The sequence below is a fragment of the Dermochelys coriacea genome, chromosome 6 (genome assembly GCF_009764565.3).
Source record: "Dermochelys coriacea isolate rDerCor1 chromosome 6, rDerCor1.pri.v4, whole genome shotgun sequence".
Classification (NCBI taxonomy): domain Eukaryota; kingdom Metazoa; phylum Chordata; order Testudines; family Dermochelyidae; genus Dermochelys; species Dermochelys coriacea.
In genome coordinates this window covers 42,730,102-43,883,534 of record NC_050073.1, presented here as the reverse complement: position 1 = coordinate 43,883,534, position 1,153,433 = coordinate 42,730,102, and the positions used below count along the sequence as shown (strand labels likewise).

Sequence of the window (1,153,433 nt, the reverse complement as noted above, 5' to 3'; positions counted from 1 at the left end):
ACAATGGCAGAATGGAATTCATTTTAGGGTAGTGAGAAACCATTACAAAACTAGTGTGGCTTGGGGTGTTATTACAAATTGCAAGCTCAAAAGAGATTCATTGAAAAGTTTGTGAGATTTTGAATTTTTCAGTCCAAACCATGTGAATGTGGACCAATTTATGACTGATGGTCTCTAATAGGGTGACCAGATATCCCAATTTTATAGGGACAGTCCCGATATTTGGGGTTTTTTCTTATATAGGCGCCTATTACCCCCCAGCCCCGTCCCGATTTTTCACACTTGCTATCTGGTCACCCTAGTCTCAAGAGCCAGTTAAACTTGACAGTGTTGTTGAACGTCACTTTGACTCTTTATTTCAGATCTCAGGAGGCCTATTACTATGAAAATCAAAAGAAATATTTGTCTGTTTTCCTGAACTGAAATTTTCAAGATTTGCAGAGCTCTAGTTAATTTAAAGGAAGCTTCAGTTGCACTTGAATTAGGATCATTTTGAAACTAATACTAAATGAAAGTATGTATAACATAGTAACCCTGCTTTTGACCAGTTTGATCTTTTAAATGATCCTCCACCATTGCACCAACTGAGCAATTTATCAATAAAAGGACAGAATAGAGGCGGAAGTAGAAGCCATTATTCCCGATTTTGTGGTTAAATTACCCTCTCTGTTTAACATACAGGCTATCTCCATAGTATTAGTCACTTACAAATCTTATGGTGTGGGTGAAGCATGTGAAAGAAGATTGTTATGACTGGTGGAGGATCTTAATGCACTGATACATACTGCTCTCGCCAGAAGCAGGGTAGGGGTGAACATGCTCGGATAAGCCATCAATTCTAGGAATTTCAAACTGCCTGGGAGAATAGCTTTCTGGTTATAAGGAGTCCCCATGGAAAACGCTGTGCTTTCGGCTTTGCCCAGAATAGGCATCAGCAAACATTTTTTCCAATCTTTGAGGGCTTTAAAATGTCACTGTCACAGGACTGCTGGCCCATGTGAGTAGAATTGGTCCAGCTCCCCTGTGTCAAAGCAGGTGAGCCCCGAATCCAGCCAGGAGGCTGGGCTACCCATGAGCCTGTAAAGGGTTCGCAGAGGGCAGGAAATAGGAGGTAGAAAGGAGTGACTGGAACAGGCTGTGGCTTGGGAAAGAAAGCCATGCTGGAGTAGAGCTAACTCCTGTGGTGAATTCCTGGGAAAGGGGCCAAGTGCTCAGGGAAGCATCCTCAGGGCTATGGGTCCAGGTAGGGTGACCAGACAGCAAATGTGAAAAATCGGGACGGGGGGTGGGGGGGGTAATAGGAGCCTATATAAGAAAAAGACCCAAAAATCGGGACTGTCCCTATAAAATCAGGACGTCTGGTCACCCTAGCTCCAGGTAGGGAGCAGAGCTGACTAGAAATGGGAAGCTGTCAGCAGCAGGAGTGCCAGAGATCCCTGGGAGAGAGTCACATCTGGGACATGGGAAGACTGACCTAGTTGTCAAAGCAGGAGTTGGCAGGCCAAGTGAGATACTAGGAGAGCAGAGTCTGAGCTATGCCAGAGGGCAGAATGAGGGTCAGTATCCCAAGACAGGCAAGGTCAGGTTACCAAGGGCTCAGAATCAGGCCGTAAGAGCAGGTACCACAAGGGAAGCAGTCCTAAGCAGGGGAAACCCAACTGCACAGACAATATCAACTTCCTGTTCCTGTGCTTGGTTTAAATAGAAGTAAATAACCAACCAGGGCCCCCAAAATGCCACCAATCAGATCCCAGAACTGGAACTGAGCTTCTAGTTCTCATTTTGGAGCAGACGGACCCTGGAGCTAACAGAGCCCTTGAGAAGCTTGACACAGTGTTAAAGATCTGTTGGTGTTCATGCAAAAGTTGACCAACATTTTATTTATATATAGTATAGTTGTTGTGACCCCATGTTGTTTAAACATCCTCCTAATTAAAAAAAAATCCCATATAAACATAGAAATACCTTACTGTTAAATTTGGAAATACCTCTTTTCCTCTTTTTCTGATGCTGCAATTTTTTTTTTAAATTGCTAGCATCACTTATTGTAAAATGATCAACAACAACAACAGTATTTATAGAAGAATAAGCCAAGGCCTTACTGAATGGATCTTTCAAGTTAAAGTGATGAATAGCATGAATGCCTCAGAAATTTCCTGAACGACACCCCAACTAAGGTGACCAGATGTCCCGATTTTAAAGGGACAGTTCTGATTTTTGGGTCTTTTTCTTATATAGGTTCTTACTACCCCCCACCCCTCCCAATTTTTCACACCTACTGTCTGGTCACCCTAACCCCAACTCTGCTAAAGATCTCATCCATCCTGCAACTGAAGTATAAAAGCATTGAAATGTAAAACACCCAAACCAAAAAGCAACTGGCTTTTAAGGTCCCCTGAAGACTAAGAACAAGGTGGACCTTTTATAAACATGGCTTCTATGAAGCCATTCTTTAATTCCACAGTCCTTTGTTTTTCCATTCAAAGGGGTAAAGAGACTAGATCAAGTTTGTACCATGCAGGACAAACTCAGGAAGTGCATTTCAGTCCATCACTGATCAGCTTTGGAACAGTTATAGCATATGTCTTAGATTAGTAAATCTGACCAACTCTGACCAAATTATGTCCCCTTGTGTGGGTGCACTGGGAAGAGAGAATCCAGGGTGCTCCCTCTCTACAGCTATACCCAAACCAGCTGGTATGTGTGCTCCCACCTCCCTAGAACATGTGGCAGAATTAGATTTTCAGGACCACTGTCATACAAGGACCCTCTTTTTCCTCATCCCAGTACAGTTCAGGCTCTCTGGCCCTAGGGTGACCAGGTGTCCAGTTTTCGACCGGAACACCTGGTTGAAAGGGGATCCTGGCAGCTCCAGTCAGAACCACTGACCAGGCTGTTAACTGTCCAGTTGGCAGTACTACGCAGCGGGGCTGGCAGGCATCCTGCTAGCCTCCATGCCACGCAGCTCCTGGGAAGCAGCCAGTACATCCCCCTTTCTGGCTCCTACACGTAGGGGCAGCCAGGGGGTTCCGCACACTGCCCCCACCCCAAGCGCCACCCCTGTAGCTCCCATTGACTGGGAACCATGGGCAATGGGAGCTGAGGGGGCAACGCCTGCAGACGGAGCAGCAGAGAGAGCCGCCTATGGGATGCTGCTTCTTGAAGCTGCTTGAGGTAAGCGCCACCCGGAGCCTGCACCCTTGACCCTCTTCCAAGCCCCAACCCCCTGCCCCTGCCCTGATCCCCCTCCCACCCTCCGAACCCCTCGATTCCAGCCCAGAGCACACTCCTGCACCCAAAACCCCTCATCCCCAGCCCCACCAAGAGTCTTCACCCCCAGCCAGAGTCCTCACACACCTCTGCACCCCAGCCCCAGACCAGAGCCCCCTCCCGCACTCCAAACCCCTCAGCCCAGCTGGGAGCCCCCTCCTACACCCCAAATACCCATCCCCGGCCCCACACCAGAGCCCTCACCTCCAGCCAGAGCCTCACCCCCTCTTGCATCCCAACCCTCTGCCTCAGCCCAGAGCCCCCTCCCACACTCTGAACTCCTCATTTCTGGCCCCAACCTGGAGCCCACATCCCCAGCTGGAGCCCTCACCCCCTCCCGAACGCCAGCCCCCTGCGCCATCTCAGTGAAAATAAGCAAGTGAGGTCAGGGGGAGGGATAGCTCAGTGATTTGAGCATTGGCCTGCTAAACCCAGGGTTGTGAGTTCAATCCTGGAGGGGCCATTTAGGGATCTGGGGCAAAAATTGGGCATTGATCCTGTTTTGAGCAGTGGGTTGGACTAGATGACCTCCTGAGGTCCCTTCCAACCCTGATATTCTATGATTCTATGAGGGTGAGGAAAGAAAATGACAGAGGGAGAGGGGGATGGCGTGAGTGGCGGGGGCAGGGCCTCAGAGAAGGGGCATGGAATGTGCGGGGTCTCAGAGGAGGGGGCAGGGCAAGGGTGTTCAGTTTTGTGCTAGTTGAAAGTTGGCAACCCTTATCTGGGCCTTATTTCTAATGCCCTACAATTTATATCTTTTTTTATATGTGCACAAAGAGTGTGTGGTGTGAGCATAAAATGTTGGTCTGAATGTGCAGCTCAAGCAGAGCTAGCACATATCTGTCTACCTGTATTGGGAAGAATACTCCCAGCTGCAGTGTAGACATAACCTAGGTGTATCGATCACATGTTCAATGTTCGCATACTAATGGTAAAATGATTGCTCAGGATAACTCAGCTTTCAGTGTGATAACATAATTAGTATTAAAAAATCATGGTAATCCTTTGGACATCCACAGTATAGTGCTTTTCACACACTGATGGCAGAGCACTTTACAAGGAAGTAAGTACCAATTATTCCCCACGGAGCAATTTCTCCTGCACAGAGCAACGAAGTGACTCACCCAAAATCACTCTGAATCAGTGGCAGAGCCTGGAATAGAATCCTGTTCCCTGCTGTAGGCCCCCATGCTTCTTTTAAAGACCATTTTCAGTTCTCCATCCCCCTCAGTTCTCTCAGCTGCAGCACTCACCCTCTTTCGATGCAGACCTTAAATATTCTTTTGCAGCTAATCCTCTTCATGAGGTTCACTTCATGTTCTTTCTATTTAATTCTGCAGGAAGTAATCATTTTCTTAAATATGGCAGGACACTATTTTACAATGCTGAGCTGTGCACAGCCACTTCTCCTTTTGGCAACCTTTTTCAGCAACTACCAACAGAACAAAGTCAGAGGAAATTGTTTTTTTTCTCCCCCCCCCCACCTCCACTGGGTTTGTTAAGGACAAACTTTCATGCTCTTGCCTTTTTATAGCTGATAAGTGTGCTGGCTATAGATCCCACAATGGGAGAAGGAAATGCAAACAAGTTTGTCAAGAGAAAGCACGCATGGTGTGTGTGGGGGGGGGGGATGTTAAAGGACCAAAATGAAAGGGAACTAGATGGGATACAAGAAAATATGACAGCAAGTTGACGACACTGGAAAATCCGCATGCTTTCCACAGTTCCCCTTATTCTTATTCTGGACATTAGAGACCAAATCCTGCCCACTTTAGAAAATAAATTTGTTCTGAGATTAGTTACTGGAATTTAGAAATAGGCCAAGGAAGCTGGCTTGCAAAAGCTTGGTTCGTTTGGTTTTGCAAGTCCAAATCAGACCTTGGTTCCTATTCTTCTGAACCACCAAACCTTCTGATTTTATCTAATGTCTTCCAGAAAATGCTACCTATTGCCAGCCCTCATTGACTTCAAGGAGGCGCTTGCTTCAAAAATTAAGCCAACCATTTGGAGAAGTCAGTCATAAGAAAAGCTCAGCTTTCATGGTCATTTGTTGACTCTTCAAGGGACCAAAATAAAGCAAAAAATAAAAAGGAATAGCCCACTGTTCAACAACCTTCTGAGTTTCTCCCTTTCCTTCCTATACCCAGGAAGGAATGATAATGAATTGTAGTAGCTTACATCTGTCTATAACCTTTCATTCCATGCAGAGACCTAAATTCAGCAAGATTCTAAGCAGGTACCTAACTCTTGCAAGAGCTGGAACGCCAAGAGTCAATGCGACTATTCATGTACCAGAAGATAGGCACATGCTTAAATAACTTGCTGAATTAGTGCCAGATTGCCCCTCCAATTCTGGTCTAGCAGAATTATTCTAATTCTAATAAATCCTTAAGACTCTCTTTTCCTACAATGTTCATAAGGAATGAGTCAGCAAAATTAATTATTTTAAGAAAACTTTTTAGTTGAACCACCAAGTTGTGTATGCCTGAATTAAGCAGTTATGTGATATTATTGCCATAAAGACTGTCTTTCTACTTCATCCCTTCCCTACTATTTGTTACTCCCACTTGTAGCATCATGTTTAAAATTAGATTGTAAAATCTTTGGAGCAGGAATCTTTGCCTTTATATTAGCTCTGCAAAGCACAAGTACATATATGAGCACTTTAAAAAGTAATAATAATTCCATGCGTCCCAAAGCACCTTTGCAAACAATACACAGAACTAAAATACACTCACTGTTGAGATGCAGCCATCTCTGGGGTGGAACACAGCAGCTGTTAATGGGGAACAAATAGTTTGGGACAAAAAGCAAAGAAGAAACCCTTTATTTGAGTGAAGCTACAGAAAGAATTTTTGGTAAATAATTTATTTACTGAAGCTGAAATTTGGCTGGGACACCCAAACTAGCATGTGGAACTGTGTGTAACAAAATATTCATTTTGATCTTAGCTCAGATTTATATTATCCTTGAGAAACACACCAGCTACACATATTCATTTAGAAAGAAATAGTAAGTACAGTAAATCTCAAACATAAAGAAGATTTTTATAGAAGGGGGACAGTTGAAAACTGATGCCACATTTAAAAAGAGGCACAGTGGTTGTGTCTGAAAGCTATACTGTACCATTTCATTACCTGACAAAAAAGCAAAATTATCCAGGTAGCGTCTGTCTCCCCACAAAAAATAGATTGGTGATGGGATATTGAGGCTTTCAATTCTAGGTCGCCAATTTGAATGAGCACCAACCAGATTGCTAGTGACCAACTGCTCTTGTTCCCATCTGACAGCTCTTCACTAGCCTACATGAAATGAGTTGCAAGTCTCTGTTTTGTTCCTAATGGACAGGCGTTCACAACACACAAAAAAACATCATTACATTTGGCACTAACTGGAGTCCTTACTGGCAGTCAAAAAGGAAGACAATGGATGGAACTGGCATGAAAACTGAAAAACTCTCTCATCCCTACAGATGGTCACAGGTCATGAGTGAGGCACATTTGTGGGACAGGGTAAAAGCTTGCACTAAGCTTGGGCTGGAACTGTTCCGTCTCTCTGAAAATATAACATATTTGAGGAAAAATCACCTAATACAGAGTTATTCACTTGGAGGTAGAAAATCTTAGTGTAATAGTGTCCAACAGATTAAGCATAAATTAGCAATCTGATAAAGCAGGGAAGGAAAAAGGACAACAGTTTGACTGTTACACAGCAAGGAGTAGACAGGAAAGAGTGGATATCCCATGCCATGTAGCAGGGTGGAAATGGTTCATCTGCACATGGCTTTAATGCAAACACATCTGCAATTATGCATTCGCTATTGGTCAATTCATCACCAAAAGGATCATGTCGTGCTAGAAGTTGTTCAGAGAAGAACAAAAATGATCAGAAAGCTGGAATAATTAATTTTAAAAGATTAAAAGGGCTAGATTTGCAACACTTGATTTGATGGATACCTAATTATTTGAATAACTAATTAAATAACTACAGTAATAACAGCATTTACAAATATAAACAGCATGAAGGAAAAGCAGTATTTTAGGATGGTATACGGGGGAGGGTATAACTAGGAGTAAGAGGATAAAATTAAGAAAGGGAAAAATTAGACTGAATTTTCAGAAAATTATATTCAGAAAAATCTATTAAACTGTAATATAATCTCCCATGGAAATAGGTAGTTACCCCATAGATTGAGGGTAACATTTTCAAAAGCACCTCAGTGATTTAGGACCCTAAGTCCCATTTTCAAAACTGAGTTAGGTTTGACTACAATGGGAGTTAGGAGCCTAGGCACTTCTGAAAATCCCATTAGTTGCCTATCTGCATCTTTAGGCACATAAATGTCTCTAAAAATGTGGTCCCAGGCCCTTAGATTCTTTTGAAAATTTCACCCTTAGGGCTGGATTCACAAGAGGACTAAAGTGCCTAACTGCCATTTTAGGAACCTAAATCCAGAATCAGGCCATATTGGGCTTCACAAAGTCTCCACTTAGCTGTCCCTGAACTCTGTAGATACCTAAATGTGCTTGACACCTAAATTTTTGCAGTCAGTTCCCCAGGGACCTATGCTTACGCTCCTGCAGCCCCATGTGAGGCATCCGGACACCTAAGCCCCAAAGCGCAGCACAAAAAGATAGACAATACTCTGCCTAACTTGCTTGTGGGGACAAATAGTGTAGGCATGATCAGAGAAGCCTACACAAAATGCCAAGGCAAGAGGAAGAGGTATTCCCACATAACTTTTAGTGATTAGGGTTCTCACCTGGAATGTGGGAGACCACCAGCTCAAGTCTACCTCCCCCCCCATGCTTGCTGTCGCTGGCCCAGTGATTCTTTCTTTATCTACAGTGGATCAGCTTCAGTGTTGGGCCAGGGAGAGAAAGAGCTAGCAAGCAAGCATTAGAGCACTCACCTGAAAGGTGGCAGACTCAGGATCCAGGTCCTCTGCTCCACGTACTTTTTAAAATTATTTATCCACAGTGGAACAGCTTCAACAGGAGAGACTGAGAGAACCCCACATCAGAAACTCCCACAGCCCAGATGTTAGGGCAAGTGCCTCAGAGGTGACATATCCCAGTTCAAATCCCTTCTCCCATTTAGGCATCTCCTACATCACAGGTGGCTACCCTAATCACTGGGCTAAGAGTTATGAGGGAAGTCCACCTCCTCACTTAAACAGCAAATGTGCCTAGCCAAGAGAAAGTTTGCAACTGAGAAGGAGGTATCATGTTCCTCTGTATCTCATATGTACTGTCTACAGAGCTTGCTTATATACACCAGATGTGTTCATCAAAAAATCCTTTAATACTCTGCCAGGTATGGCTATGGTTAGCTTTAAATAAGGTATTTTACATACAGCACCACCTAGTGATTGAACAGCATAATATAGTTTATCATGGCAGCCAGACTTTGGAGCCCTCTCCAAGACACGGGCAGGCCTTAATACACACACTCCTGGCTTGGCAGCTCCCATTGGCTATTTTAGGCAAGGCACTGCTCAGCATGCTGGCTTTGGTGAATCCCTTTCTGAGGCACCTATCTCTTCTTCTTTATTGTATATGGAGCCTAGGTGCCAAACTCAGGCTTTGTGAATCTCAGTGATTTTCTAGGCACTTTGAAGATATTGAGTGTTGCCACACCTATCATCACACCTAAGGGCTTGACTCCACAAACAATTGGTTTGCAGCATGCTGGGAGGTGAATCTACCCAACTCTAGCCTTCTGCAGACTCACTGTCTGTATGGACCCTGTTGATGCACATTAACAGTTTGTGATTCATAGATTCCAAGGCCAGAGGGGACTATTGTGATCATCTAGTGTGACCTTCTGTATTACACAGGCCACAGAACTTCCCCAAAATAATTCCTATTATATATCCTTCAGAAAAACATCCAATGTTGATCTAGAAATTTTCAGTGATAGAGAATCCACCACAACCCTTGATAAATTGCTCCAATGGTTAATTATTTTCACCATTAAAAATTTATCTTATTTCCAGTCTGAATATGTTTAGCTTCAGCTTCCAGCCAATGGCTCATGATACACATTTCTCTGCTAGATTGTTAAATATTTGTTCCCCATGTAGGTTCTTATAAACTGTGATCAAGTCATCCTTAACCTTCTATTTATTAAGCTGAATAGATCTAGCTGCTTGTGTCTATCACCATAAGGCATGTTTTCTAATCCTTTAATCATTCTCATGGCTCTTCTCTGAACCCTCTCGAATTTGTTAACATCCTTTTAGAATTGTGGGCACCAGAACTGGACACAGTATTTCAGCAGCAGTCACACCAGTGCCAAATACAGAGGTAAAATAATCTCTCTACTCTTACTCGAGATTCCCCTGTTCATGCATTCCAAGATAGCATTAGTTCTTTTGGACACAGCTCATGTTCAGCTGATTATTCACCACAATGTCCAAACCTTTTTCAGAGTCACCACTTCCCAGGATAGGGTCCATCATCCTTTAAGTATGATATACGTTATTTGTTCCTATTAAAACACATATTGTTTACTTACACTCAGTTTATTAAACGATCTGGATTGCTATGATTTAGCAACCTGTCTTCCTTCATTATTTACCACTCTCCCAATTTGTGTCATCTGCACACTTTATCAGTGATGATTTTATGCTTTCTTGCAAGTCATTGTTAAAAATGTTAAATAGTGTAGGGTCAAAAACTGATCCCTGCAGGATCCCACTGGAAACATACCCACTCGTTGACTGTTTTTAATTCATTTAATGTGTGCCATGTTAATTTTATATTGTTCTATGGGTTGGTTTTTTTGTTTTGTTTTGTTTTTACTCAAAATGTCATGCTGCACCAAATCAAAGATCTAAGTATATTATGTCAACACTATTACCTTTATCAACCAAACTTGTAATCCCATCAAAAAAAGATATCAAGTTAGTCCGAGAGGATCTGTTTTCCACAAACCCATATTAATTGGCATTAATTACATTACCATCCTTTAATTCTTTATTAATTGAGTTCTGTATCAGCCACTCCATTATCTGGCCTAGCTTGATGTCAGGCTGATAGGCCTACAATTACCCAGGACATACTATTTAGCTTTTTTAATAATTGGCACAATATTTGCTTTCTTCTAGTCTTCTGGAACTTCCCCAATGCTCCAAGTCTTCTTGAAAATCAACATTAGTGGCCCAGCAAGCTCTTTAGCCAGCTCTACTAGGATTGTTGGATGCAAGTTATCTGGGTCTCCTATTTTAAAAATGTCTAACTCTAATAACTTCTGTTTAACATCCTCCAGAGACCATAGGGGAATGAAAAGATATAACAATATGATGAGACTAGATTATCTGTTTTTACCCAAATACAGAACAGAAATATTTATTGAACTCTTTTTTTTTTGCATTATTACTCATAATTCTATCATTTCCATCTAATAATTAATCAACAGCATCATCAGGATCCTTTTTGTTCTAATATAGTTTTAAAATTCCATATTATCCTTTTCTCTTCTGGCCATAGATGTCTCCTGGTGTCCCTTTGCTTCCCTTATCAGTTTTCTACAATTCCTAACTTCTGATTTATATTCATGACTATCAATTTCCCCTTTCTTCCATTTGTAATATCTCTCTATATTAGTAATATATATTACAAATGGAAGAAAGGGGAAGTTGATAGTCATGAATATAAATCAGAAGTTAGAAATTGTAGGAAAATGATAAAGAATGCAAAGGAACACTAGGAGAAATCTATGGCCAGAAGAGATAAGGACAATATATATAAAATATAGCTGCCTTCACTTTACCTCTAAACCAGGTCAGTATATTGTAGGGACCAACCTGCACAGGCGGGGGAATGGACTAGGTGACCTAACATTGTAGGTATTATCAATTTCCAATTTATTTTATTCTTTGAAAACAATTAGACTCATCTACAGACTTCATTTTCTATTGCTGTCAATTTGACATTTTCATGAGCCCTAAATTCATTTAAAAAAGAAGAAAAAATACCTTGTGAATTCTTGATATAGAAGAGAGTTACAGATCATCACACAAAGTAAAATTATGCAGGTCTGAAAAATGAGAGCAGAAGAAAATTCAAATTGTGTCCATGCAGGTTTAAGGAAGAAAAAATGTGGTCTAGTTTTCCTTGATGGGTTTGAGAGATATTCTTGTACTTTAGACTTTAGTACATTATTCCTTAGAGGTGTTTCCACCCTTGTTGTTAGAGTCTGCTTCCTGAGAATGCCAGATTTAAATTTAAACTCAATCCTCTAGACACCTTTTTCATTTTCCATGGTGTCATTGTTTTTGTTCTGTACTACTAGTTGCATGACCTGAAATTAACAATTTATCATGCTGCCCAGCTAAGAAAAAATGTGGCTGTACAATGGAAAATGTTGCAGAAGGTTTCACTTTTGTAGCCAAACTGTATCTAAAATCAGCTTTCAAGCTAGGGTCAGCCCTTTATTTATCTGTTTCAATAAAAGAAAAACAACTTGGCAGGAATCTGTTAACTACTGGGGCAAAGACAAGTCAGCTACCAACAATCTACAAGGGCATTCAAGTGCTCCCAGGTATAGCCACCATTGGTACTTACATATGCAACTTACATTTATGTATCACACTGCTTGGCCTAAAGGATTCCAAACCACTATGTGAAACTATTTAAAGAAATCGCTTTACCCACCACTGAAATGTTGACAGCTCATGGATGGACCATGGCAATTCTTTAGTAGTTCAACTGCACAAACTCTTAGGACATTGAGGAATATTGTATTCAGTTTAAATCTCCTGGGGAATTTAGGAATGCACAGTATAGAATTGCAAGGATCCCCTCCCCATCTCTAAAGCTGCAGTAACCTTCATAAGCCAGCAAAGAGAGAAAGAGATTTGAGATCCATTCACAGTTACTGTTGGGAAGAACTGAGAGAGGTTTACAAGTGAGCTCTCTTTTCATCCCCAAATAGGTACTACAGTCCCCAACAGCAGACTGAGCACAGATTCCCTTCACTATTCATCAGGCCCAGCCTTCCCTATAAGCAAAGTTTGCATATGTGACACTGAAAGGTTACCACACCCTTTCTGCTGTGTAACTCAAGCCCTGGACTGGCCTGTTAGACATTAATAACATGCTCAACTATGAAATATCTGTAGACATCAGTCCAAATGTGCATCTTTTTTTCCTTCCCAAATCCAGGTTTGCTGTGCCGAGCTTTGTGTGACTTCCTATAACACTGTGACCCTACATTGTAAATACTAAAGAATAAAGGTGAGGTTGAGCCATGTGGACATACATCTGCATCCGCTTACTGCTTCACAATAGAAATCATCGCAAGCAAAGTAGTCTGAGGACAGAGAATAAAAAAAAATGTGAAATATTTCTTCAGCTCTGATTTCTGAATTTAGAACATCCTTCTAACATTCAAAGGCAGAGTTCGCTTTGTATAGGACATCCACAGGCAGCCACAAGACAACTTACACTATGCTAAATACGTTTTCTTCCAGACTGAAGAGCAGACCCTTTGACATAACAGACATTTTAGGGTGAACAGTGTATGCTCTCTCATCATCCCTTTGCACATTCCATATATGCTCATATCTCCACTCCCCAAGATTTCCACCCAAGCAGAAAATTTTCACTTTGACTTCCCCTATATTCTAAAATCTTATACATTAGTTTAATTCTCAGTATTTAAATAGAAATTCTTAAATTACCCAGGATAAAGCAGCAGATATTTCACAAATATCTTATCATCGTGTGCTATATATACACACACATACAGTGAGATAAGTATGCATGTATATATACACACATTTATAGTTAAATACATACACATTTTTGTAGTCACACACACATAAATATATACCACTTACACAGCAGTGAAATCCATGTGATAAATTACAGAACCTGTGGTAATTTGAATTCATCGTGCATCTTGACCATTTCATCTGTGTTTATCCCACTAATCTGTCTCGTTCCCGATTTATTCTAACATTTCAACCTCTCAGCACAGCAGTTTCAAACAGCCACCATTTTTCAAAGAAAATTAACATATTTCAGCTTTTTCTATCTCATTGTGGATTTTCCACACACCCCATCTCCTCCTCCCCCTCCCTGCCAAAAAAGTTACACTAGCCCACAACCCAGGCCAAGCAATAAGCAATTTTGGACCAGTGACAGTTTAAGGTCTGATCTTTCACAATGCTTCAAGGGTATCAAGCTGGAAATTTGCCCTTCCTAGTGGGATATACAATGCTTGCATGTAGTCCAGACAGGTCATTAGACATCATATTTTAAAATCATATTATTATGTACACAAAATGTATTTCAAGTCACTTTTTGATATATGTTGAATACATTACCTTTCATTTTTCTCTTTCTTCACATTTGGTTTTATGATACCTAGGGCCTAATCGGCTTTACAGGTGGAGCAATAGAAGAAATAGTGCCACATGTACTGAAAATCTCTAAAAAAAAAAAATTCTAATAGCTGTTCTGCAAAATATGTGGCATATATAGAATGCATGATGGTATGGTATGATATGGAATAAAGGATTTATTCCTTTTTTTGTGATGCAACGGATATTTATGACTTTGCCACTTATGAGTAACATGAATACCAAATTCTTGCTGCTAAACCCTTAATACAACACAATCCTATATTCTACATATATTGGAGCGTGTGCATATGTGTAACATTTCTGTACTTTGGTGACTTAGAATTGAAATGTGTTTTAAGGAGAGAGTTGTACACAGAGATAGCAGTTGTTTGACACATTGGGAGGACATGAGAATCCAAGGCATAAGAGGCAACATGGAAGTAGACTTGAACCAAGAATGAAATGTGGAAAAAGGAGTAGTTAGAAGGGAGTCTTGGGCAGAGCACAGACAGTGGAATAGAATAAGGAACACGGACAGACGCAGATGGGAATGATGGTGTATAGCTGGGAATGGTATTGTGTAGAGTCTTAAAGTAAAGACAAGAAGTTTGAATATGATGTGGAAGGTGAGGGGCAGCCCCCCTATATATGCCCCCTTTGAACATATACAGTCCATTTGGTGAAATGTTTGATTCATGCCATACGGATTATTTTACATATTGAAAGCTTATGTACTGATGTTGTAGAAAATATACTGATATCTGCTTTTCTTTGTTACTCTTGGCAAGAAATATTTGTGCTTAATTCCAATCAGTTTCCAATATTTCAACAGTAGTTAATGACTGAACTATATGCTAATGTGCCTATAATACAGCATGAAATACAGTCATGATCAAACCTGCTGAACGAAAACCAAGCAAGCAGTCACATCTATTAAATAGTTAATGCTCAAGTACAGAAATTTGATTATAGGTTAGGAGTAATGTAATCTAGACAAGTGGAAAATCAAGTATGCATTATATCTGTACAGATGGCTAACAGTCAGGGAAGGACATATTTCATTTCTGTTAACTCAACCCATTAATTAAAGTACAATTTTTTTTAAAAAAAAAAGTCTCAGCCAATTTCTCTATTTTTGGCCTGAAAACTAAGGGATTATCTTACTTGTGACATTTATCCCATAAGGAGCTTTATGGTAGACATGGGACAGTTTTGAAATACTTGGCCTCATCTGGGTACCTAAGACTACTCCTGAAGATGTTATACTGCCTACAAAGAGCAATTTACAATTATTCTCCTCTTCTGACCAAAATGAATTGAAAGAATTCTGGCGTGTAAAAGCAACAGATGACCCTTTCTTAGTTATTCATTTAGCAGTTAGGCTTGAAGTCGCTCATACCATTATCTTTACCCAGTCATGACCCGATGATCATTTCATATGTACAAACCAGTGACTCACATCTGTATCATATCAGTCTGGAAATGGAAAGATATTTATTTTGCGATCTCACTAAGGCTCCATTTCTATCCCTATTTAGGGAAGAACTTAACCACATGCTGAATTTACACATTTCTATCAATGCATGCGTTTAAGTGCTTTCCTGAATCAGAGCCTCAGTAATGTGTTAACCATAGGAAACAATGGTTCAGTGTCCTTTTAATACACACAACATTGTTAAGGAGGTTGGATTACTTTGTGATCACCATAAATTTAAAAGATCTGAATACTTCCCTGACACTTCTGCATTAGTAACTTTACAATAGATACTAATCAATCAGTCTCCATCAAGATGAATTTCAGTGCAACAGTAGAATATTTCCTGGGTGGAAAAGTATGCTGATAAAGTACATGCCCTGTTTATAGTAAGTTCTTCCCACTCCAGTGTGCATCCAGAGGAAATTACTGATGTATTATAGACAGCAGCATCTAGATCAATTTATTGCATACATATCCTCAGCTGGTGTAACCAAAGATTTCACTGGAGATGTTCCAATTTACTCTATGAGGATCTGGCTCAGTAGTATCTTCTGTAGGTGGTATGAACAATCATTCACAGATAGCACTAATCATCCACTAAATTACATGCACACATATAACATGGCAGGACATTTTGCTCAAAACACAGCCCAACCCCTCCTTTAACTAAGGATACTCTACTGGTTGCCTATATAGCAGCAGGACCAGCCATTAGAAGGCTGAGATACACATACACACTAGTCAGTATTTCACAAGCATTTTCTGGTAAGTACAGTAGCATGTTTGGGAGACTCATTCAGGTCACACATTCCCTGTTCATTTTGTCTGTAATCTCTTGATATGTTTGAACCATACATCATGGAATTTGTAAGAGATCCAACTGTTGGAAGCTTTTTGGAATTGTGTGTGTTTTAAATGACTTTCCCACATGTTATGGCAAACAGAAAAATAGACTGGCAGGAATTTGTCAGTTGTCTATTTTAATAAATTTTAGGGCTTTGTATAAACATCTGATCTGCCATAAGTTTTACCTTTCCCTGGCCCAAATAGGAATTTAGGAGCCTAATCTAGGCATCCAGGCTTCAAGATCTTAGCCTAACTGACTTGCCTAGCCAGCAAATCAGTGACCTAGAGGGAATAGATCCTAAGAGTTCTGAATCCCTTTCCCCTAGTCACACTGATAGTTGAGAAGCACCTATTCCCAGCCATGTAATAAACAGCATATATTTTACACAAGCCATGTTTCTTTGGGGAGAGATGGGGGGAAAGAAATAGAGCTCTGTATCTCTCTGATTGTTCAGTTAATATGTTTTAAAATAGAAGAGAGGAAGGAACATGAAGAGCCATCAGTGAATAACCCCAAACCTCCAATGCTGAACTGTTCATCATGGTCTGAACTTGCCTATTGTGACTCTACTAAAATTTATTGAAGTCTAGCATGTGCTCACTTTTTCCTGTCCAAAATTAACTGAAAGGGCACTTCACATCTGTCCCTCCAAGAAAAAAAAAGTGTGCTTATTTGGCAAACTTTGTTTAAAAATCTGTTTCTTCCAAAGATTTGTCCTTTGGTTGTTTTTTTGTGTGTGCATGTTGTTGCTTCCCCCCCCCCCATAGTACCTCTCTTTTCCCATCTGTTGACCTCACTTTAGCACTTAGTTTCCCACTTACTTTGCCAAAAATGTATAAAACTTGGGGCGTCTGCTCTGATCTCTTTGTGACTTGTAACTGTATCATTAAACTGACATTTGCTCCATTATAAAGAAGTCCTTGTAACTGTAATTAGACTCTTCTGCTCCATTTGTTCTTGTGCAGTTGCAAGTGTGAAGTAATGTCTCCAAATGGAAATGATAGGGAATGGTCTCGATTAACAGGTTGTGTGAAGAGCCAGAAAGCTGGGTAGAATTTATCCCAGTAACTACATCTGTTTTTTCCTCATATAAGATCCTCCCCACACAAAATAATATTACTTTAGTTATCATACATAGCTACGGAGGCCACCTCTACCATCTCCCATTCAAGCACTCCTAGACCGTTTATATTCTCCTGGCAACAACCTTCCAAAAATAATAGAACAGCAGGCAGGGAAAGCATTCCTTTCAGTCTCAGGCCTCTAGCCATGGATCTGGGGAAAATGGCAACTCAGCCGTAACTCATATTTTCATGTGCATATAGCAGTTATTTCCAGCTTCTCCTACTACTCTGGCACTGATTTATTATTATATGCTATTTACTCATCAAAAGATGGATTTAAAAAGCAGAATCAAACAGAGGGTTTTCATCTTCATCATCTGGTTGCTGGTGTCACCTCATTGTCCCCTTTACCTCAAGGGGACAAGTGCATAGAAAAAGAACCTATATCAATGGCAGCACTAGTCAAGTTTTGACTGTACAAGCTTTGGAACTAGAACAGAAAGTGGGACTGAAGTAGACAAATGCCATTGGTACCAGGCTCAGAAAGAAGACTAGCAAGATCAGAATAGTCCCAGTGTGGTGATAGTTTACACCTGCACCACAGGAAAAAAAAGGAAGGGGTGAGAAAGTATAAAAAAAAATATTCACTAGAGCTTCATCCAGACTTCAGAAATAACTAAGATCACCAGCTCTGCCATTTTCATGGCTTTGTATGCTACAATAACTACAAAAGACACTGTGTGCTGCCAGTTCTAGTCATGAAAGTGATAGAGGATACAACATGTCTTAATTTTTAATTTTACTAATCAAAGAAGATTTTCTACTCATTGTTATTGATGGTTCTGGTTGTCATAGTAGAAGGGACTTCATGATTTTACAAACTATATGCCATATTTGTGTATATATCAGCATCAGAATGTAAGCACCTGACTTTTTTTTATTTATGGCATACTCAAAACTCACTGAAGTAGTCAGCTATTTGGGTACTCAGGGGATGCAGAACTGACCCATACTGGTACCTTAATTATCAATTATGCTAACTCATGGCATATGTCTCTAGACTTCCACTAGTGTCTTTTAAAGAAGTTATGAAAAATAGGTAAAGCAAACGAATGAATGTTTACACCTCCAAAATGCGTTAGCTGGATTCCCTTACCAGAAACAATTAATGAAACTGTTTAACCACTGAGTGAAAGGTAAAGTCCTTTTATGGATTAAAAATCTGTTTTAGAGATAGAAAGCAAAGAGTATGAACACATGGTTAATATTCTCTCTGCAAAATATCATCCATAAAGATCTTCAAGAATGAGTCAGCAGAAATCACCTTGAACTTGAACCACTTTTCATAGCACAAAAGTAGTTGGGGAATACACTAGAGATTATGTAGCATCCCAACTAGTGTTCTAGAAAGACATCACTAATTATTTTTGTTTAACAGTTTCTGGATTGTCTCTGTTTCTATTACCATATCTCCTTTGAGATCAGTGTTTACATCACAATCTGTTCAAATTACAGTGCTTTATAAAGCTGTCTCGGCACCCGGCTGGAGGTGTTTCAAAGTGGGAACCCAGAAACAGAGGAAACCAAAATTAAAGGACACTTCTGAAAGCTTTAATCTTATTGACTTCCCTGAGGTCACAAAGGAAGTCCATGGTAGACATGGAAAAAGAAAGCAGATCTCCCAATTCCCAGTCCAGTGCCTAAGCTATAATATTGTATTTTGATGTTGAAAAAATAATTTTCCCAGTAGCTCCCAAAGTGCTGTACATATCCAGAAGGTAGAGTACCTGCCCAGAAGAATTTACATTTTAAAAAGACAAAATATAAAAATTAACTGGCCAGGCCTGACAGACCACATCCTACAGAGAATTCCTCAGGGCAGTGGAAATTCTCCATCGGCCATCTCTGGTTGTTTTATGGCTTATGCAGCACAAAGTGGCCACAGCAGATCAGGGACTCCAGCTCTGCAGTCGTACAACTGAGAATCTCAAAGCACTATATCAACATTAATGAACTGAGGATCACAGTGTTCAAAAGTTAGCTAATGATTCTCAGTGCCTCATTTTGGGGTTTCACATCTCCAGTTCAAAACCCCTACTTCCCCAGCTGAGGTACCCAAAAAAGTGGCTACTTTTGAAAATGTGAAATCATGTGATTCTCCCATTGTGACCCGGGAATACTGAAGTAAAGATGGGACTGGAACCCAGATCAGCTTTGTCTCACTTCTGCCTCTTAGCCACAAAGCCAGTTTTCCTTGCTAATTTAATTTTTTTGAAAACAAATAAAGTGATGTCTCGGCTCTAATTTGAACGTGAAGCACGATCACATCATGATTTCATTTTTTCCCTACATTTCTCACACACATAAGCCATACTTTTTTGGCTCATTTATTAACATACCAGTGTCAATTTTCCCATTTTACACTTCTATAAGGACTAATATCCAGGCAACTACTCAGAAACTGAGAAACAAGAGCTTTCAGTTCATACGCGTCTTCCTTCAGAATTGCCTTTCACCACCAAAGAAAATCCCAAACAATAACAAACCAAAAAAGCCTAAACTTTTGGCTAGGTTTCCAGCAACTAATTTTATCTGTCATGAGCTGCTATTTTCTGACTGAGAAACAAATTGTTCCCAACTTTAAAAAAAAAAAAAGAAAGGAAAAGATGCAAAATATACTCAAAGCAACATCTGTGTTGTCTGATTTTATTAAAGCATTTTGTCTTTGTTACCCAGAAATAACAAAATACCAAGCCCTTCCCATCAGTATTCATGATGTCTGTTTTTTCATACAAAACCCTCTGAAAGAAAATTCCCCCTGGAAAAAAATACTTTATAAAAAAAGCAGATTGTGAGACAGATGATTGTATTGTTTAATCAAATTTCCATCTGAAAACTCTTCTCCTAGAGTTAGAGTTGGCTCGACCAGTTAGGCACGGGCACAGTGAGGCACGTGGAAGTATAAAATAGCAGCTCCTCCATTTTATTATCTCCCCTGAGTTTTGCAATTGGCAAATGAAAAAGAAACTGAGGAACAAAGGTACTGGACATAAATTAAGCCCCAGCTTTTAAAGTTCAAACTGAATTTTCTTTATTTTTCTACAGCTGTCAGATAAGCAGGGTAAAATCACTAATGCATGTTTAATGTATAAAAACTCATAATGTTCAGTAGTACGACCTCCATTGGAGACATTAGTTCAGGCCAGTGCACTTGGAGGAAGTCGAGTGTGGAAATGTGGAATTGGGCCAGTGACCCCTACCAGTGCCTGTCATATCTGCTGAAAGCAAACTTGTCAAATATATAAGGGGCAGAAGGAGGACAAGTGTATCCTTAAACTAGGGAGCAAGCGGCAAAGCAAAGATGTCCATAATTTATTCACTTTTGTCTGTTGTTCAGTAATGGCCTGAGCAATCCCAAGAACAAAACATCTGATTATGGTCAACCTTTCAACCCTGTCCAGCCTGTGGTCCTTTCCTTTCATAAAATCCCCAAAGCTGGCAAGTGCACTCTTAGTGTATGTAAACATTTTTTGAAACTTTCCTCTGAGTGATCATAAAATTACGATATGTGCTTTGCTGTTATCTCTTGAAATGTACTCAGTCAAGCAGAAGTGGGGGAAAAAATATTTCCAGGACTGCAGGCCTGATATAGGAAAGAGAAAAATTATTTAATAATAATTATGTAGCTTCAGAGTAGCAGCCATGTTAGTCTGTATTCGCAAAAAGAAAAGGAGTACTTGTGGCACCTTAGAGACTAACAAATGTATTTGAGCATAAGCTTTCGTGAGCTACAGCTCACTTCACTGGATGCATACTCACTTCATCCGATGAAGTGAGCTGTAGCTCACGGAAGCTTATGCTCAAATAAATTTGTTAGTCTCTAATGTGCCACAAGTACTCCTTTTCTTTTTGCGAATTATGTAGCTGTTTTTCATAATGTTACTTTAAGATATTACACCCAAAGAATTTAAAACATCTGTTTTATTTTTTAACCACTAGATTTCATTCACTTTATGTATGTCACTCTACTTTGGCCATGAAATGGAATTAGTTTGTAGCCAGGAATTAGTCTCTACTCAGGTTCATTTTCTAGTTTTCATGTACTAGCACAATGAGGCAGGAGCAGGGAATGTGAAAATCCAGTAGGGTTACATCACTTCATTATTACCATGAAAATAATTATGTTATCGATCATCATCATTTATAGACAAAAAATCATGAAAACATGTCCATTAATATGTTTTGTGAATTTTTTTAAAAAGCTACCTGAAGGTGGCCCTTTAATTTTTACCACAAGTTTTCCCAGCATGATGATAAACTATTTTCTTTTAATTTATCAGTCTATTAATTTTATTTTATTGGAACCTAAAATCTATATTCAAATTACTCTTCTGGAATTAGCCTACCTCAAGTAAGAGCAACCAGACTGCAACGTAACACTTGCTGCTGAGTTCACATTGGCGCTGCATTCACAGGTGTGTGATGCGAAGACTTCTGAGAGCTCATCCCATGGTTCTAAATGATGCAATAAGCTGAATTCTATTATTTCTTTCCCAGTAAATTGTGGTAGAACTTTTTTCTTCTTTTCTGGGCTCACAGGGGATAAGTGAGAAGCTATTGGAGGATTAGCAGTACTCAAAAGACATTAACTTGCATCTACTTTTCAGAGTGGTCATATTCGCAGCTGATGAGTTATGCTCACCTGAGTTTTAACCTATACATCCTCTCAAGCCAACTAATTCCAGTTAAAAGCCCTACCATACTTGAATTAAGGGGTTTTGTGTGTGGACGGAACTCAAGTTAGGAGCAACACCTTAGTTATGATGTGAGTTAACTTTTCAGTGAAGACAAGCTCTATGAATATGACTGATAAACTATCATTGCCACAGAGTGATTTTATCTAGAATAAGCATTACAAGAGAATTTCATATACACATAAATGAAATTTAACAGGAGGTCTGAACAACAAGAGGCATGGCCACAAGCTAATAATCTTACTATGTCTGGAGACAGTTAAATCTCTCATATTTCAGAAAAGAATACTCAACTGGAGCTCACTGAACACCACAAGAAGGGATACTCCTTATGAATTCAAAAAGCCAAATTCAGAGGTTGCACCTTGCTTACGCCATGTCTCAAATTAGCTGATGTTTTCAAACACAGAGTTCCTGCGTGAACAGAAGCTTTGTCACTAACTTCAACTGGACTCATTGGGAATAGATGTAGGCATATCACATGCATTCATTTCACAAGCAAAAGTATCTCACTTATGCTCCTCAGTTTCATCAAATTCAGCAATGCACCCTTTCTACAATATTTATATGGTGACATTGCCACTTGTATCTGGCATCCAATTCTCCACAAGCCTATTCCTATAGTCTCTTTGGCAGCATGCGTCATCTTGCTATAAATGGTGTCCAATGAAGGATAAGAAAAGAACAGGTTAGCTCTCCGATCAGACAATCTGAACTTTTAGGAAAATTTTGGCAAAATAATTAACAATCAATTACTGAAAATACAATATTTTCAAATGTAAATTCCTATGCCAGGCAATGTGGAATGTGTTTTTTTTTCTTTTACACCAGTTGCCTCCGTGAGGCCCATTGCAATGAAATCTGACAGCTCAGCTTCACATGTGTGGGATGATTTCAAGTATACAGGCAATGAGCAGTGAAGTGGCCCTTCACCTTTTGCCTTCATCTCTGAGAAGCCTGGTAGTATCCCTATAAGGAGACAAGGAGTGTATTAGAAGATATTAATGGACCAGTTACCAAACACTTGTTTCTAAAACATTATTATAGGCAGGACTTGTAGTACCACCTATTAAGGTTGCCTGAAACTTCCCATTATAAGACCCTTTTACAGTGGCTTATAATTTTGCCAAGCTTCAACCATGTGGCCTGAAATTTTCTATGCCAAGTGTTTGCCTCAGGCTGTTTATTTGGAAGGTTTGCACCAAAGCTGTTTAGCCCGGTCTAAGAAAGAGGCTAGGGGAAAATACATAGTTTTACCCATGTTAAAAAAATTCTGGTGATTTTTTCTTTGAATAACTCTAGCATCTCCATGTTTTTGAGTAGGGCATGATATTTGGCAGGGAGTTAGCCTTACTATCAAGGATGTGCCCTTTCTGTCCCTGTGGAAATCTGCCCAAATTTGGCCAAGTTTCAAGACTGAGAGCCTTTGAAAAAAAAATCAGTTTGCTCATGCTCAGTAGAGACTTCTTAAATTTTGATAGCTAAAATCTCTGAAGATTTCATCCTCACTGAGCTTCTCACAGTTCCTAGTGCTGACCAGATTGTGCATGCTCCATCACTAAAGAATGACTGAGCATGCTCCAGCCCAGGACTAGAGGAGCCAAGCCAAACTTCTCCTGTAATGTCAACTCCCTATGCTCCATAGTGGGATGTTCCCAGGTGCTAGGACTGAGAGCGAGGTGCCGGTCTCTCCTCTGTTCTCAGTGACCCTACTTCACCCCAACCTGCTGGGCCCAGGCAACTTGAAAGAGGAAGCTTCCTAAGTCAAATGTAGAGGAGACAAGAGCCCAACCAGAGGATGGTGTGGGGAGGATTTGGGGACAAGACTCCTGGTAAGAATGAGACTGGGAGGAAGAAGCAGGAAGGGAGATATTGTGACTGGGAGCCAAGGGAGCAAACTGACACTGTTTGGGCAAGGAGACTGGGACTGAGAGCATAAGTGGGTGACCTGGAAGGAAGGCTGGAAATGGTAACGCAAGGACACTGAGACTGGAAGCCAGGATGGACCAACTGGAGGCTGTGACTGGATGGACAGGGGAGCTGGGACTGGGATCTGAGGTGGGTGGTGGGGAGGCTGGAACTGGTTGAACAAGAAGACTAGGACTGGGAGCCAGAGGAATTGGGGAGAGAAAGACTAGATGAGGACCTGCAAGGTTAAAACTGGGATTGGATGGGCAAGGAGACAGGATGACAAGTTGGGGCGGGGGGGGGGGGGACTGGGACTAGCTAAACAAGAAGACGGGAAGGATGGCAGGGAAGACTTGAAGCTGAGTCTGGGACTTGGATAGGGAGCACCGAGGGGCAGAGTAGGACAGGTTGGGCAAGGAGAATGAGAATGGGATGAGAAACCAGGGTGAGGAAGAGACAGGACTGAAAAAGACAGATTGGAGGGTATGGGAAAGAAGGCATCAAGCCTGGTGAGGAACAGGCAGAAAGGGAGCACTCTCCGCTCCAGAGCCAGGAATATAACCCGAGATTTATGATTCTCACCGCTAACTCTGCTTTCAGCAAATATCTGTGAAACCCAGTGGCAAAGTGTGTATCTCATCCCCTTCTAGTGCTAGTCACAGAGGATGACAACCTACTTTTACTATCAGTTACACCCATAGCACAAGTAGCAGAGGTCATGGTGGAATTTCTGTTTAGTCAGTTTGTTTTTTAAACAAAGTAGGAAATTACACACAAACCCTTACATTAATAGTACATTCGGGTTGAAAAGTCAAGCACTCAAAAGTTAGGAAATGCCAGGATTTTTTTTCAGAAAAAAAAAATCAAAAGTTTTGGTTTGACATATTAAAAACAAAACATTTCAACTCAAAATTACTTTTCATTTCAAATTTTACCTCAAATTTATTTGAAAAAAAGTTTTTTAAAAATGAAATGAAAGGTTTGGTTTGAACCAAAACAGGTTTGTTTTTTCCAATTCACCAAAAAAAATTCAAAAGAAATGTATTTTGGGTTAAACTGAAACAATGTTTTCTTCAATTTTTCGTTCAGCAGCCAAACCAAAAAAATCAGTTATTTGCACAGCTCTAGTCATGACGACAGTCTTGGTCGTTCCTTCCCCCAACACTCCCACAGAATTCTCCATTACAAAGCTCAGCTATTCAGGCTGTGGGCAAGAAGAAATATCTGACCCAATAACTTTCACGAGAGTTGTGTGGCTCAACTCTCCAGAGGTCTTTAGTTGTGTCATCCAAGGACATCAAGGTGCTTTACAAAAACTAATATATTTTTTCTACAGGCGTCAGCTTACCCCCACTATACCGGTAGGGAAACTGAGGTGCAGAATAATAAAGTTATTTGCCCAAGGTTACTGGATATGTCTACACTGCGCAGGGAGGTATGATTCTGAGCACAGACAGACAGACTTATGATAGCATAGCACTGTGGACATTGAGGTGGGGCAGCAGCTCTGGCTAGCCACCTGAGCTCACAGCCAAGGAGAAAGGTAGACTTGGACTTCGGTGGCTAGCCCAAAGTACCTGTACTGCAACATCCACACTGCTATTTTTAGTACATTAGCTCAAACTAAGCTAGCATGAGTCTGTCTACCCATGTTGGGAATCACACCTCCCAGCTGCAGTGCAGACATACCCAAAGTAGTGCAGACATACCCAACGGGAGTAGAAATCAGGATTTTGTGGTGTTTAGATGCTGCTTGTAATTATTAGAACTGGGAGCACTGGCTGATGGGAGTCTGAAATGACAGGAAACAGAAAGGCGGCCGGGTGAGGGGGAGTTGAGGAGGTAGAGTGAGAGCTCCCGAGGGTGCAGCAGCAGCTTGGTAAAGAGGTTTCCACTTTAAAAATGAAGTCCTGTTGAAGTTTGTTAGTACCTTGTACGGTTGCTATAGAGTTGTGATTCTCAGGCCGTGTTCTAACCACTAAAAATAACGTGTCCTTGAAATTATAGGAATTCATGTTCTTTTAGATGCTGATTTTAAATATTTAAGTACTTTTTTTAATTGATCTTTAAACATTGTAAAGCATAGAGGTGACTCCCATTATATTCCCAGCCTGCAGAATGGTGACTGAATTATGTCTCCTCTACCCCACCTACCAATTCTAACCAGAAAACTTTTTGTTTGGGTTTTCTGGGGCTTATTTCCACAAGAAACATTGGCACCATTTAGTATTAACATGCAAGAATTCATCTGGTCTCCTGGTTTTCTGTACTGTCTGCAGAGCACAAGGCTCAGTCTGCCCTAGCACAGCATATGGCGTCAGGGAGGTAGCAGATTAGGAGTATGGTGCTGATGAATGAACAACAGCATAGAACCACAGCAGCCTTAAGGCTACAGTAACTGCAGTGGCTTCTGAAGAGTAGCCAGACGTATGTATGGACTACTACTCCCACCACAAAATTCCCCTCCATAAAGAGCATATTGGACACTAATCGAGAAATACTGCATTTAATGCAAATACAATGATTCACCCAAGTCTTTGGGTTTAAACAACAGCAAGATCTGTAATTTTGCCTTTTTTTGTTGATTTTATGGCTTGAGTTCTATTATTTGATGTAACTAATCTAATTTTTAAATGTATATCAATTTGAAATTTCCAAGATCTGTTCATGGACAGTCTTATTTTTCAGTTGTATCTACAATGAAAATATAGACAGGAATTTCTACCCTAAAAATAATTTCAGCAATGCAATTGACTTAATTAACATTTATAATCTCTTTACCCATCTCGCTCAGGAGTGCTCTCTTTTTCCTCACACAATATCACCATTGTTGGCCAAAGAGCCTTCTTCTATGCAGCTCATGCTGTTTGGAAAAATCCTTGAGTGGGATTATCAAAGCTGCTTACAAGGTCCAATTCCCATTTTAATGGGAACTGGGCACCCAAATTCTTTAGGTCACTTTGAAAATCAGCCTCCTGTTATTAATCTGAATATGTATCTTTTTCTCCCTAGGCAACACCTCTCAATTTTTCAGTTTGCTTCCGTTCTTCCTTTCTGTAATCGGACTATTTAACACACTAGACCATTTTGGAATAGTTTTTATGAAAGCAGCTATAGCAAATAAACTTGCTTCTCATCCACTTCCAATTATAACATGAAATTTGCCAATTTCTATATGGCTGATCTGGTCAATCTACCAATTTTGCCATTTTTGTGAATAAATAATTTAAAATTTACAAGAACAAATTCTGTGAGCCAAAAAGTAGAACTAAAGAATATCTATTATAGTATTACCCAAGATCTAGACTGGAGACAGCATGGATAAAATTAATACAATAATAAATTAATTAGAATATGCTTGACTTAGTTTTTTAGCATCACTCATGTTATTTTTTGAGAGTAAAAACAAAATTCAAACTTTATCACGTCAAACTTGCTAAGCTGTGGTCATACCATCAGAAACTCTGCATTCCCACAGCTATAAAAATAATTAAGCTGATGTTACATATTTACAAACATAGCTGGCAGCAGTTTTTAACTCAGAGGCAGTAATCTCTTACAATGTAAAATTCATCACTAAAACTAACTGATATATTTTGTATCAAACTTTAATTGGTTTTCTGAATGACATTTTAACACAATCATGCCAGGATCAATAGCTGCTGTCCAGCATGTATTAGCAGAGTAAACATTAAGTTCTTATGTTACTTTCAGAAAGTACAAAAGTTACTTTAACTTGAAGCCATATGGCCTGGAGACATGTTGATATATCTCAGCAATGAAGGGTTATATTACAGAAAGACTGTGTAGAGGAGATCAGAAAGGCTAGGTTGGCTACTTGACCAGTGTCACATCACTGAACTCCATATAAAGAGTCTGAACAAAGTGACATGAACTCATCTGTGACCACTGTCTAGAAGCTGAAACCTTTAACAATGGCAGCACCTGCCAGATCCCCGTTCTCCTCCCCAATAAAGTTACCAACAGCCCCCTCACTGTTCTGTCATGTGCCTGGCACAAGGCCCCTATTGTTACGATCCACTCTCACTCCAATAATTTCTCCTCTAAATGACACTGCAACACCATAGGTCATTTCAAGGAGACTGAAAAGAAAGATTTTGCATCTGTTTTGAGTTGTAGGCACCAGGGGGGAGGAAAAAAGGGGGGGAGGGGATTCAAAACCCCTTGATAGCTGGCAAATGGTAATAGCAAAATGTCTCTATTGTTTGTGTCTGAACTACATGAGAGTTTTTATTGTCCTCAAGGCAATCTGCCACAAATGTTCCCCTTTGCCCATACTCTACAAAGAAGAATAAAAAAAAACACCACAATAGTCACAGTTAGAAAATCTTAGTGAGAGTTTAATGACCAGCTACCAACTAATGGCTGGTGGCTAACATATGGCGGCGCTTGGCCCCTTCACATATTGATTAAAAATAATTTGAAACGTAATGTCAAGTTTGCTTGACAAGGTTCCAGTTTCTCAGCATCCACTTAACGGTTATAAAACGAAAGGGGGAAGGCTTAAATACTAACCCAAGGCACAGCAGTTACAAATTCATTGTCACATTACATAATTTAGTGTATTACATTCACCCAAGGTTAAAGCCAACATTTCTTCCCCCACCCCCTCACATTGTAAGATTTACTGATTTGGAAACAGCAAAGCAGCTCCATACAAACTGCAAACTTTTAAAAGATGGTTTTCATTATACACAAACGTTTGTTGTAATAAAACAAACAGAGTATTTTATTTTAGTCACACAAAATCAATGAATGCTACAGCATAATTCTATTCTTATCTCTCCCCCCCTTGCCCCCCGACCACTACTGCCATATTTATACACATCTTTGTGTCTTTTTCTGGCTTGATAAATGTTAGACGCTCGGGCATTTCAGATAATTGTTTTTACTGAATGGATTTAAACAAAGTCTAACTGGATTACTTTTTATTTGCTTTCAAAAACAGCCACATGCACTCTAGAAAATAGATCAGATAACAGCATATAGATTACAGTATGTGTGTCCACCAAGAATCAGATGTGCAGCCAAATATAGTCAAATTAAACAATTTGCAAAAGGAGCAAAAAAGTTTTGGCATTGTGTTGTGAATGCCAGTAATTTGAAAGTGAAACAAGTCAAAGCCACAAAATGAGGATCTGGACCAAGGTTCAGATTCTGAACCTGGCCAAAATCTGGGAAGCGACATCACCTAATGGATAGCACACTGTGCTGGGAATCAGGAGCTCTGCATTCTATTACTGGTTTGATCATTGACTTGCTGAGTGAACTTGAGCAAGTCTCTTCACTGCTCTTTATCTCTATTTCCCCTCCCACCCTTTATCTGTCATGTATGTTTCGATGGTAAGTTCCAGGACTGTTTCTTACCACGTGTTTGTACTCTGCTTAGCAATGGGACTCCAACCTTTCATCAGCTCTAGGCACTACTGTAATACAAATAATAAAAAGTGTTCAAAGCAGAGGTGTTGGTTGAGATCCATCTTTCTTTTGTATTACCAAGGCAGAATTTCAAACGGTTGGTGGTATAAAGATGAATACTTGTCAGACTGGGAAATGTTGAGCCCAACTATTCCATTGGATACAGGGTGCAATGAGCACTTAGATGTGAACCCTGAGCTCAGTACGCAACCCTAATAGTGTGCCCAGAGCTGGGCCGATGCCCAGCATTTGCCCTTTAAAGGACTTTTATTTGGATTGTAAACTATTTAGGCTGTAGGTAGGAAGAATCATTTTGTGATTACAGTGGTTTTCTCAGTTGCTTCAAACAATAAAGAAAACAACAACGAAAGTGACCTGCAAAGGATTTTAGTGGATTTAATATGATTGCTTAAACCATTTTTTGTTATGAAATATTTTTTATTCATAGGGCTTTTCTATGCCATGTCCATCAATGTAGTATCCGAGGGCCAGATTTTCAAAGGTATTTTGGCACCTAAAGTTACATGAGCACATGTGGCCAGAAGTGTCTGAGGAGGTTAGGTCCCTATCTCCCATTGAAATCAATGGATGTTAGATACCTAAACCAACATCATTGTTTTTAAAATTCCCACTTAGCGACTAACTACATTTTTAGATGCCCAAAGATCTTTGAAAATGTGGCCCAGAGTGCCTAACATTAAGGAGTTTATCCTCACAATGCTCCTGTGTGTAAAGGATGCATTATTGTTGCATTTTAACCATGGGAAACAGAGACACAATGAGAGTCTTGTCCAAGGTCACACAGGAAAGTGTCAGCAGCAGGATTAGAACTGAGATCTCCTTGCTTCCAGTTCAAAGCCGTAACTATAAGCTCATCCTTCCTTTCAAACAGTTGTTTTTATTTATTTTAAATGAAAAGAGTGGTAGGAAGGGGTTTGGCTTGTTTTACTTTAGAAATATTAGGAATGTCAGCTCTGGTCTTCCCTGGTTTTGGATATCTTTCTCTGAGAGCATCTTTCTCTCTTACTGTGCATTCTCACCCTTGAGTTGATGGGGAGGAGTGCTGAGAACCTTTAAATACAAATAAACCACTGAATTTATAACAACCTGACTGAAAATCTTTTGCCCCCTCTCTGGACTTTTGCAGTTCACCTTTGGAGTGCAGCTAGAATAAACTGCCACACAATAAGCTAAGAAAAATGGATCTCTCAGTCTCCAATTAAGTCATAGATTATTTTAAGTTCTGATTCTGTCCTGTAAAGAAGCCAAAAGCCTCCAGTCATTGGCAGTTTCCTTTAAAGCAACATTTCTCTTTCCATGGAGAAATGTAAATACGACTTTCTTTGATAATTAAGCAATCTATCAAGTTCTATATTGATGTGAGGAAAAGCAGGAGAGGTTTTCATGTCAGGCAGGAGGTCCAAACATTTTGGGCATTCTGAAAAATTGAAAAATAAATTGCTTTGGGTCAAACCAAAAGCAAATTGAAAAAAAAATTCAAAATTTCAAACAAAACCTTTTGTTTGACTTGAAAAAAACAAATTTTATTTTGATCATTTTTCATGATTTTTAAAATTTTTTTAATAAAATAATCAAATCGTTTCTTTCTGAAAATATCAAAACAAAACATTTCAGTTTTTTTAGAATATTTGAACAGCTGTTGAGGTTATTTTGTTTGGTTTTTTGTGGGGCAGGTTGGGGGTTGACAAACAAATTCAGCAAAAATCAGCACAAATCAGCAAAATGCTGCAGAATCTGCTTTTTTCCACCAAAAAAAGTTTTTTTTGAAAAATTTTGCTCAGTTCTAGTCAAAATATCCTTTGCATTACAGTAACTAAAGCAAGGGGCATGTATACAATGTTCTCCTCTCAATACACTTGTGTAATGCCTCTGAACATCAGTAGGTGTTGCATGTACACATTCTGAAGGATGAGCAGTCTCCAGAGAATTCCTGCAGTTAAAATTAAGTAAGATCTTCTGCCTGGAAAGAAGAACTTACAGCTCTAAATTGCATTTGGGGCTATCCTCTTCTATTCAGGTTCTTATACTAGGCCCAGCATCGTGGTATCTGAATGCTTTATCATAGCAAGTATCTTTCAGGGAAAAAAGACTGATTAAAGGAGCCATCACTTGGAAATAGCCGCAGCTGAACAGGACATGTCAGGCTGAATCACGCATGGTGCTGAGTGTCCCCGGGACAATGTTCTTATTGGTTCAGTGGGATCTAGGGGTGCTGAGCACTTTCCAGGATGGTGGCCATTAGGAGCGGAGGACCCTCAGCCCTTGCATTATTGCTGCCATTTGTAAAACTGCTTCTACCATAAATACTTTATGGCCACCTAGGGTTTGGGGTTTTTTTTTTTTTTTTTAACATGTCAAGTGGAGGGCTGTTGACCTGAACTCTGCTATCTTTCTTAGCAATCTGATTAACATATGGACACACTCTGCCTCACTAAAAACAGGAAATCAATTTGAAAGGCAAGACAAATATTATTTGCTTTCTTCCCATCTGCTGTGATATGTGAACACGCCTGCCTTCAGCAGCGATACAGGGTTATTGATTTAGGATATTTATAGTGCATGTGCTGTTATCAGCACAGTTATCAAAGGGCTGTAGGAAGCAGAGTTTGACCCTACAGGCTATTTAAATATGCAGTCACTTTAAAAAATGTCAGATTTTCTGATTCAAGGTGACAGCAATACTATTTCATGTCATGCCTAAAGATACCATTTCCTGTTTTGCCTTCTACTTCTGTTTGATTGCAAGTCAAATTAAATGTAATTTTAAAAGGTCTCTCCTGCCCATACAGTGACCCCAATACACTTCCAAGCTACTGCTTTGACCTTTTGTCTCTGCAATAAGATGGCTTTCACAGCTTGTACACAGTGGGGTGTCTTGCATTTCTAGAAGCAGTGCAGAAAACCTGAAGGATGCCTTACTCTACGACAAACTGCATGGCTGTCTCTTAAAAAGACAAGGTAAAAAAAAGACACTTTGAGGAGGCCACGTACATCCAACTAACTACAGAGAGAGAGCCCTGTATTTCCCAGCAGCATCCTGGGCTGTAATGTGCATCAAATGCAAAGCACTGCAATACAATTGAAACAATAATTTTCTTAACATAGCCGCAATCCAGCAAACCCTTGCTCACATGAGCAGTTCTTACTCACCTGAGTAGACCTTTTAAAAAAAAAATCAACGGGACTACTCAAGTGAGCAAGCACTACTTGTTGGAGTAAGGATTACAAAATTAGCCTCTCACCTGTCACTCTGAGCAGTCATGTGAATTGACTGCTTTGCGTGTGCAGAATCCCACTGACCTCACAGGGGGGCTTTGCATAGGCTGAAGATCTGCCCACATGGATCAGACTGTAGTTTTACCAAGTTTCATGATTCTAACGTGCATCTCATTGACGTTAATTATTTTTCCTTAAAGCTCCAGCTCCTGAAGTCAAGTGCTTAATTAAGAATCTAAACTTCCTTTTTTTATTTGAAATACCCAGAAGGCATAGTTCTAGTCCCCATATTTGCAGAGAAAAACTTGAAAAGATGATGCCTAAATGGTCAAAAACCAGAAGGGAAATGAAAAGAACCCAAAATGTATTATTTTTCATTTTTAAGGTAAGCTCCTGATTTTGGAGGGTCTGACTCATGGATCCCATGATTAAAAAAAAAAAAATAACAGCTCTTCAAGCAAAATCATAGGCCACATGAGCAGGTAAATGAAAACCAGTGCCAAAAGGAAAAACTAAGTACACATGGAACACATAATGGATATGTAACTAACCATACCAGGACCTATAGTGCACATACATACACAAAAATTCCTTTCAACCACATAAAACTAAAAGGAAAACAAAAATCTCCAATTCTTATTAAAAATAATGCCAGATATTATTATATAATAGTAGTAATAGTATTGCAAGGTCTTAGAGGCCTCCATCAGGATTGTTATTGGGTTTGCACAGCACCAAACATAGAGGCAGACACTGTCCCTGCCTCAAAGAGTTTGCAGTCTAAGATGACTCCCTGGAGAGAGTCTGCATCCTCCCCCTTCAGCAGCCTACCCAGACTGACTTGGGTTGCTTCCTTTTATACTCTGCCTCCAGGCTGAGCATGCCCAGCAGTGTCGGAGGGGTGGGGCTTCCTCAGCCTGCAAAGCACAGCTAAACCTTTCAGGGCTGGTGCAAGGTAGGTACACCCCATCACACTTTCCAGGAGTGGCTAAAGGCCTACCCCTCTAATTTATACATCCTTCATTCACACCCTGCTGCTTGTCCTTCACACCCCATAATTCAGGAAATGTAGGTATAGATCTTCAAAATATGATACTTCTCCTTTCTTACATTCTTTGATGAGCAGTTAAATAGATAATATTGACATTCGACCATCATTACTGCCATATGAATTAATACCACTTGAAATAATTCAGATAATTTTAACTCAAAGTTATTGTTTCAGGATCTTTGCAAACTCAGGCAGACATTTCTACATTGGTTCCCCTCATTTTATGTTTTGAAAATTTTCTCTTCAACCATAATATCTAGAGATAATTTTTTAAAATGAAAGCTAGGAGGCTGGAAAACAGTTGAGACATTTGCCTGCGACTCCCCCATATAATCCTTCTTACCCTTCCTGCCCCAGGAGGCATGTTCCCTACTTTGGGATATACAACTATAAATCAAGAACTCTTCAGACATTCAACAAATATTTCTGAATATTGAATACATTTGAGAAAATCCCAAGTTGTTGGAAGATGAGTCAAAACCCCAAAAGAAGATAATTGAATAAACAATTTTCTAAGAATTATTTGCCCACCTATAGTCATAAGCTCTTGATGAAGTGTGTAAATAATATACATACTGTATTCTTGCCAGCAAGTTAAAGAAGTATGGGCAGGATGAATGGACTATAAGGTGGATAGAAAGCTGGCTAGATTGTTGGGCTCAACGGGTAGTGATCAATGGCTCCATGTCTAGTTGGCAGCCGGTATCAAGTGGAGTGCCCCAAGGGTCGGTCCTGGGGCTGGTTTTGTTCAATATCTTCATAAATCACCTGGAGGATGGTGTGGATTGCACCCTCAGCAAGTTTGCAGATGACACTAAACTGGGAGGAGAGGTAGATACGCTGGAGGGTAGGGATAGGATACAGAGGGACCTAAATAAATTAGAGGATTGGGCCAAAAGAAATCTGATGAGGTTCAACAACGACAAGGGCAGAGTCCTGCACTTAGGACGGAAGAATCCCATGCACCACTACAGACTAGGGACTGAATGGCTAGGCAGCAGTTCTGCAGAAAAGGACCTAGGGATTACAGTGGACGAGAAGCTGGATACGAGTCAACAGTGTGCCATTGTTGCCAAGAAGGCCAATGGCATTTTGGGATGTATAAGTAGGGGTATTGCCAGCAGATCAAGGGACGTGATCGTTCCCCTCTATTCGACATTGGTGAGGCCTCATCTGGAGTACTGTGTCCAGTTTTGGGCCCCACGCTACAAGAAGGATGTGGAAAAACTAGAAAATGTCCAGCGGAGGGCAACAAAAATGATTAGGGAACTGGAACACATGACTTATGAGGAGAGGCTGAGGGAACTGGAATTGTTTAGTCTGCGGAAGAGAAGAATGAGGGGGGATTATAATGATAGCTGCTTTCAACTACCTGAAAGACGGTTCCAAAGAGGATGGATCTAGATTGTTCTCAGTGGTAGCAGATGACAGAACAAGGAGTAATGGTCTCAAGTTGCAGTGTGGGAGGTTTAGGCTGGATATTAGGAAAACCTTTTTCACTAGGAGGGTGGTGAAACACTGGAATGTGTTACCTAGGGAGGTGGTGGAATCTCCTTCCTTAGAAGTTTTTAAGGTCAGGCTTGACAAAGCCCTGGCTGGGATGATTTAATTGGGGATTGGTCCTGCTTTGAGCGGGGATTGGACTAGATGACCTCCTGAGGTCCCTTCCAACTTTGATATTCTATGATTCTATGAAATATTGCACATGGTTTGGACACTAGACTGGGACTCAGGAGATCTGTCTACAATAGCTTTCCTGTGTCAAATCAAGTCATTTGATTTGTCTGTGACAGAGTTTCCCATTTTTACAAATGTGGATAACAAGATTCTTACCTTACAGAGGTGTTTTGCAGAAGAACCCATGGGGCAGGTTCATCCCAGCATCATCACAGTGAGAGAGAGGCAACTTGTGCTTCTCCAATTAAAAGTCAGCCAAGGGCCTGTAGCAATGATCTCTTTTGCGAGCTGATGAATAGCCAGCAAAAAACTGGAGGAATCAGCTCTGCCAGCCCTGTGCCAGAGGCACTCCCAAGGGGAAACAACAAGGCTTATGCCTGACCTATAGCTCCTTTACATGAGCTTAGTTGGCACAAAAGGGCTGCAGGAAAATGTTGAACAAGGCCTTTAATGTTTGTGAGTGCCACAAGGTGAGCTAGCCCTTTAAGGGATTTGGCGCAGCCCCAGCTATGCTTTGTCAAGTGATCCCAGATGATGGGTTTAGGCTTAGGATGGTGGTTGAATCAAGCATTACATGATGGTAGTCTCAGAGTAGGGCTTCTTATTACAGGGATCTTGGTCCCTCAGAGAAGGGAGGCTTCTGTGGAAGATCAGGGGCTAGGAAGAACCTAGGGGAGGTCTCTCCAGAGAAGCCCAGAGTCTGCAATAGGGCCTGCAGAGCTCCTCTGGTCAGAGGGATCTGGAGAGCTGAGACCTGGAGCGTGATGCATTTATGCATGGGCAACTGGGAAAGAGACAGACCTTCAGGGAAGCTCCTGCGGGTGATCCAGAAGGGCCCAGAATCAGAGAGAGGACTGGGCGAGGAGCTCTCTCTATACCACCCAGATGTAAAGGTCGAGCTGCAGCAAACTCAATGATGGGCAAAGGCATGAGCAGAAGCTCTCCATAGCTGCCAGAGAGAGAGAGAGAGTCTGGCTGTAGCTACCTGCAGTAAGGGACAGGAGCAAGAGGGAAGAGGCTTGAGGAAACTCCAGGCAGCAGGACCTGGGTTTTAGAAAGAACTACAGAGCCCAGCAAGGAGTGAAAAAAACTATGGAGTAGGGGAAGAGACTTATTGTGGTTTAAGATTACATTTGAATTGTGATGTTTTAATATACTAACCCCAGGAAAGGGGTGTTATTTGATTTGCAAGTGGCTGGGTGCAGTTTTTAAGGATTCCAAGAAAAGGAATCTAATGCAACAGCAGAGTATAAAGCCAAACCAGGTAATATTATCATGGAAACCTCCTCTTCAATCCCCTCGCCCCACCTGGAAGCAGCATGTAATAGGAAATCCTGACATCTGGAAAAGCATATCTGGTATCCATAATGTTTGCAAGTTAGACAAGAGTTCGTATCAGCCTTTTACACCAAATTCTTCTCAACTTCCTCATTTTGTGTGTCATCTTTTCAAGGTGTGTACATCTCTCCCGTTTATACCCTTCAGCCACATGAATTATAACAGTCACCCTGACAGCTTTTGCACAGTGACGCTTTCTGGAGGATATGCTTATTGCTTGTGAAAACTGTGTTCAGTAAAGCAGGATACATTATCCTTCCCAGTAGTTCAGATGTATATGGTGAATGAGAATATCCAGTTATAATAGCTCATACTAATTAAAAAAAGATTATTGGAAGGTAGATAAATTATTCAGGACATAAGACAATCTCTAACAATTAGTGGCAGGGGGTAGATTACCTCAAATTCACTTGCATGAGGTTTCTTGCATGTTCCTTTGCAGCATCTTATGCTGGCCACTGTCGGAGACAGGATGCTGGACCAGATGGACCTCAGGTCTGATCCACTAAGGCAATTCCAGTGTTATTCTGGAGCAAGAGAAGGAGCATTATTCATCCCTGGAGTAAGTGCTCAAAAGAAAGGAAGGTGTGTCTATACTGTAATGGTGTTTCATAAAACAATCTAACATACAATAAGAAATGTTATCGTGGCTCTACCACTGAAATACATTCCTCTGGTCCTCCACATCCTCTGGACCTTCCCTACCTCCAAGTCCATCCCTCCTTACAAAAAACATCTCCCACCAAGCATAGGCTCTCAGATACTATAGCAATGAGGACCACTTGAGTACCTAGATAAGGTTAAATCTCTTACTCACCCTGATTCTTTTTGCCTTCTATCCCTATCCCCTTTTTTATGTTGTCTATTTAGCTTGCAAGACCTCACCCCAGGGAGCATATTTTATGCAACTGACAGATAATTACAAACACATTGTTTAGGCTGTACAAATAACTAACAAATAAAATGATAACCATAGAAACTATCTTCCTCTGTGTTCTGTACAGCCACCAAGCATGCTGCGGGAACTCACTCCATAATAAATTATGGTGGGCCAACTCCTAGAGACATTACTCAGATTTTCTTCAATTCTTGCTCAGGCAAATGCCCATTAATACCAAGGACTGAGTAGAATCCCAGAAAGAATCTCCATATTCAGCCCAACCAGAATTAACAGTACCTATGTGGTAAATATTTGGGATATTTTGGGGTTGATCTGCAGTGTTTCTATCCATTTGTGCTAAAGACATTGAAGTTATATAATGCTGTTGAATGATGCATAGAGCCCCAAACTGACCAAACATGTGCTGCCTACTCTTTAAACCCAAGTAATTCTCCTCACAAATTACCTTGAAGTATCAGTGTCCTGAAGTTTCAAGAAATACCAGAGATACTTTCCCTGACTCAGTGTGTGTTCCTTGTTCAGACAGAGGGCATTTCACAGGAGTCAGTGGAACAGAAACATAAACAAACCTCTGTGCCCTAGTTAGGCCTCTGAACAGGAATGCCAAACACCTCCTCCTGCTCACTGTCACTGATACCTGCATCCCCATGGGTTACTGCTGGTGGCTGCAGCTTTTAATCACATGCTGGGCCGCCAATGATTTATCACCCTTTAATAGTTTTTCTGTTGAAGATTCCCAGTTGGCGGTTCAGCAGCATTGCTCTGGGAGCTTCAAAACCAAAGCAGGAAAATATACTATAAGTGTGGAAGGGGGATTTAATGCTATTTATGAAAAATCTCTGTCACTCACAGACATTTTCAGGAAATAATTAATGGCACCATAATTGTCCTTCGGGGTTATTCAAGGGCTATAAAGCTAAATATTTTAATTCTTGTCTAATACTTGCAATAGTGAGCCTTGATAACTATTGCTTACCGCACTGTGCATTTAAAAAAATCCAGTGGATCCTGCTAATGGAAAACCCCTATTTACAGTGAAGTCCCAAATTGTTTCGGTGGATTTTCATTCCAACTATAGTGAACAGAAACTCTGCTTATGGGATAAATCTTGATTCTGTCGAAGAGGACCAAGTCTGGCTCATAGTGAAGCACTGATACAGCTCTTTTCATCTATTGAACTCATAGGTGAGTATTGTTACTCCTATTTTACCAATGAAGAGCCATCACAATAGAGGCTGAGATTCCACAGTTTCTCCATGTTTTTAGAATCGGAAATAATTACGCTAACTGTATCATATTATTTGTGGGAAATACAGATGATGCAATGGTGACTATTGTGCCATCAGCATTCAGTTCTTTCACAGCATTCTGCCTGTTACTTTTGTGATATCATAATGAAATGTCATATTCTCCGAGGCATGCTTCACTAATAACCACCCTCTTTTAGTAGCTGCCCCTTTCCTCTGCTCCTTTGCTATGGAAGCCACTGAGGAAAGTAACGGGATACAGTATATGCTGCTCTCAGTTTAAACCTGAAGAGGGAAAAAATCAGACATATTAGGAGGCACAACACTAAATGAAGATATACATACTTCATTTTTTTTATGAAGACGGGAGAAATAAGGGGCACCATGAGTCTCTAACCTAAGCCCACAGGATTACATTGCAAGGCCAGCTAGGAAAACTGCGGCTGGTACCCCGCAAACAGGGGCTGCAGCCATTGACTCAGCAGACTGGCAGCAGACTACTGACTGGACATCTTTTAGCACAAAGCTTCCTGTTCCTGCCACGCCACCTTATCTAAATAGCTGGTTTGTAGGCCTGCTGCTGATCAGATCCCTGAGAGCAAGTTCCTGTCTTCCTTCCTGGCTCCCGTTTCTTGTTCCTGTTACCATGCCTTGTTGCTGCTTCCTTGCCTGAATTCCATTTACTGACTCCAGCTTGGCCCTTGGCATTACTCCTGGTTATGACTTTGGTGTGACTTCTGACTCTGGCTGTGACCCTTGGTGTGATGCCTGACCCTGCCTCTATTCTGGGTCCCAGCCACTAGGTCGGACCTCCCACATTATGGGGTCTGACACTCATTGAGTCAATACACTTTAACCCCTCTGTGACTCAACTTCCCATTCTGTAAAACTGGGATAAAAATTATACCTATCAACCTCCCAGGGCTGAGGGGAGTCTAAACTTGATAATTTGTGCTAACACCACATTTGGGATCCTCATATGGAAGATGCTAAAGAGTGCACAGTATTCTTGTGACGTGAAACTGTATTCTTGTCCTTATAGTAGCCTCTATGGCCTTGATTTCAGAGGTGTTGAGTATCCACAGTGTTAATTAAAGTGATGTGGGGTTCAGGGTGATCACCACCTCTGAACATCAGAGTCTACACATTATAGAAGACACCAACTGCATTCCTGCTTAGCAAAATACATATCTGTCTTACAGAGGTGTGAGACGTAATAAGTTACAGTCTGTCGAGCAGTTTGAAAATGGCCGAGTACTATATGAATGCTGTACAGATGTTGTTAAATCCTCACAACACTGCTGTGGAGAACCATCCCCATTTTACAGATAGGTGAACAGACATACAATAAGTAATTTACCTAAAGCCACCCAGTAAGTCCATGTCCAACCCTGGATTAGAATTTGGGAGTGCCTGGCTCCCAGTCTCCTGCTCAGTTATCTCGATCACAGTGCTTCACCTACGTGATCAGTCAATTCACAGGCCATTAAAGGGGAAGAAGTTGAATAATTATGTTGGATAGATGCACTTATCTGCTTATACACAGAGAATCAATGGCATTTTGGTATACTGGCATAGTAGCATGAGGGCCCTGAGTGGGAACAGGTGTCAAGCAAATATGTACGTATAAGAGCAAGAATAGAGCATAACCGTAACAAAGCAAATGCCTTTTCCTTACAGTTTTACTGCTCATCATAGACTGAGATGGAAGTGCTAAAACTTAAGTTAATACACAAGAGGCTTGTTTATTGTATCGTACAGACCAAGGAAGAATTTCCTGCACATGACGCCAAAAGTGCACAAAAATTCCTCCCAAGTCTGTGGAGAGCATTCAACAGACTATCCTCTGTATTAGCTTATTTCTCACATATCTGTGTTTCAAATTTTAACACAGCTGTGGAAAAAACAAGATGCCAACAATCTTGTCAATTGGGCACTTGAATATCAAGGAAGAGGGGAAGATTGGTTAGGGGATGAGCTTGCTGGGGGAAATTCTAGTGTCAGACTTAAATGATATCACTCTGTGCTGTCTCCATCACGATTTTCCAGAGCAGGATTATAGTGATGACAGATTCCATTCCAAAACTCCCAGGCAGCTCTTTACATAGATGTTAACAGAACAAAAGCATTACATGAGATTTCCTCTCTCCCTCAAACAGCATTTGATTTCTTTAATCCTCACCTTGGGAAAAGCATTCAAGAGCCATATGGGCTTGCTGAAATCACACAGGATGTCTTGTCTCAGAGCTAAACCTTATGAATTAAGGATCGGGGGAAGCAAGAGGAGTAGATTGTCTTCAAATCAATTGCTTTCCTTCCAGGAGGAGGGCATGTACACACTCCATGCTGGTGCAATCAGAAGATTCTCTACACCAGACCACACGTGTAATTTAGGATCTGCCCATTACGAGAAAAAATATTGATAAACTCTGGCTGCTTTTCTTAGGTGATCTTTTGAGATCATTCTACCTGGGAATCAGAAAGAAATGTTGCATTGACTCTTGCGATATGCTGCTCTTTGCCTATGAGTCCTGCATGGATTTCCTATTGCACTACCTGAACTCCAAAAACCATGCCAAACAAATGTATTTTAAAATTTTTCTACATCAGTTTTGAGATTTTTTTAAATTTCTTTCCTTTAGAAGAAGGGAGAAATTCTGAGTAGGAGAGACTTTATTCGTTTTGAAATAAGAATGGGCTGTTGGTGAATTGGAAATTATTACCGTATTGAACGTAAGCTAAGAGAAAAAAAAGAGAAATATTTAAAACTTATTTTATTTCTTCTTTGAAAATAAAGTACTCAGCTTATACAGAATTGTGACTAGAGCTGGTCAAAAAAATCAGCAAATATTATTTGATATTTTGATGAAAAAATTCATTCAAAAAATCAAAATTTGAACCAGATCTAATTGTAACTAGAATTGACTGAGTTATTCATAGTAATTTCAAATAATTTAGTCTCCTTTTCTTGTTGTGACACCAGACATCAATTTTTATTAATTTATTATAAGTAATTCACTGAATGTTTTATGTAAACATACTCCAGTTTATGAATTGCTTGCCAACTATGTCACCTCAAAGATTGTCTCCCGTAGTCACTGTTTGAAATCTGATGTATGATTGGTCATCTAAGACACGGTATTGTTCACTCTCCTTTGGATGACTGCCAAATGGACTAATAGCTTTCAAGACAGCCGCATGAAAATTTCCACCTTGAATTCTGGTGTAATAAAGGTTAGGTAAAGTAGGCAAATTCTTGCACACAATTGCATGCATCTAATTTTGACAACATGACAAAAGCCGCCAAAAAAATACCACCACCAGTTCAGTTTCTACTTACCATTTTATATTTTGTCATTAAAATATGATGTCTGAAGATAAAGATACAAACCTCTCTCTCTCTCCTCCTCCTCCCCCACTAATGTCCCTCTCTATTGGCATTCATGTAACAGAAAATGAATAAAGCTCAGCAGGTGTTGTTGCAAAGAACCCTCCACATTTGCCATTTCTTAAAGCCAGAGGCCCATAAGGGCAGCCTTGTGGGGCATTATCCAAGTAGTTCTCATTGCTCCTGGAATTGCATTTGAAAGTTTAGATTTCTCACAAAGCTCACGCTTAGCTCTTTACACCAATGAATGCTTATTATTCGAGATACAACCAAATTGCACCACTTAGTTAGGGACTCAGATTCAAATATCTCCAAAGTTTAGATCCTGGGTTTGCTTCAAGCCCACCTCTGCTTCTTACTGTTCATCACTCCCCTCGTTTATGTCAGTTTTTATACTCTTGTTTTGCTTCAAAAAGTTGTAAACGAGTCTTGATTTGTAGTATTGCTATTATTATGCAGTCTACCCCACATTGACTCGGATTTTTTTGGACACCTTTTTTGTTGTTCCTATGATATCTCAGCTCTCTAAAATCCATCAGAGTGGACAGCATACCCATAATTCTTTACTAAGGTCAAGATAGTAAGGCACATATACTGCTAGAGAAAAGTTTGGTACTTCTAAATGCAAGCAAAGCATTGTAGTGAAAAAGCATTGGCATTAATAGGCATGTCATTGGAAGCAAAAACAGTTTCACATCTTGGGAAGTTTGAGAAGCAGACAAATGACATGGCTATCTTTTTTCTTCTTGATGTCCTCATATAATTGGTCTTGAGCTGGGAACTTTGCATTCCAGCAGGAGCCTGGATTAAAGAGCTAGAACAACAACAGTAAGCCATCAATCTTTAGGCTATCTATCCTATCTACAACCATTTGTATCAGCTATTAGCTGTGTCCTAACTCTAAATCTCAGCTAAAGAGATCATCTTTCAAAGAGAAAAACATTCATTAGATCTTTTCATTCATTCCCTCTTTTCCTTTGCTAATTCCCATCTATTATTCCCTCAGTGCCTGCAATAAAATCCCGTGCTCATTTGTTCAATCATATTTATTTGCTATGTTACTCAATGTCAGAAGGAGGAGAGCTCATTGCTTTTTTTCTCCTAATGTGGTTGCCTACAGAATGGCTTCAAATGTGAATTTACGAAGCATTGCAGCTCATAATTAAACATTTAGTGATGCATGCAGTGCAAGCACATAATCGCTCTAGGCTTGATTCTCAATGACACTAAGGCCCTTTTACACTGTTCTGGCAGTGCAATTGGAGTGGCTCTACGTTTACACCCACTTTCAGGACTCTTTTACACTGCCAAAGTGGTTTGTAATTTATCCAAAGCTCTCATTTAGTGTGCTCTGGTGAAGAATTCTCCAGCTGAGCTGGTCAGGCTAATAACCGAATTTATATTATGCCTTTCTTCTTAGCATCTTAATGTACATTAAAGGCAGACTTCTCAGAAGCACCCGTGTGATTTAGGAACAATCAGTCAGTCAATAAGACCTGTGCTGCTCAGTCTCTTAGGCAATTCTGAAAAATCCCACTCTATCCATCTTAAGTACTTCCGTGGTTCTTATTACCATAGCATCTGAATGCTTCACACTCTTTAATCAACACAAATCCCCTGTAAGGTAGGGAAGTGCTATTATTAGGACCCTACCATATTCATGGCCATGAAAAATGTGTCATGGACCGTGAAATCTTCTGTGTACTTTTACTCTATACTATACAAATTTCCTGGGGGGGGGGGAATCCAGGTTTTTTAAAACTGTGGGTCACAACCCAAAAGGTGAGTCACAATGTTATTGTGGGAGAGGGGTCGCAGTATTGCTACTCTTACTTCTGCACTGCCTTCAGAACTGCATGTCTGGAGAGTGGTGGCTGCTGGCCGAGGACCCAGCTCTGAAGGCAGCAGCACAGAAGTAAGGGTGTCAATATCATACCATGTCACCGTTACTTCTGCACTGCTGCTGGTGACAATGCTGCCTTCAGAGCTGGGCTCCTGGCCAGCAGCCACCGCTCTCCAGCCTCCCAGCTCTCAAGGCAGTGCCACCGCCAGCAGCAGTGCAAAAAAAAAAAAAAGGGTGGCAATACCGCAACCCCCTGCCCCTCACAACAATTTTTTGTCCCCCCCCCCCACACACACCATCACCACACAACCCACCTTTGGATCAGGACCCTTACAGGTACAACACTGTGAAATTTCAGATTTAAATATCTGAAATCATAAAATTTATGGTTTCTTTAAATCCTATGACCATGAAATTCACCAAAATGGACCATGAATTTGGTAGGACCCTAATTATCCCCTATTTTATGGATGATGAGCTGGTGCACAGAGAAACAAAGTGATTTGCCAAAAGTCACACAGATAGAGAAGTGAACCTAGGTCTCACCAGTTCCAGCTACAACTCTTCCTCCATCACCATATAAGTATTAGTGAGTCTTACAATAGTCTGCCTGGCACGGAAATATCCCCATTTTACAAATGGGTAAGCTGAGGCACAAAGCAAAAAAATAGATGCCTAAAGTTAGGTTCAGAAACACACATTTGAACATATAAATGGGAGATTTAATTTTCAAAAGCACTGACCACTTAGCAGCTCCCACAGAAAACACTGATTGTGATTTCTGGGAGTGTTTTCTAATGACTTATAAAATGAAACTAACTTTTTCAAGCCAATTGGAGCTGCTGATTGCTCGGCACTTTTGAAAATCAAGGCACACATTTAGGTGCCTAAATTTGGATTTAAGAGACAAATATTAAGTACCCAGTTTTTAACATCTTGGTCTACATGATTTGATCAAAGTCACAGAAAAACAACAACATAGGAGTTGGAAGCGATAACTGGCTAGAAAACACTCCCCGAGATCATAAGAAGCATGAATAATTTTGTATAAAGAACTCTAGTTTGCATTTTTAAAGGAGGTCTTATGTGTGATTGAAATATTAAACACGGGTCTATTCACATCCCTTGATATTCAAATATGCTAATACGGACCAATTACTGCTATTTAATGGTTCTTCCTCTAAAATAATCATAATCTGACATTAGAGCACTGAGAAAGCTAAAAAGGATTTTAAGAGTTGGAAAATGATTTTTATTTCCAGCCTGGTCTGAGTACTGTACATTCATTGTATTTCTGAATGCAATGTGACCTGTGAAACTGGCAGGTCTCCCACCCATAACATCTTAGAGCTGTTTGTAGTAGATATTTAATTGCCTGATGACAAAATTATTCAGAAATCTATCATTTTAACAAAGTGCTTGCTTCATATATTAAGCAAAAAATATGTTTAAATAACACTAAGAGCCAGACTTAAGTCCAACAAAGCCAAGAAAATTAAAGTAAAGGAAGCTATTCCCCATCACCCCTTAATACACTCCAATAATCCACACACTTCTGCCTAGACATTACAGGGACATGCCCATCATATACAAGAAATAGGCATCATGATTGAATTCCTGGTTCCGTTAACGTCAATCGGAGTTTTGTCATTGACTTCAGTGGGACCAGAATTTATACCATGTCACAAGACAATGGGGGAGTAGTAGCCTTGGGGTTGAATATCCTTCCATCATATTATTTTTAAACTGTTTTATATTTCTATTTTATAATTTATTATCGTTAGAAATAAATTGTTTGAACAAAGGAACACAGAGGATTTGAGATCTATACATAGATTTTAAGGCCAGAAGGGACCATTATAATCATATAGTTTGATCTGCATAATAAAAGTAAATAGAATTTTATCCAACACACCCTGCAGTAGAGGAAACTGTTTTTCTATATCCCTATATATATCTACAGTGGTGGACTGCTTTGAAGAGGAGCACTGGAAGCACAACACCAGTGCTTCAGCCTCTGGATTAAAGCTGGTCAGGAATCCTTCAACAAATTGTTTTTCATCAAAACATGCTGATTAGTTGAAACCAAAACTGCTCGTGAAACAGGGTCAGGTTTGACAGATTTCCCAACTCGACAAAATGTCAAGAAAAAACGTTTTTAAATTGTCAAAACATTATGTTTTGACTTATTGAAAATAACAAATTCTGATCTTCCAAGTTCAAAATTTCTTTTCTTTTTGAAGTTTAAAACTAATTGGACTGGGAAAAAAGGCTAAAAAAGAAATGTTGGAATCTAACTAAAACATTTTGAAATTATTGAAATAAAATGTTTCAGTTGACCAAACCAAAAAAGAATTGTTTTGTCAATTTTCAAATATTTTTGAGATTGATTTTTTTTGTCCCAATTCAAGATAGGAATAAAATGTCAAACTCTCAAAAATATTCAAAGCACAGGAAAAGTTTCTCACTCAGATCTAATCTGGATTAGCTGCCAGTTGGCTTCTAGATGGAGTTTAAGATGCAGATTTTGATGTATAAAAACCCAGTTGGTTTGGAACTTCCCTACTTGAGAGACTGCCTTTTCTCCCTGTGCCATACTGCCCAAAGCTGCAATTAAGGGAGGCAATGGAATTCCCTGAATTTATGAGAGAGGGAATTACTGACAGGGCTTTCTCCAGAAAGCCCCTCAATTTCGGAATTAACTCATCACCTCCCACATGCTCATGGATTGAAATAACCCAAATGTGTTGACCTTCAGTGCACACCACAAAGCACTTTTTTTTTTTGGATGGATGGATGGTTGGGTCAGGAGGACTGATGTGTTTGGACAGAGGGTGCGGGGGATATTTTTGGGGTATTATTTGTTATGGCTCCTTTTGTTGGGATCATCCACCCTTTTCCTAATTTTTTTACTATATTGTATTGTATTGTATTTGCAGTTTCTTATAAGGGCATCTAGATTAGGTATCTCTATATGGAAAATTAAAATGAAATCTATACAAAAATCTTCGGCTGCACAATCCATTACAAACTGAATATCTCCCAAAGGATTTGGGGCCATTTTTAATGGCTTCTGAATAAGTATGTAAAATCATTTGCATGTGCATGTAAATTTTATTTACATAACACCCTAAATATGCATTGCAGATACAAGAATACCTAACCATGTGTGCTCTGAATCCATTTGTGCACTCAAATGACTATACACACAAAATTGTGCATGCAAATTTGGTGTCCAGGTTGAGGTGCCTTTGGAAATATGGCCATTAATATTAAATAAATGCATAATCAGGATAGTTATCTCTATATACAAGTTGAGCAATATCCTCTGATGGTGCAAATCTCTAGTCAATGAAACTACTCTGATTTACCTCAGCTGAGGATCTAATCTGTAATATCTATTACTAATATATATCTATATTAAAATGGACCCCATTCCTACAAAAGGAGTTCAGTGGGACTCCATTGTGGAGAAGGAGCTACCTTCCTGATCTTTGCAGGATCAGAGATCATGGTTTGTAAGTGGCAACTGACACTTAACTATAACAATACTAGTAGGTGTCACTATAATTTATCTCATTGTTGGGATTTCCTCCCTGTGCCTGTGACTACCCTTGGGTATGGTCTTGTTTACTGGCTCAGTAGCCTCTCTCTCTCTCACACACACACACACACACACACACACACACACACACCAATGTATGCCACACTCTTATAAAACCAGGGGATAGTTGAACTTCTTGAAATATGGAATGTGCATATAGCAAATGTGGTCCATAAAATTTCAAAGCCTAAGACATTTTCACAGCCTGACATATTTTACCATTTAGCTTTCCACATTCCTGCTGTAACCCAATACAGGCATTGCAGGCTGAATGATAAACAGAGACTCCTTCAGGAAACATTGAGAAAGCAGAGGGTCAGAATGTTACACTAGCCCAAACTATTCCACAGGTGATTGTTAAGGCTGCATAGCCCATTTTCTCTACTCTGCAGAGGAAAGGCAGAAAATATAAGCATCAGACAGAACAAGTAGTAACAATAGATCCCCTTTAATGGGCAGTCGCTACCCTTGAATAGTATCTTTTAAAGAAAGTAAAAATATTTGTGCTACTTTCTAGCCCAAGAGAAAAATAGAAGAGGAGCTAAGATTTTAGATTAGTCATGCACAAGCTTTTTTTCGTTGTTTTTGCTTTAGACACATCAACAAATTTCACTGTAAAACTTGCAGTTAGTATTGTATGCAATCCAGGAAAAGTGTGAAAAGATATTTATGCTTGTTGATTCATTTGGATTTCTTTGATGTGTACACTTACGGAACATGGCTCATAGTACTTTGCAGAGTTCCAAACTGCAAACAGTGTGAATATGAGTGCTCCAAAATCCAAAGCCTTCCAGTAGCAGGGGAATATTAAGCAGGGGTAGAGAGGTTATTTTACATCTATATTTGACACTGGTGCAACCACTGCTGGAATATTATGTCCAGTTCTGCTGTCCCCAGTTCAAGAAGGATGTTGATAAATTGAAGAGGGTTCAGGAAAAACCATGAGAATGAATTAGGGATTGGAAATCTTGCTTTATAGTGATATTCTCAAGGAGCTCAATCTATTTAGTTTATCAAAGAGAAGACAAGGAGTGATTTGATAATAGTCTATCAGTCTTTACAGGAGGAACTGAAACTTGATAATGGATGGTTCTTTAAGATAGCAGACAAAGATATTCAAGATCCAACGGCTGGAACTTGAAGCTAGACAAATTCAAACTAGAAATAAGGCACAAATAAGGTGATGGTAATTAACCATTAGAACAATGTATCAAGGCTTGTGGTGGATTCTCCACCACCGGAATTTTAAAATAAAGATATGCTTTAGTTCAAACAGGAATTAATTCATGGAAGTCTGAAAGTGGTCCCTTCTGGCTTTATAATCTGTGAATCAATGAAAAGCCAGCATGTACTCACAGAGCCAGATCCTGGACTGTCTCCAAGCTGCACACAGAACAGCTCAGCCAATTTAGGCGTACACCACATTTACTCTCCTGGATCTTGGGACTGGCCAGACCCCCACATAAAGAGGGGTAGCTTCGGAGTTGTTCTACTTGATATCAGCTACCAATAGCATCCAGGAATTGCTGGGGATGCCCATACCACATGCCCTCATCTCCAGCCAGGTTGCCTGTGTGTAATGGCAGCCATGTGACACCAAAGGGTTTCCCTGAGTGTCAAGAACCTGTCACTGGCTGGATGCAACAGACCAGTGCACAGTATCTTCAGCACAGCCAAGAGTCAGGGCCATAACAACGAATGCTGGGCCTTCGCAACAGCACGCGAACATAAAATACAAATATGCACCAAAAAAAAATTTGAGACAAAAAGGTATGCACCGTATCCTGCACATGGCAAGGTTGTGTTAGGCATAACCTTGTAATTCTGTTAGATACATATTAGAGCCAGGGAAACAATTTGTAATGATTTACTTGATTAACATGGCCTTTTTTTCCCTGTTCTCAACTGATTCATTAATAAACTTTGATCTAGTGTCCATTATTCAAAATTAAATGTGTCCATTATGCAAAATTATTTGACAAACACTTTGTACAATCATATTTCAGCCCATGGGATTTTTGCAAACTAAAAAATTGAACTGTGCCTTCACCTATACACTATTCGTTATAACTGCTGTATGACTGGTTAGCTAAGTCATACTCCCTTGTTTCTGCTCCCCAAACACACAACTACATTGTATAAACAAGGGGAAAGAAACCAGAGATTTTAAAATGGCTGTGCAGACATTTCCAGCATGAACCTTTGTACAAACACATATTTGCATGAGTATTCAGGAGACCAGCAATGTATATTTTGTAACCAAACAACATTGTTGCAAATGTTTGCAGGAAATGGCTAAAAAGTCAATGTCATCTAGAGAAATAGTCACATTTTCTCCAATATTCATTCTGCTCTCTTGCTCTCTCTCACACCCACCCACATACACCCCACAGGCATACAGTAGAAGTGACACATTACACGATGTGAGGTTTCACCTCAGATGTACTGTCAGATAGGTTCAGACAACTCCCATTGAAACCACTTGGCACAGTACATGCTTATTTGAGGGCAGAATTTGACTCAACTAGAACAGCAGCAACTGTTAATAATCAAGATAGATTGTGGCATCTTTTTAACTTGGTGTGCTAAAAAAATAAGTTGTCAGTGTATGGCAAATAAGTATAAGCCAAAATTCTTCACATAACTACACCATGTGCCATCCCACTGAAGCCAATGAGGTGGGATACAGAGTAGGCTATTACAGAATTTTGGCATAGAGCACACACCACAGACACAAATACATGCCAATTTCATTTTTTAAATTTTGCAAACCACACTCCATATATAACAAAATGAAGGGAATGGAAAGAATGAGTATGGTCCCTCTTCCAGAAACACTTTTAGAGGCTTTCTTCTGGATCAGGAGTAATTCTGTTGAAGTCAGTGTAAACAAGAAGAATCAGATCTTGTGTGTGTGATGGCATAAAATGCAGTCTGCTTTACATTATATTGCTCCTGATGGAATTAAATATCAAGAAGTAAGAGACAAATTCTTCCATGTCAGCGGTACCACTCAGGTGAGGAGCATTAACCTGCTACAGATTCTGCAAGAATTTGCTTGGATTTCCTACTATGCTATAAATAATGCCACCAGTAGAACTGTGGAGTTTGAATGCAAGCACTCGCCTTTGAGTTAATCAAGCACAAGAAAATTAGAGATCATTCTACCTTCCCACACATTAGGCTAGATTGTGTCTATAGATGATGAGGCTCATGGATGCCTAATGCTATACAGCCTATGGAATGATACCCTGTTCTCTTCATTCCGTATGAATAGGGCCCCACCAAATTCACAGTCCTTTTGGTCAATTTCACAGTCATGGGATTTTTAAAAATAATAAATTTAATCATTTCAGCTATTTAAATCTGAAATTTCATGGTGTGGTAACTGTAGGGGCCCTGACTCAAAAAATAGTTGTGGGGGGTCACAAGGTTATTTTAAGGGGGGTTTCAGTACTGCTACCCTTATTTCAGAGCTGGGCATCTGGAGAGCCAGAGGCTTCTGGCCAGAAGTCCAGCTCTGAAGGCAGAGTCACCACCAGCAGCAGCGCAGAAGTAAGGATAGCATGGTATAGTATTGCCATCCTTCTGCACTGCTGCCTGCAAGCTGGGTCCTCAATCAGCAACCACCACTTTCCAACCACCCAGCTCTGAAGGCAGCAGCACAGAAGTAAAGGTGGCATGGTATGGTATTGCCACCCTTCTGCACTGCTGCTGGCGGGGCGCTGCCTTCAGAGCTGGACGCCCAGCCAACAGCCGCAGCTCTCGAGCTGCCCAGCTCTGAAGGCAGTGCAGAAGTAAGGGTGGCAACACCATGATCCCCCTAAAATAATGCAATCCCCCGCAACTCTCTTTTGGGTCAGGATCCCCAATTTGAGAAACACTGATCTCTGTCTGAAATCTGTATAGTATAATAGAAAAGCACACAAAAGACCAGATTTCATCAGGGGAGACCAGAATTCACAGTCAGTGATGCGTCTTTCGTAGTCGTGAATTTGGACGGGCCCTATCTATGAAGCATCTGGCACTGGTCACTGTTGGAAGACAGGATATTGGGCTAGATGGACCATTTATCTGACCCAATATGGCTGTTCTTATGTTCTTGGGTTCTTATGATGGAGATGTTCTTTAGAGCTGTGCAAAAAAAAATTTTTTTTTTTTTGCTTCACTTGTCATTCAAAAAAAATTATTTCAGATTGACTCAGAATGAAAATGCTTTTGAATTTTTGGGCAAATCAAAAAAATAAAAAAAGAAATCATTTCAGTTGAACAATAATATTTTGTTCAACCCAAAATGAATTGTTTTGTTTCATTTCTAAGATTTTTTTATACTCATTTAATTTTAAAAAAAAAATCGAAATAAATTTCTAACCATAAAGTTATTTCAAATAAAAAAAACATTTTGTTTCAAAAAATGTCAAAATGAAACATTTTAACTTTTTGCAATTTTTTTTCAGGGTTTTGTTGTTGTTTTTAGTTTTGCTTGTTTTGGTTTTGAGGTTCGGAGGGAGGTTTAGTGAAAGAATTCAGCAAATTTGACCCAAATTCACAAAATTTTGATGCAAATCTGCAACTTTTGGTAAAAAATGTTTCATCTGAAAATTTTTTCCCAGCTCTAGCACTCTTCCTCAGTGGCAGCTTATAGGGGCACCATGACTTTGGGAATATAGGTAGTACATGCACAGTCAGCATATTCTTATCCCATTAGAGCCTGCAACTTACTTATCTTTTACCCACTTATCAATTTGGCTTCTAGAACTGCTGACACTGAACTTTTGCCTTGTTTCTCTACAGAGGCACAAGAAAAGGTGAGGTATCTCCTTGTGCTTTCCCTACTTCCTGTGTACTCCCATCCAGAGCTAGTCATAATCTGCTAGAATTTTAGACTAGCTCTCTTACATTCTAATAGTAGACTAACAGAGGCTATAAGCTCTAATACTACTACAGGTAATAAAGATTCTCCATTACCTCATATATGAGGTTCCACTGTTTTTGGAGCTGTAGTCTGTCGGAGAGAGACTCCACATATACATCTCACTTTATATATAGTATCCAGTACAGCGGGTCCCGATCTTGATTGAGTCCTCTAGGGGCTGGCTTACACCAGTAGTAATTTTTTCTCTGTTTTGTCCCTGGAGGCCTGTCCCTTGAACAATTATTCATTTTTTGAACTCCGCCTCAAACCTAAAGCCTTCCCTCTACAAAATGACATCAACAGTAAGTCTCAGAAGGCATCCGCAAGGAACTTTTAAATTCTCATAATTGAAGAAACACATAGTGGGGAAAATTCACCTCTGGATACGATTCTTATCAGGTAACACTATTAGTTTGGCTTTGTTTCTATATCTTGATGGTGGGTTTTTGTGTGTGCACACATTTTTCTTTTTGGAGAATAGCATTATATTTGTGGTACTGAAGCACACTCACAATAGGTGGCTTTTGCAGTAATCAAATGCCTCAAATTTGCCTTGGAATTTAATCCTCAGCAAGAGACATTTAAATGCATCACATAGTCATGTGACATGATTATTATGCCTTAAATATAGCTAATGGCAGCAGGCAAAACTAACACAAAGTTGCATTCACAGCCAATCTCCATCAGTGAGTGAAGTGTATGTGACTTTAAATACTGTAGGCAGTGCTACCATGGGGAGCTTCAACTGGTTAATAAGGTCAACTGACACATTATGCTGAAGCAGGAAACTGAGATAGAAAGAAGAGCCAAAGTTGGATAGGGAGGTTGAACAGCATCATCAAGGGCAAGCTCCCTTTGTGCTTGAAAACAACGAATTTGGACATCTGTGCACTGCCAGACATGGTGTACAGAGCAGGAACGTGAGTAGTCAGTGAAGCATGGGAAAATGCAGCGTGTGTCTGGTTGATGTCATACTCAAGACAGAGGAACAAATAAACTAACAGAGTAGCCCTGCAAAGTCAGGTGAAAGGTATGCCACGGAGTTGCAAGAACCAAAAGACATTACAGAAAGAGAACTGGTTTCAGAGCAGCAGCCGTGTTAGTCTGTATCCGCAAAAAGAAAAGGATGACTTGTGGCACCTTAGAGACTAACAAATTTATTTGAGCATAAGCTTTCATGAGATACAGCTCACTTCATCGGATGCATTCAGTGGAAAATACAGCGGGGAGATTCATATTCACAGAGAACATGAAACAATGGGTGTTACCATACACACTGTAGGACGAGAGTGATCAGGTAAGGTGAGTTACTACCAGCAGGAGAGCAGGGGGTGGGGGGAACCTTTTGTAGTGATAATCAAGGTGGGCCATTTCCAGCACTTGACAAGAACGTCTGAGGAACAGCGGTGGCGGGGGGGGAATAAACATGGGGAAATAGTTTTACTTTGTGTAATGACACATCCACTACCAGTCTTTATTCAAGCCTAAGTTAACTGTATCCAGTTTGCAAATTAATTCCGATTCAGCAGTCTCTCCTTGGAGTCTGTTTTTGAAGCTTTTTGTTGAAGAATTGCCACTTTTAGGTCTGTAATTGGTGACCAGAGAGATTGAAGTGTTCTCCAACTGGTTTTTTAATGTTATAATTCTTGACGTCTGATTTGTGTCCATTTATTCTTTTACATAGAGACTGTCCAGTTTGGCCAATGTGCATGGCAGAGGGGCATTGCTGGCACATGATGGCATATATCACATTGGTAGATGTGCAGGTGAACGAGCCTCTGATAGTGTGACTGATGTGATTAGGCCCTATGATGGTGTCTCCTAAATAGATATGTGGACACAGTTGGCAACAGGCTTTGTTGCAAGGATAGGTTCATGGGCTTGTGGTTCTGTTTGGTTGCTTGTGAATATTTGCTTCAAGTTGGGAGGCTGTCTGTAAGCAAGTACTGGCCTGTCTCCCAAGATCTGTGAGAGTGATGGGTCATCCTTCAGGATAGGTTGTAGATCCTTGATGATGCACTGGAGAGGTTTTAATTGGGGGCTGAAGGTGATGGCTAGTGGTGTTCTGTTATTTTCTTTGTTGGGCCCATCCTGTAGTAGGTAACTTCTGGGTACTCTTCTGGCTCTGTCAATCTGTTTCTTCACTTCAGCAGTGGGTATTGTAGTTGTAAGAACGCTTGATAGAGATCTTGTAGGTGTTTGTCTCTGTCTGAGGGGTTGGAGCAAATGCAGTTGTATCGTAGGGCTTGGCTGTAGACAATGGATCATGTGGTGTGATCTGGATGAAAGCTGGAGGCATAGCAGTCAGTAGCTTTCCGGTATAGGATGGTGTTTATGTGACCATCGCTTATTAGCACCGTAGTGTCCAGGAAGTGGATCTCTTGTGTGGATTGGTCCAGGCTGTAGTTGATGGTGGGATGGAAATTGTTGAAATCATGGTGGAATTCCTCAAGAGCTTCTTTTCCATGGGTCCAGATGATGAAGATGTCATCAATGTAGTGCGAGTAGGGGCATTAGGGGATGAGAGCTGAGGAAGCATTGTTCTAAATCAGCCATAAAAATGTTGGCATACTGTGGGGCCATGTGGGTACCCATAGCAGTGCCGCTGATTTGAAAGTATACATTGTCCCCAAATGTGAAATAGTTATGGGTGAGGACAAAGTCACAAAGTTCAGCCACCAGGTTAGCCGTGACAGTATCGGGGATACTGTTCCTGACGGTTTGTAGTCCATTTTTGTGTGGAATGTTGGTGTAGAGGGCTTCTACAACCATAGTGGTCAGGATGGTGTTTTCAGGAAGATCACCAATGGATTCTAGTTTCCTCAGGAAGTCAGTGGTGTCTCGAAGATAGGTGGGAGTGCTGGTAGCGTAGGGCCTGAGGAGGTAGTTTACATAGCCAGACAATCCTGCTGTCAGGGTGCCAATGCCTGAGATGATGGGGCGTCCAGGATTTCCAGGTTTATGGATCTTGGGGAGCAGATAGAATACCCCTGGTCGGAGTTCTAGGGGTGTGTCTGTCTACAGCCAAGCTCTACTATACAACCGCATTTACTCCAACCCCTCAGACAGAGACAAACACCTACAAGATCTCTATCAAGCGTTCTTACTACAATACCCAATGCTAATTGACCCTCTTCCCAAAGAGATGCTGGCCAAGCCATTGTTTCGGTTGGTAAAGACCAATGTTCAGGTGCAAGCTAAGAGTTCCTCACACTTTGGCTCAGCAAGGGATGGAAGTACTCATTACAGGTCTAACAATTTCAAGGCCAAATTCAGACCTTCGTAACACCAGGGTTAGTCCAAAGTAACTCCATTGACTTCAGCAAAATTACTTCCAAGTATAAAAGATAAAAATGTGGCCCACACTGTTCAAGTAAACAGCCAGCTCCCTCTTAAAGCAACACTTCTCAGTTGGTTCAAGAGTGTAGTAGACACAAGCGTCTCTCGACTGTCCTTCATTAAGGCCTGATCCAAAGCCCACTGAAGTCAATGGAAAGATTCCCATTTACTTCAGTGGGCTTTGGATCAGGCCCTATATGCTTCAATTTACATGAAGTCCACATGCTTCATGCTGACCATATGTTTTCCTACATGTGCTGGAGGCTGGGGGAGGGAGCCTTATGAATTATTTAGAATGGAAATGCTGAATTGTGTAGTGGAGATTATTAAAAATGTTGTGTATGCTGAAGTAATAATTCAACTTGTATTCCTAATAAGGATAAATGCAGGGTCCTGCACTTAGGATGGAAGAATCCAATGCACCGCTACAGACTAGGGACCGAATGGCTCGGCAGCAGTTCTGCGGAAAAGGACCTAGGGGTGACAGTGGACGAGAAGCTGGATATGAGTCAGCAGTGTGCCCTTGTTGCCAAGAAGGCCAATGGCATTTTGGGATGTATAAGTAGGGGCATAGCGAGCAGATCGAGGGACGTGATCGTTCCCCTCTATTCGACACTGGTGAGGCCTCATCTGGAGTACTGTGTCCAGTTTTGGGCCCCACACTACAGGAAGGATGTGGATAAATTGGAAAGAGTACAACGAAGGGCAACGAAAATGATTAGGGGTCTAGAGCACATGACTTATGAGGAGAGGCTGAGGGAGCTGGGATTGTTTAGTCTGCAGAAGAGAAGAATGAGGGGGGATTTGATAGCTGCTTTCAACTACCTGAAAGGGGGTTTCAAAGAGGATGGCTCTAGACTGTTCTCAATGGTAGCAGATGACAGAACGAGGAGTAATGGTCTCAAGTTGCAATGGGGGAGGTTTAGATTGGATATTAGGAAAAACTTTTTCACTAAGAGGGTGGTGAAACACTGGAATGCGTTACCTAGGGAGGTGGTAGAATCTCCTTCCTTAGAGGTTTTTAAGGTCAGGCTTGACAAAGCCCTAGCTGGGATGATTTAACTGGGACTTGGTCCTGCTTTGAGCAGGGGGTTGGACTAGATGACCTTCTGGGGTCCCTTCCAACCCTGATATTCTATGATTCTATGATTCTATGATTCCTTCAAGCTTCCCTGTAAAGGATTCATTGCTTGCTTTGGCCTTCTTTTCATGAGTGAGCTAAGGTACTCAGCACCCCTGAAAACCAGGCATTAGCCTGGACACACAAAATGTGAGGAAAACACCTTTGGAAATTCAGACCCACATGACTTGGTCCAGTTCACACAGCATGTCAGCAGCATAGCATGGAACAGACTCAAGGAATCCTGACTTCAGCTAAGGACCTGACTGTAATCAGTAACACAATATCTTGAACCCAAGAAGCCTAGCTCACACCAAAGACAACATTACCTCACCAAGTGTTCTTTAAAAGGACAATCATAGCTCAAAAATTGCAAAACAGTGGTCTGATCTCCTGCACAAGGAGACTCAGTGGTGGTTCCCAACTATGATTGGGGAAGTGAATGGAAAGATGGGAAAGAGGAAGTAAATAGGATGAAATTCAATAAGGACAAATGCAAAGTACTCCATTTAGGAAGGAAGAAACAACCAGTTGCACTTGCACACATACAAAATGGGAAATGACTGCCTAGGAAGGAGTACTGCGGAAAGGGATCTGGGGGTCATAGTGGACCACAAGCTAAATATGAGTCAACAGTGTAACGCTGTTGCAAAAAAAAAAAAAAAAGCGAACATCCTTCTGGGATGTATTAGCAAGAGTGTTGTAAGCAAGATATGAGAAGTAATTCTTCTGCTCTACTCAGCACTGATTAAGCAAGCCTCAACTGGAGTATTGTGTCCAGTTCTGGAAGGATGTGAACAAATTGGAGAGACTCCAGAGAAGAGCAATAAAAATGATCTAGATAAAAATGGTCTAGAAAACATGACCTATGAGGGAAGATTGAAAAAATTAGGTTTGTTTAGTCTGGAAAAGAGAAGACAGAGGGGACATGATAACAGTTTTCAAATACATGAAAGGTTGTAACAAGGAGGAGGAAGAAAAATTGCTTTTCTTAACCTCCGAAGATAGGACAAGAAACAATGGGCTTAAATTGCAGCAAGGGAGGTTTAGGTTGGACATTAGGAAAAACTTCCTAATTGTCAGGACAGTTAAGCACTAGAATAAATTGCCTAGGGAGGTTGTGGAATCTCCATCATTGAAGATTTTTAAGAGCAGATTAGACAAACACCTGTCAGGCATGGTCTAGAATACTTTGTCCTGCCACAAGTGCCGGGGACTGGACTAGATGACCTCACGAGGTCCCTTCCAGTTCTATGATTCTGGTGCCAGAGGCCTCCAGCCACTGAAAAACTATATCTGTAGTATAGATTTTATTTTAAAAGTCACTGTTCACAGCATTGTCAATGCCTGTATGAGCAAAGGCGGGTTAGGTAATATCTTTTATTGGACCAACTTCTGTTGGTGAGAGAGACAAGCTTTCGAGCTACACAGAGCTCTTCTTCAAGTCTGGGCACATACAGACTGATGAGAGGTAATTCCAGGGTTTTTTTTCCTCCTCTTTTCAAGCACAGTTGGCAGTTGATCCTGCTCATGGTCAGTTGCTTGGCAACAAAACAAGTTTCTCTGGCTACAGAATAAATATTCCACATCTGAAATATTTGAGAAAAAACAGTTTTTCCTGACTACATTCCATAGTAGTTGGGCCACAGGGTTTCCCAAAATAACCTAAAATGTTAGTTAAAGGGGGATAATCACTCTGAGGCAGAGACAAATATGTCCCCCTATGCAGTTTTCATGTCCTTAAAATAATGTGTTAAATCTACTTTGTGATCTGGAGACTGTATAAAGTAGTTTAACTGGCTAGGAATGAATTAGATAACTGGATCCCTTGTCTTTTTAAACATAGGTGTGGGTGGGAGGCATTTTGCAGGGCCAGAAAATCTGGAACTTGCTATACTCAATCCTATATGGGCGCCAAAAAAAGCACTTCTAGAGAGAGAACAAGCAAGCATAGGCATAAGATCAAATATCTCATGAACCACCAGAGCCAGAAAGGGATGCCACTGGAAAATGGGGATTCCTGGATCTGGCCTTGGTATATAAAACATTCATTTAAAGCCATATCAGGGGAAAAGGTATCAACTCTCAAATTCTCATCATTCTAATTACCATTGTGCTTTCTTTTTTCACCACTGCAGCAAAGACATCATTTTAGTGAAAAGCACAACAGATGGAATGGGTTCTTCCCACCCTTTGATAGCACCATTCTCATAGGCCGGTTACACACTAAATAATTGCTGCTAAAATAACATGGGAACATTTTGCTGGAGAGATGTTTAGTTGCCAAAGCCATACAAAGGATCCTAGCTGGAGATATCAATCCCTGCATTTTGCTAATAGTTGATTTGGGAAGATTATTCACAAAAAAAAAAGCAAAGAAGGAGCAACATCCATCAGTAAGAGTTGGGGGAAAATCTGACTAAGTTGTGGAATGACTACAAGAAAGAGGGATTTATACTACCCCCCAATTAATGATCTATCTACTTATTTTTTTTTATTATGATGACCTAGAAAAAATGTCAGTTATTCAGGGTTTTTGGAGTTAACCGAAGAAAGATAGAGTTTCATGTATTATGACTAATTTGAGATGCTGGATAGGATTTGCAGAAGTGCCTAAGTCTCATTTTTAAAAGGCACTCAGGACTCCTTGAGAATCAATAGGATTTAAGAGCCTAAATCACATTTGAAAATGGAATTTAGACTCCTAAATCACTAAAGCACTTTTGAAAATTTTACCTTACCTTTTTTTGTATCATTCCCTTCCAGCAGACCACACTACTCTTTCATCATCAATCATCATCATCATCATGTTCCTATCATGCTTCTGGCGTTTAGGGCAGTGACGAAGCTCCTCCACTCCTAGGGTAACCAGATATCCCGATTGTATAGGGACAGTCCCGATATTCAAGGCTTTGCCTTATATAGGCTCCTATTACTCCCCACCCCCACCCGTCCCGATTTTTCATACTTGCTGTCTGGTCACCCTATCCACTCCTGTCTGTTTCTGTCTTTGAATGGTTCCCCAGCCTTGCCCCAGGTTTTTCACTTCCACAGCTCTTCACCATGTTTTCGGGCAGCCTTTTTTTTCACTTGCCTTCAGGTGTCCATCTTATTGCTACTCTGGTGATGGAATTAGTTTCCATCCGAAGCATACAACGAACTCATCTCCAATGTCTCCTGGCAATGATGGTGCTCAGATCCTCTTGGCTGCACTGTGTCAATAGATCTTGGTTTGAGATTGTTCTGGGCCAAAAGATATGGAGGATTTTTCTGAGGCAGGTTGTATGGAATGAAGACAGTTTGGACATGTCATACTTTCTCATTCCCCAGCATTCTGCACTATAAAGTAGTGTTGAAAGTATGCAGCTCTGATAAATCTTGAATTTGGTTTTGGTGTTGTGTTTTGATGATTTCCAGACTGTATTTAAGCTCCAGGCTTTACTGATTTTGTTCCGGATGTCCTGGCTTGTTCCACCATCCGGGCTGATGGCGCTGCTCAAGTATGTGAATGTTTCTACATTGGTGAGAACATAATCCTCTATCTGTACTAGTGATGGTAAGTCAATATTAAAGGTCATGATATCTGTCTTATTGCAGTTGATTTTCAGTCCAATTTGCTGGCTGAATGCATAGAGTCTTTACTCACTATTCTTTAGCTATTTTTATTTTCATATTGTCACAAATATACAAGGACCTGTACAATGGGGGAACCCCAGTGACAGTATCCTGCCTCAGTATCCTGTGGCGTCTCCTGCTGGTGTCCTGGGAATTAGCTCTACATCCAGCCTTGAAGCGGTCTCTGCAGGCTGGTGTCCCGCTTACACCGGGCCCCCATGTACCTCCCGGACCTAGCGCCCCTTGTACGCTGGAGTGCTGCCCCCCTGGCAGTAACCCCTTATTTGCAGGGTCTCCCCATCCCGGGGGACCCCCACCCCCTATCCCTACCTCCCCTCAGTCATAGGCTACTACCAGTCACCAGCTAGCTCCCACGCCCTGGGGCAGACTGCAGTATAAGCCACTCATCACAGGCAAGGTTGGGTTTGGACCTACTGCCTCTGTCTAACCTTGGACTGTCCCCTGTAACCCCAGTATCTGTTGGGCCTAATACTAGGTTGCAGCCTGCAGCTTTCCTAGCTGGAGCTCCCCAGGCCCTTCCCCAGCCCTGCTCCAATTTAGGTACTTTGCTTAGATCCCTACCCAGGTCCCAGCTAGAGAGAGTCTCTTGAGCTTCAGCCCAGCAGCCCCTTTATAGGGTCAGCTGAGTCTGTTTGGGGTGTGGCCACAGCTGAGGCTGCCTCCCAATCAGCCCAGCCTAAGGCTCCCAGCTGCAGCCCTCTCCAAGGGCTGGCTTTTAACCCCTTTGGGCTGGGAGCAGGTGACCACCCCACTATAGACATCTTCCCAGATACACCATACTAGCTCCCTTCAGTCACCATTTCCAGGACACATTCATAGTGCTCAAAATGGGGAGAGAAAGGATGATGATTGTTTATGACAACTGTGCAAAACTTTTTTCAATGGGCAGCAGTAAGATGTGGAAAGGAGGGGGGGAAAGAATGACAGCCCTATATCAAGCACTTCTCAATTACCTCTGAAGCAGCTTTTTTCAGCTGGGCAAGAGCCATTGCATCTCCATCAGTCAGACAGCAGAAAGGTTTGAAGGGGCTGATGAAACAAAGACAGATTTTTGTGTTCTTCACTGGCTATGGATTTGTCCATGGATCAAAAAGACTAATCAGGGGATGCCACTATTTCCTGCAAGATAATTCCCCTTTTCATAGCTGATAACAATGACCCTTATCTAGACAAATATATAGAGACATATGCACACACACACACACGCATCCAATGAAGTGAGCTGTAGCTCACGAAAGCTCATGCTCTAATAAATTTGTTAGTCTCTAAGGTGCCACAAGTACTGCTTTTCTTTTTGCGAATATAGACTAACACGGCTGCTACTCTGAAACACACACACACACACACACACACTGCTCAAAAAATACTATTAAGAGTGCAAAGTCAAGCACTCCAAATTTAGGAAATGTGAAAATTAAGGTAAGCTATATAATCTTAATTCACCCCTCTTGTGCTTATCTGTTATTGTACAGTCTTTAACTACATTATCACATATTAATTTTTCCACAGGACCCCTACCTATGCAGCTGTTATGGCCTGCACAGGATGTGCCATGTTTATCTTTCTCCCAGAGGATACAAGCAACTTCGTACAGACAAAGTGCAAACTGGTCTTCATATTGGAAGAAAAGGTTAAAGGACTAGAGACATGCGTTGCAGCAGAGAAAATGAAGGCTTTCTGGATAGAAGTCAGCGTCTGGTACTGCAGGCACAGCATGCTGAAGAATCAGAGATGGCAGTGTAGAAAGGGGAAGAAAATTGGCAGCATGTGACCTCCAGAAGACAAAAGAGGAGAACCCATGTACCCGCAATGCAGATAGAGGAAAGAAACCATTTTCAGACTCTCTGCACAGGTGCTATGGAGGAGAATGGTTTGGAAGAGTCATCTGAGGGAAGGGATTGAAAGGAGACCCCATCGACTAGAAGGTATGGGATGCATTGTCCTAGGGATGGGGGTTCCACGACCACCACTCCCAAGAGGAGGAGATGGGTGGTATATTCGGGGACTCCCTCCTAAGGGGGAAGGAGTCATCCATTTGTCGTCCAACCTGAGAAACTTGAGAAGTGTGCTGCTTGCCTGGAGCTAGAATTCAGGAATGTGTCAGAGTGTCTGATCAAGCCCTTGGACAGCCCTTCCTACTTCTCCATGTGGGCACCAATGATACTGCCAAGAATTACCTTGAGTGGGTCACTGCAGACTACGTGGCTCTGGAAAGAAGGATAAAGGAGTTTGAGGCGCAAGTCGTGTTCTTGTCCATCCTCCCTTGAAGGAAAAGGCCTCAGTAGGGACCATCGAATTGTGGAAGTAAATGCATGGTTATGCAGGTGGTGCCTGAGAGAGGGCTTTAGATTCTTCAACCATGGGATGGTTGTTCCAGGAAGAAGAATTGCTAGGAAGAGATGGGATACACCTAATGAAGAGAGGGAAGAGCATCTTCGCAGGCAGGATGGTTAACCTAGTGAGGAGGGCTTTAAACTAGATTCTCTGGGGGATGGAGACCTAAGCCCTGAGGTAAGTGGGGAAGTGGGATACTTGGAGGAAACATAAGGAGGAGGGTGCAACGGGAGGCCTCTGATTCATGCTGAGAAAATAGGACAATCAGCTAGTTATCTTAGGTGCAAGAACACAAACTCAAGAAGCCTGGGAAACAAGCAGGAAGAATTGGAAGTCCTGGCACAGTCAAGGAACTATGATATGATTGGAATAAAAGAGACATGGTGGGGTAACTCACATGAGTGCAGCACTGTCATGTCTGGGTATAAACTGTTCAGGAAGGACAGGCAGCAGAGAAAAGATGGAGGAGTTGCTCTGTATGTAAGAGAGCAGTATGATTGCTCAGAGCTCCAGTATGAAACTGGAGAGAAGCCTGTTGAGAGTCTTTGGATTAAGTTTAGAGGTGAGAGCAACAAAGGTGGTGTCGTGGTGGGTGTAGTGCTATAGACCACCAGATCAGGAAGATGAGATAGACGAGGCTTTCTTCAGACAACTAACAGAAGTTTCCAGATCACAGGCCCTGGTTCTCATGGAGGACTTCAATCACCCTTACATCTGATGGGAGAGCAATACAGCAGTGCACAGACAGTCCAGGAAGTTTTCTGAGAGTTTTGGGGACAACTTCCTGGTGCAAGTGCTGAAGGAACCAACTAGGTGCCATACTCAGGGAAGAATTGGTAGGGGAAGCAGAAGTGGGTGGCAAACTGGGCAGCAGTGACCATGAGATGGTCAAGTTCAGGATCCTGACAAAAAGGAAGAAAGGGGGGGGGGGAGGGATAGCTCAGTGGTTTGCGCACTGGCCTGCTAAACCCAGGGTTGTGAGTTCAATCCTTGAGGAGGCCATTTAGGGATTTGGTGCAAAAATTGGGGATTGGTCCTGCTTTGAACAGGGGGTTGGACTAGATGACCTCCTGAGGTCCCTTCCAACCCTGATATTCTAAGTGTGCAAAGAATTCGGACCCTGGACTTCAGAAAAGCAGACTTTGACTCCCTCAGGGAACTGAGGGTCAGAATCCCCTTGGAGGCGAATATGAGGAGGAAAGGAGTCCAGGAGAGCTGGCTGTATTTTAAATAAGCCTTATTGAGGGCGTAGGAACAAGCCATCCTGACGTGCAGAAAGAATAGCAAATATGGCAGGTGACCAGCGTGGTTTAACAGTGAAATTTTCTGTGAGCTTAAACACAAAAAGGAAGCTTACAAGAAGAGGAAACTTGGACAGATGACTAGGGAGCAGTATAAAAAATATTGCTCAAGCATGCAGGGATGTAATCAGGAAGGCCAAAGCACAATTGGAGTGGCAGCTAGCAAGGGATGTGAAGGGCAATAAGAAGGGTTTCTACAGGTACGTTAGCAACAAGAAGGTCAGGGAAAGTGTGGGACCCTTACCAAATGGTGAAGCAACCTAGTGACAGATGATGTGGAAAAAGATGAAGTACTCAATGCTTTTTTCACTGGGCAGCACAATATGGGGATGAGTTGAGCAGCCCTCAGTGGTGAAAGAACAGGTTAAGGACTATTTAGAAAAGCTGGACATGCACAATTCTATGGGGCCGGATGCAATGCAGGGATTTGGCTGATGTGATAGCAGAGCCATTGGCCATTATCTTTGAAAACTTGTGGCGATCAGGAGAGGTCCCAGATGATTGGAAAAAGGCAAATATAGTGCCCATCTTTAAAAAAGGGAAGAAAGAGAATCTAGAGAACTACAGACCAGTCAGCTTCACCTCAGTCCCCAGAAAAATCATGGAGAAGGTCCTCAATTTTGAAGCACTTGGAGGAGAGGAAGGTAATCAGGAACAGTCAACATGGATGCACCAAGGGCAAGACATTCCTGACCAACCTAATTGTCTTCTATGATGAGATAACTGGCTCTGTGGATATGAGGAAAGTGGTGGACATAATATACCTTGACTTTAGCAAAACTTTTGATATGGTCTCCCACAGTATTCTTGCCAGCAAGTTAAAGTAGTATGGATTGGATGAATGGCTAGATTGTCAAGCTCAACGGGTAGTGATCAACAGCTCAATGTCTAGCTGGCAGCCGGTATCAAGCGGAGTGCCCCAGGGGTTGGTCTTGGAGCTGGTTTTGTTCAACATCTTCATTAATGATCTGTATGATGGGATGGATTACATTCTCATCAAGTTTGCAGATGACACGAAGCTGTGGGGAGAGGTAGATACTCTGGAGGGTAGGGATAGGGTCCAAAGTGACTTAGACAAATTGGAGGATTGGGCCAAAAGAAATCTGATGAGGTTCAACAAGGACAAGTGCAGAGTCCTGCACTTAGGATGGAAGAATCCCAGGCACTGCTACACGCTGGGGACTGACTGGCTAGAGTGGCAGTTCTGCAGACCTGTGGATTACAGTGGATGAGAAGCTGGATATGAGTCAACAGTGTGCCCTTGTTGCCAAGAAGACTAATGGCATTTTGGGCTTTATAAGTAGGAGCATAGCCAGGAGATCGAGGGACGAGATCATTCCCCTCTATTCAGCATTGGTGAGGCTTCATCTGAAGTACTGTGTCCAGTTTTGGGCCTCACACTACAAGAAGGATGTGGAAAAACTGGAGAGAGTCCAGCGGAGGGCAACAAAAATGGATTATGGGACTGGGGCATATGACTTATGAGGAGAGGCGAAGGGAACTGGGCTTACTTAGTCAGTAGAAGAGTAAGGGGGGATTTGATAGCAGCTTTCAACAACCTGAAGGGGGGTTCCAAAGAGGATGGAGCTAGGCTGTTCTCAGTGGTGGCAGACGACAGAACAAGAAGCAATGGTCTCAAGTTGCAGTGGGAGAGGTCTAGGTTGGATATTAGAAAACACTATTTCACTAGGAGGGTGGTGAACTGGAATGGGTTACCTAGGGAGGTGGCAGAATCTCCATCCTTAGAGTTTTTAAGGCCTGGTTTGACAAAGCCCTGGCTTGGATGATTTAGTTGGGGTGGGTCCTGCTTTGAGCAGAGGGTTGGACTAGATGATCTCCTGAGATCTCTTCCAACCCTAATCTTCTTCTATGATTCTTCTTCTTCCACCTCATTCAGTACACAGGATGGATGATGCTCACATAGTGAGCAGCTATTCAAAAGTTTGTTTTCCCCTCTCGTTCAATATGCTGCCCAATGTCTTATTTGCCATACTCTATTATACTCTAAGCCCTGCTCTGGCCAAATTTGGGCACATTTTCACAGAAACAGCAAAAGGCACATCACTGACACACAGGCCACACCCCTGCCAAATTTTAATTCCCTGCTCCAAAGCATTGGGACACTAAAACTTTTAACAAAGTTTGCCAGATTTTATTTTTACATGGACATAATGTATTTTTCCACAGGATTTTTCTATGACCCATTTTGGCTGAAATTTTCATAAAAGTCAGACACTCATAATAGAAAATTTCAGCCCAGTTAAAGTTTGGCAAATCTATAAGCAACGGAAAGCATATTCTCATAATGGGTACTGTCGGGCAACCTTAATAAGAGGTGATGCTGCTAGTACCATGTATAATTAGAGACAAAAGGCCATATTCTGATCTCAGTTTACTTTACAACCACTGAAGTCTATGGAGTTACTCCAGGTTTTCACCAGCATAACCAAGATCAGAATTTGGCCCTTTAATTGTCCTACAGCTTGATGACTAAGGAACATAGATTCTAGTGATGTTTTCCAGTTCCCTAGTAATGTGCCTTAGTATATGAACTAAGGTAACAACCCTAGTCAGTTGCCCAGTTTCTCCTGAGCCATAGTTCATGATGACAGGTTTCAGAGTAGCAGCCGTGTTAGTCTGTATTCGCAAAAAGAAAAGGAGTACTTGTGGCACCTTAGAGACTAACAAATTTATTTGAGCATAAGCTTTCGTGAGCTACAGCTCACTTCATAGGATGCATTTGATGGAAAATACAGAGGGGAGATTTATATACACACACAGAGATCATACACACCGTAAGGAGAGTGATCACTTAAGATGAGCCATCACCAGCAGTAGGCGGGGGGGAGGAGGAAAACCTTTCATGGTGACAAGCAAGGTAGGCTATTTCCAGCAGTTAACAAGAACATCTGAGGAACAGTGGAGGGTGGGGTGGGGGGGGGAGAAATAACATGGGGAAATAGTTTTACTTTGTATAATGACTCATCCATTCCCAGTCTCTGTTCAAGCCTAAGTTAATTGTATCCAGTTTGCAAATTAATTCCAAATCAGCAGTCTCTCGTTGGAGTCTGTTTTTGAAGTTTTTTTTGTTGAAGGATAGCCACCCTCAGGTCTGTAATCAAGTGACCGGAGAGATTGAAGTGTTCTCCAACTGGTTTTTGAATGTTATAATTCTTGACGTCTGATTTGTGTCCATTTATTATTTTACGTAGAAACTGTCCAGTTTGACCAATGTACATGGCAGAGGGGCATTGCTGGCACATGATGGCATATATCACATTGGTAGATGCGCAGGTGAACGAGCCTCTGATAGTGTGGCTGATGTGATTAAGCCCTATGATGGTCTCCCCTGAATAGATATGTGGACAGAGTTGGCAACGGGCTTTGTTGCAAGGATAGGTTCCTGGGTTAGTGGTTCTGTTGTGTGGTGTGTGGTTGCTGGTGAATATTTGCTTCAGATTGGGGGGCTGTCTGTAAGCAAGGACTGGCCTGTCTCCCAAGATCTGTGAGAGTGATGGGTCATCCTTCAGGATAGGTTGTAGATCCTTGATGATACATTGGAGAGGTTTTAGTTGGGGGCTGAAGGTGATGGCTAGTGGCGTTCTGTTATTTTCTTTGTTGTGCCTGTCCTGTAGTAGGTGACTTCTGGGTACTCTTCTGGCTCTGTCAATCTGTTTCTTCACTTCAGCAGGTGGGTGATGTGATAGTTCATTGTAAGCAGTTGGCGGACAAGCCACTGGGCCCCCAGCTGTTCAGATTCCTTCTGTGAGAGTCAACATAATTATCCCTGCTTGTGTCTTCAGCTTTTCCTCTCTGATGTTTGTTAAAATAGACCTACCTAAAGTAATTAGACCACCTGTTGCATCGCCAGATTCATTTAAGGGAGCCCTGCTGTAGTTTGGTTTAAATGGGTTGACAGCAATTGCGTAATTGGATGCCATTGTAATGACATTGCAACATTAAACTGTAGATTTATTTTAATCAATAAATATAATTACATGCTCATCAGAACATGAGTATGAGCTTATCTGTAATTAGTTTTCCGTACCATAATTTAGCCCATAATGCCAACTTTGTGCATGTTGCAGAATGTTGGACAGAAATTACATTTGCAGCAGACTGAATATTTACAATTAATTCATTTTTACAGTTCAGAAACTTTTAGAGCCCTGGAAAAATATTCCACAATATTAGTAATGGAAGTTTAAAGCAGATGCCCAAGTTAGACCAAATTTGTTTGAAATTACAAAACCGCAAATCCAGAGGAAAAAAAGTTCTTTGATGTAAATGAATTTACTCCTGATTTACACCAACATAACAAAGCAAAAATTGGCACTTCATCTGTAACATCCACCACTTGAACAAATCCTAGTAATCTTTTTTTTGCAGAATTATGTGTGGCATTATAGTGCAACAGAGGGGCAGAGTTTGTTGCCTTAAGGCATAAAAATATTAACAACATACTTTGTATTTGAATGTGACCTCTTAACCAAGGATCTCAAAACACTCTATAAACTCTCACTAATTGCCCAAATGCCCCTCTCCCTGCCATGAGACAGGATTATACCCCTTTTACAGATGGGGAACCACAGGCATGGAAAGGTCCAGTGATTTACTCTGTGAGTGATTTATGTGACCTGGCATAAGAAAAAGAACACTGACACACTGACTCCCATTCCTTGCTCCAATCACTGATTAAAACAACAAAGCATAATTTTATAATTGCAACAAAATATAAAGTTATGTGATGGAAAAGGTAGAAGTAATTCTACAACCAGGCATAATATGGGCCTATTATAGTCTGAATATGTAGCATTGTGGAGGTTGAAGAAACTACATCACTCAGTGAAATCTCTTTACTGATTTCTTATACTGGTTTTACTGTAATTTCAGGCATGGCTTAATATATGGTTATCATATTTGTCATTCTGCAATACAAGCTGTTAGAAAACACACTCATGATACTTTATTGGTATTTTTGTTTCTTTCCATCCATCTCTGTTTTCTTATCTTGAAGACTAAGTACTGTGGACCCAGTGATTAACTTTAAGCACATTCTTAAATCCCACTGAAATCAATGGGATTTAAGCACCTTCTTAAGTGCTGTGCTGAATAGGGATTAATTTGAATATGTGCTGAAGTGCTTTCCAATCAAGGCTATTAAATTCTCATTGAAATAAGGACTACAGGGATGGGTTTTAAACAGAGTACCACTAACTGCCAGGTTTCAAGTTTTCTCTGCATCTTTCAATCCAATATTATTAAATATGCTGGTAATCAGAAAATAACTTGCCAGACACAGCCATTTACTAGCTATATTTTTAAAAACAATGTTTATTGAATATTTTCCAATAGAAAACAAATATACAATAAAATAAAAGGAATAAGAGGGCAATAAGATGAATCACTTAAGCTTTTTATAATTCTTCTCACTGAGTAAATCAGAATTTCAGATACTTTTTGGCATGATTTTACAAGGTGTTGAGCACCCTCAGTTCCCACCAACTTTGACAGCACCTGAGGCCACTCAGCAGTTCAAAGGACAAGGTCCTTTCTCCATATCTCAAAGAGAGCAAAAATTAATATGGGGCCAGATGCTGCTATACAATGGTGTTAGCTGCTGCCTTGAATAATCTTGTTGACTTCAATAGGACTACTTGAGAGGAAAATGCTTCCAAACATGAGTATGGTAGTCAGAATCTGGCCCTTTACAGAGTAATACTTAACAATACATAAAAAAGCCCCTCCAAATTATTTGAACAATTTATTCTGGCTTCTACAGCAGAGCCCACTTTTGAGAATAGGCAGATGCAGAGGGGCTGTGTACTAATGCAAGATCCCTGAGGCACCCTATATGAGCCAACCAGGGGAGCATATACCAGAATGGGAGCTGAAACAGCCTTTTAAAAAGAGTGCTCCCAAATGCACCAGATCTGCTCCCTTGACCAGTGTGGTACAGCAGTTAAGACCATTGCCCTGACCTATCTCACCTCCTTTGGGTTGCTCAGCATGACTGTCAGCACTGGACAACTTCAACCCTACCAAAACGGAAGTACGAAGGCCTAGACTGTGGTTACCGCTTATCTTGGTGCACAAAGAGCGTGAGTGAGTGAGTGAGTGAGTGAGTTGCTAGGAAGCAGAATGTGAGGGAGCTCATGGTTCCCTGATCACTTTGCACACCCATAGTGTGATGGTAGTCACAGTTTCACAGTGACTGTATAAATGAGATGTCTGTCCCTATAGAAAGGTCCTATAGAATTCTCTGGGGATGAAACCAATAAGGTTCCACAGGAACTGAATAGGATTCTATTTAAATTACTCTAAGACCTGCACGGGCTGAAATTGTGGAAAAGCAGCATCATTCCCCCCGTAACCTCAGCCGTGCAGAACACAGTGCCATCCACAGCCTCAGAAACAAACTCTCACATCATAATCGAAAAGGCTGACAAAGAAGGTGCTGTCGTCATCATGAATAGGTTGGAATATGAACAAGAGACTGCTAGGCAGTTCTGCAACACCACGTTCTACAAGCCATTACCCTCTGATCCCACTGAGGGTTACCAAAAGAAACTACACCATTTGCTCAAGAAACTCCCTGAAAAAGCACAAGAGAAAATGCGCACAGTCACACCCCTAGAACCCCGAGCAGGGGTATTCTATCTGCTACTCAAGATCCATAAACCTGGAAATCCTGGACGCCCCATCATCTCAGGCATTGGCACCCTGACAGCAGGATTGTCTGGCTATGTAGATTCCCTCCTCAGGCCCTACGCTACCAGCACTCCCAGCTGTCTTTGAGACACCACTGACTTCCTGAGGAAACTACAATCCATCTGTGATCTTCTTGAAAACACCATCCTAGCCACTATGGATGTAGAAGGCCTCTACACCAACATTCCACACAAAGGTGGACTACAAACTGTCAGTAACAGTATCCCCGATAATGTCACGGCAAACCTGGTGGCTGAACTTTGTGACTTTGTCCTCACCCATAACTATTTCACATTTGGAGACAATATATACACCTTCAAATCAGCAGCACTGCTATGGGTTCCCGCATGGCCCCACAGTATGCCAACATTTTTATGGCTGACTTAGAACAACGCTTCCTCAGCTCTCATCCCCTAATGCCCCTACTCTACTTGCGCTACATTGATGACATCTTCATCATCTGGACCCATGGAAAAGAAGCCCTTGAGGAATTCCACCAGGATTTCAACAATTTCCATCCCACCATCAACCACAGCCTGGACCATTCCACACAAGAGATCCACATCCTGGACACTACAGTGCTAATAAGCGATGGTCACATAAATACCACCCTATACCGGAAACCTACTGACTGCTATGCCTACCTAAATGCCTCCAGCTTTCATCCAGACAACACCACATGATCCATTGTCTACAGCCGAGCTCTACGATACAACTGAATTTGCTCCAACCCCTAAGATAGAGACAAACACCTACAAGCAACCATACATCACACAACAAAAACACTAACCCAGGAACCTATCCTTGCAACAAAGCCCGTTGCCAACTGTGTTCACATATGAATTCAGGGGACACCATCATAGGGCCTAATCATAGATATTAAGGTCAGAAGGGACCATTCTGATCATCTAGTCCGACCTCCTGCACAGCGCAGGCCACAGAATCTCACCCACCCACTCCTACGAAAAACCTCACCTATGTCTGAGCTATTGAAGTCCTCAAATCATGGTTTAAAGACTTCAAGGAGCAGAGAAGCCTCCCTCAAGTGACTAGTGCCACATGCTACAGAGGAAGGCGAAAAACCTCCAGGGCCTTGCCAATCTGCCCTGGAGGAAAATTCCTTCCCGACCCCAAATATGGCAATCAGCTAAACCCTGAGCATATGGGCAAGATTCACCAGCCAGATACTACAGAAAATTCTTTCCTGGGTAACTCAGATCCCATCCATCTAATATCCCATCTCAGGGGATTAGTCCTATTTACCCTGAATATTTAAAGACCAATTACTTACCAAAATCACATTATCCCATCATACCATCTCCTCCATAAGCTTATCGAGTAGAATCCTAAAACCAGATAGATCTTTTGCCCCCACTACTTCCCTTGAAAGGCTATTCCAAAACTTCACTCTTCCTAAACCTTCGTCTAATTTCAAGTCTAAACTTCCTGGTGGCCAGTTTATACCCATTTGTTCTTGTGTCCACATTGGTGCTGAGCTGAAATAATTCCTCTCCCTCTCCTGTATTTATCCCTCTGATATATTTATAGAGAGCAATCATATCTCCCCTCAACCTTCTTTTAGTTAGGCTAAACAAGCCAAGCTCCTTAAGTCTCCTTTCATAAGACAAGTTTTCCATTCCTCAGATCATCCTAGTAGCCCTTCTCTGTACCTGCTCCAGTTTGAATTCATCCTTTTTAAACATGGGAGACCAGAACTTCATACAGTATTCTAGGTGAGGTCTCACCAGTGCCTTGTACAATGGTACTAAAACTTCCTTATCCCTACTGGAAATGCCTCTCCTGATGCATCCCAAAACCGCATTAGCTTTTTTCACAGCCATATCACATTGGCAGCTCATAGTCATCCTATGATCAACCAATACTCCAAGGTCCTTCTCCTCTTCCGTTACTTCTAATTGATGTGTCCCCAACTTATGACTAAAATTCTTGTTATTAATCCCTAAATGCATAACCTTACACTTCTCACTATTAAATTTCATCCTATTACTATTACTCCAGTTTACAAGGTCATCCAGATCCTCCTGTATAATATCCCGATCCTTCTCTGAATTGGCAATACCTCCCAGCTTTGTGTCATCTGCAAACTTTATTAGCACACTCCCACTTTTTGTGCCAAGGTCAGTAATAAAAAGATTAAATAAGATTGGTCCCAAAACCGATCCCTGAGGAACTCCACTAGTAACCTCCCTCCAACCTGACAGTTCGCCTTTCAGTAGGACCCGTTGCAGTCTCCCCTTTAACCAATTCCTTATCCACCTTTTGATGTTCACATTGATCCCCGTCTTCTCCAATTTAACTAATAATTCCCCATGTGGCACGGTATCAAATGCCTTACTGAAATCTAGGTAAATTAGATCCACTGCATTTCCTTTATCTAAAAAATCTGTTACTTTTTCAAAAAAGGAGATTAGGTTGGTTTGGCACGATCTACCTTTTGTAAAACCATGTTGTATTTTGTCTCATTTACCATTGACTTCAAGGTCCTTAACTAATTTCTCCTTCAAAATTTTTTCCAGGACCTTGCATACTACAGATGTCAAACTAACTGGCCTGTAGTTACCTGGATCACGTTTTTTCCTTTCTTAAAAATAGGAACTATATTAGCAATTCTCCAATCATTCGGTACTACTCCTGAGTTTACAGATTCATTAAAAATTCTTGCTAATGAGCTTGCAATTTCAGGTGCCAATTTCTTTAATATTCTTGGATGAAGATTATCTGGGCCCCTCGATTTAGTCCCATTAAGCTGTTTCAGTTTCGCTTCTACCTCATATATGGTAATATCTACCTCCATATCCTCATTCCCATTTGTCATGCTACCATTATCCCCAAGATCCTCTTTAGCCTTATTAAAGACTGAGGCAAAGTATTTGTTTAGATATTGGGCCATGCCTAGATTATCCTTAACCTCCACTCCATCCTCAGTGTTTAGCGGCCCCACTTCTTCTTTCTTAGTTTTCTTCTTATTTATATGGCTATAGAACCTTTTACTATTGGTTTTAATTCCCTTTGCAAGGTCCAACTCTACTTGACTTTTAGCCTGTCTCACTTTATCAATACATGTTCTGACCTCAATAAGGCAGCTTTCCTTGCTGACCCCTCCCATCTTCCACTCTCTGTATGCTTTCTGCTTCTTCTTAATCACCTCTCTAAGATGCTTGCTCATCCAGCTTGGTCTACAACTCCTTCCTATGAATTTTTTCCCCTTTCTTGGGATACAGGCTTCCGATAGCTTCTGCAGCTTTGATTTAAAGTAATTCCAGGCCTCCTCTACCTTTAGAGCCATAAATTCTTCAGTCCAATCCACTTCCCTAACTAATTTCCTTAATTTTTGAAAGTCAGCCCTGTTGAAATCAAAAACTCTAGTTGCAGATTTATTTTTGTTAATCCTTCCATTCAGTTTGAACTGAATTAGCTCATGATCACTTGAGCCAAGATTATCCCCTACAACCATTTCTTCTACAAGGTCCTCACTACTCACCAAAATTAAATCTAAAATGGAATCCCCTCTTTAAAATGGCAATCACATCAGCCCCACTATCAGAGACTTGTTCACCTGCACATCTACCAATGTGATATATGCCATCATGTGCCAGCAATGCCCCTCTGCCAAGTACATTGGCCAAACTGGACAGTCTCTATGTAAAAGAATAAATGGACACAAATCAGACATCAAGAATTATAAATTCAAAAACCAGTTGGAGAACACTTCAATCTCTGTGGTCACTCAATTACAGACCTAAAAGTCGCAATAATACAACAAAAGTCGCAATATTACAACAACAAAACTTCTAAAACAGACTCCAACAGCAGACTGCTGAATTGGAATTAATTTGCAAACTGAATACATTAAATTAGGCTTGAATAAAGACTGGGAGTGGATGTGTCGTTACACAAAGTAAAACTATTTCCCCATGTTTATTTTCCCCCCTACGGTTCCTCAGACGTTCTTGTCAACTGCTGGAAATGAAAATAATCTTGATTATCACTACAAAAGGTTTTTTTTCTCTCCTTCTGGTAATATCTTACCTTAGCTGATCACTCTGGTTCCAGTGTGTACGGCAATACCCTTTGTTCATGTTCTCTGTGTATATAAAATTGTCCTACTGTATTTTCCACTGCATGCATCCAATGAAGTGGGCTGTAGTCCACAAAAGCATATGCTCAAATACATTTGTTAATCTCTAAGGTGCCACAAGTCCTCCTGCTCTTTTTGCGGATACAGACTGACATGGCTGCTACTCTGAAATCTAAGCACCTAGAGCAGGGGTCCCAAACATGGTGCCCATGGGTGCCATGGTGCCCACCGGGGCATTTTTGTGTGCCCACAGGACACCCCACTGCCGAAATGCCGCGAGAAGCATGGCCATTTCCCGGCGGCATTTCGGCAGTGACGCTACTTGCCACTGCTGCTTTTCGGCAGACTCGTTCCAGCGGCGGGCTGTCCAGCACCTGCCAGTCTTCTGGGAAGAGCAACATGCTATTCCCACAAAAAAGGTTGGGGACCACTGACCTAGAGAATTTAATAGAGAATGACACCTTCTCTATAGATTTTTTGAAACATCTTGTAGAATTCTGTAGTCATGTTTAATTCTTTATCTAATTCTTTAGGAGGCTCAAAAACTACAACAAGGTGATCAATCTCTACTAAGCTCTGTAGGAATGTTGCATACGGTCAATGGGCAGTTTCAGCACAAAAGGATGCAGAGCAGGATAGTGCCAAACACTGGCTGCAGAGAGTGTTTTTAATGAGAGTGAAATTCATGTCACCCATGCAAAGCCTGAATAAAAGGAGTTAGCAGAGGAGCACCTCTACAGCCAGGCCACCATCACTCCTACAGGCTATTGGCTACATTCTACAGGGCTGAATAGTTTGGGTCCGTAGTCCTGTAGAATGTGGAAACCCACCATCCACACCTTCTGCCAATCAATCAATAAATTCACCCACAACTCTTTCATCAAAGTCATTGAAGAGAATGATTAGGCATTATAACATTGTAATCTAACAACATCCTGCTCACCCTCTGTATTTACACCAGTCCACAGAAGTCAGTGAGAGAGTTTTGCCTGTGTTGGCCTAAAGTCCAAAACCAGACTGATAGTCCTATTCATGTGATATAGTCCCATACACCAAAACTAGGCCTACTGAAGTCAATTGATTATTTGTGGAGTAAGGTGCTATTCAATGACAGTAAAGGTATCAGAATCCAGCACCTTAATGTCAATCCCACATGCTGACCTTTTCCCCATATTAATAAATATCACAGGCATTAATCTAAAACCTCTATCACAAAACCTCTCATTAAATTGAAAGTTTAAGTGATTAATTTAAAATGTATATAACCACAATCCTAAAAGATAAATTAAATACTTAAAATAACTGAAAAAGTTAGAGGAAGCCTCATTTTTAAAACAGACACCCTCACTTAAAAAAAAAAGTCACTTCTATCAAAACTTTTTTTTAACCTCCTTTTGTTATGGATAACACCTGAGATCATTGTAGCTGAAATAAAAATAATAATATGGGCTAATGTATTTTCTTCTGTTTGCTTTCTTTGTGTGTACGTCAGCACATTGCGTATAGTCGGTTTCACTGTTTCTCTCTATGGTCATTCAGTAGCTTTCCCTAGTTGCTAGTGTAGATTTTTCACACAACAACAAAGGAGAGAAATATTTCAAAAAATAGGAACCACAAGGGGGACTTGGGTAGGTGTAGAAACTACTTTTAATTTGTTTTTCACTGACTAGATTTCAAGTTGACCATGTGTCTTTAAATAGCAGGGACTCTCTTTCTCAGGCTGGTCAACCAGCAGCAATAGAACAGAACATGAGCATGCACTATGAAGCCAGTTGACCTGGCATTTCCTTTTTCATCACGTTGTAGGGGGAGGACGATCCCCTGGGTCTGCATTACAGGAGGTCTGAAAAGACCACGAATGAAAGTTGCTGATTAGTGGTTACTGATGACACAGCCTGTGATGGTAATGTGAGTTATACAAGGGTGAAAGACATCCTGTATGGGTGTACTATGGTTTTCCCGAGGCTGAACTCTGATATCATCATAAAAGCCATCAAGAGATATGGAAGTCAGTCTATGAAGTGGCAGCATCCACTTTTATTTACCATAATGAACCAACCCAGGATTTTTTTTTTTTTAAATTAAGGTGGCCTTGCCAAGGACAACCTGCATTTTAGGTTCTCACATGGGAAAATATTGTTTTCCTAATTTTACTGTAGATAAAATATAGATATGTTGATTTGGATTAACTTGTGATACACACAGCTCTATGTTTTTTGCTGCCCCAAGCAAAAAATTTGCCCCTCCAAGCTCAGAGAAAGCACAACTGCCCAAGCAAAAAAAAAAAAAGAAAGAAAAAAAGGGGTGGCCGGAATGCCTTCCCTGGAATTGTGCCGCCTCAAGCATGTGCTTGCTTTGCCGGTGCCTAGAGCCAGTTCTGGATCCACATATGTAATATGCTCTCTCCCAAAGAAAGGCTAAACTGCCTTTAACAATCATAACAAGAAAATCTGGGGTTTTAGTCTTGGCTGGGCCACTGATTTACCAATATCCTGGGACCAATGCAGCTACAACAACACTCCACAAAATGAAGGAAAAGGAAGCAAAACTTAACAGTGACATCTACTTCCAGAGCAAATGCAAGAAATAAAACATCATCCCTAGAGATCTCACCATCTATAAGCCTCTGACCACTCCATATAATTCCAAATATGCTAAACAGCTCTGCAGACACACTTCAGAGAAACTGAGAAGCCCAGATCTAAAGAACTCTGTGTGACTCGAAAGCTTCTCTTTCTCACCAACAGAAGTTGGTTCAATAAAAGTTGGTCCAGATATTTGTCCACCCATCTTGTCTCTTTCAAAATCCTGGATGTCCTGACCAAGTGAAAAATCCAATTGGAGGTTGAAAATAAAATCCAGTCTCCCGTCTCACTTTCCATATTAAGCCAAGCATACATAACCAGGAAAATCTGGGGTTTCAATCCTGACCAGACCACTGATTTACCACATGATCTTAGGCAAGTAATTTAATTCCTCTGTGTCCATTATCTGCATTTTAAATGTGGGAAAACTAGCCTACCTCATGGAGGTGTCATGGAGATTAATAAACTCTGTGCACTATGCTTTGAAGGTATGAAGTGTCACATATTAAATGCCCAGTTGCCTGCCTGGCTGCGCTTGCTGGAGTTGGCCTACAACTGTTGGATGTGTAGTGATTTCCACTGAATAGGTTATTCAAGTTACTAACTTGGTGGGGTAGTATTCAGCTCGCTTTATTACTCAGATAAGTCATTTGATGACTAATGGCAACATTCATCAAACAACATTTTCATTCAACCAGCTCCGGGCACAGTTGAATCGGAGGAGCTAGAAAAGGAACTCAGCAATGAGTGAGCTAGGCAGGTAGACATGTTACTTCTACTGTTCAGTCACGTACACATGGATGCTGAGGTGGGAGGCTAGTCTTCATATTCACCCGGACACCGGTCAGTTTCTGCATGCAGGCAGTCATTGCAGCTGGCATTTTTAAGAGCAGATCAGCAGCTCAGCCAGCAGGCAGCAAGCCATTACATTTCACTTTTTAATATACGGCATTGGCTGCCCTGGGCTGCTCAACAATAGGATTTCTTTCAGCTCATCCAGATCATTTAATTGGCAAACATCCACAAGCCTGTTCCAGATGCAACTTAGTGACCTACTTTGATAAGAAGTCAGTTGAGTTAGTTTTTCCCTCTGTAAGTGTGAGACCTCCTGAAAAATCCTCACTGAACTCTTGTCTAGACAAGGTCATTCAGCCATGGAAAGAGCCACCTCTGATCATAAAGGTAAAATCTAGTTCCATTCTGTTAAACTGTCCAGTCCTCTCCATTGTCAATTCAAATGTATTCAAGCGCTTTTGAGAACCCTATTCCTTTTCTGTCTTGTCAGGAAATCTTCGGGAAAGTTTATAATCTAAATAAGCACTAAGACAGGACCATAAAATGAATCGTATTAATATAATTATAACCACTAAAATCATCAAAAGTCTGGATTCCATATTTAAACTAAAATAATGAGGTAATATGAAAAAAAATACTCTGGGTGATCTAATTATATAATGCAACATTCAGTGCTGTGTGGCCAGCCCAGCAATTCCTGTTACATTCCAATCAAAGTGATCTCACTAGCATGTGAGAGAAGAGTCCAGCTGACAGATTTGGGACATGTAACGTACTATTTAGTCAAGAGGCCCCATGTGCTATTCATAAAGAATTAACAACTCTTATATCGACAATGACAGTATTGTCAGAAGACCTTTGGAAGGAAAAAAATCTCCATAAACTCCATCTCTGTGAAGTTGGACTTTTTTTTTTTTGCCCCTTTTTTCCAATGCTGATGTAATCTCCAAACATCTCCAGCAGCAGCTGCTCAGCGAAACCGGGCACCTTCTCCCTAGGCTCTTTCAGCAGCACACGCAGCACTTTCCAGTTCCCTCAAGACAATCAGGGCCTTTCTTTCACCAATTAGCTATCACTTCAAGAGCCCCGCGCTGTCCAACAGGCTCTTAAGAATGGTCTTTGCAGGAAACAACACTGGAGAGGATTTTTTGCCTAGATAAATTAAAAGGGGAAGAAGGGAGAATGAGAAAAAAAACCCACAACAAATCAGAGCATAGAAGCTGTCCAAAATGCATTGCTCAATTAGTACATCAACAAATGCAAAAACATCCTCAAGACCAAGCCCAGAGCAAGGCGTGCGCGCGCGCGCGCACACACACACACACACACACACACACACACACACACACACACATATATGCTCACACTCTTTAGGAGATAGTTTGCTTAGTCCAGTATGTTAAGCAGGTTTAACAGAAAGGACTCTTGTTATAGTAAGTCTCTGAGTTCTAAGAACTAAAAGGGAAAGAAATCCCTGGAAGATTATGTTATGTCTCCCTATTCAGCTTGCAGCATTATTTGCAGCTGGCATGATAGGAAGGAACTTGATTTTGCTCACTTTAAACATAGATGGATTGACAAAATGTGTAATTACCGGAACCGCTAGTATCTTGTTTGAACCAGGCACAATTAGCAGGATTCTTTCGCCAGAAGTTGTGCTTTCCATGTAAAAGGGAGATTAAGGTCTGATTCAGAGCCTTAAAGTTGTGGGAAACTTAGAACTTCCGTTCTTTTTCTTTTAAATTAGAGAACAGGCCTGAATCAGAACCTTATTATATGTATTATTTATATTACAGTAGTTCATAGAGGTCCTGACTGAGAACAGGACCGCATTTGACTAGGCAGTGTGCAAACACATCTGTCCTCAAAAGTTTACCATCTAAGGCCCAATTCAGGAAAGTATCCCTGTTCAGAAAGAGTACTTGAGCATGTGCTTAAGTGTGGTCCTGAATAGGGATGAACTTAAGCAACTGCACTTAAGTGCTTTCCTGAATTGAGACCAATAGGCAAGAGACACAAATGGTGGCAAGGTGGTGGGGGGGGGGGGGAAGGCAAAGACAGGAACTGATCAGATTGCTAAAAACAAAGAAACCCTGATGAATTACCCTGGTATGCATTTATATAGGAATGTGAGCCAATTGAAATTCCTATGCAAGGAAATTCTCAGCCAAAGGATGAAAAAGAATAATCAGGATTAAGAAGGAATCTTTGTAGAGATGCATAGAATAAGGCATATTTTATATATACAAACTTCAAAGGGAGCTGACTTTAAAACGGCTTGTTCTTGCAGGTAGTTCATATAACACAAGGTAGATTTTTCTTTCAAAAATGCAAGGAACTGCAGAGAACAAAAATATTTTGGCTAGTGCTGCATAATTCACTTCCATATAGGTGATATTTTAATTATGATAAATAATATCTTCATTGTAGATTGATGGGTAAAAAATAGCTGAAAAATAGTTGTGTCAGAAGATCTCAGGTCTAATCCCAGCTGTGCCACTGCCTCAATCTTTGACTTTAGGCAAGTAATGCTTACCTGGGCCTCACTCACCTTACCTGCAAAATTAGGCTAATGATACTTTCCTTCAGAAAGGTGTAAATCTGTGCCTCTGCTTCCTTTGGGTGCAATTCCCAGCAATCCACATAAATTAATCCTTTGTGTCAATTACTTTTCATTAACAGTGAGCTAATCTTGAAGTCCTTACTCAGGCTGAATTCTTGAGAATGGACTGCAGGATTTTATTCACAGAGTTCGAGCCTGGATAGCTCATGGGACTACATTTTCCATTTCTAGGTCATCAGACCCATCTCAAGTTGCTAATGACCAAGAATCACTCTCTTCTGATGACCATTTAAGAGTTATGCAAAATGAATTGTTAATCTCATTCCAGCCCCTAGTGAAGAGGTGTCCCCCCACACATGCACACAAACACAACTGGATCTAATCTAGCCCTTGTTGGCTCCTCAGCAGAGATGTCAAAAACAGAACAGACAGACAGACTGTACAACAACTTCTGCCTGGAGCAGGGGTCCCTTTGGGAGAGGCTGAGGCATAGTGCTGGCAAAGTGTGCACTATTGCTGCCTGGTCAATACCTGTTCTGTGGATAAACAGAAGACTCTGTATGCCAGAGCTGTTGGCACCTTTCATTCATTCTATATTTATTCACACAAAAAGAAAAGGAGGACTTGTGGCACCTTAGAGACTAACAAATTTATTTGAGCATAAGCTTTCATGAGCTACAGCTCACTTCATTGGATGCATTCGGTGGAAAAATGCATTGAATGCATACGATGAAGTGAGCTGTACCTCACAAAAGCTTATGCTCAAATAAATTTGTTAGTCTCTAAGGTGCCACAAGTACTCCTTTTCTTTTTTACATAAAATACAGTTTAACATGGATGACAATTCCTCTTCCTTTGTAAAGTGCTTTGAGATGTACTGATGAAAAGTACTAGATAAGTGCTAAGTATTATTATTTGAAATTTTCCATGCATCTCTGATAGGACAATTTTTCCCTAGTGCTGGCATCATTTTCAATAATTCACCTTTTCAAACAGTCTGCTCTGTATAATACATGAAAATTGTATTCAGTCACTCTCTCTGGCCATTGCTAATTTGTTAAATCATTCTTCAGCTGATCATCTCTACAGAGATTAAATATCACAAAAGAATAATGCTCCTAAATAGATGGGTAATATTTATTTGTCCATCTTTACGTGACTGACATCTCCTCCATTTTCTTGCCACAGATATTTAGTGCAAATCTTTAACTCCAAACTATTTCCCAAGACAAATTCAGCATTGACTATTTCAGACAGCATTTAGCATAAAACTATCATTCAGTAACTGAGCGTCTTGATAATTGATGGTACTGGTGGAAGCAATAAAGTTCCAAACCTATGAATTATGAATCATGAGTGACCTTCAAAATGCAATGGTAAAAATGCATATTTCCTGTATTACTTTTTTGAATCCAACTACACTACTACTTCCTAAGCAGAGTACCACCACACTGCTAAAATACTCAGTGAGGTTACATAAGCAATAACCAGGTACTGCAGGTAATAACTGGTATAACAGCTGGTGGCTGCTGTAGTCATTTCTATGAAATATACAGAGACATAAAATGAATTATGATTAGAAAATAGGATATTTGACTTACTTGATATATCACACATTCAAGAATGGTGATATTGCAAAGGGAAACCTGCACAATTCCGCATGGCTAACACGTTTCATCGTAAGAAAAAGCCCCAGACCCAAACACTTATTACTTAGCATGGCACGTCCGCTGTAGTTATCACAGTGTAAAGGTAAAGGCATCTCATTTCAGTTTACTTACGTAAAGTCTCTTGCACAAAGTATTCTACATCAGATTGAAAACAATGTGACCTTTTAAAAGAGCAACATTAAAAACTAGCTCAAGGTATTTATCTTTAGAGGACAAAATCTGACATGCAAAGTCAACTCGTTCAAAATCTTGTGATTATATGTACATACCAAGTTCTTTCAGTGTTGTACAGGGTCACAACACCTTTCCTATTGCTTTTCCACTGTAATGGATCTCCTAGAAAATACATGGTAGGGAACAATATATCAACATCATCAGGAGCCAAATTAGGTGCATTAATTTTTCCCATATCTAAATCAGATGATTAGAGAGAAAAGTGGGGAGAGGATTACGGTCCTTACCTTAGTATATTATTTATTATTTTGACAGTGCCACCAGTATTCTTGGAACTTTACTGGTGAATTTAAAAATGAGGTCCCTGTCTTAAGGTAGATCAATGATACAAGGAAAGAACAACAGACATGAACAGTGTAAGAAGAACAATAGCAAACAAAACAGAGAGAAGGGACTAGGAGGACTTGAAGGGACTAAACTGAGAAATCTATCTTAAAAAGATTTTCTGAAGCAATTGGCAGTTTGACAAGGATTTGGGGATACCTTAAAAACTTGGACTGTATTTTCACATCTGCGTGTTGCTACATGGTGTTATGCTGTGTATTATTCCTTGGATTTCGTAGAATTTACTTTTTTCTAAGTGTGGCTGAAATGCAATCCATAAGCAACAAACTGGACTTCTAAGCCAGAATCAGAACATATCAGGCACGTGCAATAATATTTAACTATATTAATAAATGAAAAGGACAGCAGAGTCTATACAAAGCAGCTCTAGTGCTGAACAAGGATGAAAATACAAAAATATTTAGGCAACATGAGGAAAACAAGCCTCAGGTAAAAACTAATACAGTCGGACCTATATAGCAGCTCTACTGTAATGATCATACAGTACTGTACAAGCAATTTATTAAGCATTATAAGGTCCCATGAGGTAGCTATTATTATGTCCATTTTCTTAAGGATCTGAGAGGTTAAGTAACTTGCCCAAGTTTACACAGTAATTTAATTATAAACCAAGTATGCATTTTTTCTCACTGACACCAGTTTTACACTTGTGTAATTCTATTGGCTTTAATAGTTACTCGGGATTTACACCAATGTAAGTGAAATCAGACTCAGGGTATGTCTTCACTACCCGCTGGATCAGCAGGCAGCAATCGATACAGTGGGGATCGATTTATCGTGTCTAGTGTAGATGCGATAAATCGACCCCCGAGCACTCTCCCGTCAACTCCTGTACACCACCACCACGAGAGGCGCAGGCAGAGTTGACGGGGGAGCGGCAGCAGTCAACTCACTGCGGTGAAGACACCACAGCAAGTCGATCTAAGTACGTCGACTTCAGCTATGTTATTCACATAGCTGAAGTTACATAACTTAGATCGATTCTCCCCCCACCCCCAGTGTAGACGAGGGCTCAGGCTTTAAGGGTCTGATACAAAGCCCATTAAAGTGGATAGGAGACTGTCCAGTAACCTCAAGTGGCTTTGGATGACGCCCTAAGTCTGTCATTTCCCAGTCCTATGCTTTCATCACTAGACAACACTTTTTCCCTAGTGAATTCATTGTGTTGCATGACCTTGGGAGATTAGAACATGTAAGGAATGAGCTACTATATGTTACATTTCATCTAGTCTAATCCTAAAGAATGCCGTTTTTTTTTTCAAAATTATATCTGGTCAAAATCTAACTCTGGTTCACCGTTAAATTTCAATTTCCAGTTTATCACTGTCTTTATCCCACTCTAGAAAGCTTTGACAGCATAAGTCTGAAGTTACCAGGAGGAGATAAGCATGGAATAACTGCAGATTCCACAGTGTTTCTAGCATGCTGCAAAAATTGCTGTTATAAAGTTTGCATGAGGTAAGGAAAGGTCATAAAACACATTGTGAGCAAAAATACTGAATTTTGCTTTGCCAAAATGTTCACAGTAAACCAGAATGTTTGGGAAAAATGGGATCCAATTTCACACACACACACACACACACACACACACACACAGAGAAAAAGAGAGAGAGAGAGAGAGAGAGAGTAAAATGTCATCACTGAGCAAGTTGTCTATATTCTGTGAGAGTGGGGGAAGGACCGTGAAATTTTCCACATTGCAATGGAACAGCTCCCAATTTTGTTTCCCTATTGCAAAATAAAATGCCACTGGTTTCAAGGTATAATTAAAAGATTTCTTCCATAAACTTTACACTTGGAAGTTTTGTAAGGGTCTCTGAAACTTTAAAGGTGGAGAATCAAATATGCAGCCCAATTCAGCAAAGTATTTAATAATCACTTTATGCAATGTTAAGTATATGTGTAATCCCACTGATGTCAATAGGACATAATACCCACAAGAATGATAAATAAATTATCAAATTTACCATAACTACAATGAATCACAAGCAAATATAGACTGGAGGTGGGATCCTCAAAAGCAGATAAGTGACTTAGGGGCACAAGTCTCATCCTCATTTCAAGTGAACTTTTGTGCCTAAGTCCCTTATGTGTTTCTGAAAATCTCACCCTCAATACTTATTGGAATATTTCTGAAAGCTATTTTTTTCACAGATTAGCAAACAAAAATATTTATACACAGATCTGAACAGCCATGAACTTTGGGGTGCTCTGTGTTTTGGACCCAAATTCTGAACCATTCCCATTTCTCTATGAGAGGCTGAAGATTTACAGATTCAGACAATCGTAGACTATGGAACAGTTCCAAAATTTTGAAGCTTGACTATATTTCTAATTTTTGTTCTATATATCCATCTCCCTTTCCTCTGATTGTACATAATAGCTTTCATAGCACATTGACTTACACTGGAATTTGCCAAAAAAATTTATCATCCATTTCAGACAACACACTAGTGGAGAAAGAATTGCATGTTTATTATGATTCATTATATCTTTACTAATACTGCATTATATCTTTACTAATACAAAACAAAAAGGACTTAGTCTCTAAGGTGCCACAAGTACTCCTTTTCTTTTTGTGAATACAGACTAACAGCTGCTACTCTGAAACCTTTACTAATACAGTTCACTTCACTGTACCCCAGCCACCCAAATCAAGATGAATTGAATTCATTTCCTTATTACAAAGGAAGACAACACCCAATGGAACAAAGTTTTTGGTAAGGAAAATTCAACATACAATATAGTTTTCTTTGAATAGATTTTTCATTCTATTGACAGACAATCCTGATTATTTTTAACGTCTCTCTGAAGACAGAAAGACAGAAAGACAGAAAGAATCCATTTGAAAAAAATACACTGCTGGATTACAAGAGTTGAAAGCTGGTATGTAACTTTGCTCCGGGTGATCAAACTGCTAATCAGGAATGCTGTCAGGAATAGAATGGAATTCCAAATAAATTAGCCATGTCCAAGAAGCCAATACAACACAGGATTAAGGCTTACAAAGAAAACAAATTTATTCGGCCTACTTTATCAGAATTCTTAATAATGTCTATTACATTTTCTCATCTCAGTCAGAGATCTTCCACTGGAATAGTTTGGAGAAAGAAAAAAAAATGGGTCACACTTCATAAATCATATTTGTACGAGGTTTTTTAAAACTACTATAGAGAGTTACACACACACAATGATTATATGTACATAAACAAACATGTACACATACACATTAAACAGTTATTAGTGAATCCAGCTTCTGTGGAGCTTTGTATATTTATTTTATTTCTTCCAATTTATTTCAAAAGCACCTGCCAAAGCACAAGGCACTTTGACAAAAATTTACAAACCAAAAGGAAAAAGACAAACTGCAATGACTTGTCCATCCAAACCAAGCCCAAATAGCAGAATATATATCACCCAAACAATCAACCCTAAAATAATTCTCTTGCCACCCCATATTTCCCACATCTAGAAAAGAAGAGGAGAAAATCTGATGTTCATATGCATCTCCACACACAAACTGAATGAGAACAAACTTGTGGCTGAGGACTCAAATTATCTGTTCTATTCTCAACTCTGACACAGTCTTCCAGCGTGACCTTGGACAAGTCACTTGTGCCATAATCATGGAAACACTTGCATGTGTGCTTAAATTTTAGCACATGACCAGTCCCTTAATCTCTCTGTGACTCAATTCCCCCATCTGTAAAATGGAGATCGTAATACCATCCTACCTAATAAGGAGTTAAAGAGCAAATTATCAGTATTTGCAAGGTGCTCTGATACTACAGCAACGGAGGCTATACAAGTATTCAGAAGGTCACGTTAACCAGAATCTATCTGGGCACAGTGAAAGACAAAAGCTGACTTGACTACAGAAAATTCCTCTGTATTCACAAAGATACTATACTCCAGATCATTTTACTTATTTATTTTGATGCATTTCAAAAAGTTTCCCTCCACAGCCTGAGAGCACATACAAAGTTTACTATCTAAAATCCACTGGAACTTAAACTGAAAGCTATACAGCAGGCATTTATATGTCTGTTCAATAGGACCTGAAAACCATGTGCTGGAGAAAGCTTTCCTTGATAAGATTCAATCACCAAACTGAAAGGAGCACTGGGGTGATTTCCCTGCCTCTTCTGGACTCATTCATTCTGTGGACACTGCCCAAGATGGCTTATCCCTGGTGCCAGAATTTCTTATGATCAACTTTTTCATACCTTTCATGTTCGCTGCATCAGGTTTTTATTCTAGAACTCACTCCCAGTGCTCTCCTTCCTCTCTGTTCCAAAACCAAACACATTAAATGCTGTCCCATCCCATCAATATACTGGTATATTCCTCAGGAACAAAAGTTTAAACATTTCCAGCAAACTGCACCTTGATCTAAGATTCTTTGCCAAGTACATTTGCCTCCCTATGAGAAAATGTTTATATAAATGGGAGAAAAAAATGAAGAGTCTCTTTGATCCCTAACCTCTCTTCTCCATAAATATGTGCCTCCCCTAAACAGAGGCTAAGGGGGAAGAGTTTTGTGAGACTTCTCATTAAAATATTAGAAACACATCACTGTAATGGAACTTCTTATACCCTAAGGTCTCAAACCCACAAATATTTATATACTTGTTGTACTGAAATGTGCATGCGTGTAAGTGTTAGCAGGATTGGGACCTTGGATTTCTGTATTTTCATATTCATTCTGAATGAATGAAGGCTGATGATACTAGCAGTTAGGAGCAACCCTCCACTGTACTACTTATAGTTGTGGAAAAAACTGCATACAGCATGATAAGACTCAAGTCATATGCTGGATTAAAACAAGAAACATCCAGCCTTATGAAATGGTGTCATAAATCATGCTTTGACTAGCAAGGCTCTTCTGTTGGGTCTCTGAAAAAAGAATATATTTGAATTACTTTTCAACTGTTTTTGTTTTTTAAAAAAAGAAAAACACAAAATACAAGTAGGTGAAAGGTAACTGTATCACTTTACAGACACAAGCTACCCTCTGATTACAACTAATTAAGATACTCAGTGGCCTAAAAACAATACTTTTTTTAATCAATGAACCCAGACTGCATTCACAGCTTTCTGCTGTGACAAATGCCCTTTGAAAGAGTTAATAGGCAAAGATTTGTACTGGCAATGAATAGGGCTACCTTTAATTGATCCAAGAGCCTTAGAGAGGTGTCTTATAGCACGATGATGTATTTGGGTTGCAAATAGGCCAAAATAAGCATAAAGAAAATCTGTAAGACCATGGGACCTTTTATATTTCAATGAGGGGGGAGGACTGCTGCTGTGGTGGTGAGGAATAGCATGGAGTTATCTTTGTGTTGAGGCATTTGAAATAGATAAAACAACAGGAATTTTGAGAGGAAAGGAAAGGAAGTGATCAGGCCATAATTCTGAGAATAAATGTCAGGATGCTCAAGAAATATACAAAACAAGGATTCTTCAGAAAAGAAAAGAAAAAAAAGAGGAGATGACCTAATACTATAAAGAAACATTGATTAAAGAAATACCCTGAGGGGAAAAGATATTCCATCAGTTTTAACAAGCACTGCATGGCCTGCATTCCCTCTCAACTTCAGTGAGTAAAACAAGATTCATGTCTGGAGAAGATGTAGTCACATGGATCCATTTATAATTTTTTCCCTTCATTCTTTATTAATCTTTTACATGTTTTTGTTAAAGATGAACAGGAAATTTGCAAATAAAGTGCCTCCCTAAACTAAATGAGGAGAGTTAATATTAAGTGTTCCCCCTTGAATAGTCAGAAAAGAAGCAAGATGAATGCAGTTTCATGAGCAAAACAAAATCAATCTACTTGTAAAAGTTCTTTCTGATTGTAAGTTATTATGATGTAATAATTATGGAGAAACTAGAGTCTCCCCATATTCAAACTAACTTTCCATTTTAAGCCCGATTCTGGCAGCATCCCACCTCATTTACCATAGGTGTGAACTTCTGCCAGGGTGGAATTTTTCTGGAAAGTTTGAGGTAAATCTGACATGGAAATTCCTAGGCTAACAACTTCATTAAGATCGAATTACAATTGTAAATACATTATCAATAACGAAGGAGGAAAAGAGCTTAATAGAACATTGTTTTTAAAAAAAACATTTGGAAACTAGGAAGAATTATTTTAAGGTTAGCCTTTGAATAAAATAGAAATGCAAAGGTAAGATACATAAAACAACACTGTCTTCCCCACCTGTCTACCCGCACCAACTATGTTCACCAGCCTATTCAACTCAAGTTCTTAACCATCCTCCTCATTATAGCACCTGAGTGCCTTCCAGCAGCACTCTGACAATTGGACCACCATGAAGATAAGGACTGAGACCTTGGACTTGACTCAGTATTCTCTGGGAATCTAGTGTAGCAAGTGGAAGACAAGTCTGAGGTGCTCCTTGTATTGCTAAGGAGATGCACTGAAACATTATGCAACATTGACAAAATGAGCCATATAACTCCCTAACACTGTTCCACACTCATCATACATATGTATGCAGCACGGACCTTTTACATCTATGCTACTTACTCAGTCAGACACTAACCTCCAATATTTACTCCATTCAGAAGGCAGCAACACCAATAGGTAGACACGGAGAAGGAGGAGAAGGATCTTGTTGCTACTTGTAACCTGCAAAGGGAAGAATAAATTGGGTTTGGTCCTATTTTGTTTCTTTCTGATGCATTAGGGAAGCCAGAATATTGTGTTGTGATTTGGTTTGGTTTAAAGCAAAGATTTTTTTTAGGGGAAGGGGTCTGCTTTTTTTTAATCCATTACTAATGCAGATCTGATACTTCATGGAAGACACTATAGAAGTCTGCAGAACCAGTACGACTGAGTTCCCAGTACCAAGATACTGCAAACTGAGCAACTCAGAGGGGAAGTGATTTTTATTAACTGATATCAAATTCTTGGGATTTTTGTTTGTTTTTGTCAACACCTGAACTCCTGAGAAGCATTCTGCCCTCCTGTGAGCACTATGGGTACTAGCTGTCCTTATGCAAACTTTAGCAAAAAAGCAGTCAGAAATTAACATCTCTCATCTAGTCGCACACAAATGTAGAAGCTGGGACAGTCACTTACACTACCTTGAGCTACAGGTAAACTCTTTTTCCCTGCAAGTTTCCTATAAACAACCATTGTATAATACAAATATAGAATCTTCATAAGACATCCAAGTTTTTGCTGAGGTCTTTAAGCTCAGCTGATTTTTGTAGCGAGAAAGTCGGATGACCTTTTTTTTTTTAAGCATACTGTTTTTAGCATACATATTTTCCAAAATATCTTGATACAACAACATATACCTTAATTGAAAACAATGGGCCAGACTCTGCTATCACATCCACTACTGCCAGGGACAAGGGAAAACAGCCAACAGTGCCTTCCATGTCCACCGATCCCACGATTCCCAGGGTGGCTGGTGGGACTTCATAGACAGCTCTGGGAAAGTCTCACCAGCAAAACACATCCTCTTCAAAGCTGCCCAACCTGCGCTCCTCTGTAGCTAAAACAGATCTGGAGGGAAGGAGGGCATCTACCAGAGGAAATCGAATGATGGTAGATCAGCTGAAGGAAAAGAGTTACTTCTAAGATGTACGCTTGGGAGCTTATTGACATATTATTCTACCCCTTTTTCTTATGTTGCTGGAATTCCATACTGGAACAACTCTCATGATCACCATGGCAGCCTCTGCCATAAACTTTTCTCCAAAAAATGACAATCAGCCAGTTTGTGGGAAATGTGTATTGTCCTGGCTCATACATACCACTGCCTCCCTTGTGGTTGGCCTACAGAAAATAAAGGCCCAAAATCAAATCTTGTATGCAGGTACAATGCCACAGAAGTCCACATTTAGATGCCTCTATGGCCAAAATCAGGAGGGTGTGATGGAGCTTCTTAAATCAAGCCCAAAATGTATATATAGATCACATTACACACCAGTGGAATGCATCCCATCTGGGTTAGAATCCAATTGCTGTTTAACAAGGCACACCAAGACTACACATGACAGTTAAGGATAGGAATTGAAGGAGATTACTGCATCCAAATGAAATTACAAGGGGAATATATGCAGGTATATTCCTAAAACTGCCAGCATTGCATTATGAGCTAAATTAATGAGTACTGGCAGCACTGCAGAGCAACTCTGTTTGCTACATTTGACTATATTTTTACTCTGTGTGTCAAATTGACTGATACAGTCATTATGTTTTTCATGAATGTATCTTTCTCTCTCAGCTCTTATGTGATCCCCCATCACCACAGTATCTTCACTTCTCTCATGTATTAATGAATTTATCCTCACAACACTCCTGGGATATAGATATACGTAGTCCCCACTTTACAAATGGAGAACTGAAGCACAGAGGTTTAAATGACTTGCCAAAGATGAGACAGGAAGTCTGTAGCAGATGTGTGAATTAAACCCAGATTGGCTAATTCCCAGTCCAGTGTCTTAACCACAAGACCATCCTTTCCCATATAACCTGCGTCTATATTTCACAACTGCCTCTAACAATGACCAGTTACAAACACTCCTTAACAATAATTAGCATTTTCTCACCAAAGCACTATACAAATATTAACAGGCTAATCTTCACAACCCTGCCCTTCTGAGGTATTATCCCTAATTTGGGGGGTGGGGAATGCAGGCCTGAGGAAAAGAGGTTAAGTGAACTTTCCAAGTCCAAAAGAGGGAGTCCACATCAGAGCCAGGATTATAACTCAGTAGTTCCTGGCTCCCAATCCAGTGCTCAGTCCAGCCCTCTTGCAATTTATTTATGAACTGAAGACATTAATCTACATTTCACAATCGCTTGTTTTTAAAATTAATCCCACGTGAGCTCTAGCCCAAAGCTAGTTCAGTCCATGGTAAGAAACTTGCTGTTTAATTGTATTAATCATTCTCCTTCACTTGAAAGGGACCCATTTCCAGAATCCTTAAACAGCCTAAATACGTGAGGGGACAAAGACCCACAATGAGCGGTAAAGGTAAAGAAGGCAGAAGAGGTTTTCATTCTGTAGTACAAAACAGCAACAGGCCAAACCGTGCTCTGAGTTACACTGTTGCGAATGCTGCCTGACTCCAATGTCTTCAATGGAGCCACTCCAATTTTACACGAATCCCAACTAATAAGTAACTGGGCACCACCAATTCCCACAGCCTTCAGTGGGGGCCCTGAGAGAGCAGAATTTGATCCTTTATCTAAGAATGTTTCATGATTCAACATTTTTGATGTACATTGTTTAAAGGAGCGGGATGGCAGCAAGTCATGGGGAGATGGAGGGAAATTTCCTTCCCTCCATGAGTAACTGTTGAGAGGTAGGTTAATCGCTTTGGGCATGCACTCAGATTCATTTTTGTGCCAGTTCCCGCCAGGAACTGCTTTGCTGTCACCCTGAATTGGATGGCTCATCCTCATCTGTCTACCAAAGACAGCTATGCAATAGAAGCATGACAGACTGTCTGGGAGAAATGGAAAGATGATCAAGTAAATTAACTTATATGGGTAAAATATGACATAAGCAGAGGGAGCCCTTAAGTTGGGAGAGAGAGAAATTTGCTATATGTGCAGCTCTAAGGATGGGGAGGGAAGGAGCAGGAATTTGGACCTTCCCAATATGTGGTTTGCAGCACTGAGACAGCAGTGAGTCTAAACAAGGCTGGAGTTAGCATTCAGAGCACACAGTGCAGCAGAGTATGGGAAAGGGATAGAGCAGCCCAAAGAGCTGGCGCCACTAACTGACGAGCAGAGCGCAAGTGATAAAGATTTACTGCGAGAGAGGAGGAAACAGTCCGCTGGCCCGATTAGAGCTGTGAATACAGAGTTGTTCAGGGAGGATTTTGCAGCTGACTGATCACAGGCTGTCGGAGCAGGCCCCGGACAACAGCTGCAAGGCTTGCTGGGCTGCAAAAACAAAGGGAGCCTAGCACAGTGCAAAGAAAGAGTTGACAGGTTGTTGTTAGCAGTGGCAAATGTGTGCGGTATGTCACTGTGTGCGAGACGGGGTGGGTTGGGTTGGTGGCAAGGAAGTAGGGCAAGAAGCACAGGCCATGCTCAGAAAAGTAGGGAGCGGGGGAGAAACAGACTTGGTCAAAGTGTTTTCCTAAAATCAGGCCGGTATTTGTAAGGAGGGCAATCACAAGGTCTGTTTACCGCTGCCAAGATAAATTAGCCCATCGTCTCATTTATAGGACGAATCCGGTGGCACAGACTATGAGGTGCATGGCACTAAAGGGACTAATTAGACGATTCCGGCAAATCTGAATTAAGACCCCCTTTTCTTTCTTTGAAAATTGGAAAGTATTTTCCAGGACTCTAGTCAGATGGTTTAGTGCTCTTTTTTTTTCCCTCCTCCTCCTCCTTTTCTTTCTTCCATCCTAAGAAAAAAGCTTCTGCAACTGCTCCCAAGACATAATGGTTTGGTCTCTTTCCTACCCTAAACCCTGCTGGTGTTTACATCATATAAAAGATGGGCTCAAACCAAAACCCTAGTTTCTGGGGGCATTTGGCTCCTAGTCCTGACAAAAGCTTTGCAGCTGGTCCCTCCTGTTATAATGTGAACATCCTGGACTTTGAGAAAGTTCAGAGCTGAATTCTGTATTATTCATCCATCAAAGAACAACAGACGAAGGCCAGATTTTCAAAAGCACCCATTTTGCCTGTGCAACTCTCTGCTTCCTGGAGCTCTTGTCCACCTAATTTGTGAGCGCAGTTTAGGCACCTCTCTCTGACATCGGGCTTCTATTATCACGAGAGGTGAAAATGCTAGAGGTCGTGAACCACAGAAACTGTAAGATGGTGAAACCTTCTTTCTGCCTCATACATGGGACGTTTAAAGCTGGATTCTTCAAAACCGACATTTTATTCTGATCATTGTGAAGACAAAAAGCAACAAACACTGCTGAGCCAATGGTGGAGCTGTTAGCATCCATCCACTATATTACAGTGGTCACTATTAAAATGTTTTGCAAATAGATAATGTTGCCACAATATTCCCAGTGCACTGAGAATACCATAAATATCACAGGTTTCAGAGTAGCAGCCGTGTTAGTCTGTATTCGCAAAAAGAAAAGGAGTACTAGTCTCTAAGGTGCCACAAGTACTCCTTTTCTTTTTTCATAAATATCACAGCAACATTCAATATATGCAAGTATTAAAAGTCAGCTTTTTCATCACCAATACATTCACTAAATTATAGGCTTCTGTATTTTTTGCATGCAGTATTTAACAATATTACATACCAAATAATAAGAGTCACTAAGACTGCAATGCCCTTTAGTTCAAATTTATTATACATACAAGCCCTATTCTGGATTTCCTCTTCTCAAAGGTTTGAGGGAGCCAGTTATTCCAGCCCCAGTAGATAGTGCTTAGTAAACAGTAAGGGGAATTCAAAACAAGAGACATTTCAAGGCTTCTAACACACAGCTCCATTCTCCCAAAATGTCAAAAATACCAGTGTGCAGAATACTCCATCTAGGGGCAGAAATTTAATCCAAAGTTTCCTTAGCCTTTGCTTTGACATGTGTTAACCTCATTCTAGCAGGACTGAGTACATGAGAAATAATCAGACATTTCACAGAGGTTCCAAAAAATTCTTCAGTACAAGCCCATAGTAGCGTTTTGTTTGAGTTTTTTAAATACACAGTTCTCAGTTTAGACACACACAAAAAGCCACAGAGGGTTTCCTCTAATTTAGGAAGATGACAGACAACACTTTTATGTCTACCAACAAATTGATTCTACTTTAAAACTACAACAATTTATCCTTGTGGATTAATAGTCCACCTTGTGTATATGGTGAGAAATTTTAGCTGAACTAGAGGCTAGTTCAACTGCAAAGAATAATGACAAGCATGATAGACAATTTAGGTAACTACATTACTGGGCACAACCCTGCTGCTGCTCTGCAGTCAAAACGTGGTTTGAATCCGACTTCAAAGGGAGCAGTATTGGATTCATGGCGTTGGCATGTTTTTGGACAGGAATGGCTTTGTGGACTTGGATAGTCCAACATAATGCAATATTCCAATTTAGTATTAGCATATATACTTTATTCAATAAATACTAGCAGTGTCCAATGCATTTGAGTGCAATATGCACTGTACTGATACAGAAGAACAATGTTTGACAGTGCAGAATATTGATATTATGCAATTGTGTTAATTTGTATTCTTTTTTGGGAGAAAATAAGACAACAAATATATCTAGCTTTTTAGGCAATATTTATTTTCAATTCAAAAGTTCACTTTCAGATGGCAACTTTGCTTTAATTTCCTTGAGTGAGCAGTGGGTTACATTTTGCCTATGACATTTCAGCTTTCTGTCGGTACTGTATCTTGTTCTTGGTCTCTTCCTTCTCCAGCGCACGGGAGCTGGTTCTGAAACCAGTGTAATCATCTTGAAAGGAATCAAATTACTTCTTAAAGTCACTCTTCCAAACTCCTGTGCAAACAGCCTGTTTGGTCACCTACTTTCTGCATGCTCAGCCTACTCAATGCAAACTTCATACATTAATGCAAAGGTTAGAATTTTCTAGACACCACTTCAATTTTTCAAATAGCAATCCAATTACCGAGCAAATTGGCACAAAGTGCCTAGTTACATAGTGACTTGGCACTGCCTCCACTTGCTGCTGGCAATGATGAATGTGTTCCCCTTAGCCCTCCTCCTCTATCTGCTCCAGCCTCAGAGCCAATACCAGTGACCACATAAGGAGAGTGCCTGGCAGCTGCAAGACTAGGTGCCAAGAGACAGATTGTATTTTGTAGCAGCAGGATCTGGGTCTGCAACTGGCTTCCTGGCTAGTCTTTTGTAAGACCTTTTCCATGGCCTCTAGGTTGGCTTTAACTGAGCCTGTAGAAATGCCTGTGTGGAGCTGGTACAGAAGTGGGTAGTCAAAGGTTTAATTTGGTTTCAAAGTGATATGAGTGTATATTGCCTCTCTCTCTACTCCCCTGCAATTATCATCCTGTGGTAGCTATGAGGAATTGCAGTATTCAAAGAGCCAGGGAAGTTAGCCCCAAATGTTAAAGGTATAGGGGAGCAATTTGCTGACCCTTCTACAAACTCATTACATAGTATGAGAATATGAAGGTTATAGAGAAGGTTGCAGTAGATCTATTCTGTTCAGGATCTTGTCTACACTGGAATTTATTCTGGAATAAATAGTCTTGATTAATATCATGTGTCGATGCTCTTATTCTGGAATAAGAGTGCCCTATTCCAATTTAGTTTAATCACCTCTGGATGATGATTTTTCCAAATAATGCACTCTTATTCTGGAATAAAAATATCCACACATGGAGCTAATCAGGAATAGTTAATCTTTAAAATTCACACACTACCTTATTCTGGATTATTTTTCATGTTTAAACAACCCTTATACTCTCCCCTATCACCATGGTATCTGAGCATCTTTCAGTAATGCATTAAACATCATGACTACTATTTGTCATGTGTGGTACTTTCTCTCTGTCTCTCTTCCTGTAGATATATTTAAACTATCTTTCTTTATTTTTTAAACTTACATTTTCTGACATTTACCTTTTTTTTTAAAAATGCTCTTTGGGGCCAAATTATCTCAGCCCACAAGTGTATTTCTTTGGCCTGTTTCAGAAGCCATTTTTAAAGTATTTAAATGTGGAAGATGAGGGTTTTTTTCCAGAGAAGGATTTTTTCCCACCTATACCTTTTGTGCTCTGGCTAGTCAAGAAATGACTTTTTTTAAAAAATAAATAAATAAAAGCACCGATTTTCAGGCATTCTGAACCTAATCAGACAAACAGGCTTTTACGAAGAAAACAACAGCCAGTCACTCCTTTTTTGGAATCTCATGCCAAGCATACCATGAAACTACTGGAGAGAATCAAAGTCATTTGACCAGCAGCTTTTCGATTCGGATGGTAGTCTTGAAAAATATCTGTGTGGACTCTGAACAGCACATGCTAGAATATCTTGCAGGGCTCACTCACTTGGACTTTACCTATGAATACAGTTGTTTGTTACTGATGGAATTGCTCATATCGCTCTGTATTCTCCTTTTGCATGGTATGCTGTTGTCAGACATTGAAGTTACTTAGTGTCAGATTTGATCTGTTACACTATGACCATGGGATTACATTCAAAAGTTGGTAGATGCTCTATGTCCAACATCAAAGAGCTCTAATAATTGCACTGTAAAGGCTCAACTGGGCAGCCATTGCTCATGTTGGTATGCACTTACATAATTATTCTGAAAGAGTCAATAAGACTACTCATGTGACATGAACACAGGTTGCATAAGAGAGCCCTAACATCAGTGGAATGTGGAATCTCAAGCAGTATGTTAGGGTTTCAGGAACCACCATCAAGGCTGCTGTACCCGCCCAACCCAAAATCTAAGCCTCTCATCCCCTTGTTAATAATGTCCATCATTCCATTTTGACGCATTGTGATGCAAAGATGTGACATTGTTTTGCTGCAGTGCAGCATCTGCAATTAATTCAGGACTATAATTGTCTTGCTGGGCGTGGCTTGGATCCACGAGAACTGGAACTGTCCTTAAAAATTCAAGAGGAATGGAGAAGGGTATAGGGGGTTCTTCCAGTCAGCCCCAATTCCATAGGCAGATCAGGAACAAAATGATTTTGGTGGACTGGCAGTGCTCTGTGATCCCCTCAGCTGGAACAGTGAGCACAAGTGGAAATGAAACTAGCCATTTAAACCCTAATCAGCAAAGCATGTAAGCATGTGCTTAACTTTATACATGTGAATATCACCATGGCGCAATTAGTCACATGTTTATAATGCTTAAGTGCTTTGCCAGACTGGGGCCATAACCCAGGGATACAACCAGTAAAGGAACATATAGGCAGAGCTTTTCAGTGATGGTCACACTGAGTTCCTTGCTTGAAAATGGATTTTTAAAAGGTCATTCCAAAATGAAATACAAATATCCTCCTCTGATTGCCACTCATCCCCCTGCAGGTGTATCATTTTGCCAGCAGCCCTTAGTTTACTGCAATTCTTAGAATGCAGCGTGAGATGAAGCACTTGTGATCAGTTACAAAAATTAGTTAAAATCTGGCAATCTGTTGCCTTTTCTTTTTTTGCCTTGCCTCTTCATTTGTTTTCATTGGAGATCTTGGTCAACATTGTTCACGTATAACAACCACCATTATCGACAGTTTGACGAATAAGGGGAAGGAAGGAGAGGAAGTGGGAAGAAAGTCAACAGGACAGGAATATGGGATGCTTTGTTGTCTATGGGGATGGCCACTAGCCCCATGTTGTCTGCTTCGGTCATAATGCAATCAGTGCATCACTGTGCCACTGCCAAAAAATGCACCAGGGGTCAAAAGGTTAAGGCACCAGCAAAATCCACTGTCAGGAGTGCAATTCCATAACCACAGCTAAGGGTCTGATCCAAACCCCACCACTGCAGTCAATGGAAGTCTCCACTCAGTGGACTTGAATCAGACCCCTTATCCACCACCAGGAGTGTAATGAGATGGTGCCAACTAATTCACCACCAGGAATGTAATGCCATGGTACTGCCTCTGTAAATCCAGCACAGGTGCCAAGCACATATACTTGTAAAATGCTTACTATTTTATATTTGCAATATCAAGACATCCTGTTCAAGATGAACTATTAAGGAGCTTATGGTTCCATTCTCCCCAGCATATTATAAAGAGCTCTTTGCCAGGCAGCAGTCACATGTCCTAGAGGTGCCAAGCTGGCAAAGATCTTCTCCCAGCATTTGGCATCTAAACTCCTGGCAAGCTCCTCAGCAGTTGTGTTGGCAGCTTTTGCATCCGTCATGTGGTAAGGCTGCTGATAGCATATCAGGAGCCTTCATCCTCTGGGCACCATTTCACTTTAACACCTGTCTGACTCAGAGGAATGTGTGCACTCAGAGAGTAAGATCTCAACACAAATCCTTCCAGAGGCCCAGAGCACATGCTCCATTTGTTACTGAAAGAAGTTATTTCCACAGACCCACAAATACTTTTCTTCACAGATCTGTATACAACCCTTAAAGGGACCCACATCCTGCTATACATTCCACATGTGTTGGATGTTTGCTTTGTGGACTAAAATCCATAGCCTTTTTTTGCCTAATGAATTCTCATATTTTACTATGCTCACATAAAGCCATTTCTTTGTGACTCAGGCCTTTCTGGTTTAACTACTTACAAATGTTTGGTACAGATGAAAGGCAATGATTATTTCCAGGTCACCATGCAGTAATACTTTTTGATGGGCACCATAATTCCAATTAAACTGAGGAATAAGGGACAAAAAACCCAAACATTTAAGATGCCATTCAAGCAAGAAACATTTCAAAAGAAAAAATATGTCACTTACCACATGGCACAAAACATCACCAAAGTAGGTAGATAAAGAAATTGAAAGGCCTTTCTCCTTTGGGAGCAGGTTTAAACTCCAGTTATTTTGAGGAGATGCACACTATGAATACATTACCACACTTCACCCTCCTCACACTATGCACCCCCTCTGTAAATGCATTAGCTTTTCATGTCATAGGCTCAAATTAGACTTGGGCCATGAATGCAATGAGCAAAAATCTCAATCCACTCCCTAAAAGGTACTTGTCCAAATCACAACTACCACTGCAAATCTGGCAGAGACAGCACTGTGTTCTAAACAAAGGCCAAGAACTGCAATAGTAGAAATGTGGCAGGTCTGGGTTGAGGTGTTCTGGGAAACTTGCATAGTATCTATCTGAAACTGTGCCTGTCCAAAAGCAATACAATCAGTCTTTCACTTGCATAAACAACAACATCCACTGATTCATCCGGTGACTAGTCTCAAAGTGTCAGAAATTATCTTTGGATCAGATAATCTTTAAAGCCTGTGAAATGAATGCAGTTCAGTTACCAGCACAAGTTCATAATCACAAAAGAACGGCTATTGTTTGTTCAAATAGGAAGGACTAGCATACCCACCTGGCCCATTTAAGATTTTACGAGAGCGCGCGCCAGGATTTCTGATCCCCAGCAGTACTGCCCTCTTGTCATGCTCCAATCACGGATCCAGGCCCCATTGTGCCGGAAGCTATACAAAGATATCACAAATAGGGTCCCTTCACATTGACCTTGAACAAGTGCCTATTCCTCGGTTCCCCATCTGGGTTGGGAGTCTTTAATGAAGGTTTGTAAAAGTGCTTTGAGATCTTCAGATGTCAGGTGATATAAGTGAAAACATGACAACTATCAGAATTTGCCTGGAGACACTGACTGTCCAGGTTAAAAGAAATTTTAAAGTCAATTGTACAGGGGCTAGTGAGGAGGGTTGAAATTGCTCTTCCAGAGACTTATTCTAATGTTGCAAAGAGACTAGTTTTCAAGCAAACTACTAAACAAGGACTTCCTTTCCTCTTCAATCCCCAAAATTACACTGGTCTGAAGTACAGGACAGGGAAATGGACCATGACATGTTTAAGGTCCATCTTGTAACCCATCACGGCTAGAAATTGGAGCTTTATAGCACTGGAAGGAGATATTCCCAATCTTTCAGTAGGTCACACAGCAACTAAGCCTTGAAAGGTAACAAACCTTACAATCATGACACTGTTAGCTATAGAAAAGTTATTTCAGGTTATTTTTAAGAGGTTTCTGTAAATATATTATTTCCAATTTCTCTCTCTCTCTCTGAGGCCTGGAGAAGTAGTACTTATTGCTACTGAAGCACCTGCCTTTCGGAGGGAGATGGAAAACAGTCCCATATAAATTTATAATACTGTCTAGCAGCGTTCCTAATACAGTATTTCTGTAGCATATGTGGCATGTACAGAACATATGAGGGCTTGGCATAAGAATTTTATTGAAACATATAACTTACTGTGGCTTCAACCACAATAATGGGGTCATCTCAGACGCATGCCAAGAAAACCTTTCTACCACACCATACCATCATTTATTTTCTTTCTCTGTATATACACACACACACACAAATTCCTAATTATTTAACAAATGCATGAGCTGAATCTGTTAAATTAGTTTTCCTTTAACAAGATATCCTGAGAACAGGCCATTGGATGCTACTCTGGGCAAATAAATTTGGAACAATCAAGTACTGAATTTCAGGCTGACAAAAATTAATGGCTGGGACTACGGACCTGCTTCTGAAAGGTGTCTGGTACCTTCTTTCCTCAAGGATTTGATACTCAGCACCTCCTACGATCAGGCCCAACTCCCACAAAAGTCTCATTCAGATTGGATCCCTGAAGGAATATAATGGACAGAGAAAGTGATATGGTCTGAATTGTGTGCAAGATCACAGAATAGAGAAAGAGAAATTGTAGGTGTGAAACAGAAAACCCTCCACTTATAATTTTGCATACACAAATCTTTGAATCCTAATGCAGCCCTGCCAGCCGTTAGTTTATCATAATGCATTTCTCATCACTAAACATGTAAAATTTACCCAAACTCCTTATTAAGATCCCAAATCTTAAGGTTAATGAACTTCACTGATTTTATGTTCTCATTTCAATAATCATTTAAAGGGTAAGTGACTGTGAAAGTTGATTACTCCTTTGTTATATTTTTATTGTTTGGGGGTTTGTTGTTTCTTTAAACAGCAATAGTTATCGTGCCATGATGCAAGGGTAAAATACTGTTTAAAAGGGCTGCTGACTCTGGCCAATTTATATGCTAATTTTAGAAATGAGTCTTCCTACATTAAATAAGGAGCTAAGGAATGTTCCAAAGGTCTAGATGGACCACACCATTAACAGATTGGGTAAATCAACGTTAATACTGCCCACAGGACATTACACTGTGTGAACTTTCTTCACTGCATTCACTTTACTAATTTTAGTTCCACGTGGTTCTTCAGCTGACTTGCCAAAACATAAGCTACTCCAGCTTCTAAAGCCTGCCTGTGCCCATCTTGACCTTGGACTTGTCTTTAATATTAACCTTGAAGGAAAAATTAAATGGTCACTTTTTTTCTTTTATTAAGGGTACATTTATAAATGGTTTATAAAGGGTTAATAAATGATTAATAGATGCTGAAATCATAGAAGAATCATAGAATATCAGGATTGGAAGGGACCTCAGGAGATCATCTAGTCCAACCCCCTGCTCAAAGCAGGACCAATCCCCAATTTTTGCCCCAAATCCCTAAATGGCCCCCTCAAGGATTGAACTCACAACCCTGGGTTTAGCAAGCCAATGCTCAAACCACCACTGAGCTACATTAATAGTATTTGTTATGGATGGATATAACCATGATTATTAGCAATCTATTGACTTGTAGATTAACAATGATTAACCTATTAAAACATCTATTAGGTTGGATGTAGGACCTAAAATTCTAGACCCATAACCCCATGGGTGGGAAGATCATGAAGGACAAATCAAGTATTCTCAAGCCACTTGTCTGAGGGCTGACAACTCCTCCAGGCCATTCATTAACAGTTAGCAAACTCCCCAGAAGTCATTATTGCTTTAAAGGACAACTCGTATTTGGCCTTAAATTTAGATTTTGGAAAAATAAGTAAGTTTTTTGTAAAACCTAAGAATAACAAATATTTCTCTGTGTTTTTTTCTTTAATTCAAACCAAAACTGTTTAAAAAGTTTCCCTACAGTGTATGCAGAACTGATAACCACACAGTGAAACGAACATCACTAAGTTTCACCATCCAGGCAGAGAAAAATAAAAATAAATCAATAAAGAGAGCATAAAGTAGCAAGAAGTAAATTGTATTCTTAAATTTCTGTTTTAATACTCTATAATATTATTAGTAACTAGGTAAAACAAACTGTTTTTACAACACATGATTTAAGATGACAGTGACCTTTTAATTTTGAATGCTAAATTGCTATGGAATAAATTATTGATAATTGTAGTTTTCGGATCTTATTAATTGATCCAGATTAATCTTCAGAACCTTTGCTGCACCTTCTTCATTAACACTAAATGATAAGTTATGGTCTCCCTTCACCAGTCTATCAACTGTGTGGATTCCTCAGTGCTCTGAGACACCATTATATTATAATGGATTGTTTTTCCTCAAATAGCGCTAATCAGAGGGGATTCTGGTTGGCACGGAGGTTGGCTTTGCTTTTGACCATATCTTCCAGTCAAGTGATCAAGAAGTTAATGTAACAAAATGAGTGTCCAAAATATCCGCAGAGTTAAAAAAAAAATCAATGAATTATAAGAAGGCACAAGAGTACTTAGGCACTCTCTTGTGCCCATTGAAGGCTCATTTAATTCCAAGAAACAGGATAAGACTTTTCTTTAGATAATGGGTGCAGAAACTTACCTCTCTAGTGATCACAATGCTATGCCCTAATTGCATTATAGGAGTTATCCTCTCTCAGAAAAATATATCATGAAGAAAAGCCTTAAGGGAAACAAAACACACAAAAGCAGAATTTGGTCCCAACTGTGCAACAGCTAAAATATTACATACAGCCAAGAACATGCCTTGCTATACATCAGATAATTCAGTCAAATGAATACTGATAATCATCAATGATGGTAAATTGGCAGCTAGTCTTCTGGAAAAATTCCAAACTTTACCTTCAAGCTTCAAGAATGTGATCTTTGGCAGGGAAAGGTACATTGTTTCAGTGCTGTGGGAAAATGCTTAATGCTCAAACATTTCCTTAAAATGAGATTACAATGAAACATTAGAGGTTGCATTATTAAAGATAATCAACTTTGCTGGCTGGATGAAAAAAATGCCAAACCCATCTCCCCATCCCCAATCTGCAGAACAAATCTAGTATTTCATGCCTTCATGTTTTATCTGAGTGCTGGATATGAGATATTTACTAAGAGGAGAATAGGCCCTTGTGAGTTTTGGTTTTTGAAACTCAAGAAAATTACCAAATTACCTGTTTTTTTTTCGAAATGAAGGAAAAAGCCATTAAAAACACTTGCGACACAGTCAGACGATAACACTGACGAGATATTGAAAGCATTAACCTTATACAGCCTTAAACTGTTACTGAATAAAGAAAAACATCCAGTAAATAAACAGTTATAGGTGGACATCATATGATGACACACAAAAATGAACAAGTTTTTTTAGCTCAAGTTGCTGCTAAACTCAGGAAATCTGGGTTAGTTTAATATTCTTAGGGTGAAATCCTTGCCCCACTGAAGTCACTAGCAAAACTCCCATTGACTTCAATAAAACCAGGATTTCACCCCAAGACTTTGGGGTGTTTTGCCATTGACATGTTGATTGTAAGGACTTTTGCCATTGATTTCACTGGGCCAGAATTTCACCTTGACCAGCAGGGAATGAGAGTGTTGAGGAAGGGATGCACATTCCCCTCTGGTGGTATCTGGACTGGTGATCTGATAGGCCATCCCAATCCTTGACTCTGGGAGCCAGCCTTACCCTACTCTGCTGTGAGAACCCCCACTCCTGGGCCGGGCCATTCACGCACACCCTCTGGCATGTAAGCTGCTCCCAGCTACTTGCAACCGAATGACACTAGCCAATATCTCCAGTCCCAGAAACAACCCTAGGAACCTGCATCTTGCAGTGCTCAGTTATGCCTGCTGGATGCTGCAGGCTTATATAAGTTCATCAGTGTAACAAAGAAATTGTTATGTACTAGGCTTGTTATCCCAAGGGGAGCCTCTGACACACTTCAAACCAAACAAACAGATTTATTAACTATAAAGCTAGATTTTAAGTGATTATAAGTCAAAGCATAACAAGTCAGATTTGGTCAAATGAAATAAAAGCAAAACACTTTCTAAGCTGATCTTAACACTTTCAGTGCCCTTACAAACTTAGATGCTTCTCACCACAGGCTGGCTGGTTGCCCTTCAGCCAGGTTCTCTCCTTTGATCAGCTCTTCAATCACTTGGTGGTGATGTCTGTAGATGGAGGTGAAAGAGAGAGCATGGCAAATGTCTCTCCCTTTTATCATGTCCTTTCTTCTCTCTTGGCTTTGCCCCCACCCCTTCAGAGTCAGGTGAGCATTACCTCATCACAGTTCCAAACTGACCAAAGGAAGGGGGATGACTCTCTCAAGGGTCTAACAGATTCTTTTGTTGCTGCCTAAGCCAGCATCCATTGTTCCTGTGAGGCTGGGCTGGACTTGTCCCATCCATGCCCTGATGAGGTGTGTATTGCCTCTCTGTTCTTGGAGAGTTTTTGCATGGGTTGCTTTAAGCCATGAATCTATAAACTATTTTCAGCCTCATAACTATATACATGAAATTATAACCTATAACCTTACTATAACATCAGTATAACAATCATGCTCAGTGCATCATGAGCCTTCCGAAGACACCCAACATGACAAACTTTGCATTGGATACAACACAATCATTTTATAAAGATGAACATGGGGGTATAGGGTGTTCCCCTGAGGTACAGAGCATCACAGACGTGTTCACCTAGAAATCAAGAAAATAGTAACACACTATTCACAAGAAGTGAAGAATGAATTAAGCTACCTTTGCTGCAGTTAAACTCTCTCTAAAATGGGGATAATCCTACTTTAAAACAACTTAACCACTTTGCTAATGAAATCCTTAAAAGAAATGCATTATATACATGCAAAATATAATATGAAATACTACCACTACCTTTGAAAAATATTATAAAAAAGATAGATGCTTTTCGCAGGAAAATTAGTCAATATATTTATATTTTCATTAATTATACAATTGCAATATGACAGGTTTCAGAGTAGCAGCCGTGTTAGTCTGTATTTGCAAAAAGAAAAGGAGTACTTGTGGCACCTTAGAGACTAACAAATTTATTTGAGCATAAGCTTTCGTGAGCTACAGCTCACTTCATCGGATGTAGCTCATGAAAGCTTATGCTCAAATAAATTTGTTAGTCTCTAAGGTGCCACAAATACTCCTTTTCTTTTTACAATTGCAATAGCAAGTCTTGGTGGCATATGTGTTTTTATTAAAGACTTGCTCATTTTTATCAGCTCAGGGAACCATAGGTATTGGGTCAGATCCTCAAAGACTATACATCAATGTAGCTCCATTGAACACTGATTTACACCTTCCCACGTTCACCCATTCGCCACATAGAGATGTCTGGATAAACTTCAAAATGAAGAAGGGTTTTAAAGTGGGAAAGCATTCCACTCCTCCAAAATTGCTAGTTCCTAATGAGAAATGTCATATTTGGACATAATAGAATTCCAAGAATCCAAAAGATTCAGCCAAACTAGCTGTTTTTAGGATGACTGGAAGACAAATTTGAAAATCCAATTTAAAAAGTTTTGTATAATTTTTAAAAAAGTGTTAAATCTTTAAATAATTTTTTACTATTAACATTAAGTTTGTTTGCACTGTAATTTGGGATTGTAAAGAGCTATCTGATGGGTACATTGCCAACTTGTTTTATTTTTCCATGAAGTTTGAACCTGTGAAGTCCACTACTATTTTCACATTTCATCAATGGTCTGATCTAAAGCCCACTGAAGTCAGAGGGAGTTGGCTTCAATAGACTGAAGATCAGGGACCAAATCTATCCATGATCTGTAGAATTAACTAAAAGCCCCTAGCAGCAAGTCTCAGAGCCCAGGTGAAATGACTCAGGCTCACAGGGCTCAAGCTACTGGCTCAAAATCGCAGTGTAGACATTCCTGCTTGAGCTGGGTTTCAAGACCCTTCCCCTTGCTTGATTTCAGAGCCCGGGCTCCACGCTGAGCAGGAATGCCTACACTGCTATTTTTAGCCCCGCAATCCAACCCTGCAAGCCCAAGTCAACTGACCCGGCTCTGAGACCCACCCCCATGGGTTTTTCTTTGCAGTATAGACGTACTCTAAGAAATCCAAAGGTGTCAGATGCCACCAGCTCTGTACATTGTGCACAAGTGCACTGAGTAATACAAGTGACATGATAAATTTATGGCTGCTTTTATTCTGCCTTTGTCTCCTTCTCCCTCTCTCTGCTTTGTGCCTTCTATCCTGCAGCTCCCTTGACTGGAACATCCAACTAGCATCCCCTTCACTTCCTAACTTCATGCTCAGTGTGACAGCCTATGTTTCATTGAGGAAGCATATTACACCATTGCTCCAAGAGCTGCACTAGCTTTGATCATTAACACCTTGGGTCCTTGATGCCTCAGCAATTGCCTTTCTCCATGTATTACCATGACAGCTGCAATCCTCTGAGACACTTGAGCTAATACCTCTTCCACACAATTTAAATCACAAACAAGCAGGACAAGGTGTAGTTGGTGGGGGGGGATTTGCTTCCTGCCTAGGTTTTCCAGAGTCTGAATCTGTTAACCTTTGGTTCACACTGCAAGGCCCCATTTGTTCTCTGGGGCTTTTTCTGGATGAGAAGGAAAGATTAGGTTGTTGGGTGAGAATTTGTGGAATATAAAGAGCTTCCTATTGTTCATAGAGTTTTATTGAATAGTTGTTTTAATTGAGGTATTTATACAGGATGAGCTCATGCTTGTTTGAGATGAGTGCATACATCTAAGAAAACAAAATAATATCATACCATGCCTTATCTGAAGTATTCTGCTGTGCCCTGTCTTGTCTGACTTAGTTTGTAAGCTCTTCAGGGCAGGGAACGTCTTACTGCTGGTTTATAAATTGTGGTGTTAATTTACAGCATTATTATAATAATCTTCTACAATAATACATGAAGATAACACAATGGAATCATTTTACAGACATCTTTTTTAAATAGTTTCCAGAGAGAACTGTTTTTCTTAATGTATTAATTTTAAGTTAGGCCTCCCAACCAGACCAAAATCCAAAACCCTCTAACAAACAGCATCTCCTCTGTCGCATTGTTTATGGCTTTTGGGCCAATAAGACAGCAAAGAGAGAAGTTAAATTAAACCCATTCAGACACCGAGTTTCCAGCCATTAAGAAGGCAGCTTCAACACCTATAGTGGTGGTGCATATAAAGTACTCAGCTGAGAACACTTCCTCACAGTAAAAACGGTGGGCAGCCTGGACAGCCATAAATTGAGATCTTTATTGTATCTTATACACTGTAGAGCTATATTTTTGTGTTCTCCTTAATCCTGTAATGCATTACCTTTCTATGATGGGTACAGCATCTGCATTCTTCAATATGTACAAATAGAAAGGTTTTAAAGGTGAACACAAAGAAAAAAGGGACGGGGGGGAGGGAGATTCTTTCCTGCCTTTTTTTTTCGGTATCATATATAAATGTGACCTAAAAGTTTTGTTTGCTTTTAAAAATAAATCCAGTAGACATGCAAGTTAGAAGTATAAGCTCCTAACTTCCAGCTACAAGATGGAGGATCTCATTATCCAAGACTTCCAAACATTGGCAAAGTCCTCCAGCAAAGAGAGAGACTTGATATTTATAATGCATAGCAAGTACTGGTGTGGTCTTTCTACTTCCTAAGACGCAAAGGACATAAATGCTCTTGCCTCTCAAAAGACTCAGCTCTATAAAGTAGAAAACTTCACACTGGACTCAATTCAAAATATGAGTAGAAGTTGGGAACTGAAACTAGCAAATGCTGCTCATAATCACAAATCCACCTCAAAACTTTATTCTCTCTAATGGAGATGCAATCCAGGACTGTAACACTTGGGGCAACAAACAGGATTAGGTGCACTGGTAAGCTAATTCAGTAGCTAGGGAAATTTAAACAAGTTCAGCTGACATTCGTTACATATGCTTTGCCTAGAACTCCCTCTAAAACCTAAATCTATTTGAGGAAAATTATCTGGGATATCTTATTCTGTAATAATCAATGTAGTTGTCACCATGTCATCCCAGGACATTAGAGACAAGGTGGGTGAGATCATGTCTTTTATTGGACCAAATTTATCAGTGAGAAAGACAAACTTTTGATTGTACACAGAACTCTTATTGTGTGAGGAAGAATCTATAAACTATTCCACAGTAGCTATTCCAGATTAGCTTCACATACAGACCCTATTCCGGAATAAAAGTCACTATTTCAGAATTATTACTCCACTCCCAAAGCTGATTCCACAACAGCTATGCCAGACAATTTCCCTGTGTAGACAAGGCCTTAGTAGTCCTTTCCCTGTTAATAACTTGTCCATTTGAAATTATGCAATAAAAGTTTATACAAATCAAATCCCTGCTTGGCTGACTCCCTTCCCCTCTCCCTGCCCGCTTGCTCAGGATTGGGAGCCACAGCGGGGACACAGTACCAGCTTATCCCACTGCCCTGGAAACCTAAAGCACTGAGGCCATGTAGGAACAAGGAGGTGCATGCACATATGGGAGTGGGGGCGGAAAGGAGAGGTTCTTACTCTTCCTCAGGCTTCTCTCAGCACATAGGCCATGCTGAAATCTTGTCTAGAATACGAGACTGTTCCCAGCCACCTGCATTAAAATGATGCCGAGCTACAATCCTTTTGGCTTAACCCTGTAGGAGCTTTAATACTCGCAACACGAACTGATAAATGCTTTGCTGCCATCCAATGACTTTTCTTAGTATTGCCCATTTCTTAAGCCTCCCCCACTTCCATAACTGCCCAGGTAAGACCTTCTCTCAAGTTAATTAAAAAAGACAGTGCTCACAGCTGGAGGCACTTTGCATACTTGCAGTGACTTGGACTGCATGGCACGTTGCAGCCTCTCTTCACCTGTATGCAAATACCTCTGTTCTTTCTATCAATCTGCCAAAAGAAGCAAGACTTCATCTGAATTCCCTGTCACAAAAACAGCATTGTACTCTGGCAGTTAATTTTTACTGGTTTACAATGTACTTACTTTACACGAGAGATAATGCCAGCTAACCACAGCAAACCTTGCACACAGCTGTTATGCTTTATAGTTTGATCAAAGCATTGATTTCGCAGTATTATGTCAATGCCAGACACGCTGATTCCCTCACTGTTTTCACTTAGGCCCTGTTCAGTTTCCTTCTTTGGTTTCTTTACAAAACACAACTTGTTTGAGTCCTTATTACTGCACCTAAATTAAGTTGGCAATGTTATATGAATACAAGTAATACACCATCAGCTCTAAGGGACAAAAGGAAACCACCACTGGTTGAATTTGGAATTAACCCCACCTCCAATCATTTTTAAGGGCAGTCTTCAAAAGTTATAGTGAAACAGCTTAACAGTCCAGCTTTATTAATAATAAAAATCACATAGAAAATTAGAGTACTCATGAAAAATATATTTTAAAGGAATCTAAGTAAATGGCAAAGAAATGCTATTGTAATACACATGTATCTTAATACATAGGTATACACAGAGAAAGTGACCCAAGAAGTTATTCCAATGTGAAGTCATTTTCTTTCTAGGTTTGTGGCATGTTTGTAAAATGCAGACATGTATATCTGCTCAAATTTATGGACTTCAAAATGTACAAGATTATATATTGAATTCTTAGAAAACAGTTTTCAATTGTCAAAAGTGAATTATGATTTCAGGGTCTCCGTTTTTGGCTGCTCAGCTTGAGACACACTTAAGGGGCTTGATTTTCAAGGTTGGGTGCTCAAGAGCTGAGTAGCCTCACGTTGAGTATCCAAAACATGACGCAACAAAAATCTGTCATTTTGGGAAGTTTAGGCCAATACATTTAAACAGAGCTTAAAAGGGCTTAGTTCATCTTTAAGCAGATTTTTCATGACTGCTGTTTTCAGTAGCACCTAAAATATGCTGGCAATTTCCCAATGTAAAAGAGAGCCTGGGTCCCTAGAGTGCTCGCTGTGTTTTTCCCAAAAGTGTGAATTAAAATCTATACCCATAAAAAACAAAATAAAATTGTTTGTTTCTCTAAAATTATCCACAAAAGGTGTGAAGAATGTTTATTCTTTTATCTGTGATGCTAATACTTTAGATTCTTGAAAGTGAAGATTGTTTTGAAGTCTCATTTTCACAGTTTATACTGTTTGTTTACATTTTACTCAGCTAGGGCTATGTCTGGACTACAGTTTCTGCCAGCATAATTTATGTTACTCAGGGGAGGTGAATTGATCACCCCCAAAGTAAGTTACACCAACACAAGTGCCGGCATGGACAGCACTATGTTGGTGGGAAAGCTGTCACTCGTCAGCTTAGATCGGCTACATTTGAGAGTTTACCGCAGCGCAACTGCATCAGTGCAGCTACATTGCTGAACACTCTAGTGGTAGCCGTGCTCCTAGGATAGTGAAACTATACTGGGCTGTTGATTGTGGGGTTCATTTTTTGGTTTTTATGCTGCAAGCTCAAATGCAGTATTTGGGCTAGAAATGCTTCAGCAGAAACAGACACTTCGTACTGATATTTTTTGAACTGTGTGAAAACATTTCTATTAAGATTTGGCTTTGTAAAACTTTAAATCTTGTAAAAAAGAAAAGGAGTACTTGTGGCACCTTAGAGTCTAACAAATGTGTTAGTCGCTAAGGTGCCACAAGTACTCCTTTTCTTTTTTGTGAATACAGACTAACATGGCTGCAACTCTGAAACCTTTAAATCTTGTGTTACACTGAACTTCAGTTTGGACCTCAGCACCTAACAGTGTTGACAGCATTCCGTTAAGCGTATTCAGATGGACTGACCAAAACAGCCTAATAACAGCCGAATACATTGCTTGTGGAGGGTCTAAGCTGGGGTCCAGAACACTCTCTGCTGACAACATGCACAGGGAAGTGAAGTCTTGACTACCCCAAGAGTATAAAATCATGAGCCAAAATCCAAAAAATCCTAAGATTGGAAAAAAAAAATTATGATTTTTTGGCCAAAGAATTTTTTTTTTTTTTTTGGTGTGTGCTTTGTCTTCCAATTTCTCATTTCTCCTTGCCTATCTCCAGCATGTGGGGGACAACTAGGGTTGAAAATTCAGCCTTGAAATACACACAAAAACGTTCACACACAAATGCTGGTCCTGGCTCACACAACCCCCTGTTCCACCCATCAGGCTGCTGCACCTACCTACTCCTCAGGCAGGCGCTCACAGCAGTTTCATCTGTCTGCAGCACAGCATCCTCTAGTGGTCAAAAAAGGAAACATTCCTGAGCCTTCTGATTTCTTGCAAAAACCTCCCGTGCTCTCCAAAAAGGCCTGAAATTGCTCAACACTGGAAATGGGTCGGTCCCTCATGAGCAGCCTCCTCTACCCATTCACTGATGGGCCCCAAAAGGTCAGCATGCCCAGCTCTCCTTGGCCAGACTGTCAGTCATGCACACCTTTAAGGGAGGAAGCATGAGCGATGTCGGAAATAAAGATACCAGCACAGAATGGACAGAAAATTCAGATAGGTTTGGTGGGGACCTCACATCACAAACTTGGACTGATCTCTTCTCAAGGAGTTTTATGAGACTCAGGCTATCTAGGTTCAATGCCCAGTTCAGCCACAGACTTCCTGTGTGACCTTGGGGAAAAATCAACTCGTTTCCCTGTGCTTCAATTCCTATCTATAAAATGGGAATAATAATCCTTCCCTTTCTTTTGTCTATTTAGACCAGCATCATTTTACACATACCTGGCACAGGCGTAAGTGACATCACATGGTGCAAGGCAGATAAGAATCAGGCCCAGGAACAAAATAATCCTGACGAGGGCAGGCATTTATCCCTATTTTACAGGTGGGGACACTGAGGAATTGATTTGCCAAAGGCTATAGAAAATCAGTGGCAGAGCAGGGTTGAAATGCTTGAGCGCATGGCTCCCAGTTTTGAGCTCTTAAAAGAAGCAGTTGACTCTAGATAAGGAAATTAGAACAGTGAGATTAAGACACACTGAGAACAGGTGCTCTTATTGGAGTAAATGGCCTCTTCGTGTTGCCACTGCACACTTTTCATCCTCACGGGACACGATCACACCCTTTCTGACTCTTACATGATGGCACCAGTTCTGGGGACAACTTCACAATGATGAGGAAGATTCCAACTTTATGGCTGCTATGGGTGGTAGTTGGCATGAACTAGGTGATACAGTGTACAATTCTGCAAGCACTATATCAGGAGTTTCTTTTATAAAATGGGCTCTTTCCTGACAACTGTATTTGCACTAACATTATAGTAACCATTCAAAAGAGAGCTAAGATAGTAATGTTATATAGGTAGAGGGAAAGTATGCAAAAGTCCCCCTTATAAATACATCAGTGGTTCTTAACCTTCTCCATGTAGCAGTTACATGGAACCTTTTCCCATCTAGCCAGGACTTAACCAGGACCTCCCTCCCATTTAGCAGGGTGGTGATGGCCCTCCGAACTCTGCCCCAACATCTGTTCACAACTCCTGGGTGAGAACCTATGTAACACACCAGAGTGCATAAAGCAGAAATCCCATGTATGAAATAGAGGGATGGAACTAAACAAATAGACAGAAGTGAATGTCACACACCAGTGTAGGCGGTATTGCACAGTGGTCAGAAAAGAATCAGAAAGCAGAAACAGAGTTGTGGTTGGGAGACAAGCCAGCAGTGAAAGCCAGGATTCAGAGGACAATAGAGACTAAGCTGGAGAAGGAACAGACGCAGGACTGAGCAAGGACTGGTACAGGAAATGGGAAGCAGGACTGGTGCAGCTGCAGGCATAGAATGCATCACCCAGCTACTGTGCTGCTGTTGTAATTAGGCTTAAATGATGATCTGCTGGCTCTTCTGTCCAGTCAGGAAGCAGAGTCACTTAATGAGAGCTCATTGGACCTAGCCAAGCTCATCGGGATTCCAGGTGACAGCACCTAGACTCCAGAGCCAGCTGAATTCCTGACAGTACCGCTCCTTAGCACCATCCCAAGGACTGCTCCTAGGGGTCCTGGCTTCTTGGGGTATCTGTGGTGAAATTCCCATAGGAATTCAAGACCATGATTGCTCTTCTGGCCTGTGCCCCTTCAGTCTATGAGATATTTTCCTCTGACTTGTTAGGAATCAAAGAACTGATGGACTTCATATTCCTCATACCCCTGGACCATTACTGGGAGGTGGAGATGTGTCTACCCAGTCAGAGAAAGGGTTATCACTGAGGCTTGAGGAAGGAAATATGAAAGACAGGGTGAATCTTGCGGGATTCTGGAAGTTCAAGTTTGAATTCCACTGGGTTTACTTGATCAGTGATCCAAAAGGACCCACATACTGATCATAGAATATCTGGGTTGGAAGGGACCTCAGGAGGTCATCTAGTCCAACCCCCTGCTCAAAGCAGGACCAATCCCCAATTTTTGCCCCAGATCCCTAAATGGCCCCTTCAAGGATTGAACTCACAACCCTAGGTTTAGCAGGCCAATGCTCAAACCACTGAGCTATCCCTCCCCGCTGATGATCAAGCTTGGCAGAAGGGTTGTCCGTTCTCAAGTTCTGAGTAAAGAACCAAACTTTATCCCCTATGGCAAGGCTAGGGGCAGCTTGTGTCTTTTGGTCCATGTAATACTTACTGCTAAAGAGTCTTATAAGCAAGTGCTCTTTGAGCACCTGATGTATTTATTGAAGGTGGAAGACCAAGTCCATGGCTGCCAAGATGGTAGAAGTCAGATAAAAGCAGGGGTGAAAACCAAAATTTGCAAAGAATGGAATCTGTTGAGTTGAAGCATGGGGCGAATTGTTGTATGCAAACTCAACCAAACACAGCAATGGAAGCCAATCATCCTGATGAAAATTCAGAAAACAGCAGAGGTACTGCTCAAAGGTCTGACTGACTCTTTCAGGTTGGCCATCTGTCTGCAGATGGTAGGCTGCTGAGATGAGGCGCTTGGTACAAAGAATATAGAGAAATTCCTGAGAAATGAATTGAGGGCCTCAATCTGAAATTATGCTTGTCTGCATGCCGTGATACCGGAAGATGGGCACCAGGAAGACGTGCAATTTTATGGGCAGACAGAATGACACAGTAGAGAATAATATGGGCCATCTTTGTCAGGAGGTCCACCACAGTCAGGATAACTGAGTATCTTTGGAAGCACGATAACTCCCCAATGAAGCCACAGAGAAGGTGAACCATGGGTATGGAAGTGCTGAAGGAGGCCCATTGTCCTTGCTCACTGTTTCTTCATGCAGGCGCAGAGGTTGCACAACCTAACATTGTTTTTAAGAACAATTCCTTGGGTTGTCCACCAGAAGTACCTAGTAATCAGATTTTAGTTTTTAAATTGGCCAAAATGTCCCACCATGAGTGAGTCATGGCACTACCTTAGCACCTGGAGCCCAGAGCTGCCCTGTAGAATGTAGAGGTGATCCCCACAATAGAGGAAATCTTGTTGCAGGCAGAACCTTACATCTGAGGAAACCATTGGTGGTTCTTACAGCCCATGAGATTTGCGCCGCAAATGGACCTCCTGGGAGAAGAGAATGGATAGTAGTTGTCAGATGACCACTGATGATTCCACAGACAAAGTGGGAGGGTTTAAACATGGCAGTTTTCTTGCTCCACTTCAAAATAGTTGTCCTTGCAGGACAAAGCATCTGCTTTCTTAGTCCCTGGACATAACCGTGAAGTCAAATCGAAAGAGAAAAAAAGCCCATCGAATCTGACATTGGTTTTGTCATATTGTCTATAGATGTTCCAAATTCTTGTGATATGTCCAAACTTAGACAGGGGCTTCAGCCCCTTCAAGAAGATGATGCCATTCCTCAAAAGGCAGCCCTGATGGCCAGGAGCTCCCTGTCCCATAAGTCATCATTTTCCTCTGCAGGAGTCAGTTTCCAAGAGAAGGCAGCACAGGGATGGAGCAGCTGGTAAGGACCTGTGAATTGTGAAAGAACAATGCCTACTGTAAAGTCCAAGGGGTCGATCTCAACTACGAAGACCTTTGTGGGGTCCAGCTGAGTCAAAATGGGGCTGAAGTGAATGCCTTTTTCCAAGCAGCCAAAAGCCACTTGAATGTCAATGGACCAGCTGACCTTAGCCCCCTTTTTGAGTAGGAACATGAGAGGAGTGACAAGGTTGAAGAAGTCTTTGATAAAACACCAGGAAACATTTGCAAACCCGAGGAACCATTGCACCCCACGTATATTCAAGGGCACCTACCACTCAGTGGTGGATCCCCAACAAGGTTATTGCTATGGCAAATCCTGCCAGAGAGATAACATGGCCCAGAAATTCCACTGTATCCTTGCTAAAATTTGCGTTTGGCATAAAGTTGATTTTGGTGAAGCCAATCAAAAACTATATGAACATATGGTCATGGAGCTCTTGATTCTTGGGAAAAAATGAGAATTATCATCTAACTAGAAGATCACAAATTGGTTGAGGATATCTCTGAAGACATCATTCATAAAATGCTGCAGGGTAGCTGGGGAGTTACATAAGCCAAATACCATGAACAGGTATTCAAAATGGCCACATCTGGTTTAAAATGCTGTTTTCCATTCATCCTCCTGCTGGATTCTGATCAGACTGTATACTCCATGCAGGTCTACCTTTGTGAAGACCTAACCGAACAGAGTCTTTCCATGAGTTTGTTTATGAGTGGAAGGGGTATTGATTATGGACAGTGATCTTGTTGGGGGCTCAATAATAGACACAAGGTCAGAGCGAGCCTCTTTCTTAGCCAGGAAGAAGATAGGTGCCCCCACTAGGGAAGTTGAAGGGTGGATGAACCCCTTCTGCAGATTTTCCACCAGATATTGCGAGGACTTGCACTTTGGTTCAAATAGGCTGTAAGTGTGTCCAAAAGAAACCTCTGTTCCTGGTTGGAGATCAATGGGGTAATCATAATGGTGAGGTAGTAGAACGGCCACTTTCTATTTGTCAGATACCTTGAGATATTCCCTGTATCTGGCAGGAATATTGGGCACTGCTGATGAACCCACACTTTGCAGCTCTGTGTCCTTCAGAGGCTGGAGCAAGCACCTCACAAAGCTTGATCAGTCTTGGCTGGCAAGCCATGCTCGTTGGCACCACTGGGAACAGCAGAGCATAGACCATGATTGTCAGGGGATTCAGGGGTCATAGGTGACAAGCCAGGGCACACGAAGGACAACCGGCAAATTTGGAGCATGGATAACCCAATGATCTCTTGGCAACCACCAAGGGTTATGACCTCCAAGGGTCCTGTTTGATGTGTGATGGGACCTGAAGAAAGGACTGTCAATAGCCTCAATGAGCTCAGGAAAGTCCTTGCAGAGGATTAGGATCTGATGCCTCTAAGTTCTGGTCAGTGAAATTGCTGTGGGCATTCAAATTGACCAAGGCTTCTAAGTGAATATCGGGTAGGGTAGAATGCCAGAGATGAAGAGTGGTAGTGTTCAGAAAAGATGTTGCTAAGATTCTGGTGGTTAGGCAGTAGCACGCTTCACTATGGGGAGGAATGGGGAATTGGCCCGACCCAACCCTCCTGGCATTTCCCAACCCAGGGATTGGCCAGCTCTGGGCCAGGCATCCTGCTGCAACGTGCCTGGGCATTTCACATTACAGGCACAACCCTAACACCTGGCAATGGCTCTTTTAATCAGAGAGATGGGGCCAGACTCTGTCCACTGGCATCAGTTCAGGATCTGGTAAGGCAGCTGAGGCTCTGGGAAATGGAGTTCTGACTGACAGAAGTTGGGGAGCACACCTTTTTTGGGGTCCTCTTAGTCAGTCAATCCTAATGCAAAGATCAATTAAAGCTCTCAGGTTAGGCAGATGTCCCACCTGTTCTAGTTCATTTTTGAGTCATTGAGACCCTGCCCAAAGTGGTGTCACTGTGTAGCTCAATCCAGTGGCTGTCTGCGGCCAGACATGGAAATTCAGCTGCATACTTAGCAACGGACTGGGGACCCTGTCAGAGGGCATGGAGAACAGCTTCTGCAGTACATTCCCAATTAGGGTCAAGACAGATACCAGTCATTGCCTGTACAAAGATCTCAAAAATGTTCAAGAATGTTCATCTCCAGCAGCAGGGACACCCATTTCAGGGTGTCTCCACAGAGCAGACTCATTATTAATCCCACTCAGGACTGATCCATGTGGTACACCTGTGGCTGTAACATAAACAGGAGACAGCACTGATTAAGGAGCCCATGACACTAGACACAGTCCCAATTGAACCTATTGAGTAAGAGCATGTTGGGCTCGTGGGATGTAGATGCAAGAGTTGGGGGAACAGGAGCTGCTGCCTGGGCTTTTACCTGCACCTGAAGGACTGCATTCTGACCACACAACATGACAACCTGAGCCCGCAATTCCTGCATGAGCCCAACAACTTCCGAGAGGGTGAGTTGGGTTCCTACCAGGACCCTTCCAGAGGGGATTTCCATGCCACAGGATGATGTCCCTTCTTATCTTTCAGTAGGCTGCTCAAATTGTCACACACCCCAAGATTTAGGCGGTGCAATCTAGGTTTTGGAACAGGAGTCAGGCCTAGAGGTCTGAGCAGAGCCAGAAGGAGGAACTGGAGTTGTGGTCAGGAGACAAGCCAATGGTCGGATTCAGGAGTCAGACGAGAACTGGAGTCATGGTCAGAAGACAAGCCAATGGTTGGAGCCAGGAGTTGGCCGTTCAGAAGAAATTAGAGACTAGGGATGGAGCGGGAACAGGTGGGGGTTGGAGCAAGGACCAATGCAGGAAACAGGCCTTGAGCAGCTGCTATGCTGCTGTTGCTATGAGGCTTAAATGATGATCTGCCCGCTCTTCTGTCCAATCAGGAAGTACAGCCACTTAGTGAGCGCTCATTGGGCCCAGCACTGGGTTGCCAGGCAACTGTGCCCACAGCCAGCTGAGTTCCTGACACTGAAGATCTCTAAATGTTGGGGAAGTTCAAATCTTAATTTCACAGCAGGGTCATACTATGATCAACCAAATCATGCTGAAAGCTTTAGAAAATTTGGGTTTGGATCTAAACTCTCAGCTACACTTCGCTTTCCATCACCACCACACAATTAGGTAGTACAGGAGCCTATTTTACAGATCCCAGGAGGACTTTATTAAAGTCACTCGAGACTAAACAAGAAGCAGGGATTTTGGAAAATGTCTCAAACAAAGGTTTAACAGGCACCGTAGAGGGTCTCAAACAAGCAGCTGTTTCAAATATGAGCCTAAATTAACAGTGCAGTGCTTGATGGCAGTAGATATTACAACAAGAATAGAGGCAGGAGGAAGGGCCAATGGACAAAGGAAGAATAAACATAGGGAAAAAAGCCTTTGAAAATTTTTAAGTGTTCTCTATTAGCCTATGTAATCTACCTAAGAAAAGCCCCAGAGAGCAAGTTAACTTCAAACCTCAGTTACAGCATGTGAGCAATTACTCAACAAAAAGCACATTAGACATGATCTCATTTTATTAAATACTCCTATTCACGACAATCATCATTGGGCCTGCGTGTGTGTTTAATATAAAAAAAGCCAAGAAGATGTATTATATTTGGTATTAATAAGGTTAAATGCTCACCTGGATGACAGGTGTTGTTGGGGCCACATGCCTGGGTTATGGATTAACCAACTGCTATCAGACAACTAGGGTCTGTCATCCAAACCTAAAGCAAGCAAGGCAGGTGCTTTTCCTGCTGATCCAGCCAGGGGTGCCGATTGAATTACATTAGGAAAGAATAGCTTTGCGTTTTCATGAAATTTGATTAAAGAAAGAGAGAGAGGTGGCACCTTGCACAACATGGTGAAGTTTAAAGAACAATCTGCTCTTCTTATGACCCCTTCTGTTGGCTACTTTGATCTGAGTTTTATTGTCTGGGTTTAACACCTTCCCTGTAAAATTAAAGTTGAAGTTCTTTAGAGTTGTTTTTCTATAGCAGCCAATTGTTCAAGTCTTTTAATAGGAACCATCAATTATCCAGGATGCTGGAAACTAAATACATGTAGTTTTGGTGAAATATAAGATTATTCTCACCAGTATTAAAACAGGTACGAGAGGCCACATTAAAGACTCCGGTTTTACTTTCTAAGACCATTACTTAATAAAATGAGCACTGGCAACAGCTCAGCACATTAGATTTGGAACCAATTCAATCCAAAACGCAGAAAAGAAACTTAAGCAAAATAATACAGGTTAGACTGGCTCTCCTGCTCACCTCAATAGGATCTTTATTATAGAGAACCCTGCCATACTGACATGGCCCATTGCTGCAGCAGTTCGATGCCACAGCATTACAGATTTGCATCACAATTCTCGATAGAACAAAATCAGACTCCTCTTCAGGAGGGTAACAGAACCCACTCTGTCGACCATAAGCCTGCGGCAACACCAGAAGCAATTATGATCATGTAGTGTGACATTCTGCATTACACAGGCCTTAGAATTTCACTCAGTAGTTCCTGCATCCAGCCCAACATAAATGCAGTTGAATTAGAGCATATATTTTAGAAAGATATCCAATCTGGTGTATTGCCCTCACTGTTAACATGCATCTTATTTCTAGTTTGAACTTTGCTGATTTCAACTTCCAGCCATGGGACCTTGTTATGTTTATGTCTGCTAGATTCTGCAGAAGAATTCAACAATTTGGATGCGAGCACAGAGCACACACAGAGGCACAGAGCCAGTTTCCATTGACTGACTTCAATTTGCAGTTGTAGGTGCTCAGCACTTCTGAAAAAAAATCAGATCCTTTGCTTTTATGTCCCATGTGTTAGAATATGAAAGCTATATTTTAAAAATGTAACAGAATATCAACTGTATGAAGTGCAGATGAGCCTGGCCCACATCCTGTAGAAGTGGATATAAATGTTCCTAAAGCGAGTGTGTGGGCTGGGGATGAGTAGACTGACAAGTATTTGTGTTGGGTGGTATTCAACCTTCAGTTTTTGTGTATTCTTAATACAGTATTTTCCCATGCAACTGAAACCTGGATATGCGCTAAGTTCTAGGAGATGGGGATCTGGTGTGCCAGTCCCAGCCCATCTGCAGTCAAAAGCCTAAATGCTTGTAAATCAGATGGTAAATCTTTAAAATGCTCCCTTTGGTAGAATAGACAACTAGTTTGGAGGTTCCAAGACATTTATTCCAGATTTCCTTCTACACCTCTACTCAGATATAACGCGACCCGATATAACACAAATTCGGATATAACACGGTAAAGGGAGGCGCTCTGGGGGGGCGGGGCTGTGCACTCCGGCAGATCAACAAGTTCGATATAACGCGGTTTCACCTATAACGCGGTAAGATTTTTTGGCTCCCGAGAACCGCGTTATATCGGGCTAGAGGTGTATTGTCTAAAAACTGAGCTTCATCTTGGGAAGGACTTAAAATAGAACAACAAAATGCTACACAAAAACAAACAAGAGTACATGGAAGACTTAAGGATGCATAGTGGCAAAATTATGAACCAGTTAAGATGGAAATGTCAACATCTTTTTACAAAGTACACCTGAAATTCACAGGTATTGTCAAGAAAGAAAGAGGCCTCTCTCCTGGATTAAGGCTGTGTTCGATTCCTAGCTCTCCCATGCATTTTCAACATCACCCTGAGCAGGCCACCAAATATCTTGGATGATCCTCTGCAAAAGAGGGATAGTAATGCATTCCTACCTAACAGGTATGTTTTGAGGAAAATCCATAAGTAGCTGGAAAGTGCTGCAATATTACTGCAAAGGGGGGCATCTAAGTATCCACACAGAACAAAGTCAAGACACCTGCTCTGATAGCTCACTGCAATATAGAGGAACCAATATTTTTTAAGAAAATGTTTAATATTGAGCTTTTATTTATATATATATAAAAAGTAACAGGACAGCCTGGGATCTGTTTTTTGCATTCGCTGTTTTAAGTTACAAAAATTCATGTCTTGAATTCAGAGCAAACTTTTTAATACGCTTGTTATGAAAATTTCAAAGTTTAAAATTGGATATAAGAGTCCACGCTAATAAACTTCACGAAAACCTGAGATTCTGACAAGTCCAATTTAATAAAACCACTGACAATCCTGATTTTTTGCCAGCTTGTTTCTTCTAGCATTTGCATTAATGTGACTTTAGGATTGCTGTATTGTCTGTCTCACTGAAACCACAGAACTGAAATCTAAATGGCTCTGGAATGTTTTCGAGCCTGTGTGTTTCATTTGTACTTTCAAGTAAATATTTTTGTTGGTTGGAATCATAATTGTGAGCAATATCAGACATTTTGGTTTTCCCCCATAATAAGTAACATGGGTAATTCATGACATAGCGTAAGTTCCATCTTTGGCAGCCACATGCATGCCCAGTGGTGGCAACTGCACACCATCATTTTTCCCCAGAAATGCAATAGCCCTTGTTAGCCCACTAAGGCACACACTTATTATACCTAGCAAGTGAATTTTATACTCCGTCGTGAAATTCTTCACGTACTCTGCAAAGGAGATAATTATAGGTGGCCATTTAAACAGTTTGCTATGTACATCATTATATATTTAGTCTTAAAAAACAAATAAAGTCTCTTAGACTTGTGTTTTCTGAACATTTTCCCTAGCTTCATGTTGGGAAAACAACAGCTCTGCAGACACATTCTCCCTGTAGATTGGAGTGTAAGGCTAGGCTTGTGGTTAAGGATGTCAGGAGATCTGGGATCTATTCCCACCTCAGCCACAGACTTCCCATGTGACCTTGGGCTAATTACTTAGGGCTCGTCTACACTGGCAACATTAAAGCGCTGCTGCAGCACCGCTTTAACGTGGCTTATGTAGTCGCAGCAGAGTGCTGGGAGAGAGCCCTCCCAGCGCTCAAAAACAAAACAAAACAAAAAAAAAACCACCAACCAACCAAACAAACAAAAAAACACACACACACAACCACCTCCACAAAGGACGCAGCTACCAGCGTTGGTGCACTGTCTACACTGGCGCTTTACAGCGCTGAAACTTTCTGCGCTCAGGTGGGTGTTTTTTCACACCAAAGTGAGAAAGTTGCAGCGCTGTAAAGTGGCAGTATAGACAAGGCCTTAATCTCTCATGACTCACGTTATCTGTAACATGGGGGAAAATAGCTTACAGGGATGTTGTGACACTCAACTAATGATTGTGAAAAAAGTTAGTCTAGATTTTCACAGCCTCAACTTTTGGGCACTCAACTTGAGAGACTATAAAAGGGGAGTGATTTTCAGAGGCTATATGCACAGCACTTACTGAAAATCAGGTCCCCCCCCAAAATCAGGTCTAGGGTATCTCAAGCCAGGCCTCCAAAATTGTTAGTCACTCTTAAAAATCTTGGCTGTTGAGATCAGCAGGTGGAAAGTGTTTTATTTAAACCCTTACTAAAAAAAACAAAACAAACCATAATATTCTACAGTAATGATCCAAAACATCGTATGTTACATTAGTGTTAGTGATTTATGTATCTTTTTTCATATGCATCTACCGAAAAACACAGAAAATTTGCACATAATTAAAAAAAGCTTTAAGGGTAAAATTTTCAAAAATGTCTATGTGACTAATTTTCAGGAGTGTCTCAGGTTCCTAAGTGCTTAGCTCTCATTTCCGGTTTAGGAAACAAAGTTTTATCCTAAATCTTAATTTGGTTATTGTCATCAAATGCCTGTTGATTTTTGTAGGGTTTCATTGTGTACAAATATGGACATTTCACGTTAGAAAAAAACAAACATCAATAAATTGGTGACCCAATGAACAACTGGGAGAGTGGGTTGGGGGAGGACAAGACAAAACAGAAACAAACTATTCAAAACAAATTTGCAGAATAACCCAAGTATACATAACAGGATTAAGGAAGGATGTGAGAAAATGACCATTTAGGGCACACCCATCGCTCTTGAGAGTTGGTGTAAAATGTTTATGTGTAACTTTGTGCAATATGAGATAGAAACAAAAGTAAATGACTTACCAGTTAATGCTTGATTTGTTTATAGCAGTTAGGATTTCATTCAGCAATAACCAGGAAAATTAAATGTTGAATTAAGATGCTCAGAGTGGAAATATGCACAAAGCCTCATCTACTTCCCCCCCCCCCACTATCTTATTCACATACATCCCAAATCCTCCTCCTCAGAGTTACAGGTTTACACTGAAAGCTTGAAAGTGTTTGCCTAGGAAAACCTGAGCCAATGCCCTTTAAATCAATGGGAATGCCCCCCACCAATTTCAACAGGCTTTGAATTCGGCCCATTTACAATCAAGTTAAGATGGTAAAACTCTATGAAAAGTAGAAGAGCAGGTTGACACATTATACTTTTATTTTGGTTGGTTGGTTTTCATAAAAAGCAAAGATGCAGGTGAGGCCAGTGGAATACTTGAAACAGTTTCTATTTCAGCAGTTTTCAAATTTTTGAGCTGAGCCCCTCTGAGTTTCAATTTTTGGTTCCTCCCCCAACCCAGACAAAAACAGACATATGCAAAGGCAACCCAGACAAAAATAGACACATGCAAAGGTAAGGCTGATGGCCTACTCATACACCTAACAGAGACCTTAACACAGTTTAAATTAAATTATGTACACCTGCAAGTTTCAAATACACAGATACTTACCAATGGCACAGCCAAGGCTTCCTCAGCAGCCGGGCTACTTTTACCTTACAGCCAGACTGCACTGCTAGGGCAGGACCAATACCTGCCCCTCTGCCCCTGCCCCTCGTGTTTTCAGGGTGGGGCAACTGTCTCTGGGGGTGGAGTCAGTGTTGGGTGCAAAGGTTGCTGGGAGCAGAAATCGGCAGGCATGGCAGATGTTGCCACGGACCCACAGGCTGAGCGGCCTGCTGAGGTGAGTTGGGCTGGAGGTGGCGCTCCCTCTCCCGCGGAGCCTGGCCCGGGTCCCACCCCACTCGCCCCCCACCCAAACGTTCTTCCACACCCCCTAAGGGGGTATGTCCCACAGTTTGAAAACCTCTGTTCTATTTGGATTAAGGAACGTTAAGCCATAGTATCAGCTTCTAAAACCATAACAGTATGCACAGCTGCCAGCACATGTGGTCTATCAGCAAGTGAAAAGATAAACCCTGTAATTTACACAGGATAAAAGATAGCACATACTTAAGTGTTTAAGCCATCCTGACCTTGCAGTTTGGGGATAACTAATGGATACTGGGAATCATTTTTAATATTCCTCTAAAAACCTAGAAAATAAATGCTTGCCAAAAGCAGCAAGCTGTGCAGCTGAAAAAAATTTACACACAGCAACACAATACAGATATTAATAAAAATGTGGAGAAACTATAAAGTCTGTTTCCCCCATCTCAATCAATCCCTTATGATTTTACCTGCTAATGGTAGGCTTTTCTATACCACCTGTCTCATTTGCAGCTCTGAACAGAATCTCTTTTATACATGTCTCCAAAGAGCAGTGTGCTTGTGCTGTCTCCTACTGAATGGAGTTAGAACTTCTCAGCTTTGTTCCCTAAACTCTGATACTGCAATAGCTGCATAGATGTATTTCCTTAAGCTGAAGTGGGAGGGACTATTGATTTTGGAACAAGAAGATCTGGGGTACAATCCTGCTGTCACTAAAAACTTTTTAGTGTGGCAAAAGCAAGCAAAGTAATCACACTTCAGAGTTCTCCCTGGGTCATGGATTTGTTACAATAGAGCTGACAATTTTTTTTTTCCCACAGAACAGCTTTGTACTTATTAGAAAGCAAACCAGAAGAAAAAAAAATCCTCTGAAGATAGAAAACCAAATTTGTTGCTGTATTTACATATGAGAATCCAAACTACGGTTTTAATACATTTTTCCGAAGCTTTCAAATGGTCATTTCTTCCAGGTGTGTGTCTGTCTATGTCTCATCTACCCACCCTTAACAAGACAAATAACCACCTATGTCCAGGTTATGCAACACAGCATAAATGGCAATTCTATGTAGGTTTGAGCCAAAGAAGTGCTGAGCACTCAACTCTTACTGAAATCAATGGGAGTGGAAGGTGCTCAACATGTCATGGGAAGAGCTCAGCCCTTCAGATGATCAAACCACACATGAGGTCCTTCAAAATTTAGATGTACGTTTAGATGTAAATGGAAGAAAGGAATAAAAAGGACATTTTTTTTTTTATCAATTAAGCCTTCTGTTTTACTCCTATTCAAGTCTCTGTGCATTTAAAGCATAAGAGTTGTATCACACAGTAATTTACCTCTTACAGTACAATTTATATTAGACACGCTATTTCCTGTATGTAGTTCTGCATTACATTCCCAGTCCAATATATAAACAAAACAAACAAACAAACAAACAAACAAAGCAAGCAAGCAAGCACTAAAATAGATTGTTCTCTGCACATCTGTCCATGTGCAAGGATTGCATACAAGAGACAGGACTTATGAAGATTATACGAGTATCACACCAAGTTATGCTACTTTGGTAGACAATGGAACATAATGGCCAAATAAAAGATGAAGAGCCAAATAGAACATCCCAAGCATAAAGGAACTGACAGGCTCACTTGGCAGGATGGACATACATAATTCACCAAGTATAGAAACAAAAAGGAGTTACAGGAACACTTAATGTGGTTAAAGAGTAATAACCAAGAGTAACTGGCTTACACTAAACTAAGAAAAAATTAGGCTAACTTCCTACTGATGAGATGCATCAGACAGTGGAAGCTATTCAACTGGGCGAGTGTCTTGCTGTGGAACTGTATTGGAAAAAAAGGTAGAAAATAGGGAACAATCCTGTGTTGATTCCAAGGCGATGGACTAGATGACCTAATAGGCCTTTCCCCCCCATCTCTGACATCTATAATACAATAAACGTTTAACCAGAACTGGGGAAAACAGCTAGCACAAAGGATATGATCTTGCATGATACTAAGCACCCTCAAGCTTTCATGGACTACAGTGAGAAATGAGGCAGCCCAGTACCTTGCAGGATTGGTCCCATCCAGCTCAAAAAAAAGTGAGATGACCCCCAATGATTTTGGTGCCACATACTATCCTAAATCCACTCTCCTGAATTAAAAATCAATTTATTATATACAGGTATAGATTTAAGGGGGAAGCCTGAACATGACTGTCTGCTCCCCATCCACCCAAGATGGATACATGGCTACATTTTGCACAGGATTTCCACTAAAATTCTTGCAAACGTAAACAAACTGTGGCTCAGTATGAATCCAGGAAAAACAAGGCTTATCAGAATGCAAAAAGGAAGAGCTCATTTTCAAAGCAATATGAGCATATTTTCTCTGAAGTAGAGCTTAATTATTCCAGATTGTAAAACAAGAGCATGATTATTCCATCCAAAATTATACTGATCTTGATAATGTTATCAATGTAATGCAATCACCATGTGGGCACAGCCATTAACACCGGCCAAAAAAAGGAAACTGTGATACAGACTATCTCTACCTTCGACCTGAACTTTTGAACAGGATTGTACAATTATGAACATTTAGTAAATAAAAGAATGCTGGCATCATATTTCAATAAAAATAGTGTTTTGATTTCCCTTATTACAAAAAGGCTGAGAATCTAGAGCATGACTCTGCCTAATTCAATCAAGAATTTCAAGGTACTGTCCTTGACACACACTGAATGCCAAAATAGGCAGTTCCATTATTTATGGTACAAAAAAGCAGCAAGCATAGTGGTTAGAAGTGTTTGCATTAAAGTGCACTGTCATTTTAATACTCTCTTCCTTCTTAAAAAAAAATAAAATGGTCTACAACTCCTTGTCCTGACACTTAATAAAAATAACAGCTGCATATTCCCATAAAATGACTCTAAAAATCAAGTCAAATTAGAAGAATAATAGTTTTGGGGCTTTTTTGTTTTTGTTTTTTTTTTTTTAAAAAGGAGCCGATTATTTTTTTTTTTTTAAAGTTCTCCCTGCAGTTCTCTGCATTGTAGGTGGTGTTCAAGAGTAAAATCAAAATGCCAACTAAAATGTTACATGTTTTCCTGTAAGCTTTCAGATTAACAGCACTTTACAGAAAATACATTCAATTTCACTGCAATATCAGTCCTCCAGCTGACAACCTTATTGCAAAAAAGGCATGAATAAATTGGTCCTCCCACCAATCTGTCATCTACACAGTTGCAAGTGTGGATGCTTGTGCAGTTTTTCCATCAGCTCTTCCTCTGTAGGTTCTTCCAAAACATCCCTACAAAGAAAAAAAAGCATAAGTTGCTTAGGGCAGCAAAGGAGATTTGTCAACATTTTTTTGCAATGTATATACTGAGATATAACATCCTTATTTCAAGACTGAAGAAGAGAATTACAATTACAACAGGCTGATGCTTCCTAATGATGCATCCAGTTGCGAGTGATCCATCCTTCTACACTACAGACGTGTCATAGAAACCAGCAGCTGTTTTCCCATACGGAGAAGGGAAGCAATTTCCTGCACGCAGAACAACATAACTGAGGTCAATGGATGTGCTTTCCTGAAAAAAATTGTCAAATGAGAACATTCTCCCAGTGAAGCCATTGCACATTAAATCTGTACCACAAATTCTACTTATGTAACACGATCAACTCTCCACCCACAGTCGAACACAAAGCCAAGAATGTGGATTGTTTTACCCTTCTCACCCAGAGTAGTCCTTCATTATTAGCACCTCTTCTCCCAGCATCATATGAGTGGAATGTTCCAAAAGGTTAGGCTATTAAGCCAGGGCAGGCACAGGTAAAGCACTTTCAGGACTGCTCCCGGCTAATAGCTGAAAGATTTGTACTCTTGCTCACCAAGCTTGAAGCAAACCCTGTTCCCACCTGGAACGCTGTCTTTGAAAAGGAGATTAGCATCCTTAAAAATAGGCTATTATCCATCTAGTCCTAATGTGACTCACCTGAACATTAATTCCACCGTTGTCTGGTATTCAATTTCTGAGACAGACTGCCGATGGGAGTGACGGTCCCACTTGTGAATAAAGTTCTGGAATTGGAAGGAGAAAGAAAATAAAAGGCTAGTTTTAGCATCTTTAGACATAAGGTTTTATATTTTCCCCATGGTTTAGTTTTTATAAATCCCCCTAAAGCCCAGAACAGGAATGTTCTTCAAGCCAGTTATACATATATGAGCTGCATAATAATAAACCAAAATACCAAATAATAAAAATATTACTTCTACACTTCACTGAATTAACTTAACACTTCAACATGATGCTTCGAGGTAAATCACTGTTTACGTTTCTGTGCCTCAGACAGGGATGAGTACCTTGCTCATGGTCACATAGTGAGATGGTGGAGGTAAAAATAGAGCAAAGGGACTAAAGGACTCCTGGGTTCTATACACCGTACAAACTGCATTCCCTGATTTAAATATCCACATATTTAAATGTCCCTGCTAGCGTTCACCTGCTTAGGTTCCCCCCAGCTGAAAAGCAATTTCTTTGACTTACTTCAAGTTAAAATGTCACAGCTTTATCAAAGAAGGAATGATTTTCTGGCTTGTCTCTTTGCTTGCTTTGATTTACACAATGACAAGAGGTAGATGGACAACTCATGCAAAAACAAAGTTTCCTGCCACACAGTGCCACATCCAAGCCATTACACCAGATCTATGCCCCAAATCCACAGAAAAAGAGTCAATGGATCTCTCTGCAGGGCTGGTCCCGAAGGGTAGAATACCTTCCAGTACGCTCACAGATAAGGCTCGGACTTGATGTCAACAGTCCGGAGTCTATTTTGTAGCTATTTAGCCTTCCAGAAAGGATGCAGAGGCAAGTGACTGGTAAAGCTGCAAGCTTGTCATGACAATATTTTTATATACTGATTTCAGTACCATCTTTAAAACCTGCTTCATCATCACCATGCTTTAGAGGGCAACCTCTTTAAATCAGACCAGCCTCTCTGGACTTGGCCTCAGTGCCTCTGCAGGAGTGGAAAATCATGGCACAGCCTCTTCAAATGTGGAATAGCTTTTTCTGGAATCCTACAGAGCCAGCTCTCTTTGCAATGGGCATGGCCACCGCAAACCTGCAGCCTAGGTGACTAGTACGAGAGATACACAGTACAGTGCAGTACAGTACAGCGCACAGGCAAGTCTGTGGTACTTGTATAGTAAATAAGAACACCGTGCATTTATACCCTTCAAAGCTGTTTACAAACTGGAATCATTCAGCACCAATAAAATGCAAACCAGCTCTGGGGCAGATAGTGATGACCAACCAGCAAATAGTATAACATATAACAAGGGAGCATGAAAAATGCAGTCCAAAAGACCCTGGGAAAAATATTTACTCTTGCAGTGAGTGCTCTGGAGCCTTTAACATCTACACAAAGCAAGCAGGACCTTGGTTTGTATGACCTCATCCAGAAAATACACCCTCCAGTTTAATACAGTTCTCGTGTGCCGAGGGTGACCAGACATACAAAAGAACAGTTGGGACAACTGATGCTAATAACTGTTCTCTTTTAATTCCCATTAGAGGATATTGGATGGACAATATTTTCTAAAGTTAATTTAATTATGTCCATAATTACTCTTATCACTAGATGTCCTCTTATGCCTGGACAGGCTTTGGATTTATTCCATTACTGAGTGCTCAACTTCACATAATGGCAAAAATTCTACTTCCAATAGATCTGCATAAAAATTCTCACATCCTTCAAGAATCTACATATAAAACTCATTCCCTTACCTCCAGAAGTAGGGCTACGAACAAATTGACCCAGATGACAGAGGAAATTAACCACCAGGCTACAAAATAGACCTTTGACCACCTGGAAAAGGAGGATATTAAAGACAAAAAAAATAAAGATGTGTACAATATGATGAGACTAACAATTCTCCCTTATAATGAAAATGGATTAGTCAATGCCTCCATCCCTTAAAAAGCCATGAAAGTTCATAGCTGTGGACTTACAGCTTTTCACAGGGAAAAATGTACTATTTTCATAAATAAAACAGTAATCTGGGAGAAATCATTTGTTAAGTTTGGATCTCAATCAGCTGAGAGATAAATGTACTGTCCCTCATCAGAATCCGTCCCCAACTACCCCTCACACAAACACACACCGATAGCACATCAATTTCTGAGTCTGAATTCTGAAATGAAATATGAAGTGAAATCTTGGCTCCACCAAAGTCAATGGCAAATCTGCCACGGCATAGTGCATTGTGCTTTAACCAACAGAGTCACCAAAGGAAGGGAAAATTAACTTAAAGAAAAATCAAGATTCTTAAACTTTACCTATGTTTATTTAATGCAAATGAAAGATGCTAGACTGACAACACAGGAGACTGACCACCTCCGTTTATCCACAGAACTGATATAGCAGCAACACAAGCTTCCCCACAGTGATCTACCAACACATCTCAAGGTTGGCCGTGAAGGAGCACAGGTGGGTAAAGCAAACACATACGGAGTCCAATCTCCATGGTCAATTCAATTCTGGGTCAAGTCAACGGCCAACAAAGATTCCAAAATTATTGCTAAATGTGATGCCCACTGGACATTGGACTGAGACTACCAAATTTACATAGACAAACAGCTGTCCATTAAGTGGCAAGCTTTGGTTACTAGATACTTGGGTGGATTTGAAGAGACACAGCTCGGGATAGCAGCAGGCAGACAGTAATTTCATATGCAATTCCTGTTCCCAGATCATAAGAAGTGAACTCTGTCTATAGTTTCTGCCCATTTACTTTGAAGAACTATGTTGAATAGAACACAGGATAATACCCCCAATGGAGGGTCTCCTTAGGTACCAGTTTTATTACTTACGGACTTGAGTATCTTGAAAATGCATCCAGGAAAACTTGCCAATTGTTCACCACCATGACATCCCAAAGAGTTACTACCGCAGCCTAAGCAACAAGATGAAACAGAGGTTGAGTGGTTATTGCACTAGCTCTCACTATTTAGATATCTTCAGAGAACACAGAACATATTCCACTAGCAACCAGACTCACAGCAAAGTCATCAAAGTTGTTTGGCCAATACTCCAGCTGCTCATAGGTCCCACACTGCAAGGTGCTGTTACCAGATGTTGCATTGACAACACTACAATGAAATTAGAGTGCAATGTTATTATAACATGCTAGACACTGTTCTATAGGTAGAATGCTTCCATTGAGTTGAGTACCTTCTCACAGGAAGAAAGGGAGCACTAGTTAGAGAGAAAGCAGAAAAGGGGTCTGAAATTTCTAAGATGGGGGGATGAGCATTCTGGAGACTCAAAACAGTAATGGGAAGTTGGAAGGATAGAATAGTGAGCAGGGGAGGAAAACCTGCAAGATTTAAGAGATTAGTGACAGACTGGAGAGAAAGGAAGAGAAAGATAAGGAGGGAAAACGAAGGGCTCCACAGTAAGAAAGTCAAAGATTCTTGGCCAACCACAAATTAAAAAGAAAAGGAGTACTTGTGACACCTTAGAGACTAACAAATTTATTAGAGCATAAGCTTTCGTGAGCTACAACTCACTTCATCGGATGCATTTGGTGGAAAAAACAGAGGGGAGATTTATATACACACACACAGAGAACAAGAAACAATGGGTTTATCATACACACTGTAAGGAGAGTGATCATTTAAGATAAGCCATCACCAGCAGCGGGGGGGGGGGAGGGAAGGAGGAAAACCTTTCATGGTGACAAGCAAGGTAGGCTAATTCCAGCAGTTAACAAGAATATCTGAGGAACAATGGAGGGTGGGGTGGGGGGGGGGAGAAATACCATGGGGAAATAGTTTTACTTTGTGAAATGACTCATCCATTCCCAGTCTCTATTCAAGCCTAAGTTAATTGTATCCAGTTTGCAAATTAATTCCAATTCAGCAGTCTCTCATTGGAGTCTGTTTTTGAAGCTTTTTTGTTGAAGGATAGCCACTCTTAGGTCTGTGATCGAGTGACCAGAGAGATTGAAGTGTTCTCCAACTGGTTTTTGAATGTTATAATATTTGACGTCTCCGATTCAAGGAATATTTCCAACACACCTCTGACCAACATATTAACCCACAGAGACCTTCCTACCAACACTACAAAAAGAAGGATTCTGGGTGGACTCCTCCTGAAGGTCGAAACAGCAGCCTGGACTTCTACATAGAGTGCTTCCGCCGATGTGCACGAGCTGAAATTGTGGAAAAGCAGCATCGCTTACCCCATAACCTCAGCCATGCAGAACACAGTGCCATCCACAGCCTCAGAAACAACTCTGACATCATAATCAAAAAGGCTGACAAAGGAGGTGCTGTCGTCATCATGAATAGGTCGGAGTATGAACAAGAGGCTACTAGGCAGCTCTCCAACACCACTTTCTACAAGCCATTACCCTCTGATCCCACTGAGAGTTACCAAAGAAACTACAGCATTTGCTCAAGAAACTCCCTGAAAAAGCACAAGAACAAATCTGCACAGACACACGCCTAGAACCCCGACCTGGGGTATTCTATCTGCTACCCAAGATCCATAAACCTCGAAATCCTGGACGCCCCATCATCTCAGGCATTGGCACCCTGACAGCAGGATTGTCTGGCTATGTAGACTCTCTCCTCAGGCCCTACGTTACCAGCACTCCCAGCTATCTTCAAGATACCACTGACTTCCTGAGGAAACTACAGTCCATTGGTGATCTTCCTAAAAACACCATCCTAGCCACTATGGATGTAGAAGCCCTCTACACCAACATTCCACACAAAGATGGATTACAAGCCATCAGGAACAGTATCCCCGATACTGTCACTGCTAACCTGGTGGCTGAACTTTGTGACTTTGTCCTCACCCATAACTATTTCACATTTGGGGACAAGGTATACCTTCAAATCAGCGGCACTGCGATGGGTACCCGCATGGCCCCACAGTATGCCAACATTTTTATGGCTGACTTAGAACTACGCTTCCTCAGCTCTCGTCCCCTAATGCCCCTACTCTACTTACTCTACTTACGCTACATCTTCATCATCTGGATCCATGGAAAAGAAGCCCTTGAGGAATTCCACCATGATTTCAACAATTTCCATCCCACCATCAACCTCAGCCTGGACCAGTCCACACAAGAGATCCACTTCCTGGACACTACGGTGCTAATAAGTGATGGTCACATAAACACCACCCTATATTGGAAACCTACTGACCGCTATTCCTACCTACATGCCTCTAGCTTTCATCCAGATCATACCACTCGATCCATTGTCTACAGCCAAGCTCTACGATATAACCGCATTTGCTCCAACCCCTCAGACAGAGACAAACACCTACAAGATCTCTATCATGCATTCCTACAACTACAATACCCACCTGCTGAAGTGAAGAAACAGATTGACAGAGCCAGAAGAGTACCCATAAGTCACCTACTACAGGACAGGCCCAACAAAGAAAATAACAGAACGCCACTAGCCATCACCTTCAGCCCCCAACTAAAACCTCTCCAACGCATCAAGGATCTACAACCTATCCTGAAGGACGACCCATCACTCTCACAGATCTTGGGAGACAGGCCAGTCCTTGCTTACAAACAGCCCCCCAATCTGAAGCAAATACTCACCAGCAACCACACACCACACAACAGAACCACTAACCCAGGAATCTATCCTTGCAACAAAGCCCGTTGCCAACTCTGTCCACATATCTATTCAGGGAATACCATCATAGGGCCTAATCACATCAGCCACACTATCAGAGGCTCGTTCACCTGCGCATCTACCAATGTGATACATGCCATCATGTGCCAGCAATGCCCCTCTGCCATGTACATTGGCCAAACTGGACAGTCTCTACGTAAAAGAATGAATGGACACAAATCAGACGTCAAGAATTATAACATTCAAAAACCAGTTGGAGAACACTTCAATCTCTCTGGTCACTCGATCACAGACCTAAGAGTGGCTATCCTTCAACAAAAAAGCTTCAAAAACAGACTCCAACGAGAGACTGCTGAATTGGAATTAATTTGCAAACTGGATACAATTAACTTAGGCTTGAATAGAGACTGGGAATGGATGAGTCATTATACAAAGTAAAACTATTTCCCCATGTTATTTCTCCCCCCCACCCCACCCCTCCACTGTTCCTCCTATATTCTTGTTAAGTGCTGGAATTAGCCTACCTTGCTTGTCACCATGAAAGGTTTTCCTCCCCCACCCCCCCTGCTGCTGGTGATGGCTTATCTTAAGCGATCACTCTCCTTACAGTGTGTATGATAAACCCATTGTTTCATGTTCTCTGTGTGTGTATATAAATCTCCCCTCTGTTTTTTCCACCAAATGCATCCGATGAAGTGAGCTGTAGCTCACGAAAGCTTATGCTCTAATAAATTCGTTAGTCTCTAAGGTGCCACAAGTACTCCTTTTCTTTTTGCGAATACAGACTAACACGGCTGCTACTCTGACACAAATTAAAAAGTATACTATAATAGTGAGGAGCATACAGAAGAGGAGACTGAGGATGATGGTACTTATCAAAGAGTCCAGGGAGATAAGAACAAAGGTATACAGTGGGGTTTCAAAAATCAAGAGGATCTTTCCAAATACTGAATATTTAGATTAAAGCCTTACCTGATATTTCCCATAGGAACAACAGCACCTTTAAATAGCACTATGCCAGTTATAGCAAACACATAGAAAACCACCTGGAAAGGAATACACATTAGTCACTAAAATACTCAAAAACTAAATTAGGGGGTTGTAAGGAAAGATACTCAGAGACCATTCAATGTTAAAAAAGGAACACAATCAACTTAAAACTCATGAAGTAACGAAGTAAGGGAATTTGTTTAAAACAATGCCATGGGTTATTAAAAGTGAAAGAACTTTTTAAAGCACACTTATTTTTCACTCTATGCTGTATGCTTTCTTTCTATAGTCCATTCATTAGGGAATTGTTAAAAAAAACTGATGAAGTAACTTTTCTTTAGGAAAAGTTTAACCTTCTGGTTCTCAGTGCAGTGATGGCTTAACTGCAAACACTACAGAGGAGTGGCAGTTAAAAACTATTTCTATTGGGATTTTTAAAAAGTTATGGGAAGATTGCTGTTGGATTTAGGTTTCCTAAAAGCAAGCTTCTACCAAACCTAAGCTATGGCCAAATTTAAATCAGTTATTTATATTTAATCAGAAACCTCTGTAAAAGCACAGCTGTAATCATGCTAAAGTTAAACTTTCAAAAGTGCTTCAGTGACTTCGGAGCATAATTCCCATTTTGAAAAAGGACCAGCTCCCATTGATTATCAATGAGCACTATGTGCCTTTCAAAAAATGGGACTTATGTTTTGAAATCACTCAGATACATTTGAAAATTTTACCTTATGTCAGGAGTTGCCCTAGAAATAACCTTCAGAGAGTTGTCAATGCTTTACAATTCTTACTGAAGAAAGCACCACTTGCTGCTAGGCTGGCTTGAGACATGAGCTTTCTAGTGAAAATGCCAGGATAATTTCAGTTCTCATGTTTCTATATTGTTATTTAAAAAGTCCCAGGAAGGAAAAGGATATTATACTTTGAGCTACATACAAGAGGATTTTACACATGTTGGATCCAGTTAATGCTACACATTCACAGTCTGCCAGTAGGTGGGGCATCTGGCTTATCAATAATAAATCAGTTTTATTCCCTGTAACACCAGCTATGAAATTAACTCTAATATACACAGTAAACAGTCAAAAGAGAAATGGGCCAAAAAATAATTAACATGATACTAACAGTATATATTGTAGACGAACCTTGGAAAAAATAAGTCTCAAATCAACAACAAATGTAATAAGGCCTCATCATCCAAGGAGATCAACTGAGCATCCTCAACTCCAACTTAAACAAAAATATTTGAAATTAATGATAGTTGAGGGTGCTCAGTCTATCGCAAGATCGGTCTCAGACTGTAAGCTCCTTGGGGCAGAGACTTTGTGCGTCTCCTGTCCGGGAGCATGTGAGCTGCTTGCACACTCTAGCGCAACCAGGGACAGCTGCTGGTGAACCTGGTGCCAGCCCCAGTGAGCAGGGCTGGGAACGCTACGGCCACGCTGGAGGAGCTGCCCGGGCTGGACGTTGGCTCCTATGAACCGAGGCCCGACGTGCTGCTGCTTTCGCCACTGCGGTTCCTAGTAGAGCCCTGCAGCTCCGCAGATATCCGCTTTATATCCACAGATATAAACTTTGTATCTGCGCAGGGCTCTAGTTGGTTAGGGTGGTTTTTAATGTGGGCAACGTGTATTTCCTTAACCTTCTTCTTGGACATGGCTGAACTGTTTCAGCTGAAACTTTAAAAAATTAAAAAGCCTTCAGCAGAAACCCAGGAAAGGAAATTTCAGCCTAAATGCTTAAAGTTTTGTAAAGTTATAAGTAACTGAATAGAGGGTCTTATAATGGAAAGTTGCTACCAGCTCCACATATAATAATCAGCTAGTTTGTTGATCCCATAAGGAAGGGTTGCACTGCTAGGGGGCACGATGAATACATGGAAGCAAATATCTGATGTGCTGTTTCATGAAAATTAGTCATGTAGTTTCTGCTATTGTTAGTGGGGACAATGCATGTACCTTTCGCTGGTTTACTCAGTTGAAAGCGTACCCTATATTGCAGCATATTATAGAAAGACTAACCATCTTGAATTGTAACTCACCACCAGCAGCCCTGCAAAGGCTCTTAAGTTTTTCACCAGATCCAGCAATGTACTGGCAACCAAAGCCATGAACTAAAACAAAACACAGAATTCTTATCAATATTTTATTATACATTTTTTAAGCCGACTAATCTGTTGGAACTAAAATGATACAAAATGTTGGCAGGCTGGGAAAATGAAGTGCAATTCAATACTTTGCACTTTTACTACAGCGTCTAGTACAGTGAGGTCCTGACTCATGCCTGGGACTCCTAACTGCTACGATAATATAAATAATAGTGATTTTCATCCACGGATCTCATAGATTAATAGATTCATAGACATTAACGTCAGAAGGGACCATTATGATCATCTAGTCTGACCTCCTGCACAATGTAGGCCACAGAATCTCTCCCACCCACTTCTGAGATAAACCTCTCATCTATGTCTGATCTATTGAAGTCCTCAAATCATGGTTTAAAGACTTCGAAGTGCAGAGCATCCTCCAGCAAGTGACGCGTGCCCCATGCTACAGAGGAAGGCAAAAAAACCCCAGGGCCTCTTCCAATCTGCCCTGGAGGAAAATTCCTTCCTGACCCCAAATATGGCAATCAGCTGAACCCTGAACATATGGGCAAGATTCACCAGCCAGATACCCAGGAAAGAATTCTCTGTAGTAACTCAGATCCCACCCCATCTAACATCCCATCACAGGCCATTATGCCTATTTACTATGAATATTTAAAGATCAATTAATTGCCAAAATCATGTTATCCCATCATACCATCTCCTCCACAAACTTATCAAGTTTAATCTTGAAGCCAGATAGGTCTTTTGCCCCCACTGCTTCCCTTGGAAGGCTATTCCAGAACTTCACTGCTCTGATGGTTAGAAACCTTAATCTAATTTCAAGTCTAAACTTCCCGATGGCCAGTTTATATCCATTTTTTCTTGTGTCCACATTGGTACTAAGCTTAAATAATTCCTCTCCCCCTCCAGTATTTATCCCTCTGATATAGAGAGCAATCATATCTCCCCTCAACCTTCTTTTGGTTAGGCTAAACAAGCCAAGCTCCTTGAGTCTCCTTTCATAAGACAGGTTTTCCATTCCTCGGATCATCCTAGTAGCCCTTCTCTGTACCTGCTCCAGTTTGAATTCATCCTTCTTAAACATGGGAGACCAAAACTGCACACAGTATTCCAGATGAGGTCTCACCAGTGCCTTGTATAACGGTACTAACACCTCCTTATCTCTACTGGAAATACCTCTCCTGATGCATCCCAAGACCGCATTAGCTTTTTTCATGACCATATCACATTGGTGGTTCATAGTCATCCTGTGGTCAACCAATACTCCAAGGTCCTTCTCCTCCTCCGTTACTTCTAATTGATGCGTCCCCAGCTTATAACTAAAATTCTTGTTATTAATCCCTAAATGCATGACCTTACACTTCTCACTATTAAATTTCATCCTATTACTATTACTCCAGTTTACAAGGTCATCCAGATCCTCCTGTATGATATCCCGGTCCTTCTCTAAATTGGCAATACCTCCCAGCTTTGTATCATCTGCAAACTTTATTAGCACACTCCCACTTTTTGTGCCGAGGTCAGTAATAAAAAGATTAAATAAGACTGGTCCCAAAACCGATCCCTGAGGAACTCCACTGGTAACCTCCCTCCAGCCTGACAGTTCGCCTTTCAGTATGACCTGCTGTAGTCTCCCCTTTAACCAATTCCTTATCCACCTTTCGATGTTCATATTGATCCCCATCTTTTCCAATTTAATAATTCCCCATGTGGCACGGTATCAGACGCCTTACTAAAATCTAGGTAAATTAGAACCACTGCGTTTCCTTTGTCTAAAAAATCTGTTACTTCCTCAAAAAGGAGATCAGGTTGGTTTAGCACGATCTACCTTTTGTAAAACCATGTTGTATTTTGTCCCATTTACCATTGACCTCAATGTCCTTAACTACTTTCTCCTTCAAAACATTTTCTAAGACCTTGCATACTACAGATGGCAAACTAACAGGCCTGTAGTTACCCGGATCACTTTTTTTTCCTTTCTTAAAAATAGGAACTATGTTAGCAATTCTCCAGTCATACGGTACAATCTCCACATACTGAGTACAGTTAACGAATGAAGTCCTATACTCTTGTAAGGTGGATGCTATTACAAAAGTCCTGCCACAGTTTCACAGTAACTGCATCTGTATTGCCCCTCTGTGGTCCTTCCAGGGTATCTACTTAAAGCTTTCAGGCTCCCAGCCATCACCTGTCTTCAGCAGAGACCTTTGTCTTTCTCCCTCCTGACTGGAGGTTCCACAGCTCCTGGGGTTACACTGTGATATCCCCAGAAAACCAGATTGCCTTAACAGGCCAGTATCTGCACTTTGCTTTTTCTCTGAAGTGTACTGCCAGTTATGTTACCACACAGCTCCATCTAAGTAAACACATCTATTCTTAAGGTAAATAGACTACAGAGAAAACATATTGAATCAATAAAAGAACGTACACACATGCTAAAAACCTTACCACAGGTCGCCAAGGGCAGCCACAACTGGGTCCCCATCCCCATCCCCTCGGACTGGGCAGAACACTCGTTTCTTTAAATGGCTTGGATATTTGACCTTGGCCTTCATTAACAGGTAAATAAGCAGACAAACACCAATTCAGGGCAAAACTTCAAAAGACTGGGGTTTTGCATAACCAGAGTTGTGGAATTTGCATTAACCTCTCCCTAGCGAATCCCCAGACAATCGACTTAACACTTATTGTCCCAAAATCCACACTTGTCTGGCACATTTTCAATAGTCTTTTGTACTCCCAGGAGTTACATACGTTACCTCTCCTTCCCCAAAAGAGTTATAGAAAATCCCAGCCTAGAATAATACATAAATTTCATAGCCAAGGATACTGCAGGAAATTGTCATTTCTGTCACAATTACAGTCTGGGAAACTGAGGCAAACACCTTAAGTGACTTGCCCAAAGTCAGACAGTGACGGTTGCCCACAACTCCCGACTCTTAGTCCCGTATCTAAACCATTAGACCACACTTCCTCACTTTCCAGTTTGCACTTCACCCTGACATTAGTTAAACATTTGTTTTACTGAATTGGGATGCAAGTACAAAATAGTCTCCACAGCTGATGTCATGCAAAGGCTCCAGGGATCTCCCAGTCTAGGCAGCCAGACAGACCTCACCCAATTCTGAATAGGGTAATGTCTCTCTTGGAACTACCCAAGCCTGCTTTCTTCCCAGGTGCAGTCTACAATCTGGACTAGCTGAGCAAACCATATGGGTATGACACGCAACAAGGCTGAGCCAGATTGTTCCCTGGCTGATCTGTCCCCCATATGAGCTCACCACTGCTATAAGCAGCTTCACTATTTCCAGGTATACAGTTCCAATTATTGGCTGTTTTTGCCTTTCTACAGCAGGCTCGCTTGCTATGCACTACCCTCTGTTGTCCAGGACCAACGCTTTGAACTGACCAGAGTGCTGAGAGAATTAGAAGGACTCAATGTTAGAGCAATGCTATATCATCATCAATGGTTAATCCTGGCATCACTTGATACAAACCTAAAATAAGAAAGACAACGTGGGTGAGGTATTATCTTTTATTGGCCCAACTTCTGATGGAGAGAGAGAAGCTTTTGAGCCACACAGAACTCTTCTTCAGCTTGGAGTACCTTTCCCAGACCTGAAGAGCTCGGTGTGGCTCAAAAGCTAGTCTCTGTCAGAAGTTGGTCCAACAAAAGGAATTACCTCACCCACCTTGTCTCTCTAATATCCTGGGACCCATACAGCTAGAGATATACTGCAAGCCAGAAATAAGTAAGATTTGCACTTTTAATGGGAAAATTTCCATATACTGCATCAGCTCTTTGAACCTGAGGTGAAATTGGGCCTGGGTTGTAAAGTAGGTAGGGTTGGGTATGAGGATGGGGGAAGTAATTTCAGTTACAAGGATCAGTGCACAGGCATTTCACCTTTGTGAATCTGCATTCAAATCCGGACCTAGACTGCAAGTGAAAACGAAGTGATTGCCTCATCTCGGTTGCTGTTTATATGAACGACAAAATCCCCATACAAGGCCCTCAAACACCGGGTTTGTTAAAGAAATTAAGTGGGGGAGCCAATAAAGCACCTAGAAACTATTGTAAATTCCTCATTTGAGTTGTATCCACTCAGGTATTCAAGAGGGGGAACATAAGGCAAAAGGTCACTTAAAGGGTACATATACAATGCAGCTGGAATTTTCATCTTGGGTAAACATGTGTGCACTAGCGTTCATCCAACTAGTGTGCTAAAAATAGCACTGTGACCACCGTATGTACCGAGGCGCTCTCACAGGACTGTCCTTGAGTTACTAGCCCATGCTGCCGCAGCTACACTCAAGTCCAGATTAACCAATGGGCAACTCGGTGCACTTGCACAGGCTCCCATCTTAGGCAGGGCCCCCGATTGCTGGCATAAAAAGAGATGGGCAACTGGTGGCTGCGGGTCCACATCCAAACCACCAGATCGTTGTATAAGGCCCGCCCCCACATCACTCCACATGCTGGAAGGGGATCGAGAGTGAGGAGTTTCCAAGTTGTAAACCCAAATCAGATGCCTCTTCAATGCAATTCAAATCCATCCGCGATGAAAAGGGTTATTATTCTGAGAAGGTTCTAGGAAGTTTTATAATTGGACTAGTCGAGAATTCAGGAAGTGGGAAAAAGCAAGGTACACGCACCTTCATATTAGGGATAATCCGCAGAAATCTGAATACAATTAGCATATTCACCAGGCGCACCATATCCCACAGAGACAGCAACCCCATTATTTCAGGTCTCCTACAAAAGTCACATGAATAATGCAACAAATTAGAGCAATTAGTGACATTAAAAAAAAAAAAAAACAGAGAAGCAACTGATGATAATTTTTTATTTGTTCTTCACAAATTTTGCTCAGCATTTGTGGGTTAATAATTTTTAGAAAAAGGAAGTTCTATTTCATCATGTACAATCTCTTTATAATGCTGACAGTTACAGGGCTGAGAACTTACCTGACAGGAGTCTCAGCCACAGGAAACATTAATGACTGAGGAGGAAGGAGATCCACCAATAGCTGCCATCACTTAAGCTACAATTTTAAATGTAGACATGACATAAAAGCATCTCCAGCTGTTTAAAATGTGTATTGAAATGCCTGGTCAACTGATCTTGTTTCTACCAGACAGCCCTTCTCCTGTCTCTTCAAAGGAGATGGACTTTGTATAGTTTAAATCCTCTGGATGGAAGTGAAAGAAACAGGTTGGATGCAAGTCCCTTAGGAAACCTGAACCTGCCTAGGAATATGTTGCATCCATGCTGAGCCCAGCTACTACTAACTCGTGAGGGAGGAGAGAAGCTAGAGTCACAGCACTGCACTTCATTACTGATAGACTGGCAGAATGCTCTACCCAGTTAGATTCCTTTTCTAAAGTCCATGTTAAAAATGTGTGTAAATAGCAAGCAGACCTCAGAGGATCTTGTAGGATATTTCAATTAAAATACTCCAAGAAACACATTCAAACACTTCTATTATTTTCAGTGATAATTCCTTACTCATAAGGATTTCTTTTTATCCTTCCAAGTAGTAACTGACTTTCACAGTTGATGAACGGCAATGAAAAATACAAAGAGTGCACTGCATATCAGAGATCCCAGAGTATGACAGTGCAGTTGCACAAGGGATGTGCATTATAGGCTACTAATACATTAATAGAATTGGTTTTGCTGAACTCAGGCTTCAAACTACACACTAAATTCATACATCCTGCCATGCTTTATTGCTTAACTAAAACAGCATTCTGTGCATTACAGGGTCACATTTGAAAACTCAGAGCCAATAATAATTGGCTTTTACATTGGAACAGTGTGTGCTTCTGTTGCTGGGAAGGAAAAAGGCTACTAGAAAATGGAAAACTCTCCAACAAATAAGTGAAAATTCCAAAGCCATGATTCAGGTAGCAAAGATACTCAATCCAAATCCTAAAGCAAGAACTAAGAAACCCAGCACAGAAGGCATATTCTGGAAATATTTTAATACACTTCCAGTTATGTCTACACTGTGATAAAAAACCCGCAGCACCAAGTCTCAGAGTCTTGGTCAGCTGACTCAGCTCACAGGACTCAGGCTGTGGGGCTATAAAATTGCAGTGTATATGTTCAGGCTCAGGCTGGAGCCTGGGGTCTGAGACCCCATGAGCAGGGAGGGGCCCAGAGCCTGGGCTCCAACCTGAGACCGAACATCTACACTGCAATTTTATATTCTCTTACCCCAAGTCAGCTGACCACCAGGGCCAGCCATGGCCATGCCATAGGTTTTTTATTGCAATGTAGATATACCCATGCAGACCCAACAATCAGCTAGCACACTGTAATGGACATCTCAAGATTCATTCTGATCCACCTGGGTTGTGTGTTCTTTGGTGCAGGGACATTCCTTTCACTCGGTGGTGGGTGGGTGTGTTAGTGCCTAGCACAACAGAGCCTCAGATCCCTGACTTGTGCCTGTGGATGCTATTGCAATACAAATATATCAAATCAAATAATTAGTGCTGTCAAGCAATTAAAAAAAATTAATCATGATTAATCACACTGTTAAACAATAACGGAATACTATTTATTTAAATATTTTGGATGTTTTCTACAAATATATGGATTTCAATTACAACACAATACAAAGTGTACAATGTTCACTTTATATTTATTTTTATTACAAGTATTTGTACTGTAAAAAACAAAAGGAATAGTATTAGATGAATTTAAAAATACAAGTACTGTAGTGAAATCACTTTATCATGAAAGTTGAACTTACAAATGTAGAATTATGTACAAAAAAAAAACTACATTCAAATATAAAGCAATGTAAATTTTTAGAGCCTGCAAGTCAACTCAGTCCTACTTTTTGTTCTCAGACAAAAAGTTCTCAGAAAAGTTCTCAGACAAACAAGTTTGTTTACAGCAGGAGATAATGCTACCCGCTTCTTGTTTACAATGTCATCTGAAAGTGACAACAGGCATTCTCATGGCACTGCTGTAGCCGGCGTCGCAAGACATTTAGGTGCCAGATGCGCTAAAGATTCATATGTCCCTTCATGCTTCAACCACCATTCCAGGGGACATGCATCCATGCTGATGATGGGTTGTGCGCGATGACAGTCCAAAGCAGTGTGGACTGACGCATGTTGATTTTCATTATCTGAGTCAGATGCCACCAGCAGAACACTCATTTTCTTTTTTGGTGGATCGGGTTCTGTAGTTTCTGCATCAAAATGTTGCTCTTTTATGACTTCTGAAAGCATGCTCCACACCTCATCCTGCTGAGATTTTGTAAGGCACTTCAGATTCTTAAACCTTGGGTCAAGTGCTGTAGCTATTTTTAGAAATCTCACATTGGTACCTTCTTTGCATTTTGTGAAATCTGCAGTGAAAGTGTTCTTAAAATGCATATCATGTGCTGGGTTCTGCTCAATAACAATACTAAAGCAGTGCGGACCGATGCATATTCATTTTCATTATCCGAGTCAGATGCCATCAGCAGAAGGTTGATTTTCTTTTTTGGTGGTTCATGTTCTGAAGTTTCCGCATTGGAGTGTTGCTCTTTTAAGACTTCTGAAAGCATGCTCCACACCTCATCCTCAGATTTTGGAAGGCACTTCAGATTCTTAAACCTTGGGTCAAGTGCTGTAGTTATCTTTAGAAATCTCACATTGGTACCTTCTTTGCATTTTGTCAAATCTGCAGTGAAAGAGTTCTTAAAATGAATATCATGTGCTGGGTCATTATTCGAGACTGCTATAACATGAAATATATGGCAGAATGCGGGTAAAACAGAGCAGGGGACATACAATTCTCCCCTAAAGAGTTCGGTCACAAATTTAATTAATGCATTTCCTTTTATTAACAAGCGTCATCAGCATGGAAGCATGAAGGGGCATACGAATGTTTAGCATATCTGGCCCATAAATACCTTGCAATGCTGACTACAAAAGTGCCATGCAAATGCCTGTTTTCACTTTCTGGTGACGTAAATAAGAAGAGGGAAGCATCATCTCCTGTAAATGTTTATCTTAGTGATTGGCTGAACAAGAAGTAGGACTGAGTGGACTTGTAGTCTCTAGAGTTTTACATTGTTTTGAGTGCAGTTATGTAACAAAAAATACCTATCTACATTTGTAAGTTGCCCTTTCACGACAGAGATTGCACTACAGTACTTGTATGAGGTGAATTGAAAAATACTATTTCTTTTTTTTATCATTTTTACAGTGAAAATATTTATAATAAAAATATACACTGATTTAAATTACAACACAATACAATATACATGAAAATGCAGAAAAACATCCAAAATATTTAATAAATTTCAACTGGTAATCTCTGGTTTATCAATGCGATTAAACCTGTGATTAATTGCGACACATTTTTTTTAATCATGATTAATTTTTTTGAGCTAATCATGTGAGTTAACTGCAATTAATTGACAGCCCTACAAATAATAATGATGTGCATTCACAAGTCAAGGAGCAAAATTAAGCCTAAATTTATCACATGCATTTGTGTGAGAAATTCATTAAATTCAGAGAAGCCACTGAAATAGCCTATTCACAGCTATTAATATCCTTCTGACAGAGTTTATTCAATCATCACGTTTAACTCCAATATGTCATTCGAAAGGCATTCCAAACAAAACAGTTTTTCTAGCTCTAACAGCTAATTACCAGTTACCTCGTGCCACTCAAAGACTGCTATATGAAATAAGACTTTGAAAATACCTACACTAAAGTGAGATAAAATTCATAGAAAATTTCTTTTAAAAGTTGGCCCTTCAACTCAGAGGGAAGTAAGTAAGTGCTGGAGTCCATTACAAATGACTGTCACAATAAGATGGAGGACAGACTATTTTTCCAAAAGTAAGTGGAAGCAGATCACATGTATGACTGTTTAAAGCAAGAGTCAGCTGCAGTAGCATGCAATTTTTAAAGGAGCATCTATGATTCTTTTTCTTCTACTTAAGCAAAAAGAGCCACTGAACAGTCTTAGCTCATGAGAAGCAAAGAGCAGTAATTAAACCACTGCTTGGTTACTGTGTGCATATATTTTAAAAATCTTTTACTCCAATAGATGAGAGAAGAGAAATTCTGTATCTACATCAACTTATTTCTACAATAAAACTGAAACTTAAAGCTACAGTGAAAGTTGCGATATCCGTCTATACAGTTAGGCTTAACTGTAGCCTGTTACAGAAACAGAACAAGGTTAGCACCAGTTAATGTTTGCATTACATTAAGTTCCATTTCATATACTTTTAGAAAAGAACTAAAAAGGGACACAAGCTATTTCTCCAAGTCTACTCTGCTTTCATTCTAAGCCAGCCCTCAAGGTACATATACTCATCCTTCTCTGAGAACAGCAGAATAGCTTTTTTGAATTCTATCAGAGATCTAACAGAACAGTATTCTCCCAATTCTCTGTATTGCCTGACATCTAGTGACTGCAGAAGTGAATTATTGAAGTTGCTTTTAACAGGTTTGGCAATTTATGTTAGGCAGTGCTTTTTTTTTTTTTAAGTAGGTCTGGCAAGTTACAGCAGCCATATGCACACAAATACCTAATGTGTATCATGTTTGAAAAATAAGAACAACCAACATTTATAAATAGTTGTCCCTGGACACTGTACCAATGAGAGTACATGTGAACCATGCAATTTTTGACCAGGATCTTTTAAGTCCCAACACCAGTTAGTTTCCTTATGCTACAATTTTCAGAAGAGCTATATGTGCTTATGGAGAATACATACCAGCCTGGATGAGGAAATCCATACACAGCAAAAGTTGAGACCTCCAAAACCTTTTATTACAAAAGAAAAGAAGCAAAACTGCAGCAACTCTGATGTTTGTTTTGTGAATTAAAGTCTCAAGAACTTGACCTCAAACTTCTTCCAAACGGACAGTGACAAGAGTTTTAGTCAGTAATTTGACTTGCTATAAAGCTAGATAATTGTCAGTTTCAGCTAGCAGATCACAAAATTACTCCTGCCTCCCCACCCAAGTCCAGTGGTGGGAAGTAAACCTTACTTCTTGTACAGAAATAAGTTAAAGTGCATGCAGAGATTTTGTTTAAGCATAGGACCTAGCAGCAGGCAGACCAGCAGTTTCAGAGCTGCAATAATAGTTTCAGAGAAACTAATTCTATGGAATCCAAATTGAAAATGGCAAATTTTAGAATTTAGAATAAATTAGAATTTTTCACCTAATCTTCGAGAACACCATTAGTGAAACAACTTTGAAAATATAAACAAAACAAGGCTTTTACTACTGTTCTACTAAGAGATCTTACAGGGTATTGAGAATTGGAGGTTTTCAGAGGTGCCTAAGAAAAGTGCCTACATTCTATTGTATTTAAATGGAATTTATGCCCCAACGTCCTTCAGCTCCCCAGTCTGGGTGATTACAAAGGGCAACTGAAAAATGTTCTCCATTTAAATCCAGTGTGCATGAACAATTCTCCTCCCCCCACATTAAACTGGAAAAGGCTTCTTGTTTTAAAGCCAGAAGTTTAAACACCAACCTGTTGGCCTCTTGGGAAAAAACACTATCTAAAACAAACATACTTTGCTAGTTGGGCAAAAAGCAAAAGGTGGCTCTTAAGTGGGCAGAGAATACCAAATTTAGACCTGGTCTAAGGAAGTGTAAATCCATTACACCAGGCTTGAATCTGGCCTCAGCTGTCCAGTGAATTCCCTTTTTTCATCAAATAACTACAAGAATGATTAGTCTGCTACTCCCCACCCAAATGGTAAGGTTATTACAGATTATGTAAAATGCAATACCTCCTCTTATTGTTATTTTTGTTTGAGAGACTTGAGCTTTTCAGATTTAACACTGAGGAGACTGTGTATGGAGAAGCTCACAACTTCAAATATCTATCTCCAAAATGAGGGGTAAAATATATCAATTGATATTCTGGAATATCAATACAATTTGAGTATATATAAATACGTAGATCTCATCACTGAAGGGTAAATTTTTGATCTAGTGAACGCTACATGCCAACCAGTTGTAGTGAAAAATGCTTCCACAATGTTGTCCGCTAAAGGTTCTCCATTGTTCTGAGATACAAGGATCACGACAAAAATTTAATTTCAATATGAAAAGGTATTGATCAGTTTCTCACATATGCCAGAACTGTATAAATCACTATCTCTGACTCAATCAAATAATGTTGACATTTGATCTGGGTCATCCTAGAAACTCACTTTCAAGAACTTAGTGGAAGTTACCCATAAACTTACCAGCAGAATTACAGTCAGAAATCCATCAAATCTATTGCTTGGGTATGATAAGTATCTTTTAAATCCCATTGCCAGTATTTTCAGCAGCATTTCCAGCAGATAGTACAGGATAAAAAAACAATTTATAGCCTAGAAGGTGTAAAATGAAGAACATCCTTAGAATTAAGCTTTGAGAAGCAACAGAAACCACATAAGACATTGATACTTCTTACCCCCAAGAAGTAGTCATCCCGTTCAGAAAGCTGCTTATCTGCATCCATTACTAAGATGACCTGGAAAAACAAAAAGCCTCTGGTGAATCAACAGTTGGCTGCTGTACCCTAGAGCGCAAAAATGCACCACATCAAATCAAGACTAGCTCCCTGCCCCGGCCCTGAGATAGTAGGGCACTTTAAACACTAGGGAAAAAAATATAATTGCTTATTCACCTCTCTGTGCCTCAGCTTCTCCATCTGTAAAATGGGGGCAATGATATTGATCTCCTTAGTAAAGCACTTTGAGATCTACTAATTAGAAGTACTATGCAAGAGCTAGTTATTATTATACTCTGCAGACTCCTTGCCAAACAGAGAAATTATTCCTTAGTTTTAAATATTCTGGACAAGATTAAACAATGCATAATAGAGACCTCTACACAACGTGGTGGTAGGAATACAGAGTAATGTACAAAACTAAATCCTGTTCTGTTTCTGATGCAAAAATCAATACTTACACAGATAGAAACAATGTTTGCTAGTGCAACAACGTTCCCTAAGTAGCCAAAGAAGTGATGGCCAAAAGCAAACTGCACTTTCTGCAGAAAAGGAGACTGGTACTCTGGTGTGGGAGGATGCTGAAAAGAAAAGAACAGTCATTTTTGAAATTCAGAGTCTAAATCCTTTGTTAGAAGGACAGAGAGAAAGGCCCAATTTAAGAGAATAATAAAAGGATAATTCAGCCACAATGTAAGCAGGGAGCAAAACTCCACTGAGCTCAAATTTCAGAGACATTGCATACATTTATGGCAGGACTGAATTTGTTCCTAAAACCTGGTCAATACATAAAGTTGTATCAGTTTAATCAATCAAAGGTGTGATTTTTTAAACCAATTCAGTCATATTGGTGCCAAAAACAATGTGAATGCTGTTATTTTGGTTTAGAAAAAGTTTGTTTTGATTTACTTTATGTTGATTAGGAATCTGTTTAACCTAAACCAAAGTAAGCCCACCTTAAACCAAAATACGAGTGTCCAGACAAGGGTTTGCACCAGTTTATAATGAGTTTTTAAAACCAGTTTAAGTTAAAATCAATGCAGCTGGGTGCAGACAAGCTTTAAGACTGTATGTTTCACTGGCAGCCAAGTAAAACTTTGACTTCATTCAAGAACTGGGAGGCAAGACCTCTACTGAAGGCGGCTTTGACATAGTCCTCCAAAAGATAAACATATGGGGACAATGAATGCCTTAAAATGGGACTCTCTCATGGTGGTAAAACTTTTTAAATGGCTCACACATTTCATCACAAACCTATTTACCATGTGTGTTTTTTGTTAGTTCCCCTATGCACTTCTAATGATCAAAAATGGTGTTTAAATAATAATGCACCATATGCTCATCTTCTTGTTAATCCTCCTTGGAAACAATAATTATAAATTTGCAGTATTGTTCCTTTCTAGTGTATTTATTGGTCTAGAGACCAACTGCTGAGGAGACTGAATAAATGCTCTTTGATGTAATGCTATTGACAGATTATTTTTTTAAAACGTGAAATGGTTTAATTCTTCTAGCACAGTCCAATCTCTTAAACATAAAGTTTATACATGGTAGTTTGAGTTTCCAGCACTTATAAGAGAGAACAGCTAACTTACAAACAAACTTTTGGGGAAATGTGAAGTGTCTCTCCAACTCATCTTCCATTCGCTTATTACTAATCATATCTTCTAATATAGGAAAATTTACACCCATTTTGCTTAGCCGAATCACTTAAGAATTCCAAAGATAAGAAGTATTACAAACATTTTTGTTTGGCTTTTGTTTGGATATGTTTTAGGGGGGGGGATGCATTTAATGTTTTAAAAGTGGCCATCTGACTGAAAAAAATCAATGGAATCTGCCACTATAAAAACCATTTACAAATAACACAGTGAACACACCATGTAATCAATGACTCTTCACCGCTCCAAATATATGTACTGTCTGCTCAATTTCATGTCTTCAGAAAGCTTGCTATTTTCTGTTGCGCAGAACTGTACAGATTAACAGCGCTATATAAATAATTGTCATGCACATACCTGTTTAACAGGATCTTTGTCGAGTTCATCAAAGATTTTCTGAAACAGGGCAGCTGACAGTATGCCTTGAGGGCATGACCGAACTGTCTTTACATACAAGAGAAACACAAATCAACACCTGTGTTTAATAGATCTGCAGGGAGGGCAAATGTCTGAAGACTATATCAGTACTCAGGGAGGCAGCAGGCTCCAGTAGACAAGGCACTGGATTAGGAGCAGTGGTGGATTAGCCACTGGGCCCATGCCCAGGGGCTCTGGCCACCAGGTAGGGTGGGGAAGGGAAAGCTCCCAAGCCCAACTCCGCTCCACGGCAGCAGCTACGGGACAAAGGAATCTCCACCCCAGCGGCTCCCAACCCCGTCCCTGGAAGCAGCCACAGGATGGGGGAAGCCTCCTCCTGCCCCCATTGGCCTCCAACCCGGTTCCCGGCAGAAGCCTCAAGATGTTGAATCTCCCCACCCCAGCAGTCCCTGACCCAGTCCCCGGCAGTAGCTGCAGGGCATTGGGAGAAGCCCCCTCCCCCCCCCAGCATCCCCCCCCATCCCTGGCAGAAGCTGCGGGGCGGCAGGGCAAGCCCCCATGCCCGACCTGCTCTCCGGCAGTAACGCCGGGTGGGCAGGACGGGAGAAGCCCTAGCGCCCTGACTCTGGTCCGCTGCAGAAGCGCGGGGGGTGGGAGTGGCAGAAGAAGCCCCAGCACCCAGACCCCCGCTGCGGACCTGAGACTGGAGGAACTCTCACTCCCCGCTGCATTCCTTGTGCCGTGGCATGAGGACAGAGCTTCTCTGGTCTTGGGGCCACAGTGGGGGGAAAGGGGGAGAAAGAAGCAAAAGGGGTTGCGGGACTGCAGTGGGCAGGGCCACAGGCAGAAGGGGCAGAACAGGAGTGGAGCCACAGACAGCAGGGGTAGGATTAATTATGACAATGGGAGAGCTCTCCCTTCAGTATAGAGCGGCGACACTAGAGATCTTACAGTGGTGCAGCTGCATTGGTACAGCTGTGCCACCGTAAGCTCTCTAGTATAGACATAGCCTTAGACCAGTAGTTCTCAACCTGCAACCTGCTAGCGACCCAACCAGCACACAGCTGTGCAGCCCATGTGACATCTTCAGGGCCATACAGGTAGTGTATATATTGTTTGGATGCATCCCACATAACACACAGAGAGCTGCATATGCAGCCTGCAATGGTAAACAGGTTGAGAACCACTGCCTTCAACTCTAAACTTTCAAAAGACAGGCACATAAAACACTTAAGCAATAGTGTGATTGACTTTGATGCTGACCTCCCATTTGAATGAGTTGGCTAACCATGGATACCTTCTGTTCTATATTCCCCCAAGTACTCCTGCTCTGAGTAACAGACTAGAACGGACAACCAAGGAAAACAAAATATATATACTTTAAAAAAAAAAAAAAAAAAAAACTCCATTTCATTTCAAGCATATTTGTGCCATCTGGCTCCTGCTGCTCTTTAACTAAACCTACTTCAAGAGTCTTTAATTTGGTTTTATGTAGAGTTTAATACTCATATGTTCATATACAATGTACTTTCCTAAGATGTCACATGCAATACCTGTTGCAAGAGTCACAGGTTTCAGAGTAGCAGCCGTGTTAGTCTGTATTCGCAAAAAGAAAAGGAGTACTTGTGGCACCTTAGAGAAAGCTTATGCTCTAATAAATTTGTTAGTCTCTAAGGTGCCACAAGTACTCCTTTTCTTGTTGCAAGAGTGTGTCCCTAGAAAAGGCTGTGACACTGACAAAAAAGCCAACTTGGTATGACCCATTACATTTCAACGCCTCTTGTTAAACTGTTATCAAAACAATCTACTGGTATTTGAATTTCAAAGAGATGTACTAAACCAGCAATCAGCCAATTCATTTGTAGTCATAGAAATTAAGGGTAGAGGCTGAGTGTACTTGTTTATCTATATATTGTAAGAAATTTAACAAAATCACCAGATTAGCTTGTAGAGGCTACTTCCCTTTCATGTCTTACTTGCTTTATATTATGCATGTGGAAGGTTTAGTTTAGCCTTAAGATCAAAAATGTAAGATACAGCAGAAACTCAAGAGTTATGAATGGAGATTGTAACTCTGAAATGTTCTTAACTCTGAACAAAACATTACGGTTATTCTTTCGAAGGTTTACAACTGAACACTGACTTAATACAGCTTTGAAATGTAACTATGCAAAAGAAAAATGCTGCTTTTAACCATCCTAATTTAAATGAAACAAGCACAGAAACAGTTTCCTTACCTTGTCAAATCTTTTTTTTTTAAACTTTCCCTTTATTTGTTTAGTAGTTTACATGTAATACTGTACTGTATTTACTTTTTTTTTTTGGTCTCTACTGCTGCCTGATTGCATAACTCCAGTTCCAAATGAGGTCTGTGCCTGACCTGTCAGTTCATAACTCTGGTGTTCGTAACACTGAGATTTTACTATACTGCAGGAAACTAATAATATTATCTATATTGTCTTCAACTTAATTATCTATGCTATGATGAAGTACCAGCTAATTACCTTAATTGAATGAAATATGTAACTAGTTTACCTGTGTATGCCTAGGGAATAGAAGATTAGCTACAAAGCAACATTCTGCACTGCCTAGTCTATCTCAGGAGGTCTTGCTGTGACAAGAGGCTTGTCAGCTTGCTAGCAAGCTATAAAGAAAAGCCCCAGACCTGACCCTGCCATCTCAGGTCTGCTTAAAACTTTAACATGGAAGGTCTAAGCCAGGGGTCTCAAACACAAATGACCACAAGGGCCACATGAGGACTAGTGCATTGGCCCAAGGGCCACATCACTGACACCCCACCCTGCTGCCCCCAGCCCCGCCCCCCACTCCATCCCTTCCATGAGGTCCTGCCCCTGCCCCGCCTCTTCCCATCTCTTTCCTTCCCCCTTTCCAACCCCTTCCCCAAAGTTCCCACCCCAACTCTGCCCCCACCTGCCCCCAGGGGGTGCAGGAGGGGTGTGGGATGTAGTGGGGGCTCAGGGCAGGGAGTTCAGGTGCAGGTGGTGTGCAGGGTACGGCAGGGACTATGGGCAGGGAGTTGGGGTGTGGGGTGCAGGAGGGGTAAGGCAGGGGGCTCAGGGCAGGGAGTGCAGGAGGTGTGCAGGGTGCAGCAGGGCACTCAAGGCAGGGAGTTGGGGTAGAGGTTGCAGGAGGGGTTCGGGCTCCAGCCCGGCGCCACTTACCTAGAGCGGCTCCAAGGTTGCAGCGGCACACACCAGGGCCAGGGAAGGCTCCCTGCCTGCCCTGGCCCCGCTCCACTCTGCTCCACTCCAGAAAGCAGCCGGAACCACATCCCTGGGGAAGGGGGCTAGTGCTCCGTGTGCTGCTCTTGCCGCTCCTCCAGATACCTCCCCCTAAGTTCTCATTGGCCACGGTTCCCCGTTCCTGGCCACTGGGAGCTGCGGGGAGAAGTGCCTGGAAGCGACAGCAACACACAGAGCCCTCTGCCCACCCCCAACGCCTCCCCACAGGGTCCGCAGGGACATGGTTCCGGCCACTTCAGGGAGCAGCGCGGGGCTCACGGCGCCACGGGGGGCAATCCCACTGGCCAGATCCGGCCCACGGGCTGTAGTTTGCCCACCCCTGGCCTGGAGGTAGGCAGAGGGGTGGATGCGGCCCGCAGGCCGCGTGTTTGAGACCCCTGGTCTAAGCCATAAGACTGAGGTCTCCAGGTTTACCCTGGAATTCTCATGGAAGAACATGACTGGAATTCCTGGACTGCCTATTGGACTATAACCCTCTAAATTGATTCCAGAAAGACTTTCACAACTCAGCAGGCTGAGCATCTCTGCTATGAAACTGACCTAAGGACTTCACATATATCTGTATGTATATTGATCTTTTAACCACTGCAACTCTTTCTTTTTCCTTTTATTTTTAAGCCTTTAATCTTTTAGTCACTAAAGGACTGGCATTTGCGTGAATACTGGATAAGATCTGAGACTCATACTGACCTGGAGATAAGTGTCCCGTCCTTTGGGATTGGTGAACATCACATATGGCAAATCAGGCTTTCAGTAAACCCTCACTGTATTAGACTTCCCTGTCTAAATGGGGACCAAGGGCTGGACAGTTTAAAGGGGACTGTATACAGCTTCTTGTTAACCAATGTGGTGTTACAGAAACTGTTTTGTTACTGGCTTGGTGAATCTAATTATAGAATAAACCACCAGGTTTAGGGATTGTCTGCCCTATTCCTTGCAGTCTGCCCATTCTCATTGTGGCCCTTCCAGGCACTCGGTCACAAAAGCATTACCAGGTGACATTATTAAGGATGTTGTGACAATGCCTGTGATGGAATACATGCACTGCTGGTTTGTTAAGTCCATCCCTGGATCAGAGTTTACGTCTTCCACTCTTAAAAAATGGAATTTGAACTGTGACAGAAGGCAGGCCTTTAGGAAGTAGATTTTCAACTTCATTGCTTAATTTAAGCCTCCAACAAGCCTTACTAATGCCAAAAAGGAGCTAACCATGGGCATACTATCACCTATAGTTTAGCCCTGGTTCTCCTTAGAAATGGAGATTTCAAATGCTAGAAGAAAACACTGCAGAAACCATGTTCTAGCACATCTAGGTTTGCTCTTCTCCTACAGCTAAAATGTACTTTGAGGCATTCAAATGAGCAAGTCTGACACTAGGACAGCGTCATTATCTTTCACTGACCTTTGCTTTCTCTGTCCCTTCACATGGGAGAGACAACACTAACTCCTCCCTCCCTGCCCATTACGCTGAAGAGTGTGTGACTGTAAAGGAGCAGACTCGCCCCTGCGGCACCTCCTGCTAGTCATCCTTGGGAATTAGCTCTTTTCCAGCCTGAAGCACCCTCTGCAGGCTGGTGATCTGCACAGCTCTGGCCCCTGTGTCCCTCACAGACCCCGGTACCCCTTTCTCTGGGATTCGGCCCCCTGGCAGTACCCCCACACTCTGCCTCTGGGTCTCCCCTTCCTGGGGAACCCCCAACCCACTATCCCCACCTTGCCTCAGTCTGGGCTACAGCCAGTCATCACCAAGCCCCCGCTCCCTAGGGCAGACTGCAATGTAAAGGCCACTCATCGTAGGCAAGGGAGTTCGGACCTGTTGCCTTCCTGACTCCCAGTACCTCTATGGGCCTTGGACCAGGCCCTACAGCCTGGGGAGTTGCCAGCCTGTAGCGCCCCCGCTCAGCCTGCTCCTTCCCCAGCACTGAACCCTCAGTACCCTGTCAGGCAGGAGCCACACCGTGCTCTCTCCCAGCCTGGAGAGAGACTCCTTGGGCCTCTGGCTCACAGCCTTTTTATACAGGTCAGCTGGGGCCTGATTGGGGCGTGGCCCCACAGCCCTCTCCAGAGCTTTTAACCCCTTCTATTTTAGGAGCTGGGTAGCCATCCCGCTACAGTAACCCTAACATCTGGTCATGGCTTCAGAGAAGATTTGAGAGCCACAATACACTGAGAATCATCTGCTCAACTGGTCTAGTTACCATTTTCACACAGCTGCCCTTTTTCCATTATAAAATCCTAAAAAACTGGTATTATAAGACAAGGTTTTAAAAAAAGAATTTGCAACAAAAATGTTTAATGAAAACAAAATAGACCAACACTAAAAAGTGACTGACTGGCTCGGGGGGGTTATAATGAGAAATTATGCCTTCTGCTCTCAGTCACTGGTTCAAAACGAGTTTGCCAGTAGTGACCAAAAGTTGTTTTTATCAGACAGCTGCTCACTAACCCATTAGAGAAATGAGTCTGGTGGTCCAAGACCAGCTGAGAGCAGACTGGACACACACCGTTTCCACAACACCATTCAGAGTCTCAGCAAGAAGGCCAAGAAACAAATGGTCTTGTAGCCTGACCTGACCTCTGCTCTCAAGCTCAGAGGGGATTCGGATATTGGCAGAGCAGTGGGAAGAAGCTTCTGCTGATGTGACCATTCTCAGACCTGCTATGAGGTTAAACAGAAGACTTCAGTCTCCAGGGCTATCAGGCCAGAATCTTTAACAAACACCGACATGAATGTACTCAAATAAAATCAGATTCCTACCCTCAAGATGGCTTGCTTGCAGCAAGAATCCATTTCAACTTTTTGAAGCACTTGTAGTAGGATATTAGCATTGACACACAATCTGTTTAAAAATAAAATTAAAAAAAAAAAAGACAATTAACTCTGACTGACATTGTGAAACATAATCGGTCTCTCCTGCCTCTCATGAAGGCACCATCAAACTGCTGCTCTTAACTCCAGCCCAGTGCTTATTTGTTAAAGCAATTACAACAGACATGGAAGATTAGGTGTAAAAGCAAGAACCAGCTTCCATCCTCCCCCGCCTATAATACAGACACAAATGAGAGCCTCAGAACTGTGTTTAAATGATATGGCTATAATATAATAGGGGGCAGGAGAGGAGGCAGCAGGAAAAACAACCCATTAAATAAACAGATGGAGCAGTAACAGACACAACTGGAGGAAAAATACTGCTCTCTTCCCTGACAGCAACATACACTGTGGCATTCTTCACTTACTCATTTGTACTGACAGGACACTCTTTCAGGGAGCACAGCACTTCGAATGCAGCCCGGATTCCTAAACGTCTCCTCAAGAGCGAGGACTGAACCGATTTCTATACAGTGAAAACACAGAGGAGAGAAGTTACCTTTCAGCAGCTATTAGAGAGGCAACTTATGTAGCTGAAGTGAAGAATGGCCTGAGTCATTGCCCATCTCAAACCAAAGGAAACTGCAAGCCTCAACAAGAGCCATTTCAGTTCAGTTTAGGGTGGGTTTCAGGAAGGGCAGGTCACCCACTCTGCCAATTCCCCCACCACTAGCCAGCAGCAGTCCATCGACAGGGTCCAATTGTATATTTGCTCTGAAGTTGAAAGAGTAACTTTAAAAAGTTTCAGAGGCTGAGATCAGTGGAGTCCAAGAGAAGACATATTGCTAGGAGAGAGCAAGATGACATACGAGTCCTGCTATTGCTAGGAGAGAGAAAGAAGACAGGGTGCAGAGGAGAAGAATGCCACCCAATCTCCCTACAGGACCAAGACTTCTGGCCAGACAACACACTGGCCTTCTGGCATCCCCAGGAATCATGGATGGTTTTGGAGATTTCCTACCCCCTCTTCCTTGGGATCGGGCAGTAAAAGTAAAAGGGAGAGAAAATGGGGAACCGTCTGAGTTCACATAAACATTCAGGGCCTGATTTTCAAGCCCTGGCTTCCACTGGTGTGAGTACACTTTTGGGGGAACTAACCCCAGAATGTGCAGGTGATGAGTGGTATTAAAGTATCCAAAAGCATAAATGTGCACCACCATCCATGTAGAAGAGCAGGGTCAGTTAAGATCCCACCAAAAGCAGACCCCCAGCCATTTTTGTCTTATCTGTACTTTTTTACCTAAGACTTTTTCACACTAGTGACCATCACGGTCAGTGCATGCGTCTCTCCACTATGTTTCTGTAGGCCAAACTGCGACAGGTGGGGAGTGGTGAGCAGGAAAGGAATATGCATGGTATTTCCCCACTTTTTGTATCTGTCACATTCACAGACCCCTTCCCCCAAGGAAAGCCCAAGACTGCTCCCCAAAGAGCACACATTGCCTCCAAAGGGGGGCGGTTTGGGAGCCTGGGATCAACATCCCCTCTGTACAGGTTCCTGGAGTGAGAGGGGTATCACAGGGAGTATGCTGCACTCCACAAGGGGCAAAGAAGCAGAAACATTCCCCCTGTGCACTTCTGAGCTCCAGGAAGAATTCGGCAGGACTATATCTAAAGGATAGGATTGTGCCTCTGGGAGCAGAGATCATGATCTGAGGAAGAAATATCGAGGAAGCGTGGACAATACAAAGGCCCGCTCAACCACCTTGTATAAAGAGGCACTCACCTTACATGGGAACTCCTCCTGCAGTTATAAAGAAAAATAACTGAGAGGGTGGGTAGGGGAAAGAGGAAGCAGAATGAATACTGTGGGAGATTCCAAGAACGGATCTTAGTCACTGCCAGCCTGTGATTTCTTGTTCATTCTTCCTTCTCCTCAACCCCACAGCGCCCACTTAGCGTATTCTTAATTAATGGCCTAGAATTGGCAGCCTCTTTCCCCCTAAAAGTGTAATATACATCAAAATACAATAATCAGTTCCAGGAAAAGCTCTTCTATAGTATTGAAAGCAAGGACTCAGGTTAATTCAGAGACATTGGAAAACCCGTCTTCCAAGAGCTATGCTCAGGAAGGTGGTAGCAGCAGTTTTAAGTAGGGTGGTAGATTAATCGCAGCTAACTCACACGATTAACTCAAAAAAATTAATTGCGATTCATTGCAGTTTTAAATCGCACTGTTAAATAATAGAATGCCATTTGAACTGTATTAAATATTTTGGATGCTTTTCTACATTTTAATATATATTGTATTCTGTGTTGTAACTGAAATCAAAGTATATATTATTTTTGATTACAAATATTTTCACTGTAAAAATGATAAACAAAAGAAATAGTATTTTTCAGTTCACCTCATAGTGCAATCTCAGTCATGAAAGAACAACTTACAAATGTAAATTTTTTTTGTTACATAAGTGCACTCAAAAACAAAACAATGTAAAACTTCAGAGCCTACAAGTCCACTAGGTCCTACTTCTTATTCAGCCAATCACTAAAACAAACAAGTTTGTTTACATTTACAGGAGATAATGCTGCCCTCTTATTTACAATGTCACCAGAAAGTGAGAACAGGCATTTGCATGGCACTTCTGTAGCTGGCAATGCAAGGTACTTATGTGCCAGATATGATAAAATTCGTGTGCCCCTTCATGTTTTGGGTACCATTCCAGAAGACATACTTCCATGCTGATGACGACCGTTAAAAAAAATAATGCATTAATTAAATTTGTGACTGAACTTCTTGGGGGAGAATTGTATGTCCCCTGCTCTGTTTTACCCACACTCTGCCATATATTTCATGTTATAGCAGTCTCGGATGATGACCCAGCATGTGCTGTTCATTTTAAGAACACTTTCACTGCAGATTTCACAAAATGCAAAGAAGGTACCAATGTGAGATTTCTAAAAATAGCTACAGCACTTGACCCAAGGTTTAAGAATCTGAAGTGCCTTACAAAATCTCAGCAGGATGAGGTGTGGAGCATGCTTTCAGAAGTCATAAAAGAGCAACATTTTGATGCAGAAACTACAGAACCCGATCCACCAAAAAAGAAAATGAGTGTTCTGCTGGTGGCATCTGACTCAGATAATGAAAATCAACATGCGTCAGTCCACACTGCTTTGGACTGTCATCGCGCACAACCCATCATCAGCATGGATGCATGTCCCCTGGAATGGTGGTTGAAGCATGAAGGGACATATGAATCTTTAGTGCATCTGGCACGTAAAAATCTTGCAACATCAGGTGACATTGTAAAGAAGAAGTGGGCAGCATTGTCTCCTGCAAATATAAACAAAACTTGTTTGTCTGAGTGATTGGCTGAACAAGAAGTAGGACTAAGTGGACTTGCAGGCTCTGAAATTTTACATTGTTTTATTCTTGAATGCAGGTTTTTTGTACATAATTCTACATTTGTAAATTCAACTTTCATGACTACACTACAGTACTTGTATTAGGTGAATTGAAAAATATGGGTTTTTTTGTTTGTTTGTTTTTTACAGTGCAAGTACTTGTAATAAAAATAAATATAAAATGAGCACTGTATACTTTGTATTGTGTTGTAATTGAAGTCAATATATTTGAAAATGTAGAAGACATCCAAAAATATTTAAATTAATGGTATTCTATTATTGTTGAACAGTGCGATTAATCGCTATTTATTTTTTTAATGACTTGACAGCCCTAGTTTTAAGATAAGGTAAGAACTTCTCTCTCCAATGTCACCAATCTTGAACAGTCCCAAGACTACCTACATTGCAAATCAGGCATCCTCACTTACTGTTGAAAGTTATTCAGCTGGAAAGGCAATGAGTGTAAAAATCCATGTCCAATCCTGTTTGAGGGACAGCCTTTCCCAATTCCTCTCACCGACTCACTCTTACCACCCGTGGCTCTCTCTCAGCCTGCCGAGGACCAGATATGGGTACAATGTGCAAGAGACTCAAAAATTAGGGACACTAACATGTAAAACACTGTGGGATTCATTCCTTTATAGTTTCAGAGTAGCAGCCGTGTTAGTCTGTATTCGCAAAAAGAAAAGGAGTACTTGTGGCACCTTAGAGACTAATACATTTGTTAGTCTCTAAGGTGCCACAAGTACTCCTTTTCTTATTCCTTTATAGTGTTAACCTCTTCCCATATCCACTGTTTCATGATTTTTCATTTCTGAAGTAGCACTCATAGCACTTCCTGCTGAAGCGATCCAAGCACACCTCTATTGCAGGGCAACACTGACACACATAAAGTAAAGCTCGTCTGGGCAGGAGACAAAGCATGCTCAACGGTCAGTCCAAGACTGTGCAACAAACTCCCCCAGGAGCTAAGGACCATTACAAGTCTCACTATCTCCTGCTCCATGGGAAAGGCATGTTTCTTTGACTTGCCTTCTCCAATATAAACACTTCGCAGCATGTACATTTTAAAGCAAACCAAAACAGAGCACTACACTGAATACACAACTCTCTCCTAGAGGAGAGGATAAGAGAGAACAATCCCCATGCTGCTTAATGCACTCCTGAAAAGTACTCAGGTACTATGGTGCAGAGGAGTTAAAGTGTATGACTGATTCTTTATATGTCACAGACTCCTTTTATTTGAATTTAAGTATCCATGGATATATCTGCAGCTCAAGCAGTAACTTGCTTTAACACCTCCCCCACCACAAATGAATAAATGATGGCAAAGGGGGAATGAAGATTCAGCAACAAGCCAGATTAATGTCTCCTTCTAATTTACTGGCTAGTCACTTCCACGGAACTCAAATTCTGCAGCAAGTTCAGTGATTTGCACTTTAAATTACAGCACATGCCACAATACGGTCTAAGCATAAAATAAAAATAAAACAGAGAGAAAAGGTTTTTTTTACAGGCAGAAGTTATAGCAACACGATTTGTAGCGAGGACCAGTCACCACTTCTGAATTGAGGATTTCACATGCTGTACCATGCAGGAGGAATATATAACAGTGATTTTTTTATTATTGTTATTTTTATCTATTAAAATAGCACCTAAAGGCCCCAAATGAGAGAGGGGACCTATTGTGCTAGATACCATAAACAGTAATACACCTAGGCCTGAGCCACATAGTTTTTTGTTCTGATATAGCTATTTTGGTTGGGGTGCAGATTTTTTACAATAGTTAAATCAATACAAATTCTAGCGCAAGAACACAATTACACTGGGTTATAGCTTACTCCACTTCCCTTACAAGAAGAAGGTATACTAGTATAAACGCCTTTATACTATTGTAACTGTGTCCCCAATCAAAGAGGTTGTGCCGCTTTGACAATACAAGGTAATTTCAAACTCCACTCCCGTGCATTTCAGACTTAGAGTTATCTTGAGAAGCTGGATGTTTATGGCTCACCAAGAGCGTGATTAGCACATATCAGCACACAAAAAAGGCATGTTTTACTCACCAGAAGGTATCCTCGAAACTGATTGTATATTATTGCTGTCAGCAAGTTCATCAGAAACAAGTTTCCTTTAAGAAAAGAAAGAAATACGTATAGGGAGATCCGCTGGACATTTAGTTCAGTTTCTTTGAATCATATCATGTTTGCCTGACTAAGCCACACTATGAATAATTTGGACCTAAACAGAGTCATTTTTGGTGAAATAATAGTCCTATAGGATTTGAATATTGCTAGTTCATAAAACAGGACCTATTACGACATTTTTACAATAGCCACCAAGAGAGAAATCAAACTTAATATCTCTATAGTTCACTCAAGTATATTCCTTAAATAATAAGCAGAGCTATAACAGGAAGTCAGGTTTTAAAACAGAAGTATTTGTAAAGGCAGAAACTAATGAAGACTTTTCAACTAAATAGAACTTTACATCTTAAAACTTTGATAGAAAAAAATAAGAATTAAATTGTAACGGTGTACGTTGCACAGTAAGCTGGTAAAGTGAATCTAAAATTCAACACAATTAGCTTCTTCACAACAAATATCCGTTTGCTCTCCCCACCAGCCCAACTAATACAATTTGCCAATAGTTTGCATGTATGGTTCTCCATAAGTTTGAACTAACAACTGGTCATGGACTAACCTACCTAAAAATGAGTAAAATTGCTGTAAACATCTTTCATGAAAACTATACTTCAAGATACTTCAGAGAGTTAAATAAAACTGCAGCGTTTAAGTAAGAAGAAACACAAAGAAAGACTATTGTGGTTATAAATCACAGAAAAAAATTAAAACAACAGCTTTTCCAAACTCCAATTCTAAGGTTCCTCTGTCAAGGTGTGGTAAAATGATTAACAAGTAACTTAGCACTCTACAGGCTAGTCTACACTAAAAGTGCTGCAGCTGTGCCACTGTAGCATGTCTGGTGAAGATGCTCTTTGCCGATGGGAGAGAGCTAATAAAACCACCTCCACGAGAGGTGTTAGCTATGTCAGTGGGAGAAGTTCTCGCCCCAATATAGCGCTGTCCACACCAGCACTTAGCTCGATGTAACTTATGTCACTTATTCACACCGCTGAGCGACATAAGTTATACCAACATAAGTGGTAGTGTGTACAAACCCGAAATGACTGAAGAGAACAGGTGACTTACCCAACACAGTGAAGAGTATGAAGAAGATAGAATAGGCTCGATTCTTAGAATATGCAGGAATCATCACTGTATAAAAGTTTTAAAACAACTGGGAGTTAGGAACATTGTGCCTGAAAGAAACAAACACTTAAAATCCTGATCTGGTATCAGTGGAGACCAGGGGACAGATTATCTGGGGTAAATGTCATAGCTTAAATTAATAAAATTATGACAATTTAAATTGTTTCAATGGGGGCAGAAGTTGGAGAAATCTTTAAAGGCTTTAAAGAGTTAAAAAGGACACAAATGTGGAGCAGTCCATGCAGTTTCCTCACTAACTGCAGAAGGAACCATTATACGGAAGAATAGTAAGAATATTTAGGATCATTTGATAGTGGTCAGGCAGAAATTAAGGAGAGCAATGGAATCCATTCCATCAACTATTTTATATTGTTAATAGGAGAGAGGAGATGAGAATGACTTTGGAATGGATTGCTCACCGTCAGGGTTATTTGCAGTAGTCAGCAGCACCAGCAGTGAAGTCAGTGAATCTGGCAAATTGTGAAAATATCCCACCCATTCCTTGTCCTGCTGCTTATCCTAGACACAGAGATCCATATTATTACCAAAGAAACACTGAGGTGTCAACAAGCCTCTGTCTTGCCAGGGAAAATCAGTTAAGAATCACTCAAAAACACTTTTCACTGCTTGATACAATACAGACAGCCAAGTCTATTAAGCAAGGTGGAAGAGAGTTGTGAGAGTAGTGTAGAAGATGTAGCAACTTACATGCAAGGTTCTAACACAATCCATCAGTTATGCTGCTGTAGCGCCTTCAGGCAGACATCTGACTGATTAACAATCATTAAAACGTAACAAAGAACAGTTAAAAACAGCAAGATGTAGAAGTGTTAATACAGGGCTTCCTAAAGGCTATGGACATGGGAGGGAAGATCGGTCTCGGTCTCTCTCTCTCTCTCTCTATATATATATATTATATACACACACACACACACACACACACACACACACACACACACACACACACACACACACACACACACGGCCTTGTTTCCATGGTGTGATTTTAGGGCCTTTACTACACTAGCCTTTCTGTTCCTACCTTAAAATTCTCAGCTGTGCTAATACCAGTACAACTTTATCAACTGTAATACTGGAAGCTCCTGCATGGATAAGGCTGCTGGCATTTTTATCACCATGTCAGCCACGATTGCTATGAACAGAACTAGGCAAAGGGATAAAAAAATGCAGTAGGGAGGTTAGTGTAGTCACAGCTCAGAAATGAAGATGAAGTTCAGTTTTGGAGACATAGCATTTAGAGATCGAGAAAGAAGAGACTGTAAAACTGGTTTGGAAATGATCTTCCAATGCATTCTTAAATATATAGTACAGTAATCATTAGATTGAGTACGTTTTGTAATTCAGTTTCTAAAAACCAACCCTCCTGTAAGAGATTATAAATCCATCCCAAGAGTTCTGACAAAGAAGGCTGGGGAACCTATCTGTTCTTGGGGAATGGATTTCTCTGGCTTAGTCAGACAATCAACATACGCAACAGCCACTCAGGCCAGAAAAAACAATATTGGGATTTGTCACAGCATAAATGTTAGTTATTAGTTACCTTTGATCGAGCAAACAGCAGCATGCCAAACATGGTAAAGAGACACAAGTGAACAGCTAGCAGCAGAACAACACTATCAGAGAGAAAATATATATGTCGACATCAGTTCTTTTGCTAAAACACAAGAGGATGCAGTCCTAAACAAAAACAATGTTTTTAAAAAAAGCTAGAGCAAAGTAATTAAACAAATCATACAGGCCTCATTCAGAATAGCATCCCCAATTCAAGACCCGTAAGCATGCGTCATTGACTTTAATCAAAACTGACTGCAGGACTGAAGTCAATGGGACTTAAGTATGCATCTAAATGCTTTCCAAAATCAGGGTCATAGTCTTCTGTCACCTAATTATGAGGATTGTTTCTATAGCATTAGGCCTTATGACCTCCTTTGGCAAAAATATATAGTCTTAGTGGGTTTGTATAGATCTTTGATTCTAAGATTAATATGCCCTGTGTGAATCAAAGAGATGTGAGGGGATATAGCAAAGTCTATATACCATACACACGCATGTGCAGGAACAGGTCTCTTTAAAAAAGCAACATGCTGTGTGATTGCACCCCTTACTTTGATTTCTAGTTAATGGTTTCTAATAAGAACATACGAATCAATATCTGTACTGCTAACGCTCCCCCAAGAATGAAAATACTGAAGTAAAGCATCCTGCAATAAATGCATCAAAGGAGAAGGTAGCCTAACGGTTTGAGTTCATAATTGGGACCCAAGAACTCCCTATGTTCTACTCACACCTCCGAAACAGATTCTCTCAGGGGTCCTGGACAAGTCATTTAACCAGTTGATGCCTGATTCCCCTCATGCAAGGGGGTTATGAGGATTAATGTACATAGTTGTGACGCATGGCTAGAAAGGGTTAAACGTCCTGCAAAATAAATAACCCTCAAAATACATGTAGGGAGATAATGTTTGTGTTTTTGTGTATTTACATATATACCAGTAGGGTCGACAATTTAATCAACAGTCCCTGTCTATGCTGTATTCTGATATCATTTAAATGAATTGTAAACATGGGATATCTCAGTATTCGTCTCTCTTTGAAATGTACTGTGAATGGTGGCGGAACAAGCAAATGGCCTTATGTTAATTCATATAGCTAAAGTACTGGTGATGGACCTCCTTCAAAGTCATCCTAATTACCTTTTGTTCCCCGAAGAACTCCCAACTTGTCAAAGAGGATATGAAATTGTATAAAAGATCCTTGGGTCCTGATTCTGTCATTTCAGATCTGCGTAAGCTTCTTCGGGGGAAGTTTAAGTTGAAAGATTGAGGTCCCAGTTATGCTGATACGCCCTGAATATGAGATTTGGACATTGGACTATGACCTATGAACTGAATTCTAAAGGAACTCTTTGCAACTACAAAGATCACCATCTCTGCTGTGGATCTGAACCTCAATGAACTGAACTCATGTCTGTATGTACACTGATCTTTTAACCATACCCTCTCTCTTTGGTTTTTAATAAATTTTAGTTTAGTAATAAGAATTGGCTGTAGCGTGTATTTGGGTAAAGATGTGAAACATTCATTAACCTAGGAGGTAATGTGTCCGGTCTTTTGGGATTGGTAGAACCTTTTCTTTTATATGATGAAATAAGATTTATAGAAATTTTCATCATATTTGATGTGGGTACCTGGATGAAGACCAGAGGCTGGATCACTTTAAGGGAACTGTGTTGTTTGGACTTCTGAGTAACCAGTAAGGTAATAAAGAAGCTGTTTTATACTGGCTTGGTAAATCTAAGTATTGGAATAGCCACCAGCTTTATGGGGATTGTCTGCCCCATTCTTTGCAGTTCCCCCCAAATTGAGTGACTACAGCTGGCTCCCCACTAGGACCCCAGTCACAGTGGCATAGTCGTGGTTGGATACACATTACCACAGATTAATTGGATTTTTGGATGCAGAACCACACGCTTGTCAAAATTTAATTTTGATATTGGAGAGTGTCAGGGTTAAAAATCAGTTACAGTGAGTGACCCATGATCAAGATCCTGATAGAAAAAGCCTGGAAGAATTGTGCTTACAGAGTGGGTTGGATTTTAAGCAAAAGGCCCCAGAGCAGGAACTGAAAAATCTGTTAGCTGCCAGTGATAAGGAAGCAGACCCAACGAAAATGCTTGCAGTGAGAAACCAGCTGTTCTTGAACTTGAACAAAAGCAAAAAAATAGCTCATATGGAAGGAGAAGCTACTGAAAAAGAATGCCTGTGTTCTGAACATGAACAAAGAATGGCATATATTTGATTGCAGGAACTAGATGCCAAGGCAGAAGTGGACAGACTGAAGCTCCAACTCAGAAGAATAAAGGAACAACAGGAACTGTATCATCCTTAAAAGCCAGCTCTTCTCAACAGCAAAGATAGTTTTTCCCCTCTGCCATGTACATTGGCCAAACTGGACAGTCTCTACGTAAAAGAATGAATGGACACAAATCAGACGTCAAGAATTATAACATTCAAAATCCAGTTGGAGAACACTTCAATCTCTCTGGTCACTCGATCACAGACCTAAGAGTGGCTATACTTCAACAAAAAAGCTTCAAAAACAGACTCCAACGAGAGACTGCTGAATTGGAATTAATTTGCAAACTGGATACAATTAACTTAGGCTTGAATAGAGACTGGGAATGGATGAGTCATTACACAAAGTAAAACTATTTCCCCATGGTATTTCTCCCTCCCACCCCAACCCCCACTGTTCCTCTGATATTCTTGTTAACTGCTGGAATTAGCCTACCTGCTTGTCATCATGAAAGGTTTTCCTCCTTCCCCCCCCTGCTGTTGGTGATGGCTTATTTTAAGTGATCACTCTCCTTACAGTGTGTATGATAAACCCATTGTTTCATGTTCTCTGTGTGTGTGTGTATATAAATCTCTCCTCTGTTTTTTCCACCAAATGCATCCGATGAAGTGAGCTGTAGCTCACGAAAGCTTATGCTCTAATAAATTTGTTAGTCTCTAAGGTGCCACAAGTACTCCTTTTCTTTTTGCGAATACAGACTAACACGGCTGCTACTCTGATATCTAGTTTCTAAGAACTGTGGGTATGTTGTTTGACTCTAAGCAGTTGTCTGTGTGTAACCAAATTTACCCCAACACTGCCACCTTGTATGTAAATACTTTTACTGTGAGCTTGGGTGAAGGTAACCCCATAACTTGTGCGAAGAATGTAAAAGTCAATGGGAAAAGCAGTTTAGGGCAAATTACAGCTTCTAACATCACTCTTGTTAAAGCAGATCTTGTCAAAGAGGAAGATTATTTACCAAATAGAGTGTGAATATTGTAATCCTCTATGAGTTTATGGTAAGTGTGCCTATAGCCAGAATCCCTTTGAATGGAATGGTGTTAAACATGAAGTTACAGCTGGTGTAATGAAGTTATTGCCTAAGGATCATTTGATTGGGGATGATATTAAAACTTAGTTCAATCAAGTTGATGACATAAACCAGCACAGAAAAGAAATAGTCCTGAACCTGTGTCTATCAGGGGTAAGGATTTGCCTATGGAGGTTTTCTCCAAATATTTGTCTGAGGAAGATGGTTGTTTGTCTGTGCAAAGAAGCAGTGTATATGTGGAAAAAATTTCTGAGCATCTGTCTGGTATCTCAGAAGTGAATCTGGCATTAGATAAGGCTCAGGAAGACGTTTCTCTAGAGCAAATTAAAATTGGTGATCAGGTTAAAGCCCTAACTGAGGAAGGAAGGGATACATTCTTGGTAAGTGATAAATTGTTGGCTAGTAAAACTTGGGAAAATGAGCCTGACCCAGGTAAAAGTGATGTGCTTAAAATAGCTCAGTGTAGTAAGACACTACTTGTGGAAAACAGCAGTTTATCTGCTAAGGCAGGGGAAGGCAAAGGAAGTTTAGATAAGCATAGGCAGCCTTCTGAGCTGATGGCTTTGACTAATCAGCAGTTTGGGAAGGCACGGTTAGTGGAACACGAGTATCCCTATACCTTACCTGTTACCAGTGTGGAGAATTGTGACAGTGAAGGAAATGTTCCTGTGTCTGTTAGGGGTAATGACTTGCCTAAGAAGGTAGCTACCCCAATCTCCAAGCAATTGTCCATGAACAGCCACATGTGCTGGGACAAGGGAAACAATATCCCAAGCTGTTTGTCTGTTAAAGGAGAATGTTTCTCCAGTCCTTTGTCTGTAAAGCAGACAGAAAATGCTTCTCAGTTTTTGCTAGTTGAAAATTTATCAGTTGTCCCAGAGTTAGATCTGGATTTAACTAAAGCCCAGGAAGGGAATGTTCCTAAATTTGTGTCTGCTAGGGATGGTGACATTGTAACTAGTTTGCATCCAGTTAATGTCATAAATAGCTCCCAGAGACCAAGCGATTCTGGTGCTTCTATTTTGCCTGTTGCTAGTGTGTTGCTGGGTAAGGACATGACAACCTTGTCTGATCCGGGTGATATCACACCCACGGCACAAGGAAAGCATGAAGGTGATTTGATTATGTTACCCACTGACAGCGTGGAAACTTGTAACAAGGAAGAGCATATTTCTAACCTTGTGACTATAAAGTCTAGCAGTTTACCTGAAAGGGGTTTTGTGAAAATCCAACCAATGGGACAGAGGTGATTCTGAATTTAAGTGAAATCCATAAAGAGTCTGTTGCTGCTCAGGAAAAGGTTCCTCTAGAGCAAGCCCTAGGTGAAAAGGGTAACAGCAGAATTTTTGTTAAAAAATGGGTTGTTGCTTAAAAAAAGATTCCTGAAGAGAAAAATCTTCAGGGTAGTTTTTCAAGCAGTTTGCTGCAACTGATGGGTATGGAAGTGATTTGATTGACTCAGGGTGAATCACTGTATAGAGAAAGCAACAGTTTGTTTGGGAGACTTATTTCCCAACTGCCAGAGTCTTTCTGAGATAGATCCACTGACTTTGCTTTAGAAAGACCCAGTGTACATAGCTTTAAGAAGGTTTCAGATTGAGTGAAAATGGCAGGTAAACTCTCATCTCTAGACTGTTTGGACAGGTCTTGTAGTCTCTTAGTGGACTTGACATCTGATTCCATGTGAAAACAGAAGTTGGTTATGGAAGGACAAAAGAACCTTGAGTTTAACATGCTAGTGAAAATGGATGGTATCTCTTTAAGATAGAGTCCAGCCTTGGAATTGGTAACAGTTAAGGATCTGAAAACCAGTAAACAAGCTAGCATCTGTGTTGATGCAAATTATCTGACTCACTGGGGAGAGAAAGACTTGCACGTAGTTGGTAGCAAAAAGGACACACCCAGCCAGTCAATGGGTTTTGTTATAAAGAGAGTTCAGATTTTGACCCTACTAGTCAGGAAGGAAGGGAAGGATTAAACCTTGCAAATAAAAGCCACAAGTTAACCCTAAAATACCAAGACCCCAATGAAGTGGTTAAACTGAAAGCCTATGTTAAGGAACACCCTGAGGTCAAGAAAAAACTACAAAAGTTCAAAAAGGATATTGAACAAGCTGACCGAAAGAATGATTTGTCTAAACCAAAAGGCTTGGCATGACAAAAATAACTGTAAATGTACACTTGTGATAAAACTGATGCTATTGCTAATGATTGTAACTAACTTGTTGCTTATACCAAGAACTGTAAAAATGTACAAATGTGCATGGTTTTTTGGAAAAACCCTTGAACATATTGAGGGTGATGCATAAGAACTCATGTTGTAAAAGCCTTCATGGCTATACAGTTTCATTACATGACAACACACACTATGTTGAAAGGCCTGGTGATATTGATATTTCACAGTTAGTGCCCGTATCTAATCTTGAAACTGTATTCAGCAGAAAAACCACTCCAAGTTTGAATTGATGTGCACAAAGGGAAACTGAGGTACAACACCTCACAGCCTTCATGGCCGAATGCCAGGGCAAATACTCTTTGAAAAACATTAATGGCTATGTTAAGTTAACACATAGCGCAAACCCTGGAATCACTAAAATGTTTCACAAACTATGGACTAAGTTTTTAGCTGGCACCAAAGCATGCATTAATAATTTGACCTTATAAAGAATTCGATGTAAACACAGCTCATATCAATGTTAGAAGGTCCTTAAGGTGTATCCAGGACCTCTAATTTTGCCATTCCACAACAGTCTCATATTGGAGGTGTGATGCATGGCTAGAAAGGGTTAAACATCCTGCAAAATAAATAACCCTCAAAAGACATGTAGGGAGATAACATTTGTGTTTTTGTGTATTTACATATATATGAGTAGGATCGACAATGTAATCAACAGTCCCTGTCTATGCTGTATTCTGATATCATTTAAATGAATTGTAAACATGGGATATCTCGGTATTCATCACTCTTTGAAAAGTACTGTGAATGGTGGAGGAACAAGCAAATGGCCTTATGTTAATTCGGATAGCTAAATACTGGTAATGGACCACCTTCAAAATCATCCTAATTACCTTTTGTTCCCCGAAGAACTCCCAACTTGTCAAAGAGGACATGAAATTGTACAAAAGATCCTTGGGTCCCGATTCTGTCATTTCAGATCTGCGTAAGCTTCTTCGGGGGAAGTTTAAGTTGAAAGATTGAGGTCCCAGTTATGCTGGTACGCCCTGAATATGAGATTTGGACTATGACCTATGAACTGAATTCTAAAGGAACTCTTTGCAACTACAAAGATCACCATCTCTGCTGTGGATCTGAACCTCAATGAACTGAACTCATGTCTGTATGTACACTGATCTTTTAATCATACTCTCTCTCCTTTTGTTTTTTAGTAACTTTTTGGTTAGTTAGTAAGAATTGGCTGTAGCGTGTATTTGGGTAAGATGTGAAACATTCATTAACCTAGGAAGTAATGTGTCCAGTCCTTTGGAATTGGTAGAACCTTTTCTTTTATATGATGAAATAAGATTTATAGAAATTTTCATCATATTTGATGTGGGTACCTGGATGAAGACCAGAGGCTGGATCACTTTAAGGGAACTGTGTTGTTTGGACTTTTGAGTAACCAGTAAGGTAATAAAGAAGCTGTTTTATACTGGCTTGGTAAATCTAAGTATTGGAATAGCCACTAGCTTTATGGGGATTGTCTGCCCCATTCTTTCCATTTCCCTCTAATTGAGTGACCACAGCTGACTCCCCACTAGGACCCCAGTCACAATAATACTTTCAATATAAAAAGATCTGTATGAGTTTCAAGTATTATATAAAAGTGTGAGAGACAAACACGTTCACATGCACAAATCATCACTACTGCTACTTGTTTTAGAGGCACCACATGCTTGCTGGCAAGACTTAAAATAGACAAGTGATCTGATACTGAGAAGTGATCATGCCCACAACTCTCAGGATGAGGTACAGAATCACCAGGTCTCAAGCTCCCAGAAAGGAAGTGAAACTTTGAGAACCTTTGGCCATTGTGATGGGAAGCATAGTAACATGCATATTTAAAACAAGCAACCAACCTAACGAACCCTAAAAGCCTACCAAAACAAAATACTCCACTGCTCATGCCTCTTCTCCAGGAAGAGGAAGAGAAAAACAAACAACACATGACAGTTGCAGATTTAGGCCTTGTCTACGCTACAAAATTAAGTCAACCTAAGATGGGTCGACATACAGCCACTGCAGTAATTACTACCATGGTTCATGTCCACTCTACACCCCCTCTGTTGGTGGTGCATGTCCTCACCAGGAGCGCTTCCATCGACTTAACTGTGTGGGGCATTGTGGGGCACTGAAAGCTGGAGCACACACACACCCTCGCTGCGGTAGAAGGTTCCAACTATGACCCCCGTGCAGGGCTGACAGCTGGGACTGTTAACCCTGGGGTGGAGGGCTCCAGCTCTAAGCCCCGTGCGGGGCTGACAGCCAACAGGCAAAGTAAGTAACACAGCGTCTACACAGACACTGCATCACCCTAACTACATCAACCTAAGCACTACGCCCCTCACGGAGTTAGAGCTATTAGGTCGGTGTAGTGGGGGACTTAAATCAGCGGGAGCAAGTTGTAGTGTACGCACCTACAGAGTTAGGTCGACCTAACTCTGTAGTGTAGACCAACCCTTAGTCACATAACTTAATGCACTACTGGAAGGCACTCAAATACTACAGTGACGAGCGCAGTATGAGAAACTATACAGAACAGAATTAGCTCACCACTAGGGTAACATTTAAGTTACTGCATAGATAATTTTCCCAGCTATAGGTAGGCCACAGCCTGCTCCTGTAACGGACTTTCTTTCATCCACTCAGCGTCTAATCATTTACCTAGCTGGTCTCTCTCAACATAGGCTTCAGAGTAGCAGCCGTGTTAGTCTGTATTCGCAAAAAGAAAAAGGAGTACTTGTGGCACCTTAGAGACTAACAAATTTATTAGAGCATAAGCTGAAGTGAGCTGTAGCTCACAAAAGCTTATGCTCTAATAAATTGGTTAGTCTCTAAGGTGCCACAAGTACTCCTTTTCTTTTTTTTTCCTCAACATAGAACCTGTCCAGACTCCGCACTCCCAGAATAATGAGACTACCTAAAAGGCATGTTCAGGTACAAGGCTGCAACAGATCTGAGGGAAATTACTGTGCTGTTACCTACCTTGCCATTTCTGGCAGAGTGCTGTTGATGCATTTCAATGTCTTTTTCATCATAGAGGAGTTCTGAAGGAGAAAGAAAGGCCGAAGAATTCGTCTTATCCTCACAGTCTGTGAAAATAAAATAGTGAATTTGGTATTGAGCCCTACGAAGTTTCACACAGCAGACATCACTAATTTTTTAGGCATTTTTGTCAGAAAAGAAGAAAAAGATGGGTTTCCAGAAATAATGACACTTCATAAAAGGAATTTTTATTATGCAACAGCTAAACCCAGTCCAAAGGTCAGACAAGAACTGAAGGCGATTAGAATACTTTGTAATTCTAAAGCCCCTTGTACACAAGGATCTCAGTGTGTTTTACAAACACTCATGAATTAGTCTTCCATCATCTTGCAAGGCACCTATTGATCATTCGTTTCACTTTACAGACAGGTAAACTGAGGCACACAAAGGTGAAGGGTGGAATTTTCAAAGCAGCTAATACATAACCTGCTCCAGGACACAGAGTGAATCAGTGGCTGAGCATGCCATAATCCTGGATTCTTGACTCAGTCCCTTGTTCTAACCGTTAGTTGTCAATCCCTTACCAAGTATATGATTTTACAAAGTTTTATTCTGCAAGCAAAAGGCAACTTGTATTGCACACAGGGGAAAGCAACTTACAAAAATCTAGTGGTTTTTTTTTTTAAATCAGCCTTTATGTAAATATTTTTTTAAACAAAATTCTTTAATTTTTTTAAAGTGATCTTCAAAGGGAAAAACAGTTTTGTCATTTGATTTTTTTATTATATATGAACACAGTAACTTTTCATGCTGTATTTATCTTTTACTTCTGCTTCCCCTCTCCCCTCTCTAATTTTTTAGATTAGAAATATAAAGTCTTTACTTCTCTGATTTTGCTGAAGGACTCCTTAGGCCACTGAAAAATTATTAGGATCACTACAAGGATGAGGGATGGAGATAAATGTACCATTTTAGACACGCACGGTTTTATTTAGTTTACGGACAGTTGGGTCCAGGATTTGTACATTAGGGTGCATCGGGTTTTCCCAAAAAGCTTTTCTATACACAAAAACTATACCATTTTAACTATACCTGTATAGTGGAAGTAGTACAAGCCCACCACCACCCAAGTTTGGATGCAGCTATATTAATATAAAGGAGCTTATCCCAGTATAGCTCATTCCCATAAAAGGAGGAGAATAGGTTATAATACGATAGAGCACTACTGTGCAGATTTAACTCTTTCAGTAGAAAAATCACAAAATGTACAAAAACTATGTACAGACCAGGCCTAAATATTAAAAATGGTCTGGATTCAGAAGTAGTTGCTAGCCAATATAGAGACTGCTTAACCTGATGAAGCAACAAAATAAGACATTTACCTCATTCCCTCAATCAGGGTTTTGGTCTGATGCCTTTTTTGTTGTTATTATTGTATTTAAACCTGCTTCAAAAGTATGCAGCATTGGTACCAGGATATTATCAAGACAAGATGGGTCCAATATCTTTTATTGGACCAACTTCCGTTGGTGAGACACACAAGGTTTCGAGCTTCCACAGACCTCTTCTTCAGGTCTGGGAAACGTACTCCAAGGCTATGTCTACACTACGCAGATTTTAGCAACATAGCTGAGTCACTATAAGACATGCAGCGTAGCTGCTGTTTGTCAGTAGGAGAGTGCTCTCCTGCCGACAAAATGTTGTTCACACCAGCGCTTGTCATCAACTTTTGTCTTTTGGGAGGGGGGTTTTAACACCTCTGAACGACAAAAGTTTTGTCTCTCACTTACCAGTGTATACAAATCCTGAGTGCCACAGCTAAATACAAGGTGGAATAGATTATTTAGCATAAGTAGTTAATACATATTTCAAGGGTCCATTCAAGATGAAGTGACCCGTTAACACCCCTCTTGTCACAGGAGAGGCGGGGGGGGGCTGTTAGTGGGTTACAGATTTTTGTAATAAGCCATAATTCCAGTGTCTTTATTAAGTCCATAAAAAGAATGAGGAGTACTTGTGGCACCTTAGAGACTAACAAATTTATTTGAGCCTAAGCTTTTGTGGGCTAAAGCCCACTTCATCAGATGTAGGCAGTGGAAAATACAGTAGGAAGATATATATACAGAGAACATGAAAAAATGGGGGTTGCCATACCAACTCTAACGAGAGTAATCGATTAAGGTGAGCTATTATCAGCAGGAGAAAAAAAAACTTTTGTAGTGATAATCAGGATGGCCCATTTCAAACAGTTGACAAGAAGGTTGAGTAACAGTAGGGGGGAAATTAATTTCTAGTGTCTAGCAAAGTTATGAATTTAAGCTCCCAGGCTTGTTTTTTGAAAGTGTTGTGCAAGTTTCCTCTGAAGATGGGGTTTGATGAGTCAGATATAGAACTCACACACAAAAAATGATAAAGGACAAAAAACACTATCACCCACAGGTGAACACTCTTCACAAAATGATTACTCCATATCTGACCTCTCAATCCTCATCCTCAAAGGAAACTTGCACAACATCTTCAAAAGAAGAGCTTTCATTCATAACTTTGCTAGACACTAGAAATCACAAACTTAATAAACACATTGTTATAGTAAACTATAAATCCAATCTGTAACCCACTAATCCCCTCTTTTTTAGTCCTATGACTGCAGCTAACTGGCACTTCACCTTGGTCTCTTACAATATGGGTAAACTATTTATACTAAACAATCTGTTCCATCTTGTATTTAGCTGTGACATTCTGATTACCTTTCCCAGACCTGAAGAAGAGCTCTGTGTAGCTCAAAAGCTTGTCTCTTTCACTAAGAGAAATTGGTCCAATAAAAGATATTACTTCACCCACCTTGTCTCTCAGGTAAAATATAAAAAAAGAAGTTAGCTGGGACAGCAGAACACTCCTGCTTCACATGCAAGTTCAGCTGTTATGTCCATTCAACATTAAAAATTCTTTCTTTGCCACTGCACCAGTATCCTAGTCACTAAAACATGCATTACAAAATTGTGAGGCTAACAGTTTAACACTAACAGTGCCAATTGCATTAAACCCCTGGCTACTCCTGCAAATGACCTGAAGCAAGGTTTACATGCTTTGCTGGAGGTGGATGAGTGGTGTTTGACAACGGCTTTGGCACAGGAATCTGCATTAACACAAAATGCAAAATTCCAACCTCATTCTCTTCCTGTACATTTGAATATTTTGTAATCACTGATTGATGACGATGATTCAGTGCGAGTTACTTACAGCGAGGGGAGCTATTGCAAAGTGGAGAAAGATGAGTTACTATCTTACTAAAGCTAGGTTACTATCATTAGGATATGTGTGTTTAGAAGCATGTCACAAGATTTTTGATCATATTGCTCTTGTAAAGTCACATGGTTAAAATGACTGCAACTCCCTCTGAAAACGCAAGATTTGGCACTATATTTATCTCGACATTTTGAGAGGGAGGGTTAGCCATGGGCAGCTACCTTCCATAAATCCTACACAGTTAAATACAATAGAAAATTCTGTCCTCTCCCTCCTGCAAAATGAAATTTCTGCTAATGGCCAGATTCTTTTCTATTCCATTCAAATTATCACAAAAACTACTTATATTGGCAAAGCTTTATTTAATTTTACAGAGAGTATTACATCCTTTACTAAGAAATTCAAATTAAGAGCCCCTAAAGACTAGCTTTGCTACAGCAGGTGTTTCCTAACGTCTCATTATGCTCACTTTAGCAGCAAACACAAGATAATAAAAGCAAGACACCCCACCCTGCACTGAAATTTGTAGGCACCACACAGTCTAGGCCCTCCTAACTGCCTTCCCTGCATTAATTCCCTTCCTGCCACAAGCCTGCTGATAGTTTGGGGTGCGATGGAGGGAACAACAGTTCTTACCTCTGTACAAGAAAAGCTCAGAGACACAGTCCAGTCGATAAGGGAAACCACCAGCGTCAGGATATAAGCCAGCAGCCATTTTGTTTTCTGAAATTCTTCCCAACCAATTAAATAACTCTGGAAGGCAAACAGAATTTAAACATCTGTTAAACCATAACAAGTTGAGCAGGGACTAAACTGAAAAGGAAACTGATCCAAATACACTGTCAAAGATGTGTTATTTTTAAGGGTATGTCTACACTGGCAGAGTTACAGTGCCGCTCACAGAGCACTGAAGGGAAACTGCTGTTGTGTGTTCACGCTGTCAGCTGTCTGCGCAATAGCGTGTTCACACTTGCGGTACTTGCAGCAGTATTCGGAGCAGTGCACTCTGGGCAGCTATCACACAGAGCATCTCTTCCTCATCTGCCACTAAGAGTTCTAGGAAGGCGGAGGGGGTTGCGGGGCATCCTGGGTCCTGTCCCAATGCCTCGTGATGCATTGCTTCACATCCCAGCAACCCCTGTGCTTCCGTCCGCATTTAGCACATTCTTTCAACAGTTTGTGTACTGCATGCTCTGCCTCTTCGGTCTGCAGGAATGGATCCCGCACTGTTGATCAATATGCTGCTCGCTCTCACTAACAGCAGCAAGGTATCTTCCATAATGAACATAGCCTGTGGAAAATGTTGGGACAGGAATGATTATAAGGGCCCCCCCCCATAGTGCTGGCTCTCCCCAAGAGCCCCGTGCCCAGTGTACAGCATGGTCCTGGAACACTGATTTCCCCTGTCCCTACGGCAACTCTCCATTTTGGAAGTCTTGTGGCTCATGTGTGCTTGCCTGGAGTCAGCCAGTTAGTGAAAGGTTTGTGAATAGTGGCTGTGTTTTAAATCAGTGGTCTGTGTGTTGCAAACAATATTGCTTCTGTAAAATGTTGCATTTTGGCTTCACAGATATGACCTTGGGAGCCCAGCCTCCTTCTGTTATCACCAGCTGAATGGCTGCACAGAATTAGAAAATGAAGAACTAAAGAGGACTTGCTGCGTGATGTCATGATGCACTCCACGGCCAAAAAACAAGAATTGAAGGAGTAGCAGGTCAGAAAGAAGAGGGACAGAAAGGAGAATGCGGCGCACCAGAACGAAGCCATGGAGCAGCTCTTACACATTATGGAGCACCAAGCAGACATACTCCAGGCACTACTAGCGCTGCAAACTGAGCAGCTCCTCCCCTGCAGCCTTTGTTGCAAAACTCTTTCCCATGCACCCCCCAGACACCGCCAACACACCTCTTATCAACCTCCTGGCTCCAGTCTGTACTCGCTGCATTACATTCCTGCCTCGTCACAGACCAGCCTTGCGGACTCCCAGTACCTACTGCACTCAACACTCGTCCCTCTGCAGTTTAGCCCTGCTGAAGTACAGTACCCGCTGCACTGTACTCCAAAGGAGAGGCTGGATATGATACCTGGACATACACAAATCTTTAACCATCCCGGCACCCCACCTACTGCTGGGACCCTCCCTTCCCCCATCCCCCTCAGTGCTGATTTGTTTTTTTGTTTCTCTCTCCTCTGGCTGTTTTTTTAATAAAATAATTCTTTTTGGTTTGAAAGTAATCTTTATTACATTAATTGAAAGCAAACAGAGCCCTACAAAGCAACAGGCAATTTTCTTACACCTTCAAAGTGCATCATCTACACCAATCACAATCACCTCCTAGCATTACAAGCACTGCATTCCCGAGCATAGCAACAAATATTAGTGGCTTTCAGCTTCAGATTGCTGCCTAAAGGAATCCCTGATCCTTATGGCCCCACACTGCACCCCTCTAATAGCTCTGGTCTCTGGAAGTTCAAATTCAGCCTCCAGGCACTGAACCTCAGCGGTCCAGCCCTGAGTGAAACTTTCACCCTGCCCTTCACAAATATTATGGAACGTACAGCATGCAGCTATAAGCATAGGAATATTGTCATCGGCCAGGTCCAGCTTCCCATAGAGGCAGCACCAACGGGCCTTTAAACAGCCAAAAGCATACTCAACACCCATTCTGCACTTGCTCAGCCTGTTGAACCACTCCTTGCTGCTGTCAAGGTGCCCCACACATGGCTTCATAAGCCACGGCATTAAGGGGTAGGCAGAGTCTCCCAGGATCACAATGGGCATTTTGACTTCCCCTAGGGTGATCTTCTGGTCCAGAAAGAAAGTTCCTGCTTGTAGCTTCCTGAACAGGTCAGTGTTCCAAAAGATGCGTGCGTCGTGCACCTTTCTGGACCAGCCTGAGTTAATGTCCATGAAACACCCACATCTACAAGCACCTGGAGAACCATTGAGATATACCCTTTACGATTAATGTACTCAGTGGCTAGGTGATCTGGCTAGGTGCCAGAACTGGAATATGTGTGCCATCTATCGCCCCTCTGCAGTTAGGGAAGCCCATTTGTAAGCCATCCATAATGTCACGCACATTGCCCAGAGTCATGGTTTTTTGGAGCATGATGCAATTAATGGCCCTGAACACTTCCATCAACACGAGTCCAACGGTCGACTTTCCCACTCCAAACTGGTTAGCAACCGATCGGTAGCAGTCTGGAGTAGTCAGTTTCCACAGTGCAATTGCCAACTTGTTTCTCTCATTCTCATGTCCTTGTGCCACAGGGCTGGGGTGAGCTCATCACACAGTCCCATGAATGTGGCTTTCCTCATCCCAAAGTTCTGCAGCCACTGCTCATTATCCCAGACATGCATGACGATGTGATCCCACCACTCAGTGCTTATTTTCCAAGCCCGAAAGCAGCATTCCACTGTGGTTAGCACCTCCGTGAATGCCACAAGCAATTTCGTGTCGTAACTGCTATGCATTGCAAGATCAATGTCGCACTCCTCTTGCCTTTGTAGTTTAGGGAATAACTTGGTGAGCAGGGAATCAAGAGAGGGTCTTCTCCAAGACTGTGGCTTCCGCCCTGGCCCTTATGCAGCTCGCCTGTGTGCAGCAATGGTGTCCCCCCAGGCCCCAAGTGACAGCAGAGTGGTGCAGGAAAGTTACCCTTAATGGGGCAAGAAACAAAGCAGCTCTGCCAAAGAACCTGCAGCCGCGAATTGCCCAGTATCTCCATGAGAGTTTCATGGAGATCTCTGAGGCAGATTCCCAGGAAGTGAGGGAGTCAATCAACACCCTGTTCCACCACTCAGACTAGGCATGTGGTGGTACATGCATCATACAGACACAAGCCTGCTTTCTGCAACTCTCCTGCCCCCTACAACTCGCTTCAGCGATTCCCAAAATCAAAAGCCACTTACCAGGGGCCTCCTCTCCTGTTTGTGCTTCACCATGATCCGACAGCTGTGACTGCCTAGCCTCCTGAGGGGTAGAGAAAAGCTCTGGGCTGCAAACATCTCTGCCTCTGGGTCCCCATCCCTTCACATCCTTGTCTAAGATTTCCTCCTCCTGGTTCGGTCCACTCTCGACTGGCAGGCAAGCCAGCGAAGTATGCACAGTGGCCTTCACAGTGGAGGTGAGGTTGCCACCGAGTATCGTGTCCAGCTCTTTGTAGAATGTGCAGCTCATGGGCGCAGCACCGGAGTAGCTGTTTGCCTCCCACACCTTGTGGTAGGCGTTCCGCAGCTCCTTCACTTTGACCCTGCACTGCAGTGTGTCCTGGTCATGACCCCTTTCTGCCATGCATCATGAAATCTATCCGTAGGTATCATAATTCCTACGGCTGGGGCGCAACTGGGACTGAACAGCGTCCTCTCCCCAAATGCTGATGAGGTACAGCAGCTCGGCATTGCTCCAAGCAGAGGATTGCCTGGTGCATAGAGCAGGATTGCTCACCTGGAAAGATATGCTGAGACCACTACATGCATCACTGAGCAAACAGGAAGGGGACTTTCAAAATTCCCAAGGAATTTACGAGGTGGGGATGACGGTTGGTCGCCTGATGGCAGGGCAGTAGAGTTCAAACTGATGGCCAGAGAGGCGAGAAGAGGCATTTTGGGACACTTCCCAAAGGCCAATCACAGCACTGTAATTGGCCAGGGTGTCTACACTGGCACCATGGTGCTATACCCTCGGCACAGAAAACTCCTCTCATCGAGGTGGTTTGTTTAGAGCACTGCAACTGCACAGTTTCTGCTCACTCAGTGGCTTGGCAGTGTGTACACCAAGGGAGTTACAACACAGAAATCTGCTTTACTGCACAGAAATTTGCCAGTGTAGACAAAGCCTCAGTCTTTGTTTGCAAATATTTCCCACGGAATGTGGAAAAAACACCTTACATTGAATCCTAAGAACTAAGAACCTAAGAACCCAGGAACTAAGTAAGAGTCAACAGAAGTTGCAGGTGCTCCTCACCTCTTTGAGTAAACCATATAGATATACACATACACACCCACAGAGTAAATATCTGTGTAGTAATCAAAATGCTGATCCTTCAAAAACAGGAAGCACTTAAGGGTTCAAACTTCAGAAATTAGTCTGAATCTGAGCAAGCTGGATCATTTAGGGCCCAATTCTACAAACTTAACAAAAATAGCAAGAATACCTGGCCAAATAAGGTCAGCCAGATCTGGCCCTGTCATAAATATAAAGGGAAGCGTAAACACCTTTAAATCCCTCCTGCCCAGAGGAAAAACCCTTTCACCTGTAAAGGGTTAAGAAGTTAGGATAACCTCGCTGACACCTGACCAAAATGACCAATGAGGAGACAAGATACTTTCAAAGTTGGAGGGGGGGGGGGGGGAGACAAAGGTTCTCTGTCTGTGTGTTGCTTTTGCCGGGACCAGAGCAGGAATGCAGGTTAGAACTCCTGTAAAGGGCTAATAAGCAATTTAGTTAGATATGCATTAGATTCTGTTTTGTTTAAATGGCTGATAAAATAAGTTGTGCTGAATGGAATGTATATTCCTGTTTTTGTGTCTTTTTGTAACTTAAGGTTTTGCCTAGAGGGATTCTCTATGTTTTGAATCTGATTACCCTGTAAGGTATTTACCATCCTGATTTTACAGAGGTGATTCTTTTACTTTTTCTTCAATTCAAATTCTTCTTTTAAGAACCTGATTGCTTTTTCATTGTTCTTAAAATCCAAGGGTTTGGGTCTGTGGTCACCTATGCAAATTGGTGATGATTTTTATCAAGCCTTCCCTAGGAAAGGGGGTGTAGGCTTTGGGGAGGATTTTGGGGGGAAAGCCATTTCCAAGCAGGCTCTTTCCCTGTTATATATTTGTTAGACGCTTGGTGGTGGCAGCAATAAAGTCCAAGGGCAAAAGGTAAAATAGTTTGTATCTTGGGGTAGTTTTAACCTAAGCTGGTAAAAATAAGCTTAGGGGGTTTTCATGCAGGTCCCCACGTCTGTACCCTAGAGTTCAGAGTGGGGAAGGAACCTTGACAGGCCTTTAGCAACACAATTATCATTTTATTTATTGTCAGTGAACAGCTGTCTGAATTTAAGGAAATATGATTGTATTTCTTGGAAATGCATGACTAGTATCTCCCTATTTTTGAAGTGTTTTTGCACCGTTTTTATACATCAACGTGAAGTTGCATTTTTTCAAAAAATTTAAGATATAATCAAACAACACAAATTCAAAACCTGCAAACCTGAATATCCTTTCAAATTACACTATCTCCCAAAATATAAAGGAGGGACAGACAGATCACTTTGATCACGTCTACCATAAATATGCTGAGTAAGCACACATGCTTCTTTCATACTGTACAGACCATGACTTTGCTCACCTTCCCAGAGACGTCAGCTATAAAGACGAGGAAACAAAGCAGCTCTATACTTTCACTCAGGCCACAAGGAGGCTCCCAGGCTGTGCCGCGATATCGTACATCCGAAGTGATAGTGAGTGAAGAAGGGCTTTCAATGAAAGCCAGAGCCAGGATTAGAGTAATGGTGAGATTCAAAACCCTGGAAGAGTAGGGAACATAAAGACAGGAATAAAAGGAAGCAAAAACCGATCACAAAATTAAATGAGATCAGAAGGATATCAAATTTCATAATGGTATTAAGCTTAATGCATATAGTGGACACCATCTGAAAGCACTATATCACACCCCTAAGCAGTACAGGACTTTTGTCTGCATTTAGAATAAAAAGGCTGGCCTCAAACCAAATACCGCAGCTTGGAAAATGCTGCACTTTTAATAGCACCCACTGGAAAATAGATGAACTAGAAGACACACAGTTGCTGCTGCTTAATTAAATGCTAATAACAAATACAAGTTTGAATAACTGTAGTGTATGATCCTGCAAACCCTTAATTCCCACAAACAGTCTTTACTCATATGACTAGCCCCACGGAATTCTACAGAGCTATCTGCAGGAGTAAGAGTTTACAATACTTCTTACTGTCCGTTCTCATCACTTGCACATTTATTCCTCATTTTGATTTGCTGGAAAGGTTTGTTTTGGAATAAAACAACAATTATTATATTAGCTACTCAAACTAACAAAAAACAGAGACAAGAAGTCGTTTCAAAACCCACTGCTAAATGAGAGAGCAAAAAGAGCAGAATACCAAGTTCTCACCACTGCCAAATTTTTGAATAATACCATCGATAAAGCCACAGCGATTTGGAGTCCACTCGGTGGTTTATGGAACGATACTGGAGGCAGGAGGCAAAGCACAGAAAAGTAATTCAGACACTGTATTTGGTTGCTACCTCGAAGAGGGAGAAAAAGCTATTTAAAACCTAATTTGAGACACTTTCAGCTTTATACTAAGACATAGAGGCAACTAAAAAAGAAAAATTACTGTTCATGTAAAGTGAAGTCCACCAATGACTACCCCTTAGCTTGCACACATGTGAAGAAAAAGTGATATATGGGAAAGAAATTGCTTTTATAAAGACCTCTTCATCCAAAGACCTCAAGACATGTTACTCTCATAAATTATAACTCAGCACCTATAGGAGGTAGGCATCATTACTGCCATATATAGCTCAATTAATTGAGGCACAGAGAGGCTAATTACCTTGCCTAAATCCGTGCAATTAGCCAGTCACCGAGCAGGAAATAAAATTCAGGAGTTCTGACAGTAGTCTCCCGCTCTATTCAGGATTAGACTTTCACCAAGTATAATTATTACCATCACTTATTTAGCGTTCCTTCAATCAAAGTTTGTTCAAAATACCTTAAGTAAAGTAAATGTGGAATAAACTGATTCTGAAAATAAGAGCTAGTCTAAGAGCTGTGACTTCTACGACCCACATGACTATATCGTATTATAACATGTAACAAATACACAGCACTGTAGGCACAGTAAGAAAGAAACAAATTCTATTTACCTGTATTGCATCTTCAATAAATACTACAGCTTGGTTTATGTAAAGATCATGGGCAGCTCCAGCAGCTGTGAAGTTAAAAGAAACAGTGGTCATTTATGTTACCTGGGCAAAGCCTGCTGCACCAATTATTATTTATGGTAGCAACTAGGCATCCCCATCATGGTCCAAGACCCCAGTGTGTTAGGTGCTGTACAAAACACAAAACAAAAAGATAATCTGTGCCCCAAAGTGTTTACAATCTAGGTACAAGACAAGAGACAACAACGGAAAAGGGAGCCCACAAAAATCAGATAATAAAAGTCAGCACAATACGCAGAGGTCTCAGCACACCAACTTGCTTACCGTGGTCAAATTTTATTGTGTTTTTTAAATGTGGATTATGAAGAGATGAAGCTTCCTTTCCTATCTTATAAACACTACCTTAACTGAGTGAACATGAAATAAAGAAATTTACTTTTCTCTTCACACTTTACTCTGGGTTTACTCACAGATTCTGCAGTGAATATAGACTAGTCTATATATAATCAATTTCACTTTCAGGTTCTCCTGTAGCGTGTTTCTAAAGCAAAGTGTTTGGTTTCAAGATTCACAGGTCATTTGTTTCAAGGGGACAGGGAGGGAAAAGAGCAACCTTTCCCCATCAAAATGTCAAAAGATGTCGTACAAAAATAAGCTTTTACAAAACCAAAGGCCAATAGAAAGGTTTCCAAAACTTAAATTTGCAAAAAAATTTATCCAAACTGTGTCCCTACAATGCCCCATCTCCTGCAAAGAACCATACCTTTCAACTTAACAAGGCCTAAGTGTGGAATGCAATGTGTAGCAGTGTGGCAAAGAGAGGTATACAAAAAAATTATTAATTCAGGAAATTTAAAATGTTTTGTCAGTCTAACACTTCTTTAGAGTAAATAGCTCTTTCTATAACCTTTTCATTATTTCTGACGTAAACATTTTCAACGAGGGGGCATAAAATTTGTGTGGACCATTGGTAACCCTGGGGCCAAAATGAACAATATTGCTCAAAATGAAGTATAAAAATCAGAGATATGTAGGGCCAGAAGGGACCTCATTTAAGTCCAGCCCCCTAAGATGAGGCAGAACCAAGTATACCTACACCATCCCTGACAAGTGTTTATCTAATCTGTTCTGATGGGGATTCCACAAGCTCCGTTGGCACTTAACTACCTTTATAGTTAGAAAGTTTTTCCTAATATCTAACATAAATCTCCCTTGCTGCAGATTAAGCCCATTACAGTTCTTCTTGTCCAGCCTTTAGTGGACATGGGGAACAACTGATCCCCGTCCTCCTTGTAACACTCAATGTATCTGAAGACTTATCAGGTCCCCCCAATCAGTCTTCTTTTCCGAAGACAAACATACCCATTTTTTTTTAACCTTTCCTCCTAGCTCATGTTTTCTAAACCTTTTATCATTTTTGTTGCTCTCCTCTGGACTCTCCAATTTGTCCACATCTTTCCTAAAGTGAAGCACCTAGAACTGGGCACAGAACTCTAGCAGAGGCCTCACCAGTTGCTGAGTAGAGCTGGACAATTACCTCCCATATCTTACATAGTTAAGAGTCTGCAGGAAACGTAAAAAATAGGTAGTCATGGCTTTAAAAAAAGAATCTGGGAGATAAATTGTTTATAATACACTTGCTATTTGAACCCTCACTTACTCTGTAGGAATAATCTCAGTCCCTATTAATGTTACATACTCCCCCACACGTGGCATAAGAGTAAGATTCTTACATTTACACAGCACCTTTCACAACAAAGGACAGACACCAACATCTATCACAAACTATACACACAGAGCTTCACTGAAAATCAGCCACGTGTTGGCAATGATGGTCAACATCAGCTGAACACATAGGGTGCAGAACAGTATGGGGAATGGGAGAGGACATTATGGCCAAGAATACAAGGATAACCCCTCTTCCAAAAAGAACTTTAACGTCTATGCAAGCAGACAGGATTTCTATTTGCAAAGTCTATTCAAAAGATGCACACATCCACACATCGAAGGCTTCTCTACAAAGGGAAATTTACTGGCATTACTATTGTTAATTATTTTTATTACCAGTCTCTGGAAGCCCAAGTCCTGGGCCAGGACCCTATTGTGCTAGGCACTGTAAAAACACAGAACATACTGGTATAGCTTTACCGCTATAGTTATAATTCCCCATTTGAACACTCTTATTCAGAGAAATAGTGGCCTTTTTTCAGTTTACTTGATGTTGCTAAATTATGTTGATAATTGTATCATGCCAGTAAATTGCCTCATGTAGACATTAAGCTCTGAGTAACTTACATAGCACTCAGTGTCAGGATTTCTTTGTCAGGATTTGAGTATTTGATTCCCAGAAGTCTACTGCTTTGCTGACAAAAACATCCCCTCCAGTGCAAGGGCTCATAGAGAGGTTTATCAGAGAAAAGGAAATGTGAAATAAATCCTGTTGGAATGATGTCTAAGTGACTGACTCTTTTCCAGTTGTTATTACGGGCACAAAGGGCTGCATTTCCAGTCATCAAAAATCAGAGATAAAGAAAATCAAAACAATTCCTATTTAATAGAGTCTCAGCCAAATTCCTCTTTGGTAGCATCTATTGTCCAACACAACTTCAGTCTGTTATCCAGATTTACCTTTTTTAAATAGATCTATAGCTTCAAAATTCTGGGCCTGACCTTGATCCCAAAGAACTCAATGGAATGGTGCCACAGATTGAAATGGGAGAAGGACTGGGTCCTCCCTTTTTATATCTACTCACAGCTTTTACTACTACATCCACCAGGGCAGGATCCAAAACAAGGGAAAAACGGACAGCAAGTAATGAAGTAAAATAAAGCATCACTACATAACAGTTATATTATCATGGCAGTAGGACTGCAAGAGACCTTGATAGGTCATCTAGTCCAGAATCCTTCACCAAGGCAGGACTAAGTATTATCTAGACAGGTTAGACAAATGCTTGTCAGGGTTTGTTCTTAAAAACCTCCAATAATAGAGATTCCACAACCATTCTAGGTGATTTGTTCTAGTGTTTAACTACCTTGACAGTTAGGAGGTTTTTCCTAATGTCTAACCTAAATCTCCCTTGCTGCAATTTAAGCCCATTATGAAATTATCAATCCAAAATTAATTAACAAAGTCTGTAGTAAGTTTCATATACAACAAGAGTGAAGAATGAGCACTTCCATCTTTATTTTGACTATATGCCTTTGGCATCAAGGAATCTTTGATTGCCCCGGTAATTAATCCAGTAAAGGGGATCAGACACAGTCTATGCCTGGGGGAGGTGGAGAAGTCTCTCCCTCAGAGAGCAAGTGATGATGGGGCTCAGAGACACACATAATACATGCCAGTGACAGGCTCTAGAGAGCCTGAATTTTAAAAGAGAAGATGCCATCTCCCCTGACGTTCCTATAGCCGACAGAAGTTCAGTACCAGCACCTCCAAACTATCCCTGCAGGACGTAGCAGTCAAGGAGGCTGACTGGGACGTTATGAGAAAAAAATTGATCCCATAGGTAGTATAGTTTTGCCCACATCCCTGGTTCAAAAGCATAATGCATCATTAAGCAATATGCACCACTGAACTGAATTCCCAGATGACTGATCTGAATAGCATTCAATTTCCTAAGAGGTTAGCAAACAATTTTAAAATGTCACTGCATATTCGTGTGAAACAACCACATCTTTTTTAAACAGACCCTGACATCAACCATGAAGACAAATGCAACATAGATTAAATTGCTTTAAAAAAAAAAAAAACAGAGGCTGCTTTAAAACCACAGAAAAGGCCTTTATTAGTCTTATCTTTTTAAATCTTAGATTCCGCATTTGTGTGACCACAGAATAATAATGGCAAAGTTGATTACAGGAATACTGTCAGGAACTGGGGAAAGAGGGAGGAAGTTAGGATGGGATTTTTAAAAGCACCCAGCATTGACTTAATTCTGCTCCCACAGATTTCAGTAAGAGTAGTGTTAAGGCAATGCTGAGCACTTTGGAAAAATCCCACCCTTAAGTTTTATATTAAAATAAATGTGTTTGCAGTTCTAGTAAAGACAGTTTGTGTGTGATTTATGCACTACCAAGAATGCGCTACTCAAAGGCCTAGTCTACACTGATTTTCAAAATCAGAAAAAGAAAAGGAGTACTTGTGGCACCTTAGAGACTAACAAATTTATTAGAGCATAAGCTTTCGTGAGCTACAGTTCACTTCATCGGATGCATTTCAAAATCAGGTAGACATAGCTACAGCGCTCTGGGGTGTGAAAAAAAAAAATCACACCCCATCGCACCGTAGCTATGCCAACATAACACCCAGTGTAGGCACAGCTAGGTCAATGGAAGAATTCTTCCATCAACCTAGTTACAGCCATTCAGAGAGATGGATTACCTACAGTGACAAAAAAACCCTTCCGTTGATGTAGGAAGCATCTACACGACGGTGCTACAGTGCCATAGCTGTAGCAACACAGCTATAGCGCCCAGAGCGTAGACATGATTGGGCCCAATTATTCTACCCTTATAGTAAGCAGTATTTAACACGAGTAGTCACACAATGGAAGAAGTCAGAAAAATGACTAGACAAGGCACCCTCTCACAAATAATCTAAAAAAGAAAACATCAGTGGCTGGGACATGTGCTGAGAATCAAAAGAGAACGCTTACCAAATACCGCCCTTGAATGGATGCCAGCAAACGCAAGAAGAAAGAGAGGAAGATCATGAATAACATGGAAATAAACATCTCTGAATGACATCAAGCATCTCAACATGAAATGGGAAGATTTGGAGAGAAGGGCAGTTGACAGGCAAGAATGGCAAATGTGGGTAGCCCAACGTACAGCAAAGCACGGGATGGACGAAGGTCTAAGATCTAAATCACACAATGGTGAGTAAATGGCATTCAGTTCAAGAGTGCTATTAAGTTCAACACAAAATTGGGCCTCTGAGAAACAATTATGTAAAGTGCCTTGCGATTTAAGGCTGGGATTTTCAAAAGAAGCCTAAGGGAGTTAGATGCTCGATTCCTACTGAAATTTGATAAGAGTTGTAGAGTTAGCCACTCAACTCTTGTTGAATTTCAAATAGGAAATAAGCACCTCCCTCCCTTTGGCTCCTTTGAAAATCCCAGCCTAAAGACAGTGTGAAGTTTAGTTTATACAATTTTCCACGACACCTTCCCTTCAACAAAAAGATGTCTTAAGCCCACTTAAGATGTCTACATCTCTTGTAAGAGAGAGGGGGGAAAAGCATTTAGCTCTTAACATAAAATAAATCCAAAAGAAAACAGCATGATGAAGGAGTGGAGGATTAAAAACAGGTTAAACCTGAGTTTTTTGTTCACTCATTATCTCCAGTCAGCTAGACTCATCCAAAACAAGTAAGTAAATAAATCAGTGGCATAGTGAACATAAATAATGCAATGTGACAAATCAAATTGAAATTTACATGCCAGCTATATATATACACACTATCAGTCTATGGGCATTAAACCTGATACACCAGGGCTTGTCTACACTGGGAAATTGACAGAACTATCTTATTCCAGGACATCTAATTTGGAATAGCTCCCTGTGTGGACATCCTATTTAGGAATAAACAATCACTTTATTCTGGAATAAACACTGCACTTCCAAAGCACAGCAAACTGTTCCAGAATAAAATCACCTTCATTCCCGAACAGAGCGTCCAGATGGGGAGCTACTCCAGTGCACTTTATTCCACCATCAACTACTTCATCAGTTTCCCCCTGCAGAGAAGCCCTCTGTCTAGAACGATTACCGGCATCACTCTATTGGCCCTGAATCTCTGCTCTGCAGCTGCCACCCACCCTAGTGTCACCAAGGCCGAGGTCCTGCAGGCACTAGTCCATATGCTATAAGCACCGCCCAGCAGGCGCTAAAGTCCATGTTCTATGGGTTTTTCATAGGCAATACCCCCGGCCACTGAGATCCCTGATCTAAGGGGTCTTTTAAGCACCATGCTCTAGATGCTCCCGCACACGGGCGGCAGTGCCTATGCTCTCCCTACCTACTATGCAAAAAGAAAAGGAGGACTTGCGGCACCTTAGAGACCAACACATTGATGTGAGCACAAGCTTTCGTGAGCTACGGCTCACTTCATCGGATGCATGCCGTGGAAGGTACGAAAGCTGGCGCTCACATCAGTGTGTTAGTCTCCAAGGTGCCACAAGTCCTCCTTTGCTTTTTCCGAATACAGACTAACGCGGCTGCTGCTCTGAAATCTGCGACCTACGAGGGACTCCCCTACAGGGGCAGGCGCTTAGACAGGTGCCCCTTGAGAGAGCCCCGTCCCTGGGTACGCCCCAGCATCTCCCTGCCCCAGCGGGACCCCTCTGCGAGGCACCAGCCCGTGGCAACCATGCCCGAGGCTCCCCGGGCGCCACTCACCGTCCTCGACGGTGCAGGAGGCCGCGGGGTCGGGGCAGTCGCCGGCCCCGAAGGTTCCCCTGCGCGGGTGGCCGCAGCCCGCTGTCCGGGCAGGCAGCAGGGGCTCCTTCTCGGTGCCGGCTCCCTCCAACATGGACGGCGGCGGCGGCGCCAGGCGCTCCCCTGCAACACTTCCCGGCCGCGGCCGCCCGCCTCGTAGGGAGAAGGAAGGCGGCAGCAGGACTCACCCCGCCGGGGCTGGCCGGGGGCTCCGCCCCCGAGAGCCGGCTCCGCCCACTCCACGTGACCCGGCAGGAGGAGGAGCCGCCTGACCCCCGCCCGGCCGCCTCTTGCGGGACGTGCGGCCTGCGCGAGCGGCTGGCGGGCGCTCGGGGGGGGCCTCGCGGGGGCGAGGGGACAGCGGTAGCAGGGGCTCCGGTGTGCGAGGGGCTGGTGCTCCGAGGGGTCCTGGGTGCAGTGGGGTGCGGGATCTGCCAGGGGAAGCGGGGCATAGTAGGGTTGGAGCCCCTCTTCCCGACGCCCACCTATCACCCGCGTGATCCCTGCTGGACCAGGCTCTCTCCTTCAGCTGGGGCAGGGGAGTCAGGCCACCGGTGACAAACACTTTTATCGGCCCACAGGAGAGTATCCCACCGTCACACCTGCTGCCTTGGTTCACACTGAGCAGAGCTAAATGTCTCCTAAGGCGCTGGAGCCTACACTGCTAACACATCATCATTACTGTGATTATTGTCTGTAAATCGCAACACTATAGTCATTGCTGCACAAGACAGAAAATCAGGATTCAATTTTTTAAAAATCTGCTTAACTGGACAGTACAAATCAATTTCCGGGCATAGTTCTGGTGCCATTGGTCTCTCCAAACCACTGTATAGCTAGACAGCATGGTACTTCGTTTGCATTAAATATGGCCCAGATCCTCAAAGGTATTTAGGCATTATTGGGGACTTAGGTGCCTAAATATTTGAGGATCTGGACCTCTGTGAAAGCCTTTGGCTAATATTTGATTCATGGCATTAGGCCAACTTCTTTAGAGCAGAATCCAATAAAATGAGGAAAGAGTGGACGTACTGTACACTGAGTGACCACAGATAGAATTAAGAACCTCATTTATTAACAGTCATATCATCCATAACATTTTTTCCAGAGGACTGAGCACTGGATTGGGAGTTGGAAGGTCCTGTCTCTGCCACCTACTCACTGTATAGGTTTGGCGAAGTCATTTCACCTTCTGTCTCAATTTGTACTGTCTAAAATGAAGATATGACTACTTATGCACTCACTTCACAGGGGTGTTCTGAGAATTAGTGACTGTTGTGTGCAGTGCTTTGAACATGTAAAGCACAATATAGATTATTATTTGTATTACAGTATCACCCAAAATTCCCAATCAGGATCAGGACCACAGAGTACTGTACTAACACATAGGATGGCACAGTCCATGCCCTGAAGAGTGAATGCTCATTATTATTATAAAATGTTTTGAAGCATGTACTGTACTTACTGCAACATTGTTTTTAGAAACAAACAATTTATGGAAGCCAAGGAGTTCATTGGAAATTGCACTTTCCATCAAAACCTCTCTTTATTTTCACAGAAGCAAGTATTTTCCACCAGGTTGTGTGATTCAGAATAATTAAACCTTCCATTCTCACACCTCATCCACAGGTTGCATCAGATTTCCCTTCTGTTGTATGCCTTTAAAGTTCTAGATGACTTTGTAGGATTACATAGTTTTTTGTTGTAATTCTTTACTGTGCAGTTTGGAAAGGGTAAAATATAGTGTGAACTATAGTAAAATTATCCATGGGCAATATGTCCAGTGTAATGAAATTAACAGTATGTCTCATCTGAACATGGTTCTATGCGTCTCTAGATGTTGATTCAATATAGGTCTGATGGACTCTATAATGTATCTCCAAGATTTAAAACAGAGATTGAGAGACTTTAATTTGTAGAAATATAGGTAAATTTGTAATATAAAAGAATTGAAAGATCAGCAAAGAACTGATTTTACATGAACAAAATATGGTATTTAAGAGAAATCTTCAGGCTGTATGAGAATGTTGGGGGAAATGACTACATATAGCCATGATATTTTTAGGATGGAATGTTAGTATGAATCCGTGTAGTCACAGCTGATGGTCAATTCATTTTACAACCTGCCCATTTTTCTAAATCTATATGCCCTCCATATTCATGTTCAGATGTCTACTATAGTAAGCAAAGATGACAGAAGCATCACCTAGAAGAATGCTCATCTGTCAGATTTAGGGGAAATTCTTGTATACGTTTCATGGTTCAGTATCTTCAAACTGTGATTTGAATTGTTCTGATAATGTATTAATGTTTGCAGTGTTGTAGTCATGTTGGTCCCAGGATAATAGAGCGACAAGGTGAGTGAGGTAATATCTTTTATTGAACCAACTTCTCATCGTGAAAGAGACAAGCTTGTGAGCTTACACAGAGCTCTTCAGGTCTGGGAAAGGTACTCAGAGTGTCACAGCTAAATAAATGAAATGGACATTTAACACCCCTGCAGTAGTAGTCCTACTTCACCTTGAATGGTCCATTCTCTTATGCTTAACAATCTGTTCAACCTTGTATTTAGCTGTGACGCTCTGGGTAGCTCTACACTGCAATTAAACACTTGTGTCTGGCCCATGTCAGGTGACAGGGTGCAGGCCTATAAAATTTCAGTGTAGGCCTCTAGGGTTGGCCTAGAGCCCAGGCTTTGAGACTGTCATGGCTCCAACCTGAGCCTAGACAGCGATGCTGCAATTTTAGAGATCTGCAACCTGAATCAGCTGACATGAGTCAGGCATGGGTGTTCTATTGCAGTGAAGACATACCCAGAGTGTTTAGTTCTTCCTAATTGGTTTTTGAAAAATGCAATGTTAAAAATATTCTTCCACTGAAATTAACTGATGGTCTGAGATCATCCTTAGTGGACAGGTACTACTATTGTAATTGGTAGTGGGGCTGGCAGTTTCAGCTCAGTCTCAATGTCCATGTAGTCCTTGCTATCTCCCTAACCTTGGAAGAAATTCCATCAGGACAGAATTGAGATATATCTGCAGAGAAGTAAGGGAAAGCTTGCAATGTCACTATGTGCTGTACTTATTCCGTGGAACAACTTCAGTCTAGCATTATCTTGCCACTATTTTTCACCATCTCAAATGTTCACTTAAAATTGTTTGGGATGGTTTATTTGCTTTAACAAAGAAAAACTTTTCCACTATTTAAATGTTTTCAATTTTTAAAGCCTACTTTGATATGTAGGACAGCATCAAAAAATTTTAAGCCAAAATCCTACTGTGAGAAGTAGCTTTTTCATCCTCAGTGGTACCAATATGGCTATTTGTGTGGGAGCATCATTGAACTGTCAATACATTTTTGAGATGTAATTGTTTTGCTGATTTTGTTTTTAAAATGCAAGTTACTGCCTTATGAAAAAACACTTTCTAAAGCTAACTGAAATTTGTGTAATAATCATTTACGCAATTTTCTTTTTAAGATTGAGCAACAAATTCAGTGATGTATTACTGAATAACAGTTCACTATAGAGCATGTTGGGCAACAAAGATCTTTTCTATTGTAGAAGTCAGTGTTCCAACTGCAAAGTACTTATAGTTAGAAACATTAACTTTTCAGAAATATATTATCTATCTTAATGAAAGCTGTGCCTGAACCAAACCTTGATGTATGCTCAGGATTTGAACTCGTATGTCATTTTTTCACATTACCTGTTTTTATAATGGGACAGCCAAAATCCTTGACCAGGACACAGTCCCAAACTCAAAAATTAAAGTAGACCTGTATACCTCAAAAAGGAAAGGAGTACTTGTGGCACCTTAGAGACTAACAAATATATATGAGCATAAGCTTTCGTGAGCTACAGCTCACTTCATCCAATGAAGCGCACAAAAGCTTATGCTCAAATACATTTGTTAGTCTCTAAGGTGTCACAAGTACTCCTTTTCTTTTTGCGAATACAGACTAACACAGCTGCTACTCTGAAACCTGTATACCTCAATTTCCTACCTAGCGTGCTGGTTTCTAACAGCCATTGGTTTGATGCTGCAGTCATTACTGAGGTTCAGAGTATCATTAACTTCACCTCTGCTCCAGGCATTCTACCAAGCTTTTTCTGTGTATCCAGCCTCAGCAATAATCCCTTACGAGTCCAAGAGGAGATGTGGTTGATTTCATAGGACATTAGTGAGAGAAGGACTTATCAAAGGAGCAGGTTTGCAAGAGCAAATAGGCAGGAAAGATAAAACTGCAGACAATCAATTAGTCTGAATACTCAATTACTAAACACCAATGGTGATAATGGGATTGTGACATCTGAGGTGAGTTGCCAACTCTCCCCCTTTTCTTTCTCTTTTCTCTCCACAACAATCAGCTCAGAACAAGTCCAGGCCAGCCAGAACTTGAACTCAACTATTAGAAATGATGACATGGTGTTAACATGCCATTTATTTAAAAAAAAAATTAGCACTAATTCTTAGTGGAATTTTAAAAGATGTTATCTTTTTCTGTTTAATTTGACATTTCAACAGGGGGAAAATGAGTTGGCATATTTTGGCAATAGAAACACAGAATTATCCCCCACTGATTATGGGCCAGAACTGGCTCTTATTAGGTTTTCCATTGACTTCCAAAGGAGCAGCCGCAGGCTTAGCACTTTTCTCCACCTGTTTCGTAAACATTGGAAATAACTACGTGACATTCCCTTTGGTGAGTTACTGATAGAGTGATCGTGATTAACTTGGCATTTGCCAACAGCTGACCACAGTTATTTCCCTTTACAACAGAGGGGGAAATGGTGCTATGGCTAACAGCACTGAGGGCTAACTGTTGGTAAATGCTGAATTAAGGGTGTCTGCTATAAGGGCAACACAGAGAATTTCAAAAACGAATGTTAAAATGATAAATCTGATTGGTTCAACCAGCAGCTGGCTGTGGTGTGGTAGGGAATGGTCATTTGCAATGTGTTCATGCCACAATGGAAACACAAGAACAGTCTGACAGAGTCATCTTAATTGTTAAGTGTTTAAAATGCTCAGTAGTGTAGGAGTAGCAGCAGAAAGTCTGCCTGGCAGTATTCAGTTATGTGATTCTGGCTGTTCTTGCTCTCTTTTGTAAGTTGAAAACACACTGAGGACCCCTGCAGCCAACAACCCTTCATTGTTCCTTTTTTCCTATGGTTGTCAAAAGAGGCAGGAAACAATAGCTTTGGCAAAAGAGTGAAAGGAGAAGAGCTCTCATTTCTGACTGAGGTTCCAGGCTGTATGAAAATGAAAATGCAAAGTTAGATCAGAACCTTTGTTTTTAAATTCTGCTGCTTCTGGCTCACTGAGTGTCAACTGTTAGGCCTGCAGAGGCAGCTACATCCAAGCCAGGTTTCTCCTCTCGGGGGAGAGTAGGTGGAAGTAGTGCTCACCCTCATGTCCCACCCTGATACCAAATGTCCCACCCTGATACCACCCTGTCTACCACCTGTGGAGGGTGAGGAGCCCCCGGTGGGCCAGCATCTATTCCACCCTGGTCCCATGGCCCGCCAAGGATATTGGTTAGCGGCTCCCCCCATGGAGCCATGAACACGGGCGTGTACCTGGCGCAGTTCACTCTCATCCGTGACACCTGCCCCTTTTGCAATGTGAGGGAGAATCTGGCATATGCTTATTTTGAATGCACTAGGTTGCAGCCCCTATTCCGGCTCCTCCAGAACCTCCTGTTTAGGTTCTGGCTGCACTTTTCCCCACACCTGTTTATATTTTCACACCCTGTCTGTGGTCCCACAAACTCACAAGACCTCCTCGTCAACCTCCTCCTGGAACTGGCCAAAGTGGCTGTCTTCAACACCAGGAAGAGGATGCTAGATGAGGGGGTGCTCTGCAACTGCGGGGCCTATTTCTGCTCCTCCCTGGTCACATGCATCCAGGCAGAATTCCTCTGCGTCCGCTGGTGCCCTAGACAGCTTCAAGGAGCAGGGGTTCTCTGCTTCGTGTGCCCCTCTGGATCCCGGGTTTTGAACCTGTGACCTTCACTCCTGACCCTGTTATTCATTCGTTGTCCCCCATATTCCGTTGGTTCCCGGGTCCAGTGGTCGCTCCTGCAAGACTGGGGGAGGGGCCTTTAGATGTGGGCAGGCTTCTGCCCGCCCACCCACCTCCCAGGATTCCAATAAGGACACCTGATTCTGAATGGGAAAATCAGCTTTAGACTCCAACCAGGACTTTATGGGACCCTTGCCAAAAGGCTGACCAGCCTCCCCTAATCCTGCTGTCTCCCTGAATAGCTTCACTCTCTTTTGGGGCTGTAGGAAGCAGGGAATGGTGGGAAAGTTGCCCTGTGTCCATCCACCACCTTGCCTGCAGTCTATTTCAGCAGCAGAAATCTAGGCATGATTTAGAATTCCCTACTGTAACATCACAACATTGTTATGCTCAGAGTTGGACAAAGGCCCTATTAAAAGGGCATCATACGTAACTTCAGTGAATGCACGTAAGAAGTGACTAAACATTAAGACAACAGGTTAAAAGGGTAACATATGACAGTAAGACTCTTGCCTTCATTCCCTTTGTATTTGTCTAAAAGTTAGGACACATTTCTGAGATGGTGAAGCTTAAAATAAGCGAAGAGCAAGAGGAAAGTGGGCAAGGCAACCTTACTGAATGCTAAGGGGAAACTGGTTCTATAACCATCTCTCCTATGCTCATTCTGTCCCCAAGTGTTTTACAGAGTAGCAAGCTCAGTTTCAATAACATAGTGACTACACAGGCAAGTAAAAGCAGCCATTATTCACTCACTGATGTCAGTGCATGCTCAGCCTTGAACAGTAGCACTAGGTTAAGTGGGAACAGAAATGTTAGCCAGAACACCAGGCTTATCCCCATCTCTTTTCAAAAAGTGCCAGGCACTGAGCGAACATTTTAGATGTCATGTATACCAAAGTTTTCTTTATAAAGAAGGAAAAAAGGGTACAAGCCCAATTTTATATGCAGCTCACCTTTAAATAATGTTTTACAGATAGTAGAGTACCTTTTATCTGAGGATCTCAGAGTGCATTCAGCATTATATCAACTAGGCAGTATGTCTATTTTAGGAATGAGGAAACTGAAACTCACAGAGATTAAAGTGAATTTCAAAGGTTATACAGCAAGTAGATGGCAAAGCCAGAAACAGACCGTAGGGGTGCCGATCTGGGCCTCATTAGAAACTACTAATGTATGTAAAATTTGGCCCATGCTCAAATACGTTGTTGAATTAGGATCTTACTCTGCTGTTCCAATCACTAAAGCAGACAAGTTATTTTTTATTTACATAGAATTAACTATGTTAAGAACAGAGCCAATTAGCATTATAAAATGCGGATTTATTATGCAATAAAATGAAAATTTAGTTTTTTCACAGCAGCATGTGCCAGAGACTATAAAGATTTTTGCTTTCAGTTCAACATGTTAGATAAAAATCACATGCAGACCATTCATTAGGCCCAGTCAAATTTTATATGTGCACACATATTTCCACACAAAAGCACTGAGCTGGGTTTCTATGATAGGAGGGATCATATCACTTGTTATTTCCAAATATTCAGACAATCTTCAGGTATTTGTGAAAATACTAATGAATCATGAATGATTAATCATCCAAAAATTAAAACACAAAAGTTCAACCTTCATTTTTACATTTTAAAAGTTTCAGCCTAGACCATGTGAATTTTGTGACCAATCACACACCATGAACAACAAATAGTGAATAGCTGAAGCAAACCAAACCATTCAGAGTCATGAATAATACAGCTTGAAACTTATTTGTCCATACTAATTTGGGTTTGATTACAAATATAACTGGTAATAACAAGATAGACCAGCTCTATAGTCTGTTCAGACACTGGAACCGTGCTGATCTTCAGAATCTACTCTATCCTTGAATGTTGTGTTTGTAGACCCACTATTAAGTCAGTAGTATAAGAGTGGAGAGTAGTCAGTCCACATCTTCAAGTACAGGCTTCCCTTCCTTCCTTTCTAGATTGGAAACCTGTAAGTAAACAAGGTACAGAAGTAAAAACAAATTTGCATTTAATTTCTGCTATTAATTTTAGATTCTCAAAAGGAATTGGGGTAGTGAACAATGAACAGAGGAACAATAAGCCATATGTCAGATTCTCAGCCGTGCCCAATAAGCTCTGGAAACAGCAGAGAAAGGCGGATGCAAAGGATTTGCATCCACCTTCAGTTCCTGGTCCTTCCGATGGTTTTGTGTCAGCCCATGCCATGTCCCAATCACCTCACAGCTGCTCAAAACCCCAGGGGCCATTTTGGAAGCCAGGTAGTAGTAGTGTGCAGAAGAGCTCTGGACACACAGACTTCTTCCCAAGCCAGGAGGGAGGCATCATAGCTGCACCACCTGGGAATTCCCTCACACTGGTAGATCTACCAGGGCGACAGCCCCTTCGTGCTGGAGGATGAAACGAGCCATAACTGCAGGTCTGGCAAATCTGAATAAAACCATTGTCTCAAGCTCTTTCCAATTAACATCTTCTTATCTCTGGACTTTGTGCTACAAATACAGGAACACAACAGTCAACACGCGACATTGTCCTGAAGGATGATTCTCTTAGGAATTACAACTGCGTGGCCTATGAGTGCAGAGTTTCCAGGCCAAGGGAAACCCTTAGTGCCCTCGCTTCCCAAAATAGATCAGCCTTGCCTTGCAGTATTACATCTGCCCCACACCTGGTTGTAAGGGGTTAATAGAGCCCTTGGGAGGCTGCACCGGAGACAGCCAATCAGAGAAGGGCTGAAGGAAGCAGCTAATCAGGGCCAAGCAGGCCCATATTAAAAGGGAACTGCAGGGCACAGAAAGGCAGTTCTCTATGGGGAGCCCAAGGAGGAAGGACTGTGTGCCTGGAGGGCTGAGAGAACTACCAGCACCGTAGACAGAACAGTGCTGCTAGCAGGGGCTAGGGGAGCGAGAGAGAGCTCCTGGCTAGCTGCTGAGGTTTGCAGGTGGAGGGCCTGAGGCAAGGTTAAAGAGGATGCTGTGGCCACAAGGAAGTGGCCAGACAATATACTGCAGTAGCCACTAAAGGAAGTGGCTGAACGGTGGACTGCAGATCCCCCGGAAGGGGGAAGCACAGAGTACAGCATGGCCAGAGGGTTGTGTCACTGAAGAGGACGCTGTGGTCCTTGGAGAGAGGTGGGTCCTAGAACAGGAGTGACAGTGGCAAGGCACCACCAGAGGAGGGTGCACTGGTGAAGAGAGCTAATCCCCAGGACAGCCAGCAGGAGGTGCCACAGTGCGAAGTGATCCCTGTTACATGCTCTTTTTTTGAGTCTCCTGAAAAACTTTCTGAAACAGTCACCAGCACAGGCTGTTGCTGTAACCTACTGGATAAGTAAAAAAAAAATCCATTCCTTAAATTTTTGAAGTGGCCCCCCCTCTTTGCACACAGCTTGCAATGGCAAATACCTGCAGGCCCAAGTAATATCACAGGAAGCACATGCCAATACACTAGATCATTACAAGTCTAAGTGATATTCACTGTGCCCATAAATATTTACAGGCGCACAAAGAGGCCAGATTTTTATAGTCTGATCCTACAAAAATATCCAATCCAGCTCTCACTGAAGCCAAAAGGAGTTTTGCCCTACACTTTAATGGGAAAAGGCCCAAAATTACGAGTTGTGAGGTGGGGCTAAAAAGGGAATGCAGCATATGGTACCTTTTATCCTAGGTTTCCAGAGAGTCAGATACTATATTATAGCATGCCTGACATTTCATAGAGGTGGGAATTAATATTTTATTGTATATGTGAACATATTCTTAAAAGCAACTGAAATTTAAAATCTTTGGCAGTGAAAACCCCCATGTGTTAAAATTCCTCCGCCAAGCACTTTTATGGTGAAAGAAAATGTATTGAAATAATGTTAAGGTTGTGACTGAAGCCCACAAAAAGCCAAGCAAATCATAGTTACAGCTACCACTTGATCCTTTACACACCTCACAGTGGCCAGTCTAAAAACAGTTGCTATATCCAAGCATGCAAGGTCAAATTAATCCCTGGTGTAACTTCACTGACTTCAAGGTTCAAAGAGGGGATTGCTGTAAAGGAAGATGGACAGACACCTTCACTCTGAATTTACCAGCTCTTACTGAATTTGTCACACCATTTTAGGTCCCAATCCTGCAATGAGGTCTGTGTAGATAGACTCCTATTACTGTGTGCTGGCCCTGTTGCTCTGAATGGGTATAGAGTTCATAAGCATAGATCAGTGGTCCCAAAACTTTTCACAGTTGTGTCTCCCCTTAACCCTGTTTCTTCTTCCCCATCTTACCCCCCGGGAGCTGTGGCAAGGGGCGTGGTTCTGGGGTGGGGATACCCGGACAGAGGTAAAAGGGCCAAGGCTGGGGCTGGGGCCAGAGCCCTGACTGGTCCGCATTGGGGGCTGGGGCTGGGACTGGCTGGAGCAGAGCTGGGTGCGGAACAGGGCTGGGTGACACTCCCTCCCTTCCCTTCCGTGAGGCTGACCCAGGCCCCACCACACTCCCACAAACATTCCTCCACGCCCCTGTTAAAGTAACGGTTAAAGTTACTATGGTCTCCTAAGAATTAGATCATAGGAATCTTGTCTATGTAGACATACTGGAACTGGGCTTATCATATCACAAATGATTTAAAATAAACCTAGAGCAGAAGTGAACTATGCATACCTGTTTATCTATAGACCTGAACTGCCAGGACCAGGTAGAGTTGTAAAGAAAAGGTCTCAAGTCAAATCGGTTGTCCTCAGGACTGTAGTTTTCAGCATGATAGGCAGGTGTTAGGGTGGTCATTTTATGTCTGTTAATTGAGTACATCCTGAAAAAATGCTTAACCTTGGATGCCACCTGGTGTACAAAACACATAGTTTCAGGTAAATTGAAATTTGTCAGAACTTAAACACAATTCTAGATGAGCAAATTACTCTGGAGTAATGAATCCAAATTTATATATATTAGTTAGCACTACTAATGTAGTGATGTATGTTACCACAGAAGAAGTGAGGTATATAATATGTATTTAAAGTATCAGAATGCACAAAAGTGTCACAATGAAACACATCTATACTATTTTGCTGTAAATGTTTCTTATAAGGGAGAAGATGGATATCCAAGGGGTTGGGACACTGGCCTGCATGGGAGACCCAAATTTTATTCCCTGCTCTGCCAAAGACTTCCTGTGTGACCTTGGACAAGTCACTTAGCTTTTCTGTGCCTCAGCTTCCCATCTGTAAAATGGGAATAATAGAACTTTCCTACCTCACACAGGTCCCAGAAAGGGCACTGCCAGGATAAAAGCAAGTGCCCATTGAAATGTCATGGAAATGACACCCCTCCAACCAACTCTGTCACAGGATATGTGGATGTAGATTTCTTTTAGGTGTTTTAAAAATCAAGAGCCACCTTCTCTCCTACAATATATTCATGGCACATCCATTAGCTTCACTGGGGGTTGGCCACATATCAGGGAAGGCAGAATTTGGCCATGCATATATAGATCTAAAACTAAACAAATAGTTCCCTTCAGAATACCTAACTGTTGATCTAACAGTCTGCAGTATAGACAAAAGGCTGGAATCACTCTAGGATCTGTGCCAGCTAGTACAAGCAGAGGAACATCTTCTGGGAAGCAGAAAACAGCAAAATGTAACACAGACAGTGGGCAGTGAGTGTGTGATCAGTGTCGGTGGGCTGGTTTCCACAGAGAGATTTCTCTTGAAATTTGGTCTTTTCTCCTTTAACATGTTATGACCTCTCTAGGGTATTTCTAAATACAAGAGACTGATTAAGCTGTTCCTCTTAAGTTATGAAAACTACATGTGATCTTTTTCCAAGCGTAAATTCTGTTAATGGAGGATTTTAAATACAAGATTTTTTTAATTTTTACCTCTCTTGGGGTACAGATTTCCTTCCACATATTGATCAGCTTACAAAACATGCTGTAAGGACCAGCCTTGGCCATCTTCCTTAGTTTTCCATAGACTGAGAGCTCAGCGTATGTCATCCCCATATCTTCCTGAAATCACACACACAAAAAGGCACTGAAAATGTATAACGCGAGTCGGAATGAATTATTTTAGAGGAAACTATAATAAATTCAGTTAGTCGGAGAAATACTAAATTGAAAATCAATCTCCATTTAAAATAAGGACTGCAATGGAATTTCAGAATTGTTGTATGGGAATATATTGCATCTAGCTAGCAAGAGCACTTCTTGAATAAAAAGGATTTTTCCTTCTGTGGTATTTAAACACAGGCTTCATATCAACAAGATAAACCTAGATGTTGGCCTTCTGCTTGAAAACAAGAAACTAAATTGTGCCGTGACTTACCTTCCACCCTCCTAGAAACACAATACAGTTCCCTAGAATTTAGACCAGCCTTGATTTCAAGGATGTTCTGTAAGTTTGAACAGTGATCTCATATGCAACTAAATAAAGAAAATGAGGAAACAAAGTTCTGGGGCCAATATTTCCAAAAGTGACTAGTGACTTTGAGCGACTCCCATTTTTGGGGGTCCAACTTGAGAGGCCTTAAAGGGGAATGATTTGCAGAAAGGGCTATGCCCTCACCCTTTCAAATACAAGCCACTTACAGATATCTTGAGTTGAGCACCAAAACTCAAGGCATCCAAGAACACCAGTTACTTTCAAACTCTTGGCCTGTATAAACAAGCCTGGTGCCAGATATTCATGTTTACAGAGCTGTTTTGTGGAATGGCTTATGAGACCATTCAAAGGGAGAGAAACTTATCTTGGTCATAGTCCGGCGCTGCTGCCCCTCTCCACTACTGAACAAAAAACAAGTTGTGAATAAGGCTTACCAGAGCATTTTAAAGTCACTGCCCCTTACCTCATCAGTTTGAGACGCTTGTCCATCCGCAAGGGGCTCTAACTCTGCAGTTGGTTGAGCGGACATAATACTGTGTAGGAAAAAGCATTCATTCAAACCAATCATGTTAGCTGACGGGCCTGCTAAACATCAAGTGCTTTATTTAAGTCCATTTCGGGAGCACAACCTGCAAAATGACTGTGAAAAGAAAATGGGACATCTACTAGTCTATTGCTATTTGTGCCAAAAGCTCTCCCAGATGCACAGGATGATGCCTATAGTAAAATCATAGTCATAATATATTTGCCTGAATCAAATCTGAGTATAAATGGAATAAGGACCTCAGAATTCAAGCACAGCAACAATCAGTTATGCAACTGAAGTTTTCAATAGTTTTGTGCTACATTCACAGAAATAGCAAACAGTCTTGCATCCATCTAAATCCCTGTCCAGGCTAAGGCTGAAAAAGAGCTTTTGCCAAGAGTCTCTCACAGTTGAAGTTCCCCTGATGGTAACAACATTGGGAAAGCTATTATAGAACAGCTCCTGATGCTGATCACATTAACACTATCCCATTTAAATAACATCGTGTAAAAACTTAGGCCATCATGGCAGCATTGTCTCCACTAGCACCCCCAATGCTGTTACAACCCGTTGGCGTTAGCAATGATAGAAAAAATATTGCCAAAAAATAAACCCTAGTGTAGACACAGCCCTAGTAGCAATCATGTTTAAATATAATTGCTAGAACACTTATGACACAACTTCCTTGACAAATATTCACTTGGATGTATTTTGCAAGAACCCTAATATATCCTTGTTTTAAAGCTATGCTAAAGACAAAAGAGATTTGGTAGGTATAGATGGCCAATATTAATAGTGCTATTAGGTTGCCTGGGTTTCAGAGAAAAATCTCTGTCCACACTGATAAGGAAAAATGTACTAGCTGCAACCACATTTAAACACAGAAGTAATTATTATTTATCACATGTATTACAGTGGCATCAGAGGTTCAGAATTGGAGTTCCTTTAGGTTACAGATGTGCACGCACTGTAGGAGAGGAAGAGGAGTATGGATGCTAGCACAGTTTCACCAGTCGTGAAAACTAGGCTTAAGAATCATTACTTTACCCCTCACCTTCTGAGTGCTGTAAGCTGGAAGTTTTCCATACAATATTGTATGAAATTTCTCAAGTCAGTCTTGCTGATTCCACCAATAGGATTTATATCAGCACTGGAGCAATCGTACTTAGTCAAGTATCCGTGAAGACTGAAAGAGAATAAGGAACTTTATATAACAACCATAATCCTAGAAATACGGCCTTTTATGTTTTCATGCGTATTTATAAGACTATCCGTTTTTTAAAGTCATTGGGACATTAAGGGGTAAACAAATTAATGTTCGGACATGGTAGTGCTACTCTAATGATCATTATGTCTCTGGCAGGGAGGTGATAATATTTTAATACCTACTGCAACCGCAATTAGCATTGTATGTATTAATAAAATAATAAAATAAAAACAAAATGAAGACTGTATTTTCTGAAGCAATATAGGCTGACTGCCTCCCAGGCTAGCACAAGCCACTTCTTAGGGATCTTCCCTCTTGAGGTCTCAACTTTCCTGGATAATCCAACCACACAAAGACTTATCTGATCTCACCTTCTTGGGAAATCAGAGGGGTAAGTAATTTACAGGCTACTCTGTGGAGAGGCAAGATGGTCCAGTGAATAGGACACTGAACTAGGACTTGGGAGCTGTGGGCTCCACCTCTGAGCTTCACCATGACTTTGGGAAAGTCTCAATGCCTCTATTTCAACTGTAAACTCTCTGGACAGGGACAGTTTCAATGCACAGTGTGTCTGTACAGAGCCTGGACTAAAGGGCCCCTGATCTTGGTTGGGGTCTCTAATGTCTACACTGCAACATAAGCCTATGCTTGAGCCCAGGCTTAAGCCAACACCTCCTTGTGTCTGCACTCCACTTACGCTGACCCAGGGTCCCAGGACTCTGCAGAACTCTAGGGTCAAAACTCTAGTCAGACCAGGACCCAGGGTCCAAGCCCTATTGCTTTGCAGTGTAGATGCAGGGCTGCTTGACTTGGGTCCTGGAACTCATTCAAAAGTATCCCACAATTCCATGGAACAACTTCCTTAGTCCTCTCTATCCCAACAATCTGCAGTCCACTCTACTGAAGAGAAAAGCCACGCCCCGCTACCCTTAGCAAACAGTAGCAGCTCAGGTCAGCATGAACCTATTCTCTTCTGATCACCCATCTGCAAGCACACCATCAGAGAGCCTCCTGGGTTTGCAATGAGTTTGGTGGGCTATTCCTGTAACAACCACCCCTCAATTCTCCAGCATGTAAAACATGCAGGGCAGGCAGTAAAGTTTTCCCACAGTGCACCACAGTCCTATTGCTAACGTGGCCACATTTCAGGAGACTTTGGGATATGGTAACTTTGACTCAGGTCTGCGCACTGCAGTGTGGATGCCTGAGCCCTAAGTTAGAGCATAGGGTAGACAAGTCTTAATATAGGGTTTAAGTACAATATAGACACTTAAGCCCAGGGTTCTGTAACACAAGTCAGCTAACATGAGTCCCACTAACCCTGGGCTTACTTAAGTATGTCTGACTGTTGTTTTGTATTACACTGCAGTGTATTCACGCCCAACTCCCACATTTACAACTTGAGGATCTGCAAATTGTAAATCTAACTCTGATGCCTCCATCAACCAATGAAGCAGGGCATTTCACACAAAAACAACTAAAATACCGCCTTACTTACCTCAATAGCAACTAAAATCCCACCTTCCCAGGCTTCCATGGTCACAGGTCACCTTTGTCCTTTGTGATGCCCCACCATACTGTGACCAAGCTACTAAACTTGGTCCTGATTTTTTAAAATATATGGCATGGCTTCCAAAGTTGTTGGGTTTTGTTTGTTTGTTTTTTAAATTTCTAATAATAAAGGCATCAAAAGACACAAAATATTAGTTTCACTTTTGTTTTCTATTCAATATATGGGTCACCTTCGCTACTGAAGATTGCTGAGAAAGGAACAGCTGTTCTTTTTATCAAATTACTGCACCAATTCTCGAATGGGCATCTAAAAAATGTCTACTGATTTGGTTCAGTTCATATTTTCATTGATTCCAGTACACTCATTTTATTCTTAAATTAATTATATTTCCTGGGGCATTGGTATATACTGGCATCCAGTGGAGTTACAAAAGACTGCAGTGAATTTGACTCCCGATGACTCAATAGATTTCCAATATTCGCCCACCTTTCATCCACATTGGCTGATCCGAGCACTAGAAGCCCGCCACGCATCCCGCGAGCCCAATGACTCAGCTGAGCAAACAAGTAGGCAAGGACCATTCTTATTCTAGCCTACAAATCAAATTGAGAAATATAGCAGATTTACAAAGCAAACTACTTTCTCCTTCATAAAACAGAATTCAAAGTCAAATTAAAATGTCCACTAGTAACTACAATGAGCCCAGTATACTTCAGAACAAAGTCACATGTAGAACTCCGGTCTCTACAGGTGACTAGTGAACACAGCAACCCAGTGTCACTTAATCCCCAAATGTTAGTATAAGAAGGATTATGTGGGCTGGATCCTTTGAGGAAAACAAAAGCATACCTGCACGTTCTGTAGTGCCAGATTTTCCCTGCTGCTCCCTCCATAGACACGAAACTGGGGAGATCTGCCCATCACCATACTGAAAATCCCCACAATGGCTTTCACTGCCACATCTATGTTTAGATTTATATGATAGCTGAGAAGATTACAGGCACAAGTAAATCAGTTTGCATGCTTAGGACTAGGTAAAACAGTATAAAACAAATGATTTTAACTTTGTCTTCCGTATGTGAAGAAAATAAGCAATCCCTCAATTCTCTAGCATGTAAATCAAGGACACAGGCACTAAAGCCTGCCACCACCTAATATCTGGCTTCTAGACTTGGGGAGCCTGGAGTGCAGATTTTTCAAGTTCAGTTGGTTTCCCTGTTCTTCCCCCAAAGTTTCTAATGCCCACCCCCACACATACACTCAGGTATTAAGGCTGTAATATTCTACTTATCACCCTTATTACTCATATACCGGTCTTTTAGAAAACCTGAAACTGTATATGAAATCTTAACTGCAACATTATTTAATCCAAGCATTTCTTATTCTATACCTGCCTATTTGCTCAGCCAACAATTTGGCCCTGTTGTATGTATCCTGGGAGGAGTTCTCGCTAGCCATGTAACAAGTGGTGAAGATATGTCCACAGAATTCCTGGGAATCCTCAGGAGTATAGGTCTCATCATTCACTATCCTACGTACATCGGCCAGCACATCTTGATCTGCAGACAATCCAGTAAAAGTAAAAGGAGAAAGGAGATGAATCATCACAGATACCTTGTACTACTGCTAATTATATTTTGCTCTTCCTTAGCACCAATCATTAGAGAATTTCAAAGCACTTTACAATCATAAAGGAACTAAGCCTCACAACAGCCCTTCACAAAATAAGGTATCACTTCATTTGCTGGCATTTCAAACGTTCTCAATTCCCTCAAAGAGAATTATTGAGTTTGCTGCTGGTTTTACATCTATAAATATAAAAAAAAGTTTTGTCCCATGTATTACAAAGAGGCTTCATAAAGGATGAAATGCTAATCCAGTACAAAGGACTAGCTCAAAGTTTATGAACTATTTCAACCCAATTTCAGGGCTTAACTTTCCTTAAGCACATATGTGAGACTTAAGCGCTGCTTAAGAACTGTGCTAGCCGACATACACAGTTGAATTTCACCCAAAATGAATAAACTCTCCCACAATAAACTGGAACACCAGACCCAAACATCCCAAAGTTTGGATGGTAAATCCAAAGAATAATCCAGATCCATGGCTGTGTATTCTATGCATTGCCCATAAGTGAAGACATGCACTACACATGTAGCTACACACAGCAGTGAGAGGCCCTGGCAGTAGAAAGTGGTGGGGAAAGGCTCTGGTAGTTCTCCTCTGCCAGAGCCCTTCCCTGCTGTCATCTCCTGCTGAAGCTCTTCCCCCTTCTCCCCCCATTGCAGCTTTACATTGTGGCAGGGAAAGGCTCTGGCAGCAGGGAGGCAGTGGGACACTACACTGTTAAAAATAGCAGTGTTGACATGGGAGGCACTACTTGGGCGTATAGAGAGTCAAGATTCAGGCATGCTGGGCATTTTATTCTATTCATCTAAGCCATGCCTCACTATTTACACTGCTATTTATGCCCCTGCTAGCAGGCATTCAGCATGTGTACTCCATACGCCATAAGTGTAGACATAGCCCGAGTTTCATAGCTGATCAAACCCCATAAATACAATTTGGAGGATCTTTGAAATCTGGATCCACATTTTGGGTGGGTTTCTCAAAAGGATCTAAGGCAATTAGTTACCACACTCTACTGAAATGTAGGGCCTGATCTCTAATTAAGCACATAACCAGTATGTTGCACCTTATGTACTGTACTAATGGCTAATATTCATTTACCTCTAATCATTAGCAAGCTTGATTACTTTGACAAAGACACACGCACACCCCAACTTACTTCCATTCTTGACTGCAAGGCAAACCTGGCGACACATGGAGTACACAATGCAAGCTGTAGCAGAGCTGTCAATTCCACCACTAAGTGGTAGGAGAAATCCTGCCTTAAACAGCAAACAACGGAAAAAGTTGTGAGAACTGCCATTGTAAAAACGTATTTTACCCTTCAGAAACAATATTTTGAGCCTATTCCTGCGTCCCTCCCTCAGGTGAGTTATGCATGCTCCAGCCAGCAGGGCCAGTCAATTCTAGTATTACTTCATTGGAAAACAGATCTAGCAAAGCATTTCACACCCTTATCACTTTGCATTGGCTAACCAAGCCAAGTCTCAGGTTAAACCCTTTACTCTGACGGCTAGAAAAAGCTGCAGAATAGGTCCTCACTCTCTGGTGTGGTTAAGGAAAGCTAATTAAGAAGGATGGAGTTCTTAGCATCCAATCCACTCTGTTTAATTTGGATCATTGCTTAATGTGATCCTCTTCTTATTTCAAAACACTATCTTTGGAATCAAACTGCTAGTATGTGTGTTTGGCACTTTTCTTTATCCATCTACTTAAAATGGCTTTTGAGAAGATGGAAGGTGCTTTTACCATTTCTGAGAAGGAATGGTAAAAGCAGTTACCTTGTAATGGATGCTGTATGTTTTCTTTATAGTTTCTTTATATATAGTCTCTATTTTTAGAGAGCTGTAACTGACTAGTACTTTTTCATGTGTCTCTGTAGGCTCTCACCTACTACTGAGATTTCATCTGTGCGTTAGCAATGGTTGAATAGGTTGCAGATGCAATAAACTAGTGGTGTGGGTAAATCTTAAATTCCCTGTCCTATTCATCAATAGTTTACATGATAGTTATAGAGAAAGCATGAGTAATACACCTCTCCCCATAACAGCCATAATGGGCACAGTCTTACTCCCATAGAAGTCTATATGAGTTTTCTACTGGATTTCAATGGGTGCGGGAACAAGCCCAGAACTGGCATGAATACAAGCAACACAATTCAGTACTTGTTTGATGTATGGCAGGGATGAAAAGAGGGCTCAAAACCAAGCAGAAGCAAAAAAAAAAAAAAAAGTCAACAGCAACATGAATGCACAAAGAAAACAGATTCATGAATGAAGCTTTTAGAAGGACTTTCTCTTGAGGGATCCTAAACAATCTGGCCAGATTCAGTGCTGATTTACACCCTACACAATTCCATTGAGTTTAATCAGATTGCCAGGGTGTAAGTCAGCAATGAATCTGGTATATTGTTTCTGGATACAGGGCAGAAAGGATGTTTTTATCATGCCATTAAAAGTATGTTGCTTGCAGGAAACTGGAGCACCAACTTAGGTTACCAAAAAAAAAAAAAACCCCCAAAAAAACCCTTTGTCAATGGGAGTTTTGTTATTGAATTTAAAGAAAGCAGGACTGAGCACTAACAGATTTGAAGAGAATGGTTAGACACACCTTGAATAAGTGCTTTAAGTTTGAACTGAAGTTACTAGTGAAAAGTCTCCCCGAATAATCTTGCTCTAAAGAGATTTAGGTAGAGGCAAGCTACCTACACTGTTCTTATCGTTAAAACATAGAAAGACAATGTTGAAAAGAGTTCTTACCTGCTCACTGCGTCTTAAGTAGTCCCAAAGCCAGCATGCAGGGCCAAGGCTGAAAGTTACAAAATACAAATATTAGGGCTGTCGAGAGATTAAAAAAATTAACTGTGATTAACCGTGCTATTAAACAATAATAGAATACCATTTATTTAAATATTTTGGATGTCTTCTACATTTTTAAAAATATCGATTTCAATTACAACACAGAATACAAAGTGTATATTGCTCACTTATATCTATTTTTAACTACAAATATTTGCACTGTAAAAAAACAAAAGAAATAGTATTTTTCAATTCCCCCATTAAAGTATTTTAGTTGAACTTACAAATGTAGAATTATGTACAAAAAAAAATGCATTCAAAAAGAAAACAATGTAAAACTTTAGAGCCTACAAGTCCACTCTGTCCTACTTCACATTCAGCCAACTGCTCAGACAAACAAGCGTGTTTACGTTTGCAGGAGAGAACGCTTTTCGCTTCTTACAACGTCACCTGAAAGTAAGAACAGACATTCGCATGGCACTGTCATAGCCGGCGTCACAAGATATTTACTTGCCAGATGCGCTAAAGATTCGTATGTCCCTTCATGCTTCAACCACCATTCCAATCCAAAGCAGTGTGGACCAACGTATGTTCATTTTCATCGTCTGAGTCAGATGCCACCAGCAGAAGTCTGATTTTCTTTTTTGGTGGTTCAGATTCTGTAGTTTCCGCATCGGCATGTTGCTCTTTTAAGACTTCTGAAAGCATGCTCCTCACCTCATCCCTCTCAGATTTTGAATCACTTCAGATTCTTAAACCCTGGATCAAGTGCTGTAGCTATCTTTACATTGGTACCTTCTTTGCATAAATCTCACATTGGTACCTTCTTTGCATTTTGTCAAATCTGCAGTGAAAGTGCTCTTAAGAACATAAGAACGGCCATACTATGTCAGACCAAAGGTCCATCTAGCCCATTATCCTGTCTACTGACAGTGGCCAATGCCGGGTGCCCTAGAGGGAGTGAACCTAACAGATAATGATCTAGTGATCTCTCTCCTGCCATCCATCTCCACCCTCTGACAAAGAGAGGCTAAGGACACCATTGCTTACCCAATGAACAAAATGCTGAGTCATCATCCAAGGCCTCTACAACATGAAATACATGGCAAAATGTGGGTAAAACAGAGCAGGAGACATACAATTCTCCCCCAAGGAGTTCAGTCACAAATTTAATTAACGCATTATTTTTTTAACATGCGTCATCAGCATGGAAACATGTCGCCTGGAATGGTGGCCGAAGCATGAAGGGGCATATGAATGTTTAGCACAGGAGTGGCCAATCTGAGCCTGAGAAGGAGCCAGAATTTACCAATGTACATTGCCAAAGAGCCACAGTAATATGTCAGCAGCCACCCCCATCCACTAACTCCCTCCAGCCCCCAGCGCCTCCCGCCCACCAGCAGCCCTGCCAATCAGCACCTCCCCCTCCCTCCCAACCACTGCAATCAGCTGTTTTGCAGTGTGCAGAAGGCTCTGGTGCGGAGCAGGGAGGAGCGAGAGCATAGCAGGCTCGGGGGAAGAGGCAGGGGCCTTGGGGAAAGGGGTGGAGTGGTGGCAGGATCTGGGGCAGAGCAGGGGGTTGAGCACCCCACAGCACACTGGAAAGTTAGCATCTGTAGCTCCAGTCTTTGAGTCAGTGCCTACGGAAGGAGGTGCATATTAACCTCTGAAGAACCGCATGTGGCTCCAGAGCCACAGATTGACCACCCCTGGTTTAGCATATCTGACATGTAAATACCTTGCAATGCAGGCTACAAAAGTGCCATGGAAACACCTGTTCTCACTTTCAGGTGACATTGTAAGTAAAACACAGGCAGCATTATCTCCTGTAAATGTAAACAAACTTGTTTGTCTTAGCCATTGGCTGAACTTGAAGTAGGACTGAGCGGACTTATAGGCGATAAAGTTTTAAATTGTTTTGTTTTTGAATGCAGTTATGTAACAAAAAAAAAATCTACATTTGTAAGTTGCACTTTCACGATAAAGAGATCACACTACAGTACTTGTATGAGGGGAATTGAAAAATACTATTTTATCATTGTTAGAGTGCAAATATTTGTAATAAAAAATAAAATATAGTGAGCACTGTACACTTTGTATTCTGTTGTAATTGAAATAAATATATTTTAAAATGTAGAAAAACATCCAAAAATATTTAATACATTTCAATTGGTATTCTATTGTTTAACAGTGCAATTAATCGCAATTAACTTTTTTAATCACAATTAATTTTTTGAGTTAATCACGTGAGTTAACTGCGATTAATCAACAGCCCTAATAAATAAGTCCAGAACTGTTATAAGATAAGAACTATTTCATATTTTAAAATCCATCTTTATTGATCTCCTTTGTTTAGACACTTCCCCACGAGGACTTTACACACCATCAAGAAATAATTTTAGTCTCCAAATGTTTTTAACCTTACCAATAAACTATGCAACAGACTATATTTTTATTTTGAGTAAATTCATTTCCCCACCTCATTTATGCCTACCAGATTTCTTCCTCAGGACTATGATATATCCACTGGATTGGCTCACAGGTAGGTACACGTATATCATCAGAACACGACAGAGCAAAATTCACTTTTATTCTGGGATAGGAATTCACTTTGCTTGCCTAATTAATAGAATAGAAAATTTGGGAAGTCATCAGTTTTAATGTAGCATTTATCTATAAAAGCATGTTCACAGATAATACTGGAATACTGCAGAAACCAAAGTATTTCAACAGTCTCTCTTTCAGTAATTGAAAATGTGTTGACTCAATGACTTATTGAAATTCATCAAAAAGAGCACAAGTTCAACACATTTGAAGAATGCTTACCTCTAGGTTACGACATGAAATTTCTGCCCTATAACTTCGAACGTCTTCCAAATCCAGTGTAGCAACCAAGACTTCCTGGGGAAAGGCATTTAAAATTAGACCTCTGACACAGGTACAGAAAGGCTTTTCAAACCCAAATGTACGGTACAAAGAGCTGTTTAAAAAGGGATACAGCCATTTCCACTGTAGATATTTCCTGCTCAATCTACTCATGAGCGAAAGACCAGTGACTTCAATAGGATTCCTCATATAAATTAAATATGAACAATGTATATTGAATGCACTGGACAATAGACTATCCCACAATCCCTACATGAGAAAGTTCATACTGACTTAACAAATTTCTTGTTTGCATAACGGTTTGCAAAATTGAGCCTATAATTATTATACTCTAATTGACACCTTTGTGTCCAATTGCTTAAATAAGCATATATAAACCAACAAGGCCTGCTCCTCACCACAATATCCAAACCTCCAGGCCTCAGCTACATGAGGCTTTTCAGAAATTCTTCCCCTCCTGCAGCTCCATCACTGCAGACAAAAAAAGAAGTGCTAGTGTAGATTGGGGGCAGGCAATTATTTTACCAATGTGACATCTAGACCCCCGTGGAGCAGGGTTGGATAACTTGGTAAAAAAAAAAAAACTTGCTTGGTCTACATTAGGGCATCCAGCCTCCCTAGCACCAATGGAATTGCACCTGTGCTAGACCAATGGGGGGAGAATTTCTGAAAAGACTCAGCATAGAAGCAGTCCCACTGACTTCACCTTGCAACAAAAGGATAGCAATGCCAGGCTGAGGGAGACCAAGGAGCAAAATGAATCTCACAATGTCAGTCAGCCTGTGTTTATTACCACATCATTCAGTGAAAACTGGGATCCTTGAGCAATAGTGTCTCCATTCATAGAAATCATGGCACAACCATCATAGTACAGACGATCACCATCACAGCCTTTCTGATTGGCTAAGACATAAATCCCACCATTCTAAGAAGAAAAAAATATATTATTTTTTTTTCCAAATATAACAGTTTGAAAACTATGGAATGCTAAAAGGCAAACTACTGGTTTCTTTTGACCCCACCCCCAAAGTCCACTCTCCATCTTTACATTGTGGCTAATTTAGGGACCATTCCTTTCTTTTCATTTGAAAAAAGTGCTCAGCACTTTGTAGGGCCCTGTGAAAACAAATAATACAAAACACTGGCTACATGTGTTACATCTCCCTCAGATGGCTGTTACTGCCAGATGGAGTTGCCCCTTTAGTTCAAGTAGTAGAGGCCTATACTTTAGAACTGAAATTCAAAATTCAGAATGTGGGGGTGTTGCAAAAATAACAACAATTCTTTATAACAGAGGGCTTGGCAAAGTGAGGAAGAAATTATGTTTGGATGTCTTGGGGCACACCTGACATTGTTAAGCAAGCAAAGCATGTTAAATTACTATGAAGAGACAATCATACACATAGTAATCACTTTTCATGGCTTAGCTTGCCATTCACTGGCTTGCTTCCCCCCCCATCTCTATTAAAAACAAATCTAGTTTTTGCCTAATTACTGAATATGTATTTTTTCTTTTAAAATAAGGTGAGTTTTAGATATAGAAAAATGCAAAACATCCGAACATCTTATTTTTTTTTTTAAATAATTTGCTTGAGAAAAAAATCATCATCTTGCTACTCTCCACTGCAGTTATAAACCTCTGAAGGCAAAAGGATAAGGTGAGGTGGCATAAAGTGGATAAAACATTTCATGCTTTCAACAGTAAAATAATTAATCACTTTGAATGGTGGTTTCGTCTCTTTATTGTTATAGTTTTTTGTTTGTTTGTTTTTTTAAAAAGGAACCAAGATAGAGAATAATCAAAGGCGCCCATTCTTTGGATCTCACATCCCTGGGGCTTGGTTTAATTAAATACATCCTGGTTTAAGATTTTGCTGACTCTCCTTTGTAGATATATATACATAGATCATATATATATATATATGAAAAGAAGATGAGAGATTTAGCTTTCCAATGCCATCAAGCCTAATTACTAGCACAGGCAGGCAACACTATGCCCTGTCAGGGTGGAGGAGACTACCCTGAAAAACTGGGCTAAGTAATGAAGAGATGAGTTGGTCTTTAAAAAGACCTACCTTTGCTGTTGCAGAATTTACCACATTCACACGGGTGTGAGCTTTCCGCAGTACATGGTGACTCCCTGACGAATTAGTGAAGATCTCCACCCCATCAAGCCCCATTTCAATATGAGGGCTGTAAAAATAAGAAACAGTACAATACTCGTCTGGCATTTCCTCTGTGTCACTTAAAATTAGTGGCAACTAATGACAACACTTTGCCATGCTAGAGTAGTCCACTGCCAGTTTAATACTTGTCTTGGTTAGTTCAAATAATGGAAATATTTGCTAAAGCATCATATTTATTTCCCTCCATTGCTCTGTTCCTTTGTCATGGATGGATTGGTTCCCAGAGAAAAGGAGGGGCTTTGATCATCCTCCTTTAGGTTATCAAATGCCATCCTTCTAATTCAAAGGAAGTCACCTGTTCATATATCTGAATATCTTGATCCCAGCGAAGCAAAAAGATAAGATGATCCTTCTTTGAGACGAAAGAAGATTTCTAACTTTGAGGGAATTAAAGCATTCCTCCAAGGTCCATAGGTCTATTCTCTCCTTCTCAGCAAACCCCACAGCACAAATAGATCGACGACAGTCACATGACATGGAGATGAGAAAACGAGCATGTTGCATTTTTTAAAAAATTATTTTTATAGGAAATTGGTTGAAAATATACTGATATTAAAAGGACAATCAAACACATCTTTGAAAATTTTGCACCTTCTATAGCTACAAGGAACAAAGGATGATTAGAACTGAAAAAGTTAGAGAAACATTTACATTTTTTTCCTATTTGTTTAATTTATGCATCTGACAGCATTTTGTATTATAGTCAGTTTCACCGTTTCCCCTGCATGTCAATTAGTTCCCCAATCCTGCCTGCTAATCTGAAAAGACCAGGACCCTAGGTAGTTTCTCCCTTGTAAAGAATTTTAAACCTCTACAGGAGAGCAGAAAAAACTCTTATAAAAAAGTCTAAGGAATTTAAAAATTAAAACAACAGAATTCAGGACACACTATTTAAAGGGCACTTAACTGTGCACTGGAATTTACTTTCCCCATAAGCAGGAAAGAAATTTCCAGAGTCTCAACTGAATACCCTTTAAATAGTATGTCTTGAATTTTGCATGTCCTGAGTTAGCTTCAGCTATTTCACTATGCACTGCCTGCACTATTAAATTTAAAAAAAATAAAACTGATCATTAAAAATTAATAAAACCTAAATTAAAGAGTGAATAATACACCTGTAGGTGAGTGTGCAAGTGATATCATGAGGGAGGTAAAATTCTGCAGTGTGGAAATTAGTTAGGTTCTCTGAATATGGAACAATGATTGGGAGTCTCCTTTGCAGATAAGTGGCCTGATAGTGATCTCACTTACACCACTGTGATGTTAAAGAATTTCTCTTGATTTACACCAATGTAAGTAACACCACTATTAGGCTCATCATTCGAGTGTGACATTCTATACCTTGGGGGAATGTGCTGTAATCCCTATATTCCTCATTTTCATACAATTGTGATCTTACGTATAAAGCATGCCTTGTAAGGTATCAGGGGAAAAATTATCATCTGCTCGATCCATTTCTCTATCCATATATGTATATCATTAATTCATATGAAGTTATGAGAATTGTGTTGTATGGTGGTCACTAAAGCATGCTGTAAATTGGGGAAACAGCCAGACATTAGCTCCCCAGAGGCAACAGCAAGGAAAGTAACCAACGCCCAGGGTGTCAAGCAAGGGAGCTACAATGCAATGACTCACCTGCACGAGACCACACCAGGGAAATTGATCAACCTTGCTTGAAAAGACTAAGGGCATGGCTACACTGGAAACTTTCAAAGCGCTGCTGTGGGAGCACTCCCACGGCAGCGCTTTGAAGTGTGAGTGTGGTCGCGCACGAGCACTGTGAGAAAACTCTCCCAGCGCTTCTGGTAATCCACCTTCACGAGGCGATTAGCTCAAAGCGCTGGGAGCACGGCTCCCAGCGCTCGGAACCTGTCCACACTAGCGCTTTAAAGCACTCAGATTTGTTGAGATCAGGGGGGTGATTTTTCGCACCCCTGAGCCAGCAAGTTAGAGCACTATAAAATGTAAGTGTAGACAAGCCCTAATGCTCACCTGACTCTGGGGGGAGTGGAAGGGAGCGGCAAAGCCAAGAGGGAGGAAAGGACAAGATAAAAGGGAGAGACATTTGCCATTCTGCTCTCTTTCTTCCACCCACAGACACCACAAAGCAACTGAAGCGCTGATCAAAGGGGAGAGCCTGACTGAAGAGCAGCCAGCCTATGGTGAGAACCATCTAAGTTTGTAAGGACACTGAAAGTGTTAAGATCAACATTAAGAATGCGTTTTGCTTTTATTTCGTTTGACCACATCTGATTTCTTATGCTTTGATTTATAATCACTTTAAATCTATCTTCATAGTTAATAAATCTGTTTGTTTATTCTACCTGAAGCAGTGCATTTGGTTTGAAGCTTGTCAAAGACTCCCTTTGGGAGAACAAGCCTGGTACATATCAATTTCTTTGATAAATTGACGAGCTTATATAAGCTTGCAGCGTCCAGAGGGCATAACTGGATGCTGCAAGACGTAGGTTCCTATGGTTGTTTCTGGGACTGGAGATATTGGCTAGTGTCATTCACTTGCAAGTAGCTGGGAGCAGCTTACATGCCAGAAGCTGTGCATGAACAGCCCAGGACTGGGGGTTCTCACAGCAGAGCAGGGTAAGGCTGGTTCCCAGAGTCAAGGACTGGAGTGACCTAGCAGATCACTGGTCTAGATAACACCAGGTGGGAACATTGCAATGAGTATCTTTCCTAATTCTACAAAAGACACACAAAACCATAGTGCAAAGGTTTGGTTCCATACGTATTATCCTGGAAGACACTGTAGTACAATGAAACTCCTGATACATAAACTGATTAATTAAAACTCTCAGGTTTATCTGTCATCCCAAGGAGTGACTTGGGCACACAGAGTTCTCAACACTGAAACTGTAATACATAAAAATTCGACAAAATTCTTTGTCCCATTTACTTAGACCCCTGCCCCACATGCATTTCTTGCTCCTTGTTATGTTTTGATAATCCAAGTTATGCCGGTACTGTCTGAAAGATTTTTTTCCATAGAAGAACATTAACTGAGCTTTGCAGAGGCACCTCTCCTTCTGGCAGCTTCAGGAAACGTTTCATTCTGTTTTTCATTCATCTCTTTGTCTTCACAGAATCATAGAATATCAGGGTTGGAAAGGACTTCAGGAGGTCATCTAGTCCAACCCCCTGCTCAAAGCAGGACCAATCCCCAACTAAATCATCCCAGCCAGGGCTTTGTCAAACCTAACCTTAAAAACCTCTAAGGAAGGAGATTCCACCACCTCCCTAGGTAGTGCATTCACCACACTTCACCTCCCTCCTAGTGAAAAAGTTTTTCCTAATATCCAACCTAAACCTCCCTCACTGCAACTTGAGACCATTGCTTCTTGTTCTGTCATCTGTACCGCAGAGAACAATCTAGATCCATCCTCTTTGGAACCCCATTTCAGGTAGTTGAAAGCAGCTATCAAATCCCCCCTCATTCTTCTCTTCTGCAGACTAAATAATCCCAGTTCCCTCAGCCTCTCCTCATGTGCTCCAGCCCCCTAATCATTTTTGTTGCCCTCCACTGGACTCTTTCCAATTTTTTCACATCTTTCTTGTACTGTGGGGCCCAAAACTGGACTCCAGATGAAGTACTCCAGATGAAGCCTCACCAATGCCGAATAGAGGGGAATGATCACATACCTCAATCTGCTGGCAATGCTCCTACTTATGTAGCTCAAAATACCGTTAGCCTTCTTGGCAACAAGGGCACACTGTTGACTCATATCCAGCTTCTTGTCCACTGTAACCCCTAGGTCCTTTTCCACAGAACTGCTACATAGCCACTCGGTCCCTAGTCTGTAGCGGTGCATGGGATTCTTCCATCCTATGTGCAGGACTCTGCACTTGTCCTAAGTGCAGGATTCTGCACTCATCACATTTCTTTTGGCCCAATCCTCTAATTTGTCAAGGTCCCTCTGTATCCTATCCCTACCATCCAGCATATATACCACTCCTCCCAGTTTAGTGTCATCTGCAAACTTTCTGAGGGTGCAATCCACACCATCCTCCAGATCATTAATGAAGATATTGAACAAAACCAGCCCCAGGATCGACCCTTGGGACACTCCGCTTGATACCGGCTGCCAATTAGACATGGAGCCATTGATCACTACCCATTGAGCCCAATGATCTAGCCAGCTTTCTATCCACCTTATAGTCCATTCATCCAGCCCATACTACTTTAACTTGCTGGCAAGAATACCGTGGGAGACCGTATCAAAAGCTTTGCTAAAGTCAAGGAATAACATGTCTACTGCTTTCCCCTCATCCACAGAGCCAGTTATCTCATCATAGAAGGCAATTAGGTTAGTCAGGCATGACTTCCCCTTGCTGAATCCATGCTGACTGATCCTGATCACTTTCCTCTCTTCTAAGTGCTTCAGAATTGATTCCTTGAGGACCTGCTCCATGATTTTTCCAGGGACTGAGGTGAGGCTGACTGGCCTGTAGTTCCCCGGACACTCCTCCTGCCCTTTTTTAAAGATGGGACTACATTAGCTTTTTTCCAGTCATCCGGGACCTCCCCCGATCACCATGAGTTTTCTTACCTTTTTGGTGCCCACAGCTCTTCACAGATTTCACTCCCGAGGCATGTATCTTTGGTTGCTAGCACTGCATCACCAAAAGGAACAGTTTCCTGAGGTAAACAGAGAACACAGACATGCATGTTTAACAGGGGGCATGGTCTTATAGAAGTTAAAAAAGTAATTCCCAAAAAATAAAAATATCGAACTACATAAAATTAGTATCAAAGCAAAAGCACAATGCACATTCTCTAATCTCAAACTGATTTTACTTCGAGATAGGCCCAAACTGAAAAATCCAGATCAGGTTCTTACCTCTCCCAGAGTTCCAGTGGTGTTAGGAGCTCGAGTTTTGGTTCAGGCCCATCTCTTTTTAATTAAAGATCCTTAAAAACAGGAGTAGCCCATGCAGTTCTAGAAGCCACCCTCAGATTTAACAAAAAGGTGTGGCAATAAGTCAGAGCTGTCTACTTAGATCAAGATGGAGCACTTTGTGCTGTAATATGCAACTGTTGCAGGTTGCACCTGTGCATGAAGCAAGGAGAAAAATCTGTTCTATTTTGGAAAATTCAGGTATGATCCTCCAGCTCCTGGTAAGCAGCCAACGTGATCCTCGTTGGGCAAACTTTGGACCCTCTTGCCTTGCCGCAGAACATTAACATTTAAGTAAATAAAGCTAAATTATTCACTCATTCCCACAAATAACTCAAACTTCACTGAAACCACTGAATTTGCACTGTTGTGACTGACAGCCAAATTTGGCCTAACAGTTTTTACTGTCATTAAGTTATTTTTGATTAAGTTATGCCTAGTTGACACTAAAACAAGATCAGAAAACATATTCCTTAAACTCACCTGTCCTGTCACCTCCTGTATCATCCTGGGGAGAAAATATTCTTCCACAAACCTAAAACAATTATACAAAACAGCAATGCTCAGAAATAAATTTTCTGCTTTAACTCAATGCTATAGTCAATGCTAACCTGATGTTTCATAGAATTCAAGGTCAGGAGGGACCATTATATCAATGCACGTGGATTGTGCTCCAAGGCGGCCAGAAATCCATGCTCTATTCTTGAGGTAGAATCTTAAGTAAACATCTAGAGAAGATACCCAGCTGGAGGTGGGTTTAGATCCCTAAACAGGCTGGGACCCTTCCAACCTTAGACTCCATGGAAAGGCTTCTGCTTGGTCTGAAGGCAGTCAGGAGAAGCGGTATGAAGGGGAAGGGCACTGCCATATTGGCAGCAGATTCTCTCTTCTTTAAAGAGCCTCCCCTCCATGCATGGCTGTATGGGATACAAGTTTAGTCCTATTTAAAGAGCTTTCTAAATGAAATACCATTAGGTAGCTTAAATTAATTTCCCTGGCTGCTGAACCTGCAGTAGAAATAATGAATTGGCATGGGGATTTCAATCCCTTTGCTGTGACTGCAATGGCAAATCCACGCTTTTTAGCAGCCTCAGTAGTACACTGTACACAGCCCACCGTGCTCTGTTCCATGGGGTAAACCATCGAAGTTCCCTGTAATTTCCTGTATTTGCCAGTATCATCTTTGGCCTGATCAGAAGAATTTTCCTTTAAAAAAAAAAGGGGGGGGGGGAGAGGGTTTAAGTACTTACACTGCAGCAAAGTATTAAGAAATGCCAAGTTTCTATTTATTTTTTCGAGTATGTTTACTTTGCATATTTGACAGCAATTTGTATACAGTCATTTTCACTGTTTCCCCTTGCATAGTCTGCCTGTTTCAGCTTCCTCTCTTGGCTTTGTAGGTCCGTCACACAGCAGTGGGAATTTTTGATGTTTACATTAAAAAGTAAGATGCGATTGTAAATAGAAAGTTCACAAAAATTGCCCATTTCTTTGAAATTAACAGGTATGAAGCTGGTATTGCCCCTTTAAATATAAATGTGTTGCTATATGATTTGTTTTCGATTGATAACTATATACCAAGAAGTTAACCTAACCTGTGACTATAAAAGGTATTATCTAGATAAGAAATACATACTTGTTTAAAAAGATCACTCTACAGTTGTAGCGAACATTTCTGCACATAACAGGCCTGTACAAAAAAAAAAAAAATCAGTGTTACCTGAAGCTAAGCTCATTAAATAAAACAAGCTGATTATTGAAAAACACTCAAATGAAAAATATCTACCACATTACAGGAGATCTGCTGTAAATGTGATATATATTTTAGCTTCCTTTGCCACATTTGACTTGTGTGTTACCTCCAGCTGTGTCAACAGAGTAGAAAAGCTGACCTTATATATTTAATTTTAAAATGATGCAATTCAGAACCACTTAACCTAATACAGGAAATCTGACGAGGGATCAGCACATAATTGAAAACATTTTCCCTAATGTCAATGCAAGGTTGCTTCTATTCATGAAAGTAGTTTCTCTGTGATAGCTAGTTAGGATCATAAAGCCCTTGACATACATTTATAAATAGAGCCTCAACATTCCTGGGATAGATGCAAGTATTAATCCCATTGGACAGATGAGTAAACTGAGATGCAGAAAGGTTGAAAGAATTGCATATGATCACACAATGAGTCCATGATCACCTAGAAATAGAACCCAGACTTTTCGTTTCCCAAGAGTATGCTCTAAATCCTAGTGATCCTTCCACTCAAATCTCTTTAAAAAAAAAGAATCATCAGAAATCTCTTTTTTTCTTCTGGATACAAACTGGGTCGTTTCACTATTTTTAAGTTTGAAAAATAAAAACCCCAGTTTTTTATTTTTTACTTTCATACTACAGCTCTTCCCATGTAAAAACTTCATGTGCAGGAGCAAAGCTCCTGGTACTGGACAACAACATTAAATACAGAAGACAAGTTTTCAAAAGTGCCTTTGGGACTCAGGAGCCCATTTTTAAAATAACTTAGGTACTTTGAAGCCTGTATCACTTTTCAAAGTGGGGCTTAGGAGTCTAAGTCATTAAGGCACTATTGAAACATTTTCCTATCTACACCTACAACTAAGGTCAACTAGCTACATCATTTAGGGCTATGAAAAATTTCACATCCCATTCAATGTAATTAGGTCAACCTAACCCTCACCGTATACCCTTCCATCGACCAAACTACCATCTCTTGATGGAGTGGATTTACTAAAGCAACTGAAAACCCCTTTCTGTTGCTGTATTAAGTGTCTATGCTACAGTGCTAAGCAATGCTATGACTGGGCCACTGTAGCTCTAGAGTCCTTGCTATCCAGTAGTGCAGGGGTGGCCAACCTGTGGCTTCGGAGCCATATGCGGCTCTTCAGGAAGTTAATATGCAGCTCCTTGTATAGGCACCGACTCCGGGGCTGGAACTACAGGCGCCAACTTTCCAATGTGCCAGAGGTTGCTCAACTGCTCAACCCCTGGCTCTGCCACAGGCCCTGCCCCCACTCCACCCCTTCCCACCCTCTTCCCTGAGCCTGCCGTGCCCTCGCTCCTTCCCCTTCCCTCCCAGAGCCTCCTGCCTGCCACAAAACAGCTGATCAGGAGGTACGGGGAGGGAGGGGGAGGCGCTGATTGGTGGGGCTGTGGGTGGGCGGGAGGCGCTAGGAGCAGGGGTGGGAGCTAGTGATGTATAAATTCTGTCTCCTTCTCAGGATCAAGTTGGCCACCTCTGCAGTAGTGTCTACTCAGGCACCCAGGTCAGCTTTTCCCAATACAGCTACCTCTTCAAAATAAGTACACAACACTTACATTCCCACGTCACAGATGATGTCTTGAGTGGCAGGAGATTCCAAAAGCTTTGCCAGAACTTCAAATGAATGTAAGAGTGTATCGGACTCATAATAGTGATCTGAACAGCCATAGCCACTGTGTACAAAAAGTTACAAAGCAAAAAATTCAAGTGGCCACTGCCACTTAAAATAAAATAAATAAAAACAACCTCCCAAACCTATGGAAATTGCACAGAGTACAAACAAACTATATAGTTTACCATTTACATTGACAGCATATAAAATTCTACAGTATTGTTGTTGAAGTATTCTTTTTCACAAAAAATAACATGCTTTAAACTAAGGACAGAACTGAACATTACATTTACCATCTGGAATTTTCATTATAATACACTTAATAATTGATGCCACTGGAAGTTGTAAAACAAAGGACCCAATCCTCCACCCTTCACGACCATTAACACATTTTGGCTCTTAAAGCCAACCCTGGGGTTTAAACTGCAATTTGCATACTATTACACAGAGTATTCTGCATTACGATTTGTTCTTGACCATTCATTGTTGTTTAGTTATTCTGTTGATGAGCAATATACACTTCTCCCCCTTGAAAAGATACCAAAAATACAGTAATTAAGATGGTCTCACCAAATTTCAAGCTCTGGTCCAAGTCTGTATCTTGCTCCTTTGTATTTTGCTATTTCAATACCTATAAAATGGTGGGGGGGGGGGGAAGATGAGTCCATTCTAAACAGAAAACATTAAATGGTAATCTAACCTGTCAGCGTGCAGAGGGGATCCTAGTATTGGACATACAGTCCCAGGTTGGTTTTAATAGTCTCCATCCATATAACAGTGTCATCCTGTAATCTTTTAGTCCTTTTGAAGTGTCACTATCCTTTGCGGCTCAAGTTTATTTAGAGGCAGATTTTTCAGAAGAGCTCAGTTTCCATTTAGCACCTTAACAAAATGGCCAGATTTTCAAAAGCGCTTAGCAATAACCATTCATTTACATACCTAACTGGGAGCAGAGCTCTTTTGAAAATCTAGCAGTACAGCAAGGGAATAAGAGCCTTATAATGAAAAAGGGAAGCTAAAGTATAAAGAAATGGGTCAGAAGGGGCTTTACAAACTGAAGCAATGGTTCGGTGCAGTGACTGCTACACACATGAGGCTGCAGCAGCTCCTCCACACAACTATCCCATACTGGGAGAGCTCCACAGGTGCAAGAACAAGGAAACAGGCCTTGCACAACAGATCACCTCCTGGAAAAGCAGGGCTGAAAATCTACTGGGCGAACACTGATACTGGCTTGACCACTGAGAGCTTCAGCTGCCTCTGTGCACTGCCACAAAGGAGGGCATCATAGAGGCAATCTCTGAGCTGCTCAGAAAGGGTCCTTTCTGCCTAGTCAGGAAGGGATTGGGCCTTCATCTTCACTCTTCTTCCAAGCAGCACCCCTCTCCTTTCTTCCCATTCTTCCTTTCCCACTTTGAGCCAGAGTGGGTCAGCTGGCAGGACAATCTTAGGCTTTCCAGGTCCTCAGAGAAGTTCCTGGTGTCACTTTCCCATGGCTCTCTTCCCTGTCATGGGAAAGTGACAGGGAGCTACACTGGGGACCAAAAAGCCTAAAACTGTCAGCTGACCCACTCTGAATTAAAATGGGATTTTTTTTTTTTTTTGAGCCAATCAGGGCAACAACATCACCCCCTGCGCTGAGTTTAGCTGGACACCAGTGGGGCTCAGGAGTTCATGGACCGCCTGCATGGGGCTCAGTTCTCTCGTCGCCCCCCCCCCCCCCCACTTTGCACCCACTGCAGCTGCAGCCCCAAGAGCTTGAGAGAAATCTCCCTCCCCCTTGGCCAGGGAGTCACCGCTTCCCCGCTAGGTGACGGCTGAAGCCTTGCCCCTAACGTCCCGCACTTGCTTTTTACAATCCGTGCCAAATTGCCATCAAAATCTAGAGCCCACTGGTTGAGGGCACAGGCAGCCACTGTCACGGTCCTGCCCATGGCTGCCGCTCCTCCCCTGCAGCTGGCTGCCCGCGAAGCGGCTCCAGCCCGGCCAGCGCCAGCAGCAGCAGCACACTGCGCCAAGGCTAAGCGCTTCCGGCGGGGCTGACATTGTTTTCCTTCCTGCCGTCCCTCCCCCCACCCCGATCCGAGCACAGCCTCCAAGGGGCCCTGTCAGGCTGCCCGCGTCAGTTTCCAGCTCTCACGCCCTAGCAGCAGGCTGCAATGTTTGGGAAGGGATCTAAACACCGCAAGGGACTCCCGGCACATTGTATCGGGAGGGGAGGGAGCGTTCATGAAAACGTTTGTATTCATAGTAGGTTTTAGTAAGACTTTTTTTAAAATGGCCCATTCCAACCGCTTTGGGTCTAAACTATCTCTAGGGGCCCCGTTAAAACAGGCAAGCTTTTGCTTGATTTACCAATCCATATAATATTTGGGACTGTGCCATGCATTCAGTGTATACAAGGTAGTGTTGGCACCTTAGAGACTAACAAATTTATTTGAGGGTAAGCTTTCGTGAGCTACAGCTCTGTAGCTCCTCTGTACAGCTCCTTTGCTTTTTGCGAATACAGACTAACACGGCTGCTACTCTGAAAAAGGTTCTGTTATAGAGCTTTTCAACTGAAAAAGCTTATGTTTTGTTATTTAAAATATAAGGTGTAAGGCACCTAAATGCTTTAGTGGTGGCCACTGACATATACATTTCTAACAAATAAAATGAAGGTGAAAAATTGAAAATACTAAGTCTAATCCTGCTCCCATTGTAATCAAAGACAGAAGTCCCCTTTGACTTCAGTGGGAACAGGATTGGATCCATTTTTTCTTTTGAGGCCCGTTGATTGGTGCTGAACATACCCAATTCTCACTAAGTTAAGTGGCAGTTGATATGGGTGTTCAGAAGATCACAGAATTATTAAACTTAATTGTACTCCTATCTCACACCTTGCTCTATGTACAGGTTTCAGAGTAGCAGCCATCTCTAAGGTGCCACAAGTACTCCTTTTCTTCTTGCTCTATGTAGTTTCTCACCCAGACAGTTTACATGACTAATTATTAGGTATTAAAGTGGTTTGTGCACTGAAGAATGCAGCCAAAATCCTGAGTGCGACTTCTTCTCCTGCTAGAATCTTTATTCATGCATTAACTATTTCTCAGCTATTGTAATTCCCTCACATATGGGCTCCCTGAGTCCATTGGGCCCAGAACACTGACAACACTACTCCATTGTCTTGTCCTTTAGCTTCTTTAATAGAGATGGACCCAAAGCAAAACCTAAGACCCAAATACTCTGGATTTTGGGGGCAATTCAAGATTCCAGAATTTTAGGGCTTAGGCCCAGACTAATTTTGTTGCTTCTAATCAGTCTCTCAGTCCAGTTGCCCTCTAGGTTTTCAAAGCCCCCACAGATCTCATTATCATCCACTCTTCTAGAGTTGGGAGTCACTCTGTGGGCTTGTCTACATGGTAGGGTAATGCACTTTCCGGGGGAGTGGTTTCTAAAATGCACTAATGTGTTGTGCATTAATTGATCTGTGTAAACCCTGCTGGTGTGTACTGAAGTTTCCATAGTATGTTGACAGGTTTCAGAGTAGCAGCCGTGTTAGTCTGTATTCGCAAAAACAAAAGGAGTACTTGTGGCACCTTAGAGACTAACCAATTTATTTGAGCATAAGCTTTCGTGAGCTACAGCTCACTTCATCGGATGCATTCGGTGGAAAATACATCCGATGAAGTGAGCTGTAGCTCACGAAAGCTTATGCTCAAATAAATTTGTTAGTCTCTAAGGTGCCACAAGTACTCCTTTTCTTTTTATAGTATGTTGAAGTGCACTAGGGAACTTTTTGTGTGTATCAGCAGGATCTGCACAGATCAATTAATTTGCAACTCATTAGTGCGCTTTAGAAATCACACCCTTGTAGAGTGTATTGCCCCCACCGTATAGATAAGCCTTACATTGTACTGTCCCATCTATCACTCCTCTCCTCTTAAAACCTTTGTGCCTCTTAGTGCTTGTTCCTCTAACCGCTATTTACATTGAATCAAGCTCTTAAGGTGGCCATTGTATTGTAATATGCCAACTCTGTGGATAGTAGGATTGTAGTGGCCATCAGCTCAACCCATCAAATCTGGAAGCAGCATCATTATGTAGTTCAAAAGTATAAACTCTGATTTTTTTTAGGTATGGGCTGATTATAAAGTTATGTTCATTTCATAGTTACAGTCCAGTGAAAAAATGGTATAGTTTGGTATGGTTTATGTTTTCATCTCACCCTTCATTTGATATGGAAGTAATCTTTCCTGGTTCCCTAGCTGAGTGACCTATTGAACACAACTTAGTTTGTAGTGGAAAAGACATTGTAGTGAGGCGGTGTGCTGTAGTCAATTACATAGGACACTAGAGAGGGACTCAGGGAACTGAGGTCTAATTGACTCTGCCTCTCACTTGTTATGTGACTTTGAAAAGTCACTTCACTTCTGTTTCCTCTCTCTCTTTTGTCAATTTAGATTCTGATCTAAACTCTTTGAGGCAGGGACATTCTCTGTGTGTTTGTACAGCCCCTAGCACACCTAGGTTCAGTTGGAACCTATACATGTTACTGTAATAATAACAACAATAATAATAGCAATGTAAACATTATTTTAAAAATATTTTACATTTATACGATGGTATGCATTCGCAAAGAATCTTAAGGCACTTTATAAATTACATACAAACAGTGTTGCCAAACCCAAGCACTCAAAAATCATGAATTGTGCCCCCAAAATCATTAGATTGCTGTAAAATCATAAGATTTTTTAAAATTAATAGTTTGGAGATCTTCATATTTGCCTTCTGAGGCTGAAAACTCTCCAGGTCACATTTTCAGACTTTTCTCTGCAACTATAAAGGCTAGAAACTTACTAGGATTTTTAATGAAAGCTGAGAATCTCATGCAATCACTTTAATCCAGAAGTTGTGACTTTAAGAAAAACACCAAATATCGCAGGGCTCATGATACAATTGCAAAAGTAGCAACAATGAAACTGCGCCACTGAAATGCAGCCAGTTCTAGGGTGGAGGGCAACAACTAACTAGCACACGGTATGCTGCACAACTGAGTGATTATGGGCAGTGGAAATTTTGGCCAGCTAGACTAGGATTTAGTGCTATGGGATCTTTAATCCACACAGAGCAGACACGACCTTGGATTTTGAAGGTTTGTTTAAATAATTCTGAATCAAATCTGCTATCCAATAGAATAAAGTAAAATATTTTGCAGGCTGAAAGAACATAGCAGCTTGCAAGGGACTCAGTGAAGCACAAAATGTCACGGATGAATACGGAAAACAGCAGCTTCTCTAGTCATCAATCTCTTATATGTGAAGATCAGCATTTTCAAAATGTCCATTAATGCTGGGCACCAGTTGGGTGCCCAAACTTAATGAACACTTCATAAAATGTAGGCCTTAGTCTCTCTGTGATTCAACTGGTTAATAATACCAATGTAGTTTTATGTTACTTTTTTTATTCATAGATACGTGTCTTGTGAGACTTTTTTAATGTTTGTAAATCACAGTGAGATTCTCAAATGGAAGGTGCTATAGATGTGCAAAGTATGATGACTTCAAAAATTAAATGGATTATTCCTGTAATCATTAACTTAAATTTTTGCACCACCATGCGCGGGCAAAGATCTCCGCTGCAGTCATAAATGGCTTAAAGAAAAGGAGTACTTGTGGCACCTTAGAGACTAACAAATTTATTAGAGCATAAGCTTTCGTGAGCTACAGCTCACTTCATCGGATGCATTTGGTGGAAAAACCAGAGGAGAGATTTATATACACACACAGAGAACATGAAACAATGGGTTTATCATACACACTGTAAGGAGAGTGATCACTTAAGATAAGCCATCACCAGCAGCAGGGGGGGGAAAGAAGGAAAACCTTTCATGGTGACAAGCAAGGTAGGCTAATTCCAGCAGTTAACAAGAATATCAGAGGAACAGTGAGGGGTGGGGTGGGGGGGAGAAATACCATGGGGAAATTACAGGTTTCAGAGTAGCAGCCCTGTTAGTCTGTATTCGCAAAAAGAAAAGGAGTACTTGTGGCACCTTAGAGACTAACAAATTTATTCTCTAAGGTGCCACAAGTACTCCTTTTCTTTTTGCGAATACAGACTAACACGGCTGCTACTCTGAAACCTGTGATTATGCAAGGCACTGAATTTAGCCGTATAGAGTGGAAATCTGTCAACTTCATGAATAAATTTGTTAGTCTCTAAGGTGCCACAAGTACTCCTTTTCTTCATGGGGAAATTGTTTTACTTTGTGTAATGACTCATCCATTCCCAGTCTCTATTCAAGCCTAAGTTAATTGTATCCAGTTTGCAAATTAATTCCAATTCAGCAGTCTCTCGTTGGAGTCTGTTTTTGAAGCTTTTTTGTTGAAGTATAGCCACTCTTAGGTCTGTGATCGAGTGACCAGAGAGATTGAAGTGTTCTCCTACTGGTTTTTGAATGTTATAATTCTTGACGTCTGATTTGTGTCCATTCATTCTTTTACTTAGAGACTGTCCAGTTTGGCCAATGTACATGGCAGAGGGGCATTGCTGGCACATGATGGCATATATCACATTGGTAGATGTGCAGGTGAACGAGCCTCTGATAGTGTGGCTGATGTGATTAGGCCCTATGATGGTATCCCCTGAATAGATATGTGGACAGAGTTGGCAACGGGCTTTGTTGCAAGGATAGGTTCCTGGGTTAGTGGTTCTGTTGTGTGGTATGTGGTGCCATCACTCTCACAGATCTTGGGAGACAGACCAGACCTTGCTTACAGACAGCCCCCCAATCTGAAGCAAATACTCACCAGCAACCACACACCATTCAGGGAATACCATCATAGGGCCTAATCACATCAGCCACACTATCAGAGGCTCGTTCACCTGCGCATCTACCAATGTGATACATGCCATCATGTGCCAGCAATGCCCCTCTGCCATGTACATTGGCCAAACTGGACAGTCTCTACGTAAAAGAATGAACGGACACAAATCAGACGTCAAGAATTATAACATTCAAAAACCAGTTGGAGAACACTTCAATCTCTCCGGTCACTCGATCACAGACCTAAGAGTGGCTATACTTCAACAAAAAAGCTTCAAAAACAGACTCCAACGAGAGACTGCTGAATTGGAATTAATTTGCAAACTGGATACAATTAACTTAGGCTTGAATAGAGACTGGGAATGGATGAGTCATTATACAAAGTAAAACTATTTCCCCATGTTATTTCTCCCCCCCACCCCACCCCCCCACTGTTCCTCCTATATTCTTGTTAAGTGCTGAAATTAGCCTACCTTGCTTGTCACCATGAAAGGTTTTCCTCCTCCCCCCCCCCCCTGCTGCTGGTGATGGCTTATCTTAAGCGATCACTCTCCTTACAGTGTGTATGATAAACCCATTGTTTCATGTTCTCTGTGTGTGTATATAAATCTCCCCTCTGTTTTTTCCACCAAATGCATCCGATGAAGTGAGCTGTAGCTCACGAAAGCTTATGCTCTAATAAATTCGTTAGTCTCTAAGGTGCCACAAGTACTCCTTTTCTTTTTGCGAATACAGACTAACACGGCTGCTACTCTGAAACCTATAAATGGCTTAGACGCAAATGCACTACTTCGAACTAACCTTGAGACTGCAGGTGATACAGTGCTCAGATTAAAAGATAAATAGTTCACTTTTTATCTATCTACATAGGTGCTGGAACTCGGAGTGCTGAATGTGCTGCTGGGATAGGGTTTACAGTTTGGTTCAATGGCTCTCAGCAGGCCCCCCTATCCCCCCGCTATACAAATTGCTCCAGCATCCCTGTCTGTCTAGATTTTTTTCTATAAAATATTCATAGGGTGGTGGTTGTCATGGTTATTTCATGAGCTCGCTGGTGGTTTGAAACAGTTGCACCAATCCAGCTGTGTAGCACCATGTGATGATTGAGAGAACATGCAGGTGATTGGACAGTTGCTTGAGTATGTAACTCCTGAGGGAGTGGCAAAGACTAAAAAGATCTTAACCAGCCTGAAGTAGCCTGATTTGTTGGTACTTTTAAGAGTTCAGCTGGGTAGAGCCACAAGCAAAGAAAGGGTAAGGAGTATTTATAGTATAATCGGATTTCTAATTGGAATAGAAACATATATTTGAAACAGATCAGAGTCAATGAGTAAATCTGATAATCAGTTGTATAAATCCTGTCTTAAGCAACCGTATGCATACACATGTTGCAAAATGTATTACTAGAGGTTCATAACGATAATGGATAGAATATGGTTAGAAAACATAGACAAAAATGAAAATTTGACCACCAAAAATGATTTTTGTTGTGATTTCTTCAACTTCTGTCTCAGATCAGTTTTCTGACCTGCGCTAGAAATGGGGTAGCTGTGGTCCTTTATAATGTGACCATTTTGTATTGCTGTTTATTTCTGAATTGGTGGCAGTCTGCTCCATATTGTGAAGCGGTTTTTGCAGCCTCCTTTCTCTGCCTTGCCTTTTAACAGCATCTTCCAATTCTGATAGAGAATTACAGCTTTTTTTTTTTGTAAAGCAGATACTCTGTTTGCAGAGTTAAATAAAGCAATTTGAGCAATATAGCAAGGGAATAAGAGACCTTTCTTACCCAACTGGTGTTGGAAAAGATGTGCTACATGGTCTTAGATTTCTACAGGGAAATTGGAAGAACATATGTTTATGCAACTTCTGTTTTAAATGTATATACAAACTAACCACTATGTAAAACAAACTTCATGCTTGCAGGAACTAATTGATTCTTGATCTGTTAAAGACTTATCTGCACATATACTTTATGGTTTTTGTTGTTCAATATTATGTTTGAAGCCATATTGGTCCTTAGGAGGGAAGGGAAAATAGCATTTAGCAAGACAGAGTGAAAGAAACTGGAAGGTTAAACTGTTGTGTAATAAATAGATAAGCTTTATGTAGGGTTGTTTTTTTGGGGGTGGGGGGGATTGTTGTATGATGTGCTAAACAATTCCTCTGCTTAATACATACAAGACTGGTGGCAAGTAACAATGGTTTCACTAATCATGGTTTTTAGTTAATCATCCATGATCCATTAATCTTTATTGAATGAGTCTCTTGCATATAGCTGCTATTTTCTTTCAACATGCAAAATAGTTTATAATATTCTATAGGAGAGCTGATTTGAGTCAGGGTTCATTTAAAAACAAAATCAATAAATAACTAAGGTCCTGTCTTATTTTTGTGAATTAAAGATCCCATCACACTTCATGCAAATGTCTTTTGTCAAAATTTCTCCCCCCTTTCAGTTTTGCAGCAATTTTTTTTTTTTTTTGCCCATTGTTGAAGGCTTCCGGCCATTCCAGAGGTGGTTGCATTTCAGTGGTGCTATACGTCATTTATAAAGCATTCTGATGAGACGGGCCTGAAGCAAACTTACAATCCTGAACCACAATGAAAATCACATTAACTATCATTATTTAAAATGACTTACATATTTTTTACTCTACGATCTTTGTGCCATTCCCATAATACAAAATCACAGTTTTGTGCTTATATAATAAATAGAGTAATTCTTTATAAAGATGAAAAATATTTTCAGAATTCTGGACATAAGAATATGATCCCTGTAGCCCAGCTCAGACTGAACAAATTTAGGCCTTGGCTACACTTGCGAGTTACAGCACAATAAAGGAGCCCCGGGCACACTAGCTCACTACCCGTCCACACTGGCAAGGCACGTAGAGCACTCTGACTCTGCGGAACCTATCCACTCAACAGAACCACTAACCCAGGAACCTATCCTTGCAACAAAGCCTGTTGCCAACTCTGTCCACATATCTATTCAGGGGACACCATCACAGGGCCTAATCACATCAGCCATACTATGAGAGGCTCGTTCACCTGCGCATCTACCAATGTGATATATGCCTTCATGTTCCAGCAATGCCCCTCTGCCATGTACATTGGTCAAACTGGACAGTCTCTACGTAAAAGAATAAATGGACACAAATCAGACGTCAAGAATTATAACATTCAAAAACCAGTCGGAGAACACTTCAATCTCTCTGGTCACACGATTACAGACCTGAGAGTGGCTATCCTTCAACAAAAAAACTTCAAAAACAGACTCCAATGAGAGACTGCTGAATCGGAATTAATTTGCAAACTGGATACAATTAATTTAGGCTTGAATAGAGACTGGGAGTGGATGAGTCATTACATAAAGTAAAACTATTTCCTCATGTTATTTCTCCCCCACCCCCCCTCTGTTCCTCAGACGTTCTTGTCAACTGCTGGAAATGGCCCACCTTGATTATCACTACAAAAGGTTTTCCTCCTTTCCCCCCTTCTTCCTGCTGGTAATAGTTCATCTTAAGTGATCACACTCCTTACAGTGTGTATGATAAAAACCCATTGTTTCATGTTCTCTGTGTGTGTATATAAAACTCCCCACTGTATTTTCCACTGAATGCATCCGATGAAGTGAGCTGTAGCTCATGAAAGCTTATGCTCAAATAAATTTGTTAGTCTCTAAGGTGCCACAAGTACTCCTTTTCTTTTTTTCAGGTAAACTGTGTGTTGGACAGTTTCAGGAGCATCATTTCTCAATAATGAGATTTCCTAACTCATTATTAGCATGGCTGGCTGGCTGCCTGTCGCACGAGTGTTTGTTTGTTTTTATTACCAGAGTTTGGTTGAAAATGTGGGACTTTTCTACATGGGAAAGTGAATTTAAACCCATATTGTTATATCTGTAAACCCCACCCATGTAGACACTTATTCCAGCGTAAGTAGGCTTGGCAGAATTAGATTTTAATTGTTTTATAATTTAAATGGTTAATATAGATGATTATTTTAAAGCATTTTTATATTTTTATCTATTTAAATTTTCAAAGTTGTGGGAAATTATGGGGGGTAAAACAATGGGGAAGTTAGACAACAATTATTTAATGGCAATAAATGTTGAGGTTTAATAATTTAAAGGTTTATAACAATTAAAACACAAATTGTCTATATCACATGTCAAAATATACAAAGTAAATATCCTTAAATCAAACTCTAATAGATTGTTAAATAACATTTTTCTTACTTTTTTTATCAGTAATTTTGATTATTATTAATGGAAATATTTTTTTTCATCAGTTTGTGTGTTTGTATGGTGAAATCATGTTTACTGACATATACCAATAAAATATAAGGCTAGGCCCTCCAAGCCTTAAATATAAAAATGTTGGGGGTTTGTTTTTTTTCAACTTAGCTTATATTGTCAGGAAAGGGGTTCAAGCCATACCGTAAAGAGCCACTCATATGAAATTAGACTGTCCATTCCCATTATACCAGAATAACTATGTCAGAAAAACTGGCAAGACTTTCCCATGTAGACTGTCGCTGAGATGTGTTAGCAGGTGGAGGGCTGGAGGCCAGTGAGAAGGCACGGCCCCACATCATGACTGCTCTGGATGTGTATGTCTCTCCTTTCTATCTGGTTTTCAAACTGTTTTTTGTGCTTTGGCAGTAGGTCAATTAGTCACATATCTGTGGATTATGGTGTTATTAATGATAGACTAGCTGGGTATGAGCATCACCCCAGACTTGCACACCCAGAATTCTTTGTTTTGGATCCAGGGAGAACCTAGGGTTAGATTTTAAAGGGCTTGGCACTCACAACTGGGGTCCAATTTTCAGAAGTGCTTCATTCCCATTAGAAAATCTGGTTATAAGTGCCCCAAAGAGTTCAGTACTAAATGGAAACTGAGCCCTTATGAAAATTCTGACCTTGGTGAACAGGTGTAAATGCTGTGGATCCAGCTCACCTACCCCCTTATATCTAGTCTGTGTTTCCGTTTCTACCGCTTGTTCTTATTGAGGAAGACTGACTGAAAGCATTGGTCACTTTCAGACTCAAACACCAAAAGGGAAATTCCAAAACTTATTTTTAAAATCTCATGACTTTTTAAAGATCATGATTATTTGGGGGCCTGACTCATGAGTTTTTAATCTTTGCAGTCGGAGGCACTGTCAAGATCACTAAAATAGGAAAGTGTATTTTTCTTCAGGGGCTGAATTGGTGACTATCAAGTTGTCTGATGCCCAGGGACTAGACCCTGCTAGCTAGTGAACTTCTCTACTTCTTCTTCAACCCCATTTGGTGGGGTCAGGAAACCATTTCTCTCAGGAAAGGATATTTACATCCTGTGACTTTGGTGGGCAATATACACCTGCAGATTCCTGGTTGTTTACTGTCCAGGAATCTGCAGGCACAGATACAAAACTTTGTATTATGGATATAATTTGGATCTAACTTTGTGTTATGGATGTAAAAACCTTTATTCTTAGGGTTGTGTGGTTTTTTCCTCATTACACCACTACAATTATATGAAGACACTTCTTGGGCACATTTGGTTCTCTAATAGGATTGCCAACTGTCTCATCCCAAAGACCCTTGCCCCACCTCTTCCTGAGCCCTCACCCCTGCTCACTCCATCCCCTCTCCCTCTGTTGCTTGCTCTCCCCCACCCTCACTCACTTTCACCGGGCTGAGGCAGGGGGTTTTGAGATGGTGTGATTTGTTTGTTTTAAATAAAGACTCAATCTCACCCCTTTAGGCTATGCCTATACTGCAAAGAAAGTTTATTAGAGCATAAGCTTTCGTGAGCTACAGCTCACTTCATCGGATGCATTTGGTGGAAAAAACAGAGGAGAGATTTATATACACACACAGAGAACATGAAACAATGGGTTTATCATACACACTGTAAGGAGAGTGATCACTTAAGATAAGCCATCACCAGCAGCAGGGGGGGGAAAGGAGGAAAACCTTTCATGATGACAAGCAAGGTAGGCTAATTCCAGCAGTTAACAAGAATATCAGAGGAACAGTGAGGGGTGGGGTGGGGGGGAGAAATACCATGGGGAAATAGTTTTACTTTGTGTAATGACTCATCCATTCCCAGTCTCTATTCAAGCCTAAGTTAATTGTATCCAGTTTGATAAACCCATTGTTTCATGTTCTCTGTGTGTGTATATAAATCTCTCCTCTGTTTTTTCCACCAAATGCATCCGATGAAGTGAGCTGTAGCTCACGAAAGCTTTTGCTCTAATAAATTTGTTAGTCTCTAAGGTGCCACAAGTACTCCTTTTCTTTTTGCGAATACAGACTAACACGGCTGCTACTCTGAAACCTGTCATTATGCAAGGCACTGAATTTAGCCGTATAGAGTGGAAATCTGTCAACTTCATGAAAAAACTTGCACAGATACAGACAGACATCATCTTCCTCTCCAAATGCAAACAGATGGACATCATACCGAAAGGACTGAAGGTAAAAAATCCATTACAATCTACATACCACACAGACTATGCTGACAGCTTGTGCCACACACTCTCAAAGAAACTGCGGAACCACCTGATCAACATCCTCTATAGCAAACAGGGAAAGATTAAGAATGAGCTCTCAAAACTGGATACTCTCATAAAGAACCAACCTTCCACACAAACTTCCTCGTGGCTGGACTTTACAAAAACTAGACAAGCCATTTACAACACACACTTTGCTTCTCTACAAAAGAAAAAGGACACTAAGCTATCTAAACTACTATATGCCACAAGGGGCCACAACAATGGTTCCCGTAACCCACCCAGCAATATTGTTAATCTATCCAACTATACTCTTAGCCCAGCAGAAGAATCTGTCCTATCTCGGGGCCTCTCCTTTTGCCCCTCCACCCCCACGAACATGATACAGTTCTGTGGTGACCTAGAATCCTATTTTCGACGTCTCAGACTCAAGGAATATTTCCAACACACCTCTGACCAATATATTAACCCACAGAGACCTTCCTGCCAACACTACAAAAAGAAGGATTCTGGGTGGACTCCTCCTGAAGGTCAAAACAGCAGCCTGGATTTCTACATAGAGTGCTTCCGCCGACGTGCACGAGCTGAAATTGTGGAAAAGCAGCATCGCTTACCCCATAACCTCAGCCATGCAGAACACAGTGCCATCCACAGCCTCAGAAACAACTCTGACATCATAATCAAAAAGGCTGACAAAGGAGGTGCTGTCGTCATCATGAATAGGTCGGAGTATGAACAAGAGGCTACTAGGCAGCTCTCCAACACCACTTTCTACAAGCCATTACCCTCTGATCCCACTGAGTTACCAAAAGAAACTACAGCATTTGCTCAAGAAACTGCCTGAAAAAGCACAAGAACAAATCCGCACAGACACACCCCTAGAACTCCGACCTGGGGTATTCTATCTGCTACCCAAGATCCATAAACCTGGAAATCCTGGACGCCCCATCATCTCAGGCATTGGCACCCTGACAGCAGGATTGTCTGGCTATGTAGACTCCCTCCTCAGGCCCTTCGTTACCAGCACTCCCAGCTATCTTCGAGACACCACTGACTTCCTGAGGAAACTACAGTCCATTGGTGATCTTCCTAAAAACACCATCCTAGCCATTATGGATGTAGAAGCCCTCTACACCAACATTCCACACAAAGATGGACTACAAGCCGTCAGGAACAGTATCCCCGATACTGTCACGGCTAACCTGGTGGCTGAACTTTGTGACTTTGTCCTCACCCATAACTATTTCACATTTGGTGACAATGTATACCTTCAAATCAGCGGCACTGCGATGGGTACCCGCATGGCCCCACAGTATGCCAACATTTTTATGGCTGACTTAGAACAACGCTTCCTCAGCTCTCGTCCCCTAATGCCCCTACTGTACTTGCGCTACATTGATGACATCTTCATCATCTGGACCCATGGAAAAGAAGCTCTTGAGGAATTCCACCATGATTTCAACAATTTCCATCCCACCATCAACCTCAGCCTGGACCAGTCCACACAAGAGATCCACTTCCTGGACACTACGGTGCTAATAAGCGATGGTCACATAACCACCACCCTATATCGGAAACCTACTGACCACTATTCCTACCTACATGCCTCTAGCTTTCATCCAGATCATACCACTCGATCCATTGTCTACAGCCAAGCTCTACGCTACAACCGCATTTGCTCCAACCCCTCAGACAGAGACAAACACCTACAAGATCTCTATCATGCATTCCTACAACTACAATACCCACCTGCTGAAGTGAAGAAACAGATTGACAGAGCCAGAAGAGTACCCAGAAGTCACCTACTACAGGACAGGCCCAACAAAGAAAATAACAGAACGCCACTAGCCATCACCTTCAGCCCCCAACTAAAACCTCTCCAACGCATCATCAAGGATCTACAACCTATCCTGAAGGACGACCCATCACTCTCACAGATCTTGGGAGACAGGCCAGTCCTTGCTTACAGACAGCCCCCCCCAATCTGAAGCAAATACTCACCAGCAACCACACACCACACAACAGAACCACTAACCCAGGAACCTATCCTTGCAACAAAGCCCGTTGCCAACTCTGTCCACATATCTATTCAGGGGATACCATCATAGGGCCTAATCACATCAGCCACACTATCAGAGGCTCGTTCACCTGCGCATCTACCAATGTGATATATGCCATCATGTGCCAGCAATGCCCCTCTGCCATGTACATTGGCCAAACTGGACAGCCTCTACGTAAAAGAATGAATGGACACAAATCAGACGTCAAGAATTATAACATTCAAAAACCAGTTGGAGAACACTTCAATCTCTCTGGTCACTCGATTACAGACCTAAGAGTGGCTATCCTTCCTTCAACAAAAAAGCTTCAAAAACAGACTCCAACGAGAGACTGCTGAATTGGAATTAATTTGCAAACTGGATACAATTAACTTAGGCTTGAATAGAGACTGGGAATGGATGAGTCATTACACAAAATAAAACTATTTCCCCATGGTATTTCTCCCCCCCACCCCACCCCCCACTGTTCCTCTGATATTCTTGTTAACTGCTGGAATTAGCCTACCTTGCTTGTCACCATGAAAGGTTTTCCTCCTTTTCCCCCCCCTGCTGCTGGTGATGGCTTATCTTAAGTGTTCACTCTCCTTACAGTGTGTATGATAAACCCATTGTTTCATGTTCTCTGTGTGTGTGTATATAAATCTCTCCTCTGTTTTTTCCACCAAATGCATCCGATGAAGTGAGCTGTAGCTCACGAAAGCTTATGCTCTAATAAATTTGTTAGTCTCTAAGGTGCCATAAGTACTCCTTTTCTTTTTGCGAATACAGACTAACAGGGCTGCTACTCTGAAACCTGCAAAGAAAGTGTGTTCTTCAACTCAGGTTAAAATTGCAGTGAAGACATTGCTCTGCTTTTAACAAAGGCTAGCAACTCAATTTAAATCCTAGAGGGGAGACGTGGTTGAACTCACAAAGAGACTAAATATCAAGGTAAAGAAAACCAAGCAGTATAAACCTCTTTAGTTGGGAGGGGTGGAGGGAGGCAGAACCCTTTCAGGCAATCTCTGCAAGGCACTAAAAAAAACCCAAGTGTGTGTGTTTGTCGGAGGTGGTGCGCAGTTAAGGTACAATCCCAATCTAATTTTCCCTTTGCAGGTCATTTTTAACAATGTTCCCACGTATTATACAGTGTTAATAAAGATTTTGGATTGGGCAATAAGTTTTACAGGGCCCCTTGGCATCAACAATATCTTAGGTTACCATCTTATATGTAGGAAAATGTAAGGTTTTTTTGTTTGTTTTTAATCAGAGTCCAGATGCCTGATACAATTCAAGATTATCAGAAATTTCATTTATAAAGGATAATGCAAAACTAATTGTTGGGGGGACCAGATGGTATAACACAATGTAATCCTCTTTCATGTAGGATCCAATGGCAGCCTTTCCCGAAGGAAAATCTGAAGAAAGGAAACATAAGAACATCCCAAATGGTTCTGGAGAATCTCGAGGCCAATGGGGAAGAGCCTGGTGAGAGAGGCTTGTTACACTGACTGAACAGACTCCAAATGTGATACTACCCCAATATTCAAAAGACTAGGGCCCCTCAATAAACAAAGGCTGCACCAGCCTTCAGTTTAGATTTACAATTTGAATGATCTAAACACAATGTATCTGAAGTACAGCTTGACTTCAGACTTGCTATTGGGAGTTATTAGATGGTTTATATCCTTCAGCCCACCCACCCTAAGGGAGTCTTTGTGGGTTACCCTACCAGTTCATCACAGCTTCAGCTCAGAACAAGCAAATTCATAACAAGTATTGTCCAGATCAGGGGTCTTTGATCTGGAGTTTCCAGAAGCAGGTAATTTAATATACAGTGGGTCTCTCTCCCAAGGGTGTATCTTCAAAAAGTTTGCTTTGGAAGGGAGAATTTGTATTCCCCTCACTTTGAAGTACTTCCTAGGAAATCCGCTTCACACATATTGTTCCAAAAAAGACTGTTGAACTTCCTCCTCCCTCCTGAAGACTGCATTAATCTTGTGCTCTGGCTAAAGAAGTTCCATCCAATCTCACAATCGGACATAAACATTTGTGTTTCTCCTACAAGGTACTCTGGAGGTATTAACCCTAATTCAGTAAGGTTTAACTTAAGTCAGTAAATTCATTCAGGATATTGTCAGTCTGTCACAGTGCCAACTTTATAGCTTTTAGCCTAGTGGTTCCCACCCTCACCCTGGGATGTGGGAGCCCCATGTTCAATTTCCATCCCACCCCCTCTGCCAGAGTGAGAGAAGTGAGTGACCCCTGTTCAAATCCTCGCTGAGTGCTCTGACAACTGAGCTACGGAATGTGCTAATGTAGGTTTCTCCCATTAAAGCTGTTCCATTGTGGATTAAATAATTAGACCTCAAACCACCTTTTTGGGATGGAAAGTTGTGAACTGGGCACAGAGACACAAAAATGACTTGCCCAAGGTCACACAGCGAGTCTGTGGTAGAATCAGGAATTTGAAGCTGAGTCTCCTATGTTTCAGCCCAGTGCCTTAAACACAAGCTCAGCCTTCACCTCCTGGGCTTGGCAACAAATGGTTACTTCCTGAGAGCACTTCACAAACTGTACAACCTGTTCCTGCTTGCTCTCTTCAGACTTCTGTTTTTACCATAGTAGTTTCTGTGCTGTATACTTTTGCTAACGTGCAAATGAACTTATGCTTTACAAAGCAGTACATTTTAGTGTAACTGACAAACTCTAAAATTGAAACTCGATGGGAACAGACCCGCTGTTTCAATGCAAAATTCCCTTCAGAAGATAACCCATGTCTCTGTTACAGGGAAGTAGACTGGTTTTCCTTGGCCAGCGTCCTCTTCCTGCTTACGTTTTCTCCATTCATCGTATATTACTTTATAATGTCGTGTGATCAGTACCATTGCTCTCTGATGGACCCCATCGTTGATGTGCTCATGGGGAATTCCCATCTCTCCAACATCTGGAACAAGACACCTTCCCTGAACTGGAAAGCTGCCAACATCTATATATTTTGGGTCACTTTCCAGGTAAATCTTTCAGTTTCTGTATTACAGACTGAAGTCAGATAATTACTCCACATATTTGATCCAGGTATGTGTTGCTTATCTCCTCTCATGACTACTTTTCTAGTGAACCCTATTATGTGAAAAGGATATAAGAAGTAAATTAACCATCTTAAATGAATATAGTTTCTGACATCCAAATAGATCTTAAGTACTTGGCAAAGTGTAACGCACATTGGCTTGTTTTACCGTCACTGTAGTTTGGATATCACTTATGCCACACATGTGATGGAAGCCTTCTATAAGGGGCAGCATTCCTCCCCAATCTAATTCCACACCCTGTGGAACACTGGGGTCAGTACTGACTGACTCGGGGAAGGATAACACCAAGTGAATCACTAATATCACTTCCTGCAGAATGTGAATTTTTAAAAAATAGAATATCTTATCCAAGTACAGACTCAGCCCCTCTGTCAAGAACTGACAAGATCACAGCTTGAGGCATTATGACTGCACTGCAATGTAATGCGCTCTGATGGGGGTTATACAAGATAACTGGGTGATGGCAGGTGGATTTAAATCAAGGTGATTTAAATCACCTAGTGGAATCAGTCTAAATCATTGACTTTAATCAACTTCTCCATTTGTACTTCAGTTATCTTGTAAAGAAAGGCGCGTTCTCTTTGATGAAACCATTATAACACGTTGATTTACAACTAAATAGAGCCGTTCATTAGATTTGGTACACTTTTTTGCTAATTAGGACGGTACATTATAACATACATTTTCTGAAACAATTATATAGCTTAATAGTTTCAGATTGTTAATTGTACATTTTTACTATGTTAGCTAATGGTGAATGATATATTGGTTATTTACTAGCCAATTCATTCTTTGCTTATGATTTGTGTCAAGCTGCATTAGGATGGTAACTGGAATTTAATGAAGCACACAAAACAGCATATACAATTTACTTTTATTAAAACAACCTGAAATATTTTGGATACATAAACTTCTCTTATCAAAACATGTTTTACATTTACAACTACAGTATAGTAAGGTTAGGCCCTAACATATGTTGTATTAAGTTCAGATTTTATTTTAACAGGTCTATTTTAAAAAAAGAAAAACTTATTGTCATTTAAATAACAAAACCAAAAATCTGATTTTTAAATAAAAAAATCAATTTTTTTTTCAAAAAAACAACAATTTTTATCCACCAGACCAGGTAAAGTGAGCTTAAAGGATCACAGACAAGTTAAAAATCAAGCTTCACAATTTTGTGCATTACCCATAGTTCTCACTTGGGCATAATCCCAGGAGCTTCTATAGCTGTTTAAGTAAAGGCTAAGTAAATATTTCAGGATTTGGCTGTTGTGGTAGTAGACCATTGCTATGCTTAGATTACTAAAATTGAGCTGCTTTTACATCTAATATACTTGTAATGTTGTATGCAGTTCTTTCTTTCTCTCTTTATTGTACTTTATTTTCTCATCCTCTTCAGTGAAAGTAGGTTAGTTTCAGCTTTGCTTATAGTCCGCTCCTAATCACTTCAGGTTCTTATCCATTAACACATGATTGCAAATACTGAAGAAAAATATTTATTTAAAAATATTCTTCCAATTTTTTCCTCTAATTTCCTGGAAACAGTTCTATTGTATTAGCTTTTATAAAATATTATTTAGGATAAATTTGATATAGTTTTAATTGTATACAAAAATTCAATTCTGCAAGGAATTTTGGTTTATGACATTTAAAGTGAATTGGCCTTTTGATGGGTCTGCATATCTGCATTTTCAATATTGGGGTCTTTTATAAGTTAATATTTATGCACAGCGTGTGTGTGTGCGTGTGTATATATAATATATAGGTATTCAATATTTTATGCCCTGCCAATTTTTTATTATTCTTACATTCTTTGCAATGTAGGTGATGTTATATATATTAGTTCCTGATTTCTGCCACAAGTTTCTACCTGGATATGTAGGAGGAGTACAAGAAGGCGCTCTGACCCCTGCTGGTAAGGGTTTTGTTTTTTTCCTTGGCACATACAATGTATATTTCCTTTTAAATGACAGTACCTCCATTAGATCTCTTACCTGCTATAGTTAATTGAATCTTCCAAATATATATCTGGATTATTATAGAAGTGGGAAATATAGACAAACACTCCCATAATGTACTTTAGAGACTTAGGTTGTGTGAAAACTACACACTTCCTTGTGTTTGCTGGGATTTTACTTTGAGCTATTTAACTTCACTTAAGAAACATGTTTCCCTGCCCACCCCCCTTCCCCTTTCTGAAGTCAAGAGCAGGCCTAGGCAGCTATGTTGATGATGACACTAGAATGTCATCAGGTCTTCATTCGTTTGAAGGATGGAAGCCATAATAAGACTTGAGTGTTTGGGAGAAGATCTTTCAGTGCTTCAGGAGGAGCAAAGAGGCCAATGGAAAGACTCATTTTCATAATGGGCAATGGATCTGCACTCCTGGATAGGGCTACGCCCAGAGCTAATAAAAGGCATATTCCCTTTATACCTAATTCATGCAGTATCAGAGAATGTTGAACAATTTACCTCTTCCTCTTTAGGCACAGTAAATAAGTATGAAATCAATGGACTCCAAGCCTGGATCATTACCCATGCTCTCTGGTTTGCAAATGCTTACTACTTCCATTGGTTCTCACCCACCATCATTTTTGACAACTGGATTCCTCTCCTATGGTGTGCTAATATTCTGGGATATGCAGCTTCCACATTTGCAATGATTAAAAGCTACTTTTTTCCCAGTAACCCCAATGACTGGTATGTTGCTGTTAATACTCATATAGTGCAGTGTTATGGAGAACTTTGACGTGTGAACATTGAATCTTCTTCAGTACAGTGATAAAAAAAAATGCATTTTTTACTAATATCTTAATCTGGCTAGAAAATGGTAGGACTGGTCAAAAGAAATATCAAAACTAAACTAGGAAGATCTTAGAGTCAGAACTTACCTTTATAATATACTACCTTAATTGTATCAACTTGTATCATCTTAATAATTACTTGGTTTTATATATTAACACACCTTCAGTTCACAAAATGACAGTAGTTCATGTATTGGAAAATTAACTGAAACCTATATTCAAACTTAATTTGCTACAGTTGCATGTGAATGTATTACCTTTACAATTTTTTTTTATTCCTTTTTAGCAAATTTACTGGCAATTTATTTTATGACTATATGATGGGGATTGAATTTAACCCTCGAATAGGGAAGTGGTTTGATTTCAAGCTATTCTTCAATGGCCGGCCTGGTATTGTAGCCTGGACTCTAATTAACCTCTCCTATGCTGCCAAACAACAGGAACTGTATGGTCAGGTGACCAACTCAATGATCCTTGTCAATGTCCTACAGGTAAGTATGGAATGGTGGAATTAAACCTGGTTGAAAACTATGGATATTAAAATAGACTAAATTCTCATGATAAAATTGAATGTACATTTATTTCTTGTGGCACCTTAGAGACTAACAAATTTATTTGAGCATAAGCTTTCGTGAGCTACAGCTCACTTCATCAGATGTATTTTCCACCAAATGCATCCGATGAAGTGAGCTGTAGCTCACGAAAGCTTATGCTCAAATAAATTTTAGTCTCTAAGGTGCCACAAGTACTCCTTTTTCTTTTTTGCGAATACAGACTAACACGGCTGCTACTCTGAAACCTGTCATTTATTTCTTGTTGACATAGAATAACCTTGGCCATGATCATGCTTTGGGACCTGCTAGCATGGGCTTTTACACTCATGCAGAGTCCCACAGAAATCAGTGGCACAACGATGTCTACATCTGCAGAACTTGATGCAGGATCAGGGACCTATTTAATCTAAGAAATACATATGTCTTTCAGTCTATATTCTAGAAACAGGCCTGATACCGTTTCCTTTGGACTCTGACAGAATTCCAGTTGACTTAAATGGGATCAAGGTTGGGGCCACATGTCCCTTCCCCCTCCTTTCTCCCCTAAAACCACTGTTTTAGGCTCCATGCTGGGACGGTGGAGACACTGCACCTTCCCAGCATGGAGCATAAAACAGTGGCAGTGGCTGCTAAAAAATTTTGTTAGTTAAATGTTTCTGTGTAGATGTTTACACCTGTGGAACTGCAAAATCCCTTTAAAAAGAACAGGAGTACTTGTGGCACCTTAGAGACTAACAAATTTATTAGAGCATAAGCTTTTGTGGGCTACAGCCCACTTCACTGGATGCATAGAATGGAACATATAGTAAGGAGAGAGAGAGAGAGAGAGAGATACATACAGAGAACATGAAAAAGTGGAGTAAGAGGCTAATTAAGATGAGCTATTATCAGCAGGAGAAAAAAAACGTTTGTAATGATAATCAAGATAGCCCATTTAGACAGTTGACAAGAAGGTGTGAGGATACTTAACATGGGGAAATAGATTCTTGGCATGACTCTTTGTATCCAAATGATTAACTCATTTTTAAAAAATATTCTCTGCTTTGTTTATAATCTGTGAGCCAAAAAAAAAATCTCAAGACTTCCAGATTTATTTGATTTATTTAATCAAAAAGTACACTTTTTTAAAAAAAAATAAGGTTAATAATTTGGATTTATTGAATGAGGACTGATATTGGCTGATAACAGCTAGAATCCCAGCCTTTTGCAGGCACAGAACTTTTTCAATTTAAAAAAAACTTGCTATCATTTTCAGCCATGTGGCACCAAAGATGTTAGAATGGCTTGGGAGCCTAAGATCATCACATGACTTTTTGAGTAAGATAGCTAGCGATAAAATAGAGGTTCCTAGGGGTTTGGAAGAGGCGTAGGCAGGAACTGGAACAGAGAGGAGACAAAGGCATGAGGTTGACCAAAATAAAAGATGAGCACATACCAAAAGAGAACGGCCAGGAGACTAAGGGCTAGTCTACACTACCGCACTACATCGGCACAGCTTCACCAATGTAGCTGTGTCGCTCTAGTGCATCTGGTGAAGACACACTGTGCTGACAGGAGAGCGCTCTCCCATTGACATAATTACTCCACCTCAATGAGAGGCAGAAGCTATGTTGGTGGGAGAGCGTAGGTGGGAGAGCTTTAAGCCGATGTAACATACATTGCTCAGAGGGGGTGGCTTATTCATACCCCTGAATGATGTAACTTACATCGATTTAAGCAGTAGTGTAGACAAGCCCTGAGGCTTTGAAAGCTGTTGGTCCTGGGCATGTGAATCAAGACCACTGGACCAGAATAATTTATTCTGGTCCATTTCGGGGAATAAGAAGATGGGTTAAAGACCAGGAAGTCACTCCATCTCCTGCTGTGGCTGCTGACTGTCCTGCTGTGACCAGGGTATGTTGAAATCTCTGTCAGGCAAAAGCTGACAAACTAGATAAAAAGAAAAGGAGTATCGGTGGCACCTTAGAGACTAACAAATTTATTAGAGCATAAGCTTTCGTGAGCTACAGCTCACTGAGCTGTAGCTCACGAAAGCTTATGCTCTAATAAATTTGTTAGTCTCTAAGGTGCCACCGATACTCCTTTTCTTTTTGCGAATACAGACTAACACGGCTGCTACTCTGAAACCTGTGATTAAACTAGATAAAGGATCTCATTTAAAACAACACAAACAAAGTCAAAGACTAACACTCATATGTGTCTTGAAGTGCACCACTGTGCCTTTGTGTACATTACATTAGTACTGGATCTCATGATCAGATGATCAACATTACCTAGGTACAGTGAGATGTCTAAAGGGTGTCTGTGGGTTTAAGCTGGTTTTGTTTGCCTGCAGACATCACATTCCATTCCACAGCAGGGCTGTGCTGTTACTATGGTCTGTCTAGAATGGGTTGGCCCTAGTAAGTAATAAGCTAGGAATTTTAGCATTGGTTTAGCAGTCACCTTGAAAGTACTGAATTCAAATTATACATGTGCGCATTAGTACAATTTTGGTAATATTTTAAAAAATACTCCTGTTTTGCCATTGTAAAAATGCAGAAAGCTTATCAGGCTGTTGATAAAACCAGCAGCCTGATCCTAGTACAGTGAGACTGGGTGACTATGACAGATGTTTTAATAGCAACAGAGCACTGTTCTAAGCATAAGACATTTATTTCCAGGGTATTTATGTATTGGACTTCTTCTGGAATGAAGCTTGGTATTTGAAAACTATTGATATCTGCCATGATCATTTTGGATGGTACCTGGGCTGGGGAGACTGCGTTTGGCTGCCTTACCTCTATACTCTGCAGGTAAAAATACAATTGTATTGAGAATAGCATTTTCATGGAAGCAGAACAAGTTAAAAGTAAATATAGAAATCCTAAAAATGTGTTTCCCTAGCAGCATCACTAGCATCCTAAATAATTGGCTTCTAAGTAAACTTAGTTGAGTAATGTAATAGATAGCTAACAATAGTGGTTCCAACCATTCCTTTGCTAGACGTCTTGTGACACAACAGTGTACAATCCAGATTAATGAGTAGCTATGTCACCCCTGCTCGGTAACCTGGGGTGCCCTTTACAATGCCTTGCTGCTCACAAACAGCCTCCAGAATGTAATTAATTTATTCCCAGCTATGACTTGGGTCTTACCAGACTTAAAAATTACCACAAGGTAACCCCAACACATTCCCAGTCCCAGATCTTCCCCCAGAAATGTATGTCCTGTACTGGATAGTACAGATATATTGAGCCTGTTATTCCTTTAAGGGAATAATATGCATGCACACAAATTGTTACCCCAAATGGCATTTCTCGGACACTTCAACTTGAACACACTGGATTAGATAAAACAAGTGTATTAAGTTAATTAACAACAGAGAGAGAGATTTTGAGTACAAATAATGAGGCATAAGAGTCAGAAATTGTTACAGGAAAAATTAAGATAAAATGCCTCCTGATGCCTTACTTAACTTTGCTTTAAATCTAATGTAGTTTGTTTTCTCACCACATGCTTTCAGCAGTTTTACTCACCAAACTCTTCAGGTCAGGACCCCTCCCACAGAGCCCATGATGAGCAGAGGGAGAGAGGGGTGCCTTGGGATGTTTGTCCCTTCTTTTTATAGTTTGTCACCCTCTTGGAAAAACATTTCCAGCTGAGACCCAGGAGCCAAAGAGTCTGTGTGGAAGGATATTCCCTGCTTTTTTTTCCCACCTGCTTGAATTTCCTTGTCTTCCCTTCCTGTTTGAGGACTCTATTTACTGCTTAAATGCAAATTAAGTCGCACACATTTCTTTGTTTAGGACAGACTTGTTTGCCAACTTTTGCTTGGGCAGGGCTGTGGGGTTTGAAACGTGTTAATAACAACAACAACATACAGGGGAATCTTATAACTTCACATGCAGTGTTCCCACACATATTTTAACAGGACAGTGCTGACCAGTAAATTATGAGTTTTCATATGGTACCTTACAAGGCACGCTTTGAACAAAGGTGATTACAATAGTGTGTAGGGTGTGAATACAGGGGTGTATTCTGTCACACCCCTCCATTGGGATGATTTAGTGCAGGGGTGGGCAAACTTTTTGGCCCAAAGGCCACATCTGGGAATAGAAATTGTATGGCGGGCCATGAATGCTAACAAAATTGGGGTTGGGGTGCGGGAGGGGGTGAGGCTTTGATTGAGGGGTGTGGGCTCCAGGGCGGGGCCATAAATAAGGAGTTCAGGATGCAGCAGGGGGCTCCGGACTGGGGTGAGAGAGTCGGGGGGGTGAGGGCTCCTGTTGGGGGGGTGGGCTCTGGACTGGGGATGAGGAGTTTGGGGTGTAGGATGGTGCTCTGGGCTGGGACTGAGGGGTTTGGAGGGTGGGAGGGGGAATCAGGGCTGGGGCAGGGGGTTGGGATATGGGGAGAGGCACTTACCTCAAGTGGCTTCCCTGAAGCAGCGGCATGTCCCTTTTCTGGCTCCTATGCGGAGGCACAGCCAGGCGGCTCCGAGTGCTGCCCCATCCGCAGGCACCGCCCCTGCAGCTCCCATTGGAGCACCGCGTGCCATTGGAGGCCGTAGGAGCTGGAGGGAGGCCATGCCGCGGCTTCTGGGAGCTGCATGGAGTAGACCCTGACCCTGCACCCCAGCTGGAGCGCCAGAGCAGGGCAAGCTCTAGACGCCACCATCAGGAGTTCACAGGCCGGCTTTAAATGGCTCTTGGGCCTTCGTTTGCCCACCCCTGATTTAGTGGATAAGGACCCCGTTGTGTCTTATTATTTCTGGATTGTAAAGATCACTGGTGCCATCCAAGATTGAGCTGAATGCCATGATAGCAGAGTACAGCGGGCAGGCTGCTTGCTGCTTGAGCCTTTAGTGCTGTACATACGAGTTGTTCCTACAGCCACCTACAATGCCATCACAGTGAAAGAAATGGGTGGTTTTCTAAGAACCACCTGTGGCTTTACCTGGAGAGATGGCCATACATTTGTAGTGTGGGTCTGGGGTCTTGCAAGTTTCCCTTCTCACACTGATCCTTTTCTCTACCTGGGTCCCCGTTTGCTTAGAGAAGTAGTCTAGCATCCTCCAGGCAAAGGGGGTGCCACTCAGCTTGGGGGAAACATTTGTTTACAGAAATTCACTGAAACCTCTAACTCTTCCTCACTCCACAGGGTTTATATTTGGTTTACCATCCTGTACAGCTCTCAACAGCTAGTGCAATTGGGATCCTGCTTTTGGGGCTGGTTGGCTATTATATCTTCAGGATGACCAACCACCAAAAAGATCTCTTCCGTCGCACAGATGCACACTGTGAGATCTGGGGTAAGAAGCCAGAATATATTGAATGCTCCTACACGTCAGTGGATGGGACCAAATACTACAGCAAGCTGATGACTTCAGGATTCTGGGGAGTGGCGCGCCATTTTAATTACACAGGTGACCTGATGGGCTCCCTGGCATACTGCTTGACTTGTGGCTTTGAGCACATCCTGCCGTATTTCTACATCATTTACATGACCATTCTGCTGACCCACCGCTGCATCAGGGATGAACACCGTTGCTCCAGCAAATACGGCAAGGAGTGGAAGCGCTACACTACTGCAGTTCCTTACCGACTAATACCAGGAGTATTTTAAGACTGAGAGTTCCAGACAAAACATATCCCTTTTGGAGGACAGTGGTGTTCACACACTCTCTGCTTGACACCAGCAAAAACTCTTTCCAGTTTTCTGTAAAACATCTTGTGGGGGAGAAAGCGTGGTTTGAAGAATAACTCTTCAACACGTTCCCAGTAGCTATTTAGAACATTGTAGCACTAAAATGGCCGGCTCTCCAAATAAGACAGAAATTAAAGATTGAAGAACTTTTGTTATAATCTAGCTCCTGAAATGTTCTTTCCCACACTGTGTAGCTTTATATGAAAAGGATGAAGGCGTGTGTGTAGCAGGGGAGGAATATTGGGCAAGATCCTCAGCAGTTATAGACAGACATCGCTGGAACTAGGCCTATAGAGACGCCAATATGCAGCAGTGGAGGGTGTAGCCCAGATGTTCCTATTTTAGTCAGGCACAGTTTGCTTGCAATGTGAATTAGTGTCTAAACAAATATTTGATAATGGGAAACAGTTTTTTTTCCACTGCAGGTGAGAGACTTGAATCTTTATCACTTGTGACCAAAATCATATCTGTAAGTGGACATGACAATGGAGGCTTCAGGAGGGGGAGCGGGGAAAGAGATGCTATTAAATACATTTTTAAAACAATGAATATGTTTTTTTTTCCCCCCCTTCGGCCCTGACTTTCTGAGCATCCCCTCCTCCATTGGACTACCTCTTACTGCATGAACAATATCACCCACTATGGAATAGAGCTGTTCAGAGAGTGGATACAGTCCTTGCCCTACCAGTATATGCCCTATAAAAGGCAAAGATAGATACATTATGCAAGCAAAAGTGATCAAGCCAATAAGCAATGTCTTGTCAGATAAAACTGTGGTGGTTGCGTGTACATTAAATACTAAGTTCTCCACTTACATGAACAGTTAACTCATACAATAAACAAACAAATACATGACTTAGTCAATTAGGTTCTTGAAGGCATCAAAAAATAAATGAATCTTGGTGAGGGATTTAAATAAGGAGAGATGGCTTTGCAATCTGGTGTAGAGGAGAGACTGAAAAAGTGATAATAAAAATTATTGTTGTGAAATATTAAGTCATTAAACTTGCCTGTGTTTTTACTGATGTTTACAGTGGGAGGTGGGGTTGCTCCATAGCTGCCACCTTAGGGCCAAGCTTGTTATTATGGGCACTCCCTGCCTTAGTCCATAAATTTTAGGCCATCTGCTGGGCATAGGGGAAGCTTGGCATCAGTCTAAACACTTGAGTAACAAAACTCAGAACTGGCTGTCAACGCCTTTAAATGAAGAAAACAATCAAAGGAAAGTGCTTAGTTTCAGCATTGGAAGGCAAGGCCTTGGCCTGGATCAAAGCTAGCACTGAAGCACTCCTCCTCTGTCACCCAGCTCCGCTGCTGAGAAGAGACAGTCAAGTGTTTTTAACTGGCCCAATAGCTCTTGATCTGTCAGTATTTCCTCTAGGCCTATTTCCTCTAGGACTATCTTGTTGGTAGCCTGATTCAGTTTTCCTTGATGAGGGAGTATTAGGGCAATGATACCTCTAGCAAGGGGCAAAGACAACGTGAGAGACCCCCATCACACCCTCCCACCCACAGAATGACCCCAAGGGCCCAATCTCAGCCCCTTATCCTGGGAAAAGAAGTCTGCATTCTGGTATTGAGTACCCTGTCAGTTTCTCACAGGAAAGGCACATAGTTGCAGTGCCAAATTCCACCAAATAATGTGAGAATTCATGTCCTTCATCACTTGCAACCATTTATTGCATATATATATTGTCTGTTATTAGGGAGCCTCTAAGGGTATGTCTACACTATGAAATTAGACCCAATTTATAGAAGTCGGTTTTTTAGAAATTTTTATATAGTCGATTGTGTGTCCCCACGCAAAATGCTCTAAGTGCATTAACTCAGCAGAGTGCTTCCACAGTACTGAGGCTAGCGTCGACTTCCAGAGCGTTGTACTGTGGGTAGCTATCCCACAGTTCCCGCAGTCTCAGCCTCCCATTGGAATTCTGGGTTGAGATCCCAGTGCCTAATGGGGCAAAACATTGTCACGGGTGGTTCTGGGTACATGTTGTCAGGCCCTCCCTTCCGCCGTGAAAGCAACGGCAGACAATCGTTTCGCGCCTTTTTTCCTGGCTTACCCATGCAGATGCCATACCACGGCAAGCATGGAGCCCGCTCAGTTCACTGTCACCGTACGTCTCCTGGGTGCTGGCAGACGCGGTACTGCATTGCTACACAGCAGCAGTTCATTGCCTTGTGGCAGCAGACGGTGCAACAGGCCTGATAACCATCGTCATCATGTCCTAGGTGCTCTTGGCCGCCTCAGTAAGTTTGGTCAGGAGCGCCTGGGCAGACATGGGCACAGGGACTGAAATAGGAGTGACTCGACCAGGTCATTCTCTTTAGTCTTGCTGGCAGTCGTATTGCACCATCTTCGGGCGAGCCTCCAGGAGATGAGGATGGCTAGCAGTCTTACTGCACTCTCTGCTGCCAGCCAAAGATGTAAAAGATAGATGGAGTGGATCAAAACAAGAAATAGACCAGATTTGTTTTGTATTCATTTGCCCCCTCCTCCCTCCATGAAATCAATGGCCAACAATCATTTTGGTGAGGTCTGTCGGGCACCGTGAAAAGTGTAATGGGGATTCAGTCCTGCCTGGAATACTGGGGGGAGGGATAGCTCAGTGGGTTGAGCACTGGCCTGCTAAACCCAGGGTTTTGTGTTCAATCCTTGAGGGGGGCCATTCTGTATGACAGTTGTTTTTGTTTCTCCTTGATGTAAAGCCACCCCCTTTGTTGATTTTAATTCCCTGTAAGCCAACCCTGCAAGCCATGTCATCAGTCACCCCTCCCTCTGTTAGAGCAATGGCAGACAATCTTTCCACGCCTTTTTTCCATGCAGATGCCATACCATGGCAAGCATGGAGGCTGCTCAGATCACTTTGACAATTAGGAGCACATTAAACACTATACGCATTATCCAGCAGTATATGCAGCACCAGAACCTGACAAAGCGAAACCGGGCAAATAGGTGATGTCAGCGTGGTGATGACATCATAATCAAAAAGGCTGACAAAGGAGGTTCTGTCATCATCATGAATAGGTCAGAATATGAACAAGAGGCTACTAGGCAGCTCTCCACCACCACTTTCTACAAGCCTTTACCCTCTGATCCCAGGGGTTTCCAAAAGAAATTTGGTACAGCATTTGCTCAAGAAACTCCCTGAAAAAGTGCAAGAACAAATCCGCACAGACACACCCCTGGAACCCCAACCTGGGGTATTCTATCTGCTACCCAACATCCATAAACCTTGAAATTCTGGATGCCCCATCATCTCAGGCGTTGGCACCCTGACAGCAGGATTGTCTGGCTATATAGACTCCCTCCTCAGGCCCTACGCTACCAGCACTTCCAGCTATCTTCGAGACACCACTGACTTCCTGAGGAAACTACAGTCCATTGGTGATCTTCCTGAAAACACCTTCCTGGCCACTATGGATGTAGAAGCCCTCTACACCAACATTCCACACAAAGATGGACTACAAGCCGTCAGGAACAGTATCCTCGATACTGTCACGGCTAACCTGGTGGCTGAACTTTGTGACTTTGTCCCCATAACTACTTCACATTTGGGGACAATGTATACCTTAAAATCAGCGGCACTGCAATGGGTACCCGCATGGTCCCACAGTATGCCAACATTTTTATGGCTGACTTAGAACAACACTTCCTCAGCTCTCATTCCCTAATGCCCCTATTCTACTTGTGCTACATTGATGACATCTTCAACATCTGGACCCATGGAAAAGAAGCCCTTGAGGAATTCCACCATGATTTCAACAATTTCCATCCCACCATCAACCGCAGCCTGGACCAGTCCACACAAGAGATCCACTTCCTGGACACTACGGCCCTAATAAGCGATGGTCACATAAACACCACCCTATATCGGAAACCTACTGACCGCTATTCCTACCTACATGCCTCCAGCTTTCACCCAGATCACACCACACGATCCACTGTCTACAGCCAAGCTCTACGATACAACCGCATTTGCTCCAACCCCTCAGACAGAGACAAACACCTACAAGATCTCTATCAAGCGTTCTTACAACTACAATACCCACCTGCTGAAGTGAAGAAACAGATTGACAGAGCCAGAAGAGTACCCAGAAGTCACCTACTACAGGACAGGCTCAACAAAGAAAATAACAGAACGCCACTAGCCATCACCTTCAGCCCCCAATTAAAATCTCTCCAACACATCATCAAGGATCTACAACCTATCCTGAAGGATGATCCATTACTCTCACAGATCTTGGGAGACAGGCCAATCCTTGCTTACAGACAGCCCCGCAACCTGAAGCAAATACTCACCAGCATCCACACTCCACACAACAGAACCACTAACCCAGGAACCTATCCTTGCAACAAAGCCCGTTACCAACTCTGTCCACATATCTATTCAGGGGATACCATCATAGGGCCTAATCACATCAGCCATACTATCAGAGGCTCGTTCACCTGCGCATCTACCAATGTGATATATGCCATCATGTGCCAGCAATGCCCCTCTGCCATGTACATTGGTCAAACTGGACAGTCTCTATGTAAAAGAATAAATGGACACAAATCAGACGTCAAGAATTATAACATTCAAAAACCAGTAGGAGAACACTTCAATCTCTCTGGTCACTCGATTACAGACCTAAGAGTGGCTATTCTTCAATAAAAAAACTTCAAAAACAGACTCCAACGAGAGACTTCTGAATTGGAATTAATTTGCAAACTGGATACAATTAACTTAGGCTTGAATAGAGACTGGGAGTGGATGGGTCATTACACAAAGTAAAACTATTTCCCCATTTATTCCCCCTCCCCCCCACTGTTCCTCAGATGTTCTTTTCAACTGCTGGAAATGACCCACCTTGATTATCACTACAGAAGGTTTTCTTCCTCCCCCCACTCCTCCTGGCAATAGCTCATCTTAAGTATATATGCATCATCAAGGATCTACAATCTATCCTTAAGGACTCTCCTTACAGTATATATGATAACACCTATTGTTTCATGTTCTCTGTGTATATAAATCTCCCAACTGTATTTTCCACTGAATGCATCCGATGAAGTGAGCTATAGCAGTTCTCTGTTTTGGAGTATTTATTGTGTCATTCACCAATATGGAATGCTCAAAAACTCCCATTTTTACAGAGGTTTTACTGAGCACAGAATTTGGCCCATGGTTTTTAGTATAATCTCACAAGATCCTGAAATGTGGAGTTTTGCAGACTGCAAAGATACGAAAATTCCTGCTGAATTTAAGTCCTGAAAGGCTGGCAACCATTTTATAGGTGGTGTTCATATGTCTGAGCTTTATACTAGTTTTAGTTCATAAACGTGACTTTTTTTTTCTTTTGTAGGTTCTGTCAGACTTGCATATTGGGAGGTATGACCTAACCAGACCAGGATGAGCAAGTCTTCTTCACAGCACACAGATTCTTGGGGGAAAATACAGTATTGATCTCACAAAATGGAAACTAACTCAAATGTAAAAATGAAATAATGGTGCATAGCAGGCTTTTGTGGTGGGGGTTGCATGTGATTGTTAGTGGTATTGGACCCCCAGTTCAGCAGAGCAGGTAAACACATGCTTAAGTTGACTCTTATTCATCAAAACACTTGTGAGGTCAAAGCCAATTCAAGTCAACTGAAAGACTATCATTTACTTCAATGTGCTTTGGATGAGGCCCTTAATCAGATGCTTTAAACGTGTGCTGAAGTCTCCACTGATTCCAATGGAACATCAGCCCATGCTTAAAACTAAAGCACTTAGTGATATGGTTTGCTCTCCAAGGATGGACTTGTGAATCTGGGCCTAAGAGAGAAGATAATGCACTGGGTTAGGGAAACATATTTATCTGTTCAAAATCTGCAACAGGATAATATATGTTATGCAATGAGTTGAATCATTTATAAGAAAAATGCAGGTGCAATAAGGAAAATGCAACATGTGGTGAAATGCTGACCCCATTGAAGTCAATAGGAGCTTTGCCATTGACTTAGCAGGGTCAGCATTTCACCCATAGCAAATAACATGACCTTATTAGGTGGAATGTTGTCAGAATGACACAAGCATCTTGAAATGTGACTGTCCTTTTTCAACAAAGCAATGAGAAGTAACTGTCTTGGTTTCTGGAAAATATGTTCTTACGCTAATTCCAAGTAATATTTGGCTGTGTAGTGGTTTATTTCCTTTTCAAAAGCTGCAGGTCATGTACAAATGAGCCTTTTCCACTTCGAGTCATATATAAACAAGGCTTTTCCTCTTCAAGGTAATAGATGATTTTAGTTCTGAGGAAGATGTTCTGATATTGCAATGTAACTTACATCTGTTATGTTTAGAATCCTACTGTCTAGTTACGTACTACATTAATTGCTAGATTTTTTTTTTATTGGAATGGCACATCCTTTCTTTAGTGATTTGCTGAAGTGTACCTGAACCATCGCTTGATTATTCTCATGAAATATTTTTCCATTCATGTTTTTGACTGAGTATGCATTAGATTTTTTTTTAAATGTTTCAATATGAAAGTAGCCAGTTCACATAAAAATAAAACAGGAATAGGAAATCACCCAAATAAAAATGGCAAAATGTGTGTATAATGTAATAACTCTTGCACAGCTCTAGTTGTAAAGTTTGTATTATGTCAATCATCAGGCAAATATCTTGACTCCTGAGGGTAAAGGGTTAATTCCCTCCAGGCAAGTGATGTCATAAATAATTGTCAAAACAGTAGGCTGCAGCACAAATATGTCAGTTACTGCTATCAAATGAAGAATAGTAATAACATCAAAACCAATAAGGAGAATCCAGCCAAAGAGGAAAAAAAACAACTTATGGTAACTGAGGAAAATCAAACTTAAAAGTATGTCACAGTTGCTTTGTTGTTTGCTTGATCAAAGCACTAATGGCAGCTGAAATGGCCATGGTGATCAAATGATCAAAGCAGCTGAAATGGCCATGGTGAATAGGTCTAGTATCAACTTTGCTTGCATGTTACAGTAAATGTGTTTAACCTAATATATAAAATAGCAGTATACAGTAAATCAAAGCCAAAAATAAATATATTAATTAAAACAAGTGTCTGGAACTTAACAATAGAACAGCTAGAAACTGGCATTCTTTTTATAAAAGGTGCAAAAATCCAAGCTTGGGTTAATTAAATGCCAGTAAAGAGACAAGATGGGTGAAGTAATATCTTTTATTGGACTAACTTCTGTTGGTGACAGAGACAAAAAGATAGTACCTCACCCACTATGTCTCTCTAATATCCTGGGACTGATACAGCTACAACAACACTGCATATAGTAAAGGTACAAACAAATTAATGGCTATGGCCAATATATATTTCATAGATGGAATACCTGTTGAAATCACTGAGAGTTTAATATGCTGAGGGATTGCAGGGTCATGCTCCAATTTGTAGAATACAAAGGTAGCAGATCATCAGCATTCTGTACTTCCAGGTCCAAATTCTGCCTTCCACACCACAGTAGGGTTACACATATGGATATGAGGACAGGATGTGGCTTTTGCTGTTTACTGCAGTGATTTAGTTTATAGTTGACATGTTCTACTGGAGTTTGAGTTGCTTGATCTCAGCACCAATGTTGCCATTAATGCTAACTGCCTTGGAAACATGGCTCTTTCCCACAAATGAGTTCACTTGCATTGCAGCAAAAAAATGTCCACAAGCTTAGGAACACTTTCCTCACCACAAACATGTCAGTTCTTATGAGATATGTGGTGTTACTATTTAGACTTCATTTTTTAATTCTATATTCACTCAGTATGTCTTTACCCTAGTGCCTCATTCCTATATCTTATCCTTTTGTTAAAAAACACATTTCCAAGTTTTACAGCCTGGGTTGCTCAGCTACAGTGAAGTAGCTCCCTAGTTTCTTTGCCATTCTTTAATAGTTCTTTGGTAGACAACATTATCATTCTGCACTGAGACAACAGGTACACTGCTTCATTCAGGAGATTCTGGCCAACTCTCCTGGACAAGCCATTTGGCAATGTGCCTACCTTTCCACAGCCCATTAGCTGAGCTATTTAATAACTGTGCCCTGCCCTGCTTGTCTAGGGTCCAAGAATACACACCTGTTTTTGTACTATGAGTTGTTTCAGCAGCAAGCTCCATCTATTAACCACCTGACAAGATCATGAGGAATAATTTCTTTCTCATGCTGTTCTAATATAAGGAAAAGGAAACTGGGGAGAGCAAACATTCTGAGACCACATTTGCATAGTATTTCAGGTATCAGTAGACTTACCTTGCATGAATGAACATCTTTAAATTACACATTTTTCTCAAAAAGAAAAGGAGTACTTGTGGCACCTTAGAGACTAACAAATTTATTTGAGCATAAGCTTTCGTGAGCTACAGCTCACTTCATCGGATGCATTCGGTGGAAAATACATCCGATGACGTGAGCTGTAGCTCACGAAAGCTTATGCTCAAATAAATTTGTTAGTCTCTAAGGTGCCACAAGTACTCCTTTTCTTTTTGCAAATACAGACTAACACGGCTGCTACTCTGAAACCTGACATTTTTCTCAGTGCTTCTTTCTTTGTTGTAGTCCTCTTTAAGACAGTTGGAAAATCTGGCTGTAGGTCATATGTACCGGCAATCTGTACTGGGTAGTTCTCTTAAGTAGCTGATAGTACGGTGGTTATAATGGGAGACAGAGTTAGGATTCTTGGTTTATATTATTTGAATTTTTCCCACTGACTCACTTATGATCTGGAGATAGTCGTCTAATGTATCTGTACCTCAGTTTCCTCCAGCTGCACATTACCTATCACAAAGATGTTGTAAGCAGAGATGGGCAAAGAATGTAAAGAAAGTATTTAAACATTCTTTGGTCTAGAACCCATGAGTCACTCTGAGAATGGATGTACAACCCCTTTTATTTGCTTTCATGAACATTCATGCAATCCAAATTTTATTTTCATGGGAAAAAAAATCATCAATCCTTACACTAATATGTTTTGACACTGGGGTAATGTTCCATCAGCTAACCTGAAAGCTCCTTGAGAAACTCAGAGTTGCAAAGATGTTTTGGGCAAAGGAGCTGGAAGGACAAAAGTTTATCCAAATAAAATGAGCTCTAGCAGTACATTTTGAGCTCTTCAGAGAAAGACACATTATAAGTGTAAAGTATTATACATATCATGCCCCATAAAGCAGACATTAAAGGAAAATGGAAAGCACATTATACAGTGTGTCACTATAGTTAAATACTTTTTATTACTTTTTAAATGATAATTTTCAAGTGATTTAATGTTTTTTTCTACACTTTCTACTTCTCATTTACTCAGTGAAGTGTATGCAAAATGCTACCTCAAAGCTGCCTAAGACCTGAATATGTGCCTTACCTTTTTCTAATCAAAATGAATAGTCACAGGCATTGGCACTTATACAAAAATTAGGGGAAGGTTGATTTTTAGTTTTTAAATGCTATTATCTTCGGGCTATTTCTCTTGAGGATTTCACTGTGGTTGTGGGCTTCTCATTCTAGGGAGAGTTGACAGGTTTCAGAGTAGCAGCCGTGTTAGTCTGTATTCGCAAAAAGAAAAGGAGTACTTGTGGCACCTTAGAGACTAACAAATTTATTAGAGCATAAGCTTTCGTGAGCTACAGCTCACTTCATCGGAGAGTTGAGTTCACTCTTGCAAACACTTAAACACTTTGAGCAAATGTACTCACAACATGTCGTCAGTGGTGAGCTGGAGCCGGTTCGCACCGGTTGGCTAGAATCGGTTGTTAAATTTAGAAGCCCTTTTAGAACCGGTTGTCCAGCAAGGGAGAATCGGTTCTAAAAGGGCTTCTAAATTTAACAACTGGCCAAAAGTGGCGCCTTAAGTGCCGACTCCATGGGTGCTCCAGGGCTGGAGCACCCACAGGGAAAATTTGATGGGTGCAGAGCACCCACTGGCAACTCCCTGCCCCACCCCATGCCCAGCCCCAGCTCACCTCCGCTCCGCCTCCACCCCTGAACGCGCTGCCCTGCTCGGCTTCTCCCCCCCCGGCTTCCCGTGAATCAGCTGTTCGCGCGGGAAGCCAGGGGACTGAGAAGCAAGCAGCAGCTTTGCACTCAGGCCCAGGGAGGCAGAGGCGGAGCGGAGGTGAGCTGGCGGGGGCGTGGGGGGGGCGCGAGAAGGGCCACCCACGCCGCCGCAAGTAACCGGGGGGGGGCAGGGGAACCGCTCCCCGCCCCAGCTCACCTCCACCTCCCTGGGTCTGAGCGCGAAGCCGCCGCCTGCTTCTCAGCCCCCTGGCTTCCCGCGCGAACAGCTGATTTGCAGGAAGCGGGGGGGAGAAGCAGAGCGGGGCAGCGCATTCAGGGGAGGAGGCAGAGCAGAGGTGCGGTGAACTGGGGTTGGGCGCGGGGCAAGGAGCTGCCGGTGGATGCTCTGCACCCATCAAATTTTCCCCGTGAGTGCTCTAGTCCTGGAGCACCCATAGAGTCGGCACCTAAGGTGCCACTTTTGATGTGATTGGTGCGGGGATCGGCCGCTCGCCCTGCTCCCCCCCAGCTACACTCCCCCACCCCTAGGAGCCAGAGGGACCTGCTGGATGCTTCCTGGGAGCTGTCCCAGGTAAGCACCGCCGAGACTCCCCACCTCGCCCCCTGGCAGGTCCCTCTGGCTCTTAGGGGTGGGGTGGGCACCCACTACGGTGGCCCACGAGACCCTCCTGCCCAGTTCAGGGGACAGGGGAGGGAGGTGGATGGGGCAGGGGTTGGGGGGGCATCAAGGAACACGGGGGGTTGGATGGGGCAGGAGTCCCTGGGTTGTGGGGGTGGGCTACGACCCTCTTGTGGGGAGGGAACCAGTTGTTAAGATATTGGCAACCCATCACTACATGTCGTCCTATTGAAATCATATGCTTAAGTAGTTGCAGGACCAGATCAGTAGCAAACAGTTTCTGAACTGCATTTCCTCACCCAGGTCAATGTGTTCCTTTGGAGAAACTGTCTCTTGGACATGAGATGACTTGGCAAGAGCTTGTTTCACAACAGATGGTTGCAGGGTGTGTATATTATAAAATACTTCAAAGGTGTTTTGAATTCACACTAAAACATGATCCTTTCACCCAGCTGCATATTGGGATTTAGGCAGGATTAAGAAAAGCATAAGAATAAATGCAAAAATATATATGGCTATGGGAAACAGGGAGATTATGCATTTTTTAGGGGTGGGTATCCTTTAAAAAAGTATGGTGACATGCAGCAGGAATTACTTTACTACTTTACAACCTAAAATAGAAATAGGTTGTTAGTGATCTAAATGAGCTGTGGACAAACTGTATTAAATAACATAATGCGATTACAAGTTAGCAGGAGTTTGTATTTGTAGTATCTAGTATAAAATGTAAGATACTCCTGAAACTGTATAATGGTATAACTGGGCATTTATGATTAAATCTAAGGTACTTTGCTATCAGAAGATGAAAGAAAGGGGATGACAAGAGATGGAGTATCTCTGTGCACATTAAGAGGCTAAAATTGTGTTTCCATGCTAAAATATTATTATTCAGTGATTTAATTCAGTGAATTTAAACTTCAATGATAAACATTTTCTCTGAGATTAACACTGACAATAACTTTATGACAAGAGAAAATTATATTTTAAATTATGCACATGCAAACTTTATAAATCAGCAGATCCAGACAACTTGCATCCAAGAGTTTTAAAAGAGTTGTTTGAGGAGCTTGCCGTACCGTTAATGCTGATTTTCAATGTCCTGGAACATTGCAAAAGTTCCAGAAGACAGGAAGAAAGCTAAAATTGTGACAATTTTTTAAAAAGAGTCATTGGGATGACCTGCGTAATTACAGCCCTGTCAGCCTGACATTGATCACAGGTAAGATAATGGAGTGGTGGATATTGGACTCAATTAATAAAGAATTAAAGGAGGACACTGTAATTAAAATAGATCTGTAATAACTTGATTTTTTTTTGATGACATTGCAAGTTTGGTTGATAATGGTAATAGCGTTGATGTAACCTACTTAGACTTCTGTAAGGAATTTGAGTTGGTATTGCACAACATTTTGGTTAAAAAACTAGAATGATACAAAATTTACATGGGACACATTAAATGGATTAATAAGTGACTAACTGATAGGTCTCAAAATGTAATTGTAAAAAGAGAATCAGCACTAAGTGGATGTGTTTCCAGTGGGGTCGTGAAGGGATCAGTTTTTGGTCCTACCCTAGTTAACATTTTTATCAATGACCTGAAAGAAAATATAACATCATCATTGATAAAATTTGCAGATGACACAAAAACTGGGGGCATGGTAAATAATGAAGAGGACAGGTCACTGATTCAGAGTGAGCTGGATCGCTTGGTAAACTGGGTGCAAGCAAACAGGACTGGGGGCTCTATCCTGGGAAGCAGTGACTTTGAAAAAGGTTGGGGGGGGGTCAGTGGATAATCAGCTGAACATGAGCTCCCAATATGACACTATAGCCAAAAGAATTAATGCAATCCTGGGATGAATAAACAGGGGAATCTCAAGTAGGAGAAGAGAGGTTATTTTACCTCTATATTTAGCACTGGTGCAACTACTCCTGCAATACTGTGTTCAGTTCTGGAACCCATAATTCAAAAAGGATGTTCACAAATTGGAATGGGTTCAAAGAATGATTAACAAATAATAAAACATGTCATATAGTGCTAGTCTCAAACTAATTAGCTTAACAAAGAGAATGTTAAGGAGTGATTTGGTTACAGTCTATCAGTATCTACATGTGGAACATACATTTGATAATAGGCTCTTCAATCTAGCAGAGAAAGGTATAACATGAACCAAAAGACTGGAAATAAGGTGTAAATTTTTGACAGTGAGAATACTTAATCATTGGAACAATTTACAAAGGATCATGGTGGACGCCTCATCACTGACAAAAATGGATATTTTTTCTCTAAAAGATATACTCTAGGATTTATTTTGGAGAAGTTCTATGGCAGTGGTGCCCAAACTTTTCCTGTCATACTCCCCCTTACCAGTAATGGAATCTGTTCACACTCCCCATTCATTACAGCACAGATGGCTCAGCAGAGGAGCTTGGTCTAAAGGTGGAGTTGGTAGCAAAAGTGGGGATGTGGGAGGAGCTGGGGCTAGAGGTGGAGCTGACCTGGGGGCAGAAAGGGAATGACAGCAGAGCTGGTCTGGGGTTGGAGCGGAGCTGCGCCTGGGGCCGAAGCTGGGCTGGAAGCAGAGCAGGGCTGGATGGTGCTCCCTCCCTTCCCCCCCAGTGTGAGCTAGCCTGGGCCCCACTGCATACCCCCCAAACCAGGCACACCCTACAGTTTGGGGACCACTGCTCTAGGGTCTGTGTTATATAGGAGGTCTGACTAGATCAGTGGTTCTCAAACTTCTTTTTCGTGGACCACTTGAAAATTGCTGAGGGTCTTGCTGGACCATTTAATGATCTTTCCAAATGCTGTTTGTACCATTAGCTAACTATTGTAAAGCGCTTTGGATAAAAGTGCTATATAAAAAAACCCTTAATAATAATTAACATTTATTTGTTCTCCAAATAAAAGCACACAACTCACATTTTAATATCAGTAATCTTACCTTTCTAATGCTCCTCTACAGCAGCAGCCCCTGAGCTGGGGTTTGGAAAGAGGGGGGTCTTTCCCTCACCACAGTAGCCACAGAACTGAGGCTGGGAAGGAGGGCCATCTCTTCCCGGAGCTGGGGAAAGTCGCCTCTTTCTCTGCCTGCTGCAGTTCTGCACATTCCAAATTCCCCCCATCCCCTCTTCTCACTCCACTGCCCCCTCCCATCTACTACCTATTCCCCCCAAGGCCACCACTTCACCTTACATGTGCGTCTTCTCCAAGGTCTAGGCACCTAATTAATGGAGCCATGCCTGCACAGCTCCACTAATTAGGTGGGTGGCCCTTCATTCTCTCGTGTGCGGCCATCCAGGTGCACACCTTAGAGGGAACTATCCATGGACTACCTGAATGGAGCTCGCAAGCCACTGATGGTCCATGGACCACAGTTTGAGAACCTCAGGACAAGATGATCACAAGGTTCCCCTCTGGACTTGGAATCTATGAATTTATGAAAATGAAAGTTTATTGCCTTCATTAACCAAGACATTGTTACCCAAATAAAAGACAAGGCCACAAAAAGCCTTGCCAAATCAGTCATCTCCAATGTGAAGGAAAATAAAAATAACATAGATAAATTCAGGGACAAGAAATGTTTTACTTTCTTGTTTTCAGTTCTAACTGTGCAATAAAAAGATTACAATGCTGCCCAATTCAGCCTTGGCTATTGTCCTAAGGATTTTATTGAAGTCCTTTCTGAGGTTACTTGGCTCACTGACACTGTTAGGCAATGCTTGTTGATCAAACAATCCTAGGGAAATCAGTATGCGCTGTGCTGGCTAAAAAACACCAATGTAAAACTTAGGTTTAAGAGGAAATGTCCAAATGCAGCAGCTGCTTGAAGACAAAATTTGCTAATTTCTTCCTCGGAGAACTCTGCATTGACCTAAACAAGATCAGAATTTGGCCTTAAATGAAAAGCTAGTCTGTAGAAATTGGGAAAAGCCATTTTTGTCCTGATGATATCTTTGAGGTTTCTCATAGATGGTAAAAACTATGAGATACAGATTGGTAAGTAGGATGTAAACATTTTGTTGATTTTAAATGTAAAAATAGCCAACATTGCTATAATAATCCATTGCTGATTCTATCTGTTTTGCAAAGTCATCATCGAGGATTTGTGCATAGATTTAGATAAAATAACACAGAGAACCCCCCCACTTCCATTTAATTTTCACCCCAACATCCACTGGAACCCAAACCAAACCTTATTTTGAGATTATAAAAATCTAATTTATTTTCTCTTTCACCTTAATTTCTGTACAACTGCATTTGTGGGTGTCCTCTGACACTGAAATATCAGAATACTGTGAAAAAAGGTTGTTTTTGTGGTATTTCTGACATGACCAGAAGCAGGAATTATCACACAAAAGCCTGTTCTCAAGAGTTTCCAATATGATTTTTGTATCCAAGAGTCAGATACTCCAAAGGTGTTCATCCAAACCAAACTTCTGAACTTTTTATTGAGCAGAGTTGCTCCTCATATCTCACAAATATATTATATAGAAGTTATGCAAAAGAAAAGATACGCTATGTGTATTAACTTGTCAACTAGAGTTTGTATTTGCTTTCGTTCTGTAGCATCTTGACCACTGGCCAAACAGTTATTTACCTCTTGTAGGCTAACACGAGCTATACTGACTTCTCTCCATAGAACAGTGGCAAAACAAGTAGCAATATCCTAGGAATATAGTAAGTATCTTACCTTGAGTCATGTACAGTGATCTGCCATCAATGTTGTTTGAACCAGGTTCAAAAACACTTTGTTCTAGACTAATTCCAAATGACTCGTGAAGGAAATAATTTCTATTAGTGTCCAGTAGTAAACAAACTACTGCTTGATAGTAACCATGGAGTGCAGCAGGAGAACATTAAAGGCCCTGTCAGCTTTTGAAAACATCATTGCTTCCACATACCATCACTTCCTTTGGCCCTATCATCTGCAAAGAGAAAGGTGGAAGGACCAGATTTTTTAATGCTGATTTAATGTTTTAACCAAGGTGTGGTAGTACTTTGGTACCTAGCATTATTATTAACTGAACTTGATCACAGTCAGCCACCCCCTGCCATTTAAAGTTCTCTGAGACCAATGAATGTAGCAGAGAAGTCAGTCTGAATTTGCTCCCTGACACTGACTTCAGTGAGAGCAGGATAGGGCCCTGTGTAATATTAATATATACAACAAATATTATATTAGGTAGATAAGACTACTGCCTAAAAAAAGAAAAATGGACTTCCAATCACAACTGGGGGCAGATTAAAATTGGTGATCTAGAGCGCACTCAAGTGGGATCTGAGGCAGGGATTTATTTAAAGTAGGAAATTTCCTACCCTGCTTCTAAACACATTCCCTGGTTCTAAACATTATAATAATATCCCAACCCAGGAATGGATTTATTCTCACTTTTACTAATTTTTCTGTGGTTTGCAATGTTGTTTGCTAGATGCATTACAATGTGCCATTTAGCTTCATCTGAAAGTCAGATTCAAAAATTTTATCTGGCTTTTCACCTCTAAGAATTTTTCAAATAGATCAGATTAATTCCCCTTACTGACATAATTAGCATATAGAAGAAAATTCTGGCAGCAGTGACTGGTGAATGTGGACCCACAATAGTGGCTTTTACATTTGTGCCTTATGAATAACTGACCAACAGGCTGATTGTCATGACACTGACCAGTAAAATATTAGCTATCCATAATACAAATGTAGTTTTTCAAAATCACAAAGACATACTTTAAGAAAAAGAGACTCTCTTAGCTATTCATAGACTGAAATGTCACACTGTATAGCATAAACTGTTGTACAACCAGACACACATACATCTAAAACATTTCATAGTGGTGATATTCTGATAATGGTTTAACTTAGACTTTGACATCTTTTTTCATTTCTCTGTTAAAATATTATCAATAGCTTGTATTTCATTTTGACCCTACATTTGCCAATATACTATGTGTTTTGTTGAACCCTGTCACTTATATTTCTGATGCTAGTTGGTCTGGAGTTTTCTTCAGTAGAAGGAAAGCCAGGACTCTTGCGTTCTAATCCTAGCGCTGTCACTAACTAACTATGTGACTTTGGGAAAACGATTGAATTCCCTGTGCCTGTTTCCTCATTTGAAAAATGAGAATAATAAATAGGAGAACTGTGAAGCACAATTAATTATTTATAATGCAATTTCAGATCTTTGGATAAAAGATTATATCAAAGTACAATATGTTAATAATAATGATAAAATTCAATAAATGCAATTAATTTAAAACATAATGCACATTCACTGAGCCTCCCTTTTGAGGGATTGTCCTGATTTTACACAGGCAATCCCATGAGCTGCAAATATAATCCCAGAATAATTCTGGGGTCATCAAATGACACCACTGTTCAATTTTGAGCTGCTGTGTTGTGATGTACAGATGTGACGTGATCATATTTTGATGCATCTTCATCATGCAACAGCCCTCGTATGCGTGATAACATATGTAATTCCATTGTATTGTCATAGTGTAAAGGAATTACTAACCTCACACAATATGTTGATGTGGCTTCATCATGGTGTCTTCCTCTGCTGCATGATGCCATTGTCACGCAACTTGAAAACATTGTGGCATGTTGTGGCATGATGATGTTTCAAAGTAACATAACTTTGTGACAGTTTGTTAAATTTTTTTTATATGGATTAGGGCCATAACAACCTTTCGATAGAACTGCGCCACATTCCAATACAACGTGAAGCCTGGATAAAACTTTTCACTGCGCTCTGCGTCGTCGTGATGGTGTACCTATACAATGTGTGGGGAATATTTATGTGACGGGGTGATGTTGTAGACGAGACATGATACTTTCATGGGGGGTGCTGACATTGCGAAGCAAGTCGAATTTGGCACAATAGACATTCTGCTACGTGGAGTGACATCGGAGAACCACGTGCCAGGGATGATGTGGGGGAGCCACACCTTGGAGAATATACATGGTTGTCCTGGGAAGGTGACATGTGCGCACCTCAGGGGTGAGGGGCGACATGTGGATGCCAGGTGTGGGGATGGGGTTATGTCTAGGTGAGCCCTGAGCTTCCTGTGGGTTTTGACTTGTGGGTGTCACGCATGTGGGGGGGGTGACATCTGGCTTCCAGGAATATGGTGGGGCGGGGCGCAAGCCAGGCCCCGGCTGTGCCTGAAGGGCTGCCCTAGGCCCTACGACCGACTGCACCGCCTGTGCGGGGGGAGAGTTACCCCGCTTCAGGCCCCGCCCACCCCTGGGAAACTCCTCCCGTGATTGGCCGCGCCGCGGGACCGGTAACCCGGAAGCGGGAGCCGGAAGCTGGTGTCGGCCGCGGGAACGGAAGAGTCCCGGCCCGTGTCCTGAGCAGCCGGCATGGAGGGGGGCGGCAGGGCCGGCCCTGCGGTGAGGGGCGCAGGGAAGAGGGGGCGGGGTCTCCACACCGGCTCGGCTACGGAGGGGAGCCGCTGGGGCGCGAAGGGCTGGCCGGGGATGGAGGAGAGGCCTGAGGTCAGCGCGCGGTGCAGCCGGGGAGGGGAGGCCCTTCCCCTCCCCATTCCCACCCCACCCCACCGGGGGCGGGGGAGGTGCTGGCTTGGTTCCCCCCACCCGCCCCCCGAGGCTTTGGTTCCCCTCGCTACGGACAGTGCTGGGGGGCTCATCTCAGCCGTGGTTGAGGGGGCAGGCCGATCTGCTGTCCCTTTCCCAGCCGGAATGAGGTTTCATTAGAGACGGGCACCTGTCTGCCTGTCCCACGTGGGACAGCACATGCACCGGTACTGCTTTGTACCCACCTCCTGAATGCATTCACGGTACGCCTGCCCTAGCACTGTTGTCGATGTGCTGGTGGTCAGTTGGAGAGGAGGTAGCAATGGTGTGTTCCGTGTTGCTCCCCGCCCCTTGCCTTTCTAGCTTTTTTTTTTTTATTCCGTCCCAGCCTCTTCCCTCCTTCCTTCCCTCTCCTCTTTCCCCCCCCCCCCCCCCAGTTTCACTCAGTAGTTCAGGTGAAAGGATGAGAGAACCACCAAATGGGCTCAGTCCTTGCAGGGAAGTTCACAGAAGTTTGGAATATGTGTGTTATCTTGGACCAGTGTGAAGATGGATGAGAGTAGGGATGCACCTGGAAACAAAATATTGTACAGCTAATGAAAAATATCATCCCAGCCAACCCCAAAGATGGAGAGTTGTAATGAAAAGTATTGTGGGTTAGTAACCCCTTACTCACTGAGGACTGACAAACAGATCATGCTATGAATAATAACTTTTCCTTTCTTGAAGCAGATTTAACCATTTTTCAAACAACTAAATGTTTACACACCTAAATTAAAGTGATCCAATTTTCAGGGTCTTACAGGTGCTCAGCAGCTGTGGAAATCAGGTCACTGTTATTTAGGTGCCTAAATATGTATTTAACTGCCTATGTGTAGGCACCTAAGTTTCAAAATCTTAGCCTGTTTATGCAGGAATATTGTCCAATTCTGGAAATGCAATCTTCTTTGGAGGAAAAAACAGCAAATGATTTTCACAAAAGGTTTTAGGAAGGGAAGTGAATAAATAAATACACTTGTCACTTTCATTAGGAAATGAGTACAATATATTATAATATTTTTATAACTGTGTTTTCTGCATGTTTGTTGGTTGGTTCTTGTGTATGCCAACACAAAGTTATACCCTGTTTGTATAAACTTTGAAACCATTGTTATAGAGTAGCTTTATTGTAAACAAATCTCTTTTTTTGCTTAGACATAATCTTGCAAGGTGTTGAGTGCCCTGCACATTTGAGCCCAGAGTATCTGAAACTATATTCTTTGTGTGGTGCTACTCTCCCCAATATGTTGTTGGCTCCATTGAGAGCTTTGGACACCCAAGAAATGCAGAATAATGTCTTAATTGATGAACATTAGTGATGTCTTTAAATTTATGTGTTTATATTGATGTAGTGTTCCCTCACCCCCAGGTGTGTTGGGTGCTTTCTACTTAGGGAAGACACAAACCCTTCCCCAAAGAGTGTCAAATTGAAATAATATTTATTGATAAATATTTTCATTGTTAACCCACAGTGTAAACATCACAGCCATGGCCCCCATCAACCTCAAGCACAGAGTTGGCATAGCATCCATAAAGATCAATCAAAAATACAAACAGTATTTCCACTTGTGGAGGACTACAGTAGCTGTGATATTGTCAAAGCTACACAGTAAGTCATTTGTGTATTCTATTCTATATTAAGGGAATTTGTGAAGGTTGTTTAAATTTAAAGCCATTTGTAATATTTATTTCTTAACAGATCAGAATATATGATTCCCCTCACCCCCCCCCCGTTAAATAATATCAGAAAACAAACTGTAAAACCATGCTCTACAATGTTTTTTAATCATAAGCAATATAAAAATAGCTGTAGCTAAACCAGATTAGTTTCAGTTGGTGTAAGGTTGTATGTGTCAACTAATTTAAGGTTCAGTCCAGCACCTATCCTTGCTCAGGAAAGATTTCTACAGGAAATTTTGCCTCAGTAGGAACTGCTGGATCAGGCCCTTAATGGGAGATTTTATTATTATTATTATTAATTATTATTATTATTATTTTGAATATGTGAAAATCTCTAAATTAGAAAATACTAAACAATCACTACTAAAACTGAATATTTTTCTTACCTGAGATATGGCATATTGGAGCGGTGCAAGGAATTGGTGGAAGCAGGATATGATGTCAGACAACCAGACAAAGAAAATGTGACACTTCTTCATTGGGCAGCAATAAACAACAGACTGGATCTTGTAAAGTAAGCTGTAGTGTCTGTGTCCAAATGACCATATAGTTGTAAATAAATAACTTGTCTTTCATGTTCTCTTGTTAGATTTCATAACAAGTGAAACAAATAGCATATACTGTTTTAATACTATAAAATACACCTACCTATATCCAGTCTGCATAGGTTATGCCACTGAAATGGTATAGTATTACTATTCACTTTCTTTTAATGTGAATTTGTGAAATACATGAAATCCAGTATGTTTCTGAACACCCAGGTTTCAGGTACAAAATAAAATTTTAAAATCTTCATTTGAAATGAACATCTCCAAATTTTTATCCTGTCAATAGATATTTCAGATGAGAGTTCTTACTTTCTGGAACTTCTAGGTGCTTCCCTGGAATAGCAGAGAAAGAGAGGCCAATTAAAACCAATTCTTTCTAAATAGTAAAATAGAGAATTAACCCTCAACTTTCAACACATATTTCACATCTTGGGGTCCAATGCTGCTGAAGTCCATAGAAATGGAGGGTGCTCAGTGCCTTGCAGGATTTAACCCGTGATATGCAATTTTAAGTACATATATTTCTGTCCTTTTGTTATCTCTAAGGGCTTGGCTACATGGTGCATTAGGATGCACCAGTGAAGGTATAAATTCTAGTGCACACCAGCATATTGCGTACGAACTGACCAATGCAAACCCGGTTAATGTGCACTAAAAGTTCCCTTCTGCAGTTAACATAGTACTGTTTGAATCAGGACTACATCAGAACACTTTTAGTGCATACTAGCAGTATCATCCTGAGCCAGTTAATGCATGACATGCTGGTGTACGTTAGAATGTACACATCTCGGGCGTGCACTAACACACCATGTAGACAAGCCCTAAAAGATGAAATCCATGCAGACAAACAGCCATTGACTTCAGTGGGGCTTAGCACAAATGTGGGAGTCCACTCACATGAAGCAGCTTGAAGGACTGAAACCTAAGGATCCAATCCAGCAAATACTTAAACATTTGCTTGATTTCATTATCAAGAACGCACAGGGCAGATTTTAATCGGGGGAAGGAGGTCTAGTTAGTGTGGAGCTAATAAATTGCATAGCATACAGATTTCAGTAGTGTAGTGTTTGATGTCGTAAGTGCATTGCTAATTACTGTATTTCTTTAAATATTTTAATTTTTTTTTCAAACAGCAGTTGTTACAGTAAAAGTATCTGTGTGTTTGCCTGTCCAGTGAAAGTATCATTATTCCAACAATAATCATTAATAGGGCAGTCTGTTCTCTAAGTATTAGTTTTTCATGCATCTCTTATTTACTCAACCATTTTATTTTATTGCTGTTACACAGGTTTTATATTTCCAAAGGTGCAGTAGTGGATCAACTAGGTGGAGATTTAAATTCAACTCCACTTCACTGGGCCATTAGGTATGGTACTTATAGATGCCAGTTATACTTCTGTTGATATTAAATAATACAGTATGTCTGCTAGTTAGTTATAGTTAGTTATAGTTAACTATCCTAGTTAGTTCTGCAGTTCTTTTATTTAGGAACAAAGAGTTTGTAGCTTGTATGTGCATATTAGCACTCAAACCTGTTGTCAGATACCCAGGTTCATACCGTTGTGGAGCTTGAAAAATAAGTGACTATATAGTTATGTATTTTAATCATGTACATCCATGTTTTGGGCCTATGCTATGGATGGAGCAATACTTAATATTCAGAACTTGTGTCTGAGGTCCTAACAGGCAAAAAGGATTTTTTAAATTCCTATTATCTTAATATATGACTGCAAATTCCTCTTAATGCCTGTTAAGACACAGGCCAATACTTCTGAAGGCAAATTAGCTGGCCATGTTATAGCCAAGACCACCCAGGATGCAACATGGCTAACTAACACTGTTTCAAATGTGTTAGCTGGAATTAAGGGAGTAGCCCAGGCTTGAAATTGACCAATTTAGCTCGTATTAAAGGCACTGTGCTGTGTCTATACTAGACTTCTAAAAATGTGTGAGTTATTATTGAGTTAAATCAGTTGGGTTTAACATAATTTAAGGACATACCCTTTTTGCCCATCAAGACAGGACTTCAGTAAGCTGGTCAGGAAAGGAAATGGAGTGCTTCTCTACATAGGAAAAATAGCACTCTGTATGGATACTGTTATTCCAGAATAAGTATCTTTTCCTGGTTTAGCTTAATCCATTTTGAAATAAATGTGTCCACACCGGGAGCTATTCCTGAATAGCTGTTTCACTTTAAATTCATATCCTACCTTAATCTGAAATAACTTTCAAGTGTTAGACTAGCCCTTAGTACAGTTTGTAGTAGCTCAAACTTGTGGTCAAAAGTTAGATTTCCCATATCCAGAGATATGATTCTGGTTTAAATAACCAAATTGAAATGTTCCATAGATGCGTTAAGTACAAATGAATGAGAATAAAGTATTAATGATTGTGTAAGCAAAAGATACAGACTTCTTGGAGTGACTTATACATTGTATTCATATAAAAGGGTTGTTTTAATTCACTTTTATTAACAATATTAATTGAAATGCTAGCATTTTCCACGCAGACAGCAAAGTAAATTCTTAGTAAATATTCAGCACTGTTCCAAAGGTTAATTTGAATCATTGGTTAAATATACTTTTAGAACATTGTCTCAATTAAACTTAACAAATTTCTTTAAAGCTTTCCCTCGGGTTTTCCACATTATGGGATAGTCAGTCTGTCAGTCTCAAAGATTCTTTTAGTATGAATTTGAATAGAGGTCTTTCATAACTTCTTGTTGTGTCTACATGTTAAAGAGTTCTGAAAAAGATTTCATATTTCTTTTCAGGCAAGGGCATTTATCTATGGTAATACTGTTGTTAAATTGTGGAGCAGATCCCACTCTTATTGATGGTGAAGGATACAGCAGCATTCACTTAGCAGTGGTCTTTCAGCATATGCCCATAATAGCTTATCTCATATCAAAAGGCCAGGTATGTTTCAGTTATGCAGCAGATATCCCAAATGTTGTTTCCTACCTAGTTGTCTCTTTTGCTAATACATTTTATCGATATTGGTTTTTGTTTTTTTTAAATGAAAAAAAAACCTTATTGACGAGCAGTTTTTAAGCAAATATTCACTATGCCACAAGTTCAAAGAGATGCGTAGTAACACCTTTCCTGTCTTTTTAGAAGTCAAAATAAATAAGCAATCCTGTCCAGTATTACGCAAACCTATAGTGCAATATGAATAACTGGCTTTTAAGTGCAATAACTGACCATATATCCTTGAAACATATCCTAGAAGATAGTATTTCATTATTCAGTTAATAACTGGAACTCTGTGTAACAGTCTGTTGTTGGAAGCTCACAAAACACATAGATTCATAGATACTAAGGTCAGAAGGTACCATTCTGATCATCTAGTCCAACCTCCTGCACAACGTAGGCCACAGAATCTCACCCACCCACTCCTACGAAAAACCTCACCTATGTCTGAGCTATTGAAGTCCTCAAATCATGGTTTAAAGACTTCAAGGAGCAGAGAAGCCTCCCTCAAGTGACCCGTGCCCCATGCTACAGAGGAAGGCGAAAAACCTCCAGGGCCTCTTCAAATCTGCCCTGAAGGAAAATTCCTTCCCAACCCCAAATATGGTGATCAACTAAACCCTGAGCATATGGGCAAGATTCACCAGCCAGATGCTACAGAAAATTCTTTCCGGGTAACTCAGATCCCACCCATCTAATATCCCATCTCAGGGGATTAGGCCTATTTACCCTGAATATTTAAAGATCAATTAATTACTAAAATCACATTATTCCATCATACCATCTCCTCCATATTCTTATCGAGTAGAATCTTAAAGCCAGATAGATCTTTTTCCCCCACTACTTCCCTTGGAAGGCTATTCCAAAACTTCACTCCTCTGATGGTTAGAAACCTTAGTCTAATTTCAAGTCTAAACTCCCTGGTGGCCAGTTTATATCCATTTTTTCTTGTGTCCACATTGGTACTGAGCTTAAATAATTCCTCTCCCTCTCCTGTATTTATCCCTCTGATATATTTATAGAGAGCAATCATATCTCCCCTCACCTTCTTTTAGTTAGGCTAAACAAGCCAAGCTCCTTGAGTCTCCTTTCATAAGACAAGTTTTCCATTCCTTGGATCATCCTAGTAGCCCTTCTCTGTACCTGTTCCAGTTTGAATTCATCCTTTTTAAATATGGGAGACCAGAACTGCACACAGTATTCCAGGTGAGGTCTCACCAGTGCCTTGTATAATGGTACTAAAACCTCCTTATCCCTACTGGAAATACCTCTCCTGATGCATCCCAAAACCATATTAGCTTTTTTCACAGCCATATCACATTGGCAGGTCATAGTCATCCTACGATCAGCCAATACTCCAAGATCCTTCTCCTCTTCCATTACTTCTAATTGATGCGTCCCCAGCTTATAACTAAAATTCTTGTTATTAATCCCTAAATGCATAATCTTGCACCTCTCACTATTAAATTTCATCCTATTACTATTACTCCAGTTTACAAGGTAATCCAGATCCTCCTGTATAATATCCCGATCCTTCTCTGAATTGGCAATACCTCCCAGCTTTGTATCATCTGCAGACTTTATTAGCACACTCCCACTTTTTGTGCCGAGGTTAGTAATAAAAAGATTAAATAAGATTGGTCCCAAAACTGATCCCTGAGGAATTCCACTAGTAACCTCCCTCCAGCCTGACGGTTTGCCTTTCAGTAGGACCCGTTGTAGTCTCCCCTTTAACCAATTCCTTATCCACCTTTCGCTGTTCATATTGATCCCCATCTTTTCCAATTTAACTAATAGTTCCCCATGTGGCACGGTATCAGACACCTTACTGAAATCTAGGTAAATTAGATCCACTGCGTTTCCTTTGTCTAAAAAATCTGTTCCTTTCTCAAAAAAGTAGATCAGGTTGGTTTGGCACAATCTGCCTTTTTTAAAATCATGTTGTATTTTATCCCATTTATCATTGACTTCAATGTCCTTTTAACTAATTTCTCCTTCAAAATTTTTTCCAGGACCTTGCATGCTACAGATGTCAAACTAACAGGCCTGTAGTTAGCCGGATCACTTTTTTTTTTCCTTTCTTAAAAATAGGAACTATATTAGCAATATTAGCATTCGGTACTACTCCTGAGATTACAGATTCATTAAAAATTCTTGCTAATGGGCTTGCAATTTCAGGTGCCCATTCCTTTAATATTCTTGGATGAAGATTATCTGGGCCCCCTCATTTAGTCCTATTAAGCTGTTTCAGTTTCACTTCTACCTCAGATATGGTAATATCTACCTCCATATCCTCATTCCCATTTGTCATGCTACCATTATCCGTAAGATCCTCTTTAGCCTTATTAAAGACTGAGGCAAAGTATTTGTTTAGATATTGGGCCATGCCTAGATTATCCTTAACCTCCACTCCATCCTCAGTGTTTAGTGGCCCCACTTCTTCTTTCTTAGTTTTCTTCTTATTTATATGGCTATAGAACCTTTTACTATTGGTTTTAATTCCCTTTGCAAGGTCCAACTCTACTCGACTTTTAGCCTGTCTCACTTTATCCCTGCCTGTTCTGACCTCAATAAGGTAGCTTTCCTTGCTGATCCCTCCCATCTTCCACTCCCTGTATGCTTTCTGTTTCTTCTTAATCACCTCTCTAAGATGCTTGCTCATCCAGCTTGGTCTGCAACTTCTGCCTATGGATTTTTTCCCCTTTCTTGGGATACAGGCTTCCAATAGCTTCTGCAGCTTTGATTTAAAGTAATCCCAAACCTTTTCTTCAGTCCAATCCACTTCCCTAACTAATTTCCTTAATTTTTGAAAGTCAGCCCTTTTGAAATCAAAAACCTTAGTTGCAGATTTATTTTTGTTAATCCTTCCGTTCAGTTTGAACTGAATTAGCTCATGATCACTTGAACCAAGATTATCCCCTACAACCATTTCTTCTATGAGGTCCTCACTACTCATCAAAACCAAATCTAAAATGGCATCCCCTCTAGTCGGTTGAGCAACTACTTGATGATGGAATCCATCAGCTATCGCATCTAGGAAAATCTGAGCCCTATTATTATTACTAGCACTGGTCCTCCAGTCTATATCTGGGAAGTTAGTCTCCCATGATCACACAGTTTCCATTAGTATTTACTTTATTAAAAACATGAAAAAGGGCTGTATCCATATCCAAATTAGATCCCGGCGGTCTATAGCACTATTGTAGGGGAGGCTCTACTAGTTTTCTTCCCCAATGTAATTTTTGCCCAGACGGACTCTGTCTTATCCATTGCATTGCTTCTTATTTCTTTACATTCTACCTCATCATTGATATACAATGCTACTCCACCACCTTTGCCTTTATTTCTGTTTTTCCTAAACAACACATACCCTTCAATTCTTGTAATCCAGTCATGATCAACCTGACTGTATTTTTCGTCATCTCTCAACTCTTCTTAAAACTTCACCATTATATACCTGTGGCAAGCTAAATTTAAAGGTAGAAATGAGACAGTGTAATGTGTGTGTCAGAGAATTTTTTTGCTGGATAACATTGTGATCAGACCAGTTGTGTCACGCAGGACTGCCTAGAAAACTTTGGTCCAATCCTGCAAACCCTTAAAAATGTGTAACTTAGCTCGTGTGAGTAGTCACACTGAAGTTAATACGTTTAATCTTGTGAATAAAAATAGGCATGTGTGTAAGTGCTTCCAGTATTGGACCCTTTGCTTAGAAAATATTTTGCAATAAGATTATACAGTTTGATAAACATTTTCTCTCTATTCTAGAGCCCATTATAGTAAAATAATTGTAACCTGTGGAGTCTAGGTATAGATGGTATATGCCATCTATATATGCCATTAAGAAGACTCTTCTGCTACCTCAATTGCTATGGGAATCTTCTAGCAATTAAAAAAAAAATCCCTTTGATTCAATCTACATTATACTTCATTTTTGTACATGAACCTTAATTCTTGCTTTCAAATTGTGAATGTGTAATTCTGGTAGGCCTTCCTGTCGGTGAGAAGGGAGAAAATAGCACAGGGAAAGAGTTCAGTGAACAAGAGGTAGAAAATTGGTTATTTCCTTATTTGCTATAGCTGACTTCCTTTTGTATACTGTATATTGATTACTAGTTCACCTCCTTCCCCCCTCCCCCAACCTCTCCTGATACAAGGGAAAAAATAATCTCTCTTTTTCCCTTCCAAAATATACTGATGTGGTAAAGCTATTTTAACTTATAGAATTAGATATACATAGGCAGAAAACTAGTGAAGAATTTTCTCTTTAATTATTCTTGTTGGAATCTACCTACCTGTATTAAAAGAAACTACATACAAGAATTGAGAGAAAGAAAGTGGAAAGGAATTAACTTCTAAAGTGAGTTCCAGGTTCTTAGCAGGTGTAAATTGGCCTAGCTTTCACTAACTTTAGTAGAATTATGTCAGTTTGCACCAGCTGAGCATCTGCCAGATGATCTTTTATTTTTTGAAATCTATGAATAATTCTATATCTAATAATCTCAATATCTTTTCATACTCAGAGTGTAGACACAACAGATTTCAGCGGACAAACACCTCTTATGCTGTCAGCACAGAAAGTAATTGGGTAAGTAATAGATAACTAAAAAGTTACCAATCCTCTTGCATCCAGATAACACATAATCTTTCTAGAATAATGAAATACATCTCTTTTAATCAGAGGCTACAAATGCCAAAAATTTCATCCCAGAACAAATTGTTTCAGCTGATTGGTAGAGCCTTTAAAAAAAAAAAGAAAAAGAAGTGGGGTGGTGGAGGGGGATTTTGAGGTATCATGGAAGTAGTGTGTCCATAAATACAACTTTTGAGCACCTTCTATGAATCTGTATTCATTTCTTATTTATGAAGACTCCTACAGTCAGTGGAGCCTTGACTATGCTAGAAAATTTTAAATCTTTTCTGCACTAATGCGACTGCATTAGTACTGGTGGTCTTCAAATGTCAGCACCTATAAACCATTTCCCACAATCCAGAAAAATGGGTGAAAGTAAGATCACAGTAGGAAAAAGACAGAGCCCAAGGCTAGTACAAAGTCAATTTGATACTCCGGAAAGCTATACATATAGCTCATACTTACTAGCATTCAAACAGTGAGGCATTCCATCCATTTGTCACATACTTTGGAGTAAAACTTGACAGTGGTCTGATACATCAGCCTCACCTGCAACACCTAAAAATGAAGATCTCTTCCCCTACCTCCTTGATACGAAAACTATTGGAAACCTCCTGGAGAGCAGATCCTTCAGTCCTTTCTGCATCTTTATTGTCCCTGGTGTTTGCTCCAGCTGAATACCTGTCAAATATGCAGCCACAACACTCAGCTTATTAGCTGTTTGAACTATACACTGACCTTCAGACTGTATGTGCTAGTGCACATAGCTCCACCAGACCTTCGACAAGATGCCATTACTGTTTGCTCTGCCTGGAGAGCTGTGACAGATGAAACCAACTTAATACGTCTCCAGCTGATTGATTGCCCTGTTCTCAGATAGGAAACACCCAGTGCCAAATCAAAGACCTGCTCGTATTCAGGGCAGAAATCCCACTCCTGTGGACTGGAAAGATCATCCATGTTGTCACACTCAACACCCCTTTGCTACAACATCTCATCTGCTTCTGGACAAGAGAATGACTGGCCTTTTTCCATACACAGATGATGCCACCAGGGAGCTGAAAACTATGTCCTCACAGAGTAGAAGCATTGGTGGGAAATTTACTTACACACTAAATAAATTTGAGAGTGCATTGCTGCATCTGCTTCCTTGTCCACTTGACCACAGATTCAGGACCAGGCTCAACAAGGCTACTCTGGCTTGTCCAGAGTTGCCATACCTGTACACTGGCTTAACTTGGTTTCATTCCCATGCTGTGCTTGTAGGACAGCATTGCAGACAACAACTCATGGTGGAGGAATACTCAGCCTGACATCTCAAGGGTGGTTTACAATTTCTAGCTTCTCCTGATACAGAGGCTATCTTCTGGTTGTGAAATCTGGACATGAAGCTTTGACATTTGCTTACGAGAGAAGTACGGGGCGGCGTATTTTAGAGAAATAACTACTGGGAATTCATGAATTCTAATCCTGACTCTGTTACTGACTAGCTGCGTAATCTGGGCAAATCACTAACAACTGTATCTGTCTTTGTTCCCACCTAAAATGAGGATAGACACATGACAATGTGAAGATTAATTTAGTTTATAAAGTGTTTTAAAAATGTGTTTATCTTTAATCTAAGTTGTCTTCTGTTTGCTAATTGATCTGTATGTCCTGTTTATTTTCATCTAGACCAGAACCCACCAGATTTCTTTTAAAGTTTAATCCTTCTCTCAGTGCTGTAGACAAAATTCAGAAGAATACTGCATTGCATTGGGCAGTTACAGCAGGAAATGTTAATGCTGTAGAGCTACTTCTGGATGCTGGATCTAATTTGGACATCAAAAATATCAAGGTACAATTTTTTTAAATTCCATTTCGTTCTGTGTAGTACAACAATGTGAAATTACTTCAGAAAACAATCCGAGGGCTCTGTCTAATCCTGTTTCAGGTATTGGGACCTTGATGTCCATTATAATGGTAATCTGAATACAACCATAGCATTCTTACTCAGTTTTTCTAAAATGTACATGGGGATTTGTTTCTGTGTGGTGCAGAGGTTGAATATGCACATTCATGGCTACGTTACTTCAACAAACACCCGTGTCCTTTTATCCTAGGCAAGCCACTTTACATTTCTTCCTCATTTCCCATTTTCTATAGAATGTGGATAATACCTACCTCAGAGGGAAATTGTGAGGAATAGGTTCTAAGGCAGAGATTTTCAAACGTGACTAGTGATTTTTTTGAGTGTCCACTCTGAGACCCTTAAAGGGACCTGATTTTCAAAAGTGCTGGTTATCTTCCCTCTGAAAACACAAACGCTTTTAAGATGGCCACACTGCTCTTTTTCACATGCTATCTTGAGCAGAACTAGTGCATGTCTGCCTACCCACACTAGGAAGCATATGATATCTTCTTTCATTTTCATGTGAGAATGCTATAATACCATCCTTATTTATACTTTTTTTTGTCTTGCCCTTATGGTTGGGAATGCAAAATTTCTTTACTTTCACTTTGCTAGAATTTCAGATTATTGCCTCTCCTCAGAGACAGTACAATTGATAATTCAGATTTGTTAGCATTGAAAACATTTGCAACCAGAACAGTCTACTTGGTTGACTTAATTTTATTGTGGCTCTGCAGTTAACGTGCCACTGGTAACCTAAATTAGTTTGAAAAATAAACATCCACCAAATAATTCCATTTTTTCTGTTACTTCTCGGTAGTTATTTAAATGTACAACACATTTAGAAAAATAAACTTTAATTTCTGTTTTTAAAGGGAGACACACCGCTTGACCTTGCTCACCATATTCAAAATCGCTTGATTATTCATATGCTAACTCAAGAAGAAAAAATGAGAATCAGAAAAAACTCCAGGTTACTCAGGATGTTAGCAAAATATGAGGTATTTTCTTTCATATAGGAACAATTCATGGACTGCAGCAGTGGACATTTTTACACACACACAAACACACATATATTTAAATGTATATGATTTATGTGATCTAATCTTGCCTCCATTTAAGCCATTGAGAAGAGTACTGGATTTATGTTCATCATTTAGGCCTAAATTTTCAAGTGACTTTTGAGGGGGAGACCCTCAATTTCTAGGAGCCCAATTTAAGCCATCTAGAAGGAGTCAGGATTTTAAGTGGTCTAAAGTTGGGCATCTAGAAATTGAAACACCCCAAATCACTATCAGCTTTTGAAAATTTAGGCCTATGTCCTTATTCTTGTATGAATATTGTATAATGGTTCAACACTCTTCTGTATCTATTTTGGGGTTTTGTTTAGTCATAGTATGTAAATGCTTTTAAAGTAAATTAGACATGCATAGCAAGATACGTGATAGACTTGGTAGAATCTTAGGCTCATATTCTAGTAAGCTAATTGAGGTAAAACTAATGGAATTGCTTCAGTACACTTTTAAGATGATGCAAAACCATCTGTCGGTTTTGTTTTTTTTTTTTTTTCAGGTTCAGCAATGATTTAATTTCTATAGGAAAAAAACACCTGATTTTTAAATGTAGCATTAGAATTTTTTGAGATGTGCAATAGGAAATTAATATTTGAAATTCTAATACCTTTCATCGGGTGTGATGTTAGACCTTTTCTCAACTAATGTGGTTAATAAAGAGCTGGAGCTTTTTATAATTGAAGAATGGTTGCAATTTAATTTGTAGTTTTGCTATTTATTAGAGAAATAGTACACTTACAGTTCCTATGGGACAATTTTTTTAAGAAACTTCTGAAACTTAGTAATATTCTACACAAGTTGAAGCATTTGATTTAAGAAGTTAAAAATAGTCTGTTTTTCTAACTCTGTTCCAAAAGATTGAGGAAGAGATGGGTTAAAGTTGTAGAGAAAAACTTGAATGCAAAATATAGAGTAATTGCTTTCCCGCTTGTTTTGTTTGTCCTCGGGGAATTCTTTCTTTGCCTTTGAACTCCCATTAATTTTTGGATATCGCGTTTGCTGTGTCACGTGCTGTTTTGTACTTTGTGTAATATTTTAGACAATAATGTTGTAACAGTAATCATTTTGATAGTTTTTCCTGCTGTTGCTGTCTTCCTTGACACTGATGTGGGCTATAGGATACATAATGGACTTGAATTCCGATTCTTGGCTTTTGAAAGGAAGTCTGCTTCTCTTCATATTTTTGGGGATAAGTCTGCTTACAAGGTTTGTGCACTTAGCTTTTCTGTGCATGTATTTATATAAGAATTATGTTTGTATGTCTCTCGTATGGTATTTCCTTCAGAGGGTCTTATAAGTTCATTTTAGCTGCAAGTAAATTAACTAGTTAAAAATAATTATTTCCTACTAAGTTTTTTGTTTGTTTGTTGGGGTTTGTTTGGGTTTTTTGGGGTTTTTTTGTATTGGTTTTAAAGAATCCTATGGTTTAAATGTTTATCAAAACAATTACAGAAGGTAACAAAGTTACAAAGGCAAAAAACTGTTTAATCTACCAGGACAAGTAAACCTAAGTGGTAGATAAGAATTGGTCGGACATACTGTTCCATTTTAAATGAATGACACACAAAAAAGAAATTAAACATAAATATTGAGGGTCTGATCTTGCTACACGCTGAGCTTACACTCTAAGAGTAATTACAAAAATGTACGTTAGCTTCACCTTTTTTCCCCTTGAGGATAAGATCCTGGATTGTGTTTGAGAAATCTTCCTCCCCTCAGCATCACCCCCAACCTCTAATCCACTGCAACACCTTGCAACCAGTGTCTGCTGAAATGATACTGGTACTACCCTTGTGTAGGAATTAGCATAGGCTGTACACTTCTAATGTTAAGGTATTCATCAATAAAGAAGCCAATTCTGTTGCCATTTTTTTAGACTGGAACACAGTGTTCTTCAGGACTTTCCTTTATAGAGTTGCACTGTAGGTGGCCTGCCATAGAAGGCCACAAAAGCTTTTTGAGCAATAGTTTATAATTCAGTTTAAATGACTTAAAATGAACATGAGTAAAGCCTTTATAATAATTTTTTAAATATTTGACATGGCTTAGAAATAGATGTTTTTAAATAATGTCTTTTCAGGCAATTTGTGGGGCTCAAGAACCTAAAATATTTACCAGCAATTTTCATGCTAAGTTCCATTTTTTGGGTGTCTATGACCTGGTTTGTCTGGTTCCTGCCTGATATCCTTTATCCTCAAGGAGTGAAATGCCACATACATTTTGGCCCCAATCCTGCAAATATATATGCTTGTGCTACTAACGTGTAAGTGTACATAGGGTTGGTGTTTTGCTTCAATTAGGAAGGGATAATGTAATTTTGAACTACTTCTGAAGGCTATCAATGAACAGAAATTGAGGTTTACATGATTAAAGAATAATTGCTAAGTATAATATTTAATTTTGGGGCGATAGTTGATAGTATTGAGATTGGGATTTTCAAGCTTTATCCATTATATTCAAATATTCCTTTTAAATAGAGTTATTAGTTGAGTAAAAATGTATGAAAAGCTTTTGTTCATTACTTTAAAATTACACTTTGCCTGCATGTTAAAATGTCTTTTGAATAATATTTACCTTTAATAAGCATCAATTTCATTTATGCACTTATTTTTGAGGTTGTTGGAGAGGATACAATAACTTGTTCTGTGTTATTGCTAATAACGAAGAACATATATTTGTTTATAAGATTTGCCTTCTTATCTTTTGGACATTACAGGGGTAGCAGGAGATGGAATTCCGCTTTCCTGTGATTAAACTTAAGCAGTGCCATCAGATAACAAGCAGGTTTAAATGTGAAGGCACAAAAGTAGATTTTTAAAAATGTTTTGTCAAATACAAATTAGTGTGTGCCATTTTTAAACCCAATTTTCCCTCCAGGTTAGTTCCTCATGTGGCCACTTACCTTGCTCATCAGGGCTCTGATCAAGCACAGTGTTCAGACACATACTTAAGTGCCTTCTGGATTAGGGCCCAATAAATAAATAAAAAAGTAAATTACATCTCCACATTCTGAAAGGACAGTGATTCAAAACTTTTTGCTGCTGCTTTAGGGGTTTTTTTAAATAGAACTTCCACAGTTTCCTGCCTTCATATACATTCAGGGGTAGAGCTGCATTCTCTGTGTGTGGGACATGGCTTTTCTTTAACATACTTCAGTTCTTATAACAGGCTATGGATTGATAATATGTGTAAAGCAATGTACAAGTGTTGTTGCACTCACTATCCTGTATTCTGCTTTGTTGTTACACAGAGGGCTTTCTCTTTTAGTTTTGTAAAACATTTCCACTAAAACAGAAGGCCTTTAGGGAGATATTTGTAACTGAAAATAATTTCTGTATTAAGCCAGCAGTAATATATTCCTACATTAAGTAGTGTTACATTTTTAATTACTTCATCCCTTAAATAGCATTTTCTTTTGTACTATTTCTAATGAGATCTCCTTAATATGATTATGAGGATTAATTTCTGTGGTGGGTATATTCCAGCTGAGAATGCATGTATATATTTGTCTCACTTGTAAGTAAGTTATTTGTTGTTACTGCAGTGTGTAAATGTGGAATTTGAGTTTCTGACTGTACTTAAAAACTAAATTTAAATGATTTTATGTCATTTCATCCTGTGTTCAATCTTGTGTTTCTGGACTTAAAAATTAACTTTTAACTGGTCGTACATTAGAAATAGTGAACAAAATTAACATGGAAAGCCCTGACCAGTATTGGAGAAGTGGTGGGCAAGTACGTCCCATTCCTTTTGTTTCTCCCATCCTCCTATGTGTGCACGTATTTCCTTTCTGGGTATGCCCACAGATCCATGAGTGTGGTATAAATGTTTTGATTGATAGAGCCAAACTCTTTTGGACTTACTTATACATGTTTGTTGAACCTTTCTCATACACTTTACTGAACTCCCAGCCATTATGTTCTGGATTTGCTCCCCCAAATCTACAAACAGAACTGGTGGCAGAGTATTAACAATATCCAAAAGGAAATACAGTACCATATGGGCTCACAAGAGAATGTCCTGCAGTTGCATCATGACTAAACATATGACCGATGGAAGAGATTACATCTTAAAACACACAATATCAATATTTGTTGGAGTAACATTTTTGGTTTTATCCATTGAGTTACATCATTGTATTTGTAATATGCAAGAGAGAATAACTATGAGTTAAAAGTGCACAGTGCAGTACCTAGAAGATATCAGTCTTAACTTGGTGTGATTTGTTTAGGTGCCCTTCTCTGCCCCTCCCCCAAATCTGTGTATAAAAGCTTATAATAGAGGGGTGTAAAAATTCTGTATATATCTTCCTTTATATAAAAGCTTTACACCTGTTAGTGTAACAGTAGTGCAGCAAATCTCTCTCTCACAATACTATATCTAAAACCTGTATACCTATCTGTATATTTTGTACAGTATATATTTACTTGTAAATATTATTAAATTGGTCAGTCATGGGGTAGAAATAGAAAAAGATCAAATACAAGATCAAATCAGGAGTAGTTCTAGTCCAGGATCTTGAATTGTAACAGAATGCTGATAGAATTTTCTTTTTCTATCTATAAATTGTCTTTCCTTTTCAGGCTGATTGGTAGTAGAATTATTGTCAGTTGGCCTGTGACATCCTCCACTAGTGGATGTCGTCTTAGCACATGTTCATTCTTACTGTCATTCCTTATATGCAGTATTCCTTACTAGTGGAGAAGGGATGTGATTCACCTTCACGTTCCAGGGTGTAGTCAAAGGCAGGAATCTGAACTCTGTAGAGGAGGAAAAGAGAGATCTTTGGTCCTGAATTTGGCTTGTAAGTTCTAACTAGTGATAGTAAATCTCTAGAACTCCATTGAAAAAAACAGCAAAGCCATTGCTGTGTGAGAGCCTATGGAGCACAAAGATACTAATACAAAAAGTGAAGTCCATCCTTTTTCGTTATTAGTGAAATACTTATAAAATTATAACGATGCAATGCAAGTTAATTTTAAAGTATAATAATTGTTTGTAAGGACAAAATGTTGTTGATAAATTTATGTAAAACAATATTCCTTAACCTGAATGCTACATTTAGCAGACACAATTTTCCAGATCCCCTTCATCCTCAGTGTGGTGGGTCTTCTTTACTATTTCTACAAATCATGGAGAACTGATCCTGGATACATTAAGATTTCCGAAGAAGAAAGAAGAAAGGTATTTTATCTCCATAAAACAACTTAAAATATACCACTGTATAATATGTGTTCATTCGTTTTTTCTGTGATTTTATATTTAAATAGTGAACAGTAATATTTCCTTTAGTCTTCAAAAAGATTTATATTAACACTTGGTACCATAAGTGGCAGCTAATTTTTTTTATATATTATAAATTATTGCTCTGCTTTCTTAAAAAAAAATAAGTTCCTCTCTGCATCATCTCACATATATGTAATTATCTGTTGAATACACTGGTTTCATCCCATAAAATGCCATTGGTGTTGTCTTTAATAGAGAACATGGCCCACAAACTGTGGCTATCTCATGTGGTTTCCATATGTTTATAATGCATTATGCATGTTGGCTTTTTTAAGTGATATTGATGCTCAGCGCTAGGGGTGCTATAAGTTTTGTTAAGAGTGTTTTTTATGATCTTCTTGTTGAACATTATGGAAACCTGGGAAAAGTAATGGGGCAACTGTTGCCCCTGCGTACTAAATGCAATTGGGTAAGAAGTTGCCATGCAATTAACAGGTAGCTTACTATGGTCCGCTTCATGGCCACTTGGGATTGTGGGGTGATTGTGGCAGCCTCTGCCCTCATTATCTGTCAGAAGTACTACTAACTGCATGAGAGGTACTTTTTAAAAATTGAGAATGGTTCCAATGTATATTATATGAATTGTTTTAACTATTCTGGACAAGCACTACTTCACAAAAAAAAGAAAATTAAAAAAACAACATCCTGCATGGATATGGTACTAGAGGACTAAATCAGATGGATCTCTTTCATCTTGCATTTCCTTGAATCTGTGTACCTTTCTTTGTCTACTCCAGGAAATAATTTGGCTTCATCTCAATGTAAATATTTTGATTGTATATTTTTAATAATACTTGATACTTGAGGACTCGTCATCTTGTTAGTATTTAAGAAGCCCCTGATCTTCCTGATACCCTTGGAAAAATTAGATAAATAGAATTGTAAAATAACTTGTGTCTTTCAGAGTATTGTTACTCTTGCAGAAGCTGGCCACTTGGATTTCAGAACATTTTGCACATCATGTCTTGTAAGTGAGGTTTTTATTTCATGTTTTACTCCTTTTTTGATGCACAGGGTGTTATATGCAAAGCTCTCTGATAAGAGGACTATAATTTTGTTCTTATCCTTTGGGTCTGACTTCAGTTTTACTTGTCACATGAGTGAGGACTGCAGGCTCTGTGCCTTTAACCTTAATTTCAAATAATCCTTTAAACTACTATAGATAGATAGTTTGTTGACCTATAAAAGGAAAAATGCATAATTGTGTCATTTAAATTATGTTGAAAAGTTCGGTCTATAATGGGAACTGCATTTTTAAATTTTATTTTTTAGATGTAGAGCAAAAATAAGTGGCTTACATGATTTATGCATGTAACGAATTACTGCATTTTTCCCTTCCACTTTCAACTAGGTAAAAAAGCCTTTGAGATCTATGCATTGCATTGCTTGCAACTCATGTACTGCTAAATATGACCAACATTGTTTGTGGACTGGACAATGTATAGGTGAGTTTGTTTATTTTAGCATACTTGGAAACACCTCTTGCTAATCTCCTGAAAGACAGCACCTAATATCACAATCTAGTTAATATCTGTGATTGATAGATGAATGGGTATTGAAATTGACAGCCGTGAGGTCTGTATCCAGCCCTTCTCCTTTGTTGTGTGGTCTCTGAAGTGAAGCCATTAAGTTGAGAGAGCTAAAATGGTTCCTTGGGGCTCTGAGCACTATCATTAGGGAGGAAATGGAGAAAAAAATAGACAGGCTTGGATTGTTATGGACCTTAAAGCTGCAGGACTGTCTTTTTAAAGCATATGTTTAGGTTAATCAAACTTTACTTGTAAATTGGAAAGGTAAATATTTAGAATTTCCACTGCACTGTCTGAGGCATACAAAGTTATTTGTTAGACTGAAGTATTTCTGATGTAAAGCTTTGAACACATTTATAATCAAGATTGAAAGAGAGATTCTAGTTTGTGTGATACGATACCCAAGATAATCCATTTTGTCTTTTACATGTGAGTTTATAATACAGAAGAACCCAGAGCTTGGATAGTTAAATTCAATAGCAGTAGTACAGATTTATTGTTTTATAATGAGGTGATTATCTTGAGGTAGAGCAGAGCTGGGGTTGCTAGTTAAGGCTAGCTCCAAATACAGACTGAATACTTGTCACCTTTCTAATTAGTTCCATTGATGTAACTGGGAATACTAGCATGAGAAAGTTGGGAAGGAATTAGGTCAAGCTGTGGTAACATTTACTGAGCATGGTAGAAGGGATAGTCAGAACTTTCTTTGAATGATGTTGAATATCTTTCTACTTCTGTTAATTTGGGGAAAATACTAATGGTATTAATATACTTTTTATTGTGTATTTTCTTCATCCTCCCAAAAATAGGTGTTGGCAACCATTATTATTTCATCTTGTTTCTGCTCTTCCTAACTATGGTGGGAGTCTGGATGGTATATGGAACTCTTCTCTGTACGTATTCATACATTTCATTTTAATTTCATTTTCAAGGAGCTATTGCATACTTTCTTCATTTTCTAGCATTTCATATATTGTCATTTTGTGGCTTAGTCCTGATCTTGATTGTGCAGGAACTATCATGTAACTCTTTAACAAAAATATCAGCATATCTGAAATCACAATCAAGCTTTTGGTTAAATTTTTGTTTGTATTAATAACAGTTAAAAATTATATCTTTTTTAAAAGGTATTGCTATAGAGATCTGCATTTTTAGGAATTGTGACATCAGAAGAGAAGTGGAGGTTATACTAGAAACAAAATTCAAGAGGCGTAAGGAATAAAAGCATGTGTACTCTAGTGGTCTTGTACTCTTCTGCCTGCAATAGAAAATGTGGTCCTGAATATATTATCACAGACACTTATTGATCTTATGGTTATTGAGAAAAGTCTGTATTAAATACTGGTGCCAAGAGTATCTTTAAAAACGTAGTGATAGTTTCAAAGAAAGGGCAAATTATTTTCCTGCAGCTGTTTCTCCCAGGAAGCATCCTGCATCCATTCATACACAGCCACTTTCCTGAGAGATGTGATTTGTGGATTCAATTTACAGTATTGACATCTTTGGTTAAAAAATAAAGCTGGTAAATTATGAAACATGTTTCATCTCCTTAGAGAACTTGTGAGCTCCGATTGGTGGATTCAGAAATTTTTTTAATGCATTAAAAGCCCTTATGGTGTGACCTCCTGAGTATGAACTGCAACATTAACATCCAAACAAAGGATAAAAATTCAAACAAGGAGTTGGCCATTGTTCTGCGTAATGTTATATGAAAATGAGGAGTACTAACATATAGAGAAGTAAAGTGGGTATATGACAGTGTAAGAAATGAGGCCTGATCTTGAACTCTTATCCTGCACCTCAGTGAGAGCCTTGAGTGTGCAAGAATGTAGGGTTCTCCTAAAGTAAAAATTGCATTTGATCCAAAACCAGGGATGGCTCTTAGCTATCTAAATCCTAAAACTAACTTAAATCTAAGATTTCAGTGGGATTTAAATATGTGCTTAAAGTTAAGTACATAATTGTTTTGCTGATTTGGAGCCTAAAAAACAAACTTGCCTAGTTTGTTAAATTTTTATATGTAAAAGCGTATAACCCAGGCTGTAGATGTCTCAAAGACTTAAAAAAATAAATCCACTTCATATCTCTGTAACTTTGGGTGAAGCACTGCTTAGGCCCTTGGCATTGATTGAATATGTTCTCCATTAACTTCATTTTTTATTCTCTTGGATTTATAAATGCAAACAAAAAGGTGACTGCCATAAACTATAGATGCTTTTAATTATTATTTAAACCCACAATTTCAAGTAATACTAACCCAGTGAAGTAGTAGTCATTGCCTTGTAGTATCATCATTTAATATTATAAAAACTCTCTTAGGTCCATTCAATGCACAGGGTACCCATTCCATGAAATAAAAATGCACATTAATAACAATACAATAAAGGTCTGTTTATCCCATCTTGACAGACTGATCTTCACATGTCGTTATGATGATGTTTGTAGGACAGGAGCTTCAATTCTTCAGTTTAAATTGGCTCACTGGGAGGTATCCTGAATAAGTGGACCATAGTACTATAGGATGTTGCATAGTGTGTAATAAATTAACTTGCTATGATTTCTGATACTAACTGTAATTTGTTAAATATGTAACTGCATCTGTATTGTTTTTGTAAGTGATAACATACTAGAAGTCTTATTTCTAGAGTTAGTAATGTCAGGTTCCATGCTAGGATGTCTTAATCTGTTCTTAGGTAGTTTATTATTTTTTTTTAGTAAAGGCTCACTTTACTCATTCTCAGATTGGTCAGAACATTGTGCAACAACTTACCAGCAAGATGGAGCGTGGACTTATTTTACACAGATAGTGTCTTGTTCTCCATGGGTTTTGTATATTTTTACACTAGTGTGTTTTCATACTTCCTGGGCTTCGTTGATGCTAATTACTCAGCTTTATCAGGTACTTTTTTGCTTCATTTATATGCTTTTCTTGAGGACTTTTGAATTTTTAAAAATTTCATTGGCAGATGTGTCTTATCAAAGGCTTTATGTTGCACCAACCTTCCTTAGCCCATCAGTACCAAGCTTCAGTGATGTGCAAGGCTGACCCAACACCTTAAACCCTCAGGGCTGAGCCTTTGGTTCCATGGCAATTTGTGCAGAGATCATTTCAGATTTTCAGTCTGAAGAGATTCTCAAAATCGAAACCTTGTAACAGAAGTCTGCTGTTTATAGTTTTTTCTTTATTTCTTAACAATTTCCCTAAATATTTTTTGATTCGCATAAAAAAAAAGTAGTTTTTGCAGGAAAAGAATCTAAGTGACATCTAGAACTGGTGTCAATTTCTTAAAATTATTGTATGTTTGATCATTTTGCCTAGTGGTGAAATGAGAAATGTGTGTTTTAGCTCAGCAGTGCTTCATTAATCCATTTAAAGTCCAATTAGGATTCGAATATATGACCCTGCCTCTACACTGATTAGGAGTATCAAGCAATTTTAAAAAAAAAAACAAACCCTTGCTTTTCAAAGATTCATAACTTGGCTTCCTATACAGAATTGTTCTAGGCTGGTACTTATCCAAAAAAATGATTTTTTTATCAGTGTTTACAAAACTAGGGTCTGCTGTATATACATTTGCATATGTTAAAGAAATTTATTGAGCTAAGATTATTTTTTTAATTAGCTTCCTAGGTTTCTTCAGAAACCACTGATCTGTGTGTGTTTAAAAATAATTAGACTATATTCAAGGATATTAATTAAATTTTTTTGACACTTTTTGGAAAAATATTTGGAAATATCCAGGATATTTACAATCAACTTCTCTGCTGTGCACACGGTAGCTTGTCAACCTATATGACTTCTAGCATGATATTCGTTGAGTTTGCCCAGCAGCCAGACAATAATTCTTAAATATCTCTGTGACCTAACATTTAATGTTACACAACAGAAAAGGCAATGGGAAATTGTAGGCAAAAATACTTAAATGGAAAGATGTCAGACAACAAATGCAGTTGAGGAAATTTGAAAACTAAGGCTCAGACTTGGTCCTCTTCTTGCTTTCTTGTGCCAAAGTATTACTGCACATTGTTCTTGCAGTGGTGTAATAGCTTGTAATGATGTAATACGTCTTTTCCCATCTCTGTATTCTGAGTGGTAATTTCATTCATTTTCACCTCTGCAAATATCTAGGCACAATGAACCAATTAAGGATGAGTTCTCAGTTTTGGCATTGATACTCCCAACTTCTTGGTTTCTGTCACAGCCTTAGTTGCATGTTTATAAATAACTTGGACTCTAGTTTCTTTATTGTGTTAAATATGCAGAAAAAAATAATTAAATTTGGTGTCTCCATTATTTTAACTGCTTTAACATATCCACATTTCAACCGTTTCCTTCCCTCCACCACACCCACCTTGAAGATTGCATTTCTGGGCTTGACCTCGCATGAGAGACTAAATCTCATAATACAAAGCAAGTGTTCTAAGCATGCTGTTTCTCTGAGGAAAACTCCATACAAGTAAGTATTTTTGGTAAGAGAATTATTTTTAAGGAAATGGAATTAATCTTTAATTATAATATGTTTAACTATTTTGTATGTGCCAAAGAAAAGTTAGTTTACTAGGTGTTCGCTGAATATGCCTCTTCTTCTGAGTTATGCAAAGGGGATGGAATCTGATCCACACCAGGGGACTCTCCAGCAAGGGAGATAAGGAGTGATTTCAGTGGGTGAAGAGCCAGAATAGTCAGCTACTGTGGAAGCCTTCTGTACAGTTTTAGGTGCAGGGAGGAGATATAGCCAAAGTATCTGATTCTCCTCAGCTGATTGACACTCTTTGGGGATTGTTTCCCACTCTTTATAGGTTAAAGAAATCCCATGGGGGCTCTAAACTGCCCCATGGCCAAGCGGAGAATCCGGGTGACATAACTATCTACTGTAAAACTTGGCATAACAGAGAATCTGACCCTCAAGGGTTTCTGTTGAAGTAGAAATACTTTCTCACTATCTTTGTGCTAGTGGCTGTGATTTCAGATCAACCCTAGTACTTCTAATTTGCACTTACTGAATTCTCCTTTTTACATTTAAGTGCAATATTGGCTGGAAAGGGTCTATGAAAATATAATAGATAGGGCTTTTTAGGGGGAAAATGTTTTTCTATTTCTTCTGCAAGAGCTCTCCTTATCAGCTTTGTGCTTGAAATGTTCTTTAGTGTACCATATTTGCTGTGTTGGCCCTCTTCTTTTGTTAAGTTTATTAATAGATATTTCTCTGACTTCCAGTCACGGATGCTTCCAGAACCTTGCAGACTTTTTTCAGTGCAGTTGCTTTGGTATGTTCAAGCCCAACATAATCGACTGGACTAAACAATATACTCTAACATTTCATCCAGAAAAAGGTAAAAACGTTCACTCTGTATGAAGAAAAGCAACATCAAATTAGAGCTGAGCTGAAAGCTAAATAAAACTGGATATTCTTTATATTGTTTGCAAGTTATTCTGAAACTCTTGCCTTAATTTTTTATATTGTTACTATTGTTTAAATAGTAAAATTAAATGATCATAAAGTACAGCAAAACAGAAGTGAAAGAATTGCTGTAGTGGTATATATTTTCAACTGAAACCATTTGAAATTTCATATAACAATGAGATGTCACTCAAAATATATTTTTGAGATTTTTATACAGCACTCCAGAATTTTTATTTAATACCTTTTTGATTAATTTTTCAGATTCATGTCTACAAACAACACATTTAAGGGAAATAAAATATTTTTAACATTTTTGAATTGGCTATTTCAAAAAGTTTTTAATAGTTTTGTATTTTTGATAACTTATTTGTCTTTATACCTATGTAAATCTGTACAGAATCACTGTTTAGACTTACTGTTTGCCTTCACATTAAATAAATTAGCTTTCATGCTTTATTTATTTATTTTAAATATTCAGGGAAAGTAGGAAACTTACATATTTAAAAATCATTAAACATAGCAGCAGAGGCTGATCTTGCTACTTTAAACATCTAACAAGAATTGATCATAAGACTAAATCTTGCACTCATTTACACCAGTGACACTTGGAAAAGGATCGCTCAACCTCTAGTAGGTACATGATCAAAACCTAATGGCATAAGATTGTTTCACGTTATTTTAGGCTGCAAGCATAGGGCTGCCATACCCCCAAGTGATATACTTGTGTCCTTGATAAATTTAAAGGAATTCATACTATATTTGGGGAATATATATTCTGACGTGAGTCACTTTTCAGAGACGTCAAATGTACTTCACACAGCGTGAGCGCACTGTGTCCTATTGGGAGGTTTATGTTGCAGTAAAGAAGAACAAAAGTGACATAGGGGAAAAAAAGCTCAGATCAAGAGCAATAAGCTGAGGAGATTCAAAATATGATCTATTACTAGCAGTTTAGCAGTAAAATAGAATGAAATAAAACCAGAGAATTCTCAGTTTCAATATAGGAATAGCTTGTTTAGCCTGGTGAACTAGATGAGCACATTGAGTGTTAAGAGTACAAAACAGGAGCAAAATAATGTAACCAGTCATAGCATAAAAGCATTATCTACAGTTTATTGTATCTAGAGAAACCTACAGTGACAAAACTAGATTTAACATCCACTTTGATTTTACCATGTTTTATGAAAATATGACTTCCAATTCAAGAAGTCGGTCTTTTACTCCCTTTCTCTTTTACTCAGGAGGATGGAGCTGAAATTGTTAGCTATAGTGACAGATTAGAATGTGCCTTTTAAAAAAAAAATTTCCTCCCATACCATAGCACCACCATAACATCAGAATGTATTTCACTAAGGAATTAGGATAGACAATATGGGCAAGATTCTTCTCTGTTGGAGTGGTAGAAATACAAAACACCTTCCTATAGCCCCTTACCAAGGATAATAATAGTGGCAAAGTCCACAGAGCTATTATAACGTCATTTTTTTAACAAGATAAGTAGTAGTGTAAGAAATACTATTGTTCACAACTAAGTTAGAATTTAGCAAAATAATAGGCTCTTTAAGTGTAGAATAAATCCATTTTGTCAAAATGTATTTTCTAGCTACTGCAATAATTTCTTAAGAAATAACCTTACAAATCACTCCAGTGAGATTGGAGAAGCATAAATTATTTTAAAATGCCCCAGGTTCTTATCAGTGCATCACTGTTTTACTTGGCAAACAATCAATCTGTGGCATCAACAGAAGTATGAAATGTGTCTGATATAGAAAGTTTCACTCTTTCTTTTCCACTTGAGTGAAGCCACCAAACCCAATTCCTTTAGGACCAAAATTCTTTGCATAGCAAACTGCAAAAGAAATGGAGAAAAAAGTTAGTTAATATTTTTATGTAGTAAGTAATACTAAAAAAACTTAATTAGAAATCAAAGTAAATTAAGTACAATGGCTTGGAAGGCTTGGAAGAATAAAATAAACATGGATTCTCTTTCTCAGGCACATCTATAACTCTGGCAATGCAACTTTGTTCACTCTTGTTGCTTTTGAGATAGACAAACTTGTTAGCTCTGTCTGAGGTAAAGTCAAGCTCCTCTCAGAACAACTTTCAGTACTGTAAAATACTCAAAAAACAAACAAAAAAACCCCACTAGGCTATAGATATTAGAGGCAATTCTAACTCACAGGAATGCTTTTTGTTTGCAGAGCATGTGGAATAAATATTAGGGCTTTGATTTTTAAAGGTGGCCTAAGGGAATTCCTCTTGAATCTCCCTTAGGCGTCTTTGACAATCCCAACCTAGAACATAGACATAAAATTCTTCATACCCTTTTCAGACTATTTTTAAAGATGGATTGACTCTGTGGACTTGCATATCCGAGAGAGAGAAATCCAAAGTAAATCCATTGTCTTCAATGCTGTTACCATATTTGTGAAGATCTTTGATTCCCAGGGTAACATTCCTTGGAAAGAATCTCCACTAAGACCATGATCCTATAATGAGAAGCTTGTGGGCAAACACCTGTGTCCTTGTGGAAACCCACTGAAATCAGCGAGGACCAGTTCAGATGCAGAGGTTTGCCCACATTGATCCTGCAAAATGATTTATGTGATTCTTAGTGGAGAGTGATCCCAAACTTTAGAAGACTTAATATTTATGATGGAAGATATAGAATAATTTGCTTTTTAAATTCACTCCCAATAAGTGAGGAGACACTGGTGTTGCTATGGGACTGTACAAATTATAGAGCTTTCTTTAAAGCAAAGAAAGGGGGTGAACTAAATCTACTTTCCCAAGTTCAGGTATCTAACAAAGATAGGTGGTGATACCCACACTTTGTCCAAGTAGAACAGTCTTAGAAGAATATCTTCAACCATATGGCAGAAATATCTCATAAGTAGATTGTATTTACCTTTACAGTAGATTTCTCCATCCTTGTCTGTAACATTTGTAGATTCTAGGCTCTTTCCACAAATAGCACAACGGAAGCAAGTCTTATGCCAAGGCTGAGAAAGAAGGCAGAGACATTACATTATACATTACAAAAAATTCATACCTAGATTATATCAAGTAGCTAGTATGAAACTTTGACAAGCAACATATAAAGAGTTATAGCTTTATATTTTCTTTGGATAAAAAGACTGAAATTGTTTCATTAATTTTCATTTCATCTCGGTAACATGTTCCATTTTAGTCACAATAGGTCACTGTGCTGATTTTTGTCATTGTACCCTATCCTAGTATGTGACTCCTAATGACCTTCTTACCCGCTGAAATGTCTCAAATGGTGGTCAGCCCAATTGAATCCGACCCCGTGGGCTATACAGCAATTGCATGTTAGCCATTCCTTCAAACTTCAAGACTGCAGAGAATTTTCAGTGACTGATCCTAGAACAGCAGTTCCCAAACTAGGATCCACAAAATGGTAGCAGGTTACATGACACTGGCTTCTTTTTTCCCAGCTACACAATCATTACAAGCTTAAAAAATAAACAAGCATTTACTGTGGCTGGCACAGGGGGTGTTGGGAAAATGGTGTCTTAGGGCGTGTCTACATGTACAGAGCTGCAGTCGGCACAGCTGTACTGGTGCAGCTGCACTGCTGCAGCGTGTGTCGTGAGATGCTTAATGCCAGCGTAATAAAACCGCCTCTGCAAATGGCAGAAGCTATGTGGGGTGGGGAGGGGGGAGAAGCTCTCTCAATTTGGTATAGTTCAGCAGAAAACTTAAAACCAAACAATTTTAAAAGATCTTTTAAAATAATAGAATAAAAAACATGCAACAATCCCTTACTTTCCCTCCTCCCATTATTTTCTCTGCAGCATATACTGATTTGCCACAGCGGGGGCACTTATCCACATCTCCAAACTTTTTGGCGAACTTTGAAGGGTTGGTAGGCGTAGAAGGACGAGCAGGCTTTGGTGAGCTGATGGAAACAGAGATTTTCAGTACATTTAAACATAGCTTGAAAAATCATGTTTCCATTCTCAAAATCTTCTTTCCAATTCAATATATTTTTTGGAAGGGTTACAGTATTAAGTTACAGGACATGAAGCTTGATGTGTAATACGAGAAAATAAAAAAATTCTACAGAAGTCAGTGCATTTTACAATGCTATGGAGCTATTGCTATGACTAAGGTAGCATATGACATTTGCCTTGGTTTTAGTGAATAGCAGCTGGTCATAATATTACAGCTGGCCAGAAGGATAGCAGTGGCCGTGTGCGCAAAAAAGACTGTATTTAACAGAAAGGGAGAGGCAAATGGGAAGTCTAATAAAAAAAATATCTGTATTAAAGATGTACTGAAAAATACAAAGCAGCAATACTCGGTGTTCTCTCTCTAATCAGCTAGCTGCTGGGACTTGTTAATGAGAGGTTAATAAAAAGAGACAGGAATCTGAAATGCTGTCCTCTTTGTTCATTGTAAAGCATCAGCAAGTAGTTTTTGTTTGTTGCCTTCAAAAGGCCTATATTATGTCAAGCTCAGATGCAGAAATATAGGTTGAAACCATTTTTCTGAACTATCAGCCCAACCCAGTGTCAGCTCTTAGTCATTCATGGAGTGACCTTTGAATTCCTGGATTGTCAGACTGCAACATGTCATTAAGCCTACAGAAAGTTAAAAATTCCTGGTGTGACAGTCTCAGTAATGAATGCGCCTGTGCCAAAGCAATACTGATAGACGCTCTCTAAGCTTGTACCTTCAATATGGATATATTAGCTTCATTACAGTAATTCCAGAGGAAAATGTTGAAGTCATTTAGAAATTTGCAGCTTTGAAAATCACAAAAAAATATTATAGAAGCGTAGTGACATAGGCAGTTATCTGCAGTCAGGATTCTATCCCTCTGTAGAGTCATATATCCTCAAAATGGTATGTGACCCATGAGAGAGGATTTATAATGGATATTTTTCTGTAGAGAGAAAAAAGTTAACAGCACAGGGTACTGTGACTATTACAATATTAGTAAACTATAAGTACAATGTAGCCACTCGGAGGAAAATATATTTGATTCTCTTGTTCTATGATGAACAAGATTGTGGCATTGTGCAACTACTAGCAAATTGTAGTTCTAGTGACTATCTAGGTCTGTGGTGATTATGTAAAGCAAGGTTTCCTGTACCATAATTGCCTATTGGAATAGGAAAAAATTAAAAAGAAAGCTTTCAAGAGACTGAACCATTATTAAAAATTTGCAGAAATGAAGAGACTCAGGGAAGAAAACCCTATGATTGCATTTTTTGTGTCACTTATGCTAGATGATGTTATGGAAACCTCATGAAGTGTCCAATAAATGGAGTATATACATTTTAAAAAAAGGTATAATCAATGAGATGTAACTCACTGTTGCAGATCCAAGCCTAGATGTTCGCCAGTATCAGTGCTGAGACACCCTGCCCCTTGTCCAAACCCAATACCTTTGGGGCCATATTTTCTCCCATAACACGTTTTGCAATAGATTTCAGATTCGTGAGCTGCTACTGTAGTACTGTCCAGAGCTTTTCTGCAAGCCACTAAAAATAGAGAACAAAAGTGCATATAAAAATTTGTATTTACAAATCTGGGTATTAACATACCTCAGAATTATTGTAATACCAGTTGTCATTTTTTTGTTCTTGAAAATGGTTGATAAAAATCAATAGTGTGCTCTCATCTGGAACATTGCGTTTATTTCTGGTAACCCAATCTAAAAAAGAATATAGCAGAAATAGGAAGAAAGGAGTTCTGATGTATAGCTATTACAGGGTAAATAAATGTTTACAAATTTGGATATGGGATAAAGTTATGCTGTAGTCTCTCACTGAAGTAATTAGCATGTATCTGCAAAAATAAATAAGGAAAGTTATAACCCTTTTAATATGCTTGCCATTGCATCCTGGAAAAACATGAAGCAGAAGATTAAGGGCTATATTTAACCTTTGATCTTTGTGCATAAACCTCTTCAGCATTAATAGAAGTTCCCCGCATAAAGGCAAATAGCCTATAACACATACATCTGTTTGGAAGCCCTTAATCATGATTGAACTGAAATATTACAGGAATTCCACTCAAGTGAAATTTCAGTTTTGGAGAAATCTGATTTCCCTTTGTTAGATGGGACAAAGATATTGGTTACTAATGTGCACACTCCCTCTTTCCCCCCTCACCCCAGTTTCTCATCCTTTAAAACAGTTTAAAAAAAAAAAAGTCAGTCAGCTGTCAGTTATAAGCACAAATATTAATATATTTTAAACTCAGCATTTACCAATATTCTGAGATTGTGCTCTTGTTTGTGATGCAAAAATGCCACTCAAGTCATGTTTGAGTCTCTGATAAATAAAAATCATTTCCCAAGGATATCTAATTTATTACTGAAATATCCAAGATGAACAGAATGTGTCATGAAAGGGAATAAAGAGCCAGTTTCGTTACCACTGTAAATCTAACCCAGTTTGGTACTAACCAAAAGTGTCTTTTGACTGCTCTATAGAAAGGAGTTGACCCTAAGCCTTGTTCCTGGTATAGTAGCGACCGTAGTAGTAGTAGCCATCCTGCCAGGCCTGAGCATAGAGGCCAAAGATTGAATGAGTCCCCCGCTTAACATAGAAGAGGTCCCTCCAGGAAGTCAAGGCCAGAGAAGCTTAAATGAATTTTTGGCATCGGCTTTCACTGCAGAGGAGGGGAGGGAGATTCTCACAGAGACATTCTTTTTAGATGACAAATCCTGAGGAACTGTCCTAGATTGAGGTGTCGATAGAGGAGGTTTTGAACAAGTTGATAAATTAAACAGTAATAGGTCACCGTGACCAGGTGGTATTCATCCAAGAGTTCTGAAGGAGCTCAGATATGAAATTGCAGAACTCCTAACTGTGACATGTAACCTATTGTTTAAATAGCCCCTGTACCAGATGATTGGTGGATAGCTAATGTGATGCCAGTTTTTATAAAAGGCTCCAGAAGTGATCCTGGCAATTACAGACCAGCAAGCCTCACTTCAGTACTAAGCAAATTGGTGGAAACTATAATAAAGAACAGAATTATCAGACACATAGATGAACATGATGTGTTGGGGAAGAGTCAACACAGCTTTTGTAAAGGGAAATCATGCATCATCAATCTATTGGAATTCTCTGATGATGTCGACAGACATGTGGACAAGCGTGATCCAGTGGCTATAGTGTTCTTGGACTTTCAGAAAGCCTTTGGCAAGGTCCCTCCACAAAGGCTCTTAAGCAAAGTAAGGGTTATGGGATAAGAGGGAAGGTTCTCTCATATATGAATAACTAGTTAAATGATATGGTCAGTTTTCACAGTGAAGAGAGGTGAATAGCAGGATCCCCCAAGGATCTGTCTCGGACTAGTGCCATCCATCATATTCATAAATGAGCTGGAAAAAGGGGTAGTGAGGTGGCAAAGTTTGCAGATGATACAAAATTACTCAAGATAGTTATGTGCAAAGCTGACTGCAAAGAGTTACAAAGAGATCTCACAAAACTGGATGATTGGTCAGGAAAATAGCAGATGAAATTCAAAGTTGATAAATGCTAAATGTTGGGGTCTAAATTAGCTATTACCACTCAAGAAAGTGATCTTGGCATCGTTGTGGATAGTTTTCCGAAAACATCTGCTCAAGGTGCAGCAGCAGTCAAAAAATCCAACAGAATTTTAGGACCCATTAGGAAAGGAGTAGATAAGACAGAAAATATTATAATGCCATTAAATAAATCCATGCCATATCCACAGCTTGAATACTCTGAAGTTCTGGTTGCCCCATCTCAAAAAATATATCCTAGGCCTCGTCTACACTAAAGGCGAAAGTCGATCTAAGCTACGCAATTTGAGTTACGTGAATAACATAACTCAAACAGACGTAGCTTAGATCTAGTTACCGCAGGGTCCACACTGTGCAGCGTTGATGGGCGATGCTCTCCCGTCGACTCCCCTTACTCTTCTCGATCAGGTGGAGTACAGTAGTTGATGGGAGAGTGATTGGCAGTTGATTCAGTGGGTCTTCACTAGACCCGCTAAATTGACTGCCAATCCATTGATCGCCGCAGTGTCGATCCTTCAGTAAGTGTAAACAAACCCTTAGAATTGGGAAAAGTACAGAGATGGGTAACACAAATGATTAGGGATATAGAGCAGCTTCCATATGAGGAGAGATTAAAAAGAATGGGACTGTGCATCTTGGAAAAGAGATGACTGATATGATAAAGGTCTATAAAATCATGAATGGTAAGGAGAAAGTGAAGAAGGAAGTGTTATTTACCCCTTGTGTAATGCACAAACCTGGGGTCACCCAATTAAATTAATAGGCAGCAGGTTTATAACAAACATAAAGAAGTGCTTCTTCATACAATGCATAGTTAACCTGTGGAACTCATTGCAGAGGAATGTTGTGAATGCCAAAAGTGTAACTGGGTTTTTAAAAGAATTACATAAGTTCATGGATGATAGGTCCATCAATGGCTATTAGCCAACATGGTCAGGGATGTAACCCCATGCTCTGAGTGTTCCTAAATTGCTTGATTGCAAGAAGCTGGAACTGGATGATAAATTGCCCTGCTCTGTTCACATCCTCTGAAGCATCTGATACCAACCATTGTCAGAAGACAGGATACTGAGCTAGACGGACCATTGGTCTGAGCCAGTATGGCTGTTCTTATGTCATTATCGCTGGAGCAGTATGCACTGCATTTGGTGTACCAGTCCTATAGATAAATAGAGCAGTAAGCTAGAGAAATTACCTCCTCTAAACTATCTGCTTCCTGGCTCTAAACATTTGGGGTCAAATTATCAGAGAGAAGGGGTGGGTGGTCCCTTTTGTGGGTGAAAAAAGGGACTTGATCACAGTGAGGCTCAGCTTGCAAGCTACATATTTATAATCACTCATGGATAATATTCCAATCAAAGTGGTGTCCAGAGAAATAATTTTCTGATTTTGCCAAATGTTTCAAACCCATTTGTTGATACTAACTTTCAAAAAGAGCTTTTGGGCCCAACCCAGAAGACTGCTTACCTGGTGGTTGAAATAGATATGGCTTTGGCCAAAATTGTATCACCACAGAAAATATTTGCAAAATATCTAAAACTTCATTACATTTGTGGTTTCCTGGCAATATTTAGAATTGCTGGTGCTATGCATTGGTATCGTGTGTTGGATAGGATTCCACACAAGTTTTATCTCTAGAAAATCCTTCTGAAGACCTGGAACCACTCACCAGATGCAATGCAAAGTTATTAGTCATGAATCATCTCTGAATGACCCTTACATACTCGCTATGAAAATAAGCCTATGGGGTGAAGACAAGATGGCCAGGGGCCACTCTGAGAAAAAAGAAAACATCAAACTTCTTGAGTGTACAGCTTGTGCTACCTAGTTTTCTAAAATCCCCTCAGCTATAACCTTCTGATTTACTTTGAATGCATCACTAATGGCATTTCTGAATAGAAAGAAAAGAATAACCAGAAATTGAAAGCTTCTCTCAGAAGCAGTGTAAGTAATAGTCTAGGCAGAGAAGAATCTGGTGCCTTTCAAGGCAAGTCACATAAGGGGTACACTAAAACAGAAAATAAGACCTTTGATCATCCTCATGATTCCCACCAGCCCAGAAGGCTTGATTTTGGGGTTTAATAGAGCTAGTCATGGAAACTCTAATGAACCATTAGAGAACACCGGACCTCATGAATAAGAGGTTCCTTTCTCATGAAGTGTAGTTCAGCAGGGATATCAGACTGGAGGGGAGCTCCTGAGCAGTACTTAATTTGTGCCAGGGCTTGCCAGGTCTGAGGCCTGGCACCTTTAGGCTTGGCAGTTCATAGCCCTTGCACCTCTGGGCTTGCCACGTCAGTTATGAAAGGAAAAAAATTGCAGCAGCTAATTGCTTGAGCCCTGGACCTCTTTCATTACAAATTAAGCACTACTTCTGGGTCATCAAGTCTAGCCCCTTGCATGGAGGCAACCCATCATATAATCCCATTCATAAATTTATGAAGTTCCATTTTAAAACTAGTTAGGTAGTTTGATCCCACTATGCCTATTTGGGAGGCTGTTCCAGAATCTCACTCCTCTGATGATTAGAAATCTTCTAATTTCCAGCCTAAATTTGTTCATGGTCAATTTGTTCTTGTGACACCGTTGTCCTTTAGCTTAAATAGCTCTGATCCCTTCTGGAGTTTACTCCCCTGATGTATTTATAGAGAGCAATCATATCTCCTCTTAGCCTTCTTTTTGCTAGGCTGAGCAAGACAAGCTATTTTAGTCTCCTCTTGTAAGATAGGATCTCCATTCCCCTGTTCATCCTAGAATCCCTTTTGTGCACCTGTTCCAGTTGGAATGTATCTTTCTTGAACATGGCCAACCAGAATTGTACACAGTATTCCAAATGAGGCTTTACCTCAGGTACTTGCCTTAATACTTGCCTATCTTACTGGAAATACATTTCCTGATATAGCCTAGGATCACATTTGCCTATTTCACAGCTGCATCACATTGACTCATACACTGTGATCAGCTAATACACTTTGGTCTTTCTTTTCCTCAGTAATTTCCAACTTATGAGCCCCCACTTGCAGCAGAGATTCTTACTGGTCCCTATGTATATGACCTTGTACTTTCTTGTATTACATTTATTCCCATTTCTGTTACTCCAGTCCTCAAGGTTATCCAGTTTTTCCTATATAATATTCCTATCCTCCTCTGTATTGACAATGCCTTCAAACTTTGTGTCATCAGCAAATTTCATTAGCACACTCTTACTTTTGTGCCTGATTCTTAATGAAAATATTAACTAAAGATTGGTCCCAAGACCAAGCCTCCTCCTAGCCCAACAGTTCTCCTTTCAACACAACTGTTGTCATCTCCCCTCCAGCCAGTTCCTTATCTAGCTTACAGTTCTTGTACAAATCCCCATCTTCTTCAGGTTAAATAATAATTTTGCAGGTGGTACCATGTCAAATGTATTACTGAAAACCAGATCTACTGCATGTGCCTTGTCTAAAACATCAGTTATCTTGTCAAAGAAAGACATGTGGTTAGCCTGGTATGCTCTACATTTGATAAACCCATGTTACATTTTATCCCATTTTCCATTTACCTCCACGTCTTTAATTATTCTTTCCTTCAAAATTTGTTCTGCAGTCTTGTATTCTATTGAGGTCTAACTAATTGGTCTGTAGTTGTCCAGATCACTTTTTCTCCCTTTCTTAAATATAGGTACTATATTTGCTATTCTCCAGTCGTATGGTACAACTACCGATTTTGATAGATTTATTAAAAATCCTTGTTACTGGACTTGCAATTTCATATGCCAATTCTTTCAATATTCTTCCCATCACAACAGTAACTTGAGCAACACTAGAGTCATTTATATGCTTAAAGCATCCAGATAGAAACTCAATTAGGAATTCTGTTCCTTTATCTTGCCATATTTCACATCTGGTGTGAGAGAAACAATAAGAATCTCAAATATCTTGTGATCTCAACTACACTAGAGTTTCTTTGGGGTGGTTTAGATAAGGTTCGACAACCAAGCACCAAAGAGAGATAGGTACCAGCTCTGTTCTTTATGCAAGGATATTATAAGGTTTAACTCCCTGCTAAATCTCTTGGAGATCTTTTAATGGAAGGTGCCATAGAAATGTCAGACATTGGTAATAGGATACAAAATTTTATCCTCTAGGTCACCAGTTTAAATCTAGCCCAGACTGAAAGAGACTAAAAGTTAATAAGAGCTGACAGCTGTTAGTGGTCTCAGTTCAGTTCCCAGTGAGTAGGCATCCATGTTATAAAAAGCCCACAGTACAACTACCACTAATTGGCACCACTCAGTGTCAGAAGAGTAGCCAAAAAGTGAATGAGCATTGAGAGTAAACTACCCTCTCATCCTAGAAGTTACCTCCCCAGGTGAGGCAGTTTGAGAAATGCTACACTGCAATTGCTTCTGCTGTCCCTGTCCTATGAATAAATAGTTCTGGAAACTGAATTCCAGTATCAATCCAGAACCTTTCAATATCATCAATACTATGAAAACCAAGAAGCAATAAAGTTTAGCAAATAGTGGCCATGTTTTTTTCAGACGGGACTAGTAATTTTAGGTGCCTCAAACTTTTTTCTCAAGGGGCGGGGGGGGAGCGGAACCCAAGCCAATACTTGGAAAGGAATGATTTTCAGAAAGTTCTGAGTACCCGTCTCACGTCTCAAATATGGCATGTGCAAATTGAGGCATCCACTTTTGAAAAATCTTTACCATTATGTGCAAAGCCCTTTCTCAGATGCCCTTTGGACAAGGGTGATCATCACTTCACCCCCTCCCCCACCTTAGTATGCCTGCAGGTTTGTCAAGACTAGCATCTAATTTACACACTGACTATGTGACTTGAAGAAAAAGGTAGATTAACTCACGTAACTAGCACGCAAAGATAAAGTGCTTAGTGAGTAAAGAAGGGCTGGGAGTTCAAACTCCAGAAAGGTTAGTTGGTTATTTTCAAACACTCCTTTTAATGAAAAGAAAAAGTTATGGATCAAACTGTGTCACTAGGGACCTGATCTAAAACTCATTGAAGTCAGTGGGAGTTGTTCCAGTAACTTCAGTGGCTTTTGGATCAGGCGCTAGTTGCTAATAGGCAGTACAGTGACAAAAATAGACAAAGCTATCCAGGAAAAAGAAACATATTTGCAATTATTTTTTTAATTAATGCCAATAAAACTAGAAGCTTCTGTTAATTTGTGAACCTGATCACTCTTTGCTGAATTCTCATCTGTTCTGCAATGATAATTATGTTTACTGTGGGAGTTGAGGGATGATGGAAACTCCAGCAGCAGATAAAATGGTTCTATTTTTGGCACCATACGGATAGAGTATCTATGTACCACAACAGATGGAGCAAAAGCCCTTGAAGTGCTATTGTTGAAATAGCTCTGAGACCTGTCATCTGCTCAGAGACCGTTCATAAACCATCACTAAGTAGTTTCAGGTTTATAAAGCGAGATCCTGCCAAATATCCACCACAGCTGTGTTTTAAGTAAAATCCAAGAGGGAAACAAAATAGGTAAACAGCAATCCACACAAGGGAGTGTTATTTCATATTGTTCACAGGACAAATTATACTCAGTGCAGGTAAGTGCCACCTATAATTAAGGTTGCAGGACACTTCCCATTATAAAACCCTATTTTCAGTTGCTGCCAAACTTTAACAATTTGGGCTAAAATTTTCCATGCTGGGTTTCTGCGTCAGATTTATTACAGTTTTAGCTAAAAAGGTTCATCTGTTTCCAATAATGAATTAGGGAGAAATATTGTTTTTCCCCATTCAAATTTTTTTTTTTACAATTATTTTATTGAGACGGTCTTGTGCCTCCCTGTTTTGGAGCAGGGACTTGAAATTTGACATGAGTGTGGGGAAAGGGAGTGCCTTCTGCCATCCTGGTGAAAATGTGCCCAAACCTGGCCCAGTTATAAGCCTCTGAGAAAACGCCATTTGCACACGCTCAGTAGAGATTTGTTAGTTTGACAGCTAAATTCTCTGACGATTCCATATGGACTGAACATGCACCATCCCTGTAGAACAACTGAGTGTGCTTCAGCCCAAGGCTGCAGGGATGGAGCAGGATTTTCCCTGCAGTTGTTCCTTCCAGCTACTGAAGGACTGCTATGACACTGGGGGTCAGAACTGAGAGCAGAGAGGCAGTTTCTCCTGTGCTCTCAGTGCTTCCACTGGGTCTGGTTCTGTGGAGAAAACAGGATGTGATCACGTAATTATGTAATTAAAGACTGTATCATAACACATATACAAAAGGAGGCTGAATGACGGTTCCACAGGACACCGTAATTCTGGCATTGCCTAACTCTTGAATGCTTGATTTTGCAACCCTAGTGTTCTTTTAACATAGCTGGTTTTGTTTGGATGTACTATGTAATATATTGGTTGAACTATTTCCCTATACTTATACATCTCCAGTCAAGAAAAAAATGCCGTGTTACCAGTGTTCCTGTCAATGTTTATGTACTAAAATATGGGTGCTACATCAAACCTAAGAGAGACAGCTATTGATGTGATGAGGTAAACTATTATGACTAATGCAAAACCAAAAATTTACTGTTGGGCAGAGACCAAGCCTGAAGAATTTAAACTCCAAAGGAAATTTTCATGGGCATCTAAAAACAGGGCTATTATGGAAACTACTTTGCAGCCTTAATTATACTGGTTGCTACTACTGCATGCTATAATGACTTTCTTATAATAATGATATATACACAAAATCTGCTTCCATTTGTAGCATTTGATTGGGTCTGTAATGAGATTTAAGTTTTAAAGGGGAAAAGATTTGCTATAAGGGATGTGTTCTATTCTTTTCAACTAACAATGTATGAAGAATAAAATGTGCCAATGTTTACATGATTGGGTTACATTTTCTATACTTGGTGCTTACCATCTTCAAAGGACTTTATAAACAAACTAATCACACTAGCCATGAAGTAAGCATTGTAATTACATGTGGAGAAATAGAAGCAGGGCAGTTAAGGTCAGTTTTTTCAAAAGTACCTTATAATTTTGATTATCTCAATTTTTGGTTGTCCAACTTGAGTCTGCTCAGCAGCCACAATTCCAGATGCAGTCAATCAGAATTGCAAGTGCTCAGGGCCTCTTAATATCAACCTTGAGATGTCTCAAGCTGAACACCCAAAAACTGAGGCACACACAGCCATTTTTGAAAATTTGAGCCTAATTTGAGCTTCAGAAGGAATCATTGTTGGAGGCAGGATTAGAACTCGGGTGTGCAGGATTCCAAATCCCATCCTCAGACTCCTACACTGCTTTTCTTCATGTCTGTGCAATCTCTTATTTTACTTGGAAAGCCTGCCATGCCTGTCATGAGTGATGATGTGTGTCCTAGCACCCAGTACGGCCATAGAATATCACATGATAGTGCACAAACATGATACTGATGCACCTACTCCAGGACTGATCAGTATTACCTGGAACTAACTGTCATGGGAAAAGTATCACCAGTTAGCATACCTCTCAGCAGCCAATTGTTACAAGGACCATCTCTGACTTTTTTTACCTAAACATGCTTCTGTCTCAGATGTTTACTGTAGTATTTAACTTATTAATATTTAAATTTGCTACCTCAGTGTGGGCCAAATTCCAAGTGTATGGATTAAAAAAATGTGACTCACAAATATACACTTTGTGCCTTATCCTCCACTACCATGCACTTTGTTGTCATTTACACTTGTGCAAACCACTACCAATCTAAAATTCTCTACTGACACAGGTGGTGGGTGGAGATCAGGCCAGATATTTTCTGGCCAACCTATTCTCCACTTCCATGTTGGAGTTACCACTGTAAAGTTCCTGAATCTCAAGCCTGACTGCAAGGTAAATGCTATGACACTGCTGCCTCTTCCTCTTTTCACACCACTGCCTCGCTCCTGTAGGGGCAGCTGCTGCTGAGCTGATGTTTTCTCTCCTTGCATTCCCAGCTCCTCCACTTTCCCCTGCAGCTCTTAGATTGGTAGATCCATGGAGAGGAAGAGTCAATTTCACAGAGCTGGCTGTAGGGAGTGAAAGAGGGAGCTCTGATGAGCATTGCGTAGGGAAAGGAGCAAGAAGGAGGAGGAAATGGCAATGGAGGAGGCACTTTGAAGGAGTCTATACAGAAGGGAGGCAACTTTCAACTTCTGTTTGCGGGCCCGTCCAATTCCTGTCAGCATCACTGGACTCTCACGGCAGCCATCCCCTGCAGTCTCCTATTAAGCAATGCCTTCTTGTGTGACTGGGTGAGTTAAAACAATTGGTGTTTGCAGTTGTTATAGACCTAATTTTTCAATTTGAAACCTACTCCTTTGCATGTTGTATTCTGTGATGAGTGATAAAGACCCTTGGGGATGCCCAGGGTCACGGTTCTCCCACATCCCAGTTTCCCTATAAAAACATGCAATGCCTGTGTGCAAAGGGGGAGGCTAGAGGGTATTGCCCTCCTATGCTGAAGGCAGTATTTAATTTGTGCTGGGGCTTGCCGGGGCTGAGCCCTAGCACCTCTAGGCTTGGCAGTTCATAGCCCTGGCACCTCTGAGCTGCCCTGTCAGTTATGAAAGTAAAACAATTGCTTGAGCCCCAGCAGCTCTTTCATTGCTAATTAAGCACTGGCTGAAGAGGTAGGAAGCTGGAGCAGCTGGACCCAATTACTAGGAGCGGCTACTAAGAAGTAAACTGACACAGCCCTTCATTTCCGGATGCAAAGGCTTTCTACCTGTAAGCAGTTTGGTTGTGATTTGTTTTCTGTTAGGAGCATTGCCTTTAGAGTAAGCACCCACATGAGCACCCTGCTGAAGAGCTGGTGTTGGCTGGCTGTTGGCTCTGAGAATAAACTTACTGCTTCTCCAAAGGAGGGCCCTTCCCATTCACCCCCAGACTGACCAAACTGCTCTGATTTACAGCAGCTTTATCTGAGCTATCTGTGGCTTGCTCTGCAGTCTGGAGAAAGCCAGAACCTCTAGTCTTTTCAGTGCAATGGGGATTCCCCCTTCAGCCCCATATGTGGGGTGCTCCCTATACTGGAAGTAGTATGTGGGGCAGCCTAAAGCTGCTCATGGTGGCCTTATGCTGCTCCCACAGTGACGGTGGGGTTCTCTCCTGGCTTCTTGTGGCTCAGGTAGGCCCTCTGTACAGTGCTGGAGCAGGGAAGTAGGGTGACCAGGTAACTTGTGACTGCTTCCCCCTTGGGGGTCTCCCCAAAATGAGATGCGTATTTCTGATTAAGCTGGCTCAGGATGAAATCAATCCTGCTGCCAGGAGATCGCTACAGTCCTCTACTCCGTACCACTTAAATCCTCAGTGGTGTTAAGGGCCTCTGTCCAGGGCTATGTTTCACACCCACTGAACAAAAATTCTAAATAAATAACATAAATTAGATCAAGTCTTCTATTCTCTGGTTCTGAGCAGATATGACACTCAAGGAGCTTGTTGCTGCAGCACTAAGTTATTGGAATGAATCGTGTTAAAATGAGAGTTATAATGAGCCATGGAGATATTGCAAAGTTATAGCAATGTAGCTCAGCTTACTGCAGTGGAAGCATGTCTTGTGAAAACTCCTGCCATTGCACTGGATTTCCTCAGCATGATACACCGACTTGTCACAAGCACCACATTTGGTGCCACCTCCCCAGTTCGGCATCCTTGGGTTTGAAGTGTTACCTAAAAAAAGCAAATAAATGAACTGTCAGCAGAAATTGCCCAGTCTTAATTAGAGCAACTTGGATTCTCCCTTTTTGTTCACTCAGCCCCAAAGCCAGCATAGCTGCCCACGTGAGTAACACCCCAGTAATTGAAGATTCTCTGGTGGCAAAGAGCTAGCGTAGTAACTCCTATACCACTCTGTCTCCCTGAGGCTGGTATATGGGCATCACTGAGGGAGGTGGGGGAAGAGGGATTGCCAGAACTTCCATATGCCCCTGAGAACTCTGGCTGCTATAATGGCCCTTGGGGACCTTTGGTAGCCAGCCTATATTGGGTCAGCCTTTAGTCAATGGCTGAGGTGAGATGGTCCAATAGACCATGATCAAGAGGAAGGATATTCCAGGGGTTAGGCTGCTAGCTGGGGCCTTGGGCACCTGCATTCAATTCCCTGTTCTGACAAGGACTTCCTGTGTGATCCTGGGGAAATCACTCCATCTGTAAAACAGGAAAATATCATAGTACTATGCCTATCTCACAGGGATACTCTGAAGATTATGTATGCTCAGATTCTATGGTAGTAGGGGGCCATATATAAATATCTAGGCTATCTAGAGGCTGCATTTTCCAAAGATTACCTTTCCCTTTCAATACTGCTTTTCTGCAGTGTTGGCCTTTTCCTTGGTCATTAACTTTTGTGAGGCAGAGAGTTATGGAGGATCTGGATCATATACAGAATTCAAAGCTTTAGTGGAGTTTTACAAATGAATCTGAGGACAGAATTTGGCCTTATAAATTTTCTAGGGATCAATATTCCAACCTTATCTGTCAAGGGATACTATATTTTACTGTTTTATTACCTCTCTCCAAAGCAACTGTTGTTTTATTCCAGGCTACCATGTGTTCTTGTTCACTGACAGAAGTATAAAGCAAATCTCCTGTATCCATATTTATTTAAACTTACAAAATGATAGATTGTGAAGTTAGATTAAGGAATTCAGACCTACAGAATTTAGTCTTACATTTAATGTTATTTTTGGTCGCTTTTTCATGGATACAGGTTGTTCATCCTTCTGAATTATGCAAACACAACAGATTCAACAGCACTACTAACCAGTCAACAATGAATAATAATATTTAGTTTTTCTGAGGTACTTCACTCAGGGATCTCAGAAGTGGTTTGCAAAGGAACGTGAACTTCTTATTCCCTTTGTACAGATGGGGATACTGAAATACAGAGAGGTGAAGTGACTTGCCCAAGGTCATATGAGGTCAGTGTTGGAGCCAGAAATAGAACCTGGGTCACCTGACTCCAACCCCAGTGTCCTCTCTGCTGAACATGTTGTACATCAGATTCTAAAACAACAAGAGCAAATCTGGTTTGCCCTGGGGTTTTCTTGATGTTTCTGAGTCACAGTTTTTAGGAAGACTGGAATGTCATCTTGTCATTTGCACGTCACATTATCAGACTGTTTTGAGTTCCTGGCTCAGGCCTTTCTTATCCTTCTTGGAACGCCAGTCACTTTCTTATTATAGTTAACTGTTCTTTCAAAGCCAGCTTTGGGTCAGCTTGTTCCAATTTGGCTCTGATAAATTCACAGCTGAGATACATACTTTGCTAAGGAAAAGATGTTGAACATTGAATGATTCATCAAGCCTACTATGCCAAAATTCCTCTTCAGCTGTCAAACAAGAGATAGAGGAGAATTTCTCATAACAGTGTAGCACAAACAGCTGATAGTCATTTGGTTCACATTTTGAAGTATAGTTTCACCTTGAAAATCAACTATAAAAAAGACATTGTGAAGTTTCATGTTTATAATCTCAGTGATGTTTAGATCAAGTGTCTGAGTGAAAATAAGCTGTCTAAAGCTTCCAGCTCTGCAAACTCAACCTGAAAGCCAAGCTGGCTCTTTCTGGTTTGAACATCACTAATATTTAAGATTCTGCAACTGAAACATAGTTAAGAGTGTATGTAAGAGATGGAATAGAATCCTACTCAATTTCCCATACCTGTTTTAGCTTAGTGGTGTTAACAGGATTAAAAACATGATTTAGTTGGTGAAGTAAGTGGAAGTGATAATGAGTACATACAAGAACAGATCTATTGAGGAAGAAGGTGCCGATTTTACAGAATAGAACTGGACTTCAAAATCCATTATTTTCCTTGTTTGGCAACTTTCACTTTATAAAAATCATCATGTTCCCTCCTTGAAATCTTTCTCCTGTCCTCAATACTTTCTTTGATTTTTTTTTTAAAGTACTTTGTACCAAACTCATTCATTTAATTTGTTTTTGTCTTTGCGTGAACGGAAATCAACTAATTTAATTTGGAATATTCTGTTCTCCTGTCACGTATATATCAGATGACTCAGCTCTGCACAATGAAAATATGATAGAATGTTCTTATAACAGGAATAAAAAATAAATAATATTTCAAACCAGGGTTTTAAGATAATGGAAAACAAAGAGAAATAAGTATTATGTATTATGTATTATAAGTATTATGACACAACTGAGAAATTAATAAATGATCTACGCTTCTTTCATGCTCCCATTACAATTAGTGATAAATTGCTAATTGGCATCAATGGAAATAGAATGGGGGCCTTTAACACATAATGGGGTTGCAACTCCATTGAACTGAATGGAATCTCACACCCTCTTACACCAGTCCAATTATCTGCACTGTTTTCAAGTGTGGAAATTAAAAAGCCAGAATTCAGAGTAATATCCAGTGACAATGCTATCAGTGCTTGATCTTGCAAGGTGCTGAGTAACTCCTGATATTCTTCAATTCCCTTTGGAATTAAGCGGCTCAAGCGTGCACCAGTTGAAGTTAAGGAATTCAGTGGAAGCCGAATTGGGCCCAGTGGTAATTGAAAGCGCAAAGCACCTCGCAGGATCAGGTCTCAGGCCCTGACAAACTGTCAAGAGGGCAGTTGGTTGGAACAGATTGAAATTACGTCATTAGCTGAGTGAAGGAGCAAACGTCCCAGAGAAGGTCTGATAAAGTTCAATAACGAACCTCTCGCTGTTACAGGCAGTGGTTACATCTCTGAAAGGAACCCTTGATACTGATGTTAATTATAGCAACATTAGTACAGTACTGCATGTGCTTACACATTTTCCATGCTTTTCATCGTCACCTGATGGAGAGGAAAAGAGTCAAGCTAGAAAATATCCCCCAAAGGACATTGAATCTTTTGATGGTACCACACACTCTGATCTCTGGACTGGCCAGCTCTGCAGGCAAGTGCAAAAGTGAAGTTAGGAGGCAGGTTGCTAGCTCTTCCATTTCCATTTTGAGGTGAATTGCAGCTAGGGTGACCAGAGGGCAAGTGTGAAAAATCAGGACAGGGGGTGGGGGTTAATAGGTGCCTATATAAGAAAAAGCCCCCAAAATCGGGACTGTCCCTATCAAATTGGGACATTTAGTCACCCTAATTGCAACTTCATATCTCCAAGTACATGAACTACACCTTGCAGCATCCCCTTCCTACATGTACCTCTGTGCAATGGAAGGGCCATGGACAATCTGACCCTTTAGTTTTGTAGGATGGCTGTTACCTGAATCTGAATCTTAAAATATTTTAACTTAATCTTAGGACAAATATCTTATCTTAATCTTGATCTTGAATCCTGGCAAGAGTGCCATAGATGTGGGAAGCAAATTCTGCTCTCAGTTACATGAATGCAATGCTCTTTCTCCCTGCTGAAGAAGGACTCAGTTTTCAGGCTTAATCCAGAAGGATCACACACACACACACTAAATTTTACTGCAATATTCTTGTCCTACACCATTGTGTCACGTTGCCCCAAGGCAGTAAACAGCTGCTGTATTACACCCCAGAGGAAGACGTGTTTCATGAGTAGGGGAAGCAAACCCTCTATGTCAGTGTCTGTAAAGCACACTGAGGTCACTGTATTAAAGACACTATTCAGGTGCAAAGTAGTATTATTCCCATGAAGACAGAGTTGACTTTTCTGGGGTTCAAACGAGGAGTTGCAGGGAATCCATACATTTCAAACCATGTGTCAAGGTTCCTTCCCCACTCTGAACTCTAGGGTACAGATATGTGGACTTGCAAGAAAAAACCCCTAAGCTTATTTTTACCAGCTTAGGTTAAAACTTCCCCAAGGTACAAACCATTTTACCTTTTGCCCCTGGACTTTATTGCTGCCATCACCAAGCATTCTTTCCCCCCCTCCCCAAAATCCTCCTAAACCCAACACCCCCTTTCTTGGGGAAGGCTTGATAAAAAACCTCACCAATTTGCAGAGGTGACCACAGACCCAAACCCTTGGATCTTAAGAACAATGAAAAAGCAATCAGGTTCTTAAAAGAAGAATTTGAATTGAAGAAAAATTAAAAGAATCACCTCTGTAAAATCAGGATGGTAAATACCTTACAGAGTAATCAGATTCAAAAACATAGAGAATCCCTCTAGGCAAAACCTTGTGTTACAAAAAGACACAAAAACAGGAATATACATTCCATTCAGCACAACTTATTTTATCAGCCATTTAAACAAAACAGAATCTAACGCATATCTAACTAGATTGCTTATTAGCCGTTTACAGGAGTTCTGACCTGCATTCCTGCTCTGGTCAAAAAGCATCACTCAGACAGAGAGAACCTTTGTTTCTCCCCCCCCCCCTTCCAGCTTTGAAAGTATCTTGTCTCCTCATTTGTCATTTTGGTCAGATGCCAGCGAGGTTATCCTAACTTCTTAACCCTTTACAGGTGAAAGGGTTTTTTCCTATGGCCAAGAGGGATTTAAAGGTGGTTAGTCTTCCCTTTATATTTATGACACCATGATATCTTCAAAAGGCTGAATCTCCTATGCTAAGGTTCCCAGAATGCTCTTTAAGAATGTTCACCACAGTTATCTGAGTGAATTTGGTATCGGTAGTAAAGTATATTGATTTGTACACCCTCAGGTTTGAGTCCATTCCTAAACACGGTATCCAGTACAGATATGGAAGCTGAAACCACATAAGCCTTAGACAACTCTTGTTGGCAAACAGTGCACTCCTGCATGCCTCCAAACCTTCAGTTTCTGCTTATTCAGGCTATGTTTCCCCCTTATATGGTCTGTGTATTCACAGAACAGGTCCATGACAGGGCAATTCTATTGCAGCTCAGTGCTACTGTACAACCAATGGGCCTCAAACCTGAGTTGAAGGAAAAACATGTACTGTGCATTAGTAATTTGGGATACAATTTTCAAAAATAACGCAGTGCCTTAGGATCCTACGTCCCATTTTCAAAAGCATTAGGAGTTCCCAAGTGCCTTAGGCACATTTGAAAATAGGATTTTGTCTCCTAAATCACTTTTGAAAATTGTACTCTTAGGCTGGGATTTTCAAAGGATCTCAAGGGATTTAGAGGCCTAGCACCCAAATTCCGGTGGTATTTGGATGACAAACTCCATTGAAAAGCCCAGACTTAGTCTCTATGGCCCACTAAATCTGTGGTCAGACAACTGTGACTGCCAATCATGGTGGTGATTTCTGTGATTTGTAGAGATTTCTGTAACCATAGGGAATCGAATGTGACCACCATGCTTGTTTCACACGAGCCACTGAACTGCCATTGGACAGCAACAGCATTAGACTTAAGCATTTCTGTACAGTGGCACTGAGCTGGAGTAGCATTCTTGTTCTTGGCATGCCAACTAGCACTCAGTGTCCCACCTTGTTCCATATCAAAGCTCTGCTATCATATGAAGTACAACTTTCACATGTCAGGCATGCAGCCACAAACACATGATTCACTTTATTTAGGGCTTATCAGAATGCCAGGGCAGCTGGACCCAATGATTTAGAGCAGGATCCAAAACCCAGTCAAATCAGAAGTCTTTCTGTTGAATTCCATGGGCATGGGATCAGACCCATAGTCAGGATTCCCTTCTTGCTCAATTCAATTTCATAAAGGAGCAGTATTAAAAATCGATGACATGATATGGCCCTAAAATATAATCTCTGCACTGGACAGGGCTACCAGAAACTTAAGGCTTTAGCATTTCACCTCTAAGACGAGGATTCACAATGAGTTAGGGTAACCACTACATGAATTTGATGGTCTAGACCTCATCGTATCTGTCTGAAGTGCAAAAACCACTTTACTATTGGGTCTAACTCATAAGATGTTCAATAATGGAAGTCAACTATCAGAATACCAGGGTTGTTGCACATTAGCTTTGAAGTGAATAAGCAGAGCAGGAAATGTAAGGTATTATGGTGGCTGGATAGTACAGTGATAGGCACAGTAGAAATATCTAGACCAGGAGTCAGCAACCTTCAGTACGTGGCCCATCAGGTGGGCTGCAAGACATTTTGTTTACATTGACCATCTGGAGGCACGGCCCCCCACAGCTCCCAGTGGCTGCAGTTCACTGTTCGCTGTTACCCAGATTTAGGCAGTTAAGTCCCATTTGTGGGTGCCACTATAATCCACAAAACTCCTGTTCAGCGGCTGCCTAACTCTATGGGTGCCTGTTTTTGCAGTAAAAGTTCCCTAGGTTCTGCCTGTGGGCCTGGGCACTGCTGCCTCCCTCTAGGAGTCCAGACGCCTACCTCCTGTTTAGTGCCCAGTACAAGCCACGAACCACTAGGCTGGAGATTCCAAACTGTGAGGCATGCATGGCAAGGTTATTAGGGATTTGCGAGTCCTGACAGGACTGCACTGAGAAGTGGGGGTCAGGAGTGGACTTTGTTGGGCAGGGGAAGTGGATGTGGCTCTGTTTGGGCCAGGACTAGGCTCTCTGCCTCTCCTGCTTCCCAACTGCTACAGCTGCAGTCACCATCAAGCAGCAGTTACTCTCCTCTGCTGGGGAGGCTGTGAGCAGGGAGTGGAAGGCAGCAACCCAGAAGTACTAACTGACCCCTGTGCTGGGCAGAGCCCCCTCCTGATTCCAGCCCTTCAGCGCAGCCCCAGGGCACAGAGCCCCATCTGCTTCCCCTGCCAGACAGAACTTGTGCAGGAGAAGCAGACAGGACCACGCTGAAGGGTCAGAAGCGGGCTCTGTCTGTCAGAGGGGCCACTACTCACAGGGTGCAGCCTTCCGCTCTCCTCCTGACCCCAGCCCTTCAGCATGTGCCTCGTTTGCTTCCCCTGTGTGAGGGGAGGCCGGGAATAAGCCAGATCTCAGCAGCTGAGATTGCCCAACTGTTGCGGGGAGCAAAGTCTTCCTCTGCTGGCACGTGATGAGTATCCATCCCCTGCCCCCTTACAAAGGCAGCGGGGGGGGGAGGGGGGAAGTGTACATGGACATGAATCTCCAAAGGGGATTGGATCAGCAAAAAAAACTTTGGAAACCTCTGCACTAGGCTATGGGATATTCGGATGTGGGGCTCCCTCAATCTCTCCAACTGAAGTTGTTCCACATTGATTAAATATTAATTGGGCCACAGAGAATCACTCTATAGCGTTGTGGTTAATACACTGACCTGAGAGGTGTCAGTTCCCTGTTCAAACTCCTTCTCCTCCTTAGGCAGAGGGGGAATTTGAATCCTGGGGTCTTCTACATCCCAGGTGAGTATCCAAGCCAGTGGGCTAAAAGTTATAAGTAAACCAGGCCTCCTCCTGCACCCAACTGTTCTGTGTGGTTAGGCCACATATCTTACCTGAGGGGTCCAATCTGGTAGGTTTGCTCAGAGGTTGCCTATCTTCCCCCTTCCAATTCATGGAGATAGGTACCTCCCTGCAGGCTGCACTTAGGCGCTTATCTCTGAGAGTGGGATGGGACTTAGGACACACTCCTCTCATCAGCATATCTAGTGAAATCGAGCCACCTAGAGTGCTGGCTTTTGTGGATCACAGTGTAATGGTATGTCTACACTTAAAATGCTACAGCGGCACAGCTGCGTGGCTGTAGCACTTCAGTGTAGAGGTAGACACTACCTACACTGACAGGAGGGGTTCTTCCATCGACCTAGCACGGTCCACTCCATGGGTTAGGTCAGCTAGGGTGACCAGATGTCCCAATTTTATAGGGACAGTCCTGATTTTTGGGTCTTTTTCTTATATAAGCTCCTATTACCCCACACCCCCGTCCTGATTTTTCACGCTTGCTATCTGGTCACCCTACGGTCAGCATAGCTACATCTCTCAAGGGTGTACATAGCTACATCTCTCAGTATACATTGGTATAGCTACACTTCTCAGGTGTGTGGAAAAAAACACACCGGAGAAGTGTAGCTATACCAATGTAAATTTTCAATGTAGATCAGGCCTCAGACTCCTATCTCTCACCATTCATTGTATAGGGAGTTTAGTTGCCTAACTCAGGATTTGTGGATCACGGTGCTGTTCCTGTGATCTCCCAGGTGCCTAAGTTAGGTATTGTGATGCTCAGCATCAAAGTACGTAAATCCCTTTGTGGATCCAGGCCTTAGCCTTCCTGTGCCTCAGTTTCTCCTCAGTAAAATTGGGATAATGATACTTTTGTTCCTTTATGAATAACTTGGAGAGCTTCAGATGAAGTGTGCTATAAAAGAGCCAGGTATTTTTACTACGAACTATACTGTTCTTCAAAATATTAGTTTTATAGCAATTTCTAATTTATTTAATATTTTAAACTACCAGCTATAATGTGGTCTTTCTTGTTGGAAAAACCTAGCACCTCTCAACATTTGTTTATTTAATAAAAATATTTTTAAATTTATTAATACTGTACTAAAACCTAACCGTTTAAAAAAAACACTTTATTTTATTTCTCTCCTGCCACAATTGACAGAGTAAATTGTGTTGAACATTTAAGGATCTGCAGTGCCCCACAGTCACTGATGATTTTATGTGAAAAAGCGTGCAGGTATTTTGGTCAAAATCTAAAACAAGTCCTTCACAGAAACCAAATGTAATCAGCAAAATGAGACTGCAACACAATAAACACTTCTATTTGCAGAGTGAAATCACATAGCTGAGTGTGGCAGCATTGTGTCACTTTCATAATGACTTATATTCACACACATTCAATGAAGTGAGCTGTAGCTCGCGAAAGCTTATGCTCAGATAAATTTGTTAGTCTCTAAGGTGCCACAAGTACTCCTTTTCTTTTTACACATTCAAATGGAATATGAATAATGTTTTCAACTTACATAGCATTGACTAATTAATGTAACTAATTTAGCCTCCCAACATCTTTGAAATAGGCAAATATTATCATCTCTATTTTCCAGAGTGGTAAACTGAAGCATATAGCCTAAGGGTGGGATTTTCAAAATGGTGATGTAGGAGCACAAGTCACATTGGCTTTCAGTCATTTAGGCCTTTTCTTTCAAAATCACCAAAGTGACTTGTTGAAGAATTAGCCAGAGTTAAAACTGGAAAAATTACTCAGGAGTCTTGATTAGACACCCTCCCTGTTGGTCTGACATTCTCTAGCATGCTAATATTACAGTTTTGTCAAAACCCCCTTTATTGCATTACATATATTTTTAAAACACCAACAAACTCCCCTACCACTGACACTGGAACCAAATACTTTGAACTGGCTTTAGAAAATGAGAACCATCTGATTTACTTGTGTCTTGGCAGCAGTGCCCCACATTACAAGTGATCTGTATGAATCAGGTTTACGCAGTATGTTCCTCTAGCGCTAATGCCACAATATCAGCTGTTGCTTTTACTTTCACAATTGTCTACTTATAAATCTTTGTCATAATAATGGAGCCATTCCTAGTCCTTCACGCCTTATGCAAAATTCTCATTGTAGAGTTTTACCAACATATGGAGACAGAATTATTGTTTTCTAGGATGAGCCAGGCTTCACTAAAATTATGTTCATTTTACACTTGAATTTTTAAACACGCACACACATTTCTAGAATATTTCCCCCCTAGTGTTCGGAGTTCCCTACAGGCTAGTTTAATCAAACAGCCTTTAGGTTCATGTTTAAAGAAACTCCAAAAGACAAAGACACATCTGCATCCTGTGAATTGCTTCATCTTGTACCTATGCTGTGTTGTTTAGTGTTTTATCAAGGGAGCATGTGTTGAATTTGATTCCAAATCAACGCATAAACAGCTGTTGCCAGAGATTAAAAATATTTGTACTGACTGATTTTTTTTAATTTAAAATCCTTTTATCTAAAAAATTGTGTAAAATCAATAAATATTACCAGCTGAACTGAGTTTGGAGTCTTTTGAAATTTCCAGTAAAGTCCATTCATTTTTGTCCTGCTATCTTATTAAGCCTGTATATTAAAATGTTGAGTGTGTCTGGTGGAAAATATGATTCCATTGCTTTTTAATGCGATACCCTGCATCTTCAGTTTTATTAAACTATTAAATGCCACTATGTCAATCAACTCGTATGGCCCCAGGACAGCTGTCAGCCCCACAAAGCTCACACTTCCGCACTATACTCATAAATTCCTTTCAGTAAAGCAGTAGGCCACAAATAATCCCCAGCAGAGAAAAATTGATTCCATAGGTCCCTATCAGCCAATAGACCCACCAGAACCCTTTGTGACTATACCTACCGGATTAGGTTGTCTTGTCTTGTTTGGCTTGATGAAGAATCTGAACTGGAGGGCTCCTGCACTCTTTAAATATGCCTCAGTGGTCACCAGCATTGGCTCTATAAGAAGGGAGGGGAGGGAAACGGACAGAGGGGGAAAGGGACGTGAGCAATGCTACTGCTATCAGCAGGCTGAAAATAACTTCTGACAAAAGCCTTGGATTTTTTCCCCCTAACACCAGTTGTGAGTAAGATGGAGAACAATGCATCTCGTCAGATTACACCCAGAATGTAATTTCTAAATGCAGTTTTATAGATCACAAATAAATTCATTGAGGGGACACTTGAGCTGAAACTGGAGTAAAGTGAAGTATGATTCAGTCTTTAAAAATAAAATTACAGACTGAAATCAGGAAACTCCTTAAATATAGGTCATAAAGCAAAGGCCACTGAAATGGAGGAGGAATGGTCAGACACCTATTCACGCTGGTGAAAAGAATCTATCCAAATAACTAGAACTAAACATGAGGACAATGAACAGCTGAGAGTTGAAACTCTACTGTTACAGCATTAAGCCAAATGGAATTTCATTAATCTAGTAGCTAGACAACCTTTAGTCCCTGATAAAAGTTTTTAAAAAATCAGGGATCCATTCTTTTCACCCATTTTTATTTTCCAGTACACACATTTTAGTCTAAGAATCCCCAAATGCTTTTACAAACATTTGCTAAGCCTCACAACACCACTGTGACACGTATTATTATAACTTTTTTACAAATGAGTAAACTGAAGCACAAAGAATTTAAGGATAAAACTTCTGAATGTGGCAAAGTGATTTAGAAGCTAAGTCCCATTTTCAAAACAGAGTTGGGCACTTAGAAGCCAATGTCTTATTGGAAATCTCTGGGACTTAAGCTTCTAACCTGGAATTTTCAAAGCAGCCTAAGTGAGTTGATGTCTAAATCTCATTGAAATTCAGTGGGATTTGAGTGCCTAATTCCTTTGATAATTGCAGTCTTGAGTGCCTAAGTCACTTTTTAAAATGAGCTTTAGTCTTCTTCAGTAAGTATGCGAATTTTGCCCTAAATCTCGCTCTGCCTTGACTGACCCACTTACCATTATATAAATGGGAACTGTATGTCCTCAGCACTCTGGAAGTTATGAGCAGTGTCTGGTTTTCAGTCAGAACACCTGGTCAAAAAGGCGCAGTGAGGCAGGCTTCTTACCCGACTCTACATGGCTCCCAGGAAGCGGTGACATGTCCCTCCAGTTCTTAGGCACAGCCAAGGGGGCTGTGTGTGCTGTGCCCGCCTCGAGCACCAGCTCTACAGCTCCCATTGACCAGGAACTGCAGCCGGTGCCCTCACCCCCCCACACTCCAAACCCCTCAGCCCCAGCCCGGAACCCCCTCCTGCACCCCAAACCCCTCATCTCCAGCCCCAACCCAGAGCCCACATCCCCACCCCCTGCCCTAGCCCGGAGCGCCCTCCTGAACTCTGAATCCCACATTTCTAGCCCCACCCCAGAGCCCGCACCCCCAGCCGGAGCCCACACCCCCACCCCCTGCCCCAGCTCAATGCGTCAGGGTGGGGGAAAGCAAGTGTCGGAGGGAGGGGGAATGGAGTGAACGGGTCCCTGAAAACAGGGCAGGGCAGTAGCAGAGCCTTGGGGATGGGGCGGGGGAAGGGTGTTTGGTTTTCTGCTATTGAAAAGTTGGCAACCCTAGTTATAAGCCCTTTGTCATGTCTGGCTGCATGCCCAAAAATGGAGGCACACATAGTTAATGGTCACTTTTGAATACTTTGCCTGAGGGCCAGATTTCCATCTTTAGGTATTTAGGTGCCTAAAGAGGTAGGTAGAACACTAGTGGGACTTGAGTGCATAATGGGAGTTAGGCACCTAACCTGCTTGACCCTCAGTGGGAGGTAGGCACCTAACTTCTTTCTGTGCATTTGTAAATCCCACAATGCATGAGTTAGGTAACCAAGCTCCAGTGCAGTGCCTGGGGAAGTGTCTCAGAATGGGGTTCGCAAAAATCAACATGCTGAACCAGGAGCTGTCTAAGCTAGCCAGTAGGCAATGCTGAGGAAAATTAGGCATTTTGGCTTGAAGCTAAAGAAGCTGCCTATCTCCACTTGAGATTCACAGCCATGAACCTTCCTCTCCTAGAGTTATGCAGCTAATCCTGGTGAGTCTTTTTCCAAGAAAAACCCTTCCCCTTACAATTGTTACAGGCTATACCACTTTGTATATATAGTCATGGGACCAGAAAAAGAGAGATTGACTATCTAACCCAGTTGTTATCAACCCGGGGTACATGTGCCCCTGGGGCACTTCAGGGGTGTCCATCAGCTCATCTAGATATTTGCCTAGTTTTACACACACACAAAAAAGCTACAGAAAAAGCACCAACAAAGTCAGTACAAACTAAAATTTCATACAATGACTTGCTTATACTGCTCTATACACTGAAATGTAAGTACAAGATTATATTCCAATTGATTTATTTTATAATTATATGGCAAAAAAGAAAGTAAACAATTTTTCAGCTATAGTGTGCTGTGCCACTTTTGTATTTTTATGTCTGATTGTGTAAGCAAGTAGTTTTTAAGTGAGATGAAACTTGGGGGTACGCAAAACAAATCAGACTCCTGAAAGGGGGACAGTAGTCTCAAAAAGCTGAGAGCCACTGGTCTAGCCCAGTGGTCAGGGCCCTCCCCTAAGAAGCAAGAAACCCAAGTTCAAGTCAGTGTTCCAATGATTAATATTTATATGTAGTGGAACAGCTTCACCAGGAGGCTGAGCCGTCCACTCCAGAACCCTCTGCTAGGAACACGGGTCTTTCACAGCGTGGGAAAATGTTCTTACCTTGAAGCTAAAGATTGTAAGTGGATTGTATCTTCCTCCTCTGGCTGTTTTGTTTGGGTTTAGACATGTTCAGAGCACATCTATGAGATAAGGCCCCACAGTCAAAAGATGTGGTGGATCATCTAGTGTGTGAATCCCATTGAGGCTTAAGTATGAATTACGTATTGAGCAGCTGGGCAGTGTCAGGAGTTAGGCAGCTGTGCACATGATAGTAAATAAACACAACTATGACGTAGTTGACATCACAAAGACCTGGTACGATAATATGCATGACTGGAATATCGGTATAGAAGGGTATAGCTTGCTCAAGAAAGACCGGCACGGAAAAAAGGGAGGAGGTGTTGCCTTATATATTAAAAATGTACACACTTGGACTGAGATTGAGATGGAAATAGGAGACAGACTTGTTGAAAGGGTAAGGATAAAAGGGGTAAAAAACAAGGGTATATGTCATGGTAGGGGTCTACTAGAGACCACCTAACCAGGAACAAGAGGTGGATGAGGCTTTTTTTAAACAGCTAACAAAATTATCCAAAGCACAGGACTTGGTGGTGATGGGGGACTTCAACTACCCAGACATCTGTTGGGAAAATAACACAGCAGGACACAGATTATCCAATAAATTCTTGGAATGTATTGGGAAAAAAAAATTATTTCAGAAGGTGGAGATCGCTACAAGGGGAGAGGCTGTTCTAGATTTGATTTTGACAAATAGGGAGGAACTGGTTGAAAATTTGAAAGTGGAAGGCAACTTGGGTGAAAGTAATCATGAAATGGTAGAGTTCATGATTCTTAGGAGTGGTAGGAGGGAGAACAGCAAAATAAAGAAAATAGATTTCAAGAAGGCAGACTTTAGCAAACTCAGGGAGTTGGTAGGTAAGATCCCATTGGAAGCAAGTCTAAGGGTAAAAGCAATAGAAGATGGTTGGCAGTTTTTTCAAAGAGACATTATTAAGGGCACTGTGTAGGAAAGATAGGAAGTATGGCAAGAGACCACCCTGGCTTAACCAGGAGATCTTCAATGATCTAAATATTAAAAAAAGAGTCCTACAAAAAGTGGAAACTAGGTCAAATTATAAAGGATGAATATAAACAAATAACACAGGTATGTAGGGACAGAAAAACCAAGGCACAAAATGAGATCAAACTAGCCAGAGACATAAAGGGTAACAAGAAAACATTCTACAAATACATCAGAAGCAAGAGGAAGACCCAGGACAGGGTAGACTCTTACTCAACGACAGGGGAAGAATAATAACAGAAAATGTGGAAATGGCAGAGGTGCTTAATGACTTCGTTTCAGTTTTCACCAAGAAGGTTGGTGGTGATTGCACGTGTAATGCATAGGCACCGACTCCGTGGGTGCTCCGGGGCTGGAGCACCAATGGGGAAAAATTAGTGGGTGATTTGCACCCACCGGCAGCCGAGCTCCCCTCACCCCCCAACCCACATCCTCTTCCTCCCCTGAGCATGCCGTGTCCCCGCTCCTCTGCCTACCTCTCAGCGTTTCTCGCCTGGCTGCTGCCAAATAGCTGTTTGGCAGCGTTAGCAGGCTCCGAGAGGGGGAGGAGGAGCGGGAATGTGGCGCACTCAGGGGAGGAGGTGCAGAAGAGGCGGGGCCGGGGCGGGGATTTGGGGAAGGAGTTGGAATATTGGCAGGGAGGGGGCAGAGTTGGAGCTGGGACTTTGGGGAAGGGGTTGTAATGGGGGTGGGGAAGGGGTGGAAAGAGGCAGGGCAGGGGAGGGACCTCACGGAAGGGGTGGAGTGGGGGCAGGGCCAGGGCAGAGGGGGGTTGAGCACACATGGGAAAGAGGGGAAATCGGTGCCTATGGTCTAATGTAAATGCCAATGAAAATGAGGTAGGAACAGAAGAGGTTAAAACAGGGAAAGAACAAGTTAAATATTACTTGGACAAATTAGATTTCTTCAAGTCACTAGGACCTGATGAAATGCATCTTAGAATACTCAAGGAGCTGACTGAGGAGATATCTGAGCCATTAGCAATTATCTTTGAAAAGTCATGGAAGATGGGAGAGATTCTAGAAGGCTGGAAAAGGGCAAATATAGTGCCCATCTATAAAAAGGGAAATAAGGACAACCCAGGAAATTATAGACCAATCAGTTTAAATTCTGTACCTGGAAAGATAATGACGCAAATAATTAAGCAATGAATTTGCAGACACCTAGAAGATAATAATGTGATAAGTAACAGTCAGCATGGAGTTGTCAGAAACAAATCGTGTCAAACCAACCTGATAGCTTTCTTTGACAGGTAACAAGCCTTGTGGATGGGGGGAAGTGGTAGGTGTGGTATATCTTGACTTTAGTAAAGCTTTTGATACTGTCTCACATGACCCTCTCATAAACCAACTAGGGAAATGCAACCTAGACAGAGCTATTATAAAGTGAGTGCAAAACTGGTTGGAAAACCATTCCCAGAAAGTAGTTATCAGTGGTTCACAGTCATGCTGGAAGGGCATAACGAGTGGGGTCCCACAGGGATTAGTTCTGGGTCCGGTTCTATTCAATATCTTCATCAATTATCTAGATAATGGCATACAGAGTACACTTATAAAGTTTGCAGACGATACCGAGATAGGAGGGATTGCAAGTGGATTAAAATTCAAAATAATCCGGACAAACTGGAGAAATGGTCTGAAGTAAATAGGATGAAATTTAATAAAGACAAATGCAAAGTACTCCATTTAGGAAGTATTGCAAAAAGGGATCTGGGGTCATAGTGGACCACAAGCTAAATGTGAGTCAACAGTATAACGCTGTTGCAAAAATAGCAAACATCATTCTGGGCTGTATTAGCAGGAGTGTTGTAAGCAAGACACGAGAAGTAATTCTTCTGCTCTACTCGCCGCTGATTAGGCCTCAGCTGGAGTATTGTGTCCAGTTCTGGGTGCCACATTTCAGGAAGGATGTGGACAAATTGGAGAGAGTCCAGAGAAGAGCAACAAAAATGACTAAAGATCTAGAAAACATGACCTATGAGGGAAGATTGAAAAAATCTTGGGTTTGTTTAGTCTGGAGAAGAGAAGACTGAGAGAGGATATGATAACAGTTTTCATGTATTAAGAGGTTGTTACAAGGAGGAGGAAGAAAAATTGTTCTTCTTAATCTCTGAGAATAGGACAAGAAGCATTGGGCTTAAATTACAGCAAGGGAGATTTAGGTTGGACATTAGGAAAAACTTCCTAACTGTCCGGGTGGTTAAGCACTGGAATAAATTGCCTAGGGAGGTTGTGGAATCTCCATCATTGGAGATTTTTAAGAACAGGTTAGACAAACATCTGTCAGGAATGGTCTAGATAATTAGTCCTGCCATGAGTGCAGGGGACTGGGACTAGATGACCTCTCGAAGTCCCTTCCAGTTCTACAATTCTATGCCCTGCTGCCAAAATAAAGGCACCTTGGGTACATTAACAGCAAAAATGTAGGTGTCTTAAGGAATTTAGGCAGCAGCTGAGCTGGGGTTTTGTGAATGCCAGCAGCATCTAAATGTTGGAATAGGTACCTAAAGTGGAAGCTAGGCACCAAAGGTCCCCTGTGAATACCTGTGTCTCTATTTTAGGGCAAAACTACTGTCATCTACCAGGCTGAAGGGATTTAAAGGAAGAAGCTGGAATGACTTTGTGATGTATTGCATTAAAGTTTTGGAAAAGAGACAGTGAGGCCAAGTGCAGAGGCAACCGCAGCAATTTTATCTGGTTTGAACATTTCTTCTAAGATTATGGAGCAGGGGAATTAAAGGCACTGCTGAGTTCATGATTAGAATACATGGAGGTATCTAGTAGGCTTATGACCACCAGGTACTTATATTCTTATTATTGGTCAATTAATGGTATGGCTCTACCTTGGAATCTAGAACCATGAACAAACCAGTTGATCATCACTTTTGTCAGCAGCAAGGCCAGGCCAGGCCAGGCATATGTAAATTTCAGCCTGGGATTGCAGGGGCCTCAGAAGGAAGAAATGGCTTAAATGGGATGTCATTTTCCACAATATTCAGGAGGATTCGTCTCATAACCAATCATAGGAAAATCGACATAGGTACAGAAAGCCCAGTAAACTTCAGAGGTACTGACTAATGCTCCTTTTGAGAGGGATGGGTCCAGCAATTTTCTTGATGAAGCAAAGGATACGGCTTCTAATTCCTTCAGAGGGCAGGTATGAGTGCTTGGGCGAAAAGAAGAATTGGGCTTTTTATGTTCACAGCAGATACAATTTCTAGCCAGAACACTGATTTGGAAATGGAAACTTGGAGTGTACAATCAGTGAGCAAGTGCTTTAATTTTTCTAATTCAGTGGTGATGTGAGATGCAATTCTTTGGGGAAGAATGCAACAATTCAAACGTGTAGGGACTAAAAGCACTTCTCATGCTTGAAAGCAGCATATCAAAGAAAATGATGGCAGCCAGGAGATCAAAGGAAGTTTGCTAGTAGTTGCAGGAGAATGAATCAGGTAGTCAGGTCATGTCTATGAACAGGTTACACAGGTGGAAGGAGCAGTGAGCTCAGCTGAGCAGCAAATGAAATTCAGATCTTCAGAGGAATGCAGGAATGTCTCACTTTAAGTAGAATTCTAGTCTTCAGTCTGCAAAACGAACAAAGCGAAGTGCTGGAACACATAAAACTAACTGAATTTTGACAACAGCCAAGAGTCACAAGAGTGACTTGACGTCAGAAAACATATACAAACTTTCATAGCTTGGATAGGCAGAACTTAAAGGCAACACCCTAATAACTAGCATTGACCATTCATGTGGTTTATGATATACTCCTACCCACTCTGACAACATATACAAAAAAGTTTAACACGATTTGATTAATGTTTTCCCCTTTGTAATATAAACTTGATTTTTTTAACCTTACAGGTATGCGTCATTTCTGCTTTTTCCTAGCAGAAGGAAAGGCTAGGAAGTGGGGAGGAGTTTGAGGGTGTTGAATCTTTGACAAAGACACCCTTTCTCTAAAGTGTTAGGCACAGATGTTAAATTTGTTTTTAAAGTTTTAAATGCTTTGCTTTTCCCGCTCAGCTAGGGATGTAAAATGTTAACCGGTTAACCTATAAGCATGAATGTAATCAGTAATGTGTTGTGGTTGTTTAAACTCTGCTGCGGGACTCCACTGCTGGCCCTACACTGGGGGTCCCAGCTGCCGGCCCTACGCTATGGGATCCTGGCTGCCAGACCAATGCCATGGGGTCCCAGTTGTCGGCAGCAGGGCCCTGGGCACAGGGCCGGCAGCAAGGTGCAGGCAGGGCCGGTAGGGAGCAGAGTACCCAAGCGTGCGGCCAGCAGCTGGGATTCCAGGCACACAGGGCGGCAATGTAGCCTAACGGTTAAATGTTTAACCGATACAATTTTAATAAACATTTACTTTTTAAAAACACTATTTACATCCCTACGCTCAGCTTTCACTCTTTTGCATCTTGTGATGTTACCATTTCAGTATTCTCATTATACTGTTCTTCCAAGTTAGACCAGACCTGAATTTCTCATATAAAAAACAGGCACGAAAGAATCCTTTCCTTCTTTATAATTCTTAAAGAAGAAGTGGGGGGAGGGAGGAAAACCACACAAACTCCCCCTCCCCACCCCCCACAAACCAGAGGATTCAGCTTAAGCTCTCTACTGCCTTTCTTAAATATGGAGAAAGGTTACTTGCTCTGAAATAATACAAACAGGTACAGGGGGCTGCACCTATAGGGGATAGATTTGCTTAAATTGAAAATTTTAAATATCAATTCAAAAGATGCTGAAAACAGAAAATGAGTTAGGAATATTTTGACCTAAAGCCTTCTCCTAGGAATTCTATGTCAAAGTGAGGGAAGGGAAATAATTTTGGTATCAGTGAATGGAATCCTAAGGGAATTTAAGCAAGGTATATTTTTAAACTGGGGGCAATTCTTTTACCATACAAATATGTTACAAGAAGAAACTTTCAACCAGGTCTACACCTCCAGTAAACTTCCATAGTGTAAGATTTTTCCTTTCACATCAGGTTAAAGTTATTTTTAAGAGAGATGGGCCCAAATGCCATCTACTTTCCGAGCCAGCTGAGTTGTCTGATGGGCTAAAACAGAAAACTGATGCTAACATCCTTATATTTTGGAAGAGTTCAGATTTGGATTTGAATTTTGGTTCTTGTGGATAATTTATTCAGGTCCACATTCTTCCTTTACACAGAGGTCAACAGGAACTCCGTGGGCTGTAAATCAAGGCAGAATTTGACTCTCAATGTTTCTATAACCCAGTATTTTAAGAAAACATTTGCTATGGTGAAAGAAGCTACAGTAGTTATAGACACAGCACTGTATTAAAAAAATAAATTTTGGATTGTTACACACACAAAACGCAGGCCAGATTATGTGAAAGTTGTGCCAGGTTCTCAAATTTGTGCAATAGCAAGAGAAGTTATGCTGATTTATAGTGGATTATGGAATTTGGAGATTGCCCGGTTATAGTTTGGGTCCAGTCGCAAACTTCTCAGAGGGCAGTAGAGGAAGAAAGTAGATTGTTAGCCATAGTGTTTCAGTTTGGTCCACAAAAAGTTCTTCAGGTTCACGGGGAAGAGGATCCTGTTCTGAAGCAGGATGAGGTGTCAAAACTTCAAATTTGTATTTATTCTCCCCCCAGGGTATTACATAAAAGGTGTTTTGTTTTTTTTGGCTTCCCAACTTCTTTTCCATTTGTGAAATTTCAATGACAAGAGCCCCATCCTCCTAGACAGGCAGAAAGCCCAGGAGTTCTGCCTCTCCACTAACCCACTCCAGCTCTAAGAGCCAGGGAACTGTCTTTTTTTCTCCACACACCATCTGGAAAATTCGAATAAAAAATTGTCAGCAAAACCAAAATTCTCTCATAAAATTTGAGTTTTGCAAACTGGCTGTGTTTTGTTAGAAAAATAATTCCAATGAAAACTTTTCAACCAGCTCTAGTGAGGAGTTTACCTAGCTTGAACCTGAAACCATACAAAACTCTACAGTTTTGACTGTTTTCCTTTGAGTTCAATAGTTAATGTGAATTCAAAACTTAAAGGGCACCGTTATTTACACCCAGTTATTTACAGATGCCAACGATGAGGGCAATTTCAAAAAGTCTATCTCATATCTATAAGATATCAGCCTTCTGATAAAGATACTATTTTCCTCTTCCTATAAAGCAAATTAATAGCGAGAAGCTCTTACCACAGAACAACTTAAAAAAGATCTTACTTGACATACAACATGTAAGTTACTGTGGTTATTTCATTCGATTAAACAATACCCTTATCACTTAAAATTGGAAAGTTTAGCCTTAAATTTAATGTGAAAAAATTGGTTAAAAATACATTATAAATAATTCTTAATTTACATACTTGATTACCTTTCTTTTCTTCTTTTTTTTTTTACTAACTTTACAAAATCATTATTGAAAGAACGTAGGAGTAAAAAGGAAGTAGAAAATATTTAACTATAGCCTTTTCTATTTAAAAATACAATATATTACATGCTTACAGTACTTTCATTGTGCAAAACATGTACTGATACTGTGTGGTTATGTATTTACTCAGTTTCTGTACACAACAAATTATAACAAAGAGCTTACTTTGCTCTGTTCTGTTATGCAGAGTAAAACAGACAATAGGTACATAGTTGGTTGTAATGCTTTAAACAAGTCATTTGCAGAAATTAATGGACATTAGTTTGCTTTTATAAAAAACAGCCAATTTTACTCCTAAGCACTAAATAAGGGGTTTTCCAGTATTGAGGACTTCTTAATGCATTTACAATTCATTTCCAGGGTATACACCTTCCAAATCACAATGCTAAGATGCATGCAACGTGTTGTACTGGCAAATATATATACAAAACAAGTTTAACAGCCAGACATCCCAGTCAAAGTTGGTCCTCTGACACTTCAAGTTTTCTTTGTGGGGCAAACAAGTTTCCTCGTGAAATACCATCAGCACCATCTGAATCTGCAGGAGACGAAGCAAAACTAGAAATTGCATTTGGCCCTCCAGGCGTACGGAAAAAATTTTCAGTCACTGCCTGTGGCTCTTTGGGTTTCACTGGAATAGTAGTCTGATTGGAAAGGAAAAGAACATTTGTTTCATTAGAGACACTTAAAACTAGATAGAAACTTACAGCTAGAATTTTCAAAAACCTTGTAAGACTTTATAAAAACTATCTGACTAGTCTATTCTGACACTCTCGGTATATTGGAAAGCGTGTATTTATACCTGTTTTATGAGTGTCATTTGTCCCTTCTAATCCCATGTATTATTTATAGAGCAAAGATTTATGAACACCCCATAGGCAATACGATGTCCTGCAAAACATGCTGACTAATTCTGCCCTCAGATTAACTATGAATATTATCCTACTCCATGGATTAGTCAGGAGTAGGCAACCTATGGCACGCATGTTGAAGGCGGCACGCGAACTGATTTTCAGTGGCACTCACACTGCCTGGGTCCTAGCCACCAGTCTGGGGGCCTCTGCATTTTAATTTAATTTTAAAAGAAGTTTCTTAAACAGTTCAAAAACCTTATTTACTTTACATACAACAATAGTTTAGTTATATATTATGGACTTATAGAAAGATACCTTCTAAAAACGTTAAAATGTATTACTGGCATGCAAAACCTTAAATTAGAGTGAATAAATGAAGACTCAGCACACCACTTCTCAAAGGTTGCCAACCTCTGGATTAGTGCATCTCTGAGGTAGAACCAGGAGCTGACATTTAACATCAAGTACATAAACAATAACAACATGAGCGGAATAAGAGTTCAAGGAGGAAGAAAAAGAAAGTAAAGTAGAAAATTTCTTTTTGGCCTTGATAAATGCCATCTTGTCCTCTCAAGTTCATTCAAAAATGCTATTGCTAAGATGTCTTGGATCCTTGCTAAACCTCACTCTTTACATTCCCCCAACAGGCTCCCTGTTCTCTACAACAAGTTCCTTGTCTGTCTCTTGAGGACTCCTCATGGCTTAGTCCCACCCTACCTACCAAGGTATCGAGTTAACCCTCCATCTATTCTAGCAATCGGGGAGGATAAAAGTCTATTAAAAATTAAAAACAGTTTATTTAAATAGGATTCTTTTTATTAAAGTTATAATACAAATTTATTTTTTAAAAATAAATCATATATTAAAATCATTTAAATTAATTTAAAAAGTAATGTATGATGCCAAGTTTCAAAGGAAGTCAAACCACTGAACTGCTGGAAGTCTCCCCTAAGCATCTGGACCTAGAGTTTACTGAAATGCTATGCCAGCTTTTGTAGGTGCAGAGAGAACATTTTCTTCATTTCAGTTTACAGAACTAAATTAGTTCAATGATTGGCTCATTCAAAATTAAGACACCAATTAGGGAGTTGAAAAAGCAGAAAAGCCTGTTTCATCAATCTATGAATAAAGATATAAGAGGATGAGATCTACTAATTAGAAAATCTTGAGGGACATGGTGAACAGAAACAATCAGTTCAATTCTCTAACTACAGATACTTTGTTTAATGGATCAGTTAGTTTTAAATGGCAAAACATGTTTTAATACACTTTGATAAACTTTTTTTACTTATGTTTCCAACATATTGTTGTTAGTTAAATAAAACTACCTTCAAACAACTTAAAGTGCTCTTCTGTGCTTTTTAATTTACTTTTAAAATTTCCAATAGTTTGGACACTAATCGCAATTACAAAAATGAATTACATAGTAAATAAGAAATATCTCATTCCCCATTTCTTAACAAATAAAATGTAAAAATTAAGAGTCTGAATAAAGGCAAGTTAAGCTATACAATATAGCTTTAATATGTATATATATAGTGCATCCTACTGGCTAGCAAAAAAACAAACAAAAAACACACACCAAACTTCATGTAAAGGCTATATTTAGTTGCAAATCAACAAGTTTTAACTAATGAGAATCAGTCTCACAACAAATGCAAAATAAGATTAAAATCTATTATTTAAATAAAGCTTTCCTGATTGCTGATTTAAGCCATGATTAAAACTGGTGATTTAAACCAATCCACCCTGCTAGCAATAATACCAATCTGTATTGTGCATTACTCAAATTTTCCGTGATTCTTTTGGGCACTACTATACTATAAATAATATCTAACACTTAAAATAAGATGGAAAACTTGTATTTGACAGTTATCTTACCTGCTGTAAAGGAATTACTGCAACTGATTTTCCGTTTAAGTCATACCCAGTTATCTGCGATTCATTTTTAAACACTTTTTCTTGTTGCAAGCTCACATTCTCTGAAACAGGACTAACATGCTCTGGTTTTGGAGAGATTGGCACTGGCTGAAGCATAGAATTTGAAGAAACTTGCACACCAGCAGGTATGAGTCCTAAGTGTTGTAGTGTAAAGTTCAGAATTGAAGAGCTTGGGTTTTGGACAGGATTACTATGGCTTGAATTAAGATACGAGCTGTTTACTACAGGTGCAGCTGCTATTGAAGACGGTGATACCATTAACTTCAAGGGTGTGACATGAAAAGCAGGAATATTAACTGCTGTAAATTCGGAAGCTGTCACTGGAATGACACCTATAAAAGAAAAATGGAAGTGGAAATGAAAAATCAACCTTTAACAGATGACAATTTCACTGCAGTAAAAGACCCATGGCAACGAGTCTCAGAGTCCAGGTCAACTGATTCAGGCTGGGGGGCTAAAAATAGCAGTGCAGACATCCCAGCTTGAGCTGTAGCCCAGGCTCCAAAACCCTATGAGGAGGGAGGGTTTCAGAGGCCAGACTCCAGCCCAAGCCCAACTCTCTACACTGCTAGTTTTTTTGCCTTGCAGCCTGGGCCCCACAAGACCGAATCAGTTGACCTGAGCGATGAGACTCACTGCTGTGGGTTTTTTATTGCACTGTAGATACACCTTGAGACTCCTACAGGGTGAAATCCATCCCTGGTATAGTTTCATTGACTTCTGTTGCGTGAAATTGGTCCACAATGCTCAAAACCAGAGAACTTAAATGTATATAAATAATTATATATTGTATATATACACACCTGCAATGGGTGAACTGTAGGTCACGTGTGGCAGTGAACATATCCCAGACTTTTCCTCGTTAGAAAAAATGGCCTCATTGCCATGTTGCGTGCACTGAGCAAGAGGAATAATATACCCTGAAGGAAACAAGGTCTGAGAAAGAAAGGATAATCTTTTTGTACAGGTGCAATAAGAAACATATTCATGATGTGTTTCTGCAGGGATAATTTTTATTCCTGAGGAAGTCCTTATTTTTCACTCTAGGTCCTATGCTGCGTCCTTTTCTGTTGATTGACTTCTGCCAGAGGCTTGGACAAGACCCCCTCAAACACTGATCTTTAGTTGGTGGCAATCTCCATTATGTCATTCAAAGCCCCCCTTTCCTCAAGAAATAGAGTGTGCTGCACTTCTGTTAACGTCCAATTAGACCAGACATGTTTTTAAAGCAAACTTTGACCGTTTTTTTGAATGCACAATTTGACAAACCAGAGTCTGGACTCAGATGGCAACATCATTCCATTCTCAAGTCACCTGAGACTTTTGATGCAAGAGTCCAACCATGAGTAAAATACCTTTTTGATATAAAAATCTGTTTGTGCCAGGAGAACTCACATCTCATCCCAGACACAGACAGACACATTAATGATGAGACCCACTGTGGAGTGCTGGAAAAAGCAAACAAACAAAAGTAGATTGCTCATTTATTTTGACAAGGGGTTTATAGATATTTCATATTCTATTAAGAAATATACTATAATTTTTTTTTTTAAAAAGGAACCAGGTTTTAGAATTACAAGATCTAACTATATGTCAATGCCATTAAATTTAAGCATTGTCCTATGCTGATCAAAAATTTTACAAGTTAAGAACTATAAGAAGTTTTTGGATTAGTCATGTGAGAATTCACATGCTTTTACTCTAAACCAAATAAACCTTTGAAATTAAGTATAAGAGGAAAATTAAAGACCCTCCAGCAGAATTTCTAATGAAGTTAACTTATCAGATAAGAACATTAGAACATAAGAATGGCCATTCTGGGTCAGACCAAAGGTCCATCCAGTCCAGTATCCTGTCTACGACAGTGGCCAAAGCCAGGTGCCCCAGAGGGAGTGAACCTAACAGGTAATGATCAAGTGATTTCTCTCCTGCCATCTATCTCCACCCTCTGACAAACAATGGTTAGGGACACCATTCCTTATCCATCCTGGCTAATAGCCATTAATGGACTTAACCTCCATGAATTTATCCAGTTCTCTTAAACCCTGTTATAGTCCTAGCCTTCACAACCTCCTCAGACAAGGAGTTCCACAGGTTGACTGTGTACTGAGTGAAGAACTTCCTTTTATTTGTTTTAAACCTGCTGCCTATTAATTTCATTTGGTGGCCCCTAATATATTATATTATGGGAACAAGTAAATAACTTTTCCTCATTCACTTTCTCCACACCCCTTATGATTTTATATACCTCTATCATAACCCCCCTTAGTCTCCTCTTTTCCAAGCTGAAAAGTCCTAGCCTCTTTAATCTCTCCTCATATGGGAACCATTCCAAATACCAAATCATTTTAGTTGCCCTTTTCTGAACCTTTTCCAATGCCAGTATATCTTTTTTGAGATGAGGGGACCACAACTGTACGCAGTATTCAAGATGTGGGCATACCATGGATTTATATAAGGGCAATAAGATATTCTCCATCTTATTCTCTATCCCTTTTTCAATGATTCCTAACATCCCGTTTGCTTTTTTGACTGCCGCTGCACACTGTGTGGACATCTTCAGAGAACTATCCATGATGACTCCAAGATCTTTCTCCTGATTAGTCGTAGCTAAATTAGCCCCCTTGTTATTGTATGTGTAGTTGGGGTTATTTTTTCCAATGTGCATTACTCCACATTAAATTTCATTTGCCATTTTGTTGTCCAATCACACAGTCTGCTTTGGTCTTAACTATCTCGAGCAGTTTAGTATCATCTGCAAACTTTGCCACCTCACTGTTTACCCCTTTCTCCAGATCATTTATGAAAAAGTTGAATCGGATTGGTCCTAGGACTGACCCTTGGGGAACACCACTCGTTACCCCGCTCCATTCTGAAAATTTACTATTTATTCCTACCCTTTGTTCCCTGTCTTTTAACCAGTTTTCAATCCATGAAAGGATCTTCCCTCTTATCCCATGACAACTTAATTTATGTAAGAGCCTTTGGTGAGGGACCTTGCCAAAGCCTTTCTGGAAATCTAAGTACACTATGTCCACTGGATCCCCCTTGTCCACATGTTTGTTGACCGCTTCAAAGAACTCTAATAGATTAGTAAGACATGATTTCCCTTTTCAGAAACCATGCTGACTTTTGTGCAACAATTTATGTTCTTCTATGTGTCTGACAATTTTATTCTTTACTATTGTTTCAACTAATTTGCCCGGTACTGACGTTAGACTTAATTGCCAGGATCACCTCTAGAGCCCTTCTTAAACATTGGCGTTACATTAGCTATCTTCCATTCATTGGGTACAGTAGCTGATTTAAAGGACAGGTTACAAACCATAGTTAACAGTTTCACAACTTCACATTTGAGTTTTTTCAGAACTCTTGGGTGAATGCCATCTGGTCCCGGTGACTTGTTACTGTTAAGTTTCTCAATTAATTCCAAAACCTCCCATAGTGACACTTCAATCTGTGACAATTCCTCAGATTTGTCACCTACAAATACAGCTCAGGTTTGGGAATCTCCCTAACATCCTCAGCCATGAAGACTGAAGCAAAGAATTCATTTAGTTTCTCTGCGATGACTTTATCGTCTTTAAGTGCTCCTTTTGTATCTCGATCGTCCAGGGGCCCCACTGATTGTTTAGCAGGCTTCCTGCTTCTGATTTACTTAAAAAACCATTTTGTTATTACCTTTTGAGTTTTTGCTTAGCTGTTCTTCAAACTCCTTTTTGGCTTTTCTTATTAAATTTTTACATTTAATTTGACAGTGTTTATGCTCCTTTCTATTTACCTTTCCTCATAAGCCACCTCCATTACAAATATTGCTGACGAGTTTTTTCTACCTCCCGTTTGTGTGCCTAATACAGTAGAGTCCTACTTAAACAAGAGCTTAAGAGTAGACTGAAAACCAAATGCATCACAGAGGTTTCCTGTATGTATGCTTGGACTGATAGATTTCTGCTTCTGAAAGTAATAAATCTTCGGGAAGTTGTACTTCTCCAATCAGAGGAAAAGTATACCTCGTGAGCAGGAACAGCAAATGCAACAGGCATCTCTTGTGTAGTACTGGCTCTGCTTTTATCTTCTGAAAGACCTTCTCTCCTTTCATGATCAAAGCAACATTCCACATTTTGATCTAGTTTCTCAGATTTGTTCTGGCTTCCCTCTTGGAAATTATTTATTTCAGGCTCCAAGTGCACAGCTCTAGAAGATGATCTTTCACCCTTAAGAGAATCTCCCTGAAAAATTATGTAGTACATACAGACAAAAAAAACAAAGACATTTTAAAGATGGGTTTTAGATATCTACAGTAGGTGTAATTAAGAAGTATATATTTTTAATAATGTATTTGCTTTCATTATATTAGATATTTTAATTTTATGTCTCAAAAACTGATTTCATTCATTAATCTTTTGTGGATACTACTGGAAAAAACCCCCTCTTAAGGAGCCATAGCATCAAACCCCACTCTATCACTCTGCGCTGTAGGAACCTAAAGTACCAGTATGGCAGGATCTACATTACCCACTTTTGTCCCCACCAGCATACTAGATGTTCCATGGTTGGGAAGGGGCATGATCAGAACACACTGCACTGATGATCTAGATCTGTTCTAGCAAGCACAACTTAGAGAACAGCCTAAGGACTGCTAATGTGCATTAGGATGCAAAACTGGTCATCAACTGGTCTCCAGGATTGAGAAACAAGGGCAGAAAGACATCCATGTCCCCAAGAGCTCCAGCACAGCTCACATATACCTAGAGATCTGGCACAAGACGTTTCAGCTTCTTATTCTCTTAATATTTTGGTTCATGGTATATAGCCCATTATATAGGGTGTCAGGAAATAATAACACTAGATCAGGGGTGAGTAAACTTTTTGGCCTGAGGGCCACATCTGGGTATAGAAATTATATGGTGGACCATGAATGATCATGAAATTGGGGGTAGGGGTGCAGGAGGGGGTGAAGGCTCCAACTGGGGTTGTGGGCTCTGGGGTAGGGCCAGAAATGAGGAGTTCAGAATGTGGGAAGGGGCTCCAGGCTGGGGCAGTGAGTTGGGGTGCCCCTCCGGCTGGTAGTATGGCCTCTGGTGTGGGGCCATGGATGAGGGGTTTGGGGTACAGGAGCAGGCTCTGGGCTGGGATCAAGGAGTTTGGAGGGCAGGAGGGGAATCAGGGCTGGGGCAGGGGGTTGGGGTGCAGAGGGGGCTCAGGGATACAGGCTCTGGACGGCACTTACCTCTAGCAGCTCCTGGAAGCAGCGCCACGTCCCCCACTCCAGCTCCTATGTGGAGGTGCGGCCAGGCGGTTCTGCGTGCTGCCTCATCCACAAATGCTGCCCCCACAGCTCCCATTGGCCTCAGCGGGCGGGGCTTGGGGCAGCGTGCCTGACTGCACCAACGCATAGGAGCCAGAGGGAGGACATGTTGGCTGCTTCCAGGGAGCCGTGCGGCACCATGGCATGCACGGAATGGGGCAAGCCCCCAACCCTACTTCCCGGCGGAAGCTCAAGGGCCGGATTAAAAGGTCTGATGGGTCAGATGTGGCCCGTGGACCGTAATTTGTCTACCCCTGCACGAGATAAAAGTCCTTCAAATACTTAAAATTTTATATCCCCACTTTCCCTCTCATCATCCATAAAGCCAACACCTAATGCCTGCCACTGTGTGAGCTGAGAAGTGCTTGAACTACTCCCGAAAGACTGAATCACAACCCCTGGCAAACAGCAAATCAAGTTACCAGATTTGGTTTTTGGTTATGCTTTTAAAATGCTCTGTAAACACTTCTAGGTAGGTTCTTATTTTTCTGAATCAAACTTTTATTTTTTTTTTTTATTTTTTTATTTTTTAAAAGAGACAACCTGATTCAAGGTTCAGCCTTGCAAAGATATGCTTTGATTGACAGAATTATATATTATATCTGAATGTTTTCCAAGCACCAGGCAAACTATGAGCAAAGGACTGATGGACATTCACTGTTAAAAAAGGCAAGTTCAAGATTCACCCTTAAGTGTAAGTCTATTCACAATTATTACAAACACTTAACATTTGCATAAATCCGAATTACAGGAATTTGAGCAGCCCCTTAACTCAGTTCAATCTTTCCACCTATGTCTCCCCACCACCTTCACACAAGAAGAAGCACTCACTCCGTAAGACTGGTATGATATTCCTTTGTGCAGCCAACCAGTGATGGGCCTGTAGAACAATGTACTTCCATCAAGGTTTAAGAACATTTGTACAAAACTCAACCAAAGGATTAAGAGTTTCCATGATTGCTCTTGAAACCATATTCTATACAATGCATTTATTTATGGCTTCTACTAGGATCCCAAGCACTTTGTAACAGTAGGTCATCACACTACAATATTAAAGTAAAAAACTATACCTTTTCTTATATTACTTACTGTATAAACATCTTCAAGACTTTTCTCATCACTTCTACATTTTTTAATGGAACTGTTCTCCTGTAATGCTTGAGATCTTTTAAGGCACTTCTCTGGTATAAACTCAATTTTTGTAACTTGTCTCTCTTTAGCCATCAGGTTCCCAGCATCACCTTCACCTGTATTACTGTCCCCCTCTTCAATGGTCATTTGATTAAATAGTATTTTTGAATTAGCATCGAAAACACTTTTAGTTCCAGGCACATTGGGACAGGGCACAGACTGTAATGTAAAACTTGGGCTGTATGTAGTCACAGTCTGGGCTTGGGAAGGATGCAAATATATTGCATATGAAATAGCAGAATGGGTTTGAGGTAGCATTACAGGGGAAACTGCATTGTGGATAAGAGGCAGGACCCCCAATGGCTGAACAAGAGATGGAGTTTGACAGGATGATGTAGTATTAGGTTCACATTTCAGAAGAGATTCATCACTAGAGGTCAATTTACATTCTAAGGTAGATCTTGTCAATTTCATCTTTAATTCTCTAAAAAGGAAAAAACAGAAACACACACTTAAATACATTCAAAAGTGCCCTGGTCATTTTATGTCATGACACAGAAAAATAGAGTAACCTGATGCAATTTTCATTACTCCATCCATTAAATAAAGTGAAAACGATGCTACTGAAAATTATTGAGTTTAACAGTTACCGACTGGCTGACTCTAGTTCACAATAGCTGACTAAATACACCTCAAGCTTGTTGGCCCAATGTTGAAATAAGCTTCCCGCTATAACACTAGTGTAAACATACCTTGATTGTCCTTCTAACTGCTGTTTACAAATTGCTGCAAGCTGAGCCATTTTACTTGGCAAGGATGATGAATTTTGATTATCATCTGCTTCAGGGGGGAAAAAAAAACCATAAATAGAAGTTGGATTCACTTTTACGAATACCTATTTATACAGTTTGCATGGTTTAAGTGTTTAGTAACAGGGCCTTTCATCTCCATATTGCCATTCAGTTACAGTTCAGGTTGGATATGTCAGTTGGATAGTGGCTTAAGTTGGTGGCCTCAGTTCTGTTCTTTGTAGAGAACAATCCACAAAAGACAACATAAGGCACTAATTAAATACTTTGGCTGGCAGACTCTGAGCCCAAGAACTGCATTTACATGAAGAATAAATGGTCATCTCAACTTTAAATGTGGCCCTTTCAGATGGGTTGCACCATAGTTAGGCTTGACAGGATTGGATTTTTAATCAATAAATGTCAGAAAACGTTAGTTTCGCTGACATAAAATATTTCCATCCATAATTGAAATGTACAGATAGGCAAAGAAAGAAAAATGCTACTTGAGAACTTAGAATTTGATTTAAGGACATTTAGAGTTTGTATATTTTGACACGTGATGTTGACAATATGTGTTTTAAAGGTTATAAAGCTTTAACTGTTTGAATTTCAACATCTACTATAATTAAATAATAATTCTCTGGCTCCCCAGAGTTTCCCCCCAATGAGAAAATTTAAAATAGATAAAAATAGCAAAGGCTGCTTAAAAATGATCAATATTATCGGTTGAAGTTATAAAAATATAAAAATCTAATTGTGCCAAACCTAGCCAGTGCAAAGAAAGGTCTAGTATGTATATTCATAGAACATTTTCCTAACAGAATACTTAAGGCTATTAAACACAACACTATAAATGTATGCAATATGTATGAATGTACTATAAATGTATGTAATAAGTATGAATGTAATAATTCATTTTCTTCTTTAATAAAAAAATACTTGTGAAAGCACACAAGCTATGTAACTCCTAGTAACAGGAGCAGGCAATTATAAATAGTGAACCAAATTTAGACCTGGAGTAAAATGGCTGCAACTCTATTGTTACACCTACTGACACCAGGTCAAGATTTGGGTCCATCAAAGAGGGAACAGCTTCCTATATTTTGTTATATGGATTAGCTTCAGAAGACAAAGCACTTGGAATCTGTCCTTCGATCTTCTCTGACCTCAGATGTAAAATACTGTACATATATTACTAAGTGCCAAACTTCTCTGTTGGCCCCCATTATGCCCGTTTTTGACAGTATCAGTCAACCAGAACTTGTGTTTATATTTCAAGCATGCCTGAAGAGGTTAAATATCAATGTCTATTTAACAAGAGATCCTATACAATATGTTAATAGCATATCCATTGTTGTATGCACTGTTGTTGTAGCTGTGTTAATCTCAGGATATTAGAAAAACAAGGTAGGTGAGGTAATATCTTCTATTGGACCAACTTCTGTTGGTGGGAGAGACAAGCTTTCGAGCTACACAGAGCTCTTTCCCAGACCTGAGGAAGGTACTCAGAGAGGCACAGTTAAATACAGTATCATAGGACTGGAAGGGACCTCGAGAGGTCATCTAGTCTCGTCCCCTACACTCATGGCAGAACTAAGATTGAACTATCTGAACTCTCTCTCTCTCTCACCCACCTTGTCTGTCTAACAGCCTATCCAGAGTAAGATACAATAGTTTGCTTTTCAACTACATACTTGTGCTTGTCTTGCTGGGGCTGCTTGGAGCAGAATGGATCTTCCTCCGGTCACTTTCTATAGTTTTTACTAGCTTTATTAGAGATGGATGCCGAGTGAAGCTCTGCTTGCCTCTTAAAGGGAAGAGATTTTTTGAACACTGCTCTTTGGGAGATTTAGATTTTGCAGAATTAGATGGAACCAAGGAAGTGGTAGTAGTTACAGGTTTTGTATCTAAAACAGAAAATGTAAAATAATATCATATATAACCTGAACAATAAAACAGTTCTTTTAATATTTGTTTGGTGATTAGAGTGCAGGAATTATTTGACAAACTGGAAAAAAGATCCTTTAGAGAAAAATTAAACTGTCTTTTGGTCTAAGCTTTTCAAGGGTAAAAACTGCAATTCATGCCAATTGGGACAGCAGAAAGAAAGCTAAGTAGTACACCTACCTTGAATGCCTGGTAAAACCTCTGGTCCTGTCCATTTGAATGCTGGCTTTCTGCCTCTTTCCTCTGTAACGTGAACCTTCTTGATAAGTTCGAGACTACTGAGAACATTAGCTATGTCATACAGTCTCCTAATTTTGGCTGAAATAAAACAAATATGTTAGTTAATGAATTCTGTATAGCATTTCTGGGTTCATTAGAAGCACACTTTAAGTCATACTTATTTCACATTAGGCTAAAGATGCTTCCCAATCCCCGAACATGCTCTTGTATTTATGTTACACAATCCAAAGCAACAGCTGAGGTTATTGGAGCCAGATTGCAGTCACTCATATGAGAAACTCTGTTTTGGATTCTTTAAGAACAATTTAGTCTTCAACCAAGCTTTTTTTAATACCTGGGCCTCTATATTGTGGAAATGTGGAGAAACCTTACACTGAAAGCCAGCAACTAGAAATAGGTGGGAGGAGGAACAGAAATATCCTAAAATACACTGGATTCATCATTCACCTGCAGAATCTTTCAATACGCCACCATATCCTGATTAATAGTTTCAGATACCACCACTAGCTGCAAATTTTAAAAACCAATTGAACTATCACCAAAGAGCCTGACTTCAACCAGAACATGTTCAGGCCAAGTTTCTCCCACTGAAAAAAAAAACCTGGCAAATCATCCACAAAATTCAGGGCTATCCTTGTTAATCAAGAGTGTGGTAATACATTAGTATCTTTTTGTAAACGTAACTATCTCCCTGAATATAACCAAGGCCCTTGGAATGCTTTTTGTCAGACACACCAGTTCCTGGGGGGAGAAAGAAAAATCACACAGATCCTAATAATTTTAACATGATGCAGCGGAAAGGAAACTACTAATTGACACTACTGAGACCTGATCCTGTCATTACTCCACGTGCACAATTCGCACAAAAGCCAATGCGAGTTTTGTCTGTGAATCAATAGTAAGATGGAGGCTTTACAAATAAAATCACAATTAAGGAGATATGAACTATTAGTGTATACACAGACTTAGAGCTGACAGAGAAAACATTTTAAATTCCACTTCCTCCAATGAGATTAACGACTGCCTGGACTTCTAGAAATCTCTCTAGATTTCAACCAACAGAGCTACATGACCAAAATGAAGACTTGTCTAGTGCAGGGACACTCAAATCTTTGTGACAGATAGTGGGGGAAACAAAAAAAATGTTTCATCATGAAAAAGACAGTTACCAATAAGCAACATGATGATGTCACTTCATAATTAGGGCCCTACCAAATTCACAGCTGTGAAAAAATGCATCATGGACCTTCACGGTCCTCTGATCTCCCCATGAAATCTGGTGTGCAGCTAGGGGCTCTTCCTCTGGGGAGGGCTCCAGCTGCTAGTCCCAGCTGGGGATGGGAGGGATGAGACTTCCTCTTCCCCTGCGGCGGTGCTCCCAGGGTAGGTCAGACCCACCTCCAGGATCTCCCCCAGCTGCAGAAAGGTCCGCAGTTTCAATTGTTGCCTCCCTGCACAGAGAGGCTGCAGCTCCTGCTGTCTCACCCCGCCCCCCAACTCCAGCAGGAGTGTAATAAAAATAAAGGGAAGGGTAACCACCTTTCTATATACAGTGCTATAAAATCCCTCCTGGCCAGAGACAAAACCCTTTTACCTGTAAAGGGTTAAGAAGCTAAGATAACCTCGCTGGCATCTGACCAAAATGACCAATGAGGAGACAAGATACTTTCAAATCGGGAGGGGGGGGGGAAGAAACAAAAGGTTCTCTCTGTCTGCGTGATGCTTTTGCCAGGAACAGATCAGGAGTGCAGCCTTACAACTCCTGTTAGTTAGTAAGTAATCTAGCTAGAAATGCATTAGATTTCCTTTTTGTTTAATGCATGGTAAAATACGCTGTGCTGAATGGAACGTATATTCCTGTTTTTGTGTCTTTTTGTAACTTAAGGTTTTGCCTAGAGGGATTCTCTATGTTTTGAATCTGATTACCTTGTAAGGTAGTTACCATCCTGATTTTACAGAGGTGATTCTTTTACCTTTTCTTTAATTAAAATTCTTCTTTTAAGAACCTGATTGATTTGTCAATGTTCTTAAGATCCAAGGGTTTGAGTCTGTGTTCACCTGTACAAATTGGTGAGGATTTTTATCAAGCCTTCCCCAGGATAGGGGGTGTAGGGCTTGGGAGGATATTTTGGGGGAAGACGTCTCCAAGTGGACTCTTTCCCTGTTCTTTGTTTAACACACTTGGTGTTGGCAGCATAAGATTCAAGGACAAGGCAAAGTTTGTACATTGGGGAAGTTTTTAATCTAAACTGGTAAGAATAAGCTTAGGGGGTCTTTCATGCAGGTCCCCAAATCTATATCCCAGAATTCAGAGTGTGGAAGGAACCTTGACAGGGAGACCGCAAGAAAACCGGACACATGGTAACCCATATCCTACGACCTTCACTTCTGTGCTGCGGCTGGCAGTGGCTTTACAGCTGGAGACCCAGCCAGCTGCCTTCCTCTCTGGCTGCCCAGCTCTGAAGGCAGCACCCCCGCCAGCAGCAGGGCAGAAGTAAGGGTGGCAATCCCATGTTCCCCTACAATAGCCTTGTGATCCCCCCCGCACCTCCCTTTTGGTTCAGGACCCCCATGATGCACCATGAAATTTCAGATGTAAACATCTGAAAATGTGAAAGTGACCAATTTAAAACCCCCGGCTATGAAAGTGACCAATGTGGACCGTGATTTTGGTAGGGCTTTGTTCAAGTCTTTATAGATATCTATCGATATATCTATACATACATATACACACACATACCCACCCCTTTTGATTGCCCCTCTACAAATAGATCCTGGGGACACCTAGTGTTAAAGCTATAATTAGTTCCTGTATAACTTAATTAGAAATATATTATTAGAAGAGAGAGATTTCCATTACATTTCACAATATGCAACATTGTGTTTAAGGATTACAGTTTGCAAGAATCCCTAGAAACAACAGCTGTAATAGTAAATCAGATGAAATACTCCATTTAAGAAAAATCAAAAACAGATTATCAGAGACAAAACTTACATAAATACAGACTCAACTGAGACAGCTCCAGCAGCATTTCACTTACTTTTAAACTTGCTTTTATCTAAATCTTCTATATGGTCCTCTCCAATCAAAATTTTAGCAGCAACTTCAAGGCTCACTATTTGAGGAGTTGATACAAGAAACAGCATCACAAATTTCTGACTCATCACTCGTAAAGACTTGTCTTTCCTGCTGTTTACTGAAGCTATACGGAAAGGAGACAGGATTAAAATGTATCAAGTGACATGCCATCTGAAATGAAAGTTCTGAAAAATATTTCAGAAATTAAGTAACAAAAATGTTTGTCAACAAGAATCTTGGTCTTAATTAAAAGAGCTGAAAAAGAATGACACTTTTGCATAACTTTTGGTGCATTTCAGGCTTTAGGATTTAAGAGATTGGTTTCCCTGTGTTTGGATATTTTTAATTACAGATGTATTCTCTTCCTGGCATTAATAAAAAATCATTACCTGCCCGAAATTCCATCCCTGGGAGTTCAACAAAACACATTTCTGAATGCTCATTTGGGCCAACAGGTTTTGTCGCCATCTCCTCATTTTTGTCACCATCTAACTCAAACTCATACTCTCTCTTCTTGATCATCTCAATTTGTTGTGTATATTTGTTCTCTTCACCAACTTTTTTCAAAGTCTGCAGTGTTCTGTTGAGATTATGACGCCCATACCAAGCGTATCTGTTTTTGGCAAGGCGGCTCACCATATGCAGGCTCTCTAGCACGTTCACAATATCATATATGCGTCTACGTTCAACATCTATAAGAAGGAAGAATATTAACACATTAATCTTAAAATTTGGATCATGTAGTATTGTTCTTAGCATATGTTTCTTTAAATTGGTTTATCCAGCATGGTGATTTAAGGAACTATCATATTCTGTTAATCTACATAGTCTACACCAAATCACATCTTATTTTGATGTCACATTTGGGCAAGGCTTAAATTGTGGGTGCAGCTAGAGAACCGCCCCATTTCCCACCCATCCCAATCACTGATCATACTCATAATTTGGAGAACCAAAAATTGGACTCAAGTTATTTCCAGTAGTTGTGATAATTATTTATATGTTCTATATAATATATAAATTTAAAGTTCTTTTTCTTAAAAACGTTCCAAAATAAGATAGTATGTACAGAGGAATAACAATTTTGTTAAAGAAACAGATTTCCATTTCAAACTTAGAAAAGGATCGTTATAGAAATGAAGGATTTTTCTTTTCTTAAAAAAAACAAAAACAAAAAACGAACTAAATAAAATTAGTTTGAGTTTGCAAAAGTTTTCATAATTTAACTGTGAAAATACACACCAAAAATGAGATGCTGGCTTTACCAGCATATTCATAGGAACAGGTCAGTACATATTCCCAATCATAAACACTAGTACAGGCACAGACTTACTAAGCTCTTCTGCTACTTCATCAAGGCAAATATCACTGTTCTCTGCAGTGCTGGGGTAATTAGGATATCGAGCTAAAAATTTGTGACACAATAATCCTAGACTTTTCTCTTTACGGCTTGGTTGAGATTTCTCATATTCATCTCCTGATAAATGCTCCTGCACAGAAACAAGGAAACCGGAATTTAATGTTTTACGTAAAAATGTTAAGTTTGACAGATTTATTGCCAGCATCTGGGACTGATGAACAATACCAAGTTCCTTATCCTCAACAACTGGTGAGCCTCAAAATAATAAAACTAGCAGTGTTTGCTATGTCTAACAATTAAAATGGTATCATAAATAGCTAATATTCCAGAATTAAAATCTAAACAAACAAGGTGGTATATGTTAAAGTTTTCAATACTGAACAAATACAGATTCCTGGGCCAGAAGATACCATTGTGATCATCTAGTCTGACTTCCAGTATAACATAGAACTTCCCCAGAATAATTCCTTTTGAATTAAAGTATATCTTTTAAAAAAGAAAAAAATCTAGTATCTAGACTTGCATCAAGACAATAGGCAACCCCCAGTTTAATTTACAAAAATCTTTACAACATACATGTAAACAGTGTTTTGCCTCTATGATTTCACTTCTGTCAAAAAGTCCCTTTTTTTGTTCTCTGTTTCTAATCTCAGGACTAGCCGCGCTGATCAATATTTTAAGGTTAGCAGTGGGTGTCCATGGATCTCCATGAGGAACTTCCTTAGATTTAGGGGGTGTTGTCAGAGGTCCAGAATCAGGCTGGATTTCCGTTAATACTGAATATGAGGTAGCTGACTGTTTCAGAGGGGTTTTCAATATGCTTTTTTGTGGCTCAGAAGAGTGATTTTCCTGCACAAAAATAAATAAATGAAGTAAATAAAATTCTCTCTCATAAAATCAAAATAATGTCATATATAAAACTACACTCCAATACTGTTCTTTATTCTAGTCAACTACCGATCTGTTTATTCTCTAGAGTAGTCGATGGACAAACTTTGAAGTCTTTACTCAAGTTAAGACTTGTATTAAGCCAATGAAGTCTTGGCTGAATAAAGTCTGCTACATTGACCCTGGGTTTATAGCATGCAATATGGCATTTTCCTGCTTGCATCAAGTAAAAAACAACAACAAAAAAAGAATTTAAAATAAAACTCAGATTGACTGTTAATCCAACGCAAAAACGCTAGTTTGCCCATTTTGGGGGGGGCAATAATGCCAAGGATTGTCTGATAAATGTTAAATATTACCGTTGATGAACAATGTCTGAGGCCCCCCATCAAGCTGCCGGTTATCCCTTTCACTGAAGAGGGGTAGGGTGGGGGTAACTACCAGTAAAAGGAAAAGACAAAAAATAAGGGCCATGAATTACTGACACAGTGACTTGTATTGCTTTTGCTTATAGCAGGCCATGCTAAGGAATGGGCATGCTTGTTTAGATGTTCACCATTTCATAGGAAAAAGCCGCCTCCTTTTTTGATAAATAAAGCTAGTGAGTTTCCAGCACAGGGCCGATCTTCTTGCTATGAGAAATGAGTCATATGGCAAATTTAAAATCTGTTGCACCACTGTGAGCTGACTCTTGCTGCAGGATGGAATGCCTCATATCAGGGAAAAAGCAAAAAAATCAAATACTAACTCTGACGTCCAATGAAAGGTTCTCCTGGGTTAATGCTTGAGACATTTACTTATCACTTTTGTATAACTGCAAATAACATGTAACATGCATATAGCTCCATCTTTACATTTCAAGCTGTGTATTGTTTCTTCTATGTGTATTTGAGATACCTAGGAAAACGGGGCTCCATTTTAACTGGGCCTTTTTGTCACTACAATACTATAAACGTTAAAGACCTATCACACCTGCCACCAATTTTCTGTTTTGTTCCAGACACTTTAAAATAAAGTTATTCAGACAGCTGTTATTTTAGTTGACAACACACGAATATATGGAATTGGTTAAAAAAAATCCCACAACACAATACATTTTGGGCCTAGCCCTGTAAACCCTCCATTCAGTGAAGTTTTACCCACTTTAAAGGTGTTCAACACACACAGCTTGGAATACATTCAATATAAATTCAATTGCTTAGTTTCAGTAGCAAAATCTTAGGAAAAAAGGACAGTAACTAAAGTGGGTTCAATGCAGCTATTGCAGTTTGCTGGGATCTGCGATTTAAAAAGGTTTTATTCATAATTGCAGGATTTTTCTTGTCACCTGTAGAATCATACCAGGGAAAACTTCACCACAAGCAGAACAGTCATGTTTGCTCTCCCCATTGAGGCTCAATGTCAGCCTGACTCACTATGGCGGGGCAGGATAGTTATAGGATAGTAGGTTTTACAACAGAGCCCCAGCAGTTAAACAGTCACATCTGGCAGGATTAACACATGACTAAGGCCTGATCTATACTATAGAGTTAGTAAAGGAAAGGAGCTTACATCAACCCAAGTATGTGAGTGTCTACACTAAAATTTCACTCCTGCCAAAGTAACTACCCCGACTTAACAATTCCACCTCCAGGAGAAGCATAGGGCTTGTCTACACTATCACACAGGGTCACTCTAAGAGATGCTACTTCAGCTACGTGAATAGCGTAGCTGAAGTCGACGTACTTAGATCTACTTACCGTAGTGTCTTCACTGCATCGGGTCAACAGCGTACAGTCTCCCATCGACTCAGCTTTTAAGCTTCTCGGTCTGGTGGAGTACCGGAGTCGACGGGAGAGTGCTCAAGGGTCAATATCCTACATGCGATAAATTGACCTCCGCTGGATCGATTGCTGCCTGCGGATCCAGCCGGTAGCGCAGACAAGCTCCTAGAGTCAATGCAGTTAGGTCGACAGGGCTCCCTTACTTACGCCACCTGTTACTGGCTTTCAGCAGCTGTCCCACCAGCCCCACACTGACAGTACAACCACTCCTGGTGGGGACGCACACCACCCGCCCCAGGAGCCTTGAGAGGACACACGCAAGTGATGCAATGGCTGTGGCAGCTGGATGCCCACGTAACTGAGGTCAACCTAATTCTGTAGCGTAGCTATGCCAGCGCGGCGTCAGACTCGCGAAGTACCTTCTCTTCGGTCCCCATTTCACCCCCGGGCTCTCGGGGTCCGCTCACCGCTCCTCGGCCAGCCGGGCTGCGCAAAGTCATCGGAGGCGCGGGGCTCTGGGCAGCGGCGATGGCATTTCAGCACGGACAAGCCCTGGGGAGGGGGACGCACCAGCGGGTGAGGCGGGCAGGCGAGGGCACGACGCTGGGCTGAGACCAGCAGCCGGTAAGTACCGAGCGGAGCCCGGCCCGACAGGAGATTCGGGACGGGCCCGTCGGCGCGGGGCGCCCGGCACCTGCCAACGTCCCCCGGCAGAGCCCCGCGTCACCGGCACAGCGAGCCCCGCGCGGGGGAGGGGACGGGCTCCGGGATCGCCTCACGCAGCTCGGCTGGGCCCGCCGCCCCGCGAGCCCCAACTGCTCCCCCGGCCCCACCTCGGACCCCCGCCCGGACACGCACCAATCACACAGCAGCAGCCAGCAGGGCGCCGCGCTGATTGGCTGCTGGGGAATGGGCGAGACTCTTCCGGGATCCGGTTTAAACGTTTGGCGCCACTCGCCCCGCGCCCCTCAGGAGCCAGCCCCGCTAGGTCTAGATGGGCTGCGCCCCACCTGCTCCGGAGCGAGGCCCAGCTGGGATCTCGCAGGGACCGCCTGACCGGAGAGGAGGCCCGCACCTACCTGTGCGGAGGCTGCAGGGCGAGCCCCGCTCTAGCTGCCGGTGCCGCTCGCTGCCGATTTGAATTTAACCCGCTGTAAGAGAGACGCTCCGTCGCTTGCTTACCCAGAGAACGCTCCCCACCCTCCTGAGGCGGGGGGGAGGAACAGAGCCCAGCCAATCACAGTCCGGGCCCTGCCCGCCCAGCCAATCACAGCTCGGGGCCCTCTCTGCCGCGCCCACTCCTGACCGCCGAACTGGGGAAAGTTTCTTAGCCTGAAGTTTGGCGGGTGCGGGGCGCGGGAAGTGGGCGGGTGTGCAACAAATCGGGGGGATGGGTGGGTGTGCTTGAAAATCCTGGGGGAACACCTGTTTCTCTTCCGTCCACACCCCCAATGTGTGTGCAAGTCGGTGGGACCCTCTTCTCTTAGGTGCTAGTGCAAATAAGGGAGTGTCTTCCCCCAATCTGGGTATCCGTGTAAATGCAGGGGGAGTCCTGCCTTTCACCCCAGCTATGTGTGCACACGGAAGGGGTGTACTAATGAAGCAAGTCTCCCCGCGCGTGTGTAAATGGAGAAGTTCAAATGAGTGTTTAAATGGCAATCCTCCTTTGCGTTTGTGCGAATTGTGCTTATTACCTCGGTCCCTTTGGATGCGTGGGCGGATGTTACTGGTTCATTCATGTGATACTGTTTTGCAAGACAATATGTATTTTCAATTTACCTGGTCCTACTTCATATTGTCCTACCTTTCTTTCTTCCTAAATGAAGAATAACATTTAAACATGTAATAAGATACAAAGATTTGAATACTACAAAAGAGTATTAGTGTGGTAAACCTGCAAAGGGCTCAGCACTTGCTTTAGTGGAGTTTTTCTTTTCTGAGTGCCAGTAACATTCTGTAGCACCTGGATGTTGGGGTCTATGCAGGTTTATTATATCCATTTGTTTGAGTTCTTGTATTCTCTGGGAGATTTTTTAAAATTACCTACCAATAATTTCATTGCTGTTTTCCTCTGGTCAATTCTAGTACATCACTGTTCCACACTGTGTTTGGTTGGATCTGTGTGACTATTTTTCCTCTTTCAGGACCTGCTTCTGACTCCTGTAATTCTTTCACATGCAGTTTTTGCATTGATTTAAATTCTTTGTGAACAGGGCTTGCAGGATTAAGCTTTTAAACTACATTTTTAATGCCATTTATCATCTTTCCTATTCTCTTTGTGCTATAAATCTTAACATCTAAATCTATTTGCAGGGCCCTGATCTCTTGCGGTCTCTAGGCACCAACTTTACATTAGGAAAAAAGTTAGAGAAATTTAAATCTTCTCAAAAATTTGTTTATAGGGGTTAGACATGCTTATCATCCATCGCGCCCAAAAAAAAAAATGCAGAAAACATTGCCCAAGAGAAACCTGATTAACTGGTATTAGCTGAACCTGTTTTTGAAAATGGGTTCAGACAAGAGGGATATTTTTCCTTCATGTGCCTATTTAGCTGGTTCTCTAACTGCCACCGCCAGCAAAAGCATTTACAGAAAGAATTTAATAACTCACTGATTATGCTATTTATTGTGGAAATGAATAACTAATTATTTACTTTGTGGGAAAAGGGACTTCTTTCCTTGAGATAAGGATGCAAGAATTGTCTGTCTGGTATCCAGATTGGCTATATTATGTACTATTGAGAATGCAGGCCTTACAGTATTATTTTCAGTTTGCAAGCTGTACTGATTGATATTTCTGTTTAAAAGTTGTATCCCAGACAAAATGCTTCATTAAACTGGAGCTAGGGTTGTGAACATTAAAGATTTTTTTAAAATCTTTAAATAGTTAATGTTTGCTCAAACTAAATAAAACAATGTAGTCATTTGAAAGCCTAGAAATTCAAAGTGAAGATCAACTAACTCTATGGAGTATTGCAATCCACATAACCCAAGCCAGCAGATAATCCTATCCTCATTCAATGCATATCTTCACATCAGTGACTGAAAGTTGAAGTGATATAAATTGGGACCAGTGGGGCTCAGAGAATCGCCCCCTCCCCGATCCCTGTGGTAGGATTAATTTGATTTGTCTCTAGTCAACAAATATAGGACTATAATTCTGATATATTTGCTTTTGGGGTAGAAGGTGATCTGCAAGACAGTTCCTACATGATTTACTAGCCAAGGTTATTGCATGGATGATGTGATGTGTAACATACATAAATAGTATTCTAACATTTAAGAAATGGTGGGCTTTTTAACAAGGTAATTGTGATGATGAGAGTGATGCCAGGAGTGATGGAATTAACCAAAGTAATCTAAATTCATAGCCAACACATTCTTGTGTTCAGGAATCAAACAAAGCTGAAACAATTCAGGCTTTCAAATGAAAGCTAATCCAGAGCTGTTTTCATTTACACTGAGCTTTGGAATCTATTCTCTGTGTAACCCCATGATCCCTACACAAACATGTATACAACCATACCTCTCACATGTCCTTCATTCTGAGGGCAGTCACTCATTTTAATTCCAAAGTCACCTGTGTTTCACATAGGCTTGGCATCCCCTCACTTTAATTGCAGAAAATTGTCAGAAATGAATCATGACACAGATTACAGGAACAATTGTTAATTTTAAAGGAATGAATCTCACAGCATTTTACTTTTCCTGCTCAAATAACTTTTGTATATCCCTCTTTTAGGGCCTTGTTACATATTGCATCCTACATTTGGGATTTAGCAGTCATAAATATACAATGTGCAAGTGAATGACCAATTAGTGACAAGTTCAGATTTCTCCAATATAACATTTTAATTAGTATGTTTAGCAGATTAAAATATTTTCAACCATGTTACTGTATTTTTTTTTGTACATACTACCTTCCCTTTTTTCATCACTTGAACAGTCTTAGAACCACAGAAATGTAGGGCTGGAAGAGACCTTGAGATGTCAAGTCCAGCCCCATGCACTGAGGCAGGACCAAGTAAACCTAGACCATCAGTGACAGGAGTTTGTCCAGCCTATTCTTAAAAATCTCCAATGACGGAAATTTCACATCCTCCTTTGGAAGCCTAGAGCTTAACTACCAGTCTAGTTAGAAAGTTTTTCCTAATGTCTCACCTAAAATCTCCCTTGCTGTAGATTAAGCCCATTACTTCTTGTCCTACCTTCAGTGGGCATGGAGAACAATTGATCACAGTCCTCTTTAGAACAGCCCTTACCATATTTGAAGACTATTACCAGGTTCCTCTTCTCTCTCCCCTCCCCCCCCCCCCCCCCGGCTTCTTTTCTCAAGACTAAACATACCTAGTTTTTAACCCTTCCTCATAGCTCAGGTTCATCATTTTTGATGCTCTCCTTTCAACTCTATCCAATTTGTCTAAATCAGGAGCAATGGAAGCTCCCTAAATGTAGGGGGAGGGGGGCACTGGTGCATGAACTGTGGTCCTGCCACCCATTCCCCGTGAGGTCCCGCTCCTGCGCTACCCCTTCTCCCCAATCCCCTGCCCTTGTACTGCCCCTTCCTCATGCTGCCTCTTCCCCCAAGGCCTACTCCCACGCTTCCTCTTCCCACGAAGACTGTGCCCCTCACTCATTGCTCTCTGTTGCTCGCCCTTACAGCCTGTAAAAAGTGGGAGGACATAGCCCTCTCTTTTAAAAAGTGATGGGCCCTTGGCCCCTCCTGTTCAAGTGGCCCGGTCTACATCTTTTCTAAAGTGTGATGCCCAGAATTGGATGCAGTACTCTAGTTGAGGCCTCACTCATAAGTTGAGCGGGACAGTTACGCCTATGCCTTACATATAACATTCCTGTTAATACATCCCAGAATAATATTAGCCTTTGTTTATCTAATTTGGTCAACTTTTGCATGCTCTCTTCTAAGAGCCATACTTTTCAGATCAACGTATGTTGTCAACTTTATAATTTTTTTTAGTTTAATCAGATCAAATTTTTGTGTTTAAGGATTTTGCTTATGATTATGGTGCTGCGCTGGTCAAACTAAGTTGTAATTAATGGTTCCCATAAAGATAAATGAACACAATATGTTTAAGGAATTTCTCCAAGATCATTCTAATCAGGAAATTCTATACATTAGATGCAGTTACTATAAATCCATCACTGCCAGGAAAAATACAACAAATCAAATGATGCCCATAATCTTTTCATTTAAAAACAAGACAAAATAGCAGTTAAATGTAATCTTCAAAGAAGAAACAAAAAGTGGAAGAGAATGGGGCTTGTGCCCTTTTTTACATAAATAAGGGGAAATAAAGGGCCTGAAAAGGTTTTTGTCTCTCTCCCCTGCACCTTCCCTGGGCCCCTGCTTGTTTTTTACATTGGAAATTCAGGTCTTGTCTACGCTAAAGAAAAAATAATCTATGGTTTCTACAGTTTCTTATAGCAACTTTTTCCCAACATGTCTTTCTGGGGCTGGCACTTTAAATCTGGCAGAGACATTCACCTGCAGACACTTTGCAACTGGCTGCTATTTGCTGAGTTTTTCTCTTTTTAACTTCTGTCACATTTTAATTCTAATGCCTAATGGACGTATTGGAGCAAGGGAGTCTTTGTTAAAGAATCAATACCTGACTCAATTACAGTGTGAGAGCTCATGATAAATAAGCTCAAAAACCCAGAAGGACCCAGAAGATCCTTCAGCAAAACTAGGGAATATCAGATTTGACATTCCTGATAGTTCTAAGATACATAACTAGCAGGATAGAGTATAGAGGAAAAATCTTTCATTTCCTATATACATCATAAGGGGGGAGGGAGAATGGGCATTAGCCCAATGTTTAAAAAAAATATTTTTTGGGCTACCTTTAAAGGAATGGCATTAAGTCTGGAAAACGGGAACTGTCTTACTGAAATGTAGGCTGCCTCGCCTTTCTGTAGAGAGCATGGTTTTTGAAACTCGCCCTAGCTTCTTAAGATCACATCTGTTGGTGGTGGCAATAATGGCAGCTAAGTGCTTAATACACTGTCACTATGAAAAAAAAAAAAAAGTGAAAGAAAAGACAATCGTCTCCAACATGGGTTAATATGAGATGTTGATGAAGTATCTGCTGTTCTCATAGCTTTGACATTTTTAAACCTGGGTTCCTCACTGTGAGAGTGTAACTGGAGCCAATAGGGCAGCACTTTAAGACTGTTCAGAAACATAAGATAGCATGGTCTGTGGATGCTTGCTTGTTAAGTGGTGGAACTCTGGAAGCACATTATACAAGGGTACCAGGGCATATGCTTTAATCTTTGTATCAGTGCACTGAGTTTTTACAGGTGCTTTATAAATCAAAACACAAACAAGGTCATGGATTTGCCACTTTGCTTCACAGTAAGCAGTGCTTATTCATGCTAGTCATCACACTGATTTCAGTAGTGTTACACATAACTGTACTATTCAACATGAGTACAGGTTGCAGAATTAGATCCTAAATAAATAAAATTAAATAGTCAGAATTTACCTAAGTTTCTACCTCTTTCAAATCCTTCCTTAAGACTTACCTCTTCTGGATAACACGAACTTACTGCTATAACCCTTGTCCTTTCTTTGCCCCAACCTTTCTCTGTTGTTTGCTTTCATTCGTTATGTTGGACCAAAAATCAGATTGTAAACTCTACATTGCAGGGGCCATGGTTAAAATTTTCATCTACATGATTTAGAAGACTAAGTCCCATTTTCAAGAGTGGTTTAGGCACTTAAGAATCAAGAAACTTGATTTCCAGTGATACTTAGACTCCAAGGTGCCTAGCCTGCTTTTGAAAATGGGATTTAGGCTACTATGTCATTTAGATGCTTTTGAAGACTTTACCCCATGTCTTTTTTACATATCTAGCACTTGCACATTTTTTGAGCAGTTTTATAATAGTAATACATAATTATTAAAATCCCCAAAGTAGCAATCCAAAAGCAGATTGATAAAGCTAGTGGCGGCCATTAGCCAGCAGGTGGCACTGTCAGAGCCACATGCCGGCATGTTTCACACAAGCATGGGATGTGGGGAGACACCTCATTTTTTATGCATTAGACTGGGTAAAATTAAATCGGAAGTCATATTACTGAAAGGGTGGATTCAATTTTATTTTAATTTCATTTATTTGACTTTAATTGTTACATGATCTTTTAAAAGTGATCAAATTAAACCAATTTGTGTCAGAGCCTCCTGATGCAGGGGGTCAGAGAGGGAAATACCTTATAGAAATTCAGATTCCTATGTAAATTAACACCTTCAGTGGTTAATAATAGGATCCTTGCTTCTCTCAGGAAATGTTAATTAAAACTTAATTCATACACCAGAAACTATGCTGGAAGAATGCTAAGGAGGTGGCACAAACAAGGAAATGCAGCATTAACAGCTTTACTGCGGCATGTATAGTCTGGTGCTCTGTTGATTTGAGTGGCCAGGGAATTAAAGCAATAGCACAGGAACATGCATGTATGCCCAGCACGAAATGGGTTTAAGGAGAAAATGTACCATTTGCCCTCTAACATCAAGGCATGAAAGGGCACGTTCTTCACTGCTTTTTTAGTGTGCCTTATTGTTCCTCAACACCACAGGGAATATGGTATGTTTCTCCTTCAACTGTTTTCCATTTCTGTTGCTGGTGGTTTGTTTCATGGATTGTTTTTTAGAAGGATCTAAAATTACTTCAAGGCATTGTGTGAAGTGCTATAGTGACAACCTGGGAGACTAAAGTCATCATCTTCCCCAAAAGTCAAGATTGTATGGTTTATGGCCATTTGAAGGAATGAGGTTTTGAGAAAGGATGGAGATTTTTACAGACCACAGTGAAGCATGCAGCAAAATCTTTCATCACATGAGACAAACTGTAATAGCAGCCTGAAAATCAGTCCCAGTTAGGTGTAATTTATTATTTCCAGTGAAAAGTGTGTTGTGGGACAAGGGCCTGTTTAACATGTGTACTGTGAGTACACACATTATGTTAAGGGAGAGCAGTATACTGTACAGCCTCCTCTAGATTAAATGAAAACAGAAAAGTTCAGGGATCAGGCAAGGATGGAATAAGAGTATGGATCTAGAGGGAAGTAGATTTAAGGAAGTTGATCTTCAAGCTAGATAAGAGACCAAAGGCCACAAACCATTGCAAGCTATTCTGAGAAGAGACGATTGTATAAGTGACAGGCTGTGGTTTGTGTCACAGCTGCAGAGAGGGCCTACTGGTCCACCAGGGTTAAAGGGGCGCAGATGCAAGCTGCATAGTCCACTGGCCAAAGCTGCTTTAATTTTCTCTGTTCTCATAATACTGCCCTCCTGCTGAGCAGCTTGTAGTTTACTGATGATGGAGAGGAATAGAAGAAGAAAAAAATAGAGGGGAAAAAAAACAGAACGAGATTAGAATGGAAAGAGAGAGAGAGAAACAGAAAAGAACAGGAAAGAGAAAAATAGCCATACACGAGAGAGAGAGAGAGAGAGAGAGTTACAATTGTGCAAGGGTATGGAGCAAGGGGTTGTAGGAAAGGGGTGTGTGTGTTTATTTTAATCTATTGCAAAAAGGGTGTAATATTGGGAGCCAGCAGAGAGCATTATTATAAGTAATGTCACAAGTTTAAATTAATGCTTAGGCAGTAGATCTTGGAAGAAATGGTGATGCACTTCTTTTTTAGAAGTTGAGCTTATAACAATAACATTCTGGTTTCTTGCCTGACTCTATTTGCCTCTGTCTCTCTCTAAGAATTATTCTTAGGTTTGGTTGTTGTCTACAGATCGTACCCATACACTGACATGACAAGGTGACAAAACATTGCTGCTCCAACAAAAAAAGATTGGGAATTGCTTCCAGTGTCATTAAATAGTAAAAGGCATTCGTCCACCAAAATACAGTATGTGCTTCTGCTTGACTGTTCTTGTTAGGGGGCTTTTCTGTTGTTTGGATGACCTTTGGGTCCTGAGTGATAGATCTAACAAAACTGGTTATACATAAACCTTGTACTTCCTCTGCCACAAGTCTGAAGTGAAATGTAGTCTGGAATCTTACAATTAGGATATCAAACAGCTTGTCTATGACTTAATCAAGAATGAAGCCTTGCAGCAAGGAGTGTCTGGGCCCTCTTTCTGCAGGATGAGACACATGTCTATCCAAATGTTAATAATCACTCCAAATACAAGAAAGTTTTTCATAGACCCCTCCACCTTGGTCTAATGTTTTGGTCTGAGCAGTGTCACATTAACATTATACAGCACACTAATGTCCAGAAAATCTTTAATGACATGAAAATCAAAAAGGAATCCTACAAAAAGTGAAAAAGTGGACAAATTTTCTAAGGAAGAATACAAAAGAACAGCACAAGTATGTAGGGACAAAATCAGAAAGGCTAGGGCACAAAATGAGGTACACCTAGCAAGTGACATAAAAAGCAATAAGAAAGGATTCTTGAAAAACATTAGGTCAGGGTGCTGGAACAATTTTATAGTTGGGATGCTGAGAGCCATTAAAAAAACTGTAAATCCTGTACATAATGGAATCCACTTCCGGTGAGGGGGTGCTGCAGCACCACCCACTCCCGCACTCCTAGTTCTAGCACGTATGCATTAGGAGCAAGAGAAAGACAAAGGAAAGTGTAGATCCCTTACTTAACAGGGAAGGAGAACTATAACTGATGACATCAAGAAAGCGGAGGTATTTAATGCCTATTTTGTTTCAGTCTTCATTAAAAAAGCTAATGATGCCAAGATACCCAACACAATTAATATTAACAACACCAGGGAAGGAAAGAGAGCCAAAATAGGGAAAGAACAGGTTGAAAAATATTTAGATAAGTAAGATGTATTCAAGTCAGCAGAGCCTGATGACATTCATTCTATACTTAAGGAACTAGCTGAAGTAATGTCAGAACCATTATCAATTATCTTTGAAGACAGATGGAGGACAGCTGATGTCCCAGAAGACTGGAGAATAGCATAGTACCTTGTTTCCCTTTTAAAAGAAAAGAGGACCTGAGGAATTATACACCAGTCAGTCTAAGTTTGGTACCTTGAAAGATACTGGAACAATTAATTTGTATGCATCCGGAGGATAATTGGGTTATGAGGAATAGCCAGCATGGATTTGTCAAGAACTGATCATGCCAGACCAATTTAATTTCCTTCCTTGACACGGTTACTGGTCTAGTGGATAGTGGGGAAGCAGCAGATGTGATATATATCTTGATTTTTAGTAAGGGGTTTGACACAGTCCCATATGACATTCTCTTAAGCAAACTAGGGAAATGTGGTTTAGATGAAATTACTATAAGGTGCACGCACAACTTGTTGCAAGACCATACTCAAAGAATAGTTATCAATGGCTCACTGTCAAACTGGGAGAGTGTCTCTAGTGGGTTTCTGCAGGGGTCAGTTCCAGGTCCGGTGCTATTCAATATTTTCATAAAGATGTGGATAATAGAATGGAGAGTATAAAATCCTTATAAAATTTGCAGATGATATCAAGCTTGGAGAGGCTGCAAGCACTTTGTAGAACAGGATTAGAATTCAAAACAACCTTTACAAATTGGAGAATTGGTCTAAATCAACACGATTAAATTCAATAAAGAAAAATGCAAAGTACTTCACTTAGGAAGGAAAAATCAAATGCACAACTACAAAATGGGAAGTAACTGGCTAAGCAGCAGTTCTGCTGAAAAGGATCTGGGGATCACAATGAATAGTAGTCAACAATGTAATGCAGCTGCAAAAAAGGCTAATATTCTGTGGTATATTAACAGAAGTGTCATATGTAAGACATGGGAGGTAATTGTCCTGTTCTACTCAGCACCAGTGTGGCCTCAGCAGGAGTTCTGTGTCAAATTCTGGGGGGGGCACTTTAGGAAAGATGTGGATAAAATTGGAGAGAGTTGAGAGGAGAGCAACAAAAATGATAAAAGGTTTAGAAAACTTGACCTATGAGGAAAGTTTTAAAAAACTGTTTACTCTTGAGAAAAGAAGCCTGAGGGGGGACCTGGTAACAGTCTTCAAATATGGTAAGGGCTGTTCTAAAGAGGACTGTAATCAATTATTCTCCATGTCCACTGAAGGTAGGACAAGAGGTAATAGGCTTAATCTGCAGCAAGGGAGATTTTAGGTTAGACGTTAGGAAAAACTTTCTAACTAGACTGGTAGTTAAGTTCTAGAATAGGCTTCCAAAGGAGGATGTCATTGGAGGTTTTTAAAAACAGGGTGGACAAACTCCTGTCACTGATGGTCTAGGTTTACTTGGTCCAGCCTCACTGCAGGGAGCTGGACTTGACTTCTCAAGGTCCCTTCCATCCCTACATTTCTATGGTGCTATGAATAAATGTAGCACATTTCATATGGTAGGATTAATAAAAACAAGTATCCGTAGTGACAAAGCACAGACCCTTAATTCTTCTGGTTCAAATAAACTTTTTAACAACATACGTGATTAGATTCTAGTCTGGATTCATCCATCTTCTTACAGTAATTTCACTTATTTTTTTCCATATAGAGGACCAAAATCTCCTCTGGGATAACTTCATTGGAGTTACCTCAGGAATGAATTTAGCCCACGAAATGTTCACATTTTTATTTTCAATACCAAAATATCTTCTGCTTGAAATGCTTTCTCCTTTCTTTGTGTACAATATTAAAATTCTGCCTAGTTCTTCTTTTCCCTGGATTCTTGCTTTCTTACCACATTAATTTTGAAAGCTGCCTTCTTCAAGTTTTAGACTTTGTTCTTCACATCTCTTATTTTAATTTTTTGGATGTATTTTCCATTATAGCCTCAACCATCCTTTCATCTTCAGAATCTGCTTTCCCCTATAGGTTCTGTTCGTCTAACTTTTGACAATTCATTTGTTTCACACTGATTCTTCTTTTAAGCTTGTTCTTAGATAGATCAAGTCCACAGGAGATATGCTTTTCTTCTTACAGGCTTTCAGAGACCATAGTTATGGGCACAGAATAAAAACCTGGCTAGAATATGCATAATACTCAGCTCTAGGTTCATGATCTAGTGGTCAGTGTACTAGAGTGGGTACCAGGATTTCTGGGTTCTATTCCCCATTTTAATGATTAAATTTGTGCAAGTCATGGATAGCTTGACTTTCAAGGGTGCTGAATATCAATTCCTACTGAAATTAAACTTAGCCACGGACGTTCTTAATACCACAAGCCATTAATTTTTCTAAGCCGCATATGGTAAAATAGGTCTAATAATACTTAATCTGTCCCTTAGAGGTGATATGAATTATCACATAACAATAATAAAAGATTTTGAGATCCTTACATGTAAGGTACTATGTAGAGGTAAATATAAAATACTGTTCTGATTATTTTAAACTAGACTTTTCTTTCTATTAGCTAGTTTCCCCACATCTTCTGTACATAACAGGGGTTATTCAGTATCACATAGATAAACTTTTTTTCCCCCTAAGAGAAGGTTGCTGGAGTGTAGCAAATCCCTCACAAAGCCAAAAAGATCTGAAATAAACTTTACTTGTACCTGTCATATTCTATTCCAAATGCCATCTCTATTGAAACACTTTTCTATATACTGTATATATTTCCTTAACCAGGATGAATTATCTTTATCTGCCACAAAGGGATTAAACATGTCAACAGTAATTATCTTTCCCTCATTCTCTGACAGTTGTTCTGTCTGAAATATGCTCTAAGGTTCATTTTAACTTTCTCACTAAATCTCTTGCTGAATAAATCTATCAAGGTATTATTTGCAAGCACGACAGATGCAGATAAATGTGTCCACTCTTGCCAACAGAAGATGGTCCATAGTTTTCAATCCCAAATGTTATTCCACTGTCTCCTAACTAAGATGCTATCTAAGCATATTTCCCATTTGGAATCTCATAAACTTAATACTGTTTGCTATCTTGGAACCATCAAAAGGCAGTTCTTCCAACCCACTAAAAGCCTGAACGTGCAAGATAAGTATATCCTAGGAGACACATAGTGCTCCCGACTCCCACAGAAGACAGGGTGGGACCCTAAACCAGCAAAGAGAGAGAGAGAGAGATGACGAAGATCACTCTTGTTATAAATACAGAAAATCTGCTGTTCAAAGAGATATACTACCACCCCACACCCATTCACTGCAGTGGCCTACTGAACCCTTTATATTTCAGTTTCTAGACTATAACTGCAGAGTAAGTTGCAGGCAAAACATACCAGGCACATCTAGTCAAAAAAATATTTAAAAAAAATATTGTTGCAATTTATGTTTAAATTTATTTTTATTTATTATTTAAATTTGATTTTGTTTCATGTCATCTATCAACATTTTATTTAAATCAGAACTAAAACAATGATAATGTTTCATTTACTGAGTCATTTAATGATAGATTTCAATTAAAAATATAAAAGAAAATTCAGAAAGAAATGAAAATTGTTGATAATTGTAACAATTTTTTCAAAAGCAACTTTTTAAAAAAAATAAAGGCCATTCCTCAAAAAATTTACTTGGAAAAAATTTGACCAGCTCTAATGCTGAGCTATTTAATTGGGTCAAATGTGAATAAACCTGGAACCCACTAGGAAAAAAAATCTTAAAATCATCAGCATAATATAGTAAGAAAATTTGAATTTCTTTAGTATTGTTTAAATAAAATGCTTTCCCACCCCGAATGGTGACATTTCCCCAGTTTCCTGTTCATAGAGAATATTTAATGAAAGACTAGTAATTAGGCACATCCATTTAGGACTCCATCTCTACATTACAAGCACCTTAAGCAAGATGATCTACAACTTACAGGATTCTTATATATACAAAACACTGATAGTCCATACACCAAAAAAAGGCACAAAGGATGATAATACCCACAAGAACATATGTATGTCCATCAGAATAAAACCCAGTGTGCTTTGTTTGGCAACCTCATCAGTTTTTCATAGAAACAATAGATCTCTAAGAAAATTTTCATGCTCAGATTGAAAGAAAAAAACCTAAAATGTTTTTGAATAGTCATTTTTCTGCCATTTTTCTTGTTTTTTTCCCCCAGGGAATATGCAAGGAAAAGCACAGTCTTTTAACAAGAACCTTATTTTTTCCTGAATAATCCTGGCACAGTGAAATTTTGCATCCATTGAAGATTATGATTAACTCTATGTTTTCACTATGAATGCATGTCTGGCTTTCCTCCAGATCCCAGCCTGTCAGTCAGGTAAACACAATTCTGTAGAGTCTGCTCCATTTCACCCTGCAGGGACTAACACAGTATTTAGTCACAACGGAGAGTTGTCCATTAAAATGACAGGGGACTGGGAAGACACACAGCATGCTGCACTCACGATATGAAGTATAATAGACTGTTAACCACGCCAGCACCTTTTTCAAGCTCCATTTGAATTGAGGGGAGCTCACTACGTCCTTTCAAGTAAGAAACACCTTTTCATTGTTGTTTCAAATAAAGGAAAATCCTTCCTTTTAATATGAACGATGTTCAGTTGTATGTCTAAATGACAAGGCCACATTCTGGACCACTGCACAAAGCTGAAGTAGTCAAGCTATGTGCAGGGGTTCACCAATAGGATTGGAAAGACAGTATTCTCCCCCCTGCACAGCCACAAAACATCATTGGAACTGCTTGATGCTTACTGCTACAGTCTCAGGATATTAGAAGCATTAGTGGCTCCTATCTCATTATCAGTGGGTGTTGCATGTACCTCTGGATCCACAGGCGACACATCAGGCCCATCTCTAAGTCCCTTCTATGTTGTACTTAGAAAGCTGCTGCAGGGTTCTGGTTCATGGAACGTAGGGGATGTGCAGCAACCCTGCAAGGCCGCTCTGCAGCTTGCCTCAGGACTGCTGCAGATCTAGCAATTTTGCTGCATTTAAGCACTTCACAAAAAGAAAAGGAGTACTTGTGGCACCTTAGAGACTAACAAATTTATTTGAGCATAAGCTTTCATGAGCTACAGCTCACTTCATCGGATGTTCTAAGGTGCCACAAGTACTCCTTTTCTTTTTGTGAATACAGACTAACAGCTACTCTGAAACCTGTCATTAAGGACTTCGGTGGCTGCAGAAAGGGGCAGAATTTCACCCATAAACCTTGCCTTTTTGCACCTATTTATGTATTATTATTCTTTTATTTATTACTACTACTACTAAGTAAAGAAGAGTGGTCAAGTGGTTATGTTTACTAGCTGGTACTTGTGAGATTCTGGTTTAATCCCCTGCTTGGCCACACATTTGCTGTGTGACCGTGGCCAAGTCACTTAGGCCCAGATCCTGAAAATATCAGATGAAGTTTGGAGCCTAAATATTTTGAGGATCTGAGCCTTAGTCTCTCTGTGCTTCTGTTCCCCATCTGTAAAATGGGATAACCCTCCCTCCCAGAGTGTTGTGAGGCTAAATACATTAAAGATTATGAGATGCTTAATTACCATGGTAAGGCGGACCACACCAGTACATAAGATAGTTAGCAAGTCCCTGACTTGTTAAGCTTACAATCTAAATAGACAAAGGGAAACAGAGGCACAGTGAAGTAACTTGCCCAAGGCCAGACAGCACATCAGGAGCAGTACGAGGCATAGAACCTAGATCTCCCAAGTTATTGTACATTGCTCCAATGGTGGAAGTGGTATTATAGCTGTTTTCACTACTTTTCATCCAATCCTTCTCTGAGAGTAACATGACAGGGGTAAAAACAGTTCCTTACAGTGTACACAAGCTCTTCCACCTTTGGTAACTCTGATGTAACTGTTCCTATGGAAGACAAAGAGTGCAAAAAGTCCTAGTGTAGAGAAGGGCTACTTTCAAACTGATTTTGCCATTCGAATCTGTGTATTTGGTCTCGCATTGAGAGGAAATGTTGAGAGGAAGCTTTATATGTTCAAGCCATATAAAAACCTAGAATCCTTATTTAGAGTCATGCAATTAAAAAGTCTCCTAATGCTATTTGTGCATCATCAATATTAATCTGAAAGCATACATACCTAAATTGTGTAGAAAATTGTACTTGCACGTACAGAAGCAGCTTCCAGCCATTACATGGATTAATTATTCAATCAAATAAATTATCCACATACAGGGAAGTCTGCTTTCTACTAGCTAAAACCAAATATAATGAATTTCTCAGGAATGGAGTAAATATAACACAGGCTTTCTGTCCATGGCAAAATAATCTAATTAAAGATGGGCTTATACGTTTTGGCTACATGCCGCTAGCTAATTTTTTATTTACTACACAGAGACTGACTCATTTATCTGATTTCCACCACATTTAATGAGGATACCAACCACAATTAACAGCTGTAGCAGGAGAGAATACTTACCAGGCTATACACACTCCTGCAAGTTGTTCATTTTAGCCCTTGTTCATGATTAATAGCGCTGTCAATCAATGTGACTAAGGATCATGGATATGATCTTCGTTGACAATATACATGTCACTTTGAAATGCATTTTAGTACATTAATCTTGGAGGGAGCAGAAGAAGTGAGGGGAAAACAGTTATTCAGGTTTAAAATGTTAAAAGACACTCTTACAGCTGTCTGTACAGGAATATTAAGTTATACCTTCCCTTCCTTTTTCAGCCATGTTTGTGTTTTTCTTTTTGTGGATCAGCTTTTCAGCATCCAATAAAGTGAGCTGTAGCTCACAAAAGCTTATGCTCAAATAAATTTGTTAGTCTCTAAGGTGCCACAAGTCCTCCATTTCTTTTAGCATCAAAGAGTGTTTTCATTTGCAAGAAAACTTTCCTTTCACACCAGGATTCACCAAGCGGACGCTGCACAGAGGACTTTCCTAAATAACTCACGGGGTACTTATCACACATCAGATCCTGAAAGGTGTTGAGCAAGTGTTGGAATATCCTCACCTGGGCCTCCTGATCTTCCACTAATGTCAGCAAAATTGAGGCTGCACAACTCCCACAGGATCTGGTGCTAAGTGCAGGCATGAAGAGATTTAGGTGTTGGAATGCTGAGTGTCCTGGCACCTAATTTTTAGGTGCTTAGAAAATCACAGTATTAACACTGTGATCCACTAAGCTGAGTGGAGTACTTAGACTGCCTGTACAATGAATGGGGAGAGATAGGCACCTAAGAATGCAAATTTATTTGAGCATAAGCTTTCGTGAGCTACAGCTCACTTCATTGGATGCCTTGTCTGTCTGTATCTGTACGAATTTTTTCATGAAGTTGACAGATTTCCACTCTATACAGCTAAATTCAGTGCCTTGCATAATGACAGGTTTCAGAGTAGCAGCCGTGTTAGTCTGTATTCGCAAAAAGAAAAGGAGTACTTGTGGCACCTTACAGACTAACAAATTTATTTGAGCATAAGCTTTCGTGAGCTACAGCTCACTTCATCGGATGCCTTCATCTGATGAAGTGAGCTGTAACTGACGAAAGCTTATGCTCAAATTTGTTAGTCTGTAAGGTGCCACAAGTACTCCTTTTCTTTTTGCGAATACAGACTAACACGGCTGCTACTCTGGCACCTAAGAATGTGATCCACAAAAGCCAGCACACTAGGCAGGGAGGTTTGTAAGCTAGCCAATGGGAGATGCTGACTAGATGCATGTGTGCTAAGCCCTGCCGCCCTCTCTCAGAGATAGGCACCTGTTTGGCAATCCACAAATGGGAACCAACCACATAGGGTCAGGCAGCTTAGGTGCCTAAGTAGTTTCTTGCAGGAATGAATTAGGCGTGTGCCTTGCTCCACAAAACTCAGTTGAAGGAGGAGGTTCTGCTGCCACTCACGCTCACTTTATAACTTTTCGCTCAGTAGATAGAGCACTTGCAGGGGATGTGGGAGACCCAGGTTCAATTCTTGTATGTCTACCAGAGGGAGAGCATGGATTTGAACAGGTTCTCCCACCCTTTCAGGAGAGTTCTCTAGCCTGAGCTATGGGATATTCTGATGTGGGGCTCCCTCAGTCTCTTCTGTTGATATGGATAAATCATTAAATACTTAGGCTAGAGAGAGAATGGGAAAAGGAGTGGGAATGACTCTGTAGCCAAGTGGTCAGAGCATTCATGTGGGAGACCCCCAGTCCAGTCTCCCTGCTCCAATCAGTCTTTCATTATTTAGCCACAGTAAAATAGCTTCAACAGGAGAGACTGAGGGAGCCCTACATCAGAATATCTCATAGCTCAGTGGTTAGAGCACATTCCTGAAAGGTAGGTGGCCCTTGTTCAGTTCCTTTCTTCCCTGACTGTAAAGGGGGAATCAAGAGAACCTGAGTCTCCCACATCCCAGGTGAGTTTGGTAACCACTGGGCTAAAAGTTGTAATGTGGATGCTAATGGCTTCTTCTGCAGTCAGATCTGGTGGGCATGCTCAGAACTCACCTGCTGGATCGGGTCCTACATGGGAGATAAGTGGCCAAACATGATTTGCTCTGAGGCTTAGGCAGGAGAGAAGCACCGCCAGCACTAGGCATAAGCAGACTAAGCAATTGCTTAGGACCCTGAGCATGTGTTATTGGGGCGGAAGCAGAAATATGCCTATGTAAGGCCTCCAGTGGGCTAGCACCGCCTCTGCAGAAACAGAAATATAGGCGCCAAGGGAACTTTCCCACAGAAAACTTAGGGACCAAGTGAGATTAGATGCTTACAGGTTTGGTGGAAATTTTGTGGATCACAATGAAGCCAAAAGTGGGACTTAGGTACCTAAACACAAGACTTGGGTACCTTTGTGGATTTCACCTGTGGAGCACAATTCCAGGTTAAGCCTTTTTATATTCTGGATCTGAATTTAGATCCAAGCTTCCTGAGATGTTAGGAGCTAGGTTTTAGCTAAGACCCATCTCTATGAATAACTCATTACATTTTACAAAAATTACCCAACAAATAGCATGAGCATGAAATGACTTGAAATAACATGTTAATTGCTGAGCTTCCTGCTGTCCCATAAACCCCAGGGAAATCCAAGCACATGTCCCACTAATGCATTTAGTTAGCATGGCCATCACTTTTCTGAGTCTCTTCAAATTTATTATCTTTATCTTGAAATGAGGCAAAATCACGGGTGGTTTTTGTCTTGCAAAACCAAAAACCAGACTGAGTTTGGACTAATCTCCTATTTCATCCAACCCTCCAAATTTGAGAGGGTGAGAGAGAGGGGAAAAGCCAAGCACTACTTGTGTTTCTAATTTCAGACTCCTTATCGACAGCTTTCGATATGCAAACTTCGACATGCAAACTTGATTAAAGAGATACTGCCAGCTAAGCTAGATCCGATACTTAGGCTTTCTTTAAAAAAAAAAAAAAGTATAAAATATCTAATATCGATAGGCATTTTTTAGCCAATTTTTAAAAGTAAATTAATTGAAAACAGAGTTTAGTTTGAATTTTAATGGGAGATTTGGGTGCTTTAGGAATTCAGGATCAGGCCCATTTAATTAGGAAGGAGCATGTGCTTGTTTAAACACTATGCACCCAATCCTGGGAATTTTGCCATTGACTTCAGTAGGAGGGAGGTTTCATCCCTGGAGTCAATGAAGTCTCACAAAAGAACTAAATTTAGCTCAGACACCTGTGGTAATTATCAGACCTACACAATGAGAGCTTGCTCCTGCAGAAATCATTGGGAGTCTTGATATTGATTTTAGTGGGACTGGGATTGGGGGTCTGAATGAATTTATATGTAAATCTGATAAATTAGAAAGTTTTATTTCCTCTCACAATGGAAGTCTTCCTTTAATGAGTCTGAGGAGGAACAAAGCGAAGGCAAATATCCTTTGCTAAAATACAAATTGTTTAGTGGGATGATTGGCAGCCTATCAGTTTGGAGATAACCGTGTTTCTACAGAGTTTACAGAAAGTCCTGCCTCTGTTCCTAAATCATTTATTCCAGTAATCAGTGAATCACAAAGCAAGATAAACATTTGTTCAAAGTTAATAAACCTAATTCTAATTTTTATAATTACATTTTAAGAGCCACCTGATTTTACACTGAATCAATCCTATAATTTCAGGAGTAAACATCTGATGTTTTATTGTGATGAGGAAGCTACGAATGAATAAGGCCACTTTTTTGATTAATTAGAATTTTGTTGCCAAGGAATTAATCTGTTTTCCCTTCTCTATTGGGAAAAAAAATCCTCCTCTAAAATGAGTTTCTCAGCAGGGATAATGATAAAAAATGTGGAGTGAACTCCGCTGGTAGACAACATTTTTCAACATTACATTGTTTTCTTGGACCAAGAGGTGGGAGGAAAAATAACCCAGAGGTGGGTAATTTTTAGCCTGAGCATTAACTAAGCAGAAAGCAAGCACTGGGTCTGAGATCTTCTGGTCAAAGACTGTGTCCCTCTTGGGTGAAATGGAGAAGTGGTTCATCTCAGATTGTAACTGCCTGTATTCAAGTCAGAAATGGCTACAGGGCTGACGTCCATACCAATTAACTGCTGCTGTAAGACTGATGGGTCACTGCAGCACAAGTACACAGAACTACACTTCCTTAGATGATCCTTTGGGTTGATTCCCACCTCCTTAATACCTAAGGGAATGGAAATGATGATCATTGAATTGATGGGCTGAAAAGTGAATTAATAACACCACAGTGATTCCATTGAAGCCAATGGAGTTACTCAGGATTTATACAGCTGTAAAGGAGAAATGAATCTGTCTGTCTGTGTGTGTATGCATTGTAAACTAATATCTAACCTATGTGTATGAATAGTACATATATACTTGGATGGTGTTTTAAATTGTTGTGCAATGTTGTTGTTACTTGCTACACTAGTAGTGGCTGTAGTTCATTGTTTGACTGTAAGCTTCCTAGGTCAGGGACCTTTTGGTTTGTTTGTTGTGTTTTTTTTATTCTCTGTGAAATGCTTATCATACCTGTGAGCTTCATAATAAATGATGTAGTGGCTCCTCTATATATAGATTTATGACATTATTATATATTTTTTATCTTTTGAAATTTCTATAGAGTCAGGAGGTGTCCAAGGCAAACACATCTTTGGAAAATTGTGAAGGATAGTGACTGTGTGGCACGGTCTGGGATCTCAATGCGGTGCCTTAGGCTCATTTGTGTTGGTAAGTATTTAGTTCAATGCACCTGCTAAAATCACGTGCTTTTAAGAAAGTGTGAAATTGAGTAGCCTGAAGACAATATCATAATGCACAGATGCATGGCTGCAGTTTGAGTACTTGTAGGCAAGTGAAGCATTTTATTGCTTAGTTAACACTGGGAAAAACAACAACAATGATACGCTTAGACACCAGAGGTCCGTACGGCCGAGTGTCCATGACCACACTGTATGGCTTTATTGCCGGTGTCTAAGAGCTTCACAGGGTTATTACTTATCTGGTGTAGCCAGGTTAATCCTGCTATCTTGTGACCGCTGCCAGTCCATGACCAGGAAGTGTCCTCTCCTGACCTCAAGTCTGATGTGTGGGGACTTTGTCTCCGAGGTGGGCAACATGACCAAAAAGGGCCAGCCAGCAGTGGCCAATAATGATTTCAGTCCTCTCAAGGCCAATTCTCAATGATACATCCCTATTACTGATAAAATCAAGCCATCTTATACACCGTAGTCCCTGCTGGCAATGCATACAAAATGCCTTCAGTCTCCTGATGTCTTGTTTAAGCAGCATCATGTTTCTGGTCCATATAAAGGATTGGAAGTATGCAGGTTTGACAAATCTGTACTTTTGTATATAGTTTCACTTTCTTTTGGCTTCAGACCCTATGCAGTCCTTCATGATTGAGGCTGCTAAACCAGTTCTCTGTGCCTGTTTGATGACAGTTTATTGCCTAGATAGATGAAGTCATCCACTACTTCCACAGTTTGTCTGGAAGCACAGCTGTCTTGTATCACAACTTTTGTGCTGATGCTCTGGAATTTTTGTGTTTGCCCAAGAAGCCCTGGAAATGGAGGGTACAAAAATGTTTTGGTATGAAAACAGGTAAGGAATCAGGCTTCCTTTTTCATTTTATTTGTCTGCAAAAAAGTTCTGTGTAAGACTGTCAATCAGTGCAATGAATTAGTCTGGCCCTGTCCACACTGCAGCTGAAACTGTGCTAGCCACATCTGTTTAAATGGCTGTTTCAGAAGTCTAGCGTGATTTTCCAGACTCTCAAATACCATGGTGATAGGCAGAATATAAGAACCAAAACAGAACAGATAGGAATATCTTCCAAGAAGCATCCTATGGACAAATCTATGTATCTTAAGGTATGCCTACACTTCGAGTAGGAAATGCAAATTTCAGCTTGATCAGACATACCAGTCTGATGGAGCTAGTGCATCAAAAATAGAGCATAGCCATGGCAGTGCAAGAAGCAACAGGCGCAGCTTCCCAAGAACATGCCTTCTGTCTCAAACGGGTCTGTACTCAGGGTGGCTAGCCCCTCCCACAGCTCGTGTAGCTGCAGCTACACGCCATTTTTAGCATAATAGCTTGATCAGAGCTAGCATGCGTGTGTCTGCGCAAGCTGGAATTTACACCTTCAGCTCATACTGTAGACATACCCTAAGGTATTTATATGGCCCCCATCACCATAGTATGTGTGTGCTTCACATTCTGGCATTTACCAAGGGTGGATTCTCCAGGCTACTTTGCACTGTGATTAGAGAAGGTCATTGGAGAATTCCCTCTTTCCAGGGGAATTCTCTGTTGGTGTAAAGCTGACAGAGGGGTAGAGATGCTTTCTATACCAGCCAGCTCCCCACCCACAGCACTGGGGAAAAGAGGAGGCATGGTAGATCTCAGCTAGTGTTAGGGCTTCTCCAGGGCAACCTTAATTTGTAGCAGGGCTAGATGGCTCTGAACCAGGGAACAGCCACCAGCTCCTTGCAGCTGCACCTCTCCACTATGTCCAAGCAGAATGCACATAGTAGAGAATTGGGGCAATGGATGTTTAGCCATTGACTTCATTGTGCACAGGATTGGGTCTCAAATATAATTTTTAACATGATTCTGGCAAATAACAAACGTTGTCCATGGTATCAGGGCAACCATGCTAGAATCCTATTAGCAATAGCTGTTTAGATGTAGGTCTACAGGAGCACGGAATCACCCATAATATGGAAATGGGCTAATAATAATTAATTTGCCCTGCATCAGAAAAAGGATAACTTCTTTGAGACTTTTCCTGATTGGGGTTATTTGCTTGAGACAGACAGTGGAGTGAGTACTTTTCAGCTTTCACCTTTGCTGGAACTACAGATGATCAATTACTTGTAATCAGCTATTAAATGTTTATAATCAAAAGAAATATATCAGAAATATGCAGGCTACACTAATGTGTGTGAAATCTATTTACAGAACATCTTAGTCCATGAATGCAGGACCTTGGATATAAATCAACATAAAAAGACACAAACAAATTTAATTTATGACTTACCAACTTGAGCAGAACATGCTGTAGTCTGCTTGATCTACAAATCATCATATCAACACCACTTTGTGTATTGCTTGGCTAATCTTGAGTATCTTATTTGTTCTGCTTGGTAAAACTGTTTACACTATTTGGCAATGGTGGCTAACCCAAGCTGGTATTTGTAGCTTCAATTCAATAAATCTTCCTCCTTTTTATTTATTTTAATATGATGTAAGGGTGATTGTAGCAGGGTGGTCACCCGCTCCGGCCCTGAAGGGGTTAAAACAGCCCTGGGAAAGGGTTAGCAGAATCTGGCTTAAAGGGACTTCCTGGGTGAGTTACTTCACGGTGCTTGAGTTTCTTCATCTGTAAAATAGACACCACCATATGTAAAGCACTTTGAAATCCCCAAATAAAAAACACAATATATTTGTGGTGTTCTAAAATCAATATTGGCAAACAAGAAAGGTCCTCAGCTCCAGAAAGTTACATTTTATATCCCAGCACATTAACTAAAACCACAAAAAAGTAGCTGAAACATCAACTGGTATCAGTTCCTGCTTTCTGACTAATCTGCTTCTTGCTTGTAACCTAAATCTGGGAAGGTTTTAACCTCCCCAGTGCTAGCACTGAAACTGTCATATCTGGTGGAAAGGACACTTTCAGTCTGTTAGTCATAGTGTCAAAGCACCATTTCATTTCATAGTCCATCTCTTTAAAAGGCCGTCGCAGCAGCAATAAACTGAGGATCAGTTAAAGTCAGTGACAAAAATAGAATTTTGTTTTTAACATTTCTACATATAAGAAACCAGGATGATGAAACTGATTTGCAGCTCATTGAAAAGTCCTGCTCTTTTACATCTTCCCAGCTGACACTTGGTGCTCAGATAATAGTCAGAACACAGGGGAAAAAAGGATTATAGCTTTACCTTAGTGACACTATAGTTATGGCAGAGGAGACACTTTCTTTCTAAGCCCTTATTTTCAGGCACTAATAGCTTTTCTGAATATATTACCCTTAGAGTTCCCATTTCTCATGCCTATTTTCATCTCAAAGGTGTATTGTGGTGGTTTCTGACTAACTTCTATAACATTTTCTTTGGCTATTTCTTCAGGTCTCTAAACGAGGGGTGGAGAGAAGTGTATTCTTCCTTCTTTCACAAACTTTTCAGATGTGTAGGAGATTTGTTTGTTTGTTTTGTTGTTTGCACTTGGATAGGTCACAAATGACAGGCTATGGCCTAATCTTCAATTAGCCCCACAAAAGCTGGGAGAAATTTCATTCATAAATAACCATTATAGGCCCTGAAAACTAGCCTGTTGTATGTTGTTTATTTACTTTTTGAAATAAACAAAGAAAATGAAATGCAAAAAAATCCAGTATTGCAACGTTGTTAAAAAATTAAGCATATAACAGTCAAGTAACTAAAAGTTAGAGTTCACACATAACTGCAGTTTGCTCTGCTCTGTTGCACCTATACAATATAATCCATTTTGCTCATATAAAGTGTCAGTAATTGGACTTCATGTGAGAGCTATTTGAGTTGGGGAGGAAAAAGCCATGCAGTGCATTGCATTCTTGCCACTTCCATGGCTACTGCTGTAGCCCAAGATCTGGATTAGCATTTGCAGGCCCTCCGGTGCTGTTTTCATGCAATGATGTTAGGACCATTGTGTAAAGAGCTGTGGAGTAGTATCTAGGTCCATTGAATGGCTGATGCTCCCACAGAGCCACCTAGAGGTCACAGAGAACTGTATCCAGGGAGCACTGTGGAAACTAGGTGCTGCAGGAAGTACCACCTAAAGGACCCAGAGTGGCAGTACCCTGCAGCCCTCTGATTAGCCAAACTCACTATTTAACCCTGGCTGGTGTCTCAGGAAGTTGTCTTGCTGTGACTCCAGCTGTCACCTTGGCTTCTGATATCTGGTCTCTGGTGCTTGCCTCCAGCTTGGTACTACCTCTAATCCTGGCCTAACTCTTGCTTACTGAACCTGGCTCTAGCGATCCTGGTTTACCAACTACTGTCCAGCTGTGACTGCTAGTCCAGACCACCTCTGTCCTGGTCCCTTATAAATATTGATCTTTTGGCCCCTCCGCCAATCTGCCCTCCGATCTGCCCACAGTGCTGTTCTCTACAGCATCCTATGCAGGGCTAATGCAAAGACCCTTCAGTGGTATGCAGCACTGCAAAAGAACCTCCAGGCCTTCTTGTAGCCACTATGCAGTTCTAGCGAAGGGCTTAAGTGATGAGGAGGGCCTTGCTCTGGGCTCCATATCATAGGAAAATGTTCATGTGAAGTGGAGGAAATGGGTGTCTAGTAGCTAGAGCACAGGACCGGGTGCTAGGACTCCTAGGTTTATCACTGACGAATGGTGATGTTGAATGAGTGATATAACCTCTTTCTGCCTCAGTTTACTCATCTATAAAATGGGGATGATATTTACACAGGGTTGTTGTGAGGATAACCAATTAATGTTTGTGAAGTGGTTTAAATCCTCCAAAGAAAAGAGCCACAGAATACCAAAATATTATTGTTCTCCGCATCAAGGCACTAACAGCATGTAAGGCCTGATCCAGCAAACCTTCCTCCCAAGAATGCTCTGAGGTCTGAGGGAGTTCCACCTGTGAAGGACTTGCAGGCTCAGGCCTACCATCAAACACAAAGTGCTCCATGACCTTATATGCCATGAGGCTGAGAGAATCACAACTTTCAGCATGCTGACTTTGTGTATAAAAATGTCTGCACCGAGCATTGCGTTAACATAAGGATTTTTCTGCATTTAATTCAGAAAAGTGTGTGTGTGCAGAAAGAAAACGGAAGATTAGCAAAAAGAACAGAAGAAAATAGCAACCCTGCAAGTGGCAAATTCCAGTAGGAACACCAAGCCAGATTCTCTTTGCTTGCTCTGAAGTTATCTGAAGGACTAAGCAGCAGTGACTAAAAAAAAAAAAAAAAAAAAAAAAAAAAAAAATCACATATGGGATTAGTAAAACTATGGCTTTGTTGGGTGCAGGCCCAACAATGTAGCAAAGTTGTACATGGCAGAGGGACATTGCTGGCACATGATGGCATATATCACATTGGTATTTGCCATTGGTATCTACCAATGTGATATATGCCCCACTGCCATGTACATTGGTCAAACTGGACAGTCTCTATGTAAAAGAATAAATGGACACAAATCAGACATCAAGAATTATAACATTCAAAAACCAGTCGGAGAACACGTCAATCTCTCCGGTCACTCGATTACAGACCTGAGAGTGGCTATCCTTCAACAAAAAAACTTCAAAAACAGACTCCAATGAGAGACTGCTGAATTGGAATTAATTTGCAAACTGGATACAATTAACTTAGGCTTGAATAGAGACTGGGAGTGGATGGGTCATTACACAAAGTAAAACTATTTCCCCATGTTATTCCCCCCCCCCCCACTGTTCCTCAGACATTCTTGTCAACTGCTGGAAATGGTCCACCTTGATTCTCACTACAAAAGGTTTTCTTCCCCCCCCCCCCCCGCTGCTGGTAATAGCTCATCTTAAGTGTTCACTCTCCTTACTGTGTGTATGGTAACAACCATTGTTGCATGTTCTCTGTGTATATAAATCATCTCCCCACTGTATTTTCCACTGAATGCATGCACTGATGAAGTGAGCTGTCGCTCACAAAAGCTTACACTCAAATAAATTTGTTAGTCTCTAAGGTGCCACAAATACTCCTTTTCTTTTTGTAAGCCATTATGAAGTTGATGGAGGAGGAACAATCAAAGGCAGCCTAGCACAGTACATTGTGAACAAAAGCCCTTGCTGATATGCTGAAGAATGCCAGCCAGCTTACACACACACACACACACACACACTCACAAAACCACCCACATCTGTTTTGGAGATAAAGTCAGTTACAGTAGAGAAGACGTAAAAGCGATGGCCTTGAAAATATGTTTGAGGAAAAAATCAAAAGGAATATTAGCTCTGGCGCTAAGGGATAGCTTCATCCTTTTTTAAAGAAAACCTCTCCCAATAGCATGGTCCACAGCATTTTCTTGCTTCACTGATTTTAAAAAGGACTCACTGCTCCCTGTTAGATTCATAGATACTAAGGTCAGAAGGGACCATTCTGATCATCTAGTCTGACCTCCTGCACAGCGCAGGCCACAGAATCTCACCCACCCACTCCTATGAAAAACCTCACCCATGTCTGAGCTATTGAAGTCCTTAAATCATGGTTCAAAGACTTCAAGGAGCAGAGAAGCCTCCCTCAAGTCAACCATGCCCCATGCTACAGAGGAAGGTGAAAAACCTCCAGGGCCTCTCCAATCTGCCCTGGAGGAAAATTCCTTCCCGACCCCAAATATGGCAATCAGCTAAACCCTGAGCATATGGGCAAGATTCACCAGCCAGATACCCAGGAAAGAATTTTCTATAGTAACTCAGATCCCATCCATCTAATATCCCATCTCAGGGGATTTGGCCTATTTACCCTGAATATTTAAAGATCAATTACTTACCAAAATCCCATTATCCCATCATACCATCTCCTCCATAAACTTATCGAGTAGAATCTTAAAGCCAGATAGATCTTTTGCCCCCACTGCTTCCCTTGGAAGGCTATTCCAAAACTTCACTCCTCTGATGGTTAAAAACCTTCGTCTGATTTCAAGACTAAACTTCCTGGTGGCCAGTTTATACCCATTTGTTCTTGTGTCCACATTGGTGCTGAGCTTAAATAATTCCTCTCCCTCTCCTGTATTTATCCCTCTGATATATTTATAGAGAGCAATCATATCTCCCCTCAACCTTCTTTTAGTTAGGCTAAACAAGCCAAGCTCCTTAAGTCTCCTTTCATAAGACAAGTTTTCCATTCCTCGGATCATCCTAGTAGCCCTTCTCTGTACCTGCTCCAGTTTGAATTCATCCTTCTTAAACATGGGAGACCAAAACTGCACACAGTATTCCAGGTGAGGTCTCACCAGTGCCTTGTATAATGGTACTAAAATCTCCTTATCCCTACTGGAAATGCCTCTCCTGATGCATCCCAAAACCGCATTAGCTTTTTTCACAGCCATATCACATTGGCAGCTCAGTCATCCTATGATCAACCAATACTCCAAGGTCCTTCTCCTCCTCCGTTACTTCTAATTGATGCATCCCCAACTTATAGCTAAAATTCTTGTTATTAATCCCTAAATGCATAACCTTACACTTCTCACTATTAAATTTCATCCTATTACTATTACTCCAGTTTACAAGGTCATCCAGATCCTCCTGTATAATATCCCGATCCTTCTCCGAATTGGCAATACCTCCCAGCTTTGTATCATCTGCAAACTTTATTAGCACACTCCCACTTTTTGTGCCAAGGTCAGTAATAAAAATTAAATAAGATTGGTCCCAAAACCGATCCCTGAGGAACTCCACTGGTAACCTCCCTCCAACCTGACAGTTCGCCTTTCAGTAGGACCCGTTGCAGTCTCCCTTTTAACCAATTCCTTATCCACCTTTTGATGTTCATATTTATCCCCATCTTCTCCAATTTAACTAATAATTCCCCATGTGGCACGGTATCAAATGCCTTACTGAAATCTAGGTAAATTAGATCCACTGCATTTCCTTTATCTAAAAAATCTGTTCCTTTTTCAAAAAAGGAGATTAGGTTGGTTTGGCACGATCTACCTTTTGTAAAACCATGTTGTATTTTGTCCCATTTACCATTGACTTCAATGTCCTTAACTATTTTCTCCTTCAAAATTTTTTCCAGGACCTTGCATACTACAGATGTCAAAATAACTGGCCTGTAGTTACCCGGATCACTTTTTTTTCCTTTCTTAAAAATAGGAACTATATTAGCAATTCTCCAATCATTCGGTACTATTCCTGAGTTTACAAATTCATTAAAAATTCTTGCTAATGGGCTTGCAATTTCAGGTGCCAATTCCTTTAATATTCTTGGATGAAGATTATCTGGGCCCCCTGATTTAGTCCCATTAAGCTGTTTCAGTTTCGCTTCTACCTCTGATATAGTAATATCTACCTCTATATTCTCCTTCCCATTTGTCATGCTACCATTATCCCCAAGATCCTCTTTAGCCTTATTAAAGACTGAGGCAAAGTATTTGTTTAGATATTGGGCCATGCCTAGATTATCTTTAACCTCCACTCCATCCTCAGTGTTTAGTGGCCCCACTTCTTCCTTTTTAGTTTTCTTCTTATTTATATGGCTATAGAACCTTTTACTATTGGTTTTAATTCCCTTTGCAAGGTCCAACTCTACTCGACTTTTAGCCTGTCTCACTTGATCCCTACATGTTCTGACCTCAATTAGGTAGCTTTTCTTGCTGATCCCTCCTATCTTACACTCCCTGTATGCTTTCTGCTTCTTCTTAATCACCTCTCTAAGATGCTTGCTCATCCAGCTTGGTCTACAACTCCTTCCTATGAATTTTTTCCCCTTTCTTGGGATACAGGCTTCCGATAGCTTCTGCAGTTTTGATTTAAAGTAATCCCAGGCCTCCTCTACCTTTAGATCCATAAGTTCTTCAGTCCAATCCACTTCCCTAACTAATTTCCTTAATTTTTGAAAGTCAGCCCTTTTGAAATCAAAAACCCTAGTTGCAGATTTATTTTTGTTAATCCTTCCATTTAGTTTGAACGGAATTAGCTCATGATCACTTGAGCCAAGATTGTCCCCTACAACCATTTCTTCTATGAGGTCCTCGCTACTCACCAAAATTAAATCTAAAATGGCATCCCCTCTAGTCGGTTCAGCAACTACTTGATGAAGGAATCCATCAGCTATCGCATCTAGGAAAATCTGAGCCCTATTATTATTACTAGCACTGGTCCTCCAGTCTATATCTGGGAAGTTAAAGTCTCCCATGATCATGCAGTTTCCATTAGTATTTACTTTATTAAAAACATTAAAAAGGGCTCTATCCATATCCAAATTAGATCCTGGAGGTCTATAGCACACCCCAAGCACTATCGTAGGAGAGGCTTTACTAGTTTTCTTCCCCAATGTAATTTTTGCCCAGACTGACTGTCTTATCCATTGCATTGCTTCTTATTTCTTTACATTCTACCTCATCATTGATATACAATGCTACTCCACCCCCTTTACCTTTGTTTCTGTCTTTCCTAAAGAGCACATACCCTTCAATACCTGTAGTCCAGTCATGACTACTATTCCACCATGTTTCTGTTATCCCTATAATATCTGGTTTCACTTCCTGCACCAGTAGCTCTAGTTCCTCCATTTTGTTACCTAGACTCCTCGCATTGGTGTACAAACATCTTAATTTTTGCTGTTTGGCCTCGCTCACATTTTGTACCCTATTAGGCACAGTCATTATACATCCAGTATAACCTATTAGACTAGTATCTACACCGCCCTCACTCCTTATATACATTCTCCTACCCACGGCTGTATCCTTTCTTACTTCATCTTCTTCCCTCTCAATGCTAAAATCTGGCATGGAGACTTTCTGGACATCTCCCATCCATCTCCCCCCAATTCCTAGTTTAAAGCTCTCTATCAGTTGTGCCACCCTCGATCCTAGAAGTCTATTTCCTTCCCTACTGAGATGAAATCCATCCCGAGAGAACTGACCTCTCTCCGTGAATGCCTCCCAGTGGCCATACATCCCAAAGCCCTCCTTATAGCACCACTGCCTAAGCCATCTGTTAACTGTCATAATCTTGTCAGACCTTTGTTGCCCTTCTCTAGGAACAGGAAGGATCCCGCTAAAGATCACCTGAGCCTCAATTTCCTTAAGCGTCTTCCCCAGCCTAGCATAGTCTCCCTTAATACTTTCCAGCGAGAATCTAGCTGTATCATTTGTTCCCACATGAAGGATAATTAGGGACTTCTTTCCCGCTCCCTTTAGGATCCTTTTCAACCTCAGGTCTACATCCCGTATCTTAGCACCCGGAAGACAGCACACCCTTCTATTCTCAGGATCAGCTCTAGTTACAGGCCTGTCTATTCTTCTCCATAAAGAGTCCCCAATCACATAGACCTGCCTTTTCCTGGTGACAGTGCTATTCTCCAGTGTTTCCCCTGTTCTCTCTGGCTGCAAGTTCTTTCCGTTCCTATTTTCCCTTACAATCTTCTTCAACCCATCCTGTATCCTCCTGGGGCTCATATTTGGTGTAGTCTCCCTTGACTCTTCCCCTTTTTCTATAGGACTAGCCTCTCTTCTCTTCTTCCTTACCCTTCCACCTTCAACAAGGACCTGCTGAGCCCCTTCTTCATTTTCCAACTCTGCAAACTGTTCCTAAGCTCTATTTCTCCTTCACTAGCCCATCTTTTCCTCTGCCTGGTTTTTAGTCACATGCTTCCACTGGCCACTTTCCTCACCCAGTCTCCCCTCAAAATTCCCCAGCCCTGCTTCCATCCGTGAGTCTGAGCTTTTCCCTTGAGATACCTCATATCTTTGCTCCATCATCTGCTCAAACCCCTTCCTAAACTCAACCAGACTTTCCACCTGCATCTCCAAACCTCAGATCTTTTCCTCCATCAGCTCTATCAGATGGCATTTCATGCAGAAAAAACTCTTACCGGTTCCCCCCTCCAGGATCATGTACATACCACAGCTTCCACATCCAGTCATCCTCAATGTGTCTTTCACTGAAGGAGTCACTCCCACAGCTGCCTCTGTATCTGTCATCTCCTTCCCACCTAAATCCTGTTAATCTGGGAAACACAAGCCACACCAAAAAGACCACAACCCCCCAGCAAAAGCAAACCCCAAACAAGCACCACAATCCAAACTCCCTTTACGAACTCCCACTCAAACTCCCCTGTTTAGAGCTCTGTTTGCTAGCTCCTGTGCCGCTGCACGACTGGCTGGCTACCTTTATAGGGCCCCTAGTCAGAAGCCCCACCCCCTAAGCAGGGCTCAGCTGCTCTCTCAGCACAAAGCCCCACCCCCTAATCAGGCTCAGCTGCTCTCCCAGCACAAAACCCCTACACACACACACACACACACATATACAAATACTAAAAATACAAAACCAAGAACAACTACCTTCTCCTCCAACAGAACTCCCACTCAAACTCCCCTGTTTAGAGCTCTGTTTGCTAGCTCCTGTGCCGCTGCAGCTGTCTGTTGTTAGATTATTTCCAGAAGACTGTCTTAGGTCAATAGTCATAACATTCTTGCTCAACAGTCTCTCTTTGTCACCGTTTTTACACACACACACACACACACACACACTCACTCTTCATTTAAATGACCAATCTAGAGGCATTTCAGTAGGCATCATCCTAATTCCTTTACATTCACCTGCCCTCTGCACACAGCTCCTATGGGGAAGATGTTTGTATAGGAAGCGGGCAAGAGAAGACAGGTTTCAGGTGAGATCACACAGAGAGCAGCAGTACTGGTGTTGGTATTTATTTTATTTATTTATTTATTTATTTATTTATTTTATTTTTGCAGCTCTCCAGAGAAAACCATAAGTCATGAAATGACCACTTAATTCTTCAGTAAAAAAAGATAATCTAATCGCAGGATTATTGATTGATTATTGATCCTGTGTCTTCTGCTTTACAAGAGTGTGGGTCATCTTAAGTTCCCAGCTCTGGATGACTTTTTATCAGTCTATTTTTTAATCCTGGGATCTAGTTCCTACCTCCTTTACTTTTTTTTAACAGTTTTAAAAGCAGACAGATCATTTGATCCTTAGTGGTCTTTTCCTTCCACTAAGGTGTCTATTTTTATTGAATTACGTCCATTGTCTTATTATTGCAGAATAGCAATGGGAACTTAGGGCTAGATCATCAGCTGATGTAATTTGGCATATCTATATCAGTTTATACCAACAGGGAATCTGATTCTCAGAGTGTGTTGTGATAACTATTGCAGATTCTCTAATGGATTTAGTACGAGTGAACTTTAATTTTTATTAGGGGTGGGTAGTTTAACTACAGAGTGATTCCCCAATGTTTGAAAATATTTACTGTGTGAAAACCTATGGGGTAATGATAGAATTCAATTGTCAATCTGAAATTAATGCATCAATTAGTTTTGCACTCCACTCGTCTTGGGGCTGATATTAGCCCAAGCTAAAATTTGTCCTTGTCAGCTCAAGCACTTAGGTTAGCCCACAATGCAGAAATTCATGGATGGGGGTAAAATAGTTTCTGCTGACTGCAGTGAAAATATATGTATGCAATTTGTGTAATGCTTGAATAGGACAAAAATACGATTACCATAATAATTTGTAGTTTTACAGTATACGCAATGGAGAGTGGGGTCATAGAGGTTAACCTGACAACAGCACAAGTGGATGGGAGCTTTTGGGCAAATGCAGTCTCTGTCAGATCATGCTGGGCTGTGAGAACAGGCACTTTCCCAAGTTTACCATCCTGTTATAAAGCAGATCAAAACAGACTGATATGTGTCTTAGACTCAGAATGTAGGAAGTCTCATGCCAGAATAGACCAAAGGTTTGAACAAGTATAGTTGCTACTACCTGTACATTGCTACTCTATCCATGAACCCGGAGATAGAGAGATGGGTGGCCTGAGCACAAGACTAGGGCCCAAGAACTCCTGAGTTCTAATTTTAGTTCTGATCCAGAAGTTTGGTTTGGCCTCATCTCTAAAAAATTCAAACTGTCCATTTCTATCTAACCTTGACATTTACTATTCATCCCTCGGGCATTAGTGGCCTCTGTGAAGGAAGATGCAAGTACTAGCAATTATTAGGCTTCTCTATGTTTATTAATTAGACATTTCCTTTATATACTATGTAATTTAGGAGCATCATCTGGGCATCCATGGTATCATGCATTAGGAGGAGATTTATAAAGGCACAAAGGGAAGTTCGGTATCCCACTTCCATTTGAAAGTCAATGTGGGTTGGATGCCTAACTCCCAACTGTCCTTTGTGCCTTCAGAAAATTACCCCCCTAAAACTTTCCAAATTCCTGAACCAAGCAAGCTATTGTGCATAAGCTGATAACTAACCCCCCCTGCAGCCTTCAGGTACAGCATATCATTTCAGAAAATTAGATTAAAATAACATAGGAGAACTTTCAAAAACTTGATTAAAGAGCACAAATTAATCAGTTGTGCCTTGCACAATTGCACGACCCATCCAAGCACTTCCTTTCCTCAGCAATGGGTAAGCAGTGACTTCACCAAAAAGAAAAGTAATACTATGCAGGGCCTTCAGGAAAAGTCTACAGCTTTAATTTACTGTAAATGTAAGAGGCAAAGAACCCTAATCTGAAGTGTCAGAGTTTCCATAAATCTGGGGCAAAGAAAGCCATAAATCCTATTAACAAAGGATTTGGTTGATACCAGAGGTGTTGACAAAAATTTGCTAGAGCAGAATAGAACATGTGACAATCAGTAGATCAGTAAAATGACTGGGAGCAAGGCCATGAAGGACTTCAAATCTAATCAGAACTCAGAAATTAATATGTTTAAAACTAAAAGGGACACCCCCAAACTTGTTAGCTTACTTTCCTCAAACTGTAAAAATGATTACATTTGATAGAGAAAATCATGCCAATTTAACTTCAGTGGGGATTTGTGAAGTCTTCTGTTCTGCATTTCAAAGTCAATGGAAAAACTTCAATTATCATATTGGTGTGCACCAAAATACAGTTTTGAATTAGAAAGTATAATTTCCCCTGTTTATCCAGATGCATATATAATACGTAGCATAGATGTCACGTATTAGTGGCTGGACCACACGGAAGACAAGAGCCTACTCTACCACAAGCTAATGGAGTTACCTCTTTAACTCAACTGATTGGAAGCCTGTGCTCTGGAATTTAAGGGTCTGGGTTCTATTCTTATTAATGATCTGTGGGGATTGTTACAAAGTGGTGGCTTACCTGGGGATTTGAATTTTTGGGATCTCAAATGCATAAGACGTACTTCTTCCTACAGGGAGAGTATAACATATTGGCTGCATGTGTGATGTTTACCCTTTAGTGGCTGGACTACATAGAATACAAGAGGAGAAATTTTGGGTTGGTTTTTGCTAACTGTTAATAATTAGTACTTTAGCTCAACTTGTCACCTGTCCTTTGAAGCTGAAGATCACAAGTTCTAACCCTGCTGATGAGTTGTGGTCGTGGTCATTGCAGATTTTTGCAATATAATAATGACTGAATTTTCATTCAGATTGATACCGTTAATGGTAACTTTGCCACTGACTTAAAGGGCAGCAGGGCAGAGACTAATTTTCTTTTGTTAGAAGAAACAGTGCTATACATTAAGCACCTGATTTGTTTTCTTCTCTACTTTATAGAGCCTGATCCTAAGAATGCTGAAGACTTATAACTCCCAGTTAGGTCAATGGGAGTGGTGGGAACTCAGCTTTTCTTTGGATTGATATTGATTTCCTCCATTTGGAAAAGCAAAGCAGCTGTCTGACTATAAGACATTCTTTCTTCCAACAAAGGTCTACATATGGACACATGTTCATTAGCACTGGGCGTGCATGTGCCTGATCCAGCTCTATAAACAGGAACTGTACTCCGGTGTGATTATGCCAGAATGGTACCCAGAAGATTTTTTCACTGATGTGAATTTACAGAAGAAACAAAATGAAAACTAGATGATGGAAATTAAACCATCATGATATTCTCTGTTATATTTAATTATTTTTAAGGTCTGAAGCAATTAGGCCTCCATTTTCAAATGTGAGCACCTCAAGTTAGATTCCTAAATCCACATTTAGGCAATGAAATAAGTGGTCTGATTTCCAGAGGTGTTGAGCATCTTCAGCTCTCATCGGCATCATTCAATAGGGATTAAGGTGCCCAATTCTAGTTGCCTATATTTGAAGGTTTTGCACTGAGACCTTGGGACCTGCTATAGTTTCAGGGTGAGGATGTTGCTTGTTTTGCTACACCACTGCTTCCCATATGTCTGTTCACCCTTCAGATTGAAGAATAAGAGACATGCATCAGGAAGTGAGGTAAATAAAGGAAGTTAAATAGAGCTCATTTGAACCAGTCATTGGCCACAGCTCTCCAGGAGGTTCTATACTTGAATGTTTGGGGCAGTGCCTTCTTACAGAGAATTCTTTTTATCTGTATATCTTGAAACTTGATTAGCATAATTGTAAATAAGGTGTGATATGCATTCATAGTAATTCAGCTCTTCATATTTGCTATACAGAGAGAGTGTGAAATGAGGTTCTATTTATAAAGCATACATTTTTTATGATTGAAGTGAACCTAGTCTCACTATGTAAGCAGATAGCTCTCAGTTTCTAGCTCTGTTTAAACTATGAATAATTAAAAATGTGAAAAAAAAATTGAATTGCAGAGAGCTTAGTTTCCCGATGACCCAGGACAACAGGAACTTCTTAGCCAAGAAATTACATGCACTTTACATGATGATAGACTCTTCTATGGAATGAAAACTGCACATCAACAGGGGTCTCTCATTACATGGTTACAGCACATATGCTACTTCGGAGATATGAAGCACCTTCTTTTTGGGTTCTGTTTGTGAATTTTATACAGCTTAGAGAAGTACAAATATGCATTTGTACAGTGCATTGTGACCAATGGAATTAAAAGGTAAAAAGACAGGCTCTGAGGCTTCACAGAAGACCTGCTCAACTCACTGAATTCCTGAGCACATGCATCAAAAACCATGCATGCCTTCTAAAAGATACTACCATTTTTATCATTGGGAAAACATTGCCACTATTACATCCCAAATACCTATCTCTGCACTTTTTGGGCTAAATCCCACTCATTTATGTAACTATTTAGTTATGTAAAGTGATCAGAATTTGGCCCTAAATGTACAAATAAGTGATTTAAAGAAACACACACACACTTGAATTTGACATGTGAACTACACATTTTTCTAATTGTAATTTTCTGTAAAATTGCTGCTCTTCCATAAGCTGTATTTCACTGTGTGCCAAGACCCCTTCATTTGCCATAATAATTGCTGGACAGAAACTTTGCGTTTGATTCTGTTCTAACGATACTGCAGGTCTATTGACTTCAGTAGAATTAGTTCAGATTTGCATTAATGTAAATCATAGCCAGATCAGGCCCTTTTTTTTAAACCTGTGATTTACTTCTCACTGGCTTGCTGGGCCAGTTAGCAGTACCATCTAATTTGTTTTCATTGTGAGGTGGGATGGAGAATAGGCATAGATTTCTCTATTCCCACCAGCTCAGTGTTCTGGCCAGGGGAGCTGACTGGCCCTGTGCATGTGAGGGCATCATATTGTGTGCATTGAGGAGACAGAATGTCTCTGGTGCTCCCTTTGGATATGTCTAAACTGCAATTAAACACCTGCAGCTGGCCTACGTCAGGCCAGAGCCTGGGGTCTCAGACCCTCTCCCCTATCCATGATGACTCCAAGATCACTATCTTGGAGTGGTAACAGCTAATTTAGACCCCATCATTTAGTATGTATAGTTGGGTTTATGTTTTCCAATGTGCATTACTTTGTATTTATCAACAATGAATTTCATCTGCCATTTTGTTGCCCAGCCACCCAATTTTGCAAGATCCCTTTGTAACTCAATGCAGTTTGCTATGGACTTAACTATCTTGAGTAATTTTGTCTCATTTGCAAACTTTGCCACCTCACTATTTACCCCTTTTTCCAGAACATTTTTTAATATGTTGAACAGCATAGGTCCCAGTACAGATCTTTGAGCGCTCCCACTATTTACCTCTATCCATTGTGAAAACTGACCATTTATTTCTACCCTTGGTTTCCTATCTTTTAACCAGTTATCAGTTAACCAGTCCATGAGAGAACCTTTCCTCTTATCCCATGATAGCTTACTTTGCTTAAAAGCCTTTGGTGAGGGACATTGTCAAAGGCTTTCTGAGAGTCCAAGTACACGATATCCACTATATCACCCTTGTTCTCATGTTTGTTGACACTCTCAAAGAATTCCAATAGATTGGTGAGGCATGATTTCCTCTTACAAAAGGCGTGTTGGCTTTTCAACAAATAGTGATCGTTTGTGTTTCTGATAATTCTAGTCTTTACTATAGTTTCAACCATTTTGCCTGGTACTGAAGTGAGCTTACTGGCCTCTGCTTGCCAGGATATCCTCTGAAGCCTTTTTTAAAAATAGATGTCACGTTAGCTATCCATCAGTCATCTGGTACAGAGGCTGATTTAAGCAATAGGTTACATATAACAGTTAGTAGTTCTGCATTTTCATATTTGAGTCCCTTCAGAACTCTTAGATGAATACCATCTCATCCTGTAAACTAATTACTGTTTATTTTATCAACTTGTTCCTAAACCTCCTCCACTGACACCTCAATCTGGAATAGTTGCTCAGATCGGTCACCTAAAAAGAATGCCTCAGGTATGGATTCTCCCTCACATCCTGTGCAGTGAATAAAATAACACAACAAATTCACTTAGCTTTGCTGAAATGGTCTTGTCTTCCTTGAGTGCTCTTTTAGCACCTCAATTGTCCAATGGCCCCACTGATTATTAGGCAGGCTCCTGCTTCTGATGTACTTCCTTTTTTTTTTTGCTGTTAGTTTTTGTGTCTTTTGCTAGTTGCTCCTTCAGTTCTTTTTTGGCCTGCCTAATTATACTTTTACACTCGATTTGTCAGAGTTTGTGCTCCTTTCTATTTTCCTCAGTGGGATTTGACTTCCAGTTTTTAAAGGATGTCTTTTTTGTCTCTAACCATTTCTTTCACTCTGTTGTTTAGGCGTAGTGAAATTTGTTTGGTGCTTTTACTGTTTTTTTATTTAGGGTATACATATATTTTGAATCTCTATTGTGATATTTTTAAAAGTTTCCATGCAGCTTGTAGGCATTTCACTCTTGTGACTGTTTCTTTTAATTTCTGCTTAACTAGCCTCCTCATTTTTGTTCCCCTTTCTGAAGTTCAATGCTACAGTGGATTTTTTTTTTTTGCCCCCTATAAGGATGTTAAATTTAATTACATGTCACTATTACTGAGTGGTTCAGCTATATTCACCTCCTGGACCAGATTCTGTGCTCTACTTAGGACTAAATCTTAGATAGAGATTCTATGGTACTGTTTGATTAATTTAAGAATTTCACTATATTTCACTCTATGCTTTCTTTCACATATAGTGCCTCTTCCCCACCAGCTTGATCTACCCTGTCATTCCTATATATTTTTGTACCCTAATATTACCATGTCCCATGAATTATCATCATTCCATCAAGTTTCTGTGATGCCTATATCAATAGCCTCATTTAATATTAGGCACTCAAGTTCACCCATCTTAGTATTTAGACTTCTCACATTTGTATACAAGCACTTATAAAATTTACCAATATTTAGTTGTCTGCCTTCATGTGAGGGTAATTGAATGGAGCTGTTTTTCGTTTGACTCTTTCTCTAAAGCTCCTATCAGTACTTTATCAACTTCTATCCTCTCCTCTTTACTAGAATATAGAGTATCACCTTTAATAAATCCTTCCCTAAGGAATGTGTCTGTCTGAACCATGTGCTCCTCCTTACCTGTCGGCTTTCCCCAAGCCTTTAGTTTAAGGGGCAAATAGTGCATTTTACATATGTTTTAAGTGCTATATGAAATTTTAGGACTGCTATTCCACACTTTTATTCATTCATCTATTTGAATTTCAATCTCCAAATCATTACTTCTTCTCTTACGAGTGCGGTGAGGCTACATTCATTAATATAATCAAATTGCTTTGAAATCCTCAGATAAAAAGGATTATAGAAGTGCAATGTATTAATACTAAAGCAAAAATGTGAATCCACAACCACCGCCATCAACATGTCTTAGACTTGAAAGACAACCATTTTTTCCCTTTGATAATGTACAGATTGCAACATCTTGCTAGAATCTATTTTAAATAGTCTCTTTTTTTGTAAATAATTGTCCAGCATGTTCTTAGGCTTCTCTGCATTATTTCTCTGTTTCTTCAATCAAAATTATATTTTTGGCTAAATCTACTTGAGTTTTCCTAATGTGTGGTAGACTTGCTGTACTGCTTCAAATGTTGAAAGACTTGAACTGATCTTTCTATATGCTTATAAGGGTAAACAGTGGTTCCTAAATTAGATTACATCCAGGTTATGAACTGTATTATGACGAATTGCCCAATGTATATGAATAATCTTTTTAAAATGTATGTGGTGTTTGCCAGGGAACCTTGTGTCTAGACACTGAACAATATATGAACTACAGATGTTGAAATGAGGACAGCTAATGGATTAAAAGGAAGAGAGGTAATCTCTCTCTCTCTCTCTATCTATCTATCTTGCTGCTGGTATGTTAAAATATATATCTATATATCTATATCTATATATATAAAGGTGCAGTAACGTCATAACTAAAATGATAGGTCAGATCCTGCAGCCCTTACTCGGGGAAAATCTTTTAATTTCATTTTAAGTCAAAGGGAAGTTTTCATGATTAATGACTACAGCATCTTTGAAAATCTTCCCATGTCAAGCTGAGCTGATTGAATAATGTTTGTAATATTCTTTGAATACAACTGCAGATTTATGAATGGGTTTAAAACTATTGGTCAATTTCTTTTGAATTTTAACCCAGAGCAACTCCTTTGTGAAAGAGAGATTTACTATGCCCTGGTGTCCTCATGGTCTAAGCCTCACTCTGTGCCAGCACAAGCACCGACTGTTCCCTATGGTACCTGTTAGGGCAGGAGTTCATCACTAGCATCTTCCTAGTAACCTTTTCCACATCACGAAAATTAGAGAGAGGACAGTATTGCAAAATAAGGCTGTTGATGTCATGTGACAGCCTTTGTTCAAGAAAATGGATTATTGCATTTAAGTGCAGGAGTTACACTAAGAGGGAATGAGGGGTTGTGTAGCTCCCTTATATTTCCCTGTCTCAGATAAACAGTGCTCTTCCACAACTCCCCCTTCTCCTTGGGTGTTGGGGTAAGAAGTCTCACTTCTGTTTCAATCTATTTTAACAACCATTCAAGAGATATGGAACCTTGTTCACCTCAGTGAGGCATTAATGATTTCCCTTCAGCAGATACTGCCACCTTGGCTTTCCTTGTCTGCAAGAGGAAAAAGTCCATTTCATGTTGGCTTCTGAACCAACAAGAAAAGTCTGACCTCATTCAGGGAGCATGCAGCTATTTTCCCTCTGATGCTGGTCTTATGTCTGCAAACTGGGCAAGTGCCCCGCATTAGATCATTTTTTTTCTAGTAGACAGGATGAGAGTGCCTCCCAGTGGGAAATACTCCAGTAGGGAGCTAGGTAAAAGTAGTCCATGTTGACTGGATTATGTGCCATCCAGGACAATGCTGGTCATATCTTTACAGAGGCCACAGTGACAGAGAAAGATTCCTTAGTCTTCCTCACCACCACTGTATAGGGTTATATGAACTCCCAGGCCACATTAGATTGGTTTCAAAACTGGTCTTTTGTGTCATTGATGGGCCAGTTATCCTACCCTTCTACTTCACCTGACACAAGTCAGTGGAGAATCCTGTCCATTTGATGCAGAGGGAACAAAAGTCTAGAGGCCAGTGCATCAATAGATGTGGAAATTAGAAATTAGCCATGTGAATCCTGTATCTGAATACTCATTTAATCACCCAGATATCTGTTTTAGGCTCCTGATTGCCACTGTGAGATGCCCAAATATAAATGTTGACACCTAAGATAGGTGCCCAAATCTTGAAGATTGATCGTTGAAAGTTTGTCTTAGGAGACAAAGCAAGGATGCATGTGCTGATGTGCAGTTAGAGCGCTGGAATTCTTGAATTGGTTGCCACTAGATAGTTAGACAAGACTTCATTATAACACCATTTTTCTCTCAAAGGAGATTTAATTACTGATTAACTAGAAATATTAATGAATGAGTGTTGTGTTGTAATGTGTCATTGCATATGTTGATTTTGAGTCTCATAGGACCCTCTTGAAAACAAACTTAGCCAAAAAAACAAACTTAATAAGGTTTTACTGGATTGTATACTAATGTTAAATAAACAAAATTATTTGTTACTGCTTATTCTTGCAGTATTTGGCTTCATTAAGCATCATTGTGTATATCCCAGACTCGATATGATACAACAGGCTGAACGACTAACCTGTGAGACAGATTTGATTAAAAGAAGAGACTTAGAAAAATGTGACTTGGAGATGCTTGTTAAAATATGGATCTTGTAATATTCTGCCTTTGTAGAATTCTACTTCTGGCCTTAGCAGACTCCTTAGAAGTCTTGAATGCCATTAGATATACAACAAATCAGAGTCTGGCTTTCATTTATTCAAGTCAATCAGTTTTTTATTGCTTAGAATAATAAAGAATATTTATTTTATCGTATTTGTCTACTTAAATGGTCTACTGACAGACAGCACTTTGCATTACCAAACCCAAGACTCTGGTTTAATAACAGTTCTCATCCTGGGCTAACTCTAGGGTTAGACTGGGGTCTGGTATATCCCATTCCCTTTGACAGACTTTGAAGGGATCTTGTTTTCAATTAAATAGCTGTAAGATAGTCATTCAGAGGCTAAGCATTTTAACTCAGGGGATAATGTAAGTATGTTAGGGGCACTAAAAAGAATATAGGGAAGAGCTTGAGAGTATAGGTGAACAGTCAATGTTTTCTAGTGCCTCTCACATGATGGAATCAACGTGGCAAAGGTAGGGAAAGTGATTTTATTTTCAAGCATTTAGACTCAGGGCCAGATTCCATTATTCTGATACCATTATTCACAATGAGTACCCTCTTACTCTGAGAATAATCCCAATGAAGTCAACAAGGCTATTTGTGGAGGAAGGTGCTACTTACTGTGATAAAGGGCTAGATTCTGATACCCTAGAGTATTGCCAGCAATTAAAAAGGGATAGCAGGATGGCTCAAGCACTGATCTATTAAATCTTTTGTATAGTCAAGCGTGCGAATTCAGTGTGAGATAGCACCAGTGCTTAAAGCATTGTAGACCAAAAGGGGCTGCAGACCTGTCAAATAAATCTTCTACATCTCAAGCCAGGTAGCTGAAGTGTGTACATGTGAAAACACCCTTGATTGACTACTTTCCTCATTGCCCACCTCCTGGGTTGTAAGCCAGCAGAGCTCTCCTCCCTCCCCTCAGGAGCCCACACCAGTCTTGCAGGAGGAGAAGAGGGAGCAGAAAGAGTCCAAGCTCTGTCACCACCTGTGGTGAATGGGACTTCTCTGCTCCTCCCTTCTTTATCCCGGCCCTTGGAAGGGGGAACAGAGGAAACCCTATTGCATCCCCCCTGGGCCTGGAAGAGAGGGCTGAAGAACAGCAGGAGCAGGAGGAGCAGAAGTGAAGCTAGGTAGGGGCAGAACTGATCAGGGCTGGGCAGGCAGATATGTTGTTGCTTTCATTTCTGTAGAAAAATGATAGACACATTAAGCGCTGGTTAGCATGGGGAGGTACGGCTGAAGCTCCCTGCAAATGGGGGGAAAGAGATAGGAGGGGAGTAAGAGTAGGTTCTGTGACTTGCAGGTGAGCCTCTAAGCTGGAAAGGAGGGTCCTGTGGGTTCCTACCTGCTCCTGGGACTTGATCCCTAATCCCCAGCCTGATCCTAGGCCTGGGATGGCCTCTCCAGCCCTTCTGGGTCCTGTTCTCATTTACCCCCTCCCCAGGAATGCCTGAGTTTAAATGGGGGAAGAACCCCCACAATATTTCCAGTGTGGGGTGCTCACCCCTTAACCCCTCTCTGTTTCTGTCACCCCTAGTTAGCACTGACAAAAGGTGACTCACTATAGTAATAGTGCTTCTCTGAGATGCTTGCCCAGATAGATACAAGCTATGGATAAAGCTGGCAAGAGTGGGAATATGCAGAAATCACCCTGAAGAAGAAAGAGAGATTATTTCCCAATAACTGCAGATCTTAAAGTGGGTTGCCTCTAAATATTTACACTCTTTGGATAAGGCACCAGGAGGCAGATCCTCAGCACATGTAAATTGTCATAGCTGCATTGGTTTCTGTGAAATTTTACAGCAGTTGAGGATCTGCCTCACCAATAGGCACTTCTTAAAGGAGATGCAAAGGTTACTACCTTGTCATGGGAGCTTGGTGAGCTCAGTTCTGGAGGACAACTCTCTTCCATCATAAAACCATCATTTAGATTCGCACTGGAGTTTGAACTTTCTTCTTATTCTTGGAGACGATCCCTCCAGGTCATGGCAGATTGGTGGGGCATCTTGCACTTTAGCTCTCTGTATTGTTTCGGTTTGGTGAATAACAGTGGATTTCATTCTCCAAGCAAATCAAATATTCTGACAGAATCTCCCAACACTAAACTCAGGCAAAAAATTAAGGAAAAAATACAAAAAAGGATTGAAACCAGAAAAGTTCAATAAATGGCAGTGTCTGATGAATGAAGAGACCTGCTAGTAGTGTAAAGAGTTAATCCTTCAAAGGAAATAGTGCTATAATTATTATGATTTCAGAGTCAATAGATTGCTAAGAATACATTCCATTCAAAACACAGCAATTCCTTTTAATGTACATGTCTCATGGAAAAATATAGCAGGAATGTGAAGGAAGAAGTTTTCAGGAATTCATTGCCTTATGTCATAGCTGATATGAAAATACAGCTTGATGGGTTACAGCCAGGAAAATTAATGAATACCCTGCTACTGTAGTTTGACGTCCCTGTTTCCTGCTCTCTTAACCTCCCTACCTTGCAGCTATCACAGTCTTGTAACAGGACATTTTACCCAGGCCCTGGAGCAGACATGTAGACAAATGAACTCCGAGATAGCCCTGAAAGTCTATAAAATCTCTCATGAAATGTTGACTTGCAAAATATGGAGATCAAAGCTGAAGTGTCCAAAGTTAAATGACTAAATTTCTTTACATGGTGGATTACATGTAGCTGCTAATGATTTTGTTTTCTAACTATGGCATTTATTTTATTTGGTCTCAAATTTAAATACTGAATGCTAACCATGCACACACAGTTACTCAGCATTAAGTTTTGATTTATATGTTCGTTTTATTTCCATTAACCCCCTGCCCCGTCCAGCATATCCGGTTTTATTTTGAAATGACAGGTCAGATTCTGCCTTTGATTAGATGAGTATCAATCCAAAGTAATTACATTGCCTTATTATTTGCATTACAGTAGCACCCAGAGGCCCTGTTGTGCTAGGTGCTATACAGACCTGTAGTAAAATACAGTTCCTGCCCTGAAGAGCTTGTAATTAAAGTAGGTAAAAGGTGAAGAAAAAGGAAGTATTATCCTCGTTTTACAGAGAGGTTAATGACTCAAAGACTCTGTGGCAGAACTATGAATTTAACTTAGAGCTCCTCAATCAGGCGTCTTAATAACAAGAGCAATCCTCCTCTCCAAAATCTGATCGTTAAATGTAGGTACTTATAGTCCCCTAATCACAGTAGTAGCTATCCATTGGATTACTCTGGATTTATGCTGATCTAACTAAAGTAGAATTTGGTATGGTAATGTCTGGGTTAGTCTTTGTGCCCTTGCTAAATCATTGCTATGTGTGTATTTTGTAAAATGCAAAGGACATTTCTTGTCGGTTTCAGTCATTCAAAGACACCAGGAGACTGTCTAATCTTTATACCGCCTTCCCATGAGGGATGATTAGTCTTTGACCCTGGTGCTGCACACAGATAGCACCAACAAATTAAAAATGTAACCGTGTTATATTTACCCCAAGGGTATTAACATTTTTATTTTCTGGATTCTGTTTATGTGAATAACATTTTGAAATTGTGAAACCTCAGGGATGTTTTACACTTAATTAAAAATTGGATTTTACTGTGGACATTGAAGGATTTTACAAGATCATAAAACAATGTACACGTGGAGGAAACAATATTTGAATAAATCTGCTACAGAGAACGTGGTTAATTCTGAATTTATACCACGTTTCATTGCTGTGGTAACTAAAATGCAGTTGGCCAGATCCTGCAGTTGTTACTAAGGGCATGATATGGAGTAGTGCAGAGTGTTATTTGTATTCCATCAGTGGCTGGAAGACTCCACAAACACATAGTAAGAGACTGTCCTTGCTTCAAAGAGGAACTTACAATCAAAATTGACAAGACAGGCATAGGAAGTACTGTATTATTATCCCCATTTGACAGATAGGGAATGGCTGTAGATCCACAGAGACATTAAGTGATTTACCCAAGATCACACAGAAAGACTGTGACAGACTCAGATACTGAAACTTCATCTCCAGTGTCTCAACCATGTGCCATTCTTCTTCACTAATAGATGAGGGAACTGTACACATGCCTGGAGTCAGGCAAATGATTGGGATATCTTATAGTACTGAGTGTAAGGCTCATGGCAGAAAAGTTAAGAAAAAGATACAAAAATACCTGTTCTGGAAGTTTGGAGTTTAACACTGCCATATTTCTTAGAATCCGGAATCCTAACCCAACAACCAAAACAGAGAAAGACAAAGCAGGCTGCTTCCTAAAATAGAAACACAACTCAACCCACCTTGCTTCAAGATGGCTCTTTTCAGACTGCCCAACAGGACCCTGATCACAAACCAACCCTGGTCTACACTGGGGGGAGGGGGGAATCGATCTAAGTTATGCAATTTCAGCTACGTGAATAACGTAGCTGAAGTCGACGTACTTAGATCGACTTACTGTAGTGTTTCCACCACAGTGAGTCGACTCTGCCTGTGCCTCTCATGGCGCTGGAGTTCGGGAGTCAACAGGAGAGCACTCGGGGGTCAATTTATTGTGTCTAGATTAGACACAATAAATCGATCCCCACTGGATCGATTGCTACCCGCTGATCTGGCGGGTAGTGAAGACATACCCTAGAGTCTCATAGCCTGCAAGCAGAACCAGAAAACCCTTTACAGTTTACAGTGACAGCTTAAAATTATAAAACAGTTTGAATACACCACACTGAGTACTGGCTTAGTATCTGCAATCCCAGTTGAAGTGGATGGGAATTGCAGTTGCTTAGTACCACTGCAGGCTTGCCCCATTGACTTTAATTAGAATTTTGCCTGCATAGGGACTGAAGGCACTGTGCAATTCCCAATACCCACTGAAATCAGTGGGAGACTTGGGTGTTCAGCATCTCCTATGTTCAGGCTCTTAATAAGGGCTGCAGGATTTGGCTCATTATTACTACTGAAAATCATTTTGGGATTTTGTAACTTTCTAGTTATTACCGCTTATCATCCCTGTTACTAGTCTTTTTTAGGAGAAGGTTAAACTCCTATATCTTGAACTAATTATTTGAGTTTTATAGTTGATTTTGAGACATTTTAATAGGCCTTCACAGTGGCTTTTTAATGTGAATTGTCACTGTTGGCAATGAGAATGCTTTGATTAAAGTGTGCAAAGTGTTTTTAACACATGAATCATAGAATCATAGAACTGGAAGGGACCTCAAGAGATTATCTAGTCCAGTCCCCTGCACTTGTGGCAGGACTAATTATCTAGCCATCCCTGACAGGTGTTTATCTAACCTGCTCTTAAAGTGTTGATTATTTTTGTTACTGATTTATAGGGTGTCACATTGTTCTCAATGTTCTCTTCCCAAAACAATCATTATAGAATATTAACCTTAAGCTTATCTACACTAGCAAAGCTATTTACCATATTGTGTTGATGGCCAATGAAGTCAATAGAGTTACTCCAGATTTAAGCAATAGCAATGAGATGAGACTCTGCTCTCTGATCATCATCTTTCTGCTTCTGAGAATCCCTACCCCATGACATATATGATTTTCCTCTCCTGTAGACTGGAGCATGCCAGCAGAATAGGAACCAACAAGAGGATAGCTGAGTTTGTGGTTAAGGCATAAGATTTAGGAGACCTGGGGCCAACTCCTGATTCTGCTACAGCCTCTTAGTCTCTCAATGCCTCAGTTTCCCATTTGTAAAATGGAAACTATAATGCTCAATTTTTGGGGTCATCTTCTATGTAGACTGTAAGCTCTTCAGCACAGGGACTGTGTGGCGCCTGTATATTTGGGCTTTTGGAACTACTGAAACCTTTACTGAACCAAAAGGGAAAAAAGGCATGTTTTTATTTACTAACGTACTGAATGTCCACTTAGCCAGGTTAGTGAGAAACAGTCAGTGCACACAGCTGCAAGCCATGTTTAATTGGAAATATGAGAAGATCACTTTGGTTCTTCTTTAAAGGGAGGAGCATGAATCCAGAAATGAAAATTTTCAGGCTCTTGCCATATAAATTAACAAAGAAGGTGGCAGTACACCTGTCTTTTCCAAACACAAAACGTCACACATACAAAAATAAAACACATTACCATTTTGCCGTTCTCTACAGTCAGGCATTCTTTCAAAGTGAAAATCCATCGCTTTGAAGAATTACAGGAAAAATTCCTCAGAAACCAGTGGTCCAGAGAAGCAAGCAGTAGGCAAAATACTGCTGCTCAGAAAAATAAATAAGAAGGACCTTTGGAGCAGTCTTGTTGTATTGGAATTTTCCTTTATCAGGGACTTGACTATATTAGAAACTGTTTTTATCTTTTCCTTCAAATATTTTGAGAGATTTATTTTCTACAAACAAAAACACATCAGAGGAAATGTTGTTATTGAATAATATATGACTATGTATCTCTTTATGAAGATGGCTTCTCATTCACAGTTCAGGCAGAATAAAAAACACTCAGCTTAGTGTCTCAGCCTCTTGGTCTTGCCTGAACTACACCTGAGACACCATTTGAACATGATGAATCAAATATGAAATATGAAGTTACAGAAATGTCAGCTTCCACCAGCGACTGTATGGGTATGACTACACTGCACTGAAACCCTCACTACCCCACCTCAGCTGACTTGGCTACTATGGGGCAATAACTTTGCAGTCTGGAAACTTTGGCTCTAGCTCTCCTCAAGTGGGGAGAATCCCACACCCCAGGCTCTAGTCCAGGGATCGGCAACCTTTGACGCACAGCTCATCAGGGAAATCCGCTGGCGGGCCGGAACGATTTATTTACTTCCAGGGTCCGCAGGTTCGGCCGATCGCAGCTCTTACTGGCCGCGGTTTGCCATTCCAGGCCAATGGGGGCTGCGGGAAGCACTGTCCAGCACATCCCTCAGCCCACGCTGCTTCCCGCAGCCCCCCATTAGCCTGAAACAGCAAACCACGGCCAGTGGGAGCTGCGATTGGCTGAACCTGCGGATGCTGCAGGTAAACAAACCATCCTGGCCTGCCAGCGGATTTCCCTGACGGGCCATGTGCCAAAGGTTGCTGATCCCTGCTCTAGTCCAAAGTCAAACACCCTGAGGCTGAGCCTGAGCCATCTAACGTGGAACAGCTGTGGGTATTTTAGTACAATGGTTCTCAACCTGTGGTCTGTGGACTACATCTAAGGGCTCTGCAAAAGGCTTAGACTGAAAACAGACTGAATAGAATTCAACTATATACACAGACACTAGATTTCCAAAGCTATCTGAACAAGCAGAAGGGGAGTATGGGATTCCTGAACAAAAAAAAGTTGACCCTGCCAGTCTAAAAAGTCAGTATGTGGAAAAGACTAATAAGACCTCACAAAGAGAATATCTTATTTTGAGTATTCTGGCCTGAATATAAATCAGTGTAAAGAACTAAAGGAAACTCAGGGAGTGCTCTGGACCACCACCTGCCTACAGCATTTTAGGAACTCTTTGATGAACAAAGTCCTACAGCTGTAGGGTGACCCTATGTCCCGATTTTATAGGGATGGCCCTGATTTTTGGGTCTTTTTTCTCACATAGGCTATTACCCCCACCTCCTGTCCCGATTTTTGACACTTGCTGTCTGGTCAGCCTATACAACAGCCATGTGAGGTAGGTGATCAGATGGGAAAGCGAGGCATGCAGTTTAAAGTGACGGTTAGTCGGTGATAGAATTGGGTGTTGAACCAACAGGTTCAGGCTCCTAGTCTCTCTTCGCGCCCCCGCCCCCCCCAAGTTCCATCGGGTGCTAGCAAAAGCTGTTGCACTGACAGCTCTGGGACCTGGCCGCTGCTGTTTATCGACCTAACAGGCCGGGCATGAGCAGGATCGTTGCAAGCTTCCCTCCGGCTGCTTGCCAACACGGACTTCCTAGGAGTTCGAGGGAAGTTGTCCCAATGCCTGTTTAACACGGGGACTCCCTGTCAGGGTATTAACAGAGGGGCTAATGGCTAGGAACTGAACTGAGCCCCCCAGCCCCTCATGTCCCAGGTGGGGACCCCTGCTGGGGTGCTGAGGGCGAGTGCTGACTTTCTTTACACGCCCTCGAGAGAGGAACTCCCGCTGCCCTGCAATCGGGAGGCCCGCGGGGCGGCCAGCCGTCATCGAGGAGCGGAGCCCTGAGGCGGGGCAAGGGGAGGTTTTTCCACTTAGGGAAAGTCTGAGCTGCAGCTTCTCCGCGCCGCGCGGGACCCTCCTCCCACCAGCCCCCCGCTTCAGCTGCCCCGAGCCCAGCCCGCCCCAACCCTTCCTCCCCCGCTGCCCCTCTGCGGTCCCCGAATTGAAAGTGCCTCGCGAGCCAGTCGGGTGCAGAAAGCCCCCCTTCCATTGGGCGCTGCGCCCCACGTGAACACCCTGGGGTTGGCTGGCGAGGGCGGGCGGAGGGGAGGGAGGCGGTTGCTCCGGCAACGCGAGTGAGTAGCGGCACCCGCGAGTGGCGAGCCGCCCCCGAGCCGGGCTCCCGCCGCCGCCGCCGCCGCCCCCATCTCTCCCTTGCCCGTCACCCCCGGGGGCTGCAGCCCCCCGCTGTCCGCGAGGAGCAGAAAGCGGTGCGGGCGGCTTCTCCGGAGGAGCAGGTACCCGGAGGGACAGGTATCGCTCCCCCTCCCGCTGCATGGGGGGGGGGGTCTCCCTGCCTTGGAGAAGGATGCGAAAGTTTTTTGGGGGAGGGCTGGGGAGAGCCGAGCGGGGGAGGCGCGGTGTTTCTCTTGCCAGACGGTGCACAGCCCAGGGGGAATGTGACCCGCCCGTCGCCCTCCTGCGAGACGGGGCAGAGGGGACCTATCCTCCCTGCCTCCCCCCAATACGCTTCCTCCAAGGAAAGGGTCAGGGAGGCAATCCCTGCCCCTCCCTTAGGTCCCCCCGCGAAAGGACCAAAGAGACCCCCTAGCTGCCCCTCCTATAAGGATCACAGGGGAAATTACTTCTTCCCCCAACTGCCCCCTGCTAGAAGGTGCAAAGGGGAAATCTGCCCCTACCGATAACCCCCCCCCCCACATAGATCAGAGGGGACCCCCCCATGCCTGCTGTAAGGAGGGGCAATGGGAAATCTGCCCCTTGCAGCCCCCCTTCCTGTCCCTTCTCTCCACGAATAGCATGTGCTCCTCCCTGCCCCTTGCACAGGAGGCACTAGGGGGACCTACTACGCGAAGGGGTCCGGGTAGGTCCAAATGACTGACGGAAGAAGTGGGGGGGGGGAGGGGGGAAGGACACCGCCCCTCACTGTTAGCAGCTGGGTCTGATCCCTGAATGAAAAGGGCAACAGCAGCCACCCAGCCTGAGTGCAGGGACAGAGGCTCCGCGGAGAGCAGGCGGTTGCAGCCGATTCTCCAACCAGCCGGTGCAGCGGGTGAGCGAGAGGGGCTTATGCACTGTAGATCAGCGGCTGCTGAACTGATGGCAGAACAGTAGCAGCCTGGCTGCATCTCCATCCCAGGCACTCTGGATTCCCCTTGCCTTTCCTTCCTCTTGCTGCTTAAAGCCAAAGGTGAGGAGAGCAGCTCCTCTTTGCTTTCTCCTGTTGGCACAAGAAGACTAATTACAAATGCTATATTGGTAATGAGTTAATTAGATCATTTGAAAGACTGGATTGTATTAATACTTCTGAAGCTTTAACTTCTGCTGGAAGATTAAACAGGTCTGACTTTTTAATTTCCGATTTGTAGCCATTCCTGTGCTGTTGTTTTTCTTTACTAGTTGCACATTTGCAAAGACAGCACCTTAAAAGAAAGCAGTTAAAAATCCAGATTTTTTTTCCTTTTTTTGGCATGGGGAGGGAGGTTGAGTTGCTGTTGCGTATTTATTTTGTAAAGAGAGTGTTCAAAGGAACATATGGCTTGGATAGTCTTGCTAGGATAGCAATTCACTCATTGACAGACGTGGGTTCCCTTTTCTTATTTAGAATGGTTTTGCACTCAATAATTTATTATTTTTTTAAGATTATGCAGTGTTGATGTCTGTGCCACCAGAAGACAATACCTGCTGGAGAGAAGTATCCCAATACAAACAAAAGATTTCCCCCTTTATTTTATCGTATATTAATGACCAAGAGCAACTTCCTAAATATTTTTTTCCGGAAAGCTACTTTAGGATGGCAGCGCATGGCTATATTTTTGTTTTTACAAAGGAATTGAGGTTTGTTTGGACATTGTAAATTATTGTGACTTGTAAGGTTGGGTTTTTTTTGCTTAGGGTGAAACAATTACTGACCTATTGTTTGGCTATAATTTGTTTTTAGGCCTTGATCCTGCAACTAGATCCTTGGATGATGACCTCCAGGAGATGACCTCCTGTGCCTGTGTGCAGCCCCATTGAAGTCAGTGGGCTGTGCAGGAGCACAGTGGCCCACCTGCACAGATCCAGTTGCAGGACTGGGGCCTCTAGATTCCAATCCTGCAAAGATTTAGTCTCAGTGAAGTTCTTTGGGGGCTCATCAAAAAGCTTAAAATTAAGCCTATGGGTAAATCTTTGCAGGACTGGGGCTTTAGGTTGTAAACTCTTAAAAGTAGGGGGTCATGTCTCTGTATCTGTTTACAGCACATAGCATTGGGGCCCCATTGTGCTAACAGAGGCTTCTGAGTGTTATTAAATAGTCATCTTCAGAAATGTGGCACTATATTACCTTTAAAATTGTTGACTGTTCTGTGATATCTCAAATTCATGTTTTTTCAATAAGCAAAAATTAACTCCACTTGATCATAATAGACTCTGGTTTAAAATATATTTATTTGTTCTGTTTTTATGCTGCCAACTAAATTAACATTTTACAGCTTTGGGATTAGAGCTGGGTTGCAATAGGAGAGCAGAAACCTCCTTAGTTTTTGTTGGGAGGGAAGGGGGAAGTGAAACTGAACCTCCAATTATTTGAAATGTTTTGGCTAGTGAATCCTTTTGTTCAAATCTTCAAGCACCAGGATTTCTATTCTCTTGCATTAATATTTTTTTTAAAGGAAAACAGTCTTAAAAGCTTAAGTGCCGCTGGATGCAAATTAACATCAGCACAAAGGGTTGGAAACATGACCTTAAGGGGGCGTTCACTATATGTCCATAGGAAATATGAATGGCAATGAAATTGGCATGTGGTCCGATGGATTCCGCCTGAGCTGGTGCTGAGATGGTTAAAAACTAAAAATTGGAATATAAAGAATTTTTGAGAGACTGTGCTTTTTATGGTTCAGAGGCTTTTTCATGCAGGGAGACATTGTCCTTACTTGCACTGGTTATGTCATGCTCTCGCAGCATGGCATAACATGATGTGACTGATGCAGTCTCATGTGCCACATCACAGTGAAATCTTTGGAGGAAGAAAAGTTTTCAGCACTGTTATTTAAGGATATTTGTAAAGTATTTCTTGCCTTTGCTGCTATTGTTGAGATTAAAGGTGATGTACAGGCTTCCAATTACATGCACAACTCCCATTGATAACAATAAGAGTGCTGCCACAGATCACGAAGAATCTGCAGCTCAGAGCTGAAGTTAGAAACCCCTCACTACTTCTATAGAAAATGAGTTTGGTGGGCTTAGATGATTTCCTAGTGATTAGTATAAAGGCATCAACACAAGTGCATTAATAGGCACTCCTCTGTGTGCAATCTCAATAGAGGGCAATGGCTGAATGGGCCATAGAAAGTGAGCTAATCGCTAATGCCGAGAGGTGGTCCCTTCAAAATAGTGTGGAGGAACATTCTTGCAGTGAGTGTCTGAGGCTTCACTTCCATTGCTTGTGCTATTGTTTTTCTTTGGATCAATGGGGTGGGGGGCCCTTACTCTCTAGGAAGACAATTTTGCGCCTTTTGTGAGTACTAATTCAGTTAGAAAAACCAGCCAACCGACAAAACACCATTACCTGAATCCAGAGGCTTTACAATGCAGATGTTCAAATACATTTAGGGCTGAAACTTTGCAGTAGGCTGGGGTTTCAACCCAGAAGTCAAATTCTTACCAAATTTAAGACAGAGAAGTCCGTTAAATATGATTTTGTAGTATGCAAAATTGAGAATTATTTTTTTCTTGGGGGGGGGGAGGGAGGGAATCCTTGTTCTTCAATAGCTTAGGGTGTTATCTCTTGTTATGAATTTGTACACTGCCTGGCACAATGACTGGGGTTCCCAACCAACACAAATAAATAAAATCTCCTCCTTAGCTGAAGTGAATAGTAAAACTCCCATTGACTTAAACGGAAGCAGGGTTCAGCCTTTTGTCATATTATAAACCAGATTTAATAAATGCACTCCCTCTAGTTCCCACCTTATGGAAATCCCAGCAGATCCTGGCTCTACCTAAAAAATTTAACCTGGGAAGTGATATGTCTGTTACTTTTTTGTACAATAAAATCAAGTGATAGTAATATTTTAAAACTAGCGAAGGTGCTAAACTATTAAAAGATTTCAGCCTGTGAACAATTTTTCTCTCTCAAAGTAATTTTATAGGCTGTTCTTTTATGTGCTTAAATAGAGGCCACATCCTTAGGAGTATTCAGTACTAAAACTCCCACTGAAGTAAAAGGAAGTTATGGGTGCACCGCTCTGGATCAGATACCACACTACAGAGTCCAGATAGCTATGGTTCAATAGACCATATATCCCAGCAGATTTCTGGTTTGAAATTTTAAAAATAAAATCATACCTTGTACCTTCACTAGCAAACATTTTCCTAGGACTTAATATTATAGTTTCTCCAAGGCAAAGGGAGACTCTTCCTCTTTCTCCATCACGGCAATTATAATGACTGGAGTTCATGCTAGTGCCATCTTGAGGCTGTGGAAGTAGTATATGAGCAAAGCATTTCTTCCTGAGACTGACCTTGGTCCTGAATTTAGTGGAAGTTTGAGTCCATTTGTGTTCTTTGATGGCTCAACTGCTATTCTAGTGATTGGCATCACCTCTTAGCTACTGAAAATTCCTTCCATTCTGTGTTTTATAACATTTCCTTTAATCACTGATCTGTGGCTTACCACATTTGTGACAGATATTTTTGTAATGTTTTATGTGAAGGAGAACCAAATCCTCTGTTCCCAGGGAAGTATGGCATGGACAGTAGCAGAGTTAACTTCACCAGAATGCCTTTTGTCGCTTATGGGCAGGGATCGCCTCTAGGGCTCTAAGGGCAGTTCAATCACCAATCTATATTCGGTCCTTGATGTATGTATTGAGACTGCCAAGGAGTTCTATCTGTGGTGTAGGTCTGTGTGATGTGGATGCTCTTCCACTTGGAACTCGATTGACAGCACCAAATTCATTTCAAAAAGAAAAGGAGTACTTGTGGCACCTTAGAGACTAACAAATTTATTTGAGCATAAGCTTTTGTGAGCTACAGCTCACTTCATCGGAAGCTCACGAAAGCTTATGCTCAAATAAATTTGTTAGTCTCTAAGGTGCCACAAGTACTCCTTTTCTTTTTGCGAATACAGACTAACACGGCTGCTACTCTGAAAAATTCATTTCAAGTTCATATTCAGATCACTGAACAGCTATTAGCTGGTTATTGCTCTCACTCAAGATTTACTTGGGATGGATAAAAGCTGGTGATGTCAGTGAGCTGCACAGATATTTTTGTGAGATAGGGCTTGAGCTTGCAAATACTTATTACTATATCTAGTTCTCACTGGCATGAGTGTCCTACTTATTTAGCTGGGAACTTCATGCCTGCCACAATCCTAATGGTACAGGGACAGAAATGAGGTTTTCTATGCTTTCTATCTTCAGAGGTGAGGGTTCAGTCCCCTGTAACTTACACTACCTACTGCCATGGTCTTGTGCCTTTATCCTTCCCCACTCCCACAGGATCACCCCTGCCACACTCCTTTCTACTTGTGATCTGCCTGTTGCTTCCTCTGACCTGCCCTCCTCCGCCAACCCTCCCACCAATACATCCTTACCCATGGGCTTCAGTGGGGATGGCACAAAATTGTTGTTGAACCTGGTGAAGAGGCTGTCTGTGCAAAAAACCATAGGTCGCTAATGAATCTGGCTATAGGTCCAGTAGTAAGAGTATGAAGGATTTGGCCTTGAGTTAGTTTTTCTAGTCATCAGTAGGTCAAGTACCTAGATACTATGACAGGCACCTTTAAGAATACTGTAGGCACATAGTGATTCTTAATACAACAAATAGGCATTAATGTTTGTAAACAACTTTGAGATGCTCAGATGAAATGGTTATGTATGTACAAAATACTATGATTACACCTCAATTTTGACTTTGCAACGCCTGGTGTGACTGAAGAACATCAGTAGCTATATATTTATCACATGGGTAAAATATGATTTCTTCTTTTAGGCATTTGTTTGACTATGTGGAAGAAGATGACAACCGTGCATGGATGATTTGATGTAATTTACACCTGCAAGATTTGCAAAAGGCAATTATCATTGTGAAGTGTTTACAGAGATTTATGGGAGGAAGGTGGTCCAAGAGAGGGATGCTGATGATATCAACACAGTGGATTAAATGCACTTTTATACCTTTATTGACATATGAATTAACCATGCTAAAAATGCAATGAAAAGGGTGCTGATGGAGCAATAATGTGGCACAAACTACTGGATATGGATTCAGCTCTGCCATCTCTCTATAAGGCACATAATGGAATTCTACATCTGAGCTAAAATAGGATGTTTAGTTCTCGGAGTGCTTGCTTGTTAAGATAAAGAGCAGCGATGACAAACAAAATTTTTGAAAGGATAAGAAACGGGGAAGAGATTTGAAGGAATTCTTTTGTTTTTTCATTGGTATTTGTTCATACTGTGGATTTTGAGGGAAAGCTTAAGGAGACTCAAGGAATATTTCTAACTGGGAAATGGAACCTGGATCTGAGCCTAGCCAACATCAGAAAAGAAAGCCTGTGACGCATGGACTCGAAGATCAAAAAAGGGTAGGTGACAAGACTTCAACAGTGGCATTTTGTGCTTAAATTGCTGGGCATTATTCAGGGAGCTCAAGTGCAATTTATAATTTTTGTATCCATTGATACTGTTTTCCATTGTTTAGCCAAGCTCCGAGTATAAAATAGTTCTGGCTTTTCTGGACTTGTTGCTGCATGGGGAGTAAAGGGCTGAAAAAGGTCTTCGGGTCTTTATTTCATTCATTGTGTCCCATCTTCCCTTATTCATGCATAAAGGGGGGGGGGCGGAAGCTTTTTATTAAGAGACTGCTATCCTGGGGTTGTTGATAGTATAAATGAGATATGGTGACACCTGCTTTATCAAGTCAGACTGATTTATTGTATTTGTTTTTTGTTTTTACTTTTACAATTTACCTTTAAATGGTTATAACTCTTTAGGCTTTCTTGTGATTTTTGGCCACTGAACTGAAGGATTCTGAAGATTATTGTACTGTTTCCTGCCTGTCATTCTGAGACCAAAATTATTTTTATAATGTACAATAGAATTCAGTCAACTGACATTATTTTGTTGAAAAACACCACAACAATATGTAACTAATGTTGACCAGCTCATATTGGAGTTTTTCTGGAAATGTGTGTGTTAAGGAAGCATTGCATTATCGCCTAAACAAAACCACCATTTCTGGCAAACTGATAGTCTGGGAGCAACTGAGGGTTTCAAGTTGTTGTGTCAAGACGACAACAACAAGTCAAACAAATTGTTAAACTTGACAAGTCTGCTGTATAAGTCATTTTATATTTTCTAATGAGGATTTGGTTGGTGAAAGAAAATATTACATGTTCTGGTTTCTGTGGGGAGCTCTTTCAGCATTGCTTTAACATGACTTTTTATTTATTTATTTATGCTGAAATATGAGAGCTGAAAACTGACCAACTATTTTACCATTTTGACAAGGCCAACTGATCTGGGGAGGAGCCTGTATATTATTTTACTGGTCTGTCAAAGAATAAAAGTGATTCTTTGTTTTTAGAAATCAAGCCAGGCCAAGGAGCATTCAGAAACTAGATAGAAATGCATCTCTTTTGTTATCCAGAAATGACATATTTAAGGAACCCAGAAGAAGCCCTGAATGGATTTTAGTGCACTCAGTTCAATCTATTAGCTGTAAAGCTGTCAAGATCCTCCCTCTCCTATTTTCAAGGAAGCATTCTGGGACTGAGATAAATCAATAAGGGTTGAAAGAAAATCCCTCTCTTGACTTCGTTTCTAAGAGGCTGTTAATATTTTTTTAAATGTACATCAGTACTGTATCCAAGCCCTAATGGGGAAACATTTGGGACCTGTGACACAAAGGTATATTCTAATTGTTCTGTTACACCAAAATTAATAAGCAGTTATGATTGTCTGTCCTTGCTGATAGGTATAGAAGCCTACATCTCCCATCTGCTGGGTGTTTGGTGCACATGTAATACGGAGCTTCTGAAAATATAATATAACCCCAAGTGAGGCTCAGTGGCAGCTGGGATAACATCAATTGGTCATGCTTAGCTGACATTCATTTTAACTTGAACTCTAGCTGTCATGGAGATTATTAAATTTATAATGATATATGTAAGATCCATTTTAATGACTTCATGGTTGGGTGATCTCTCTCTCACTTCTGTTTGCAAAACAAGTCTTAATAGAGTATTAAATTTCATTTCCTATTGAATTTTTTAGGGAAAGGTTACTTGCAAAAACTTTGCTCAGATTTATGTTTACTGAGAGACAGAATCTTGAAAATAGAGATGCAGTCTTTCTGTTCTGGATGTGAATATAAATATTCTCCCATGCAATTTCTCACATACGGTAAATCCAGAATCCTTGAAAATGTGACTTAGAATATATTGCATCTGATCAAGGAGCATTGAAAATTAGACTTGTACAGTACAGATTGGATCATTAAAATCAGGCAGGAATAGGAAGAAATAAGGCCAAACTCAAAGACAGGAGAGTATATGATTTTCCTGATTTAAAATGAAACTCTGAATTTTTATCAGCACTAAAAGATGACATCCTTTTTTTGCATACTTCAGACAACAATGGGAAATGTATCAATGTGTATGTGTTTATAAGTTCTTTTGGATGACCTATATTGCCCAAGCAAAATAAGGAACACTGAAGACTAGGCTTGACTTCGTTTTTATTTCCTTTTCTACTTTTTTTGGTAGCCAAATTACTGGACATCTAATTTTATTAGTGTGCTTAGTCCAAACAGAAGACAGAAAACTGGGAACTGGTTTTTGTTTAATCTTCCAAAAAGTTTAAAAATCTGGGTGCTGCTCCAGTCCCCATTCAATTTGATGGGAGCAGGTTCTTTTCAGTTGTCAATTTATTAGCTTCCCAGACAAAATTACAATGGGATTGACACTAATAAAGTTCAGAGTCACACTGGATTTAGCCAAAACACTTTCATTGTCTTTATTGAGAATTAGATAGCTAAATCCCATGCAACTCTTAAATTAAGAGTAAAAGTGGATCAGCTTTAAGAATCATATCTTTACTCATGTGCATAACTCGGCTGAAGCCAGAGGAACTATTTATGTGAATAGTGAGCAGGATTTGGTCCTCTTTATGACCAAAACAAATGCTTTACACTGGGAATGGCAGTAGTACAGCCCTGTTTTGAAGCTTGTTTGCAGGTTATTGGTATGATACCAGTTACAAATGTCCATTTATCCATTTTTAGTAAATTAGAGTTGATCTTTTCTGAAGAAGGTGCTGTGGAGAAATCACTGTAGAGCAAGTAAAAATTGCTGAGGGGTAATCTAGTTAGGTAAATATTGTTTAGTTCAATAATAATCCATTTAACCAGTACAGATGGAAGACGCAAATTTTCTGGGGCACAAAACTATTGATCAGTGAAAGGGAATGTCTCTTGGATTGATTTCTCCCTCCCCCGAGTTCTCATTCAGATTTAGTAGCTCTTTTGTTCTGACAAATATGGAATATTGTAAACAAGCATGGGTTTTCAGTATACCTGGCAATGATGACAAAGGAATGGTTTCTCTGAAACTTTTACTTTTCTCCTACTTGTGAATAAATGGGCCTTGATTAGATGATTAAAACTGATTAACTTTATTGCCAATCATCAATTTAATTCAAACTTGAAAAATAAATTGAAGATTTTTCCCTGCTTGTATGTATGCTCCAATTTGACTCCGAAATCAGCTGCTTACTTTGGTAAAGCACATTGTGTCTAATAACCCAGACTCATTTAATTATTTTACTTACAAGAAAATTTTCCTTCTTGCCCTTACTGATTGAATGAATATGTAAGAACTGCAGGGGTAAACAAGCCTGTAGTCAGTTTAAGTCTACATTAAAGGCAGCCTTGAAATATTTTATTATAATGTGATAGATTTGATGCATCGCTTTCCTCCCAGTTCTTCTTATTAAATGTTCTTCATGATATGCATGGCTGGTTTCATATGCTATGGGGGTTTTATACTCCTCCCCCCCCCCCCCCCCGGGGGTTGTTACGTCTGTATTACCAAGCAAACCTGTGGTACATTGCCATTACCTTACCATCAATTAATGGTAGTTTCATGAGCATAAATACTCACATAGGTATTCATTTATAGCTTGAATGCTTTAAGGTGTGGGTAGATCTGTTGGATGGATGAATGTTAGGTTTATAGAAGTTTTTTTTTTTTATGCTGAGATCTCAAAGCATTGTGCAAATACTGCAAAGCTGAGTCAGTGTGCAAGCACTGAAGTATAGCCAGTTCTCGAGTGCAAGAGTTGCTTTTATGCAAAAGCAGAAAGCTGTTGTGTGGTGTGGGGTGCTAGTGTAACCAGACTGTCTTATTGTGGTTCTATTAGAAAATGAACCAGAGAGAAATCCATCCAGCAAGATACAGGTTTGGAAAGTAATCTCATGTAGATTGTAAAAACAGGGTTTCTATTTTATTAAGGATCCAATCCTGCAACCTTGCATTGCATGGGAGAAGACAACTCAGATGAGTTAGGGTCAAGCTTTAACTTTGTATCATTTTTCCTGGGTGAAAAAATCCATGTTTAAATCTCACCTGCAATGTTATATTTGCAAACATAATACTTACGTGTTGTGAATGATAAGATGCCATTTCTGTTATAGCAGTTGACCAGTTTCAGCATTTGTGTTTCCATTTAGAAAAGAATGGGCTGGATCCTCACATGGTGTATAATCTCATATCTTTAATGGGATACAATGGACTATGCCAGTGTATACCAATAGAGGATCTGGCCTTGCATGTTAAAAGCAGTTAAATTAGGATTTGATGTGCTTGAGAAGTACATTGTTCAGTCTTGTCTATGTTGAAGTCTGAATGGAATGCTCTCAGTTTAATAGTTTTTTCTTCCAATAATTATCTGTAAAGTAAAAGGAACTTTTTGTGTTTCTGCTTTTTCTTTTTCGTAGATTCAGACTTGGTCAGGTTGATTTGTTACTTGTACATTCTGTTGCTTTTAAGTGAATAAGGCATGTGTAACAGTCCTTTAAGATTACTTTGATGCTCATGCATCAAAGTGAAAGCTTAAGATTCAAACTTTTTTATGAGCCGCTTACTTCTACCTCTCAAGATATCAGAAAAGGGATTCATTATCCAGAAATTCTTTCCCTTACCAAGGAGATGATCTAGAGTTTTAGTTTAGGATTTTCAAAAGCACCCACGTGACCTTCCCTGATTACAATGAGGTGTGTGCTCCTAAATCACTTGGGTGCTTTTTGAAAAGTCAAGAGAATAAGGGAAGGATTAATAGCCAGGTCAACAGTAATCTGCGTATGTTGGTGGGTCAAAGCCTACATCAGAAGACACTGAAGAGTTTTGCAGAGAAAGAGAGGGATTAATAAACAAAGGCTAGTTACTGTAGTTAAGTACTAAAGAAATAATTAAACAAGCATGAAACATCACATTACATGCTGTAGTAATCTGAATAGTTTCATGTAAGCATCTGTAGTATCTTTTATTTAATATGGCTTAATGCACAATTTTAGCGGACTGTCCAGTTGTGGATCTTTATCTTTAGTGAAGTCCAGGGCACAGGGGAGAAATTGCGATATGCTCACAGACTAGACTGATTTTAATAAGAAGAAAGCATGGGAATTCCCCCAGTGGTTTGAGTCCAAAAACCTCCAATGGCATGCTGTCTCTTGGGAAGAAACTGACACAGTGCAGAGATACAAATGCAGCTTTAAATGAAACTGTACAAAATGAAAAGGAAATCATTTAGGCATGAATGTACTGGTTTTGAGGATGCTCAGCACCATGAAGCCATGGAAGTGAGGTTGCTAAGCATCTTATGCGATCAGGCTCTAAATCAATTTCTACCACGAGCTTGTCCGTAAGAGCTCTTCTGCTCATGAGTGTATGTCTATATAACATGTAGGCAGCTGGACTTCCTTCTCTCCTTTTGGAAGATTAAGAATGTATTGTAGGATTTGCTATAGCAGATCTGACGGATGGTCCTCTAGTCTGGTATCCTGCCTGTGGCAGTGATCAATATCTGATATTTCAGAGGAAGGTGGGGTGGGGGGGGAAGGGCAAAAAAAACCCCCAACCAACAACATAATGCACTCAGCCAGTCATGTTGTATGTGGGGAAGAATATCCTTATTTTATATTGCATAGTTATGAATATTAATAGACACAGAATTATCTAGCCCGTCACAAAATCCAGCCAGGCTATCTGATTCTGTGAGATTCAGTCTGTGACAAGTGATATTCTGTGTAAAATACCATTTCCTTTGCCACACTGAAAGTGAGTTTTTCAGGGCATGTCTATGCTATGGGCGCGACAGCAGCACAGATGTAGCTTCCTATATCAACAGAGAAGGGGTTTTTACATTGCTGAAGGTAACCCACCTCCATGAGAGGTTGATGGAGGAATTCTTCCATTAACCTAGCCTTGTCTACACTGGATACTCCTGGGGGAATTCTGTGCCAAAAAAGTTAAAAATTCTGTGCACAATATTTTAAAATTCTGCATATTTTATTTGTCAAATTTACAAAATCACTTCAATTATTTTGAATTTATTTCAAAATACCTGTCAGCAAGTATGTCTGTAACAATATGGACAACAAAAAAAAGATTCAGGAAATGGCGTGGGGTTTGGTTTTGGACAAATCAATTCTTTACTAGGCATATTAATACAGAACTTTGAGTAAGTCACTTAAACTACAATACAGAAATGGATTTCCTACACCCCTCAGAAGCAGTGTAAAGCTTTGGGGCGTCGGGGTAATGGAGGAGCAGAGGGAGAAGGAAGTAGTTGCTGGGAAGGAGCTTGGGAGTGAACCTGGAGGATTGTTGGGTGGGTGGCACAGGTTATTGGGATGGGGATGGATTGTTGGGGAGCCTCTCCTATGCAGACCCTGGCTGATCCATAGCTTCCCATTCAGTTAAGCAAATATCCACCCCCATCCCCATGTAGCTCTGTACCTCTGCTCCTATTCAGCCCACACCCCAGTCTATCACCCCACTAGCCCTTCTGAATCCTCGTCTGTGGACCCCCCCTCCAGCAGCCCCCGTGCCCTGCTCTGTCCATCTTCTCCCCCCACACCCCTCTCCCACCCCATCCTGTGCCTCCTGACTTGGCCCCATGGGCAGCATGCTGTGAGGAACACACCCTCTCCTCCCTTTCCCCTCTCCTCAGCTGCCTGCTCCTATCCTACCTCACTTGCCCTGTTTTGGTACCACAGCAGCCCCTGGTGGGTGTAAGTGCAATGCCTCCCCAGCAGAATGTATTTTCTCTGGAGGAAAAAGAACCTGCCAGGGGGAGAAGGAGAATGAATTCTGCACATGCGCAGTTGCACAGAATTCCCCTGGGAGTAACTAGAGGCTAGGTTAGTTTAACAACATCACTCATGGGTGTGAAAAATTCACACTCCTGAGTGACCTAAATTTTAAGTAGATTAGGGCTAAATAGTGAAGTGAAAGGTCTATGTTTGGAATCAGAGGTGCAGCTGTTTCTGAATTTTAATGTACCTTTAATTAGAACTGAGACATAACATTCATTGTTTCTCCAGAGATTTTTTTTTTAAGGTCTGTATAGGTTGATTATTTCTCCCCTCCCCTCCCCCTTGCTATGAACAACAAGATGCTGTGTGTAATCCACCCTGGCACCTTTCAGGTTGTTCATCTTGCACTGTGCCCTTGCAGACAGTTTCCTCACCGCAGAGGATTATACTCTCTCTTTAATTGAGAGTTTAAATTTACTACCTCGCTCCTGCTTCAGACTCCTATAAGGTTAGAGTTCGGTTCACTTCTTTCTGAGGTACTGACCATGATTTTTTCCCCCATTAAGGGTCTAATCTGGCACATCCTGTGATTAATCACTTGTGTAAATAAGGGTTTCCTGGATCAGGCCGTAACAACCTGCCACTTCCAGGTATTGGGAACAAAAGCACAGGCTAGGAAAAAGAGAGAAATTACAAAATAAGAATTATGTATATAAACACATCTAGTGATAGAGAAAGCACGGCTAGTTGAGTACAAAGATTGTGTTCTAAAATATGGAATATTACCCTCATAACAAATTTGTTCTTGGCCTAAAAGCTGTAAAGGCTTCTCCCCACTTATCAGTTTGCAACATATTATTGGATGCATGTGTGTCATGTGAGTGTGTCATTTTCCAGTAATGAAACGTCTCTTCCATCCTTCCTCTCGTTCAGTGAAGCTTGTGTTGATTATAGCCACCTTTTGAAGTGAAATACAAAATATTTTCCCAGTTCAGTGCTCCCTTGTTTGGTATGCAGTAAAATGTTTGCTGTGCCATTTAAAAAAAAATACATGCTCTGTGATGCAAAATTTAAGAGCCTGATCCTGTCCTGCAGCCCTTACTCATGCAAGCAGTCCAACTTAAGTCAATGGGACTCCTTGTGTAAGTAAGGATTACAGAACTGAGCCCTAATTATTGCTTCCTATTTTCTGCTAGCTTCTTGTTTCCTTTTCTATTCTAATGTTGACCTAAATGGAGATTTTCATTTACCAAAAATATTTTTCTTTCTAACGTCTAAAGTGTGACTCTCAGATTTTACACATAAAAACTCCATTACTGCGTTGATTTCCTTTGCACCTCTTTGGAAGAGTACTGCCATTATCATGCAAATGCATAGCCTCTGGCTGCAAGTGAATTGTCATATACTATAACATATAGCCTATAATATTAAATTTCTCAAGATTTAGACAGCTAGTGCAATTCATATTGGGAAGCTAGACACCAACTGTCTCAGTGTCTCTGCTTTGAAACCTGTTTGTTATTCCTGATGTCCCTCACCTGGTTTGATATTACTGCAAAGGGAGGGGGAATGATTATTTTCAGGGCATGCTGCACAGCCCATTTTCAAGGCATTTTTGGAATGGAAGGGGCACGAGGAGAACACAAATGTCGGGGGGGGGGTGTTTAGCTTTTTTTCTCTTTGGCAGGCTATCTTCTAGCTGGCGGGAGGCTGGGTTTATTATGATTTCCTTTTTATCATATGCTCAAGTCACCTAGCGTATTGGATCAGCGCTTCCTAATGTAGTCTATAAATCCAAACAAACTACAGTAGTACACTAAACCTTTATTACCAGTTTTATAGCAGTGAGGCTCAATGTAACTTTGGTGTTTATAAACAGCCTTGTTGTAACATGCATCTTGTTACACTGTAAAACATAGAGTAGGTTGCTGCATGCAGATGAAAATATGCAGCAAGGGCTGTGAGAAGGGAAGCTATATATACAATAGGGAGGTATAAATATAATTTAAATTCTAGCTTCTTACAAAAGGATGTCATAATTTCTAGAAGGGGTATATGGGATGTTGCAGAAATCTGAGATTAAACCAAGGTTATTACAGATAATATGTGGTACTTCTCCTTTTATCCACCAAAGGCTGCTCAAGGTTACACTGGTTTAACTTTGAAGTAACTCACTGGAGAGGCTGCAGATTTACACTGGAGTAAGGGAAAACAGAGGCCTGTTTTATCCCTCTTCCCTCCCCCAACCAAGATTTATATGCAGAGCAGCACCATTTCCACCATCCTCTCCCTGGCCTTTGCAGAATTTGGTCAGGAAGGATAATGTAACGTAGGGCTGTATTACCTTTTTCTGCAGCACGTTTCCCTCAAGCCAGATCTCCCTAAGTAGGTCTCAGGTAGTCTGTCTCTGCTGAGAGCCAGGGAATCTGATGAGAGAACCACCAGCACCAAGCCCTGTAGAGACCTGGGACCTTTTGTGATTTCCCCCCAGAGCTCCTCAGATTTGTATGGTGGGGCTTGCAATATATTTTCCATAGGGGAAACCCCTAATCTCCAAAAATGAGGGAACTCAGTGAGGGGGATCTTCACTTAAGTTTCCTTCAGAGCTCCTTTTTACTATTATTTCTGAGGGAAGAGATTAAATTGGTCTGGTGCTTGTGGCATTAAGAAAATGGCATAGTACTGAGGTTGTGATTCCCATGGATTGCTGACAGAACGTGATGCTTAGATATCTCTTGATGCTAGTCTATGCCAATGCTAGTGTGGGCAGCTTTTTTTTTTTCCAGACCTTGTCATTAAAAGAGGAATTGCAGTAAGGAAAAAGTGCTGCCACAATATTGCACTGTACTAAGTTGTTGAATCTATGATGAGTTTTAGCAGAGTAATTATTTATTTTGTGTCTCATTCGCAGGTAGACATGGGTAGAAATCAATCAAAGTGCTGTAAACATTCAGCTAGCGCTAGGCTTAATTATTTAAATAAATCTGCTTTTAAAGGTTTCACAATTCTTTATTGTGATGACAGCAAGGACTCTCAGATCTTCACTAAGATGGAGGGTATGTTTGGGGAAACAATGTACCTCTGAAGATGTAAACAGATTGCTAGAGTTGCCTGTTATCTTGATGTATCTACATCTACATCTTAATCTGCCATGCGAATATCTCCTGTTTCTTCACTGCATCCCCTCTCAAACACAGTATATGTTTGATGCTGCCACATTTGTGAACACTGCTTCAGATTCAGTATTGTGATAATCCTCTTCCTTATGGATTAAGAAGATTCTACTGCTGAATGTTTTTTGGGGGGAAAGGCTCTAAATGCTAATTTTGCAAGTAACTCTAGCAGCTGATTCTGCATTCACACAGACTTTTTTTCCTCTCCTGTGTTAGTTTTGCTAGGAAAGCTTTCATCTAGTCAAACATCAGCTTTAGAATCAACCAATGCTAAAGGAACAATAAACCAAGCAAACATCTTAATGCAAAAATAGGCTGAGTTCCTTCTAGTCCAAGGGTTCTCAAACTTCATTGCACCGGGACCCTCTTCTGACAATAAAAATTACTATACGACACCAGGAGAGGGGACTGAAGCCTGAGCCTGCCCCAACCCTGCCAGGTTGAGCGGTGGGGAAAACAAATCCCAAGGGCTTCAGCCCCAAGCAGGAGGCCTGTAACCTGAGCCCTGCCACCCAGGGCTAAAGCCCAAGGGCTTCAGCCTCAGGCAGTGGGGCTCGGGCTTCAGCTTCAGCCCCGGGCCCTAGCAAAGTCTAAGCCAGCCCTGATGACCCCTTTAAAATGGCATTGTGACCCACTTTGGGGTCCTGACTCACAGTTTGAGAATTGCTGTTCTAATCTATATAGGAATTTGGGGCCTGATTCAGCAGAATACTTAAGTAGTTCCGCTAAAATCAATGGGAGTGTGCATATGCTTGAAGTTAGACTCCCATTGACTTCAATAGTCTTTAGATCAGGCTCTTACACTGTGTTGTTCATTCTCTCAGTACCACTATTTCTGGGGGCTGAAGTAAACTTTTTTAGCATTGAAACTGTGGTCAGCATTGGACAGGACTCAAATATTAAGACAGTCCCTGCCCTGTAGCTTGCAGTCTACAAAACTGGACTCTGTGTCACTGCTGGAAAAATTTAACTGCATTTGCTAAACAAAGAGCTCAACAAGTTAGTCTGAGTATTAATGTCCTTAATTCCCCGCCCCCATGAATCCTGTGGACATATTGGATAACTGACGAAAAAGTAGCCTTCAAATAAGAAATGTTAAGTCACAAATGGACCCCCTAGGAAAGGTGTGTGTGCATGACCAGAAGCGCATGCACACCTGTGTCATCTAGCTGCACGAATGTTGGAAAAAACAAGGTTATTTTGTGTTGTATACTGTCATTATTTGGTCCTTCTCCATCAGCTGGTGTTAGACCTGGTACAAGAGCCATTAAAGAGAAACATTAGAAAGGAATGACTTGTGTAAATCATCTGTTAGTTATGTGAAATGGTGCTTAATGTGCATTTGGCTTTCTGCTTACGTGCCAGTAAATGCAAAATGTATCATAAATACCTCTTCTGGTGTTCAATTAACCCCCCCACCACATTTTTCAGGTTCTGAATATTCATTGTAGTGAGTTACCTTATCGCAGCACTGCATTAATGTCACGTGTACTGTACTGTACTGTCACATGTGTCACATTAGACCTCTCTGTAACATGGCTGAGGCATTTGCAAGCCTGTGGTTTCTGGTTGTTTGGATTAAAACTCATATTTGAAGGAATCTAAAATGATGCTCATCAGGTTTTGGAAGGCTTAGACTCAAAGTGTGCTGATTTTTAGAGCTGAAACTCAGTATCAGCAGTATTCTGATATCAAAAATTTTTAAAGATGCTTGTGGAAAGAAAAAGAAGATTAGTGGTAGTGTATATGTATTGGAGTAAAGCATCTTCATAAATATTTATCAACTGGAAAAAATAAGCAGACAGATGCATCCTCATTTAAACTCAAATATGTCACGAGTATATCAGCTAGTAGGGGATGGGGATTTAGGTTAGCAGACAATGTATTTTCACACTGCTCAACGTCAGATGAGGTGAACTTTGAATGCAGTACAGTATGTTAAATGCTAGACACAATGGGGCCTAGTGCACTGGGACTTGAGACCTGGGCTTTATTACTGACACTGGCTCTGGTCTGCTGGGTGTCCTTGGACAAGTCACTTCACCGCTGCACCTCCGTGTCACCATCTGTAAAAAGGGGAAATAATGCTGACCTCCTTTTGTAAAGTAATTTGAGATCTGCTGATGGGAAAGTGCTATATAAGAACTAGGTATTGTTAGTGAAGTGGTCAGTACCTTTTGGTTTATGTGTTAGCCAAAGATGGCACCCGTCAAAGCACAGAGCCCTCCAGAACCTCACCAAGTCCTTGCATTAGTACAGACTTGTAGGATGAAATGTTGGTTCTTGCAGTACCCACTTGCTTGTTGGTAGTTTCCTATCCAATTTTGGATTCACCTGACTTTACATAGCTTAGAAGATTAGAATGATCACAGTACATGGTTATACAGCTACCAGGCTTTTCTGTCCATCTGAACATGTTTAATTAAAGTTGACAATATCAGGTCTCAGTACCCAGAAATAATAAAAGGAAACACATAGCTATTGAACTCTAGAACAGTACGTGAAGTGCAGAAGCTTAAACAAAACACATCCCTCCCCATCCTGTTGCAGTGCTGAGTTTCTAAAATGTGGCTGTCTGTTTCTGGCAAGTAACCTGACAGATACATGTTCTGATAACAAATGTGAACTTCAGAGCTTTGCTAAAATGTAAAAAGAAAAACCCTACTATTTAAGATTCCAGTTCTACACAATACTGGGGCATAACTTCATCCCTGCTACAGCCCTCTGGGCCATTTCAGTAGCACAAAAGCCAGTTTACACAATCACTTGGGAATTTTTCCTGTATAGGCGGGGATCCCTGAGTGGCTTAAAGCTTCATGCCAGATTCTAGTCCTGTGCCTCCATGATCCCAGGTTGTTGGCAAAGTTCCTTGTGCCTGACTGCTAAGGCCACAATGTAAAACAAGGCAGAGGACACCAAATCAGGGTGAATATGAAGGTGACAAAGCCATCTTTGTTCCTTCCCTCCACGCCATTCTTCTCTTCCCCCCCCCCCCCATTGCACAAAGTATAGCTTGGCTGGACTGGAGGATCTTTACAAATACTAGGAAGTCTGTTGCTTCTGCCAAGAGTACAAGGTGAACATCACAAATGCACTGGTGGCATTAGAAACGTCTTAAAGAATGCCAGGAGCACTCCCTCCCCTGTTTAAGGTGTGCGCGTGTGTGTGTGATGCCAACAGCTGTTGCAAATGGAACACAATGCTCTTAACACAGTCCTTGTGGCCTAATCAGTAAATAGTTTCTCATGGGAGTACTCCTGTTGCACCATCTCCAAGCTCTTGCTTCCACCATCCCAACAGGAGGGGAAAGTGATTGCCGTGTCTGGTTGCTCTAAGCACCTTTGACATGTATTAGAACAAACCAGGAGCCGTCATCAAACCAGAAAATAACCAGCTGAAAAGCAAATAAAAATCAGCTTCCTGCCATCCTGAGAATTTAGTAAATAATCCTTTTGGCTCTGCTAGTACATCAGTGGGAAGGCACATATGGCTACAAGCTAGGTACAACTTTCCATATCTTTTATCCAAATAATTTCTTCTTGGCAAATATTTCCAATCATTGTTCCAAAAATTAAGTGTTAAAAATACCAAATGTGAAAAGCTAAGGGGCAGCACAGCGCAAGACTAGAGTGTGTGCAGAAGCGGGGTAGTGCTCACCTTTGCATTCCTCTGGTGTCTGAAAGCTGTGGGGAGGGCTAGTCCTTGGGTGTAAATTAGGAAAGCTTGAGGATTGCTCTAATCTTGCACCAATTGTTAACAGCTCTCGGGGGATGGAATGGCAACAGTAGGTCTGCTTTACAGAAAAATCCTCTAGCTATGCAGTACAAAATGGGTGCTCAATACTTCAGTATCTGGTCCTAGATATTTTAATGGTTACTGATACCAACTAGAAGAGAGTGCACATTTTAACAGGTACCTTCAAAACATCAACTGGTCTTTCATTTATATATATATTTTTAACATTTTCATAATGGTTTGGAACAATTTCTGTAGACCTTTTGGTTACAATCCCGCTTCCATGGAATTCAGTGGAAGTCGTGCCATGGACTTTGGTGGGAGTAGGATTGAGACGTTGTGGGAAAAGGTCATTCAAAGAAGATTTATTTCAGATAACTAAAACATTAAAGGATTTGCCTCTGTATTTATAATGTTTCAGCTGATCCTGTTTAGGTGGGGGGATTCTGGGCTGTTAGGCTGGATAAAAATAGACATAACCTTTTGTCTCAAAACCTTGCAAATACCATGAAGTATAATAATAGTGTTAACCTGACTTCATTTATCTCTGGGGTTAAGCTATGCAAGTCTGGTACAGTAATTAATCGGGGTCACCATGCATCTGTGGAATCCTGGGAAACTTGGTCTTAGCGTCAACAATTTTCTGAGATGAAGTGCAAAGAAAATACGACCATTCTTCTCCACTGAGGGGAGTTGCCTGACTCAGGGAAATCACTTGTTTTCCTTTTTGTAACTCGTATATATCCTAAGGACAACCCCATGCTGTAAAAGTACATCTGAATGTACTAAACTACTACTGTAGTTGGCCAGCATGGATATGCCTATTTAAAAGGGGTAATACAAAGGCTGTTAGTATGGTCCTTGGAGGTTACAACAGGATGTAATTATGTTTCTTTAAAAAAGCTTGTATATGTTTTTTTAGCAAACTTAACATATGCCCAGATGTCGTGTCTATATTCTTTTGGGAGTCTGAAATGACTAATTTTTCTTCTGTAAAATTAGCGTACATTAAAATTACCCATTGCAAATCAATTCCTGCAGTACAATTTAATGAAACCTTTTGTCGACAATTAAGAACAGTAATCTAGAAATGCTTTTTACATTATCAGAATTAATTTCTGGTCATCTTTCCCGTTTAGTAAAATGGGATGTGTATGTTCCAATTTGGGATGCCTTACGTTAATTGTAGTTATGTTGGGTTATCCACTAGTGTCGCTTGTTTAACAAAGCGTTTATATGTGGATCAGATCCTCATCTTGTGTAAGTTATTGACTTCAGTAGACTAAAACAACTATTCTGGTTTACATTAGGTGAAGATCTGTTGCAATATTTTTGCATTGTTGCTTAAGTCTCTCCTTCTGTACTATCAACAATCCATCATAGATTGGGTTGCTTTCACTGAGTTCATTATGGATGAGGTATTCCTAATAATAAAAAAAAGCCATGTTTAACAATACTGTTTTTTTTGAAACCTTTAAAAAGACTGTAACAGAGACTCAAATTAAATATATAGCTCAAATTAAAAAAAAACAAAAACTTAGTAATAGGACCACAAAAGTGCCATCGTGGCTAAACAAATGAAGTAAAGAAGTAGTTAGAGGCAAAAAGGCATCTGTTATAAATTGGAATTTAAATCATACCGAGGAAAACAGATAGGAGAATAAACTCTGACAAGTCAAATGCAAACATATAATTAGCCCCCCCATGTGAAAAACAACTAGCTAAAGACTCAAAAACTAAAATTTAAGTACATTGGAAGCAGGAAGCCTGCCAAGGAATCAGTAGGGTCAGTGGACTATCAAGGTGCTAAAGGAGCATTCAAGGAAGAGAAGGCTATTGCAGAGAAGCAGAATGAATGCTTTGTGTCAGTCTCGATTGCAGAGGATGTCAAGGAGAGTCCCATAACGGAGCCATTCTGTTGAGGTGACCTCAATCTGGGAGAGTTCCTCAGATTTGTATCAATAAGAGGAGGTTTTGGAATAAATTGATAAATCAAACAGTAATAAGTAAGGACCAGATGATATTCATCCAAGAGTTCTGAAGGATGTCGATATGATATTGCACAACTACTAACTGAGGTATGTAACCATCATTTAAATCTGCTTCTGTACCAGATAGCTGGAGGATAGGTAATGCGCCCCTCCTTACCTGCTGCGGCCCCCCCGCCTGAGCTCACATCCGCTCTGCCGCCTCCGATGAGCACGTCTCAGCTCTGCTTTTTCCCACTCCCGTGCAAGCCTGGAAGTGAGGAGAAGCGGAGCCATGGCGCACTCAAGGGAGGTGACGGAGCTGAGCTGAGCTGGGGTGGGGGGGCCGCAGCAAGTAGGGGGCCGCAGAGGAACCGCTTGCGGTAACACGAATTCGGATATAATGCGGTAAAGCAGCCCCGCTCCCTGGAGCGCTGCTTTACCGCGTTATATCCGAATTCGCGTTATATCAGGGTAGGGGTGTATAGTACAGAGCATGTTTACCTGAGCGTCTGATAATTCTGATTTGTTGGGGAAGAGTCAACACAGCTTTTGTAAAGGAAAATCATTCCTCACCAATCTATTAGAATTCTTTGAGGGTGTCAACAAGCATGTGGACAGAAGTGATCCAGTGGATATAGTGTATTTGGACTTTCAGAAAGTCTTTGACAAGGTCCCTCACTAAAGGTTCTTAAACAAACTAAGCTATGATGGAATAAGAGGGAAGGTCCTTTCATGGATCAGTAACTGGTTAAAAGACAAAAAGGGTAAGAAGAAATGGTCAGGTCTCTGAATGGACAAAGGTAAATAGCGGTGTGCCTCTGGGATCTGTACTGAGACCAGTGCTGTTCAACATATTCATAAATGATCTGGGAAAAGGGTCAACAGTGAGATGGCAAAATCTGCTGATAATACAAAATTTTCACAGTCTGCTTTGGACTTATTTGGAATGAGTTATCCAGTTTTCTGAGATCCCTTGTGACTGGGCAACAAAATGGCAGTTGAAATTCATTGTTGATAAAGTAATGCACATTGGGAAAACATGATCCCAGCTATACATACAAAATAATGGGGTCTAAATTCAAGAAAGAGAGCTTGGAGTCATTGTGGGCAGTTCTCTGAAAATATCTATTCAAGGTGCAGAGGCAGTCAAAAAAGCTAACGACGTTCAGAACCGTTAGGAAAATGATTTATAGTGGCATTGTGATATTTACTATCTTATCTATCCATGGTACACCCACATTTTGAATATTGCATGCAGTGCTAGTTACCCCATCTCAAAAAAGATGTTTTAGAATTGGAAAAACTACAGAAAAGGGCAACAGAAATGATTAGGGCCTGTTCTGTTCATTCTCTCTGAAGCACCTGGTACTGGCTATTGTCAGAAGGCAGGATGCTGGGCTAGGTGGACCACTGGTCAAACCCAGTATGGCCATTTTTATATTCCTAGGTGCTTTGCGAGCTTTTAACTATTGAAGCCTCACAATGCCCCTGTAAGGTAGAAAAGTTATCCCCATTTTACAGCTGGAAAACCAAGGAACTGATGTAAAGTAACATGGACAAGGCCACAGATAGCTCTGAAATTTTGTTAGGAGTAGAAATTAGGAGTTTCTGATTCCAAAGCCGAAATGTAGATCACTGACCACACTTATCTCTATTCCTAGATCAATACAGAATTACTGTGGCTATTTAATGACTGGATGAAGATCAGTTTAAATTTCTTGCACCAAGTGTAGGTATTTCTATTATGCAGATTGCATGCAAATACCTTAGTGATTGAGCTTAGTGGTTCATCCCTTGCTGTCTCGGAAATAAATCTATCCCTATGTATTTAAGAATCACAATTGTATAACTTTCTAAGGGTCTAATGTCTTAACTATTATGTGGCTACAGTATCGGCACAAGGTCAACGGCACCTCACAACAACTGTCACAGTAATTGAGAACCAATTAGTTATGAAAGCCCTTGATTTCAGAAGGGTTTATGTGGCGGAATTATATAGTATGTCAGATGTTTGGTCGCTGACCTTTGGTAGCACCAACTATTCATAACTTTTGGTGATGATTTAATACCTATTGATTTTTTTTGCTTTGTTTTCTTCTCTTGCTGGCCAACTGCCCAGTTTCTGTAATGGTGAGTAGTTGTCTTTGCAACATTTCACGTTGTTGACTATATTATGATTTATTGTGCACATTTTCACATTGCATCAAATACCAATTTCAAGGTTATGGAGAAAAATGTCTATTTGGGACATAATTTGGGACATAATTTAATTCAGTTCACAGATTAGTCTGCAGATTGGCCTATACAAAAGCAATATTGTGAATAACCTTGTACAATAGCATTCTAAATAGTTTAAAGGGGCAGATCCTCAGCTGGTGCAAATTGTCATAGTTCCATGGAAGTCAATGGGACACTAACTAGTAACACCAGCTGAGGATCTGTCCCATAATGTAGTAAATGGTTTTCAAAACAAAAATGTTTACTGTGGGGGAAAAATGGTAATGCTTCCTCTCTTTGTACCATGGATATCCAGTGCATCTTTTTTTGTATTCAGGAACCACAAAACTAGCAGTATGCTGTCAAAAACAAAAATAGTATGGTGCAGAAAAATGTGACCACTGTGTGCAAAATTTTCCATAATTCCTAATGTAGCTCCCCCCTCCCAAACACACACATAGGTACACAGTGCCGAGTGCTGCGTTTTTTTTTCTCCCAGACTCTATCTAGACAGATGATTGCAAGCCAGATGTTGATTTAACAGCCAGATTCTACTGTTACATTGGTGTAAATTCGGTGTAATTCCATTTACTTCAGTTGATTGACCAATTTTATGTTGATGTTACTGAGAACAGAATCTGGCCCCAAATCTCTAGCCTTTCCAAACAAAGCAAACTTCTGTCTTTGAGTAATGAAGTTAATTTGAGCACATGAATTTATTGTCCTGAGATTTGGTATCCAGGATGCAAGAGAATCTTCCTCCATCAAGTCATAGGTGAAGCCCCATATCTGAAGGATTTTCTTATCCTGCATGCTACTGAAAACAAATTAACATTTGCTCATATGGTGCTTTACACAATAACTTCCTTTAAATCTCTCTGCCCTCTAGGATCCAAAAGTTTTTAGTGCTGATACATCTGTGCCATTTACTAATGCAGAGTCTGCAGTTGTTTTGTGATTTTTTTTTTTAAAGTTAAGAGGCTGTGTTTGTACGTTAACCATTTATTTATACACATAATTCTCTACATCTTTAACTGGTGGGATTTTTTTATTCTTGTTTATGGGATGGTTACTTCATAAACCATATTGAGCTCTTACAAATATTTGCAAAGGTCCAGTCCTGCCCATTGAAATTAATAAGTTTTATATGCCGAAGCCATGCTTGATTACATGTCTTCTGTCATTTGGGCATAAAATTTAAATGACAAGTGTAAAATAACTACTAATATAGGCCTTGATACAAAATAATTGACTTCAGGAGGATTTGGATTGGGCCTGTGGTGCCTTTTTATTCAAATCATTTTTGGATAAAAACACAGGGTCAGAATTTCGAAGTTAGGCACGTACATAGTAGTGCACATATATTTACTTGCACCTAAATTATGTGTGCGAATACCTAAGGTACGCTAATTGGGTTTCGTGCATGTGCACAGTTATGTTCTTTATTTAACAGAGCAAAAAAGAAAACAGAACAATTTTGTTTTGCAAACTGTAAGGTGGAATTGGAAAGGGGGTTTAAAAGGCTAGGTGGGAAATTTTGTTTTTCTGTCTCTTGAAAATTTATCTCATCTCTCAAATCAGAAGGCAATCTTGAAATTCTTTGTGCATCAAAAAATCTCAATTTGGGGGGGCTAGTCAAAACATTCTTTTTTTTATTTTTTTTTAACCTCTTCCTTTTTAACCTTTTTGTTTAAATTTGCTAAAATTTCTAACCAGAAAGTTATTTCAACATCAAAATGTTTAACATTTTGACAATCTGAACTTTTTTTAGCTGAATTATTTTAATTGGGTATTTTGTCAACCAGTTTTGGCTTTGATTAATTGGCGTTTTTCAGTGAAAAAATACCATCATTAAAAGGACTGAATTGTAAAAGTGTAAATGAGGTAAACTGGACAACAGATGAGTAAAATTGGTGGGGGAGGTCACCTCATTGCTTTCTCTTTTCCTGAGTCTTTGAGCCCTTTTGAAGACTTACTCAAGTTGAAATATTCGAAAAGATTTTAACATATTCTAGGGCTAAGGGCAAATTCTCTTCACTTTAGCTGTAGGATGCTTTCTTAGGATGTCCAGTAAAAGGTGAGATGGAAAAGATGATGGATGTAGTAAATCAGCTGTACTACATTGCATTGCATCTGTGCTGTCCTAGGCCTGAGCATTTGGATACAATCCCAGTGGAGGATATTGGGACTACAGTTCTCTGTTCATTCACATCACCCCATCTTGGATTTTTACATGCTGCCAATGATGGAAATAAACACCATACTAGCCAGAACTCTTCTCAAGCCTTTCTTCTTCCTGTCACCACTGTTTCTAAATCATACTCCTTCTCAGTAGGTGTAACTACATAATAAATCATGGCATTTGAAGACTAACAAAAGCAAACCCTTGTATGGTAATATATTGCAAAAAAAGATGGGTGTTCTCATTTGAAGCTTGGCATAAGAGAAGCTTGGCATAATTTGTTCCTTGGTTTGTCAGTGGAGCTGGTTGAAAAATAGTATAATTTTCCCACAAAGTTCATCTCCTTCTGTTGTTGAATATTGAATTTTTCCAAGCAACTCTGAGGTAGTGTTTAAAAATGATGAGCTCTTTTCTCATCAGAAATTCGCAAATTTCAAATATTTTTGAATATTTGAATATCTTATTATTCAATGTCATCCATAAGAATCTATAGAAGCCTGCAGGGATCCACAGTTGGAAAGAGCAACGTGAGTTCTAAGTATTTATTGTTAGGAAATACCGTCCTGGGGTTTCATCAAGGTTTGCTAGCATGAAGCATTCTCTGATTAGGAATATATCATTCTGGGTGAAATTCACCCTTATGCTGAGACCCAACACAAGGCCAGTGCACCACCAAGGCAAGGCTAGGACTTAATTTTAAGAGGTTTTGGGCATCCATGATTCTAGTTTATTGTGCTGTAAATCTGGCTGTAGGGTACAAATGGGAATAAGTGTTGCACAAGCATGAAACTCACTCAGCCCAGATTTTCAAAGGTTTTTAAATGTTAGATCGAAATTGGTGAATGTTTCAGTGCCTAAATTCCTTTTGAGGCTCTAGGCCTCAGTGTTTAGAAATTTCTGTTTGGGACCTTTACTACTTATGATTAATCTGTCTTGTGTCCTCTTTTATTCTATTTTTCTCAGAGAAACTGTAAAATAGGATGAAGAATCAGTGTGCTTTAAACCTTATTGAGCTAGAAAATAGGAGTTAGTTTAATTACCGTATTTATACTCCTCCCATTCCATCAGAAGGCTCTCCTACAGCTTTCCTGTTCACTGAGGAGGGGACATCTCTCACTTTAATAGTATTGTGTGTCTAGCCTTCCCCACACTCCACATCTGTCTGAATTTACAGTTCCCTTGCTTCTTTCCATTAAATTGGTTATTGCAAATATCCGTCAGCTCCTCTGGCATATTGGAATAATATTTACATTCGCTATTGCCTGTGCATACTGTGTTGGTGCTCTTAGCACTAGAACTACTGTCCTTGTCTGGCACAAAGAACAAATAAGGAGTAAAAGCACTTCTGTTCCCTATTCAGCTTTGTTGCTTCCTCCAGAAATTGGTTCTGCTTTCTGCATGTCTGTGTAACCCACTGGTTAGCATGTATTCCAGATCCCTCTCTGTATCTGTTCTGCAGAACACATTTTTTACAGCCCCAGGTAGAGAGCTTTGGCTCTACCTGACAGGCTCCATCTTGGTCATGGAATTGCCGGGCGTCCAGTTTTCAACCAGAACGCTCGGTCAAAAAGGGACCATGGTGGCTCCGGTTGGCACCGCCACCAGGGCAGTTAAAAGTCTGGTTGGCAGCACAACGGGAGTCTTGGGTAAACGACAGGCTCCCTACCTGCCCTGGCTCTGTGCGGCTCCCAGAAGCAGATGCCATGGGGCTGTAGGGACCTAGCGCATGGGTGGCCAGGGAGGCCTATGTGCGCTGTCCCAACCTGGAGTGCCGGCTCCACAGCTCCCATTGGCTTGAAACCGCAGCCAGTGGGAGCTGCTGGATAGTACCTGAGGGGGCGAGGGCGGTACGCGGAGCCTCCCTGGCTGCTCATGTGCCTGGAGGCCGCAGGGACCTGGAGTCCACTTCCTGGAAGCTGTGGCAAGCACCTCTAGGACCCTGAACCTCCTCCCGCACGCCAACCCTCTGCCACAGCCTGGAGTCCCCTCCAGCACTCAAACTCCCTCCTGGAGCCTGCACCCCACCCAGCCCTGAGGCCCCTCCTGCACCCCAAACCCTTCATCCCTGGCCTTACCCCAGAGCCTGCACCCCCAGCTGGAGCCATCCCCCCTCCCTGCACACCAACCCCCTGCCCCAGTCTGGAGTCCTTTCCTGCACAGGGTTTAAAAGCAATTGTGTTTTAATGTTTGACTTGCCCTGAAGAATTGGGATGCTCTCCTGGAGGTACTCTGAAAGCTTTTGCAGAAGGTTTCTGGGGAGGGCTGCCTTATTTCGTCCTCCACAGTAGGACACTTCACCATGCCAAACCAGTAGCAAGTAGTTTGGAATCATTGCAGCTCAAAGCATGGCAGCGAATGGTCGTGGGTTTTGGTCGCATCCAAGCAACGTTCAGTCTATATCTTTCTGTGTTAGCCTCAGTAGAGTGATATCATTCATGGTCACCTGGTTGAAATAGGGGACTTTTTTTAAGGGAACAATAAAAGGACCCTGTTCATGCTGGGCTGCTTGCGCTTGGCTAAAAGGGATCATCTCAAAGAATACCATGTGGTGGTGGGGAAGGGGTGAAGGGATCATCCTGGAGAATAGCCACACGATGGTGTGGGGGTAGGTGTGTGCTGCACATCTACCCGAAAACCACAGCCCCTCCTTTTAAATGTAAAACCCAACCAATTGCTTGTTCTGGGAAAGAAGGGCGCTGCAGTTTGAAAACATTCCCACATGTAAGAAGCCAACCGTGTGTACCAAAAGGCTTACCATGGGTGAAGGGCAACAGAATTCGGTTTCCAAGCTGTGTGTGATGTGTCACCATACCGATAGGCATTCAATATAAAAGGCAAAATGCCATCTTGTACCTAAAGCACATGTGCTGTCAGCTGTGAATTGCTTGATTCACTGTGAAAGTATCTCCCTTTTGTTCTCAGAAATGTATCATCATAAATTTTACTCTCCCTTTTCATCTCCCCCCCCCCACAGGTGCAAATATTTCTATGCTCCCCCTATGATCTCCGTCCCAGAGGTTATCGCAGATTAGAAGGCGAAAAAACCTCACTCGCGATGACATGTTTTCCTCCCGCACTGATAGGGCACAGCTTGATGCATGGAGGCATTCAGTGGCAGAGGCCAGGAAAGAATTAAGTCAGCACAAAGAGCGGAGGCAGGATGCAATGCTGAGGCTAATGTGGGAGCAAATGGAGATGATGAAGTGTCTATTGGAGCTAGAGGAAAGCCAACAAGAGCACAGACCCTCCCCCCCCCGCTGCATCCACTTTATAATCACATGCCCACCTCACCCAGATGCCCAAGAATGTGGGTGGGGGAGGCTCTGGGCACCCAGCCACTCCACTCCAGAGGATGACCCAAGCAACAGAAGGCTGTCATTCAAACAGTTTGATTTTTAGTGTGGCTACAATAAACAACGTGGCCTTGTTCTTTCCTCCTCCTCCATCCCACCTGGGCTACCTTGTCTGTGATCTCTCTTTTTTTTTTAATAATGAAAGAATGGATGGTTTCAAAACAATAGTTACTTTATTTCAAAGGGAGGAAGGTGGATGGCTTACAGGGAATTAAAATAAACAAAGGAGGCAGGTTTGCATCAAGGAGAAACACACAGCTGTCGCACTGAAGCCTGGCCAGTCATGAAACTGGTTTTCACAGCCTCTCTGATGCGCAGTGCACCTTGCTGTGCTCTTCTAATCACCCTGGTGTCTGGTTGCTCAAAATTGGCCACCAAGCGATTTGCCTCATCCTTCCACCCCACCATAAACATCTTCCCCTTACTCTCACAGATATTATGGAGCGCACGGCAAGCAGCAATAACAAGGGGAATGTTGGTTGCGCTGAGGTCTGACCTAGTCAGCAAACAGCACCAGCTTTTAAACGTCCAAAGGCACATTCTACCACCATTCTGAACTTTCTCAGCCTGTAATTGAACTGCTCCTTAGTACTGTCCAGGCTGCCTGTGTACAGCTTCATGAGCCATGGGAGCAAGGGGTAGGCTGGGTCACCAAGGATAACTATTAGCTTTTCTACATCCCCAACAGTAATTTTGTGGTCTGGGAAGCAAGTCCCTTCTTGCAGCTGGTCAAACAGCCTGGAGTTCCTAAATATGTGAGCGTCATGCACCTTTCCTGGCCATCCCACGTTGATGTTGGTGAAATGTCCCTTGTGATCCACCAGTGCTTGCAGCACCATTGAGAAGTACCCCTGGCGGTTCATGTATTGGTTGGCAAGGTGGTCCGGTGCCCAGATGGGGATATACATTCCATCTATCACCCCCCCAAAGTAGCGAACTCCATTGCAGCAAAGCCATCCAGTAAGACCTGCACATTTCCCACAGTCACTACCCTTGATAACAGAACGCCAATGATTGCATTGGCTACTTGGATCACAGAGCCCCCACAGTAGACTTGCCCACTTCAAACTGATTTCCAACTGACTGGTAGCAGTCAGACATTGCAAGCTTCCACAAGGCTATCACCACTCGCTTCTGAACTGTCAGGGCAGCCCTGATCTTGGGGGAAAGCAACTCGGAGAGTTCCAGGAAAGTGCCCTTACGCATGCAGAAGTTTCGCAGCCACTCTGAATCATCCCGTACCGCAACACTATGGGGTCCCACCAATCTGTGCTTTTTGTCTGGCCCAGAATCGGCGTTCCACTGTATCAACCAGCCCCACTGCCACCATGATGTCCAAATTGCCACAGCCCATGCTTTCAGGAATATCTGTGTCCATGTCCCCATCAAAATCTTCCTCGTGTTGGTTTCTCTTATCCCGGTTCTGCATATACTCCAGGATAATGCGTGAGGTGTTTACAATGCTCACAACAGCAGCGATGACGGTGAGCTGAGCGGGCTCCATGCTTGCCTTGGTATGGCATCTGCATGGGTAACCCAGGAAAAAAGGCGCGAAACGATTGTCTGCCAGTGCTTTCACAGAGGGAGGGGCGACTGACGACATGTACCCGAAACCACCCGTGACCATGTTTTTGCCCCATCAGGCATTGGGAGCTTAACCCAGAATTCCAAGGAGCAGCGGAGACTATGGGAACTGTGGAATAGCTACCCACTGTGCGCGGCTCTGTGAGTCAATGCTAGCCATGGTAGTGAGGACGCACACTGCCAAGTTAATGCGCTTAGTGGGGACATAAGCAATTGACTGTATAAAAATGATTTCTAAAAATCTAATTCTATAAAATCAACCTTATTTTGTAGTGTAGACATACCCTTATACTGTATCCTTGTAGATCAGCCATAGAAGAGGTCCTGTAACACACATCGATCGCTAATGGCTAAGAAATTAATGCTGTTAGGCACAGAAGCAGAACTGAAAGTGAGCTGGAAACCAGAACTACCCTGAATATTATATTATACGAGTGCTTTGCTCCAATGTTTCGCATTGCTTTGAATATAACTCAGGTGGCTAACGCATCCTTAGTGCAATTCAAATGAATATTAATGAAATCTGAAATCCTAATACACTGTAAAGATAGCTAAACTGATAGAGTTACTAATGTGGTTACTGATTAGAGAAATGGGTTACAATAAGTGTTTTTCAGTCATTTTCGATTGCTTGGAAAGAGCGAGAATTGGAGGAGAAAGGATGCTGGTATTGTGGTGGGGAAAGAACTATCCAGAGCCTGCTGTTTAATACTACTTTGAGAATTCCGGTTACTGCTTCAGTAGAGACAGTTGATACTAGTAGGAAAACTTGTTTTGCATTGTCCTCTTAGGTCTTGTCTACACTACAGGGGAAATTTGATCTAAGCTATGCAATTTGAGTTACGTGAATAGCATAACTCAAATCAACATAGCTTAGATCTTCTTACCACGGGGTCCCCACTATGCGATGTTGAAGGGAGATGCTCTCCCATTGACTCCTGTTACTCTTCTCAATCCAGTGGAGTACAGGAGTCGATGGGAGAGTGATCTGTGGTCCATTTAGTTGCTGACCTGCTAAATAGACCACCGATGCATTGAGTGCCACTCGTTGATCCCCTGGTAAGTGTAGACAAGCCCTTAGAGGATTCCTTTTGAGCAGTCTGCACAGTATTTTGTTTAATTTTAATAATACATTAGAGTACTGTGAAAAGGCATCATGCCAGTTTACAATAAATAGGGAACAATTTTCAGTTACAGGTGATTTCATGCTTGCTGGTGGGTGCTCTTAATTAGCTAAAAGGCCAGTCCTAAACAGATATAATATGGGAGACTGCCCTTGCCCCCATACCTTGGAGGAGTTCCACTTTCACAGTGGACCCCCAGTCAAATTCCTTCATATACCTCTGATGCCACTCTCCCTTACACTGTGCATGGGCCTCTTCTACTGTTTTGGGTAGAGCAGCAATGTTTACTTCTGACCCTCAGTGCCAGACAATAGCTGGGGTTGTGGGCAGTCAAGGAGAGGTGTCCTGTGGGGAGGTTATGGGCACTTCATGTTACTTAACATAAGGCTCTGAAAAACTTTTGTTAAATGAGTATCCCTCTAGCTCATGTTCTTGTATGATTCCAATCATCTTAGTGTCTGAGCATGGATTTAAGTATTCTGTATTGTCTTCCAAGGTTCTATATTAGACTCTAAACTATATAAATCTTTTCCTATATTCAAACAGTAACCGCTTGGACTAGGCTTTTGTGAAAAACCAAATAAGGACACAGGGTCAGATTAAAGCACAGGCACTATGTTTCCTCCTCTCCTGGAGTCATGTGATTACATCGGAGTTTCACTTAATTTGTTTAATGCAGCTAAGTCTCTAGCCCTTGTGGTGGAGAAAAGTTGAAAAATGTGACCTGAGTATAACCATTGTAGTAATGTCTGCCTGAGGTTTCAGACCGATCAGAACTTGTTTCAGGCTGAGTGAACTGACCCAGGCATCTTAGGGTATCTGCCATCCCATGGCCCAGCCCCTACTTGGAATCTCCCACACCATGGTGTGACTTAGGCTGTAGTTTTGCTTAATCCAGCCCTGGTTAGGACCTATACAACCTATAATTTTGAAGTGACTATAGTTATTGCATGTAAGCATGTCAGACACCTGATACAATTGCACATTCATAATGACAGGTTTCAGAGTAGCAGCTGTGTTAGACTGTATCTGCAAAAAGAAAAGGAGGACTTGTGGCACCTTAGAGACAGACAAATTTATTTGACCATAAGCTTGTGTGAGCTACAGCTCACTTCATCAGATGCATTCAGTGGAAAATACAGTGGGGAGATTTATATACATAGAGAACATGAAACAATGGGTGTTAGTCTCTAAGGTGCCACAAGCACGCCTTTTCTTTTTACACATTCATAAGGGTTCAATGTACTCATAAGTGGACAGAGGTGTTTTTTGTTTTTGTTTTTTTTTGAAGTTAGGCTGCAATGTTTTATCAAGAGTTAGGTGTGTGACTGGTTGGATCACAGAAACCCCTTTGGGACTGCCAAGTGATGTGCCAAGACTACTATTGCCCCTGCCTCCCCTGCCAGCTTGGGACTCCAGAACCCTGCCTGGTTGTGCCAGACACGCTTGCCGGCCACAAACACAGACCCAGGTCTGAACTACATCCCACAAACTGCAGGCTTAACTGAAAGCAGCTTAAGAAATGTTCCTCTGTCTAACACTCAGATGCCCAACTCCCAATAGGGTCCAAATCCCAAATAAATCCGTTTTACCCTGTATAAAGCTTATACAGGGTAAACTCATAAATTGTTCATCCTCTATAACACTGATAGAGAGAGATGCACAGCTGTTTGCCCCCCCCCCCCAGGTATTAATACATACTTTGGGTTAATAAGTAAAAAGTGATTTTTATTAAATACAAAAAGTAGGATTTAAATGGTTCCAAGTAATGACAGACAGAACAAAGTAAATTACCAAACAAAATAAAATAAAACATGCAAGTCTATGCCTAATACGGTAAGAAAAGTGAATACAGATAAAACCTCACCCTCAGATGTTTCAATAAGCTTCTGTCACGGACTGGACGCCTTCCTAGTCTGGGCACAATCCTTTCCCCTGGTACAGCCCTTGTTCCAGCTCTGGTGGTAGCTAGGGGATTTCTCATGATTGCAGTCTCCTTTGTTCTGTTCCACCCCATTATATGGCTTTGGTACAAGGTGGGAATCTTTTGTCTTTCTGGGTCCCCACCCCCACTTCTAAATGGAAAAGCACCATGTTTTAGATGGATTTCAGTACCAGGTGACATGGTCACATGCCCGGTGAGACCTCAAGCCTTCATTCCTCTCAGCCTGACTCACAGGAAGGCCGGCAAGCAAACAGCCACCCTCAGTCAATTGTCCTGGTTGATGGGAGCCATCAAGATTCCAAACTACCATTAATGGCCCACACTTTGCATAACTACAATAGACCCTCAGAGTTATATTTCATATTTCTAGCTTTAGACACGAGAATGATACATACATGCAAATAGGAGACCACGCTCAATAGATTATCAGCTTTGTAATGATACCTTACAAGAGATCTTTTGTATGAAGCATATTCCAGTTACATTATATTCATACTCATCAGCATATTTTTATTAAATGATATAAAGTGCAATGTCACAAGGTACTCAAGTTCTGCAAATGAATATTTAGGGCTAGATTCCCAGGCTTGTTGGTGCAAGACTTGGGATAGGAGAAAGGCAGCTCTAAACCACCTTTCTGCTTCCCTGATCTTGACCAGGGACTGAGCGAGTCCCCACATAAAAAAGTATGAAAGACACAGGAAGTGCATTATGCTTTAGCTCCACCTCTGGCCTGCCTGGATCTTTTTGGGGAACAAGGGGTATAATGGTAGGGATTCTGATTTTTGCTTTTATCTGATAAAACATCCTGATGCTAAATAAACTGAGTTTATCTAATAAACACCAGAAAAGCCCTAGAATGGTTCCTTGTATCTAAGGGCTTGTCCACATACAGCAGTAGTGGAACTACGGGGATGTGATTTCTGAAGCATGCTAACATATTGCCCATTAATTAGTTTGTGTAGAGTCTGCTGGTGTGCACTAAAGATTACCTAAAAAAAGAGAAGGAGTACCTGTGGCACCTTAGAGCTGCAGCTCACGAAAGCGTATGCTCAAATAAATTTGTTAATCTCTAAGGTGCCACAGGTACTCCTTTTCTTTTTACGGATACAGACTAACATGGCTGCTACTCTGAAACCAAAGATTACCTACTGTGTTTTAACGTAGTGCTGTTTGAAACAGTACTTTTAAAAAGAATACTAGAGAACAGTACTATGTTAAAGTACATATATGCTACTGTAATGACTAATGTGTATATATATACATTACTTACTACAGTATATAAAGAGAACTCCAAAAACCCCAATTAATGAAGTAAATAAACCCAGAAAAAGATATGTGAAATCCCTGCCTGAACTGTTAGAGTAGAAGTGTGAAGGAGACAGAGCTGGAGTCCTTGGTCTTTAAAATGAGTGTCATTTTAAGGACTCAGGTCTCCACTTCCATCTCCTCACAGGGTCTTGATATGAGAGACATGCACAGTTTGTGTTTTGTTTTGTTTTTTCCTGTAGGAAATAGGAGCTTTGATAACTTTGAGCGTGTGTTGCTTTAAAAATGCAAGCAAATTAGGGCAGGCCAATTTTTGGAACCTTTTTTGGAAAATTTGCTTTTTTCCCCACCCCTCAAAATTTTCTGAAAATTTTGGTTTTTCTACAAAAATCCAAAAGCAAAATTTTTCTTCTTTTTCATTTCTGGGGGTTTTCCTCATTTTCTTCCCACTTTTGTCATTTCTCCTTTTTAAAGTGGAAAACAAAAAACAAAAAAGGAACTACGAGGGTGGGAGGAATAACCAAAACATCTAAAATTGGAGGGGCCATCAAATTTTTGAATTAAGAATTGTTTCAAAACCCATATGATGAAAACCGTTATGGATGTTTTCACCAATACATTTGAAATTATCATTTTTCAACTGGCTCTAGACCAAAGTATAAATTGTTTCCATGAAAAGGTAGGGGTGTGTGTGTGTGTGTGTGTGTGTGTGTGTGTGTGTGTGTGTATTGATATATACTTCCTCATTAATTTTATAAAACCTACTTGTCTATAAATATTTGTCTGTTTCACGTATCGACATGCTTTAAACCAAATTATCTACCATACCAAATACATTTCTAGCCCTTGGCACACCTTGCAAAATAATTATTTTCACCAGCTGTTCCCAATATGTGGGGAACCATGAGCTTTAAATTTAAGAACCATAGTTTGCTACTTTCCTGTGAAAGTGTCTCTGAAAGATCTGAATATTTTCTTTCTAGTTAGTTGCCGACTTATTTTAAAAGTTGTAATTGCAAAGAGAATTAAATACTTATATCAATACAATATACATTCAGTCCAAAAATCTCTGGTTTCTTGTGAAAGAAGTAAATATTCTTTCCAGTCATGTAAACCCCACATACAATCTAAGCAGAATGACTGAATTTTCTTTCATTTTAAATGAGAAAACCCAACCTCAAACACCCCCAATTACCTTCTCTCCCTAAAATTCTTTAGTACATACTGCTGAGTTGCTTAAAAACCACATGCAATAGAGAAATGAGAATTTGCAGACTCTCAAATGTCTAGGCTGCTGTGTAAGTTTGGGGTTTTAACTCAGGCTCAAGCCTAACTTCCTCCCTTTCCATCTGCACAGAAATTGCACTGACGGGATCTCAGGATGGCACAGGGAGGAGGGTCTGAGCCTGAGGCAAGCCAGGACCCAGGGTTCAAGCCCTATTGTCTAGCCATGTGCACACATCCCCACTGGATTTATGCTCTGGGAGCATGCCAGAAGTATCCCACGGGCTGATTTATCCTCTAGACAGTCAAGCTTAATGGACATTGAGGTTTTCCCACACTGCTTCAAACATTTTGGGAGGGTGCTAGGAAGTCTGGGATATGGGTGGTTGGACTCAGTCCCGCATAATGCAGTGTCTACACTGCAGCACCAATGGGACCAAGGGTTCAGCAGTTCCTAATTTAGGGTTACAAATGAAAGTAGATGCTCAAGCCCTAGGTTAAGAAGTTCAGGGACTGCCAACTTGAGCTCTTCTAACCCAGAGCTTACATTGCAGACATACCCTCAATTTCCCCTGACTTCAACAGGAGTTGAGTACTGAACACCTTGTAGGATAACTGATTAGAGTTTTGCCACTGACTTCAGAGTGGGATCAGCCCTAAAACAGTACATACAACCATTATAAAATTAAACATGGTAACAAAGGTGATACTACATTTCACCGTATCTAAGCTTGGTCACAGTGAGTGGTTGAGAGGTTTTAAGGGGTTAAGAGCCTGATCCTGCAACTTGTGAACACTCCTTACTCGTGTGAGTAGTCCCTACTTTATACATAAAAGTTTGTATGGTGGATCCTATAGGCTTGTCAAAAGAATTATGTTTAAATTGGCCACGCTTTTAAAAATGTTGGTTAACAATCTCACTTAGGGAATTGTGTGGAACTGGAAATTCTCAATATACACAGTTCAAGATAGAATGTTATTTCAGTTGTTTGTTTTCTTTTCAAGTGGTGAGGGCCAAGTTTTCCCCTGGTCCTGCTGATGCTGCTCTGTCTCTGAGTGGTTTGGAGCTTGTTCTGAGGCATTCTGGTGTTTTCAGGGGTGCTCTTTATCAATATTTTCTTTGCTGTTTTGGAGCTTCTAGCTAGGTACACTAACAAAGGTATAATAATGCAGGATTATTCTGTGTTCTGAGAAGCTTGCTCTGTTTGTTGCCTAGCAGGATCGATTTCCCCTGCCCTGTTCTAAACTGAAAGCAGTGCCAGACTGACAGCTCTGCTAGGGCCTTCAAAACCCATACGAAAACAAGTTGTATTACTCCTCATTTTACAGATGGGAAACCAAGACAGAGAGAGATTGTGATTTATCTGTAGAGACCCGTAGCAGAGCCGGGAATTGCACCCAGACTTTGAGTACCAGTGCAGGGCCTTCATGACAAAGCCATCCTTCTCTATTAATGGTAAAGAGGTTTTCTCTTGAGAAAACAATGGAAATGTAGCTCCAATTATAACATATAATTCCCTTCCTGTACAAAATTATTCTATATTGCCAGTGTTTTTCCTGAATTAAGGATCTGTATGTCACACCCTATGTGTCTATATTAGAAAATGTACTAATGCACATACACACGTTTACTGGCTAGGCTGCTTTACAACATCATAATTTTTTTTATTGCTAAAGAAAAAAACAGTTTTTTCTTTCAGATTGTGATCCCTTCTCCCCCCCCCCCGCCCCCTCCCCCCCCCCGGTCCTGCTTCCATGACTGGCTGGCGCGCATGCATGTGTTTTGGTTTTTTTTGGAAAAAAAAAACACCCAGAAACAAAAATCTCATCATACTTATCTCGTATCTTGTCAAGTGATTAAATATGTAGTCTGCAATATAAGCACTCCCCTCCTTTGTCCCTTTCATAAAGCTTTTGTTGCTCCTAGGGAAAATATTCTATGTCTGTACATTCCTTCCTGGATCTTTCTTTAGCCGAAACTGCCATTCCATTGATAAATAGAGGTTATCAATCTAATTTTACTCAGGACATTAGGATGGCCTTGAGCAAAGGTGGAAGACCTGTGTGTTTTATCCACTAAGTCATCCTTCCTGCCCCAAGAATGAATCTTGCATCAAAAGCTAGAATGACTGTTTTCTTGCTTCAGAGTAGCAGCCGTGTTAGTCTGTATCTGCAAAAAGAAAAGGAGGACTTGTGGCACCTTAGAGACTTAACACATTTATTTTAGCATAAGTTTTCGTGAGCTACAGCTCACTTCATCAGATGCATTCAGTGTTTTCTTGCTTGTTTGTCATTACTGAAATAGGCTGAATCATGAATCTAAAACACCTTCAATCCTCACTTCAGCAATTTAAAGGAGCTGTACCTTTTGTATATTCATAGCTGTTTATAATAAATTTTATTTCTGTTTGGCATAGCTATGTGCATCAAATTTATATAACTTCAGAAACAAGCTCAGTTAAATTTTTGCAATTTGTCAGATTTAAATAATTATTTCCCATTCCAGGAGCTAGTGGCTTTTGCAGGTGAAAGACTGTGAATAAATATAGTGAATAGTTATATTCTCAAGGCTTTTTATTTAACCTTTCCCAGATGTAACTGTGCAGCAATAGTTTTTCTGTATTTGGGATCTTAAGTGTGAGACAAATAATTTTTAGAGGCCCACGTAATTTCATTTGCAATATATTTTACTGGAGCAATGACTTTTGTTTTTGCTTAAATACAAGGTCATATCTGAAATATAAAATTCCCAGGAAAAATATTTTAAAGCTGGAAATAATGTTGAAGGTGCATAACAGTAGCTTAAGGGTAAAAACTTTGCTGGAATGTTGTAATCATAAAGAAAGAGCCACCCAAAATACAGGAAATTCAAAACTAAGTTACAGTGTTGGCCAGGCCCAGGAGAAGTTATGCAGGCATTCTGAGCTGCGGGTGTATGGAGAATTTAGCAGCTCGATGGGGCTACAGGATTCACTGGAGCCACAGGAAGTTGGAGTCCACCTGTCTTTATTTGGCTCTTCTGTTCTGCTGCTGCTGTGTTTGGCTACTTCCTTCATATTCTTCACTTATACATATGGTAGCTTGTTGGCAATCTCACAGTTTTCCAATCCACTATCTGTGATTTCCTTTCCATGGCATCACAGTGGTTGAGGATTTCTTTAGGGACAGGTTTTGTTTAGGCTAGTCATTCACCACAGTTTTGAGATTTTTTGTGTCCCTTTCCAGATAGCTTTTCTATGACACATCTATCAGACCTATCCACCTTTGAGAAGAGTGTAATCTTTCCTTCCATGGAGGTTAGAGTGGCCTGTATTTTGCTGAAGCAGTTCCATTACCACTAGAAAATCCACTGTATTGGATGAGAGTGTGTGTGGATAATTCTGCTGTATGTTGGAGGAGGGAACCTATTTTAGAATTTGAGAGGTAGAGGCAGGTGGACAAAAGAAGTAGCTGTTTGCCCTACTTATTGCTGATTTTGGTTCTATATTCCAGCAGCGTGCACTGATGTTTCCCACTGAACATGATATTTACTGTCCCACAGAAATGTTTATAAAGCACTTAAATTGGCTGTTCTTTAATAGCTTGGTAGGAGTTCTGGGGAAGCATTCGTGCTCTGAGTGGTAGGCTCCCTCTCTCCGCACGCTTAGAGAATTAGAATGATTCACTTAATGTGTCAAATTTACATCCATTATGTTGCTAGAACTGGAAAAAAGAGCAAGTCTATCTGGCTTCTTGGGAATCTCATTTCCTCATTCTCTCATTGACTCCTTAAGTGTCCTTTCCAGTACCATCTTCTGTGGGTCAGATAAAACAGCTACGCCCAGCTCCTAGCTATTTGTTACTTATCTGATGTAGTAAATGTGCTCCCCCAATCTTTTTTCATTTCTCCTCCAACACCAACTGATTAGGTGACCCACATACTTTCCCTTCTCTTCTTTAGAACACATCTTTCCCAGTGTTTCATCTGTTGTTTTTTCAGAGTAGGAAGCTCTCTGAATTAGCAGATCTTACAAAACTGCAATCTTTAGAGTTTTACCCAGATCTGACGGGAGTGCTAAGTACTTTAGATGCTCAGGGCTTCTGAGTATTCCCTAGCTGTGTACATAGCAAAAACAAAACAAAGTTTCCCCCCCTTGAATGAAGATAAAATTAGAGAGCAAGTCAAAGCCATCCTGAATGTAATGGTACTAACTCTCGTGGAGTTACACTGGGGTTAAAATTGTTCCAGTTGTTTGTTTTTTTTTTGATTTGCGAATCCTCTGTTTATATTAAGTATGAGAGTAAGAAAATTTGGGAACAATTTTTTTTTTCTTAAGCTTTCAAAGCTCTTCTTGTTTTTCCTTTCTCAGGTGCTACTTTTTTGAGGATTTCTGTTCTGCTGAAAAGAAAGACCACCTGCAGCCTATGTGGCCTTCTATCAGATGCAGAACATTCCATATCTGACCTTTCCCTGTATTGCATGCAATCTCTGCTCTGTCACGCTATTCTTCCTCTCCTAGGAAGTAAGTCCCATTAGAGCAGCCCCGCAGTGATTTTGGAGCAGCAGACTTCCCTTTATTCTCTTCTTCTGCATTGTACTGCCAGATTGAATAACTCAATATGCTTCTCAGGAGGCCAAATAGAAACCTCTCAATTTGAATTGCAAAGGTTGCTAGACGTGGCAATCCCTCGCACTGTTAAAGCCACAATCCAGTACTAGTCTGGCTGTTATGGCTGGATTTCTACCTTGCTTCATGGGAAATAATCACTATCTGTAGAGGAAAAATATTATATGCCATATCAAAGTCTCTGTAGAAATGGCACCATTTTAGAAGAAGCAAGGTATCCACAGTTCTAAAGCTCAAGACAAATACATCCTGTTATGTCATAATTAATAGAAAAGCCTGAGACTGATGGCATAGGACAGCTGGTTTTGCAGTCAAGGCATAGGATGGGGAAGCAGGAGAACTTTGTTCAGTTTTTAGTTTCTTTTGTGGGAAGTTGAGTAAGTCGCTTAGTCGGTGCCTTAGTTTTCTCATCTGTAAAATGGGAATAATGGTAATGACCTACCTAACAGATCACCCGTGTGGTATCTTAAAAACTAGAGAGAGACTGATAGTACAAGGGGATTGCAAATAAAGACAGCAGAAAAGTCTGGGCAAATGACCAGTGGTTCTTGGGACCATGAATCATGATCAACTGAAATGTATCGAGCCTTCCTCTCTAACAGATGCCTAAACTGTAAATCTAACAATAGTTAAGTCTAGCCTAGTCAACCCGACACCTGATTTCCCCTAGACCACGAAAGGATTCAGGAGTAATTTATGATGTCAATTTGGGAAGGGTGCTTAATTTGACTCCAGTGGCACTTAAGCCTATGCTGAACTTTACGCAGATGTTTAAGTGTCCTTCGAAAATAGGAAGGCTTTCCTGAATCAGGACCTATGAACAGTAAGGTTTAACAGGACATTTTCAGACAGAGGCTTGGAATTCGGTTATACACTTGGCCCTCATTTCTATGCTTTTGTAAATAAGGTGTAGTATCTTCCCTTATTATTATTTCTCTCCCTCCTTTTCCCAGAAAATTCAACCAGGAGGCAGCCACCTGGAAATCATGTGAAGCTTTGTAGAGCAAGGAATGTGAAAACATAGTATAGCATCTCATCAGCAGTTAAGACAGCTTTCTCTTTGTCTGTTTTGTGCACAACTCTGGTTCCCCTAGGATTCTGCATCTCAGCAGTGTTAAGTGAATACACTCAATGAAAGTGAAAGAAAGCAATGTTACTGCTAATGATGGTTTCTATGTCATTTCTCAATACAGGCTACTTTAGTGCATTTTTACATAGACTTCGAAAAATAAACTAAGAAATTAGTTTCAGAGTAGCAGCCGTGTTAGTCTGTATTCGCAAAAAGAAAAGGAGTACTTGTGGCACCTTAGAGACTAACAAATTTATTAGAGCATAAGCTTTCGTGAGCTACAGCTCACATCCGATGAAGTGAGCTGTAGCTCACGAAAGCTTATGCTCTAATAAATTTGTTAGTCTCTAAGGTGCCACAAGTACTCCTTTTCTTTTTAAGAAATTAGTGTGATGCTCATTAAAGTTCCAGATTGACAGCCTTGTAGACTGACGTCCTCTAACATACACCAACCAATCTGTTTTATAAACAGACAAAGCACAGGCAGCGATAGTATAAGCTCATCTTTGTTGCCTTTTAAGAGCCTCCTCTAGAGGTGAGTGGCTAGTTTATTCTTCACTACCCTTCACTCCTTGGTCTATGCTGAGAAAATCCAACAAGGGTGCCAGTCAATTGCAGTATAATGATGACATTTGGTCATTAGGAAGTGAACTAATACCAAACTCCTTTCTCATAGGCCACCAAACGGGTGCGAGACGGGTGCTGGAATAACTTGTGTAGTGGGAGTGCCGAGAGCCATTGAACCAAACTGTAAATCCTGTGTGTGATGGAAATAACTTAAAGCCGGGGTTGCTGCCTCACCCTCTGCAGCCCTAGTTCCAGCATCTATGGTGTGAAATGTTAACATATTTTGATGACTACAGACCTGGGGTACATTCAAGCCAGTGTGTTAGAGGTAAAAGGCTTCATATCTTCGTTCCATGAGCTGTCCAGTCCTCCTACAGATACTTTATTTAGAGAATGGAGAGGTTGTGTCAGCACTTTATGGGAAGCTAGGGTTGCCAGTTACTGGTGGCAGAGAGCATTTTCTCCTGTTTATCTTAAGGCAGGAGTTTCAGAAGCCAAAACTTGGGAGTTGAGACGAACTGAATTACAAGAAAAAGTTCTAGACATGCCTCCCAAAGACTTACAGCAACTATTTCTACTTGCAAAGGCACTATAAGTCTTGTGCTTTTTATAAAGCATTTAAATTTAATCTTAGCTTGTTAGAACTCCAAACTTCTGTACTTTGTCCATCATTAAAATTACTGTGTAAATTTGTGGTGTTATTATTTAGCATGTCAGCAATATATCTGTGAAGAGTATTATATCAATATATTGTTCATTAAATAACAGCAGTTAAGATGTGATGGTCAATATCTTTAAAAAGAAAGGTGCTAGATTGTAAGTTTACAACCTATATGTTAACTTGTAGTTTTCTGTCGTCATAAACATGTTGGTAGAAGGTATTGTTGAGAACTAAAGTTTTGTTTTGTTCTCATTTTAACTTTTTTATCTGGCAAACTGATTTTTTTTCTCTCTCCAGTATTTCAGTATTTCTTGGCTTACATTTTGATAGCTATAGTTTGTAACGGATCAGCACCAGAGGAAGTCCCTCCAGACAGTTAAAATATAATATTACTGCAAAAAGAGACCTTGAAGCACATATTGAAGGCCACAAGTGAAACATGATCTTTTGATGTTAAGAGGATGTGAGTATGTTCAACTGGCTGTTTTAGGAGGGTAAATTAGGAGCAAAAATGGGATATATCAGCTGTGACAAATTTAGTGTGGGTGCTCCCAGATGTGATCTGTCCACAAGCCAGTTTTGGGCTGGATAGTTTTATTTTAAAAAAATTGGATACTCTTTGTTCTGGAGTTAGCTCTGTGATAATTTAAAGGCCATTGTTAATCCTATAGTCTTGTTGGATAGTAAACATTCCATCCTCTTTCTGGATATAACGTTTTGAAGTTCATATAATCAATCACTATTTAAATGTATTTGGAATATGTATTATGTGGGGTAAATGATACTGTTCTAGAAGGACAGAAGATCCAGGCAGTTCTGTAACCTGGTTTCTGTCTTGTGGAATTGATGAGGGAGTGGATAGAATAACCATTCAGTTTTAAGAAGTGCAAATATTTGCATACATTTCTCTACATATGTTTATATGGCTACAAGAACTTGCAACAGCCTACATATTTCTATCTCTTGTGCAATGATTACAAGTTCAGAATCCTGTTATTGATCTTTTGTTAGAGCTCTGTGCCTCCTGTTTTCATCAGGATACACTGTGTTCATTATCCTAATTCATTGTTGCATAAAATAAGTGTTTTTGTAAATAGTTTTGAGCAAGGGAATTCATATGTCTTCATTTCACTTTCTCACTCCATTTTTTTAGTTGTCATTTAAGTTCTGTCCATATCTCCAATATAATTTGGAAAGAAGTTGCTTTCTTTGGCAGTGTTCCATGATTTTAGACATGTTCTTTTGCTCCTTCCCTTTCAACCAACCAAATGGACTCACCATATATGAAAACTTTTCAGACCACAGTTCTCCTAATCTTGCTTCAAACACTACTCCCCTCTTCAGTTAATGATTTAATACACTCCTGATTGCTTATTCTTTTTAATCTCATTGCCAAAAGATTCCATGAGATTGAAGTTCTTTGTGAATGAACAGTGATCAGCTCAGGTATCCTGTAATAGATATGCAAAGCTCCTACCTCCAGAGTTTAGATAATGTAATGTTCTGAGTTGCTCTTATGTAATCATTGTTCTTAGAACAGTGCCTTGACTCTTGAAGAAAATTTAGTTTAAATCAAGAACTTTCTCCCACCTAATATGCTCTAGCATCTCAGAGAAGTTGATTCATTTGATGTGCTGAGTAAGGCCTTAAGAAGACTTCAATAGGCACAAAAGACAGTGATATGCCCAACTCTCATTGAAAGTCAATGGGAATTACACATCTGGAGCTTGATCCAGTTCCCATTAAAGTCAGTGGGAACCTTTCTACTTACTTCAGTGGGAACTGGATCTGTAATATGTGCGTGCTTATCTAAAAGCTTATAGTTTTCTGATTCAGTTAATATGGGAACACAATCATTATTTAAGGCAGTGAGCCCATTGTACTAAATTCATTCCTAGCATAGGTATCGGTAACTCTGTTGCATTGTGTTGCCCCCATTTAAACCAGGACTTACGTTAGGGCAGAAAGAAAGAGGCTGCTTTATTTAGTGACACTGCACTGAAGTCATCTGCCTTGCAAGTTTTAAGGACTATATGCTGATTTTCTAGAACACTGACAGCATTCACTGAGATTTCTGGGTGATCATGGAATGGAAAGTTAGATCACAGATGTACCTTCATTTAAGTTACAGAGCTCTGTACCATTCCTACTTAAAGGAGAACATACTTATAGTACTTAATTCATCGGGGAGGGGTCACAAGTTTTGTTTTATTAAAAATTATGAATTTCTAGGAATGGTTACATGGAAGAGAATTGAAATAAGCAGGTGCAGCACTCCCTACTCGTTTGAGTCTGTTACAGTAGATTTGTACCTGCTGCTGGAAATGAACTCATTTCCAGTCTTTACATGTCACTTTTTCATAGCTGCTTTCAGCTATTGCCAGTCTCCAACGTGAGAACCCTTGGAAATATTTTAATCTTCAGTTAACCCATTTTCCTGACAAGAATTGAAGGGAGTATGAATTCATTCATGTTAAATCAGAACAGGCACCCAATTCGAGGTGGGTTTTTTCAATCCTCAGTTAGAGACCAGTATAGTCACTGTGTCCAATCAATTATTTCAGAAGTGTTATTTTCCATTACAGAAATGTAATCTAATATTCTGCTACCAAAATAACTAATACTGCTTTGCCTGGATTTCCTTGCAGACTGTCTCCAGCTATTTTTGCTCAGAATAGCACCTAATGGATTTAGGAAGTAATCAATAGTCCTAAAGATTCTTGTAGATCATAACACATAAAATATGAATACTCTATTTGTCTTTTAAGAATGTATTTCATATTGCTAGTGCATTATTGATATGTTCTTATCACACTAAATTACTCAAGATGCTTGCAACAAATATGGGATGGGTCTTTATTTTACTTTTGTATATTGATATAAATAGATTCATTGGTACAACATCTCCTATACTCCCTGGAAGTAAATGAAGTTGCCTGAGAACTTTACCCATTAATCTTTATGCTACTGACATGCTGATATTTTTCTGTAAGACTGGAACGTACATGTAAAGAACAAAAAGTTCATTTTTCTTGTACTTATGACCATTGTATAACATTCCCCACCTAATAAAATGTTTCATTGCTGCATTTACTGGACATGTTTATGGAATAATCTCTGTACAACTAAGTTTTTTATTTTAGTTAAAAGGCACAATAGTGCATAGGGTTTTTTTGGTAGCTGGGCAGCTGTTCAAGGCATTACAAACTGGGTAGAAGGAAGATTGTGACCTGTACTGGGGTCTGAAGAGTTGGATTCACTTCCAAAGTCATGTAGCAGCTTAGAATTCACACCTTATTGCACCACAGAAATGGAAATTGAAAGGGAAGTTTTGAAAGTGTGTCAGGGCTCACCAGTAGGGTTGCCAATTTTGGTTGCCCATATTCCTGGAGGCTTCATCACATAACATAATCTTTAAAGATTATTCTTTAATTCATGGAGATTCCAGGACAATCACCAGGGAGCTTGATGTAAGAAGGGGGAGGGCAGGATATTGTATATAATCAGTGAGTCCATGGTGATTTTGGTGTTAGAGGCTGTGACGTTTAACTATTGCAATCCTGATGTATATTCAACAACTCTTGCTTGTGTCAGAGCAGAGGGAATCTAAAAATACTGCCCTTGTCTCTGTTGTGGTAGATTTTCTTTGTTACGTTTAAGAATTCCCAATTCAGTTGTCAGATTTTTTTTATCAATATTTTTTTATCCCTTCAGTTAAAATCTTTTAATTTTAAAGACTTTTTTTGTTTTCAAAAGAGTTTTCAGTGCTTTCTGCTTTGGGCCAAATTCTGTTCTCAGTTGTACTGTTGTGACGGCACACAAGTAAGCACAGGGACTCTGCACACAGAAAATCAAGCCATTGATTTAGGGTCCTTGCTTTAGGCCCTTGACAGAAAATGTTGACCTATCTTTGTTAAAGAACACCATGAAAGGGTTCCTCTCAAAGAGCAGTATTTGTATTTGTTTGGCATTCACCATGGATGATTAGAAGAAGAATTACATTAAAAAGATGCCATTACCAGTATTATCTTTCCACAATACAATAAAACTAGATTAAATTCAATATTTATTATACAGTACCCAGTGTATGCTCATCTAATGCATTTCCAGTAACCATTTTTTCACATCGCTGGGACAGACTGTTACTTTTCTCAATAAATTTCTCCACACTGAAGAGAGAATTTGAGGGCATCTGTGGCAGAACTGACTTCTGAAATCAGTGGTCAGGGTCAGAGCAGCTGGTGCTGTTTTACATGCAGTAGAATTGTACTTTTTGTATGCACGTGAAGGCAGTGGGCAATTAGGGATTCTTGTACTGTCATCTGCCTGAGTCTGTTCTTCATCTTCGTCCTTCTCGGTGGAATACACATTTAGGTCCCAGATCTGCAAATAGGACACCTTGGAAAATTCTGGCCTCAATATCAGTGAGAGAAAGTGGGACTCTGCATGATGCAGGGATCTCCTGGTCCAACTACCCAAGTCAGCAGACCTGGTTGCAACATTGCTATAATTGGCAGTGTGGATTCATAGTGTGTGTTGGTTTTTTTTTTTGTTTTTTTTTAAAGCCAGAAGGGACCATTATGATTATGTGTGCATAATACAGGCCATAGGATGTCCTTGAATTAATTCTTGTTTCAGGTCCAATAGCTATGATTGAACTAGAGCATATGGGATCTTGATTTAAAAATTCCCACTGGTGGAGAATCCCACCACAATAATTCAGAAGTTATTCCGATAACTAATTATCCTCACTGTGTGCACTTTATGTCTAGTCTCAATATGTCTAATTTCAGCTTCCAGTCATTGGATCTTGTTATATCTCTGTCAGCTAAATTGAAGAGCTATTATCAAATTTCTGTTCCTGCATAGGTACTGATGTATTGTGATCAAGTCACACCGTGACCTTTTCTTTGTTAGACTCCAGGAGCTCAGTATATTTAGTTTATCACTATAAAGGCCTGTTTTCTAATCCTTCCATCATTCTTGTGGCTCCATTTTTTCAACATCCTTCTTGAGTTATGGGCAGGAGAACTGGACATGGTATTCCAGTAGCAGTCATACCAGTGCCAAATACAGAGAGATTATTTTCCTATTTATACATCCAAGGATAGCTTTAACACTTTTTTGTCCACAATGTTGCACTGGGACCTTATGTTCAACTGATTATCCACCATGATCCCCAAGTCTTTTCAGAGTCATTGCTTCTTGGGATAGAGTCCCCCATCCTATAAGTATGGCCTACATACTTTGTTCCTAATTGTATAACCTTATACTTGGCTATATTGAAATGCACATTGTTTGCTTGGTAAGTTTGGTGCAAGCAAGCCAGATTGCTCTGTATCAATGATTGGACCTCATCATTTCCCCCAATCTTTGTGTCCTGCAAATTTTATCAGTGGTAACTTTATATTTTCTTCCAGATCATTGATAAAAATATTAAATAGCATAGGGACAACAACCAGTCCCCAGAGCACTCCATTAGAAATGCACCTGCTCACTGATGATTGCACATTTGCATTTTGAAATGTATTCTGTTTGAATCCTTTTATGTATGTTATGTTTTGTACTCAGTTTATTAATCAAAATGTCATGCAGTACCAAGTTAAATGCCTTACAGAAGTGTAAGTATATTTTAAATCTACATTGTTACCTTTACCAACGAAACTTGTAATCTTATCAATAAATGATATTAAGTTGGATGATGAGATCTGTTTTCCATAAACCCATGTTGATGGGCATTATTTACATTACCCCTGTATTTAGTTCTTCATTAATCTAGTCCTGTATCAGCCATTCCATTATTTTGTCCCGTGATTGATATCTGGCTGTGACAGGCTTATAATTACTTGAGTAATCCTGTTTTACCCTTTTTAAATATTGGCACAACATCAGCTTTCTCACAGTTCTTTAAAACTTATTCAAAATCACCATTAATGGTCCAGAGAGCACCTTAGCCAAATCTTTTGAAACTCTGGGTTGCAAGTTATTTGGACCTGCTGATTTAAAAATGTCTAACTTTAGCTGCTTAATCCTGAGTTGGAATGGAAGGTATTGCATTATGGACAGGACTTAGCTCTATTTTAACCATTTTCTGACTAATACCTTGAATATGTCCATGTTGTAACCAGGTCATGGGATAACTGTTGTAACAAGGTCCCCTACCTCCATTATATTTGTAATGCAGATGGTCCAGTAAGGGAGTGGTGCAGTTTCTATTGTAAACTTTCTTTAAAAATTGATAGACTTTAATGATCACTTTTAAATCTGTTAGCAGTTATTGAATTATTGCCCTTGCTCATTAGTGGAAAGTATTCACTTTCAATTTTAAACTGATAGAAAGATAAGAATCAAGGTCCCAATGTTCTGCTGTTGCAATTTTTCACACTATTTCCCATCTTTTGCTGAATTTGCTGTTTCAGTATATTGTGCAGTATCCCTTTGTTTTTCTCTAATTCTGGCTGGAAGAGTCCAATGCTTTCAACCTAAGTTTAATTTGGTCTGCTTTTGATTTAATACTAAATGGGCTTAGGCATTGATTTTTATTTTATACATGGATCTATGTGGTTTAAATCTTTGCCACATAAGTAAATTTGTAAATAAAAACAGAATAAGGAGATAGACAAGTTCACAATGCAGACTCAGTGCTCTCATTCCTGTAAATGCCTGTCTGAGAGAGTTATTAAACCTAGGAAATAATTATAAACAACTAAACTGGGGTGTGTTGTGTATGTGTGTATAGGAAGGTTATTAGACTTGTTAAAGAAAATGCACATTTGAGGAAGAGTTCATCTTTCAAAAGCAAAGATCAATTACATATAATTAGAAACTATAGTGAGAAACTAAGGGATGATGAGCTTTGGTCTAGAATAATAATTTAACAGTGTACTTTTGACTTAATTATCTAAGGTCAAATCCTGCCATTGGCCCTCCATTCCAAAGAAGTTAATTGAGCTTAAAGGAAAAGTCATTGGCAGGATTTAGGTATTGGTTTATAATCAGAAATTTTTAAATATTTTTTGCTACAAATCTCCTTTTTAAAGATTTATTTTTAAAATTTAAAAGGACATACTATTAAGAACCTAGGCTCCTTCTGAGATTCTGACTCATTATTTTTGTTTTGTTCAAGATAGCTAAGGAAGAGGCTCTTGCCATTTTGTGGGATGGCATTTGTTTTGATGAGTGGTTCCAAATTCATATTAGGGATTGGCTTGTTTTTTGTATGTGGTTTGGCATGATGTCTTGCAGCTATTTAGAAGACTTCCTAATTTTAGTTAAGATCTATACATTTTTGTACCCCAAAAGATCTGAGATGACAAATTTGAACCAAATCTGAAATGTATTCATTGTGGTTGGACCCCTTATTCTGTGTGGAGCTCTCTTGACTTCAGTACGAATGTCCCCCCTCCCCCATTGGCCATCTTGAAGGATCAGAGCCTGATATATTGCTGAAACTTCTTTTCAATGCATAAATCCACTGAGTAGGTAAATAAAGGTGTAACAACAATTATTTTGTGAATGGGCAGAAATCCACTGGAACAAAGAGTCTCGAAGATGCAGACATTTATTGGGGCAGTTAATTTTATAACTTGGTAGGATTCTCTTAGCTTCAGTTCCATGAAGATATGCTCTTAATTTAGATCAGCTAGGGGGCTATGGTCTTGACCCACAGTGCATAACACAAAGCATATGTTAAAGCCTTTGCAGGCCTGGGGCCTAAGTAATTGGTCTTGTTAGAAGACCATGCTGTTATGAAAGCAAATGTTATCAAACTCCTCCTGTCACCCCAAAACTAAGACTCTCCATCCTACTATTACAGAGCAATTTTTAAAATAATATTTATCTCTAATGTAGATAATAAAGCATCTATAATTGTTTTTAAGAATGTTTAAGGGAAAAGGGCTATTGATCATGGCAGTTAAAATTGTTTCCGTCTAATTATTATAACAGCTATTTTTGTCAAATGAGCAGTTTTTGTTTAATGGCTTTTCAATCTCCATACTATGTACACTAAATGAAAATTATTGTAATTCTTTTTTATTGTTTAAATATGTATCTATTATCTGGGTGGAACTGATACAGAAAATTTGTGTAGCTTCCACAAGACACGTCTTGACCTTAGGAATATACTGGATACATGTTCAGAGCAAAATGTATGTAAACGCATTTATTACGTTGCTGACCTAGGACTCGCTTCAGATTTAAGTAATTAAAAACAGCATAGCACCATCAGTCAACATCTGCCAAAATGGCATTTTAATGAAGAGAGCTTTAACTAATTTGGATACCTACTGAGTTTCCTTATCATAAATGTCATTATGCATGTGGACACCTTCATACAAGATGAATGATTTTTTTCCTAATGGTAGATTTGCACTAAAATCCAATAGATTCGTTAAGTTTTATTTTTTGTCTTTGCTAATTGGATAGCGTTAATTATTTATAATCTGGGTTCCAATCATGTGGAGTGTGGTGATGACAGAATGTCCCATCCATTCTATCAAGATATTGAATAATTGCTTGAAAATATCAGTGCTTGATTAAGCAGTAGTAATTATGTGCAGTCACTTTTTAACAATTATTCATAAAAATATTTAATGGGACTGTTCAATTTAGTTTAATCTGCTTCACCCCTCATTAAGACAAAAAAGCAATTAGTCTCCAAGTTTAAATTTTCTGCAATAATGTTTCTTCCATCATTCTCTGTGTTATAAACACCAGGATTCTAGTTATCTTCCTCCAGCTTGCGATACCATTATTGAGGTGTTAATACTACTTTAGGTGAGATACTGGTGCTCGTGGAGATTTGGAATCCTATTATGGCTGTAAACTATGAACCATGGAATATTGAGGAGGACAGAGGTTGAGGGAATCTCTCGCTTATCTGCTTTACGTTTAGCTTTCTTTATTCTGCTTATTTTTAAATTAAAGTCTGCCCTGTTTAATTAAATAAAAGGGAAAATCCCTCCCTATACATGTTTCAGAGGCAGTGATTCCAATTAAACCTATAATAAGGGTATTAAATCGTATAATCACAAGTTACTCTTCTTGGGTATCAGTTCTTTCTCTGTAATTGTCACGCTAAGAAAATATCGCTTTAGGGGCATAAACAGCGAGGAGTCCTTGTGGCACCTTAGAGACTAACAAATTTATTTGGGCATAAGCTTTTGTGGGCTAAAACCCACTTCATCAGATAGTAAGGATTCTAAATATATTTGGTGTAAAGAGCAATACTTTAGCATAAATCAGTTTTTAAAATTTCCCTTTAGTGTCTCGTCTTGTTTTGTTGAATAATTTCTCCCGTATCAAAGCTCTTTTTTGTCTCTTTTTTTTTCTTATTTGCTCTTGCTGCTGCTTAGCATAGCTGGGTTGACTCATCTGTAATTGTAGAGAGAGAGGTTTTACTAGCTGTTTAATGGGAGCTTATGACCTCCCAGCTCTTTCTACATAGGAAATTCTGGCGGGCTTTTTTTAGGATCTTCAGTATAAAAGGGCTAGGTTCCTTCCCTTGCAAGTGAAAGTGTATTAACCAAGGGATTTCACAATGCCCCATATGTAACTTGGGAAATTCTGCCTCGTTCTAATAAATTTCTATCCACATGCTCTCTCTGCAACTGTGTATGTATATTCCACATTTTTCAGCTTTTTTTTTCCTTGTCAGATAGAGATGCAGTTGGTTTAGTCTCTGCTGTCAGGTATTTCTCATCAGCCAGAGAGACTATGGAGTCGTCTTTCAGGATCAAGATCACTTTTTGTAAATAAGATCTGATGTAAATCATGTTATAGTAAAATAATGAAAAACAAGGGAGAGAAGGTTGGGGGGCATTTTATTTTGCATGAAGTGATACAAAACTTCAATTTTTTTTTCCATCTGGCTGTCAGTAATACTTAGTGTTGTCACGCTATCAGAGTCGGTTCTTTCTTTACATCAATCTAGTTTGAATTAAAATAGGAAAACATTAGCACCATAGATACAATTTGAGCATGAAACCACCAGAAAGAAGTATGCTAAAGTTAAAATCATATTTGTCAAATTACCCCGCAATATATAAAGAGTATAAATAATCTACATCAGTGGAAATCAAATTTTAAAAAAGCTAGGCTTATGCATTTTATAAATAAAAAAGCTCTGTTGTGTTTTAGTTTATACACGCATGTTTTCATGACTCTTCAATATCTGAATTTATTGTGCTTTTGAATTATTTGATGGTCAAGAGAAATAATGTTCTTAAATATCAGTCAATTAGAGAGGTTAAAGTTAGGAACGGCCACAATTCAAGTAGGAAAACAGTATACTGTTTCTGCAGTGCTTTGCATCCAAAGCATTAATGAGCTAACCCTCACCACGTTTCTGTGCGGTAGATAATTTTTACTATGCCTGTTCTATAGATAGAATCATAGAGTATGTCTTCTGCAGCTGGAGGTGTAATTTCCAGTTTGAATAGACATATGCGCCCTAGCCTTGACCTGAGCTACAGTGTAGCCATGGTGGCACGGGCAGTGGTCAGGCTAGCTGCCGGAGTACAAGACCATCCGAGACCCTAGATAAGTGCTTGAGCAGCTAGCCTGCACTGTCGCAGCTACACTGCTATTTTTATTGCTTGGGGTCAGTCAAAGCTAGCATGTGAACGTCTACCTGAACTGGAAATTACACCTCCAGGTGCAGCATAGATGCATCCATAAAATGTAGGGCTAGAAGGGGTCAAGAGGTCATGTAGTCCATCTTCACCTGTGTTAAGGCAGGTATTTTTAACCTGTTCTTAAAACTGTCCAAGGGTGAGGATTCCTCAACTTCCCTAGGTAACCTGTTCCCATGCCTAATTACCCTTACAGCTGGAAAGATTTTTTTTTGTTGCTAATATCCAAACTAAATCTCCCTAGCTGCGAACTAAGCCAATTACATCTTGAGTCTCCATGTCCACGGAGGAGAAAACAATTGATCACCATCCTCTTGTGACAAAGTTCCTGCTCTACCTTGGTGGGTTTTGTGCTTATTAGCGGATTTGCTCGCCTTGGAGATTCACGGCAGCCCTCAGCTTGGCCATTTTTCTGAATTCACAGTCCAGGTCGACTCCTCCAGTGTCTGACCAGGAGTTGGGAGGATTTGTGGGGAACCCGGGCCCGCCCTCTACTCCAAGTTCCAGCCCAGGGCCCTGTGGAATGCAGCTGTCTAGAGTGCCTCCTGGAACAGCTGTGCAACAGCAACAACTCCCTGGGCTACTTCCCCATGGCCTCCTCCTAACACCTTCTTTATCCTCACCATAGGACCTTCCTCCTGGTGTCTGATAATGCTTGTACACCTCAGACCTCCAACAGTCCATGTTCTCACTCTCAGCTCCTAATGCCTCTTGCTCCCAGCTCCTCACATGCACACCACAAACTGAAGTGAGCTCCTTTTTAAAACCCAGGTGCTCTGATTAGCCTGCCTTAATTGATTCTAGCAGCTTCTTGATTGGCTGCAGGTGTTCTAATCAGCCTGTCTTAATTGTCTCCAGAAGGTTCCTGATTGTTCTGGAACCTTCCCTGTTACCTTACCCAGGGAAAAGGGACCTACTTAGCCTGGGGCTAATATATCTGCCATCTATTACTCTCCTATAGCCATCTAGCCTGACCCTGTCACACTCTTTTTACATATTTGAAGACTGCTATGGTGCCCCTCCTCAGCCTTCTCTTCTCTAGACTAAACATGTCCAATTTTCCACACCTTTCTTTTTATAAAACTCTCATCATTTTTGTTGGTCACTTCTGGACTCTTTCCAACTTGTTGGTCTTTAAGTAGGGTGCTTGAAATTGGATAGAGATGATAGAAATGGGGAGATAAGTAGTAGAATGGTTTGCCCATGTTGCAGAGGAAGTCTCTCCTAGAAATGAAAATAGAGCCAATACTCTAGAATCCTGTTGTTGTAATTTAACTATCAAATCCTCATTTTTTCCCCTCAAAGACCATGTGGAAAGTGGAGGTTTCAGTCAGTTCCTGGTTTCACTGCATTCAGCAAGTGCAAACTGTAGTCGGGGGCAGTTGCAAATCCACATGGAGCATGAGACACCCTCCACACCTGCTGTGATCGGTAGGCTGCAATTGGCAATCACAGTCCTCAAAATGGGTAACAGTAGCAGCAGAGGAGGGATATGACTCCAGGAGATGCTTTGATTCTCCATGTCCCTTGGGCAGCTTCTGCCAGCTCCTGTGGAGCCCTGGGTATACATCAAAGTGACATTCTCCTGGTAGACCTCCAGCAATCTTTCTTGTGGGCGAATCTCCACTTGTGCCTGTGCCTCTGTGTGTGTGTGTGTGTGTGTGTGTGTGTGTGTGTGTGTGAGAGAGAGAAATTTGCACCTCTCTGCACCAGTGGAGGGGGATAGAGCCCTATGGTGCTAAACCACATACGCCAGCCAGCTAACCAAAATGTATAATGTTAATCTAATTTTAAATTAAATTACTCATGCCACTCAATTTGAGCTCCATATTGTCACTGATAGTCCTCCCTAGGACAGAGGTCGCAGTGTTGTGTTTTTTGTGCTGAGAATCCCATTTCCTTTCTCAAGGGCAGTTTCCATAACACAGCTGGGTAATCCCCTGAGAGGACAGGAAAATCTTTCCAGGCTTGCTCACTAGCCTATAACTTATCCCCATTTGCAGAGGAAATCATTAGAGCCTGAATTTCGCCAGCAAAATAGCATCAAAGTTCAAGATTCCTAGAAAGAAAGTGGGAGCGACTATGTGCTTTGTGAACAGCAATTAGCATCTCCATTCAGTGATTCCTTCCCTCTCCCTTTCCCTGCTTAGTTCCTTTTGTTGTCGGTAGCTACCTGTGTGGTGCTCCGCTCTTGTTCGATGAAGATAAGTCAGCTGCGCGTGTGTTCCCTCTGTGTGCTGCCCCAGCTCTGCTTAGATAGCTAACACAGCAGATCCCAAGAGAACCCCCAAAAACCATGGATTCTAGTAAGGTACGAAGGAATCCAAACAGATTTATTGTCAAATGAAGCACAGGAATAGTTCCCTATAGACTCTACAGGGCATACTGCGAATTTGTGCTCCCTGGCAATGGACACAGCTCAGACAGTGGCGGGACACTCCACTGCCCCCTGGGCTGGACAAAGATATGCGTTCTGGGACCTACTTTTATACTGTTGCAGGACAGATTACTCATCATAGTTCAAATGAATCTATCCATCATGTTGTCCTATTGACCCTGTCTTTAGATACACCTGCCTGTTTTTTGTTATGTCTTTGGAGTGTCTTGCCGCCGTTTTGGCACAAGTTCCTCTCATTAGCACTTGTGTGTGTGTGTGTGTGTGTGTGTGTGTGTGTGTGCGCACGTGCTTCTAACAACCTTTTCTTGCCAACTTCTGTGAGTGGGACCTGCCTCTGGCTCACAGCCCAGCTTTGCTTATCACTGCCTGGAAGTACTTTGGTTCAGGCTTTACTTTGGTTCAGGCTTCAGGCCTCAGACTAGGCCTCTGATACAAGAATTTATATTTCAGGGCCTCCTCTTACTACATCTTTCACTGGACTGTTTCTATTTCCTTTGTATGGCTTGTTAGATTTATAGCATCATACAGGATGTATGGTGGGACGGAAGAACTAGGATGATCATGGTAAAAACTGAGTCCAATGTCTGCATGAGTTTAAAACCCGAGAACATCTCTAACTTGTTTGGTTATATGTCCTAACTGCTGAATTGTAGACCTTTCGTAACAAAAGTCTGAAGTGACCAATCCATCTGATGTGTGCATATAACTCTCTTGAATGTTAACAAGTTATTCTCATTCATTTACTTATCTGCTTTATAGGTGCAATTGATTTGCTGGCAACGGGAGATGTAATAGACTGATTCTGAGCACAGCAGACCGGTCTGACCTTGCAAATTGAAAACAGCATCTTCAATTCTTTGTTTTCCTTTCAGGACTAGAGGTTGGAGATCCTTTATTCACCAGTTACTTAGCTGAGATTCAGCTTCACACATCCTTCCTTTCAGCCTGGATGTGCTCATGGTCATACAGAATTTATAGTGCATCTGACTAATTGTTTGTGTTGTGGATAACGAGAACTCCAGATCAATACCCTAATCTTTCAGTTTGCATCCTATGTGAATGTATTGGGGGGAGGCGGTTTCCATACCAAGGCTGGTTGAAAATTTTCCATAAAAACTGTTTTTAGTGAAAAATTTGATTTTCAGCTAAATGAAAATTTCGTGAGATGTTTTTTCTGCGAAAATTGATTTTTTTGGTCAAACTTTTTGGCTGTAAACTGAAAAAAATTAAACCTATTTTTACCCAGTTCCACTCAATATCCCTACCACAAATGGTCTATTTCACTTGCTTTCACACTCCCATGCTCTAGGCCTTATGTTGTGGTCTCTGTAAACTCTGTCAACACTAGTCTTTAACTGGCCAGAGAGGTAGCTATTGAGTAAAGTGAGGCATTTGTTTCCACGGCACTTCAAGCCTGTGTTTCTGAGGAAGTGACTAGGGGCTATGCTACAAGATGATGGATAAAAGAGTGGAAAATATTAGTGATATTGTATGAGAAATTAGATCAAACATACTGCTGATGAATTTAAGTTGGTGCATGCTGAAAGGAATGAATCTCCTGTAGAGAGAAGAGCTCTTTACTAAGATTTACTTGCCAATATCTTGGGACAAGGAACTGGAATGACCTGAACTGCCAGTAATAGCCTACTGAGAAAATTATCACTTTCCTTTCAATGATCCATTCAAATGGAAAGTAATCTAAGAATCCTGAACTACTTTTTTGGGTTTGAATCTGAAAGTTCCTGAAACCCTCAATTCCCATTGTTTGCAGTGGGAGCCAAAGGCTATCAGAGTACCCCCCATAAAGACCTTGGCACCTCACTGTATCAGTTTCTCCTTCTTTCTTTTTGGACAGGCTCCCAATTTCTGTTATAGAACAGAGTTATGGAAGGATTATCAGCATGTTAGAGTTCTTCTTAACACCTTGCACAAAGGCTGATATTTTACATGCACACTCAGCCATCTGGGCTGCTCCGGGAACAAATTGGGAACGAACAAGTCATTCCTATGTTTCTATTTCTATTTGGTTTATTTGAAAAGTCTGTGGATATTTCTCACTGTGGCTCATGTATGGACAATGAATCTTAGATATTGCAGGTGGAAAGAACCCACTTAGGTGATTCTGTTCACCCTCCTCCCGGCACAGAAGTATTACCTATAGTATAGTCTCTTTTTTTTCTTTTTGTCTAGTATTGGTTGAAGGGAATCAAGTGACATAGCTTCTTCCTTGAGACACTATTCCATACAGTCCCAGACCTTTATCAGGATATTTTCCCAGATAACTGGCTTAAAGTTTACTGTGCTTATCATCGACATGATGGTACTCCTACCATATTTCTACCGCCTTAAGCTAACCAAGACAATTCTGTTCCCGCTCTAATATTTTTGCCAGTCAAAGGCTACAGACCACTACCATGATCCCCATTAGTCATTGTTCAGCCAAACTTGCTCACCTGCCGCTCTCACAATAAAAATTGTTGTAATAATGTTGAGCACTTATTGCTGGACATCTCTTATTTTTTTTATTGGATACTTTGAAATGTTTTTGATACCAACCTTGCACTTAATGTTTTAAAATTCATTCCTAAAGAAAGTTTGTATATTGTATGCTTAATTATACTAATTTGCTTGGCTTTAAAGTAAAGGAATTTTAAGGAAAGATGATACTTAGTGGTCTATTAGAGCTACTAAGATGTGAAATAATTGTAAATGTAATGCAAACCTAAACAGAATGTATGTCATGCACTTCAGAATGAGGTTTGAGGCTGTGAGCTGGCTGGTATTTTAAAAACGCGAAGGCAGCTTTACTAAGGAGTGAAATCTAAAGTTCTGCATCATCACGATACACAAATTGACTAGAAGCCATTGTTGCGTGTGTGTGTTTTGGCACAATGGATCGCTTTTTAGAGGAACGTGTTAAAAGCAAATGGCAAAACAAATAGTCTGTACAGAAATGAAATAGCTCTTTGGAACTTGGATTTTTGTACTGTTGAGTTCACTAAGATAGAAATATAAAGGTTCAGAAACAAAATGCTGAGTGGGCTGCCTCTTTTGGTTGCTTTTGTGGCTGCTCATTCTGATTTGGGGATAGATTCAACTGGAGTTCTTCACTAGTCTTCATTGAATGTTGACATTTAATTGGGGGGGGCTCAATTGCTCACTGCTGCAGCCTCCACTGGGGACTGAAGTCTGCCTTGACATAAAATGGTGTTCAACAGGCTGCATGGAGGTCACATCTAGTTTAAAATCTAATTCTGATATAAAAAATTAAATGAACTGTTGCATTAGACTGTTACCTGCACACAAAATAGGGCACTTTCCCAGTCTATAGGGCTCCAGGCATAACCCGGTTAATTTAGGCACCCCCAACCTTTTCCCAATTCGTAGGGCTCCAGGTGAAAAACATCTACCCTTACCCAATCCGTAGGGCTCAGGGCCACCCATACTCAATTTGTAGGGCTCAGGGTGTAACTAACCTGGTCAATTTAAGTACCCACAACCTTTCCAATTACATAGGGCTCCGAGTGTATACTACTTCTGCAGGTTTTCAGGACCTTCTACCAGTGAAAGAGCCTTACACAGTAATATACTACATAACCTCTATTTATTAACAATCACCAAAACCAGACTGCACATGCTACACATACAGTGCTCACCACTCTCAATAAGACAGATGAACTTTCCTTGTAGGCCAGTCAGGATTAGGTCCATCTGGGGGACTCCAGTTTCTGCTCGGAGTCATTGGCAGAGTGTTGAGGTCTGGCAGCTCTGATCTTTGAGGATGTGTCCTGGAATTGGTTCCCAAAGAACTTCCTTTTGGACTCCAGTTTATATAGTGAAATTTGAGTTCTTTTTAGCTATACCTTAGCCAATTATTGTACTAAAATTTTACTAACCAATCCTAAAATAGTGTAACTAAATTCTTTAACTAATCCTACCCCACCACCTTAATTTACACCTAGTAAAATAAATTATATAACACACAGAAACCATACAGATAAACAATAGGGAAGTGGGGATCATAATGACAAAACAAGAAAGAAATGAGGATTTCACAACCACAACTATTGATAAGTGATTTCTTGACAGACAGGATGCTATCAAACTATATTTTCTTTAACCGTCTTAAGATCTGTTTCTTTATCTGGTGATAGTGAGTGCCATTAGAATAGGGTCTCTTTCTTAACAGCCTGATAGTACATTGTTTAATGTAATTCAGATGGAATGTGAGGATATGACTTCCTGCTTCTCAGCTAATGGCTGCTGCTTGGCTGCTCTCTTAATCTGGCTGCAGACGAAGGCCTTAGACTTTAGTCCTTACAATATGGCTGCAGACAAAGGCCTTATCCTTACAAGACCATATCCTGGCTTCAGGCTACCCATACCCATAGGTGCCAAATTCCCCTCTGCCCCGTGGGTGCTCCCCGGCTGCGCCCCTGCACCACTCTCGCCCCGCCCCAATTCCACCCCTTCCCCTAAATCCCTGCCCTGCCTCTTTACCACCTCCTCCCCAGACCATGCCACATCCCCACTCCTCACCCTTCCTTCCCGGAAAGTCCTAAACACCACCAAACAGCTGTTAGGCAGTGGGTGGGAAGCGCTGGGAGGGGGAGAAGCGAGGACGCCCTGCTCGGGGAGGAGGAGATGAGGAGGGAGTGAGGACAGGGGGAGCTTGCCTCCCAGTGGGTGCGGAGCACCTGCTAATTTTTCCCTGGGGGTGCTGCAGCTCCGCAGCACCCACAGTTGGTGCCTGTGCCCATACCTCCCACCCCCAACTGTAACTACGTGTGCAACTTCAGGGTGTCACTATTTGCTTTCTGATCCTGGCTTCCTCCAAAACACATAGCATGTGAGCACTCTGGGTATTCTGGAATATAAACTGGGGTGGAACGTTGTGGAGCAGAATTTAGGGGGTCAGAGTATATTTTGCATATTTTAGTACATAGACCCCTGATTCACCCACAGGCATTCTACACCTTCTTCCACTAGTACATGTTGGCTTCTTTTTATTTGCATTCTGGTCTTTGACTTTGAGCCTTTAGCATGTGCATTTTCAAGCTTTTCACTGCAACTGTGATTGCTAAAAACTTGCTTGTTAAAAAAGCGAAAGCTGACTTCTCATAATCGCAGAGTTCCAGGAGCTGAGACTAAAAACATCAAATATCACAAGACTTACAGTAAAATCATAAAATTTGGTAGCACCATAGAAGGCTGTGCGGGGTTTTGTGAAGACCGTCTTGGGCTGCCCATATGCATAAAAATGAAGATAATTTTGATGCTTATTTGGCCCTTTGTTTTTAAGTTACTCCTATAGTATTGGTAGTGGGCACAATTCCAGGCTCTACTGCAGCCCCTTTGTGGCTGGGGATGTGTCAGGACAAGGAGTGAGAGTAGCCATAACACACAGAGCAGCCTCTTGGTTGCTCTGTGTAACTGCCATAATTTAGAGCAATTCTACTTTATGCCAGTTCAGAATCCCAGGGGATCAATCCTCAACTGATGTAAATTGCCATTGCTCCTCTGAAGCCAATGGCAAGATTACAGGCCGCACCAGCTAAGGATCTGGCCCCCCATAGGTATAAGAGGTGCAGCACAGTATCTGGGTCATTTTTAAATGTGTGGGTACATAATACTGTGTTAAACATTTGGGCCAGATTGACAACCATGCAGAGATAGAAACTAGGGTTGCCAACCCTCCAGGATTTTCCTGGAGTCTCTCGGAATTAAAGATTAATCTTGAATTCAATATTATGTCATGCGATGAAACCTCCAGGAATACATGCAACCAGAATTGGCAACCCTAATAGAAATAGAGAAGGGGAAGGGCACAAAGAGCTTTGTGTAGTGAGATGTGGGGGTGCAGACCATGTTCTGTATGCTGTTAAAGGGTATTGCATGCGTTTTCCTGCTGCTTATGCCGGGATGGTGCCCATCTATGCTCCCTTACTGTGGAGCTGTACCTTAAAGGACAATATAGCCTTTAACATTTTTGAAAATGTTCAAAATAACTTGAATGCTTTCTAAAACTGAGGCTGGTGGTCGTAGGAGCTGATTTCCCTTATTTATCTAGCCCAGGGATCGGTCTATGTACTAGTAAACTGCTAATAGCTTTGGCCTCAGAAGTCCACTTACTATGGGCTGTAGGTGGCTTCAGGTCTTGAGCAGTCCCATGTGTGATGTGCCAGTTGTGATTTTGTTGCATATCACGAGATACCGTTCAGCAAAGAACGGTCTGAAATCATCAAGGCATTTTTACTTCAGCCAGATTTGAACCATTTCCCTGGAGATGACAAGCTAATGGTTTGTCCACAAAGCCACAGCTTTCCTTATTTCTCTTTGAAATGAATAGAGCTGGAATGGAGTCATATGCTGCATTGTGATAACATAATGCTCTTATAAAGCTATTCGTTATACAAGCTGCTTTGGTAGACAAATTAGACATGCAGAATTTTCAGATTTTGCCTTATTCAATTTTTAATTAACTTTGTGTAATAAGCTGTAAGCACATTAATATCAACAAAATACTTTGTACTGTGTCTGTAATATTCAGATGAAAAAGCCACAAGCATTGTTTTTATACAAAGACCAGTGGAGTTTTAAATAGTATTTTCTAGTAACTGGGAACATGCATGTAGGAGAGAAATTACATTTTCCCAGCAGATCTCAAACTGTAATATAGCAATGGAAGGTGGTTTTTCTTTTAAAAATATTCATGCAATATCATTTATTTTTAGCCTATATTTTAAAAAGAGATGGATTAATTTGCATTCTCCAGCTTGGACAGATGGTGTGATCCATAATAAAATACTCAGCAACATACTAAAAAGGATTGTTTCGGCACCTACCATTTAAAAGCACATTTCATCCAAATAGCCAGGGAAAGTTTTCAAAATAGAAAGATCTGCACTAATATGTTTTAACCTTGAGATATTATTTGAAACTCTCCAGTTATCAGCAGAACAATTTCTTTGCTGTGGAGGAAGTGGTGTTTCCTGACTTGAGCAGGGGTAGGGAGACATGAATCCTGGGTTCTGTTCCTGGATGTGTTGCTAATTCACTGCATGACTTTAGCTGCTTAATTTCTGTGTGCCTTTTCCCCCATCGGTATATTAGGTATAATGACATCTGCTTAATTAATGTTTTGTGAAGTGCCTTGATATATTTGGATTAAAAGATAAGTGCAAAGTATTATAATAAGTGTTGTTGCTGTTGTATCCACCACTTCAGGCATCTAATTTGCCATGCTCCATCCCCCCGCCCCCCGCACACCTGTTGTCCAGGGATCTTGCAACAGTTTCTTTCTTTTGCAGTAATTCTAGGTTTCAGGTAATAGTCGAAGCAGTCTGATCTCTGTCCTGTACATATTGCACAGAGTCCAGAAAAGGATTGGTTACTACATGACTTCTGGAAAAACTTCTTCACAGAGTGGATAAATAACATAAGATTTAATTTATCAAAAGTAGTACTGGAAGCTTGCAGTTTCTATTGGAGTTCTATGTTCATTGTATCTCATTGTCTTTTTCAGATTGTTTACAATTAATGGATATTTTACTAACTGCAACCCAGCAAACTTGCACTGGGCTCCAAGACTTGAGCTGGGGTCTTTCATCTTGCACATTATCACCAGTAACTGAGGTGTTTTTGGCCAAATTGGATTCTCAATTCTACCTTTGCAACCCCATTGTCTTCAAATTGTCTCACTGACATTCACACAAACCTACTAAAGGAAGATGGGGTTCCTTTAGTAGGTTTGTGGCTCAGTGAGGGGATAATTGGAAGACCTTTCACCAGCACAAAATTAACTTAAAAAAGCCCCAGATAAAACAGAAGCTCTTGCTCAATGTAATTGAGTTTCACTTAGTATCCAAAAGAACATGCATCTGCTAGATGTATTGCTAAGTGGAAAGTAAGTGCCTTTAACATTATCTCTCTAGATAGAGGAATATTACTAAGGCATAAATCAGCTCGGCAAAACATCACTCTTGCACAAGGTGTAATTTTGTGTCCTCTACCCTTCCTGAGGATCAGCAATCAGTTTAGTCTCTCAATTAATAAATAGCGAATTAGAACCCATTGTTCAGCTTTGCTGTACAACTGGGCACTTATGCTGTTAAACAAGGCATGATATGAGTATAATTCTGTATCTCACATATACCTTGGACAGGGTAATGTCTGTGTTCAGGGATGGATTGTAGATGAGCTGTCAAACCCAACTGGAATATCCTCTAAAATACATATATAGAATTAAAAGAGAGAATGATTAGATTGATATATATTTCTGTTATTTAAGACTTTTTTGATCTTATAAGAGGAATTTTTGTGTTCTGCAGCAAAGATAGAGTGCTTGAAGCTAGCCTGCCTGTGCATACATCCTGGACATCCTGCTCTGGAAGGTCGCCTAATGACCCTATTTCTGTTTTGTTAAAACCCAGGAAATGCTAGTTATAGATAGGTATCAGAAACATTTCACAGCACCCAGTAAGGAATTAGAAGCTGGCTATGTCCAGGAATAAGTGCAAGGCATATTATTACAACCTTTATTATCTTATATGTATAGCTTGTCTGAATGAAGACTAAGGGAGAAGTAATTATCCACAACTATTTAACGGATAGAAATATTAAGGCGTAGAAGGAAACATTTATGGTAGACGTATGTAATATAATACAAATAAATAAGGAAAAATTAGACCTGTAACTAATACCCTAACAAGATGTATTAGAGTGTGGAATCATCTCTCAAGAAGACAGCTGTTTGACATGATTTAACTATTTGGGATTATGCTAGAACAGTTATGCTATCTAGAGGGAGGGGCATTGGCTACTGATTTTAAGTGGTATGGTTGGGAGATTTGAGCCTGGTTTGAACACTGATTCCATCTGCTGCCTTGGGTAAGGTTAGTGTATGATTCTGTGAGGGGCTGAGTAGCCTCAATTCTTATGAAAATCAAGTGGGAGAAGAAGGTTCTCAGCACCTTACAGAACTGGGACCTAACCTCTATGTGGGGTCCAACACCTCACTTTCTCTATTTCTAAAGTGGAGATTCCTCATGGATTATTGTATGGATTAATGAATGTTAAAGAGCTTTGGAGAACGAAAGCACTATGGCAATGCTAGATGTAGTTGTTAGTTTAGTCACACACACATACATGTGAATTTGCTGGTTCCATTTACTGTATTTGGGAAAGGGAAAGATTGATCTTGCTCTTGCTGTGTGAAGAATAAACTCGTAAGAATTGTTTTAGAGTATTCGGCTCCATCTGGCTTCCATATACCAAAGGCCTGCTCAGACCTCCAAAATCAGTGCCAGATGCCAACCGTGGTTACATTCGTGAAAATATGGAGTAATTCAGTGGATATCTTTGGAATTACCCCAGACTGACATCACTGTAAGTGACAGCAGAATGTATTATAGTTTTAGGATCCTCTAACTTTTTTTTTAATGGACTAGAAGCTTAATCTTAGGCGATATTGAGTAATCTTTGTTCCTGAATTACTGCTGATCCAAGGAGCTCTCCCACTGGACAGGGCAAAGCTAGTTAGATGATTTTTTTTCCCAAGTAGGTAAACTTCAAAGGAATTTAAACTGGCAAGAAATCTCTAGGTCTTAGATTATTATAATGAACTGGGATGTGTGTCTGTCCATCCGTCCATTCCCTTATACTCATCCTCACCGAGTGGAATCAGAATTCTTTGTAGAGCCTACGTCCTTTAGCTCAAAATTAGGGAACTCGGAATTTTGAAGTAGGATGATTTGAGTAATATCCTGTTTTGCTTTGAATTTCCAAGTGATCCTGGTATGCAGAATAGTGACAACAGTGAAGTGATAGGTGACCATGGGTTTGTTATCTCATCTTTTGTTACAGTATTAGGTTTAATAGAAAAGGGATATTTTTGCATCATTTTGTAATGTTAATTTATAGAACATCTTTTATTAATACAGTGATGCATTCTTTACTCATACTATAGTATGATCCTTCAGTTTTTGTTCAGCTGTACCAATTCCTGTGAACACACAGTCTGTTTTTGTGCCTGATGCCAAGCGTTTTCTCAGGTTTCCGGACCATGACCAGAACTCAAATAAAAAGTACAGTACACCATTATTTTTTGCTCGTCTTAGGAACACTGCCTGATATCAGAACATGCATTTGACAGCTATCTTGATGAGACTACCTAAAAATAAAAGGCATTTATTGTGCAGATTCATTATTAAAGGTGAGTAGTTGTATTACGCATTTGAACCTTTCACTTCATTAAGTAGCTATCGCTTCTGCTATCAGGAAGGGATATCTAAATTAGAAAGAAATGTCTCTCTTAATTAAAAATTAGCAGTTTCTTTTCCAGATTTTATGCCCCCAGTTAAATATATGCAGCTAGTTGGTTCTAGGGGCCTCTAAAATGCCCTTTTGGTTTTGCAGCTAAGCTAAGCTAAAAAAAGAGCATTTTTCTGCAAAGACCTTACCTTCCATCTTGATTATCTATGTTAACAGACTGCATCAGCCTTCAGCAGCTGAGCTGGCTTTGAGTTTCTAGCTGATACATGGTTGACGCACCTGGTAGAAGCACTGGGAGTGGATATGTTTAACTGCTTGCATTTTGCCTTCCAGGACTTGTCTACACTGTATAATGATATTAAGCACAATCCTGGCTCCACTGAAGACAGTGACAGAACTCCCATAGGTTTCAGAGTAGCAGCCGTGTTAGTCTGTATTCGCAAAAAGAAAAGGAGTACTTGTGGCACCTTAGAGACTAACAAATTTATTTGAGCATAAGCTTTCATGAGCTACAGCTCACTTCATCGGATGCATTCAGTGGAAAATACAGTGGGGAGATTTATATACACACACACACAGAGAACATGAAACAATGGGTTTTATCATACACACTGTAAGGAAAGTGATCACTTAAGATGAGCTATTACCAGCAGGAAGGGGGGGGGGAATCAGAGGGACATCAGAGGTCAAGAAATAAAAAAACAATTCAAAAACCTGTCGGAGAACACGTCAATCTCTCCGGTCACTCGATTACAGACCTGAGAGTGGCTATCCTTCAACAAAAAAACTTCAAAAACAGACTCCAATGAGAGACTGCTGAATTGGAATTAATTTGCAAACTGGATACAATTAACTTAGGCTTGAATAGAGACTGGGAGTGGATGGGTCATTACACAAAGTAAAACTATTTCCCCATGTTATTTCTCCCCCCCCCCCACCCCCCACTGTTCCTTTTATGGTGATAATCAAGGTGGGCCATTTCCAGCAGTTAACAAGAACATCTGAGGAACTGTGGGGGGTGGGGTGGGGATAAATAACATGGGGAAATAGTTTTACTTTGTGTAATGACCCATCCACTCCCAGTCTCTATTCAAGCCTAAGTTAATTGTATCCAGTTTGCAAATTAATTCCAATTCAGCAGTCTTTCGTTGGAGTCTGTTTTTGAAGTTTTTTTGTTGAAGGATAGCCACTCTCAGGTCTGTAATCGAGTGACCGGAGAGATTGAAGTGTTCTCTGACTGGTTTTTGAATGTTATAATTCTTGACCTCTGATGTGTCCATTTATTCTTTTACGTAGAGACTGTCCAGTTTGACCAATGTACATGGCAGAGGGGCATTGCTGGCACATGATGGCATATATCACATTGGTAGTTGCGCAGGTGAACGAGCCTTACTTACAGACAGCCCCCCAACCTGAAGCAAATACTCACCAGCAACCACACACCACACAACAGAATCACTAACCCAAGAACCTATCCTTGCAACAAAGCCCGTTGCCAACTCTGTCCGCATATTTATTCAGGGGACACCATCATAGGGCCTAATCATATCAGCCACACTATCAGAGGCTCGTTCACCTGCACATCAACCAATGTGATATATGCTATCATGTGCCAGCAATGCCCCTCTGCCATGTACATTGGTCAAACTGAACAGTCTCTATGTAAAAGAATAAATGGACACATCAGAGGTCAAGAAATAAAAAAACAATTCAAAAACCTGTCGGAGAACACGTCAATCTCTCCTGTCACTCGATTACAGACCTGAGAGTGGCTATCCTTCAACAAAAAAACTTCAAAAACAGACTCCAATGAGAGACTGCTGAATTGGAATTAATTTGCAAACTGGATACAATTAACTTAGGCTTGAATAGAGACTGGGAGTGGATGGGTCATTACACAAAGTAAAACTATTTCCCCATGTTATTTATCCCCACCCCCACCCCCCACTGTTCCTCAGATGTTCTTGTTAACTGCTGGAAATGGCCCACCTTGATTATCACCATAAAAGGTTTTCCTCCTTCCCCCCCTCCCCTTCCTGCTGGTAATAGCTCATCTTAAGTGATCACTCTCCTTACAGAGTGTATGATAAAACCCATTGTTTCATGTTCTCTGTGTGTGTATATAAATCTCCCCACTGTATTTTCCACCGAATGCATCCGATGAAGTGAGCTGTAGCTCACAAAAGCTTATGCTCAAATAAATTTGTTAGTCTCTAAGGTGCCACAAGTATTCCTTTTCTTTTTGAGAACTCCCATAGACTTTAGTGGAGCCAAGATTTCACCCATTGTGTCTGAACGTGACCTAGAGACATTATGTTAACTAATACGACAAGCAATGGCAAAACTCCCAGTTTATTATTGTTAGTTTCCATAGTGTTTCTAGGTTATGTTCAAACACCATAGAGTTTTATTATTGTCTTCAGTGGAGCCAGAATTTCTCTGTGTAAACTGGGACCATTGTGTTTAACATGATGTTACCTAGGCATAGTTAAACCTGCATTTTTCTCCCTCAAAGAAAAGGCTAGAAGCTATCCTAATGTCTGGGAGCCCATGATAACCCAAACTCCAGTCCAAACAGGTAAAACTTATTTGCCCCAGAAACTGATGACCCAAACTTTAAAATCCTGTTTGCATTAACAGAACAACATGTCCAACCTGAGGCCAAAAATGAAACTGGCCTCTTGCCTCACCTTCCTTGTGAATGCTATGGATCATCATGATGAGAAAGAAATAGATTTAATCCTACTACCTCTTTGTTAAATTTCTCCTCAGACTCCACTCAGCCAGATGTGCTTCATAAATGTTTGTGGATGTAATGTCTGTGTTCTCCCTACAGTGCAGCATGGGGTGCAACTAGCACTCGATGCTCTTTACAAGAATCCTGAGTTCAAAAATCTGTTTTAATTTTCAACCTCAGGTCCATTCCATCAGTCAGTCAATGCATTCAGGATTTTTAACTTCAGATCAATTTATGGGAGGAACATGCAACACAGCATTTAACATTTTTTTTAAAAAAAAGTTGTCTACCAGATAAATAAAAGCCACTGCGTATTTTCTTCTTTGATTTCCAAATTAAGATCCAGGTTTTCCGTAGACAAATCTCTTTAATCTAAATTTTCTTCTTTTTCCTTGCAAGTGTGCTCAGTAATAATGAATATGTAGTTTGGATAAGTGATGACTAGGTGGGGTAGGGAGGGAATATGATAGTAGCCTGGGTGAAAATTTTTGGCCAAAACTTTTGCAAACACAAAATGCAGATGTGACGACACTAAAATGTTTCACAAATTTGTTTTAGTTGTACCAGGTTTAGGTTGAAAAAAAAAAAAAAGGAAAAACTCCATTTTGTTTCATTACTTTCAAAACAATGTTTCAATTTTTAAGTTTGGAACAACTTGTTTCAGATTTTGTTAAATAATTTAAGAAAATTAAACTAAATTTTTAGTTTGAGTAAGCAAAATGTGGTGCTCAACCATGAAACCAATTTTTCCTTCTACTTTTGCTGAAAATTTTAAAAAAATCATTTTAGTGAACCTGATATTAATATTAAACATTTTTTGGAATTGCCAGTGAACTGAAATCAATTATTCACACAGCTGTACTTTCAAATAATGGAAAGGTATAAAATCAAAGAGAAAAGGACCAGTTTCAGGTGGTTCAAGGGGTGGGCTATAAGTAATGAGATGAAATAAATAAATTTAAAGCTAAATATTTATAAGAAGATGCAGACAGAACAATTTGTTAGACACTCAAGTCTAATTGACTCTTAATCTCCTACCGGAGGAGTTGGAGAACTCATGTCTCTTCTGTCAGTCCTTTCTGTGATTCCATAATTGTGTATATCTTGGCATTGGGTAAAAAGCATTTAGGAAATAGTTTTTAATATTAATGGATTTTATCAGACTGATATAGCATTGCGTATGGTGCAGATGTTGACCACTGTACTTTATTCCTTTGTACAAGTGATCAAAAGGATGGCAAAACATCATATCCCTCTTCACACCTTACAATAAAGGAGACAGAGAGAGAAAGCGGGTGAGGTCTCTCACCAACAAAAGTTGGTCCATTAGAAGATATGAACTCATCCACCTTGTGTCTCTCATATCCTGGGACCAACACAGCTACAACACTACATATAATAAAGAAGACCTACAGTTTGAATAATTTTTGTATTTAAACATTGTACTTACTTTACTGGTATTTCCCTTTAGCACACTGTTTGTCTGAATTAACTTAAAACCATACATTTGATTTTATTCTCTATATTTTAAGAAAGATTATTGCAGGAAAAAGGGACTCCTTGAGTTGGGTTATAGATTATAGCAATGTTCCTGAATTGTACGTTAGGTAGTTGACAGCTGGGAATACTATTTTATTTTGTAAATGCTGTTTTATGATTATGATCGAAGGCCTGAAATGTGAGTGTTCTTCAGAGCAAACTGGCAAACGTGAGTAGGGACATGAGTATGTTCTGAAAGTTACTTTCCCCTGGAGGTTAAATTCTTCTTGCCCTATTCATACAACTTGTCATATTGGCTTCAATGTCTTGGGGTTCATTTGGCTAGAATGAGGTGGTAGACTCTCAAATTTTTTTTAATGGCTAAAAAAAGTCATATCCCAAAAGAAACCAAGGTTATTCTCCAAACCACAGAAGTGGTAGTCATCAATAGAGCTTTGTAAAACACTAGCTAGTGCATGTGTAATACTGCCCTCTACTGAATGGGATTGGGAACTTTCAACTGTATGACAATCTGTAATACTATGACAACAATAGTTTTCTTAAAAGCCTGTATGTTTGAATCAGAAGGATCTGAGCAGGTTTTAACCATGGTTTCCTAAATAGTGCTGAACATGATTTGTCCTTGGCTAAATTAGGTTCTGCCCTGATTCAGCTGCACCTGTTGACACAATTTGTCAGCAAAGGGTAGTTTTTCTAGTGTAGACAAGGGTTCAGTGATTTTTAACCCTTTTTTATAAGTTTCAGGAACCAACTCTGTGGCAGTGAAAGTTAAATTAATACAACTATGGCCTAAATTTTAAAAAAGTTACTAATAGTTATGCTCAGCATTCACCCTCTGCAAATTAGTTCCCTTTAAAATGTCTCAGGTTGGGCACCCAAAAAATCTTTGGTTCCCTTTGGAAAAAAAAAGTCTATAGTGTTGTATTCTAAGTCAATGCCAGAGATCCATGTCTATTATCCTTACTCTGACTATACCAGTAGAACCCTTGTTATACATGTGGCAATATGAAGTCTGACCCTAGCATATCCTTACTGAAAACACCAATCCAGACAACACTTTCTAGAAACTGTAGGGTGTAGATGTAAGTATTCTGGGACTTGATTAAACATATAATCATTTGACTCCCATTTTAAACTCTGCCCAAACTACATTCAATTGATTTATTGCAAGATGTAGTAGTATTTGATATTTAGATTTACTGGGAAGAGAAGGTGAGTATGACAGAGAGCTTATTGTTTAGGATGCTTAATATGTTAATTTGTTTAAAAAAAAAAGAAACAAAACCAATATACCTTGCAATGTAATTGTTTTCCTTATACTTTTGTTATCAGATTCAGTATTTAGGCACTCTGAGTTGCATGTAGCTTTTACTCCTTTTGTTTATCTCAAATGCAATAAAAATAAAATAAAACACCACTGAACTGTGTTCTTACCTCATCTATTATTAAATGACCTGGGTTAAATGAATTCCGTTCTCCATTCTGAGTTATATCAGCACACTGTTTTGCTGGTAATATTCGTGATAACCTTTATATGCTCCAAATGACTTGGCAGATGGAAAAGAATCTTCTGTACAAAATATTGGTTTGGCTATTTTTAATTCTTTAAAACTCTCCAAGCAAGAATGTTTCAAACCTTTCAATTACAGCATCAGGACAAACCATAGATGAAGACCTGCCAAAGTCCTTTTCGAAGAGGAGCCACAAATCTTTAAATGAGTGATTTTTCTCTCCCCGCCCCTTTTCCCCCTGTTGATTCCACTCATGGTGTTTTTATATGCTAACAAAGCCCTACCTCCTCAGTTCAATGGTAAAGGAAAGCAGGAATCACAGGTCTGCAGTCCGACCTGCCTTTCCCACCTGACCTCTTCCAATGCCCCAGCTGTAGCCTTGATCACAGTACTAGCCCTGCTGAAGCTGAGTAGACAGGCAATTTCTTCCAAGTCCCTAAGGATTTTCTTAGCCTAGCTGCTTAGGGCTGTGACAGCACAGCATTCCACTCTCTCAAGGCCATGATTAGAGATGGTTGAAAAAGGAAGAACATTTCAGGGGTGTGTGTGTGTGTGTGAAAATACCCCAGTTTTTGTTTTAAATTTGAAATATTTCTGGTAGCTCTGTAGTTAGTGGGGTTTTTTTGTTTTTTGTTTTTTTAAGAATGAATCATTGAAATGACTTCTAATTCCTCAATTTTTTTTAAATTTTAAAATATGTAGTTTTGTTGAAATTTTAAACTAGAGAAACATTGACCAGCTCTAGCTGTGGTGCTCCTAGCTCTCACTAGCTGGAAGCATGCCATGCTCAAAGTTGTACTTGAGCCTGTGTCTTTGGCATAGCAGTAATAGCCTAGTAGTTAGCACTGTTTATCAGGGGCCCCTCTACCAAGCGATATCACCCCTAACTCTTATTACATGTTACTTTATGCATTCTGGGTGGGGTAAAAAGTCTCTAATGCAGACTGACTGCTTATTCTGATTGTACTTCACAGCTCTGCACAAACATAATCAATATAGTGACCTTCAAGTGATTGTCCATACAGATTTCACTCTTGCTGCGTGTGTGCCCATTGTGACCCAAAAATGGAATCTGGTGACAATAGATCTCAGAACCAGTTATCGTAAATTAAGTAATGGTTCTTTAACATTATGTTGGGCTCTTCTCTATACCCTCACCAATCAGTTATCTGATTACCTTTGTTGCATTCATGTTCCCACATTGTTAATATGTTGACAGGTAGTGCAGTGTGTGCAGTTTTCAATAGGAAGTTCTTGCAGGCAGCCATAATTCCTTTGACCAAGGCAGTTCTTTCAGGTCCTTCTGACTTGGAGCTGTGCATGAGCCAAGTGGTAGCTGGAGAAATTTTCTTTTGTCAATTCCTTTCTGTGAATTACCAATCTGAACCTGCTCTCATTGTACTCTTGATTGTAGTCTTGATGCATCTAGTTCTTCTGTGGATTTTAATGGGAAACAGGCAATGTGTGGGTTTTGTAACATTTTTTACATGGCACATTGGACTCTTACCAATTTCTATAGAAGTAGGGTGTAGCCAGTTTTTGTGTGTGCGCATGTGCAGTTTTTGTTGTGTTTCAGTAATAAAAATCATGCTATGACATTTTTGTTCCTTTTTTTTTCCCAGAAGGATTGTGGGTTGGAATTTTATGGCCCAATCTACAAGAAAATATCTAGTTCCAGGCGGGTGATTGCTGGCTTTGTGCCAGTTCAGCCTATCCAAGGAAAGATGTCCCATTTCACTGACCAGGTTAGTTGAAGAAGCCTGGTTCCATGCAGGCCAATAGTCTCTTGATTTAAGAGAGTTTAGATGGCTATGCAATATCCTACGAGGCAATATGTGGCTGCTACCATAGTGAAAGTTAACCCCTCAGAATACAAAGTGTCCTCTCTTGTTGTGTACTCAGGGAAGCCTGCAGAATTTATGAGACAGCAGGAGGCAGCTTTGCATTGTGTTTATAATCATCATTAGGGCCAGATTGAGGCTGGCTCTTATCTGGTGTACAGGAGTTAGAGTGGGGAAAAGAAACTTTCTCCTTTCACACCTTACTCATGTATTCAACAAAGACATTTGCAGGCCTTGAACTCAGGGAAGCGTAGGACACCTTCAGGGGCAATAGAGGAGGCTAGGCTGTACCCTGAGCTGTCATTTTTCACTTGGTCACATATGGATTTGGATGCATACAAGAGAATAAGCTGTATTGTAAAGAGGTGTAGCCTGTGCAGATTTACACACAATGTGGTACTCTGAGAGCGATCATGCCTCTGTGTGGCTTCCCATTGCCTCCAATTACTGCCCACCCCTCCCTGTGTGATTTTATTCACCTGTTAGCAACATAGATTATATTTTTTTAGCTAAATCCATTTTGCAAGACATGATAGTTGGGCAAGATGCAATTTTGTTTTAATTATGATTAAATTACTCCATGAATTAACTGGAATATCTTCAGGGATTGGAAACTTTTGACACATGAGAAAATTGTCTATCTTTTAACAAGCTGCTTCAAGCATGCAAGGCAATATTAACAGTTAATAGCTTCAGGGGATTAAATAATAAGGTGAGTATTCTACCTAAAACTGTGTGTGTGTGTGTGTGTGTGTGTGTGTGTGTGTGTGTGTGAGAGAGAGAGAGAGAGAGAGAGAGAGAGAGTCTTCAAATCCAGTAGACATTAGAGAAACCAGATGAATGGCTGAACCAATGACATTTTCCCAATTCAAATGTGGGTTGAGATATTCTAATATGAAATGGCTAAATTGCTTGAGTTTTTTAATCCCAGATTTTAAAAAGGATCTACATGTTTCTGAATAATAATCAATAATTGTAATTTTTGCAATTTGAAGGCATATGGCAAAAAAAGTTGCTTTAACTTTAAATAAGTGTATCAGGCTTATGCTAGTGACTTGAAAGCAAGTGAATGCTTTGGGGTTTTTTGTACATGTCGTTCTGTTCACTTTTCAAAGGTGGTAATTGTTTTAGCAGCAAGTAATTAAGGTTAAAAGATGTACTACATGATTCAAATGTCTTTCATAAAACGGAAAGCGCTGAACTCTGGGTAACAGTGCCTATGATCCATGTGTAGCTACATATGTACAATCCATGTGCACTAATCCTGGAACTAAGGATGCATTATGTTCCATTTACTTTTAGGACCTTACTCACATGCTTAAAGTTCAGCACGTGCTTTAGTGCTTTGTTGGATCATGTCAGAGTGCTCAATACTTTGCAAGATGGAGCCTTTAGCAACTTTTTTTGTGTTTACAACTGAGCTTCTCTGATTCCTTCCCATGTTGACCATGACCTGTTTCAAACAAGTAAAGTCTACTTGTCTTTTATTCACTTGACTACTGAGAAGTGTTATACATCTGCTCTGTTAGTCCAGACATAGAACACCAGTTAGGCTATGTAACATTCCAGATACATCTTCGCATACCATTCACTTCACAATTGACCTTGCATCGCAACTACCACTTCATTTGCCATTTTGGTATTTCCTTTGTACTTTTCATACAGTACTGTGTGGCTCAGTTAATTTAGTCTCAAAATGATCCCATTAGGAACCTAAGAAGGTTGTAATGGATGTAATAATACTTTGTCGTTTAATGATACAATAGAATTTTACAAACACCAGCTAGTTATGCCTCACAATATTCCTGTGAGGTGGGTAAGTTTACTGCACTCATTTTAGAGATGGACAAATGAAGGAGTTATATGACTTACCCAAAAATCATGAAGTGAGTCAGTGACAATTTAGAATAGAACCTGGGTACCCTGGCCTTCCAGTCATGTGTCCTAAACATTAGACCTCCTTTTCTCACCCATATATCAGCAAGTGATACAAAACCTTTCTGTGCAAGTGAGACATGGTTGCACATAAGTATGAAGAAATAATGTTCACATTTTTCTCTTATATTAATGTCTGAGATGTAATGCACAGCAGCATGCACAAATACAGTAAATTAAGTTTAAAGAACTAACCCATCTATGCTTACGGTCACAGAAACTAGTTCAATCCTCTTACAGGTAATACCTGCTACAAAGCTGGACCGTGCTGACAGAATAGTTTATTAGCTATTGCCCACAAGATGAGTGGCATAAATTACAACACAAATGTTATGCAGACTAGATCAATATGGTGCTGATATTCCTGTGGTCATGTACCACTGTGACATTTAAAATAAATCTTTAGAAAAATCACCCAACAGGCATATTTTGTGTTACCTCAGTAATTACACAGACATTTTTTTCCTTGTATAAAAATCAATCCCAATAGCTAATGTGTATGTTGTAAATCTGCAAGATTTTTTTGCATGAGATTCTCTCCTCCTATTTTTAGAACTTCTTTTCATTTGTTGTTTGTCACCACAAGTCAAAGACTCTGTGGTGAGTGGAACTCAGCTGTTCTAGGGGATTGAACCTGGGGTCCTATCCCAAAAAGTTTACAGTCCACATAATTAATACAGATGTTAGATATGACAAGACCTAACTCCTGTTCATGAACAGCAATTTGTGGTTGCCAAAAGAACTGCTGTGTTACTGTGATTACTCGTTGTTTGTAGCCCATCAGCCAGTTTGCAATCAAAGTGCAAGTGTTCACATCCAAGCCATTTGAATTAATTTTGCAGGCCTCCATAAAACACTGCATTAGCTGCTTTACTAAATTCAGATATATTACATCAGCTTTGCTCTCTTCATCAACTGATTTATTTTGTAATTGTATCAAAGGAAAAGAAGTCAAGTTGGGCTTGATTTGTGCCTTGTGCTACAGTAATTAGGGGTTTTATTCTGCAGGAACGTTACGTGAACTGAAGCTGTCAGTCTGGCTTCCAACCCCCATCAGTTATTCAACAGTTGGGGTTGGCTGGACAGAGCTGTTTTGGCTGAAATCCATCTTTCCCTCCTGTGTAGGGTCGGTTGAAGCTACAGATTTATTTAAATGATTATCTGAAGTCCAACAAAGGTCTGCTTGATTTACCACTGCCAAATGTTTGTCCTCTGTAAAAACCTCTGCGTTCTCCCCCCGCCCTCTTTTTTGCTGTTAATCTGGCTTCAAGATGGAATAACCACCTTTTTGCAAAACTGCTTCACACAATCTTGGTACTAGAGTTCTGCTACAATTCTCTTTTTATGCCTCTGATTGATATTTTAAAATTTGTTTTTGTTTCAAGACTCTCTGGCTAATCAGTAGCTACTTTTTGCGTGTATGTCAATCTTCCTTGAAGCCCAAATCCTCTCAATAGTGGGGTATAATTAGCAGAGTGCTTATATTATCCACTGTAGCTAACATCCCCTGATTCCCTGATATTGGCAGAGGAGATTGTTTTAGACATTTAAGTATTTCCTCCTCTGTCCCCGCCCTCCCCTCTCTGAGGGTAGAGAGACACATGATGCTGAAATTCAGAGGAAGAGATTCCTTGTATTCTGTTTGTAGAGTTTCTGCCTCCCCAATATTAAGTTCTGTAATATGTGTCTGTTAGGAATGGATGGCCATAACCATTGATTTTGGATCGGGAACAGAACGTTTCCAACATATGAAGTGGGGGTCGTATTCTTCTCTACTCTTCGATATTTTATGAACACAGGAAGAGGAGAATTTCTAGAAGCTAGAAGCATTTGCATTTTTTAAAAAATTGAGATTGGAGTGGGAAAAAATCTGTCTATAAAGAAGGATTTGATTGTGGCCTTGAGAGTTACTGTGACATTCAGGGAGTGTGGGGAACGCATTGCACCAGAGAGTCATTCTGCCTGTATGGGATACAGTCAAATGTCAAGGCAGCTGGAGGAGCATGGTTAGGATGGCTTTTGCATCACCTTCTGGAGGAGCAGCATATGTCCCTCTCCCTGTCTCCTCCAAATCTGCCACCTGGTGCAGACAGGGGGATGAGACCTTGGCTTTGCCTTGCCATGTGCCCTTCAGGTTGTCTGGCACGGGTGGCAGCCGAAACACTCGGTAGGTGCTTGTCTCTGCCCCTCCCTTCATTCTTTTAACACCTGTGCACGGCCAGTCACAATCTGTCCCTAATAATGGCATTTTTAAAATAAACCTTGAATTACTTGTTTAACAAGTCTCCAAAGGGTGGAAAGTCAACCTGGCTCAGGCTCGCTTGTTGGAGCGGGCGGTGATCTGTTTATGCTATGATCCAATCTATCACCTCCAGAGAAAGGGAAGAGCCTAGAAGAGGTAAAAGAAAATTTAGATTGATAGTTTTCTGTCTGGTAAGAACTCACTTATCAATAGACACAGCTGGGAACCCTTATGTCTTTATAGATGTAGTTGTGAAATCCTCACTTCTGTATTGTCATTATAGTTCCCACTTTGCAATTGTTTATTAGCATGGTCTCTGTCTGGTTCTGTGATTGTTTCTGTCTGCTGTATAATTAATTTTGCTGGGTGTAAACTAATTAAGGTGGTTGGATATAATTGGTTAGCTAATCATGTTACAATATGTTAGGATCGGTTAGGTAAATTTCAGTAGAATGATTGGTTAAGGTATAGCTAAGAATATTACTATATAAATTAGGGGCAAACAGGAAGTAAGTTGGGATTCGAAAATAAGGAAAAGAACTTGGATTTAAAGTTGCTGGAAGTTCACCCCAATAAACATTGAATTGTTTGCACCTTCAGATGTCGGGTATTGTTGCTCTCTGTTCATGCAAGAAGGACCAGGGAAGTGGGAGAGTGAGGGAATAAGCTCTCTAACATCTATGGGTACCTGCATGGCCCCACAGTATGCTAACATTTTTATGGCTGACTTAGAACAACGATTCCTTAGCTCTCGTCCTCTAACACCCCTGCTCTACTTGCGCTACACTGATGACATCTTCATCATCTGGACCCATGGAAAAGAAGCTCTTGAGGAATTCCATCATGATTTCAACAATTTCCATCTCACCATCAACCTCAGCCTAGACCAATCCACACAAGCGGTCCATTTCCTGGACACGACTGTGCTAATAAGCGATGGTCACATAAACACCACCCTATACTGGAAACCTACTGACAGCTATACTTACCTACATGCCTCCAGCTTCCATCCAGGACACACCAGACGATCCATTGTCTACAGCCAAGCTCTAAGATACAGCCACATTTGCTCCAATCCCTCAGATAGACACAAACACCTACACGATCTCTATCAAGCATTCTTAAAACTACAATGCCCACCTGCTGAAGTGAAAAAACAGATTGACAGAGCCAAAAGAGTACTCAGAAGTCACCTACTACATGACAGGCCAAACAAAGAAAATAACAGAACCCCACTAGCTGTCACCTTCAGCTCCCAACTAAAACCTCTCCAGCGCATCATCAAAGATTTACAACCTATCCTGAAAAATGATCCCTCACTCTCACAGATCTTGGAAGACAGACCAGTCCTTGCTTACAGACAGCCCCCCAACCTGAAGCAAATACTCTCCAGCAGCCACACACCACACAACAAAAACACTAACCCAGAAACCTATGCTTGCAACAAAGGCCGATGCCAACTCTGTCCACATATTTATTCAAGTGACACCATCATAGGACCTAATCACATTAGCCGTGCCATCAGGGGCTCGTTCACCTGCACATCTACCAATGTGATATATGCCATCATGTGTCAGCAATGCCCCTCTGCCATGTACATTGGCCAAACCAGACAGTCTCTACGCAAAAGAATAAATGGACACAAATCTGACATCGGGAATCATTACATTCAAAAAATGGTAGGGGAACACTTCAACCTCTTTGGGCACTCAGTAAAAGATTTAAGGGTGGCAATTTTGCAACAGAAAAGTTTCAAAAACAGACTCCAATGAGAAACTGCTGAGCTTGAATTAATATGCAAACTAGATACCATTAACTTGGGTTTGAATAGAGACTGGGAGTGACTGGGTCATTACATATATTGAATCTATTTCCCTAAGTTAAGTATCCTCACACTTTCTTGTCAACTGTCTAAATGAGCCATCTTGATTATCACTACAAAAGTTTTTTTCTCCTTCTGATAATAGCTCATCTTAACTAGTTAGCCTCTCACAGTTTGTATGGCAACTTCCAATTTCTCTGTATCTTCTTACTATCTGTTCCATTCTATGCATCCGATGAAGTGGTCTGTAGCCCATGAAAGCTTATGCTCTAATAAATTTGTTAGTCTCTAAGGTGCCACAAGTTCTCCTGTTCTATTTATGCAATGGGCATTCTGAGAGACTCCCAATCCAGGCTTCTGGTAGTTGCATTTGTAGGTAGTCAGTCACGTTTCTTTAAAAGAATCTATGCTGAAAATCATCTCTTTAGAACCTCTCTCTGCTTTAAGAGGGTTTATAAAGATCCTTCTGTGAATAATGTGCTTAGTTTTTTATATACATTACTATGCAGTGGAGCAGTCTTTATTTGTAAAGCCATTGTAATGGTTTTCTGTGTACTCTCCCTCAGTAAAGTATCTTCAGTTGATGTTTGCAATCGAGATGGTTTTCCCCCAGGATCTAGGAAGAACTTGTTCTAGGAGACATGCTAATAATCTCATGATTTTTATCTGACAATGGTAGGTATATGAAAGTACTTTCCCAAATGTACATTTGTATTCTGTAGATATTTATAGTTCCAAAAAACTGAATGTAATCCAGCGCTGGGAGAACAGTGCTGGATTGACAGAGTGTACTTATGTCTTCACTTTGAGATGGGAGTGTAATTCCCACTTGGAGGAGACATACATGTGCTAGCTCAATCAGTGCTAGTGTGTTAAAAGTAGAGGGTAGCCCTGGCAGTGTGAGCAGCAGAAGGGGCTAGCTGCCAGAATACATACCTAACATCTGAGGGGATTGTACTCTGGGCAGCTAGCCCCTCCTGCCTCTCAAGCTGGCACAGCTATGCACTGTTTTTAGTGTGCTGCATCAGTCACAGCTAATGCAGGTATGTCTCTTCAAGCTGGGAATAACACTCAAGAGACTAGACCCTCTCTTTTTCAAAAGAGTAAGCTGTCACGGAGTCACCGGGCGATGCTCTGGAACTACTCCATATGAAGCCAGTCAGGACTCCAGGGGAGCATGCCTCCTCTCTCTGAACATACTATCACAAGGGTAAGAAGCCTACACAGCTTCAACCTTCCTGGATCTGACCTCAGAGCATTCAGCATCCACTTCCACACCATGCGCTTCCTGCAGCGAGTCCACCCGGGTGGAGCTTCTGGGGAAGCCAGAGGGCCCTGCACCCCCACTCTGCAGTCAGACATGACTTTCAGCCAGCTAGTAAAACAGAAGGTTTATTATTCGATAGTAACACAGCATAGAACAGAATTTGTTAGCACAGAAATCAGTGACTTTCAACCAAGTCCATCTTGGGGAGTCCTGGGCCAGAAGCTCTGGACTCCTGCTCTTTCAGTCCCCCAAAGCAGACTTCCAGCTTTCAGCGACCTGACCTCAGACTGTTGCTCCTCCTCCTGGTCTTTGTCTTGCTTCCCGGGCAACGAGTCACCTGGTCGTCACCTGGTTGCTTTCCCCTCCTGGGTCTCAGGTTACGAAGGGCACCGGTCATAACATATGTGCAAAAAGAAAAGGAGTACCCGTGGCACCTTAGAGACTAACAAATTTATTAGAGCATAAGCTTTCGTGAGCTACAGCTCACTTCATCGGATGCATTTGGTGCTCTGCTTTTTCCACCAAATGCATCCGATGAAGTGAGCTGTAGCTCACGAAAGCTTATGCTCTAATAAATTTGTTAGTCTCTAAGGTGCCACGGGTACTCCTTTTCTTTTTGCGAATACAGACTAACACGGCTGCTACTCTGAAACATATGTGCAGGCAGCTAGAGCTTTCTCATCTGCCCCAGAGGTGTCAGCCCAAGTCACACCCCCGTATTCCTACCACAGAGGTATTGGTACAGCACACGGAAACTGAGGCACACACAGTATTCATGCAAAACAGTAAAACTCTCGTAGGCTCAACAGTAAGACTCACATTCAACATAACAAGGGAAAATCCCCACTTTGTCACATCAGCACAGCAGGGAGAGTGGCAACACAAGCTTCTCTATACAACTGTACTGTTGTGCCGTGGTAACAACCCGGTGAGATCTCCACCTCAAAGGGGTAGAAAGCAATAAGTTCTCCAGGGTTGTTTAGTCCTTGCCCACTACAATGAGGCTCCAGGCAAAAATGCCAAGAAGGGTCAAATATGAAGCTGACAAATTATAGCTCTCCAGTAACAATTGGACTGAGCATTGATTCATTTCACATAGTTCACTGAAGGGCTTTTTGGTAGTACTGACTGTTGGTCCCTGGCCAGAATTGAATGTTTAGTCTAAGCAAAAGGCTTTTTATCTCAATTCAGTTGCCCTTTGAGCTATCTCCATTCTACAGCGTTAGCAACCACCAAATCCAACTTGTCTGTTGCAAATGATCTATTGACCTAATTGGGGCTTCTCCTGTCAATAAAATGAATCACGGGTACTGACGAGGGATGTCTCTGAAATAGCTATGATTTATGGTAATAGCCACTGTAAATCCAGAATAGCTTCACTGAAGTTACTAGCCACTCTGAATATACTGTAGCTATTCTGAATTCCTGTCCCCATAGCTGTTTCATAGTTCTGTTCCTTCTTCACCTCCACTATGCTGTGAGTTGAGGGAATCTTTTCTTCTGCAAAAATAAGCCTTTAGATTTTTGGTAAACGGGATCCTAGATTAAAATTTTACAAAAATGTAGGCAATGATTTATAGGGGTAACATGCATATTCTTAGCTTGTGAGTGAATCTTTTTAGTGATGCATTTTTATGGTGGTAAATTTATCTAAGAATTTCATAATTTGCATCTGTCCTTTTGGGACTGGTGTAAAAACCTACTGTATTTTAGCTTTCTAAATGTGCATAGCCCAAATCTGATATTGGCTATACTATACTAACATATTGTAACCAGTCAGAGATTGATCCAGAGTCCGCTGAAATCTTTAATGCATGTGTGTGATAACCAATTATTTCCAAGGACCACTAGGAACACTTTACTAACTACTATAAGTCTACTGTGCCAACATTATTAGCTTACATAGCAGAATCACTCACAATCATCACTGAAGAACAGTCAGTTGTGCAATATCATCTAATTTCTCCACCCATCAGCTTCTTGCTTTCCTGAAAGGAGGGCCTTGTCACTAAGGTAATCTTTTGATCTAATGTCTAGAAAACTATAGCCATATTTTATGACTTGAAAGGATCAGACAGCCCATGTAACCTTTGATATTAAGGGACTAGATCACAAGGGATTAGAAAATGTTACCACTTTAGGCTTAGTAAGGAACTGCAGTGGGTCATTTTGGGAGGCAGTCTTTCACACAGATGTTAGTATAAAACAGAAGTAGAGATTGGGATTGCAGTAAAAGCAAGGAGCTTGAAATACAGCATAAACCACAAGAATTGTTGATTTATAATAATACAGCCTTCACTGTCACTACTCACAGTATTTATCTATACAGGATTTAGAGGTATATTGAGTTGTAAAGCTCTACCCTAAGCACCCCTGTGGCACCTATCTTAGCCTAGTGGCTTTGACTAATAGATCATTAGTGGTGATTGTCTTTATTACAGGGTGGGGTATTTATAAGCAGTAAAGAGTCACCCCAATAGTCCTTCAGTCTGCATCTTGTCATCAAGCAACCCACACATTTCTTTCTCTTTAGACTCCTGCTTTGCATTGTAGCTCAATCCTTCTAGCAAACTAACATGCATTGCAAAATAATCATCACCCCACCTTTAATCAATGATTCATTCATCATATTTCACGTGTGTCTGAAGGAGTACTTCCCCCTCAGGATAACCACTGGATTAAATGAATTATGCTGATCAAACACCAAGCCTGACTCATTTGACTCATCACTCCCATCAGAGTAATCTGGAACAAGGTAATAAATGTATCTCTAAATTCAAGCATTACATCACTAATCAAAGGTATAGCTAGTTGGACATTTTTGATGAAAATAAAAATCTGAACAAAAGTTTTTTGCATTGATATTTTCAATTTCCCTTCCTCTGCCCAATTGTCTGACCATATTTCATCATGAAGTTAGTGATCTGACTAAGCTTTCTCCCAAATAGTTGCAGTCATCTTTGTTGTTGATCATCTGTCCTAAATAAAAGTACAATCACTTTTAAGGTCAGAGGGAAATCAGTGAATGGGGAGGTAAATAACACCAAAAAGCTTCTAATCTGAGTTGCCCCAAAAGCCATTCAGTAGATCCATTTCTGACAGCAAGGTGGCTTTGATGATACAGTTTTCAAACATGGCCTCCATTTGTGCATGTGTTCTTGAGCAGTTTCTCCTGCTCGTGATGGAGCAAAACCCACTTGGACAAATGGGATTTGAGTGCCCCAGCTCATTTACAGAAGCATTTTCTCATACACAACTTTAAGCTTGTACAGATGGAGATCAAGTTGAGGCCCCATTTGAAAACTGGACCCTGATTTCTCACACATGGCCCTAGCACATTCTGCTTGAAGGTGCTCCCTTGTTCTCTTGCTCCTGTACTTTTCCTGTGCACTTGAATCCTTTGTGGGTCTTCCCTAACGCAGCAGTATTGTCAACCCCAAGCATTCAAAAAGCATGAGTCAGGCCCCTGAAATCATTCAACTAGCTTCAAAATAATGGGATTTTATTTTTTAAAAGTTGGGGTTTTTTTATTTGCCTTCTGCATTTTGAACCGCTAAAGTGCAGTCTGGTCACTTTCATAGCCTCATTTTTGCAAAACAAAAACACCCCCCCCCCGAAACTTACCCCTTCCCCTCCTTTTTAAAAGATTCCCATGTATTCATAGGACTCCCGAGGCTAGGATTTTATTAAACCACCAGATATTGCAAGACTCATGATAAAATCATGTTTGCTGTTTGCTTCAGTCCTCCTTCTGATAGGAACAAAACCCATTCACATTTTCTCTGGGCCTTCTTGCTCATCTCCAACTCACGTTTCTTCCACCCATAATTACAAACCCATTATTGGAACAAATCCCCTATCTCAAAATGTGAGTACACATGTACATGCTTGTGCTTTCACACACATTTATATAGTACACACAATCATGTAGTCCATTCTGATGGTTATTTAAAGGCTTTACATTTTAAACCACTCCATCACACGGGGCTGCCCTTTCACATAGGTCTGGATTTTCAAAGTACAGTTTAGTATCCTGTATCTTTGCTTGCCTGGAAACTGTGTCTAAATCCTATTCGATCCCCTAATTCAGTTGGTGCCTCTACTGGATTATTATTTTTTTTACAATATACTGCTTCAGTGCTTGTCCACTCGTTCTAGTTTTAAATGTCTAGAGCAATTCAGCCCTAATAAAAAGCTACCTTGAAATAACGCAGCTTTGAGTGTTTGTCCTAATTATTCACAATAAAACACATGCCAGATTTCTCTTGATCAATGTGCCAGACAAGCACAGACTGTTTATTATTTGTATGCAGATAATTTTAGAGGCCTAGCAGGCTGCATGACAGGTGATCTGTTACTTGTCCAAAAAGGTTACTGTTCCCTTTGTTTGTTTGTTTCTGTGCTTGGCTACCCTATGAAGCATAATTAATCCGACTTGAATTCTTTGTTTTGCCTTAAGTTAATATTCCCAAAGTCAAGCAGCAAACGGTAGCCCTTCATCTGGCAGTTGAAATAGACCCAGGGAAACAGCTTGAATTTGGAATGAAATGTAGTATATGTATAAATTCGCTGGGGTGGCAGAAGGAAGAGGGGAATATTTTTCTGTTCAGAAAATACCAACCTTCTTATATGGACCACATTTGGATTCATTGACTATGCAATTGGCCCAGGTTTATCTGAAGTCTTGAACAGGAACACTCCACATACTAGCACAGATGCTGAGCTGCAAAATAGTCAGCCTGATTATTCCTCTCAGCAAATGTGACACGTAAGTAACCATTACAGTCCCCGAGCAGGTACAATGACATGTTTCTCTTAATAAATCCCAAGAGTAGGTATCAGGCTTTGGGTTTTATAAATACATCAAGTTTGCTTAGTCTTCAATTTCCCTTTGATGGCTCTCACACTTCTCTTTCCCTGAACCCCTTATAGATTGCTAATGTAAGCTTGGTGCACTTCTGTCTGATGCTTATTTCTTCAGTCAGGCACAACACTGATCTTTTACAGTACAGAGACTTTCACACGCTATCTCTTTCTCATTAGTCAAGTACATACAGCAGGGGATTAAGAAGTTATTCAGCTGGCTTGCTGCCCATGGCTGGTGTCCAAAATTGGCATCATTATTTGGGAACACATGGAACAGGAACATATTTTCCCTATGGTCTTGGGGAATGGTGCCAACAGAGCAGCAGTAGAAGCTAGTTTACCAGTTGAGGGCAGCTGCAGAGGCTGGAATAGTTGGGGAGAAATTGGAGGCAGGGCATCACTATCTAAATATACCATATGCTGATCTTCAAGTGTAATGGAAGGAATACCCTAAAGTAGAACAGGATATATGTAAATCCTTATTCATACAGGCATATTAGTATTAGTTGCAAAAGAAAAAACAATCCACGTAGGTAAACCAAATTTTCCTTTCAGAGGACGCTGTTACAACCCCATAGAATAGTATTGAACCAGTGTAACGAGGAAGAATTTCTTCCAATGCATTAAATATTAATTGAGGAAGTGTTCTATGCTGGGTAGAGCACAGGACTTGGTGGCAGGAAATCTGGGTTCTAGTCCTTCCTCTACCACTAATTCATTCCATACTCTTGGGCAAGTGAATCAGGACTTGATTTTCCTTCACCTTGTGCAGGAGAGTGGGTTCAGTACCTTTAGAGATTGCAAAGACTAATTCCTTGTTCTAGCCCCAGAACTCGTGTTGGTTACCTGATGGGCTGTGGATGCTGCATCCTTTCAAAAGGGTGGTAGAAGTTGTATTGCACTGCAGCCTCTCAAGTGCAAGTCCTGGTTTAAAGGCTCTAATCTGGCTTTAACATCTCTCTGCCTCTGCAGCAGGGGAAAGGAGACAGGTGAGCTGAGAGACTGACGTTTGTAAGGCACATTGTGATTCTTGCATGAATGGCACAATAGAAAGGCTGACTGTATTATTAATTATTATTAATAATCATTTATATTAATTAGCTCCCTTCAAGATCTCAAAGGGAAATAAAACCCTTCACATTCTGTGGTCCTCCTTCCCTCCCTTAACCCTCTCCCTCAGACCCCCAAAGTGTCAGTCATTAAATCATGGAAATAGCATTCTAAATACTAAAATTTAAAATTCATGTGGGGCAAAAATCCTTGTCTGATGACATAAGGGGTCATTGGATGTCATGCAGCTAAAATTGACCTCATTGCTTTGTAATGCCCCATCTATAAAGAAAAAGGGGAAATGTTTGCTCCTTAAAAATCCTATAGTATTCCAAGGTAATGCTCCACAACACCTCTGCTTATAACAGGGGTGCTATATCACTATTAGCCATTATTGTTGCTCATTGTCATTTTTTATTTTATAAGGGCTGCCTTGGAGGGGAGAGGGTTGCGTGCTGCCAGTAGATAATAGTTGTATAAATGAAATAGGCCTGGGTCGTCGAGCAATCCAAAGGCTTTCTAGCCTGAGGTTAGTAATAAAATATTCCATAATAAAATTGGAACATTTTCTCTTGTGATAGAGATGTTTTCAGTTAAGGTTAAAAGGTAAAGCTGCTAAACAAATATTTATTGGAAATATCTATGAAGACAGACAATATAAAGGAACACAAAGGATCTATGTGAACTATTAACATACTGGGAAAATTATTTGTAATGAAAACAAGGATGAGTACAGCTCTTCTTAGCTGTTAACGTATTTCTGCACATTCATTACATCTGTCCTTTTACCTTCCATTGTTGGTTTTAAAACTGTGCAGTTTGTGAAATGGTGTGTGTGTGTGTGTGGATTACTTGTGATATTTGGTACCGAGAGGGGAAAATTAACCTGAAAGGGAATGCAAGTTTGTTTACTATAGGTTATTTTTTCCATAATGTATAATGGATATTTTGATTAATAAAATGATTGGTTGGTGCTTTGAAATGACACACTCAAGGTTCTAGAGAGCTTTAAAAAATAAAACAAAACTTGTTTTGAGAACAATACTATCTGTCAATATGCATCATTAGGGGACAATCCTTTTAATATTTACCAAAACTTGATTATTAATATTTAGTGCCTTAAAAAAAAGTAGAACCCAGTATGATGTGTGCATTGATAAGCAAGTTTTGCCCCTGTCAGTGTTGGGTGCAATCCACACCAATGGGGTTTCTATCACTGCCCACCCTGCAACTTTGGGTGTCTCACAATACTTTGCTATTGTAGCTTCCACCCAGAGCTGCTCACAAACAGCATGCGGGTCACACCCTGAGTGCCTGTGTGTAGCTGCAGTCCTGGTCCAGCAATTCTCACCCCAGCAGCCTGTCATCAACGCTCCCGTTACACTCTGGTTTCCACCAGCCTGGAAACTACTTTCAGGGTAACCCCCCAAAACACTCCTACTCCCAAATTTTTCCCCAAAATGTGTGCTATGCACTGTTCTGCCCTATCCTGGATAGTTCAGATAGTAAAGGTCTGTTGCCCTGTGAAGGTTAAATATTCCACCGTTTGCAGTTTCAACTGGAGCTACCAAACAGTGCAGTTTAAACACAACACTGGATCAATTTATATTAATAATAAAACAAGTTTAACTATGGAGAGAGCTTTTAAGTGAGCGCAAGTATAAGGCATTAAAGTCAGAAATGGTTACAAGACGAATAAAGATAAAAAGTTTCTAGTAGCTAAAACTTAACAAGCAAGGCTTGGTTGAAGGTAAAATCCTTACCACAGGTTCCCAGAAACATGGCTGACCAAATTCTCAATTCAAGATCTCTCCCCAAAGTCAAAGGGCTGAAGGAGAGAAAGCTCTTTTATAGTCCAGTGTAACAGTGTCGGCACCTGCCTCTTGTGAGTGTCCCCTCTCTGGCCAATACATGCCTGCATTGACTCAGTTTTGAACGGATTGGCACTCACCTCTGAGGCGCCTCCTTTCTGGTCAGGTGTGAGCCTGCTTTTCTTTCAGTTCTTACAATGGGGTAGTGCCTGCTTCTTGTGAGCGCCCCCTCCCAGCCAGTGGTTCTTTCAACAGGTCTTCAGTGATTCAGCCCTCTGGCCAAGTCACGCACAGTACCCCCTTCCAGGGTATACAGTCTCTAGTTCTTTCTCATGGCCCTGGTATGGGGCTGTAGCACCAAGGCTTCCTTCCTGGAGGCACTTCCTTCTTTAACGGCTCAACAGGGGCCCATCTTGGTACCCTTAGTTCATGTCCTTTCTGCAACCTTCGTCTGGGCTCAGTCTTCAACCAGACCAGCAGGGCCCATCATGATACCCTTACCCGCTCTGGCTAGATTCTGGGCTCAGCCTACCCATGGTCCGGCTGCTGTCCAGGCACTGAGTCTTTGGCAATCTTCCCTGGGTTCAATCCAGCCTCCAATGAGCTGTCTGTAGTCCTGCTGTTCTTCCAGCCACTCAGGCACCTGTTTCTTCCTCTTCAAGCTCCAGGCAGAAACTGACTGCTCTACTTCTGCTGCTTCTTTTTATAGGGCCCTTCTGGCCCCTGATTGGCTGCTCCAGCAGTCCCTCTGGTTGCTTCTCTGCAGCCACTCTAGGCTGCTGGATGACGTCTCCTCTGCTCTTTTCTAGGGCAGGGTGAGGCAGGGCCATGAGGCCTCCATCAGGAAGCCTTTGGACCTAGTCCACCCTGTCGCATCCAATCACCCTATGAAATATATTTTCCTCTCGGTTACCCCTAAATAAAGTTCATTCCAGTTGTGTGGACAGAGACCTGGAGTGTCATAGTGAAAGAGGTTCCATGTTTGCTAAAATGCAGATCGATCTGTTCTTGCCCCCCTTCATTGCCAAAGAATGGCCACTTGACAGGTGATTGCCCATCAACTTTAACACTTGGCTAGAGGCATCAGCTTGTCCTTTGTTTTTGAGGACAAGATTTTGCCATCCTTACTTGCAGAGTAAGGTGTTGCTAAGTAAGAGCTAAGGTGGATAAGGTACTAATATGAGAAAATGTGGCAGACTGTAACCCCAAGTGTGGAGTAAATTAGGTGTATGGGGTAGCCTCTTAATGAAGGGAAGATCTCTGATTTTCATCTGGTCTAGCAGTGAGTCTAGATCCAGGAATGGCAAGGCTGAGCCCACATTCAGTGCTGAATTGAAGCATGCTGTGGCACTGAGATAGGATGGGATGTCCGACATAGGATTCAGTTATGAAGTGGGGTGTTTCTATTTCAGAAAATCTAGGATTTCCCAAAAGACTTTAGGGAAGGGAGTGAGGTGAGACATGAAATGATCTCATATTTGACAAGACAGGCCTGGAGAAAAATCAAATGATTTTGGGTGCCACAATTTTTGGTTTCCTACTTGGAGATACCTTAAAGAAGCCTGATTTTTTTTTGAAAGGTGGATACTCAGCATTTTAATCCTTCTGCCTTACCAAGAGTGAGAGCTTTGCTAAGTGATGCGTCTGCTCCCAGACACACAAGCCTGCCTGCCTTTCCTACAGGACTCTGCCAGTCCAAACCTTGCCTTGCAGGTAACAACCAGTGAACCCCAATTCTTCAGTTCCCCTGAGATGTCTCTCTGCAGGGTCCAGTCCCCTCTTACTGGACACTCATTGAAGTTAGCTACCTCCAATGAGGCAAAGCACACATCAGTCTGGTAGGCTGGCTGAAAACCCACACTTCACTTCAATATAATAGCACTGAGATGGTTTTGTAATAAAAAAGAATATGTGTATTACTAAAGAACATAACCTATGTAATTTCCAGTAAGTGTGAAAGATATATAAAACAAATATGCTTCATAATGCCTAAAACTTAACCTCAGCAAGTTGCAGTCTTTGTCTAAGATGGTTTCTCACCTATAGTCAGTTCCCAGAGACTTCAGCTCCCTCGGATGAAGGACCCATCTTTCCAGATTTCAAGAGCTCTGGACTTTTGTGTCCCTTAGCCGATGGATGCCAAAATGGCTTTCAGTTTCTGCTTGTATTTCCCAAAGTCCATTGTCTGTTTCAAGAGCCAGGAAAGATTCCTGGGGGTACAGCCTCTGTCCCCCATCATGATCATTAGGTGGTCATCTCTCCCATTTGCTAGTTTGATGGCGTTGTATATGTAAATATATTTTCATTGTTTCTGGCCTCACCTTGCTCAATTTACACTGGAGACCCAGACAAGCAGGCAAACCAACGTTACTTTGTTTAGTGTGAGCTAGACTTATGCATGCTTGAAGACGATGTTTCCAGAACACATCCATAATTCTTCATGCACCTCCCATACATACATGACGCAATAATATTAATGACCAGCATGTTACCAGTTGGCATACAACACCTTACATGAAAATTTTTAGATACAGATTATGACAACAGTGTGTTGGGGCAGTGAGTGTATCAGGCCTCATGTGAGTTATGGTATGGTGTGTTCTCTGCTAGTTGGCATTGAGGGGCTTCCTGGCTATCAGCACTTTCTGAAGATTAGGCTCCTGTAAGGTATCTTAAAAATAGCACCCCAAAATCACTAGTCACTTGAAAATCTTGGCCACAAAGTACTGATCAATAAAGTTCCTCTCAAGTGTAACACTGATGAAATTAATGGAGAAATTTCACATGGGAGCAATTTTTGCTCAAATCTTTTTGGTGTGTGTTCTTTTCCACTAACTTAAAGGTGTGAGGAGCTTTCTGGGAATCATGAGGCCAGAAAATGGTTCTTACGGCTTTTGGATAAAGTCCTGAATTCTATCCTGTATTCCATTAGGAAGCAGTTCTGAACACTAAGTTTCTGCTAAACTTATTTTCTGAGTTTCATGAAGCCATTATTATTGTAAGTAGTAAGATATCATCATAATATGCCTTTGGAGATGGGGCAAAGGATAATAAATATAATAGATTTTTTTAAAAAGTAAATGGGAAACTTTTCACATAGATTAAATTGCTTTACCTTCCAAATGGATAGGGCTCTGGGGGATATAGCACTCTGGATAGTGCCAGAACATGCAGACGTGATTTGAGTGGAATTTACAGAGCTGAATTCTTTGGGCCTACTTTGTTTTGCATTTACTGTGGTGTAAATAAATGACATTGAAATCAGTGGGGATACTTACAGTGGTTTTATACCAATGCAAGAGGAGAATATAGTCCCTTGTTTCCATGAGTGAATGATGATTTGTTTTTTCTAAATTAAATCTTTATATGTATGTGCTAAATAAGTGAGTGGACAGTCTTTGTACCCTATCACTGTTTTGGATAACAGAGCAAAGTTGGCACGTGCGTGCTCTCTCTCTCTGTATACGTACGTGTGTGTGTGTGTGTGTGTATGTGTGTGTGTGTGTGTAATGTGTTGGGAATATTTTCCATGCTGTTTCATTGCAAAAATCCAGTCTCTGTTGATAATCCCTTGTTTCTTCCATGCCAAATGGCACTGTCATGCATGTCAGAAGGCAGCTAATGCAAGCTAAACATTCGGAAGCAGTGCAGAGGGTTTATTTTAGCAATCATTCCAAGTTTAGCAATTTATGCTATTTACTGGCTTTGTCATTTTTAGAGACCTTTATTTGTTTTTCCCTAAGGTCTTGCAGAAAAGGTAAATTTCTGTGCAGGTGCCACAAACAGAGTCATGCTGAGAGCAGATGGCCCTTTCTTGGAGATGGTCCCAAACGATGGATTACTCATCTGATGCAGAATGATCAAATTGCAGATTCACTGTGATCACTCTTTGACTTTTTAGTGCTTTGATTTTTTTTTTTAGTCTAGTATTTTTTAATTACTCTGGTGGGTGCTGCTCAAGAAACCATCAGTAGAATAATACATGTTCAGTCAAAACTGGAAAGATATTTATCATTGAGAAGTGAAACCATTGCAGTGCATCTAAAGTGTGGGGGGGAGGGTAGGGGGAAAAGATTCAAGATGCTCTTATTGTTGCTAGCGCAGTACATTCAATTTTCCATTAGGGAATTACCCATGAGAGTGTGATTTTTGGATAAGGACAAAGATTTAAGAATGTCTGCTCTAAGCCCACAATATAATGGATTTCTTTGATACTTCTGTAAGTAGGATCAGTTACTGTATAGCTGATATTTCAATTTCTTAAATCTACAGACTGGATCATTTACTCTGTGTGCATTATTTTACATTTCCATATGACCCATTATAAAACTGCATTGATATAAGGACACTGTGTGTATTTGATTTTATGCACCACACACAATTTTCAGAGAGATCTCCATGTGTGGTTGAGAAGTTATTTTTGACAACTGATTTCTTTTTAAATGCATAAAATGAACTTATTATTTTGGAAGTTCAGAGCTCAAGGCATCATAGAAATGAGACTGGCAGTAGTCCAGAGCTAAGGGGCTGATTTTTCAAGTATTTTTCTTCCTTCCATCCGCCTGACCTGCCGCTTTGTTCTCAGTATTCCCTTCTCTGTGAACAGCTACATACGCAGCACTTACCCTGCAGCTGGGTGACTGCAACTTCCCTAATCTCTCTCTCAAAGCTAATGTTAGCTGCTCGAGGTGTAACAGAGCCATATAAACAGGGTCATTCTCAGCCAGAAGGCATAATTCCTCCAGAACAGATTGAACTTCCACTGGCCTAAAAGGGCAAGAATCATGATGCAATTCCGAAGCAATGCACTTAGTGTTATTGGTGAAGTCACATGGACAGTGGAGAAAAGGGGGTTATGTAATTTTACATCTTTCTTTATTTTATTAACTCCACCCTTCGCTTCACTCTTAGTTTGATGACACAACTGATCAGATTGATACCAGCTATTTAACAGCTCTGCAACATTCTCCCTAGCAGGAATAAGAGGGGGAAGAAAGGTGGCATAAAAGTGAGTAAAACAGCTGTTCTTCCCAATTGTGTTATACCTGCATCCAAATCATATTCTTTTCATGATCAAAGAAAATAATGAGTTTAAGATTCAATAACTGACTTCCACACCCAATGGCTAGGCCAGTGTGAGCTAGCAAGATGTCATCGCACCAGAATAACAAGAACTAATAGGATCACTTTTCTCCCCCATTTCTATTTTCTGAAATTATTTTCTTAAAATCATAGCAAAGCATGGAAAGGCAAGTTGAAACCTGATATCATTTACATCCAGCAATAACACTGTTCAGTCCCAGATTATCAGCAGTGCTCCATTCAATCAGTGGTTCTCTAGCTTTTTCTTTCTGGGGGTTGCTTTTGTAAGAGAGAGATCCTCTTGCCAACCCACCCTCTCAACTTTCCAGTACATTAGATATAGGGTGGGTGTTGGTATTTCTCCCTCCCACCCCACCCCCCACTGTTCCTCTGATATTCTTGTTAACTGCTGGAATTAGCCTACCTTGCTTGTCACCATGAAAGGTTTTCCTCCTTTCCACCCCCTGCTGCTGGTGATGGCTTATCTTAAGTGATCACTCTCCTTACAGTGTGTATGATAAACCCATTGTTTCATGTTCTCTGTGTGTGTGTGTGTGTGTGTGTGTATATAAATCTCTCCTCTGTTTTTTCCACCAAATGCATCCGATGAAGTGAGCTGTAGCTCACGAAAGCTTATGCTCTAATAAATTTGTTAGTCTCTAAGGTGCCACCGGTACTCCTTTTCTTTTTGCGAATACAGACTAACACGGCTGCTACTCTGAAACCTGCTCAGCTGTTGGGAGTGATACAAGTTCTATATAAAATATCAGAAATCATCCAATATCTTGAGCTACCAGTGTACCAGTGGTACTGCTACCCTTACTTCTCCGCTGCTGCTGGTGGCCATCAGAGTGCAGAGTGACAGCTGCTGGCCAGGATCCCAGCTCTGAAGCAGAGCCACCGCCAGCAACAGCGCAGAAGTAAAGATGGCGTGGTATGGTATTTCCACCCTTACTTCTGCACTGCTGCCTTCAGAGCTTGGCCCTTGGTCAGCTGCCATGCTTTGGCCACCCAGCTCTGATGGCAGCAGCATGGAAGTAAAGGAGGCCTGGTATGTTATTGCCACCCTTCTGCACTGCTGCTGGTGGGGCGCTGCCCTCAGAGCTGGGCATCCAGCCAACAGCCACGGCTCTCCAGCTGTCCAGCTCTGAAGCACAGAAGTAAGGGTGGCAATACTGTGACCCCCTTAAAATAACCCTGCAACCCCCCTGCAACTTCTTTTTGGGTCAGGACCCCCAATTTGAGAAACGCTGGTCTCCTCCATGAAATTGGTATAAATAGGGTTAAAAGCCCACAAAAAAACAGATTTCACAGGGGGAGACTAGATTTCACGGTCCGTGACACACTTTTCATGGCCTTGAATTTGGTAGGGCCCTAATTATAAAATAATACACATCAAATTTCTGTAATAGTTTTAGAAAACTGTTATGGTTAATTGTAAGGTCCATATATAGAGGGGATTGAAATTTTTTTTATCAAAGAGGTTGCTATAGCTGGATAAAAATTTTCACAAAGTTCTGCTGCTTTCTTTTGAGCTCTAGTTATGTGTAAATCTTTACTCAAATATTTTTAAACTAGATGCCACCTTATCTTTATTTAAAAACATTTTAAAAAGGAAGAAATTGCAAAAAGGGGGAAAATCATATTTTTCTCTTCTAGAATTCTTGCTGATAGTATCACAGTTGACTATGCCAAATAAAGAAACTCAACTCTGTTGAATTTGGTTTGTAAAACTGTATGCAGTAACAATACAAGAAATCAGTTTACAGTTTTTAGAAGAACACAATTCCTTGGAGGAACACAACTCCATTATAATAGATGAGCAGTAATTGAGACTCATGAAGACTGAATGTCTTGCAGGCATTATGATTTTATTGCAGTTTCTCTGCTACTGTATTGTATACTCAAGACTCAAGTGATTTAACTTACCGTGAGCCAGTAAACCTGATAATTCCAGGAGGATGGGTAGAAGTAGTAACATACCAGGGCTCATCTCACAAAACTGTTACTCAATGACGGAGGAAAATCAATAACAGAAAATGTGGAAATGGCAGAAATGCTAAATGACTCTTTAGTTTGTTTTCACCAAAAAGGTTAGTAATGAATGGATGTGTAACAAAGTAAATTCCACTGAAAATGAATTGGGATCAGAGGCTAAAACAGGGAGAGACCAAGTTAAAAATGAAGACATCTAACTTATCTAAGTAAAGTCACCAGGGCCTGATGAAATAAATCCTAGAATGCTCAAGGAGCTGACTGAGGAGGTATCTGAGCCATTAGCGATTATCTTTGAAAAGTCATGGAAGACGGGAAAGATTCCAGAGGACTGGAAAAGGGCAAATATAATGCCAATCTATAAAGAGGGAAATAAGGACATCTGGTGAGTTACAGACTAGTCAGCTTCAGTACCCAAAAAGATAATGGAGCAAATAATTAAGCAATCAATTTGCAAACACCTAGAAGATAATAAAGTGAAAAGTACAGTCTGCATGGATTTGTCAAGAACAAATCATGTCAAACAAACCTAATACCTTTCTTTGACAAGGTAACAAGCCTGGTGGAAAGGGGGAAAGCAGTAGATGTGGTATATCTTGACTTTAGAAAGGCTTTTGATACTGTCTCGCATGACCTTCTCATACAATAAGTAGGGAAATACAACCTAGATGGAGCTACTATAAGGTGTGTGTGCATAACTACTCTCTGGGAACAGTTTTCCCAAAAGTTATCAGTGGTTTACAGTCAAGCTGTAAGGATATATTGAGTGGGTTCCCACAGAGATCAGTTCTGAATCTGATTCTGTTCAATATCTTCATCAATGATTTAGATAATGGCATAGAGAGTACACTTATAAAGTTTGTGGATGATACCAAACTGGGAAGGGTTACAAGTGCTTTGGAGGATAGGATTAAAATTCAAAATGATCTGGAGAAATGGTCTGAAGTAAATAGGATGAAATTCAAGTAAGGACAAATGCAGTGTACTCCACTTAGGAAGGAACAATCAGTTACACACATACAAAATGGGAAATGACTGCCTAGAAAAGAGTACAGTGGAAAGGGATATGGAGGTCATAGTGGATCACAAGCTTGCTTAAAGCAGGGGAGTTACAGCCCAAGGCTAGGGGTCCTTCACTGCTAAGGCACACCAAACCAGCCAAATAGAGAGGACTCTGGTTTTACCCTTCTGGCTATCATACAAGCAATTCCCACAGACACTTCAGTTTTCCGGTATCACCACCTGCACCACTCCTTATGGGGATGAATGGTTATGAAAATCAATACCCCAGTAAAAGAAAAAAAAATGTTCTCAGATCCTAAAGGACCAAGCCCCAGACCTAGGTCAATATGCAAGTCAGATCTTACCCACAAATCACGCTCTTGCCAATCCTTTTGAATTTAAAATCTAAAGGTTATTCATAAAAAGAAAGGAATATAGATGAGTTAAAATTGGTTAAATGGAATCAAATACATACAACAATTGCAAAGTTCTTAGTTCAGACTTGTTTCAGGCTTGATGTGGTTACTGCTGATTTTAACCAATCAAGTCTCTAGAGTACAAACATCCCAGCTTGGATGGGTCGTTCAGTCCTTTGTTCAGAGTTTCAGTTTCAAGCACAGTTCCTCCAGAGGTTAGAAGCAGGATTGAAGACAAAATGGAGGGGTTTCCAGGGCCTTTTATAGCCTCTGCCATGCGGAAGGGCCCCTTTGTTCTTACGGTGGGAAAATTACAGCAGCAAGATGGAGTTTGGAGTTATATGGGCAAGTCACATGTCCATGCATGAATCAGTTTGCAGGTGACAGCCATTGCTCACATGCTACCTTGAAGGTTCCCAGGAAGGCTCCTCAGATGTGGATTGGAGGCTCCCAAGGTCCATTGTCAGTTAAGTGTTTCTTGATTGGGCACTTACTCAGAATAGTCATTTTTCAAGAAGCTGACCAAATGCTTCACTGATGTTACTTAGAATTAAACACACGGAGATACACGTACATAGCCAATATTTATAACTTCAAGTACAAAAACAATGCACACATACAGACAGCAAATTACAACCTTTTCATAGACACCTTACTTAACCTTCTTTGTACAAAGTTTGGTACAGCTATAGGACCTTGGTTGCAACAATGATCTATACGGTCATAGTTCATGTCAATAACATTACACAAAAAGTAATTCTTCTGCTCTACTTGGCGCTGATTAGGCCTTAGCTGGAGTATTGTGTCCAGTTCTGGGGGCCACATTTCAGGAAAGATGTGGATAAATTGGAGAAAGTCCTGAGAAGAGCAACAAAAATGATTAAAGGTCTAGAAGACGTGACCTGAGGCAAGATTCAAGAAAAAATTGGGTTTGTTTAGTTTGGAGAAGAGAAGACTTGAGGGGATCATGATAAGCTTTCAAATACATAAAAGGTTGTTACAAGGAGAAGGCAAAAAAAATTGTTCTCCTTTTCCTTGAGGCTAGAACAAGAAGCAATGGGCTTAAATTGCAGCAAGGATGGTTTAAGTTGGACATCAGGAAAAACTTCCTAACTATCAGGATAGGTAAGCACTGGAATAAATTGCCTAGGGAGGTTGTGGAATTTCCATCATTGGACACTAAGAGCAGGTTAAACAAACACCTGTCAGGGATGGTCTAGATAATGGCATGAGTGCAGGGGACTGGACTAGATGACCTCTTGAGGTCCCTTTCAGTCCTAGGATTCTATGATTTACAGTGTGAAAGTCAGCTGATGTTTCAGTGCAAATGTCTTTAGTAAAGAAGGGGAATGTATGAATGTCCTTATGGATTTTTGAATGAATTTACTTTGTTCTTATGCTCCTTTTTTTGTTTTGTTTATCTGCTTACTCTTTGCAAAGGGTCCGGTCTCGCAAATGTTTGCACCCATGCTTAATTGTCCACACAAGTCCACAAACATATTTATGCTGTGAAAGGCCTGGGCTTCTAATCTAGCAAAGGAGCTCATTGTCAGGAATGTTTACAGAGAGAATGAAATTTAATCAAAAATATTATTATTGTAGTAGTGCCTAGGAGGCCCAGTCATCGATCAGGACTCCACAGTGCAAACACAGAACAAAAAGATGATCCCTTGAAGGACTAGCAGCAGAAAATGAAAGCTGAATATGTATATGAGTATCCTACTAGAAACTTGATGCCAAGAGTTATATTCAAACAATCAGGAGGGAGAAAAATACCATGCAATGCATGTCGAATCAAAACTAACAAATCCTGTTCAATTTCCAGTACTCCAAAGGAGCTGCTCGTGAACAATCTACAGACCAAACATAACCCCACAGTAGTGTTCTGGCTAATAACTGTGAATAAAGCATTGCCTGCTCTCAGCAATTTATTTTAGAAAAAAGAGGAGAAATTTGTCATAAATATTTATCACAAAGTTCTTGTCAGAAAACATCCTAGCGTGTAATTCCTTTTGTTCATAGTGGTTTACTCAGCATCCTTTAATGAATTTTGGACTGTATTTTTCCCCCCCAGAATATATTTCATTTACTAGAGTTGTTCCTTGTGTCTCATGCTAAACTGGTACTTGTTGGAAGTGGTACAGTTGCATATTTCCCCCCCTAAAGACTTACAAAGCTTTTGTCGAGATATTGATGGTCTTTTTGGGATGCTGCTTTTCCTGTGCTATAAAGCCCAATATTTTGAGCTTCTAGACTGTTAAGGATTATCTTTAAAAACCCCAACACCACATTCTGAAGGTAAAAAGAAACTCTTTACATCAGCAGATCAGAAAGATTTTGAAATCTGAAATGTAAACACTGAGATGCTTTTGAATCTAGTTAAAGGCTAGGCTGATGAAATTAACATTTTCTGTAAATATAAAGCTTAAAATTTAGAAGCAAAAGGTTGAGAATTTTGTCTGTTGAAAAATAATCACTCAGCAGTAGTATATTTTTGTCTACATTCACAGCCTATTCAGAAATCACATTAGCTCAAACCTTGCAATATTTGCTAAGAAAACTATTGCTTGTGGAGGATTTTTGAAAAGGCTTATTTCTCCAGGGAACTGTCCATAAAAAACTGGTGGAGCAATACCTTCTTTTTGCTCCATGCTACATATATAAATTTTGCAGTTCCCATCTCTGTGACACTTTGTATCCTTGGATTTCTTATCTCCTTGCTGTTTAAACCCAAAAGATTTGTTTCCTTTCATGCTAGGGTGGAAGAGATTGACTGACAGATGAACCACTGCAAAGACTGCATGGCAAAGTGTAATGTCTCATCATGTTTTTACTTTAGGGGACTGAATGGCACTCTGCCTGTGCTCAGGTTAGTTACAAACTCTGATCAGCATCTGTCTGAAGTCTGACACCCGTTGTGAGAGGAATGCTATTATTAAGCATCAGTTGGGTGCTTTCAGCATAGCATGGCTAGGGTTGTGCTTAATGTAATGCTTAAGCAGTTTCAGAGTAGCAGCTGTGTTAGTCTGTATTCGCAAAACAGAAAAGGAGGACTTGTGGCACCTTAGAGACTAACAAATTTATTTGAGCATAAGCTTTCGTGAGCTACAGCTCACTTCATCGGATGCATTCGGTGGAATGCATCCGATCAAGTGAGCTGTAGCTTACGAAAGCTTATGCTCAAATAAATTTGTTAGTCTCTAAGGTGCCACAAGTACTCCTTTTCTGTTTTGCTTAAGCAGTGACATTCTGAGGCATTCTGCCTCTGAATTGGAGGCATGCAGAATGCCTCTGTGAGTGCTGGGAGCAGAGTGATACTCATCACTTCTCAGTACTACTTTGGGACAAGAGAGGTTCTGCTACTCCTATACAGTTAGAGGAATCCTGAGAGGAACTGAGCACTCTCAACTCTAGAACTTCAGTCGCTATTGTGGATGCTCTCAGGAGTAAGCCCTTTTAAAAGGAGCCAGTATGCCTCTAATACCCGACATGTCACTCTAGCCAGGACATGAAGAGTGTTGGGGTATGGGGTTGGAGTCCAAGAACACTAATAGGCATGTTGGCCAGCTAAACAGCTTGGTGATCAGGTAGGCACTAGCTGTATTTTGGCTGCTTCTTGCTTAGCTGTGTTTGAGGAGGAAAAATGCTCCTTGGCTACATCTATGCTGGCAAAAGTGAGACCCTGAATTCTCCACTCGAGGAAGCAGGGGTGGAAACTATAGTTAAGATAGGGCTAGGGTTCTTTTTATTACCATGTTGTATAACCCTACATAGAGGTAAAACTGCCAAAGTCCTGTCTCTGACCTTTAGATGGGTCATTATTCATTATATATCCTTGGTGTCATGTAACACTGTAAATAATATGATTAAGCTTAATAATGAAACTTCTTTGTCAAAGAAATATTGCAATATAAAATAGAAGGGATTGATTTTTATTAATTAGATTTTTTTGAAGTATTCTTCATGAATTTCCTATTTATCTTGTCTCTCTTTCTCCCAACACCTTTTCCTTATAAACTGGTCGCAGTATTATTGGTGGACATTCACTTTTTTCTTCTGCAATACCTTGTCAGATCAATAAATCAGATACAGATGTAATGTCTGCTTTAAAAAATAGACTGTTTAATGAGATAATTAAATTGGGGGGCTTTGCTAGAGATGAAGAGAATTGCTTTTAATTACAGAAGACAGGTGCACATTTTTAGAATATCTCCTCGTTTATTAAATTCAGCAGTTACAGTGAAGGTTATTAAATTCAACAGCAATATTAAAGATAAAGTCCAAGCAAGTCCAAGTTTAGGGAACCATGTGTGGATGGGGAAGAGAAAGAAGAGGGCTTTGGTTTAACTGAATGTATAACTCTTTAATAATCAGTGTGTTTAAAAAATACTTTCTAGGCAATTCTTGTGCCCCCATCCCCTGGCTACTCAGTGAGCCAAAGGAGGATTGTGTGGTTATTACAAAGAGAAGATAAGGGAACTTTATTTTTCCAAGTTGTTCAAGGATTAAAAAAATCCCAAACATTTGTGATCACATTCATTAAAAAATTCCAGTATATCTTTGCAGCTGTATTTTTTGCAGTTCCTTCACTGACAGATATGTTAGTCACTGAACTCATTAGTGAGCTCAATATCCTTGCTTCTTTGTAACACACCAGACAGTTCTGCCTTTCCAAGTTCCTAGGACTTCACTTTTAATGGAGGTGGAGTTTACATCATCCTCTTTAACACTGAAGTATATTTACATTGGTGTAAGACAAATGTGTCTTTATAAAGGCTTTGTTGTTTCTGAGGCCTAAGTGGAGGAGGAATAAAAAAGTTTGAGTTTTAATCAATATCATCTGACATTATGGGAATTGAATTTCTACCTTTCTGCTAATACATTAAGTATATTCTGCCTTATCTCCTTTTGCAGAATTGATTTGCCACCATTCAGTTCACTTGGCTCTTGTCATGCAAATTGTGGCATTTCTCCCCCATAGACTACTGCACAAGCTGAGATTAGAGTTGAAAATCAAGTCTCACTAACCAGCTGCTGTGTATCTTTCATTTTATTTCCCCCTGTCCCCCCCCCCCCACTTACTAGTTCCATTCCCTTGTTTTTACCTTCTTGGCTGGTAATGTGCTGATAATGCTGTCTCTAGAGACTGGAGGGCAGGAAGCTGTTGGGAATCATTTGTGCAGCTGTGGCTGGAGGCAGAGAGAGAGCTCTGTCTGACTGTGTAGATATTTATGTGCAGTTAGTGCATCAGGATACACCACATGAAAAGTGTTTCTCAGGGTAGCTCTTGCCAATGATCCCTAGAAGTTTGTGGAGCATGAGGGTGAATTTAGAAGCAGTTCTTCGTTTGCATTTTAATGGAGCACATAGGATATACAGGAAGGAGGGCAGGCCATGGGGTTTATTTTCTCTTCTTATCCAAAGAGGGAGACTAGGGGCTGGGTAGAGATTCTTCTCTTTGCCCTGCGTGATTCTAAAGGAGGGAGAGAGCCTAGCAGCAGCTAAGACCAAAGCAGGGCTAGCTGAGTACTGAGCAGGGCATCAAGATGGGTCTGTCGCTGAAGCAATCAGAGCCCTTGCTATTCTGAATATTTTCCTCAGAAATCTATTGGCAGTAATATGGGAATATGCTTCTGAACACAACAGTTGTTTGTGTAGGATAGCTGGTCAGTGAAACCTTGGTCCAACTGCCACTCTTTACATATACCGGGTTTCCTACAGTAACCTGCTCAGTTCACCAGACTTATGTTGCTCCCTCTGAAGAAAGGGGATCAGTTACTTACTGTCCTCCTTCTGACCCATACTGTGTGATTTAGTTTCAGGGCAGGGATGGGAGAACCAGTCAGGTTTCCCCTGCAAGATTCTTGTTATGGAGCTGTTAAATGTACAGAAGCAGTGGACTAAAATATTTTGAGAAAGGAGAAAAAATTAGGAGTAAAACAAAATGCCTTTTTTTCCTACCTCAGTCTTTCACTGAGAATGTCTAGAGTGAATTAAATTCAACTTTGCTGAAATATCCTTCCCTGTTATATTGAATATGGTAGCTGATTACAAATTCTAGCTCCTTTTCCTTGGCTTGTAAAGGCTAGCATTACTTAGTACCTTCCTACCTATCTACCCATCTCTTTTTATCTCAGCCCTTCATGCTACCCAGTCTTGTCTCTTTCCCACACTCCCTTCTGTGCCTTCTTCCATTTGTCCATCTTAGGTACTTACGGTTCCCACTACTGGAGTGTCTGAACAATTTTTAATGTATTTATCCTCACAATACCCCTGTGTGGCAGGGGAATGCTCTTATCCCCTTTTGAGAGAAGAGGAACTGAGACTCTTTATTGCCAAAAATAGAATTTTGCTGTAAAAAGCACACTCTTCATGCTGTAAAATCTTAGCTAAGACAAGACACAGGTAGTTTTTACCTCAGGGTAGTCAAGAACAACCCCACGTGGAGGGTATAGCGTTGATTTTGACTGGCTACACTGTGGTAAAAACTATTCGTGTCTTGTGTACAGTAGGATTTTACAGTAAGATAGTGAACTTGTGGTAGCTCTCTTGCTCTACAAACACATTTTTTGCCAGAGAAGACACAGATTAAGTGACTTGCCCAGATCACACAGGAAGTTTGTGGTGGAGCAGGGAATTGAACCTACTTCTCCTGAGTCTCTGGCAACCTCCCAATGACTAGACCACCCATCCATAAAGGAGTGCTTTATGTGCAGAACATCTATGCTGAATGCAGCAGCTAGGGATCAGACCGATCTGTCATCCTGATCGCATTGCTTTTGTTTGGCTATATCCCTGAATTTCCCACTTGCCTGCTTAGTTGGTTTGTGAGGCCACTTGGGAACACCAGAGTGGTTCAGATCAGCTTTCATAGGTCTGAAGGATCTGACCCAAAAAACTTACATTGAACACAACTGGACTATTTGTGAAAATAAAAATGGTAGGATCAGACCCTTAAATTGCAAGCTCTTTTGGGAATGGATCTAGGGCTTAATTCTCTACTCCATTGCACATACATTTGCCACTGTAAAATTTGAGAGTAAAGTGATTCAAAATTACTATCCACCTGACTTGGCAGCATTTATACTCCATTTTGCAGAGGAATAAATGATAAAGCAAGGTATAAGACAATGGGTTCATAGATTTCAAGGCCAAAAGGGACTCAATGATCATCTAGTCTGACCTCCTGTATAACACAGGCCATAGAACAGGGGTGGCCAACCTGAGTCTGAGAAGGAACCAGAATTTACCAATGTATATTGCCAAAAAGCCACAATAATATGTCAGCAGCCACCCATCAGCTCCCGCATCGTGCTCCCAGTGCCTCCTGCCCACCGGCAGCCCTGCCGATCAGCGCCCCCTTCCTTCCCACACCTCCCAATCAGCAGTTTTGTGGCATGCAGAAGGCTCTGGAGGGAAACGGGGAGGAGCGAGGGCATGGCACACTCAGGGGAGGGGATGAGAAGGGGTGGAGTGGAAGGAGGGCCTGTTGCAGAGCCAGGGGTTGAGCAGCGAGTACCCTCCGGCACATTGGAATGTTGGCACCTGTAGCTCCAGCCCCGGAGTCGGTGTCTATACAAGGAGCTGCATATTAACATCTGAAGAGCCGCATATGGCTCCAAAGCCACAGGCTGGCCACCCCTGCCATAGAATTTACCCAAAATAATTTGTAAAGCAGATCTGTTTGGATGTTTTTCTATCTTGACATAAGAATTGCTTTTGGTAAATAGGTCAAGTGTCAAATTTATGCCTTTTGGAGAATCAGGCTCCTTTGGCTTAATTCTCATGGTCAAAGTGAATGTAGAAGGCTACTGTTCTATCTGGTAGCAGTTTACCCCCACTTTGCACAAATTTAATTGACTGTACATAATGCAAGGCAGCTTTTCTTCTTGTTCTTCACTGGGTTCTGAATCAATTCCCAGAGAAAACTATGTTGAGATGAAGTTAAGATTCAGAAAGTATCGGTAATTTGGAGCAGAAAAAACACATTACAGGGATCTTGTAATTACCCTCAAACCAAGTGTTGTTAAACCCAGGGATTTCAGACTTATGTTTGGATTTCTTTAAAGTTTAACTTGTTACTATATGGACATACATAGTTAGGGCACCCAGACAACCTTAAATCTGCCCGTTAGTTATACTGTACCATAAAGACATTAGATTTTTTTTTTCATATTTTTCACCTCATGGTGTCACTACAAATGTAGCCAATACAAATGATTTTAGTGAGTTTTAGGTATATGGGAATCTTGAAGACTCTGTTTTATTCCATTACTGAGCTCGTTTATGAGAGAGGGAGAGAAGGAAAGTCTGACACCTGATAAAATGATTGATTTTTTTTAAATAAACTTTAACTCATAAGTTTAATCATGGATTTTCTTGTAATTATCAGAAAATTCATTCTGTAGTCAGAGAAAGTGCTATAATTTTGGGGAGGAAAGATTACAGCAGAACCTCAGTTATGAACACCTCGGGAACAGAGGTTGTTCGTAACTCTGAACAAAACATTATGGTGGTTCTTTCAAAAGTTTACAACTGAACATTGTCTTGATATAGCTTTGAAATTTTACTATGCAGAAGAAAAATGCTGCTTTTAAATCATCTTAATGTAAATGAAACAAGTACAGAAACAGTTTCCTTACCTTGTGAAATCTTTTTTTAAACGTTGCCTTTATTTTTTAGTAGTTGACATTTAACACAGTACTGTACTGTATTTTTTTTCCTTCCATTTCTGCTGCTGCCTGATTGTGTATTTCTGGTTCTAAATGAGGTATGTGTTTGACTGGTCAGTTTGTAACTCTAGTGTTCGTAGCTCTGAGGTTCTGTTGTATATTTATTATGCACAACAGAGAGATTATATCCCTGGTTTAAGTGCAAACCTTAGTTGCGGAGCTGTGTTTTTAGAATTAGTAATAATGCAATTGCAATATTTATGATCCTTGAATCTTGAAGTTGGGCAGTAAATATTGTGTTCTTGGGCCCCAATTCTGCAAAGATTGACAACTGTGCTTAACTTTGCATATTATGAGTAGTCCCATTGAAATCAATGGGACCATTCATAGTGCATAAGGTCAAATGGGTGAATAAATCTTTGCAGGATCAGGGGCTTGTGTACAGATTAACTCTTGTGACATAGTAGGAAGCGGTCCTTTCCTAACTCAGTGTTCTACAGCAGCATATGTAGTCACTTTATTTAATGTTAAGAAATGTGATCTGAGCATTTTCACTTTTTGGCTTTAAATTACATTGTTTTTGCCATAAGTGGCAGTCTCCTAGGGGCAAGCAAACACTCCCTATGCCCCAGGGCTCGTGATAGAGGTGGAGAGGCTGGTGGTATCCTGGTAGCCTGGTCTCAGCTCACTCTTACTGAATCAACAGGCCAGAAGTTGCTTTACCCTAGAAGATGATCGCTCAGGTTTCTAGGCAACCGAGCCCATTTTCATTTCACCCCATTGAGAGAGAAGAGCTGACTCCTTGTGCAGAGAGGTGAGGAGGAGATGATGATGATAGATTTCAGCAGCCTCTAATTTGAGCTGAAAATTAAACTTAGCCCCTGACTGGAAGGCCAAATCCGTTTAAACACATAGCGTTGGAAGTGATCAGAAGCAAATTGCTCCTGCTAATTAAGCAGAGGCACGAAGGAGCTGTGATGACAGATGCCCATCTCAGGTGTGCAGAAAAGCGAGTGCCAGTGTTCATGAACCCTGCTGCTTGCTCCGTTATGTCCTACCGCAGGTATCAAAGGCAAACTGAAAGGGGAAATACTCTCCCAATGTTTAATACTCTGCATTTACATATATATATATATATAATATAATATATATAAAAATTGGGAGGATATTTCCCCTTATATATATTAAATGTACCTTAACCACATACAAATAAGACTTTCTCCCTGGAGAAGGTTTTGCTGGTACTTCCACTGTCAGAGTTCATTCCAGACTGGTTTTTGTTTCCTCTGAAATGCTCTGGCTACCGCAGGGCTCCCAAAAGTTCCCCTGCTGCTCAAGCCACTCCATGCCAAGTGAAAACTGCAGATACCGGTGCCAAACGGGAATGCCAAGAAGACCCATAACTGTTACAATGTTGCAGAGTGAACTAAAGATGGAGATAAATGCACCTATATCTGTGGGGGCATTGGGTAAAAGTGGCCTGTTCATAGACTAGAGCCAGAGGGACACGATGCTAGGGAAGGGAACCTGGGAAGTGGCAGCTTTAATTGGAGAACCATGAAGTAGAGTGTGAGCAGTGGAGTGAAAAGTGGTTCAAGCAGCTGGTGGGTTTACTATTTGGATCACCAGACTCAACAGTTTCCCTTTATTAGAGGGATTCCAGTATTTATAGGCAAAATGATAATTAATGATCCTGGAATAGCTGCCAATTTTATTTTAGTGGACAGGGAAAGGCACTTGAGTAATGGTTAATTTGATGAATAATAATTAGTTTGAATTTCCATATTCTTGTCAGTGCTGAGCACCCTCAGCTCCCATCAGTGAGCTTTTTATGTTTGAAAACTGAGAAGTCAGGAAAGGACTAAAGTTCTCATTCTGTGTTTGCCCTTTGATTATTTTGCCTGATCTGCACTTGTTCCACTTAAACCTTGATTGACCAAATGAAGGAAAACCTGTTTACCAGGGCCCCGCTTCTTATAGAGCAATAGCCTCTTGCTAAATAAATAAATAAAATGAACTAAAACCAGTAGCTACATATATTTAATTAATGTTCTGCATATTTTATAAATCCTCTTTATAGAGAATTATTTTATCTGTGCCAACTGCTGTGTAATACAGCTGCAGTGATGACAGATATTGGCTTGGTGCTAGCAGACAGATTTTAAAGAGCAATGACCTGCAGGGCCACTATGTTGGGATAGCAGATGAGCTGGGAGCCGCAGGTGCTTGAGTGTTCTTGCTGATTTAACTCTTTACAGGCTACTTAAGACTGCAGATGAAAGAATTTCGATTCCATGCACTTCTGCAATCTGAGAGACAAAGAGCAGTATTGTGGGGCGGGAAAGGGTTTTGTCATTATATCTGGGCTTGTGTTTGTCCTCATTTATTGACATATTGATATTCATTTACTGTCTTATAGGCTCTATATTGAGGGCAAGGGGTTAAATGTTATCACAAGTTGTAGCTGTGTTCCAGTATTCATCACCCTTCTGAGACATACATCCTTGTTTTATTCCTCTGAATCACTTCTAATAAAAAATCCTTTTGTTTATTTACCTTCATTTGAAAACTGTACTTCGGGTGATTTTCCAAATATATGTTTTCTGTTTTGAAACCAAACGAAGAAAAAAATGTAGCCGGGAGTGGAATATGACGCTACACTGCAGTTGTCATTGATGTGTGGTGTTCATAAGGCTCAGGCATTACAGCCTCCTTCAGATCTGCACTTAAAGGGATCTAGTCATGTAATCTTGTGAACCTGAATGCATACTGACTTTAGTATTGCAGGGTACATGTATACCTTGAGCCTGATTCTACATCATCTTCCATGCACTCACCCACATGCTATCCTTTGTACTTTTCTAAATAAAGCCAAGCGAAGAGGCTAATTGTCTGTTGATGATCTATAAACAGCATTTCTGCCAGGGCATTTGGCCATTCTTGTGATATGAGCTTAATGGTGGTGAACCAACCACCCAGATTTTACTATGACTCCAATTTGGACTACATTTCAAGTCCGAGTGATACAAAACTTATATCCGCTAATCAGAGCATCCTTTGTTTGCTCATCAAATATGATATTTGACACAGTTTTCTTCATTCCTGATATTGGTCTCAGTCTCCTCCTTTTTTTTTCTTTTTTTATGAAATTTGAAAATTGCCTCCTGGGTAATTTTGGCTTTTCAAAGATAACATTGAATAAGGAAGTGAAAAGCAGTGTGTTTGATACAGGAATTGTATTAAAATGAAGCCTTTCTGTTAGCAGAGTTGGGGAATCTAGTCTCTCTTTAAATTACCACAGCAGGGGGTTAGAAAATGGGTTGCGCAGAAGGAAGTAGTAGTCAAAATTGGGCAGTTAGACACTATACATCTGGGAATTGTTGTTATGTGGTTCTCTGACAAGCTCATATTTTATGCAGTTCAATAACAGAAAAAAGAAATGCAGTGGCTATCAGCATTGTGGTAGTTCAATAATATCTTAAATTCATAACATCTGACCTGACCTGTTTAAAAAAATAAGTAAAATAGTCCTGAATAAGGAATAAAGTTCTGTAGGAATATTAAAATTTTGAGGAGTAAAATGTTGTTGGAAAATATCCTAACAGTATTCTCATTTAAGTGCCCAAAGGATCATCACTATCAAGAATCTAATTATCTAGAAACATTTAACTAGTTTTATTCCAGTTTAGTGGGGGTTGTATCCAATTTACACTTTTCTCTCCAGTGTGTGCTGGGCTGCTAATGTTGAATGAACTCAGAGCTTCCTATTGCTATTTTACTAACCTCTATAGTAGAAATGCCCAAAATGTGGCTTTCCAAGTGCCAAAATGCAATTCATGGCCCCAAGTCCTTTAATATGGAGATTCTGATTGCAGGCTACTGTTTCCAGTATCTAGTGCTCCCTCTTGTACCAATCACACACTAGTCAGATAAAAGTGGAGCACTGGAAACCAGAACATAATTAGAAAATTTTTTTGACTAAACATTTTGGTCAGAATTTGCTGATTCATCAGACTACATATTTTGCAGAGAGGAAGTTGCAAGAAAACATGCCAAGTTACCTGCCAGGCTCCTCCGCAGTCTGTCTGGTGGGCTGGCAAGGAGTCAAGCACCTTGATGCCTCACTTGCTGCTCTTTGGCAGCCTGGGCTCCTGTGGCTTCCTGGATTCTCAGCAGCCTGCCTGGTAGATTGATAGGAAGCCAGGAAGCTTGGGAGTCCCAGCTCCCAGGCTCATGCTCCTTGGCAGCCCAGGTGATCACAATCCATGATGCTGGGGCAGCATGCCAGGTAGACTGCCCTGCAGGAAGGGCTTGATTCCCTTTCAAAGAGAATTGCAAACTTCTTGGTTTAAATTCCAAATATAGTACAAAACTGGACTTCAAAATATCTAAATTCTCTATAAAACACTCTCCAGCTTTATGTAAAATCCTTGTAGGGCACACCTCCCTATTCAAGATGAGGAGTATTGCAGTTTGGTCTTTCATGCTGATCAGGCACAACCCTTGTGGTCTTGGCAAGTTGGCAACATGTCTCTGATGCAGGCAAAATGTGTCGTATTAGAAAAATAAGCCTGTGTGCAGAAATTTGTACCAGATAAAAGAAAATGTAGTTTTCTTTATTATAGTCTAACACACTTCTGCAGCATTTGTACCCACATGCCTTGGGGACAAGCACAAGTGAGTGTGAGAGGTTAACTAGATCAGCAATGATAAGGGTAAACTGATATGCTGCTTGATCCCACTAAACAGGTTGAATAATGCAAGAATTAGATACACAATGATATTCTGTCAGTAATTCAGCAGGTTAAATTAAATGGCAGGTAGTATTTAAAATGATCATTACATAGTCTATACCAGGAAGGGGGAAAAGCTGTCTATGATCCACACTCTACTGTGCAAGGTCTAGACCAGTGGTTCCCAAACTTGTTCCACTGTTTGTGCAGGGAAAGCCCCGGCGGGCCGGGCTGGTTTGTTTACATGCCGAGTCTGCAGGTTCGGCCGATCGCAGCTCCCAGTGGCCACGGTTCACTGCTCCAGGCCAATGGGAGTTGCTGGAAGTGGTGTGGGCTGAGGGATGTACTGGCTATTGCTTCCAGCAGCTCCCATTGACCTGGAGCAGCGAACCATGGCCACTGGGAGCCGCGATCGGCTGAACCTGCGGTAAACAAACCGGCCCGGCCCGCCAGGAGTTTTCTCTGCACAAGTGGCAGAACAAGTTTGGGAACCACTGGGCTAGACAGTATCTGGCCATTATGTTGTAAAGTCTTTGGGGGCATGGCCCATGTATTGTTTATACCGTGAGGTACCTATAAATTGCTCTTGGGTCCTGAAATTAATCATATATTGTGACTTGTTAAATAACCAACCCCAAGAGCGATAGCCTGCAAACTCCTAATAGAAAATCACAGTACTCCATTCTACCAGCTGGAAGAGAGGATGTCAGAGCTGCTAGAGGAGGACTGCAACACTATAGGTGGCCTGTCCAGTTAAGGGCCTGGGACCAGCCAGCCCTATTAACTAATCCGATCCAGCTGAGAAAGCAACAGGTTTTCCCTATAAAGAGCTGCAAGAAGGGGGCTAATGACTGGAACTGTAGAGAGAGATGCTGCTGGATGGGTCAGTCTACTGCACAGTATCTCTGAGGAAGAAAGACTCCATGTGGGAAGACCTGGAAGTTGTGGGTAGGCAGAAAGCCCCAGCTGGAAGTTTTGCTTTTCTTTTGTGGGAGTATTGGTTATTTGGACAATAAACAGCCCCAATGCAAGGGTTAAAGACTAATTTGGGTGTGGATAATGATTCCCCAGGCTGGTGAGGAAGGTTGTCAAGGTTACAAGGATGCTGGCAAAACCAAATTAATAGTCAGGAATTGTACCATTCCAATCCCTCACCTCTCTGCTGACATTGCTAATATGGATAACAGTTAGAGTTGGTTGGTAAACAGAAATATTTTTGAAAATTTCCACACAATTTTTTCATTGATCATCACATTTTACATGGTAGTGCCCAGGGGTGACTGAGAATGGGACCCCCTTGTGCTATTCACAAACCCAGGGTATAGATAGTCTTTGCCTGAAGAGCTTACCATCTAATAGACTAGTAAGACACAGGGTGAGGGAAGCAGAGTGAACAACGGAATGGCGGCAATCATCCTGTTAGTTCCACACTTTTTCCTCCTTGTGGAGGAGTTTAGTTAGGAGGAGATTAACTAAACAAAATGAACAGGAAAAAGACAGGACGCTGAAGGGAAGAGGCTAGGGGGATCAGGCAGAGCAGGAGGAGGGTAAGAGGCATGTGTTGAGCGAAGCTGAGGTGAAGAGATTGAGGCAAACAGTCAATCAAGGCGAGGCAGAGACAGTCCAGTCTAAACACTAGAAAGCTTCCTGATGCCCCAGTGTCCAAAGATCCCTGCTTTGGCAGCTTCTGTGTTTGCTCCCACATTTGGCGTCTGTCTGGCTCCTCCTCCCTGCAGTTTCCCCACAAGGTCATGGGGCAGGTGGAAGGAGAAGTGCTTCTGGGCGTTGCTGCCCCCATGGGGGTCTCTCCTAGACAGTTTTGGGTCTCCAGCATGCTGGAGGAGAAGAGTGGCTCTGGTGGGGCTCTATTTTACCTTTTTCCCCCAGCACAACAGTCCCTGCTATGGTTGTTTCTACCAGCTGGAGTATTTTTTGTTTACATTTCTAAGTGGCTGAACTGTCAGTTGAGATGGTGGCTTTTGTGCGTGGACATCTGTTCATTTAGAAATGTATTGAGACCAGTTCAGGTAAACTCCCAAATGGCCGTTCCATGGTTCCAGCTTTTAGACCTTAGCATAGTTTCACACTGAGAAGCCAAATATAAAAGGTCCTGTAACCCGTTAACAATTCCCTATGCCATTAGCATCCTGGCACTCTCATTTGGACATGAAATGCTCCTGTGTTCCTTCATATATTTCTGTACCAGTTTTTACTTCTTGTAAGCATACTTCCCAATTTTTACTGTGCTTTAGTTATTTTCCACCATGAATGATGTAAAAATAAATGTTTCAGTTGAAGCAGGTACAGAGTTAATGTAGATCTCTAGCACCTGTATTTTACAATACCACTAATAATAACTAAGAGTGAAAAAGAGATTTTCAAAAGTGACTGATTCTGAGTCTCATTTCATGGGCTCTGCAATTCCTGCAAATCAGAATCCTTTTAAGGCATCTCAATTGGGGTTATCTATTGTGGATACATCGGTTTATAACTAATCACTTATGAAAATCTGGCTTGATTTTAATATATATATTAAAAAAAGTCTAGAAAACGAACACCATGCATTAGCCTCACTTGTATTTATAAACTGGGAAATGTATATTCTTTTAGTAATTGCTAGGCTCTGGTTGTAATTTGCTTAAAAATTGAAAAATTAATGTACTGGAACAACTTTGAAAGGCCCATAAATAAAGAGCTGAGGACCAAAAGCTTGAAATGTATCTGAGGTTCTGTTAATTATGATTAATTACTTCTCCTAAAGGTTTGTTAGAAGCCTGTTTGCAACCATGAATAATAATAGTGTAAAATAGCCTGATAGTGTAAGGTCCTAGATGCTCTGTAAGCCATTGTAATTTATTTCTATTACAATGGACAGCCAGGTCTGCTATAGTTAAGGTATAGATCACCTTTCTGTTTAAAGCTTGACTCTAAGTGTTCTAAAATCCACATGGTTACTCAGATTGCCTTGAAATTTGATGTTAAGTTACCTAGTTGTGGTTCTGAGTCAGTTCCTTAACGCATCTGATCTGAAAAAAAAATCAAATGCTGGTGCTAGATATTTTGCCCAAACAATTTAAAACCATTTCTACAGCAGAGTGATATTACAGAAGAATACCAACTCAGGAAAGGGACCTAGGCATCATTGTACACAGCTCCATGAAGTCCTCTGCTCAATGAGCAGCTGTGGTGAAAACCATAAACAAGATGTTAGGATGCATAATGGGATGGTAACTAATATGGTAAATATTATAATGGCTTTATATAAATCAGTGGTGCCAATGAAAAACAATGTGCATTACTGATCACTATGACACTTCCTGGGGATACCCAATGTTTACACCTCTCTTCTATCTGCCCTTAACATCAGAAAGCCTTGACTCATGGTAGGCGCAGACCACTTCCCAACTCCTCTGGCCATGGTTAAAACGAGCACTCCCCTCTAGGCCTATGCTGGCCCCGCTCTCTCTATAAGTTAGTGATAGGGACACTTCAACCCTGAAGCTCTCTGAGAGTCTCCCTGGCGTGTTTGGCCCCTGTTCTATGGACACTCGCAGTATTCACAGATGTGCAGCTTCCAAACGAGCAGTACACCCCATCTTACTAGTTACATCTCAAATCACCACTCCGCTTGATACCCAGTGGTGATTTTTGGAAAACAAGTAGACGTTTATTTAACAAAGTATAGAAATTCAAGGGATAGCAAGTAGAAATATTGGAAACAAATGATTATACATAAAACAAAATCATAACACACATTCTAGAACCTAGGCTTACTTAACTAGATCTTTTGTGTCGTAGAAGAAAGCTCACCAAAATCCTTCCAGAGTTTGTCAGGCTTGACTGTGATCTTCCAGTCATGAGGCAAGCCACACTGTCAGCTTGCCTCCTTGGTGAAAGATGCCAGTTGTCTCTTGGTACGTTAGATTTATCAGGATAGGCCTTTGTTCTTTTTCATAACCAGGACACCCCTTGCTGATTTTTTTTTCTGTGGCTTTCCTCTCTTGTTAATTTTGCAATCTTTTGATTAGCATCAAGATGCAAATAGACCACCAATGTGGAGTGGACAATACACAATGAGATAAGCATCTGTTATCCCCTGCCCAAAAGGAACCTGAGACATGTCACCTCCTGGTTACCTGCCATAAGAACATAATTTTCAGTATAGTATATACCCAACTCCTTAAATATCATTAATATATACATTTTGCAATGATTATGATGACCAGTGGGGCAACTGGCTCTAGTTAGAGACCACACATGTTACCCTTTGGTGAATTATTATGGATATATCTGACCTTGGGGATCCCTGTAAAATTTTATGTACTCCCTGTGCCCTCTGCCAGTTGGCACCAAGAAGTCCCTGGGTCACAATCACCCCATCTCAAAAAGGATATTGCTGACCTAGAGGGGGTTCAGAGAAAGGCAGCAAGAATGGCTGGATCTCCCACTGTGGCAATTCCTGTGTACCCAAATTAGAACAGAACAGGCACTTCTCTGTGGGTACCTTTTTCTATTAATGTAAAATCACACACTGAGTGTATGAATTTCATGATTAAAACTGGCTGCAACAAATGAGTTCAGGACATTACCTATATACAAATTGCTCACTCATCTCTCTCTTTAAGAGCAAAATACTGCAGGAAAAATAGATTTGACAGCTCAGAAAGAAGTAGAAAAAAATTACTTAATGCAAATGAAACCGGAAAATGTGACTTCATGAATAAGAAATAAGCAGAAGCTTTAACTTCCCATAGGCAGTATCATGCACTTTGAAATTAATTGCACTATTCACAGCAACAAAAGTACTCCTTGTCAGGAACATTATGCATACATATAAAACTTTTCCCTAGATTAATTGGGGTGATGAGGAGAAAGGGGAAACATGTTTCAATTTTATTTTGGCTGTATGTTTAAACTGAAGAGTCAGTATTACTTGCAAAGATATGTATTCTAAAGAAGCACAGTCACAATGTTTAGGATTACTAGGCCTAGCAGCAAGAATTTAAAAGACAATATAGAATGCACAGTATTATAACAGTTGGCACTTGTAGTGTCATTGGAGGGAGTGTGTCTAGTATTAAGAATGGGTAGCTGGGAGTCAGGACTTGTGGACTTTCTGTTCTTGGTTCTGCTATAGAATTTGCACAAGTCATTTAACTTCTGTGACTCAAATATACCCATTTTCACAGATGGGTAAACTATCTGTGTATTTATTACAATTATACATGCGTGCCCAACATATCTACTCTTCAGATATGTCATGTTACCATGATATGAGTGATATTTTAAATGAAATGACTAGTGTATTCACATATCTCGGTTGGATTGAATCAGAAATGAAGTGTACATCATACCAGAATGAAAATATGTGCCACCCTCCTATACTACTAATGGAGATTTTCCTTTTCACACAACTAGTAGATGTCTGTGCTTCAAGAGAGAAGGATCTGAGGTCTATCTATACTTTTGTCATGAAGAGCCACATGCCCATGGGGTATAGTATAGTGAGTAACAATTGTGCTACAATACCTCCGCAAAGGGGTATTGTAAGGATGAATGAATAAATGTTTATGAATTACTTTGATATATTGAGATGAAAGGTGGTCTGTAAAAGCAAATTGTGTATATTGTGTGCAGAAGGCAAATGTTCTGTTCAGATCCCCAGATGACATTGCTGGCATCCTGATGAGAAATGAAGATCAATGTGCCAAACTATTCAGCTCCCAAAAATCTCCTTTCTGATCATTTTAGTGAAAAAAATATGTAAATTGTCTCACTGAATCTGGGTCCTATCCTGAAACATTGAAGTCGATGGCAAAACTCCAGTTTTTTCTTGGAAAATGTTGTGCCTTTGATAGGCTTATTTTTAGGGGATTATTCTCCCAATCAGATTTGAGGGTGTTTCTAATGTAGCTCCCATTAGTGTTAATGGGACTTACAATGATAAATTTCTCTATGAATCAATGTGAGGCTACAGCATAAGGCTAGATCTTACTAGTCTGTGATATGATGGGGTTTCTGCCATTTATCGTTAGCTGCAAACACCTATAGTATTTCACAGTCTGTGCACATTGATGCACCAAACAATGACTGCATTGCCCCTTGAGGGGTTTCTAGTTTGGGGGCATAGGAGAAAGCAGATACAAGTAAAACTTGCATTTTTGGTCCTTATTGGATTAATAGCTGGACTGGAAACATGATTATATTGCACAGTGACCAGTGATGGCATTACTGACTGGCAGTGCCTTGAGGCAACTTGGATAAATCTAGAGGAGGAGGAGGAAGAAGAGGAATGGGGGGAAAACCCTCCCTGCAATATCTGAGAGCACAAGAAAGAATCTAGGATCACTATCCCACAGACCTTTACTTTTTGCCAATTTAGTGCAAATTGCACAGTGGTCTAGAATACAGGGGGGATTAATTGATTTTTTTTCCCATGTCAACATCATTCACCATAATGCCGAGCTAGACTAGAGTCAGTCTGGAAAAAGTAGGAGAGGGGAGAAAGCATATTATAATTGGAATAAAAATTCCTTAAACTGTGTTACAAGCAATGTTATCAACACCTCTATATGTGTGTGTGTGTGTGTGTGTGTGTGTGTGTATATGCATATATATATTGTGATAAACTCAGGACAGACAGCTGCAAGGGGGGTGGGGGGTAGAAACAGTCCCCGAAGGTTAAAAGGCCCTCCTCCCTATCAACTGAGGAGGGGTGGGTGACAGGGCAATCCGGTTCAGCTGAGAAGGGAGTTACCTGAGATCAGTTAGGAGGATCAGCTGATTCAAACTAAGGGCTGCCTGAGACCTTTTTTTTAAACCGTCCCTTGTTGGGAGATGGGGTCGGGGAGAAGTCAAGCTGCCAGTACGTGAGGAGCAGCAAGACTCACCAGGAGGGGAAGACTATATTCCCTCCCATAAGAGAGAAAACCCAACCTAAAAGACTGGCTGAGAGAAGGAGCGGACTGCTCCTGTGCAGACAAGAGGGACTGTTTTACCCTAAGCCTATTTCACCAAGGCTGAAAACAGCTGAGTCTGGTGAGACCAAGAAGGTGCCTTGCCACAATATATATTTTGTTGACTGGATACAGTGTAGTTACAGTAGTGTTGCAATGGTGACTGAAAATGACAGCTGTTGTCTTGTGTTCCCCAGAGGGACTGTATGGTAACAATGGTCATTCCTCTTTAGGGATTGGCTGGTATTAAAAACCTGAAAATAAATGAACAGGTAGTATGTAAAATTCCATTCTGATTAGCAGTAATTCACCAGGTCTTATAGAATTTTAATGGGAAATGGCCAATTTTGTTTGAAAATGTATCCTTGTACACCTTGTGTACAAAGGCATTGTAAGTCCCCCTCATTCAGAGCTTGGTTCCACATTCTGTGGTCTCTTTGGGGGCCCCTCCGGTCCTCCAGACAGTAGTCACCCCTTGCTTTCTGCTTACTTACAGGCTATCTTCCTTCTATACTGCTGCTACTTTGGACCCCAGGCAGTCCAAGACTGCTTCCCAGATTTGTTCCTGCCCTGTGTAAGCTTAACCTCTCACGCCAGATCCCAAGTGGCTGCTTCCAGCCTTCTTTTCCACCCTTATCCTCCAGCTCTCTTAGAGTTGGATGTATCCCTTCTGCCTTCAGCATGCCACTTCCTTTTCCATTAGGCAAAATGGAGCCTGCTACTGGCTAGCTACTGAAAGGGGTAACACAGTCCTCTCTATTTCCTGCTAGATCATTCTAAGGGGGAGGGAGGAATACTTAGTAATGAGCAAGCCAACTTAATTACAATATTAAATCTAGGTTGGTAAATAGATTTTTAGATTTAAATCTTCAAATTGCAAATAGGTAGGGTGACCAGACAGTAAATATGAAAAATCGGGATGGGGTGGGAGGTAATAGGAGCCTATATAAGAAAAAAACCCAAAAATCGGGACTATCCCTATAAAATTGGGACATCTGCTCACCCTACAAATAGGGGACCTGACCCTGCAAATGCTTGTTACATTGACTTTTGTGTGACTACTCATGAGTAAAGGTACTCGTGTATACGTTTTTGAAGGATCAAGACCATAATACTGATCCTTTAACTTCTTCAGTCAAATGTATAGTTGGCAGTGAAGGAAAGATAATGGCTAACCTCAGTTACTGTATGTATCTGTCTTCTGCACACTTGTGTGTGCAGTCTCTTTCAGCTGTCTCTTACTGGGCTGTTGTGGGGCTGCAAGGTGACATAAAAGTTCAAAGGTTTCAGAGTAGCAGCCGTGTTAGTCTGTATTCGCAAAAAGAAAAGGAGTACTTGTGGCACCTTAGAGACTAACAAATTTATTAGAGCATAAGCTTTCGTGAGCTACAGCTCACTTCATTGGATGCATTTGGTGGAAAAATTTTCCACCAAATGCATCCGATGAAGTGAGCTGTAGCTCACGAAAGCTTATGCTCTAATAAATTTGTTAGTCTCTAAGGTGCCACAAGTACTCCTTTTCTTTTTATAAAAGTTCAAAGTATCCTTTTCCTCTCTGAGACTTTCTGATTCCTATAGAAGAGTTAAATGAGTAACAGGGATGTTAAGTGACTTGTCCAAGGTCACACAACTAAACAGTGAGATAGTTTTGGGAATAGAGTTCTGGAGTCCTCTCCTAATCTCTTGTTTTAATCACTTCACTACATCTCCTTTATATTTGTGATTGATCTAGTTTACTGTAACTGTTTCTCTAATTTTCTTGTATTTCTGATCATCTGATATGAAATCTCAGGTAACTGTTCTGTGGGTTTGTCTCTATTTTCCTTTGTTTAGATCCTGAAGCTTTCCAGTCTCTGGGCCATTTGTACCTTTTTCATTTTACTGCAGTAGAGAACATCATTTTTCATTAGATGTAACTGAAACCTGCACTGTGGATTCTCTCATTTAAAAAGCTGACAAGCAAATGTGGCTATGATTTAATTATCTGTTGAAAGTGTATAACTAAGAGCTCTGGGGAATCATTTGAAACCAAAAGGGAATTGCTGTAAGTAGGTGCAAACTGAACAATAATCATAGGTAAAAACAATCAAAGGATGTGATCATTGAGGATAGCATTGGAGGGATAATGCTTCACTTTGGTAACCATTTAAACTAATATTCTAAACACAGACTGATACACCAAATTAAAGTCTAGGTAGCTGAATAATGAACCATCGGTTTTAAGTTATCAAAGCATATTTTTTCCTGTTACTGTTGCGAGAATTTTTGAGATCAATTATAGAAGATCCCAAAAAATTAAAATACATTTTTTGCTATGACTGCAAACATACAGCTTCTAGCCTTCTTAGGAATCTCCACTTTGTTGCAGCTGTAGTTTATGCCTAAGAAAGTGCTGGTCCTTAGGAGAACTGGGGTCATTATTAGAAACTGAACAGAATCTCTGAGCCATTTGTTAACCTCTTAGTGATTTTGTTCAGGGATTTCACAGATCAACTAAAAGCTGTCACAATTCTCATTCTTCATAATGTTTAGACAATTGAAGCATTTTGGCTGCTTCGTGGTGCCTCTCTCAAATGGTATCTCTGTTCAGACATAATACTATCCTGTAAAGGAAGCATGGCTTCTTATCAGATATAAACCAAAACTGATGATAAAGTAGCAGCTGCTGTTCTTTGGTTATTGGAAATGAAATTTGCCATTAAAACTTAGGTCTTTTAAGAGTGAAAACTTGTATACTTATTGCAGAGGAATGGTGTACAATGGCTTTGTCTGAAGCTCTGGGGCTAGTATCTCAGTTGGTGTAAATCAGCATATGTAAATAAAGTTATTTCAGTGGAATGACGGTGATTTACATCAGCTGAAATTCTGGTCCCTCAAGTCCAAGATGTGATCATGCAAGTCCTTACCCCATCCTGTCGATGTGCTTTAACCCTGACCACATGGGATCCTGCATGGGTGAAAGGGACAGTTCAGTCTTGATGTCCATTTTGTTTTTAATATTTAAAATTAGGTTTTTTATAAAGCCCACGCTCCCTTGCAAAATCTCCTAGGGTTCTGCCAAAACCATCACAATATAATACAGCTAAAAGATTAACACAATAAAAGTTTGTTTTTTCTCAGTTGATGATGTGGTTGTTGAAAGAGGGGGGGAAAGAGTAATGGGACCTCTTCTGAGATTCCATGTATGAGCAGCTGCCCACACATCTGAGTAAGGGGTTCACAGTCTGACTCTCTGAGAATTGTCTATACTCCTTGGGTCAGACTGTGCATTGAGCCTCTAAAAGGCACAGCACAGAACTTGTAGCTCGGGGGGGGGGGGGGGAGTGTTAAGGTGGCTCTAAGCCACCTTTGCATAATCCTGATCCTGGGCTGCTTCAGGGACTGGAGTGATCCCTGGTGTAATTTAGACAGCACTGGGGAGGTAAATTATGGCAGCCTCCTCAGGCTGCTCTATGGGCTGCAGAGACCTGAAGTCTGCTCCTGGCTTGCCCCTGTTCCTGGGTTTGAAGGTGGGGTCCTCAAAGACAGCCTTGTGGCTGTCTTCCTCTGTTCCTGCTCCAGGAGAATGAAAATCCCAACTCTGCTCAGGGAATCAGAGCCCCTTTATGCCATTGCTGCCCTTTTACATAGTATAAATAGGATGGAAGGGGGGTGATAATCTTACCCCTTGTATTTTAATATTATGCTTCCTGTGCTAACTGGAACCAGAAAGGTTGGTGGAACCTGAAATGAAAATAAATAGTTTACTGTGCTCTTTTTGAACCTCAGGATTTAGGTTTAGTTCAGCTCAGCTCAAGGGATGAGTGAAGGTTTATTTGATCAAAACCACACCACCCATAACTAATTTCATGATGGCTTTCAGAGACTTTATGATATAGAAAGCAGGATTAGAGATTTAAATCTGAACAGGAATTGGTATGCCAAATCCAATTTTCTGTGTAGTAGAAAAATCTAAGGGGAAAAGGAGTTCAGCAGAACTGTCATTTTCTCAGACACATGATATTTAGGCACAACAGCAAGTCATCCACTGTGAAGAAAAGAGAGCCTGTGGCCAATTTGGCTGCATCAGGAGCTCTTTAATGATCTGAAAATCAAAAAGGAATCCTATAAAACGTGGAAACATGGACAAATTGCTAATGAGGAAAACAGAAGACTAGCAAAAACATAGGGACAAATTTATAAAGGCTAAGAAACCAAATCAGTTACATCGATAGCAAGAGACATAAAAGGTAATAAGAAGTTCTATAAATACATTAGGAACAAGACCATGAATAGGGAAAGTGTAGGTCTAATACGTAGTGGTGAAGGAAAGCTAATAATGGACAACACCAAGAAGGTGAGGTGTTTAATGCTTATTTTGCTTCAGTCTTCATTAAAAAGTTTAATTGTGACCAGATGCTTTACACAATATTGATGACATAGGACAAGGAACAGAAGCTGGAATAGGGAAAGAAAAGGAGGAAGAACATTTAGATAAATTAGATGTATTCAGATTGGCAGAGAGTGACAAGATTTACCTTAGGTTACTTAAGGAACTAGCTGAAGCAATCTTGAAACCATAGCAATTATTTTTGAGTACTCCTGGAAGATGCATGAGGTCTCAGGACTGAAAAAGGGCAAATATAGTACCTGTCGTTTAAAAGAAGAACAGAAAGGATCTGGGGAATTATAGACCAGTTAGCCTAACTTCAATAACTTGGAAAGATACTGGAACAAATTATTAAACAATCAGTTTGTAAGCACCTAGAGGGTAATAGGGTGATAAATACTAGCCAGCATGGCTTTATCAAGAACTAAAATCATGCCAAACCAATCTAATTTCCTTCTTTGTTAGGGTTAACTGGCCTAATGGATAAGGGGAAAGCAGGACACGTGATTTATTTTGATTTTAATACAGCTTGTGACAGTCCCATGTGACAATCTCATAAGCAAACTACGGAAATATGGTGATGAAATTACTATAACGTGGGTGCACAGTGGGTTACCAATGGTTTCCTCTCAAACTGTGGAAGGACTTATCTATTGGTGACCTACAGGGGTCTGTCCATTATTATTCAATATTTTCATTAATGACTTGGATAATGGGGTAGAGAGCATGCTTATAAAATTTGCAGATGACGAGCTCGGAGGGGTTGTAGACAGTTTTGGAGGAGATGATTAGAATTCAAAAGACCTTGATAAATTGGAGATTTGGAACAAAATAAACAATGAAATTCAATAAAGACGATTGAAAAGTAGTGTCAATAATTGTTATAAAGAGGAGAGTGATCAGTCATTCTCCATGTCCACTAAAGGCAGAACAAGAAGTAATGGGCTTAATCTACAGCAAGTGAGATTTAGGTTATATATTAGGAAAAACTTTCTAAATATAAGGATAGTGAAGCTCTGGAATAGGCTTCCAAGAGAGATTGTGGAATCCCTGTCATTGGAAGTTTTTACCAACAGGTTGGACAGGTTGGTCCTGCCTCCAGGAAGGAGGATGGACTAGATGACTTCTTGGTGGATTCTCTGATTCTGTGATTATGTAGTAAAGATGGGCTCAAGCGAGAACTCAAATCCATATTGCAGGGTGTTCATATCTTGGGTGTTGGTTCCGTTGTGTGGGGAAATAGTTCTGAAAAGCAGTCATGTTCTATGCCAGCATTTCACAAACTGCGGTTTCTAGCCAAAAGGGGGTTGCAAGGCTATTGTAGGGGGTTCAGAAATCACAGAAAATATTCTGGATGGAAGAGTGGGAGGGGAGATACAGCAGCTGTCTCTCTGGCCACCCAGTTATGAAGGCAGCACCACTGCCAGCAGCAGCACAGAAGTAAGGCAATACCTATTGTGACGGGGCAAGGCCAGATGGCTATAGAAAAGTAGTGGAAGATAGATATATTAGCTCCAGGCTAAATAAATTCCTGGTACCAAGATAAGTGAAATGGCAGCTGCTCCAGGTCAATTAAGACACCTGGGGCCAATTAAGAACTTTCCAGAAGGCAGGGAGAAGGCTAGGCTGATTGGGACACCTGAAGCCAATCAGGGGCTGGCTGAAACTAGTTAAAAGCCTCCCAGTCAGTCAGGTGGGGGTGCATGTCAGGAGCTGTGGGAAGAAGTTGCGCTGTTCGAGAGGGTGAGTAGTACACACCATATCAGGCACAAGGAAGGAGGCCCAGAGATAAGGGTGAAGTGGAGCTTGAAGAAGTGAGGGCTGCTGTGGGGGAAGTAGCCCAGGGAATTGTACATGTCATGTTTCTAAAAGGTCAGCTACCATAGCTGATACCATTAGGGTCCCTGGGTCCCTATTAGTAGCCCAGAGTAGAGGGTGGGCCTGGGCTCCCCCGCCCCACCTTTGCCCCCTGTTTAATCACTGAGACTGGGAGACAACAGAGACTGTGCAAGGAAGGATAACTTCTCCTCACCTCCCTCACTGGCTTATGATGAAAATGGCTCAGTAGACTGTGACCCTTGTCTCTAGAGAAAGAAGGGTTACCTGGAGGGCCACAGTGAGCCTCTGAGGCTAGCGAAATCTGCCAGGAAACGCGGGACCCACGGAGGCAAGGACAGAGTTTTGTCACACTATGTACAGAATAATTTGTGATTGCTTTTTGTGTGTGGGTGGGTGGAGTCATCGCAGCCTGAAATATTGTTGGGGAGCCCAACAAAAAAGTTTGAGAACCCCTGTTCTATGCAATTCATTGCTTATCTAGTGCAATGTGATATATAATTTTATATACTCCAGATTATTGAGACAATGGAAATGTGTGTTTGACCTTTGCTTCAGCCTTTCTCTATTTGGTTATCTAAAACTAGCTGCTCTCATATACTTTGTTTCTTTTTGGATTGACTACTGATAACATTTGTTACACCAGGATCCTATGAAGCATGGAGATTCTCATTCTCACTATTATAAACAGTTGTAATGACCCAGCTACTGTGTGTACTACTCCCTTCACCTGGATGGAATTAAAATACTCACCTATCTGTCACTGGCCCTAACTGGATAACAGCCAATGGAAATTCTTTTAGTCAGAGTCTATCACATGGCGTGAGGGGAGAGAGGAAGACCCACTGTTATATAAAGTTTCTAAAGCCATGGTGTATGCAGTGTAGTGACAATGTGAAGTTGTCGTTGGTCATGGATTTGTCTATCTTATCTCTAGGTTTTCATGTTTAGCTTTTTAAAAAGAAGACTGAGATGACATTAGTGTATAAAGTACACTTTGTGGGAAGAAAATACCAGGTTTAAAGGGCTCTTTAATCTAATGGAAAAAGGCATAACAAGAACCTATTGGTGGACGATGAAGACAGACTAATTTTGACAAGAAATTAGACACAAACTTTCTATAGAATCGTAGAACTGGAAGGGACCTCGAGAGGTTATCTAGTCCAGTCCCCTGCACTCATGGCAGGGCTAAGTATTATCTAGAACATCCCTGACAGGTGTTTCAGGGCTAAATATTATCTAGAACATCCCTGACAGGTGTTTGTCTAATCTGCTGTTAAAGATCTCCAATGATGGAGATTCCACAGCCTCCCTAGGCAATTTATTCCAGTTCTTAACAGTTAGGAAGTTTTTCCTCATGTCCAACCTAAACCTGCCTTGCTGCAATTTAAGCTCTTTGCTTCTTGTCCTATCCTCAACAATTTTTCTCCCTCTTCTCTGTACCAACCTTTTATGTACTTGAAAACTGTTATCATGTCCCCTTTCAGTCATCTCTTCTCCAGACTAAACAAAGTCAGTTTTTTTCAATATTCTCTCAGAGGTAATGTTTTCTAGACCTTAAATCATTTTTGTTGCTCTTCTATGGACTTTCTCCAATTTGTCCATATATTTCCTGAAATGTGGCACTCAGAACTGGATACACTGCTCCAGTTGAGGCCTAATAAGTGCAAAGTAGAGCGGAAGAATTACTTCTCGTGTCTTGCTTACAACACTCCTGCTAATACATCGCAGAATGATGTTAAGGTGAAGCGATTTAACCATTGGAACAAGCTACTAAGGAAAGTTGTGTATTCTTCATCTCTTGATGTCTTCAGATCATGACTGGATGACTTTCTGGAAGGTATGTTTTAGCTAAATACAAGTTCTCAGGCTTAATATAGGGGTAAGTGAGTAAAATTGAATGACCTGTGATATATAGGAGGTCAGCCTACGTGATCCAATGGTCACCTCTTGCCTTAAATTCTATGAATTTATTAATACTGTGCCCGTCACCCTGATATTAAGCACTGTATTCTAAAGGGGCAATGACTTGCCATAGCTGGAAGCACACCATTTTTTAGTCTGAGCAGGGACTTCGGGACTTTGCTCACACTTCTATTCTGGACAGACATTTTTTTTCCAGTATCCCTTTCTTTCTGCTACCATTGTTCGTCAGAAACACGACCTTCCCAGGACCATTCCTACCTCCTAGCCTTCTCTTGTTCCTGAGAGATTGAGCAGAACTTCTTTATATGATGATCTTAGTACTCTGGAACCTTAGGAGCAAGAATGTTGTTGAATGGTCAGTGAACTATTCACATTAAGTCACTGGTTTGACACCATGTAGAAAAATAAGCAGTCTGTATGTTTGCTTGTAAGTGGCATGAGAAATACTTGGGTAAATTGCCTACTAAGGAAAACTATAATTAAATATATGAGAATAAGCAGAATAATTATGCTATATATGTTTATACCAAAATGTAAGTGGGGGGAACAGTACTTGACTCCTTGTGGGATGCAACTACTGCACTTGGTGATGTGCTTTTGATAATTCAGCCACATCCTGAACCTCCCCACTGTATTTTCCACGGAATGCATCTGATGAAGTGAACTGTAGCTCACAAAAGCTTATGCTCAAATAAATTTGTTAGTCTCTAAGGTGCCACAAGTACTCCTTTTCTTTTTGCAAATACAGACTAACACAGCTGCTACTCTGAATCCTGACCCTTGTTAATTAAGGCTGTTTGTTTTCTGCTATTTAAAGTATATTTGTTTAAATGAGGTGGATGACTTTTAATAATTGTTTAAAGGAATTTTTGATTAATATTTGAAACATTATTTTAGAGACAGGCAGCAATGCAGTCTTACAGTGCCTCTTTTTGGGAAGGTAGATGTACAGGTAATATCAGGAACAGAGTCATTTTTTGATTTATGGATCTGATGCATTTTATAATGGTTAACTGTTGGTGTCATTATGGATGAATGTCTATCAAAGTTTTATTTGCTAGTAAACCTCTATTTTGAAGTTCTTATTACAGATGATAGGCTGTAAAGTTCCTGGATGAAACCTGCCATATCGGAGCTCTGCTCACAATCCTAGTATCTGTTTCTTCAGTTCGTGATAGTTGCCTAGTTGAGTTTAGTCCTCTAAGGCAGTGATTTTTCAAACTTTTTTAACATTTCGGTTGGTGGTGCAGACCAGAGCAAGATGACCCAGTGCCTTACATACCGTGACCCAGTACTGGGTCGCAACCCACGGTTTGGAAAACAATGATCTAGAGCCATTAGGACCTGAACCAAAGCTCACCGAAAATAATGGGAGACTTTCAGTGCACTTCAGTAGGGCTTTGGAACAGGCCCGATCTCCAGAAGATGTTCAGCATGGGCTGTGGCAGTGAAAGCTCTCCCCATGCTGGATGTTCAACATGTTTCGCTTGCAAATTAGAGGGTGATAGGGGAGACATGAAGCTAAATGTTGTACTTTAACTACATACCAGTGCCCCCTTTAAAACTCTTGTATTATTTTCCCTAAAAATACTTGCAGTTTCACATGCTGATAATTTAAGGTACCAGAGACAGCCCAGTTTAGTGGATAAATGGCCCAATTCAATGTAAATCTAGGCACATTCTTAAGGCAGAAATCCATTCAGAAGGTAGTGGGGTTAAGTTGGCCGGAAGCAGCTGTCTGTGAAGGAAAGTGGTGAGCCAGCAGGGTTAGCACAATCAAAGTGTAACCAGCGCTGTTTCGTAAAGCAAATTGGTTGAGTGATGTGTTGAATTTTTCGGTTGAGCATGGTATAGATGTCTGGGATAGATAGACTGATTCAGCGTGGCCTCTTGGCAGTCTCAGCAGTGGGCTGCACTCCTGGTAAACCCTTGGCAGAAGTTAAAGCAGTCTCTCCCCAAGAGAAACTGAAGGATATTTTGTAGAAACAGTGCCTGCCTTCCCAAGAGCTGAACCTCTGCTGAAGTGCAGTGGTGGCAGGATGACACAATGAGGTGTCAGTCACGTTTCCTTGCCTTAGCATGAGTAAATCTGGCCAAAAGGAAACACTTATTTGAGATGATGATTTGAGATCCTGATTTTTATCTTTAATCTAGCATTGGCAGTGGGATAGACAAGATGATCTAATAGATCTTTTCAATGGGCTTCTGTTTTTGTAGGCTGCTGTATTTGGATTGAAATTAGAATCTTTCTTTTACTTGTGCATTTGCAAAGTGGTTCATAGCCATATAAATCCTATTACATAAGTAGGAGGAGGGGTGAAAGTAACTTAAAGGTAGTAAGCAGGGACAGAGTCTTGGGCGAGGAGAGGGCATGGCTCTAGGCCCCCAGAAGGGATGGGGCCTTGGGTGGAAGGGGCGGGGCTGGGGCCAGACTACCCCAGCTAGCCCTTCAGTGCTGCCTGGCCTGTGCCACCCAGGGCTCCGGCAATGATTTAAAGGGCTCGGGGCCCTTCACACACACACCCCCGCATCAGCAGTTGGCTGTGTACCAGTGGCCACTTTATTACTGGTACGCCATATCGGCTTATTTTCACCTCTGAGTGGCAGCTGCATAGTTAAACCTCATGGCTCTTTGTTGAGAGGTCAATCTTGTTTGAAGTTTTAACTTTAATATATACATGTATGTGAAATCACCTTGTACCCAATGTCACCCCTGTTTAAACTTGAAAAGTTTCAGGTGCTCACATCTTCCTTGGTGGGAGAAAAATCTTTTTGAGCAGAAACTTTCCACAGTAGTTCTCAGCCAAAAGAGTGATTTCTTTTTGTGTGTGTGTCTGAATGAATTAAATTTGCTATTTTAGAAATATGCAGGAGTGTAGAAAAAAATTCTTAATTTTTTTCCCATTCCTATAACTCTAAAACATCTAAGCTATGAACTTGACATGACCATTTTCTTCACTGAAGCGGGGAAATCAAGCCATATTTGAAGAAAAACAGCATTTGTGTTTTTAAAGTTATGAATGATTAAATATTACAGACTTGAGTATATATAGAAAAATAAATCAGTTTTCTTTAAGGCACCCTAATTGCAGAACTTTAAAACTCTGGCTCACATTGAATCATTTTAGATTAAGGAACCTCTTCAGTGCTAAATGATTGTGTACTTATTTTTAAAGAATAACAAATAAGGATATTAAATCAATAGAAAGTGCATTACTGAAACATTAAAGTTGAGAATTAGACCTGCAGTAGAGAGGAAATTCGAAAGTTAAGATTCCAGCACCAACATTAACTTGGCAATGTTGCACATACACTATGTAGTGCTTTCTATTCCTGTTTTCTTTCTGAATGTATAGCATGAAATACAAAGTATGTGCAACATGGTTGAGTTACAGTTGCTGTGGAAACTTATATTTCCATGTCTTCACTTTTGTGTGACTAATTTCTTAACCTTAATATTAAATGAGTATAATTTTTTGTATATCAGTTGCTATACCTGCATAGCTATGTAGTGGTGGGTGTGTGCCTCTATCCGTTTTTAAAATGTGCTCATTAAAGTCCAGGTGTTAAAGGCTGAATGTTGTTGTTTATATTTTATTAGTTTTTAAATGATTAAAAATCTATTGCTGGGAGAAAATAAACTTGGATTTCTACCCCATTTACTGATGTGGTAAGAGCTTCGTTTGGAACTGAATGCTTCACCGCCCGCTCAGAGAATTGTAACTAGGATTTTCAAAGGGCCCTAAGAATGTTGTGCAGTTGTAAAGGATGTTTTTGTTGCTTTCAGAAAATGAGTAAGTGTATTTGTTGGGAATACACTGACTGGCTGTTATAATAAGATGCCTAATACCCCCTCGCTTTCAACAGGAGTTTAGTGCCTGCCTCCCTTAGTACTGCTTGAAGAGTCCAGTCTAAATCTTTTTGACCCTCTTACTGCTGTGCTACAGACACAGTACTAAAATCTATTGCTAGCAAAAGCTGCAATTTCTAATAAATATATTTAACAACAAAGGGTCTGATCTTGCAAATGCTTATTAGGGAGTGTAGTAGAAGCTTCTATGCCTACGAGTCAGTGTTTGCGGGATCAATCTCTAACGTTGTTAGGTTTTTTGTGTGTTCTGTATTTATTGAGGCCCTTCCCCCATTTTTTTTTTAAAGAAATCACCCAACTGACTAGGAAATGGACAAAGGATGAGGATGGAGTGCATGAATTAATTAATGATCCTTATAAAGCTGGTAACCAAGGGTGTTGAATTGCTGTAGAGTAGAAGCTGACAGCAGTGTGTCACTGGTGTTTCATTACTCATCTGTTAATTGTGGCAAATAGCAATTTTATAGATCCCATGGTGCTCATTCTATGTAATGTCTACACTTGGAGGAAAAATGGAAGTGTTGATTTTTAATACCTCCTATTCTGAACGGAGAAATAGGTGCAATTCAAGTTTGTTAAAATAAGTCCTTTCCCCATTTGGTTTAAATGAGTCCTAAATTCTGTTGTCTGTGGTTTTCAGCACCTTGCTCCATGATCAGCAATTGTTGTGTGCTCTTTGACCAGGCAGGTGGCAAATGGCACAAAAAATAGGCTGAAATGCTGAACAGAACCGGGCTGGATTATGTTGCTCTAATACAAAGAGAATGGTGGGGGGTTGCAGGTTATGGGATTTGTTTTAAAACAACAGGGAGTTATTTTCAAGCAGCATTTGAGATACATATTGTGGGGAGTGGGAACAATGCCTAATTCTTTTTTAATAAAGAGAGAAAATGTCCACAGGAACCCTGTTTCTATGGTTACAGGATTGTGTCCTCTCGTGGATTGTAATGCTGATGATAAATGGATAAGATGGTCCTGTACTACACCGCAGATGCTTACAAAAACACGAACATTTTCATGTGCTGAAGAAACCTGTCTAGTTTATTGCCTTCTAAGGAGAATATTTATAACTCCTTTGTTACTCAATTATAGCATAATATGAATTTGTTTTAGTAAATGTTAATGCCTAGAAAAAATTGCAGGTAAATATAAAAAGCTAATAATGTGTCCTTTTCCAAAATGTCACATTTTAGGTAATTAGATTAGAAATGAAAATTTCCCCATTCTGAATGAATAGAAGCTCTGTTTTGTGATTGTTGTTTTGTTTCAGTTCTGGTTTTTGTACCTGAAATGAAAAAACCTCACCAAAGAAATAAAGAAAAATTCAGTCAAAATTAATCTGAAACTATTCTGTGTATGACTCCTACTTCAGTTTCATTGCTATTTCAGTGATTAATAATGATTCTGTAACCCTCCAAACACTAATGCATTGGTTACGGTCTAATTAATGACTTTATCAAGTATAATGGTAACAGAAAGTGTGCAGTTGTAAAGGATGTTTGGCTTGTGTTCAGTGACTGAATGCATCTTATACGAATGTATGGTTCTACTAATTAACGCTGCATAAAATATTACAGTTCATTTTCATGCCTGAAATTCAAACCTTATTCATTAGACTTGCAATTAATGCAACCATGTTGTTGCAGACTGTAGATGTCACTGCTTGAATATATTCCTTTCCATTTGGCTTGAAATAACGACTGGGCTACAGTTAAATATTTGCATACTATGTCTCAGATCCTCAGCTGGTTTAAATCAGTGTAGCTTCATTAACATCAGAGTGGAGCATTGCTGATTTACACCAGCCAAGGATCCGGACCTCTGAACGCATTAGGTTTTATATACAAACGTATTTGACCTCGGAAGGCTCTGTGTAAAGATAATTTGCAAGATTCCACTGTATTGACTAGCCTATGAAAATTTTAGTGTGGTAGAGGCTAGTTTGAGAGGATTTGGGTCTATATAAAAAAAAACACAGTGCAGTTTAACACCAGTGCCCAGAAGGGTTCTAGTTAGCATTGTGTGTTTCAGGACAGGTTTGAGGAGGTACATCATTAGAAATGTGTGGAGAGGATGCGTTCTCAGCAAATGGTCGTAAAATACCTTATTCAAGCCATTCTATTGTTTCCCCACATTAGAGGAAACCATTCAAAATAAGTCATCAAACACTGCCAATATCATAAAAATATAAATATTTTTTGCAGTCAGCTTAATTGCTTAGCAAGAGGGCAACCATTAGAATCTTTGGGTTGTGATTGTTGCTTAGAGCAGTGATTCTCAATCGGGGTATGCAAAGGTCTTCCAGGGGGTAGATGAACTCATCTAGATAGTTGCTTAGTTTACAGCAGGCTACGTGAAAAAGCACTAGCAAAGTCAGTATAAACTAAAATTTCATACAGACAATGACTTGTTAATACTGCTCTATGTACTATACACTGAAATGTAAGTACAATATTTATATTCCAATTGATTTATTTTATAATTACATGGTAAAAATGAGAAAGCAAGCAATTTTTCAGTAATAGTGTGCTCTGACACTTTTGTATTTTTATACAAGAAGTTTTTAAGTGAGGTGTAACTTAAGGATACACATGATAAATCAGACTCCTGAAAGGGGTACAGTAGTCTGGAAAGGTTGAGAGCCACTGGCATATAGTATTTTATTTCTGTAGTTTATGAAAATAGTAGTTGAAAGAACTTAATTCACTACAAAAAGACACTTTATTACATACATTTGAGTTTTGGTAAAGGATCTTTACAATTGACGCCACTGATAATTTTACTCAACTGCTGGTTTGCGTTCTGGTTTAGTACACTGAATCTGATTACTTGTTAAGTTACTGAAATGTGGTCTATGCTAAAAACAAATTATACTGTATATACATTGCATTTTAAGCCCTACTATAATGCAGTTAAATCCATTTAATTTTTCCTTTGAACCTCAGTGAAATAAAGATGTGCAGAAAATGGGATCTGTCTTTCTAAGGTGGTTATGCCAACTGAAGATGAATCCTGAACAAAGCTGGATCAAGGGTAGGAATTACTGCATCTCTGGAAGTGGAAAGTGGTGATGCTCTTTTACTAGAATATAATATTACAGGGTTACAGTGTTGAGAGAGAGCTGACATGATACTACAGAGGTTGATTGGATTATAAAGGGATTAACTAATAAAGGGATAGGAAGATACTCCTTCAATGAAAAAACATCTGTAGAGGATTTTGAAAGGAAGGTTTATAGGGTCGAACAAGTTCAATGCTGTGGTCTTGGTCCTGTCCCTAATCAATTGACTTCAGAGATTTTTGGCTGTGTCCAGCAGAACACTCAGAATACACAAATTAAAGCAACATCTGAAGACTACATGATGGGTTGTATAATTACCTTAATAGGAATGTTGTCCTGTACTGTACATGCTAAGAAAAGTAAGCCTGCACAAATGATTGTGCGTGTTTAACTAAGGTAAGGATTATTAGAGACACTACAAAAAAAACAAAGAGTACTTCTGGCACCTTAGAGACTAACAAATTTATTTGGGCATAAGCTTTTGTGGGTAAAACCCACTTCATCGGATGCATGCAACTGCAATGAAGTGGGTTTTAGCCCACGAAAGCTTATTCCCAAATAAATGTGTTAGTCTCTAAAGTACCACAAGTACTTGTATCCGATGAAATGGGTTTTAGCCCACGAAAGCTTATGCCCAATAAATGTGTTAGTCTCTAAGGTACCACAAGTACTTGCATCCAATGAAATGGGTTTTAGGCCACGAAAGCTTATGCCCAAATAAATGTGTTAGTCTCTAAGGTGCCACAAGTCCTCCTCTTTTTTTTTCTTTCTGATACAGACTAACACAGCAACCACTCTAACGACTGTACAGTAGCACATTCTAAAGTGTGTGCATACTAGTATTCTTATTGGTGTTAGTGACTTCATTATTTATAAATACTTATAATGATAAAATACATTATAAAGTGCCCATTACTATGATATGTCTAGACCCAATTTACCTCAGCTTAAACAAAATGGGAGTACGTACCCTGCAACTCTCTGTAGCAGATCAATAAGCTTATCTGAAGGGGGGATTATTTCCAAAAGCAAGGGCCTGGCACACTAAATGCTCTATACGTAGCACCCTTGAGCTGTATAATAGTCAAAGCATCCCTTCTGTATCAAGCCAAAGCATCCCTTTTGAACCCTTTTGTGTTATGGGACATAGAGGCAGTCTGTTAGACTGGTGAGGTGGTTAATTAAGGGGGTTCCTAGATCATGAACAAACCTTGAATTTCATCCAGAATTGAATTGGTGGGTGGTGGTAGAGAGTTTGCAGCTCCTATGTATGATATAATATACTCTTATGGGCCTATCCTACCAAAAAGGGAGGCTGCTGCTGCTTCCCGTGGCCTTTGATGGTAAGGTGTGCATCTTGGAGGAATAGTCATAAACTTCTGGCCAGCTGGAGATAAAAGAAGGCATTTCTAAACCTTTCTGCTGTGTGGCCATCCAGGAGTGCAATGAGGCATCCAATAACAACTGGAGAACATGAACCACTTTGACAATTGGTGGGCATATGCCCTCAGCTGAGGGAGCAGTTGTTTTTGCCAGTTCTTCAAAGTACTTCCTTCTTCTGACCAGAATCACAGAATCACTATCTTATATGAATTGAGTCTGAACCAGTTAGCTCTCATGCGGGTCCTTTCCTCTGTCAAGCACTGGATGAGCAGGAATGCATTTCAGTCAGGAACTGCAGGAAAGGAGATTAAGAGCTGAGTGATGTCAACGTGTTGATGACATCGTAGTCTGTTCCTCCTCACAACCTCCATAAGGTTGTCACTTTCTGAATGACCGTTGCCAGAAAAGAGAGGTTAGAAGTTGGTCAGTAGCTGGTGACGTTGTTGTTCTCCATTGTTACCACACTGTATGTTAAACATTACTGGCCATTTTCCCTCCCTCAGGGATGGTTTTACAGCTTCTGTTTTCTTTAAGTAACCAAGAATGGTGATAATCTTACAAGTAGTTCACGCCTTGCCTCTGGAACCTCAGATTGACACTAGATGAAATTCAGACAGTGAAGACAAGGAACCTCTTCCTTCAAGTGTTTCTACTGCTTCTGTGGCTCCAATGAAATTGCTTCAAATTTAATTGATTTTCTACATGAAGTATAATAAGAGCGCCTCACAATGGCAGACCCACCTTACATTTTGGTTGGAGATAGTCTGCGTTAATCAAAATTGCCCACTACCTAGAAAAATTCTGCTGCCTGGGCCTCCAGTTCACCATATAATAGGACTGCAACCTCCTCTCTTCCCTCCATAGTTCAGTTGCTTACAGTAAAACCTCAAAAAGAAAAGGAGGACTTGTGGAGACACCTTAGAGACTGACAAATTTATTTGAGTATAAGCTTTCATGAGCTCACTTCATTGGATGCATGCAGTGGAAAATACAGTGGGGAGATTTGATATACACAGAGAACATGAAACAATGGGTGTTACCATACACACTGTAACCAGAGTGATCAGCTAAGGTGAGCTATTACCAGCAGGAGAGAAAAAAAAACCTTTTGTAGTGATAATCAAGGTGGGCCATTTCCAGCAGTTGAAATGAACGTGTGAGGAACAGTGTGTGTGTGTGTGTGCGGGGGGGGGGGAATAAACATTGGGAAATAGTTTACTTTGTGTAATGACACATCCACTTCCAGTCTTTATTCAAGCCTAAGTTAATGGTGTCCAGTTTGCAAATTAATTCCAATTCAGCAGTCTCTTGTTGGAGTCTGTTTTGGAAGTTTTTTTGTTGAAGAATTGCAACTTTTAGGTCTGTAATTGAGTGACCACAGAGATTGAAGTGTTCTCCAACTGGTTTTTGAATGTTATAATTCTTGAAGTTTGATTTGTGTCCATTTATTCTTTTACGTAGAGACTGTTCAGTTTGGCCAATGTACATGGCAGAGGGGCATTGCTGGCACATGATGGCATATATCACCTTGGTAGATGTGCAGGGGAACGAGCCTCTGATAGTGTGGCTGATGTGATTAGGGTCTATGATGGTGTCCCCTGAATAGATATGTGGACACAGTTGGCAACGGGCTTTGTTGCAAGGATAGGTTCCTGGGTTAGTGTTTTTGTTGTCTGGTGTGTGGTTGCTGGTGAGTATTTGCTTCAGGTTGGGGGGCTGTCTATAAGCAAGGACTGGCCTGTCTCCCAAGATCTCAAGAATAATGGGTCATCCTTCAGGATAGGTTGTAGATCCTTGATGATGCGTTGGAGAGGTTTTAGTTGGGAGCTGAAGGTGATGGCTAGTGGTGTTCTGTTATTTTCTTTGTTGGGCCTGTAGTAGGTGACTTCTGGGTACTCTTCTGGCTCTGTCAATCTATTTCTTCACTTCAGCAGGTGGATATTGTAGTTTTAAGAATGCTTGATAGAGATCTTATAGGCGTTTGTCTCTGTCTGAGGGGTTGGAGCAAATGCGGTTGTATCGTAGAGCTTGGCTGTAGACAATGGATCGTGTGGTGTGGTCTGGATGAAAGCTGGAGGCATGTAGGTAAGTATAGTGGTCAGTAGGTTTCTGGTATTGGGTGGTGTTTATGTGACCATCGCTTATTAGCACCGTAGTGTCCAGGAAGTGGCTCTCTTGTGTGGACTGGTCCAGGCTGAGGTTGATGGTGGGATGGAAATTGTTGAAATCCTGGTGGAATTCCTCAAGAGCTTCTTTTCCATGGGTCCAGATGATGAAGATGTCATCAATGCAGCACAAGTAGAGTAGGGGCATTAGGGGACGAGAGCTGAGGAAGCGTTGTTCTAAGTCAGCCATAAAAATGTTGGCATACTATGGGGCCATGTGGGTACCCATAGCAGTGCTGCTGATTTGAAGGTATACATTCCCAAATGTGAAATAGTTATGGGTGAGGACAAGATCACAAAGTTCAGCCACCAGGTATGCCAGGACATTATCGGGGATACTGTTCCTGATGGCTTGTAGTCCATCTTTGTGTGGAATGTTGGTGTAGAGGGCTTCTACATCCATAGTGGCTAGGATGGTGTTTCAGGAAGATCACCAATGGATTATGGTTTCCTCAGGAAGTCAGTGGTGTCTCGAAGATAGCTGGGAGTGATGGTAGCGTAGGGCCTGAGGAAGGAGTCTACATAGCCAGACAATCCTGCTGTCAGGGTGCCAATGACTGAGATGATGGGATGTCCAGGATTTCTAGGTTTATGGATCTTGGGTAGCAGATAGAATTCTTCAACAAAAAAAACCTTCAAAAACAGACTCTAATGAGAGACTGCTGAATTGGAATTAATTTGCAAACTGGACACCATTAACTTAGTCTTGAATAAAGACTGGGAGTGGATGTGTCATTACACAAAGAGAAACTATTTCTCCATGTTTATTCCCCCCTCCTCTTCTCACACGTTCTTGTCAACTGTTGGAAATGGCCCACCTTAATTATCACTACAAAAGATTTTTTTTCTCTCCTGCTGGTAATAGCTCATCTTAGCTGATCACTCTGGTTACAGTGTGTATGGTAACACCCATTGTTTCATGTTCTCTGTGTATATAAAATCTCCGCGCTGTATTTTCCACTGCATGCATCCAATAAGCTCACGAACGCTTATGCTCAAATAAATTTGTTAGTCTCTAAGGTGCCACAAGTCCTCCTTTTCTTTTTGTGGATACAGACTAACACGGCTGCTACTCTGAAACCTGTCAGTAGAACCTCAGAGTTATGAACTGACCGGTAAGCACCACACCTTATTTGGAACTGGAAATATGCAACCAGGCAGCAGCAGCAGAGACGAAAAAAAAAAAAAAAGCAAGTACAGTACTGTGTTAAATGTAAACTACTTAAAAAAAAAAAGGAAACAAGGTCTGAATGGTAAGGAAACTGATTCAGTACTTTTTTAATTTAAATTAAGATGGTTAAAAGCATAATTTTTCTCATTTTTCTTCTGCAAAGTAAAATTTCAAAGTTGTATTAAGTCAGTGTTCAGTTGTAAATTTTCAAAGAACAACTATAATGTTTTGTTCAGAATTACAAACATTTCAGAGTTACAACAACCTCCATTCCCATGGTGTTCATAACTCTGAGATTCTACAGTATATATCCCTGTTGCTTTGTTACCAGAACTTTACAACCCAAGAAAGTTGACAAACGTAACATAGTTTTTAATAAGATGATCTTCTGCCAAACAGTTTGAGGAATTTTGTCACCACATTAGTCCTGCTGGTTTGAACTGATTCATGGATCATTTCCCTTATGTGAGTCTCTGCGCTCTAGGAAGGGAAATAATTGAAATTATTGCTGTTCTTCCAGGTAATATAAGAGAACTTGAAGTCTTAGATGAGAGTAAAATGAACATCTTACATTAATCCCTATCTCTCTAGCTCTGTGGAGAGCACATTTTTTTGTTGTTAACCAATATTCAATTGTGACTTAAAGCATTAATGTAGGAACATAAGAATTGCCATACTGGATCAGACCTCTGGTCCAGTATTCTGTCTTCAGCAGTGACCAGTACCATCTGGCTGAGAGGAAGGAGTAAGTTATGGGATAACCTACTTTAGGGAAAATTTCTTTCTACATCTTTCTCACCCACCCCCACCCCCATTAGTTGCATGTTGGCTTATGCTCTGAAACATGTAGGTTTTATACCTCCCCAAACTCTTTCCTCCCTAATTTTCAGTATTGTAACTGCATATTATGATCCATCTAAAGATCCACTTTGAATCTTGCTAAGCTCTTGACTAAGTGGTATCTTGTGGCAATGAGTTCCACAGGCTAATATGCATGTTATGAAAATGTAGCTGTTTTAACTTCATTATATGTCAATTTCACACAATTCTTGAAATATGAGAGAGAGCAAATAAATGTCCAATCTACCTTCTGTACCCCATTCATTATTTTGTGTGTCTTCATCATGTCCCTCTTCATTCATTTCCTGTTTTATGTATTCAGTTCTGTTCTTGCAGGAATATTTAGCCTAATCTGGGCGGTAAGGTGTCATGATGAAGTGTGAAAGTAGAAAATGTCTTAGTCAATGGACGATTTCGTCACCTGTTGGGACCACAGGATTAAATAGCATTTGTTACTAAAGCATTTGTTTGCAACTAGAGCTGACTAGAGGACGACAATTGTGTTACACAGAAACTTTCATTGTTTTGAAACTTGTTTGAATGAGAACAAATCCTTTTTGAATATCTTCAGGAAATTGGAATTGTGTTGAAATGTCTGTTTTTAGATGAGACTCTAATCTTTTCCACTGAGGATGCCTGTTTGGGGGAACTGGTGGGGATGGAGGGCATCAAGGTTCAAGTCTGTGCTCTGTCTGATTCAGAGCAGAGTTTTTCATATCTGATCACTCTGAATCGGGCAAAGCAGAGACTTGAACCTCGATATCTCACATCCCCAGGCCAGTACCCTAGCCATCAGGATATAGTGTGAGAAATATAGATTCATAGAAATGTAGGGCTGGAAGAGACCTCAGGAGGTCACATAGTCCAGCCCCTTCGCTGAGAAAGAGCTAAATATACCTATATACCCTGCCCAGTGTTTGTCTAACCTGTCTTTAAAAACCGCCAGTGATGGGAATTCCACAGCCTCCCTAGATAACCTGTTTCAGTACTTAACTATCCTTAAAGTTCGGTGTTTTTTTCCCCCTTGTATCTCCCTTAAATCTCCCTTGCTGCAGATTAAGCTAATTATTTCTTGTCCTACCAGAGGACATGGAGAATGACTGATAACTGTCCTCTTTAAAGCAGGTTTCAGAGTAGCAGCCGTGTTAGTCTGTATTCGCAAAAAGAAAAGGAGTACTTGTGGCACCTTAGAGACTAACAAATTTATTAGAGCATAAGCTTTCGTGAGCTACAGCTCACTTCCACCAAATGCATCTGATGAAGTAAGCTGTAGCTCACGAAAGCTTATGCTCTAATAAATTTGTTAGTCTGTAAGGTGCCACAAGTACTCCTTTTCTCTTTAAAGCAGCTATTGATATATTTGAAGACTATTATCAGGTCCCCCATCAGGCTTCTGTTCCCAAGACTAAACATACCCAGTTTTTAATCTTTCCTCAGAGGTAAGGATTTCTAAACCTTTTGTCATTCTTTGGACTCTTCCACTCCCTCTCCTCCTTGCAAAATGAAATTTCCAAAAATGAAAATGTTCAGCTCCATTCACAACCTGTTTTATACCATGAGCTCATGTTATAATAGAAAAAGTTTCAGGACTCTTCTCCCTTCATTTTGGGACTCCACATCCCTCTAAATGTTTAATAAAAAAGGGACGATAGTTTTTTTTCCCTCTCCCCCCCGATCTACTTGTGACACCCTGTGTGTTGCAACCATCAGGTTGATGAACCATTTGTTAAAAAAATACAAATGATCCATGCCTTTTGTGCAGTAGCTTTGCAAACCTAGGTAAGATCATGTGGAAAAAATAGTACAGCCTTTAAATAAAAAAAAAAAGTACTTGCTCAATTATACCATAAATCAAACACTCTTTGGCCAGTGTTTCCTTGTCTTTTAATGGTCCCTTGGTGGTTTATGGTTTTGTTTCACCTTCGTTTTACAATAAGCTTTTAAACTTTAGCATTTGGTGTCATGTGTTTTCTTAAAAATCCTTTTTCTGTTCCTGATGAGTTAAATACTTTCAGGATCACAAATTTGTTATGATTTAGCTAAAAACTTTGAAATACATTTTGTCTTGGTACTAATACCTGATGTGTGGGTAGACAATGAGGAGACGTTTGCCACCTTTTTGACAGATTGATGCATGTTTCATATAACCTTTAGGTTGACAGCTTGGAAGTCTAATGAGACTGAATTATTCAGAAGCCGGTTAAGATTAGCTTGATGGTAGTGATATTATGTCCTCCCTTATTGATCTGCTATTGTATTTTCTGCAGTTTTGATCTTCCAAAATAAGACAGACCAAATATTAAACAATTCCTACATGGGCTTTTTCAACGACAAAATGCATTGTGTGTTTGTGTGTGAGCAATGTTGATTGCCTTCTTGCTCAGGTATTTCCGAAATTTCTGTGTTCTTCAGTGGAACTTAACCCATTTGCTAAGAAGACTTAGTTGTTTGGGGGTGCGGGGTGTGTATGCGTGGACTTTCAGTATCAGGGCTTAGTTTATGCTTTGCCAACCATTTCACCTCAAGGCATTTTTGCCAGGAGGGCACTTGCCCACTCAGCATACTGAACTATTCCACCTCTTTCTCCTGCTCCTTTCTGCAGTTAGCAGCTTTACACCCTACACAGCATAAAGGGTAAATATCAACCTGAGTCATATTAGTAGCATTCTGTGAGCTTTGGCAGTTGGAAGGGAAGTGGAGAACCATCTGTATGTATCTTTTTTCCTCCCAAAGCATGGAGATGCCAGCAAGGCCTCAGGAGTGACCCAATGACAACTCAGGGAACAAATTGCATAACAATTTTCTGATTTTAAATGAAGGAGAAAAGCCTAACATAATCCACCCCCCTCATCTCTAGGTGTAAATAGAATTAATGAATCTGTTGTTGCAGTGGCTAATGATAGAGCATGTCTGACACCATCTTATATCTCTACACAACAAGATCTGTTACAGTCAGGCACTTACCAGAGGCTCTTTCAGATCAGATTGACTGTTTATTGAGTTTCCCACTGTGTCATTACAGTTTTAAGGAACTGATTACTCAATACAAGAGGTATAGATGGTAACATGGAATTAGTGAGCTGTAGCTCACGAAAGCTTATGCTCTAATAAATTTGTTAGTCTCTAAGGTGCCACAAGTACTCCTTTTCTTTTTATAGTGAGAGATGCGGCTGTGTATTTTGGTTGTTCTAAAACACATAGTGACTGCACCACTGTAACTGTGATTAATGTCACTTCACTACCTGACAGAAAAATCCAAGACAGTTCTCCTACAAATTAGTGACAGTGAGAACTGCAAAATTAATGGATTTTCGAGGAAGGAAAGTATTTTAAGAAGGCCCAGCCATTAGTTTATAATATTCAAACCCTTAATGAAGGACAATAGTAAAACTGAGTGTTACAAAGGGAATTTTTGAGGCACCACCTGAAACATCAGAAAAGCTGGAGTCATGTGGTTGAAATCCTCTCACTCATCACATTTACAAAAGATTGTTAAATGTTAGTGACCCAAAGAGAGTCTCATTCATATGCAGACACTGTGCTCCCTGGATTAGCATTCCATTCTCAGCTTTTCAACTGCACTAGGATTTCTTTATGGTGGTGTTGCTTTTAGACGGTAAGTGTAGTTATTTTAAAGTGGTTAGCAGGCATTCATGCTAATTATATAATCACAGATGCCTTTCTATTAGTCATATTTTATCCTTGTATCATTATTATCTAGTTCTGAAAATCACAAGCAGTAGTTCTAGCTGAAAAGTTGCTTTGTGTTCTTGCATATCATCCATATTATACTTGTGTCAGTTTCAAGCTTATGCAAACATTTTTCATACTACCATTACTCCTAAGGCTGAACATTTAGTTAAGCTTTGGAAACTCTGCTTTGCTATTTTGTATTGTACATATATGTGTATGCGGGAATTGGCATTTTATTATATACCTGATATATTTCTGCACATAACTAAAAATGGACAAGATGGATAAAATGATGTTTGGGTCTAATAGACAGTGAAGTTCCAATATACAAGCTTTTGGGCCAAAAGCTTCTGCATTCTAATTTAAGAAAAAGGTCTTATATATTCCCCTTTGGCCCATATTTTTCTCTGGAACCAATAGGATTACAAACACTGCCTGCATGGATAGAGAGGCTGATGTTGAGAAAGGAGTGATAATACCACTATACCACTTGGGATAAATCAGTTGGAGCCAACTCCTATTTGCTTTGAGTCAGTTGGAGTTTTGATTAGGCCCCGGGTAGAAGAAACCTGTTATCCCACAAAAATACCCTTGTACTATGACTAGGTTTAAAAACAAGGTGGCTGGATAATTTTATCTGCAATAGTAACATTTGTGCCCTTGATTTATGGCATGTGCATAAAGCTTTGCAGGATTGTGGCCTAAATTTGGGCATGTCAGGACAAGAGTAATCAAATCTCATGCTGTAGGGAATAAGTTGATGGTTGCAGTGCTCATCAAAGAATGCCCCCTTGCATGTTTTTCCTGTATGCTGCACAATTTTATATTTTTTCCATCTTCTTGTGAAGCATCACATATCAACTTCTACAGGATGTAGGGGTACAAGACTTTATAGCGTAATGGTTTGAAACAGAATGCTCTTCTAACACTATTTTTATATGTTGTGCCATTAAGAAATAGAAGTGTACAACACCTGTTATGTCCTCCTACTGCAGAATGGGAAATACTGCAAATAGCTCTGTAAATGTGACTGGTGGTGGAGTAATGACAATACCCAGTGTAATGACACCTACATCTATAATGGTATTTATGCATTTTGCAAGCAAGTATAAATTTATTATCTGTCTATGTAACTTGGATAAATGAAGTTGGCTTCTGTTAATTAAATTATGAAAGAGCAGAGTTATATTGAACAGTGCAGAAAGGATGCTTGCATAGCTTTGGTGACCGTACATTGAACCATGCTCTTCAGTGATGCGTTTGTTTTACTTAGATTTGCACTGTCAGGGTTCCTTCCCCACTCTGAACTCTGGGGTATAGATGTGGGGACTCGCATGGAAGACCCCCTAAGCTTATGTTTACCAGCTTAGGTTACAAACTTTCCCAAGGCACAAATTCCACCTTGTTCTTGAACAGTATGCTGCCACCACCAAGTGATTTAGACAAAGAATCAGAGAAAGGACCACTTGGAGTCCTATTTTCCCCAAAATATTCCCCCAAGCCCTACACCCTCTTTCTTGGGGAAGACTTGAGAATAATATTCTCACCAATTGGTACAGGTGAACACAGACCCACCCTTGGATCTTAAGAACAATGAAAAATCAATGAGTTTCTTAAAAGAAGAATTTATTTAAAAAAAGATAAAAGAATCACCTCTGTAAAATCAGGATGGAAGATAACTTTACAAGGTAACAAAAAGATTCACAAAACACAGAGGAATCCCCTCTAGCCTTAGTTTCAAAGATGCAACAAAACAGGGATAAACCTCCCTCCAGCAAAGGGAAAATTCACAAGTTGAGAAAACAAAGATAAACTAATACGCCTTGCCTGGCTGTACTTACAATTTCTGTAACATAAGAAACTGGTTCAGAGTGGTTTGGAGGACATGGATTGATGTCTGGTCCCTCTTAGTCCCAAGAGCTAACAAACACAGAAACAAAGAACCGAAAACAAAGCCTCTGTCCATCCGTCCCCTGTCATAGCCTGGGCTGAATGCCAGTCTTTCAAGTAGGCCCCATTACAAATCATTTATGGCTTTATAGGTCCAACATCTTAAACTGTAGCTGGAAGCCAAAAATAAGCCAGCGAAGATCATGAGGAACTGGTGTTCTGTGATCATGGCAGTGTCTTCCACCTGATAAGCAGGCCACCACATTCTACACCATCTTCAGTTTCTGAGTTGACTTAAGGTGTAGCCTCACACTTGCATATTGCAGGAGACTGATTTTTGAGGTGACAAAGGTTTGGATCATAGTAGCAAGGCCTGAACATTAAAGAAACAGTTCCTCTGGGTAGACATAGATGGAAAAAGTCCATCTTGATCAGTGTTGCTGTATGACTGTCTAATAGAATCTGGGAATATAACAAGTTGAGAACTCTAATAACATATGACAAACACATCTGAAGGGGAGATAGAATTCTTGCTATTTTCTCTGGCTGCCTCCCCTATCCTTACAGCATCACTTCTGTCTTATTCAGGTAAAGCACTCACTCGAACAACAAGAGTGCCTCTGTACCCATGCTAGATATGGGCCTAAAGCCCCACAATCCAAATGTGACTGTGCATTTCCCCCAGATTTGGGGCTTATTCAGATTTGGGCTTGTTATTCAGCACTTTATAGATAGCTATAAACCAGAATTTTAAAAATTTGGATTTGAATTCTTCACCTCCCATCCACAAAAGTTCATGGAGTTCAGATATGAAGATTTGGTTCTGGTCTGTCTCTAGACCAAACTTGATCCAAGAAAATTAAGGTAAAGGAAATAAATATGGAAGCATGGGAACTGATGCTCATACATATGAAATGAGATTTCATCAGTTCCTTGAATATGCCAAGATTTTGTGGCACCTGTAAGTCCTCTTTCCCTCCCTTCTCTCCCTCTCTCTTTCTGCCACTGTAGTCCCTGCAGATGTGGTAAAGTGGACTACCAGCCCCCTCTGATGTCCCCTTTGAAACTAAATGGCTCCTGCATACATTTCAGTAACAATGTGTTTCTCACCCTCACTCAAAAATCCAAACCTGGATATTTTGTTCTTTGTTTTACTAATAAGGGATGTGGAACAAGGATTGTAACTCTGGACTGTTCTAGGTCTGTCAATTCTATCCTCTCCCTTGTCTATACATCTGAACAGGAACACTCTAAGTGCGCTGCACTCCAGCTGTCTCCACATGAATAAAATTGAAATAAATCATAAGTTCCTTCCTTAAAATTAAACTTCAGAAATAATCTCAGTAACTGGACTGGTTCAATATGGTGCCTGTGTGAAATAGGTTTGTAACATGATGTGCTTCCTTTTAATATAGAATTAATTCTGTATAGTTCAGAGTGTTGTTTTTTCTTTTTTACTGAGCAGTAAGATAATTGCATGTTTGAATCCTGATCTAATCCTGCATAACTTCAGTAGCACTCAAATTCATGTGTCATTTTGTTAACTTCAAGGCCAGCACTTTTATAGTGACATCTATTGCATTTTGTAACCTTCATGATCCCTATCATCCTCTTTTTAAAATAAAAATTCAATTAAAAAATTAAAATAAAAGCAACTGTTGTTCCCACTTAACCAAGACATGTTCAAGTTAAAGATTTAAGTGTATCCTTTTGAGATTGGACTCACGTTTCCAGACAGTTTGGCAAATGAGCCAGTGCCTCCTGATTAACAGAGCATCTGTTGTATAAACTGAGGTGATTTCAGTGCAATAAAAAAGAAACACAGTAGTGGCAAATCCAGTTGTTAACTTTTCTTCCTCTGATTTAATAAAACATGCTTTATGATGTTGGAGGGAGCCAGCACTTTGCTGAGAGAACACACAAGTCTGGGGACACACAAATCCAGCCTGCTAGGCAAGGCTGAGAGTTTCTTAATGAGGCTTTGATCCCTAAGCCCTTTAACACCCATCAACCCTTTAACCAGGGGGCGGGGCTACTCAGGAAGACAAGGGCTTTAAAAAGATGGCTCCTAAAACAACCAGAGGAACTAGTGAATGGAGTGGCTAATGCGGGAGTGTGTGGGTGGGGGCTAGATACACTTAACATTCTTTAAACTTAAAGCCAAAAACATCCCTGATAAAAACAAACATCAACAAAGGAATGAGCTGAAGGAGTAAAAAGAAAATGCAGGAGTAAAAAGAAAAGTCCAGCAAGAAAGTGGGGGCTATCCAGTTTATTGCACCCAATGCAGCATTTATAATTACCTGCCCTATGGGCAGGTGGCCTATGTGCATTCAGTGCAAGGAGCTCCTGGTCCTCAGAGACTGTACGGGCTTTGGAGATCAGAGTGGTGGAACTGGAGGAGCTAAGGGAGACAGAGGTACATAGATTAGACTTCCAGGACAGAGTAGACCGGTCCCACACCTCCTCTGTGCTGTTGAGGACGATGAAAGTCTCAGGGAAGGAGAACATCCAACTGGAGCAGAGGGAAATGAATCCATAGTTGGGACTCTCGTTCCAGATGATGATGTGGTGTCTTCTCGCACTGAGGATGCCTCTTCAGAAGAGAGAACTCCAGTTATTAGGAAGAGACAGGTGATAGTTTTGGAGGATTCGATCATTAGAAACATAGATAGCTGGTTTGAAATGACCAGGGGAACCACATGGTGACTTACCTGCCTGGTGAGAAGATTGTGGATCTCTTGAGACATCTAGATAGATTTATGTATAGTGCTGGGGAGGAGCCAGTGGTCGTGGCGCATGTAGGTACCAATGACATAGTGAAGAATAGGAGAGAGGTCCTGGAAGCCAAATTTAGGCTGCTAGGTAAGAGATTGAAGTTCAGGACCTCCATGGTAGCATTCTCTGAAATGCTTCCAGTTCTACGCGCAGGGCCAGTGAGACAGGCAGAACTGCAGGGTCTCAATATGTGGATGAGACAATGGTGTAGGGAGGAAGGGTTTAGATTTATTAGGAACTGGGAAAACTTTTGGGAAAGGAAGAGCCTATACAGGAAGGATGGGTTCCACCTAAACCAAAATGGAACCAGATTGCTTGCACTTAAAATTAAAAAGGTCGTATAGCAGTTTTTAAACTAAGGGCTGGGGGGAAAGCCAACAGGTACGGAGGAGCACATGATTTGGACAGAGGCATCCCTTAGGAGAGGATCTATTAGTGGAGATTCTCTATGCCCTAGTAAAAGGGAGAGGATGGAAAAGGATAAAATATGGGTAGGATCTGATGAGAAACAGTCACATGAAAGAGTCCTGTTCAATTACGTTATGGAATGGCAGACAGATAAAATGGGCAAGTTTTTAAAGTGCTTATATACCAATGCTAGAAGTCTAAATAATAAGATGGGTGAACTAGAGTCCCTTGTATTAAATGAGGCTTTTGATTTAATAGGCATCACAGAAACTTGGTGGAATGAGGACAATCAATGGGACACAGTAATACTAGGGTAATAAATATACTGGAAGGACAGAACAGGTTGGGCTGGGTTGGGGAATGGCACTATAAGTGAAAGAAAGCATAGAATCAAATGAAGTAAAAATCTTAAATGAACTAAACTGTACCATAGAATCTCTATGGATAGTAATTCCATGCTCTAATAATAAGAATATAGCAGTAAGGATATATTACCGACCACCTGACCAGGATGGTAATCGTGACTATGAAATGCTCAGGGAGATTAGAGAGGCTATAAAAAATAAATTCAGTGCGGGATTTCAGCTATCCCTATATTGACTGGGTACATGTCACTTCAATGGGATAAAGAAATAGTTTTCTGACACCTTAAATGACTACTTCTTGGAGCAGCAGTCCTGAAGAGGAGAGGCAAGCAATTCTTGATTTAGTCCTAAGTGGAGCATAGGATCTGGTTCAAGAGGTGAATATAGCTGGACCACTTGGAAATGGTGACCATAATATAATTAAATTTAACAGTCCTGTGGCAGAGAAAACACCATAGCAGCCTAACACTGTAGCATTTAATTCAGAAAGAGGGACTACACGAAAATGAGGAAGTTAAACAGAAATTAAAAGGGACAGTACCAAAAGTGAAATCCCTGCAAGCTGCAAAGAAACTTTTTAAAGACACCATAATAGAGGCTCAACTTAAATGTATACCCATACTTAAAAACATAGTAAGAGAACCAGAAAAGTGCCACTGTCATTAAACAACAAAGTAAAAGAAGCAGTGAGAGACAAAAAGGCATCCTTTAAAAAGTGGAAGTTAAATCCTAGTGAGGAAAATAAAAAAAAGCATAAACTCTCACGAAGTATAAAAATATAATTAGGAAGAAAAGAATTTGAAGAGCAGTTAGCCAAAGACTCAAAAAGAAAAGGAGTACTTGTGGCACCTTAGAGACTAACAAATTTATTAGAGCATAAGCTTTCGTGAGCTACAGCTCACTTCATCGGATGCATTACGATGCATCCGATGAAGTGAGCTGTAGCTCACGAAAGCTTATGCTCTAATAAATTTGTTAGTCTCTAAGGTGCCACAAGTACTCCTTTTCTTTTTGCGAATACAGACTAACACGGCTGCTACTCTGAAGCCAAAGACTCAAAAAGTAATAGCAATTTTTTTAAAGTACATTAGAAGCAGGAAGCCTGCTAAAAAACCAGTGGGGCCATTGGATGATTGAGATGCTAAAGGAGCACTCAAGAATGATAAGGCCATTGCAGAGAAACTAAATGAATTCTTGGCATCGGTTGTCATGGCTGAGGATGTGAGGGAAATTCCCAAACTTGGGCCATTTTTTTAGGTGTCAAATCTGAGGAAATGTCACAGATTGAGGTCATTAGAGGAGATTTTGGAACAAATTAAATTAAACAGTAATAAGTCACTAGGACCAGATGGTATTCACCCAAGAGTTCTGAAGGAACTCAAATGTGAAATTGCAGAATTACTAACTTTTTAGCCCGCCACTTACTCTCTTCAGCCCGCCACCTCTCCTCCCGGTCATTTTGTGCTTTCCTGCACTCTGACATTGTCTGCCTCTATGCATTCGTCTGTGCTCTGTCAGTGTGGGAGGATAGCATGAGCTTAGAGAACATTTCATCGCGAGTGCGGTTTTTTCGCCTTCTAATCTTCGCTAGCCTCTGGGAAGGAGAAGATCCTGTGATCCTTGAAACACATGCAACTGGTGGAGAAAAAAAAAGGGACAGTGGTATTTGAAAAGACACATTTTATAGAACACTCTTTCATGGTAAATCTTGCTGTTAACATTACATACATAGCACATGTGCTTTTGTTACAAGGTCGCATTTTGCCTCCCCAGCCCCAACCCCGCGTGGCTAACAGCGGGGAACATTTCTGTTCAGCCATAGGCAAACAGCTCAGCAGGAACGGGCACCTCTGAATGTCCCCATAAGAAAAGCACCCTATTTCAACCAGGTGACCATGAATGATATCACTCTCCTGAGGATAACACAGAGAGATAAAGAACGGATGTTGTTTGAACACCAGCAAACATACACTGCAATGCTTTGTTCTACAATGATTCCCGAGTACATGCTACTGGCCTGGAGTGGTAAAGTGTCCTACCATGGTGGATGGAATAAGGCTGCCCTCCCCAGAAACCTTTTGCAAAGGCTTTGGGAGTATATCCAGGAGAGCCACGAATGCCAGAACAAATTAATCATTAAACAAGCTGGCTTTTAAACCTTTTATAGTACTTTAAAAGGTACACTCACCAGAGGTCCCTTCTCCGCCTGGTGGGTCCGGGAGGCAGCCTTGGGTGGGTTTGGGGGGTACTGGCTCCAGGTCCAGGGTGAGAAACAGTTCCTGGCTGTCGGGAAAACCATTTTCTCTGCTTGTTTGCTGTGAGCTATGTACAGCCTCCTCCTCATCGTCTTCCTCATCCCCAAAACCTGCTTCCGTGTTGCCTCCATCTCCATTGAAGGAGTCAAACAACATGGCTGGGATAGTGGTGGCTGAACCCCCTAAAACGGCATGCAGCTCATCATAGAAGCGGCATGTTTGTGGCTCTGACCCGGAGCGTCCGTTCGCCTCTCTGGTTTTCTGGTAGGCTTGACTCAGGTCCTTAAGTTTCACGCGGCACTGCTTCGGGTCCCTGTTATGGCCTCTGTCCTTCACGCCCTGGGAGAGATTTTCACAAATGTTTTGGCATTTCTAAAACTGGAATGTAATTCTGATAGCACGGATTCCTTTCCCCATACAGCAATCAGATCCTGTACCTCCCGTTCGGTCCATGCTGGAGCTCTTTTGTGATTCTGGGACTCCATCATGGTTACCTCTGCTGATGAGCTCTGCATGGTCACCTGCAGCTTGCCACACTGGCCAAACAGGAAATTGAAATTCAAAAGTTCGCGGGCCTTTTCCTGTCTACCTGGTCAGTGCATCTGCGTTGAGAGCGCTATCCAGAGCGGTCACAATGGAGCACTCTGGGATAGCTCCCGGAGATCAAAACCATCTAATTGCGTCCACAGTACCCCAAATTCGACCCAGCAAAACCAATTTCAGCTCTAATCCCTGTAGTGGGGGTGGAGTAAGGAAATCAATTTTAAGAGCCTTTAAGTTGAAAAAAGGGCTTCGTCATGTGGACGGATGCAGGGTTACATCGATTTAATGCTGCTAAATTCGACCTCAACGCCTAGTGTAGACCAGGGCTGAGGTAATCGGGCTCAACACAATGGCTCAATTCTTCTCTCTGATACATGCACATAAATGACCATTGACACTAATGGGATTATTCTCCCAAGGAAATAGAGACCTAGGATTTGAATTAAGGTGGGTAAGAAAAACACTCCCCCTTTCCCATGTTAAAATATTTAAATAAAGAAATTAAATAAATCTAGTAAGGGGAAAGAAAGGCAGGGGAGCTCCCCTAGATGCATGATGAGGCCACAGGGCATCAATGAGATACTGAAACCTGCTTCCATCTTCTCAAGTGACACACACTAGGACACTTTCTTGCTGCAAGCCAGATTGTGTCATTCTTAATCACAATGAGTACCACAGAATCATAGAGTAACAGTGTTGGAAGGGACCTCAGGAGGTCATCTAGTCCAACCCCCTGCTCAAAGCAGGACCACTCCCCAACTACAACAGCAATCCTATTGAATTCCCATTGAAGAGCATCTGAACCTACTACTATAAAAATCAGCACACAGAATTGATGTACAATGGTGAAATCTTACTTAATTTTACATCCCAAAATCAAAACATACCATAGAAATTTGTTTCACTGTTTGAAAAGAATATTCCAATTACATGCAACTTTCTCAATACACACAGTTAAACAAGCTTCCTTGACTTCTGGGACAGAATATTTTTACTACATTTTATGGAAATAGCCACCAAGAGTTCAGTAACAGTTCTACGAACACGTGTTTATTTCAGAAGTGCTGCACCTCCACAGGGAATGTGTTTAATGGCAAGAATGAACTGATCATTCATCATTCCAGTGATTTAAATTTAAGGTTTGGGTTGCTCTGCTATTAATCATTTTGGCTTTGACATACAGTATGAGGCTGTACAAACCCACTTAAAATGTAGGCAAAACTGAAGCAACTAGATCAGAGGTTTTCAAACTGTAGTCTGCAGACCACTCCATTCAGGTAGTCCATGGATAGTTCCCTCTACGGTGCGCACCTGGGCAGCCGCACACGAGAGAATGAAGGGCTCCCACCTAATTGGTGGAGCCACACAGATGTGGGTCCACTAATTAGGTGCTGGACCCTGGAGAAGACGCACATGTAAGGTGAGGTGGTGGCCTTGTAAGGAATACGGGGTAAGTGAGAGGGGGCAGTGGGTGAGAAGAGGAGGTGGGGGGAATTTGGGATGTGCCGGGCTGCAGCAGCCACAGAAAGAGGCGACTTTCCCCAGCTCCAGGGCTGCACCTGTCGGAGAGAGATGGCCCTCCTTCCCAGGCTCAACTCTGTGGCTGCTGTGGCCAGGGAGAGATCCCCCTCTTTTCCAGGCTCAGCTCTGTGGCTGCTGTGGCCAGGGAGAGATCCCCCTTCTTCCCTGCCCCAGCTCAGGGGCTGCCGCCGCAGGGGAGAGAGGGCACATGCCTCACATTAGAAAAGTAAGACTACTGATATTAAAATATGAATTGTGTGCTTTTATTTGTAGAACAAAAAATGTTATTTATTATTAAGATGTTTTTTATATATAGCGCTTTTATCCAAAGCACTTTACAATAATTAGCTAACGGTACAAACAACATTTGGAAAGATCATTAAGTGGTTCGCTGAGACACTCAGCAATTTTCAAGTAGTCCGCAGAAAAAAAAGTTTAAGAACCACTGAACTAGATTAAAATAAGCTGTGGTATTTCTTTTCTTCCTACCCACCTACGAAAAAGAGAAAGTCATTTGCATTTCCACATATACAACACCTGTCATCCAGTGATCTCAAGATATGTAAACATTTCAGCTAATGAAGCCCCACAATTCCCATGTGGGGGGTATTATGAGAACCATTTTACAAGTAGACAAATTTACAAGAACAAACTGAAGACCAGGAAAGGTTATCTGACTCACCCAAGATCTGGCAACTCAGTGCCAGAACCAGGAAGAGATCCCTGGAATGTCATCTCCTAATTCCTTTGTTTCAATCACTTGACAGCACTTTCTTCCAACTGTATGCCACATTATATATGAACAAAACCTAACAGGAAAATGTGAAAACATTGAAATGCTGCCTCTGCATGAGGGAAACTTTTTATTCAGAGCTTTTCAGGACATTGGATAACATTACGGTTTGGATAATTGTGGGAGACAACTTTTGCATGAATCATTAAAAGTGAGCTATTGTTGTGTACACACTCACTCCATAGTCGTCTCAAGCTATTATTGATCAAAAATGTAAAATTTCAACAAAATGCATACTGTTGGCCTCTCCTTATACTACTGAGCAATGATGAGCTCACATACTTTTGCTCTGTCTTATTTCAATTCAGTGCATTTATCAGAATGTTTAACATATGAATAAAAGAATCTTATTTTTACATCAAGGTCTTCACCTTCACACATGCAATGCAGTAGTAAATGAACAACAAGCCGAGATTTACACTTCTGTAATATTTTCCAAACATGGAACTCATACTCATGGAACAAATATTCAAGAATTAATGTCACAGCACACCTGAGAGTTAGGCACAATAAGTATTTTTTCTTTTTACTACCAAGGGAGAGAGAGATTAAGCAATATTCCCAAGAGCATACAGCAAATCAGTGGCGTAGTTGGGAATAGGACACAGCATCCCTGACCTTTCACCTTGTGCCATGGAACCACAATACCATGTGTGTTCTTAATCAGAAAAGTATGCTTATTACCTACCAAGTATGGAACATATTCCAATAAGTGAAGGAGCAAGAGCCTCTAGAGTATTTCCAAGCCTTAACTACTATAAGCAACAGTGGGTTGGTATAAATATCTCAAATAGAGGTGCTATTTCTTAATCCCAAGGGGGGAAAAAATCAATCTATTCCTGCCAGCAACAGACACTTCACTGAAAATACTCATTGGTGCTCACTAGTTCTGCTGAGGCAGCAGCATGCTTCAGCCAGAACAGTGGCATCTCTGTCAGGAAATGGATGGGATTGCAGCCTTGAGCATAGTCATTTGGGAGCAGTTCTTCAGCTGCTGTAAACTATCATAGCTCCAACAAAGTCAATTGACTCCAGCCAAGGATATGGCCCTAGGTAATGGGAGAGATAAGTACCACCTCATTAGCATTAAGGTAAGAAGACAGGCCCAAGCCAGCTGTATTAGAATATAATATGCCCTGGATCCAAGTTAATGCACAGGTTGAATCTATCCACAAGAGGTCAACCAAATAAGCCTAGGGAGAGTAAGTGTTCAGTGCAGTTCAAAGTATTGCACAGTGATCAAAAGCTTCTTCCTAAGAGTGTTTGGACTCTTAAGAGTTTTCTTATATATTATCTTTTGTTTTCCTCTTCACCCTTCTTTTTCTCATTACTGGACTGTTGGTCAATATTTAGTTTGCCAGTAACAAATAACTAAAGTGTTTGTTTCTCTTCCTTGGTTATGTCTTTTTTCTTTGGTTTAAAATCAATGGGTAACAGAAGCTATAGCAGTTATATCCATTCTCAAAGGTCCATCTTGAGGTCAGGTCACAAAGAGTTATGAAGCAAGGCCCTCACCTAACACTGTGTGCAGGGATGAAGATCCACATGTGAGCAAAAGAGAGCAATACATAGCTATTTTACAATAAGCAGAATTACTAATTCTTCAAACCATAGTGATCTGTGCTTGTCTGCATCGCTGCATTTTAAATGTCGGTGGGGAATGAAACTCAGTTTGTAAATTACCAAGACACTGTGATCAAAGGAGATGGCTGAAATTGCTGAAATATGGTTTATTATTAAGGGATAAAGAGAATGCAAATAAACTAATTATAAAATGGGATTTGCAAGAAGGAAATTCTCAAAGTAAAATTTTAAGCTATGTTCAAATGATTATAATTATTAAGAACATATAGCCAAATACAGATGACATGATAACTAACCTCAATATAGCTAACATGTGAAGTACAGAACCGCCCACATCTTTGATTTACCTGCACCCAACAAGTCAGGTGCTAAGTGCTAAAGCTAAGAATACAGCAATAACTATGGCTGATTAGGCATTTCTGAAGACTGAGGTTCAACTGAGGATCATGTACGAAGAATACTAATTGAACCTCAGTTTGACTCAATTAATCTGATCAGATTCCATTCTACAAAAGCCCCCCTCCCCGAATGGATTATTCAGAGATTCTGTGTCCTAGTGAGAAGATGCTGTATCTTTTCTCTTTGCATCAAAACTTTTCAATATAAGAGCTAGTGGGTTACTCCACATATACAGGCTTTTTCTGTTTATACGTATGCTGTGCACAATTCACCAAACAAAAAACCTGATCTTCTGAGGTACTCGGTATCCACCCTTAACTCTAACTGACTTCAACGGATATAGAGAGAAGTCAGTACCACACAGGATCAGGTCAAAGATTAAGAAGCTGAAAGAGAGTTATATTCTGCTCTTAAAAATTGAACCTAAAAAAGTATTTCTATTACATTTAAAAAATCCTTCCCTTTCTGCATTGTGACTCCTGCAATAAAAACCTGAAGTCTTAGAAAACCAAGTTCTCAATCATTTGTGAAGCTATACATCTGTGTCATAGTGCAGCCTGTGTGCACAGCCATATGGCACTGATGTTATCAATCATATCTATCTATGGTCACACATCTTGCAATTTTTTTTAAAGATGTAACAATGTTTAGCTCTAACAATAGCAAAGCATGAGAGATTTATCTTAGACAGTTGGTGCTATAGAAAACTAAGTGGAAAAATATTCTCTACAGACAGAACCAGATCCCTCAGCTGATGTAAATCAACATAGCTCAATTTAAGTCTTTTTTTTACCTCTGTAGTTACTTGAGCCCCTATACAACAAGGTTCTTACATATGTACTTAACTTTAAGAAGCTGAGTAGTCCCACTGGCTTCAATGGGACTTCTCGAGTGGTTAAAATGAGGCAACATCAATAGAGCTACACCAGTTGACAGCTACTGACAATATGGTTCAATGTATGTTCCAGTAGAAGGTATGGAACAGCGGCAGAGCTACCTTTTTAGCCTGGTACACACCAAATGTGCTCATCCTGAGATACTTTAATGCACTTCCAGGTAGGGCTGAGGTTAGCATAAATAAGGTATTTTACTCAGACATTGGTTGAATGGTATGACACAGTTTAGCATTCTATTACAGTTATTACAGCATAATATTTTATCTGAAGAAAGCAAACTTTAAAAAAAATGTGCATTCTGCTCACGTATTTATTTTTAAAAAAATCTGTTCAACAACTAAGGTCTCAATACAGCAAGGTACAGAGACACATGCCTAATTTGAAACACTTGAGTAGTTTCACTGAAATGCCTGGGATTACTCATGTCCTTAAAGCGTAAGAAACTTACTGAACTGGAACCTAAACCACTACAGAGATACAGAAAGATAAGTGGGCAAGTATTTCAATCATACACCAGTTTCACATTTCTTTCACTAAGAGGTGCTACCATTGAGACAATGGGTTGTCTCTGTACTCAGCAGGAACAGAAAGGTTTAAAAAAAAATAACCCAAACCAAGCAATTCAAATAGATCTCAAATATAACCAGTCCCAGGGCTTTTGCAAAAAATACATGGTAAAAGAACTGAAATGCCTGCAGTCACCAAATAACACTTTCATTAAGTTGCATCCTCAACAATGCATCCAAGTAGTCCATAATTGACAAGTACTTAAAGCTATTCTTGTTCAAGTCTGAGTCCCATTGAGAAACAGATTACAAATACTTCTAACAGAAAATGTCAGTAAATCACCTTTCCTGAAGTAAATCAAGCCTTTCTGCCCTCCAAACTTATGCAGGTATTGAATAATATGTGCCTGTTCTCTGGGGCAATGAATTCAAACATATTGTTATTTAGGTTAGTGTTCATTATGGAAAGAATAAATTAAAAGCAATGTCCCATACATGCCTCACTGTACTCAATTGAAGTTTGCCATTGACTTCAAAGGGGCCAGGATTTCACCCACTAAGAGCAGGTCTACACTTCCAATGCAGCTGTGCTGCTATAGCACGTCTGGTGAAGACGGGAGAGTGCTCTCCCATCAGCATAATTACTCCACCTCAACGAGAGGTGGAGGCTATGTTGGCAGTACAATGTCTCCTGCTGACATAAAGCGGTATGGATGCTGCTTTAAGTCAATGTAATTTACATCGCTCGAACTGTGTAAGTTACATCGACTTAAGTGGTAGTGTAGGCAAGCCTTAAGTCTTCTAAACTTTATCAGTAGTCTTGTACTGTAGTGAAGATCTGGAAATATTCTTATGATTTTTGTTTCTTCAAGGTCTATTGACCTAGATATATCTGTTGCCAGAATTATTTTACTATGTCCCTTTCATTGTTAGTACAGGACGGAGACAAGGGCTTCAAGTCAGCCAGAAAACAACTCATTACAGAAGGAACTCATAAGAACGGCCAAACTGGGTCAAACCAAAGGTTGATCTAGCCCAATACCCTGTCTTCCAACACTGGCCAATGTCAGGTGCCCCAGAGGTAGAACAGGTAATCATCCAGTGATCCATCCCGTCGCTCATTCCCAGCTTCTGGCAAACAGAGGCTATGGACACCATCCCTGCCCATCCTGGCTAATAGCCATTGATGGACCTGTCCTCCATGAATTTATCTAGTTCTTTTTTGAACTCTGTTATAGTCTTGGCCTGCATAACATCCTCTGGCAAGTGAAGTGAAAAAATACTTCCTTTTGTTTGTTTTAAGCCTGCTGCCTATTAATTTCATTTGGTGACCTGTAGTTCTTGTGTTATGAGGAGTAAATAACGCTTCCTTATTCACATTCTCCACACCACTCATGACTTTATAGACCTCTGTCATATCTTCCGCCCCACCGCGCCTCGAGTCATCTCTTTTCCAAGCTGAAAAGTCCCAGTCTTATTAATCTCTCCTCATACAGAAGCCATTACATACCCCTAATAATTTTTGTTGCCCTTTTCTAAACCTTTTCCAATTACGATATATCTTTTTTGAGATGGGGCAATCATATCTGCACCCAGTATTCAAGATTTGGGCGTTCCATGGATTTATATAGAGGCAATGTGATTTTCTATCTTATTATCGAACCCTTTCTTAATGATTCCCAACATTCAGTTTGTTTTTTGACTGCCGCTTCACATTGAGTGGATGTTTTCCAAGAACTATCCACAAGGACTCCAAGATCTCTTTCTTGAGAGGTAACAGCTAATTAGACCCCATCATTTTATATGTATGGTTGGGATTATGTTTTCCAATGTGCATTTCTTTGCATTTATCAACACTGAATTTCATCTGCCATTTTGTTGCCCAGTCACCCAGTTTTGTGAGATCCTTTTGTAGCTCTTCGCAGTCTGCCTGGGACTTAACTATCTTGAGTAGTTTTGAATCATCTGCAAATTTTGCCACCTCAGTGTTTACCCCTTTTTCCAGATCATTTATAAATTTGTTGAACAGGACTGGTCCCAGTAGAGAGCCCTGGGGAACACCACTATTTACCTCTCTCCATTCTGAAAACTGACCATTTATTCCTATCCTTTGTTTCCTATCTTTTAACCAGATACGAATCCATGAGAGGACCTTCCCTCTTATACTTGATGGCTTACTTTGCTTAAGAGCTTTGGTGAGGGACCTTGTCAAAGGCTTTCTGAAAATCTAAACACACTGTATCCACTGTATCTCCCTTGTCCACATGCTTGTTGACCCTCAAAGAATTCTAGTAGATTGATGAGGCATGACTTCCCTTTACAAAAAAAAATTGACTCTTTCCCAATAAATTATGTTCATCTATGTCTGACAATTTTGTTCTTTACTATAGTTTAAACCAGTTTGCTTGGTACTGAAGCATACTAACGGGTCTGTAACTGCCGGTATCACCTCTGGAGCTCTTTTTAAAAATTGGCATCACATTAGCGATCCTCCAGTCATTTGGTACAGAATCTGATTTAAATGATAGGTTACAAACTACGGGAGAGGGCTGAAGCTAAAAGGTGGCAGCAGCGTGATGAGAGGAGGCAGGATGCAATGCCGAGACTGCTGGAGGATCAAACTAATATGCTCCAGCGTATGGTTGAGCTGCAGGAAAGGCAGCAGGAGCACAGACCGCCGCTACAGCCCCTGTGTAGCCCTCCTCCCCAAGTTCCATAGCCTCCTCACCCAGACGCCCAAAAACGCTGTGGGGGGGCCTCCGGCCACCCAGCCACTCCACCCCAGAGGATTGCCCAAGTACCAGAAGGCTGGCATTCAATAAGTTTTAAACTTTTAAAGTGCTGTGTGGCCTTGTCCTTCCCTCCTCCACCACCCCTCCTGGGCTACCTTGGTAATTATCCCCCTATTTATGTGATGAATTAAAAAATGCATGAATGTGAAGCAACAATTGCCTCTTCAATTTATTGCCTCTGCAAGCGGTGATGGAAGGGAGGTGGGGAGGGTGGTTAGCTTACAGAGAAGTAGAGTGAACCAACGGGCGGGGGATTTCATCAAGGAGAAACAGAACTTTCACACCGTAGCTTGGCCAGTCATGAAACTGGTTTTCAAAGCTTCTCTGATGCGCACCGCACCCTCCTGTGCTCTTCTAACTGTCCTGGTGTCTGGCTGTGTGTAACCAGCAGCCAGGCTATTTGCCTCAACCTCCCACCCTGCCATAAACGTCTCCTCCTTACTCTCACAGATATTGTGGAGCGCACAGCAAGCAGTAATAACAGTGGGAATATTGGTTTCGCTGAGGTCTAACCGAGTCAGTAAACTGTGCCAGAGCGCTTTTAAACGTCCAAATGCACATTCTACCACCATTCTGCACTTGCTCAGCCTGTAGTTGAACAGCTCCTGACTATTCTCCAGGCTGCCTATGTATGGCTTCATGAGCCAGGGCATTAAGGGGTAGGCTGGGTCCCCAAGGATAACTATAGGCATTTCAACATCCCCAACAGTTATTTTCTGGTTTGGGAAGAAAGTCCCTTCCTGCAGCTTTTGAAACAAACCAGAGTTCCTGAAGATGCGAGCGTCATGTACCTTTCCCAGCCATCCCACGTTGATGTTGGTGAAACGTCCCTTGTGATCCACCAGTGCTTGCAGCACTACTGAAAAGTACCCCTTTCAGTTTATGTAATCGCTGGCTTCGTGCTCCGGTGCCAAGGTAGGGATATGGATTCCGTCTATGCCCCACCACAGTTAGGGAATCCCATTGCAGCAAAGCCATCTACTATGACCTGCACATTTCCCAGGGTCACTACCCTCGATATCAGCAGATCTTTGATTGCGTTGGCTACTTGCATCACAGCAGCCCCCACAGTAGATTTGCCCACTCCAAATTGATTCCCGACTGACCGGTAGCTGTCTAGCATTGCCAGCTTCCACAGGGCTATTGCCACTCGCTTCTCAACTGTGAGGGCTGCTCTCATCTTGGTATTCTTGCGCCTCAGGGCAGGGGAAAGCAAGTCACAAAGTTCCATGAAAGTGCCCTTACACATGCGAAAATTTTGCAGCCACTGGGAATTGTCCCAGACCTGCAACACTATGTGGTCCCACCAGTCTGTGCTTGTTTCCCGAGCCCAGAATCGGCGTTCCACCGCATGATCCTGCCCCATTAGCACCATGATGCCCACATTGGCAGGGCCCGTGCTTTGAGAGAAGTCTGTGTCCATTACTCATCACTCTCGTCACTGCGCTGATGTCACCTACTCGCCCGGTTTCGCTTTGCCAGGTTCTGGTGCTGTATATACTGCTGGATAATGCGTGTGGTGTTTAATGTGCTTCTAATTGCCAAAATGATCTGAACGGGCTCCATGCTTGCCGTGGTATGGCGTCTGCACAGAAAAAAGGCGCGGAACGATTGTCTGCTGTTGCCCTGATGGAGGGAGGGGCAACTGACAACATGGCTTACAGGGTTGGCTTATAGGGAATTAAAATCAACAAAGGGGGTGGCTTTGCGAGAAACTGAATGGCCGCCTCAAGGATAGAACTCAAAACTGGGTTTAGCAGGCCGTCGATGTCACAGAGGGAGGGAGGAGAAAACGAATACAAAACAAATCTGGTCTATTTCTTGTTTTGAGCCACTTCATCTATCTTTATACATCATACTGGCAGCAGACTGAGCAGTATGACCGCTAGCCATCATCACTTCCTGGGTGCTTGGCAGAAGACGGTGCAGTATGATTACTGGCCATCGTCTTCTGCTGGCTGCAAATTAAAAGACAATGCACTGCCGGTAGGACTCAATTGCCATGAAACGAAACAAGGGAAATGACCTGGCTGAGTCACTCCCATATTTGTCCAGGCGCCCGGTTAAAAGAGCACCCATGACTACGTTGACGACGGCTACCAGTCATACTGCACTAAAAAGGCAATAAACTGCTGCTGTGTAGCAATGCAGTACCATGTCCGCCAGCACCCTGGAGACATATGGGACGGTTAGCTGAGCAGGCTCCATGCTTGCCGTGGTATGGCGTCTCCTCAGGTAACTCAAAAAAAAAAGGTGCAAAACAATTGTCTGCCCTTGCTTTTACGGAGGGAGGGAGGGAGGGAACGGGGGCCTGACGATATGTACCCAGAACCACCCACGACAATGTTTTAGCCCACTCAGGCACTGAGATTTCTACTCAGAATTCAAATGGGCGGTGGAGACTTCGGGAACTGTGGGATAGCTACCCACAGTGCAAAGCTCCGGAAGTCGACTGTTGCCTCAGTACTGTGGACACAGTCCGCCGACTACATGCACCTAGAGCATTTGTGTGGGGACACACACACTTGACTGTATAAAAACGCTTTCTACAAAACTTCTATAAATTCGACCTAATTTCGTAGTGTAGACGTACCCTCAGTGGTGTGTCCTAGCACAACTAATCCTGCATCAGAGCTGAACTTGGAGGGTACGGAGATCAAGAGGCGCCTATAGTGTTTCCTAGCTTGATCCTCAAAACAGATATCACCTTTGAATACTAGAATGTTAGTTGGACATTATTTAGGGAAACATTAGCTATTTGAATGATAAATTTATTTCCAAATGACACTGAAATACAATTGCACCAGATCTAGACTTTTCTTAAATCAATGTTTATCACTTAATTTTCAAGTTGGTGCACAGAATTTGATCCATGCACCTTCCATTAAAGTCAATGGGACTATTGACTTTATTTGATCCATGCACCTTCCATTAAAGTCAATGGGACTGCTAACTATTTATATATTTAGGAAGCTTTAACAGGTTTGCAGAACTTGGCCATGTAAATATCAGAGACAAATCCATAATCATTACAACTGAGCTTTTGTTTAGAGAAACATTATACAGTAATACAATCATCAGCTCTTTATTGATCAGGGTGTTTCCATACTAGAGTGAGCATCTTTACTCTATTCATGATGTGCTGTTTCTGCTGATTATATTAAATTGAGTGAAATCTCTCATTTCACACATTTAACAAGCCAGGCATGTCTATCATGTCTATCAAATTGAAAATAGGCATACTGGGTTTTTGCAGATGTATACTTTGGCTGAGTATTGAAAAAACGGTAACCAAATATCTAAGTATGTATTTGTCCTCTGTCTATTTTGCTGGGTAGGTAATTGATTGATTAATTTTTCCCATAACAGCAACCTCCCCTATTTTTTGGAGCCATTCCTCTAGGGCTATGCTATCAGTAGCTGACCAGCTACTTCCAGATGAGAGATTAATTCTTCATTTCCTTTTGGGTGACTATTTCCACTAGAAAGCCCCAAGAGGATTACCCAAGGATCATCTGGTAATTAATATCAAACAATTTGTAATATTTGGTTACAAATTGCATCTAGATACACTCTGACTGGACATGTACTCTATAAATGCACAAAATCTCCTGTTTCACTCTACTCTGTTTTGAAGTTAAAGATGAATTTTCTTTCTCTGTCTACTCTACTCACTCACTCTGTCTTGAAGTTAAAGATGAATTTTCTACAGGATATTCAGTGATTGCTGGGACACGCTCCCAGTATTCTTGTTGAAACTGGTATACGTAACACTGTACTATTCAATATCAGATATTCCTATAGTGAAGTAATGATAAGCTTCTTTACAACAAGGAGCTGGAGAGAACCATTATTTTTATTATGGCATATCATTGAAGGATTACTTTTTTTCCTGGAGTACAATAGGATGGAGATTCTTAAAGGAACAATGGCATTTCAAAGGAATTAAGCAGCTAAATGCCTTTTGTGTCTTTAAGAATATCCCCCTAGAGCAGAAGATAATACAGTGGAGTGGGGATGGAGGGTGGGTGGGAAAGAGGGCGGCTTCATTCACTTCTGTAAATGGAACTGTAAAGCAGACATGCTTCAATAATAAAAAATAACCTATTAATCATGTAATCTGGCTGTTAAACTACCAAAGATGGTAAAGAGGGAGCATGTAGTATAGTATATGCAGCATGTCGTTACACATGAGACGGTAGGTGCTTCGAGCAGAAATTTATAATTTGTTCAAATTCAGGAATAAGATGACAGGTCTGTAGCTGCATTAACAATCAGAAAGACTTAGAATGCAGAATGTGCCAGAAGAAAAGATGTATGTCCCTGGGATTTGTAGGGCCCACAGGAACCATTTCCTCAGTGGGTCATTTTATTTTGTTACAGTTAGAAGTTATTGATCTCTTCTGCATGGCACCTGGTATTCCGTACTACTGCCTGATTCCACAAAACCTTACTCGCTTGAGAAGTCTTATCTGAGTGAGCACTACTCTTGTAAAAGTGTGCAGATTCCATGCCCTGCTAAGACAGGTACTGTATTTTAGTTCAAAAGTATGATTAGTCCTTCTTCTGTTCAGGCAATGGTTAGATGGAAATATTTTGTACCTAAATAAAATGAATTGCATTTCATCTTACAATTTTGATTCAGCAACACTATGACTATATAGCTGTCATAAATATAAAGGAAACGGTAAACACCTTTAAATCCCTCCTGCCCAGAGGAAAAACCCTTTCACCTGTAAAGGGTTAAGAAGCTAAAACAACCTCGCTGGCATCTGACCAAAATGACCAATGAGGAGACAAGATACTTTCAAAGCTTGGGGGGGGGGGAGAAACAAAGGTTCTCTCTGTCTGTGTGTTGCTTTTGCTGGGACCAGAGCAGGAATGCAGGTCAGAACTCCTGTAAAGGGTTAATAAGCAATCTAGTTAGATATGCATTAGATTCTGTTTTGTTTAAATGGCTAATAAAATAAGTTGTGCTGAATGGAATGTATATTCCTGTTTTTGTGTCTTTTTGTAACTTAAGGTTTTGCCTATGGAGATTCTCTATGTTTTGAATCTGATTATCCTGTAAGGTATTTACCATCCTGATTTTACAGAGGTGATTCTTTTACTTTTTCTTCAATTCAAATTCTTCTTTTAAGAACCTGATTGCTTTTTCATTGTTCTTAAGTTCCAAGGGTTTGGGTCTGTGCTCACCTATGCAAATTGGGGAGGATTTTTTATCAAGCCTTCCCCAGGAAAGGAGGTGTAGGGTTTGGGGGGATTTTTTGGGGAAAGACGTTTCCAAGCGGGCTCTTTCCCTGTTATATTTGTTAGATGCTTGGTGGTGGCAGCAGTAAAGTCCAGGGACAAAAGATAAAATAGTTTGTACCTTGGGGAAGTTTTAACCTAAGCTGGTAAAAATAAGCTTAGTGGGTTTTTCATGCAGATCCCCACATCTGTACTCTAGAGTTCAGAGTGGGGAAGGAACCTTGACAATAGTGTCATAATAGTTGGCATTGAAGGCAGGCCCAAATGAAAATCCTGCATCTAAACTCCACAGATATGAAAGCTTGAATCTAGATCAAAATTCGATGGCTCATTCTCTACCTAGCATTTTTATATTGTGTTTTTACCTTCAAAACTCTTTCCAAGCATTAATTAAATAGATCTCAACACTCCTGTGCGATGTATGGCTACAGATAGGTAGGGAACCAGAGGACAAAATATTAGATGGCTTGTCTAAATCTACAGAGAGTATCAGGTTTGGGAATTAGAATTTAGGAGTTCCTTGCTGCCTTCCTGTGCTCCAAGCACTATCACACCTATCTCCGAAATCATTTAAAGAGGTGTAAAACTAATAATTAGATGAGAGGCCAGCAACAAAAACCTTCTGAAGGTATTGCAGAAAGTCGTACAGATGGTGTATTTTCCTGTGAATTAGCACTGAAGCAATGACTATCTTGGTGCTAGATATTGCTGTGCTTCTTAAAGTGTCATATTTCAGATGAAACTGAAAACTAATAAGCTCACTTGAGCTTTAGTGACCATAGATGACTATGGCCCCTATATGGTCCTTTTCACAAGAGAGGTCAATCTCAAATTCCAGACAGGAAGGACTGGTTAATTCTGATATGGATTAACTCCTAAAGTATGCTTTTTTGGATCTCATGGGCTGGCTAGAAAGCAAGTAAAAATAGAGAGATGAGAGAGAGATTTCAAGGCATTCTAGGTTTAATATGTTCCTCCTGAGGGCATTCTGCGCCAAAAAAATTAAAAATTGTGCACACAGTACTTTAAAATTATGCTAAATTCTGCAATTTTTGTTTGTCAAATAAATGTGGAGGCTCCAGCATGGTATTGGGGAGCATAGGCCACTGACTGCACAGAGGTGGGAGATCACTGTGTAGCCTACTACTCCCTCCTTGGACACAGACTCAGCGGTGACTGGACTGACACAGTGCCAGGGTGACGCAGTGCAAGAAACACCCCAGGGCCCTGCCCGTCCATGCCAAGGCACCAGGTGTGGGCAGGCAGGCTCAGCAAGGCAGGATGCAAGTGTGAGGGGCTTAGTGTGGGGGGATCCAGGTGTTGGTTGAGAGGGTTCTGCATGGGGCAATCTGGATGTGGGCGGCTCAGTGGGAGATTCGGGTTTGGGGGGATCTGAATGCACAGGGGCTTGTTGGGGGTTCTGAGTGCAATGGGTAATAGGACTCTCTGGGGGGTCCAGGTGAAGGTGGTTGGGGTTCACCGGCGGGTCTGGGTGTGGGGGGGATAGAGCTCAGCAGGGGGGTCTAAGTGTAGGGGGTTCAGATGCTGAGGGAATGGAGCTCACTGCAGTGGGGATTCAGTTGCAGCTGGTTGGGTGTGGCTCATTTGGGTGGGTCCAGGTGCAGGGGGAGAGGGGCTTGTTAGGGTGTTCTGTGTATGAGGGGGTCTGGATGCATGGGGACTAAGCGGATGGGGCATCAGCTCCCTATACAGTGATCCATCCCCCTGCAGCTGAGGAGCGATGGATGCAGGAAGAGCTGGCGGGGGTAGTTTGCAGAGCTTCCTGCAATTGGGGGAGAAATCTAGGGATGGGTCTGATCCGGCCCTGGATGCCATGCAGGGGAAGAGGAAGTCCCGTCCTCCCCAGCCAGAACTAGCAGCTGAGCCTGGTGCAGAATAAGAGCCACCAGCTGGGTCTTTCCCAGTCCTGTGTCCTGCCCCACAGTGATTTACGTCACTGCCCAGGGAACCCAAAAACATACTGCTGGAGAGGGTCGTATGATCGCTCTAAAGGCTTCCCTTGGCTTCCTCGTCAGAAAGTCATTTTTCTGTGGGGAAGCAAAGAAATCTGGGGGGATATAAATTCTGCGCATGCGCAGTGGCGCAGAATTCCCAAAGAAGTAATATGTTGTCCCTCAAGGATAATAAATTTAAAGAATCACATTTTTGTATTTATTTAGATTTAAATCTAAAAGAAACTTCACACCGAAGAGCATTCATGTAAATCTCCAGGTGTCCTTGATTTATATGTAGAAACACAACAGGAAAGCGGTTACAGAATGTAAATAGTCTAAAGCAGCAGCATTTCTCCTTCCTCACATCTCACCACATATGACTTAATCACCAGTCATGTGATCTGTGCAACTGAAAACTCCATCACACAGAAATTCCACTCTCAACTGCCACAGCCTCCAATATTTGTGCTTTAAAGTGTCCCCAGGAGGTCAACTCATATGGGCTATTTCAGATTTTGTTGGGGAAGGTAAGTATTCCAAAGGCAAGGGGCCCTTGCAGAGAATGCTTTGCCAGTATATTGCTTTTTATAAAAAGAGGGATCAAACTTACATATGTGATGGTGAGTCTCTTTAAAGCTACAATACAGGTGTAACTTCAAAACCCTAATGCTGCTAGTAGGATCAGAAAGTGCATGAAGCCAGTTATTAGAGCTCTTCCAAAATAGTGTTGGATCTATTTCTATGTTGCCGTGTCTGGATTTACTTGCCACAAGGCTATACCATGTACGTAGGATAATAACAATAATACCTATTTCTTATATAGCATTTTTCACTGTGAAGCACTACCAATCTTTAATGTATCTATCAACACCACTGGAGGCAGGAAAGTATTATTCCCATTTTAGAGATTGAGAAGTGAGGCACAGAGAGGTTAAGTGATTTTCTTAAGGTCATGGAGGAAGTGTGTGGCAAAGCAGGGAAATGAAAGTAGGTCTCCTAATTCCTGAACTAGTGCCTTAAACCATTGGATCACATTCAGTTAAATTCCAGTGGTAATTATATGGCTTAATACTTTGTATCTGGAATGTATTTTGTGTGACTGCTATTGTATTTTAAAAATAAATTAGATGTTTCTGACCTATGAAAAATTGCAATTATCATACCTGATTAAGTTCATTAATGGGCTGATGCTACTACCCTTTCTCATGTTGAGTAATACTTACTCCTTGCCTGAGGAGGTTGTGAAGGCTAGGACTATAACAGGGTTTAAAAGAGAGCTAGATAAATTCATGGAGGTTAAGTCCATTAATGGATATTAGCCAGGATGGGTAAGGAATGGTGTCCCTAGCCTCTGTTTGTCAGAGGGTGGAGATGGATGGCAAGAGAGAGATCACTTGATCATTACCTGTTAGGTTCACTCCCTCTGGGGCACCTGAAATTGGCCACTGTTGGCAGACAGGATACTGGGCTGGATGGACTTTTGGTCTGACCTAATATGGCCATTCTCATGTTCTTACTTACATAAGTAATCCCAAAATCAGTGGGACTACTCATGTAAGTAAAAGCCACCCAACTGTGATAAGAATTGTGAACGTGGAAGGTGTTAAAGGAGTTCTAGCTATAAAAGGATGCTGGTATTGTTGCTATAAATACTGATGCTTTGTAACTGACCTGTTGAGGACTATGTGGGGAGACAACTAAGACATTCAGGATACAGACATTTACGGTGTACATTGACTCTGTCCCCATTGTTCTGATCAAGATGCCGTTTCTTAATTCCAAGTTTATTTCCACTTTGATTGTTGTGATAATTTGAACTATCTTCATTTATCATGAATCAGGGGTAGGTTAGATTCTTCAGCCTTTTCTCTTTCCTTTTATCATCGCCTCTTTGGCTCTTTACCTCCCCTCTCTCCCTGAACGAGGGATTCTCCTCTCAGAACATCCTTTGTCCTTTGGACTGACAGGGCTACTGGGTCAAACCTGCAAGCCCCCCAAATCCTGTACATCCATGGAAGGACTTTCAGGATAGAGTCTTGAGAAAGGTCTTGGGGAGAGGAGGATGTATACGGATTCGGCTTTTCTTTGAGAAGCAATCAATTTTAGGTAATGTAATCTTTCCCCCCAAACAAACAACTCCCCCATTTTAATTAAGGTAAAATCTATGTGAAGTAATCCATTTAATTTTTGTGTACACATCCAATCTCTTATCTTTCTTTATTTTCCTCCTAATGAGTCGCCTCTTCCTCAAGAAAGAATAGGGATGAAGATTACGGGCCTGATTCAACACCCATTGACGTCAGTGGAATAGGAATTGTCCTATTGAATCAGACCCATTGTCCATTTAGACCAGGATCCTATCCCCAATACTGGCCATCACCAGCCACTTCAGAGGAAGGTGCAAAAAAATTCTGCAGTAGGCAGATTTGGGATGATCTGCCTCCATGGAAGCCTGCCTCCTAAAGAATGAGGATTTTAATTCCATCTAAACCTTGTTGTTGTTTTGGATCAGGCCCTATTTTCTTAATTTCAATTTATTCTCAGTGACACTTTTGTGATTAGCTTCAGCACCTGTACTGGCTCATGCTTCCTTTTTTTTTTTTTTAAACAAAGGATTTAGTCAGTTTAATCTCACATTGAGGATCATCAGTATTCTAAAGTTCTGGTCAATTTGCCTAATACACATTGGATTAAATTTTTACAGCACAGCGCAGGTTGGCTGGAAAGCTTTCTTATGGTCTTAGCCTATTAGTCTATATCCCTTCAATAACCACGCTTTTGTGGGAAACTGACAAAAGTGAAATACTAAGTAGAAGGAAAATGTCATAATTACTGGATTTTCTTTATATTTAAGATCTACAATCTATTTATTACTTTATTTATTTTTTGTTAAATACAAAACTAGAGAGCTATGGCTAGAATTAGGCACTCTGTCAGTTATTTAAAATGACAGTCCATTAGGAAGAATAACTGCTCAGTGACTTTTCAAAAACCCCCATGTCAAAGGAATCAGCCATCCAATAATTCAAAATTAAAAGTACAGCCAGTTGCCTATAGACTCTTGTGCCATCTGTACTCTCAGCCTTCCCAAGTGGCTTAGCAAATAGATGGGCTTTTCAGCATACCCTGCAGGTTAGTTTTTAGACCAGGGTAGAAGGAAGTTCTAGAAGCCTCCTGGAGAGTGCCCTGAGAGTAATCCCCTCTTTTTTAATCTGAGGTGAATCTAATTTGAGCACCTTCACTGATCACAATTGCAGCAATATTGCATGGTGAGAGAAGTGCTGCAGCCTCACATGGAGCACACTACTTTAGTTACGTCTTGTGATGACAAAGGTGATGATCACAGGATCAAGGTGCTCATCCATCTCAGTGGATCTCTGATTCATGATTTTATTTTCTTAGGGCCTAATTCCATAAAGGGGTATGAGCCAATTCACTAAGATCTTCTTGATGATGTCTTTAAAAAAAAATTATATGAATCTGGAAGGTAAAAGTAACTTAGCCTTGGTCCCGAGTCAGCAGAGGGCTGGTCTAGATGTTTCCTGAAGTCCCTTCAAGCCCTACATTCTATACATCTATGAAGTCAGGGCCCAAAATGATTCCCATAACTTCCGTGAGCAGAGGGGAGTGAGATCCAGTAGATCTCTCCTGAGCGACAGGGACAGGAAACATGGGTCTTGGAATCCAGTGAATCCTTCTGGGAATACCTCTGTGAAATATGGATTGTGAGGAAATAGATAGTCTGGCTCATTTCCTATTGTGCAGCACCAGCCCTTGCTCAGCACTGAAATTTTCAAGCATCACTACCTCTTGCCTCTCCGCTGGATCTACTGAGCAGTCTTAGGGAGGTTCAATGACCACAATGGCACTTGTAACCTTGCTGACAGAAAAGAGTCGGAGCAGAAGCACAAAAGAGCTCACTCAGATGCTACAAAAGAGCTCCTGTTTCTAAAGAAGAAAAGGAGTACTTGTGGCACCTTAGACACTAACAAATTTATTAGAGCATAAGCTTTCGTGAGCTACAGCTCACTTAGCTGAACGAGTGAACAAGCATATCAATTGAAACGAACAAGCATATCAATTGAAACGAAAAGATGGATTGATGTAGGCTGTATGCAGTTACCCAAATTACCTGGATTAGACAAGATAGCAGAGTTAACAAAAAGTGGAAAAATAGTTGCATGGTAGTGACCTCAACTGATTGAGACCCAGTTCCATGCTTTGATCACATTGAGTCTGGGTTATTCCAACACACGCTTCCTCAGGCTGACCTTGAAGGCCATGTGGAAACTGGTTCAACATACAGTGGCTGTTCCACTAATAAGAGCACATTATCAGGAGCACAATATCCTGATTCCACACAAGATAGCTTCTTATCTAGTATCAGCTCTCTTTTTGATTAATCTGATTAATCTCTTTGCCACCTTAAATAGTCAAGGACCTGAAATACCTCCTCTTTCTGCCATCCCACCAAAGCAGCTGTATTCAACAGGGATGCTAAGTTCCAACTTGCTAGGAACAGGTCTTTCTCAGTGAAGTGCCCTTGTCTCTGGCATGCACTACCACTGAAAATCAGGCTGAACCTCTGTCCTGGGGTTGTAAGAGTGCTATGCAGAACTCATCTTTCACCGCAAACCTTTTCTTATGGAAGTGCCAGTTGGTAGTCATACCCAAGAGCATGATTTAGGAGGTATGTAACCTGGAGTTGACTCCTTTTAATCAGAGGTTTAAAACTGCATGGGTTAGGAGGTCTAACATTTGTTTCTAAATGTATGTAATAAACACGAGATACTATGGTAAAGAGGGGCTTCAAATGGATGTATAATTATCAATTGCATATTTTACAAAAGATGGGGCTTCCAGCAACACAGTGCTTTCTATCACTATTCTAGGATATTCATTTGCTACTGGCTTAGTGGGAAGCATTCCATCTGCTTCATCGGAAACAATACCTTCAGGTCTTTCCAGGTCCCATCCAAATGATGACCCAACCTACTCCTAGATCTGATAAGAACTGCAGATCATAGCCAGTAGCAAGCCCCAAACCTTGTTATCAAGAATTACAACATTCATATTGTCTGCTTAATTTCTCATGGGGACTGAGATAGGTATTTCTTACCCTCTCACTTTGGTCTCTCACCTCTGACAGTGAACTATAACAATAATGTTTCCTAACTAACCAAATAAAATAAATAAAAATAATTGCTGATTTCCTCCATAGATGTATAGTTCAGTCCATGTATTCTTGTTTGTTATTTTCCAAAAATTAAAAATCAGTGAAAATAGGAATTAATGAACACCAATTGGTTGCAAAAAAAAAAAAGATAAGTAGACATCTTGTTAAAATAGCAACCACAAAAGCAATAGACTGTGTGAGAATCTTTCACATCTCAAATTCCAAGCATTAAGGCATTCTGAGCAGTAAATTATATTACAGTAATCTGCTTCACCAAAATATATGTTTTAAATTTAGTTTAGACTGACAGCTTGTGACAAGCTATACGCCTAAATATATGTCTGATCCATATTTGATTGCTAGTCTTGATTCCTGTGATGTTTAGTGCCAATTAAACAGTTCTATCTTCCACTAATTTTGTATTTGATTATTCATACCCTTTGCTACTTAGATTCACACTGCAGCTTCCCTGCATTCAAAATCGCAGTGTTTTTGTAATCTCACAACCCCAGCAAAATCTGTTTAGACTCAATGTAGTATTATTAGACCCTTTTCTTTGTCTGAAAAAGCAAGTGGGGAGAGGGTTGTCTCTTGTATTCATCTGGTAAATTATTAATGAAGCTGCTAAATGGAACCCACATGGTCAGACTGGGTGGGTGGAGTTAGCTTTAGAGGATGCACACAGGGGAAGTTGGAGAGCCTTAGGCAGTTGATGCAAAGAGTACAGATGGTAGGGATGCACAGCTAAGTGATCTCAGGATTTGCCCAAGTTGATTTTTTGCCCGAGGGCAGGAGAAAGAGTGCTTTCCACCAGCAAAACAAGAAATAAAACAGATGTGTTGAACGTAGGAGAGGAGTGTGTAGCACTGAGAGTTCACAGTTGATAGTCATTGAAAATTCAGGGTTTTTCCTTCTACCTTCTCTGATTCAGTTCCCAGAAAATTGATCAAGGTATTATTTGGAATGCCTGTTTACTGGGTTAGCAAATTGGAAGGGAATAGGAAAATGCACAGCACACTTAATTATGTTTGTATACTGTTCAACTGGCTGTGGAATTTATTTCGTTGGTAGATAACATCATATACAGGATTCATGAATACTGGTGAGGTAATCCGGAGACAGATCTCTTTCCACCCAAAAGACATATACACAACCGCTGGCAAAATTTTCAGCTTCTTCATTTGCTAAAAAACCCTTGAGGAATCCTGTATATGCATCAAATGCAGCTGCAACAAACTACAAAGCACTCTCTAGATTTTTTGAGAGTATGGATGAAGATGCTTCCTGAATTATTCAGTGTTACAGATTTTACGAGATTATACTTTTTTTTTCTTTTTCTTTTTGGTGAGCTGTAACAACTCAAGTGCATAAACTGTCAGAATGTTAGAGAATTGTCAGTCCCAAAGCAGCATGGTTCAATGTGCGATTCCCTGGGGTAACAATAATATAAAGAGAGGAATTTCCTTTCTAACCATTCTTATAGGAGATAACATAGAATCACTAGTCATATGCTTATTTGGCTATAGTGTATGAGAAGGAGCAAAATAGCCAGAGGTAAGTGGTGGCTAAGAGGTTTAAACCTCAGGTTTGAATTATCTATACTCCCTGAAACAGCAGCTGCAAATGCCAGGAGGCTTGACTTAGCCCTTCAGCCTTACAAGGTATATTTGAGTACCATAGATCCTTGCAGCAGATTATTCTAAGGTGTTCTCAGAGATGTTAAAAATAAGGTTCTGTTTGTTCACCATGGATATTAAAGATCTCCTGGCATGTTTTGCAAGAACAGGATTATGCACTGGAGACATTAGACATTTTTTCCAGATCCATGTCTGTTGCGCTGAGAGCCTCTCTCCACCCCAGCATTGGCTGCATTTCAATTTTGCCATATACATTTATGGCTCTATTTTACCCTTTTTTAGTAAAAACCCATAGGAAGGAGACTGGGAACTCTGTGAGCTGAACTTCGTGGAGTTTTGTACAAATGCTTCCTTTTGGGGGAGAGGGTCAGAGTAGAGATGAGATTCACCCTACAAACCCCAAGGAAGTACTAATTTAAGGGAGGGGTTGTCTCCTTGTAGCATTGTCTGCCCTTCTGGGAGAATGGCTCCTGAAGGAGATCCAGAATGGAAATCTCAAACCAGAAGATCTTTCTTTGTAGAACAAATTTCTAAACAAAAATCTATCCTGTTACTTCTATCATATACTCATTGACAATTATTTCAATGATGGTTATGGTTGTAATCATGTTTAGAGCTGTGTGTAAATAGTGGGGTCAATGCTCACTAGCTTGAGGAGGGTACCATCCAGAACAGAGAGGAAAATATAGTTCAGCCAAACCTAATAAATTGGCTGAAGAGGCCCATACTGTTGAGGGATTGGGGTGTTTGGTTTTCTCATGTCTTCTCATCATGAATTGTAGAGGTCTGTGGATGCCTCCCTGGACAGGTTTCAGAGTAGCAGCCGTGTTAGTCTGTATTCGCAAAAAGAAAAGGAGTACTTGTGGCACCTTAGAGACTAACAAATTTATTTGAGCGTAAGCTTTCGTGAGCTACAGCTCTGATGAAGTGAGCTGTAGCTCACGAAAGCTTATGCTCAAATAAATTTGTTAGTCTCTAAGGTGCCACAAGTACTCCTTTTCTTTTTCCCTGGACAGGCATGTCTAACTCAACAGAAGCAACAGAGAGAGGAGCAACACACCTCACTCTTTTTCAATATTGATTCTCATCTCTCCTACACTTTTTTCATGTCTCTAACTGGAATATATAATTCCCAATAAAACATGCAATCAAAACTGCCATGTGTTGAAGGAGCCTTTTTGTGGGATATCTCATTTTAAAAAAAAGACTGGTTCTTGGACCAAAAAATGACATTTTTGTATTAATGCCAAGCTTTGGTTGGCCTTCACTATGGTGCTTTTTAGGGGATTGTGATGGTTTTGTTTTGGGTCGATTTTTTTCCTCCTTCCAATCTTACTGAAAAGAAGGACTTCATGACCTTTATATACATTGTCTGCTTATCCAAGTGAAGAAATGAGAGCTAAATCATGTGAGTAACAGCAGTTGTAATCCTGGTCTTCTGTTAATCTCAGGCCCCACGATGGGCTCATGAGTACCACCAATTTACCACGTAAAACTAACTAAAATGTATTACTAAATGAGTATTTGGCCATAGAAAGGAAGATACAATCATTGGCTTAGTTCCAAAGCAACAAAACTCTGGCTAGAGAAATTGCTTAAAGCTTAGAAATGTTTAGGTGTGTATTCCAGTTATCTCTTTGGCAGGGGCATTTTCTATGCGAATCACAGAGAACAGTACTGTTAAAAGGAGGCTAGTATTGTTCCTCACACTGATTTGCTCATGAATGGCTTAGAAAAGCATAAACTGCCCTCTACTGGGTTTTGCAGGAAATGCCCACAGGTGTAAGGAAATTGCTAAAGGGAAAGCTCCGTTAATGACTTGCTAGTGAATTGCATACCCAATTTTTAAACCAGTGTTGCAAAACTACCCTGAAAATCTAGTCCAGTCTGCTCTCCTAATCTCCTGATCTCCATGGTGATAATTACATTTTAAAACTTCTATTTTACAGACTCATCTAAAACAAGCAAACAAAACTATTCACTCTGGGCAGTGTTCAATCAGAATTTTGCAAAGTTGTTTGAAACCCATTAAAATGGCTTCAGATGGTTTCATTTTTGAGTACAGGGTTTTAGGGGAAGACAAATTAAGGATCCAAAATAATTGATTCCTTTTTTCTGTTCTTTAATATTATCTCAAGTGTTTAAGCCCCACCTCACCATTTTATTGCTTTGTTACAAAGGTTCTAATGCCAAATCTGCATTATCTTGTCCGGTCAGTAGCCTAATACTTCTTTCTTCTGTCATGTTTCCATGTTGTTTTTCATTGTCTGTCTTTTTATATTTCTTCTGTTACTGATTCTCTCCTCAAAAATATGGGTTAAATTGTCACTGTACATGAGTTGAAAAGGTCAGTGAAAGCAGCATTGGTGAGTTTGTAAAGTGCTCTGGAATTCTTTAGATTGAAAGGTTGTAGATGATGATGATACATTGAAAATAGTGAAAAATCTACACAAATGTATGCAGTCCAAAAGCATTCAGTAACACTCTGTCTCCTTTTAGACTCAAAGAATGGATAGCCACTATGCAGATCTTTTGTTCTCAGAGAGTTGTTTGCTTGGGAAGTCGTTTGTGTTCAATTTTGTATGCAGCTTGTGGATCTGCTTAGAGCCATTGCATCTAAACAGAGAAATTTAGGAAATAGCTATAAGAGGAATCCTGGTCCAGAATTTGGGTAGAAAATGTTCATTTTCAGAAAAAGAACCATGTGTAGGTTACACCACTGTGCTGTTAGACTTCCCCTTTCCTATAGATATTGTAATCTATAACACCCATCTCAGTGCTAGTGTTTGTGGGAGACTGGAGTCCCTGCAGTGATGGTTGATGGTACCTCAGGGCTTTTGAAAATAGGTATATCTATCATTTTCTGGCCAATCTGTGCCACATATCTGAGTTCATTAATGAACCAGCATCTAGAAGCCAGCTTTTAATGTCAGAACCAAGAAATAGCTCAATAGATGATCCATGCAGCTAAGCACGTGATCTCCATTGTGGAATCCTAAAACAATTAATGATCTTTGGATTCAGCAGTAGGACAGTCCTGTTATAGGGAAATTGACTACTCTCCTTTAGGATAAGACAGACAAATATGACCAGCAATGATCATTTAAAATTAAATGATTTGAAAATCTACGAAGGGGATGGTTACTCCTAGTCTAAAGTGAGAAGCGGGGGCTGCTAGTGGGAGTGGTAATCAATATTGCATGTCCAGAACCATTTGTACTAATGTGAAGTAGGACTATGCCTGCTTTATTCTATAACCTTAAAATATGGCCTAGCAAAAGAAGAATAAATCAAGTTCAATGAAACCGGTCCCATTTATGATAGCATAACCCATATATTCTCCATCAAGTACAATAGCTCTTAAGCAGAGGCAAAGTGTCTGCCATGTTAGCCTCTGTGGCAGCAGGGACAAACTTAGGAACCTGTGTTAACTGTTCGTTTACTAATGCCTGCCGCATTTAACTTTACAATGAAATAACTAAAAACATCCATGCATGTTGTGTCTTTTTGTGCCAGATCCCAAGGCTATACAAGGATGTGCAGGTGAACAGACCTCATTTTCTTTGCTACCCCTTCAGCCTGAGATGGCACTGTAGTGTGTCTCCTTGAGTGTGCCTCAGCTATTTTGTGGTCTTCTCTCTGTTTAGGTTTTGTTAGTATAATTAATTGTTAGTAGTAGTTGTAGTTAATAAGTCTTAGTGAGTGAATAGAGGGGTTTTAGTCCTCTTTTTTGTTGGGGAGCCTTTTCTTCTTGGCAGGGCTCACCAGGCTTCAAACACTGCTTCTCCTGATGAGAGGCTGTGTCTCTGAGCCACCCACTCTGTGTGTCTGTTGTTTGGGGGAGTCCCACATCTGTCAAAAGTGCAATTTCTGCCTCACCCTCAAGTTGAGGACAAGGAAGAACAGGGGGAATAAACTCAGACTGTTAATGATGGAGTGCTCATTTTGATCAGGATTTGAGTGAGGTCAGGAGACCCTTGCTATACATCTGTCTCTGGGCAGATCCAGCACCCTTCCACTTGGACTCAGGCTTCCTGTAAGAAGAGGAGGTCTTTTGAGAGGACTCTCAAAAAGAGGAGTATGGACTCTCATCTGAAGGCTACTGCTCCGAAAAAGCCCAAGTCCCCTACAATCTCCAAAGCCTTGACCTCTCAGCATGGTACCATTGAATCAAAGGACTCCTCCTCTGGTACTGGCAGTTATGAACCTGTCTAAGGGAAATTAGGCTCTGGCTGTTGATGAGTCCAAAAGAAGCCTCTATAAACTGTATCTTCTTTCCAGGGATGTACTTACAATCTATTGGAGGCTGTCAGGAATGCCTGCTTCCATTTCCTGCCTCTCATTGGGGCAAATCAATCAGTCATGATGGACAACATGTCTTGCATGTTCTGTGTCAAACAGGGAGGACAAGATCCCCCTTGCTGTGCATTGAAGCCATGAAGCTGTGGAACTGTTTCATAGCTCATCACATCCAAATTTCAGCTGGCTACCTCCCAGGCATTCAGAGCACCACAGGCGATGTTCTCAGCAGTCACTTCTTACAGGTCTATGAATGGGAGCTAGACTCTAAAGGCCTCCTCAACACATTCCAAAGGTGGGGTCTGCAAGGGATAGATCTTTGTCACCTCTAAGAACAAGAAGTGTCCTCTTTTCTGTTCCAGGGAAGGCTGTGCCATCACTGTTTGGGGGATGTCTTTCTTCTGTCCTGGAAGAAGGCTCTGCTCTTTGCATTTTCTCCAACATCACTGATATTGAGTGTGATGAACAGAATCAGACAGGACAGGGTTGGAGTTATCCTTTATGGTACCAACCTGGTCAAGCTGGGTGCCCTTATTTGCTTCATTTATGCATCCATCACTCGAGCTCCTGACTACTCATTATGTCCTCTCATAAGATGCTAGTTCCGTGCTTCACCCCAGTATAGGAGGTTCTCTTACTTTGGGTGTGGTTCCTTAATGGTTCTTAGTGTTAGACTCTTCCTGCTCTGAGGAAGTGCAACAGGTGTTACTGAGTAGTAGAAAGAAGTCAACCCATACTACTTACATGCAGAAGTGGAAGAAATTCTCCCACTGGTGCTGTCGTTGCCACTTCCTGCCTGGATCTGTGTCTCTTTCAATCACCCTGGTTTATTTGCTGGATCTGAAGAAATCAGGATTATCAGTTAGTTCAGGTAAAATCCATTTGGCCACAGTATTAGCCTTTCATCTGACGATAGAGGGTTTTTTTCATATTTTTCTCATCCTGTATTGTCTATTGGAGAATTCCTATCCCCAGACTAGAGATCCCGCTCTGATCTGGGACCTGAACCTAGTACCCAATTACCTTATGAAACATCCATGTAAACCTGTGGCAACCTGTTCTCTACTCCATTTATCTATGAAGGCAGCCTTTTTAGTCATCATCACATCAGCCCATAGAGTTGGGGAGATTGGTGCCTTGGTGGCAGATCTACCCTTTCTGGTGTTTTTCAAGGATAAGATTTCTTTATGCCCAAATCCTAAATTCTTATCTAAGGTTCTCTCGGAGTTCCACCTTAACCATTCCATTCATCTACCATTATTTTTCCTGAAGCCACATAACTCTGTGGAGGAGTCCTGTTTTCCTATTCTGGATGTTAGAATGGCTCTGGCCTTCTACTTGGATAAGACCAAGCAATTTCGAAGGTCACCCAGGCCATTCATCTCCTTCATGAGTAAATCCAAGGGAGCCATAATTTCTGTTCAGACTATTGAGAAAGATATCTGTATTGTCAATTGTTGCGAGATTGCAGACATTCATCCTCCTAAAAGGGTGATAGCACATCATACCAGATCACAAGCAACATCCACAGCATTGCTTAAGAATGCACTGGTGTCTCATAGATGTAGAACTGTTATGTGGGCTTCAGTACATACATTTTTTGAAGCACTATGCTTTTTAGTCTATGCTGTCAGATATAATGTGGCTCTGGGTACTGCAGTGTTATCTTCAATTCTGAAGCTCCCTCCTCCCCCTGTGGAAACTGCTTGGAAGCCAACTGAAGTGGAGCACCCATAGAAATGCCACTTGAAAAAGAGGTTACTTATCTTGTGCACTAACTGCAGTTCTTCAAGATGTGTCCCCCTATCAGTGCTCCACTACCCATCCTTCCTTTCCCCTTCGCTTTGTACTGTTCTCTGTTCTCTGAGAGGCAGGCATTTGGGTAGAGAAGGAATGGAGAGCAGTTTGCCCACACCTCCCTATATAGTCTTGGTGTCTGGCATGAGGAGGCACAGGGCATATGCACAGGCCATACAGGCACTGTTAGCAGAAAAATCTCCGATCAAGGACTTGAGGCCCATGCACACCTGAACTGGAGCACCTATAGAGGGATGGACACATCTCAAATAACTGCAGTTACTGCACAAGGTGAATAACCTCTTCTCAGGGACCATTAGGAAAAGAATAGATAATAAAACAGAAAATATTTTAATGCCGCAATATAAATCCTTGGTACACCCACATCTTAAATATGCCATGCAGTTTTGGTCACCTCCTCTCACAAAAGATATATTAGATTGGAAAAGGTAAAAAGAAGAGCAAAAAAATGATTAAGAGTAAGTAACAGCTTCTGTATGAGGTGAGATTAAAAAGACTGAGACTACTTAGCTTAGAAAAGAGACAGCTAAAGTGAGACTATGATAGAGATCTATCAAATCATGAATGGCATGGAGAAAGTGTTTAGGGAAGTGTTATTTACCTCTTCTCATAACACAAGAACTAAGGCTTACCCGATGAAATTAATAGGCAGTAGATTTAAAACAAACATAGGTAGTACTTCTTCACACAACGCATGATCAACCTGTTGAATTCATTGCCAGGGGATGTTATGAGGGCCAGAAGTATTACTGGGTTAAAAAAAAATTAGATAAGTTCATGGAGGATAGGTCCATTAGTGACTATTAGCCAAATGATCAGTTGGCACAACCCCATGCCCTGGGTGTCACTAAACCTCCAACTACCAGAAGCTTGGACTGGATGAAGGGATGGATCCCTTCAGATAGCCTTGTTCTGTTCAATCCCTCTGAAGTATCTTTCACTAGTCACTGTCAGAGACAGGGCTAGATGAACCATTGGTGTGACCCAATATGGCTGTTCTTATGTTCTTATGTTTTTATGATTTATGTTACTATATGTAAGACTAAAAGAAAAGGAGTACTTGTGGCACCTTAGAGACTAACAAATTTATTAGAGCATAAGCTTTCGTGAGCCAAAGACATACAGAAATAAGAGCTTTACTTCATGGATAATTACTTTCTCTCATATCCTTTCTGAATAGTATTCTCTAGTATTTAATGTTTCTGGTTAAAGCATTCTTGACAAGAAATCTTCTTGTAACTTTTTGAAACTATGACAGGTTTCAGAGTAGCAGCCGTGTTAGTCTGTATTCGCAAAAAGAAAAGGAGTACTTGTAGCACCTTAGCGACTAAGAAATTTATTTGAGCATAAGCTTTCGTGAGCTATAGCTCACTTCATCGGATGCATTCAGTCACTTCACTGAATGCATTCGATGAAGTGAGCTGCAGCTCACAAAAGCTTATGCTCAAATAAATTTGTTAGTCTCTAAGGTGCCAAAAATACTCCTTTTCTTTTTTTGAAACTAGTGATTTATGATACCCTCCACCTTCCATTTAGGAAAAAGTGTATGCACACTTTATGTGCAAATTCAGATCCTGACTCTGCACTTGCATCCGCAAAGTTGAATCCTTTCGCCTACATAAACACCCCCCCATTAAGTTGTAAGATTGGGACCTTATAGTTAGAAGCTCCACAGAATAGATACAGTATTGGGCAGTGACAATGCAAGTTTTTCCTGTGTGTACCTTTACAGAGACTGCATTAGTGAGCCCAGGAGTTTCTTCCACCAGTTCTATGCTACTCTCTGAGGAAAAAGTTTAACTCGCTGCAAATCATGCTTTTACATTGAAAGGTCTGAGTGGAACACGTCAGAAGTGCAGGTGTCTGTCTGGAATCCTGTACAAGCCTAATCTACAGGGTTAAGACTGACAGATGCTTTAGACCAGAAAAGGGGGGCATGGAGGGAAGAAATGTTTTTTTCTGTCTTTATTATTAAAAAAGGGGGCAGTAGAACCCTCTCCCCTGCCCCCAACACATTGTTATTCTTTGTCTCCTTCTCTGGTGGACACAGTGGAAAAAATCAGTATTCTTGCCCCAGTAGACAAAGATGTATGTCACTTTTCCTTCAATTTATTCTAATTATAGTTTGTTTCAGAGGTAGAGACAAGACTGAAGGATCCTGCCAAGCAAACGCACTATAATTACATAGTACTTATATTTTTATAAAAATAAAAAATAAGTATTTTTTCTTTAGTAGAAGATACATCTCCGAATTCTACTGTACTTTCTTTTACCTGTCCAGTCAATAAAGGTAAGCCTTATGGAACCAGCAGGTGGCAGTGGAGAACATACTGCAAAGCTATAAGATTGCCAAAAGGATATTTCCTTTGCTTTCTCTGCTCACTACAGAAGTGCATGTTACTATTGTGTAGTGAGTGCTACTTTTCCCCCTAAGATTTGTTTCCAGAATCTCAGCCTTTTACAAACATTAATCGGATGCCAGCACTAGAATTCAGCTACCAGGAAAAAAGGAGGCCCTACTTTCATTTAGTGTGACCTCCGTGAAGAGTTGTAGCAGGGAGGCTCCTTCTTGAATTATCAACCCTGCAATAATTCCAACCCTGATGAGGACCCCATCCAGTACACTCAACAGAGGGGTTACATCTGCTCTGCTCTTTTGAAGTTGTTTAATCAAGCACATTCTGTGTTAGTTCCTTGTTACATCTCTCCCACATAGCTGAATGATGGTTCAGCTGTCTGTTCTCTTTCATCTGACTGTGGGAGAATGCAAAGTTTGAGCCTGTACTGTGGCAGAAAATTCAAAGAAGAGAGGGGAATATCTCTTGACCCATGTATATTGCTAATCAGGTGCAGCTGTTGTGGGTTCTACCTGCATCTCCTGTTCAGAACACGAATCAGCCTCTCCTTGGGTGTGACACAAAGTAGACACAGTTAGGTTCTTAGTTACTATCACCATCACAGCAACAAAAAAGTGCTCTGCTTTCCTATTCATAGTTTGAGGTTTACTGGCAATGAACCAAGTCACAATAGCTGTCTAGGAAACAGCAGGCTTAAATGTCTTGGGAAGGCCTTAAATTTGGAGATGATCTGTTGTATGAGGCGTGCATGGGTATACCACCAAGAAAAAGAAAATACAGTCCTGCTTGGTCTCTTTTAATGAGAAGGTCAAATCTGGGACAGTGGGCAAGAGGGTACTAGTGCATTATGTAACAGAGAGAGTTTCAGATGGGGACTTACCCGGGTTGGGGCTAGTTTTTTAAAGATAAAGATTGTGTCTTTGCTAGTTAGTTTTCGAGCACCTAAGTTTATAGTTTCAGAGTAGCAGCCGTGTTAGTCTGTATCTGCAAAAAGAAAAGAAGTACTTGTGGCACCTTAGAGACTAACAAATTTATTTGAGCATAAGCTTTCGTGAGCTACAGCTCACTTCATCGGATGCATGCAGTGGAAAATACAGTAGTGGATTTTATATACACAGAGAACATGAAACAATGGGTGTTACCATACACACTGTAACAAGAGTGTCACTTTAGAGCAGGGGTTGGCAACCTTTCAGAAGTGGTGTGCCAAGTCTTCATTTATTCACTCTAATTTAAGGTTTTGCATGCCAGTAATACATATTAAAGTTTTTAGAAGATCTTTCTCTATAAATCTATATTATATAACTAAACTGTTGTTGTATGTAAAGTAAACAAGGTTTTAAAAATGTTTAAGAAGCTTTTAAAATTAAATTAAAATGCAGATCTTATCAGTTTAGTGCAGTGGTTCTTAACCTGGGGTGCAAGATGCCCTTTCTGAGGGTATAAGAAATGCAATATTTTTTTTTAGAAGGTAGATCATCGAAAACACAAATTAAGCACAGGCACATAAGCACAACTACTTTGTTTCATCAAACCTATGTATTTATTAACAGTATACTTTTTTAATGATTACTGTAATATACAAAGTTTTTAAGTTTTCAAGTTTTTAAGATAATTGTAGTGTAATTTTTGATAAGGGGTAAGAGAACATATTTTAAGAACTTCAGACCGTCAGCAGGCTGAGCGGGGCTGGGTGTAGTGTATTAAATTGCTCCCCTTAGGAATGTGCTACTTATGGTGTACTACTTACACCAATCCTGATGCTCTGAGCGGCATGGTAAGGGGACGGGGAACAGGGGTGGTTGGATAGGTGTGGGAGTCCCGGGGGGCCTGTCAGGGGTTGGGAGTGTGGATAGGGGTCGGGCAGTCCGGGGATAGGGAGCAGGGGGGCTTGGATGGGGGGGTGGGGCCCCAGGGGGGCGTATGGGGGGGTGGGGTCCTGGGAGGGGACGGTCAGGAGACAAGGAGCAAGGGGGATTGGATGGGTGGAGGGTTCTGAGGGGGGCAGTCAGGGGGCAGGGGGTCCTGGGAGGGGGTGGTCAGGGGACAAGGAGCAGGGAGGGGGCTGTCAGGGGGCAGGAAGTGGGCCGGCTGTTTGGAGAGGCACAGCCTCCCCTACCCTGGTGTGGAGTATTAAATTTCTCCCCATAGGAATGTGCTACTTACAGTATATGACTTATGGCTGCCAGTCCTGGTGCTCTGCAAGTAGCACATTCCTATGGGGAGAAATTTAATACTGTACACCAGTGGACAGAACCCTAGACTGGTGGCAGGCTGAGCTGCTCAGCCCACTGACAGCCTGGGGTTTCATTCATCCAGGCCAGCAGCGGGCTGAGCAGGGGCTGCGGCCGGGACCCCGGCGGGCAGCAGTGTGCCAGTAAAAAATCTGTTTGCATGCTGCCTTTGGCACGCGTGCTGCAGGTTGCCAACCCCCCGACTAGTTCTTTGTACTGCAAAGAACAATGAGATTTGAATTCATATCCTGCATTCTGCTAAGCATTGTGGGATGCCATTGCTCTGTGCTCCCCAAATTTGGCTGCTATGGGTAGTGATTTTATTTTATATTGAGAATGTAGCTTTTGATCAAATTAGAGTGCAGATCACACAAGTTCTTTTATTCAAGTGGCTACATACGAAACATTATTGTTTGAGATTGGAGACATACACTCTCACAGAAATGTGAAAAGTTTACTTAAGATCTAAGCCAATCCAAATGCAAACAATAATGCACAGTAAATGATGCAAAGAATAAAGCAATCCCCAGAGTTGACATACAACATTATGAAGGTTGATGAAACAATGACAAAAATAAACAGTCAGTGAGACCATCAGAAGTGGAAATGATGTCGGAGCTACCATCGTCATTCCTATGATCTGACTCGTGAATATTCATACATCAGTTTTTATACTGCTTCTTTTGATACACCTATATATCCTTGTCTGTATTTCATTAAGTTTTAGACCCCTGTCCATATGTGGCTTTCTGAGGATACATAATTGGGGTTCTGATTGTTGAGATAGCTATTTGCATCAATATATTTGTCAATATTTCCAACAACTCAATGAGGTTAGCCTCGATGGAACATGTATCCAGTCCCCCACCCCCAAAATTCCATTAGGTTTGTTCTTATGCATTTAACTTGTCTAGTATAAAGAACTTATTGCTAAATCTTATTACAGTAGGTCAAATACTTGTGCTAACATCTTATAACTACAAGACAAACCTTATTAGGCCTTAGTTTATCGGTAAGCCTATCTTAATGTTAATATACTTTTATGTATGTTCTTCTACTTGAATTTCAGTTGTATTGGCTTTACTTATAACTACTAAAAAAATGTGCACACAGTATATGAATTAAGCTTACAACTGGATTAGGTTAGTGGTCACAAGTCAAGAAGAACAATTACTGTGGCTCACAAGTGCAAGATACACTCCCAGTCCTTTCACCCATCAGTAAGAAGCCCGGATGGACAGAAGTTTTTTTGTCGTTTTTCAGTTTGTTTGCACCTTGATCCAGGCAACTTGAGATGTTTTAGAGCTGTGCACAAAGTGAGAGGCTTCCAAAGGGTACCTGCCAGCTTCTTGGATTTCAAGCTGCTGTTTCAAAAGCTTTTCTTAGATTTTCAGGTGATCTCAGATGATCTGTGAATTGGGAGTTGCATCACCCTGTTAAAAATTCCATCTGGAGAGCCTTGTCTATCCTGTTTGTTTGTTTTTCCTTCCTATAGTTAATTGAGCTTGTCACTTGAAATTTGACAGTCCTGGCAGTCTTTTCATCTGGATCCTGACATCTTGGAACAACACCTCTATTTTTAAGGCAAGATTTCAGATTTTGTGTTCTTTTAAAAAGAGGAACATTTAAGCTGACAGTGTCTGTACGAGTCTGTTCCTGACTTAACAGAAATAAGAACCATACGGTTCGAGTAATTATTTTCAGGTATATTAGATTTTTGTATTATTGAACCTTTATAAGGTTTGAGAAGAAGCAGGTGAATGCTCACATCTCCTGGAACTGTCAGGCCATTCTACCTGGTGCTTGCAGTAGCAGTAGGGTTCTAGAAAAGTACTAAAAATAAAATAGTGGCTCCATTGAATTCAGTGGTAAAGCTGCATTGACTTCAGTGCAGCCAGGATTTCACCCCAGTAGTTGAATCTTCTGAGGTAAAGGAGGGCATGGAAGGGAAGGAGGATTAGTTCCATGATATAATCTATCCCCCACCCATGTTCCCCATGATCTCATAGAAGACTTTCTACCCAGTCAGGGTTCTATTGCCATACAGAGGGTAGCAAGATATCATTGCTCCTTTGGACATCTGTGTGGATATCGGCAGCATTTTCTTCTGTGGCCTCCTGGCCAAGTTATTGAAACAGTTCACTGCAATTGACGCTCGTTGGCCTGAACGGTTGCTAGAGAACTGTCATCAGGCACTCTTTCTTTAGTGAGGATGCTCCCTTCCCTCACTCCTTGCTTCTGATTGCCTGTATGGGAGAGCTCTTAGCCATCCTTTGATTACTTCCTTGTTTCCTTACATACTCTTGTTTGTGTGATTGCTGATCTAAACTAGTGAGAATATTTTTCTGATATACATTTTACTCCTTGCTGCATCTCCTGTCTTTTAAACTGCTTTAGAAAATGCTATCAAAATGATCAACATTTTCCTATACCAAATGCTGGTTTTCAGTAATGTTTTTGCTACTATTTTTGCTAATGTTTTTGACCAAAGATTTGATACATATTTTGATTAAAAATGTTGCAAAAATTTTCTGAAAACTAAAACATTTCAAAAAAGAGTCAAGTTCTTTTGTGTAAATTTCAATTAAGGCGAATGCCATTTTTTGTTGGAGAAAATCTTGGTTCAAAACATGTTAAGCTGCTCCAGTTCTTAGACTCTTCGCTAAACTGCCTACAGGTTCATCGAAACCACAGCTCAGCTGGAACAGCGCTTCCCAAATAAACATGAGGCCCTGTGTAAGAAGCCAGTCTAAATTGAAGCCAGAGCCTGCTGCTTAGATCCTCTTCCATGCTTTAAGGCCCTAATCCTGTAAACACTTACAACTACGAGTCTCCTTGAAATCAGTGAAACTACTAGTGGCAGTTAAGCATGTGCCTAAGCATTAAGAGGCTCAAGACCTAAATGACCAGCTCCATATAAGAGGAAGGAAAACAAAATGGCTGTTTGGAATAATCTTATGTACAACCCTTTTAGCTTTGAAATTACATTTCTTTTTGTTTTAGGGGTAGCTGTAACAACATGTTAATGCAAGTCTCAAGAACATTAGTATTTGGGATGTTTCAGAGTAGCAGCCGTGTTAGTCTGTATTCGCAAAAAGAAAAGGAGTACTTGTGGCACCTTAGAGACTAACAAATTTATTAGAGCATAAGCTTTCGTGAGCTACAGCTCACTTCATCGGATACATTTGGTGGAAAAAACAGAGGGGAGATTGATATACACACACAGAGAACATGAAACAATGGGTTTATCATACACACTGTAAGGAGAGTGATCACTTAAGATAAGCCATCACCAGCAGCAGGGGGGGGGAAGGAGGAAAACCTTTCATGGTGACAAGCAAGGTAAGCTATTTCCAGCAGTTAACAACAATATCTGAGGAACAGTGGGGGCTGGGGTGGGGGGGAGAAATAACATGGGGAAATAGTTTTACTTTGTGTAATGACTCATCCATTCCTAGTCTCTATTCAAGCCTAAGTTAATTGTATCCAGTTTGCAAATTAATTCCAATTCAGCAGTCTCTCGTTGGAGTCTGTTTTTGAAACTTTTTTGTTGAAGGATAGCCACTCTTAGGTCTGTAATCGAGTGACCAGAGAGATTGAAGTGTTCTCCAACTGGTTTTTGAATGTTATAATTCTTGACGTCTGATTTGTGTCCATTCATTCTTTTACGTAGAGACTGTCCAGTTTGGCCAATGTACATGGCAGAGGGGCATTGCTGGCACATGATGGCATATATCACATTGGTAGATGCGCAGGTGAACAAGCCTCTGATAGTGTGGCTGATGTGATTAGGCCCTATGATGGTGTCCCCTGAATAGATATGTGGACTTGGGATGTGTGAGATACAATATAATCCACATGTATTCAACCAATCATAGGACTAGTATATGTTATGACAAACATTTCAATAATCAAAAATACCTGCTTTTTCCTCTAAACTCCCTCTCCCTACAAACTATGTATGAAGGCATGTTGCCACCTAACGGGATTCAGTAACAGCAGCAAAATGTGCTCTCTCTCTCTCTCTGGTTTTCTTTACATGTTCTCATTTACATCCTGTATTCATATGTCTGAAAGAGATGATCCAGGCAGGGACTTTTGTGAATGTTTTACTGCCAGATGCCGTTTCCGGGGGCCAATTCATAATGCAGACTTTATGGCAATTTAAATGCTTTGCAAGTAAAGGTAAGGATTGCATGTAATCTGGGATATCCTCTAAATCCCACTCCTTCATAACACCTCCCTCTCTCCCATGATGCTCTGAAGAGGCTCCTTAAAACCAGTTTATAAGGGAATACCTAATGTGTATTAAGGGTATCCGCCACAGTTGGGTAACTTTTTATTTTATCTGGGAAGAGTCAACTGTACAAGAAAGCAAGAGAAAGAACTATTGGAGGCGTAAATTTTTTATATGAATTATGGATGGAAAAAACTTTAACTTTTCTGATGCAAATAGTAGGCTAATGTTATGACCAGAATTTCCACCCATCCTTTCTATATCCTGTTTTACTGGCAAATGAACTGAGGGATATCAGCCCTCTGGTGTTAGTTTACTGGGAGGAGAATTAATGGGAGACAACATCAAACGCTACTGAATTATATTCATATGTTGTCAGTTTCCTCTCCTGAAGGAAATTTGGTGGTGGTTAGAAAAGCAATTTTTATGTATGTATTTTTCATTTTGTACAGATGTTTTCAGGTAACACAATAGAGATAAACAAGGTATGTGCTCAGTCAACTTCAGATTACAGCAGCAAAAAATCAATACACACAAGAGAATTGAATTCATCCAAATACCGGATCAGGCCCCCATTTTTAAAAAAAACATCAGTTTGGTGGAGGGGAGAGGATGAATGGAGGAAGAGAGTATTGAAAATTTCCCTGATGTGGTCATATTTTTCTTTTATCTTTCCTATTATCTATAGTCTTGTCATCAGAAGGCAACTGTCATTATTTGTTGTCTTACAGATTCTAGCAAAGAAGAAACATTCTGAGCATACAACTTGACACAGGCCATGGCGAATGCATAAATCTCCTCCCCTGATGGAAGGCTGGTATATGTAAACATATACAACATCCTGCAAAAACTTAAGTACATACATAACTTATAGATATAAGTAATCCTGTTGCGTTTCATGGGACATCTCATGTCTGCATAGTTATGCACATACTTAAGCATTTTCGGCACTGGAGCCATAGTGTACACAGAGAACACTGATATACAATCACCTCTGGGATAGAAGAGTGGCAGTCAAGGGAAGAAATGAAACTATGGCCTAGGCCAGCAGGGCAAACCTCTACTCCTATAAATAATAATGTTTACATTTAATGTCCAAAGAGAGCAAGCAAGACTCCCTTTTCTTAGGGTCCCTTCTGAAAGAGACCACCTCCCCGTCCCCCGTCCCCCATAGTAAACTGTTTGTGGAATTCAATTTATCTGAGTTGGAAAGATGAAGAGCAAGTTGACCATGCCAAGATTTAAACCTGTAGACCCAGGAAGTATTTTATTCTAGATGACTCACCACTAAGCCCTCCATTCTGGCTAAACAATCTTATCCCAGGAAGGATGTGCTAGAGTAAATGTTTTTTTACTGTACATGGTATATTTTCATCACCAAGCAAGTGAATATATTTGGTAAGCATTGCATTCTCAAGAGGTTGGGGGATGGGTGCTTAGACATAATCCTGCCTTACACTTGAAGTATAACTATAGTTTAGACAGTTTTTGTTTCTGAATTAATTTGTGATGCTAGAGTGTACTTTCCCCAAAGATGCACAAAAGTTAGTTGACCATTTTTGCTATGTATTTCTAAAACAATGGGAAGAAATGACAACGGATTTTCAATGCTTCGACATTATTTTTGCTTTACTACTCTATATTATCCTTGGATGCATAGTTTCCCTTCCATATGTGTGCAAATCTCCCACCATTGCAAATGGGGGTTGTGTGTGTATGGAGGAGATCAGACTCCCCCTTAGTGTTCATGAATTAAAGTACTACAGATGCTTGAAGATGAAATCCTTTGTATGTCCCCATGCATGTTTAATTATCCATAAAGCTTAGCCATTACTGCAGCTTCTGTATTAATACTTCGGAAGGGATGATTTGGGTTCATTAGCCCTTTTTGTGTTAACTCTTTAAACAGGCTTTACAGAAGGCTGAGATTTCTACTAAGCTCTTAGGAAAATCATACTTCGACATGATTGTTACCTCTGTGGTGGCTTCACTGGCTCTAAACTGAGCCTATCTGCAGCCCTGGTGGCTTGGATGGAAGTGAATTGTGGGACTCTCATGTTGAAGATAAGGTCAGAATTTAACTAATGTGGACTGATCAGGACTTTTGGGAGAGGAGAGAGATGCAGCGATTTGAGATGTGGAGAGAAGGTAGAGCTCTTAGTTTCTTGAGGAAAGGGGAAGCTCGTATCATTATGGAGAAGCTCCTCCAGTGGCTGCCATGGAGTCTGACTTGCATTAGTAGTTTTGCATTCTTGAAGAAACTGCTTGCCCTTTTGACTTCAGAATAAATTAAGCCCTTAACATGAAGTGTGAGGGCAGCTTTGAGCTTTTGGCTGCATCTGCAGAGCAGTTTGGTATTGCATACTAGTCTCTCTGACATTACTGAGTTTTATGTTACAGTCAATTGCAGGCTATATGGAAGAGATCGATACTGGGAATGAATCCAAGAGCAGAATTTTGCCTTTTTTGGGTGAAATCCTCACTCCATTATAGTTCACGGGAGTTTTCCCATTGACTTAAGTGGGGCCAGGATTTTACCCTACCTGTGCATCAGTGGATGGCTAAACAAACTGGCATTAAATGATGGCCCACGAGGGAATGGAATTTCACATCCTCACGGAGATTGGCTACAGGTAAGAGGAGTATGAGAGAATGGGTAAGGAGAGCCCACATTTGTATGAGTGCCTCTTGGCCATTCTTCCACAGAAACAGGAGCTAAAACAAACCATGCTGGTGGTGTAGTGTCATTTAGTACTTGGAGAAGGCAACAGGAAGATTAGGATTCCTGGATTCTGTGAATTCTCATCTTAGACACTTGGGCGAGGCATTTAGGGTAAATTTTCAAACATGAGTACCTAAAGTTAGAGACCAATGTCTATATTTAGGCACCTTAATATGTGAACTGATTTTCAGAAAGGCTGAGCTCCAACTGCCTCCTTTAGCCTTTCTCCCCAGCCCACCAACTGCCTCTCCTTCCTGAAAAACCATTTAGATTTCTGTCTGGCATTTGCAATGCTATTGTTGTGAGTAGACGTGGTGACCTGTGAAATTAAATTTTGTGCCTGCCACAAATAGCAAAGAAATATACCAAGAAATGTTTGTTAATGTACAGCTCTTTGAACCTAAAATAAAGCACTATGTAATTTGCTAAGTATGACTGTTATTATTTATTTATAAATTTATTTTATTGGTCTGTCTATGAGATTTCCAGAAATCTGCCATTTTAGCCTAAGAACTTAGATTCCTGTTGGACGATTAAAATACAGCATTGTATATCAAGGAATCAGCCCCTCTGTGTATTGTACATTATTTTCACTAACAAAGGTCAGGTTCCCTTTCTATTAAATTTGATCTCCATCAGATATGAATTTGGTGACTTTCCAGACTGTGGGTCTCTAATTATCCATTGGTTTACACTGCTTTTCATTGCTGTGCCCAACTAACATGCTAATTTACTCTCATTCCTCTTTCAGCCTGGGCCTTGTTTCGATAGATATTGCCAGTTAACTTGATTTGTGGGTTTTGCTTTTTATAAAAAATGATTCCAGTGCACATAGGTCAAGCAGGGGGATTTCATAAACGTAGGTAGGCCACAAGCCAAATGAATACATAGATGTGTTAATCCATTATGTCACCAAACTAGATGTTCCATGGATCTTACCCTAGCCACCTTCCCCAAAAAGGCAGGGTCTGATAGAGCAGTTGTCAGGTCAAGTTTCATTGCTGTATAGAGTAAGACTGCTTTCCTTGTTGCATCAATTTGGAAACTAAAATATAGTAATTTGTCATAGTCACTTTTTAAATGTGAACTTTTTTTAATTGCAGAGATTCACAATAATTGCCACTAATTATTTCAGAATGATAACACAGCCCAGCGTAGCCAGCTGTCAGTTAAACAGATGTCACTGTGTAGATGCCCTTAAATAGTTCTGTTCTTCAATTAGAAATTGTAATGGAGATGTAAGGGCAGTTACGAGCCACATCTGTTAAATTTAAACATGGCTATAACAAACCAGAACTGTGACTATTCTTAGTTCAAACAGTAGCATGAGCAAGAGAAATAGTCCTCATATGTTGGGTCTCGTGCAGAGGCAGAGAAATACCATACTGCTCTGATGGCTTCCATCTCCCTACCCAGAACCTCCTAAGGTATAAGAATGATGCTCCCCACCTGGCAACCATTGTGGATGTGCAGAAGTGGAGTTTTCTTCTGAAGACCTCTCTACTCCCCACAAAAATCCCTGCTTCTCGCTCTGTGACCACTACTGAAGCCCAGCCTAGGTGATTGCTATGCTGTGCCCCCAGCCACCTTCAATGTGAGGCCTTTGTTGACTTTGCCCTCTACTTCCTCCCACTCCTGTGATACAAAGGAACTGCTACAGAACGTTACTTATGAATGTAATGTGACCCCCTGTGTGAGCTATTCTCATCTTTCCATTGTGTGATGAGGGGAATACTTCTGTTCTTGCAGCTTTAAGAGTCTGTAGATGAAATTCTGACTCCATTAAAGCCAATGGCAAAACTCCCATTGACTTCAGTAGGGCCAGGATTTCACCTGTGTCCTCCAGGGGAAGGGAAAGATTTCCCCCAGGAGGTATGCTATCAGTTTCTCAGTCCTGATTTGTAGTTCTCATCTCTTCATCAAAGGCTAGCTGTGCCAAATGAATTGGATGGTTTTGTGATATGGACAAAAACCTACCACAAACCAGGCCGAGATTGTTATGCTTATGTCACTTGCAACTGAACAAAACTGGCATTGAAACTCTGACTCTGTAGGTAGGAGACTAATGGGTGAACACGCTGTGCTGCTAACCTTCCCTGTTACCCAGTTGAGTATATAAATTCAGAGACTTCTGAACTTTTATTATATTTTCCTTTTATTCATGCACGCAGCTGATGTAAAAAGAAAAGGAGTACCCGTGGCACCTTAGAGACTAACAAATTTATTAGAGCATAAGCTTTCGTGAGCTACAGCTCACTTCATCGGATGCATTTGGTGGAAAAAGCAGAGGAGAGATTTATATACACACACACACACACACACACACACACAGAGAACATGAAACAATGGGTTTATCATACACACTGTAAGGAGAGTGATCACTTAAGATAAGCCATCACCAGCAGCGGGGGGGGGAAAGGAGGAAAACTTTTCATGGTGACAAGCAAGGTAGGCTAATTCCAGCAGTTAACAAGAATATCAGAGGAACAGTGGGGGGTGGGGTGGGAGGGAGAAATACCATGGGGAAATAGTTTTACTTTGTGTAATGACTCATCCATTCCCAGTCTCTATTCAAGCCTAAGTTAATTGTATCCAGTTTGCAAATTAATTCCAATTCAGCAGTCTCTCGTTGGAGTCTGTTTTTGAAGCTTTTTTGTTGAAGTATAGCCACTCTTAGGTCTGTGATCGAGTGACCAGAGAGATTGAAGTGTTCTCCAACTGGTTTTTGAATGTTATAATTCTTGACGTCTGATTTGTGTCCGTTCATTCTTTTACGTAGAGACTGTCCAATTTGGCCAATGTACATGGCAGAGGGGCATTGCTGGCACATGATGGCATATATCACATTGGTAGATGTGCAGGTGAACGAGCCTCTGATATTGTGGCTGATGTGATTAGGCCCTATGATGGTATCCCCTGAATAGATATGTGGACAGAGTTGGCAACGGGCTTTGTTGCAAGGATAGGTTCCTGGGTTAGTGGTTCTGTTGTGTGGTGTGTGGTTGCTGGTGAGTATTTGCTTCAGATTGGGGGGCTGTCTGTAAGCAAGGACTGGTCTGTCTCCCAAGATCTGTTAGAGTGATGGGTCGTCCTTCAGGATAGGTTGTAGATCCTTGATGATGCGTTGGAGAGGTTTTAGTTGGGGGCTGAAGGTGATGGCTAGTGGCGTTCTGTTGTTTTCTTTGTTGGGCCTGTCCTGTAGTAGGTGACTTCTGGGTACTCTTCTGGCTCTGTCAATCTGTTTCTTCACTTCAGCAGGTGGGTATTGTAGTTGTAGGAATGCATGATAGAGATCTTGTAGGTGTTTGTCTCTGTCTGAGGGGTTGGAGCAAATGCGGTTATATCGTAGCGCTTGGCTGTAGACAATGGATCAAGTGGTATGATCTGGTTGAAAGCTAGAGGCATGTAGGTAGGAATAGCGGTAAGTAGGTTTCCGATATAGGGTGGTGTTTATGTGACCATCGCTTATTAGCACCGTAGTGTCCAGGAAGTGGATCTCTTGTGTGGACTGGTCCAGGCTGAGGTTGATGGTGGGATGGAAATTGTTGAAATCATGGTGGAATTCCTCAAGATCTTCTTTTCCATGGGTCCAGATGATGAAGATGTCATCCATGTAGCGCAAATAGAGTAGGGGCATTAGGGGACGAGAGCTGAGGAAGCGTTGTTCTAAGTCAGCCATAAAAATGTTGGCATACTGTGGGGCCATGCGGGTACTCATCGCAGTGCCGCTGATTTGAAGGTATACATTGTCACCAAATGTGAAATAGTTATGGGTGAGGACAAAGTCACAAAGTTCAGCCACCAGGTTAGCCATGACAGTATCGGGGATACTGTTCCTGACGGCTTGTAGTCCATCTTTGTGTGGAATGTTGGTGTAGAGGGCTTCTACATCCATAGTGGCTAGGATGGTGTTTTTAAGAAGATCACCAATGGACTGTAGTTTCCTCAGGAAGTCAGTGGTGTCTCGAAGATAGCTGGGAGTGTTGGCTTTCTGCAACAATTGATTTTAATACCTACAGCATTGAGAACTTTTAAAGCTGTTGTATATGAATATATAAATATGGTGTCATATCCTTTCTATTTTCATGGAATCATAGATACTGAGTAGGGAAAACAAACTGTTTCGTCATGTCTCTCTCCCTGCAAATAATAATGCAGGAACATTCTTTAACATGCAAATATCCTGAAACACCTCTGTGCAACCTCTTTGTTATAAATATACATTGATATTTCAGTCACTCAGATCCTGCCATTTGCCTGTTGCTGCAGGGTATAATTTGTAATTTGCTGACAACAGGGGGCAGAGCAAGTTTACGTTTTAAATGGGGAGGCTGACTTTCAGAGATGAGTCAATGATCTATTCAAATGAAAGCCTCCTCTCATTGAGAGAGATAATAGCAAATACTTTTCTGTATACATCTCCTATGTTTAGTATAACTTGTGGTGCTCTAATCATTGCAGGGCCTCAATTTCTATCTCAGAGAGTCTTTTATAAAGCAGATAAAACAGTTAGTCAATAAATTTGTATTCATTTTGGTTGACTCAAAATCTTTTTATTAACTGTTTATTTAATTTTAGTCACCCAATATGGCTCTGGCAAGCTCTCAGCATACTTCTGGCTGCCTTGACTGTCTAAAGAGACTTTTGGCAGGGTCCTAGGTCTGGGATTTGCACGCTTTTTCCATCCTAACAAGCATGCTTGAGGCGCCGAACCATACTTAGAAAATAAAAAAAGGAACAAACTTTACTTAACCATGAAAGGAGTAGGAAGGGAATCTGTTGCTTCCATTATTACCTCCACGAGCCTTGATCTAATTTGGATTCTGATATTAAAGAAGAAATGGCCCCCAGCCCCTACTGAACACAAAGAAAAGCACAAAAATATCACCAAATATCACTGTTTTATATTTTTAAAATATAAGCCATAATTTGGGGGGGGGGGAGAGGACAAAGGAGGGAAAGCCATAGTGATTTTAAGAACATCTTCACATTTATCTAAGTAGATACCACATCGCTGTTGGGAAAGGCAAATCTTCATTTGCATTTTATTTGATTCTTTTCTAAAACAATCCATCAGCTCAGGGCGCATAAGGCACTATTGGCCTGATGCTTTTATTGACCCCGAGGCCTCCTTACTCACATGAGTAAAGACTATATCCCCAAATAAGCATTTTCGGGGCAGGCTTCTTTTATGTTAAATGTCAAAATTGTCATTAATAGCCTACAAATAATCCCAAATATATAAACTTGAATTTTAGGATTTTTTTTTTAATGGCTGTTTAGCAAACAAGTTATTTGCCTTACCTGGTTTCTGTAGTGGTCATATTGTTTTGTATTGAACTGAGCTGTGTCATTACAGTGACATTATTAGTGATTAAGGATAATCTTAATTTAGAATAAGACTTTGAAAATTATATAACATAAAATTTTCTTTATATGGAAATGTTTATACAATATAAACGTTTGCTTAGTAAAGCAGCTCTTTTTCATCTGGATAGTCTCTCTCTATACAGTACATCATACCAGACAATAGACAAAGTGTTTTAGTGGTGGCGGCAGTAGATAAATGGAACACAGCTTCATCTCCCTCCTGCTACAGGAGATATTATCACAAACTTAGCACCAAACTGCAGTGTTTAACTCCTACTTATAAATGCACCGTATCTCATTCTTGCCAAATGAACAAACGATGGGTGGTAAATACAGTTTACAGGTTATTTTAGAGCAATCCATTTATTCCTTGCCATTTATAATTAGGAGTTATTGATCTTGTCAGCTGCAGCAGAAGATATCAGGGAATCACTGGTGGCAGTATCTTAAGTCATTATTTAAATTAAAATAATAACACTAATAAAGGCATCCTGACGGTGATGCTAATCCATTGTATAAAATTCCATGGAACCTTCATGTAGTTGCAGCAATTTGTTTCCTAAAATTAACTTAATTGTTTTTTCAAGGATTTCAAAAAAATTATTATAAATAGTACTGCTATCTGTGCTTACAGAGTTGTGACCACTCAATCTATACAAACTTGAAGTGCTTTTGGTTTGAAGGGGAAGCTGAAGACAGCACAATGGAATGCTGTTTCTGTAATATTTATAATTGCTGTATAAATATTTCTGTCTAGATTATATTCCAATATTTCCTTCTCATCTTATTCATACTTTAAAATAAAAATGAAAATATCACCCCCTCCAAACACAGTATCTCTGACTGTGGACTCTTCTCTGTTCCTGTTACATGTTGTTCCAAGTCAATGTTGTGTATCCTCAGGAGGCTCTCACCTTCTTGAGCTGGAGGCTTAAGGGTATCGGGGATGGTTCATTCTCTGCTACATTTTTATGTCAAATGCTTTCAGTACTACATCTAAAAGGCTAAGATCTGGCCTTTTTGCATTCATGTGAAAATCGAAGACCAGGTTTGGGAATCACAAAGAACAATGATTTGCGCCCTGCTTCTGGCTTCCTCAAAACCTGCAGGGTAAACTCTTCAGGGCTGTTCTCTCTGTTGCATTGTAGCACAGGGCTTAGGACTCAAGGGACATAGTGTGTGTGCTTAAGCATGGGTTCAGGGTGTCTGATCTGTGCAGTTAAGCATGTACTTTCCTGATGGCTTGTGAAGCCTTCCTTGGTGATGGCACAAACAACTATGAGATCTGCCCTGCAAAGTATTACATGCCCTTAGCTCCTGTTGTCTTATATTGAAAATTCAGTATTATTCTTAATAAAAAAAACCCTACCTACCAATATTGCATGTTATGGAACAGCTATATCACTGCTATATATGGTATTTTTGAAAGACTTATGTCACCATAGTGTCTACGGGTATGTCTACACTGCAGTAAAACTCCCTCAGCTGGGCTGTGGCAGCTGACTCTGGCTGCCGGGCTATAAAATTGCCATGTAGATATTCTGGTTTGGGCTGAAACCTGGAATTTGGGACCCTGTGGGGGTAGAATACCAGAGCCTGGGCGCCCACCCAAAATGGAATGTCTACACTGTAATTTATAGCCCCTGAGCCCGAATCAGTTAACGCAGGCCAGCTGGGGGTGCTGCATTGCAGTGTAGGCATGTTCTGTGTGCCTTAAAGGCTTTACACAGGAAAGCACTTAAACACATGTCTAAGTTGTGCCATTAAAGTCAATAGGAAACTTACCATTGACTTAAATGTCATCTTGACCAACCCTGATGGCCCAAGTTCAGGAAAGCCCTTCAGCATGTGTTTGACTTCAATGGCACAACTTAGACATGTGTTTAAGTGCTTTCCTGAATAGCAATACTTTCCTGAATCAGGACCTAAGTGACCATCCACGTGACCAGTTAACCTATGTTACATAGCTTAAGTGATCATAGTGGTGCTGATCTTGGAGTTCCTTGGCGGATAAAATGCAGAGTCAGTAGATGATACATTTTGCACATTTAAATCTGCCCAGGAAATGTTTTGGACAAACATAAAGGCTTAGCTCATTAAGTGAATTTGTACAAATGGGCATTTAAAGTTGAAGGGCTTTAATCACAAGCCTATATATCAGTATATTTTAAAAACTCCACTGTTGTGGCACATATAAAGGCATCAGCACATTCGTTGCAGACTGGAGAATCAAAATAACCCCTAGATTACGCAGATGTACTCAGGTTGGCTTGTTAACGTTTTGACTTCTCAGGTTCTGCAGCTGGTATGTATGCAAATACAGAAATAAGCCCTGGTGTGACACTGGATGTATATCAGGCTTCCAGGGGGTACCTATGTTTGCAAGACACCTTGCTAATACCTGCCGTTAGCATGAGGAAGCCCTGTCTGTACCTGATGGGTCAGCTCACCAACTCCAATGGCCATTGGCAACATATGCACTGCCCTCCAGGCCTAGGCAGGCTCTGTTCTCTCTACAGGTTACCGATGCATACACTCAAACCATTGAGCCCTTTGAGCATGCCCCTGGAATGATCAGCCCCTGGTCCAGGAGACATTCACAGATTCACTGCTTACAAAGGAACAGTACACACCTGTTTTTTTTGTTTGCTTTTTTGTTTTTGTTTTTCAGATCAGTGCTCTGCTTAACACTCAGTACTTAAACTTTTACTTGTTTTCACTAAAATATAGTTATTTAACGAAATGTAGAGATTCAAGAAGTAGCAAGCTAAAGGATTGGAAACAAATGATTATATGTAAAATAAAATCATGACACACCTTCTAGATCCTAGACTTAATTAACAAGATGCTGTCTTCTAATGAATTTAGCTCACCCAAAATTTTGGCAGCATTTTCCAGCCATATTGTCTGTGACCCTCCTTTTGTAAGACAGAACATGCTGACAATTAATATCCTCAGGGAATGGTCCTGGGAGTACTCCAGGACCTCCAGATATACCCTCCAAATCCATTCTTTACTCTAAACAGGATGGTCCCTTGCTGTTTTTTTTGTTTTTTAACTGCAGATCTTTTCTCATTAATTTACAATTTCTTTATTTGCATCAGGCTTAGGAATGAATATATGTGTACTGTGTGTCTTACAATGTAAAATGACTAGCCACATATGTGTGTCTACTACCCCCTTCCTGAACAGAACCTGTTTGTCACTTTCTGGCAACCTCTCTTAACTCCCATATCTTAAGAATGTAGTTTTCAGTATGGATTCATAACTCCTTAAATATTATCTGTATATAGATCTTGCAATGATTAGGATAACCAGTGTGTTACTGGCTGCCACTCTTTGGCATGCTCTTATGTAGACATCAGATTCTGGGGATCCCTGTAAACCGCTATGTGGTTTACGCCATCTGCCAGTTGACCAAGGAGGTCACAGTACATCTGTGTACTTGCATGTTGGAAAGATCTGCTACTTGTAATTATTATCCACTCCATTCCCAATGGGTCCCTCCCACAGATAAAGAACTTCAGTTGCAACATCAAGCCTAAATAGGTCCATTGCAAAGTCTCCTCTGGATGACTTTCTAGGTTTGGCCACACACAAAGGATAAAGTTTACAATATTTCTCACCACTTCATTGGTGGAGGCAGTGTCAGCTTGGAATGAAGTGAGGGAAAAAAACATTGAATGTTGATGAATTCCAAGAAGCCCAGTTAAGGGATTAGCAGCAAATCTCCAGAATGGTTCCTGACTGGCCAATGCAATACAACCAATTTTAATGCTAAATGCACCATTAACATGCTGTAGGTGAAATTGTGACCATGTAACAGAGAGTGGTTTTCTGAGTTACAGGGTGACAGGAGGGAAGCCAATGGGAAAAATGAGGGATTGACAGAAGGAAGGTGAAAATTGGCCAAGTGAGAACTGTTATGCGAGGGACCATATTGTATTACTTTCATGAGCAACATTGATCATGCTTCATGCCTCTTAGATATCTTATCACTCCAGAAAAGAGTGGTGCTGATGAAGTTTCAAAGGAAGGGGATTCAGTTTTCCCTTCCTACCCAACACACATGGAAGAACCTTTTGTGCCGTTCTAATGCATCCATTTGCAAGTGTCTTGATACCAATGTCATTAGAATTTTGGGAATTATTAAACAAATATGAAACCCAGACCTTAGAGTTATTTGAATGGACTAACTTAAGCGGGTACAACCAAGAAAAAGCTAATTCATCGTGGCGGAATCTCCTTCCTTAAAAGTTTTTAAGGTCAGGCTTGACAAAGCCCTGGCTGGGATGATTTAGTTGGGGATTGGTCCTGCTTTGAGCAGGGGGTTGGACTAGATGACCTCCTGAGGTCCCTTCCAACCCTGATATTCTGTGATTCTATGTGACTTCCTTTTCAATCCTTCCTCTGTACTGCTGCACCTCTAGTACAGAAGAACATCCAATTGTGTGAGATTCCTCCAGGAGCTAAAGATAAAGGGCTGAGTGATGGACAGAGTTGCATCCTTTAGCATGCATTTCCTTGCATTTTTCAGATTAGTCATGTTGTTTTAGTGTCATTTTTCTATGTAATTCTCTGTAAGTGGCAGAGGTTAATTGCCTCTCTGTTCCTGCTTCAGCAGTGCCAAAATAGGACTCCTTTGCAGATCTTAGTTTAAATGCACATTGTTGTTTATTGATTAGATTAGATTTGACATTGATAAACTATTAACCATTTTTGAAGAGGGAAAACAATAGGTGGTTGTTGCTTATCATGTTCAATCCAGAACAATGGCAGAAAGATGGCCAAACAACCCAGTAGGTGGAAAATGGAGAGCACACAATATAAGTATTCCAGTTTGCACTACTTCTTTTTGTGCAACTTCCATTTCCAAGTTCAGCTGCAGCAACAAATTAGTTGTCCTGTTCAAAAGACACTCTATATTACATCTATAAATGCACAGTATTTGGCAAACAAAGAAGTAGTTTCAGAGTAGAAGCCGTATTAGTCTGTATGCGCAAAAAGAAAAGGAGTACTTGTGGCACCTTAGAGACTAACAAATTTATTTGAGCATAAGCTTTCGTGAGCTACAGCTCACTTCATCGGATGCAACAGGACTAGCTCGTCTTCCAATACTTTTGAGTTTTAAATCATTACAACTAGACAAGCATGAAAACCACCATGGTGTTAAACAATGCTAAATTGAAAGTACTCCACCATTCATAGATCTTTCTCTCCTGCATCATTGGATGGGACTTGGGCCTGCTCATGGAGGATGCTAAACATGCTCAATTCCTGTTGACCTAGAAAGATCAGGCCCTTGTCAGAAAGGATGATAGAAAATTCAGATTATATATGAGATTTTCAGATGACAGAAGATCTGTGCATGTACTTAGGCCAACTTGGGTGCCTAAAAGTTAGGTATCTAAATCCTTGTTTAGTCACCAAAATAAGTAGCTTGGTTTCCAAAGGGGTTGAACATCTGTTGCTCCCCTTGATTTCTTTTAAGGAGGGATGATGTAAATGTAGGTGTCACACTATCTGGAGTGGTCCATGACCAAGAGTGCCAACCTCAAACTGGTGGTATGTTCTATAATGAAATTTTACTAACCCAGTAACAAAGGTGAACTCCCAGAGTACTACATTAGTCTTATAATGGAGTCACCGACCATCCCCTTAGACATCTGGCCTCTCAGGCAAGCTGTACTTATTGATAAATGGTCACTTACACCAAAAATCACAAAATATTCAGTTTGCTTCCATTCTGAAGAGACCAGTTGCTTATCCCAGATTAATTTGTACCTTAGATCTCAAACCAGAAAGAACGCTGGTAGCCAATCCTGTAATAAACTAAAGGTTTATTAACTAGGAAAAAGAAATGAGTTATTTACAGGTTAAAGCAGGCAGCAAATACACACAAGTGAGTTCAGTCTAATCTGTCAGCATGGAATGTCTTCTCAGGGCTAACCCATGCCAAGCAGCATGGGGATCTCTACGCTTACATTTAGGAATCCTTGCCCTTGGAATCCAGACAGGATAAAAGAGCCCCAGTTTCTCCATCAGGGATTTTTATCCCCTCCACCCCAGAGTCCAAAATTGATGGGATGAGCTCATGCATAAATTTCTCATACCTGGAGGGAGTTAGAAATGCAATTAACAGGGTCTCTGTCCTTTGATGCTACACTATACCTCAGTAGCTTCCAATGGGCCATTCTTGTATTCAGAGTGAGCACTTGACCTCAATCAATGTTTCTTTTTCCTGTTTGTTGAGTTACACAATTACAGAGGTTTATAGTGCAAATACTCAATATAACTTTATACCATAGGCTATAGAGGTTATAAATGAGATTAATACATGCAGCATCCTAGCATTTTATGAAGTCTAAACACATTCTTATCAATTTAACATCTAATATCTGTTTTGATGATGCTAACACACAGGTAAGCAAGACTGGTTTCCAGCTGTGCATTTGTAAGTGTTCAGTGTGGCCTGGGGCCTTGGCATGAGCTGGCACCTGGTCTGCCAGGTTCACAATAGGGTTCCAACAAAAATAACCTACAGGCTCTTAATATTCTTGTCATTAAACTGTTGACTTACTCAGTGCATGAGATTTAGTAAAGAAATCGAAGCTCATGAGTAGTGGGTGTGAATGGGTTCATTTACTGTGCATCTCAAAGAAAGCTGCATGTCTTGTTTATTTTGACCTTCCTGGCACTGGAAGAGAGGCAAATAGGCACTGGAAGAGAAGCAAATACTTAAGGGCAGCTCACAGCAATGGGCCCTCTGCCAAGTGGAGACCAGCTTCCTTTGGAGCTCTACCAGCCTTGAATGTATATGGCAATGCCTGTGTAGCGCAGAAAGAAAAAATGTATTTTCTTTGCCAGATCTTCTGCTGTAACCAAATGAATATTTCCCGCCCTTTATGTGTTGCTCCATGTTCTATCTTTTTAACAGCTTCATTTCCTTTCTTTTCAACATATCTACCGACAAAATGCTTTCCATCATTTCAGACTATTTTTATCCTCTTATCATAGTTATTTCCTTCAGTAAATAGTTTCCTGGCATCACTGCTGGAGCGTACTGCTGGGAGCTGGAATGCACATTAGGGTACAATAGGTGCTGCGTGTGTGGGAGGTGTGAGCCAGAGCAATAGCAGTGTTTTTCTTTTTGGCTGCTTTGTAGAGAACAGTTCCCACATCTGCATGATGATGCTAATTTTAATTTTAAAATTACAACCTTTAAGAAAGTGAAAGATATTTATAAAGTCAAAGGTGACAAAGCTAATTGTTCCAGGGTGCCAAAATAGCTTTGAAATCAGCCTTTGTTTTATTTTTCAGAGGTTTCTTTTATGGAGAGTGCCCCCCCCAATCACTTGGTAGGGGGACGACACAACATGGAACCATGATTAAAATATCAAGTCTGTAAATATGATTTAACAAATAAAACCAATATGGGGGGGGTCCAGTCACAAAAAAGTGGAAAAAGAAAATGGGGAATGAATATGAAAACTATAGTGGCTATAGATCTGGCGCTCCTGTAGCAAGTGGGACTTTATATGTCAGTTTAACCATGCATAATATAATTCGTTATATTAAATGTACAGTTTAACTTAGTCTTTTCGGTGGAACTAGATCAGTGTTTCTCTATGCCATCCCATGCATGAGGAAAATAGTAATTTTCACACATCTCCTTGTTGAGATTATTCCAAGGGAGTTCAGGGAAGAAACAGTTCTGTTTTCTCACTTAGACATAGGGATTTATGAGCATAATTCCCATTATCTTTAATGGGAGTGTGAGGGGAGGGAGTTACCTCAATAACTCCCACGCATCACTGGAATTATTGATCCCCCTAGTCTTGTTTAGCAAGATTGTGCTATACATATGTGTGACCCTTGTCCTGGGCTATATACTAGCTCAATAAATTAAGTTTTAACAGAGCAAATATTGATTTAATGAATGTATATTATATATAACACTCATATGTGGGGGAGGAAGGTGTAGGAGCAGTTTCTAAATTGACCACTTCAAAGAAGCTCGCTTAGATTATTAGAAGGTAAATTTTATGAATATTTATTAATTTATGTGACTTTCTGACTCAGGATGTTGATATAATCACTGTTACTTAGTACTATAGTCCATTCTGCCAGCCACTACTGCTCCTCAACCATTTTTATGCAGCTGATCTTAAAATAAAAAATTAGTGTTGACTCTTTGATTTATTTATTTATTTATTTCCCCACCCTGGTTTCTGGCCCAGAGGGTGAGCAAGGATTTCATTTTAGACCCCAAAATTCAGTGCTTATGAATAACGCCAGATTTGTAGCACTAGGGACTGAAGATCTGTCCATACAATAGGTACGTAAGAGCGGTGGCTCTGTCAGCTTCCCATCCAATGCTCTGCTAATGTACCTCAACCTTGTTATAGAGGGACCCTCTCTAGATAGTACTTTCGTGTACAGTAGCTCATTTGCTATGCCCATTCAATGGTTGGCCTATGAGTCTGATTTTTTTTTTTTTTATAAATCACAGGACATCTATCCACTAGGAGATGGAATGAGTCTACCAACTCATTCTATAAAACTGGGCCATATTCAAACTAAGAAACCTACTGAGGGAAAAGTTCCATCTTACAATATCAACCTCTTACTATTTTCTTAAAGCCTTGCTTATTGCATCAAAATCTCAGCTTTCATTTCAAGAAAAATGTAAATTTCTAACCCTCATGGTTGCAGAGAAAAGATTGACAGGAAGAAAGAAGTTTTGACCCAAAAGCTAATAAAAGAGCCCAACATATATTGCATTAACATAATTTCATGGTATTTGGGGGCTGGATGCATATTTTTGAACATTTGGGGTTGTTTTCATGTCTAGTCAAACATACAGGGCCCATTGCAAATGGGACAAAAATGATTCAGAATGACTTCTTTTTGGAAGAACCTGATTCAATTGAAAGATCTACCATCACACTTAAGACAAGATTTGGAAAGCCTTTTTTAAAAAAATATAATCCCCAAAAGGATATTACTCCCAGGGGAATTTCTTGGTTCAGTAGCAAAATATAGTGGCACTCGCATTTTAGGAAGCACTGTATGTGAAACAAAATGCACTGTTGCTTCTCCTAGTTAGTGTTCAGCATTCTTTGAATTTTTCTGAACCCTTCAGCCCATTTCTTCTCCTAACCTGCAACAGGCTGCTGCCTTGATAGATGCCATGTCTTCCACCTGTCCAAATGTCAGTAGGTAGCTGTTTAGTGTTGCTGATGCATTCTGTCTCTGCCGCTTTGGAACTCAGCCTGTGCTATTATCCCAGTGCCAAATTGCACTGCTCCGTGACCTTCAGTGCTACACTCTTTTCATTTTGTGTGTCTGTTATTTATGCTTCCTCCCTACTCATGCCTTATTGCATTGTGTCTCTCTCCTGGCATAAAAAGTTAAGGGTTAAAATCCCATTTTTGTCTGATCATATCAGATTCTGGTGCCCACACTATTCTGTTTCTTCATTTTTATCTCTGCTTGATTTTTAAACTTGGTTTTTGGTGTTGAAACTGTGTTAAATTCCTCTAAGTGTAAATGCATGTGTTGTTAATCCTGGCTTTTAAAAAAAGAGAATGATGGTGAATTCAAGATGATACTTGGATGGAATGGTCTGGAATCCAGCTTTACTGCCATTCACCTCATTACCTTCCTCTTTAGTTTTTAGAATTCCTCTGCTTGCAATGCATTATGTTAAATATACAAGACTTAATATTGTCCTGACATTTTCCCTTACAACACAGTAGCGGCTTTGATGGATCATGTTTTGCAAAATACTGCTCTATTATAATTGGCAGTTTCTAATAGATAATTGTGAGTATGGGTACTAAGGGAGGGGGCATTTTATCCCATCATGTGCTATTCAGAAAATCTTAGCAGGTGGGCTAGGATCAAGTCCCTGTCCTTTTCTATTGATCTTTCTCTTATGTAAGCAAGTACAGCTTAAGTAAAACAAAGACTCAGCTGGCTTGTGTTAGTTAAGTTGCCCCTTTGGCTTTAGTTTCCCTCTCGTGGCTCCTGCTTTTGGAACTTAAAATATAGACTCTAGCTCCAATAGCAACTCATTATAATTTATTAATCACGTGTGCAGAGTATTATAGATCTATGAAGAAGTGTATGATGCCATTAGGATTTGACATGGGCCATAACTGATATTCAAACTCCTTTGAATTCTCATGAAATAAATGGACTCAAAAGCTCACAAAAAATCCCCAGACAAAAGTACAATTCTTAAGATTAACACCATTTATAGATATGCTATTGATATAATTGATATTGAAAAGAATTGGCCTGTTGATGGAAAAATTAGTCTTTTGCAAAATATCAGTTTTTAGTACACATAAACATCACCAGCACATAGGAGTCTGTTTGGAATTTTGATTCCAGAGCTTTGTATGAAATGAGACGGGGATGGGATAGAACCTTCGCTCTGAAGTCTATAGAACTTCGCTGAAGTCTGCTCTCAGAGACAGAGAGAGAGAGAGCTGAACTCCACAGCTTGGGCCTCTCTGTATAATGGAGCTATTCTGAGCTCTCTGGACCTGAACTTCCTGAATCTTTGGCAAAGTTCTGATCCAGATCCAATTCTGCATCTGAACTTCATGACTTGGGTTCATCTTGACAGATGAATCCGAGAACTTGAACTTGCAGTTGTGATGGAGACAAAGCTTCCATTGACATCAGTATACAATGATGCCAATGAGAGTTTGACTCTGTGTGGTGTCTGCGGGGTGGGGGCACGGAATATGTTCTTAAAAAATAAAACAAAAAAACCCCATCAGCAGCTTTGGAAAACTCAGGCAGCACAACATGTTGTACTTGTTTTCATGCGGTGCCCTAATGGAACACACCCTTTTTCAAAAACACTAGAGTTAGATTAGTTTAATTATCATGACATCTAACTAAATAGGTTTTGCCACAGTTACAGATCCCAACGGTGTTTTGAAAACTATTTGTAACAGCATTTTGGAAACTGTACTTTAAATATTCCTGCCCACCCCCAAGCAGCATCTCTTTCATTTGCAAATTTAAATTAGAAAATGTTGGCACGTTGATCTGCCCTCTAATGGGATTCTCTTCCCAAAGAGATCTGCCTGCCAGACTCAATCATCATTTTAAAATCCAAATTGAGGACTTTTCCTCTCAATGTATGGTTGTAGCTTTTTGATGTGTTTCAGTGGGCTTTTAATGTTGTGGAACAGCGATGCTTTACATTATTGAATTCTGTTATGTGGATTGTGGACCAAATTCTGCCACCATCACTCTCTGTCAGTAATACCACATTTCTTCAATAGTCCAATTGATTTAAAAGTAAAGTATTGGTCATGGTGAGTAAGGGTGGCAGAATCTAGCCTTAAATAAATGTTACAGGAAAGCTGGTAAATAAAAGTTTTTAAAGAAAATCCATTATGGGATCAGAATAGGCTAATGTATCAAGCTGATGGCCCTTTTAGTCCAGTATTTTGTCTTGAGCAGTAGCCAATACCAGATTTTCAGAGAAAGGTGGCAGGGATTAGGCATACCAGGTTATACCTCCTGGGCAAGAGAAACTGAAAAGCAGGCCTCAACGGATTCATTTCCTTTCCCAAAGAAAAGAAGCAATGGGTTCAGGGATCCTCTTTCCACTTCAAGCAGGTCGCATGAATGTCCGTGGACCCATGTGAGAATCTTCAGTATAACAGCGAATCTTTCATGATGGGCTACTATAAAGAGAGACCAAAGCATCCCAGATATCATATCACATGAGCGTAGTGCTGAATTCAGTGTCAAACAGTTTGAGCAATTTTTACATTCAGATGTAATACATCCAAACGGCAGGGAAATAAATATACTTGTAACTACTTTTTGTAAATCAAATTCATTATTCTCATGCAGGAGGACTAAAAAAAACAAAGAAATTTACTTAATCCATTTCACTGTCCGAAAAGAAAAATATTACCTGAATTTGAGTATATTAGTGGTTGTAAAGTGCAAAGGATCAGAAGATTAATCTATGGCCTAGATAGTAAGGCTTGGTCTTTGTTACTTCCATTATACCATTGCTAAAATATTTGGAAATTGCCAAACATGCTGGTTTTGTACAATGATACAATGGACTATGTCTAAGAATGGGCGTGGGGAACTGATTTAAGAGAAGAGTTCAGCTCTGAAAAAAGTGACACATTTAAGAGTGCCAAATAGACCGGTAGGTTTCAAGGTAAGAAGGGACCATTTTGATGATCTACTCTTCCCAAATACTTGGGATTAGCTGGATAGTCTTTCCCTTGTGGGTTTTCATCAGAATAAAGTGCCGAAAACTCAACCTGAAGGCCAAATGCAACCTATGGGAGCTCTAAAATGTGGTGCACCTTTGCTTGAAGCCTCTTGAGGAAGAAAATGCTGCTAGCCTGCAGATGTTTGTTTGTTGTTTGATTTACACAGCAATCTGTTTCATTTCTTGTCTGAAAGAAACTACAAATTCAGGCAATTGCGATGATTGTGGTGAATTTAGTTTTTCTAAAAATATACATGAATTGTGTGATCCTTGAACTTTTTGCTGCTTTCCCAAGGATTCATTCATAGTATGAAGCATTGGCTTGATTTAAACCTGTAAATTCAGATTGAATGTTATAATTCTTGCTTACTTCCCGATTCGCTAATCTGCTTCTAGCTAATCCTAATTTAAAAACTAGAGCCATATAGATAATAATTCTTAACTGACTGAACCATCTAGAATGTCTCATTTTTAATGAACTTTTGTTTGCATTTAATTGTACACTATTGCTATAATAATTACTGAGTCCAGAAACAATCATCGACTGTGTTGTGAAAATGAATTTTTAGTAGTGGAAAGGCTGAAATAAAATAAAGCAGTGCCTGCTAGATAGTACTTGGCATTTCTCTAAGGCTTGTAGCTGCAATGACCTCCTGACCAAAAGATAAGGTACTGCAATCATAGAGATTGCTTTAGAGGGGGATAGAAGGACTATTTTAAAAGTCTGGGTAAGTAGGAAACTGACTTCATCATATAGTCGGTGAATCAGTCTGATAAGAAAAGGTGTTGCAGAAAGGTAGTGGATATTTCAGAGATAAGAATATGGAAAGACTCTTGGGCTAGTATACTGATTGGTACCTTAGGGCCTCTTACACCTCTTTAGCAGTGCAAAGCAGCTTTAAATCCAGTTTGAACTGACCATTGAATAATTTTCTCTACATGGGGCCTCCGTGGATATCACAGAGCCTGTAATTCACGCTGGTGCTTGAACATCCGAAGATTGGGGGAACACACAGGTGGTTTTGAGCCACCTTTGCGTGGATCTTTAATCCTCCCCTACACCCAGCTGCACTGAGTGTTCCTCAGCCATATCTGCGGAACTGCCCCTTAATCTTTAATTTTTCCAGTCTCAGAGGGATTTATTTCAGGTGACTGACAGCAGTATTCACAGTCTCTCTCTTCCAAAGAATTTGTTTGTAATCTCTAGGTATCTTGTGATGTAGGCTGGTGCATATGCTGTACAACACACACAATTTTTGTATCTGAGATTGGGTCTTAAATGTTACTATACTGAGTTGTTACTTTTGTAAAACTCCAACCAGAAATGCATTCTGCTTCAAAGTATGGCCACTCATTTCCACATGGTGAAAAGATTTCAAGCTAAAGAGCTGTAAGAGTCAAATTAATTAGCAAAACTACACTGAATCTGCTTTTTTTTTTCATCTTAGTTTCATCATTAATCCCACTTTTAAATTCTTAATTGCTCAAATGGTTGTAGCTTGGGGGACCTAACAGTTGCAGTATTTCTCATTGTTGTGCACTAATACAGTTCTCTTATCGTTGGTATGATATGAAAATGACACTTATTCTAAAGGATGTTGATATTAGTTGTACCATCAAGAATTGTGATCACATTGTTTGAAATTATATTTTAAAACTATATTCATCAGGGAGATTGTACATCTTTGACGTCTTCTTTAGCTGCAGTATACCATTTTTTTCATTTTCCAACAGTTTGGTGATCTTATATGTTCTGAGATAAACTTATTTGATTGGAAGTTACATATTGGGATGTAAATTACTTTTTAAAAGTGTCAAAGTAATAGATTTTGAGGCCAGAAGTGACCACTGGATCATCTAGTCTGACCTCCTGTATAATACAGGCCACTTGATTTAACTCCGTTACTCTTGTATTGAGCCCAATAACTTGTGTTTAACTAAAGCATATCTTCCAGGATGGCATCCAGTCTTCAAGATTTCAAGAATTGGAGAATCCACCATTTACTTTGATAGTTTGTTCTGAAGGTTAATCACCCTTATTATTAAAAAATGTGCCTTATTTCTCATTTGAATTTGTCTGGCTTTAACTTCTAGCCACTGAAGTTTTTATTCTCTGCTAGACGAAAGAGCCTTTTAGTACCAGTATTTTCTCTCTGTGAAGGTTCTTCTACAGTGCACTCAAGTTGCACCAATTTGGAGCTGATCTACTGCGCAAAAGGAGTCTATCTTCACTAAGGCCCACTCCAAGTTCCAGCGAAGTCAAACCCTTGAGTGACATAAGTTTTATGCCGACATAAGCCGTAGTGTAGACGTAGCCTTAGTTATCTAGTGGCTGGAAAGGATGAGCCTTACTGGAATAGGCAGCATGGTCAGTCAGAAAGAGGGTGTTTCAGAAGCCAAAGTTCCCCTGGCAATAAGCCGCTGAAAGAGACTACGTAAGTATTGTTGCCAAAGCAGCTATACCATTCCTTTAATTCACACCCATAACACTGCAGACAATGACATCCTTACTGCTCCTGGCAGCACACTCTGACTAATAGGAGGCTTTCAGCAGGGTCTTAAACAAGTCTCTTCTTGTTACCTTTCTTTGTGTGGTGTCCTGAACAGCTGCAAAGGTTGCTTTTCCTTTTCTCTTTGGGCTCCTTTGGGTTTAGCTGCCAGCCTGTCAGAATTGCCATCTGCTATGTCAGTGAACTGTTTTCATGTTCGGCCTTGCGAGCTGGGTTGGAAAGCATCCCTAAGTTGTAGTCACATTCCAGTCCCACTTTCACTAACACCTATTTTAGGCCCTAATTTATGCAGGATCAAGACCTTATTTTGTGTTCCTGAATCCTAATTTTGATGTTCACCCTTGACGATGTCTAAGTTTGAGCTGCACCCATTTGCATTTGCATTTCTGAATTTGGCCCATTATCTGTAGATGTTCTTGCAACACATTAGCACCAGAAATGTTCAGTGTGGTCATTCACTTCATTATTACATTTTGAGTTTGTTTAAATTGACACTTACTGGAACTAGGTTGCCCTGGTTAATGTAAGAGATTACTGGTAAAGAGTTAGACTTGGTGGGAGGGTGTTCTACTATTATGACATTATGGGGTGCAATCCAGACAGGTGAAGGGTGTCATCCCTGCTCTGCTCCCTGGAGTGCCTTTCAATGCTTTGTTGCTATAGCTCCCAACCTGCGCTCCTCACAAACAGCCAAACAGCAGGCAGGTCATGCCCTGAGAGATTCAGTAACTCTGACCCCAGCAGCCTGTCAGCACTCTTGCTTCAAGCAGTCTTGGTTACTACTGGCAGGGTGTCCCCATCACCCTCCTACTTCTGGATTTCCCCCTCAAAATGTGTGTCTTACGCTGTCCAGCCCTCTCCTTGACAGTTCAGATATATTAGATCTGTTGCCCCTCTAAGGGGATCAACACACAACAGTCTGCTAGTTTAATTGGAGTTACCCAAACAATTCTCAACACTGGATTACTTTTGATTAAAGAATAAAACAAGTTTATTCACTTATAAAAAGAGAGATTTTAAATCAATACAAGTAATGAAGCATTCAAGTCAGAAATGGTTACAAGAAAAGTAAAGATAAAACACGTTCTAAACTTAACAAACTAGACTTGGTGAAGTCCCTTATCACATGTTTCAGGACAATGCTGACCAAACTCTCAGGCCAGAGTCCAATAGCTGTCATCTTTTTTGTCGTCTTAGATGAAAAAAGAGAGATGAATACGGAAAGAGAACTCGGGGTATTTTTGACCCTCACCTTTATAGTTCAGTTACCCTTTGAAATGCATTTTTCTGAGAGCGACCCATAGGCAAAATTCTTTCCAGCTGAGAGCAAGGAGACACTGAGTCGGGTAGGGGAGAGGTTTCATGCTAAGATGCAGATCTGTTTGTTCTGCCCCCTTTCCTTGCCAAAGAATGGCCACTTTATAAGTGATGGCCCATCAGCTTGATGACTCCTAGCTAGAGATGTCAACTTGTCCTTTGTCCTTGAAAAATAGGTTTACCCACTCCCCACGTTTGTCTGGTAAACACACTTCAGTCATTGTTTTACCTTAATTTCATAACTTTACATATAAAGTTGCTACATACATTTCACTATGATATTATTGAGAAGCAAGTTGTTAGTTTTCAATGGAACAAGGCATATTTTCTATAAAGATTACTACAATAGTCTGTAGGCTGTAAATACATGCCTTTCGTCACAACCCTCACAGCAGATGTTTGAGACTAGATTAGGTAAGAAGTGTATGGGAGTCTCGGAATCATAGAAATATGGGGCTGGAAGGGACCTCAAGAGGTCTTCTAGTCCATCCCCGTGCACTGAGGCAAGACTAAGTATACCTGAATCATCCCTTACCGGTGTTTTGTCTAACCTGTTCTTAAAAACCTCCAAAGACTGGGATTCCACACTCTCCTTCAGAAGCTTATTAACTATCCTTATAGTTAGAACATTTTTCCTACTATCTAATTAAATCTCTCTTTTTTGCAGATTAAGCCAATAATGTCTTGTCCTCCTTCAGTGGACGTGGAGATCAGTTGGTCACTGCCCTCTTTATAACTGTTTACTTAACATATTTGAAGACTGTTAACAGCCCCACCTCCTAGTCTTTTTTTCTCATGACTAAACATGCCAAGGGCTTTGGGTTTTTTTAACCTTTCCTCATAGGTCAGGTTTTCTAAACCTTTTATCATTTTTGTTGCTCTCTTCTGGATTCTTTCCAATTTGTTCACAACTTTTTAAAAATGTAGTGCCCGGAACTGGATACAGTACTCCAGCTGAGGCCTCACCAGTGCCTAGTAGAATTGGACAATTATCTCCTATATCTTACAGTTGACGCTCCTGTTAATACCCCATCTTGTTGATTTCAGACCAATTCTCCAATTTGTCAAGGTCATTTTGAATTCCAACCCTTCCCAGCTTGGTGTCATCCACAGATTTTATAAGCATACTCTCCACTCCATTATCCAAGTCATTAGTGAAAATATTGAATCCAGGACTGATCTCTGCAAGACCCCCCCTAGACGCATCCTGCCAGTTTGACTGGGAACTCTTCATAGCTACTGTTGGATTACTCTTTCAGCCAAGTGATAGGGTAAAAATGCAGAGATGATTAAGCTGGTCTTTTCCACTGCTACTATGTGCAATTCCTTTTTTCTCACCGTCAGACAATTTGTTGAGTATTCTCCCAAAATGTGAAAGCACAGCAATTGATTAAAACATCAACTTTATCATTTCATGTCTAAAAGTCATTCTGAATGTTTGTGACTGCTCTGAATTCAGAATGTGTAAGAATTGCTCTGTCAACAAAGAACAGCTTTGTACAATGTAGTCATTAGTTCTAGCACCTAGACTTGCAATCATTACTCACATGAAGGGTGCCAATAGGTTTTAATGGGACTACTGGCATGACTAGTGGTGGCAGGACTGGTCTCTCAACTTCCACTTAAAGGCTGAGGTTTTAACAGAACTCTTCAGTTCATTTGTAAATAACATGAAATCCCATTACCAGTGTGGAAGTGGATGCTCTTGAAATATTTTTGTGGATCAAGACCATTTCTTGTAACAGAAACTCAAAGAAATGCCACCACAGAGGAAGTGGTTTATGCCACTATCTAAGCTTATATATGCTATTTAGCATTAGTAATAGCCAAAGATATCTAAAAACCAAGGTCATTTTGTCTATTTCAGGCTATCAACTTTTATACCCTGCTGTCTTTAAATTCTATTGGTTGTTGATTTTGTAAATTGATTTCTGTAGTTCTTAAACTGTGATACCCAATGAAAGTATCTTTTGCCTTAGTTTAGTGTACTGTATCAGGTGTAATGAAAAGCCAAACTCGCAATAATTTTGATTCTGTTTTCAAAGTGAACTGTGAAACTTATTAGGACCTAAGTGGTCAGGCAGAAGGTAGAACAAATTTAGGTTGCTCCAGTTGTGATTGAATGGTTTTAAAAAATTCTGACTTTTTTTTTTAAAGTCGTACAATTGAGAGCATTAAGGAATAACAAGGTTAATCACTCAAATGTCAGGAAATGTCACCAGTAAGATTTCACAATTGAACAGATTGGGCCTTCAGTTCTCAGCTCTGCTTCCTTGTTTGTGTCTGATTACCAGTGTAACGCTAGGCTGGAGGGAGACTCCTACCTCTACTTGGGATTCACTGCTGTGTATCCTCTCCAGGAGTTGGGCAGTTAAGCCAGGTCAGCCCTTTCTCACAAAGAACAAGAAAGAGGTTGTGATGCTGCCTCCCTCTTTAATAGCAAGTGATTTGAGGATGTGGGAAAGCCAGTTTCAAATTCCCATTCTGCCTGAATCCAGGTCTCCCATCTCCCAAGTTGGCCATAACCACTGGGCTATGGGGTGGGTGTCTCTCCTGTTGAAGTTGTTGCACTTTGTATAAAATATTTAAACATTCATTGGAGCAGGGACTGGAACCTGGGCCTCAAGGTAAAGGTCCTAATCATTAGCTTATAGAGTCACTCATTCTCTGTCTGGCCCAGTAAATATTTAAGTGTTTCATACAAAGTGGAACAGTTTCAGCAGGCAATACTGAGAGAGACTCACCTTAGAATACTTTATAGCCCAGTGGTTCTCAACCTGCAGCCCATGGGCCACTTGGGGCCCAATCAGCACACAGCTATGGCCCATGTGACATCCTCAGGGCCAGACAGGTAGTATATATATTATGTGAATATGACCCACATAACACATAGAGAGTTGCAGATGCAGCCCACAATGGTAAATAGGTTGAGAACCACTGCTATAGCTCATTGATCATGGCACTCACCTGGGAGCTGGGAGACCTGAGATCACTGCTCCAAATAAGGCAGTGTGTGTCTCCTGTCTGGGAGCATGTGAGCTACTTGCACACACTAGTGTGATCAGGGACAGCTGCTGGTGACCCTAGTGCCTGCCCCAGTGGGCAGGGCTGGGGGCAGTACAGCCATGCTGGAAGAGCTGCCCAGACTGCATGATAGCTCATGTGAGCAGCAGTCTGACATGCTGCTGCTGCTTTTGCTACTACTGTTCCTGGCCCGGTCGCTGGCCATGTCCCTGCTGATCTCACTTGTTGTCACTAGAGCCTTGCAAATCTGCAGATATCTGCTTTATATCTATAGATATCTGCATTCCTGGATATAAATTGTGCATCCACGCAGGGCTGTACTGCTCAATGCAGTCAGGACTTATGTGGTTTTGCACATGTCCACTGGCAGAAATGTAAGCACCTACAGGGTTAGGCAGCAGCTGACCGGGGGATGGGGAAGGGAGCAGGGTTGAGTATGTAAAGTTTGGATCTAGGCACTTAAAGTAGCAATTAGGAGCCTAAATCTCTATAGATCTAGCAGGTTTCAGAGTAGCAGCCGTGTTAGTCTGTATTCACAAAAAGAAAAGGAGTACTTGTGACACCTTAGAGACTAACAAATTTATTTGAGCATAAGCTTTCGTGAGCTATAGCTCACTTCATCGGATGCATTTGGTGGAGAATACAGTGGGGAGATTTATATACACACACAGAGAACATGAAACAATGGATTTTATCATACACACTGTAAGGAGAGTGATCACTTAAGATAAGCCATCACCAGCAGCAGGGGGGGAAAGGAGGAAATCCTTTCATGGTGACAAGCAAGGTAGGCCATTTCCAGCAGTTAACAAGAACATCTGAGGAACAGTGGGGGGTGGGGTGGGGTGGGGTGGAGAAGTAACATGGGGAAATAGTTTTACTTCCCAGGAACAGAATCCCCGATAATATCATGGCTATCCTGGTGGCTGAACTTTGTGACTTTGTCCTCACCCATAACTATTTCACATTTGGGGACAATGTATACCTTCAAATCAGCGGCACTAGTACGGGTACCTGCATGGCCCCACAGTATGCCAACATTTTTATGGCTGACTTAGAACAACGCTTCCTCAGCTCTCGTCCCCTAATGTCCCTACTCTACTTGCGCTACATGGATGACATCTTCATCATCTGGACCCATGGAAAAGAAGCCCTTGAGGAATTCCACCAGGATTTCCACGATTTCCATCCCACCATCAACCTCAGTCTGGACCATTCCACACAAGAGATCCACTTTCTGGACACTACCGTGCTAATACACGATGGTCACATAAACACCACCCTATATCGGAAACCTACTGACCGCTATTCCTACCTACATGCCTCTAGCTTTCATCCAGATCATACCACACGATCCATTGTCTACAGCCAAGTTCTACTATATAACCGCATTTGCTCCAACCCCTCAGACAGAGACAAACACCTACAAGATCTCTATCATGCATTCTTACAACTACAATACCCACCTGCTGAAGTGAAGAAATAGATTGACAGAGCCAGAAGAATACCCAGAAGTCACCTACTATAGGACAGGCCCAACAAAGAAAATAACAGAACGCCACTAGCCATCACCTTCAGCCCCCAACTAAAACCTCTCCAACGCATCATCAAGGATCTACAACCTATCCTGAAGGACGACCCATCACTCTAACAGATCTTGGGAGACAGACCAGTCCTTGCTTACAGACAGCCCCCCAACCTGAAGCAAATACTCACCAGCAACCACACAACAGAACCACTAACCCAGGAAAGTATCCTTGCAACAAAGTCCGTTGCCAACTCTGTCCACATATCTATTCAGGGGACACCATCATAGGGCCTAATCACATCAGCCACACTATCAGAGGCTCGTTCACCTGCGCATCTACCAATGTGATATATGCCATCATGTGCCAGCAATGCCCCTCTGCCATGTACATTGGCCAAACTGGACAGTCTCTATGTAAAAGAATAAATGGACACAAATCTGACGTCAAGAATTATAACATTCAAAAACCAGTCGGAGAACACTTCAATCTCTCCGGTCACTCGATTACAGACCTGAGGATGGCTATCCTTCAACAAAAAAACTTCCAAAGCAGACTCCAACGAGAGACTGCTGAATTGGAATTAATTTGCAAACTGGATACAATTAACTTAGGCTTGACTAGAGACTGGGAATGGATGAATCATTACACAAAGTAAAACTATTTCCCCATGTTATTTCTGCCCCCCACCCCACCCCCCACTGTTCTTCAGATGTTCTTGTTAACTGCTGGAAATGGCCTACCTTGCTTGTCACCATGAAAGGTTTTCCTCCTTCCCCCCCCGCTGCTGGTGATGACTCATCTTAAGTGATCACTCTCCTTACAGTGTGTATGATAAAACCCATTGTTTCATGTTCTCTGTGTGTGTGTATATAAATCTCCCCACTGTATTTTCCACCAAATGCATCCGATGAAGTGAGCTGTATCACGAAAGCTTATGCTCAAATAAATTTGTTAGTCTCTATGGTGCCACAAGTACTCCTTTTCTTTTTATAGATCTAGCAGAGTCTCCTTACAATGGCCTGAGAAGACTTTGCTCTAGTTTTTAAAAGCTTTGGGTTCTGTCCTTCCCACGATGAGTACAAGTTACTCTCATTAAAGTTAATCAATCAACACTTAATAAAAAATACTTTGACCATTAATGGAAGTAATGTGCATGCATAGAGAGGAGGATGAAATGGCAGTGTAGTGATAGCATACAGAATATAAGAATTGAAGGAGTAAAGTGGGTTGCTTGGTGTGCTTGTCTGTACCCTAGACATTTTTCATGGTCCTTTGGCATGGCTGAGCTTTGGGAAAGACTGACAGATTTAGAGCTTCTGGTGTGTGGAGTGTTGCTGTCAATGCTGTGCTGTGCTGTGCATACCAGGAAATGGAAACAGAACAAGCTCTAAAAGAATCGGTGAAAATTACATTGGGGAGGGGGGAGGGAAAGAATGTCTTATTTTAAAAGAAGTATAATACACACTTTTCCTTCCTTTCTTGACCTGCAGTGCAAGTTTGTTTTTGTTTTAAAAGGCCTCCATTTGTACAGATCACATCCATGTAGTCACCAGCCGTACCATATATAGGCACATTTCCAGAATATTCCACCTGAGATATTCTGAGATATTTGATAGTCTCTAACAATTTATATTGTTTTGGGGGATAGAGCCAGAGAACTTCACCTCTGAAGCATAAGACTTTCCACACCTTCATATAAGGAGAGGGCTGCATTAGTGAGTAATACTATACTCTTTATTCTTTGTGTACCTTCACTAGGAGGACCTGAAACACTTAGCTACAGGACCCAATGAAATGCCCATAAATGATCCTCTGAGGTCAAGTGGAATTCCCTGTAATCACTAATCACAATAGAGGAAAAAGCTAAGGAGGCTTTAACTCACTTGCTCTCCCTTTAGCTTAGAAACACCTCTCCACTAATGAATTCAAGGAGCATGTGGTGAGCATCAAGCATGGTCACATATGACCCCACTACTCTGGCAGTGTTCAGCACTGCAATAGACACTGACATTTGTCACAGCCTCTTTGGCGGCTACATTGTAGCACAGAGGCTGTACAAGTTGTGAACCTCTGCTTTGCTTTGTTCAGTCGCAGGTGTTAGTTTCAGCCGAAAGAAATAGTAATTAATTTAAAAGCAATTTTTTTTGGCAAATTGAAGTGTAAGATAAAAATTAAAGGTATGGAGAAGTGTATATACAGTCAGTACATGGCCCGACATTGCACAGTATGCCAGGCAGAAAATAGCAGGCCTGAGACAGATGTGGCCAAGAACATACAGTGACGTACATGGTCACATTCAGGAGTGATTTGCAAGGAGAAATAAGTGACATATCAGTATATGAGAGTGAGGGCATCTAACGTAGGATGACCAGATAGAAAGTGTGGAAGTCAAGTCAGGGGATGAGGGGTAATAGGTGCCTATATAAGAAAAAAGCCCCGAATACCGGGACTGTCCCTATAAAATTGGGACATCTGGTCACCCTAATCTAACGGAGAGTAAGGGAGTGTAAGTTGGTGTGATTTAAGTGTCAGCCTGCTACAGGAATGGCTTGATTCTCATCACTCACACCAACTTTACCCTGGTGTAACTCCATTGACTTCAATAGAGCTAAGACACTGATGTAGGGGACAGGAGATTCAAGTCCATAAGAAGGAGTTGGCTAACTTTGCTTGCTCCTTTATGCACCTTGTTAGCTGTTATCCTGCCATACTCTTCTCTTTGGAGTCTGTCTGTGTGCATAATGCATCAGTTTAGCCTCCCTCAGATTCAGTTTGACTCAGTGGGCCAATTTCAGATTTTATATGAAAAAAGCAAAAAGTTACGTATAAGCAAGAGGGTGTAAGTCTACAGATGTCTAATTTAATGTCATTTACATGCTTAGGGTTTGAAGAAGGAGCAAGTTGCACTGTTACTGTAGATACCCAGGTATTCAGCTCTGAGTTTGGCCCATCATGGCAGTTTCTTTAGTCAGGATTCATTAATTGAAATTTCTTAGAAAATATCAGTTTGTGTGTACATGTACAAGTACATGTTATGTATTCAATTTTCCAGCAAAGTCAGTGGAACTGTACCTTCTACACTAAAGCTGTACCTTCTTCATCAAGACCATAGTTAATTATGAGTTGATGAAGCTGTAATTGTAAGCAGGCAAATGAAAAAGGAATCAATATTCAGACAGGTTTCAGAGTAGCAGCCGTGTTAGTCTGTATTCGCAAAAAGAAAAGGAGTACTTGTGGCACCTTAGAGACTAACAAATTTATTAGAGCATAAGCTTTCGTGAGCGATGAAGTAAGCTGTAGCTCACGAAAGCTTATGCTCTAATAAATTTGTTAGTCTCTAAGGTGCCACAAGTACTCCTTTTCTTTTTGCGAATATTCAAACAGTGATGGCTTTATTTTTGCAGTACTTATCATGGCATCCAAGCAAATCCATATAGTTTTGTTTGTAGCTACAAGTGTTTCACTTTGTGATGAAATTTTTTTATGGTATAATAAACTTGGAGGTGAAGGACTTTTTTCGGAGGCTGAGATTTTTCTTGCTGTTTTTAAATTTAAAACTAATCTATTCCCAGAAAATGAATTCCATGTGTACTAAATGTTGTTTTTCTGAGTTTGAGCAACTTCTTTTCAATATACCATATTTTGTCTTTGGAAAGAAATGTATAGGATAGGGGCACATCTTTTGATTTTTATCCTTTTCTAGCAGATGACTTACAGCAAATTTATTTTTAGAAACTATTTGTTTCCCAATAAAAATAATAAAGATGACATTGAGCATAATTTTATTAACTTATTATTTCTTTCCAAAGTGGAATTTTATGAATTAATTCAGTTGACCAGGTGAATTGCAGAGTCTTTCCTTCATTGTGTAACTTAATAACTCTGCACTCAGGATAGAGAGGAATTTCCTGTGAAGATCTTTTTAACTGATGCTAAGTTGAAATAGCATATGAATTTTGAGTCATTTTTTATACTAAGGAAACACTAGTGCATTGTCCCACTTCTATAGTTTTAGTTCTGTGCTGTCTTGAATTATGCATGAGTGACTTAAACAGAAATCTCAAGCATGACAAATATCTGTTACAGGATCTATAAAGAAGCCCTTATAATCTCAGAAAACAAAAACTTAGAATGGGATATATGAGCAGTCACTGATTGCAGGCTAAGGTTGACAGTGGTGCCAGCTATCCTTTAGTTACTCCCTGCAGTACAGGTTTCTGATAACTCCCAATTTGTTTCTTTTTGGTTTGGAAAAAAATACAGATGCTGCTCTTTTGTAGAGCTGGTTACCAATTTTCTGATGGAACATATTTCTGTTGGAAAATGCTGATTTGTCAAAAGTGAAAGATTTTGCAGAAATGTGTCAATTTCAGTGAAAAATCAATTTAGAAAAAAATTGAGATGACTTGTTTTAATAATTGTAATCTGTTTTGAAATTTTTGGAACATAATGTTTTGATTTTTCATTTCAAAAGAAATTTCAAAATGAAAAGTCGCTTTATATTTTAAACATTTAAAATGTCAGTTGGAACAAAGCATTTCAATTTTATCAAAATTAAATGATTTTTTTCTCCATTCATTCTATGAGAAATTTTGAATTTTTTGTTTTTTGGTCCATTTTGGAATAGAAAAGAAGTTCAAACTCACAGAATTTTCCTCTAAATGGAAAATCTGCTTCCTGTTTAGTTCTACCTGTAAGGCTCTTGGGGTTCATTAAATAACAAAGCAGTGAATGAGAGAGGAATAAATTTTTAATAAAACAAACTGTAAAACTACTGTGGTGAACTGCCTCACGCAGCAATGCGATGTCCCCCTTCCCCTTCCTCCCCCCCCCCGCCCGCTCTAGGGCACTTCAAATTCCCACACTCACAACTCTCTTATGAGGGATCATCTCCAAATCATAATCTTTTATAAACATACCTCTCCATTACACTTTTGACTTTAAAATGTTATTGAAATTGCCAGGATATTTTGTGGGCTCTTGTGAGCATTTTATACACTAAACCATATTCCTAGGACTCTCATCTGGGAGACCCAGGTTCCAATCCCTGCTCCAGTGAATATTTATATATAGACCAAGTAACATCATTAAGACTATTCATGTCACCTCAGATCCATTCATCGGTGATATTCCAGACTGATGATTTACCTGCTTCTTCATGTGCAGGGAAGTAATGATTTCCATCAGGATAAATGTTTTACCTCTTTCTGGCTGAACCTTGGCTTATACCTTGCCTTCTGGATGGAAAAAGAAAAGAAATCCCTCTTTGCTTTCACTGACACCCACAGTATAGCATTGCATAATTGGCCAAATGCATTACAGGTGTCTCTTGTATGCTTTTTAAAAATGGATATGCATATAATCCATTTTCAAGTACAGTTCATGTGTGCAGGGTGTCCCCCAGTGTGCAAAAGCAGTGAGGCATGTATCATATACCAGTTTCATTCTGTGATTTAAGAAATCTTAGAGAACAGATTAAACCAATCATTACAAGTTGTGGTCCATGGACCACAGGGTGGCCCAGCAAGCACTTATTGGAGATCTGACTGGTTATACTGGGTTTTATTCTGTAAGGTGTTGAACACTGTGGCCCTGATCCAGCAAAGTATTTATGCACATGAGTAGTTCCACTGATGGCCTATATACCCTGTATGTATTTGCCCCAAGGATGTGTCACAATCACAAGTTGAAGTGTCACCATGAGACCATCTCTGTATTACGATATGGTTCATACTAGGAAAAAGGTTACAGTCATAGAATTTAAGGCCAGAAAAGGCCACCAGATCATCTAATCTGACCTCCTGTATATCATGGGCCACCAACACCCCCCAGTTCCCACACTCTAAATCTAACAATCAAAATTAGATCATAATATTATAGCCCACAAGCGACTAGACTGTTATGTGTCACAGGCAGAGAATAGGAAGGACTGAGGTGCACCAATGCCTGAGACCCCGCAATAGCAGGAAAATGATTAAGTGAGATATCCCCAGCTAACCCTGGCACCCACACTCTGCAGCAGAAGGCAGAAACTCCCAAGGTCACTTCCAATCTGACCTTGAGGAAAATTCCTTCCTGACCCACATATAGCAATCACATTCTAAACATGTGCGCAAGAATGAGCCAGACAAGCCCCTGAGAGAGAGAATGCCTGGTGCCTCCTCAGAGCACTGGCCCACTGGTCAAGGGCCCTTGTTACAAATGTTAGTCACATCTTTGAGTTAGTTCTTCCCTTTTGGAAGTATGTTGATTCCTCAGCTTCCATAAACCTGGCAATGTTCCATGTGAAGCCCTAGAATTTATAAGGGAAATATCCTTCCTTTTATGCCACTAAACAGAGAAGAAGAGGGAAAAGAGAGAGAGAAAGCATGAGAGGGAGAAGAATTGAGAGTTTGTAATTGGTGTAGAAAACAATGTAAACTGCCATCAAAATTTCATTACCTCTTTTTCCTTGATTACTGCAAAAAGTTCAACTTTGAAATCTTACCATCTAATTTGATAGAGGTAGCATTGGTTGTGAAAACTGCATGTGCTCAAACTTATACAATAGTTTCTCTTCTCCCTTCTGTTTTTTTTAATGCAATTTGTTGCGTGAGAGCATAGGAACATTGCATAGTATTTTATGGATTACAGCTTCATGGAACAATAAGATAATACAGGAATCACTGCAAAAGAATAGTAATGTTTAAACCATCTGTGAAGGACATCTTAATTCCATTTAGTTATTTCCAAATACTATACTGTAACATTGGAGGAACAGAAATGTTGAATTTTTGTGATCCCAAAATACTTCAAGCTTCATTTCACCTGTTAAATACAGTTGTCTTTGATTACATTAAAAACAGTCCTTTTCTGCTTTCCAATTAGAGAAATGGAGGATAATAGGAGAATAGGAGAATGCATAAAATAATTGTGGGTTTGGAGATCTAATTCTGAGAAGTACTTAACAAATGGCTGATCTCAATGGAAGTTTTTTATTTTTAGTTTATGATTATTAAATATTTGTATTGTGGCAATGCTTACAAGCCTTAAAAAGGGATTGGGGCCCCAGCATATCAAGCATATACATGTTACAAATAGAGAACACATTATCTCAGGATGTGAATGTTTCCAAGCCATAAGCAATATTCAACATTTTTTTTTAAAAAAATTATTGTTTAAAAAAATGAAGGCACTGACCTGGGGGTATAACATTCAATTTAACACTATGATTTTTCCAAGCTATAAATCAAAGCTTGAGTTTTCATTATGGCAACCTTCAATTCTTTTAAAAAAACACACCCAAACCAGGGAAATGTTCTAACTTGGAGGCTTTATTGTTTTCAGTACCCTAATGGCCTGGATGCTGCTTCCAATCTATTGATACATTGTAGACCTCATCTTGTTAAGTGATCATGCTGACTCACCTAATGGGGAAGTTGTTTTCCTGATGCAGCACCCACATGTAATGCATTCACATCCCTTTGATTCAATTTCTCTGTGGTCAAGGGGTGGCTTTGCTGATAAAGGTTTGAAATCTGTTATAGAGGGGTTGTGCTGATGAGGACTTATGAGCAAATTAAATTCTCATGGAAATAATGAAATGGCCACTTAGCAATGGAAGCAACTTCTCTCTCTATTTTCAGTATTTTTGGCCAGGTGCAGTTAAAAATAGCTGTGATATATTTCTCTTTCCAAATGCTATACTAGTACATGTTGACTAGAGTAGCACTATCAAGATATTATGTACTACTCACGGAGATTTTTGAGGAAGCTCTCATTCTTGCTTGCTTGTTTGTACTGCCCAGAGAAGGATTCTTTTGTTGTTTATAAGTATCGTTAAGGATTTCCAGTCTCCTGAAGGAACGATCTCAATCCTTAACTTATTACAGCAAAGAAACAAACAAAGCATTAACATCCTACAATTGCTGATTTATGATGTTTGTTTTTTAACTAAGCACATTGCTAAAATACGATAAAGTATTGCATTAAACTATAATATATTGAGTACAAGAAGAATCCAGGATATAATGAAAGGAAAGAAAAAAGAACAAACAAATGTACACTGCTTAATACTGCTCATGCACCAGTTAGCTATCTCTCATTTTTTATACTGCATTTGTCACCATAATATCTGAGCACCTCAAGTAAGAGTCATTTCATAGGAAAAGGGTGTTCTTCCATGATAATCCTTTTCACCTCTTGTTTAGACCTGTTCATCCTTTTCTGTCAGTATTTTTAGACTGAAGCCTTAGTCTAGTGTCTATCATATCAAGTTCAGGGAACTTCAACGGGTGGGATAGAGGAGAGTCAGGGTAATTTCCATATTTATGATTATCAGTTCCAGTAATAACAGCAACTGTTACAAGATATGGAGATGCAGTTTTTACTCATGGGACTAAAATCTGGCAGGAGAGCAGGGTCAAACAGCTCTGTACCCTGAAAGAGGCTGGTTGTACTTTTTCTGGCTTCTCTATTCTGTCACAGGCTCAGTGATTAAGACACTGAGTGAGTTCGTTTTTACAGTGTGAATAGCAAGTGTTTCTCAACACTAGTAATCACACAGAGGTTCTGAAAACGTTTTGAAAAAGTTTTACGCTATATGCCATCACCTCTGTCTGCCAGAATGACTAAGCATTCCAATCAGCAAGTTAAGACTCCCTGCATCTGCTCATACATCTTCCACAGAGTGGTAATGCCCACCAGTTGCCTGGGTGCCACTGACAGATGAAAGGGAAAGGTTTATTATCAGAGGAACCTAAGATGAATCTTGTGAACATCTGAATGTGGCTATGTCTACACTATCACTTATGTCTCTCAGAGGTGTGAATAAGCCACTACCCCATGTGACCGTCTCCAAGGAAGCTGCCTTCTCCTTCACTTAGACTTGTTATTTATAAACTGTCTACAAGCACAGCATAATAGCATTTTCATTCACACCACAGTTGTTTAAGTTTGTGTCAGCTGCTTGATGTATAATGAAAATCTGGCAGAAAATAACTGGATTAATTGAAATTGCTATTATAAAAGATAGCCAATAAAAATGTGCTTTTATCAATCTGCGTGTTTGGCATCTTGTGCGGTGTTTGTATTTTACAGTTACTGCTTCCAAAATGGCACAATAAATGAGAGCTGTTAGTGGCATACTGTTTTTACAATTTATGTTTGTGTTCACTGTATGTTGCATTGAAATTCGGAAACATGTCTGTCTCCTTGATATGTCATGTCACAGTAATACATCAGCTTGTAAAAGCTTCATTTTATGCTATATTTTTTTCAAATAAATTTGAAAAATAGTGATGTATAAGCATCAGGATGCAACTCCCCTGCCACACAAAAAAACCCCTGTGATTTGACACATACATTTACAAGTCATTGTCTTATAAGCTTTGTTACATTAGGGTTGTGATGGGTTCCCCCCAGCGTGCCACCTGGAACTGGGGTACTACTGAGCCCCCAACCAACCAGCCTGGGCTCCCTCTAATACTGTACTGCAGTGACAATCTGCAAAGCCCTCCAGCCTGCACTTTCACCAGCATTCATACAGGTAGGGACACACCCAGCTGCAGTTACATGCAGGCTCTCTGACCAGCCCTACATAGGAAGGCTACACCCAAGGCAACTCCCAGCTTCCCAGGCACACACCCACTCTGGAGTATAAACGCAAAATTATACCATCTTGTGCTGCACCAGGAACTGCTCATAAAGTTCACCCCCTCCCTCAATGTGGACTGGAATATGCCCCTTGAGCTATGATTCCCATATGCTTCACTCCATCTCACTGGTTTAGATAAAGCAAAAACAAGCTTATGAACTACAAAAGATAGATTTTAAGTGATTCTACGTGATAGCAAACAGATGAAAGCAGATTACATAACAAAATAACAAAAAATGCAATCTAAGCTTAATATATTAAACTGATTGGAAATGAATTGGCAGAAACTTAAGGGGCAAGTGTTTATATCTTGGAATCCCCAGATGTTTCATTCACAGGCTAGAAATCCCTTTAGCCTGGGTCCAGCATTTCCCCCAGTTCAGTCTTTGTTCCTTGGGTGTTTCCAAGAGTCGTCTTGGGAGGGGAGTGAAAAAGCCAGATTATGTCACTCCCTACCTTATTTAGCTTTTGCATATGGTGGGAATCCTTTATTCCAAAGCTTGATTCCCAGACCAGTATGTGGAAAAACACTAACGTCCTAAATTGGAGTCCAGCATCATATGGCCTGGTCACATGTCCTTATAGAATCATAGCAGCCATTACTTACAGACTGTTTGGAGCGTTCTCGGGAAGGCTCACCAGGTGGGAGATAAGCTTTTCCTAAGGCTTATTGTTCTTTCTAATGGCTCATTGCCCTGAATAGGCCCTTCCCAACCAGCTATCTAGACTGAAAGCATCTTGTCTAGTGGGTGTTACCCAGGTGTAACTACATTTGAGGTACGTAGTCAGTATTTATAACTGCACATAAAAAATGATACATGCATACAAATAGGATAATCATATTCAGCAAATCATAACTTTTTCAATGACACCTCACATAACTTACCTTGTACAAAATGCGTCATAATCATATCATAATATCACTGTGAAGAATATGGGGTGCAGTGTTACAAGGGTTACTCACATAACTGATTGGATTTAATGATGGAGAAACTGAAGACTCTGCATGGCATGCTTGTCAATTCTACGAGGGTTCTTGCAATTCAATAAGAAGCCTATCTGTTGGCTCATCATAGTATTCAGCGCATAAAACCTTTCCTGTCAGAGGAAGTGCTCTGAGGCATTACAGTAACCTAGGACATGTAGTAACGTTGCCACTTAAAACAAACTACAGAGACATCACTAGTGATGTGAACAGTTTGTCCTCACATTTTATTGTTGTAAAATATTCATGGCTGAAACTAAGGAGGAAAAAAACCTTTTGTAGTGATAATCAGGATGGCCCATTTCAAACAGTTGATAAGAAGGTGCGAGTAACAGCAGGGGAAAAACATTAGCATGGGAAATAGTCTTTACTTTGTGTAATGACCCATCCACTCCCAGTCTTTATTCAAGCCTAATTTAATGGTGTCCAGTTTGCAAATTAATTCCAATTCTGCATTTTCTCGTTGGAGTCTGTTTTTGAAGTTTTTTTTGTTGGAGATTTGCGACTTTTAAGTCTGAAACTGAGTGACCAGGGAGATTGAAGATTATGAATATTATAATTCTTGATGTCCTGATTATCACTACAAAAGTTTTTTTTCTCCTGCTGATAATAGTTCACCTTAATTGATTAGTCTCGTTACAGTTGGTATGGTAACACCCATTTTTTCATGTTCTCTGTGTATATACATCTTCCTACTGTATTTTCCACTGCATGCATCCGGTGAAGTGGGTTTTGGCCCACAAAAGCTTATGCCCAAATAAACTTGTTAGTCTCTAAGATGCCACAAGTACTCCTCGGGGTTTTTTTGCTGATACAGACTAACACGGCTACCAGTCTGAAACCTGTTTCCCAGACCTGAAGAAGAGCTCTGTGTGACTTGAAAGCTTGTTTCGCTCACCAACAGAAGTTGTTCCAATAGAAGATTTTACCTCACCCACTTTGTCTTGACTCTGTGTGTGGACTAGCATACAAAAACCACGAGAGTGGTATAATTCTTTTTTATGGGCTTTTGTTTTATACCAAATCAGACACCCACCTTTATCCTCAGTCAAGAAATTACCATATAAGGGAGTGTTTGATGTATAGTTTGTGGTTGCTTTGCAAGCCTCATTGTAGGATTCTGGCCTGATAAGCCTATTTTGTACAGACAGCATTAGTGCTACATTATTTTTTGTATAACTAGCTTCATCTAGGGGCTGAAGGGAACATAATGCACCTCTCTGACACCTCCTTCCATGCCAGGTTGACACAGTGGGGCAAGGTGGCACCCACAGAAACAGAACACCTTGCTTATAATCTCTTATCCCTCCAGATGGACCCTCCCCACCAGGCAATGGGGTTGGGGTATGAACATGAGTATTCAGACAAACAGACTGTAATGTAAAATACATGTGGGTAATAGATATTCAGCTACACAGCTGAGGTATCGCAAGACACCTTGCCAAATGTAATTTTATTAGGTTATATTTATAGTTGAGATATTGAATTTGACTTTGAAAACCAGCCTCCCATTTTCAACCCACAAATAACTGTGGTCACAATCACAGGCACAAATATTGGTAGGTATATATCTATGTACCTCTATTTAGGCACACTTAGGAAGTTTAACGCCTAATGGCCTTTCTTGGCACCTTAGGACCTAAATAGAACTTTATTCATGAAGAGGTCTTGTGCTGGACCCTAGGTCCACTGTGCAGTGATACATTTCACCATTACTAAATAATATATGCCTTTCTGGTACACTTTCCAATACGTCCTTGATAAGCAATTGCTATAGTTTTTTCTCTCTCTGCTGTGATTTTCTTCCCATTTATGCTTAACTAAAATAGATTTTTATGTCATTACTTACCTCAAACTGAGCAATTCTTTACAAGGTTTGGTCCTTCAAATGATCTGGTAAATACTTTGACCTGCACCCTATGTAGTAGATATTTGTAAGCTGCTTTTTCAAATATCACATTAAGGTGCAGGGTCGGCTGGTATATTGTTGGTTTCTTTTCTCTCCTCACTATTTTGTGTCCCCCCCCCCCTCGATTCCATTCTTGTAATAAGTAATTAATTCATGGAATGAGGGTGGTTGCTCCCATGTGAATATAGTGCCTGGGGAACAAAAGAATGAAGTAGACTTTGAAAAGAAACCAGATAGTGAAAAATGATTACAGCAGCAGGTTTCGTTTTGCACTACTTCAAAATCTAAAAACAAGACAGTAAAAAGAAATCTGCAGTATATTTTATTTATTTATTTATTTATTTATTTTATATATAAAATGGAAGAAAGAAGTAAATGGAAAAAACCTGGGAATTTTTTTTACTCTATCTGGAAAAGCTTAGTCTTGAGCATAATTTAAATCACTACATCATTTTATAAAAAGAAAACAAATATCCACTCAAACTACAACAAACATGATTCACCGTTTCCACCCAGCTGTTTTATCAGGTTTCTGGTGTCTGATCCTGCTTCTATTCATTGTGTCCTTGACTTCAGTGGAAACGGTTCAGGCCCAGGATGAGGAAGATTTTGTGGGACTGATTTGCTTTTACTTCCAAACCCCCCTGTTCCAGTTGAAACAGAACATTTCCCTCATTCAGGGCTGAGGGTTGGATGGCAAAAGTTTGCTCTGAGCACCCTTTTTGAGAGGGCCCCCAAACTGAGTGGACCAGGTGCACAGGGTCACAGCGTCACTCTGGTTTGGCTTGCCTACCTCTTGTCTTCATCTATGTAAGGGGAACACTTGCCATCTGCTGGGGATTCTGCCAGTATCTGCTAGTACCAAAGGGGTGCAGAACCCGCACCAACTCCTGCATTTCCCTGGAGCATAGATAATGTGGGGGAATTGCTAGAGTGCTCTGGCACTGGTTATTCCCAGCTGGTGGATGATTCTTTAGGAACTATTGCCAGCTCACGCAACTTAGAACAACTCCAGAGATATTCACCTGCTCTGCTGCTGGGAGCCTGAGCCAGAATATCTGGTTGCTTTCCCTCTTTTCTGTTGTCCTGGGCTGTCTTCAGTAGCTGTATAAGAGAAAAGAAATCATCCTTTCCTAGATACTACCCTGGGCTCATGCAGAACCACTTGACCAGGGATTCTCAAACTGGGGATCGGGACCCCTCAGCGGGGTCATGAAGTTATTACATGGGGGGATCACGAGCTGTCAGCCTCCATCCCAAGCCCCACTTCGCCTCCAGCATTTATAATGGTGTAAAATATATTAAAAAGTGTTTTTAATTTATTGGGGGGGGGTGCACTCAGAGGCTTTCTGTGTGAAAGGGGTCACGAGTACAAAAGTATGAGAACCACTGGACTTGAGCTTCTGTCCTCTTCTCTTTGGGCTTTCTACACTATGAGTAGTTGCTGTCCCTTCTCGGTTGCAGCTGCTCAGTAGCTCCCAGCTCCTACCTCCTCCCCATAAAAATGGGGCTGATTCAAGCACTTCCCTTTTAAAATCACAGGTAGAGCAGGGAACACATTTTCAACTGATCAAAATCAATTTTTCTTAACATAGTCACCCCTGTGGGTTACAATGTAGAGGTCTGGAAGTTGTTCTCAGGCCACATACTGACCAACAATTACCTAAACCTTTTATACGGCTTCCTTGTCAGGGGAATTTATTTTTCTTGATGAGAAAACTCTCGTCCAATGTAATGTTCCTAGTTCCACTCTGTTCAATCAGGGCAAATTGGGCTGATCTTCACTAATCTTCCTGATTCAGGTGTGAGACTCCTAATTTTCTTGTGGCACCCTAGTCTCTTTCCTGATTGTGCACATTCCCTTCTTCAAAAATTTCAGTTTTACTAACAGGTTGACAGACTTTTATTCACACTCTCCCTAATGATACAGGGTGCTGCATGGGTGCATATCCCAGTTGTACATCTTACAGATCTTGGCCAGTATGTGCTTTTCATATAATAGAAAAGGCACACGTGAGTAATTTAAACATATCCTTATTCCGGTCACTATAGTCATAGAAATCACAAAAAAGAAGGGCTGAAAGGGACCTCAAGAGGTCCACTAGTGTGCTCACCTTGTGCTGAGGTAGAACCAAGTATACTTAGGCTATCCCCGACAGGTGTGTGTCCAACCTGTTCATAAAAACCTCCAATGGCAGGGATTCCACAACCTCCCTTGGAAGCCTATTGCAGAGATTAACTAGCCTTACAGTTAGATAGTTTTTTCTAATATGTAACCTAAATCTCCCTTGCTGCAGATTAAGCTCATTAGTTCTTGTCTTATCTTCAGTGAACATGGAGAACAATTGATCACCGTCCTATTTAGAACAGCCCTTACTGTAGCTGAAGACTTATCAGGTCCCTTATCAGTTTTCTGTTTCTTGACTAAACATACCTAGGTTTTTTAAACTTTCCTCACTAGTCAGGTTTTCTATACCGTTATCATTTTTGTTGCTCTCCTTTGGACTCTTTCTAATTTGTCTACATCTTTCCTAAAGTGTGGCACCCAAAACTGGACTCAGTACTCCAGTTGAGGCCTCACTAGTGCTGAGTAGAGCAGGACAATTATCTTCTGTATCTTCATACGACACTCCTGTTAATATATCCCAGAATGATGTTTGCCTTTATAGCAACAGCATTATATTGTTGGCTCATATTCAGTTTTGATCCACTATAACTCTCAGATACTGTACTGCAGTATTATCTAGCCAGTTATTCCCCATTTGTACTGTGCATTTGATGTGCATTTGATTTTTTTCCTAAGAACAGCACTATATTTTGCTGAATATCATCTGGTTGATTTCAGACTAATTCTTCAGTTTGTCATGGTTCTTTCGAATTCTAATCCTGTCCTCCAAAGTGATAGCAACCCCTCCCAGCTTGCTGGTATTCACAAAGTTTAGAAGCATACTTTCCACCCCATTATCCAAGTCATTATGCAAATATTAAATAATACCCAACCCAGGACACACTCCTGTCAGACCTGATGAGATATGTTCTCCCGTTTTGACAACAAACCATTGAAAACTATTCAGTGCATAATTTGTGCCGGGAGTTGCCAGGGCTGAGCCCTGGTACCTCTAGGCTTGGCAGTTCATAGCCCTGACATCTCTGGGCTTGCCATATCAAAGTAAAAAAAAAATTGCTTGAGCCCCAACACCTCTTTGATTACAATTTAAGCATTGAAGCTATTCTGAGTACATTTTTTTCCAACCATCTTTTAAAAATGGTACATTTTTCAGTATTAGAATTCAGCAGCTGGAATGGGCCATTTTCACGGAGACTGATCTCTTAGCACAGGCAGGGTGTTTAGGAGGAAAGCTGGACTCCTTAAATTACTGGGACTCAGCCTAATTATCATTCAAATGTTGGTTTAGCAGGATCCTGTGTTTGCCAATAGCTGAATGCTCAGGTTAGACTCATAACATTAAATCTTTTATTCAAAGAAACAGGATATCAGACTAACAGCCAAATCTGCTGAGTGTTGTCAAAAGCTGTGTTTTTCACTGTGTTGTTTTATACCGTGTAATGTGCTCTGATATGAATCATGCAGACAGGTGTCATTTTACATTAATTACACAACTGCTGCTTCTAAAATACCATTGTAATGTTCACTGATTTCGTGGTACAGCATACCGAGTATATGTGAGGTGTGTGTTAAGTCCCCAGTTTATTGCAAAAAGTGACTGAAATTTGATGAATTGAGAGGAGCTGTGATTTTTTAAAATCAAACTGTTTAAAACACTTTTGTAGGTAGTGGCATTGTAGCCATGTCCATTCCAGGTCTCTCTCACCAACAGAAATTGGTCTAATAAAAGATATTACTTCACCTTCCCTTGTCTGTCTCAAACACTTTCGGGTCTTTGGCTGTTTTTGCTAACCATCATTTAACACAAACGGCTGCATCAGCAGTTGGGGAAAAGCTCTTTGCTAAACGTTCAACCCTGCCCTAGCTCTTCAATGAGATACTGAGGAGGCTCACTCCCAATCCCCATCTAAGACCTCCAGCACGTGCCCTCGAAAAAACAATATTAGACTTGACATTCCTGATATTTACAAAGTAAACAAGAGAAGGGGAAATCCCCCCTCCACATCTTTTAAAAACCAACCAACCAACTAACCAAAAACCATTTCAGATTCTTTTCTTTATACATCACAAAGAAACAAATAAAATAAACATAAAATAAAAATCGCACAGCCCTCCTCCCTTTATATTTTAAATTTGCAGATCACCTTTAACACAAAATCAAAAGGGGCAAGCAAGTTAATTAGTTTTAAGAGTGAGTTGGACACATTTATGATTGTGATTGTATGATGCGGTTGCTTGTGATGGTAGGCAGCAGGGCTCAGCAGCCCTCAGGTCACTTCTAGTTTGTCTTATGTTCCTAAAAGCTCATGCTTCAGGGCTTCAGCTGGCCACTGGCAGGGATTAGGAAAGGATTTCCTCCTCCCCCTCTCCATGTACTCTGGAAGGATATTTAAAAAAAAATTCCTTCCTCTGAAGCATTAGGGATGGCCATAGCTAGAGATGGAACATTGGAAGGGCCTGGACTCTGAGATGGTACCAAGCATTCTTTCTTGTAGGTGCCTGGCTAGCTGCTTCCTGCCAACGTGCTTAGCATTTGATTGATTCCCATCTATGGCAGGGATGGCCAACCTGTGGCTCCGGAGCCATATGTGGCTCTTCAGAAGTTAATATGCGGTTTCTTGCATACCACCGACTCTAGGGCTGGAGTTACAGGCACCAACTTTCCAATGTGCCGTGGGATGCTCACTCCTCAACCCCTGGCTCTGACACAGGTCCTGCCTCCACTCCACCCTTTCCCACCCTCTCCTCAGCCTGCTATGCCCTCACTCCTCCCCCTGCCCTCCAGAGCCTCCTACATGCCACAAAACAGCTGATCGGGAAATACATGGGAGGGAGGGGGAGGCACTGATCATCCGGGCTGCCGGTGGGTGGGAGGTGCTGGGAGCGGGGTGGGGGAGCTGATGTGGGGGTTGCTGATGTATTACTGTGGCTCTTTGGCAATGTACATTGGTAAATTCTGGCTCCTTCTCAGGTTCAGGTTGGCCACCCTGATCTATGGCATTAGGAAAGAATTTTTCCTAAGTCAGATTGGTAGTGACCTTGGGGTTGTTTTTCTTTTTTAGCCTTCCTCTGCAATGTGTGGGTGCACATCACTTATCAGGATTATCTGGGTATATCTCACTTAACATTTCTCTGCCATTGCAGGGGCCTCTGGAACTGTTGCACCTCAGTCCCTCCTGTTCTCTGCCTGTGGCCCTTCCTATGTGACCATAGTCACATATGGGCTGTAATACTGTGGTCTACTTTAGTTTCTTGGGTTTAGTGTGTGGGCGCTGAGTGGTGCTTGTGCCTATGTTATACAAGAGGTCAGAATAGATGATCTGGTGGTCTCTTCTGGCCTTATACTCCATGACTCTGACATTCTTAGCTCCCATCTCTGGTACCTTCTTCAGCCAGTGCAATAATTGTACATAAGTTTTATGTAGCAAAGCATATAAATTCTGCTCTCATTCTTGTCATGGAAATTGGGAGATTTTCCACTTTCAGTGGTGTGACTTAGATAGTAACTGTGAATAGAACATGGTCTTGCCTCTCTGACATTGGCATCTTCCTATGAAAAACCTAGAAAACATTTATAAAATGTGATGCTTTGTTTCTTACTGCAGTACAAAGGCCAGTGTTTATGTTCAGTGCTATGGTATTCTGCAAGCTTACCCTTTTTTGATGGCATCTGGTCAGATCTCAACAAGCTTAGGTCACTGTGCCTGCATTGCCAGAAGGGCTGGTTATTATGTACATCTCTGTGTGGGGGACGTAAGTGTCAGAAAGCTGAGTGAAGCTTTATTTGAACTGACACGTTTTCTTAAAAAATGACTCTGGAGCTTTAAAGCAAAACATCATGTCCCTTAAGAGAGCCGTAAGAGTTGTTTTCTCATGAGGGAGGTGCCTCTATTTAGGGGTAGATACAGACTGCTTACACAAAAGGGGGACAAGAACTGATAAATAATCCAACCTGAAAGTGTGTGCTTGGCAAGCTCTATTCTACCTGTCCCTCCACAAGGCTGATTACCATGTCATGCCAACTCATAGTATTTGGCCCCACGCTTATTTTCCCACACTGTAGTCCTTTGTGGCTTGGGAGCATATTTGTCTGTTTGCATGACTTTGCAATTACATGCACAAAAGTGGTATGAATAAAGGTAAATGCAAAAATGCTCCTTGAATTGAGCATAAATTGGACTAAGAGCTCTCAAAATACCCATCATTCACTTACCTACATTTCTGCAATAAGCCTAAATATCATGTTGGCAGATTCAAACTACTGAGCCCTCCTCCCATGCTTAAAAATATTCTGGCATGTATATAAGGCCTTTCACTGTAAAAGTTCTCAAAAGAACCATGCAACCTATGGGCCTAATCTGGAGATCTGAATCTTATTTGGTCCTTACTCAGGCAAAGTCCCTTTTATGTCAGTGGCTGTTTCCCTCAATAAGGACTGAGTGAGAATCTCAGGCTTTTGCTCTGACTGTACATGGGAATTTTCTCTTGTCTTGGAGGGCAGCAACAAGGTCCCCCAGGAAGAGTACAGCACATCCTGTAACAGTGGGGAGAAGAGGCAGACAAGGCCATCTGGGAAAACTTGAGCTATTGTAAAAGGAGCTGTGGGATCTTTGCCGTTCATGCAGAGTGCACAGGCCCTTGGTTTCTAAGGTCTCATCTGAAAGACACTCTACCACAGAAATTGTATGGAACATGATTGAATGATGTGGGTAGAGTGGACCTTGCCAGATTTGAATGACTGAAGAGAAATAATCTATACTTTTTAAACCTGGTGTTTAGACCCTCTGTCCAGAACAATAATACACAAGAAAAGAAACGCACCTTAAAGAACAAAACTCACAATATTAAGTTCTCCTTGTAGTTACAGTGTTACACCAGCTTAACTGAGAGGAGAATTTAGCCCTCTACAGCTTAAGGGAGCAGGTCTTGAATGAGCCACTGTCCCTCCCTTTATGTTTTGTAATAACAGCCTGAGCTGCTGCATTTGAGGGTCATTGAGAAGCTGGTATTCTTAATGTATTTGAAGCATCAGTTCTCAATGACTTTATGCTAAATGATAGATAGCCCTGAAGCCCATTGCTGACCTTAGGCTGAGCTGGTCTACTGGGCACACGTTGGGCTGTAAACATTATGAAGATTCACTGTGTCTTAAATAATTTTGTTTTTACAACTGGTTGCAAAGTGTCTCTGTTTGTATTTAATTATTTGTGTGTAATTCTCTGTTTAGGTGTCTGCATTCAGTGCAAGACAAAAGTGAGGTGAAATATGCTACCTATGTAAATAGGGAGAGATGTTTTGATAGGGCTGAGTACAAGGGGCCACGCTGGTTCCTGGTGTAACTCCACTGAGTTGAAGGGATTTGACCCAGTATGGTTATCACAAGATGAACTTGTGTAACTGTGTTTATTGTCCATGAACAGATTTATATGTTGTAAACGTATCAGCATTTAACAGAGCACAAAAATAGACTTTTAACAGAGGGGTTCTCTCAGTGGGGGAAAAAGGATGAATCCATTCACTGTGGACAAACTTGCTGTGCATTGTAATGGACAGGAGTACATCAATAGTTTAGGGAACAGTGCCATTCCTGAACCTCCAATCCATTTGACATAATCCTCCCTTACATTAGTAACTACTTGATCCATAGGTATAAGGGAAGGCATAATGGAGCTATTTGTCAAAATTGTCATGCATAGCTGAACTGAGGGGGAAAAGATGTGTTTTGTCAGATTTGTGACCAGTGGAAAATGTGGTTTTATTTCCTCTGTGAGTATCCCTCCCCTTTTGCTGGAGAAACCATTCAAAAAGCACAGCCAGAAGAAAATTGTTTTAACAATTATCTGGAGAGGAGACCATGCCACTCTAATGTCCTACATTGTGATTTTGGAGGTCCCCCCACTAATGAAAGTCTAATGAGATGTCCCCTAGTCTCCTTCCAGTTGTTAGCCTGTCAAGAACGAAGATAAATTACAATGAACTACCTCTCCCAACAGGCACATATAGTATTGTCTGCATTCTCAATACATTTTCAAAATGCTTAAAAGGAGAGGAATGAAAAAAAAATAGTGATTTGTGACAGCGTGATTAGTAGAGTGAGCCTTAGTCTATGATTTCAGAACCCAGGAGGCTTCAGTCCTTTTATGTTAATTATTTTAATTAAATGGACTTATAACTTTTAAAAATTGATCCTAATTGCATTGTGAGCATCTCCTTTGAGTGCAGGGCTGGGGCATTTCACTGAAACACAAGCTGTGCTTCCAGCATTTGAATTAGTGTGGTGCTGCCAGTGTCTTTCATTGTTGGCTTTCCCTCAATGACAGTCATAAGGTGATTTCAGAGTTCCGGTGAATGCATTAAATGGTTTGGAGAGCTGCCTGCCTCTCTTTATATCTTTTTTTTTCTTTTGAGCATGACATTTAAGAATATAACTCCTCCCTCTCTTTCTCCCCTAGTCTGAAAAAGGCCTCTTTGCTCAAACCTTGCCTCTCACATTGTGTTCTCCTCCTAATGTTTGTTTTATTAACCCGCTTCTTTCTCTGGCAGCACACACAATGACGTAGCACCCAGGGCACCTTTCCAGGCTATGAAATTTTACAAGCAATACACAGTGGAAACATTTACAAATCAGTTCCAAGACACACATACACTGTGTATATATACTCAATTGTAGATGTTCAGAGCTGTTCGTTAGGATTTCTATTTGTTAGCTTGTTAAGAGTTTCTTTTCATGTGTCCATTGGGGAACTTTTCATTCTGCAGGCCAAGTGACAGCAGGTTCCTTTGAGAAATGAAATGACCAGTTCAAAACTTGATGTCTCTCAAAGCAATACTAGAATCCTTGAGCACCAGATTTCTGTATGTTGACAAGGAGAGAATTTGCAGTGACCTAGTCCTGCATTGCTGGATTGTCCTTGCTATAAAATAATCCGTTAAAGTGATTGGCTGCTGCAGGTTTAAGGTGCTGACCTGGCACTCAGCCTATTAAATCTCTTAATGAGATTGTTTTCTATTGCTTCGGTGAATCAGAACTTTTGCTGAAGAGACAAGAGTTTCTTGAAGTTCGATATTTGCTGAATTAAAAGATCTTGCACTTTTAGACTCTTTGGAGTAGGAGAGACTGGAGGCCCTGTGCCAGTATGGGGAATGGATGTAATTACTATAAAAAGTAACACTCTACTCTCCACAAGGGGAAAATGACACTGTTTGGTTTTTATGAGGTCAGAGTAATTTTAATAGTTTGAAATTTGATTTTATTGTGTGTGTTACATGGACTTTTTAAAAACTTGCAATTAAGGTATTGGTTCAAATTAGGCATTAATCCCTTTGGTTGGGGGCAGATGATCAGATTCTCTTTAGAAAGATCATCAGAGATGCGTTTAAATCAAAACTGCATATCTGGAAAAGCAAACATTTTGCAGAAGGTCCATTCCGGATTCGGATCTGACTTTTGCAGGTGGGCTTATTTTTTCTAATGGACTGAACCCAACAACCTGTATCCAAAACTGCTTGAATTTTTTAGATGACCAGGTCCTGAGCTAAATGTTCTTGTTTGAGCCCCTCTCTGGGGTTTAGTGTGGGAAACTGTTCTGTACCTGGAGTACCTTTTTAAGAACCCCTGGGATTTTACTCATCTAGTCAAGTGCCAGTGAACAGTATGTTCCTTTTTTGAGAACTATAACTGGCAGTTGTTCACGATCCCATATGTCAAATGGCAATGAATACAGAAGTGGAGAAGCTAAACCAACTTTTTTGGCACAAGATTGCTCCCAAGCTAATTTGAATCCATCAGAGGTAAAGCAATAAATGTAGCAGCATGTAAATACATCCTTCTTTATTGTCATACTGCAATAACCCAAGTCAGCTTGCTCCTCCGTAGCTTTACCAGGAAGGCTGTGATTTAATTCCAAAATAAATGCAAAATAAGGGAAGAATCGTCAGAATGGGAAATAATATTAGGAAAGTTTGGAATAGTTGCAGTAATATATATTTTTAAATTCACAAACATTGCTGTTAGTTTGAAGGCTGAATTCCAGGCATGTTGTAGGATTTATGTTTTTACGTTGGCAACTAATGGGCTGTTGCCCAGTTCTGCATACAGAAATCTTTTAGGGAATCTTGAAATAAGGAAGATTAACCACCTTGAGTCAGACACAGAGAACCCTTAATTATAAGCTCTTTGGGATTTGGCAGGGGCCATCTTTTTCTTTTATGTTTGTACGGTATCTTGCACAAAGGGGTCAATGACTAAGGTTCCTAAGTGTTACTGTAATACTAGTAATAAGCCATTTGCAGGTCTTAACCACCCAGGAATATATTGTTCTTTAGAATGATTTACACCAACCTACAACAGTGGTGATATCTTACAGTAGTTTACAAGTACTCTGTGGTACCTTTCTATTCGGACTATTCTGGTCAAGTTTTAGAAAATATTGCATGCTACTGCTGAAATATTGACCTACTGGTGTCATGGAAAAGCAAGGCATAGCCAAGTCCAGTCCTTTAATTGCCAGGTCAGCAGCATCTGCGAATGATATAAAGTCCACATGCCGGGGTCTTGCTTCAGCACAGCACTTAAACATGGGCTTTAAGTCCCATTGATTTCAATCTGATATATGCACTTGCTTAAAGATAAGCACATGCTTAAGTGGTTTGTTGAATCATGGCCCCAGGCTTGTAGGAGGAAGGGAAAACAGTGGTTTCCTGTTAGGAGTGCCCTCTGATCATCAAAGGATTGGTTTGACTAACATGAGTAATATTCAGCTCTCTTGGCTGGGAGTGAAGGTGAATCTTGAAAGACTTTCTTATAAAGAAAAAATAAATATGTAGGTTCCAATTTTCAGTTGACCTCCAAATTTTGCAGGCAGTCCAGATGGAATGCACAAAGTATAGATAATTACCCATTTTGGCACTCATGGACACAGTTAAACCTGAAGAAAAATAGTCCCCAATTGCCAGATATTTAGACTAGTAGCAAAACACATTTGGTTAAGGCTGCCATTGCATTTTTTATTTTCTGGTGGTGCCTAGGTTTTAGAATACATGTATTACAGTGGGCTCACCCAAACACAGAAGTCCATATCTGCTGCAAGACATCTAATGAAACAGAATCTTCTCAATACACCACAATGTTGAAAAATGTTAGCATTATTTATGCTGTATCCATCTGCACGCGAGTTGCACAGCAATCTTGCCTCTTAGCTTATTGGTTTACTAAATTCAAATGCCTGTGCACACCTATAATCTTTTACTGCAAGTATGTGTAAAGGAAGACATTGCCTGCAAAAAAAAAATCTAGGGCACCCCGCCTATACCCTACCAAGGGCTCAAAGTGTGACCCAATCAATTTAGATACCCCCACCCTTTCCCTTCTGAGGGCTCAAGGTGTAAGGCACCTATCCTTATCCATGGGGTCAGGAAGAAACCTTGTCAATGTAAGTATTCGTCCTTTCTTTTGGGGCTCTGGGCTTTACGGGTCTGCAGAACCTTGTCCCAGTGAGAGTGCTCTAAACATCTATTTATTAGCAACACACACAGAATACATATACCAAGCAAATCTCTTATGCTCACCACTCCCAATATACAGACAAAATTCACCCGATGGCCAGGCAGGATCTTCTCCAGGGGTTCCAGCGATGCCTCTGCATGTCACGGTCGTGCAGAGGAGTCAGAGTTCTAGCAGCTTGATGTTAAATTCCAATCCGGAGATGGTTCTTTTGGTTTTTTGTTACGTTATATAGGTAAAACTAGCTACCTCCTTTAATTTCTCTAAACCCATCATATTATTCAGTACCCCTTGGTAACATTGGTAAAATGTGACCAATCACATACTGGCACCTATGTTTTCTCCTTCCTGCTCAACTCCTTTTACATTTTATCTCTCATGCCTAAATTGTAACTTATTTATGTCCTTTGTTTGTGCAGATGGTCAGCATAAATTCACTAATCAGAGCTTCTCTTATCTATCTTACCAATTCTTGGGTCTTTCTGTTTCCTCCCTAAACTTCCCAGTGCCTGGGTGTCTCTACTTTACAACCCATGGTAGTATAATTCTTTTTTAGGGGCATTCCTGAGGTGGGGGCACCTTAGCAGCAGTGGAGCATTTTTTGCCTTAATTTTAGTAGTGAAATCCCTGAGTTTCACCCAAGGCTGGTTTCATATGAGGTGAGTTAAATATCAGGCCTACACACGTGACACAGTTAGAAGGAAATAACTAACAGGCTGCAAATTTATAGAAACAGATCGGGTTAAAAAATAAACAAAAGCCAATAGATCTTATGGCAATGGAGAGTCACCGTTGCAGAAACCTGATGGTCCCAAGACCGCTAATATGGTCCCAGGACTATTTGGCTGTCGTCCTCCCTGAGTCTGGCCATTTAAACTAGATAATTGTGTACTCTTGTGGAAAGTATTGGAGTAGCTACTAAGTTAACTGGAGGTTTTTTCAAACCCTTGAGGTTTGAGATCCAGAATCAGGTTGGGAGGCTCCTCTCCAATTTCAAGTTAAATTATGGCTAATAATTTAACTCTCCTGCATGGCTACTGACTTTTTCCAAATAACACAAGTTGCAAAAAAGTTTCATAACAACAAGCAGAACCAAAGGAGAGAACTACTGACACCCACACAGTGAATTCGCATTCCTGATTTAAAAACAAAAAAAACGTACTGTGGCTTAGTACAACAAATAATAAATTAACTACAATGTGACACAGTAATATAGTGCAAACATGATAAATAATACAAACATACCATACATATAGATTAGGTGTTTCGCATCCTACCCTATGACCATATTTAGAGTATATTGGCATGTGTGGGGATTCCAAAGCATCTCACTGAACTCATAACAAGCCTCTGCTGTCAACAGCAGATCATGGTACAAATAGCAGTGTGTGCCAGTGATTGTTTTTTCCACTGGGCAGGGTGCGAGACAAGGGTGCATTATGTCCCGGTTCTTTTCAACAGGACCACAATTTATTGTGAGACAAGCACTGAAAGGTTTTAATGAAGTGGAAGGAGCTGGGATTTCCAGTGGCAGGCACCTTCTAAAAGATCTGAGATATATTGATATAATTCTCTTTGCTGTGACCATCAATGCCATGCAACAAATATTGGAGTCTGTAAAAACAGTTAATGAGGGATATGGAGTATACCTGAATGTGGTGAAAACAATATGGATGTATGTGGACATGATCAATAATAGCAGGTGTGATGGGGGGCCCTATTTGTTGAGCCAGGCTGCCTCTGTTGTCCCAGTGTGAGGTTGATATACTCCGTCACCCAGGCGTCGGGATTCCCTGTTAGATCAGGTAATTGCAGCAAGGTGAGCTCCAGACCCGCTGGGTGGGGCTGAGCAAACAAAGAGTCTAAGTCTCTGGGCTGGGGCAGGCAGGAGCAATCGGGGTTCTGGCCCTCTAGGCAGGGCAGAACAACAATCAGTCTAAAGCTCATGGGCAGGGCAGGGCATACAGTCTATGGTTCCTGAGCCTCTGGGATGGGGCCAAGAGCAGACAGCAGCCACACCTAGTGGCCTGTGGAGTGTGGTAGGGGAATCTGGCCCCGCCCGCTCCACTGGGGTCTGACCCAGGGCCCTATGAAGTCAGGGACTTCCCCATTAAAGGTTTAGGCATCAGCTTCTACTACATCCCGTGGGCCACTTCCTACCATAAGTTGCATCCCAGGCATTTCCTTTGCTGGCGGCAGCTTGGCATCCCCATCTGTCTCCACAGTTGGAGAGTCATCTGCAGCATACTTCTGGTCCACAGGCTCTACCTGTGGAATGGAAAACTTGTCTTATGAAAGGAGACTTAAGGAGCTTGGCTTGTTTAGCCTAACTAAAAGAAGGTTGAGGGGAGATATGATTGCTCTCTATAAATATATCAGAGGGATAAATACAGGAGAGGGAGAGGAATTATTTCAGCTCAGCACCAATGTGGACACAAGAACAAATGGGTATAAACTGGCCATCAGGAAGTTTAGTCTTGAAATCAGACGAAGGTTTTTAACCATCAGAGGAATGAAGTTTTGGAATAGCCTTCCAAGGGAAGCAGTGGGGGCAAAAGATCTATCTGGTTTTAAGATTCTACTTGATAAGTTTATGGAGGAGATGGTATGATGGGATAATGGGATTTTGGTAAGTAATTGATCTTTAAATATTCAAGGTAAATAGGCCTAATCCCCTGAGATGGGATATTAGATGGATGGGATCTGAGTTACCCAGGATAGAATTTTCTGTAGTATCTGGCTGGTGAATCTTGCCCATATGCTCAGGGTTTAGCTGATTGCCATATTTGGGGTCGGGAAGGAATTTTCCTCCAGGGCAGATTGGAGAGGCCCTGGAGGTTTTTCGCCTTCCTCTATAGCATGGGGCATGGTTGACTTGAGGGAGGCTTCTCTGCTCCTTGAAGTCTTTAAACCATGATTTGAGGACTTCAATAGCTCAGACATGGGTGAGGTTTTTCATAGGAGTGGGTGGGTGAGATTCTGTGGCCTGCGCTGTGCAGGAGGTCAGACTAGATGATCAGAATGGTCCCTTCTGACCTTAGTATCTATGAATCTATGAATCTACTGCCTGGAGTGTCTCCAGTATCTTTGCAGAAGCCTATAGTACACTTCCCTCCTCCTCCTCAGCCAGCCCCGACTGAGCTGGGCTGCTTACTTTTATCTGGCTCTTACAACTGGAGTACGCACAGCAGGGGAAAGGGGGTGTGGCCTCCTGGGCCCACAGTGATTGGTCTGTCCCTGTTGGCCCTTTGCAGGGTTGGTACACCCCATCACAACAGTATACAATCCAATGTCATGGACAGTGATCAAAGTGTAGAGGTAGTAGACGCAGTTAATTATCTGGGATCATGAAACCCAATCAAGGAGGCTGCTCCAGAGAAATCAGAGGATGATTAGGGATGGCTTGCTTAGCCATGACCTACCTTACTAAAATGTAGAAAAACTATAGCATCTTGAAATGTACAAAAATTTGACTCGTGGAAAGCTTAATTTTGTCCATTTCCATAGCAACTCATGGATGTGAATCCTGGGAAACTAATGCTGCTAACAAGAGGAAAATTGAAGACTTTGAGATGTGGTACTGATGAAGATTCTTGTATCTCCTGGGTGTAAAAGAAGATAAATGCTCCTATTAGAAATATTATTGGAGAGAAGCAGACTGCTTTTGGAAATCAACAAGTGCAAACGTATGCATTTTGGCCACAACAGCATAGAGATGGAAATAACCTCGACAAAGTTATCATGTAAGGAATGGGGAGGGGGGCAAGTCATTGTAGTATGGTGTGATCAGCAAGGAAATGGATACATGGTATACGACAGATCAGTTGGGAGGTCATCTGCTGCATGCCTGAAGGTAAAGATGGATCAAGAAGGCTTCAGAATATTCTACTATGATGTCACCAGTATTCAGACATGAATAAATGGACTTCCGTATTCTATTCTAACACTATTCCTCTCTAGGGTAGGCAAGCTTGCTCAAAGGTGGGATAAAGGAAAATGGCTTGGTGTTTGGCAGCCCTACTCATGTACAGAATCTGTCTCTGACCCAGCCAGCCGATCAATTGCTGTTGCCCTTCAGGATAAGTAATAGGAAAACCAAGTGGCTTGACTTTAAAATCAGTGACAGTGATAACATGACATATGATAACAGTGATAACTGATAGTTAACCTGCCAGGAACCTATTGGATTACTTGTGCTGCCCTTCAGGATAAGTAATAGGAAAACCAAGTGGCTTCACTTTAAAATCAGTGACAGTGATAACATGACATATGATAACAGTGATAACTGATAGTTAACCTGCCAGGAACCTATTGGATTACTTGTGCTGACTTCTCCATCCATGACAATCCCAATAATACAGCCGTGCCTTCCAGGATAGGCAGGACAATTTAGCACCTAATACATTTCCTTGTTTGTTTGTAGGTTTCAGAGTAGCAGCCGTGTTAGTCTGTATCCGCAAAAAGAAAAGGAGTACTTGTGGCACCTTAGAGACTAACAAATTTATTTGAGCATAAGCTTTCGTGAGCTACAGCTCACTACAGCTGTAGCTCACGAAAGCTTATGCTCAAATAAATTTGTTAGTCTCTAAGGTGCCACAAGTACTCCTTTTCTTTTTATTTGTTTATATGTTCCTATGTAGGCCAAATAGGGTTATGCTGCTCTTTCCAAAACTTAGTTTTTCTTTTAATTGACAATAATTTATTGAATTTTAAATACAGTCAGCAACACAAAAATGAGATCTCATTTGAGGCCAAGACAGTATAACAAATAACAGAGCATTCATTGTATCAGTCAGTGACAGATAACTGAAGATATGCCCATGTAATTGCAGACAAAAATATGCCTAATAAAATAAAAACTGAAATTGAACTCTCTCAGCTAATCCAAATGGTCCATAAACCCATCTATTCAAAAGAAACCGGTTGCCCCTGTTAATAGTTTCTGGTTCAAATAGATTCTTCATTTGAACTGTGCATAGGTACAATGCTCTTTGCTGCCGCCTAGTTGTAGGGATAGGCTTTGGAGACTTCTAACAGGTCATAATAGCCTTTAAGCAGCAACTAACAAATAGGGTAGGAGCGTTTTTGGTGTTAGGAAGCAGATGCAGTTTTCACAAACAAAGCCAGCAAAGCCAAAAGCAAAGCCAAAAAAGCCACATTCTGACTTGAAACATAGTTCAGAGTCTTTAAACTATATCCTTATTTTTGCAATGATGGGTGGCCTGAATAATCCTGGGAGCTAATTCTCTGGGGTGATGAGTTATGTTTTCCAAGTCAGAGAAAGGAGGAGGTCTGTGTCCTGAACCCAGGATTTGTGTAACCCAAATATTATGGGGACTGTTCACTGCCAACCTTTGCAAAGTATTCGCTTCAATTCAGGATTCAGAGGGAAATCCAAACTGATCTGCAGATGGGAAGGCCATCTTCTTCACTTTCCCTGGAGCTGTGATTGATGAGGATGACGATAAAGCCAAAAATAAAAACATTGTTAAAAAATAAAGTTCAGTTGCTAAGTGATGACAATATAATTCCTTAGCACATCATTTACAAAACCAAAGCACTTAAAGGTCAGGAAAGCAGTAGATAAGGACAACATAAGATCTACTTTGCCAACATGGTAAATGAAATATTCTTATCTCATATAAAGAAAGGCTAGTAAAGGCTCCTCTGGGGCCCTCTTCAGTTAATGTACGCCTTACAAAATATGGCAGGTAAGTGTTAGACCCAACCTGAAAACACAACTTACTTGGTTCTATAGCCAGTATTGAAACCATTGGGTTGCTGTACCTCGCTGCCATGGCACTCAATTTTTCTGTGACCTACTTAGCCCATCTGAAAATATGTAGCTAATACTTTTGCACTTTCCTGGTAGCTCTCTGGCTGGGCACTTTACCCAGATAGGTTAGCAGTATTATCCCCATGATACAGGTGTCCTAAGCACAGAGATTGGAGCTAGCTTCTATAAGGGGCATTGTAGATAAACAATTATAAACAGGTTCTGTTCTCATCTCAGCCACAAGTTTAACCATTGGCAAACCATTTGAACTGTGTTCCTCAGTTATCCTGCTATGAAATTGACCTTTGCACATCCTCTCTAACAGAGGTGGCATTTGACTAAAGAATGCAGGAGGAAGAGACATTTTACCAGATCTTGGAGCTTCACGTTCCTTTTAAAAAGTAACTCCAGCCTGCCCAGAGGGGACACTGTAATATTTTGCATTTCTGTAGCATTTTGTCTCTGAGCTGCCTGAAGTTCTATAGCAGTACAGTACTTCACATATGTTAATGGATTAAGCCATTCAGTATTCCTATGAGATATGTAAATATTATTATCCCCATTATATGGAAGGGAAACTGATTTTCTCAATGTATAGCAAGTGAGCCATCATGGAACCCAGGAGTCTTGGATCCCTATTCTAACCGCTAGGTGGCACTTTTTCCCTATAACTACCCAGATGGTTGGTCTGAAAATTCATCAGAACATTACAATGTGATTTATCAGTAAAACCACTTGGATATAGATAGTTTTTCAGCATGGCATACTGAAGACAAAGGTTGTCATGGACCACAGTCTTCCTTACTTTAAAAACAGCAAGAATATGATTAGATTCTAAATGTACATCATTCTAAATGAACATCATTCGCTCATTACATCCAGGTATGGAGGCAACTGTACTGTCTGAAAACAAAGAATCAGATGCCTTTGATATCAACACTAGGGTGTCAAAGCCCCTGTGCTTTTTAACATCTACTTTTCATTCCTGCTTCTTCACACAGTTACAGACAGCAGTGATGGCATTTATCTCCGAACCAGACTAGATGGAGGCTTGTGCAACATCGCAAGGTTGCAAGGGAAAAGCAAGGTGAAGGCTAGTTCTGAGAGATTGCCAGATTGCAGATGATGTGGTCTTGGTTGCCCACAGTGAACCTTCTCTGCAAAAGCTCTTGGGCAGTTTTTATGCGTCATGCGAGAGCTTTGTGTTGACAATTAGTTTCAAGAAGACTGTGATCATGTTCTTGGGGGTGGAAGAATCAGGGCTGGCTCTACAGTTTATGCCACCCCAAGCAGTGAAAAGAACTGCCGCCACAGACGGCAGAAGGGAGAAGCTGCCGCTGATTTGCTGCCAGCAGGACAGAGAAGTTGCCAGCAAATTGGCACCGCCGTGGAAACACTGCTGCCCCTTTCTAACTGCCGCCCCAAGCACCGGCTTGAAATGCTGGTGCCTGGAGCTGGCCCTGGGAAGAACCGATGTCTGACGTTCTGGAAGGTAAATTGCTTGGCATCATTGACAGCTTTTGCTACTTGGGGTTTTATGATCAGCAGGAATCTTGACCTTCAGACTGAACTAACAGAATCAGAAAAGCAGCCAAAAATTTTGGGCTGTTACAGAAATGTGCATGGAATAACAGCACGCTATTGACTAAGGCGAAGATGCAAATCTACAAGACTTGTGTGCTGTCATCAGGGTTCCGAAATGTGGACTACGTATGCTAGGCACATCAGAAGACTGAACAACTTCCATGTGAAATGCCTGTGCAAGATCCTGAAAATAAAGTGGGAAGACAAAGTACCAAATAGAGAGGTGCTGGAGTGCTCAGAACTGGCACATTTAAAAACCAGTAGTAAGAGGAGGAGGTTTCAATGGCTTGGTCATGTCAGAAAAATGGGAGGAGACCGTATCCCCAAGAATACTTTGTACAGCGAGATTCGTGATGGCATAGAAAGTGGAGTCACTCTTTAGGTGTGTAAAAAATTATATGAAGTTGTTCAACATCAATGTAGAAAGCTGGGAGGAGCATGCAGAATCCCATCCAATCTGAAGGAAATATCTGACACAGGGTACAGCTCAACATAAGTGGCTTTGATCCAGAGGATGGAAGCAAAGTGAGAAAAGAAAACAGCGTACTGTAATCTTGGATTCCAACTCAGACAATACATGGATCTGTGAAACTTGTAGCAAATTGAGTTGCTCTCGAATTTGGCTTGTCAGCCATAAGCTGATTCATCAGGCACGTGACTAGACCCCTTACACGTATGATCCAGCGGATCGATGGTTGCCTACAATAACAAATGTGCAGACTGTGACCTTAAATGAATGAGGAGAAATTATCGTCCATTCAAATGTACATAGAACATGTACATAGAACATGAACATGTACATGAAGGTCCCTGCTTCTCTCTGAGCACACTTGTCTCTTTAAGCTAAGGAAGCTGGAACTTAATGGTCCAACAGATGAAAAGATCAAGCAAGCAGGGGGAAAGGAGGGAAAGAAAAGAGGGGGGAAAAAAGGTTAACTTATTTTGACCTGCAATAATCTGGAAAATTTTAGACAGTTGTTTAGACCATAGGTACTAAGGTGATAGGCACCATAAAAATACCTTGGATAAATAGGCAGATTTGTGTAGCACAGTGTAAGGGCTGGAATGTTCAGAATGTTTTGATGTTATAGAAGCAGCCATGGTATTTTGCCTTTAATGATTCCGGGACTCTGTGAAAAGATTGGCCAGCAGACTGATCTTTGGCAGCGTTTAAAACCTGTCTTGCAAATCTTCCTTACTAAAGGCTATTTATTTGTTAAGGTTAAACTAGAATCCACTTAAAAAAATTCATTTATCTGAAATGGGCCTGGTTAGCTCTTTAATTGTTGTGGAAGAAAATATTTGTTTTTGCTGTAGGGGAAATGAGTAGGTTTATGCATTTTAGATACATAGTTAATTAAATATGCTGTTCTGGGGCTATTTACCTCAGTCTTCAGATAACCTCAAGGTACTAAAAGCAAGGTAATAATACTGATGAAATATTCCTTGCCAAGCTTAAGTGTCTCATCTGCATTTCTGTCCCTCTTGCCTTTTTCCCTTCCCTCATGGAGTGATTTACACAGAAAGACTAATTGGTCTAATTTTTATGTGCCATCACATTGTGTTACTCTTCTGTCAGATCTCATGAAGATCAGGTTTGGGCTAGTTTAGGCTTTGAGTGGGAGGCCTAGATGCAGAAAATTGTGCTGGCAATTTACTAGCTAATGTCCTTCCCTCCAAGTCAGAATTATTCCATTGCTGTTTGGGGTTGGTGCTCTGCTGGAGGGAGTGCTGCTTTGGTGGTAAGGCACAAAGGATGTAAAGTTTTCAAGTGTCATACTTGAGCTAACTCTAATCTGACTAGCAGGGGCCAGTAACAGTGAAACTGCTGCAGCATGGGCTTCAGTGTAGGCTGTGCAAGCCTGCCTGTGACCCTGGGTACATACTCAGGCTGCTTGCTCATGTTGCCACAACTTCACTGCTATGGGTACCTGAGCTAGCTAGAGGTATGTCTACACATGCTGCAGTCGCACCTTCTATTGCCATGTAGACATACCCTAAGTGACTTAGACGCCTGAGTCCCATTTTCAAAAGAGACTTAGGAATCTAAATCTCAATGAAATCCAGGAGGTCTTAGGTGCCGAAGTAGCTTTTGAAAATGGAACTTTAGGCTTCCAAATTACTTGTGTGATTTTGAAAAAATTTTACCCAATACCATTTTCCTGATCACTTATAACTGTTAAATATACCCAGGGCACTTTCTGCAAGACTGTGAATAACAGGCCTGATTGTCCTGGGCAAATTTCAACTTTGGTTAAAAATGCTTATTTTAAACCCCACCCCATCCCCCATTTAATTTTTGGCTTCTAAATGCACTTAACACACAATCCCTTGACAATACATGTCAAGTATTTTTTTTTAAATGGCACATGTACACTTGAATCAAATTTCCGACAGTGACTAGTGCTGAGCACTCACCTTCTGAAAATCAAGTTCCTTTAAGATGTTTCAAGTTGGGCCTCCCCAAAATTGAAATCACTCTTCATTAAAATCAATATATCTTAAATTGCATGGTAATGCACATTTCACCCCACAGGCTGCTGCATTTCATTGTGGAATGAAGTGATCCCTGCATGTAGTTTGTATATCTATTTGTACAGTACTCTGGGATACCTGAGAACAAAAGACAGGCATAAGGTGATTGACTCAAAATGATGATTTCTCAAGGTTAGTTTTTTTTAATTGAATCCACTGAACGGTGCTGATTAAATAGACCTGTCATGGCCAAGCCCTTTGTATATTTTTAACATATTATAGAAACATAATTGCACCAACAAAGTTACTTTAAACCACTTAATCCAGTGTAATCTGACAAAAGAAAAAGCGGCTAGAATCACTTTGTTTTGGGCTTGTTAATAAATGATCACTTTCTGCTTTTCTTTGTTACCTGCACTGTATGTTTATGTGCTCAGTTTCCAAATGTGAGTATTGTTCTTAACTGCATATCTGTGCAGAATTTCATTGTCTTTATTCAGCCCCTTATTTAAAAATAAAATAGTTATGTGCATCCAAGCGCCTCAATGAATTGAAAAGTATTTACATGAGGTATTTAAGAGAGAAGACAACTGCATGCAGATGGATTTGGAAATGCTAGTATAGGAGATAGTGCTCAAAATGATTACAATGCTATCAGTGCACATAAACTAGTTATTAATGTTTGCTGCATACTGTGAGATAACAGCAGGGAAAATGCAAAGGTAGTTTTGTTGGGTCACTGTGTAACATTAAGTAAAAAAATATAGCAAACCATCTGTGTTTAAATTTTAATTCCTTTGCTTCTTTTCATTAAGAAATCCTGAAGAGAGTGGGTGTGTGGTTAACTCTATTATCTGTGGTCAAGAGACTAGAACTGAATGTAAAGTCGTTTTGAACTGTAGTTCATTATTTTTTGCCTTGGTGTAAACTACTTGTGTGGGTGTTCTGTCATCTTTAGCCTTTTCCGTGAGCTTCGGCATTAAGAAACTGAAAAAGAAGTCTTTATCGTTGACGCTCTGATTCATGATTTGCAGCCTTGTGCTTCTCTAAGATGAATTTGTTCACTTGGAGGACTTTCAATATGTGAATATTCATTTATGCATCTCAAATTCCTTGGTAAGGAATGATGACTGAAGCTTTTCAATGCTGTAAAATGATGTACAAAATGAGTCATAAATCAGTCTAAGAATTGTCTTATTTTTAATCCTTACTTCTATCACAATTACTACAGAACACGTGTTCAACTTTGAACAGCCTTAGTGTTTTGTAAGGTAGCCAACACTTACTATGATGAGAGCTTGATCTTGTGCCTGACGGAGGCTGCAGGATTGGCTCCAATCTGAAAAATGTATTTACTGCTTAATGTAACTTGAGGTTTCCCTATAGCACTGGCCTTTCTGTGCATCATCTACTTTTATTAGAACACTGGAATTATTCAAAGGTCACAGCAAAGGCTCCTCATTTTGTGTGTTATGATTTCTGAAAGTGATCTATGTGTGTGTGTTACTGTGATCACCTGCTAACTACACATACCAGTAAATGCACACTCTGTGTCTTTAAATGCTACTTTATAAGAATGTGGTTTGATTTTCAATTATCTATAGCTACAGAACTTCTGTGTTTTAGTGAATTGTAGAGAAAGATAAGAGAAGTGGATCTCCCAGTGTGTGCTAGGTTCTAGCTTCATTTGTTTAAACAATTTTTTTTTTAAATAGTGTAATGCCTTTTCAATGGCCTCTATAAAATGAGCTGGCAGTTTTTCTGGTTTCTAGTGGCAGAGTGTTGACACTGCACACATAGCAATGACATTAGCACTATACAATCTCTGCAGAGGGGCAAAAACGGGTATGGAGACTCCTTTCTTATCATTAGATATGACAACTACTGGGGGGGGGGGTGTTACACCTGTCTGTGCTGTGGATAGGATTTTCCCCCTCCATTACCATCAGTCTGGGACCTGGGGCTATAATATTTCAAGTTAGTTACTTCCCACAGATAATGCGTTATTTTAAAATATCTAAGATCCTAATGCTCCAATAACCACTGGGCTCCTGTGCCCAGGCTGCAAATCATGCTCCATTCTAAGAACCAGAGGATCAAAGACAAAGACTTTCTTTTTCAGATTGTTAATGGCAAAGCACACGGAAAAAGCTAAAGATGATAGAACGCCCACCAATGCAAAAATAATAACTTACAGTTCAAAACAATGTTACGTTCCTTTCCATTCTGAATGGGGTTGTGCCTGTGTGGAGTCATTGCAGGATCAGGGCCTTTGTCTTTTTTTGGTATCTGGTAAATACTTGTTAGTGTCTCAAAGGGCATTTCCTTGCCAGGAATATCCTTGAGAATCATAATGCCAAGTTGGTCTCACAGCTAACATAGCGTTGCCCATTAAGGCCTCTGGGAATTGTGGATTGTTAATAATTTATCAAAGAGGTGGTCTCCTTTGGACTGCTTTCAACTGCCGTATGATGAAGGCTGTGCGGATGGTATAATTCTTAGTAAGTACTACTCTTAAAAAAACCTGTCTGATCCAGATGGCTAGTACTAAAATTATCTATGTGTTTAATCTAAGCAGGTATGGTAGTTTATGAGCATCATTTAAACTTCTCGTGAAATTAGTTTGCTTTGCAGTAAATTGGTTACTTAAATATGATCACCACTCTGTACTTTAATCTGTGTGTATATGTACAGAGGATGGGTCATTATTGGAAGGAGATGTCCTCTGTGCAATGAATCCTATAGAAGAGAGGTTTAATTTGTCAAGGGTATTGTGTGAGGATACATTTTAAGAGGCTTGAGCTCTTATTCATCTCTGCTGTAAGTGCCACAGCTGTATCCTTTGCATACCAATATGCTGCTGGAAGGTTTAAGTCAGTCACACTTACAGAATACTACCTCCAAAAGTCTCAAAGCAGCCATTCAGTGTTTGTGAATAAGCATGCAGGCACCTAGGCATGCTTCATTAAGTAGTGGGTAAAAAGAAGTATAGAAGAAAAGAAGACTTTGATGTTCATCCTTGAAGGTCAAAAGCATCTCCAAGTGAACCAAGAAAGTAAGTTGCATGGAACATTTGGACCAAAATATTTTAATTTTTAATTGCAGAAACTGTAAGACATGTCTAGTTTGGGATGATAGCTAGGAAGAGGCAGGTTGAAGTTGTGAATCCAGCAAGTTCTCTCCAATTCAGATCTTCTCTACCAGGCAGATGAAGATATGCAAAGCTGTGTGTATAGTGTTTTGCCCTAGGTTTGCCCCATCTTCCTAGCAATAACAACAGTAATCACAGGAGACTGGCGATTTCTAGCAAATCCACATAGTTCATTGTAGATTTTCACTTTGCTTGTTTTTACAGTCATGCTGCTGACATTGCATGAAAAAATGACAACATAGATCTACATGGGAGGTTGTTGTAGATTCATTGCTGTCATCTGCTTGTAGATGCTTTTCAAAAGTTATTGTTTTTCTCTTCATGGCCTCAGACAAGTGAATCTCCTTGAGTTATTATGGAAAGTACGAATATTGATGACAAGCTTGTTGGAACAATGTATTCAGGGTCATGGTGGATTCTCCATTGCTCCCAATTTTTATATCAAGATTGGATGTTATTCTAAAAGATATGCTTTAGGAATTATTTTTGGGAAGTTCTCTGGCCTTGTTCTACAAGTCAGACTAGATTATCACAATGGTCCCTTCTGGCATTAGAATCTGTGAGCAAATATCACCCTGTGAGAATTAATTGAGGTGCAATTAAGTGTCCTGTAGTCACAGCACCTTTTGCTATGATCATGTCAAATCTCACATGCTAAGTAACATCAGTTTTTAAATGGAAGGCCTCCAAGGAGCACCTTATTACTGTGGATGGTACGATAAGTGGTATTCCTTGAGTGCTGGTTAATGGAACACAGTACTGCTGCAGTTGCCATCTTTTGATGTAAAGATCTTGGTCTTGACCATTTGTTTACAATATGTGTCTCATTGCATTTTTGAGAGTCTGAGCAAAATCCAGTTTGGGTTGAAGTTCCAGCTCCCTGTCATATTCTGTCCTCAACTGTTGCATTATGTTGCTGTGTGTTGTTAAACAACCACTCAAAGCCTCACCTTAGAGGTGGCTATGTATGTGTGGTGGGTAGGGTGACCATATGTCCCATTTTGGCTGAGATAGTCCCCCTTTTGGGGGGCAAAACTGGGCATTAATCGTCAGTTGGCAAGAGCAAATGGGACAAATGCCCAGTTTTGCCCCCCAAAAATGTCAGTGTGCCCCCCTAGGGGGGTGTGAAGGAACATTTGGGGGGGGCTTGGCCAAGCAGTGGCGCCATGCTGGGGCTCCTTCAGGCCAGCCCTGCTCGGGGGGCAGAGTGGATGGGGTGACCCTCAGGCCAGACCCACTCGGAGGAGGGTGAGGAGGGCTGGGAAGGGGAATCCCTTGGGCCAGCCGTTCATGGTGTCTCGTTTCCACTTTGGGAAATATGGTCACCCTAGTGGTGGGTGAAGTGAGCTCTACCCAATAGCATAAGTAGAGTTGTAATGGTAAATTAATGTTTTGAAATCATTGCCTGGGTGGTGCTGTAGAGCTGTATACATTGTTATATAGCACAGCAAATCAATGGCAGAGATGCGTGTAGAACCTAGGAGTCTAGAAGTCCAGTCTTTTCTGTAACAGTGAGAGAATGTTCTCTCCCTATCAGTATAAACCCCATAGTATAATTTTAAATGGAGGCACTTCTGTGTCTCTTGTCAGGAGTGGTACATGTTGCACCCACAGTTTATCAAGTTTCACACCTCAAGATTGTGCCTGGTGCCACTCCTGACAGAGAGGGGAAGCACATCCTTTGAGAGCTTCTTTTCCATTGTGATGACGTTAGACACTCTGTTTTTGTTAATGTTTTAAGGTGGGTTTCAGGGCATTAGGAAAAGTACACCAAAAGCGACACTGAAGTACTTGTATCAAACTGCTTGAGCCTACTCGTTTACATCCTGGTCTGCAAAGTATCCCTATTCAGACAAGTACATACTTAACTTAGGTCACTTGAAGTCAATGGGCCGCAAGCATGTGCTGAAGTGCATTCCCAAATTACGGTCTCATTCAGTGATACTTTAGTGCTTCTAGAGAGAAGTCTGTAGTTCAAGTTATTAGTAATAACAATCACGTCAGTCAGTAAGTCATTCCCAAAGGTCGATCATTTGTATCAGTTATGGGAGTGTTAAATTCTTCTAGTTACATGCGTTTGTTTCATTTGCTTTTAATTCACTGTTGGCAAATAATTTTTCCCATGGACTATCTTCTTTCCCCTTGTGGCAAACGCTTTCTTTTCTGTATGTTTTGAATGGAGCTTTAAGCTGTTTTTTGCTGTTATGTCTTACGACTAAACACCTTTATGGGTGCACTAGCATACCAGCTGATGTCTATACTGTACTTTGTAAAGCACAGCCATTCTTGTTGGCATGCTATATGTCTTAGGTACCAAAATGTCTACCCAAATGTTCACAGCCTTACTGATTAGCAAATAGCATCTCTTTTATATGTATGTAGTCACCTTCACCTTGTGTTTTAGGTCATAGATTCCTTTAACAGTTTTCATAGCATGAGGTTTGATGTAATATTTCACTGTACTTAGATTCTGATCACTTAACTTAATAAATTAAGAGGAACATTAAGCCAATACAGCTGCTTCACTGGGAGTTGAATGCTGTTCCAAATTCTCCAGATTACTTTTAACATTTAATGATCTTTCTTGAGGTTTCACTATGAGCTGCTTTGTGTCCAGGACCTATGAAGATCTTCAAAAGATTTCTTGCTATTGGAAAATTAGAGTATTCTCCGTCTCCAGTACTTATTTGTACTTCACAACCTCTCCCCAGTTCAACCCTGCTGAGTCTACTTACCTCTGATTCTGAGGGAAATTTGCATAGGCTTAATTCAAATTCTCCATGCCCATGTAGCTATTGAACTGTAAGTTCTACATGGTAACTTTTATGAACATGGCATTATATGAGTCTAAAATCAAAATATTCTTTACATCAGAGCTGTTGGGTGGACATGTTACATGCTTTATTTCTACCCAGTCCTTTGTATATTTATGGTGGTTCTTAGCTATGTTTAGTTTATATGATTGAGTTCTTTTAACGTAAACAAAAAGTGTTTAGAAAGAAAATGTTCCAAAGTGGACCACATGCTTTCCTCTTGCATGGTATTTTTGTTCGGTTACCCAGCATACTGTGTCAGTGGAACTGGGGTATTTAAAGAAAATACACATTATAAACTCCAGAGAATATTGATTTACGCAGCAATGTTAATGCTTAACAAATGGTCTTGCTGATCACAAGTAAACAGGGACTGAGGAATTTTAGAAGTCTGTTTTAATTTTGTATTTTCTTTAAAATTGAAAAATATATATAATAGTATGGCTCTTTGTTCCATGCTGCCTTATAATTTTTAAGAGTGAGAGAACTGAAGAGCAGTGACTCAGTTTGGGGACTCAATTGTGAATTCTGGAATATCTTCAATTTTGCCTACACAAATCACTGAGAGAATTTGAGTTGCCCAGCTTGTATAGCTGTTATCTAAATTTACATGGCTAAATCACCATGCGCCACTTTGAAAATTCATCATTAATAGTGATGCAAATAATAATACACTGTGCTTCTACAGCACCAAAGGAAAGTGTTCACAACATTCACTGTGAGGTAGGTAAGAGGGAATCTTTTCACCCATCGCTGAAGTGCAGCCACCTCTGTGGTAGAATCTAGCAGCTGTCTTCAAGGCATAAAACAATGCTACACGATGTAAGAGGATGTGAAGAACAAATTCAAACTGCCCGCCAGTATTTAGGCATAAGTACATTACCTGACTTGGAGTTTTCTCATGCTCTCACAGAAAATGGCAAATGAGAAGCACCTAGTGGTTAGGATATCAGTTTTCCATCCCCTTCAAAGGTTATCTATATGTGAAGACAATAGATTAGTGCCAACTCACTCAGTAAGCCACCACCATCACTTCCTGCAGCACGTAGGCTTCCCACAGAGATCTTCCAGCCAAGTAACATTTCAGCTTGGCACTGCTTCTTTTAAGATCTGACAGAATCATAGCCTGACATGGTATGGTTTGCAGGAGAAGCTGTTGTTTGTTTAGTGAATAGTAGAGCTGTCCAAGAGTTGGTGGTTAACACAAAAGATAAATTAACCAGGGTGTAATGCAGCTATACTCCCTACGGGTGCCCTGGGTTGTGAGGCACCTCATCACGACCTGTCCGTAGCAATGGATTCAATGGAGCTAAGATTTTGCTCCAGGTTTATAGCACCAATGTTTTTGTAAATGTGTTAGAGATTCAAGGTAGTTACACTCCATTGTTTTAAAATGTGCAGGCATCCTTGAGAGTGGAGCATTTGGAGCAATATAAAGAAGTAATGGAGAGTAATCTGGCTCTCTATAAGAGAGAGTGATCAAGTAGGAAGCTCAGGTAGTAGAGCAGAAGTAAAGTATCAGAGCGGAGAGAGAAATGTGGGTGTATTTGATGTCTTGTCTTTGCAAAGCTTTATATGCTGCATATCTGCCTTGCTGTGTTGCAACTCTCCTGCACGTGCTGTGTGCCCAGAGTCAGTGTTTTCTGTTATGCCTTAGGAGGTAAGATGAGTGCTGAGCAGCACTAACTCCTTATGCTGTGTGTGAGATATGGTGCTAGAACAAAGCGCTCAGAGCAGTGACTTTGAAACACAAAACTAATATATTTTTTCTGCTAACTTTATTTTCTTTGTGTTTCTTAGACTTCTATCCACGGAATCTCCCTTCTACCCTTGTGTTTTTGTAATGTTGTAACGTTTGTTGCTGTTCAGTTCTTTAGATCGGGGTTGCTCATCTCTTCCTCACCTTCCCCTTTAATTTCTACTAGCACCTCAACAAATGATGTCTTTGTTTGGCTTTACATCTGCAAATGTTAACATATCCTTATCACATCAGAAATGCTGGTTTAGCATGTGTCCAGCTGCCCATCTGTATATTTCAAGCCAGCAGTTTTGCTGTGTGAGTAGGTTTCTCTTTCAAAGTATGCTAAATTAGACCTATGCTGATTTTCACAGTAGGTCAGCCTGCAGCTTGTATGTATGAAAGCATTAGATCAGCAAATAAAGATGGTCAACCAGTAAGATGTAGGTTTGCAGGTTCATACAGTATTTATGCTGTTAAGTGACATGGAAAACAAATCACATAAGCCAAATTTGCCTTTAACAAAGATGATTTGTCAATCTCTAAAACTAATTACAGGTTGCCAACCATTAGGATGAAGAATTAAAATATATCAACCCAGCTGTACTAGGAAGAAGAGATCTAAAAATAGAATATCCACTAGAATTATTATAGTTACTTGCATCATCTACACAGTATAAAAATTTATAAATAAATGGCTTTGTATAATTTATGGCAATGTCTACTTTAAGCTTCTATGTATTGATTAACACATTTCAGAATCTGCTGTATGCAGAAATTTCTTAAATAGAATAGAATTTTAGTAGTTTAATAAGAGAAGTTGACATTGATCAGTCCAGTCCAGTCCAGAACAACTATGTCCCTGTAAGTATTGATAGAATGCGATGAAGCTTTTAAAGGTATTTCATAGCCTAATAAATAGGTATAATTTGATAACTTATTTTCACACAATCTTGCAAATTCCAAATAAAATTGTTTTAATGGTTTTATTATAAGCTTCTTTCACAGAATATGTTAGTGGAAGGGAAAAATAAGGTAACCAATAAGGAAAGGTTAATAAAGATTCAGTCTTCAGGTTGCAAACAATTCAGTACCAGATGGTTAACTTATATAGAGATGAGCAAATAATAGAAAGAGTACACTTGATACATAATCTCTGCTGCAGCACAAGAAAATGGAATCTGTTTTCTTTACATAGAACAGTACAACAAGCCAACATAGGCTACATTAAATATTATTGATGATAATGTTGTTAGGGCTAGATTCCAGGAGAAGGCCTTTGGACAAAGGACCATGAGCTAGAGATTGCTGCTTTGTGTCACTTAATGTTGTTTGGAAAATCATGCATTTTGTATTTAAAAATAAAGAATTGTTGTTCTCTGTGAAAGGGATAATTAACAATTATCATACAGTTACTTTTGAGCCCTACTGTGAGGCTGTATTGAAGTGTGTGTTTCTGCCTCCTGCTTCTTCTGTTGAAATGAATGGCAAGTATAACTTGTTTCCTAGCAGCTGGGTTTATGTCACTGGCATCTCAGCAGGGTGGCTTATTCAAGGAGTCATTACATTGTTTGTATTAAACCTCTTAGATGTTTATGGATTTCTTTTGTCTGAATATTCTTCAGAATAACTGAGTATTTCTACAGCAAGTAAGGAAACCAGAATTACATGGATGTTCTCTTTGTCTTGATGCATGGCATAGCTGCCATTAACAGCATATATGCTGATCAGTTGAACAGTACAGCCCACTGTCCTCCCACCTCACGATCTTCACCTATCACTTTCTGCCAGAGGAGGGTAGGGCACTACTCACTGCAGAGTGCATCAGCTGACCGTGGGGCATAAGGATGGTGGCACTTGAACAAAATGAAATATTCCCATCCGAGTATTCCAGGGGTGGAATATGCTGCCTCCATAGTGCTATTGCCACAGAACCAAGGAAATGAGATCTCGGATCCCTGGAATGGCAGTGTGTTTTACTGCCACTAGCCCACCTGTCCAGTCTGTGCTGTAGTATCTTTAACTGGTCTCAGGAATACTTTACTAAGGTTGAGAGTCCCACTGTAACAAACAATACAAAGCAAACCTCAAAGCAAAGAACACAATGCTACAATTTTATTTTCAAACAGAGTGATGAGCCCTGTAGATAAATTTGTGCACTGGAACTAATATTGAATCTGAAAGCTTATGCAGCTGAGTACAGGAGGAGCCTGACTGACTGTCAGCCTTAGTTTATCATTCATAGTATATTTCTATATTCATCTAGTAAAGATCAGTGTGTCTGAAAGCCGGGGGCTCACTTTAAATCAGTCTGGGTGTTCATGACCGTTTGAAAAATGTGCTTTGTATAGGAAAGCTTTTTCTCAGCATGCAATGTGGGTTGGTGCCAACCATTGAAATAGGGGAGCCTCTCTAAGAATTGTCTCACTATCAATGAAGTTAGAAAGTTTTGACACTGCCGTTACAAGTGTGATTGAAGCTCATGTGGGTGTACCTGCACTAACTTTAATCTAGTTTGCACAGCTAAAAATAGCAGGAAGATGTGGCGGTGCAGAGCTCAGCATGGACAAGCAACTAAAGTAGGTACCAGGGTCCTGGGCAGACTTGTACAGTCAATGCTGAAACCTGTGCCACTGCAACTTCACTGCTGTTTTCACCCACCCTAGCTAGATTACAGCTAGCACAGGTGTGCTTGCCCAAACTGCAGTCGTACCTCTGATTGCAATGTAGATGGACCCTGAAGAAGAGCCAGTGAATATGTCTAAAAGGTACTGGCCATTTAAAAATTACGAATTCCTTTTGCTGGTATTTGAGGGGAGGAGTTAGCGGTGGTTAATTTGTTTTCTGCAAACATTGCTTGGTATGAGTGGCTTTTGTTCACAAGAATGTTTGCAGATGCTGAACTCTTTACAATGGCTCTGTCACAGACCTTGAGTGAATCTCTTAATCTGTCTATGCTTCAATTCCCCATTGGAGAAATGGAGAGGATACTTCCTTTTCTCTATCCTTTATCTGTCTGTTTAAACTGTAAACTCTTTGGGGTAGAGAATGTCTCTTACTCTATGTATATACAACAACTAGCACAATGGGGCTCCAATTTTTTATTGGGGCTTTTACGTGCTAACATAATACTAATGAAAGGACTGGTCAAAACTGTTGTTAGATGTAAAATTCATTTTTCAAATAGATATTTTTCACTGTCCTTTGCCACTTTTGTTTCTGTTGCTTTGGTTGGGCTCAAAACAGATTCAGTGTCAGAACATTATGTATCAATAATGCTGAAAACTTCTGTTTTGATTTTATAGTTCCATTTATTTTTCCCAACTTTTATACTGTATTAAAATATCAGTTCAAATAGTTAATATTTTATAGCCTTTATAATATATTTTAATGTTTTGATATTATTGAAGTGAAATATTTAGATGTTTATAAATCAGATACTTTGGAATTTCCACTTTATGATAAATTTAAAAATTTCAACTTTTCCAATTCAGGACAAACAAATTTCAAAATGCTGGAATTCCTGCAGAATGGAAATTGTTTTCTGACCAGCTCTAACAACAAGGTTCTTCAGCAGGGTGTTTTGAAATGAGTGTGGACTGGAGGAAGATGAGTGAGGATGAGGAGAGACATGACAGCAGAGATGTCACTGCCAATTGGCAGTGAAGGAGTTATGCGGAAACCTGATGATGAATGTTACAACTATAGGGCTAGCTGCACCTCTGTCCCATTTCTGGTTCCTCTGTTCTGGTTCTTCCCATTAACTATCTCATGGTGGAATCTTGAGATTCTTAGATGACGACCTGGTAGCACTACCCTTTTTATACCAACCACTATCATCCTGAAGGCCCTATGTGGTCTCAGCATCTGTTTTTCTTCCCTTTGGGAGCCTGTGACCAATGATACAGTGACCAATAGCCTTCTTCAAGCCCAAGTATGTTTATTAGCAATTGGAACAAAGCATTCGAGGAAAAAGAATTTTAAAACAAGAAACAGACCGCATGTGTGTCTAACGTCCCATAATGGCAACCTAAGTAGGCTATCTTCTTCTTCAGTCACCCCATGGGTTCATGTGTCTGACCGTCTTTCATTCTGGTTCTCCCCTTGCACCTCCAAGAGAGTGTGCTTCTAAATGCTACAAGTTTTCTTTGTTTCTGAGGGAATACTTATTACTGCGTTTGTGGATTTTATGCCTTTCCTGGTGAAACCAGTTTTTCAGGCTGGCAAGAGACTGAGCCAGAATTGTCAGAATAAATAGTTGTGGCATTGACTCTTAATATCTCTTAAGTGGAATCTGATATGTGACCAGCTTGATCCATCTCCTCCTCTTTTCTGCCTACCCCATCAGACAGACCCTCATCTAGAAGCATTTTAAACCAAAATATTTATTCAGAAAACACCAGGCCAACACATAGTATTAACAAATTATTACAGAGCAGCTTCGTGTTCGTCACTGTGAGAATGAGACACTTGAATGAGGTGCACTAGAAAAGGGGAAGCCATTTACAAGAGGGGAATGGTGCAACTGGGTCCATACTATTTTCACGGGACAGGAGTGGGGAGGAGGACTATAACGGAAGTAGGAGGAAAGGCAGCCCTCATCTATTGGGCTCTTTCTGCCCCCTTCTTCCCCATTTTCTCCTGTGAAAAATGTGTGGGCCCCACCTGTTCCCTTCCTATTGAAAATCTATTATTGTCTCCTTCCAGGCAGTTGGTCTCGTTCTCATAGGCTTCTCTCTGCTCCTTGGAAGGAAAGGGAGCAAAGGGCGCAGAGCTGTTGGAGGAAGGTCTCCTCCTTCCCTTACCTCCTCGCTACTGTCTGTCCTGTGAAATGTCTCCTGACTATGCAGTGAAAGGCAATAAGGAGCCAGAATCCTCTGTGATACAGGATATACTGCCTAATGTGATACAGTGGAGAGTTCTGTTTACAGAGCAGTTACTTTAAATTCTTATTGGACAGGATGCACCCCTTCTGTAATAATTAGGGATGATTGTACTCTATTGATTGTATTTCCAATAATAGTGAGTAAACTGAAATGCCAAATAGTAAACAAATCTGCTTTGTTCATCATGCACTGGCGATAATCCCTTCAAAATTAGCCATGATTGTCGCTAAAGGTTGGTGCTTAAGGCACAGTTCTTGACCTCCACTTGGGCATTAAGGACCAGATTTTTAAAGATATTTAGATGCCTAAAGATGCAGATAGGCATCAAGTAGGATTTTCAAAAATATTTCAGTGAAATCCGTTGGAGTTAGTCGCCTTTTGAAAATCCTAGTAGGCATGTGTCTGCATTTTTAGGTGCCTAAATACTTTTAAAAATCTGGGCCCAACTATCTAAAGAATAACTGCTGCTTATGTCTGTTTTCTAGGGTTTCTGTAATGCAGCTAAAAGCTTTACTGCTGAAAACAATATGTTGCTGAGTTTCTGTGATGATAACTTGAAGGCAAAATTCTATTCTTTGCCTTACATACTTTTCCTACTCAATAACTATATTGGAAAATGCAATATTGCATAGAACATATTGATTTTACAGCAGAAATTATTAGCTTACAATTGTTTTAGCTGAAACAAAAATCTGCTGGTTATGGAAGCTAATATCGAATAATACAATATTAATATAATATTATAATATATAATATATTATAATATAGTATATCAGGTGTCAGTCAGTTTTTGCCTAAACCAGTGAGGCTGATTCCACAGTGAAATGAATGAATCTACTTTACTTTCCCCCTTTGCTGAAGTAGTTTCAGAAAATCTTCTTTCTCATCATTATTAAGAAAAATGCTCCAACATCATGAGCATCACAAGTGAAACTCTTATTGTAAGGTCCCAGCAGGGAATAAACTCCCATGAAGCAGAGAAAAATGCCACTCGTAAAATGAGCAAATGGCCTTGCCTCTGGAATCAGCAACTCTTTTGAAGGGTATTATCCTTTTACTCATTTGCTAAACTAGACATCCACTTTAAGTGGAAGTTGCATTGAAAATATACATATATTTCTTAACATGCTTTTCAAGCATTCCTGCTCCACTGTGTGTGGATTAGAGATCTAAATCTGCTGCAATTTCACTGAATCTTTCTGCATCTCATTTAATCATTCTTAAATTTATATGCTGGTAAAAGCAGCCGCCTCTATATATAGTAATAAGTGATGTGGTGAGCCAAGTAAAAAGAAATGTCCTGATTGGCCTGACTGTTAACCTTCTTCAGGAATTCAGTTGTTTCTTAAGAGTTGTCATAAAATATTTGACACCTGTATATTGAGGAACATAGGTGCCATATTGGGTATGGAATAGATAGATATCGAAAAGATGTAGGTTAGGTGTTTACAGGGTTATTGGTTAGAGTGAGATTTCCAAGTTTCACAGGAACATTCCAGTCAATTAGTGCTTGAATCATGTGACCTATGTGACAGGCTTAGTAAAAATAAATTGAGGAAGGCCCTCTGTTTTCCTTTTCTCCTCTACTGCCAATAATTTGTTGCCCATGTGAGTTCCCTCTCTTATCCTATTATAGCCATTTTAAAGTTATCTGTGTCCAAATAATGCCAATTAGCTCCTAAATACCAGAACCAATCTCTCATAGTCACTGGAGTGTGCCAGGCAACATTTTGGAGACTGAACTAAGGGACAAAAACTTGTAGTAAGAGCAAACTGTTATTAGCAAGGCTGCTTTAAACAAGACACACAGGTTTCTCTCTCTCTCTCTCTCTCTCTCGTACCTATAATATTTAATTGTTTTTATGTGTATGCATGCAGACTCAGCTACTTAGGTGACCTACCTTATTCCTTGAAGTAGTTAAGTGTCAGAGACTATAATATACTAGCAAATTATTTTTTCATTGCACAGTACTGATAGGCTGACAGAAAAGAGAAACTTTGTAGAAGATCTCTCTACCGTGCTTCAGAGATCAGGATTCTAAGGATTCACATTACAGCGCTGTGACATGGGCAGTGTAGTCACGGTTTATCACGGCGGGGAGAGCTCTCCCCATGATTTAAAAAAAAAACCACCCCGAATGAGGGGTGGTAGCTTTATCACCGGGAGATAAAGCGCTGTCTATACTGGTGCTTTTCAATGCTAAAACTTTTGTCGCTCAAGGGGATATTTTTTCACACTGAATGACTAAAGTTTTAGTGCTGAAAGTGGCAGTGTACATACAGCCTAAGATTCACTCTGCTGTCAGCCAATCATGCAGAGCAAGGATAATCAGTGAAGCTTATCCTTTTACTTTTTACTCCTGGGCGATTGAATATACCTTCCAGTAGAACACATACAACAAAACACATCTCTGATTCAGTTCTCATCATGTATTCATCCATTCTACTTTAGTATTTGTGTGAAAAATTCAGTAAAGCCTGTGAATTCCATCTGTTGTATATCTTCCCAGGATACCTCAGCTGAACGTTAGGATGATCATTATGTAGAGTCAGCTATCACCATACAAATCCACTACTCTATAAAACAAAAAGCACATGGTTCTAGACTCAAGTCAGTGAAGATTTCATGGAATAACACGGCATACTCAGAACAGTGTATCCATTTTAAAGTTGAAATGTGCCACTGTGAATAAACAGAGTAGAAGGTTTCAATTTTTAATAGCCCAACTTCAAATGATGCCTGCAGCCATACCACTCTGGGCTTTGATCTTGTCAGATTTAGCAAGCTGAACAGACTCAGAACTGCTTTGTATATGGATGGAGACCACCAAGGAATATCCAGTAGCTACAGCTAGTGATGTAGGTGATTTAACAAATACCCCTTTTCCTTTGAATGGGAATGGAACCAGTGCCCCAACTTAGTAGTAAAGGTCCCTGTTGCTAGAGATGCCATCTGTTAGATAAAATGAAGCTCGTGGTGGTTTGTGATCATTAAAGATTATGGCACTTTATATAAGAACAGGGATCTAATGCTGTCTTGGCTAGATTTCAGTGTGGATGATTACATTTTGCTTACCTAAAAATCTTCTGCAGTTTCCAATGGTTATGGCATTTCTCTTCCCTTAGTGTTCTGAACTGCAGAATATTGTTTTTGAAAACTGTTACACAGCTACTGAATTCACTTCAGAAATGGCTGCATTTTACATATGTAGTTTGCAAAAGGAGTTACTAGTGAACTAGTCCCTTTGGGGGGTGAAACCAGTCTGCTTTAAAATTTTACAGTAATTGAATAACATCAATATAGCTAAACTGTTAGTGTGAGTCCACACTGCTGTACATGCACTTGTTTAAGATACCTCATGTGAAGCACTGTGTCTGCACAGCACTGTTTTGGCATAGGTGCATTATATTATGGGTGGGTATCCCAGGGTGCCAAGTACTGTGACAAGTGTCTGTGCATTCTGGGTGATTTTCAGGAACATGTTAGCTTTCATAATTTGTACTTGTAATGATCTCAAGTCGCAAATAGGGTGCCTGTGGGTGTGTACCAGCAAAATTTAAAGAGAGCAGGGACACCTGGTCCAGATGACTTCAAAAATTCATAGCAGTAGGGTGAATACAGGAAACCTGAGAGAAGACCACTTCAGGTATGAATAGATGCAGTGTGGTAATAGTGGGAGGACTACATGACTCGTGGGGTAGAATTATCAGAAAGGTGAAACATCCACGTGGACCTTACACCAGTATAACTCCTGTTGAAAAAAAATGAAGTTAGTTCCAAAGCAATTTAGTAATTTTATTTTAAGTGTAAGACAAACTGGTATAAGATGATTTGTGCCTAGACTCAAGGCAACTTCTGCTGAAAAATGTAAACTATATCCATGCAACTTTGCCGTGTTGGCAAGCCCTCCACTGAGAACAAGAAACTCAGCACATCCTCATCCGATCTGTAGCTATACCCAGCAGAGCCAGGCTTCAAACCCATGACAGAAACATGGAAGGGATCAATTAGTGCTTGAAGTTAGCATGCCAGCTTCTTTGAAACTGAGCAATAGCTTATGGAAGTACAGACTCAGATAATTTTAGGTGTGTGTCTGAGGACAGACAAATGTTCCCATAGGGCAAGTAGTAAACAAATAAATACAACTAAAATAAAAATTTTCCTTGCATATACTTGCAAGGTTGTGGATCAAGTTCTTTGTTTGACATTATATTCCTGAAAATGAATGGTGAGTGAGGAATAACTTGCATATTGACTTATGATTGGTGAAAGGAGATAGTTTCATCCCTTGACAATGGTGCTTTTTAAGTGATGTATTGGGGTCAGATATCGGCAAACACCCATGTAAAAATATATAGCAAAGATTGAGAGTTCATGGCAATAATTTTAACATGTTCTATTTTATCGATTTTCATGTCATTGGTTCTCCAGAGACAGCTTCATCCATCCTTTTATGCATACAGAGCTAATTAGGCAAATGCATTTTTAAATGGGCTACTTTTAGCAACGAATAGATTTGCCTCCAAAATCATGTGTATGGTTTTGCTGCTTTAAACACCTATGTATGCCATTCACTTTGCATAAAAAGATGCCTATAGACTCCTTTTTGGGGGATGGAATGCATAAGCATTTCTTTCCTTCCCTTTCAGTTAGTGTTCATTGCAATCCATCATCAGATGCCATTCTTTCCTTACTACTGATAGTGATTAGAGCAGCTGTGTGCCAATTAATATAGTCAATAGTTGGACTTTACGTGAACCCAGCACAGAGATGATTGTGAAGTAGGGACCAGATTTTCTTTCTTTAGTGGAGTCTGGTTTTAAATTTAAGTGGCAATGATATTTTTTGCTTTATTCTCTCCGTTTCCCTGGAGTTGTGTTGAAGTTACTAATGCTCATCTCTGGTTAAATTAGAGCTGTTTGATAACCCCAAATTATTAGACAATGTTTGTGCCTACAGTGGGAGTTATCCATCCCATGAAAAGAACATACTAGTTGTTTTCCTGCTTCAAATGTGAGCTAATGACTCCGAAGTATCATTTTTGCTGGTCATTCTGACCAGTGTTGGCCCATGGTCACCTGTGGCTCCCCATTGCCTGTCTGTTTCTACCTATGATCTCTTGTCTTGTGCTTAGATTGTAATTTCTGTGGAGTCCAGGGTGATCTTTTTTGTTCTGTTAGTAAGCTGCCTAGCATAGTGGGGCCCTGATCCAGAATAGGGGTTCCTGGGTCTGACCCCAGTACAAATAGTAAATACTACTGGTGGTAAGGGGGTAGGGATTGTTTTGGGCTAACCAGTGGGAATGGAAAACAGCTTGAAACTGTGATGGTGAAAATTCTAACACAGATCCTTCCAGTGTGGTCATGTGATTAGAACAAAGGACTGGCAATCAGAATTTGTGTGACTGTTCCTAGCTCTGTCTCTCTTTAGCCTCACCCCCTTTTCAGAATGAAAATGAAGGTGATATACAGGAATCCAAGGATCCAGGGAAGGGACGTCTGCATTGGCTACCCAAATCCTGACAGTTCCCCAGACAAAATCTGGAAAATCGTATTTTCTCTCCCTGTAAACAGTTAAGCTACTGTACTACTATGTCCTAGATCATCTGCTTTGAACAAAGCAGACTGGTGTGATTTGGATTGCGGAGTCTCCAATAAAACTCCTGATTTTTCTCATCCAGTCATGTGTCAGATGTTTGAAAGAAGAGTCTGCCCCTGTCTGCCTGACATGATTAGTCCTGAAAAGTTGCTGCTCATCACATTGATTTCCAGTATGGCTGGTAGCAGCAGACAGCCTAGTGCTACCAAAATGTGCTGAATTAGTGTCCAACCTTAGTTCTCAGAGGATTATAGCAACTCGTTTAAAATGGGAGATTAGCTATAGTAAAAATGCACATGTCCGGAGCACTGATTCATCACTAATTGTTGGGCATTGTCCAGTACTTTTTGCATTTTCAATAATAATGTTGGTCCATTTTTTAGAGTATGTCACCTCTGTCCCTTCTCGCTCTGAAACCATCTCTAGTTACAATGCAGTTTCACAGAAAAGGCTTTGACGTATATAAAATAAATTTGCAGAAATTACTACAACAGAGAGATATTGGTGGCTACAGGCCAAATCCTCCCCACTATCCTGCGTTGGTCCTGTGTAGCTGGATTTGGCACAGAGGAATCCCATGTGGGAGTGAAAGAAGCTTGTAGCTCTTAAGCCCTTGCTCAACAGGGGGCAAAGGCTGGTGGAGTCACATATCCATGAATATACCTTTGCCCAGCCTGCCTCTGCCCCACCCCCCAACCTGGCTGTGCAGACACACATGGAGCCCCTAGGGAGGTGGACTCCCAGTTAGGGGAGTGGATTCTGTGTAGGCTCCTTGAATCCTGACTGCCCCAACGCTGTGGAACTCCACTGGTCCTGTTGCAGGTGGAAGTCCTGTGGGAATGCAAAGGAGGGACCAGGATTTGCCACGTGCCTTCTTGTGGCCTAATCTTATCATCAGCCTGCCTATGGTACTTAATATATGGTAACCATTACCATAGTGTCTGAGCACCTCACAGTCTTTAATGTGTTGACCTTTAGGAGTAAAATCAGGCCCTAAATGAAAAGAAGTTGAAAGCAAACTGCTTGAGTTGAGACAGATCCCTAAAAGGGGAAAGGTGCTGCTCAGAGTTGAGACTTGGTGAGATCCCAGAAGCCCACTGAGTATTACAGAGCCCAACATGATGTCTCTTTTATTACTTACTTGTCAGAAGACTCAGTGCTGGCTGTTAGTCATTTAAACACTAATGCCTTTGATCATCAAATGCCAGATGCTTTTCCATAATGCAGCATTACAAGTTCTTTGCATTTTATAAAAATTAAAGGGCGCTGTGCCCAGTGGTGTGGTTACTCCTCAGATGAGTCAGAGGATTTACAGTTTAACTGACTAATAGAGTGCCTGTTTTCTCAGATGTTTTCAGTACATTATAGTCTGAGCAGCCTTCCTGAATAACTGTTTTTATTTGAATTCTAGAATGTCAGGAGTATACTGCAGTATCCAAAAAAGTAATTGAAGGTGGTAGACTTGTTGGATGCATATGGAGTATAATTACATTTTGCAGTCAGATCTGTGAAGTTGTTTTCTTCTTCTTAATTATTATTGTTTATTATTTAATTACCCAATTTAATGCTTGTGAAAATTACCAGACTTGACAGCCCTGGAGACTGGGCTTGTATATAGCCTGGATAGCAACAGTACCTTGCCAATAGACCTTATCCCCAATTTAGAGTGGGCCCAGAGGGTAGTTCAGGCTCCGGAGCCATTCAACTCTTGACCATTCTGCTGAGTGCCATTCATGGTGGTGGCTTTGTGAGATGAGACGCTTGTCCACTAGGAACTGTGCTCTATGATCCACTAAGTCATTTCAAAGGGGCCACTCAGTAACTGTTATTATGTGATGACTTTCTTTCACTATCAGTCTAGACTGGGATTGAAATGGTGACCTGATTATGAAAGTTTCCCATTACCAGTCCCAAGCCATCTGGTCTCAAAGACATGGGATACTGCACTGTGTACACTAACAATGTAACCAAGAGAACCTGTAAATATATAGGTGGAGTGGAGGCCTAGTGGTATTGCCACCAGACTTGAGTCCAGTGCTCACCCTTAGCAAGGAGAAAGTGCCTCATATCATTCACCAGCCAATTCCTATAGAGTATTATGGTCTTCACTGTGATTCCATGGAGAACTTCTTGACCAGAAACTGTGTCCATGATATGCGGTCAAGGTTGGCCTTAATCGCAAGCAAATGTGAAATGCTGCTCCTTTGTGGGCTGTACATCTCATGCAAGCTCTACAATTTTCAGGTTGGCCTTGTCTCCCACTCGGACATTAGAACCAGTGGGAGAGCTGACTTCCCCTTCAAACATCTTAGGGCCTTGCTCTCTTGATTGAGGATGGCTCACAAATTTTGTAAATTCCTATTTTCTACCCTTCTGGTTTTACAGGTACAAAACAGTATAAGAAAAACAATGGAATCATTCTAATATGCAGTAATATTACACACACAATATGGAATGAAAATAGAATCTGTGGTTTTTACGTAGGGCCTATTGAATTGTTGTGGTAGGACTTTTACCACCTCAACGTCTCCTCAAGACCTCCTTATGTATATTACTTATTCTAAATAATTTCTTCTGCAGCATTCAGGTTTCATTGTAAGTTACCCATCAAAGTACTGATTTAGCCCTATGCTTCTGACTTTGTGAGAGCTGATAATGTTGCAGCTAGAAGTTGTGTGACTGCAGGCTATCAACTGTGCCCAGCAAAGAGGTATGTGGATTAAGAACAAATAAATATTTGTCTTAGCTTTAATCATCTATATACATACATGGCAATATCATAAAATGGGAATGATGTGATGAAAAGTCTTATTTGCACCAAGTCACATGAGAAAGCATTTGTTTAAATATTTCATTTTGAATTCCCCTTTGTATTTTGATCTGTCCTCTTCATAACCAGGCTGATAACTGGTTGAGAACCACTGAACTTGCCTCTCTCTGCTGTTCTTCATCGTCTGGAACTCTGTAAACAAAGATTTTGTTCTAAAGGGCCTTTCCTGGCATTCCTTCAAACACAGCAGACATTATTATCTCTCTTTTTATGAAGGATATAGTGGAAAGACAGCCCTGTGTAATTTCCCTGATGATATAAATCTGATAAAGTATCCCATAGAAGGCTGATTTACTGGAAAGGGAAGTCTTGATTTAGTTGTGGATTAAATAACTCAGACCTAATGTTCACTGAAGTCTCTGAATGACCAAGGGATTAAGTCCTTTGGGCCAAATCCTGAAGCTGAATAAGGATTCATTTAGCAGTTGGCTCAGGGAAGGAGAGGTGGAGCCGCTCTATCCCAGGGGAGTGCAGGAAGAGATTGTGCCTCATCTACTGAAAGACCTGACATGAACAGGAAACTGTACATTATTTAATATGGTGCAGCCAAGTCCCCCTGCGTGCCTGGCAGCTACCCAGGAGTGGAAATCCTCTTCATAGCCAGGCTGACAACTGGTTGAGAACCACTGAACTTGTCAATGGTAGTTTTGCTTCAGTAAGGACCTCAGGATATTGGCCCTTAACAGCTTGTTTGTTTATACTGACTTTGGTTCTCACACATTATAGATGGGATTTTCAAAAGCACTTAGTATTGGTTTAACTCTGCTCTCATTCAAGTCCAGGGAAAAGCTTCCTTTAGTTTCACTGGGAGTAGAGTTAGACCAGTGCTATGCATTTTCAAAAGTCCTACCCATCTCAGAAAATATGTATGGTATTGGAGAGTCAGTGAATACTGAATACACTGGAGAGGGACTCAGAAGACTAGTTTTTTATTCCTGGCTCTGCCACTGACATTGGACAACTCACTTCACTTTTCTGGGCTTCTGTTTTTGGCTTAATATAACAGCTTAGAATAAAACCCTAGTTTAGTAACTGTGGATATTGTGGGCAGTGAATAAGGGTAACAATATGCATCATGTGACCGGATAACCAAGTTAGGTTGGTGCTTCTAAGTAACAGTTTTGAGAAAAAGCTTCCATTCTGTGTGAGAGTCTTTAGAAATCAGACATTAAACCATACTAGGGGACTCAGGATCTCAGAGGCAAACTTTAGTAAAGGCTTTGCTACTGTCTCACGTGACCTTCTCATAAACAAACTAGGGAAAAGCAACTATAGATGGAGCTACTATAAGGTGGGTGCAAAACTGGTTGGAAAACCTTTCCCAAAGAGTAGTTATCCATGGTTCACAGTCATGCTGGAGGGGCATAACAAGTGGAGGTCCCGCAGGGATCAGTTCTGGATCTGGTTTTGTTCAATACTGTATCTTCATCAATGATTTAGATAATGGCATAAAGTGTACACTTATACTGTTTGCGGACGATACCAAACTGGGAGGGATTGTAAGGGCTTTGGAGAATAGAATTAAAATTCACAATGTTCTGGACAAAACTGGAGAAATGTTCTGAAGTAAATAGGAGGAAATTAAATAAGGACAAATGGAAAGTACTCCACTTTGGAAGGAACAATCAGTTGCATACATACAAAATGGGAAATGACTGCCTAGGAAGGAGTACTGTGGAAAGGGATCTGGGGGTCATAGTGGACCACAAGCTAAATATGAGTCAACAGTGTAATTTTGTTGCAAAAACAGTGAACATCATTCTGGGATGTATTAGCAGGAATGTTGTAAGCAAGACATGAGAAGTAATTCTTCCGCTGTACTCCGCACTGGAGTATTGTGTCTAGTTCTGGGCGCCACATTTCAGGAAGGATTTGGACAAATCGGAGAGAGTCTAGAGAAGAGCGACAAAAATGATTAAAGGTTTAGAAAACATGACCTTTGAGGGGAGATTGAAAAAATTGGATTTGTTTAGTCTGGAAAAGAGAAGACGGGGGACGGGACATGATAACTGTTTTCAAGAACATAAAACGTTGTTCCAGGGAGGAGGAAGAAAAATTGTTTTTCTTAACCTCTGAGGATAGAACAAGAAGCAATGGGCTTAAATTGCAGCAAGGGAGGTTTAGGTTGGACATTAGGAAAAACTTCCTAACTGTCAGGGTGGGTAAGCCCTGGAATAAATTGTCTATGGAGGTTGTGGAATCTCCATCATTGGAGATTTTTAAGAGCAGGTTGGACAAACTCCTGTCAGGAATGGGCTAGATAATACTTAGTCCTGCCATGAGTGCAGGGGACTGGACTAGATGACCTCTCGAGGTCCCTTCCAGTCCTGTGATTCTATGCTATTCCCATAACCATGAAAGAGGATGAATGAAGATATTTACGTTAACTTATTTTATTGAGGACTCTTAGGGATGGCTGCAGGTTTCATACTTTCCCACTGATCCATCTCTGCACCTTTTTTAAATGTGGTTACACTTCTGGTAATGGACTCCTAAATTCCCACAGTTGAGCTGGGCCGGTTCTGGAAAGAACATTGGTTTCAAAGGATGGAGGAAACTAGTGGAAAGCGACGAATCAAATAAATATCGGAGACAGACTTTCTGCCCCCTGGCAAAAGTTTCTCTTTAGGAAGATATCCAGTAAGTTTTTCCTTTAGATGTTGTGCAATATTTTGAGCCTATTAGAGTTTGTGTGAGGAAAAGTTATTGGTTCAAAGATTTATTTAACAATGCAGTCTGGAGCTCTAGTGTTCAAAAAATGTGTGTTAAAAATATTTACAAGACTGCCAATTAAACAGAGATCCTGAAGGTCATTACTAAATGTCCTTTTGGAATTGCGGGTCTAGTTTCTCGAAGTAGTTTGAAAATCAGGTAGACTTGGCACAGGCTCTTTCCTTGGATCACTGTTGTTATGGGCTTTTTTTAACCCCTGTATGCTTCCTTTTTTCCATTTTTGATGACCCGTGGAAAATCCTGACCCCCATATTATAATATAGTACATATATACATATGGATTATACATAGAGGGAAAGGACGAGAGAACCTTAGAGCTGGAGCTTGCCATTAGGGTTTGCATCCTAATTTTCAAATAAATCTGTACATACTTTTAAAATAAAATTTAAAAAAATGCCCCCTCACAAACACCATCTTTTTGTGTACTACTATCTTCTTTGGTAGATTAATAGAAATTGCTTGTTGTTTGAGTTCTCCGGTAGCAAACACCAAGGCCATAGATAGAGCCATTCAAAAGGAATAGTAAACTGAGTAGGAGGTGTTCAAAGGCACACAGGGCAGTTAAGGTGCCCAACTCTCATTGATGTTGACCCCTCTGAATTTAAATTTCGGGCCTCATTTTAAAAGGTTTTATATACAGCTTACAGTTGGATGCCCTAATGTGTACTTTTAGTTTAGGATCCTTTGCAGCAGCAGTAGCTGCTGTATATTCAGGGAGCTGTATTAAAAAATAAAAGGCAGAAAGCTTTCTTCTTAGGTTAGCAATTTACAGATTTCTTCTTTGCTGCCTAATTTTCTCATTTATACGCCATTCTTATATTATCTGTGTTGCGATTTAGATTTTTTTTTTCAATTCTAAAGAGAAGCTGAAACAGGAGGTTAGTTTTCATATGGCCCTTTTATCTTAAGGGTACAGAATTCTACATTTGCAGGGGAACTGAAAAATGTGTGCAGGTTTGCAATAATCTGGTAAGGATGGAACAGTGACTATGCTGCAATAAACAGAGTTAAAGGTTAATTTTTGTCATAACTTTCTGGACCATGTTTTAAAGGACCTCCCATCTGTGGTTGCACCCATTGGTTTAAGCAGTTACAACTCTTGCACATTCAAATTAGGAAATGGCATCCAATTGACTTTTTGCACATGTGATTGTGATAATTGTATGTGCACATGGATGCAAGTGCAAAATCTTCACATTGACAAAAGGGAAGTTCTTTCAAAATGGAGCCCTTTGCATAGCATTTATCATTACTTTATATTGTTACATATCAGCAGACACGCTCTGGGATCTCCTGGCTAATCAAGAATGTTTCCTTGCAGGTTTTTAGAGGTGTTTTCTAAATCATTCCAGACTCCCTTCATAACAACATTCTTTTAGGCAACATATGTTTTTTGGTGTTTGGAAAAGATGAAAGATTCATGTGCATAGCAGGGACACTTAGGGAGAGTTGGATTATCCCAATGGAAGGACCATAATTGCATCCTATGGTATTTTTTCTCCCTTTTTGAATTAAATGATTATTTTCACTGCTATCTGATACTAATATTTGTATTTGGCATTTATATGGCGTTTTCAGTGCTCAAAGCACTTTGCAAACATTGTAGCAGCCTGATGATTCTGAGGTATGAGATCATGGTATCACCTACATTAGCTGATTGCTATATAAATGAATCAAATGAGAAAAATACCAGGGCAGTGAGTTGAAGACACACCCCTCAGTTTGGAGCATAAAAATTCTGTGATCATTCAGTAGTGTAATGGTTCTATTCTTTTCCCTCCTGGCATCCTTTGTCTGCCATGTGTATTTAGATTGTAATTTTTCAGGGCAGTGAGCTGTTAGTCTGTGTTTGTATGGTATAGTGATATAACTTTTCAGTGTGGACCAAGCTTTAATGTATCATGTCCTCCATATATTAACAACAATTTTTCTACTGAGGCAGCCCCGTTTGCCTACACAGTCTGCGGCCTAACCACTGCTTAGCTTGTTGCTTTGGAAAATGTTTGAAATAACCAGAGCGTGCAAGGTATGTTTAAAACAGATTCTGTTCTCTCTGTTCCCCCGCCCCCCCCAAAAAAAGTTCTTTTGGTCATTGGAGTCATCTTTTCCTGAAGCATGTTCTATACTACAAAGTTAGGTTGATGTAAGCCGCCTTGCATCAACCTAGTCAGACTTTGACTCCCTCAGGGAACAGATGGCCAGGATCCCCTGGGGGACTAACATGAAAGGGAAGGGAGTCCAGGAGAGCTGGCTGTATTTCAAGGAATCCCTGTTGAGGTTACAGGGACAAACCATCCCGATGAGTCGAAAGAATAGTAAATATGGCAGGCGACCAGCTTGGCTTAATGGTGAAATCCTAGCGGATCTTAAACATAAAAAAGAAGCTTACAAGAAGTGGAAGGTTGGACATATGACCAGGGAAGAGTATAAAAATATTGCTCGGGCATGTAGGAAAGATATCAGGAGGGCCAAATCGCACCTGGAGCTGCAGCTAGCAAGAGATGTCAAGAGTAACAAGAAGGGTTTCTTCAGGTATGTTGGCAACAAGAAGAAAGCCAAGGAAAGTGTGGGCCCCTTACTGAATGAGGGAGGCAAGCTAGTGACAGAGGATGTGGAAAAAGCTAATGTACTGAATGCTTTTTTTGCCTCTGTTTTCACTAACAAGGTCAGCTCCCAGACTGCTGTGCTGGGCAACACAAAACGGGGAAGAGATGGCCAGCCCTCTGTAGAGATAGAGGTGGTTAGGGACTATTTAGAAAAGCTGGACGTGCACAAGTCCATGGGGCCGGACGAATTGCATCCGAGAGTGCTGAAGGAATTGGCGGCTGTGATTGCAGAGCCCTTGGCCATTATCTTTGAAATCTCGTGGCGAACGGGGGAAGTCCCGGATGACTGGAAAAAGGCTAATGTAGTGCCCATCTTTAAAAAAGGGAAGAAGGAGGATCCTGGGAACTACAGGCCGGTCAGCCTCACCTCAGTCCCTGGAAAAATCATGGAGCAGGTCCTCAAAGAATCAATCCTGAAGCACTTAGAGGAGAGGAAAGTGATCAGGAACAGTCAGCATGGATTCACCAAGGGAAGGTCATGACTGACTAATCTAATCGCCTTTTATGATGAGATTACTGGTTCTGTGGATGAAGGGAAAGCAGTGGATGTATTGTTTCTTGACTTTAGCAAAGCTTTTGACACGGTCTCCCACAGCATTCTTGTCAGCAAGTTAAGGAAGTATGGGCTGGATGAATGCACTATAAGGTGGGTAGAAAGCTGGCTAGATTGTCGGGCTAACGGGTAGTGATCAATGGCTCCATGTCTAGTTGGCAGCCGGTGTCAAGTGGAGTGCCCCAGGGGTCGGTCCTGGGGCCCGTTTTGTTCAATATCTTCATAAATGATCTGGAGGATGGTGTGGATTGCACTCTCAGCAAATTTGCGGATGATACTAAACTGGGAGGAGTGGTAGATACGCTGGAGGGGAGGGATAGGATACAGAAGGACCTAGACAAATTGGAAGATTGGGCCAAAAGAAATCTAAGGAGGTTCAATAAGGATAAATGCAGGGTCCTGCACTTAGGATGGAAGAATCCAATGCACCGCTACAGACTAGGGACCGAATGGCTCGGCAGCAGTTCTGCGGAAAAGGACCTAGGGGTGACAGTGGACGAGAAGCTGGATATGAGTCAGCAGTGTGCCCTTGTTGCCAAGAAGGCCAATGGCATTTTGGGATGTATAAGTAGGGGCATAGCGAGCAGATCGAGGGACGTGATCGTTCCCCTCTATTCGACACTGGTGAGGCCTCATCTGGAGTACTGTGTCCAGTTTTGGGCCCCACACTACAGGAAGGATGTGGATAAATTGGAAAGAGTGCAACGAAGGGCAACGAAAATGATTAGGGGTCTAGAGCACATGACTTATGAGGAGAGGCTGAGGGAGCTGGGATTGTTTAGTCTGCAGAAGAGAAGAATGAGGGGGGATTTGATAGCTGCTTTCAACTACCTGAAAGGGGGTTTCAAAGAGGATGGCTCTAGACTGTTCTCAATGGTAGCAGATGACAGAACGAGGAGTAATGGTCTCAAGTTGCAATGGGGGAGGTTTAGATTGGATATTAGGAAAAACTTTTTCACTAAGAGGGTGGTGAAACACTGGAATGCGTTACCTAGGGAGGTGGTAGAATCTCCTTCCTTAGAGGTTTTTAAGGTCAGGCTTGACAAAGCCCTGGCTGGGATGATTTAACTGGGACTTGGTCCTGCTTTGAGCAGGGGGTTGGACTAGATGACCTTCTGGGGTCCCTTCCAACCCTGATATTCTATGATTCTATGATTCTATGATTCTAGTTGTGCAAGTATTTACGCTTAAATTTGTCTCCCACTGATGTAAGCACCCCGGTACACCACTTTCCCGACTGATGTTAAGCCATGGTCAATGTACTGAGGTCAATGCAGAATGAGTGTAGACACTCTGTTACTTACGTTAACATGCAGTCTTCCAGCAGCTGTCTCACAATGCCCAACACTGATCGCTTTGGTCACAATTGTGAACTCCACTACCCAGGGGTCACAAGGACCTTAAGGTGCCCCCCGCCTCCCCCCCACACCTTTAAAGCCCTATGGATTTTTGAAATGCCTTTTCTTGATTGTCCAGCTTGGCGAACAAACCCAGCAGCTCTCCATTGTTCTGTGCAACTGCCCAGATAACCAGGCTGGCTACACACTCCAGACTCACTCTGGCTTTGAATCTCCTGGACCTGTGGAGATAAGAGGCTGTGCAGGCACAGCTCTGAACCACGTACAGAAATGTCAACATCTATGAGAAGATTGCTTGGGGGATGCAGGAGAAGTGGTACGACAGGGACCAGCAGAAGTGCCACATGAAAGTAAAGGAACTGTGGCAGGCATATTAAAAGGCCAGGGAGGTGACCAGTCAACCATGTGCAGAGCCACCAAACCTGCAGCTTTTACAAAAAGCTGCTTGCCATATTTGGTGGAAATACCTTCCGCCCCCATACACACACCACCGAGGAGCCCAAGCCAGAGGTCCCTGGCATGAACAGTGAGGACAACGAGGAAGTGGAGGAGAATAAGGAGGAGAATGGGGGATGTGACCAGGAGGTCCAGCTATGCTGCGAGCTAGGACCTGTTTGAGACTTCACCGCAATTCAGTCAGTCCTGGCAGTTGAGCATGGGTGAGCCTGATGCATGGGATGGAACCCTGGGTAAGTGTATAATTGTATTTCTCATTACAATGATATATTGATGATGCCCCCAACTTAACAGGACAAAGCAATTGGCTTTTCATTAATTTATTCATATCAGAAGAGATAGGAGTACAACAAAGAGAGGTAGTGTTATCTGCTTCTTATTCCCCTGTAGAGTTAGGTGGGAGAGGGTCATGTGGAGCAGTTTATGTACACAGGGGTGTCCCTTGAATTCTCCTGAGAGAATTTGATGAAACTTTCATGGACCTACTCTGCAATCCTTTTCCAAAGATTTCTGGGGATGGCAGCCTTATTTCTTCCCACACCAGTCAGCAATAACTTCAGCAGGCACCACTGCAGTAGACAGGCTAACAGCACACAGGCCAGGATAGCTTCGGGACGCCAGCAACAGCTGTGCTCTCTCTGCCTCTGTTACCCTCAGGAGTGAGATATCAGCTAAACTCACCACTGCCAGTGGAAAGTGGAGCCATTATTCAGTGCCATTGCCCTGTACTCATAGTTTTATGCAACTGAGCAATTCCTTCCTCATTTCCCTCATCCCGGTGGGCCATAACCATGCACAAGCACTCCGAAGTAGAAGTGTCAATAAGCATTAGGGTTGCCAACCCTCCACGATTGTCCTGAAGTCTCCAGGAATTAAAGATTAATTTTTAATCAAAGATTATGTCATCTGATGAAACCTCCAGTAATATATCCAACCAAAGTTGGCAACCCTAATAAGCATGTCTTGTTTAAAACTTTCGGGGAGCTAGGGAAGATAGTGTTGAATCTTAACTTCCACTTTCTGTTGTGACCATACTGACAATGGTACCTCTGTGTTTATCCACAGCTGCTGCTGTTGCAGCCTGGCGGGGAGGGGTATCCCCTTCCAAACCTGTGGAATGCCTGAGCCAGATACGGAGGAGAAAGAAGAGGACTGGATCCCTCTCCCTACTATTCCACCCTAGGGAACATTAAGAACAACCACAACTTCATATACAGTGATCTATGAAAGCCACAGTTATTGTATGTGTAGTGAAATGGACATGAATGTTCTTTCCCCTTGTTAAGTTAATTTATTAAGTTCTTAATGTATTTACTTTTAAACTGAACAGTTTTCTTTGCACTGATACTGTTACTAAATAAAATTCTATTATTTGAAAAATAATTAATCTTTATTTGTTCACAACATATGCTGCAGAATGCCTAGCTGCACTGAAAGCACCCACTTACTTGTTACTATTCAGTGTGACACAACTCATAGGATCAGTGACAAACACAGTATAATAATTATAAATGTATAGCAAGCAGCGTAAAATTAATAGGTGCACTGATAATGTTTATTCCTAGATGTATACCAAGCATCACACAATTCCTAACAGTCCCCAAAACAGCAGAGCCAGATAGAGCACAGTACACCCCAACACATTACTGTGGATCACTCTTTTAATGTCTCCCTGATCCATATAGCTCTGCACTGAGCTCTTCTAATAGCCCATGTGTCTGGCTGTTCAAACTCAGCAGACAGCTGCTCGACCTCCACCCCAGCAGCAACCTTTCCCCCTTCGCTTCACAGATATTATGCAGGACACAGCATGCTGCTACAACCATTGGGATGTTTTTTTCACTGAGATCCAATCTTGTGAGTAAACAATGCTGGCGTCCCTTCAATCTTCGAAAAGCACATTCAGCTGTCATTCTACACCTGCTAAGCCAAAGCGGAATCTTTCCTTGGTGCTGTCGAGATGGCTGGTGTATGGCTTCATGAGCCATGGAAGTAAGAGATATGCTGGGTCCGCCAGGATCACTGTTGACATTTCAACATTGCCACTAGTAGTCCGCCTGTTGGGAAAGAAAGTCCCTGCTTGTAGCTTTCTGAGCGGGCCTGTGTTCTTAAAGATGCGAGCATCATATATCTTCCCTGACCAGCCAACACTGATGTCGGAGAAGTGTCCCAGATGATCCACCAATTCTTGCTAACCATAGAAAAGTAGATGTACTCTGTCTTTATTGCTCCACCATAGTTCAGGAATCCCATTGCTGCACATCTATCCACTGTGTCCTGCACATTTCTAAAAGTGTCAGTCCTGCGTAGCAGGAGATGATTAATGGTCCTGCACACTTACATGACAATGACTCCCACAGTGGATTTTCCAACTCCAAAGTGATTTCCCACTGACCAGTAGCAATCTGGCATTGCAGATTTCCACAGTACGATCGCCACTTGTTTCTCCACTGTCAGTGCAGCTCTCATTCTGCCGTCCCTGCACTGGAGGTCTGGGGTGAGCTCAGCACACAGATCCAGGAATGTGGCCTTGCACATCTGGAAGTTTTGCACCCACTGCTCATCATCCCAACCTTTCATTACAATGCAGTCCCACCAGTCAGTGCTCACTTTGGGGGCTCAGAAGCAGCATTCCACCATCTACAGATGCTCTGTGAATGTCACCAGCAACCTTGAATTGGTTCTCACTATGTCTCATAGCAATCTGTCTTCTAAGAAATTATGTTCCCCACTAATTCATTGGTTCTTAGTCTGCAAATACTGGAGGATCATGTGTCCTATGCTTGCAGTGTTTATGACAATAGTGTAGAGCAGCACAGGCTCCATGCTTCTGTCAGATGGCAGACAGCAAGGAAGTCCATGTGGGTTTGTGGAAATTTTATTAAAGGCACAAAAATTATGGGTGGAGACAGATGCATGCTAGGAAGTTGCCCCTTGCTTCCAGTCACCACTGTGTTGTTTCTACCCCACCATGTATTGCCAAAACTTCCCAAAAGACAGTTCACTGGATGGTGATGGGTTGCACACTGGGATACCTACCCATGATGCACTGCATTGTGCATCGACACAAGCCCTCCTGGTGAGTATGCACAGTACCAACACAAGGAGCTATGTATACATACGCACAAGCATTATACTAACTGTGGGGGCTTTATACTGACGTAACTGGCATGGATCAAAGTTCGTAGTGCAGACATGGCCTCAGGAACACAAGACAGGAATCTGGATTAATGGATCAGGTGGGATGCATCCACTTCATTCTCCACCTTCCCCCTAGCCCCAATCCCTGTAATACATTGGGAGGGAAGAAATTCCTTCTTGACTCTCTAAATGTAGTGATCAGTTCAACTCTGTGCATGCAAGCGAGGATCACCATGGTTAAGCATCTAATCCAATTTATCCCAGGGGATATCACTGGTATACAAGTAAGCATCCATTTTTATTTTCTTGAATCTTGGTCATTTGGATTCTGCCATTGTTTCCTCAGGCCAGGAATTCCATGTGGTGCATTGATTAGCTTCTCAGGGGAAAATAGCCCCTGTGTTTAGATTAAAACTTTAATTTTAATTTCTAGAAGTGTCCACATGTTTCGTGTTGCTGCTTAGTTCAAATTTATCCAACCCCAAATCCTTGTGATCCCCCTTAAGGTACTTATATAGTACAAGAAGATCCCCCCTGTAGCCTTCTCATCTTCAAACTGCATACGCTTAAGCTCTTCATCCAGTCATCATAGCTAAGACCCTCCATACTTTGGTCAGTTCTGTAGCTTCTTTATGGATTTTTCTCCAGAACTTGTACGAAACTGGACTCAGGAATCCAGACAGGGCCTAAAACATGGCCTTTTATGGTGGTATAGTAACTCCTTTCATTTTGTTTAAAAACAATCCTTTGCTGCTCTGCTGGAAGCCAGACAGTTTCTCTTAGCATTGGAATAATGTGCTCTGAGCTCCTGATTCTGGCAAGTACTCTGGTGACACATTCATGTCTGCATTGCAGTCAGGTAGCAGGGTTAGGGAGTCCTGCAAAAAAGTAATCACAATAATTCAGCCAGGGCATGCATTAGTGATCAGAGCATCCTAGTGAGATAGCAGCTGCCTTAATAAGACATAAAATCAACTCAGTCCTTAGTACAAGCTGAATTACAATGCAGAAAACAGTTTTTGAAATATAGGGTTTGAGTAAAAACAAACAAAAAAACCCCAAACAAACATCTTTCTTGTCTTCAAAACCCAGTGATAAAAATGTTTTCCTTGTTTGCACTGAAGCTTAAGAAAACTATTCTTTGTATTTAGACATTTCCTTGCAGCATTTGTAACCTAAGTGAATCACTTTATTCCTGCACAAGAACCAAGAAGTGAAACTTACGAGTCTGTTTCCTTTGGGCCAAGCTGGGTGAAATGCATAAAGTAAACAAACTGCATGAAAGGTGATAGATTTTAAATAGGTGTCATTTGTATTCCTATGAAATTTTTAAAATAGGATTCCAGACATAATATTATCCCATTTTTTTAGTAACGAGAAACAAAGTAAAGGAAAGACGAGGCTGACTGTGCAGCCAGGGGTGCCATAGCAACTCTGCCTCATTCAGTATGTCTGGTGCCCTTCGCCAATTTTTTTTAAAGACTATCATGATTTTGGTGACAAATATTGGCCTGTATTCTCAAGTCTATTTCCTAGTGATCATATAGTTTTAAAAAAGAGCTACAGCCTCTCCCTACTTCGAAAGTAAAGTAAAAGAATATGCACCAGGTGGGAACCTACAGTGATAGTATGGGATCAGGATATGAGATTTAATGGGGGATTAAATGAGAAAAGTGGTGGGACTGGGGGTGGGGTAGACCTGTAACTGTGATAGAAAAGGCTGACAGAGGCGTGTCACAGATCTGCAGTACTGCCAACCCCAGGTGTTCAAAAATTACCATTCTCCCCAAATTATGACATTGTCTTCAAAATCATATTTTAGAAAATAATTGATTTTTGGGGTTCTTCTTATTTGCCCTTTTGTTTCGGAGTCTTTAGCATGCACTCAGGTCACATTTTCAGGTTTTTCTCTGTGTTCATGAGGACTAGCAATTTACTCTGCCCCTCATCCCCCGGTTCTCCCCAAAAAAGAAGGTTGAGATTCTCACCTAATCACAGGATTCCACAAGCTGTGGCCTTAAGAGAAGTTCCCATATCACGAGACTTGTGATAAAATGGCTATTTGGCAACACTGCATTCATTTGGAGAGATGTTGACCAGTGGAGTTGGTCATTTATTTTTTGGAGACAAGATTCACATCTAGAATTGAAGCTTCAGTGGTTTTGTAGTCATGGGGCCTGTGGCATTAAGAATACAACAGACTGTTAGGAATGCCGTGCACAAATAAGATACATAGCAAAAATAAATCAATCCCTGACTTTGTCACTGATACCTAGCAGTAGCATCAGATAAGCATGAGCACAGAGCCAAAATAAGAGGTACCAAAGTGAATGAGGAATGTGTGTTGAAGATTTGCTCCTCTACCTTTGCCCTTACCCAAAGTCAGGTCTTGTTACTTTCAAATTTAATACAACTATTAACACTACCTATGCTTTTAACTATGTAATGACAGCTATCCAAGCCCCTAATTGTTGATGCTTACAGTTAACAGAAGGAAGAAAAAGGGTGGGTTTCCATTGATCTCTCTTCTTTGATGTCTGATTAAACCTATTATTTTGTTTGATGATCCTCTCCACCCACAAAACTCTTAAAATTCTCTGAGCGCATGCAACCTATAATCTAGTCTCTCTTGGGTGCCAAAAGCTTTAATGCCAGCTCTGCACAAGCATAGCCTTGCCACTGAAAATGAAGCATCTTGGAGACAAGGACGTTTTCGGGCTTCTGAGACAGTGACTCTACCAAGCGTTCAGGTAATTTAGCTAGTGATTCAGCTATTTGAATGACCCATCTCAGTGAGCTGAGAGCTCCATAAAACTACAGCTCAATTTTATTCAGGTTTTAGGATGTGCCAACAAATTAAGAGGGGCCTGAGCTGCAAAATGTATGTCCGAATCCAATCTTCTCCAATATTTGGGGCTTTTCTGATCTGGAGTTTTGTATCCGGGTCTCCCCTACCCGGATAACTATCTTCTTATATAACTATCTTAACTATCTTCTTCTGTCCTGGTCAGTATACCTCTGTGGGGAAACAAATTCAAAGAGACATTAATGAGATGAGTAAAGATTCTATATTGGGTCCAGCCTGGTTAACCCTATAGTCAATGGTCTGTGTAACCACATAAGCCTGAGATTTTGGTCCAAAATGGGGTCCCTTGGCACACAGGCAGAGCTTGGAAGTGCTCTTAAGGGAGCATTCCCAGGTACTAGGGGAGAGAGTTACTTGTACCATCTAACAGAAGTAGGAATGGTGCTGATGGGCTCTGAATGGGAGCCTTTAGATAGGTAGAACTTTGAGTGGGAAGTAACAATGAGGAGAATGCTGGGGCCCTTCAGAGACAGATGGGGAACTTCTTTCCAATAGCCCCTTAAAGGGTTAGTTGGAAGAACTTTCAGAAGATTTGTTGTTTTAATTTTTTTGATGGGAAAATTTGACCTTCTTTAACACAAACTAATACTTACAATTCTGAAATACTTAGGCCATTGATCCTATCAGTCACTCATCTACAGTAAACAGAAGAAGCCTGAGCTATAGGTGTGTCTGAGAAAGTCACGTTCTGAGCATAGGGCTGGATTCAGCAGTAGCTAGTCTCTAATCCCAGCTCTAATATGGACACATTCTGTGACCTTGGGAAAGACACTTAAACTCTCTCAGCCTCTCTTTCCCTTGTAAAATGGGGATAATAGCACTGACCTGCTATGTCTCACAGGGCGTGATGAGGCTAGCTTTTGCTAGGGCTTTGAAAGGAAAATTCTATATAGATGCTAAATATGGTGATTTACTCTTCAAAAATGTTCTGCCCACCCTCCAGCCCAATGATAGCTGGGAAATGGCTGTGTTGGTGTCTTTTTGTTTCCTTCCTTTCACTTAGAGCACTTGCAACTGAATAAACAGCACTGTGCTTTCATGTCTGTGGCACCCAGCTGCTGCCTGGAGCTTACTGAGCTGCTGTTCAGCCACCAGTACAGTCATTATAGGCATTTAATGCAGGCTTCCAAATCAAGCAGCTATTTAAGGCCCCACTGTTTTGGGTACTGTCTATAGCACAAGCACTGCAGCTCACAGATCAGCTCTGTGTGCTTCTTCAGTCTCCTTATCTGTTCTCCTCCCTCAGCAGGAGCAGAAAGGGAGAGAATTTTGTGCTATCAGACCCCACACGCTTTCCCCCCTGCAGCAGAATTGGAGTAAAAAAACCCCCATAGGTCTCACTAACTTGGGGGTTGGTCTTGATGTTGTACCTTGAAACTAGTTTCTTGATAAGAAACTGTCATGGTTGACAGGTCCCAAAATTTAATTGGCATCAAAATTAATTTGGTTTACAATTAGTCAGCTGCCACCTTCCCTGCCCTGAATTACTGGAACTTCAAAGACACTCCCGAAATTGTGGGCAGCAACTCCGTGAAAATCCCAGCATTGAACCTGGATGCCCTGCCAGCAGCAAACTCTGAGTACTGGTTTGCCTGTGCTTTTCCATGGCTCCGTCATGCCCCTCTCCTTGCCCTCCTCATTCATGTGAGCAGGCAGGCAATTGGATTCATGGATTGTTTCCATTTCTATTTCAGCTCCTTGCCCAGCTCACAGGAGCGAGAAAAAGCACTATGTACAAAAACACGGCTGTCAGAACAAACCGAGGGTCGACATTTTTGACATGGTCAGGTGACCCAGTTCAGGAATGGGAATTTTTCTCAGTGTTGCCGTCCATACCTCTAATCATTTTTTTTTGCCCTTCTCTGTACTTTTTCCAATTCTAATATATCGTTTTTGAGAAGGAGTGACCAGAACTCCATGCAGTGTTCAAGGTGTGGGTATATGGATTTTTATGGTGTAATTATGATATTTTCTTTTTATCTGTTCTCTTTAATAATGGTTTCTAACATTCTGTTAACTTTTTTGACTGCTGCTGCACATCGAGCAGATGTTCTCAGAAAACTATTCATGATGACTCCAAGATCTCTTTCTTGAGTGGTAACAACAGCTAATTTGGACCTAATTTGGACCTCATCATTTTGTATGTATAGTTGGGATTATCTTTTCCAATGTGCATTACTTTGTACTTATCAACATTGCATTTCATCTGCTATTTTGTTGCCCAGTCTCCCAGTTTAGTGAGATCCCTTTGTTACTAACTTTTCAGTCAGTTTTGGACTTAAATATCTTGAATAATTTTGTGTCATCTACAAGCTTTGCCACTTCACTGTTTACCCCTGTTTCTAGCTAATTTTATGAATATGTGGAACAGCACAGGTCCCAGGACAGATCCTGCTATTTATCTCTCTCCACTGTGAAACCTGACCATTTATTTCTATCCTTTGTTTCTTATCTTTTAACCAGTTACTGAGCCATGAGAGGACCTTCCCTCTTTCCTACCTACTCACTACCTACTTTAAGAACCTTTGGAGATGGGCCTTGTCAAAGGCTTTCTGAAAGTCCAAGTGCATTATATCAGTGAGATCACCCTAGTCTAGATGATTATTGATAGCCTCAAAGAAGTCTAATAGAGCGGCGAGGCAAGATTTCCCTTTACCAATGCTGTTGACTCTTCCCCCAAAATATTGTGTTCATCTAGGGTTCTGATAATTCTGTTCTTTACTATAGTTTTAACCAATTTGCCTGTTACTGAAGTAAGGCTTACTTGCCTGTAATTGCCAGGATTGTCTCTGGAGGCTTTTTTCAGTGTCACATTAGCTATTCTCCAGTTATCTGGTACAGAGGCTGATGTAAGTGATAGTAACATACTACAGTTAACGGTTGTGTAGTTTGCTGTTTGAATTTCCTCAGAACTCTTGGGTGTTTAATTTATCAATTTGTTCCAAAACCTCCTTTATTGATGCCTCAATCTAGGGTAGTTCCTCAGTTTCGTCACTAAAAAGAATGGCTCGGGTGAGGGAATTTCCCTCACATCCTCTGGAGTGAAGATTGATGCAAAGAATTCATTTACCTTCTGTGCCACAGCTTGTCATATTTGAGTGCTCCTTTTAGCACCTTGATCGTCTAATGGTTGTTTGGCAGGCTTCCTGCTTCTAACGTTTTAAAAAAAATTGTTGTTAGTTTTTGTCTTTTGCTAGTTACTCCTGAAATTCTTTTTTGGCCTGCCTAATTATACTTTTACACTTGATTTGCCAGAGTTAATGCTCCTTTCTATTTTCCTCAGAAGGATTTAACTTCCAATTTTTAAAGGATGCTTGTTTGCCTCTAACTGCCTCTTTTACTCTGCTGTTTAAGCATTTTTTTTGTCCTCTTATTGTTTTTTTTTTATTTGGGAGTACACATTTAGTTTGAGTCTTTATTATAGTGTTTTTAAATAATTTCCATGCAGCTTTCAGGCATTTTGCTCTTGTTACTATTCCTTCTAATTTCCATTTAACTAGCTTCCTCCTTTTTGTGGAGTTTCCTTTTTTGAAGTTAAATGCTACTTTGGTGGATTTCTTTGGTATCTCCCTCCCAAGAATGTTAAATTTAAATATATTATGGTTGCTATTACAGAGCAGTTCAGCTATACTCACCCTCTTGGACCAGATCCTGTGCTTCACCTAGGACTAAATCAAAAATTGCCTCTCCTCATGTGGGTTCTAGGATTAGCTGCTCCAGGAAGCAGTAATTAAGCTAATCTTTTAAAGGTGTTGTGCATGTTTCCTTTGGGGATGAAGACTGAGAAGTCAGATATAGATGATAACTTTGCGAAAAGTGTTCACCCGACAAGTGAGGTAGTGTTTTTTTGTCTTTTATCATTTTTCTGTGCAAGTTCATGAGAGTGTAGTAACTGTCTGGTTTCACTTACGTAGATGTTGTTGGGCATTTGATGAACATGTTGTGATAGGCATTTGTCGTACCCATGGATCTTGAAAGGTGTGTTGTGGGGGTTATTGATCATCGTAGCAGTGGAGATATGTTTGCAGGTTTTGCATCTGTTGATCTGGCAGGGTTTGGTGTCACTTTTGGTGTATTCTGGCCTACACACTTTTGGTGTGTTCTGGCCTACAGGGAGCTTGCTTCTGATGGTGAGCTTGGTGAGGCCAGAAGAGTGGGTTCAGGAAAGATTTGTCTCAGGATGTGGTCCCCATCAAGTACAGGTTGTATTGTTTTGTGATACCTGATGTGGGGTAGTACATGAGAAGTAGAGGTATATGAACAGTGGCAGGTTTTTCTTTTTTCTGTGTTGAAGCAGGTTCTCTTGGGGTACATGCGTGGCCCGTTCCATGATGTGATCTGTTTCTTTAGTATAGTGTCCATTTTTGGTGAAGGCAGTTTTAAGTTCATTAAGTTCATTCATCCTAGACTTTCTGTTTGGAGCATATTCTGTGGTATCTGAGTGCCTGGCTATAAAGAATAGATGTTTTTGTGTATTTGGGGTGGTTACTGGATCTGTGGAGGTAAATGTAGTGATTGGGTGGGTTTCTTGTATATAGTTGTGTTTAGGGTTCCATTGTTGAAGCTCATCATGGAACTTGATACTAGTGTGGGCGTATATGAGAGAGTTTGATGCATGGATGATGGTGGTTGAAGTTGTGGTGGAAATCTGAGGGAGTTTAGGTTGTCTGTCCAGAGGATGAAAATACCATCAGTGTATCTCAAGCATCACTGATTTTGTGGTATATTTTTCCAGAAATTCTTCCTCTAGGTGGTCCATGAAGAGTTTGGCATATTGGGGAGTCATCCATGTACCCATGGCTGTTTCCACAATTTGGGCAAAGTTTTTGTGTTAAATGTAAAGTTGTTATGGATGAGTTTGGCGATGCATTTGGGGTTGATTTCTGAGCATTGTTTATCATCTTGTAGACAGTGGCCTCCCTGAAATATCTACAAGACAAAGAACAACACTCAGAAATCTGCTCTGACTCGTTGCCTAACTCATCCACATTGTGTGGTCTCCTGCATCCTGTGTGAACCCCTTATGCTTAACAATCTGTCCCACCTTGTATTTAGCTTGGACACTCTAGTTTCTTCTCCAGACCAGAAGAAGAGCTCTGTGAATCTTGAAAACTTGTCCTTACAACTAGCCGCAGCTGGTCCAGTAAAATATATTACCAGGAGTGTAATTTGACAGTTAGAGGAGGTGACTGGAAGGCAGGAATCCTGGGTTCGGTTTCCGATTTCCTACTGGCTCACTGGATGAACTTGGACAAGTCATTTGAGGATAGACTGTGTGATTAGGACACATCATGAGAGTTATGGAGCTGAGCCGAGGTGAAGGGAGTTCCCAAGGGGGTTGTGCTTCCGGGCAGTGCAGTCTCTCCCTTATCTCCCTAACAGGGAGCACGTCCCTTAGGATTCTATCCTGTTCTATCCTACATAGGACCTTATACCGTGGTCATCAGCATTGTATCTGTGCACCTTCCAGTAGTGCATTAATCCACATAGCTTCATGTGATGGGACAGCCTTCTTCCTTCTGCAGAACAATGCTCTGTGCTGATGGCTGTGCCTGCTCCTCAAACTTCATATGCCCTTTGAGGTGCAGCCTCTGTGATCTCCTGAGTAGTACAAGGACTGCAACTGAGGCCTGTCTTTTCATAGTGGGGACAAAAGGTGAAAGTCATCTTGTCACCCCAGCATCACCCCACAAAGTAGCCCTTCTCTGTATCTTATTTAATATATCTTTCAGAATGGGTATAAATTATCATTGTAGAGTCTACTCAAAATATGTAGAGTATTTTGAGCACCTTGTGTAAAAGGACAGATAGAAATGCAAAACTGTACAACAGGTTTTCTGTAGACCCCATAGTATAAATCTGGGGGTCATTCATACTGCTTTCTTTCTCTGCTTCTCCCACTCTTTAAAAAAAATCCTACTTAGCTGAGCTCATCTGTGACTCTCGGTATAGTCTGTTGACTCATTCTGACGGGAATATTTGCTCCTTCTTTCTCTTTATGACTTTTTCCCTGCCTCAAAGGTGCACACAGTGTATTTTAGGCTGTTCTACAAACTGATGTTCTGATACTCTTCACTATCACTGAAATAGCTGGACCTTTTGCTTGTATGTTGTTTTATGATCTGAAAGTACCTCCCATACAATATGACCATTACTATTTAGCTGACAGAAGTCTTCCACCTCCACTCATGGCTGAGATAAGAGTTTGTTGTATAAAATGAAAAGAAAAACTACCATTGGACATATCAAGGTAAGAATAATAGTGTAAAATCCTTCACGAAATATAAAGGGGTCACTTTTCCTCTCCTACAGTGTGTGTAGCTCCCACTAAAATAAATGGGAGTGGTAAAGGCAGATATATAATTCTGCTGTGAAGTGCTTAGTATTTGGAGAAAACTAAAGATGGGTAGTATGTGTTACAAGAAAGAGTTGCTCAAATGCATGGACCAGTCACCATTACTAGAGGAGAGACTTTGGAAATTTGGCTTTGAATTAATGTTACCACTGATATTTGTTATGATTTATCATTTGTTAAGTTTCAAGAATATGTATTAAATGTTATCCAAATTGCACTGTTCTGCATCAACTCACAAACAGCTTGGGTAGAAAGAAATCCGTTACTTTGCGTCAGATTTCAGAAACTAAACCAGGTCAGGGTGAGGGAAATACTTGGATGTGCAAGGAACACCTGTTGGAGGAAGTTTAGTAGTTGTCATTCTTCCTTCTTAGTCTCTACTGTGCTAACAACCTAGCCATGGTGCTAGGGCAGTATTAACAGGGAAAGCTAACTGCTGTCACAACCGTTGTCTCTAACCTTATTTTCATGTATTTATAGTGTGTAAGATAATGTTTGTCCTCAAGTGCCACTGGACTCCTTGTTGTCCTCAAGCGGGCTCTCTTGTTGGCCTCTTGGCATGAAGGGATCGTTTCATATTGACATATTATGGAGCAATACTCTTAACACCCTTAGTACAGGGGCTGTTACTGCTGCTTTACTAGATTTCATTGAGTGAGTTTTCAGGTTGGACCTGAGAGCGCTAATTGTCTTGATTATATTCTAATAAAATTGCTCGGTGCTATGTTCAGACCCCTGTGTATCATGAACTCTAAACAGTGATGGAGCTGAAATGTAAGACTTCTGGGACAGTTTCCAGCCTTGCTTTATGGTGATTCTTTCTGTATGTGACTCCATTAGTTATTTTGTATGGGGATGAAAGATTGTTTTAATATCCTGGCTCTTTGCCTCTCAGTGCTGTTTTCACCAATCAACCAATGGACTTAACTACTGGATTTGCTTCCACATCATTATATAGAGGGATTAATGTTCTTTTTCTCAGTTATCTGCTCCTAGCACAGCTCCTAGCACAGTCATAGCTTCAGACTGTATTTGAAACTGCTGCCCCTTTTGCTCTTGATTTATACCTGTTGAAATGTCTAAGGGGAAAAAGCATTATTTATAATGCTGTTTCGGATCAGGCAACTGGGAGGGTTATCTAGTGACATTTGAAACTTGAACTTTTCCACTGTCCTAAATTTGGGGCAGGGACTCAAAACACCGAGGGTTAAAAGAAAAATAAACCATAAATTGTCATGTTTTTTCCTGCCCTCATCAGCATTACCTCCATGCCCCTCCCTAATTTTCATCTTATTTGTCTGTGACTCAGTTGTGCTTTAAACAGAAAGCATCCAATCAATGCAGATTTCCACATGAAAAGAGACCGCTGTTAATGTTTGTTTTTATAGCTTTATATGTTTGTTTTTACTCTTCAATGGCTACAGTTCCCTCCCAGAAGCCTGACAATATTTTTTCCCTAATGATTTTGTCTTTTTCCATGTGGCAAACTTTAATTCCCTGCCCCACTTCCAACCTCTCCCCTGCTGTGCTTGGTACAGAGATTAAATTAACATGGTTGTTTTGTTTAGCTACTACATCATCAGTTTGCATAGTTCTCCCTGGTTTGTCAAAACACCTTTGTTTATGGGCCAGCCTGGAGGGTCAATGTCTGCTGTATAGATCAGGAAGTTACTAATATGCTATTTTTTGTGGACCACATTAAAAATAGTAGCTGTTTTAAAAAAAATCTTGCCAACAGAGAGGTGATTTTTTTAAACATTCTTTTTTACTGCAGTGAATTTAGGCTGATGAAAATTGCCATATTGACCAACCCCAGAGAATAAGGCCTCTTACTTAGGCACTGAACAGAATCAATAGCAGCACAGCTTCCCCATGTTATCGTGACATATATGGTACATCTACACTGCAAGCAGCAGCCCACGGCAGTGAGTCTCAGAGCTGGTGTCTTGTGGAGCTATTGCTACAGTGCTAAAAATAACTGTGTAGACATTCAGACTCTGAAGCCCTCCCTCTACCTTGGCTTCAGGTAGGAGGATGAAGAAACCTGAGACAAACAGGTTCTACAGATTTCAGAGTAGCAGCCGTGTTAGTCTGTATTCGCAAAAAGAAAAGGAGTACTTGTGGCACCTTAGAGACTAACAAATTTATTTGAGCATAAGCTTTCGTGAGCTACAGCTCACTTCATCGATTCTACAGAGAAAATGTTAAGTATGGCCAAGCTTGTGGAAAAAGCTTAAACTAAGTTTTATATTTTGATTTTGTTACTGAAGTTAATAATTAAATCCCAGCCCCAGGAAGTAGAAAGTTTGGACTCTATTGTGTGTGCGTGCTTGTGTGTGTGTGTGCATGTGCATGTGCGTGTGCGTGTGTACTTTCTTTAGAACAGGGTGGGAACTCCAGCTACTTACTGGCATTTTTAGACAGAAGACAAGTCTAAAGGGCAGCTGTGTCTTTGTTCGTGTTTGTGTATAATAGATTGTCATGGACCCAGCAAAACTTTCAAAATGTGCGTGAAATCTTAATCTTTCTACATCTGTCTCCCTCCCCATTGTTTCTTGTTCTCTGGTTGTGTCTGTATAAATGGGATGGCCTAGCTCCTCAGCTGCTGTAAATCAGTGTACTTCCATTGATTTCAATGAAAACTGAGCATCTGACCCTGCTTTTTAAGCACTCTGGGGCAAGGTCTGTCTTTCTCTTTGTACAGTGAGGCACTTAGCATGCTTTGGAACACTATATTAAATTATATACCAAAGCTAGATTAGGAGAACATTAAGGTTGCAAAGTCAACACACAAAGGTTAAGCAATGCCAGAATTAAGGTTGCCAGTGCTACCTTAATTCAGCTCCCTTGTGAGTATGCGTTATGCTACAGTCTTTAATTACATGATCGTATACTAATTTTTCCATAGGACGCCTGCCTGATTAAGAGCACAGGATGGACCTGCTCTGAAGATGAATCAGGATTGTGAATCAAAGGAAGCTGTTGTGTGTAAGATCCCTGCCTCATTTGATGCAAATGTTGAAAGGTGTTTAGTTAATGAGGCAGGCGGGGAATACAGGAAGAGAAGGAGGGTCTGTCTCATGATTAACACAATTCAGTGCTGCCTTGGAGAATGAGTTTATCCCTGCTTTTGCCACAGAGTTCCTGCATGATTCTGGGCAAGACGCTTAAACCAAACTTTTCACAGGAATTCACTAATAGAAAATACCTCATTTTCTGGGTGCTCATTTTCTGAGACCCTGAGGTCTGATTTGCAGAAGTGCTTGCTTCTCACAGCTGTAAGTAAAGTCAATGGGAGCTGTTTTTTGAACATATGAAGTCCACATAGGGCTAAGTACTCTGAAAAATCAGGTCCTAGGTGTCTCAAATAGGATGCTCAAAATTAATGGATACCTTTTAGCTTAATCTCTCTCTGCCTCAGCTCGTCATCTGTAAAATGGGGATAATCAGTTCACAAAGTTGTGAAGGAAAATTAATAAATGGTGAAGCACTCATAGTGATGTATGCCATAGAAAAGCCTATGAGGAAATGAATAATTCTGTATTCAGAGCAGCATACAGTAAAATAGGGCATCGGGCCACATATTGAACAATGAGAATAAAACAAAATATTGAGTAGTTGTTTGTTAACTGATCATCGTCCATTCTGGACACTGAATGAGGCACTGGTCCCATGGAAATCAGCATGTGTTCATGTCATTACAGACTGTGTCATACAGTCAAGGGGGCTGAATTCATTCTGGCATTTCCTAACTTTTGAGTGCTCGACTTTGGAATCTTAATGTTATTTGAACACATATACATATATTTGTGTGTGTGTCATTGCCTAGTTTTTTTTTAATGAAAAACCAAAATTCCATTATGTGGCATCATAATTACACTTGCCTGATTCATCATCAGGATTGGAACCTGTAGAATACACACTCCTCTGCCACTTGAGCTAATTGATAACAGTAGTAGGTTGTCATCCTCTATGTGGACCTGCACTAGAGGGGCATGAGACATACACTTCGCCAGTGGTTTTCACAGATATTTTCTGACAGCAGAGGAATGGTGAGTCTAGAAATCTTAGGTTCCATCAGAGGTTCTAGAAGGAAGTGTGCTCTAGGGAGCACAAACTCTTCTGTCTGTTTCCCCAAAGCTTGATCTCTTCTGTTCTGTCCCCTCCAACCTATCCCTGTCACAATCCAGACTCTTCACACATCTGCGGTCTTGTCCTAATGTTATTCCCATTGTCTGCCCACTCCCAGTCTCCCCTCCTCAGGCTTCAGATCCCAGTCACAATCTCTTTGTCCAACCAGTCCTAATGTCCCTCTCCCGTCTCACAGTACAGTGATAGTCACCAATTCCCAGTTGTAGTTTCTCTTTTCCCACTCTCACCTCCATTCCCAGTCTTCCCCAGCTCTGTCCCATCTACTTCTTTCCCTCCTCCCGGGTCAAGGTCTCGTCCCTTTTGGATTTGAGTCAGGTGACCAGCAGGGGAGATCATTGAGAGCACACAAGAGAGAGACTCCCTGCTCTCAGCTCCAGTGTCCAGACCCCAACCCAGACCAGAGCCATGAGGAGGAGCAATTGCAGGTAAAGTCCAGCTTCTCCTCTATAGCACTGGGCTGGAACAAGCTTAGTTATGTGAGGGTGGCTCATGCACAGGAGCTGTGAGGGGGTGGAGCATGCTCAGTGAGGATGGAATCTTTGAAGATTTTAGCTGCTAGACTCAAAGAAGTCTTTACTGAGTGTGTGTGTGTGTGTGTGTGTGTGTGAAATCCGATTTTTTTCAAAGGCTTATAACTTGGCCTGATTTGGGCAGATATTCACAGGAATGGCAAAAAGCACATCCCTTCCCCAAAGGCCACCTGCCTGCCAAGTTTCACATTCCTGCTCCCAAGTATGAGAGATGTTAGAACTTCACAAGGAAAAGGTAACCACATTTTTTTTAATGGCAAAACAACGTTAAAGTTTGGCAGAGTTATAAGCTGCTGAAGACAGGGTTTTATAATGGGAAGCGTTGGGTAGCTTTAATAATAGGTGGCTCTACCAGCACTACACTAATAATAACCTGGAACTCCTTTAACTAAATATTACCAGCTGGGCTGCAAGTTTCCTATCAGTAACACTTCAGTGTTATAGATACCACACCACATAGTCTCCCTGAACTCCCATGTTTGAGTAGCCAGTGCGAGTGAGCTTATAGTGCTGAATTCTCACTGATCTTTCTAATGCAAGGTTAAAGCTTGGGTATTTGCCCTGCTCTAATTTTTATATAGTATGCTAATTACTCTTTTGAATCCGAAATGCCTGTTCAGCACAATGTAAGAGAAATCTGAAATGACGTTGTGATGCTGTGTTGTGAATAGCCTTCAACCTTTTCCGGTTTATATAGAAACCCTGGTCTGGTTTTCTTAGGCCTAATTGAACATCAGTCTCATTTTTATTAAGTTTACAGCACAGACACACACGCTCCACCATACTTACTTTCTCATTGTTTCAGCAAGGATGCTGTCCAGAAGAGAGTTTTTTTTTCATAACACAGTATTGGAATTAGGAGGGAAAATTTTGAAGTGGATGTAGCTCTCTGAAGATGAAAAGAAAACACCAAACAGAAATGTGGGGGGGGGGGAGGGAAAGGTTTTGAATTAAGCAAACACAACTGATTTGGATTGAGCTGGATATTAGATTTTACTGCAGACCCAGAGCCTAAATATTCGGAAGGATTTATGCATGATGACACCCCTATGTACAACATTTCTGTTCTGGTTAGGAATCCTAAGGCAAATGGTTGGCAGGCCAGTCTGTAGAGAATGTTGCATGTAAGGTAGGAAACTCTGCTACTCCCGAAAATTAATATATTATTATTTCAGTTTTAATAATAATAATTCTTAATACTTCATTTTTAAATTTCTGTACAAACATTAATCCTTACAACAAACCCATGAGATAGGTTAGTGTGCCATGTATATCAGCTCTACAGATGGGGAAAATCAGGCAGAGAAAGGTTAAGTAACTTGAGCGAGGTGATTGCTGGAGTCCGTTTCAGAGCTAGAATTCAAAGTCAGGAGTTTGTCTCCCTGTCCTGTGTTCAGACCACTAAATCAGGGACCTCCTGAGGTCCCTTCCAACCCTGATATTCTATGATTCTATGATCATGCCTGTTCACAGAAACATTTTGTAATTGCAGTTCACCACCTTGATCAATTGGTCCTTCAGCCCTCATATAGATTGCGCCGATCACAACACATCTTCCATTCTTCTCTTATCCTGGCCTTGCTTCGCCATGTGTGGCCATGTAAGGCATGGCCGTAATTGCAGTTAGCACAAAAAAATTACTAGGTCCAACTCTTGTTTTAGTTACAATGAGGGAAATTTCCATTAATATCACCCAATATTAAGAGGAGAATTTAGCCTCCAGTCCAAATTCTATAGGAGTGCTATGACTGATGCAAGATAACATATCTTTAAAAATTAATTTTTAAATGACCTATGTGTATTTCACACCCTAATTTATTGATGCCACTGGAAGAGCATATTTTAGACCCATAACACTGGTACATTCTCACAGAGCGTCTCTTGCACCCTTCCATCTGGTTATTAATATGTTTATGACTGACTGCTTTTTCAGTGGATTCCAACTACGTAACCCTTTTCTGTTGTTAAAAAAGAGATATATGGATGGTTCTGGTTCAGATCAAGCTCCTCTGGAAGCAAAGGATTCAAAGCAGTATTAGTGATCCAATCAGATAGCAAAGATACTTCAGTGATGAATTTGGTGTAATTGCTAGATAGATAGAAACTTAATTGTGGAACATTGTTAACAGTAGGTTTTGTGTTTTGCCAATAAGATTTCAGACTGAGTTAAATACCCATCTGTTTTCAAGAGGGGAGGAATTTATGTCAAAGTAATTCTTAGCAGATAAAAGAAATTTTGAAATTCAGCTCTTGTAGCTTCAATAGTACATCCCTTTTTGGTTTGTAAGTGACATATCGGGGTACACCCCAGACTAGTGGGGGCTGTGTCACCTGTGTCCTGTATCCTGGGGTGCCTTGCAATGTCTTGCTTCTGTAGCCTGCCTCCAACCTGGACTCCTCAGAAACAGCCTACAACATGCAGGTCATGTCTGTTTGTGTAACTGTAGCTTGCTAGTCACACCTTGGCTCTCACCAGCCTTGATTATGTGGCAGGGTGACCCAAATATATTCCCATTTCTGGATTTCCCTCCAGAAATGTATGTTCTGTACTGCCAGCCCTCTCCTGGACAGTCATCCATTATTCCTTTAAGGAAATACACAACAGCTTAATAGTTTAGAGTTACCCAGAAACGTTAAGTTAAACACATGGGATCAGATAAAACAATGAAACAAATGTATTAAACTACAAAGAGACAGATTTTAAGTGAGTACAAGTAATGAGCCATATGTCAGAAATGGGTACAAGAAAAATAAAGATAAAACGTTTTCTAGTATCTAACTTACCAAACTTTATTAGATTCAAGCAAAGTTTGTCACCACAGGCTTCCAGCAGCACTACTACTGACCAAACTCTTCAGGTCAGAACTCCACCCTAGAGTCCAATACCTGTTTCCTTTGTCTTCTCAGGTGCTGAGAATGAGATGGGCAGGGAGAAAGAGGGTGTATCTTGGGGTGCTTGCCTTTCCTTTTTATAGTTTTTAGTCCCTCTTTGAAAAGCATTTCCAGCTGAGAACCAAGAGACATGCAGTCTGCTGAAATAAGGAGATTCCATGCTGCTGCTTTGCTAAGATGCAGGTCTCGTTGTCCCTACCCCGTTTCATTGCCAAAGACTGGCCACTTGATAAGTAATGGCCCATTAGCTTGGTTGACAACTGGCTGGTGCATCAGCTTTCCCTTTCCCTTTGACCACTCCCCAGACTTATCGGGAAAACGTACTTCAGTCATGATTTTAGCTTATGTTCATAACTTCACCTATAATGTTGCTATATTCACTTTATCATATTACTGATCAGCAAGTTATGAGTTTTCAAATACCACCTCACAAGGCATATCTTGTACAAAGTTTTACAATTGTGTGTAGGGTTTGGACATGGGTGAATTCCAACACAGCGTACTAACCTGGACGAGTGGCACAGAGTCTACAATTAGTCTTGACCTCTAACAAGTCATCTTGAGTTATGTCAGGAACCAATTGAAGAGAGAAAATGATTGATTTAGTATTTCATTCCAGTCAGTAATGCATGGTCTGTACTTTTCATTGTGGACCAGCGTGAAGGCAGCTTAATTTAGATGCTCTGTGGACTGAAAAAAAGCTTTTTCTGACTCCAAATCAATCTTAAAAAATACTGGAACTTTTGCCACTAGGATGCGGGAACCCTCCACTCCCAATCAAATTAGGATCCCTCTTTTCTGGATTAGAGGAGTTGGTGTCCAGTGCAAATGTAAGTATGTCTTCTACAACTAATGTGCACCTACAAATATTGCAGAAGGAAATGTAAATACAGAAAACTGGACCTTTCAGTGGTGTTTGTCATTTCACTGTTTGTTTACATGCATTAGGTTTTAGTCAGATCTCCTTTGGGGAAATTACAATATACCAAACTTGTGAGATGTTTTGGCATAGATAGCTCTTATGGATATTCCATCTCAGACGTATCACAGGAGTGGGTTTTAAATGCTACGGTTGGCATGTGATGGGATGCTTAAGATCAAATGTAATCCACTAGGTCTGTGCAGCCAAATGTTGAGCACCATGTTCAGCACAGCATCATGGGCAAAATATAGATTGACAAAAAGGCTCAGAGTAGAATAATATGCCACCCTCATTCAAAACTGTGATTAAATTTTTAAAAAAAACATAGCTGTTGAGGAAACCAGATAACCATCGGTTTGAGATGCAGCAAAATATTTGTACAGACACTACCCAATAACATTGACTTTGATTGTAAGTGCTTAGTTTTGACATTTTTAATTTCACTATATAATGGGTGGGGGTCGGGGGTATCAGCTGTCAATTCACAAGTGGGAAATAGGAAAGGTAAAAGATAAGTGAGCACAAAAAGCAGTTCTTCAGATCCAGAAAGCAACTGGCCATTGGGCCCTGCAATGCCCACAGCTGTGAACACTCTGATTTGGGGGAAGTGGAACTGGGGAAAGAAAAAAAAGAAGAAGAAGAAAAGAATACAACCCAGCTTTCTTTGAAAAAAAATTTCTAACCCTTTTCTTTGCAAAGAGATCTTGAAAACTTAAACCAATGTAAATCAATTACAAGTTATCAAGGTTCCTTCCCCACTCTGAACTCTAGGGTATAGATTTGGGGACCTGCATGAAAGACCCCCTAAGCTTATTCTTACGAGCTTAGGTTAAAACTTCCTCAAGGTACAAACTTTGCCTTGTCCTTGAACCCTATGCTGCCACCACCAAGAGTGTTAAACAAAGAACAGGGAAAGAGCCCACTTGGAGATGTCTTCCCCCCAGAATATCCCCCCAAGTCCTACACCCCCTTTCCTGGGGAAGGCTTGATAAAAATCCTCACCAATTTGCATAGGTGAACACAGACCCAAACTCTTGGATCTTAAGAACAATGAAAAAGCAATCAGGATCTTAAAAGAAGAATTTTAATTAAAGAAAAAGTAAAAGAATCACCTCTGTAAAATCAGGATGGTAACTACCTTCCAGGGTAATCAGATTCAAAACATAGAGAATCCCTCTAGGCAAAACCTTGTTTCAAAAAGACACAAAATCAGGAATATACATTCCATTCAGCACAGCTATTTTACCATGCGTTAAACAAAAGGAAATCTAACGCATTTCTAGCTAGATTACTTACTAACTTAACAGGAGTTGTAAGGCTGCATTCCTGATCTATTCTTGGCAAAAGCATCAGACAGACAGACAAACCCTTTGTTCCCCCCCCCTCCAGATTTGAAAGTATCTTGTCCCCTCATTGGTCATTTTGGGTCAGGTGCCAGCGAGGTTATCTTAGCTTCTTAACCCTTTACAGGTGAAAGGGTTTTGCCTCTGGCCAGGAGGAATTTTATATTTCTGTATACAGAAAGGTGGTTACCCTTCCCTTTATATTTATGACACAAGTGTTGAAAGGTACAAGCAAAGCATTTCATGTAAAAGGAGTCAGTTACATGAGGAAAAAGAAAAGGAGTACTTGTGGCACCTTAGAGATTAACAAATTTATTTGAGCGTAAGCTTTCGTGAGCTACAGCTCACTTCATCGGATGCATCCGATGAAGTGAGCTGTAGCTCACGAAAGCGTATGCTCAAATAAATTTGTTAGTCTCTAAGGTGCCACAAGTACTCCTTTTCTTTTTGCGAATACAGACTAACACGGCTGCTACTCTGAAACCAGTTACATGAGGGTGTGTCCCAGAACCATCTCTTTGACCCTCTCCGAAATCCCTACCAGGCACAGTAGTATAACCACGATGGATAGGGGTTGGTTACATTTGGGGAGAGGATGGCAAAAATTGTTTTACAGGCTGGCTGTGCCATCACATTCATCTGAGACAGTGAGCTAGAGGCTCATCTGATGCATGTAAATTCAGAGTAAATTCACTGAAGTTCCTAAGTGAAATCATGGCCCCATTGAAATCAATGGCAAAACTCTCATTTACTTCAATGGGTCCAGGAATTAGATGGCCAGTGTCTTCTGAAGTTGCATTTTCATTTTCTGTAAAAGTTACAGCAACATCCAGTGTTATTTAAAGGAGCTCTGGAGACACTCAGGCAAATGTCCTAACAATATCTTTTGCGTAAACCCCATAAAGCTCTCTGTTTCCTTTTCCATCATTGCTGATTATCCAGATATTTGAGAGAGTCTTTCTACACATTTCTCTTTAAATAGCCTGCTTCACTTTCCTGCTTTATTCAGCATTCACTGATCCAGTGTTTGTAAAATCACAGTTCATCACCATAGAACAGTGTGTTGTGCAGCAAGCAAATTCCAGCTGAGTGTAGCTCCCAGTGGCTGTGCTAGGAGAGGCTTTCCTTTTTGGGGAGCTCCTACGGAAGAGCTGTTACCTACTGTTCAAGAAGGTCCAGGATTTGAGTCTTGGCTATGGAACATGAAGGATGTACACTTGGCAAGTCCAGGATGTGGGGGACTCTGCTAATTGTGCTCGAGTATCTGGCTGCCAGTTGGCAAGTATAACAGGAAGCATTTGTGATGGTTCAAGTACTGGGCTGTGCATCATTGAATGGATTGGGCAGGAACTGTCTGAATGGACAAGAGAACTTCTATTTAACAAAAATTCCTTGATAATCAGCAGTTCTGGGAAAGGAAATAGAGAATCAGTGCTTGAGAGTTTAATGGGATTTTGATAAATTATAACATTTTTAGGGCCAGATTCTCAAGCTGGCATCAGTGGAGCTACACTAATTTATGCCAGCTGAGAATTTCTCTCTTCGTTTTTTTCCTTGTATGGTGTCAGTGATGCTTTGATCTTTAAGAAACAGGGTATATCTGAGTCCTTATATTTTAAGGACTGGCCATTTTGATGGGATTTATTTGAAACTTCTAGGGTTGCTAATGTGGGAGGGTTTCTGGCTCTTGGACTCGGTTGGTATAAATGAGTGCTGCCTATCTCTGCCAGGTTATGATCTCCTTTTCCTAGCCTGTCTTTCAGATGTCCCCAACACTAGGCCCTGACTGCTCTCTCGGGCAACAAAGCAGCTGGATTTGGTGCACATAAGCAGAAGAAGGCAAGTTTTGTGAGAAACTGTCAGGGAAACAGTTTGGCAATGAAACTATCAACCCATGAGGATGGGGTTCTCTTCCAACATTTCTCAGGGAGATCTGTGGAGGTAAGAACAACAACAAAAGGAGTACAGGTTTCAGAGTAGCAGCCATGTTAGTCTGTATTCGCAAAAAGAAAAGGAGTAAATGCATCCGATGAAGTGAGCTGTAGCTCACGAAAGCTTATGCTCAAATAAATTTGTTAGTCTAAAAGGAGTACAGGGAGGATAAGAGAGAGCATCCATGTTTTTCAACTCTTGTCTCTCAGATTTGACTTGATCCTGAGGGTTCTTAGGGTTAAGGATAGTTTGATATTTGGTTCACTGTCACTTTCTTTCTGTGATGTGTGTGTTAGTGTGAGCCTAGTCACCAATGTTTTCTTAGCTTTCCCAAGCAGAGGAGGGTAGAGGCAAAGTCATGTCAGACATAAAATAACATTTAAACCAGTGCTGTGAATGGAGGGGGAAGAAGAGGGAAAGAAGGGCACATCTGTGCATAGGACAAGAATGCCCAGACTTGTATCTTTTGGGAAGATGAGATTGGCAAGGATCATTCTAAAGCAGTGTATTGAAATAGTCATTCTGGATGCTGTTAGAATATGGAGTCACTATAATAATGCTTCACATCCCTGTGGTGTTGCAGATCGCAAAGCACTGTATAAGCAATAATGAACAAAGTTTCACAGCTCCCCTGTGAGGTAAGTGCTATTACCTTATTTTACATATAGGGAAATTGACTTCCTTAAGGTCAAACACAGAGTCTGGTTGAGTGCCTGTGTGTCTGTCCGGAGTCTGTTAGGAACATGATTGTGGGATATCTTCTGAGAAGACATGATCACGGGTCCAAAAATGACTGGAAGACAGTGAAATCACAGAAGTGGCTGTTGGTCAAAAGGTGCTTGGCATGGTATAGTATTTGTGCAGCTCATCATGCACAAGTAAAGTACTTCCAGGATTTCCACTGACTACAGAGATCAAAAAGTGACCAGATAAATCCATTAGGGAAATTTCAGGGTATTGTTGAATGGAGCAGTTGCTTGGATGCAACTGCAATACCTGCTGTTCCTGTCCTCACTGGCACTACCAGGTGCAGAATGGCTTGATATAGGATACATTAGTCAGGAGTATTGCTCAGAGCAATGGTGCTGTCAATACCTTTACAAAAAGAAAAGGAGTACTTGTGGCATCTTAGAGACTGACTAATACCTTTACAGTGCTTCTTGTGCTGTTGCAAGAAGTTTTGTGTGCAGACATGATAGGCCTGCTTTGCACCTTGTGTAGTGATTTACACTTGTACAAAGATGATGTAAAATGATGATGTATAATTACTTATTTATTGTTGTTTTTACTTTTTCTGATTCCCCTTTCACTTACACTGGTGTAACTCTGTTGCCTTCATAGAAGATGAGAATTTTCCCTAGTGAGAGAAGAATCAGACCTACTGTTTCTAAAATGTCCTATAAGGAAGAACATAAAATCCCTGCACATTGTGTCCATTTATGTTTGTCAGATTTTGATTGTCATTCTCCCCCGCCCTCATGTTTCGGATGGAGCTGAAATCAACACAGCTGTTTGTGTTTAACAACTGCATATCATAAAGCTTCTTGTTATGCCTGAAATATCCTGTAAAGTATCCGTGTTAGTCTGTATCCACAAAAACAACGAGTCCAGTGGCACCTTAAAGACTAACAGATTTTCTTGAGTTTATTTCGTGGGTAAAAACCCCACTTGTTGTTTTTGTGAAACATCCTGGTGCACCAGCATCAGTGTTTGCTTTCCACTCAAGTCTGAGGACAGTGCTTCTTGGTTAATCTATACTGTGCCACCAGCAGAGGGAGCCCCAAAACATTAATTTTGCATAGTCTGACGGAAATAACATCTCTTTCAGTTTCTTAGGGTCCAGTTGGATCTGCTGTGGGAAACTTGATTTTTTTTTCTGTTCACTGGTTTGTTTTTGCAAACATATTGTACGTTAAGAGTAGGGCTAGTCAAAATATTTTCATCTCAACTGTTTTTCACTAGAAGATTGGGTTTTCAGATAAGTGAAATTTTTCAATAAATTATCTCTTTTTCCACAGAAAATATATTTATTTGTGTCAAATAATCAGATGTCTGAAAAACAAATTATTTCAGCCAAAAGCCATGCTATTTTGATTTGGAAATGCAGCTGCGGTGCCTCATGGGATTTGTAGCTCAGTTGCCTCGTGTCCTCATTGTCCTCTGTGGAGATAACATGGCCAAGAACACCTCCCCTCTGCAAGAGAGAAGACCATCATGCATCATGGGAGATGTAGTCCAATCAGAGAACTCAGCCTCTAGAGAAGAATGAGAGCATGAGGCACCCAAATGACAGGTCCCATCAGGCATCGTGGCAACTTTTCCAAATTGTAATATTTCATTTTTCAGCAAAATATTTTCAATATTTGAATTTCTTCTGAAAATCACCCTGCATCCCCAATTTCTGAACCAACTTTAATTAAGAACGTTATTCATAAAATTAGAAATGCATGAATAAAAGCCAAAGTCCAGACAATTAGTTTTGACACAGGAAACATACATTTATACTGCAAAAGCAGCACTAAGTTTGACTCATATCCCATCGTCAGTCTAATTTATGGCCTCATACAGAGTCCCCCTCCACAGATTATTTTTGTTCCTGTCATGAGTCATTTGGTAAAACATACTCCTCATGCCCTCAGGTGGTGGAGGAACTGCTCAGTGTGACCCCCTCATGATATGGGAGTTAGGTTTTAACCATTATAACACTTTTTTCCTTACTACAGAAAACACTCCTGCACCTTAAATACACAGAAGAGGCCGCTTGGTCATAAAATTAATTATTATAACTTATTTTAAGGTAATCCTGGCACCATTGTTGCCACTAGAGGTGAAGTTAAGTTAAGCTTAAACTACAGGAAAATTGCTATGCTTGTTGCTTTTTAAAAGAAAATTAATAATCTCTTATTCTATAAAAGGAGGCAGACAGAAAGTACAGGAATTGACATAGTCCCCAGGATACCAAACCATGCTCTTTCCAAACTCTAAATAGAGTATCGGAGGGGCAGAAAGTAGGGAAGCCCTTATGAATATACCATAGGTTTGTCCAAAATCAAAAAAGTTAGAAAGTCTGGCAATTCCAACTTCAAGACTTGTGGCCTCAGAGTCTAGGTGCTTCTCCAAATTCAGTACATATCTCACTGGGGCGAGAGAGATTAAACAAACGCTACATGTGTTTAGGAACAGATTCTCTGAAGCTAGCCTCTCTGAGGCTTCTTGCCGTGAAGGGAATGTATTTAAGTTTGTGGCAGACCTTCTTGGGCTCCCAGACGCCCTGATCATCCCCTTCCTGGCTAGTGCTGCCTAGAGGACTGCTTCAGTACACCACACAGCAGCCGGGGGGCATCCATAATTCTCTGTTCATGGCAGACATTCCATTCCCTAACTCCCCTCCTTCTTGGGAAGCTGCACTTTGACTTACTGCCTAGTTTTTGGTTCATTTGGTTCAGTTTTTGAGATTCACCCAAAGGACCTTCACAGACAGGTGATGACCATGATCACTGTCTGAACAGGGCTGTAGGAATGAAACAGGGGACTATGAAGGGTGTTGTGCAGGGGAAGGAGGGCCTAGACAAAGGTGGAATGGGAGCCCTGCACAAGAGAATTGAGTTAAAAAGTTTCTTGCACTTTCACCTTTTCCCTTTGTGTGCATGGGTAGGGGCCAGTCTGACACATGTGGCAATCTCCAGGGAAGATAAGGTTCGTGGTTTTTGATTTGGATGATTTCAGCTGAAATATCACCTTTTAATTATAGTTTATTCTTTCTTTGGTATTGGAAATTAACCAAGGTATTGAAATTGGGTGATTGAAAATCCCAGCCTAAATTGTTTTTCTAAGAAGGCTGAGTTAGATGGCCAACTCCCATTGATTTTCTGTTGTAAATAGGCACATTTGAAAATCCAAGCCTTAAGGAACAACTGAAAATAACTAATAATCTCCAAAGATGGTTCAAGGCTGAGGGATCGAACCTCAGGTTCTCCACCTTTGCAAATGTAGTCTGTAATGTGATGTGTTAAAATGTTATGACATCATTTTGTGACGTGATGATGTGTCTTGCCAGCAGGACACTGTATCTCAGTGACATTGGGTTGCATTATTTGGAACTGGTAAAATAGTTACAACAGAATACACAAACGCAAAGGGGACCTAGATTGCAAGGGATTAATAATAGAAGTTTCTACTTTTAGGTCCCCAGTCCATATGTGACCCATAAACAAATCAGAGACCAAGTTATTTCCATTTGTTGGCTGTTTAGTTGCCTATGTGGAATTCAGGTTGGATCATGGTGGACAGGTGTTCACATCATTAGACCACCAAAACAACTGGCATTCAGCAGAAGGCCTGGATTGGATTCTAGAGTTATTCCAGTAGGTAAAGATAGAGACAGTAGGGAGTATTCTGTGGAAACTTGACCTGTTCTTGTCAATGAGCATGGCCATTCTAGGGAATTCAATCTATCATCTTTGACAAACATGACATTCAGTAGCCATTAAAAAATTAGCACTAAAAGGATTTGTTTTTCTTTACTCAAATTAATTCTGTATATTTGTTTGTATCTGCAAGCTAGGTAGTTAGCTTTTCAGGATGCAGACAGATCCCCAAAAATTGGCAGAATCCTATGAAATTGAGGGGAAGGTGCGCTGAACCTAATCAAACTCAAAAGCAAAAGACAAAAAATAAAGATATAAATTACCTTTTCTGCTTATTCAATGGTTTATGAATATTGCAACAAAACTAAAATTAGCCTTGCATTTGGACCTGGATCTTCTGCAGAGATTTTTTGTTTCTTTTTCTTTTCAATCTCTGCTTCTTTTTGTTTTAGCTAGAAAGATTTTCAGCACTGAAACGATGCATAAAGTATTGTAGCATTAAATAAATTTTAACTCCCACAACTACCAGTCCTTTAATCTGGTAAATCTGACATTGGTTGTCAAGTTTTATGCTTTGAATTTTTCTTCACAATAATTTCTAGCCAGAAGCTGTGCTTCATGCTGTGGCAGGAGAGAAAACATTGGAAGGCCTATCTCAATGAGATGGAAGAACAGAGATGAGCAGTTTGTAATCTGAGATTTGTGGATAAAGAGACTAGAGGGAAAATACATTTACTGATAACAAAAAAATTACCCACTGAGAGTTAATGCAAAGCATCCCACAGAGCCAGTGTACTTGTGGGTAGGGATGCCAAAATCAAAATAAATATTTAACATGTTGACTTTGTGCAAAATTATAGAAGCATCACAGAACTCACTTTAATTATGGAGTCAGTAGCAAGTACTAAGCAGGAGACACAGGAGTTTGCAATGATAACGTGTCCAGGCTTTGTATTTGTCTATAAATAACCTACTTGTTATGAAACTTCTTGCAAAAATACTCCACAGTTTAATATGATCTGAGCTTAGGCTATCTGTTCAACGAGGCAGTCGATAGGGCTTATTTTACATACAAATGTTAGGTGGGAAGTGTTGTAGATAGTGGTTAGAACAGGAGATGGGTTTTATTTTTAACTATGCCACTTACCCACTATGTGACCTGGAGCAAGTCACTTAGGTCTTCCAGTATCTTGCTGTAAAATGGGACTAATCATCCCTTACAACCTTTGTCAACTGTTGGCATGGTGGCCACCATCTTGGCTAACTCGCTAGGAACTGAACAGGAGACCTTCAGACATAAAGCATGAGATGATACAACTTGAGCTAAAGAGCCCAGGCTCCCCAGTTTGAGGCTGTAATAGCTCATGTACTCTATGTATCAGGGTAGAGCATTACACTTGGAGATCCTTAAATGCAAGGTGCTATACATGTGCAAAGCACTGCTAACAGGTTAAATTTGTAAGCCCTTATTCAGACAAACTCCTTTACACTTTCAGAGGGAGTTTTCCTGAATGAGGAGTGAGTAAAAATTGAGTGATGATTCAGTCCCATGTGTTTTTATTTGAAAATGCTTTTTAAAAAAATACGGGTAGGAAACTCGAATGCATCCTTAACATTAGCACAGCTCAGCTGTGAGTGCTGCTGCAGAGCTGTTACAGATCCTGTTTTGTACTTGAGCACAGTCACACAGTTCCTGCCAGTCACAGGAGCTGAAGCCACTCCTCTTTTGCAGAGATATTTTGTTTCTGATTTGAGTTGGGAGGACCAATCAGAGGGCCGCACTGTTTCACGGTACTGTCAGATTGCAACCTTCCCCTACTCCAGCTAATCTCTGTAGCCTTCTCTGGTGTAGGCACAGCAGGCTGCCTCTAACACACACAATATATTAGCAGTAGTGCTGAACCCTGTGTCCGTGCCGATGTTTAAGATGAGGTGGTGGCTGCTGTCCCTCCTGTTTGACAGCTGAATTTTTACTCCGTGTTTCACGATCATCACTGGATGAGCTGGGAAATTTTGTTGCCACTGGCATTTTTTTTATTTAAATGTCATCAATGGGCGTTTCTCCTTCTGCTCTAGCGTCGTTGTCCTGTTCTCAGATATTAAGACTAAGAAGCTTGATTCTCTAAGGCTCGTATCCAAGGGCATCAGTCATTAACACACTGAGCTACATCTGCTTCTTGGCTAAGACTGAAGAAAGACATCTTAAGCTGGAAATCCTGCTTGCTTGCTCTCGCTCTCTCTATCACACACACATACACAGAAGGCATATGCTGCCGCAGGGTTCTTTTTCTATTCCAAAAGGCTGCCTCACTTTGGAGATGCAGTGACAAGATAATGAAGTAAAAGTCTCCCGTTTCCAAGAAAGAAAATCATAGGAGTCAGCAATCGAAAGGGAAGAACAAGTTAAATAGCAGTAGCAACAGAAGAGGAGTGGAAGGAGGACAGTGGTTGAGAATTAAAATAAAATCAGAGGAAACAGGTGGAAGGCTCACAAGACACTGAGATAATTTAGGCTTAAAAGTGTCTGTTTCCTTTATTCTGTTATTTTCTCAGCAGTTTTTGGAGATTCCTAAGCAGGGCTGTTTTACCATAGCAGCTTCCTGAACCTGCCTTTTCACTCTCCCTGACTGCTGCTGCTACTGCTGTTGCTGCTGCTGACAGAAACGTGTTAGGAAAGCAGAAAGAGAAAATGCCAGCCATCCTGGTGGCCTCCAAAATGAAATCGGGACTACCTAAACCCGTACACAGCGCTGCTCCCATCCTGCATGTCCCGACGGCCAGGACCATCCCGCAACCCTGTTACCTGAAGTTTGGGAACAAGGTGGAGGTGACCAAGGCATCATATTCCTGCCAGATCCCCCTCAAATCACCGCATGGACATGAGAATGCAGGGGATGGATTCCCCCCCAAGAAGAGTAGCTCTCTAGAAAATGGATTTGACACACAGGTTAGAAAAGTGTGGTGTTTTGGGAGGGGTGTGTGTGTGTGTGTAGCAGAGGTGATGTGTGGTGGGGGTGTTTCTATTTTTGGTGGTGCCATGTGGTGGCAGGGGGTGATCTTGGTTTTTTAGTTGGGTGGTGGCGGGGTGTGGGTTGTTAGGTGTGCTGTGCTGTGTATTTGTGTTTGCTTGTGTGTTGGTTGTTTGCAGGGTTAGAATTTGTGGGGTTTGTTGGAAGTGGAAGGGATGTTGGTTACGGGGTATGTGATTTGTATTTATAGGGGTGTTAACTGGTTGGGTGTGTTCTGTGTTTGTGCTGGTCTCTGATGGTGGCAGGGCTGCTAGTTGTGGTGGGTGTATTTTGTATATGGGGATGTACTGGAGTATTGGTTAATTGTGCGTTTTGTATTTGTGATTGTGTGAGATGATGGGCAGGTTGGCATGTTCTATATTCAACTGCAATGTACAGAGAATATATTATCAGTCAGATTGTACCCTTGAATGCAACTGACTACCTAGGAAATTCATGCTAAATGGAATTTTCCGTCTTTGATAACATGTATATGCAGTCTAGAGACAGTACTTCATTTTTAATGTGCAGTATTTAGATTGCAGTTAAATGTGCATCTGGGTGGTTCTTTAAATATGTTGCTTTCCATGGTGAGAGAAGAAATGTACGTTCCACCACTTGTTTTATTTTTGCTAGTGTACATCCTAGTTTATTTCAGCATGGATCAGATTGCCTCTGTAATGCTGATGCCCCAATGTGCTTGATAGCAGTGTGAGCACATAGTAGTATGTTAGAGTACTATGGTGTGAGCAAAGCAGATGGTCTGCTGCAGCAAACTGAACTGATTAACATTATATAGAGGTTGCTATGTAGGCGGGTGGTGTATTTTGAAACCAGCCATCCATATCATGAACCTCCTCTGCAGGCATTTGAACCTGGGAGAAGGTGGGTGATACTCTGGAAATGGGTATTTTTGAAAGAATCTTAGCTTTCCCCTCTTTCCCCCAGACTACTCAGACATCTGTGCCATCTAGGGATTGCACGCTGTGGCCTCGTAACCTCGTCTCTTAGCGATAGCATGACTGCTGATTGGGTGCATTTGGCCTCCTGCTCTGCATTTTAGGATTTGCTGCATTTTTCTGGCAGACAGGTGACGTATCAGACTAGTCGGGCCAGACTAAAGTTCCTGAGGGATTGAAAGCAGAATAGGGAGACATGCTAGTGGTGTCAGGGAGGTGGCAGCAGACAGACTGACCTTTGCATCACATCATGCTCTTAAGAGAGGAACAAATGCTATTTCTTCTAATTCTTGAGTTTTCCCTTCGAATTCCAAAATGTCAGCAAAAGCTCTGCATACGCTGCTCGCTTTCTCGCTGAGACATGCCTTGGTTCTGTATTTAAGTTTTGATTACTGCATAAATGTTTCATATTCATAGGTATTGTCTCATTTTAAATAGTAATTTAGGCATATAGAGACTACTATAGTTGTGGAGTTTTGGGAGGATAATATGTATTTTAACCTATATATAGATGTGAAGCACACGTTTGTATATCATGATACTGAATTGTCAAGCAGGGCAAGATTTTGGCCAAAAAATGTAGGAGTTAATGTACTTATTGAGTTTGGGATAATTTCTTGCCACAATCTGTTGGAGAAATCCTGATTTATTAGCAATGCCCAATGACTTATTTGGGTCCAAATCTCAGCGGGTGACTAGTACCTCTAGGTATTAGGATTGGTCCAGACTGTATGATTGCTTATTTTTGGTGTTATGTTAACTGGTTTAAGCTCTGGTAATCACGTTTCTCTTATGTTCTGTTTATTGTTACCACCCTAATTACCTCCATGCCCATGTGGGTATTGTGCACGGCTGTTCCCACCCAAGATACTGACTCGGGACATTGATCTACACCTAATGAATTTTTTCCACACCAATTATATCAGAGCTACTGTTCTCTTCCCCCTCCCCCACTATGAGGGTTTCTCCTGTCAGATGGCAATGCCTGCAGCTGCATCCAGGTATAGAATCATAGGACTGGAAGGGACTTCGAGAGGTCATCTAGTCCAATCCCCTGCACTCATGGCAGGACTAAGTATTACAGAGGATGCCAAGTCTAATAGTCCTACACAGATTGATTCTAGAACAGTTCACCCAGGATTAAATATCTCTAGAAGGTTCCCAGAGCCTACTTCTAAGGAGTGAATAGCCATTTCCACAGCAATATTTCTATCTTAGGTACTCATATAGCCCCCACTACCAGAATATCTGAGCACCTCATCATCTTTGATGTAGTTATCCTCACAACATACCTGTGAGGTAGGGAAGTGTTTACAGATGGGGAGCTGAGACAGAACGAGAGACTAAGTGATATGCCCAAGGTGACACAGGTAGTCCATGGCAGAACAGGGAATTGAACCCAGGTCTGGAGTTCTTAGCTGACACTCTTTTCTAGCAAATTTGATCAGTGACCTCTAGCCAGGGGCTTTGCCAGTGCACCTCAATCCCAAGCCCTTGTCCATGGCTGTTTTAGTGTTGGGCACCCCTAACTTGACATCTTAGATCCTGTATGGTACTTTGTAACATGACTGCTGAGCCTCTGGCCTAGCTGAAATACTCTGTTTTTAATTTGACGATAGTTTCGGCAGTCACAAGTCCTAGGCCTGGGTGCCATGTGCCCTCCTGTTCACTCTACAATTTGCTACCTCCCCTGACTGTCATGATGACACCTTTTTTGTGGCCTGGGATGGGCAGCTTCCCTCTCCTCCTAACCAAGCCTGCTCTCCGAGCTGGCCAGTAGTAGCTCTGAAGGGCTGCAAAAATCAGACTCTTCTCATTGTCACCTTGCGGCAACCTGTAGTGTGAAGTAGCCCAGGGAGTGACAGCCATGAGGATGTTCTTAGATCTTGTCTCAAACATGGCAGAAAAGTGTGCTGGTTGGGCCTGTCTGCTGGGTCTTTCGTCATGTCCTGTTTTGTAAATGTTTTTACTGTGTTGTTGCAGTTTTCACTGGGCAGAATTTTGGCTGGCTATGTAAATATGCATGTAACAAACTCCCAGACGGCAGAGGAAGCTTTGGGAGGAGACTGACTATCCCAATTCCGGCACCTTTGAAACACTGCACAGTGTTGCTCTGCAGGTGCTGCACTGGAGGAGCCGGGACGGGGCATATTGGGATGTGGTCAAGGGTCTGGAATGAGGTACATGTATTAATGGCTGCTATGCCCAGCCTGCCTCCTATATAGGTTTAACAGTAAGGAAACAGATGCACATTAGTGATGCATAAATTCTCCAGGAATTTATGCCTTTATCATAGTATCTGAGCTCCTATTGGAGGATGGTTATGCCTCTTTCCCTGCACTTGGCTCTGTGATTTATTGTGGGGAAGGAGCCCTGTTTAGTGTTTAGAGCAGGAAATTAGGAGTCAGAACAACTGGGTTCTAGTCCAGGCTGGTTTCCATGTGTGTCAAGTCACTTGAATGTAAATAATAATGGATTCCTCCATTTTTGAGTGCTTAACCTTCGATATTTTGAACTTGCTTTTCAGAGGACCTGTGCAGTCATTGCTCCCGCTGACATTAAGTGGAGTTTCGGGGTCTGAATTCTGAAAATCAATCCCAAGTCATCTCAAGATGGGAACACTGAAAATCAGTGGCCACTTCTGATTATTTTGATTTTGTCTTTCTCCCTTATCAGTAAAATGGGGAAAACACCTATATTTCAGGCATATTTTATTCTTAATTAGTACCATATAAGTGACATGTAGTAGTTACAATCTGTGTCATTTTTATAAAAGCAATTTTAGTCCGTTTTAGAGGCACTTTCTAAAGAAAGATCCAAAACTCTTAGCTTCAAGTTCATCGCCAGTGCTAGACTGAAACCTTAAATTGATGAATCACTATAATGTCATTGCTGTTGTATTCTCACTGGTTTGTGCATTCCATTCATTCTTTTGTGTTTAATTCCCTGTATGGTGAACAATGGCTACCTCCTCTTGAAGTAATACTTACATTGTCTGACATACCAACCAATAAATTATACCCATATTTAGAGAACATTGTTTTGAAAATATTTAACTTTGTTTCCACAGAAACTTCCATCTAACAGATAACAAGATAGGAATCTGTCCTTTACTAAATGGGATTCACTAGTTATTTTGTAAAAAGTCATTTGCACTTTGAGGAATTATTAAGTTTTTACTCATTAGAATTAGAATTAGAATTAGAATTATTAGTAGAATTAGTGGGGGAAGCAAAAGTGGATGGGAATCTGGGAGGCAGTGACCATGAGTTGGTTGAGTTCAGGATCCTGACGCAGGGAAGAAAGGTAAGCAGCAGGATACGGACCCTGGACTTCAGGAAAGCAGACTTTGACTCCCTCAGGGAACAGATGGCCAGGATCCCCTGGGGGACTAACATGAAAGGGAAGGGAGTCCAGGAGAGCTGGCTGTATTTCAAGGAATCCCTGTTGAGGTTACAGGGACAAACCATCCCGATGAGTCGAAAGAATAGTAAATATGGCAGGCGACCAGCTTGGCTTAATGGTGAAATCCTAGCGGATCTTAAACATAAAAAAGAAGCTTACAAGAAGTGGAAGGTTGGACATATGACCAGGGAAGAGTATAAAAATATTGCTCGGGCATGTAGGAAAGATATCAGGAGGGCCAAATCGCACCTGGAGCTGCAGCTAGCAAGAGATGTCAAGAGTAACAAGAAGGGTTTCTTCAGGTATGTTGGCAACAAGAAGAAAGCCAAGGAAAGTGTGGGCCCCTTACTGAATGAGGGAGGCAAGCTAGTGACAGAGGATGTGGAAAAAGCTAATGTACTCAATGCTTTTTTTGCCTCTGTTTTCACTAACAAGGTCAGCTCCCAGACTGCTGTGCTGGGCAACACAAAATGGGGAAGAGATGGCCAGCCCTCTGTAGAGATAGAGGTGGTTAGGGACTATTTAGAAAAGCTGGACGTGCACAAGTCCATGGGGCCGGACGAATTGCATCCGAGAGTGCTGAAGGAATTGGCGGCTGTGATTGCAGAGCCCTTGGCCATTATCTTTGAAAACTCGTGGCGAACGGGGGAAGTCCCGGATGACTGGAAAAAGGCTAATGTAGTGCCCATCTTTAAAAAAGGGAAGAAGGAGGATCCTGGGAACTACAGGCCGGTCAGCCTCACCTCAGTCCCTGGAAAAATCATGGAGCAGGTCCTCAAAGAATCAATCCTGAAGCACTTAGAGGAGAGGAAAGTGATCAGGAACAGTCAGCATGGATTCACCAAGGGAAGGTCATGCCTGACTAATCTAATCGCCTTTTATGATGAGATTACTGGTTCTGTGGATGAAGGGAAAGCAGTGGATGTATTGTTTCTTGACTTTAGCAAAGCTTTTGACACGGTCTCCCACAGCATTCTTGTCAGCAAGTTAAGGAAGTATGGGCTGGATGAATGCACTATAAGGTGGGTAGAAAGCTGGCTAGATTGTCGGGCTCAACGGGTAGTGATCAATGGCTCCATGTCTAGTTGGCAGCCGGTGTCAAGTGGAGTGCCCCAGGGGTCGGTCCTGGGGCCCGTTTTGTTCAATATCTTCATAAATGATCTGGAGGATGGTGTGGATTGCACTCTCAGCAAATTTGCGGATGATACTAAACTGGGAGGAGTGGTAGATACGCTGGAGGGGAGGGATAGGATACAGAAGGACCTAGACAAATTGGAGGATTGGGCCAAAAGAAATCTAATGAGGTTCAATAAGGATAAGTGCAGGGTCCTGCACTTAGGATGGAAGAATCCAATGCACCGCTACAGACTAGGGACCGAATGGCTCGGCAGCAGTTCTGCGGAAAAGGACCTAGGGGTGACAGTGGACGAGAAGCTGGATATGAGTCAGCAGTGTGCCCTTGTTGCCAAGAAGGCCAATGGCATTTTGGGATGTATAAGTAGGGGCATAGCGAGCAGATCGAGGGACGTGATCGTTCCCCTCTATTCGACACTGGTGAGGCCTCATCTGGAGTACTGTGTCCAGTTTTGGGCCCCACACTACAGGAAGGATGTGGATAAATTGGAAAGAGTACAACGAAGGGCAACGAAAATGATTAGGGGTCTAGAGCACATGACTTATGAGGAGAGGCTGAGGGAGCTGGGATTGTTTAGTCTGCAGAAGAGAAGAATGAGGGGGGATTTGATAGCTGCTTTCAACTACCTGAAAGGGGGTTTCAAAGAGGATGGCTCTAGACTGTTCTCAATGGTAGCAGATGACAGAACGAGGAGTAATGGTCTCAAGTTGCAATGGGGGAGGTTTAGATTGGATATTAGGAAAAACTTTTTCACTAAGAGGGTGGTGAAACACTGGAATGCGTTACCTAGGGAGGTGGTAGAATCTCCTTCCTTAGAGGTTTTTAAGGTCAGGCTTGACAAAGCCCTGGCTGGGATGATTTAACTGGGACTTGGTCCTGCTTTGAGCAGGGGGTTGGACTAGATGACCTTCTGGGGTCCCTTCCAACCCTGATATTCTATGATTCTATGATTCTATGATTCTATGATTTCTTAAGACAAAAATCACTGTTGACTACAATTCTTCTGGGGAGGAGAGTGTTTTAGGGATTCCACGATGAGACCATCAAGAAGATAATATTGCCTCAAGAATACAACCAGTTGCAACCTTGCTCTATTATGTTAAAATTAGGAAACTTGCCTTAATCATAAAAGATGATTATGGATTTAATTAGTGCATTTTTTTTGCTATTGTGTAATCATCTCTAGCTTCTTGCTCTTAACTCTGTGGGGAGAACACAGAGAGTGGTTATCTGCTAGTATCTGAGAACATTAATAGTTCAGACATTGTTTATTATTATGTTTTTATTAATTTTATCAAAGACACTTTATAGCTCCAAATCACTTTCTCACTGATTGTAAAACTTGATAGGCGGAGAGATGAAAAAGCATGTTGCTGAGAAATTAAAGTCCCCTACACATACAGGTTTCAAGAGCAGCAGCTATCATACCTCTAGGATTTGCTCTTTCTGCAGGATGGCTCTGTAGTGGCTCAGTGGAAACACAGAGCATATCTACACTGTGCCTGGACTATGGGGTTGTAAACTATAGTGTGCACTAGCATGCTGCACTGTAACATCTCTGTGTAGACCTTGGGAGCGCAAGCTAAATGGTACCTAGTTCTGGTTAACGTAGTTATCCTCCAGTCAAACTGTGTGCCCTATAATTGTGTTTATGATAGCAGTTTTGGTAGCACTTTAATAGCTGCATATTAATGAGTGCCAGGAATTATTACCACATAGAAACCAACAAAAAAAGTACTCATGATTTGTTTTATAGTGATCACTAAAGAGAGTATAAAGAGCTGTCATGTTCCTCAAGCATTTGTACTGAAGATGAAAGATTTACAATGTAAACTCATGGGGTTCTTTTGGGGCTTTTTTTTTTTTAAGACCATGAAGCTCCACTTGTTCTCAGTGTCCAATTCAGTTTCTACTCACGGTTAGTTCTCTATCTAGTCCATTATAGGTGAACAAGCAGGCACTCATCATGACTATCCTTCTGATTACAGGATAATTGGGGCACTCCCTCAGCATGCCAGTAAATTAGCACCTGGTCATCATAAATACAGTCTTCCAGAAATTCACTGCCCTCCGTGCGAAAACATCCAGGATGGGATTTTCGGAAGTCCTCAGTGTTGGCCTGACTCTGCCCCCATTGAAGGCAATGGGAATTTTACCTTTGACTTTACTGAGAGAAGAGTTAGGCCTATGCTGACTATTTTTGAAAATCCTTCCTTTAAGCTAAATATTCTTCCTATTTTCCATTTTCTAGCTATGTATGATACTTCTGAGTCCTCTATTACTGTAGTTTCAGAGCACCTTGCAATCTTTAATGTATTTATCCTTACAACATTCCTGTAAGGCAATGTAGTACTATTATTCCCATTGTATAGATGGAGAACTGAGGCAAAGAGAGACCAAATGACTCGCTCAAGGTCACACAGGAAGGCTGTGGCAGACCAGATAATTGAATCCAGCCCTTTAGAGTCTCTGTATAGCACCCTGACCACTGGACTATTATTTTCCTTTCTGGTATTTGCTTATCATATTCTCCCAGTGTATTCTCACTGTGCCCTTCAGGCTTCAGCCCTTGAAACTTCTGTTTTCCCATGAAACTAAATTTCTCCAGTGAGTACAGCCCCACTTTTGTTGCCCCATTTTTTTAAATAATTGTTATGGCTCACCACTTTAACCCTCTTGTTCTTTCTCTATAACAGTGCCCAAACTGAACACCACAGTCCAGCCATGCTCTAACCAGTAATGCGTTCATTGTGGAGAATAATTTCTTCTTTCTTGTTACTCTGTTCCCCTGTTTTTACATCTCAGTATTCTGTTTTCCTTTCAAGCTGCAGTGGGATATTTCTCTGTCAGCTTTAGGGATTTCCTTTCTAGCATGTCTGCATTTTTTTGCTCATTCTGTGTTCTACAGAACATCTCCCTTTTAATTTATGTTTTTTGTTTTCTTTAATTCTTTTAGACTCCAAACTTTCTGATTTAGGCTCATGTGCACTGAAACACATCAGCTATTTCTCCACATATGCCCCAAACCTTTTTAACTCTTTCTGGGTTTAATTCCATTTCACTATTAGCTGGTCCATCTAGTCTGGTAGTACTCAGAGAGAGATACCGTCCTTTAATGTATATACAGAGTGAGAGAGCAGAGGTGGTGAAATTGAGAGAGAACGAGCATTCTGAGTGTGCCAGAAGATTGGCCTGACTAGCACTTCACCCTCCATAAGTATTCTTAGCAACATAAAACCATGCCAGCCCAGATGATGGAGACTGTCATAAAGTAATTTTCTCTGCCCTGATTCAAAATGCTGTTGTGAAAAAATTAACAATATGAAATGTAAAAGATATCACAATGGTGGACACTGTAGATCGGGGTGGGCAAACTATGGCCCAGGGCTGCATCTGGCCTTTAAGACGTTATAATCGTGCCCTCGAGCTCCTGCCAGGGAGTGGGGTCTGGGGCTTGTTCCGCTTCTGCGCTCCAGCCGTGGAATGGGGTCGGGCTTCCTGTGGTTTCGTGCGGCTCCCAGAAGCAGTGGCATGTCCTCCCTCTGGTTCCTACACGTAGAGACAGACGGGGCTCCGCATGCTACCCCCGCCCCATGTGCACCCCCGCAGCTCCCATTGGCTAGGAACCATGGCCAATGGGAGCAGCAGGGTCAGTGCCTGCGGACAGGGCAATGTGCAGAGCCACCTGGCCGTGCCTCTGTGTAGGAGCTGGAGGGAGAACATGCTGTTGCTTCCGGGAGCTGCTTGAGGTAAGCTCCACTCAGAGCCTGTACCCCTGATCCCCTCCCACACCCCAACCCCCAATTTCTTGAGTATTCATGGCCAGCCAGACAATTTCCATACCCAGATGTGGCCCTCGGGCCAAAAAGTTTGACCACCCCTGCTGTAGATGCAGGGAGGGGAAAGGAGGCTGTAGGAGAAGAAGGGATAGCCAGATTTCTGTTCATTCCCACTGTCAGAAACCTCTAAGATTGCACCGGTAAATATTAAACCTAACACCTCCAGATGCATTTTCTGGAAAATAGGAACTATTTACCTGAAACCTTACTGTCACCAAATGCGGGGGAGGAGGGGAAGGGTTGGATAAGTAGGGCCTGGACCTTTGTGTATTTTCTACCTGGACACCAAGGTAACAGACACGTAAAAGAGATGGAGTGAGCCTGAAAACATTCTTTCCAATAGAAGTTTACAAAACCCCAGCCACCCCATTTTTGATGATCTCTGTGTACAAAGGGGCAAGAGTACAAACATTCATTACCTCCCCCCAGTTTTTTTGAGGGGGTGAAGAGGGATTTAGTTAAATGGGACCCAAATCCAAACCACACTTGTTTTTTGCTTTGGAAAACCAAAACCTGAGTGAGGATGTTTTGTAAACCTGAGGTTGCTTTTACCCATATCGGCTTTCCAGTGATCAGTGCTTTGAGAATCATTGTCTACGCCATAATCTTGGTTCCAAGACTGTTAATTCAGAGGTGAGATGATGTCTCATTCTTGCCACTATAGATTTGTAATGGTCTTTGCCTATAGATCCTTTTCACCTTTTCCTACCAAAGGGGACAACGTTATTTTTGATATCTATAATTATTTCTTATTAATTTTCCTGAACCTGCAAGACAAAATCAGTACTTTGAGAGACCTTAAGAAGATCCAGTTTTGAATAGTCTGACTGATGGGCCTTGAATGATACATGACTTTTTCCATACATCATTTCAGTTTCTGCCTATTCCAGATTTTGGGCCAAATTCTGGACTAGAACGCTGGTGTAAATCAAGGGACACTACCCATGAAGTCAATGTCCTGAAGGCCTTGCTCTGCTTTCCTTTATATCAGTGACTTTAGTGGAGGTACTCTGGATTGATACTCTGCTAAGCGAGAGTAGAATTTGGTCTTTAAATTGAGTTTAAATTGGGGCAAACTGCAGAAACACAGTGTGACTCAGATTTGTTCCCAAGAGATGTTTACCTGGCTAAAAATACACTGGTAAAATATTATTTTTAGAAAATTTTATATTTGAAGCATATAAATTGCCAGGCTCCATGTGTATTATTAGTCATGAACTGTTGGTACATTTTGTAACCGGGAGCTGCTGGTTTTCCATTCACCAAGTACTGGCATTCAGTCAAACACTTGTCACTTATTTGCAAGCCTCTAATTTTATCTGAAAATTGTTCTTTGTGAAATAGTTTGTAGAAACATTTGAAGTTTCTATAGTTATGCAAAGAACGGGCATGGAAATAATTGCTAAAACATAATAAATAAACCATTAAAACAAATTGATAAAACAGGATTTTTTTATATTTAAATCGGCCTCAGATCCCAGTTCTTGCAATGGTTACACCATCTTATTTTTTCCCTCTTGACAGTATTTTTAGGTGTTAACCATGGATTATTTTTCATCCTGTACTTGGCTTATTTTAGAACTGGAAGCAGCATATGGGAAAACAATAAATGAGAGGAAAAATATCTATTTTTCAGATCTCAGAAATATTGATACCTTATTAAACTGCCTTTACTAGTTTTGTCTCTGTGTTGGTACCATTTTGGATTGTGATCTCATCAGATCTCATAAGTCTTCATTTCCTCCTAGAGCTCCTCCTATATCCTACACTGTGTCCAGTCCATTGTCTTGAATGATCCTTTGACCCCTTCTCCCATTCTCCACTTTGTCTTTTTTTCTCCCCCCCCCCCATATGGCTACAGTAGCCTCCTTATTCCTGAGTGTCAAGCAACCTCTCTCTCCCTCTTCAAATCTATGTACCCTTCTTTTCATTAGTCCTCCACTGCTATGGTTCCATCTGCTCCTATCTTCCTGTCTTGTACTTTGTATCACATCCAGCCTTTTATACTGTAAGCAGCATACATCAGGGACTTCATTTGGTTATGTGTTTTGACAAGTGCCATACACACATGTGGTACTGTGTAAGTACTGAATAGCAGTTTGGCAGTAGATAGAGCCTAGGCATGGCAGAAGGCACATGGATAAGCTATCAGCTCGAAAAAGAACTCAATGAAGAACTTCAAAAAGAACTCCTTCCCAGGAATTGATTTGCTTGTGAGTTTACTTTAATATTCAAATAGGCAGGTAACTGTCAGACTAAAAAGACTAGATTGGGGACTACATTTCAGCTTTATAGAACCTAGTGGGTCTTAATATGGTAATAATGCTTAGGAGGAAACATAGCCAATGATGTGAATCATGAGACTTATTGCAATGGTTTCATAAATCCCTCATTCCTTAATTTGGAATCCTTCCAGTCCCAAAACTATTCAATCCAATTAGTCCTTCCTTCAGAAGCAAGGAGGGAATAGAGATTACTTGACACCCCAACCCACACACTGGGTAGTGATACGGCAGATGCAATTTTGACAGTGGGGAGTACCTTGGAGGCTCAAGAGAATCGGGGCCTAAAGTGTAGATCCAATGGCAATCAACACAGTCAAGTGCAGAACTGTATGACTCACTTTGCTTCACTACAGGAGTCTGGCCAGGCATATTCAGACTGAAAGTATCTCCATGACGGTGGGTATAAACAGTCAGGGAGGTACCTAAAACTGCTGCATGGCTTTGGAAGCCGTTGTTCACGTTGCTTGGACTTTGTAGGTTACTTGGTGTTTGGAGGAGGGAAGGGTACAAAGGGAACCCTCCTGGTCTTCCCATATCCACCCTCTTTTTCTCCTAATTGTTGGCCAAGTGTTGTAACTTGGCAGTAATTACATTTTCAGAATTTGGTAAGGAGAAAATTTCCTATCATGCACAGCTGAGGATATAATTTCCCTGTTTTGGGGGGCAAGAGGAAATGGGAGAAGATAAGTTTGTGGTGTTTAGTTCCTTCAGAGTTCATGTAGCATATCATCTGCATGTCTTCAATTCTTCTTCTTTATGTGCTTTTCCTCAGACTGAGAGATATTTCGGGGCAGTGAAAAGGATGACAGTGGTATCTTAACTGAAAATGCTTTTTTTGCTCTACAAGAGAAGAGGGGAGTCTTTCAATGGAGACATTTAGTTTTCCACTTAGATAAAATAGTGGTCAGAAATTGCCTTATGTTTTATTCTATACACCATCTACTAGTTCTCATTGATTATAATGAACTTTTTGGTAAGACAGCACTGATTAACTTTGGGATCCATGTTGTTGAACTAGATTGGGGTTCTCAAACTTCATTGCACCGCAACCCCCTTCTGACAACAAAAATTACTACACGACCCCAGGAAGGGGGACTGAAACCTGAGCCCACCTGAGCCTTACCACTCTGGTTGGGGAGCCAAAGCCCAAGAGCTTCAACCCTGGGCAAGGGGCCTGTAGCTTGAGCCCCATCGTCCAGGGTAGTGCAGCTCAGGCTTTGAACCAGGCCACAGCAAGTCTAATGCTAGCCATGGTGATCCCATTAAAACAGGGTGGCAACCCACTTTGCGGTCCTGATCCACAGTTTGAGAACTGCTGAACTAGACTGATTAATAGCATATGATGGCAAAAGTAGACTTCTAAGCCAAATTTCCCTTGTGTACCCCCAAAGCAAAGGACATTTGAAAATTGATGACCTTTTCATTGGTATTGAGACTTCATAGCCATGTGTATTACTAGAAATTACTATTGGAGCTGTAATGAGATGCAAAGTTACATTTTCTTACAGAAACTTCATTACAAATGGTGCTCTAACTGTGTGCCCCCACAGTGAAGAAGTTCAGAACAGGCTTAGGGAACACATTTACAAATTGAAAATATCAGTGCACAATTTTGATTGCAGCTGGCTACCTTAATTGTCAGTGGAGCAGTCCATTGAGACAAATTTGATCAAGGCATAAAGTCCTCCTTACTCAAGAAGATAATGTAAACATCTTAGTCTGATTTCAAAACTAGTTTTAAAGACAACACACTTACGATGAAATCAAGCAACCACTTCACCCATTTGAGGCTAGCTGAGGGAATATATTAGCGGTGGGTTTGTTTGTTTTGCTTGAGGGCTAATCAAGGATTACTCAGGTTTTCAGGATGGGTTTACACATACTGGGTTCTTCTGTGATTTTGCTGGGATTGATTACTTTGAAGAAAACTGAAGATGTATTTATCCTCATATTTTCAGCTTTGCCACTTTACTCCTCTCCAAACAGCTTTGGAATGCACCAGCTCCAGTGTCTTGGATATACTGTCCAGTCTAAAAAAACAAACCCTGCCAAAAAACTGACTGTTAAAAATCTGGCAAAAAGGTGTGTTTCCTCTAATTCAGAGAACAGAGTGGAGAGTTAGCATCCTATTGCTAAGCAACAGGCTAGCAGGGGAATTCTAATGAACTTGCTTTAATTTACAAAACCAAACCACTTTTTTGCTTTTTTTAGAGGGAAAAGGAGCTGTTGCCTAGGATCTCATTTCCAGGCAATCCGATACAAACTCTCCTCTCTCTTCTCTGAAACAGGGCAGACTTTATGTTCTGTTGGCTTTCTAGGAGGTGTTAGCTTTTTGGTCTTTCGACTGTATGGCTTTTAACTGCATGGCACAGTGATCTTTGGAGATTCAACCATTTGACCCCAAACCAATGAGACCAGTAGTACTGACAGCTTTCAGAGTAGCAGCCATGTTAGTCTGTATCCGCAAAAAGAAAAGGAGTGCTACTCCTTTTCTTTTCGCAGTAGTACTGAGAGACTCTGCTCTTGATTGCCATAGAGCAGACCTTTTTACAGTCTTCCTGCAGACAGGAACCTTTCTTGCACTCAGGAGAAGAGACAGACTCTCCCTGTGACTGCTTTTCAGAACAGTTAAGTGATGGGAAGGAAATGCAAAATTGAAAGGATATGGGAACAAGCTCATTAGTTTGACCCATGCCTACAGTATCTTTGTATAAAAAGATAGACATTCCGTTTTGTGGGAGTGCACCTTTGAGCACATCCGCTCGCACTGAGTCTAGACAGATTGTCAGTGCAAAAATACATGCTATAGACGGAGCGTTACGCTGCAGTAGAGCTGTAGCCACAGATCATTGCTGTTGCAGCAGCAGCTTGGATTCTTTCTGATCTGTGACCAGGAGAACTTGGCACATTGTCATGTGCTTAGTCATTCCAGCTGAGGTGTGCTGGGGAAGAATGGCCAGCTGCATTACTTGTCAGCACCATCTGCTGGCCTGTCTACAGATTTTCAGTAGTGCAATCCCAGTGTCTCTCCCAAGAAGGCAGTGACATTCTAAAACTAGGAATCAGAGTAGCAGCCGTGTTAGTCTGTATTTGCAAAAAAAAAAAGGAGTACTTGTGGCACCTTAGAGACTAACAAATTTATTAGAGCATAAGCTTTCGTGAGCTACAGCATCCGATGAAGTTAGCTGTAGCTCACGAAAGCTTATGCTCTAATAAATTTGTTAGTCTCTAAGGTGCCACAAGTACGCCTTTTCTTAAAACTAGGAATGTCTCTGAAGTTTTCAAACTGGAGAAGGAAGAGGGTCTCCCTTCTCCAAAGTTAATAGTAGGAAAACGAGAGAGAGAATGATCCAACTTGCCCGAGGGGGCTGGAATCTGGGTCTTCCTGTTCTTATCACACACTTACAGCTAAGGTTATAAAAGACGTTCAAAGGAAGAAAACCTGAATGAAGTCTTGGAGCAATAACAGCTTTTCCTAATTGACCACTGGAGTGAAAAAGTGGGGAATAGTGAAGGAGACTTCCTTTAGACTGAAGAAAAGTTGGTAGTGGGTAGGGAGAATGAAGGCCACTCAGCATATTGCCCCTTACTTGCTCTCCATTTTGTTTCTTCCTCACTGCCCATTTCCTGTTAATTATTCTATTTTGAATGGTTAGATTTTCTGTGTTCTTTTGGGAGACCGGGTGATCCCGTGGTTGACATTGGACTGGGGCAATGGAGATCTGGGTTCATTTCCCCGCTCTCACGCAGACGTCCCATGTGACCTTGGAGAAGTCACCTACTTTGTGTCTGTTTCCACATCTGGAACATGCAGATAATAGGGAAGAATTATCTCCCAGGAGTGTTTGAGGGTAAATCATTAATGTCTGTCAGACTATCAGATGGATAGTGATGGAGTATGTAAGTACCAAGAGAGATCTTTTCCCTCTGGTTCATCAGTGGGAGGTTGCACTGTACTTACTATAACTATCGGTGAGTGTTATTCTACCCTTATACATGACCTCTGAGAGCCCCAGTTTATGCTGCTGTGACTTGGTTTTTCAATCAGTCAAGTTAGCTAGATCAACTATTTTTTGTTTTTAACATAAGTGCTCTCAAATTCACCTGGTGAAGTAAGTTTGTGGCTGCCTTAAACTCTTAAACCAGGTTCAAAAGAATCTGAAATAAAAAGAGCAAATCTATGAAGGCCCAAAATATATCTTGGCAAATCAGCCACTCTATTGTATAGTTTGAGGTTTGGGATGAAACTTAATCTATTGGCCACAGCAATGTGGACCATACAAGATTTAATCCTCACTCCTGCCTCCTGGGTTCTGTGGGATTCCACAGAGGAAGAATTTACACTGAACTGTGGAATGAAAGCGGAAAAAGCACTATAATTTGCAGTTGAAACACAAAAGGCTGTAGAGAAATAGCCGTTGGTATTGGGCATCATAATTATGACAACACCAACTTCTGCCAGCCCAGTGTTGCTATGTCATCATATAAGGACTGACTGAGTGACTGATCCAATTTATATTTATTCCAAAGCATTAAGGAGGGACAAGTTTGGAAGTTCAGTGTCCCTGTGAGTAATAATTTTATTTTAAATAATTTTGCCCTGGTTCTTAGCAACTTGCATGAATCCATTTTCAAAATAAACCCCCTCTCCTCAGTGTCCCAGTCCCCCCGATTTCAGCCAAAATAGCAGTAGTGGGGGTGGGATGAAGGAAGTGCCCTTTAAATCAGAATTGAAATGTTGTTGCAATACTTCTCCCCAACTGCAGTTGTCCTTCTGCCTCCTTTTTCAACAGTGGCTGAGGTGGCAGATGTGGTTTGGTCAGTGCCTCACATCATTGTAAGAATGTTGTTAATTTAGAGCTACAGATGTACACTTAACTCCTTCAGGAGAAAAATTCACGATACTCAGCAAGACTGTATTCCCTGAGGTGGCACTCTGCATTTTTTTTAACTATTTGTCCACTCTCTCCACAGTTGCCTAGAGAATTTGAAGAGATTATTATTTACACCATGCCACAGTTGTGCATTGTGCTTTACAGCGATGTCCCTGCTTCAAAAATCTTAGTCTAACAGGTTGAGACTGTAAGATGGTGAATATCTCCTGTGAGGTCCTGAGCATCATTCAATTCCTATTGACCTTGAAGGTTCAGACCCTAAATTAAGACATGACATAATTAAGGATGGTCAGATTAGTGGGAGGGAGGACAGGTGTACAGTCCTGGATTACATGGATTACTGTATATACTCTGGAACCAACAGTTAAATTTCAAGGCGGATGGTGAGTAATTCCATGGCTCTTGGCATTCTGCAGCAGTAGTGGAACATTATGATGGCATGAAGAGCTAAGGGAATTTCTACTCTGCCCTGAATAATTAACAAAAACTCAGTGAGAGTGTGGTAGCAACGTAATCTTTTAATACCCACCCTCTTTGAAACAGATCTTGTCACAGCCAGATTCTGCTTGGGAGGAGGTGACTGTGACAAACATATTCTCATTATATTTGAAGTCCCCTAGAACTGGTTATATTTTATTTCAGAATTCTCTCATCTTTCTTTCAGCAGCTGGCCCATGTGTGTGCAACAGAATTCAGGATATCCCTTGAACACATCTTCTTAAGATTTTTCTGCAATGAAGATTGACCTTTACTGAGGCCAAAGCTTAGCCAAGGGAGCTACAGTGAAGCTTTCTCTTTCTAGTGAAGTCTTTTATTATGTTGCACAATGAATGAGGCATGCCGCTGAGTTTCTTCAGGGAACAAGATTTTAAGTTTTCAGTTAAAAGAGCCTCATTAAATCCAAATAAACTTCATTCAAGATAGGGAAGAAACAGCATTCTTTGTGTTCTTTTTAAGTAAGCAAGCCTTCCTATACTGGATCTGAACTGTAGGCATTTTTATTACCCACTTAAACCTTTGTGTTAGAAGATCTGCATAATTATGTCAATGCTGATTTTAGTGCATCATTGTGAAAAACGAAAAGGAGAACTTGTGGCACCTTAGAGACTAACCAATTTATTTGAGCATAAGCTTTCGTGAGCTACAGCTCACTTCATCGGATGCATTCAGTGGAAAATACAGTGGGGAGATTTTCCACTGAATGCATCCGATGAAGTGAGCTGTAGCTCACGAAAGCTTATGCTCAGATAAATTTTGGTTAGTCTCTAAGGTGCCACAAGTACTCCTTTTCTTTTTGCAAATACAGACTAACATGGCTGCTACTCTGAAACATGTCATTGTGAAAAACGTGTGTCAGCACCAGAAAGGCGAATTCTCTTGAACGAAGACTGATTGTCTTTTTTTTGTCCTGAGAATGAAATGTCTAGGAAGATGACTTGCTATGATCTTCCTTCATGAATGAAGGCAAGATAAATTGCCCTTTGTGGATGAGACAGTCTGTCATTTAGTCTTACCTTGCGCATGCAGGAGTAAATTACCTGATGGTCATTAATGTGCATGTGTGCTGTGGAAGATGTGAGGCTGTATTTAATGAAATTATGGCCTTTTTCCGTACCATCAGATTATTTAGTGTCACAGGCAATGCATTTCCAATGCAGCTCCCTTAAATCTTTCCAAATTTTCTTATGTAGAAAACAAAAGATTTTGGATATTTAGAAAGGAAATCACAAAGTTATTCCCGGAGGCAGTAAGCACATGTAAGCAGAGTTTACCGGTCCTTTAAACAGATAAAAACTATTTGGTGAAACATTAGAGTAGGTAATGCTATAGATTAGGTGGAATTGTTTGGTGGTTTTATTATTTGGATAAATCTATGTTAGGCACCGGGAGACCACTGAAAACTCATTACACTTTTGTCCTATGGCAGATTTGATCCTAAGTTTCTAGAAAGGAGATAGACGTCAGAGGTCCTTTCCATCTATAAAGTCTGAGAGATGTGATAGACTAGTAAGTGCATTAACTCACCGTACCATTGGTTCTGTCAATAACATTATTTTATGTCGAGAAAAAAAGTTTAATTTTATTTTGTGAAAGACCCTTTCCTCATAAATATAAAATTTCCAGGGATCCAGTCTTAGCTTTTTGATCTCCAGCTCTTAGGTTTTTATTTCTATTGTCCACCAGAAATTTTTAACTCACCATTTTTAGCAACAAATTACACCTTGGCTTCTGTTTTTTGTCCAGGAGGTCAGACAAACTGATCCAACCATACCTGCCATCCAAGCTGCTTCACAGTAAGTGAAGAGTCGTGCTGATGACATGCTCATCTTGTATTTTTACGAACTTCAGGTTGCTGAGGTTTAGAGAGGAGGGATGATCCAATGGGTTAAGGCACTAGCCTGAGACTCAGGAGACCCTGGCTGAATCCCCTGCTCCACCACAGACATCCTGTGTGACCTTGGGCAAGTCACTTGATCTCTCAGTGCCACAGTTCCCCACTTGTAACATCCCTACTTCTCAGGGGTGTTGAGGGTAAATACATTAAAGCTTGCAAGGTGCTCAGAAACTGTGGTAATGGGGGCTATATAAGTATGGATGGATGCATGTCTCTCAAGGCTTCATTCCTCAGTGTAGTATGCTGTCTCCATAGCATCAGTTCTGCCTTAAGGTAATATTTGAATCAAAATAAAGGGGATTTGTTTTAAAATCCTGTTCCACCAACAATTTATGGATTTTTAATAAAGTGCATGGAGATACAAGGTATATAATCACTTCTCTGCTGTATGGGGGAAAAGCTTTAAACAGAACAGATACTATTATTTTTGGCCTTATCTCCTGAGAACAACAATGTATCCTTTAATGCTAAAAATAATTTGAAGAAAAGATAAGAATCCAAGGACCTGGACATGCAATTTCAAACAGTAATGAGAAGCTTGTGAGCTGGGGGTTACCATCTGCACTCCACTTTGATGCCATCTGCCTACAAGGAGAATATCAGGGGAATAGGGGAAAATAGCAGTATGTCCTGCAGTTATCAACCCACAAAACCACCAGTTACATATGAAGACCTTCTGAGATTTGCCATGAAATCCAAACCTTTGATAACATCACTCTGAAGTGAAGAGAAGGGCTGGAATGAAAAAAGCAGATCTCTGAACTTATGGAAGATGGGGAGGCCTGTGGAGGGGGTTGGGAAGGCTCAAAAATTGCCACATGAATTCTTTGGTTGACCACATTAAGGGAAATGTATAAGTAGACAATTAATTTATACCAAGTAACAGCAAATACTGGAAACAGTTTGTGAAGACTGAAATTATGTTAATTTATGCAGCTCCCACTGCTACAGTGGTTTAAAAATAGCTTCATTTCTAGAAAACTGGTGCTACTGTATATCTGTCTGTATGCTGCAGGTTGACTTTGTGTTTAGCTTTTGCCAATTTTAACCGATTGAACACTGAGTGAAACCTCAATTATGTGAGCTTTATGTGTGCAGGTCCAAGAGGTATTCTGCCATGTATGATTTCCATTGAAAAGGGTGACAGTTGAGTAAGAACACAAACAAATTCGTGGCTGCTGTGAATATCCTGCAATGCTGTGCTTGAGGCTGAATACCAGAGAAATTGTTAAAATTAAAAAAAAAATCAATCCGGTTTCTTCGGGTCAGGTTTAGTTTTGCAGAACTTGACACCCATCACTCGAATGCATAGTCCTCTGGAGCATATACCCTCGGGGGAGGGTGAGAGTATTTGACTTGTGTTCTGCTACAGTTCATACTCATTTTCTGCATTTATGGAGGTAGGGAACAAGAAGAGAAAACATAATACCTCAGTTAGTCTTGTGATTAAAATTAATTTTCAGCTTGTCTGTCAGACCTAAGCTGAATTTCCAATGTTTATGGATGTAAATCTTAAGTTGAATAACATATGTATCTTAATTGGAGTCAGTGGGTGAAAGTGTTATTCTAATAAACTGTTATATGGAAAGCACAGTGATAATGATAAATGAAGGACTGTCATTGGTACAGCATATGTTGAATGGTTACAAAAAATATAACTGCGCAGCATAGTAAAACTGAAGTATTTTAGTAGCATCATCCTAGTATTTCTTTAATAATGCTATACATTTCTTTGGCACTGTGCATTTGATGATCTCAAGGTGCTTCACAAAGGTTCATTAATGAAAACAAGCCACCACCCTGAGCGGTAGGTAGCTGGTGTTACAAAATTGGTACAAGAAGAAAATCATGGTTTGTGGTTGGCTAAAAGCAATCATGTGATTAGTCATTAGTAGTCTGTTTACCTTCTCAATCAGTAATACTAAGGTCTGAATAAATATTAACCAATCAGATAACATATGGAAATAATACATCCTGACTGGATATGGTGAGTTCCATTAAAATGATTATTCTTGTCATGGACAGAACGGTTAAGGGTCTAAACAACCCTTAGATTCCAGGTTACCACATGGTCAATCCTTCATCCACCTGAAGAGAGACGTTGAATTGTTGTGCCATCTGCTGCACGTGGGTTTTTCAAAATACAGCTTAAAAAGTAGGGTCCTGTCTACTAAGAACCATGGCACTTTCGGTAAGAATAGGAGTTTAGCTCATCATATTTGGCCAAACATTATTTTCGTCCCTCTCTTCTGCAGCCTTCTGTGTGCCAGTTGGCTGATGCCCTCCATATCAGAGAGAGGTGCATTACAGGAGACTTGCTTAGGGAACCTTATGAATGAAGAATGCTCTATACAGTAAATGTGAAATATTACTGCTTTATTCATAAATATTAGGATATAGTCTAGCTGCTTACAAAAACCCACACAGATACAAGTGGCGGGCTCTTTTCAGAAAAGGGCCAGGATTGGCGGTAGTGATGGCGAACTACTCCATTTATCAAGTATTCCAGCATTATAGATTATGGCTGAAGACCATTTTCAGCATTCTGCGATAAAGACTTGTACAGGGTCTGCCTACATAATGTTTAGCAGTAGCTGAACCTATTGTTCTTCTTTCAGAGCTTGCTCATGACCATTCCATGTTAGGTGTGTGCATGGCATGCACTGTTGCTGGAGATTTTTCCCTCAATGGTATCCATCGGGCTGGCTCTAGCACCCTCCAGAGCTGCATGCTTAAGCTCTTCAAAAGAAAAGGGAGAGGTTATAAATGGCGCCAGCCACTCCTGTCCATTTCAGCTTTCCAGTGGGCATCTCAGAGATACTCTGGTGTGCCCAAGCAGGCCTTTTGAAGGTGCACCTGAGGACACTGTACCAGTCACTGTTTCAGATCCGCTGCCACTTTTATTTTTGGACCATCTATTGCTCTTCAGCCCAGTATGATAGTTCAGAACATCAGACCATTGGGTCCTGAGTAAAGTGACAGTCAGATAGATATACTCAGTTTTTATTCACCCTTCTCTCCCATCCCTGTCCCTCTTCAGGGACCCCTCTCATGAGCAACTCCTTATCCAGAAGGTGCAATCCCTCCTATGTATGGGGACTGTGGAGGAGGTTCCTCAAGACTTGGGATGGAAGGGGTTTTACTTCTAGTATTTCTTAATCCCAAAGACCAAAGGGGGGCCTTCAGTCCATTTTGGATCTGCATCACATCAACAGATATCTCAAAAAGCTAAGGTTCTGCAAGGTCTCCCTGTCCTCCATCATTCCCTCCCTGGATCCAGGAGACTGGTATGCTGCCCTGGACTTAAAGGATGCATACTTTTGCATTTCTATCTTCCATGGCCACAGAAGATTTCTCAGGTTTATAGTGGGTCAATGCCTTTACCAATTCACCATGCTTCCTTTTGGCCTATTTCAGCCCCTTCAGTTTTCATTACATGTATGACAATCATAGCAGACTTCCTCAGACGGTGAGGCATACAAGTTTATCTGTACCTCGATGACTGGCTGATCAAAGGACAGTCACAGGCTTAAGTACAGAATAGCATCAGCACAGTCCGAGCCACCTTCCGCGCACTGGGCCCGCTGATAAACGAGCAGGAGTCAACTTTTGTTCCAGTTCAGAAAACAGAATTTACTGGGGCAATGCTCAACTCCACTCAAGCCAGGACCTTCCTGCCAGAAGCCCAGTTCCAGATTATGTCAGACCTCATATCCAAGGCCATGGCCCACCCAATCACAACAGCTCAGGTTTGCCTCAAGATACTGGGGCACAAGGCGGCATCTACTTAAGTCAGCACACAAGGCTGCCTCTCAGGCCCCTCCAGATATGTTGAGCGTCAGTTTACTCTCTGAGCAGACACTACTTGGACTCAATGCTCATGGTCCTTCCACTGGTCCTTGCCTCCCTGGACTGGTGGAAAGACCTGAGATTATTAATGATGAAGATTCCCTTTGTTACCCCTCAACCATCAGTAGCTTTAGTCTCAGACACGTCAGATCTCGGGTGGGGAGCCCACCTTAAGAATCTCAGGACTCAGGGTTTCTGGGCCCAAGAAGAACTCTCCCTACTCATAAACATCAGGGAGATCAGTGTGGTAAGCTTAGCATGCCAACTGTTTCTTCCACGGATTTCAGGTGAAGTGGTGCAGGTCCTGACAGACAATACTGCATCCATGTTTTACATCAACAAGCAGGGAGGAGCTCAATCTTTGACCTCGTGTCAGAAGACCATCCATCTGTGGGACTTCTGCGTGAAGCATTCCATTCATCTTGAGGCATCACATCTCCCATGAGTTTGGAATGTACTGGACAAATGTACTCAACAAATCCTTTTTCTCCCCCCGGGAGTGGTTCCTTCACCCAGAGGTCACCAGATTCATCTTCCAAAGGTGGGGGCCTCCTCAAATGGACCTGTTCACTTCGAGGCAGAACAGGAAATGCCATTAGTTTTGTCCGCTGCATGGAAACAGCCCAGGCTCCATCTCTGATGCTTTCCTGCTCCCGTGGTTGAACCTCCTTCTTTATACCTTTCCCCTGATCCCCTTGGTTCACAAGGGCCTCCTAAAAATCAAATGGGAAAAGGCAAAAGTTATTTTGATAGCTCCAGAGGGGCTGTGCCAGCATCGGCACGCTCCTGGATCTCTCAATGACAACCCCACTCTCACTCCCACTCTGTCTGCACCTGATTTCACAAGACCACGGCCAGTTGCTTCACCTGAACCTCTCCTCCCTGAACCTAACTGCTTGGATGTTGCATGGCTGAACCCTGAAGAACAGGCCTGCTCGGAACAGGTTTGGCAGATCATGCTAGGCAGTAGAAAGCCTTCCACCAGGGTTACCAACTTGGCCAAGTAGAAACATTTATCTTTTTGGGCTTCTGAATATATTATCTGTTCATCTCCATCTCCCCTTCATTCTATCTTGGACTGTTTTTTCCACTTAAAGCAGTAGGGCCTGGTCATCTTGTCTATTAAAATGCACTTAGCAGCCATCTCAGCCTTCCATCCTCCAGTGAATGGCAGGTCAAGTGTTCTCCCACGAGATGACAGTACATTTTTTCAAGGGGATGGATAGGCTCTAGCCTCAGGTCTGTGAACCAACCGCCCCCCCATGGGACTTAAACCTGGTTCTGTCAAGACTCGCAGGTCCCCCCTTTGAGCTGCTACCATCATGCCCCCTGCTACTTCTCTTTTGGAAGGTCACCTTCCTGGTGGTGATCACCTCTGGCAGAGGGTCTTGGAAATCAAGGCTTTGTGCCAGAACCACCTTACACAGTGTTCTTTAAGGACAAGGTCCAACTGCGATCCCCATCTGGCCTTCCTTCCAAAGGTGGTGTCACAATTCCATAACAACAAAGCCATTTTCTTACCAGTCTTCTTCCTGAAACCTCACAGGAACTCTGAGGAAGGGTGGCTTCACTCCTTGGACTTCAGGTGTGCCCTTCCTTTTTATATTGAGGCAGACTAAACCCTTCTGCAAGTCCACGCAACTCTTCACAGCAATAGTGGAAAAGATCAGAGGGCTTCCTGTGTCAGCCTGGGGGATGTCATTCTGGATAATCGCCTATATTCAGACTTTCTATGAGCAGGTGAATGTCCTGCTTCTCGCCATCTTAACCACTCACTCCACAAGAACCCAGGCTTCATCAGCAGCATTTCTCGCGCAGGACCCAATCCAGGACATCTGCAGAGCTGCAACCTGGTCGTTGGTGCATATCTTTGCTTCCCATTATGCCATCACCCAACAGGCCCTAGATGACACCAGTTTCAGAAGAGCAGTGTTGCAATCAGCATGTCCTTGAACTATGAGCCCACCTCCTGGGGTACTGCGTGTGATTCACCGAACATGGAATGGACATAAGCAAGTACTTGAAGAAATAAGTTACTAACCTTTCGTAACTGTTGTTTTTTGAGATCCATTGCTCATGTCCATTCTGTGACTCACATCCTCTCCCTCATGTGTCAGAGTTAACTGGTAAGAAGGACCTCAGAGGGTGCGTAGCCAGTGGGGCCACTTATACTGGTGCATAAGAGCATGGCCCAGCAGGCGCTAGAGCTGGCCCAACAGATACTACTGAGGGGAAAATCTACAGCAATGATGCCCATGGTGTGCACATACCTAATGTGGAATGGACATGAGCAACGCATCTTAAAGAATAATAGTTATGAAAGATTAGTAACCATTTTGTTTTTCACTTTCCTGAACTGAAAAAATGTAAAAGAAAAAAATGGATTGTTATAGATATAAAAAGGCTATAGGTAGATAGAATGTGCTTAGGGTGCTGTCTCTCCTCTATATTTTGGCAGATTTGCGCTGACCTACTTGGAGATTTCCTTTGCGTAAGCAGTTACCCTTGTTTATAGACAGTGCAGTTGCTCTATGGCTCCTGGCAGAGAGATTATGGCTGGAGGACCACTGTGTTCCAGCAATCCATGGCTGTTAGAACTGTCCTTTGAGGTCATAGGCAAGTGGGTACAAGTTGGAGCTCAAACAATGAAGACCAAACTGGTCTACAAACTAGGGAGCTGCAAAATTGCAGTATAGAGCCCCTATTAACTAACACACACACACACACACACACACACACACACACATATCCCTCAATGAGTGTAGCTTAGCTAAGAATCTGGGCTAGTTTTTCTGAAGGAGATATCAGTTGTGATCATTGAGAGGGAGATGCACAGCTACAGGTTCATGCAAAGTTTTGAAGATATTACTACTCCTCCTTATGCCAGTGGGTTTAACAAGGACAGAGCATTAATTATGCAGCCATATACCTGATTGTAAAGTAAATATTTTATAGCAAATAAGAAACATCAACTGCATGCATCTTGTAGTCTAGATCATAATGTAGCTTTATAAACAAAATTACACGCAATACTGGAATTGGTATTAAAAACCCAACCAAGTTGGGTCAAATAGTTGTGGTATGTAACTTTCAGCCACAGAGCTATTCCTTCAACAAAAGATAACGATGGGTTTTGCCTACCACCCTTAGCACCAGGGACTATGGCTGCACTACAGAGCTTACAGTGGTGCAGCTGCAACATGGCTAGTGCAGATGCTCTAAGCCGATCGGCAAGAGCTCTCCCGTTGACTTAATTGCTCCAGCCCCCATGAGTGGTGGTAGCTATGTCAGTGGCAGAAGCTCTCCCACCAACATAGCGCTGTCCACTTGGCGCTTAGGTCAGTGTAACTCTCGCTTAGAGGGATGGCTTATGCATATCCCTGAATGACATAAATTGTACCCCCATAAATTGTAGTGTAGACTTCCAAGGATGAATGTACTTAGCCTTGGGATTCTGATGAGGGACGGGAGCCAAGAAAATTTGGTTCACATCTCCTCTTTCTCCACCACCCCCTTTCTTTTTTCTGCTTATAGTAATGCTTCCTTCCTTAGTCTCTGCCTCCCCTCCATTGCAATGCGCCCTTCCCAAAAGCATCAAAATTTCCCCCGAAGTCTCCTGCTCTGTATCTGCCTTATTCTCCCCACCTCCCCACCACCTTCTTCCCAGCTAGTTGAACTCTTCAGCCATTTTTGGCTCTCTGCCAGCTCTGATCAACTTCAACAACTGTCTAATATATGGGAGCTTATTTGCCCCCTGATGCTTCCCAGTGGGACTCAGCAACAGCCAGTTTTCAGGGCATAGCAGGGATATGTGATGGAGGAAGGTTTCAGGCAGGTGGAGACTGGCTCTGCCCAGTACTTAGCCCTAGCTCCTCTTTCCCTTTGGCATAGTGCCCCTAAAGGCTGCCCCCTGCTGCAGAGAGCTGCCTAGTCCTGGTGGTCAGAGCTGTGTGAATCATTGAGTTTTTTGGTTCACTGGTTGTATCAAAAAATTGAAGAAAGAAATTGTTTGGAGTCAAACAAAGCGTTTTGTTTGACTCAAAATGAAATACTAAATTTTTGTTTTTTAAACCTTTTTCAAAAATAAAATTGTAGTAAAATGTGAAATGACAAGTCATTACATCACTGTCCCTATTTCAGATCAGTATGGACTGGAAACGTTATGCTCTGATGGTAGCCTGTGTGATCTGTGCCATCTATTCAGTGGCATGTGTGAAATGTGATGGTGGTCTCAGTCCAGTTTATTAGGACTAATATCTTATTAAAGAAACACCACCACAACTAGCACTAACTGGCATCCATCTTGGAATTCAATTGAATGTGTCTGAACTGGACCAACCCGATGAGTTGGCTCATCCAGACCAGGGTAAGGACATTATGGGTAGAGTATGTATTGTTGGTCCCTGTGCAGGTAAAATTCATTGTTACTGTCAATCTGATACCTTCTAAAGCATTCAAATTTGCCTTTTTAATAACCCTTGCACAGCCCACGTGAAGGCCACAGATTGGTAGCTTTTGGACTGTTCCCGCTCTACCTTCCCAGGTGTTATCAGAACACTATGTACAAGAGAGGTGTGTATAGTGAGCTCATAGTGCACCATCTATGGGCATATAAGATTTTGTGGCATTGTCTATAAATTAGCGGATTTGATAATGTTGTTATGCAGAGCTAATGGCTTCCTGTGTACAGCTGTTACCATCAGAAGATCAGCTGGTGCCCTAAAAGAGAGTGGGATGATGCAGGGCCATGTTCCCCCCACCCCTGCACTGGTGCCCATACAGAGGGATCCGTTTGGAAGAGGAGTAAGCTGCATCTGATAATGGGCTGATACAATGTGCACACTATTGCTGAACATTCTGAACATAGTCCAGGATACGGTGATATTAGCCAAATCGGATTTTATATTCAAAGATTCTCATTATTGCCCAGGAATAGTTAGATCTTTGGAATCTCAAGTACAATAACTGTGGCCATATGGTTTCCTTTTTTAAACTTACTTAGACTGACATAGAGTTTAACTGCTAGCAAATTAAATTGAGCCTTATTTTAGAAGGATATGGGATAAGAATAAATACTTCCTAGAGTTCACTGCTTCTGCACTGGTTAACTGGGCTGCTATTGCCACCTGGTGGCTTTAAGGAAAGCCACATGAGCCATTATAATTGATCAGTTTTACTTTAATGTTCACAGTTTAGTTGCACCAGAGAGGATAGATACTTGACACCAATTACAAGCATCAGTTTGGGGAAATATAAATGTGTTCCTTTAATAGGCAAACACTTCCATTATATTTAATCTTGTGGGTTTAGGCTGGATGCTGATAATATCTACAGTCAAGCCTGTCAATCTTTTTTAAAGTAATTTCAGATTCAAAGGAACAGCAAGTCTGGGAAAACTGGCTGGGATGTGGAAGAACTGACTCACGTGTGTTAATGTGTAATCAGCTGTTTTTTAGCCTTTTAAAGTATTGAAAGGAACTAGCATGAACTTGATAGAAATCTGGCATGTACCTGGACAAACAGGCTGGTTTAAAATTTTATTTTTTCAGTAGAAGTAAACTTCGTCTCTACCCAAGGGCAATGTCCTTAGTTCTTTCTAAATACTATCTATGAGTAAAAAAAAAACATTTTGCCCCTCTTTTAACAGTCTTCTTGGCAGAGATCTACTCTTTCCCCTTTTGATACTGGCCATTTCTCTCTTTGACAACTGCAGCTGTTGTAACACTTTGCACAAGAAAGGAACTGTACATGAAAGGAAAAGATCCTTGGTGCTATACCCATTTCTGACCTGTCTAGTCACTAAATTCTAATTACAAAGTTTAAGCCGAGAGATCATAGTTACTTTGCCATTGTGGCTGAAAAGCTGATAATGATCTGACTGGGCTTCCTGTCTTGTGGGGACAGCACTGACAATCTCCAAGAATTAGTGAACCCTCCAAGGGCCTTTGTTCCCCTGTCCATCCCAGGCTCAAATTACTAATGTCCTTTGAAGCTGAATGACATTTTACCAGGTTGGATGGGGAGTAGTTCCATTCTGTCCGTGTGAATTTGGGAGAAGCACCTCATGTAGGGTAACTAGTGTTGGAATTATGCCAGTTGATCCTGGTAATTCAAGGAGTCCTCTTATCATGGGTAGCAAGACTGACTGAAGATTTTGGCAGCTGAATTTCGGTTCTAGGCTAAGACTGTATATAGTTTGCCCCTAAGATGCACCTCTACCAATGGTTGCTTTCGAACATATCCACACCACTCTGAGGTTGGGGGAAAAATCCCCTTTGTGTTTATTATTGCAAAATTTCATATTTATGGTGGTTTTATTATGGTGGTTCCTGTGGTGAAACTGGTACTAGTCACTGCTGGAGATGGGACATGAGTCTAGATGGACCATTGGTGTATGGCAACTTCTGTGTTCCCACGATGTACCTCAGGTACATTTGTTCAGTTCCAGATAAAGAACTGAGCAGGGCTGCCCAGCTGTTACTTTTAGCCCTTTAGCTCCCAGTATAATACCTGTGACCTGAAAGTCTATCACCTGTCAGTTAGTGTTTGCAAAATACATCTGTGGATTGCTTTCTTACCTTTTGGATGTTGCTAGAAGACTTTTTGGGGAAAATTCTGCATATTAAGAATTGTTTCTCAAAAGTTTCACAGCAGGCGATCTAAATATCAGACACTTTTTTCTTTCTGCATATCATCCAGTACTCCTGTGTGAAGTGGGGCACTCTTGTTTCTGTAGGAAACTGGAGGAGGTTTCCTCCTGAATCTGGAGGAGATGGAGTGTAGCTCCATGATTCCTAGCTTGAAAAAATAACCTGCACTCATTCCAATCAATTATTTCACAGCTGTCAATATTATAATTGCAAATGTAAAGTGGAAAAAATATCCCCACAGGACTCAGGTACATAGCGTGTGAACTCATTGCTGTCCCATAACTTGAGACATTGCTATACAATGGGCACAGGCTGGAGTTGTCTGCTTGTTTACATTGACGATGGGAGTTTCAAAAACGCTAACTTCCCCTTGAAGTCAGTGGGAACAAAGTGAGGACAACACTGAGTGCTTTTGAAAATTCTACTGTTAACTAATATTGTTTTATCTGCTTTAATACTGGTAATTATTTGCTTCATCAAATACCTAATCTTCTAATTGCAAAATACCATTAGACCACAAGTACTTGCTGCTTTGTTTGAAAACAGAAAAATGAATACCTTATGTCTGAGATCAAAAGGTGCACTTTCTAATGTAATGCATGAAAATTGTCACATGATGTAAAGTATTATAACTTGATGTCAGCTAGCCTTGGAAGCTGACAACAAACCATATTTTGGTGGCATGTGGAAGCAAAGTTAACATATATCTCCTGACTCCCTTCAGAGTAGTGTGGTTCAGTACCATTAGCAGAGCAAATTTGATGTTCATAAGTGATTAGTGTCTGATCTTAATTAAGTTAGTGGATGATTATCAAATTATGAGTTTTTGTACTTAACATTAATTGCCTCTTAATCATCCTTTTAATTTAGACAAAAATGTATTGCAGTATATTTAGTAGAAGAATGTAGATAAACTGTAAAGTTATAAAAATCTACTCTGCAGTTTAACCTATAGGTTGTCAGGTCCTACAAACTGCATGCATGTTCTGGTGTAACCTTTTCAGTGAAGTACAATGTAGGTTACTATGTGTGGGGCTTCTAGACAGCACCTTAAACACTAAGATGCTCTTTGTTCTGTATTGACATTAAAGTTCCCTGTGCAATTTTTGTAGGGGTTTGGTCAAAATTTCTCCTTCCTTCTGTTGCACTATGGTCTAGGTAGCTGCCAGTCTTTACCCTCTGATTCAATAGGGAGGCATATATAGTCAAGTGTATATTGGTGTAGTAATTCCATTGAAGTCAACAGGGTTTTTCCAGGAATTTAGCCCATAGTTTGTACAGCATTTTTTGATCCTAGAGAATGAAGGGCTCCATTTTAATGGAAAATAGTATTGCCTTTATTGTTATACCATTACCCATATACAGTCCATCAAAACTGATCTTCCTCAAAGATGGCCCAGAGGTGTTTCAAAGGAGGTGACAGATCCTATGATGCCTCAAGGATGGTGTCAGTGGAACAAGCATAACAGTTTGAGACATTTTTGGCACCTGAGCAGGACACTGGTTTCTAGTGGCTGAGCAAAATCTGAGTACACAGAAGAACAGAGATACATAGTGGGATCAACACATGACTACCGTGAGACAATTGCTTGGGACCAATTATGGCAGTAATTACCCTTTGATTACATTTCTTCCTTATTTTTGTTAATTAGTGTTTCTCCAACTTCCTTGTTCCTTAACATGCTAAACACCTGATTTTGTAGGACCTGAAGTGTTTCTGCATAGAATGCTTACATTAGAATTCACTTCCTTCACAAATGTTAAATGTTATTTTTATTCTGTTGTTCTGAACAAGGTTCATGATATATTATTCAGTGTAAGAGGCTGTTTTGACTAGACGGCATAGTTACTCCTTAACTTTCTGCCCTTTGTAGTTAAGCAGTAGTCACAGTTTCACCAAAAAACAACCACAGCATCAGGAAACAGAGCAATCACTCTGTCCACGTGTGTGTACATACTACTTGAATTAGTAACATTTCCTGTAATGGAAGCCAACAGTAATTCTCATCTATGGTCTCTTTTCTTCCAGCTCAGGTTTGCCTGTTCCATGCAGTACCTGAAAATTAATTGGGTAGTGGTAATACAACACATGCTGCTTACAATGGGCCCAGATTGTAACATGCAATTATAATGGACCAAAGCAAACATATTAAATTTGATACAAATTTCTCTCAGCAGAAATGTTGCTTGTAATGAACACTTCCTAGTCTTTTATGGGGCATTGGTAGTGCACCAGAGGGAAGTGAGGGTAGAAGCAATGGAGAGAGTTGGCAAGTGAGTGGAAGGGGCTGAATAGGTTTTATTTCCCATGGAATAATTCTCGGCACAAGCTCTGTAAACTTTCTCTAGCCAAACTAATGTTCCAGAAGACAAGGGATCTGATCCTGCAAATGGCTACTCTCGTGACTAGAAGCTATTTGTGTGAATAAAATGTTTTTGCAGGTTTGTGTCTCAAAGACTATACAAGCTCTCTGAAATGCTTACAGTAACAACTGCTTTTGTTCTATTATCCAGGAGCCTCAACAAGTGGTATTATTAAATCCAAGCTCTGCTCACACACTCTGTTCTCTCATTCAGTCCATGTTGTTCTGTTCCCTCTGGCTACAACAGTCAAAAGGTGGGGGAACAGATATATCCGTTAGAGCTGGCAATGCAATATGCATTTTTAGCTTCCTATTATAGGCTGTATGAGAGTATGCGGCTTCTCAGATGGATTATTGTTAAAGCTAAATGGCAGGCAGTGGAATAAAGGCACTGATGAAACAAAATAAGAACTCTCCTGATGATCTTATTCCGTGAATCATGAATACTGAAAGCCTAGGATGAGGTATTTAACTTAGCTGTCAGTCATAAATAAAAGTAGATTGAAATAAACTTACATAAGAATCCTTTTTATTGTACTTGTTCCTTACGTTTCAAACTATCCAATGTAATCTTCTTAAGGGAACAATATCTGACCTAAATGTTTCAGATGTAGACTGCGGTTAGCATGATGGCAAAGCTTTGATCCCCAGCTCATGTAATCTTATCTGCATGTTTCAACTTAACCAAAGAGAGCCTTAACTTTGTATTGTACAGGAAAACCCTGCATCTGTAAGGAAAGTGTGGTGGTGCACTTTCAAAGTAGTGCCTAGAATATATTTTTTGGAAGCAGTCCTTAGGCAGATGTGTTATTCTTTTCCTAGCCCTCCTCCCTCACCCCCTAGCACTGTGAGTTTTATGAATCAAAACACAAGGTTCGCAAAAATCTTTCAAGTGTAATTTTGAAGAATGTTTTCCACATATCTGTGGGTTTGAGGAAATTGTGTTATGTCCTGTCAGAAATTTTCTCTGTGTGTTGGTGGATCAGATATGGGAATGAGAGTTTGTGGAAAACTCCTGCTCCTGGATTAGCTATTCATAGCATAGGCAACTCCATGGCTGCTCTGGGGCTCAAGCACCCACAGAAAAAACATAGGGGCTACTCAGCACCTACCAGCCACAACTGTTTGATCGGGCCACCAATCAGCTGTTCCATGAGGCTGCCAATCAGCTGTTCGGCAGCTGGCAAGAGGTGCTTGTGGGAGGGTGGAGAGCAGTGGGTGGGCTGGGGCCTTTTGGGAGGGGGTGGAGCCTTGGGGGAGTGGACGGAGTAGGGCGGGAAGAGGTGGAGTGAGATCAGGGCCTCGGGGAGGGGGCAGAGTGGGGGTGGAGCATCCAGGGAAAAAATAAAAGTTGGCACCTGTGATTCATAGGATAAATAAAAAATGCTAGACTGCCCAGGGGACAGATATTAATGGGATGATCTTATGTACACACGTATAGTGTTCAGCTTTTACTTACTCTTTACTGAAGCGCAGTTATAGTAATGATTCTGGACCTGTGATTCCCGTGTCAAGCTGGTCCATATTGGTTTTAACACTTGCTTCTCACAAGCAGGATAATTTTGGAAACTAGTTATTTCTTCACCTGCTGGAAATGAGGAGCGGTATCTTTGCTGTGCAAATGGGTGAGTTACAATTCTGACTTCCATGTGTGTTGCTAAAACCTTTTTCTCACTTGAGCTGGACTGAAGTCGCCTCTGTCTAGTTTTGAATTGTTCCTCTAAGGTTGTCACCCATTCCAATTTGCATGTGTCCCCATTTCCTCAGATAGCAGTCCTAAAATATCGTTGGAGTTGACATAACTTCTGTAAGTATAGCAATGCTATGCCCCGACATGGTGATGGAAAATCACAGTGGTCCCAAACAGCAAATTTCAAAAGTTGGCATCCCTCACTGAGAGCATTTTATGGTGCATTACGACTGTTTGCACTGGTAAATGGAGCTGAAGTATGTAAATCTCAGGCAAATAGTGTTAGTGATCTACTTGGAGTTGGCTGCACAGTCCACCCAAACTTCACCATCCTGGAATTCGGAAGATTTTTGTCCCATGCTGGTTCTGCACCTCCATCATGCCTGCCCCCAAGTAGAGCAGAATTCCTATTGCCTTTTGTTGGTAAGTCCTCTGCCCTCCTGTGCCTTTTCCTCGGTGGAGAAAAGGCTGTGGGCTTCTGTCTGCACACTCAGAAGACTTGCTGCATCTTCTCTGCACTTGTTGCTGTTTAGCTTCATCTTCTCAGCATTGGCTGCACTCTAGCTATGTTCTCAGTCTGCACCGGCTGCTTTTTGGTCTTGCATTTAGTGGGGTTTTGAGACAACTTTTTTATTTAACTCAATCCTCTGTGGAGAACTTCTATAGGTTTTTCAGAACCTTGTGCACTGTTTTTGGAGAACAATGCATATTTCCCAGATTCTTTTAAATGTCTTTTTACCTCTTCACCGCCCATCATCTTCAACCTCCCAAGAATTCTATACTTGAAAAGATTCAAATAATAATTTCTAAGTCCCTTCATCTCTAATATTTAGCAAAGTTCTAGCACACAAAACTTAGCCCAAAGAGGTAGCACCTTAGTACTCCATATTCACAAAGCAAATGGAGAAATCAAAGGAGATTGAACAGAGAATCTGTTTTAAAATATAAAATAGCCTGTCTTTGAAGTTTTAGAGTGAATTGGGTGTATTTCAGTTCTACCCAGCCTTGAGAATTAAGCTTAATACTTAGCATTTGAACAGGCACACTTTGAAGTTAATGACCATTTCAGACTGTGTGGCTATTTTGAAGATGCGGATCTTGGTAGTTAACACTGAGATGATTACCGTTTTGTTCACCCTTTGATAAAGCTTTCCTGCCAAACTGCGTAAAACTGCAATCCTTTCCACAAGGAAGGCAATCTAATAGTGACAGGAAGACAGCCTCTTCTCACATGGAGTCCATGTAATATAGCAGAATTTTGTGAAAAGTCTCAAGCCAGTAGATTCCAGAGATTTATACTGACCCTTATAGTGTCAGAGTCAAAGACTTTGACTAGAAGGGACCACCAGATCATCTAGTCATCACAAGCCATCAACACCATCCTGCACCCACACACTAAACCCAACAGCTGAAATTAGACCAAAGTTTTGCAACCCACAGGAGACTAGACTATTATGTACCATAGTTGTTGTAACAGGTTTGGGGGATTTCCCCCCACTCGAACTTCCCCTGTAAGCTTTCAAACAATGCTGTGACACATTTAGAAAAGAGCCAGTTTTTGTAGTCCTCCCGTCCACACCCAAAAAGCTGGGCACGTGCAATGAAAGTTAATATGGACAGTGCTCTCTACCTTACATGTTTGTAAAAGTAGAATTAATGTAATAGTGAAGGATTAAAAAAATCAAAATATATAGATTTCATTTGCTAAAACTTTAGTTCTATATGCGGGAGGGCGGGGGAAAGAATTGCATCTAGGGTACAATTATTTTTACAAAGTACAGATTTACTATAACAACCATATTCAGATTAAAGATCCCACCTTGTACATTGGCAATAAAGTTTCTGAAGATTCATACGCTTAGTAAAAAAGCCTACAGTGGCCTGTTTTTCAGTAGTGTTTTTCAGAATGTTGTGGCAAGAGTCAGTGGGCTGGAGTTGGGAGCCAGGCCAGCCCCAGAGAACTGGAGTTGCCACTGTGGGGGTGAATATAGGCATGTGGGGTCATCCACCCCAAATCTCCCTGAAATTAATTTGAAAATGTTGGTCAGTGTTCTAGTGGGTTTCACACGCAGCTGACAGTGAGGAAGAAATCTTTCCTTCAGGCTGCTGATCATTTCCATACCACACTGTGGCTGCTATGGAGTCCTGACACTGCTATCCCACCTCACCACTATCTACCTCCCTACTCTTTGGGGGGTGATGGCCAGGGCATGTCCATAGCTCCAGCACCGTCACCCTGCCCCAATTCCTTGCATATGGCCAAACAGGATGCTTTAGTGAAGTCAGATTCATAGTTTGCACCCCCTGCACAGCCTCCCATGCAAGAGAACTCCATCAGTTTTTGTATGTAGGGACCTCGATATTACAGTGGAACAGGAAGGATTTGCCCTTTAATTACATTGCAGCCATGTGTGTGTTTCAGGACCTTTTTTCCAGTATAAAATGAGTGGATAAGTTAGAGGAAACAGAGGAAGAAAACCTGGAAAACTGAATGGCTGTTGTAGGAGTCAGGGTTTTTTCTCTTTCTCCTTCTCTTCTTTTGCCCTTTGGTCCAAGGCCCTTTCTTATGAACTCCAGTCTGACTCTTAAGTTAATAAAAATTTACCCTTATTAGCAGTTCTTACTGCCATATGTGTGAGAGAGAAAGAGCAGTTCTTAATGTCATCACCATAAAGCAGCCTCAGCGTCACAAACCCACAGTACAGCATAAAGCCGTATTCTAGATGCCATGACATTCCCCATTGAAATAAACCTTTCACTGAAAGGAAAATACCTTTCCAGCCCTTCTAGTTGGGAAGATAACAGCTGTAAACAGCTGCGGTCATTATTTTCCTTAAATGGGGAATGTAGAAATCAGGACCTTTCCCAGAAGATTGTGTAAATTATTTGTTTTATTGAGTTTCTAAAGATGGCATTTTTAAATGTATTGTCACAGAACATATATGCTGACTTGGATAATAGATGTAGCCCGGAGAACTTACAAAAAAAATCAAATTTTGGCCTAAATCCTTCTACTCTTCTGACTTCATCCTTTGCACATCCAAATTAGTGGGTATTTTGCCATTGAGTAGAACAAGAGCAGAACTGGGCCCTGGAGCAGTATCAGGGCTTATTCCAGTGTTGCCAACTCTCATGATTTTTTCATGAGTCTCATGATAATTATTGTTTTCCTTAAAGCCCCAGCTGCTGGAGTCATGTGATATGTGATGATTTCAGCCTTTGTTCTTAAAGAAAAGGTAAGTTTCTAGCCCTCGTGGCAGTGTGGAGAAAGCTTCAAAATATGACCCAGGTGAATCCGAAATGCTCAAAAAGCAGAAGGCAAATTAAAAGACAAATTTGGGCTGTCAAGTGATTAAAAACATTAATTGCAATTAATTGCGCAATTAAAAAAATTAATCGCGATTAATCGCACTGTTAAACCATAATAGAATACCATTTATTTAAATATTTTTGGATGTTTTCTACATTTTCAAGTATATTGATTTCAATTACAACACAGAACACAAAGTGTACGGTGCTCACTTTATTTTTGATTACAAATATTTGTGTTGTAAAAAACAAAAGAAATAGTATTTTTCAATTCACCTCATACAAGTACTGTAGAGCAATCTCTTTATCATGAAAGTTGAGCTTACAAATGTAGAATTATGTCCAAAAAAATAACTGTGATCAAAACCAAACAATGTAAAACTTTAGAGCCTACAGATCCACTCAGTCCTACTTCTTGTTCAGCCAGTCACTCAGACAAACAAGTTTGTTTACATTTGCAGGAGATAATGCTGCCCGCTTCTGGTTTACAATGTCACCTGAAAGTGAGAACAGGCGTTCTCATGGCACTGTTGTAGCCAGCATCGCAAGATATTTACGTGCCAGATGTGCTAAAGATTCACACTTCAACCACCATTCCAGAAGACATGCGTCCATGCTGATAAGGGGTTCTGCTCGATAACGGTCCAAATCAGTGCAGACTGGCACATGTTCACTTTCATCATCTGAGTCAATTGGCACCAGCAGAAGGTTGATTTTCTTTTTTGGTGGTTTGGGTTCTGTAGTTTCCACATCGGAGCATTGCTCTTTTAAGACTTCTGAAAGCATGCTCCACATCTCGTCCCTCTCAGATTTTGGAAGGCACTTCAGATTTTTAAACCTTGGGTCGAGTGCTGTAGCTATCTTTAGAAATCTCATATTGGTACCTTCTTTGCGTTTCGTCCAATCTGCAGTGAAAGTGTTAAATGAACAACATGTACTAGGTCATCATCCTAGACTGCTATAACATAAAATATATGGCAGAATGCAGGTAAAACAGAGCAGGAGACATAGTATTCTCCCTCAAGGAGTTCAGTCAACAATGTAATAAACACATTATATTTTTTAGTGAGCGTCATCAGTATGGAAGCATGTCCTCTGGAATGGTGGCCTAAGCATGAGGGGGCATATGAATGTTTAGCATATCTGGCACGTAAACACCTTGCAACACCAGCTACAAAAGTCCCATGCTAATGCCTGTTCTCACTATCTGGTGACATTGTAAATAAAAAGTGGTAAGCATTATTTCCTGTAAATGCAAACAAACTTGTTTGTCTTAGCAATTGGCTGAACAAGAAGTAGAACTGAGTGGACTACGGGGGGGAGGGATAGCTCAGTGGTTTGAGCATTGGCCTGCTAAACACAGGGTTGTGAGTTCAATACTTGAGGGGGCCATTTGGGATTTGGGGCAAAAATTGGGGAATGGTCCTGCTTTGAACTAGATGACCTCCTGAGGTCCCCTCCAACCCTGGTATTCTAATGATTCTATGACTTGTAGGCTCTAAAGTTTTACATTGTTTGTTTTGTTTTTGAGTGCAGTTATGTAACAAAAAAAATCTACATTTGTATGTTGCACTTTCACGATAAAGAGATTGCATTATGGTACTTGTATAAGGTGAATTGAAAAATACTATTTCTTTTATCACTTTTACAGTGCAAATATTTGTAATAAAATAATATAAAGTGAGCACTGTACACTTTGTATTCTGGTTTGTAATTGAAATAAATATATTTGAAAATGTAGAAAAATATCCACAAATATTTAATAAATTTCAATTGTTATTCTATTGTTTAACAGTCCAATTAAAACTGCAATTAATCATGATTAATTTTTTAGTTAATTGCGTGAATTAATTGTGATTAATCAACAGTCCTAGAACAAATCTATTATTTTTACATATTCTCATGATTTTAGTCCATATCATGATTTTTTTGTGAACCTGACTCATGATTTTTGAACATTTGGAGTTGACAAAACTGTTGTCCTGATCTTGCCAAAAGAAGGATATATGATGAGTAACTCCACTAAAATCAATGGAGTTACACTGATGTTAAACTGATATTAGTGATATCAGAATTAGGTCACTGACTTCAGAGGGACAACTCATGTGAGTAAGACCAGCAGGAGTTTGCTCTATGTATTACAGTATTTTAAAATTTTTATTTAGTTAGTGTGTTAAAACAACTTATAAGATTCTGATATATGCCACACACGACATACTGGGATATGGGAGTCAGAAGAGAAAGAAGTTTAGGGTTGAAGGTCTAAAAATGGATGAGAACACCTATCAAAGAATTTTGTGTTAGTGATTAGTATGCTGAGCTAAACTATTAAAAGATTGATCTATTAATCACAACAAATCCAGCTCCTGACATGAATTTAAAATACTGATTATGTGGGGTTGTTTTTTGTAAGTTCCTCTTACTGAGCTCATTGCATACAATTTCACCTCAAGCAGAAAAACCAGGCACCTTGAGAAGTAGGGAACATCAGCTTATCTTGTTGTGGTTTCCATAGGGAGTCCGTGCATCTGTGTTTACTCTTTTGTAAAGGCAAAAGATTCCAATCATAAGGCAAATGAATCCCTGCCAGCTGGAAAACTTCGAAAAAAAATTCAGTGTATTGCTTCAGTCCATCAGTTGGACAGACATCTCTGTTTTGAAGATCACTAAAACCATAGGTCATCTTTGGTGGTTGGAGCCATGGCTTTGCCTTTGTTGCTTTGCCAAACCCTTGATTGACCCAAAAGGGAGCATGTTGTGCTTAGACAAATTTGGCCTGTATAAACTTTCAGAGGCTTGTCTTTTCTGTCTGTTGTTTTCACATGAATATCTTAGGAACAGACGAGACTTGTTTTTGACAAAATTCTGGGGTTTTCTTACTTATCTAACTTTTGATATACAAAAAATATAAAATTAGTACCATAGTTACAGTGCAATACAATGCAGGACACTCAAAGCATTTAACACTTTGTCCTTATACCTGCTGAGTTGCAAGTGAGTATTACTAGGGCCTGTTCCTTAGGGGAGGGACTGGGACTTCTTTCATATCCAAGATCTATATAACTGCTGCAGTACCTATTTTGTTCTTATCTATCTCTTATACCATGCCCATCAGTGTGGCATCAGAGTGCTGCACATAATAGAGAATGGAAATTTTTTGCAAAGCCTTAAATGTATTCAATTATACAGATCTGATTCGCTGCTGTCTTGCACCTTTGGAGTCATTAGCTGTGCAAAGTGAGTGTAAAAATATCTATCCAGTCCAAATGGTGTATACATTTTGCACTCACTTTGTAGAAAGTGCAAGGCAAGCGGGAGTCAGACTCAATATGTTTTAAGTATATTTCTTTGTCAACTGTAATTTTTAATGCTTATTTTAAGGTAAGTGCTGGGGAGATCTGGAACCTTTATCATATCTTGGATAAATAGCTAATTAGGCAAAGAAGACATTAGCAATACTTACCCAAGAAACATGAAGGGCACAATTAGGAAAAATATTACTAGCACTATTTACCTGAGAGTCAGCTTGGTGACTTAAGTGAATACAAAATTAAATCAAACCCAAAGCATCACTTACTCCAGATACTCCCTTTGGGGTGTCCTTGAAATTACGCAGTGAGTAAACGCCTGGTTATATATAATTGTAATAATTAATTAAAAATGTTATATATATGCATAGCATCCAAGTTTAAGCCTGAATTTCTGTTTGTCTCTGGGTTCCTCAAACTATTATCAATGTGGATCAGGGAATTTTTGAACTATTACCTAGTACTGACTAGAACTTAATAGATTGTTTCCTGGACACTTCTAGGGTGACCAGATGTCTGGATTTTATAGGGACAGTCCCAATATTTGGGGCTTTTTCTTATATAGGCACCTATTAACCCCCACGCTCTGTTCTGATTTTTCATACTTGCTATCTGGTCACCCTAGACACTTCCCCTGCCATTTGCAATCACATGAACTACCTCCCCTCCCATTCATGATGGTGACACCCACTTCTTCTCCACTTGGCAATCACACATCACTGTAGCAACTACTGCAACTGTGTACTACAAAATCTAATGTTAAGGAAGTGTTTAACGTATATTTTGCCATCTCTTAATGTGATTTAGCAGATGCGAGCAGGAAGGAGAGTAAGTTATATGTGACCAGGCTAAGCCCCAGGGCAAACCACAAATGTTTCTGTGTTGGAGGACAGGTTTCAGAGTGGTAGCTGTGTTAGTCTGTATCAGCAAAAACAACGAGGAGTCCTTGTGGGACCTTAGAGACTAACAAATTTATTTGGGCATAAGCTTTCGTGGACTAGAACCCACTTCATCAGATGCATGTAGTGGAAAATACAGGATCAGGTATAAATACATGAAAAGATGGGAGTTGCCTTACCAAGTGTGAAGTCAGTCTAACAAGACAATTCAATTAACAGTAGGATACCAAGGGAGGAAAAATAACTTTTGTAGTGGTAATGAGAGTAGCCCATTTCAATCAGTCGACAAGAAGGTGTGAGTAACAGTAGGGCGAAATTAGTATGGGGAAATTAGGCTTAGGTTTTGTAATGACCCAACCACGCTCAGTCTTTATTCAGTCCTAATTTGATGGTATCCAGTTTGCAAATTAATTCCAGTTCTGTAGTTTCACATTGGAGTCTTTTTTTGAAGTGTCTTTTTGTTGAAGAATTGCCACTTTTAGATCTGTTATTGAGTGACCAGGGAGATTGAAGTGTTCTCCTACTGGTTTTTGAATGTTATAATTCTTGATGTCAGATTTGTGTCCATTTATTCTTTTACGTAGAGACTGTTCAGTTTGACCAATGTACATGGCAGAGGGGCATTGCTGGCACATGATGGCATATATCATGTTGGTAGATGTGCAGGTGAACGAGCCCCTGATGATGTGACTGATGTGGTTAGTCCTATGATGGTGACCCTTGAATAGATATGTGGACAGAGTTGGCACCGGGGTTTGTTGCAGGGTTTGGTTCCTAGCTGGATTGGTGTTTTTGTTGTGTGGTATGTAGTTGCTGGTGAGTATTTGCTTCAGGTTGGGGGGCTATCTTTAAGCAAGAACTGCCCTGTCTCCCAAGGTCTGTGAGAGTGAGGGATCATCCTTCAGGATAGGTTGTAGATCCTTGATGATGCACTGGAGAGGTTTTAGTTGGGGTCTGCAGTGGTGGCTAGTGGTGTTCTGTTACTTTTTTTTTGTTGCGCCTGTCTTGTAGTAGGTGACTTCTGGGTACCCTTCTGGCTCTGTCAGTCTGTTTCTTCATTTCACCAGGTGGGTATTGTAGTTTTAAGAACGCTTGATAGAGATCCTGTAGTTGTTTGTCTCTGTCTGAGGGATCGGAGCAAATACGGTTATATCTTAGAGCTTGGCTGTAGACAATGGATCGTGTGATGTGGTCTGGATGAAAGCTGGAGGCATGTAGGTAAGTATAGCCGTCAGTAGGTTTCTGGTATACGGTGGTGTGTTATGTGACCATCGCTTATTAGCACCGTAGTGTCTAGGAAGTGGACCTCTTGTGTGAACAGATTGCTGCCCAGAGCACGACATTCTGCCGCCCCTTTACATTTGCTGCCCCAAGCACTTCCTTGATTCTCTGGTGCCTGGAGCTGGCCCTGGCCATGAGTTTACCCATAGCAATCCTGCTGACTTGAATGTATAATTGTCCCCAAATCTGAAATAGTCACAAAGTTCAGCCACCAGGTTTGCTGTGATAGTATCGGGGATGCTATTCCTGATGGCTTGTAGTCCATCTTTGTGTGGAATGTTCTTGTAGAGAGCTTCTACATCCATAGTGCCTGAGATGGTGTTTTCTGGAAGATTGTAGTTTCCTCAGGAAGTCAGTGGTGTCTCGAAGATAGCTGGAAGTCCTGGTAGCATAGGGCCTGAGGAGAGAGTCTACATAGCCGGACAATCCTACTGTCAGGGTGCCAATGCCTGAGATGATGGGGCATCCGGGATTTCCAGGTTTATGGATTTTGTGTAGCAGATAGAATACTTCTGGTCGGGGCTCTAGGGGTGTGTCAGTGTAGATTTGTTCCTGTGCTGCTTTGGGGAGTTTCTTGAGCAGATGATGTAGTTTCTTTTGGTAATCCTCAGTGGGATCAGAGGGTAATGGCCTGTAGAATGTGGTGTCAGAGAATTGTCTAGCAGCCTCTCGTTCATATTCCGACCTATTCATGATGACGACAGCACCTCCTTTGTCAGCCTTTTTGATTATAATGTCAGAGTTGTTTCGTAGGCTGGATGGCATTGTGTTCTGCATGGCTGAGGTTATGGAGCAAGTGATGCTGCTTTTCCACAATTTCAGCCCGTGCACTCGGCGGAAGCACTCTATGTAGAAGTCCAGTCTACTGTTTCAACCATCAGGAGGAGTCCACACTTAATCCTTCTTTTTGTAGTGTTGGTAGGAAACTTTCTGTGGGTTAGTGTGCTGTTCAGTGGTGTGTTGGAAATATTCCTTGAGTTGGAGATGTTGAAAGGAGGAAACGATTTGGGGGGGTGTCTCGATTAGCATTTACAAATGTATTGGATAGCTCAAGTAAAATGGCATTTAATTAACTCAAGTTCCAATAGGACCACAAACTTTAGTCTAGACCAGGGGTTGGCAACCCGCGGCACGCATGCTGATTTTAGTGGCACTCTGTTCCCAGCCAGGGTCCCAGCCGCTGTCCCCGCTCAGCCCACTGTCGGCCTGGATGGACTGAACCTCGGGCTGGCAGGAGGCTGAGCAGGGCTGGTGGCTGAGACCCTGGCTGCAGGGGCCGGCGGACGGAACCCCAGACCAGCAGCGGGTTGAGCAGCTCAGTGTGCTACCCGTCTGGGGTTCTGTCTGCCACCCGCGCTGCCAGTCTGGGTTCTGTCCATCGGCCCCGCTCACAAAAGCTTATGCTCAAATAAATTTGTTCGTCTCTAAGGTGCCACAGTACTCCTTTTCTTTTTGCGGATACAGACTACTGCTACTCTGAAATCTAGTGACTCAGAGCTCTGTTCTAACAACAGGCTTTCTGGGGCTCCCTACCATGGCAGCTAATCATTCATTCACCCGTTTAGAGCAATAATATTGTATCAGGATGCCGATATGCATATCCTGCATCATAAAATAGAATTTGGATTTATATAGTACTTTTTGTACTGAATGAATCCCAGCGCACTTTGGTGATGAATTTGATTACTCTCATTTCTGTGTTTGTCAGTAGTGGTAGCTGATCCGCTTCCATCTCTCTGCGCCAAGTCTCCACATACACACACTCCACCACCTCAAAGAGGGAACAGTCAAAGAGTAGCTTTGGTTGAGTCTAATCTGCTAAAACTCTGCATAAGCCTTCAGCTATCACCCTGTGTTTTATTTGGGGTGATTGAGGGTACAGCAGTGTGTACAGATGGCAAGATTAGAGACAAAAGTTGAAAGCAGAAGGCATGGAATTACTCTCAATAATCCTGAGAAAGAAACATGTGGAAGGCAGGAAAGAGAGAGATTCCAAGCATAAACACCAAAGTGAATGAATTTAGTGCCATTTTGTTTAGAATCCAGATGAAATGCAGACTGTGGTGGTAAAAAAACACCATCACTCCAACTGAGCGGCACCTGAAGAAAAGAATACAAGTTGATGGATTTAGGGTACTGAGGAAAAACATGTAGCATGTACCAACCCCTGATCCCCTCTTCTCTGTCTCTCTCTCTCTCTGGCTATAAAAAATGCAATGAAGAAAAGTGAGACTTTCAGTTTGTGAGAGAAAAGAGCTGGAAGGTAAAAAGGTAAAGGGGAAAATAATACAGGCAGTAATGCATGGAAAAGAGTAAGGAGGAAATGGAAAAAATAACAATCATGTTTAGCAAAACATGGAGACACTGAATGGAAATAGGCTGAATTGGGTTAACTGTATTTTGCGGTCAGATTTATTAACAGGAACAAAAACATGAGCCTGTAATAGCTTCAGAATAATCTGGGACGCTCTTCCTAAATTATGCATCAGTCAATCTCCTCCAAGCTATCTGAAACATAATCTCACTCCCTGTCTCTCCGGCGCTAGTGAAAAAAATGATTCTAGGCTCTCCATCTTCTCTGAGATTTAAAGCAATACTGCTGCACATGCTGCAACACATACACTTTGAAAGCCATTTATCTTAATTTTGTACCATTGATTTCCTCAGTTTTATTACTGGCCTTTTTGTTGTATTATAAAGTGTATGCATCATCTAGCAATCTGTGCTCTGCAAGGAGAGACCTCCTCAGGCTATTTCTCTTACCGTGGAATCTTTTGATGATGTACTTTTCATTTCTGTTCCAAGCTGTCTGGAATATTTTTCTTTATGGGTGTTGAAAGTTTATGTTCAAATTGTTTTAACTTATCCAGGGCTTGTATTCTCTTTGTATTCTCTTCTTCTCTTAGAAGAAATTCTAAGTCTTACTTAGAAGGTGACACAGATCTTGTTGAGTTCTTCCCCACCCCACTTCTTGGATGCTCACCAGACTGCTGTGAGGGAATCAACCGCTGGATCCCATGTATTTTAAGCCTCTTGAAGCTGAACAGACTCTCCGGTTTCGAGACTCTGCACACTCTGAAGGTGCAGATCCTCTATCTAGCACCCCATCCTTAACCAACTACCTTAGCCCTAGAGACTAGAGTTGACCCTTCAGACTCTCCCGGTAGCTTAAACACACCCCTCCCAGAACTCCAACTGTGAGGGTACTCTGGGGGGACAGATTAATTCTTCAAGGGCATGCGATAGGTGTAATACATAACACACACTTTGCAGAGGATTCTAAACCACCATTGCTCTATACTTAGTCACATGCGAAATACAAAGTTCTATGCAAAAATAATGAGCCCTATGCAGTGATGAGCTGCCAAAATCTGAAGAACCGGTTCCTTCACTCGCTCCGGGTCTTCAGTGGCACTTCGGCAGTGGGTCCTTCACTCGCTCCGGGTCTTTGGCGGCACTGAGGGACCGCCGCCGAAGACCCGGATTGAGTGAAGGACCCGCTGCCGAAGTGTGGAGCCTCCCCAGCCGGGAGCTCAGGTGGGCCGGACAGGACGTGGCCCGCGGGCTGGAGTTTGCCCAACCCTTTAACAACCGGTTCTAAACTGGCTTCTAAATTTAACAACCGGTTAGCGCGAACTGGTGTGAATAGGCTTCAGTTCACCACTGGCCCTACACAAATTTCCCTGCCTCTGATCTCCTCACTAGATCACTAGGTCAGAGCATTCTTTGGGCTAGAGTAAGATGGCCTTAGGGGCCATCCAGTGTGATCCTTCTACAGTACATTTCTTGTCTTCTCAAACATGGAGCCTCTCTCCGTTTCTCCCCCCCAGGACAATTTGCTTTGACCTTGTTTGGTCCTGAATGTAAATCGGGCCTCCCCTGCTATGAGAACATCCCTTATCTTCTCCTTTTCTGCCCAAGACTTCCTGTATTTCTCTGAGAGGCTTCCCCATCCCACCCAGACTGGGTTTTTTTTAGCATCAACAACTTGGAGTCTTTGTTCTATATTTGGGAATTTTCCATTCTCTCTCCTTTGCCAACTCAATGTAGAGAGGTCGGACAAAACTAATTCTTCTAGGGTTCGGTTAACTCATTGTCTCAAGATGCTTCCAACTGAATAGTTGGTAGCTGAGTTCTAACAACCCTCCACCCCACAATTGTAGCTGGTCTGGGAGGGAGGTGACACAGCCCCCCTCAGCAAGGGTACAATTGACATACAGGTAGAGGTAATAAAATACAGCAGTTTCATAAGAACAATTTCATAGCGTTAATTGGGATTCATAAATTGTACATATTCCCCAAATCATCACGGAAGGTACTCTATAAATCTAAGTTTGCCAGTAGTGAGCACTGAGAATCTTTGTGTTTGGGTTTATCTGAGAGATGCAGTGTTGCATACAACTGAAGCCAGTGTAGTTTTCGATGGGTTATTAGCAACACTGTGAAAGTCAGTCCCAACCCTGGAGTACTGATGATTAAGGGCTGAGTAAGAGGGGTAGGTAGCTTTTCCACCTCACCAGAGCCCTTGTTAGCTAGAGAGCAGGCAGGAAATCCCATTCCTACTTCAAATTTTCCTTCTATTGGAGGATGGGAATGCTGCACTAGAAGAGACAGTCTGGTGGAGACATGTGCTGCGGATGCAGGGATATGGACGTCCTGGAGCCTGAATTCTTAGGCTGGAGACAGGGCTAGGGAGCAGTATGTGTATGCAGCTGTTGGGGGCTTGGACTGCATTGCATGCAAGAACTGGCTGTTGCCCAAAGGTAAGGAGATGCCTGAATCTGAGGTGAAGGGCTAAGTTTGGAGGAGCTGTTGTGAATAGTTTGTTATTGATGGAATGGGAACTCCTTTGTTAGACATCTTGAATTTGTTTTATTATACCCAAGTAACCCTTCCATTTAATGTCAATGTAGTTCTTTTGTTCATTCTGTTAAAGGTGTTGCAGTGAGGCTTGACTGACTTCCTGGCTCCCCAAAAGTTGTAGTGTAGCCAAGTCTCAATTTTATCATGAGTTTTACAATATTTGGTTGTTTTCTTAAAGCCCCAGATCCTGGAGTCATGTGACTAAATGAGAACTTCAATTTTCATTTACAATAAAAATATCATCTTAGCTTTCAAGGTTGTAGAGGAAAAAATTGAAATTATGATACATGTACACCTTGAAGTTGAAAACTAGAAGGCAAAAAAACCCCAACCCAAATGTATTTTTCTTAAATATCCTGATTCTGGGGTTCTGACTAATGATTTTTGAATGCTTTGTGTTAGCAGTACTGAAGTTATACATGGATTTTCCATGCCAAGGCAGGTGATTTGGAATAACCTATTTCTAAGAAGGGATCCTACACCACACCGGTTTCAAACACATGATTGAAAGTAGCATCTAGCAGAATTGTTCTGTAAAAATACACTGTATTATGTATGCAACTATGAAACAATAGGGTCTTTTTCTTTCTGTGCACTGTACCTTTAAATTTCAAAGCATTCTCAGGTTTCAGACTAGCAGCCATGTTAGTCTGTATCCGCAAAAAGAAAAGGAGTACTTGTGGCACTTTAGAGACATGAGCTGTAGCTCATGAAAGCTTATGCTCAAATAAGCTTGTCTGTCTCGAAGGTGCCACAAGTACTCCTTTTCTTAAAGCATTCTCACTACGTTCAGATTTCAGCAGCCATTTTGTTCTCAGTTCATGGCAGACCATCAAAGGAGACACGCACACTGTGCTCTCTCAGAAAGACTCTGCTTTTCTTCTTCCTTGTTCTTTTAATGTAAAATAAAAGGTGTTGCTGATTGTAGGTGTGTGTTTGCTCTATGGAAAAAGGTAGCAAGCTGAGATATACACAGCATTCCTTGAAACTAATGTTGGATTCACTTCATTTCATGCTGTTAACAATTCATGGCAGAGTGTTATTTTTATATACAAAGATGAATATAAAGATAGAGAATTAGTGCATTCATCTTTCAATGCACCAATATATGCACAGTATAGCCCTTCATTTCTATTTTATCTGAGCATATAATTTCCAAGTTTAGACTTTATCTCTCACTTACTGTCCTGTTACAGGTTACAATAAAAGTTATATTCTGGAAGGAATCTTTCCAGGTTTCTGACTGTAATCTGGTTTCTTCAGATCAGATGAAAACCTCACTTAGGTACATAATGCCCATGTACATTTTATTTTGAAATATTTTCTGGTATGGCTACAGAATCTATGTCCTTTTAAAGGCCACAAATAAGAAAGAAGAATATCTAGAGTAAGCAGCAAAGTCTGTTTTCATTAAATGAATTACAGTCAGATATTGACTTCTGCTTAAACCTCAGCAGTTAGTCCCATGAGTGAGCTGATTGTGGCTGATGTCTGAAATGCATCTCTGCAGAGATCTCATCTATGCTTTACAGGCTGGGGCAACTGTGAATACAATGCAATGCTGTCAGGTTATCAGCAGCTCTGACTAATCTATATTTGAACATGGAAGGGGTAGGCAGCAAAACAGGTCTTTGAAGTGCATGGAACTGTCCAACTCTCAGGCTGCTGATGTCATCCCAGGGATCATTGAGAGATAAGCTCAAGTAAAGCTGATGACTCAGTGCTGCATAATGAGGAGGGCAAGGGAACACTGAAATATTTCAAAGATAATGCTCTAATAAACAACCAAAAATAAATGGATATGCCTGTAAATCCATTACAGCCACAGATACTGCTTTGGTCATTATCAAGCCAAGGAGCAAGCATGGATAGGACATTGTGGAAATCTTTTCCTGTTTAATATCAGAGTTCCAGTCTCAGGGGAGATTGATGGTACCCGGACATTTAAAGTGCATATTCTGTTCATAAACCGATCCAGCTCTGTTGCAAACAGTGGGAATATTTCCATTAACATCAATGGGGATTGGATCAGGCCCAAACAGAGGGTTTCACAGCTGTAATTCTGGCACCCTAAACCACTACTAAATTGACTAAAACATTTCTGCCTGGACTTAACTCCCACTGCTACCCTGAAGTTAATAAGGGGATGCAAGTCAGGGCAGAATTTGGCCTTTCTGTATATGTTTATAGACCTGATTATTTTAACATACGAAAAAAATTCAGAATTTAAAGTTCTAGAAGATGGTTAGGCTCTGCCTGCCTAACGCTTCCAGTGATTTCACAGTGGTTACAATTGACGGGTGCACTAAATTTAGTAGCACCCAGGTTTAAATTATAGGGCTGTGCAGAGAGGATGTTTTGAGCATGCAGTACCCTCTCTCTGCTCTGGCAGAGACCTGGTATGAAGAGCTCCATGTAGAGCTGGTCAAAAAATTCAATATTTGAAATTTCAATTATATATTTTGTCAAAGTTTCAAATTTTGATTTTTTAAAAAAAATGTCATTCTGGTTTTCAACCAGCGCTAATTTCTACATGTATTATAAGGTCCATGTGCTGTTCCAAGCTTTTCTGGGACAGGAAGTTGGTTTAGAGTGAGATTCTGGAGGCATAGCTGAGGGAGTCCTTTGTTATTATGGAGCAGTTTTGATAATGGTTTGTGGTTTATTTACTTTTCAGAAATATTGTGCACATCCTTAAGGAGTGTTGATCAGTTCTTTTTAAATTATTGTTTGTTATTTTTTGTCAAGTGCTCATAGTTCTGGGTGACATAGGACATAGACAGTACTGCCCGGGAGATGTTAAAGCATTTTGAATCCATAGCTTGGTTTCAAATGTAGTAAGAGTCTTTGTCCATTTTCTTTGAATGTGTGCTTCATCAGTACAAAATATCCCAATGCCAAGCATAGTTCTTAATTTTTGGAAAGTAAAATTTGTCTCAGCGTGATATCACTGTGTTTTATCTTTTGGAGAAAACATAAGACTGAAAGAAAGGTATCAATTACTGAGTAACCTTTTGTGCACCACATCACTTTATAGTTTATGGTATATAGAGTTCCACATTATGAAATGCGTAAAACAGATGGTAGATCTCTGTGTGTCTGGGCAAGGGTCCTCAATATGCTCAAGGATAGCTCTTTAATCTGTGCCTCTGGCCCTATTGATCTGGGAGGGAAAGCAGAGATTTCATTACAATCGCTGAAAAACTGGCTTCTGTTTTCTTCATCCATGGCAGAAAAAATGAAGCAAGTCATGCTTCAATAGTAGTTAGATTCCCCATTAATAGGTTCCCTTTCCTTTCCACTAAATACAAGTTGAGTACAGAACTATATAGTTCATATTTTCTCAGTAAACACAGTTCTGTGATTAAAGTCCATTTTCTCCAAATGTCATTGCTAAAGGCCAAGGTTGATCCTGATCCTGAGGAAATGCTCAAGGTGACTCAGCAGAGGGGCCAGGGACAAACCACTGGTTGCTTCTGGGATTGGATTCTGCAATGTGCTGCATGCCCCCAAGTCTTGTTGAATTCTGTGAGAGCTGAGGGTGCTCAGGATCTTTCAGGATCAGGTCTCTGGCATGCAAAGACTAGGGAGTTTAGTGCTGACTTGGAACTGGAATCCCCAAAGGGGGAGAAATGACCTTGTCCTTTCTTTCAGACTGGCCACTGCGACAGGGCTGGGGTGTGAAGATGGAGTGCGCACATTGCAGCTGAAAACTGGTTTGGAAGGGCTATGGAGCACAGACTACTGCATCTCTCACAGAAGGGCTGTGCGCTCCGCAGGCACAATTCCTTTGCAGTTCACAGCTGCTCCTCAGTTTCAGTGCAGGAAGTGATTTACAGCTAACAGAAATTCATTACAGCTCACGAAACCCCTGTGAGAGAGGTAGTTTATTATATCTATTTTAAAGGTTGGAAAACCAAGGAATGGAGTATTTAAATGACTTACTCCAGATCACACAGCATGACAGTGGCAGAGCTGGGAATAGAACCCAGGAGTCCTGACTCAAAAATCCTCTGCTCTCTATCTAGTAGATACCGTTCATTCCTATATATAGCAATTTGGCAGCAGAGCCCCAGAACGTTCTCCATAAATCAGATTCCTTGGCTGTCATTTAATTCAGTGCAATTTTAACATAATTTCTTCTTTATTATTAGAGTAGATTGTATTCTTGTTAATATTAGCACTGGATATAAGTTTCTGTAGCTGTGTCATGTTATGATGTAATCTGTCTGAAACTGAGGATAAACATTACGCAGTTTTACATTTCCTCTAGTTTTTCTTTGGTTTTCCTCTAGTTTTCTCTTTCTGTAGTAGAACATCGCTTATTACTGTAATTAAGGAATGACTTTGACAATTTCTTTAAATTGTGCCTGCTTAGGAACAAGGTGCATCTTTGGTGTCTGAGGATTCAGCTTTCCCTTCAATATTAAAACATAGAAGCAGCAGTGTGGGGAAAAAATGGATTTGCACATGTATCTTGGCACTTGGGGGATGTGGATTCCTGATCACTACTGCGGCTTATTTACATTAGTGATGGCACAGACAAAAAGAGTGTCTCTTGCTTAATCAGTAGATAAGATGGTTCATATACCCTATGTGAAAAATCCTGATGGGAAAATCCTGGAGGGCAGATAAATGCTGTCTCAGGCCTTGGGTGGTACACAGAAGAAAGTGTAATGGGGTTGGGAGGAAAGGGGTGCTGAAGGGAAAGAATATTTGAAAGGACTCTTTCCTACTGCCAATCTCCCCACAACTCTCACTTGGGGTTCCTAGAAGTTCTCCGGTTTCCAAGACTGGTTAGCCTTATTAAATATGGCAGCTCTATCTAATGAATGGATATACACAGTATCATTTATTTTGTCTTTCAGTGACATTACTTTATTGGTATAGTAGATGTCACTGGAAATGTAAAGAAATGCTTGCTTATTAACATGGTGATGTATTGATGGGAACATTCAGGGCTAGCATTTGGGGTTGGGAGTAAAGATGGCTTTACGCTTTACGTCCTTGCCAATATTGGGGACTGCAGCTCTACCTTGTGCTGGCAGATAGTGCACTCTGGCCTTGTTCCCTCCCAGGTAATTACATCAATGATGCCTTTTTTTGCTGTTCGATTAGGGTAAAGCACAGCTACTCTCCCCAAACCTCCTCTCTCTGGTAGAGCCAGTTGTAGAAATGCTTTTCTGCTGTAAGCTTCAAGTGATTCTAATTGCACATATACCTATTCTCCAAGCTAAAACCACTTATACAAGGAAGGTTATAGTCTCTTGTCATCGTGCAAAAGCAAGAAACTCAGGCTTAACTATGGGGCCTCATTGTACAGCGGATGATCTACACAAGGCTTGCTTCTGCACTTCTTTTATTAGCCTGAGGAAAATCTTTCACGCCCTTTCACCTTTCTGAAATTGATGGAACTATGAACATGTGCAAGGTTTTGTAAGGAACAGTTCCATAGAGCTAGCCTACACTACAGCACTACGTTGGCACAGCTGCACCGATGCATCTTCGCTGCTGTAGTGTGTCTGGTGAGATGTGCCGCGCCATGCTGATGGGAGAGCGCTCTTCCGTTGGCATAATTACTCCATGTCAACGAGAGGCGGAAGCTATGTCGGCGGGAAAGCATCTCCCACCAACTTAATGGTGGTGTGGACAGCACTTGCATCGCTCAGGGGAGTGGCTTTTTCACACTCCTGAGTGATGTAAGTTACATCGACTTAAGTGGTAGTGTAGAGAAGCCCATAGTTAACTAATGGAGTTTCATTCTAAAATCAGCACTGGTTTTGTTTTCTTAGTTTACAGTCAGATAGCAAACTGAATACGGCATCTTTGAAGGGTTACATTCCAGGATTTTTGTACAAAAAAAATAAAAAATTGGAACTGATTTTCTTTCACATTGTTCAAATCAGAACCATTTTTTTAAAAACTGGATTTTTTGGGCGGGGAGATTTTTATCAAAAAGTTATCTAAATAGTTATTGACAACTTTCATTTACCACACCCATGCCCAGTTGAAGTGAAAAATTTTGAGCATCACTCTGGTACTGTTTTCAGTAATTTTGATACAAATTTTGAACAAAATATTTAAATAAAAATTGAAAAAGCCACACCATTTTCTGCAAATACAATGGATTTTTTTTATAATGTTGACAATATTTTCCCCCACCCCCACCGCCCAATTCACCTCTCAATTTAGAAAAAAAATATTTTTTGAACCCAACCCCCCTTTTAATTAAAAAAAATATTGACCAGCTCTAAAATTTACATAAAGGATCGCAACAAAGAGCAATAAGTAAATGTTCTATTTGTCAAGCAGTAATCATAAATGAGATAGTGATATGTGATAAAAAGCAAAAGTAATTATGATACATTCAGTACTGGAGAATTATATGCAGTGGTCAAAGAACAAGCAGTTATCATACATACTTTTCCTTAGCCAAACAATGGATTATTAGTTAACGGATTTCCCTGAGCTTTCCTTGTAGTAACTGCTGTACTGGCAATGATTGTATGCACTGAATTCATTAATAATGTTTCCAGCATCTGTTTCCTCCTGTTTTCCCTACAATTTTATTCAAAGAGCAATGGAATCTAGAATTATATCTCATTAGGGTGCTTTGTATGCTGGATTCATACATACTTCATGTCACTGAAGACCCACAAGCAAATAACAACCGTATTGTTTAGCACATTAATAAGGATATTTAGATGCCCACTAGAGGTGTAAACAATGTCCTTGTAGGAAGATTGTATTGTGGGGAGTGCAAGGAGCTAATATTTTGCTGCGTCATCATTTGCAAACAGTCAAAGTTCATAATAAAGCTTTTGGGAACCCTCTTGTGCATTATTTTTAGAGAAATCAGATGCAAGCATGTGTCCTGCCTTCTTTCCCTTTTAAATTGAGAGCTGTATGTAAAAGGCCCCTTTGAGATCAGCGTTGCCAGTGCTCCAGGGATTTTACCAACTTCAGCTCATATTGAATCTCTTTCACTTTGTCAGGAGGATCTGATGGAGAGATGGGAGGATGAAAGGTAGCTTCTAAGTCATACTTTTTGATAGAACAAATAAATATGTGTTACACCTGGCAACCCTTTCAAGATCCTGTGGGTAAGAATTCTTCAGCCCAAATCATGGCTTGAGTTCACACCAGTTTGTTAAATAAATGTCTAACAGCAAAATGCATTTGTATGCAGGATATTAGATTCATGTGTTGTTATTTAAAGGGAATAGGGATGGTACAGATAGAATTTGCACTCCAACCTTGGGAGCATCATACCATCTGAATAACATTTCAGACAGACAAACTGAGAACTTCCCCAGCCCTCATTCAGCATAGTTGAATATGTTACATACATCTTGTAGTTACACACATCATTGTGCTGAAAGTCTGCCACTTAAATCCCTATCCATTCATCTTCTGGACATAGGACAGATTCTGGCCCCTATTCACTGCTGCAGCATATATATGGGGCTACAATTGTGCTCCAGGGGCTGTGGGGAAAATTCTCCAGTGCAGGTCCAGTGTAGAGCCTCTTATTGAGGTCTGCATTGTGCCCCTCTCCCACCACAATCTCCTGCACAGGGAGCAAATTGGGAGTGGGAGGAGAGATTCTGAGCTGCTCCAAATGCAGAGTAGCTCTTGGGAGGATGCTCTGAATGAGAGCATCTCTGGGCAGCTCTATTAATTTATGCTGTGGGTTGATTTGGCTCTCAGAATAGCGCAGAATCCTGAGAGCATAAAGGTGTCTTAAAGTCACTTTTTTGTCCCCTCGCTTTTCCTGTGCTGAACCTTTTGTGCTTCCTGGAAGCACAATATGGAATCTCCAGCTATGAGATCTAGGCAGCAGCTAGTATACTGACAGGAAGGCCTTTTGGTGTTTTCCTTGTGTCAGCAGCATGGAAGGGACAAATTAAACTCTGTTAAGAGAATGAACGGAAGGCACTGGCTGTTCATGTGAGAACTGGGGAGATGGTCTTACATTACTTTTTATAAGTCTCTTTGGCTTCACATCCAAGCTTCTTTCTAGGAGTGTATTCATTCATTCATGGGCTTATCAGAAGGTTATTGTATCTTGACCCTCCTTAAAACCAAACATCTTATTTTCAAACCTTCCAATAGTCTGTGACCCCTTCTGATTTTGACTGTTGTATGAGTGACCTTCCAGCAGCGTACTCACTTCTGTAGAAGGCTGATTAGGAAGATTTGCCTGTGCTGTAAGTGCTTTGGTCCATGTTGTTGCAAAGCGAAGGAAAAAGACTAAAGAGAAAGGACTAAAATTTGATTTCTAATGTTCAAATATAACTTAATGAAAGAATTTAAGTCTCTGTACATCTGTGCATCTCTTTCTCTATGTATAGCTATTAAGTTTGCCAAAAAAAAGTATAGGTAAACTTTTTTTGTTTAAGGGATGAGAAATGATTGGGCCCTTTTTTAGCAGTTTTTCATAGACAGGCAATCAAAAATGTTTTTTTCAGAGTAATATAATACAGTACAGAGTTAAAGAATGAAGGTAAAGGCAGAGAAACATGTGGAGGCATAGTCACTGGAGAGGAGACTTGGTCAGTTAGGTGAGAAATGATTCTTTTCCGCTCAAAAATGTAGGTGCACATACAAAATTATATTGTAAATGTTCCTTTATTGATTTTGGAAATATTTTAGCAGCAGCAGCATCCTCTTGATGGTTGCATGCTAAATTTGAGGAAAGCAGTAAAGTCACAAGATGGTTTTCAACTAAGCAGCCTCACTTAGTTGCCCCATTTGTATATCTGCAATTGAACAGAGCGCACAGATTTGAGCATGTACTCCTTTGATTACCTGGAGTAAGCACCAGTTTTGGCTGATAGAGGCACAAGTAATCCAATTTGTGCCTGCAGTTGAGTTTTTCAGGTGCAAACAGAGAGACATATGTTTTGTGGGTGTAAATTGTGTTCTGAGAAAGAGGTAGGACTTCCTCTTGTTGAATGGTATCCCACTCTGTTTAATGCTAAAGTGGACAGTTCTTGAGCTCTAGAAAGCATACTTTCTATCTAAAGTTTATACATTTTTCCTGGGAAGTTACTTATAGGAGTTCAGATTATGTTCAGAGTGAGTAACTCTTATAATGCTAAGGAAGGTTCATGGTCCAAGGTGTACAATAGGATATGGGAAACATGGACCTGTTTGTACCCCCCTTATCCATATGAAAAGGGTCTCAGCTGTCCTTGTAACACTGTTTCTTCCACCCTGACCCTGCAAAATCCCTATTACTTGAGCAAGGCCTGTACTGAGAGAGAGGGAGGGAATTGGATGGCCCAGGGGCAGGGCCAAGGTATCTATTGTTCACCCTCCAGTTTCATGTACAGGTAAGGCATTTCTATGCTGTTACCTTTTCTTTGTACACCCTGCAGTGCTGGGGGCTGCTGAGAGCAAAAGAGCTGTGATGCCAAGGAGGCAGGTGAGGATGCACCTGGGATTACAGTTGGTGCAGGGCTGTAGGGTCTTTGCTTGAGTTGCCCTCATCTTCTATCGAGCTATTGGGATCCTCCATATTTGGGGGAAAGTAACATGCTCTTTTCCATTTAGGGGGCAAAATCACCTGCCTAGTCGAGATGGCAGCCGGGCGGTGGGGAGGAAGAAGAGAGAGGGAAATCCTTGAGGAGATTTCACAGGAATTGCCATATTGGATCAGATTCAAGGTCCATCTAGTCCAATAGCCTGTCTCTGACACTGGCTCATAGAGATGCTTCAGAGGAGGGTGTAAAAACCTCACAGTAGCCAGATGGGATAATATGTCTTCCACATAGGTTTCTCCTGATATCTAATAGAGATTGGCTTAAGGACCTGAACATGGAGTTTAATTTTGCTTCCAAAATTATTATTGTTGATTATAACAACTCTGGATATTCTTAATATTCGTATGAATATCAAGTTCTTAGCCTCAATGACTCCTGGATCAATGAGTTCCACAGTTTAACCACGTTGTTAAAAAAAATCTATTTTCTTTGGCTTTTACTGAGGGAGGGGACAATCTGGCCCCATGTAATTTAGCAGAGTGGGAAAAAAAGAAAATCCAAGTAGAAGCTGTATAACATTCTCTAGTTGCACTAACTAGAAATAAAAAGAACCAGCTTCAAGAATCAATCTCTTCATCAGTCCGGGTAAATGGAGAAGCACTTTGTAACTCATTTCCTCAGGACCTAATGAAGAGAGTGGGTTTCTCCATAGATTGCTCCATTCCTTTTTATGTTTTCTAATACATATCACCTGGAACTGCTTTTGTTCCAAAAATGTTTCTTTAAGGAGTTATTAAAGTTAATCAAAAGGGAAAGAAATGGTCCATATTTATCTCCCTGCCCCTCTTTTTTTAAATAACCTAATTTGAATGCCTCATCCAGTTTGCAGGGCCGAAATAAAAGCCATCCCTGAAGGGGTTAAATGCAATTCTTTTCTGAAATGATGAACGGCCCATTGAACCAGGAATGCCCAATCTGTGAAGTGCTTGTGGTAGCCGGGGGAGGGGAGACTTCCTTGTCCTGCTTTCACTCCTGCAGCTCCAGCTGCCTTCTCAGAGCTCCTTTCAGGAGTTGTTTGATTTGGCTGAGAGGGGGGTGGGGGAAAAGGCAGAGAGAGTAGCCTGTGCATAATGTTTCTGGTTTTCCTCTATCCACAAGAAATCTAACTCCCCAGAACAACAACATGAAAATGACTTGCCTTAAGCAAGAGGGGAGAAAAGCTTACAGTAACACCTGGATTATAAGGAACTGGAGACATGCATGAGATGGATTTGTAGCATTCCCTGGTCAAGGCTCTTCTGGCAGGTGCTTGGTTGGTGCTCTGTAAGGAAAATGAGTGTGATGCTGTGGCGCTGGGAACAGAATAACATGACCATGAAGCTGGTAAGAATTTCACGTACAAGAATTTCAGAGCACACACACATGGATTGATTAAGAAGTAAAATTTCAGTTTATGTGGAGAGTTGTTCTGTAACATATTTGGATGGTATTATTTCCTGAGTGTCGCTCACTGGAGGAAAACAGGAGTTTTTGTCCAAGTGGCATAGCAATCTTAGTAAGGTTGTTTTACAAAATAGAGTGTTTTACAACAGCTGATGCTGAAGTGAGGCTTCTTCCCGTAGTCTGGTGTATTGCAGGAGGGACCAATTCCGGATGAATCTGTTAGTTATTAGTTCATCTTTTTGTACTGCTGTAGATTTCTGTATATGTTTGATATCTGTGGTAATTAAGTTTATTTAAAAGTAAAAATAGAAATGTAGACTGAGTATGTGGTCCTTTTCTCTTCCTTTGGGGTGGGGGGAAGTGTAGTTGGGGGAGGAGTTTTCTTTCTCTTTCAATCTTTCGGGAGTAATTTTTCAGAGAGGAGCAATTTTAGGTTCTGGGTTTGTTGATCAGTTTGTTTTCATCTCCCCATTATTCTTCCCATAACAGTAAAATAAACGACAGTTTCTTGTAACCAGAAAGTGTGTGGATTCATCCTTCCTGCAGCATAAATAAGATTAGGAAACCCACGCATCTGCCTCTCTTTTCAAATTACTGTCCATACCAAGACTTAAACTGTGGTCAAAACTTAGTGCAATTGCACATTGCCACGTTTTTTAAAGCTATTGGTTGAATAGAATATTGAGGCAGTGACACTGCGAGAGAGTTTTAAATGCTGTTCTCTGTTCTACTAGCTTATTACTTTAAGCAACAAAAATTACAGTTCTATGCAGATTTTATTTTAAAGATTTTTCCTTAGAAGTTTATAATCAGTATCAAGGATTTGTGATGGGCCTAATCCTTTAGTCTTTATACACGGAAAACGTTTGCTGAACTCGGTGGGGCTGAGGGAGCTCAGCCCCTTACAGCATCTGGTCTTGTGTTGACAGAAATGTATAATGTATCTAGCTGTAGTTTAAAACTCTCTGGTCTAAAATGTTTTCCTGTTTGATGAAGAGATGTCACCTAAGAAAGATGGTTCTTGATAGAGAAGCGGCTGTGTGCATGGAATCAGATAGTGTCAGATGCTGCATGCATGAGTACCTCCTAGAATATTGAATTTTTGAGCTGGTAAGGCAAATGTGCCGCTTGAACGTAGGGGGTTGCCCAAGCCTGGTTCAAACTGCTGCCAGGTATGCTCAGAAGAGAGGCTAGTGCGAGCCTCATCTGTTAGCTTATTACTTTAAACAAAGAAAATTACAGTTCTTTGCAGATTTTATTTTGAAGATTTTTTCTTAAGTTTATCATCCGTAACAAGAATTTGTGATGGGCCTGATCCTTTAGCCTTTATACATGGAAAACATTTGCTGAACTCCGTGGGACAGAGAAACTTGTCTTCAGGAAGTAGAGAGAATGAGATACACAGGTGTATCTGTGTGTATTGCACACATGGACTTCTAAGCCACTTTTTGAATGGGCTTGACAAATAGAATGGGTTTTGGTCAGCACCTACATATCTCAGCCTAGGGAGAATGGAGCAGTTTAAATCAACTAGGGAAAATCAGACTTAAACTGAGAAGGGAGAATAGGAACATGTTAACTGGAGAAATGTCATGAAAGCAAGCTCTCTGCTTTCACGACAAACCATCTCAAACAAATCGTGAAAAATAGGGTAAGGTTGAACAACAGTCTGAAAAAATATTGATTTGACCTTGTGCTACTTTAGATGGTGTTATAATGTTTCTCCTCCCTCCCACATACACCAGACACAGTTGCACAGATGTGCTCAGGGGAATGCAGGGATTGTTCCTTCCTAGTGTGATGGGGAGGGGAAGGAGAATGGGTGGGTGATGCAAACCTGGGAGAGGGTTGGAAGGAGGCAGGGTCAGATAGCGCAGTGTTCACATTATTCCCCCAATTGCCAGGGAATTCTGGGAGGGTTAGGGTTAGGGTCTGGAAAAGATTGTTCCTGAGCAACCTTTGGGCTTTGTGTGGCTCTACTGAACCTAATAGACTCAGTCTGGTCTTTAGTGATAAACTGGATCAAAGGCAGATTTGTAAACAAAAACCAAACCCAAACAAATACACATGTAGAGTGTCAAAAGAACACCCAATTCAAACAAAACAATAAACTTAAAATACAAAGCAGAATTGCTTTCATAGATAAAAAGAAAAGGAGTACTTTTGCATCTGATGAAGTGAGCTGTAGCTCATGAAAGCTTATGCTCAAATAAATGTGGTAGTCTCTAAGGTGCCACAAGTACTCCTTTTCTTTTTGCGCATATAGACTAACATGGCTGCTACTCTGAAACCTTTCATAGGTAAGAATGTTAAAATATAAAGTCATAGAACGGAATGAAAACTTAGAACCATATGTAATAGGAAATAATACTGTAATGAGTGTGCATGTGTAATATGTCTGTTACTGTACCAAGTGAGAATGGCTCAGGGGCATGCCATGGGCCCTAAAGTGCTATCCACTAATGGAGATTCTCCCTTTGCTCAAGTGGTAGGGGACTGTGCTTTTTCTGTTCATTCTACGGCCGTGAAGAGTAGCACAGTGACATCTATAACATTTATAGTTTGATGCAGATTTGTTGCAGTATTCAGTGATTCTTGAGCATCTTTCATCCAAGGATCTCAGAGCACTTTACAAACATTAATTAAGCCTTGCAACATCCTTACGACTTCTGTGTAGATGAAAAAGACATAGTGATTCCTTAATCTGCTATTGGAATGCAGGCACTGCTGGGGTACACTGTAACAATATCTGACAACCCACAGCAATATAACTAGTGGAAACCATAGATAGAATATTTTAAAATCTTTATTGTCATTATCAGTGGCAGAGGGTGCACCTAGGGAAACCCTGTAGAATATGACTGTCACTATTTTCTCTTTCCTTTTCTCCATCACTTTGCTTTTTGTTTATCTCAGTGAGGATTATGTAAAAAGAGGGTGAGCACTGTTCAGGACGAGCTAATTTTGGTTATCCTATTGAAAATAAGCAAATACATAGTCAGTAATAGGACTTCAATAATAAAATTCATTTTTTATACATCCTACTTAATAATAATTACATTTTAATATATCTTTAAAACTGATAGCAGTAAATGATGATTTTTCATTGTTTATTATTTGTATTACAATAGTGGCTAGAGGCCTTGACTGAAATCAGAGTCCTGTTGAGCTAGGTGTTGTACATACACTCGGTAAAAGCTTGCAAACGAAGGGCCTGCCCCCACTGAAGCCAATGGCAAAGGTAGCACTGATTTCACTGATGCCAGATGAAGTCCCAGATGAATCTGTCAGACAAAGCAGGAAAGAGAGGTGAAGTGACTTGCCTAAGGTTGTACAGCTGATAAGTGGCAGAGCCAGAAATAGAACATCAGGAACAGGAAAGAAATAATGCTGAAAACAAACCAATAGTGTAGCACTTTCTCAGTAGCTTAACTATTACGATATATCAAAAATTGGTTCCTTTTACTCAAATCTTTTTAAAGGTGAATTACAGTAAGAGTGCCACACAGCAGAGAGAGTTTGTTCTTTCCTCAGTCACATTGATTGGCATATACATTTCAGCTGTTCGCCAATCCACCCATCCTCCTTGACTTCGCTGAGAGCTGAGAGTGTTCAGCACCTCACAGAATTGAGCCCCAGGTTTGGCTCCCTCCAGCTGAAGCATGAGTGGAGGATGCAAATAGTCCCACTTTTTAATTATCAATCATCTAGCTGCCAGCAGCATCACCCCAGCAAGGTTAGTCCTCCCATTTTTATGGGTTGGCTCATGGATCTTGTTTTGTTCACGTGTTGGTGAGTGGCTTTAAAATTTCTACAAAAACTGCAGTTTTTATGACAGCTGTTCCTAACTGCTTGTGTTTATCATGTTTTTATTGGGACTGTGAGATTATTTCTTGTTTCCTACTCCTCTCCCCCTCTGTCAGGGTTCCATATGCCGGTACCACCTTTCTTACAACATATTAGGCAGAGCACAGAACTGGAAGTATATGGAAATGGATCCTCCATTGTGTTGTACCTGGTGTATATGCAGGTTTTGCAGTTAGATGATTTACTGCGTGGCTTAGTATTTTAGAATTTATTTGTCCTTGGCAGGAATCCTCAGAGAGTTTACTCTGTACTGATTTTGTTGTAGGTTTATTGGCTAGTGAAATAGTAGTGATGTGGACATGGAGAAAAAAAATCATTGTTCTTGTAATGGTGTAATGCCATTCTCTAGTTATTTTAAGTCGTTTAAGTGTAGGTGTTTGTATAGCATGTAATTTTTTGCATTCCACATTTTTGGTGTAATTCACCTCCATGTGTCTCAAGTTGAAGGTGTCCTGCAAAGAAAAGAATGGTGTTATGTCTTTTTAAGAAGTATATTTGTGATGTATAAAGAAGGCCTGAAGGTGCTTTGTTTTGTGTTGTTTCTTAAGTGCGGAGGGGATAGTTCTTTCTTTTTTTTTCCTTTCAACCTTAGAAATATAAGGAATATCAAGATTCATTCTCCATTGCTTTGCAGCCTGTAAAGTCATTTCAATGAGTACATAAAATGCTATCATAGCAGCATTCTACATTGCCATCTTGAACTCATTAACTATGAAGGAGGGACCAAAACATTGCCTTTGTGTCAGCTTGATTTGGGACCTAGCATAAACGAGAGCAATTTGGGGGCTGCTCTTACATCCATCTACCTACACCTCCAGGAGGGAGCTAGAAACAGCTGGAGTACAGTGGCATTACAACTTCCTCTGTTTTCCCTGATCATTGTCTTACCCCAAGGAATGCAAGGAGTGATGCAGAAGCCATTACAACAGTTCTTTGCCACCCACTGATTCTATCTTTGCAGGAGCTGCTTCCAGATGGCTAGATTCATTGGCTTTCTTGCCACCCCTTCATGCCATTGAGTGGTGCAGAGAAGTTGTATCATAACTGAGAAGTGGTCCTGTGATGCACAAGGAGAGATGACTACTTTACAAGGTGCAAGACAGGAAGAATAGGCCCAATGAGTTTTAAAGAGCGTGAATAACAATCACTTCCTCTACCGTCTTTCACTTCCTTTCCGTATGTGATGTCATAATCATACCAGTTTTCCAGTTGTCCATGTAGGCTTCCAGGAAAAACAGGATAGCTAAGACCTGAATTTCTAATATAAAAATAACCAGTACTAGGGTTGCCAACTTTCTAATTGCACAAAACCAAACACCCTTGCCCTGCTCCCTTCCTGGAGACCATGCCCCTTCTCTGAGGCCATGCACTCCAGCACCCTGCCTCCGTTGTTCGCTCTCCCCCACCCTCACACTTTCACTGGGTTGAGGCAAGGGGTTGGGATGCGGGAAGGGGTGAGGGCTCCAGTTTGGGGTGTGGGCTCCAGGGTGGGACCAGAAATGAGGGGTTCAGGGTGCGGAAGGGGCTCCAGGCTGGGGTAGGGGTTTGGGATGCAGGGTGTGGGCTCCGGGAGGGAGCTCAGGGCTGGGACAGGGTGTTGGGGTGCAGGAGGGGATTCCAACCTGGGGCAGGGGGTTGGGGCGCAGGCTGTGGCCGGACGGCACTCACTGCAGGCAGCTCAGTGGGGCTTAGACGGCTCTGTGCCTGCTCTGGCTCTGCACTGCTCCCAGAAGCGGCTGTCATATCCGGCCCCTAGGTGGAGTCGTGGCCAGGCAGCTCTGCATGGTGTGCGCTGCCTGTGCCCACAGGCGCTGCCCCCGCAGCTCCCATTTGCCACAGTTCCCAGCCAATGGCAGCGCTTGGAGTGGGGGGCAGCATGCGGAGCTTCCCTGATCATACCTGTGCCTAGGAGCTGCAGGGACATGCCAGTCACTTTCGGGAGCTGCGTGGAGCCAGGGCAGGCAGGGAGCCTGCCTTAGCCTCATTGCATCACCGACGGACTTTTAGCGGCCTGGTCAGCTGTGCTGACTGGTGCCACCAGGGTCCCTTTTCGACCGGGTCTTCTGGTGAAAAACCAGATGCCTGGCAATCCTAACCAAGACATAAATATTTTTAGAAAGGAACAAGCTTCTTTATACATCATAAAAAATTTAAAAGGACACAACTGAGATGGATAAAAATCAATAATTAAAACCAATGGATTTTAAACATTTAAATCAGTTTTTTTATTTAAATATGTTTTTCATTTACATTAAATATGGGTTTATTTTAAAAAAATAAACCTGCTTAAAATTAAATTTGAAATTATGACAATCTATGTTAAGGCCTAAATTTATTATAATCCATTAAAATAATTTAAATTAATTAAAATATATTAAGCAGAAAATGTTTGTTGCTAAGTTTTAAAGACACTCAAACCACTGAACTGAGGAAGTCAATGGCTAGGAACCTGGAACCAATTTGTTGAAGTGCTAAACCAGGTTTTGACCACAGTAGGCCCTTTTGCAGTTGCATAGCGAATATTTTCTTCTATTCAGTTTATTAAACTGAATTAGCTGAATAACTAGTTTGATAATAGTTAAGAAACCAAATGGGAGTTGGGAAAAAAAAAGCAAGAAAGCGGGTTTTCCTCTTACAGTCTCTGAATAAAAACTAGATGTAAGTGGCTCAGATCTACTAATTCTAAAACCTTGAAGAATATGATGACCAGAAACTAAATTAACTAATTACGGATAATACTTCCTTTGTTTAATAAATCAGTTTTAAAAGTAAAACATGTTTTGATGCATTTTTTCTTATTCAGCAAATTTTAAGTGGATATTTATTTATTTATTTATATATTATTTAATTAATAATAATAAATAAATAACATGCTCTTTTGTGCAGTAATTCAATTTTAGTTTCCATCTAAGCGGAGCTTGACTCAAATCACAAGTAAAAAATGTCATTAATAAAAAATGCATCATAAATAAAATGTGAAAATTAAGAATCTGAATAAATATAAATTAGCTATATGATGACTTACACTTTATTCTATACACATTTATTATCTGTCTAGTTAGCCAAAGAAGTGCCAAATTTAATGTAATAATTAAATTTAGTTGGAAATCAACCTTATTTTACTGGTTAATGCATCCGATGAAGTGAGCTGTAGCTCACGAAAGCTTATGCTCAAATAAATTTGTTAGTCTCTAAGGTGCCACAAGTACTTCTTTTCTTTCTGAGAATACAGACGAACACGGCTGCTACTCTGAAACCTGTCATTAAAATAAGTGATTTCAATAGCTGTGATTTAAATCAGCCCACTCATAATTTCTCTTTGCTGAATTTATTTTCTTTCTGTTGGAAAGATTGTTCAGGATGAGGTTCTTTTTTCCCTTTTCCTCTTGGTTGGAGCCCACACTTCATTATCTGAAGCCTACTTAATGTATGAGGAATGATTGTGTTGGGCTGCGTGGTACTGTCATCAGCAGTGTCTTTCCAAGGTTTGCTTGCATATGAATAATTACCTGTAATTTGTAATTAAAATAAACTGTATTATTTCAAGAAGAAAATACTGAAAGTAAATTTCCGAAGCAGTAACTAGTATTAATTTGATGGCTGCCTAGAAAAGCCATGTTTCTTTGGAGCTGCCGTAAGAACATGTAATCATCAGCTATCAGCTTACATACAGGCAGGTAATCCTTTCAGGAAAAAATGTTTAGGTGAAATTCTAGACTTAAAAAGGCACAAAATCTAAATTTCTTTCCATGCCTTGTAAACAAACAAACAAAAAAAGTCTAGCCTTTTATCTCAATGATAACCAGCAGTGTGTGCCTATGTTTTCATATGAAATGGAATTATTGCTTCAATTGATCATGAATATGCATGGAGAAAGTATTAATAGTGTGTCATATAGATAAAGGTATGGCAGAAGTAAGGAAGTCCAGCCACCATTTTCCCATGCAAACTGCGCTTCTAGTGTAGAACTCAGTGCCCACACAAGCATGACCAAACCTTTCTGTTTGTTCCCAGGACTCTCAGCTAGCCGTGAACTGGAACTGAGTTCTTGGCATTGACATGCAAATGAACATACCAAGCTTCCCACTTCACGTCTAGAATCCCCTTATCCAACACTGCCATGAAACATAGACTTCTATAGGTCTTCTGTTTGGGGGTTGGGAGACAAGACCAAAAGGATTGGACAGGTGGCTTCCTTTAAGCTGCTTCTACTACAAAAATGTTGTTTCAGATCTCTTTCTTTTCAGCTGTTAGATATTCAGTGCTGATAATTGTCCTTCTGGCAGATTTCCTTACATATTGTTTTGTTGCACTTCTAAATTGATATAGTGAATAAATAATTATCAAAATGTGTTTGGGAAATAATGTGTTGGCTTTCCTAGTATTCAGGATAAGTGGCACAGGGTTATAGTGGTAGTTCAGATGTGATATTAAGGTCCAGTTTAAAATAGCCAAAGCATGTGTAAGCACAAGAAGAAGGATCATCTTGAAGCTGAAAGCAAAGCTTTGAGAATCAGGAGGTCTGGATTCTATTCCTAGTTCTGCCACAGACATCCTGTGCGATATGGGACAAAACCACTTGAGGTGTCTATTAGTGTCCCCACACATAAAAGGACAATAATAATAGAAGATGTTGTGATGCTCATTCAATTATTGTTTGTAAAGATCTTTGGTAGGAGCTCAAAGGGCAATTGCTGAAGGAGCTCAAAGGGCTGTAAATTGCTGTAGGAGCTCAAAGGCCAATTAAGCACCTAACTACTACATTGAAAGTCCGTGGTAATTGGAGTTCCTGGCTTCTCCCTGTGCTTTTGAAAATCTCCCCTGAAACATTTTTTTTTTAGCAGTATAGGACCTGTTATATACAGCTATAGAATACATAAGCGACCTGCTTATGGTTACTTTGTGTGTATCCCTTACTATTTTTGTCAAAAAACAAAAGGAAATATGTCACTGAGAGTGCATGTCAGTTACTTATTCAGGTAAAGATAACTTAGTTTAAAGAGAATTTTGTGATGTTTTAAGGGGCCTGGCAGGGCTTATAAAAGTGAATCTCTGATTAGCTTATTTAAATATTTGTCTTGCTATTTCTTTGGGAGTAGAAAAGGGTTCTTAAAGTTTTAATTAGTAACAGAAAAACAGAGAGACAGAGGAGAGTATTCAAATGTTTTACAAAATACGCTATAGGCAGCTGCAAAGGGACATTGTCATGCTACTGATATAACATTTTATTTTCCAGCTTTGTTTTTCTGTGGGATAATTGCAGTACCTTATTATAACACATACATGTAAGTCAGTGCAGAGTTTGCCCTTCAGTACTCTCCAAACAACATGTGCAGTAGCAGTCGTTTTTAAAGACAAATGCAAACCAACTAGAAATATATCAAAGGTGCTTTAGAAATAGGATTTTAAAATGGGGATAAATTAAAAAAAAAAGATTTTTTCTTGGTAATCCTGCTCCAGTCAGTCACTTATCTTTCCAATGACTAGAGCAAGTTGGAAAAAAAGGGGGGGGGCAGGGAATTATACACACGAAAATCAACATTTTGAAGCGAGCCCATTTTTTATATTAAAATACTGTGAAGTCTTTATAAAAATAGTTATTTAAAAATTGTTTATTGAAACCAGGTTGTTGGTAAATAGAATATTTCAGTAATGTTTTCATTAACATTTTTGATTTTTAAAAGTCTTGAAAATGAAAAATTTAAACAAAAATGTAGTGTTTTTGTGAAAAATTTTGTTTTCCTAAAAAAGACAATTTTCAGTGAAAAGGTTTTTGTTTGGAATATTTCAACCAGCTCTACCAATAACCTCAGAGCACATGAGAGTGAAGACACATGTGATAGGTTTCAGAGTAGCAGCCATGTTAGTCTGTATTCGCAAAAAGAAAAGGAGTACTTGTGGTAACTCAGCTGATATAACTTGATATAGCTCCAGGATCTGTCCCAAGGCCTTCAAAAGAGACCTTTATTTAGTAAGGCCTTGTCTACCCTGCCACCTTACAGCGCAGCAACTTTTTTGCTCATGTGGTGTGAAAAAACACCTCCCCTGAGCGCTGCAAGTTTCAGCGCTATAAAGTGGCAGTGTAAACAGTGCACCAGCGCTGGTAGCTACTCCCCTCGTGGGGATGGGTTTTCAACAGCGCCGGGAGAGATTCTCTCCCAGCGCTGATGCCACGACCACACAGCCACGTTAAAGCACTGACGTGGCAGCACTTTAACATTGCTAGTGAAGACATGCCCTAAGACAAAGTGGCATGAAATTGAGACCATGTCCTTCTTTCTTTCTGTAAGAGGAAGATGTCTTTAAATCCCACAGTATTCTGAGTAGAATACTCTTTTTGAGACAGTACAAGCATGTTATTCTTCATGCTCAGATTAGTGCTTTCCACCTTCCACAGGGTACAGTATAATTCCTAACCAGTGTATTCCTGGAATACAAATATTCTACAGTATATTATAAATTGCTGTAACTTTGTGTTCAATCAATACTATACAGCTCTTTTTTTTGAGCAATTTGGATTTTTTTTTCTAAAACCTTCTAGTTTGATCTATTTTGATCTATTGAGGAACTAGAGTATTTCAAGTGTCCAGTTGTTTCTGGAAATTTCAAAAACCTATGCTATATGACAACAGATAATTATTTAGTTGAAGATAACACAAACCATATCTTTTTTGATAGCCAAGGTTTAATTTTAGGCACCATATTTATTCATTTAACACAAGAATCCAAGCAGATGCCTTTCACAGAAAGGCAAGCACACAAAGCAAATACATTATTTGTTAATGTTAAACAAGTAAAGGGAACAAAGACTTGGAGGTGTTTGTGTCTGATCTCCATAAAGTCCTCCAGACTCACTTGGAATATCTTGATTTTTTAAAATGGATTCAATGCTTTTTTGTTTGGGTTTTTTTTTTTTTTGGATTGGTTCCCAGCTGATAGAAGCATGAGGCAGAGGCACATTGATTCCTTAGATGTTCCAGACTTCTTTCCGGGCATCTTAAAAAGTCCTAGTTTTACTTTTTAGAAATCTTCTGATGTGACCAACAAAAATAGTGGTGGTGTGCGGAGAGGAAGAGGACAATGAACTGGAGAAGAATATCTGTTCAAATCTACTTGTCATCCTGAACCCTAGGACTTGCTACATAACCCAAGGACTTGCTTTTGTTGCTAGGCAAATTGCTAAATCTTAATTGTGTTCTCAGAAATGTTGCCATTTTTGGCAAGTCAGTCCTGACTTTAAGGGCATCATGCCATGGTAACAATCCCCTAACTGATCATGGAGGGCTGCATGCCAGTCATTCTAGAGCACATCTGTGCTACTCTTGAAACAACCAGAGGAGCAGATAGAGAGTAACAGGACATATCTTTCTACCAGGTGGACTATGTGCTCACTCTCTGGAGTACTGCCAGTCCAGGAGAAAAGATTGAATTTGAGTTTCTCACTCAGATTCTTCCTATGGTAGCCCATTTATGCAGATGCCAGACCACTGGGCTGATCACTAGTTGTGCATTATAGCCCACCTTAGTTAAACAGTGGTGATTCTCCAGTTCTTGAGCCACTAAACACTGAAAGAACCATTCAAATCATAATGATGTTGTTACTGTGTTGTAGTCAACGTAGGAAAATAAAATTGACATATAATCTAAAACCTGCTACTTCCGAATTTTTAGATGAAAAATATTAACAGATTACATGCCTCTTGCCAACTCCTCCTTTTTAACGTGACCAAAACAAGGATCGGTCCCCTTCACTACTGTGTGCATTGTGTATTTGCAAGAGATGACGTATTGTTTTTATGCCTATTGTTAAAGGTTGTTGTCAATAACACGTGATCCTTTCTCTTGCTACAAGGTTTAATGATCCTATTTTTGGAGCAGTAACCAGCCTTGTAGTGTATGCGTACACTGTGAAACCTGAGAAGGATCCTGCTCCTTTATAGGTTAATCTTTACTATTACATCAGTAAAAGAATGATGACAAATGTAATTGGATATAACCGGCATCAGATAACCTTTCCTGCTTTGGTTGTCTAATCTGTTTGACTCTGCAAGCAACTGATGAAGTAAAGAAAGTGGCTACATTTCAGCAAGTAAGTAGCTAAAGAGCCTGGGTCTGACTCATGTTAAAAGTTTGATATTTACCAAGGACTTGTGTAAATTCGTTTAAACGGGTACTTTAATGGCAGCAGCAATTGTTAACAAAAGCATTGCTGACAATGGCATTTTATTTTATTTTTTAACAGCAATCAGATGTAAACAGCTGCACCCTGGTCATACTTTTCTTTAAATAGTTTATTTTGAGCTAAGTACTTCACTTATAGCTAAGTGAGGAGTACCTCCTTCTTTGTGCTACCCTCAAATTGGATTAGGTTATGTGAGACTCTTGTGTGGCTAGGCAGAATTGAAGGGAGGGGATTTAGCTTTGTTGTTCACCTCTGTTCTCTGTACCGTCATCCTGTGACCCCAGGAGTTGTCTAGGTGCTTCTTGTTCAGGGCATGGAATTTTCCCCCCTCATAATCTTCTTGCATTGTAGGTAATATGCTTAGCAGCACATTGTGCGAATGATACAGAAGTGTATTTGCCTTTGCTTAAAGTTCATTTCCATATAGACAGAGATGCAGTTATTAGTCAAAGACCTAGGGCCAGACTCTAATTTCAGTAGCAACAGTGTAAATGCAGAGTAATTCCATTGACTTAAGTCTAATTAATCTGGATTTACCCTAGTGAAAATGAGATCAGAACCTGGCTTTTACTTTAAGTATACTGATTGGGAGAACAATGAAAATCAAAGACATGCCTGTTTGTGTGTGGCTCTGCATCTGTGTGCAGCGAGAGGAAGACTCAAGGAACCTTTCCTTCTGCCCTTGCTCACTCTGTGCAAGGACCATGTGCAGTAGAAGACCCTGAACTGAAAAGGGTGCAAGACTTGTGCCTTCCTAATTCCCTTGAGGGTCCAAATTGCCTCCTAGGGTCAGGAGGTACTGAGAGGAGCTGGACCCTCCCTTCATTTCATGTCCACGTTGCCGCTGGAGCTAGACAGGCTTTTTGAGGGGAGAATGCTGCATCAGCCAAAGGGACAGTGCAACTTTCACATTCTTTCCTGCTGGTTGGTGGAGAGGAGCCTCCTGCTTATGCCGTGTGGCGCTGTACCGCCCCCACAGGAGCCAGATTGTGTTTGTCTATACAAATGTGTAAAACTCAAGTGTAAGACTAGGCTACTGTGTGCTAAGTGTCTGTGTGTATGGAGATTGGTGTTGTGCACTAAAATTCCCTGGTAGAGGTAGATCTAAGTACACTAGGGAACTTGCCTCATGCTACTGCGGGATAGATTTACACCTCAGCTTGTTATGAACTAAATGTTTGTATAGATAAGCCAAAAGTTACACAAACTGGCCTGGAGTCTCGGTTCTGCAGAATTTCATGAGCTGTGAAGTTGGATGGAATATTGGTTTTTAAAAAGTTACAGTTGTGTTCATGTGAAATTGTGAGGTAATTAAGAATTCTCCCTGTGAAGACAGTGTCAGAAGGTTTATCACTATGTATAAGATATCTTTTCTGGTTTACACAAGACTTCCCCTTCTATTAAATATTTCCCTTTAATTCTCTTATCTCAATGTACCTTCTGGGCTAATGTGGAGCATACCGCAAAGAAAATATGCTTATTTGGAAGTAACATTTAGTTCTGGAAGAGATTTTAAGTGCTTAACTCTAAAACTGCAACAGAAGAATTGACTCAGGGGATAAGGGGTTATGCAGTTTGGAGAGTTATGGCTTGATAGATCTATTTTTGCCAGCTTACTTAGCTATTACTTTTTATTAAGGAAAGGGAAAGAATATCTGTTGTTTCTGAAGCTTTTTCCCTTCTATATTAGTGGCCTAAAGGAATTTTTTGGATCATATCCTAATATCAAAAATTAATAATTTACTCAACATTGAAATTGGACTATAACTGAAGTTATAGAGCTGTTTCCAAGATGCAAAGTTGGGATTCTAAGCCAAACTCTTCCAAATCTGTAGAGCATTCAGATATACGGCTTTGGTCTAGCCCTCTATAGAGAAAAAGTTCAGCAGCAAACTGCAGTTCCCTACTCGTCCGAAGTTCAGGGATGTTTGTGTAATATACTTGTTTAGTGCATATGATCATGTCTTCATGTATTGGCTGGCCTCAACAATTATAACGGCCTTCCCTTACTCATAGCTATAAGGAGTTCTCCTTTTGTCTCGGAGGCCTGTGATTTCTGTGCTTAAGTTCAGAGTTCACTGGGTACATCTACAATGTATTTTAACAGCAAGTCTTAGAGCCCAGGTTTACAGATTTGGGCTTGTGCTACAGTGCTAAAAACAGCTGATGTTTGGGTTCAGGCTGGAGCTCAGGTTCTGAATCCTGGGAAGGGGAGGTGGGCTACTGCTGCTAAGTATTTAATGTATCAGTAATCACTCTCAATCTGTTTGAATGGCAGCAGATCCAAATACTAAAGATTTATTGATAATGTTACCTTGGTGGTGGTTATGATCATTAAGATGAGAGTCTACCCATTAAGATTTCCCCCTATTTCTCAAAAATTATATTTGGAGTGCCAAGAGCGCCCCTCTGAGGATACTAGCATGTTCATTTCCTGTAATGTGTCTTTTGTTTCTGTAATGCTACACTCTTTTACTCAGAATACATGACAAATGTACTGTAGACCTAGAACTCCATCTATACAATTTTTAGGTTTTATTAGAATGATCCTACTCTTGTTACCAAAGGGTAAATAACTTTTTGTAAATAATCATTCAGAGTGATTAGTACAAAGGTGAGAAACCTGACCTGCTTTTGATAGAGGAAGTGAAGTGCATGTCCTATCAGAATAAGGAAAGACTTCTAACTAAGCAGCTGCTGTGTATCACGTAGATATTTACAGTAGTATTTTTTCAGCAGTAGAAAGCTATGTTAAAATAACACAAAGGATCTAGTTTAAACTGACCTATGGGTTCCCCCATCCTTCCTACACCCTGTCATGCTGCACATGTTGTAGTATGCGGAATCCCTGTCTATTTGGAGAAGAGCCATATAATACCTAGTCATAAAGAGGTGAGTTAATTTCATCCTCTGCATTTCACATTTTGAATAATTGGCATTTGATAGGCACCATTACCCTATTTTATTTTGTTTTCAAGATCTTGAAAAATAAATCTTTATTTATAGACCAAAACATGCAGGAACAATCTAGGCTAAAGAGAGGATTCCCACTGAAGTCAATGCTGGAGAAGGCTGATGGTCAAAATTTTCAAACCTCAGTGCCTAAATTTAGGTTTCTAAATTCACTTAAGTGAGAGCTGTAGAGGCCGTCATGGTACTTTTTATTAGGTGCCTATGTATGAATTTTGGAGTCTAACTTTAGTCATCAATGTTTGAAATGTTTTATTACTTATATTACGGTATCTATCATCTAATGGCCTCGCTGAGATCACAGTCCCATTGTGCTTGGTGTTGTACAAACAGGTAGTAAATGATTGTCTTTGTCCCAAAGAGCCCCAGAGAAGTGAAGTGTTTTACCTAAGCCTAGTAGATCAGATCAGTGGCAGAGATGGGAATAGACCTCAGATCTCCATACTCCAAGGCCAGTTTTCTCTACGCTTGACCATGCTGCCTCCCAAAATGTTGGCCTGAGCTTTTAATAAAAATCCTCCAATGGAAATACGACGGTTCTGGAGATATCACTGAAGCTGTTGTGGGAAGTTATGGTCCCTGATATTTAACTATAGAAGCACAAATGGAGGGTTTAATCCAAAATGTAAAAAGGAAAAAAAAAAGCTGTCATGAAAGATCTGATGCATGTTATTGGATGGATGGATGACATTGATGAACAAATCCTAGTAGAAATACATTGGGCCACATTGGCCTCTTTTATCAATGCAAATTAAGAATAATTCAGGAAAAGTCAATAGAGTTGTATAATGAAACTGGCCCAATAATGGTTGATTAGTTATTTCAAAGCCTTCACATGTTTGCAATGACTACTTCTTTGACCCAAACAGTCTGCAATGCCTACGCATGTATATTACATTTTGATGCTGAAAGTAGCTGCTGTTCTCAAAATAGACCTTATGAAAGAGCAGATACATCTGCCACCCTTCGCAGTTTATGGTGCTCTTATTTAGATGCAGCTTTCTCTAAAAGTGCCACATCAACACCCTGTTTTGTAAGATTCATCATTGCCTGCTTTTATTTTTCTATTGTTGGGAGAGAGTTAGTTTGTGTCCCAGAGCCCAGCCCCCACACCCCTGCCTCCGCCATCCCCAGATCCGCCATCCCCAGATAACCTGCAGTTAACTGCTTAACAGCTACAGCACTGAAGTGCCAGTGGTGAGCTGTAGAGAAATGCCAATATCAAGCTTTTTACATTCTTGAAAGCATCTGCTGCTCTACAGTATTTTCATGCTTTGGAATCCCCAGGACCCAATCGTCCAGGACCCAATCCTGTTTCTATTGAAGTCCCTTGCAATGCTCCCATTGGCTTCATGGGAGCATGAGTGAGTGAGGCATTCCTCTCTGTAATTGTTTTCTTTCATGCTGTGAACAAACTACTGCAGAGAGATTGAGAATGAGGATAATGGAGGCTAATACGCTGTGACATGAGCCTGGGCTGTAAGTGTCACTTATTTCCTCACGGGGCCTCATTCAATCCCACTGAAGTGTGTGGGAGCTGGAGGGGGCCCTGAGTAAGTGTGTGTGTGTGTGTGTGTGTGTGTGTGTGAGAGAGAGAGAGAGAGAATGAATATATTTCTAATAGGTACAGGTACATACTCACACACAGTATGGATGTGTGTGTACTGGAAATGTATTTGCAGTCAGTTTCAGTAGAAGGGAAGATAACTTGACATAAATCTACTGCAAAATGAACAGCAGAAATAGCACCTTAAATTGCTATTGCAAAAAAAAAAAAAGACGTTCTGAAGTAGCCCTTAAAATAGTTTTAAATACTAAGCTGACTTTCACTTCTTGAAGCTAATCTTTTGATATCATTAAAACTGAATAGTAGCAGCAGATATTTCCTTGGCATCACTTTAAGCTTCTTTAGAGAATAAGTTGGTTCATTTTGGAGGTGGAGCTAGTGGGGATTGACTACGTATGTTTAGCAGCAATGTGAATGAGGTCATGTGTGGGGTTCTGTTGGGTGCCAGCTGTTCACTGCCGATTTTAAACTGGTTAATTTAATGTTTGCTGACATTTGCTCAACAAGCTTTTTTTTGCTGGCAAGTGATCTCCAATGAATTGACTGATTGGAAAGCAAGAGAGTCTCAAGATGAGCAAGAAGCATTGAGCAATACATTTTGGGGGCTCAGGGATTCTTTGCTAAATAGAGGAAGAAGAGAATTATTTTTCATTAATGAAAAAATTACAGGTTTACTGTTTTCAAGATAGCAGTCTTTATTGACTTAGACACAACTGATGCTAATTGAGTTTAATCCTCTCATAAGGAGGAGGCAGGTCCTTTTGCCAATAAGCACTTTTTATGAGGTCTGTCAGTCTTGGATGGACTCACAGCTATATCAGATTCTGATAATTGAGCCCCCATTTGTTTGCTTTCTGAGACAAGCATCTGCAAAGAGTTTGGAAAATAAAACGTCAGCTGCCAAAGATAGAAGCAGGTGTCCCCGGAGCATTCCCAAGCCCCTTTCTTTATTTAAGCATTATCACATCTGTGTTTATAAAGATAAAATTTAAAGGCACCTGCTTCGTGTAGGTAGATTCAAGTGTTAAAAGTCCTACACAGAAAAACTCATTTGTCTGTTTAAAGATGTTCAGAGTACTTCAGTTGATTTTTTTCTAACTAATAATTATATTGAAGTAAGAATTCAACAATATAACAATACAAAAGCAAAGCACACGTGCTGAATAAAATTATATCACCTTTTAAAAATCTGTTTCTTTCTGAAAATTACTGTACTCATAATAATCTCACATCTTCCATCAGAGACTTGCAAATCATTTTACAAACATAAATGTATAAGCTTCATAAATTCCTTGTGAGACAGGCAAGCACTGGTTATGCCCACTTTATACATGGGTAAAATGAGACACAGAAGGTTGAATTGTGGAGTTACCAGGAGCTATGAGTGAGGGGCACTGCATAGTTTTGTTGCCCCAAAAGTAGAACAGGGACCAGATTATGATTTAGAGAATTACAGACTGGTTCCTGGATTTCCCTTGTTCCAAGATAGCAATAAGATTTACCTGACCTTTAATGTCAGCTTATTTCTAGCTCACCTATGTGTGCATTGGTAGGGTGGAGTACAGTCTCAGCCCTCTCCTTGCCCACATGCATGGGAGTGAGTAGAACAGCCTCCCCCCCACATTGGGACCTGAGATGAGATTATTTCATACAGAGGATTAAGAAGACTTTATACTTCCTTGCTCCCTTTTGCAGGCACATATCTCTGATCATGGTTTGGGCTACAGTGGTTAAGGGTTTAATTCCAAAGGTTCGGAGTGGCCCTGGAAGGCACTAAGCCCCTTTAATTCCCGTTGAGGATGCAGAGAATTTTCCAGAGAGCTCTCAGCATGCTGCAGTTCTGGGTTCCAGTGACTTGCTCAAGGTCACAGAGTCAGCAGGAGAACCAGGAATAGAGCCGATGGGATTGCTCTCTGCAAATCAATTTTCTCTAAGCCACATATATGCTTACCATGGGTCTGATTCATGCAAGTATGCCCACTGAGTACTAATCAAGTTGAAAAAGCACTGGAGAATTAGGGGCTTTCCATTAGAACCTTTGTCATCTTCATAAAAGTCTCCTTTAAACCACTGTTTTTATTATTACTAAATATGGTCAGTCAGGACACATCCAAAATCCTAAATCAAGACCTAAACGTCTTATCACTTTATATGAGATGAACCAAAATACTGGATCCAAACTCTCCTGAATTTGAGACTGCAAAATCAACATAAGAATGGCTATAATGGGTCAGACCAATGGTTCATCTAGCCCATTATCCTGTCTTCTGACAATGGCCAATGCCAGGTGCTTTAGAGGGAATGAGTTGAGCTGGCAATCATTGAGTGATCCATCCTGTGTCTTTCTGGCAGTCAGAGGCTAGGGACAGCCAGAGCATACCGTTGCATCTCTGACCATCATGGCTAATAGTCATTGATGGATTTATCCTCCGTGAACTTATCTAGTTCTTTTCTGAACCTTGTTATCCTTTTGGCCTTCACAACAACCCCTGGCAACGACTTCCACCGGTTGACCGTGTGTTGTGTGAAGAACTACTTCCTTTTGTTTGTTTTAAACCTGCTGCCTATTAATTTCATTGGGTCACCCCTGGTTCTTGTGTCATGTGAAGGAGTAAATAGCACTTCCTTATTTGCTTTCTCCCTATCAGTCACAATTTTATGTCCGCTCTTAGTCATCTCTCTTCCAAGTTGAAAAGTCCCAGTCTTTTTAATCTTTCCTCATATGGAAGTTGTTCCAGACCCTTAATTATTTTTGTTAATTTGTTTTTGTTTCTCTGTACCTTTTCCAATTCTAATTTATCTTTTTTGAGATGGGATGACCAGAACTGCACACAGTATTCAAGGTGTTGGCATACCATGGATTTATATGGTGGCATTATGATATTTACTGTCTTATCGATCCCTTTCCTAATGGTACCTAACATTCTGCTAGCTTTTTTGACATCTGCTGCACACTGAACAGATGTTTTCAGAGAACTAGCCACGATGATGCCAAGGTCTCTCTGCTGAGTAGTGAAAGCAAATTTAGACCCAATCACGTTGTACATATAATTAGGATTATGTTTTCCAATGGGCATTACTTTGCATTTATCAACATTGAATTTCATCTGCCATTTTGTTGCCCAGACTCTCATAGTTTTGTGAGACCCCTTTACAACTCTTAGTTAAGTCCAAAGATGACTTTTATCTTAAGTAATTTTGTATCACATGTAAATGTTGATCCCCTTTTTCAGATCATTTATGAATATGTTGAACAGTACTGGTTCCAGTACAGATCCCTGGGGAACACCAATATTTACCTCTCTCCATTCTGAAAACTGTCCATTTGTTCCTAACCTTTGTTTTCTGTCTTTTACCAATTACTGATCCATCAGAGGACCATCCTTTATATCCCTTGACTGCCTACTTTGCTTCAGAGCTTTTAGTGAGGGCTTGTCAAAGGCTTTCTGAAAGTCCAAGTATGCTATATCCACTGAATCACCCTTGTCCACGTGTTTGTTGACTCCCTCAAAGAATTCTAATGAAGCATGATTTCCTTTACCAACTCTTCTCCAACAAATATCATGTTCATCCATTTGTCTGATAATTCTGTTCCATTACTGTAGTTTCAACTAATTTTCTTGGTACTGAAGTTATGCTTACCGGCCTGTAGTTGCCAGAATTGCCTCTAAAAAAAGGAGAGCCTTTTTAAAAAATTTGTGTCAGATTAGCTATCCGCTAGTCATCTGGTACAGAAGCTGATTTATATGATAGGTTGCATACCATGCTTAGTAGTTATGCAGTTTCATATTTAAGTTCCTTCAGAACTCTTGGGTGAATACCATTTGGTCCTGGGGACTTATTACTGTTTAATTTATCAGTTTATTCCAAAATCTCCTCTATTGACATCTCAATCTGGGGAAGTTCCTCAGATTTGTCACCTAAAAAGAATGGCTCAGGTGTGGGATTCTCCCGTACATCCTCTGCAGTAGTGATGCAGACTGATGCAAAGAATTCATTTAGCTTCTCTGTAATGGCCTTTTCTTTCTCGAGTGCTCCTTTAGCATCTTGATCGTCCAGTGGCCCCACTGATTGTTTGACAAGCTTCTAGCTTCTGAAATACTTAAAAAAAAATTGCTATGTGTTTTGAGTCTTTGACTAGTTGCTCTTGAAATTTTTTCTTTTTGGCCTGCCTAATTATACTTTTACACTTAGGACTTGCCAAGTTTATGTTCCTTCCTGTTTTCCTTAGTAGGAATCAAAATCTGAACTTTCTCAAATGTCAGGATATGTGGGTTTGTCCCATCCGTTCTGAGTATCAAGCTTTTATCCGAACTGGATCTGGATTTTGTTTTGGGTCCAAATCTGAATGAAATTGGCATAGTGTAGCTTGTAGGATTGCACCTGCTTCTACCAGATCTCAGTTGGACCCAAAGAGCAGAAACTAGCAGCTTCCCTTTGTATTTTTCTCTAGTTATGGTTGCTATAATTAATAACTTGTTTGAAACAGAATTCCAAACTTTTGCAATGAAAATGGGTAAACCAGCCATTTAATGACATTAGAGATGAAAGCTTAGTGCATACTAAGATAAACTTTATTCTCTGTCAGATTTTGCACAATAAGTTTCTTTTCTCTGATCATAATTGTAACATTGAAGACAGCTTGGTTTTGAAATAATTCCATCTTTGATCAGTGATATGTCACCTAAGACAACTCAGTTTTACTAACTATACCTCAGGCTAGCCAGTTTTGCAATAGTATTGTTCTTTTTTCAGTAATGTTGTGCCTCTCCAGTATTGATTGATACTGCAATGAGATTGATCTAATATGAACAGAACTAAGGTGCTCATATTATTGTATTTTTTCTTTGCCCAGGGGGATTGTGTAACTCAAACCAATAGTGTGGCTGTCTCCTTCTAATGGCTAGTCCACATAAAGCGGTTTATGAGTCTACTCCTGCCTTCAAGCTAAGAGACCATGTCCTTATAATTCCAACTGTAGAATCTCATGCTGTTAAAAGTAGGGGTATTGGGTTTGATCCCTTCAGGTGACCAATTTTGGGCATTTTTACATGACCAAATATCTAAATATGTGTCACAGAGTTCACTCACCACTAGGGTGCCTCCTCCTAACTGCTCTGGGCATTAGCCCCTTCCAGGTCCGATACCCCCTTCTGCCACTCGTTCAAGTGTCCTGTCACCACTCTTTCTCTCTGCAACTCAGGGTGCTGTGTGTTTGTGACTTGGCCCTCCAGCCAGGTCACTGTGTGTTTTCTCCCTTTGAGGGTATCAAAGTTTCTTCCTCCAAGATGGGAGTCTTCCCTTCACTGCCCAAACTGTGCCACCTCTTAGCAGCAGCCATGGTCTGCATCATCTTAAACCTTGCTGTTTTGTTCCCGGAGCCTTTTCCTATACCCTCCACCAAGTTTCCCTTCTTTCTTTTTCCACTGGTTAGAGTGTGGCTACACGCTCCCTTACTGCAACCCCATTCTACTGCCAGCTTCCTGGCTTTATCCTAGCCCGGACTGTTCCTTCCCAGCTGGGTTCTATCATTATTCAGGGGTTACTTAGGCCAACTAATTCTCCTCAGCTGTGGCCTATCCAGTTAACTGGCCTTTCCTCAACCTCATTAACCCTTTATAGTCCAGTGTGGCATGAACACCCCATTACAGTAGACCTTATCTGTCTTCAAATGTGATTTAATGTTTTCATTTGTAAAGTTCCAGATCATGAAGTCATAGTAGTTAGAAATGGAAACGATCCACTTGATGCTCAATTTTATTACCCCTCCAAGTGCATTTACTCCACTCAATATAGAATAGAACAGTTATTAAACTAATACTAATTTCAGCATTGCCAGAAGTCATATTGAATAGCATACATCAGATCATTTAAGTAGCTGACCTTGACAGTTCTTCCAGATTGCACAGCTGCAATTCTGTATAATCTGGACTGACACACAAATAACTATGTTAAAGTAACACAGGGTCCTACATGCTCTTGTTTTTATGACACAACTGTTTCTGCTCTTAAGGGTGTATAATTCCTATTAGCAACTGCAGATTTTAGGAGAACAGGAGACCTTAAAAAGTTTGTTTCATAGCAGCAAAACTCAGTTAAATCAGCTGCAATACAACAGCCATTTAAGCACTCATTTACAAAACCAAAATTGGTGTGGTGGAGATACTGTGTTCCAATGTGATCATGCCCCGACTATGTTATAACAGGATTTGATTGTGCCTTGCATCATGTAAAATGATTAACTCACTTTCTACACAAGTAAATTGTTCAAGGCACTCTCTTGTAATAAAATCAAAACATGGCATATTTGGCTGGGCATAAGGGCCCTTAGCTTACTCTATCACATCTAAATATTGAATTTGCCTGCACTTAAGACCCTTAGTATAATAGAATCTTCCACTAGACGATGAGCTCAGCTATATCCTTCCCCAAACAGGTATGGACCCTGTAATGGACTGTAACTAAAGTGGTACTCACTGGCACATGTGTAAGAGTTTGAAATGGTGTTACTTCGGAGACACCATGAAATAGCCATGCCATACACAACAACTCTATTTATGTATTAATTTCATTTAGAATATCAACGTCATTTAAGGTTCCCTTAGCCAAACCCAAGAGAATGACCAGTGCATTATATTTGAATATCTTTAGGCAGCAATACTTCGGTTGTTCTCAGACATTGTGCTGTAGTAAAAGGAACCGTTCCTTTTACAAACATTAATAGGCATAGGGAACAGAATTCCCCTACAAAAAACAGTGTGGCACTTGTACAAACCCTTTCCTCCCCCCCTCCCCCCCCCGGCACTTAAAAGCATTTGTGACAACCTCTTCCGAACTATTACTCTTGCCATGGTACTGCCAAGGTTATTTTTTTAGGGATGCATGTGCTTGTGCTCACGTTTGACACAATAGGCACCTTCCAGGTGAGATTGTTTTGCATGGCACGGTTTGTCACAGTTACAAGCTGGAGTGCATTGTACTTCGGGGCAGAAAGAAAATCATGTTGAGACAGTTCCCCATTTCTTCTCAGGTATAGGAAAGTTTCACCAGGTGAGGAGGTTACTCTTTCATCTTCAGTTATGACTAATAACATGTTACACTTCAGTAGCTTCCAGAGTTGCTGTATTTAATTGCAAAAGCAGGTCCTTTTCTAAATCGTTTCAACACATGTAGGGCAGAAACTATACAAGCCACTTTTGCTGCTTTGGGTTTCAAGCAGAGATGATACTGAGGCAGAGCTCTTAAGACTTCGGGTTGTGGTAGCATTTCCATGATTAAGCCTGTTTTTTTTCGTGGTCATAAAAGTTTGCCGTGGGCTAAAATCTGGCACACAATGGTCTTTGTGTTGTAATTTATAAAATAATAAAACCCTCAGCTGTCTTTTTTGAAATGTTGTCATATAAAAGAAAAACAATAAAAATAGGTTATTGAGTTCAGATGCTTCCATTCTACCCTACCCAGCCCCTTACTTTAAAAACTAAAATTTGAAAGTGGTTGGCATTGTGCTCTAGTTACTTCCAATCTCTCTTTGAAAAGAACCATTCAGTTTCTTACCTGATACTGTGGCTACAGTTGATTATCTGAAATTAATTTCCATTAGTATTTATTTTTTTCCACAGCTCACACTCTAAATACACATTTATCCTATGGAGCAGAACAGCTGACAATTGTTACAGCTCTCATACAGTTCACTGAGAGAAGTTTTTCTTCATCTTTATTTTCATTGGCCAAGGTGTTACAGCAACGCTAATGGGGTATACGCTCTCCTTAATGCATGCATGTAACTCCCATTATTCTGAAATGGTCAAGATGATCTCCATAATTTCCGAATTTCTAGAAGTGTCAGAGTAAATTGGGTGGGCCCAAGTCTGAAGTCATCCTCTGTTTAAAGACACCTTGCAATTACTAATCACATCAGGGATGGTGAAGGACTGACTCTGAGCTTAAATCTAAGTTCCTAATTTATATTTAATACAGATAAAAGTTGCTCGTTTGAGAGCACTAGTTGCTATTATTATTTATTATTTGTATTACTGTCAGGCCTTGAAGCCCCAGTCATGGACCAAGAGCACATTGTGCTAGGCATTGTGTAGGTCTTTGTATTGTGCCCATCACTGAGGTATCTGAGTGCTGAAAACTGAAGTCCTCAGTTTAAGTAAATAACCGGTACAGTATAGGCAGAATGACAGGTTTCAGAGTAGCAGCCGTGTTAGTCTGTATTCGCAAAAAGAAAAGGAGTACTTGTGGCACCTTAGAGACTAACAAATTTATTAGAGCATAAGCTTTCGTGAGCTACAGCTCACTTCATCGGATGCATTTGGTGGAAAAAACAGAGGAGAGATTTATATACACACACACAGAGAACATGAAACAATGGGTTTATCATACACACTGTAAGGAGAGTGATCACTTAAGATAAGCCATCACCCACAGCAGGGGGGGGGAAAGGAGGAAAACTTCCTGGACACTACGGTGCTAATAAGCGATGGTCACATAAACACCACCCTATATCGGAAACCTACTGACCGCTATTCCTACCTACATGCCTCTAGCTTTCATCCAGATCATACCACTCGATCCATTGTCTACAGCCAAGCGCTACGATATAACCGCATTTGCTCCAACCCCTCAGACAGAGACAAACACCTACAAGATCTCTATCATGCATTCCTACAACTACAATACCCACCTGCTGAAGTGAAGAAACAGATTGACAGAGCCAGAAGAGTACCCAGAAGTCACCTACTACAGGACAGGCCCAACAAAGAAAACAACAGAACGCCACTAGCCATCACCTTCAGCCCCCAACTAAAACCTCTCCAACGCATCATCAAGGATCTACAACCTATCCTGAAGGACGAGCCATCGCTCTCTCAGATCTTGGGAGATAGACCAGTCCTTGCTTACAGACAGCCCCCCAATCTGAAGCAAATACTCACCAGCAACCACACACCACACAACAGAACCACTAACCCAGGAACCTATCCTTGCAACAAAGCCCGTTGCCAACTCTGTCCACATATCTATTCAGGGGATACCATCATAGGGCCTAATCACATCAGCCACACTATCAGAGGCTCGTTCACCTGCGCATCTACCAATGTGATATATGCCATCATGTGCCAGCAATGCCCCTCTGCCATGTACATTGGCCAAACTGGACAGTCTCTACGTAAAAGAATGAATGGACACAAATCAGACGTCAAGAATTATAACATTCAAAAACCAGTTGGAGAACACTTCAATCTCTCTGGTCACTCGATCACAGACCTAAGAGTGGCTATACTTCAACAAAAAAGCTTCAAAAACAGACTCCAACGAGAGACTGCTGAATTGGAATTAATTTGCAAACTGGATACAATTAACTTAGGCTTGAATAGAGACTGGGAATGGATGAGTCATTACACAAAGTAAAACTATTTCCCCATGGTATTTCTCCCCCCCACCCCACCCCCCACTGTTCCTCTGATATTCTTGTTAACTGCTGGAATTAGCCTACCTGCTTGTCACCGTGGAAGGTTTTCCTCCTTTCCCCCCCCTGCTGTGGGTGATGGCTTATCTTAAGTGATCACTCTCCTTACAGTGTGTATGATAAACCCATTGTTTCATGTTCTCTGTGTGTGTGTATATAAATCTCTCCTCTGTTTTTTCCACCAAATGCATCCGATGAAGTGAGCTGTAGCTCACGAAAGCTTATGCTCTAATAAATTTGTTAGTCTCTAAGGTGCCACAAGTACTCCTTTTCCATAGGCAGAATGGGATAGGTGCTTTCAGACGGTCATCACGGAAACATAGCCTGTTTAGGAAAGCTGGGAAGAAGATTGATGCAATACTTTTTGGACCACATAAAGGTGTTTTGATCTATACTCCACCACCCTCTCCAAATCCCTCTCTGTTTGGCAGCTTTCCCAACACCGATGAATGCATCCGACGAAGTGAGTATTCAATCACGAAAGCTTATGCTCCAATACGTCTGTTAGTCTATAAGGTGGCACAGTACTCTTTGCCGCTTTTACAGATCCAGACTAACATGGCTATCCCTCTGATACTACTACAATACTATTCCTCTTCTTCAGAATCCAACAACTACAGTTCCCAGAATAACATGCAGGAAGCACATTGCCTTGGCAGGGGAAATTATTTGTTGAATTAAGAATGGAGCATCAGTCAATTTTCAGGGTATTAAGAAACTGCAAAGATTAAACCTTTATTGGAACAAATCCTCGAGAGGTCATCCAGCTACTGGTGTTCAGTGCTCAAACACAGCCCTGCAAAACCATGTGTTCTACAATAGAATTTCCAAACCATTTACAGAAATCAGATGTCCTCTTCTATTATTACCATTTGCCTCTGATTGAATCTTTTCGATACAATTCCACTGAGGTTCCCAGTATCACTCTTAACTCCCAGTTGAAAAACTGACCCCAAACCAGCCATTTTCCCCACCCCTATTCCTTTTCCTTCAAAATCTCAAGCAATCCAGAGCCTTGACAGTACTGGTAGAGTGTCTATAGTAACTTTTCCTTGTTGGCCTATTTCCAAACTTTTTAAATTGAACAAGTAAGATTTCATGGGACAAACCACTGGAGAAAATAATGTGATACGGTACAGTTTTACATTGGTAGGGAAATAGACTAGATGATCTGATAGCTCTTTTTCATCTCTAAATTCTGCAGTTTTGTAGCTAATTTTTGAACAAAAATTAGAGCAAAATTATGTCGATCAGGCCAAATTCTTATATTTCACTGAAACCAGTGGAGTTGCATGGTACAAGCAGGGAATAATTTGATCCTGTATATGACTGCACTCAGTATATTCTTTTAAATTTTAAGTGGAACTTTGTATTTCCTTTTCAGGAAATTTCTTTAAAATATGTCCTTGGTCTGCCTTTCCCTCTCTCCTCCAATCCCATGCTCCAGGCTCAAACAATAGCTGATGTCTTTAAGCATTGTGTCAACATGAACAAGTCAGTCTTTCCTCTTTGCCATTTTGAGTGATTACTGGTAAATTGCTCTGATTGTTTCCTCAAATAAGACAGTGCTCCCATTTCCGTGTTTCCCCGTGTACCCATTCAGTTTCATGTCCAGATGTGCTTTCACCTACACCATATGTGCATAATTAAGCACATGATTGAACAGCATATTACCATTTGGTATCTAAATGTGAAGGTCCCTGTGGAGAATTGTGGAGTGCTTGCATAAGTCCTATATGGAGAAGAACAAACTCTAAGACAGAATTGTTGGAGTAACAAAGCCTGCAAATGCATGCTATCATTTACTACTGATGGTACCGCCTCATTAAAGAGGCACATGTGATCTGGAGTTAAAGGGACTCATTTTCCGATGATTACATGTACTAGTTTCCTGTGGAATAAAATACACTGTTAGCTGAAGAAGAGTAAAAAAATAGATTTTAGATGCAGTATTCTTAGTCGTAAAAGTAATCTATCCAATAGCAGAAATCATACGGAACTAGGATATTAAGTCAGGTCTTAACTAACCATATTGTTTTAAAACTTTGCGTAGTGTGGTTTTTTTATGGGACTTGTATAATTCTATGCGCTGAGAAAAAAATACACCTGATTTTCCTCATGACCTTTGTTCCAGACCATGCCATATATATTTATGTATGAAATCTCAATAGCAAGCCAATGGTGAATGCAAAAATGGTCTTGCTCACTTAGGGTCAATTTCATGCAAGTCCAAAAGGCTTTCTGGTAGTGCCATTAGTGGCAGCTCTCAAGGGCCCAACATGCCATTCTTGGGCCCCCGGCACTTGTGGGGATTTTAGCTGTACTTATTCTCTTTATCGGCATTTTGATACTGTTTCTGCAAATCTATGACTTGCAGAAATTTTTATTTGGATGGATTTTTTTTTCTTTTTTAGGCCAATAGATGGTCTGTGTTTTGAGCTAAACCCCAACATCATCAATTTTAATCACCAGCTCAATGAAAGAGTAGTCTAGTGTCACTCTAGCAACCCTTTCTAATTAAAAGCATAGGATTTCCCATACTAGATTAGACCAATGGTCCACTGGGTGTAGTATTCTGCCTCCAGCAGTGCCCAGAGTCTGATGCTTCTGAGGAAAGTAAACCCTCTCTTCAATAAGGCATTATACTGATTACAGAGTAGAGGGCTGAATTTTTCCTTATACCCATAGAGGCTCATTCTTCATGCTGAAGACTGAGAGTTGATAACCTAGATTTTAGCTTGTGTATCCACAAAGATAAATTAAGGATATAAATTTTCCATCTCTTTACAAAATCCAGCCATGGTTAATTATGGAGGCTAACTGTGCCCTATGTGAAGTGGTATTTCCTTTAATTTGTCCTAAATTTACAAATACATTTAACCTAATTGACTCTCTGTTTTTGCACTATAGACCATGGTGGAAAGGAAGATTGATCAGTTTCACTATGCCCTTCATAATTTCAAAGTCTTTGTAATAATCCAAATTCTTATATTTTCTATATCCCACTGTACTTCTAATCATCTTCACTGTCCTTCTCTGTGTACATTTTCTATTGATCTTATGCCAAGTGTGCAATGTTAACACTTACTGATTGTATCCTAACCACATAATGTATTTAGCAATTCCACCATTATCCAGACAACATTTTCAAAAACTTTAAGTGGAAGGAAGGGAAACTGTGCTAAAAGCAGTGTCACAATAGAAAATTTAATTTAGAAAATTATCAGTCAATAGATGATTCAGTTAGATTTACATCTGTGAAACAGATGGCTGACCACAAGCTGATTACATTAGGTTTATTATGTTTGTGGAAATTAATTTGGCACTTTTTAAAAAAAACTTATGAGGTTCTGTTAACTGTCTAACAGAAGTGATTTATGGCAACAACCTTGTTCTTTAATGTAAAACATGGCAAGTCCCAGGGAACATCAGATATGCAGAAAGCATCAAGCTGCAGCCTAATTTCTAGTGCATAATGTAGTAAATGGTGTTATAGAGTAGAAATGCTGCCACCTATTGATACATAGCTGATAGCATTTTCAATCTTCAGGACTTCATGTTGGTAAGATCTCATTAACAAAACATTTAGGATCAGATTTATAGATTCTAAGGCCAGAAGGGATCATTATGATCATCTAGTCTGACCTCCTGTATAATACAGGCCATAGAATTTCCCCCAAAATAATTCCTAGTGCATATGTTTTAGAAAAACATTCAATCCAACTTCACCTCTCAGGTGATGCATGAGCTATGCTCTGGCCTCAAAATCAAGGCCCTGAGACTATCAGTGTATCATCTGCAAACAGACAGCCGTGTGGAAAGATTTAACAAGCTATTGAAAGAGATATTGAAATGGTTTGTTGGGATCGAGTCTGAGCACTGGCACCAACTCCTCCCGCTGCTGCTATTTCCCCTGTGAGAGGTACTCCAAGCCTCCTTAGGGTTCTCACCCTTTGAACTGCTCTACAGATGTCAGCCCAGGGGAATCTTGGATGTGTTGTGAGAAGGTTGGAAGGAGTAAGATGCAAACATGCTCAAGGGTATGACCCAATACATCATCTGCCTACAGGGTGCTTTTACTAATGATGGTTCCATCACAAAATTTGACACTTACCCAAAGCCGAGGATGGACGAGCTGTTAGAGTGATTTGGCCTGGTGTGACATCTCAGCACATTTGAACTTACTAACGGCTAGGTATAGATTCACCCCAACCCCTGTCTCCATCCTCCAGGAGAAGACAGTGTTTTCGACTCCCTTTGACCATTTCCATTTTAAAACCATGCCTTTTGGCATGCAAGAGGCGACAGCAGCTTTCTAATACCTTATTAATTGAATTGTCTGATCCCGCTAGCAATATGCTATGGCTCACGTTGACATTCTAGTCTATAGCCATATATGGGAAGACCACTTACATTGCTTAAGAGTGGATCCCTACAGGAGGCTGGCCTCACAGCTAACCCTGCCAAGTGTAAGTTGGGCATGATAGAAATGACTTATTTAGGGTATCAAGTAGGAGGAGGGCTTGTGAAACCGGTGCTTTTACTAATGATAATTCCTAATAAAAATCCTTGATACTGCCCCATACGCAGATGAGAAGACAGATATGATGCTCTTAGGTCTGGCAGGCTATTATCTCTGGTTCATCCCAAACTTTCACATCAATCTAAACTCCCGAGACTGATCTACTAAAAGGTAGATACCAAAAACATCTCATGGGACAACCAGTGCAATTAAGCTTTTAATACCCTGAAGGTGCGGCTGGGCCAGGCACTAGTCTTCACTCACCTGGACTGCTCTCAGGAGTTCATTCACTATATGGGCGCTTCTGACATCAGCCTGAGGGTGGTGTTCTCCTAGGACTTTGAGGGCAAAGAACATCCAATCCTATACTTAAGCAGAAAGTTGTTCCCCAGGAGAAGAACGCATTCTATTATTGAGAAGGAAGCTCTGGCTATCCAGTGGACTGTGGACTCTCTGAGGCATAACCTGCTGGATACAGTAGAACCTCAGAGTTATGAACTGACCAGTCAACTACACACCTCATTTGGAACCAGAAGTACTCAATCAGGTAGCAGCAGAGACCCCCAAAAAAGCAAGTACAGTACTGTGTTAAACATCAACTACTAAAAAATAAAGGGAAAGCAGCCTTTTTTTCTGCTTAGTAAAGTTTCAAAGCTGTATTATGTCAATGTTCAGTTGTAAACGTTTGAAAGAACAGCCGTAGTGTTTCATTCAGAGTTGCAAACATTTCAGAGTTATGAACAACCTCCATTCCCAAGCTGTTCGTAACTCTGAGGTTCTACTGTAGTCCCTTTTCCCTAGTCACAGACCATGCACCCTGGACAACACTCCAGCTGTATGAGCAGGGGGCAAAGATGAGCAGGAAAAGAGCAAATGCAGATTCCCCCTCGCTCCCCCTTCCCTCCCCCCAAGACATTGAGATTGGGGAAATGCTTGAGCAAGAAACCTTTCTGGTCTTGAGATGTGGAGGGGGGGAAGGGTGTGATGGTACATGCCTGCCTCCCACTGATAGGCTATCAGGCATTCCTACACTCAGGCAGTGCCAATTAGACACAGCTGCAGAACATTCTCTACCTGGAGAAGGTGAAACTCAATGGTAGGATGTTGGGGGTGGTGGAGCAGGGGCAGAGACAGAGTTTGCCCAGGAGGAGAGGCTGCTAATGAGCTCCAGTAGCCAGGGAACTCCAGCCAGAAACAGTGGCTTTCCTTCCCACCCCCTCCTCTTGTTTGGGGACAGACTGATATGACAAGCCTAATATGAGTCAGGAGCCCTGGAGAGCTGCTCCCAGCTAGTGACCTGTGATGAGACCTGGAGAGCACCTCCAGGGCAAGAAACTCAGAGACTATGGCCAAGCCCAGGTTAAGGGTTAGCTGACTACCGCCCCCACTTGCTTTTTATCCATGACGGTGCCCTTTTGGCTGAATCCTGCCTAATGCCTCTTCAAGCTGTGAAGACCTTTGTGCTCATCTCTAGGGCCACTGGTGATGGCCAACCATACAAAGGCTGAGCCAAAATGCAGTGTGCAGAGTGAGGGAGACGAGGCAATATTCATTGTCTCTTGGCTCAAGAATCAGACATCCTGTTGATAGGGAATTGAAGAAGGCTCTCTGGCTGGCTGTTTGGGATTGTGAATGCAAACATAGGCTTACTGTTGTCACTCCTTTGGTTTAGAGAGCACCATTTCTGGACTCAGGAAGGGACTCCTAGCCTGTCATTCTTGGCCAGAAGAGGGATATGGATTGGGTCTCCAAGATGGTGGGTGTAAAGGCAGGGAATGTATTGGAGAGGGGATTCATAGAGATGGAAATGACTGGAAATAATCAACGTGCAGTATTTTCCTTTTCCCTCCTGCACTATTCCTCATGTTAGTGATTATGAAAGGTCTTTATACTGGTTCTGTCATCACATTTTGGATTAGCTTAGTTAGCTGTCCTCATTCTATGCACCACTGGGAGGTGAAGTGGATGAGATAATTTACTTCTGAGACATGGACACATTAATCGACATTTTGAGTTACAGTTTTTCCTTTGTTCCTTTATGTTCTTCTAAAATTCTTATTGGAACAATCCTTTAAGAACTTAAACCAGCAGTACAAAGAGAAGGGGATAGGAAGAATAGCTTTGTGCAGCACTGCAACTCAGGAAATCTAAGTTTGGTTCCCAGCCATTCCTCAGACTTCCCATGTGACCTTGTGCAAGTAATTTAATCTGTGCCTCAGTTTCCCCTGTGTAAAATGGGAATAATACTTATCTCATGGACACTGGGAGAATGGATGCTATTGTAATGGGGAGCATATCGCCTAGCTTTACAGGTAGAGCTCCCCTTAACATAGGTATGATTATTATTTATATGACTAGCTCTTCATCAGTAGATCTCAAAAGAGATAAGAATCATTATCACCCTTTTACAGATGGGGAAACTGAGGCACAGAGAGGTGACGTGACTTGGCTAAGGTCACCCAAGAGGCTAGCGGCAGAGCTGAAATAGAACCTAGGTCTCCTGAGTCCAGTGGGCAACACTGCCTATTAAAATCTAAATTTGTCTTTATGGTTCAAAGAGATACTGAAGCACTATCACTTGGGAAGGATCTCACTCATCTCCTATTTGTCTTTATGATCCTGTGTCCCCCCCAATGACAGTGACATTGAAATCATGTGGCGCTGTAAGCATGAGTTGCCATAGGTGGGAAAGATCAATTAAATGATTGTGCCAGCTGCCCGTAATATTCGCTGGTGCTTTCCTCACTGAGTTTCTGAATCAGGAAGCAGAAGGCCATCAGATTTAGAAATGGTCAGGAGATTTAAGTGCTGAGAGTGACAAACCATGACAAGTTTCATTACGTTTTTACTTCCTGCCAACTCAAGTATTTTGACCCCAGACATTTCAAAAACACCTGCAGTTGAGCCTTTAACTTCTAAAGCTGATCTTTCCTCTGTCCTCTTTAAAGGGTTATTTTTCAGAAACTCTCATTTAACCCTCTCTCTCACGTAACCTGATGTCTATCAGTGGAATACTGGAACTATTGCTCATAGCTTAGTCAAGTTGTTCTCCAGTCACCACAGAGGCATGGCATCTAGCACTATGTGAGTCAGGCAGCTAATTCATTTCTTCGATAGTTGCAGTATATTAGGTCCACTTCAAAGTGCAAGAAATCTCTATTCCCTTAAAAACCGTTAGCTATGAATGGGCTGTACTGGAAGCGGGAGTTGCTTTGGAGACACTGTTGCTACAAAGTTAGTTTTGTTTCATGAAGCAGTTAAAAGAGACTTCAGATTTTATATTGGAAAAAGTGTTCTTTTGAAAAATAAACAGTTAAACTGTCAGGCTGCTGTCCTTAGGCTTTCAAGGGAAGCAGAGGTGAAATTATTCCTGCTTCTCACCCCATCAACTGCTTCAGCATTATTTAAAATACAACATTCAAGCAAAATAATTTACAAGAGGGCAATTAAAAAAAATACCAGAGATATGGCCCAATCAGGGCATTACTGGAGAATGATAGCCAGTCTGAGGATCATAGGTCTTCTCTGATCTGCATTTCAGCCAGAGCAAAAATTAGTGCCCAGTTGTTAATCTTAGTTAAAAGTATTAAATGAATCTATTGAAAGATGACCTAAATATTGTACCATACATGACAGGTAAAGCTAGCAGGGAGCTATTCCTGCTAAGACTGTAGCAACAGAGACTCTTTTTTTGTGGTGTGTACAGTGCCTAGCGGAATTGGACTCTAATCCCCAGTTGGGACCTCTGAGTTACTGCAATACAAATATTTAATAATGTGATCTGAAGTCAGTAGCAGAAGGCACAGGCATATTAAAGGACAGATTGCACCTTTAAATTGAAGGCCTTTGATACGGACACTGCAAAACTACCCCACCCCAGTTCAGAGCTCTCTCTCAGAAGTCTCCAGCAGCAACCTTGCACAAAGGAAAAGTTGACAGACTGATTTCAGAGTAGCAGCCATGTTAGTCTGTGTTCGCAAAAAAGAAAAGGAGTACTTGTGGCACCTTAGAGACTAACAAATTTATTTGAGCATAAGCTTTCGTGAGCTACAGCTCACTTCATCGGATGCATCGGAGGCATCCGATGAAGTGAGCTGTAGCTCACGAAAGCTTATGCTCAAATAAATTTGTTAGTCTCTAAGGTGCCACAAGTACTCCTTTTCTTTTTTGACAGACTGAAACATCCTTTCATAGGGTACTGTATGATTAGGATGACCAGATGTCCCGATTTTATAGGAACAGTCCCGATTTTGGGGGCTTTTTCTTATATAGGCACCTATTACCCCCCACCCCCATCCCAATTTTTTACGCTTGCTATCTGGTCACCCTATGTATGTTCTCCTCTGTGCATCTGACAAGTTCTGCTGACCATGGATTGTGGCATAATATTGTCACCACCCCTCCCCATTAGGGTAGAGCTGGCTCTCTAAGGGGTACTTATGAGGGAGCAGTTCCTGCTGTATGTACTTGACATCTGGTGTGAAACAGAGAGCGGAAGAGTCCTCAGGCATCTGCACAAGGGCCAAGCACAGTTTAGCCCTAAATATTTATCTTTCACTAGAGATGGACTCTCAGATCCAGATCTAGAATGTGAATGTGCCAATGGTTTGGGGTGGGTGGATCTGGGTTTTTACTTGGCCTATTATAAACCATTTGCAAAGTTTGAATCTGGATCTGCATTCAGACTGAATATCCACAAAAAGGGAGGGGGGGGAGGGAGGCATTTAGATCAGGGATTTTGGTTAGGGACTATCATTAGTAAAAGTTTTCTGTAATTATGTAATGGTTATGCAACCCCATATGCTCTTTCTAATAATCCTTTCTTTGTGCCTGCTTGGTTGAACTCAAGAGAGAAATTTTTCAGCAACCAAACGTCTTCTCTTTGGTTGCAAATAGTTTATGTCAAACTGTAGATGTGCAATTGTTAAAGAAGGTGTCCAGTGTAAACACAAATATATATGCACTGTTTGAACTTTAGGATGAGATACATTGAACAGGAAGAGGAGGTGACAAAGGGAAGCAAATGTGCTGGGATTCGGGGAGGAGTGGGAGTGGAAGAGCTGCTGCAGGGGCGGGAATTGCTAACACAGTAAGACATTAACTGTGTAAGAAAATCTGACCACAGTGTGTGCTTCAGCTAAAATTAACCATCCAATCTTCACATGCCAGTGGATGTCATCATTTAACTGTAGACCCCCCAGAGAAGGAAGAACAAGTTGGATTGTGGCATTTCTGCATTCATGTGAAATACACCAATATGAACTTTCGTGTCCCTGCTCGTGGGAGAAGTAAATTTTCCTGTGATCATTATAAAACAGTAAGCAGATCTTGGCTCCTTGTCAATGACAATGGTGCTGTAAAGAGCTTCAGAAATCTTTTCTCCCTCTGTTCTGTTGTTAGAGATTTCCTAAGGTTTTATGTGATGATTGGTTGTTGGGTTTTTTTTAGTAAGAATTTTAAACTTTTTATATAGGCCCTTTATCTATTTGCTAAACAGATATAGTTTTAGGGATTAAAGCCCCATTTATATCTATATTAAAGTTGTGGCATTAGAAAACATTGTGGTATAATGTTATTGATGGCTTGTTAGAGATGGTTGAAAAGTTCTTCAGTAAGCTTGTTGCTGTTCTTGTTCAAAGGACAATTAAATTTTGTGGACAGAAAATTCATCAGATCAGTTTCTTCATTGTGGCCAAGGAAGATCGTAAGATTTCAAGGAGTTGGGAGAAGTTACTTTGAACTACAATTCAACTATCTAAATCTGTTCCCTTTTACTTTTGGATGCAGAAGGGAATGCCTGCGGGCTTTAATGCTGTCTCACTTCAATTCACGATTAGCAATGTTGTGTAAGAGTGAGTATAAGGGAAAAGGGCCACCTGCTTGCCTTGGTATGGCATGTGGCTACAACTTGAAAGGGATTTGTATGTAGAAAATCTGAATAAAGGGGAGGTATTGAGAACAGGGTTTTGCAAATACCGATGCAATTGTTAGTGTCATTTCACATAATAGGTGGGCTGCTGTTTCTGACAATGTCACTTTGTCGATGTAACATGAAGGCTGCTATATATAGCCAGTTTCTATCAATAACAGGAATTCAGAAAGTTAGTGATACGGGGTAGAAGTAAAAAAATGTCTTTCCCCCTGTACCCCTTCATTATATTGTATATAGTTAAATATTCATCACTATGGTCACTAATGTCACTAATGAACAGCGGAGCCTGTACAAAACACAAAGCAGTCCTTTCCCTGAGGTGTTGACAGCCTAATGCTCCAATCCTGGAAAGACTTGCAAACATGCTAAATTTTACACACATGCTTCACTTGTATGCACTATGTGTCATCCCATTGAGTTCAAATGCAACTCGCATGTATGAGAATAGCTCTCCCAGTTGGGAGTAAAAAGGGATATAAATAAATAGCTGTGGTGGTGTTTGTTTAAATTGCCCAGTGTACATCTAACTTTCAAAGAATGCTGCATGTATGTGACACATATGAATGCCTAATAGAATGTAACACCCATTGGAATAGCTCATCTAATTTTTAATTATCTGGGACCTGATAGACACTTGCACAGGTGAGTAAGTTAATTCACATGAGTTAGTTCCGCTGAATTCAATAGGTAAAATTACTTCTGTACATGTGAGTATGCAGGATCAGGCACTTAGTCTGCTACAGGGTTAACCCCACTACATGATGTTGTGTAGAAAGTCATGAATTTTTGAAAAGTAAAATTTTGCATTTTATTTGCTATTTCAGCACCTATTACACCAATATTTTCAGTGGATTGTGAAAATATATTTTCCTTTCCAAAACTCGCATTCACTTCCTTCCATCCCTCCCATATGCAAAAGGGGTGTCTCCTCTCCCACTGAGTTGGACTGGTCATCTACTCTTATTTGAAGTCTCCAGCTATTTTTCTTATGTTGGACTACGGATTCCCTCCCTTTTCCTAGTAGTTACTAGCAGGACACTGTAAGGATGGTCTGTCCCCAGAGAGACTGAGATCTTCAATTCATGATGTTTCCAACTTTTCTTGAACAATAGCAAGATAGATCTAGCCTTAGGCAAAAACAGCCAGTTGGGGCTTCCTGGATCTGTGCTTACTTAATCACTTACCATCTTCCCCTGTTCCCTGCCTCTGTCAGCAATCTGAGACCTAAGTAATCACACTGGATTTGTACTAAACTCCAGTGATGCTTTATTTTCTCTCCACTTAAAACCCTACCTTCCACGTGTCTTTCACAAAAAAGGACCAGATAGGGCTATTTCTTTAATAGGCAGGAATGTGCACCCCATATTCTGTTAATCCCCTTTGTGGATCTAGCCCTGTGCTACATTGAAACGGCATCAGCAGTTGGTAACGTTGTCCCTTGTCTTTAAAGTGCTTTGAAACTAGATGACATTTTCATGGGGCGGTTCTTTTGGCTAAACCTTTGGGGTTAACTCGTTTATTCCTAGACTTTTTAATTTTAAAATTCTTTGAACATAAGATTTGATCATTTACTGTATGGTAATGAGGGTTGGTAGGAGACTGCTGTTAATGTTATCCGAGTCAGAAATACATAATCTATGGCTATGTGTGCCTGTGTGTATGTAGCATATTCAATGAGCATTTGATGGGATTTTGCTTTACACATAACACACAATAAATACAAATATTCCCATGAGGATCAACTCAATGCACTGTGTCTAATTTTAGGAATATTGTGAATCTCAATAGCCCTTTATGGTTTGTTTATCAGTGAGATAGGCATGGCATTGTAATGCATGTTTTTGTGGGGATGTTTGGTGTGACTAACCCTGTCAGCCAATAATGAAAAACCCGTTGCTCAATTCTAATTATGGTATTTGCTGTTTAAAAAAAAAAGAAAAAAGTGTTCAGCTGTTACTGTGGTGTCTCCTTGAGTCATACTCATGAGAGCCTGATTCATAGTAACCTCTCCAAAGGAAACATTCAGAGGCAGCAAATGTCTGATTAGTTAGTAACTGACAAGGAGAGGGTGGGAGAAGTTCAAATAGGAAATTGAACATTTATTTTAACTAGAAATTGTTAGTGAAAATTAAAATGATCTGAGAAGGAAAGCCTTTTCTTCTGCAATAAATAAGTCAGTGAACAAATCTAAATCCCGTCGCCCTAATTATTCACACATTTTAAAAATACCTACAAGCAGTTATGAACCTGTAGCTAGTTAATAAAACTCCATCTTCCTATTCTGGGCTACTGTCTCAATTAAGTGAGACATCTGTTGTAAATGCTATGCTATGGTACTAAGGTCTAGGAGGAGACACTTGCATAGAAATTCTCCCCCCATTTACTATTTCCTGCCTGCCTATCCTATGGTGACCAGATCACAAGAGTGAAATATGAGATCACATTGGCGAGTGGGAGGGCGGGGGGTGGGGTGGGGTGGAGAAGAGACAGACACAGGTGCACAGCCCCAACCGGAGCCAGAGGCACACTGGTCTGCCAGGCCCAGTGCTACCAGTGTGCCCCTTTCTGTTGAGGGTGGGCCTATGCTGCGCCACACAGCTCCCCTGCCCAGCGCCCCCTGGATCCACTATGCCCAGATCCTCCCTACAACCCTTCCACCACAAATGCACAGTGCTGTGCGCACACACACACCCCGCCCAGCGCTCTCCTGCCCACAGCCCCCCCATAGCTGTCCAGCACCCCACACAGAACCCGCCACTTGCTAGTTTCCCAATACACACAGATTTCCCCTCCCTCCCTTCCTCCCTCCCAGTGCCCTTCCCCACAGCCCCACCACCACAACTATACAATGCCCCACACAGACCCCCACTGCCCATAGCCCTGACACACACAGATCTCCCCCCTTCCCAGCACCCCAAAACACACAAACTTCCCCCACTGCCCAGCGCCCTCCACACCTTCACAGCCCAGCACCTCCCACACATCTCCCAGACACTCACCTTCACACCCTGCCCCCTTCTCTGGCCGTACTCACCAGCCCTGCTGGGAGGTCTCTGGCTCCTAGGGTGAGAGCTGCAAGGGGAGTCTCCAGACTCTCCACATGCTGTACCCACCACAAGCGTGAGCTCCGTGGCTCCCATTGGCTGGGAAAAGTGCCAATGGGAGCTGCCAGAGCTGTGGAGTGGGGCTTGCAGGCGTTGGCAGTGCACAGAGAGCCCCCGCCCCACCCCGATCCTAAGAGCCAGAGGGACCTGCCAGGGGGCAAGGTGGGGAGTCCCAGTGGTGATTACATGGGGCGGCTCCTGTCCCGGGAAGCATCCGGCAGGCAGGTCCCTCTGGCTCCTAGGCTCGCGGGTTGGGTGGGGTGGGCCGAGGGTTCTCTGACCGCTCCTGGCGCCTGAAAGCCCCACCTCTGCAGCATGCGGCGCTCCTGCCAGCGGGTGCAGGAAGCGGTGAGTGGCAGCACCGCGGCTGCATTCTGGACGTTCCTGATATCGGGACAAAGAGCGTCCCAACCGATGTAAGGTCGGGATGAGGGACAAGTCCCCTAAAATTGGGACTGTCCCGATAAAATTGGGACGTCTGGTCACCCTAGCCTATCTCCTGATCCGTTTGATGAAATGGAATAAAGATCCCCATTATTCTTTGGGAGAGCAACTTTCTGGTCCCTATTTTCGACGGCTTGTGGTGGTAGGAAAGTGTAGCCCTCCAGATTGCTTTACTGGAACATTTCCCCTGGCAGTGCAAACAGCCCCTGCCCTTTGGCACAATGGAGTTATATCAGTGTATAGAGTTATAGATGACAGATTCTCAAATGGCATTCTAACAAAGTGAAACTGGGACACTGGCTTTGGACTATTGTATTCAAATTAAGTGGTTTTAAAGCTAACTAAAAAAGGTCACGTCAAATGTATCTGGTCTCAACTGGAAAATCTAAGCAAAGCATTCCAAACCAAGCTCTTACTGTTGGTTCTTCCTTCGTTAAAAGGGGCTTAATCTGCATCTTCCAGGATATACCCATTTTCTGACCCATTTGCTCCTCTCCGTGCCACATGTGTGCAACCGCTCTGGCAATGCATCATTGCTGCCCTCCTCCTGGCTCCAAGAAAAGTGAAACACATCTCTTTATGGAGCTTATCATTGCTCTTCTAAGTAGCATCCAAAAGGAATCAGCTGAGAGCAATGTGAATCCTTTCCCCAAGAGTTGATTATATGGCTTCCAAAGTACTTGATTCTTGCCGGGCTAGGAATGACATGCTACAGTTGTATATGGCAGCAATGTGATGGCAATACAGAGAAGGACCATCCTGCTATTTTCAAAATGTACTCTGTTTTTTGAAATTCTCTCTAGACCTTTACCAGGATAAGGCCTATAAACAAACATGTATTTTTACTAGTTAGTACAGTAGAGTGGAACTGTCAACCAGTGTGCCATCTCACTGGCCAGTTCACCAAAGAAAGCTCTCAACAGCAGCAGAATTTCAGTCCCATTTTTCAGGGATGGGTTCATTTATCAAAGCCACAACAATCCATCACAAAGCAAACAGATAAAACAGGTCCTTTCCCCTGACCTAGGATAAGGTAAACCTGCCTATAGGTCTCTCACCAAGCTGCTTGCTGGCTATTTTTCTGAGGACCAGGTCACCTTCGGACCTGATCCCGGGCCTCAACGCTGCTTGAAAGGACCAGCCAACATGTGGACATGGTGTAAGTGTTTTGAGTATCACCTCAGAAGTGATATCCACATTCGCCAAGGATAGAAGGAGGTGTCATTTGGATCTACATGTATGAAGTTATCTTCTGACCTCATGAAACAGAACAGCCCAATAGGTCTCCTAGCTGGTTCTTTGAGGACTCCTTTTTTGTCTGTAGAGATTCTCTGCAGCTTGTTTAAACTACTACTAGATCAAGTTGTTATGAATATGTTTATCTCAGGCTGATAAAACACAAGAGAGAAAATCACGAAATGATGGGGGTAAGTTTGTTGGGGAACTGTGCTGGGGAACTTTCAGTTTACATAAACTTTCCCATATTGCATAGACAGCAAAGGAGACATTCAGTCAAACAATGACATGCAGTCAATTAATAATTACAGGTTTGCCAAAAGGAGGTAAACTAATGTTTACGGGTATGACAGCCAAGCAGTTTCACAAGAACGGTCATTTTGGAAAGCATTGTGAAGCCTAGGAGTTCCTGGCATAATTTTCCACACAATTCATTAAAGAAAAGAAGAAAAGCTTCCAATTTTAAAAAGTATAATTACTTATTCATTCTTTGTTCCTTTCTCTTGACAGACAATGTCATGTATTTGTTGACTTTAGAAGGTTATTTCTCAAAACCTTGTTCATCTCACGCATGGCATTTTAGCTATGAACCGCAACAGGTTGAATATTTCCAAAGTCAATGTTTATCTGACACACCCCTAATTCAAACCCAGTGAACTGAAAGAAAAGAAAAGATACCATTCACAGTTTTCTTTGCTTTGTTTCCATATAAGTGGATCATTGAAGTAAAAGATGGTGGGGTGGAGGGAACTACTATGCCTCTGAATCCATCCCCCTGCAAGAGCAGGTTCTGAGATTAAACTGATGCTCTACCTGACTGATCTCAGGCACAAAGGCATGCCTTGGCTGCAGTGCTTGCTCACTGCTATATATTTTTGGATAAAATAAGGAAACTGTCCACAATGTTGTTTATACTATGCACACATTACTGACCCATTTTACAAGAACATGCTGATTTATATAAAAAAAACAGTATGTCATTATCCAGTAGCTTATATTTTGATATATTGGGGGGGACTAAAAGGGAAATAAATTGCCTGCTTAGAATTGAATGTACAATTCACAACAAATCATTTATCTGACTAATTTAAGAATTTTAATTATTTTACTTCCTTGCTGAATAGCCCTGGTCAGATTGTGGTTTTCTCAGATGTATTCGATTTTGAAGTAGTAAATTAATTTGTTTTCAGTTTTTAAAAAATTAATCTCTATATAGTGTTCCTGACTAGATCTCTGCAGGTATTTAATATTTGCCTTTTCTGCTTTGTTTATTAGTTGTAAATGGATGGATAAGTCATATGGTATTTCTGTTTTCTAACTGGATGAGTGTGCAAGTAGTTCCACTGCAAATATTCACACATCAAATTTGCTTTCTGCCAACATTTATGCTGGAACAACTGAATTAACAAATGTATGTAAACAATTAATTCACTTACAAATCTGAACATATGTTTATGGAAATTTTCTTAGCAGTGTATTCCTAGCTCTCTTATTGCTGTTTTTCCCAATTTTTTGACAGTTTTTGAACATTTGAAACCATTGTGTGGTTTAAAATATTTTTCATGCATCTCAACATTAGCAACCATTGTACAAGTTTTCTGCTTGTTTACGGGAAAAGGAAAAGAAGCATTAGGAATCATGTTTGTGTAATAGGATACAAAGACTGGCAATGAGCAGCTTTTAAATATACTCTGAGAGGTTTACTCAATGAGCCTAATGTATGTTATGAGAGCAAGCAGTGGACAGTGAATGTAGAGTGAGGAATTGTTAAAAAATGATCCATGACCTTGGTAATGTTACATTCACAAGAGTCCTAAAAAGCACAGAACTCTATACTCCTTCCAGTTAAAAAAAAAAAAACAATTGCAGGAGATCTGCATATAATGGAATAACTTTTGTTGTAGCAAATGAGTGGTTCAGTTAGATATTTTTTAAAAGTAGATTTGTATTTTTCACAAGAAGGTTTATTAGTTCAGCTGGTTGATTAAAACAATACTCCTCTCATTTCAATTCCCCTTCGATGCATTCTTTCCCCACTGGCATGCATTATTGATGATTTGTATTTCTTTGAAATAAAGCTTTAAATAAAAGGTAAAGCAGCATTTTTTGTAATTCTACAAGCAATCATAAAAATGGATTTCAGTGTACAGAATAGCAGTTGTTTACTTCTTTTGCATAATATGCTTCTCTCCCTGGCATGAAAAAGTGAGAGCCCCAAAGTGGTATAAACATGACATGACAGGAGGCCAGTTTTGTGTATCTCATTGTGGGATCCAATTAAAGATATGAAAACCTGTTAAACCGTTTAGTCTGTTCCTTTGTTGATGTAGGATTGTTGCTGTACGAGTATTATTTAGTGCTTTGTCCAGTCTAGTTTTTGCTGAATCTCAAATGACGGTCCAAGAACACCATAAGTTTGATTTTGTATTATTATTTTTCCATTTTTAATAATAAAACAGGAAAGAATAGTCTGTGCATGCCAGACAGTGGGAATGCTAACAATCAGGTTCCATTGTGTTGTGTATCAGTGTTCTCATTCAGTTATGCATGTGAATTCTCCACACTGTGCCTATTTTAATCTCCTGATTATTCACCTACTCAGGTATGTATTATGTATCTGCATGAATTGCTTTGTTTCATCTGTTTGCTTTTTGTTTGCTATATAGTTATTCAGCTCTGCTGTGCAGTGTTGTTTTGTAAAGAGGTTTAGGTATCGGAGACTCTTTCGGAGCAGAGTAGTAGTGAAGATTTATTGGCATACTAAGTGTGAGAGGGCAAATAAGTTTATAAGAGCAAGTCTTTAAGGATTTTTTTAAGTTATGAGGGTAAGGAATGGATGGAGGGGACTATATAGGAATATTCATACCAAATCAGACTAATAGCCCATCAAGTCTAGCATCCTGTCTCTGACAGTGGCAAGCACCAGATATTTATGATAACGGTATAAGAAACTTCTCAGTGGACAGTTAGGGAATAACCTGCCCATAAGGGATAGGTATCACATTTCCCCTTTTGACATGAGCAGCTTACCAATCTTTGGGGTCTTGTAGGTTATATATGCTAGAAAGAGGTATTAATGATGGAGTCAGGTACTTCTTTGATGCGATCCTGTTTATTTAAAAAGAATGTACCCAAAATGTTTCCATGAACACAGTAGGAATCGAACAGGAAGCAGTTTCCTTATTTCAGAGTTCCCAGCTTGCCTTTCCAACCAGCACTGGTGCTAGGTATAAGCAGCCTAAGCAATTGATTAGGGCACAGAGCAGCTCAAAGTGCCCCCTCCCCCACACTTTCTCTTTTGGTTATAAGAACTTGCCTGTTTTAGTATTGGGGAAGGGGAGGCACCAAAATATTTCTGGTTAGGGCCCCCAATGGGCTAGCTTTCCAACCAGCTCTTTGTGCAAAAGCTTTTTCTCAGGGCCACATTGGCAGTACTTCTCTTCCAACTCCATGGCTTTCCTGCTGTCTTCTCTTCTTTGTTTCTGGCTGCTTCTTGCTCTGTCTGGCTACTTCTGCCCACAAACACACCCCCTCCCGCCCACTTCCACCAAACAACCTGTGGGGGTATTCAGCCCCCTAGTGAAACCAATCTACTCACATAGCTCGGCTTCTGACTGGCCTTGCAAATGGTCGGTGTTTTGAGTGATGGGTCTTATGGTTTCAGCTATTTCACTCCAAAAAGGAGCTTAATTGCTTCTTAAATTTACCCTGAAGGAAGGAGGCTAGCAGCGAGTTTTCACCCAACTCCATCCTAACAATAAGCTCCATCACTTGATGGTTGGTTTATAACCCAAAGCAAGAGTGTTTGTCCATTCTTTTCAGATGATGTTTCATCCTTTCTAATCGGCAATGTTTCCGCCTCCTCCCTTGTATATCTTGTCTCCTTCTTTTCTCTGGAATACTCTTGCTGAATGAGCTAGCTTAACATGCAGTAAATGAATCAAGTATGTAGATTACAAGAAAGTAGAAAGGCCGGTTAAGGAAAAGTGCTCTGTTGACTGATGCATATGGTATTTGGTGTCTTTCTCTTGTTTGCCCATCACTGGAAGGGAATATTGAACATGTGGGATCATAACTGCATATGATGATGTGATTTTACAGGTGAATGTTGAATGAATTGTCTTCAGAGATGATAAAGCATCATGTGGTGTTTCTGACACAACCGTGCATTTATACTAGCCAATGTGTTGCACCAGCAAATGGATACTATGTGAAAACTGTATTAATAGAACCTGCTCCTCTTCCCATTTTCTTTCAGTTTTCTGATTTTCACACACACTGGCGTGGCGAATCAGACCCACCAAGTTCAATGAAAACATGGGATGTAGTAAGCATAAGCTAATGAGTTGCCGATGTTTGCTCCATTTCTGATTTGTGCATAGTGTGAAGTAGCAGGTAAAGATACTATTCCCTCATCACTCACATTTCAATGCTCCCCACTCCCTCCAAGCAGACATCCACGGGAGAATAGATCCCAGAATTAGAGCTGGTCAGAAAATGATGATCCATAGAAATCTCAGTGTTCTTCAGGAACTTGGCCATTTTGATGAACTGTGGATAGAAAAATGCTTGGCTTCCTGCCATCTCACCTCCCAGGCTCCCTGCCAGATTCCCCCCCCCCCGGGCAAGAAATGTGGAATTTCCCCCCCCCCCGGACGGAAATATCTCTGTCCAGAACACAGATCAAAAAGGGTACATTATTTACCTCTACCAGTCTTCCTTTTAAATACAAATCCCAAAGGTGCTGAGATGAAGATTATATTGTTAATGCAGAAAATACTAATGCAGATTCTAACACAAGTACCAGGTGTAAATATGTGGATTTCTAGCTAAAATCTTCCAGTGTGTTGTAAATTAAAAAGAGGTCAGTGCAAAGTTCAGGTTTAGGATTCTACTCATTATATAAACTTTATTTAATATACTTCAAGCCATAGTCTCCTTAGTTTCTAATGCAAATTTCAGTTGTTTCATTACAATTAGGTATATTTTTATGCCGTGCAATTCTGGCTTATTCACAGCAGCAGCAGAATTCAATGGTAGAATCAATCTTAGTTCTTTAAAGTCCTTACACATTTAAAAATGTCTTTTTGTTTGTGAAGGGGTCCTTCTTTGTGGCTAGGCCTGGGTATTAGCTCTTGCCCTGTCTGGTGCTCTCTTCTATAAATTGCTCACACTGTGACCCCTCTCTCTCTGTGACTTGGGATGCTCCCTGTTTGTGACTCGGGCCTCCAGCCAGGCCACTGTACAGTCCCCACCTTCTGGGGTAACAAAGTCCCACCAGAAAAGCTGTCTAGACACTGTCTCAGATGGTCTCCTGTTCCAAGACTCTAGGTCCTTGTGTCATTTCCCCAGTGGCTGGTCGGGGAACTCTGGGATTCTAGCCCAGGGGACCCTATGGCTAGCAATGAAGGTCTGCTCAGTCTCAGACCCTATTGCTGTTTCCCTGGGCTCCTTCCTACTCCATATCTCAATCTCCTTGCCTATCTCTGGGATTACCACCAGAGATTCCTCTGCTCCCCATGGCTACCTAACCCTTCTTGGCCTCTTACCAGACTGCCCAGTCCAGGGCAGGACCCTGGGACTTACTGTTCCCCAGGATCTCCTCCTTTTCCCTAATCAACTCCCTTTCCCTCTGAGGAGTGACTACAGACCCCCTCCCTGCAGTCTTTTCCGGCTCTCACTTCCTGGTTTAGAAGAACAAAAGAACAGCTATACTGGGTCAGATCAAAGTTCATCTAGCCCAGTATCCTGTCTTCCAACAGTGGCCGATGCCAGGTGCCCCAGAGGGAAGGAACAGAACAGGTAATTATCAAGTGCTCCATCCCCTGTCGCCAGTTCCCAGCTTCTGGCAAACAGAGGCTAGGGACACCATCCCTCCCCATCCTGGTTAATAGCCATTGCTAGACCTATCCTCTATTAATGTATCTAGTTCTTTTTTGAATGCTGTTATAATCTTGGCCTTCACAACATCCTCTAGCAAGGAGTTCCACAAGTTGACTGTGCATTGTATGAAAAAATACTTCCTTTTGTTTGTTTTAAACCTGCTGCCTATTAATTTCATTTGGTGGCCCCTAGTTCTTGTGTTATGAGAGGAGTAAAATCCTATCCCAGCTCTTTCCCCAGTTGGGCTTCATCTACCATTGGTCTTATCCAACCTTGGTTCCCCTCCAGATGAATAAGGTGAATTTGCACCTTCTGACCCACATTACCCTGCTCACGTCCCATCAAACTGTTGTTAAAATGTTTTCCTCTGTAGGCATCTACGAAATACAATTTCTGGTTTGCTGTTTTTGGTTTTTTGGTTATTTTTTTCCAACAGCAAAGTCACTCTTATAGTCAGTAGGCAGCATTTGTTTCACTGAGATGTTTGTCACTGAGACATTTCAACCTGTTTTTCTTTCAAAGTTCACAATAACGCTGGCCTAATAGGAAATGCACATCCCATTTAATATAACTTGTAAAGGTGGAAGTGGAGGACAAATGAGGGAAAGCCATGAAATATATTTCAGTTCATGAGTGTTATGGTCAACACAATCAACATTGTTTTGCAGAATTGACACCTGAAAATAAAAATAAGCACGTGTTGTTTTATTCCAAGAGAAAAATAGTAAGAAGTGTAAATATTATTAATAAGCCTGGTAGTCACCCTTCCGGCAGTGCCAGTTCTAATCAAAATAGCTGCACCTTACCTTTCTGCATTGACATCAGATTGGCAACAGCAACAGGGAGTCTAGGTTGTCCTTACTCTTTTTTCAGGATTCATCAGGCAGGGAAGAAGGAACAGTTAGTGTTAGACTTGGGGTTGATTTGGGATTCTGATGGAGAAGGAAGACATAAGCCTTGTACCTGCAGTTTGATTCTGAAGGTACTTCTGAAATTAGTAGGCCTGATTCTGCTCTCTCTTTACACTGGTTTTATACCAGTATAATTCTAGTGACTTCAGTAATTTACATTGATAAAAGATGAGAATCCAACCCACTATATATAGATTCTGCCCTTCACCTCCCAAGAGACATTGTCCAGTAGGAGAGGAAGTAAAGGTAGGTATGAACCCCTTTTGTACATGACCATGTTTTGCCTACACTGGGGGCTGGCAGAATCCTATTATACAAGCTCTAACTTACAACAGCTTCCCTGTAGCTGTCAATGGGATGCTCCATAGCTCATAGTCATAGACATGGTCACCCCTCCTTTCCCCCCCAGCACCCCCTTACACTAGAGGCTGTGAGGGAGGGCAGCATAGGGCTGCATATGCTGGACCTATGCAGCTCCTCCTGCACATAGGAATTTTCCCCTGGGCTCCTGGGAGCCCCTATACATAAGGCCCTGTGTAAATCACAATTTTTTAAAAAGAAAATTCACAACACCATTTACCAGGGTAAAATGAGTATTCAATTTCATAGACTATCTATGAAATTAATTTTAAAACTAAATCAGTTTCAAGGAATATGCACAGAATTAATTTCACAATTAAATGTAATCAATTTTACAACTAAAAGTGTTACTAAACACAAACATATGTATTCCACTCAATGTTCAGCTATTTCTGTTCATAGTTTTTAATTAAAAAGTTTAAGTATCATTAGTTGGTTTACTTGTTCCTCTTTTATGGGTTGCCTCTGCGCAATAAGAACCGCCCATAGGCCAGAACACTACGCTTGGCATCCACAGACAAATATCACTTGGCCAGTTTTGCAATGTTGGGAAAGCGTGGTTCTGCAAACTTTCGAAAAGCAGTTAGTGAAAGGTCACTGCTGCATTCCTTTGCATAAAACCAGTAGCCTTCTAATTCAGTTTTCCAGCTCCTGTTGAAACAAGGTATGGAATCCAGTGGGAAGGCATCCAAGTTTAATGTACATGCTTGAATGGGATCAAACACCGTACCGCTTTTAAGGAACCAGAGTGCTGGCTCAGTGAAACAGGGTTTTCTTTCACTCATATCAGGGAGATAATAGTTTGAAAAATTTCAATAAAAGTTTTAATAGATTGGTTTTGAATCCCTGCTGTTACTCACATTTATATGCTTGATAAGTGTTAATTAAGTCAACTTTATTTGTTTTTTATTTTAAGCTTGACGAACATGAATCTCATGTCTTTCAAACAATTTGATTAAATTAACAAACTCTTTGTCATACCTCGTGATGAAGTTGAGCTGTATCTGTAAAATTTCTGAATTGTCCAGCAGATGTTTCAACTCCTTCAGCTTCTGTGTTTGGTGTAATTTTAATTTCCTCCTCCACAAAACTTGAGTAAAAAGTAATGCAGTATGAATGTATTTAATAGCAGCATACCAGCTTCCCCATCTCACCTAAGAGGGCAATTTCACATAAAGATTTGATCCCACAGCCTGGACTATGATTTGCAGATACTCTTTAAAATCCTATTTTCTGCTTGGACAATGTTTAAAAAACTTTTTGACTGTTACTGTTGACTTGTCAATGTCAGGGAAATGGTCAGGCATTGCCTTCTGCTAGTCAGGCCTAGTGGTTGGAGAAGAGGTCAAAGCTGAGTGGTCACAGGTCAAAGCTGAGTGGTCAGAGTCCAAGGACAAGCCAAGTCAGTACTGTTGCCAGAGTCCAGGTGCATGCCAGGGGTCAAAGCCCGCATGGTCAGAGTCCAAGGGTCTAGAGAGGGTCAGGAAGTGGAGGCAACCTGGAGCAGGTCAGTAACAGGGTAGAGCAAGGACAAGACTGGTACAGTCTCTGGCAAGGCTGGGGAAGGAACAGGATCACGAGCAGGCTGGGAGTTTCGAGAGTTTGATACTGTGAGGCAACAGAAGGGTTCCAGGATGGATAGTGCTGTTGCACAGACTGATCTGCAGCCCGAGGGGTTGGGGAAATACCTAAGTCGGAAGGTCATCTATCCCGGACTTTGCTCCTGGATAGGCTGCGCACTGCGGGCTCTGTGGGAAGAGTAAGTTAGTACCTTATTGGTGACTCTGCACAGCTCTGTTGGAGGAGCATCTATTGAGTGAGCAGTCCCTGGTTTGGCTGTGGGTTTGCCTCACCAATTGGTCTTCTGGACATCAGTAGCAAAAGTATGTGAGTACTGCAGGTGAACTGAACTGTTAGCCAGTAATCTCTTAAACGCTTGATTGTAAGCTTTTGAGGAAAAAATTAATGCATTGATATTATCAATATCTACCCTACAGGTATTCAAACACTTTACAATAGCGCAGTGTGCGATGGTGTTGTAATTAACAGCCTGTAAGTAAATTGTATCAGTGAGGACAGCTTTCATTTCCAAGTCAGATGCATTGTCACCAGTTAGGTCTTTCTAAACAAATAAAATATGTTACACATACTGATCTTGGCATCGGTCAATATGTCAGTGACCAAGGAGGCTTCACCAATTACACAATCTGCTGCTTGTCCATGCGGCAGCTTTAGTAACTGTTCACGTCTCAGCTGATTTAGGATTGCAAACTTTCTAATCGCCCCAAAATGAACCCCCTCGCCATGCCCCTTCCCTGAGAGCCCACTCCCCACTCACTAAATTCCCCCTCCCTCGGTGGCTTGTTTTCCCCCACCCTCACTCTCACTGGGTTGGGGCATGGGTTTGGGAAGAGGTGAGGGCTCTAAATGGGGGTGTGGGTTCCAGGGTGGGACCAGAATAAGGTTTTCAGGGTTCAGGAGGAGGTGAGGGCTCCATCTGAGGGTGCAGGCTCTGTGGTGGGGCTGGGGATGAGACGTTTGGAGTGCAGGGCTAGGGGGCGGGGGCGAGGGATTTGGAATGTGGGAGGTGCAGTGGCAGTGCCTGCGGACGGAGCAGCGCACAGAGCCGCCAGGCCACTCCTCGGCGTAGAAGCTGGAGGGGGGAAATGCCACTGCTTCCGGGAGCCTCTTGAGGTAAGCACCGCCTGGAGACTGCACCCCTGCCCCCACATCCCTAGCCCCATCCCAGAACCCCTCGATACCAGCCCAGAGCACACTCCTGCACCCCAGAGCCCTGATCCCTAACCACCCTGATCCCCCGCTGCCCACTGAACCCTTCAGTCCCACCCGGAGCCCCCTCCGACACCCAAAACCCCTCATTCCCAGCATTCCCAGAGCCTACACCCCCAGCCAGAGCCCTCACACACACACACACACACACACACACACACTCTCTCTCCGAACCCCTCAACTCCACCTCCCAGCCCGGAGCTGCCTCTTGCACCCCAAGCTCCTCATCCCCAGCCTCACACCAGAGCCTGCACATCCAGCCAGAGCCTTCACCCTCTCCTGCATCCTAACCCACTGCCTCAGCTTGGAGCCCTCTCTCGCACCCTGAACTCCTCATTTCTGGACCCACCCCAGTGCCCTTACCCCCTTCCATACCCCAACCACCTGAGACAGCCTGTTTCCACCCTAGATTGCATTTAGGGATCAACAGCACTCTCTGCTGCACGTGCACACAGCACTCTTCTTCTGCATGCACATGGTGCTCTTATGCCGCACGTGCGGAAGGATAGAGCACACAGGCGTGAAACAGCTGAGCTGTACAGTTTGTACAGTAATTATTTTGTCTGAAATACTTTATTGAACACATTTTACTTTTTTGTAAGAAAATTGAAAAAAATCATGATTTGGGGATATTTTCCTGATTTCCGTGTATTTGGTGAACTTGTGATTGTCACAGGGCCCGAATCCATACACCATTGGCATTAGCATGTAAGGGCCAAGCTGGGGGCCAGAATCTGTCCCAAAAAGTGTTTGAGTGCTGTTCTTCTAAAGAAAGAACTGATCTTAATATAGAAATGGGGCCTTTACAGATATTTTTTAACATGACTCTTTTAAAAAAAATAAGTCTCTCATGTTTCCTTGTTTGGAATGAGAACAAACAGACTTTACAGGTCTGGTTCTCTTTTGACCCTGTTTTAATGTAGTATAGTAACAGCTGGTACAGTTATCTCTCCGAGAATGAATACTTCCTGAGCTACCAATGCCAACCATTAGTACAATGTTTCAAGAAGGAACCAAATTAATAGTGGCGATGAACATTGTAAACTGTGGTTTGTTTATGAAGATTCTGAAATTAAATTGAATTCTACCATAAATAGATAACCAATTGTGCAACATTAATACAGATGTCCCAGATTACCTGGCTGTGAGTCTAGCAGCTATGTGTATAGAGTACTCGATCTGTTAGTTTGATATTATCTGTTTGTTGTGTCTTTGATTATCCTTAAATTTATATGAAAGACAGACTTTGTTTTAAAAGCAGGTAGAAATTATTTCTACCCTGCCACTCTCCAAATATGGAGGTAATGATCCTGATTCTCACTTATATTTGTGTAAAACTGGCAGAAGTGAGGAGATCTGCTTGTGTGGCCCAAACAAATCTCTAAAAGCTCTGCCATTGTTTAGCATTACTGTCATTTAGGCCATGTTTTACACTAGTGAGCTTATTGCAGCACAGCTGTATCGATTCAGGGGCTGCGCTGCTGTAAGATTGTTCGTGTAGCTGCTCTGTGCCGACAGCGGCTGTAGCTATGTCGGAAGGAGAAGCTCTCCAGCCCGACATAGTGTCGTGCCACTGCCAGTGAAACTTATGTCGCTTGGTTGTTGTTTTTTTTTCAAACCCGAGCAACATAAATATTTGCGACATATGGTAGCATACATATGCTCTGAGAATCATTTAGTTTTGGTGGTCAGGCACATGCTCTAGTTTATATAAGATTCAGCTCAGGGGTTTTGGTCCTCTTGGGTTTACTATTTCAGATGTTACCTGACTGTAAAAACAACAAGGAGTCCTTGTGGCACCTTAGAGACTAACAAATTTATTTGGGCATAAGCTTTTGTGGGCTAGAACCCACTTCATCAGATGCATGGAGTGGAAAATACAGTAGCAGGTATACATACATAGTACATGAAAAGATAGGAGTTACCTTACCAAGTGGGGGGTCAGTCTAATGAGACAATTCAATTAACAGTAGAATACCAAGGGAGGAAAAATCACTTTTGTAGTGGTAATGAGGGTGGCCCATTTCAAACAGTTGACAAGAAGGTGTGAGTAACAGTAGGGGGAAATTAGTATGGGGAAAATAGGTTTTGTAATGACTCATCCACTCTGTAGTCTTTGTGAGTTCATAAATTCATTTACTTTACCCAGGAGTCCTCAGGGTTCATTTTGAGATATCAAAGTTTCATCCTAGCATTTTCAGGGACTTTAAAACTAACAGGTTCAAATGAGAAAGGTGGTGGCTACTCCTCCTTATCTGGTACAGGAGTTGGTTCCACAAGTGTCTGGACTCCTCCCGCTCCAAAAAACTGTAAAAGAATCATGGGTCTCCTTTACAAAACTCTAGGCACTGGGCTGCATTCTTTGACTACTGCTGAGGGAATAAAGAGGGAGATAGAATCTCTCACAGAACCTATGTAAGGCACGGGTGTGTTAAACCAGCAGTATTGGAACTCTATCGTTTTTGACACTATACACCTTCACTGAAATAGGATGACTGTGTCTTTTAATAGTCTGGATACCCTTGAGAGTAAAGTTGGAATTTAAAGTTGACTTGGGTACCTTTATAAAAAACAAAACAAAAAACAACCAACCAACCAACCAACCAAAGGACAAAGTTCAGATGTCTAGATTTTTTGAGTTTATTTGTTGAGTTGAGATAGATCATAGAGGGTGCTTTTCCCTTTAATTTTGTCCTGTATGGGAACAGGGAACAATATTGGGCTCATCAATGGAAGTTCCTTAATAGGTTTTTCTTCTTTTTGATAACACACTCTGGAAAAGTTATGTGTTTGACAAATAAGTTATACTGTATTTATACTGAATAGTGTATTTACCATTGTTAAAAGTGATATAGTATGTGATGAGCAAAACTTGGCCCATATATAAAAATATATTTAAAGTCTTGTGGTTTAATTGCTTGATTAATATTTGCTTGGATTTCAGATAGAGATTTATTTTAAAGGAAGTAACTGTAATTACAAATCTGTAAGGGAATTTAAAATCAGTTTAATGGACCTAGTAGATCCCATGCACTAGGACTTATTAGAGCAGGTAGATCTCTTGCATGAGGGCTTATTAGTTAACATTTAAAAGGAACTTCATCCATAGAAATTTTCCTTAGAATGAATCTTTAAGGTTTCTCAATAACAGAAAAGGAATGGCAGAGGGAAAACACAAAATGCTGAGTTTGAAAATAGAAACCAATTCCATAACCGTGTTAGTGCTGCAAAATATTTAGTTCCATGTCTGATACTCCATTCATGCCATAGCATGTTTAGAAGCATGCTATAGTTCAGGGGTTCTCAAACTAGGGGGTTGCAAGGTTAATAAATGGGCGGTCACGAGCTGTCAGTGCACCCCAAACCCCACTTTGCCTCCAGCATTTATATTTGTATTAAATCTATTTAAAAATGTTTTTAATTTATAAGGGGGGGGGTCACACTCATAGGTGAAAGGGGTCACCAGTACAAAAGTTTGAGAACCACTGCTTTAGTTTTTTCCTGAGCTCTGATGTCAGATTTCTCCACAAAAAAAGCCATACCCCATAGTAAGCAGAATACTTGATCTGCGCAATGCCTTGAATTGTAATGGTGCTAAATTGTTTCAAACAGCTCACAAAACAGGGATTTTCTTTCCAAGGTCTGAAAATGAGAGAGGTTGTTATGCATGGACTAAGAGATGGGATTCTCATTTTTCAGTATGATCAAATACCTACAATTTAGTTTTTGTGTATTTCTTTTCCTCCTAATAGATTTACACGGATTGGGCTAATCACTATCTAGCAAAATCTGGTCACAAACGATTGATCAAGGACCTACAGCAAGATGTGACTGATGGAGTCTTACTGGCTGAAATCATCCAGGTTGTAGGTGAGTGAATTTCTCTTTTCGTGCCATGTACATTCCTACTTTGTCAGAGCCACAGCTTGTTTTTTCACATAAATATGGGGAAAATAAATAGAAACTATATGGAATTAAGATGATAATTCTGCCTCACAGGCTTTGATAATTAATTTGATAAAGCCTTATGTTAAGGGATTGCAGAAAAATATTTGATGTTCTTGATAAGATCTCCTAACACAGCATTATCACCCAGGACAGCTGAAGGGAAAAAGCAGCTGATGAGCTTTTTTCTGTTAGGTGACTTGTAGCCTTTCTTGTTATCTTTTTGTTATCTTTGTTCCTTTAGCTTTTTTAGACTGGTCTGGAAATAATTCACCAAGACAATGGTGTGTTATATTAAACATGCCACTTCTGGTTGGATCTGAAAAATCCCAGTGTGCAGTTAGGATTAGGGAAGGACATGATTAGTATATGGAAGAAAAGAAACCCTTAACAATCTGTTTTAAAATAAGGAAGTTCATTTATTGTCAGGATGGCCCCAGGCGCTAAAGGAACTGATGTCAATGGGAGTTGAAGATTCATATTGGCTCCTGTGCAGGGCTCCACATTCCCCCTGTTCTGGGTTCTTCATTAGTCCCTTTAGAGACTCATCCATCTGGTATTTAGGCTATCACAAAACTATGGAGCTATGGAGAATGACAGAATCAGGAAGTCCATTAATAGGATTAGAATGACAGTTGTTGACAACAAGACTGACAGACTTGAGATGCAAATGTAGAAGACAGTAACTGGAAGTGAAGTAACTAGACACCAAACCTTGTATAGTTATTTCTATTACAAATACTGTGCAAAAGGATTAGAGCCCTGAGTTAAGTTTATGAATGTATGGGTCAGATATTCAGCTGGCATAAATTGCCATAGTTTCTATTGACTCTAACTGAGCTAAATTGATTTTTACCAGATGAAGATCTGGCCCATACATACTGAACAAACAACATATTCATTGCTCTCTGAGCATAGCACTCTGAAAACTATCCATGTAATTATATATGTATAAAAATTTCACATGAATTACTTGTGTACCTGTGTATAACAAAACTTCATCCAATATCTATGTAACGGTATATACCAACACAAATATTTTAAAGGGGAGATTTTCAGAGGCATAAGGCGGAGGAAGGCACTCATCTCCAGTTGACTTTCAATGGGAGGTGGGCACCTACCTGCCTTTTGTGCTTTTTAAAAATCTATCCCTACATATATACAATTACATATATGTAACAATACTGCAGAAAATCCTGGAGTAGAAACATACATATAAGAACACTACCAAAAATAGTGTATCAAATACTTGCATGCATATTTCCATGTGTGAATGCTCCCATATGTTTCAAAATATATCCCTGTGAAAAAATTCAGAAGAGTTATTGTTTACTAATATGCTTGCTTTAATTCATCTTTGCATTTTTCTTCTTTTTCTCATTGTTGCTTTAGTATTTGGATTTAGAGTTTTAAGTCACAGCTGTGAAAAGTTAATACCTAAGGTGAAGGATTTTCTTTTTCTTAGATTTTTTCCAAACAAAAGAAAATCCATGTTTAAACACACAAATTCCACTTTAATCCCCCAAATTGGCACTGAAAGGAAAATATTCATTTGCATCCCTTATGTACTGGCCTTAGGCAAGCTGCATCTCATTGTCACATTAGAAGTGGTAACTTCCACACATGGAAACAGCTTCAACTGCAGCTATAAAACCATAACCTGTCCTCATAAATAAAGATTTGTACTACGAAAGCTTCTGAATGGTAATTTCTTTTTCCCTTCTGCATGCAGTGCCCTCTGTTCTGTGTTGTGGTGGGGTGCGAGAAAGCAGCAGTACCACAGAGACATCTCTGTTCTTTTATGGGCATTGGTGGTGTATTTAGAGATTATCCCAGGTTAACAAAATCTTTTCAAGTGAATTTGTTGATTATGAACATTCCTTTTGGTCACTGCATGAGTTTTGTATTCAAGACTTAATTGCTGCTTCAGTGCTAACAGTGATCTGCAAAGGGAAATATGTTAGTGCCTTTTTATGAAGAAAGAAGAAGAGCTTTTGAGAGGTTTTCTGTTCTCTTCTGAATTCTCTTTTCTGCCTTTTTGTTTTAAACATTAGAAATACAGGTCTTGTCTTCTCTTTTTTTCCCTAGGAGATCCTGTAGATGATTAGAGAACTGGTAGGATTATGCCATCAGAGATGCCATGTAGTTAAATCTGATTAATTAAGAAAGGATGTAATTTTTATTCTGTTTCAAACTCTGTTTTTTGTTAACATCAGGTTAGTTCAAATGCCTAAATAGCACAGCTGAGAGAAGCTGTTGTTGTTAAGGATATAACGCCTCTGTCCTTTTGCGTAAGGGCTCAGAAAGCTCATGGATCTACAATGAATCCTCCAGCAAAACAAGATTGACATGTCTGATATTTCTAAGGAAAAACAAGCAGAACAAATCCTAAAAAAAATATGTAAAGTCTTTGTTAAACTTCATAAGGAAGGGGAAAGGGCAGAAGAGTCTTTTAAGACCTTATAAAATCTGAGCTGTGTATTCTTCTTGTTGAGAGAGTTTGCTAAACTACCAGCTCTCCTTAACAGGCTTAGATTTTCTTCCGGTGACACCTTTTCCTACAGTTCTCCGAGTTGGTTAAAGTCTTCTTTTTTTAAGTCTACTATCCTTTTTCCTGCTCCTCTCACTCCTTCCTTTCCTTAGAGTTGTGAAATCTATCATTCTATCAATCTATCCAAATAGCCTTCAACCTTCAGATTCACTACCAATTTTTCCCCTTTCTCCCCCCATTAGTCAAATCAAGGCTAAAATATCTGCCCCCCAGGTACTTCCTCCACCATCTGAAACAAGAAGTTGTCCCCACTACATTCCAAGAAACCTCCTATTAGTGAGATTATCTGTTTGCATGTTGAACAGCCTGGAGACAGTCAACTGTCACCACACATCAGGGCCATCAGAGTGAATTATTATCAAGGTTTACAAGGTCCAGCACTCCCTCGTTCTGTGTACATTCCTGTCATTCAAAACCAGATGTATATTTCCAGAAAGAAAAGAAATCTGATTTAGGAATTTATAACTTGGTAACTTTCATTCACTTTTTCTTATAACATAGCATCCATATTTTGAAACAATGGGTAATCCTAAAAATATTTGAAACTTGGTAGGGATAAATTTGACACCTAAGAGCATAGCTATATAATCTTCAGATTTAATCACTAGCAATAGTGTGCTGAAATTATTTTGTGTGTTGCACAGTGACAGTTTGTCATAATATTCTCAAGTCAACTGGGAACTTTATTGACAAAATGCTATGTTATTTTGGTTCAAAGCTTGCAAAGATTTACACATCTGTGTAACTTCATGTATATGCATAATCCCACTGCAGTCAATGGGACTGCTCCCATGTGTTACTGTTTGCAGAACCTGGATGTCAGATTGTAAACACTTTGGGTCAGGAAACATGTCTTTTGGGGCCAGGATTTACAAACAGTGAAATGCCATTGCATAGAGTGCTAGGCCTTTCTTCACTTGGCCAGCTAATAGTACTGGTACTCTGAAAGGTGGAATATATACAGTAGCGTTGCACTGGTATGGGAGCACAGAGTTAAGATGTACATTGGCTCAGATGATTTTGACATTGTGAATAAACCAACATACTGATTGCATGTCAACACACACACACACACAAATACAAAGTGATATCAAGTCTAAATGGCAAAGAATCACACTTGAGAAACTGAACTTAAAAAACCGGAACTGGCAATCAAACTTTTGGCTTTTATTTTGTTTGAAGTTTTTACTGAGAGATCAGTAGAGCTGCCAACATAACCAAAATGCACTTTCCCCTCCTTGTCTCTTGGCCAACCATTTTAAAAAAAATTAGATACAACCACCACTGAACTATTTAAAAATGGATCAATTTACTGAACATAGATGTTCCAGGGTAATTATGATTCACCTGTGACAGGGAAGGAGCTTCAAGAGACTCTTAACACTACACACGTGGGAAAAGCTCCAAGGGAAAAGAGAGAGCGTTTTCCTGTGGACAATCAATTTCCTCTGTTTATCGAAGCTAGCATTTTTTAAGAAGAATGTAATATGATATTCCAAAAAGTTACAAATGTAAGGACTGATGGAACAGAAATTCAAGTCCTTTCATTTAGGTACTGGAAAGGATTAAGTTGTTTGCTAAAACTGTAGCTAGCTTGAAAGATTCTGTGTTCTATCCTCATACTACCTTGCACTACTTATACATCTCTTTTGTTTCCATGATTGAAAGTCTATGTTAAGATGACAGATTTCTATTACCATACTCACTAAGTGGAGCACTTCGATTGATAAAAGTATGCTCTACACTTACAAAGATGGGTCACTTACTCTTGTTGGCCTTGCACCATCATTTTCTATAATATACTTTCACTTTGTACATTTTGTAGTACATTCTCTCAGTCTTCTATAGAAATCTAAGTATTCGGGGTCTGCTCCCATTGAAGTCAATGGGAACTTTGTCATTGACTTTAATGGGAGCCGCATCAGACACTCAGTCTACTTTTAGAAAGCCATTTATTTAATAGCACAGAGTTCTTGGTATCTTAGTTTTCTTGATTGAAAGCAATGGGAGTACTATTTTCCAAGCATGGCAATCTTCATAAATAATGGACAGTAATGTCCTCTTTTGCCAAACTGCTGCCTCTGTCACGTTAGTGATCCCTCAGTTAACACTGTTGCTTATTAAGGGCTTGTCTGTTCCTGGAATTATTTAGGAATGGCTATTCAGGAATTTTCACCTGGACATATGTCAAATTAAACTAGAAAAAAAACTCCCCTATTCCAGAATAAGTGTATCCAAAGACGCAACCTCTTTCATTCTGTAATAACTTTTTATGTAGCAAAGCCTTTATTACTCTCACCTTTGGGCCAGAAGGTTGTGGGTTTATGTTCCAAATCTGCATCTGGGCTCATATACAGTCAGGAAATGTATGGAGCTGTAGCTCACGAAAGCTTATGCTCTAATAAATTTGTTAGTTTCTAAGGTGCCACAAGTACTCCTTTTGTTTTTGCGAATGCAGACTAACACAGCTGCTACTCTGAAACCTGTCACAATTTATCCTGTGACTGAGACATTAAGCAAAGATTTCTTCTACTCGAGTCTGGATAGCTGTCCAGGTAAAAGTTTTAGCATTTTATGTACTGTATTGGCCAACATCCTTTTAAGAGGAAAAACAGGAAAAATTGTTGTAAGGTCCAAAGATGTGGCCAAGGCATTGATTAATGTTTAATAGCTTTGTAACAAAGCTCTTTATAACAAAGAACTTAACTCATTGTACAGTGTGCTGGGTTACTTTTTGTATAAAAGGTTCTATATATCCACCCATGTTCTGCTCTGTATGGTCCTTATCCTATTGGGATCCAGGAAGTGGGCGGGCGAAGCCCATCCACTGCTAAAGGATCCCCCCCACAGCCTAAGAGGGGGATCCACAGGACCTGGACACCAAATAAATCTGGGGGACAACTAATGAAATAACAGAGACAGGAGTGTGGTCAAAGGGTCAAATGGAGGGAACCAGACGGGGACACCGAGCAGAGAACCCCGGACAGCGCCCACTGCTCCTCAAAGGTATCAAGGGAGTCAGTGGATGCTGCCCAGAGGAACTCTGCCTGGATACGTAAACAGACTGAGGATCGGAAATAGGCCCCACAGTCACAGGAGACTCCATCGGCCAACCTCCTCAGTCTGGTTTTATAGATGGCCATTTTAGCTAGGGTCAGGAGGAGGCTGACCAGGAGATCCCGTGACTTTGTGGGGCCACGGATAGAGAGTGCATAAATAAGAAGGTGAGGGGAGAAGTGCAACCAAAAACATAATAAAATATTGGTGAGGAGCCGGAATAGGAGCTGCAGCCTGGCACACTCCAGATATACGTGTGCCAGGGTTTCCCTCACACCACAAAAGGAGCAGGTGTCTGGGATAGAGGTGAACTGCGCCAAGAACACGCCCATGCTCACGGCTCTGTGAAGGATCTGCCAACTGATATCCCCGGCGGGCCTCGGGACCAAGGTGGAATATAGGCTGGCCCACCGGGGCTCCTCACCCTCCAAAGGTGGCAGGAAGTCGCACCATTTTGTATTGGGGCGGGACACAAGGGTGAGGGCGTGAAGGGTGTGGAGCATGAGCGTGTATAGATGTTTCCTTGGAGCGGTTTGGAAGCAGACCGGCTGCAGCTCGTGCAGCCAGCTCACAGTGAAGGGGTGAGGGGGTCAGTTGATATTTCTGTTCATACTACTTTTATCACTGAGTTAAGCTGTTTTTGCTATGTCTAGCTTAATAAAGGGGAAGAGAGAAGCCATCAAACATCCTCAAGTGTATGCATCAAAAGTGGCAAAAGTCTGGAAACATTTAAAAATCTCAGGGTGAAATTCATTTCACTCTCATAAAACCAATGTAATCTGACTATATATGGGTAAAGTGCCATGGGGGAAAATGGTGAAATATCTCTCCAGCCTTGGAGCTGTACTGTTATAAGCCCATAGTGTACAATGTTGATTTTAGAATAATTTTAGGCCAAGCTAATGATACAGAGACCCATCCTGTGCAGGGAAGAGCCTAGGAAGAAAATGAAAGCTTGATGGTGCTGCAGTAAATAAGGGTTAACGGGAAAGACCCATGTAGTCTGGATTCTGAGGTTGCAGAATTTGTGATGGAGTTTACTTCCTGCTGAGAACTGTGCTCCAGAATCTGAAATTGTTTCAAGCTCTTATGGTTGCAGAGAGAAGCTCAAAACTGTGAATTGCGTAAGTGATGCAGTGTCATCTGCATGAGTCTGCAGAGAGCCACATTCAGCTGTTCTCTAGGCAAGCAGAAAGGTATGGGTTAAAGTTCAGCCAGGCTGTCACCAAAGGCGACTGCAACTACTGCTGAGCAAGCTGCCAGTATGCCCCTCTGCCATCTCTTCTAGCAGCTGTCTCTTCCACCTCCTATCCCTAGCCCCTGGAGACACTGGGTGGTGTGGACAATGCTATGGGAGTTGAGGCCAGGGAGTAGAGCAGGAGAGAACGGTGCTGGTGGAAAAACTATCCTTGAAAATAACCATTGACAAATTTTGGGCCAGTGAGTATTTTCAGCTATGATCTATAATTGTGTGTGCTTGTGGATGGAGGGGAACGGAATACATTATGTTTCTATGACTTATAGAAGTTGCTGCCACAGAGTTTAGGGGTTGTTGGTAAGGAATTTGGTCCCATTCTGCTACAGAGTACTCAGGACCCTGTTTATGGGAAAACTCTGAGCATAATCTAGTTCTTTTTTTCTATAGCCCAAAGATTTCCTCACAGAAGATATGTGACCACCAACTCCAATTATTTCTTCTAGTTTATATTGTATTGATACCTGTCCCATGATACCAAATCAGCAATATATATGCCTGTGCTTTAAAGGTGCCAAATTCACAAAGCAGAAGAGAATTATGCAACAAATGAGCTGAGAGAGAATTTAAACAGAAAAATGTGAATCAAATTAAAAACTATTTAAGAATATTTTCTTAGATGCCCAAAGAAAGCACAGGGCCACAATTGGGAGAAAGCTACACTGGTTAAAAAACCTGTCTGGCTTAGTGGAGAAGTGAACGAAGCTATAATTTTTTTTAAAAAACACAACAATCGATAACAAATTGGAAAAGTGGGACGTTGATAGCAATGAATATAAATTACAAGCTAGAAATTATAGAAAATTGATAAGGGAAGCAAAGGACACTAGGAGATGTCGATGGCCAGCAGAGTAAAGGACAATAAGGAGTATTTTAAGCATATTGGGAACAAAAGGAGTCCTAGTAATGGTATCCAAATGGTAGAATTGTCAATAATAATGCAAAAAGCCTGAAGTCATTGTAGTCAGATGTTTGGCTGTGTGTGTGTTTTCCCTGTGTGCTGTCCCAGCTCTGCACAGACAGCTGGCACAGCAAACCTCGAGTGAACCACCCAATGACCACAAGATCTGTTAAGGTACAAAGGCATCCAGCCAGGTTTATTGTTGAGGAAGCACGGTAATAGCACCTGGCAGACTCCGTGAGGCTACTAAGACATGTATGCCCCTGACAATGGATGCAGCTGAGTCAGTTGCAGGACTTTCCGCTGCCCCCTAAGCTGGTCAAAGATACTCCCTCTGAGATATATTTTTATACCCTGATATAAACAAGTTATGTACTGTCATTCTGACCTTATCTTTTAGGAGGGGTCAGTGTGTTTCTGTTATCCTTGGAGAATGTTTTTGTACCATCCTTGATATCGGGATGTTCTGGTACCACTTGATATCAGGATGTGTTTGTGTGAGTACTCTGTGCTTAGCACTTTTTAGGAATGTGTATTTCTGCAATATAAGCACTGTTTTTGCCAGATTCTGTGAGCAGGTTCTGCCTCATAGCGGGTCTCTGATACAAGGGCTTATGTCTCAGGCTCTCTTCCTACTACAGTCATCAGTAAATATTTCTATTCTGTGTTTGGAGGAAACAAAAAAAAACAAAAAAACAAAAAACAACCACCCCAAAAAACAAAAACACTACAGTTGATATATTGATAGATGATGATGAAATACTTTCCATTTCAATAGTAATTCAGGAGGATATTAAACGGAGCTACTAAACTTAGACATCATCAAATCTGTGGATCTGAATAATTTGCACTCAAGAGTTTTAGAAGAGCTGACTGAGGAGCTCTCTGAACTGCTTATATTACTTTTTCAATAAATCTTGGAACACTGGGGAAGTTCCAGAGGACTGTGAGAAAGCTAACCTACAAAATCTGCAAAAATATAAACAGGATTACCTGGGTAATTATAGGCCTGTCAGCCAGACATCAATACCAAACAAAATAATGGAACAGCTGATACCGGACTCTATTATTAAAGAATTTTAAAAGGGTAATATAATTAATGCTAATAACATGGGTTTATGGAAAATAGATCTCATCGAATTAACTCATATTATTTTTATGAGATGATAAATTTGGTTGATAAAAGTAACAGTGTTGATTCAATAGACTTCGGTAAGGCATTTGACTTGGTACCACATAACATTTTGATTAAGAAACTAGAATGATACAAAGTCCACATGGCACACATTAAATGGATTAAAAACTGACGAGTCTCAAAATATAATTGTAAATGGGGGATCATCATCAAGTGGGTTTCTAGTGGGGTTTCGCACAGATTGATTGTTGGTCCTATGCTGTTTAACACTTGTCTTGGAAGAAAACATAAAATCATCATTGACAAAATTTGCAGATGACCACAAGAGTGGAGGAGTGGTCAATAAAGAGAACAGGTCCCTGATACAGAGCGATCTGATTCACTAAGATAAACTGGGCACAAGCAAACAACTTGCATTTCAATATGGTAAATATGTAAATCTAGGAGAAAAGAATGCAGTCATACTTACAGGATGGGTAATTATATCCTGGGAGGCAGTGATTTGGAGAAAGACTTGGGGGGTGGGGAGGTGTCATGGTGGATAATTAGCTGAACATGAGCTTTCAGGAAGACAGAGGCCTAAAGAGCTAATGTGATCCTTGTATGTATAAACAGAAGAATATGGAGTAGGAACAAAGGGGATATATATTATTTTTGTATTTGGCATTGGTGCAACTGCTACAGGAATACTATGTCCATTTCTGGTGTCCACACTTCAAAAAGGTTATTCCTAAATTGGAGAGGGTCAGAAAAGTGCCATGAGAATGAGTAAAGGATTGGAGAATGTGACTTACAATGGTAGATGACAGGAGCTCAGTCTATTAGTTTATCAAAGAGAAGGTTAAGGGGTGACTTGATCACAGTCAGTGCCTACATGGGGAATAGAAATTTGATGATAGAGGGCTCTTCAATCTAGCAGGCAAAGGTATAGCAAATTCCAATGGCTGGAACATGAAGCTAGACAACTTCAGACTAGAAGAAAGGTGTAATTTTTTAACAGTGAAGATAATTAACCACTGGAACAACATACCATGTGTTGCGGTGGATTCCCCATTAATGGAAATTTAAAATCAACATTGAATGTTTTTCTAAAATATATACTCTAATGTAGAGAGTTGTTGGACTCAGTTAATTCAGGGAAGTCCTATGGCCTGTATTAGGTAGATGTCGCTACCTCAGATTAGATGACCACAGTGGTCCCTTCTGGTCATCAAATCTATGAATCTATGATATGCACATACACTTTATGAAATGAATGATCCCTGCGCACACCCATCTAAACACATGTGGTGTGTGTGCACCTACGCGCGCACACACACACCAGTGATGCAGTGCAGTACCCAGTTTTTAAGCATTTGGCTGCATAAGGAGTTACCTGTCACTTTAAGAAATGTAAACCCAGTTGTCTCCTTTTGAAATGATGATGACTGTGCTCCAGCTGTCTCTGGAGGAATGACCCCTGAGAAAAATCCAGCCACTGCATGGGTCTCAATGTTTCACACATTTGCTTTGATTGGACAACTACAATCTTAGGCCACTTGATTTAGCTAGCAACAAGTGCTCTGGAAATAACTGGTACAAGTGTCCTCACTACACTTTTTGCATTACTTTTTGTATTTGTTTTTCAGCAAATGAAAAGATTGAAGACATCAATGGCTGTCCAAAGAATAGATCTCAAATGGTAAGTGGCAAAGCAGCAGTGCATGTGTGTGTTACTCAATTCCTAATAAAGTATGACAGTTAATTTAACTGAGTATTGTGAAATGCTTGCATCAATATAATAGAAGGGGAAATCTGGACTGTTATTAGAACTAATGATCCATTTCTCATCCTATTGAAGTCAAAAGGAGAAGGATTGGATCTGAATCAAGGTACGTAACTTTTTTTTCTGTGATATTTTAATGTTTTTGTGATACTCTATATAAATAAGAATATACAAAAAATAAATACTGTGCTTTTATTTCAAAACAGTTTTTACAGAAGCAGGAAAGTAGATGTGCAACTGGCTTTTTGTCAAGGTTGCTCCAAATAAAATTAAAAATTTTAAGGCTAAAGGACTACGATCTCTTAGGCTCTATTAAGATCATCTCTGTATTTTAGGTCCTTCCCAAAAGAATTTTTTCATATATTAACGGTGGTTATGCCAAAATAGAAAAGAATTTGCAAATGTGTCTGGAAGTTGTAATGAAAAATTTAAAATGTGTATTGTCTTTTTGATTCAGTGATGGGTTTTTATCTGTAAAATGTTCTCACTTATCTGGTTTGTATTTAATCTTTGAAAACAAGCACCAAAAAATACTGTAGCAGAACTCAAAATATATAGTACATGATGAGTATGTTTGCTATTAGGTACAGTGCAGTTAATATTCTAGACAAGATATTTGAGAATATTGGCAGTAATAAGATTATTTAAAATGTGCTGTAAGAAGGAAATTATTTAATTTATGATATTTTAAACAGAGGTCTTTGTTCCTCTGTATTTTTATACAGAATCGATGTGATGACATTAAATCTAAAATATGTACAAATTACAGCTGGATACTGAATTTAGGAGTATTTTAGTATAACTTCTATACCATGTTTTGTGTGTAGTTTTAGTTCTTAAATTTTTTTGCTGTGTGTTCAATTTGTTTATATCTGGTGATGGAACCCATTGAAGGGTTAAGGGTTTGGCAGCAGTTTTCCATCCCAGAGCCGGAAACTGCTTTGTGTTTTACTATTCCATTCCCCCCCCCCATCTTTGAGATTATCCTCTTTTTATCCAAAGAGCAACCACTCCTTAAAAAGAAAAACATCTTTACAGATTTATCTTTGCTACTTTTACTCCTAGAGATAGGTAGAGATTGGCTGCTATTCTTGCTGTAGCCACAGCAGCTGTCTAGAGTATAAATAATTGAGGAAACTTTCAAGATCACTGTAATTTAATGTTTCACAAGTGTATTGTAAGAACTGAATTTCATTCATGAGCTACAGGCGATACCAAAATACATTAAAAAAATCCATTACATTGTAACTGAAAGTTAGATTAACTCACTTTTTCTCTAAGAACTAAAGTATCTGTTCTGGTGTTTGCAGCCAGAGCCGACACCAAGGGTTGTTGCATAAGCCAGGTTTGGACATAATGGTTGTCAGTGTGCATGCTAGAGCAGGAGCTGTGTAACATGCTAAAAGGGGGTATTCTTGCTTCACTTCCAGCTCCAAGATACTGACCCTGTGCTCCTGGTGTGTGCAGAAGGATGGATTGGGGCAGGGCTGTCTACCCTGTCCCACTCCATTTAGGATGCTTAGCACTGTAGTCAGTTCAGGACACTCCAGTTCTTTACCAATGGAAACATAAGATCATCATGGCTGTCCCTTGCATTGATGTGCATATCCACGGGGTTATCCATGACTGAAGACTAAAGGCCAATGTTTATCAGTGTCTGTGCTCTAAGAATATAATACATTATAAACCAGAGGGTGTAATGTTTGTAATCATTTGCCTTGGGTCAGTGGGCACAACCTTTCTCTAAGATCGACACTGTTAATTTGGATGGTGCAGTCTGCATCCCTTGATGCACTTGATCGGGCTTCATCTCCACTCATCCCATTTGGGTAATTTCCACCTCTGATGACACTAAGAGGGAACAGTCCCTGCCCTCCTCAAGGCACAGGGACTGTTATTGTGCCTGGCCCTTGTGCAGGTGGCATCATGGGGGAGAAAGTTCCTTGTGTCCTCCAAGCCCTCCCACTCACACCAGGACACACAATTTTTTTCCTAGTTTTTTACCTAATTGTTCAGTCACAGCTGTGTATAACTACGTTGCAGTTTCTAACAATTGGCTGTTAAAGTTCAGTAGTTGGAAAAGGCACATGACAGAAGCTTTCATCTTTGCCTTTCAACTAGAAATACAGCACAGTTTTCTATGAAACTGTACTACTTTATAAATACTATTAATTGCCTTTTCATAACTGTCCACTATATAAGAACTGATTTTTCTGGATCATATGTATTTATGTAATGTATATTTGTTTAAATAAAATAACAAAGGCCTGCAATTGACAGTGATTAGTTCCAACTGACATGAAGACAATTTATAGTAAATTGAGCATATATATAAATTCAGAGACCATCCCTACAATTGTAGTTTTTCTGTGTAGAATGAAACATGTCAGAAAATGGCTTCATTCTTGAAGAACAAAAGAAAAAAAATCTATTTCCTGTTTCTGTGCATGTTGTAGAAAAAACTATTGCAAACAAACATGGGCCAGTGAAGCACAGCAAGGGATGCCCTTCTCTTAATACTATTGCATTACAGAAGCTAGGCAACTGTTTTCGTATCTTATATTGATCTGTTTTTTCACTGTCCAACGGCTGACATTAAAGACTCAATATCCGCCACTCTGCAGAGTTTACGATACCATAGTACCATCTGTTGTACTTAGAGGAAGACACTGTAGTTCTTAGCGAACAGATGCTGACTATTTAATGGTGCTTACAATCTTCCAATATAGACATAGTGAAACTTCCTTTAGAGTAAAGTACAATGAAAGGCACAGGTTATTTCAGTGAATTGTGATGTATAAATAACAGTTCTGCTGATAGATGAAGTTCTTTTGTGACACAGTGATGTCATTATACAAATTCTACTTTCTATATGTGAACATATCTAATGTACAGTGGTCTCCATTAAAAAAACCCAGCATTTGCAAACTCAGTGCACAGCGACATCCGAAATCATCTTATTCTGTTTCATATTTATCTAGGGCCTTCCATCTCCATGGCACTAAAGAGAAAACAGAGATAAAGCTCCTTACCCTGAATAGCTGAGGCCTTGATCCTGCCATCTGGTCCCTGTGGACACTAACACTAGTCCCAAACCTCAGTGAAGTCCGTGTGTAGGGCTTGTGGGGCTCCATGTGGGCACAGGCATCCACCCACCCTGATCAGATTGGTGGATGGGGTCCTCTGTTACATAAACATAGGAACTTATGACAACACATAAGAAAGAGTGAAAACAGAGATGATGGTTACAAGACATAAAGAACATGCAAAGTGTATATTTGTCTGAAGCTTGAAAGATCTGAGTATTAAACTGGAGAATAAGACAGAGAAAAGAAAAGAAGCACAATAACACAGGAGTAGAGGTCAGTGGTGGAGAGCTATGTAAATGAAGAGATTTTTTTAAAAAATAGGGATTTGAAGTGGACGGGAGAGGATGTTTGGTGTAGTGGGAGAATGAGGATGTTGCAGGCATAGGCAGCAGATGATAAAAAGCCTGAAGGTGCAAGTAGGGGGGGATAAGTGGAGCATCAGGGTAGGAAGTTGGGAGAAAGAAGGTGTTGATATGTAGGCTGGGGCAGAGCTGTGCTGTGCCTTCAACATCTGAATGAGGAGTTTTAAAGAGATGAGGAGCTGTAAAGGGATTTAAGAAGGAGGCTGATATGGTCAGAGAAGTGGGAAAGGAAGGTCATTTATCCAACAGTTAAAATAAAGAGGCACAAGTAAGAGACCCAGAGGCCTAAGAAGGGGTGTTAACAGAGGTTGAGATCAGAGAGAACCGGAGTGAGAGCCAAGGTTTTGGCAGTGTGGATGGACAGGAAGGGACAGATGTTAGAAATGTTAAAGAGGAAGTAGTATAGTGACAATATTTGGCAAGAGCATGGATAGCCAAAGACAACCCCAGTGTCATATGAGTTTGAAGGCGTGGGAGGAGAGAGGAGCTGTTAATAGTGAGGAAGAGGGAATGTGTAGAGAGAATGATGAGAGGGTTTGATTTAACCACGCAAGTCTGAGGAAGTAGAAGGACATCCCAGAGGAGATATTGGAGACACAGGAAGCAATGTAGCCTGGGCAGAGAGACCATACTTTCCCCATGTACTTAGAATAGGAAATAGCTGTGGTAACCATGAGGTATCTGTGGTCATATGTCGATTCTTCATTTTTAATGGTGACCACTCTTGTGTATCTGTCTATGCAAAAGAAATAACGACCACAAGGAGGGAGTGTACTCTCCCCTCTATGCATTCACTTGTCAAAATATGGCCTGTAATACTCTGAAATATCTGTGATGCAGATATCCTATCAAGTTGCATGGCTAAAGGGAGGGAGTTCAGGCTTTCTTTTATTGTTTATTTGGCTATAGATTGTGCAGAGTTAGACTGTTTTTGTCCAGTATGGGCCAGAGCCTGAAAGACTTCTTATTAACATCATTGGCACGACCCATTGAGTAATGATCAGGCCCATATTATCAATATGTTGACTTTAACTTGCAAGGAAAACCTAATTCAGCAATGGGAAGAGGAAGATGTAGCCAAATATAAAAGATATCAGGTATATTTAGGATATAGAGGTGAAACATTAATATTAATTAATGTTATAACATAGGGTGTACAAAACTCAGGCCTGTAAAATATTTAGCTTAGCACAATTAGGCCATCGGACACAGGATAAGTTAACATAAGCAAGTTAATAATAAACCTGACTAGCTTTGTTCTATGTTTGTGATATGCTGATGTTCTGAAATAATTGCTGAGTTTGGATAACGTCTGAGAGAGATCAGTAGACACCAAGGTGAAATGTTGGAGACTTTCTTAAGGTAACTGCCTATTAATATGGTGATAAGGTGGTGGAAATGTTAATGAATATAAGGGGAACTAATGAGTTAGCCTATGAAAAACGGAGCATTCCAAAAGTAGAGGGGCATGGAAATTCAAATAAGGAAAAGGAGTTAAAACCTTCAAAGATGTGTATGGACACCAGCGGGCATCAGCATAACACATTATAAAAGTTATTGTGGCCTACATGCCTTGGTGTGTGGGAGATGCCAGGACGATGACCATTAGTGATGGTGGTGATGAGGATAACACTTTTGGTTTTTCTGCAAGGCCTGGTGTGAGTAATGCAAATATTATGCATTTTGTAATGATCTCACTTTACCAGATTGTAGTGTGTGTATTTTTTGGTTGGCTACTAAAAGTAATGGTTGTAGAAAGAGCACTGTGTAGACTCTATATTGTGCACCATGTGGTCTCCATTCTGTTAAAAACTTCTCTCTACTGTAGTTGATCTTGGGGGCTGAACTCTCCCACGTTAAATTAGGTGTAAACCCTCACTTTGGGTGGATAGTTGGTTAAAGTAACCCTTCACTATAGAGGTGACTACAAAGGTTTATTGTAAAATATCTTGGTTTTAGTGCAACACAGATGTGATGCAGTAGCATAACAGCTCTGAAAGATATTAATTTACATGGAGATGAGGTGTCTAATTTGTACTTCGAAGTGAACTGCTAAATAATGTGTACGATGCCCTCTTGCAGTAGGTCAGAGTGGAGGGCTGTGGGAAGCTGAGCCCAGAACAAAGGCTCAGTCCTGGAGGGATGTTATCTGAGCTGAGATAGGACTCTCAGGGAATGTCTACATTACAAAATTAGTATCGGGGTAGCCGTGTTAGTCTGTATCCACAAAAACAACAAGGAGTCCAGTGGCACCTTAAAGACTAACAGATTTATTTGAGCATAAGCTTTCGTGGGTAAAATCCCCACTTCTTCAGATGCAAAATTAGGTTGATTTTATTTAAATTGACATGGAGTCTCCGGTTTAAGTTGATTCTGCATGTCCCCACTATGCACATTGTGTCGGCAGAGCGCATCCTCACTAGCAGGGCTTGTATCAACTCACTGAGGACTGCTATTCCACAGTGCACGGAGCAGAGTGGAATGTTGGGTTGGGCTTCCAGGGCCTCATAGGACCAAAACATTTGCGTGGGTGGTCATGGGAACATGGCATTAGCCTCCCATGATGCACTTCCCTCCCTTCCTCTCTCCCTGAAATCAACGGCAAACAAACCAAGCCTTTTTCGTGCTTTTTTTCTCTGCACAGACCTCATAGCACAGCAAGCATGGACACCGCTCAGCTGTACACTGTTGTTTTGAGCATTGCAAACACCTCATGCCTTATCCTGCAGTAGTTGGTCAGCTGAAGCAGGAGCCGCCGCATGGAACAATGTGATGCTACCCAAGCAGCCCTGCTGGAAGCCGTGAAGTGGAGCAATTTGCAGATGCTGGTGACAGTTGCTCATCACCTTGACATGGTGGAGCACCGCTTCTGGGCCCGGGAAATAAGCACTGACTAGCGAGACCGCATAGTTATGCAGATATGGGATGATGAGCAGTGGCTGCAGAACTTTCGAATGTGCAAGGCCACTTTCATGGAACTGTGCAAAGAACTTTCCCCAGCGCAGCAATACTAAAATGAGAACTGCTCTAACAGCTGAGAAGCGAGTGGCGATAGCTCTGTGGAAGCTTGCAACGCAAGACTGCTACCAGTCAGTGGGTCATCGATTTGGAGTGGGTAAACCTACCGTGGTGTCTGCTGTGATCCAAGTTGTCAGGGCAATCAATAGACATCAATTCAACATTAAAAATAATAGCATGTAACCCCTGCAGTTTGATTGAAAATGTATATTCACCAGAGGTGCCTTTGCCGGCATCACGCTCCGCTGACAATTGGTCCTGTGAGGGGATGGGCTCCAGAATTTAAAAAAAGTTCTTGGCTGTCAGGGAGAATGGATCCTCTGCTTGCCTGCCACACATTCTCCTCCTCCTCCTCCTCTTCCTCAGCAACAATGTCCTCCTCGTTGTTGCCCCAGGTCATCCGGGGCTCCTGGGAGATATCCACGGAGTGTTTTGGGGTAATAGTAGGGTTGCCACCTAGAATTGCATGCAGCTCCTCATAGAAGTGGCATGTCTGTGGCTCAAAACCAAAGTGACTGTTCGCCTCCCTTATCTTCCGGTACTCTTGCTGAAGTTCCTTTATTTTCATGCAGCACTGCTGCGTGTTCCTGGTGTAGTCCTTCTCCCCCATGCTGTGTGCGATTTTTGGCATAGATGTCAGCATTTTTTCTCCTGGTCGGAGCTCTGCGTGCACAGACTCTTCTCCCCACACAGCAATAAGATCCACTACTTCCTGTGTGCTTCATGCTGGAGCCCGTTTGCGGCCTTGAGCAACCATTGTCAGCTGTGCTGACAAGCTATCCACACCGATCGAACAGGAAATGAAAATTCAAAAGTTCCCGGGGCTTTAACAGGAGGGTGGTTGTTTCCTGTGTACCTGGCTGAAGTGCAGTGGAGTTGAAAGTGCCGTCCAGAGCAGTCACAGCAGAGCACTGTGGGACACCTCCTGTAGGCCAATTCATTCATATTACACAGCACAGTGTCTACGTTATCCCCATGTTGAAGCGTGGATGTCGACTGAAGCCCCGTGCCTCTCATGGAGGTGGAGTACAGAATTTGACTTTACAAACCCTTTAAGTCGGCAGAAGGGACTCGGCAGTGTAGACACATACATTATTAACCAAACCTAACTTTGCTTGGTCTACACTGGTGGGGGGGATTACGCAGCTTCAGCTACATGAATAACGTAACTGAAGTCAACGTACTTAGACCTACTCACTGCGGTGTCTTCACTACGGTGAGTCGACTGCTACCGCTCCCCCATCGACTCCACCTGCGCCTCCCCACAGTGGTTGAGTCGATGGGAAAGCGCTCGGGGGTCAATTTATTGCGTCTAGCCTAGACGCAATAAATTGACCCCTGCTGGATTGATCACTGCCTGCCGATCAGGCGTGTAGTGTAGACCAGGTCTCAGACAGGGAGGCTTGGATGAGTGGAACACTGCAGGGATTCTCACTCAGTAGACCTGACTTGGGCTCTGGGAGATGAGTCATGGGGGAAGAAAGTGAATCTGGGAGCTCTCAGGTGGCTGGTCTGGATACTGGGGCCCTGGAACAAGGGCAGAAACAAGGGGGCAGACGGTTAATGACTCTCTGGTACATGAGCTGGAAATGATATCCCAGGAGTGGACGTGGAAAACTGTTGTGAACCTGTTACATTTTGGGAGAATGGTTTATCATGAGGGTTCTGTGGGCTGTTGGACATGTACAAGAATAAATATATTTTCCCCGGCAGACTTTTGAACTGGACTTTGAGAAAGACTGTGTTCGCTTCATGGGAGGAAGAAAGGGGAAATGGAGGCAGACATACCTGTCGTGGTGTGGCTTATTGCATGTGGGTGCCCCAGGCAGGGAAGCCTTGTCACAGAGGAAACCCTCCTCTTCCCTAAAAAATAAAATAAAGACACCTTACAAATTGCCTGAGGGTCAGTAAAGTTAAGGGAGAAAGTAAATTCAAGAGTCAATGGTCTTCAGCTGCCAGGATCAATAACAAAAGGGGGGTTGCCACCAGGACACAAACCATAAAGAGATGTAACAATTAAAAGAATTGATCTTCATTTGCACCCCAAAACAAATTGGAAACCAGTGGAATCTTGGAACAGGTGTAATGTGATTCATATGTCAGGTGGATATATGGTGAATATAAGTGTACATTATTGAAATAATTGGATCTGCAGCCATTTGCATGAGATGAGGATCCGACCTTATGTGTGTAACATCACTAAGTGGGCAGATACCTTCTTCACTAACCCCCAGGTATTTAATTGCTGTTTTATAGGTATCAAAAACAGAGACTTTAGGGCCCTGCCTTCCAGTTTGTCTCTCAAGTCATTTTTGTTATTTAGAGACCTGAAAATTTCACCTCTGCAGTTTCTCACTGTTAGCACTACAGTTACAATCCACCCAGCATAGGGAGATTGCAGAGGACACACCTTGGCATTTGTCAGTTAACTGCAGGGGTCACTTTTAAATGCTGTTTAGCATTTCCTATCTGATGCTGAGGATGCTGTCCCATGTCACTCAAAGCCAAATTCAGCCTTGGTGTAACTCCATTGTCTTCAGAGTAGTTGCACTTGGTTGCTCCAAGGTTGAATCTGGTTTCAGGAGTGGAAATTGCACTCAAGCTCTAACACCCTACAGAGAAATTCCACCAAGCTGCGTAGTTGTCCCCCACACTGTCTTTATTTTTGGATAATCAGCAATCACTGGAGCCTGATCCTCCAAACACTTTTATTCCATTGTTGTCTAAATGAGCGTGACTGGTTGCAATAAATCTTCTGAGGGTGCCCCTCCCAAGAACCTCTCACTTTGTGGGGGTCTAGTCACTAGAGCACTCCCTTCCCAATGCAGAGTTTTGCTGCCTAGAAATGTGTTTTTAATTCAGAGACACAGCAGTGCAGAAGAGATCAAAAGCATCACAAACATTTTTTCTCCATAACTTCCAGGCACAGGATTTCTTGGAATCATAGTTCGATGGTTAAATTAAGATGTGTATTTTCAATAATTCTTCTCCAAGGTTGTCCTGAGAAATCTGATGCAGAGAACTTTTGTATCTTGGTTTTTGTTAGGCATTATTATTATTACCTTGACTTTGTTACTCCGTAAGTTTGTGTTTAAATATTACATCTGTTTGGTGTTCCTATAGTAACAAATGGACATCTTTTGACTTTAGCATGGTATTTTTCAGCACAGCTGTCTGTTAGTCTGAAGGAAAAAGCATTATCTGGATCAATGCCAGACTTACTATGGCAGCCACTAGCTTAACTCCTTCGACTGCATGCTGAGACACTTGGCTAAATATTGAGAATGGGAATGTCTAACACTGCATTTTTTTTAAGGTAGCCTCAGTCTCTGTTGAGTTGATCACAGTTGATCACAGTAGGGGCCTAAAAAGAAATAGAGCCCCTGGTTCTCACTTGGAAAGTGCACAGGATGCTTTCTTTTGCCTTTTGTCCTTTAAGGAAAAAAAAAAGCATAGCTGCAGTGTGCATGAGTTTCTGCATTTTGGTATATTGAAAGGAGACTTTTTGAAATGGTCTTCCACCCAGGAATAAGCAAATATGAGCTTAACATGTGTCACACTCCTGGTGATAGCTTTGATGTGCTGTAGATGGGGACTTTTTTTCCCCAGTAAAAGTGACTCACATTTTGATGGATATGATTTTATTCTGTGACTGCTTAGTTTATTTTAAAATTTGATTATTTAATGCAACCAGGAAAGTAAAAGAGAATTAATTTATTATAACAATTCAAGGTTTAACATCATACTAGGATTTTGACATAAACCAAAAAGGACATCAGAGATGAGGCCGTCCTTAACTCATCTTATTGTGCCTACATATTATAGCATATCTGTTACATAAAATTACCTATTACTGAGACCCTTGTAGGCACAACAGACACTATTAAGTTCAGTGTGGTTTCACTTACTTGCACCAAGGTTGAATTTGGTCTCAGGAGTGGAAATTGTGCTCAGGCTGAATTGTGCAGAGTGAATTAAGGACACATTCTTCATGATACATTACTTGTCTTTGGTCTTCAACATTATTTTCACTTGACCTTTATGATAAAGGCCTTTTTAAAGCTTCCTTGCAGGGAAGAAAAGATTAAAAGCAAGGGGCTGGGGAATCAATCAGACTGGAAATAAATTGTAGCTATAAATTTATCTCCCCTTATAGGATGAATTAATTCATTCCCTTTCTGAGCCCCAGCTATGGGGAAATCTTTGTAGATTTTCTAACTGGGATGGGTCTGAGTAATGTAGGTTTAAAGCATATGTTGACAGCAAGAGATACCTGCTCATGTTTACATAGTTCAGCTTCTGCTTTCTGAATTCCACATAATGGCTTTACTTTCTGAACAGAAACCCTATTTTCTTTATCCATAAAAAAAATGTACAGTGAGATACGTCATGAAACTCCTCACACTAAACCAGAATGTGACAAAGATTCTGTGTCAGGTTTGTGATTTAATAGATGAAGCTGTTTATACAACTGTTTCTTTTGCCACCTGGGCTTCTGTCTCTATCTGAATATATCTCTATTTATAGAATACCTAGTACAAAGCTCTTTACACTCAAATATCCAAAGTGAGTCATACTTTTGACAAAGGATTATCCAGTCCAGAGAAATTAGCTTTCACCTCTGTTAGAGTATCTGTTTGTAGATCTTTGATTTCAGGCTTCCGCTGATGCACTCTTTTTGTGTAAGTATGTTTAATTTGGTTATTTTAAGTAATTAAATAGTCTTACTCCAAAGCTGCTGTGATGTATGTCCAGTTTATTCTCTGGTTTTTGGCTGGGATTATTTTTATAAATCCCGAATCTAACTTTTTTATTTTGGGCTAAACTGTGCCTTCGTCCTGGCTTATGCAGCTATAATGGAGAGTGTGGAGGAGTAAGATCTCACACTCCCCAGTGAGACTGTGTAGGACCTGGTTGCTGGGTCCAGGCACAGGAAAGAGAGCAGGGACTGTACACCCCAAATGTTCCCTCTTCTGCCACCCCAGCAAGTAAGCAGGCACAGAGTAGGTAGAGCCATGGACTTCACCCTCCTTACCGCCCCCAAACACACGTTTGCCAGCCATGATGGGGAGGCAGTGCTGTATATGGTAATGGGCTGTCCCAGTACACTCCTTCTCTCTTGCCACCATGGAAGAGAAGAGCTGTGTTCTTCAGAGGGGTGTGTTCTTACCAGAGCTGTTGCTGCAGTGGGTAGCTACGAACTGCCCCCTACACTGGGTTGAGCCTAAATGCTTGATTTAGCCCATTAATATCGAAGAACATGGTGCTACATCATTTTACCCCACTTAAGGATTTGGCCCATGATGTTCTTTCCTTGTTTGAAATTAATTCATACATGCTATTTTAATTTTGAAAATGAAATAAGCAATTTATTTATATAAAGAAAGTAGCCCAAAGCAACTTATGGACAGAAAATGTTTTATTTAGAGGAAAGAATTCTAAAGCCAATGGAAATGTTTCATGTGGTTATTATAGTTCTTTGTTTCAGGGTTTGATTGATTTCAGAATTAATTTTACACATTCAGGTTACAGATTGATATATCGAATCCTTCAGTACTTGAGTTCCTGGATGGGGATGAAAAACACTGTGTACAGTAACCAGTACCGTGTATTTCCATGTCTTCTGCAGGCATTTAAGCTCTTAATTCCAGTTTAAATTTTTTTTATATGTACCCTAAAGGTTGGTGGTTCTTACAGTGATTGTTCTTATGGATTCTTTTTCTGATATACATGCATCATAGAACAGATTCTTTTTGGCCACAATGTCCATTGGGGCCACACCGGTGCCTGGGAAATCCTGGCGCCTCCCTTCACCCCCACCTAAGTACATAAAGAGCAGGGCAGGCCAAATTGACCCTCAGTTCCTTCTTACCATCCATGGCAGCAAGATGGAACCTCTGCTGTGTCCCCTTACTCAGTGCACCGTGCAATCTCTTGTTAGGCTAGTTAGTGGTTGCTAACTCATGATTTCTATAGTTAGTGTAGTTAGTATAATTTTAGTTGTTTGTATCATTCCCACTAGCCAAAAAAAAAAAGGCAAACTTATAATAGATTTGGGGATATCCCTGATAATGGGACCCAAGCTGCTATGGCTGAGTCCTGTTGTATTGATCTGAAGGGTCAGAAGAGTGAAACATATTTATAAACACTTTAAGTGTTCAACATGAAAACAGTGATAGAAAGGTTTGGGTTTTTTTCTACAGAGACGGCGGTTTACTTGGCTGCTTGGAATACATCCAAAAGCATTCATTCATTGATCAAATTCGAAAGAACAAGAAATCAAAACAAGCATTGATATTGAAACTGAAACTGAGTAATTATGCAAAACAAACTTAATAAAAGCCTATTAACATCTCTCTTTTTTTGGAGGCAAAATATCAGTCTATTTTTTTCACTAACGCTTTTCTTTGATGAAAAGGAAAGGGTTAATTTCACTCTGTCTTGCTGTTCAAAGTACATTCATGTCTCCTGTTTTTAATAGACAGGCACAAGGTGAAGGTAATACAGGATAGAACTGGTGGGGGAAATATGTCTTTTTTTGATGTTCTTGGAACACTGGATGGCTGGTCAGTAATGAATGTATTTTTAGGCTGGCAAGTCGGCTTGGACCCAGGCTCACATTACAGTCGAGGACATCATCTGATTTGGGTCCTTTCTCTTCAGACAAGGCAGGGCTGGATGTAGTAATGTGTGTGTAGTAATGTGTGTAGTGCAGTTGATTTCAGAATCTGTTGAAAAGCTGGAGTGAGAGAGGGGTTAGGAGGAAAAATAATAGTGGAGCTGAAAGTAACACAAAGGAGGAGGATGACAGAATGGGATCTTATGTGCCTCTGTAGTGCTGACAATTGAGTGTCACCACTTATGGGCTGAGGACTGGATGTCATGAGGGTATGATGACTTTCAGGACTCTCAGGTGAAAATAAAGTTCCGTAAACAAGAGCAAGGCCTGCTGGCCTTCCTTGCGGGAAGAATACCCTACGGTCTGGTCTGCTGTTTCTACTTGGGATCAAGGAAGTTGAGACGAGATGTGATAAGCTGAGCTGGAAAGCCATGCTGCTTTTTAAAAATCTCCTTTTAAGGACCACAAAAGGTGGGAGAGGGGAATGGGTGGTGTAGTTCATCCCCTTGTTATTTCATTCAATTAAATCCATTTCTGTAAGGCCAAACTTGGTATAGGGAACGTTAAGTCCAATCTCTACATAGTCCTTGACCCCTGTCAGTAGGCCTTTTTTGTTTGGACTAATTCAGTCTCTGTCTGGTTTTCTTGCACCTGTTTATAACAGTCTTTTTTGAAAATAGCTTGACCTATTTTCATGGTTAATTTCCAAGCAGGCAAAAGTTATAGACCAGTTGTCACAACAGTCCCCAGGATTTAAAATTTGCCCCTCTTGAAGGCTGCTATCAGATGAATGATGAGCACTTTAAGTGCCTCTTTTGTCTGGGTAAAGGGCACATTCCTGATGTGTTCAATTGTTACTTCTCCAAGAAGACACAAAGTTAGGAAGACCTGCTTCAGGGTCTTTCTTTTGGAGCACTCAAGGTCTGGGGGAGTTGATTCCAGGTTTGCTGTCACATGCCTTTCTCATCTCCTGGGCACCATGGCTCATGTAGGCCTACTCACCAATCCTATTAATATTGAGAATCTTGAGGAAACTCAGACAAGATTCAGTTTCAGTGATCATGGTAGCCCCAGACAGTTCTGGTACTCAGAGCAGGTGAACCTGTCTCCTGACAGATTCTGATCACACTACCTGCTCTACCATATATTGTTCAGTAAAACAGATGTTTGAACATACACCTGGACCCCGTATCATTACATCTGACAGTCTGGATGCAGGTTAGATAGCTGCCACGAAAGAAGTTGTTCAGCTGATGTCCAGACATCTGGGTACATAGCTGAAAAGCCTCTGCTAGACTGTCTTGTGCTGTTATGCAGCAAAATGCGAGAGAATTTCTATTTGGGAAGTACAGTGTCACCTGTGTCCCTGGGAAGCACCTGTTTTGCTATTCTGAACGATCTGCTAACCCCAAAATATTAAGGACTATCCATCAGCTCCCTAAGAATGCATTTAGCAGCAATAGCAGCACATCCTGCTCCTATTCAGGGTCGTATCATATTTTCCCATCCTACAGTTGCTAGATTCCTAAAAGTTCTCATGCATGTATTTCCTTATTCTGGTAGCCACCCCCTTCCTGGGACTTCCACAGTGTTATCTGGCTTAATGGAACCTCCCTTTGAGCACCTAGCAACCTTCTCTTTTACCTAGCTATGAAGACTGCCTTTTTAGTAGCCATAACATCAATTTGGGGAATTCACGCCCTTATGGCTTGTTCCCCTTATGCAGAGTTCCATAGAGATAGGGTGACTCTTAGGCCAGACCTCAAGTTCCTGCCTGTGATTGTTTCTGATTTGCATTAAATCATTTGGTTCACCTCCCAGTTTCTTCCCCAAACCACTCAACCAGAGGAAAGCCAAATTGCAGTCCTTTAATGTGACCAGGGCTATTTCATACTAGGTGGAGATGACAAGTTCCATCAGGAGCTCCTCCAGGCTCTTTGTAGCCTTTGCAGATAGGATTAAGGCTCAAGCCACTTCCATTTAAAGGTTGTCTAAATGGGTATCTCACTGTATTAGATCCTGTTATGAGATAGCCAGGTTAGAACTATCCATGCAGGTTAGCAACCATCCCACCATGATTCAGGCAGCTTCTGTGGCCTTTTTCAGAAATTTTCTTCACAGGGATCAGTCCACATTGTCACCTAGCACTACTACTTAACTGTGGCTTCAGGATCAGATGCTCTCCTTGGTACAGCTGTCCTACAGTCCTTGTTTACATAGGACTCCTATCATCCACTTTCTACCTATGAGGTCATTGCTTGATAGTCACCAGAACTGGGATCCATGAGGCCAATCACTTAAAGAAGAAAGAATGGTTACTTATGTGACAGTAGCTGTGATTCTTCAAGATGTGTTGTCCATGTGGATTCCAAAATCCATTTTTTTCTGCTTTTACCAAGTCCTATAGATACAGGATTCTGTACTGGCGAGGGATGGTTTGGTCCACTCTGCCATTTATGCTCTTGGGTGGCAAGGCGCGAGGATCCAATGGACATTGCTAGCCAAAAGTATCTGATCTCATTGCACAGGACACATACTCACCAGATGCAGAATCCATGTGGACTACACATTACAAAGAACCACAATTACTGGGGAGAAGTAGCCATTCTTTGTTTAAGAAAGGGCCACTTTTGTCTGATTGGCTATAAATCATGCTTTGCTGCAATGTCTGATGGAGACTGAGAACAGATGAATCACATGCTTTGGGTATTTCCTGAGACATTTCTCCTATTTTGGGGTTGAATATTTAACGCTCAAAAATGAGACATTGATAGGACTAGCCAGAGCCATGCAGCTTTGTTATGGCATCTCAGTCTTGACCTCCAGCCTGCTATTCCTGTCTTGAGTCACACCTAAGAAGAGACTCTCTGCCGTTTGTGCAAAGTTTGTATTATGAGCAAACATCCACTATGCACTAGGTTGAGACCAGCTCTGGGCAGGAAATTTGTTGGTACGTGTCTGTGTTTAACAAATCATCCTCATCATTTTATCATCAGAGTCAAGAGTTCAAAGGATAAGCATAATAACCTAATGCACTATTTTGACCTCTCAAACATTGAAGCTGTGAGTATGTAGCACTTCTCATGATCAGACGTTCTCAATGTTGAGGATACTCATCATCTTTCTGTTGCAGGATTGGGCCTTTAGCGTATGTGTACACTACAGTTAAACTCCCACAGCTGGCCCGTGCCAGTTTAATCAGGCTTGCAGGACTTGGGCTAAAAGGCTGCTTAATTCCGGTCTAGTCATTCAGGCTTGGGCTGGAGATCTTTGAGAGCTGAATGTATAGATGAAAGAGAAGGATTTTTCCCCCTACCCTTACTCCTTCCCCCTCCCCACACACATACAGAATCATATTTTAGCAGTTTTAAACAGAAAAGACATCCTGGCTTCGGTTGCCCAAAATCATTCTGAATACAAGAATGCCCTTTGAAGGGAATGGAAACTTTGACATCATGAATCAGAGCTTTCTCCGTGGTGCTTAGTGAATACATTTCTAGTGCTATTTGGCAGCTGCAGATATGTTTGTGGAAAGAAAAAAAACTCAAATATTGATGGGGATTTGGTGCCAGCCACGTATTTTGTGGTTTACATAAGAACCACGTGAGCAGCACACAATTTGTGTCTTCAGGCTCTGTACCTTCTAAATACAGATCCAGCATCAATCATCCTGCCTTTACACTGTGAAAATGTTCTATCAGCACCAAGCTCTTTTGCTGTTAACATCCTGTAAACTTAGGTTTTGGGGACATCCCCATCAAAATATTCATTGGCCTGTCTAAATTTGGACTGATAGCAACCTTACATTTGGTTGCAAAAATGAACATATATTAGCATTTATAAAGATAAGAGGTGGATTTTGAGCAAGGTAATATTATTTATATCAATGAAAGTTTTTAAGGAATAATGCAAATATAGAGGTAACTTTGTCTGAAACAAAACTGACAGGATTTTAAGAATTGCCAGTGTAATGAAACTTTTTTGGTTGTTTTGTCTTTTAATTGCTTTTTTATGTAATGAAGTAAACTGTCAAACATAACACTGTGGCCTTGAAGTGTGTTTTACCAGAACAAACAGGTTTGGGGATATAATTCAGTGTGCAGATTGGGGCCTTTGTTCTGTGTTCTGTCATTGTGTATCATGAGACGGCACTGAGCTTTTTAAAAATGCTTCAGAAATTAATATTCATGAAGGTTTTATAGTCAAGATTGAAAACTTTTTACTGTCCCAAATACTGAGATTGAAGGCATTAGAACTTAGTTTGAAATAAAGAATAATTCTAGTGGAGAGACATTCCATAAAAGCCAAATTCCTAGTGCTGTACAAAATTGAGGGTAGAAAACCTATAGTAAGAGTCTGAGTCTGACGTTTGTTTAGGGGAAAAGTGCTGTATCTCAGCATATCACAAGGGCAGAACAATTTACAACTTACCATGTTGTTTTTTACTGGACAAAGCTGTGTGTGTGCTCTGGCTGTGGATTGAGTTTCCATGTCTAAGCTTCTGTCAAACGTAGTCCATGTTCAACATAGATCTGTGCCCATAGATGGGTCTTTATTTACATGTTTACTGGGATATTTTTAGTACCATTTGCCTTGTTCTGCCTATACCGAGGGTTTTTTTTCTAACATAGACAAGAATAGAAATTGAGATTGCCATTAAGTTACAAGCACAAAATCTTCTATGGCTGTTTGTGTTCATACTTGTTAGAAGTGCAGAGCTATTCTAAAGTACCTTTCAGCATACAAGAATAGTCCTGGGCCATATATCTGGGAAAGCAGTAGTGGTATGAGCACAAATGGGAATCAGAAAACCTTATTATTCCTGTCCCTTATACAGAAATTCAAGGAAGTTCTCCATACCTCAGTTACTGTATCTGTAAAAAGCAGGAGGTGGAAGGGAGGGGAAAAGGAAGGATGACGCTTGCCTACATTTGTAAAGCACTGTAAGATCAGTGGATGAAAAGAGCTATACATTTGTATAGTAATATTTATTACTACCTTGTGGAGGAGGGACTGATTGTAGCCCCTCAAATGCACAGCTTGTTCCTCTTTGGGAGAGCAGGCTTCACAAATTAAGATTTCAATTTAGAATTGACTCCTAAGACTAGAAGGATAAATGGTACAGAGGATAAGGACCCTGAAAAAGAAATTCTATGAGTCTGACCCAAAAATGAGTGATACGTGAATTAGCTCCCATTGTAAAGGGGAAAATATTTACAATATAAATTGTATTTAAATGCAAATTAGGGTAATGCCAAACATACAAGGCCACAGGCCATATCCTGGGTCATGTCAGAGTGGTATGTGGTGCAAAGATACTTTGTGTCAGTTCTGCATACTCCTCCCCCCCAACCTTGGCACCTGTCCAGTGCCTAAAGCAGCTGGATGGCTGATCTAAGTTGCTCATGGCTGTCCACTGCCCCATGGGTCCATTCTGGTAGCTACTGATCACTAGGACACAAGATTCTCCAATCTCTACCCATTCTCTTGCAGTCATGCCCCCTACACCACCCAGAGAGTCCCTTAGGTATAGGGAGTACTCAGGTAGTTAAAGCTGGTTAAACCGGCTTTCCAGCTGCTTTGCAGTGCAAATAGCAGAATGTGTGGTTAAGGGTTATTAGGGTTATTCTCCAAAGTTATTCTGAACAGAATCTCTGGCTTTTACATCATTCTGGATAGAGAGAGATTCCTCTCCTCACTTAATTTAGAAGAAAGTGGAAATCATGACAAACAGTATTTGTTTTCCCTCTCAAGTAGCAGAAGAAGCTTAGTTTGAATTTGGGAAAAGATGATCACTAGAGCAATTGAAGTAAATTAACTTCATGCAGAAAGGAGTTCACATATTAACTAAATTACTATGTTCAGCAATCGGAACAATTAAGCAACAAGGATTAATCAGTTTTTATAAAGAGAAACCTTAATTAAATATAGGGAAATAGAACTGCCAATCCAGCTCTCCATCCTACCCACCCTCCAAACCCTATATAGCTTGCCTGGGGTCCTACATTTTCCCAAATTCATATTTATAACTCTTTATGACAATGTGTTATCTGATGACTGTGGAGTTTCTTTTTTACACTGACTGTTGCCAGTGGAGTTTTAGAATCGAGATTTCCTGTATAGGGGCAGGACCTTTCAGGGTTAGAATCAACTGTCCTCTAATTTGTGTTTAGTTTTAGGAAATGTCAGAACAAATAAGTGTCCTGCATGTTGTGGAATTGATATTATACAGCTGACCATGCCACGGACACTTAATATGCTACATCTCCTCGTAAAAAAGGAATTGTGTATAGTGTTCTAAAGAGCAATACTTATGGCTCCTTTGGGGAGCGAGGGTGGTGGTGGTGGGGGGTCACTTTTCTTTTTTTGGACATTTGATCTGACTGTAGCTGTTCTTTTCAAATAGCAAGTAATTAAAATCACATGTTGATCATCGCAGTGGATGACTGTACTACGATTTATCACCCATCCCTCCCCTCTATGCCTACCCAGCTTCAGAAACCTCGAATTTCTCCTTTTCCTCTGCTGTGTTAGATGTTGCCTGGGGCAGAAGGCAGAGCAACTGAGAAATCAGAGCTGCCTGCCAAAAGCCAGTCATGGCTCACAGTGAAAAAGAAAATACACACTCCCTTTTGGCAAATCAACAACCTTATGTCTGCTTTAAGGGCTTAAACAATATATGGACTTGGCCCAGAAAGGTCCCTCCGAGTTCAATAACAAGCAGTCATTGAAACAGTATAATTTTAAGGGGACAGCTACACATGCTATGCTGAGAGTTGGTACAATGCAGTGTCATTAGATTTCTATCAGTGTACAAGTTGGTGCTCAGTTGTGATCTACTCAGGAACTTTAGTTCCACCCTAGATATTTACACCTATGTGATCTTGTTACCATGCCGCTTCAGAATCCTCCATTACTGTAGGTGCAAAACTAGATGGCTGCATGAAGCAACAACTGTTTTGCATAGATCATTTGCATGGAATTCATAGTCCTAGCTACATTAGTATTCCTAGAAAAATGTCATGACAATTGCCACAAAAGAGATTGGCTTGGTCTCTATGTCTATGTCTACACTACTACTTAGGTTCGCAAAATTTATGTCACTCAGGGGTGTGAATATTCCACCCTCCAGAATGAAATAAATTAGGCCGGCATAAGCATTAGTGTGCGCAGCGCTATGTCGGCAGCAGAGCTTCTCCTGCCCAACATAGCTACCACCACTCATTGGGGGTGGATTAATTATGTTGACAGGAGAGTTCTCTCCTGTTGGCATTGGGTGGATACACAAGAGATCTTACAGCAGTGCAGCTGCATCGGTACAGTTGTGCCACTGTAGGCTCTCTAGCATAGACATAGACTCAGATACAGAACAAATATTCCTTAATATCCAGGACTTTTGTAATTATTACAATGTTTTGATGCTACATCAAATATTTTATTGGGGAAAAAAGTGATACATAAACATTTAAGAATTAGTTTTTACAATGTGTTAATATTAGTACCATAGAGATTGTTCAGAGTCTTGTGTTTAATACTTTTTATAGCAAAAATTCATGAAATGTTTATATGGTGTGGCAAGGCACCTCTTTTCTCTCACCAGCTTAGCGTTTCTCCCCTCTGGCAATGGTGGGCCTGGGGTAATCAGTCCCACTCAGGAAGGGTTTGGCTTCCCCCTTTGATGTTCCCTTGGTTGTGTCTTCAGGGTAGGCCTGAGGGTAAGCCTAAAAGGTGCTCCTTCCCCACTCAAAAAGGGAAATAGTCCCATAGATCCAAACAAAGGGTGATACCTTTCCCTGCCTCGTTGCTGGGATGGGGTGTCATCCTGTTGTTTGTCCTGGGATGTCAGTCTTTCCCCTAGCCAGCATGCGGGCTTGTCTGCTTCCCCTATGGGAAGGAACATAGCCTCTCCACCTGGAGAAGCTACCTCCCTGCTGCTACTAGCCTGGTAACAGCTGGTGGGTCGGTGGCTCTCGCTCTCTTTTTCACTGGAGGAAGGGTTTTAAAAGGTCTCAGGCAGCCCTTAATTGGATTCAGGTGTCTCTAATTAACGTGAGGTAACCCCTTCTCAGTTTGTAGGAAAAGGGGCCTTTAACATTCTAGGACTAACATATCTGCCTTCCACAAAGTGATGGGCACAACTGTGGACCACTAATCCTAAAGAAACATATTTACAGTATAAAGACATCAGTACTGTAGAAACCACACAAGAGGCTCTAACTACATTTAGAAGAAAAATAGCTATTCTTTTAATGAAAGAGTCAGAGAGCGAAGAAGACTACTGCTTATACTTCAATTATGTGACTTGCAAAAAAAAAAAGGCATGATGGTCTAGTGCGACTCTTGTAAGAGGTGGGCACATGTGCCCTGTCTTCCAGAGGGAACCAATGAAGAAAACCTGACTGATGAGAAGAAACAGTACTACCCTCTTGCAGCTGTCCGGCCTGACTTTATCACAGCTGCTAGAGACTTTCCTATTTAAATAATCCTCAGGCTTTTTTGGAGTGGGGAGGGTGGTACCTTTGCCTAGTTCATAGCATGGTGTGATAAACCAAGTCTTGGCTCCTTTACCCAGGGTGTCTTCCACAAAGAATCCGATGAAGTGAGCTGTAGCTCACAAAAGCTTATGCTCTAATAAATTTGTTAGTCTCTAAGGTGCCACAAGTACTACTGTTCCTATATTAGACATTATTTGAAATGTGTCCCCATTCTTCCAATTTTTTACAATACGTAAAAATACAGACAGTGACAGAGCCAGCTTCCCTCATGCAGCCCCACTTGGGTGGCCTCCTTCCTCATCTTCTTGAGGCGTAAGAGTATCTGGAGGCCTATTCAGTAGCTGGTACCGCTCAAGATTGCAAACAGGTGCCAATGTAATCTAAACATGTCTACGTTGGACCTGAACTGAGATATCAAACTCATTTTATACCAAATAATCCTCACTTGGGAACTAATTTAAGTCCCTACCAACTATAACTTTGTCATTTTACCCTCCGTACTGTGTTACATTTTCCTTCTGATTCCTTAAATCTTTCCCTTCCTTTACTCTGACCTCTATTTCCAGATACTAAAATCATATTAATTATTCATATCATACTGCCATTTACCCTTCTTATTTTTTAATCACCAGAAACTTATGGTAGTATATAAATAATATCAGTTAGGCATCCTTGCTATATCTTTGCCTCTGTTTCCAATCCTTCCCTTCTAACTGTATAGAATCTTATTATCATATTTTATCTCCTGACATAAAAGCTGGCTTCTGCAAAGTTCTGTAATCAGCCTTTTCTATTTTACCTCTTCCTTCTCTGTTGAACACAGCTATTTCCCTGTCTTAGAGTATTTAGTTTCTTACTATTTCTTGACTCTAATCCATCTTATTGTGCAGTTCATGTAATATACCCCATTCATCTGTATCCTATATAATTATTATTTACCTCATTTTCTCTTCATACTACAATTGCACCGAGAATGGCCACATCTGTATGGATCATTTCCCATTCATTCCTTTTACAAGATTGGGAGTTTGCTTATGTCATGTTAAGCTCTTTTTACAGCCTCTGGAGCAAGAACAAAATGGTAACAAGGCGGTCTGCCCTCTTTAAGGTAGTGCCAGTGGGCCCTGGCCAGCTCACCCTTTATGGGCATGTGCCCATAAGATAAATGTTCAAAGGGAGCATCAGCAGTTAAACCGGGAATGGGGGCCAGATGTTTTAGTCAGGGGAGTTTAATGCTCACCAGGTAAAAACACTTTGTGGAGTTCAGTGATGGAGGGGAGGGGAGGGAAACCTGGAGTCTTGAGGGACTTGGAAGGAGGCATGTAAGGGTAGTTAATACTGCAGAGAGAGGCCTCTGTCTTAGTTTGCTTACCTGTAAAGTGGAGGTAAATACTTCCTTGGGGTATTGCAAGGATTAACTAATTAATGTTTGCAATTTGCTTTGAACATGGATAGACCTAGATGTGTTTTGTATTATTAACTGTTTTATTGTTTACTGGGCTACAGATTTCTTCTTGAACTGGCTCTAAATTGAAGGAGTCCAGTTCCATCTCTGTTACTGATTTCTGACACCATGCCAAATGTGAAAAAGCCCAGTATTCTATTCCAAGGTCTTCTGTGTGTAAAAGGGTTATACAGATCCCCCTGTATGACTTATCTTTGCTGTAATTCCTGTCAATTGCTAGACAGGAAACATTCTCATTTTACTACGGATTTGTCTTCCCACCCCTATTTGTCCATTTCATCTACCTTTTGCATCTTATCGTAAACCTATGTCATGAGCTTTCCAGGGCAGGGATTGTCTTATTACTGTTTGTGCAGCACTTTAATTGGGCCCCCATGTGCTACTGCACTCCTAATAATAACCATAATAGTAATAGAGGGCTTTTATAATCTGGAAACATATTTGGGAGTCTGATCCTACAACGGATCTGCACATGGAATGCCCAGTGACGACTTTGGTTATTCATACAGAGGTCTGCAAGAAGTCCTGATGGATTAGAATTTGCTTACTCAAGCTTTTGCATATAGGTAGGATATGTTGCTCAGAACTTCCAGGAAGGGGAGCACATTACATGTATGTGTCTCTTTCTTTAGTAACACAAAAAACAATGTTTCAGTTCCCAGGCAAACCACATCAGGCCTCACCTCATGAAGAGAGGATGGGTCATTGCAGCTTGGGACTTCCAAGAAAAAAAAAAGACAAAGGTGAAAAAATGAGGGCTCCTCAAAGGCTCTGAGGAGGATTCTGTTGATCTTCATTCCTGGGGGGTAAGGGATCCTTCTGAAAATTGACCAACAGTGGCTTCTCGGCCAATGTGTAGACATACCCACACAGTGAGATTTTCAAAAGAACTGGTCATTGGCATAACTCTGTTCCCACTGTAGTCAATGTAAATTTCATCCTTGAATAATGAGAGTGGAGTCAGGACAACTCAGCACCTTTGAAAATCCCACTATATACCAACTCTGTAAATGTTCTGATGCACACTTTCTTCCTGGTGCCCCGCCTCAGTAGTACGACTGGAAGGTGGTGATTTCCATGGAAGGAAAAGGAGGATGAATCCTGTTCCCTCAGGCCATGGGATGGATATGCTGCTTCACTGAAGTAACTTTTACAGTTGTAGCACTCCACAGTGGGGTAGTGAATACATGCAAAATAGGGTTGTTGAGTCTCTCCACAAATCAAAGGTTAATCTTTAATTATAGATTATGTCATGTGATGAAACCTCCAGGAATAGGGCCAACCAAAACTGGGAACCCTAGCAAATAATCATGGCTCCCAAACAATTTGCAGGGGATCCCTAGAGAGCTGGATGTGCATATCCTGTCAGGCCAACTGAAATCCTGCCCCTTCCAAATCAACACAATTGCACCAGCTCACTGCACCCCCGAAGACGCAGAATTTGGTCCACTGTGAGTAACTGCAGCCTGTTTCAGTATGTAATTTCTAAAATCCAGGGAATTTTGTGAGTAAACATTTTATAGATTCCAACTGAGGTTTCTAGTTACCATTCTTACATTTTACTGCCTCCATGACTGGAAATTTCTGCCAGCTGTCTACTTAAGAGCAAGTGGTAATCTCTCTTCTCCTCAGGCAAATTTGGCACCATGTTTATTTTCAGTACATGTTTGTTATCATAGGACAAAAATCCTAGCATGTTATATTTGGCCCTCTACTGAGATGCAATGATCGTCTTTCTTGAACCTGCGTGGGTAGAGTATTAAGTAACTTGCTCCATGCAAGTACAAACTGAAGAGGAACCCTGACCAACACACTGCTGATTGTCTAATAACTTTGGAGTTTCCATGTTGTTATGGTTCCAATATTAAGAACCTTTTTTCCACTGCAATGAACAAAGGAGCTTTTTCTGTGATACAAAGGTTGTGTGCAATAAAATGTGACTGTAGATTAAGGTAAACATTTACAACGCGTATTCTTTTGTCTCCTTTTTTCTTGTTTAGATTGAAAACATAGATGCATGTCTGAGTTTCTTGGCTGCCAAGGGAATAAACATACAGGGTCTATCAGCAGAGGGTGAGTCAATCTGTCATTCCAAAATTTATCTTCTAATGAGGGACTTTCAATTTAGGTATTTTTCCTCCAATTTTTTAAAAAAATACAATCAGGATCACTGGAGATTTAATAAGACTTGTGCTGTTGTGTTTTCCTCTCTTTTTTGCATCCACTGTAGGAAAGGTAAGTAAAATACATGCTGGACTCAATGCTGTTAACTCTTTTACTTTAAAAATAAACAATGGGAGGGCATTAGATTCATTCACTTCTTTTAAAACAAAACAAAACACATACACCAAACAAACTAACCTCGCAGTTGAGTTCTAGAAATGACACAGTGAAAAACCAAATCCTGTGTATTTATGATTGTGACAAAAGCAAAATATATCTGAAATAGCAGGATGTGAAAAAAGTACAGAATTCAATAACTACAAAAAAATACATCTGTAATCTTGTCATGCAAACATCTGCTCACATGCATAATTTTACAAGTACAGTAGTCCCGTTGTAGTTGAAAAATATAGTTATGCATGTGTGTAAACGCATGTAGGATCAGGACCTATATTTTTACCACATTGATTCTTTAGCAATGATGCAATTAATCATTAAAGTTTTAATTTTAAAGTGAAAACTGGACTGTTAACACCCCATGACTTGATGTTTTACGAAACTAGAAATGCTTTGGCCTATTTTCTTAAACAAATGTTTTAGTAGTTCTGTCCTGAAACGAAATGTTTTATTGTTTTGTGTTGGATGTCTATTGAAAAGTGTCTAGTTACATTTTTTAAAAAGAAACTTCTGTTTTGCTGTTCTATTTATTTTTCTTTAGTATGTACATTTTTACATGTACCTCTGTAAGTGCATGTAACAATGAAATAAATTCAAATGTTACAAAGCAAAACAAAAATAAGTGTCCCCCCCTTAATCAGTCCATCCATTGAGACCATCCGTCCCCAACCACATTATATTAATAATCACCCAATGCACAGACTGTAGTGCCAGCATCAGGTTTCACCTTTACTTTCACTTAAGTATGTTTGAAAAAGCAAGCAGGTGCCAACAACCAGAGTAAGCAGAGTCAGACTCTGAATGTATTAGGTTACACCTACCTCAGTATTTCCGAGAACAAGTAATTGGATTTGCAAGTTCAGGTGAGATGACTTTCTTGGTTTAACTTCTCAAATAAGTTTGCTTGCAAGCTTGAGTTTGGAGAGCTGGTTACTTTGCAAAGTTTTTGCATGTGTATGAATAACTTAGTTACCTATGTACTGAAAGCTATGATTTCTCCCTCTCCGCTCATGTGGCTGCTGAAAAAGCAAGGTGAATTTGATAGCCTGTCTGATCAGGTGATTGACAATTCTTAAAGAGAAGAGCTGCAGGCCCTCTCAGCTGGAACAGAAAAGCTTTTCTCTCTTGGCTTTACCTGCCTGGTTGCCAACAACCAAAATCCGCTGGCTGGCTGTAAGCATTAGTGTGCATAGCGCTGGGGGATTCCCAACTCTTCATGCCAAAAGGATAATTCTATTCGGTTTCTAGCTGTCTCACGCTCTTAGTGGAAGACTAACTGATTATATTTATGCTTGAAGTACAGTACTCAATGGATGAGCAGTGACTACAAAATTCCCGGCTTCCTGCTACCCACAGAACTGAGTGAGAAAATTTAGAAACAAGATGCATTTCTTTTAATTTCTAAACAATTGGAACATTAGCATTCCTCCCTTTTGGGGTTATACTGTGTTGTTACATGCATTCATAATATGAGACACAAACTTTGAATTAAGTGTGTGTGAGAAAGAATTCCCCTTTAGGAAAAGTAGATTATTATCTGCAAAACACAGATGCCTTTCTGCAATCTAAGGGTCTAAAAGGACAGCCAGTGTTGTTCAGAAGGAAGATCCTTAACATAAATGTGTTTAACTAGAAGTATTTTTATGGTGAGTTTGGTACTCACAAACTACTAGTTCCACATTTGTTTCTCCCCAAAGTGGATTTTCAGTGGGGTGATAATTACCTGAAATAATTGCTTCTCTAAATGTAAAGTCAAATTTAATGTCATTTGCTTCAGTTTCAGGATTTTCCACTGAAGTTTCTTTTCACAGCACTTCACATATTACTAGGCTCTGGCTGTGAGCTTAAGACTCTTTTTTGACCTGGTTGGATGGTGACCCCTTTACCTTCAACTCTTAAATGAAACAAACCATCCCCTATTGAAAATAGGTGATGTTATTAAAATATACCCCAGATAATCCACAGGCGATGAAATATATGGGGAAACCGTTGTCTGACTGTAAAGTACATTCAAGTAACTTAATAAAGATATAGCATCACCCTGTTGCTAAGCATAAGTGACCAGCAACATTTGCAATGTTCACCAAATGCACCTTGCCACTACAGCATATTAAAATATGCCATATTGTACGAAGAAGAGAGCTAGTGCAATTCTTGCTTCAAACGAAACATGCTCTTTTGAGATTCAAAAAAGATCTCAGAAAAGAGATTCAGAAAAGATCAGGCCCCTTATCTCCCTCCCAGTCACCTTCATTTCATTTGCACCCACGACTTATTGTCTGGGGATAACAAGGTGACGCTCTCCCTCATTGTAATACATGAGGATTTAACTGCCACTTTAAAATGTTGTGTGTTTAAAAAAATAATAATTTTATTCGTCTTGATAATGATAATATGCAGAAAGCAGCAGCAGACCATTAATACATGCAGTAGTATTCTGATGATATGAGAACAGTTGGCTCAGTGTAAACAATCCTTTCCTACCGACTGCCCTAAATTGGATTCAGACATAGGGAACAGAGGTCTTCTTCCCCTCCTAGGAGAAGCTTTAAGATAATGGGCCAAATCATTTCTCCCATTTTCACCCGGATAGTCCCTTTGTAATCAGTGGGGCTACTCAATTGAGTGAAGTGAGTGGGATTCAGCCTAAAACCTCTAAAAGGGGACCTGCTTGTCAGTATATGATGATAAAACAGAAAAGGCAAACCTGGCTGCTTCTGTACAATAAACTTTCCTTTTCAACCCAGATGAGAGAGAGACATTCCCTTGCATGTTTCACCTCGTGTAACTTTGTCAGTATGTTGCAAAATCCCAGACAAACCAGCTGAGGTGATGAGAAAACTGTCTTGACTAAAATTCTTTACTCAGCTAACCTTAGAGGTCCATAGGCTCTCCCGCCAGATCACAAGCCACTCTCAGCAGAGCCCCAGGGTATCGGAGAGGCATGTTAACCGTGACGGGAAGCAGGCATCTCATAAAAAACAAATAAGAACATTGAACCCGGTTAAACAATGCCATAACCAAACAAGCCAGTAAAGTGTTGCTAAGATCCAGTGGGTCAAATGCAAATAATTTTATTTATTCCCTTTGCAAAGCCAGGAGGAAGTAGGAGTTTATAATCAGTTCAGAATGGAAATATAAACTGAAGCCTTCTCTGGAATGCTCTAGAGTGAATCCATTTTTTTTTCTATACCTTTACTATAAGGAGGCGGTTCACTATGACTGGAAGTGTAATCTGTACTCCTTAGTAAAGTAAAGCTTCACTTAAATAAGTGGGCTCCAATGTATGCATACTTTTAATAATTCTATTACCTAGGAGCCCCAGCCATGGAACAGGACCCTGTTGTGGAAGGAATGTACAAATATAGGACAAAGAGACAGTCCCTGCACCAAAGAGCTTACAAACTAAGACCTCAGCTACTAGTACATGTTTAACAAGGGGAAGTTTCTGTGGAGATGTGGAGGAGCTCTTGTCTCCTATTTCCACTGCCATTTTCCCTCTTGTTACTCATCAGTTGGAGCTTTGTATGCTTGCCTGTGCTGTTCCCTGGACTGATGCAGACCCAGTTTCTGGCCTGTTGGAATTCCAGCTCTCTACTTATTCTCACCACTTTCCAAATAGTGTTTCTAATTGCCAAGGCTTTGCAGATTACAGATGCTGTGTATGTGCAGTAGGAACTAATACTTTCTTTGTAGATAGCAGTTGCACCATCTGTGAATTAATAGATTAGCTGGATAGAGATCAGCTGAGCAAATTGTGAAGCCATAAAGTGATAAAAGGAAGCATTTTACTAATCTTCAGAACAACCACTATCTAATTTTGGCCATGTCTATATTTTTTCCCATCTGTACTGAAATTCATGCTTCTGTAGCTAAATTACTTTCAGCTCAACTGCAGCTTGTACCTTGCAAGCAATTTTTTCTTTCTCTTTGATTGACAGAGTTCTAAGCAGAGTCTGTGTTTTTGCAGAGTGGGTTTGGATTTATTGGAAATCTCTCAGTGCTGTTTCCCACCTCTTCTTGGTAAATTAAACAATTTTCCTCCTTTCCTGATGGCTAAATCTCCTAATCGAAGTGGACTTTCTGCATATAAGGATGTCACACCAGTCTTGGCTACCTTCTAATGTTATTCCTTGGGTGGGATTAATCTTTTCTAGAACACACACAGCATCACTAAAAGGAAAGTGGGTAGCAGCTGGCTTTCTGGATAGGCTCTGAAGAGTGTCCACCCATTAAATGTTTGGTCTCCCAGACCTATATTATATGAGTTGTATTGACCCTTTTTTTTGGCAGGGTCCCCTTTTGTTTTCTTTCATAGCCTATCTCAGCCTCACCTGTTATTTCAGCTGAGAAGGGATGTAGCTGCCTTCAAAGACTCTTGGTGTCGGCCAGAGAAAGTTTCCTAAAAGTGATGTGAGCATCACTTTCCCATCCCAAGGAGCTGCATGAGTTGCCTCGGCAAGAGGCCCACACTCTGTCAGTCCTAGAGTTCAGAACCAATCTGTGCACCTGAATTCTGGTCCGTTGAGTAGTGCTACAAAGTGCTCTTGTTAAACCACCTGGCTAGCCTATTCTGATCATCTATTCATTTTATTCTCATAGTGCTTTCTCATTGGGCAGAAAACTTCAATCAGTATTTTTTCTCCTTCCATTCTTTCTTGGCTTCAAACTTTTAGATTCCACATGTAGTAACTTTTTAACTCTTAACTGCTCAGTATAGTCCTGACATTTCATTTCTTATTGTCCCAGAAACTAACATTATTCCTATCATATAGATTTACTTCCTTGTTTTCTGTGGATTTCCCTGTTGCCTTGCCACTGAGTCTTGCATACTTTTATGTCAAGAAAGAGAGTAGCTTGGGCAGCTTTTCAAAATAGGAAGTCAAGGCAGTAGGAGCAACAAACAGCAGCAGAAACATCACTGCATGGAAATGTCCAATCAACAGATTGGGAGGGTTCTTTTTAAAACCCTGCCTTTCCCTGAAACCAGAACATCTGGCAATATTTGTTTAAAACTTAAAATATAAATAAAGAACCCTTCTTTTTTGTGTGCGGCCAAAATGAAAATTATTTGATTACATGCTCGTGCTCTCATAACTCAGTATGTGTGTTTAAACTGACACACTACAGAGAAGGGGAGTTTGAACAGGAAGTAATTCAGACTGTACTCACTGGCAAAACAAAGTGAGGCTGAAGTACTCTCTGTGTACAAAGTCCAGTGGCAAACTGCCAGGTGAATTACCTAGGTCCATCTTTCGAGATAAGAGAACCAGAAGTGCTTCTAAAAGGCCTGTTTGAAATATTTTGCTTATTCTTAAAGGGCCATAACCTGCTCCCTATGCAGTTAATGGAAGTTTTTCTTTTACTTCAGGGAAACAGCATTGAGTCCAAAGTCTGTGGGTATACTTTTTGTTGTATCCTGTTTAGAAGATACATTTTGCTTAGGCAAATTGTAGACAATGTGAACATATTGTCAAAATATAGAAGAGGTTTTCTTTGTTTCTTGTTTTGCTTTTCCTTGTTTTAAGGGTATATTTTTGTGTGGGTTCTTATTTTCTGTGTTTCTAAGAAAATGTTAAAACCAGGTTTAATTTCTGATAAACTCAGCAGATGGGCATGCACTCACAAATATCAAATTATACATTATAGGTGGGGCTGATAGCACCGCTTATTATTAAGGTTGCCTGACATCTCCTATTATAACATCCTGTTTTCAGTTGCTTATCACTTGCTAAACTTTAACCATTTGGGCTGAATTTTTCCTTCCTGAGTGTGTGTCTACTTCAGGCTGAATTATTTTGAAACATTTTGCCAAAACAGTTCAGCTATTTCTGAGAACGAGGTTAGGAAAAAAATTATTGAAACAATGTTAAAAAATTCTGGCAACTTTCAGTGCCCCCATGCTGTGAAGCAGGAACTTGATATTTGGTAAGGTATGTCTTTTGCTGTTCCTGTGAAAACCTGCCCAAATTTGGTGAAGTTATAAGCCTTTAAAAATTGCTGTTTGCACATGCTCAGTAGAGACTTCTTAGATTTTAGCAGCTATATTTCCACAAGATTCTGTCTACATTTGGGCTAAGAAGGACTTTCCCTGCAATTGCAGCTTGGGTGAGGTGTGGCCCTGCTCCCACAGAGCCCCATCCCTCACCCTTAACTCCTCATTTCTGGACCCATCCCAGAGCTACACCATCAGGCCAGAGCCCACACGCCCTCCCAGGCCACAACCCCCTGCCTCAGTCCGGAGCCCCCTCCCTCATTGTGAACCCCTCAGTCCCACCCCCAGCCTGGAGCCTCCTCCTGCACCCCAAACCCCTCATCCCAGCCCCACCCCAGAGCTTGCACCCCCAGCCAGAGCCCTCACCTCCCTGTACCCCACTCCTCTGCCCCAGCCCAGGTCCTGCTCTCTGAACCCCTCATTAAAACCACATTAAGACAGCAAAGTGGAGCACTCAAAAGTTAGAAAATACCTGTTTTAAAGTTGTCTGTGCCTTAAAGTTGTGTCTGTGTTAATTCAGTCCCTTGTGCATATGTGTTATGATACATAATCACATACTAGTTTTTTCCCACAGGACCCTTGTTCTGTGTGTGTGTATGTTATAAAATATGCAAGATAGGACGTGATAATCAGGAACTTAAATATTTATAAATTCAGTGCTAATTTCTTCAGATGTACTATGTATACCAGGCTCTTATTGCCTTTTGAAAAGACCAGACTAGTAATTATCTAGTTTAAGAATAGCCACTAATATACGCACTAATTCTGTTTCTTAATTCGAGTATATTAGATTTTCATAATTGAAATAAATTAGACTGATATAATGAAAACAATGCAATTCTGTATGACTGTGTTTTCTCCCCATCATGCGCATTGGGGACTAGAACGTACAGCTAATCATTTGCTGCATGATGTTGCTACATTGCATTTGATTTTTGCGTCTTAATTTTGGCTTAAAGGAATTCTTTATTAAAATGCACCAGCTCACAACATGTCTTTCATTTCTAATACATTCACTGCAATCACTGTAGGGGAGAAATAACTAATTTACTTTGTGGTTGATGCCCAATGTTAATCAACTGTGATACCAATTAGTTTTTCAGAGAGTCTGTCGTATCCTAAAGGAATTAAATTCAGGCAGTATTATGAACAGTGTGAATGCTGAAATAAGCCATTCTACTGTAAGAAAAAACTAAACTGGTAGTTGACAAGTGACTTTTAAAAAATTGCCTTACAGAAATCAGGAATGGGAATCTAAAGGCCATTCTAGGACTTTTCTTCAGCTTGTCTCGGTATAAGCAGCAGCAGCAGCAGCCACAGAAACAACATCCGCAGCACCATCCATCTCAGCATCCTCCAACAGTTTCCCAGCAAGTAGGGCCTCCATCCCAGTGTCCAGTCGGGGTGCAACAGCAACAGATGCCGGCTTCACCCCAAACACAGTGCCAACAGTCCCAGCAAGCTGCACATCATCAATTAAAAGCACAACCAGAAATGCAGTCAAGGTGGGATGTTTTCTCCATTTTTTTTTCTGTTTTAAGGCATTTCAGAAACTAAAACAGCCTCTATAGTAGTTTCTCCTTAGAACAGAAGGTATTTAGCATCTCAGCTTATCAGAAGATGAAAGCTGCATAGCAATCGATTTCACACCCCTTGAAGTCGAACTAGAAGTAATAATGAAGTTCTGTCTGTGGCAGCAATATTCATTTATACAGGTTTAAAATGCCTGCTATATGAGTAAGCAGGATTTAGTTGTTGTTCTTTTAAGTTTGGTGGCTTTATTTCTTTTGCTTTATGCTAACAAAGCATTTAATTAGGTATACTTGTCAGGCAACACCACAGTCATTTACACAAAACCAAGGATGGTGGCCTAGAGGACACTAACAAGATTAAGTCTGGACTTTATATTAAACGTAACTTCACAGAGATTCCACTAAGCATGGTGATTTTTGTCTTATAATTTTTTTATTTTAAGATTCTTGCTGAAGCATTCAGAGGAAAAAGAAAGAAATCTCCATTGAGGAATACCTTCACCATTATTTTTGCTTCAAATCCAGCCTAAGTTTGTTGTCCAAAAGTCACTACCCGTCTGATAGCTGTTTCATGGCTTATATGAAATGAGTCTCACTCTGGTTGTCTTTAGACAAATGTCCACATTACAACTGGCACCTTTTTTGTTGGCAATTCCAGAAGAGAGACCAGGCATTGAATGTACTGTGAGGATTGACCTATCCTCTGATACTCAGAGATGGTCCTTCCAAGTTAGATTTCATGCAGAATAGTGGAGACAGTGCCCATGCTGTACCTATTTTGTGTACTTCTGTCTTTTAGACAGTACACCCCTCTGAGGGCAATGGGATTCCGGACGGGAGTAAAGTGAGCAAGATTTAGCACCACTGAAGACATACTTGTACATCTCTTTTATCTCCTATTCTAAATATATGGGCACTGATTTGTTTTCAGTGTAACACTGCAAATCAGTTTGTAATTTTAAATTGAGTGCTACAGCAAGGCTGGTTTTCAAATACCAAACATACAACCAGAGGTATAAATCCTTAAGATGAGTCTGGCCAAGTGGGACAATTGTCAAAGCTTGTTCCATTTTTGGCCTTTCAGCATAAACTGGCTTTCTTTTTATTCAACAAAGCAGGGATTTTTTTTCTGTAATTGAACATAGCCATTTTTCTTAACAGCCATATGAAATCGTCATAAGCTTCAGTGCAGAACAATTGCTGTAAAATGAAGTTGAGCAACAGGAACTTGTTTCAGTGATCCTTTCTCAACACTTGACATTGGTCTGGTGCCTGCAAAGTAATCTATGAATTGAATTAAAATCAAAGTAATTTAGAAAAAATCAGTCAAAACCAAACATCTAACTCAAGGATTTGTGTATTGGGAAAGTTGTGAATTAGCTGCAGCATGCATTAATGTTACTAGTTCGTTCAGTTTCTTCAGACCATTGTATATAATAAAAAGTTAGAAAGAAATGAATAATGAAACTTGACTTTGCAGTAACATACAAACCAGATCATTCTAGGCTAGTGCTGCACCTCACTTCTGTGACATTATAGACCTAACCTAACACACATTATAGAAAATGAATCAAGTCTGAGGAGTTATGCTGGGGGAGAAGCTCTTTGTCATGTGAAACATATGGGAAAAACTCCCTTTTCTAAAATCATTGGCTCAGCTGAGTAGTGTTTTGTGAATGTTTCTTCTTTGCTCACTCTTTTTCTTCCGCTTTTTCTTTCCTGTTGTACAGTGCATCACCCAGGGACTCATCTCAAAGCAAAATCATCCGATTCACTCTCGGTCAGAAAAAGACTTCTAGGTTAGCACTTCTTCCTCTTCTGTGAAGCATGGATAACCCTCCTTGCAAGATCTCCAACTGCATGTTTAGGGTTCATCTTTAAATTATTTATCTGATGGTTTGTAGCCAAGCATTTAGAATAGCTAAAATATACGCAGAGTTAGAGAGCATCCCCTTGTGTATTCTCTAATACTGTGTATATTTGGTCAATTTTTCTTTTTTTAAATAGGAGAGAGGGTAGAGTCACTCAGGTTCATAATCATGCTGGAAGGACGTAACAAGTGAAGACCTGCAGGAATCAGTTCTGGGTCCGGTTCTATTCAATATCTTCATCAGTGATTTAGATAATGGCATAAAGAGTACACTTATAAAGTTTGCAAACGATACCTAGCTGAGAGGGGTTGCAAATGATTTGGAGGACAGGATTAAAATTCAAAATGATCTGGACAAACTGGAGAAATGGTCTGAAGTAAATAGGATGAAATTCAATAAGGAAAAATACAAAGTACTCCACTTAGGAAAGAACAATCAGTTGCACACATACAAAATGGGAAATGATTGCCTAGGAAAGAGTGCTACGGAGTCAACCGTGTAACGCTGTTGCAAAAAAAAAAGCAAACATCATTCTGGGCTGTATTAGCAGGAGTGTTGTAAGCAAGACACGCGAAGTAATTCTTCTGCTCTACTCGCCGCTGATTAGGCCTCAGCTGGAGTATTGTGTCCAGTTCTGGGTGCCACATTTCAGGAAGGATGTGGACAAATTGGAGAGAGTCCAGAGAAGAGCAACAAAAATGATTAAAGGTCTAGAAAACATGGCCTATGAGGGAAGATTGAAAAAAATGGGTTTGTTTAATCTGGAAAAGAGAAGACTGAGAAGGGACATAATAGTTTTCAAGTACGTAAAAGGTTGTTACAAGGTGGAGGGAGAAAAATTGTTTTTCTTAATCTCTGAGGTTAGGAGAAGAAGCAGTGGGCTAAAATTGCAGCAAGGGAGGTTTAGGTTGGACATTAGGAGAAACTTCCTAACTGTCAGGGTGGTTAAGATCTGGAATAAATTGCCTAGGGAGGTTGTGGAATCTCCAACATTGGAGATTTTTGAGAGCAGGTTAGACAAACACTCTCAGGAATGGCCTAGATAATATTTAGTCCTGCCATGAGTGCAGAGGACTGGACTAGATGACCTTTCGAGGTCCCTTCCAGTCCTATGATTCTATGTTGGCAAGAAAATAATGGACCGTGGTCATTCTTCTGAGCTTTTCATTTTGAAAAGGGAAAGTTCACACCATTTCTTTACTGGTTATTCTTTTCATTTCTACACTGTTGAAATTACTAATGTCAGGGCTAGTTTTCTCTTGGGTAATAAAAAGTGGAACTTAGTCAAGTGTGTCAGATGAGACAAAACAACAGGGTTGATATATATCTCATCACTGGTCCTGGACTCCCTAGTGCCCTGTAGCAGAGAACATCTAATCTCCCTGAAAATGAGTAATAGGTATTTCTGTCCATTTTGTCCTTAATCACAGCTTGACTTGCATGCCAACCCCTATGAGCACCTCACAGCAGCACTTAAAAAGGCTGCTCTAATCATTATTAATACCTTTGGTATTAATCATGGACTTTCTTGTGATTAATATTACTCCTGGTATTATTATGCTGTCATATGTACTTAATTAGGAATTCCACTATAGTTCTGCATTAACTAGTGTAGTTTATTTGATATTTTTACTCATTTTGTGCACTAACCAGTAAATTGTACCCCTTTCTATAATGTGGAAATGTAACCGCATTACTCTTGTCCTATAATTTGGATTCACTTCCCCCTGATCTTGTCTTTTATTTGGTGAAGGGAAGGTCTAGGCATCAGAAAGATGCTTTGTGCTAGAACCCATATTCTGAATAATATTTTAAGCCTTGTTGATTCTCCCTACTCTGTTTCCCTCCTAACACTAACTTAACACCTGAGACCCATCAGGTTCACCCTCAGGCATGGTTACAGCCTGAGTTAGTTCACATATTGGCTAGCTAAAGATGTTGAAGAGCAATAACCGAGAGTGTTCTCTTAACTTTGTACCTGATCTCTGATAACAAGAAGCCAGGAGGTCCATCGTGAAACTAGATTTTTCCCTACAAAGGCTATGGCTACAGAGCTTACAGTTGTAGTGTTGCCATAGCCAAAGTAGCTACATACACTTTGAAAGTGTCCAGGGCAAGTAAAAAGATATGTGCTTAAAACAAAATTAATCCGATAAACACACATCAGGAATCTGATGGAAGGATAAGTGCTTTGACAATATATCTTCTTCGTAAGTGTTTTATTCTTATGTGTATGTTCTATTTTATGCATATTTATATAACTAGCAATTACAATAACTGAATTGAAAACCTGTGCTCTCCTCTGCTGATCAATGTGTCTGGGCTGTCCCCTTCACCATACTGTGCTGTTGAGGTTCTGAAATGCTGGCTTTTCTGAGCAAACCATTTTGTCCAAATCTTTACACCACTATTGAGGACCGTTTAGGAAGAATAACTCTTTTCTCATCCACCAATCCTACCAGAAAAAAAGAAAAGAAAAGAGTAGGGAACGAATTCTAAAATAGTCGAGTAGCTCTATTATTAGAACATACTAGATAACAATGTGGAGTCTTTCTTTAGAACAGACTGTCAAGTGATGTAGCCTGAAGGCTCTTCCTGCCTGTAAAAGATTGAATTCAACACCTATTAAATAGTATGGGCTCTGCATGAGTTCTCTTGCCCTGCCAACTTCAAGGAAAACATTGAAAATGGGACCGAGAGCCCTAAGCATTCATGTTTCCCATCTTTTCTCCCCACCATCTCTTCATCTGTAGCCTTCTTTTCAATAGATAAAGTATTCCAGGGTGTTCTAAGTTTAATTTGTCTTTGATCAATGCCATATATAATTTTCTAGCATCCCCTAGTGTTGAAACTGGCTGAGGTTCTTCATAACCAGCTGAGAACTTAAGGCAGTTGTCTGGGATACAACAAAGTAAACCTCAAAACCCACAATGTTATGTGCCAGAGGCTGTGGTAATGTGAATTTATAAATACAATATTTTTGTTTTTAGTGGTGCCCGTATATTTTGTCCTCCTCTGAGCTTTGGAAGCATGTGCATGCATCTGTTAACATTTATGCTTTTCCCTTTTTTATTTTTTCATTTTCCCTTCACTAATCTCTGAAGAGTTGGTTGATTTGGAAAGCAGTGCTAAAGCCCCTCTCCCGACTTTCCAGCACTAATGGTGCTACAGATGTAACAATGATTTTGCACATTGCATCCCCCATGGCAGTATTCCCTGAGTAAGTTTTACTACACTCTGATAGTAAGGGCTTCTGGATTAGGCTCATTGGTGGTACACTTCGTTTAGGTCACCATGATTTTATAGAAAATTTTTTTTACTTATGCTGAAAATAATAAAGGTTGAGAGTAGCTCATGTCTTTCAATGTTGCCACCATACATGATGTGAGCAGATTCTGGCTTTTAGCCTCAAAAATGAAGGTGTCACACTACTTTCCAAGGTACTCGAAAGTCTCAACAACTCTCTACAGGTATGTACTTTGAGGGCATTATTTCATATTTTGTTTTTCTTGTATTTCATTTATTTAGATTCATAAAAGTGTGCTGTACATATATTAAGACTCTGATTTTCAAGGGTGCCTCATCTGAAGGAATGAAAATCCCATATCTTATTCAGATTCACTGGGAGTTGGTCATCTAACTCCATTGGGCTTTTTTTAAAAATATCAGCTATCCCAAAAAAATCACATAATAGAAGAAATCATTCCCATCATCTACTCTAAAACCCCAATCTCCTCTCCCCAGAAAAAGCCTGATAAAGCAGATAAAGCTTGCAGCCTGGGCTCTGCTGGATCAAAAGGAAAATGTGTTCCAATGAGGACCCTTCATTGACAAAACATGACTATCAGCATCCTGCAGTTTAACCCAGGGGCTGTTCAGTTCCTCAAGCTCCTGATCTGATCCCGCTGCTGTGCTACTACATGGGGAGAGTGGTGGTCTCCGAGGCAGCCAGAACTCAAATCTTAGAAGGTTTTGTAGATTCAAAAATAAGCAATATTAACCTTCCATTGAAAATCAGTTGGTAACCAGTTCAGTTCCCAGAGCACAAATGTAATGTGCTCCCTACAGAGAAATGCCAGTTGTTAAGCAACAGACACATTTTGTCCCATTGTCTGTTTCTGAATTGGATGTAGTCCTGTGTAGAATGCCTTTCAGCAATCTAATTTAGGAACATAAGGCCAAATTTCTTACACCACTTTTACAGCAGCATAAATCCATTGAATTCACTGGAGTTGCTTCTTGTTTACACTGGCGTAAGGGAGAAGAGAATGAGACCAAGGGCTACAGCATTGAAGAAAAATGATTGAGGACCTGATTCTGCCACCTTAACTTAGATTGCGTAGTACTGCTAGTAGTCCCATTGAAACCAATCAGACTTCTTGCCAAGTACAGTACTAATCAACTTAAATAAGGATGGCAGAATTGGGTTCTGAATGTTTTAAATCTGAAAATCACATCTTAAAATAGTACAATATCCAGCTGAAGGAGTTTTCCTGATGTAAAGCGATTCAAATTACAACTGTAGTCACTGTTATGTATATTTTTATCCAGGATGTTTTATGGTGGCTTGGTTAAATTTCTTACAAAACCCACAAAATTCTCTTGCCTTGCGCCCTTTATTCTCGGATTATGCATGGTTTTCAGTTGTCTTTTCCTCTTCCAAATTTTCATGGTTTTTTTTATGAGTACTTTGTCCTGTTTTCTTATTTTTCTTAACAGACTTCCAGGTCCCACCACGAGGGTATCTGCTGCAGGCAGCGAAACCAAAACTCGTGGGTCGATCAGTGCCAACAACCGGCGCAGCCAGAGCTTTAACAACTACGACAAATCCAAACCTGTTAATCCACAACCACCTCCATCAAATAGCAATGAAAAAGGTAGGTGCCATAAATCTTTTGTACTTCCTCAGATGTGCTTTGCTTTGGTTTTGTTCAGTGGAAATGAAGTACAACTGGAGCTCCAGAAGAGGTGAAAATATCTCTTTGATATGTGGTCCATTGTAAATACAGGGTCAGATCCTAGGGCACTTGCATAACTTTCACTCAGTCCTTCTGTAGCACACTTCCACTGAAACCAGCAACAGTCCCCCCTAGTAAGGACTCCTTAACTGATCACTCTCGTTATAGTGTGCATGGTAACACCCATTGTTTCATGTTCTCTGTGTATATAAAATCATCCTACTGTATTTTCCACTGCATGCATCCAATGAAGTGGGCTGTAGCCCACGAAAGCTTATGCTCAAATAAATGTGTTAGTCTCTAAGGTGCCACAAGTCCTCCTTTTCTTTTTGCAGCTACAGACTAACACGGCTGCTACTCTGAAACCTGTTAATAAAAACTGTGTCTGAGATCCTTTTCCCACTAAAGTCGGTAGTATCTTTTGCTGTCAACTTCAGTGGAAATAGATAGTCATTGGGATGTGGCTGGTAGTTATTTAACAAAAAGAGGTGACCAAAAAAAATGTGCCAGAAGAAAATACACTTAAATGATTAAGTGGCAATCTCATGTATGCACAGGCATTTTTAAAGCCAGACTAGGGAAAAGCTGAGTAAGAGTCAGAGTAGGTACCTGCATTTGAGACCTTTTCTCCCCAAAATTTGTTTGGTTTCCTTTTAAAACAGTCCCACTGCTAGAGATGTGCCTCTCTCTTTCCTAGGGCCCTCTATGGTTCCATGCTTGCAAACTTGTCTTGAAGCCTGATTGATTGTCTTGAAGCCTGAGATAAAACCGATTAAAGTCAATGGAAATCTTTATATTGACTTCAGTTAGCTCTGGATCCGGCCCTCTTCAGTGCATGCTGCATAGATGAGGATTTCTGTTAGCAGTTTGTTTCGACTTTGCTGTACATCTTCATTGTTCCTAGCTTCCTACAGTGCTTTATCATCTTTTTTTTCTGGATAAATTATCTTTCAAAATAATTCCAGTCACCACTCCTTTATTTTTCTTGTTGACAGGCATCCCGAAGCTATCACGTAACGCGTAACAAGCACTCATGCTTGATATCCCATTGTATAACCTTTTGAGCTTGTTGTATACATAATAAAGAAAAAACAGACTTCAAAGTCATTTTCTCAGCCAAAATGCAAAGAGGCTCTTGCAGTGGTGTTAAATTTAAACTTGATAACATAACAGTTTAGTCGTAAATATGACTGTAGTGATTCACACCAGGCATTATGTTTCAGCATGAATTTAAATATATTCCTCGTACTGATGAACTGTATATAAGTGTGCCTTTTAGTTAACGACTGTATGATACAACTGTTGGTTTATAGATGAATACTGCAGTTTTAGGTAGTGTGACAGGGTCAGGCCAGATGGCTACAGGAGAGTGATAGAAGGCAGATATATTAACCCCAGGTTAAGTAGGTTCCTTTTCCCTGGATAAGGTAACAGGGAAGGTTCCAGAACAATCTGGAATTTTCTGGAAACAATTAAGGCAGACAGGCTGATTAGAACACTTGCAGCCATTCAAGAAGCTGCCAGAATCAATTAAGACAGGCTAATCAGGGCACCTGGGTTTAAAAAGGAGCTCACTTCAGTTTGTGGTATGTGTGCTAGGAGCTGGGAGCAAGAAGCTGAGAGTGAGAAGGCGTACTGCTAGAAGACTGAGAAGTACAAGCATTATCAGCAGGGAAGGTCCTGTGGTGAGAATAAAGAAGGTGTTGGGAGGAGACCATGGGGAAGTAGCCCAGGGAGTTGTAGCTGTCAAACAGCTGTTACAGGAGGCACTGTAGACAGCTACAATTCACAGGGCCCTGGGCTGGAACCCAGAGTAGAGGGCGAGGCCAGGTTCCCTCCATCCCCCCCAACTCCCTACTTGATACCGGAAGAGTTGACCTGGACTGTGGGTTCACCAGAGGGGAAGGTCTCTGGCCTTTTCCCCTATCCACTAGGTGGATCAGCAGAGACAACAGCGGGGATTGTTCTTCTTCCTTTGCTGGCCAGTGATGAGGCTAACTGAGTGAATGGAAGATTTGAGCCACAAAAGGGGCCAAACTGAGGGTTGCTGTGAACCTCTGAGGCAAGCAAATCTGCCAATAAGCGCAGGACCCACCAAGGCAAAGGACGAACTTTGACACAGTAGGAAAGAAAAATGTTCCTTCTTGTTCTTTGAGGTATTGATTTTTTTTTTCTCTCCTGCTGCTGCAATTCCACCTCTCCTTTTTGGTTCTTCATTAGTCTTCCGGCTATGTATCTTCTCACTGTGTCAGTTTTATTTTCATCTCGATCCCTGCAGCCTTTTACAAGGGGGAGATCAGAGGTCCATGTTGATACAATCTACAGTTCTGCTTCCTCCCGTGAACTCTGGAGCTGAATAAGCTTCACTGATTTAGAATGTTTATAAGCTTGGGAAGGAGGGAGTTGTGGTATTTTTAGATTTATTATTTTCTTTGCATTCACTGAAATAAATTATTTATCAATTGTTTGTTCAGTCAGAAAATACTCAGTTTCCTAGGTTGTAACTAATTCTTTACAGAACACTGCAACATCAGTACTATCAAGAGATCATCTTACTGCTACTAATTGTGCCATCCAAGATCCTACTTGCTTAGGTTCATCTAATAAGAGCAGACAGCAAGTTAACAGCTCTGGGACTAAGGACTCATGGGCAACAATTCTGACCTCCATTAGGTCTGGTCTACACCTAAAACTTCAGTCAATCTAGCTACATTGCTCAGAGCTGTGCAATGTAGTTTGGTTGACTTAGCCCCCACTGTAGATGCAGCTAGGCTGATGGAAGAATTCTGTCAACCTAGCTACTGCCTCTCAGATACGTGGGTTATTAAATTGACAGAAAAATCCCCTCCATCTATGTAGGAAGCATCTACAATACAGTGGCACAGCTGCCGCTCCATAGCTATGCTGCTATAGTGTAGACATACCATTATATAGGAGTTAGTCCCCAGTAATCAAGGGCAGAATTGGGGCCATGGTTTTGATCTGTAGCTGTGCCAGTGATTCTCTGTGCCTTGGGCTGGTCATCATTAGAAGACATAATTTCTAAGTGGTCACTGTTTTGGGTGCCTCAGTTTTGGGGGGCCTCAATAAGGTGATGTCTCAGGCCCAACAAGGCAATACAATTCTTGTTTTCTTTTACAACATTAAACAGTTAAAGGTCATCCAGAGTTTCATGTCAGTTGATCGTTGGCTTACTCCCATTGTACCAATCACCATTAAAAGTCTTTGTAACCTTTTATTAAAGACATAGAAGAAGAAAAACAAACAGTTAAAGCATTTGAAGTGTAAAGTATTAAGTAAGGCTTTCATTTTAACAGTATTCCTTATTCCCTTTAGCTATATAAATTCTTTTATAGGGAAATCTTCTGTTTGACAGTCTTTTAGATGGTAGTAACTGTCCTCTTGAGCAGGAAAAACAAAGTTTAGTTGAGATGGTTAGGAGCTACTGCCCTTCTTGGAGTCCAGTCCTGCTTACTTTAAGACAAAACAAGACAAATGCACACAAAAGAGTAGAGAAAAGAAAGATAGAAAATGCAGATTCTGATCTTTGGTGCTGATTTTCACTTGCAACTTTGCTGCTGGAAAAACACAGGCCAAGCACATGGACTTATCAGCCCTTCTGAGGCCTGGCATTAGGCTGTTTATGATGTTGCTTTTAGCTGCCTTTCTGGTTTCAGGCTCACAGCCGTTTTGCTAAGGTGAAGTTGTCTTGGCTGACTTAGTCAGACTCTTATTATACAGAAGGCAGCAAGAGAAAGACAGGACAGAGAAGAAATAAGGTGAGAAATGAGAATAACACAGGAGGGAGGGAGCCCAAGTTTCAGGTTCCATTCATTTTTAGCTGCAGCTGGTGGAGGTGGTAATGCCATTTGGTTTCCACTCTCTGGCTCGGTCTGGTTAAGGTGTTTTTCAGGATGAGGACAACAAAGGCCCAACAGTGTCCTGTTGGATCTCAGGGTCCCCAGAGATGGAGGGAGAGGTAGCCATACTTGTAAAGTTTGCTCCCTCCAGCTCATGTGTACCTCTTCTCCCATTGGTGACCCACAGATAAACAGTGCCCAAGAAGTTGTAGCAACCTCATCACATTAAAATTAACCAATCAAAGCACATTTTGGTGCTTTCAGTTATAAACATTTCTCACATTTCTAGAGGTGGGTTTTTTTATCTTGTTGTCATGATAACCCTGACTTTACCAGGAGCCTTGCAGATACTTTACTAGATTTTTTTTAACTTAAACAATCCAGTTTGTACCTGTCTATTTGTCTCCAACTTCTGCTAATTTTTATAAACAATTTTATGTAGTTGGCTGAGTTGGACTTTTGTTACCTTAGTCAGCCTAGAGCCAACTCTGCACAGCATTTCAAGTTGGGCATTCAAAACTCGGGCCACTTTTCAGAATATGGCTGTTAACCTTCCTGTGTTGTATGTAGAGTAGCTACAGAAGTTGGTCTAATAAAAGCTATTACCTCACACACCTTGTCTTTCTAATCTTCCTATGTTTCAGTTTCTCTGTTTATAAAATGGGGATGATAATATTTCACTACCTCACAGGGTGCATTCCCTCCCTCACAGTTTCTTCAGTTCAGCTTTCTTTCATACATACACTCTTGCCCTTTTCTCCCCGACCTGGCCCCTTAGCCTCTTCCCTTTACTGTCGCCTTTGTTCACTATTCTTCCCATTTAGCTTATCCCCTTCTAACTAAACCCACCAAAATAAAATAAAATAAAAAATATGGAACTAATATGATGTTTGCCACCACCACACTGTTTATACTTCCTGTGTGTTGTTCTCCTTCCCCTACTCTGTGTCTGTCTTGTCTATTTAGATTGTAAGCTGCTCAGGGTAGAGACTGCCTAATAGATGTTGAAATCCTTAGCTACAAGGCACTATAGACATATAATTTATTTATGATTTATTAAATTCTGATAGTGAAAGAAGGAAAATGTTGAGCTGTTCCAAATGAGTCCTCCATATGTGAGCTTATATTTATTATATTTATATTTATATTATCATAATTTATTTGTAATGGAAAAGGCACAAGAAGCCACAATCAAATTTGGGTCCCATTGTGCTAGGCCTTGTGTGTGTGTGTGTGTATGTGTGTATATATATATATATATATATATATATATATATATATATATATAAAAAGAAAGAGACACCCAAGGAGCTCTCAAAACAGATGGATGAACGAAGGTCAGATCTAGAGGTCTGCCTTGTCTAGCAGAGACATGTGGGCTGAAGATAGCATTCTTGGTTCTGAAGGGAAGACGTACCTCACTGAGCCATTCTCTCTTTGGATACTGTTAAATTAGCTCTTCCAGAGATTACATATCCTGGGTTCCCTAGGACTCATAAATTCCGAAAAACAAGTTTTTACCTTTGGAATTAACCAAATTTGACCAAGAACCATATATTTTTATGGTGTCCCAGGATAATACCCCGGGTTCCCTACAAGGGATATTCAGTATAGTTACAAGGAATACAAGGAATGAAGTATTAACCTTCCTTTCACACTCACTTCATATGCTGGCTCCCCACTCTGAATTTATACTTAGCATTGGCAGCATAAATGGGGAGACTATATGGGTTAGTGAGAATTTTCCCTGTGCAGGAAAAGAATAGAGGCAGCATAAGTGTCCCATTTCTGCTCCTCCCCCTGTTACAATGGACATTCCAGAGAAGATGGGGATGGGAGCAAGCTCATAGTATTGTGTTCTACCTATGGAGCAATCTATAGCAGCCCAGGTAAACCTCCAGGGCTGCACTACTATGTTTTAAGGAACTGCACCACTCCCAGTGCAGGCAGCATATGGACTACACAAAGATGGCATAAAGCTGCCTTTGCCTACCCTCCACCAGGCCCACACCTTCTGTTCTGTCTTTCTCAGGAGATACTGCACAGAATCTGCCCCACTGGTTTTCTTTCCCAAGGGCCTGATTCCAATTTACACTGAGGCCCCTGTATACTGCTCTAGCATTGTAAAGTGCCTTAAAGTTAATGTAAATGTAATTTACCACCACTTTATGGCCTCTTTACACTGCTCTGAGTGTGTAAAGGGGTCATGGGGTAAATGAGAATAAAACCTCAAGTGGCTTTTCTTTCTCTTTTGATTATGGTTATGCGATAGCATTCTTTGAGAAAACAAATTGCCCTTCCTCTTTTTAACTATGTGCACACATGCATACCCTTCTCAAGCTATCAAGGTTGGGGGGCATTTGTGTAAGAGTCCCTTGCTAAAGTATCAGTATTGTAGCACTGGCATGGAATATTATGTCATAATTGTTAAAATCGAACCACATTCAAAATTTAAAGGTTAATAAAACATGTACATTATAAACAGAGCCTTAATTTTGTTTTTAACTCCTTAGTAGTTCACTATGCTGATATTTCATAGTACCATTGAGTCTAGGGCAGTAGCTGAGTCCTAGGGCAGGAGCTCTCACCATGCATTCAGCTGTAAGTGGCATTGGTGTTGCTGGCTCTGGAAAGGCCCCCTCTGCACCACGAAGAAGCCTTTCAAGGAGAAGATAAATTAAGATCTTGTATGTTGTAAATGCATGACATTTACTATTTGAAAAACAACTGGCTTTAGCCAAGAAAGGTATACTCCTGCTTCAATGTAATTGAAGCAAATCCCCTCGTAATAAAGATAGTTTTGTGACCTGCCATCTTGAGCGCACACATAAAAAGTAGGTTCAGTAAATACGGTTTCCCTGGCACTTATGAAACATGCCTTTTCATTTTGTTGTTTGGAAGGCTGCATCAGTCCCAGACAAGGGGGAATAGAAAATGAATCAGCAAGTAAGGTATTTTTGACAGGAACTGAAAATGGCCAGTGGAGGCTTCCTTAGCGTGTTCATGTGATAAATAGCTCAATTTGGCTTCCTCACCCCTTTTATAACTAAGGTGCCAAATGTGCATGATTTAAATTTAATTTCAAGAATCATTTAGTGTAGGTTTTTAAGATGGAACATACTATAGTTTTATGGATGTTGCAAAGACTGCTTATATGCTCCTCAGAAATGCCAAGCTCAAGGTTCTTTCTCTGACAATGCTCAGCTGAATGACATTTACTGAAATTGCGTTCCCTCTCTAAGTTAGTAATTTGACAGTATTCATCAGCTTGAGTTTGCATCTCAGAGCTCTATAATGGAATGTGCATTTATGGTGTTTTAAAGACGTATGTAGCCTGTGAGGATTGAGCAATTTATTTACAAGGTCACTCTAGTCTGATGTAATCAAACCTGGGGCTCAGTGGGACAGCTAAACTGGCGTCCCTAATAAAGTCACTGCACCAATACACTTAGAACAGCATTATAGTTCAATGATTTTAATATCAAAACATTTCTGCTCCTGTCCCCATAGGTTCTAGTGTTCTCTTGGTTATGTGTGCATAACTTCCATTGACATTAGTGAGAATTTTGCGTAGGAGGTGACTATAGCCCTGGTCCAACATGCCTGTGCCTCTTCATGCTGACTTGTTTCTTTTCATTAAAGAGTATTTTTCGCCATTCCCATCCACCATCAAGTCCTTTGACCGAGTTTCACTGATCTTAACAATATTATCCCAAATGCAGTTACAGTAGGATCCAAACCTCAACTCTCGATGTCAATGGGGTGTGCTTAGCACTGTATAGGAGGCACTCAGAACCTTCACATCAGGAGCTATATAAAAAAAGACTTTGCATTTACCATAGAAAATACTTGTATGTCAAAAAGTTTACAGTAATTTATCTTGATAAATCAATTTTCAGGTATTTTAGAGGGCAAATTATTCTTTACTTAATGATTTAGCTGTCTTTTCTGTAGGTGACATTAACCCTGACAATCTGAGTTACAAACATTTGGCTATTGCCTTTTGAGAAAATTTTATATACAGTGTATGGATCAGGATGTTTTAATTGTTTTAATGTCATAACAGTGCAACGTGTCTGGTAATCTTATAACTATTTGCAATTAATCCAAGAATTTGGTGAAGCCAGTTGGTTTCATAGTTCCATATTTTCCACATGTGGACCCAACTGGAGAGTATAGTAAAACTGAACTCAAGTGAGGTTCTGGAGACATTTGAAGTCTTCATAAAATCAGGGTTCATGACAGAATTTTGGTTTTGATAAGAATTTGAGTATTTAATAAACTATATAGGGGTTGGAAAAACAGGATTTACCTGTCATTTTGAAATAATGTCAGTTATTTTCCAATTCATTTTAATATCTCATGCCAAGCAGATCCCACTGTACTAGATAGATTATCTGTTTAAGGGGTAGGGAAGTTAAGAGGTGTCAAAGTTCCTTCCCCACTCTGAACTCTAGGGTACAGATGTGGGGACCTGCATGAAAACCCCCTAAGCTTATTTTTACCAGCTTAGGTTAAAACTTCCCCAAGGTACAAACTATTTTACCTTTTGCCCTTGGACTTTATTGCTGCCACCACCAAGCATCTAACAAATATATAACAGGGAAAGAGCCTGCTTGGAAACATCTTTCCCCCAAAATCCTCCCCAAACCCTACACCCCCTTTCCTGGGGAAGGTTTGATAAAAATCCTCACCAATTTGCAGAGGTGACCACAGACCCAAACCCTTGGATCTTAAGAACAATGAAAAAGCAATCAGGTTCTTAAAAGAAGAATTTGAATTGAAGAAAAAGTAAAAGAATCACCTCTGTAAAATCAGGATGGTAAATACCTTACAGGGTAATCAGATTCAAAACATAGAGAATCCCTCTAGGCAAAACCTTATGTTACAAAAAGACACAAAAACAGGAATATACATTCCATTCAGCGCAACTTATTTTATCAGCCATTTAAACAAAACAGAATCTAACGCATATCTAACTAGATTGCTTATTAGCTCTTTACAGGAGTTCTAACCTGCATTCCTGCTCTGGTCCGGGCAAAAACAACAGACAGAGAGAATCCTTTGTTCCCCCCCCCCCTCCTCCAGCTTTGAAAGTATCTTGTCTCCTCATTGGTCATTTTGGTCAGGTGAAACGAGGTTATCCTAGCTTCTTAACCTTTTACAGATGGAAGGGTTTTTCCTCTGGCCAGGAGGGATTTTAAAGGTATTTACCCTTCCCTTTATATTTATGACAAGAAGGGTATGTGTTCCGAGCACCCTCTGCCTAAAAGTGACTGATAATAAAGGTGTAAATAGATAAATTTTATTATCTCTGCATATATCATCATATATCCTAGTAACAAGTAATGTTTTGGACAGCAGTGCAAGAACTCTTGATTTTCAGTTTTAAACTAACAATTCACTTTTGTCATTTCACAATTATAGTTCAGCTAATGCTTGTAAAGTTTTAACCCTTGAACTACACCTGCTGTTCTATCTACTGTCCTTTGTTGAAATAATGAATAAACCTGGCAAGTTCAAGAGCACAACAGGTACATTTCTCTTGGACACAAGGGATGGGAGATTAGGGCTTGTTAATATTTTACAGTACGCCCCCTACTTCATTGCATGTTTATGGAATGGGGAAAGGAGAAAAGGAAGTCTGCCTTAAGAGGTCCCAGGCTCGGAGGGACTTTTGGGACACGTGATGACTTTATGGTATAAATAGGCTTCAGGGTAATGCATTTATATTGTTTATTATTAAGTATGTTTGCAAATTGTACCTGTTAGTAATCTATGGTCTTTCCCCCCCAGATGTAAATTGTCTTGTTAGTCAATTGTCTGTGTCTTGTGGCAATGAAAATGAATTAACTGAAGCAGAATAGATCTGAAATGAAAAGGACAGTAAATGGAGCATAGAGGAGTAGCTGGCTGCTGAAAAAATAAATAACCCTAAATTTTGAGGCGAGATTCCATTAATCAATAAAATTATGCAAATGTTTTTTAAATACTTAGGGAAAGGCTTTATCCAATATCCAGTATTGTTATACTGTGTTACAAAAAGGATAGGTTCTTAAATTACACATATATCACTATCACTTATCCACCCAGCCTTAGCAAAGGAATACATATAATGACTGGCTGTATCATCAGTGTGTTTTCCCCATTAATGTTGACAGTACTTTGTCCTAGGTTAGAATCCAACATAGAGTATAGGGCCAGAAGGGAACTTTGTGATCATCTTGTCTGACCTCTTGCATAACACATGCACCTACATAACACAGACCATAGAACTTACTCGGTTAATTTCACCAGAGGATCTCTACAAACATTGAAGTAGATTGTGATTTGGACTCTGCAGCATCTTTATGCAGACTGATCAGACTTGAATCTGGACATGCAAAACGAAGCAGTCAATGTACACCTGCTACTTCCCATCCTGGAGAAAGTGGGTGGGGCATGATTAGAGCCTTGGCTCCATGTGCTTCTGCCTCTCACACATACCCCCCCCCACGCACACACAGTGCACTGTCCATACAACTGAGCCAGCATGAGCCAATTGCTTCCATCCTTCCTCCCTTTGGAACAAGGAAGGAGCAAGGAGGTAACAGTTCATCAGAAAGGTTTCTTGGAGGCACAATGCCTACCAGGGCTAATTTTGGGATGATGCAGTTTACATATCACCCCTTGCTCAGGATTGTGTCTAAAAATACAATACAAAGCCTGTTCCGTCCTTTACAGACGTTAATGAAATAATTCATACACAACTTCCGTAAGATAGGTAAATGTCATGATCATTCCTTTTTCTGTGAGAAAACTGCAGTGCAGGGAGGTGAACCCAAGACATTTGTGACAAAAACAGGAATAGAATCTCTCCACACCTTGTGCTGTGATCTACGAACAAGCTCATGATCCTTTTCACTTCATTTATCCATTGTGTACCTTGACATTGCCCCTGATTACTTCTTAACATTTGGCTTAATAAACTCCAGTTTGCAAGACACGGAAGAGAATGTGACTTTCACTGGCAAAACAGATAAAAAATAATCCATTAGCTCCTGTCTCCTTTCATTTGAAGTCTGAACAGCTTGCAAGAAAAGAAACTAAGGTGATGATAAGGACTTAAATATAGGTGTTATCCCTTATCACCCAGCTGTCCCATAGGGTGTGAAACAAGTATACAACTGTTATGTTTTTCATCTTCATTTTCAAATACCACTGCTGTGTCACAAGAAGAAAGCTAGAGCAAAGTCTTTGGCAGTACTTCACTGCATATAAAAGTGAAACCAGACTCTACCTAAAGTTTATAGGTCAGTTCAGTACAAAGATTGGCCAATTTGGCGTAACCTGTTAAACACAAGGTAAAATGAGAAAGAAAAGAGATGCACTCATTTTATCTCTAGTGACAGACCCCCAGTATAACCTCTTCAGCAGCCACAATATTCAATTTAATATTTGCAAACAGTAATCCTACATTTGTAAAGGAAATTAAAAGAAAGCAGACATCATCAGGTGTTTTATTTATAATTCATTGTTCCATTCGATTTTTTTTCATTTTCTTTTATTTATATATAATATGTATCCTGTTCCCCAAAAGTGTAAAATAGCTATGCAGCCAAGTTTTCAAAGTGGCTACTGAGCTTGGGTGCTCCAAGTTTTAAATTCCTAATTTGAGATACAGATGACCAGAATATTCAGATTTCACAGTAGCAGCCGTGTTAGTCTTATCCGCAAAAAGTGGATGTGTCATTACACAAAGTAAAACTATTTCCCCATGTTTATTCCCCCCCCCCGGCTGTTCCTCAGACATTCTTGTCAACTGCTGGAAATGGCCCACCTTGATTATCACTATAAATCCCCCACCCCCGCTCTCCTACTGGTAATAGCTCACCTTACCTGATCACTCTCCTTACAGTGTGTATGGTAACACCCATTGTTTCATGTTCTTTGTGTATATAAATCTCCCCACTGTATTTTCCACTGAATGCATCCAATGAAGTGAGCTGTAGCTCACGAAAGCTTATGCTCAAATAAATTTGTTAGTCTCTAAGGTGCCACAAGTCCTCCTTTTCTTTTTGAGAATATTCAGAGGTGCTGAACACTTGTGGCTCCTATTGACTTCAGCTGGACTTTTGGATGCGCAGCACTTTTGAAAATCGGACCCAACATGTCTCAGGTAGGACATCCAAAAATGGAGGGAACCAAAATGAGTGACTACTAATGAAAATTTGGCATAGTCAAAAAGGCATGAAGCATGCTGAGCACCTGAAACTTTTATTAACCGCCGACTGAATTGTGGAATCAGAACTTCCTGTCATCAGGCCTGTAATCTCCCATACTTCACAAACCATGGTACACATTTCAGTACATTGTATTAGTTATCAGAGGCGTAGCCGTGTTAGTCTGTTTCCACAAAAACAACAAGGAGTCCAGCACGTTAAAGATGCATGGATCTGAAGAAGTGGGGTTTTTATCTACGAAAGTTTATACCCAAATAAATTTTTTAGTCTTTAAGGTGCCACTGGACCCCTCGTTGTTTTTACTGTATTAGTTGACTCTGTACTGCAACTCTGAAAACAAGAAGGGAACAGCAAAAAGCAAATTATAGGCCATAGTATCTGTGGTATAAGAAATGTATGATATCTGGTGTTCAGGCCTTCAAAGTTTTTATTAGAACCTTCCCAAAATTTACAGCAATAAAACTTTATTGTAGCTTCCCCACCTAATCCCCCTATCCCTGTATGTACATATTATACGTATCAATAGCCTTGGACGGGGCTGGGGGTGTCAATTCTGCAGTCTGTATGTGGAGATTTATGTCCAGAACTCCATTCATATTAATAAAAAAGAAAAGGAGGACTTGAGGCACCTTAGAGACTAACAAATGTATTTATTATGCTCAAATAAATTTGTTAGCACTTGTGGCACCTTAGAGACTCCTTTTCTTTTTGTGGATACAGACTAACATGGCTGCTACTCTGAAACCATTCATATTAATGGAAATTCAATGCACAAGTTTACCCCGCAGCACTATGATAATATACCCTTCTGTGCTGAGATGTTTCATTCATTTTCATGATGATTAGCCATTTATAATAGCAATAGCATTCTGGGAAGTGCAATTTGATGTAAATTATTACTATTCTTGTGTTGTTAAAGGCTCTTCTAATAATAATAAAAAAGGAACAGGGCTCTAATTACAACTTGGGGTTGTGAAGAAATGATGAGCCATTTAAGATTGTGATTTCTGATGTCACCAGAGCCCCTTATGTAATTAAAGCCTTGTAATTCACATCTGAATTGTCAATTGTCATTTAATCTATGTATATATAAACATTCTCCTGTCTGGTTTATTTTTATGTCCTTTTACAAGTAAAACTGTGAGTAAACAACAGCATAAATAACATCTGCCACTGTATAATATCACTGTTGAACTCATCTTAATTATCCAAGACACTTCTAAGCAGTCCAAACAAATGTAGGAGTCTTCCATTCATATGCCTATTTTGTGAATCATTGGGGAGTGGATATCTTGGAGTTCCCTCATAGTCCTATTTCCTGTGGCTATTTCACTGATGTGATCTCTAAACAAATAAACAATTACCTTAATCTGAAATCTAATTTGAATAGGCAATGTGCAATGGAGAAACATTTTCTTTCTCCTTTGTACTGGAGAAGCAGAACTAGGCCGTGGGCTGAAACAACGTTGAAATTTACAAGTACATATGAATTGAGTAATGGGCCTGTTATGTCAGGTTCTCTCCTTCATACAGCCTAGGGGTTCACAGAGCCATTCAGCATTTGGAATGTTGCAAGCAATGCATCAGGAGCTCAATCCTGCAAGATGCTGGGCACTTTTATGAGGTGCTGAGTGCCCTCATTCTCCTGCTGACTTCATTGCATTTCAAGGACACTGAGCACTTCAGAAGAGGGCTTTGAATCTTGCAGGATCAAGCCCTCAAAGCATATGACAGCAATCCTGTATGTGACTGCTCTGTTCCCCTGCCCCCCACAACTGAAAATTATACTAAACATGTTCCAGCGATCTTCCATGAAGTCCTGGGTAATACTGTAAATAGACTAACCCCAATGCTTAATTTGTGACAGTGCTTGCCAGGACTGAGCCTCTAGGCTCAGCATTTCATAGCCTCGGCACCTCTGGGCTTACTGCATCATTTACGAATGTAAAAAAATTGCTTGAGCCCCGGTACCTAATTGCTTAAGCCCCGGGAGGTCCTTTCCAGCTTTCTTTATAAATATTGCTTTTTTAAAAAAATAATCCTGCAGAGGGCAGTAGAAGTCTGTGGGGAAAAAACTGTCCTCTAGATTTTCTTTCAATATAAATGTAAGGTAAAATGATAGTAAACAATAAATGCTGTTAAAGTAAAATCTAGGCAGTTTACCCCTCCACTATCAAGGCCAAATCAGAAAATAATGATGATAATACTTACAATTTCATATCTTCAAAGTATTCTAAAAGCATAATGAATTCATCATTTAATTGCAAACACTGTCACACTTAATCCTGGCACCCCTGTTAGGAATCTCTTGAAAGAGGCCCAAAGACTGAATAACTACAGATTTCAGAGTAGCAGCCGTGTTAGTCTGTATTCACAAAAAGAAAAGGAGTACTTGTGGCACCTTAGAGACTAACAAATTTATTAGAGCATAAGCTTTCGTGAGCTACAGGATAGATCAGATTCTGTGGAGCGAGAATTTGCAGCAGTAAGGGACTAGATTCACCTTTGCTTCTGCAATAGAGAGGATCAGGATTTTGCCTATCTTTTTAACTTTAGGTTTTGACAGATGTGAAATTACCACACTTTAAAAACCTCTAAACAGGGTCTCCCTTATAAAAAGAAAACAAAAGATAAAGTATGAATAGAATAATAGAACATTTTAAAAGACATTTTATAATTTCTAGGTATTTAGAAATGCAGCTTTCCTTTGCTCATATTGCATCAACCTTGTCTGTGTTATATAAAATGGCCTAGATAGTCATTTAGCATAAACACACTAAGGAAAACTGACCTTCAGTCTGCTAATCAGATAGTTCCCATAGTATGTTTGTTTGCCAAGCACATTATTTGCACATACCTAATTATTAGCAGGTACAGGTAAATGGTCAGAGATGTATTGCCCTTGAGCCAAATTTCAGAGGCTAAAATGCATTCTTGATTTGATAACTAAGGTCCTCCAAAATGGAAAATGCATTTTTATTTATGCTTCTATTATTAAGAGCAAGGGAATTTGTAATGCAGAATATAGGGGGCATAAAATCCATAAATCCAGTGAATGACTGTATAGTGTGTGTGTATAATTCTGCTTAATTGAATTAGACATCAGTAACAGGCAAAGCACCAAAGGTTCTTGTTTTCCACATTTTATTTACCAGGTAATCCTCAAATTTTAGTGACGTAGGGACAAAAAAAAAAGGGAAAAAAATTTTTTGCATGGCAAATCTGGGGTTTTTTTGTTTGTTTGTTTTACCCAATTGGCCTGTAGTGTCAACAACAGAAAATTCTAAATTTGAAGCCAAACTAGTTTAAAAAAAAAGAGAGAGATTGACAAATTGGAAAAGGATTCAGAAAAAAGCTACAAGAATGATTAATGGTCTGGAAAAGGTGCCTTTATAGTGAGAGATTTAAGAAGTTCAGACTATTTTGTTTGTCCAAGAGAAGGTTAAAAGGTGACTTGATCACAGTCTACAAGTACCTAAGGGATTTTTGATGATAGAGGGCTATTTAAACTATCAGAAAAGGCACAACAATATCTAATGTTTTGGAAGCTGAATCTAGACAAATTTAGATAGAAATAAGGTGCAAATTTGTAACAATGAGGTCTTTATATCAAGGCTGGGTATCTTTCTAGAAGATATGCTATAGTTCAAACGATGCTTGATGCAAAAATTACTGGGTAAGGTTTTATGGTTTGTATTATGCAGGAGGTCGGACTAAATAATCATAATGGTCTCTTCTGCCCTTAAAAGCTGTGAAAATGTAGGACTAAGCCCTCTTCCATAGCTGCACATATCTTACGTATAAAATATTTGTTAAATACTTGGATTCACAAAGGTCTCCTTGCCAGAATCACCAAATATTTTGTCTTCTAAGATTGCAAGCTCATGGTAGAAAGGACCTTATCTACTTCATGTTCTGTACTGCCTCAAGCACTTTTTCCAGACTCATAATAACAAATAATAGAACCAAAAAGCAAGATATCTTTTTTTCCCCAGTGGTATATGTGACTTGACCATGTAAGTCAAGTAATATTGCAATAAAATCTGTTGTGAAAAGTGTGTCCTCATATTTATTCTCCACATATATATTAGCGTTCTATTCAGGATTATGATTGTGATGTTGAAGGATTCTTCCTTCTGCGTGGGTAGCAGCACTCATAATTTCCCAGCATAAGAGAGTTAGGGTGGCAGATTCACATTTTGTGACATTTGGCCAACTTGACTCAGGGCAAGCAAAAAGTAAACTGGCTGGCTGAAAAGTAACACAGAGTTACTGAATATAGGATATACGGTCAGACTTTTCAAGAAAGCTCACTCCCAAAAATGTTTTCTTTTAAGCTTTAGGGTTGAGGTTACATTATATCAATGAATATAACTCTGTTAAACAGTAAGTAATCTGACAGACTTCAAAAAAAATCAAACCCACCTGTGCTTTTTTATCAGATGAAATACAGGTCATAGACTGTAGTTTTCAGATGAAATACAGGTCATAGACTGTAGTTTCACTGTTGGTGAATGTATGGTATGTGCCCAGCTTTCAGAGCATTTCCAAAAATTGTGTATATCAATTATTATTTCCCTGCTTAAAACGTTTAAATAAATGTAGTTTACCTTTCTTAATATCAACTTGCCACCTTGCTGTGGGCTGTTTCATATTAAAGAAACAAGCATACAAACAAGAAGAGAAAAAGAATATGTATCAAAAGTAGATAGTGCTAAATTAATCTCTTTAGGCCTAATCTGGAAGTCCTGCTCACTGTTTTTGCTAATTCTGATAATTTCCCAGGCAGTTGATAGTGGTAGTGTGGCTGAGTTTGGACAAAGTTAAAATCAAAGCAGGACCTCTGGATTTGGTCATTTAAGTGTGGCATGCTATATAGAACATATATTTTTAGACTTTTTGTTTAGTTAGTTTAAAGTAATGCAGAAAATATTCTATCATCACCTTTGTCCTGAATAAACCAGATTTTTTAGAGACTCATCAGGATGTTTGTCAGTTACTCTGATGTTCAGAAACTGTCTCCTAATCAGTGTAATAAAGGAAAGCTATTCACAGCACCACAGTGTAGCTTCTTCTTTTAAAAAAAAATAAACAAAAAAAATCACCCTTAAAATTCTATATCCTGTTCCATGTCACAAAAATAATTCCAGTGTTGGTTGATTTTATTGGTCTTAATCAGATGTTTGCATTTTGAGATCATTGCATTTACCAACCTGATGAACTTGTTTGGCTCATCTATACTGAATAATCCCAAGATTTTCAAGAATAGGAAATTTAGGAGAGTTAGTTTGTACAAGTAGTTCAAGTTAACTTACATTTGTTGCAATTCACTATCCCCAAAATATTCTTCTGCTAAGTCAATGAGCATAACTTATCCTTGTAAATAGGTATGTTATTAAATTCATATAGAAATGTGAAATTGAAAAGCTTGATATCTCAACAAATGACCCTTACATACAGTATGTTACTATGATTTCTAAATGAGAACTCTGATATACTTTAATTGATCCTGAAAAGTCAGTGACCCTTTTTTAACAAACTGCCAGATCATCACTGAAATTGATTTTTAACTGTGCCAAATTCGGTAGCATCCAGTCCAAGTCTGTGAGGCAATTGAGTGAGGGTGGGGGGAGAGGTGGAGTGGGAAAGTCTCTCTAACCTAGGGAACAGTTCACTAGAGACTGAAAATTAAATAGAGGATCTTGAGGTGAAAAGAAGATCATCCTCATTATCAATCAACACAGCATGAGCAAGAAGAAAACTGGAAAGAACTTTTATAGAATGAAACATTTGGTTCATGCAACAAATAGCAGTAAGTTGAAGTATTTTTTCTCAAATCCAACATCCATGTTCATTAGTCTTTGCTGTTTACATTTTTGAGCTTTTTCTTTCTTTGTAAAATTCATATGATTCTAATGTTTATGTTTAGAGGTTGAATGAGCACCCTTTTGCACATGCTAATTAATGCTAACGACTGCAATAGTGGGTAGAGATTTTAAAAGGAAAGCATAAGTACATGAGGTTAAAAACTAAGTTGTAAATTGGCTATACTTTTGAGTTTGCTTTGTAATGAAAATGTTTAGCTGCAATAAAATGGGAATATCTCCAGACTTGGAGCTTCACAAATTTTAGCAGTTTCACTGTGTTAAAACTTTTTTTTTTTTGAGGTGCTGAATGCAGGGCAGGTGTTAAATAACAATTTGCATTGTTTTTACGCTTTGGACTGAGTACAGCCATAAACACATGTGCTCACAATCCAGCAGAGGTTATATTTATATTGGAAACTGATATTGTTTAAAATTTTAAAAAAATACTGTAATGCAAAAAAAATCTCAGGCCACAAGTATACTGTTTAATACAAAAATGCTTTTAAAAATAAATAATATATCGCACACACACAAAATTCTACCTTTTCATAAAAAAAACAAAAACTATTTTAGAATAATTGTTTCAGATTAAGTGTGAAAGAGTTACAAAGTTACTTCTGACTGATGACCTATCTCTGCAAATCAGATTGTTGATCAAAGCAGTTTAAATGACTGGTCTTGACAAATCCATAATTTCAGTGATACGGATGCAAAATTACTGGCATTTTTCTTCAGTTGTGCTGTGTGTGTTAACAGAAACCAGAAGTGGTGAATAATCCTAACCTGTTTTCTGTACTATAATTTATGTTGAAAGCATTTGATAAATGTTCGTTAGGTCTAATTTGATCCTCAGTGCAATATGACCGACATGTCTTGACCAAAAACATGTTTGTGTGTGTATGTGTTCTGATTTGAATGATCCGTTTGATGCTGGAGATTTTTTTCTGGGAAGCCTGTGATTTTTTAAATTTAACTAAAAGAGGTGTAAAATCTTCAGAACATATTTATTTCTGGTGTTACTTGTTTGATTCTTTGCATTTATATCATAGAATTTGCTTGAGTTCATGTAGTTATTGGCATTTATTTAAAGGCATAGGCCATATTCTGTGACCATTACCCAAGACTAGATTGAAAGGAATTATGCCCCAGAAACACACCTCTGAATCAAAATTTCTCTGGAGTGCCTCTTTTCCACAGAGGAACGGGAGGATGTTGTATTAGCCTTTTACTAGTTGCAACTTTCTCTCCATCTTGCATCCAGCCAGCTGCATTAGCTAGTGCATGGGAGTGGGGGTGTGGCTTCATCTGCTGTCCATCTCCCCCAAGCCTACTCCCACAGCCCCTGCCCACCTTCACCCTGTATCCTGACCCAAGATCCAGGTTGGTGTTATACAGCTGTGTTGCAAGGAAAGCCATTACAGCCCTGTATGGATGCTAGTCATGATCTAGCTCTCAGTTTTTACTTTGTCATTCTTCAGGCAGAACTCTCATTGACTTTAGTAAGAATTTGCCTGAGTGAGGGCTGCGTTACAAGGTCCACAGGATTTGGCACATATGGGTTTGTGTGTTACAAACAGTTACTAATGAATGTTGTAGGAGTTGGTTTTTAAATACAATTTATTCCTGTAATTTTAGGGGCAAATTTCATAGTATTTTTCATGGGTGGATTTAGTAGTTTGATTTCTTTTGGATTTAATTACAGTCAAAGAGCTGAAGTACCAAGGCTTCTCTTGGGAAACATACTCCTTAGTGTCTATGGGATCACCTTTCCGTGTGCACAGCATCTTTAATAGCAGCAATGGCTCACATTCTTGTGTCTCTGTTTATAAGCCTGCATTCCCTTTACAAAAAGGAAGAGAATAGATTGGATTGGGTTAGTAAAAGTTGACTCAGTAGTGCTTAACAGTTGTTTAGAAATAGCTTTATGTACGTAAGAGTCTCACACTCACACCAATCATGGATCCCCCAAAATGTAGCAAATTGCTGTACACTTCTGTATCCGCTTCTAGGATACACGTGGTGCTGCCATTTTGGTCTGCACAAAGAGTAAAATTTCTCCTCAGGAAATGGTAAGAATTTTGTTGCAAGATTTTGATAAAATCACCACAGCTTTGCAGCATATATTCTCAGATCAAAAACGGTAAGGAGAGTTCACTGAGTCCTGTCATAAGGTTATCTCCCAATGCTGATTAGTTGCCTCAGCAAATACCTATACTAGGGCTATACTAATGGCATTGATTTATACAGTCCTGAGGGATAGCACCCCCTCATCTGTTAAAAAGCCCTGATTTAGTCCCTTGCATTCTCCTGCCAAACTTTAGAAAGTAGTTTGACATCAAGCAGTTTCACCCAGTTGCCAATAGTTTTGCTGCTCTGCTCAGTTCCAGCAGGTAGAAGTAACATGGAAATTAACAAAGGCCTTTACAATGTTAAGTAGTGACCTGAAGGTGACCAGCTGGCAGCAGCTTCACCTGAGCTTCTCCGTCTTCTGGGTGCAGCAGGAGAAATGGCCAGAGCAGCAGTATTTTTGCAATGAAAATACACCTCATACCATTCTTAATTCTGTCTGTTAAATCTTACTTGCTGTACTAGGAAATCTCTATATTCTCCTTCTTATATTGAGGCTCCTAATTAGAGCAAACATAATGTAATAGTGGTGAAGCATTAAAATGCTTCTTAAGGAAACTGGAAAGGAGTTTTGACTACAGTGTATATACATTTCTAATTCTCAATTAAGCTTCAAATTTCTTGGTTAGCCTAGAATCTTACTCTACAACATTTCATTGTGAATTCTTCTTTTAATTATTTATTTATTGATGTGATTTTAATTTTATGATTTTTGTTGCACTTTAATAAATCCACATTGTGCAGTTTTTACTAGCCACTATCCTACTATTTATTTCTCATTCATTAAATGTATTTTTAGAGGACAATTGGTCCATCTCAGTTAATCTTGACAGTGTGTTTACATTGTGTATATATCCATGGGGAAGCTTAAAGACATTGCAGAGTAAATCCAGCAGTACAATACAGTTACAGGACAAGATACAATTATGAAGTAAATCATGTCCGTGTTTAATCTTACAGCTGTTTAACTGGCTGAATTTGGCATTGCAAAATATGCCCAGATCTTTTTACCTAAACAGAAAGAGTCTGAAGTTTCAATAACAACTGAAATAGACTTATACAAGACAGAAACTTTGCCATAGTTGGTATAAACTTTAGAAATATTAAAAACAAAATAAAACTACATTTAAATAACATTTTGAAACAGCCAACAAAAGCCAGGAAACTTAATTGGTGTCCTTAGTTTGCACAGTTCAGCAGGAAAATAAATCCAAACCCATAGTGAAGCTTAAACCTAATCTTGAGAACCTTGATGACAATGGAACTATGCTGATTTATACCAGCTGAAGATCTGGCCCAGAATGTCCTGGTTATTTGATCAGTGCTGCAACAATTATTACACATTGCCAGTTTTTAATTTTTTTAATATAAATTTGCATGTATTTATTGCTGAGTGAATTGATTCAGATGGGCAGCCACAAAAACTGAAGTCCACTACTCAACCACAGGACACACACAGCAGTAATGCTAGTTTCCAACACTGCTGCACAAATGCCAGTGTGTTTCCACCCTCACCTGGAAGGGACATCTCTAAGGCAAGAAGGTAGTTAAGTCTGCGTGGTCCATTCAGTCTTCGGGCTCTTTGCTGAGCCTGCATAATTATCTTCCCCAACATTCAGTTCCTGTGTAGGGGCCAGCAATAGTGTAGCTGAAAAATGCATACTTGCTAGTATCCTAACCTCCCTGGGAGGGGCAGGATGAGAATGAAGCCATGGCCCCACCCTTTCTTCACATCAGTTTACAAAGTTGCAGAGGTAGAGCAGAGTGCATGCTGCACTGTCTCCTGGAGTGGCACATCTGCCACTACTGTACTTGCACCCCAGCAGGAAATCCGGATGACTCAATAAAATTCCTCCTTAGGGCTGTTGCTTACGGTATGCTCCATCCTTCCCTCCAACGCAGGCTGTGGCTTTGAGGCACAGTCTGGACCTTTATGTGGTGAAGTACTAGAAAGTACATAAAATGTCCATGCTGAAACTCTTCTGTGCTTGCAGACTTTTTTCTCCACTCCAGCTACCAGACCTTGTATAAACCAACTAGGTCAGGGAGGGAAAGGCAATCTCATTGGTCAGAAAGCAGAGATGGAAGAAATCCTGGCCTATAAGAGGGAGTTGCTCATAGAACTACAGCAGGTGCAGCAGAAAAGACCACGCCTGTGAGCACTGGCCATTTTTGGTAGCCAAGATTAACAGATTTTGTGTTTGTGAGTGTGCATTGGTATGAACACAAACATTAGCCAAGTATTTGTACAGATACAGATTTCAGATAGACTCACTCACTTAAAATGTGTTGATATCTTATATCTAGAGAGAGTTTAAGGCATATTAGACCATCAGATCATCTAGCTCAGGGGTGGGCAAACTTTTTGGCCCAACATTCCACATCTGGGTAGGGAAATTGCATGCAGGGCCATGAATGTAAGGTTGGGGCAGGGGTTTGGGGTGTGGGAGGGAGTGTGTGGTGTACAAGGGGACTCAGAGCAGGAGTTGGGTGCAGGAGGGGTACAGCAGGCGGCTCAAGGCAGAGGCTGAAGGGGCTCAGGGCAGGAGTGTGGCAGGGGGCTGGGGTGCAGGAGAGGTTTGGGGTGCAGGCTCCAGCCCAGGCCACTTACCTGGAGCAGCTCCGGGGTGGCAGAGGGGTGAGCAATGGGGGCTGCATGGGGCAGTACCTGCAGGTGAGGGCAGCGCACAGAGCTCTCTATCTTCCCTCCCCCAGGGGCCGCAGGGACTTGGAGCCAGCCGCTTTCAGTAGTGGCATGGGGCCCATGGTGCCACAGGGGTGGCAATCTTGCGAGCTGGATCCAAAGCCCTGATGGGCTGGATTCGGCCCACAGGCTGTAGTTTGCCCACTCCTGATCTAGTCTCATCTCCTGCCTGTTGCAGACCATTACATCTCATACAAATAAGCCCAAAGACTGCAGTTAAACTAAAACATTTTAGTCCTCAGGAGATTAAACTTTGTGTTCCGCAGGCAGAGAACAAGAGAGAGAAACTAGGCATACCAATATTTAGGGTGGTCAACCCTCCAGGATTGTTCTGGAGTCTCCAGAATTAAAGATTAATCTTTAATTACAGATTATGTCACGTGATGAAACCTCCAGAAATACATCCAAACCAAAATTGGCAACCCTATCAATGTTACTATCACTTTATTGTTACTGTTGCATGTTACACAACTTCACTGATTGGCAGAGTAAGTCATTCAGTAACAAATATTGTCTAGTGTGATGTCTGAGTGCCTGCTCAGTATTATCAGTCTAAATTTTTCCTAGTGCCTGCCATTTCTATATCAGTGTTCTGACTGCAGTTAAAGTGGACCCAGATTGGAACACTGAATATTAAATTATGTACATCATCCAAGTGAGGGGGTGCAGTTACAGCCCCTTGTCTGCAGCCTATTAATGCCTTTTGATGGCTCTGTCACCCCAGGCCTTCAGGGATTTATTTTTACAAATGAGAGAAATCTTTAAGAACAATGAACAGGGGTGGTATTTGTTTAGGTTTAAATTAAAAACTCACCGGTTTTGAAAGCAGTCCACTTGTTTCATTATTTCATAACTTGTATCCGGATGATAAAGGTCCCTCTGGTCTTGTTCTTAGCCAGTCATGTGGAGAGTCTTTTGAGTTTTACTGTAACTAAACAAAAACAACAAGGAATTCAAGTGTCTTAGTCAGTTATGTCAAGACAATGAGAGAAAAGTGTGGTCTGGGCTCCAGCTTCCCCCCCCCTTCCCCCACTCTCAGAAACTGCTGAATCTTAATTAAATAAACCCACAAACAACTGAACTGTTGTTTCAAATACTGCAGCTCAAAGTGAATAAAAGAGGACTTTGCGGAAATGTGAAAGTTTCCTGAATGACATTTCCACACATCTTGGGCCTGGTTTTCAGAAGTGCTGAGTATCCAACACAGCAATTGAAGTTTACCAAATAGAGCTTACCTCCTGTTGGGGGAAAATAATGCTCCAGATTTCAAGGAATAAATGTGACTTTTGTTTCATATTACAGTAAATTAAATCCCTTTAAAGGGGGAAACATCTTAACAGAAATCCAATGGGTAAAAGTGGAAGCAAGTGATTCTATCCAGTTCAGTGAAGTGTATTTCTTTTCAGTTAAATGAGATGTTTGTTGTACACTTCACTATGGGATCGCAGAGCATTTCCCTTTCTGGGAATCTCTGCTTTTAAAGAAAAAAAAATAATGGTGCACCTCATGTGGTTCCGCTGATATAGGCTCAGTCACTATTCCAGTGCAGAGAGTGCACCCTCCTGTATCAGAGGGCCTGCTCAGTCCGGCAGTATACTCACTACAGCTCCATAGCCAGCAGCATTACTATTGAAATGGTACCTTTTTTGTTAATCATAAAGTTGGCTAATTTTGACAAAGGCCATGTGCAGAGCTAGCTCATTAAGCAGATTCCTCTGTACATGGTCTCATTACTTAGGCTTGTGGAAAAATTCCACTTTTACAGTAGACTCCTGATAGAAATATGTAAGCTTCAATAACCCCTAAGCATTGTTTACCGAGCATGATGAATCACTAATAAGGCAGAGGTGGCTATTTGGTCTGAAGCCGCCTTTGCTGTACTCCTTCAGTACTGCCTGGAAAGAGGATGGTTTGGTGGCTGGATGGGGGAGGAATCAAGATACACCAGTCATTCCTCTATCCTGGGAATGGAGCAACACAACAGCCTTCTGCCATTCTGAGACTACAATAATGACCACAGAACAGGTCTACTACCACTTTCTAACCTGGACTTAAAGTGTGGATTTCTCTCTTCTCTGCATCTATTACACAGAATGTAGCCTGGTTACTTAAACTATGCATTGGACTAAGGATTTGTCTTTTCATGAGAACATTTTGTTTGTTCCCCGTAGCTCTGAAATCAAGGGACATGCCTTTATTTGCTTTAATGGAAAGATACTGTAAAGATCTTGACCTTTTTACTGAGAACATCATCTGTGTAAGTGCTGCTTTTTGCTGCTTCTAGTGACTGCATTTCAGATGGTTTTCAGTTGAAACAAATGAGAATGCACTTGTTTAGATTTAGCTTGACAAATTGTAGAAAAGAGCATATATTTTCTCTATACCTTATTATAATATGTGCTCTCAAAGATTTAAGTGGCTAATTTAAATCATAAGACTCTAGATTTTCTTTTCTCATCACAAATTGATAGGTCTGCGATGCAGTTAAGGTTTTACAAGAGCAGCTGAAATCTGATTTACCCATATTACAGTGTATATTGGCATTGGTACTAGACCACCAACATCTTTTTAACAGAAACATTGGGAATAAAATGGACTTCAGGCCAACATTTTGTCTTTGAAATGAGGAGAGAAATGATTATTTAGCCTATGCTGTCTTTTGGTTTAGAACACATTTCATTTATTGTCAATTTAGTTAATGTAGGCTGCCGAGGAAAGAAAATATCTCCCCCACAAAGGAACACAAGGGAATTAATAAACTTAGCATAAAACTCACTCAACTTTTCATCAGGTCTATGCTCTTTTGAATTAACCTTTCTGTTCATACTAGTGTATCTGCTATGCTGGGGTATCTGCTTTTTTTTTTTTTTTTTTTAAGGAAAAAGAACATTTTAATACACACTTTTAGAGCAAAACCCAATTCTTTTACCAGTATAAGTGGTTGGTTGTAGTAGGAATAAAAACATTTGGCAAGCTGGTTGTAACAAAGGAACAGATAATCCTAGATGATTGGAATTTTTTTATGTTGAAGCAATTTTTTTCCCCCACAGAACAGTTTTAATTTGGCTATCTGGCTTCATGAGGTTTTGCACATCTTTTAATAAAAGCAGAGATGCAAAGTCAAACATTCATGGAGTTCAAATGGTTTTCCCTGAAAGTATCAGATGCAGAAACTAATGATAGCATTATACTGGTTCATTGCTTATTCCAACCCTCTCCCGCACCCCAAAATCTATTACAATACTCCAGTGTTTCACAACAGGGACTAATTCCGATTTCATTGACACTGGCATAAATCAGGAATACCTCATCTAAAGTTACTGGAGTTACACTAGTTTTACATGTGTATAAGTGAGAGGAAAATTGGGTCCCACATTTAAGTGTGTGTGGTGAGGGACCGGTGGCCACTGTGTTTGTGAGAGAGAAGTTGGGGTGGGGAGAGTTGGGATTGAGTAGACGGGAAAAGGGAGAAATTGAGAGGGGAACTGAGAACCAGGAACTCCTGAGTTCTAACCCTAGCTCTGATACTATTCCCTTTGTAGCCTTTTCCAAGTCACTTAATTTCTGTAACAAAGTTTTCCCTTTGTTTAATGGGGATAATACTTTAGGAGTCTCCCTGAATATACAAGGCCACTCCTCCAGAGTATTGGTGAGATATAGTCCGGAAGTAAGGTTGCAGGAAGAGTCAGATAAAGCATGGTCTGGTGGACTAATCTAATCTTAGTACTTGGCGAAAAAAGAAGCAGGGAAAATGTACATTGATTAGAGACAGACCATTTCTTAGATGCCATTTTTTAGTATCCTCATTTGAAATCACTTAACAAAGTGATTAAAAGCTACAGTATATTAAAACAAATGTAGAGTTAACTGACCTATCTTTAAAAATCATTTATTGACGCTTATCTAAAATTGGTGGTCTAAATCCAATACCTTTTCCTTTTATTTGAATGCTGAATTAGTTTCTTTTCCTAACTTTTTACTTTCTGTCTTGTAGCAGAAAAATGGCAGCTTTCATGCCATAAAGGAGTTTTATTTTTTTCTTAAGTTTTTAACAGCTGTCTCCCCCACCACACACACACACAATTTCTAATGTTCACAGGTTTAGTTGTGAAAAAAAAAAGCTGGAGTGTTCATCAGTATTTTCAAAGAGCCAGGTTCTTTACACATGCTGAGCTGCATCTTACTCCATGGTCCCATTGGGCTAGATTGTTACTTTAGGGACAGCCCTCAGCAAGGTATAGTTCAGAAGCTGCACCACCCCAAGAGTAACCCTTAGGGTATGTCTACACTGCAATTAAAAAAACCATGGCTGGCCCATGCCAGTTGACTTGGGCTTGCAGGGCTTGGGCTAGGGGGCTGTTTAATTGTGGTGTAGAGGCTGTAAGATCCTGTGAGGGGGAAGGGTCCTGGAACTCAGGCTGCAGCCTGAGCCCGAACATCTACACCACAATTAAACAGCCCCTTAGCCCCAGCCCAAGTCAGCTGGGACAGGCCAGCCACCAGTGTCTAATTGCAATGTAGATATACCCTTAGAGCGCATCTACAATGCACCCTTCTTTCAGCAGTATGTAGTGTACATACCCACACGGGTCCCCCTAATATGGGTATAAATAATGTAGATGGTGAAGCATGGCTTAGGTGAGTAGATTAGACACACATGAAGGGTATGTGTATACATACCTGAATACATTACCCTATGTGGCTCTTTACTCGCCCAAGTCCTGTCTCTCTATCTACACTGCTATTTGTACGAGGGTAGTGTCCTGCTGCCTCCTCGCAGCTGGAGCCTTTTTCTGCTACAGGGAAGGCTCTGGCAGCTCTCTGCTGCTGGAGCAACTCTGGCAGTAGTGAAAGGCTCTGGCAGCAAGGAGCTGCTAAAGCTTTTCCCCCTACTTTCCCACCAGAGCTTTTTGCTGACGTTTAGCTGACGCACCGCAGTGTGGACGTGGTATGCTTTTCATTGACGAGTGTAGCTACATGTATGCTACGCACCGCTGCCAGTGGTATGTTGTGTAAATGTATCCTTAGAGGCACTGTGATTCAGGCACAATTCTTACCCTGCTTCCTCCTTACTATGGGTGGGGGAAGTGGCAGTAAAGAGAACCAAGTTACTGCCAGAAACATGGCGTGAAAAGCAGTGTCATTGCTCCCTCTGTGACTCCTACACCATCCAATGCATTTGCTCCACACTCCCTAATCCATATGATTGAGCCTGGAATGCTGAGTTCAGGCAGAGAGAGTGGCACTCAAGCACCACCTGGTAGAATAGAATGTGGAACACTTGGGACTTGATTCTGCTCCTACACTGGAGTAAATTAGGAGTAACTGTATTGAAGTCAATAGAGTGGCTCTAGTTAAACCTGTGGTAAATGCATTCAGAATCAATCCCTTGGTGCCCCTTTATACTGAGGTAACCATTGCCTCTCTCCATCTACCTGAGAAACACTTTCCAGAAGAAAGGGCTAGAAAGACCAGCCACTCTAGTAGTTGATAGTTAATAACAGAGCACTGGAAATCTTCCCATTTAAGTACTGTCTTTTCTTTTTAAAAAAAAGTACCATTAATTCCTGTTATTCCATTTGATACATAACAATGTGAAATGACTCTGAGTGTATTATAAAGGGATCTCCAATACTCCTAGAAACACAGATCTACACTAAGTCATAAAGATGTATGTGCTTTAAATCTTCGGGAGGTCTGGTTTGGATCATACGAGTGAGGTTAACAAAGCTATATCTTCAGTGAGCAGCTGAAAGTGAAGTAAAACAGCCCCTGTGTGGTTGCAGCGGTTCATGATTTACAGAACTGAATTCACAGTGCTGCTCCTGCTGCTGAAAACATACGTTCTCAACTGCTGTTTATTTTTAAATTAAAAAAAGCAGCTCTATATTCAGTTTACTTTATTGCTAGAGGGCAGGGAAATATAGGTAAAAGCCGTTAATCCCCAGCAGGCTGCTGGGCAGCCGAACAGTTAGGGATGACAAAAGTTAATTGGAAACATGAGCCGTTTAACAGAAAACATATTTGTGATAATTGAGAGAGTAAAGTCTCCAGAAGGGAAACTTTGCAAAGAAACACTTCAGAAGAGGAGAAGTGGCCACTGATAGGTGAGTAAGCCAGTGTGATTTTCAAGCTCTCTTGAACTTATTATTTAAGAAAAGCAAGTAACATTCAAAAAAACTAAATAAACGAGATTCATGCTCACTGAAGAAGTATTTGCAGTTACTGACACTAGCTCTTCTTACAGTTGGATGTAGTTATTAGATAAAAATGTATCACTTAGGTTCACTCTATGAATAAGGACACAATTGGTTTGATTTTTGCAGAATGGGATTGCCTCTGGTTTTAATGGATATCAGAATTTGAAACCACCATTAATTGGAAATAACTTCAGGGTTGTTTTTTTGTTGCGTTTTGTTTTGTTTTTTCCATGCAGTTTTTCTTTTTAAATACACTTGAGGTTTTTCTAAGAAATGAACTTGAACAGTAAGGATTTTTCTAAAAGCAGAGGGAAAGCCTTGGTCAGATAATAATGCAAATGTAATTGCTAATGAAGATGCAGTGTATATCTACAGGACTCTCTCAAACACATCTGGCTTTTGCATGTTTAACTTCATTTAGGTGTGTTTGTAAAACTATGAATAAATTTAAATTGCCATAGTGAGAGTTTGCTACTTTATTGAAGGGAGAAAAAAATCAGAAGTCTTATTTTGTTTAGTGACACTGCTGTAGTTTGTAATACAACTTGTATTGTAATACAATGAGAAATCTCTCTTTCTTTCCTAATAGTAGTAGTCTAAAACACCAGCCCTTTTATGGTGGAAAGGAATTGCATTAATCAGAGCTGTTTTAATACCAGGTACTACTGTTTTTGTTTGTTTTTCCCAGAGCCAGCAGACAGTACAGCCTCCCAGTCCACGGGAATGAATGAAAATGTACCATCTTCAGTTCAAAGCAGCAGCAGTACAAATGCTGTCAGTTGCAATAACTCATCAGCCATACCCCAGCCCAGTTCTGCCATTAAACCCTGGCGCAGCAAGTCCCTTAGTGCGAAGCACACAGCCACGTCTTCCATGTTATCTGTAAAGCAGCCAATTCCAGAGTCTCCAAAACCACCTTCAGAAATGGTCAAAGCAACTCCCAATGGTCAAAAATCCATGCTTGAGAAATTAAAACTCTTCAATAGCAAAGGAGGCTCCAAAGCAGGAGGAACATCCCTTGAGTGCTCAGGGTCTCGGGACACTAGCTGTGAAACACTAGAGGCACTTCCCAGCTTTGAGGAAAGTGAAGAGATAGATGCTGTAAATCAAAATATGAACAACCCAGGACCAACATCCAGTAGCCCCAAAATTGCACTGAAGGGCATTGCACAAAGAACTTTTAGCCGGGCACTGACTAATAAGAAAAGTTCCCCGAAGGGCAATGAGAAAGAGAAGCAGAAAGAGAAGGAAAGGGATAAAAGCAAAGACATTGCAAAAAGGATATCCGTAACAGAGAAGCAGGAGATGAAAGAGGAGCCAAAAGAAGAACAGACAGCACTAGCTACAACAGAGATGCCAAAAAAGTCCTCCAAGATTGCAAGCTTTATTCCTAAAGGAGGAAAGCTGAATAGTGCCAAGAAGGAGGCCTCTGCCCCTTCGCACAGTGGCATACCAAAACCAGGAATGAAAAACACCACAGGGAAATCCTCAAGTGCCCCAACTTCTGCAAAGGAAGGTGAGAGAAGCCGTAGTGGGAAACCTGGCTCAGGGCTCTCTCATCAGAAGACCCAACTAGACAGCAGGAATTCTAGTTCCACTTCAAGTTTAGCCTCCTCAGAAGGAAAAGGGATAGGAGGGGTGTCTGCTCTTAACAGTAGCAGCAGCACCCAAGCTGTCAATGGGCTAGTGAGTACCACACAGACTACCGGAAGCAATACTGTGAGTGTTCAGCTACCTCATCCACAACAGCAATACAACCACCCGAACACTGCCACAGTAGCTCCTTTCATGTACAGGTAGGGTGTTTTTAACCTGAAATTTTTTATCTATTTATGATATGGTTACGTGGAGGCAGGGGGAGAAAAATTGTACAGCAGTTGCATTGGTGCTGACAGTTCTTTTAAAAAGTGACATAATTTATCAAGTTATTGTTAAAACCCAGCAGTCATTGCTGAGATAGTTATAGTTCCCAACAGTTAATAAGTAAATGATTCCTGACTCAGATACCGTGTTCGCTTAACACTGACTTTATGACACTGGCATATTAATAGTATGTATACAGTGTGTGTGCTTTTGATGTAATGTTTATATGGTTCAGCTGTGACAGTCTTAGCCTGTGGTGGGTAGAGTGAAATAGCAGTGTACCACTGGGAGCTTCTATAGGCGTTGTGCCTTAGGTGGGTATGATGTCTATAAGGCTCTGTCTAAAACATCCAACTGTTGGAGACACCAGTTCAGCTCCGCTGAACTTCGCCCTGTTTGGCGCCCTAGTGTAGATGGTCCAGTTGCTGCTTTGGCCATTTTTAACATTGTGTTGATTAGACTGGCTTTTATATGTCATCGTGTTAAAGATGGTTGCAGGAGTTGGTGGCCCTTCTACACAGGTGCTCGTGATGTTGCTAATAGTAGTGAAGCTAGCTCAGTGTTTGCAATGCTGAGATATGTTTAGAAAATGTCCTTAGTGGAGATGAGGCCTAGGAGTGAAGGAAGAGCATGGCTGCAGCTCAATCCTTGGTTAGGGTCAAGCATTCATTTCCCCGTGAGTGGGTTTTGCTCTGTTGGTAGGTGTTGACTCGGGAGCTGGGCCATAGCGCTGCTTCATCCAGAGATCTATAGCAAAGGTGCATGGAACAGTCCTTGCACTCAGGGAAGCAAAAGGATTGATAGTGTGCTTGGCCCCTATATGGGAACATAAAGTGGGATCCTTGTGACTTCTGCCCCCTCCTCTTGGGCACCTGCCCATTGCTGGGCACAGTCAGGCCAATACTGTTTTTTTGCATTGTACAGGATATTTGTAAAAAGCTGTGCATGCTTTCTGCTGTGGCAGCGCATGAAAATGATCCACCTAGGCTGACCAGATAGCAAGTGTGAAAAATGGGGGGGGGAATAATAGACGCTTATATAAGCGAAATATATGGGGGAGGGATAGCTCAGTGGTTTGAGCACAGGCCTGCTAAACCCAGGGTTGTGAGTTCAATCCTCGAGGGGGCCATTTAGGGATTGGGGTAAAAATGGGGATTGGCCCTGCTTTGAGCAGGGGGTTGGACTGGATGACCTCCTGAGGTCTCTTCCAGTCCTGATATTCTATGAAAAGCTCCAAATATAGGGAATGTCCCTATAAAATCAGGATATCTGGTTACTCTAGAGCCACCTGTGAGTGATTAACCTGATTAAAATACATATTAATATTTCATTCTTCTTGGTGCCACTATTAAAATACACATTAAAATTTCTGGATTCACCCTGCTCCAAAACCCACTATTTTTAAATCATCACCAGTGCAGCATCTTACACTTGCCTGATGGCGAGCTGAACCAAGCCTGCTGTTTGTTTACAAACCCATTAAGGCTGCAGCTCTGTGTTTTGAGCTGGAGAGTGCCAGTGCAGTTTTTAGCATTATAATGCTGTAGATAAAGATTTAAATGATCTCTGTGTTTGAGCCTGTCCCCCAACATAGGACATAACATATGTTAAACTGATTTGCATACTAGCCAAAAGGCCAGGTAGTGCTCATTATGTATATATACACACACACTTTTGAAAAAATGGGCACAAAATTAAAAAACATTTTGAGCTGGCCTCTCAAATACTCTCCCAGTATCCATGATCAGCTCTCAATTGTGACATTTCGTACCCCCATGAACATGCAAGGGTGAGTTAGGCATTGGATTTGTGTCTGTTTATGACTATAATATCCTGATGAAAAAGCTAAAATAAAATCCAGTGTAATAACTGACTTGGAGCTGATCTCCATTCAGTGTTTTCAGTACCAGTATCATCTGAAGCATGAAAGCAGCTGAGCTGCTAACCATACAATTTTTATAACTCTAATAACAGATTGGTAGTCTCAAGATAATATTTATTTGACCTTTCAAAAGAATGCAAAACAAACTGTACAACTCTGCCAGAAAAACTGCTGCAGACTTGAAAAAAAAATCATATTTACTTGCCCAGCCAGAAGTCAAAGCTAAAGGTCAAAATGTATCATCTTGTTTTCTTGAAAAATGAAGAGAAAAAATAAATCCATGCTTAATAAAAAGGGATCCAATCACTAATAGTGTGTAACTATTCAGAAGACCTGAAGAATATAATGTGTAGCATCATTTTAAAGTTTATGTTCCAAACTTTAAACTCTGCCTATGACTGTTATTGTTATTTATTCATATTACCATAGTGCCTAGGAGCCCCAGCCATGGACCCAGACCTCACTGCGCTAGAAGCTGTACAGATGCAGAACAAAATTATGGTCTCTGCCGCAAAGAGACAGTATGTGCTAGACACAGCTGTAGGGGACTCCAAAGGAGCTAGTGTATCTTGATGTTGGAGTCCTGCCCTCAGGGTGGGATGTCAGCAGCAGGGTTTGAATCTGGCGCATCGGGATGTTAATGCATGGGTCTCTACTGCGTGAATTCAAAGATCCAGCTCTGTTAGCTAAGTCTATGTTAGGCTCATCAACCTGTATCTGTGGCCCAGCCAACACTAGAAGGGGACAGACTGCTACACTGAGATGTAACAAGAGAGGCCTCATATTTGTTCTAAACTATCTCAGTAGGCAATAGCTGTAAGGGGCCTGTTCACTATTTGGAAATCACTGGAGAGCAGGAACAATCTAGCCATCCCCTCCCCCTGTTCACAACCCCTACACAAGGAGCTGACAAGCAGATAATCTGTTGTAAATATACTTCTCCTCCTCTTTTTTTTAAGCTGCAAACAGAGAAATTATTATACCCTCCTGTATGTTTCCACATGGTCTTTTAGCAGAGATCAAGAGTAGTATCAGTAAAGTACCTTCTGTGTCCTCCTATCTAGGAACTCTTTCTTGCACTTAAAGGAGGCTGCACTTCTAACTGCTAACTGCTGTGGTCCTCTGATCCAAAACACAGTGTAACCAGTAAAATGAAGTGATCACAGATTTATACTAATACATAACTGAAAAGCAGATTCTTAGAAAAACACCTTCCTCTGAATAATACCATGTCCAAAGTTCTTCTTGCAGTCAATTGTTATTGTTTTATTTTACCTATTTGTTTCTTTTAAAAAAAGAACTGGTGGATTGCTAGTTAACAAACGGAATTCTGCACAGGTGTGAAGAACTGTCACTTATAAACTCTATTGTTAAGGAAGATCAGGGTTTCAGCCCAGTGTGTGCTGCTGAAAATCTGAGATGTCTTAGTGTCTGGGGGTCTGTGAAGTCTACAGTTTGACTATGAATATTTCATTTTTTTTTTTACAGTTCAGTGCCTGTTTCCGTTTCTAGGACATAGCTCAACATGGGACTAATGAATTATGTAAAGTCAGTCTGCTAGTGTATTCTAGAGAAAAGGACACAGTGGATGATGGAGGGTGCAGTTTTATCAATGTTATAAGTGGTATATTTTTGGTGGTGAGTGACTGCATATCTCTATTTGTGTTGCCTTTAAGATCACAGACAGACAATGAAGGGAATGTAACAGCTGAGTCCGGCACGGGAGGGGTGAGCATGGATACTGTTCTTTACACTAAAACTGGACAGCCTGGTCTCGAAGACCTTTCAGGTAGGTCCTGGAAGATGTCTAGATAACTAATTATGTGTGAATTATATAATTATATAATGAATGAGACTGGGCTAAATGAAGTTTGCTTCTCCTCTCTTTAGGGGGCAATTTAATATATGTGGTTATTCCTAGTGCCTTGTTTTTGATGAGTTCTAATATTTGGTCCTTCAGAAACAGAAACTGGGTAAAGATCAGAGTTTTGGACACCAGAGGCTTAGTTCTACAAGATACCGAGCACGGAAATCATTGGGAATTGAGAGTAGTTAATACCTTGCTTTAGCACCTTGCAGCAGACAATCAACATCTTGCCAGATTAGACTAAAATATTCCTCAAAAGCCCCTAAGGAACCATGTATCTGATATGTTTTCCATTTTTTAGTATATCAGACTTCAGAGACTGTGGATTAGATAAAGCTCATTCCTTTGGCATTTTGCATTAGTTTATAACTTTGGGGAAACCCCAACATTGTCACATTCCGTCTGAATAATTTGAGAAGTAGTGTACTTTAGCTTCAGCTCATGTTTGCATTTCCCAGATTTAAAACAATAGGTTAACAAGCTATTTCTTGTTTTGAAAGTTTGGAGTTTTGGCAATTTCTAATTTATCATAAAATCATCTCTCTACAGCATTCATCAATTCGATGACTAAATTAATGGGAACATTCCCATTGCTGCAGTGAGAAATATAAAACCAATTTTACTTTACTGTGTCTATTGAATAAGAAATGTGCTGAAATTGATTGGGATTAAGATGCTATGGGTTATAAAGTAATTTCATGTGTTGTGTGTATTCTAAAATTCCTGCCACTGCCAGGAATAGCTGATAATTAACAATACATGTTCACCAAGTGACTTTTAGCCACAACATTGCAGTACAAATGTGAGTTGTGCTTGTAAGTCTTTGATGTGTCTCCACCCTTCATCCCTTTTTCTGTTTTTAGAGAACTGTGTGTCTTTGTTTATAAACTAAGTATGTCTTTAACATATCTCACAATTGAGGTATCACTGTAGAGTTCTTTATCTAGTTAGTTTATGCATTCTCCAGTCTAATGTGAGCTTTGGAACTGATCCTTCTGATTGGGAAGTCATGTGGCTATAATTGGATTAATTTCACAATTGGATTAATTTCATATTTCAATTTCATATTTCATATTAATTTCATTATATATTCTGCCTTTGCCATGTTTACACCTGCATGCATGCATGCTGGTCAAAGAACCAAGAGGAAGAGTCAGTGAGGAAGAGGAGAGCAGCAGGAGTGCACGTATGCACATATCTGCATATATAATTTATATGTAAATGCATGAAATATTAAACAGACAAACAAATGGCATTAGTGATATAGTCCTTGTGAACATTCTTGCAGTGATACATAAATATAGGAGGCAGTTCATTGTTGGTTAGAATAGGCGGAACAAGCATTGGGCTTCCTGAGTTTTCTCAATAGTGCCTCTTAATCAGTGTGTTATCTTAGGCAATCCTCCCAAACTCTGTGTATATTATTTCCATTTTACAAATGGGTAAAATGAAATATATATCTCATTTTATCCATTTGTGAAATGGTAATATTATCTAGTTTACAGAGGGTTTTCAGAGCCCTTAATGGAAGATATTATTTAAGTTCAAATATTATTATTTTATTATGCGTGTTAGTTTGAGATCCAACAGTACACAACAGCAGGACAATCTCTACATCAAACAATATGGATCCAAAGAGGAAATTGTTTAAAGCCAAAGTCAACAGATAGTGGTATTTAATCAAGGAGCATTAATGGAGAACAGACAAAACAGTTCCTCAACCCCAAAAGAGAGGAAAATTTTAAGAAATAAATCAGTCTTTTATGTCTCTTGTTTTGTTCATTCATGCATGTAACAAACATTGATGCTAATAAGTTACATGTGTATGTGGAGAGGGAAGAGTGTGTGTGTGTGTGTGTATATATATATATATATATATATGGAGAAATGGAAGTAAACAGTTCACAGACAATATATACAGAATATTCATGAAGAGAAGAATCTTGTAAAGAAGGTGATTAACGTCTTAAGTGTAGTCTAATTGGATATTTTCAATGAAAGTCAATATAAGGTCTTCTAAAGAGCTTAAAACTGATGTCTGAATATGACTTTCTCTTTGGAAAAACATTGTCACAATTTAGTTTTGTGAGTCTCAAAGCAAACAACTTTAACTGCTTTTACCTCATCTAAGCCTCTTCTCTGTGCTCTTAATAGCTTATCTAGAACTTGCCTTCATAGTTACAAAGGAAATAATCTGTGGAAAGAGCAGATATTAGCCATAGTCCTAGAAATATTATTGTTAAATGTTCTTTAGTGTTGCAATAATTTGCAGACTAATGAGAGTAAAAAGTTTACATCCCAGAGACTCTATGGCTTAGAGAATTGAGCTCTATTAAGTTTCTATTTCCAATCTTGTCAGGTCAGTAGTGATGAAGCCATAACTATCTGATGGCTAGGTGGCCTGTGTGAAATGCATTATTGGTATCAATCTGGTTCCCAGAGAGCGTCCACATCATGGAAAAACATCACTAACATGGACAATAATTGGCCCCTTGTTGTCTATCTCAGAAAGGCCAAGGACTGGATGAACATGAAACTACTTTCTTTTCCCTAGAGATGATACCTACAAGTCAGAGCTGAGGCAGATTGGTGGAGCAGCATGGGACATTTGCACTGATGCCTTGGAGGTCTTCATCCTCCAGAGCTAGCAATTTGGCACCTTACACTAGCACTAAATTTACTTCAAGGGTTGTGAGAAGCTTTCTTAAAGAGCAGCAACTGTTTGAAGCCTGTTTTCAGTCTTTACTTAAATCAGAAATTTTAATTTTAATGTGTAGATTCTCATTGAACTAACCATTTTGTGGATTAGTTCAACTCAGTTTCATTGGAGCTTTTATGGAAGAAGGCTTCACTTAAAGAACATGCAAGAGTATTAAGATTGCACTATTATCAAAAATAGCAAAATTTCGGTTATGAAGCATTTTGCTATTTAGCTGTCTGTTGTAAACCTTTTGAATGAGCTCATTGCCTGCTGTGAAATGATCCTAGCTAATTAGCAGGGGTTTTTTTCTTCTATATGCTGTGTGGAGGTTTTCAAGTTCGGTTATGCTCCATGCTGACAGCAAACACCTTGGTACCACTAACAATCATAAGTCACTTCTTTTTAACACCTACGGAGCTTTTAGGTCGATAAAATATATCTGAGCTAGTAGTGAAGTGGTTATGAATCAATTTCAGAGGACAAGTAAGCAAAATAAATTCCACTGGGCCCCTAGGAGGTTTTATAAAATTGCAGGTCTAATTTGGAAGGTTTCTATACTGTTATACACTAATTTGCTACTGGAACATGAATCATGCTGTACTGAATTTGTTACAGCCTGCAAGGGAAATTAATTTGAGTTCCTACGAAAAAAACAGAACAAAACTTTCTCTGTATCATAATGCATTCTGGTGACCATACCTGCTCAGTAAAGCTCATTTACATGAATGAAATATCAGGATGAAGCTGGGCAGGCTGCATTTGCTGGAATACCTGGTACATCATTCACCTGTGGAGCAATTAATAGACATGGTTTAGTTTGTTCCCAAAACAGCAGCTTTCTAATAATCAATTTGATTTATTTAAAATGAGAAAAGGATATCTACTGAGATTATAATCTTCCAAAGAACAGTCTTTATCAAGTACATGTTCATCATGCTCATATGGGGGATGGAGTGGGCTGCCATATGCTCAACCATTCTGGCTATTAAGCAAAATTGTACCTGGGAGGTTTGAGTAAAGTCCAATACAAAAATATTTGATTACTTTATCAAAGAAAGCCCATGAAATGAAGTTAACAATGCAACGCTATTCCTCAGTCTGGCCAAGGCAATGGAAAACTCCTTTCAGCAGCGAATGAAATCCTACATCATATTTAGTGTGGGATATTAAATAATGTAAAGGCAGGGATTTGTGCTTGACTCAGAGCCGTGAAGAGATGATAATGCATGTCTTTGCTATTGCTAATTAATATGAGCTAGTTCTTTCCTTCTAAAGGTCTGTTGTTTCATAGGGGAGGATCCAGAAACTCGACGATTGCGAACCGTCAAGAACATTGCTGATCTTCGACAGAACTTAGAGGAGACCATGTCCAGCTTAAGGGGAACCCAGGTCTCTCACAGGTAGTGGCATGAATTGCTTCTTTATTGAACAGTGAAATAACTGTGTTCTTATATTACCTGTCCCGACTCTGGCTGGGTTGTGCCCCTGCAAAAATGATTAACACTGACAATGGAGGAAATTAAATTGGCTAAGCATTTATTGTTCTTTTTTATTTTTTTTGAAAGCACAGCTTCTGATCCTTGTTTAGTGTATTTATCAAGATTTATGAAGAGTAAGCAAGCGGTGGTGGTTCAGGGAACAGGATGGTTGGATATAGAAAAATAGTCATGGAAAGAGCAATGCTTGTTAACTACATTAGGTGGTGATTGAATAGAATTGTGCAAAGGTTACCATTTAAAATGTTACTTTGGTTTACTTATGAGTGACTTTAATGCATTTCCCTCCCCAGATCTATAATATGCTGTTTAAACAAGCAGGTGAACTGTGTTTGACCTACTTGATAAAGTGCATAACTTGGATTCCTAACTGGTCTTTGGACAAACAAAGCTTTATAATATTATTAGCGATGTGTATGTACAATTTTTTTTAGTAAAGCAGTATTTAGAAATCTCCAGTAATATTTAAAATATGCTCAAGATAAGCAAAAGCTGTGATTACATTTGAACGTTCTATGAGCTGTTGTTTTAAATGTTCAACAAGAGGCTTAGGAGAATATGATGTTTGGCCGCAGGAAGGGCCTCATCCTGTGAGGTGCTCTGCTTCCTCAATTTCAGTTGACTGCTGAGCCCTTCATAGAATGAAGCCCTAAATGAGCTCAGCAGATGAAGGTTTGTAGTTTGGCTAAGCCAGTGCCAATGCCTCCACAGATGAACTCCCAGTGCATCTATTCTCCTTTTAAAGTCTCGATTAAAGTGACAGCTCATTATGATTTAATTATTGTAGCCACAGGATACTAAGGCCTGCTCATGGTTCCACAGGATTTATCATGCTGTAAGTAGCCTGACCCCATTTAGTCCATTTTAGCCAGAGTCCAGTATAACTGAGGGTAACAGTATGTATATTCAGCCAGAAAGAAAATTGGGGTTGGTTTGGGAGAGGAAACTGCAGCTCTCGAGGAGGAGGAGAAAATAGACAGCCTATATTAGCATTTGTCATTGAAGGAAAGCAATATACTCGCCTATACAGGCATGAAGAGTATAGTGTACATTTGAGCCTTAGAAAATATATTTAGTGGTCATGAGGTGAAGTTGAAAATCAAAGTACTGTGTAAATAGATACAAAATCCTTAAGTTTGGAAAAACATATGAAATTAGTCTAATCTTTATATAACTATTTTTCCCCTTAAATCTTCATTGAGAGAGGCAGAAGGATTGTTAGCTATCTTGAGCATCTCGAGAATGATGGATTATTTTGTTAATGCAGCTCGAAAGGAGAGAAGGGATCATAAAAATATCTGCTCAAAATCAAAAGTGGTATTTTTATCAGCTTAAGCCTCCTGCCTGGAATGGTGACAGCATCAACTATGGGTTAGGTTTGACTGAAAGAGGAAAAGTTGTGCTTGGATACTGGGAAGAACCCATGCCAAAAATGAATAAACATACAAATAAATAAATAACCCCCTCTCTTTCTGCTCCCTTCCCCAACACAACATTGATGGCCTGGTTAGGGAGACCCTTTATTTTTAAAGTAGTGTTGTTAAGGTGTGTAAAATACATGAAGAGATTTGTTTTAGGCAAATGCTGTTAAGTGTGTCAACTGCAGTTTATATCTTTGCCACTATTTGGAAGTTACATTCTTTTATGATGTATGCAGTAGCATGACCTGAAATCTAATGGTTCTATACCATGTCAGTGAAGACTAAATCAATTGGGTTTTTTTAAGCACATTGGAGACCACGTTTGACACCAATGTCACTACTGAAATAAGCGGTCGCAGTATTCTCAGCTTGACTGGAAGACCAACACCTTTATCGTGGAGACTTGGGCAGTCCAGCCCCCGCCTTCAGGCAGGTGATGCTCCATCAATGGGAAATGGGTATCCTCCAAGAGCCAATGCCAGCCGCTTCATCAACACTGAGTCTGGGCGTTATATGTATTCAGCACCTTTGAGGAGACAGCTAGCATCCCGTGGTAGTAATGTTTGTCACATGGACATCTCAGAGAAGGGCGGTGATGAAATAAATCTTGAAAGCATCAGCATGGATGCCACAGGCTATATGAGTGATGGCGATGTTCTGGGCAAGAATATAAGGACTGATGACATTACGAGTGGGTAAGTAAAAGTAATTTGGCTCTTCGTGCATAATGGAACTGTGCATTTTTCAGTCTTATACTGTTGCTTTAAATTGATCCATTTAAATGGCAACTTTAAGGTAGTAAAGGGATTGTGCCCATTTTTAATAGGAATATGGAGAGCAAGCTCCCAGCCACACTTGAATGAGTGGTGGTTAGAGTCTTACTCATGCTGTCTCTGTCTTCCTTTCACACTTAAATCAGAAGTTTCTGTGATTAGTTCTGAATCTCTTGACTCTGCCAGCCTGACCTAGAACTCTTATAGGAAGATCCTTTCCCATGGAATCTTGTCACCTAAGGTCTAGACGGAACCTCAAATTGTTAGACGTGTTTGAAAATGGTAGGGGGTAAAATCCCAACTTTTTTCAAACTTTGACAAAATTTCAGTTTGAGTTGTAATCAAAATTTCAGGTGAGGAAAAAGAAAGGATTTGAATTTTAAGTGAATTAATCACATATTTCTAGTAAATGTTGCAAAGTGTGTATGTAGCATAGGTTCTTCTCTCTGGCGCCATTTTCAGGAAAGCATTCGTATACAGCAAATCATTTAATCATGTGCTTAATTCTTCTTGAAGTCAGTGGGATTTTGGCACATGATTAAAGTTAAGCAGGTTTTAGTGTGTTCCTGAAAAAGAACATACTCGTGGGCTGCTTAAATGCTTTCCTGAATGAGGGTCAATGGTTGTCAGATGTTTGCTGCAGTATTCAGTGTCCCCACAAGATGGTGAAATTGTGGCATTTTTTACATTGTAACTGAAAGTATTTGCTGTCTGTGGATCCCGGTGATTTCTCTGAACTTGCAGTAGAACATCTATGTGTTTTCAGATCACCAAAGGGATGTGTTTTTGCATTTCAGTGGATGGGGAAAAAATTAGTATGCAAGATGCAACTTAAGGAACAAGTTGTTGATGAAAATGCAGAAATTCTAAATGATGGACAATTTTTAAACTTTGATTTTAAGATTTAAGAAACTAAGATTTTAAGTCAATATTTTAGCATTTCTTTGGCTGGGAAACTCATTTGTATGTAAATACATCAGCATTTGATTTATGTTACAAAACTCAGGATCATTGATGTGAACATGATAATTTTTCTATAACTAGTCTTTTTTCCTTTTTTTGGCAACATTACATCCTTTTTTAAAATCTTTAACAGTTTAGTATTGTTTATAGTAGTAATGGCTTTGTCACAAGATTTGGAGCCTCTTACTGAAACAGAAAGCTAGAATCCAGCTGTTTGTTTGCCAATATGCAACCATTATTATGAAACAAGGTTCAGCAAATTTAACCTGGAAACCTCCAATTCACTCTTTTCTATCAGAGAGTTTTACTTACATTTTCTTTTTTCCTTTAGGGATCATATACTAAAGAATCCAATGGGAAAGCTATTTCGAGAAGTAGTAAATTCTCTATTTTATATAAGGAACTATTAGTTGCTAATATACAAAGACACACATTCCTAAAATCACCCATGTTTACACAAAATAAAGCAGCTTATACCTTTGTTTTGCAGTGTTTATTGTGCTAAAAGTTACCGCTCTTTCCTCAAGACAAACGACCTTCACCCCAAACTGGATTTGTAAAATTGATGAGAAGAGAAAGAAAATGATTTTGACTATTGCTGTGGTCATTATAAAAGACCCTAGTGCAAGATCTGTGTGGGTTCTAGGTAGTGAATGTAATTTGAAGGGAAGGGCTGGTTTTAGTTATATAACTGAGAGAAGTTTATTCTCAGACGATAAAATACCCCTGTGTAGCCGGAAGACCGACGTCACCACCTTAGTCCTACTTGGGCCCTATTTTGAGAATTTGATTGGTGCATGGGTCTAGTGCTGGCCCTCTGAACATCTCATCTGTAGCAAGTCACGGATTATGATAGGAGTGGACAGTAACGAGTTTAAGGCAAAAACATCTATTCTCTCAGGTTATGCCTGCTGAACAGTAGGGTAGGCCTGTCTAGTGAAAAAGAATGACCTTGGTAGAACTATGGTTTTCTCTATCTTTACACCTTTTTCACAATATAAATGAGACTGTCTGCAGAGAGCTGTCATGTATTCTGGACCATGAGTATAAGGCTACTGTATGTGGCTCCATCTAATGTTTTGCTCAGGAAGTTCATTTCTTTTATCTGAACTAAAAATTGTCCTCAGCAGAATCATAAGCTGATATTGCCAGCTTGGGTACCTCACATTCTAGAAGTTCATCTTACAAACAAGGATGTAATTATGAAAGGCAAAAAAAAAAGGGGGGGGGGGGTTTAAGGTCCTGGACATACATTTCCAGAGACACTAGTGACTGTATAGATCTCCACATATAATTTGTTACTTTGTACTAACTGGTCACCCTGTACTACTATATAGCAGTGAACCTGCTGAAGTTCAAAAATATAACACTAGCCTTTAAAATATTGAATAACAGTCTAGAATGGAGCTCACAATGCAATACACATAAAATAATACAATAGTATTCTAAAGAGTGTCTCCAAAGTACTGCATTGTCTCTGTGACTGATCAAACTTCAAATGTGCACACATTTATAAGTAAATATGGTAGGGTTTTTCCTCCAACTGCTCAAACCTTTCAGAAAGGTTTCATCAGAAAGGTGGCAATCCTCCAATACTGCATTGAAATTACAGCATTAGATATGATCCCAGGACCAACTGGGGACTTGAACCTTGTGTCTTTGAGGCGAGGGTGTTATCCTCAGTGAATCCTACTGACACCTAATAATGCTGGATTGCTGTCTTCGGTAAGAAAAGATTGTTTTGTAACCTCAGTGTCATGAGTCACCTTCCCTGATGTGAGTTATTCACAACAACAGAAAATGGGATAGCAGTGTATCTCAGTGGGACAAGGGTAATATAGGATCTAGAAGTGAGAGAGCTTGCTTGTAAAGACAGCATTGATGTGGTTTGCTGCACAATGGCTCTTTAAGATAAACTGGAGGACAAATAAGCCCGATATTTTTCTAAGTTATGCTACAGAATATAGAAAACAGCACAAAAAGGCATTTATAGCATGAATAGCCCTTTATTAGTTGGTATACATTTCACTTTGTCATTTTCAAAATTGCTGCAATGCTGTAGTTTGAAAAACCTTGGATCTGTGTTTTTATTGGCAAACTGATAGGAAAGGAAGCCAAAATATTTGTTACAGCCAAAATAAATCATTTTAGCCCTTGGTTCCTGAGGCTTTCTTTTAAATGTACCAGGTCATGGGAAGTTCCATTTTTCCTGCCTTCCAGTTCTGTTCAAGAAGGGTTCTGGCAGAAATTAGTATTGATTTCATAAGACTAGAAAGAGTGCCATTCCTTATGGCCTAATCCAGCAGAAAAATATCTGTGGTCTCCCAAACCTTTGCTAACCTAGGAAGACCACAGGTGCTGGATCTGCAGCAGGCTGACCTATCCAGGTGAGAAATTGACTTCTCCTGGAAACCAAAAAGTTGACAAAACAAAGCAGCAGCGGAGAACTTGAATTTTCCTGGAGCGGGGAGCAAACAAGATTCTGTATCACACTCCCTAGTTATTAACTCCTATTGGCTGTGTAGCTCCAGGCTTGGAATCATGTAACCTATCTACTTCAAAACCAAAGCAGTAATTTTAGGGAGACTTTTAACCTCTCCCAGAGCTGAAGAGTGCTATTAACTGGAAAGGGCTTGTGACCTGATGTGAGGATCCACAAGTCTTGAACCCAGATCTGCGAGCAGCATTGGCATCCCAGCCACCATCTGGCAGTTTGCTAGTGACTGGTGAGTGATGTGGCACTGCCCAGGAAAGTCCTGATTGTACAAGCGCCCGGTCCCACCAATTGGTCTGGCTGCACTATTTAAGCCAGAAGGAGACACCGGAAGTTGTCTGTGCAGCTGAGTGAATTCTGTCTGGCTGCTACATAGGACCCTGCCTTCTTGCCTGACTCCTGAGCTCTGCTTTCCTAACTTGTCCCTGATTCCTGATTCCCTGCCTGTTGCTGGTTCTTGTTCCTCATCCCTGCCCTAGTCTCCAGCTCTGACCCTTGGCTCGACTCCTGATTCTCACTCCGGCCCTGATCCTTGACTTAACTTCTGGCTCTGAGCTTTGGCCTGACTCTGACTCCTGCTCTAGCAATCCGAGTCCTGGTTGTGACACCCTCATCCTCCCCTTGATTTTGGTTTAATTGTCAAGAAAGGGCAATTTACCCCAATCTCCTTTTTGTTAGGATGTTCATTTTCCTTCCATTTATTTATGTATGAATTTATTTGTGTGTTTGTACACATGCACACACATATTGGGGGGTGATCCATCTTTGTTTATTTGAGGCTTTGTGATCTTTAATGATCTTCCTACAAGGATTGTGAAGTGAGGATGTAGAGCTGAAGTGGAGGGAGATTCAAAGGGAGAGCAGGTTGGAGCAGTTTGGGAATTCAGGCTTTCTCGTGGCCTGCTGTCACCAGAATTAAACAGGGCCACAGATGGAGAATTGGGAATACATTTTAGCTGGCAGATTGTCTATCTTGTGTAAGGTCCTTGGAAGAGATATATCCACATAAACTACATAGGCCAAAGCAATCACTGAAGCAGAGTTTTATCAAAGCTGAATTTTAATACCCTGTGTCTATAGTACAGCAGATAAGAGTGCCTTACTAGAGAAGTGAGTGAGAAGATGGATTTGCTTATGTTTTGAGTAACATGAACAAGATTTTTATAAAAAGAAAAGGAGTACTTGTGGCACCTTAGAGACTAACACATTTATTTGAGCATAAGCTTTCGTGAGCTACAGACCACTTCATCGGATGCATTCAGTGGAAAATACAGTGGGGAGATTTATATACACACACAGAGAACATGAAACAATGGGTGTTACCATACACACTGTAATGAGAGTGATCACTTAAGGTGAGCTATTACCAGCAGGAGAGCGGGGGGGAAGTAGGGGGAGACCTTTTGTAATGATAATCAAGGTGGGCCATTTCCAGCAGTTGACAAGAATGTCTGATGAACAGTGGGGGGGTGGGTGGGGGGAATAAACATGGGGAAATAGTTTTACTTTGTGTAATGACCCATCCACTCCCAGTCTCTATTCAAGCCTAAGTTAATTGTATCCAGTTTGCAAATTAATTCCAATTCAGCAGTCTCCCGTTGGAGTCTGTTTTTGAAGGTTTTTTTGTTGAAGAATTGCAACTTTTAGGTCTGTAATCGAGTGACCAAAGAGATTGAAGTGTTCTCCGACTGGTTTTTGAATGTTATAATTCTTGACATCTGATTTGTGTCCGTTTATTCTTTTACATAGAGACTGTCCAGTTTGACCAATGTATATGGCAGAGGGGCATTGCTGGCACATGATGGCATATATCACATTGGTAGATGCGCAGGTGAACGAGCCTCTGATAGTGTGGCTGATGTGATTAGGCCCTATGATGGTATCCCCTGAATAAATATGTGGACACAGATGGCAACAGTCTTAGTTGCAAGGATAGGTTCCTGGGTTACTGGTTCTGTTGTGTGATGCGTGGTTGCTGGTGAGTATTTGCTTCAGGTTGGGGGGCTGTCTGTAAGCAAGGAGAAAAGGAGTACTTGTGGCATCTTAGAGACTAACAAATTTATTTGAGCATAAGCTTTTGTGAGCTACAGCTCACATATATCCGATGAAGTGAGCTGTAGCTCACGAAAGCTTATGCTCAAATAAATTTGTTAGTCTCTAAGGTGCCACAAGTCCTCCTTTTCTTTTTGCGAATACAGACTAACACGGCTGCTACTCTGAAACCTGTAAGCAAGGAATGGCCTTCTCCCAAGATCTATGAGAGTGATGGGTCTCCTTCAGGATAGGTTGCAGATCCTTGATGATGCATTGGAGAGGTTTTAGTTGGGGGCTGAAGGTGATGGCTAGTGGCGTTCTGTTATTTTCTTTGTTGGGCCTGTCCTGTAGTAGGTGACTTCTGGGTACTCTTCTGGTTCTGTCAATCTGTTTCTTCACTTCAGCAGGTAGGTATTATAGTTGTAAGAATGCTTGATAGAGATCTTGTAGTTGTTTGTCTCTGTCTGAGGGGTTGGAGCAAATGCGGTTGTATCGTAGAGCTTGGCTGTAGACAATGGATCGTGTGGTGTGGTCTGGATGAAAGCTGGAGGCATGTAGATAAGTATAGCGGTCAGTAGGTTTCCAGTATAGGGTGGTGTTTATGTGACCATCGCTTATTAGCACCATAGTGTCCAGGAAGTGGATCTCTTGTGTGGACTGGTCCAGGCTGAGGTTGATGGTGGGATGGAAATTGTTGAAATCATGGTGGAATTCCTCAAGGGCTTCTTTTCCATGGGTTCAGATGATGAAGATGTCATCAATATAGCTCAAGTAGAGTAGGGGCATTAGGGGACGAGAGCTGAGGAAGCGTTGTTCTAAGTCAGCCATAAAAACGTTGGCATACTGTGGGGCCATGCAGGTACCCGTAGCAGTGCCACTGATTTGAAGGTATACATTGTCCCCAAATGGGAAATAGTTATGGGTGAGGACAAAGTCACAAAGTTCAGCCACCAGGTTAGCCATGACATTATCGGGGATACTGTACCTGACGGCTTGTAGTCCATCTTTGTGTGGAATGTTGGTGTAGAGGGCTTCTACATCCATAGTGGCCAAGATGGTGTTTTCAGGAAGATCACTGATGGATTGTAGTTTCCTCAGGAAATCAGTGGTGTCTCAAAGATAGGTGGGAGTGCTGGTAGCGTAGGGCCTGAGGAGGGAGTCTAAATAGCCAGACAATCCTGCTGTCAGGGTGCCAATGCCTGAGATGATGGGGCATCCATCATCACCAGGTCGGGGTTCCAGGGATGTGTCTGTGCGGATTTGTTCTTGTGCTTTTTCAAGGAGTTTCTTGAGCAGATGGTGTAGTTTCTTTTGGTAACCCTCAGTGGGATCAGAGGGTAATGGCTTGTAGAATGTGGTGTTGGAGAGCTGCCTAGCAGCCTCTTGTTCATATTCCGACCTATTCATGATGACGACAGCACCTCCTTTGTCAGCCTGTTTGATTATGATGTCAGAGTTGTTTCTTAGGCTGTGGATGGCATTGTATTCTGCACGGCTGAGGTTATGGGGAAGTGATGCTGCTTTTTCACAATTTCAGCCCGTGCACATCGGCAGAAGCACTCTATGTAGAAGTCCAGTCTGTTGTTTCAACCTTCAGGAGGAGTCCACTCAGAATCCTTCTTTTTGTAGTCTTGGTAGGAAGCTTTCTGAGGGTTAGTATGTTGTTCAGAGGTGTGTTGGAAATATTCCTTGAGTCGGAGACATCGAAAATAGGATTCTAGGTCACCACAGAACTGTATCATGTTCGTGGGGGTGGAAGGGCAGAAGGAGAGGCCCTGAGATAGGACAGATTCTTCTGCTGGGCTAAGAGTATAGTTGGATAGATTAACCATATTGCTGGGTGGGTTAAGGGAACCACTGTTGTGGCCCCTTGTGGCATGTAGTAGTTTAGATAGTTTAGTGTGCTTTTTCTTTTGTAGAGAAGCAAAGTGTATGTTGTAAATGGCTTGTCTAATTTTTGTAAAGTCCAGCCACAAGGAAGTTTGTGTGGAAGGTTGTTTTTTTATGAGAATATCCAGTTTTGAGAGCTCATTCTTAATCTTTCCCTGTTTACTGTAGAGGATGTTGATCAGGTGGTTCCGCAGTTTCTTTGAGAGTGTGTGGCATAAGTTGTCAGCATAGTCTGTGTGATATGTAGATTGTAATGGATTTTTTACCTTCAGTCCTTTTGGTATGATGTCCATCTGTTTGCATTTAGAAAGGAAGATGATGTCTGTCTGTATCTGTATGAGTTTTTTCATTAAGTTGATAGATTTCCACTCCATACAGCTAAATTCAGTGCCTTGCATAATAACAGGTTTTAGAGTAGCAGCCATGTTAGTCTGTATTCGCAAAAAGAAAAGGAGGACTTGTGGCACCTTAGAGACTAACAAATTTATTTGAGCATAAGCTTTCGTGAGCTACAGCCCACTTCATCGGATGCATTCAGTGGAAAATACAGTAGGGAGATTTATATACATAGAGAACATGAAACAATGGGTGTTACCATACACACTGTAATGAGAGTGATCACTTAAGGTGAGCTCTTACAGCAGGAGAGCCCTGATGCCTCGATTGATTGATATTGCAATATGCTCTCATTGCCTATCTAGTTATTGTCTGGAGGGCATCTTAGATTCTGAATTTATTTTCCTTTTGCACGTGGTTTGTCAGTCCTTCATTAGGGTCAAGGTGAGCACATTTCTGGGAGAAGGAAAAGAAGGGCTTATATATTTTACAACCTAAGAAAAAAGTTCTTGCTAATAATGGTTGCTTTCTTAGCTGTTTTCAGTAAAAATGATTGCTGTTACAGATAATGAGTGCCTACAAGAAGTAAGGAGAGGTGAGTTGGTGAAGATTAAAATAAGAACCTGTTTGACTTGCACATTATTTGAAGTTCAGTTTGTGTAATTGTGTAATTCTCATTTTCCGATGGCACTAAAAGCATAGGTTTTGCCATTTAGCATGAGAAGCCTATTCCAGGTTTGTATGATTTAAGAAGATCTACATTCAAACTTTTTGTTGTGTATCCATTCTGCAACTTTGAACCTTTTGCTTTCTACATCTCAGTATGTGTACATGCCGGTTAAAATGACTCCCTGAATTAGAATACTAAGCCCTGGTCTACATTACAAATTTATGTCGGTATTACTACTTACTTACTAATTCCATACCCCTGAGCAACACTGTTATACTGACCTAGGCCTTGGTATATACCGTGCTATGTTAATCCCTAAGCCTTAAAATTCACTTTGTCTGAAAAAAGCCATCAGTGCTGAATTGGCAGTAGCAAAAATCCCATCACTCTTCCAGTAAATTTAATAACCAAAAGCCTGTGCTCTAAAGGCCCAATCCAAATGCCCCTGAAATCAATATTAGTCTTTCCTTTGACTTCGGGGGCCCTAAGGTGGAATTGTCCTCTGGGTCACACCGAACATTTTGGTTCTGGTTTGTGCCATATCTAAGGGCATGGCTACACTTGTAGATATAGAGCGCTTTGAGTTAAACCAGCCTTCGGAGAGCGCAGTAGGGAAAGCGCTGCAGTCTGTCCACACTGACAGCTTCAGGCACATTGGCGTGGCCACATTTGCGGCATTTGCAGTGGCACTGGGAGCGGTGCATTATGGGCAGCTATCCCAGCATGCAAGTGACTGCAACGTGCTTTTCAAATGGTGGGGTGGGGTGGGGTGGAGTGTGACAAGGGAGTGTGTTGTGTGTATGCGGGGGGAGAGAGAGATGATTTTTGGGGGGCTCAGAGCATGTCAGCATGCTGTCTTGTAAGTTCAGACAGCAGCAGACCTCTCTCTCACACAGTATTCCACACTAATAGCTTGCTTCGTCTCGGAGCAGATAAGCAGCCGGCTGTCAGAAATGGAGCTTTCAAAGGGCATATCCGCATTCCTGCAGCGATTCAAAAACAATGACAAGAGTGGCCACTTGACTTAAGAGGATTATGGGACGTTTCTGGAGGCTGATCAGAGCGCAGTAATGCAACACCTCGTTCACACTGGGGCCATGGTGCTCCAGAGGGGGCGCAGCAAACATTATCCCACTTCCTGAGATGGAGTACCAGCAGCGCTATAGCCATGGAGTCAGAGCGCTCTACGTGCCGTGCCAGTGTGGATGGGTAGTGAGCTAATACACCTGGGGCTCCTTTATTGCACTGTAACTCACAAGTGTAGCCAAGCCCTATGTAAACTATGAAACTACTCAGGGATGGGACCATGTCTTTCTTTGTGTCTTTTACAGAGCTGAGCCCACTGCTGCCACTCAACAAATAATAAATAATGATGATAAGAAGATGGAGTATAAGCCATCAAAGTCCTGCATCCAAACACTCCTCATCTTTGGATTGTTTAAAATACAGATATGGATCAAGGCCCAAATTTTGAAGCATGGGCCAAATTGCAATGTTATGCCCCATTCAGTGCAATATGAACTTTGTAACCATTCTCGTATCCATGCTCTGTACCTTGATTGATTCAAATTAATTTCAGTGGTTTGGTCATTTCATTAGGCACTGCAGCTTAGCATGCATGATAGGACTTGATCTAAGTATGAATAATGAATGAAGTTGAAAACTACAAATACCATATATGGCTGCAATACTCCAACATGACGAAAAATCATTAGAATGTAGTTTATTTTATATTTTCTCTTTCTCTGAATGTGCTATTTGGTCAAACTTCTTTCTGGCTTGTTGGAACAGGCTTCTTACATTTTGATCCTTTTAATACTGTCGCACAATAAATAATGTGAGGATAGGTAGTTAATTGATTTCTTTATTTTTACTTGAGCTAGCCCAAGGAATTCTAAGTAGACTCAGAACAACTCAGCCTGCTATCAGTGAAATGGCATTAGGAAATTCTGACTTCTGACTCCTCAGAGAACTGTTGAGATATCCAGCTTTGGATGTAGGGAATTGTGGCTGTCCCCATGCTGTAAAAATGAAAAGACAAAAATAAGGTAATATTCAAATATAAAGTAAATCACTTCCTGAGAGCCGTGCCGAAAAAGAAAATAACTCTAATATTACCTAAAAAAGCTATTCTGAGAGTGTTAATATTACCCATTTAAGCACACAAGTCAGCAAATGTCAAAGTTAATGTTTCACACTCAACGTTAACTCTCCTCTGTTTTTTCCACCAAATGCATCCGATGAAGTGAGCTATAGCTCACGAAAGCTTATGCTCTAATAAATTTGTTAGTCTCTAAGGTGCCACAAGTACTCCTTTTCTTTTTGCGAATACAGACTAACACGGCTGCTACTCTGAAACGTTAACTCTGTCTCTTGTGAATAGAAGCACAGGTTTTAATCAATTATGACCAACTGCTTCACACACGATACAATTGGATATCACCGAGCTTTTTCTACAATGCTAGGGCTCAGTCCCAGAGGCCTGAAGGCATAGTGCTTACCAACAATAGATCCTTAGAATACGACTATACTGCAAAGGAAAACCTGCAGCACTAAGACAGGTTTCAGAGTAGCAGCCGTGTTAGTTTATATCCGCAAAAAGAGAAGGAGGACTTGTGGCACCTTAGAGACGAACAAATTTATTTGAGCATAAGCTTTCGTGAGCTACAGCTCACTTCATCGGATGCATCTAAGAATTAAGTTTCACAACCTGGGTCAATTGACTTGGGCTTGCAGAGCTTGGGCTGCAGGGCTAAAAATAGCAGTGTAAATGTTCCTGCTAGGGCTGCAAACTGGGTTCTGAGACCTCCTTGCTGGGTTTCAGAGTCCAAGCCTGAATGTCTACACTGCCATTATTAGCCCTGGTTTCAGAGTAGCAGCCGTGTTAGTCTGTATTCGCAAAAAGAAAAGGAGTACTTGTGGCACCTTAGAGACTAACAAATTTTTAGCCCTGCTTCTCAAGTCCCATGAGCCCAAGTCAAGTGACATGGGCTCTGAGGCTCGGTGTGGTGATGTGGGTTTTTTTGTTTTTTGCAGTATAGACCTACCCTTAGAAATCAATGGGACTACACATTTTAAGAAGTACTACACCAAGTCGTAAATGTTTGCAGGATCCAGACTCTTAAATAACTTATTTGGAGTTACAGGACTGCACAACAGTCAGGAGTAGGAATGTTTTAGTCAGTGACAGCCAGAAAATCCATTATCATTATGGGAGAGGGGGAAGAAGCTCACTGGGTAACACTGTGGCACCTGGCTTCCAATGCCCATGTGGGCTTTCTGCTTCTTCTCTCTCTGGTCCCTGGTCAGAGTGAAGGAGTGGGGAGAGCAAGGGGGAGGATGTCTCGATCTCTCCCAGTTATCCTCAGATTGCCACTATGCCATAAAACAGAGTCTAAGGGTTTCTCCAACACCCACCCATACCAACTCTCCCAGGATCCCCCAGCCCATCAGCAATTCCTCTTTGAGACTCGCCCATACCAACTTCCTCAAATATTCTGGAACCCAATGGCTTTGCCAGGACCTTTGGCTGTGCTAGCAAGCCCATAAACCAGGGCCTTCAGCTCCCTTCCCAAGCCTCATTTGATTCTGGCTGGTTTGGGAAATAGTTTCTTACCTGCCCAGCAGGTTCCTGGGAGCAAGGAGAAATCAATTAATTTGTTCTCAGCATTGAGAAAAGTCACATATGGAGCTGCACAAAATTTGTCAGGTGGGAAAGGGTTACACTTCAGGAAGGGTGGGGGGGGGGAAGCTTGGTTGATAGTCCTGTCCAAGAATGCCAGAGGTTGCTTTGCCTTCTCTACAGCTGAGACAGAGCAGGCTGCTACTTATGCAGGGTACTTCTACACTTTAAACACTACAGCAGTGCAGCTGTACTGCTTCACTGCAGACACTACCTACGCCAACAGGAGGGTTTATCTCATCGGTTTAAGTAATTCATCTCCCCAAGAGGCAGTAGCTAGGTTGACAGAAGAATTATAGTGAAGACCAGGCCTCAGGCAACTGTCATGCCATAGGTGGCTATGATATGGCAGCTGCCTGAATGAGGCTGCCAGGGGAACTCCTCTCCTGTCTCCCACCAGCACTTCTGGGAGCACATTATCTAATTTCCAGGCTCCTCTTCTCAGAAGGCTACTCCAGCAGCATCCGTAAGAGAGAGAGCCAGTGTGTTTCTGTGCTGAATGGGAGCCCTGAACAGCTGCTCTCCATGCCAATGCCTGCTTACTTAGCCACAGTTGGGAGTTGAAGAGTCTGGAGTCCCCTGCCTCCAACAAATGCCATGGTTACTCTCATCAGCCAATGAAGGAGTTGTATTGATGGATTTATATAAGGAGGAGAGCGAATGGAATAGTTGTTTGTTTTGTTCCCAGGGTCAGGGTGGAATGTATAAGTAACAGTATTTTAACCAGGAAGTGTCACATTTATTGCCAATTGAGGTGGAATTTTTGTGTATGGATTCCAGTGGCACATCACTGTCGTGAAAGAATGAAGGGAAGAGGTGATGCTGCTGGGATCTCAGTGTGATATTTTGGCTAGACTGTGTATAACAACCCTGATTCTTAGATTTTTAGATCACCCACTTTATTGTAAACTCTCACACTCCTGAATCCTGTGTCACCTTCCCAAATCCAGCTCACTCCACCCTTGCAGCTCCCCCACAACTGGGCTTCTTCCCTACCACCCTATAAGGACTGAGAGAGCTATCCACTGTAGAGTTTAAGTGTTGAAAAGGTGAAGGGAAGTGGAAGTGATAATCAGCTGCAAACGTGAATGAAGCCTCACCAGAACGGAAAAACAGAATGGGCAAAAAGAACAGAAAAGAGCTCAATTGTGATTCATGGTGGGGCAGTCCTCTGCGTCACTTGCATCAACTGAGACCTATAACATCAAATGACATTTGCTATTGTGGGTTGCTGCTTGGTGCAAGAAGAAAATGAAAGGCAATTAGCCTCCACCTTCCTACCCTTTCTTTTCTGGATCTGTAACAAACCCTATCTACATGCACATGTAGACACCAGAGCAAGAATTGAACTGAGGACTTTTTGCACCAAAAATATAGATTTACCATTTGAGCTAAAGGACACCTCATTTAGCTGTAAGAAAGGAGAAGCCTGTAGGACCAGCCACAAGAGGGAGATGCAATCACATACACTAAACCAAAGGATTACAACTCCACATAATTTACAATTTAGATTGTCTGCATTGAAGAATTGGATACTAATGCAATTTGAAATGCAATGACTTGTGTCTTTCTAATTGTCTTTTCCCTGTTTTTGAAGAAACAGCACTGCCCTGATTTTTTTGTATATATTTTTCTTCAAAAGTAGCTGGTTTTCCTGATACCATTAAAAGGGAGAGGTGGATAGTGGGTCAGTGTATTTAATCTTGTCATTTATATTATAGTGGCTTAGGTTTGAATAGTGCTTCAAAGATGAATACAGGGCAAACTCCTTCCCTGTGTAGCTTACAATTTAAAGCAGAATTGGCAAAGGGAGGCTGTATTAGTGTCTGAAATGATTGCCTAATGTCCAGTACGGGAACAGGATTTTGAACCAGGACAAGCATGTGCATTTTAATTTTTTTTAAGATCCTCTGATCCTAAGAGAGCCCTGCAGAAATAGAGACAAATGGACTCATTTTAATACAGGCCCAGTACTACTGTTAGTGTGACAATTATCAAAACTCCCACTAACTCTGGTTGTGCAGAATTGGACCCTAAATAGGCAACTGTGACTATAAAGCATACAGAACATATGACTCATATCTGAGTTCTAATCTAGTACAACAGTAAGCACCAAATCTCTTACAGGAGATGATGTGCTTGATACCCATTCTTCTAGCAAAGGGAAGATCTCTTTACTGTAGACTATCACCAGCACAGCTGTGGATTTTATAATAAAGTGTGGACCCAGGAGACCAGGAAGCAGAAATATTTTTAGACCTCAGCTGAAGTGACTAAAAATTGTTACCATGTGAAGGCTGTTCAATGGTGTATGGGAAATGTGTCCCAGTTCTATTCCCAGTGGAGAAGTATCCTGGAGAAGTGTGCATTTCACAGAAACCACCTCCCCGTGTTAGTGCCTTTCCCAGCAGAAAGGGTCAAGATTAAATTGGCATGGAAAATGAGCCCTCCATGGGGGAGCTGTTGCTTCCACTGCTAATGATATAAATATATTGCATTTACTTGGTTTCTCAGACTAAGCTGTGAAATTCACTCATGAGATTGTATTAAAAGAAATTGCCTTTCTCACCTATCTCTTAGATGGCTATCTCCTTCTTCGCAAACCCAAACAATGATTGCTATTCCAGAGAATGCAAGGCATGGCTCGAGGCAGAGGGGTTATTCCATACTCAGGGCTTGTTTCCTCCCACCCCCCAAAGTTCATCTGTATTGTGCAATTTAATTAGATATAAAGTGAAGTGCACACTGGATTTGAGCTGATGTGAACCTGAAAGGAAATATTTGGATTGCATGTTGAGTATTTTGGTCTTGTGACAACAGGACCATGCTGAAAAAGCTCAGACCTGAGCCCACTCCTGAATGCCTTCGCTGAATTGTTGAAATGTATGTGAATCAAAACTTGGAATTTAAACCAGAGACAAAACCCAAGCTGACCTTGCTTGGCTGGTTATTTATTTCTTTATTTTTTTAATTTAAAGGCAGGCTTTGTGGGCAGGGTGCATGTTCCACCCTTTGGCGAGAAAGATAAAATGCTGTGCTGATAGTTGGCAGTGGCAGGATGATGGTGATCAGGCAAGATTGATTGGTGACAGGAATTTGGCAAAAAATGAGATACCAGTATATGAGCCAATACGAGAATATTGTCAGAACAAAAAAGGCAAACCAAAATTATACAAAACTGAAAAGTTTCTGGTTAGCAGTGGTCCTTCAGTCAGTCGAGCAGCAATAACGATCTTCAGTTTAGTCATATTTTAAGACTGGTTTCATCAACAAGCATATTTTGATCACATTTATCATACTTTGTAAGCAGTAGTAGAGATGTGCTGTTTACACACATCAAAGCTTTAATGTACTTTGTTCTTGTCTAACTAACCACATTGACTGGCTGTTGCACACTGACACTTACTAAGCAGTAATACCCATGACACTGTAACTGAAGCCTAGAAAAGTAAATGTTTGTATTGCCTGATTGGAAACTTTGATATGACCTATCTTTTGGATTCACTATCCTGTCTGGACTTTGATTTACTTGAGATGATGAATTTAATTTTATTACTGAGGCAAAAAAGTCCTTGGAATGTCAAAAGTGTATGCTGAAGCCTGAATATCCCTTAGGTTGTATATACTCACAATTTGAGAATTCTGCTCTTCTGGCTATCTGTTTTGAAATTTAGCAGCAAAGTTGAATAAGTATGGGAGTTGTCAGATGTGTAGCCATAAGCATGCTGTTGGTGCTCTGGATACATGGGCAAATACAGAGTGCATACAAAAGTCGAGTGATTTGGCCTGCTAAGTAAGACTTTGGTTGATCGGTGGTATAACTTGATCCTGTTTTCTGTATGTGCACTTAGGGAAGGGGGAAAAAATCACTTAGGCATCAGAAACATCCTAAAAATATTGAACTTGGAAGGATACACTACACCATACAAAGTTTCTGGGGCACCTACAGGGGTGTAGTTGGCAAACCAAGAGAGCAAATCAAAGATCTAAATTGCCAAGGGAACTGAAAAACAGTTGAAATAGAGGAGAGCGGGGCACTTTTTTTCTTTTGCTTAGAAAGTACTATTAATTGTTTTGTTTCCATTTGTGCCATGCACTTTTAATACACTATTAAGGACACTTGTGTAAACAACACCTGTGCACAAGTGTGGAGAGGCACAAAGTGTGGAAAATTAATTGTATTTCCTTGTTGTTGAGAAGTAAAAATACTGAGATGAGTCCTGAGGGATAATCCACAGAAGGTATGTGGATTACCTCCTTATTATCAGTGCTTCATTGTCCAGTCATTAAAAGTCTTTTCCTAGCTGAGTCTAGTAAAGGCACTCTCTCCATTGCCTGTTGTTAACCTTGTTAAAGCATGGCTGTTAAATTCACCTGAGGAACTGTAATTTACACATCTGCATAAAAAGTGACAGTGTTTGGAGACCTCTGGTTGTTATTACTGAAATGCCAGAAAAGTTACTGAACTATGTCATTTGAACTTTTGTTCAGCTGCGATTTTTAAGATATTTAAAGAGTATTTGACATTGAATGTGCTAATGATGCAGTAGTCTAATAAGGCAATTAATATATTGTCTTGTAAAGACAAGTAAAGAAATTAAACAATACCAGAAGAACTATGGGCAAGAGTACTGGAGACAGTCTATCACAAGGGAATAAGGAAACTTTCCCTGGGCTAATGGACATAGCGAGTATTATGGACAAGTTGTGGTTAGTCTCAGGCTGGGTGAAGAGGAAAGAACATCATCTTAGGTGTAAGAACCCATTGCCACACACCAATAGCTGATGATTTGGCACACACATGGCACTGAACTAGAGGGTAGGTCAACCTTCACAGCATCAAAGAGGAACATATTTATGTAGTTGCTTATCAGGAGTTCTACGGGGAACATGAAGACCAGAATACACATGAGAGAGAAAATCCTCCCTTAGGCTATTCTAGCATCCTGCATTTCTGCTTTGGAGGTACATCTGCTAGATTCCCTTAGCCAGCATAGTGGATAAGGCTTAATGTTCTTCCTCATCACTAAAAACACTAAATAGGCATATCACAATATATTATAAGGTTATTAAATACAACCCCTTGACACTGGCTAACACAAATCCCAGCAGCTATTACCAGGTGCCTAAAAGTAGTGAATTGTGATGTATCAGGACAAGACTAGATAAACATTAGTGGTAGCATAGGTATTCAATTTCTTCTTGGCCTGCTGAGCCTGTTGTGAAGGCAAGAGTATGAGAGCCTGTATTCCACCCCCCTTGGACAGAGTCTTGTGAATTTGTTTCAGAGCCATTCATTTGTACTGCCCAACATACAGTCCAACCTGTTTTAAGTGACCAGTGATGGCATGACCAATGCTTAACATAGGTAGACAGGTACTTAACAATAAGGTGTAGGATTGGCCCCTAAATTATAATAGGAAGCAGTTATGGTCAGTAGTAAGTGTTTGCAGAATTAGGCTCTTAATGATATTTGTGCTTCATAAGGCCTGCCTTTCTTCTTAATTTCCCTAATATCTTTACACATGGGGGAAAGGGGGTTTCATAGCTAGTTGGCTCTTTTTCCCCTCCCCCGCAGCCAACCCATAGGAGACAGAATAACCCACTTCCCCATTCTTCCATGCACAATATAGTAGATGGGGCCCTCTGCAGCTCCCCCATTTGGCCCCAGTTTGGCGTTTTTTAGTCCGACCAAATTTTAGTCCGACCAAATTTCCCCCTAACAGGGGGGTGGGGCACCTACATTCTTAGATAGAATGTATGTATAATAGCACTCCAGCTGTAAAACTTTTAATTCTACAAGCTGTACTACCTATTTGACAATGTTAACTAAAACTCCTGTCTATCTAATATTTAAGAAAACAATCCCATTATGCCATTTTTATAGAGCGAGGTGAGACTACATAACTTGTAGCTGTTATAAGATTTGAGTTCACATTTTTTTTAACCACACTTTAGTTTTCCTTTAAAAAAAAGTAGTAATAAAATCTGCACACATTCTTATCAAAGGTGTTGAGCACCTTCAGTTCCATTGACTTATGTTGGGTTTATGGATGCTCAGCGCCTCTGAAAATCTGTCCATGAAAAGCTATTGTTTGTTCTAGCTGGCACAAGTACAGAGTCATTTGAATGTATCTGATTGCTGCACGTATATACAGAGGGTGAACTCCTGGCCTCATTGAAATCAACAGGAGTTTTTCCATTGACCAGGATTTCACCCAGATTCTTCATATTAAGATTAATTAGTGTATGTAGTGTGTATACACAGTATCATAATTTTCAACTAGTATCACATCTATTTTAACTTTAAAAAAATAATCTTTGAAATTAGCTTATTTTATTTAAAAGGATTAGTTATATGCCAGATGATGATGATGACAAATGCAGACCTAAAAGCTACATTTTCAAAGTATGTAACAGGTACACTCACAATAATGTTTCTGCATTTGAGATGCAAATCGGTCACTGAATGTGCAAACGAGTAGTTGCAATTAGCTGATTTGCATATGCAGGTATGAGTTTTTGCAACATGCCAGTAGTATACACGTTTAATATAGGCTTAAATAATTAGAATGGTATATTTTTTCTAATATCTTTTTTTTCTTCTGTGATTGGCTAACAACAAAATTTGCTCTTCCATTTTAAGGATTTTATGAGTTTCTGACAAACAGAATGGAAGACCTGATGTAAGCTATGCTATAGCAGTTCCGGAGGAACAGTTATAATTCTTTTAAGCCTATTTGTTTGTTAAATTTGGAAAAAAGAATTGTATCTTGTCCCTGTAGACTCTGGAGAACTGAGAATAACCTTGTCCCTAGTTTTACTAGCTTAGCAACCTCTCTGTAAAACTCCCCACGGGGAGTCTTCTGTTGTTCTTGAACAGGCCCAGTACAGACCTATATAGCTAAATCACATCTAGTGCAGGGTTTTTCTTTTTTTTTTTTTAACCTTCCTGTCTCATGTAATTGTAGTAATTGAGTCTGGCTGCACAGTCAGCTAGGTTTGTTACCAGAGACATTGTTGACAGAAATGATACAAAAGTGAAAAGATGGAGCCAGTGCTCTCTGCATCATGATTTTTTCCCTCTAACCCATGGACATATTACGAGTTTAAGGCTGGATTGACTGTTCTTTCTTCTTGTGAGCAAAATATGCCCCAGTAAGAAAAATCAGTAACTGGCTTTGGTACTTTTAAAACAGAGGAAGAGATCCTATATATATAATTTTGGTGTTGTATCACTATTTCCTTAAGAGTGACAAAAGAATTGAGAGGATATAGCCATTTCAATTTACAAGTCAATAAGGTATGTTGAACTGCATGCCAAAGATATCAACTCTACCACTGTAGTTGTCGCATATTTATTTGATTATAGCATTATTAAATAGTTGCACAAATACATACAGATATAAAGCAAGAACAAAAATATCCTGTTTTCTTTGGACTTTATGAATTTCTTTGCATATTATTTTCCAGACAATTTTAAAAATCTAGTTCAAGTGTTTAATGTATTTGTATTATTTATACCACTGTTAGTTGAAGAGTTATTCCAGAAGAAAAGAAATTGATCTATGTATTATCTTAAATCTTTGTATTAATGTGCCACACAAAGTGTTGTTTTGGTATTGTTGGGGATTTTTTAGAAGATGGGTATGAGATTATTGTATTTTTTTAAATTTACCAATTAAACAGAACATTGTTAAAATATCTTGCATTGATTTAGTGCAAATATTACACAGTGTTTGTGTTTCTTGGGGACATGCTTTACTTGCTTTGGAGCATAAATGTTACACTATTTAATTCAGTAAGAAGTTTAAAAAATATTGATATTTGACTTAAATTTTAAAAACAGTCTCAGATCATGATTCATAATATCAATAATGAAAAATATATTGAGGGTATTTAAAAAAACAACAGAACATTTGGGATGGGGTGTCATCTGAGATGTGTTTCAGTTCTTCATTTCTCAAACTGCCTATATAAAGATGTCTGGCACTCACTGTCAGCAACTCCATTCATTTACTTTTTTTAAGCTAATTAAGAAGAAATGCTCTCCTTTTTTAAGGCAGAAATGTCTTTTAACTCTGTTACTATGAGGCAATAAATTCGTTCTGTAAGTTATTGATCTGTAAAGCTGGTTTCTAGATAAACATTCAGAGTATCAATGTCCTGAGGTTTTAAGTCCTGTTGTTCTTTAAACCCCAGGACTATATAGATACTTTGAATTGTTTATCTAGAAACTAGCTTTGCAGATCACTAACTTACAAATGAATTTTTTGCCATCTTATAGCATAGTTGAGAATGTTAAAAAACACAATTAAAATAATGAGATCATGAGTATAAAAATCTCAGTGAATATATTTAAGGTTTATATTCTCACACTATTTAAATACAGAGAATATGATGTTTTTGTTCATTTGTCCTGCTATATAATTATATCTTTTACCAGCATATATATACAACTGTATAGGGTGCATGTGTACAAAATACACCTACACGAGGCATGTTAGTTAGGGGGTTCTGTCAACAAGAATGCTGTTCCACGGGGCAGGAATTCCAAAAGAGAAGGTACTCTTTTCCTATCTCGACTTCATACTGCCATGGGCCAACCCCAGTGAGAACACTCATGTCCCATTAAGACCATAGCTAGATTATTGAAAAAAGAGGTGGTGAGGTTCATCCTTACCTGGCCATCATTTCCACAGCAGAATGCAAATAAATCTACTGCATTGAACCTCGCCCTATAGTATAGCAGGTTCCATTTTCAGCAATTGTCATTTTAGGATAAAATCGCAAGTCAGGCTGGTATTTTCATGCCTGCGCTGAATCAGGGATCTCTAGAATGTTCCTATAAACTTCCAGTATAAAGCAGAAGGGATGCTTTTAGTACTTATACTATACATACCCTGTTCCTAGTTGCATAGCAAGTTTCCTACATTAGATTCTCTGCAGTGATCTAGAAAACAATTGGGAAATGAAAATTAAATTGGATTTCTTTCCTGCCCCCACCCCCCATCATGTCTAGGGTAGAGAAAGTAAATAAGGAAGTATTATCTACTCCTTCTCATAACACAAGAACTAGGGGTCACCAAATGAAATTAATAGGCAGAGGGTTTGAAACAAACAAAAGGAAATATTTCTTCACACAAAGCACTGTCAACCTGTGGAACTCTTTACCAGAGGATGTTGTGGAGGCCAAGATTATAACAGGGTTCAAAAAACAACTAGATAAATTCAGGGAGGATAGGTCAATCAATGACTATTAGCCAGGATGAACAGGGATGGTGTCCCTAGCCTCTGTTTGCCAGAAGCTGGGAATAATCAACAGGGAATGGATCACTTGAAATCCTTTCTGTGTTTTCTTCATTCCCTCTGGGGCACCTGGCATTGGTCACTCTTGGAAGACAGGATACTGAGCTAGATGGACCTTTGGTCTTACCTGGTATAGTCATTCTTATGACAAAGCTAGATGCAAAAGGATTTCTGTTTGCCTTGTTGGCTATTCAGAAGTCCACAAAATACAGACGTATTTCATGTTATTTAATTGTCCAACATAATACATTTCAGACAGATCTCTGTTTTGTTTTGACCACTTCAGGACAAGGATGTTGTCTTATTCATTTGTAAAGCTCCTATACACACACAGTCCTTTATAAATATTTAATAATAACAACAACACTGAAATGCAGCCACCTCTCCGGTTGAGGAGACAGCACAGTGCACAAAAGTAGGAAAGCAGCCACTTTTGGCCAGTGGGGCAAATCCCCTTTTTCACACAGAGTGCTATGGGATCTTTAATGTAAATGTACAGCAGATAGGACCTTGGGTGAAATCCTGACTCTGCTGACATCAGTGGGAGTTTTGTGAATAACTTCAGTGTTTCCAGGATTTCACCCCCAACGTTTTAAATAACACAAAATAGCTGGGGAATGAGTAAAGAGAGCTCAAATCATAAGTCATTTAGGAATGGTGCATGTGCGTTCTTAATGAAAATTGTATTCCTCCTCCTTCATATTTGTCTCATTTTGCCCTGGGGTGGAAAAGAGAAGGGGGGGGGGCTGAGTTCTGAGCCAGAACTCAACAAAATGACTCAGGAGTAACTGAGAGCAAAGGTTGTTCTGTATCCGAGTACTAGGTATAAAATGGATATACAAACACCACCAAAAGTGTGGAAGTGCTTACAAATTGTTTTACTGAACATTTGATATCTTGATATCTTGTTTTGTTTTTTAAAGGTACATGACTGATGGTGGTTTGGGCCTGTACACTCGAAGACTGAATCGGCTACCAGATGGGATGGCTGCAGTGCGGGAGACACTGCAGCGTAACACCTCACTGGGACTAGGGGATGCTGACAGGTATGCTTGTGTCAAGCAAATGCATGTTTAGATTGTGCCTTTTTACAGTGTCATAATTTGCAGCTGCTAATGCATGTTGAAATTCAGGTCAATAGCTGTGTAGTGGGATTTCAGTGGTTGACTATGTGGTTGTAAGGGTCTCTGATGCTGCATACCACTTAATGTGTTAGGAAAAGGGCAGAGACACAGCGTAAACCCTTTAAAATATTGTTCTCTGATTGTAATGTGGGTTTCTCAAGTGGGTTTTTCTGAGCTGGAAAGAACAAAAACATAGTTAAAAAATTCTACTTTTAATACATTAGACTTGAGAAGGCACAATTCTCTTCTCACTTTCACTTCATTAACTTCAATGAGGAGAATCAAGCCCAAAGTCTGGTATTAGGGCTTTGTCAGGTTATTAAAAGGAATATGATTAACTGGAAAAAAGAGAATCTAGGGAGGTTGATCAAAAAGGAAACTTCTGGAGAAGATATGTGACATGTACATAGCTAGTGTTGTGATGAGCAGAAAAAGCTGAGTACTTTTGCTTTGTAACAGGATTTGATTAGAAGGACTTCCTATCCCCTCCCAACCATTGTGCTTGAAAAATTTAACATAAGCAGTTGATCTATTGAGTGAACCTAGCCTTTGCACTGAGAACATTTGCAGAAGGGCCCATGCATGACGTGTGAGTTTGCCTCATTGCTTCCATAAAGTGCCCCTAAGTAGTATATGTGGATTTTGAGCTTCACTTTTTAACCAGATTTTGAAGTTAGCAAATGTTTTTTTCACTATTAACAATAACGTTTCCTGGAACATACTGTAATAGACTTCATTTGCTGTGGTTGAGATCTTCTGGTTGGTGACAACTAGATTAATAAGGGTATATAAGTATAGGAGAATCTAGGTGTGGTTTTTGAGGAGAGCAAAGATGGATTTCTTTTGATGCTTCTTTAATACTAGAAAAGGAGCAGAACAAAAAGGTTGAATTCAAACACCTAAACACTGTGAAGAAATTCAGTTTAGTTCTCTGTAAGCAGTCACTGCTTTAGGACCAGAACATGCCTATATTTTTCAGGAGTTCATGTCTTGTGCTGAATTTTGAAGCTTAGACCCATTTCTGCTTACCACCTCTAATTGGTCAGATAGGGTTGTTTGTGAATGACATAAGGCTTGGGAACTGACAAGGAAGCTGAAGACTGTTAGCACAATGGAGACTTTGCCCATGACTCTAGGGCTCCTAAGCACTCCTACAATACAAATAAATAATAATATTTTCAAAAATACTAAAAGCTTTTTTAGGGAGCTGTTGATTCCCTCCCTCTCTAGTGTTTACAGCATCTGTCATACTTTCATTTGGTATGAACATTTTCCTGAGTTCTATGTGCTAAGTCACTTGCCTGAAATCCAGCCTACCTGTGTGTGGTTTTCTTATTTCTTACAAGAGCTTTTCATTTCAGCTTTAAATAAATTCCAGTTAGAGGAATCATGTCACATTGCAAAAGAAAAGGCAATTACTTGCTAGTAACAACTTGTTACAGAGAAACCAAAGAACACATTTGGTGAAAGAGCTTTCATCATCCTCATAATTAGAAACTAAGAAGAATGGGGGAGAGAAGGAGGGTTATTATGAAAATGAATCTTATAACTTAAATTGGAAGAAGAAACCATACAAGTACTGGAGGCTGGGTTCATGTTGCTGACTCGGGAGCAAAACAGGGTCATGAGCACTAGATAGATTACACTTAGTCCCAGAGGCTGTGGCTTTATTATGAATAGTTTGATTAAATCCTTTCTAATTAGAATATAGTAGTTGTATTTGCCTATCTGTCTTAAACAGAAGTTCAGTGCATTCTGCTATAGGCTAAGGCCCAGAGTTTAAAGCTATTTAGGTGTTGCTGTGTTCAGTGTTGCAATGCCTAATGTATCTAAGAGCTTACAATATCAAAAGGGATTTAGGCACTTAGGATCCAAAATCTCATGGACAGCTGATGGGAGTTAGGGTCCTACATATCTAAATTGCTTCTAAAAATGAGATTAAGACTTCTAAATCAGTTAAGTTAAGCAACATTAAGCTCAGCAACGCCTATGTATCTTGAAAAATATAAGTCTGTGATTTGAAAAAAGCTCCTTGAGCATTTAAAACGGGTGGGCAAACTTTTTGGCCTAAGGGCCACATCAGGGTTGCAAAACTCTGTGGAGGTCCGGGTAGGGAATGCTGTGTCTCCCCAAACAGCCTGGACCCCACCCTTTATCTATCCCCTCCCACTTCCCGGCCCCTGACTGCCCCCCTCAGAACACCCAACCCATCCAAACCCCCTTCTCCTTATCCCCTGACCGCCCCCTCCCAGGACACCCACCCCTAACCATCCCCTGACCGCCCCCTCCCGGGATCCCCACCCCTAACTACCCCCTGACCGCCCCCTCCCTGGGACCTCACCCCCATCCAACCTCCCCTGTTCCCTGACCACCCCCCCAGAACCTCTGCCCCAACCAACCGCCCCTGCTCCCTGTCCCCTGACTGCCCCCCAAGACACCCCCCCACTCCCCGCCACCTTACCATGCTGGAGCCAGCCACGCCACCACGCTGCTCAGCAGGAGCGGCGGGCCAGAGCACTGGCAGCAAGCGCGCTGAGGCTGCGGGGGGAGCACTGCACAGCACACTGGAAGTTCCATAGTGCACTTTGACATATTGCTGTTTGAAATGGGTGTTTGTCAAAGCACATTACTGCACTTTCAGCGTTCTGTAGCAGCGTCCACATGGGATGTTACTGTGAGGCAACCTAAAGCACTGCAGATTCATACCCTGGCATGTGACGTAGTAATGTTTTGTGTCGACAAATCCTAAATTTTAATCCATTTCTCAACTGAACTTTTACTGCAATGAAGGGTAATTTAATAAAATGATATAACAAAGGGTTAAAGAGTCTACTCCATCTATGAACAGAGGTTAATGATCATGCAGTGCTGCTCAAGTAGTCTACCTAGAAAATATGTATGAAGATTAAATTTAGCTCACCATAAATAGCTGTAAACTGAATACCATGAGAGAACCCAGTGTGAAAATATAGCAAATCACACCTAAATGGTTATTTAGTTAAAGAATTCCCAAAGGAGTTTTTGCAATTTGCTTACTTGTTTTGCTTACTAGTGTTATCTCATGAATTGTAGATGGCTAGTAGAGAACTTTTGTACATTAGCTCTATTAGCATAAAACATAGCCCTCACAAGGTACATTTCCCCCTGTAGCAGGAGAGGAAATCTGAATTAGGCAGTTTAATTTAATGCTTGATTGCAAGGTTAATGGAATCATCACACAATGCAGCTGAGTTTATTTACTCACTTGAAGAAAATTTGTGTGTGTGGAATAGACAGCAATTTTAATGCCGTTTTATTGAGTATTTGGGGGTTTTTTTAAGTTTGTAAATTAACCACCTATGGTTTCATCTCTTCCATATTTATAGTTTGGTGTTTACCAGCTGGTTGCATAAGTTTGTTTCACAACTTATGAGCTTAGAGCTGCTTGATCTAAGGCTACATTAGATTCATGCTCAAAGCTTCCAATTACTAGAGTGCAGAATATGGATATCCGAGTTGAGAAAAAAGTTTAATATAGCTGCGTACAAACATTCCTTGTTTCTTTCTGTGTAGATAATTTGAGACCGACATCTAACTAAATTACTGTATCTTCCCAAATAGCTCAGAAGACTCTATTAGTGAATGTGACTTTATCAAGAATAACTTTAAAGCTACTATTAAATATGATACGGAAATATCAATAAATCTGTCTTTTTTAAAGCCTTAATGAACGAGTGCTTATGAAACTACTTTTGAGTATGATTTACTTGGATTATTTCACTTTTATACTTTAGTTTGAGATTGGAAAAATTAGAAATATTTTAATATGAAAAGTAAAACAGCTAAAGGGATTCTTGGACCCTTCCAAGGTTCTTCACACCTTGTCCTCTTGAATGCATCCTTTCAATTCTGCTGGGGAGAGAAATTTCACCTCAATTTAAATTACATCCCCCCACTGCACAATGAAAGCTACTGTGTTGTGGGCTGCAGTTAAAAAATGGTGCAATCTTCCAGCATAAATGGGACCAAACTGTGTTTTAACTGTGTTTTTGAATCATGCTTCACCTTGAAAAACTAGAGACCTTTTGTCAAAAGACAGTGGCAGAGGACAGGGCAAGTAGTGGAAACCAGACAGCCATAGCCAAGGAATAGATGTCTATGACTGTGGAGTGCAGAGGAAGAAAATATCATAATTGCCAGCCCACTGACTCCGACAGCAAGTTATAGATAGCAAATAGCTTACAGTAGCTCCAGTACTATTTAGACTCTAAGGCACTATGTCCTGTCATTATTCATCCCATTGAACTGCATGTGAATTGATGGTAGATTGTGACCTTTATTAAATTGGCTTTAAACTGTACTATTTAAAAGCCTGTGACTTGACTGGAAAATCCTTCGTTTTCCTCATATGACAGTGTTGTGCAATTCTCACATATCAGTTTACATCTAATTTAATTAAAATATTCTGGTCAGATTAATTGCTTTTAAAGTCTGTGTTCATTTTATGTACAAAGACTTTAACCACCGCAAATTTCAGAAGAAAGAGTTGGTCCATAAACCTAAAACTAGAGGATTATACAGAATACAAAAATATTAATGCTTTGCATGAGAGTCTATGCCAAATGTAGGAAGAGTTCTTTTTTACATCACACATACATATTCTGTTGTACTGTATGTGTTTCTCTTTAAAGAATGTAATACTCATTAGTCATATGAAATATTTATTTTAATGGCTTTCAAAAAAGCACAGATTGATTCCTTTGTAAGAGAGTTGACTCCTGTTTCAGAATGGCAGCATCAACAGCAATTTACCTGAGATGAATAGCCACTTTTTAGGCAGTGGGAAGAAATCTGTATTTCATGTTTGCAGGCAACTTGAACAAATGTTAGGTGCAAAAGAAATGGTAATAACAAATGGGGACTTTCAATAATAATTAATAGTAATACGTTGGACTTATTTCACTTTTCATGTGAACATCTTCATGCAGCTTACAAAGGTGGGCAATATTATCCCTGTTTTAAAGTTGGAGTACAGAGAACGGTTAAGGGTCTTACCTAAGGTCATAGTGCAAGCCAGTGGTTGAGTTAAATGTAGCTTGCATTCCTATATTTTGACTCTGAGCAATAGACTACACTTTCATGGTGTAAAACCTGTAAGTTGCAGCATGCATAGGATCACTAGTTGTGAGTTAACTTAGTGAAGTATAACAGGAGTACTTTGCTTTAAAATGACAAGGCTACTAGTAAGTAGTGTTAGTGCTCAGTGGGGGATAGAGGTGGTTATCTGGGTAGACATGGGAACTAGGAGTGCACTTAAAAAGAGTTGAGAAAAAGGTTGTAGCATGTGATCAATTTGGAAGTAATACTCTCCTTTTTGGGGGGAGAGGGAAGGAATGTTATCACTTTCGGCAGGGTGAGAATACTATCGCAGATGCTGCAGTAATGGGCATAATATAAGATGATGAGTGGACTTTTTTTTTTTACAATGTTCATCGAGAAAATGTTGCCATTTACCATTTGCAATCAACACAATTCCACCACAAGTCCCATACTAATGTTAATTACTTGTAAATAGTAGCATTTTAGTGGAAACTGTCATGGTATCTTCCTTAGCTAAAATAAAAGAGAGAAGGGGTGTGAGGTAATATCTTTTATTGGAACAATTTCTGTTGGTGAGAGAGACAAGCTTTCAAGCCACAGAAGAGCTCTGTGCAGCTAGAAACTAGTCTCTTTCATCAACAGAAGTTGTTCTAATAAAAGATATTACCTCATCCAGCTTGTCTCTGTAATATCCTGGGAAAGACATCTCTACAACTACACTGCATACAACAATTAACTGAAATAGTACAGTTATTGTTACAGTAAGGTGTCTCTGTAGATCCTGGCAAACCAGGGTGATGAATTATTTTCAGAGCAATGTTGAACCAAAAAACTCTGTTATGTACCACAACAGTCATACTCCTTTCATCTTGGATTCAGTTTTGTATAATTATGCTACTTTAAGAAGGGCAGCATTATATAGCTGTCTGTTACTGAAGTGCAAAACACCTATTGAAAACGTGTCTGGAATTTAAGACAGCCTTTATCCTAAAATGTTAAAGCATGACTTGTTACATTTTAACCTTTAGGTTGTCAGCACCTTGATTCTTAGAGTCTGAGTGCACAAGCAAATACAGAACAGCTTTCAAAGTTAATGTGTAAGAAAACTATTTCAGTATATTTTTAACTCTAGAATACTCGTGACAGTCTCTCTCCCCTTCAATGGCTTCTCCATGTGCTCACATGTTAATCCCTTATGCTCAGAGGCAGGCTGTTTCAGTGCCTTTCTTATCTGAAATTGTGAAATTGCATCAAAAGTCTTGTAGTTCACATCAGCATTTCCTAATTTTTGTCAGACTGGAGAGACCTGAGTTAACCAGAGACTTCACCCCACAGCAAACGTGCAGCTGCTCTTCCAGCTAGTAGAGCAGCCAAAGGAGTTAAGATACTACAGTTGTTGCCATTAAAATGCTGTCATTTACCTCCTGGATTTCACACAACCTACCCACAACCCTTCACCTACTTAAAGCCCTAAAAATTGCAAGTGCATCTGGTTGTGGGACAGCAATGTGGAGCAGGATACCTTCAGAGAGGTATCCAATATAGTAGGTAAAATATATTTTCACAAAAAATAGTGAAAAAGCCATAAATCTGGTAGATTTCAAATCCATCAAAGAATAAATTTATATTAACATCTGTGCACTAAGTCAGGCAAACTATATGATATAACTATATATACAGTTGCTTAATAGTGAAATCAAAGGATTACTCAAATGTTCAATCCCACCAGATCTACCACTCAGCCTCATAGTCTGCTTGGATTTTATCAGTAAACTCAAGAAGAAATGCCACTCCAAAGATGTAAGATGTACTTTGGTGCATGTCGATAATCATCCCTCAGCCTTTGAAAGATACCATGTTTATCTTGAAAAATCAGATACCACAGCAACAAAGAAACAAGTTTCTTTGAAGCTTTGGCCTTGGGATTTTGTAACAAAGATCAGCTGATTAGAATTTCAAGCAGTAACAATACAATATACCTTGATTATGTATAAAGAAAAGGATGACTTATGGCACCTTAGAGACTGCTCAAATAAATTTGTTAGTCTCTAAGGTGCCACAAGTTCTCCTTTTATGTTTGCGATACTAACACGGCTGTTACTCTGAAACCTTTATTTTGTATAGTATCTTTTTTACAAGCTGTAAACCAAAATGCTTCTTGGGGCTAAATAATACAATTACTATATTAAACAACAAATAAAAGCAGAAAGTAAAAGTATAGAGGCCAGCTCTGGGGGCTTTGGGGTAACAGGCCCTGACAGAAGAAAAGACATTCTGCTCTCAGTCCAAGGAAAATAGGACAGTCATAGGGTAGGCACCCTTGGCCATAGGTCCTAATGAGAAAATAAACACAGGGCAGCTTCCTTGTGCCTAGATCAAATGGACAAAACAAACAAAAATAGATACCGGTTAAAGTCCTGGGCACAAGCATAGACCTCATCCAAACAGGACAAGCAGATAATTAGCAAGTTGTTCTTCTTCCCTCACCCATATCTGGTTCAGGAGTCTCCTGGCCACAGACGATACTAGAGAACAACTCCTCCCCTTTCTGCCACTGCAGAACTACAGTACTACCATTCAGCAGTTTAACAAGCTACTCCTGCCAGCTTCCCTCTACAAAGTTGGCAGCTCACCTCAGGTAGTCTTTCCAGGCTAGATTGGTCTCCATAGTTTAAAACTCACATCCTGAACTGGCTTCATCACAGAGATAGATACTAAAGACATGGAGTGGATCTGGACTCCCGAGAATTATACCTTTCTTTACTCCTGATCTATGTCCACCCTCATGGATAGCCCTTTTGGGCCTGATTCTCCATTGCCTTATACTTGGTGTTTTCATTTTACACTTATGAAAGTGGGAGTAAAACACCACAGATTTTACCTGTGTACATTAGGAGGGACATCTCACTTTTTCAAAGTATTGGGTATATGCTTCCAGTGGAAGCAGAGTATAAAACCATGTTGACCACTAGTCTGATCCAGTATGACTAATCTTATTTTCCTACACATGGACCTACGTTTTCCTAAAGTGTTTTTTCTTTGTATGTAAGCACATGTATGTGTATGTAACTACAGTGATGTATATGCAATTTAGAGGCTATGTGAAGCCAGTGATATTTTGTATTCCAGTGCTATTGCCTGGAACTAGCATTGCCTTCTCTGTTACATGCAATTTCTTTTAAAAATGCTTTGGGCATTAAGCTTGTATTCCACGAGTAAACAAGTTTTGCTGACACAAAGGCCAATTTAAACTGTATCAGGGACTTCGTGCTTTGCATGACAAACCAAAGAATGTGCAATGTTCGCTGACACAGTGCAGACCCTGTTATTTAGTTTTTCATGTCTAATAGCAACAATGTCAACATAGTCTCAAGATTGACCTACTCTAGTAACCTCTGAGTTTAGGATTTGGAGATTGGATAGATAGAACTAATGACAGTTTTCAAACTCCAAAAGCAGATTCAGATGTTTGTAGTACTTGACCAGCTTGAAAGTTTTGGTATGGCTATAGAGCAAATGTAAAAAGAGTTGGGGCTGAGGGTGGGTTCTTTTTCGTTATGAGTGCAGTCTGAAATGTCTCATTTTTTAAAAGGTGAACACTACAGCCACAACTCCTATGGCCTGTGTTGTATTTCTGGTAGTTCGACGATACACAATGCAAAGGACTTTTTACGTAAAAAAAAAAAAAAAAGCCTCAGTGCTCAAGAAAGGCTCCAGGAGACTGAAGTCTTTAGCCATTGTCAGGTATAACTTGGGTGATAGTGGTGCAAGCTTTCCTATGTTGTTCTGAGAATATGTGCCACTGCTGACCTAGAAAAATGTCTAGGGGTGAGGAAGTAATGTAGTTTCCATGCCCATTCAATGATTGGCTTCCCTGCTGAGGTGACCAAGAAAGCCATTTAGTTGGTGTTTTTTTTTTTGCAATGGGGACACCTTTCCATAGAAAATGGATAAAGACTGCCAGCTCATTTCACTTACTGTGATATAATGACCCATGTGACTCCTGTTGATAATCAATGGAAGTGGAAAGGCATAAAGCCCATCCAGCACTTGGGAAATGGTTTCTAATTTACCTCACTTGGACAGTGCATTAGGCCTTTCAGTGGAATTGTCCACAGTTGTATATTACATTAGTGTGGGATGACAATTAAATGTGCTTGTATACTGCAGATATCTTCAGTTTGCATGTGATTTCATGTGACTTGTTAATAAACAGATTTAATCTCCATAGCCAGAAGATTAGCATTTTACACAGTGACTTTACTTCTGCAATAATTTTACTGCTTTGGAAGTTATATAAAAAAACAGGCAGTCCATACCCATGATAAGCTTGTCTCTCATCTTCTTTGCTGTACTTCTTTTGGCTCTTTTATCTCCTTATCTTGAGTTGTCTTCAGCAGACTTGTTGAATTTTCAGTAGATTTACACCAAAACTTGCTTGCTTCAATTCAGTGAATAAGAATTGTCTTAGGAATTAGGACACTAAATGTCCAAGAGAAACTATAAGGGTTATATACCAGTGAAGTCAATCCCTGTATATTTACAAGATTACATATTTCATAAACAACCACCTTCCTCAGATGTTGTATATGGCAACTTGTCTACTTGACATGACTTTAAAAGAGAGAGTTTCCCTGTTTTCCCAGGGAAGTAAATGGACTTCTTCCTGCCTGAGCAATGTCAGGAAAAACTGAATAGGTCACACAGTCTAGAATATGTATCCCTGACTCGACACACCTTAATGGTGCTGCCCTCCGGGAAGGTGATGGGATCTGACAAAGTGAGGTTTCCTTCTCGCAGCCATCAGGAAAGAGCATCCCACTGACCAAATCTACCCTGGTAACTGTATTTTCATAAAGGATTCACTCCCCACACATCTCACTCAATGGCACTTGCTGCTCCATCATTGCAGAGCGACTCCTGAAGACTATGTAAGAGGAAAAGGGGGAAGATGGAACTACAGAGTTCTGGGGGTGGAGTCTTCAAATAATAATTTCCCTCTTCATTTGAATGGCTCTCCATGTTGGGTATGATTCTGTGCCGCATCTCAAAAGAGGAGTGATCCATATTGGGGAGGGTACAAACCAGGCGGTCCCCTGGTTTAAGTTAGAGCAGCTTCTGGCATTTATGATGGCTGCCTATAGCAGCAAATGGATTGCTCCATAGCCCAGGTCTCTAGTGTTCTCAATTCTGATATCCCATCCCGCCTTCAGCCACTCAGCATTCTGCCCTCAGCATTCTGTGGGGACTAGTTAAGCTAACTTTAGGTGCCCCCTTTTGGCAGTTGATCTGCTGTAAAGAGCCCACAGAAGAGTGCAGACCCCACAGAACAAGTAGTTCCTCTGCCCCTGCTCCTACCGCCCTGAACCCCAGGATCCTAAGGCTGAGACAACTTGGGGGTTTAGGTACTCTTTACAACCACGTGAACAGGCATTGAGAGTCCACCTGATATTTATAAGTACTGTATATTGCTTAAATATATATACTAAGTATACATTAGACAATTATAATTAATTACACACTATACACTGGAAAGTCTTTGTCAAGGCAGCTGCTGTAAGACCATAACTTATTTTTTATTAGTAGTAGCTTATTCTATTCAGTTTTTCAATAAAAAATAAAGCACTTGATTCTGATTTAGCTTACAGCTGTGTAACTTGAGGATAACTCCTTTGAAGTAAATGGAGTTATATTATTGTAAAACGGGTATAAACCCCAAAGAGCTTCAGGGAACTCTCTCATTGTGGGAGGCCACACTCAAGTATATCAGGGTATGAATGGTCAATAAGTAGCCAGAGGGTCACACTGGATGTTGGAACTCTAACCTTTGAATAGTATCTGAGCAAAGCCCCAGGTCTGAGTTTAAAGAATTTTAGCTGCTTAACTTTTCAGTCCTTAACTGACAAGGGCTCAGTTCAGCTGATACTGCTGTGTTGCGACTCGCTCTCATCTGCCTCAAGTAATTTTTTATCTTCTTAATCTAATTTTAACTTTAAATTGCATCTTCACTAATTATTCTGTAGTTTGAGTTACTTTTAATTTGCATCAACTAATGAATCAGTTTGTTTTTCGAGGAAATGAGAAATTCCTTTGAATTTTCCAAATGGATCTCTCTCCCCACACCCGCAATTCATGTTCTAGCATAAGTGATTTATTCTTGTCATGAAATTTGCAACCAGGAATGTTCATAGTAACATTCCTGGCTGTGCTTTGCATTTGTTTGAAACTATTGATACTTGGTAGGTGCTATCTGATTTGCATTTAAACAGTTCTGGGTTTCACTTGTTTTTTGTTAAGTTTTTTTTATTTTCAGAGATAATAAAATGCAGGCCCAATACTAGATTCCATGTGCACTCAAATCTGAAGTTGAAAAGCTGTTTTGGATGTGTAAGAAATGAGGGATCAGGACTATATATTTTTTGTAGAATAGTCAGAGATGAAAACATAGGAAAAGGAAGAGGGAAAATCATAAATGAGTAAGCATCACAAACAAATAGATATTAACATCCTCATGCTGGGTGAAGTTCAGATACTGCTCCTGTCTTCAAATTGGAGTAGCGGTGAGCATCGTACTGTTCCATGTCTGACTACAATAGGTATACAATTGCTGGTTTTGTAGATTATCCGTACCTGGTATCTCATGACACCTAATGTGCCAGCTCTAAGTTTTGCTGTGTTTTTTTTTTAATATCACTAGCTACATAGCGGTGCCTTAGGATTAGTGGCAAACTGTAATAGTTGGCATTCTTTACTATTGTGGAGGAGGGTTGGGTTTTGCCCATAGCCCCAAAATTTAGACAAAAATCTGAACTCTCAGATATCTTCTCTGTGGCTCAGAGCTCCTCTTAGTTGCTGACTGTTCCTTGATTTTTCTCTCTCCCCCACTCCCTGCCCCATTTCTATTTTTTGCCATGCTACATGGTCTGCTTCTGCATTGTTTAGTCAGTTCAACATGAGGCTCCTAAACTTTTCTTTCCCATGAATCTTACCATGTGTCATCCATCCTCTCTCCCCATCCCTGCCCTGGTTGCTTAAAACAACTCTTTCATCCCCTCCCACATCAACTGCTACTTCCTCCATTCTATCCAAGCTGGCTGCTTCACTGTCCCTTTTTCCTTCCATCTCCACACTGTTGTCTCTGCAGCCTGATTTGAACACTAGTCCCCTCTAGCAATTGCTAAGATCCCTCTACCTCTACTTTCATGAAGCTATTCAAACCTTCTCTGTTAAACAGAAGTTTGAATTTAATGGTCATACCCCACTTTGTATATGTTGTTCTCTTGTGGACTAATATCAGTCACTGATTGGATCTATAGATTTTAGCCCTTTGGGATAGAGACCCACTTCATGCTGGGAATTGACCTGCTACTATAAAGGGTAGAGAACATTTGTGGCATTGCATGAATTTTCAGAAATGATCACATGGTAGGAAGGATTGCTGAGAAAAAAAATTAAGAGAGCCAAACATAATTTATAACTTATTACTGGGCTAAGCAACGATGGGTGGGAAGGTGGGAGGGAGGACATTGCTGTCGACAGATATTTAAAGGATACTAGCACATCATAATTTAGTGTTGTTTCACATAGGAATAATGGAATCAGATTAAGACAGGGAATATTTACACTGAACATAAGGGAAAACTCCCTGACACATAATGAACTGTGAAATAGTCTCTTAAAGTGTGAGAGGTGGCGGATCTAGTCCTTGGAATTTTTAAATCTGAACTGGGCAAAACATTACAGAAGAATTGCACATTGACAGGAAGGTGGACTGGATGACCTAGGACATGTTTTCCAGATCTAACTCCAGGAGTTCAATATTAATATGAAGCTATTATTAAAACACATTACTTTGCTATTTGATAGGTTAAAGTATTTTGCTAGTCTTGAGTACAATGCAAGGTGGATAATTATCCATTAAACCACCCAGTGGAATAGATAAACGGGTACTACCTGAAATAATTTAGTACAGTGCCATCTTCCATTATTTTTGATTGATCTGAAGATGATGCACATCCTTTTGTAGTCCTTTATGCAGTTCACTTCATTCCAGAACTTCTCCAATAGGTGGTATAATCCCTTGGCAGTGTTGACGTGTAAAATATTATCAATCAGTTGCAACTATAGTAACATAGATCTGTTGACACATTCATCTGTCTAGTGAGCTTATGTGGAAGATGTCTAAAAATAGGCTGCAAGAAATCAGAGCTTGCGCCCATGTGCTGGTGTCTGGAATGACCTCAGTATGCTGTATAACACCCTTGACAAGACCTAACAGCAGTGGAACTGTCTATGAAAATTCTTTTTAAATTTCATAGGAAACAGTTTAAATCTGAAGCAGTAATATTTATATAGCACCTTTCCTTCTAAAGGATTCCAGACCACTTCCCCCTTTTCCAATGACCACAAAAATGGGTCTCCATGGGTAGAAAGCGGGGAGAGGACTGAACAGATGTTTACTTTCCAACACATTGACCAATCACTCTAATCCTGCAGCGATTTACTGAGTTAATGTTGGCTTTGTCGGCATTAATTTATGACAGTTCCCCAACTACAGCGTGAAACCTCACTTCTTAGTCCATTGCAGTTAGTATCAGTAGCGTGGCTGTGTTCTGCTACTACTCAGATAGAACACTCACTCATTTTCACCAGGCTGGGGCAGGAGTTTGGGGTGCAAGAGGGGATGCAGGCTCTGGCTGCGGGTGCAGGCTCTGGGGTGGGGCTGGGGATGAGGGTTTGGGGTGCAGGAGGAAGCTCCAGGAAGGGGCAGAGGGGTTCAGAGTGCAGGAGGGGGCTCAGGGTTGGGGTAGGTGGTTGGGGTGCGAGAGGGGGTGCAGGCTCTAGGATGGAGTTTGGGTGTGGGAGGGGACTCGGGGTTGGGGCATTGGAGGAGGTTGAGGGTGTGGGCTCTGGGCAGCACTCACCTCAGGCAGCTCCCAGAAATAGCGATATCTCCCTCTGGCTCCTAGGCAGAGGCGTGGTCAGGCAGCTCCGCGCACTGCCACTGTCTGCAGGCACCGCCCCCACAGCTCCCATTGGCCATGGTTCCCAGTCAATGGGAGCTGAGGAGCCAGCTCTCGTGGCAGGGACAGTGCACAGAGCCCCTATGGCTGCCCCTGCGCCTTGGAGCCAGAGGGAGATGCCGTCAGTTTCCCGGGAGCTATGCAGAGCCAGGCAAGCACCTTGCCTACCCCACTGCGGATGACCAACCGGACTTTTAACAGTTGGACTTCCAGTCAAAAACCGGACTGGCAACCCTAGGACCCCATGTTCTGGGGGTTTTATTTCCAAACCCCTTTGAAGGGCAAGAGGGGACAAAAGGCTTTGACAGTGTGAGGACCTTAAAGTGAGGGTAAATTACTCCATTACGCCCCCTTCATGCTGTCCTCGTAGTGTAAAGGGGTCTTAGTGTAACTGGGAAACAGTTTCCCCTAAAGTTTCCAGTCTCCTATTTAAAAATACCCATGTAGGGCTGAAGTTGGCCTTATATACATACTACCCAAGAAAAGGTAAGGTTGCAAAGTCGAGCACTCCAGAGTTAGGAGATGCCAAAACTAAGGTCAACCTTAATTCGGCTCCTATGGCAGCCTTAACTTGGCTCCCTTGTACATGTGCATTATGATACAGTCTTTAATTATGTGATCATGTGTACTTTTCCACAGGTCCCCTGCTAACATTCATTGCACAGAATGGACCTGCTTTAGGGATGAATCAGGGTTGTATAGTGAAGGAGTCTCTTGTCTGTTGGACCCCTGCTTCATTTGTTGCACAAGTTGGAAGGTCTATAGTGAATAAGGCAGGGGATTCCAGGGAGAGAAATGAGGGTCTCATGGTTAAGAAAGGTGAATGCTGCTTTGGAGAACTGGGTTCTATCCCTGTCTCTGCCACAGAGTTCCTGTGTGATGCTGGGCAAGTCACTTCCTCCAGACTTTTCACAGGATTGTGATTATTTTCACAGGATGACACTAATTATGTTTCTCATTTCTGTGTTCTGAACTTGAGACTCCGGGATCTGATTTCCCTCCCCCGCCAAAAAAGTTCAGCCTAAGGCAAACATCTGGGAGGGAAAATTTCAGGACAAACTGTTAATGTTTGATGAAGTTATAAGCAACTAACAACATGGTCTTATAATGGGTAGTGTTGGTAAATTTTAATAACAATGTAACCAGCCTTGCCTCTAATACAACAATTTCTTCACTGCTGCATTATAGCTAGCTATCTCTAGACGTATTCCCAGACAACAAACATGCCCAAAGCTCAACAGAGGTAAGACAGGAGAGGGAAATATTGGATAAGAGACAGCTGAGCAAACCTCGACTCTTATGAAAATGCAACAGAATCTTTAAGCATCTTGCAGAACAGACAGGACCTCAATCTTCTGCAAAATGGGAAGTGGAGGGGAGAGACATCACCCAAGAAATCCATGATATGGGATATTTCTGGAAGCAGATGGCTAACAAAACTGAGCCAACAAGAGAGCTTTGTTCAAAACTAGTTAATAAAATGAATTTATCTGCAGAAATTCATTGTTGGAGTAATTAAGTGATTACATTTATTAGGGGTACAATCTTAGATGAGAAGGGTAGCAGGACTTAAAGGGTTTATGATCTTGCATAGCTGAGCTCTTATTATTGTTGTTGTTATTATTGTGATTATTTTATTATGTTAAAGAAAAAAATTCAACTGCTTGTATCTTTATATTAGTTTGGAAATAAAGAGAGAAATATAATGTAGGCAATCGCGCATATATTATCCGAATGAGTTACTTTTAAGCAGTCTGCAGTTTAATGGTGGTGTGGGATATTGTACCATGGGAGTGAGTCTACTGTGCATTGAACAGGATCAGATACTTCAGGGCAATTAAATACACAAGATTCTCACTTTAAACAAAGACACTGAAGGGAGGCTCCCAGTGTTCTGTGCAGTTAATCATCAAGAAAAGAATGAGTAGGAAAAGAAATAAAAGATGGTGCTTTTTAAGGAAAGGAGGTTAGACCTCTGTAGGATGTCTGATTGAGTTGCATCTCAGTAAATAAAATGCACTTGTTATGTTAATGGCCAGTGTGTTCAGTAACGTGGTTTGCCTTCAGATTATAGGTATAATTAATTAGACTGTGCACATAACCAGTGTTGCTGCTAGTTTTTCTCCTTACTAATGTTCTTGCTATAGCATTTTTATTTATAAAATAGCACCAGATATTCGTGATTATTGCATATTTTTAGTTTGTGAAAGCACAGGTAATGTATGGATTCTAGCATTCTCAGACAGGAGCCCACTGATGACAAAAAAAAAGTACCTCCCAAAAGTTTACGGAACAAGACCATGACACATATCACCTCTGGTACTGACTGCTTCCACTGTTGCACCTGATTATAATTAAACTAAAACAATTTAAAAGATTATACAAAATCAAAAATAATTAAAATAGCCATGAAAGCCTGAATCTGAAATATAATAAATTGATCTAATACCTAGTAATAGATTTCTGCCAAGAGCAGCTTCCTTTTCTCCTTGTTTTGTTATCTCCCCCTACCTTCTGTTGCATCTTATGGACTTTTATCATTTCTCATTTTATTGTATCTTATTGAAGACCAATTCCTGCTCATCTTTCTCACACAAGCAGTAGCGTTGACTTCACTGAGTAAGCCAAGTAGGAATTGGCCCATAGATTGAAAGTGCCTGGCTTGATTTTCCTACTTTCCTGAAAACTGTTTTGGTGCTCCATTAATTAATTAATTATATTGATATAGGTTATTAGCAGAAATATGTACACAGATCTCCTCTACAGTGTTCTTTCCCTGTTTGAGAATAGCGTGGGTGACTTTCACATCAGCTTGGGTGTCTAAATATTTATCAATGTTTGGGAGTGTAGGTTACCCTGACTATAGTATTTTGACTCCACTGACCTCTGCTTTCTGAGCCTCGGTTCTGCAGCTCATTAGTCAGAGGAAAGAATGATTATAAGAAATTTTTTTAAAAACCCAGTATCTTGGGGAAAGATCTGAGATTTGTCATCTGGCACTCCAGACTAAATATTTAACATAGTTCATAAGGTATATAATGGAAATATTTACTTTATAGGCAACTGAAAGAATATAATTTACAACTCATTATCAGATTAGCTTTTCAGGTATCGGGTAACGCTTATAACCCTCCAGGGCATAGAGATTTGGGGTAAGTAATTCTGTAAAAAAAATCAGAATCTCCAAAGTAATTCTGTTACAGAGAAAATAAAGTTGTTAAATACAATAGCTTGCCAGATGTTACCTTGTCCTTTTTGTCTACACATACCTTTGCAATATGTGTTCTCCATAAAATAACTGAAGATTTGTTTAATCTGTTGATTGCATGATGGTATCTCCGATTTTTAAAACAGTGCTCTCTTCTGGGAAAAAAAGTCCACATTGTTAATCATTGCTAAGGATGAAGTGTACAGCCAGAGTAATGAAGCTGTGTACTGGGGAGAGCCTCAGGAAGAATGAAAGAGGACAGCCTCCCCTTTTGAGGCTATGAAGCACTAGTGAAGCTACTCCATAGCCACAAATGAATCTCGAGCTGGTCTTCCTCATTGAACTGCTTGGAAAGAATAGCTCATGGATGATCCAAATAGCTGCAAAATCTCGATGCTTGCTTCAGCCCACACATCCCAATTTTGTTGTATATGGGTTTTTAGACTGTGCCTGTCACTATGGTAGCTGAGCACTCAATATATGGGTAGGAACTTAAGTGAAAAACATTGTTATGCCAACCCAATCGCATCACCGTTAGACTTTGCAGTTCCTGTTGCTGATTCTTAGCTCCCCAAATCCTGCTCCCTTCTGCAGTAGAATGGCACTGGTTCACTATATCTATGGTAGTCTTCACCCATGAGTGAAAGGAGTGAACAGGATTTGCCCAGGCCTCCACTGCATTGCAAAGTCTGTAGGAAGGTGTCTTCATGCCTCACGCCTAGGCCAAGAAGTGGTGGTCACAATTGCATCATAGGCTGCAGGAGACCCCACAGATCCTAGTGAATTATTATTGTCTGTGAAGGGAGGGAAGTTGGCAGATTCACATATCTATGGATCTTTGACCCCAGCTCATGTGCTGCTGTACAGGCAGTCACCACAGAATTAAGAGTCATGCTGCAAAGGAGGTGTGTAACATCAGTGCAAAATCTCCCACACTCCAACTCCTTTGCAGAATGAAACACAACCAGTTCTGCCCCTGGAGGCCATCTGCACCTGCAGAGAAGGGGAGTGAGTTTGCCCCCTACATGGATAGTCATGAGTAAGTGCTGGAACATACGTTTTCATCTTACTGACCATAAAAGTTTAAAATGTTAGCCTTTTGATCATTACTGTTCTACAGGAGGTTTCTTCCAATCAAACTCCTTGAAGCTGATATGTTAGCTACCTAAACAGTTTCACTGCAGTACTATGATGAGAAAGGGCCACTAATATTCTCAAATGATCTGAAGACCTTGACTGGGAGCATTATTACAGACTTGTTCTCTTTGTAACAGTCAGGAGTTCATATGTGGAAGTGCCGATTTACACCAGATGTTTATGGGATAATAAAGGAGCTTCATTTATGGCATATGTCTGATCAGTCACACTTTTCAAATATTATTTTAAATTCAAAGCTTTATTTGGAGAGCTTAGAGTTCTCTTATTGATTCATTAAGAGTTTATAATTCAAAAAGGACAGGAACATAGAGTCCATGTTAGTTACTAAAGGTCAGACATTACAATGCAGAATTAGAAAAGGCTTTTGTTTAAATGCACTCACCAGTTAAAGTCAGTGTTTGTAGGCAGATAATACATATCAGATTTTGAATAAATTCCTTTTATTGTGGAAAATTGTAGATTGAAAAGAAACTCGGGGCTGTTCTTGCCCAGACATGAGTGAAAATGGTATGGGTGAAAAAAGAAAGGAATCTGAAATCTTGACTTAGATTCATTAATATTCTGCTCAAGAATTTGGAAATGGAAAGAGAGTAGAATTGTTAGGCAGGTAACAGTGAGAGAGAGAGAGAGAGAGAGAGAAACAATTCACAAGGGAAAGGATGCGAAAATTCATGATGAAAAGATTTTACAAGATAATATGAAGAAGAAACCTGCTTTTGGCTCAGATGCACACTCCAGCTCCTTCATTTCCTGTGCAGGTAAAATGGATTATTTTGTTTTATTTACAGAACACAGATGTGTTTTTGAAATGTATGTGGTTGTGGATTTGTATATGGAGATCAATTGTGTTAAAGGATGAAAGTTTGTGTATGTGTCCTTTCACCATAATACATTTTTGGGAAAAAAATCTTTTGTTTTGGGGTGTCTAGACTGCCTGAGAAAGAGGATTTCCACTGGGATATAGAACCCTTTGCTAAACAGTTAAAATCTAAAACATTAAACGTCAGTCTAATTTGATGTTAGCTTGATTTAATTCTTATACTTTATTAATTGAGGTTTTCTCTGTGGTGCAATGCATTAGCTTTTTAACAAGAAAGCTACCCAAGTATGAAAAGCAGAGAAGGGTCTGACTGAAAAGGCTGGTGGAATTTAAGTGGGCAGATTGTAATTATGACAGTATCTGAGCTAGGATTTGACCAGGACATAGTTAGCACCTCTGCTCGTACAAAAAGTGCCATGATGTTTTTAATGACCACCAATGGTTAAGGCTTTTTGTATCTCATGTGAAAGATGGCATATTCAAGAGCACAGCACGCTTCAAGCGGCATTGATGTAGCACTGACTCAGACAGTGCTATTTATTGAAAGCTGCAGCACCTAAGTATTCCCTAGAGGTTAGTTATGTCAGATTGGCTGAATGCATCCTCTTGACATTGTCCTGCAGCTCCTAACTGTTTATGCAGCAAGAGACTAGGATTCAAATTTATCTTTCCCTCCCTGGCAATGCAGAGCATTACTAATAGACTTCTGGATTTTTATAACCTTATTTGTATATTTTGCTTTTGTCATTTACTGATATAGAAATTATATTACTAGTCCCGGAAACTGAAAACAAGCTTATAAATCATATATGCAGATAAGCTACCATGTCCATCCCAAATCCTTTCTTCAGACTCCTGATAAGAGAATAACACTTCAAATTTCACTGTTTTTATAACCCTTTTGTATTTCGGGGATCAAGCTAAAATCTTAAAAGCTGCTGAAGTCAAGGATATCTCATAGCATTAGAGAAATAAAATAATGTTCTGTTCAGCAGCTTAAACCAGAAGAATAGAATGTTTCTCTTTAGTCAAGGAAACTTAAATTGAAATCTATCATTCACAATGATATATTCTTTACAGCTATGAGATACTGGTAAAAAAAAGAGCATATCTTTTGGGAAGACAAATTAACTTGTATGATTTGGAAGAAGGACAGTAGAAAACAGTACTAAAAAAACAAGGTGAATGATATGGGTAAATATAGTGCCCATATTTAAAAAAGGGAAGAAAGAGAACGTGGGGAACTACAGACGGATTCAGTCCCTGACAATATCATGTAGCAGGTCCTCAAGGAATCCATTTTGAAGCACTGGGAGGAGAGGAAGGTGATCAGGAACAGTCAACATGGATTCACGAAGAGCAAGTCATGCCTGACCAACCTGATTACCTTCTATGATGAGATAACTGGCACTGTATAGGGAAAGCGGTGGATGTGATATATCTTGACTTTAGCAAAGCTTTTGATATGGTCTCCCACAGAATTCTTGCTAGCAAGTTAAAGTATGGATTGGATGAATGGACTATAAGGTGGATAGAAAGGTGGCTAGATTGTCAGGCTCAGTGGGTAGTGATCAATGGCTCCATGTTTAGTTGGCAGCCAGTATCAAGCAGAGTGCCCCAGGGTGGGTCTTGGGGCCAGTTTTGTTCAACATCTTTATTAATGATCTCGCTGATAGGATTAATTGCACCCTCAGCAAGTTTGCAGATGACACTAAGCTGGGGAGAGAGGTACACACGCTGGAGGTAGGGATAGGGTCCAGAGTGACCTAGACAAATTGGAGGATTGGGCCAAAAGAAATCTGATTAGGTTCAACAAGGACAAGTGCAGAGTCCTGCACTTAGGAAGGAAGAATCCCATGCACTGCTACAGGCTGGGGACTGACTGGCTAAGAAACAGTTCTCCAGAAAAGGACCTGTGGATTACAGTGGATGAGAAGCTGGATATAAGTCAGCAGTGTGTCCTTGTTGCCAAGAAGGCCAACAGCATATTGAGCTGTATTAGTAGGAGCATTGCCAGCAGATCGAGGGAAGTGATTATTCCCCTCTGTTCAGCATTGGTGAGGCCACACCTGGAGTATTGCGTCCAGTTTTAGTCCCCCTACTACAGAAGGGATGTGGACAAATTGGAGAGAGTCCAGCAGAAGGCAATGAAAATGATTAGGGGACTGGGGCACATGACTTACAAGGAGAGGCTGAGGGAACTGGGGTTATTTAGTCTACAGAAGAGAAGAGTGAGGAGAGATTTGATAGCAGCCTTCAACTACCTGAAGAGGGGTTCCACAGAGGGTGGAGCTAGGCTGTTCTCAGTGGTGGTGGCAGTTGACAGAACAAGAAGCAATAGTCTCAAGTTGCAGTTGGGGAGGTCTAGGTTGGATATTGGGAAACACTATTTCACTAGGAGGGTGGTGAAGCACTGGAATGGGTTACCTAGGGAGGTGGTGGAAACTCCGTCGTTAGAGGTTTTTAAGGCTCGGCTTTACAAAGCTCTGGCTAGGATGATTTAGCAGGTGTTGGTCCCGATTGGACTAGATGACCTCCTGAGATCTCTTCCAAACCTAATATTCTATGATTCTATAGTGATTTAATTCTTTTTCTCCTTTCTTGGATCGATTGTTTACATTTGAGAGGATTATTAAAATTTTTGGCCTTTTTATGTAGACTCTATTTGCTAAGTGACCATTTGTCTGTCACAATTCTTCTTATTATTATTTATTGTTTTATTTAAGTGACATTTAATATTATTTTTTATTTATATGCCATATACATGCAAGACACTTTATACACCTGCATACATGCGCGCGCGCGCACACACACACACACACACACACACACACAAAGTGTCTTGCTGTGTATATATAAGCAGACAAGGTCCCTGCCTCAAGGTGCTTGACATATGATAATGTTTAAGACTTTAGGACAAATCCTATTCCCTTGATTCATGTAAGCAGTATCATTGGATTCAGTGGTCACCTGGGGTTTACTTAAGTTAAACTACAGGAATAAGTGAAAATTACATGTTTGCTCAACTGCTTTAGTTTGGATAAGACCTTTCCTTCCTTCCCCTTTCCTCATTCCTTACAGAAAGTAACCATTTACACATGAGACCAGATTCTGCCACCCTTGTTCATTTGAAAAGTGCATCAGTGAATGTGTACCCAGCACTTAAGTGACACCAACCTCAGCAGCATTGCAGGGTCAATCTTTAAGTAAAGATAAAGTAATGTTAAACAATTTCTCCCACGTACTCTGCACAAGCAGGCTTTTCTTCTCCATCAGGTATATATGTCCTATTGCTGGAGTTATTTGTTGTCTTGAACAAACAGTTTGATTAATAAAAGGAAATTCCCAGGATTTAGAGACTGAATGTCTCTTACAGTATCCCCCTGAGGCATTGTCAAAGCACCTGATCTTATTCCAAACATGCATGATTTGTCTGTCTGAAATCCTGGTCCCTTGAAGTCAATGGGAGTTTTGCTGTTGACTTAAAACAGGACCAGGGTTTCACTACAGGACTCCTATAGAAATCCCAACAGTCAGAGCCCTTACACACCAAAAATCCTGTCTTTGAGAATTTACAATAGATTTTCATTATGCCTTTATGAGAGGATACTCTGCTTCTTGCTTGAAAGCATGGGATAGCATTATTGACAATAGTATATGTTTGCTGTTTTAGTGGAAGCATCTCCAAGAAATCTGATAAAGTAGGACTAAGGGATTTAGAGTTTGAGTGGTTCTTACATGACATACTGTGAAATAGATCACATTGCTGGAGGCTTTGTATCTTTCTTGCTACATTTGAAATCTTTTCCTAAAGACATGCCTGGCCAGTTCCTACATATCATATGTGCACCAGTGTACTACAACGTATCAGTGACTCTTTTTTATTTTCTGCAAGTGTAAAGTTTACCAATGTTCAGAACAGAGCCCCTACATTATTTTGTTAATCTTTAATTATATTAAATCTTCATAGCAAGCCAGTACTCAGCCTAAATCTATGGATTGGTTGCCAGAGAATTCTACAGGGCCAAGGAAGAATCCTGCTCCCAATCTATAACCTGTACCCTGAATAGGTTCTGTGGCTCTAGTGCCCCTTCCATCCAGTGGTGTGTGAAAGAAACAGAGGATCGTTATTGGTTAGATGTACCCCACCTGGCTCCCAATCTCCTTTACCTGAACACATGCAAGAAGCTGTCATGGCAGTCACCACAAGACCACAGCAAATGTGCTCTCTATATCTTCTCCCCCATTCTTGTACAGTGGAACCACGCTGGTTCTGCTTCACCTCAGCATTTCATTAGAAATATCTGGTCTGATTCTCCTGTCACTTACACCAACTTTATGGTGGTGTGATTCCACTGATTTGACTCCTGCTTTACTTCAGTGAAGAGCAGAGGATCAGGCAGTCTTATTTACCATTTCAGTTTCTGGTTTGAAATTTGCTTCTGTTTCACACATTCTAAAATAGTAAATGAGGTTAGGAAAGAGTAAATTTAAAATATGCTTATTTCATTAATTAAATGGATAGTTTATTTCCTATTGATAATCGCAGAAGTACTGTACCATTTTTAATCTGATCAACGATAGTTGTAATAGGTATAGAAACCTTGATACATATATTTTTCTCATATAATAAATACGAGCACAGTGACAGCACTGAAAAATGATTAATAATAATTTTTATTTTACTTTTAAAAATTGATTTTTGTTCTAAATGCTCATAGATTAACAGAGGAAAAGTACTGAAGAGTAATAGGAGTACATGCAAGTCTCCTCAGACTATTTTGTGTGTTGTAAATATTTAAAACATTTCTCATTCGAAGAGGTGTCAATATCCTTTTAAAAGCGGCAAAGAGTCCTGTGGCACCTTATAGACTAACAGAAGTATTGGAGCATAAGCTTTCGTGGGTGAATACTCACTTCGTCGGATGCCTTTGCTGCTTTTACAGGTCCAGCCTAACACGGCTCTGATGCTTAACATCCTTTTAAAAACTTAACGAATTGATATGTGGATTATTAAAAGAGATCTCTCTACCAAATTCTGAAATGCAGCTCTTCTGAGATTAAATGCTGCAGACACTGAATTAGAGACACGAGATGGGTGAGGTAATATCTTTTATTGAACCGACTTTTGTTGGTGAGACAAACTGTTGTCCTAGGACAAAAAAGAGGATACTGTGATTCTTGGAGTACCTTTCCCAGCGCTGAAGACGAGCTCTGTGTAGCTCGAAAGCTTGCCTTTCTCACCAACAGAGTCGGTCCAACAAAAGAGATTACCTCACCCACCTTGTCTCTCTGATATCCTGGAACCAACACAGCTAAAACTACACTGCAGACACTAAATGGCATACAGCAACAATCCATAACAATGTTGTCTTTACAGTCTCTATTAAATGCATTGTAGGATCCTGCCATGCTTTTTACTTCCACTGTAATCCTCAAACCCTACTCTAAGTGGTACAACTTGAATAATTGGAGAAAAATGTAGAAGGTAGTGGTATAACAAAATAAAAATCAATTTTCAAGTGTTACATTGCTCTCTAAGGCAGAGTTTGAAATGGGATAGGCTTATGCATTTTTAACCTCACTTGAATAGAATGTGATCATATAATTGTGGTCTTAGAATCTGGCACTTTTCAAAAGAGACGTAAAACAAAGATTTACTTTTTATACGCATGTATTAAGTCACATACTGTTTTATCTCCTTTCAATGCATGGACATAACTCCAATTAATGTTAATGGAAGTTACACACATGCATAAAGAAGAAAATGTGCCCCGAAACTGGTTGCTCTTTGGCTTATCGTTCTGTGATTTTATTACCCTAGGTATGTATGACACATTGCAGTGTTTTCTAAGCAGCTGCTCTTTAGGTAAATTAATATCTGGGGTCTCTTTACTTCTCTCTCGAACTTTAACTGCTGTAACAGAGCTTAATGTAAAGCTGCTCATAGCTTATCTCACCAGATTGCTATTTGAAAGTTCTAACAAAAACACCTTCATAAACTGCTTCCATAACACACTAATCTCCTAAACTTCCTGACACTTTAAACTATGATTATTACTGAGTGTAAAACCAGTCTTGAAATGTCCCTCTGTGCATCTTCAGTACTATGGGCGTATGCTGCAAAATCCCTCTCACTTCATGGTTACAAAATAGGAATTATTAAGGAAATAAAGACTGAGGCTGTAGCTTTGGGTATGGTGAATGGCATCATTCCTTAAGACTATGATCTTGTTTTAATTTGGATTTAGAGAATACGCAGATCGGATGCTATGTTGTTGTTTTTTTTATTTGCTAGGCTGTAGTTTCAGATTTGATTTGACACTGAAAGGAACTAGAATATGTCATGCAGAACTCCATTATTTCCCCTGAGCATAGACTTTTAAAAATGCGGGCTGGGTATTGAATAGCAGACTTACATCGTTGTTGTTCCCAGTGGTAATTACACTAAGAATACATCATAGCATATTATATAATTGTAACACTCTGATAAAGGTTGTGTCAGGACTTCCATTTTAAATCCCCATTTTAAGTGCTTTGATCACTATTAGAAAAATTATGTTTGATTCAGTCCTGATTTTCAGTCCTAGGTTTTCAAAATAAAATGGAATCTAATCCTTCCTTTACTACTCTGATTAAAAAAAAATTTCAAAGTGTTTTATATAAATTCAATAGGAATTACTTTAAAAATGTTTAAGGATTCTTTCTGCGCTCTGTTATAACAGTTCTATGACAGAGGGACTCCAGTGATGACATGTCAGTGTAAAACTGGGTTTGTGGGTGGAGAATCAGGCCCACTGAATTTAATAGACACATAGGGGTTTTTTTAAGCTATCCTGTAAAATGCTGTAGCTGGGATAAAATTTAATACAAAATTGTATGGGATGGATCTGAAAACCTAAAGAAATGCTCTAATTTTCTATAAAATCCCATAGGGCTTTCCTATGTAGGCAAGTAACTAGAAATTAATGTTGTTATATTATAGCTTATAAAAGAAAAATGAGCTATTTCAGATTGCTTATCCAGCATAATAACTTTTATATGATCAAACTAATAGATGATATACAAATTGTTCATCAAGGACTTCTACCACCGGCATCAACAGAGACAGGAGCAGGGCATGAATAGTACATCAGTGTCTTCTCTCTCTTTTTATGGGTTCTGGATAATGCATATTTTGTTTAAAGTACTACATGCTGCAACTACATTAATATCTCTCCCACCTAACCCTCACAAGCTAATGAGGCTTCTAGCCTTGTCATTATACAAATATGCAGTGAAAGAGTGAGTGACTGTGCTCCAAGTTGGAGACACATTAAAAAGCATAAGAGTGGTGCTCCTATCTTTTATTCATCACTAATCTAGTTTAATACAGATAATGGTCTAGCTGCAGAAAGAAATTACATTAACAGCCTTTCTTTTCTTGCTAAAATACAAACATTTATGTTAAATGATGCTTTTCCGAGTTTCTTTGATTATTTGTATTTGTTCTAAATAGCAAATTGTTACATCTGTCATCCTCTAAATAACCAGTCTTCTGTGTTACTAAAGTAACATGGTACCTACTAAAAGGTATCTACACCTCCAGAATAGAAAGGGAAGTTTGGGCTTTGACTTGCTTATTTGGAGGTTTTGGCAGGAGAATTTATCTCCTAGAGCCTGTTTTTAGAACCTTTTGAACATTTGCATTTTAAACCTTTCAACCAAAAAGGTGTCATATATATTTATATGCTGTAGAATATCTAGTCTCTAAAGGGTTAATACTCCACTATGGTAGACTTCTTCTGACTTCTGTTCTTTCCTTCTGTTCCCTTTGGCTTTTAGATGAATGATTGGTGTTTTTCTAGAGATGAAACTAAGGATACAGCACAGTATTGCCTCTCCCTGACCCCTTCATGTGAAAGTCTGCCCATCTTGCTTCCCCGACACACTCTCTCATCAGTAACCTGAATATTTGAGATCTAACCTAGATAGATTAGAAATCTAACACTAGTTTTTAGCCTGATGAACAAGTTGTCTTGCAAAAATGAATGAGTGTGTCTGTTCCTATAAAGCTGGGAGTCAGTGAGCTTGATGGTGGGCAGTAATAGTGTAAACTACAGGAAATGTCATTTTTATACAACACAAAAAACTATGTTAAAAGAACATCATTATGGGTTCAGCCTTAATTCACCCCTTTATGTATTATGATTCAGTGCTTAATTGCTCAATCACATAATATTTTTTCTGTCTTAGTTGCCCCCAGCTCAAGTCTACTTGTTCAGTGAGTCCAAGTTCCCCCCTCCTGGTTTCTCATCCGATCTCTCTCTCCCCTCTATGACAGGTTTCAGAGTAGCAGCCGTGTTAGTCTGTATTCGCAAAAAGAAAAGGAGTACTTGTGGCACCTTAGAGACTTACAAATTTATTAGAGCATAAGCTTTCGTGAGCTACAGCTCACTTCATCGGATGCATTCCGATGAAGTGAGCTGTAGCTCACGAAAGCTTATGCTCTAATAAATTTGTTAGTCTCTAAGGTGCCACAAGTACTCCTTTTCTTTCTCCCCTCTATGACTCCCAGGTCCTAGTCCCAGTCTCCTTCCTCAGGCTCCTCATCCCATCTCAATCTTCCTTGGCTCATAGTCCCAGTCTTTTTGCCTAGCAGATCTCAGTTCTCCCCCTGCCCACCAGCTCCTTGTCTGATCTCTTTCCCTCCTCACTGCCCCTATTTCCCTGTCCCTGCCCACTGATTCCTACTCCCAGTCTGTTCTGTGTTTCCCTCACCAGCTCCAGCCCCAATCTTCTGGCCCAACTGCTTCCAGGCTCCCCTCCCCATCAGTTACCAATCCCAGTGTCCTCACCCAACCAGTCCTAGCTTGCCTTCACCCCAGCTCCCCAGTCTCCTTATTAATCCAATCCCAGTCTCCTTGCCCAAACATTTCCAGTCTCATCCCTCCAAATCCCAGCCACAGTCCACCTCCATCACAGTATCAATAATTTTTTAACATGGGCAAAACAATGTATTTTTCCCTAGCCTTGTTTTCTGAAATGACTACATCATTTTGCTGAAATTTCCCAAAAAGTTCAATCTGAGGCAGAAATACAACATAGAAAATTTCAGCCTAAATAGTTAAACGTTTGGCAAAGTTATAAGCAACTGAAAACAGAAACTTATAATGTGAAGTGTCAGGCAACCTTAATAGGCAGTTCTACCAGCCCCACCAATAATTCCCCCCCAGACTCTCCATTTTTCAAGGGAAGTTCTCTCCCCAAAAACTGAACACACTTTACATGTGTCATGTTCTTTCCTGGTTAGAGCTTGAACTCCTTGGAAAATATGCTGTACCGTAATGGACTTTATTTATTGTATGCCCTGAATCACATTAATTATACAGGCATTGATTACCCTTAGAAAAATTACCAAGTTAATCATTCCTCATTGCTATATTGCGTAGATCCAGAACAGATAGTATTTATTAACATATCATGTCCATGTGAGTTATTTAAAACAGCAACAAAAACTGGGAAGCCTCCAAATTATACACTTATGGTCTGATCTAACCAACACTCAATGCAGCCAAAGGGAATCTTTTCACTTACTTCACTGGGCTTTGGATCAAACCCTTAGCTGTTCTGTGTAACTTTGTGTTACTATTATTGTCATTCTTGTCTTTCTTGTCCTCTCTGTATTGAGTTACATGCACGAATAGGCATTATCTTGATCCTACAGTGTTATCAGAGAGTCTTCTGTGAAAATGTTAAAAACGAAAAATGTTGGTCTAATTTTTCAACATTTAAATCAAAATAGATTAGGAAATGTGTTTTTCAGATTAAGGGGTTGCAGCTGTGATCAAACTATGCTGCCTAGCTAGTAGAAAATACAAAGTTACAGGTATTCTGACTTGCGCTTTTACTCTGTACGTTATGATATCTGATCTAAAGGTCTGCATAAACTGGCTCCTTCACTGCCACCACATTACAACTTTTCACAGATGACCTAGTACCAGCAGAAAGTCTTGACCTCTCACTCCTTCAGCACTTCAGAGGTTAATTTAGTTGAGGGATCAGATTTCTTTCCAGGGGAGTTTGATGATCACCTTCTAACTAGCCCTTACTTTTAGTGTCTTTCAGAGCTGCTAACTGTTGAGTGCTCTGCTGAAAAATAACCTTGCTCAGCTTCTTAAAATATCTCTTCATATATTTAAATTAAAAGCTGGTTTCTTTAGCAGAGTTTTTAATGGTAGCCTGATGAAGGTATCAACGTGTAAAATCAATCTAAGCCCTTTCTCTGGAACTCGTCATGGGCAGCAAATTGGAGAAATGCTTTGGCCTAGAAATATTACAAGGTAGGAAGTTTTCTATACTTTCAAAAGCATGAACTCTGTGTAAGAACTTTGTTTAAATAGGGTCAGTTTTTACATTGGCAGCAACATTGGAAGCAGAATATGTGATGAATTATGCAGTAAATCTTAGACTTTTGCTTCTTTCTCACTTCACTCTGCAGAATAATAAATTAAATCATGATTTTATTGTTTAGGTATATTTTCATAAAATAACAGGGAATCTAATATTCAAGAATTGACAGATTGTTAGTATATTTTTTTCATCTATGCCTCAGCCAGTTACAAATATATTTATTGATTAACTGTTACCATGAAGTTGTTCTTAAATTATTTCATTATAAGTAACTTGGTTTAGAAATCAGTATCTTTCCCATTAGAGTTACTGACCTTTCATCCCTCTCAGGAAGCTATGTTAGGGGCTTTGTAATATTCTTGCACTCTTTTACAAGAGTGAGTACTCTCACTGTAGGCACTGTGTAACTATAGCTTTTGGGGCTGTTGTCACACCATTGTGAGTGCAGTCTGCTCTTTGACATTTTAGGGTTTGATCTGCAGTCTTTTTTTCATGCATGTAGTTATTACTCAAGTGTCATTGGCTTCCGTGGAAGTACTTGTCTGAGTTAAGGAGTAAGATCCTTTACATTTGCAATTTCTTTGAAACAAGCTTAAGACTTATTGATGCTACTTAAAATGTTGCAGTTCCACCAGAAAACCAACTGCTTACTGAGCTGATACTGACATCTTCAGCACAATGTGTCTGTATAATTAAGTAGTAAAATGGATTCTACTGATTGATTGTGTGTGTGTGTGTGTGTTTGTTCTTTTAAATCGTGGCGTGGTAAGTCATTCTTGGCTTCTTTGGGGACAGTCCTGCTCCCAGTGATCAAATTAACTACTTTTATTTCCAAGTTTGATTTTATTCAGAACATATGTTGGCAAATTCTAATGTTTTAGCAAGGCCAAATTTAGTCTCTGCCCTCTTTTTACTGTGGGAGTACAGTGCAAGTGTGCATACATTATCCCTGTGTCTGTGTGTGTTCAGCTGCCTTTCATCAGTATTGTATGTTCCAAATGTGAAAAAGCTGTGTTTGAACTGTATGCAGTTTGGGGCAGGAGCTGTATCTTAATTATTTTATAAAGCACTTTTATGGTCCATTATAAGTAATGAAGGAGAGCTTCAGTGATTGGCAGTTACTTCAGTTCTTGGCACACAGGAATTCTGCAGTTACTTATGCTGAATCCTCGTTGAGGCATATAGCAATGGGCAGACCTGAAGAGATTGGAGAACTTTTGTATAATGCTGTCATTCTTCTCAACATATGCACAACTAACTCAGGTGGCATGTGACCAGGATTCATCACCAAATTTGGTCCATTGGTTGCATTATCAGCTTCCCTAGCCCAGTCCGGGTACTGTCGGGGAGTACGACATGAATGCTGATCCATGCCCCCTGTGCTGTCACTGCAATACTGCATAAAGGCAGGAGAGGAAAAACGGGGTGACAGGGAAAGAAGAGGTCACATTCTACCATGCCACTTACAGGTAGGTTTGAGTTATGTGAGTGTATGGAGTGTCCATCCATCTTTTGGGATGGCCTTGTCAGTGAGTTCATGGCACTTGCCACTCATGTGCATATAGGCTGTCCTGTTTAAGTGTAAGCAGAAACACCAACATGGGATGATAATGCTCAGAGCTTTTCCCACTATGCTGGCTATTCTATCCATCTAAGTTTTTATCACTGTGGAATCTGAATACTTGTTGCATTTCAGGATATTTTTGTTTCTTTACGGTAGTTCACATCTTTCTTCCCACATTTTAATGGTTTATTTACATCAGAACTATAAGAATCCAGCTCACTAAGTCTTATTCCATATGCCTTTGCATTATGGGCAATATTTTTATATTGTATCCGAAATGTGGTTCTCAAATGTACAATCATTGCTTGATCTGTGAAGCAGAATTTCCACAACTGTATCTCCTTCTGATATGATCCTATAAGATTTGACAGGCTAAATAAGGTCCAGAGCTAGTACTTGGATGGGAGACCACCAGAGAAGATCTACGTATTCAGAAGGCATTGTGTCAGGAAATGCTGTTGGTATTTCAATGACTCTCTTCTTTGAGTCATTATTGAACTAATGCCCTAGTACAATGTAAGAGGGCACAGTGATTCTGGAGGAGTCAGCTTTTGGATCTGGAGAAGTGTAAAATCTTTGCCAGGGGCAAAATCAATGGGCAACTACAGAAAGACCCAAAGATTCTGAAATTCACAAATAGGCTGACATTCTGCTCAGGTAATTCTCAACACGGTGGGAATTGCTCTGATCAGTCATCCTGGAGCATGTTTCTTAGACCAGCCTCTCTGCTCCAGCCAATGTAGATGTGCTCTGTCTGTTTAGCTCTGACTGTTCACACTGTTGATTTCTTCCAGTTGGAGAGAGGTGGAGAACATTTAATGAAAAAAGAAAGGGCAAATCCCAATTGTGATCCACATGCAGAACTGCCATATGTGTCCATGGGGAAAATCCTGCACTCTCTCTTTGGATGTGGAAGAGCCTGAATACAGTAAAAATACTACAGATCAGTTGTAAAGGGGAAGAATGCAGAGAGTTTGTGCAGTGGCTTAGGGAACGCAACAATTGCAGGGGCCACTACAGCCCTCAAAGCCATCTCTTTCAGCTCTGTGGGTTTCCTCAGTTCACCACCCATTTACACAAACTGTACACTGAATCAGAGTTTATCTCTTTGGTTTGTATGTGTGTGAGCGTACATATATGTGTGCGCATTCGGGTGTAAATAAGCTCTATTGTTTTGCAGACTTGATTTGTTGCTTTTACTGTTTGGAAAACAAATGACTTATCTGTTACTAAAACAAAAGTACAGTACAACATTTTTATAGGGATTATCGTCACTAACAGTAGAGCTTAACCTTGATCTCAGCAATGGTACAAGAGTTCTGATTCTCCTGCCAACTTCCAATAGGGTAAATCAGGAGTAAGTACAAGGGAGTCAATGGAGTTGCAAGAAACTGGGGTGAGATCCAGATCCTAGGCATTCAACTGTTGTCTAAATTAAGGCCCTGATCCTGCAATTGACTATGCAGGCAGACTCAGAGGCTCAGGGGCCCCTTCCTGTGCTCTAATTTCAGGATCAGTCCCTTATTTATACACTTCATAGGTGCTCAGAAACTACAGTAAAGGGGTCTATGCAATTACTTATATAAGAAGATCTACAAAATATGAATGGTAAAGTGCAACTCCAGCAAACAAGAGTTAATAGCTGACTAAAAACTTTTTACAGGATTCTTTTCACTTTGCTGTGGGTTAGGGCTAATCCTATATTTGGGTCAGACGCACTAACTGATTTATCTCCAACCCCTCGAGGCAGTGTAGGTTCACAGGCACAATTTTGTTGAACAATGGCCAAAAAACAAGTTCCACCAGTCAAATGTTTGCAACTTAATACAGCAGTCTGGCTGCAGTGCTTAGTGGTTATATATAGTGACTTGCTGATGATTCTTTGACTCAAAATATGGTCAGGTAAAGCATGATGATATTACACTTTAAATTTCTGCTTTTCAATGAGAGATTATTAGTTCTTGTAGAAACTGACATAGTGGTTTGTTTTTTTTTCTGAGAATCTTCAGAATGTTTCAGAAGGTAGGTTCCACAGGACAAGCTCAGATGGGATAAAAATCCCCTAGGTGGTGTGCGCTTGATTGTGCACAGAGAAAGTCTGTCAGTGGCTGGTCTGTCAAGTTTTAAAAAAGCAGGAAAGAGAGAGAGAATACTATGTCACTGCTGATAGAAGAATTTTGATTAGGGACTAAGAAAGAGGGCAGAGTAAATATGAAGAGGGCACCTATAACTTTTATAAATCTTTTAAATGTCTTTTGCTGGACTAAATATTATCATCTGCTGATTACTATTCTTTTTCTAATATATCCTTCAGAAATATTCCTGAAATCATATCTTAGTTAAAATGAATGTTAAATAAAATGTAATGAAATGGGATCTTTTATTGAATAAAAACTGAGTATTCCCTAAAAACTAAAATGGTTTGAGCAGCTTTGGCAAGATTTCCAAAAGTCTAACTATACAGCATTATATAGGATGTCATTAAAAGGATTAGATTCTGTCTCAACAAGACCAGCTGGAAACTTGCTATATGATGATCAGATCCTTCATGGTTTGCTTTTTCTAAATGTTTTGGCATTCTCACTTTTCAGAGCTGTTCCAATGTAACATTGGTGTCTCTAAACTCCAAATTTGGTTGGCTCTGAACTGTTTCATTGTAAAAATTAAGTAAACATTCAGAATTGTGACAAAGGGGACTTACTGAAGAATATTATAGATGATTCATATGCACATAAAATATTTTCATTAAATTCACAGTTGCTCTTTCAAATAGATGCTCTCTTCATCCACTCTTTTGCAGACATTTATTTGGCATACTGGTAAGATAACATTTTGGGGGGGGGAAGCATGCAAGTGATTCTATATGGTTTCTTGAATTCCTGATACAATCATGTCAGTATCATGGTGGATCCCAAAGGAAACAATGGAAATTTAAGGTTTCAGAGTAGCAGCCATGTTAATCAGTATGCGCAAAAAGAAAAGGAGTACTTATGGCACCTCAGAAACTAACAAATTTGTTAGTCTCTAAGGTGCCACAAGTATTCCTCTTCTTTTTAATGAAAATTTAAGTATTGCTTTATTGTGAAGCTTTCTTCTTGGAAGATTTGATGAGTTTTTAAGTTTTTATTTGTTTGTTTTTTTAATTTTGTACTATGAAGTTTTTCTTTCTCAGTCAGCAAATAAACAGTTAAAGCTTTAGATGGAAAAGGGTAATTGCCATGTTTCCAGCTGAAATACTGTAGATGCCCCAAGGCTCTGCTTCCCCTCTTTGACAAACGATCCTTTTGAGCTGTTCATTCTAATTTTGTTTTTCATTTTGAAGCTCCAGAGAGAGGTTATAAAATACACACATCAACATAAGGGCAAAATTCAAACTTTGACAATGGCACTAGTTAGTAATGATTTCATTGATGATTTGCATTGAACATCATAGAATATCAGGGTAGGAAGGGACCTCAGGTGGTCATCTAGTCTAACCCCCTGCTCAAAGCAGGACCAATCCCCAATTTTTGCCCCAGATCCCTAAATGGCTCCCTCAAGGATTGAACTCACAATCCTGGGTTTAGCAGGCTAATGCTCAAACCACTGAGCTATCGCTCCCCCCTATTCATAGTAGCATATTCATAATATGCTAATATGAATGACATCTGCAGTGATAGGTTGTCCTGAGGATTGTGTGGTGGTACTTACGCATCTTCCAAATAGACAAAAGCAGACAACTCTATGGACAAGAATATTATTAAATGGGAATATGCTGATAGATTGTTTTAAAAAAAAACACACACAACAGCAACAAGCTGGAACCTAACCATTAAATGGGTTTGCAGTCCTGACTGCAAACCAGAAAGCTGCTTTGAGTAGTTAGCCTAGTGATTTATGTGGGAAACCCACAGGAATAATCTTAGAATTGTAGAAGTGTAGGATTGGAAAGGACCTTGATAGGTCGTCTAGTCCCATCCCCTTCACTGAGGCAGGACTAAGTAATATATAGACCATCCCTGACTGGTATTTATCTAACCCATTTTTAAACTGACAGAGATTCTGCAACCTCCCCAGGTAATTTATTCCAGTGCTTAACTACTAATGTTCTTAGTCACTTTGGAGTGAGAAGAGTGGGGGAATGGAGAGAATGCATCCCACACTACTCTAAAGCAGTAGTTTTCAAACCGTGGGTCACGAGGCAGAACAGGAAGGGACTGGGTCGCTGCCCCCACCCCGAGCACCGGCTCTACACTCCCATTGGGCAGGAACCGGCCAATGGGAGCTGGGGGGACGGTGCCTGCGGGTGAGAGCTGCATGGAACTGCTTAGTTGCACCTCTATCTAGTAGCCGGACGTGCTGCTGACCGCTTCGGGGGTGCAGCATGGTCCACGGTGCCAGGACAGGCAGGAACCCTGCCTCTGTGCCCCCGCCGCACCGCTGACCGGGAGCCGCCAGAGGTAAGCCCATGCCCCAACTCTTCACCCCAATTCCCTGCCCCAGTCCTGAGCCCCCCCAAACCTGGAACCCCTTCCCACACTGCAAACTCCGGCCCCACCCCAGAGCCTGCACCTCCAGCCCAGAGACCTGATCCCCTCCCGCACCCCAACCCACTGCCACAGCCTTGAGGCCCCCCAAACCTGGAGCCTCCTCTTGCACCCCAAATTTCTCATCCCTGGCCCCACCCCAAAGCTTGTACCCCTAGCCCAGAGCCGTGACCCCCTCCTACACCCCAACCCACTTCCCAGAGCCCCCCCACACTCTGAACCCCTCATTCCTGGCCCCAACCCTCTGCCTCAGCCCTGAGCCCTCCCACACCCCAAACCCCGCATTTCCAGCTCCGCTGGGTCAGGGCATCAACAATTTTCTTCTGCTGGGTTGCCAGAAAAAAAGTTTGAAAACCACTGCTCCAAAGCAGGGGCCCTCAACTTTTTTCTTTCTGAGGCCCTCCCCAACATGCTATAAAAACTCCATGGCCTACCTGTGCCACAACAACTGACTTGCTGCATATAAAAGCCAGGGCTGACATTAGGAGGTAGCAAGCAAAGCTATTGCCTGGGACTCCATACTACATCGCCCCCTGCGAAGCAAAGTTGCTCAGGGCACAGGGTTCAGCCTCCTTTGGTGGGGCTTCAGTTTTCTGACCTGGGCCCCAGTGAGTCTAACCCTGGCCCTGCTTGGCAGACCCCCTGAAACCTGCTCACAACCCCCTGTGGACTCTGGACTCCTGGTTGAGAACCACTGCTCTAAAGCACCTCTTAGGAGCAATTGTTGCTATGGAAGAGATTGTATTCCTGTGCTGGCAGAAAGCATGAAGGCAGCTTTTGAAGGAGCAGCAGTGTATGTGGGTGAGACAAACAGTAACTGTGGGAGGGTGAAAACCCAAGGACCCTTAGTTAATTCATAATTTGGGTCAGCTTCTTGTCTATGAAGTGCTGAGCCACACAGTGGAAGGTATGAGTGCATTAGGCTGACAATTAGATGCCTAACAGGAGCCATCCTCCATACTTCAAAAGTAGACATGAAAATATTCAAGTTGATATGTTGATACTAGGCTATTCAGGTTCTTACATATCCTGGCTTTCATTGTTAAACTTTATTTTCAATTCAGAGCATCGAAAACAGATTATGTTCAAATATAACATCAGCCAAAAATAATTATTAGTGGTATAATAGAGTCTGTTCCTCAGTACATGGTGTAGTCCTGATCCTGACCGATACTTAGCACCCAAACTGCCATTGATTCAATGGTTCAGAGTCTAACTGATCTCCGCATATGGGGTTGGGAAGGAATTTTCCCCCAGGTCAGTTTGGCAGTGACAGTGGGCATTTTTGCCTTCCGCTGCAGCGCGTGGGTGTGGATCACTTACCAGGATTATCTGGATTTATCTCATTAATTATTGTCATTGTGGGGTCCTTGAGCACTGGTGCAAATCAGTCCTTCCTATTCTCTGCCCATGGCACATAATAATCTAGTCTTCTGTGGTTTGTAGTGCTTTTTTTCTTATTTCAGCTATTGGGTTTCGTGCGTGGGTGTTACGTTAACATCTTTGGCCCATTTACTCCATCTAAATTAATACAAGTATGTTGGATGGTGTTGGTGGCCTGTGATATACAGGAGGTCTGACTAGATGATCTAGTGGTCCCTTAAACTTGATGGTCCTGTGTCTCTTGAGAGTTCTGAGAGCTCCAAGCCTCTCAAGGGTCTTGTTACATCCTTTGGATGTCTCTTATCTCTTCAGATGTTACAATATCTGAAATCTCAGACTATATCTTGACTCCATTTACAATCTGACATTTTCAGTTGTGCTGATGTTCTTTGAGAACATCGTTGTACTACTTCCATGCACATGGAGCAAGAGGTTGAAATAAATATACTTCTAAGAATTCATGTAATTTTGAGTAACCCAAGTAGAGTTTCAGTTGATTGATCAAGTGGATGAAGGAAAGCCCAAAGGCTCCAGCTTTGTGTTATGGCTGAGTTGACTTTTGCTGACATCAGAAATTATTAATTGCACCAGTTAAATTACAAAGAAGTTATCATGGCTCAGAGAGCCAGGAATGTTGTAATTGTAAGGGCTGTTAGATTTCCCTTTCTGCTTCCTCTCTTTTGACTTTACGGAAGCAAGGTAATAATGTGAACTAATTTATGTGGGTTTTAGGCATCTTTTAAAGATACAATGTGAAATGGACATTTATCAGTTTGGTAACTGATTAGGTCCTCTATGAGGAGACTATACCCTGCCTTTGCAGGGGGCTGAACACAGTGATTCGATTGATACGATTTTTAGAGCTCTACGTTTTTTATGATCCTGTGTATATGATAGGATATTTTATATAACATATTTAATGCAAAATGTAGGATATATTATAATGTATACTACTCACCATATTATTATTTCTTTAGAATACTGGATGAATAACTTTACATATGCTGGATTGAAGACAAAGAGATTAAAATATGCATGTATTTTGATTGGATCAAATGAATCCTCCTATTGTTTGTACTGAGATGTATGTTGTACAGATTTTATTTTTGAAAGATTTAGCCAAGTAACAGATAAAACTACTTCCATGATGATCTTATCTACAGAGTCCAGAATACAACAGTTATATTAAAACAGCGGTTCTCAAGCTATTGTACTGGTGAGCCCTTTCACATAGGAAGCCTCTGAGTGCAAGCCCCCTTATAAATTAAAAACACTTGTTTATACATTTAACACCATTATAAATGCTGGAGGCAAAGCAGGGTTTGGGGTGGAGGCTGACAGCTCACGATCCCCCCTGTAATAACCTCATGATCCCCTGAGGGGTCCCAACCCCCATTTGAGAACCCCTGTATTAAAATAAAGTCAAGAATCTGTCTTGCTTGAAAGTATGGTGTGAAGTAATTGCTTATATAGCCTTTTTTTAAAAACTATCTTTTAAATGGTACAAGGTTGCTTTTTTCTCCCTATCTAATTCTTTCCCTTTTTGTTAAAGACTGATTTCCCCCAACTCTGGAGTGCTTTGGAGTAAAGCTGAAATTGACCTGGCTGATTTTAGCTTATTTTGCATCTTATCCTGTCAAAATAGTTTTGCTTGTGCATCAGTATCATTTACTGCTGTTATCAGCATTGCTCCAAGAATAGTGTAATTTAGCTATTAGCAGGCAAAATGCAAGATAGTCTAGCTCTGGGCCCCACATATGTTGCAATTCTGTTTTTTGTTTTGTTTTGTTTTTTAATTTGGTAATGAAGTGGTATATTTTTAATACATAAAGTTTAAATGATTAACCTTCTCCATCAGAGAACCAAAAATTTAAGGTAGATCAAATATTTAAACTAAAACACTTTGCAGTCTCTGTTTAAAGCCACAACAGCTAGTACAGTCACATGCATGTTTCTGACTTTATTCATAGGCCTTATGTCTCCAATTCAGCAACCACATGCTTCACAGTAAGCATGTAAACTAACTGAAGTCAAGGGAACTGACTGATATCAATAGGGCTACTCAGGTGTTTAAAATTAGGTACATGCTTAAGTGTCTTGCTGAATCAGGGCCTATTGGAGTACGAGAATGCTGTGTGGTCATACATAATGAGCTGTAATATATTACAAGGAATATTAGAAAACAGCAATTGCAACAAAATTGTTGTTGTCGGTCTTTTCGCTTATTTTGTTATATTCCAAGGATTCTTAGATTCAATTTAAAAAAGCTTATATCTTTGTTTTTCTATTACTAAGTGCTCCTCCTTCAAAATATAATCAGATTAAACTAGTTTTAGAGGGGAAAAAATCTTTTTCTTCTAAACAATAGTAACACCAAATATGTGAACTTCTGTTTTCCTTTTGAATGTAAGATTCAGGGTCTTGCAAACTTCTCAAATTATGTGTGGAGTTTGCAAAACTTGGGGCTTGTCTGCATGGGGACCCTCAGGAAAATTGATCTGAATTAACAAGGAGTGTGAATTTAGCAATTAAACTAAACCAAAATTAAGGCCATTTAATTCTGAATGAGAGGTTCTATACAGGGATTTATTGTGGTTTAACGAATTCACTCTAAATGCATATCTTCAGTTAATTTGGATGAACTTTTAATGTGCCTATATAGACAAGTCAGCCCGAGTTTGCAAATCCTTTTTCTTGTAATTTTAAATGTTGCTTTTATATACTCTGAGCAAAAATCACTTTAAAAAGACATTATTTTAAACTTAATACAACACATTAGAATAGGTATCTTTGTAAACACAAATAGGCAACGTGAAGTACATGATGGAAGTGGTTGCGAAAGGGTATACAGAAAGTCAGTGGCAGACCTGAGAATATAATACATGAAAATCTGGCTCCCATTCCTCAACTCTAGCCTCTACAACCCATTGGTCTTTGGGTTTATGTTTAGCGTACAATTAAAAACAAACAAACAAACATACATTGTGTATCCAGTGTATCCGTTTGTGAGTAATTTCTAAACAATGGTCCAGCAACCCTCAGTGATCTTAGGGAATACAGGACTATGAAAGCAGACAGGAAATGTTGTAAGAAAAGTAGGGGATTGGATTTCTCTAAATCTGCGGACCATATTCTAATATAGCTGGAGAAGCACTGCCATAGATACTTGGCCTTCTTTACAGCTAACACTTTGTCTATGAAATATTTGTTTATACATTTTCTGAAATGTGTATTTACCAGTAGGCTGCAAGGGCTCCAAAGGCATCTTTGGAGAGTTGCCAGTAGGACAGTTATTCAAATGGGGTTTTATTATCCTTAGAAAAGAAGCCATTGTATACTAGTTTGTAAATCTTTACTTGAGCAATTTACTTTAAGTGCACATTAAAGGTGAAGTGTCTGTCTTGATGTTAGAATTTTTTTTTCTTTTGTCTGTTGTGACCTTCCAATTGAATTAAATATGTGGTTATTTTTTGTGCTAAACTTCCAGTTGTGTCTTTGATATTTGATGGAAAAAGCTGCAGCTAATGTGCTGGAAAAGCTAGTCCTAAATAATAACCTATTGTCTTACCTAACTGGCAGGAGTATTAATGTAAGTGTCAGCAGAGTTATGCATTAGTTAAACAACAAATGCATTCTTTGATTAAAGCTTTAAAAACTACAACCAGCTGGCTATTTCTAAATAAATTTCCTTCCTTTTGTCCTCTTTGGCAACCACACAATATAACTAGGTGCTGATGGTGGTGGTGCTGGGGATGGAATATGATAGTTTGTTATCCAGGTTCAGTTAGTAAGACAGAGTCCAGAAGTTTGCTCAAAAGTTAATTTCACCACTGAATTTGAGCTCCTGTCCCTGCTGATGAGTCGGTAAAATCCTGCTTCATCTGTCAAGAAGTATCTTCTTAAACCTACCACTTCTCCTCTTCCGGGACTGAGGAGGTAGGGAGTGATGTTTAGTTTAAACTTTGTTTTGCTATACGAACTGTGGGCTGAGCCAGTATCCTGGTGGCAGGATGTTGTTGCTAAAACAGAATAGGTGATCATAAAATGATGATCTATAGTATTGAATATGATATCCAATAGAAAGTAGGTCACCAAGAAGCACAGCCTTATACCGGTCAAAAGTTGCACTTTGGATATATCTGTATCAATAATATTTGTCATCTTGAGACTTTGTTTTATCACTTGTATGTCTTTTGATTCCTCAACAGCTATAGTATTGTCTTGCTTGGGTATAAAGCATGTGTTCTTTCCGCAGCTGGGATGACAGCAGCTCCGTCAGCAGTGGGATCAGTGATACCATAGATAACCTCAGCACCGATGACATTAACACCAGCTCCTCCATCAGCTCCTATGCCAACACACCTGCCTCTTCCCGTAAAAACATAGATGCACAGGTAAAATTTCTGTTTGCTTCTAGATATACAGCAGCACTGGTGGAATTATTTTCTCTAAGCAATAGCTACAATCCCTTAAAGTGAATGAGCCTGTCTATTACTTCATCCTTTCAACAGTTCAGTGTTTTCTTGAAATGAAGAATGAAATGCATCAGCATATTTCTTATAATAGTAACCCTAGACTGTGATATTTGGCTCCTTTACAGCCTTTCAGCAACTCACTCTGAAATTGTTGAAAACCTGACCAGAAATAAAATAACAAACTCCTGCTGTCAGAATTTGTCTTGATCAATGTTTAATATTTTACTCTCAGCACTTTCAACCTTAAGGGCTCAATTCTGCCCCCTTTACTGATGTTGAGTAGTACAGTACCTGCATAGCTGGTCCCACTGAAATCAGTGGGGCTACTTGCTACCCAGAAAAATTAAGAGTGGCAGAATTGATCACTTTTTTCTGTATTTTTTTTAACCTCTCAAAATATTATTTTACTTCACAGTTTTTTTTTTTTACTGACTTGTTACTTTGGAAGGCATGTCTGATCTTTCAGTGTTCCTTTTCTCTTTAACTCCTTTATATCTTTTCAACAGTACCCTTCATACTTCCTTGCATCAAAATACATTGTGCCATGTGTGCATAACAAGTATGTTTTCTGGAGAGTTCTTGGTGTAAACATAATGATCAGATAAGGATTTCTGATATTCGCTTATAAGAAGGTCACTTTAGGAGGAGTTTGCGTAGCGATTATAATATTTTTGTGCTTTAAAAGAGGGCAGATATATTATTTCCCACATCTGCTCTGAATTGTGCTCTGTGCTAGTTTGGCTGCTGCCCTCCACACCAAAAGTGATGCTGTATGTATGATGTTCAGAAAGGCTGAGCACCCACAATTCCTATTGATTTCACTGAGGGTTGTAGGTGCTTAGCACCTATTGAGAACAGGCTTAGAGTTGGTAAAGTGCTGTGGGACCTTAAATGCTTTTTAGTCTTTATTTTAATGAAAAATATTAACACTAGTGGCATAAACAACTTCAGCTGGGGTTAAGCTACGGAAGGAGTTCAGCACCTTTGTAAATCAGGCCATAGGTCACTAAGGTAGTTAGTAATTATTCTCTCTGCACACACCCCAATACAATGGTTATCATTAGTGCTTATCACCAGTTACCACACCGGTGTATGGAAGATACCACCGTCTTTCCCTGTACGTGAAATTTGCGACACCTCTTTTACCACAGTGTGGTGACAGTTAAGTGTTGATTTTTTTAATAGACCCACTGTACATACAACATTATAAATAACAGATGTGATTTTTCTTTAGCACTAGAAAGTATACCATACCATTTATTAAAGAACAGAGTTTAACTAAGTTAATGCCAGAGTTTAGAGATTATTACACTTTCAGTGGAAATGTAAACACACATTGGCTAAGGAATTGTATTATCTTAAGCTTCCGGGGCTGCACATTATTGCAGGCTTTCTACTTTTGGCAGTATTTCATAAGACCATAAATTTCATATCCATAAGCATCATGCATACAATTCAGGGGGAAATTCCTTCCTTGAGTGTGGTAGTTGCAAAATTCTCCATAAAGCATCTGACTTTATAAACGGGATGTGCAGTAAGATTGGCAAAATATAAAAAAGTAAGAGATGGAGTTGCAGTGCAAATTGTGAACTGACTTGCTTTGTGGATTTAAGTCAGATTTTAATGTGTTTGAAAGTGGTATAATGGGGTTTTATTTCTCTCCAGTTCTTGGGTGTCTTTCTAATGGGTTAGATTAAAACTAACAGCATTCCACATCTTTCAGTCTATGCAAAAAGCCACCTCATTGTGCTCTTGAGATCAAATTGCGAGACAAGAGATAGGAAAAGAGCAAGAAAAAAGAAAAGCTAGCTGCACATGTTTAAAATGATTTTTATGCATCGCAATGAAAAGGTTCATATAAAATTCAAGGAGGAGGTAAATGGCAATGAAGTGAGTATTTTCGTTATTGTTTATTAATCAGGTGTTTGCTGTGTGTTGGATAGTTGGTTCGTTTTTGGTTTTGGCTTTTTAATGATTGTTCCCCAGTGTATCAGAAAGCAAACACAGCTAGTAGAATTCATTTATCTTCGGTTTTCCCTGGCAAAAAGCAGGCTCAACAAACAAACAAAAGTAAAATGTCTAAGTATAATAAAAAATTATTAGTAAATTTTTAAATCAACTTGATGGTTCTAGATTTTGAACCCTAAAAAAAGGAAGGATTTCAAAAAGACATTTGCAATGGAGATTCTGTTATGATTTATTGTTTCCCTTAGACTGATGCAGAAAAGCATTCACAGGTCGAGCGGAATTCCCTGTGGTCCAGTGATGAAGTCAAGAAATCTGATGGAGGATCAGATAGTGGCATAAAGATGGAGTCTGGATCTAAATGGAGGCGAAATCCTTCCGATGTGTCTGATGAATCTGATAAAAGCACTTCTGGTAGGAAGAACACTGTCATTTCACAGACTGGTTCCTGGAGACGGGGCATGTCAGCTCAGATTGGCATTACTACACCGAGGACTAAACCTTCAACCACCTCAGGCTCACTGAAGACACCTGGAACAGGTGAGGAAAAATGTAACACACAGGCAGGCCAACAGTTTACACTGGAAAAATAAAGTGCTTAACTGCTTTCCTGTGGGAGGAGCTGAACTTCAACTAGTTCTGTGTTTACTCGTAGAATGTGTGTCGGGGGGGCGTATATATACAATATACTAAATCTCTGTGTTTCTGTTTTATGGCTCAAAGTGAATTTTAAATTATACTTATTATACTAAAATGCTTTGAGTATTGTTTGTCTGTTTTGAATGTCCCTTAAATTAGATTGTTTGTTGGACACAGTGTTTGCAGTTTAATATTCTGGATTCTTGTAATGGTAATTAATGGCACTCCATATTCATAGTCCTGGATTAAGAGTAACTCAGAATCTAGACTTTACGTGGCTAAGGATAGTTGTGTGAAAGAAGCTTTTTCAATGATACAATAGCAACTGCATCTTAATTTATAATAAAGCAAATTTTCAGATGGACTTCATCAGAGCTCTTAGTACATGCAAATTTGTGCAAGAGCATTAATAGTATTTGTGCATGCAAATAGATGAATTAAACTTTCACTCACACTCGGTTGTATACCCTATTGTGAATGGAAATTTCAAGGTCTGTTTTGAAAATGTGGCCTTCACCAGTTATATACACTTTTTTTCTAAAGCTTATTTATTATTGCCATATCATACCACTTCACTATTGACAAAAAAGGATCCAACCAATGGTAGTCATGAAGGAAAAATACATCTTATTTATCTGTCACTATTACTTAACAATCTGTTCACTGTTTTTTATATTCTCAAGGGCAAACTCACCAGATACTCTCTCCTGGCAAGCCTGCATATATAACTCTCAATAGTGCAGTTTAATACAAACTGGATCATAATTGCATACTTTTGTTTCTCATGATGCTTTGATGTTTACTATTTGCTTAGCATTTTCAATATAAGTATTAGACTTCTTTTTTTATTTTTTAGGGAAAACTGATGATGCCAAGGTATCAGAAAAAGGTAGACTTTCTCCTAAAGCTGGACATATTAAACGTTCTCCATCAGATGCAGGACGCAGCAGTGGTGATGAATCCAAAAAGCCTCCCGCAAGTAACTCTAGAACAGCTGCTGCTAATACAAATACATTTGGATTTAAGAAACAGAGTGGGTCAGCTGGAGGCATGACTATGATTACAGCCAGTGGTGTAACTATCACCAGCAGATCAGCCACACTGGGCAAAATCCCCAAATCATCTGGACTCATGGGTCGGTCCACTGGTCGGAAAACTAGTGTTGATGGCTCACAAAACCAGGATGATGGCTACTTAGCACTTAGTGCCCGCACTAATCTTCAGTATCGTAGTTTACCCAGACCCAGTAAATCCAGTAGCAGAAGTGGAGCTGGTAATAGATCTAGTACCAGTAGCATAGACTCCAACATAAGCAGCAAGTCAGCTGGGTTGCCTGTCCCAAAAATGAGAGAGCCAGCTAAGGTATCCCTCGGAAGCTCTCTGCCAGGTCTAGTCAACCAAACAGATAAAGAGAAAGGAATATCGTCTGACAATGAAAGTGTGGCTTCGTGTAATTCTGTTAAAGTGAACCCTGCATCACAGACTACTTCCAGTGGAGCTCACCAGCAAGGAGCCAAGTACCCTGACGTGGCCTCCCCCACTTTGCGCAGGTAGGCATAAAATGTATTCATTGTGGAAGTACATTAACTGGAGTTATACAATTGTGGCTGTTCAGGCCAGGGACTGGCTAAGTTTTGTGGGCACTTACTAATGTGTGTGCTAGGCTGAGGTCTTTGTACTGAAATTTAATTTCACAGATAGTAAATATGTGCACCAGTAATATTGTAAATATTTATTGCATTACGGGACAGCAGCGGACATAAACATTTGAAATTGATTGTTAAGCTCTCCCCAAAATGATTGCAGTTGTGGCTAATTCAGAATAAAGTTAATATTTGAAAACATTATAAAGGCTGAAATATAAACCCACAACAACAAGGTTACAGGCTCCTGTAGAACTATTAATTCCACCTAGGGTGACTAGATGTCCCGATTTTATTGGGACAGTCCCAATTTTAGGGGACTTGTCCCGTGTCCCGACCTTACATTGGTCAGAACGCCCTTTGTCCCAATATCGGGACTGTCCAGACCGCAGCCGCAGCACCAACGCGCACCACTTCCTGGGGCAGCTACCGGTGCCCGCCTGCCAGCAGAAGCAGCACATGCTGCAGGGGCGGGGCTTGCAGGCGCCAGGCGTGAGCAGAGAGCCCTCCATCCACCCCACCTGACCCACAACCCTAGGAGCCAGAGGGACCTGCCTGCCGGATGCTTCCCGGGAGTGAAGCCGCCCCAGGTAAGGACTGTTGGGGCTCCCACTCACCCCCTGGCAGGTCCCTCTGGCTCTTAGGGGCAGGGCGGGGGGCAAGGGGCTCTCTGTGTGCTGCCGGCACCTGCAAGCCCCACTCCACATCTCCAGCAGCTCCCATTGGCGCTTTTCCTGGCCAGTGGGAGCCACAGAGCTCGCGCTTGTGGCGGGCACAGCACGTGGAGAGTGGAGACCCCCCCTCACCACTCTCACCCTAGGAGCCAGAGACCTTCCAGCAGTGCTGGTGAGTACGGCCAGGGAAGGGGGCAGGGTGTGAAGGTGAGTGTCTGGGAGGTGTGTGGGGGGTGCTGGGCTATGAGGTGTGGAGAGCGCTGGGCAGTGGGGGAGGTTTGTGTATTTTGGGGTGCTGGGAACGGGGGGGAGATCTGTGTGTGTCAGGGCACTGGGAAATGGGGGTCTGTGTGGGGCATTGTGTAGCTGTGGTGGTGGGGCTGTGGGGAAGGGCACTGGGAGGAAGGGAGGGAGGGGAAATCTGTGTGTATTGGGAAACTAGTAAGTGGGGGGTTCTATGTTGGGTGCTGGGCAGCTATGGTGGGGCTGTGGGCAGAGTTGCGCTGGGCAGGGTGTGTGTGTGCACAACACTGTGCATTTGTGGTGGAAGGGTTGTAGGGGGGCATAGTGGATCCAGGGGGCGCTGGGCAGGGGAGCTGTGTGGCGCAGCATGGGCTCACCCCCAACAGGAAGGGGCACGCTGGTAGCACAGGGCGCGGCGGACCAGTGTGCCTCTGGCTCCAGTCAGGGCTGTGCACCTGTGTCTGTCTCTTCTCCACCCCACCCCCACCCCATTCGCCCAATGTGTCCTGATATTTCACTCTTGTGATCTCGTCACCCTAATTCCACCCCATTGTATTACACATTGTGCAGCAACACAGGGAACCAGTCCAAAGTTTGGCCAGATTTACACATTGAAGTCAATGGAGTTACTCCAGATTTGCATTAGTGTGAGAATGTAATTTGACCCAGTATATTGACATTTGTTCACTTACTTGGCCCAATAAGTATCTCACTCCGTTACATGTAACGTTGTCCTGTGTGGTGAGACTCTTTACCTTAGGTGCCCAAGTATGTAGGTTCAGAACAGCTTAATTAAAGGTACTATGTCAGCCACATTGAATTTTCTTATTATTTACAAAAATCTTCTTTCATGTAATGATTTATTTCCTAGCTCTTTCCGACCTTATATAATCCCTTCCCTTCCCCATTATTTTTAACACAAGTACTTGGGTGAGTGGGAGTTAATTTCCTTGCTTTTCTGTCGCTTTTGCATCAATGTCTTGACGGTATCAAAGATATGCGTTAACATTATTTTCCACTTTAATTTGACATCGTAAGTAACATAGTTTCTTTTGAGTTGCAGTGTTCTGGATTTCATTGTTGTCTTGACATCATAATTTCATCTCTGTACGATGACACTGACATCATCCTACTTCAAATGAAGTGAGGATGTCACATTCTATTCAACTTGCCAACTTAAGCGTAACTCCTGTAATGGTGGTTTGGGTTCCAGCTAGGCACAAAAGGAATACTTCATTTCTTTTTAAATGAATGGCCATCTTTGAAAAGCCTGTGCAAATATAATTCAGCATGACCCGTGTAGTTTAGTGATTCGCCTATTTCTGGACATGATTAGAAAAGTTATGTCTTGCTGAAAAATTAATTTCTAGCAATTTTAAAACAAAAAAACTAGAAGATTGTTTGTTGTTCTGATATTATACTGTAAATGAAAAATGTCCATGTTGCTTGCCTCAAATATATTAATAATCAAACTCAATCATACATTTCTGTTGATGACCAGAAAACCATTTTGCTAGACCCTTCATTGGTATAACGTTTGAACTACACGCAACTTTTAAGAATAGACACTGAGAGAATATCAGATGTCTTAGAGAGATTTTTGTGGAGGAGGTTAAAGTTTAATCTAAACTTTCACTTTCTTGGTTAGCTATTTCATTTCTCAGTTGTCACCAGACTATGTAAATAAATGTGTCCCTGGCACAGCTAAATCGTTTGTAGTGGAATTTGCCTAGTGTGTGTATTGCTGGGCACTAGCCCTGTCATTGTGTAATATTGAGAATGTTGTTGCACTCTTTGTGTTTAATTAATATTCCATGCTGATTTTACATGCAATTAAGCATCTGTAACTATAAAAAGACAGCAGTAAAGACTGCTACTTTTATGTGTTAAATACTACCCCACTTGAATCTGAAAGCAAATATATTGTCTACACTTATGTGAAGAGTAAAATTCCATAATTACAATTATTTTATGAAAGTCTAGCACTGTCTTAATTGTTCAAGCATATCTCATCTAGCACTTTCTGTCATTTGAAAACAATTTATATTACATAGAAGACAATGCATGTTTTTATGCCACTTGTTTGTGAGCCTTAGTGTTCACTCTTCTCCTGATGCATCCCTAAGGACACAACTCAATAGTCAGCTTAGTTATGCCTGTTTCTTGTCAAAACTCAGAGAGGAGCAAAAATCTTCTCATTGTCTGTAGGATGACTCCTTCCAAGGTTAACCTTTAGACTGACACTGCCAACTTGCTGAGTTGGGCTGGTTCTGCATTCAAAAGGTACATTTTTCAGATCCCATCCTCCTTGGATGTTCAGCTCCACGCCTCTTTTTTATTTATTTATTTAATTACCTCATTTAATTAGGTTTGGGAATCAGTATGCCAGGAGACATTATCCATATGACAAGATCATCCCAGAGGGGCTGGGAGTCATACATATTGACTGTATTCTAGGTGGTGACAATCTGTTCTAAAGAAAGGAATTTGTCATTGTTCTACGGTAGCACTATGAAAATATCCCTATCTCCCTCCCTATCTAGTTTCTTTTGCGGTATTGACTCCAAGTTCAGAGAAAAGTTAAAATTAGTTTGACCTCAAAAATCTCCATTATTCAAAGACGTTCTTCACCTTCTTGGTCTGATGGCAGCTAGTACATGCTTGTTGTAAGTACGCTCAGCAAACTAAGACCAAAGATGAGATTAAGCTAAACACCCTCATAGTACATTCTAGAAGCAGGGCTTGCTATATAAATTGCAGAAATCTCCTCTGTTAAATCACCACTATATAGTGATCATATCTGATCCTAAGCAGAAGAAATCTAGGACTCCCTAAAGGAAGTTGTTTAGGGATAACAGAAGATGGTATATTGTTATGTTCCTAGCAGAGTGCTGTTTGAAATCTCCTAACCACTGCTCCGAGTGGGTGAAATTTTCAAAAGCACTTAAGTGATTTAAGAGCATATGTCCAATTTTCAAAAGTGATGTAGGCACTTAGGAGTCTAAGTGCCATTGACTTTCAATGAGACTTAGGTTCCAAAGTGTATAAGGCCCTTTGAAAATGATTTGAGGACTTCAATAGCTCAGACATGGGTGAGGTTTTTCATAGGAGTGGTGGGTGACATTCTGTGGCCTGCGCTGTGCAGGAGGTCGGACTAGATGATCAGAGTGGTCCCTTCTGACCTTAGTATCTATGAATCTATGAATCTATGAAAATGGATATCTTGAATAGTTTAGGTGCTTTTGAAACTTTCCCCCAATGGTTCTTATGAAGGTAATAGAGGCTATTTGCATGAGTGAGACAGGGCAGTGATTTTTAGGGGGAAATTATCAGACTTTCCCTTCTAGGTATAATTGACTTTTGTAGGGGATTTCTTCAGATACTTATTTTTGTATGGGCCTCTCGGTGATTAATGCAAAAGTCAAAATCTCTTCCTCAGAAATCTATGTTATCTTTCAAAATATGATTTAAGTAATCTGTATTTATAGATCTGAACAAAGGCCAGTCTAATATTCCATGCTTTAAAGTCATGAATTCAGTATTATCACAAGTACAATCCATTTCCCTCATGAAACAGTAGATAAAATGACTAATATTTTTTAGTTCTATGAAAGTTATATTTGAAGGTTCAGAGAAGGAAAAGTTAAGATGTGTCTGAAATTGGCATAATAATTTTCTCTGGGTTTTATTAATGGAAAGGAAGGGAAAAGGAAGCCCATCAATTCATGGTTGTCGATATGAATCTAAGAAAGACAATTTACAGGCAGGAAATTTCTTTAAAGCAGAGCCTATCTTTCTCTCTCTTTTTGATTTAGCTAGCAACAAAAAATTCTTTTTCTGAAGCACTGGTTTTCAGTCTATTATCATAGTTACCATTGTATCATTTCCTATAGATGTAACATCTGGGGTCTCAATATAATTGAATATGTAATTTTCAAGTAATAGTTTTTCAGGTGTCTAAGGCCAAATAATATATGTATAAAGTATTATACTTAGTCATTTTACATTCCATTTCATGAAGTTTTTGTTACATTCTCTGAACTTTTTTCACAGACTTTTTGGTGGAAAACCAAGTAAACAAGTTCCAATCACAACAGCTGAAAATATGAAAAATTCAGTGGTGATCTCCAATCCTCATGCTACCTTGAACCAGCCGGGTAATCTTGATTCTCCTTCTGGCAGCGGTATACTGAGCAGTGGGGGCAGCAGTCCTCTTTACAGTAAAAACACAGACATGAACCAGTCTCCGTTAGCCTCTAGTCCCAGTTCGGCCCATTCAGCTCCCTCCAACAGTTTAACTTGGGGTACCAACGCAAGTAGCTCTTCTGCTGTTAGCAAGGATGGCATTGGATACCAGTCTGTCAGCAGTCTTCATACCAGCTGTGAATCCATTGATATCTCTCTCAGCAGTGGAGGTGGGCTGAGTCATAACTCTTCCAGTGGCTTGATCGCAGCTTCTAAAGATGATTCTTTGACTCCCTTTGTCAGAACCAACAGTGTTAAGACAACTTTGTCTGAGAGGTGAGTAGGTTTAAATTTAGACTCCATTAATATGTACTATATGTTCATATCTTAAAAATCAGTGATGTGACAACTGTAACTAACATTTCATGATTACAATTCAGATTGCCATTCCTACAAGGTAAATATCAAATGATACTACCACACCATACAAAAATAGCCATTTCAACCAAGGAATTCAGTTCTGAATTACATTAGGTATGGGGATGGGTTCAGAATAGTCTTTCATTTGCAATTGCCACTGCTGTGGGACATTTTTAATTACTCAATGCTACCTCCTATTTGAATTTCACATATCTTCTTATCTTTCTGTATCAGCTGATCTAGTAGTGGTGTGCAATACACTCCACCAGCATTTTAATCTTGTCTTGAGAAGCCAAGTATTTCTGGTTAAAATTAATGAGTTTGTTTTAATAATATTTCACACAATTAGGATCTGGACAATAAGCGCTTGGATTCTGTGGTGATTAGTCTGTTATATGAACCAAAGTAGAACAGAAAATTTATTTCAGAGCAAACTAGAGTGCACTGTCTGTAGAAGGCAGTGTTTGAAACCTTGGAATTTATCCTTACCTTATTGTATGACTTTATTACTAAAACTTTGTTGCATCTTTGTAACAAAAAACAACTACTAAAAAAAATGTTCTAACAGTTTTTTGTTTTAACTCCTTCCCCTTTCTCTCCATTTTTCACGCTAATATTCCTTCTCTTGTTTTCTGTCTCATTGGACTTGTTCTTCTAGCCCTCTCTCTTCCCCTGGTGCTAGTCCCAAATTCTGCAGAAATACTTTACCCAGGAGACAGGACAGGTAATGCTGTCTCAAGGCAGTAGAATGCACAAAGGCTCTGGGTTTTGTTGCCCACATTTATAAAGCAAAGTGTCTTGTGAGAGATGGGCTCAGTTGAGACCTCTGCTGTGTTTGTTGTTCAGATGTAAATTATGACACATAGACATGCCAGTGAGAGTCCACTTAATTAAATCTGGGGGTGGCATACAGCAGAGTTGACAGATGTAGTTTGTGGGTTTTTGTTGGGTTTTTTGTTTGGTTTCTTTTGTTCCTTTGACAAAAGCAATTTTAAAATCCTGCAATTCATATCTACCATGATGAACTCTCACTAGCATTTCAGCATTCCTATGGCATGCTGCTTTTTTCACTGCGTTTCAGGCTTTTCACCTTTGTCATGAAGTTCAAGTGTTGTTCAGTACACTCAGTGTTGTAAGTCCTTTACTCCAGTTTGGTTCGTAGGTGTCTTGCAGGCTTGTGTGTGTGTCCTTTCTTGTAACAATGAATGCAGGAAGATGAGAGATGGTGGACATGAAGCTAATGACTCCAGCTTGCTTTTGCACTCTCTCTGATATGGCCACTCCTACATCTAGAAACTGACAATGATATTAGCTAGAGGGCTTGACAGTAAATTAATGTAATTAAACATGATATATTTATTTCAGTTAAAAGCAAACCCTCCTCACAAAATGAAAAACCAGTTGTCCATTTGCCAGTTAAGTGAAAATACAACACTTTAAATATTTGCTTTTTGCAAATGCTAATAGATTGATTTCACTCCTGAAGATGGAATTTAAGTTGAAATACAGAAACACTGAAAACTCTGTGCCCATTTGAAAAAGCAGCCACTATATTTACTTTGCAACTAAGGCTGTGTCTACCCTACAGCTTATGCTGACATAACTTATGTCACTCAGGGATACGTATAAACCACCCCTCTGAGCAACGTAAATTAGGCCGGAATAAGTGCTGGTGTGCACAGCGCTATGTCGGTAGGAGAGCTTATCCTACTGACATAGATTCTGCTGCTCGCAGAATTTTTTATGACCTCTCCCATCAGCAAAGAGTGTTTTCACCACACGTGCTGCAGTGGTGCAGCTGTATCACTACCGCTGGGCCGCTGCAGTGCTGTTCGTATAGACATGGCCTAAGTGACAGTAGTTGATTGCATTTGATCTGTGATGAAGGCAGAAGGAAATGGTATGAAGGCATCTTTTGACTTTGAGATATTATCAGTATTCACAAGTAGGTGGCTGCATACCTGCTTAAATATATATTTTTAAACGTTCATTTGAAGCATGTTCTTTTATTTTTTAAAGAGCCATTTTTGTTCACTATGAAAAGTGAAATAGCAAGGCCACCATTGTGAGCAGATGAAATTCATTAGCATGATACCAAATGCATGTCTGACACGATCCACACATGCCTACGAGGCTTTTTTTTGTTGTTGCATGTTGACTTAGATAGGGTACATCACTTTTTCCTCTGAAAATGTGATGCAGATGTTAATACTTTTCTCCTCGTCCTGATTTCCCTTTTGTTCTTCTCTGAAGTTCTTTTCTTTTAACTTTTCTACAGCGATCCACATCTTGATAGGAACACTTTGCCTAAGAAGGGATTCAGGTATTGGTGTTTCCACGTAGTATAACAGCTTTTGTTGTGGTTTTGGAGCTTTGCTTTGTGTTTCTGTTGTGGCTGTTCGTGGTGGTCTCTGCTTTTGCAGGGGGTGGCAGCAATCTTTCTTTCTTTCTTTCTTTCTTTCTTTCTTTCTTTCTTTCTTTCTTTTTAAACTCCTCAAAGAAGGCCCTTTTCCAACATATTTCTTTTCTTCATCCAGTGGCTTCACTGCTTGAGCCAGAACTGTGGCTTTTGCTGGCTGAATTGCTGAAAAGCATCTCATAAACCATCATTGGACTTGATTTGAAAGCAATAATTTGCAGCTTTTATGGCTAGTGCACTAAACTAGGTGTATCCATTTTCACAATGCAGTTCCTGTAACCATGAAGATTTATTTAAGAAAAAATTGATTTATAACATCTTAATGAACTTCTTAGGATGAAATTGAAAAAAAGCATTTTAAAAGTGTGTTTGCTTCAGAATACACTTTTAATGGATCACTAGAGAGACAATTTGTGGCCTGATAGAAAAAAATACAACCTGACAAACATTTAGTAAATATCTGTTCCTGAAATACCATTGATATGTACGGGGTATTAAAATCTAGAAAAAAAAGCACTGAGAAACATTTTTCCTCCTTAGTAAATGGAAGCAATTTTAGTGAAATTATTAACTTTAAGGCTACAAATTAAATGCTATAAATCGATGTTACAGAATTCATGGAAAATATCTGGCCAATTTAAAACATTTAAACTTTAGACTTGCTTTATGCTGCTTTTAGGATCACTGAACCAATGGCTTCAAATTGCAGCTGCAATTTATTCTGCACTATAAACACATTGTTCTTTGTGTCAGCTTTATCACACTGAGCTGGGTGATAAAAGCATTTGATAGAATGAAATTTTTGTGTAAAATGTGTCTATGGCTTTCAAATGCGCATCTAGTTAATAAACGGTATCTTTTAAGATTGAAACATTTGAGGGCCGAAGAGGTAGGTATTAATTTTGTATTATTTTTATTTTAAATAGGTGTTAAAATAAAGTGACTATTAAAGGCCCCAGTCCTGCAAAGATGTATGCATGTTCATAACTTTAAAGATGCGAGTAGTCCTAAATCAGTGACTATAACTAAGGCATAAGAAAAGAATGTACTTTTAAAAAAACTCTCTTGGCCAAGTTCTTACAATGTTAGTTGTTCTTAATTGGCAAACAATATTTTACTATATTTAATGCAATCTGATCACCTGTATGCCTAAATTAGATGTTAAATAGAACCTCAAATTAATATGGGTTATGTTTGACTGATTTTTTTTAATTTGAAGCCACACCTCTTTATAAAGAGATTAATTCCCCATAAATATTTACTTTCTAAGACCAGATGACATATCTTACAGAGATACAGAAACCCATAAGTAAAATTCCATTGAGCTTAATTGGGTGCTATTTTTAAGATAAAAGGGACAATAACATTAGGGCTATTTTTGGACAAAAGTTATACTGTTTGAGTAAAAACAAATATAGCTATTATTTACAAGCAATTAGACCTCATGTAGGTTTGGCCATTTTGGCTTTAAAAAAAAGTTAAAAGTATCTTGTCAGTTGTCATCTGTACCTGTTTGGCACATTTTATGACATTCTATCTATATATTATGTGACAGACCCAGAGCAGTGGGGTACAGGAGTCTGGTAGAAGGCAAATATACTGAACACTGGATGAATAGTTTTCTGTTCCCTGAGTGATCAGAGCAGGGGCTGCACTAGAGCAATCAGGAACCTGTTAGAACCAATTAAGACAGGCAAGCTAATTAAGACAGCTGGAGCCAATTAAGAGCATACTAGACTCAATTATGACAGGCAGACTAATCAGGACACCTGGTTTAAAAAAGGACCTCCCATCAGTTAGTGGAGTGCCTGCAAGGAGCAGGGTGTTAGAAGGCATGCTGCTGCAGGACTGAGGAGTACAAGAGTGATCAGGCTTCAGGAGGAAGATCCTGTGGTGAGGGTAAAGAAGGTGCTGGGGGGAGGCCATGGGGAAGTAGTCCAGGGAGTTGTAGCTGTAGCTGTTACGCAGCCGTTACAGGAGACGTAGACAGCTGCTATCCACAGGGCCCTTGGCTGTAACCCGGTGTAAAGGGTGGGCCTGGTTTCCCCCCATCTTCCCCAACTCCTGATCGGACACAGGAGGAGTTGACCTGGTCTGTGAGCAACACTAGAAGGGAAGGTCTAATTTGGAAAGGGATCTGGCCTGTTCCCGACCCACTATGTGGGACAACAGAAACTGTGGAGATTGTTCTCCATTTCTCCCATGCTGTCCAGTGATGAGGTTAGCTGACTGAAGGGTAGGTTTGAGCCTATAGCCGAAGCAGCCAAACTGAGGGCTGCCATGAACCTCTGAGGTGAGCAAATCTGCCAAAAAGCGCAGAACCCACCAAGGTAGAGGAGGAACTTTGTCACAATAAGCAAATACTTCTCTTATGGTATTTCAAACTGACATCTGTATCATTTCACATCTCTTATTATTATTATTATTATTAGATGTATAGCACTTACAGTGGACTAGTTACTTTTAACACAGGTATAAGAACAGGGGAGAAACCCTGGCCTGATTAATATCATTGAGAGTTTTGTTATTGACTTCAGTGTAGCCAGGATTAAACCCAGGTCCTTGGCCTGAAGAGAAGGGTAAACACAGTCTCCTTCATAATGATGTAATACTACGAATTCTGAACAAATGTGATATATTTCGAGGGGCCTATGTATTAATGTCTCCCTAATATGAATCATTGCAATACACATTGTTTAAAGGTCTACCTTTTAGTGGCTCCATTGATCTGAATCTGATTATAGTATGCCAAAGAGCCATGCTAAGGTACTTCAAAGATGAACTGAGCTGTTGAAATAATGATAAAATTGTGGTACAAACTAAAAGAAGCAAAGAAATTCCAAAGTAAGGCACTGATTCTGCAAACACTGACTTTTGTGCTTGACTGTAAGCGTACATGTGTTTGCCAAATCAGCTCTTAAGGCTCCTTCCCTTGTACTTACCCATTGCAGAATCCATAGTAAAAAGTTCCACTTGTTGAACTCCAGTGGAATGAGTTGGGGTTGGGATAAGAGCCTTAATTCAGAATTATATACCTTTTATATCAATTAGTCCTTAAATTTTATCTGAAGATTTTTTTCCCAAATAATATTTCTTTCGAGTACATTTTAAGATAAGTTTTGAAATAATTTCCGGTTTTGCAGGTACACGCCTTCATCCCAACTTCGTAGTCAAGAGGATGCAAAAGAATGGCTACGTTCACATTCGGCAGGAGGCCTTCAGGACACTGCTGTCAATTCTCCATTTTCATCTGGCTCCAGTATAACATCACCCTCTGGAACTAGATTTAATTTCTCCCAGCTTGGTGAGTAATTAAGTGTTATGATAATCAGTGTAACATAATGTGACAGGGTGTACCGGGCCTTTGCAGCTCCCTGCAGGAAGCCCCGCAGTCCTACTTCATCCCACCTCAGGAAAGGAGCAGTGAAGCTGCCTAGAGAGGCCTCACGGAAGCAGCCAGTCAGAGCCCAGCAGACACAGATAAAAGGAGCTGCAGGGCCTTAGCTGATCAGTTCCTGGCTGGGACCAGAGGGGCATGGAAGGGTGCTCCTCTCTGGCCAAAGCAGCTCGAGGGAAACCAGTGTGCGGTTCTGGCTGTATTTGCTTAAACTGGGAAAGACAGGACCTGAGAACTTTAACCCTGAGGTATGGCGTGAAGATAAGGAGCTAGGTGGGAAGAGGCACAGGGAAATAGCAGAGTATTGCAGTAAGAGGTACGTAGCTGTTGTTTATAGGGTTCCTGGGTTGGAACCCGGAATAGTGGGCCAGCCTGGGTTCCCCACCGGCCACCACTAAAGTTGTGTAAACCCTGAGAAGGTGACAAGGCTCATTGGGAACCCCAGGTGAAAGGCTGAATTTAAAGGGCCCAGAGCTGGTGCTGCCCAGAACCGGACAGGGCAGATAGGTTTTGTTGGACTTTTTGCTCACCTGGAAGAGTTTCATTTTGACTGTGAGCCAGCTGAAGGGCTGAGCCACTGAAGCAGGAGCAGGAAGTGCTTAAGAGGTGAGTGCCCTCTGTTACACATGTTATCTATTTTGAAAGTAGTGAATTTAACAATGTACCTTTCTTCTCACAGGCCCAAATGCCCTACCTAGCTCTGGGTACAGCATGCTACCATCTAGCTTCAATTCAGGAAATATTTATCTTGAAAGTGATACAATAGGCCTTTGGGTGCTGACTAGTCAGCACTGTTCTGTGGTGTGATCAAAAGTGGTACATCTGAATTGACCCTATTCAAAATGGTGCTGTGCGTATAATCAAATGCCCTACTTAAGCTATTCACCTAAACTTCCCTACATGCTTAGATCTACTTCATCTTTAAACTCCAGGCATATTAAAAAATGTGATCATCTAAGCATTTGAGTATCTTTTATCATTGTATAGACTTTCAGTCAGCTTATTCTGAAACCAGACAAAGCTTTATCCAACACAATCACAGACAAGCCAGTGGAATTTTAAGTTGGAAAGTTTACCATCCCTTCATTTGGTAACTTGGATTAAAATAAACACATTTTTAAATGGAAGAAATGTTAAAGTTGCTTAGAAGAAGCTATAAAATTCTGCTAACTTTAATTAAATGTACTAGCATATGAAACAAAGTAATTTAAAGTTCCCATAGTCTTGAAACTCTATCCAGTAATAGACTTGCTTTCAACTTAAAAGCAATTGCATAGTAATTCCCTGTTCATTTAGGGCCCAGTTTAGATACATAAATCAGTACTTAGGCTCTCAAGTTGGAACATCTGAAACAGGGATTTCAAAATATTTTATATAAGAAACAAATATATTATTATGTATAACATTTTATTGTCTTTAAAGATACATATACAATATATGCGAGTTTTTATTGTCAGCATTGTTCAGGTACTGGTTTTTATAGGCACGGACTGTTGCTGGAATTCTCACCTGACACTATTTAAAACAGTTTATTTTTCTGTGTAAGTATCCATTTGTACAAGTTAAGCTTTCAGTGTGGTGTTTGGGCAATTGTCTGTAGAAATCCTGTTATCACAAACACATCTGATGTCTGGTGCACCAGTTTAAAATATTTCTTAGTTAACTTTGCAGTTTATTTTGATGTGGAAAACATAAATCCTAGGAGGTGACATATATAATGTACTCTAAACAAAGGTTGTATCTCAGATAATCCGTAGTTAAGTTTTTAGGTTGTGTTAATTTTTAAAAATTTGTATGCCAGAAAGATAAAGCAATAATATGGGGGGAAAAAAAAGTTAAACCTATATCTGTGAGCTATCTGCATCTAGTATTTATGGAACAGTTTGTATGCTATGTGATTTGTAGAAATTTGCTTGGTCACTTATTTCCTGTGCAATTTTGAGCTCAAGCAAAACTGTCCTAGCAACAATTTGAATGCACTGAAAGAAACAAGCTATAAACCAGTCCAAAATAGTTTTAGTCAAATCAACATCTAAAACAAAATTCAAGATAAATAGAGAGAGGGGGTAACTTCCTAAAGTGTTCGCAGCAAGCAAGCTGCATCAGGAGCATGGAATTATATCACTAGTCAAGCAAAATCATATGACAGCCTTTGCAGGCTCAGAAAGTAAAAATGTTGGGGCTTTTAGCTACTTTGGAATTTACATGAAGATCAACTATATGACCATATTTCATAAGTAATGCAGCTACCAGAAATGAAGTTCATTAAGATGTTGTAAGTCAATTATTTCTTAAATAAATCTTCAAGGTTCCAGGAACTGCTTTGAAAAAATGAATACAGCTAGTTTAGTGAGCTAGCCATCAAAGCTGCAAATTATTGCTTTCAATCAAGCCCAATGGTGGTTTATGAGATGCTTTTCAGCAATTCAGCCAGCAAAATGATAGTTAACTTTATCCTCAATAGAAGAGGAAGGTGATTGATTTGGGCTTTATCCTTCAGGACATTTTGGTCTCAAGAGATGCCCTGCAAGGGAAGTAAACTTCCACTGACTTGAGTAGCAAGTGCTGACATGCAGGGCCAAACCCTTTTGGACACAGGTGTAATTATAACTTTTTTCAAAGAAAAAAGAAACTGACCTTTTGTAAGAGAAATATGAACCATATCTCTGATGATAAATGAGCCCAAAATACCAAGAGAACATAATACCAGATATGAAATCAATAGACCAGGGAGAGATAGGACTCAGCAGTCCAATCTTCAACTTGACTCCTAACCAACTGTTTCTCAGTCAGAGGAACAAGTGAATAGTAATAAACCTAATGGAACATCAGACTGTTGAGTGGCAAGTTTGGCTAATGTTATCTATTTTTTTTCTGCAAAATGACTGAATAATAATAAAAAACAGGCATGATTTAGCGCATTCCACGCACACAAAATCCAGAAAAAAGGTGGTCCTGGATGTAGAACTTACATATTCTAAACAACATTGGTCCTCACAGGGTATTTGAGGCAGAGGTAATATTTGTATAAAACCCTTGATCTATGTGTTCTATATGCATGCATGTATGTATATCACTCAATTGTAACTTACTGAGATCCCTTTCTGGAAAACAACAGTTAAAAAGTGCAGTACTATTATGAAACTAAAGTTCTTTGAATTTGTAACTATTCTTATATCCACAAGAAAATGTCAGTCTTTCTGAGAGCTTTGAAGCAAATACTTCACAAATCATGCTGTTTATGAAAAAGATCAGGGGTTCTCAACTTCATTGCACTGCTACCCCCTTCTGACAACAAAACTTACTTCATGACCCCAGGAGTGGGGACTGAAGCCCAAGCCCTGCTGCTTCAGCCCTAGGCAGGGGACCTGCAACTGCCAGCCAGGGCTGACGCCCTAGGGCTTTGGCTTCAACCCTGGGCAGTGGGGCTCAGGATTCAGCCCTGGGCCCCAGCAAGTCTTAGCCAGCCCTGGCAACCCAATTCAAAGGGGGCCCCCCTCTGGCATCCCAACTCACAGTTTGAGAACTGCTGCAAAAGATCATTTAAATTGGTTTGGGTTCTTTACTCCAGTTGGGGAGAGAACTATTCCAAATGAATTTAGAATTAATTAGTTCCTGCCTCTGTGGTGGTATTAACTTGACTGAACTTCCAGTGTAAACATAAAGACTCAAAGGCCTGTGCCAAAGCTGACCTTTTTATTTTTAACTTAATTTATATAGCTCTTGTATGAATTCACTGCATTGTAGGAAGGAAATTAAGCCACGAAGATATGCAGGCAGAAATTTATATCTGATTATAAGAAAACAGTCTTTTTTTCGGTAGCTGCACAAGAAATAGATACGTGAATTTCCTGTTCTACTATATATTCCTTACTTTTTAGCAAGCCCTACTACTGCGGTCCAGATGAGCTTGTCAAATCCAACCATGCTACGGACGCACAGCCTTTCCAATGCAGATGGTCCTTATGATCCTTACAGTGACACACGCTTCCGGAATAGCTCAATGTCACTAGATGAGAAGAGTAGAACTATGAGCCGCTCTGGGTCATTCCGTGATGGCTTTGAAGAAGGTAAATCCAGCTTTGAAGGCACTGCTAATGGACTGGAAACCATTTACATTCAAATCATTGGAAAAAGCTTCATTGACTTAAACAGGAATAGGATCAGGCCCATAATCCTTCCAATTAAATTATTTAAAATTGAATGTTGTTAAGTGTCAAGTTATTTTGTTGTACCAGTTTTGAAAACGAAGGAGAAAAAGAATGTAAGGCAGTATCCAAAGCCCATTACCATTAATGGAAAGACTCTCATTGATTTCACTGAGTTTTGGATCAGGCTCATAAAATGCGAGAAGAGAAAGACAAGCAGTTACTAAGTATCAGGGGGTAGCCGTGTTAGTCTGTGTCCACAAAAACAACAAGGAGTCTTGTGGCACCTTAAAGACTAACAGATTTATTTGGGCATAAGCTTTCGTGGGTAAAACACAAGTGCTGTTTTACCCATGAAAGCTTATGCCCAAATAAATCTGTTAGTCTTTAAGGTGCCACCAGACTCCTTGTTGCTTAAGCAGATACTAAGAACTTTGCTGATTTCTGTAGACATGGGTATATTGTCCAGCTCGTGTGTAAGATTGAAATTAACTAGAGGGATTGGTGGAGGCAAAAGAATAGCATATTTTAATGGAAGAATTTCAAACATGTTTTTTTTCTTCTGGGTGCATTTTGAGTTTCAGTTTAAACAGTTAAATCAAAGATAGGCCAATATGATTTTCTTTTTTCTCCCCTTTCCATAAACCTACCTTTCAGTGGCAACTAGTTATGTGTTTACTTCATTTCATATTAACGTTCAGAACTATGATACAGAAGATTTAAGACAAGTATGTAATAAGAAGCCTAAAATTTTTAGGAGTATAAGAAAAAATTGATTGCATGCAGATTGAACTATGCAAAATATTTTGCCATAACAAGATTCATATTGGACCAAAAGTAGTGGAACTTAATATACAGGCTGGAAGAGAAAAACTTACTATTAGTACTGCAATTTCTTGAAATGCAAGCATGTTAATCTTTTAAGAGGTTACAATTAAATTTTAGGCATTTTCTATGGTTAAATTTCATTTTTCAGGATACATTATGTTACTACAGTAGGGATATGGTAGCATGGAGTTTATGTTCATGCAAAGATCCTTTGGTATCTGCCCACTACCATCCCTGTATCCCCAAAGCCCTTCCCTCTTGAAGAAAACAGCCTCTGAAAATCTTTACAAAATAAATTATTTCCTGGGCCGGTTGCCCTTTCTGCCTACAGGCTTTGCTGTGGGAGAGTACAACATCATTAGGTCACTGAGGAGACACACACAATCCCTAATGGTGAAATTCTGGCTCCACAGAAGACAATGGGAGTTTTTTTTAGTGGGGTCAGGATTTCACTCAAGGGTTGATAAAGACTGGTAGGTTTTACTTAGGATCAGATTCTACTCTGGATTTATAGTGGGGTTACTCCAATGATACTGGTTAATTACTCCACAATACAATCATGTAACCAATCTGAATTTGGCCACTAATCTTGTATTTTGTTTCTATTATTACTTTTTGTCCCAATCTTTGGGTCTCGCAATATGGACTATGTCTGTTAACCTGAATGAGAAGGAGAATTAAGGTCCTAATGATATTCCCATTCAACACTCCTTACTAAATTCCTCCTCAGGCAAAAAATACATCAGTTTCAGTGCAAATTATGCTTCAGGAAGAAGCAATGAGTGGGTTCCAAAGGGCCTAATTGTGCTTTCTGTGAGGTCTTTAGTCTGAAGATTGAAATACAGCCAGTGCACATATGTTCTCAGTCAACATGTTAAAATGTGTTATCTCCATAGGTGCTGAATAGCTGCTGCCTATTTGAAATGGAATTCTTTTTTTAGTAGGGCCATCCTCGGGTCAAATTCTCTCCTCAGATACAGGTGATAATCTCCCACTGGCTTCAAGTCACTCACTCAGAAGGCCTAATGAATTGGTGGTTGTTGTTTTATATGAAAAATTATTTGAGTTATAGGAGCCAAATGATTTTTTCCTGTGTGAAGGCATTTTATATAACTCTTTCCTTTGGGTAGCATTTTCAACTTACATCTGCAAAGATTTGTCTTACAATAAAAAGTTTATGATGGATGATGCAATTTTGTTTGCATTCTTATGAAAATATGCTCTCAGTAGGTGTAAAATCTGCAGTGAATACTCTGTATATGATTCCACTATGTGCTTACTGTATTGCAAACAGATATACAATTTGTTTATTTTATCTTTCCTTTAGTGCATGGATCCTCTCTCTCCTTGGTGTCCAGTACATCATCTATTTATTCAACGGTGAGTGTTGTGAAATGTAAACCTTCAGCAGGAGCCTGCTGAGAAATGTAATATTAAATATTATTTTGCAGTTGTATTACTTTTTTAGTAAAACAAATTAATTGATTGGACCAAGTGCGCTAATTGCTTTTTCCGTGTAAAGAGGATGGCTTTTTGCATGTAAACATAAAAAATGTATGCTACATATGTAAGGTATTTATTTTTTATGTTCCCAAAAAGGTGTTAATGGATGTTTATCACAATACTCATGTTAGCCTGATAGACACTAATGGCCCAGAAACAGGAGTTAGTCTCTTAAATCAGCAATCCACAACCATTCTAAGGAAGTCTTCATAGAAGGGACATAATGGATAGTCCTGGTCTTTTTTGCCAACATCACCCACATTGATTCAATAGATAAAGCCATTTCAGTCTGATAGTTTAGTGATCTGCTAATTCTCTAAGTAGATCTTAATGTAATGGATTTAATGATTGCAAAGGAGACATTACTTCTCATTTTGCCAAGAATTTTTGTATTAAAAATCTTAATTGCATAGTCTCTTAATAATCTGACATTAAAAGAAGATTTAATGGTATTTTGGGACAAATAATATAATTATAGTGTTTTTTAAAAAACACTATATTAATTTCTTCTAATACTTTCACAAAAGCGTCTTGCTTCAGAATATGTAACATTAAAGGTTACTAAAAGAAAATATATCTGAATATCTGAACTGACACTCCAGTCTTTTAAAAACAATGGACAACAGTGGAATCCGGTCATTGTATTAATCGAGGATCACCTTACAAATTTGTATGAAAGTATGATACAACCACACAAATACCATGCATCCATATTTGAAACAAACCTATACTTAATAACGTTATCTTTAGGGGCATGGTCCTGCAATTTTTATTTAAGCAAATAGTTCCTTTCAAGTTAGTGATACTAGCTGCATGAAAGAGTTGCAGGATCGGGCCCTAAAACAGAACATGTTACCTTTGGTTTAAAAAAAAAAAAGGGAACTACAGCTACATCACCTTAGATTGTAATACAATTACATGAAATTAAAATTCACAAATGACTAGATTGTAGAGCCCCTAGTCAATTATTTATATAATTAATCCCATTGAAAACGATACCACTACATAAGTAAGTGCTCACTATGTGAATAAGCCCTTCACCTTCTCCTCTAAAAGTAATTATGGTCACAATGAATGGTGCATATAAATGTAAGATGTATATTATTCTAACCACTGAATATAATAGGCTTTGGGGGGAATATTAAAAGTTTTAGAGTATCAGAATTACGGCTAGTAAATTTAATTTCCATCTAAACCGTGCCAAACATGTTCAAAAATACAGACCTAAGATAATGGATTTAGATTGATATAATGTCAAAGTTTTTTAATGGTGGTACTCATTGGAATTATTCATGTGAATAAAGTTGCCTGCAAACACCTACGTATGCTGAATGAATAATTACTAAATAAGGACTCCTATTTTGAATTTTATTTGTAAAAAATTTGACACATGCTAGTAATGAACTATTGTAAGTTCCTCATATGTTTTTTCCTGATTTTTTCTTTTGTTGTAGCCTGAAGAAAAATGCCAGTCAGAGGTAAGGAGCAATATGGGTTTTGTAAACATAAACTTTCAATCTAGACACTTTGCATGAGTATTTTACTCCTCTAATTCTATATGTTACAGTACAATAAACTAATCTTTTAAATACAATATTTAGATTCGCAAGCTACGAAGGGAGTTGGATGCATCCCAGGAGAAGGTGTCAGCTCTAACAACTCAGTTGACTGCCAATGTGAGTACAATTCAGAAAAATGGAGGCTGATAGATAAATTATGTAGTGCACAAATCACCATCCCAGCTTTACTAATTAGCAAAAAGATCACTAATCTGTAATAAGCAATTCGGATCACACATTTGTGTTAAAAATAAATATATGCATTTTGTATCATTCTGAAAAGAAAAAGCCTTCTATCCTAGTGTTCAATTGATTATTTTAAAAAAAAAACATTAAATACAGTTATACTGATTTGGCTTTTCCTTTTGTATATGTACAACATGCAGGTACATAGGTTTGGTTAATGCTAAAAGAGATTCTTTGAAGACTCAGTCCTCTTCATAAAAGTGGGTCTTACATTCATATACATGTGTCAAAGGGGTCATAAGAGACATGAGAATTACAGTGGGTGCCAATGAGAAATGGGAAACCTGATTTAAATGCATTATGTTTTCCCATAGCATACAAACCATGCAACAGTGTGGGTTGATGGCAAGGGCAGGCAAAACTGACATACAAAAGGTGCCCTGAGAACCAGTTTATGGCAGGGTCTAAGAAGCATAATGCATCTGATTCAAATCGGAGTATGCTGTGTTTTCACTTGTTTGCTTTGAGGAATATTCACTGCCATGAAATAACTATCTTTGTGCGCTGTTTGGAACAAAGAACTGAAAACCAAGGATACATTTGGGTTTTATTCCCCATTGAGTCAACACTGTGTAATCACAGGTGGCTGAAATCCTGGTTAAAAAAACCCCAGAAGCTCACTGGAGAAATAAGTGATTCCAATGCAAATAAGACAAATGACTAGGGACCATTTAAAAACCATTTCATATTTGTATTCCAGGATTATGGGACTGAGTAGGTGTGAAAATTTACAGTGACCAAAGAGGAAATTGTGGCCATTAGCTCTTGAATGGGTGGTAATAGCAAATACACCAACATGAAGAATGAGTTTGACCTAGGTGATACTATCCTTCGCAAAGTGGAAATCAGAACTAGAGCTAATGTATGTCAGTGTGTGGGTCATACATGATTTAATCTAATCTTCTGGCTGCAGGCATCATACTTCTTCAAACAACTTGAAAAATAGAAACGGGAAAGCAGCTGAATGGTTAACATATAGGTTAAGGAAAGAAAGTTAAGGCTACATTTAGTACTTTGCCACATTCCAGGAGCAAAAAACAAAACAAAAATGAAAGTTGTTAACTTTGCCCTGCAGATGCAAATACCTGACTAGATTAAATGATTTCATTCGAACAACCTCATTTGTATCTAATATCTTTTTAAACTCATCTTAATGTGCAATGTCTACAGAAAAGTGGGCTTTGCTTTCTTAAATGTAGGCCAATTCTTTTACAGAGTTTTCTTAAGTTTGTTTTTTTGCTGACAGATTATTCTTGAATTACTCCAGCTTCTGCTCCTTACAACAAATTACACAACTGTTCATAAAAAGGAAAGGAGTACTTGTGGCACCTTAGAGAGTAACAAATTTATTTGAGCATAAGCTTTTGTGAGCTACAGCTCACTTCATCGGATGTAACTCACGAAAGTTTATGCTCAAATAAATTTGTTAGTTTCTAAGGTGCCACAAATACTCCTTTTCTTTTTGCGAATACAGACTAACATGGCTGCTACTCTGACAACTGTTCATGTAAATTAGGCTCAATTTTGCACTCAACGGGCTGCTCTGCCTACTGATTTGGAAGAGTAACCTCTTCAGACTGTAGAGAAGAAATGTTCTCTCCAGGGCAGCAATTACTTCCCTTCTTTGTCTATATTAAGAAGCCGTTCAGCATTCCTGCTGCTATTCCTCCTTCAAGGAGGAGGAACTGCTCTTTCCAGAAACTTCTAGTCTCAAAATATTTCTTCCTGGTACTTAGGGTGCCATTGTCTGAACAGATTGTCCTCCATGTTGACACTCCATTTGCTTTTTATAAAATTAGCAACATTTCTTTTTTCCATTTCATTTTCTCCAGAGTGAATTTAGCACTGCTGTAATGTGCTAAGGCCCTGACAGCCCTGAGCACTGAAGTCCCTTGTATATCCACAAAACAGGTGCAGCTGGGTCACTGGCAGAACAACCTTCTCCAGACTGTCCTGCCAGTGAGCCCCAGCCTGAACCTGGGGTGGACCACCTCTTCCTGCAAAAGGGTACTTTATTTCCTTTGGCCACTTGGCTGAGACTACCATCATGGGTGTTTGTTGCGGTGATAATTTTGTGGAAAGGACTTGCTTTCACTAAAAAGTAAACCAAGGCCCACCAACCTATTTCCTATAGCCACTGATAGGGTTGCCAGTTTTGGTTGGACATATTCCTGGAGGTTTCATCACATGACATAATCTTTAATTAAAGATTAACATTTAATTCCTGGAGACTCCAGGACAATCCTGGAAGGTTGGCAACCTTACTAACTGAACAATTACTAGTTAGTAACAACTTGTGGTCACTTTAAATGATTTCAAAAGGGCAACTGAAAATTGAAAGGCTCTGTATCCCTTTACTTATCCCTTGACCCATGAAGTCCCGTTCACCATATTTTTTTTACTTAAAGATTTTAAATGATATTCCTCACTATTACTGAACATAGCATCCCCCACACACATCCCAAAAGAAATTATTCAGTCCAGTGTTTTTAAAATAAGCATTTTAGTTTTCCAACACATGTAGTGAGTATTGAACTTGTTTTATTTTCAGCCATTTTTCTCACAGTCTCAGCCGTGTTTATTTTCTTAGGGTCTGAGGGGAGAGACAGCCACATATATCCTCATGTTATTGTACTATTCATGTTTGTTTTCATTGTGAGTGTGAGAACAGTTATTTGGGATAAGTCAGCTATGTGTTGATGAAGAACAAGTCTGGAATAGCTACATGAAAGGTTTTACCATTCTCTATATACATAGAGGAGAGAATGACCTTTTCTCTAGTGGACAGATTTAAAATATATATGAGCAAGTACAAATTGTGTGTGTGTATATATAGTATATATAATTTTTGATCTGAGAATAAAATATAATTAGTTTATTTTGATTATCAATTGCCGTGGCAAAGGATAGGCAAGTATGTATTCAATATTATGTATATTAAGGGTTTATCTACACAGGGATATATTCAGGATTAGCTTTTTGTGTGAACACACTTATTCTGGAATAAGAGTGCCTTATTCCAAATTAGCTTAATCTAAGTAAATTAAGATAATTTGTAATAAAGCACTCTTATTCCAGAGTAAGAACATCCACAGATGGACTATATTGGGAATTGTTAATCCTCTTTAAATTCACACCCTGCTTATTCTGGCATGGCATTGGGAAAATGATTCTCCTGTCTCATCAAGTTAATTCTTACTATTCCAATCTCTCTCTTCTGGATGGAGACTGTGTATTATATGTGATTATCTTTTCTTTGCAGATTGTGAGAATATTTAGAGTGATATAGATGGTATATTCTGTTGCTACTGCTCACTGGTGTTTTGTTTGTTTTTAACGAAAAGAATCAGAGGAAGGCTCAGATCAGAACTTTGGGGCCATTCAGATACAGTCTAAAATTCCAAACTTCATTACTCTGGCCCCTGTCATTATAATGACCCCAATAAAAACTAGATCTGAACACCACCAAAGTTCAGGGAAGTTTGAATCAGAAACTCAAAAAATAACACATAGTATAGAGGTAGGGTAGGGTATGGCAAGAAAGGAGAGATTTAAAAAGAAAATGTCATGTTATTAAGAGAAGTGGGTCCTGAAAAATGGACAATGAGCAAAGTGTTAAGATTTCAGGATTTTGCTTTCCTTGGGCTAAACACTGCAATTTTTTAAAAATAAAAGCCTCCTGCATAGTTCAGAGTTAGAATTAAAACTGATTTAAGATGGAAACTCCATCCTGTGAGACCTAACTCCTTCAATTTATAATGAGGTGGATTGTGTACCATTGTGAAGACTCCTGGGTAGAAGTGTGTAACAGAAATATTTCTTTTCATTTAGCTTCAAGCAATGAGACTGGACAAGTATGTCTCAGAGAATAGGTCTTCAGTGATTACAGCTGCCAACTCCAGATATCATCTGGACAAAGAGATGAAAACTCCCCTTTCATAAAAAAACTGGGGTAGATAGGAAGTGAATGTTGAATTTACAAGTTGCAGATACATGGCTGATAACCTTCATGTCTTCCCTAATTTAAAGCAGCTGTAGACTTACTGCTAGCACTTTTCTCCTCCCCATCCCTGCAGCCCCTATAGTTTAGACTTGTACAACTTCTGAAAATATGTGTTCTTCTCAATATATAGTATTGTATAATAATATGTTGCAGTCATCGAACAGAATACTAACAAATACTATCATGTATGATTCTAGAGCAGCAGGATTTCCTTTGCTGTTAAAGGAGGTTGGTTATCACACTGATCACCAGTCATTTAAAATATCCTAGATAATTATTTCCTTTGTTGATAGTACATTGAGTATTCTATCTATATACATTGTAACAGCACTTGCATTTATGAGTCTATAAAAGTGTCATCTAGGCAACTGCAGAAACTCTACAGAAATACAGGACTTCCAATTGCCCACATGTTGGTATCTGTTCAGTCCTCTTCATACTGGCTTCTCTCTGCTCTCAAACCCTATATTTCCAGTACAAAACCTTGGGGAGATTCACATATTTGCATTGTAGCCATCTAAGTTCAGGGACCACAGCACTTCTCTGATCTCAAGGCAAACTGAGCTTCAATCTTTTTGTTTTCTTGGTGGATGTGCAAGAAAGTCAGAATATTACAGAATTATTATTTAATTGAATAGCAAACATTTCCAAGTCAATTTAGCAAATTTACAGAAACTTTAAACATTAGTAGTAAAATTATTTTAGCTACATGAATACCTCTAACAGAAAGTTGAGGAAAACCGTTCAAAGTTCATTCCTTATTTGTACAGTAGAGGATTTTGCACTTCTACTTGCTTGCTTTTTGAAGCTGAAAATACCCATTTCAAAATGATAGTGGATGTCAATAGTGATGAAGGGGAAAAACAGTTAAACTTCATATGGACCCATGCGTGAAGACCTGAAAATGAAGAAATTGGAAGGATGTTGCATTTTTTTATATTAACATCAGTTATTTTATTTTCAAGCCTGAACTATATTTTTAATATAATGTTGCATTCCATGGAAATAGTAAAACATGAAGAAAAACTGGTCTGAACATCTGGAATGATATTTAGTCAATGGCTCTTCTGGTCCTCTTTTCGATGGCATCGCCATCAGCCTTAAACTTTTCTAAAGAACTCTTTAGCCGAATGCAAAATGTGAGCTCTGCATTTCTCTAGTAAATTGGCAACTCCTTCACACTGGCCGGCCTGAACCATTATCCTTTTATGGAAAAAAGGCATGTTGGACCTAAATTGACTGGCAATATTCTTCCTATTCGGCAGTAGGAAAAGAATCTCCGCCTTTGTTGCCAAAATCAAGCTGCAGGCTAGTGAGGTTCAATCTTGTTTTCTTAAGACACTTATATTATGAATTCTGCAGATGAATTATTGACTATCCTATCTAAGGAAAGGATAATTATCCAACTCAGGTTTAATATTTGTTACTAAGCGTTTCTGTGAGTTAGTTAATTAGTTACTTAGCAGTGTATTGTTTTTATTTAACTTTGTAGATTTTTCTAGTAAAATATTAATAGAGATCTAAAATATTAAGCTCTGTACAATTATTTTAATATTCTACATAGTTAGAATGATGGCTTGGTAAGAATGGAAAAATCCTGGTAATAGATTTTTGCTTTAGACTATTTGCTTGTAAAATTCCACAGTGCCCTGTTACTTTGCTGAGTGTCTGCAAGCCAATCTGGGATAAGAGGTTTTTTTTAAACCTCTACACTGTTAGTTTATAAATAGATTAATAAATAATTAATTTGACAAAAGCGCTCTCTCTCTCTCTTTGGTGAGTATTTCTTTTAAGGTAAGATTAGCACATCAATCTGTGATAGCATTTTTGCAGCTTGACTTAAAATCAGCTGTGAAAAATGCATTTGGAATTTTTTTGCGTCTTAGAAATTGAAACTCTAACTATATTTTAACAATTTTTGAAGGTAATGGCTAGTCAAGCAGAAGGCAGCAGCAGCTGTATGTGCGGTCACTAGCTTTTGCCAGCAAACTCAATCATTGCCTTCCCCTTTCAAAAGCATTTAATTGTCACAATTGTATCTATGCACTTAATATTTATGAAAATCATGGCACAGAATCATAGAAATGTAGGTCTTCAAGGGACCTTGACAGGTCATCTACACTGTGCTGAGGCAGGGTCATATATACCTAATGCATCACTGACAGGTGATTGTCTAACCTGTTTTTAAAATCCTCCATTGATGAGGATTCCACTACCTTCCTTGGAAGCCTGTTCCAGTATTTAACTAGTTTTAGAGTTAGAAAGGTTTTCCTAATCTAAATCTCTCTTGCTGCAGTTTAAGCTCATTATTTCTTGTCCTACCTTCACCGTTGCTCTTAACAACAGCCTTTAACATATATGAAGATTGTTATCGGGTCTCCCCTCAGTCGTCTTAGGACTAAACGTATCCAATTTTTTTAACCCTTCCCCCACATCATGTTTTCTAAATCTTATTTTTGTTGCCTTCTTTGGACACACACCAGTTTGTCAACATTTTTCTTAAAGTGTAGGGCCTAAAACTGGAAACCGTACTTTAGCTGAGGTCTCACCAGAGCTGAGTAACGTGGAACTGTTACCTCCCATTGTGACATTCCCAGGTATAATCTGGATTGATGGACAGCTGTGTCCCTTCAATTCTCCAACCTGGGGTGTCTTTTACACTGCCGCGCACGCATGCACGCACACCCCCTCCAGCATGTAAATGACTCCTAGCTGAGTTATATGAATGCTGTTAGATAGCCACTCTTGAATTATGTTGCAGAGTGACACCAGCAAATACCAAGTTCCAGACTTTCCCCTAGAAATGCGTCTCTTGTACTGCCCAGTACCTTCCTAGACAATATGAGCTTATATAAGGTCAGTCACTTCATTAATAGAAAATGATATACACAAACCTTGTTATCTCAAATGAAGCTTTCTAAAGACTTCAATCCCAGCACATTGGCGTAGATAAAACAATAAAACAAGTTTATTAACGACAGAAAGATAGATTTTAAGTGATTACAAGCAATGAGGCATAAAAGTCAGAATTGGTTACAAGAAAATAACTAATACTTAATGTATCAAGCTAAGTGAATTCAAAGCAAAAAGGTTTCTCTCACCATATGTTTATAGCAGTCTGGTTGGATTCCTCCCCAGTCAAGACCCCTCACCCACTTCAGTCATGCTTTTATTCTCTTTCAAATGTTGATGATGATGTGAGTAGAGATCAGGGGAGAGATGTGTTGCTCATTTTTATATCTTTTTCCTCTACTTTGAGAATCATCTCCAGCTGGGGTTCAGGCAACAGCCAGTCTGTTTATAAGGGAACCCCCAGCTGTTCCATTGCCAAGATGTAAATTTCTCACTCACCCCTTTCTTCCTACCAAAGAATGACCACTTAATCAGGTGATAGTCCATATGATTGTGTTGAGATCTGGTTGAGACATCAGTTTGTATTTTGTCTCTGGGGAACTGGTTTGAAATTGTTTCCTCAGACTTGGAACATGTCTTATACAGTAGAATTTTATTACTCTACATACAATGTTGCCACACATATTTTACCAGGACAATACTGTTCAGCAGATTTGAGTTTTCAAATGATACCTTGCAATGCATACAAAATCCATTATAGTTTTGTAAAAAGGATGAACACGTGGGTAGACTATCACACCCGTGTATTGCATATGACCCTCCTGCTAATATATCTCAGTGGTATTAGTCTTTTTTGTAACTGCATCATATTGTTGACTCTCATTCCACTGTAACCCCCAGATCCTTTTCTGCAGTACTACCGCTTAGCCAGTTATTCCCCATTTTGTAGTTGTGCATTTAATTTTTCCTTCCTAAGTATGATACTTTTCACTTGTCTTTATTGAATTTCATCTCATTTATTTCAGACCAATTCTCCAATTTGTCACAGTCATTTTGAATTCTAATCCCGTCCTCCAAAGTGCTAGCAACCCCTCCCATCTTGCTGTCATCTTCACATTTTATATGCAGACTCTCCCCTGCATTATCCAAGTCACTAATGAAAATATTGAGTTGTAACGGATCCAGGACAGATACCTGCAGGACCCTACTAGATACATCCTCTCAATTTGATAGTAAACCATTTGACAACTACTCTTTGAATATGGTTTGTCAACCAGTTCTACACCTACTTTATAGTAATTTAATCTAAACCACCTTTCCCTAGTTTGCATATGAGAATATCGTGTGTCAAAAGCCATAGTAAAATCAAATTATATCATCACCTAGCAAATTATTTCTATATGTGAAACCTGCAAATTTTGGTCTTATTTTAAAATCCTGAAACTGAAGTATTTAAAATGTTTTGAGGAGAATTTAGTATTTTTGAATCGCTCTACTGGCTGATTTCTCAGCTGATTTTTAATGGCAATTCAGTAAAGGGAAGATGCTACTATTTCTGATTTTACCTGAGACAGAATTAATACAGAATTAATATAGTTTGGGATATTTCATAGAGACCGCATTGGTGTTTACACCTTCAGAGCATCATTGTATGCCCTTTAAAGTTCCATCATTGCAGTTATGTACAGTTTTTATATAACCACTTCTTTATTATTTAATCCCATTGTTTAAATAGTAGGGGGGACCTCCACGTCATTGACAGAGCCCTGGAGATTATTTCCCTCTCCACATATACTAACACCCCTCCTATTCCTCCTGTTTTATTCTTTCACTCTCCCTTTTCCACCCATAAACAAAAATAATTCACCATATCATGGCCACCATAGCATCTTTATCTTTTTGTAAAAGAATTCATGAATAAAGCAAGATGTTGTCATCTAATGGGATAGTGGGGGTCAAGGTTTCTGGGTTCTCTTCCCCACTCTGTCACAAACTTGCTTTATAGCTTGGAACAAACCATTTAACCTCTTTATGCCTTAGTTTCCTCATCTGAGAAATGGCTGTAGTAATACTTAACTACCTGGGATGAGGGTTACTGTTTGTAAAATGCTTTGAGGTTCTCTGGTAAGAGGTGCTTTTTAGAAGTACAAAGGTACTGAAAACTATTATTCTATATAGAGATTGTGGTGGTAGCAATCTGCTTTTATATTATTCCTTAATATTCAAAGGACAAAATTTAGTCCCTGAAATGTTCCTAACAAAAAAATTAAATGATGTTGTCTCACAGATTTCCAACACTGGGTCTAATAGTTCCTTCAAGCTGAACAAAGCAGCAGAATAAAAGTTTCCTAGTTAGAATGAAATCCAAGCAGCTTTAAACTACTATGAAAAATACATAAAATGGACTGGACCTACTTTGAGACTCAGTGTTTTTCAAAGGCATTTTATTCCCAGTTACTCTAGAACAGTTCTCACTCTGTTATCCTCTATATGGAGGATTGTATTTTCTTTTCAGAATAAATAAAAGCTCCAGTCCAGAACAGATTGCAATTATTTGCTGATCTATCTGTCCATTTGTGAGATTCCTGCTCCATCCACTGATCTCATAGGGAAAAATTGATGTAGAATATTAATCAGGGAGAACTGTAATGAATATCTTTCCTGTAAGCAATATGTCTTTAGGAAACCTAAGTACTGCCATGCCAGATCAGTCTAATGATCCTTCTAGTTTAGTATCCTGTCTCCAGCAATGACCAGTATCAACTGCTCCAGAGGAAGAAACACTGCAGTTGGCAATTGTGGGATAATCTGCACCCCAGGAAGGTTTCCTGCTAATCTCCGGTAATCAGAGTTTGGTTTATGTCCCAAAGCTTGAGGATTTTCAAAATTGTTATCTTCTGGCATTGCTGACTCTCCCACACATAAGTCACTCCTAGAAGTTTTGTTTGTAAACAGATTTGGCAAGAGGTGTTCTTATTTTGCCAAGCCTACTCTAACCTCTCTGTTTCTCTTTGTGATATCCAAACACTGGAAGACGCCATACAATGTTTCTTAAATACTTAGATAAGCACACTCTTTTATTTGGTGGAGAGAACAGTATTCATTCTACATTTTCATTTAATTTTCAGGCTCACCTTGTGGCAGCGTTTGAGCAGAGCCTTGGAAACATGACTATTCGACTACAGAGTCTGACTATGACAGCAGAACAAAAGGCAAGTTTGAGAAACATTTATTCAGTATGCATACGTGTAGATGCACACATCCCAATGGGGAGGAGGACCAAGTGATTTTTAAAAATTAGTTCACAGTAGTGGTGTTTTTATGAAACCTGTCTTCCAAACTCGGTAAGTTACCCTGTTCGGTTCATTCACACTGAAGCCGGCCACTGTCCAAAGACAGGATACTGGGCTAGATGGACCTTTGATCTGACCCAGGATGGCCATTCTTATGGTCTTGTGAAAGAGGGTAATCCTTTAATTTGTATTTTAAAATAAAAATGTGCATGTGATTGGTGGGATAACAGCACAAGAATGGGAACCTGGATCTTTCCTAAGTTCTATTTCCAGCTCTGACACTGTGACTCCCTTTGTAGCCTTGGGCAAATCACATAACCTTTCTGCTTGCTTACCTCACAGGGGCGTTGTGAGGACTGATTAGATAATGACTGTAAGTTGCTTGGAACAAAAGAAGGGCTAATTATTGCTTTTTATTACAGTTTGTCTTCTTCCCAACACATACATGCATACATCCAGTAAAAACACTATTAAAAATTATGGCACTATGTACAATCACCAAAGTTTAGTGATACTTTAATGCACAATAATTTCTCCACATTGTGGAATGACAACATCTGAATCCCTAAAAAGTAGTGCTTTCAAGGTCCAGTCAATTGTGCAGTGTACACTAAGCCTCAGCACGTTTCTCATGCACCCCAGACCATTCACCAGGTACCTAAACCCAGATTGAAAGAAGGTTGCTTGGGACCAGTTACGTGGAACCTAAATGTACAGAACCGTCTCTCATTGGTTCCGTTTTCATTTCAGGATTCTGAGCTGAATGAGTTAAGGAGAACCATTGAACTCCTGAAAAAGCAGAATGCTGCTGCCCAAGCTGCCATTAATGGAGTAATTAACACACCTGAGCTCACCTGCACAGGTAAAGAGGCAAACTTGACTTTTAACAGCAGTGTAGCACTCCTGAGACATTTAGTCCTCTTGGCAATATCTGATGCAATTTACCTTGCCAGAGACTGGCTTTGTATATATCATCAACTGTATTGGCTCCTGCTTTGATGTAACATGGAGATGTATACATTTGTATCTCAGTAGAGCCCTACAATTTTTGTTGGTACCTTCTATTTAAATAAACTGTTATCAGACTCTTCTGTGCTGTCTAATAAACAGTTTAATAAAACTTTGCTATCTGTAGCTGCTGTATTGCTCAAATTCACTGTAAGCATTTCAGAATTCTCACAGCAGCACAATAAAGGAATAGAATCCTCCTTCTGAGAGTTGTGGATATTGTGAAATCTCTAAGTAATTACCTGATTCTTTAAAAAAAAAAAAATTAATTTCCAGTGCAAAGCAAGGGCCTGATTCTACAAAGTCTCCTTCACATTACTTGTCTCACTGACTTAAATTGGGACTATTTGCATGAAGAAAGGTTTGCAGGCTCATATGTGAAATATTAATTGTACCATGAGAAACAAGGAATATTGCTATGAACTATGCAATGCCATCATTTTGTACAAGTGATTCTAAATGCACTTAATTCCTAAAGCATTTTTGCCGGGATGAGTGACCAGTGGAGATATTGAAATGTCTCCAGTAAATTTGTCTATATCGCTGTTAACATTCAGGTACTGGGACTGCCCAGCCTGCTGACCTGCGAATCAGAAGGCAACACTCTTCAGATAGTGTCTCTAGTATTAATAGTGCTACTAGTCACTCCAGTGTGGGAAGCAACGTAGAGAGTGATTCAAAGAAAAAGAAGAGGAAAAACTGGGTGAGTTCTTCAGGAGACTGTGTGAAACGAATATAAAATTGTCCTATGAACATCCAGGTTAAAATTCTCCATTGTGCGTCAGGTCAACACAAGGACTATGGACCACTTAAATTACACCTAAGCCTTATTTTGAAGACTTAAGTGAATCTTAAGTGATGCGTATGCTTGTGCTGGCTCTCTGCATGGAAAAGAATTTTACGTTCACTAGCCAAAAGGCCAGTCATAAAACCTGTAGTTGCAATAGCTCTCAAAGACTAATCCTGGCTAAGACATACATTGTCTAGTCTATTAGTGTAAAACATTAGAGAAAAATCCAAGTAAATGAAACAAATTCACAATGAAGGAAGATTAAGCCTCTTAGCTCATATTGCTTTCCTCTTCTGAGTGCATTCATTCCATTTTAACTTGGGCTGTGTTCTGAATGAAATTTTTAAATCAAATAAATCAGTTTTTAAAATTCTCTTGTGACAGAAGTTTCTTCCAAAAGGTTTCAAAATAATCATCTTTCACTTTCCACTTCTCTTTATTTGCTCATCATGTGTTCTATACAAGGTACCATGCACTGGAGGAAAGGTACACAGTATTAAACTCCATTTTTAATTAGACCATTGCTGCTTTAGTAGCATTAGCTTTATTTTAGTTTGGACTAAAATACTTTGTTCTTGTAATATAGTCAATAAAGCCGTCCACACCCTCTTTCCCACTCAATGTAAATGTTCCTGGATCCTTAGTACACTGAAATTATAAATATGCTGCTACAAAATGTTATAGTTTGCTCTTGTGAACATTTATTTAGAAATTATCACGGATCCTGTTACGGTTATGTACGAAACTCCCTTTGTGCAATGAGACTGCAACATTTTACTTGAACAGACTCTCATTTTAATGTATATTTCTATCTATATGGTTTCACTTCCATATTTTAATCATAACACTTTCTCTTCCCCCCTCGCCCCCCGCATTGTCCAAAACCTTGGATTCAATGCATCCGATGAAGTGAGCTGTAGCTCACAAAAGCTTATGCTCAAATAAATCTGTTAGTCTCTAAGGTGCCACAAGTACTCCTTTTCTTTTTTGCGAATACAGACTAACACGGCTGCTACTCTGAAACAAATGAAAACAGTGGCTTCTCCCAATCCTCACAGTGCTGTCTTGTGTGTTACTTGTTGGGGTACTCTGTTGGCAAGGTGGACTTCATTTTCTCTCCTCCTTGTAAACAGTTAATGAGTCTTTTTCACATCAGCTAAATTAATCCTATATGATCAGTAATCCCTCAGTCATGATCAATACCTCATCATATCTTTTCAGTCCTATTTTATTAGTTACTTTATGTTTCCATGGTCTAGAAGATTTCATCCTAGCACCAAGCTATATATCTAATTTGTCATTCCATTATTCTTAGTGTGGGTTAGGGGACATTTATTTATTGTGAAAAAGAATAATATATAGGGTCTTAGTGCAGTTGGGGTAAACAGAGGAAATAGTATCTTGATTTCATCAAAGGACCACATTATAGCAGAATGAAGAATGGATATAAAATTAATTCTTTATTTATAAACTGGATATAAGTTACACCCAGTGAATGTAGAATGCTTATTTCACAAATATTTGTGAGATCTTTTCTAAACTCAGAATGTCTAATTACAGAGTGAAACATTACCTTCAGGCTAAAATAAAAGTACTTCAGAGACATGTTGCCATTGAAAACTTAGTGCAATTTAAAAAAACCTTATTCACTTATAAAACATGTGAGTTACACTTTTGTAATGAACTGAGATCACAGGGATCCACCAATTTAGTCGTCGTCATGCTTGATTTTTCAGTCGTTTTGTAAGTGGGAATCCCATTCAAAAGACTTATTAGTTGCAGATAGGTAGAGAAGGCTGAATATTTTAACCTGATGAAATATTTATCCCTTGAAGGAAGACACGATGTACCAGTGCCTCAGCAACTCAGTTAAGAGATTACTAGCCATGGAGAAAATAAGATTCAGGCAGTATTGAGATTCAGATCTGTGTGCCATCCCTCATGTGATGTGAAATAACCATGTGTTTGAAGGTCCCATTTTTAGATAATATAGTTCCATGTACTCTGATTCCTGTTTAAAATTATTTCTGGTGTGTTTGTTGTTTATTGGTCATGTTTGTCTGAGAAATCCAAAGCTTTCCCCGTCACTGGCTTTCTCTGTTAAAACTTGTCTTTTTTCCTTTCCCCTTCCCTTTTGCTTGCGCTTCCTCTGGCAGGTAAATGAGGTAAGGAAGACCTACTTTAAACTATAAAATACAAAGCTAACCCATCCATTTACATGACTAACCCCATCAGCATCAGTAACCTTGTCTGAGCCATGTTGCTTTATAACTGCAAGTTGTAATAACATTGTTACAAAGTTTCTTGTGCTGAATGGAATTCAGAATTTGTTGTGAGGGAGACGCTCTAAAAACAGAAAGAAAAGGAGTACTTGTGGCACCTTAGAGACTAACAAATTTCTTTGAGCATAAGCTTTTGTGAGCTACAGCTCACTTCATCGGATGCATTAGTGAGCTGTAGCTCATGAACGCTTATGCTCAAATAAATTTGTTAGTCTCTAAGGTGCCACAAGTACTCCTTTTTTTTTTTTTTGCGAATACAGACTAACACAGCTGCTGCTCTGAACTCTAAAAACAGGAGGCATCAACATCCAGCCCTTTCAAGAGCTTATTCTAGATTCCCTTATTAACCTTATAAAATGGCTAAGATTAATGTGAAGTATTTGTTGCCATTTTGTTGGAAAGATTTGCATGCTAGAGTTTTTACTTTGTGACTTAATTTATTGCTTAGATGCATTCTTCATGATGTCTCTACTTTTATGGTTTTGTTTCAGTTACGCAGCTCCTTCAAGCAAGCATTTGGTAAAAAGAAATCTCCCAAGTCAGCATCTTCTCATTCAGATATTGAGGAGATGACTGATTCTTCTTTACCTTCGTCACCAAAGCTACCACACAATGGCTCAACTGTTTCTACCCCGTTGCTCAGAGCTTCTCATTCCAATTCTCTGTAAGTAGCATTTTTATTTTTTAAAATCTTTTAAAATGAGTGGTTTGGAAATACAACGATAAGAAATGTACTGTAAGGAGCAGTCCTGCATTGACAGAGAAATAGGACTGGATTAGCTAATGGAATGAGGAGTGCCATATATTTAGTGATATTACCCCAAGATGAGATTGGAGCCCTATTTTGACATGCATACACACAAAACACAGTTCTGGTTGAAATTCTGAACTCAGTGTTTTCCCACTGACTTCAGTGAAGCCAGGATTTCACCTAATGTCTGCCCTGAAGATTTCACAGTCTAAGTAAATAAGATAAACCAAAGGTGGAAGAAAGGAAGTAGTAGTATTATTGTCCCTGTTTTACAGCAGGAGTACAGAGAGATTAGATGATTTGCCAGAGGAGTCACAGGAAGTCTGTGGCTGAGCTGGGAACATATATCTTGAGTCCCAATCCTGTATCTTAACCATAATACTCTGTGAAGCCAAAAGACATCAGCTCTCTTCTATAGAGTAATTCAATATTTTCACCATGTAAGGGAAGTAATTGCAACCACAGTGATCTTGGACTGCAGAACTAATTGAAACTTCTCCTTGTGCTATCAGCTGTTCCAGCACAGGTTGGCATCTGGAATTTCATATTTTCTTTTCAGTAAAGACAACACACGTTACTATAACTTCAGAGAAGAGTTTAATTTCAAAGTGGTTGAACTAGTTCAAGTAAGACAATAAGAATTGTTTCAAACATTTATGCCAAAAGTCCAATTCTCCGCTCTGTCATTTGACTTGCTATGTGACCTTGGGCAAAACACATAATCTCTCTCTGCTTCAGTTTGATAATTTGTAAAATAAGGTTAATGGTACCTCCCTCAGAGGTGTTTTGAGGATAAATTAATGTTTATAAAGTGCTGAGAGAACCTTGTAAAGCTGTTTTATAATTATAGTACATCAGTAACTTCTTCACTTTGATTTGGATTAGTAGAAATAGAGATGCCACTTAGCTGAAATCAGGAAGCATTGAAAATATTGTAAGAGATCCTGTCTCATGAGACTTCCATATTGATTTCAGATCAAATACATTTGAATAGTATCCAGACTTCAAGTTTCCCATCATTTGTTTCTATGTAAGGAGGTATGATTCAAGAGAACAATGTCAATAAGATGTAGCTAGCATGAAATAATCCCCCCACCACATGCAAAGGTCATGGTTCTTTTACCTCTTAATTTCAATATCATCACTTTCAAGCAACCTCAGCCTATAATACTATGGAATAGTCAAAGCTTAAAGCCAGCTTTTAATGTTGAAATTGATTATATCTGTCATCAATCAAAATACTCTGTGAATATGGCTAGTCTTGACAAGTATCTAGAGAGCCAGTGGGCTGGAGATGAATTGAGAAAAGGTCAAATACTTCATCTGTGGGGAGGGCTTCAAGCAGGGCACCAGTATGCATGAGGTGTACATGTTTTGGTTTACTTGTTTTCTGATGGGAGGGAAAACTTTGCTCATTTACTTACGGATTTAGGCAGAGACATTTTAAACTGAAAACTCCCTGAAAGCATACAGCTCTGGTGCTGATCTTCCTGTGTACAAACTCCTGCACCTGAACATCAGCTTCAATCTGCTTAATTGCTTTACATTGAGTACAAGGCTCAGGCAGAGAAAGAGAGGGGCTAGTGGAATGAAGAGGCAGCAGGAAAATCTTCCAGAAAACGTATGTGCTGAAAGGCTGTTCACCCAGAGTTTTGGGGAGAACAACAAAAATGCCATCAAAATAAACTTTTAAGCATGAGTGGTTTAAAGCAAGAAGGGATTTATCATGTCTGAATAGGTAGAGTTCCAAAGCCCTCCAGAATCATTCAGCTGTGCACACCTGTTGAGCTTTAAATCTTTCTGTAAACTCGTCAATCTCCAAGTGACTGCTGCTACTCTCTATGCTTCCTTAATTTATTTGGATTTTTTGCATTTAAAAGATTTCCTGCATGATGACTAATTTGAAAGAAATACTAATGTTGTCCCAGGATAGGTAATGGCCAGAATTTAGTTTCAAGTACTAATTTTATTACCCTCAAAGCGTAATTCCTGTGCTCGTAGAGCTAGTTTCTGATGTTTGAGTCATAGGTTCATAGTCATAGATTCCAAGGCCAGAAGAGACCATTAGATCATCTAGTCTGACCTCCTGTGTAACACAGGCCATACAACTTCCCCAAAATAATTTCTAGCACATCTCTTCTAAAAAAACATTTAATCTTGATTTTAAAATAGTGAGTGATGCAGAATTCACTACGACACCTGATAAATTGTTCCAGTGGTTAATTACTTTCACTGCTAAAAATTTATGCCATATTTCCAGTCTGAATTTGTCTAGCTTCCACTTCCGGCCATTGGGTTGTTTATACCTTTCTCTGCTAGACTGAAGGGTCTGTTATTAAATATTTGTTCCCTGTATAGGTATTTATAAACTGTAATCAAGTCATCCCCCTTAACCTCTTTCTTAAGCTAAATAGGTTGAGCTAAATAGGTTGAGTCTATCACTATAAGGCATGTTTTCTAATCCTTGAATCATTCTTGTGAATCCTCTCCAGTTTATCAACATAAAGGTCAACAGATACTGGGCTGGATGGGCTCATGGGCCTGATCAGGGGAAGCTGGGGGAGGGAATTTAACCCCCCTGGTACCTCCAATGGAGAATGACTCAGGGCAACAGGTTCACTCCAAAAGAGAAGTGGGGGGCAGCATTTAAAATATATGGGGAACGCCTCCAAACCTGAGAGGATTTTTTCAAATCAGTACTTGGTAATTACATGAGAAATGGTAAAATCTGAAATTTGATATTAGTGTTCAATGATTAAAAAGAAAAGGGTACGAATATGAGGAACCATTGTCATAAATTAGAGGAAAATGTAAAAGTCTGAGGGATTTTATAGCCATAGTTGATACACATAAAGAGGTAAAATTTGAGTGTTTTTTATATCTGTATAGGATAGAGAGAAAATCAGCAAAATTTGCAAGGATTTTATATCAATCAGTATTCAAGAATTGGAGAAAAGGGCAACATCTGAGGAGATTTAATGTTAATATCAGATAATTAAATGAGAAAAATCTCAAGGGATAATAACTAGATAACTAGAGAGAAAATGGGGCAAAATTTTGCAAGAATTTTATATCAGTATTTTAGAATTGAGGAGAAAGTGGGGCAAAAACCTTCTATGTAGAACTTTATGTCATCATTGGTACTGTAAGCAGCAACTGATTTTTGTCCATCAAGCACATCTTGCTGAATCAGGGAAAATCTGTTTTTGCTTTATTAATTAAATACTCTGAAACAGCATTTGAAAGTAATGCTCTCAAGCTTTCTGGTTAAGTGACTGTTTTACAACCTTTCCCAGTATTTCTGAATGTACTGACAGTGAAGCTGAAACAGTCATGCAGTTACGGAATGAGCTGAGAGACAAAGAGATGAAACTGACTGATATTCGTCTGGAGGCCCTTAGCTCTGCCCACCAGCTAGACCAGCTTCGGGAGGCTATGAACAGGATGCAGGTAGGAATGGAACAAAACCCCAAAATAAAATTTGCTTTTATCTGTTAAGGACTAACAGTCCACCACAGTACATAATTTCAGAGGATGTATAAAATCAAGGTCCAGTGATGCCTCATGGCGATTGAAGGTCCCAGGGCTCTTCTCACCAATGTAGACATGGCAACCCATGCCTCTGGCATTACACTTTCAATTTTACAGCTACTTATATAAAGAAATCACTTCATCCGCCACCAGTGGTCACTTAGACAGTTGCCATGCTCTACCCAGGGGTGACTGCATGTCAGTGGGGGTGGTGAAGTGACTTGTAGTGTGCTTTGGGAAACTCTTAATCAGAATTTTAAGGATTTTCATTGGACAAACTTGTAAAAGCCCTACACTTAACAGCATTTCTCTTTGTCTGTATGTAACACAATAATTTTTGAATGCTGCATCCAATCAATTCAAACATTTCAGAGAATATTCTAGACATCAGTGGCCAGAATGCTGTTGATTTGGGAAACAATGAAACATCAAAAAAAGGAGATGAGGGACAGTATTTCTGAGTTGAGTGTGAGGCCTTTGCAAGCTTGGCCAACTAGGGTGGTAGGGCTAGAGAGAAATGGAGAGTACAAGGGAAAATGGGAACATGTACACAGACCCTGACATGGTGAGGAGGATGTGGGACCCCTGGAATTGGAGGGAGGAGTCGGGAGAGGACCCCTAGACTTGGGGGGAGCACACAGCCCCTGGTGTAGGGGAGATTGGGACATCCTGAAATGGGAGATGGGAAATGAGAGACACACAGAACCCTGGTGTGGGGGAGATTGCAGGATCTTGGTATGGTAGAGGGGTGAATGCAGACAGAGCCTCTAGCATGGGGGGATATGGGGATGTACACAAAGCCTCCAGCATGTGGAAGAATGGCAATAGAGTGAAAGGGGGTACAAGAACCTCTGGCAGGAAGGGGAGATTGAAGAATCTTGGTACAGGTGGAAGGGGGAATTTGGACATACACTGATCCTCTGCCTTGAAAAGAGAGAATGGGGAACCCAGGAATGAAAGGAAGGGAAACGGGGAGGCACACATAACCCTTGGCAGGGAGAGAGATTTCAGGGAATCCCAGAAATATAGGTGGATGGCAGGATGGCACACCAGGAGCTTGTGGGATGGAAGGGAGGAACACAAAGAGCCCCTTGTGTTCACATGCACTTGGCCTACAGTCACTACAAAGTGTGTCCCCCTTAGATTTCTTAATATGCAGGTTTTTCAAAGGGATTTTGAAAAGTGCATTTTATTAAACACCTGGTGTTTATTCTTTAGATACTTTAGTTAGTTTCTTGAAATGTATACTTGCAGCCACTCATAAATGAATTGAGGTAGCATGTGCCTCTTGTCTACTGACTTTTCTTTTCAAGAGCGAGATTGAGAAGTTAAAAGCAGAAAATGACCGGTTGAAGTCTGAAAACCATGGCAGCTGTAGCAGGGCTCAGTCTCAAGTTTCCATTTCATCCTCGCCAAGACAGTCCATGGGTCTGTCTCAGCACAGCCTGAGCCTCACAGAGTCTACCAGCCTCGGTGAGCATACTGTGAAAGGCAATGGGCAAGTTTTATCCTGTAGTTGGAATGTTCACTTTGGCTAGTCATGAGAAACAAAAGAGTAAGGATTATTAATGGCTATGATGTGGATATGTGTCAGCCACTGGGATAAACCCTTCTATTAGAATGTCATCATAGTTCTGCTACATCCTAAAACCTAGCTTTCCAATTATGACCTCAGCTACACAGAATCATTTTCAGATCCATTTAATTGTGTACATTTGCCAACATAATATTTTGTAGGAAGGAAAATATGGGGTAACTGACAGTGGTAATTTTCTGTGACTTTCCCTTTTTGAGAATCATCTGCAGATTTGGCAGGGATGTCAGTAATAATATTCTCATGTTATGCCTCTATGCATGTGAGGACTAAGCTGTGTTCTGTCCCAGTGTAACAAAAATATTGGTGTAAGGCTCTTCATTGCTGTCATTGTAAAACTAAGAGACTGTTGATGTTTGCCATTCACAGACATGCTATTAGATGACCCTGGTGATGGCTGTGCCCGGAAGGAAGGAGGCAGGCATGTTAAAATAGTTGTTAACTTTCAGGATGAAATTAAATGGAAGGAGGTGAGTTTCATTCTGTATTAGGCCTCTACACCCTGTCCTCAGCTTTGAAATGTAACTGGGTTGGGGCTTGATCCTGAACTCATGTCTTTACTCCTTGGAATCTGTTTTGCATTTTTTTTGGCAAACATTTTAAAATTATTTTAGTAGTTCTCCAGTTCTCATACTAATTTAGCATTCAAATCATTCTGTTGAGATAGGCAGTAAGAAGAGTGGCCTGCTTCGCAGCAAAACTAATGGATCCAGTCTGAGGAGACCCTAAGTTTGTCATTCCAGCCCAAATTGTCTAAATTTAAATCGGGGTCACATTTTGAAACTATTCCAGGTTTAAACACCCCTACCCCTTGACCTCCAAACACACCTGGTTAATTTTAAACTGATTAAACAACAAACACATTTCAAGTATTGTGCCTTGCAGTCCATTTAATAAACTTGTGGTGCATGTGTAAATCTGCTAAATTGCATTTACAGAGCACCAATCAAACCAAATCATTGTGTAGTTGTTCCTTAATAAACACCTATTTGAGGAATAATTTGTGTCTCTCACACATGCATGTATTAAATAAGGTGACATAAGATTAATCAAATAACTGGAAATGCAACTGCATCAACAGATCTGCTTTCCATTACATGCCAAATGTACTTGAATAAATTCTCTGGAGAAATGAATCCACCAATTTGTATAAGCAAATTAACTATAAAAATGATTTGTTTAATTCTATTTGACTAGACCTGTGTTCATGGTCAGGAAAATAATTAAATAGAAATGGTATCTTATGACTCCAAGACCCATAGTGTAATATCTGTTGTCTTTAACAACAACTATTTTTAATTCTATTAGCAGTGCAGACCCCATGCAGTTGTTGCAAAAAAAACCTTTGGTTTCTGTTCTTTCTGTTTTCCCTTAGACAATCATGAACAAAATTATCTGCTAAATTCTCTGAGTATAATGTTTATTGCCAAAAGATACAAAAAATCTAACTTGACTTTCAGGTCCCTGGTGGAGTTTTCAGAAATGGAGAGGGGAAAACTTTTATCACTTGCAAATTGAGCATATTTGATATGGAAGTTATTGAGAAAATAAATGTGGTACCACAATCTCAGTTTCTGATTATAATGACTATAATTTTCTTCTTCTTGCTAAGCTCTATTTTCTGATATTTAAAACTTCTGGTGGATTGAATTTTAAGTGCCCTCTACATTAATAACCATTATTTTAATTGTTCATTTAACAGTGCAATAACTATTCAGTAGAATAGAGAGGATTTTTGTATGGTTTTAAAAATTTACCATATGTTGGTATAAAGTAGAGACCAGTTGTGGTAGAGACAAACTGGGATTTTAAACAAATCATTTACTTTGGACAGTCTCACATCGTTAGCTTTCTTTTCATTTAAATTAATACGTTTGTATGCATTAGGATTCCAGGCCCCGCCTCTTCCTCATTGGCTGCATTGGAGTCAGTGGCAAGACAAAATGGGATGTATTGGATGGGGTTGTTAGACGGTTATTTAAGGTAAACAGTGACAATTTACTGTGCATTTGAATCTTCCCACTCAGTAATAAATGTTTTCATAGTTAACAGTACATTTAACTACAATACCTTGTGGACCTCCATGGAGGCTCAGATTTGCATATTGATCTGAATGTGAACTTGGCTCCAAGAGAGACGTGCTGTGTGACTTTGGGCAATTCAATTAACCTCTTTCTACCTTAACTTCCTGTTTGTAAAGTAGAGATAACAGTTACCATCCTACTTCACAGGGATGCTGTGAGGATTAATTAGATAATGTTTGTATAGCACTTTGAAAATGCAAAGCGTTGCATAAGTGAGGGTGGTGTGTGGTGTTATTGTGACATAGAATCTTCAGGGCAAGTAGATTTTAGAAGTTATTTTTTCACCCCAGGAATATATCATTCATGTGGATCCAGTGAGTCAGCTAGGACTGAATTCAGACAGTGTTTTGGGATACAACATTGGAGAAATCAAACGCACAAATAGTGCCGAGACACCTGAGCTGCTGCCCTGTGGTTATCTGGTTGGCGAAAACAACACCATCTCAGTTACTATCAAAGGTAATTATACTTGATACTGCCATTGTAGTTCTCAGTAATTTTATCTGATAATGCCTATGGTTTTAGGAAACCTGGAGAATCGGAGAAGTTTTATTACATTTTTTTTCCCTGTCTCTCGCTTTAACCCACCTGTACCTTACTTCTTTAGTGACATTTCTTAATGTAAGCAGTAGATGCTGAAGAATATTAGGACATTGGGCCTGTACCCAAATTCAGTATCACTGTATCTTCTTAGTCCTGTAATAGTAGTAATAATAATTGCACTTGTAGCAGATTTTATCCTGGATTTGGAATGCAACTTGGGCCAGACTCTGATACCCTTACTCCTATTGATTAGCACCATTCTCCCCCAGGGCCCATCGACTTCAGTAAAGGTCTCTCATTGGGTTACAGGTAGAACCAAAGAAAAGATCCCAGGATTCATGGTTTGAACTCTGTTGCGTTTCTTCTTGCCTTCCTTCTTTCTTTAACTCACTGGGGGGAAGGGAGACTCTTTTATATTTCTTTTGGCAACTCATTCTGTCCCCTCCCTCTCTTCAGATCTGTGCTATAATCAACTTCCTTCCAGCTGAGGTGAACCATATGGAAGTTCCTTTATTGGCTGACAGTGCTGCTCACTTAATTAACCAGAGGTGCTGTTAAGCAACAGAAAAAGTTCTCTTCCTACCACATAAAGGACTGAACAGGCTTGCTGTTATGAAAAAGAGGGACCAGGAATGGAATCAATTTTTCTTTCATGGCCCTACACAGCAGCTGTACCATTAAGTTACCACCACAGCCTCACCTGTGTAATTTAGCGCTGATGTGCACTAAAAGTTCTGAAGTACTCTTGAACATAGTATTCTTTGAAACACTACATGGGCCAATGAATATGCAATACATTAGTGCACTTTAGAAATCACATGCCCGTGAAGCATATCATCCCACAGAGTAGACAAGCCCTTAGTGTTAATGTTAGCTGTAAAGTAGGAAAAACATAATCACAAAAATACTGAAACATTTCAGTTTATTCAGGTTTATCCAAGAACCAAGACATTCTTCTAAAATCCCCACAGTACAACTTGAATGAAAATGTTGCTTGAGAAGTTGTCATACTAAATAAGTTATATATTCAGCTTGTAATAGCTTTACTTGTGCTTTGTAGACTCATTTATGATATACTTCTGTTTTTATTTTAAAAATTCTATTTTAATCAATTTGTGTGAAGCCAATAATTCATTTATGCCTTCCAGATATAGAACTGTGCATAGAAATGTTTGATTTTATAAGTAATCATTCAGGTGCTAATGATTCTGTCAGCCGTTGATGTGCTAACATTCCCTTCTTTCAGTTTATTTTTAAGCTTTGTGTACATGCCCTGAGCCCGTTCTGCCTAAAGCGACTGCTGACATTGCACAAATGCTCCTCTATGGAAATTTTTATGCCTGAAGCTGTGTCTATCATACTACACAGAAGGAGTTTAATTGCAAATGGTTTGGATGTTTGGTGAAGGCAGGGGGACTTGATGATAGATAGGTTTGTTTTGTTTTGCAGAGCAAAAATAAATGGCTAAATTCTGGGTAAATGTATCTCTTCCTGTGACTGTACTTGACAGTGAAATGGCCTGTGAATAGATTTGTCTACAATAGAACTGGAAGCCAGGCTTATCCAGCAGTTCTTGATAGACAAAATAAACTTTCACTGCTCCATGGTGGAGGAAATCCAAAGGATGGAGATGGCTCATGGGCATATAGTTTAATCAGTAATTATATCTATGACCATTTGTCCAGGGCAGGACTTAGGCAGCAAAGGCTGTGTTGGCTAGTCTGGGAGCTCGAGAGTCAGGAGAGGTCCCGGTAAAGACACTTTGCATTCAATGTAACTAACTGATTCATGACTCTTCTCTACCATGAGAGATGCTATAATGTAAAAAGAATATCTTCATCTGGGGTAGGGAAGGTTCTACTTATGATTGGTGTGGGTGGAGTCTGCAACTTCTGAGTGAAGCTTTTGGGTTGTTTCCTGTATAATTGGCCACAGGGTCACACACACTTACATTTTCTATTTTAGATCAGTGCTTTCTTTTACCTTTTAGCTCTAATTTAGTCTAAACTTGGCAGTTGAAATACATGCACTTTTCTCAATGGGAAATGATATTTTTGCTACTGAGAGAAGTTTAAAAACGCACTAAAAAATATTTTTTTTAGCAAGGTGTGGATCCCCTGAATGACGATGATTTTCTAAATGCAGGTATCTGTGAGAACAGTTTGGACTGTCTGGTATTTGAGTCGCTGATTCCAAAGCCTATACTGCAACGATATGTCTCCCTCTTAATGGAACATAGACGGATTATCTTGTCTGGGCCAAGTGGCACTGGTAAAACGTACCTAGCAAATCGTCTGTCTGAGTTTATGGTACTTAAAGAGGGAAGAGAGCTGGCTGATGGAGTTATTGCAACCTTCAATGTGGATCATAAGTCCAGTAAGGTGAGGAAGTGGAAGGTATCTTTATAGGAACACTGCTACTATGTGCCAGAAATGAGGGACTCAGCTGTTAAACTTTAAGTAAATATCGGTAGGCTACTGTGATGTAAAACCTTAGTGGGCGTTTTGAAAAAAAAGGTAACAATATAATTCATCTCTACATTGTATTAACCTAAAAGCTAGAGTAGCTATGTGGCTACAAATAATAGCAGCAGCATTTTTCTGTGTATACCTCTGGTAAGGTTTGTAGGTAAGAAAACAAAGCTGTCCTGCCAAGCTATGTATGTGATGGCCTCAGGTGGAGTAGGGAGTTCTTTGGAGCAAAGTGCTGGAAAGTGTGGTCACTAGCAACTGTTATAATTTGGGATATCCTGTTTAATGCACATGTTAGAGATGATGAGAGCAATTTCACCCAAATGTTCAGCAGTGGCACTGAACTCATCCTTCTTTCATGCCATTGTCAAGCAATTTAACTTCTGTCTCAGCAAATGAGCATCATGACCGGGCTCATTTGTAGTTAGAGATTAACACAATGGCAAGAACGTGATCAAACATGGCAAGCATGGGCAGCTAAGGTGCACTGCTCCTTCTGCAACTTTCTCACCTGCTTACCCAATATACTGAGATATGAGGAAGTTCTAAAAACATATCAGAGCTCTGGGCAGCATGGCTAGAACAGTGTAGCACAAGGTGCTTTAGCAAAAAGGCAGACCATGGCCCCTGGGAATCCCCAGATAGGCTTCCCAAACATCACTCCTGGTACATCTTTGAGTCTGTAACACCCGAAACTATTTGGATTAAAACAAAAGTTAAAAGTAGAAGTCATATGATTACTCCACTTGGAACAATCTGACCTCTTGTGACTAAAGCAAAGCAGGCTATGTTATATTGGTTATCAGGAGCATTTCTAGAATTGAATCCAACAGCCAAATAGCAAATCTTTTTTCTCTGTTAACTGGGTTTCCAAGGAATAATATGAAAACCAGCTTCCTCTTCTACATATGCTTTGCAGGAACTGCGTCAATACTTGTCTAACCTTGCTGACCAATGTAATAGCGAAAATAATGCTGTGGATATGCCTCTTGTCATCATTCTGGACAATTTGCATCATGTTAGCTCCCTAGGCGAGATCTTCAATGGGCTTCTGAACTGCAAGTACCATAAATGGTAATGGGATATTAGACCCACACTTCAAACCTCTGAAAGAGATCCTTCCACAGAGTCAGACTTATACCCTGATCAATAAAATGAATTCTAGACAACATTTATCAGATTATTTTTGATACTATGATCTGAGATGGCTAGAACTGATTCCGTCAGCAGAGTCTAGTTGCATAGAACTGTTAAAAAAATTGTGTGTGTATATATATATGTAATAAAAATGTAGTAAAGTATTTGGGTAAATTGTATTCATCACACACAATAGCCCTTGAGTATTAAGAACCGAGTTTTCAGTGAAGGCCTCTATATTTTGAGATGTTAGTTTTGCACCCACAATTCATTGCAGGCACAAAAATGTGAGTGTAATTATTTGTACCTGCAGATAAACTGCACTGGTAGAATAGGGGCTGGAGTAAACCTAGCTGAATATTAAGGTTATAAAGGTCTTAATTTGAAGTTACTTATTAAATGTGTTTTAATTATTGCCTAGAAATGAGTTTACAAATACTGATTTGTTGAATGTTTTCTCATAGTCCTTACATTATTGGCACAATGAACCAGGCCACATCCTCAACACCTAACCTTCAACTACACCACAATTTCAGGTACTGTATGTAAGTTGCCAAATTACCTGATGGTTATGGTTATACTGGTTAGCTGAGAATCTGAAGAGAATATCAGTTAGATAGGATGAACAAAATCTATTCCGGATCTAACCTGTCATAGAATCATAGAAGATTAGGGTTGGAAGAGACCGCAGGAGGTCATCTAGTCCAACACCGACTAAATCATCCCAGCAGTCCAGTAGTCACATTACTAGTCTCTAAACTCTCTAGACATCCCAGTAGTCATATTATTACTCTCTAGAATAACATGTAAATCTCTGACACTTCTCTTCTTCTGCTTTAGATGGGTGCTATGTGCTAACCATACTGAGCCAGTCAAGGGCTTTCTTGGTCGTTTCCTGAGACGAAAACTAATTGAAACAGAAATCAGTGGCAGGATGAGAAATGCAGAACTGGTTAAAATCATTGACTGGATTCCCAAGGTCTGGCAGCATCTCAACAAGTTCTTGGAGGCTCATAGTTCCTCTGATGTTACTATTGGTGAGAACTGCGAATTCACGTTCTAGCACCAAAGCATTCTCTGATGTTTCTGAGAGGATATATTCCAGTTCCGCATACTCCACTGGAATTAAAGAGCCATTGGGGGGAAATGATTTATAAAAGCCACATTTTTAGACTGACCATACTATCAAGCAAAACTGTACCAAGGATTCATAATAAATAAGTTGTAGACATAAAGGAAGTTTTTAAAATTCTGTTTGTGAATTCTGTAATTGGTTCCTTCTTGAATGCAATACAGTATCAAGGTAATTCAGGGACTTTCAGATTATCTCAAAAAGAGCAGATGCTGACATTTGTACATTTCTTCTCAGCTCTTAAGTTACAGTCTCCAAAGAACTTAGAGTTGTTGTTTGATATTGCATGTGAATTGACTGCTGCAAACCATGTTCATGATGTGACTTTAATTTTCCCTTCCAGGTCCACGACTCTTCCTCTCTTGTCCAATAGACGTGGATGGTTCTAGGGTCTGGTTTACTGACTTGTGGAACTACTCTATTATCCCATATCTTTTGGAGGCAGTCAGAGAAGGACTACAGGTGAGGAAGTCAGATGTGAAACCTGAATACGGTTTCCATCTAAATAGTAAGGAGATACTGGATGCAATCGAACCACATTAACACTTTCCTCGAGAAACAACTTGAAACTTAAAGGGTAGAATTTTTAAAAATGATTTAGGCATTAGGAACCTAAATCCCTTTTGAGTTTCAATGACAATTAGGTTTCTGAGTGCCTAAACCATTTTGAAAATGGGACTTAAGCTCCTTGGTTTTCTAAGCACTTTTGAAAATGTTACCCCACATCTAAAATGCCATACTTGAAAGCATTCATTTACAGTATTATCTCTAATTTTCCTTCTTAAAACTAAATGTGAATTTGCAATATGTTTACAATGGCCAACGAACTCGCAACATTTAGCTATCTGTCAGCAGAGAAACTACACAGCATTTGGAGAGATTTATTGAACGAGTGTTAGGATCGTTCTTTCAAGCACTTTGTCTATTTTTTCCTTACTCCAGGTGATGAAATATTGATTGAATTTCTTTGCAGTGCCTCTGGGGTCTTTAAAGAAACCTTCATTAACTCTAATTTTAGCAATTATTGAACTGCCCGCACTTAGCGTTTGATTAAAAATTCAGGTTCTCCATCAGTGTTAGAAAGCTGGGATAGTACTGGCACTTTTAGTTTTTATCGGAGCCAGCATGTCTCTGACTAGAGCAGGGGGTTTGGAGTCAGGAGATACATGTTCAGTTCAAGATTGCTACTGACTTGCTGTGTGGCCTTGGGAAAAGCACTTGATCTCTTTGTATTTCAATTTCCTATCCACAAAGTAGGTATAATAAAATACCTGCCTCACATGGGTGTCATGGCAAGTAAAGTCTTACGGGTGTGTGAGTGACAGTGATTGTTCCACAGAACAAGCTTTTTATTAAAAATAATCAAAGTCCTTGCATTTAAATTTCATGGAACAACTTACAGATATTATGCTGGCTGAGAAAATTTTTAGGATGTGTCAGTGGCCCTGTACTCTTCCCCTGCCTCTCCCAACTTTCAAACTAAAAATCAGCACAGTCACATTAAAACCAGGAGGGATGGCAACCCTAGATTTTCCATGTTCATATCTCTGATCAGGATTGCTTGGTAAGGTAAGCTCATTTGAACATGTTTTAGTACACCAAGTACATCTAGGAACAAAGTATTACAGCCTACAGGAGACTAGACTGCTATGTGCCACAAGGACCAAGGTACACCAGTGCCCACAGCTTCTGCAGTGGCAGGAAAATGATTAAAAGAGAATCCCAAATGATCCTGGCAAGTGATCTCCAGCATGTGGGTGTGATCCTGTCTCCAGCTGTGGCCATTTCAGAATACATTTGAGGAATGCGGGGTGGAGAATTCTTTCCTGATCCCTGCAGGTGGCCAGCTGAAACCCAAGTTTTTTGGAACATAAGGCATAAACTAGAAGTGAGCCCCAAAGCTACTGAGCTCTGCCCTCCACCATCACAATCAACCCTGTTATACAAACACACTCATAAATGTGTCCTGGTCTCTCTCAAAACTAATTAAGTTGTCTACCCCCACATCTCCCATTGGGCGGCTCTTCCAGAACGTTGCTCTTCTGATGGTGAGAAATCCTCTTCTACTTTCCAGCCTACTTTTCATAGCCAATTTATACCCATGTGTTCTTGTGGAAAAAAACTGGTGCTAGAAATGTATATTCGACTCTGGAATCTGTCTGCCCTCATACCCACAAATGCTCCTGTGTGAACACATCTTATTACATGGAACCACTATCTGAAAAGAACAGTGGAGTCCTGATTTCAGTCCAGGCCCTATGATTTATGGGGCTGGACATGGACTGAATGAATACTGTATTTTTTATTGCCATTTAAAGACGCATTATGGGTGAATGGCATGTGGGCCAAGTGGAGCCTTTTAGCGACTGTTCCCATTGGACTTGCTGAATCTTGATTTTGGCTCTATTCCCTAAAGCAGGGATGTGAAAATGTGAAATCTCTCTCTCCCCCTTCTGTTACTGTTATAGGCCATAGCTAGAGCAAATAGGAGGTCCCAGAATGCCTTCTTCCTGCCAGTCTGGTACATTCTTTTATGCTTTATCTTTGGCGCTTGTGAATGTTAGCTAGGTACCGCCACCTTCTAATATGCACAGGGGGAACATTCCTAGTTTCTCTGCAGAGTGAGCATCTGCCAGGGTTGCAGGAAGAAAATGTTAATTCCTGTCTTGAGTTTGCTGGAGATTTGTTTTTCTTCTTTTCATCCCAAAGCATATTCACAGACACAGGGAGCAGTACAGCGTTGCCATTCATTCCTATCTATGGCTTGTTTCTCCATTAAGCCCAGCCTGGTTACGTCCTTGCCTACAATGTCCCACCAGCTAGATGATGATCAGCCTCTAGGTCTGTCTGACTTTGGTTGTGTTTGAATTATTTTCTTTGGTATCTTATCTCTGTCTTCTGAGCATCCCTACCATTGTAATCCTTTTTTTATTGCAGCCAGTCTCATATCCTAATTTCACATCCTACCCTCCTTCTAACTTTTTGTGGTGTCTTAAAATCATTCAGTTTTGGACATGCCCTCATCTCATGCCTCCAGCCTTCTGCCTGTTTCATTTAAAGCAGCTGCTTTCAGATCATAGAGTAATACTATTAATACACTGTTTGGTAGCACACTGGAGATATGGTAGTTACTTAAATAGGAAATGCACTTACTATATAACTGTTTTTCAGAGCTGGACTAGGAATTAATGGAAACATTTGTCTTTTTCAATTCTCAGGAGAATTATGTAGAGTTTACAAATCTCTCCACTTCTTAGCAGTTTAGCAGCTGTGATGAAGGCTCCATATGTTGGGGGAACAGATTTAAATAGTAGACCCGGTTTACCACAACTTACATTGAAACCTAACTAAATGATTATGAAGAATATTTTCTTTTTGGGAAGGGAAAAGTGGGTTTAAGACTGGCTGGCACCACCTACTGGACAACTGTGCCAATTCATTTGATCACTTGGGCATAATTTCAAAATGGAATAAATGTTAACATTTAAAGCAATTAATCACTGCATAATTTCAGAATCTGTACTTTGCTACCATATATATAAAAATATATATTTATATACACCACCATGCACATAAATTTTAATCTCTTTGGTGGCTCCATTGGAATAATCCACTTGGCTCATATAATTTGATGGGATCAGAATCTTCCAAGAAGGAATTAGTGTGTTTGCTATATATGTATCTTTGTAACAAAGTCTCCTGTTATGTGGAGTTTATGTTGTGTTTCTTTCTGTATTTATTCAGGGCATCATTCTACCACCCTTTTTCAGACTGAGTAGTGCCTTACTCCATGAGTAGTTTATTTTTGTGATGTGTCTTCAGTCTGCAGGATCAGTAATAGAACTGGACCTTTGGCTATTAATCTTCCTGATCTAATTAACCATCACAAACATGAGCAAAAATTTGAGAAAACATTTCTCAGATGATGATGATGTTCCCTTTAAGTACATTTATCTCAGTAGCACATTTGTTTCATTGGAAGCTCATTTTAATCATTATACTGTTTCTTCCGCATAGTTAGTGACATTCAAACACTGTTGTCCTGGTGCATATTTGGTGCTAACACTCCCCATCGCCATCCAGGAGAACTAGATTTGATTCTCTAACCAGGCCACTGGTTGGGACCATTCTTTATGCATTGTTCTGGAGATAACATGCTGGACTAGGAGGGGAGGAGTTGTTGCTACCAGTACCATCGGCAGTAATAGCCAATATAAGAAATAGCACCGATAGGCTTCAGAGTTTGCCGTAACTAGCCCTGCTTGGCCAGTAAGGATAGCAGCCTCTATGATAGACAAGTGGGGGGGGGAGTTGGAGGAAACTGAGCTATTCTTGAGCTCTGAAGGAGTTGGCAAATCCCTTTATCCCCACCACTTCTGCTAAAGAAAAAGGAGCTGTTAAGTCATTGAACAGCTTTCGTAACAGTTATGAAGTGGCTTTCTCATTCAGATATTTTTAAGTCTTTAGTTTCCAAAATTGTCAGAGGAGTATGTTTGTCCAGAAATGAATGGAAAATCTGTGGTCTTGATTTTTCTCCTTACTTATCCCAGTGTAAATCAGGAGTCACTGCACTGAAGTTAGTGTGTGGAACTGTCTTTGTCCTCATTCATTCCTCTCCAGATCTACCTATGAGTGCTTAATATATGAGGTTGTTGATCATTGCTACTTTCCATACGATGATATGAAAATCAACAAATTCATCTCAAAATGATATTTTATTTTATTTATGTCTTAATTGGTTGTGAGGAAATCTGTTCAACACTGTAATTATTTTCTGGAAAAATACATCTAAAAACTCAGTGTTGAGTGGGGACAGACTCTGAGAGAGAGAGAGAATGCTGACTGAGGGTATAGAAGCCAGGACTTCAGGAATTCAGCTTCAGTTGAGCTTTCTAAGAGCATAAGGGAGAATGTGTTTAATGCCTTTTTGTGGCTGACTTTTGCATTCTGTATTGTAAACATTCTTGGGTTGAGGCTTTGTTCAGATGTCTGGAGAATAATCTAAAATGAGAGCATTGGGCTTAATCTGGGAGAATCTCACAGCTCAGTTGCTTTTCAGCTTTCTAAAATACCAACATCAACCATTTCCGTGTGTGGAAATACATTTGTCTTCATCATAAAAAGTATTTTTAATGTCAATAAAGGTATTTGGTGTGATGATTAGCACTGAGTTATACCACATGGATTAAAGGCATTCAGATGTTCTTATAATACATCCATGACCTCCTACTATGTCTTATTGCTTCACTCTTCACTGTACACTATAAAGGGGAGTCTGAATCCTTTGAGCTCAAGTGACAAAGAGCAGCTACTGAAATCCAGTTCCTGAAGGGCAGTCAGCCTAGAGTACCCTATAGCAGAAGTGAAAACTTGAAAATCTTTTTTCATTTGGTGTCTGCTTTTGAAATTCATGTGGCTCAATAGCGAGTTTTCATCTAATGAAAACTAAGTGATCTGAATAGATCAAAGAGCAGTGTTTATTTAAAAATCAATTAAAAATAAAACAAATTACAAAACTGGCTGTGTTTTTCCTGACCATTATGTTCAAATCAAAACACCTTTCTGGACATGTGTGTGTTTCGAGGCTGATCATACAGAGCCAGTTTCTGCTGGCACTCTCACTAGTGTGAGAACAGAGAAAGTCCAAAAGTCCATTGACTTCAAAAAGTATTTCTTTGGCATTCGTTCCCATAGTTTATGATTAAAGGCATCGAGCAGTTACACTTATATGCTCTAGCAACATACTGCAACTTCCTGATGACTTTGAAAGCAAATATTTGGTATCTTACTGCAGATAGGATAGTGACTTGGATTTTGTCTTTTGCTTATTTAGTCCAAAAGAAATAGGAACAGAGAGATAGTGCACTCAACTTCTGAAGCAAGGTTGTTTGTTCTCAGGTTCCCTTTCTCCCCAGTTGGTGGCAGATTAAGAAGGTTTGTGCTCTCAGAGGAGATGGTCCTCTGAGTCAGTTACCATTACATAGCTAGAACTTCACAGTCAGTGTAATAAGGATGAAAATCACACCTTGTTTGGCCAGCCTTCATTCAGAGTGTTTTCTACATTGGGAGAACCATGACACAAGAGCTCACTTCGATGAGACAAGCATGGACTAAAGTAGTAGAACTCATTATATTACAGACATATGTTAAGAGATGCATTTGCTCTTGTTTTCTAGTTGTATGGAAGGAGAGCTCCCTGGGAGGATCCTGCCAAATGGGTAATGGACACGTATCCCTGGGCAGCCACCCCACAGCACCACGAGTGGCCTCCCTTGCTGCAACTGCGACCTGAAGATGTTGGATTTGATGGGTACTCAGTGCCACGGGAAGGTTCAACTAGCAAACAAGTTCCCCCGAGTGATGCTGAAGGAGATCCTTTGGTGAGTTCTTTCATCTAAAGCTCCAGAGCTAATTAAGATATACTTGCTAGGGGGCAAAAATAAATAGGAATGAAAGAATAAGTGACAAGCTAAGAGTGTTTAAATGTTCTAGAATTACAAGGAAATCTTTCCTGCCACAGAGTACAGTCAGCCTGTGGAATGCCCTGCCACAGGAGATCGGTGTGTCAGATGTAATTTTGCCAGATACAATGAAGGAGAATACTCAGATCTCCTAGTTGTGAGAGTGTAGCTAAAATGGCTATAAGAATATGAAGGAAACTCATGTAAAGCTTTGCACAATAAAATAGATGCTTTTGCCTGTTTCTGGTGTTTGTGCATATATATAAAGCATGCAAATGCATGATTTAATTGAAGACATTTGTATAATGTCGTGGAAATTCTTGACCTAACCTGCCCGGCCAGGATCACAGGATAGCTGTGTCACTATGATATTGAGCTATTTTTCTGGTTCAGTTGCTGTGTGAAAATTGAAACTTACATAATTGGTGTCTAACTTATTAATCAGCAAATACCATGCAAGTGTATGGAAACCAAGATTTTAAACATTGTACACAATATATACAATAGTTTAAGCTTTGGATTTGCTTGTTAATGCACATTTTAATGTGAGCCTGATGGTAACACTAGTTCATGCAGCTTTCTTCCTGGTGAAAACAGTTATTACAATAATTGCTTATGTTACAGCTATTCTTAAACTATTGTTTGGAATCATGTACACCTCCAAAATAAGTTGGGTATACTGAAGAATCACCTTACATTTCCACTATTTTATGCACACATTCACAGAGATGTTATTATCTGTTGTCTAATTTAATAGATCTCTTTTTCTGACCTGTTTATAGAACTACAGAATTCTAGTTAATACGTATTAAGACTGGTTAGTGCAAGAGGCTGGGAATAAGGAGATGTGGAATCTTTATAGCTCTTCCACTGACTGTGTGTGTGACCGAGAGCAAGTCATTTAACCGCTCTGCATCTCAGTTCCTCTCTCATAGGAGAGGTGTAATAACAACTGTGCTGTGAGAATTGCTTTACATTTAGTATCAGAAATAAATATTCCCCTCTTCTCTTGCACTGGTTTCACATGAGTGATGTGAGTGCAAATCTGACTGTTATATAGTATTAAGATTCTTTCGTCTCAGCAGACAAATAACACTTAACCCTTTTCCGGGCTTTCTTAGATGAACATGCTAATGAGACTGCAAGAGGCAGCCAACTATTCCAGCCCCCAGAGTTACGACAGCGACTCCAACAGCAACAGCCATCACGATGACATCCTTGACTCATCCTTGGAGTCGACGTTGTGATAGTCAGCAGACAAAAATCAGGCGGTTTCCCACTGTCCCTCTCCTACTTAAAAGAATCTTTATCACAAACTAATGAAGATAACTTGTTACTGTACAGGACTGGGCAGATGTCTCAGTATTAGAGCTGCAAGAACAAGACACTTTATTTGAGTCAGTCTTGAATGTGGGTGCAGGTAACCCAAACAACTTTTGTACTGTTTTTCTTTTTACAATTTTAAGAACTGCACTATGTCTTTGTTTTGTTCTGTTTAGTTACTGTAAGCCCTCATGCCTAAGATACTGAAGACATTTTAAAAAAACAAAATACTTCACAGCTTTGAAACAAACAGCATTGTGCTATGTACTGTCCAGAAGGAGAGGGGAGGGATGTTTATTGCCTATGTTGCTTCTGACCAAACACATTTGGATAAGGGCTGGATTTCTACTAATCAGCTTTGCAGACTAACCTCAGCTGCGGATAGTTCTGGTGCTATAATATATTGCTTGCCTTGCTAATAATGGTCCATAAAAGGCAAAGCTGCAAGACAGGGAAATTTAAAATAAATATTAAAATAAAATAAAAAAAGCTGCTCTCCTTGCCAGTCTGAGACCTTGGCTTGCTTTTCTCTATTTCACCATGTGTTTATAGAGATTTACAGATATATAAATAGAAATATATGTACAGTCTAAACCAAATCAGGGTTTTTTCAAACACTGTGTAACGAACTATCCTACAGAATTTTAAAGACCAAGTACCCCTTTGATATTCAGGGCTTGATTCTCCTCTTACTTACACCAGTAAAACTCCATTAACTGTAGTAGAGCTACTCCTGATTTACACTGGTGTAAGTGAGTGAGATTCACTCCTCTGCAGAGGGCCTATGCCCCATTTAAATGCTATAGCTTAAGTGGAACTTCACTGGTGCATAGGTTCTCTGTTCGCCCTATGGATAGGGGTGAATTTCACCCAATTAGGGTATAGTCAGGCCTTCAGTTTTTACCGTTTGTATTAGAATTTTATAGCTGTATTCTAGACTTTTTTTGTCAGGGAATTCTCTCTCTGACCATTACAAGTGCAAAAGGGGTTCATTAAAGCTCAACTCTGCAGGCAGTCCACTGCTACTCTGGTAACATCATTTAGTCGTTTGGTTTTTAAATAGTAGAAAGCGGTATTTTTGCAGTTCATCGAAACTGTCTTATCCAGGTCTTAAAAAGGGGGGTACTATCTCTTTAAGGTTTAAAAGTTGCTCATGGGTTATGGCTGAGCTGTGAACCTGGTTCTCTGTTTCTCCTCCTCCTCTACACGCACACAATACAGTTTCAGTATTAAGGCTTGTACTTTGGTTGGGGAGCAAGAACACCTCACTAAGAATTGCACTTTCCTTTCCTTGGGAGCAAATACTTTCAATAAAACCACCACACATCAGCTGTCTCAGGCTGTACTCAGCAAGAACCACAGTCCTCAACACTGATCTGTACAAGCCTTTCCAGCTCTATTTTGGTGCTGAATTTTAAAGTGATGCCTTACTTATTTTGTACTAACTGTATTAATTACATTAGTGCTGTATATTATGGGGGTTTATGTAAGTAAACAAACAGGGCTAAAGAAGTCATCTCTTGGAATATAATAACAAATTGCTGTGAATATTGTTTGTGTGAAATATTAAATTTTGTTTAAATGTGACCGTAACAAAAGGAGGGAAATGAGAACTTTTCAGGTTCACATCAATCTGCAGCTAATATTTCATTGGACAGCTGTTTATTCAATGCAAGAAAAAAAATAAAAGCTTTTCTATGATGACAAATGCCATCACTACAAAACTACAGAAAAACAATTGCTGTTTTTTCAGTGTACAGGTAGAAAACTTATTCAAACACTTTTTATAAGAGCTTGTTTATCCTTCTGGGTTTAAAATAATGTAAAAGATGTAAGCTCATGCTTCTGTGATTCAGTTTGAATGGATAGTTTTATTATCCCTCATGACTTTCTACTATCTGTGACATGACTGTAGTTACTTTTTTGTCTTTGTCCAATGAGAGCTGGTCATGAATATGCTCCCATTACAGCTTTCAAGTCTTGATGATCTTTAAAAAAAAAATAAAATTGTAAAAGAATAAGTAAAATATTTTAATGATGGCGAGTAGAAAATCCCCTGAACTGGTGTCACTGCTTTTAACCTTACTGAACTCTAGTTTAGATTGTCATTTAAATGAAAGGCAAAGGGTTACTCAATCAACCTTATTAAACCAGATCTTCTTACTGTAAAGTGGGCTACACTCGTATGGAATCAGATGCAGAGTGTGCTGAGGAGTGAATCACTAGATTCATTTCTCAGCAATCCCACAATTCTGCTTTCCAGCACTGACTTTACCTGCTACTACTGTGAATCTGGATAGAGACTGAATGCCTGAACCTGAGACTGAATCCATGCAAGTAGGCCCTTGTGCCTGTGTGGATCTGTTTGTGGGATAGAGGCTTAAGCTGACTTAACATCACAGCATTTCTCAGCAAACTTTTAACTGAATCCTACAAATACATTTGAAATTGTCAGATTATATTTTGTTGTGAATCCTGTGCTCAAATGCAGGAAAGGGGCTCTATCCATCTGCTACTCTCTGATTGACGACCATTTGGGGTAATGTAAAAGAGGCAATTTTGAGTAGGTTAGTCATTTTAATCTTCACAAAACTCAGTGTCCTTTCTGAAACTTCGGGAAGCAGGGTTACCTGTTATGCACATTTCTTATCTTCATCATGATTTCAGTATAGCTTAGTAAACTTTTTTTTTTAAATGAGTTTGTTCTTCTTTTAAGGCTTTGTCCAAAACGCTTCCAATTTTTTTTGCCTTTTTTTCTACAAAGTTGGCTTGTTTAAAAAAAAATACAAGATTCTATGCAACATTCATTTTGAGTTATAAATTGGAAGCTTAAACCATTTCTTTTCCTTCAGAACTGCCAAGAATTGTACATGCCATAACTGAGACACGGAGACAGTTTTAGTTGAGGGCGCATTTGGCTAGCTTTTTTTTTTTGTACATTTTGGAAGAAAAAACTATTTCATTGTTGATGCTTAACTTCGATATTATATGTATTGAATCTTGTCTAAATGTGGCAATTCTTTCAAGAAAAAAGTCTTTGTGGATATTAAATGGAAGGTTGCTCTTTTGATCTAGTTTCCAGTGGAACAGTTTATTAAATATGTTCTATAAGATGTACATTTTTTCACTGTAACATAGAAATGTAAATATTTGATTAAAAGTGCTGCATTTTGATGAATTTTTTCTAGCCATTTTTAAAGAGAAAACTAGGAATTGAGTATTTTGTGTACGGTATGATGTTTGCCATCTGTTCCCCTCCCTATTTAATTTTCAGTTGTCATTTAGGATTGGAATTTGCAAATGGTCTGTTTGAGATCATGGCCCCCGCCCCGAGTGTCATGGAAAATAAAACTGATTGTACCAGTCTTAAATTATTCATGATTCAATAAAATTGATACTTATTTATTCATATTTGTGGTTTTGCTGCAATTTTGTGCCATGTTGATCAAGTATCTGTTTAGTATACTGGCATTTGGGCTTTTTAGTTCTTTAAAATACTTTTTAGTGCTGGTGAAAACAGCCCTATAGACTGAAGACCCTGTGTCCACAGAACAAGGCAGTGGAAATGAAGCTTTTAGTCCATTTCTCTGAGTATAGTAAGATGACACGCTTCATAAGAGTTTGTCTGCACGGGGAAATTTTCCAAAAAACTATACCACAGCCCAAGGACTATTTACTATGCCAGGGACCTAGCAAGGAAATAGCTCCATAGAATGGTGGTTAGGCCACTCACCTAGGATGTAAGAAGTTCAAGTCCCTGCTCCATTGACTTTATTTATAAAAAAAAAAAAAATTGAACAGGAAAGACTGAAGCTGTCTGTGCTACAGTTTGGTCAACATAAGTTACATCAGCTTAGAGCTGCCAACTTTTGTATATTGCTCAAGCACGTGTGCTTGTGTCGGCACTGTCTCCTCACCACAGCTGGTGGTGTCAATAGAAAATAGGGTAGGTATACCAGCGTACCTCACATCACCATCCAGCACTATGTTTCATGGAACGTTTTCACAGTGCACTGAAGGACACCAGCAAGTCATCCAGGAATTGATGGGAAAGAGGAGTCAAATTCCTACAATCTCACTCTTTCCATCCCATAATTTTCAGACCACTTAAAATTCCTACATGCCAATTTTTGGAACTTCAGTGTGTACAACTACAAACAAGTGTGCAAGGAGGAAGATGAGCTGCTCACAGATGATGGACACAGTGAATAAAAGTGTCAGGTGGTTGCTGGCCTTCACACAGCTACTCCACAGGGTGAATAGGAGCTTCTGGGCCTGAGAAATGAGCACAGATTGTTGGGTGGCAATGTAATGCAGGTTTGGGATGACAAGCATTGGTTGCAGAAATCTGAATGCAAAAGTCCACATTCCTGCATCTGTGGGTCGAGCTCGCCCCAGCCCAGACACACCAGAATTAGAGCAGCATTGACAGCGTAAAAGCAAGTGGTGAGCATACTATGGAACCTTGCACAGGCACGTTGCTATTGGCCAGTGGGTCATTGGCATCCAAGTCTGCAAGGCCATCAAGTGTATCCTGCTGTGCAGGAAGTAGTAGCTGAATTTGAAGCAATGGGGTCCCAAACTGTGGTCAGGCTAGATGGGGCAAACATCCTTACTCTGGAAACACCCCATCTTTCCCCAACCATGGCATTCTCACTGGTGATGTTGAAATGATAGTGATTCTGGAGGAACCTTGTTTCCCTGGTTCATGAAACCCTATACTGGCCACCCTGACAGAGCCCAGGAAAGATTCAATTACCAGCTGAGTAGATGCAAGCTCCCTGATGAATGTCCTTGTCAAGGTTCCTTCCCCACTCTGAACTCTAGGGTACAGATGTGGGGACCTGCATGAAAACCTCCTTAAAAGGTTTAAAAAGCTTACTTTTACCAGCTTAGGTTAAAACTTCCCCAAGGTACAAACTGTTTTACCCTTTGCCCTTGGACTTCCACTGCCACCACCAAACGTTTGACTGGGTTTACTGAGAAAGTGTTTGGAAACGTCTTTCCCCCCAAAATCCTCACCAAAACCTTGCACCCCCCTGCCTGGGGAAGGCTTGATAAAAATCCTCACCAATTTCAATAGGTGACCACAGACCCAAACCCTTGGATCTTAAGAACAGTGAAAAAAGCATTCAATTTCTTAGAAGAATTTTAATATAAAAGGTAAAAAGAATCCCCTCTGTAAAATCAGGATGATAAATACCTTACAGGGTAATTAGATTAAAAAAACAGAGAATCCCTCTAGGAAAAACCTTAAGTTACAAAAAAGATACAAAGACAGGAATATCCATTCTATTCAGCACAGTTTAATTTTCTCAGCCATTTAAAGAAATCATAATCTAAGGCATATCTAGCTAGATTATTTACTAAGTTCTAAGACTCCATTCCTGTTCTGTCCCCGCAAAAGCATCAGACAGACACAGACCCTTTGTTTCTCCCTCCCTCCAGCTTAGAAAGTATCTTGTCTCCTCATTGGTCATTGTGGTCAGGTGCCAGCAAGGTTATCCTACCTTCTTAACCCTTTACAGGTGAAAGGATTTTTCCTTTGGCCAGGAGGGATTTTAAAGGTGTTTACCCTTCCCTTTATATTTATGACAGGCCTGTAGGTAATCTCAGAGCTCACTGGTGAAGTTTAATTACTACTTGGCTCTCAGCAAGGCAAACATTCCTATTAGTACTGCTGCATGTTGTGTACTTCAGTGTACCTGTGAGGTGAAGGGGGGAAAGGCTACCAGCAGAGTGGAGGGGTGAGGTGGGCCAGCTGTCTTCTGACTTTGAACAGTCAGGCACAAAGACTATTAGAAGAGCCAACCGTGGAGCTATAAGAGAGGCCTTAAAAGACCATTTTAACGGCAAGATAGAGTAGTGTAGTACTGTTGGGAACTTTTGTGCCTTCATGCAGGTAGACCTTAAATATGGGTAAGTCATGAGGCCTGATAGGACTTTTGTAATGTGGTATGGCTGCTTGGTGCAAACTAGTGAATATACACTGAGTTTCAAAAACTAAAACTTTCTGTGGAAACAAACAGGAAACAAAGAGAAAAAAACATTTTAGCAGCACTGTAAGAATGTGCCCTATCCTTATAAAAACCAATTACAACAATAAGTATACATGCTTACAAATAAAAAAATCCACATTACAACGGTTCATTCATGTTTAAAAACAAGTAGTGCACTGTGCGTGCTGGCTGAGCCAGCAGCTATCACAGGTCAGTGGTGCAGGTGTAATCATGGTTCTCCTTGTTCTCCCCTGGCATTCATGCCATGATGCCACCTGTTATGCTGGGGAGTATAGGGAGCAGTGACCATGGAGTTTTCCATGGAATGGGAAGGCTGTTGTGGACAGGGTATTTGGCCTTTTAGCTCAATAATGGTAATCTGTGTTTGTTGCCTGAGCAAAGCCATAATGCACTTCACTGTCCCTTTGCCTCTTCTCCAGCAGCCAATCACTCCAGACCTAATCCTTCATCCTGCTCTCAGCCCTTCAGCACCTCCAGTCCCTGTGGTCATGGTCAGGAGCTGTAGAAGACTGGTGAAGCTCACAGAACATACCCTCCTTGGGCAGCTTCTTTCTTCTTCTAGTCCATGTCAGCCTTCAGCAGATGCAGAGGGGATGCTGCTCAAGACCACCATGCCAGAGGCAGATGAGCAGAGCAACAGCTACAGTGTTAGATTTACAGTCATAACAGAAAGGGAGTGATGCTAAGGCTCCAACCTGCCTTACAACAGTCCCATCATGATCTTTAATAAAAAAATGCTAATTGTCATTTTAACCTCTCATTACAGCACCACTCTGTAGCTCAAGCCAGGCTGTCAGGACTATTTCATGGGAGTTTTATATGCTGGGCAGCCCTGGATATGAGTACAGGGAAATGGCAGTGCATGGTGCCAATATTTTCACAGCCAGTGGTGATTTTGGCTGATATCTCGAGCCTAAGGGTGGCAAATGCCCAGAGAACACAGCTGCAACTGGCATCCCGAAGCCACCCTAGGGCTGCCAGCCTGCTTACTGCACCGGTGCCAGTGAAACCCTTCAGAGAGTGGTATGGAAATTGGTACTATGGTGGGGGAAGAAATGATGGCGCCATTCCTAGAAACATTCAGGAGAGGTTGGCACAGTATCTCCATGAAAGCCTCCTCGTGGATGTTCAAGAAATTAAACACCACATAGGGAGACTCATGTCCCCTGCTCGCCACCCGCAACAAGCCAAAGAAAGGCAAAACAAACACCACCTCTACCTCGTTCTTCTACCTCTGTCAGAGCACAGGGCAGTGAGCTGATGTAGATGGTGTAATTTGGACTGCTACACTCAACCGTTTGAATTTATTTTTGCCCATGTAGTAGTTGCTTGCTATACATTCCAAAGGGTTGAATTGTATGCCCAGTGCTGGTTTTAAAAGTAAATTGAGGCATCAAAAGTTGCTGCCTTTGTTCTCTCACCATACAGATGGGGGGGGGGGCAATTTTTAAATAGGGAAGAAGGGCACTGAAAAGGGAAACAAGCATGCTTCTATGAAATAATGCATCCATACACTTACCTGCATGCCCTTTCTTTCATCAGCAGGCTCATCTGAGTGCAGCTGGTGGGATTGGCTTGACTCTGGCAGAGTTTGAAATAGCTCCTGGCTTGCTCTATGGTTTAGGTCTCCCTCCTCCTTACTGTGCACCGCAAGGGTTTCCACACCAAAAGTGTCCCCAGTCATATTGAGGCTGGTGGAGTCCCTGCCAAGTGTGACATGCAGGTCATGGAAGAAGCTGCAGGTGTGCTGGACAGCCACAGATTAGTTGCTGCCCTTATGATCTGCCTGCTGAAGTTCTGTCACTTTCACCTGCAATTGATTGTCACCCCTATTGTGCCCCAGGCTTAGCACATCCCCTGCACAATCTGCACTTAGATGGAACTATTCCTGTGGCTGCTTCTTAGCTGCGCTTGTACAGTCTCTTCTCCCCTCACCCTCCTGCCCGTCCAAGCTGAGGAGCTCCAGGCAAGAGCACATCAGGTGTAGCTCTCTGTCTGCACTGAGCCAGCAGGGATGGAAGCACACAAGTGGGTTAATATGTGTGCTAACCAAAGTGGACAACCAGGAAAAGGCATTTCAAAACATGCTGTGTTTTTTTAAGGCATGGGTGGGGAGGGGTCAGGTGTCCAGTATTAGTGCCTCCCTCAAACAGTGAAGTTAAAAACTGTGACCAGAGTGACCACTGTTGCGAGCTAGCTGCTGCATGAGTGGTAAGGGCAACAAAGGTAATGCATTGTCTACACTAGCACTACATTGCCAGAAGTAGGTCAATTTTGGCTTGTATCGTTCCGGAAGGTGCTGTAATTGCATCAATGAAATGGTGCTTATGTTGGCAGTGGACAAGTTTAGATGCAGACACATGCAAAACTATGGCAAAACAAGTTGACTTAACGTTCTAGTGTAGAGCAGGCCTTGGAAAACTCTGTAGCAGACTATTGCTTAGCCTAGTGGCAACAGCTCTTCTGTAACGTGGGAGACCTAAGTTCAAATCTCTTCCCCACATCAAGCAGAGGGGAGAATTGTGCGATGGGTTGGATCACAGAAACCCCCTGGGAGCTGCCACCTGATGTGCAAAGACTACTTCTTCCCCTGCTTTCCTGCCCAGTCAGCTTAGGACTTCAGCGCCCTGCCTGGTTTGAGCCAGACCCGCTAGCCTGCTGCGAACCCAGACCCAGGTCTGAACCACGTCCCCTAACAGCTGTAGACTCAATTGAAAGCAGTTTACAGAAGTGTTCCTGTCTTTAACACTCAGATGCCCAACTCCCAAAGGGGTCCAAACCCCAAATAAATCCGTTTTACCCTATATAAAGTTTATACAGGATAAACTCATAAATTGTTCACCCTCTATAACACTGATAGACAGATATGCACAGCTGTTTGCCCTGGATTAATACATACTCTGGGTTAATTAAGAAGTAAAAAGTGATTTTATTAAATACAGAAAGTAGGATTTAAGTGGGTCCAAATAGTAACTGACAGAACAAAGTGAATTACCAAGCAAAATAAAATAAAACCCACACATCTATGTCTAATAAAACTGAATACAGACAAAACCTCACCAGTTCCAGTAAGCTTCCTTTTACAGACTAATCTCCTTTTAGTCCAGGTCCAGCAATCACTCACACCCCCTGTAGTTACTGTCTTTTGTTCCAGTTTCTTTCAGATATCCTTGGGGGTGGAGAGGCTCTCTCTTTAGCCAGCTGAAGACAAAATGCAGGAGTCACCCACGGGCTTAAATAGACTTTCTCTTGTGGGTGGAGCCTCCCTCCTTTCTCCTATGCAAATTCCAGCTCCAAGATGGAGTTCTGGTGTCACCTGGGCAAGACACATGTCCACGCATGGCTCATAGTTTTTACAGGCAGAAGCCATTGCCCACATATCTTGAATGTCTCCAGGAAGACTTCTTATGTGGTTTGAAGCATTCCAAGATGCATTGTTCCTTAAGTGCTTCTTGATTGGGCACTTAACTTTGTGAATTCCTTTCTCCAGGAATTGACCAAATGCTCTACTAAGGTTATTTAGAAATCAAACTAGTACACGGCCAATATTCATAATTAGAATACAAAAATGATACATACATGCAAGTAGGATTAATAGATTCAGGAGATGATAACCTTTACATAGAGATGTTACATGGCATAAGTAGCATAGAACATATTCCAGTTCTGTCATATATATACATAAGCATATTTCCAAAAAGCCTTATGGGGGGGCACTGTCACAAATTGAACAGGGTCTCCCAAATCCCCATGAGTGCCCTAATTAGTGGGATTAAGGAGATAATCCCCTGCCATTTTTGTGACTGCATTCTTGCTTTGCTTTTGTCAAAATATATTAAAATCCAACAAAAAAATTTTGAGTCTGGTCAAAATAACCCAGACTGTTTTCAGCTTATTGATTCACTGGAAATTAAAAAAGAAAACTGGTTTCAGCTCAACCTGAAACAAAGCTTTTTTTGGAATTTTCAGAGTTGGCAGCAAACCAGAAAAAACAAATCCATTATTCAGCCATTTCAGATCCTGATGCCATCCAATGCTGGCCTTAGGGAGAACCCCCATTGGCCATCCAGGGTGTATGATGTTCTGGGGCTTGGCCTCAGTTTCACCAGACCCCTCCCACACGAATGCACTCCAACTGCCAGTTTGGCTATGTCTTTTCTTCTCTGTCCCACCCATTTCTTTTTAGGGCACTGTTTCAAACTCTCCTTATTCAGACAAAAACCCTAAGTCTAAATTCAGACGCCAATGTGAATTCCACATTGTTCAGATCAGTAAACTGAGATACGGAGTAGCTAAAAGGCTTATTAGCCTTTTTTCCTGAGTGGGTCATACTGAAAATGGTCCTAAATCAAGAATCCACAAAACTAAGAAAGCATTTCCCCAGGACAGAGCCTTTATCTCTCCCATACAGTTCCATCACTGGGTGCAAGTTTTGCTATAATTTGAGCCAAAAGTATAAAATTCAGGCCAGATCTTTGGGCTCAAGCTGAGGCTCTGCTTCCCCGCTGAGAGGTTGGCGGGGGGGCGAGGGGGGAGCACCTTCCTCTTGGTCCCTGATTGCTAGGTGTGAATAATCTGCTTATTGGGGGGAGAGGTTTCTATTGACTTCTCAGATTTCCATTGATATGGGTTCACCTCGGCCAGTTCTTTAATGTCAGTCCACCTCAGCTGGGCAACACACACACATCCCTCAAGTCTCCTTCATTTCCCCAAGAGCCTACTTAACCCTTTTGCACAGGTTGTCATGGGGAAACTGAGGCACACATAGGCTTCATAAAAATATTACAGAAAATTCCCACGTAATTCAATGTATACCTAATAATCTGCACCTGTGTCTACCCAAAATGGGTAGTTTCACCCACTAAAGAGAAAGTGTTTCTTTAACATTATTGTTCGCTTTTTAAAGGGACTCTCAAGACATGAAGAGCTACCTACCATAAGACTTGTCAACTTTTTGTTGTTTGTTGCAAGCTAGGGAAAGTTACTACAGCCTATTACAAAAAAGTATTAGCTGGTAAGCATTGCTCCCTTGGAGCACAATGGGAATGGAAATAAGGGTTGCTGAGTGTCAGATCTTTGTGGCTTTAGTCATTTCCCTGCACTTTTCACTTCTCAGCTACAAGTATTCCCTCACTTGTCTCTTAATAGTGTAACAGAGTACAAGCTATAACCTAGCACTGAGCAGCCAGTAACAGAGTGTTTTAGTTTGTGGCAGTGTTTTTCTGAGGCGGGAGCAACTTTATTTCTCAAAGGTTCTTTTTAGCCAGCTGTTTTTTTTCCTGTTCTGCAGACTTTGTTTTTGATTCAGGGACACGCAAATTTGGGGCACGGTACTGGAAGATGCTCAGCGCTCTGGCTCTAAGCCTGAAAAGAGTGCTTTGGGGGATTGGGACCAAAGTGCTCAGCACCACGAACCTCTTCTTTCCTTCTCACCTGGCCCTCACCCTTACCTTCAGCACCTTACCTTTTTTGAACCCTTTCTGCTGGGTCTACATGTAGCATCCTCAAAACATCTTCCCTTCACCCCCATGTTCTCTTTAACTGCTGCTCTGTCTCCCTCCCTCCTTTCTTCTGCTTCCAACAGTCTACACTGCCTCTCTCTTCCCGCTCCTTCCTGCTGGTAGCTTCCAGGTTTCCTACCTTAGTCCCATCCTCTTTGCTCTCTGTAGACAGCCTCACCTACATTTATTACCACCTCTCTCTTGATGACTCCTACATCAACCTCTCTACATGGGTGTTATTTACCTGGGCAGCGTGGAGGGGAAACATCCCCTGCCTCCCCAACTTTCAATTTGTGGGGTGCATCACTGTGTTTCTCTCCCAACTTTCAGCCCCTCCTTGGAGGGGAGCAAAAGAGAGAACTGTCTAAGGCTGGGTCTACACTGGGTGGGGGGGAAGGAAATCGAGCTAAGTTACACAACATCAGCTACCTGAATAATGTAGCTAGAGGTTGACGTACTTAGATCGACTTACTATGGTGTCTTCACCACCGTGAGTTGACTGCTGCCGCTCCCCTGTCGACTCTGCCTGTGCCTCTCACCGAGCTGGAGTACGGGAGTCGACGGGAGAGCACTTGGGGGTCAATTTATGTGACTAGATGCGATAAATCAATCCCTGCTGGATCAATCGCTGTCCGCCAATCCGGTGGGTAGTGAAGACATACTCCTAAGGCATCAGCTGTCAATACACCCACTGGGTCCATTGGGCAGGGAAGAAGCAGCTTACTGCCACTAGGCTCATACTTTCCCTTTGTTGGCCAGGTGGAAGACTACTTTCTGAAGCCAGTTCAGCTCTCTCTCTGCCTCCTTCCTTCCCCCATCAACCTACACACCATCAGAGGGAGCCAAGCGGGGCAGCCAAATGCACTGCACTGAAGAGAGGCTCAACTCCTCCCCTTGCAGTTCCAGCTCCTTCACCTCTCAGCAAAGCTGTTTCAGGTATGAGGAGGAAGAGAGCTAAGAAAAACAGCCAGAGTTTGTGGCAGTGCTCTGAGGGTCTTTCTGTTCCACGCCAATCAAAGCGGCTGGCAAAGTTTCTCCCCTGCTTTTGGCTTCCAGCTAGAACCCCCACCCGAGTTTCATTTTATGGCATTGTGTCTCTGGCATATTTGAACACCCTGCCTGCTGTCAAGAAGGAAATCACCAAGGCAGGAATAGCACAGCTAGTGCACTTGGGATTGCAGCAAACACACTGCACTGGGGAGGTGCTCGCTCACCCACCAAAGCTCTTATTGTAATGATATTGTTCTCCCTGTCATTTGGGGGTGGAGCAGAACGGATACATTTCCCAGCATTAGGAAGATGCTCTCATTTTTTTTATGGTTGTTGAAAGCCTGACCTGATCTCCTGCAACTCTTGGCCAAGGCTTTCACAAGTGGCTTGTGATTTTGAGGACCTATCAGGAGATTTCTTAAAGGGGCCTGGTTCTCAGAGGGTGGGAGCTCAGCACTTCCTGAAGATCAGGCTCCTTAAAGGGATCTCAAGTTAGCCACAGACATTTGCTAGTCAAGTCTGGTAATCTTGGCCATTGGTAGTGAGACGCTCTCGTTTTTGCTCATCAGAGGCTATTATTTTTTAAGATTACACATTCTAAAAAAATGTTCCTGCTAGGAGATGTTAATCAACAGTGGCCATTTTTTTTTTCTCTTTCAGATGAAGTGTGTTGTTTTTGAAGTGTGTGGAACAGAACTACAGGCCTGGGGACCAGACTGGCTGTGTGAAAGCAGGCACCACCGTTCCTCTTACTGCTATATGTATCATGTTGGTGTGACAAACATGCTTTTGTGCATATGGTGTTAACAGCTGTGGCTTATTAACTAAAGCATGTGTTTTTATGTATGCATCCTGCTAACTGAACATATTGCATTATGGACATCAGTGTAATGCTCAATTCAGTGCTGTGTGTTTTATTGTACTCACAGTACAATTCTGTAAGGGGAGCCTTCAATGTTTTTAACACAAAGGACACAGTTTTTCTCTAGCCAGATAGGCATAGCTCCTATTGAAGTCAATGGCTCTGACGCTCCAGTCGGGGTTTAAACCTCTGCAACTCCATGACTTCAGTGAACTTACAGTGGTGTTACATGGAGTAACAGTGGCATCAGGCCCAGACTGCTTTGAGATAAATGACAGTTGTGCCTGTGTAGCTGAGGCCAGACTTGGGCCCAAGGACTTCACACCATTCACACCTGGGTATCTGTTATTGAAATTCTTTTGGCATATGGCTCCCCGCAAAGAGAAGTGGAGCAGGGCAGGACTCGGAGCAGGCAGCGACACAAGGCCCTTGACTCCGATCTTCTCCTGGAGACACCAGCCTTTAGTGAATTTACCAGTGACCTTAGCCAATGCCCGTTATATTAATTAGCTCATATGACAGCAACCTTGCCATTATGTCTATCTGAGCTCTTTTTTTCCTTTATAACCCTTAGTTAACGGTGTTAATCTTTGTATAGTACAGTACTATGTATATAATGCATAGTATTAACCGTCTTGCACTCCATCCCATCAACATCTTTGTCTGTATAGAAGAATTACAGTCTCTCTTCACCTCAGTTCTCTGGCTGTAAACTGAGGCTAATACTACTTCCTTTCTCCACTTTGATTGTATTGTCTACTTAGGCTCTGATCCTGCAAAGACTTATGCATTGGAGTAAATGGGATTACTTGGAGTGTGTAAAGATTACCACACACATACTTCTTTGCAGGACAAGGGCCTTAGATTGTAAGTTCATTGGGATAGGCACTGTCTCTTAGTATGAGAACTTGAAAGGTATTTAGGTACCTAACTCCAGGCCGATGTGTCTGTATAGTGCCTCACACAATATGGCCATGGTCTTAGATCAGGTTTGTAGGAGCTACTGTAATACCAATAAAAATAATGCTCATTTTTTTGTTTGATGTACCAAACATACTATTCCAGGAGCTCTGCATTCCATGGAAGTGGGTGGGACAGAGGGGGAAATCAAATAATGGTACAACCACCTTTGTTGCGAAATAATGTCTTTTTCCATTCAGTGTGAGGGAGGGGTGCTTTCAGTTAATTACCACAACATTGCCACCAGATGGCAGCAAAGACAAAACAATTGAATCCAAATCTCTGAATCACTCAATTCCAAATGACAGGTTTCAGAGTAGCAGCCGTGTTAGTCTGTATTCGCAAAAAGAAAAGGAGTACTTGTGGCACCTTAGAGACTAACAAATTTATTAGAGCATAAGCTTTCGTGAGCTACAGCTCACTTCATCGGATGCATTCCAAATGCAATTCCAAATGTAAGCAAGACAAGGTTATAAAAGAGCATGTATTTCTGAGATTGCCATTAACATCTGTTAATGATACTGAACTATGAAATGGCTTCACATGCAAAGCAGAGATGGTGCAGATTTTACTTTTCCTGTTTGGTGAAGGAGAAAATATTTTGCTTTGGCAACAATTTGCAGTAGCATATTTTTTTCATTAAAATTTGATAGAACAAAGACATACAAGCCAAAAATCCATAGCAAAGATTAGGTATCCATTATTTCATATTTTGCAGGTGTAGGAGCTTGAGAGTCAAGGATTTTAGTTCTACCATGGATTCATTGTGACCTGGGGAAGTGACTTTAGTCCTTTCATTGGTACCTCACCTATAAAATGGGGATAATACCAACTACCTTTCAATGAGGACTATCATTTGTAAAGCACACTGAGATCATTGTACTAATTAAATGCAAGGTACTAGTAGCCATAACAAAAGCTCTATGGTTAATTCAGCCTTTATACCTGGTTAACTGTGATTTTTATAAGTGTTTATATTCTCCTGAACACTTTGGGCCAGATTCTCACTCTGGTGTAAAGCAGTGTCAGTCCCCTGACTTTAGACAAGCTATGCTGAGTTACATCAGCTGAGGATCTGGCCCACTGTGTTCTATTTTTTCTGGTTTCTGAACTATGCTGAGTAAACTCCGACTTTTAAGTAAGGTCACTGGAAGTGTTGAGAAGTGTTGAGTGTTAGGTTTGCATAGACAGACATGTCTTGTCAGTCTAGAAGGCTCACTTTAAACAAAGGCAAACTGCAGTGAAAAGAACAATAGAAAACTATTTTACACCTGTGCAAAATGCTACCACATCAGAGTTCTCATCAGAGCATTTTACACTCACTTTGCACAAGTGCAAGGCAGAGGAAAATCACTCCCCTTGGGTTTAGCTCCACTCTTACAGGCTGCAAAAACTCTCTGAACAAAATGACCGCTGTTTCTCCATGCAGCATAGTTCTGGCTGTGTTGGTCTCAGGAAATTACAGAGACAAGGTGGGTGAGGTAATATATTTTATTGGACCAACTTCTATTGATGAGCAAGACAAGCTTTTGAGCCACACAGAGCTCTTCTTCAGGTCTCAGCCCTGCGTAACTCGAAAGCTTGTCTCTCTTACCAACAAAAGTTGGTCCAATATAAGCTATTACCTCACCCACTTTGCTTCACTGTCTCTGCAGACAGGTAGAGTTTTAGGGTATGTCTACACTGGCAGAGTTACAGTGCCGGCAGTTACAGCGCCACTCAGAGAGTGCTGCGAGGAGCCACTGTTGTGTGTTCAGACTGTCAGCTGCCTGAGCAAAAGCATGTTCACACTTGCGCCGCTTGCAGCAGTATTTGGAGCGGTGCACTCTGGGCAGCTATCCCACAGAGCATCTCTTCCTCTTCTGCCACTAAGAGTTGTGGGAAGGCAGAGGGGGTCATGAGGCATCCTAGGTCCTGTCCTAATGCCCTGTGATGCATTGCTTCACATCCTATCAATCCCTGGGCTTCCATCTGCATTTGGCGCCATCTTTCAACAGTTTGTGTACTGCACGCTCTGCTCTGTCTCTTCGGTCTCCAGGAATGGCTCCCACACTGTTGACCAATATGCTGCTCACTCTCACTAACACGTCACGAGTGGCAGTGGAGTTACTCCTTAAACTACAAAGGCAAGAGGAGTTCGACATTGATCTCGCCATGCATAGTAGCTACAACACAAGATTGCTTGTGGCATTCACAAAAGTGCTGACTACAGCGGAATGCCGCTTTGGAGCTCAGGAAACAAGCATTGAATGGTGGGATTACATCGTCATGCATATCTGGGTTGATGAGCAGTGGCTGCAGAACTTTTGGATGAGGAAAGCCACATTCATGGGACTGTGTGATGAGCTCGCCCCAGCCCTGCGGCATAAGAACATGAGAATGAGAGCTGCCCTGCCATTGGATAAGTGCGTGGTGATTGCACTGTGGAACCTGTCTACTCCAGACTGCTACCAATTGGTCACTAACCAGTTCGGAGTGGGAAAGACGACCATTGGAGTCATGTTGATGGAAGTGTGCAGGACCATTAATCACATCCTGCTTTGAAAGACCGTGACTGTCGGCAAAGTGCCTGACATTGTGGATGGCTTTGCACAAATGGGCTTCCCTAACTGCGGAGGGGCGATAGATAGCAAGATCATTCCAATTCTGGCACCAGACCACCTAGCCGCTGAGTACATTAATCGGAAGGGGTATTTCTCAGTGGTTCACAGACATTAACGCAGGCTGGTCCGGAAAGGTGCATGACGCATGCATCTTTCGGAACACTGGCCTGTTCAGGAAGCTGCAAGCAGGAACTTTCTTCCTGGACCAGAAGATCACTGTAGGGGAAGTCAAATGCCCATTGTGATCCTGGGAGACCCTGCTTACCCCTTAATACCATGGCTTATGAAGCCATACATGGGGCATCTTAACTGCAGCAAGGAGTGGTTTAACAACAGGTTGAGAAAGTGCAGAATGACTGTTGAGTGTGCTTTTGGCCATTTAAAGGCCCCCTGGCCTGTCTATATGGGAAGCTGGACATGCCTGATGACAATATTCCTATGCTTATAGCCGCATGCTGTACGTTCCATAATATTTGTGAAGGAAAGGATGAAAGTTTCACTCAGGGCTGGACTGCTGAGGCTCAGTGCCTGGATGCTGAGTTTGAACAGCCAGAGACTAGGGCTATTAATGGGGCGCAGCACGGGGCCATAAGGATCAGGGATGCCTTGAGGCAGCAATTTAAAGCTGAAAGCCACTAATATTTGTTGCTGGGCTCGGGAGCGCAATGCTTGTAATCCTAGGTGATTGAGATTGGTACAGATGATGCACTATGAAGGTTTAAGAAAAGTACCTATTGCTTTTCATGGTTCTGTTTGCTTTCAATTAAAGGAATAAAGATTGCTTTCAAACGAAAACAATTATTTTATTAGAAAACAACAGCTGGAGGAGAGAGACAAACAAAAAACACATTACCACTGAGGGAGAAGGGGGAAGGGAGGGTCCCAGGAGGAGGTGGGGTCCCAGGACGGTTAAAGATTTGCGTATGTCCAGGTATCATATCCAACCTTCTCCTTTGGAGTGCAGTGCAGCAGGTACTGTACTTCAGCAGGGCTAAACTGCAGAGGGACGGGTGTTGAGTGCAGTGGGTACCAGGAGTCCACAGTGGTGGACTGTGATGGGACAGGAGTGGAATGCCACGGGTATAGATTGGAGCTAGGAGGTTGATAAGAGTGTGTTGCCGGTGTCTGGAGGGCGCATGGGAAAGAGTTTTGTGACAGCAGCTGCAAGGGAGGGTGGGCATGGAGCTGCTCGGTTTGCAGTGCTAGTAGTGCCTGGACTGTGTCTGCTTGGCACTCCATAATGTTTAAGAGCCACTTCGTGGCTTTGTTCTGGCGCACCACATTCTCCTTTCAGTCCCTCTTCTTGCTGTCATGCCACTCCTTCAATTCTTGTTTTTTGGCTGCGGACTGCATCATAACCTCATGCAGAAAGTCCCTTTAGTTCTTCGTGGCTGCTTTCTAATTCTGCACAGCTATTCAGCTGGTGATAACAAAGAGGGAGGCTGGGCTTCCAAGGTCATATCTGTGATGCCAAAATGCAACATTTTACAGAAGCAGTATCATCATGCATGCTGCTCCAGCCCCTGCTCTGCCCCAGCCCTGCCCCCATTCCCCTGAGGACTACTGCAGGGTCGGGCCTGCACTCACCGAAGGCGGGAAGTGCAGCGACTTGGCGTGCCACCGGTGACTGCTGGGGGGCAGTTCTCCCCTGCCCCCCCAAGCCAGCCCCTGCTCCGTGGAGGCCTGGGGCCCCCCACAGCGGGGCTGCATAGGGCCCCAGAATGGCTAGGAATGGCCCTGGGTCCAAAGACATTAAAGGTGCAGTGCACAAATCAAAGGCAGCATACAAGCTTTAAAGAGCAATCACCAGTTCCAGCTGATTCAACTGCAGAGGCAAAACCACTGTGGCTGGAGGGTAAGAAATTCAACATAGCCCCAGGCAGTCTCCAGCACATCTCAGACGCACTTTCAAACTCCCCTCTACCACTAGAAACCCACATGGTAGCGTAGCCCACACTCCATGACCTACAGAACTAATGGGCTCAGGGGGAGGGGGTGCAATGTTCACTTCTCTGGGTCAGTGTAGCCCACAGATCAGTAGCAAATAAGATGATCCTTCCCAACACTCCTGTGCTCACAGGAGGTATTTACAGCAGTGAGGCCCCATATTCCAAAGAATCTGGAAAAGGGGGTGTCATTTTGACCTCCCTGCAAAAGGGGATTTTTTTTTTTTTGCTTTTAAAACCCACCATCCAACATTGGATAAGATGAAGGTTGTGTCAGGCACAGAAATTGAATCATCTCGTCTCCCGGGACTTAAAGTGCTTTGGTTTTTCCACCCTTCCAATTAGTTTATGGTTTCATTTAAAAAGTGTACATCTCCAGCCTCTGTCAGTGCGAATGTCTGCTTCTGTGAGCAGATGTAATACTGCCTGCCAACAGACAGAGCAAAATAATAGCTCTGAGAAAGTATGAGCAGCTTCATTTGTTTGGGCTGAGTGTTAACTCTGAAGCCTAATGATGGTGGTGTACGTTAACATTGGTAACAAGACCAAGTGTGAAATATTTAAAAACAAAAACATCCCCCCTTCAGACTGATCTTCTCTCCTGCCTCCTGTCAAAGGGGAAAAGGGTGTTTGCTGCCCAAGGTCTAACACCTCTCCCACAAAAGAGTTTCAAGTCAGCGCCATTCCTTCTGCTGAGATGGAATAACTAACACATAACAGCAATCCCAGCTGTGGTGTCCCTCAGACAAGTGGTTAAATGTTTTAACATGGGCCCTAGTTTGCACCTGTGCATTAGACAAAGGATTGCTTTGTTCCAGAGTTTAGGCTTATACAAATAATGACATTAGGCATCAAAACGAAAAATGGTGTAACATTGAAACCACAGTCTCCCTTCCTCTCTCAGAATTGACAGTAACTAGTACTCTGAGCTCTGTATCAAAAGACCAAGCATTTATAAGGACCAGCACTTTAAAATTTCCTCATCAGGACTAGAAAGCTTCAGGCCAGGGGCAACATGGGATGGCTAATGTCTCTAGCTGTGTCTCCCCTATATAAAGAGCAAATCAAGAAGCCCTTCCTCTCTTCTTAGGGAAGGCCTAACCAGAATTCCCAGCCCTACCATACCCCTAACACAAACTCAGCTTGTATCAGACTTTGGCATAGCCACAGAACTTCCTTCTTGTTTGAGGTAAGCAATGGGCCTTTTTTGTTCCAGTGTCCTTTCACCATGAAGGAACAAAAATTGGCGCTTGAAACTCCTCATCTCTAAGGACTTGTGCATGCTTGGAAATGTATTAAAAGAGCTGGTGCAGAATAATTATTCTAGAATAGTTGTGTAAACACGCCCGAAGGAGCCCAACGGCAAGGGGGACTGTTACCCTTTGTTGAGCACTAGGTCTAAGGGAGCTACATTTAAATTACAATTCCCCATCCTAAATATGACATTCTGTGTGATCTGTGATCTGTGTGATCTGTGTGACTGTAGTTATATCTGTGACTCTGAAGGAGCTGTGAGGGGGCCTTAATAGCTATAGGGTTCATTTGGTTTAAGACTATTAGTATAGTTATGATTCCATGTTACTGAGTCCTGCACGACTGTCATGCAGTGCTGCATCATGTACAACTGTGTGATGCTGATGGCAATGTATTTTTTTCCATGTGTGTGTTTTATGGGGGGTAAGGGTTCTTTTATTTAAGCCGAGTTGGAGCTGAGGCCCATCCTGTGAGTCTCTGTTTCATATACATCCATATAACCTTTTGGGTGATGTGGGGAGCGATTTTCTTTTGGAGGTGTTAGAGCTAGGCAATACTAATTTGGTCATGTCTCCCCGCTGCCCTTGTCCAAATTTTTGTGTGTGTGTGTGTGGTATTCTATCCTGCCTGAAGTTTGAGTGATTACTTGATTACATGAGCCTCAGCTGTTAGTGGTGCAAAAGAATTAATGGGAAGATGCATTCTAGGTGTTATATGTTAAAGGAGCATGTGGGTCATGTTATGTGTTTCCTAAAAGATGCTACTCAACCACAGTCAACTGGAATGTGGATTATCCCATCATTTACATTCATATTTTGCATTGATGTTGGCCTTGAGAGGCACAGGTATACCAAGGGGAAAAGCTCTGTCGTAATCTGAGTATAGCAAGCAGATAGTAAAGGAAAGGGCTATTTGTTACTACCAGATTTATAACTCCCAAATCCAAGGGAAAGGGAGAAAAAATACCTGTTGGTATGTATGTGCACAGAGAGTCACAGGCAGTGATGGGTGACTCTGTCCAATGAGAGGATTTTGCCCTGCTCTGAACATTGTGTACTTGATTAGACACACGTTGAAAAGTTATTCTTATCCTAGACTATAGCAGGCCTGGATCAGGTAGGGACAATGGCCTCTTTCCTATTTTATATTACTGTCTCCTGTTCCTAATTACTTTAATAACAATGTCATTTTCTCCACACTGACAGGCTGAGCAAGGATGTCTGCCATTGATACAGTACTCCGATAGTGATGATTTTATTCAAAGTATACAAAGCCAATGAACCAGTTTACTAGACACAGTCCTGCAGAACCCTGAGGCTTTGCAGGCCGGTGTGAAGCTGAGGACTGTCACTCAGGGGTGGATTTACCAATAAACACAGGGTGCCCTGGCACGAGGCTCCCCAACAGCAGGGGGCCCCAGGGCTGGGCACTCGGGCAGCTCAGCACCAGCAGGGGCTGCACTGCGGGGGCACCGGAGAGCAGGGAGGGAGGCTCACCTTCAGCCTCAGGGGAGCAGGCGGGAGGCATGGGTGGCGGGAGCGGGCAGAGGACTCAGGAGGATCACAGGGTGGCCGCGCAGCTGGCCGAGGGGAAAACCACCGTTTCTTTATAGCTGCGTGGCTGCCCCTGCTCCTCCTGAGTCCTCCGCCCATGTTCACAGGTTGAGGGCCGCATTCTGAAAGGGGCTTTAGAGCTGCAGCCTGGGGTCCCCTTAGCCCAGGGCCTTGCAGCCTCTGTATTCTGGATGGCCCTGCTGGGGGGCGGGTGCAGCTCCGAGAATCACGGCCATGGGGGCGGTGCCATGCTGTGCAGAGCCACCTGCACCAAACAGGAGCTGCCCGAGGTAAATGTTCTGCACCCCCTGCCTGCCCTAGCTCTGTACCCCCACACACACCCTAAGTACCTAACTCCTGCCCAGACCCCACACCCCCATCCTGAGTCTCCTCCTGTACCCTAAGTCCCTCCCAGACCCTGCATCCCCAGCCCTGAGCCTCAGGAGGAGAATGGAGAAAAAAGGAATGGAAAAACAGGATGTGTGTGTGTGTGTGTGTGTGTGTGTGTGAGAAAATAAGAGAGAATGCTCCCCCTGTGGGGGGCCCCAAAAATGAAACTGAGCACAGGGCCCTACTAACTCTAAATCCACCACTGCTGTCACTGGTGGTATGTCTACACTGGAGCTGGAAGCATGTCTTCCAGTCTGAGTAGACAGACACTGGCTAGCTCTGCTTGAGCTAATGCACTAAAAATAACAGTGTGGATGTTGCAGCACAGGCAGTGGCTTGGGCTAGCCACCTGAGCTTGGATCCAGGGGATGGGGCAGGCTTGTACTTGGGCAGCGAGCCCATACTGCAATGTCCACATTGCTAGTGTGAAGAGAACTAGAGCATGTCTGTCTGTCTGGGCTGAGATGCGCTCTCCCATCTGCAGTTTAGACATACCCTAGCATAGCCATTAGCACTGAAAATATGAGTATTGCCTCTGCTGTGTGTTCTGTGGGTAAATAACCCTTCAGGGCTGTTCTCTACTCTTGCGTGTGATTCAGTAGAAGGGATATGGCGACGTACAGCTGAAGGTGTCTTCCTGTGGAACAGCTTTCCTTCAGTCTCTAGTTTGCCTTTGTCCCACCAAAGGCCCTTTATTTGGAATGGCTGCCAGAGGTGGGTTCACTTACACCTAAGTAAATGATACAGGTTAACTGGGAAGACACCAACAACTGCTGAGGAGGATTTCTTTATTTCTTAGCTATTGATGGTTCATCAATATTCATTAGCATCAGAAAGAGATAAAATGCTAGTGATGGAGGCCTTTCCCAGGATTAAATCTCTTTGTGGAGATAATTCCTGCTTTGTCTCTTACTCCTGTTCGACAACGGCACGTGTAACCCCATTGTCAAGTTGATTTGTTCTATTTACTGAGAGCCTCTACAATTCTCTACTAGTTAGGACTTGATTTTTGTCAGTCAGATAAGCAGCTACAGTATTTCCTCATGTCCTTTAGGTACAGTAACAATACTCTTTAAATACTGCCCTATATTCCCTCCCCACACACACTATTTTTACTAAATAATATAATGTAACGTTTGTTGCCTTAAGCTATTTGATTTCCTTAGAAAGCTTTCCCCCTTCTTTATCAAAGCCTGTACATATCTGTAAAAGTGATCAGTTGTTTTTTTCACCACACAAGGTGCACATAGTCCATCTTTGTGTCTATTTATTTGAAAAAGATTTTTGTTTAAGCCACAATGGCCAGTTAGTATGCTAAACAAAATAAATTGTTTTTTTCCTGTCCAGGCCCTGAAATGTGTTGTCATCCTCAACTCTAAGGCAAAATTCAAAAAGTCTCCTTCCTCTTTTTTTCATTAATCCAATTCCTGTTTACTCAAGGGTATTTCTATGTCAATCTTTCCATTCTTATAACGTTTTCAGCTGCTTTGTCTGCAATTTTGTTCCCTGTTATCCCAGTATGTGCTAGGATCCAAGCTACTGCTATGTGTATCCGTAGCTGTACTAATTCTGTTATTAGAAATATAATTCATTGATTACGTCACTTCTACATACAAGACACCATTTTTATGGCCATATGGCCTGAGATTGAATCCAAAAAATGACAGCTATTGCTGAGCATACATCCCAGATCCTATTTAAAGCTAGCATAATTGCTACTAGTTCAGATGTCATCACAGCTACGCAATTGGGTATTCTTTTAGATGTACTAATTCCAATTTTGGTACACAATATGCGTCCCTAGTCTTCCTAATTTTTCTGTTTTGGACATATCTGTATATATTTGGGGGGAAAAAACCCAACTCCACTTTTCATTTATGTACTGACACACTTCATTTTTAATACCTACTGTCTATTTTTTACCTTAAAGTTTATAAAATAAATCTAAATCCATGTCTGGACATGTGACTTTCCATTCATTAATTTTTCTATGACTAAAAGTTTGACATTGTTTTGCTTTTCCTTGTATTTCTACTTCTGCAGCCACATTTCAACTCAAATGGCACATGCAGTTCTAACACTGGATGCAATAGTTCTCCTATCTATTGGTTTCACAACAATCCTCATGCATTTGTTTGGTATCTTCATACTTATAGTTCCCATTAACTTTGGCCCAGAAAGTGAGGTCCAGTAGTTTCATTTGTAGTGTAACTTGCATTTCATCAGAAACTATCTATAGGGTACATATAGGCACTGCCTGCAATTCATAGTGCCTGGGCTTGTATTAATCCTAATTTTTTAAATTCTGATTTTGAGGCTCACCCAAAAAGTTGGTAGCTATAGTTAACAACTGCTCTGATTAAGGTTCTGTGTATCACCACTAGCTCTTCACCCCCAATTAGTGCCACAAAGACAAACAGGCTAATCTTTCCTATATATTTATCCGTAACATGGTTTATATGATCTTTCCAAAGTAATTTAGTATCCAGTATTACCCCTAGGAATTTGAAACTTTTTAATATGTCCATTTGTTCCCCATAAAGATACAGTTTACATTACTTTGTAACTTTTGTTTCAGTTCTTTGGTTTTGGCAGTGGAAAACTTGAAACCCCATGCATTTCCCCAGTCAAGTCTCATAATGCTTTGTTGATTTTCTTTTCTGCCACCTCAAATGCTTGCTCCAAACCCACAGAGCACAATCATCTGTGAATAGAGTGACATCTACTGTAGCTCTTATTTGATTTGGATGATCATTTTTCATCACATTAAACAAGGTTGGGTTGATAACACTTCTTTGTGGTATACCACTTTTTAAAAATTTTGAAAGCAAGCTCTTTAATCAACCATGTTTCCTTAATACACATGATATCTGTTTTCGTTTTCATTTCCAGGATATTTTCTTTTAGATCTTAACCATGTGCTATCAGTTTGTGGACATTCCAACAAGAGATTGTGATACCCATTCTAGTCATGTTTCACCATTAACCTCATTCAATGTGGTCTATTAACAGATTGCTAACATGCAAGTATTTTTCTGCATGCTATAATTTTCATTTTTTTCTGATTTTTTTCCACTGTTCGAAATATGCAATTTATCACTGATGTCATAAATGCAATAAACCTTTCTTTTTTCTCTAATAGTGTATAATTGCCTTTTCCTTCCACAGTATTTATCATATTTTAATACGGTAAGGCTATTTCTGCAGCTCCCTTTTCCCTGTGCTGATTTTCTCCTCTTGATATTTTGACAGCCTCCTTGCATCTTCTGCATAAGATATATTAATAACTTTTGCCTTTTGTATCTCCTTAGCTTGTCACTGTACACCCTCCATATGCTGAACTGTATTTACCATTGCTGTTATGACATTTGAACTCCACTCCTTCAATACAATTTTGGTAGGGATGCTCTCTCCCACATTTACCACATTCATTTCCCCTTTACAAACATTTACTACATGCCTATACCGTTGGCTCTGACACTGGAAGGCGGTGGTGGTGGTGGGTATATGCCTTGGTTCTAAAAATCTTGGTTCTAAAACTCCCCATGGATTTCCTCCTTTCTCTCTCTGATGACCAGAGAATGACTGCACCCCTTTTCTGCTACAGCAGCATAGCTGCATCTCTATAGCTGTAGCACTTGTAGTGTGACCATAACCTTAGTGAGCTATGGAGCCTGTTATCTGCAGGTCACTGGTTTGAATCCTGCCCAGCTCAGTAGAAATTAAAATGTATTGTCCTGGAATGGATGTTTGATAGCTTCTATAGGGAATGAGTTTGATGGGTGCAAACCCCCAGAGTAGACCCATGGCACTGGATAAGTCACATCATCGGAGGCCTCATTTTGCATCAAGGCAGCGTGTCTACATTAGGGGCATACACCAATGTGAATTTCCCTGACCTAGAAAAGCCTTTAGTAGATGCATGTAAGGGAAAGAGATGAGTTTGTAGAACACGTAGTGAGTGTGATCTAGTGGGACCTAAATACTCCTTCACCTATCTACTTTAGGGGGAATATGGTAAATGAAAGACCTAGTGCCATTTTAAAATTGTAGGTTCAAAATCGGAAGGATCAAAGGTCACTTTGAGGCACTGAATGGGTAGCACAGCAACATATGAGGAAGATGTAAAGATTCAATTAAGAATTTATGGAAGTTCCTAATGAACTCAGGGACCTCAATCAGTAAAGTTACATATGAAGGGGAGAAGAAAAGTATGTAGTAGATCAGTTCTTAGGGAGGCATCAAGTTGTTCAGTCAGAGTAAATTATGTTGTTGTAAGTCTTTTAGTCTATAACCAGCATAACCTTCCTGATAAACTTTATTTAGATTTCAAATTCCAGGGACCATCAATTATTACTTATTTCACTTCTGTCTAGTTAGGATTTTGAACTAGTGAATGCAAATATAGATTTGGAGTGGAGTCAGGATTCTTAATTATGTTAGCTGGATCAGAGATTAATAACTTTTTTTGGCACAAGCCAATGTACAATATTTAAAGCTAGATGTTTCTTAGCAAAAAAAAAAATCAAAGGAAATCAAACATTCCACTTCTACCAGCCTCATGTTTCTATTGTGGACCACTGGACCACATTGCCTCTCTTTGGAATTAATTCATGTAAATGAGGTAAGTGGACTTTTTGGTGTGTTCATTATAATTCAGGAGAAAGCATCCCATTTCAAACAAGCACATTTTGGGGTGATCATTGTTCAGAGAAGCAACTTTTCACTATTGTATTTCTGAGAGACCTACGAACAAAACCAGACATAGGGATTACATCTTGATTACAGCCACAGAACAGATAAAGATGGACATTTTGGATTCTCCATATGAGGATCTTGATAGGCAAGTTTCCATTTTGTACCCTGCAAAATGAGGGCTTCTTAGTGGAAATGAAAGATACACGCTCTCTAGATATGCTCAACAATCCCCTTTTTCATTTTAACACTGTTTGAGACAGAACAACAGTTTCACAGCTGCTGAACACCTGCTGCTTCCATTGGTTTTGCTCAGGTTTGCGGGTGGTCAGCATTTCTGAAAATCTGGTTACTCACATTTATGTATCAAAATAAAGATTTAGGCTCTTAGCATTAGGCACTTAGGTTTGAAAATTAGGCCAATGATTCTAGCCAAATTCAGACCAGGTATTTCTCTACAATGATATGAGACAATTATTTCCCCAAATTGCAGTCACAGATATTTTTCAGAAAGCTTCGTCACTGGGTTATGTGCTTGGTTAACTAGTGGATTTGAATCAATTGGACGGTCTCCCCAGCTGAACTGGTTGGTTGTCTCTCTAAGCCCCAGTGATTATGATGTTTCAGATACTACTGCTACATAATTATCATCTCCCCCCTTCTTTCATGCACACACATCTCTCCCCCCTCTCCCCCCGAGATTTTCCCAGCAGATGTTACATCATCACTTCTGAATACAGTGGGTTTGTCTAGCCCCATTTCTTTTTAGTTAAGAAGAAAAAGTGGCCAGTTTTGAGACAGCCAAACACTGCCTATAAGTAACCAATATTGCATTACTTGCCACATGTGGAGCAAAGACCAGAGCCCAGCATGTGTCATGCCTGGTCTTGCAAAAGCATTGAAAAAAAGGTGAGACGATTTGGTGATTTGTTAGTCTCTAAGGTGCCACAAATACTCCTTTTCTTTTTGCGGATACAGACTAACACGGCTGCTACTCTGGAACCTGAAAAATATCAGAAAGTGATGATTTTTGGAAATGTTATTTTTTCTGTATTGACCTATTTGTCATCAAACCACCAAGAAAATTTCAAATATTAGTCAAAATTCAGATGTTCTTTCATTTTTGCCATTTTTACTATTTTTTTATGAAATAAAAAGTGTAAAATTCCTGTTAAACTTCTACCTAACTATATTGTCACAACCAGTTCCAACATAATAAACAGCACTTATAGAAATTACATTTATGAGGACAAGTGGTTTATATTTGCAATTTTTGTTGTTTAACTTAATGAATGGGAAGATTCTCAATAGATGGCATCTTTGGATGAAAGGTTCTATAGAAATGCAAAGGAATACAAACATCTCAAATTCATTTACAAATATTAGTTAAACTTTTAGAAACTTTTGTGAGCTAATGCATGTAAGTTGTAGATACATTTTGCAGATGCGTAAACTGAAGCCCAGGAGGTTAAGTGACTTTTCCAAGAATGACTAGTCCTCTTGGATTGTGCTTCACTCACAATCACTTTTCTGTCACAAAGAAGGACAGAGCTTTCTAAATGAATGACATGCTATGGTGATTACTATTTTCACCTTCATCTTTAGAAACAAAAATAATTGCTGCTAAGTGTGCTGGCTCAGAGGCTGATGCTAATGTGTTGTTGTTTTACTTGCATATATGAATAACCTCTAGAGTAAATGAGACCAGGTGGGTGAGGTAATATCTTTTATTGGATCAACTTCTGTTTAGTGAGATGGTAAAGCTTTCAGGCCACACAGAGCTCTTCTTCAGGCAGCCTTCTTGGCTGCTGTTTCACTCTCCATGTCTGGACTCCTCAGGCATACATTTTGTTACATTGGATGTTTATCATATTAGGGTAGATTAAGAGACCTTGCTTTCAATTACAAGGCCTGAGAACTTGGTATAATGAGATATCCCTGGTCATAATCCCAGATCTTCTGAAGCAGTCTTGCTAAATTAGGTACTAACGTCCTATAGGATCAGCATCTTTGAACATTAATCCTCAGACCTCTTGAACTCCCATTCAGGTGAAGATATTTAACTCTTTGAGTATCTAGATTGAACTTTCTTTGCAAAACATTGGCAATGGGTTTGATTTTTTTTTCAAGTCCATTTTTAAAGCAGATTCAGATGAATATTCATAATTTAATGCCAAGGGGTGGTATTTAAGCAAACCCTGATCCAAGTGAAAAGTCATCTGTGGAATAATCTTTGAATGCATCTTTCTTGTTTTTTTTTTTAAATCATTAGGTATACATTGAACTTTCACATGTGATCTGTACCCTAGTGTGGTTTTCTTTTAATTAAAGGTAATTGCTAATTTGCTAATACTTGCTAATTCTTTTTCCCTCTTGGTTTTTGAATGCAAAAGAGTTTATACCAGAGTTTATAGCCTCTCTTCTAGCACAAAGTAGGTAAAAGATCAAGGAACAATAATAAAGAATATATACAAGAGAAATTTTACATAAGAACAGTCTCACTGGAATGAAATCATTTGCCCATTTTGTGTATGACCTGCACTTCTGATTAACACCAAGAGGAGTTGGGTTGGTTTTAAAAACAATATACTATATGACAGTGCAGTAGAGATCCAGGTTATACATTTATTCACCAAAAATATAGTTAATATATTACATAGTTTGATCTGCCTTCACAGCTTCCTGTTAAAGTAGCAAGTGAATAATACTATCTTTGTGTAATATCAAATATATTTGGATGAGACTTACAAAGCAAAGGTTAAATCTTGGCTCCACTGAGGTCAATGGCAAAACTTCCATTAATCTCAGAAAGCTATCTGATGCCCTTTTTAAGTATTAAGTATTTAAGTATTAATAATAGTAATTAAGTATTTGTGGTATCATCTTCACGGCTGAATATTTTAGCAGAAATTATAACAATGCACCTATTTGACTTTCACTGATACAGTGGCAATTATTGGAGCTGGGTGAAGTTGGGTGACTAATTTCTGTCAAGGACTGCTGGGATAGGGAAAGAGGAAATCAAACCATTCCCCTCATCCCCAGGAAACTGCTCTGTTGTCCACTCCTCATGAGCAATTCATATTACAATTCTTATGAAATTCATCTAAAAATTCAAGCAACTATGCACTGAAAAATTACTGCAATATTCATCTAGCCTTAGTCTGAATTAATGTTCAGCTAGTTGGTCATCACCCTTAATATCTGTCTAACTCGGGGTGGGCAAGCTATGGCCTGTGGGCTGCTTCCGGCCCATCAGATGGTTTTTATCTGGCCCTCGAGCTCCCGTCATGGAGTAGGGTCAGGGGCTTGCCCCACTCCACCTGCTTGGCACTCCCCAGCCCTGACTCACAATTCCCTTGATGAGCACCATCTTCCGGCATGCAGAGTCTCACTGCGCAGGCATAATTTCATCACGCCGTTTCTGGGATTGGAAGCCCACCCCTATGCGGCAGTCCCTCCCCCCCCCATGCAGCAGCACGCCCAATTCCCTTCCAGTCTCCTATGGCCCCACCCTCGAGAGCCTCGAAACCACCCAGGGGCCACACCCATCCCAGCTAGGGTGCCATGGCAGTGCCTGGTATGGCTGCCTTGGTGTCACTGCCAGCAGGGCCCTTAGGAGTCCCCTGGACTGCCCCTGTAGAGCTCATAGACTATGCCCACACTCCATGAGTCCCCCCTCCCCCCACCTCGGTAACATCCCTTATAGAGCCCCCCCCCACCAGGCTACACCCCACAGAGTCCCTCACTGGGCATTCATGGCCCGCCATACAATTTCCATACCCAGATGCAACCCTCAGGCCAAAAAGTTTACCCACCCCTGTCTTTTTAAAGACCAAAACCTTGTAAGTCTGAATTAATTTCAAGCAGTGAAAAATGCCTTGGTTTAGTGGTAAGATACTGTTGAGCAACAATGAAGAAGATCTGCAAACTCAATGAGCCTTGTGCTCTGACGTCAGGTGCTTTTGGAAATCCCACTCATGTCTGTGCAAACAAGAATCTGGGTAAAATTTACCCAATTGCAGAAATCCAGCACAAGGACAGATGTACTGTACGGGTCTCTTGCTGGTAGGGTGACCAGATGTCCCAATTTTATAGGGATAGTCCCAATATTAGGAGGTCTGTCGTATTAGGTTTGTCTGCCTATTACCCTTCACCTCCACCCCCGTCCCAATTTTTCACTTGTTATCTGGTTACCCTATGTGCTGGCCCATTGCACCAGGGTGTATTTCATCCTTCGTGGTATTGTGGGTATTGCCAAACTGGATCCGACTAATGGTCCATCTAGCCTGGGATCCTTTCTTTGAAAGTGGTGCAAGAAACCTCTTAAAGCACGATAATGGAATAATCTGCCCATACAACAAGTCTTTTCTTAATCCCTTTCAGTTACAGCTTGCCTTCTGGATGAGTGTTTGTAGTTCTTCTTCTTTTTTTTTTTAAACACATGTTCATATGATAACTAAAGTAACTGCAGATGGTCTCATTATACATATACCTAGGGTGAAATCTTGGCCCCATTGAAGTCCATGGGAGCTTGCCATTGACTTTAATAAGGCCAGGATTTCATCCCTAATCCTTTTTAGAAGCCTACTGAGCTTTTGACTTTAATATGATCTCGTAGCAATCAGTTCCAAAGGTTAATTACGCATTTTGTGGGGGTTTTTTAAACTCTATCCAAATTAATGTCACTAATGCTATATGATGAAATCTTGTCGAAAGCCCATTTTATGTTACATGAATTGAACTGTTCAACTGTGCTCAGTGGAGGTGATGTAACGTATCCACAGATAAAAGGGATAGAGCAGAAGAGGAGGGGGATATTGTATACTGACACTAGATTAATTTGTCTCTTTCAAAGCTGCTTCCCCAAAAAGGGAGAAATCCTCTCCCACTTATACTGCACTCAAATGAAACATAAACTCCTGTTAATGTACAATTGTTAATTTTCAACCATCCTGTTGAAACAGGATGGGAACACTTTAAGAAAATCAGGCTCCTTTAAGGCATCTCTGGTTGGACACCCAAAATCACTAGCTACTTAAAACTCTTGGCCATGAGTATTGTCATCTTATGTCATAAGGGGAGTTTTGGTCACAAAACATTAATTTAAATAAAATATCAGAGGCTGAGACTAAGGAAAGAGAATGCTCTCAGAGACTTTCTTTCCTTGTCAGTGGACAGGTCACTAATTAATTCTGACCCAAATTTAGTTGTTGATAAAATGATAATATTGGAATAGACACAATGTATGGGGTGTAACTGTGTTTTTAGGATTTAAGCACATACCAATAAAGAGCCTTCACCCAATGCCAAATAAGTGCTTCGGCAATTGTCAATGCCTTTTTCTTTGTAGATCAGCTTTACAATTACCCAGTTAGTGAATCATAGACATTAGAGATGAAAAAGACCTATTATGTCATCTAATTCATCCCTGCAATCAATTCAGAGCTATTCCATGCAGTATAATCTCCATTCCAATTTAAATATCTCAAGCATAATTGAGATAATAATTTCCTTGAAGAGATTATTCCACAATTGTTAGGGATTTCCCCATAATTCCTGATATTCAGCCTAATTGTTCCCATGCTTAATTTTATTGCATTACTCCTAGTTGTAAATCCTAAAGATTATTCTCCTTTCTTGGAACCCAATCCTGCTCTCTTTGGAGTCAATGGGAGTTTTGCTGTTGGATTTAATGGTAGAAGTATTGTGCTCTTGGTGTTTTAAATACTTGTGAATGGTTATCATAGACCTCAGTCCTCATCTTTAGTGGAACATTGAGTCCCAAATATGAAGTTGAAAGGGTTAAAATTATAAATAAAATATAAAAGGCACAGGCCCTACCCCAACTCTGCTGGGATTACTGATCTGAGGATGGTGTGGTATTACTAGCCTGGAGCCAGACCCTGGTAACATTGTGTTGTAAGCCCTCCACCCAGTTGTGTAGGGAGGATGGGGCTTAAAGCTTCTAAATTATCTGCTTGTTCCAAACTGAGTTACCAAAAGGGTCACAGACTTGATGTGGTGTTCTCACATTTTGAATAACAATTGGTTGCGTACTGGGAGTTTCCCTTTTTCATTTGATCCCTCCCTCCCCATGAAAACATTCTGACCATATGGGACCATATGGGATCTAGGACTTAAGGGTGATCAGCACTATGTAGGACTGGGCCCATGGGATCTAGGGTTTGCCCTCTGATGTTGTTTGGGTGAGGGTTGGAGTTGGAGGAAAGAAATTATAATTGACGCAACTGTTATAGAAGATGCAAACTCTTGCTCATGCATAGCACTGTAGTTAGAGAGATTATTTGTGAAAGTAGGGGCTACTCCTAGGAATAAGGGTTTCAGAACAGGTCCTATACCCTTTAAAATCCATTTAGTAACACAATTGAAATGTAGCAGTTTTAAATTAAGGTGCTGATATGGGTGTTATATAATCTCCAGTCCTGATATTCTCCTGTTGTTCATACATTCCTTTGTTCCCAGACACAATTTACAGCAGCCTGTAAACAACAGACTGACATGACCAACCACAGAAATCTACTTTTTATTTGGCATTCATTCCATTTATTATATATACATATTTAAAACCTGTACACATAAAATACAAAATAAGTGTTTTTTATAAGTTACACAGTTAAACAGCTACTTTTTTAGTTTAAAAACCATGAAAAAAAAGAGAGATCTTATCAGTCCATCTTTATACTCATTCACAATAACCTTGGTATAAAACATCCATACAGCGTAAGTGTACAAAATAGTGTACAGTTCATAAAAGCTGTGCAAAGACAGCAAAGTTCAGTCAAAAATCAAAGCGGCATATCCATTATCCTCCATCCACATTTAACCTATACTAGAAGCAATGTAGAAATTGATCACAGATGTGTGGACAAAAAGTGGTTTAGAGAGTGCTTCATGTATAGTATTGCTGCACCAATTAAAATATAAACACATAAATCCAAGTTTTGAAACCCTTGTTCATGCCAGTTAGTCCTTGCTTATGAGGGTCTAGGTTCTCTGAATTAAGTAACAACATACTCCAGATGTGTCCCACTGACATACTTGGAGTATGGTGCTACTGGATATGATTAAGAGGAGCAGGGTCTGGTCCATGAATAGTTCCACAGGGATTACTCACATGTGTAAGGACTACTCATGTAAACAAGGGTTCCAGAATCAGACCATACAGCTTCCATCATTTCCATAACTTAATAATAGCAGGGAGTTCTCTTGAAATCTAATAAAAGGGTTACAGAGTTTACCATGATTTTGTCTAGAAACCACAGTCTCCGCTCCATTTAATTACTTCCCCCTTGCTATATACCAAGCATGCCTTCCAAAATAGGGTATTCCAATTATCTTGTCTGTGGCTTGAATAGGGAAAATGCAGCATCATACAAGTTTGGTTGCTAAACATAGATACGAAGGGAAAGGCTAATGGATGCTCTGGATACAAGGCCTGATAAGCAGAGCAAATAGACAAGGAAAGGAGTGTAAGGGTAGACAGACCTGGCTATGCCATAAATAACCTGCATGTGAGAACCATGAAGACATTCAGGAGGGACACCACCTCTTCAATTTTATAGCACTTCTATATTTCTATTTGATTTACATCTTTGCAAAGTCCCCTATTGTGGTGGGGGCAGGCAGGAGATCTAAGAGACTGTAATCTCCTCCTCTTCCTCTTCCCCCTCATCATCCTCTTCCTCCGAGTCTGAGAAGTCTGAAGGTTTGCTGGGGCTGCTGGAGTGGGATGGAGAGGGGGGCATCTGGGAGTCCAGTCTGTCCCGCAAGTGTAGGTGCTCTGGGGACTGGTGGTAGGTCAGGGTGAGCCGAGGGCTGGCTGGGCACAGAGGGGACACTTCTTCTTCCTCCTCCTCCTCTGAACATTTCTTGCCCACGTCGCTGAGGTCTGGGTGAGGGTTGAACTTGGTGGGTAAGGTTTGTTCCCTGCAGCCCCCGGAGGAGAGGAGCTCTCTCTCTTTGGAGTTCCTCCACTTCATCCTTCTGTTCTGGAACCAGATCTTCACCTGGATGGAAAGGGATTCACACAGCCCCGGGCTCCGGTGACACAAATTGTAGTGTCCGCGGCGGGGCACGTGGGACTTACAGCGACTACCGCCGCTCCAGTGCGCAGCTGCTGAGAGCTTGCCGCGGCCCAGGGGGTCTGATCTACTCTCAGTTCCCATCCGCTCCCCAGGCAGGCACTGAAGCCTCGGGGGAGGGTGTGGACGGTGCCCAGCGCGCCGGGCGCACTAGCCGACTGTAGCTGGGCAGCCCTGCTCTATCGGCTCCTGGCAGCGATGTCTCGGCTTGCTCTCCCTTTCGCTTTCTCCCGCTCTGGGCTCTCTGCTTGTCTTTGAATCCCGCCCCCCCGGCCCAGCCTTCGGATCTCCCTGCTCCACCTGCCAGGCCGCTGCCTCCTCCCACGCCAGCCTTGGCAGTGACTGCATCCGCCCTGCCTTTGACCTCGTCTCCCCTGTCCGGAGCTAGCCCGAGCGCAGGCTGGGTGCGGGGGGCGCCTCGCGTTATCACCCTGCAGGGCGCTGGGTCCCAGGCAGCCCTACTGTGGGAGCCGAGAGCGCCCAGGAGCTGGCAAGATCGGGTCCTAAATCTGTAAGATCTTTGGAGGAAGGCTCTTGTCCCTTTCCGCCTCTTGTCTAGGCTCCATCGGTGTGCATGCACCTGGCTTGAGAGGATAAAGGTGGCGAAGCGATGACACGTGGGAAGGGGAGGAAGGATAGGGAAAGGAAACCCCATCCCAGCTAGCCAGGCGATCCCTCTTTGCGTACACTCTGTAACTCCTCACCCAGGGGGTCCACATTTCTTCTCCCTCCGTGTGTCCGGCTGGGGGGGCTCCACCAACACTTGCTGAGTCCACAAGGACACGCTGATGGACCGTCGTGTGCTACGTGCCCTTAAGGTGGCGCCCAGCAGCTAGCACGACTGGCCCCAATGGCCCGGTGACAGACATCCCCGCCCGTGGCCTGCGAAAGGCGTGATGGGGGGGCGTGCTGCTGATCACAGGGCTGGTCCTTGGGCCCCCATGGCAGCTCGCCCCGACGAATGCCGCCCCCCGCCCCCCACGCAGGCGCGCACACCCGGAGGGCTCTGAGTTACCTGCGAGTCTTTGAGCCCCAGTTTGGCTGCCAGCTTTTTCCTGTCTGGTTTGCTGATGTACTTCTGCTTCTGAAACATTTTCTCCAGAGCTTTGCGTTGCACGTCGGAGAAGACTGCCCTGCGAAGCATCCCTCTGCGGGGCTTCCCTCTAGCAGCCAGGGGCCAGGAGAAAGTGCCAGGGATGGGCACCACCGAGGAGGACGCTGGGGAAAGAGACGAGAGCAGAGACTAAGCTGAGCCAGCCAAGAAACGGCGAGCTTTCCCCCGCTTTCTACTTCTCCGCTTCCCCCCCCTTCTTTCCTTTAACTTCTTTGCACTTGCTCCAGTTTTTTCTTCTTTTTCAACTTTCTTTCTGTTTTTTTCACTCTCTCTCCCCCTTCCCCCGCTCCCCTTCTTCCACTCTGTACACACATCCGACTGAATGGACCAGCACCTATAAACCTGAAGCAATGAAAGGAACTTTCCGCTTAAATAACTGTCCCTTTCAACAAGTGATAACTAGGATTAGATACATCAACTGAAACGTGTAAAATGTATCAATAGTGGGCTGTTTTGTTATGTATTTCAAAGGTTTGCAGCTTGAAAAGGCAAAGCGAGGCGTACCAACTAAGATAGAGGTATAATAAAAAAGCTTCCCCCCCCCCCAAAGTATTTGATTTTTCAGAAGCTTTTATCATTTCAGGCACTTTATTATTCTTGAGATGAAAATGAGGGACTTTTCTGGTTTGAACAAAAAAGTCCTCTTTAGATGCAGTTTTGATCAATCAGTATTCATCTTTTTTATATTAATCTTCCCTCCCCCCTTACAAAACTTGAAGAATTCAATCTGAAGACATGAAAAGTAACAGCTAATTAGCACATTGACTGGTTCCCAATGGTATTGGTATGATAAAAAGGGCACAGTTTCGCCTTTAAAAAAATCCCAAAGAGAGACAGAGATTCTAATGAAGCGTGAATGGTAATTGTGTAGTAATGAACTAACAGAAAAAGACTGAGGACAAGCAGCTAAAGCCATATATTATTGGAACAAAAGAGATTTACACTTTCAAACTAAACACAACTGCATGCCAAGCTCCTTGGGAGAATACTGATGACACAGTCTTCTCTTCCCCAAATCATTTTCATTAAATGGACATGAAAAGCTATTTATAAAGCTCAAGTTGTTTTTGTTAGGCCATTCACATGCTGGAGAAAAGAAGCAAATTCCATTATCAGGAGCATGAATGGAAGAGCTTGGATTATTTTCTTCCTCTTTTTTTTAAAAAAAAATATTAATAGCTTGTTTGTCTAATTAGATTTTTTTTAATTGTTGCCCCAAATCCTGACTCTTTGCAGCTATAGGACTCAGATCTCAATACCCCGAGCCTTCTTGATTTTTATCTTTCTTAATCCGTGTAAATGTCATTACATTTGAATAGCCATTATTGGTTAATATATATTTAAATATATGAAATTGGAGACCCAAGAACGAAATGATGAATATACTCTCTGGTTGTAAGGGGATAAGATTTGCCTTTCAATGTCACTATTATTGAGCGAAGGGGATAATATTTAGTAATACTATGACACTGAAGACACAAAGTAGGCAATGAAAAGGTTAATGGACTTTTCATCGTAGTCTTGATTTGTTTTGTTTACCTGCCCAGATCGTATTTGTAAATTTTCGAATGGGCAGGGGTTTGGGGTATGTATGTGGCTTTTTTGCCACACCGAATACCCCAAACAAGGGAACGCTCCATGTGGTCTTGTGAAAATACTGGAACACTGAATGACCCTTAATGGGAAATTAGCCCATGGCTGGTAAATGTCTATCAGCAGCATGGTAAAGTCAGCGCTAGGTCTGTGTGTGGCTGCCCAGAGGGAGCTGACCAAATTGGTCATGGTGCTGAAACTTTTGTTGGGGATCACCGGCAGAGTGCAGTGACTCTGTGGGAAAACCGCAGCCATGAAGAGGATGCCAGCAGCTTCTCTGTGAGAAGGGAACCGCCTCAAATTTGGACCATGACAATTCCGGCTAATTTGTAGATCAGGGGGGAATTGGTACGAAATGTCAAGCAGTCACTGCTTGTGCTAAATAGGGCATCAAATTGGCGCGACTGATTCTTGAATGTTGTTTTCCGTCCAACCTCTGAACTAGAGCATAACCCCCAAGGGTGGACGGAGAAATATTACTGGGATATGCCTGGAACAAGTAAGGGGGATGGGAGTGGAGGAGAGCGATGAGATAGGAGTCAGGAGGGGGAAGGGGAGGGGCTTTAAGACCTACCTGGGAAATAAGAAGATCTGATAAAAGGCTGGAAGGATCCTTCAAAGTATGGAAAGGAGAATGTCTTTGGAGGGACACTCGGAAGCAACGCAGGGGAGGTGTCTGGCAAAAATAAAAATAAAAGCAAATAAAAAAGGATATTTACCGTCCACAGGATTCCACCAGTAGCAGGAAGAGAGCAGTGGAGATGATAAAGTAGCAGCTCAAAACAATATTTCTTCCCTAAAGCAGATGCAGACGGATCAAATTAATCTGCCTGGTTATAGTTTAAAAAATAACCCTGTTCCCGGGAGTGTGTTTTCTTTTTCCCAGGGAACAGATACTAACGAGGCAGAGATTAGGCACTTTGGCATCGTTTATCAGACTCGACAAACTACTCTGCTCTCCAAAATTTAGAGGGATCATTTCTGCAAAGATTCAAGAGGCAATGCGGCAGAACGAACGGAGAGTCAGGGCCTCCCATTACTCTTCAACCAATGTTCTGCAGAAGGTCTCTGCTTCTGGATTTAAGGTCTCTCCCTCCCTCCTCTCCCTTTCCTCAAACACTCAGATGATGATCATTTCTTCAACACTGGCAGTGATGTATAGGAAGAAACTCTTCCCCCCCCCCTCCAACGATTGGAAAACAGTGCACAGGAATAAGCTCCCGCTAATCCCCCTGAAACAGTAAATTGAGGCGCTAAAAGTTGGACGCTTACCAGCTCTAGGAGTGGACGAGAGGATGGCGTTGACCCCAAACTTCAGGAAAGTGGAATCGTTATTGGATGAAACTGGAGTCTGCGGGGAACAGACCCTCCTAGCGCTAGAGGTGTTGCAGCTGACGAGCTCTGATGTCACCGTGTCTGTCCTGGCTGTGCTGGTCCCGGAGGCTGGAGGGGACATGCTAGGCGGAGGGCCGTTCCTAGGCAGGTAACTGGCAGGCCTGCTGATCCTGATCAAATCTTCCACCAAGAAGCTAGAATGGCTAGAAAAGGCTGACTGCAGAGATTGAGGCAAAGTTAAAGTAGGAGTTGGCCGCAGGAGACTCGGGTACACAGCCGGAGGAGCTATGAGACTTGGGAACATCATCGCAAAGGCTGAGCAAATACTTTTCAGGGTCCAAGGAACCTGGCTTGTTCCCCCCCCCCCGCTTTGCAAACCTCTTTAGTAAAGATCCAACTAATAAGTCTGGCAGGGTTCTCTTTGCCCTTCCTCCTGGATGATGGGTTTTATAGTGGTCAGCCCTGCTAAAGCTCTTTCAAAAGTGACAGCTCGAACAAAGGGGTTCAACAAAGTTCTCCACTTGAGCTTCATTCATCGAGAGCTCTGGGCTTTCTGATTGGTCCAGGGGTGCAATTTATGATTGGATTAGACTTCATAAACAAGCAATGCACAATGGCCTTGCAACAAAGACAGTGTAGTCATCAATTTTGCATATTGACCGCCTCTTTGGAATACATTTCTCCAAAAGCTCCCAGCAGGGTTTTGTTCAGAAGCAACACACACAAGCTAATTAAATGCCTATTTAAAAGTTTCAAATGACATCTTGCCTCATAGAAAAAGAATTATTTAAAGAAAGCACTAAATTTATTTGCTGCTCCCCTGCCGAGTTTAGGAAATAAATCAATAAATATTCATACAAACTTATCTACAGGCTGTCAAAAAAGCACCATTTTTGAATAAAGGAAGATACAAATTAGCGAACATAAAATTAAACTCTGCTGATATTGGATCTGATTGTTTTCTGAAAATGTCTTCTGTGCTATCCTATGCAGTGAAGTTTGAAAGTATACTGTATGAATGTAAGACAATCTTTTCTGTCCACGAAATCAAGTCTACAAACATTTGGAATAATATAAACTGATTTGAAGGATTACATCTGTTTTTGTTACTATGCCGATGACTGGATAGTAAATAAGTAATTTTATGTGTTCAGACAGATTTGCAAATAAACCTAAATGTACTAGTTATTTTAGTTCATAAGGAACTGCGGAAATATGAACATTAAAAATAGAAAAGACCTATAAAACTCTAGTAACACAACAAACAATTGACATTTTAAATCGGTTGGTAGGGTTTATCCAAGCTATTTTTTTTAATAGTAGAAAGAAACATTATCTGAAAGTGAAAGCGAGTGAAACATTCCGAAGTCTTGACCCATATTACTAACATAAGTATTCTTTGAGTTTCTGCCATTTTTTTTTTGCCAACAGCAGTTTTAAAAATATAGCTTGAATCCTCCTCAGGTCCCCCAAAATTCATATTCAATGCCTTTTTTATCTGAGTCTCTGAAAGTACATTTAGTGATGTCTCCCAAAACAGAGAACCCACCACTTTTCTCTGGCAACAAATAATAATATTTTAAGGGAATAGTTTAAAAAATGATTTTCAGATAGCCCTTTTAATGGCGAATATGGAAATATATGAAATTGTAGTTGATTTTTTTTGGGGTAGGTCGATGAAAGAGGCTATTGAAAAGTGGCTTTACCTGATTTCTCTGTTAAATAATATAACAGATGAGTTAAATGTTTTAAAAGCACCCTATTCAGTTCTTTGGTGTTGCTGAACCTTTGCAAGCAGAAGTGTGCAGCCTCAGCCATGCAGCCTTTATCCTATTAACCATGAACTAACTGTCACCTTCAGCTGTTTTCTCTTTTTACTTTTTAACACAAAGCTTTCTCAAAAATCTTATTAACCAGCTTTATTTCTCTCGATGGTTTTTGTCCGGGTGTTTTGTGTTGATTATCTCCATGTCGATGCTTTAACCATTCAATAAAAGTGCATCTGCGATTTATATCACATTAGGGAAGAAAGAAAGTCTGTTAAACTTCTCCCTTGATTCAAATCAAACAATTATTTATTAGAGAGGACGGAATTGGCCATCGAAACTGTATGATGCTGACAAGTTTTCCCAATGCGATTTCCAAGGCTCCAACAACCTATCGCTTTGTAAGAGTATATCGTGATTCAGAAGATCTTCAGGATCAGTTTAAGAACTCTGCGATTTTTTAAATTAGTGTTAATGTTTTGCAGAAGGAAGGAAGAAAGAAAGAACTCAGCAAGACCTACAAAGGAACCAAACTAAGCTCAAATGAAGCCCAGTTCCAAAACACCTGCACTTGGGAGCTGGCATAGTTTTATGCACTACTCCAAGTCACAGTGGGGTATCTGCCGGTACCATATCCTGCTCTGTTTTTTGCATGTACTTCTTTTCTTACCATAGCATTTCCCTACGGATAAGGCGAGACCATGCTGTATGCCTGGCTGCTCTCAAGGTGTTACTTTCAGGCAAGTGGAACAATAGCAAATAAAACAATCGAATAGAACTTTGCAAAAAATAAATAATGAATTCTCCCCACTCCCCACCCCCAAACGCGGCATTTCCCAGCAGAACTTGAGTGTCTAGAAGAGCAACCCAGGCGGATCTGAGAACACATAGTTTTTACAGGTTTCAGAGTAGCAGCTGTGTTAATCTGTATCCGCAAAAAGAAAAGGAGGACTTGTGGCACTTTAGAGACTAATAAATTTATTTGAGCATAAGCTTTCGTGAGTTGCAGCTCACTTCATCGGATGCAGTGAGCTGCAGCTCACGAAAGCTTATGCTCAAATACATTTGTTAGTCTCTAAGGTGCCACAAGTCCTCCTTTTCTTTTTATAGTTTTTACAGTCATTATGTTCCATTGAGATTTACTCCTTTCTTTACTTATACATCGGGGGTATTTTGCCTCACTATAGACCAACTGCTGCTAATTTCTCTGGCTTTTAAAAAAGGGGCTGACATCTTCTGGAAGGTTGGGTCAAACGCATGCTGTGGCACACGTGGACCCAGTTCCTTGTGATATGTCTTAGCACACTCATAAAGAATTCCTTAAGCACCAAGGCAAAAGGGACTAGACATCTATTGAAAGGGAAGATAGACCATAAGAAACCAAGAAATCGGACGAAAGGATCTTATTTTAAGTGATCTCCTTTGGAAGTTTCTTTTCAAAGGCAGTGATCGTTTAAGAGAAGGGAATTCTAATGTCTGGAGATAAAACCTGTGACTAATGCCGTTTGACCTATGCTCATGTGGTTTTGTGCTTCCTGCCATTCATTTTAATGTCGTTATCTTCAAATTTATTTCTTAAAAGTCACTCACGTTCTTTGTCGCCCCCTCTTAGTTTAAAAAAAATAATCGAGGGGAAAAACTTTGAAGTCTGCGTGTGTCTCACTCCCAGGCTGCTGGTAATCTGCACAGAATTGTCCGGGAGAGCCAGAACTTCGCACTGCTTCACCTAATATACAGAATTTTGTTTGTATCAGTTAGATCATCTCCTCCATCATCCATTAGTATCATTTGTACAATGTCACTCCGTGCCGGTCATATTTACAAGGTCTCAATCATTTTGGAAGAAGGATACGCGACCCCTGAAACGAAAGGCAGGAAATAACTTTTAAAGACCGGGGATTTGATGCTACAGAACCTCATAATCGATTGGTTGATTTTGTAGGTCCCTGTAAAAAAGAGATGGGGTAGGGTTTTGTTTAAAGCTCTGCAACGTTTTACTCAACTGGCATTGCCCGCCAAGATATTTGCACAGCTGCTCAGCTTGCAAATCAGAAACTTGAATTAATTTCAGAACGGATCGCGGGCAAGTCTTTTTATGAAAATGGAGAGCCAGCAGTATTTCAGAGGTTGTGTCTGTGTCACTCACACAGTTACTGTGTCTTGTACCCGCCATGGGCTTATAGAACAGTTTCAAGATAATAAACAAATGAAAAGTTCTGATTTGTTTTAATTAAGCAGAAAAAATCAAACCAAAACCCAAACGCTTTTACTTAATATTCAGCTGTAAACTATCACAAAGGAAAATGATCGTGGAATATCTTTATAAACCTTCACCAACTTTAATGCACTATTTGACATGTGCAGCGATCAAAGGCGATAGATTAGTAGTCATCAGTTTGCTCCATTCTATTTATTGGTCTTTATTTGCTAAACACTTTTTTGCAAGCACATAAACTCCTGAAGCTCTTTGTAATGCGCTCAAGTGCAGCTGGGAGCCAGGTAGCAGTTTGTCGGGAGCCTCCCTGCTGCGGTTCAGAGAGCGGACGGGCTCTATATACTACGAACACTTTGACTTGTTGTTCTGAAAATCTATAGAGTAAAGATATATGTGGCTTTTATTTTTCCTGGGGGAGGAGAAAGTGGATGCTCTATCCCTCGAGTTTAATGCGTTTCCAAGCTTTTTAATGATGCTTATCCACCTCGTTGAGAGCTTAAATGCAGGCTATTGGTGCGAAGCTGTATTAAGACACCTAAGGCGTTCACCTTTAGAATTCAACACAAGGAACAGTAACTGTTGGTTCGTTCAAAGCTTTTCTAGATCCCTCTTTTCTTGAAAATCCTTCTATTGTGCCAATCAAGCAGATGGTTTGCAGGAAATATAGCTTGGCCCCAGTGACCGAAACTAATTTTAATTAGCTTTCCAAGCCTGGCACGTTTGTTTTGCTCTTACAAAATAGCTAAAAAACAGCTGGCAAGGGTGAATTAAACCCATTAAAGACACATTTATAAGAAATTATATTCACATAGGTTGCCTGAACCCTCCCCCCACCCCAAGAGTGGAGAGAGGAGCGTATTGAAATGAAAATGTCTCCGAACACACTGCCCTCCTTAACATCGCTTGAAAGTCTCAAAACATTTTACTAAATAGATTAACTTGACTATTGTTTTGCATCACATTTATCAGCTTCATTAAGTGAATAGCTGAACAAATATATTACGCATGCATGAAAAGCTCTTTTGGGGGCTGCCTTATTGTGTCCTCAGCCCTGACAGGTGGTTAACTATGTTTCCCCCCCCCCCTCCCCGCGTAAAGAAAGAGGGGATCTTGGATAGAGCGCACAACCCAGACTTGGCAGAGAGACCTAGAGGGGAGAGCTACTTTCTTCTACCCCACCATTCATTCTAGCCAGCCCAGAGTGCACACAATCTGTAATGGGACCATATGATCTGATCATGTCAAAAGTAATTAACTTTAGTTTTGTCTTTGTGTCTTGCTTGAGCTTTACTAATGCATTCCAACCCGGTTTAATTCGCTTCTTTCAACTTTTGATCATTTTGTCATTTTCATCTGTTTATCTTTCCCTCACCTGTCCCTTTGATTTTTTTTTTCAAAATCTAGTGTGTTCCAATCTTTCTGCTCTTTTCTCCTTCATTTTGTTTATTTATTTAAAAAACAATAAGAGGGGAATATTTCGGAGGATTGCAAATTGCTATATGGGATTTTCCTCTTTGCCTTATTATTGCTTTATCGTTTATTTTATTGTGGGATCTACGGCGGAAAAGACACAGGAATTAGGAATTGCTAATTATCTGTATTCCAGTAATCCTGGAGGCTGTAAACTTGCTAGCCATTCTAGAAGAGTCAGGATTTCTGCCCCAAGAGTTTACAATCTAAATAGAAAATACAAGCAAAGAGTGGGCGAAGGGACAGAATAGAAGCAGATTGAGCAAAGTGATGGTCTGCAAAAAGCTTCATGCTCGGTTTTGTTTTGTTTTTTGGTGGTTGCTTTTTGTTTTTAATTTTCTTGGTGATGTTTGTTGCTGGGTTTATCTTTTGTGTGTGAAATTTTATTTTATCTTCCTAAGGGAGTTTCTAAAAACAAACAAAAACTTGACCCCAACTTTTCTCACAAATCGGATTCCTCCTCTTCCCCCTCCCCTCCCCCGGTAACCCCCCCCCCCAAACAAACCCACAGCCCGTTAGTTGCATTTCTGGCAAGTTTCTTGTAAAGCCCTTCTCCAGACACTCTGCTGCAATCTCTCGGGCGGGGGATATGGTTTGCCAGTAAAGTACCAGGACTTTTCCTGAGGAAGCAGGCTGTCTCATCCCCCAAAGCCACGTTTTTCGTCCCCACTCGCCAGGTTACATCGCGAAAGGAAAAGGTCCCTTTGCAGATGGTTTATTGAGAGGGTATTGGCCCTGACTGCAAAGGCTCAGAACTGGGGAATGACTGTTTCCCTCGGTTCCTCTGCAAAGAGCCTGGGGACTCAGGGTAATGAACTTTCAGCTTGGTTTAAGGCATTTATTTTCAAGCAGCAACTCTGGCGCTAGTGCAAAGGTTGGGATGACCAGAATGTGAGGGGGCCGTGAGCGACCCAGGGCACCTGAACTTGGGGTGTCTCCTCCTTTGGACTCCTAAATATGATCAGTTACTAAGTGAGAAATAAGAAAAGGAGTACTTGTGGCACCTTAGAGACTAACAAATTTATTAGAGCATAAGTGAGAAATATGAAGTGATGATGCCCCGTTTGCTCCCCTTCAGCAGTTCAGTTCCAGTCTCAAGCCACGGCCGGCCTCAAAGCCGGGCTGTTGCTTTTCTGTCCTTAATTTACTTTGGTAAAGAGGTGGACTAAGGTGAGGTTAGCGACAGAGCCCAGGGTAGTAAATGGAGGGAGTGCTTTCGGTCTAGAAAACAGACCACTTTTGTCCCGGGAATGATCAGATGAAGTCTTTCATTGTCTGTCTCCCTCTACCCGTCTTAGATGGTTCCTGTAATGGGACCAGAGGCTGATCTTAAGTCCATGGGCTGCTGGAGGAGCACATGGAAAGTTGAGCCTGGCAGATGGGAAGGAGGGCAGAACCAGCCACTTTTAACCCGCAGTGGGATTGTCTTCTTAAAACTAGGACGCCAGCTTCCCCCTCCCACGCCCCTCCATCCCCCATCTTGCCAAAGGAAAAAGAAAGTGAGACCATGACCCTTCCAGAAGCCTTGACTTTGACCTTTACAACTAATACCAGCCAGTACTTCCCTTCTTTGGGACGTAAACCTCAGTGAGCAGAAAAGGGCGAGTAAGGATGGCTAGTTAGTGGACTACCAAATTCAGTAGCTGGAGGGGAGGGGGAGCAGCAGAAGAGAGCTCTGTCAATTGCTGAGAACACTAGTTCGTTTGAAACACTTGACTTCAGCCCAAGAGGACAGGTTGCCTTGGCATCTGAAAATAATTCTGCTGGGGCTAGTGGGTGATCAGGAAGGTGGCTGAAGAGAAGCCAAAGGAGAGGTTTTATTTGCTCCTTTAGCTGTAGGAAACACGCATACATTGTGTGTATCAGTGGTTAAATCAGCTCTCGTTTAGGGGGCTTTCGGGCGCAGATGGTAGAGTGTACCCATAGGCTATGTATGAACGGGCTTTACCTGTGTATTAGATCCTCTGCTCTTACCATCGCTTTCGGGAAGTACTTTGTTCCACACCGAAAAGAAGTGTTGAGCACGAAATCATTCTTGGCGTACAACCATTAATTTCGGCGGAGGTGTTGTACAGCTGGGATCAATGTGGAGTGGCACCGGGTGTTCTGGGAATCGGGATATCTTCTTCAAAAGTACCCTTTCCCCACCAAAAGCACAGTACTGAGATGATCTTGAAAGTCTTGATTGGGCGGAAGATGGTCAGTTACTACTTTTAACCCACTACATCTTTCCCAGAAACTACCAAAGGCTTCCGAGGGGAGAAAAATAAGAAATTCAACCACAGAGTAACTTTTCACTTGCAAGAAACTTTGACTTTTTTTTTTAACCTCTCGGATGCTGAAATTTTCTTAGCTTCCTTCTCTTTGTATCTTGGGGGGAGGGATAGCTTAGTGGTTTGAGTATTGGCCTGCTAAACTCAGGGTTGTGAGTTCAATCCTTGAGGGGGCCGTTTAGGGATCTGGGGCAAAAATTGGGGATTGGTCCTGCTTTGAGCAGGGGGTTGGACTAGATGATCTCCTGAGGTCCCTTCCAACCCTGATATTCTATGTGCCTGTGCTTAATAAGCCGAGAGAAAAAGAAATCAATTGGAGTTCAAGGGTTACACTGCCAGAGGCATTACCACTGGCCAATTTAAGATGAGGAAACAGAATAAGTTGATACGAAGTTCAATGGTTCAGTTTCAAGTTGGTAACTCAAACATAGTTATCTTTCTACACGTGGGTAGCTGGCAGCTACTAGCCATCTTAACTCCGCTATAAGAAAAGCTCTGGCATCGTCAGGATGTGACATAAGCAAGATAGAGACTACCGGTATGTCCACACTTGCAGTGTTTTTGCGCCCTAAGTTTCACCGGTGCTAAGGGGGAACCGGTGAAAGCCAAGCGCTGGTTTGTACGCACTCAATTCCTCAGGGGTCAGAGTGTTTACACTAGCTGCACTTCCATGGCTGTAGGCAGCTATCCCATGCTGCAGCGCTCTCCATAGGTCTTTTGTGGGAAGGGGGAGCGGGGGAGCGGAAGGCCTTTTTGGGTCCCATGCTCAGTGCCCCGTGGTGCACTGCTTCATGTCCCAGCAGCCCCTTTACTTTCTTGTTTCTTTCGCGGCTTTTTTTTTAACCCCCCTGCTGTCTGGCTGCTTTCCCCGCCCCATCCACAAGCAGTGGATACTGCACTGGATCCTGCACTGCTGTCCACTGCTCTGCTAGCTGTCACTTGCACATCGCGCTTGGCAGTGCAGCTGTTCTTCAACTTGCAAAGAGAGCTGCCGTCAGAGATGCCTGATGAGCTGCCTGAAATTGAAATGGACAACGTGCGATTGCTTTTGGCATTAACTGAGGAGCTGTGCACTGTGGAACGGTGTTTTTGGGCTAGGGAAACTAACTCAGAATGGTGGGATCATATCGTTATGCATGTCTGGGATGACAACCAGTGGCTTCAAAACTTTCAGATGCGAAGAGCCACCTTCATGGAACTGCAAAAAGAAAAGGAGTACTTGTGGCATCTTAGAGACTAATAAATTTATTTGAGCATAATAAGTGAGCTACAGCATGCAGTGGAAAATACAGTGGGGAGAGCTTTCCCCAGCCCTGCGTCTCCAGGACACCAGACTGAGAGCCGCAATCTCTGTAGAGAAGCATGTGGCAATCACAATGTGGAAGCTGGCAACTCCAGACAGCTACCGGTGGGTTGCGAGCCAGTTTGGAGTGGGGAGATTGAACATTGGTGCCGTGGTAACTCACGTGTGCAAGGCCATTAATTGTGTCCTACTGTGCAAGACTGTGACTCGGTAATGTGTGTGACATTTTGGATGGTTTTGCAGAAATGGGCTTATCTAACTGTCGTGGGGCGATAGATGGTACGCACATCCTTATTGTTGCCCTGGTCCACCTTGGCACCGAGTACTTAAATCATACTTCTCCATGATTTTGCAAGCACTAGTGGATCACCATGGGCATGTCACTGTTATTAATGCTGAATGGTCCGGAAAGGTGCATGATGGATGAATCTTTAAAAACCCTGGCCTGTACAGAAAGCTGCAAGTGGGGACTTTCTTTCCAGACAAGCGGATCACTGTCAGAGAAGTGGAAATGCCCATTGTGATCCTCGGAGACCCAGCTTACCCATTGATGCTTATGAAGCCATACACTGAAAACCTAGATGTGAGTAAGGAACATTTCAACAACAGACTGAGTAGGTGCAGAATGGCTGTCAAATGTGCTTTTGGCTGTTTGAAAGCACGCTGGAGATGTTTGTACAGTAGACTGGAAATGAGCGAGGAAAATATTCCAGTGGTTATTGCAGCATGCTGTACTTTACATAACATTCGTGAGGGAAACAGCGAAAGGTTTATTCATACATGGAGTGTGGAGGCTGAATGCCTGGCTGCTGAGTTTCAGCAGCCAGATACCAGGGCTATTAGGGGGGCACAACATGTGGCAGATAAGATCCAGGATGCCTTGAGGAAAAAGTTTGCAAATGAAAATCATTAACCTTTGCTGCTGTGCTTCGGAAGGGAAGTATTAACAGCACGTACTGTGCTACATGGTGGTTCTGTGTGTAATTTCAGTGACGATGAAGCGCTGGTTGACTTGTAGCTGTGATGACATGTACAGAACTGTGAACACACAAATAAAACTTACTTCTTTTTGAAAAATTTGTCCTTTTATTTTAAAAACAGAGAACACCCATATACCTCCCAGCTCTGTATAACTCCAGCTGTTGTGTGGGTGTGGATTGTCAAGAAATGGAAAAATTTGCAGCGAGCCTAAAAGAATGTGCAATGGGAGTTTGGGGAGTGCCCGGGAAAGAATTCTGCACTTGCCGCAATGGGGGGCGGACATGAATCAGGGCACTCTGCAGTGTAATGAGAGAATGCAACATGTCTGTCTGACACTCCAGAACGCTGATTAGCCTTTCCGTAGCTTCCCTATGGAAAGCATTTATTCTCTTTTTGGTCTCAGTTCTCTCCCTCTTTCCACTTTGTCATGGTTTCTCTCCATTTTTTTTTATCATATATCTCCACTTGGGAGTGCTGAATCACCTCAGGAAACATGTCCGCCGCAGTGCATCTTGGCCACTTTCTTATACGTCACAGACTGTCTGCTTCAGTGTGTGTGTGTGGGGGTGGATGTTCCACAGTCTTTTCTGGGGAGACAAAAGCAACACATTGCTGTGAAACATACATACAGGAATCACTGTGTGTGTACATTGCAATACACCACTGGTAAGAAATCACTGTCTTGGTGACAAAAGTCAAGCATCTATGGTGCACAAGAACCCAGCAATGGTGAGGGAACGCAGGGTTAGACAGTTTATTGCAAACACCCATTCTGAAAAGGGCTAGCATGAAGGGAGGGCATCCAGCACACAAACACAGCCACCTTAGTACTTTTCTGTGCCCTCAATCTGCTTTATGCATTGATAAAGCAAAGCAACATACCACAGCTCTGCTCTCCTGTCTCTGCCTCAGCAGCCAGTGGCCGCTCACACTGGCTGGACAACTCCAGAGCAGAGAAGGGGTCCTGAATGCACGCAGCAACGGGCTCCACAGCTTCCTCAGTCGCCTCCTCTTCATCTATGACTCCTCCTCCTGGCTAGGGCCACTATCCACCGCCTCCAGATGTGAAGAGGTACCACTGGAGTCTTTGCAATGGAGGTGGTCACCAATTAGGATTGCATCCAACTCACTTTGAGGTGCAGCACCAGACTGACGGTTTACCTCCTTCATCTTGTGGTATGCATTCCTCAGCTCCTTCACCTTCACTGCAGTAAGAAAAGGAGTACTTGTGGCACCTTAGAGGCTAACAAATTTATTAGAGCATAAGCTTTCGTGAGGTACAGCTCACTTCATCGGATGCATCCGATGAAGTGAGCTGTAGCTCACGAAAGCTTATGCTCTAATAAATTTGTTAGTCTCTAAGGTGCCACAAGTACTCCTTTTCTTTTTGCGAATACAGACTAACACGGCTGCTACTCTGAAACCTTCACTGCAGTGTGTCCCTGTTATGCCCCTTCTCCTGTAAGCTGCGTGCAATCTGCTTGTAGGTATTGAAATACCTATGGCTGGAATGCAGCTGGCACTGCACAGTCTCCTTTCCCCAAACACTGATCAGGTCCAGTAGCTCAGCATTGCTCCAAGCAGGGGATTGTTTGCTACATGGAGCAGCCATGGTCACCTGAGCAGATGAGCACTCGCAACAGGAAATGGAGTTTCAAACTTCCCAGGGATTACAGGGGGAGGGGCGGACATCCCTTTACCTGACATCACAGCAGCAGAGATGCTGGCCAGAGTGGTCACTTTTGGAACTGTGGGAGGCCAAAAGGTGATTATACAGTTAGAACATGTCTTCAGTTTCACAACGGCACAAAAAGAACAGCGGAAAGAACTGTGTGTGTTCCTCTCGTGAAAGTGGTTTTCTTTTTGCGGTAAAACTTCAGAGTTTCACTGCAAAACGTCATTAACAAATGTAGACGCTCCCGCGGTTTTAGTGCAAAAAAATTTTTTTGCGCTTTAAATGGTCAGTGTAGACATAGCCTACGACGTTAAACAGTTAATGCCTTCAAAAACAGAGAGAGATTCCTTATATTGAGGGGAGCTAAGTAACACATTAAGAGAACATTAACTAGCACACCAGGAAATCATTTATCCGGATGATCGGATTGAAGATGAGGATTTGAAGCCTATGATGCATTGTTCCCCACTGCCAGCATTTGGAGAATCGGAGCAGAATTTTGGGGTTAGATCCTTCGAGCCGCATGAACCCACAACCCTCCAAACCCAACCAAAGCTAAACTCTGTGTGTATGTGTGTGTGTGTGTGATAGTGGGACACTGCTGTTATGCTTTTTTTCCTAGTGTCTTAAAAGTCATTTTTGAAAAGTGAAAATACAGGCATGATCAGAAATAAAAGAATCACAGCCCTGTATTTCTGTTTCTGTCTGAGGTGCTTCGCAGGAGAAAGGAACTCACAACACTGAAACTGTGCATAAATAACTGTGCATTGTGGGGGAGTGAATGCCTTTAGATTCCTCCATAGCGGGTTGCCTCCTCAGATTTCCCAAGTTGAAACCTATGGAGTTGGAGTTATTTGATGTAAGAAAGATTCATAGCAGATTTAATGGCTTTTAGAAACCTTTTTGCACCTGAGAGCAACTTTGTTTAGGATACATTATCTTCAGAACAGAACTCAAAAGAGAAGCAGAGACAGCTTCAATTTGCAGGTATTTACATTAGGGAATGTGGGATCTTGTTCTTCTAGGCCTTGCTTTGGTTACAGTATAATTTTTCCCATTGTTCAGGGTCTGATCACAAAAAGAAAAGGAGTACTTGTGGCACCTTAGAGACTAACAAATTTATTTGAGCATAAGCTTTCGTGAGCTACAGCTCACTTCATCGGATGCATTTGGTGGAAAATACAGAGGGGAGATTTATATACACACACAGAGAACATGAAACAAGGGGTTTTATCATACACACTGTAAGGAGAGTGATCACTTAAGATGAGCCATCACCAGCAGCAGCGGGGGAAAAGGAGGAAAACCTTTCATGGTGACAAGCAAGGTAGGCTATTTCCAGCAGTTAAGAAGAACATCTGAAGAACAGTGGGGGGGGGGGAGAAATAACATGGGGAAATAGTTCTGATCACAGTTACTTCAGTAGAGTTAATTCACTCCAATATAAGGGAAGAAACTGAGATCAGAATAAGAACATAAGAATGACCATGCTAGGTCAGACCAATAGTCCATGTAATACAGTATCCTGTCTTCTGAGAGAGGCCAGTGCCAGATGCTTCAGAGGGAATGAACAGAACAGGGCAATGTAGGGAATGATCCATCCCCTGTAATCCAGTCCTGGCTTCTGGCAGTCATGTTCAGGGACACCCAGAGTATGGGGTTGTCTCTGACCATCTTGGCTATTAGCTGTTGATGGATCTATCCTCCATGAATTTATCTACCGGTAAAGAATGGCTCAAGTGTGGGGAATCTCCCTCACATTCTCTGCGGTGAAGGCTGCTGCAAAAAATTCATTCAGCTTCTCCCAATGGCCTTGTTTTCCTTTAGTGCTCCTTTAGCATCTTAATCATCCAGTGGCCACACTGATTGTTTGGCAGGCTTCCTCTTCTGATGTACTTCACAAAAATGAAAAGCAACATTATTTTGTCTTTTGCTATTTGCTCATTCAATTCTTTTTGCACCTGCCTAATCATACTTGAGTTGACAGAGTTTATGCTCCTTTCTATGTTCCTCAGTAGGATTTGACTTCCAATTTTTAAAGGATGCCTGTTTGCCTCTTACCTCCTCTTTTACTTTGTTGTTTAGCCATGGTGGCATTTTTTTGATTCTCTTACTGTTGTGTGTGGTTTTATTTTATTTTTTTTTTTAAATTTAGGGCATACCATATAGTTGGTGTTTTTAAAAAAGTTTCCATGTAGTTTCACATTCAACTTTTGTGACTATTCCTTTTAATTTCCATGTACCAAGCATCCTCATTTTTGTGTAGTTCCACTTTTTCAAGTTAAATGTGACTGTAGTGGGTTTCTTTTTGTATTTTCTCCCCTCCACGCATGTTAAATTTAATTACATTATGGTCCCTATTACTGAGCATTTCAGCTATGTTCACCTCTCTGTCCCAGAGGAGCTGAGCCAGTGTATAGAAAGTGCCTCTTTATCAAATGACCATGCTTCCAAATTGCTGAGGTCACATGTAGAAGAATAGGAAACCTCATTGTGCTCCATCATTTTGACTGTCTATCCCCAAGGTTGATTGAAGATAAGGGGATTGTCTTCTATACAGTCAAGATGAAGAGCAAGAAAACTCCTGAAACAGGAAATGGGAATTCCCAAGAAGAGAGGCGAAGGTTGAAAACTGTATAATATTCTAGTAAAGAATGCAAATCTTCCCATGTCTACAGCCTGAGACCCCTGCTTGGTCATTAAGGGCGTGATAATGCTCATACTGAAGTCACTGGCAAAAATCTCCTTGATTTCAATGGATCAAGGTCAAGTTCTTAACTAATCTGAGTGTACTTGTCCATGACCAGCACTTTGTTGTAGGTATTTTGATACCAAAGAGAAAATCTAGCATAATGGGGTCCTGGTCCATGACAAGGTCTCCTAGGCTCTATGGTAATACAAATAAAAATAATGGGGTTTAGGTTTGGTTTAGGAAACCATCCAAAAATTTGGATGGTTACAGTGTCTGAACTAGGAGATCCTCTTCGGTCTGGAAATGGCTTTCTTTAAGATTTCTGATACTTCCTGCTTCTGAATAAGCTAGAACTACTGCAAGAATAGTCTCTCTTGTGGTATTTGAGCACTTCCAGTTCTGGTCATTGCTTGAATTCTGAGACTTATTTTTTTCTTTTTTGTTCTCTGTTAGATACAGAACTTACATTTCAGTAAATGCAAGTTTTATCTGTTAACAAAAACTCCTCCAATAAAGCCAACCAACCAATCCCCCAACCCTTGTATATTTCACGAATACTGATCACTTTCTGCGGCCTAGATCATTCTTGCACTTAGAAATAACTGTTTGGCAACAGGGATTATCTTAACCCAAACTATGCCACTATGGTAGCTTCTTATTTTATATTTCTATTTTTGCATGAATGTTAGATTTCTGGCAATTCTGGTAATAAATTATGTTTTAGATAAGATCTAAGAACAACAGAACTTGATGTTGATAAGGACAGGCAGGCTTCATGACAGAAATGCACCTGATATAAATATATGAGAATGTACCAGTAGTAAAACCAATACAAGCTGCTAAAACGTTAAATGTGAAATGGGACCGGAATGATCAAATTGACTGAAGTAAACAGGTCACAGGATATAATAAGTATTGTATAAAACTTCATAGAATACTGCTACTGTTGTGCATTTTTATCCATGGTTTTTCATCCGATGACCACAAAATGCTTTACAAAAATGGATAATTATTAGCTCTGCTGTACAGATGTAGACACAGAGAAGTTAAATGACAGTCATACAATGAGTCAGTGACAGAGAAAGGAAAAGAACCCAGATCTGTCCTCTGATTGCTAGTAGTGACCACTAGGCAACCCTTTGCTTCATGGCTTGTCCATTTCAGAAGTGTTTCCATAATGAATCTGAAGGGAAAGGGGCACATTGTTTCTGTGAAATCTGGTGGCTGCTTATGTGTCCTATAAATTGCATTTCAAAATGGAATAGATCTTTCTAAGTTAGTCAGATCTTTCTAAGTTGCTCCTAGAAAAGTTCCTTTGAGTTGCCAGAGTGGCAGGTGCAGTTTTAAAGGAGCTAATGAAGATTTCCTTGATGTAAGGGAATCCTGGGCCTGACATAAAGCCAGACTCCACCCCAGTGCAGGGTCATGTGGGATCTGAGTAGTTATAGGATGGGGGTTCTGTACTGGGAAGTGCATGTGATGGGAGCTAGAGGAGGAAGAGCCAGAGCATGATGCACTTCACTAATCTCCAGATGGCAGAATGGTTCCTAAGGAATCAATCTAGACAGCACAAGTGAATACAGCCCCCAGGATTGGGACAGCTGTAAAGGTGGCTTTAGTGCTATTTTTTCCCTCCATCCGCCTCAGCTACATGGAGTGTGAGCTTGACACAGCTGAGGATTCTACCTTACATTTCTGTGCTATTTGCTTCTGGTCACTAGTCTTGTAAAAGTGACACAGTTTGTGGCCATGGCAGAAAGGATTGTAAACCATTTGCTTTATGAATCAGCAAATCAATCTGAAAATTGACCTTTTAAAAAAATTTACTTTTCCAATAATAATTGGCTCTCCATCATATCCAACAAAGACTATGTGTATTCTCTTGTGGCTGTATAATCTGATCTGTGAGGCACAACATTGCGAATGGATGTTACATAGGAATGTGTAGATCACATTGAAGACTTGGCATAGTGCTTGGTTCTTTTTTTCAATCACTTTTTTGCATCTGTCTTAAAGTGTTTACAACCATTATTGATTGTTGCTCTTCATTCAGGTCTGTCCTTGACTGTCTTAAAGTTATCAATATTTATGCGATTCTCCTTAAGGGCTTTTTTGGCACTGGACTAAATGACCTCTCCAGGTTCCTTACAGTTCTTTGTTTCTATGATATTTCAGTAGCAAAAATCACTATTGAAGTAGGGTGGGACCTGGTTATCCAAACATGTCACGTTTTAACCTCAAGATGGCTGTGGGGAAGAGATTCAGAAATGCCAATTGCAATTAAATGCATGGAATGAGATTCTGAGCTGTCTAGATAGAAACAGCAAAGAACTAACAGTCCAGGGGGGAGCAGAGGTTAAAGTAGCTTTTAAGCCACCTTTACATCCTCCCAGTTTTAGGCTGCTCCAAGAGCTGAAGTAGCTCCCTAGCATAAAATTAGATCGTACTCCAGGGCTGCCTAAATTACAGCAGTCTGTCTCCACTGCTGCTCAGAATCTCCACAGTGCCATGTGCTGTGGCCCTGCCCTGACACAAACCCACACCCTGCTCCCAGTACACCTCTGGGACTTGTTTGGGGGGTCTTTGGAAAACAGCCTGTGGCTGTCATTCTCAATTCCTGCATCCAGGGGAATTCTCCATCAGCAGGATCTGGAGTTTATAGAACTTCTTCACGCTGCTCTGGCCCTTTTACCAAAAGTAAAGGAGCTGGAACAAGGGTGCAAGTCTTCTAGTAAAATTATTTCATACACAAGGGACTATAGTCTAATTTCAGTAAAACTGGAGTGACTCCAGATCAAACTGGTGTAACTGGGATTGAAATGTATCTGATAGCTGGATCAAGCTGAGAGGCAGTCTCACTATTACTGAGCCATGTTTAAAACATTTGTACAAACCTTGGGAGGAATCTTATCTTTGCTAGCGATGCATTTTCAATCATCAGGCTTGCACCGAAATGAAAATTTCTGCAAATGACTGGATAAGAATGATCTACACTTACATACTGTAGCACTTCTTATCCCAGGATCTCAAAAGCATTTCACAGACAACTGATTAAGCCTTGCAGCATCCCTATGAGGTATGAAAATATTACACCCTATTTATGGGGGGAGAGGAGGGAAAGCTAAAAGCTAGATTGCTCCATCCTGTGGAAAAACCTGTGAAGGAGGAAAACCAAGGTTGCCCTTGTATGGAGTTTTCCCAGCTCAGTAGCAGCCATGCTAGGGATCCAGAGTGAGATAATACAGCTCCTAAATGTATTGCCTCTCACCTAGAGATACTTGTGAAAGGAAAGGTGGGTGCAGAGCAGGAGATGGTACTATGGAGAGTGGTCTTCCACTACTCCTGGCCTCACTGACTCCTGAGAAGCTCCAGACAGCACCAGCAAAGGTTATAAGTGATCAGCCAGGGAGGAGGGGGATACTCTTGTGGAGGCAACTCAGCCCCTTTTCCTTTAGAAATTTAAGGAGGGCTTCCTCTGATTCTATTGGGGCTGATGTGGGCTACAGTTAAGGGCCTCACTGAAGCTAATGAGGGGTTTTGGCATTGATTTCAATGGGAGCAGGCTTGGAAACTAAACCACTTGTCCAGTCAGAGTGAATCAGTGCAGAGCCATTCTTTTGTTCCAGCCACTAAACAACACACCTTTGCTACTATGCAGACTGTTTGTTATGATCATACACTTGTACTCTGGCAGCATTCACAATGTGCTAGACATTATCCGTGCACACACATACAGAAGAAGACTCAGTCACTGCCCAAAAGAGCACATAATTCAGGAGCATGTGAATTGAATTATGCATATATATTTACCTACTGCCTCCAAAAGACCCTCACCCTGCAATAGAAATGCTGCATTCCATAAGCCAAACTCTAAATTAGGAACTACATGTGTGTGTCATTCATGTATGGGCTCAGATCCAAAATCAACAGAAACATTAAGCAACTCTAATCTCCTTGTTTGTGTTCATGTAGAGCAGAAGTGGTTCCCATATCAGGAGCAGAAAAAATGGGGAGAAATAGGCACATTGGGGAGTTTGGGTTACACTGATCTCTAACACTCTGCATAATACTTACAGGTGTTCTTGGTCACAATAGAGGCACTGGTTTTTAGAAGTGCTGTGCCAGTCTATTGTGAGGTATATTTTATTGCAGACATAAACACTAGATACGTAACTCTTTCTTTTTTATGTTTCCAGCAGGTCTAGCCTAAAGAGCTGCCATAACACCACGCAGCTTGCATTATGATTCATATTTTCAAATAATGCCTTGTCTAAATGGGATAGCCAAGCAATTATAGCTTTCTAAGTAATGGGAGCATTGTTTTATTTTCCTTCTTCATTTAAATTCCATGGTGCTCAGGGCTCAAATTTTTAAGTAGAATTTAACCATGGCTGAGAAGCTTAGTTATCAATTATGCACAATAAACAATATAGAGGGGGAAAATGTTTGGATCAGAGCTCTTCAATTCTTTCCTGTTAATCTAATTACAAAGTGTAGGTTCCCTGACAGAGCTGCCTGCTTTCCTCACACCTGGCGGATTGTTTAGACAAGCTTTTTAAATGCCTACAGTTTTAAAGGGGGTGGGGGAGAAGGGATCTTTTTAAAAAACAAGTTCCTGTGAAGTGCAATAGAAAGAATTAAGTGGTTGTCAACATGAGTTTAGTATGAGGGTGCTGTGTAAAATGTGGGTTCAGTTTACGTTGACCTTTGGTCATAGTAGCCTAAAACATTGTTTTACTTTTTTTTTTTAATCAGCGTACAAAAGAAAATAGACCTTGGTGATTGTTTTAAATTTTCTCTCTCTCTCATATATACACACACATACACACTCATGTATTTGGGGTATTTAATGACTCAAGTGCTCAGTTGCTCTGAAAGGGCAGCTTTGAATTGCAGCTCCAGCAAAACAGTATTTTTTTGCAGGGATGATGGGTTAAGATGGGGGTATGAGGTGGCAGCGTGGGTGCTTGTTTATCAGGGAGGAGTTGTCAGTTGTTAGCAGGGCTGGTGAAAGGAGGGACGCCAGAGTCTGATGGCTGGGAGAGCATTGATGTGAGGTAACGGAGTAATCGGATTGAAAGTTAGCCATGGTATTTATGTCAGTTCACATTTCATCAAATGAATAATATGAGGTTGCTACCTAGCCTAGGCCTTGGCCTGGGGTTCAGTTATAAAGAGTCTAGGCCTCATTTGATTCAAATATAAATTAATTCTCACTGGAGCATTGGCTGATTAATCTATTTGCATAATAGTAGAAACACTGCAGTGTGGTTACTTTTGCAGGGATTTGGACAAGAAAAGCTTTAAATTTATTTGAAAGAACAGTGTGTGAGAAGTCAGGGAAGCAAAAGCACCTCAATAGGGCTCCTGAAGCCATCTCCCTCCCCCCCCCCCCAAGACCTTGATGTGCTAAACTCGGGGGCTGGATTTGTTCACACAAGAAGTTTAACGCTTTCCTGAAGGAACATTATGTACTATCTGTCTTTTTTTTTTTTAATTTATTTGCCTGCATTTGGTTTAAATAATTTTACTTTCCATGGTAAGAGTTGCGGCGTATGATATTGTTGCTGTTATAATGTTCAATTCACCTGCAGTCTAAGGAATGCCCAAGTATGCAGAATAAATATTGAATTCCATCTAGGTTTTCTGATGACATGATGAACCATGAGAGCCAAACTCAATTAGGATTCACCTTTATTTAAATGGAGAAGTTTGTTATAAAGAAAAAGAGGATGCTCGGTCTTCTCTTGCTTGCTAAGCAGGACTCTGTCAGCCACACACATGTCCCAGAAACACTGGAAAATGCACTGAGGGTAGCAGCACCTCCAACAGAAAAATGGAACTTGTAGGAGAGAGAGGTGTGTGTGTGTTTTTTTTTTTTTTTTTTTTTTACAGCCTGTCTGGCCAGAATGGATGTGGATGAAACATGGCCAAGCAAAGTCAAGATGACTGAAAATGTAAGTCCTAATCTAACTGTAGCACCATTCTCACATTGATCTTTCAGATGAGACATAAATCTGAGGCCCTTGTCACTGGAGATCATTAAACAAAAAACAAACCAAAATAACCCTGGTACATTTCACAAGGGTAAAGGCATTAACTTTACATTACATTCTCCCTACCTAAATCTCCCCTATATTTTTAATTGGAAACAGTGTGCTTCTTCACTTCCTGTCTTAAAGTGTTATTTAGTGTAGCTGTGCATTATTAAAGCAGTTGCAGCCACTTCTGGGGTGAAGCAGTATTTCACAGTTGGGCAAAGTAATACTATACATATATGTACACCTAGTACATTTATGAAGTACACTGGAATCCATTTAGATGAGAGGCATCAGATTAAAAATCATAAGAAATGGTAGCATTAGGGACAACCAAGATATCCTCTGGAAAACTAAGAACCAAATCCTGTTCTCACTGAAGTCAAAGGGAATTTTGCTAGTGACTTCCGTGGGAGTAGGATGAGGCCCTAGTAAAGCAAAATACAAATCTTCCCTCAAAAATTTTGGGGGTGGACTCAAGCATGTGTCTATTGAGGCATGCTATATAGGCAGATGTTTGTTTGTGAAATCCTTGTTCATCACCAAGGTGAAGGAAGATGGATGGTCTTGTGGTTAGGACACAGGCCTGGGCCTTGGGATACCCAGGCTCAAGTCCCTTTTCAGCCACAGACATCTTGTGTGAACTTGGATAAGTCACACAGAGTATGTACTCACTATAGAGCTAGACTGTGTGATTGGTGTCCGGGTGTGAGCAGCCACACTGCAAAGTCCTACCTAAGTTATTCTATCTTCACTGGCGCTATATAGCCATGGGATTTAGCCTGCACTTCACAGGTGCGAATGCAAGTGTTTATAGGTAGGTTATCAGTCTGAGTGAAAGCCTTACTCAGGCTCTAAGCCCAGTGATACTCAGATCTCTGTGGTCAGGAGCCTATATTCTTCTCACAGTAAATCAGTTAATAACTTAGTGAAAATTGATATCTTAATTGGTTAATAACATAGTAAAAACATCCTGATTGTTTAATAACTTAGATTGGTTAATAATCACACAGCGTTTTAATATCATGTGCTGCAAAGAGCTCAGGACCCACAGTCTGAATATCACTGCTCTAGCCTGTACCTCAGGATGGGCCAGAATTGAAAGCACCACCAAACTTGCATGAGAGGGTTTTATATGTGGCCAGAAGTGGGATTAAGGGAAACACTTAATTTAAGAGCCCAGGTTAGCTCTGTAGTGAAGACATAACAGTGAAGCATAGCTCTGGCTGCTAACCCACCCGCTTCACAATAATGCCTTAGGTTCAATCACTTGAATGCTGATAGTCCTCCAGTAACTTTCCACAATTCCCCTTGTGTGCTCAGAAGGACAGGCAAGTTTTCACACTGGGAAAGCCGCAGAGAGCAGCTCAACTTGCAGTGGCGTAAAAAATCATGGAGATACTCCAAGAAGTTCTAGCAACGCACATGAGCGAGCGCAGCACCAGAAGGGACACAGTTACTCAGGTAGAGCATGGCACTGTGGCTGTAAACACTTGGGTACTCATCATCTGAGTTAACTGTGCATCGAAGTCCTGTTAAGTGATGAAGCTGGAAGGGATTGAGGTGTCTGGCTTTCTGCCATGTTTCCCCTTTCCCTGGTAGGTGATGGGACTGAAGGGCATTGTGGTGTATGGGAATTCCCTGTGGGGGGCACTTCAGACAGCTCTGTGGCTCTTTTACATCAGCAGAGAGCATCCATGGACTGATAAAGTAATTTTTATAGAGACTATTTACAATTCTTTGACTTTTGTTGGCTTTGCTAATGCAAACCCTCCCCTTCATTTAAGGGCTGAGAAATCTCAGTATAGGCATCTCTGAGATCCCCAATGAGACATCAAACAATACCACAGCTGATCTAATGTGGTGATCCTAATGTTTAAGATTAAAAAAAAGATTGTAGGAATGACATCCTTTGTGCCACAGAGAGCACATTTTTTCCCTTTGCAGATCACCTGTAGGTAATACGTCTCCTCCTCAGCTTTCTGCCTCCTCATCTATTTCAGTGTTTCTAAGCTCCAGTTTCACTGGGCCTTGTACCTCACTATTTGTTGCTGGGTACTTCCATGTATTTCCTGTGTATGCAATAGGGGGCCAGATTCTCTGCTGGTGTTGATAGGCATAGCTCTGTCTTCAGTGAAACTTTACCAATGTACAGTAGTTGAGGATCTCATTCTACTGAACTTATTCCTCAGAAGGAAGTGTCTTATTTCTCCTTTAAGCCTGGTGCCTGCTTTCCAACTTCTGCTCCTTCATAGTTAATGGGCCACCTTCACAAAACTTGACATCAGGGAGATTGCATGTGTGCAACTGAGAGCAGATTTTGACCCAATTAATTTTAATGCAAAAATATTTTCCTGGTGGAAGCACCTTTCCCAAAGCACTGAATAAAATATGCACACTGCTTCACCTCTGGTTCCAGCCAGCTCTGGGGAGGATCATGACAGTCACCACATAGCAGCTGGAGACGAGAAAATCTTGGCCGAGAGCCCCTATTCTTGTAGAAAAATGATGTCGTATCTTTTACATTCATGCCCAGCTGACAGCCCAACTGTTTTTTGTTGTTGTTGTGTTTTTTTTTAAGGTGGCTGTTGATAGATAATTTGAAACTACAAAATAAACTGTTCTGAGTAGTGATCAAAAAGCACCTACATTTGCGGTATTTGTGTAGTTAAATTCTTGTGGAGGGGGAAATGCTTGGGACCTGCAGAAGGTTAGGCCATACAAGCAAATGACATGCCTAATTAACAGAACGTTGTCAGAGGATAATAGTGACCCTGCTGCTTTGCTTTGGTATTTATCAAGAATAAACAAGACCAAGGCAAAGCCAAGACATCTGCTTTCCAAACAGAAGACAAGACTTCAATTCTGTGACTACATTCTAGTCCAATTACTCCATCTCTTTTACACCAAATGATTGATGTAGGTGTGGTTGTTTTGTTTGATGGAGATTGGAGCCAGATGAAATAGGAGCTCAGTGCTTGTGTGATTGACTTAGATAGCAGACCTATTTGTGTTAGTCACAAGTAGTTTTTCTGTTAAAATACAAGGTTTTGGTTCTTTTTTTGCTAGAACACAGCAGGAAGAAGTATTGCCTAGTGGACAGAACACAGTACAAGGCATCTGGATTCCTGGTTCTATTCCTGGCTCTGATTTATTCTCTGAATTTATGTAAAAGTTGCTTTACTTCTTTGACTTTCAGCTGTCTCATCTATCAAATGTGGCCATAATGTCCATATACTTATTAACTCCATGGGGTTGTACTGAGACTTAAATAAGTTTGAAAAGAGCTTTGAGGCCTTCATACAAAAGACACCATTGATGTGTTTAAAAAAAAATAAATCTTGTCATAATATTTTTCTTAACCAGCACTGTCTGAATGGATGCCTTTTTCTTTTACACTTTACCAGTAAACAAAGATCGAATTATCAACCAATCTGATTTTTCTAACACAGATTTAATTTTGTGCTATATAAAAATTAAAGAAACTATTTGTCAGGGTTTTACTATGTGGAGTTAATCTCAGGGTTAGGTTCTGTTGCAGTAGTGTTAGTCAGATAATAGCTGATATTTTGCTTTTAATATCATCATGGTAAAGAAGGGCCTCTCACAAGATTGTAGTAATACTTTGAATCAAAATAATAAGTGCAAGTAAGGGGCTGGTGTATGAATGATGCTCAAGTGGCAAGTTTGTTTAATGCCTGTTTACCTTAAGCCTAACTCCGGAAGTCCATTGCAAGGTAGATAATTGAGGTTTATCCTGATACTTCTGGTTAATATAAGGAAGGCCAGTCCAACTGGTTTTTTCAGCTAAGTCTGTGTGCACAGACAGACGAAGGCCAGCAAATGTGAGACATGTGAAAGCACTTATTTCCTGACGGTAGCAAGGCAGCACAACAGTAGTTTTGGGAGATCATAAGGTCTGTTCTAATCGGCATATCGGCAAAACAGGCCAAAAAGAAAGCAACTAACATCTAGATGCAGGTATGGGGAAGTGTGCAGATGCCCTCTGAATTGGGCTCATGGCTAGATGGATTTCTCTGAAAAGACCCACATAATGAAGATGTAATGTTTGTTTGGGTGCCTCAAGCAAACTATGAATTTTCAAAAATGTTTGGCTCAGGTTTGATTTGAGGGATGAGTAACTTTTCATACTGGCCCTCACCTCCCCAATCCTTTTGATTCTGGTGACTTTTTTTCTGCCCCAGATGTTCACCTAGTTGTCAGCAATGGAGGATGAAAGTAAGAGAAGTGTGGTTAACCCAAATCTGGAGGCCAACTGGACAATTCTAAAATGGTCTTGAAGTAAAGTTGCGTGAAAATCCTATTTACATTCCATATAATTCTGCTCATTCACTGATACCTTCAGGAAGGGCTTAGATTGGGTAAGCAGGCAGCCCATTCCTCTGAGGCAGAAAGGGAAGAGGAATCAGGTAGGCTTCCATATGCCTTTCTGGGACTTTTTATTTATTTATTTTTTTTGTTACATGCAGAAGCCTTATTGACTATGCTGCAACTTATTTCAGTGACATTTATAAAGCTGGGTTTGAGCTCTGGCTGCCTCTGGTCTCCATTCACCCTTCTTTTATGTACTATTTGGTTCCACATTTTTTGTCGGTTGGGGATGAACAAATCTGCATTTGACATTTCCAGCGCAGTTCATTACTGGTAAAAAGGGAACAAGAAGCTTGCCATGTCTGCTGGGTAAGTCAGATATATGACACTGAAAGAAATGATCTTCCACAGAGAGCTGTGGAAAGTTGAATGGCAGAAGTAAATAACCAACTATTCCACAATGGGATATGCTCAACAATATTTATGTGAGCTTTGTGCTCTCAGAAACACTTGGATGGCAGTGAATTGTCAGTTACTATATCAATCTGCCAAGTATGAATAGATCTCAATGAGCTTGAACGTTCTCAGGTTAAGGAATCTGTAAAGCTGATAGAGATCATGCATGATATCGATATGACCTCAATCTCAGGGCGTATAAATTAAACCATTCCTAAGACAGGGTGCCTGCTCACTCAGCAATGTTCACATGGAAACATAAGCCATTTTACAAACAGGAAAATGTCCCAGCACTGTCTGTCAAACTATGTGTTTAGATATGTCATTTTTATATTCTACTCATCACCATGGTATCAGATGACAAAATGAGAAGCTTACAATTTCCAGGAAAGCATTTGACTTTGGCAGAGAATCTTTTTGGAAGATGCTGGAGTTTGTACTGTCTCCTTGATGTAATTTGATGTAAAATATTCCACATGCACCAAAAATGTCCAAATTAGAAAAAGAACCATTCAATGTGGCAACTAGAACAACAGTCATATTAAAAAAAAATCTATAATTTAAGGGCCTGATTCTGCTTCATTCACACCAAATGGGAATTTTGCCAGCAATTTCATGCTGGGGTTCACAAAGGAACATATAATATGGGAGCTCTGAGTGGATAAAATGTCTCCTGTTTGCATCATTAGTGTTACTGCTTGTAAACTGAACTAATCCCTTCTCCATGCTTTTCCAAATCCTAGAAATGTCAAACTAGAAGGAACCTCGATAGGCCATCTACTCCAGTCCCCTGCATGGAGGCAGAACCAAGATCCTTCCTGACAGGTGTTTGTCTATCCTGTTCTTAAAAACCTCCAATCACAACCACAACCTCCCTAGGCAATTTATTCTAGTGCTTAACTACCCTGCCAGGAAGTTTTTCCTAATGTCTAACCTAAATCTCCCTTACTGCAATTTAAGGCCATTATTTCTCATGGATGGAGACTGATCCATAGCCTTCCCGGTCTTGTGTGGCTCTGATAGGGCCAAGATACAAAGCTGGCATGGTTGTTCTCACATTTTCCCTGCGTTCTTTCAGAAAGAATGGCTGAGGGGACAATCTAGTGATCCAAGAAACAACATGCTATTGTGTGGTTAATAAGCTTTCCAAACTCATCACCTTATTTTCTGTTTTCCATCCCACACAACCATAGCTGCACCATTGGTAAACTGTCTTCACCTGTGCAGCTTACCTCGGTGAGCATGTATTATCAATCATTCAACTGAATTTCAAAGCAAAGGAATTGGCACTGATGCCAGTTGTAGTCTACACCAGTGCAGCACACCTACACTAGGCCTTTGCATTGGTGCAGCTATGCTGGTGCCATCCTCTAGGATAGACAAGGCCTTAGGGTTCTCTCTCTCTCTCTTTCCTAACCCAAACTGGATATATAAATAAACTCTTTGTACTGTGTTTGAATGAACAAAACATACTCTAGGTCAGATTTTGCCCTTCCATAGGAAAAGCTGGGTGGTGAATAAGAGGTGTTATATTAATTTATATGGGCCCAATGGCATTAACACAACCCAGTTACTGTCCATCAATAAACAGGGTTAAACAAGGTTTGGGGCTCAGTGTACAGAGACCTCAGCCTGCTTAGTACCATGGCAAATGCACCATTAAAAAAATTCTTTGAAACCTTTTATTCAAAATTCAGAAAAGAAAAAGCAGTTAAAGCATTTTAAATACAAAATAACATTTCAGCATCCCTTATGCCCTTTCCCTTTAGCTGGAGAGAATTTTAGGAGGAAAAAACCCCTTGTTTAACAGTCTCTTAGATAGTAATAACAGTCTTATTTGGTAAAAAGAAAAGATGTTAGATGAAGTGGGCTGGAGCTGTCATTGCTGCTGTTGTTAAAGTCCAATCCCATTTCCTAAAAAACAAAACAAAACTATACAAAAGAGGAGAGAAAAGAACAGCAAAGACACAAAATGCAGCGGCTGTCTTGGGTGTTGACTCCCACTTGCAACCTCACTGCTGCAAAAAACACAGCACACGGTCTTATTAGCCACTCCGATACCTGGTGAACTTGTACCAACATTGGGCTGTTTAGAGCATTGCTGTTATCTGCCTCTTTCTAGTCAGGCTTACAGCAGCATTGCAAAATGTACAATCTTGGCTGGCTAAGCCAGACTCTTATTAGATAGAAGGGAGAGAGAGAGAGAGAGGAAACAGAAGATATAAGACAGAGAAGGAAAAGGACACATGGGGAAACCCATGAAGTCTCACATACCAGGTGATGGTTGGGATTTAGCTGGAGCTGGTGGAGGTCGCAATGTCATCTGGCTTCTTCTTTCTGGCCTGGTCCAATCAGGACACATCTCAGGATTAGAAAAAGTAGGTCTGGGTTCCCAGGAGACAGCGGAGGTGGCAGTCATGAGAGTGAAACTGTCTTCTTCCTCATCTCTTGTCTTTCAATCCTCCAGCATTGCAGTAGCCAGCTTTTCCCCATCAAAGTCTCTCTTTAAGGACCCGAAAAGGGGAATTATTTTGAATTAGGCTTAATTTTTGACACATCAATTTTGATTAATTGATGCCTGGTAAACAAAAGTAGTAAAAGACCAGAAATGTTCCCAACACAGTACTTAAATTATGATGGTAGACCTTTTTGTTTTGACTAATTCAGTCTTCCTGTTTCTCTTTCGTACGTTTTCTCCCATTAATAAAAAAATATTATAGGTTATTGTGACATTTTATGAACTTTCACTCACTTAGAGCTCACAAGTACGGTAAATTTTTAGGCTCAGTTATAATAAGAGGATAACAGGACTGGAGGCAAATGGCAAGGTTCCCTCAAAGTGGTCCATCCAAATTCTTCTACTATATGGTGGAGCTGGCATCCCATCCTGGCAAAGCAAGAGGGGTGTATACACACCCTGCTAACCCCTGAAATCCACTTGGAACTCTGGACCTGCTAGCTGCATGGAGCCATCTGCTCGGAGGCCTTGTGCCCTCTATATTGGCTCCAAATTGGCTCCAGGGCCCTTTCAGCTTTCCAGGTGTCCTGAACCTTTGGTCACTCCAAAGCCCCATTTTAAAGAAAGGAGATTACTGCAGAGCTCCCTCTGCACTGGCAGAGTTACTATAGTTTCAAGGTATAATAATGTTCCTGTGGAATCCCCATAAGTTTCTAGGGGAAATGATTCACCTTTCCTCTCCTCAACCTCCCTCCCCCGCTCAATCCTGGCCTTCCCTTTCCAGGCTAGGTGTAGTGCTTCCTCATGTGTGGATGCTAGCGCTATGGATTCAGGGATGAGTCCCATATAAGCAGCTGACACTTTGTTTTGTGCAGTTAGCTGGTCTATAAGAGATGAGGGTCACCATTTATAACTATAGCACAGAATGGTGTTCACTTCTTTTGAAGCTCTTTACCCGCTAATCCTCATAGCAAAATTGCTTCTTCCATCAAATTCACTAAATATGCAAACTAGCCGGCAAAACCTGCAATTATAATGGGTTACCATTAAATTGAGGGGCCAAAATCCTTGGAAAGCCATGAATTTGAGTGAAAAGCTCTAGTGTACACAGATCCTCACTAGAAAGAAAGGTATGTTTTAACATATGTTAGCTAATGTGTTAAAATCCTAGCATAGACAGGGCAAGTTGTAATTTTAGCATGTGAGGTAAAGCGTAGGCTGCTTGGAAGGTTTATCTCAAAATCCTCAAACCAACATGTGTTAAAACTACAACTACCTTGTCTACAGTAGGATTTTAACATGTGTTAGCTAATGTGTTTTAAAATACACTTTTTGTGCTATTGTAGACATGTGGCTAAGCCAGACTCTTATTAGAAGGTAAAAGGAGAGGAAAGAAGAAATAAGGTAGGGAAGGAAAAGGACCCATGGGGGGAGGGGACCCCTGAAATCTCACATTCCAGGTGGTGGTTGGGATTTAGATGGAGCTGGTGAAGGTGGCAATGTCATGAGAATGGGAGAACTGTGGGAACCGAGGCTTTAACTTTACCATTTTGCACATGTGAAACAGCCCTCAGGATGCTAGACTTTTCAAACCTTAGAGTGTGTTAGCTAACATGTTCCAATCTTGCACTTTTTATGTCCTAGTCCAGCCAAGGCCTAAGAGTAAGCACAAACTTTACAGTTTTGGCGTTTTTTTTTTTTTAAGTTAACAATTTATCTGTGTTGTTTGACTAGGACACTGGTTGAAGTCGGACAGGAGACTGAGCCAAATGGATTCATAATACATACTTGCATAGCTTTCAAAACATTTTTCTCTGTTTAAAATAATATATTGAAAAATAATTGTATATTGAAGCTATTCCAGTGAATATCCTTTCCTTTTTTTTCTAGCTGACTGATAATCTCAGATATTCTAGAGAGAGAAGATGGAAATATGATATACAATCATATTGCCAAATTCAATGCTAATAAGAAGGCTGCACAAAGGTTCGGGGATGAGAAAACAAAGAACCTGTTCTCCTTTGCTCTTCCCATGCAGGGGACAAACAATCATAATTACATCCCTTGCACAGCCCTGAACATAGGGATTGGTCCCTGCTTACTGCCTTCTGGGACACAAACCCACTACACAGTGGGCAACGAGGAGGATGGCTGGCCATCAAGTCAAATGTAGTGGGTGCATTTGCCCTACAGTGGTATGAGCCTCCATGCCTCCAACACAAGCCCGTACTTTACTAGTACGATCTGGTTCACTATGAATGTTTGGGTCAGGGAGGGTTCGTGCCTGTTTGTACAGCACCTAGCACAATGGAACACCGATCCTGATTGCAGTCTTCAGTTGCTATTCCAATATCCATAATAAATCACAATATAACTCGTACTCAGCCATGACTGAAAAATGATTTTATGAAATAAGACAATACAAAAGAGTAGGTAATAGGCTAGAACTTAACTGGTATAAATTATGATGATGAGGTATAATTCAGCCAAGTACTTTAACATGTGCTTAACTTTAAGCACATGCTTATGTCCATCCCTGTGTAGCAAAGCACTTGAATACCTAATCCATTAAAGCCTTCTCATGTCAAAATCCTTACTCATTTGTGTAGTCTCACTGAAATCAATAGAACTATTTGCATAAGTGAAAGTTACTCATATAACTAAAATTTTATGGCCAAATGCTGCATTGACATATACCCTGTGAATTTCCATTGGCTAGAGACAGAATTTGGTCAATTGTGTTAGAATTCAGTCCAGTAACCCTTACTCATGCACATAGTACTGACACTTCAGTGTGATGAAGTGTAGGTGTAAGCACCTGGCCCAGATCTTCAAAGTTATTTGGGCTTCTAACTTCCATTGAACTCAATGTTAGTTAGGTGCCTAAACACCTTTGAGGATATGGGCCTTTATGCTTGAACTAGAGTTTGGCGGATAGAGCCTTCTCATTTTACACTGAAAAGCATATCAAAATCCAGTTGCCCCATACACAAAAGGTCTTTGGCTTGAAGGATTTGTCTATACACTAGAGGCTTTCTCAAACTCAGGTTAATTGATTGCCAGTTAACTTGAGTTAGCTTTCTTGTTTGTACAAGGTAGTCCGGACACCACACAAATGTTGGTAGAAAATGCAGTCTACCATATACAGATGTGTTGGCTAACTCAAATTAACTGGCAGTTGAATAACTCAATTTTTAAAACTCTAAGACCTTTGAGGCAGGAACTGCCTTTCACTATATATGTTTATATAGCACCTAGTACAGCACCAGGACCCAGATAAGGCCTCTAGACTCTACTGCAATTTAAATGTTAAATAATGAAATATTGTATTGTTATAACTGTACAAAAATCACATGACAAAAATATGGTCTGTAATAAATCGATGTAACACTGATACAGTTTCTCAGTAAACATTTACTTTCTGAAAAGAAAAAATAAAAATCCTTGGCATTAGTTAATAAACTGTAGAACTTATAATTTTTGCTGTTACCTAACATTGTGTTGTGTGTTCTTAAATCATGAAAAATTAATTTAGAGTGATTATTCCTAGCAAAAAGCATTCCTGGAAGAAGATGACTAGAGCATGATCATAATTTAATGCAAACATCTATCTTATCTAATCAGAGTATTTATACCAGGTTTATCACTGCAGTATCTCGGTGTCTAACATAATCACCTTCTCTTGTTCTAAAACAAAGCACTAAAACAGTTATGCAGTGTTATCTTAAAGTTAGTGTTGGTGACAGTATTCAGTACATTAATTTTAGTGCTTCTTTGTTTTTTAAAACAAAATAACATTAGCAAATCAATAATTTTGGTAATCCAGCACTGATGCCGCAATATAAAATACATATTCTTCTATGATGCTGTTAACTGAAATGGAAGATAAAATTAAAACTGGCTAATAAAAAGTGGTCTATGCAATACTGAATAGTCTAATGATATCACAAGGAAGAACCAGTAAAATGAAGAGGAGACAGAAAGATGAGTGAAGCTGTGAGGGGGGGGGGGGGGGGGTTAGTTCATCTCTCTCTCTCTCCCATAGACTTTAAGAAGTGAACAGCCACATTGGTTCTTTGGAATTTGATCCTGGTCAGTATCACACAAACCTTAGGGCAGAAAGGTCATTAACATTCCGTTAGGACCTTTTGAACTCTGTCCACTCCACAAAAACATCCTTTGAAAAGAACCGATTGACTGGCCTGTCAGAACTAGGGCAATACTAAATTAAAACACCAATAAAGTCTTGTTTGACTAAGCATCTTGCAAGCAGTATTAATTCCAGTTGCTGTTGGATTAATAGTAGGTGCTACTTCCAAAAACTTACTAGCACTTTCATATATAATATAAAACTCATACAAATATTAAATTTAAATAAACATTGTGCCCTTTTAAAAATCCTCAAAAGATAGGTGTTTTCCTGTTATCGTGGGGGACCTTAGTGGTATAATTTAATTACAAACAAAAATGGACACATTGTGAAGGCAGACAAAACACTGAGACATTTTTCTTTCCTTTTTCCATCATTCTCTCATTAATTGCTTGGATCTGTGAAGGAAAGGCCTCCAAGCCCTGGCTTTGCACAAAACTCATCCAAGAGTGAAGAGGGCAAGCTGAACACTTAGCCTCTCCAGCTGCCTTTAAGTGAATGGCTTTCTGAAGGGTATGAATGCTCTCTGTCTTTCCCCATACAATGTAGGTGTTACTGCTCTGAGGGAAAAAAACAAAACAATAATCACTTGAAGGGGGTGAGCACTGTCCTGGCAAGGGGAAAGACTCATTCTCAGTCATAAAATCATGCCTCCTTCATCTCAGTAAGAGGGACTGGGCACAAAAGGTGACTTGGAATGGTACTTTCAGAGGGTTGGAAGCACTTGGAAAGTGACATGCTGTTCTAAATGAGATTGTGAGAAAAGCTGCGTTTTGCAGTGAAATAGACATCAAAAAGACCGGGCAGCACTCTAAAGATTCATGTAGTGGATGTGTATGTTTTAATACTAACTCCTTCTCTCTAACTGCCTGCCCCTACCTTCTTCATTAGCATCTTTACAAATGCCTGTACACCTTACTACTGAGATCACAAGATGTGCCATTTGTCTGTATAGTACAGAATTTCCTCTGCTAAGTTAAGTGAGTTCCTTTGCTAAGTACAGGAAATACCAGGGGAAAGATACTTAGTAGCAAAGACAACACTGCAACAATTTTAATAGGACACATCTACATATATGTGTCTGATAAATATCTGCTGTTTGATCTCTGTACAGCATTGGCAGGGATATGGACTTGATGATCTAATGAATGCTTTCTATCTATAACTTCTAGCATTACGCTATCTAAGCATTTCTAATGTGTCCATCGTTTTAGTATTTAGTGGGCACCTCCAGAGACAGTTGGCAGCAGCAGAGAGCAGAAAGGAAAAGTTGCTGAGATCAGATGCTTGCGTTTTTAGCTCTGATCTTGTTCAGTTTGTATTTAGACCCCCCAAAGCCCTTTCACATTAGTTACTTTTGGTCCGAGAAGACCTTTACTCTTATTTCAGCACAAAGGGTTTAGGTGCTGTGCTTTCTGTGGTAAAAAAGCCCTTGCTGGGTCAGAGCAAAATCTCTGCTTTTTCAGGAGCATAGCAACACAAAAGATTTAAGGGGGAAATTGTTAAAAGAGAAGCCCTTTTCTCTTTGGGCTGAATGCAGTGGGGAGATTAAAACTTTCATTTGAGATTTTGCTGTATTCATAGTAGCAAGGCCATGAATAGGTCTAAGTCAGAGCCCACAGTGGTGGTGGTGTGCCCTTTTATTCTCTGGCACATCTTCAGACACAGGTTGTTTTGCACTTGAAAGAGGTGAAAGAGAGGGAATGTGGGATTTTGACAGCTGATATTGGCCTTTGAGCTCTTGATGGGGATTTTCTAATTAACCCCAAGAGCCCATCAGGTGGTCAAAATGAAATGATTTCTGTTAGAGAGGGCAAAAAGTTGAATTTGTCTATTCCATTTCAATTAAATGCACCAGGGAAGATATTTTATATCACTTATGTAATAAAAACAATTTTGTCTCTGAAAAAGGAGTTTGGGAAGTTATGGACTGAAAGAACCCATACAAGTGTGAGATTTCAAGGAAATGGATTCCACAATTTGGAAAAGTTCTTAGTATTTAGATAAAAATAATGCAAATGTAGTTAAACATTTGCAAAGCATCTTTGATCCAAAGCACTTTCCTCAAATATATACATATAACAACATGGAAATGCAGCTGACCCTAGGATGGAGCACACCCACATCATGCTCCACAACCGTGAGGGGAAATTGTAACCGAGGATACTAGGGAAAACCACTACTCTTACCAAAAGTCCTATGGGATCTCTACTGCAAACACAACAGATGGGACTTGAATTTTTAAGGCAAAAAGTAGTATTGCAAAAGCCTCAAAGCTGCCGGTCAGCTAGAGTGATGTGAAAAGATTTGGGTATTGCATAATATTGGCAAAATCCACCTCTTTGTCAGTTTAAAAAATGCAAAAAATAAAGAATACTTGCCTTTGTTTGTAAAAACTGACATAAGATGAGGTTTGCCAACATTGTACAATATACAAATATACCATTTGCTTGTTTTATTTTTGTGGTAAGTATAAATTTTGGGACACAGAAGCAAAGGTAAGTGAAGCTACCTGTATCATGTTGTCTCCATCTGAATGACACACATGTGATCACGGACTGGCACCTTAGAAAGACACAGGAAGGACTGTGAAGAAAAGGAGGAAGGACACTGGGAAAAGAGGGGGAGAAGAATCATAGTGAACCAGTTAAAGTTGGAGGTGATTTAAAAAACAAAAAGTAACAGACTAGGGATATGTCTACACAATGGAGACTATACTGGCATAGCTAAATCACTGTAGTGTGGAAGCAGCCTACACTGGCAAAAGAGGTTCTTCCATTGATGAAGGAATACCACCTCCTCAAGTGACAGTACATCAACAGAAGCATTCTTCAATTGACATAACTACATCTATGTGGGGGACTAGGTCAGCATACCTATGACACTCAGGGATGTATTTTTTTTCTCACCCCCCCCTTGACTGGTGTAGCTTTGCTGATATAACTTTTAAGTGTAGACCAGGTCTAACTCCCACCCCTTCCTTTCATTGCTCCTACACGTGGAGCCCAGGACAAGAAATGGCACTAGTATCTCCAATACATCTGATCATGGTTAAGGTCACTTCGGACAGCCATCTGCTTTGTCTGTTACTACTTCTAACTAAAGATAAGTCTCAACCAAATCTCCAGCTCAGACAGTCCTGAATTTTGTAAGGTTCAAAATGTGGATCTGAAAGTTGCAACTTGGGGTTGTTTATGATCCAACATTTGTGCTGAGTAAGGCAAAGGACTGAGTATGGCAAAGGGGACGAAAGAAAAGCAGTAGCCACAGTTGCAGTGGGAAATGTGACTATATTTATATTGCTAATTCATTTGATATTCAGCCTGTAAGTGAGGGGAAAAGGTTGGGGTCCGAATTGAAATAAAAAATCTGAATAACAGATCAGCTAATTAAAGGCCTGGAACAAACGTGCAAAAATTTCATAGGAAATCCTTAAACCAGCAAAACTTTCCTTCATTTACATTAGGCTACAAGATCTTGGACCAGGATCAAAAAAATACAGTGAAATTGCATTTGATTTTGAGTGAACATGGGCCAAAGCCTTGCAAATGTATGTGCGTTCAACTGAGTTTTACTCAATGTCCACTGAAAAGTGTGTGTGTGGGCACATGTGTGTGAGAGAGAAAATATCCTCAAAACAATAAAAACTTTTGCTCCATCATTTGTAAATTAAAACTATCCAATTTCACACCAGTCTAGTGTGTCATCAGAATTGTAGAGGAGGGAAAGTGGTCCTGTGGTTAAAGCTCAGGAGCGGGAACTCAGGAGATCTGAATATAATTCCCAGCTCTTCCACAGGCTTCTGCTGTGACGCTGATATAGTCACTTAGGTCCAGATACTCAAAGAAATTCAGGCCTCTCACTCCCAATGTTTTTTAGGTGCCTGACGCAGCTGGGGCACACAAATCACAAACCCCAGAAAATTAATTGAACACATCTGAAAATATTGGCCTAAAGCCCAGGTCCTCAAAGTATTTAGGCACCTAATTCCCAGGGCTTAAATACATTTGAGGATCTGGGCCTTATCACATGTGTATACTGATTTGCTGTGGTTTGTGAGCCCCAATTGAATTAAGCATCTAAACACCACTGGGAATTTGGACTTGATTTTCAGAGGTGCTGAGACCTCAAAGCTCCTCTTAAAATCAATGGGATTTGAGTATGATTAGCACCTCATTGGACAGAGCCCAAATTGCAGTAATATCTTTTTATTCAATACATCTGTTCCCTGAGTGTGGTGGGGTTTTTTTTGTGCTTTTATCTGATCTAGCAACAAAAATAAGTGTTGTTGTTTCTTACTCTTGTTAGCTCTGCAGAGCCTGCAGAGCCAACATAGCTAAGCGAGAGTGAGCTGACTATTCTTGTTCTACTATTTTGTGCATCAACAGAATTGTTCTCTATAGTCCATTCATTTACATCTGTGCAAACCCACTGAAGCAAACCAATTTGCATTGGTTTCATTGGTGGCATAATCTGAAGACAATGAGACTACACCGGTGTCAATGAGAGCAAAATTTGACCTGCAAAACCATTTATGTTGATACATGAAATGAAAAGGACCCAGTTGGTTTTCAAGGTTCAAGCTCAGTTTATATGGCTGGCTAGGGCTAGAAGTTAGAAGGCACATTAGATATGAAATTGTCCAAATGATAAATATGGAATCCCAAAATACTATTTATGCAGAGCCCTCTTTCAGAGTTAAGTTCCTCTAATTATGATAGCAGGTCAGAAACTTCCAAATGCAGATTAAGGAATGGTAATGGTTTTGTGACATTTGGATAGTGCTCCCTTAAATAGTATTTGATGATGATCTGAATAAACAGATGTGAATTGTGTAAAGTCATAGTCACAAATTCCAGGCTTATAAGGGACCACTGAAATCTAATCCAATTTCTTGTATAAAACAGGCAATAGATCTTCCCCAAAATAATTCTTAGTGCATATCTTTTAGAAAAACATCCAATCTTGATTTAAAAATTGACAGTGATAAAGAATCCAACACAACCCTTCAGTACATTGTTCCAACAGTTAATTGTCCTCACTGTTAAAAGCGTATGCCTTATTTCCATTCAGAATTTGTCTAGCTTCAACTTTTAGTCATTGGATCATATTATACCTTTGTCTGTTAGCTTGAAGAGCCCATTAGTTCCCCATGTAGGTACTTATAGACTGGGACCAAGTCACTCATTAACCTTCTCTTTGTTAAGTTAAATAGATTAAGCTCCTTGAGTCATTAGCATAAGGCATGTTGTCTAATCTTTTAATCATTCTTGTGGCTCTTCTCTGAACTCTCTCCAATTTATCAACATCCTTCTAGAATTGTGGGTACCAGAGTTGTCCTCTTTTTATTATTTACCATTCCCTGAATTTTGGTGTCATTTGCAAACTTTTATCAGTGATTTTATGTTTTCTTCCAGATCATTGATAAATAATGTAGAACTAAGAACCTGTCCTTGAGGGACCCCAGTAGAAACATACCTGCTTACTGATGATTCCCCATTTACAATTACATTTTGAGATCTATCAGTTAGCCAGTTTTTAATCCACTTAATGTGTGCCATGTTAATTTTGTATCGTTCTAGTTTTTTAATCAAAATGTCATTCAGCACCAAGTCAAAGGCTTTACAGAAGTCTGTTTACTATGTGAACACTATTACCTTTATCAACAACACTTGTACTCTCATCAAAAAATGATATCAAATTAATCTGATGGGATCTATTTTCCATAAACTCATGTGGATTGGCATTAATTACATTATCCTTCTTTAATTCTTTGTTAATCAAGTCCTGTATCAGCTGCTCCATTATCTTGCCCGGGATTGATGTCAGACTGACAGGCTTATAATTACCTGGGTCATGCTGTGGCACTATGCCCCATATTCTTCATAGAGAGACGCTTATGATATGAATATGGCATAATTAACATATGTTTTGTGCTAGATGGGTTATTTGAGATATCATTGGAAAGGTTATTATTTACTGAATGTGATTTCCTATTTATCTGCATGTATCATTTCTTGTATCCAAAGTTAGGACTATGAACTATGTAACAAATGCAACTGTGTTTGGACCTTTGGAACACTCACCAGACAGAATGCAATCAGCCTGGATGGGCCATTAGGGAGAACAATAGAACTTTGAAGATGCTAATATCCCTCCTTCCCGAGAAGTTTCCTGGAATGCTGCTTTGACACTGCAGGATCATGTGATCATGTCACTTGGTTTTGAATACCATCTTGAACTGCTAGTATTTTTCCATGGGGGGCGGAATCAAACTGGGAAACAAAGGATTCCTACCATATGCAAATCCTATTTAAGACTGGGGAGTGAGTTAATCTAGTTCTTCACTGAATTTCCCACCCAGGACGACAGCTGGAAACATTTAAGAAACAAAGACAAAGGAGAAGGGAGTGGGGAGTACTGAATCCGGGCTGGGAATGGTGTCTGGCCTGTGAAGGATATACCTCAAGTTTTAAGCTGCTAGCAAGAGCTGTATATCCACAAAGAAATTCTGCAACCTGCTGAAAACAACATTTAGGGTAAGGAATTACTATTTGTAGCCCGTTTCTTTAGTGTGTTTCTTTAGCTTAGTGTGCATGTTTGTTTTATTTGCCCAGTAAACTGCTTTGATCGGTTTGCTATCTCTTATAATCACTTAAAATCTACCTTTTGTAGTTAATAAACTTTTTTGTTTGTTTGTTCTATAGCAAGTTTGTGTAATTCATAATGGGGGGGAGAGAAAGGGGAGCTGTGCATATCTTCCTCCACCTTGAGGGAGGGAGCGAATTTCATGAGCTTATACTGTACATTTATCTGTGCAGTGCAAGACAATCCACAATCTAGGGTTGTTTTCTTTCTTCTGTTGACTCATGTATCTGGAACCTTAGTTCCAGGGTTACTTTCCTTTAAACCTACCCTTGAAATGCATATTTTCTCTCTAACCACTGATTGACAATCTCTGTGGTGTTTTTGGATGATCCACTGTATTAGGATGCTATAAAAATATATTGAATTGTTTGAAGGCCAAATCCTGAAAGCCATACTCAACTTTCATTCAGCCTTCCCTGGGAAAAAACTCCTATTTACTCACATAATAATAGCTCAGTATTACAAGGGGAAAGTTGTTTCCCTGAGATCAGGGTGCTGTTGTTGCATCAGAGGTGAGGTCAATCTTACTTCAATTTACAGTTAACCCATGTAAAGGGGAACAGACCTGACAAGCCCTGACAAGGACAATGAGTTTGTTCAAGCTTTGAATGTTTCAGAATGTCAGGCCCTGCAAACCAGGGGGATCCAGTTCTCACACTGCTTTTGAAACAAACTTGGAAGAGTTTGCACAGTTCCAGTTCTGAATCTTCCTCTATTCTCCTGCAGAAAACACCAAACCCTCTTTGGCATTGGAGCCTCTCTCTAGTTAGCTGGCTTCTAGCTATATTTTGCTATATCATTTTTGTGAGCATAATTGTGAAAGATGATGGCTTCTCCAAAACAAATAGTGTTTATAGGCGCCTATAGACAATATTGGGTTATGCCTGCTTGGCTGTTAAAAGGGGTTCTAGAAGAGGGAACTGTTCCAACAAACTTGCCTTTCTCTTTCCAGAATTACATATAGATGGAAGCAAAATATAAATGCTTTTTATCTAGTGTTTTGATAGATATAAATTGCAGTATTGGGTTTAGCAATAATCTCAGGGCACTCTTTGTTCTGTGTATATATCTTTGTTCTGTGTATAAATGAGAATGTGCACAGTTTTAGTTCAGTTTTCTTAGCCATATTTTCTCTTGGTAGGTGTGACAGTGTGCAGGAGCATTGTCTGGTTGTTGGTGAGCAAGATGTTAATCCCAGCATATCTTCCTCCTCCTGTTACACAGGTGCTCAGGGGAAAGGCTAAAGAATGGATGCTTGTGAGACCATGGAGGGATAATGTCTTTTAAAATATACTCAGGGCTACAGGACTGGATTGGGGAGCTTTCTGTTTAGTTTCTGATGATGTAATATTAGTTTACTACTTTCCCTATAATAACTAACCCCTGAGGCAAACAGAGAGCCTATTGTTCTTTCAATAGTCATTCCACAGTCTTATGGACTTCCCCATCTTCCCAAGTTACACTGACATGCAAGGTCACTGTCCTGTGCAATTTTAAATAATAATAACTAAAACCCTTCAAATGAAATTCCACAAGTCTTTTTTGTTAAACATGTAGCATCAAATTCCACTCTTTCTTATTTGAGTGGAATTCCATTTATTTCATTGATTTTTATAGGCTGTTCTGTGGAACTCATTGTCATATCTGAATATTGTACCTACATTAAAACGTATACCTCAGAATATCCCTGTAAGATAGGGAATTATCCGCATTTTACAGCTGGAAGACTGAGGCATGGGGAGACTAAATGACTTGTTCCAGGCCATACAAGTAAAACCAGGAATGGAACCCAACTCTCCTGTGTCCGAGGTCAGTGCCTTACCATAGGCCATCCTTCCTCTCACCACAAAGAACCACAAGCCAGATTTTGTTCTTGTTTAAACCAGGATAAACATGGAGTAACTCAATTTTCTTCAGTGGACATTCACTGGTATATAAAAGGAAAATCTGAGTCAATGAGCTTACGCTGATATAGCTGAGAGTAGGATTTGGTTGATAATTGTTTAGGTTTTTGGTGTTTTGGATCTGATATCACTGAAATCACTGGGAGAAGCCCTTAATTCCTCCCACTGAAACATAGTAGGGGAATAAAACAGCAAAATGTTGAGTATGTTAATGTACAGTATTTTACAGTGTCAGGTTTATGGTTTGCATGTGTGCCTGTATATTAAGATACCAAATCCCCATGAGGCGTACTGGAAAATGGTTAGAGGTGGGTTCACAAGGAATCCTCTAGCTATGAGACTTCTCAACCTGCTGAGGACATTAGGCTCAAACCAATTGCCATTAAAGCAATAGTAGCTTTTCTATTGAGTTATTGGGCATTGGATCAAGCTGCAAATATGGGACACTCTGTATTGTATTGGTTTATGTTTGTATGTACCACTTCACTCTTCAGGATAGAATGTATGTCAAAGTTGTACTCATGCGTGGTACAATTCAGCAGAGCTGCTCTTTAATGCAGTCAATAGATGTCTGTGTTTGGAAAGTCAAAAGAATTCTGCTCCGTGACCCTCATCTAACAAAGGCAGTTAGTTAACAACCAGTTTGCATTTAGTGATGAGAGGATGAAATATATTTTCTTACGACATTTATTTTGACACCTTCTGTTCATGGTTCCACAGTTCTCATCTTAAAAATCTTACTCCAGAGTGTATTGGGTTAAATATGGCTTTGCAGTGAAGGACAGTTGAGTCACATCTATGCACAGCTTCTCTAATTCACCCCTTGACCACCCCTTAAATCTTGTTTCTTATCAAATCCTCAGTGCCTTAAATTACTAAACATCTTTTGGAGGAGTTGTATCTTTTTTATTCATGGTTATTGACAAATATGTGTAATATTTCATACATATAATCTTTGTGTAATTGTGATTAAAACTTAAATACTTTTTCTCCTGCCCATTGCTTCTTCCAATCTCCACCCTTTCTTTGCTTTGTCTATTTAGATCATAAGCTTTGTGGAGCAATGACTGCTCTTGACTGTGTGTATGTATAGGACCTCACAATGAACAGCAGAATGGAGCATCAATCCCAGTGGAGGCTTCTAGGTACTACTGTACTAACAATAAATGTGTTATCTTTCCAAAGATGTTTAAAACAACGTAAGCTCCCATGAGGGGTAAATGTGTACACTTTGGGGTTTTAAATCATTAATGCTCTTATAGCTTTAAGGTTAGGTGAATAAAGATATTGATAGGAGCTGTCCTCTCCATGTTCTTCAGACAATAGAAACTTATTAGAGGAAATCACACATACATCAGCAGCTTCAGAACCAGAATGCTCGTCCTTTAGTTCCAAAAAATACAGTCCTTAATCACTTGAGCTGAAGGAAACTTCCTTAAACTGGTGGTACATCCTGTATCCTTTTGACAGATCAGCCACAAGAGGGCAACATGAGCATGATTACAGATAAAGCCAATATGTCAGTGGTTCTCAAACTTTTGTACTGGTGACCCATTTCACATAGCAAACCTCTGAGTGTGACCCCCCCCTTACGAATTAAAAACAACTTTTTATATATTTAACACCATTATAAATGCTGGAGGCAAAGTGGGGTTTTGTGGGATGGAAGCTGACAGCTCGTGAACCCCCTCAATAACCTCATGTCCCCTGAGGGGTCCCAACCCCCAGTTTGAGAACCCCCGCAATATGCTGTAAAGAGAGGAGGCAGGCTAAAGCATAATGTATGACTGTCATTGGCAAGAACTATTGACTTAGATCTAGTTTGGCTTCTTGTATGTTTGGAGGGAGGAATCAAATTCTTCCTATCTGGTCTACTTCTCCACTGTCTCAAACCTTGTGTAGCTCTTTAAAGGGAGTGCACCCACATTGCACAAGTGTAAAGACAATGTAGAATCGGACCCAATGGGCCAGATCATCTGCACCTGTTCGCAAGTGTGATATTACCACCTCTCACAATTTTATCCCAAGTCTCATATGTGGTGTTTTTCTTAAAGACCCAGCTCCTGGTGTCATGTGAATACATGAGTTTAGTGTTCATTTTTTAAAAGCAGTAAGTTTCTAACCTCATGATTGCAGAGAAAAGCTTGACAACATGACTCGAGATGTATCCTTAAAGCTTAAAAATTAGAAGACAAATAAAAACAACTTAAATATCTTATTTTTTTAAAACTCAAATTATTTTTTAGTCAACCTCATGACGTTTTGGAGCCTCCCTCATGGATTTTTGAATGATTGGGTTGCCAGTACAGTGATTGTGTAATATCACGTGGTAATTACAGCAATTGTTTCTATGAAAATTAAAACAAAGAATGTATTTAATCTATTTGCTGCTAATTCAACAGTTGATGATTTTTTGAGGTGTATCACTACATAAGATGCAGTTCCTGTCCCCAGATGCCTTTGCAATCTAAGGGTATGTCTACATTACTCAATGAGGTCATTTTATAGAAGTCAATTTTTAGAAATTGATTTTATACCGTTGATTGTGTACCTCCCCACTAAGCACATTAAGTCGGCGGCGTGTGTCCTCAATACCGTGGCTAGCATCAACTTACAGAGTGGGTGTAGCTATCCCACAGTTCCTGCAGTCTCCGCTGCTCATTGAAATTCTGAGTTAAGCTCCCAATATCTGATGGGGCAAAAACATTGTCACGGGTGGTTTTGGGTATGTCATCAATCACCCTTCCCACCCTCCGTGAAAGCAATGGCAGACAATTGTTTCATGCCTTTTTTCCTGGGTTACCCATGCAGATGCCATACTACGACAAGCATGGAGCCTGCTCACCTCACCTCTACTGTTGTGAGCATTGTAAACACCTCGCGCATTATTCTGGAGTATGTGCAGAACTGGACTAAGAGTAGTTTGGAGTTTGGCGCGCACAGATTCATCTCCAGATACAGCAATCAGATTCAGTGTCTCCCTTTTGGTCCATGCTGGACCTTATTTGCGATTCTGAGGGGACTGCATGGTCATCTGTGCTGCTGAACATGCCACGCTGATCAAACAGGAAATGAAATTCAAAATTTCCTGGGGCTTTTACTGTGTACCTGGCTAGTGCATCGGAGTTGAAAGTGCTGTCCAGAGCAATCACATTGGAGCACTCTGGGATAGCTCTCGGAGGCCAATACTGTCGAATTGTGTCTGCACTACCCCAAATTCGACCCAGCAAGGTCGATTTTAGCGTTACTCCCCTCGCTGGGGAGGAGTACAGAAATCGATTTTAAGAGCCTTTTAGGTTGATGGAATGGGGTTGGTTGTGTAGACGCATTCATCTTGAAATTGACCTAACATGGCTAAAATCGACCTAACCCCGTAGTGTAGACCAGAGCTAAGAAATAAGAATGTTTGTACAGTGCCTAGCACAATTGGTCCAACCTGATGTGTTAGGTGCTACTGTAACACAAATGTTAAATAAGAATATAATAGCTATTTGGAGAACTGATGGAAAGCAGTTCCCACAGAAGCACACAGACAGCAGATGGAAAATGAAACTGAAAGGCAAATATTTGCTTGGCAGTCCTCCTTCTTATGTGGCATTTCCATTACTGGAGGTTTGCAACCATGATAGCCCATTCTGTATGATACTCTGTTAATCTCTTTATAGATTAATAGTTCTTTTGATCCTCCCAGGACACCACATTATCCCTCCAAGATCATCTTTCTGCTTTCAACTTTTCCTTCCAATGCCCATAAACATGCATCACCTGCTGAACCTCTTAAAATGTTCCCTGAAAATTGAACCTTTCTTTTTCTAAGATCTCTGACTAGTGTTCAGAGTTCCAATCATTTCCAATACTTTTTCATTGGTTAAATGGTCTATCCATGAAATTTTCAGAATTCTTATATAAAACTGTAATTTAAAGGATTGCTGTTTGTTTATTATTGATCATTTGAATGTCCATGTCTCACAGCCATAATTGATTTCTGGGAGCTGTCCCTTTAAATGTGGCATTTTATTGTAGAGAGTAAGTCTGAGAGTAACCTGGAGGAAATTTTGCCTGTGTTCAGAGTGGAAGTCCCTCGATTATAGTCAGATGAGAACTGACTATAATCAACACCTCTTTCCAGAAAGCAAGTCTCATTGTTGAAGGCACTGCTGGAGTACTGGATGTCCCAGGGAATTGCTAAGAAGCAATAGAGCCTTTCACCTGTGGGTCAACAGTGTGAATCCTGCACAGCTAAGCAGGGAGTAAAAATGGTTCCCATTTGATTGATGTTTGGTGGACCCTATATGAGATGAGTTTGGTAGGTCTCATTTCCAGCTTCTATAGCATAAAAAAGTTACCATTATTCTTTGCACAAGATGGTAAATTCTTTGGGGCAGGGATGTCTTTTACTACTCAATACCGGGTGAACTATAGTCTAGGGGAGTTTTGCCATGGTGGAGATTGCAGGATTTTTGCATAAATCTTAGGGTTGCCAACCCTACAGGATTATCCTGGAGTCTCCAGGAATTAAAGATTAATCTTTAATTAAAGATGATGTCATGTGACGAAACCTCCAGGAATACATCCAACCAAAATTGGTTTTGTATTAATGTAGTTTTTAAAAACTCCCTCTCCTTCTGGCTCTGCTGCTTAGAAACCTCTAGTATTCCCATCTTGTTGCACACCACACCTTTCACTTGGAAAACCTTCCTTCAATGGGACAAATCCAGTGAGCTTTGGATCAAGCCTTTACTGCACGAAACGACCTCTAGCTCTGCATACAAATTCCTTCCTCTCTCTTCTGTGAGCTATGCAGCAATTATCAACTGACTACATTTTAAAAAACAAAAACTAAATGCACAGGCAGTGTGCTATATTGTACATATGGGAGTGGTTTTTTTGTTTTTAAAGAAAGTGACATGAAAGTGTGCTGGTTACAATCCCATGTGTTTTGTTATCTTTTTACATCTCTGCCAACAAACACATTCAGTTTCCTATTAAGGCTTGTGGATAGAGAACTCTAGGCAATTTCTTGTTCTACAATGGACAGTCATAAGATCTACCATTGGAGGGTGTTCAAAACATGGATGAAATTTACCCCGTGCAGCAGGCAATAACAAGGCTTATGCACAACTGCAGGCCTACAGTTTGAGGCCTAACCCTCAAAGCAGGGCTTAGGTGAATCCAAAGTGTCACAAAGACCTTGAACTGGCCTGCTGAATGGGTGTGAATTTCGGCCTAAATGCATATATTACTACATTACAGTTTACAAATGTGTGTGTGTGTGTATGTGTGTGTGTATGGATATATGTTAAGGGTATATGGATATATATTATATTAAGGGTGCAGTTTTGACTTATGGAGGGCAGTGATTGAATCTTCTTTTATATTTGCACAGTTCCAAGAACATCAATGGTTTAAAAATATTATATTCATCATATGTTAAGTTTAAAGCTATATCTCAATCATACCACTCAATGACAGGACATGTTAAAAACACTAATTTAATAAATGGCCTCTAAATATCTTAATTATTTGGGTGATTATTTCCCCTTGACCTTTCTCCATAGGCATCTATTTGGCATATTCATACCAAGAGATGTTTTGCACAGAGGGGGAAAATGTTCACCTGTTTAAAAAGCTGCCACCAGGATGCTGACACAAGAAAAGATTCTTTCTCTCATCACCATATTATTTCCCTGAACACACTGTAATTTCATCAATTTTCCATGCTTACGGTCATGAATGCTTGACATTACCATGTCTTTGCGTTAACAAAAAAGAAATTTCATGGCTTAAGTTTTCACTAGAAGAATGGGGAAAGCGTGAAAAGGCAGCCAAAATATGGAGTGTCCTTTGTTCAACAGCAAGATTTCCTTGTGCTTTATTTATTATTGCTACTTAAACTTTAGAAACAAACTGATATAATATTAATAAACTTTTTTCTAAATGATATGGTGGTGGCTTGCATTCTGACATTCTATCTAGTTTTCATGTGTGTTAACAGGATGAAATGCAAATTTAATACAATTTTATAAGCCTCTGGGAATTCAGAAAGCACACAAGGGGCTAGATCCTCAGCTGTTGTAAATTGTCATCGCTCTGTTGATTTCAGTGGAGCTATGCTGATTTACACCAGCTGAGAATTTGGCTCTACACATTCCTAGGTGGCAATGTTTTCTAGTATTGCTTTTTAAAATGATTTAAACAATTCAGCAATATGAAAAAAACAAATAGTGATATAACGTTATGTAGGAAGAATTTATTAGTCCCTTCCCATAAAAGATTGATCTTTTGAAACAAGATACCCATATCTGAGCTCTGTATATGCCAAGAGCCCAGAGAAAGGGGCAATACGTTGTTGCACTGCACCTGGAGCAGCCTGGGAGGAAGAGTGTGACTTGTGTCAAAATGAAAGCCTATAAAGTACCTGTTTTAATGTTGTTGATCTCAGACACAGTGGTGATGGTGACACATTCACAATCTCCCTCCTGAATCCCCCTCTGGTCTGGGGAGGTAGTAAACTGCACTGGGTCTATACCAGGTGCAGTGTATGTTCCCTGGTGTAGATACACTGGCTGGCATGTTGGGGTGAGGTGGAGACAAGTCTCTAGCTCATTCACTCCCCTTCTGGAAATCTATAGAAGGGGGTAGAGATGAGGGGTAGGGGGAAAGACATAGTGGCCTCTGTGGAGCCTGCTTCCCCTGCTGCGCTTCTAGCCATCAAGCAAATACCTGGGGGAGGGGCATAAGGGGCCACAGTCTGGCCCCAAACAAATTAGGATCTTCAGAAACCGTTATTTAGAGCTTGCTATTGTACTTTTGCTAACTATTGGTTTCACATTCTCAGCTATGAATGTCAAATAGAAAAATTTGTATAAACAATGTCGTTTGTATGGTAGGGAAATTTGTATAAATGTTATTCCTGCTTTTAGCTGATTTAGCGGGTGCTACTTGATTACATTCACATGCCATAACCCACCAACTTTATGGATTAAATGATTTATCATAGTGTTAGGTTTAGCGTTTACTTAAGAAGTTATGGGCTCAATCCTGTAGTCTTTATATCATTGACTGAAGTGACAATTTTGTCTGGGTAAAAACTGCAGGATTGGCCTATGGCTTTTCTGAGGCACTCACACAAGCTACTAGCTTGCAAGAAGGAGGCTGCTACTAAGTCCTCTGGTAGACAGCAGTCCCCAAACAATTTTCGCTAGAGTTGAGACTAGAACAAATGGACCTGATTCTCTACTGACTAGTGTTCATCAGGAGTATCAGTGTAAAAGTGGCATAAATGAAAGCAGAGTCAGATGCATCTCATATTAGGTCTTCTAAAATGAGTCTGAGCTACTGAATTATATAGCAATTTTAAAGTCTACAGACATTACCTGTCGGTCTTTGAATTATTAACTATTTGCTCCTTCTTAATGTTCTTTCACCACACTGCTAAAAATACTAATAAAAAACCTAGATAAACTATCCAGACAATTTATTATTTTACTCATAATAATGTTGCCAAGCTATAAATGTGTATGTTATGAAGAATAAAATGTTACAGGTAGTTGTATCCACCATGTATACATTTGCTGCATCTGTCTCTGCATTTGTTTCTGTAATGTTCAAGTACTATAAAGAGAAAATACCATCTCTTTAGATTTAAATGATTAATTTTATTGCTATTTACCTTTAGAAGTACTTCTTCTAGCAAGGCATATAATCTTTGCAGTTTGATCTGGTATCAGTGTATTTGTTTTGAACTACTGTTCTCTGTATATTGGGCTGATAGTTTCAAAGGATGTTGTCTGAAATTAACAAAGTAGAAGATTAAAACACATGATTTGTGGACTTTCATTTTATGCTCATGGAGATGTAACTTCTTTAAGTACATTTGACACCAGTAATAATGATTTGTCTGTGGATGTACTTTGTGTTTGAGGAAATGTGTCAGACTGCGGGCCTTTGAGACTGACGTCCTTGGTTTTGGCACAAAATAGGTACAGCACAGACAGACAGTGAGAGCTTCCTTAATGTGAATAGACCATCCTTGGGAGTAATCACTATCTGTTGCCCACTGAAAGCTTGGTCTTTCTGCTGAGATTACAAACTAGGGGATCACTTACTGCCAATTTTGATGATACAGAAACTTGTCAGCTTTGAACTAGATTACAACCATTCATTTCACAAAGTCCATGAAGGAGGAGGTCTCCAATAGGGCCAGGTGCCTCAATGGTAAGAGCTTTAAATGTGTACAGGGTAAGCTTAAATTCAATACCAAGGAGGATGAAACATGATCAGGGCTGTTCAGTCAAGTGAGCATGCATGGTGCTGCATTCTGCCCAAGCTGCATGTAGAGGAGAACCTTCCAGAAGCCTCTGAAGAGAGAATTAGAAGATCTGAGCCTTGTGGTTACAAGACCTTTTATTCCTATTGTGATAAACTGCTTCTCCAGCCTGTGCAAGTTACGCAGCTGAAAGAAAGTTTCTGTATCACAGCTGTCCCCAAACTTTCCATGGAAAAGGTATTATTCATGATAATAGTATTTAGCATCTAAAATACTTTTTTATACAAATTTGCCTCCACAATGGTTCTGCTCTGTATTATCCCCAGGCTACAGCTGGAAAAGCTGAGCAGAGGCTGTGACTCACCCAAAGTCACAGAAGTACTCATGGTTAGAGCTCAGGAGCTCCTAATACACATTTCTCTACTGAGACACCAAGCTCTCAACTCATTCCTTGATGGAAGAAAGAGTCAGATTCTCAAGAATGCTGAGGAAAAAAATAATGGGATAAATTTCATCAACAATTGCAACTGTACCAATATTGAGGAAGGATCTAAATATCTGGCATTAGCAGTGATCTTTGTTACAGGCAGATGCTGAATTCTCAGGATATGTTCTGTAGCCTGAATCTGAACAATCTTGGTAGAAGAGGTGGAAATGCTGGAAGAGAGGGAAGAGATTGTGACTGGATCCATGTCACAGACATTCAGCTCCATTTTACTGCTTTCACTTGTGTGTGTGTGTGTTGCATGTTCTCATAAATAAATGTATAAAATGTTAGATTAAAATGAGAACAGTTGGAGCTAGGAGAAAAATGCAGGCAGCTCAGCTCATAGATCCACAAGGCTGGAGGCAGGTGGCTCTGTAATTGCTGGTTAGCCTGTTGCTGGACCAGTCCTGGTTCTTTGTGATTTTGGAGCTACCTGCAGGCTGAGTTAGGGAATATAGATGCTGGTACTTGGGCCCGTTGCTGTGAGAGTTTTGTGCAGTGAAACTCTACAGCAGGATACCAGCCTGCCTACCCAATATGGCCAAATGGGGAGGAAAACTGCACATGGCATGCAAAGGAGGAAAGGGATACTTTAACGCCCTCATGTGGGATCAGTTCTCATTTATGAATTTTTAAGCAGTAGATGGAAAGTCCATACTAGGGAAGAGCAAAAAGCTAATGCAAAAAGACAATGGATTAAATAAATAGCACTTATTACAGTTTAATTTATTTCTTTGTTTCCAAAGCTCCTCTACTGACAACTCAATCTGTGATAGTTCCTCAAATTTCAGAGTAGCAGCCGTGTTAGTCTGTTAGTTTGTTAGTCTCTAAGTTGCCACAAGTACTCCTTTTCTTTTTCCTCAAATTTGTCACCTAAAAAGAATGGCTCAGGCATGGGAATCTCCTTCACATCCTCTGCAGTGAAGGCCGATGCAAAAAAATTCATTTAGCTTCTCTGCAATAGTTGTGTCTTCCTTGAGTGCTCCTTCAGCACCTTGATCATCCAGTGACCCCACTGAAAATTTGGCAGGCTTCCTGCTTTTGATGTACTTACATTTTTTTTGCTATTAGTTTTTAGTGTCTTTTGCTATTTGCTAATGTAATTCTTTTTTGGCCTGCCTAATTATACTTGAGTTTTCAGAGTTTGTGCCTTTCTATTTTCCTCAATAGGATTTGACTTCCAATTTTTAAAGATGTCTTTTTGCCTTTAACCACCTCTTTTACTCAGTTGTTTGTCATGGTGAAATTTTTTGGTTCTCTTACTGGTTTTTTTATTTAGGGTATACATTTAATTTGAGCCTCTTTTATGGTGTTTTTAAATAGTTTCCATGCACTTTGCTGGCATTTCACTCTTGTGACTATTCCTTTTAATTTCCATTTAACTAGCTTCTTCAGTTTTGTGTAGTTCCCCTTTTTGAAATTAAATGCTACTGTAGAGGGTTTCTTTGGTATTTCCCCCCAGTAAGAATGTTAATTTAATTACATTATGGTCGCAATTATTCAGCAGTTCAGCTATATTCACATTTTGGACAAGATCCTGTGCTCTATTTAGAACTAAATCAAGAATTGCCTTTTTCCTTCTAGGTATTAAGATTAGCTTCTCCAAGTAGCAGTAATTAATGGTGTCTAGAAATTTTCTTTCTGAATCCCGTCCGAGGAGACATGACATGTACCCGGTCAACATGGGGATAATAATAATGAGAGATTTCAGTTGGGTTTTCTGTTTTTGTAGCCTCTCTAATCTCCCTGAACATTTCACAGCCTCTGTCACCATCCTGGTCAGATGGTCGATAGTATGTTCTTAAGGCTAGACTCTCTTTTTTTTATTATTCAGGCATGGAATTTATATCCATAGAGAAACTATGGTACAGCTTGATTCATTTAAGATTTTTACTATATTTTTACTCTATGCTTTCTTTTGCATATAGTGCCACTCCTGTGACCTATTCTGCTATTCTGATATGATTTGTACCCTGGTATTACTTGATATTATTGTTCCATTGATTATCACCCTTCCACCAAGTTTTTTTGTTACCTCTTATATCAATATCTTTATTTAATACCAGGCACTCATGTTCTTCTATCTTAATATTTAGACTTCTGGCATTTGTATACAATCACTTAAAACATTTGTTAATATTCAGTTATCTGTCTTCATGTGATGACTCTTTTTCATTTGACTGTTTTTCTTTAGTTCCTACCTGTACTTCATCAACTTCTGTCCTCTTCTCTGTACTAGGATATAGAGCAGAGGTCCCCAGATTGTGGGGCAAGACCCCATAGGGGGACATAGAAGAATGTTGGGGGGCATGGCTGGCCCCAGCTGCTGACCCTGCATCCGGTCACATGGCTGCCAGCCCCCGCCCAAGGCTCCATTCCCAGCCCTGGCTCCACCCCCAACCTTGGCCCAATCTTGGCTCCCTTACTCCTGTCCGTATCTCCTCCCACCCTTCCTGGAGCCACAGCCCCACTCCCAGCCCAGGTTCCGGGTGGGGGCCCAGACAAAGGTAAGGCGGGGGCATGAAGTAAAAAGTTTGGCGATATAGAGTATCCCCTTCAATAAATCCTCTCCTAAGGTATGTCTCTGTCTGAATCTTGTGCTTCTCCACACCTGTTGGCTTCCCCCAGACCTTAGTTTAAAAACTTCTCTACAACGTTTTTAATTTTACATGCCAGCAGTCTTGTTCCATTGTGGTATAGGTGGAGCCCATCCTTCCCGTATCGTCTCCTCCTTTCACAAAAGGTTCCCCAGTTCATAATAAATCTACCTCCTCCCAACGTCATTGTCTCATCCATGCATTGAGATCCTGCAGTTCTGTCTGTCTAACTGGTCTTGTGTATGGAACTGGAAGCATTCCAGAGAATGCTATCATGGAGGTTTAATCTCCAGGACTGTAATCTTTTACCTAAGCAGCCTAAATTTGGCTTCCAGAACCTCTCTCCTACCTTTCCCTATGTCATTGATACATACATGCACCATGACCACCAACTCCTCCCCAACATTGCACATAAGTCTACCTAGGTGTCTTGAGATGTCTACAACCTTCGCACCTGGCAGGCAAATCACCATGCGGTTCTCTCAGTCATGACAAACCCAACTATCTATATTCCAATAATTAGCCACCCCCCATTACTGTTACCTGTTTCTTCTAATAAGTGGGACCAGTGCAAGAGGATACATAACATCATCTGGAAGGAGGGTCCAAATTATGGGATCATTTCCCTCACACTCGAACTTGATGTTCTCCTTCCCAAGACACTCATCCTCCTCAACAGCACAGAGGCTGTCAGATTTGGGTGGAGACTACACTGCTGTGTCCCTGCAAGTCTCATCTATGTACCTCTCTGTCTTCCTTAGCGCCTCCAGTTCAGCCACCCCAGTCTCAAAAGCCTGTACTCAGTCTCTTAGGGCAGACAGCTTTTGTGTCTGGTGTTTGTTTTTTCCATTTAAGTCTGATTCTTGCTGTAGTGAATGCTAGTGTGCAAGGACATGGTTTAGAGCTTCACATTCTATATAGGCCTGGTCTACACTAGGAAATGAGGTCAGTATAATTATCACTCAGGAGTGTGAAAAATCCACACCCCTGAGTGACGCAGTTAAACTGATCTAATCCCTGGTGTAGACAGCAGTAGGTCGAGGGGAGAATTCTCCAGTTGATTCTCCCTAGCTATTGAACCTCAGAGATGGCGTAGGTAGCATCTTCACTGAAGCACTGCCGCTGTGCTTCTGTAGAGGTTTATGCCACTGTGCTGCTGTGTGGTTTATGTGTAGATAAGCCCCTAGTGACTCTTCTTCTATTTCTTTCCTCCCTTTTACATCGAAACTACTTGAGCAGCCAAATCTTACTTTTTTCTTGTTTAAGATTCTAATTTGCTCATTATCATTCTGGATATGTGATAGAATAGAATTTTTTTTTAAATTACCTTACTTCTGCTGATTCTCTAGGAGTATCATTGCTTTGAATGTTACTTGATTTATTGGCAGCCTTTGATGCCACTGAACCAAAAGTCCTTATGTAGTATTTATGTTCTGTTTTGGGCCTTCAGAAGTTGGTGCACAAATGGCTTGAATCTTATGGGCTAGATTTTCAGCTGGTGTAAATGAATACCGCTCCACTAACTTTCATGGAGTTATGCTGATTTACTCCAGCTGATGATCTTTTTCAATAATTCTTATAATTAATTTCTGGTTTTACATGGGGGAAAATTGATCTCAAGTTATCTTTTAAATTTGAGGGGAATCTCAGTTTCCTGGCAAAATGAAAGTCAGGTAATTACATTATACCCTGCAATTTCAATTGGATACTGTATGAATCATTCCCTTTTCTAAACCATTGAATTTTTCTGTTAAACAGCTGTGGTGTCCTACTGTGGATAGCTGTATTTCAGAGGTGGGTGGAGAAAGTCAAAAACCTTAATGGCACCAGATGTTCTTCTGTTTGTTTAAAGCATTAGAATTCTTCAGAAAATTGCCATACAAATGTAGAATTTTAATATGTAGATTTTTATATTTTTTTTCTGATAATCCTGATGAATTTTTTGTATCTCAACTTGCTTAAGTAATGTTGACAGCTATATTGATGTCTTCTGTTGCTGCAAGTGAACAAGCTGGAGGGCTTGTTCATAAGGGTATGTCTACACTGGCAGAGTTACAGCGCCACTCAGATAGCACTGAAGGGAAACTGCTGTGTGTTCACACTGTCAGCTGCCTGCGCAATAGTGTGTTCACACTTGTGGCTATTCAGAGTGGTGCACTCTGGGTATCTATCCCATACAGCATCTCTTCCTCTTCTGCTGCTAAGAGTTGTGGGAAGGTGGAGGGGGTTGCGGGCATCCTGGGTCCTGTCCCAATGCCCCGTGATGCATTGCTTCACATCCCAGCAATCCCTGGGCTTCCGTTCACATTTGGCACAATCTTTCAAAGGTTTGTGTGCTGCACGCTCTGCCTCTTCGGTCTGCAGGAATGGATCCCGCACTGTTGACCAATATGCTTCTCGCTCTGACCAACACGTCACGAGTGGTAGTGGAGTTATTTCTTAAACTACAAAGGCAAGAGCAGTTGGACATAGATCTCGCCACACATAGTACCTATGTCATGAGATTGCTTGTGGCATCCACAGAGGTGCTGACCACAGTGGAATGCTGCTTTTGGCCTCGGGAACAAGCCCTGAGTGGTGGGATCACATAGTCATGCATGTCTGGCTGATGAGCAGTGGCTGCAGAGCTTTCGGATGAGGAAAGCCACATTCATGGGACTGTGTGATGAGCTTGCCTCACCCCTGCAGTGCAAGGACACGAGAATGAGAGCTGCCCTGCCATTGGAGAAGAGTGTGGCGATTGCACTGTGGAAACTGACTACTTCAGACAGCTACCAATCTGTCTCTAACCAGTCCAGAGTGGGAAAACTGACCACTGGACTCGTTTGATGGAAGTGTGCAGGGCCATTAACCGCATTCTGCTCCGAAAGACTGTGACTCTACTCAGACTAGGCATGTGGTGGTACGTGCATCATGCAGACACAAGCCTGCTTTTTGCAACCCTCCTGCCCCCAACAACTCACTTCAGCGATTCCCAAAATCAAAGCCACTTACCAGGGGCCTTCTCTCCTGTTTGCGCTTCGCCAAGCTCCAACAGCTGTGACTGCCTAGCCTCCTGAGGGGTAGAGAAGAGCTCCTGGCTGCACGCATCTCTGACCTCCGAGTCATCCTCTGCCTCGGATCCCCCTTCCTCTCCACATCCTCGTCCAAGATTTCCTCCTCTTGGCTCGGTCCACTCTCAACTGGCATGCGAGCTACCGAAGTATGCACAGTGGCCTGCGCAGTGGAGGTGGGGTCACCACCAAGTATCGCGTCCAGGTTTTTGTAGAACCGTCAGCTTGCGGGAGCAGCACTGGAGCAGCAGTTTGCCTCCCATACCTTGTGGTAGGCATTCTGCAGCTCCTTCACTTTGACCTTGCACTGCAGTGTGTCCTGGTCCTGGCCCCTTTCTATCATACATCATAAAATCTGTCAGTAGGTATCATAACTCCTACAGCTGGAGCACAGCTGGGATTGGACAGCCTCCTCTGCCCAAATGCTGATGAGGTCCAGCAGCTCGGCGTTGCTCCAAGTGGGGGATCGACTAGTGCGTGGACCACGGCATGCATCACCCAGCAAACAGGAAGGAGACTTTCAAAATTGCCAAGGAATTTAAGGAGTGGGGCTCACAGTTGGTCACCCGAGGGCAGGGCAGTAGAGTTCAAATCGATGACCAGAGAGGCGAGAAGAGGCATTTGTGGGGTGCCTCCCGGAGGCCAATCACAGCGCTGTAATCCACCAGGGTGTCTACACTGACCCCGCGGCACTGGGCCCCCAGTACAGAAAGCTGTACACCTCTCATTGGGGTATTTTTTGTTGTTGTTGTTGTTTTTTGTTTACAGCGCTGCGCAATTTCTGCGCACAAAGTGGCTTGGCAGCGCGTACATCTTGGGAGTTACAGTGCAGAAAACTTCTTTACTGTGCAGAAACTTGCCAGTGTAGACAAGGCCTAAGTTGTGGTAACTAGAGGTCTGTGCTGAGAACTCTTCCAGGATTTTGACAGTAACCTGTAGCAAGGACTGCCAGGGTTTGACTCCAATTCATCCTTTGGCTCCTCTGATAAATTCTAATATTAAAATAATTTATACTTTTTCTGTCTCTAAATCTTTAGTATGGTGGCTAACTTGCAAATAGAACACAATGATAATCTTTTTTATGAACTTCACAGCTTACTCAGGACTAAGGTGGTTGAATTTTTTTTTCACATTCCTCTAATGATGGTTATTATTTTTACTTAATTGTTTGAGCAACTGGCTTTTGAAATTAACTAAAATTGTAAAGATTAACTCATCTCTGCATCAAATAAACATGTGGAATATTACACAGAATTATACTCCTTGTCGTATTTTAAATTATTCCTTTGACTTGACCTTGATCCTTTCTCTCTTTAATTTCTCAGTACTGCATCTTGATTTCCTAAAGGCCTGATTCTGAAAACACACTTAATTCAATAGGGGTGCTGGCTGGAGTAGAGCCTACCTCCTGCTTGATGGGGCTACCCCAGCATCATTTGTGCAGCAGACCTTTTCTGGGTAGTTCTAAACCCCACGTGCGCACACACACACACATACACATATATATATAAAATGCAAAAAACTAAATCCAAAGAACATTATATTTGCCAAGTCATGCAGTCAAAAGTTAAGAAATTCCAGATTGTCTGAGCAACCTTAATTCTGTCCCCTTATGTGCACTGAATGAGGCAGGGGTCCTTTAGAAATAAATAGCATGTGATCATGTAATTAAAAACTGCACCATAATTACATAAGGGATAGTGTTGCCACCCAGCTGGTTATTATCCAGACAGTCCGATTTTTGCTTCTGTGTCAGGGTTCCATTTAGGGTTCCTAGGTGCCTGTTTTTTGGGTACCTGGCAACTCTAAATGGCACCCGAATCAAAAGTCCAGTTCCTGTAGGGTTGGGGGAGGCCCCAGGTCATTAACACGTGCCAGCCTCTGCTCAGCTGGGGCCACCTCCTACCTGTGAGCAATAGGCAGCGGGGCTCAGGGGAAGAGGCGGGGTAGGGATGGGGCTTCAGGGGTCCAGTTACTAGCAATTAGAAAGGTGGCAACCCTAATTAGGGAGGTGAATTAAGGTTGCACAGGCAACTATAAATCTAACATTCAATGACATGACTTGCAACCTAAATAACATTCCTTTCATGTAATTTTTGTACATAATTTCCTATTCCTAGAACACAAATTCTACAATCCCTTTTCCTGAGGAATTAAGTGAGAGAAGAGCTATGGCAATTTTTAAGAGTTTATATCACCGCAAAAAATTGAATGGCATTTCAGAGGCCACTTTTTGTAATCTGGGACCTAACCTTCTGCCAAATATCAAAAGCCTGGTACAAACAATGGAGGTCTGAGATCTTCTAAAATAACAGTAATAAGAATCCTCTATAATGAAAAATGTTAGGATATCTAAATATAGGAGCTGCTACCAGCCTACCTATAACAAAATACAAATTAGGTGCAAATTATTTTTAGGACTAGTTTTGATTATTGACTCCTCCCTCACCTGGCGTATCATGATTAAATTCTCTCATCCTTCAAGTTCAAGGCCTGCATACTCTAGTCCTCCTCTTGAAAGAAGGATCATTAAAATAGATATGAAAAAGAATCCGTAATAAATCCCCCCAATACATAAATTAAAATTGTAGCAATAGTAGACCTTCATCAGATATGCAGTGTGGCCAGCTCTTAGGATTTTATTGTGCATCTCAAGATATTTGGGGAGGGGATTTTTAACCTGAAGCTCCTGGGATCAAGCAATGTTTTGAGAATCTCAGCTTTCATTTAAAAGTTTATTTTCATGTAATTAGTTTAACTTAAAGTTTATAAACCTCATGGTCATGGAGACAACCTAAAAAGTGAATTAAGAACACCCTAAAGATTCAAAACCCGGAAGGCATGTAAAGGGAACCCCACATCATTTATTATTATTTTTAAATCTCTGGCTTAAAGATGAGCTGTTCTGATTTGTGGAGAAGCTTGACTCATAATTTTTGAATGCTTGGCATTATGAATACTGAACCATGGCAAACTGATCAAATCACATTGCAGTTTCTATCATCCAAATCCCTCCTCCCTTGTCCATGTGTTGCTTATGTTCCCATAACACTCATTACAGAGTGTCGTGCTTACTGCAGCAAGTTGTCCCTTTGGCTCATGGTAGTAAGTACTGTGTGCCCCAATCCAAAGACTCCCTTTGATATTTATAGGCACTGAATCAAGTCTTATACTTGGAAGTAAGTGTTTGTTGCAGGATCAGTCTCCTGGATTATAAAATCTTCAAAGCAGGTCCTTGATCACACCAGTAGTCCCATTGACTACGAAAGGACTACTCATGTGAGTAGAAGTTTCAGGATCAAGCCTTTGTCGTCCTTATCTATAAAGTATGTAGCACTGTGGGTGCTGTAACAATACATGCATTATTTAGTTGATCACTTAAAATACTCTGAATCATATGACCTAAGATATATCAATCAATAAGAATAATACTGACAAAGCTGTTCTGCTGCTGTCAGGTACAATGAACTAAAATGCAAAGAAGCAAACCTCCTACAACAAATATATAAGCCCTACAATAGTAGAAGGTAAGTAGAAAATGTTGATTTCCTTCTTCTTCCCCCTCTCCAGTCTAAGTATAAGTGATGTCACTGTATTTTATTTATCCCAGTACATAAGTGATAACCTGACCCATGGCAGTGTTTTTCCAGTCCTCTAAACAAGGATGCAAGAAGTTTCCAAAGTTTACACGTGGTAGTAGCTTGATGTTGTGACAGTGGATAATAAAAATAAATAACAATAGTTTACCGTGCAGCACTTTGCTTAGGAAACTCAAAACATATTTATAAATTGTAAATATCTCCCTGCACTTTTTCTATGGAGACAAAACTGTATTTAAAAAACCCCAACAACAACCTTCATTAGCAATTAACGATGATATTTGTGGGTTATGCTTGTTGTACTAGCAGAGAGAAATCAAATCAACATGCATAAATCATCTGTAATAGCTGTGAAATTGAAAGGTTCAATTGCATTAGTTAGTTTCATATGCTGGCATGAAATTAACCCAGTCTACAACTAGGAAAATGATAGTGCTGTGATAGATGTTTACTGTTAATTTAGTTAAACAATATTTCATCCAAGGGTCTTATCAAGCTATAAGACAGGCATATTTGTTGTAATTATATTTTACATCAGCAATGTGACACATTAATGAAATGTGTCACTACACCAGTGTTAGGATACATTTCATTAATGCAAAGCATTTTTGTTCTATGCTTTACATTTGGAAACAGATTTAAGTATTAAGTGGCTAATGTCTGCAGCCAGGGAATCCTTTCCGAATTTGTAACACTGACCAGAACAGACCGCATTACACTCTCCAAATGGTGCATTTTTGCATTTGAATGTCTGAATTATCCTGGTTTCTTAGAGACGACCACAACACCAACATCTTAAATCCTCAAAATATTGTCCGCTTCATTGAATGCTCGTGATCTAAGCATATGTGTAATTATTCTGTAATTCTCCCCAAAATGTGAATCCTTGGAAATGCATACTAGATTTCCCCTATTGTAACTGCAATGACTATTTCTTTGTGTCCGTTTTTTAAAATACGGTCACAAGGAAGTCTGTGTGCCTTGGTGCACCGCATGTGTAATGATGATTCCTCCCCCACACCTCTTAGTACGCCCATCAGGGGGAAAAACAAAACAAAACCCAAACTGCTTCATTTGTTTGAGGGTACAGACTGAGGTCACAAAAAGACCATTTAAGATAGTATACATACAACAGTGGTCTTTCTTACAAGAAATGGGCCTAATGTCACATACAATGGACTTATAGCTAGGCATGTATACAAAACTAGAATTTACAATTGTTACTGAACCTGGTTGTGATAATCCATGCATACATATACTTCTGAGGAGGGGGGAAAAAGGGTCCTGTGTACCTAGAAGTTCTGTAGCTATTTTGATGCAATTGATTGTATGTTTGATTTTTTCAGAAATATTCAACCAAATTTAATAGGGAACTTTAAATATATATAGACTTTTTTAATATAATCTGTAAGTAAGTAAATTCAGTGTTTGGGGGGGAATTCAGTTTTAGTTAACTTGGTTTTAAATGAGCGCGGCTCAATAGTGCAAAAATGTATTATATTTTTAGCAGAAACTACAATTAATCTTCATTCACAGATTAGAAAATGTTTGTGTCACACTAAGCCAAACTATATGGTACAAGGGGTGTTAGTCATCATCTTTATTATTGCACTTTGTGTATAAACAACTTTATCTGACTTATTTTGATTGGGAAAGATCCGCCTTTACTAAGAAGTTGTCTGTGAGGTTTCTCTTAATTCCTTCCCTTTAGAAGTCCATATAATGATTTTTTGATACTTGTGTTAATAACCATAACATAATAATTCATCATTTCATTTTTAAAGAAACTAAATTAATCAAGGCTGGATGTGTGTGAAATAGTTGTCATGAAATGCCAAAATCAAGTATTTTTGCAATTCATTGCAAATTTATAAGTAGAACTATTTCAGACAAAAATGTTGCTTAGAAATATATTTTCTTCAAGTAAAATGGGCCTTTTTTCAACAAATAGACTTAATTAAAAAAAATTTTAATCACTTTTTTTCTTTGCATCAGAAATGTGGAAAAAATATGTTTCCCCCTCAGTGTAAAAATAACTATTTTATCAAAAGTAACATTTGAGAAGTGTGAAACTATGTAAAATGCAACACAACTTCCACAAGGAGGTATATGAAACGATAATGGTAAATTCTGCAAAACTGATTATGACTAGGAATCCATGCAACAAGTATTGTACAATATTCTTTAAGGTTTGAGGGCTGCAGGTTTACAGTTTACAGCTTAAATAAAATGTAAAAATCTGAGTTTAAAAAAAATCTTAATTGGCAAATTAGATAAACATTAAGCCACGTAGAATAGACATCTGAATAGGGGAAAATGCAGCTTTCTGTAAAATACCCAGATGATTTTGCATGAACAATAATTTCTTAGTATATATAACAATGTTTGGAAGCTTTTATTATACTTATTCACCATTAGCTCATTATCCTATTTCAGTATTCACCATTAGTTTCATCCTGTAATCTTAGCTATTCATTGGCTTATTTCACTTATTAGTATTAATAATATATTATTTTAAAAACCTTCATTAGTAAAGAAAATTGCATCGGTTTTGAAGGCAAATTATTAATTGTTGTCTGTATGGGTTAATGTGAAATCTGTTGCTTGTTTAAAAACAAAACAACTTCATCTATTGTTAAACCCAAGTTACAAAGAGAAGGAAATGGATTACTATTATTCATTATTTCTATTGTGCCTGAAAATGGATATTAGGAAAATTGATGGAGTCCAATCTTGCATTCTCCTGCACTCCCAGAACTCCTGATGAAATCATTGAGAATTACAGACATCCAAGAAATTCCAATTTGGGTCCTTTAATGGTGACAGTATTCCTGGTTTATCCTCTAACCTCACTGAATAAGAAGTGAAATTCATACCAAATGTGTGTGAAATTAGTACCCCTTGTGGAGGATCTATAAAAGGCCATAGTCCAACATGCGTGAGGGCAAAAGTGCAATGCTTGTACAGAATCCTTCAGAGCCCCTATGAACCACAGTGATACCACTGTGGGTTAGCTGGGGATTGGTTTGTGTATCTAATATTCAGGAACCCTTCATTTGGGACAATGGCCACTATAGTGATTGTAGAGGGACTGCACAGTAGCCCTGTGGCCTGCCTTCAAGGTTGGATTTTGTCACTCCCATTCTCCCCTTAATTTCTCCCACAAAACCTGGTTACCTGTACTTTGTGCAGTGTTTATTTCACTGTAGGGGCTTACTTTGTCACTTAGATGCAATGTACTGTAGCACTAAATATTTTCCCTTAGTCAGAAATGGGAGAACAAGTATAGAATTACTGGGCATATCCAGTGTTGTGGGTATCTTTCTATTTTCATTTTCAATGGTATGCAGTAATTTCAGTGTTGTCATTATTTATTATGTATTATTTGTATTATGGTAGTATTTGTAGGTGCCCAGTGTTGTAGGCACTATACATACATTTTACAAGAGGCAGTCACTGCCCTATAGAGCATACAGTCTGTAGACAAGACAGACAAAGGGTGAGAAGGGAATTAGGACACAGGTGAAATGACTTGCCCGTTGTCCTACAGCAGGTTAGTTGCAGAGCCGGAAACAGAACCCAGATTTCCTGACACGCCATCTAGTGCCCTATCCGTTAGGCCATGCTGCCTCAAGTGTTACATAATCTCTTTTTAAAATGGAATTACAAGCCCTTGAATAGCTGGATGATTTTCACAAGTCTGATGAAACAATACAACAAAGCATATGGTATTTCAGTACAATTCAGAGGTGGACAGATTTCCTGTCAATTATTTTTGCTGATCTATAAAATAAGCAAAAATAAATTTCCCAGGATTATTTGCAGCAAGAACCCAATGTCCCCGCATACACTGCTGAGGATATAAAAATGATTTAATGCAATGTGGCCAGCTCTTCTCTGCTAAATAAGAACTCCTACACTATGTGTCATTGACTTAGCATCTGAACTGAGAGAAATCAACAAGGTGACAATCTATCTCTCTGAAGTCCCATCCTTTCGCTAAAATCAAGAGGAAAGTTTAAAGCACAAAAAAATAAGGATTTTCAATGGTGTGCTTTTTGTCCTAGATTCATTGAGTGAAATCCTTACCCCACTGAAATCAAATGCAAAACTCCCAGTGGCTTCAGTAGGGTCGGGATTTCTCCCATAAAATTGCACGTATGCTCTCTTGCTCTCTCGCCCCGATACGTCATATATGACAAGTATTTTTGTTTGTGTTTACACATACATTTACACACACAAATACATGTATACATATATGCATATTCATATAACATCTAGGTTTGATTTGTATCTCGTCATGATATAGTGACTGGTAGGCAGCGATCAATCTAAACTGGCTACATTTAATTGTGATGACCTGCTCAATGTTCCATTTTTTGCTGTTTTCCCTGTATCATTATATGGAGTGTTTTAGTCCAATATCCTGAAATGGCCAAATAAATGGAAGTTGTTCCATATATCACACAAATTATTGAAAAACAAGCTGTGGATCGAAAAACATTGGTACTGTGTGAACTTCCCTTGCAAGGTTTTTTTTTTTTAATAATGCCAGTCTACTCTTGGTTTAAAAAAAAAAAGTTGATTGTAAATCAGCAAAATGGGCTGGGATATGTAAGCTCCAAGTTGGCAACAGCTTGTTGAGAGTAAATCCTCTCATGGAAGGTTTTGCTAATCTGAATAAATTCAATTTCAAAATCCTTACTTGATCTAAGCTTGCTTAAGCTCTCACCAAGGCCTAAGGACCCCGAGGGTCAATTCCAATAACAAAAGATAAGAAAAATCTGCCCTTTCTCATATCTCTTTGCAGTACACTATAAGCTGTTACCTCAGTGCAAAAAATCTTTAGGTTTAATGAAGTCGCCTTTTGATACTTTTTAAGGATGAAGTTCAATGTTTCCCACCCTGATGCCTGTCTGCTCTGCATGCCACCCAGGAGTGATGTCATAGGGACCTTATATCCTCCTTTCCAAAGACTGAATTGTGCCTGGAAAAGGAAAAGCCTTTGAAATTGCTACAGGGAACCAAAGAGTCATAAGAAAATAAGTTAGATGGCCCTTTGTAAATGAGCTGGGCTAGTTGACAGTAAGTTAAGCAAACTATAAAGTGGAACTTCATTTGACCTGAGGCAGCTTCTGCTTAGTGCAAGGATGAGCAGTTGTGTTTGCAATGGAGAAAGTTTGTTTAGGAGAGTGGAACGGGTTTGGGGGTGAGGAGGCACTGTGGTCTTTGTGCCCAATCCTGCTCCCATTGATGTCAGTGGCACAGGTCCTTTCTTCTGAATGTTGCATACATGGGCTGAAAATAAAATAAACGATGTCAAGAAAATTGCTTTATTTTTCTTCTAAACGCTTTTCTGTAACTTTTTCCTTTTTGTTGGAGCTTTTCATGTTAGGCAGTAGCTTATTCTAAAGGTCTCCTAGGCTTTTTTCTTATGAGATATTGGGCAAATAATTGGGCAAAGAACTATTAATTTTGAAAAAATGGGCCAGATCCTCAGCTGTTATAGCCTCATAGATATTAATAGAACTATATCGATTTACATCAGCTGGATCTGGCCTAATGTGCATCAGAAATCCATTATATAATAGCAATTATTAAACCTGTTGTAACAGAAGAGGCTGAGGCATTTGGCCTCAACTTGGAGGAGAGGACATTAGTATGCAGGGGCCAATTTTGCCGTCCCAAGTAGTCATTGCCAAATTGCTGCCGCGGGACACAGACTGCCGCCCCATTCTAAATGCTGCCCAAGCACCTGCTTGGAAAGCTGGTGCCTGGAGCTAGCCCTGTTAGTATGATACTCAGAATGTCTGCTCAAGGGATGGGAAGTTGGTTTATGTATATACAGAGAGGGAGGGAGAAAGGAGAAGCAGGAGGGAACTCACCATGCTGAATGCGAGTTCTACATGAGGAGGATGGATTTTATAGAAATAATAGGCCTGTTCTGGCTCTCACTGAAGTGAATGGAAGACTTGCCCTACATATTAGTGGGAGCAAAATCACACTTAGCGTTGGCTTAGAATGTAAATTAAAAAGTCAACAATTTCATAAGAAAAAAAATCAGCTTTTATTGCTATGTTAGGAGCTCAGTGTTGAAACGGAGTGGGCTGCACCGGGTCAAAATGTAATTTGATGTGTATATATAATAAAAATGTTACTTACTATGATTTTATATCTTTCTTTGTAATTTCATTAGGAGAGGTAGATATTGTGTTAATCCATTTTCTGAGTTAAAATAACTCACTTTAGTAACTTGCTTACTGTTATTAGGCATAAGTATCTAAGGCTAAGAATACTGGAGACCGTAAAATCTTATTCTTTTTTTGTTACTATTGTCACTGTTCTTCTAACTTAATACTTTAAACTATTTGACCACTATCTGACCATTAAGCACATCTGAGACACATTGACTCAGTATTACCAACTCACATGACTTTACAGCAAAACCTGTGATCTTTGATGTTTTCCTTAAAGCCCCTGCTCCTGGACTCATGTTATTACATGAGAATTTCAACTTAACAAAAAAAATTCTAACCCTCATGGTTGTAGAGAAATGCTGTAAAATATGACCCAAATGCAACCTAAAGAGTAAAAAAACAGAAGGCAAATCAGGAACAAATTATTTAAAACAAAATCATTACTTTTAAGCCTGTCATGATTTTTTGGCACTTGATTTTTGAACATGTAGGCTTGATGATACAGATGACATCAATAGGTCTGCTCGTGCTTAAATTAAGTACATATATAAGTGTTTGTAGGATCAGGGTACAAATGAGCTTGCCTGTCTCTACTTAGTCCCGAGTGGATGCTTTTCATATCCCAAAAATCATTGTACAAATCACTACAATGGTGTAAAGCCTTGAAATAGCAAGAGTCCTACAGATTGTGATTCATTCATAAGCATACAGGAAAGGTATATGGTAACCTTGCAGGTGATGGTTCACCTGCAAGGCTAGGAAATGCACCCAATTAGTCATGCTTTGCACCTGTGGAGGTGAGTAGCTAATTGGCTCCAGGCTAGAGGGGATGGAGCTAAGCCATAATAAATTGACTGAAGAGTAACAAAAAAACAGGTCTCTCTGGCTGAAGAGCCCAGGGTTAGGGTACACAGACAGAAACAGTGAGGTTTGTGCACTGCAGGCATAGCATAGGCTCCTGTAGGGGGAAGCTCTGAGATAGTCTGTAAGTAGAAAATAAGAGACTTCAGTAGCCAAGAGTGCAGAAAAACTATTCAGTTTCATCTGACTTGTTTATGATACCTTGGAAGAGATCTGAACTTGGCTGGAGGCCTGAGGCACAGAAGACCTGGGGCCAGAGACAGACAGAGCCGGTAGGGAGATGCTGGCGGCAAAGATAGTGAACAACATCCTGCATTAATGCAAGGGGGCACATCTAAGGATGAGATCCCCACCCATTCCATTTCTGATGCTAGGGCACTGTTTATCACTCCCTCACATTTCAGAGATGTTAGAAGTCTATTTTGTTTTAAGTTCCCTTAATCAGCTGATAAGTCTCCTAAGCAGAAAGAGCTTGCTTTATGGATTGTACACATGCAACCATAATTGTTTCTAAGCTCAGCACTGTGAAAGTGACAAATGTTTTTTGTAAATCTAAATTAGGATTTTAAATGGAACATTTTTATGGACAAACAAATTATTTCACTATTTCACAGTGCATGCACTTTATTGTCTTCATTTTAAGAGCTGTTTTCTTGCCCCAAAGCTACTTGGTGTCACATACATACAACAATTATTGGTATAAAGCTTTTTGATTCAGGACTGTAATATTCATACAGAGCTTCCTTACTTTTCCAATATTGGACTGAGTCTGACTAAATGAAAGGAAAAGGGGCTTGCATCTCACCATTCAACATTTTAGGAAACCCACCAAGGTTCAATTTATATGTAGCTAAAAATGTCACTGCTGTTTTAGCTGTTGCTTAAAATCTTCCAGGCAGAGTTGGTCAAATTATTCATTGTGGATGAATGAACAGATTAATTTACTGTTTTTCTGTTTTCAAATCATTTGTGAACGGATCTAATTTCAACAAAGATGCTCATTATTCATAAGTAGTTGCCAGAAATTTCACGCAGATAAATGTCAGCTTAGAGTTGTTTGGAAAGTGTTCTCTGACTCTGATTGCAATGGATAATTGGTCACCTGCATCAGAGGTATTGCTTCTGCTCTGTGACTGCCTGAAACTTTTAAAAGAAGAGAAGTGAATAATGCACAGTCTGGTTGAACTTACCAGGGGAATAAACATTTGTGCCACTAAGTGTGAAACTTTTTCAGTTTCAAATTAAACCATTGGTCAACTGAAGGCTCTTCAGCTACAAATAAAGTGGCCTCATCCATAAGACTAGGGCTAATTCACCCTCTTTATTTGTTAAAATATTTCAGTGTTGCTAAATCTCATGATTTTATTGTAAGTTTTGTGATTTTGTGTGTGTGTATCTTATAGCCCCAGCTCCTGGAGGCATGAGATTGTGAGAATCTCAGCTTTCATTTTAAAAAATGTATATTTCTGTGGTCTGTGGTTGCACAAGAAAGCTTAAAACTGTGTTCTGAATGTATCCTAAAGGCTCAGAAACAAATAGGCAAAACCCATATTTGACACCAAAATGATATTTGAAAATTACTTCTTTTACTATTCAACCAGTTCAGTTTTCAGGTAAAACTAGCAGAGTATAAGAAGGGCTTTATATGATGTACCACACGATCTCCTAGCCATTTAGATGTACCAGAAATGTGTTTATCTCAGTGGTGACAATTGGACTAAGATCAGATGCAAAATTAATTAACCATAAGAAACTAAATAGTTACTTTTCCCACTGATTCTTTGCAAGCATGACCAAACCCAATGATTATTTGCTGTTGGGGATGCAAACACGAGTCTGCTTGATGCAAAGCATTGTCTAATGTGTGCTCAGTAAAGGGTTGCTTCCTTCCATAAGGGTGAAGTCATTTGTCATGCATTTCTGTGCTAGATAATAGTAAAGTGGAGTGTACACTGTGGCAGAGGACAATTCATGGGGTTGGGGAGTAGCACGTATACATCACCAATACTCTCAGGTGGAGAGTGACAGCAATCAGGCTCTCCTATTGGCAGAAAGCAAATCCACAAAATGGAAATCCTGTTAGTACCAGGTATCAGAACCATAAGTGAAGAATAAATGCATGAAATGTGTTAACAAATAAGGCAGAGGGGAGAGAGGTTTCTCATAAATTACAGCCCCTATTCCATCTAATTTGCAATGATTCATGGGCTTCCCTCCACCACTCAGCAAGCACATGTCATGATTATCTCACTAGCATTGTCATGCTGGACTGCACACAGCTGCCCTGTCTGAAATCCACATGCTACAAACGTACAGATACAGTCACATTGCTGTGTCCTGAGGTCCATGAGAATTAATTACTCTAAAAATAAGATTTCCAGGCCAGTCTACCCAGGTGTTGGCTGAGTTAAGTTGCCACCTACCCAAACGTCCATGGGTGGTGTGGGCTGGTGTAGTGTGTGCATTTCCAGATGGTACAAGGGGTAAGACTAATAAGTTGCTGGTCTTGTTTTCCAGACCCACCACGTTGGTCTGGTTCCATTACTTCTTCCTGTGCGTGAGCACCATCAATTCTTCCTCATCTTGGTTGGGGTTGGGGGCCCCAAATTCTATGAAGGCTACCCCCCCCACAGACAAGGGTATTCCACGTCTCATGGCTATGTTATGTTGCATACATCACACTAGGTGCACATGGTGATTATATTACCAATCTGAGAAAGTGGCCCTAAATAAGGCCAGAGCAATCCTATGGTGATAAATGGGACCCATGTGAGACAGTGTGTCCCAGCATACTGTTTGACCACTTACGTGTGCTCTCCCAAACTCCAGCACACATATGTTAATACATATTGTCACCACTCTGCCTAGCAGACCTTGAAGGTCAGTTTGCTGTTGGAGGAAAAATGAGTGACATGGACTCTGGAATTACAGTTATTTTTTCTGCATAACATTATTATTAATATTACAGTACCTCATTTTATTTACACTGTATATACCAGTCCTTGAGCAGAAATGATCACAAACAACCTGCAGGCAATCTCCTCTTTTCCCCTGGTTCCCAGGGATGCCACAGTACAAGCACAAGAACTGACTCTAGTTAGAGAGATTAAGCTATTTAGTAGTCATGCTGTCCCCTGCAAAATACTACTTTCCCTTCCCTCACCTCGGACTTCTGTCAATTAGCCAAAATCATTATCTCCTCCTCTCCCTAGGATCCCAACTCCAAAAATCAAATGAAGGGTTTCTCCCTTCCCCCCCATAACTTCCTAAAAAACTTGGCTGATACTAGATCCTTTTCCCCCCATAAAAGTTCATTTTTTTGTCATTAAGGAAAATAATTGACCTAAAAGACTTAGTTATTAACCACTTTTTTTTAAACCTAGGATTTCAAAGCGAATATTAGATGATAGTGGGTATGAAGAACTGTTACTTTTGTAGTCTGCCAAGACACTATTGTTCCATAGTTTCCATTTCCATAGCTCTTTGATTTTTGATGGTAGTCCTGAGGTCCTGGGAAATCACACAAAAGCCTGACTTGGGCTAATGGTCTGATGTTATGCAGGTGTCTGTCTTTACCTCTCCCCTCCATGAAAAAAATCAGCCTCCTCTCCTTCCCCTCATAACATTCATTTCTTCTCCCCACCAAATCTTTCCTTCCATTGCAAATTCAACTCCCCTTCCCAACTCCTTCTGTTCTAAATGTGTTTCTTCTTCCCCCAACCCCCACATGTGATAGAAATGCCAGAGAGGACCTATAGACCTGACTATAAATGGAGGATGGAGGCAGAGGGTCACTTCTCCCCTCTGCTACAGATAGAAAGGGCAGGATTGGCTGTCTAGGAGCTTGACTTGCTTCTGGACGGCAAGGTGCAGGATTAGGACAGAGGCATCAAGTCTCCCTCGTATATCATTATCATCAGTCCTGACTTGGCCAGGACAGGCCCAGGTTTTTACAAATAGACCATAGGAGAAATTACCTTAGTGCAGTAATTGTGCATATGGCAGAAAAGCAGCTCTGGCAGAGCTCTGAGAGTCCAGTCAGGGGATTTGGCTAGAAGACAGATACTCTAGTTGCTTTTAACAGTGAATTTTGAGGATTGGATGGAAGCAGAGTTAATTGGTGAGGAGCTTAATTTAAGTATTGTGAGGTAAAGAAGACAAGAATAATTTGTGTGTATTTGAATTTATTTCTCTGGAGTCAGGGACACTGGGGATGGGAAGGGAGCTCACAAGGAGGTAGAACCCTGAGGGATGGGAGAGCCCTTATACTTCTTCAACACCGAGGGGAGAGGAAAAATAAGGGGGAAGCCTGGAGGGAGGAATTACAGTTATTGGGCTTTCCTACTTCAGGTAAGAAGAGACCACTCTTAGGAGAAAAGTGGGCTTCATGGTTTCTGGCTGCTCAGCTGAACCCTCACAACCTTCTGAGGCCTTGAAAATTGAGATATTCCTATTTAAATCACCTAACATTTCTTTGGGTTACATACACCACCCCTTCTTGCCTCAGTTTCTTCCGAGAATTGTCCCAGGATTTTTTTTTAATGGCAACTCTGCTCATGGTAGATGGTGCATTGGATGTGAGCCGGTGGGATGCACCCAGGGTCAGGGCATTGTTAGCTTAGTAGCTCCTTGCCTGGAGGAAGTCTCAGGAAACAGCCAGGGGTGATGTTTCATTATCTTCAACCAGCTGCTGAGTCACCTCACTGTTCCTCTGCCATTTGCTGGGGAGAGAGAGAAGAGCACTCAGTGCAGCAAGACAGGATCAGTGATAGCAAAAAGTGGAGAAGCCTTGCAACAGGATAAGAAAGCAACCCATTAGGCAAGTGCTCGCACAGTCAGCGTCCCAGTTTGGGTCTGCACATATATTATAAAATACACGATATATAATACTGCCACTAACAAAATCAGCTCTTTGGGAAATTTTCCAGTTGTTGCTAGTGCCATGACAAAATTAATTACCATGGTGTTGTCAATGCTGATTGTTTTTTAATGATGCCCACTGCACACTAAGTTACAACTCTACCTAGTGATGCACACAAAGGAAAATAGCATGTATGTGAAATATCATTTTTGCATTTCTTAATGTTTTGTGATTAATGGTGCAACTGTAACATAGTTTTTTGCATTTAGTTTCCTAGATTATTTTAAAAGAGAATGGGGTAGAAAAGGCTGTGGGAGGTGATGGCGGTTGAAAGGCATTGTGCTTAAAAATGTCACTTTTAAATTGTCCCAATTAAGCATTGACATTCATAGCTCACCTCACTGAGATAAATGGGGTAAAGGGAGGGCACAATGTTGCAACTGAAGTTGTTTGGCTGGTGACAATTTTCTTCAAGACTGAACTAGCAAAAGGATATCAGAGGACTGCCAATCCCAGTTGTTCAAAAATGAATCAGAAGATTTTTTTAAAATAATAATTTTGGATTGATTTTATTTTCCTTCTGGTTTTTGATTCTTTAGGATTCACATTTGTCATGTTTTTCATACAACCACACAGGCGAGAGGTGTTTTTTTTTTTTTTTTTTAAATGAAAGTTGTTGTTTTCATGTAATCACATGGCTCCAGGAGCTGGGCTATAAGAAAAACACAAAATATCTAGAGACTCACAATAAAATTGCATTACTGTTGTAGTGGTACCTGTTTCTCAATCTCAAATATACCAGTTATTGCCGACAACTCCTGTAGTCCTTATTCTTCATATTATATTAGTAAATGTGAAGTGTGTTTTGTAAAAGTAATGAGGCCTTCATAAACTGAGCCATCATTACTGCTCATTGTTATTAAATCTTGTCTGAGAAGCCGAGAGATCCCACTCTTGAGCTGGGTGAATTATTGGGTTTGTTGATAGTAAAGTGCATGTGACAGGATGGAGGAGCATTACCTCTCTCTTATACAGAGGGGTTAATCCCAGCTCTGCTCCCCCATTTTCTTTATCCTTTGAGCAGGTGATATGAGAAGGGTGATCAGAGAGGCTGCTTGGCAGACAGAGG

The 1,153,433-nt window shown here is 40.5% G+C and overlaps 8 protein-coding genes and 2 long non-coding RNA genes across 46 annotated transcripts; 4 read left to right on the top strand and 6 right to left on the bottom strand.

The window, feature by feature from the left end:
- Positions 1–125,454: 125,454 nt before the first annotated feature.
- Positions 125,455–191,893, bottom strand: TPCN2 (two pore segment channel 2). Of its 5 annotated transcripts, none has more exons than XM_038406586.2 (25): positions 191,324–191,610; positions 184,901–184,965; positions 184,143–184,219; positions 183,344–183,521; positions 177,627–177,743; positions 173,745–173,851; positions 165,195–165,267; positions 164,053–164,152; positions 163,574–163,639; positions 162,428–162,492; positions 157,382–157,479; positions 156,903–156,984; positions 150,861–150,947; positions 149,304–149,423; positions 148,804–148,863; positions 148,592–148,720; positions 147,098–147,147; positions 142,008–142,107; positions 137,283–137,354; positions 135,224–135,297; positions 131,647–131,737; positions 131,459–131,541; positions 130,373–130,454; positions 128,579–128,664; positions 125,455–127,890 (listed from the first exon to the last, which is right to left on the bottom strand). In XM_038406586.2, the coding sequence occupies exons 1-25, from the start codon at positions 191,454–191,456 to the stop codon at positions 127,812–127,814; spliced, it is 2,274 nt and encodes a 757-aa protein (XP_038262514.1). In that variant the 5' UTR covers positions 191,457–191,610; the 3' UTR covers positions 125,455–127,811. The 5 variants fall into 5 exon arrangements, with proteins under 5 accessions (XP_038262514.1, XP_038262515.1, XP_043372058.1 ...); XM_038406587.2 differs by having other exon boundaries at positions 184,132–184,219; positions 191,324–191,398; XM_043516123.1 differs by lacking the exon at positions 150,861–150,947 and having other exon boundaries at positions 191,324–191,893.
- A 6,378-nt stretch (positions 191,894–198,271) lies between these two features.
- Positions 198,272–226,843, bottom strand: NADSYN1 (NAD synthetase 1). 4 transcript variants are annotated; one of them, XM_038405762.2, is made up of 21 exons: positions 226,664–226,841; positions 225,385–225,445; positions 224,759–224,875; positions 223,061–223,114; positions 222,541–222,630; positions 221,908–221,959; positions 221,077–221,165; positions 216,401–216,518; positions 215,119–215,250; positions 214,266–214,340; positions 213,934–214,058; positions 211,401–211,449; positions 209,801–209,903; positions 208,403–208,571; positions 207,862–207,997; positions 207,499–207,605; positions 205,347–205,478; positions 204,230–204,299; positions 203,265–203,393; positions 202,049–202,225; positions 198,272–199,372 (listed from the first exon to the last, which is right to left on the bottom strand). In XM_038405762.2, the coding sequence occupies exons 1-21, from the start codon at positions 226,746–226,748 to the stop codon at positions 199,319–199,321; spliced, it is 2,124 nt and encodes a 707-aa protein (XP_038261690.1). In that variant the 5' UTR covers positions 226,749–226,841; the 3' UTR covers positions 198,272–199,318. The 4 variants fall into 4 exon arrangements, 1 of the variants encoding a protein (XP_038261690.1); XR_006281921.1 differs by lacking the exon at positions 198,272–199,372 and adding an exon at positions 200,764–201,733 and having other exon boundaries at positions 201,937–202,225; positions 226,664–226,842; XR_006281922.1 differs by lacking the exon at positions 198,272–199,372 and adding an exon at positions 202,915–202,999 and having other exon boundaries at positions 202,087–202,225; positions 226,664–226,843.
- DHCR7 (7-dehydrocholesterol reductase) lies at positions 226,764–253,302 on the top strand. Of its 8 annotated transcripts, none has more exons than XM_043516106.1 (8): positions 226,764–227,051; positions 241,553–241,653; positions 242,957–243,179; positions 245,085–245,175; positions 245,747–245,960; positions 246,351–246,555; positions 249,282–249,413; positions 251,761–253,302. In XM_043516106.1, the coding sequence occupies exons 1-8, from the start codon at positions 226,974–226,976 to the stop codon at positions 252,223–252,225; spliced, it is 1,509 nt and encodes a 502-aa protein (XP_043372041.1). In that variant the 5' UTR covers positions 226,764–226,973; the 3' UTR covers positions 252,226–253,302. The 8 variants fall into 8 exon arrangements, with proteins under 8 accessions (XP_043372041.1, XP_043372043.1, XP_043372042.1 ...); XM_043516108.1 differs by having other exon boundaries at positions 226,931–227,019; XM_043516107.1 differs by having other exon boundaries at positions 226,932–227,064.
- Positions 253,303–270,208: 16,906 nt separating this feature from the next.
- Positions 270,209–295,994, top strand: ZDHHC13 (zinc finger DHHC-type palmitoyltransferase 13). 6 transcript variants are annotated; one of them, XM_038404542.2, is made up of 17 exons: positions 270,209–270,340; positions 271,996–272,132; positions 272,595–272,717; positions 274,040–274,117; positions 275,525–275,669; positions 280,247–280,311; positions 282,031–282,193; positions 283,123–283,248; positions 284,393–284,526; positions 285,401–285,501; positions 288,380–288,504; positions 289,511–289,573; positions 289,958–290,051; positions 290,945–291,028; positions 292,877–293,034; positions 294,495–294,592; positions 295,354–295,994. In XM_038404542.2, exons 1-17 carry the CDS (start codon positions 270,311–270,313, stop codon positions 295,490–295,492), a joined length of 1,863 nt encoding a protein of 620 aa, XP_038260470.1. In that variant the 5' UTR covers positions 270,209–270,310; the 3' UTR covers positions 295,493–295,994. The 6 variants fall into 6 exon arrangements, with proteins under 6 accessions (XP_038260470.1, XP_043372362.1, XP_043372364.1 ...); XM_043516427.1 differs by having other exon boundaries at positions 288,377–288,504; XM_043516429.1 differs by lacking the exon at positions 274,040–274,117 and having other exon boundaries at positions 288,377–288,504.
- A 1,203-nt stretch (positions 295,995–297,197) lies between these two features.
- Positions 297,198–323,342, bottom strand: CSRP3 (cysteine and glycine rich protein 3). The gene is made up of 6 exons (XM_038404543.2): positions 323,191–323,342; positions 312,590–312,721; positions 300,885–301,053; positions 299,330–299,462; positions 298,449–298,542; positions 297,198–297,389 (listed from the first exon to the last, which is right to left on the bottom strand). Exons 2-6 carry the CDS (start codon positions 312,699–312,701, stop codon positions 297,316–297,318), a joined length of 582 nt encoding a protein of 193 aa, XP_038260471.1. The 5' UTR covers positions 312,702–312,721; positions 323,191–323,342; the 3' UTR covers positions 297,198–297,315.
- A 9,990-nt stretch (positions 323,343–333,332) lies between these two features.
- Positions 333,333–353,988, bottom strand: E2F8 (E2F transcription factor 8). 9 transcript variants are annotated; one of them, XM_038404534.2, is made up of 14 exons: positions 353,852–353,988; positions 353,192–353,324; positions 350,698–350,970; positions 350,095–350,251; positions 349,151–349,453; positions 348,724–348,885; positions 345,623–345,760; positions 345,190–345,402; positions 343,457–343,544; positions 342,663–343,188; positions 340,276–340,494; positions 337,069–337,201; positions 336,206–336,597; positions 333,333–334,114 (listed from the first exon to the last, which is right to left on the bottom strand). In XM_038404534.2, the coding sequence occupies exons 2-14, from the start codon at positions 353,270–353,272 to the stop codon at positions 333,926–333,928; spliced, it is 2,874 nt and encodes a 957-aa protein (XP_038260462.1). In that variant the 5' UTR covers positions 353,273–353,324; positions 353,852–353,988; the 3' UTR covers positions 333,333–333,925. The 9 variants fall into 9 exon arrangements, with proteins under 9 accessions (XP_038260462.1, XP_038260464.1, XP_038260465.1 ...); XM_038404536.2 differs by having other exon boundaries at positions 343,457–343,541; XM_038404537.2 differs by having other exon boundaries at positions 352,749–353,324; positions 353,852–353,885.
- On the top strand, positions 353,703–377,182 carry LOC122460654. The gene is made up of 4 exons (XR_006282099.1): positions 353,703–353,925; positions 373,682–373,788; positions 374,439–374,661; positions 376,024–377,182. It is a non-coding gene; the product is annotated as an uncharacterized LOC122460654 (long non-coding RNA).
- Positions 377,183–403,593: 26,411 nt separating this feature from the next.
- NAV2 (neuron navigator 2) lies at positions 403,594–1,046,509 on the top strand. 10 transcript variants are annotated; one of them, XM_038406029.2, is made up of 40 exons: positions 403,594–403,793; positions 409,492–410,086; positions 828,260–828,377; positions 838,980–839,032; positions 864,165–864,237; positions 871,737–872,004; positions 878,622–878,779; positions 908,529–909,636; positions 913,262–913,374; positions 917,445–917,553; positions 919,376–919,765; positions 942,145–942,267; positions 983,754–983,892; positions 986,187–986,478; positions 987,434–988,127; positions 993,191–993,658; positions 994,401–994,466; positions 996,021–996,065; positions 999,305–999,465; positions 1,003,440–1,003,628; positions 1,005,862–1,005,914; positions 1,007,492–1,007,515; positions 1,007,639–1,007,713; positions 1,017,827–1,017,910; positions 1,018,742–1,018,853; positions 1,019,557–1,019,702; positions 1,021,946–1,021,954; positions 1,022,563–1,022,735; positions 1,026,119–1,026,272; positions 1,027,667–1,027,826; positions 1,028,317–1,028,417; positions 1,029,835–1,029,930; positions 1,030,322–1,030,490; positions 1,032,720–1,032,955; positions 1,033,965–1,034,119; positions 1,034,647–1,034,718; positions 1,035,023–1,035,219; positions 1,035,658–1,035,776; positions 1,041,491–1,041,694; positions 1,042,897–1,046,509. In XM_038406029.2, exons 2-40 carry the CDS (start codon positions 410,012–410,014, stop codon positions 1,043,020–1,043,022), a joined length of 7,107 nt encoding a protein of 2,368 aa, XP_038261957.1. In that variant the 5' UTR covers positions 403,594–403,793; positions 409,492–410,011; the 3' UTR covers positions 1,043,023–1,046,509. The 10 variants fall into 10 exon arrangements, with proteins under 10 accessions (XP_038261957.1, XP_038261956.1, XP_043372291.1 ...); XM_038406028.2 differs by having other exon boundaries at positions 403,594–403,809; XM_043516356.1 differs by lacking the exon at positions 403,594–403,793 and adding an exon at positions 404,727–404,854.
- Positions 899,543–916,976, bottom strand: LOC122460580. Its single transcript, XR_006281979.1, has 3 exons — positions 916,853–916,976; positions 902,455–902,571; positions 899,543–900,972 (listed from the first exon to the last, which is right to left on the bottom strand). It is a non-coding gene; the product is annotated as an uncharacterized LOC122460580 (long non-coding RNA).
- A 30,112-nt stretch (positions 1,046,510–1,076,621) lies between the features above and the next one.
- Positions 1,076,622–1,082,454, bottom strand: DBX1 (developing brain homeobox 1). The gene is made up of 4 exons (XM_038407191.2): positions 1,081,957–1,082,454; positions 1,081,259–1,081,360; positions 1,078,993–1,079,195; positions 1,076,622–1,077,902 (listed from the first exon to the last, which is right to left on the bottom strand). Exons 1-4 carry the CDS (start codon positions 1,082,324–1,082,326, stop codon positions 1,077,528–1,077,530), a joined length of 1,050 nt encoding a protein of 349 aa, XP_038263119.1. The 5' UTR covers positions 1,082,327–1,082,454; the 3' UTR covers positions 1,076,622–1,077,527.
- Positions 1,082,455–1,153,433: the final 70,979 nt, after the last annotated feature.

Excerpts from the sequence above, each read along its gene's own strand:
- TPCN2 (XM_038406586.2), bottom strand. The coding sequence starts at position 191,456 with ATGTTGGAGGGAGCCGGCACCGAGAAGGAGCCCCTGCTGCCTGCCCGG. Across the intron at positions 177,744-183,343 it reads TAGCTGACGTCTCTGGGAAG|AGTTATTTAATTGGTTGGGA; the intron begins GTGAGCAAAGTC and ends TTTGCCTTCCAG. Across the intron at positions 131,542-131,646 it reads ACAACTTTGATGACTTTGCT|GCTGCGGTAGTAACTCTTTG; the intron begins GTGAGTCTGGTT and ends CTTGTTGCTTAG.
- NADSYN1 (XM_038405762.2), bottom strand. The coding sequence starts at position 226,748 with ATGGGCAGGACCGTGACAGTGGCTGCCTGTGCCCTCAACCAGTGGGCT. Across the intron at positions 221,166-221,907 it reads TACAGGAGGTGACAGGACAG|GAAACTGTTCCTTTTGGTGA; the intron begins GTGAGTTTAAGG and ends TGTTTACCTCAG. Across the intron at positions 216,519-221,076 it reads GAGCTGTGGGCACCAAAAAG|CCCTCATATTGAAATGGGGC; the intron begins GTAAGAAAACTC and ends TTATTTTTACAG.
- DHCR7 (XM_043516106.1), top strand. The coding sequence starts at position 226,974 with ATGTTTGGGAAGGGATCTAAACACCGCAAGGGACTCCCGGCACATTGT. Across the intron at positions 227,052-241,552 it reads GAGGGAGCGTTCATGAAAAC|GATCCAATGGCAGCCTTTCC; the intron begins GTTTGTATTCAT and ends TCTTTCATGTAG. Across the intron at positions 249,414-251,760 it reads CTTACCTCTATACTCTGCAG|GGTTTATATTTGGTTTACCA; the intron begins GTAAAAATACAA and ends CTCACTCCACAG.
- ZDHHC13 (XM_043516427.1), top strand. The coding sequence starts at position 270,311 with ATGGAGGGGGGCGGCAGGGCCGGCCCTGCG. Across the intron at positions 283,249-284,392 it reads GGATGTTAGCAAAATATGAG|TTTTTCCTGCTGTTGCTGTC; the intron begins GTATTTTCTTTC and ends TCATTTTGATAG. Across the intron at positions 284,527-285,400 it reads GGGATAAGTCTGCTTACAAG|GCAATTTGTGGGGCTCAAGA; the intron begins GTTTGTGCACTT and ends ATGTCTTTTCAG.
- CSRP3 (XM_038404543.2), bottom strand. The coding sequence starts at position 312,701 with ATGCCGAACTGGGGAGGTGGCACCAAATGTGGTGCTTGTGACAAGTCG. Across the intron at positions 299,463-300,884 it reads CTAGGCTTGGATCTGCAACA|CTCACCAAAGCCTGCTCGTC; the intron begins GTGAGTTACATC and ends TGTTTCCATCAG. Across the intron at positions 297,390-298,448 it reads TGGAGAAATCTACTGTAAAG|TTTGCTATGCAAAGAATTTT; the intron begins GTAAATACAATC and ends TTTCTTTTGCAG.
- E2F8 (XM_038404534.2), bottom strand. The coding sequence starts at position 353,272 with ATGACTTTGCGCAGCCCGGCTGGCCGAGGAGCGGTGAGCGGACCCCGA. Across the intron at positions 349,454-350,094 it reads TGAAGTAGCAGAAGAGCTTA|ATGTTGAACGTAGACGCATA; the intron begins GTAAGTCTGTGC and ends TCCTTCTTATAG. Across the intron at positions 343,189-343,456 it reads CAGTTAGAAGGACAATCAAG|AGAATTAAAGATGAAATTGA; the intron begins GTATGTTTACAC and ends TTTCCTTTTTAG.
- NAV2 (XM_043516358.1), top strand. The coding sequence starts at position 714,893 with ATGCCAGCCATCCTGGTGGCCTCCAAAATGAAATCGGGACTACCTAAA. Across the intron at positions 909,637-913,261 it reads GTAGCTCCTTTCATGTACAG|ATCACAGACAGACAATGAAG; the intron begins GTAGGGTGTTTT and ends GTTGCCTTTAAG. Across the intron at positions 1,005,915-1,007,491 it reads CATCATCTATTTATTCAACG|CCTGAAGAAAAATGCCAGTC; the intron begins GTGAGTGTTGTG and ends CTTTTGTTGTAG.
- DBX1 (XM_038407191.2), bottom strand. The coding sequence starts at position 1,082,326 with ATGATGTTCCCAAGTCTCATAGCTCCTCCGGCTGTGTACCCGAGTCTC. Across the intron at positions 1,081,361-1,081,956 it reads CTCGTCCACTCCTAGAGCTG|ACACCTCCCCTGCGTTGCTT; the intron begins GTAAGCGTCCAA and ends TATTTTTGCCAG. Across the intron at positions 1,077,903-1,078,992 it reads TGGGGCTCAAAGACTCGCAG|GTGAAGATCTGGTTCCAGAA; the intron begins GTAACTCAGAGC and ends CTTTCCATCCAG.